This window comes from Ochotona princeps, chromosome 27, assembly GCF_030435755.1.
Source record: "Ochotona princeps isolate mOchPri1 chromosome 27, mOchPri1.hap1, whole genome shotgun sequence".
NCBI classification, from domain to species: Eukaryota; Metazoa; Chordata; class Mammalia; order Lagomorpha; family Ochotonidae; genus Ochotona; species Ochotona princeps.
In genome coordinates, this window is record NC_080858.1 from 1,996,593 (window position 1) to 3,102,389 (window position 1,105,797).

General features: G+C 48.1%; 9 protein-coding genes, 1 long non-coding RNA gene and 1 pseudogene across 30 annotated transcripts in view; 7 read left to right on the plus strand and 4 right to left on the minus strand.

The window, feature by feature from the left end:
* Positions 1–15,633, minus strand: part of MICAL3 (microtubule associated monooxygenase, calponin and LIM domain containing 3) — a 188,192-nt gene extending 172,559 nt beyond the window's left edge. For 2 of the 4 annotated variants that reach the window (XM_058656153.1, XM_058656152.1), the window contains exon 1: positions 15,408–15,629. The gene's annotated coding sequence lies outside the window, so the exon portion shown is untranslated. Of the gene's footprint in view, positions 1–15,407 lie in introns of all 4 variants that reach the window. The other 2 variants (XM_058656151.1, XM_058656150.1) reach the window with 1 other exon arrangement.
* Positions 15,634–70,569: 54,936 nt separating this feature from the next.
* PEX26 (peroxisomal biogenesis factor 26) lies at positions 70,570–78,304 on the plus strand. Its single transcript, XM_058655797.1, has 5 exons — positions 70,570–71,235; positions 72,353–72,493; positions 73,618–73,913; positions 75,291–75,437; positions 78,131–78,304. The coding sequence occupies exons 1-5, from the start codon at positions 71,000–71,002 to the stop codon at positions 78,232–78,234; spliced, it is 924 nt and encodes a 307-aa protein (XP_058511780.1). The 5' UTR covers positions 70,570–70,999; the 3' UTR covers positions 78,235–78,304.
* An 8,688-nt stretch (positions 78,305–86,992) lies between these two features.
* On the plus strand, positions 86,993–107,616 carry TUBA8 (tubulin alpha 8). Of its 2 annotated transcripts, XM_058656040.1 has the most exons (5): positions 86,993–87,146; positions 100,727–100,949; positions 102,377–102,525; positions 103,752–104,432; positions 107,305–107,616. In XM_058656040.1, exons 1-5 carry the CDS (start codon positions 87,144–87,146, stop codon positions 107,596–107,598), a joined length of 1,350 nt encoding a protein of 449 aa, XP_058512023.1. In that variant the 5' UTR covers positions 86,993–87,143; the 3' UTR covers positions 107,599–107,616. The 2 variants fall into 2 exon arrangements, with proteins under 2 accessions (XP_058512023.1, XP_058512024.1); XM_058656041.1 differs by lacking the exons at positions 86,993–87,146; positions 100,727–100,949 and adding an exon at positions 101,838–101,985.
* Positions 107,617–128,226: 20,610 nt separating this feature from the next.
* On the plus strand, positions 128,227–142,285 carry USP18 (ubiquitin specific peptidase 18). Of its 2 annotated transcripts, XM_058656013.1 has the most exons (11): positions 128,231–128,305; positions 128,412–128,672; positions 129,912–130,008; positions 131,582–131,727; positions 133,223–133,302; positions 133,576–133,722; positions 134,406–134,501; positions 134,911–135,081; positions 137,910–138,041; positions 139,441–139,490; positions 141,524–142,285. In XM_058656013.1, the coding sequence occupies exons 2-11, from the start codon at positions 128,516–128,518 to the stop codon at positions 141,567–141,569; spliced, it is 1,122 nt and encodes a 373-aa protein (XP_058511996.1). In that variant the 5' UTR covers positions 128,231–128,305; positions 128,412–128,515; the 3' UTR covers positions 141,570–142,285. The 2 variants fall into 2 exon arrangements, with proteins under 2 accessions (XP_058511997.1, XP_058511996.1); XM_058656014.1 differs by lacking the exon at positions 137,910–138,041 and having other exon boundaries at positions 128,227–128,305.
* A 2,454-nt stretch (positions 142,286–144,739) lies between these two features.
* Positions 144,740–155,540, minus strand: LOC105942539 (mitogen-activated protein kinase kinase kinase 15-like). Its single transcript, XM_012930857.2, has 7 exons — positions 155,448–155,540; positions 155,095–155,200; positions 151,448–151,601; positions 149,645–149,751; positions 148,910–149,010; positions 145,642–145,718; positions 144,740–145,064 (listed from the first exon to the last, which is right to left on the minus strand). Exons 1-7 carry the CDS (start codon positions 155,538–155,540, stop codon positions 144,995–144,997), a joined length of 708 nt encoding a protein of 235 aa, XP_012786311.2. The 3' UTR covers positions 144,740–144,994.
* A 10,511-nt stretch (positions 155,541–166,051) lies between these two features.
* On the plus strand, positions 166,052–182,093 carry LOC131478123 (uncharacterized). The gene is made up of 3 exons (XR_009244314.1): positions 166,052–166,158; positions 168,536–168,670; positions 181,432–182,093. It is a non-coding gene; the product is annotated as an uncharacterized LOC131478123 (long non-coding RNA).
* A 60,220-nt stretch (positions 182,094–242,313) lies between these two features.
* On the minus strand, positions 242,314–898,946 carry CACNA1C (calcium voltage-gated channel subunit alpha1 C). Of its 13 annotated transcripts, XM_004578449.2 has the most exons (49): positions 794,015–794,112; positions 737,782–738,103; positions 734,371–734,476; positions 441,968–442,107; positions 435,667–435,806; positions 410,486–410,644; positions 403,783–403,979; positions 392,372–392,475; positions 384,237–384,409; positions 358,271–358,361; positions 352,708–352,734; positions 346,980–347,140; positions 345,927–346,152; positions 337,036–337,243; positions 336,096–336,216; positions 333,998–334,112; positions 333,250–333,370; positions 332,851–332,920; positions 327,404–327,536; positions 324,094–324,223; positions 323,060–323,119; positions 322,871–322,930; positions 318,882–318,988; positions 316,092–316,179; positions 315,520–315,627; positions 314,700–314,752; positions 314,230–314,376; positions 312,513–312,714; positions 310,577–310,735; positions 309,850–309,960; positions 294,269–294,352; positions 293,576–293,659; positions 282,746–282,778; positions 279,872–280,000; positions 278,112–278,177; positions 276,925–277,016; positions 266,722–266,887; positions 266,082–266,209; positions 264,732–264,828; positions 262,394–262,496; positions 258,053–258,154; positions 255,587–255,714; positions 254,999–255,133; positions 253,251–253,603; positions 250,411–250,539; positions 247,685–247,791; positions 247,248–247,351; positions 245,397–245,738; positions 242,314–244,037 (listed from the first exon to the last, which is right to left on the minus strand). In XM_004578449.2, exons 1-49 carry the CDS (start codon positions 794,061–794,063, stop codon positions 243,747–243,749), a joined length of 6,561 nt encoding a protein of 2,186 aa, XP_004578506.2. In that variant the 5' UTR covers positions 794,064–794,112; the 3' UTR covers positions 242,314–243,746. The 13 variants fall into 13 exon arrangements, with proteins under 13 accessions (XP_004578506.2, XP_058512004.1, XP_058512009.1 ...); XM_058656021.1 differs by lacking the exons at positions 293,576–293,659; positions 322,871–322,930; positions 392,372–392,475; positions 794,015–794,112 and adding exons at positions 360,662–360,736; positions 392,780–392,883; positions 898,808–898,946; XM_058656026.1 differs by lacking the exons at positions 294,269–294,352; positions 322,871–322,930 and adding an exon at positions 360,662–360,736 and having other exon boundaries at positions 293,582–293,659.
* On the plus strand, positions 656,206–656,633 carry LOC105942293 (large ribosomal subunit protein eL32-like; annotated as a pseudogene).
* Positions 872,842–924,449, plus strand: DCP1B (decapping mRNA 1B). 4 transcript variants are annotated; one of them, XM_004578838.2, is made up of 9 exons: positions 872,872–873,169; positions 877,097–877,137; positions 881,034–881,161; positions 902,096–902,162; positions 904,613–904,748; positions 917,647–917,775; positions 919,099–919,935; positions 922,029–922,277; positions 924,247–924,447. In XM_004578838.2, the coding sequence occupies exons 1-9, from the start codon at positions 873,020–873,022 to the stop codon at positions 924,325–924,327; spliced, it is 1,818 nt and encodes a 605-aa protein (XP_004578895.2). In that variant the 5' UTR covers positions 872,872–873,019; the 3' UTR covers positions 924,328–924,447. The 4 variants fall into 4 exon arrangements, with proteins under 4 accessions (XP_058512015.1, XP_058512014.1, XP_004578895.2 ...); XM_058656033.1 differs by having other exon boundaries at positions 922,026–922,277; positions 924,247–924,446; XM_058656032.1 differs by lacking the exon at positions 881,034–881,161 and having other exon boundaries at positions 872,842–873,169; positions 924,247–924,449.
* Positions 924,450–943,168: 18,719 nt separating this feature from the next.
* On the plus strand, positions 943,169–1,011,567 carry CACNA2D4 (calcium voltage-gated channel auxiliary subunit alpha2delta 4). Its single transcript, XM_036497315.2, has 37 exons — positions 943,169–943,207; positions 944,613–944,729; positions 945,196–945,255; positions 946,327–946,489; positions 947,047–947,178; positions 952,587–952,647; positions 953,069–953,219; positions 954,138–954,212; positions 954,918–955,007; positions 955,101–955,214; positions 958,116–958,194; positions 959,053–959,186; positions 960,353–960,430; positions 961,077–961,157; positions 961,617–961,691; positions 962,266–962,352; positions 962,969–963,040; positions 966,330–966,391; positions 967,985–968,052; positions 969,312–969,357; positions 969,432–969,529; positions 970,784–970,877; positions 976,286–976,381; positions 978,258–978,385; positions 980,510–980,590; positions 1,001,242–1,001,303; positions 1,001,524–1,001,568; positions 1,001,674–1,001,736; positions 1,005,170–1,005,240; positions 1,005,662–1,005,737; positions 1,006,138–1,006,190; positions 1,006,360–1,006,412; positions 1,007,126–1,007,146; positions 1,008,055–1,008,172; positions 1,009,704–1,009,816; positions 1,010,003–1,010,085; positions 1,011,049–1,011,567. The coding sequence occupies exons 1-37, from the start codon at positions 943,169–943,171 to the stop codon at positions 1,011,151–1,011,153; spliced, it is 3,144 nt and encodes a 1,047-aa protein (XP_036353208.2). The 3' UTR covers positions 1,011,154–1,011,567.
* LRTM2 (leucine rich repeats and transmembrane domains 2) lies at positions 984,842–992,084 on the minus strand. Its single transcript, XM_058656034.1, has 4 exons — positions 991,525–992,084; positions 990,953–991,100; positions 987,831–988,421; positions 984,842–985,554 (listed from the first exon to the last, which is right to left on the minus strand). Exons 2-4 carry the CDS (start codon positions 991,017–991,019, stop codon positions 985,100–985,102), a joined length of 1,113 nt encoding a protein of 370 aa, XP_058512017.1. The 5' UTR covers positions 991,020–991,100; positions 991,525–992,084; the 3' UTR covers positions 984,842–985,099.
* Positions 1,011,568–1,105,797: the final 94,230 nt, after the last annotated feature.

Below are 1,105,797 nucleotides of genomic sequence, written 5' to 3' on the forward strand. Positions count from 1 at the left end.
TTTTCCATTAGCATAAATAGAGAAGCAAATTTCATTAGCAAGCCCAGAGAGTTAAGATTACAATGCTTGAACACTGCTCCATTTTCCTGCCTGCTTAAATACAACTTGGATACACTTGTGTCCAACTTTCAGCTACTCCCTGAAGACCGACTCCTGAGTCAATGTGTTCAGCAGTCATCTGCTTATAGCTTTATCAGCAGCACAGTGAATAAAACGTTACAAAGAGCCTTTGCAACTTAGTGTCTGCTTTCATAGGATTTAAGCTTCTAAAAGCTAAATCAGAGCCTATAAACATAGAAAGCTCTGGTATTAAAGATGGTAAGACTTTTACAGATGAGTCAACTCTGGAAACTTGTTAAATGCAACAGAAACATCTGAAAGTATAACAATCTGACTTGAAAATTTGGGTTTACTCAACAACTAAGGCAGGATTTTATTTCGTCCCAATTAAAAATACATCTGGTTCAAAGCAGGAAAAGACAACCCACAAAAAAAGATAAAATCTTATATTTGATATACACATGACACACCAAATTTTAGATCCCATAGTCTATTGTATCTGCATCATATAAAAGAGCTTAGAACTCAATAAAAAGATAGTCCAATCTTTAAATGATCAAAGGGTTTTAACAGATACTTTCCAAAGAAGATACACAAAAGATCATTAAACACACAAAAATGCAGGGAAATACAAGCTAAAGCCACAATGACCTGTCACTTCAAACTCACTAGCAAGGTTATACTAAAGATGGACAATAACAAGTGATGCTGAGGATACAGGAAACTGGGGCACTCTGGCACTGCCACTGGCAATGTGAAGCAACACAACTACTTTGGAAAAGTTTGTTAAACAGAGTTCCCAGATGACCCAATGAATTATATCCCTTAGGTATATCCCCAAGAGAAATGCAAGCTTATGTCCACATAAAAACTTGCAAGTTCAATTATTATTATTATGATTATTTCAAAGTAGTCAAAAAGTGATAACAACCAAATCCCTATCAACTGCTGAGCAGAGAACGAAAACATGACAAATCCATACAATGGAATGTCGTTCAGCCACAAAAGGAAATGAAGCACCGAGCCATGCTTCAACATGAATGGACCTTGCAGATACTAGGCGAAGAAGATAAAGAAATCAATCAGGAAAAGGACAAACACTGTGCCATTCCAGAATGGCACACGAAATGTCCAGAATAGCAAGTTGGAGACAGAAAGTGGATGAGCAGCTGCTTTAGGTTAGGGTAGAAAGACGCTTTGAGAGGTGATAAAAAAATGTCTAAAATTGATTCTGGTTGCACAATCATGACTTTGAAGATATAAAAATCACTGAGTTATCCCACTTAAATGAATAAACTATATGGTACGTAAATTGTGTAATAAACCTACTTTTAAAACCTGAAGGCAGTAGGCATGTCTTATGTGACATCATATTCTCCTTGTTAATACAGGGGTGGGTATACAGCAGGTACTCAATAGGTGCTGGTGAAACAAAGAGTAGAGGTATTGATCTTCTCAGTAAAGGCTGTGTTCGAAGAATTCTCCACTGCAGTCAGTGACTCTCACAGAATGCCCCCACCTAGAGGAAACAGGGGTCCCACTTCAGTGCCTTCTCCCAGCCCAGCATATTCCCACTTCCACCTTCTCTCTGCAGCCCCCCAACACTAAACTGATCTCTGTCCAAAGTTTTTTCTTAGCTCAGCTGCTAGGAAACTCAGTTGGTTGGTACAAAAAGCAACAGTAATACCTAAAAGCACTTAAGAAACCTGAACTCTCAAGGCATAGGAGAAGAGCATGACTTTGGTCCATCTAGGAGTCTGGATAGAGTAAAATTAGCCTTCATGAAGTAATCACACATTTCAGGACAGTCAGTGATGGGAATACACTGAGAAACGTTAGGGCCTTCTGTCACTGATGGCATCCTCTTCTGGGACTTCAGAGTAAATGCACACTACTCTGCTGCCTTGTTTATCCTCCTTCCCCATGCCGCCATCAGAATCCACGGTGTGCCCCCGGCGCAGGCGCAGCTTTGCCATCTCATCCCCCGTTAGGTAGCCCATGCCCAGAGAGCACAGATGGGGCTTGAGGATGATGGCTCACGGGGAGCTAAGTCCTGCAGACAGTAAGCAGACAATTCATACTTGTTGAACTGAAGCATCCTTCTCTCTCTCTTTCACACACGCACACCTCTTCTGGAAGTCTTTTAATGTCTGTCTATAGCTGCTGAGTGGCCCACATGCCAGAGGGCAGACTCCTTTCCCAGGACCCACAGGCCCCAGGCACTCTCGCCCACACCCGCCTTCTTTTCCAGAACTCTCACCTCTAACCCCTTATCTCCATGCCGCAGTCCCATGGGTTTGCCCATCTGTCTCGCCAGCCTGCACGCCTCACCCAGATGTGGGTTCGCTTGTCAGTCACCTTCCTTCTGGATCCAGCTATCACCTCTCTGATTTGGCCCTCCAGTCCACTGTGCAGATCCTATCAGATATCCTCCCTGGCCCCATACGAGTTCTCCATCCAGCGGCTGCATTTCTGTACTCTTCTCTTTACTTCCCTCCCCTGCTGCGACCACCTTGAAGGCCCCACTATGATGCCATATGACAGACTTAACATCTGGTCTCCAAAAACATTGTCAAGTTTACTGATGCAAAAACGGTGTAACGCACACCGGTCAAAAACTACAGTAACACACACACAAACAGTAACATATACAATGACAATATAGAATACTTTTTATTATCAACACCATAGCCAACTGATTCTCACTAGACATTTACATAGCAAAGGGTAAACAGGAGTTCCTTGTTTTATTCTTGCGCGTCTCTGAAATGTAATAACAACAATAATAACAATAATAATAATAAAGTCCAAACCCTCATCTTGACACTGAAATTTCTCAGTAACAGCTCCTTTACATGAAGCACTCCAGGCGGGCCGGTCTGCAGTGGCTACAGCTCCAAAGCAACATCTTGTTTTTGTCCCCTCTCTACACCTAGACTCAGGATTTCCCCCGCTCCTCCCTGCCAACCCACTTCCTTCACTGCCCCGAGAGCCAGTTCCTGACTCACTTGTCCCGAGGGTGCCAAGGAAGGAAAGTCACTCCTGCCCAGTGACCATCTGCCACCAGGCAGGCTGCGGGGATGGGTACTGTGTGCCTGTCACACCTCCCTTCATCCAGCTTACTGGATCACCTTCACTGAGAAGGCAGTATTAGCTCCAGACTCAGAGAGATCACAACAGTGGTCCCAAAGCACACGGTCCTGAAGCGCAGGGCCGGATGAGAACCCAGATCGACTCTGCTGTGCACAGGGCAGGCCTCGACCTCACTGTTTCCTGATGTCTCTCCCGAACTTGGCCCACAGCCCATCCACTCACTGCGCCCTCACTGCCTGCTTTGTTCCAGGCCCTGTTGGAAGTGCCAGGGATTTGTTACAAGACAGGACAGATAAAGAACTCTGACCTCATGAAGCTGCCATTTAGACCATAAAAGTTGTATCTGTCAAACGCTTGCTTGGGCCTTACTTTATGCCAGGTATTAATTCCTTTAATCCTCACAAAAATTCTGTGGGTTAGGTACTGTTCTTACAAATGAGGAAACAGGCCACGGGAGTTACATAGTGCCCGCACGCTCACACGGGTAGTAAGTGGTGAAGCCAGGACTGACTGAGGCCGAGAGCAGGACTCAAGGGCCAAGACTAGGACGCTTCAACAGTAAAGGACATAGCAAGCTCTGGAAAGATGGCAGAGTAAAAGCAGGGTTAAAGGCACCTGAGATACCGCGAGCAAGGAACATAACATTTCATGGGGAACGTGATTTTCGCTGAGTGTTTTGGGAGGGGAGCGAACTTGTGCAAAGGCCTCGAGACAGGGGCATGCCTGGAGCGTACCTTCGGTGTGTGCACTAGCTGTTCCTTTATTATTTTATCTTGACATCCAAAACAAACTGTGAACTCTGAGGACACAGCCTGTGACCTCTACTCCCTTGCCTGTCTCTGGCATTTCTCTGGATCTGTCTGCCTTGCTTCGTGAATTCCATGAACATCAAAATCCGAGAGGACAGCAGTTCCCATTGTATCGCTTTTTAAGCAGCGTTCATCTGATCTGAAAGGCAGGGAGAGACGGGAATCATTGGTTCACCTGCTGGTCTACTCCACACGTGCTCAGAGTAGCCAGGGCTGGGCCAGGACAGAACCAGGAGCCTTGGCTAGTCAGGTCTCCAACATGGCGGCAGGGCCACAGGTACCTCTTGGGGTGCACACGCGTCAGCAGGAACTTAGATCAGAGGCTGAGCCGGACTCCGCGCCGGGCTCTCTGATGCAAGTTGCAGGTTTTCCAAGGGGCATCTTAATCACTGTGCCAAACTCACCAAGTCTTCAACATCTCTCCCCATCAGACTTTTGACCTTCGTGGTGAGCCGTAACCTCAGTGACTGGTAAGGAAACAGCAAGGCGTAGCAGTGCCTGCGTTCTGCTTCAAGGTAGGCCTGCCTCATGTTACACGCAGTCTTTATCCTTCGTGTGCCCCTCGAGACTGGCTGACAGCCAACTCCTCTTTTCCTGACAAATGGCAAAACTGCGACCCTGAGCTGCTAAATGTCTCACCTGAGCCCAAGGTTTCCTCATCTGGACACGACAACTCACACCTCTTCCTCCTCCGTAAGCCACTCTGCGGCTCCCACGCCCAGCAGAGAACTTAACGGGCTGTGGACACGGAAGTCATCAAGCCCCAGCCTTCCGTCCAGCTCACAGAAAGCGGCTGTGAAAAGATCAGGAACCACGCAGCAACACAGTGAAGGGTCCCAGGGACAGCTGTGGCACCTACAGGCTTCAGGCAAAGCCCAAACGAAGTCACAAAGAATTCAGGTCACCCAATTCCCAGAGAGAAAGTCTTCCTTCCCCCCTTTCTTATCATGTACAATGTCTAGATCATTCCCTCCAGATCCCACAATTGCCTATAAGATACCCAGGAATAAGCACTAGACACCTCCCCATTTCTGCTTTCAATTGCTTTAAACTAGCCAAAGAGAAAAACCCCTCCGGGCTAAGTCAGAAATGCTGTGCTTTAATTTCCAAAATCATTTATTCTGATTTTATTTCATTTTGTTTTCCAGATCAAGCCTAGAAGAAGCCTTTTCCGTAGCTGAAACACAATGCACAAGGCTGGAAGGGAGAACACGTGTACAACTTCAAGATAGTAGGTGCCGTGGCTGTGCTCGGCGTGGGAGATTAACTTCTTCAGGAGGCTGGCGAAAGGGCACGAGTGTGTGCAGCAAACACCGCAGCTGCTCTTTGGCAGCCTGGCGCATGCAGGTGACCTGCCAGCCCCGGGGTTGCAGCCTTCCAGGTGACATGCAGGTCCTGTCCCACTGCGCAGCCTCAGCTTGGGTGTCAGAGATCCAGCGGCAGAACCTGTAGGTTACAGAGCCAGGCAAGCACTGCCTGCCTGTGACGTAACATGTTGCATCACCGCTGACGCGAAGCAGGTAATAAACAGCTGGGCTGACCTCAAAAACAATTAGGTGCTAGACCTGTACCAAGATCAAGTTGCCTACGTCCACTGCTGTACCATATCTGCGAGAAGATATATACTCAACTTGTTAAAGCCACACTAAGGAGTTCAGGATTAGAGCAACAATGGCTTCGACTATTCAAAATATCCAGAAAAAATAAAAGGCCTCTCTCTGTGCCCCCGTGCCCCGCCACACATACGTATGCGTAGAAGGAGAACCTGATAAAGCAAATGGGAAAAATGAGAACAATTCGTAAACTCCAATGCAGCTAGGTAACAGGCGTGGGGCGGACAGAGAGCTCCTAGTTCTGCTTTTACAATTTCTGAGTGAATCTGCAATTAAGTCAAACTAGCTATCCCCAAAACGAGCTTTACTGGCGTACGCTGACAATCAGAAGGGTCTCCTGTCGAGTTGCAGCAAGAGCCATCACATGCCCAACGTGCCCGGAGATCAAGGCCACAGAAGCGACCAGGGCAGAAACATTCGTGGGGAACAATTACTTCAGAACCGTGAACTGCTGATGGCAGTCAGGCAGCATCAGCTATTTCTAGGTTGTTGGTTTGTTTTTTTTTTCCTCTAGAATTAAGTCATATTCCTGGCATGTGGCAGGCAAGGCCAGCCTGACCCAAAGAGGCCGGAGAGGCCTCTAACATGACACTCAGCCATGTGTGCGTCTCTTTCCTCTCCTCTGTCTCTTCTTTCCAAAAACGTCGCTGACCACCGGTCCCTTCCTCAACATCCTGCCTCCAGCTCCCTGGCATGTCGCCATGTCGCCGTCCGAAGGCCAGATCTAGTCTGATAGCAAAGAACTGCATTTACATTTTTAAATGGCTGGCAAGGAGGGGGAAGACATCAAAAGACGACAATTTTATGACACATAAAAATGATGTGAAGTGCAAACTCTAGGGGCCATAAATAATCACTTTATGAGAACATAACCACACCCATCCGTTTCCGTATTATCTGTGGCTGCTTTCACACGGCAACAGCAGAGCTGAGTGGCTGCACGGGACAATGCCCAGCTGATGGGGCCGAAAGCGTGCACTTTCTGGCCCTTTGCAGAAAAGCGGCTGACTCTTCCCCAAGCTGACCTTGCTTCACTCTCTTCATCCCCCCTGCCTCCCCCAGATTAACTTGAGATCCCACCTCCACGCCATCGCTCTGTGTTCAAGCACCCCTGTTGCCCCAAAAACTCCACACTGTACCCTGACATCCATCCGACTGGGTGAATCAATCCGCTCTTCACAAGAAAAGCCTTCCCTGCTTCCAAACCAAAGATGGACTGCGGAAATGTGCAGACAACGGGATGCCGGATTGGCTGACATTGTCTGTACCAGCCATGTCGGGGCACACTTCACTAACAGACTGATGGAATTATGAATCCTTATGAAGGACTATACTATTGTAACAACATGGAGAAAATCTGTCGGGGGGTGGGATCTGGGATGAGGGGGAAGAAATCCGAGTCTACACGAAAATTCAAAATCAAAATGTAAGCAAAAACCAACCAACAAACAAGAAAAGCCTTCACAATGTGAGACTTTGCTCATGCTCTTCCCTGCCTCTCAGGACACCTTTCTGCCCTCCAACTGCTGAGCTTGCTGCTAACTCACCTTTCCAGGCTCTGGGAACATTTCCTGGTTCCTTCTGCCCCTACAGTACCCTATACTTACCCTCATCACAGCCCTTACCACACTGCTCTGAAATCATCTATTTGTGTGTCTGACTCCCCAGCTACAGCCAGATTCCAGAGGACAAGAAACACATCTTACTCATCGCCAGCGCCCAGACAGAACCTGGCACGGCTACGCATAAACACTGAGCTCAGCTCCAGCCAGGCAGTGCCCCACACGCACTGCGTTCACTTGCTCTCACTCTTAGCCCTCTGTGGAGACCAGCACCCCTCTTCTCGCCTGTGGCCTGGGACACGGGTCACACTACTGCTCCTCAACAGGCAGTCAGTGTGAGCAGAGTTCACAGTCTAGCCTCCTCTGACTCATGTGCCAAGGGCCTTCACGCAAGATGCTGCCCTCACTGGGCTCACACCTGTGAAGTGGGAACCCCTATAATGCCTAACTGGCAGGGCTAACAATTCACACGAAACACCGAACCGGGGCTGAGCATGTAACAGATGCTCAAAAAGCAACAGCTGGCACTGTCATTCATGCTTGCCCGAAACACCTAAGTCACACTGTGCCATTGTGGTATTTCATCTTCTCTTGCCCCTCGCTGCCATGTACACTGGTATTGCCTATTAGTCCAAAGCAGGGAGTAGGATTATTATGATGAGGGTCAAGGTCATATACTTCTAAAAATCTTTCCCCTGCCCTAATAAACAGTGTAATGCAACATATGGAGGAGGGGCCTAATGGATCAAAAAAAAAAAGAATGCATATCCCAATGTAGGATAAAACAATTCAATCAAAATAATTTGTAAGAGTCCCAGGGGCTGAGGCAGACAGTAGACTAGAGGATGAGGGGACTATCTGAGGGTACTTTTATGTTGATAAGAAAGGCAGTTGGATGGGCCCAGTGTGATGGCCTAGTGGCTAAATCCTTACCTTACAAGCACAGGGATCCCATATGGATGCCAGCTTGTGTCCCGGCTGCTCCACTTCCCATCCAGCTCCCTGCCTGTGGCCTGGGAAAGCAGTCGAGGACGGCCCAAAGTCTTGGGGCCCTGTACCACCATGGGAGACCTGGAAGAAGCTCCTGGCTCCTGACTTTGGATGGGCTCAGCTCTGGCTGTTACGGACACTTGGGGAGTGAGCCAGCAAACAGAAGATCTTTCTCGTATCTCCTTCTCTCTGTGTATCTGTCTTTCCAATTAATAATTTTTTAAAAATCTTTAAAAAAAAAAAAAAAAGAGCAGAAGAAAAGGCAATGGAGCAGAGTAGGTGTGACCAGCTGAGAGGGCCTGTGAGGTGGGAGCGAGCCCCCCAGCCCCAGGAGTGGGTACTGTCCCCTCTCACCTACACAAACACTGCGAAGAAGCCTGCTTCTGCCTCACAGCCTGGCTGTCCCCATGCTCCCTGGATGATGGCCCCACGGAGGAACAGGGACCCAGAGCCTCGGTGTGCCAAGTTCCAGGAGCGTGAGTCAGTGACGACAGTAGCTGACACCTGCGGTGCTCACCGTGTTCCCGTGTGCTGGCGGGGTTCTGTTCAGGGCACAGTGGAGCAGACGGAGGCCCTGAAGGTGAAGGAACACAGTCAAGGTCACACGTCCCAGCAGACTGCATGGCACACTACAGTCTGGGTAGACAGCCCCCGCTCTGCAATGGGACACGTTTTGATCTTCTTTGATGCAGCTCCAAAAGGCATCAGCAGACATCTCGGGCGAGACATTTTCCCCTCTGTGAGTTGGATATTTCCCAGTCTCGTAGGTGGGCATCAAACACTGAACCTTGTCACACTGTTGCTAGGATTCAAAGAAACCAGGTCAAAACTGTATTTCTGGTAAGTTAGCTTCCTTGCCACCTGTCCTACATCCCAACAGGAGGTTTTTGGCCAAATTCCTTGACCTTCTTGACTCTCACGGGACACACTCCAATGCCCTCCGATTTGCTTATGTTCAAGCACTGGGACTTCATACAAGCTAGACAAAACCGCCTGGAGACCCACAGGGAAGGAAGACAGGTGCACACAGAACTGAATGAGGCAGTACAATGAGTTGGTCCAGACCGCTCCTGGTGTGCAAATGAATACCGCACAAGCAAAGGCTGGACTGTGGCTCCTGCCAGGGCCCGCCCTGAGGGACAGCCCACCACAGTCCCAACAAGCCCAGGCCCCAGGCCCAGGAGGCAGCAAAGACAAGACCAGCAGCAACTGCGCCCGAAGTGGCACGTTGTGCAAGGGGTCGAGACTGGAAGGCAGGTAAAAGTGACAAAGGTCCTTTCCACTGAGTGTAAAAGATCAGACAGCCTGCAAAAAGTTGCTTTGTGTATATGGAAAAGTAACATCCAAAAGTCTGAGCAAAGACATTGTTGCAAAATTCCTTTACTGTGAACAATTCAACATAAAGTAAGTACAGAGGCATGCTATTTTACACGGGGGGGATAAATCTACATCAAGTTTCTTTAGGCAAGGGACATCTTGGAACCCTTCTCTGGAACCCACTTGTGATGGACAGAGAAGTTTGCATTGACCTACTAAGTAAACACCCTACCTGTCGTTACCAAACTCAGAGAACTCAATTAACCCAGCAGGGAGCAGAAGACAGAAGATGCTGAATTTCTTAGAGATGCAAGTAGTTTTTAATTGAGTGCATCTGACCAAAGTTATTCAAGCATCCGGGGAAAGACTAACAACACAAGTAAAAACTGTATCTCACTAAGCATGTGTAGCAGTAAAATGTCGTATTAGGTCTTTTTCCATCAGCTTCCAAATACAGCGTGACCAAAATAAAACTACTTAAGGAGGATGGAGACTGGGGCGAGGGTGGCAGTGAGGGACCGCCACCACCCTAAGGCTACAATCAAGCTCTGAAGACATGATAGGCACAGGACTGCCCCCAAATCAGAAAGAAGCCCTCGGGGCCGGCACGGTGGCACAGCTGGCTGGCATCAGCCCCATGGCACCGACACCCCATATCCTCGCTGTTCCACTTCCCATCCAGCTCCCTGCTTGTGAGGCTGGCCCAAGTCCTTCGGCCCCTACACCCGTGTGGGAAACCCAGAAGAAGTTCCTGGCTCCTGGTTTTGGATCGGCTCAGCTCTGACTGGCTGTGGTGGCCATCTGGGGTGTGAACCCACAGATGGAAGATCTCTATCTCCTTGTCTTTCTGCCAGATTTTCCTTTCAAAAGATAAATAAATAAATCTTTGAAAAGAAAAGCAGCAGCAGCCCTGCGCATAGCTGTGGCACAGGTTAAGCTGCCACCTGTGACACTGGCATCTCATATGACTGTCACTTCCAGTCCCAGGAGCTCTCTTTCTTTTTTTTTTTTTTTCTTCTTCTTCTCTTTTTAATTTTGACACAGTTTAGTTGGGGCTGGGGTCTCCCTTCGTCTTCCCCTCTGTTCTCTCCTCCAGTCTCACAATGGATGTCTTTCATGAATTTTTCCAAGTCCATCATGTTGCTGCTGAGTGAGTACAATGGCTCTACTTCTAATCCAGCTCCTTGCCAATGTGCCTTAGAAGGCAGCAGCTGATGGCCCAGGCACGCAGGCTTCTGTCATCCAGGCAGGTTCGTGGCTCTAGCCTGGTTCAGCCCTGCTGCTTGTAGCTCATTGGGGAGTAAATCGGCAAGATCAAAGTTCTTTGTCCCTCCCTTTCTGGAACTCAGCCTACTAAATGGATACACAGACCGTTAAAAAGAAAGAACAGGAAAAAGGGGGACCTGAAGGTAACATGATCAACTTAGTCCCCAAAGCGCTGCTGTGTCTGTAGCCAGTACTGCCTCGGTGCTGTTGGAACACTCAGCGTTCTGTCCAGATCCCACAGCCTCCAGGTCCCTAATGCCTGATCCTACGCCCCTTGGGTTATCACCCAGAGGCTTGATAATTACCTCCTTCGACTCTGCCCCAAGAAATATGCCCAGGATATTTCAGGGAATACACCAGTTAACCTAAACGCAGCTTCTCTGGAACGCTTCAGAGAAGCAACTCAAGAGTGCCGAGGGATGAAATGTGAAGGCGGGGTCTGAAGTACGAAAGGAGGAAGAGGCGGTGCGAGAATGGGCAAGACCCCACAGAGGCCTGGCCGAATTTAGCGGCCACTGCACGGCCAGTCCAGAACCAAGCACAAGTCTGGATTCTAACACCAGCTGCTTTAGCCGTCTGAGCCTTCACTTCCTCTCGTAGATCCAACAGACATCCTAACACAGCTCTCCTCTGAGGCTGCTGTGAGTGAAGACACGGTCGACAGCCTCTTGGTGTCTACCGTACTATCTCTACTAGTGCTCCCAGGCTGCCTCTCTCTCTCCCATGAGCAAGCCCAGCGACGCTTCATCACAACGCAGCTTTGGGCGGTGAGGCACGGAGGGGAGATGTGCCAAGACAGACAGAAGGAATGTCGGGCACCATCATGACCCACCCCACTGCAGGCTGGGGACACCCACGCTACGGGGCTCAAGGAGCTTCAGACGCCACGAGTGGGCACCTGCACAGGCTCCCTGGACCGTCCAATCCTCTCTTCCCAGCTTCCAACACCAACATGGAGAAGGCAGGCCCCCGGGGTTTAAGCCTGTGCTGAAATCAGCCATGGAAAGCGGGAGAGCAAGGCTGGGACCAACCAAAGCATCACTTTGCCTTTGCATACTTTGAAACAGTAAGGAAGAGTCAATACAAGCTACTAATTAACCTTTTTGACTGCACTGTCCTCCCCCCTCCCCACCAACCCCTTCCCTGCCCAGAGATGGTCACACCAGGTCCTTCACTGGGATACATGTGCGGACCTGTTGAAAGGACAAAGACACACAGGACCCACGCTCATCTCCACGGGGCTTTACAAGACACAAAAGCAAATACTCAGCTTTTTCAGGCCAAAGAACTCACCCATCAGCAGAAGCTCCTGCCCTCCCCTGCCTCCCCAATCTTTCACCGAGCTGAACATCAACAACCTGCTTCTCCCAGCTTTAATCTGATGATCGCCACTTTCTTAAGCATGGCGATCTCCTGTCAAACCCCAACTTGCCAGGGATAACAAGCCACTGAACCTCCAAGCTGCTTGATCACAGTGGCCTTCCAACGAGAGAGAAACCATGTCCACCCGGGGCAGCACAACACGTACCACCAGGCGACCAACCTCACCATCATCCTCACCCAACCCCATAGCATCAGTATGCAATTCTGGAAAGTTCAACCAAAGATTTAGAGGGGATGGCTGGAAGGAAGGGGAAATCCACAGAAGTTTAGGTAAAATTCCAAACACTGGCCCCACCATTCCCCAGGACACACTCTATTTGTGGAAGCTAACGACCAAAATGGAATGAGATTTTTCAACTCTGCCATCTGATGTAGAAACGAAGAGCCTTACTTACTGCCTGGATTTTAACAAAAGTGCTGTGACTCCAGTTTTCAACTTGCAACTTAAGTAAAAAACGAAACAAAACAAAACAAAAAAGCCCCTGGGGCTCTGGGCTAAATATCATTAATTTTCCTCTGTCTACACACCACCACTTCCATTCTGTCTCTAATCTTGCCATCTGGTTTGATTAAACACTTCATACCTTCCAAACATAGTTTCTTCCAGCTGCTTCTTTTTGTTTTGTTTTGTCTTGTTTTGTTTTTCTACTCTTCCTTCCACCTGGCTAGAGGAACGCTTCTGGCAAAGGAAAAGCCCACAGGGTGAGAAGAACCACCCCAAAGCATACACAGCCTGGAAGGCCAGGGAGGTGTCAGGGACCCAGCTCCTCAGACACCACGACAGCTGACTAGGCCAACAGAAACTATGCAATCCCAAGGCCCAGTTGGGTCCCAGGTTTGCCTGCTCGTAGGCACGGCTGGCACTTACTGTGTCTCTCTTGACCTGGGACCTCACCAACCCCCAGCTGGCCATCGCAGAAGGGCGGATAATCAGCCGTATCCTGCAAACTGTTGGGAGCAACATACGGAATCATGTAAGCAGCACTTGGCACAGGAAGTAACGATAACCATTCTCACTGTCCGGTAACCAGACCACACAGTGACTGGTCAATTTCAGTCCTCTGGCTTCCAAAAATAGGGATGTATTTTCCTTTCTTCCAAAGGTACCAATCATATGCGAACACTTGCACACACACAGCAAAATCTGTCACTTCCACTTCTTCATTTATAAAATGGGAATCATATATGTATCAAGTTTTGATAACCTTTGGCATTAGAATCGATAAGCTAATACGTGATTTTTAAAAAGGATTTATATTCTTCAAAGACAAAGCTGTGAGTCAACCCACAGTACAATCACTCTTGAAATGACACATCCCATTATACAAACCAATGGGAGTTGATGCATCAGGTCTTCTAGCCTCTTGGTCTGTCCACAGGAAGTCTGCTTCAAGCAGGAGGAGACACATAGCTGCTCCCTGCACAGCCCCGCTGAGAGGCTGGCCCCTCTGGGCCTGCTGGGCAGGACTTGGCCATTCAGGGCCACTTCTCCGATGCCAGTGCCAGGAGAAATTAGGTAATGCTTCTAGCTCCACTTGGACATGTCAACAGTAACAACAACCAAAAGGCTCACTTGTTCAGCTGCTCAAGACATGGAAGAGAGGGTCAATTCAGACCGCTGCCTCTCCTGTACTGAGTGATGTATGGCTTCCGAGCACGCACCGTCCGTCCCTTAACCATGCAACCGCAGAGCCAAGGGGCACAGCTCAGTTTTTCCTTGTTGGATTTGTACTTCTGGGTCCAGAAGTGCGAGTTTCATCTCTATGCTATCACTAAAATGTCAGGGGTCTGAGTTTCAACACTACACAGTCTCATCGTCACCGGGTCTCCCAAACCCAGGCAGGAAAAGAAAAACGGACTTTTATTGGCATCTACTGTGTGCCAAGCACTTATTACTCATTACCTCCAAAGTCTATTTTCTCTCCCACATCGAAAAACACCATTAAACAACTGCCCCATTGCAGGAGCGGGAACCATCACAAGCCGGTAATCAGGTTTAAGGCATTTCAAGGAAAGAGGCTTGGCCGAGGAAACAGGTCCACATTCTGTAAGCGTCTTTCGAAGAGGAGCACCATTAAGACATTAGCTCACACCACTCCATCCAAGAGCTTAAAACTTCTGCAACCTGGAGTCCAAGGAAAACCCACTTGATGGCTCAAACGACTTTTTTGGGTCAAGTTTTTGAAAACATCTGACCATCAAGTTCACAGTCTGTAACACTCTTACTGGCCCTTCCGCAACGGACGAGGAAGGACCAGCGGACACTTCAGGAACCCAGAGTTTCTCACCCCTGGGGTAGGTACAAGCCATCGAGCCAGACGGCTGTGCCTAAAGGAAAGTGTCAGGCACAACCAAAAGCACATCTGTGCCCTGATATTTCAATGCCATCCTCTCCATTCACATTTCGACCTAGGAGAAAGTTTGACAACACCGTCCACAGTTCCCCCTCCGTTCCTCCGCATTAATTCGCTTCGTGTAAACCATAATTAACATCTGTGTTCAACACTCACATTAAAATATATAAGTGCGGTTTGTATTCTTGGAAGCCCTTTCTCTGTATTCAGACTCTGCAGAAAAATCTGCCAAGATCTAGGGCGGGTGTAAATCCTAATGGGATGAGGCAGAGACGCGCGGTCGGTCGGTCCGAGGGGCCTCCCGCCCCCTGCTCCTGCACAAACACCCTTAAGCAAGGGGATGCTGGGCCGCCAAGGGAGTCCCCACCTCCGCCTTTCTGCTTACCCCGGGCAAGCCCTGGCTCCGTGTGGGGGGGGCCCTCAAGGTGACTTGAAAACAAGGGTGCTCCGCGGTGCCGCAGAGACCACCCGACAGCGGCACCCGGGCTGCCATCTGCCAAGGAGCACTCCGGGGCACTCCGGTGAACTCGGTACCCCACACCCCGGACGCAGGCCAGGTGCACACAGGAACGTGAGACACGGTCCACCCGGGGAGCGCCCCGACAGCCGGCAGCCAGCGCACCCAGCCCCGGTCAGGTCCCTGGCGGCGGGAGGTCAAGGACAGGGGCACAGCGACTTTGGGGGGGCTTCCCGGCGGCGGCGTCACCCACTCTCCGCCAAGGGCTGGACGCGCCCGCCAGAAGGAGGCGCCAAATGCCCGCGGCGGGTGCGCAGCCCTCGGGCTGCCCAGCGCCCACAGGTCTCCAGCCACAGGTCCGGCTGCGGCCAGGCCCGGCCCCACAGCGGCCCACGGGAACGGCCTCGGGGGGACCCCGGGGACCCCGAGCTCGGCGCGCCGGGGAGAAGTGACGCTCCTCGGGGCGGCCGGGGCCGCTCCGGGGCACCAAGCGGCGTCCTCACCTCCGCCTCATGCTGCCGCGTCCGGCCGCCCAGCGCCACGCGGCACGCGGGACCCGCCGCCCCGCAGTTCGCTCCGCAGCCTCGCAGCCCGCGTCCCCCGAGTCCCGCTCCGGCCACGGGAGCAGCGGCGCCGCCGGCCCAGGCTGGGCGGGCACATGGGAGGGCGGAGGCTGCGGCCCTCCAGGCCCGACCACGCGGCCGCAGCCTGGGGGGCGCGCGCGCGGCGGGGCCGCGGGGACACGCCGCCGCTTCCGTCCTCGGGCGGCTCGAGGCCGGACACGCGCGCAGCCCGGTGCAGACGCTCACAGGGCGCAGACAAAAGGTAAGACGAGGCGCCGTCGCCACGCCCTTCCTCGCTTCCAACCCCCGCAGGGTCCGAGTGGTACATTCCCGCAGGCCCTCGGGAGCGCCAGGAGGAAGACGCGATTGGTTGGGATTCCTAGAAGGGGGCGAGAAGCGACACGAAATGGCCAATGGGAAAGCGCGGTGGGCAGATCAAAGCCTGCCAGACGGAGGGGGAGAGAGGACGCATTTAAAGGGAACGTTGCTGCTCTCCGGGCCGTGGTAAAACAACCGTGGAATTTTCATCTTGAGCCTTTCCAGATAGCGCAAGAAGGAATTAGGGAATACTCAGATCACTGTAGGTGGGAACTAAAGACGTGAAAGAGAATTGAACCCGAAGTGTCTGTATGACCTTGAACGAGTAACTCAAACCTCAACCACAGTTTCCTCATCTGAGGATTTTGGATGACGGACCCTTCTAAGGCTACTGTGATCCTGTCGTCTTTCAGATGCGATACTTAATGTCTACAATTGGAGGCATAATACTCAATCTTTTTAAATTTTTCTTTAGGCTTTGCTTTTATTGGAAAGGCAGATAACGCAGAGAAGGAGATACAGAGATATCTACCTACTGGTTCATTCCCCCAAATGGCCACAATAGCCAGAACTGAACTGATCTGAAATCAGGAGAAAATTGTGGGTCTCCCACGCGGGTGCAGGGTCCCGAGGCTTTGGGCCGTCCACCACTGCTTTCCCAGGCCACAAGCAGGGAGCTGGATGGGAAGTGGAGCTGCTGGGACATGAATTGGCGCCCATTTGGGATCCTAGGACCTACAAGGCAAGGATTTAGCCACTGAGTCAAACGCAGTATTTTTTCTGAGTCCCTCATCTCTTGAAGAAGGGCCATTTTGTTGTTAGGAAAGAGACAACCTTTACATTGTAAGAGACTCTGCTATGCCACGCCCCATGCCCCTTCTGTTAGACAAACTGAGTCATGACCACACCCTTGCTCGCTGCCACCTGCTGGTTCCATATGCACACCGACAAGCGGCCAGCCATTTGAACTAATTTCTCATTTAGTTTACAATTGTCACTGGTCTCTGGTCGATTCTGTCCCCGCTCCCCCCCCCCTTTTTTTTAAGATTTATTTTTGCTTTTAATTGGAAAGTCAGATATACAGAGAGGAGGAGAGACAGAGAGGAAGATCTTTCCTGTGTTGAGCATCTGGAGCTGCGCCGATCCAAAGCCAGGAATCAGGAGCCTCTTCCAGGTCTCCCATATGGGTGCAGGGTCCCAAGGCTTTGGGCCATCCTCCACTGCTTTCCCAGGCCACAAGCAGGGAGCTGGATGGGAAGTGGAGCTGCCGGGATTAGAACCAGCGCCCATATGGGATCCCGGGGCTTTCAAGGCGAGGACTTTAGCCGCTAGGCCTCGCCGCCGGGCCCGCCTGTTCACCTTCTGCCACAGACCCCCACTGGTCAGCTGCGTTCAGGGTTGCAAAACTCCGTCCCTCCCTGAAGTCTGCAACGCTGCCTGAAGCCCAAGACCTGCATTGCCTGCCCTCAGTCACACGCTCCCTGCGGCACTGGCCAAGCATTCCCCGGGGCCCTGTTTACACTGCTTCAGATCTTCACCAGGACAGGTACAGCTGCATTCCGGCTAGCCGGCTTCAGTCAAGATCACCTTCTTTAGCTCAGAACTTTGCCTATCACCCAGCTACCTCATCCCCACCCAGCCAGCTTCCGCGTACTCCATTAGGTGTCTGGGATGCTCTTATTAATAGCTTCAATCCCAACATGACAGCTCACCTCCCAGCTGCACCCAAAGAGTTCCAGAAAGCCCAGTCCCTTGGTGAAACCTACCCCGTGGGTTCCAGATCCTACTGGTTCTCGCCACTGCCCTGTGCTCCTCCCACAGCCCGGATTTCCCACGCTCTGCTCACACGCGCATGCGTCTCCTCTTACCACCTTCCCCTCACCGACTAGCACACAGCAGCAACCGCCGCTGGCATTCACCAAGTGTTTACGACGTGCTGGGTACGGTTGGGAAATGGCCTGCATGCGTGATTTCATGTTGCCCTCGCATCAGCTCTGTGAAGTGCCATTATTGTACCGCCAGTACCATTACTCGTCCTGTGGCAAAACAGACACCCTCTTAGGCCCACACGGCATGCTGTCTAATACGATGTGGAATCTTCTACCTCTCACAGGCCACTCATAGGTAATACCATATACTTCCACCATGTTTTACACTTATTTGTACAGCTATACTGTGGTTCAGCCTTAGAAAAATTGCAAAGACGGGCCCAGTGCAGTGGCCTAGTAGCTAAAGTTCTCGCCTTGAACGCACCGGGATCCCATATGGGATCTAATCCCGGCAGCCCCGCTTCCCATCCAGCTCCCTGCCTGTGGCCTGGGAAAGCAGTGGAGGACAATCCAAAGCCTCGGAACCCTGCACCTGCATGGGAGACCCGGAAGAGCTCCTGGCTCCTGAACAGCACAGTTCCAGCCACTGTGGTCACTTGGGGGGTGAATCAGCAGATGGAAGATCTTCCTTTCTGTCTCTCCTCCTCTCTGTATTTACCTGACTTTGCAGTAAAAATAAATACATAAACCTTCAGAAAAAGAATTGCAAAGATGGCCAGCAGTACCCTTGTTTATAGAAAAGAAAGGGAAATATGATTAGAGGGTGATGGGCTTGGTGAAGATAAAAACATAACCACCGTGTGGCTTTCTAAGGTGTGGGTTCTTCCCGTTGAGATCCCTGCTGGCTGAGTGAAATACAACCTTTCACTTGTAACAAAAGAGCAGCTAAGAGCCTCAAGAAAACGAACACAAAATAACAATGTCTTGGAATGTCTCCATCTGTGTCTGCTTGTCCAACAAAATAAGTTCGTAAATAAATAAACGTGTACATGTATGCGGCTGGTGAGGTCCACATCTCAGACTAGAGTGTCTGCTCCCGACTCCAGCTTCCTGCCAGTTCACACAACGGAAACCAGCAGGCAATGGTCCAAGTGTTGGGTACATGCTACCCAGGTGAGACCTACATTGAGCTCCTAGCTCCTGGTTCCACCTGGGTAAGTCCCAGTTGTTGGGGGCACTTACGGACTGAACCAGTGGGTGGGAGATCTCTGTTTCTCTACCTTTTCAATTAAATAATTTTTTTTTTAAAGTGCTGAAGATGGAGCCTGGCACAATAGCCTAGTGGCTAAAGCTCTCGCCTTGCATCTGCCAGGATCCTGCATTGGCGCTGGTTTGTGTCCCAGCGGCCACTTCCCATCCAGCTCCTTGCCTGTGGCCTGGGAAAACAGTAGAGGACAGCCCAAAGCCTTGAGACCCTGCACCCACATGGGAGACACAGAAGAGGCTCCTGGCTCCTGGCTTCAGATCAGCTCAGCTCTAGCCATTGCGGCCACTTGGGGAATGAACCAGCAGATGGAAGATGTTTCTCTCTGTCTCTCCTCTCTGTAAATCTGGTTTTCCAATAAAAAAAATAATAAAATCTTTTTTAAAAGGGCTTAAGATGGACAGAAAAGCTGGTATGGATGATTTTTAATGAAGCGTGAGAAGCATCGTGTATTTCTTTTTATTGGTTTGCTTTCTGTTTTCTACCAGTGGGATTATTAGGTTTTTGACACATGTGGCAAATTCAACAGCAACGGAAACTAGGGAAGCCCTGTGCCTAGGGTGCTTGGACACAGCACCAGCTCTGTGACTGCAAGCAGGGACTTCTGGGTGTAGTGCTGCCAGCCACTCCAGGGACATTCCATGGACAGCTGTACCGCAGCCCTGAACATACCAACTGGGCTCATGAGTTCTTCCTCCCAACTGCTGAATCCTCACAAAAGTGGCCAGGCTGGGAACAGCAGGCTTGTAGTACTGACTCAGACATCCAAAAAGGAGAATCTTGAAGCCATTCCGGGTTGCTGTTTGCTTGGCCCAAACCTGGACAATCCAGCTCCGATTCACTCCTGAGCTCTGCTATCTTTGCTCATCCCCAGGGAGCACTAAATGGTCTCTGCTCATCTTGGTGCTTTATTTATGAAGTCAGACATCTGCTGAGCACCTACAGCTGGCCACGGACTCGCAGGTGGTTATCCTGATGGGTTGCACGCAAAGTGTGTACTTGCCGAGCCGATGAAGATGATGCGCGTCCGATCACTTTGGCAAGAACTGAATCAGCCTGGAGCACCTCTGCAGGTGTTCTGCGGGATTCCATCCCTGGCTGAAGGCACAGGCTCATGCTGCAATGCACCATCCCCCAGGGCAGAGGGTACACAGGACTAACTTCTAGGAAAGTGTTGGGGTAGGGGAGATGGGAGATATATAAATACACACACACATATACCATATATATGTTTGGGAGGTAGACGGAGAGGTGAAGAGTATCCAAAAATAACTAGAAGCATATCAAACAATAGAGAAAACAATCTAATGTTAATCTATAACTTGGCCATTAAAAGTTTTATAACTTGTGCTTACTTTTTTAAAATTCTGATTTTAAAAGTAACAGGTGTTCATTATGTGAAACTTTGTTTCGCGGAGGGTATTTGACCTCACAGTTCAGATCACCAGTGTCTCAGACTGCATGGATTTCATTCCCGGCTTCAGCTCCCACCTCCAGCTTCCTGCTGCTGCAGACCCTGGGAGGCAGCAGTGGGTTCCAATGACCGCCTCCCTATCACTCATGTGGGACACCGAGATTGAGTTCTTGGCTTGGCTCTACCTGGTCTTGGAGATTTTGGCCATTTGGAGAATGAAGAGCAGATAGGAGCCCTCTCTTTCCACTCTCCTCTGACTCTACAACAAATTTTAAAAATTGCTCCATAGGGCCCGGCGGCGTGGCCTAGCGGCTAAAGTCCTCGCCTTGGGCACCGGTTCTGGTCCCAACGGCTCCACTTCCCATCCAGCTCCCTGCTTGTGGCCTGGGAAGGCGGGTGAGGACCGCCCAGGGACTTGGGACCCTGCACCCGCGTGGGAGACCCGGAGGGGGTTCCTGGGCCCGGCTTCGGATCGGCGCGTACCGGCCCGTTGCGGCTCACTTGGGGAGTGAAGCATCTGATGGAGGATCTTCCTCTCTGTCTCTCCTCCTCTCTGTGTATCCGGCTTTCCAATAATAATAATAAAATCTTTAAAAAAAAAATTGCTCCATAGAGAAAAGTACAAAATCAATTACCCATTACCCTCTGCAGTATGACATTGTTACTATAGTGATGTGTGTTATAATTTTTCTGCGTCCATGTGTATAGTTTCTTTTTATAATCATCTTCTTTTAAAATAAATTTATATTGCAAATTAAATTGCAAATAAATTGTATTTATTTGAAAGGCAGAGAGAGAGAGAGAGAGATCTCCCATCTATTGGTTAACTACCCACAATGGCCAAGCTAGGTCTAGATGAAGCCAGAAGTTTAGAAGTTAATTCAGGTTTCCCTTGACTGGTAGGAGCCCAACCACGTCAGCCACCATCACTGTATCCCAGGCTCACTCTGGTAGGAAGCTGGAATTAGAGGCAGAACTGAGTCTCAAACCCAGGCCCTCCAACACGGAAACAGGCTTCCCCACTGATGCTGTAAAGCCACTGTGCCAAACACACGCCCCTCTGTGTGTCTTCTTAAAAGATCAGATCAAACCCCTTTGCAATCCACAATACTTTTCCATTCATTATCCTGGGGCTCTTCCCATGCTACTATATATTATTTCTAAAACAATTTGAAGTATATCCACCATGTGACTATACCTTGCTATTGAAGATTTGATTATTAGGGGCCCGGCGGCATGGCCTAGCGGCTAAAGTCCTCGCCTTGAAAGCCCCGGGATCCCATATGGGCGCCGGTTCTGATCCCAGCAGCTCCACTTCCCATCCAGCTCCCTGCTTGTGGCCTGGGAAAGCAGTTGAGGACGGCCCAATGCATTGGGACCCTGCACCCGCGTGGGAGACCCGGAAGAGGTTCCAGGTTCCCAGCTTCGGATCGGCGCGCACCGGCCCGTTGCGGCTCACTTGGGGAGTGAATCATCGGATGGAAGATCTTCCTCTCTGTCTCTCCTCCTCTCTGTATATCTGGCTGTAATAAAAAAATGAATAAATCTTTAAAAAAAAAAAAAAAGATTTCCAATCTCTCTGCTATTGCACATGGAACAGCAGTGGAAGATGACCTGCGCCCTTGTGGGAGACCTTGAAGAACTTCCTAGTTCCTGGAAGCATTGTGGCCATTTGGCGAATGAATGCGCAAATGGAAGATCTGTCTGTCTCTCCTCTTCTGGAACGCTACCTTTCAAATAACCAAATAAATATACATATTTTTTAAAGATTTATTTATTTTATTACAAAGTCAGATATCCAGAGAGGAGGAGAGACAGAGAGGAAGATCTTCCATCCGCTGGTTCACTCCCAAAGCGGCCACAACAGCCGGAACTGCACCGACCCAAAGCCAGGAACCAGGAGCCTCCTCCGGGTCTCCCACATGGGTGCAGGGTCCCAAGGTCTTGGGCAGTCCGCTACTGCTTTCCCAGGCCCCAAGCAGGAAGCTGGATGGGAAGGGGAGCAGCTGGGATTAGAAGCGGTGCCCATATGGGATCCCAGCGCGTTCAAGGTGAGGACTTTAGCCACTAGGTTGTCGCACTGGACCCAGGATATTTATTCCTTTCCACAAACTTGTCGCTTTATTGTTCTTTCAGTTCATAACATTGTCCCTGCTACCAGCTCGAGTCACTTGCTTCCTCTTTGTACAACTCCCACTTCCTGTGTCCCAGGAATGTCCTGTTAGTTGTCCCTCAATAGCCTTTCACATGCCTCCCGCTCACCTCCGTGAGGCTCTCAGCTCCACTCTGCCTCTTCCTGCTCCATACACACTGCCAGATTGGTCTTACGGATAAGCAGCTTTGGGATCGCCCGCTATCTTTTCTCTCTGCTACTATACCGTAAGTTCCTCATGGGCGGAGACCATGCCTGAGTCATTTGGTATCTCTCATAAATATATCTTATGGATAAATATGTCTTGATTGGAGAAAAAAAAAAAAAGAAAGTGAATCTAGAAGGATGAACACAGACACGAGAACATTCGGATAAACAACCGGAAAGGCGGGAATTGGGAGGTTCAGAAACTCTTTTTCGATGTTTGCTTGGGCTTTTTCATTCTGGGGTGATGGGGAAGAGACTACAGTAATGAAAAAAAAATCGGGTACAGTTTCAAAACATCAAACTATACTCACACCCCGCAATAAACGAAAATCAAAGCCTTGAGAAAAACATCCAAATCTTGTCCAGCCCTTAGTGGTGTTTTCATTGACCAGCCTCCTACATGATCAGGAGCTAATTAATTTCTCCTGTCTTCCAGTAAACTTTTTCCACCTGTCCCCAAAGTTAGCTCTACTCTATTTTTGTTGTCTGAAAACAAAAATACCCCCCCCCCCAGAGGTTTCAGTTGGACTCCTCTTACAGAGCCTCGTTCTGTGCTATGATTATTCCCTTTGTAATGTAAGGTCATTGAGCTTTCAATGGAGTGACAGTAATTTCTTAGTCACTAGATAATGAACATTACCTTCAGAACCAGTGAGCCTGTTATGGGATAAAAGGAGCATAGGTTTGCGGTGGGGGAAAAAAAGATGAGTTCAAATCCTTTGTTCCCCATTTTGTGTATAAAACTGTGGTTATATGAATGTCTCTGGAACGCAGTAACTCTCTCTACATCAGAAAGATGAGAGCTGCGGAGGGTTGGTGATGCATATGAAAGCACTTGACCTTCAGGATACACTGAATCAATATTAATGTCCCTCCCTAAAACTGGAAAAGTATTATAACTGCATAGCAAATCCAACAGAGAAACCGGCAGCTTTGTTTGTCAAAAGAATACTGCTTCTGAGTTGATCCAAGTATAATCTCTTTCTCTCTCTCTCTCTCTCTCTCTCTCTCTCTCTCTCTCTCTCTCTGTCTCACACACACAAAGTTCTGTTGATTGGAATTTCCTTCATACCTCTGTCTGACCCCCTAGCATGACTTTGTTCAAACTGGAACATTTCCTGTGTCCTGTTGGTAAGAAGGCCTGCTAGAAAATTCAGATACCCTTAGGAAACAGAGCGTAGGAGGTGCATAAATATGCATGCAGCCAAATCTTCCAGCCAACAGGACTTTGGAGAAGGAACAAAGCCAGAATTTTTCATTCCCCTCAGGAGAGTAAAGATGAGACAGGAAGACTCAAAATGTTTTTCTTCAGGTAAATAAAGAAAACCAAAGGTTAAGGAAAACCTAGGAAATATATACTAGGCGATTTGATCTGAAAATAACTACAGCTTGCAGGAAAGGGAACAGGTTTTCCAAGTTGTTCGCTTTATTCCTGCCCCATCTTTCCTCCGCTTTCCTCTTTGTCACTTTAAAAGCAAACACTTGGGTTTGGCAGCGTGGCCTGGTGGCTAAGGTCCTCGCCTTGATCCCATGTGGCTGCTGGTTCTAATCCCGGCAGCTCCACTTCCTCTCTATCTCTCCTCCTCTCCATATATCTGACTTTGTAATAAAAATAAAATAAATCTTTAAAAAAAAAAAAAAGGCAAACGCTACATCATTTTACTAGCCGGAATTCTGTTCATTACATGTCTGCTCTCCCTTAAGTACTGTGACCTACTTAAACATGTTCTCACCGTTGTTTTAATGAAGGAAAGGTAAGTCCCCAAAGATGTGTTCCCTGTGTTGGAAAGATGAGCATTTCTTTTAAAAAAATATAAAGTGTTACTTGTGCAAAAGTTTTCCAGTGCTTTTTCAAAGGTGGATTCAGGCTCTTCCAGAAAGCTGGCTTTGAACATGTATTCAGTCATTCAGTAGCCATGTACCAGTTACCTGACACAAGAATTTCACCCACGCTAACAATAGTTCATTGCAAGAGGGAAAGAAAATCCATAGTGCCAGTGCATGGCGTGGCACGTTAGGGTGTGATCTGTGAGGCTGGCATTCCATGTGGGTGCCAGTTCCATTTCTGGCTGCTCTTCTTTCCACCTAGGAAAAATGGTCCAAGTGACTGGGCCCTGGCACCCACATGGGAGGCCTAGAAGATGCTCCGGCCTCCAGCCTGGCCCCACCCCAGGTGGTTGCAAGCATCTGGTGAGTGAATGAGCAGGACAGAGTTCTCTCTTTCTCTCTCTAAAGTCCACACAGCTTAGATTTACTCACCGTAATTTGGACTCCTGAGAGTTTTCTGGTTTATAGGGCCAAGAACGTAACATGCTACATTTTGATACAATTTCTGAGGTCTCCGCTTGTCTCCCCTCACATTCATTTCTGGTAGTCTTTAAGCTTTTCTTTGAAGGTTCTTTGCTTTTGAAAAGTCACAATAACAATGGCAAAACGCTTTTGAGAATGTAAATTTCATGCCTCATCCATCATTTCGGCATGGGTGCAATTTGTTTTTACATGCACATGGATGAAATTTACAAATGCGACTTTTTTTTTTTAAAGATTTGTTTTGTTTTTATTACAAAGTCAGATATACTGAGAGGAGGAGAGATAGAGAGGAAGTGGAGCTGCCAGGATTAGAACCAGCAGCCATATGGGATCAAGGTGAGGACCTTAGCCACTAGGCCACACTGCCGAGCCCCACAAATGCAACTTTCTATTCTGCTCTTGCTCATTTTATCAAAAGTGTCTTCCATATTTCCTTATGTTTCTGCGCTTCAGCTTTTCTTGTGAATGCAACATATTCCATTTTTTAATGTACCAAAAATGTTAAATCTATTCCTATAGTGTAAGACATTTCAGCTACTTGATTTTTTTTCCCTTATTATAGCTAACAGTTGAGGACATATTTTTGCATTTACAAGTTTTAAATCTTTGTTAATTAACTTTATTGGGAAAAAATTCTGGGGACAATATTTTTATTGGTTTTTTTTTTCCTATGCCTTATACTGTATTCGACCCAAATTTTTACCAATTTGCAATGCAGCCCACCATAGACAATGCAATTTTTTACTGCAACTTCAATAACATTGCTATTTTCCGTATTTTTTTGTTTTGTCTTTATTATTATTCTTATTCTTAGAAAGCTAGAGAGAGAGAGAGAGCAATCGTGCTTCTGCTAGTTCATCCCCCAAATGCCCACAGCAGTTGGGGCAAAACCAAGTTGAAGTCAGGGCCAAGAGCATTGTCTGGATCTCCTACCTGGGGGCAGGGAGCCAAGCGCTTCAGCCTCCACGCGCAGCCTCTCAGGCCGTGCGTTACCAGGAAGCTGAAAATGAAAGGGGACCTGGGACTTGAACCCAAGCACTGGGATATGGGGTGTGTCTTAACTGCTCTGCCAGATGTCCACTTCCTAAACTTTGTTAATTATTAGCAAGAAGGAAAACAGGATCACAGGGGTGCTGTAATTTGCAGCCTGGGTGGCTATCAATAACGAACACCCATTCACGGATATGTTTGCTTGCTTGTATTTCCTCATGTGAATGACTTCTTCTTAGGAACTATGAATTGATTCATATGTTTTTTTTATTTTTAATTTGAATCACGTTTATTGAGATATTGTTATGGACAGCGATGGAGATCTTACCGGACGCAAGTGTAAGATGTACGCAGGAGTCTTCATTAGCCAGGCCTGGCGACTGCAGTGCCTGCTACACTCTACAAACCACCACCTTGTTTGGAATTGCACCTTCTTAATACTAGTTGCAGTTACTATGCAACCATCTGGTGATAACGGAAATTAGCAAATGATCAATTTGATACTGATGAAGCATCAGTATCAAATTCACTGGTTAAACTGCACACCTATGGTCCAGTGTCCCCAGCAACGCAAATTATCATCAGAGACATGAAACAAACTACCTGGACACACTTATAAAACTGCAAGCTCATTCATCATGTCCCAGCTTCTCTGTCCACGTTCCATTAACGCTAATAGTCTGCATAGGCCTTCCCTCTCCTGGAACTCTTGTAAGTTACACAAATCAGAAATACAAAACCATGTTGAGGGACTACCTCTGTCCTCGGAGTCTGTCCGTGGGAAACAGGGCATCAAGTGGGTAGGTCAGAGGTCAAGAACCTTAGCAACAAAGCATGCCAGAAGGCACCAGAGAGAGAGAGAGAGAGAGCCCCCTCCCCAGTGAGGGAGGGGCTTGGGAGCCAGCTGGTTACACAACAGCGCCCACCTCTCCAGGTTACAGATAAGGGTAGGGGACTATGGGCCCCCAGCGCAATAGCATAGCGGTTAAAGTCTTTGCCTTGAACATACCGGGATCCCATATGAGTGTCAGTTCTAATCCAGCTCCCTGCCTGTGGCCTGGGAAAGCAGTCAAGGATGGCCCAAAGCTTTGGGACCCTGCACCTGAGTGGGAGACTTGGAAAAAGCTCAAGACTCCTGGCTCCTGGCTTTGGATCGGTGCAGCTAAGTTTTATTGAAAAGGCAGAAGATATACAGACAGGAGGAGAGACAGAGAGGAAAATCTTCCGCCCAATGATTCACTCCCCAAGTGACCGCAACAGTTGGAGCTGACCTGATCCAAAGCCAGGAGCCAGGAACTTCCTCCAGGTCTCCTACATGGGTGCAGGGTCCCAAGACTTTGGGCCGCCCTCAACTGCTTTCCCAGGCCCCAAGCAAGGACTTGAATGGGAAGCAGGAAGCAGGGTGGCTTTGATTAGAACCAGCGCCCATATGGGATCCACTGTGCTAGGCCCAATAAAGCTTTAAAAAAAAAAAAAAAAAAGGACTTTTTTTTTTACTTACAGGTGGGCAGAAGAGTTGACAAAGGCGGGGGAGGTGTGGCTTCCAAACTTAGGACCCTGCACAGGCTGCCTAAGATCATATGCATATCATTTACATATGATAAAATTTACTGTCTTTGGTGTGAAGTTCCGTAACTGTTAACAAGTTTTCACTGTTACAAAAACAGTTCTACAATCCCCAAAAGTCTCGTTCCACCTCTCTACAGTCAATTTCTCTTTATGTTCATCACTAATTTGTGTTCTTTCCCTATAATTTTACCTTTTCTAGAACACTATGTAAATGGAATTAGGCAATGGTTAGTATTGCACGGGACTATAATGCTTTGCTTTTTTTTTTTATCTCTGTGAAGTCATAAAATCATCTATAAATATTTGCTTCAGTTTTCTGTTTAATATACATTAGTATTTATTTCTTTTAAAAAAGATTGATTTATCTAAAAGGCAGAGTGACAGAGTTACACCTGCTGTGTTCATTTTCATGTAACAAAAATTTGATTGACCACACCCATCGATTCTTCTGTTGCTTCAAAATGACCCATAGATCTAAAATACATCGTGTTGTTTACTATTTTATTTGATTCAACTCTAGTATCCAGCAGTCTTTGCTATAATAGCTTTTAAGATTTCTTGACTGGACTCTCAAAACCATTAGAGCAGTACCCTCAGTCATGGGGCCCCTCAGTCCCTGGGGACCATCCCAGGTCGTCCCCCCATCCTCAGGTACTGATGAAGGTTTGGATGCTGGGCGGTACGGCTTCTTCCCTTCCCTCTCCTCTCCTCCCAGATACAGGAATAAGAAAAAGAAAATTAGGAACAATGGTCTCATCCACTTTCCCCTCTTCCTCGTCCCTTCCCACCCTAATTGGTGGTCCACATGGGCATGCATCCTTCTCAACTATCTGAACATCATCAAAACTAAAATAAAACATTCCTGACTGTGAAAGACAGTAGGAGATGTATTTTGCATGATGTCATGATGCACACGCTCACATAACAACTGAAACACAGTTCCGGAAACAAAACTTCCCCCCGTTCTACGTGAAGCACTGTGATATTCTCCATTCAGTTGGCTCTTGTTGCATTTTCCTAGCAAATGCTGGTCATGACCCACCCAGTGGATCTCATGACCTACTGATGAGTCAGAAGCTTGTTTGGACAAGCACAAAATAGGATTTGAATGACCTGATGTGATGGCTCAACTGCCAAATCCTCCACTTGCGAGCACCGGGATCCCATATGGTCACCGGTTCATGTCCTGGTTGCTCCACTTTCCTCCCAGCTCCCTGCATATGGCTTGGGAAGACAACAGAGGATGGCCTAGGGCTTTGGGACCCTGTACCTACACGGAACACCCAGAAGAAGCTCCTGGCTCTTGGCTTTGAATTGGTTTAGCTCCTGCCATTGCAGTCATTTGGGGAGTGAACCAGTGGATGGAAGAGCTTTCTCTCTCTGTCTCTCTGTCTCTCTGTAAATCTGCCTTTCCAATAAAAATAATACAACTTTTAAAAATAGAACTTTATTAAAGTGACTCCACCCCAGTGTCCTGTCTCTGAGTTTAGGTAGTACCTAAAGATGGAGCCAGAGCAACTGGGTGATCCCCAGGAACTCTTTCCTGTGAGTAGGGATTGGTAGTCTGGGCCTGAGGGGGTACTAACAAATGAGACAAGGTGCTGCTGTACCAGGGGTGTTCTGGTCTGCCTTAAGAGGTGACCTGTTGGGCAGACTGCAGCCACAGGCTAACTGCTGCCTGGGGCAAGCATTGCTACATCCCAGATCTGCCCAAACAGAGACTGAAAAAACCCTGCAGGACACCCAGGTCAATGAAAGATCCCATCTGAGGAAGTCAGCTCAGCTCCAGGAGGAGACAAAATAATGTGCATGCTATGCTGAGCAGACTGGAAAAACAATGGCCAAGGGGAAGGACGCAGGTTGCTCCAGCTGGCGTCAATGGTGTGAAGAGAGTAGGTGGAAAAAAGGAGAGTTTCTTCCCATTGCTGCCTGGGATGCAGTGGTGAGTAACCCACACAGCAGGCAGGGTGTCGGGGTGCGTTCTAGGCACTCCCTCAGTGTGGCCCTGGCCCAGGTTTTCGCGCTCCAAATCACAAATGTTGAGTTTTAGCTCTTTAAGCAGTATCTTGATTCTCCCACTTCCTTATGTGTTAGATGCCTGAACCTTCGCGAGGGTTTCAGAAGGTCTAGTACTAACATTTTTCCCCATTCCCCAGGGAGACCAAAACCTTTTCTCTGCTTCACCAAAACTAAAGGAAGAGCCTTGAGACAGAGGTGACATTCGGGCTCCAGGTAGCCACATCCCACTTCCTAGTGTATTTGAATCCTGGCTTCTCTGGCCCACGTTTGAGGTTCTTACCTAGTTTCTTTGAGCACCTTAGACAGTACAAACTTGCAACACAGCCTTTGCCTCCCACCTGCTCCTCAGCAGGTACGGCTTATGAATATTCATGGCATAGCATTAAAATGCGAGAGTTGGAGGAATCCTTTTGTTTCCCAGTTGTAGAGGATCTTACACCAAGGGCTCGCTTGGACTCACCAAGAAAGGATGCTTGTAATGTTTCCTTAGGCTTAGGAGCCGGTCAATACATTTGGTGGGGAGGGGCTTTTAGGTCACAAAAGGGTGATATTTGGTCATTTTATTTTGTCTTACTATGGCTTCTTCCTTCATGAGAGTGACCAACATATTCCTTCTCCCTCCTCTGCTTCCCTAGTATCTATTCCGTGCAGTGGGTGGGACATTTTCACGTACAATTCTGATCAAGGTGATGACTTGAAGTCCATAGAGCTATGGTGTGTGTGTGTGTGTGTGTGGCATGGTTGTCATCCCCCAGCTGTGACTGACAGTCCCCCCTCACTCCGGAATACAGACTAGAAGGTTTTGTTTAGCCAGAAGAACTATTCCAAGAAAGATGCCTCGCCCTGCCCTAAAGTGTGACCCAAGTTTCTGACAGCTCTCTGCTCCTTAGCTGTTCAAGACAATTAACACACCTAAAAGCCCTAGAGCAGCTTTCTAGCTGGTGCCAAGTTCACCTGCAAAAATATCAGCTTAATTGAAAGGAATAGTGAATTTAAACCTTAGCACATGAGAAGCACCTAGAAGCTTAACACACACACACACACACACACACACACACACACACACACACACACACACACACACACACCAGTGTTTTGGCTGTATCCAACAGCAACTAAGGTAGACTCGGGGGAATGGACTGTGCACTGGCATTCTTGCAGAGCTCCCCAAGTACTGCAGCGCGCAGCCATGGTAAAAGCAGGGGCCCCGCAAGCCGGTCTGCAGTGTTCAGCTCTAAGATGATCTCACCCTCTCCCTGAATGCCTAGAACAATGAAAATTCTGAACAGTTGATCACAGCACTGGAGCCCTAACGAAAGCTCTTGGGGGCGAGTACAGGACTTGATACACAGCATTTTCCTCCACGGACTCATCTCATTCCAAAACAAACGCCGTGCTCCGGAAGTCATCCGGCCCTTCATTCTGCTTCCCGGAGGGAACGAACTTAACCCCTCCTTTGTTGAGGATGCTGGGGGGAGCAGCCCTTGGCGCGGCGCGCCTCCCCACCCTAAGCACCAGTGCTCGGGCCTGTTTACCGGAGCTGCGCAGCAAGCTCGGGCGCCCTCTCCTGGAGCGCCAAGGCCGTCCCTCCTAGTGGAGCGATTGTTCCTTTGGGATGAGCTCATGGATTCTCTTCCTCGCGCTCACCAGAAAGGACAAGGCTTCGCCAGGAATCTCCTGGCATTCCTCTGACATCCGACACGCCTCGGGTTTGCTATTTCCTTGGCTGTGGGATAGGAAGGTTTTGTTTTTTTAAGTACATGAAAAGTGGCTGGGTACCAGCTCTGTGGGGCCTCTGTGTTGGGCTTTAGAGAGCGTATTGGATGCAGGGTGTCCGTGCTGGTGGGAGGTGGACAAGGACACTGGGCGGTAGTTCCCACTGGGTAAAAGGGTAGTGTGTTTACAGCATGCAAAATAATTCTAAGACACCCACAGACGTCAGAGAGCAAGATGCTACCTGAAAGTCTTAACCAATTTGAAGATGTGATTTTTAAAAAGACATCCACCGTGACATTACCTTGTCATTCAGTATTTGCTCACCCAAAGGAAGATTTAATGGTACTTACCGAGCAGGACTGCACACTGGCATCGGGCCTCCGGTGGCGAATGCTTGCCGCCCTTCTGGGTCGCACGGCCTCCGCGCACAGGTGCAGCCTCCACGGCCGCACACGTCCCAGGTCCAGGTACTCCAGCAGGCAGGACAATCCCGCAGGCGGTTACACGCCTTTCTCCGCCTGTCCTCCCCGAGGCGCTCTCAGGGTCCTGGGGTAAAGGGTGGACCAAGCGAGAAGGAGATGGGGTGGCTGCCTCTCTGGCGCGGTGCTCGCCGCGGCACACCCCCGTGCGCCCGGGAAGGCAGCGCAGCGGCCGCGCGGGCTGCGGGCTCCCGCCGTTGCCGTGGTGACCGGGCAAGGCGGCGCACGGGGTTCGGGGCGGCGGCCTAGGCGCACGGTGAGGCACGAGCTGCCGGGATGCGCGGTGACGCGGGGTTCTCTCCTGGCTCTCTGTGGAACCACGCGGGACTGAGAGTGCAGTTCCTGGCCGGCATCCTCCGGGAAGCCCGCTCCTTGAGCGTCAAAGCAAAAGCAAAACCAAGGCACCCCTAGCCCTCCCCTATTCCCACTTGAACGAACACACGCGCTGGCATCCCAGGGGATGGAGAACACAGCTCTGTCCTGAGACCCGAGGTTGCCCTTGAACGCACAGCTTCTAGCAGCGGCGTGAAAGGGCAGATCCCTGGGGAGCTGCAGGAACGCCTTTGAAAGTGGTGACATTTCCGCAGTGTGAAAGGTTAAGTCTGCTCATGCCTCATAAAACGGAACTACCAGGCAAATGGGAAAGGTGTTTTGACTTGGTTTGATGAATTTTTGTTGTGTATGTGTGCTCAGATACTACACTGTGCCCCATAAATATACAGAAGCAATTTATGTAATTAGAAAATTTTAAAGATAAAATGATTTTTTAGGGTCTGGCATGATGGCTCAATGGCTAAATCCTTACCTTGCATGTACCAGGATGCCATACGGGCGCCGGTTCTAATCCCAGCTGCTCTGCTTCCCATCCAGCTCCCTGCTTGTGGCCTGGAAAAGCAGTCGAGGACGGCCCAAAGCTTTGGGACACTGCACCACCATGGGACACCTGGAAGAAGCTCCTGGCTCCTGGCTTCAGATCAGGTCAGCTCCAGCTGTTGCAGCCACTTGGGAAGTGAACCCGCGGAATGAAGATCTTTCTATCTCTCCTTCTCTTCGTAATTCTGATCTGGCTTTCAAATAAAAATTTTTTTTTAAATCTTAAAACAAAGGCTTAAAAATATTTCATCCACTTTAAAATGCTGTAAAATTGAATTACTGTTATTACTATTAGTAGGATGGTGATGGTGGGTTTGGGCCATATCCCAAAAACAATAGCCAAAGCCATGACTCTGCATGTTGAAGACCTGGAAGATCTAAAATCTCTTCGGTCTAAAATGTCAAAATTCCAGCAATATAATGATAGGACAATTTTAAAATTCTTTTTAAAAAATGCACTTGTGTTTTTTTCCCTTTAACCCCCCACACCCATTTACTTAATAAGCAGAGCCACAGAGGAAGGGAGACAGGGGCAGAGAACCACAGTAGCCAGCGCTGGACCGGGCTGAAGTCAGGGGTTCTGGAACTTCCTCCAGGTCTCTCCCATGAGTGGTGGGGGTCTGAGTTCTTCAGTCGACGTGCGCTGACTCCCAGAATGCACTAGGAGGAAGCTGAATCGCAAGAGGAGTAGCCAGGACTGCAACTAGCTCTGCAGTATGAACACAAGCTTCCCAAGCAGTGGTTTGGGAGTTGTGTTTACAACATGTGTCCCATTTGTTTGCACTTATTAAGGAGATTTATCTGAGAAACATAAACACAGAACGCTTCATAGGCCACAATAAAATAGGCAATGATAGCTTGCATCTTTTTGTATAAACATTTGGGAAGATTAATGATACTAGCATTGGTATAATTATTCCGAGCAGATGAACTGTACAGAAAAGAAACAGATCAACCTTGACTGGGGGTAGGCCTGGTAGAGGTTCTTCAGGGTTGCCCCAACTAAGCCGCAGTGCCTGCCAGTGTGTGCAAGCATCAGGCATGGGTAGGGGTGGGCTGGCTTGGGCTGGGCTAGGCTGCAGCACCCACTGGTTCTCATGAGAGGCAGGGCTGGGGTGTGGGCCCGGCCAGGCAGACAAACCTCCTGGTTACTTGCACGGGCTTGTGCAGGAGCCAGGTGGCATCTAGCCCTTCACCAGCCGGTGCACGTGAGAGCCAGCTCTGAGGCCCTCCCAGATGGGGCTACTCAACTTGACTGCTGCGTTCAATGCCCGACCTCAGGGAAAATCATGTAGGCACGTGGTGCACCCCTGGAGTGCAAGCTATAGGACTCGGTCACGTCAGTTGCTAACCCTCATGTAAGAACAGAAAGCATACCCAGACACTCAGGAAAGACAAGACATCCAGCTCAGCTAAGCCAGGAGAAGACTTCGAATACCTCTTCAAAAGATGGGGGAAAAGGCTCTACAATAAGCACTTAGGTCTATGGGCACACTGAGGCAGGCAAGGACAGCCGAAAGGCCTTAGAAGGAATTTCTCTCAGCTGTAGGCAACTGCCCATGTTGCCTTGAACCTAGGCAAGCGTTACACTGCTGGGAGAAAAACAGCCAATAGCTGGTGAGCATTGTGGGCTTGGTTAATGCCAAATTTGTGTTACCAATGTGCCAACATAGTTGCTTTTTCTGTTCTTTTCTTCTTCAGTGAAGGTGATGTATGCTGGGCTAGGGACATGCCACCCTGGTCCCCAGTACCTGCAGTTGGCAATGTCAGGTTAGGCCACAGCATCCACCAGGAGGTAAAAGAACTGGAACGGGGGGGGGGGCGCAGATTCTGTTGGGAATTTGTGGGCTCTGTGGGACTGTGGTTTGTGTGGAGAGCTGAGAGAGGTGATGGCCTGAGCCAAGTTAGACCACAGAACTCACCTGACAGGAACCCACCTGACACTTGCAAGGGCTAGAGCTGGAAGGAGCCTGGGCTGTGTCAGTGTGCAGCACCTGCTGGCACACACAAAGGCCAGGAATGAGGGCAAACCATGTCAAGCAGGGCAGCTGCACCCGCTGGTACATGGGATATTCAGTGCTGGTACCTGGCCTAGTAGGGAAACTTGGGGAACTCGCCTGCTAGGCTGTAGTTCCTTCTGGAGAACACAGGAGCTGGGGTGGGGGCCAGAGAAATCTGCAGCACTCCTCAGTAGCTGTGAGGGCCAGGTCTGGGGGCAGGCCATAGCACCTGTTAGCTCCTGTGACAGCCAGGACAGGGTGTGGGCCACGCCTGGCTGGGCTAAGCTGCAATACTCAGCAGTGAGAGCTGACTGTGGGTGGGCCATACCAGGCTAGGTTAAAGCACCTGCTGGCATGCACAACCTCTGGGGTTGGGAATGGGCCTAGTGGGGGTACTCTAGGGACTCCTCCACTGCTCCCTCTGGTGATTACACGAGCTAGGGCTATGGGTAGACTGGACTGCGCAAGGCTACAACACCCATCTGCATGTCTATAACTTGGGTTTCAGGGCATGTCTGACTGTGCTAGGTTCCAAGACCTATTGATTCTTGCCTTGATATTCCTGGTCTGCCACCAGCCCTGGCTCTCATGTTCACCATCAGAGCTACAGCCCAGCAGGGGAGTGCCTGCAGCTTCCCTACCAGGCATTCAAAGTGTGCAGCCAGGACTTGTTAGAGCTCTGTTATGGAATGCCAGCATTGTGGATGGAAGTTTCTAGCACTGCAACCCAATGCCAGTTCCAGAACTCAGCTTTCTGCCCATCTTATATAAGAAAGTCTTTTAAAAGGTGTGTCTCCTTTTTCCCTCATGGGGATTTGAGGCTTCAAGATCTTAATACCTTGATCATTTAGGATTTCTTTTTTTTAAAAGATTTATTTATTTATTATTGCAAAGTCATATATATATATATGTAGTGAGGAGGAGAGACAGAGAGGAAGATCTTCCATCCGATGATTCATTCCCCAAGTGACCGCAGTGGCTGGTGCTGTGCTGATCTGAAGCCAGGAGCCAGGAACCTGCTCCAGGTCTCCCATGCAGGTGCAGGGTCCCAAAGCCGTCCTCAACTGCTTTCCCAGGCCACAAGCAGGGAGCTGGATGGGAAGTGGAGCAGCTAGGACACAAACTGATGTCAATATGTGATGCTGGCTTTTGCAGATGGAGAATTAGCCAGCTGAGTTATCGTGCCTGCTCCAAAGTTATCCACCTTTGATATATATATTTAATCAAATCACCAAAGGAGCAAATTCCAGAATGAATCCTGTGTTCTTGGATCCCCTACGTCCCTTGTCGGAACATCACTCCTTCTGTTCCCTGGAGAACAGCTAAGACACTACCCTGCTTGTTTCTTCCACAGCCCAGTTTCCTGGACTGGCTACGCTCCAACTCTGCTACCAGGTCTGCTTGGCTCAGGTTTTTGGAATGAAAAACATGAGACTAGACGCCCCAGAGTGATTCACATCTGTTTGGAGTGGTTTTAAACCAGCCTGTTTCTGTGCCCACTTAGCAAGTCTTCCTCTCTAAACACATTTGTTTTCCTAATAAGGCAAGTTGATGCCTGGGTATTTTTAAAAAGAATACTTTATAAGAGTTATTTATTTAAAAGAAAGAATCACGCACACACACACACACACAGAGGGAGGGTCAGAGAGAGAGAGAGAGAAGGAGGGAGAGAGCGAGCACAAATGTGAGCAAGATATCTTCCATCTGTTTGTTGATCCTGCTGACAGCTGGGGCTGGGCCAGGCTGAATCTAGGAGGCCAAAACTCCCTCTGAGTGGGTGGCAGGGGCCTAGCGCTTGGGCCATCACCTGCCATTTCCCAGATACATCAGCAGGAAGCTGGATTAGACACAATATTGCTAGGACTTGAATTGGCCAGACTGATATGGGATGTGGTCACCGTAAGCAGAGGCTTAGGCTGCTGTACCACAACACCCACCCCTGGGTGAATTTAGCTTTGAGAATTTAACCAACACTTCTTTTGTCCCAGCCCCATGCTGTCTTCTCCTAGGCAATTAGCACTATCCCATGGTATTACAAAACCAGGAGCCTGGATTACTGCTAGAGGGCATGGTCTTGCAGGAATGACTGTTTGCCCATAACCTGCAAGTAGTCACTTCATAGGAATTTTCTGATGATGTCATCTCACTTCAGCAGGAGAAAGGTCTAGAACCAAGCCCTGCTTCTGGCTTTGTTTAGGCCAGGGCGGAGGGTGGCAGGTCTGTGCCTAGCATCTCTTGTTTCTCTTCTTTGTAGACAAAGCTAAGTGCAAGGGGAAGGAGGAGCCGAGGGTGTGCCCGTGGGAAACTCATCCTCTTTTGTGGCCGTTTCCCATACAGACAGGAGCCTGTTAGCTTCATCTTTACAGCCAGGTCACCAAGGCACCACTGATGCTGCCTGACGTTGTATAAGCCTCCTATTCTTTACTGAGAGCAGTGAGTATGTTCTGTTGTGGGAGTTCCCCAGTGGCTGACGGACTGGGAGAGATACGTTGGCTTGAAGTGACAGATGAGCAGTCCACTCACCTGTCCACCTGGATGGATATGGCGATCCTGCAGGTCGGGAAACAGCCAGGGCTCTTCTGTGAACTTAACTTCTTCCTGCTGAAATGACAGCCAACCTGAAGGCAGACTTCAGGGGTCACACAGAGAAATCCAGCTCTTTCATTCCTGTTGCGTCCCTCTTACAGGGTAGCAGGGTGAGCAAGGAGAGACGAACAGCGACGAAACCGCAACAGCATCTTTAGAACCTAGAATAAGAAGGGCTGCCTTTGAGCGTCATTTGCTAACCGTATGACCTTGAGCAAATCAATGGACAACTCTGCCTGTCAAATGGAAGCAGAAATTTTTATTTCCACCGTTTTCAGGAAATGTGTGAGAACTCTGATGGCAGCATATGTGAAAATGCTGGCAAGCTATGATAGTGTGTTGAGCATGGAAGGGATGGTGACAAATGTCTATTTATTTTACCTAAAATAAATCACAATTGTTTGATCCGTGTTTTCCTCCACTCAGTTTCTGTCCACCACACTTTGTCAATAATAGAAGAGAAAGCTCATTTTTTTTTCTCACTTTCCATTTTGGATTCCACTCTGTGATAGGGAAATACAGTAGAAACTTACAAGGAACCTATGAGACATGGATGAAGTTGGAAATATCCATGTCTTCGTTGTAGTAAGGAAAGAGAACCAGACAGGGTTCAGGTCAGTCTAAGTCACAGTAAAAATATGGCCCTGGGCAGAGCTGACTGTCCAGTCACTGGATCTATAAGAGGTCAAAGTTGGTCCCAAGCAAAGCTTGAGGTGAGGACCTCTGATGTGGTCCCCCCAGTGAGCAGAGGTTTCCTTCCTGGGTCATTCAGAAATCCCTGGTGGCCTCTGGGTGTCTGTGGCAAGGTGAGTTCCTGTGACAAAGATGTCCCGGCTGTTTCACCAGTCTTCATTGTCGCTGTGCAAATGCCAAACTCTGCGTTGCCAAAGAGGTGACCTTGACTCATTGAAGAAAAGCACATGAATCAGGAAGTACTATGATCTCAATCACTCCCCAACTGGTCATTCACCTGGAGTTAAACAGAATGGGTAGCCCAAGATGGAACCTGGGGTTTTCGGTCTCAAGTTAATATTCACCGATTGCTAGAGGTGACTCTATAGATGAAAAGTGCAAAAACCAAGCCAACCAAAGAAAGCTGGGCCCTCTAAATGATTTTCCAGAATGAATGTTTAAGAAGACTTGGTGTTTGAGGCAAAGGATGAGTATGTCTAATATTCCTAAGGTATCTGGAATAAGGGGGGAAAAAACCCAAAGGATTGATTTTTTTATTTAAGTCAGGAATTATAAATTGACCGTAGACTTTATGGTTAACAAGAATGTTTGGTTTGATCATTTTGCCATGCCTGTTTGAGAGGCTGATGTTGTGGATTAGTGTGTTAAGCTGCTGCCTATAGAACCAGCATTTCATATAGACTCTGGTTCAAGTCCCAGGTACTCCACTTCTGATCCAGCTCCCTTCGACTGCAGAAGACAGCTGAAGTGTTTGGAACCCTTCACCCACATAGGAGACTCAGAGGAAGCTCCTGGCTCCTGGCTTCAGCATGGCCCAGCCCAAGCCATTGTTGCCATTTGGGGAATGTGCCAGCAATAGATCTCTCTCTCTCTCTCTCTCTCTCTCTCTCTCTCTCTCTCTCTTTCTGTAACTCTGCTTTTCAAATACATAAAATGAGAAAATTTTAAAAATAAAGGCAGTGTGATAGAAATAGGAGATGATAGGTTCAAGTAGACCCCATGGATGCCTAAAAGACAGAGCAGACAACCAATGGCACACCGGGGTATTTGATGAGAAGGCCACGTTGACGATCTGATTTAGAGGGGAAGATGCACGCTTGGGGAGACAGGGCATCCCAAACGTAAGGAACAGAAAACCAGTGGGGGTTGAGGAGTGGGACAAGGCCTAGGAGCCTTCTCAGGAGGGGGCCCTTGCTCTCTGCTAAGTTGCAGGAAGGACTGCTGTAGTGCTTGGGAACGGGGGTGTGATGGGGAGGTGTGTGCTGGAGCAGCAGGCCAAGCTAGCAGACACACACTCACCCGGTCGGCCTGCTCAGCTCCTGGCTCCCTCCCTGGGGCCGAGACCTTACCAGTGTGATCAATTAGGCAATACTGATTGAGGATCCTCTCCTTCCTGAGCAAGATGAGGTGGCTGTCAAGCAGGCGGGCGAGCGGGAGAAGGAAGTCCCTCGATTGCATAGAAGCATACCAGTCTCTGCGTGGGCATCTGTAAGCAGGACCGCAACAGAACAGGCAGACCTGCACCATAGGTTACATATACATGTGGCATAAACACATGTGCATAGTATGTACACATACATGTTAAAAGGACAATATACCTCGGCTGTAGCAACTGTCTGGGTTGCCTTGTATCTAGGCAAGTGGTACTTAGCTGGGAGAAAAGTAGCAAATAGACAATGGGCGATCTGGGCCTGCTTGACGCCAAAATGGTGTTAACCATACCACCAAGTCAATAGTTGCTCAGTTTATTTATTTGTTTGTTTGTTTATCTATCTATTTATTTATTTATTTATAAGACCTGTGGGAAGGCAAGGAATGTCAGACTAGGATGGACTCCTTGAAAGGAATATGGGGCAGTTATTTAGCAAAGGGATTGAGAAGCCACTTGGGACACCTGCTTTTCTTTCTTTCTTCCTTTCTTTCTTTCTTTCTTTCTTTCTTTCTTTCTTTCTTTCTTTCTTTCTTTCTTTCTTTCTTTCTAATCTTACATAGTTGATTAGAGCACAAAGGGTCAAGGGTTACAGGAAAGTGGGTAAGATCATGGTTTCCACACTCATATCTTCTTTTTTTTTTTTCTGTATCTGGGGTCAGGGGAGAAACAAAGGGAGAAGCCCCACCCATCCTCCCACCCATCCCAGGTCTCCAATGTGGGGCACGCTCCGAGGGTCCTGCTCAAGCAGTTTTGATAGTTCAACATTTCTGAATTGATGCCAACCTCGCCGTTCCAATCACGATGAAATCTCTTCAAATCCACTGGCTGACATAGTCTTCATGGTTGGGGTTCTGAGATCAGCAGTTCAGTTGGAGGGATCCCCAAAGAAACTTCGTTTGAGGTGATCCCAGACCTGATTCTTGTGCTGTTGTTGTTGTTGTTGTTAATATATTTTTATTTTGAATTTTGAATTATGTGGTATAATTATGTATAGGCTGGGATTCCCCCCAAACTCCCACCCCCGACAGATTTTCCCCATTTTCCTACAGTGGTGTAGTCCTTCATAAGGAATCATAATTCTATCAGTCTTGTATTTAAGTGTACCCCGACACTGTTGGTACAGACAATGTCAGACAGTCCAGCATCTCATTGTCTACATATCAGACCTGATTCTTGTGTGTGCTTGCCAGTACAGGGTCCGGCACAGTCCGTCACCCCAATCAGCTTATGCACATGCTGGTGGTTGCAATTACTGGGTCAGTTCTATTTCCAGCCCTGTCTTCCACACAAACCAGTGGGTGTTGCAGTCCAGCCTGATTCTGCCCACTTCATACTCAGCCTTCATGCAAACCAGTGGGATCTGCAACCCCCACCAGGCCTGCCCCCTACCCTGGTTCCCATGTTTGCCACTATGTACTGTAGACTTGTTCAGTCTGTCCCACAGTCCATTCAACTCTCATACATGTCAATGGGCATTGAAGCCTAGTTCAACCCATCCAGCCCTACTATCCAGCCCACACACATACTGGCGGGTGCCTTTCTGTCTAGCCGCCCCTGTCCCTGTCCTGGTTTACATGCTGTCCAGTGGGAGTGGCAACCCAAGAGGGAGGTGCCCACTCTTTCCCTAACTAGCCCACTCCCACTCCCAGCTTATGCACTCTCCAGGTGGATCTGGAGTTTAACTTGACAGATTTAGCCCAGTGCCAGTCTCTGCCAGCTGATGCAAAGCCCAAGCAACCCTCACCCACTCTGATTTATGCTTGCACCAGTAGGAACAGTCAGCCCAGCCTGGCTTTTTCCCTGATCTAGCTCACATGAGGCCCTCAAGTATTGTAGCCCTGCCTGGTCTGGTCTGCCCCCATCCCAACTCATGCTCTCTAGTGGGAGTAGCTATCCAGCAGGGAAGCCCACATTCCCCCTGCCAGCTTTGCCCCCTCCCTCCCTGGTTCTCACGTATGCTGTTTGGGCCCTGCGGCCACATCTGGTACGGCTCGCTTCACCTTGGCATTCCGTAATGTACACTGGTATGTGTTGTGATCGAACCTGGCCTGACCCACACTCTGTTCTGGTGCTCAGATTTGCCAGTGGGGGATGTGAACTGGTTCAGCATGGTCTGCCCCCGACCTATGCCAAATGTATGCCAATGGGTATTTTTCTCTGGCCTGGTCTGGGTTGCTCGCTATCACGGTTCTTGCGCTCAGCTGCAGGGACTGTGTCCTGCCAGAGGAGTTTCCCAAGCTCCTCCATCAGAACCTCTCCCAATGGCAGATCTTGCACATACTGGTGGGTCCATGGGCCAGCACTACTTAGTCCACCTCCTGTCCTGGCAGTAACAGTGGTCTTTCCCGACTGGCCTTCAGTCCATTCCCATTCTTATTGTTGAATGTTTCAGCCTAGCCAAGGCTCATCCATACCCAGGCACTGCTCACACATGGCTCAGTGGGGGCAGAGACCTGGTTTCAGTTCCCACGCTTGCCAGGAAGTTCCGTGACCCCGTGACTGTTAATCACCCAGAATTCATCCCTCACCTACACTCACACTGGCCTAATCCATGGATGTCCCTAGGCAGCAATTACATACCCTAAAAATCCCAGAGCTCGCTGCTGGGTGGCCAGCAGGCAGAGATATGTACCACATAGAAGCACTGACCACCCAAAGCCTAGGACTTGGTCACTGGGTGGTGGCAGTGACCATGGCCTGAGTCTCCAGCATTGGGTCCAGCCTGGCCTGGTCACCTCCTGCAGCTGCCACACTGCAGAGGGCTCCTTTCGCCCCAACCCCACAGCGGAACACCAAGATAGTTGTTTCTTTCATCAGAGTTCCTGGGTTCAAGTTCTGGCTCTATTCCAGTTTTAGCTTTCTGTTTGTATATACCCCAGGAGGCAACAAGTTAGGGTTCAGGTGGATTCCTGCTGCCCTTGTGTGAGATCCTTGCTGATTTCCTTGCCACTGGTGTTGGCCGGCCCATCCCCAGCCATTGCGAGTGTCTAGGGAATGAATGAGCAGATGGGCGATCTGCGTGTGTGTGTGTGTGTGTGTGTGTATGTGTGTGTGTCTTTCTCTGTCTTTAAACAAAGTTTTAAAAACAGTATAAAAATGGGCCCGGCGGCGTGGCCTAGTGGCTAAAGTCCTCGCCTTGAACGTGCCAGGATCCCATATGGGCGCCAGTTCTAATCCCGGCAACCCCACCTCCCATCCAGCTCACTGCTTGTGGCCTGGGAAAGCAGTTGAGGATGGCCCAAAACCTTGGGACCCTGCACTTGTGTGGGAGACCTGGAAGAAGCTCCAGGCTCCTGGCTTAGGATCGGCTCAACACTGGCCTTTATGGTCACTTGGGGAGTGAATCATTGGATGGAAGATCTTCCTCTCTGTCTCTCCTCCTCTCGGTATATCTGACTTTGTAATAAAAATAAAATAAATCTTAAAAAAAGTATAAAAATGGTGGTAGTGGTGGTGGTGGTGTGTGTATGAGTGTGTGCTGTGCTTCTATGTGCAAGCTACTAGAACCATTGGTACTTTCTGGAACAAAAAACCTCTTTCATTCAACATAATGTACACAAGTTATTGAGTTGATTAAAATGCTCTTGTTGTGTGTGAGTCTGGCAATGTACACATTCTGTTTGTGTGAACGTGAAAGTGAGTGTGTGGGCTCGGTGGGGGGTGGCTGAGGATGCTCATGGAAGCATGTTGTGGGACATGCAGACAAGGCTCTGGGGTGAAGAAGTTCCAAAGTAGGGTGAGAGGTGGTTTGTTATATAACTAGGGTTACTACTCCGGGACAGAATGCTTCGATGGACTTCTTGTCTTGCCAGTAATCATTGTTTAGCCTCATATATGGTCAGGACGAAGCAGGAACTCGGTCCCAGTTTCTCCCTCACTCCTCTTCCCCAGGCAGCTGTGCAAAACCCTAAGCACATGACCGTGACAGCCCAACGGGGAGAGCCTCTGCCTGCCAAGAGAAGACTGCAGGGCAGCAAAGGCCCAAGGCAGCTGCCAGGCACACCCGTTCCCAGAAACGAGACTGCCCTTGCCAAGGGCCAAGCCTCTGACCAGGACATGGAACCCACTGCCCCTCCGGTCCCGGAAGCGGAACACTGAGGCCCAGGAAGCGAAGTGTTCTTCCTTCTCTCCCAGAGGGCTGAGGGAAATCTTACAGGCCCGGAGGAATTCCTGCCAAGATCAGGGTGTGAGAGGCCAGGAGAAGGGAGGGGGCCCTCTTGATGGTGAAATTCAATTGTTTGCATGGCTTGAACACTGAAAACTTCTCAGAGCAACACAGCCCCGGGCTGTGTGTCAGCTGGAACATTCTGCCTTATCCCATTCCCGTTTCTCTATGCAATGTTTCCGCTGATCTTGGCTCACAGCTTCTGCTCGGTGCTCAGAACAACCTCCTACCATCGGGTGGCTTTCTCTCCTTTGTGCCTGGCTAGCCTCACTCTAGCCGTATCATCCTTACTTCTTTCTGAAGTCAGCTCCACCACAGGCTTTGGACCTCAACTATGACCAGACTCACGACATTCCTCCTATGAGATGTTAAACCAGTCATTTTTACTCCCCTAGGGCTTGATTATTTATTTGTTTGCTTATCAGAGATCGATTGATTTTTTAAAATTAATTACATTGCATTATGTGACACTGTTTCAGAGGCTCTGGGATTCCCCCTACCCCTCCCGATTGATTTATTTTTAATGGAAAGGCAGATTTATAGAGAGAAGGAGAGACAGAGAGAAAGCTGAAAGCTCTTCCATCTGCTGATTCACTTCCCAAATGACTGTAACAACTGGAGCTGAGCTGATCTGAAGCCAGGAGGAAAGGAAACTTTTTTTAAGCTTTATTTTATTTTTATACAGAGAGGAGAAGAGACAGAGAGAAAGATCTTCCGTCCAATTGATTCACTCCCCAAGTGGCCATAACGGCCGGAGCTGAGCAGATCCAAAGCCAGGAGCCAGGAGTCTCTTCTGGATCTCCCATGTGGGTACAGGGTCCCAAGGCTTTGGGCCGTCCACTACTGCTTTCCCAGGCCACGAGCAGGGAGCTGGATGGGAAGCAGGGCCACTGAGATTAGAACCGGTGCCCATATTCGATCCTGGCATGTGCAAGGTGAGGACTTGAGCTGCTAGGCTAACATGCCAGACCCCCAAGGAAACTTTCTCTTGGTTCAAAGACAGTTCCCCCAATATCGGCCACCCGGCACACACAATAACAACCACCACCACCACCAAACGGGAAGCCTATTGAAGTCTCTGCTGCTGTTGACTGCTAACAGAAGGATCCTCATTAGGTAAGGCCGGTGAGTGAGGGCTGCTTGATCGGTTTTGTTAGAGCCATCTGTTCCTAACACAGGTGGATACAAAGGTCTAGGGAGCTTGAACTTTTTTAATTTTCAAAAATACTTTTTATTTACTTCTCATCTTCTGGAAAGAAAGTGACAGAGGCAAGGAGGAAAGGAGAGAGAAAGAGAGAGAGAGAGAGAGAGAGAGACATAGATAAAGACAGGTCTTCCATTTGCTGGTTCATACCCAAATGCCTGTAACAGTTAAGGCTGGGTCAAACCACACCAGGGAGCCCAGAATTTTAATCTGGTGTTGCCTTTACGGGTGGAAGGGGCCCAAGCTTGTGAGCTGTTATCTGCTGCCTCTAAGACTGCATTAACAGAAAGCCAAGTCAGAAGTGATCCCACGCTTTGGTTTGGGATGCGGCTGTGCTCTGCAGTGCCCTGATGTGCTACACCGTGCTCGGGTCTGAGAATTTCCAGTCATGCTGGTTTCTGGTTTGGGAACGGATCAGTTCCTATAGCTGATTTTGTGGAGGAGGAAAGACGAGAGAGAGAGAGAAAGAGAGAGAGATCTTCTATCTGCTGGTTTGCTTCCCAAATGGCTGTATTTGTGGGAGCTGATCTGATCTTAAGCCAGGAGCCAGGAGCTTCCTCTGGCTCTCCCACGTGGGTGCAGGGTCCCAAGGGCTTGGGCCTCCTTGACTGCTTTCCCAGGTCACAAGCAGAGACTTGAATCAGAAGTGGAACAGCTGGGACACAAACTGGCATCCACATGGGATGCTGGTACTTAAGGGAGGAGGAGGATTAGCCTGATATGCTACCACATTGGCCCTTAATATTATTAACACTCACTGCTTGGTGGTATTTAGTCTATGCAGGGATTTTTCTGTTTTAAACATATCAACTCATTTACTCTTCACAGCAATTGCATGAGCAGGAGATGATTATTGTATGTTAGGCAGAGTCTTAGAAACTCGCGTAAGGTCGCGTGGTTGTGAAGTAGTGGACTTGGATGGGGTGAGACGGTAGACCAAGCGTCCTGGCTGCCACCTGCCAGAGAGCTTGGAGAACCACACATTTTACTTCTTTTATCATTTTTTTTTTAATTTTATTTACTTATTTGAGACAGAAAGACAGAGAGATTCCATCTGCAATTGTGGGGGTGGGCTGAGGCCTTTGCTAAAGCCAGGATCTAAGAATTCAATTTAGGTTTTTGCCTTGATGGACAGGACCCCAAACGCCTAAGCCATGGACGACAAAGGATCCTCCTCATTTCCCTTGCTTAACAATAAGCTTCCTGAAGCTGCCTAACGTCCTAATAGTTCTGTTGCATAGTAGCCTGCAATCCCAGAATAGTCTTTGCCGAAACATTTGTTGGGCTGTCTTTCTAGGCCCCTGCCAGCCTTCTAAGTGGAACCTGCGCAGGTGGACTCACACCGACGAGAGGTTTACCTTCAGGTTCATGGCCACGTTCTGTGACATACCTCGCGTGATGTGTCTGTGGCCAGCTTTGCACACACCGTATATGTGGAGACAAGATTTGTTAAGACTTTCTGCAACTGTTGTGTTCGGTCATTTGTTCTGCTCAGTGCTGCCCAAATGACCTTAACTCCTTACATTTCCAAGCCTCCTTCTAAACAGGGGGGGATTGATTTGGGTTTCATCATGATCTGCCCCTTTCGCAAATGGATCTGTAATTAATTAGGAGTGTTTTCATTCTCAGAACGTGACTTGCGTTTTTATAACAACAGCAGTGTGTGTGTGTGTGAGAGAGAGAGAGAGAAAGAGAGATCTGCCATCTAATCACGCTGTCCCCACTACCTCCCATGGTCCACAGGAAGTTGAAGTCGAGAGCTGGGACTGGGTATGGGGCTAGGTGTGATTTGAGATGAAGGTGTCTTGACTGTGTTAAACACCTATTCCCATCATCTCCTCTTCTCAGCAAAGCTCCCCAGAACCCCCCTGCCTGACAGTCTCCACCCACCCTGGCTCTGTTGGCCAGATCTCCTCCAGTTCCCTCTGTCTTCCTGGTGAGGTCACACTACTGCCGCCTCACCCGGGGCCACGCTTGATTGCTCCTTGCCACCTCACATGGCCTTTTAGCGTGACACCTCTGGAATTTTCCATCTCATGCTTTTGGATAATCGTTGACTGCAGGTAAGAAAAGGTTCAGCAAGTCAAACTGTGGGTAAGGGACGTCAATGCTATTTTTGAAAAAATAATGGTGGTACCTACCTTGGTCACGGGACATCACAAAGTGCTGGGTCGTAAGCGTCCTACAGACGAATGACTGTTTGTAAATAGAATCATTATTTGCCCGGTTGCTCAAGACAAAAAAACCTTATCATTAACTCTGCTTTCTCCCATTGGCCTGATCCTTGAGTCCTTTCCATTTTACCTTTAAAACGCATTTCAGGGGCAGACGCTTGGTGCAGTGCCTAGGTGACACTGGGAATGATGGTTCCCGAATCAGAACCCCCCAGCCTCCTGTTCTAAACCTACTTCTGATCCAGTTTTCTGCTAACATTTACCATGGGTGGCGGCACGGGATGGTTGAAATACTTGGTTCCCTGCCACCCATGTGAGAGACCTGGATTGGGTTCCAGATTTCTGACGTCTACCTGGCTCAGTCCCAGCTGTTGCAGTAAAACAGCAAATGGAAAATCTCTCTCCCTCATTCTCTTGTTCTCCTGCCCCTCAAACAAATTTTTCAATGTTGAAATGTTGGCTCACTCCCCAAAACATTGCAACAACCAGGGTTGGGTGAGGCCCAAGGAAAAAGCCAGGAGAAGTGAGACAAGGAATATAGTCCTTCAATGGCAGGGACCTAGGGACCCAAGCCATCCAGGTATTGCCTTGGGTCTGCATTCATAGGAAGCTTGGCTGTGGAATGACACTTGAAGTTGAACTCAGGTACTCCGATGTGAATCTATTCCTCTTTAACAGCCAGGCCCAACATTTGCCCCTGGGGTTGCAACTTCAGTCACACCTGCTTGGACAGACCTGCCCTAACCTTGTGAGCTACAGTATCTCCATTTTACTTTCTGTGTGGCACTTACCAGTACATGAAATTATCTCACACATAGTCAATATGTATGTCATCTCTCTCCAGTTACTCCCCAAGCCTCCCTCTTCTAGTTCCAAATGAAAACTCCTTGAGATGGTGGGGGAGCTGTCTTGTTCACTGCCACGCTCCCAACACCCAGAGCTCTACAGGCACACAGCTGGCACCCGGGAGCGGTGGGTGTCTCCGCACCTCCCCTTGGCTCTGTCAGAGACAAAGGAATCTGCTGGCAAGTCCATCTTGCAAGTCTGCTCAGCCTTTCTACTGTGGGTTTGTGTCCAGCTCCTGGCGACTGGCCTCTCTTGCGCCCTGTTTCTCGGTGTGGGCAGCCATGAGCCGGCTAATGCTGAGGTGGGAGCTGGCACATCAGTGAAATCATAGACCACGGTCATGATGGATACTATCGAGTGGTAATGACTTCTGCGTTTCAGTAAACATCAGGTAACTTCTTGGAACCTTGGGGGTCAGGAGTCTTCCGCTCTCGTTTTTGCTCTCTTCCAAGCTTCAATTAAAGAGGCGAAATAAGATCCCTATCATGAGCCGTGTGTGGTGATCTCATCAGCTAAGATAAACATTGTTTTTTCCCCTAGTTATATTTATAGAATTCTTTCTTGTTTCCTCGGACAACCTTAGCTGGCATGACCTTATCTTACCTTCATCTAGATTTGCATTTATCGGGGGGGGGGGGCAGTCTGTTGTCTGTGGCTCTTAGCTGCGCTGGATTTTCAATATCATTGTTTATCTTCTCTTAGTTTTCATCTGCGGGACTCTTAAAATCCAGCAGTTTGTGACTACCAGAATTATTGAAAAAAAACCCAACATCAACTCCAGCCAAGTGCTTTGCGTCTCGTGGCCTTCCAGGACGGGATGGAACTACTTCACCTTGCCCCTTTCTGCCAGTCGCGTGTTTGCTGATGCCAGGCCTCCCTCCATCATGACAGGTGATAAGTGCAAGCCATCGCACAGCCCTCTAGACTAATCCCTGACTATCTTCTGGGACATTTGAACTGTTCCATAGTGCATCACACATGGGACCAAGTTATAGGCCTTGTTTAGGAATATTTCTTGGGGGCCCATTCACATAGGCACCGGTAATACCAGGAGAATGGGACAATGCCAAGTGAAAGGATAAACGTAGGCTTGGCTCTGCTCTAGCAGCCTGGAGTTGGCTGTCCAGGTTGCAGAAACACACAGCCTGGCTTGCACAAGCAAGGTAGCACCACACGGGAGTTTGTCTTCAACGTCTCTGGTTTTCTTGGATGATTTTTCCTTCTGCATCATGATTTCTCAACTGCTTTCTCAGTGAAGGGGAGGGGATATGTTGCTCCCAGAGCAGAAGGATTGATCTTGGAGGATTGAAAAAAAAAAAGCAAAACAAAACAAAAAACCACACCTCATTCTTTTTGTAACAAAAGCACTGATACACACACATAGTACACCAAAAAAGTTATACTGTATTTGAGAAATTACAATGTCCCCGGGCTGGCATTTAGCTCCATTTGCATCCCACATTGGAGTGCCCCAGAACAGTAATTGACTCTATTTTCAGTTCCAACTTGTGGTTAATAAAGACCCCGAGAGACCCCAATGCTGGCTCAAGTCTCTGACCTTCATTTGGGAGATTCAGACTGTGTTCCCAGGCCCAAGTTCAGCCAAGCATAGCCCAACTATGGAAGGAATTCTGGGAATAAACCAGCTGATAGGAGCCGTCTCTTTTTCTGAGTCCCTCTGCCTGCCAGAAAAACTAAAACCCTCTCTAAGGGTGAGCCAGTAACAAGGCAGTTGCGAAACACTGCCCTGGACCTGACTTTGGAAGCTGACTCACGCAACTGCCTTTCCTTCTCTTCATCAAAATTTAACTTTCAGCAGAGAAACTACAATAGATTCTTGAAGCATTAAAATAGGAGACAGCTGAATAGCAATCTATAGCCATTTTAAGGTGTACAGAACCTGGTTGTATATAAGCTAAAGTTGAAATGTCAGTGAAGGAGTTGCAGGATGTGTTAAAGAACTTGCATTTTTTTTTTTCAACATGTTGGTTACTCAATACTATGTCAATTAATGCCATAATGTTATAAATTGTTGCTGATGTTATGTTGGGGCTTTTAATTGATCGGGATGATATTCTGCCGGCTCTACTTTCAGACCAGAGATGGTCTCCCCAACAAGCCATTGAACTTATCTGGACAATAAGATGCTGGACTCTGTGCTTGGTATATGCTTGCAATGAAAGAATCTCATATGAACTTGAACTGTGGTAATGGAACAAGGTGGAGGGATCCACCATGGGGGGAGGGTTTGGGGAGGGGTAGGAGGAATCCCAGTAACCTATAAAACTGTGTCACATAATGCAATGTAATTAATAATAATAATAATAAAGAAGAAGAAATACCATTTATTATAGGGACATTTGGTCCCTCAAAGGTCTGGCCACATCTTAACATAAAAGGAATGAAGTTGTAGCTCTGGAATTGCATATTAGAACTAGCTAAAATGGTTTATCTTTTCCAAAAACTTGGATTCACTAATCACATCTTTTTAAACAAAAGATATGGACCTGTTATCTACCAAAAGATCTTTTAAAACTGATTTTATATGTGAGAGTCTTCCTTGTAGGCATGGTTTGGAAAAAGAAATTTTGACACTTCTAGGATAGTTTCATAATTTATAGAAAATCAGAATAGAGTTTTTAAAGTTAGGACAATTCTGAAAAATTCAAACTTTGTGATCCCATGTTCATGGGGTCTTCTCCTTTGCCTGTAACCACAGGTTTAGACTAATTGACTCCGTTTGGTCAACAGGCAGTTGTCGGTCCTTACCTGAGCTCCTGATTTTGGCCTGGTCCAGCCATGGCAATTTTGGCCATTTGGGAGTGAACTATAGGAGGGTAGATCTGTGTGCCCCTCTCTCTGTCTCTGTCACTCTAGCGTTCAAATAAATAAAGGAAGAAATACATCTTAAAACGATGGCGTGAGCCGTGAGGTCGACATGCTTGCGCTGTGGGAATGGGACGGCAGGGGGCAGCAGTTACAACAGTTCCTGCTGCTGGCACAAGCAGGGCCGGATCAGCTTCTCCTGTGGCTTTTAAAACTAATGGTCATGAAATACACATAGCTTTTATGACCTTAACTATGTGAAAGGATATTAAGTAGATTGTATTAAGTGCATGAAACAGCATTAAGCACATCCACACTGTTCTACTACTAACGCTCTCATCCAACCACTGATCTTTTTATCTTTTTACCAACTCTGAAACGGTGTGCCAGGAAACAATCTCCTGCCCTCCTGGCAGTTACCATCCAGTTCATTTCTTCTGCATGAAATTGACTGCTCCAGGCAGCTCTTGTTAAGTGGTGTCAGACAGCTTTGTCCTCGTGTGTTTGGCTTCCTTTGTTCAGTATAATACCACCAGGATTCACCAACACTGCCTCATGTATCAGAAACTCTTTTCCTTCCTGAGGAAAAAAAAAAAACCAAAATTTTTCAAAAAGTTTGTTTGAAAGACAAAGACACAGACAGATCTCCGCTGATTGATCAGGACAAAACAAAGAACCTTAGAATTCAGCCTGGGACCCAAGTATTTGACCTGTCACCTGTCACCCCCACCCCCCAGGGTGCAGGAAGCTTAAGTCAGAGCTGGGATTGGAGCCGCAGAGACGGGATGCGGGCATCCCAAGAGGTGTCTCCACTGCCGCACCAACCACCTGTTTCTCACTTCTAGGGCTGAAGATCATCTCATTGAGGGGCCAGTACTGTGCCAGCAAGCATCTCCAGACAGCCAGTTTGAGTCCTGTCTGCACGGCCTCTGCTCCTGCTCCCTGCCACGAACCTGGGAGGTAAAGGACAACGGGGCTGCCTACTTGGGCCCCTGCCACCCACGTGGCAGATGGAGTTACTGCCTCTGATCTTTGGCCTGGCTCAGCCACAGCTGTTACAGATTTGGGGAGTGAACTGGTACATAGAGTCTCTCTCTCTCACCCTCCGTTTCTCTACGCATGTCAGAGAAATTCTGAAAGAAACAAATGTAAAATAAAATGTGAAATTCTCTTTCAAATAAAATTTAAAAGTATTTTATTGTACACACTTCGATTTCTTCCAAACTTTTGGTCATATTCCACAATAAGAAATGTATCTTACATTTACATGCCCTACTTCATATGTACACATAACATTTTATTGAAAGAAAATTATAGTTATATAACATAAATGCAATTCACATACTGTTGAAATAAGTCTTACCCCCAACTCTTTTTTTTTCAAAAAGATTTATTTTTTTTTTTAATTGGAAAATCAGATATACGGAGAGGAGGAGAGACAGAGAGGAAGATCTTTCCTCTGATGATTCACTCCCCTAGCAGTAGCAACAGCTGGAGCTGAGCCAATCCGAAGCCAGGAGCCAGGAACTTCCTCCAGGCCTCCCACATGGGTGCAGGGTCCCAAAGCCTTGAGCCGTCCTTGACTGCTTTCCCAGGCCACAGGCAGGGAGCTGGATGGGAAACAGGGCTGCCAGGATTAGAACCGGCGCCCATATGGGATCCTGGCAGGTTCAAGGCGAAGACTTAAACTGCTACACTATTTCGCTGGGCCCTACTCCCAACTGTTATATGAGAAGTACACTAATAAATTATTTGTTTTGGTTTTTTAAAATGTATTTCTGAGGCAGAGTTTTACAGAGAGAGCATGAAACATGAGAGAGGGCTTCCATCCACTGATTCACTCCCCCGATGGCCACAACCGCCAGGACTGAGCCAGGCTGAAGCCAGGAGCCAGAAGTACCCTCCAAACCTCACAGGTGGGTTCAGTGGTCCCAGCACTTGGCCCATCTTTTGCTGCTTCCCCAGGTATATTAGCAAGGAGATGAATTGGAAATGAAGCAGCCAGGATTTGAACCAGAGCCCTTACAGTATGCCAGTACTGAAGTCAGTGGCTTGACCCCCTATGCTGCAATATTGGTCCTTGCTTTGTTTCTTAAAAGAAAAGAAATGATAATCACAGTCCCATAAGTCAGTTGTAGGATACACCAGTGGGTTATAATTCTTTGCTTGTAAGTATTAGTCTGCATGGGCACTGAAGTTACCCAGGGGACAGTAACGCTTGGCATGCTGCGGTGCCAAGGCCTTCAATGAAGTCAGAGGTAAAAACACAGCTTCATGCATTTGTCTTTCTGAGTGGCCTGAGATTCCAGCAATCTATCAGCGAAAGGCCCAGATTAATTTTTTTTTTAAACAGGATCATTAACATATATATTTTTTTAATGATCTGCTGGTACTGGTCTTTTTCTTTAATTTTTTTTTTCGCCACCAGTGACTGTTCCACTGTGTTTCTCCATCTTAGAGAAAAATCAAGTAAACACCTTTCTTCATATGCCAAGCTCCCACTACGTGATTTGGGAAAGGGGAAGCCAGAGGAAGATGCAGACATGGGTCTCAAACTCCAGGCTGGATGCTGGGTTGTGTGTCTGCCAAGAGAAGACAGCAGGGGTAGCAGACATGGAGACCAAGGGGTAGACATGGACTGAGTGGGTCAAGGGCAAAAACTGGGGCACCTGATCGTCCTAGGGACCCCGCTGGGGTCGAAGGGCTCTCTCTCTCTCTGTTGTCACTTTGGCTCTTTATACTGTCGGCTGTTTCTGTGACACATCCGCACAAGAATGTCACCATCATTAGTTAGCTAATCTCTGTGGCATCACCCAAGATGAGGTCAGAACGATCTCCATCTCAATAGCGACGAGAAAGCAAGCAGGGGCACAGCAAGGGGAACGGTGAATTCATCCAGCAAGTTCTGAGCACCTGCTCTGTGGAAGATCTGATACAAGTGAGATCATCTCTACATTCTGAGTGTTGACCTACGACATGGGGTGGGGATGGTCACACCAAGTATTCTAACTTGAGGACTTGGAGTTTGCAATAATCCAGTGATGAGAAAGAGCTTGGATTGTTTAGGATAATGCATTGGATAATGGCAGGAGCCTAGGGTTGAAGAGTAGAGAGCTAGGTAAAGACTGAAATTTGTTGAGTTGTTTTTTTAAATGTTGAACTATCCTTTTTTTAAAAAAAAGATGCATCTATTTGTTTCAAAAAGTAGCAGAGAGAGAAATAGAGTAAGAGAGAGAGAGGTAGGGAGGGAGGAGATGAGAGAGAGGGAGGGAGGGAGAGAGAAAGGATCTTCTATCTTCTGGTTAAATCCCTAAATGGCTGCAGCAGGGAGGTCTGGACCAAGCCACAGCCAGATATCAGAAACTCCATCCTGATCTCCTATGTGGCCCAAGCACTTGAACAATTTCCCATTGCATTCCCAGGTACCTTAGCAGGAAGCTGTATTAGAAGTGAACTAGCCAGGACCTGAACTGGCACTCCACAGTATGTGATGCCAGTGTAGTGAACTGGGGCTTATCTTGCTGCATCCCAGTGTAGGCTTCCTTGTCAAGTTTCTGATGAAGTTGGGTGATCTGACCAATGAGAACCACACAGAACCCCAAGATATCCCAATGGTTAGGCTTGGCCATCTGAATACCAAAAATATATCTCGGGAATTAAGTTGAGTGTCTTTACCCTGATACCTTTGATATTTAATTTATTGGGACCCCCATACTTCTTCCTGTAAAGATTAACTCATTAAACTCTGGGAACGACACGAGGGTAAGAGACCTTGAATCCCATGAACTCTAATCCATGGACCATATAGTTCACATAGCTAATACCTCAATTCTGAGAGTTTTTGCAGAACTCTCAGGTCCCAAAATTAAAGTCTAACATCCAGTCTCTGTCCCAGACAGACTGGTGTTCACCTTGGCCATTCCACGCTGGGGTGACGGCACCCCTCACTGGGCCAGTCAGCCAGTCCTCCCTCACAGACCTTGGCCATTCCAAAGCAACACTCTGGCCCCTGTCACGGATCCATCGAAGGTCATGTGGCCTGTGGACCAATCAGAGCAGACAGCCCATCGCTTCCTGGCTGCTGTTGCGATGCAGTCATGCAGCTGCTGCTTGCAACACCATCCATCATCCCTCAGGAGCGTGCCTGTGCGTGACCTGGCTGCTCTGCTTACAACGCAGCTTCCTGTTTAGAAGCCTGGGCAGGTAGCAGAAGATGATCCAAATACTGGAGCCCTGCTATCCCCATGGGGGAGACTAGGATGATGTTCTTGTCCCTTGGTTCTGGCCTGGCCCAGACCTAGCTCTTGCAACCCGTGAAGAAGTGAACCAGAAGATGGAAGATCTCCCTCCGTCTCTCCCGTTTCGTTTGTTGCTCTGTTTTTCAAATACACAATTTAAAAAGATTTTTGAAGACTCACTGCATTTACTTTCTTGCTGAGTCTTAGGACAGAGTGTTAGTGCCTTACTCCTCGCTCTGAACTTGGCAATAAACAGCTACTATCCTCATCATCCTGGTGTTGGGGCATGTCAGATAAGTGGACCCAGTTTTTGGGTTCCAAAGTAACTCCTTCCACCAGTTTCAGGGGGAGGCAATCTATCAAACATTTTGATCTGGAGGGTCAACCTCCCAAGAATGTAACAATTTCTAGAAAACATTGGTATCGCTGCTACTTTATGTGTGTTAATGTTCTATCATACCACGATCACATTTTGTCTTGGTAAAATCAGGGAGGTAGGAGAAGGCATTCACTTATCCGATTATCTCTAGTTTATTCCTCCTTCTCCGCCTTTCTTGTCATGCACTAACTAGAGAAGCCAGATTTTGTCCCAGCCTAGAGCCCTTGCCACCCTCCCAGGACTCCTCTCCTATTCAGGCTCTTTCTGCAGCCCTGCGGTCTCTGCACAGCCCTTCCTGTTGTCAGCCGCTGGGAGGAGTTGCCCAGGCTAGACGAGAGGACACCTTGGACTTCCTGTATGGTGATCCTCAGAGATAGTGCTGTATATATGCCACATGCGTGCTCCGTTTGATTCTGTTTCTGGAGAGGAACAAATGGAGCCTAGGCTATTTCACCCTTACTCCAGTCAACTTCATGGGTCCTTCTGGGAGGACCTGGGAGAGTAGAGTGACAGGTGTCATGGCACTGATGTTACATTTACTAGCCAAGAACCTCAGACAAGTTTCCAGTGAAATGGCAACACTAACCACGAGTAGGCATTAAATATTAATGCTAACCAAGACTAGGTTTGGTCCCCCAGGCCTCTTGCAATGAACAGGGTTAGAAACGGTGCAAGAAGCAGTCCCGGGGCTTTGGGAAGCCACTGCCGTTTTAGCCCTACCGCCTTTGCTGAGATTTCTACTTAACCCTGGCATTCTCAACACTGAGGACCATTGTCTGGCTCACAGTGTTGCCCCAGGGCATCCTGACCTAGTCAATTTCCTTCTTTAGGAGCTGTGCTTTCCCATCCTCCCGGAACTGGCTCCTTTAGGGCAGATGAAAATAGCTCCATTGCAACTTGGGTCCTAGAAAGGCCACAGCTGACCTTGAGCACAGAATTCCAGGAAGGGCTTCCAGGGACCCCCACCACCCTGCCTGACTTCAAACTGGCGACTGCTGTAGTGGTGATCTGTGGAAAACAGAGTCCCTTAGCAAAGTTCCTGTTGAAGTCTGATTTCATTTTGCTTCCAAACTCATTTCCCTCTAGGGTAACAGTCGCTCAAAGTCTCTTGTTAGCTTTCCCAATAAAATACTGGTATTCTCAGCCTCTCTTTGCACAAATCTTGGTTTTGCAAGAGTTTTCTTTCTCTTTTTTTTTTTTTAAGGTTTATTTATTTTTGTTGGAGGAACCAGGAGTCTCTTCCAGGTCTCCCACATGGATGCAGGGTCCCAAGGCCTTGGGCTGTACTCTACTGCTTTCCTGGGCCACAGGCATTGAGCTGGATGGGAAGTGAGCAGCCAGGACATGAACCGGCGCCCATATGGGATCCCAGTGCGTGTAAGGTGATGATTTTAAACACTAAACCATTGCATTGGGCCAAAAAGTTTAGTTCTGACCTTTTTACCCTCTCTGAAGTTTTGTATTCACTCCTCAGCCCAGGTGGGAGTTGAGTGGTTGAGGACAGAGGCTGACCCAGCATGGTTTGGAAAAGCATGCTGGCAACCATTATGCTCAGGATGTAGGAAGAGGGGAAAACGGAAACGGTGTCTACGCACACAGTGTACTCTCTTTTTGCTCATCCAGAGAGACACCAGTGTTCTCTTAGCCACCAAGTACTCGAGAGAGGTTTGGAGCACTTGGTGGCAAAAATAATGAGGACTGGGTGAGGTTGAGGGGAAGACAGAGGGAGGACTTCAGGGTGAGCGCGGCGAAGTGCAAGACAGGTGATTAACCTGGAGACAATGAGATTCTTGCCATTCTGGTGAGGATTTGGTTACTTGTTTAATTTGAGCGATTCTGGCGATGTATTCATTCATTCAGCAAATGTTCACCTATCGTCTCACTGGGTTAGGAGTCAGACATGCAGGACTACAATGAGCAGCTGAGCTCTGAAGGAATGAATGGTGGGGATTCTCCCGATGATGTAGGGGGCAGCCTCCAATAGACGGAAGTGTAGGCTCCTCTGAGAGCATGGATGGGGGAGCATTGAACTCACCTGCGATGAAGAGCGATTCAGGGCTATCTTTTCAGAACAGGAGAGCTCAACGCTGGAAGGCAAAAAGAGCAAACCAGTCCAGGAAGCAGGCTGTGTTTCGGGAAGGCGAGATGATATGTTGAAAGTCCCAGATTTGGGTAGAGCAGAATGGACCAGGAAAACAGCAGAGGGGGCTTCAGAACTGGAGATGTGGGTCTATGGAGGACACGGGCAGCAGGAAATGAGGCTGGGGCGCAGTGCAAGGGGAAAGGAGATGGGTTCGGTGGTTGAGAAACCAGTTGGGGTGCCTGAGTTCATTTCCCTACCCAGGGTTCCCCATTCCAATTTCCTGCTAAGATAGACCCCGGAAGGCAGTGATAATGGCTCAAGGAACTTGAGTTCCTGGCACCTATATCCAATAGCTGAGTGATTTCCAGATACCTCTCTTGCTCAGACTTTACAACTGTGGCCTTGGCACCCTGCCACAGTCCTGAGTGCCACATGCCAGCAGTACACACCGCAATGCATGGAATTAATCACAGGCAAGGAGAATTCCACTAAAACCACATGCAACTCAGCTATTTAAATAATTTTTTTTTTCACTTTTCCCTCTCTTGCCTCCAATCCTACACTTTCCTCTCATCTTGTGCTAGGCTTAAGAATGACCTAAACTGGTCCTGGCATGATAGCCTAGTGGATAAAGTCCTCATCTTGTATACGTCAGGATCCCAAATGGGTACTGGTTCATGTCCCTTTGGCCCCGCTTCCCATCCAGCTCCTTTGTGACCTGGGAAAGCAGTGGAGGATGGTCCAAAGTCTTGGGATCCTGAACCCACATGGAAGACCTGGAAGAGGTCCCCGGCTCCTGGCTTCGGATTGGCCCAGTTCCAGCTGTTGTGGCCATTTGAGGGGTGAATCAGTAGAAAGAAGAGCTTCTTTTCTGTCTCTCCTCCTCTCTATATATCTGCCTTTCCAATAAAAAATAATAAATAAATCTTAAAAAAAAGAATGACCTAAACTAAATGCCTCTTCTTTTACCTCATTTTTTTTTTAAAGATGTATTTATTTTTATTGGAAAGGCAGATCAGATTTACGGAGAGAAGAGACAGAAAGAAAAGTCTTCCATCCACTGGTTCACTCTTCAAATGGCTGCAATGGCTGCGGCTGCCGGGATTAGAACCGGTGCCCATATGGGATCCTAGTGCACGTAAGATGATTTAGCTACTGAGCCATTGCGCCAGGCCTGCCACATTTTCTATTCCACAAATTGTCTTAGAAGTCTACTCCGCTCAGATGGCACAACTTGCGTCAGATCACTGCCAGTAATCGGGAACTTCCCTTCCCGTCAAGGTGAAGGTCATTCTTCCTGTGATTGCCAGGCCTTGGGGGACTTGACCCAGCCCGGATCACTGACTTGCTTCCCACTGCCCTTACCTAGATCCACCCTCCTTACATCAGCATTGAACTCCTTCTGTCAGACTCCCCAAACTCATGTTCATCTCAAGTCTCTGCACCTGCTGGTTCTGACTTCTGTTCTACCGGAAAGTAACATTTGTCATAAGAACGAAAGATATGGGGCCCGGCGGCGTGGCCTAGCGGCTAAAGTCCTCGCCTTGAACGCGCCAGGATCCCATATGGGCGCCGGTTCTAATCTCGGCAGCTCTACTTCCCATCCAGCTCCCTGCTTGTGGCCTGGGAAAGCAGTTGAGGACGGCCCAATGCCTTGGGACCCTGCACCCGCGTGGGAGACCTGGAAGAGGTTCCTGGTTCCCGGCTTCGGATAGGGCGCGCACCAGCCCGTTGCGGCTCACTTGGGGAGTGAATCATGGGACGGAAGAGCTTCCTCTCTGTCTCTCCTCCTCTGTGTATATCTGGCTGTAATAAAAATGAATAAATCTTAAAAAAAAAAAAAAAAGAACGAAAGATATTACTTTTGGTGCATTCGTCCTTGTTTTTTTTTTTTTTTTAATTTTATTTTAAATTCATTAATTACATTGTATTATGTGACACAGTTTCATAGGTACTGCGTCCTTGTGTTTTAAGTGGCTTAGAGCAGTGTCTGGCACGTGGTGGGTAATTAGTAACGGATGTTGAATGAAAAGTATAACACACTGCTTTCCATTGTCTTTCCCTTTAACCTGCTCCATCTTGCCTTTGCTTACCTTGCCCCCAGGAGCCACTTCCTGAAGGTAAGACCAGATCTTGGGTTGCGCGTCTCCCTTAGCGTCTAGCCCAGTGCCTTCGGTGGGTATTTTAAGCAATGCGTGTGGACAGAATGAAGTCAGAGCTGGTGGATGGAGTCCTCTGCATGCCTTTCCCACCAGGCGAGCTCAGCAGCTCCAAGTCAGGACAAAGTAACCCTTGCGCTCCCGGAGTTCTTTGCCCGGATGGGCTGCAGCTCCAGACTCCACTGTGGCTGCTGCCCTCGGCACAGAACAGTTAGTTCTTCGTGAGGACTCCTTCCCCACCTTGCCACCAGCCTTTTCTTTTCTTTTCTTTTCTTTTCTTTTCTTTTCTTTTCTTTTCTTTTCTTTTCTTTTCTTTTCTTTTCTTTTCTTTTCTTTTCTTTTCTTTTCTTTTCTTTTCTTTTTTTAAGATTTTATTATTATTGGAAAGCCGGATATACAGAGAGGAGGAGAGACAGAGAGGAAGCTCTTCCATCCGATGTTTCACTCCCCAAGTGAGCCACAACGGGCCGGTGCGCGCCAATCCGATGCCGGGAACCAGGAGCTTCTTCCGGGTCTCCCACGCAGGTGCAGGGTCCCAAAGCTTTCGGCCGTCCTCGACTGCTTTCCCAGGCCACAAGCAGGGAGCTGGATGGGAAGTGGAGCTGCCGGGACTAGAACCGGCGCCCACATGGAATCCCGGGGCGTTCAAGGCGAGGACTTTAGCCGCTAGGCCACGCCGCCGGGCCCACCACCAGCCTTTTCTAGGTGGCTCAGATTCAGAGGAAGGGTTTCTGGCCTCCTGGAACTGCTACTGTCAGACTGTTCTTGCCTATGTTTGCTAATTAACGGCTGGCCTTGAAAGAGTGAGATAGTATAGAAAGATTCAACATCATGACTTTGGCTGCTACATTTCAAAGGCAGGGCAGATGTCCCACTAATAGAGTTAAACATCCTGAGCTTACCTCATCTCCCCCGCCCCTTCTCTCGCTCTCATCCTCCTCCCCACCTCCCCATGTAAGCACTGTGTTACTCTTCCAAACCCAGTCCTTCTCTATATTTGGGAATCTGAAATGGGCACTAGGGATGAAGCCTCATCTTCTCCCAGCATCTGCTGGGAGCTGTAGTCCCCAGCCGCTGCTCTCTTTGCCAGCAAGTGGGCTGTCCTTTCCCGGGAGGGCATCTGGAAACAGGACGCGTATACACAGTGAGCTGGAGGGATGCTATGACGTCTGCCTTCTATTTTCAGCTCTCTGAGAGCTGGTTTTGGCCAAGGCGCCCCTCCTCAGAGGCCCAGCCTCCCAGCCTGTAAAATGGGAATAATTATCTGTCTCTTTTCCTACCTGGTACATTGTTTGTTGGGTGGGGTAATTAGCCAGTACTCATTAAGTGCTTTGAGCTCATTCCAACAAGGAGTATTTTATAACTAAGAAGTGCTATCTCTAAAAGGTAAAATAGCAATTTTGATTCCCTAATTGCCTCCTTAAGCCAACTCTGCCTATATGTCAAAGAGATATTTAGTTCCTTGTGTGTACCTTCGACCCACACTGTTTAAATGGTTTTCCTGCACCACATTCTATCCTGTTTCATCATCTCTGGTTTTGTATTCTCAAGAATAAATGTTCTGGAGGAAGAAATGAGACCAAAGCACGGGACAATCTTGAAGAAGGGACAGTTTGATCTTGAACTTAGCTTTACCAAACTGTGCCTCCTCCTCCACTGGACAGAGCACGTGGTTCCTGGAAGGGCTCATCTTTGTGCCTGCTGAAGAAGGAACAGGTTTTGCCACAGCAGGAAGGATTTTTGAAAGATCCTGATGAGAACTCGGTGGACTTGAAAGAAGTGTCTCGGTAAATTGCAAATGCGTAGATTGTGAGCAACAGTAGGATTTTTTTTTTTCTTGTTTAGGTCGTGGGTAACATCAACATTAAGATTTTGATTTCTTGCTTAGGCAGGTGAGTAATCACAAGTATAAAAGATTCCCATAGCACACTGTGATTGGAGAAGTCAAGTAACGGGGCAGTATAGCCCTGTAATGTTCACACACACACACATACCATGAAGGAGGCTCATTTGAATGTCAAACATGTGGGGCTCGGGTTAACCCTCTGCCCACGGCACTGGCATCCCATATGGCATTCCATCCCAGTGCTCTACTTCTGATCCAGCCCCTTGTTTATGGCAAAGCAGCAAAGGATGACTCAAATTCTTGGGCCCCTGCACGCGTGTGGCAGACCTGGGGGAAGTTCCTGGCTTGGCTCTCGCTTTTGCAGTCATATGTGGAGTGAACCAGCAGAAGGAAGATCTCTCTCTCTCACTCTCTCTCTCTCTCTTTCTCTCTCTCTTTCTCTGTAAAATCTTTCAAATAAAAAGTAAAGCTTTTAAAAATGTTAAACATTGTCATTTGTGAATGGTGGGATTTCAGGTAATTCAAACATTCTTGGTACCTTTTGGTCTTTGGATTCTGTGCACTTTAGGTACGTACCGTTTTAACAAAAACCAAGGACAAAAGACAGCAGGTCTAGAACAATCAGATCTCAGGTTGTGAAACATTGGAACAGGTGCGGATAACGTGACATAGTGGGAAAAGCCCCACCTGGGATGATGACATCTAACATGGGTGCCAGTTTGAGTCCTGGCCGCTCCATTTCCGTTTCTGCTTCCTGGTAGTGTACCCGGCAGGGTTGTGTGGGCTGGTTTCAGCACCCACATGGGAGACCCAGAAGAGGCTCCTGGCTCCTGGCTTTCACAACGGCCTAGCTCTGGCCATCCATGGCCATTTGGGTAGTAAGTTCTCAGACAGAAGACCTCTCTGTGTCCCTTTCTTTATCTCTCCAACTCTTTCACACGAATGAAAGAGCCTTTTTCAAAAATTGGAACAAACATATTGGATGCTTCTTTGACCCTTACAAATGCTTATTAAAGTATGAGAAGCAGTTTGTGAAACTCGTAATCACAAATGCTTGTGAGTAGTGAGAGGGTAATATGGAGTCCAGGTAGGCTCCGGAGGGGAGGAGGGGAGGAGGGAGCGTGGAAGAGCAGAGGAAGGGAGGAAGGGAGGAGAGGAGGAGGAGGAGATACGGGAAAGGGGGATGGGGACAAGAAGAGGAGGGGTGTGAGCTCGCCCACTCACGCACGTGACCCAGGTAAATCACCTTTTGTCCCGAGGGGAAGGGTGCGGTATGCTTGCTGTAACTGACTTCTAACCATCCCACTCTGTTTCAGCATCAGACGCGGCAGGACGCAAAATGGCAGCCTGCCTTATCGTTCCTGATTATCTTCCCAAGGAACTCCCACAGGCAGGTCTCCACATGCTTGGTAGACAGCCGCCGACGACAGGAGACGAGCCTGGTGCAATGGGCAGGCTCTTGGCTGCCGCCAGCGCCGCCCGCTGAAAAGTGTCCTTAGAAAGACGTGATGGTGTTCGGACTTGAGCACCGCACGCAGCCTGTGTCACGGAGCAGCCTGGGCTGCTCCGACCCCTTTTCCCAGTGTTGCTCTGAGTCCCAGCTCGGCCACCTCCAACACAGCTTCCTGCTGATGGACCCTGGGAGGCCCGGGTGGGTGACTGGCAAGCAGGCCTTGGCTCCATTTGGGAAGCAAATCACTGGAAGATTGCTTCCTCTCATTCTCCTATTACTCATCTCTCAGGGAGGTTGAAAAACACACAAGTTTTAACAGAACAAAGGCTGTGTTACTGTGAAGCAAGAACAAATCGGGATGCCACGTCAAGCCACACCATTCTAGGGGTGCCATGCACGTGGGCTCGGTGTGGGTACCACTCCCTGGGGTGGCACTGTGTTGAATCTCAGGAAAGGTAATTGTTTCTGAGCATGTTGGTTTTCACAGAAGAAAGTCTTTATAAAACTAAGTATAGTGGCACCTATAGCATAATCTTAATTTTTTTAAATGAACTCTTGTCACAGGTTTAAAAAATATGCTCATTTATTTTCTTCATCCTATTTGATATTTTAGTGATCCTTTTGGTTATCATTGCTACTCTTTTTCCCCCCAAAAGATTTATTTATTCTTATTGGAAAGGCAGATATACAGAAAAGAGGAGAGACAGAGAGGAAAGATCTTCCATCCGATGGTTCACTCTCCAAGTGGCCACAACGGCCAGAGCTGAGCCGATCCTAAGCCAGGAGCCAGGAGCTTCTCCTGGGTCTCCCATGTGGGTGCAGGGTCCCAAGGCTTTGGGCCATCCTTGACTGCTTTCCCAGGCCACAGGCAGGGAGCTGCATGGGAAGTGGGACCAATGGGATATGAACTGTGTCCATACGGGATCCTGGCACGTTCAAGGCGAGGACTTTAACCACTAGGCTAATGCACCGGGCCCATCATTCTTACTCTTCTGCAAATATTGGAGCTCAATATTTGAGTCTCATTTTCCTTGAACATAGTATAGTAAGACTCTTTGCAACTCTAAAATTCTATGACACAGGGTGAGTGAATGAATTAGATTATTTCCTAGGAAATAAAAAAGAAAACTGGGCCCAGCACAGTGGCCTAGCAGCTCAAGTCCTTGCCTTGCATGCGCTGGAATCACATACAGATGCTGGTTCTAATCTTGGCAACCCTGCTTCCCATCCAGCTCCCTGCTTGTGGCCTGGGAAAGCAGTCGAGGACGGCCCAGAGCACCGGGACCCTGCACCCGCGTGGGAGACCTGGAGGAAGTTCCAGGCTCCTGGCTTCGGTCTGCCTCAGCTCTGGCTAGTGCGGTCACTTGGGGAGTGAATCATTGGATGGAAGATCTTCCTCTCTGTTTCTCCTTCTCTCTGTATATCTGCCTTTCCAGTAAAAACAAATAAATCTTAAAAGAAAGAAAGAAAACTCTGGAAAGGACACTGCCAATTCCACACGGGCCAAGGCAGGCCGGAGCTGGCAGTACCTGAGGCCGGCCACGTGTCTTCTCAGCTCCCTCTCCGCATCCAACCTCGTCACTCAATGTTCACTGGCAGGGGCGCCTTCATGATGCAGAACGGCTCAGGAGGAGAGCCCCTCTGGAACACTGCCTGCTTATTGTTTCACACGGTGCTAGCTAAAACACAGGGGTCCTAAAATGGGGAAGACCCCCATCTATGTCCTCAAGAAGGGTTCTGTTGAATAGCGGCGAACACAGATAACGCTAAGGAAACATGGATATCGGAAGGGCCCACAGAAGGGCCGTAAGAGAGCAGAGCACAGTTGCCAGTCGGAAGGAAGGAAGGACCAGCCTGGAGGAGGCGCGATTAGGGGGGACTCCATGAGGAGAGAGGTCATCTTTACCCGTCCGCGAGTGTCCACAGCCCACGGATGAATCCACTCCATTCAGCATCCATCATTGCTGCTTTGGCATCAGGAAGCTTTTTTTTTTTTTTTTTTTTTTGTTAAGATTTATTTATTTGTATTGGAAACGGAGATTGAGAGGAGAGACAGAGAAAATGACCTTCTGTCTGTTGGTTCACTCTCCAAGTAACTGCAACAACAGGAGCTGAGCCGGTCCAAAGCCAGGAGCTTCTTCTGGGTCCTCCCACGCAAGTGGAGGGTCCCAAGGCTTTGGACCGTTGGGCACTGCTTTCCCAGGCCACAAGCAGGGAGCCATTGAGGGCACTTCGCAGACTGTCTCCCGAACGTGGGATGTTGTGTGAAACTTCTGGATATTGCTTCAGCCGGGCCATTCTGAATCTAACACTAATAGCAGTGACACCTGGTTTACAGGTGTACTGTCAAGTTCAACTAATGCAAGTGAAATCGGCTTACAGTCCATATTATGTATCTGTTACGAAGGAAGACTTTAGAGACCACAGGTGTCGAACTCCCTCCCTGTTGTGGACATGTTGTGTGGCTTGGGCAAGCGACTCCGACTCTCTGCACTTCAGGTCCTTCCTCTCACATGGTAAGGATGAAGCCAGGCCTTTGTCAGAGTTGTTGAGGACTGACACAAGTTGAAGGAAGGCCTTCGGGGGAGTGCTTAGCTCGCACTTGGCACTGCGCGGGAGAAGCCGACCTGCCCTTGTTAGTTGCACTGTGACTATGACAATGACTTCGTAGCTTGCAGAAGCAGAGTGCTGTTGTGTGTCTACGCAGAGAAGCAAACAGGAAGCGCTAAGCTTCCCCCTGGAATTCCAAGTGCAGGCTGCTAATGAGAACCACAATGTTCCACGAATGTTGGGCACCAGGAAGACATCCCCGTGACCAGAGCAGGGCTGCTGCTCTCCACCTGGCAGGCCTGGCTGCTCCGAGATGGCACGGTGCTGTTTCACAAGGGGCTGTGCCACACATGCTCCTGGCCTGAGGAGCTCTGGGTGGCTGGGCTGTGTTTGAGGGGCCAGTCATGAAGGCTGTTTTTTTTTTTTCGTTTCAAAATGTGGAACCTGGGCCCGGCAGTGTGGCCTAGCGGCTAAAGTCCTCACCTTGAACGCGCCAGGATCCCATGTGGGGGCTGGTTCTAATCCCAGCAGCTCCACTTCCCATCCAGCTCCCTGCTTGTGGCCTGGGAAAGCAGTCGAGGACGGCCCAATGCATTGGGACCCTGCACCCGCGTGGGAGACCCGGAAGAGGTTCCTGGTTCCCGGCTTTGGATCGGCGCACACCGGCCCGTTGCGGCTCACTTGGGGAGTGAATCATTGGACGGAAGATCTTCCTCTCTGTCTCTCCTCCTCTCTGTACATCTAACTTTGTAATAAAAATAAATAAATCTTTTTTAAAAAAAAATGTGGAACCACCCAGGAGCGAGCAGGACGGGTCAGGCTGAATGTGGTCTTGGGCATCTCTGGCCTTGGTGTGGCAGAATCCTACCTTGGATTCCACGTCAGAAAGCAAGATTAAAACAATCCTGAGCGGAAATAAGAATTCTTCTCCTCCTTACTTGTCCTTCAATCCACGAGGAATCTTCAGAGAGTCCCTAGAAAACATGTATAATGAAATAATTTTGATTGGCTCTCATTTTTCTGCCCCAGAATAAACTTGTTTAATTCCATTTTCCAGAAACTTTTAAAGTTCCCATTAATTCTACCCTCTTGCTTTCTATCTGCCTGACCTGGTCCAGGGATTTAAGGTTGTCGGTGGGCTGTCCCATGATGCCTTGTGATCTGTGAGGTAGCTTGGTGTCAGCGTCTCAATGACATAAGTTACGGCACCGTTGGCATTGGGTGAGCGCTTGGCCTGATGGTTAACATGCCAGCTGGGGTGCCCGCATCCCATGTGGATGGCCCGGGTTTGATTCCAGCTTCCTGTGAATGCCAGCCCTGAGAGGCAGCAGGGCACACCTCAGGGAGTCGAGTCCGACACCTGCACAAGAAGCCAGTTTGCGTTTCATGCTGCTGACATCGGCTTGCTCAGATCTGGAATTTGTGGGCACCTGGGAAGTAAACTTGGCTCTTTCTCTCTGCCTCCCAAATAAATGTATGCATACTTAAAAAAAAAATAAAATAAAAACATTGGGCTTGGCACTGTAGCCCAGTGGCTAGATCCTCAGTTTGCAACTGTCAGGATCCCATCTGGGAACTAGTTCATGTCCCCACTGCTCTACTTCCCATCCAGCTCCCTGCTTGAGGCCTGGAAAAGCAGTGGAGGATGGTCCAAAGTTTTGGGACCCTGCACCCACGTTGGAGACCCAGAAGAGGCTCTGGGATCTTGGCTTTGGGTCAGCTCATTTCCAGCTGTGTTGCAAACACTTCGGGAGTGAACCAGCAGACAGAAGATCTTTGTATTCTTCCTTCTCTCTGTATATCTGCCTTGCCAATAAAACAAAAAAATCTTTTGGACAAAATTAAAAAACATGGACTCCTCAGTGTCCAGAGCAGGCTGAACAAATTTGTATTCTTGGATTAACAAAGTGTTCCACTCTGCCAAACAGAAGGAAGAGAATCAAGTCCCAGAGCCTGGGAGCAGTTACAATGGGGAACCTGACATCTGATGCGCTTGTTACCTCCCCCAAAGAGGATAGTTCCAAAAACACATTAGCCTGGGCCAGGAGAATGGCCCTTGTGTCCCCAGGATGTCAGGGGAGGAGGGCAGGTAGGTCCAGGTACCTGTGGGACCCCTGTACATGCATGCGTCCTCGGGGGAATGAAGCCCCTTAGTTTGAGAAATCCTGGGCAGTCAGAAGGAATGAATAATTGGTATTGTATCACCTATGGAGGAATTGGCGATAACATGTGTAAAGGTTAAGTGGGTAGTTAAGAGTTGGGTCAAATGTACAAATGAAACATTTTTTCATATCATGTTGACACCGCTTCCCCCTCTGTTGCCTTAAATACTTGATCTCAGTTCCGCCACCCCTTATCACCGGTTTTTTTGGTAATGGTTGCTTGTCGAGGCTATATTGCCATCTTCTGGAACAGCTTAAAATAGCAAGAAACCTGATGGACGTGGTGAAGCCACTTGTAATACTGGCGTTCCAAACTGGAGCCAATCGTTTGAGTCCTAGATACTATGTTTTCCATCCAACTGCCTGCTAATATGCCTGGAATGGCCAGGGAGGCCAGGGACAATGGCCCTGTCACTCATGTGGCCAACCCAGGTGCCTCCAGAAATGACATCTTTGGGTGGGTCATGCCTTGCCAAGCCCTGCTCAGCCTTATTCGGGGTATTCTTGCCTCTCTGATCTCTCAAGACAGACATCTAAACTCATTGCTGAGAAATGTCTATGCTTTTCTCTTTTTACAAGTCCAGTCATCTTTACCATCTGATGTCAAATATGATCTAATACGTTGGCCATCTCAACAGTAGACCTGCCACTTTCTCAGGAATCTGCTCTGGAGTGTGCGGTGGCTGAGTAGATACTGGGTGACGAGGAAGCAGGGCCCAGCGAGCAGAAGGTGCCACGCAGTAGTGCTCCTCTCTCTGGAGGCCAGGCCGGAGCAGGAGAGCGCAGCTTCTCTCTGCCGACTCAGCTCCGGGTTTGCTGTCAGAGAATAAGCAAGGCAGACACTGTTGCTGCAACCTGTTCCCAGGCTGCCCCAGTCTCCATCCTTCAGAATTCAAAGCAGAGAGCCCAGTGCGGTAGTCTAGTGGTTCAAGTCCTCGCATTGCATGTGCTGGGATTTCATAATAGTACCGGTTCTAATCTTGGCAGCCCTGACTTCCCATCCAGCTCCCTGCCTGTGGCCTGGGAAAGCAGTCGAGGATGGCTCATAGCCTTGGGACCCTGCACCCACGTAGAGACCAGGAAGAAGCTCCTGGCTCCTGGCTTCAGATCGGCTCAACTCTGGCCACTGCGGACACTTGGGGAGTAAATCATTAGATGGAAGATCTTCTTCTCTGTCTCTCCTCTCCGTATATCTGTCTTTCCAATAAAAATAAATAAATCTTTAGATTTTTTTTTTTTTTAGAATTCAAAGCAGAGACATAAAGTCCAAGATGACAGTTGAATTGATTTTAAAAGAGTACACACAATGGGCCCGGCACAACAGCATAGCAGTTAAAGTTCTCACCTTGAATGTGCCGGAATCACATATGGGTACCAGTTCTTATCCCGGGAGCCCCGCTTCCCTTCCAGCTCCCTGCCTGTGCCCTGGGAATACAGTTGAGGACGGCCCAAAGCTTTGGGACCCTGCACCCATATGGGAGGCCTGGAGGAAGTTCCTGGTTCCTGGCTCCTGGTTTCGGATCGGCACAGCATCAGCTGTTGCTGTCACATGGGGTATGAAGCATCAGATGGAAGATCTTCCTTTCTTGTTTCTCTTTCTCTCTGTATATCTGATTTTATAATAAAAATAAATCTTAAAAAAAAGAGTACACATTTAGATGCAGGCAAACCTGTGAGGACAGACATATAGCACAGGAGAATCCATGTTTGTACGTAAAGCGTGAGACAAGGAACCATGTGGCCATGAGGACAGAGACGGCCTCCGGGGACCATGAGGAGAGAGACAGCCGGCCTCCAAAGGTCATGAGGAGACAGCCCCGTGACCATGGTGACCATGAGGAGAGTGACGGCCCCACTGGCCATGAGGAGACAGCGCCTGGTTTGAACCCTTTTATTGGGCAGGGGGCATTGCCATAATTGAATAGGCCTGGGGTTAGGTGCATATGATGTTCGCTGGGAAGGTTTTCATGGCGTCTGCATGTCGTCACGTGAGTAGGTGTATCATGGGAAAGTGGCTCTTTTGGGGGTGCAAGGGGGTGGAGTCTGGGTGCAGGGCTAGAGACAGGAATGTGGGAAACCTCGCAGCTCTGGGACTCCCTGATTTCCTGTCTGGCCCCCATCGATACCAGTCCTACCTCCCCACCACAGGCACTCATACCCCTTGTTTTATCTGTCCTTAGCATGTATTGTTACATGACACAGCGCTGTACCTCGTTTCCCGAGTAAGCTCACGAAGGCACATTTTTGCCTCTTCGGTTGAGTGTTTAGGTATTCCAAAATTGCTTGTGTAGCAGCTGAAGTCCTCGGCTCATCACCTTACGTGGCCCACCCTCTCTTTCCTCGGAGGCTGAGGGACCTGCTGTTTTGGTCTCCACTTCCCAGAGAGGGCTGAAAGCTCAGCGCATGGCTCTGTCCAGGCCCGTGAGCAGGCACTCGCCTGTGCCTGGCCTGTCTGCTCCCATCATCAGGGCAGCTAAGCAATGCAGAGAACCAGTGGGGAGAGTTCAGAAGCAGAGAACCAGGGAGAAACAAAAGCCAACGTGTGGTTCCACAATTGACCAAACGCCTGATTGTACTCTCAGTACATTATCATAAATTCCATTACACATTGGGTGGCTTTTCGCTCACAATATCCTCTCCTGCATGAGACACAGGGGCGCAAGGAGCTGCTGTAACTGCATCTGATGGTGAGCTTTCTGAACCAAAAGCAGAGCTTGGTCTGTTCCTGCAGAAGTTAAACACACACCTGTCTTGTCACTTTCTACGCAAATGAGAATCCACCTCACCTTCTTACCGGGAAAATGGGGTAACACTGGTCGCATTTCACAAACCCGAGTTAGGAATAAAATAAGGTTGCATGCAAAGCGCTGAACACAGCATCTGAACCGTTAAGCACTAAGGGTGAACGGAGAGAAAGATGGTCTTCCCTCCCAGCAGCTGCCACCCCAGAGAAGTTCAAGATCAGAAGCGTGCGCGTAGCTCCACCTCCGTCGGTGGAATTCCTTCAGTCCAGCCCGTGTTATTCAAGACAGTTTGTGAGTTTTGTTGCCACCTGCCCCTCTTTCGCGGTCCCAAAACCTGCGGGCAGGTAGCTTTTCTTCCAGGTCCTCGGCGGTTTCTGCGACGCAGCATGCTGGGAGTTGTAGTCCAAATCATCTCTTCTGCTTCCATAGAGCGACTACACCGAGAACCTGGAACTACAAATCCCAGCGTTCTCCGCGCCGAGCGGAAGGCGCACCACTGCCCCGGGCTGAGAGAATCAAAGATGGCGCAGGCCGCTCCGCGCTCCCCGCTGCTCTCTAACCGTGGTGAGGCTCTCGCGTGGTACAGAGGAGACCAGAACGCCTCTCTTCGGAGCTAAGGTGCTCGGGAACATGTCGCGAGGCCGGAGAGGCTAGGGGGCAGATATTCTTAGGACGTAGCACTTCTGTAAACCTGAAAACTGGTTCCCCCAGGTGTCCGGTCCTTTTGAGCCCAGCCGTTGTCCCGCATAGGGGCCCTTCCTTTACGTTCTGCGGGAATCGATGTGGGGGAAGTGGTGGGGAAGGATGTGAGGACGCCTCCTCGCCTCCCAGGAATATCCCGGAGATTCCCGAGCTTCTGGACAGGCAATTACTCTGGCGACCGAGGAGACGGTCCGCGAGCCCAGGCTGGCCATGAAGGGCGACCCTTTGGCTCCTGCAGCCCCCCTCAAGGGCCTCGGGGGACCCCTGCGGAGCAGCGAGCCGGTACGCGCTGGCCCGGCCCGATCTCGGGCCGTGGATCTGCTGGAGGAGGCGGCCGACTTCCTGGTGGTGCACCTGGACTTCCGCGCGGCGCTGGACACCTGCGAGCGTGCTTGGGAGAGCCTGGCCAGCGATGGCCTGCAGGAGGAAGAGGAGGCTCCTGGCACGTAGGTGCTAGCCCTCTCAGCCCGTTTCTGGATGCTTCTGGGGAGGGAACAGGTTATATAGGGTCTTTCGTGAGTGGCTCCTTAGAGAGCAGAGATTCAGGTTGTATGCTGTCTTTAGAGGAGGAAGCCAAGGCATTGCGCGATGAAGAGGTCCAGTGGGCTGGGTAACAGCTTAGTGGGAACCCACCCTGTTCGTTGCTCCCCTTTGAAGTGCAGCATAGCCGGATAGGAAGGCTGATGGTTTGTTTGACATCTGTCAGTGAGCAGGTGGCTGGAATCTCCCAGCTGCCCCTGCGGGATTGTTCCCCGCTGACCCTGTGGGGTGTAAGGTTCAAGCATGAATCTGGAGAAAGCTTTGCTCTTTGGTTGACCCATCCTTCAGTGGCAGTTGAGGGCATTGTTTCCCGGGCATTGCAAAGCAGTCAGTTCTGTCCTCACAGACTGGCGTGCCAGGGAGGCCTGGGCGCGTTTTTAAGTGGCCGTGGGATGGTAAAAGTTTTGCTTCTGGGTGCCTTACAAGGCAATAGTAAAAAGCCAGTTTTACAAGACCCTGTAGCTACACTTAGCCAGAAATCTTGTTCCGAACTTCGCTATGCACGTAGCTCCACCTCTTTTCACAAACTTTTTGTTGTGAACATGTATACCAAGGAAAGCACAGATAAATGAGTCTTTTTGTTGTTCTCTAAGCACACTCCTATCCAACGCTCAGAGAACAAAACATTACTAAGTACTGCAAGAATCCTCCTCTCGCTCCCTCCGTTGCTTTCTTGTGAAAAATCGGAGTATATTGTTGTTCCTTGGAGTTCCACCGCTTTCTGACCACATCCTGTGCTACCATCCACCCGGTATTACGCCGTTTCACTTATTCTTGATTGTAGCCGGATGGGAAGACGCTCATTCAGCAAGAGCCGATTTGCACCCAAGGTCTACAAGAACTTTTAGCTCCTAGTGGGAGGGCAGACTGAGAGTGACCATGGGGCCCAGCTGATTCCTGGGGTGAGCATGGCAGGGGTGGCTGCCGGAAGGAGGAGGTAGAGAGGAGTGGACCCCAGGGTGGAGGTGGGAACGCACGTGGAAGGGCACCCCTTCTAAACCCAATCGCTCCTCCTGCTGACAGCTGCTTGGAGGTGCAATGCTCCCTGTGTGTGGTGGGGATCCAGGCCCTGGCGGAAATGGACCGGTGGCAGGAAGTCCTCTCCTGGGTCCTTCGGTATTATAAAGTCCCTGAAAAACTACCTCCCAAGGTCCTGGAGCTGTGGTAAGTTCTTATGACTTATATAGAGAACTTGTGTGTCCTGTTCTGAATTAGGGTCTGGTACCTGCTTATTGCCATTTCTTATCACTTCCCTACAAATCTAATCATTTGTTGTCCTTCCTTTTTTTTTTTTTAGACCCCAAAAGATAGCAGTAAAGGAAGAGGGAGGAGAGTTTAGTAGTGGGGCAGAGAGAGCAAACAGGGGACACAGAACGGGAAAACAGAGAGGACACAGCTGAGAGACCTGCCTGCTACTGTCTGGGAATATCTGCTTTTTAAAAAATTAGTTAACTTGGGCCTGACGCAATAGCATATTGGTTAAAGTCCTCACCTTGCATACCCAGGATCCCATAGGGGCGCTGGTTGTAATCCCGGCGGCCTCGCTTCCCATTCAGCTCCCTGCCTGTGGCCTGGGAAAGCAGTTGAGGACAACCCAATGCTTTGGGACCCTGCACCCATGTGGGAGACCCGGAAGAGGCTTCTGGCTCTTGGCTCCTGGCTCCTGGCTTCGGATTGGCTCAGCTCCAGCTGTTGTGGCCACTTGGGGAGTGAACCATCAGACAGAAGATTTTTCCTCTCTGCCTCGCCTCCTTTCTGAATATCTGACTTTGCAATAAAAATAAAACAATAAATCTTTTAAAAAATTAATTAACTTATTTGAAACGTAGACAAAGATAATAAAAGAGAGCTGCAGAGAGATCTCCCACCTTCACTTCCTAAATGCTCACAGTGGCTCCGCTGGGCCAGGGAGTGAATTCCACTGGGATTTCTCTTCAGGCCTCCCAGGAGGGTGACAAGGATCCAAGTGTCTGAGTGATTACCTGTTGCTTCCCAGGGTGGGCTTTAGTTGGACTCAGGCAGAGGTGAGATTCGAACTTGGGCACTCCGATAGGGGGTGCAAGTGTGCCACAGTGGTGGCCTAACCACCGTGTCAGATGTGCCTGCCCTGCAGTTGTCACAGTGGCAGTGTGCCCTAGGGAAGGGCTGGGGCATCCGAGAGAAGTTGGCATTTGAGGAGCATAACAGTGAAGAGAAACGAAAGAACTTTGGAGAACTGATCGTTTTTTTCTTTTCTTTCTTTTTTTTTTTTTTGTTGGGGGGATCGGGTTTTGGGGGGTGGGGTGCAGCATTCTTTTATACAGCAAAATGCAAGCACCTGGAATCATGCTGGATGCGGTCACTGCCTGGCTCCAAGACCCAGCTAATCAGGGCCTTCCAGAGTATGGAGCTTTGGCAGCCCTGCACCTGCAGCGAGTGCTACTGCCCCTGGGCCACCTGTCCCAGGCGGAGGAGATGCTGGCAGGCTCTGCAGCGTTGGACGAGGAGCAGCGGCTGGACGTACTGCACGCCATCCATTCAGCAAAGCAGCGGCAGACGCAGGAACGCTCAGGCCTTCCGCACACACAGACGCCGAAGCAGGACGGTAGGATGTGATCCCTGGGTGGCCTCTTGAAAGTGAAGTTGTGGGCTCTGCCTGCACCTGTGTCCGTCATGGCTCTCCTAGTAACTTGGGAGCAGTTCTGTTTTATGGGGGGCGGGGGTGGAGAATGAATAACTTCTGAGTCATAGAAAAACAAATCCCAGCCCCTCTCAAGTTGGCAAAGGCCGGAGAATCGTCCTGTGGGGAGAGCTCGCAGGTCCTACTTTCTTGGACGTCACATTGTTGTTGGGGTCTGAGGAGTTACCTGTTTAGGATCTCTGCCCTAGGTTTTGCCTTCATGATGTTGCCTGGGTAGGATGTTACTGTTCCTTTAGGTGCTGGCCTAAATGCACAGGGCGCTGAGAGGTACTGGGGGTGGCCAAAGAAAAATCAACTATTGCTATAACTTGGTATCTTGAGTTAGGAGATAAAAATTAATAAAAAAGTTTAGCATTGGGTCCTCCTGCTCAAGTTCTGTCTGCCTTCACACAGTGCAGCTCTGGAGAGTTTTCTCTGATGGTTGATGTCTACCCTCGCCCATTTGAGAGCAGTTTTACACAATGGTTCTACGGGGAGACCACTGTGTGGACCTGATACCACCTGCCTGGCTAGTGATGGACAAGGGGTTGTTCGGTTATCAGGAAGCTGTAAGGATCCTCCACTCTGGATCTTGACCCTGGTCCCCGAATCCTTTTAGCTTCGCCTCAAATGCTAATTAGCCTGTGTGGCTTCCAAGGATGGAAAATTCATACTGTCCTACAGCAACCTAGTCTCTCTATGGACACTTCTATGGGAAGTCCTTTTACCGAGCAGATTTTCTCAGAGGAGTTTTTGCTTACTAATCATGGCTCTTTGACCTCTTGCGAGTACACAGAGTAGACTTCGTGCGTTTAAGAGAAATGCGTATGCATGTTGTCAGAGGGGCCAGTGCAGTGGCTCATCACGCCAGTCTTCTGCAAATACCAGCATCCCTCATCGGCACTGGTCTGTGTCCCTGCAACAAACAAAGCCGGGAGCTTGGGACTCCTGCCTGCTGTGCCATGAGGATGGCACAGATCCAAGCGCTTGAGCTGTTTCCTGCTGCCCGCCAGGATGCCCAGCCAGCAGGACTGGGGGGAGGGCGGGGGCTGACATCCAGGCTGTGCGATGCAAAGAATGTGAAAAACACAGGCACCTGAGCCATCGAGGCAAAGAGGAGATGGTAGTGTGGAGGTGCAGCCTGCCCTTAGAACACGTTTTTGAATTTCCTGAAGCCACTGCTTTAGGAGTTGGATGAGAAAAACATTCTCACTACCTTCTGTTCTGCTCTTACAATGAAGTTGAGAGTCAGGGAAGCTGTTTCTTGTCATTTACTGTGAATTTCCTCTGTGCCCTCACCAGGCGCCCTCCCCCACAAGCTCCAGTCACTCCTGATGTTGCTGCGCCAGCTGTGGCACTCGGCAGTGAGCCACTTCTTTGCTCTGCCCTTCAAAAAGAGCCTCCTGGTCGCCTTGATCCTCTGTCTCTTGGTGGTGAGGTTTGATCCAGGTAAGTGATGGGACCTTGTCCCCCCGCCATCCTTCCTGGGCCTTTGGGAGCGGGTACTTCTCAACACGCCCTTCCAGGATCCCTGGTAGGATTGAAGACACTTGCTGCAACACCCTTCCTTGTGTCTCCTTTACAAGGAGGAGTTACTAGACCCAAGCAGGAGTTACTCCCCGACCCCCAAAGGAAAGAGCAGGCTGAACCGCCTCCACCCTGTCTTGGTGTCCCCAACACTGTGGGAAGATCAGCATTGAAAACAGAAATCTTTGTTATAACAGTTGGACTGAATTCAGTCAAACGTTACTGTCTAATTACGTGTTCACGCAAGGGGCCAGGCGTGGTGGTACAGTGGGTTAAGCTGCCGGACCAGTGCCCCTCGTCCACTCTCCGGGATCCGGTGTGGCCTTTGCAGGCGAGTCCTGCTTCCTCTTCCTGCTGATGCGCATCCTGCTAGCCCAGCTGGGAGGCCACAGGTGGATGGCTCCCGCTAACCCTCGGCCCCCACCTGTTGTCAGTGCTTTGGGAAACGAATCAGACCTCTGGAGGGTCTCTCACACTCTGTCCGTCTCTCTCTCTCTCTCTCTCTGCCTCCGCTGCTCAAATACATTTTTACAAAATAATCACTTCAAAAGCACAAGTATGAACTCAAAACCTGTTCTGTTGCCAATCAGTCACTAACACGTTTTAGAAAATGTAGAAGATAAAAATGGAAAGAAGAAAGCTAGAATAATAGCTGGACTGTCCAACTTTCTCTTGGTAGTTTTGCACAGCGAACACTTTTGAGCTTGGCTTTCAATAGCTAAATGTTATTCCCATTTGTAGAAACTTAGAATTGATCCAGTAGCCTCTGCTTTGATTGTATACCTCCCTGTGAGGTAGAAACGAGCTTCCTAGAGATATTTGGGAACCGCCACTGCTGTCCGCCGAGGAGTAAGCCTGCAGTAGTGTGGGCGCTGTGCAAGGGCAGCTCCTCCTGCAGCAGTGTGGGCGCTGTGCCAAGGGCACCTCCTCCTGCAGCAGTGTGGGCGCTGTGCCAAGGGCACCTCCTCCTGCAGCAGTGTGGGCGCTGTGCCAAGGGCACCTCCTCTTTTAGGTATTTTTCTGTGTGAACTCTGTGACTTACGACCTTATCTCTCTCCTCGTGGATTTATACATAGAATGAGATTATACAACTTCCACAATTGAAGGAAAAACTAGAACTTCTTATTCTTGTTGTTCTTTTTTGCTTTAATTTTTTTGATTGAGAAACCCTAAGAACCAGAAACCTAAAATGATTAGCCCAGGGTCACGCACTTCGTCTGGTCTGAATATCTCTGCTTCCTTACGAAGAGTTCGCTAGGTAAGGTGTCAAATGCTAAGGAGAGTTTGTGTTCGTTCTGGTTTACCCTGTGACTTGGAAAAGCTCGGTAAACATGTGGGTATTTGTGGTTTCCCATAAGCCCTGATTCCCAAAGTGGAGCAACAGGAAGCCATCTGAGCTGTCCTTTTTCAAGGCCAGGTACACATTGCTTCTTCACAGGCGGCCTGGCCCAGCATTCCCGAGCCCCAGTGGTGGGCTTGTCTCTGCAGTGTGAAGCTGTCAGAGAAGGAAGCCTGCCGATGGCTGTGAGTAAAACCCGGTTGAAAACATACAACAGGAGGCCGGCATGGTGGTGGTGTATGCTAATCCTCTACCCGTGGCGCTGGCGTCCCATGAAGATGCGGGTTCATGTCCCGGCTGCTCCACTTGTAAGCTGGCTCTCTGCTCATGGCCTGGGAAAGCAGCGGTGGATGGCTCAATTTTATTAAAAATAAAATGTACTGGATTGGTTTGTTTACCTTGTTTGAGCTACTGCTATTCTGTTTAAAGAGAATTTATATTTCTTTCACAAAGAAGAAAAAATGTTAGAAGGCTAATGACAGCTGCCCTTGTTTCATGCTTGCTTGCTTTTTTTTTTTTTGTTTTGAGATTTATTTATTTATTTACTTTATTGGAAAGGCAGATTTACAGAGAGAAGGAGAGACTGGCGCATGCAAGGTGAGGATTTAGCCACTGAGCCATCACACTGGGTCCCATTTTTCTATTTTTGTCACAAGTTAGACTGGAATGTAAAAAATCTGAACTTTTCTTCTCAGCACATTTTTTCTTTTTTCTCAGCACATTGAAGATCACTCTGAAGCAAATGAGGAAAATATATCCCAGCAAATGGATCCTAGAGAAAGTGAAATTACTTAATCTATTTGAAAGGCAGAGAGAGAGAGAGAGAGAGAGAGAGAGAGGCAGAGGCAGAAAATGTTGCTGTCATCTTCTGGCTTATCTGTAAAACGCTGGGCTGGGCCAGACTGAGGTTAGGAACCAGGAATTCAGGCTTGGTCTCCCAGATGGCCGGCTGGCAGGAGCTTAATGGCTGCCACGCCTGTTGCCTCCCAGGGTGTGCGTTAGCAGGAAGCTGGGATCCGGATCGGAGCCTGGAGTCTAACCATCCCAGGCCCTCTGATAGGGGATGCCCGTGTCTTAGCCGCTAGGCCCAATGCCTACCCAGGAAATTCGTGTTTTTTTTTTTTTTTTTTTTTAATTGAAGAAGCTAGAGATATCAACTGGCACCAAAATAGGCTTTCAAATAACCATGCATGAGCCCCAGGTGGCACGGGAGGCGGGCTTGGGTGCGGAGGAGGGGTGTAGGCAAGCCCTCAGCAGTCTTGCCTTTTCCTGGCAGCTTCTCCGTCTGCCCTGCCCTTCCTCTACAAGCTGGTGCAGTTCTTCAAGTGGATCCGGAAGGCCAGGTGTCCTCGCCTCTACCAGCCCCCCAACCGTGACTGAAGGGTCTTCGCTGCCCACCTCCACCCACAACCAGAGCGGTCTAACAGTCCTTGGAGGCTTGGTCCCTGCGGCAGATGGGCCCTCCCTGATTCTGGAAGAAGCTGGCACAGTCAGGTGGTTGCCGAGTCCCGTTCCGTGACGTGCGGTGCCTCTGCACACTGCGTCCTGCCTGCCAGCGCCCTCCGTCTGCCCTGCGGATTCTGTCCCATGACCATTTCATCAGGGTCGGCCTCTGTGTTTGCCCCCTTGGGTCCCACTGTTGGCAGCTTCTCTCCGTATCCTGTTGTACTAGTTCTGTTCTGTCGTTTGTATATTGCCCAACTTTTTTTTTTCTCTTCATGTGGCCTTAAAAAGTAGGCTAACCCCAGAGAATGATGAGCTGAAAACGGAACTGGGTAATCAGGTGATCTGGTAGGGGTGGGGGTTGGGCAGAAAGGACACATGGGTTTTGAAGGCAGCAAGCCACAGAAGCCTGCGGGAGGACATGTAGGAACTTTAGCGTGCTTTTAAAAAACAAAACAAAACAAAACAAAAAAACCCAACTTTTATTGGAAAGGCAGATTTGCAGGGAGAAGGAGAGACAGAGAGAAAGACCTTCTGTCTGCTGGTTTACTCCCCAAGTGGTTGCAACAGCCAGAGCTGAGCCAATCCAAAGCCAGGAGCCAGGAGCCTCTTCCGGGTCTCCCACACAGGTGCAGGGTCCCAAGGCTTTGGACCATCCTCCATTGCTTCCCAAGGCCGCAAGCAGGGAGCTGGAAGGGAAGTGGAGCAGCCGGGACATGAACCAGCGCCCACGTGGGATCCCAGCACACACAAGGTGAGGACTTCAGCCACTAGGCTCCCTGAGCCTTAGCGTTTGAGGAGTTGAAATGGTTCATGTTTTTCTCCCTGTCCACAGAAAACAGGTATAAGCAGAGCACCGCTGTGCTGTCCAGGTGGGAAAAGGCTGCCAGCAGGGGGCAGCCTTTCTGCAGCCGACGGCCAGGCAGGCTGCCCCGCGCTGGGATCCCAGTCAGTGTGGGTGCCAAGAATACAGGGATGCCTACTAGCTTTTCTGAAAAGTAGGTTGATTTTTCAGGATTTTCAAGCCAACAGCATTCTTTAGAAAAAGTGAAGTGCGTGCTGGGCCACAGCACTCGTCGGTCCGTGTGAGGTAGGGGGCTTGGGCTGAGTACATTGGCTGCTGCAGAGGCCAGACTCAACCTGACCCTGCACTGGCTGGCACACACACACAAGTCAAGTCTGAGTTCACCCCAGGTGAGATTCCTCGGGGTACTCAGCAACTAGACGGTTGGACTCAGACCCCAGCCACAGGGGAAGTTACAGGACGTGTGCTCCAGCCTTAGAGTGCATGTGTTGGGGCCTCGGCCCTGATGCGTATTGTGTGACGGGACAGCTCATCTAGGCCAGCAGAGGATGGAGAAACCAAACTGGACAATTCTGGCCAAGCTTTGCAGTCCATCCCTGGGTGTGTGGACGCACTAAGGTGGACTTGGTCAACCAGTAGATCTTGGGGAAATTTTTCAACCATGGTGCGACAAAGCTGCCGATGTAGCAGAACTGTTAAAATCACTCAAGTAGCCCCCTCAGAACACTCTTCCCCACATCAGGGTCTCCAAGGCGTCATCAAATGAACCATCCCCGGGTGCTGGTGTAGTTTGAAAGCAAGGAATGCCCCCCACCCCTGGCTCAGGAGCGGGGTGGGGGGGGAACCCCAAAACTGTACCACCCATCTTCCTGTATATCTGACCCCGCCCTCAGTAATTACAGACCCACTGGGGCTTGCATCCATCTTAACTATGCAAACAGTAGTATTAAAGAAAAGAAAAGAATTTTTAAAAGGTAAACTCCACAACCCTTGGGATTACATATAAATTTCCAGGGTGTGGTCCATTTTACAAAACAATGTGTGCTCTTTTATAAGGATTTCTAACTAGAACCTAGAAGGCTGGGAGAAAGGGATTGGGTAAGGTTTGAGATCCCTCCCTCCATTAGAATGTTCTACTACTCCAGTTAAAACTCTAATGACTTCTCATTGTTCACTATTCAGCCTCTTAATGGGATTTAAGGTTCCTGCCACCCGGTCTGGGTTAACAGGAGGCCCTCTTTCCTGTGTAACTACCCTCTGGCTGTGCAGCCAGTTTGCTGAACACAACACGCTCCCCCAGGGCTCGGTACCTTTAGCTCCTGCTGTTCCTTTCTGCCGGCCTTTCCAGAACTTGCTGTTTGTCTGGGTAACTCCTTAAGCTTCTGGATTTACTCAGGGGTTACCCCTGGGATTTCTTTCTGGACCCTCCTTGCTCCTAGTCCCCTGTTTCTTGGCCTCCTGTGTTGGTGACCTAATGCTGGAATCCTCTGTTGCTCGCAGTAGCTCAACTCTCTGACTTGGGGGAGTGTGGGTTTGTGGCAGTGTGTAGTAAGAATTGGGCTCAGGTCTCTGCTGCACCTGCTGTATGAGTGTGTGTGTGTGGGGGGGATAATGCAACCTCTCTCAGCCTCAGGCTTTTCTATTCATCCTTCTCGTAGGGATGAGAAATGAAGTGTACATGTGATATGCCTGGAACACAAGTGGGAGTTCCTGCAAGTGAGCTCTGTCTCCTGGTGCGCCCTGTGCCGGCTGAGTGCCGGGAGTTAGCAGGTGCTCGCCAGGATTGAAATGGGTTGATAGATGGAACTGATACAAGTCTGTGTGCCTTTGGTGACTTATTTGGGGTTTGTGTGACGAAGAAGACCTGACTCTCCCCCACCTCATTTTTCTGCCCTCCGAGCCTCCTCAGCCTTGGGCTGCAGGCTCCGGGGTGTCTGTTTGCTCACGTCCTGAGCTTTGCAGTCCCGTCTAGTGACCATCCCAACTTCGTACCTAGTCAGGGAAAGAACTGAGAACCAAAACTGCTCCTGTGACCTTGAACTTTTCTGAAACTGTACAGGCTGGTGCTCACATCGGTCCTCAACTCTGAGCTTGATTAAGTCAAAATTGGAGAGATGACTTTCTGGTTAGTCTCACGGAATAGCCATTAGCTACATGTGGCAAGTCCACATTGAGATGTCCTGTATTTATAAAACTACTGTAATTATACTGGTTTTCAAAGACCTAGTACTGGGAAAAAAAAAATGGAAATCAGTGATTTTTTTTTATACTGATTGCATGTCGAAATGGTAATATTTTGGATATATTGCATTAAATCGGTTAATAAAATAAAATTTCAACTTTTTAGAAAAAATTGAGGCTCCCAGAGTGTTTATAATCACATTACATTTCTGTTGGATAATGCAGTCCATAACGGAACGAGCACACGTTGTCAAGTTCAGAGATTGTGGCAATCAGCATGCATGGTGGGATTCTGATGTTAAATTGGAAAGGTTGTCTATTGAAGGTCTGGGTTACAGACTGTTTTTAAAGAAATTGAGCCCCAGAGAGGTAAGCTGATTTGCCCCAGTCAGGGAGCCTGAAAAAGATCAAATCTCCTTGTTATCAGGCCGAGTGTCCCTTTCGCTGCAGCGCGGTTCTGCCTTCCATGTCTAGAAGGTCTTACTTTCTGCCTGTGCCTGGCTGAAGTTCACTGCTACTGTGCAAATATTTCCTTAACTGGTTCTGTGGAGTTCTGAAAGGATGAAAGAGATCTTTATGTGTAAGTTAGAGCTGAGAGAAAGAGGGAGGGAGGGACAAAGAGACAGAGCATCGGAGAATTGAATCTTCTATCTGCTGGTTCGTTCTCAGATGGCTCCAACAGCTGCTACTGCGCCAAGCCGGAGCCAGGAGCCAGGAACTCCATCTGCTTTCTCACGTGGGTGAAGGGTCCCCAACACTTGGACTATACCCTGCTGCTTTTACTAGGTCATTAACAAGGGGACTGGGTCGTGAACTCAGATACCACAAGTGACGGCTTTACTGGCTATGCCACAATACTGGCCCCCAGACGGCTACTTTTAAATTTAGGGGTGCTAAGGAGAGCAGAAATGTATATTCCTCTTTCTATGGTCAGATGGTAGGCTGGGGGAAGTGGTGAGGTAGAGAGGAAAGATGACTGTAAGTGACCCCAGGGGTACAGGTGGACGGGCAGCAACACAGTCCCTGGAGGAGGGCTTGGGGTTTTGCTTCTAGGTGAGTTGGAAGGAATGAGATAGCTTTGCAGAGATGATCCTTATTCTTCGCATACGTGTATTCTTGTGTTTCTGTAGACTGTTTATATTAGAGTTTTACATGTATGATACAAAATTCAATAGTGGCAAAAGGGTGTTTGTGGAAAGGAAGGTCCTGCCCCGCCGACCCCCCCCCACCCCCCCGTGCCCCCTCTGCCCTTCCCCCAGCTTCCTGTCTGGATGCAGTTACTGTTGCAAGACTCCTTCCAGAAATATTCTCTGACATTCAGTTTTTCTCTCTTGCACCATGGATAGTGTTACACTACCATCCACGCACACTTAGCTACACTCTTCTGCAAGAATTCGAAATGCTTGTCCCTCCCAGTGTGTCCAGCGCCGTGTCCTTCATAGCCATGTGTTGTCCCAGTGTCTAGTCCCATCACAGACTACAGAGCTTTTCCTTTCGGAACAGGCTGACATCTATCTGTTCTTTCTCAGAAGTACCAGCCAGAGCACATTTCTGGGTCAGAGGTCACGGTCGCACCTTTTTTTACTGTCGCTTCGGGCCAACACAGAGTGAGCTGCTCAGCCTCCGTAACCACCCGAGCTCTGATGGGGAGAACAGAGCGGACTTCTTGTCCAGCACTCTGCATGTTGTTTGTTTGTTTTCTAAATCTGGACTAGGATGCAAGCAGCCCCTGCCATCCAATCAAAACATCCAGCGAAAATGGCAGACGAAAAGGCCCTAGCAGAACTACAAGTGGGTCCCCTACCCACGTGCCACCCAGCCTTCCCTCCTTGCCAGGAGCATCTCAGGATAATGAGACTCTTTGCTTTGCTCTCTGATTTAGTTAGGCAGGCTGAGAACTTGCTTGCCACCCTGGTTGTGACATCTGCTTGGAACTCAGGCATGCAGGATTTAACAGGAAAAATAGATGGCCCATCTGGCTTGCTCCTGGAAACCTTAACATTTTGAACTGGTAAGAAGCTACATTAAAGATAATGGACAGGATTCCTTTAGAGGCACAGTCACCCCTTCCTTGGGCCGTTTCCTCAGTCAGCAAGGAGAGATCCAGATACTACCAGACTTGATTCCTCTTGCAAAAACAGCACAATTTTTTTTTAAAGTTTTATTTTTGTTCAAAAAGCAGATCTACAGAGAAAAGGAGATACAGGGAGAAAGGTCTTCCATCTGCTGATTCATTCTCCAAGTGGTCGCAACAGCCGGAGCTGAGCCAATCCAAAGCCAGGAGCCAGAAACCAGAAGCCAGGAGCCTCTTCCAGGTCTCCCATGTGGTTACAGTGTTTCAAGGCTTTGCTACATCCTCCACTGCTTTCCCAGGCCATAAACAGGGAGCTGGATGGGAAGCAGAGCTGCCGGAATTAGAACCGGCGCCTGTATGGGATCCCAGCCCAAGACCACTTGGGGAGTGAATGTTCATTAACTTCATATTGATGAAAGTTCATTGTTTTTCTCCCCGTGGTGGACTGTGTACACTGGCTCTGTGTGTAAGGGGATGACAGTGGAAGTGTAGTGGGTACTGATATGTCCGGGGTGGAGACAGAGCAGTACGTCTCTATGCATGCGGGACGAGGATGGACTCCCAGTGAAATGGCTGTAAGTGTCCTGCTAGTTGGATACTGGACTCCCTGACATTTTCCATGCCTACGTTGTCGGGAAACACTTCAATGGCAGCGTAATGGACTTAGGAATGTTCATGAAAGACACCAATTGTAAAACTGGAGGGGAGATTAGTGGGGAGGGGGAATATATTGCTAGGATATAATGCAGAAAGAAACCATCACAATGGACGAAATAAGAAAAGAGATAACTCAGTCAGTTGTTTCCAGAAAGGTGAAATAATTCAGAATGCCAAGACCTCAGGGAGAAGGTGGTGGCCTGTCTGCCTTGTCTTTCTTGTACTGCCACTTTATCTCACACAGGCCTTGGGTGCTTTTCTAGGGGCTGGCAGCTGTCAAGCTGGTTACTTGATCTGTAATAGAGCCTCCTGGGCACGGAGGGGAAGGGCCTAGACGCTGGCCTGAACTCGGCTTGAGCCAAGCTATGTATGTTTTTCTTTGTCTCCCAACTTGGTTTTCTCTGCACTTTGCTGGGTTGTGTCTGGCTTCAGCTCTGAGTGATTCTTTTTTTTTTTTTTTTTAAACATTTATTTATTTTTATTACAAAGTCAGATATACAGAGAGGAAAGAGAGAGGAAGATCTTCCGTCTGATGATTCACTCCCCAAGTGAGCGCAACAGCCGGTGCGCGCCGATCCAAAGCCGGGAACCTGGAGCCTCTTCCGGGTCTCCCACGCAGGTGCAGGGTCCCAAAGTTTAGAGCCGTCCTCGACTGCTTTCCCAGGCCACAAGCAGGGAGCTGGATGGGAAGTGGAGCTGCCGGGATTAGAACCGGCGTCCATATGGGATCCCGGGGCGTTCAAGGCGAGGACTTTAGCCACTAGGCCACGCCGCCGGAGTGATTCTTTAGTGCCTCCTATTTCACAGTCTCCTGCTCCTGCTGAGTGGTATGTGACTGACTGATGTGAGTTTAAAGTCCTTCTCTCTCCTGGGGGAAGGGAACTGACCAGGAATCAAAAGCTAAAGCTACAGAAATGATACTTGAAACTTGCCATTGAGGACATCAGCTAGTTGGGCAGCATGCGAGCAGGGCCAGGTGGAACCATCCTTCCTAAGAACAAAATCACCCAGCTTTCCAAGATTTATTTATTTAGTTGAAAGATAGAAGTTACAGAGAGGGAGAAATCTTGCATTATTAAAAAAGAACCTGCTGCTAATGTACTGGGTGTTTCACGAAGAGATCTGGAAACATCAGTCATTTGTGAGTGTTCCTGAGCAGCTCCAATGCAGTGGACTTGCTTCTGTTTTTAGGCGCGCACGCGCACACACACACACACACACACACCACCCAAAGTACAAAGTGATCAATAAATGTCATGTAAAAAGTAACAGAATGTGCCGTGGGAGTTTGGAAGAAAAATAAATGCAGAACTCACAGTAATAATTTCTATTGGGAATTCACCATGCACTTGGCACAGTTAACTTCATCATGACTTTTAATTTTCAGGATCTTTGATGGTCAAGTCCCAATCCTGTATACACCAATGGACAAAGCATGATGTTGGCTGCAAAGTCAATGCAGACACATGTTCCAGCCTGTGATGCAATGGGTAGGCATAAGAACGTGTGGTCAGCAGAACAAGTTTTTACTAACAGAAGGTCATTCCTCTCTGGCGGGAAGCGGGCTCCTCTTAGGAGATAAGGGCAGGCTCAACTTTCATGTGTGCTTGGAAAATTGGAGAGTCAACATATTTGGTGAAAGCAGTACCGGGTGCCTCCTAGGGAAAAGCTATGAATTAACTTACAGTGGCTTGGTGGCAGGTAGTGAGTGGCCTGAGAAAAGTGGGAGAAAACATGAATTGACTGTGCCACGGGGAATTTTGCAGTGAGACCAAGGAATTGTTACTATTCAGCTCACAACCCAGTTTGAAGTTTGACAGTGGGGCCAACATCCTAAGTGTGGAGGGCTCTTTCTCTCTCTCTCTCTTTCTTTCTTTCATTTTGTTTTTGATGATGTTTATATAGTTGATTAGGATGGGAAGTATCAAGGGTTAGGGAAAAGGGGGTGAGATCATTGTTTCCACTGTTTCTTTTTCTTCCTCCAGTATCTGGGGGCAGCGGGGGAGATAAGTGGAGAAGCCACATCCAGCCTCCCAACACCCAAGCATAAGAAACGGCCACCTGATGTCATCCCAGGGTCTCTGGTGTGGATCATGCTCCAAGGGTTCTGCTCAGATGGCTTCGACAGTTCTGAAATGCCACTGATCCTGCAGATCCAAGGCTGAGGAAATCCTTCCAGGGTCCATTGGCTGACGTAGTCCACCTCCGAGTGTCCATTTACCTGGATACTTGCTATCAAGTTCCGCTGGGGTGGTGACCACTCTGTTCTGCCCACCCTCCTTCCCCTACTATGGCACCAGGTGTACCGATGACTCTAAAACCAAGCCCGGTTCGCCCTACTCCCTCCCACACCAGAGTGATGGAGGGCTTTCTCTTGCCCTTCAACATCACTGGTAGCAGCAGGAGCCCCAGTATCAGTCCTGGAATATATAGGAGGGGTGGCATGAGTGCATTTGGGCTTAACAGTAACAAAAGGGGTCAAGTAGAATTTCTAAATGGGAGAGACTGGAAAATGATGGAGTGGTGAGGTTAGTGTAGAAACAGTATTGAGCACCTGCTGCACACCAGGGACTTTATGGGTGTCCTCTCATTAAACTCTCCAGTGGCCACCTAGGCTTTGTTGGAAGTGGAAGCAGGCTTCTTGGGCAGAGCGCCACCACTGGCTCAGACACAGAGCTGAGACTGGAACCTGCAGGTCCCACCATTTGAGCCACACCTGTCCTCTTTGGGATTAGAGTTGACCAGTCCACAGGTGCCTCTCCTGCCTGGGCTAGTTTGGGGAGAAATGGCTTTTCATATTCTGGAGCAGTCAGAATTATACTGCCTGGATTCTCTGGGGCGGTGGGGTGGTGTGGAGAACCGGTCGGTAACCTGCCCGCTTTGGGAATAAACTGTCTAGCAGCCGGGCGGGGTGGCGGCTGGCAAGAGATTTGAGCCGCTGGTGGGCAGGGAGCAGGCATTGTGACCTGCCAGGTCCCTCCCCTCCGGGAGCACTGTGATGCTGCAGGGCAACTGCTGGCCCAGCGTGAGCGTCCCCAGCCCCCCTCCCGCCTAGTGCCAGAACAGCGGAGGCGGCGGGATCTGGAACAGTCGGGGCGGGCAAGCCCAGCGGGGAGGCGAGCGGCCGCTATGGTGAGCTTAACCCGGGCGGGCGCCGGTGCTTAGGGTCCGGGTCCGGAGTCCTGGGGCGGGGAGTGTGTGTGTGTGTGTGGGCAGGGGGTGCTCGGGGTACCAGCCTAGACAGGGAGAAGTGGGGCGGGGGCGGCAGGTGGATTCTACGTTTTGGATTTGCAGAGCTGGGAGCTTCCTGTGGGAAGCTTCTTTATGACCAGGGTCCGCGCCAGCCGGTGGAGGACACCTGTGCTTTTTATGGTTCAGGGAAAGTAGACCCTGCCGGGAGAATTGTACAGGTGAGAGCAGGAGACCAATGAGTTGCTGAGTGATCCTCACTTAGCAGCTTGCGGGCCCCAAGTCGGAAGAATGAGTTAAACGTTCTGGATAAGAGGTCTGGGCTGGAGAGTGGATACGGGAAGGGTCCCAAATAAGACCAAGGGCTCAGGGCATCACAGTCTTCCCCCACCCATCGCCCTGAGTTGTGTGGGGTCCCCTACAACTCTAGAGCTGCTACTAGCTTCCCTGGTACCTGGAACCTGTGCCAACTTCTCACCTTGACCTTCGGGAGGCTGGGGAACCTCTCCCTTCACCTTGTGTTTCCTTTTCTGGCTCATGGGGCTCCAGGAGGCGTATCCTCCCCCATCTCCATTCTTGGAGCAGATTTTATTTGCTGGAGAGGAACATCTCCCCCAAGTCCCTCCCGCTCCTCACTCTGCAATCCCAGTGTCTCCCCCTCCAGCCCCTAGCTGCCCCCGGGGGGAAGGGAACTAAAATTGCCTTCCAGACACCTCCCTTCCTCCACCCTCGCTTCTCCCCAAGACTTGGAAACTCTGGTATCTTTCAGAACCGTGATGTTTTAGCGGTAGAGAGGGGAGGTAGAAAGGTTGGTGGAGGGTGGGGGCAGAACGGCTCAGCAGTCTAGTTCGGGTTCTCCCCCACCCCTGGCTCCTGTTGTCCCTGAGGGACCAGGCAGGTAGAAGCCCTCTTCTCCCCCCACTCCTGCTGGTTTGTTTGTTTGTTTGTTTGTTTTAGTGGAGAGAGGGTGGGCTCAGCCTAGCTCTGCTTCTAGCTCTAGGGTGCCCAGCACCCTTCCAGAGCACACCCGGCAGAGTGGCCGGAGGACCCACTTCTGCCTGATGCTCCCGGCGGGACCCCAGAAGGAGGGCAGAGCTGTGGGTTCAGAGTTTCAGCTCTTGGTTCTGCAGCTCCTGCGTGACTGCAAGAAGTCATGGAACCTCTCTGGACCGCTTTGCATTATCTACTACACGTGCGTAACGGGGGGCGGGGCTGGGTTATTTTTCAACTTACCAAGGCTCCACATAGATTTTGTTTTTTTAATAAAACCTCTTCTTATAAAGAATTTCAGGCGTATTTGAGAGTGTCATAAATCCAATTCAACACTCCAGTTTCAACAGTTACCGAGTTCTGGCCAGTTGCATTTCATCTATTCTTGTCTACGTTCATTTGATGTGGAACCCAGGCTACATATTCTGGAACTGATGCATAATATTTAGTGTATCTAGTCTGTATCTAGTCTGTGAACATTTTTCAAAGCGCCTTCCCTTGTATGTATGATGTAGTGACACTTGAGATGGAACCTTCAGGAAGCTCACAGTAGGGGAGCCAAGAGTCATAACCCATCTCCTTGGACAAATTTCAACATATATTCAGCAGCTGAGATTTGGAAAACATTCAGTAAATCAAGCATTGAAAGAAATCTTATCTGAAATATACTTGAGAATTTAGAAGGGTGCCCAAGCATTTTGAAATTCATGCTTGAGTATTTTGGAAAGGAAATGTCTTATTTATTATGAAGCACCGAATTGTGTGTAGTAAGTTCTACTTAAAAATGTACTTAGGTACCCAGCACTGCTTTGAAGGGCACACTTTTTAAAATTTTATTTATTTTTAATTTTTAGGGTGGGTATTTACCACTAACAGAACCTCTTTTTTTCTTTTTATCTTTTTTTTTTTAAATACTGGATGCACTCCTCAAAGCCTAGAGTGATACATCTATAGACCTTGGGCTTAGGAATCCAATCCCGAGAAATGACCTGACCTTCTCCAGCTGCTGGTTGCATTTCAGACAGCTGGCCGTCACACACCCCTTCCCCACAGGGGCGGGGTGGGGGGAGGCTTTGCCGGTGTTAAGCAGAATTCTATCTGCCATTTCTGCAGGTCCTGGGTAAGAAATAGCCAACTAATCCTAATGCATGTTTTGAAATGCATTCCTCTGGTTACAAGGCAGATGCGTGAATTGCCCCTTCTTTGCGGTGATCCACAACACCATTCCGCCAATAGACGTGAGCATTTCAGTGCTGGAGTCCTGGAGCCTAAAGTCAGAGCTGGTGAAAAGTTGAGTCAGAACTTGAACTTAGGACCTCCGCCCTGCCAAAGCTTTTTCGTTTTAACATTTGTTTATTTACTGTAATGGAAGAATTATACAGAGAGAGAGAGAGAGAGAGAGAGAGAGAGAGAGAGAGAGAGAGAGAGACTGTCTACTGGTTCACTGTTTAAATAGCTGCAACAGTGGGAGCTGGGCCTGTCTGAATCCAGGAGGCAAGGGTTTCTTCAGATTAGAAGTGGAGCAGCTGGGGCCCGGTGGCATGGCCAGCGGCTAAAAAGCCTCGCCTTGAACGCCCCAGGATCCCATATGAGCGCTGGTTCTTATCCCAGCAGCTCCACTTCCCATCCCCAGCTCCCTGCTTGTGGCCTGGGAAAGCAGTGGAGGACGGCCCAATGCTTTGGGATCCTGCACCTGTGTGGGAGACCCAGAAGAGGCTCCTGGCTCCCGGCTTCAGATCGGCACAGCACCGGCCGTTGCAGCTCACTTGGGGAGTGAATCATCGGATGGAAGATCTTCCTCTCTGTCTCTTCTCCCCTCTGTATATCTGACTTTGTGATAAAATAAATAAATCTTTTTTAAAAAAAAAAGAAGTGGAGCAGCTGGGACATGAACTGGTGCCCATATGCCGGCGCAGTTGTTGGTTTAGACTGCTGTGCCATGGCACCCACCCAGAAAGCCTCCGTTCAGCAGGACTGTACTTGGTCAGCAGGCTGATGTGGTAACAGCATTCTCCTCTGCTCCCAGTGTCCTGGTGAACAACTCTGCTGGGTACAAATGCCGCGTTTCTTTGGGACAGTGACATGGAGAGCACTGGCCAAGTGCCCATGCACAGCCCATGCCAGGGATATCAGGGCACAGAGAACATATCTGGAGCTTTTGGGAGAGGTGGGACCATTGAAACACAGCCTCCTTAACTCCATTCCTTTTGGATTGGGTAGCTCTCGTTCAGATGGGCATGGAAATCGGTCACCCTTCCAACACACAGGCGTGTGCATGAAGGCAGTGTGTTCCAGAGGCGAGAGGAACGTTCGTAGTCTCTTGGCAATCTGCTTTGAGGGTCTGTTTTCAAGGGGCTGCAGGTCACTGCTCCATTCCCCCTCCACGTCACAATGGCCCTTGGCAGGGGAGCTTTGGTCAGCAAGAGTTCCCTGATGAGCAGAGCCATGGCAGAGGGCACACCTGCTGGGTGAGAGGGAGCTGGTGAGTTTGAATGGGAACCTCTGGCCCCTGCAGCGCTGTGGGCCTGCAGTTAGGGGTGTTCGTCCGTCGCTGTTACCCTTCGCGAGGGGACTCCTGAGTCACCTAGCAGAGAAGATGAAAGAGAAAACGAATTTTTTGAGAAGCGAAGAAGGACGACTAGGGGTGGGTGGGAGGATGTTCTTCCAGGGCAGAGAAAGCAGATCAAGGATCAATGACTGGTTTTCCACTGGGATGGCCTTGGCTGTGACCTGTGCGGTTAGTATTTCTCCTGTCTTCCCGCTGGAATTTCTCCCAGACCTTAAGCTGTAGGAGTGAATGGGAGAAGGGAGTGGGCACTGAATGTGTCACTTTTTCTCCATTTTTTTTTTTTTTTTTTTTGCATTTGCCAACAGTATTAGCTAAAATTCAAGCAAGGAACTTTTTAAAAAAATATATCTGTATTTTATTTTATTCCTTAAGATTTATTGTTATTGGAAAGTCAGATATACAGAGAGGAGCAAAGACAGAGAGGAAGATCTTCCATCCATTGATTCACTCCCCAAGTGGCCACAACGGTTGGAGCTGCCCCATCTGAGGCCAGGAGCCAGGAGCCTCTCCTGGGTCTCCCAAATGGGTGCAGGGTCCCAAGGCTTTGGGTCGTCTCCTTGACTGCTTTCCCAGGCCACAGGGAGGGAGCTGGATGGGAAGTCGGGGTAGCCAGGACGTGAACCGGTGCCCACACACGATTTCGGCATGTGCAAGGCAAGGACCCTAGCCACGGCTACCATGCTGGACCCTTGTTTTATTTACTGCAGGGAGAGTCAGAGAGAGAAAGAGATTTTCCAATGCCAGCCCACTCCCCAAATGGCAGCAAGCCCTGGCGCAGGTCAGGAACCTGGAAATCTGTCTGGATCTCCCATGTGGGTGGCAGAGGCCCAAATACTTGGCCATTCCCCATTACTTTCCCAGTTGCATTAACAGGGAAATGAATTGGGAGCAAAGCCACGGGGACTCAGAGTTGTGATCAAATAATAGCACCCTGATGTCTCAGGTAGCAGATTAAACTGCCGGGCTACCCCCAACCCCACCCCGGCCACCGCTGCCCACCAGGAACTTTTGACATCACAGGGTCTCTTAGGCTGAAGTTACCAAGCTCCTGTGGTTCCTGCTGCTGGTCTTGTGTCGGCTGGATTGCTGCCTTAACTGCAGCACCACTTGAGTCTCTCTCCCGAGCTGCCTGCACTCGCTCGTGTTAATTTAGGTCATCTCTTTGCCCTTGCTGCTGCTTCTGGCTTGCCGTCTGTTCTTTGTTCTGAGCTATTCCAAATACGCTTGTTCTCTTTGAGGACTTCGGAGCTGCGACAATTTAATCTTTGATGAATCACATTTGTTCTTGCTTTAATTATCGCTCTCAAATTCTGAATCTGTGTTCTGCTTGCTCTCCCTGACCCAGGTCCTAAAATACATGTGATTTATTATTCTAGCCTGACAACCAGAAATAATTCAGTGTAATAATACGCTTCCTGCCAATGACTGGGTGGTGTCTGAGCACACGGATGCCCAGGGGAGTGTATGCTGCTCATGCGGCTTATCCTACTGGCCTGGGCCCATTCCATTAATAGATAATATCCCAGGTTTACTGTTAAGGATGCTTAGAAAATGATTTTTAAAACTTTAAAACACTGTACTCAGGATAGTCATGAACTGATCTTAGCCCTCTGAGTAAAGCAAAAGGAAATGACTAATATTAATGTGAATAGAGCATGATTGAAACAAGGGGCCGTCCTGGACTGCTTTCCCAGTCAAGCAGGGAGCTGGATGGGAGGCGGGGCTGCCCGGATGGGATCCCAGCAGGAGCAAGGCAAGGACTTTAGCTGCTAGGCTACCATGGGGGGTCCTCATGTACACTTTTCCTTATGTTCGATTGAAGAGAGCTTGATTATCACGTGTAGTGGTGAAGATTGCTTTTGGTCAACCCTGTCGGGGGTTCTGTGCCCCTCCTGGATGTTGTTTCTCTAGATCAGGGCAATTTTTCCTTATGATTTCATTAAATACATTTGTAAACCCAGCTTCTCTTTAGCACCTTTTGGGACTCCCATAACTATTATATTTGATCTGTTAATAGTGTATTACAATTCTTGAATACTTCTGTTTAGCTTGACCCAGCTTTGCTTCCAGCTTTTTGTTTGCTTCCTTCTGGTGAGAGGAAATTTCTCCCAATTCTGAGATTCTTTCTACTGCTTCCCTAATTATATGTTGGAGACTCTCCACTGTACTTTTATTGTGATCAACTGTATTCTTAATTTCTGATAGATCAGCGTTCATTTGATTCATTTCCTGTGTGACGTATTCCTTGACTTCCCTGAACTCCTATATTATGTGCTTCTCCTTGTTGATAAGAAGCTTTATAACAAGTGTTTTGAATTCTGTATCTCCCGTTTTCTCGATGTCTTCCTCAGTTAACTCTGAGGTTAGCAAAGACTCTCCTTTGCAGGGGCGTCTTCAGAAATATCCATTGTGTCTTTATCTCTTCTTTTGCTCTTGGTCTTTGTACTTCTGGTTAAGATGGTGGAGTAGGGTAAAGACACATTTAAACAGATGGAGAAACCTTAGCCTGTGTGAAGTAGAGCAGGCACATCCCAGGAAATGGAGAGGACAGAATGATAGCAGAGGGCACTTGAAGACTGACAGACACAGGGAAGCAGCGGACATGACGGTGTGGCATTGCAGTGACCAATACCCCAGCAATATTCAGTGAGCAGCGATCTGAATTGTACTGGCAGCCAGAAGGGGACGTTCACCAGGAGCTCAGGAGGTGAACCTAGACAAAGAATTGCCCATCCTGCTGGTCTGTTTGATTTGAACAGGAGAAGAGACAGAGCAATAGATCCCATACAGGCAGTGTGGGAACAGGGTGTATTTAACAGCCCAGTCTCCATCCCCTAGAGCTGTATTGGGTGCCGTTTTGTGTAGGGAGGCAAAGTCTATGGGACAGGACTGTACATGCACTGAGCTGGAAGCGAACTCATTTCAGGCTCAGTAAACTGCAACCATGTGGCATCCTACAGGTTCCACCCAAGACAGGTTCTGGTAGCCCTCAGACCTGACAGCCAGCAGATCAAGAACTGTAGTATTGGCACATCAGGTACCATTTTGTATGGTGTGGCTTAGGCTTTAAGACTGCAGAGTCATCAGTCCTGGTTAGAGTTATAAGCCAGTGTAGACTATCCTAAAATCTGCCAAGTTCAGCAAAAGTATGCTTCAACTCTATAAACTGCTAAATACTAAAATGAAAATAGACACGAGACAGCTGAGTAGTATTCTATAGTCATTTTAAGGTGTGTAGCAGCCAGTTCTGTGTATAAACTAAAATTGAAATGTCAATGAAGTAGTCACAGGATGTGGTTAAGAACTTGCATTTTTTAAACATATTTGTTATTCAATACCATGTCCATGAATTCCATAATGTTGTAAATTGTTGTTGATGTTATGTTGTGGATTTTAGTCGATCGGGATGATATTCTGCCAGCTCTGCCTTCAGACCAGAGATGGTCTCCCCAAGAAACCATTGAATTTATCTGGACAATAAGATGCTAGACTCTATGCTTGCAAAGAAAGACTCTTGACTGAATTTGAACTGTAATACTGCACCAAGGTAGAGGAATCCACCATGGGGGGAGGGTACGGGGAGGGGTTGGGGGAATCCCAGAGCCTATGAAACAGTGTTCACATAATGCAATGTAATTAATAATAATAATAAAAGACTGCAGAGTCTATAGTGAGCTGCACATGCACTGAGCTGGGAGTGAACTCACTGAGCTCAGTGCATTGTACTGGTCCCACAGGGAAAAATAACACCTACTTTGGCATTGTACAGGTCAAAATAGATTCGCATGGCCCTCAGACCTAATGGCCAACAGATTCTGGGAAGATCAACACCACCAACAACCTGTACATAGGTGTCTCCTCAATCCTGGGAACTACTCTGACAGGAAGTGGGAGAAAGGTTGTAGAGACAACGGTGCAGCCTCAGCAAGGTGTATCGCAGGAGGTGGAGAGTGGTGAGCCAGGAGTTGGGACTACAGAGACTATGGCAAAAGTCCAACATAAGATCTCAGACCTGGAATTCACTGGAGGGAGTGGCACAGGTGACTCCAAAGAAAGAGCTGTGTACCAAGCACAATAATTCAAATTGAATTGTAAACCGGTGGGTGACAAGGATCCTTTATTTTACTCACTGGATCCGGTTCTGTGGACAGTGCTTGAATGTAGCATACTCAATAAATGTCGAATTGATCTGAACGAAAAACTTGCTGGAAGGGGCTTACAACCCATTTAACAGGAAGAGTGGTAGTGCATGAGATGTTTATAAGAAAGACACTCAGCTTGCTGGAGGAGGAATATTCACAGCGACCCTGAAGAGTGTAGACGTGCTGCGATGGTGTAGGGGCCCTTGAGGTGGCTGTAGGAGCTCTCTGCAATGGCACAAGATGGAAGGAACTGTGACAGCACGCTGCTGGGGCCCTGTGCCAGGTGGTTGCTTTCTGGATTTCCTGGAGGAAGTAACATTGCACTTGAAACCCAAAGGATGCTTAGGAGTTAGCCTAGGTTTCCGTGCCTTCTTGCACGTAATTCTACAAAAATAAATTTTTGTCCTAAGAAGGAAGGGAGTAGATAATTTTGGAAGTCATTTCAGCACTAGGTCTGTGTAAAGGTGGTGTCATCCTTTCCTGTGGAAAGCCACTTCTAGGCCTCTGCCTCTCCCTTATTTTGACTTTCCAGACTGTTGAGCAGAGGGGCTCCAATGCCACAGTGGGGAAACCCTGTCAGCTTCTAGGGACCCAGCAAAACAGAACCCTGAGCTGTAGAGGCCCTGATTCTAAGGAGAAGTTAAGAGAGAGTGAGTGAGAGATGAAACGAGCTCTGATCAGCTGAGCGAAGGAATCTGAAATACGAGTTTGGAGCAAACACCTGACCGATACTGGTATCCACTGTCAGGCCTCTGCTGATGTCGCTGTAGCTAGACTCCTGTGCCCGAGTGTTCAGAGCGCACGTGAGGCAGCAGGTGGTGGCTGACCTGAGTTGGAGTCAGAGAAGCCTTGTGTCGTGTGGTCTGCACAGCTGTGAACTCTTGAATCTGTCCCCTTTCTTCTCTGAACCTCAACTTTTCCATCTGCACAATAATGGACAAGGAATCTTATCAGGTTGTCCAGTGTAGCTCTCTAGTATCACGTCCCTCCTTACGACAGATGGCTGGGCTTTCTTGGGCATTGAACCTGACCCCCCAGTAGCATCAGCTTTGGGTCTGGTCTGTGCTGCTTGTAGGCAGAGAGATGGGGGCTGGTGATCAAGCAGAGGGGCTGGTGGAGGTTAGTTCAGTGCCTGAGCCGGAGCAGTGAAAGAGGCCTGGTGGAGTGCTGATGCTGCCCAAGCTTCAGGTGTCAGTCAGAAGCCTGACACTCATTCAGGACCTCCAGCAATACAGTCGAGCAGAAACCCAGCTCTTTGAACTTTATCTGCTCCCTCTTGGATGTACATTTGCAGGAAGCTGGAGTCAGGAGCTGAGCTGGGACCTGAACCCAAGCTTAACATTATAGGGATACAGGTGTTTTCAGCAGGGGGGATAACTGCTATACCAAATGCCCACTTCCTATTTTATCTTTTAGATAGTTATCTAAAATTATTTTGTGGGGTGGGATGAGAGAGAAACCTTAAGGAGAGACACCTCCTGTTTTCTCTTGCATGCCTCAGATGCCCCCGTTGGCTGAGCCAGGAACTCAGTCTAGGTCTGCCATGTGGGTGGCAGACACCTTGCCACTTAAATCATCTTGATTTCCTCTCAGAAGCAGAGCTGGAACTTGAACTCGGCCACTGGGGCATGTTGGTGTGCCAAATGCTGTCTTCTTTTTTTCTTTTTTTAAAGATTTTATTTTTATTGGAAAGCCGGATATACAGAGAGGAGGAGAGACAGAGAGGAAGATCTTCCATCCGATGTTTCACTCCCCAAGTGAGCCGCAACGGGCTGGTACGCGCCGATCTGATGCCGGGACCAGGAACCTCTTCCGGGTCTCCCATGTGGGTGCAGGGTCCCAAGGCCTTGGGCCGTCCTCGACTGCTTTCCCAGGTCACAAGCAGGGAGCTGGATGGGAAGTGGAGCTGCCGGGATTAGAACCGGCGCCCATATGGGATCCCGGGGCTTTCAAGGCGAGGACTTTAGCCGCTAGGCCAAGGTGCCGGGCCCCAAATGCTGTCTTAAGTTCTGTTCAACAAACCTTAAAGTCTTTGTTTGCCCTCACCAATGAGCAATGAAATGCAACAAAAATTCACACCCTCACTCCTACTCTTCCTGCTTCCTTTTTAAATTATATATGTGTTTGTGTGTGTGTGTGTATAAGTATGTGTATATACATATATATTTCTCTTTCCTGTAAGGTACTATTATACCACTAAGAGTATAATGCCATATATAACATACAGAATATATATTATATATCTAATGTATAATATAACAATAGCATTTTGTGTTCTAATATATAACATATGTTATATAATGCCATTATTATATAATATGTCATCATAATACATTATATGTATCATATAGTATTATATGTATTATATAATGTTTTTATTTATTTTGTAATATATTTTAGATATTTTAGATATATTCTATATTATGTGGAATGTGTATAATATAGAAAGTATATATTATGTATAATGCCATTGTAAAATATATAATGCCATATATATAATTTAGATACACTAAGAATTATTTTCCCATATTTACTTCACATGCTGTCCTTGTTAAAGTATTTTAAAATCTATATACCATGGCATTTCCCTGCTACAAGCTTCAGCTGCAACTGTAAAACATAAGGATATTTTCATTCTCACCCACATTTTCGTTACTGTGTTTGACGAAATTGATCATTTTCTCTATTTGTCCCACAAATATTTTGACCCGTTGAGGGCCGAATTCGAAGTTCACAGAATCCGCACGGTTGTTACATTTCTTGGGTTTCTTTTCATACGGAGCCGTCTCTAGTTTCCCGATAGAATGTTCTACCTTCTGAATTGGTTTTGTTTCCTCGGGTGACTTTACTTGTCCCTCTGAGCCTTGTGCGTTTTTGTGCAGAGAAAGCTCAATCTGAAGAGTTCCATAAATTAAGGTTGATTTTATTTTTAATTGAGAGATGGGCAGAGATCCCTTCTGCGGATTCAGTCTCCAAATGTCTGGGTCTGGGATTGGGCCGGTTCTCCAGCCTTGGTGGGAGAATCCACCCGCTTCCTGCTGGGTGGCGCTCTGTATCTCCCATTGCCCTTAATGTCTGCTTGGGTCTCTGTTAGTGCTGCTTAAGATCGACTAGACTTAGGCTGGTGACTCTTGTCACCAGTCATCTTGTCACTGTGTTACAAGTCAACTGTGAGTCTTTCAAGGCTCTATGTTTTGGTCCTCCATTAACGTTTCGCTTGTTGGGGTTGGCAGCTGTGTTTCAAATCACCGATGTGGTTAGAAACTGTATTTGATAACCTATCATCCCATCTATATTGGTGAACAGATATGTCTTAAAAGACATTCTTCTTTAAGAATAAGAAACATCTGGAGAAACAGAATAAGAATAAGAATCAGTGGCTTGTCAGGTTAAGTTGTTGCCTGCCATGTTGGCATCCCATATGGGCAACACTTCATGTTCTGGCTGCTCCATTTGCCATCCAGCTCCATACTGAAGTGCCTGGGAAAGCAGCAGAGAAGGAACCAAATGACTGAGCCTCTGTACTCATGTAGGAGACCTGGAAGAAGTCCCCGGAGGAAACCCTATGCTTCTAAACCTGTACTGTGAAAAATGGGAAATCCATTCATTTTATATGTTAAAAATAAAAATAATAAATTAAAAAAAAATCTCAGAGGAAATCTCATATGTTCTACCTAAAGAGCCCTGATAATTAGAGAAATTTCCTTTTTTTTAAAAAAAATATTTATTTATTTGAAAGCCTATCCAAAGCCAGGAAGCAGAAGTTTCTTCTGGGTCTCTCACAAGGATGCAGGGTCCCAAGGACTTGAGTCATCCTCTACTACTTTCCCAGGCCACAAGCAGGGAGCTGGATGGGAAGTGGAGCTGCCAACACTTATAGGTGGAGGATTAGCTAGTTCAACCATTGTGCCGGTTCTGATCAGACTGTTTTTCAAGTCTCTCTAATGTGCCCTGAGTTTAGACACTTCCCTGGGAAACCACATTTGCTTGTTAAATGGGAGGATGTGGTCTAGCTTGATGATGTGTGTGCTAGCTGTGAGGTGGTTTCAGGATGTAGAGCGCTGCTGTTATTGGGCGTGAATTGAATCCTCTGGTGAAGGGAGAGCTGGAGACCCCCCAACAAAGGAGCAAGATTTTAGACCTGACACCCCCAAGTTCTTACATGTCATTCTTTCAAATGGGGACAAAAGCCCAACAAGGTGATGTCATGATGAAAACATCAAGACAACAGCAGCAGTCTGGCTCAGATTCTTTTCAAATGAGAAGACTAAGTAACTTAGCCAAGGTCAAACATTATAGCAAGTAAATTGAGAAGGCAAGATCTGTGAGTGATGTTTTCCCTGGACACTTAGGATGCGTGGCTGTGTGACGTATGGGCATCTCTGGCCCCAAAGGTAAGGGCTGTGTATCATTCAGTTTCCGCACAGAGACAAGCGTAGAGTAATCCTCTTGGAGATGTTGCTCAGCACAGCTGTTCTGCTCCCCGTGCCTGGAGGATCCGCCAAGTTCCCACAAGCCCCATCCTTTGGCGTGCCCTTTGCCTGTCTCCACCCCCAGCCATGTTCTCTGGAGGCTCTGATGCTGGCTTGTGTTACCTGGAGCTGGAAAATGCTGCCAGGTCATGGATAAGAATAGAAACTCACAGACCAGCACATGTTTCCCTCCTGGGCTCTGGCAGGTGTCCTAGGTATAAGATGCCTTATATGGGTCAGTTCTTGCCACAGGCGGAATGTGAGTCCATCTTCCAGCAAAACATCGTGGGTTTCTATTCTCTCTCTCTCTCTCTCTCTCACACACACACACACACACGAACATCCTTCTCCACATCTTAAACTCTCAGTACCAGGATCAGTCAGGTCATTGTGGCTTCACAGGGATGAGGACACGCTGAAGTGTAGCTGTATTGAACACCTCGGCCGACGCAAGCCAGGGTGCAGGTTAGATCTTACGGTTATTTAGCATTGAAGGAGAGACTGATCCTAACACCCCTACCCCGCCAGCAATCGTTTCTTTTGTGTGTTAATGCTTTTTTATGTCTACTTTGTAACTGTAACACCAATGACACCCATGGAGCCTGCTTCCAAAGCACATTGTTCTCACAGGTGTTCGTTTTCTGTATGATACTCCGTGTGTGTGTGCATGCACACACGTGTGTTCGTGTACATATTCACCATGTCTTACAAAATCAGGGCTTAGGAATGAATGTCAATGCTGCTGCTGCTACACGTGGTAGCTTATCATCTGCCCTCTTTTTTTTTTGAGACCTGTTTATTTATCTGGAAGGCAGTATTATAGAGCAACAACATTATCTTCCATCCGTTGGTTCATGCCCAGATAGTGGCAGTAGCTAGTGCCAAGCCAGGCCAAAAGCAAGGGCCAGGAGCTTCATCCAGATCTCCTCCTCCATGGATGGCAGGGGCTCACACACTTGGACCATCATCTGTTGCTTTGCCCAGGCCGTTAGGGAGCTAGATGGCAAGTAGCGCTACTAGGGCATGCATTCGTGCCCATACGGGATGCCAGTGTCATAGGTGGTGGCTTTACCTGCCATCTCACAGTGCTGGAACTCTGTAAAAAGGATTAACATAGGAAAACAACCGTAAGAGCATAAAAACAACTGTATTTTCTGTGAAACCAAGTTTTGATCTGACAGCGGTGGTGCCCAGGCAGCCCACACTGCAGATGGCACCCCATTATGGAATGGTTTGGCTAGAAGAATGAACGTTCTGGCAAGCTGAATGTCGAGTTTTCAGATACGCTCCCTTGGTCCATTGGTCAGGGCCCTAGGCTTCTCTGACCTTGCTGCTGTTCTCTCTCCACAGAGGGAGTGCATATCAGTCCACGTGGGCCAGGCAGGAGTTCAGATTGGAAATGCCTGCTGGGAGCTCTTCTGCCTGGAACACGGCATCCAGGCAGACGGCACCTTTGGCGCTCAAGCCAGCAAGATCAACAATGATGACTCGTTCACCACCTTCTTCAGTGAGACCGGCAATGGGAAGCACGTGCCCCGGGCTGTCTTGGTAGATCTGGAGCCAACTGTGGTAGGTAAGTATGGGGTGAGATCTCCAGAGAAAACAACCTGAGACTGGGGACCTTGGCCCGCAAAGGCTTAGGAGGCAACATCTTCAACTGAGACAAGAGGTGGCTCAACAAGAACCCAACAGCAGCGTGATGGCTGCCAGCTCCTTGGGGTCTCCAGTGTTTTGGGAGATCTTATAATAGAGACCAAGGGAGGTGCTAACCTTTGCAGAACAAAACTGCTTCAACAAAACCACTGAAGACTGAGCTAGAGACTGTGAGTAAATACCTAAGAAAAACAGTTCAAACAATTTGAGAAATTTTGAGAAGTCCCTAGATAGTTTCTGAAGGTATAGGTGTCTGAGTCTATAATAATGGCAGGCTGTCCTCACAGGTCTGGTATTACCTTTGCTGTATCTTATGTATTTTATTTATGTACTGAATTGTATAACACCAGGTGCGTTCTTCCAGAGCCAGGGATTGCTACAGTTCTGAATGAGCCTCACGTAGATTTAGGAAAGACGGGGGAATTCTTACTTGTTTTGTCTTGCTGCTCAGTCCCTTTCTTCCTCAAGCCCTCTAGGGCAGTGTCTGAGACGTCAGCATTTTCTCAGCTTCAAGGCTGGGTCCACTAGCAACGGATGGACGAATTCCCCAGAAATGTTTGGGCAAAGGCCTGTGATGCCTCATCATTGATTTATAGGAGCAGCGGACTGAAGGTCTGAAGGTCTGAAGGTCTGAAGGTCCTGGTCCTGTGGATGGCTCACACAGGTGGCCACTGCACAAATGATTGAGCTTCCCTAGGTGTGGGGGGAGTTCAGTGATGCTGAATTGACGGGGAAATGGAAGTGGGGCCTCATTCCACCGTCTTCCCTGCATCTACCCTACAGAGAGCTTTGGAAGTGAGAACTCCCTTGGAAAATTCTCTAGGGTCCCAAGGACCTGAGCGTAGCTGTGTTTAGAAGTCACTGTGGAATTCGCCCAGTGTTTGACAAGTATTATTGCTACCTTGAGATGGAAGCTAAGGGTGGTACAACCCTGGTAAGGCATAGGATCTGGGCAGGTCAGTCTTTCTCTGTGTCCATAGAACATTTTAATGCAAGCAAAGGATGACTTTGCAGCATGAAAGCAAGAACGAAAGAGAGTTCAAGCAGAGGGGTCTGGGTAGGAGAGGGCAAAAATCATCACCTTTGGTTGTTGGTCTTTGTAAAATCAAGACTTTCTACAGTTCCAGCCAGCATAACAATTGGCTTTTGTTATCTGCTTGAATCCCAGCCTCTGGGGCTGGGATTTTCTCAGCTCTTTGGAGGTTTCTTACGGAGTTGTCTGGGTTCACCTCGTTGTAGTTTTGCAGGCAGGGGTAAGAGAAAAACATCATGTGGTAGTCAGGTGAGATGTCTTTTTCCCTGGAAACCAAGATGGTAAGACTTAAGGGTTGCTTCTCTTTTTGGTAGATGAGGTTCGGGCAGGAACCTACCGCCAGCTCTTCCATCCGGAGCAGCTCATTACAGGAAAGGAAGACGCAGCCAACAACTACGCCAGGGGACACTACACAGTGGGCAAAGAGAACATCGATCTTGTCCTGGACCGCATACGGAAGCTGGTAAGTGATGGCACAGGACTGGGGAACCAGGCTTGGTGAACAGGCTTGCTTCTTGAGAAAGTTTTGATCTGAAAGAGAGAGAGAGAAGGGCCTGGCACCTTGGCCTAGTGGCTAAAGTCCTCACCTTGAACGCACCGAGATCCTATATGGGCACCAGTTCTAATCCCCATATGGGCACCAGTTCTAATCCCGGCAGTTCCACTTCCCATCCAGCTCCCTGCTTGTGGCCTGGGAAAGCAGTCGAGGATGGCCCAAAGCCTTGGGACCCTGCACCCACGTGTGGGAGACCTGGAAGAAGTTCCTGGCTCCGGGCTTCAGATCTGCTCAGCACCGGCCATTGCGATCACTTGGGGAGTAAATCATCGGATGGAAGATCTTCCTCTCTGTCTCTCCTCCTCTCTGTATATATGACATTGCAATAAAAATAAAATAAATCTTAAAAAGAGAGAGAGAGAGAAAGAGAGAGAGAGATAGAAGTCTTCCATTCATTGGGTCACTCCTCAAGTGTTTACAGCGACTGGGGCTCTGTGAGCCTGAAGCCAGGAGCCTGGCACTTAATTTCAGTTTCACTCTGGGGACACAGGGACCTGGGGCATCTTTCGCTTTCTCCTAGGATGCACATGAACAGGAAGCTAGAATCAGGAGTGGAGTTGGGACTCGAACTCAAACACTCCCGTGAGGCATGCTGGCATCTCAAGGGACGTTTCTGTCTGTCTACCTTTCAGATAAAATGAACACAAAATATAAAAAGCAAAAATGGTACCTATAACTGTATTTTGAACTCCATAAATATGGCTGTAGAATTTGAATAGATAATAAGAAATTTTAAGCCTGTAAATTCAAATTAAACCCCGACTCCAAATTCATTTCTGAAACTGGTATAGCTGGGATCACCTTCCAAGGTGGGGGTCCAGCTGTCTGGGTCAACAGGACACGATAAAGGGAAAGTGGGCCAGGTTGGGGCTCTCAGAGGACAAAGTCACTAGCCACTGTGATTCTGGAAGCTTCACTTCCGGTGGAGCCGACCTTTGTGTCCTCGGGGGCATGTACATATGTGTTGTCACTCCATGTTTTAGCTGTCCTTTCCAAGATCAAATAGCCCCTTCTGTATTTCCTTCCTCCTTCAACCTGTTAGGACTTCATGCACATAAAAATGTTGAGGGAGGCCGCACTGGCGGAGTGGACTTGCCTGATTCATAGTTTCTTCTCCCGTCCTGTTTTTCCAGACAGATGCTTGCTCTGGCTTGCAAGGCTTCCTGATCTTCCACAGTTTTGGTGGAGGTACTGGCTCTGGTTTCACTTCTCTGCTGATGGAACGCCTCTCCCTTGATTATGGCAAGAAGTCCAAGCTAGAGTTTGCTGTCTATCCAGCTCCCCAGGTCTCGACTGCAGTGGTTGAGCCCTACAACTCCATCTTGACCACCCACACCACCCTGGAACATTCCGATTGTGCGTTCATGGTGGATAACGAGGCCATCTATGACATCTGCCGCAGGAACCTAGACATCGAACGCCCCACCTACACCAACCTCAACCGCCTCATCAGCCAGATCGTGTCCTCCATCACTGCCTCGCTCCGCTTCGATGGGGCCCTCAATGTGGACCTCACTGAATTCCAGACCAACCTGGTGCCCTACCCCCGCATCCACTTCCCACTGGTCACTTACGCACCCATCATCTCTGCGGAGAAGGCTTATCATGAACAACTGTCGGTGGCCGAAATCACCAGCTCCTGCTTTGAGCCCAACAGCCAGATGGTGAAGTGTGACCCAAGACACGGCAAGTACATGGCCTGCTGCATGCTGTACCGGGGGGACGTGGTCCCCAAGGATGTGAACGTTGCTATTGCTGCCATCAAGACGAAGAGGACCATCCAGTTTGTGGACTGGTGCCCCACAGGCTTCAAGGTGAGCACTGATGCCTCAAGGAGGTGAAGCAAAATTACCCAGAATGGGGGAGAAAGTGATTTTGGACTGAGACACACTTCTGTGGGGACATCACATTCATTGTGATGTTAAAAGGGAGAGGGGCTTAAAGGTCACATGAATTTAAACTACTTTTGGTTGAAGCACAAATATTGTCAAAGCCATTTTGGAAGTTGTAGGGGCTTTATACTATTTTAAATTGGTTAACCATCTTTGATTTTTTAAAATTGAAGAATAATCAATGTTTATGTATTGGCCGGAACTATAGTACTGTTGCGGTTCCTGTTTCAGCTCAGTTTGCCCAAGGTTGATTTTCATGGATATTTTAATACTTCTGAAATATCATTGTGTGGCCATCTTAGCCTTAGAGTTGACCAAATTAAGTTGCTGAGGAAGTACAATTTTCTCCTCTAACAAATGACACGTTCTCCCAATTTATTTTCAAAACTTAAACATTTGTCCTATAAGACTTCATTTACAGTAACGATCAAGTAAGGTTGTGAGAAAGTCCAGTGGCCTGTCCTATTGCAGATGTTTACAGTCTGAAAAGTGCCCAACTTTAGGGTTGGTGAGAAGATGCCGAAGCGCTGGGAAAGAGCCCTGAGACCCGTCAGCCAGAAATGTTGAGTTTTAGAAGCCACCGTTTGAGTTGGTTCCCATGCAGTCTGTCTCTCTGCAATGAACTACTAGACCGCCATGTCCCATGTTTCCATGCCTTTGTTCAGATAGCTACCATTATTTACTTGATACCCCCAAGTGTCATGCCTTCCAAAGGCTTTCTGAACACCTGCTGGGTACCAGGGGTGATGGTATCAGTTGCTAGGGGTGAAGAAATGAGCGTGTCTTAGTTGTCCTTTGGTGGGAGTTGACAAGGCCTGATGTGCTGGCCTTCTGGTTGATTTACTTGAGTATCAGGCTATGATGATTTTTTTTTTTCTCTTTCATGGAGTAAGACAGAGTAGCATTCCTTCTTCCTGCTCTACCCTTAGCTATAACCTTTTTATTTCCCTTTAGACTTAACCTGGTTTTATAACAAGGCCTTCCAAAAATGGAATTCTTTCTTTCTTCAATTTTTTAAATAATATTTACTTTAGTTTTTTTTTTTTGAAAGGCAGGGTCACACTGAGAGAAGGAGAGACAAGATCTTCCATCTGCTGGTTCAGTCCCCAAATGGCCGCAAAACAGGGCTGAGCTGATCTGAAGGCAGGAACCAGGAGCTTCCTCTGGGTCTCCCACGTGGGTGCAGGATCCCAAGGACTGGAGCCATCCTCAGCTGCTTTCCCAGACCACTAGCAGGGAGCTGGATGGGAAGTGGAGCAGCCTGGACATAAACCGGTGCCCATATGGGATGCCAGTGCCGTAGACAGAGGCCTAACCCACCTTGCCTTGGCAGTGGTCTCCTTTTTCAAGTTGAAACAAGCAGCACAAGCTAGTAGAATAAATCACATAAAGGAAAAAAAGAGCTGTGGGAAGGGTCAGGAAACTCACAAAGGGATACCTGCTGGTTCTCTCTCCTTCACTGCAAGCGGAAGCAGTAGCGTTATGTCCACACTTGATCTTAGCCAAAAGGCCAAGAAGCAATAGGGTTAGGTCTAGAAGTGAAGCTAAATAAGGTAGTATTAGCAGCGTTAGCTGCTTTTCGGAGAATCACACACCAGGGATATGAACGTTGCTGAACATATTTGTTGCCCCTTGATCTAAGCCAAGGGATATCACTGCTCAGAAGAGGGTAGAGTCAGTCTCAGCCACAGGTTTACGCTGGTTAGGGCTGTATCCAGTAAGACTGTGTCCATTGCCATTTCCCTTCTCATTTTTGGCCATTTGACCCTTTCTCAGTAATACTTACAGCAGCAAGATGTCCGTTGCATGTAGCAGGAGTGACAGCCCATTGTGAATTCATTTGCTGGGTTACCAGCCTTTGGCCCACAGCCTGCTGCCACTTCCGTTCTCCACCTAGCAAGAAGGCATGCGTTTTTAATGCTGTGAATCGGAGACTTCGGCCACTCAGGCATGGTGGCCGCTTAAGAGTGGTAGTTTCAGACGCAAGCAGGGTTTGCCCGTGTCTTATAAATAATATCACAGTTTGCCTGGTGTTAGCTTTGGTTCAGAATACACGTATGGGGAGGAGAGAGGTTTCTAGCAAAGTATAGCCCCACGTGAAAGCTGGGCTAGGGTTAGCTTGGAGGACCCTGGCATGCTACCAGAGCTCAAGAGTTGGTTTAGCTAACCCTTGTTGACTGGAAGGCTTGCTTTGCTCCTGAGAAGCCCTGTATACTGGAGACACAGGGGTGATTAACATTAATAGCATCCCCAAACCCTCAGATCTTTATTTCTCTGGACATCCCCGTGGCATTTCAGACAACGTTTCACGCTCGGCAGAGAAACCTCCTAAATGTGTTTCCTAAAAAGCTAAGAGGGGGGGACTTCAGATGCCAATTTGGGAAAGAATCATCTTTCAAATAGCTTCAAGTTTAGAAATGAATTTGCCTTTAAAAGGGAATATATTTCCCATGTAGAGATCAGTAGGTATTGGGCAGTACGCGCTTAGTAATAGTCTCATTCATTGCTCTCCCTCGTCCCGTTGCTGAGAGAGGCATTTTGTCTCTCTCATCAGCTATGTTCTCTTTTTATCTTCAGGTTTTGCAGAATGTCTTTCCTCTGCTAAACTCCACTTGCTTTCGCTTTCTCTTTAGCACTCAACTTTACTTCCACTTTTCCAACGTCTTGACTCTCTTTGTCCAGGTTCCGTCTTGAAGTCTCCGTCCCACACCCTGCCCATGTCATGCTCCCACGCCTTGTCTGGATGTGCTATTGTTCTTTGGATAACGTGTATCTTCCTCTCTCTGGTCCTCAGGTGGGCATCAACTACCAGCCTCCCACGGTGGTGCCAGGAGGGGACCTGGCCAAGGTCCAGAGGGCCGTCTGCATGTTGAGTAACACCACGGCCATCGCGGAGGCCTGGGCCCGCCTTGACCATAAGTTCGACCTAATGTACGCCAAGCGGGCCTTCGTGCATTGGTATGTTGGAGAGGGAATGGAAGAAGGAGAATTTTCCGAGGCCAGGGAAGACCTGGCTGCCCTGGAGAAGGATTATGAAGAAGTGGGGACTGATTCATTTGAAGAAGAAAATGAAGGGGAGGAATTTTAAATATACACCTTCCCCTTGGCTGTGTCTATTTATGCTGCTCCAGCAAAACCGCATTGAACTGTTCAAGTGTAACGTACCATTCTCCTATCCTGCCTGACTCTTGTCTGCGTAGGAGCAAGATGTTGAAAACAGTAACCACGTGTGATGGGATTGGGCTAAAAAATGGATGAGAGCTCTGTCGGATGCTCTGTTAAGTGAGAACAACTTCGTGTCAGGTGGGAAATGAAGGCTACTGTACATGGGTGAGGGTGAAGCCAGCTTCCATGTGTAAGTTCTAGTTTGGGCTGAATCCTCTGCACACCATGGCCTGCTGGCTGGGGAATGCTAAACTACACAAGGAAAGAAATGGTCTGTCCAGTGGGGAGATGAGAGATTCTAGGCAGAGGTGGGCAGAAGTTCATGTTAACTGGTCTGCGTGGCCTTGACATCATCTTGATGTATCACACATCGTTTCATTTAGATCACCCTCAGGATCCCCAATAGATAACTGAAACCACAGCACTACACAATACATGAGGGCACTTCAAAATGAAATGGAAAATGCGGGCCCGGCACCTTGGCCTAGCGGCTAAAGTCCTCGCCTTGAAAGCCCCAGGATCCCATATGGGCGCCGGTTCTAATCCCGGCAGCTCCACTTCCCATCCAGCTCCCTGCTTGTGGCCTGGGAAAGCAGTCGAGGACAGCCCAATGCATTGGGACCCTGCACCCGCGTGGGAGACCCGGAAGAGGTTCCTGGTTCCCAGCTTCGGATCGGCGGCGCACCGGCCTGTTGCGGCTCACTTGGGGAGTGAATCATCGGACGGAATATCTTCCTCTCTGTTTCTCCTCCTCTCTGTATATCCGGCTTTCCAATAATAATACTAAAATCTTTAAAAAAAAATGAAATGGAAAATGGAATTCAAAGATAAGTTATTTAGGTACAAAAAGTTTGAAATGTATGTGTGCATAGGTGTTTTAAAGAAAGATTTTTTTTTTACAGTAAAAGAGAAAGGAAAGGAGAAGGAAGGGAAAAAGATTTGCCTTCTGCTACCTCCCTCCATGTATGGCCACAGCGCTGGGGCTGGGCCAGTCTGAACCAGGAGCCAGGAACTCTAGGTGGCCGTCTCTAACAGACACCAGAATACTTAGACCATCTTCTGCGGCTTTCCCAGGCGCATCAGCAGAGAGCCGGATCAGAAGCTGAGAGGAGCAGCCACAACTTGAGCTGGTGCTCCAGTGTGGGACTCCAAGGTTGCAAGCAGTAACTTAAACTTCTGTGCTACCATTACCGGCCCCTAGGCTTTTATAATGCTAACTTTTCGTGAACTTTCTCAGCACTCTTTGTATAGATAACATCACAAGGTGTTATTTTTTTTTGTTTGTTTGTTTTGTTTTTTTTGTTTTTTTAATCTCAAAAAGAATATCTTTTAGCTCCATTCTCCAATGAGCTTTTTGGAGTACCTTCACATACAGTATATATTTTTTTCTTTCGTGTATATATGATTGTGATAAGCCTTGTACTTTTGGCACAGTAGGAAATTGACAGCACTAATAATAGAGCAGTTGCAACAAAATGTCAGGAAAGTTACAACTGTGGTTTCTCTTTCAACATCTCTTATTGTTCTCTGTCCTCCCTTCTTTCTGGGGTAATTGAAACCGCAGATAAGGAGGAACTACTGTTCCCTAGACACTGCTACAAGAGCTGGAGTTACAGCTCTCAAACACATTCCATGCCTTTCTAAATCCATAAGTAAATGAATGAGATCATGTCCCATAGTGATAAATGATATGAAAACAGTGATGAGAGAAAGGTCTGGGTTTATGCCCCGCTGGAGTGAGTGGTCGGAGAAGGCCTGGCATCAAAGGATGCTGGGTGTCCAAGGAGCAGAAAGGAGCCCAGTGTGCCTACGGAAGATGCTGGGATGAGAGCAGAAGGTGAGACCCAAGAACCGAGATGGTGCCAGAACACATCCAACTTTGTAGAGACTGTGACGATCTTATTTTTCCAAGTGGAACTGAGGAAGGACATGAATTTTTTTTTTTAAGATTTATTTTTATTACAAAGTCAGATATACAGAGAGGAGGAGAGACAGAGAGGAAGATCTTCCACCTGATGATTCACTCCCCAAGTGAGCCGCAACGGGCCGGTGCGCACCGATCCGACGCCAGGAACCCGGAACCTCTTCCAAGTCTCCCATGTGGGTGCAGGGTCCCAAGAATTTGGGTCATCCTCGACTGCTTTCCCAGGCCACAAGCAGGGAGCTGGATGGGAAGTGGAGCTGCTGGGATTAGAACCAGCGCCCATATGGGATCCCGGGGCGTTCCAGGCGAGGACTTTAGCCGCTAGGCCAAGGTGCTGGGCCCGAGGACATGAATTTTTAAATTTACATATACATGTATCTTATTATCACTCTATTTCCAAATGAATATTCTGCCCATTTTGTACATAAAGAAAAGGAGATTTAAGAGAGTTCATGTGCTGGGAACAGTAAGAGTTGGAACTGAGCTGACAGGGCTCACCAATTTCATTCACTTGGATGTTTCTGGCCTTGGTTTATTTATTTATGCATACATATATGTGCGCATGCACACACACACACACACACACACACACACACACACAACACACACAATCTTCCATTTGTCTACACTGTTTTTCGCTTGGTGTTTGTGCTGGGTTCCAAAAGCTGTCTCATTAGTTCTCCACATTCAGGGCAGAAACAGATCTACCATTTCCAAAGGAGAGCAGGAGTGAATGTGACTGAGGTTGGCAGTTCCGGTATGAGTTTGCAATCAGCCCAAATGCTGGTGCTCTTCTCCACTCATGAGATAATCCAGGGCTAGGCCTTAGGCATCGAAAGTACCTCTCTAAATGTACATTTCCGTAACTGTTGCCGTTCTGTGTTCCTGGAAACCTAGACAGAAGAGGAAGCTTTGACAAGCAGTGAGTCTCATCACCCATGGCAGAAGGCATATTCTCCACTGGCAGAAGTGAGACCTACTCATGGGTTTCAGACAAGCCTCAAGGACTTCCTGTGTGTCTTATGACCCAATCAGGAAGAATTCAATTCATCCTCTAGACTGGGGGGTAGGTCTGGGGAACATCACGTGTGAATGTAAATTCTCTATGTATTTTTAACGCTTCCCTGTATAAAGGCCTTGGCCACAGCCCCTTCCCCCTAATTTTTGACAAGCCCCACTGGCATGCTTTTGATTTTTCTTCATTTAGCAAGGCAGGCTTGTGTGTTTTTACCAGCACAGAATGGGCTACAAACAACTTAAGATTGTAAAATGGGTTTGACAAACACTGGATAAAGGACTCTGTGTTGGAAAGAAAATGACCTTTGGTAGGTTGTCTCTTTAGTTTACTGGGCTAAACGACGAGACATTTTAGGCTCTTGAGTCTCTACCAGCTCCTTAGACATTCCCTTACTGAGAGAAGAATTATTTTTACATTTTAATTTATGATTTAGAGGAATCCATGTTAACATTCTAGAAGTCTTCTTTTTGCACCTTAATCTGTCACATGCGTTTCTCGGCTCCCTAAGGTTGGGGAATGTGGCTATGTACTATGTATCTGTATCTCCTCTCCATTCTTCGCAGCCCTGGGTTCTCAATGAGAAGGATACACGCTCCGTCTTGTAAGAGAAATCCACCCAGGTTGCAAAAATGGACCTACTGGGCTGCATTGTGGTGTAGCAAGTGAAGCCACACCCGGTATACAGGCATATCCTACACGAATGCCAGTATGTGTCCTGGCTGCTTCGTATCTCATCCAGCTCCTGGCTAATGGCCTGGGAAAGCAGAGGAGGATGACCCAAGTATTTGAGCCCTTCGCCCTTGTGGGAGACCCGGATGAAGCTCTTGGCTCCTGGTGTTGGTTAGACTAACCCTGGTCGGTGGCTGCTTGAGAAGTGAAGTAGCATGAGATTCACTATTCATTCTCTCCTCTCCTCTCCTCTCCTCTCCTCTCCTCTCCTCTCCTCTCCTCTCCTCTCCTCTCCTCCCCTCCCCTCCCCTCCCCTCTCCTCCCCTCCCCTCCCCTCCCCTCTCCTCTCCTCTCCTCTCTGTAATTTGGACTTTCCAAACAGATAAATTGAAAAACAAAACCCTCATGAACCTGCTGAGGAAAAAGAGCTACCTTTCTTTTCTGTGCATTTGCTGGTTCTTGCAGGGGTTTAATGAGGTCCCATCATTCTGACTTGACACCCACTGCCTTTCCTACCACAATGCAAACCCACTGAAGGGATCAAAACTCCTGTCTTCTCTGTTATGGGCTGAAACTGCCTATTTTTTTTTTAAATGCAAACAAACCAGGATTCTAATTAGCTTTTCAAAAGATCTCATGGCAGGCCCAGCACAGTAGACTAGTGGCTGAGGTCCTCGTCTTGCTGGTGCCAGGATTCCATATGGGCGCCCGCTCTAATCCCAGCAGCCCCGCTTCCCATCCAGCTCCCTGCTTGTGGCCTGGGAAAGCAGTGGAGGATGGCCCAAAGCCTTGGGACCCTGTACCCGTGTGGGAGACCTGGAGGAAGCTCCTGGCTCCTGACTTTGAGTGGGTGCAGCACTGGCCATCATGGCTGGTTGGGAAGCGAACCAGCGGATAGAAGAACATTCTCTCTGTCTGTCTCTATGTAAATCTTTCCAATAAAGGTAAAGATTAATTAAAAACCCTCATATTTTATCATTGTATGTTGTAGTGCATAGGCTGTTCTTCCCCCCTTATGCGACAGACTGCTCAAGACTAGGATGAGTCCTGATTTAGTTACTTATTTTCAGAGTAGGCAGTAAGGAGCCTTATGTTACCTTAGATACAATGTATCTGGGACTTCAAGGCTAAAGTCTAGCATGTAAGACTGCTTGTCAGGTTTGGCAGTCAATGAAACGAACATTGCTCCCTAAACAGGTTCTGTCACCTTGTAATAATGGGAAATAAAAGTAGAGAAAATGGTCTTCCTTGTAAACGTCAATGCAAACATAATTAGAGAAATATGAGCAAGCAGAATTCATACTTTGAAAGAACATAGCACGACCAAGGGGCATATAGTCCAGGAATTCAGCCTTGGTTCGATATTAGAAATTCCACGCGACACACAAGAGTCATTCCCCTACAGTCAGGAAGAAGGCGGGCGGCAGGTGCCTGGTACCTTTAAGTCCTAATGAAAGGGGAAGGCGTTTGTCACAGCCATTCAGGTGCTGCTTGGGTGCCTGAATTCCAGTTCTGCTTCTGCTTTTTGTGCTCTGGGAGGCAGTGGGTGGTGGCCAAGTCCTTGAGTCCCAGGAGACACAGACAAGTCCTGAGGTCCTACCCGGCCCAACCTCGACTGTTGAGGCATTTGGGGAGTGAACCAACAGATGGAAGATCTCTTTCTGTTTTTCAAAGAAAATCAAATTTTAAAAATTTCTGTTCTTTAAAAAGTCTCAAAGACATATTCAAATATATTACTACAAATAAAAGAAATGCAAATCAAATCCACCCTAAGACACTATATCCTTCTAGCCAAATTAGAAAAAAAAAAAAAGAGGTGATAAGATACCGAGTTGTTAAGCCTGTGCAGAAACAGAACTCATACACATTAGCAGCAACAAGGAAAAATGATGCAACCCTTGGAGTGTGCTCCTTGTGCGTAACTGAAGGGGAAATAAGGAAACAAACATTAATGTAGTGCCTAATTTTTCTTAAAGGAAATAAAAAAAGTTATACAGCAGAGGATGACCCAAGTCCTTAGGACCCTGCATCCATGTGGGAGACCCATGAGAAGTTCCTGGCTCCAGGCTTCTGGCTTCGGATCAGTTCAGCTCCAGCTGTTGCAGTCATCTGGGGAGTGAAGCAGCAGATGAAAGATCTTTTTATCTCAGATAAAAAGAAATCTTTTTTATTTTTAAATTTTTCTTGGAAAGGCAGATTTACAGAGAGAAGCAGAGGCAGAGAGGAAGATCTTCCATCCATTGATTCACTCCCAGAGTGGCCACAATGGCTGGAGCTGAACTGATCCAAAGCCATGAGCCAGGAGCCAGGAGCTTCTTCTGGGTCTCCTCCGTGGGTGCAGAGTCCCAAGGCTTTGGGCCGTCCTCCACTGCTTTCCCAGGCCACAAGCAGGGAGCTGGATGGGAAGCGGGGCTGCCGGGATTAGAACAGACGCCCATATGGGATCCTGACGCTTGTAAGGCAAGGACTTTAGCCACTAGGCTATCGCACAGGGCCTTCTTTTTTTTTTTTTTTTAAGTAAAGTCAGTACCAATGTATTGCTTTGCCTTGATTTTTAACACATCCTTACAGATTTAAATTCTGTTCTTTTTTGATCAATTTTTTAAAGTGAAATCGAGCACATTTTTGATGATATGACTATAGACCCACTCCCCCTTATTTTTTTAATAAGGTTTATGTATTTATTTTTTCTTAAAGATTAATTTTATTTTTATTACAAAGTCAGATATCCAGAGAGGAGGAGAGATAGAGAGGAAGTGGAGCTGCCGGGATTAGAACCAGCGACCATATGGGATCCCAGTACATTCAAGGCGAGGACCTTAGCCACTAGGCCACGCCACCAGGCCCTCCCCCTTATTTTTTAAAGATCTATTTATTTGAATGAGTTACAGAGAGAGAGTGAGAGAGGCAGAAACAAAGATCATCCATCCATTGTTTAACTTCCAAAGGGCAGGGCTGGACCAGGCTGATGCCGGGAGCCAGGAACTCTATGTCCCCAATGGGGGTGATGGGGGACCAAGATCTTGGGTCATCTTGTGCTGCTTTCTCCTTGATTGCTTGTGAATGATGGGAACGGAACTCTACTGCCCCCTCCTGGACTGTGTCTCGCCCGCCTTCCCAGCTGTTCTCACCGTTAGCCCAAGGCCAGCTTCCCTTTCCTTCCCTACAGGTGGTTAGCTCTTGGCTCCTGTGTGCGGCAGCATTTAGATGTCTGGGAAATAGCCATTTACACCAGTTAGCATGAGATGTCCTGAGAGGCTGGGAGGGAGAGGAACCAGAGAACTCGAAGACTGTTTTCCAGCTAAATGTCTCATGTGGGATGGGACAGGTTGAAGCATCGTTCAAAGTATGGCTGTGGAAGCAACTGCTGTGTTCAGTTTGTGGTGTGGAGAGTGTATTTTATTGTAAGTAATGCTGGAATAGCAAAGGAGTTGAGGAAATGTGCACAAAGCTTGTTTTCACTGAAAGAGGCGTAGAAAGGGCGCATTGGCTGATGAAGTGCTTAATTGTAGGATCAAGGAGACAGCTCATTGTTCACGCATCTTGACTTGTGAAACAATGTTAATGGTTCAGGTATTCAAAATATATAAATGAGGAACTAGATGAATGAGAGAAAGTTTGAAGCTCTATCATATAAAAACAAACTGAATTAGCACATAGATACCACGATCCTAAAGAAAATATTATCAATGATATTGAACATGATACTTTGATTATAATTTTGTGTAAAGATAAAAAGTAATGGCAAATAACTTCCACGTTATTTGGTAGGTCTGCTGTTGACAGTAGTATGGGTATAGTCATTCTGAAACTATTGCAAATGTGTTGTCAGAATGGAAAAAAACAAATAAATTGATACGTTATTTTATATCAATATATATTCTTATATATGTAATTAAATGCATTTAGTATATTGAAATTAGAGGCCCCCATATGAAATCATGATTGTTTCCTGTTTCTTTTTTTTTTTTTAAAGATTTATTCATTTTATTACAGCCAGATATACAGAGAGGAGGAGAGACAGAGAGGAAGATCTTCCATCCGATGATTCACTCCCCAAGTGAGCCGCAACGGCCGGTGCGCGCCGATCCGAAGCCGGGAACCCGGAACCTCTTCCAGGTCTCCCACGCGGGTGCAGTGTCCCAATGAATTGGGCCGTCCTCGACTGCTTTCCCAGGCCACAAGCAGGGAGCTGGATGGGAAGTGGAGCTGCCGGGATTAGAACCAGAGCCCATATGGGATCCTGGTGCGTTCAAGGCGAGGACTTTAGCCGCTAGGCCACGCCACCGGGCCCTCCTGTTTCTTTTTGAAAACGATTTCCTAGATCCAGTATTGAAGAGACTTAAACGCCTTACACATCAGCATTCCTGGATGGTTTCTAAGCATCATTCCCTGGAGAGAGAACCACGCACCTTTGCAGGAGTGAGTGATTGGAGGCTGTGGCTGGGAAGCACAGGATGAACCTGTCACCTCCTCGTGCCAGGAGGTAGGGACGCAGTCAAACAGCGATGGAGAATCCGTCATCAGGACACAAGAGCCGGTCTGACAGAGCTCATCAGCACTGGAAATAGTAATGCGAGCACACGTGGAATCCAAAGGAATTCTTATATCCATATTCATGCAAAGAAATAAAAAATAAGCAATGGGGGAGGGGAGAAGGAAAAGTCCTTATTCTTTTTCTTAGAACACCTGCTAAGACGTGTATATGACTGTGAAAGGTCCGTCAGTGGGTGCTAAAGTCATCAGGTGGGAGTGGGCACCTGCCATGGCGGTGGAAACAGGTGCTACTCTGCAATGTTGAAATTAGGGAAAGGGGCTCAGCTCCATTGGCTTTGGAACTGGGCTGGACGTTTCACAGAGAGACTCAATCAGGCAGGTGTTGATCAATGCAAGTCAGCAAGCCTGATAGTACCTGGGGGATTTCAATAAAGTCTGTTCCCTTTGTACTGCCACAGCATCTTGTTTATGCTCGTCAACATTTCATAGAACTCACTGGCAGATCACAGAGAATCCAGCTATGTTCATGTTAATAGCAATATAGTCAACCAAGCCAGGAGTCCAGCTAGGGTAGCTCTGGCTGCCTTTAGATCCCAGAACATCTTTGCTCACCCCTCAACACCCACTGTTCTGTGTTCACCTGTATCCTGGCAGTGGGCCCCACCGGCTCCCTGAAAAGCTGCTCTGCTCCAAGGTATTGCACATAGCAACGAAGCCTAGAGGTAGAGAAAAGAACCACCATGGCCTCGTACCCTGTGTAAAAGCGACAAACATCTGTCCCAGCCATTCTTACAAATCTACTCTCACGTGCTACCGGTTAGATTTTGAAAATGTTTATTTAAAAATTTAACACGTACAAATTATATGCACTTGAGCAAATACATTCAAAATTTTATCATACAATTCCTCTGGGATTTCCCTTCCCTGTCCCCAAATTCTCTGTCCCTGTTGATTTCCTCTGTAGTATTACAATAGTGTAGTCCTTCACAATCAGTCCTAGGTCCGTCATTCTGCTGTTTCAGTGTATCCCGACACTGGGGTACGAGACAATGGCAGAGAGACCAGCATCCTATTGTCAGGATGAAGCTAACAGCTTCATTGGGAGTCCATCTTTAATCTGGAAGTAGAGATACATACTGCATTGTAGCCTCACATCTGGATATGGTAGTCTCCATACGGCAACACAGTTACCATACATTCCCTTAAATGAAAAGCCACAACACAAACTCAACAACAGGAAGAAAAACAGAAAGTGTACAACAACCTGAAGTTAAATCACATGTATGATTTATTTATTTTTAAAGACAAAAGCTTCCGGAATCAGGTCCCCTTTAGACTCTCGGCTTTACCACTTCCAATATTGTCATCTTGGGCAGCTCCTTTAATTTTTCTATGTTAAAAAGTTTGGGTTCAAAAATGGGGGTTGCATCAAGAGGCTGCAATATAAAGTTTCGACTTGAACAGAGAGCCAATGTCAGGAGGAGGTCTGACCTCACCACCAGGGACTTCTGAAGCGAAGTCACCTGTTCACTTTCTTTCCCTCTCCGGTTCCCTGAGACAATCCTGCCGCATTCGACGTAAGAAAGTATGTTATCCATGGTCTGCAGAAAGAAAAAGCATGCTCTGCCTCATCTAGGAGCTCTCAAGTGGCTGTGAGATGCATTCCTAAGCGTTAGCCACCACAACACGTCAAGCAGGAAGAAAGCCTTGTTCTCCGCCTTGTTGCAGCCCAGGCGTTGGGGAGCGGTGCGCTCCGCCCCTGCCCGCTGAGTTTCACTTTCCAACCGATGGGAAACGAAAGCCTGGCGGTGTCTGCGCGCCCGGCGCGAGCTGCGCGGCTCCTCCTTCCCCGCGGAGCTCCGGGCAGAGCAGAGCTGGCCGCGGCGCAGACGTCGAAGGAGCGCTGGGCGCTGGACCTCTGAGGCAAATTCGGGCTGATTTTAAGAGTTTTCTTCTGGAAAGACACTAGCAGTCCGTCTGCCTCCTGGGCAAGTGACGGACTTGGACTCGGCAAACGATAACAGTGAGTTGTTATCATTGCATTCATAGATTGGATCAATGATTTTGTTATGCCTTCCAGTTAAAAAAAAAGTGAAGAAGTATTGCAAGCTTGTAAAAAACTATTTAAACATTGTAAAGAAAACCATTGTAGAGTAGTAACAGATGTTTTTCTCAATCTGATATCATTTTTGTGTGTATGACTTATCAGGACGTTTCTACATGCAGAACTGTAAAATTGATTTATAATTCGCATTTTTTCCGCCTAATAGTATATTTGGAACATCTTTTAATGAAAGACAGGAATTTATCAATGGTATTTTTTTAAAGCTGATAGACAGTGTGTGTTTAAGCGAGGCCAGGACTTTCAGGCTGTTCACTGTGTTAGCTGGTGTACATGAGGCAACGATGAATATTTCTTTATATGCACTTTCTCACAAAGGTATGGATATATGTGGCAAGTTCCTCAAAGCAGCAATTCTGGGTCAATGGGTGTATGCATTGAGATGTTTTTATGATTTTGTCAAAGGAAGGAACAAGAGTGTTTTAGTTTTAATCCCTGTATTACATGGCCTTCCCCTTTTCCTAGGAAGAGAGCCAATGGAGCTTTAAATGGAAAATTCCATTCTCAGACCTATGGAATTCCATGTTCAGTGTATTTGAAAATTAATGCAGGGCCTTTGATTTCATACTTCACAACGTTGGGGTGGAATACTTTGAAACTGTTCCAGAAAATCAAGCAACTATTTTAAAACATTGCTTTTCACTTTTTAAAATTTTTTTTTTTTTTGATACAATTTAGTTGGCCCTGGACTCTCCCTTGCCCCTGTCGCAAATTCCTTCCCCTTATTTTAAAACATTTAAAAATGTTTCTGGCCTGGCGCAGTAGCCTAGTGGCTAGAGTCCTTGCCTTACATCTGCTGGGATCCCATATGGGCGCCGGTTCTAATCCTGACTGCCCCGCATCCCATCCAGCTCCCTGCTTGTGGCCTGGGAAAGCAGTCAAGGACGGCCCACAGCCTTAGCCCCTGCACCTGCGTGGGAGACCCGGAAGAAGCTCCTGGTTCCTGGCTTTAGATCAGCTCAGCTCCAGCTGTTGTGGCCACTTGGGGAGTGAATCATCGAATGGAAGATCTTCCTCTCTGTCCCTCCTCCTCTGTGTTTATCTGACTTTCCAATAAAAATATATCTTAAAAAAAAAAACCCCAAAAACATTTGTTAAGAAGCTTTCTTGTTGGTGTTACACTGTGCAGTGAGGTGGAGTGTTGAGTGTCTGGGTGTCCTGTGTTTGCATAATGGAACTAGAAAAGAGAGTAGCATCAGTGGGCAACTCCATCTTAAATATTTACTTATTTTTATTTAAAGCAGATTTACAGAGAGAAGGAGAGACAGAGAGAAAGATCTTCCATCTGCTGGTTCACTCCCCAAGTGGCTGCAATGGTCAGAGCTCAACTTATCCCAAGCCTCAGGAGCCAGGAGTCTCCTCTGGGCCTCCTATGTGGGTGCAGGGCTTCAAGGCTTTGGGCCGTCCTTGACTGTTTTCTCCCAAGTCACAAGCAGGGAGCTGGAAGGGATGTGGAGCAGCTGGGACACGAACTGGCGTCCATAAGGGCTCCTGGCGTTTGCAGGTAGAGGATTAGCCAGTTGAGTCATGGCACTGACTGCCCAGCTCCATCTTGATTTAGGAAACAATCAGAGAATGAAAACAGAAAGCTTTTTTCTGGCTTCTCTTATTTACGGCTAAAAGTGTTTAGCACAGTCTCTGCACTTGTGCACCCTGATGGGCTTATGGAGTTGTTTCCATGTAAGCATAACCTCCACGGAGGTGAATTCCACTGCTTCCAGGAGGCTGTTTTGTGGATGGACTCAAGGACTTTGCCCAAGGACTCCTACTATTTTGGATTTCAGCTGTTGTGTCCAGCATATTACTATAATCACTCAATGCCAACGTGTGAACAAGTCATGAAAAACGAGATCTAAATCTGTGACTGCCATGGGAAAGGGAATATGGAAGACAGTGAGGCTGTGTAAATTATTCGTATGATCCCCTACATGTAAATTTTTTGCTCTCAGGGCATTTGAAGTTGAAATCAGTTTTTCTTCCACCAGTCTAGCTGTGAGTTGAAGAGACAGAGACTACGACGGGTGTTCTGTTTCCCTGCATGATCTGTGGCTGTTGTGATGGTGGGCCTGTACTAACTATTGCTGTCACGCACATCTGCCTCTCATTAAAAAAAAAAGTTTAATTGCTTATTTGAATGGCAGAGTTACAGAGAGAGAGAGAGGGAGAGAGGAAGTTATTCTTACTCAGCTGCCCTGTGCCAGTTAATTGGATTCTCTTCATCTTGTTCCTCTGTCACCCTTCTTAGACTCTGGCAAGTCCCGGTCTCTCCTTTTCATCATAAAACTTTGAAGAAGGTAAGGAATTAACATGGGTTGCGTTTGGCCATTCACGCTGTGTGCTCCTTTCTCTGGTGGATGTCTGTTTCGTCTGTGCCATCCGTTACCATCCTCTCCACTGCCTCTGCGTTTCTCCTTTCTTCCTTAAACCTTTAAGTTTCACTTTCCTGCCCCCCTGGTTGCTCCACCTACTTGTCTCCCTGTGTGGTCAGCCCTCAAAGCTTGCTACATTTTTTTTTTCCTGTTGCCTCTTCAGGACCAGTCCCGCCGGCCCCGTGTCAAGGATATACCCCACTGGTTTTAGGGCGTCTTTGGTCTTGGCAGGATCATGTTTGGGAAATGTGGCTGGCTCGTCTCTGTTTGGTTCATCCTTTTGCCCTCAGGGATGGTCTCCAATACTGACTTTCGACTCGCAGAAATCTGTTATCACTCAACTTCCAGCTTCCTCTCTCCTGGCTTCGCATCATAAGAGAACCAGCTATTTGTAACTGTTTTCTTAAATAATAAAACATCGACGCATAAATTGTACATTTTTATAGGATACGGTGTGATATGCAGTGTGTGTGTCAAATCAAGGTAATTGGCGTATCCATCACCTTAAACAGTCGTTGTTTCCTGTTGCTGGGAACAATCCAATCCTCTCAACTTCGTTTGAAGCGTACAATTATTGGTTTCTGCAGAGAGCCCGTATGCTATAGAACATTCGACATTGTTCCTGCTGTTCAGCCGCCCCTGTACGTGTGAACCTGGTTCTGTTTTTTCCCCGCCTCTCTCGTCCTTCTTGGCTCTGGTAACCCCCATTACGACATCTCCTTCCTTGAGATTAGCTTTTTTCTCTCTGTCTTTTAACTTCCACTTATAAAGGCAAGCCTGCAGTAATTTTCGTTCTGTGACTGATTTCGCTTAATCAATGTCCGCTAAGCCCACGCATGTGGCTGCAGATGACGAATGACAGTATTCAAGGCTGAAGAGGATCCTCTTGTGACGACGTGGCGCATTTGATCGATCCATTCGGCTATTGATTCTGTGCGTTGGTTATTGGCCACTGTAAATACTGGAGTGTGGCTGTCTCCTCTGAGTACTGATTTCCTTTGGAAACCTTCCTAGACGTGTGATTTTGAAGACTGTCCGTACGGTCATTCTAATTTACATTTGCACCAAGAATTTCCTTTTCTCTGCATCCTCACCACCATTCTTAGTTTTTGTCTTTTTTTTAAATAATTCTTTTTTATTAAAGCACGGATTGTATAATCCAACTTGTGTTTACTTGTTGTTTACCAGTTCTGTCCCGTAAAACAGCTGGCATTCTCAGCAATCCCACAGCAAATAATTTACAGTGAATGATTAAAGGAATGTTCTAGATTTTTGTACTTTGCTGAAAATTGTTTCCAGTGTCTCTAAAACATTAATTTGTTTTTATGTTTTTACTTTTTTTGTGTGCTTTAAGTCAGTAAGTAAGCCAGGACCAACCTTGTGCTTGTTAGATCTAGCGTTTGCTTTGACACATAAGGTTAACAATTTCCCTTCCTTCTAAAAAACTCTATTTTGCAAATTTTCAATAACATTTAGATCTTGTGATGTTTAAATCTTTTTTTCTGTATTTTTGATAATACCCATTCTTTTTAAAAAAAATGCTGTTTTGTTGCAGTTTTGTGGTGTGCATGGGAGCCAAGGACATCTCCAGCTCTTTGTCAGGGTTGGTTTGGCTTTTCCGACTGTTTTGTGATTCTAGAAGTATTTTGTCTTTTTCTCTGAAGGAGACCATATGCATTTTGATAGGCATTGCATTAACATAAAAAAATCTCTTTGGACAACCATGACATTTTCATATTCATTCTTCTAATTCGTGAGCATGAGCTGTCTTTTCCATTCTTGATATGTTTTGATGTCTCCCAGTTTTCACTGTAGAGTTCTTTCACCTCCTTGGTTTTAATGAGTCATGAGTATTTGGTACAGGGGGTGTTCTTTCTTAATTAATTTGACCTAGTCCGTAATTGAGACACCTAATCTGTAGAAGTGTTCAATGGTGCAAAGAACATATGTCATTTAGAATTAGCCTGTTGGCCACAGCGTGGGTGATCGCAGCCAGCAGCCCATCAAACGTACTGCTGCTTTCCATCATCCTGTTTGAGCTGGTGCTTGTTAGCTTTGACATGCACGATGAATACAGACGTGTGGTCATCTGTCTCGGGGGTCCAGGGCACTTGGTGATGGTCTAGCGGTTAAGCATCTTCGAGGGGCCTCGGGAGCTGTAGGTCCTGGTGCTGCCAGAAGGTGGGGGGAGTGAGTATAGAGCATTGTTTTGTGATTGGATGAACCTTTCTGTCCGGTCTTGTTGGCTTTCAAACTTACGCTTTGGCTTCAGCTTTGGGCCGGGAAACAGCTTTGTTCTTTGTGTTCAATGCCATCCTGGTGGAAAAATGCCGCTTTTCTTTGCATTGAATGTTTTCTCCCACACGCATTGAGGTAATTATATGGCTTTCGTCTTTTATTCTGTTGATATTTATCATGTGTATTGGCTTGTCTGTGCTGAACTGCTTTTTTAGTCATGAAAATTTTGTATCTAGATTTATCCTAGATATCGGTCTGTATTTTTTTGCTTTTGTTGTTGTGTGTGTTTTGACCTCGTAGAATGAGATTGGTAAAATTGTCTCCCTTTCAATTTTCTGGAATAAATTTAGAAAAAGTTTTTTTTTTTTTTTTAAGATTTTCTTTTTAATATAGTTTACATAGTTGAGAGGAATTCACCCCTGAAGGCCTCTCATTGCTGTCAAACCACACCAGCACCCAGGGACTGGGGGTGGACCTTGATGTGGGGAACAATATTCAGAAGGTGTTACTTGTGGTTTTGACAGTCCTGAGAAGTTGTTGGTTTCATGTTTCAGGGCTGAGAAAAAAAAAATCTAAGATTTGCTGGTTAACAGAGTCCATCTCAGTACATCCACAGACTGAGGAACTTGCTGGAGCGTTTGTTCAGAATTGTTGCACCTGTTTAGCTTTCCATCCTGTGATGAAGCAACTTGGAATTAAATAACTTCACGTAACTTCGTAAATAACTTCATCACTTCCTAATTTTGTAGTGAGAGGGTCTGATTCCTCTTCCCTTCTCGTTTGCACATGTATCTTCACAGTGAATGTAATTCTTTCAGATGTTTTCATGATAGCTGTTATGATCTTGTCATTTTTTTGGTACAAGTCTCTCTTAAGCATTTCTTGTAAGGCTGATCTGGTGTTGGTGAACTTCCACAATTTTTGCTTGTCAGAGAAAGTTTTATTTGTCCTTTATTTCTGACATATCAGAAATGAAGAATACAGTGGAGCAAATTAAAACCACAAGTGGAGAGTCTCCAAAATAGAATGAAGGAGGCAAAAGAAAGAATCTCAGAATTGGAAGATATTTTCTGTCACCAGGGGAAAACAAACAAAAAGCTGGAAGCAGAGCTGGGTCAATCTAAAAAAAGTATTCAAGAATTAAAAGATGCTTTTGAAAGGCCAAATATAAGAGTTACGGGAGTCCCAGAAGGTACAGAAAGAGAAACTGGGATTAAAGCTCCTGTGACTTTCAAGGGCTTCTCACCAGAGTCAAGCGAAACTTAGTGTTGGGGCAGATCTTAAAGCGATTCAAGTTCAGATGTTTCATTCATGGTGTTAGTTCTGCAGTCACTGCTGAAACGGAGTGTTCTGTGCAGTGAGAGGACTGATGCGTTGTGGCCTATACCTGTGTTAGAACATCGCTAATATTAACAATAAAATAACCATAAACCCTTCTCTTCCAAAATGGAGCATTATTAGCAATGAGAGTTTCTCTCTTATCTCTCTGCCTTCCTGTCACAGTATTTATTGGCTGACACTTGAGATTTCCAGGATCTCTCAAAAGCTTTATCATATGCATACATATTGATGTGTAAGAAATATAACGTTCCATTTTTAAAGTTTGAATCTATGAAAAAACTATAGTGATACATATTCTAAGAAATGTATGGGGTCAAGATCATGTAGGTTTTGTGGAGGAGTTGGGTCCATGTTCCTGTCTCCATCGCAAGAAAATGATTCAATATGAGATAGAGGTAAAGGTTAGCAAAAAAGCATGATTTATTGACATGCAAAGTGTTGGCTTGCTCAGGAGAACTGCGCTCACGGAGATTTGGATTGTTGCTTTATATAACCCGAAAGCAAAAGGGGGATGATATCTGAGACAACTGTTAAGGAAATAATCAAAAGAAACGGAGTGGGGAGGAGCTTGGGTATTGGCCATTTCTTGGTCCTTTTGTAGAAATGTTGGAAGTGTCCTGGCATCCGGGGCAGGACGGGAGTGGGAGTGTTAGCCATTGTAATTGTGTTGTAATGACGTCATGAGCTGGAGATGGCCATGGGCACGTCGCTGGGGGCCATGTTGGTTATTTTAGCTGGCATCTATTCTAAGTGGCACTTCAGGGGAGGGCAGGGATTTGGTGGTGGTGGCAATGCTGCGGTGTGGGCGAGGCTGCAAGGAGCTGGCAAGACCTCACCTTCTCCTTGCCAGCTCCCTCCCTGCCTCCATTCGGTCTACAGTTCAGCGTGTTGTGACATATGCTCTCTGTGACATAGACGCTCGTGTTCATTGTCGAATGAAATGATGGCTGTTTATGACTTTGAGATTAGAGACATTGTTGTAGAGGTTGCCAGGGACACAGTTAAATGAATTTCTTTTGGAATTTTTGCATCGAAGTTGAGTGTTTAATTTTAGGATGCAAATTTATTCTCTTTTTTAGTGTTTTAATTTTTTAAATGTAATTTTTTATTTTATGGTGCAATTTTATAGGCTCTGGGAATTCCCTTACCCCTCCTTGGATTACCTCCTCCCCACTGATTTTCCCCATACTTTTATGATAGTATACTCCTTCATAAACTGTCATAGTTCATCATTCTGCTATCTAAGTGTATCCTGACATTGAAGATATGGACAATGGCAGACAGTCCAGCATCCTATTGTCAAGATATATTTGATAGTTTCATTGGGAGTCCATCCTTGGTTTGGAAGTAGAGACACACACTGCATTGTATCTTCATATGGGGATATGATAGGCTCTATTACCTCATTGCTATATATTCCATTAAATGAATAGCCATAAGACAAAATCAACAACAAGAATAAAGTTAAACATTTTAGAGCACCACGAAGTTAAATAACATGCTACTGAATGACCAATGTGTCAATTAAGAAATGAAAAAAGAAAACAAAAAGCCTGCTTAGAGAAAATGATGCTACTGTATGACCTGTGAGTCAGTGAAGCGTTTAGTAGGAGAAAAGAAACTGTTTTGAAGAAATGGAAATGAAAGCAAATGTATCAAAAACTGAGTTGTAGCAAAAACAGTATGGAAAGGGCTATTGATCCTCTGTTTCCCATGATGCTTGTCTTATATCCGACATTCTGCTGTTTTTCCCTGCCTTCCCTGCTAGCATGTTAAAGTTCTGCTGATCTGTATCTCTTCTAAAAGTTGGTTTAATCAGATCTCTTTGCAAATTTGAGCAGATTCTTAGTTGTCATAAAAATTGTACATATATATGGCACAGCATGACATTTTAATATCTGTATATCATGTATAATCAAATTATATCAGATAGCAGCTTTTTGACCAGAATTCTTGCTTGTTCCGAAATGAATAATGTAAAATTGTATTTCAGTATCATCTTGATCCAAGTTTCTATGACTATTGGTGACCAGTTAGTCTTTCTAACATTTGTAATTCTGAAGCATTTATGTTTCATTTTAATTTGGGTTCGAATCTTTTTATCTGGATCTTACATCCTTTGTACTCATTTCCCACAGCCTCCTCAGGAAATATCTGCCGTGTTTCAAGACACCCCATAACTTAAACAAGACCCTCTTTAACAAGCCGAATTCTAGATTCACCACTTCAGTACAATTGTCCCTTGTTCGACAGACACTGATGGTCTTCTCATGCCCTACTAGCCAAAACTTAAACTGGTACAAGGCATTTATCGACGTGTAGTTAGAACTTAAAACTTTGATCACTTTGGCTGGCAGTGTGTTTTCTAAAAATCTCTCCTAGGGTCATTAGAATCCTAGCTAAATCAAAAGTGATTTAGTGTCTAATAGCCAGGTAAGCTATAGGACCCCTGGGCTGTTAGCATGGGGACGGGGAATCCCATCAAGAAATCTTATATACATGCCTCTGGGCCAAGTGAGGGGAGGCAAAGAGAGCAGGGTGTGGTTTGTGTTCTCCAGTTAGAATTGTGGACAGGATTGAAGAAACCGTTAAGGGAGAAGCTTCAGGAAGAGGCTGAACTCCTTTCCAAGAGGGATACCAGTGGAATCAGGACAGAGGAGGTGGGAGGACATGATGTGACACCGACCCAGGTCTCTTTGGCTCACACATAGAAATTGACAAGAGGCCAGCGTTCGACTCAGACATGGTTTATTGGGCGCCTGTGCCTGAACACAAGGCAGACAGCATGGAAAGAGGAGGTTCCGCCGAGTGCCTCTCTGTGGGAGCAGACCAGGGGTTTTATTGGCTGGAGGAGGTGTGACCATGCCCTCTGTCTGGTTTCTCCTCAGTACTTGAGTTTGCACCTGGCCCAGAGCTGTTTGTACATTCAGTTGCTTCTTTTGCACACAACAAGCTCAGCATCGTTGTGTTGCTGGCTGTTGCCTCTGTAATAATATCATATCTTGGTTGATGCGTTACAGGTGGGGGCAGTCCCTGGTGGGATAGAAGGGGTCTTTTGTGGTTTGAGTCTGGGTGGTCTTTTCTCTTGATTGCTTTGGAATTGGAGAGAGCTACACGTCGGGTTGAAAGGGACTTGATTTTGTGAATCCCGTTGCTATCCTGTCTCAGACGCATCTCCTAGTGTCAAACTGAGTTCCCACTCAGAGAGGCGGCGACACCTTCGCACACTGAGTGCTGTGTCTGACTGCGTCCTTTAGCTACCCAGAGGGCATTTTACAGTGCTGGGCAGTAGCATTAACACATGCCATTTGACAGAGAAGAGATATCTCCTGGGATTCCACACCATGTTTGGCGGAGAATTAGCTGGATGTGTAGGTCGGAGGGGTCAGGAAGAAGTCAAGGAACAGGAGCACTTGAGTACTGCAACATGGCCTCCTTTGTAGCTGCCATGTCGTCATGCCCACAGTTCTTTGGTTTGCATACAGAGACTGCAGTGCTGTCGATCACCAACACCCCCTCTCAGCCTGGGGAGTGGGCTTCTTGCAGAGAGGGGCAGCTGCATGGCAAACCACACACCAGCAAATGGAGAAACATGCCCAGGTTGGAGTGAGTCAGTGATGTGAGCAGTGGTCTACAGTATGTGTGGGCTTTGCTGAGGACTCAGGGAGTATTTTCCAAATGAGGAGACTTCTTATTGGGACTTGAATGTCTATAGGAGTGTCAAGGGAATTCAAAGGTGTGGGCATCAGGGAGTTTGTCTTTGAGCTGCCATTCGGCAGTGGAATTGGTGGCCAGAGGCAACTGCCCTGGATGAGAGAAGGGAGCCAGGAAACACCCAGCTTTTGGGCTGGGTTCCTTGGTGAATGCTGTGCCTTTTATCAGTGTAGAGACTTGGAGGAAGAAGAATTCTGTGTCAAGAGTTGGCAGTTGTCTCTGAGGAACAGTGAAATGTGCGCAGCCGAGAGTAGGTGACGTCTGGGTTTGCTGCTGTCACCAGGCCCTCGAGCCTTAGAATCCATTTCCCCATCTGGATGTCCCGGGTGGCCACAAGTATTTGTCCATCCAGCTTCAAGAAGGAATTTCTCTAAAGAAGGCTTCATTCACTCAATACAAAAACAGAGGTAGAGAAACGTGGACCCCAAAGAATCTGACTCCCTGAGAAGCAGTTTGCCAGGGCAAGGCTTGGGGGCATCCAGGACGTAGCGGAGCAGGAGCAGTGGGGGGACTGCTGTATGCAGGGACCATCCAGGATCTACAGGGAGGGGTGGGAGGGGCCTCACTGCCCAAGTAGCAGGTGCCTTGCTACACTGCTGACTCAGAATTCAGATGCACGTTTCTTTCTGGAGCTTTGCTTGTGTTGACCGGTGTCCTTGCCTTTTGTGAGTACAGTGCTGTGGTAAGCTTTCCTGGACCATTCTCTGATGACTCAACTCTTTCAGAATTTCTTGCCAGGTCAATGCCTTGTTTACACTGTCTGCTTTAAGATGTAGCTCTTGGGAATCACATTTTCTTCCTCTCTCCTCTCATCTTTGCTCACCTGCTGTGTGTGTTCTCACAGAGATTCCCTTGTGCCCGGCTCACGGGAGCTCTCCCGAGTGTGGAGCCATCGGCCCTGAACATCAGGCAGACAGCCTCAGCCCGGGAGTGTTGGAGTGATCCCTGATGGGCACAGTGTTTATGCTCCTGAGGACGATTTGCCAGTCTGTCCTCACTGAGTCTCTACAGTTCCAAGCAGAGTGTGTGGAGAAGGAGGAGGACAACATGAAGAGGAAGAAAGACGGGCTGAGAGAACGTCTTGGCGCCTGGGACTACCATCATGGTGATTACACTCCTGCCGTTTTGCTATTTTGATTTTACAGAAATGCTTTGTTCACTCATGGTACTCTACAGCTGAAGAACTTACTGATCTGTGCCTCCGTTTATCCATCTGTAGAATGGGGAAGGTGACAGTGCTGGGCACACACGGTTGTTAGGTTGGGGCAGGTGTCTGGTGTGGCAGGTAAGATGCCCATGTCCCACACTGGAGTGCCTGGGTGTGAGTCCTGGCTCTGCTCCGGATTTCAGCTTCCTGCCCATGCAAATTTTGGGAGGGATCAGGTGATGGAAGGCTCAAGCTTTTCCCTAAGGAATTCTGAGATTCGTCATTCTCCCTTCCTTCTAAAGGGATCACCTGAGGGGTCAGCTGAGCCTAAGCTTGGGCTGGGAAAGCAGAAGTGCGTTGCTAGAGTGTCAGAGAAATATTTTCCTAGGTCCTTTTGCTTTTGGTGTGTCTTTAGATTGGGTGGATGTTCCCCGAAGCTGGGGTGGCACTGATGGGGGCTTCTCCCTTCCCTGTAGTCTAATATAAACTCGCTGGGGAGTCGCTCCTACCTCTGCCCCCATGGCCTTTTGGTTAATCTCCGTAGAGGACAGCTTGAATGGGAGGAAGCTCATAACTCCTTTTTAATGTTTATTTCTTTAAACATTTAAAAAAATTGATTTGAAAGCTTTAGAGAAGAGAGATGGAGGGGGAGAGAGAATTTTCTGTCCCCTTGTTCGTTTTCCAGTTGATTGCAGTTGGACCAGTTTAAGCCAGGAGCTAGGAATCCAATTCAGGTCTCCCAGTGTGTGGAAGTGAGTCGGCTACTAGAATTATCAGTGGTACCACCAAGGGTGCACACGCACAGCAAGCTGGATTTGGGAGTAGAATTGGGACTTGATAGCGGACTCTGGTATGGGTGTCCCTAGTGGCGTCTTACCTGCTGTGCCAAATGCCTGCTCTTGTATTTGTTCCTTGGCTTTCCTAACAACTTCTAACATGACTCACTTGGGCAATGAATCATATGCCTTCTTGTGGAGACATTGCTCATTTGCAATAGATCATGAAAACCTTTCCTGATGCTTTGCCAAGATTTATCCTTGGGACTTCCTCTCCAGTTTATTGGCAAGCCTCCTAGTGAGTTCCTTGCACCTCTGAGATCACTTCACAGAATGTCATGTCAATTCCAGAAAAAATATTTTTTGTTAAATTCTTAAGCTGTATCCTGCCTTCAGTATTTTTTTTCTCGTCCCTTTAAAGGCCTAGTTGGCTTGCACAACATTGGACAGACCTGTTGCCTTAACTCCCTGATTCAGGTATTCATAATGAATGTGGAATTCACCAAGATATTGAAGAGGTAAGTCTGTTATTCAGTCTGTTAAACATGTATATTATTTTAATTATGGAGCATTCAGTTATTCACAATGCATTGGACTTTTAGAAGTCTTCTTTAAAAGATACTAGCAAAAAGGTCCTTTTCTGCCTATAGCATCACATAAGAAAGTTTAAAAATATGTAAGTGCCTAGTCCTAACCTCAGATCTATGGTTTCAGTTGACCTGGGGTGGGACCCAGGTATTTGAACTTTTATATTTCTTAAATTTATTTGTGAGCGAGGTAAGGGGAGGGGATAAGAGGGAAGGGGGTAGGAATCGGAGAGGAGAGAGAGAGAGAGAGAGAGAGAGAGAGAGAGAGAGAGCATGAGCCAGTTCCCATCCACTGGTTCACTCCCTACACGCGCCATTCCCACAGTTTGGACCATAACCAGGAGCCAGAAACATAATCCAGGTCTCTCCTTTGGGTGACAGGAACCCTAATCGCTTGGGTCATCATCACCTTCCTTTAGGGTCTGCATTAACAGGAAACTAGAGTCCGGAGCCGGAGCTGAGAATTTCGTTGCCAGGCATTGCGTTGTGAGATGTAAGCACAGCAGTTCCCAGGTTAAAGGCCCACAGCTATGATACTTCTAAAAAGGCTCTTTTGGCGATTTTAGAAAAGTATCCAGAACTGACAGTTGCTGATTTGGTTAAAAGGGAACTCGGTCAGTCTTAGAGAAAATGTTAGTGGGCATACTCACACATAAACTCTCTCTCTCTCGCTCTGAGATTTCTTCTTTTTCTCACCATTGACGCAGGCCGTTGAGAGACGCTTGTAGTCCAATGAATCTATGTTGAAGGACATTGACAGCTGTTGTGTTGCCCGCGCTGGGCATGACTCAGTGTTTGGTTTTTATTTGGAGTGTATCAGGTTGGACGTGTCACTGCCTGCCTTGGATGTGGCCTTAGAGCTTAGTGTATCTATCCTTTCTATTGTGCTTTTGGGACAGGGTGCTTGGGCTGAGTCATCAGAGATGTTGATGCTACTCTCTCTCTCTCTCTCTCTTTTTTTAAAAATATTTATTTATTTGTATTGGAAAGGCAGATCTACAGAGAGACAGAGAGGAAGATCTTCTGTGTGCTGGTTCACTCCCCAAGGGGCTGCAGCAGTCAGAGCTGAGCCAATGTGAAGCCAGGAGCCAGGAGTTTTTTCCTGGTCTCTCACTTGAATGCAAGATCCAAAGGCTTTGGGCCGTCCTCCACTGCCTTCCCAGGCCCCAAGCAGGGAGCTGGATGGAAATGGAGCAGCCAGGACACAAACTGGTGCCCATATGGGATGCTGGCAATGCATGGCGAGGATTTAGCCACTGAGCCATTGTACTGTTGATGCCTCTTTGGGGAGGGACTCTGCAGAACCAAGTTCAACAACATGGTGATTCTCAATATTGGCTTCCCATGCAAAGTTGCTGGGAAATTTAAAAATTTTGTTAAATGGGACCTACCCCCAGAGTTTAGTGATCTGGATATTTTAAAAAAAGAACTGTTTTCCCAAGTGATTCCAATGTACACCCCCATTGAGAACTGTGTGCGTAAGAAGGTTCCTTTTATTTGGCAGGATAAACGTTCCAAGAGAGGTGGAAGAACAGAAGAGAAATGTCCCTTTTCAGCTACTTTTACTGCTAGAGAAAATGCAGGACAGCCGGCAGAAGGCAGTGAGACCCGTGGAGTTCGTCTCCTGCCTCCAGAAGCACAATGTACCAAGTAAGGCACTGCTTCCGGTCCTGGCACCTGGCTACAGATCTGAAGGGGACGGAAGCTTGAGATGGGTGGGGAGGGGGGGAAAAAGAGAGAGGACGGGGTGAGGGTGGGGAAAGAGAGACAGAGATAGAGAGAGCGCTCTTCCATATGTTGGTTCCCTCCTTAAATGGCCACAGTTGTCAGGGCTGGGCTAAGCTGAGCCAAGCGCTTCACCTAGGTCTCCCATGTGGGTGGTGGGACTAGACACTTAGGTACTTAGATATTTCACCACTTGTGTTCCCAGGCCATTAGCAGGGAGCAGGATTGTAGCAGCGCTGCCGGAATGTGAACTGGTATCTACAATGGGGTTCTGGTGTCACAGGCAGTGGACATACTCACTGTGCCACAGCCTTAGGCCTCCCTCCCAGCCCCCATAACTCATTGTTTCATTGATTTGTCCACTCCTGGATACACAGATGGCATCTGTGTCTTAGCCGTTGTGGATAGTACTGCCACAAACATGGTAGGGCAGGCATCCCCTAGACGTATTTGTTTGCTTTGACTCTATACCCAATAGAGGAACTTGCAGGTCCTAAAGTGATTCTGTTTTTAGGTTTCCTGAGGCGATCTATACTTTTTTAAAATTTTTTTTTATTACAAAGTCAGATATACAGAGAGGAGGAGAGACAGAGAGGAAGATCTTCCGTCCGATGATTCACTCCCCAAGTGGCCTCAATGGCCAGAGCTGAGACGACCTGAAGCCACGAGCTTCTTCCGGATCTCCCATGCTGGTGTAGAGTCCCAAGGCTTTGGACCGTCCTTGACTGCTTTCACAAGCAGGGAGCTGGATGGGAAGTGAGGCTGCTGGGATTAGAACCAGCACCCATATGGGATCCTGGAGTGTGCAAGGCGAAGACTTTAGCTGCTAGGCTACAGTGTGGGCCCAAGTGTTTCTCTTTAAAAAAGAAGATTATTTATTTATTTGAAAGGCAGAGTTATAAGGTGGGTGGTGGTGAGAGGGGAGAGATAGAGAAAGAGAGAGGTCGGTCTTCAATCTTACGATTTATTCCCCAAATGACCACAATATGGGTACCTGGGCTGCTTGGAAGCCGGGAGCCAGCAGCCAGGAGCTCCTTGCAGGTCTTCCACATGGGTGCATGACTCTAATTATTTGGGACATTTTCTGCCACTTTCCCAAGCACACTAGCAGGATCAGAAGCAGAGTGCCCAGGACTGGAACTGGTGCTCATATAGTCTGATTTGCCTTCTGCTTCCCAGCGCTGGCTCCTGGCTCTTCAGTTCAAGATGAGGTCTCAAAAAAAAAAAACAAAAAAAAAACATAGCTCTGAGTTTTCATTCATTGAACATCCCATAGGTTGTGCCAACTTGGGCTTTTGGGGGAGAGAAGGGGGGCCACAAAGGACAAGGCATCCATGGGCATCGAGGTGGCAGGGCCCAGTGGTGTGAGAGGCTCTCCAAGGACCTTACTAACTGGGCGATTGTTTTTCTCTCTGCTCAGTGTTTGTTCAACATGATGCTGCTCAACTCTACCTCATGATTTTGAATCTCATTAAGGCTCAGATCACTGATGTGGACTTGGTAAGGACCTGGAACGGGGGCACACCGGGGTTACTGACTGAACTCATCAGCTGCGGTTTGTATGTTGCACAGAGAGGAACGAAAGTTAATCCACAGAAAATGCCCATTGCCATTCCCTCATACAGTCGCCGTGACTAATTTCTGCTTTTGTGAGTAGGTGCTATGAATGGCTGTCACTCTGCAGCTCCTAACTGGTGGCTGCAGTTTCTGTGAGTTGGCCTGGGGCTGGTAGCTGCTTCTTGCCCATTGATGTCTCGCCTCTCTCTCACGCAGGTGCAGCGGCTCCAGGACCTGTATAGGATCCGGATAAAGGAGTGCTTGGTCTGCCTAGACTGCACCAGGGAGAGTAGCAGAGACAGTAGCTTGCTGACTCTCCCTCTCAGCCTTTTTGACCTGAACTTGAAGCCCCTGGGAACGCTGGTGAGAGATTTTTCTTGGTGGATTCATTGTTCCCACAGGACTCAGTGTTCTGGTCCCCTTGCTGCTTTTCACCTGCCCTTGGCTGTTAAGTGTCACTTTCTGTTTCATTTGCCAGGATGTGGCCAAGGGCTACCTTGATTTGGCAAAAAGTATTTTGAACTCTTACTTCTACTTTCCTTTGCTGCTCCCTTAATAGATGCTACTTCTGTTTGTTTCCCCCAAGCAGGGAGCCCTTTCTGAGACCTGCCAAGTGTCCCACAGTGGGTCAGACATTAAAGGCACTGCGTAGGCAATTCAGAACTGTTGAACTACCAAAGCACTTGAGCAGTACCCTAGGAGCATGTCGGGGACCCTGGTATGGGTGGGAGGCTGGGTGGGGCTTCTCCCTTTATTCTCCCCTCTTAGCCCAGATACAGAAAATAAAAAAAAAGAGAGAGAGAGAGAATGTGGAAACGCTGGTCTTACCTACTTTCCTATAACCCTTGACCCTTTGTCAACTATGACCCTAATCAACTACGTAAAGATTAGCAAAATAAAATAACAATAATTGAAAAAAAAAAAGGCGCTGCGTGGTGCAGGGGGCATTGGGAGAAGTTGCTTGTACCTCCCCCAGCTGAGTGGCAGACTGTACTATGAACAGGAAATAGCAACCTGCTCTGTGTTTGTTTTCCTGCATGTCACAGGAGGACGCCCTACACTACTTCTTGCAACCCAAGGAGCTGTCAAGCAATAGCAGGTGCTTCTGTCAGAACTGTGGGAAGAACACCCACAGGAAACAGGTACTCCTTTCCTAAAATCCAGTGCCTCCCAGGTCTCAGGGGGCCCTGGGCACGCTGCACCAGCAGAGGGCACCTCATGATGCTCGACGGGGAGTCAGGGTCAGGCGAGCACCAGGGGTCCTGTGGCTTCTGATTTCCAGAGCTGTAGACAGGGCTTCTCAGATCACATCCCTGACAGGGACTGAGCCATTTAAGAAGAAAAGGAGAGAGCAGTGCCATCAGAGCTGGACCCATTCCCTGGGAAAGACATCAAAGTGCTGCTGGGTCCAGGTGCCCGCGGGAGATGGATAGTGGCACAGTAGAAAAGTTGGAGGCCACGTGTTGTGCGACTCATGGAGGAGTACACGAGTCAGTGACCCCGAGTCGATGTCAGAGAGCTTCATTGCTGCCTTAACTTTGCTCTTCCCAGGCCTTGAAGCTGACCCATCTGCCCTCAGCTTTGACCATCCACCTCATGCGCTTCTCCGCCAGGAATTCACAGACTCGGAAGGTCGGCCACTCCCTCTCTTTCCCCGAGAGCTTGGATTTCAGTCAGGTGCTTTTCAGTGAACAAGACCTCAGCGATGATGTCAAGGAACAGGTGAGAAGCTTGCCTCGCTCTGGCCCTGCATCTCATTAGAGTCCATCCTTCCTGTTTGCCCAAGCATCCCTCCACGCATCAACGCTCAGCTCGGAAGTTCTTTCCCAAGGCCACAGGATCCCAGACTAAGCTATGAGTTAAGCGGCATCATGGTGGGTGAACTCCAGTTGAAAACACCAGCCCAGTTGCTGATTCTGCATTTTCTGCCACCTTGTCTGCTAGTAAATCCTACCTCCTGCTGGCCCCGGGCAGGACGACCACAGCCTGGTGGGATTCCTGTAAGAATGAGCCACACCCAGCTTCCCTGATTTTTCTTTTATTCATATTCCTTGTATCTTTCTTATTCCTCCCAACAAAAATTTAATGCACAAGTTTGCATATATTTATCATGTGTAATGTGCTATTTTAACATATGTGTATATTGCGGGGTGACTAGTTTAAGCTAATCAACCTCACACACTAATTCTTTTGAAAAATGATTTAAAAATCAGCATGCAATACTTATACATATTTATGGAGTACAGAGTAACAACACGTATATCTTTTGTGGTGAGCAAATGTAAAATACTTATTTTTTTAAGCAATTTTCAGGTTATGCAGTTCATTGGCATTAACTAAGTTACAGTGCCATAGAGTGGACTCTGGAAACTTACTTCAAAACTTTGTTTCTTTGACCAGCATCTTCCCATACCACCCCCTGCCCAACCCCAACCCCTGGCAGCCACCATTGGTTTCTTTGAGTTCAACCTTTTTTTTTTTTTTTTTTTTTTTTAATGAGAGGCTAGAGTTCTTGGTTCATCTGTGGTCCTACTTACAGTCATTTCTGTCATCATGTTGTAAGCAAAACATTATCTTTTATCTGGATCGTCTAAGATTTTGAGATAGTGTAATGGTTTATTGTTAAAGGAATCTATATGTTTTATCTTCTTGATCTGATTTCTATGATAATGACTGCTCTCCTTAAAATCCTGTCTGCTCAGGGCTTCTTTCCTAGTGCTTTTAAAAAATCTGTGAATAGCGCATCTTCCGTCCAGTATTTCCTTGGTGTTTAGTTTAAATTGCGTTCCTTCTCAGTGTTTTCTAAAAAAAAAAAAAATATGTGAGAGAAGTGTTCAGAGAACTCCCATCTGCTGATTCGCTTTGTGGACACAACCCAGTCCTCACAAGTCGTAGCTCAATTCTCAGCGTCTACACTGGCAGGAAGTGGCAGTGAGGACCGAGCCGCTCGGATGTGGATGGGACTGTGTAACTGCTGGGCCGGAAGTTGTTCCTCAGTATGAATTTAGAATTAGACATGATTGAAATCTTGCCTCTTTCATTCCCATCTATAATTTATCTGGTACCAATATTCAATTTTGATATATCGCAAAGGATGTACCAGCAGTCACTTTGATAATCAAATAATTCTGAGACTCTGCTTGGGTGGCTCTTCATGGCTAGTGTCGGGTCACAACAGAAATTGTCAGGATGACGATAATGGCTTCTCCACCCAAGCCATTTGTGAGGAAATTCCAAATGGGACCTGGCATGGCCCTCATGAATTCTGCCTTTACACTTTTGGGAAAGGTTACCGAGATACGGCCTCGGAGTCAACTAACTTTACACAGCACGTTTTTAAAAAGACACATTTGTTCAGGGTCATGATCAGATTAGCAATCAATAGCGTGGGTATGAAAAAAGAAAAGAAAGAAAAACTGCATCAAAACCTCTTCTTGGAATGCCTTCTACTTTCCTCAGAGCAGAAATGAGAATAACCTGTTATGCAACTAATCACAAATAAGGTCTTTGAGGTTTTTTTTTTTTTGCCCATACTCATGAGTTTTGACTAAAATGTCGTCTTTGTAGCAGCTGGGTCTCGCCTCCACTGTGCGTGGCTGAGTTCACAGGTGTGCTGTAACCTGGAGCTTCCCCATTCGAGCTCTTCCAGATGCTCTGACCTAACGGCAGTGTCAAGAGGAGAGAGGGCGATGCTTCCTTGGTAGTGTCCACAGGCAGAAAGCCAAGAGGTATTTATTTATTTGAAAGAGTTACACACACACACACACACACACACACACACACACAGAGACAGAGAATCTTCCAATTGCAGTTTCACTCCCCAAATGGCTGCAATGGATGGAAGCTCTCATCTACTCTTTTCCCAGGTGCATGAATGGGGACTGGATCAGAAACAGAACAGCAGGTGCTCAAATCAGTACCCGTGTGGAATGCTGACACCATTCCCAGCACCCAGTGTCCAAGCTGCATTTTTTTGTTTCTCTTACACAGATATCATGCTGATGTTACTCCTCGTCTTTAAGCACTGTCTCTCCCCCGCTCCCTCCCCATTCTCAAGGAATAAAGTTTGAATTTTTAAATTGGCCTCTGTATTTTGATTTCCTGCGACTTCTGAGCACCCTCACAGCCTTCTGTGTCGTCTTCAGTATGCTGTGTTCTTTTCCACCACTGAGTCTACATTAAAAACGATACCCCTTCCTATAACCTGTCTGCCAGTCTTCTTTATCTTTTCACATCAGCCCAACTTTTTCTTCTCTGGGGAGATCTCTCCAGCCCCTCAGCCCTTCCTTGCTTTCTTGTCTTTTTTCCTATTCTGGGCAAAAATGTACACTTCTCAGAGAACCTCTGCAGCATCTGATACAAAAGACACCATTATAATTGTGGGTTATCCGTTATCCGTTGTTCCTCAGTTAGCGAGGAAGATTTCTGAGGCCAAGGACTGTGTTTTATCGCCTTTGCAGTGGCAATGCCTGGCAGAGAGGAGGCTGTGAATAGCTGTGTGATGACAAGGAGGATGACAGGTTAATCATTCCACGCTTCTCCCCTCTCAGGTTGGAGGACAGTATGAACTCTTTGCCGTGATCGCACACATGGGCATGGCGAACTTCGGTCATTACTGTGCCTATATTCGGAACTCTGTGGATGGAAAATGGTTCTGCTTCAATGACTCCAATGTTTGCAGGGTGAGAAACGTTGTCTAAATTGCTTCTTTACTTGGATTAGCCATATCGAACCAATTCTGAGCCCAGGAAGGCAAGAATCCTGCAGGTCAAGACTCGCTGTTCTCTCTGTGTGGGGCTTTTCCCTATCCGGTAGGCAGCTCTGTGCATGGTCCGCTTACCTTATTTTCTAGGTTTTATGGTGCTACAGGCTTAGTGTTCTGAGGCTTCATGCTCGGTGGAAACCTCTGTAAAGCAAGAATGGTTAAAAGTATGTACATCAGAACTGTGGGATAGGGCTGGCATAGCACAGCAGGTCAAGCCACAGCTTGTGACACACCAACCCATGTTAGAGTGCCCTGGTTTGAGTCCGGGACTCCTCGCTTCTGGTCCAGCTCCATGCTGATGCTTCTGGGAAAACAGTGGATGACAGTTCATGGGCTTGAGTTCCTGCCATCCACATGGAAGAGCAGGATGTAGTTCCTGGCTCCAGCCTCGCCCAGTCCTAGCTATTGTGAACACTTGGAGAATGAGCCAGCAGATGGAAAATGAAGTCTCTCTCTCTCTCTCTCTCTCTCTCTCCCATTCTCTCTTTCCCACTCCTTCTCCTTCCTCTCCATCTTTCCTTTTGAATACAGAAATGAAACCTTTTTAAAAAGAACTCTTGGAAAGGGATAACCAAGTGTATTTGTGTTTTTTGCTTATTTGAAAGAGAGAGTCAGATTGAGAGCTCCCAATTGCTTGTTTACAACTCAATTGCCTGCCATGGCTGTTTCCAAGTCAATGCTGGGAGCTGGGAATTCAGTCCATGTCTTTGGGCTAGCATTTTGGCATACTGGATTAAGTCACCTCTTAGACCGATACACACATCCCATAGCAGAGAGCCTGGTTTGAACCTTGGCGACTCTGCTTCTGACCCAGGATCCTGGAATCCAACGTATGATGGCACAAGTACTTGGGTTCCTGCCACCATTGTGGGAGAACTTGATAGAGTACTGGGTTCCTGGCTTTGGTGTGGTCCAGCCACAGGTGTCATGGGTATTTGGAGACTGAAGTAGTGGATGGAATGTCTGTGTCTCTCCATGTCACTCTTAGAATTTTAAAAAAATCCTCTCACATAGGTGTTAGGGATTCAGTCCCTGGAGCCATCATCAGTGTGTTTATTAACAGGAAACTGGAGTCAGGAGCTGGAATTGGGACTCAAACCCAGGCACTGCAACACGGGACACAGGCATTTAAAGCAACATAGGCTGAACATCTGTCCCACATAACCAAGTTTCCACAAAGCAATGGAGATATTAAGGTGCTTTTGTGTATGCGACCTAGATGCTCCGAGGTTGTGAGTTGCTAAGGGTAGGGCCAATTACAGTACCACATATTCAGGGGGATGCTTGACTCCAATCTGTTTATTTACATACTTTAGGTATCCTGGGAAGACGTCCAGTGCACCTTTGGAAATCATAATGACCGTTGGTAAGAGGGGTGTGAGGTGATGGAAACCTTTTGAACTTTACAGGGACGGGCTTCTTGGAACTGGGTAAAATACGTAACTCACATGTTGATGATCTCCTAGTGACTGTTGAGCCTTGACTTTCAAAAATCTCCCTAGTGATCATCTTACAGTGTAGATGCTAGCACTGCTACCAAAGAAGGAAGTTACAGGGGTGGGGAAATCTCAGATCCTATGGAATTGTACCATAAAATTAGAGAGAGTGAGTTATAAACTCCACTTCCTCCATCCTTCCCCTAATTGGCCATGTAAGCAAAGTGTCACTCACGTAGGCGTGGCCCTTTCCCACTGGAGGGAGAATACAGACGCATCCCACCCAAGCAGCCCGCAGAGACATTTTGTGAACTTGCATTGCTTTTTTGTTAAAATTTATTTATTAATTACATTGTGTTATGTGACACAATTTTATAGGTACTGGGATTCCCCCCACCCCTCCCTAAACCCTTCCCCCATGGTGGATTCCTCCACCTTGTTGCATAACCACAGTTCAAATTCACTTGAGATTCCTTCATTGCAAGCATATACCAAGCATAGAGTTCAGCATCTTATTGTCCAGTTAGGTTCAATGGCTTCTTAGGGAGACATTCTCTGGTCTGAAGGTAGAGCCGGCACCATTGCTTTTTTTTTTTTTTTTTAAAGATTTTATTATTATTGGAAAGCCGGATATACAGAGAGGAGGAGACAGATAGGAAGATCTTCCATCCAATGATTCACTCCCCAAGTGAGCCGCAACGGCCGGTGCTGTGCCGATCCCGATGCCAGGAACCAGGAACCTCTTCCGGGTCTCTCACGTGGGCGCAGGGTCCCAAAGCATTGGGCCGTCCTCGACTGCTTTCCCAGGCCACAAGCAGGGAGCTGGATGGGAAGTGGAGCTGCCGGGATTAGAACCAGCGCCCATATGGGATCCCAGGGCGTTCAAGGCGAGGACTTTAGCTGCTAGGCCACGCCGCCGGGCCCACCATTGCTTTTTAAACATACTTTCCCAGCAAGGATCGTGCTGTGTTTAGTTATTTGTTCGCTAATATAACTTTCTTTCACATTTGATCATGAATTTGATACGGGGGAATATAACCAGTTTCACTGGCTTTTGGCACAGTGACTTCCATTGAGTTAAGTGTTGAAAATAATTTTACAAATCAATAACTGGTGTGGGAACTGGAGAGAAAAAAAGAACTGGATACAGTGTTGGGGCACACTTAAATAACTAATGGAATTATAACTTGTTATGAAGGACTATACCGTTACAACAATGTGGGGAAAATCAGTCCAGGGGGTGGGAATTTGGGAGAGGGAATCTCAGACCCTATATAATTGTTTCATACAATTTAAAATTAAAAAATTTAATTAAAAAAAGAGCTGGATAAAGTTAAAACGGAGGGACTCTTGTTAGCTTTTCTGTTGAGTTTCTGTAGTAGGAGTGATGTGTGTGTGTCACAGGCAATAATTGAGACCAGTGTCAGCTGCTGGGGCAGATATGATCATTCGGAAAACAGTGAATTAGATGGAATTTGTTTGAAACCCTCTCCCAACCATTTACTTTTCACCTTCCTCTTCTGTTTGTTTGTGTCAATTATTTGTGTCGTTCTTTCTCCAGTGATTTTGGTCAGAGGTTGGGAAACTTCCTCAAGGGGACAGAGAAGTATTTTAGACATTGTGTGCTCTGTGTCTCCCCGTTGAAATGACTCAGTTCTCTACCCTTATGCCCAAAGCATGTGTAACCAGCACACGAATAAATAAGAATGGTTGTGTTCTAATTAAATTGACATGCAGGGGCAGAGTTGGACTTGCCCCATGGGCCCACCATTCATCAAGCCTGCATTTAGATGTTAACCGGTTGCAACCTAGTATTGTTTTCCCAGGTAATCATTTTGTCCCATCTGAAGGATGGCTGAGCCAAAAAGTTTGCTGATATTCCTCCCATCATGAATTAGTCATGTGTCATCTCTCTGTGGATGTTTCATTTTTACAATGCTGATGCATTGTCTCTTCTTTCTAGGCGCGAAACTGCGTATCTTCTGGTTTACATGAAGGTTGAGAGCTAGTGACTTCATCCTCAACTTTCAGAAACCATCCAAGTATCATTTCTGTTTTCTGTCCCTGAAAACTGCTGCTTAAAAGACTGTACAACGAGATACATCATTTCACACTATATCATTAGACCTTGTGTTTAAGCAGGTTCTTATGCTAGAGGCTTGATCTTCAATGTGCCTGTGTTGAATCGGTGGTATCTTTAAGAGATGGGTCCCAGCGAAAGGCAATGAGCTCCGTGTGATTCCTCCTCCTAAGAATGGATGCTACCCTTCTGTTCTGCCATGTTCTTCTGCAGCTGGAGGGCCCTGGCCAGGATGGTTAGAGTGGTTGAATCCTCCAGCCATCAAAATTGTGAGCCAAATAATTAAGCATCTTTATGAAATACCCAGTCTTGGGTACTTTGGGTATAGCAACACAGAATGGGTTAATACAGTTACTAAGTATTTAACAGGACTGCACAGGCTCTGATTTGCCACAGAGGGTGTTCTCTCCAGGGGTCTCTGATCACATGGTTGAACTGAGGCACTAGGTGGGAGATGGTGGGATCCAGGTGCTGCTTGGAGGACAGTACTAGTACTAGGAGCTATTTGGGTGATAGGGAGCAGTCGTAAGGAGCATTTCAAAGTTTAAAAGGAGTGTGAGCATACTATTGTGACCTCAGTGACTGTCAGTCTCTATATAATTTATTAGTTTTGTGACTATAATTGATTCCATAATTTCAGCTGTTTGTGTGGCAAAAATACATGGATAATCTCTGTGATACATTGTGCTGGGAAGAATAATGAATAAAGTACTTTTCCTCAAAAGGAGTTTGCAGTTTGATGGTGATTATTTTTCAGAGCTTAGAAAGTGATTAAGTTTGTGAGTAGGGAAATAGTGGGCACCTCCCTCTTGGCTTGCCACTCAGACTGGTGAGAATGAAAACCAGGACTGGGACAGGCATGGCTAGACAGAGTGGCATCCAGCAGCACGTGTGGGCTGGATAGTGGGGCTGGTTGGATTGAACTGGGCTTCAATGCCCATTGACGCATATGAGAACTGACTGGGATGTGGGACCGACAGGATCAGTCGTTTGTACATACTGGTAAGCATGGGAACCCGGGAAAGAGGCAGGCCTGGTGGGGTTTTTGTGGGTTGCTCAGACTAGACTACAACTCCCATTGGTTTGCGTGGGGGCTGAGTGTGTGGTGGGCAGGATCTGGCTGGACTGCAACACCCATTAGTTTGCATAGAAGACCGGATTGGAGACAGACCTGACCCAGCAATTGCAACTTACAGTGTGCACAAAGTCCAATTTGGGCATAATGGGGTCACTCTTATTTCTGACTTCCTGAATCTCTTCTCAAGTGTGGTAAATGGGGAGAGGGAAACAGAGGCAGACAGCTTAGCAAAGTACAAATGTATCCGAGATGACAGGAGCCTTGGGATTTTACTGTGGTGCCTGAAAATTTGACAGAAACCTGCCTAGATTTCAAACATTTGGCTTTGCCACATATCTAACTGATGCTTTGAAGCATCTCCTTAGGTCCTCAAGGGAATAGCAGACTTTGTTCTGAGAGACCCAAGCAGCTGTAGAGCTATGGGCTTCAATGTCAACCTACGCTGGCAGTTTCCATGCCTCCTCCAGGGTGCCACACCAGGGGTCAAGTTCATGCCTGCATCCGCTCTGGACGTAAGACATGCATAGGGGCCTTGGAACTGCTTGGTGAACAAAGGCCCTCATAGACTGAGGCGTCAGCTGGGAGACACACCTGCTTTCCTTTTCTGCCTTCCCACTCCAAAGCAGCAGTGCCAGCATACCCGGGGATTCCAGGCTCTCCATTGTGACACTGTTAGAGCCTTTCCCCACGGTACCCAACAATGCCCACAGTGCATTTTCCCATAGAGTTCACTCTACAGGAGGCTTGTTCACTTCACTGTTATCACACTGGAGGTGGCAGATCAGATGTTTCCCACATTTTCCCAGTATAACCTGGGTTTTTAGAGTGACCTATTTGGATTTGGGAAGTCCTCATGTGCCAATTAACTTTGCTTTGTATCTCCTAGAACGTTCCCAAATCCTGATCACCTTCGGGAGGACTTTGTGCCATTTGCGCAATGCCCCCAAAGGCGCTACTCTATACTGTTATACCTGTCTCATTTCTCTATGGAACCAAGTGACTTGAAGCTTTCTGTTATGCTCTAGAGTGGAGGAATTTCCACAATGCTTTCCACGTTGGAAGCAATTTCTTAGGTGGCACTGCTTTCAGACCAACACTTAATGCCAACAAACCAATTTGGAAAGAGAAGCAAACTGGTGCCTGGCTTTAAAAGCCAGTGTTGAAATGTTCTACTGTGGTCGCATTCAAAGCCCACCTAAGCTGGAATACCCTCTCCCCTTCCCTGAGCAAACCTCACTCCAGGATCACTCATTCTGTGTCCGTGATAACGGTAACTCTGCAGCTCCATTAGGATGGGTCCCTAAAACAGAACCCGGGGCAGTCAGGTAAGATGACGTGGACAGCATGTCAACAGTGCCAGGCCCCGGCACAGACCTTTCCAGCATGATGTAATTGATGTAAAGGTGAGGAAGGAAATTGAGGACACCACGCAGTTTGACACAGCTGACCCTGCGCCTCCTCTGGATGAATTAGGCTACCACATCTACAGCAGCAACCCCCCTTTTGAAGTTGTGGATCAAGTTTAAATAAGTCAGTTAACAAGAGGCCAGAGACAGCAAAGGGAGGCTTGTGCCCTCAGCAGCGGTATGGAGACCCCCTGCATGTTGTCAACTTTGAGGAATGAAAATTCCTGTAAGCTTCCAGTGAGGCTACATGGTATGTAGATTAAAGGGAGAGTAGTTGCAGGAAGCTTTGTATTGTCGTATAGTGTGACTATGGGGCAATGCAGGCATTAACCTTCCCCCCCTATTTTACACTTCCAGCAAATCCTCTCTAGTTAGTAAAAGGAACAATGCCTTGTAGGCGTGCTGCTACCTTGCCATCGTGGGAAGGGGAGGCTCGTGCCCTTGCAGGTATACTCACAGTAGCCTAGCCTGCTTGTCACAGCTGTCCTGGTCCTGAGACAAGTAGTGTAAGCGGCAGAGGGGAAGGAAGACAACTCCACTTGCAAATGAAATGAATAGCCAGGTGACAGTTTAATCCGTCTGTCCATTCACATCGGCTACAAGGCACATTAAGTGTTAGACTGGCTCTTACGCATGAGCAAAAACAGTGACTCCCAGGCTAGTATTTTTACACACCCATCCTCCACCACCCAGTGCTACAGCATGCGTGGTGACTCCTTTTCCAGGGCACTGAATCTGTACGTATATAAAGGTTGTCCAAACCAAGGCATGATGGTTCTGTTGGTTTTTACAGTGTCAAGATCTTGCTAATGTATTGTGTGCACATAACAGACAAAGCCGATGTGCCGTCACCATGGGCTTACTGGTGGTTTAGCGAGGCCCACCAAGCCTGCTTCCATACCGGGAGAGGGCGTTCCAGAACTGGCAGAGGAGGCCATCCCTAGGAAAGAAAGAGACCAGCAGAAGCCTTATGGCAAAGTCCTGGGAAAAGTCTGTGGAAAACCACCAATATGTTAAGGGTGGATACTGTGTTGCACAATGAGGGAGGCTGCCACCCCAGGGGAGACTGAAATGGAATTCCTGACCCTGGCCTTTTTAGGTATTTGGGGAATGAGCCAATGGGTGCAAGATCTGTCCCTTCCTTTCAGAATTTTTTTTTAAAGCTCTTCAAAACTTAAAAAAAAAATACAGACACAAAGGATTGCTTCATTCCCCAAGTGTCCACAAGAGCAGGACCTGGCCAGACAACTCCCTGTGGCCTTCTCATGTGGGTAGCAGGGGCCTGGCACATTGAGACTGAATCACAAGGAGAGGAGAAGTCACAACTAATGGTGTAGCAGGCTGGTCCTAACCCTTGGTTTCTTTGAGTTGCTGCATAAAGATGACATGCAGGCAGTGGCTGTCTGCTTACAGGTTCTTCCTTGCCTCCCTGGCAACAAAGGGAGGGAATGTGGCCAGCACTTTGTAACCCTCAAAGGCACAGTCCCCGGGCAAGGGGGACATCCTGTGGCTCTTACAGCAGGTAGTGATGGCTCAGATCCTCCTTAGTGATGTCACTAGGAATTGCAGACAGCAAGTAGCCTTCCTCGACCATCTGAAACAAAGAGCAACCACGTAAGAGCACTCGTGAGCCGCAGCGCAGGAGCAAGCTTTAGGCAATGAAGGTTCCTCCTTTTAAAAATTATTATATTTTAATAATCTTTACATGGTTGATTAGGAGACAAAGGGTCAAGGCTACAGGAAATTGGGTAAGACCATTGTTTCCACATTTTTTTCTGCATCTGGAGTAAGGAGGAAAATAAAGGGAGAAGCCCCACCCAGCGTCCCACCCCATCCCAGGGTCCCCGACTCGGGGCATGCTCCAAGGGCACTGCTCAAGTGGTTTTGATAGTTCAACAGTTCTGAATTGCTGCAAATCTCGCCATTCCAGATATCATGAAATCACTCCAGAATCCACTGGCTGAAATAGTCCACCTTAGTGTCTCCCTCTGCCCAGATTTTCACTGCCAACACGTGGCTGGGGTACTTGATTGATTTGTTCTGACCTCCATGCTCTGTTTTAGTACCAGGTGTCCTCTGCAGTTCCGATGGACTGCCATATCCTCCGTGTGCACCTGCATGTGCTGTCCACTCTTCCGTCTGAGCCTCTGAGGAGGCTCAGCTTTGACGCTTACACTCCATGGTCAGACCATGGAGCCTGCACTTCTCCTCATGGTTGGTGTTCTGAGACCAGCAGTTCAGTTGGAGTGATCCCTAGAGATACTTTGTCTGAGGTGATATCTGACCTGATACTTGTGTGTTCATGCCAGTACAGGGTCTGGCACAGTCTGTTGCCCCAATCAGCTTATGCATATGCTGGTTGTTGCAATTACTGGGTCAGTTCTGTTTCCAGCCCTGTCTTCCATGCAAAGTAATGGGTATTGCAGTCCAGCCCGATTCTGTCCACCATGCACTTGACTCTCATGCAAACCAATGGGAGCTGCAGCCTAGTGGGAACAACCTACAATAACCCCCACCATGCCCGCCCCCCTGCTCTGGTTCCTGTGCTTGCCAGTATGTACAGCAGATTTGCCCAGGCTGTCCCACATCCCATTCAGCTCTCATACATGTCAATGGACATTTAAGCCAAGTTCAACCCAACCAGCCTCACTATCCAGCCCACACACATGTGCTGGCAGGTGCCACTCTCTGCTTAGCCATGCCTGTCCCAGCCCTGCTTTTCATGCTCTCTAGTGGGCGTGGCAGCCCGAGAGGAGGTGCCCACTATTTCCCAACTGGCCCACTCTCACTCCAGGATCATGCACTCTCAAGGTGGAGTTTGACTCTGCAGTTTGACTTCAGAGAATTAGTCCCTGTGCCAGCATCTGCCAGCTGATGCTGCAGCAAAGCACAACCAACCCTCACCCACTCTGATTTATGCTTGCCAGTCAGCCCAGCCTGGCTGTTCTCTGATCTAGCCCACATGAGAACCACAGGTGTTGTAGCCTTGCCTGGTATGGTCTGCCCCCATCCCAACTCACACTCTCCAGTGGGAGTGATGGTTCAGCAGGGGAGCCTTCCACATTTCCCCTGCCATTTTTGTCTCCTCCCCCACTGTTCTCACGTGTGCTAGTTGGGTGCTGCGACCTAGTCTAGCATGGCCCACCTCACTTCAGCATTTGCACTGGGTGCTGTAGCCTGGCCCAGCCTGACCCACCCCCCAATTCCAGCTCCTGTTGGTGGGGCTTGCAGCCTAGCCCAACCCAGCCAGCACCCAGTCCCAGTCGTAAAGTGTATTGGTATGTGTTGCAACTAAACCTGGCCTGACCCACACTGTTCTGGTGCTTGGATTCACCAGTGGGTGGTGTGACCTGGTTCAGCCTTGTCTGCCCCTGATCTATTCCAAATGTATGCCAGTGGGTACCTTTCCCCTGGCCTGGTCTGGGTTGCTCCTATCGTGGTTCTTGCACTCAGCTGCAGGGACTATGTCCTGACAGAGGAGTTTCCCAAGCTCCTCCATCAGAACCTCTCCCAGTGGCCTTTCTTGACTGGCTCTCAGCCCATTCCGGTTCTTACTGTTGAATGTTTCAGCCCAGCCAAAGCTCATCTATACCCAGACACAGCTCACACATGGCTCAGTAGGGACAGAGACCTAGCCTAGTCCATCCTATATCTATCCTGGTCCTCCAGAACACCAGATAGTTGGTGCTTGAGGTTAGCCTGGCTCAGTGTGTTCAGTCCCAGTCCTCACTTGTGCCAAGGGACACTGCAGCCATATCCAGACCAGAACGCAGCCCCCACTCTGGCCCCTGCCCTCACCAGTGGGAACCCCAACCCAGCCTCGGTGTCCTCTTAGCTCCCCAATCAGGCCTTTCCCAGCTATAGATCATTTGCATGCTAGCAGTTGCTCTGACCCAGCTTGGCATAACCCCTCACTTGTCTAGGCTTTTGCCTTCGATGCTGTGGCCTAGCATCCCTGGCTCTTGCAGAAACTAGCTCGACATGACCTGTGCTCCAACATGACTTCTGTTTTTGCTGGTGAGGAAAGGTTTGCTCAGCCCTGCCCAGTCCGCCCCTTCCATAACCAACCCACACATTAGCCAGTCATTGGAGCTAGTTTGCCAGCTTGCCCTACCCCCAGGCCTGGATCATGTAATCATGAGTGAGAGTTATGACCCACTAGAGGAGTTTCCCCAAGTTCCCCCACTTGACCCACTCCCAGTCCCAGATCTCACACATGCCATTGGGTGTTAGGCCAGTGCCCTGCATAGTCTGCCCTTCCACCTTGGCCTTGTATGAGCTTGTGAACGTTGCAGCCTGTCCCATCCCACACCCTGTTTTAGGATGCGCATTTGGATGCTGCTGCCTTGACCTGCCCAGACTGTTTTTGGTCCCTTAACCCATTACGGATGGCAGGTTCCATGCCCATACCTAGCTCAGCCCATTAACATTCCAACTCTTGAGCTAACCAGTGGGACTTGTATTTCCAAAGGGTTGGGCCCACACATCCCCCACAGAATCTACTCCCAGACTTGGTTATCTCATGTGCTGGTTAGTGTCATGGCCCTGCCTAATGTGACCCATCCCCTGATCCAACATTCTGACAGATACTAGGATACAGCCCTGCTATACAGGCCCCCAGCCTTAGCTTTTGCATGGACTGACTTATGGTGGTCAGCATTGTTTGGTGATAACAAGTTCCGCACAGGACTCACAAGTAGGCTGGTGTATCAATCTGACCCATACAGACATTTCAGTCTCTACCCTACAAACCGCCATGTCTCAGTACCCTCGCTTAGAAGGTACCTTTTCAATGATGCTTGCATCAGCTCCTTGCAGCTTCAGCCAGTCTAACAGACTCATTTGTGTCCTCTGACCTTGGGAGAGCCCAGGATCCTTTGCAGGAGCTGTGATAAATTGAAAATTTTTGTACATTAGTTTCTGAAAACCAACGTTTCCAAAGTAAGTAGGTAGATAAAATAAGACCAGAAGGCAAAGGTGATGGGAAATGATGAACTGACCCAGCCTTGCGCTACTTGGGACTACATAAGTGCTCTTACTACGTGCACCTTCACTATCCATTTAGAATACTTCTGCCTTGTTGAAAATGCTTTTTCTCTAATGCTTGAATAGCTCTGGAAGGCAACTCAAATAACGAGATAGCTTTCACACGAAGAAGACCGTATTAGAGCTACTTGATTCTGTATGGCAAAGAAGTAGCTCTAACTTCAGACCAGAATAAGGTAGAATTGAGTCAGTGAAGTACTGCCTGTAGGTACACAAGGCTATGAAGTTAGGACACACACACTTGCCTTCACCCGAAACTGTTGTCAAGTATCCTTTGGGTAAGCCAACCCTTCCAAGTGCAGAGTCATCCATGTGCCTAACAGCCACACTGGCTGCTTCCCATTACAATGATAAGCTCTGGATAGACATGACCAGTTGTTTCTTCAAGGCTGCCCAGAATCTCAATCTGAGTTTAAGATTCTGGCTGGATCCTAACTATGCTCACATGATGGTCTCCGGTGGGATGGGACTCACCATGCGTGCTGAGCTGCAGCTGATAGAGCTCTTGAGTTTTTTGCTCCAGAGTTTGCTGGAGGAAGCTCTGGTAGTCTCTTTCTCTCTGAATTAGGTGTTCCAAAAGTCTGGTTTGAAGGAAAAGAGGGAGAAAACAAGCCGTTTTCCAAGCAGCCTATGGCTTGAACTCACCAGTGGTGCAACCTAGAGTGGTATTAGCAGGCCTAAGTGTGGGCTCCAGGTTAGAGGACAGAGCGTGACCTGACTGCAGGACACCCTGCCCCGTCAGGTTTTCTTCTGAGGTGCAGAGCATGCTTTTACCATGGCCTTGAATTTGTGCCTCCCCAGAGCACTGCTAAGGTAATGGTGTTAAAAGGGGGGGAGGGGCAGGGAGTCATGCTCCCTTGGAGAAGACCCCAGTGTTTTCCAGGAAGGACCTGGTGAGATGCTGGCAAGATCCAAAGAGAAGATCCTCACCAGAGAACTGGGTTTCCCAGGCTCCGTAGCTGAGCCAGAGACAGTTCTGCCCTTGGCTGACTGCCCCAGCAAAGGCCCTTTGCTACTTACAGCAGCCTCGGTGGATTCCAACAGTTTGGAGCTGTTGAGTGCTCAGAGCTCACCCAGAAAGTTGAGATGAGTGTGCACAGTGGGCCCCCTGCACTGTCAAGTCTGTGGAGCTAGACCAAGGGGCCTCCCTCAGGACAATGCACGGCCCAAACGCCTTCCAGCACCTCTGGCTCAGAGTAGTGGTGCAATCCCTCAGAGCCACACAGTTGGGCTCCCTGAGCCAGGAAAAGCAGGGCTGTGGCACAGGTCAGCTCAGGCTGCCACGTGGCCTTTGTTTCCAGTGGCTGGTTCTTTAATGCATGATGGCGAACGGAGTGTGTAGAAGTAAGCGTTCAGTGGTTGAGGTTCTCCAAGTAGTCACTACCCTGGTAGGCACTCCGGGGTTCACTGGGTGGGGAGAGGCAGCAAAACCCCTTCCCCCACCAGGCCTGCAGCCTGTCCCAAGCTACCTCTTTCCACACTGGCAGGGGAGTTGATTCCAGCTTGCACCTGTACCTACCTGGAAGAAAAAGCCTTTGGCTCTGCCACAGGGCCAAATGGGTTACCTTCAGGCACGCCACTCTGCCTGGCAGCCACAGCTGCAGTGTTGGGCGCCATAAGGCTGTATGGGAACACGTCTGTCCGCCATGTGCATGAACACACTGGCTACTGCCCAACATCTTACCACCAGAGGCTACAGACCTTCCTCAACAGAAATGAACAGCTCTGCAGAAAACAAAACTTCAAGGTCCATAGTTCTATCTCCTGTGTAATCCTGACACCTCTCCCCTGTCACACAGCCACCAGCCACTGAGAGCAAGGCCCACCTGTTTGCCATGGCTGTGGGCTACACATGCTGTGTCTGCTGTGTTCATGAACAGCTACTGAACGCCTGCTATGTTCCGTGGAGGGGAGCAAGCAGTCAGGTGAGCATGTAGAATCACGGCAGTGCCAGGGTTTCCCCCTGGCTGGGAATATACCCCGCTAATCTCTGCCAGGGGGGGCAGGGTAGTGCGAGACCCATCTGTGAACCAACTTGTTAACTCAGGGGTGAACAGCTGCCAGCCACTTTTGGGTGAAGCGACAGAAAAGCAAGTCAAAGTGCTTGTGCCCTTGAACAGGGCTGTGCGCCAAGTAACCCTAACCCTGTGGCAGGCCCCTGGGCACTCTGGAACCCTCCTCTTCTGGGCTGGGGCAGCTGAAGCCATGGATACCCCCTTGCCCAGTTTGTTAGGTTCGCCACCCCGCTCACAGACCAAAGAGCCACAAAAGCCTCACTGGGTGGTCTCCTCTGGGAGGTGATTGAACTGGACACCAGGATGTAGCTGGTCCTCCAGGGCAGATGTGGCGCCACGGCCTCCAACAGCAGCATTGGTCAGGTCAGCCTGAGCACCACCACCTGGCAGCCTGTCCATCTTGTCCACGTTCTGGTCTGGTCCAGCAGAAGCAGACCGAGAGCAGCTTTGGAGTTCTATGAAGTCACAGAAGAAACCCCGGGTTACTAGGGTGACATCATAATGAGCCAGGGAGGGGACTGGGCCCGCCCAGCCCAGCCCAGCCCAGCCCAGCCCAGCCCACAACTTGCAGTGCCTGGCAGGTGAGCCACCACCGGGCCCTCCGCAGTACAAACGTCGCCACCCCAGCTGACAGGCAGCATGGCACATGGGTGTGAAGGAAGTTAGGTAGCTAGCGATACTAAGATGCAGCCAGACCTCAGATCAGGGCTGGGACAGATTCCTATAAAAGGTGCCTCCGGGGAACACAGGCCTCAGGCTCCTGGGGTCAGCCAAGCAAGGAGCAGCTGAGCCCTGGCTGGGTGGCAGTGTATACTCAGAACAGCCAGCTGTGCCAACCGGAGCACTCCGAGCAGATCGGCAGAGCCATCTCGGGTTCCTCTGACCTCTAGGCTATAGCAGCCAACAGCCTTTGTGCCTGGCACCCGGCAGAGGGCACGGAGCCATTCCAAGGAGGGCCCTTGGCCTAGACGCACAATCTCTCCTAGGTCACGATCCTAGTCTGTGGGCACTCAGCTGCCTCCAGTCTCGAGGACACGTGACACTGAGCTTTCTTAGTCGCCCTTGAATCATGCTAAGTGCAGAGCCACAGTCAGAAAGAGAAAGCAGCACCCTGGCCACTGGGCACTTTCTGCTCTCCCTGAGGCCAGAGCTGGAGCACCATGTCACTCCAGTCGTCCACCTGGCTGAAGAAGTCCTCTAGGAACAGCTGGGCAGTGGTGGCCTGTTTCTGGGGGCTGGGTTCAAAGCAGGACGGAATGAAAGCTCTGGCTTCCGTTGACAGGAATTTCGGGATCTTGGGGGTGGGTCTTAACACGCCCACGTGTAGGCAGAGCAAGGGAGGGACTGGCCGGCGAGGCCAGAGCCATGGCTCAGCAGCACCTGCTCCAGTTTCCTCTGGAGACCAGCAGGGACTCTGTCCCTCCTGTGGGTGAGCCATGGTGAGTCCTGAACAGCTGCATCTCACAGTGACACAGAGAATGCGGCCAATAAGTCCTGCTGCCCAGTGGTTCCCATAAAAGGTGTTTAAGTCTTTCTGGAAGGTATTTGCTTGGGGTTCACACCTTTCTCTGCCTTTCCAGTCTCCTCACCCCCACTCAGGGCTTCAGAGCCACATCTACAAAAGTCAATCTGTCTTCAGAGAAACCGTCCAAACAGCTCACCAAGAACCAGGAGGAGAAAAGGGAGGAGGAGGGGGAGCGGAGAAGGCAGAAGGCGAGGGGTAGAGGGAAGAGAAGGGGGAAGGGGAGGGGAGAGAATGGGGGAGGAGAAGGGAGAAAGGGGAGGAGGAGAGGGGAAAGAAGCTCCTGGCTCCTGGCTTCAGATTGGCTCAGCTCCAGCCGTTGTGGCCATTTGGGGAGTGAACCAGTGGATGGAAGATCTTTCTGTCTCTCTTTCTCGCTGTAAATTTGCCTTGAATGCAAAATAAATCTTCGAAAGAATGTGAGGGGCCAGTGAAGGGGATGTGGGGCAAAAAGTAAAGGACAGGTCACCTGCCCACGCCCGTGTCCCTCTGTGGGAACGAAAGCCAGAGGTTCCGTAAGAACCAAGGGTGATGGGCAGCAGCATGCTCAGAGTTTAAAGCAGGGCTAGCCAGGAGCGACTCTGTCTGCCCCCTGCTCTCCTCCTGCCGCTGGCGAGCAGGGACTGAGGCAACCTGCAACTGCAGACTCCCAAGCAGAGAGCATGGCACTACCTGCCACCGGAGCTGCCACAGGCAGGGCAGAGGCAGCAAGGAATGACAAGCATGGAGCAGTACCTCCCCCTGATGCCTTGCCTGGCCAAATCCAGGCTGCGTTTGTCCCTTACAGTGCCAGTGATGCTCTCTCTGTTCCCAAAGGATGGTTGGAAAAGCCACAGGCCAAGGGCAGCTGTCCCACACAGTGTGTACGGGGCCAGTGGGGGGGGGGCAAAGGACAAGGGCATGGCTGGGATCTGGGTGGGCCTCGTCACCCCCCATCCCTGAGCCCCACACCATCCAGCTGCGACTCTGCTACTGCAGCGCTCTGTTCACAGCAAAGATGTGTAAGGGCATTTCCTAACCCTAACGAGTCCCCTCCTTGATGACACCCTATATCATTTTGCAATGCAAAATCCATGCCTCCCCAAGCCAATTAGTTGAGAAGTGTGAGCTGCCAATAAGGATGTACACATGCGTGGCTGTGTGTGTTCTCCTCAGAGATGCTAAGTTGTGAGAGAATCTGTTGGAGTTTCGCATTTTGGAATAATTCTTGGCTGACCCTGAGCCCTCTTCTGCTACATATGTGTTAACCAAGCAAAGTGGTGGCTTCCAAAGAAAAGACTAGAAGCACTTTCAGTTAGGCTTGTACAGTGCTCAAAGAGGAAAAACCCAGCCAATTCCACATACATATTCATCCATGTCTGTCTCTCTCCACATACCCCAAGCAGTGAGCGAAACTCCAACACATTCTCTTCAAGACCCTCTGAGAGATACCCTGCTGCAACAAGTTCTCACTTGGAGAAGCAGGCCCCTCCCTTTGCATCACCAACTGAGAAATAATCCTGATGCTTCTTAGTCTCCCTGGATGGGGAAATGCGCATGTGTCTGACAGTGGCCGACTTGCAGCAATGTGTTCATCTCTCACAGTAGAAACATCAGCCACCAGAGGGCGGCCCCGGCTGCTGCTGCTGGGGTTTTGGGGACCGTAGAGATGGGGCACAGCCACCTGTCTTTGAGAAGCTAGAATCGCACCTGAGCATTATCCCCTCAAGCAAGGCCTTCGTGAACTTTACATGGGGCCCTCGGGGAGCACACATCTTTCTTGTTCAAGACGTGTGAGCCAGGATCAAAGGTTCTGCGATGGTTGCTTTTAAGTGGTCATTTCAAAAGGTGACAGGCAGCTTTCGCACATCCTTCTGCCAATTCTTGGTTTTATAACCACATTATGGCTAGCTGCTGATTCTGACCCCTCAGTGAAGTGAGTTCCTCTCAGTGCCTGGACCGTTCTCTGGTGGACACATGACCAAGAACCACATGCCAGTGCTAAGAGCCAGAGCCCGCTAAGGAAGAAGCTATTTTCATGGCAGACCAATAAGGTATTAAGAGCCACTGTCTGAGGACCAGCGCTGTTCAGAATGACCCCAGTTTGCTCCAGGCGCTAGTGTCAGAGTGATGTGTTGGCAATGCTCACGAAATTTCAACCTACCTCCACATTTGCAAGAGAAAAATAAAACAAGAAAAGAAAAGAAAAAAAAAAAAAAAAGAAAGAAAAAGAAAACAGGGCCACCTGGCTAGCACAGGCAGCCAGCTGAGCACCTCCACATGGCACAGCTGGGGGCTCCTGCATCAGTTGGCCACCAGGCCCGATAACCTAAGTCTGGAGTGGTCACAGCTTGTGCAGAAAGCCTAACTCCAAGCAGCTGCCCTGTGCCAAACTCTGTCCTGCTTACCTATGAAGCTGTGCATGCACTGGCTCACACCTGCAAGATGTTTCGAGGCTCCAAAGTCAGAGAGCATCCCCAGTCTGCTGGATGTGTTCACCAGAACATTGTCACCCTGCAGGGAAAGAAAAAAAACCCACCCAACTCAGAGACAGATTTCAACAAATGGATGTGAAACCAAGTTGGACCTTGGGAAAGTGTCCCAAGGCACTAAGAAGAGCAGACTTCACACTTCGGGGAGCCCTGTGCTCAGCTGTGTTCCTGTGTGAGTCCCCAAGAGGCTAGCACTGTGCTCTGGGCCCTCGTGGCCGGCCACAGACACAGCAAAGCAGCAGCAACAGCAGCAGCAAGGGAGCCGGTACCTTTATGTCTCGCTGCACTATCTGGTTGTCATGGAGATGCTTCAGGGCTTCCACAATCTGCTTGATGTAAAACTTGATTTTGGGCTCCTTCATGGGCCCCCATCTCATCCGCAGGAGAACAGAAAGGCTCCCTAGAAATCACCAACAGAGGCGCGTGAGGATGAGACAGGTTCAAGTGTAAGGATTTAGGGAAGAAAAGCAAGGTTAGGGAAGGAGAGTGAGGCGCCATCACTCGTGTCCCGGAGCTGTTTCTATGACGATGGAACTGTCTCTGGGCTGAATGTGAAGTGTGTCCTCTTTGTGGCCACAGGCGGTGAATGAAGTGCAGGGAGTCAACACATGGGCCTAAGGGGGCAGGGTGGGAGCAATAAGGAGCCCTGTGGTCCCTTAGGGCTTAGTCTGTGCAGCTACCTCACGGCCCCTACCTGTTGCTTCACACAACTGTCTTGGCCACTATGCTTGGGTTAAAGTCACATTTTTTAAAAAAAGATTTATTTATTTTAGTACAGTCAGATATGAAGAGAGGAGGAGAGACAGAGAGGAAGATCTTCCGTCCGATGATTCACTCCCCAAGTGAGCCGCAACGGGCAATGCGCGCCGATCCCGATGCCAGGAACCAGGAACCTCTTCCGGGTCTCCCATGTGGGTGCAGGGTCCCAATGCATTGGGCCATCCTCGACTGCTTTCCCAGGCCACAAGCAGGGAGCCGGATGGGAAGTGGAGCTGCCGGGATTAGAACCGGCGCCCATATGGGACCCCGGGGCATTCAAGGCGAGGACTTTAGCCGCTAGGCCACGCCGCCGGGCCCTAAAGTCACAGTTTTTCATCTCCTCCTGTCAGAGGCAGGGCACATCCAGACAGGTGAGACTCTGGCAGCAGATGGCTGGGCTCCTCTGCCATCACGCTTTTAATGGGATGATTTCATGGTTGTATTCAGATATTATTAAAAGCCATTTATGAAGTTTATTATGATGTCACCGGACACTTCTTGAGCTTTTTCTCCATCAGGCCTTGGCCATGCATTCTGTCATTTAACCCGGCCAATATTCCACCAAGACATGGCTATTATACCAATAACTGTAACTTCAACTACCCAAATAATTGTCATTACTCCAAATTTTATCACTTGTCCCGCTAGAAAACTGAGGGCACACAGCCAATTAAAATGGGCTGCCTAAGGCTGTCCAGCTTGTAGACAGAGAGGCATCTGGCTCCAGATATGACAAAGTCATATTCTCTCTAACCAATCATCTGCACTTGGGGTTTGTGTGTACACAACACTAGTGTTGTTTTATCAATGTGTGATTCTGCTAGGCCATTTTTAAGACCTGCACCCCCCTCTTCTCCATGTCTTTTTTAATTGTTCTTTTATTTTTATAATCTTTACATAGGCTATTAGGGCACAAAGGGTCAAGGGCTACAGGAAAATGGGTAAAATCATTCTCTAAGCTATCTTTGTACATCAAGATCACTGTGGCCTGAAGGCCCGACTCGCTACTCTGTTTCTCCTGTTGTCTCTGATGCTCAGCCTAACAGCTCACACAGAGGAAATACTCAATGACCACTCCTTAATACAACAGATAAGACAGAAAAACACCGTGTGTGTGTGTGTGTGTGTGTGAGAGAGAGAGAGAGAGACAGACAGACATTTGGAAAGTGAACATCTAACATCTAACTCCTCACACTAATGCTTTCTCAATCTACTGCTCAAACCAGTGCTGTTCTTAGAGACAGGACTACTCACCTGCAGGCACGTGTTGCATAAATATCTTCAGGTAGCCACCCTCGGAGACAGAGCCCAGGTACCAAGCAATGTGGTGCCTGAGGGTATCTCCTCTGCAAGAGGCTGAGAGCACCTGATGCGGAAAAAACAGAGCTGGCATCACCTGCCCAATGCCAGGGGCTTGGCACTTGTGTTATGCCTGCTACAGACTGCCCTGACACAGGCCCCAGCTCTTCCTGGAGGGTTTTTTTTTTTTCTCTAAGACCACTCAGCTTGCAATCCGTAAGATGAGGGAGAGAGGTAGGAGATTGGTGCAAGCAATTCCCCCAACCCATAAAACTGCTGCACCTGGCCCTCATGAGCATGAGACAGCATACAGAAAACTGGGTGCTGGCCTTGCTCGCACGTGTCCTTGGGGAAGCTGCTGAATGCTCCCTGGCCTTGGATTTTGTTCTCATTCGGGAAAAGAAGAAAGAGGACTAGATCCTATCAGGTCTAGTCTCCGTAATCCACGTTTCCTTAACACACTGTTCCATCAAAGGCAGAACGCTGCACCTCTCTGCCCCCTTCAACTTTCTCTTTCACATCAAATCTCTTTTTAAAAAGAATGAAAAACAATTCATTCACCGGTGAGGGGGAGCCCTCCTCTCCGGAAGCACAACCTCTGGCCCCTGGGGCCCTTCACGGTCCTCCATGCTGGAAAAGCGCCTGCATCTCTCCCCTCGCGCCCCCAGGGCCCAGCGCAGCGAGGAGCCCCAGACCCTGTCCGGCTCTGCAGAACTTCCCCGGGCGTGGAGAGGAAGCACAGCCGGACGCCATGGCGTCAGGGAGGAGGAAGAAAAGAGTCCCCGGAGGCGGCGGAGGAATCCTGCGTGGTGCTGCCGCGGAGGGATTGGCCGCAGGGCCACTTCCTGCGAGGAGCTGCGGCCACGCACCCTCAGTCCGCGAAGAAGAAGCAAAGGAAGAGGACGCGTCGCTGGACTCTCCGTGGGAGCAGTTCTCCTGCGGCAAGACGCGCTGTGGGCCCCGTGAGTGGACGTGAAGGGCTGGTGGACTCCAGCTAGTCCTCGTCCCACCTGCTGTCCACGGCACCCCGCCGGGGGAGGGCCTCGCGGTGGCCGCCATGGTGGACCTGGGGGCCCGTGCCGTCTCCAGAGTGCCTGGTCTTTAACCCTCGCTGGAGGAGTCTACAGACCCAAAAGGACATCTACAAGGTAAGAACCCCCCCAAGGTACAGGGGTCTGGGAAGGGTAGCCGAGGCTTGGCCCTAGTGCGAGTCCAGGAGTGCAGGTGGCAGCTTGTCCTCGGGTGCAGGTCCGGCTGGGGAGGCCGCGGCTTGACCAGCAGCAGCTGGGGTGCAGGAGGAGAGGTGGCCACTTGCCTTCGTGCGGGGTTTAGGAGGGGTTTAGGAGGGTGGGCCGCGGCTTAGCCCTGAGTGTGGGTTCCTGGAGGCCGGGCCACGGCTTGGTCCTCAGCACGGGGTTGGAAGGGTAGGCAGCGGCTTAGCCATCATTACGGGGTCCGGGTGGGGAGGCGGCGGCTTGCTTTCGGTGCGTGGTCCAGGAGGGCTGGCCTCGGCTTGGTCATTGGCGCGGGGTCCTTGAGGGCAGGCGGTGTCTTGGTCATTGGCGGTGTCTGTGAGCACAGGCCTTGCCTTGGGCCTCCGTTGGGGTCGTTAAGGGTAGCTGGAGGCTTGCTCATCATCTTGAGGTCCCCGAGGGCAAGTGGTAGCTTGGCCATCGCCCGGGTGCAGGAGCGGGGTGGCCGCTTGCCTTCGTGCGGGGGTTTACCAGGGCAGGCAGTGGCTTATCACTCAGTGCGGGCTGCAGGAGGCGAGGTTGCGGCTTGGCCGTCAGCTCAGGATCTAGGAGGGCAGGCGGTGGCTTGTCCCTAGGTGCAGGGTCCAGGAGGCAGGTGGTGGCTTGGTCCTTGGCAAGTGTTCCTGGTGGGCAGGCCGTGTCTTGGCCCTTTGTGTGTTGTCTGGGAGGGCTGGTGGCAGCTTGGTCATTGGCGCGGTCCGTGAAAGGCATGATGAGGTGGCTTGGCCCTAGGCGCGGGTTCCAGGAGCGCAGGCGGCGGCTTGGTCCTCCCTTCAGGGTGGGGAAGCGCAGGTGGTGGCAGGCCACTTCTTGGCCCTTTGTGTGTTGTTGTCTGGGAGGGCTGGAGTCCTTGGTGCAGGGATGAGAGGGAAGGCTGGGGCTTGGCACTCAGTGTGGTCTCTGGGTATAGTGGGCAGAGGTGCCTCGGGTTCACGCTGTCGTGCAAGGCCTGCTCCACTTCTGTCCTTGGGGCTGGTGGTCTCCCTCTCTTCCTCCCTCCTTCCCTCCCTGCCTGCCTTCCTTCCTCTGGAAGTGCTGGTACGTGTTGGTGGGGTACAGGGTGGTGTTTGTATGCAGTGTGAGCTGGTGGACACACTGGCCTCTCCCCCCAGGCCAGGCTTCGACAGAAAGCCGAGCTGCAGCTTTTCCCCTCAGGATGGTGTCTGTACTAACTGCTACCACCCTGAAGAATTCTTACCTGGGGAGGAGAAAAGGAGCCCCAGTTTTAAAATTTTATCTATCTATGTGTTTATTATAGTTTAGGACGTGTTATTCAATAATGAAGTGAAAAAACACACCATTGAATTCCTTCTATAAGAAACAGAGGATGGCAGGTTTCAGAATTGGAATGATTGCAGAGTAACTGGCTTTTTCAAAGTTAATTATAATTGTAATCTTTTTAACACACACACACATGTCCCTGAATCCTTCAGGTGAGGGAATTAGATTCTTTTACTCCTTGTCGGGGAGTAGGGTCGGGGTGGTGGTTAATGCTCAACAAGGTTGAGTGACTTGCTCAAGGTCATAAGTGTTTTTCTTGCCCCCGTACCTGTGCTTTCCAATGATGCTGCTGTGCCAGGGAAGGCTCATTCAGGTTCGGCCCCCCTAGGTCTCTGTGAAGGAGTGGAATCAGCTTTTGGCTGTGGGAGTTTGGGAATCTCTTTTCTAGCCAGGAGCCTGCATTAGCAGATTCCAGGACAGGCGGAGAGAGAGGACAAGGAGGAGCTAGTTCAGCATCTCTGTAGGATTTCCTTTCCTGTTTGCTGAGTTTGAGTTGCAAAGGCTGAGCAGGTCTGTGAGGACCTGGTTACCGTGCTCTTAGGAGCCATCCTTGACTCTTCCTCCCCAGATCAGCTCCTGTGGGCCAGGTGTGAAGCGTTGAGGTTTTTCCTAAACTGTAGTTTCATCTGCTGTGTTGTGTTTATCCAGTTAGAGTCACTTCAGTGTTCTTCGGTTATTATGTCTTTATTGTTTTGAAAAGACAAATGGTATGCTTTTTGTGACATTACTGGAAATAAGTGAACTTTAATACTGGGTGTTTCTTCAATATCCAAGGTGGGATGCAGTTTCTGGCTGCTACATCTGCCATTAAATGTAGGCCACATCAAACTGTTGTGGTGTGCAGCCAGTGACTGCTCCTTCACTCTCCTTGTGTACTCTTTCCCTGGTCCTAATTCGGCCAGGAGGTTGGACGCAGATGAGTCCAATTAGTCTTTTTAGCTACAGGCCCAGTTTCTGTCCCATCCCAATGAGTGTCAATTAACCCATCACACGTTCGCTCCTGCCCACCTGTGACTCATGTATCAACTGAGAGGGGACAGTATTGCATGGTTGTATAACCACTCCCCTCACAAGCCCCGTTAAAAGGCCGGTGAAGCAGGGGCTCACTCCCTTTCTGGTCAGGTGCTTCCGTTACTTTGGCACCTCGACTCGGCTGACCCGGGACAGGTAATCCCCCGAGCATGGTCCCTGTATAGTTGTTTGATTGGGCTTGTGGTCTGTTATTTGAGTATGTTCTGTTAGCATGGTTCCTGTATATTGCTTTGATTGGACTTGTGATCTGCTGTTTTAGTATGTTCTGTTACCACCAAGCTTGGTTAATAAAGACTCCTTAATAAAACCTTAGACATGTCTGGTGTGATCTCGCTCGCACCCCATAACAGAACTGTTCTGTAGAACTCTATATGAAATATACTTCATTTTTATGCCACAATCTGGAAGTTGTTGATTTTTTGTTTAAGGTTTGGATGCCTAGAAGCTGGAATTTGAACATTGGTTAACATAGACCATGAAGTACCCTATACAACACACAAATAAACATGTTGCTTATAATTCCCTAAATTTTTGATCTTTAGTTTTACCTTTTGTCTGTTCCCACTCCTCACCCGTTCTCCCTTTTACATTTGATGTACTTAGCATGTGACTGGAGATTGTTCTGTGGTACATGGACTCGTGGCATCCCACTTGAGGAACTTGGAAAAGCATCATTGCGGGGTGCGGATAGTGGGACTGGAGAGGTTTATGCAGAATTGTTTCTTTAATATTTTTAAGTAAAAGAATTCTGAAATACTACTCTCTGTCTTGCCAAAATAAACATTTCTAAGTTAATTTGTTGGCACCATGACTTGTGGGAACTCATTCTAGGGGAATGGCAATACCACCGTGTTTTAAAATACTTGTTTTTATTTAGGATTGGCAGCCTCCATTTGCATGTGAAGTTAAAAGCTTTCACTTCACCCCAAGAGTCCAGCACCTAAATGAACTTCCTCAGTCTTGCCTAAATTTATTCTGGGTGTTAGGCCTGTAGGCTGACAACCTGGAGCAGCTCATATTGCAGGTCCCAGAATTTGTGTGAATTGAGATTGTAGAACTAGTTGCTCAATGTTCAGAGGAAGTTATTTAAAGTGGTTACTATGGCTTTTCTACTTAGCATGTTATAACAGCTATATAGCTCTTTTTTTCATGGTTGAAAGATTAAATAACAAAGAGAATTCTTAAATTTCACCTTGTCAGTGTTTATTGGTTTTTTAAAGATTTGTTTATTTTCACCGAAAGGCAGATTTACAGAAAGAGGAAGATCTTTCATCTGCTGGGTCACTCTCCAGATGGCCATAACTGCTGGAGCTGAGCCAAACCCAAGTCAGGAACCAGGAGCTTCTTCCAGGTGTCCCACACAGGTGCAGGGTCCCAGGGTTGCTTTCCTAGGCCACAAGCAGGGAGCTGGATGAGAAGTGGAGCAGCAGGGACATTAACTGATGCCAGTATGTGTTCCCAGTGCTTGTGAGGCGAGGACTTAGCCACTGAGCCATCCTGCCAGGCCCAGCTGAAGTCTATTTAAGTGTTGCTGTTTTTCCCCCAATCTGCCACATTTTGAGGTGGTTCCCCAGTGTGGTATAAAAACTACTGGAGAGGTCACAGTAGCATACCATAGTGGCTAAAGTCCTCGCCTTGCATGCACCGGGATCCCATATGGGCACTAGTTCCAATCCTGGCAGACCCTCTTCTCATCCAGCTCCCTGCTTGTGGCCTGGGAAAGCAATCAAGGAAGGCCCAAAGCCTTGGGACCCTGCACCCATGTGGGAGACCTGGAGGAAGTTCCTGGCTCCTGGCTTTGGATCTGTGCAGCACTGGCCACTGGGGGTCACTTAGGGAGTTCTAGGACATTCAGAATCTTTGGTGTTGTGGGAGACAATAGCCAGGTCAGTCTCCCCTGAAGGCACCAGGAACAATTGATATGGAGATGAATGAGCAGGATACATCCTGGTTTACAGGTTTAGATATACAACCTGCTAGATTTGGGGAAGGGCACGTTGCTGTTAAGATGTAAATGGCTCAAGCCCCTCCTCCCTGGATGCCTGTGTGACAACCTTCCTTGAAAAGTCTGGTCCTGTTAGTAAGCTTTGGCTGTTGACCAGCAGTCAGCAGTCCACGCGTGTTATTATCGTCTCTGTGCACCAAGTCCATCGCTGCAGCACAGCGACAGGGAGTGAATCAATGGATGGAAGATCTTTTCTGTCACTTCTCTTTGTATGTCTGACTTTGTGATAAAAATATATAAACCTTAAACAAACAAACAACCCCCCCCCCCCCCCCCCCGTGAGAGGGACCAGTATGGTGGCTCAGTGACTAAACGCTCACCTGGAAGTGCCGGGATCCCCTGTGGTTGAGTGTGTGTCCTGGCGGCTCCACTTCCCACACAGCTCCCCGCTTGTGGTCTGAGAAAGAGGAAGAGGTGGCTCAAGAATTTGAGACCTTATCCCCCTGTGGGAGAGTCAGAAGAAACTTCTGGATCATCTCAGCTGTGGCCATTATGGCCATTTGGGTAATGAAGCAGTGGATGAACATCTTTTTTTTTTGCCTCTTTTTCTCTGTAAATCTGATCTGCCTTTCCAACAAAAAAAATAATTTTTTAATTAATTTATTCTTTTGGAAAGTCAGATATACAGAGGGAAGGAGAAACAGAGAGAAAGAAAAATCTTCTGTCTGCCGGTTCACTCCCCAAATGTCTAAAACTGCCAGAACTGAGCCATTCTGAAGTCAGGAGGGAGCTTCTTAAAGATCTCTCACATGGGTGCAGAGTCCCAAGGGTGTGGGCCATCTTTGACTGCTTTCCCAGGCCACAAGCAGGGAGCTGGATGGGATGTGGAGCAGCCAGGACGTGAACCCAGTGCTCATATAGAATCCTGGCGTATGCAAGTCTAGCACTTTAGCGACTAGGCTATTGCGTTGGGCCCAAAAATAAAGAAATCTTTTTTTAAAGATTTTTTTAAAGATTTCTTTATTTTTATTGTAAAGTCAGATATACACAGAGGAGAAAAGACAGAGAATATCTTCTGTCTGATGATTCACTCCCCAAGTGACTTGCAAAGCATGGTACTGCGCGATCTGAAGCCAGGAGCCAGGAGCCTTGCGCCTCTTCCAGGTCTCTCACATGGGTGCAAGATCCCAAGGCTTTGGGCCATCCCCAGTTGCTTTCTCAGGCCACAATCAGGGAGCTGGGGCTGCCGGGATATGAAAATGCACCCCTGTGGCATCACAGCTTTTTCAAGGTGAGGACTTTAGCCACTAGGCCACTGTGCTGAGCCCAATAAATAAATGTGGTTTTTTTTAAGTTTTTTTTTTTATTGTTTCCTTCATATATCTGATGTAAAAGGGGATTTTAAGGGAGAAACCCCATCCGGTCTCCCACCCACCTCAGGTCCCAGATGTGGGGCATGCTCCGAGGGTCTTGCTGAAGTGGTCTTGATAGTTCAACAGTAATGAATTGCTGCCAGTCTCACCGCTCCAAGCACGATGAGGTCGTTGAAGAATCCGCCGACTGACATAGTCCATCTTAGAGTCTCCATTTGCCCAGTTTTTCACTGCCAACATATAGCTGAGGTGGTTGATTGACTGTTCTGTCCTCTGTCTTTTCATGGTTAGGGTTCTGAGTCCAGCAGTTCCATTGGGGAGATCTCCAAAGAGACTGTGTCTGAGGTGTTCCCAGACCAGATTCGTGTATGCACTAGCAAGCACAGGGCCCGGCGCAGATCATCACCCAAATCAGCTGGTGGTTGTAATTGCTGGGTTGGTTCTGTTTCCAGCCCTGTCTTCCACTGGAATCAATGGGTGCTGCAGCCCAGCCTGGTTCTGCCCAGCGCATACTGGGCCCTCAAACAAATCAGCATGGGCTGCAGGCTAGTCGGAGCGACCCACAGTAACCCGCACCAGGCCTGCCCCATGCCCTTGTTTGCCAGTATGTGCAGCAGACTAGTCCAGTCTGTCCCACATCCCCTTCTGCTCATACATGTCAGTGGGTATTAAAGCCTTGTTCCATCTAACCAGCTCAACTATCCAGCCTTCACAGATGTTGCTGGATGTCTGTCTAGCCACCACAACCCCTGTCCTAGTTTTTGTGCCCTTGCCTGGGGGTGGTAACCCAAGAGGGAGGAGCCCACCATTGCCCTCTGTTCTGTGGTTGAACTTGACAGAATTAGCCCCCAGTGCCAGCTTCTGCCAGCTGATGCTGTGGCTAAACCCAAACGACCCTCACCCACTCTAATTGTAGATTACACCAGTAGGATCAAGCAGCCCAGCCCGGGTTTTCCCTGACCTAGTCCTCTTGAGGTTCACAGGTTTTGCAGCCCTGCCTAGTCTGATAAATAAATCTTAAGAACAACAAAGAAGCTTTTAATTTTGAATTTTTTTAATTTAATTTTTGATTTTTTGTTTGCCTGTAAATATTACAGATGTCACTGTTGCCATTTATTTGTTGAAATCCAAATACCAGCCCAGAGTAATTTATGTGTTTAGCAGAGAATACTTGCCTCTACTTAACTAATTTTTACTTTTTAAAAATTCAGATTGTTGCCAGCAAACGAGGTTTTGAAATGTTCATAAAAGAAAAGAAGTGGTCTAAAGTGGATAGCCACTGTGATATCTGCCAGGAAAAGAAACTGGGTCTCTTTTGAAGTCGCACTATGAAAGAATTTACCCATATGAGCTGTTCCAGTCTGGTGTCAGTATTATGGTGAGTTGCAACATTTTTCTTAGAAGTGGATAAATTGGGCCTGGTGTGGTAGCCTATTAGCCAAAATCCCCACTTTGCATGTGCCAGAATCCCATTTGGGGTCTGGTTTGTATCCCGGCTGCTCCACTTCCTTTGCAGCTCCCTGCTTGTGGCCTGGGAAAGCAGTCGAGGACGTCTCAAAGCCTTGGGATCCTGCAACCACATGGGAGACCAGGAGGGAACTCCTGCTTCCTGGCAGCTCAGCTGCAGCTGTTGTGGCCACTTGAGGGGTGAAGTAGTGGATGAAAAAATCTTTCTCTCTGTAAATCTGCCTTTCCAATAAAAATAAAACTTTTGGGGGAGAATATTTAAATTTTTTTTTTATTGGAAAGGCAAGTTTAGAAAGATCTTACGTCTACTGGTTCACTCCTCAAGTGGCTGCAATGTCCAGAGGCAGTCTGAAGCCAGAAGCCAGGAGCAGCTTCTGGGACTCGCACGTGAGTGTGGGGTCCCAAGGCTTTGGGCCATCCTTGACTGCTTTCCCAGGCTGCAAGAAGGGAACTGGGTGGGAAGTGGAGCAGCCAGGGCCTGAATGGTGCCCATATGGGATCCTGGAGCATGCCAGTTGAGGATTTAACCACCAGACTGCTGTGCTGGGCCCCACTTCATTTGTTTTTATTGGTGAAAGTACTCCATTGTATTTATATACCTTTTTATTTGTTTACTAGTTGAACAGTGGATTGTTGCAGTTTTTGGCTGTTAGGAATAATAATATGCCTGTTTTGGTATAACGCTTCGTGTGGACATATGTGTTCATTTCTCTTAATAGAGTGAAATTGCTAGGTGTTGTATTACATTTATATTTACTTAAAAAAAAAACTGTCAGAATGTTTTTCGAAGTGGTTGAACCATTTTACATTCCCCCCAGTAATGTAGGGGCTTCCGGTTTTTCCATGTCCTGGCAAACACGTGTTGTCTCTTGTTTTGGTTATGGCCATTTTATTAGGGATGTACTGGTATTTCCTTGTAGTTTTCATTTGCATTTTCCTAAAGGCTACTGATGATTTGCAGTGTTTTATGTTCATGTTAGTCGTTTGTGTATCTTCCTCAGGGGAGTGTTTGTTGGGTTGGCTTTGTATACTTGTAAGAGTTTGTTATACTAAATGCAAGTCCTTAATCAGACACATGATTTACAAAAACTTTATTCTTGTCTGTAATTTATGTTTTCATTTTTCTGATAGTATTTGCTTGAAGAATGGTTTGCAGATTCCTGTTTCCCTTTGATGGATTTTAGTTTTTGCATCATTTAGGAAGTATTTTCCTTATCCGTGGCTGTAGTCATTTTTTTTCTCCATGTAGAAGTTCTGTGGTTTTAGCTTTTGTTATAGAGCATTTCCTTTTGAGTTCACTTATTCCCTTATTTTCATTTTATTTGAAAGAGAAGAGAGAAAGCTTCCATCTGCAGGTTCACTCCCAGCCAGGGTAAAGCCAGGAACTCAATCCAGATTTCTCTTGTGGGTGGCAGGGATTCAAGTACTTACATAGTCATCTGTTGTGTACCAGGCAGGAAGCTGAGTTAGGAATGGCACTAGGACTTGAACTCAGGCACTCCTGTGTGGGATGCGGGTCTCACAAGTGGTGATGTAACTATTGGCTTTTGTATTTAGGTTCATGGTGCATCTTGAACTGTTTATTTTTGTGTGTGTATAACATATGAGGTACATACGCAGGTTATATTCAATTGTGATGAGCACTGTTTGTTTAAAACAGTATTGTTCAGTTGATTTAGCTAGGCTACCTGTATTGAGAATCAGTTGAGCATAAGTGTACAATGTTATTTCTGAACTGTTTTGTTGTATTGGATTGCAGTGGTCTTCCCCTAACGCCAATCCTAAGTCAGTCCATGGTTTCATAGACTTTTCTGTGGTTTTGATTACCTACAGCCAATTGCATTAAAATATTGCATGGAAAATTCCAGTATTAAGCGGTTCGTAAGTTTTTAGTTTTGTGATATTCTGATTAGTGATGAAATCTTACTTGTGTGGCCCTCCGTCCTGTCTGGAATGGGATTTATTCTTCTGCCCCTGTTTAATATCCATCTTAATTATCGGACTGGCTCTCACGACATTCCAATGCTGGTGACCAGATATGCTTTTTTTTTTTTTAAAGATTTTTATAGGAAAGGCAGAGTAGTAGAGACACAGAGAAATGTCTGTTGTTTGCGGGTTCACTTCCTAAGTGGCCACAATGGCTGCAGCTGAACTGATCCAAAGCCCAGAGGCAGGAGCCTCTTCCGGTCTCTCACATGGGTGCAGGTCCCAAGGCTTTGTTAGGTTGCAAACAGGGAGCCGGATGTTAAGTGAAGCAAATGGGACACAAACCGGTGCCCACATGGGCTCCCAACACATGCAAAGCGAGGATTTAGCCACTGAGCCATCGCATCAGACCCCAAAATGCAACATACTGGTGTTGGCAATTTGGATATGCTCAAGAGAAGTCATAAAGTGTTTGCTCTCATAGGAAAAGTGAAAATAAGATTTTTTTAGATCAATGGCTATATTCACCTAACTCTTATAGTATGTTATTGTGATTATTCTATTTCATTATTTGTAATCTCATACTCTGCCTAATGTATAAATCAAACTTTTGTAGAAAAAAGCTGTATCTTCTGTTTCAAACATCCATTGGCGGTCTTGGAATACCTACTCTGTCTGTGTTGTGGCTCTACTGTATGTGTCTGTGCAGATCTCAGGCGCACACTACTTTGAGTTCTGTAGCTTTAAAGTAACTACGGTATCTGGTAGTGGAAATTCTCTTTTTTTTCTTCCAAATTTCCCAGCCATTTATGTTTCCACGTGAAGTTTAGAATGATGCTTGAATGTCTACCAAATGAAAAATTCTGAAATTTTGATAGGGATTGCCTTTTGTCTGTAGATGAATTTGTAGTGGAATTGTCATCTGGGTTCGTGAAGTTTTAGGAGGTTTATTGGAAATACGTTGTTCTCCACTGTGTGTCAAACCTGATTTTTCTCAGGAAACTCTTTGCTCTGGTCTTTAGGGTGTGCAGATGCCTAATTTAGATCTTAAGGAAAAAGTGGAACCTGACGTTCTTCTCACTGATACTCAAACTTCCCCAGATGCTGGCACCAGGATGAATCATTGGCTGAAGAGAACAAGACGCCTAAAATCTCAGGTATCAATGCCCATAAGCCATTTTTCCTGTGAGTTTTGGTTTCATTAACTCTTGGAGAAGAGTTGACTAGTTAGGGGAGGCCATTCGTGTAGTGTTTGAAACTTTAAGCGATAATATCTTTTCTTTGAGATGAGTTGGAGAAGAAATTGTGAAAATCCTTCTAACTGATTTAGAAGGCTGTATGAATTCTGAAGTGGGCTGAGTAGGAGAACCTGGGAAACTCTCCTAGTGGGTCGTAACTCTGGCTGATGGTCACATTGTCCAGGGCTGTGGGCCGGGCAAACTGGACAAAGTAGCTCCAACTGTTGGCTAATGTGTGGATTGGTTATGGAAAGGGGTGGACTGGGCAGGGCCGAGCAAGCCTTTGCTCACCAGCAAGAACAGAAGTCAGGCTGGAGCACAGTCATGCCAAGCTGCCAAGCTAGGCTCTTACATCGACTGGTTTGCATGATCCAGGGATGCCAAGCTACAGCATCTAAGGCAAAAGCCAAGACAGGTGAGAGGCTATGCCAAGCTGGGTCAGAGCAACTGCTTGCATGAGCACAATCTATGACTGGGAACAGGCATGTTTGGGAAGCTAAGAGGACACCAAGGCTGGGTTGAGGCTCCCATTGGTGTGTGCTAGAGCCAGAGTGGGGGCTGTGTTCTGGTTTGGATATGGCCATAGCATCCCTTGGCACAAGTGTGGACTGGGGCTGACTGCACTGAGCCGGGCTAGACTCCAGCACCAATTGGTGCTTTGGAAGACCAGGGTAGGAGTAGGATGGGCTATGCTAGGTCTCTGCCCCTACTGAGCCATGTGTGAGCTGTGTCTGAGTGAGGATGAGCCTTGGCTGGGCTGAAACATCCAACAGTAAGAACTAGAACGGGTTAAAGACCGGTCAAGAAAGGCTGCTGTTCCTGCTAGGACAGGAGGTGGGCTAAGCAGGGCTGGCCCATGGTCTCACCGGTGTGTGTGAGATCTGGCACTGGGAGAGGTTCTGATGGAGGAGCCTAGGAAATTCCTATGTCAGAACAGAGTTCCTGCAGGTGAGGGCAAGAACCATGATAGGGAGCAGCCCAGAGCAGGCAGGGAAAGGTACCCAGCGGCATACATTTGGCATAGATTGGGGGCAGACAAGGCTCAACCAGTTCACATCACCCACTGGCGAATCGGCGCACTGGAATAGAGTGTGGGTGGGACCTGGTTTAGTTGCAACACATACCAGTACGCATAAGGGCTGGGACTGGGTACCGGCTGGGCTGGGCTAGGCTGTAAACCCTGCCAGTGGGAGCTGGAATTGGGGTGGGCCAGGCTGGGCCAGGCTACAACACCTACTGCCAAATGCCGAGGTGAGGCGGGCCATGCCACACTGAGCCATAGCATTCAATTAGCACACATGAGATATGTGGGGCAGGGACAAAGCTGGTAGGGGGAATGTGGAATGCTACTCTGCTGGACCACTGCTCCCACTGGAGAGCATGATCAGACCAGGCAGGGCTACAAAATCTGCCAGCTTCATGTGAGCTAGATCAGGGAAAAGCCAGGCTGGGCTGACTGTTCCTACTGGTGCAAGCATAAACCAGAGTTGGTGAGTGTTGGTTGGGCTTTGTTGCAGCATCAGCTGGCAGAGGCTGGCACTGGGGGCTAATTCTGTCAAGTCAGACTGCAAAACTCCTGGAGCGTGCATGATCTGGGAGTGGGAATGGGCCCAGTAGGGAAGTAGTGGGCACCTCCCTCTTGGGTTACCACTCCCACTGGAGAGCATGAGAGCCAGGACTGTGGCAGACGTGGCTGGACAGAATGGCACCCACAAGAATGTGTGTGGGCTGGATAGTGGGGCTGGTCGGGTTCAACTAGGCTTCAATGCCCATTGATATGTATGAGAGCTGAATGGGATATGTCATAGACTGGACCAGTCTACTGTACATACTGGCAAGCACGGGAACCAGGGCAGGGGACAGGCCTGGTGGGGGTCATTGCACATTGTTCAGACTAGGCTGCAGGTCCCACTGGTTTGTATGAGGGCCAAGTGTGTGTTGGGCAGGATCAGGCTGGACTGCAACACCCAGAACTGACCCAGCAGTTGCAACCACCACATGTGCATAAGCTGATTGGGGCGATGGACTGTGCTGGACACTGTACTGGCATGCAGACACAAAAGTCAGGTCTGGGATCACCTCCTGATGTGCTTAGTTAGTTTAGGGCATTGGTGCAGGATAGATGGATTTTCTGGTCTCTACCAAGATGTGAAACCCCCAAGCCCCAGAGTTTGTGCAAATAAGTTAATATAAAGTCAGTCACATTGGCAGCCAACAGCACTTTTCTCTTTGGTTAGAAGGAATGTGATTCCTCTGTTCTATCTTAAGGTGTCCACCTGCCAGAGTGAAGTGTAACATGGTTTCTGTAATGTATAGAAGAGAGCATTTTATTCCCTTATTGAAAGTCCCTGACCGTATATGGCCCTTGTCAAAGATGCTGGGCAGGGTTAAGTGGTGTCCTGTTGTTTAAGTCTCACGGAGCATGATCAGTTCTTAGTGGAGGCTCCAGTCCACACTGTTGAGGCTTGGAGTTGGGTCTCGCTTTGTCCAGGGTAGGTTTGCTGGAGTGCTGGCTGGCTTGGCAGGACGTCCCCAGCCAAGTGGCCACCTAAGTCAGTTGTCACGGCAGAGTAGATGTGCTTGCTCTGTGAGTGCTCCCTCCCCACCTCATAACCTTCAAAGTGAAGGGCAGTAGAGCAAGCCCTGGGGCCACCATGACCCAACCTTGTCCAGTTTGCAGAGTTGAACTTGTAAACAACCTTTCATTAACACCCCCTGAATGGTTGAGAAGCTGGGAAGCAGTCTTGTTTATGCCATGGTGCTTTCTTCTGGTCAGTTTCTTCTTGTAAGCAAAACCTCTTCTTTGAATGTCCAGTGTTTCCATATCAGTAGTTCTAAGGCCACTTGATTTGCTTGACAGAAAATGTGTTAAATTAATAGATCTTCTTCAGTAAACCCTTGTCTCCTTCATTTCCTGTGTGTTTCCTTTTCTGAAAGAAGTTTTATGGGGGATTATTTGCAGCAGTGTTCTGGACTTCTTTTTGGGTGATTTAAAGAAAACTCACTTTCCTCATTAAAAGATTTAATGGCATAGTCACGAACTCATGAACTCAGTTGTTTGTGTTAGTATCTGTTATTTCCTCAAAGACTTACCTTTTGTCTTTTCTAGGGAATGGGAGAAGTCAGATCAGATGTACAGGACTTAGAGTTTCACATTTGGTTCACTCCCCCAGATGGCCCCAACAGCCGGAGCTGCGCCGATCCGGAGCCAGGAGCCAGGAGCCTCTTCCAGGTCTCCTATGCAGGTGCAGTGTCCCAAGGCTTTAGGCCATCCTCCACCACTTTCCCAGGCCACAAGCAGGGAGCTGGATGGGAAGTGGGGCTGCCAGGCTTAGAACTGGCATCCATATGGGATCCTGGTGCTTTGAGAGGTGAGGACTTGAGCTGTTAGGCTACGACGCTGGGCCCAAAGCCAATATTTAAAATACTATTTATTTGAAAGGCAGAGAGGCAGCTAGCGAGATGATCTGCTGGTTCAGTCCCCTGTAGGTCTGCAGCAACCAGGGCTGGAGCAGCCAGAAGCTAGGAATGCTTGAGCTACCAGTTCTTTCCTCCCTGGAGGTAAGCCCCGGTGTGTGGCAGGGACCAGGTATTTGGGTGCTGTCTTCCCAGAAACAGTAGAAGGAAACTGGATGGGAAGCAAGAGTATCGAAGGAGGCAAAGTGGCACTCCCATATGGACTGCTGAGTGTCCTGAGTGGTAACTGGACTGGCTGTACCACAAAACTGGGCCCTCTGCAACCTTTCTGAAAAGGAACATAAAATCTCCCAATCAGCAGTTTCCCTGCTGCTCCTGTCATCACTGCTAAGATTGCAGAAAGATGTGATAGTCAGTATTTTCCACTGCTCTGAGCAATTAGTCTGTTTGGGGCTATGATGGTGCCAAACCCAGATGACACAGCACACCGGCGACAGAAGCCAGGCTCACTGGTGTTGATCTTTTTTTCTTTAGACAGTGGGGAAACAGTTTTGGAGGAAGAATTGGTAGTTTATTTTGTTGTTTTTAATGGACATTGGGAGAGTGGGATCATCCTTGGATCGGTGAAAAGGGCAGCGTTTCAGAACTATCCAAACCACTTGGACAGAACCCTCGGAATATGTATACATGGAGACTCTGGGTTGATGTGAGGTGGCAGTTCCTTGTCCCTGGGTACTGGGATGTGTGGAAAGGCATGAGTGGTTCCCCCATTTGCCTCTCCCTTTCCCTCAGGAACAACAAGAAGAAATAACAAATTTGGAATCAGTGAATTCACCCAATTTCCCCTAAACCTAGCTCCTTCACACTGTGATCAACCTGTAATCATTATTAAAAAATAAAATTAGAAAAAGATTTATTTATTTGGGCCCAGCGCAGTAGCCTAGTGTCTAAAGTCCTTGCTTGAAGGTGCCGGGATCCCATATGTGAACCAGTTTGTTTCCTGGCAGCCCCACTTCCCATCCAGCTTCCTGGCTGTGTTCTGAGAAAGCAGTTCTGTACAGCCCAAAGGCTTGGAACCCTGCACCCATGTGGGAGACACAAAGAAGGCTTCTGGGTTCAGATCAGCTTAGTTCCGGCCATTGCGGCCACTTGGGGAGTGAGCCAGCAAATAGAAGACATTTCTCTGTCCATCTCTCTGTATATCAGACTTTCCAATAAAAATAAATAAATCTTTTTTACATAAGATTTACTTACTGTTTGAAAGACAGATTTACCAGAGAGGAGGAGAGACAGAGAAAAAGATCTTCCATCCAGTAGTTCACTCTGTAGATGTCAACATCCAGAGTTGGGCTGGTCGGAAACTGGGACCAGGAGCTTCTTCTAGGTCTTGGGCCTCCCTCTGCTGCTTTTTCCAGGCTACATTGGAGCAGCCAGGACTCCAGGTGTTGCCACAGGTGGAGGCCTAGCCTGTCCACTATGGTGCTGGGCCTGGAATTGCTAGGACTGAATTAATATTTAAGTCTGGGGACTGGCATGGTAGCTTAGTGGCTGAAGTCCTCACTTTGCACATGCTGGGATCCCATATGGACACCAGTTCTAATCCTGGCAGCCCTGCTTCCCAACCAGCTTCCCTGTTTGTGTCCTGGGAAAGTGGTGGAGGATGGCCCAAAGTCCTGGAACTCTGCACCCACTTGGGAAACTCAGAAGAAGTTCCTGGCTCCTAGCTTTTGTATTGGCACAGCTCCAGTCCTTGTGGCCACTTGGGAGAGTGAATCAGCAGATGGAAGATCTTTCTGAATCTCCTCTTCTCTATAAAATAAAAATAAAATTAAAAAGATTTAAGTCTTGTATTGGTAGCTAGGCTAGAATTGAGTGAAGGAAAAAGACTCATTTACTAAGTGGAATGGATATAAAATTCCAAGCCTAGTGGTAATAGGGAAGAAAGTTTGTCAGCATGATTGAGGAAAGGACTGAGAAAGATCTTCCGCCCACTGGGTCACTCCAGAAGTGGCTGCAATGGCCAGTGCTGAGCTGCTTCCGTGTCTCCCGCACGTGGGTGCAGGGTTCTAAGGCTTTGGGCCATCCTACTGCTTTCCCAGGCCACAGGCAGGGAGCTGGATGGGAAGTGAAGCAGCTGGGACACAAACCAGTGCAATATGGGGATCCTAATGCTTGCAAGGGGTGGATTAGTCAGTTGAGTCATCACCACCTAGTTTGTTTGTCTTATTGGTTCTACAAAAACATTTTGGTGCATCATGTCAGGAATTATCTGGTTCTGATTGGACCACTTATTGCTGGTTGTTAGTAACTTTGATTTCTTGGTTAAGGCGCTATCTACCACAACTCGTCCATTGGGAGTTTACTGTTTTTTCACTTATAAGAAATTATTCTTGGAGTTATTGTGTAAAAATTCTATTTTTCATTTGAATTCACGTATTTGTAAGGATATACTTTGCCTCAGTACATAGGAAATGACAAGTGATGTTTTATTTTCTAAAGAGTTACAGAGAGAGAAAGAGAGAAAGAAAGAGAGAAGTTTTTGGTTTGATGGTTTACTCCCCAAATGGCCTTGACAGTTGGACCCCAGGCCAGGACTTCTAGCTGGGTGCTCCCCATGGGTGCTTTCCTGGGCAGTGAGCTGCCTTGGTAATGACAAGGGAGCTAGATTACAAGCGAGGCAAGTGGGATTTGAACCGGAGCCTGTAAGATGCCAGCCCTGCAGATGACAGCTTAACGCAGTGCACCACAACGCTGGCCTCTGGTAGTTGTTTTCAAATCCTATAGTTCCTTTTATTAGTTTGCATTCATTTTTCATTCAGAGATTTTCAGTGTTTGATTAAAAGCTGTTTTTCTATCCCCTGAGTATATTAATTTATAAAAGCTTTTTGGAAAACTCATTTGAAACATATGGATCTGGCATAACTATATTGAGAAAGTCTATTTTTAAAGTTTAGTTATTTATTTACTTGTTTATTTGAAAATGAGGCGGGTAGGGAGAGAAATCTTCCATCTCCTGGTTTGCTCCCCATGCGGCCCCAGCATCCAGAGGTGGGCTGGTCTCAGGTCAGGAGCCTCTTCCAGGTTGCCCACATGGTGGGGGGGACTGAAACACCTGAGGCATCCTCGGCCACTTTTTCTCAAGCCACGTATGGGGAATTGGATGGGAAGTAGAGCAGTTGGGACATCAGCTGGCACCCACATGGGATACAGGCCTAATAGGCAGACTTTACCTGCTAAGCCACAAAGCTGACCTAGTATCCTTTTAATTCACTAATTCCTAATTGCCGTTTGTCATATTAGCTTAGTTTTCTTTTTTTTGTTGACACATTTGAAAGTAAGTTGGTGACGTAACACTGTATCCCTTAGTACTTTGACATGCACCAAAAATAAATGCCCACTGCAATATGACCACAGTAGTATGCTCACATTTAGCAAAGTTAACACATTTGAAACCGCTTCTCCTTTTTTTAAATGGCAGATGAGATTTACAGAGAAGAGAGACAAAATCAGATCTGCCATCCACTGATTCACTTCCCAAATGGCCACAACTGCCAGAGCAGAGCCTATCAGGAGCCCCGTCTCCCAGGTGGGTGCAGGGTCCCAAGCCTTTGGACCACCCTCTGCTGCTTTCCCAGGTTGCAAGCAGGGAGCTGGATGGGAAGTGAAGCCGCCAGGGCACAGTCACAGCACATATGGTATCGTAGTGCTTGTCAGGGAAGGATTAACCAATTGAGCCACTGTGCCAGGACCAGTTGTTCTTTTACAACCCAAGCTCTCCTTTTTTTTTCTTTCTTTCTTTTTTTTTTTTTAATTTCCCTACCTGGACTTTTCTTGAGAATGGAGTCTTGTGGCTGGATTTTTTTTTTCATGTTCAGCAGCATATTATGAAGTTCATGTTGTTGTATAAATACGGGAAATTATTCCTTTTTATAGACAATAGTATTGTTGAAGATTATATTAATAAAATCATTAGGTGTTTTCACAGTTTGGCTGTTATAAATACTGCTTCCATTTGTATAGTTTTTAAAAATGTTTTGATTTGAAAAGCAGAGAGAGAAAAAGCGAGAATTTTCTACCTGCTGGGTCACCTGTTCACAAGAGGCTGTAATGGCAGAAGCTGACTGATCTGAAGCTAGTCACCAGAAGCTTCTTGCAGGTCTCTCATGTGGGTGCAGGGGCCCAGGCTTTGGACAGTCCTCTGCTGCTTTCCCAGATCACAAGCAGGGAGCTGGCTTAGTAAATGTGGAACAGCCAGGACTGGAACTGGCACCCCAACGAGATGCCAGCACTGCAGGTGGAAGCTTAGCCTAACATGCTGTGGCCCCAGCCCTGTGTTTTTGTGAACCTGTTATCAGAGTGGAATTATTGTAGATATAGTCATTGTATCTGATTATTTAAGGACATGCCCATTTCTAAAAGTGACCACAGCATTTTTACATTCGTTCCTTCGAGCAGTAAGTGAGGGTTCCAGTTTGTCTCCTTCCCTGCCGACACTTGCTGTCTTTCTGATTGCAGCTGTCCTAAGGCGTTAGTGGTATCTGAATGTGATCTTGGTTTACACTTCCCTGATGACTGTTAATACTGAGCATCTTTTTTTATGCTTATTGACCATTTGTTTATTTTTTCTAGAAAACTGTTCAGGTCGTATACCAGTTTTTAATTTAGACCTTTTATGAGAGTATTTCACTAGGGCTTGGTGTGGTAGGCTAGCGGATAAAGTGCTCACCTTGCATGTGACAGGATCCCGTGTAGTCGTCATTGGTTCTTATCCTGGCTGCTCCACTTCTCGTCCAGCTCTAGCAGTAGAGGACTGTCTAAAGCCTTTGGAACCTGCACCCTCGTGGAGATTGGGAAGAAGCCCCTGGCTTGGCTAGGTTCTGGGCATTGCAGCTCTTTGGGGAGTGAATCAGCAGGTGGAAGATCTTACTCTCTGTCTCTTCCCTCTGTAAATCTGACTTTCCAATAAAAATAAGTAAATCTTAAAAAAAAGAGTACTTTACTATTCCAGGGTTGAGAAGGTGTGCTGCTATGCTTGCTTCTAACAGTTTCATAATATCTAATTTTGTTCATTTTGCATTACTTTTTACTTTTTAGTTTGACATAAAGAGCCAACATTATTTTTACCACAGATGGTCATATAATTGTCACAGAAACAATGTTGGAGAATTCGTGTTTCCCTGAACAATCTAGTAACATCTTGTCATAAATCATTTTTTAAAAAGGATTTATTTTCAAGAATTTCAAGAAGGATGGGGAGAGACTGAGAGAGGTCTTCCATTCTCTGATTCACTCCTCAAATGGCCACAGCCGCCAGTTCTGGGCCTGGCTGAAGCCAGGAGCCAGGTTTGCCACATGGGTGCAGTGCTCCAAGAACATGGGCCACCTTCTGTTGTTATCCCAGGCACGTTAGCTGGGAGTTGGGTGGGAAGTTGAGCAGTGGAGACTCAAACTCGCACTGGCACTATATGAGAATGCTATTCTGGATGTTGTGGTCTAGGTTTTTGCCAAATATTTATTTCCTAAGTTCTTGCCCCATACTTTAAAAGCATTTTAAGCACAGGTACCAACATACCTTGGACAAGTGGTAATGTTGACTCAGATGGTGAGGAACACAGACAAGTGAGTGTCATGTTCAGGGTGAGTGACCAGAACGTGAAAGGGTCAGGGAGAGATTGCTTCTCGGGGTTCATCCATGTGAAGTGAGAGAGCAGTGGGTATGTGAGAGGCTGAGAGTGTTAGAGGTGAAGAGAGCCAAAGTGCCGATGAAGAAGCACACCACCAAGGGAGTGAGCCCTTCCCAGTATGGCTTGGATGGGGCTTGAGAGGGGAGTGGAGACAACACGAAACCACCCTCCAGGTCCTACTTAATGATGGTACAGATTGTTTGACGCTCAAGGGGGCAAATGGTATTATACAGGTGGGGGATGTGTGGCTTCAACTGACCCTAAATTGGCTGTCTGCCTAGACCATATCATGGGTACCTTTAAGATCAGACTGTTAATCTCTACAAACTGGGGACTTTTATAGAAATTGTTTTTTGAATTTGCACATTAGGGCATAGTGCCATCTTAAGTCTGCCTATCTGTGGGATAATTTATTTTTATTTATTTAGAGCTTTTTAATTTCTTTTTCCCGCTAATATTTATTTTATTTATTTGAAAGGCAGAGCTAGAGAGGTCTTCCATCTGCTGGTTCAAGCCCCAAGTGGCTGCAGTGACAAGGCTGAAGCCAGGAGCCAGGAATTTCCAGTCTTCCACTTGGATGCTGGGACCCAAGGACTTGGGCACATCTTTCTGTTTTTTCCAGGTGTATTGACAGTGAGCTGAATCAAAAAGCTGGAATTCAAATCAGTATCCATGGGCTGCAGTTTTACCTGCTACATCACAGAACCAGTCCCTGAAACATTTATTTCTGTGAATACTTTTTGTGTTTTTCCAAGTATAAGTATTCCACTTTGTGAAAATTTGGATGCCAAGTATCCTTTTTATTGTGAATGTTTATTTTATGGAACTACAATTGGGAGGAAGGGCCTGGCATTGTGACCTAGCAGGTACAGATGTGACTGTGATGGTGGCAATCCACATGGTGCCCATTCAACTCCCATAAGTCTACTCTGATCCAGCTCCTTGCCACTGGCTGAGATAGCCTAAGGACCTGGGCCCTTTCTACCCCGTGGGAGACCTAGATGAAGTAATGGCGAGTGAGCCAACTCTGCTTCTCCCTCTCTGTATAACTCTTTGAAATAAGCACATCTCCCGTTAATGTCTACAGTGGCAGAAACAGTTAATCCTATCAGAGGGGTTGGATTCTGAGAAGGTCTCTGGGTTCAGCAGAGCTAAGAGCGCTGGGTGCCAACTGACAGGTGGGTAGACTTGGGAAGGGGAGTTGTTGCTAAGGGGGTTTCTCAGGAGGAGCTAGCAGCTTGAGTGGCAACTTGCCAGAGGTAAGAGGCAATGTCAGCTAGTTCTGGAGTTTACTTGGAAGATGGATGGAAGAAGATGGATAAATACATTGGGCTATTTTTATTTTTTAAGATTTATTTTTATTGTAAAGTCAGATATATATAGAGGAGGAGAGACAGAAATCTCTTCCAACCACTGATTCACTCCCCCAGCAGCTGCAACAACTGGAGCTGCACTGATCCGAAGGCAAGAGGTGCAGGAGCTTCTTCTGGGTGTCCCATGTGGTACAGTAGTCCAAGGCTTAGGCCAGCCTCAACTGCTTTCCAAGTTCACAAGCAGGGAGCTGGATGGGAAGCAGGGCTGCTGGGATTAGAACCAGCCCCTTTATGGGATCCCAGCGTGTGCAAGATGAGGACTATAGCTGCAAGGCTATGGCGCCAGCCCAACATTAGGCTGTTAATGGCATGGTAATGGTTACATGTAGGTATAAAAATTACTTTATTTAGATTTCGTCCTGCAAATGGATTTGCAAACTTTGAAAAATGCTGTATATCATTTTGTTAAAAGAATATCTTGAGACCTACATGGTAGCCTAGTGACTAAAATCCTCACCTTGCACACACCAGGATCCCTCGTGGGCACCGATTCTAATCCAGGTAGACCTGTTTCTCATCTAGCTCCTTGTGGTCTGATAAAGCAGTTGAGGGCAGCCCAAAGGATTGGTAGCCTGCACCCACATGGGAGACCCGGAAGAAGTTCCTAGCTCCTGGCTTCGGATTGGCGCAGCTCTGGCCGTTGTGGCCACTTGGAGGGTTAATTAACAGAAGATTTTCCTTGCTGCCTTTCCTCCTCTCTGTATATCTGACTTTCCAATGAAAATAAATAAACATTAAAAAAGATTATCTTGTGCAGAAACAGTGTATAAAATGGAAAATGCAGCACTCAAAATTGCTGTGGGTGATTAAATTGTTCATGCTTAATTGAGGGGGAAGGCTGTGATCTAGTTTTAGAGCAGGCCGGGTGTACTATCAATGAAATAATTATCGATTGAACAGAGAAACAATCTCTGTGGAATAGAGTAGAATGAGCAGATGGAAATCAAAGACAGAAATGTAAGGCCAGTAAGAGATAACAAGACATAAAGAACATTGATCTGGCCACAGCAGCCTAGTGGCTCAAGTCCTTGCTTCGCACACATCTGGATCCCATATGGGCACCAGTTCGCATTCTGGCTGCTCCACTTCCCATGCAGCTCCCTGCTGTGGCCTGGGAAAGCAGACCAGGATGGCTCAAGGCCTTGCTTCGCACACATCTGGATCCCATATGGGCACCAGGTCACATTCTGGCTGTTCCACTTCCCATGCAGCTCCCTGCTTGTGGCCTGGGAAAGCAGACCAGGATGGCTCAAGGCCTTGAGATTCTGCACCTGAACAGGAGACCCAGAAGGGGCTCTTGGCTGCTGGGTTCAGATCAGCTCAGCTCCCGCCATTGAGGTCATTCTGGGAGTGAACCAGTGGATGGAAGATCTTTCTCTCTGTCTCTCCTCCTTTCTATAAATGTGGCTTTGAAATAAAAATAAATAAATCTTAAAGAAAGACTTGAAGTACAGAAAGTGTATGAGACCAAATGAGAGCCTGGCTATGGATCTAGGGGAGAGTTTACTGGATATACGTGACAGTGGCTTGTGAGAGTCGGTGGTTTAATGCAGTGGTATCCTGCACAGGTCAGTGTCATTCTCTTTGGGGTTTTGTGAGGGCATTTTTGTTCAGATTGAAAGATGTTGCCATTCATTGCGCGATGACCCGCATGCTAGATGGTTAGTACTCAGGACAGTCCCAACAGTGAAGAATTGTGTTCATCTAAGAACTTTTCAGGCTGGTCAAGGAGATTCCTATTTTAATTTAAGTTCAAATTCAGTTTTATGCATATTTACATATAAACATAAAATATTTTTTGCAGTGTTTTAACAAAGTGAAATTTTTAGAAATACAGCTGTCATTTTAATCTAGGAAGCACACATTTAATATTGTTAAAACCATTTGACATGTTAGTAAGAGTTGGACATTTTTTCAAATTTTAAGTTTCATAGTACAATTCCATAGGGTCTGGGATTTCGCTTCCCCCTCCTCAAATTCCTACCCACTGACTGATTTTCCTCATATTATTACAATAGTATAGCCCTTCATTAGCACTCATAAGCCTAATTGCTGGTACATACAGTGTCAGACAATTCAACATCCCATTGTCTAGATATGTCCAACAGTTTGATTGGGAGTCCATCTTTGATTTGAATGTAGAGATGCCACACTTTGCCCACCTATGTAATGTTATCAGCTCACTTGTCAAATGACTCCTTTCCAGGGATGCCTCTCTGCACTTGGGACCTGAAGTGGCACTGTGTCACGTACCACTCTCCTTCATGCCCCCTCAGAGCCCAGGCTGAAGAGAAACGCACAGTCTTGCAAGAGACGCAGCACAGACATGTAGAAAAACATAGGGTTTTCAAGCCAGAGTTGCCGGAGTCAGAGGATGGCATGTGAATGGACGAAGCTCTGACACAGTTATGCTTCCAAGTAACAGCATCTTTTGATGACTCTAGGAAGAACAATCATATTACCTCAAGTCCTAGTTTTGCTGTATGAAGACTGCAGCCCAAACCAGAAGAAGCAGGAACCAACTCTGGAACACTTAAGTGCCGCACTGCGGGGAGGGGAGCAAGACCTACCCTTGGAAGATGGAGCCATGGGCAGCCAGCGTCTGTGGGTGTGGGGGAACTGGCTGAGCCCTCCTGGCCCTGGAGCGGCAGGCAAGACTGTTTGGGTATGGGGAGGCTGGCAAGCTGGCTCTGGAGAGGATGGTGATAAGACTGTGGGCACAGGAGGTATAGGCAGAGCCAGCCTGGCTATGGAAGGCCTATGAACTGGAGGCACCAGCCCAGTCAATGTGGTCCTGGAGCAGTCAGCTGCCAGAGGGTGGCTGTGGGCACTGGCAGAGCCTGCCTGGCACCAGTGGTTGGCAGGCAAGCTGGGGACTCAGAAGGTACTGCCAGAGTCAGCCAGCCTAGCTCTGAACAGTGGGTGTGGTGGCAGGGCAAGCTGGTAGATGAGCTGGGGAGCCTGGGCTTAGGAGCCTGGTCCTGGGGACAAGGGTTATTGCGCTGTGGGCAAGGGGGTCACCAACTGAACTGGCCTGTCCATGGAGTGGGAAAGGTGCTGTGGAATGGTTATGCAAGGTGTACAGTGGACACAGGACAAGTGGACCCGGTGCTGGAGGAGCAGGCCAGTGAGTGGCCGGCTGGAGATGCTGGGTCACTGGACTAGCCCGCCTGATCCTGGAGCAGCTGGCAGGATGGCAGGGTGGGCAGGATAAGGAGTGTGGTGGGGAGGGGGCCCGGGAGAGTCGGGCTGGCCACTAAATGGACAGTGATAGTGCTGTGGGTGCAGGGATATCAGTGGAGCCAGCTTGGCAGTGAAGCAGGTAGTGGGTGGGCTTGGGACACAGGGTGAACTGACATATTGGGCTTGGCTCTGGAGCAGCCAGCAGATATCTTGGGGGCTAGGCTCTCTGGCCGAGCACCCTCGGCCCTGGATCTAGGTGAACTTTCTGCAAGTCACTAGAGCAGTGGGTGGGAGAGTTTCATGGGTGGGCTAGAGTCATGTGGGGCAACAGCTGAGCCTGCCTGGCCCTGTAGCAGGTTACAGGCAAGCTGGGAAAGAGGGGTGTTCTGTGGGCCAGCCTGGCCCTAGGGTGGATGGAGGGAGGCAGGTGGACCAGCCAATTTGGAATGGTCCTCAAGCAGCTGGGGGTGGCGGTGAGACAGGTGGACATTAGGAGCTTGGCAAGCATCGGCAGAGCCCACCTGGTCTTGGAGCAACTCATGGCACAACTGGGTGGGTAGGCTAAAGGCATAGAGGTTTCCAGTCCAGTTGTCCTGGGCCTGGCTGCCTAGAATATTTGAAGCATGGCAGACCCTGGGGGAGTGAGCCTGGTCTTGAAGTGCCAGGAGGAATGACAGAGCATGCCAGCCGGGGTCCAGAGTCTCTGACAAAATGGGCCAAATGCTAGAGCATCAAATGGCAGTGCTGCCCGCTGACGGAGCATGGTCACTGGGTGATGCCATCCTGCGCTGGAGCAGCAGATGGGTGGTGGCGCTGGCAGTTCAGGGTTCGCGCCTAGTGAAGGGCAGCAGAACATGGCCCTAAAGCAGCAAATGGGACAGTACACAAACCTGCTTTGTGTGGGCAGGCTTCAGCGGAGCTAGCCTTGAGGTGTTGCAATGAACAGGTGGGCTGGGGATGTGATGGATGCTGCCCTAGCTGGCGTGGCTCTGCAGCAACAAGTGGGGTGGGCAGGCTGGATGTGGCCGAGTGCTAGCCAGCTGGTGCGGCCCTGGAGTGGATGGCAGGTATCTGTTGGCAAGGGGTGGGTTGGAGGGTTGCTGATGGAAAAGCATGCCTTACCCAAGAGCAGCATGGGCCAGCAGCTTGAGGTGCATGAGGCATCAGCCGAGTTCGGCTGGCCCTAGAGGGGCTGGTAGGCAGGCTGGAAATGTGGGAGGGCACACATGAACCATTTTTTTGCTGAAACAGGTAAGTATGGCAGTGAGGTGGGCATGCTCTGAGCCAGGGGTTGGTGCTACAGATTGCTGTCACATGGGCCCAGCCCTAGATCAGTGGGCAGCCAAGCAGCCTGCTGAGGGAGCAGGTGGGTGGCTGAGTCTATGTGTACCTGGAACAGTTGGTGGGGCAGTGGTGTGGGTGGGCTAGAGTCCAGTGGCAGGCTGGGAACTGGAGAGGTGTCAGCCAGCTGGCCTGGCTCGAGTGGATAGTGGGCAGGCTTGGGGTACCGGGGGGTGGGTAGAACTGAGCCTGCCTTGGCCTGGAGCACCCTGCAGCGCCGTCAGGCAGGCAGGATCTAGGAACATTAGACATGCCAGCTGTGCTGGCCCGGGCTTGGAGCAGCCTGTGGGTTAGAAGTGCAGGGATCTGGTCCTCAAGTAGTTGGTGTGGAGCAGTGCGGTGTCCTAGAGGCCCAGGTGGTAGATGATGGGCAACTGTGGGCATGGACACTGTTGGAGCCTGGCTGGGCATGGAGTGGCTGATAGGCGGGCTGAGGGTGTGAAGGCCATACCTGAGTCATTTTGGCGCTGGGACAGCAGGCAAGGCATCTGGGTGGGCATGCTCTGGGCTGGGGAATTCAGTTCATGTGGGCTGGTGAATTCAGTTCATGTGGGCTGGTGTCACAGGTTGCCTTCAAATGGACCTGGCTTGTCAACAGGAAGGGTGTGCTGGATGTGATGGGTGCTGGCTGAGCTGGCATGGTCCTGGAGCAGGCAGAGTCATGGGCGCGAAGCAGCAGGGATGGGTCAGGTGGCCTGAGGCACATGCGACACCAAGCCCAACCCTGGTGGCACTGGAGAGAGGGGTAGGCTAGCTGAGACAGTGGGAGGCCCTTCCAGAACTGTTTTGGCCCCTTAACATCAGGCAGGGGAGTGAGGGTGAGGGTCAGGAATGCTGTGGAGCAGGGGATTCAGGTCCTGCAGGCTGGTACCTCAGGGTCGCCATAACAGCACTCCATGCCTTATAGCAGCTGGCTGCTGTGCAACCTACTAAGGGAGTGGGGCACAGGCTGAGTCTACCTGTTCCTGGAGTAACTGATAGGGCAGCATCGTGGGGCATGAGCTGAGCCTACCTGGTCCAGGAACAACAGTCAGAGTATTGTGTGCTGACTAGAAGTGTGTGGGGCCGGCTAAACCCTCCTGGTCCTGGAGCAGCTTGCAGTCAGGCTGGGAAAGCAAGGGGTGTCAGTGACTTGGCCTGACCCTGGAGTGGACTGCAGGAGGTGGGGGTGTAGGCTGAACCTGAATGGCCCTACAGAAGCAGGCTGGATGGCAGAATGGGGGTGTCGTGGGGCCCAGGAGTGTGGAAGGCACTGGCTGAGGCCACGTGGGCCTTGAGCTGCTGGTGAGGCAGCTGGGTGGGTGAGCTAGAGGCCGAGGGGTTACCTGCTGAGGGAGCTGTGCCTGTTACAGTGGCCACGCCAGGAGTGCTAGAGGCACTGAGGACCCAGGGCCCCATGATCCTGGCCCTGAGATGCTGGGGTGTCGTCCCCCAGCAACGACACTAAAAGACATGGCATACTCTGAGGGTCTGGGAAAAGCTGGAACCGCAATCAGACCCTTCACTGCCAAAAGCAGCCATGTTTAAATCCTTTTCTCTGCTGCCCCTTTTCCCATTGGCCTTAGCTTTCCTCTGCCACTTCTCCAGCCCTCTTTCCGCCACCCTTCTTCCCATATTTCTTCCCGTACTTTCTGCTGCATTTCTCTGTTCTTGTCCCCTTCTCTCCGTACTGCTTTTACTGCTTCTGTCTGTATCCCTCTTTTCCAGGCCTCTCTCCACCACCCTTCTTCCCGCCTGTCCTTCTCCCTCGTCCCCTCTTTCTCTGTCATGGTCTTAGTCGTCGTCCTAGTCGTCTCCGTCTGTCTGTCTGTAATCCGCCTGTCCGTTCTGTCTGGGCTGGTGCTGCAGGGTTGCCATAAGAAAGCACCAGCACTACAACGCCTAGTGGGCCAGCAGCTTGCTGAGGGAGCAGGGTTGAGAGCGCAGGAGGCCCCACAAGAACTCTTTTGGCCCTGGAACTGCAGGCATGGCAGTGTGTGTGCCTGCTCTGGGGCAGTTTGTGTGGGCTGGTGCTGCAGGTGGCCATCAGAACAGACCCAGCCCCACAGAGCCCACTGGGGAGCAGTCTGTTGAGGATGAACTATCACGGTGAGAAGATGGAGAAGAAAAGATCAGTCTGAGAATGATAATGTGCTGTCTGTCAATGAAGAAACAATAGATTGTACTATTCATTCCCAGTATATCTACGAATATTGGCTTCTTTTGGTCAATATCTATTATTAGTAGATATTAGTAGATCTACTATATACTAGTATTAGTAATATATATATGTTATATAATATACGAATATACATTAGTATATGTAAATATTGGTAGAACTAATAGATCTAATATAGTAGTAGATCTACTAATATTGACGGGCGGTTGGTGGGCACTGGAGGGATCGCCAGGACTTCCTTGGGGCTTGAAGGAAGCATGGTCTTCATCCAGCAGGGAAGTGCGTGGTCTGCCTAGAGCAGGGAGGGAAGCTGGGGTCTGAGGCAGCATCGCCTGGGACCCCAGGTAGGGAGGATGTTGTCTGAGTGGCTGAGGTGAAGTGAGACTGCCATTGGGTTGGCTTAGACCCGCGAGCAGGGGTGGTGCAGGTGGTCGGTGTCCCAGGTGGTGAATGAACTCAGTCATGCAGGAGGTGGCTGCAGGAAGCACAGATATGCTCCTTGGGCAGAGGTTCCCGAGGAGGCAGCAGTGAAGACGATGTGCAGGGAGCAGGTGGCGGTGCTGTGCAGGTCTGTTCTAGCTCAGTGGGACAGAAGAACAGCCCATCTGGGTGCTTGTGGAGACGTGCAGGGAGGCGACAGCAGTGTGAGGTGAGGACCTCCATCAGCAGGAGAAATGCGCAGGTGAGTGTTGGCAGCAAGGGGAAGCACAGGATGGAGCCCAGATCGGAGGTGTGGGTAGTGAGGAGAGCACTCGTGGGGATGGAGCCATGATCCTAGGTGTGGGTTGTGTGGAGAGCACTCGTGGGGATGGAGCCATGATTCGAGGTGTGGGTGTGTGGATAGCACATGTGGGGATGGAGCCATGATCCGAGGTGTGGGTTGTGTGGAGAGCACACGTGGGGATGGAGTCCAGATCTGAGGTGTGGGTTGTGTGGAGAGCACACGTGGGGATGGAGCCATGATCCGAGGTGTGGGTGTGTGGATAGCACATGTGGGGATGGAGCCTAGATCGGAGGTGTGGGTTGTGTGGAGAGCACACGTGGGGATGGAGTCCAGATCCGAGGTGTGGGTGGTGTGGAGAGCACACACAGAGGTCAAGTCCAGATCCGAGGTGGCAGTGGCAGTGGACAAGCTCCTGTTCTGAGAGGCTACAGCACGGCTGTCCAGGGTCAGCGGTCCTGGATCTCCGCTGTGTGTGGGTGTGCATTGGCAGCAGAGATGAAGCAGCGTCCAGTGCAGAGCATTGACGGCTTCTGTCTCAACTCCAGTAGCTGTGCCTCCTTCCGCCTGCTGAGTTAACCTCCTTGGAGGGCAAGTCGGGATTGGGAAGGCAGTGAAGGGATTCGCCCTCCTGTGAGTTATGGGCAAACAAACAGTGCAGCCCTCCAGGCCTGGGGTTGGTACCTAGAGCTGGCTGCGGGTAGTTAGGAGCCAGGGAGTGGATTGTGTGTCAAAACCTGGTGGGTAGACCTGGGAGGAAAGAGGTGTTGTTGGCTGAGGGAAAAACAGGAGGTCTGGATTTAGAGTTTGGGGGAGAAAGAGTGGGTTTGGTGTGCAGTGTTCAGTGTGAAGTGTTTGGAGGGAACCCTTGGGATTAGGTGCCATGGAAGAGCCAGGGGCACAGGAGATGCTTGGTATTGGAAGCTGAGAGCAGGTAATGTGTGTGTCTCCTGAGGGGAGAGAGGAAAGGTTATAACAGGTGAAGGGTATGGTTGTTAGAGCAGTGAAGGCCCAGGAGTGTTAGCCTTGCCATGGGATCAGGGGGAAAAACCATAGGCAAAGTGGCAGGAAAGGAGAATTTTGTGGGGACAGAGCATTTGAAGGACCTGTTTATATTTTCTGGGTCTTCTTGGTTTAATCTTGGTAAGTTTTATACATGTGCATATATATAAATATACATGTGTATATGTATGTGCATATATGTGTGAGTGTGTATATACATATGAGTGTATATATACAGATGCTTATATATGTATATATATTTAGGAATGTATCCATTTCTCCAGGATTTTCCATTTTCTTCCATTTTCCTATGACCCTTTGTAATTCAATGAAGTCTGTTTTAATCTACCCTTTTATATTTTATTTAGTGATTATTTATGTGTTTGAAAGGAAGAGTTGTGGAGAGAGGGAGCCAGAGGTAAGTCCTGGGCCCTCGCTGAGCCATCACCCGCTGATTTCCTTGGTGTTTTAAGCAGGGAGCTGGATCAGAGGTCGGGCAGCTGAGTGTTTAACTCTTGCCCAGATGGGATGCTGGCATGGCTTAACTTACTACACACGCTAACACCAAACAGGTAATGTCTCTTATTTTTCTTCCTCTTGACTTGGGCTTTGGTTTGTTCCTTTTCTACATCTTGGAGGTGCATAGTTGTAACTTTGATTTTGAGATATCACTCTTTTTGTGTTCCCACTTAATACTGTCAGTCTCCCTCTTAATTCTGATTTAGCTGTATCCCGCTGATTTTGCTATGTTGTGTTTTCATTTTCATTTATTTCAAGAAAGGTTTTCATGTCCTTTCAATTTGTTCAATGACCGGTTGCTCATTTAGTAGCATATCGTTTAACTCTGAGGTATTTGTGAGTGTCCAGTTCTTGTTGATGTCAAGCTTTATTTCTTACTGGTCTAAGAGGGTACATAGTATTTCTTCTGTGTTTTATTTGCTGAGATTTGATTTGTGCCCTATTACCTGATCTATCATAGAAAAGGTTCTGTGTGCTGGTGAGCAGAATGTGTATATGTCACTCCATTGTCTTCTGGCCTGTAGAGTTTCCTGTGAGAGGTCTTCTGTTAGTTTAATTGGCAGTCCTTTATATTTCAGGTGATTTTTTTCACGTGCATGTTTAAGAATCTTATGTTCAATTGAAGAGAGCTTGATTATCTGTGTCTTGGTGAAGATTGCTTTTGGGCAAGCCTGTTGGGAGTTCTGTGCCCCTCTTGGATGTTGTTTCCCAATTCTTTCTCTAGATTAGGGAAAATTTCCTGTATTATTTCATTAAATATATTTGTAAACCCAGTTTCTCTTTCTGCACCTTCTGGGACTCCAATAACTGTTATTTGGCCTTTTAATATAGTGTCTTTCAATTCTTGAATACTTTTTTTGGCCCTATCTAGCTCTGCTCCCAGCTTTTTGTTTGTTTTGCCTTGGTGACAGGAAATATCTTCTAATTTTGAGATTCTTTCTTCTGCTTCCTTCATTCTATTTTGGAGACTCTCCATTGTGCTTTTAATTTGCTCCACTATGTTCTTCATTTCTAATATATCAGCTTTCATTTGATTCATTTCCGGTGTGACATATTCCTTGAATTCCTTGAATGCCTGCTTTATGTGCTTCTTGTTGTTGATAAGAAGCTATATGACAAAGAGTTTTGAATTCTGTGTCCCCCGTTTTCTCACTGTCTTCCTAAGTTAACTCTGAGGACGGCAGAGGGTTTTGCTCTTTTGCAGGGGAGTCTTAAGTAATATTCACTGTGCCTCTGTCTCTTCTTTTTGCTCTTGGTCGTTGTTATCAGATTCTTCTTCTGTTTATCAGGTTCTTCTCCTTGGGGCAGGTTTCTAAGCTCTGTCACCCACAGGTCTACATGATAAGATTTTACTTTTTGCAGTTGGCACATGGCTTTTTGTTGGCAGTCATTTGTGTTGCTCCCTCCAGCGAGTTCCAGGTCTGGGTTCTTATGTTAGATTTCCACCGTTGTCTCCATAGCCTCAGCTCCTGGCTCACCAGTCTCCACCCCCTGTGATACCATGCTGAGGCTTCGTCATTGTCTGTACAACCTTTCTTCCACTTCCGGTTGGAGCAGGTCCCAGGATTAGGGGAGATACCTGGTGTCCCATACAGCTAGGTTGTTGGTGGCACTGATCTTGCCAGAACCTGTTGGCCGTTAGGTCTGGGTGCCACACGGACCTATTTTGACCCATACAGTGCCACAGTTGGTATTATTTTCCTGTGGGACCAGTGCATGAGTAGCTCACTGTTGTCCTCTGCAGTCTTAAATTCTTTGCCACACTGTAAGAAATGACCCCTGATGTGCCACTATTGATTTCTTGATCTGCTGGCCATCAGGTCTGAGAGCTACCCAGACCTGTCTTGGGTGGAACCTGTAGGATGGCATGTTGTTGCAGTACACTGAGTCAGAAATGAATTCACTCTCAGCTCAGTGCATGCGCAGTACTGTCCATAGCCCTTGTTTGCTTAAACAAAATAGCACCCGATATGGCTCTAGGGGGCATACTGGGTTGTGAAATCCCCCTGTTCCCACACTGCCTATCTGGTCTGCAGCTCTGTCTCTGCTTCTGGTCAAATTAAACAGACCAGCAGGACAGGCAGTTGTTTGTCCGGGTTCACCTCCTGAGTTCCCGGTGACAGTCCCTTCCTGCCTGGTTGCTGCTGGGTTTCGGCTGCCAGTGGAGTTCAGTCACCACAACTACACAGTGCTGTGTCCGCTGCTTTCCTGTGTCTGTCAGTCTCCAGGTACCCCTCTGCTATTGTTCTGTCCTCTCTTTCCTGGAATGTGCCATCTCTGGTTCAAACTGGACAGTATTTCTCTGTTTAAACATGTCCTTACCCTATTCTGCTATCTTGATTCTCACAGATGAAGTTTTATTGTGTCTCCTTGAGGGCCTCTCCTGTCCAGTTTTCTCTGAGTCCCTGGGGGAATGAGATGTGTGTCCAGTGTGGCCTGAGGTCTGAAACTGAGTCCAGACCTTGGTTTCTGTGGTGCCCATGTCCTACAGAAGGAGACGATTGGGCTAAGCCTACATTTGAGAACCCAGAACCTGGGAAGTAGACTGAATGCCTCCGAGTTTGGTTTCTGCAGGGCAAAGGAGGCGGCCTGGGGAGGAGATCCCAAGTACCAGCTTCCTGGAGCCCACCTTCCAAGGCGCTGTGCGAGAGCAGTGTTTCAGTGGCATGCTGGACTGGAGCCCTCCCTCTGTGCCCGAGGTCAGTTGCAGGGCCCATGAGGATGAAGCACAGTGAACACTGGCAGGTGAAAACTCTGGCTCAAGTCTCCACAGCCGTCCCTTGGAGCAGGATGGCTCCTGCAGGGCAAGGAGCAGGTGGATCCTTGTATGAAGTGCTGTTTGGGTGTGCAGTGCCTGAGCTCAGCAAAGCTTGTCCAAAGCCACGGATCAAGCTGTTCACTCTCAGAGGCGTGTGAATGTGTTTTGGGGAGAGAATACAGGGGCTGTGATCAGGTTGTCACCCCATGGCAAGAATCTCTGATTTATAAGCCTTTGCTTTTCTGCTATTTCTGGTTACCATGTGCCTATTGGGGAAGATCGATGGCACAGACCACGGTATGTTCTAACCATCATCTAATTGCTTGTTCTGACTCCTGGTTCTTAAAATTTGCCTGTATTGGGAGCTGCTTTAATTTTACAGGTAGGGAGCTCACCCTGAAGTGCTCCTGTTTCCTGGTCTGCTGCTTAGATGTGCAGGTGCTGCTGGGCTAGCTAAGATTTCCATGACTTAAAGTGTCTTCAGTGTCCTGATTGGTCAGTGATGTCTCCTTTTGCTTCCCAGATACCCCCTGGTCTCCCTGCACTGTCTGAGGATGAGACTGCTTTGATCTGGTGGCGCATCACCTGGGTTCCAGTGCTATCCACAGGTAGAAGCCTGTGCACAGAAGTCCTCACCTGCCTCGATTCCTGCTTGGTGCACCGCGGTATGTAGCACTAATGAATATCTCATAAGAAGCCAGCAAGGGCCTGGTGCCATGGCCTAGCGGTCCTCACCCTGAACACGCCGGGATCCCATATGGGCACCAGTTCTAATCCCGGCAGCTCCACTTCCCATCCAGCTCCCTGCTTGTGGCTTGGGAAAGTAGTCGAGGACGGCACCCATGTAGGAGACCTATGGGAAGTTCCTGGCTCCTGGCTTCAGATCGGTGCAGCATCGTCCATTGCGGGCACTTGGGGAGTGAATCATTGGACAGAAAAATCTTACTCTCTGTCTCTGCTCCTCTCTGTATATCTGACTTTCCAATAAAAATAAATAAATCTTAAAAATCCAGCAAAAGCTTGGTTTGCTTCAGTTGCATTCTGACTTGAAGGAAAATGACAAGTTTTTACTTTTAGAAGAGTTCTGGGTTAACGTGAGCAGATGGTGCAGAGAATTCTGGCATATCCCACCCTTGCCTCAGTGTTGTCTGTGCATCATGGTGGATGAACCAGAGTGGATGTATTGCTCTTCACTAGAGCTCAGTGCGTGTGGCTTAGCAGGGCTTTGTCAGATTTGTGATTTCCCCAACAGGTGTTCATAGTCAGTGACTTGTCACACTCCTCACAGTGTTGTTCACAGAATTTTTTTTAGTGACATTTATAATCCCTTCTTTGATGGTCTGTTGTTTTTTTTTTTCTAAGAAGTCCTCAGCAGTGGACAAGGTTGTATAGATCTTTTTTTTAGAAATCTTAAACCTAATTTGGGAAGTCTAAAGGCTCTGTCTTGATTTTAAGATTTATTTATTTTTGTTAGGCAGATTGGGTTTACACAGTGAAGGAGATACAGAAAGTTCTTCCGACTGCTGATTCACTCATCTTATGGCTGCAGTGGCCAGAGCTGGGCTGAGCTGAGCTGAAGCCAGGAGCCTAGGAGCCTCTTCCGGATCTTCCACATAAGCGCAGGGCCCCAAGTCCTTGGGCCATGCTCCACTGCTTTTTCAGGCCAAAAGCAGGGAGCTGGATGGGAAGTGGAGCAGTTGGGACATGGGCTGGCACCCAAAAGGGGTCTCAGCATTTGCAAGGTGAGGATTTAGGCATTGAGGCATCGCACTGGGCTTGATTTTTTATTCAAGTCGAAGACGTTCAGTTGTGGCAGCATTACTCACTGACGCGATTATGGCTTGCTTAATAATCACCTGTGCACCTTTGTGTGAAACCAGGTGACTTACCCACAGAGGTCTTCTTCCACATTCTGCATTGCTTCCATGGATTTATATATTACTTTACTTTTTGTTTACTAGCTCTGAAACATTTATTTTATTAATTAATTTATTTTTAGATTTTAATAATCTTTACATAGTTGACTAGCGCACAAAGGGTCAAGGCTACAGGAAATTGGATAAGACCATTGTTTCCACATTTTTTTTTCTGTATCTGGGGAAAGGAGGAAAATAAAGGGAGAAGCTCCACCCAGCGTCCCACCCCATCCCAGGGTCCCCGACTCGGGGCATGCTCCAAGGGCACTGCTCAAGTGTTTTTAATAGTTCAGCAGTTTTGAATTGCTGCAAATCCTGTCAGTCCAGGCATCATGAAATCACTCCAGAATCCACTGGCTGAAATAGTCCACCTTAGAGTCTCCGTCTGCCCAGATTTTCACTGCCAACACGTGGCTGGGGTACTTGATTGATTTGTTCTGTCCTCCATGCTCTGTTGTAGTGCCAGGTGTCCTCTGCAGTTCCGATGGACTGCCTTATCCTCCGTGTGCACCTGGGCATGCTGTCCACTCTTCCGTCTGAGCCTCTGAGGAGGCTCAGCTTTGACGCTTGCACTCCATGGTCAGACCATGGAACCTGCACTTCTCCTCATGGTTGGGGTTCTGAGACCAGCAGTTCAGTTGGAGTGATCCCTAGAGATACTTTGAGATGATATCTGACCCGATACTTGTGTGTTCATGCCAGTACAGGGTCTGGCACAGTCTGTTGCCCCAATCAGCTTATGCATATGCTGGTTGTTGCAATTACTGGGTTAGTTCTGTTTCCAGCCCTGTCTTCCATGCAGAGTAATGGGTATTGCAGTCCAGCCTGATTCTGCCTACCATACACTCAGCCTTCACACAAACCAATGGGAGCTGCAGCCTAGTCGGAGCAACCCACAATAACCCCAACCAGGCCCGCCCACTGCCCTGGTTCTCGTGCTTGCCAGTATGTACAGTAGACTGGTCCAGTCTATGACACATCCCATTGAACTCTCATACGTGTCAATGGGCATTGAAGCCCAGTTCAATCCAACCAGCCCCACTATCCAGCCCACAGATGTGCTGGGGGGGATGCCGTTCTGTCTAGCCATGCCTGCCCCAGTCCTGGTTCTCATGGTCTCTAGTAGGAGTGGAAACCCAAGAGGGAGCAATGAAATGTAACATTTCATTACTGTAACTTTTTAAGAAGTCCTAGTGTTACTATCAACTACTAAATGCTAAATGAAAATAGACACAAGACAGCTGAATAGACCCTATAGCCATTTTAGGATGTATAGAAGCTGGTCGTGTATAAACTAAAATTGAAATGTCAATGAAGTAGTCATAGGATGTGGTTAAGAATTTGCATTTTTTTAACATATTGGTTACCTAATACCATGTCAATTAATTCCATAATGTTGTAAATTGTTGTTGATGTTATGTTGTAGCTTTTAATAGATTGGGATGGTATTCTGCTAGCTCTGCCTTCAGACCAGAGATGGTCTTCCCAAGAAACCGTTGAATTTATCTGGACAGTAAGAAGCTGGACTCTATGCTTGGTATACACTTGCAATGAAAGAATTTCAACTGAATTTGAACTGCAATGCTGCAACAAGGTGGAGGAATCCACCCTGGGGGGAGGGCATGGGAAGGGGTTGGGGGAATCCCAGAGCCTATGAAACTGTGTTCACATAATGCAATGTAATAAAAAAATAATAATAATAAAAGAAGTCCTAGTGTTAGTAGTACCAATATTGCGGGACTTTTAAATCCAGATTTAATTAGTTCTTTATTTTTAAATTTGGTGGCTGGATACATTCAAGTTCAGGAAGAAAGAGACTGGAGGAGAGAGTGTTGTCATTTGCTGGTCCAGTCCCCAGACATGGCTGAGCTGGCCTGGGCTGGGGCTGAAGCCAAAGCCAGTAATGAGCAGCTCACTTCGGATTATCTCCTTGGGTAGCTGGAATCCAGTGACCTGAACTCTCAGCAGTGTCTGCATGAGCGAGGACCTGGCGTTGAGTGCAGAGATCTGCATCGAGCTCAGGGACTCCTGTGAGGCAAGGGTTTCCTAATGTCTTCACCGCTGAGCCAAATGCCCACCCTCGTTACGTTTTGTTCTTTTTGCATTTTTCAAGATTGCTCTGTTTTATTCATTAGCTATAGATGAACATGTAACCCTTGTGTATTTTAACCCTTGTACAGTACAATATTTCAAAACGTATATAGAAAATAAGCTGGTCGTATTAGAAGATTCGACTTTTCATTTTCTGACGTGCTCTGACTTTGTGTCTTTCTGTAGCGTCTCACCCTGTCATTTCTTCTCTCTGGAATATTTTTGCATTTCTAGATTATTTCCAAAGGAAAGGAAGAGGAAAGGGGAGCAAGCAAGAGAGAGAGAGATCTTCATTGGTTGACTCACTGCGTAAGTGGCTGCAATAGCTAAGGCTGGGTGAGCCTGAAGGCAGGAGACCTGAAGTTACTTTGAGACCAGTGCGTTGGCTATGTATCTGCTAACGTGACTCCCAGAATACACACGCACAGGAACCTGGAGGAGGCAGCCAGGCTGGGACTTGAGCCCAGGCACACAGCTGCAGGGGACGATGTTCCTGAACATCTTACCTGTTGTGAAGAGACCCAGGCCGCACCAGAGTCCCCAGAGTCTCAGGTCCACAAAAGCTAGATGGGAAGAAAGCCAAGGGAGCCAGGAGGTGAATGCTGCCAAGGAGGCAGTTTCAGTCACCAGGCACCAGACAGTCATGGTCATTATCCTCACGATGCTCATGAGTTAGTGGAATCCAGTGCCCATTCAGTAGGGTCCAGCCATAATGAAAAACCAGCAAAAAGACCAAAATCCATCAGCTTTCAAACCAATGACACTGTTAAATATATTTTGACACCGGAATGCTGGAATTCATACCATTCTTTATACCTACAATATCCGTGTACGCTTCAATAGCAGGATGATGGATTTGTGACCATTGTTGATGGACTAAACTATCATTACAAAATAGCAGAAAACAGTAAGGGGAAGGGAGGGGAATAGAAGGGGAAAACCCTGAGCCTAAGGAACTGTATCCTAAAAAATGAAGAGTTAAAAAATTATGGGTCTGGTGCGATAACGTAGTGGCTAAATCCTCATCTTGCATGTTCCCATTTGGATACAAGCTCATGTCCCGGTTGCTCCACTTCCCACCCAGCTCTCTGCCTGTGGCCTGGGAAAGCAGTGGAGGATGGCCTTGAGACCCTGCATGCATGTGGGAGACCCAGAAGGAGTTTTGCGTCCACATGGTGAGTGAACCAGCAGATGGAAAATCGTTCCGTCTTTCCTTCTCTCTGTATATCTGACTTAACAACCAATTTTTTTTCTAAAAAATGTAAGACTTTGTTATGGGGTGAAGCCTGTGATAGCCAGCACCCATTGACAGTGGGCAAATGAAATTTGGCTGTGTCCCCCAACCTCTGTCCTGAAGGTGGGTCCTACAGCAATGGAATAGTAATTGCATCCTCAACCACTTCCCCCACATCCTAAATGAGCCAGGATATTGCAAGTCCAGTTAGTCTAGGCATTTTTAGTACAAGCCCAGTTCCTGTTCCTGTCCATCCCAACGAGCACTAATCAACTCTTTAGCCCAAAACTCTTAGGTATTCGCTCCTGCCCACCTGTGACTCACCTATCAACTGAGAGGGGACGGTATTGTGTTGTGTGTAACCACACCCCTCACAAGCCCCTTTAAAAGGCCCGTGAAGCAGGGGCTCTCTCTTTCTGGCCAGGTGCTTCTGTTACTCTGGCACCTCGACTCTTGGCTGACCCAGGACAGGTAATCCCCTGAGCATGGTCCCTGTGTGCTACTTAGATGGGACAATGGTTATAATGATGTTGTTTCTGGTCTGTGTGCTGTCAGGAGTTCCAGGAGAGGTGAGGCCTAGCAGTAGTAGAATGTGGGCAGAGAAGCCAGGGAAAGGTAAATGTCTGCAGCTGTGTAACTGTGTCTTGGTTCTTTGTGAGTGTGTCCAGGTTATTTGTTGCATGTCTCTTAAGATAACATATATTGTTGGGGAAGCTGGGACATAGGTCTTTAGCTTAATGGATGGACTTAAGGATGATGACCATTTGTTTCTTTTGGGATTATGATTAGGTGGATTGCTGTATGGACATGTAATTTGCTATTGTGCTCTGTTGTCTTCAAGCTTGATTAACAAAGACTCCTTAATAAACCTTAGACACGTCTGGTGTGATCTCACTCGCACCCTGCAACAACTTCACTGTGAAGAAAAAATTGCCATTAAGCCCTGTTCTGTTGAATTATAGGTAATCTATTTGAATCATTTGATATGTTGGAAAAGTCTGTGTGGGGCTGAAATGAAAGTTCTGACGCATAGGAAGTGTTCTCTTTAGTTGACGTTGGGAGCAAAACAAAGCCCCAACTCAGAGGAAGGATTTAGGATACAGAGATGTGTAGACTGGTCCTTAGTGGAGTGATGCTTCCACATACTGCCGGGGTGAGGGAAGAGAAGGCAACCCAAGTCTGGAATGCCACCCTGTTGAGGTAGAACACAAACAAGGTTTGAAAATGAATGATGTATTCACTTCATACCATCCCCTGCTTCTACTCCTAGACTGTTTAATGGACACCGCAAAACCTGCCGGAGCACAGAGAAGACTGCGGGTGGTTTATAACGTGGCATGTCTCCCTGGAGGAAAAGCCTGGGGAAGGTGGAGTGACTTCCTGGCAGTCCTTGAGAAAGCAAAACGTGTTTGGAAGCTAATTCTGCCATCCTGCTCTACAACCACAGAGAAGAATGGACAGGGAGAGATGTGCTTCTCTGTTCTAGTGAAAAAGGCAGGACTCTGAAATCAGCCCTGGGGACCACAACTCCTGAGACTGATGGATGGGGCAGGTCCCTAAAGGGCAGGCAGCCTTGTTTACCAGTCGCCCAGGCAACTGGAAGGCAGGGGCTCTGGAGATTCCATGACTCAAACAGACCCTGCTATTCTGACTGCCTGGCAGTTGGCTGACAAGGAGGGCCTTTGTGCTTCGCTTGTGAAGAGTAGGAGTACTACTTACTAAAAAAGTGAATTATACTTATTTCTGCTGACACCAGTGATATATTAAAGAGTTCCAGGCTCTGTGGGGGGAAACCCCCCACAGAAGCATAAGTAAGTAGAAATTACAGTTAAAGTCACCGTCCACTGTTTGGTGACGGCCACAGAATTTGATGTTAACTGCTTCTCTGCTTGTGTTTCCCCATGCTAGTCCCAGAACTGCAGGGTACTGCAACCCCAGCAAGATGGCAGTGCCACTTGATCCCTCGTGTGCAACCTCGGATGTGAACATTAAGCTAAACCAGCTTTTTCTAGAAACTTCTAGTCTACGAGACGAATTAAATGAATTGCGACAACAGATGCTTCAACTAACAGTGTGCGTACAACGCCTCAGTAAGTTCCATAGCTCCACCCAACAAAATGATGAATGATTGTGTTTTGTCCTTCTGGGACATGAAATGTTTTCCACAACTAATTGTTCCTCGTCATAGTTACAGCCCTGTAAGAAAATAGTATATATATTTTCGTTAAGTTTACTGAGTATGGAATAAGCAAGTCATGGATAGGGCAGTATTTCCGCGTCTTGCCCTGCAGGGATGTAAGGTGTCCATTAAAGACCTGGATAACGGTTCCTGGTATAGAAAGTACCTGTCAGTGTCATAAAGAAGCCAGACCCTTACTTATGAGCTGTGTATCATACCAAATGTTGTGTTTCAGGTACTGAAATACAAGGTTACAATGCATTCAAAATGGCGGACATCTCTACTAGTCAAACAGGTGAATGTGAAGAGTGGACAGGAGGACGGGCATGTAGGATATGGGGAAATAGGTGGGTGTAGCTGACGTTGTCAGGAATAGTGACGGTACCACGGAAGAGAGCAACCTGCTCATGGTGTACTAACGACAAGCCCAAGTTACAGTGCCCATGTGTGTAGCCCAAGAGGGCTTGCCACCTTGCCAAGGCTGCGGGTTCCTGGAGTGTCCAGCACCAGGCCCACTGTGGACGGAGGGCGGGAGGGAGGGAGGAAAGGAGGGCAGTGCAGGCTTTGAGAGGCCATGTGGCCATCCATAGGTGCCAGGTCCTGCAGCGTGTGGGGGCAGGTGCCCACGAAGGCTGTGGCCTGAGCTGAGGGCATGGGTCTTCCCTGGCAGCTGGGGCTAGCTGGTTGTGGACCCTCACGTGCGTTGGTCTCACTGAGGCTACCTTGCCCCTGCTTTACAGTGGACAGCGCTGCTGCCTCTGATGGGCCACAGGCTGGCAAGGACCAAGTGCCAACAGTTGCCACAGGGTGCACCAGGGTGGACCTGGGGTAAGTAAGTGTGTGTGTGTGTGTGTGTGTGCATGTGTGGCTGTGGCTGTGGCTGTGGCCGTGGCCATGGAGCCTGGCTGTCCAGGACTGAGTGGAATGTGGGGTGTCCCAGGTGCCAGTGGAGGAGGCAGCAGGCTGGGCTGTGGAAGGCTGATCATGTGCCAGGAAGGCTGCATTCTGCCCCTCCACTCCAACTCTGCTATGTTCGGGCCCTGCAGGTCTCCAGAGGCTTTAGCACTGTGCCTTGCCAAGAGCCATCCCTGGTGCTGGCTGTCAGCCATTTGTGTGGAAGCCCCCCGGGGTGCTGCCTGTGTGCCTCTGGGTCCTGCTGGGTCCTGGGAGCGAAGGGCCAGAGATCAACCTCCTCGCGGGTTTTGCATGGCACCCCATCTCCATGAGGCCCTATGAAAGGAAGCAGAGTACCCCATCGCAGTCTCTGTATTGGTGCTCGGCAAAGTGTGGGTGTAGGTTGTGTGTTGTTGCTGTGGCAGCTGGTGCAACCAGTGTTGGGGACAGACACCGAGCAGAGAGAAAGGTGGCCAGGGCAGCCCGTGGCGTGTTTGGTGCTGGGGACCACCAGGGCCAGGCTCATGGAAGTGTCCCAGGCCTAGCATACCAGTACCTTGGTGTTGACCAGCATCCACGGGCTGGCTTCTAACCCGACCCTGACTGAACGCAAGCAGGAAAGAGCAGGGCCTTGGAGTGGGCAGTGAGATGGGGTCCTTTGCTGCAGGACCAGCCTCCTGTATGGCCCCACCTCCTGCATGTCCCCATACGGTCCAAACACCACCCTGCCTGGACCATGGCCCCCATAGGTCCTCTGGGCCGTTTCCTTAGCCTCCAGCCGCAGGTGCCCTGGTGCCAAGCATGCATTGCTGGGGCCCCCGGTTGCATGGCTTGCCACTGCCACGCTGTTTTCTCCCGTGGCCCTGTGCCCTTGGGCCCAGAAGGGAGGCTGAGTGGCAGCAGTTGTGGCTGCTGAGGACCCGGACCCCTCGGTCCTGCCCTGAGACCCAGCAGCGCTCAACTCACTTCTCCTCCATCCTGTCTCCTCAGGGCCAGATGTGTGGCCCATATTTTCCCACAGAATGCCGGTGCTGATAAGGCTCCGGAAGTGCTGTATTACTCTGCCCCACAAGCCAGCCCCATGAGCGTTGGCCCGAGCCCTAGCACAGCTGTAGAGGCACCACTGAACTCGGCTGAGCCAGTGGAAGGTGAGTCATGTCACGGGATGCTGTGGGGCTGCTCGGCCCCAGGGCTGTTCCCACATGGCTCCTGGCGTGTCCAGAGCCCCAGGACACGACCTGAGCCTGTTGTGGGACCAGGTGGGCATTGTTGGTGCTGGTGGCTGGAAGTTGTTCCCAAATCCCACACCCTCTCCCATGGCCCCTTTAGCCCTGACCTCCAGGGTGCATTGCCTGACTGGAGAGAGATCGTGAGGCAAGGGTAGTTCCCTGGGCAATATGGAGCTGGATTCCTGACCTTGGCCAGGAGCGGGCGTGACCAGAAACCGTGGGCTTATGATTGAATGGTCGACCCGTGCATGAGAATAACTGCAGATGTGCCATGCAACAGGCCCAAGTTAAAGTGCCCATGTGTGTAGCCCAAGAGGGCTTGCCACCTTGCCAAGGCTACGGGTTCCTGGAGTGTCCAGCACCAGGCCCACTGTGGACAGAGGGCGGGAGGGAGGGAGGAAAGGAGGGCAGTGCAGGCTTTGAGAGGCCATGTGGCCATCCATAGGTGCCAGGTCCTGCAGCGTGTGGGGGCAGGTGCCCACGCAGGCTGTGGCCTGAGCTGAGGGCCTGGGTCTTCCCTGGCAGCTGGGGCTAGCTGGTTGTGGACCCTCACGTGCGTTGGTCTCACTGAGGCTACCTTGCCCCTGCTTTACAGTGGACAGCGCTGCTGCCTCTGATGAGCCACAGTCTGGCAAGGACCAAGTGCCAACAGTTCGTACTGGCTGCACCAGGGTGGACCCGGGGTAAGAGTGTGTGTGTGTGTGTGTGTGGCTGTGGCTGTGGCTGTGGACATAGCCATGGAGCCTGGCTGTCCAGGCCTGAGTGGGATGTGGGGTGTGTATGTGCTTCCTGGGGCAGGTACCTGTGAGTAGGCTGTGGAAGCCTGGTCGTTTGCCAGGAAGGCCCCATTTTAGCGCTCTACGGCACCTGTGGTGTCGTGGAGCACTGCTGGTCTACAGAACCCTTAGTGGTGTGCCTCCCTCAGAGCCCCGTCCCTGGCTGTCAGCCATGGTTGTGAAGTGCCCCGGGGCCTTCCTGTCTTCCCTGTGTCCCACAGGGCCTGGGGATCAGGACCCCTGGTGGGGCATCCATGCTGTCACATCCCAATGGATGTGTTGTGTGCGAGTAGTCGGTCTCGTAGCAGTCTCTGCTCGTAGCAGTCTCTATGTTAGTGTCCGGGGAAGTGTGGGTGGAGGATGTCATTATGCCAGTAGCTGGTGTGGCCAGCATGTGTCCCGCACATGGAGCAGAGGGCAAGGTGGCCGCAGGAAGCCCTAGTGTGTCTGTTCTTGGGTCGTGCTGGTGTCGGGTGCCTGGGCATGTGACAAGGCTGCAGAGGTGGGACCGTTGGTGTTGCCCAGGCTCCTTGGGCTTGTTTCTGACTGGACCTGGTGTGTGCAGAAGCGTGAGGGAGCCAGGAACTTGGGGCTTGGGGGTGACGTGGGATGCTGTGCTTCAGAGCCCAGCTCTTGGTCATCACCACACAGAGCAAACACCACCCCCAGCTGGACCACGGGCAGCAGAGTTCCCAGGTCCCTTGTGTCAGCTTGCACCTGTAGGTGCAGTGGTGCCACCATGATGGCTGTCTCGGGCCCCCAGTGGCAAGGGTTGCCACTGCCATGCTGCTTTTCCTTGGGAGGCCGGGCCCGTGTGCCCCAGAGGGAGGCCGAGCGCTGGCGGTGGTGGTTCCTGGGCACCCTGAGGCCCCCCAGCCATCCCGCTGAGTTCAGCAGTGCTCAGCTGTCTTCCTTCTGGCCTCTCTCCTCAGGCTGGGCTCAGCCCCACACAACCTGCCCGGAATATGCTACATGTATGACCGTCCAAGTGACCTGTCCCCCTGGGATGTGTACCAGTGGGGAGTCTGCGTGTGCCTCATCTCTGGCCCGAATACTAGTGAGGATGCCCAGCCATTCTGCTTGGCAGAGGCCATTGAGGGTGAGTCATGTGATGCAACTCCCACAGGGTGAGCTGGCCCTCAGTGCTGTTGGCGCTCGTCTCCTGGTGCTGCTGCCCAAGCCCTGGGACACGACCTCAAGTTACTGTGAGCCCTGGCAGGCAGACCCTCCTGCTGCTGCTGCTTCTGCTGGCTGGGAGTTGTGCTCACACTCCCCTCCCTCTAGCACAGCCCCTGTACCCCTGAGGTCCAGGGTGCGTGTTGTGAAGAATGGCTGGATGCAGTGGTGCTTGCATGGGCGCACCGGGGCTGGGTTGCAAGCTTGAGTACTGGGGCCAGCACTTGCCTGAAGGCCTGGCTGCATGGAGGTGGAAGGGTCCTCCCCTAGGTTAGGAAACCTAAGCTCCCAGTGTGCCTCAGGCCCCAGGGGTAGTGCACGTGTGCTGCCCAAGGACAGAGGGCTGCTATCCTAGGCTGTGTATTCCTGGTATGGGCAGCACCTGGCCAGGTGGGGCAGCGTGCAGGGCTGCTGCTGACCCAGTTGGTGGCGTGAGCTGTTGCCACGGCCCTCCCCTGGCTGCAGGTGCTGGCACACTGGGGACCCTCGCGTGTTTTGGTCTCATAGGAGTTTCCCTGCCCCTCTATTACAGTGGACGCCACCGCCCCCTCGGATGGGCCACCAACCCCCAATGATGACAACGTCCCCTCAGCTGCCACAGGCTGGACCGAGGTGGACCTTGGGTAAGTGTGTGTGGGGGGGGCAGTGGGCGTGGGACATGGCTGGCCAGGGCTGAGTGGAATGTGGGGTGTGTCTGTGCTGCTGGGGGAGGGGCCGTGTGAGTGGGCTGTGAAAGGCCGTCCGTGTGCCAGGAAGGCCCCATTCTAGCCCTGCAAGGCACCTGTGGTGTCGTGGGGCACTGCTGGTCTCCAGAGCCCTTGATAGTGTGCCTCCCTCAGATCCCTGTCCTTGGCTGTCAGCCATGGTTGTGAAGACCCCCGGGTCCTTCCCTGTCTTCCCTATTCCCACAGGGCCCGGGGATCAGGACCCCTGGTGGGGCATCCATGCTGTCACATCCCAGTGGATGTGTTGTGTGCGAAGCCCATAGCAGTCTCTGTTAGTTAGTGTCCGGGGAAGTGTGGGTGTAGGATGTCATTACACGAGTAGCTGGTGTGGCCAGCATGTGTCCTGCACATGGAGCAGAGGGCAAGGTGGCTGCAGGAAGCCCTAGTGTGTCTGTTCCTGGGTCGTGCTGGTGTCGGGTGCCTGGGTATGTGACAAGGCTGCAGAGGTGGGACCGTTGGTGTTGCCCAGGCTCCTTGGGCTTGCTTCTGACTGGACCTGGTGTGTGCAGAAGCGTGAGGGAGCCAGAAACTTGGGGCTTGGGGATGACGTGGGATGCTGTGCTTCAGAGCCCAGCTCTTGGTCATCACCACACAGAGCAAACACCGCCCCCAGCTGGACCATGGGCAGCAGAGTTCCCAGGTCCCTTGTGTCAGCTTGCACCCGTAGGTGCAGTGGTGCCACCATGATGACTGTCTCGGGCCCCCAGTGGCAAGGGTTGCCACTGCCATGCTGCTTTTCCTTGGTGCCCCAGAGGGAGGCCGAGCGCTGGCGGTGGTGGTTCCTGGGCACCCTGAGGCCCCCCAGCCATCCCGCTGAGTTCAGCAGTGCTCAGCTGTCTTCCTTCTGGCCTCTCTCCTCAGGTGGGACTCAGCCCCACACGACCTGCCCGGAATATGCTACATGTATGACTGCTGGAGACCAGCTACGGCCGAGGTTTGGAAATCGCAAATGGTGTGTGGAGTCGACGCAAAGAGAGAATGAAGAAAGACGGACCACCAGGATTCCTTGATGATAGTGGACCATGCAATAAAGCCGTCCGCTTTATTTATACAGAATCAGTCAAACTCTGGCTCAGACTTTCTATGTCATGATCAAGTGTGTGTTTCTAAAGATAATTCTGCCGTTTGTTTCACCTAAGGCAAGCTCGATCAGTAACCATTCCTCTTGAATCAGCTAAGGGAGGAATGTGTCCGGAGGTAGGACCCAAAGATCGAAGAGGGAAAGAATGGATTTCCTCTACCTCTGGAGAGTTAGCACCTATGATTAGCATTTGGTCACAGGTTCCCACCACCTGGGGATGGAACACCCTTGATTAGCATATGGTCAATAGAGAAAGAAGATCATAACCATAGGTTTCTGCTATGCCTCTGATTAGCATAGGATCAAAAGGGGGAGTTAACACCCTGATCAGTATATCGCCAGTGAAGGCAGCTGTGACAGCAATTGGTAAAAACCTTTTTGCTAAAAGCGAGTATCAGCAACATCAACTGTCAAGCTCGCATAGATACTACACGCGAGGGGCAGGGGCAGACAGTGCCTAAATAGGTTACCAGAAACGCAGTGGGAACGTCCAATGTCTATGCAAAGGGAAGCGTGGCTGCATTCAGGTGGTCAAAGTGACATCCCTCCTGAGCCCTGCCACAGCGGGAAGTTCCTTGCTGCCCTGCTGCAATGAAACAATGCTCTTCACACCTTCCTGTCTTACACATCCACCACACGGACCCGGCATATGACCGCCCAAGTGACCTGTCCCCCTGGGATTTGTACCAGTGGGGAACCTGCGTGGGCCTCATCCCCAGCCTGAACACCAGTGAGGATGCCCAACCATTCTGCTTGGCAGAGGCCATTGAGGGTGAGTCATGTGATGCAACTCCCACAGGGTGAGCTGGCCCTCAGTGCTATTGGCGCTCGTCTCCTGGTGCTGCTGCCCAAGCCCTGGGACACGACCTCAAGTTACTGTGAGCCCTGGCAGGCAGACCCTCCTGCTGCTTCTGCTGGCTGGGAGTTGTGCTCACACTCCCCTCCCTCTAGCACAGCCCCTGTACCCCTGAGGTCCAGGGTGCGTGTTGTGAAGAATGGCTGGATGCAGTGGTGCTTGCATGGGCGCACCGGGGCTGGGTTGCAAGCTTGAGTACTGGGGCCAGCACTTGCCTGAAGGCCTGGCTGCATGGAGGTGGAAGGGTCCTCCCCTAGGTTAGGAAACCTAAGCTCCCAGTGTGCCTCAGGTCCCAGGGGTAGTGCACGTGTGCTGCCCAAGGGCAGAGGGCTGCTATCCTAGGCTGTGGATTCCTGGTATGGGCAGCACCTGGCTCCGCGTGCAGAGAGGGAGAGATGGAGGAAGGGAGAACACAGTGGGCTGGCAGAGACCATGTGTGCCCGGTGGGGCAGCGTGCAGGGCTGCTGCTGACCCAGTTGGTGGCGTGAGCTGTTGCCACGGCCCTCCCCTGGCTGCAGGTGCTGGCACACTGGGGACCCTCGCGTGTTTTGGTCTCATAGGAGTTTCCCTGCCCCTCCATTACAGTGGACGCCACCGCCCCCTCTGATGGGTCACAGGCCACCAATAATGATAAGGTACTGGCAGTTCCCACAGGCTGGACCGAGGTGGACCTGGGGTAAGTGTGTGTGTGTGTGTGGGGGGCAGTGGGCGTGGGACATGGCTGGCCAGGGCTGAGTGGAATGTGGGGTGTGTCTGTGCTGCCTGAATTGGGGCTGTGGTTGGGGCCACATCTAACTGTGGAAGTCTGACCATGTGCCAGGAAGGCCCCATTCTAGCCCTCTACGGCACCTGTTGTGTTGTGGGGGCACTGCTGGTCTCCAGAGCCATTGATAGTATGCCTCCCCGAGAGCCTCGTCCCTGGCTGTCAGCCATGGTTGTGAAGATTCCCTGGGCCTTCCCTGTCTTCCCTGTGTCCCACAGGGCCCGGGGATCAGGACCCCTGGTGGAGCATCCATGCTGTCACATCCCAATTGGTGTGTTGTGTGCGAGTAGGCGCTGAAGCCCATAGCAGTCTCTGTTAGTGTCCGGGGAAGTGTGGGTGTAGGATGTCATGACGCAAGTAGCTGGTGTGGCCAGCATGTGTCCCGCACATGGAGCAGAGGGCAAGGTGGCTGCAGGAAGTCCTAGTGTGTCTGTTCCTGGGTCGTTCTGGTGTCGGGTGCCTGGGTATGTGACAAGGCTGCAGAGGTGGGACCGTTGGTGTTGCCCAGGCTCCTTGGGCTTGTTTCTGACTGGACCTGGTGTGTGCAGAAGCGTGAGGGAGCCAGAAACTTGGGGCTTGGGGATGACGTGGAATGCTGTGCTTCAGAGCCCAGCTCTTGGCCATCACCACACAGAGCAAACACCACCCCCAGCTGGACCACGGGCAGCAGAGTTCCCAGGTCCCTTGTGTCAGCTTGCACCCGTAGGTGCAGTGGTGCCACCATGATGGCTGTCTCGGGCCCCCAGTGGCAAGGGTTGCCACTGCCATGCTGCTTTTCCTTGGGAGGCCGGGCTCTTGTGCCCAAGAGGGAGGCCGAACGCTGGCGGTGGTGGTTCCTGGGCACCCTGGACCTCCAGCCATCCCGCTGAGTTCAGCAGTGCTCAGCTGTCTTCCTTCTGGCCTCTCTCCTCAGGCTGGGCTCAGCCCCACACGACCTGCCCGGAATAAGCTACATATATAGTGGTCCAGGAGACGTGTTCCCCTGGGATGTGTACCAGTGGGGAGCCAGCATGGGTGTCATCCCCAACTCCCAACAGCAGTGAAGAGGCGCTGTTTTGCTGTGCACATCCATGCTATTGTGAGTTGTTTTAACTGAATTGCTTTGAGATGCTCATCCTGAAGTTTTGCCTTTTTTATTCTCTCTTTGTGTAATTTTTCTCCTTGTTCACTCCTCTTTCTACCTCTGTTTTCTTATTTCTTTTTGGGTTGGGTCTTTTTTCGATGAGTAGAAATATATTCAGCAGGTTTCTTTTTCATATCCCCTGTTTCTTGTTTTCTGTGTTATCCACGATGAGATTGACTCTGTTTTTCACATGTGCTAGAACCCTATGGAGGAGGTCTGCTGTGCTTTTCTCTCCGCCGTGTGATTTTACTCACTGGCGTGGCTCTCTACCCATGTTCGCCTCTCTGAATGTCTGCTCTGGTGCGTTGTTCAACTGAATGATTTTGTACTTCAGTTTTCTCTCACTGCCTTCTTTGTGTAGTTTCATAGTGCACCGCCACCATGTTTTGCTGTTATTGCTGTTGCCCGTGGTTAACCCAAAAGTCTCGGAGACAAGTTAGATGTCTTGTGCTTTCCTTGCTCACCCCTCCTGGCCGCTGTGTCTGCCTTGTGTCCTGTCCTCACCTCCCAAGTTGCAGTGCCTGGCTACAAACCTGACTGTGCCTTGTAGGTTTTTCTTTGCACTCTAAGGCCTGGCGCCTGAACCTCTAAGCCTCTTGAGAAGTTTTGTGGATCAGCTTTTGCCTCAGATACCAGGTGTAGTTTTTCCTTCATTTGTTGCCAACACCAGGCAACTGACCAGCCTTTGAGTGTTGGGAGTATATTTTGGTACACCTGCATGTTACCATAAATGCAGTATGGTGACTTTGGAATCTGAAGGCTAGCAGAGTTCATGAGACTAGTCATGGTGCAAGGCTTGCCCAGTTGTGGGTATGACTATCACCAGCCAGGATCACAAATATGTGAGAGGATGATGAGTGACAGATGGGACCTTTTTTTCCCTGTTGCATCTTGGCTGTGACCTTGCCCTGTGTGCACTCTTTTCTAGTCCTTGATACCTCGAGCAGCAAACGTAGGGAAGAAGGTGCATCTCTAGAGAATGGAGTTGTATCTGCATACCTGGTGAGCACCCAGCACAGGTAAGTGTACATGGGCTGCTGTGGCTGCTCCCCCGCTGTGCACATCTGTGAATGCAGGGTCCAGAGAGGATCCGATGTGTGTGAGTTAGTCTATGGTGTGAGGGCTGTGCTCCATCATGTGCCCTTTCCAGAGTGAACTCTAGCCCATCCAGGGTCCTGTTCCAGCCGCTTCCCACATGTCTGGGAACTGCTGACTCTCTAGTCTGCATAGAATGTGAGCCCTGATACCTCTAGGTCTTCCCCTTCTTGGACTCCTGTCCTTTATTGCCTGGACGTGTTCCCCCACCTGGAACATTTCTGTCATGGACTCTGTGTTGGCTGCACACAAATTGAGCCCTGTCTTCACCCCTGAGCTGATCCCCTCCAGTGACCCTTCTTGATGTAGACTAAGCATAGTCAACAACCAGGGAGTTGTAGTGGAGAGGCCAAGGGGGGATGAGTAGTCGAGTTGCTCACTGACGTGTTTGAGTTCTTTGGCCAGACCGTGGGCTGCTGCAGTGTAAAGCTGTTGCCTTGACTGGTATTCAGGACTTGGAACATGTTCAACCCCATGTGTGCCCAGGACCTTGGTACTTAGGACATTGCAGCAGACCCTGGCCTTTGAGTCGCCTCATAGCTAAACCCCTAGTCTTAGGTCTCCTCATCTCCATAGCTCTGTCCCTCTGTATGCTTGACAAACCTTCTGTGTGAAGCTGGTAGTGGGTCAGATGGTTTCCAGCCGGTGGGTTGGGTTTTACTGGGGGATGGACCCTTTGAGCATGCTCTGTAGCCCATGATCATGGTTGGATACACAGGGATTCCTGGGGACCTAACCACAAAATACTGTCATCCTCAGTAACTCTCTTTCAATCTCTCCACAGCCTACAGAGCTCACAGTTCCTCACTGAGGCTGCAGTCTGGCCATTTGATGCAGAACAAGCGATGTATTATTGTGCCGCGCTGGCAGGCCCTGTGGACTTCAGTTTGGGAGTTCCCTGGGTTCCTGGCCAGAACTCTTGCCTGCACCATGAGAGGCCCTACCGCTGGGCCTGTGCCATTGAGGGTGAGTCTTCCCCTGGGAAACTGAGCTTTCCATGAGTGATCCTGGCAGCAGAACCAACACTAGTTAGTGCCTTGCTGCTGCTGCCTGCACTGGGTGTGTCTCAGCATCCAAAGTGGTTACATTGGCCAACCCAGAGAGACTCCAGGATGCTGGCGGAAGCAAAAATGGAACCAGGGTCTCCAGTTGGGTCTGTCAAGTAGCACTGTGTCACAGTCACCTCTAACCCTGGGATACCCTACTCTTTGTGTAGCCATGCCTGTGGCCAATTTTTGCCCAGCATTTCACAAGCACATGAGGTCCAGTTGGTGAAAGCATGCACCTGAGGCATGGGCTTAGCCAGCTGGCTTGTGATGAGGTAAATAGAGTGTCAGGTGGCTGGTATGGGTTTCCCTCAGGTTGTACAGAGTGGCAGCTGTTACCCCATCTGTGGCCATCTCACACAGACCTGGCCCTATCCTGGATCCACATCCCACCCTGTCTGTTCACCCCTGTGGGGTCAGTGATGATGCTTCTTCATCCATAGCCCTGCAACTTGACCTGACCCTTGGGTATGCCTAGACATGCAGTCCCAATGCTGGTAGCTGGGAATGTGCCCATGCCTCTTCACTCATAGTCTTAGCAGCATGGTCATGGAGGTACACAGAGTAAATTTTGTTGAGTACTGGATGTTTGGCCCAGGTATTATTATGCCACATTTTCCTCTACAAGAGGGAACCCTGACAGATGGGAAGATGAAGGGAGTCCCATGGCAGAGGAAAAGTGACTTGCCACCCATCTGCGCCGTGGGCATTAGTTCTGTGGGGCTGAGCAGCAGATGCCCATATGCAGAGGCTTGTGGCACCTGGTGTACAAGGAGCTTGGATCTCCAGGCAGGGATGGAGAGTTCCTCAGGTTGGCAGGAGCCTCATGGCCAACCATTGCAGGCAACTCTTCCATGGTGCGTGGTTTTTGCCTCACTAAGGCCTCGTGCCCGAGTCTGGGAGCCCCCTTCGGCCAGCTGGTCAATCAAGGGCAACCCTTTTGGCTCAGACAGCTATCCTCCTGGGTCCTAGTTTGGCCCTGAGTGCCAGGCCTATTTGACATGGGATTCTGCTTGACAGGTATATTGTGCAAGGCCCAATATGGGGACCTCTGATGGTTCGCAGAGGCATGAGACTGGTCACAGAAGAAGGCTCTCCTCTTGGCAGGTGTGACTGGACAGTCACATACCAGGCCAGGTCTAGGCCAGAGGGTGCAAAACGAATGGTGAGACCTTTCCTTCCATTTTTCTTCTTGTCCTGACCTTGCCCCATGTGTGCTTTGTACAGCAGCTGAGCCCTGCAGTCCTAAGGCAGACAAGAAGGCAAAGCAGAAAGGTGCCTCGAGCAAAGTACTGCCTGATGAGGAGGTGGTTGTGGAAGAGGGGGAAGTGTCTGGAGACTGTAGTGGTATCCAACACGGGTAAGTGTGCAAGGGTGTCTGTGTTGTCCAACATGGGCAAGTGTGCAAGGGTGTGTGTGGCTGCCATCTAGATGTGCACTTGTGCAGTTAGGGCTCACCAAAAGCAGGGGTGTGCATGTTGAGATTGGTGTATTGGGTTAGGGTGCGATGTGGGGATTATTGTCATCCACCATGGGCCCAGGAGGTCCCTTTTCCCAGCTGAGGTCTAGGCTATTCCACATCTAGGACACCCACATCTCTGAGAATCCCCTATTCTAGAGCCTGGCATAGGGCACTCCACGTCTCAGCCCTCCTCCTCCTCCTTGGACCACTGCCCTTGGTGGCCCAGGATGCATGCCCCCTCCTGTAGCATTTCTGACCTCACAGATTCTGTGTTGTCTCCACAACGAGAGGCTGAGTCCTGTCTCAGCCACCGGCCTTGTTTCCTCTACTTCAACCTGACAGGGCCTGGTCTGGACTCCAGGGCACTGTGGTGGAGAGATCAAGGGGCTCTTCTCTGGTGTGCTGTTTTTGTTTTGTTTTGTTGTTCTCCAATGCGCTGTGAATGCTAGGGAGACCTTGCTTCCGTCCTTAGTAACGTTCCTTCCCTTTGTCCCTCCACAGAGCATTCCAGAAGACTGCACTGAGTAAATCTGCTATGCCCTCCTGTGACATCTTTGTGAGGGGGCCTCAGTGGCATATGTTTCTGCAAGCTTATTACCAGGATATTGATCCCTCGTGTGCATGGCCCAGGGGCTTTAACCAACATCAATATTTGTATTCAGATACGCTTGTTGGAAGTGAGTATTTCCTGGGTAGTTCACTTACCTGCTCTTGATCTTTCAGGCAGGTTCCAATAGCCATTGACCCACGGTATCCATGCCTCTCCTTTATGAATTCTCCCGTTTCTCCAGGTAGAGCCTGTAGAAGCATCTCTGTGTATTGAGGATACTGTGGGTTTGCCATGGTAGCTCCCTAGAGTGCCACTGCTTGCCTGGGTGCCCCTCAGACCCTGCTCATGGCACTGGCACTTGTGAGTCTTAGAAATGTTTTCCTCTTTTCAGGTTTTGTTGTGAAGAACCGTTGCCCTACTTTCATTGGAAGCACAACTTCCTACCAGCTTTTGAAGTGTTCACAACAAGCCATCATGTGGCAGCATCCACCCTCAGAGTGGTTCTGTTGAGAAGCCACCCAGTGAGACATTTTGTGTAAAGTGCTATCCATCATCTGTGAAGGTAGGAAAGGTCTGGTGTACTGGAATGAGTGATGCGTGTATTGATTGTTGTGGTGTTAATGAACAAGACTTCCTCCCTCATGTCCTGTCAGAGTCACATTGAAAGTCACATTGCTCTTACGTGGAGACGTGGGTGAGAACTTGGGATGAGGGACCAGATCTGCCCCTACGTCTTTGGTTTCCTTTCAAACATTTGTTGTTGAACATGTTATTTCCCTCTTGGTTTTCCATTTCTCATTTGAGATTCCTGGAAAAATATATCTGCATCCCATAAAATATGATACAACATCATACAAAGATCTATCCGTATCATGGATTCTTGCGTGAGATCATTTGCAGGATGCCCGACTTAGGATTCTTCAGTAGCGTCTGTTTCTTCTTAGTAACTAAGATGGCAGTCTGAAGGGGCTCCCATGGGCCCTAGCCTCTGCCACTACCAGCAGTCCCTTCAGACTCAGCTGTCAGCAGGACCTGACCAAGATTCTCATTTGATTTCTCTTTCCCTCTCAGGTCCCCAGAACAGTATGTGGTTCTAGTGGAAAAATTTGGGATAACTGTTAATAGATTGTTTCATCAACTGTATGGATGATCTATTTTGTTATCTATGTTTATTGTCAAAAATGCATAGATGATTAACACTAAGAATCTGGGATTCAGGTTTTCTTCTGAAACCTGTAGACAGGTTTGGTTTTATGCCCTGAGACATTCAAACAAGAAAGGCCATGACTCTGTTGTGCCCCAGGGTCAAAATCTGGAAACATTAGTGTACATCTCACTAGAATGAACAAGCGTATGTGGGGGAGGAGGCCATGACAGAGGAATACTGACCATTACTCCCTGGCATTTTGTGGGCCCTGAGGGAAGAGTGGATGCAGGCAGTGTTGCCTCTGTGTCCTGGATATGATAGTGAATTGTACAGGTTGTGGCTTCCAGAAGCTTCCATCTATCTTAGCACAGAAATCCAGAGATGGGGTAGAACCCACAGCCTGTGGCCTTTTCTGCATGTCCAAACGTTCAAAATGCCTGATAGACTTACGGGAAGGTACACAGCCATCTACAGAGACAAAAAGTCAAGGTGATAGGAATAGTAATTAACCAGGCAGGAAATGACGCTCTGACTTGGCACAGCTGCTGCTTCTTGGGATTCTGGGAAGACCTCAGGAGATGTTCAAGGGAGGACTAGGAGTGGGAGAATGAGTGTACAGGAAGATGGTGAGGTGCAGCAATGACAAGATCGCAATGCACAGGACTGGTGTCGCTTGCCTTTGTTCCCACACAAAAGGATGAGGGACAGACGGCCCTCCCACCCCCCAGTTGTGTGGTCCAGCTCTGAACAGCATCCTGACGGGAGAAAGACTTTGCAGAAAACATGAGAGTTGCCTCACCTTGGTTCACTCCCTTTTGCTTTGAACACACCTGTCCTGCCACCCACACAGGGATCATCACCTGCCTCCATGGGCAGCTGTGGCATTCCCTTGTGTGCTGCACAGCATCTCTAGAATCTCTTGGCCAGAGCCCGTGGGCCCCTTGACTAAGAACTGGCACTCACATTCAAATAGCCATTTTGAACTTGTCCCCGTGACAGGCATCCCTCTGGTATGTAGGTGATAGACAGTAGCCTTGGTAGCTGCCTCCTCTACATAGGACATGGTCCTTACACAGCGCTGTCTTCTCTGTCATTCCTGTCAACTCATGTTCCGTTCCTTAACACGCTGCTTCTGACTATGAATCAGCAGACTGATGGGGAGTGACATCACACCCTTCCCTTTGAGGTGGCTTGTGGTCCCCTAGTCTCACTTTATACCTATATTCAGATAACAGCTTCAGAAAAAGCTCTTGAAGTTGCAAATCATGAGTATAAATAAACAACAAAACTGTTTTTGCAGGATTATTTTAGTCAGACATTGTAAAATTAGAACATTTGCAGTGGAATAAAGACACATTTTTATTTTTGAATTTTATTTGAAAATAGGGAGATAATGCTCTGTCCACTGACTGGTCTGTCTGTCCACCTGATGTCTGAGCTCTGGATTTGACAGTTCTGTTCACATCTGTGGTGTTCAGTATAGAGGAATGCCAACTGTGCAGTAAATGCTTGTTGGTGAGATGGTCTCTGTACATTTACAGCTGTGTTAAGAATGCATGCACCGCAAAATCACACTGGTGGGATGGTATGATGCCCAGGGGGCTTCCCTGAGAATGTGCCAGATTAATGCTATGATGGTTTTGCATTACCCTTGGTCCAGACAGCCAGGGATACCCCAAGGGATAGAATGTCCCCATACGTGCTTAGGAGGTGATGAGGGGGATCAAAGTGGAACTGAAGGCCTTCCCTGGGTGTCGCCTATGTTAGGGGGCAGGCAGAGTTCATGTCCCAAGAAGAATGGCTGAACATGCCAGAGTGAGAGATTACCATTCTAGAAGACTGCAGTCAGTTTCTCTCCCACTGGAACTGCTGGCTTAAAGAGAAGACGTTTAGGAGATTTGAACCTAGACTAGATACTTGCAGAGAGAGTATAATGGCTACCTGTGCCTGGACAAGTGTAGGTAGGAAGGAAAGTCAGAAGGAAATGGGTGAAACAGTAGGATAGTCTGTGGGACAGGAATCAGGAATATTTGGGACAAAACAATCAACAGACTCTAATGTGTTACTCTTAAGACCCTATCCAGTGCCCTCTAGGTGAAAAGTGTTGGTGAGCTGTAGAATGCACACTGAAGGAAGTCCTTGTGCTCAGGTCAAGTGTGCCAGAGGCCCCCAATTCAGACATTCAATAATCACTAGGTTTATTCATTCAGGCAATCCCCACAAACCTCTGAGATAGGTTTTTGTATTACCGCCAATGACGCCAATGGTCAGACAACAGTAGCAGGCGTTGGTTATCTATAATTCCCTGTTGCCTAGCCTTGCTCTAAGGTTTGCTCTATTTTAGAATGGGGATGAGAACTAGAGTCCTACAAGTGACATCTCACGGACTTCCTTGCTGACGCATTTTGGTTTCTACCAGTGGAAGGCACCGTAAGAAAAGGCACAGCATGGTTTTTCTGCTTCAGGCAACCAAAGCTGTGGGGTCAGGAACTCAATACTGCAGAAGGGCCAGCCGTAACTGGGCCTAAACCATGTCCGTACAGGTTTCCGCAATAAAACAGGAGGAGAAACCGTGAGGGGACAAAGAGGACCAAGGAACACCTGTCACGGGATCCACATGAGAAAGGAACCTTGGCATAAGCAGTGTGATGTGGAATGAACAGATGAATGTTTTCAGTCTGGGAGAAAAAGGAAAAATGTAGACAACTGTCACCAAAAACGGCTGTGGAGCTGCCCTGAATGGCCGCAAGTTCCTTGATGCCCCAATGAAGCCTCATCTTGAGACCCCCAGGGACCCTCAGAGATAGCCCATCTCCTCTCTCCAGGGAATTGGGAAGTAGGAACTGTGCCTTTTCCTCCCGGGTCTTACTTTGCTTGCATTAGGCAGAAGGATCCACCTTTTGCCTAGGGCCTCGGGACAGTCAATGGAAGTCACTGGCAGATGCGCCTCTTGGGAGTCCATCCCTGCCAAGCATCCCCGGTACAGAGCACGCAGGTCCTGAAATGCATTCTGGCCCCTTAAGCTCTAACCAATGCCCAGGCCACTTCACCACTGCAACCCTCTGTGTGAGCTTTGTGATAAAAACCAGCAGATCCCAAAATGTGTTGGTGATATCTCTGGGTTAGGTTTCGTTTCAGGAGAACTGGGAATATCCACTACACGCTGTCTTTGCTGCTGGTGTCCAGAGACACCTGGCCAGCAAGCCCAGAGCCCTGAGCAGAACTGTACTGTCCACAGCCTCTTCTCGATACAGCAAGCAACACCTGGAAACTAGGGTCACCATGCCACCCTACTGAATTGGGACTAAGGGCAATATTGATCTTGCTGCTACATACAAGTGTAGGTGAGGTTGCCCCAGCAGACTGGAGCTGACCACTGAAAGTTGCTATGGCTGTTTCATGTAAGAATAGTGGGCCTACTAGGAGGAGTCTTTTGTCTCTTGTAATTGTGTCATGCTAAGCTCTGGATGGTTGATCTGGTTGCTCTCCCAGACACATGTTTTTGAGCACTCCCCAACAGCCTCATGAACCCTATTGCCGTCAGGTTCAGCTCACCATCAAACTCAGTTTGGATAGGTATGTACTCAGTGCTAACACAAACTGATCAGATTGATGGATTTTCATGACCTTTGCAATATTTTGGATCCACTATGGATTCCTGCATAGCCATCTTCTTGAGACCAGTCCCCATCTGGAGATTTCTCTTATCCAGGTCTACCAGTATTGGCCTCAATCATACTACCATGGCCTGCTGACACAGTGCCTTCTGCGTTGTGCCAGAGAACTCATTTATTCAGAGAGTCTATTCCCTGATAACAGGGTCTTGGACCCCTCCTTGCCTAAGTGCGCACACAAGTATAAACACACTCCATTTCCTATTCCCCTGGTTACTGGTCGTCTGGCTGGTTACCAGGGCCATTCTGACACCATGGGCATAGGACAGTCCCACACTCAGTACTGAGTTCTCAACACATCGCTAACATCTTCACACATCTGACAGGCCTCTAACCTAACAGCAGCTAGATACCTTGGCCACTCATCATCCCAAAACACAAGGCCTTGGTTGGAATGCTCCCCATGGAGGCCTTTGCTTATTCCTCCATGATGTATGCTGCTTCTGTGCTCACAAATCAGGTTTTTTTTTGAGAGACCTTACAACTTCAAGATAAAAACAATAAAGGATGTAAGTCTGTCACAGTCCATATGATGAGGCTCTCTGATAGATTGATTCCCCTGGGTATGATCTCTTATTGGACCCCTGGTTTTCTTTTTATTAATAAGGCAGATTTACTGACAGAAGAACAAAGATCCTCTGTCTATAGCTTATGCCCCAAATGGCCTCAATGGCCAGAGCTGATTGGGAGTCTCCCCCAGATCTGCCATGTGGGTGCCATCCATCCTTCACTGCCCTTCAAGCCACAGGCAGAGAGCAATATTGACAGTGGAACAGCTGGACTCGAACCCAGTGCCCATATGGGACCCTAGGGCATTGTAGCAAGGGTTTAGTCACTAAGCCATTCACCAGGTTGGTTCTCCTTTTAGTAGCTGTAGTTGGCACCTGCTCATTCAGTGCCATTGCCTGCTTTGTCAACTGGCAGGTGCCCCAAAATCAATTTCCAGTGACTTTTTAAATTTAGTACTGGCTTCAATAAGACAAACTTTAGGGCTGTCACAATGGCTCAATGGCTTGATCTCTGTAAGTGCCAGGATCCCATATGGGCATAAGTTCCTGTCCCAGCTACTCCACTTTCCATCCAGCTCCCTACTGTGCATTGGGAAAGGAGTCAGTGATGACCCAATGTTTTGAAACCCTGTATCCACATGGGAGACCTAGAATAATCTCGCTCCTGGTTTCCAATCAGCTCAGTTCTGGCCTATGTGACCACTGTGGAGTGAGCCAGCCAAGGGAAGCTCTTTGTCTCTCCTTCTTGTTGGTGTCTTCCGTCCCACGGAAGAAATCACCCGATACTGGAGAGTGTTTCAGGGGCACTTTTATTCCAACCTTCAGTTCCCTCTTTTTGGGCAGAAGCCCCTGGCTTATATATCCCTCCTATCCGTTAAACCCGTTACCCAGAAGCCTTCAGTTAAGTCTTAAGTCAGTTAAGTCCGTTATTTCCATTACACAGAGAACCTCCTCACCCCTCCCCCAAGGCCCCTGGCTATCTCTCAATCCTCCAATCAGCTTACATGCCTGAGGCAAGCAGGAAAGGGCCAATCACAGGGCACTTCCTGAAACCTGTCTCCAAGAGGAAGTAGGTTCCAGGCATCATCTTAGGGCTGGGCACACGTGCAGTGCTCCCAACACTTCTCTCTGTAATTCTGCTTTCCCCCTCCTAAAAAAAAAAAAAAAAGAATAAAAAAATAAAAATAAAATATAAATAAAAAGAAAAAATAAAAAAAATAAAAGATTTGAAAGATGCCCAGAGGAATGAGAGGAAATGTTACGTGTCCAAAATCTCAAAAAGATGTCCCCTTAGCTGGGGTGACCAGCTTAGTCTGGAAAGGCTATGTGGCTTCAGTGACCACAGCTCCTCTGCCACCAGCTACTTGTCATTACACATCTGTGCCTCCTGAAACAGCCAAGAGTTGGTGCTTGTCTCTTGGCATGTGCATCTTGTCAAGTCCACAGCACGAATAAACATGCCTTTCCACGGTCTCAAATGCTGCTTGGTTCCTTTGGTCTCCTGGCTGTAACAGAGTCACTGTTAATGAGAGACTGTATCATGGTGGGATGATATATGTTAGTGTTGGGTGTAGAATTTCACGTATTCCAACTTACTTAGTTGATATGTCTTTTATCATTTAATCATTCTGATCCTGGTTTTTTTTTTTTTCATTTAAAGAAAAATATATGGTTATTGTGGGTATTAAGTAGATGACAGAGTACATAATGCAAGTGGCACATTTTCACATTTTTTGAGTGATACCTGTGCTGGTTACAGTCTGTCATAACTTAGGGGTGGAATTGCTAAAATGTAGTAGAAAGTTGCATTGACCTCAGGTTCCAACGAGTGGCACTGGAGGCTGACAGAGCTGTTAGACAGTGAGAGACTCATTTCTGGAAAGGAAGAAGCCATCTAACAGAAAGGCCCCAGGGCTATGAAGAAATTCCCTCAAATCTGATGTGCAACCGTTACTAGAGATAAAGGTCACACAGAGAAAATGAGAAAAGACAAGTATCTGAATTGTCTATGGAAGAACAGTGCAGCCTCCAAGGGCATAAAACAAAGCCAGACTAAGTAGGGAAGAAGAAAAATCCACAATAATGGTTAGAGAGCTTTCTTGGGGAATGCTAAAACGACCCTCACACAGCAATAAGGAGAAACAAGTGTGGATGTGTGAGCTTCCTGTGGCTGCTCTAAGTGCCACCCACTTGATGACTGGAGTCGGCTCAGAATCGTACAGTTGCAGAGGCCAGACGGCCTCAGTTACACTCACTGAGGACTAAAGCAAAATGTGGGCTCGGCAGTGCTCCCTCCAGGGCGTAGTCCAGTCGCCGGCTGTCCCCACCTGTGCAGCTGCTTTCCATGGCTTTCCATGGCCTCCTTTGCCTCAATGCCCATACATGTAGCACCTTGATTTAGCTCTCATTTCACTGCCCTCTCTGTAGGCTAACTTCTTTGTCTCCCTCTTCCAAGAACACTAGGATTACATTCAGGGCCTGCACAGATGGTCCATGATAAACTCATTTCAAGATCTTTAGCCTAACCTTATGCCAAAAACTGTTATGCCATGTGAATATATAAATATTCACAACTTGTAACACTAAGCCCTGGCTACCTTGATGTCATTATTCAGCCTGTATAGTCCCCCTCACCCTTCCAACCTTCACATCCATTACCCTCACAAAATTTATCCCTTCTTCACATCTCCAAAACTGTCAAGCCTTCGTAGCGTCAACTTGGGTCCGAAGTTTCATCTAGATATCATTATCTCAAACTTAGCTGCAAAGTTCCAAATGTCATTCCTTTCAGCTGATTCAGGTCTGAAACGTTTGATATGATTCATCTGGGGAAAAATTATTTTCCACGTGTGTACCTCGACAATTGGAAAACACATCAGCTGGGCCCAGGGGTATGGCATGATAGGCTAATCCTCTGCCTGTAGCTCCAGCAACTCACATGGACATGACAGTTCAAGTCCTGGCTGCTTCACTTTGCATCCAGCTCCATACTTATGTCCTGGGAGAGCAATGGAGACTTGCCCGAGACCTTTGGCCCATGAGTCCATGTGAGAGACCCAGAAGAATCTCCTGGCTCCTCAGTTCAAATAGGCTCACCTCTACCCATCGCAGCTTCTTGAGGAGAATTGGCAGGAGGAAGATCTCTGTCTCTCTGTCTGTCTGTCTCTCTCTCTCTCTCATTCTGACTTTCAAGTAGAAATAAATCTTTTTAAAAGAGAAAAACAAATCCTAATGCTCCCAACTTTCAATGGTAGGGGGACAAGCACAGGACAGACATTCTGCTTCCAGAAAGGGAAAAGAAAGAAGTGAGCAGCCCTAAGAACATCTGAAGGCCAACTATGTATTCAGTCACACATCCTGGCAGTTGTCCTCCGTGGCTGAGGCTCCTTGCTGTTCATCTCAGGCCCTCACCCTCAGAGTCCTGCTCTTGAATCAGGAAGATTTGCAATTGAGTGGTTTTACCAGCTGGTGCAAATTGCAAGTCCATCTTCCTCCTTTTCATCCTTTCTTTTCCTTTTGGTCCAAACTGGCAGTGTTACCATTGATGCAGTATGCTCAAAACCTTTGGGGATCTCTTATGTGTTTCACAGATGTACAGTGCTATACAGAAGTCCTTACAACATGTCTCTCCTGATTGTCCCATCTCTGTTCCTGACCTGTGGTACAGTGGCTGGTGGGATCCATGCGTTACGTGTCTAAACACTTAATTACTGTTAAGTGGTTGTCTTACTGTATTATTTGCCTTGTCTCTAGGGCTCATTTCTTGACAGTCTCTTAGTTTTAATGTAGCTTAATGGAGTTCCTTTAGTGGATGTCTAGGGGTGTGTTCTGGGACTGGTCAGTGCTCAAGTGTGGGATCAGAGTGGTACCAGAGTGACACCCAGTTTGGGTATGGTGGATCACCTTTTTGTCTGCACAGGGGAAGCAGCGATCACAATGGTCGCTATAAACACAGTCTCTTCTCTTTCAGGGTGATTGACACCAAAGTTTATGCCATGAGCCTGTAACTCTAACCCATGCCAGTACACATACCACAGAACATATCTGTACAGTTCTCTTTGTGCTCTGAGACCCATCTACACACTATATCATGTAGTCGCAGAATTCCAAAGTTTTTGCGTGCGGGACTCTCACATCACAGGGTGCTGAGGCTCCCCTTGGGCCCAGGAGTCTGCCCCAGCCATGGAGAGCAGGCTGTTTCCTACACTAGCCACCTTTGAGTTTTCTGACTTGTCTGTTTACACCTCAGGCTTGTGTGCAGGCTTCCTAGTCCCTGGTGAATACATGACTCTCTGCCTATCCACTAATCTAGTCTCTAAGTCAGTGGGGGAACACAGGACCCATTCTCTTGATGGAATCAGCAAGACGCATTTTCCATATATGTTTAAGCAAATGCCTGTGGAAATCTTGTGTCACGTTAAACCAAGTGTGCACTGAAGTCACCCCATTTGTGTGTGTCTCCCAATCCCAGTGTGGAGGACTCCGCTGGCTAATCTAGGTCCCCTGCTCTGGCTGCCATCACCTGCCCTACCTCCCCACCAAAGACATCGAATCATCTTTAGCAAACCTGTCACCTGCCACACAGCCAAGTCCTGTCTGGTGCTCCATAGCCTCTCCATTGTCTTCAGTATGTTCACTGCTGAATTCTAACTCTCCACCAGCAGCATGTCCGATCTCCCTCTCCCTCGTCACCTTCCCAGCCAAAACCAACATGTCTTTACCTTACTAAGCCATTTTGGAACCCTGTTAATTTTTTAAAAATCTAATTATGGCGTCAGCATTGTGGAATGGAAAGTAAGCCACCACGTGGGACACTGGCATCATGGGCTCCATTTCTATCCCAGCTCACTGCTAATGGCCTGGAAAAGGAGCAGAGGATGGCCCACGCGGTTGGTCCCCTATCACCTTTGTGGGAGACCCAGATGAGAACTGGCCTAGCCCTGGCCGCTGTGATCATCCTGGAAGTGGACAAGAAGGTGGAAGATCTCACCTTCTCTCTCTGCCTCCCTCCTCCCTCTCTTCTCTCCCCTCTCTCTTTTTTTTGTGAATATTTGTATATGTGTATTTCTTCCTGTCTTCATAACACAGTTTTTCAGATAGCTAACTAAATCTTGTTTTTAAAGGTGCCCTGTATAAACTTCTCGTTCATCATTTATGTTTCTGGCTCGAATGGTCTGCGTCAACTCGATCTGTGATAGATGAGATCCTGCACTGAGCATGGGATTTCAAGCCTAGGAACTTCTGGAACATCCAGGGTGTTTCTGCACTTTCTTATTGGGAGAATTCTTCACATCTCCTGATTCAGACTCATCAACTTTCTCACGTTGCAGTTGATAAAATGGTGAGAATTTGGTGATTTTATTCTGCTTATCCCTTTTTTTCCCCACAGAATCTAGTAGGCAAATGCTAACAGTGGTATCCACTGGGAATTTAAGGAAAGGCCTTTTCTGCTCCCAGAGGTAATGACTTACCCTGTTAGGAATTGTTTGCTGATGAACCACTGACTTCAAGAACTGTTGACATCACATCTGAACCACTGTGACAGCTGGCCACTGACTCCAATTCTTTAAAGAGATCTTGCAACACATGCTACACGTTGTCCATGCTGTGAGAGTAGAGTATGAAGATGGTGAGAGGATGACAAAGAATATACAACAGGAACGCACGAAGAAGTAGAAGGCTTAGCCTGCTGAGATGGGTTTAAAATCCACGTGTCAGAGTTCAGGGCACAATGTTATAAATGTAACTCTGTTTTTTCTCTTGTGTCTACTTGTGGTTATGATGCTCCTGTAGGCTGCTGTGAGAGTCTGTTCATGCTGGGCCATGGAGCTCTGCTTGGGGTTGCAAAACAAGGACTGTGGCCCACAGTTTGGACAAAGGAGGCCTGTGGGCTCTGAGCACCCAGCTCCACGTCCTGTTTGCATGCAGACCAACATGAAACAGTGTTCCCAGCCCTTGTTTTTACTAATTTCCTGTCCTGAGCAGCAGTGCTGGTCTGCGCTCCTCTCTGCCCCAGCAAGGACAATCTTGTCTGAGACCTGGCACTGTCCATGTCCTGACCCCTCTGATGGCTTGGCCTGTGTTGAGACACTGGTGCTAGGAGTTCTGTCTGCACACTTCAAGCAGATGTGGGTCGTGATGGCCTGCTTGGCCATGGGGTGAGCTGACATGATGGTGCGATCAGCAGCTGCCATTCTTCCTAGAGGGACCCTCAAATGCAGGGCACGGGAACCCCCCTTCACCCACAGATACTGCCAGGCAGTAGCTTCTCCCTGTCCCATGCAGCATCCTGGCCTGTACCTGCTTATACCTGGTAAAGGTAGCTATGCAATTCTGGGCTGCACTGTAAGGCTCTGCTCTCTCCTGAGGCATTCCCATCCCAGTATTCTCAGGTGTCCTTTGAGTGGCGGGAGGTCAGAGAATCACCAACACTCAGTGACTTTCAGAGTCTCGTTGCACTGGAACCACCTCCAGCCCCTTGCACTGCCATGGACCTGGAAGAGTCACCAGGTGGTGGTCATTTTAAGCCATCATCATGAAAAGTGGACTTTGCCATCTTGGCTGTTTTCCAGTGATGGGAAGAGTGTGGAGATCATATATCCAAACTTTGTGATGGATATATTCTTCATGAGGTACCATTGGAGAAAGGAGCTTTTCCTTGGAGGTTCAGCTGTCCAGCCGGCCAGGCACAGGAGGTGATCATTCTTTTCTGCTGTGCTTTACATGTTGAAGGTATGAAGCCATGGTGAGGTCACTCAGTCCCATGCTGGGTGCATACCTAAAATGGGATCAGCTATTTGTCCTGATAAGAAATCACCCTTGGAGCAAGGAGGTCCGGGCATGGAGAGGAGAGAGGAGGAGCTTAGCTTGCCTCCCTGTTCTCCCTTACTCCAAGGCCTGATTGGATCCTTGCTGCCCTGGGATGGTGCATAGACAAGGCCATGCCCTGAAAGCCTGGTTTGCTACTCTAGGCATTTTGTATCCAAACCCAAGGGAAGGAAGTGGGAAGCTGCAATGTCAAGAGTCATCTGAGAAGCAGCCAATTCTGATGGGACATGACCTGAGGTGGAGGTGGAGGGCTGGGCCCTGTGTTTCAAGTTCTTGTTATTTTACAATCAATATCCCCCAACAGTCGCAATAGAAAATTTTAAGGATCCCAAATTCAACTGTTATTGTAGCTCAGATGCTTGCATAGCTGTTAATGTTTGGATTTCATCAGTTGTGACTCTGTTGTCTGAGGAATGTGACCGTGTTAGGATCACTTCTTTCTGGTAGGGATCATTCTTGAGCTGTTTGTGTCTCTTCCTTTCTGCCAGTGCTCAAAGCGCTCAGGGAAACGGACTCCACTCTGCGGTCCTTGTCCTCAGTGGTGCCTTCAGGACCACATTCAGTCCTCATCTGTGCACTTCAGCACTTCGAGTCACAAGTTGTAACCTGGTGGGGCAGGGCCCTGGAGCTGTAACGATTGGCAAGGTCAGATGAGGTTGGTCCTCTGCCACCCTCTCTTGCCCTTGAACTCCTCTTTTCTTCTCCTACAACTCTAGTCTCTGGGGCTCAGGGTCTGGGGGTGAGGCAGTGGGGAGGGAAGCTCTGCTGAAGAAACGGGGAAGTTGTTCCCTGGCCTGTCACTCTCAGATTTGATCACCAGTGGGAGACAGTGGGGGAGTTTCTGTTTCTAAAACTATATTTAAACAAGACACATGCATGTCTAGCTTTTTTTCCCCCAGTTTTTGAAATTGTGGTTAAATACTTAAAATATAAAATTGATCATCATGAACAGTTTTAAGTGTGTAGTTCAATGGTCTCTTCATCCTTTAAACCCATGCCCACAAAGCAGCAACTCTACTTCTGCCTCATCCAGCCCTTGGCAGGCACCTTTGTACTGTCTGCATCTGTTAATGTTGACCGCAGGAAGCACCTCATGTAAGAGGAATCTTACAACATTGGTGTTTCTGAGATTGCTTCAAAGTATCCTTTCAAATCTGAACATATTTGCACTATATTTTGTTTATTTATCAATGAATGGTTGTCCCACCTTCTCCCACATTGTGGAGAATGATTCTGTGAAGGTAGGTGTACTAATCTCTCAGCAAGAACCTGTGTAGGTACCTGGAGGTGGAATTAATGGACCAGGTGATAACCCTGTTTCTAATTTTGTGAAGAATCACCATTCTGTTTTCTATATTGGCTACAGTATGTTACATATATTGAAGATTTATTTGAAAGAATGACAGAAAAAGGAGATGGAGACAGTGTGAGAGAGAGGAGGAGGAGAGGAAAGAAATGGAGCGGAGAGGAATCTTTCATCCACTGGTTCATTCCTCAATTGCATATAACTCCAAAATTTGGGGTCAGGAACTTAATCTTGGCAGGGCCCCAAACATTTAGGCCATGCTCCATTGTCTTCCGGTATATGTTTGAAAGAAGTTGGACTGGAAGTGTAGCAGTTGAGACTTGAACCAGCACTCTGACATGGGTTGCCAATGTTGTATGTGACAGTTTAACCCACTGGGCCACAATGCTAACTCGAGCTACACTGTCTAAATGCCTACCAGCTGTGAATAAGGGCCCATTTTCTCTGTATCCTCACCAATGCTTGCTATTTTATTTCTATTTTATTTAAATAGTAACCAATTAAGTAGTGCCTCCTTGGCATTTCGATTGCATCCTCCAAATCAGTGTTTCTGAGCATCTCCTCATGTAGTTGTGGAGCATCTGAGTGTCTTTGCAGAAATGTCTATTCAAGGTTTTGATCGTTTTGAGAAATTTCTTGTTGTAATTGAGGGTTTTTTTTTTGAGAACTGTATAAATTCTGAATGCTGATTCCTTCTCAGAGATATAGTTTTTAAATATTCTCTCATTTTGTTAATGTAAGGCTTCTTATTCTGTTGATATAGTATCTTTTTTAAAGATTTGTTTATGTATTTGAAAGAGTTAGCTCCCATCCACTGGTTCACTCCCCAGATGGCCATAATTTTCACAGCTAAGCCAGGTTGAAGATAGAATGCAGAATTTTCTGTCAAGTCTGCTGTATAGGTAGCCAGGACCTACGCATGTGGTTTGTATTTATATTTCCTTGATAGCTAGGGGACCTGTTCTTTTAAAAAATATCTGTTTATTTCCTTTGTCCATTTCCTCGCAGAGTTGCTTGATTTGGTGTCATTTCTGAAACTCTTGTAAATCCTGGGCATTGGTACCCTATCTGTTGTGTAGTGTGCAAAGATTTTCTCTCACTTTGTTGGTTGCTTCTTTGATTTGTTGAGACTTCCCTTTGCTATTCGGAAGCTTTTTAGCTTGATGTGGTCTGATTTGTTTATTTTGGCTTTGACTTCCTGTGCTTTTGATGGCTTTTCTTAGAAGACTTGGTCAATGCCTGTATCTTGCAGAGGGCTTCCTATGTTTTCTGCTAATAGTTTGATGGTTTCTAGGTGCAGATTTAGGTCCTTGACCCATTTAGAGCTGATTTTTGTATAAAGTAAGAGGTGGGGTTTCTGTTTCTTTCTTCTGAGGCTGATATTCAGTTGTCCCAAGAGCATTCATTGAAGAGACCAACCTGTTTCCCTGGATTGTTTTTAATTTTCTAGTCAAAGATTAGTTGGCTGGACATGCGGCTCTGTTCTGATGCTCCCGTTCTGTTCCATTGAAGTTCTTCTCTGTGTCTGTACTAGTTTCAGACTGTCTTGATGACCCCTACCCTGTAGTGTGTCTTGAGGTCTAGAATTGTGACCCTTACAGCTTTATTTATATACTTCAAGATCACTTTGTCTGTTGGTGGTCTCTTGTGTTTCCAGATGAATTTTCCTATCATTTTTTCTATTTCTGAGCTGAATGTGGTTGGTATGTTTTATTGGGATTGCATTGAATCTCTGCATTGCATTTGGTAGTATGGACATGTTCATGATGTTGATGCTGATCCAGATGGTAAATTTTCTCCATCTTTTAATATCTTCTTCTATTTCTCTTTACAGTGCTTTGCCATTTTTCACATAGAGGTCTTCCACACCTTTGGTTAGGTTTACCCAAGGTATTTAAGATGCTTCTCAACTACTTAAAGGAGACTTTACTTACAAATTATTTTACAACCATGGAGTTATTTGTGAATATAACTTGAGGGCCATCAAGCTATATTCATTAATTTTGCAACCTGCTACGCTGGTAAATTCTGAGTTCCAATAACTTTTTGATTTAGTCTTTTGATTCTCTTCTGTGTAGAATCATGTTGTCTGTGAACAGGGATAATTTTAATTCCTCATTTATTATTTGAATTAGTTTAATTTCTTCTGGAATAACCTAACATTATGTTGAATAGCAGTGGTAAAAGTGGACATCCTTGTCTAGTTCCAGATCTTAGTGGAAAAGCTTCCAGTTTTTGTGTAGCATAATGTTGGTCTTTTTTTTTTTTTTTTTTTAACATTGCTCTGCTTATACTTTAGAATGTTATTCTTTGCCTAACTTGCTTAAGTATTTTAGCACAGTGGTGTTGGATGTTATCAAATGCCTTTTCTATATCTATTAAGATGATCATATGCTTTTTAGTTTTCAATTTCTTGATCTGATGTATCACATTTATTGATTCATGTATATTAAACTATTCCTGTATGCCAGGGATGATTCCCAAGTAATGATCTGTCTGATATATTGCTGGATTCTGTTGGCTAGTATTTTGTTGAGGATTTTTACATCTGTGTTCATCAAGGATGCCAGTTCTCTTACTCTGTTGTTTCTATCTGGCTTTGGCATTAAGATGATGTTGACTTCATAGAAAGAGGAATGTTTGCTTCTCTGTTGTTTTGAATAGCTTGTGGATGATTGGGTTAAGTTCTTCTTGAAATGTTTGGTAGAATTCAGCAGTGAAGCCATCCAATCCCTGGCTTTTTTTAGTTGGCAAGGATTTAGGTACTGATTCAATATCAGTCGTGGTTATAGGTCTGTTGTGTCATGATTCAATTTTGATTGATTGTATGTATCCAACATTTCTACATTTCCTCTAGGTTTTCGGATTTGCTGTCAAATAGTTGCTTGTAGTAGTTCCTGATCATTTTATGTATGTCTGAGATATCTGCAATTATCTTTCCTTTTTCATCTCTGATTCTATTGATTCATATCTTCTCCCTCCTTTTTTGATTTTTTGGGCTAGTGGGGAGTCTATTTTGTTTGCTTTTTCTCAAAGAACCAGTTCTTTGATTCATTGATCTTATGTATTGTCTCTGGTTTATTTGCTCCTTTATTTGGTTTGTTTCATTTTTCCTGTTAATCCTGGGATTATTTTGTTGTTATTTTTCTAACTCCTTCAGACATATGGTTAACCCATTTACCTGGTGCTTTTCTAGTTTCTGACACAAGCATTGGTTAAAACCAGCTTTCCTATTAATACTGTGTTGATTGCGTCCCATAAAGTTTGATATGTTGCGATGATGCCTTCATTTGTTTTAAGCAGTTTTTAAATTTCCTATTTGATTTCTCGTATAATCCATTGTCCATTTAGCAGGGTATTGTTCAGATTCCAAGTATTTGCATATATCCTGGGGTATTTTGACCTATTGGTCTCCAGTTTCACTCCATGATGATCTGAGAAGATTCGTGGTATGCTATGGATCTTTTAAAAATTTGCCAAGGCTTATTTTGTGGCCTATTACATTATCAGTCCTAGTGAAAGTTCCATGTACTGACGAAAATGTGTTATTCTGAATCTTCAGTATGAAAGATTCTGTAGATACCAATTAAGGTCATCTTTCCTCATTGTCTGGGGGGAGCTCTGTTATTTCTTTGGCTGAGTTTATATCTCATTGATCTGTCTATTGAGGTTGGTGAAGTGTTAAGGTTCCCCCCCACACTATTATTGTATCGGAGTCTGTTCTGTTCACATAGCTAAGTGCCATGGTATTGGTTGCATATTCATTTATTACGGTTATTTCTTCAGGTTGAATGGATCCCTTGGTCATTATGTGTTTTACTTCCTCATCTCTTTTAATACTTTGTGTGTCAGAGTCTGTATTATCTGACAGAATGGCTGCACCATCTCATTTCTGCTTCCATCAGCCTGGAATATCTTTCTCCATCCTTTCACTTTAAGTTTCCACATTTCCTTGTGTGCAAGATGTGACTTCTGTAGGCAATAGAAACGGTTTTTGTTTTCTGATCAAGTCTACTAATCTGTGATAGTTGAATGATGTGTTTAAGCCACTTATATTCAGAGTTAATGATTGGGTCATGATTGGGTCCAGTCATTTTAGCAATGAGCCATTCATTGTTTGATTTAGTCGTCTTTTTTCACTTTATTGAGATAGTCTCCATATTTTCCTTTGGTTTTGATAGTTGCTATTCCTTTTATCTGTCAATAGAGCATCTTTAAATAACATTTGTAGGGCAGGTCTAGTTGTGGCAGTCTGAGGTGGTTTTCGTTTTATTTTTGTTTTGCTGTGGAAATATTTTCTTTCATTTTCAAAGACTTTACTGTGTGAGTTATTCTGGGCTGACAATTTTTTTTTCCTTTTTGGATCTGGAATATGTTATTCCATTCTTTTCTGTGCTTTTGTAGTTGCCTTTGCAGGTCAGCTCTGAGTCTGATTGGGGTTCCTCTATATGTTAATTGATTTTTCTTACTTGCATATTTACGAATCATTTTCTTATGTTCAACTGAAGAGAGCCTGATTATGATGAATCGTAGTGATGATCACTGCTGGTTGACACAATTGGGAGCTCTGGGCCCCTCCTGTATTTGTTTCCCAATTCTTTCTCTATGTTAGGGAAGTTCTCAATTATTATCTCATTGAATAAATCTTTGAACCCAGTTTCTCTTTCTGTGCTTTCTGAAACTCCCATAATTCTGATTTTTGGCCCTTTATTGGTGTGCCTTAATTCCTGAGTGAGTTTTCTTAGCTTGACTCAGTTCCTCTTCCAGTTTTTTGAATGTTTCATCATTATTCAGGAAATGGCTTCAATTCTGACCATTTTTTCTTGTATCTCACCCATTTTATTATTGAGGCTTTTCACTGAATTTTTAATTCACTCCATTGTGTCCTTTGTAATAATTTGGCTTGATTTTTTCAGTGTTGCTATTTCCTGTGTAGCATATTACTTGAACTCCTGTGCATGCTTCTCATTGTTTTTAAGTACATTTATAACATTAAAAAAAATCTTTATCTTCCAGTTCCTCAAAGCCTTCCTCAGTTACCTGTGAGGTTGACAAAGGCTTTTGCTCCTTTGCAGGAAAGGCATTCATAATTTTAATTGTGCCTCTCTCTCTCTCTCTCTTCCTTTGCTCTTGGGCATTGCAACTGTGTTTAGTGGATTCTTCTCCTTGGGCCAATTTTTAATTTGTGTTGCCCACAGTCCTACAGGTTGACTTTTCTGATCCCACTCAGTACCCAATTTTTCATTTGTTGACACTTGTGCCACTCCTTCCAGCGAGATTCAGTTCCAGGTTCCGATGCTACACTCTTGGGTTACCACTCTCCATCCGCTGTAATCCTGTGCTGTGGCCACACTTTTGCCTCCTCAGCCTTGCTCTGCTCCTGGTTCCAGCCATACCTGGGATTATGGAGACACCAGCTGTCCTAGATCACAGAATTGTCAGTGGTGCCCACTGCACATATCTTTTTCTTTCCTCTTATTGCCAGAACTTTCTGGCACGTAGTTCTGGATGTAACCCATGCCTGTCTTGGATGGTATACATGGGATTCTGAGTTGGGGATTGTTTTCCAGTTGGGGATTGTTTTCCTGGAGGGAACAGCGTGTTTAAGCCAGAAGTGAGTTCTCCCTTGGCTTAATGCATGCTCAGCTCGCTGTTGTTGCTCTGCCCCTAGAGACTTTGCTCAAGTTCGCAAAATGGCACCCAATATGGTACTGGGGCGCGGGTCTGGGCATTGAAATCTGACCTCTTTTCACATCTGACTTCTTGGGATCTGCCATTCTGGATTAAATAAGTCAGCAGAACCTGCAGGTCTATGGCTGGGTTCGCCTCCTGAATTCCCTGTGAACTCCCCTTTCTGCCTGGCTGCCAGTGGAACTCTGATTGCTGGCAGAACTCTGATCACCACTGGGGTATCTGGTCGCCGCCCCAACACTCTACTATCTCTGCCTCTTCCCCATATCCATGTGTCCCTCTCCAGGTGTCCCTCTACTGTCTGCCTGTCCTCTCCTGTTTCCTTGGATCGTGCCATCTCTGAGTCACTTGAACTAATTCCTCTCCATCTGTTTAAACATGTCCTCCCCCTATTCCACCATCTTGAAACTCCCATTTCTTTTTCATGATATGGTTGCACAGGCACACAGATTTTCCCCTTCAACCTCTTCTTCCCCCTCCACTGTTTTTCCCCATGTTATTACATTAATATGGTTTTTCAGCATCAGTCACAATTCCATCATTCTTGTATTTAAATATATCATGACCTTGTAAGCATACACATCATTTTTTGAATTTTCATAAAATCCAGGTAGTCTGTTTTTTCCTTTTGTTGCCTGTGCCAGTACATCATTTTGCTAAATCCAAAGTTGTAAAGCATTTACCTTACATTTTCTAAAACGTGTTTCATTCTTTTAGGTCTTACATTCAGGCTTGCATTTGATTAAATTGGAGTTAGCCTTTGCATATGGTATTAGAGTCCAATTTCATTCTTTTACGTGCAGATGTCCAATTTTTACCATTAGTTCAAGAGGCTGTTATTTGTCAAATTTTATGAGGTTGGTGCCCTTGTGGAAATGGTCAGTGAAATCTACATGGAAGGGTTTTAGTTCAGGCTATCTATTCCATTGATCTGGATGTCATACTGATTGTATTAGCTTTGTAGTAAATTTTTCAACGAGGAAGTGTGAATTCCTTGGCTTCATTCTTTTTCACTATTCCTTCAGCCATTTAGGATCTCTTGTGATTCTATGTAAAACTTAGGATGTTTTTTCTCTTCCAGCAAAATATATCATGTGTTTTTGATAGGGGCTGCATGGCATCTTCGGTTTTCTTTGAGAAATATTGATATCTTAATAATACGAATGAACCTGAGGATGTGTCACTGTCTGTTTAAGACTTCTTCAGTTTCTTTTTAACAATGCTTTATGGTTTTCACCTCCATGGCTGAGGTAATTCCTATGTATTTTATGCTCCTTGATGCTATTGTAAATGAAGTTGTTTTAATTACTTGCCTCTCAGATTGTTGTTAATGTGTAGAAATCCACCTGGTCTTTGTATGTTAACTCTGTATCCTGCTACTTTTTAAAATTTACCAGCTCGAACTCTGAGTTTCTATGTGTGTGATAATCAGGATTTTCTACATATAATATCAACTATGGACAAACTAATCTTACTTCATACTTTTCCATACTTTTTCCTTGCCTCACTTCTCTGGCTAGAACTTCCATGGCCACATAACAGAAGTGGGAATCAGCCATTGCTTCCTGTTCCTAATTTTAAAGAAAAAGTTATTCGTCTTTTATCATTCTCTGTTAATATGTGTGGACTTCCTGTGTGTCTGTGTTTTAGCATGGTAGGTAGTTTTTATTCCTAATGTGTCAAATGTCTTAATCGTGACCAACTGTTGACTTTAGCCAAATACTTCGCTGTATTAATTAAAATAATTATGTTCTCACCTTTGTTCTGTTTATGCAGATGAGTTACATGAATGAGTTTTCATATTAAACCATCATTAAATGCCAGGATTAAATCATATTCAGTTGTGGTATAAAACTCTTTTAATATCCTGCTGAATTTAGCTTGAAGTAATTTTGAATATCAGTATTCACACAGGCTTTTGGCATAGAGTTTTCTTACAGTGTTTGATTGGCTAGCAGGTTAATGCTGGCCTCATAGAAAGGGAAAGTTTTTAATGTTTTATAAAACTTTGTGGAAAAATGATGGTAGTTCTTTCAGCGTCTCATGGAATTCACCAGTGATTTCATGAGGTTCAAGTTTTCAAAAATTAAATTTAGTTTTACCTGGAGAGGGGCTGGGCATGTTTTGCTTTCATATTCATTTGTCTTTTAAATATTTTCTATTTTTGTTTGTGATTCATTTTTATTCATTGGTTGTTTATAATACTGTTTTATTTAATTTCTATGATTTGTGAATTTCCTATTGATTTCTAACTTTGGTATTGAAGAAACTATGTTACCTGATACCTGTCTCATAAAATCACATGAGGACAAAGTTTTTGGCACAGCATGCCAGTGAGGATGTCCATTTCCCATACTGATTGTGCCTGGGTTGATTCCTAGTCCAAGTCCAGTTCCAGCTTCCTGCTGATAGGAAGCCTTGGAGGGAGCAGGTGACGGCTCAGGTAGTCCAATTTCTGATAGACCTTAACTGAGTTACCCACTCCTGGCTGTGGCCTGGCTAAGCCCTAGCTGTGGTGGGCTTTTGGCAAACTAAGCAATAGAGAATGGTTTACCATTCTCTATCTTACTTTTCAAATAAATATATTTAATAAGTTTTTCGATCCTTAATTTGTGGACTAGCATGTGATGTGATCTGTCCAACACAATGTTTCACATGTAGGTGAAATACCATTTATGCCATTGTTAGTGGGTACAATGTTCTGTGTTCAGTGTTAGAGATTGTGTTGTCCTCTCCTTATTCATTTATTTTTCTGGTTGTTCTAATCATTATTAAGAGTGTGTTGTACAAGCGTCCATTTATTATGATAGGACGGTTTCTTCCATTATTTCTATCAATTTTTACTTTAAATATTTTTATGGTTATTAGGTATGCAACTGTTTCTCTTTTCTTCTTGTGATATTATTCACATATATAATGCTTTTCTGTTTCTTGTAACTCTCATATAAGTCTATTGTGTGAATGTTAGTATAGCACTTACGCTTTCTTACTTACTGTTGCCAGTTCCATAAACATCTTTTTCTGTCCCTTATTTTTCCAGCCTTTTTACACCTTTGAATCAAGTGAACATTTTATACAAATTACGTAGTTTGCTTATACTGTTTAATCCAATATGTCTTTTGATTAGACAAACCACCCCACTGATTAATGGTAAAAAAAGAAAGAAGGGACTCAGCTTATTTTTTTTTCTGCTTCATAGCTTTTTCATCTTCAGTTCATGCACAACTGTCTTCCTTTATGTATATTCAGATTTTGTAATGAAACATTGACTTTTTTGTTTCTTGTTCCCTTATGTGTGTATTCTACAGCTCTGTTTGTGGTTAGCATGAGAATTGCACTTAATGCCTTAAATTTACAGCATTCTCATTTCAATTCACGTAAGTTTAACTTCAATGACATCGAAAAATTATACTCCCTTATAGTTCTATCCCTAATTCTTTGGGGTTGTTGAGGCCACAGAATTATAGCTTTGTACAATGTGTACCCCAAAACATAAAATAATGATTATTGTAAAAGACCTAGGATCAAATTTGATAGAAAACAAAACGTGTAGGGTTCCAGAGTTTCAGTAATACTATCTTTAAGTTAATACATTTTTAGAAGTGTTCTCTTAACACAAAAATTAAAAAGTTGGGTCATCAGCCATTGTTATGATAACACTCGTTTTTAGGCTTACTCATATACTGACTTGTATTGAGCTCTCGCTCTTCTCACAGCTTCCAGGTACTGTCTAGCGTCCTTGGATTTCACCTTCCTAAGGAGCAGCAGTCCTTTGAGGGAAGATCTGAGGGCAATGAGTGCCCTCTTGTGTTTGTCTGTAAAGGTCTGAATTCCTCCCTCACTTTTTTTTTTTAAGATTTATTTTATTTTCATTACAAAGTCAGATATACTGAGAGGAGGAGAGACAGAGAGGAAGTGGAGCCACCGGGATTAGAACCAGCGGCCACATGGGATCAAGGCGAGGACCTTAGCCACTAGGCCACGCTGCCGAGCCCCTCCCTCACTTTTAAGGTACAGTTTTTCTGGGTCTAAGATTCATGGTGGACAATTTTTCTTGCTCCTTTTTGTGTTTGGATTTTATTAGCCCACTGCCTTCTGGCCTTCAGGGTTCCTGGTGAGAAGTCTTGCTAATCTCACCGAGGATTTCTTAATGGGTGATGAGGCACTTCTCAGATTCTGTCTGGGTCTTTGGCTTTCAGAAATTTGATTATAACTTGTCTTTGTGCAGAGTATTTTGTGTTCACTTTTCTTGGAATTTATTATGTTCTTGGCTGTTTATATTCTTATCTCTAATCAACTTTAGGAAAATTTCAGTCATTGTTTCTTCAGATACTGTCCCTGCCTTCTCCCTTTTGTCCCCTTGTGGAGTCCCATATATGTATGTTGCCGTACTTGGCAGTGTTACGTAGGTCCTTTTAGGTCATGTTTACCTTTTATAATTTTTTAAAACTTCTGTTCCTCAGATTTGGGCATTTGCATTATCTTCAAAACCACTGACCCTTCTGTATACTTAATGTTGCCTCTGGATCTTATAAAATTTTCATTTTAATTAGTTTACTTTTCGGGTTCAGAATTTCTGAAAAATTTGTTTAGGGGTTGAATTCCTTTACTAATATTACCACTTGGTTCCTATTTTTCTTGACTTTACAATTATGTCTCTTTTTTTGCCTTTGTTTTTGGAGTTACAAAGTCTGGCAGATCTGCCTCCACAACTTTCTGAGGAACAGAAAGTTACTTTTTTTCCCCCTAATGTGTCGTATTTTTTTCTAATATTCATCAGTATGTGTTTCTTCGTATCCCTTGTGGTTTTTTAATTCGAAAACTGGACATTCAAATCTAAAGATGTGAGAACTCTGGATAGTAGGTTTCTCCCCTCATAGGATTTGTGTTTTGTCTGAAAAATATCTATGGTTGCCTCTGTGCCAATCTCCATGTCCTGTAAGCCCAAGCTCTCTTCAGTTCCTCTCTGACCTTGTATCTTTCCAAGGGCATGTGAAATCACTTAAATTTCCCACACATTAATTTTAAATGGCTCAATCTATAATATCTTCCTCCCAAACATGGAAAAAGAGAAAAAAAATGAAGGGCTAGTGTGTGAGTTCTTTCAATTCCCTGTAAATTATTGTAGCTGGTTGAGAAGGGATTTTCACAAATGGACATGCACAGTAACAATGGCTTCCCACCTGTCTCTTCAACCCGTGTGGTGACAGGTAGCAACTGGTGTTGTCAAAAGAGATCCTGGCTATGCGGGGGGAAGGCTGATATTTGTGTAACCACCCCACAAGCTGCCAGCTGCTGCTGGAAGAATTGTTCAGCTGCTTGCTGTGGTTATGAGGGTGTGAGGTGGGTTATTTATACTGTGAGAAGAACTAAGGTTGACCGAAATTAGCATTGATTTACTTCCCCCCCAGAAGTGAGAAGTCTTCAATAGACTCCACGGTAGCACACTGTTAACTTAAGACACACGCTGCTGATGCTACTGCTGATTGGGTGAAGAGACAGACTTCTGGTGCTGCCTGCTTTATGTTCTTACCAGAATCCTCTGGAGTAAATTTTATTCTGCATAGGAAGTTACCCCGAAATTTTATCTAACTCATTTTAAGTAAAATAGAAAGAAAAAAAAAATCCCCCCTGCATATCCAGTAGTCCTCAAGGCACATTATGCAATAGTTTCTCCTGTTACTTTCTCACCCTTCTCTTCCTTCCTCTGTTCCTTTGTACGTCCCTTCCTTCCTTGCAACCTTTTTTTTTTAAAGATTTATTTATTTTATTACAAAGTCAGATATACAGAGAGGAGGAGAGACAGAGAGGAAGATCTTCCATCCGATGATTCACTCCCCAAGTGAGCCGCAACGGCCGGTGCTGTGCTGATCTGAAGCCAGGAACCAGGAATCTCTTCCAGGTCTCCCACACGGGTGCAGGGTCCCAAAGCATTGGGCCGTCCTCGACTGCTTTCCCAGGCCACAAGCAGGGAGCTGGATGGGAAGTGGAGCTGCCGGGATCAGAACCGGCGCCCATATGGGATCCCAGCGCGTTCAAGGCGAGGACGTTAGCCACTAGGCCACGCCGCTGGGCCCTCCTTGCAACCTTTTAAAACCCCTCTAGTAATTCAATTCCTTGTTTTATAGCTTTTCCATTTCATTAGTTATCCATTTAATTCCCAATATCCATTCCCTTGACAACCTTTGAGCAACTTTCTGTTGACACTTTCATTGGAACCAAGAGCTAGACCATGAGGTTAACTGCCAAGTGAAGGTAGGTGTTATCGTCTAACTCAGAATTCCAATGTTTTCTCCCACCTTCTTCCCAGGCAGAGGATCTGAGGCAGTTGAAACAGTCGGGTGCATGTTTGTGACCTCTAGAAAACACGAGGACTATAGAAGAGGGAAAATACAATTAAACCAATGTAGACATTGTTAAGAAATTTATTTGCAATTCTTTTTGTGGTTTTTGTTTGTTTTTTAAATAACATCATTCCTTGGATAAAAATGCAATCTTACAGGAATATACAATAGTGTCTCACACAGAAATGACCCTGAAGCTCTCCTCGAAAGGTTGCCCCTTCTAGAATCCCTGGCCTTTCTCAAGGGTGAGAAGGCGCAGCAGGCAAGGCCCTTGACATTGGGGCTGTTCGATGGTTACAAACTGTACAGCATATTTACAACAATCAGACTGTGAAGTCGTGGAGCCTGGAGGGGTGTGCAGGTGCATGGGGGGTGATGAAGACAGTGGGGACACTCTCCACCTTCCTGTGCCTCTGTGCCAACAGATGTGATACACATTGGATGGGGCGTGAATGTGACCTGAACTGGAGGGCAACAGGAGAGGATGGAGGGGTATTCTCTGGAATATTCTGTACAGAAGACAGTTTAACTTCTAGTCCCAGTGAATTAAAATAAGCAGAAAAATCATGAGTGTTACAGAGATTCCAGTGCTTCCCCATGTAGGAGTCTCATTATTAATAAATTTGTGGATTTGTCCACATTTCTGTCAGCACAGAGGCATCCGAACTTGGTTATGTCTTTGTTATCCATGGCCTATTTCAGAACAGGGCCTTGTGCCCACGAGGTTCTGAGAGAGAGCCCACACAGCGGGCAGATGGGGCAGTAACCGAGTGGCATTCAACCGGACTAGGAAGTAAAGCTGGAATTCAGGATGGAGAGATGGGAAGCAGCAGCTGCACGGATGGGTGGCATGGATGCAGATAGCACAGTGATCAGCCCACTGGGCATGCCTTCTGCAGGATGCCCTGGCACAGGACTGTAGAGGAACCATCTGTCCTCGCGTTCACCCCCTCATCGTTTAAGCTGGGTGCGGTCTCTCCACATTGTGATGTCTTGCGGGGAGGTGCTTTGTGCAGGATCTAGTGGCCATCCATCCTCTCTTGCTGCTTTTGTGGCGCTACAGAAAGAAATTCCCCCTTCTCTTGTCCCACCAGGTTCCTGTGGCAGACAAGCATCGCTTTCTTCTTTATCTGCATGCCCATGAACTTGAGGGCCAGGAGACCAGAGAAGGGATTCTTCAGACTCAGATTGTAAGAGCACTCTGCCCATTTCTGCATCCCACCCCATGGAAACTGCCCTCTAGGAGCAGCCACAGCCCTCTTCCTCCCAGAGGCTTCTTCAGTGCGGACCTTGGCGGGAGGCGCAAGACTGAGTTTACACAGGATATCTGCAGTAAATGCCAGCTTCCTGTCAGGTGATTGGTGTTACCCCTTTCTTGGAGCCTTATAAACAATTTCTATTCTGAAAACCGGGGCGCAATCCCAAGAGGAAGGGTTCCTCTGGAAGCAACCAGCATCTGTTCTGAAGGGGAAGATTCTAGTTCTGGCAATGGAACATGTCCAACTTTTATTTCTTAATCTTTTGTTTCCTGGTCTGTCTCATTATTAGCAGAGGATTAAGAGTGTTTTCACAATCAAGCTTGACTCGGGCTCAACTCTGTGGAATGGACTTGCCATAGCTCACACGTTCACAACCCCAGTGCGCTCTCAGACTCTCACTAAAAGGCCATTTCTAAAATCCCAGAAGGAAAGGGTTCTTCACCCCTTCACTGCTGTTCTGACAATCATCTCAAGGACAGGGGAGGGTTGCTTTTAGGGGTAGAAGTTATCCTCAAGTGTAAACACATCACATTTATTGCCTAATTACAACAGGCTCAGATAGTACTATTCCCACTGTTGGATGTGGGGCTGGTCTGCCTGTATCTCCTTATACAAGGACTGCTCCCTTATGGGAAAAGCCACATATGGGAGCTCAGCCCCAACCTGTGGGCTGTGTGTGTGTGTGTGTGTGTGTGTGTGTGTGTGTGTGGTGGGCAAGTACCTCTCCCACAGTCAAGACCTCTAGAAATGCATTTGTCTGCTTACATTTGTATCTGGCTCCTAAAGCAAGATTCCACTGCTGTGAAATATCTAAGTGAAAACCCACAGTGGCTTTAGTCAGACCTGCTACCAGGCAGGCCTGCAGGATGAGGGGTTGGCTGAGGGCGGGCAAGAGGCAGGGAGCAAAACTGCTTGGGGAGGGGAACAGCACCCTCTCCCTCACCTCTGACACAAGCACAGGATGCTGCTTGTATTTCGTGGGGACCTCCCAAGCATCATGGAAAATGAGTATCATGAAAAAATTCTGCATAGATTTCTTCCTTCTTGCACAAAAATAAATCTCCTTTTACTTCTGTTTCCCACACACTCCCACAGCTCCTCAACATGCAACTGTGCAGACCCACGACTCGGGAGACTAAGAGCTTCCCTCCTGCTTCTGACAGGAGCCTGGGCTGGGCTGCTCACTGAACAACAGAAGAAACTGGGACTCACAGCAGACACCACCTGGCCAGCCAGCTTCAGGGGAGATTTCATTGTTCTCACCATCTGAAGGAGATCATCTTTGAGGAAGAGAACTGGAGATGGGCTCCAGGTAAGACACCTGCACACACATCCCATCTCAGGGTACCCTCTTTGATGCTCAGCTCCAGCTTCCCATTAGAGCCATGAAGACTCAAGTCATTGGGTTCCTGCCCCATCACACAGGAGACCTCGATTGAGTTCCCAGCTCCTGGCTTTGGCCTTGGCCCAGTCCTGGCCATTGTGGGAACCAGTAGATGAGAGCTCTTTCCATCCTTCGCACCCCGACTCTCCCAAATACATGCATAAAAACATAAACCAACCACAGTCATCCCAATTTGATATCAGCAAGGCGCGCATGTGTGTGTTCAAGTTCTCTGGGGTTTAAAGAGCAATTCTAGTCTCTTTGCTGAACTGTGTCTAACTCCTAGGCAGTGCTATTTGTTATTCCAGGTCTCTGAAGGCAGCGGGGAGATGGCATTTTCCTCCTTGGCTATGTTTCTGACTATGAGTTCATGAGGCTGCCAGTCCTGGATACCAGGGCTCTGCAGTGCAGCCAAGCTTGTTTTATTTCTTGGCCTTCAGAAGGAATAGGTATGCATCCGTTGACCTCTGTGTAACAGCTGTCAGCTCCTGGATGACTTGCAAACAAGTCATATCCATCCTATTCGTCACCATGACACCAACTTGGGCGTTCCGAGTTATGAAAGCACTCCCAAAAGTTGATGAATCATTTGTGGTACAAAAAAATTAAAATCCACACAGTGTTTTTTTCCATAATATCCATTTTTCCACATCTTTGTTCAAGATTCCTTATACTTGCGTAAGATTCCTCATATTTCAAATTTTCTACACAAAACAAACCTTTCTTTGAAAAAAAATTTTTTTTGGTGAACTTTTGGAAGTGCCTTCATGCACTTCTGTGTTTGTCCTGCCACCGTCGGCTGAACGGGCAGGAATGCACTGGATTGGGTGATCATGCAGAAGCAGCAAGCAGCTTCCCTCTAAACAGCATCTTAGCACGGGACTCAGAGACACGGGTGCACAAACGGCCCAGCCTTGTTCCTCTGCCTTTGGACCTTCCACTCAGGGGGAAGCCTATCATGCTAAGGAGATAATTGCTCCATTCCAGCAGGCATAAATCTATGAATCCAACCAAAACCTATGAAAAAATACTTCTTTATGCCTCAAGAACAAAAGAACCTTTGAGGAGCAGGCAAAAAAAAAAAAAAAAAAAAAAAAGAATGGAAGACCTTTCCGGGCGCCTTGGCCATGCACATGACTGACTATGGAGAGACTACCGGATGTAGCAGAAGACTCAGGGCTGGTGAGATGAGGAAGAAAAGCAAAGTCCACACCGTGCTTGGGTAGGTGCTATGGTCCTCAGTCACAGGCTACTTCCCTCCCACCACCAGAAGGTTCAAAGAGGAGGTGATGACTGTATTAACAAGGGCCTGGGGGCAGGGGGGTTAGCTGGATTTCAGGCAGAGGAAACAGCCCATGGTGCATGTGGCTCACTCATCCCTCCACTGCACCACTGTCACCATCATCATGAGGTCAGGCTAAGGAAGCCCACTGTCCCAGAAGGGGATCTCCTGTCTGCACGCCCCTTCCTTCCTGACAGACAAGGGCAAGGTGCCCTTGTGCCAACTGATGCCACTTGGGCGCTGTGCAAGGACAAAGGTTGCTTCTGGTTTTCTTGCCAGCCTTGGTGATCCAGGAGAAAGGAGATGGAGGGAGTCGGTACTGAAGGGAACGGTGGCGGGCCATCCTGAGGAGCAGCCAGCATCAGCCCAGCCCGTGGTCCAAGCCACTGAGGCTTGGAGGCACAGAGGAAAAGTTCAGAACAAAGAGAGAAGGCAGCATGACAAGCTGAGCGAGCACACAGGCAGGTGTGCATCGGGGCAGTCAGAATCGCACGTGTCCAGGTTTGGAGCAGACACAGAAGGAACCTGACGTGCGCTCCAGAGAACTTCCTGTGTCACAGAACTCCTTGCACAGTGGGTAGAACTTTCCTAGCCTTCATTTCTGGAATACCTGGACGGCACGCTGTTCCTGAGAAGGAATCATGAAAGTGCATGTGGACTGGGCATGAGGATCATGAAGAAGCTGGAATTTACACGAATCTGAGACTATCTGGAACACATCCATGCCTGATCAGGAATCAGCCCTCGAAGGTGCAGCTCACCTTCCCTGAGGAGCAGACTGCCCGCCATGTTCATTTCCGTTGTGCTTGTAGTTGTGCCAAGAAGGGCTGATGGGGGAATGGAAGGGACCCAGCGGGTCAGTTGGGCTGAATTGGTGGGTCCTAGTTCCCCCAGTCAGTTCCCTTAGAAACATCCTGGGTGAAACAGAGCTGAAGGACATAGCTCCGATAGGATTAATTGGAATGGGCCTACCTGCTCCTCCAAGAAACTCATTTGCCTTGGGAGCTCCTGGTGCTTCGTCCCTGGGTCCAGGTCCCCTGCTCTGCTCCCGCACACCACAGGTGGATCTCAAGGCAGACCCGTGGAAGGGAGGAGAGGGAAGAGGACACGGTCATGACCTTGACTCTTCAGGGCAGCCAGGTTTTGCTCAGGTGCCTTTTTCTAGGCCCCGCTGGAGCAGAGCAGCCATCCAAAGGGAAGGAAGAGGCCCCTCCCTGCTATGCGACCACTGGAAGGGAACCAAGTCTTGCACAGACATGGGTACGGACACAACCCTGTGACAAAGAGGCCGATGAGAATGCCACGCCGCTCCACATGGGGAAGGGCTGTGCTCAGAGAAGCAGAGGAAAGGAACAGAACGACACCTCGTCTCAGAGCGAGCTGAACTGTGAACTGAGGGCGATACAAGCAAGCACAAGATATGCAAACCAGTGCTGTCCCAGCCCACGGGGGCAGCGGCACGGAGGCCGCCCTGGGCAGGCGCTCTGCTCGTGGCACACGGCAGAGGCAGCAGCCCCTCCCCAGGCACAGAGAAAAGCGCGTCACACTCCAAATATGAAATGGTTTTACTTTACATGCAGCAAAACGTACAAGAAGTGAATTCAAAAACAAACTTAATTCAGTTCAGTATATTCGCTTGGCACAATTGCAATTCGGTTTTTAAAAAAATATTTGAAAAATACTGAAAACTGACCTGAATTCAAGTATAACGGTTTCTTCAACAGAAACATTGTCAATGCAATAAAACATTACACGGAATATATTGAAGCAAAAATGTCTTCTTGAGTTTTTCCCTTAAATTTCTCTGTGGTTTTTTTTTTTTTTTAAATACAGTTTTGATGCCAACACAACTCACAATTTTACTTTTAAAATGAATATTATTGCATTGTTTTTGCATATCTTGTGGGACAGAAAATGCAGTTACTGATTCCCGTTTCAGAAGTAAAGACAGTGGTTTGTTTTTGCTTTCCAATGGCCCCACATTCAGACCTTCCCACAGCTCAGCCAGAAGGGGAAGTGGGCACACTGTGTGGGTACACACACACGCACACACGCACACACACTCAGCCACTCTCCCTCCCCCCTGCACTCATCACACACCAGCATAACGGAACCCAGCTCCATCACCCAGATATGTGCAAGACCTTATCAAGTGCATTGCCAATTACCTTTAAATTATAAATCTAAACCAAACCAGAAAATTAAAAAAAAAAAAAACAACCAAATCTGGTAGCATACACAATGGCTGGTAAAACCCCTACAACGGCTTCTAGGAAACCCTCTCTCCTTGGGCCAAATGACCCACAACCTTTTAATGATACAAGAACCCAAACCGGATTTATATATGCAAAGTGAAGGCAGGAAAGTGGGCGGCCACAAAATATATCAAAGTTCTTCTTCCACCTCTCCCCCTGGGAAAGCAAAATTATAATGATTTTAAAAAATAAAACATGAAAACTGCAACATGCTGTCCAAAAAAAAAAAAAAAAAAGGCAAACTACCAAATGCAAGAACGCTAGACACGCGCAGCACCACCACCCTGTCTGGCTGCGCGCCGGAGGCCCCAGCTCCTGGCCCTGACCCTGGTGCCAGTGCGCCGCCCAGCTGGGCACTTCCCAGTAGGAAGTCCAGGGCAGCCACAGGTGGGCGCCATCAGGAGACGGGTCCAGTAGAGACACCTGGAGCGAGGGGCAGGACTTGACGGGCACCCCGCGCAGTGCCTCTTGCCCTGTCCTCACCCTTCCTGTGTCCACAGGGATCCTCGCCCCCCAAGTCCTGCCCTGTGCCCTTTGCCCAGTCCACAGGGTCTGGCTGTCACGGAGACAGAGAGGCTCATATGGAATATGTGCAAATGGGTTTTGTTTTGTTTACAAGCAAAGTTGAGAGACCCCCGTTTGCGTCAGGGTCCTTCTGGAGAGCTAGGGCCACCACAGGAAGCTGAGGTGCTCTCTCTGCAGCCCAGGGACAGGCCCCCGAAACAGAGCTTGCCGGCTGGTCTCTCCCCTCCCGAGGTACTACCCCCTCCTCGCCTCTAGATGTGCAGACACAGAGGGCTCCACACCTCCCAACCTGCGTCTTGTCCCAACAGAAATGAATGAAGACGCTGTTCCGGTTAACTCCAGGTCACGAGAACAGTGAGGCACTTCTGAAACGAACCCATTAGGAACATTGAGACAAAAATAATAATAATAATACCCGCACCCCCGGGACCCCTGCGCCTTACAGGCTGTGGTCTGCGAGACCCTCCTCGCTCTGCCCACACCGGGGGGCACGCACGTTGCTCGCGTCCTGTTCGCTCTGCCCCATTCTGTCCCGGCCCGGGTCCCTGCGGTTCATAAAAGGTAAGAGGGTGCCGTTGGGGCTCTGCCGGGCGCCCCCACTGAGGATGTCATCTGCCGCGTTCTCCATCTCCTCTATGGTCAGGTCGCAGGCGTCGGCCAGCTCCTGGGTTGTGACCTGGAGGAACTTGGGATCTTGAGCAAAGTGCCCCAGTCCTTCTGATATCAAGACCTGAAGGGTCGTGGGGGGAAAACACAGAGGGAAACTGTATCAGCAGAGCTGATCTGGGGTGAAGGGCTTCCAGGGCGATCTCGGGCAAAGCAGGTATGCTGGTCTAGGGGTGTTGGGGAGGGTGGCGCTCCCAGGGAAGTAGAGATGGGGCCTCACCACAGGAAGTAGTGCTGGCCGAGGGGGAAGGAGCTAAGGGAAGGCCATAGGAGATGCTCTGCTGTCCCACGGGCAACTCCAGCCCAGCTTTTTGCTCCTCTCTGGCCTCCATACAGGCCATTCATAACATTCTCCACAAGGAACCCTCCCTCTCCTGGGGGCAACTAGAAAACTGCTAACTGCCCCAACCCACTTGGCTGCCTCCCTGGGCCTGAGGATCCTGGCAAGGACAGGCACAGTACCATACCCGCCCCGCACATCTCTGGCTGCCCAGAAGGGCTGGGAATGACCCTCCATAACCCGGGAGCATCAGCTCCCAAGAGGATAGTGCCTGGCACACCCTGCTGGGGACTCACATGGGCCTGCCCTCCCTGGCTTCCACTCTGGCACCTTCCCCAACTCCTGCCTGAAGGCTTATCACTGTCTGCTCTTCCTAGGGAGAGCTCATAAATGCAGAATCCTGCACCCATACCTAGCCCAGCACCCACACCAACAGTGCGTAGGGATCCCCAGGCCTGGTGCAACTGCAGTCTGTTCTTGTCCCAGGGGTACGAGCGGTGATACTTTCTAGGGAAGACCTTCTTGTGAGGCAGGCTTCATCCGAAGGGTCCTCCTGTCTGTGAGCCAGCTGCTCTGGCCTAGCCTTGGGCATCATCCTTTCCCTAGGTCATCCTCCTCTGGGCTTGTTGTGATTTGTCAAAGGAAACCTCCTATGTGTGGTGCCAAGATGGTGTCTGAATGCCCAGACTGGGTGGAGGACAGTGGAGCCACGGGTGGCACTCAACCCTGGCTGCACATCAGAGGTTGTAAAAATATCAGGATTGTTTGCCATGGTTTTCCAGAGACAGACACACTCTGTGTGTGTGTGTGTGTGTGTGTGTGTGTGTGTGTGTGTGAGAGAGAGAGAGAGAGAGTGGGAGAGAAAGAGAGACAGAGTGGCCCAGGTTAACATGGGGTACTGAGGCACCTGTGTCTTGGGGTTCACTGGCCTGCTTCGGGGCTTTCTCCCTCTGCCCCAGGGCGTTGCCTCCACAGTCCCATGTGGTCAACACTGTCTGTATACCCTGGCTCCCCTCTGCAGGTCCTGGGAGGGATGGTGTCTGTGAACCCCGGGGAAGTGGGGACGACCTTCAGTCTGCGGGTACAAAAGCAGCCACCCCGTGCCCTCCCCCTGCACCTGCCACACAGTTCAGACTCACTCACCGCTTCCACCAGGCTGCTGGCACTGCCATGGAACTGCCTCCCCTGAGTCCCAACCTGGCTGGGCACTGTGAGCGAGACAGGCCGGGCCTTCCGGATGGCGCTGCTGCTGCTGCCCGCTCTGCAGGGGCTCGGCTCCCCCGCCCAGGAGCTGCAGTGGATGGATGGGAAGCTGCTGTTGAGCTTCTCGCTGGACTCCGCGCCCTCCAGCCGCAGGGTGGGGATGGGCTGTGGGGGCCAGCCGTGGCTGCCTGGGGTCGCAGGGGGTGTGGTGCAGGGCCGGGGCAAGGTGGTGGGAGAATGGCTTCTGTGCAGGAGCGGGCTTAGGCCCGCCACTGCTAATGCCTGTGGATGACACACAAGAAGTGCAAGTTACAGGGGGTGGGTCGACGGGGACAAAGCTCTTGTCATCTAGCTGGATGTACGTGCCCTTGAATACACCCCTCGTTCAGCGAGGCCTGGCCTGGGCTTCACAGATCTCAAATTACTTTTCATGGTCAGTTGAGTCTTCCTGAAGTGAGGGACCTCACTTGAGGAAGCCACAGTGAGGTGGTATCAAGGTCATTGGCTTTGTGTTGACTGCTAGTTGCGCATGCTCTGGTTCTTAGCTGACCCACTGCGACACTACAGCGAATGGTGACTCTGCACCATGGGTACATGCAGGACAGAGATGCCACGTCAGTCTGCCTTGTAGGGCTCATTGGGGTGCAGGTTGATAATGAAGTCCAGTGTCCAGAGTGCTTGTGATTCTCCCTTTTATAATAGCCAGGAGTCCTGAGTCCAACTCTGCCAACCTCTCGCTCAGACTGTCTGGCAGCCATTGCTGAAGCCTCCCACTGTCATATTAAGAAAACAATGTACATGTTTGCGTGCTGTCATCCTGTGGGACGTGGCCTGCAGCACAGCTGCCGTCAGGACTTGGTCCCTCAGCGTGTGCCAATCCACCAGGATCGGGGATGGCAGAGGCTGGTGCTGTGACTGGAGAGGCCGGGAAGCAGAGAGATAATACAGTGAGGAAGGATGTCTCACTTTGCCTCCCAGCACAATCAGAAAAGATGGGTGAAGCCAACTGCTAGAAAGCTCCTAAGGCAAACACGGTTCCCCACATCACCCACCCCAACCCGGATCCCAACACCTGATGGGGACCTATAGGAAGCATAGTCTATAAGCAGGAGTGTGGAAAGCCCAGCAGAAATTTTTCTCACGTGGGTAGTGCTACACAGGCTTGTATTTCTTTGAGCTGAAGCAATACCAACTTGGCCACATCCAGGTGGCCATCTTGGGTGGGTTCTAAGCTTTGCTTGGCAGTTGAATGCCGTTAAGTATCAAAGCATCCTGGAGTTTAGGTCCGTGGTGCGTGGGGGAGCAGATGATTGAAAAGAGAGGCTGGGAAGCAGATTTAATTCCTGATTTACCTGGTTGGGGGGTAGGCGTGGCAAGTCTGACCTGAGATACAGAGATGTTTGTGGCCCGCTCCCCTCCTCCTCCTTGCCCCATGTCCAAGATTTCCCTGCCCCAGCTGCAGACAGATCGGGAGCTATTTCATCCAGAGAATTTCTCAGGACCTCTTCTCTTTGAGTAGCACCCCCTACTCTGGGCCACATGGCTGGGAGGTGCCTGTATCATTTCTGTTTCACTGGGTGCATTTTTGAACAAGAAGGAAGTTCACCCTGACTTTCACAGAGCTGGTGAAGCACTCCTGCCCCACTCTGCCACATCACAGACCCTGTGCCAAGGCAAGGACACCATGGTAGGCTGTGCCAGGGATCTGAGACATCGTGGGAAGTGACAGGATGGAGCTCTCTGGGCCATGCTCGGTGGGGGCTGGGTGGCCTGTGTGGAATCAGGGGCTACCTGATGATGGACCAGGTGCAAGGGCAGGACTGTCTTCTGAGAGATGTCCCCCCCTTGGTTCTTCTGTCGCTTTAGACATTCCAGGTGAAAGGAAGCCCTTCGACCTGCGAGGCCACAGAGAGAAGGGGATCATGGCAGGAAACAAGCACATGGCTGTCACAGCGCACACCCACACGCAGCAGGACCAGCACCCTCAGACACACTGCCTCTTTTCCCCTGGCCTCTCCTGGAAGACATCTAGGACAGTCCAGGCCCAGGCACCCTCCCCACAAGCCCTGGCTTTGTGATCCTGAAATGCAACTTTGGAAATGCTCTTCATGGGTTTCTGTGTGGCAAGCCATCCACAGGTACCTGACCTGGCTCACAGTGCTGTGCTCAGCAGCTGCCTCCGCACGGTGGGGGTAGGGGGTAGGGGTTAGGGGGTAGGGAGTGCCTACCTAGCGACGCTGAGCGCAGGAAGCCCTTCTTTGGAGACTGCCGTGTGTCCCGCCTGTCTTCTTCCGGGGCTGTCAGTTGTCGGTTTTCATCGTCCTGGTAGGAAAGCCTAGAACACAGAATTCTCAGGGCTCATTCCCGAAGAGGAAGGATTCCATCCCCAGAGAGCACTTTGCTTGCTTGCTTGTTGAGAGCAGTGCCCCGCCCCTCCCCATGCCAGGGTGCTGCTCTGCAGGTCGGGGAGGGGCAGCAAGCTTCCGTGCTGCCAGGACCAGTTCTGCACCCACTGCCTATGCGGTGAGCCCCGCATTTCTGACTGCAGGGAGGCAGCGGGAGCACTCTTGGGACAAAGGTAGTGAGAAGGCCGGACAAGTTCTTAGGCCCCATGATCCTTTCAAAGCTGCCTAGGTTCCTGTGTTCACAGATGCCAGTGCTATCCACCCGCCGCCCTCAGCCCCGGCACCTCCCCTCCAGCCCCAAGCCCCCAGTTCCCCCTGTCACACCAGTCAGTCAGTGGCAAGGCTGGGAGGGATCTTGGGGGCATCTCAGCAATGGCTGCCAAGCCTTTCAAGGGTGACAGTAGGAAAGACACTTGACTCACTCACACAGACCCAATGGAAGGCATTCTCACACGCTAACCCTACCCTGATGGGTAGACTCTAAACATATCTAAACATCCACTCTAAACATGTCTAGTCCACTTCGTTGGCTCTATTTGACTGCAAGGCACACGTTTGCAACCCACTGTGGTGGTCTCCCAGTTCCTTATGGACTTGCTTGCACTGGAAAAGCAGGTGCCCATGGCTCCCTCCTAGCTTGGGAAGGTGTGTGCTACCCTCATGGCTGAGTGCACCTTGATTCTAGTACTAACTTGGTACATTCATATATAGATGCACAGGGGTGTTGGTCAAATTAAAGCTCACACGTGTGCATCCTTCTTGACCAGGCAAACCTTCCTGACCGGATTTTCTTCTTAGCCCAGCTGCATGATTCTTGTAGACCCAGCTGCTCTGAGCTCGGCTGTCCCACCCTTAACAGTCCCCCTGTCCTGCTCCTGGACCCTCTCTGAACACCTTTGCCCTTCGAGTCTGTTCCACTCCCCTGTGGGCAGTTAGACAGTTAGCCATGGATCATTCTTTTCAGATCCTCCCAACTTCCAAATCAGTTTGGAAACCCTCCTTGAGTCCAGACACTAGTTAATGACTTGGCAGAGTTAGTTCCTGGATGCACCAGGCACCCAGGAATGGCAGAAATGGATTAAAACCTGTGCTCTCCCTGGTTGCCAGGACATGTGAACATGCATGAATTTGTATTGCCAAGTTCATTTCGAGGTGGGCATTTGGTGCAGATTTTAAAATGCTGTTTGTGATGCCTGCATGTCTGCGTGCCTGGACGGAGTCCTGTCTCAGCTTCTGAGCTCGCTCTCACGCTGGTGTACATTCTGAAGCAGGTTGGGGGGGTGGGGACAGCAGGTGACGGCTCCTCGCCACCCATGTGGGAGACCCCAGGTTGAGTTTTAAGCTCCTAGCTTTAACCTGACCCATCTTGGCTATTGTAGGCATTTGCGGAGTAACTGTTGGATATAAGATCTTGTCTCTCTCTGCCTTTCAAACAAAATAAAAATAAATTCACAGTTCCAATTCAGAGGAACTTTGGGGGAGCTTTAGGCTTCATTCTCTCTAGGCTTCAAACAGCAGGTGCTTCACCCCCCCCATCTCCCCTGTCCCCGCCTCACCTCTGCTGATGGGGCACAAAGGCACAGGGGTTCACTGAGTTGTCAGGAGTTGCAGTGTTGGCCACTCCTTCCAGAGTTTTCCTCACTTGCCAGATTCTCATCAGGGACAAAGACAATCTTCTGCTACTCTTACTCTCCCGTCACTCCCTGGTGGCCTGTGTTGCTTTTCAACCCCCGCCTCTACAGCCACACAACCTCCCTCCTCCGCCTCCTCCCCGCACCGCCAAAATCCAGAAAGCTTTCTTGAGAGCTTCCATTTTGAATGTCACCTACAGTCAGAAAAGCACTGTGTTCAGCTATGCCTTTAAAAGTGAGGACTATTCCCGGCCTGCCCCAACCTCTCATCCATCCAGATCTGCAGGCCAAACGCTGGCCTCTAAAAACACCAACAAGATCCAAAAATCTCAACCCTACATTTGCTACCAGTGCCCTCTTCTGGAAAGCTGTATTACTGATTTTTAATCGGAAGAAAACAGAGAGGGAAATGAGGATTCACTTCCCAAATGCCTGGACAGTCCAGGAGACTCAATCTGGATCTCCCAGGCGAGCTGTCACCTGTGGCTGCCTCCCAGGGTGGCAGGAAGCCGGACTCAGGAACAGAGCACCCCGGCCTCCCTTGTGGGGGGAAGGCACTGCAGGTAGCGCCTTGGACCGCATCAGTGTCCCCACTGGCAGCCTTGTAAGAACAGGCTCCTCACAAAACCCTGAACTGCAGATGCAGTCTCTGGGTGCTGAGGCTCGCAGAAAATGTTCTCATGGCTCCTCAGGATCACTTTGGGGTGAGGAAGAGCCCCTGGAAGTGGGTCTGGGTGTGTGTTGGGGACAGTGTCTCAGCCTCTAACATGACAGCAGGTGCACGGTGTGTGCTCGGCTGCTCTTGGAGCTCTCCTCCCTCCTCCCCCTGCTGTCGCATCTGGGCCAGAGGAGGCCCTGCACCCTCCTTCCCCTTCTCTGGAGTCAGGGCCCCTGTGGAGCAGGAAACAGCAGGCTCACATCTCGGTGGACAGCAGGCTGGGCTCGCTGCAGTACTCGGCGTCCTCGTGGATGCTCACGTTGTACGTCTCGTCCTGGGATGTGGCATCCTGACACACTATGGCTAGCTGGCTCTCCTGGGAGTGGCACCTAAACCATGCGGGATGGAGCAGAGCTCAGGGGGGGCCAGCCGTCCACCCCTTCCCCCAGCCAGGAAGCTGCCACATAGGCACACACACACACACACACGAGGACACACACACCCCCTAACTGTGGTGTCTTCCTCCTGCAGTCACTGATAAATCCACAGAACCGAGGTTGAGGCTCTATGTAGGCTACCCCAATTCCCCTCCCCTCTGGCCCACAGCCTGCCTCAGTTTCTAGTCTCCCTTTCCATAAACCTAGAACAGCCTGTGTCCTGTCCCACTCACAGGCCTACTGCTTTTCAGGGTGGATGGGACCAACCCTTAGAAAAGGGTCCTGGCTGTCCTCTAGGGCAGGGTGTCCAGTGATTGGGCCGTGCCTTCCCTGTGTTGCTGATGGCTCAGCCTTGAGGTGTGTATTGGACCAGCCAAGAAGTTCCTGGCACTGTTGACTGCTGAAAGGAAAGCTCAGGTGGCAGGAAGGATGTGTCCTGCTGGCTAGAGGGATGAGCCCCAGTTGTCCCCTGGGCTCAGTGGTAATGTGGTAAGCCTGTAACATGCCCTCTCTAATATAGCACCTCCCTCAGCTCTGGGCTTGGGACTCTGCCCAGTCATTTGCCCTTAACTGTTGCCCTCTATGACCCATGTGCTGGGGCCGAGTGTGTCCTTGGGCCCCCAAAGGTGCCTGGGAAGATCCCAGTGCAGTCTCTGGGAGCTGAACACTGGGTCAGTGTCCCCTCTTCCTCTGACTCTGGGCCTGGGAACAACTCAGGCACTTGGGAGGTGGCTTTCAGGGTGGGGGAGCGGAGGCTGTGGCCCATCTGCCAGCACAGTGATAAGGAAGAGGAGATACTGGGGGTTCCAGCACCAGTGGGAGGAGAGGCATGCAGTGTGTGTGTGGCCAGGCACAACGGCATGAGTTGGACTCAGAACGGTGGCCACAGGCAGGTGGCACCACCACTTGGGTGTTGTCTCTACAGTCAAAAACCTCCACCTTGAGTTATGATGGGAAGGCTAGAGAGTGCTGGCTTTATTCTCCTCTTAGCACCCTGAGGGTTGTTTTTAACAAATGCAATAAAAAAGGGAGGGTGCAGATGTTGAGTGAGCCATCAGACGTGCTCAGTGCTTTGCACGTGTTTTCATTGGCAGCTGTATCCGTGGGGGGAAGAAGACCTCTGCTGTCTTCTGCCCTGAGTGCTCTCCAGCAGGCACTCTCTCGGCAGGCGATTTGTAGTGTCCTGGGATGCTAACGAGGGGCATAAAGAGCTTCCCTAAGAAGGGATTCTGGGACTAGTGAGGTGGCATAGTAGGATAATGTGGTATCCTCCATGGGTGCCAGCTGGAATCCTGGCAGCTCTACTTCCAATCTGGCTCTGTGCTCATGGTCTGGGAAAGCAGCAGAGGATCGCACAAGTCCTTGTGCACCTGCACCCAAGTAGGAAGTATGGAAGAACCTACCTGGTTCCTAGCTTTAGATTGGCCCAACTCAGGCCGTGTGGCCATTTGGGGAGTGACCTAGCTGAGGGAAGATCTCTCTCTGTCTTTCTCCTCTTCTCTGTGTAACTCTTTCAAGAAAAATAAATCTTTAAAACAGGAGGGTTTTCAAAAGGACAAATATCATACGTTCTCTGATATAAGGAAAACTTCATGCAAAACACAATACACACACACCTAGAGCTCTTATATTTATCTCAGCTCTGGGCCTAGAGTCTAATACACCAAGAAGTGAAGATTCATTACAGTTGCACCTATTCTGCCCAATCAAAGATGGACTTCCAATGAGACTGTTACATATATCTTGACAATAGGATGCTGGAAGCCAGCTTTTTGAAGTAGGGTACACTGCCCTGTGCCCAGGCTGGAGGGACATGCCCTGAGCCCAAGGACTCACTGGTCAGGTTTGCAGAGTGAGGTAGATGGGGTGGATGGCCTATCTGCCTGCCTGCCATTATGAGCCTCTATTAAATGCTGTGGCAGCTGGAGGGCACCAAATGCTAACTCTTAAAGGAAGCACCTTCATGACACTCGCCCCTAAGCATGGAAAGAAATCTGGGCATCTCAGTTATTTTATAAGTAGGGAGGCAGAGAAAATGAAGGTGACATCCAAGCCACGGAGGTATGTTCTCTGTCTTCTGGCCTGGGGAAGGTCAGTAGGGAGGAGGCTCTGCAGAGGCCCAGGCTACAGCTCCAGAAGCCCCAAGTCCCGAGAGAGGCACCTGCTACCCTATCATGGTAGGGAAGGGCGTGCTGCAGGCAAGGACACAGAGGGTCAGCAGGTGGCAGATGACACAGTCAAGACCACCAGGAGTTATTGTGCCCTGGAGGACAATGGGCTTCCTGTCATCCAAACATGCCGTCCATGGACAGGCTGGCACGGGCTTAGAAAGAAGTGAGGGTGATGGTGCTGCTGTCTCAGCTGACCAGGCTCAGACAGAGGTGTGGGAAGGACTGTGGGTACACTCTCTTGTGTAGCCCAACCCTGGTCCACCCTGCTGAGGAAGGGCAGGGGTGTTTAGGGAACACATCCTGTGTGACAGGACTGGTCAAGGGGCCAGGTGGGCTTGTCCTGAGTGTGGGCCACCAGGGGTGCCACCACTCACATAGGACTCTGGCATTTTCAAAGCCAACTTGGGAGCCCAAGTGCCCTTCCATCAGATGGGCCCAGGATGCAGTGTGGGAGGCCTGTACACAAGCCATGGGTGCCCTGCCCCCACTTACCTATTGGAGCTGAGTTTCCATGCCACCTCCTGCGCCCGGAGGGAAGGAGACAAGGGGGGGCCATGGCCTTCCACGGTACTGACACTGCTGGCATAGCCAGCAGGGCCAGGGAGACGGCCCAGGGCGGTGTTATTGGCATTGTTGATGTTGGCATTGGAGCCAGTGGACGAGTAGCTGCTGGGGGTGAAAGTGGAGTCCACCAGTTTCTCGTGGGAGGGCGACTCAGTGTCCACTTGGTTGGTGCCCGCTTTGCTGATGTGCAGTGGGCGCTGTGTGGTGAACGTCTGGGGGAAGGCGCTCCGGCTGTCGCTTTGGTAGTAGGTGACATGGTTGCCAAACAGGCCGCCGGCCCTCTGTGGATAAGACAGGAGGAGAAGCCCCTCAGCTACAGCTGCTTTCCTCAGGAGCAGGACAACAGAAGCCCCAGACGGCAGGGGTGCAGGTGTGGGCAGCTGGGGAGAGGGAGGTACTCAGATACGCAGGATTCATGGCATCCCGTATGTGGCTGGGGTGACACCCATGGGAACTGTCAGGGCGGTTGCTGAGGCTGACAGCTGTCCTGGGAGTTCTCAGTACAGGCTCTATTCCTGAGGACAGTGCAGGATGACCACCCACAAAGCAGAACACACTGTGGGGTGACAGCCACAGTTTGTACTTCATGCTTTCCATGGGAGAAAATATGTTAGCCCAGAGTTAACCAGTAGTAACCTGAATATGGCACCCTTTCCTCCCAAGCATTTATTGGATGTGGAAAACTGGAAGCCAGTGCTTTTTCTTCCCACCTCTTACATGCTTTCCTTATCCTGTGCAAGCATGTGCAAGGATGGCCCAGTCCTCTGATCTGAGAATGTCTCTGGGTTGGGGTCATGGAGTCATACTCTCTAGGGTCTTGTTGGGGGGTAGTAACATGTGGATGTGTCTCCAAGGGTCATTTGGTGATGGAAAACATTGGAGATGAGGATGGAGATGAGGGTCCCCTAAGCAGGATGGGCTGGCCCAGAACCAGGAGCTGGGGCTCCAGGGGCAGATTTGGGTGCCCTCCTGCCTGCAATTATGCCTGATATGTTCTCTCTTATAGGACTTGTAGCCAAATATGTTCATAGCATGGAAGGGGTCACTGGGCAAGAAAGAGAGCTGGTATTCCCACACAGCTATTGGCAGATTTCACTACTGCACCTACTAGCCAAGATCCATTTGTCAGAACAGAGAAGGAAGGAGGGCTGGAGGGGACTTTTGTGACCTACAGAACAGATGCTGTGTCTTACAGGGTAATGCCACTTTATGCCAGCCTCTGGGATCACAAGCCCAAAATGTTGAGATTTTTTTTTCCAAGAGAAGTCAAAATTTTTTCTCTTGAATGCACCAGCTTTTTAAATAGTGGCCAATAAAACAGGTCTATACGTTAGAATTGGCCCAGGAACTACCAAGTTGCAACTTGCAAAACAGTAGGCCCTCTCTCCTTGGAAATACTTTCCCCAGACAAACAGCTTCTTCTCCTATTCCATGAGCCAGTGACACCCAGGAGTAGCTGCCACATCCCAGGAACCCTGGCTGGACAGCGAGCCAGGCTTGGCCAAGGAGCAGAGCTGAGCATGGCTGGACAGAGCAAGCTGTAGACGGCCACAGAGCGAAGGGTTTTCTGCCGAAGGACACCTTTCCAGGTTTTCTTGGCACAGCATCAGCACTGCCCACTTTGACCTCAACCGAGCTTTGTAAAGGAAAAGAACAGCCCCGTGGCAGCCACTTACCCTGAAGATGTCATCTTCAGAGGCAGCAGACACAGCCTCCTTCATTGCCTTGTCCAGCTCTTCCTCAGCTGTCAGGTCTCCGGAGATAGCCCGCCGGATCTCGGGCCCAATATCATGCAGCGTGCGCAGGCCAGCCTGGAACCCAGAGGCACGTGTGGGGACCTCAAACCTTTGTCACACACTTCATGCCACGTCACTGCAGGTTTTAGTTGTCCCTCCCCCAGCCACTCAGCGCACCATTTTTTCAGCAGCAGGTCCACTTGCAGAAAGTGTGTCTATCTGTGTGTCCAGAGGGCGGGCCCTCTGGGCCTCCATGCGGAGCCAGAAAAAGGCTGCTCATCCACCCCGAAGGAAACAGGGCCACCAGCCTAGCAGCACTCATGAGAGCACGCAGGCCCACACAGGGCAGTGTCTGCATTCAGGGTCAGGTAGAGGCAAGAAGCCACATCCACTCCCCCCACCTCTCAGCCACCTCCAGAGAGCCTGGACACTAGGGACACTTTCCCCCAGAAAGGGCCTGGGGATCAGTTGGAGGTCAGGGTCTTCCCTGAGGTGCGGACCCTACCCTCGAGTACCCCGGTTCTTTACCTGAAGGGAGAGGGCGTTCCTCTGGGAGGGCTTGCCCACCAGCCCCTGCTCTTTGCGCTTCTTGAATTTCCGGAAGTATTCTTGGATCAGGAAGGTGGCGTAAAACTTGCCAACTGTGACCTCATCATCTGGGAAAGATGCAGAGAGAAGGGGAAGTGAGAGGCAGAGAAGGACCACCCAGGTGTCCTCTCGTGTTTTCACTTGTTGGAGAGGTGGTCAGGGCCCAGGGCTCACGGGAGGAAACACAGACAGGAGAGACTCCAACCGCAGCCCCTGGCTTAGCCAGCAACTCCCAACAGCTCATTAGTTGAGTATTTTTTCAGAAATTCCTTCTGCAAACAATTTATGCGCATACTAAATATACCTTACTCTCTCCTCCCTTCTTTATTTAAAAAAATTGTCTAGCATTGTTCTTGTTTGATCCCAAAGCTTGTGCTTCCAGATTGGAGAGGGAGCTTGGTGGAGGGAGGACTTTCCTCTTGTTGGAGTCTGGGTTTTGGGGTTAGGTTAGGTGTCTGATGGCTTGGCTGTCATCCTGCTGGGCTGGGCAATTGGGCTTCTGCATGATATAATGGGCCTGTGTCTTGAGTGTGAGTTTGAGGGTGGGGAGGCGGTAAATCTACAAGGGACCATTTCTGCTGCCCAGACTCTAGCCCCTGGTTCCATGTCCAAGTTCTCAGTGGAAGGGACAGCTGGCTGGCTGAGATCTTGGGTCTGGTGCTGGCTGTTCTGCTGCCTCAAAACCTCCACATCAGGGATGGGTCTCCCTCCCAGCTCACAGACCTGCTCCCTCAGACCTGGGTCTGAATTCTAAATCCACTCTGTCCTCACCATGTCACCTACTTAGCTTCTTCTGTGAACTCTCAGTCCTTGGGAAAATGCCGTAGAAATGTTACAAGGTGGACATAAAATCCAAGATGCGCAGCATCAAGGGACTCTTGTCTAGGCATGAGTTTTAGTCTGTCCAGCTTCCCTTTGGGAAGTGATTCTCAACAGGGGAGACATCACCTCTTAAGGAAGTCAGGGACTAGGTCACAGTGATTTGGGTGTACTACTGGCGCTCAGCAGGCCTGAGCACTGGCGTGTGTTTTGCACAGGTTACAGTTTAGTCTTCTGGATGGCTCTGTCGTGTCACACCACATGACCGTTTATAATGATCTGAGCTGAGAACCCATTCTGCCTGGTTTTGACACACTGGAGCTGTCCAGAAATGCAACCGCTATGCACATTGATGGAAAGACTATACTTGGTGCTGTTTGAACTTGACCAAGCAGGATTCGTGCCTTGGGAAGTCATCTCCCTGCTGACAGTTTATGGCATTTGAGTGTCCACTGCTGTCACAGTCATAGTCACATACACGCCTGTGTGGATGTCTGCAACCCCTCGTGTTCTGCAGGTGTAACTGTTTAGTCTGTCTTTGCAGATGATGAATTTAAAGTGATGACAATACCCAGCTTGGCATTATTTCCTTTTAAACACGAACATGTTCATGACAAATGGGTGCATGACAGCAAGGGTCACTGCTTAATTATAACTTCTAGCATGGTTGTGGATATGAAGGGCACTTCAAAACATCTGCAGAAAAGTGAAAATACAGCCTCATTTGGTGGAAACCCATTTTGAATCTCACACCCAGTATTGCCAACATGTATTTTCAATCAACGTTTTGGTAACCTCTCAGATAGGTGGCTTTCAAAATTATTTTGCACCAAAGTAAGCTGACCTTATAATTTCCTTCACCGTAAATATTCTGAAGTGCACTTGCATTGAAAAATATTTTGTTACAAAATATATTAGACTGAAAGCATTACGGTAGTATTTTGGAAATTAGGTATGTTGCGATGTTATCTTTGTTTTTCATTTGGAGTGTAAACAATACAAAGCATCTTCAAGAAATTCATGTAAAAAATATAAATGGTTTCACTTTTTTTTTTAAACAAAAACACACTTTTCTCTTAATCCCATTTTCCAAGATTTTTTTTTTCTGGAGTCTCTTCACTGTCTTTACCAAAAAAATAAGCTGGGGGCGGAGGGGGGGACTTTGAGCTTGATAAGGTTAAGATACTCTTGGAAAAAGAAAAAAGGATTCCAACTAAGAAGGGCAGGATCTCAAAGGATTCTGTTTTTAGTCCCCTAGAACAATCCTAGAGCAATTACCAAGTGGATTTCCTTTGAATTTTTGCCATACTTGCACACGTGTCCCTGTGCACGACGTGCAGGAGCAGCCAACCCCCCCACCCCACCCTACCTGGCAATCTGGCTGTGAGTTGCTGTGGAAGGCAGCATCCCTGTCTCTTCTAAGCAACAAGTTCTTTGAGCCCCATAGAAACAGGTATGGGGAACCGCAGGCCTCTTGCATGCCGAGGGAACTAGCAAAGGTTCATATCTACATTTCTCACGGTGCTGGTGGCCAACTGGGTGGGTGGGTGGTCAGCTGTGGGGCACACAAAGCCCAGCAACACTTACCGCCTGCGGGAGGCACCACTTGGTCCAGCAGCTTCATGCTGGTGCGCTTCCAGATCTTCTTGATGATGGCCCGCAGCTCCTCATTGGCTTGTTCCAGGTTTCCTGAGGAAGGGGTGGTGCAAATCAGAAGGGCCAGCAAGCACCCTACAGGGGCGCTCGATGGGGTCCATCCGTAAAACATGACGTCTTGAATGATGGCATTGGCCTCTCCCAGAACCTGATTTCCATACCCTTCCCTTGTTGCTCTCCCTGCCTTCCTCTTTCTCTTCATCTCTCAATTTTCTTGCCATCCTCCTTGCCTCCTATTCCCTGTACAATACTATCGCTTTGACCTGGTCAGCCAACACCATCCCCCACAGTGCCATATTGCTTCTCTTGTGGGTGGCCCAAGGGGGCATGAGTTCCTGAGGGTGTCCAGACAGAGCTGCAGTCCCTGCAGCAGCCTACCAGACACCTCTGATCAGCCCCAGTGTCCAACACCTGCCAGCAAGGCAGAGAGGGTGGCTCTGTGTCAGCAGCTTGTCTCATGGGCCTCCGTGGACTGCACAGAAGTCATAGGTGATGGTGTGTGGGGGGGAAGATGCCCTCATCTACAAGTGGGGACACACCTGTATCGTTGAAGACTGTGTCTTCCCAGTCTCATGTAGGGAAAGGGTGGCCACCCTCCCCATGGAAGCAGGAAGCAGAGGATGCTGGGTCCAGCAGCTCTCCATTATCTGTGGGTCTCCTGGATAGACTGGCTCCAGAAGGTGCCCATCCTAAGGTGGCCTCTGGGATACTGGCTTTAGGTGGTGGTAGCAGGGACTGCCAAGGTGTTCCCATTCTCAGTCTACATTAATCCCTGCAGCTGGTCACAGGACTTCACTGCCCTGAATGGGTGTGCACCACAGCAGCCAGGATCTTACGACAGAACTGAGCAAGGTAACCTGACTGAATCATGGGAGTCCTCTCCAGTCAGGAGCAGAGGGAGAGTGGGAAGTCAGGCTTTGGCCGGCAGGGTCAACTGAATCCAGAGAGATGGTCTCGAAGAGCCAGCAACCAATAGGGAGAGGACTTTGGGCCTGTCGTGGCAAGAAATGAAACCTGCCAACAGTGTGGAAGAGTCTGGAGGTGGAGACTTCTTCCTGGAGGCCCCAGAAGGGAGTGAGGCTTCAGCCACAGCCTGACTTTGGTCCTGCAAGATTCTGAACAGAGAAGCTAGTGACTCCTTAGCTGTACCCACAGAACTGAGGATGAGCGTGGCGATGTGTTAGGAGCCACAGGAAACCCTAGAGGCAGAGGAGAGGTGGTGCTGAACAAAGGGGCTGATTGGGCACCAGACTGCCCAGGTTGAAATTTACCTCTGGGCCACAGAGGTGAGGGAGAAAGAGTGGTGGGCTCCTGGACACCTCATCAACTATCACCTACGAATAGTCCTGAAGTACAACCCAGCTCCTCAGCAGCTCAGTTAGGGAAACCCTCCAGTCCCTTTGAGATCAGGTAGTTTCCAACACACGTGATAGAGGAGTCCCAATTACTACATAAAGCATGCACAAGCATTATGGTTGCCTAATATTTTCTCCCTGCACATTCAAGTCTACCTGGAGCCCAGAATGTAGCCCACTTGGAAATGGGATCTTCCCACATTCGTTACAATGAGGTCATGCTGGCCTTGAGTGGTTCCTATAAGACACTGGGCGAGGTGGCCCTGAGAAGGTGCAGGCAGAGGTTGGAGTGATGCTGAGACCTGAAACACAATGGAACCCTTTTCAAAGACCCATTAGACAGAGGTTGGAGTGATGCTGCAGTGAGCCCAGGATTGCCAAGCATGTCTGGTAACCTCTAGATGCAGAAGACAGGCAAGCAATGGCTTCTTTCCCTGGAAACTAAGCCCCCCAACACCTGATTTCAGACTGCGGGTCTCCCAGATGGTGAGAAACTAAGTTTTCCCTCATGTTCTTTTCTTCTAGCTCTCTTTTTAAAATTTATTTATTTATTTTCATTGGAAAGGCAGACATGCAGAGAGAAGGAGATATAGAAAGATTTTCCATCTGCTGATTCACTTCCCAGGTGGCCACAATGACCGGAGCTGAGCCGATCCTCATGGGTGCAGGATCCCAAGGCTTTCCCAGACCACAAGCAGGGAGCTAGATGGGAAGTGAACCAGTTGGGATTAGAACCAGCGCCCATATGGGATCCCGGATGTTGCAAGATGAGAACTTAGCCACTAGACCACCGTGCCAGGCCCACTAAGTTTTTCTTGTAAGAGTTCTACGCCTCTCAGTTGGGAGCACTTGTTATGGCAGATCTAGGAAACGAATGGGTCTTTGCAAAGGGTTTCAGGTCTCAGTATATTCTCAGAAGGATCTGTGGAGCTGTGCATCCTAAGGATCACCTTCCTTCTACGCTGCAAGGGAAAGCCTTGTGTGACTTGCTGCTGCACTGGGGTTGTGCTATCAGCACCCTGCAGAAGGCTCGGTTCCCAGCAGTCTCTGCTGCTCTCAAAAGCCTCATGGCTGAGAGCTGAGGCCTGAGGGCCCAGGGTTGGCAGCTACTTGCCTTGTGTTCCCTGTATCTTCCGAGAGCTTGCCTTTGTTCTTGGCCTGGAGTCTTAGCGAGTCTGGGGAGGCCCTGACTCAGCAGAAGGCTTGTCCCTGATGGCCATCTCAAGATGCTTTGTGTGCCCAAGGTTTCTTTAGCTTACAACTAGGCTATCGCTCGCTGATGACTGCACTTATCTTAGGACTCCCCACCTCAGGGTCAGTCATTTGGGTTGTACTGTCTTCGAGTGTTCCTTGGCACTGCTTCCAGCTGGCACTATCCAGGAGGGCTTCAGTTCGCCCAGTTGGGGTAGCTGCAACATGGCTGAATCTTGGCTTCTATGCATCAGAGTTTTATTGTTCCTCCATGCAGAAGAGACTTACCACATTAAGTGACACTAGGCCCGGCTTTGAGTGCCAATAACTAAGAGTTTTGACAGCCATCACACCTCCCCTTGGAGAGGAAAACCCATCCCTCGGATGACAGATGCAATAACATGCATAACAGAAAATTTGGTAAGTGACAAAACTGAAGGAGGGCAAAGCTTGTCACTCAGCAATAATCAGCATCACCACATTGATGACTTTTCTTCCAATTTGTCTCCTGTCTTGGATGGACCACATGTATATTATGTTTGTATTGAGTCCCTTATATAGCCAGAGCAGGTCTATTTATTTCAGATTGTGTTACTGGCTTGGCTTTCTGATTTAGTTTTTAGCTTTTGCTTCCTTCAAAGTTCAGCAGTAGCAATGGACTTAGCATTTCTTATAATTAGTTCATTATTCTACAAGGCATCTTGCTGGACTGGCTTTCTTTCCCTTTGTTTTTGATGCTTCTGTTGCTTTTGTGTAAGCGTTCGAGGAAAGGAGGCACCTCCCTGGTTTATTCAGTCAATGAAAATCCCACAAGTCCTGCTCTGGTGCTCTGAGGTGCTGAAGGAGGCACCTCATTGGCCTCATCTGTGCTTTCTATGGCAGCTGTCCTCGTGTGCTCCAAATTTCAGCTCCAGCTGACTAGCCCTGCCCCTGCTGCAGAGCGCACACACCCTACTCCCCATCCATAGAGTGCCAGAGTCACGGCAGGCCTCTCTGATCCTCTCAGAGGTACACTGCAGTAAGCCAGCAGCTCTCGGAGAGAAATGGCGGTGCAGATACACTTCCCAAGCCTCTCACACAGCAAGTCTCAGCGAAGCCAAGTCCCCGTCCTAGCCAAGGCAGCTACCAACCCACAGGACACCTTGGAGCACAGTAGCTGGTGGGGGGGAGACTTTAGCCAGATGCAGCCACATAGGATAATACTCTGACAAGGGGTAGGGGGCAGGCACCCATGGGTGGGCTATTCCCTCATGCCAGATACAGCCTGTATAATTACAGGACATGCCCACCACCACATCCACCACCTGCCGTGCTGTTCCCTTCTCAAGGCAGGTCCTTTTCATGGCAACAGGGAACTGAGGACTTGAGAGAGAGACAGACCTGCAGGCCAAGCCCATTAAGATGTGGCTGTGGGTGGCTGTGGGTGGCTCTAGGCAATGCTTGAGTTTTGGGAACTCTATAGGACACTTTTGAGATGTAACTCAGAATGATGGCCTGGGTTTGATGCAATGCCAGGGCTCTAGGTAAACAGGTTGGGGACACAGAGGCCATTCAGGATGCAAAAGAAGCCCTAGCATGCCAGGCTTCTTTGCATTCAGTGTGCAGGTCATCTTGCTCTAACGGTGTGTGAGGCGGGAGGGGCAGGAAGCACCCACAGGCCACTGAGTTTCTCTTTGGCCACTAGGTCTTCTGGGCAGTGGCCCCAGAGACTCAGGGGGACTCTTACCTTCTGTCTTGATCCTCAGAGCTGTCCTGACCAGGGCAAACAGGGTGGCATTGAACATGACCGTCCCATCGCTGTTCAGAGGCATGTTCATGGAAACCAGGCGCTGGAGGGAGATGGGGCAGAAACTGGTGACCACAGCAGATGGCTTTGAAAGGGCATACAACATGCAGGGAAATACTAGGAGGGGACATCACAACTCAGGCAGGGGGGAAGGTTGGGTCCAACTGAAGTTTCTTCATGAAACCAAACCTCTATAATGTAAATCAGGGCTCAGCCCATACCCTTTCCACTAGCCCCAGGTGTCCTGCTGTCTCACCCTTAATCCAACATAGCCTTGCCTGCCTTATATCAAAAGGAAATTCACTGATTTAAGAGAGTGATCCCCAGGGGCCATTTGCTTCTCCAATAGATAAGAACCTTAATGGCCAGTATTATCTGGAAGGAGATCTTGGAAGGAAATCTGGAAGAACCATCCCCTATGGGCCAGGGCCCACTGCACCATCGTAATTTTCTAAAGATCACAGGATTGCTGACCAATCAGGAACCTTGCGTGTACACACCTCTTAGTCCCAATCTTCAGTCTATAAGAGCCTTTACCCTAGGCACCCAGGAAGTCCAGGAATGAAGCAATAGCTGCCCAGATCCATGCTCTGCCCACTGTAGTAAAGATCTACTTTCTTCCACCACCCTGTCACTGATTGGCTCTCTGTGGCCCAGGTTGAGAGTTCAACAACACTGCCTCCAACCGGTTTGGGGTTCCATTCAGCAAAATCCAGAGCCTTTTCTAGGGAGTAGCTCGGCGAGGGCAGGGATGGGATGGGATGCACCCCCATTAGAAACTGTCTCCCACCAAGCAAAGGTAAGCCTACCCTGCCTTCCACCCTGCTTACCATAAAGCTGCATGGCAGGCTTTGCTGGGTGCCTCCTTCCAGGCAGTATTCATTGAAAGCCCAGGTAAGATAAGCTTGTAGAGGCTCATTCATGGGCAATGCACTGACTGTCTTCTGTTTATGAACAAATGCACCTCTATACCTGGCCGAACACAACTGTCTCCCCTTCCTTTCTCCCCTCCAGCTGCACTCCTTATGCACCCCTACATCCAGCTGGACAGGAGTCTTCCCTCGGTGCTACAACAGGTGCCACCGCACGCACTGTGGTTGTGGGGAGGGAGGCCCTGCAAGAAGCTCATTGTAGCATCCCTGCTAATGGTGTCGTTGAGGAAACTACAGGTTAGATCCATAGCAGCCTCTTGTTAATCCTAGTATTGGGAAGGCTTCTGTTTTCAAGTGGATTATCTACAGAACTGAATCTTTCTGTCTCGTTTTTATTTCTCCAGAATTCCCTGCCCCTACACCCAATCTTTGGGGGCTCATTCCTGTTCCAAGAGTAGGTGTAGAACGGTGATAAAGGGAAGGACAGGGTGGAATGTGGGAGTTAGAAGGGATGCTCTCCTTCAGGGCTGTGCTACGTACCTACAGACACGCCGTTAGAGGGGTCTCACTCCCAGGGCAAAGCAGATATGTCTAAATACAGGGGTGTTGGTTTTAACCCCTTTGGGTCTGGATTCACTTAGGAATCTGATAAAAGTCGAAGAGCCCCCCTCTAGTAAGGCAATTAGGTAAGATGCCCAAAGCAAATACGTGGTTCTCTGAGGGTGAAGAAATCCCAAAGCATGTACCAATAACTAGGAGACTGCTGCTGAAGTGTGGATATCCCCCAAAGGCCCACATACCCTTGGTCCCCCACGGGAACCTTGTTTCCCATATGTTACTGGCACCCAGATGGTGGAAAGTTGATCCAATCATAAGGCTTATAGGTGGTGTCCTGAGAGGTGATTGGATTGGCAGTTGCTGGGTGGGGTCCATGATCCAGTGATGGTGGCTTTAGGAAGAGACATAGGCAGTACACTGTGTGCTCCCTATTGCCATGTGATGCTCTGCCTTGCCCTGGGCCTCTGTCAGCAAGCACACCTTCTCCCGATGCTGAACCAACAGGGCCATCCAGGCTAGGACTGCAAGCCTCCAAAACCTGAGCCAAAATACACCCCTCTCCTTCACAAGCAGCCTGAGCTGCATCTACTGTTGGAGTTACAGAAAGCTGACCAATCCACCCAAGACACCCCAATGACAGCTTTGTTCATGACTGGGCTCACAGTTCTCTTAGACTTGGGACAACTGCTGTTTTTCCTCTATCGAGTCCAGGAGGACCCTTAAAACCTAACTTAGTCCAGACTAGCTTCTTTAGTTCCATATACTTTTATAGGGGTCACAGAACAAATAAATGCATTGCATCCCACAGTTTCTCTTTCTGCTGCCCATGAACTCAGGTTGTCTCTTACTTTGCAAGCCACACGGTGAGGGCACAGCTTCCCAAAGCCCAGTGGGGGTTGAATCCGCCGCAGGAGGGTCACCACATCCAAGTGTTTGATACGACCCCTACAAAGGGAAGGAGGGAAGAGGAGGAGACATCAGAAGACCATGGGACCTGCTAGCAGTACGACTCAAGCACCCCTGAGAGGTAGGGACCCACCTCTAAGGAGAATGCTGTATGATGTTGCCCTATTGGCCAGCTCCATGTAGAACTGAATGGCAAAACTCCCAAACCAATTCACATGCTTAGATGATCATAAACAACCTCGTGTTGGTGCTATTTTCAAGGTGGAGGGGATTTTAGAAGTGGAATTAGGACCCAACACGGTAGCCTAGCAGCTAAAGTCCTCGCCTTGCATGTGCTGGGATCCCATACGGGCACCAGTTCGTGTCTCATCAGCCGCACTTTCCATCCAGCTCCCTGCTTGTGGCCTGGGAAAGCAGTCGAGGACGGCCCAAAGCCTTGGGACCCTGCACCCACACTCGCATGGGAGACCTGGAAGAGGCTTGGGGCTCCTTGCTTTGGATCGGCTCAGTACCGGCCATTGTGGCTGCTGGGGGATTGAATTAATGGATGGGACATCTTCCTCTCTGTCTCTCTTCCTCTTTGTATATCTGAATTTCCAATAAAAGTAAAATAAATCTCTAAAAAAGGTGCAATTAAAAGCTCAATAGGTGCTTGCTGCTTCTATTATTTGATTGTATAGTTACATGGTGCTTCATGAGTGTGAAGCAAAAGTGGTTGGGTTTGAGGGTGTTTTCAGACCTTAGACAAGCATAGAACAGATACGTACATGACTCATGAAGGTGTCACATTCTGATAAACCCATCATTAGTAGAAAATACCGTGAATCAACAATGCACTCAACACCCCGAGCCTAAACACATCACTTAGCAAAGGCAGTGCACACTGGACTACTCCCACCAGTTAGACAGCATGATGCTGCTGGACGCTACACTCAATGTTGCTGCCCCTCACTGAAGAAGGGATTGCCTGTTGCTGACTTAGGGAAACACACTAACTTGAACTTCGAAGGCATATACTTTCACATCAGCATAAACTGAAAAAAAAAAATCTGAAATCAAGCCATGGGAAACTAGAGACCATCTGTACTTAGCACTCATCCCTGCCACCAGGAGCTCCTATCCACCTGCTCAAGTGAGAGTGACACAAGTTCTTCAGACCAAGTCCAAGGTACTTGGCCCCTGACTCTCCACACCACGATCTGGTGCAGTTCAGGTTTCTGATGGAACTGGCAGGCCTGGTCTTTCGGTGTACCCTCTCAGCTTGGGGGATCGGCTGCCCTCTGAGCACTCACTTGGCTTCAGGATCATACTCTGCCCAGATTCTTTTAAATTCATCCAGATGGTGAGGACCAAGGATTGACCAGTCCCTTGTCAGGTAGTCAAAGTTGTCCATGATGACAGCTACAAAGAGGTTGATGATCTGCAGAGAACAGTGAGTACAGTGAGGCCCTCCAAGAGGACTTTCCCACTCCCTTGTCGCTTGACTCCACTTCACCAGCCAGTGGAATAGCGAAAATATCTAAACCCCAGAACCATGTCACTATTTCATCACCAGCTCCTAGATCTTGGGCCTCTTTCAAAAATTAAAGTTGATATATAGCTCCCCTGAGAGTTAAATGGCATAAGCCCATATGTAGGCTGGACATGTCCTTTATATTACACTGCCTGGGGCAGGCTACCATCTTTCCCTAAGGACTCAACAGCCTTACAGAAGAGAATAAGCCCCCTTCTGGCCTCCACACATCACCTCTGTCCTCTGGGACAATGTCAAGAGCGGACAGAAAGAACCCGGGCGGACTCACTCTGGCCCAGGACTTCCTATCTGTATCTTGATGTGGGTGGGCATGCCTAGTAACTTCCTGTTCCCAAATCAGGTTCTATTACCAAGTGCCTGGGGTGTCCCTGTGGCTGCTGAGTCCCTCCTTGGCTTACCAGGAAGGCACAAAGCATGTAGAAGCTGATGAAGTAGAAGACGGCGAAGCTGCTGCCGCAGGGCGTCTCCCCTTCTGTACTGTTGTGGGGCTCAGACTCAGGGGCACACTTCTTGCCTGGCATGCAGGCCAGCATGATGTCCTGCCAGGCCTCCCCCGTGGCACACCTGGGGGAGGGGCGAGATGAAGCCAAGAGCCATGGAATCAACATCTTAGATGCAGCTGGAGCACCCTGCCCCTCCGTACAGGGAATTACTGAGTATGTGTGGTGTTTATCACTCTGATTGCTCACAAAAGATGAAAACAGGTAGCATTATTCTGAATGGTCAAAAGCTTTGTATCAACATCATTCCTTTCCTAAAACTCACTCTTTCTCTATCAATGTTTTAGCTCCAGTATATTCCTGTTGACTGCTGTGTGAAAATGCACTCAATGAATATACTACTAAGACAATTCAGGTTGAGCATTTGGCCTAGTGGTGAAGGTGGATGAATCCTACAACAGAAAACCAAGGCTTGATACTGACCTCCACCTCATGACTCCAGCTTCCTGCCAATGTAGAGCCTGGGAGGCAGTGGTTATGGGTCAAATGATTGGGTTCCTGACACCCACTACGGGCCTGAATTCAGTCCCTGGCTCTTTGGTTGCACCTTAGTCCAGTCTTATCTGAGTCCTAAGGGTGCTTGGGGGAAGTCATAGTAAGAGCGAATTTGAGTCCTGTCTCTCTTCCTCTCAAATTATTATTATCTTAAAATCCACCTTCCTGTCGAGAAATAGTTGACATTTTGCTTTTTCAGTTCTATTTATTCATTTGAAAGACAGAAAAATAGGGAAGACGAGGATATTGTCCATCTGTTGGCTCACCATTTAAAAGCCCACAATATTCTGCAATGGGCCATGCCAGAGTCAAGATCCTGGAACTCCATCCAGGTCTGACACAGGAGTAGCATGAACCCAAGTACTCTGGCATCATCTGAGGCCTCCCAGGCTTATTAGCAGGAAGCTATTTTGGACGTGGAGTTAGAAGATGATCCCAGGCATGCCAAGAGGGGATGCAGGTATCTCAAGTGATGGTTTAATCCACTCTGTTCCAATACCTGCCAACCCCTTTTCTGTTACAAATTACACTGAAATAAACACGCAAACGCACACTTGGGGTATCTGCTTAGAAGTGCCTTTGCCAGTTGAAAGTTCCTGTATCTTCATGAAGTAGGTCTTTCTTCTGTCCAAGTGTTTGTTCAGTTTAGATTCTTACCATCAACTCTCGGTATTTGTAGTGGATTCTAAAAAATGCCACTCAGTGTGTGCCATAATATATTGCATGGATGTTTTCAAATGAATTGAGAATTGGAGTTTTCTTTTCAGTTAAATTGCATGTTCACATTTTAGCTCATTTGACTCCAGGTTATTATTACTATTATTTTGTTCACTTGTAAGATCCTTTCTGTAGTCCTTGCAGATCCATCTCTCGATGTCAATATGCGTCACAAGTATCTTCCAGTCTGTGGCTTGCTTCTTGTCCATTTGTAGTGTATTTTGATGAATGCTCTTTTGCATCTCACTTAAAAGAACCCTTCAGGCATTGTGGTGCAGCCTGTTAAGCTGCAGCCTTCCTTAAGAGTGCCTGTCGGGCCCGGCGGCGTGGCGTAGCGGCTAAAGTCCTCGCCTTGAACACACCGGGATCCCATATGGGTGCCGGTTCTAATCCCGGCAGCTCCACTTCCCATCCAGCTCCCTGCTTGTGGCCTGGGAAAGCAGTCGAGGACGGCCCAAAGCTTTGGGACACTGCACCCGCGTGGGAGACCCGGAAGAGGTTCCAGGTTCCTGGCTTCGGATCGGCGCGCATCGGCCCGTTGCGGCTCACTTGGGGAGTGAAACATCGGACGGAAGATCTTCCTCTCTGTCTCTCCTCCTCTCTGTATATCCGGCTTTCCAATAATAATAAAATCTTCAAAAAAAAAAAAAGAGTGCCTGTCCTAGTTTTAAGTACTCTTGGTTGAGTTCCCTGCTAATGTACCTGGAAAGGCGGCGTAAGATGATGACTCAAGTGCTTGGGCTCCTCCACCCTTGGGGAGACCTGAATGGAGTTTTGGGTTCTTAGCTTCAGCCTGACCCAGCCCCGGCCATTGTAACTATCTGGGAAGATTCTCTCTCCCTGCCTCTATCTCTACCTTCCTTGCAGTCTGCAATTGTGCCTTTCAAATAAAATAAAGAATACATTAAAAAAATCTCTCCTTATTTATTCTAGGTCACAGATGCTATCCTCTATGCTTTTCAAAAGGTTCTGAAGTTTTATTTTTCACAATAACTCACAGAATTTATTCTGTGTTCCACAACAGTTATAATGATGCTTTCATTTTTCTGTGTAATCAATTTTCTTCATACTATTCATCAAACAGTACACCTTTACCTGCTGACCTGAGATACCTATCACATGGACTATCTGTATGTCCGGCACTGTCCCACTTACTATACCTTTTTTTAAAAAAAATATTTTTATTTTATATTTATAATAAATTTTATTTTGTACAGCTAAGGAACAACATAGTATTTTCCAATGTATTTGAATATATGATTACTAACATAGTAAAGCAAGTTAAGATATCCATCCTTGTACTCCTCCCTTTGGATGGCAAGAGCAGCTTACACAAACTCATGTGATGGAAATCTCAAATATTATACAATAACAGAGGAGAGTTTAAATACCACCCAGATTCGTACGTTTCTGTCTATACCCACATACCTCTCTTCTGAATTTCTAATCTAGAAATCGAAATATAAATTTCAAATTCAACATAGCCAAAATGGAATTTTTAATTTTCATTTTGAGGTGTATCGATAATTTGTTGTTTTTTAAATTAAAAAAAATTATTTTCCATGACACGGTTCTGTAGGTGAAGGGATTATCTCCGTTCTCTTCCTTTGACACCATGAATGAAAGAAGTCTTCAATAAAATTGTATAGTTCCCCCAAAACACATCTTTGAGAAAAAAAAAATCTCCTATCTAGGTATATTATTCTGCTACACAGTTAAAATGGCCTAATTTGGAGGTTGTGTCAATGTGTTACTAACGGGGAGGAGCCAGCATTGATGTCTTACAGGCCAACTGAATGCTCTTCTGGTTTTAATTTGTCTGCAGCTCCTCTTCTGCATTCTACAAATGCAATCAGATTTTTGCCATGTAATCATGTCCCTCCCTCTCCAATTCTTATCCTTGGATGATAAAACTAGCAGTAGGATGTTGTCTATATTATGTGTATAATATAGTTGTGTATAATATAGTTGTGTTTTTCGGTTGATTCGCATGAGTCATCACTGGTAGCCATTCATGTTCATATGTGTACTTTGCTGGTCTCTCTCTGTGGTGTTGCTCTGTGCTGCGGAACAGGGAGGTGTTCCCTGCAGAGCTCAGGCAGCACAGGGATGATCATGGGAGGCTCCGCAAGGAAGCATAGTGGATCTTGGGTCTTCTGGGAGATGGATACTTTGATCATCATTTCAATTCAAATTTATTCTTAAGATTTTGATGATTCCTATTTTCCTACACCAAAGTATTTAGGGTTTTAAATGTATTACATAAATGAATCCATAATGCTCTCTTTTCTGTACTTTTCTTAAATTTTCATTTAACTCTCTGGCAGAGAGAGAAAGAGAATATCTATTTTCTGGTTCACTCCCCAAATGCCTGCAATGAGCACAGCTGGAATAGATTGAAGGTAATAGCTGGGAATTCAATCTGTGTTCCAGGACTCAGAACACACTTGCTGGAACCCACACTACTGCCTGCCTACCAGGATTTGCATTAGCAGAAAGATGGAGGCAGGACCTGGAGCCAAAAATTGAATCCAGGGTCTCTGGTAGGCTAAATGCCTATCACAGGGTTACTGTTGCTGTTGTTATTACTAGTTTGTACTTATGGTCTGATCCTATTTATTTGCTACTCGTAGAAAAATCTTAGCTCTGGCTGGACTCAGACTAGAGGCCAAGGTTCTCATAACACAAGGCCTCCATCTCTTGCTAGTCTGTCCCTGGCATTTGCCTTCGGTTCCCATTCTCTGTGCCACATATTGAGCACATCCCCTGGCCTCTTCTCGATCTCAGGGTGCTGTCTCTCAGAGCCTGCGGGTGCTTGTGTTGCAGGATTCATGCAGTAACAAGACATGGAGACATGCATGCATTGGTCTTGGGATTCTCACCATTCTTGTCTAGGGGGCTTTGCACAACATTTTGGGGGAACCTGACAATTCTGAGCGTTAGCTTTGGACCCCAGGTGAGAAGGGGCCACTCAATCCAGGAATATCCTCAACCTGTTATTTTTACAGTAACAGAACCAAGAAAGCTAGGATTCATCACACAACTGTTCTTTGTTCAGTTTTCCCGAGTGTAATAATAAGTGTCCCTTGGGCTCGGCAGCATGGCCTAGTGGCTAAGGTCCTCGCCTTGATCCCATATGGCCGCTGGTTCTAATCCCGGCAGCTCCACTTCCTCTCTATCTCTCCTCCTCTCAGTATATCTGACTTTGTAATAAAAATAAAATAAATCTTAAAAAAAAACAAGTGTCCCTTACTCAGTGGCAGGTGCATACAGTCATGCTACATAGGGAAGCCTCATCTGTCACCCATTTTATGACATCCATTTTTTGCCCAGAGTGTCAGCAGCAACCTCATGATCACATACGTCTCAAATAAGTAAGTAAATAAGTACAGTTCAGAGTTGGTGCTCACAGTCCCCTGCACTGAGTTTCTGGCATCTGCTCATCTCTAGGGTGTCACAAAATAAAAGAAATACAATTCTCTCAGCTACATTCTAACTACAAGGATTTCTGCAATCCCACTGTTATCTTTTGTCCAAGTTGGAGTTGAAGAAAGTTTGCTTATTTATCAATCTTTCCCAGGAAATCAACTTTAAAGTTTATTGATGAAATCTTTGTTCTATATATGGATTAGGTTATTGTTTTAGAATTTTAAAAGTATTCCCTTATACTCTGGGGCTATTTTGTGATTCAATATTTACTAGTTAATTTCTTTTACAACATTTAGTTATTAGATGAATTTGGGGTTCTGTTTCTTTGGAATTTATTGGTTTATCTTGTAAGCTTAAGACAGAGTGCTGGGTCCCACTCTCTCATTTCTAAGTATTTTATTTGTAGAGGCTATTTTTTTATAGTTAATTTCTAAATTTATTATATTGAGTTGGAGAATTTTCGGAGTTTACCAAATTCTTGTCATGGCTTAAGTTCTGGCTATTTTTTTTTTGTGTGTGAATATTCCTGAGTGCTCAAACGTGTGAAATATTTTTTGCCATTTGTTGAGTACAAGTCTATTAGATTAAGATATTTCAGTGTGCTTTTTATGTATTCTTTATCCTCTCTTCTATTTTCCTAATTTGATCGTTTTAAAGGTTTATTTATTTGAAAGGCAGTGTTACAGATAAAGGAGAGACAGAGAGAGACAGAGACAGAGAGAGACAGAGATAAAGAAGGACAGACAGAGAGAGACAGAGAGAGAGGAGAGAGATGTTCTATGTGCTAGTTCACTCCTTAAAAAACGACAATGGACAGGATCTCCCTTCTTGACAATTACTTACACCGACCATAAACTAAAATTGATGCGTTTAAACTATTAACCATAACTTTACAATTTCTTTACTTATGTATCTGTACACTCTGTTTCACTCTGCATTTCTGAAAGTGTATTGTTGTATAACTGCTCCAAGGAAAGGTTATATGAGGAAATACCTTTCTTGTTCTGAAAGTTTTGCGAATGTCTATGTTTTGCTTTGCTACGTGAATGCTGATTTGATCGCAAGTAGGAGTCTAGGTTCAAAAATACATTTTCCTCGCCATTTTGAACATATTATCCCATTGTTTTCCAGCACGTATTTTTGTGGATGAAAAATCTGACATTAATTTATACTGTTGAAAGTAATTCATTTTTTTTTTCTTTTTTGGCAACTACTATAGAAATGACTGTCTTCTCTCCATTGCATATTCTTTTCTTAAAAAATATAAATGTAATTGTTGGGGGAGTGGGGGCTTCCATCTGCTGATTCATTCCCCAAATATCTGTGGTGCTCAGGACTGGGCTAGGCTAAAGCCAGGAGCCAGAGATTCAATCCAGGGTTCCCACAAGGATTTCAGGGAAACCAACATTTGAGCTATCACGTCACAGGAAGCTAGAGTCAAAAGTCAAACCTGGACAGTCTGGTATGGGAGTGTACACATCCCACAGGGTGTTTTAACCACGGTGACATTCTGCTGCTACCGTGTGCTCCTGGTTCGTCTGTTGAACATCAATGGGCTGGATGTACAGGTATGCCTCTGGAGTCTAGTTTGTTAACGTTAGCTGTGTCTGCTTTTCTGTAGCACACACCATTCTCACTGCTATAGCTTGGCAGTACATTTCAAAGCTGGGTTGTATTGCTTCCAATTTCTTCTCAAGATTGCTTTAGCTACTTGGGGGATCTTCTGCGGTTCCATAGGAATTCTAGCAATTTCTTTAGATTTCAGTGAAAGATGTCTTTTGAATTTTGGTAAGAATTCTACTGAATCCATAGAAGGCCTTGGGTAGAGCACTTTAACAATACTAATTCTTCAACCCACCGATATGATATACTTCTCTCTGTGTTATCAACAACTTCTTTCACCAATGTTTTACAGTTTTCTGAATATGAATCTTTCGCCTTCTTGTTTAAGTATTTTAATGGTATTGTGAATTATGCTAATTTCTTATTCAGATGACTCTTTGTTAATGTAGATAAATGCTAGTACTTTTTTAAATGTGTGTTTTGTATCCTTTATCAGTTCTACTTAATTTTTTCCAGTCAAGTCTTTGTGGTTTCCTATATAGAAAACCTTTACAGAGCAAGATAACTCAGTCCTTCTTTTCCTATTGGGATGCTTTTTATTAATTTCTCTATTTTTACTTATTTGTTCTGACTAGAACTTCCAGCCCTGTGTTACGCGGTGGCAGTGAGAATGGCCATGATTGTCCAGTTCCTGATCTTGGCGGACAAGCGGTCCACTCCTCCCTGAATCTGATACCTGCTGGAGTTTACCAGATGTGGCCTGTATTGTCTGAGACCCACTCATTCTCTGCCTCATTTGCCAAGTGTCTTTTTCACGAACAAATGCTGCATTTCATCAAATGAAATGTGTCTATGAGACACAGAGTTTTTGCCCCACATTTTCTTAATGTGCCACATCACCTTTGTTGATTGTGCGTGTGTGTGTGTGTGTGTGGTGAAGCATCTTTGTGTGCCTTGCTTTAATCTTGTATCTTTTTTGATAAACGATCCTTAAAAGTTTGTTGGGGATTTCTGCATCTGTATTCATCAGGGACTGGAATTTTTGTTTCCCACGGGATCCTCATCTGATCTGACATCAGATTCATGCTGGTCTTACAGGCACTCATTCTTCTTTGATTTCTTCCTCTTTGGAAACTTTTAGCAAACTGTCTCTTCCTGGCTCCAAAAAGTCACCACAATGTGTCCTTGTAAGAGTTTTTGAGTTAATGTGTGCTGCAGTTCGCAGGTCATTGCAATCTGCAACTTTATATATTTATTGGAAAGTTTATCATTCCTTTATTTCATATTCTTTTTTTCCTTTTGTTAACTGGGTTAGGATTTTCTATTACAAAGAGATTTTTCTGGCTCCATCCTGTCTTAACTTTGATTCCACATTTTCTTTCTCTGTTCTTTTTTTTTAACTTTTTATTATGATGATTTAATGATACATTTCCATCAACCCTGGGATTTCCCTTATCCCCTCCCCAATTCCCTCCCCCCTCCCTGAGTTCCCCTCTATCATTACTGCAGTATAGTTCTTCATACAGTCGTATGCCCATCACTGCGGCCATGCACAATGGCAGGGACTCTCTTTTCTTTCAGCTGGTCTATCTCTCAGCTCCTGACCTCTCATTCTTCACTAAGGATTGCCAAAATATGTGTTTTTCTTTCCCGGGTTTTCTCTCCATTATGTCCTTTTTAATAGCAGTTGCTACTGCCCCTGCTTCTAACTGGCCAGATGTGTTGCCTGCTGTGATCTCATTAAAGACACAAGCTTCACTTCTTTTCATATCAGTGGCCTCTACTTACTATGCTTCCCTGAGTTCTTGCCCATCTGTTTGTGGAGCATGGTACCTCTTTTTCATGCTGTCTGTTTTACCCAAGGACTTTGTGATGATGATTGTTTGTGACTGAGAACCTGGCTTAGATCTCTGTGGATACATTTCTCAGCACAGAAGCCTCTTTGGGGTTCAGAGCTGTGCTGCCAAGTAGCTTCTCTTTAAAAGACAGCCCTGCTCTGTCTCTAAACCCCAGCACCCCCCCCCCCCAAGGGAGTGATGTTATGTGCTGCCTTGTCCACCTTGTGAGAAGGAGCAAGCGCTCTTCAAATCCCAGTGTGTTGTGCCTGTTGGCCCTGAGCTCAGAGGGGTCCTGGGCTGCTCTTACTGCAGTCCCCTTGTCTGGAACAGTGCTTGACTCAGGCCTTGAGTCTTTGTCAACTGAATCGCGTCTCCTTTCTTCCAGCTGGGAAACCCACAGCACTTCCAGCTCACCAAGCATGCTCTTTCCATATTTAGCCCGCTTCTCCTAGCACTGTTATGCATTATTAATTTTAAATGTTATCTCCAGGGGTTGACATCATGGCATAGCCATCTAAGCCTCTGCCCATATAGGCACTGGTTTGCATCCCAGCTGTTCCATTTCCAGTCTAGCTCCCTGTTTGTGACCTGGGAAGCCAGCAGAGAATGGTTAGGTACTTGGGTCCCTGTAACCACGTGGGAGACCCAGAAGAAGCTCCTGGTTCTCCACTGTCCAAGCTCATTGCAGCCAACTGGAGAATGAACCAGCAGATGGAAGATCTCTTTCTGTCTCTGTCCCCCCTTCTCTCTGTAACTCTGCCTTTCCAATAAAAACAAAAATAAATATTTTTTTTAAAAAAAGTTATTTTTGATCATCAAGGACTTCAGGAAAGAAGTGGAAATAGGGGGCCCGGCGGCGTGACCTAGCGGCTAAAGCCCTCATCTTGAACGCGCCGGGATCCCATATGGGCACTGGTTCTAATCCCGGCAGCTCCACTTCCCATCCAGCTCCCTGCTTGTGGCCTGGGAAAGCAGTCGAGGACGGCCCAAGGATTTGGGACCCTGCACCCGCGTGGGAGACCCGGAAGAGGTTCCAGGTTCCCGGCTTCGGATCGCTGCAGCACCTGCCGATGCGGCTCACTTGGGGAGTGAATCATCGGACGGAAGATCTTCCTCTCTGTCTCTCCTCCTCTGTGTATATCTGAGTTTGTAATAAAATAAATAAATCTTGAAAAAAAAAAGAATGTAAACAAAGCATTCACTGAAAAATCACAACTAGCTAGTAAAAGTAATGTTGAAACAATAATTAAAAAACCCTAAAAATAGAAGTGGAAATAGGGTTCATGTTTATTCTGAGTATAGTGCCCAGGTACCATATTGAAATGTGACACAGGCTTAAGTGTTGCAATAGTGAGGTTTGGGCTTGGCATGAGGGAAGGGTTCTGTAGGACATACTGAGTGTGCGACAGATCCACAGAGGGATCTGTGGGCCCTGGAAAAGGACCCTGGGAACAGAAAATGGCTCACTGCTAATCCTAGTGCCAACCTGTGTAACCCACACATGAGCCAGCACAGATTCAAGAAATACTCCGGTCAAGGGAGAAAACATGGTTTTCATCTCTGTACCACAGACTAGGAAGGACCCCTGAGTTGTGGGTTGTGAGAAGCAGGGAAAGGCAGATGGGTATGTGTGTGGGGTGGAGGCAATGAGCGCAGACTCCCCCAGGAGCAGCAGTGAGCCCCAAGTTGGGTGGCAGAACTCAAGGATGGCTTAGCAGGAGATACAACTCAATGCACATGGATACACAACGGGCAGATGCTGGCAAACAAATCTACCTTTGTGTTTACTCTGCAGGATAACTCAGGGTAGAGAAATAAGACACCTTGCTGAAGATCACAGGGCAGTGTGAGGAAGGTCTGGAGCCTATTCCCATTTCAAACCTGAGTTTGAGATCACCAGTTCAGGCTTTGGCTGGTGATCCCCTGGTGACAGCAGGTATGTCAGGGACCAAAAGCAGCTTAAGGTAATACAGGATGCGGGGGGTGCACACAGCCACTGAGAGAAGGCCCCTGATTTTCGAGCCAGGCTACATGTTGCACCTGTGCCTCAGAGACCTACCTGAAGAGGAGCAGCACAGCTTGAGGGAAGGTCTGGAAGTTGTTGTTTCGGTTGATCTCTGTGGTATCATTCAGGGCAATTTTGCCAAACACCTGTCAGGGAGAATGAATAGGCAGTTGGTGACCTGTGGACAGAGGGTCCTCCTATTCGACCACTGTTCCATGGTCTCAGCTGGGGATTGGTTGTGGGGGGCGGTACAGGTGAAGTCCAAGGGGAATAGTCCTACAGAGCAACCCGGTAGGCACTTGCCACCCACTTGGCCTCTGACTCCAGCTCTTCACCCTGGATGAGGGGCAGGGGAAAGGTCGTCCGAGCCCTTAGAGAAGTTCCCTGCAGCCCAGGGGCGGCTGGGTGGCAGGGGGATCTAGGGCTGTGAGCTGTGGCTGCTGTGGCAGGGTTCCTGCTTCCAGGGCTCATTGCCTTCTCCCAACTGCCTAACCTGCTCGATGTGTCCAAGTGTTCCTCCAGCTGGGGCTCCTGGCTTTGGAGTACTATGTATTGTGCAGTCCAGGGTCCAGCCAAGCTTAACTCTTCCTCTCTGGTCTTGCTAAAGCTACACGCCTTTTAGAAATGACCACCCTTGATTCTCAACAGATGCTGGCACCTGAGTGCCTGGGAGGCCTTCTGCACTGAACACACAGAGGGAGTCACCAAGGGAAGTTCAGGGCTGCTGTGGAAGGCAGCAGGGGGGAAGTTCTGGTATGTTCACCTTGGAGACCCAGCCAGAGCCCTGGGGAGGGGCTGGGAGCTCCAGGCGTGAGGCAGGAGAAGGTACAGTGGGAGTTAGCAAGAACGGGCCCAGTGAACTGTGAATGCTCCGTGGGCTGGGCCTGGCTCTGGCCGCCTAGCCACTGGCTTGGCCACGGTAGCATGGCTAGACAGTCATCTTCAAGGCCACCAAACCTGGCTGGAGCAGGGTATTTGGGCAGGCTCACTATTCAGGCTATTTCCTGAGAAGGGCCTGGGTCTGTTAAATTGGGAGCATTTTCCTCCAGCAAGAGCAGCCTTAATCCTGGGGCCACGGAGGGAGGATCTGCATGCCCGCCCGACACTTGATCACTTGTCCCGCTACCTGGAGGAGGTGACCAACTGGTGGTGGATGGGGTGTTCCACCCTCACACGGGACAGAGAGGGAGGTGTTGTTGGATGCTGGAAGAGCAGGTGAGAGGCGTGGGCGCCCTGCCTACCTGCATCCCGATGACAGCGTAGATGAAGAATAGCATCACGATCAGCAGGGCCACGTAGGGCAGGGCCTGCAAGGAAGTGCACGGCGTTGCTGTGAGACCTCGGGGGACACAGGCCAGGTCCCCTCCCCGGAGAAGCACTGCACCCCCATCTCTGCAGCTAGTATGCGCATAGAAGTCCTGGGGACTGGGAGGAGACCTTGGCAATGGCCAGTGACCTCACATTTTGACTTGGGTTTTAACCCCCCTGAGCAGCAGCAGTGATCTGGGCCAGGAAAAGAAGGTGTAGAGTAACTTGTAGAAGTGAGAGCTCCTGTGTCTCTAAGGACAGGTGAGCAAGAACGCGGTGGGGCTGCTCGTGGTGATGACAGAGGGCAGCTTGCTTTGGCCCTGAGAAACTGTAGGGAGCAAGTGTTACTACTGTGGCAGGAACACAGAACAAAGATGTATCTCTGCCACTTGCCAGCTGCAGGAGCTCAGGCATCTCTTGGGCTCCAGCTCCTCCTCTGAGGAATGGGCAGAGTTATAATTACCTCTCGGGAGTCAGCACTTAAACGCTTCCAAGCTCATACAGTGCCTAGTTGCAATGTCTCGCACCGAGGTGGATTGTACTCAGCATATTATCAGCCCAGTGGCTCAGATAGGTTATCTCCCAGAGGCTTCACCGCTTTAGGGGAACGGTGCGGGGGCGCGGGGTACCCTTGGTGTGAGAACGTCCATTGTGCAGGTTCTCTGCTTAGCTAGTGCCCACAGCCGCTAGGGGGCACTGTGTGCCCAAACGATGCTTTCTTGGTCGCAGTGGCATTTCTTCTCCATAATCAAGTTTCCTCCTTTTGTCCATGACTCCATCTATGTCTTCTTTGCAGCCCAGAGAAATACTGGGGTAGGGGAGTGGGTGGAGGGGTGGGAAGGGCACGCTGAGGACAGAATCCTGGGGCTGAGCAGGCTGAATTTGGGAGGGGGAAGCTCAGCCTGGATACAGCCATGACTGGAAGTGGTGTGCTCTGGGGAGAGGCCCCAGTGCAGACAGGCACCTGCTGAACCCACAGCCGCCCAGGAGAGAGGACAGTGTTGGTGAGTGTCACGTCCTGGGTGGGCAGCAGCCCTCCTATGGCTCCAGGCCAGGGAGGTAAGGAGCCATATTGAGAGGTTGGCACACTCAGCTTCTAAGAATTAGAACAACCTAACAGCTTTGCTTGTCTTTAATTTCAGACTTGCAAGCTGACCCCGATGCTGGCCAGGAGCGATCACTATTCTGCCTTTACAGGTGGAAATTGAGGAGCAAGCAAAGAGATTCACTGCACAGCTAAGTGTTCTTGTGCCCTGTGCAGGGCCCTCCCTCCCTGGTGGGATGACACATGGGTCCTGAGGACCCAGGTAACCACAGACACAAGTGTGTGCAGAAGAAATGCTCACTGGAGGGGAAGGGGGCGCCCAGATTCTGAAAATGCTGGGTGTGAAGGGACCAGGAGGGCTATCCAGTGACCCCTGGGCTCATGCTTCTCCTATCAGCTCCATCCCACAAGCCACTTTGTCCAGCCAGTTACTGCAGAGACGGATAGTACTCTAGGAAGGCACAGGGAGGGAATCTAGGTGCTCCAGGAGCCTGGAGCTGGTCTGTGCTTCTCATCTCTTTAATAAGGAAAGCCAAGAAGTCGCCAAGCAGCACTGCCCCGCAGTTACAGGTCAGGCCTGCAGTGCGGAACAGAGTTGGCCGCCCTAGGTAGGCAGGCGAGCTGGGTGTGGGCAGATGATGCGGCTACCTGGAAGGATTTGATGAAGGTCCACAGCAGCGTCCGGATGCCCTCCCCGCGGCTCAGCAGCTTGACCAGGCGCATGACCCGGAAGAGGCGGAAGAAAGTGATGGAGATGCGGGAATTCTCCTCTGCGCTCTGGAATCCATTGGCAACAGGGTGCAGTTAACACGGCGAGGGGGAGGAGGGGGCCCTTGGGGTGGGGCAGGCAAAGCAGGGTGGGCTCAGCTGCACGAGACTCCCGTCTGTATCCCTGGAGGCTAGAGGGCCAGCGGGCAGGGTACACAGCCCAAGTGCACCGTCTCCACAGAGCCAGGCTGTGCCCAGGCCCCTGTGCTCACGGCCCTGCCTAGTCTTCTTCCCTTTCATCCCTAGTTCTGATGCCCTGCAAGGAGCTCTGGCAGGTTCCACAAGGACCTCCTAGATGCTTGAAGTCTCTGAGGCCTACAGCCAGCTGCCCTGCAGGAGGAAGCAGTGCGGCCTGGCCCATCCAGCTCTATGGTACAGGAGCAGACTCTGCTCACAGGCTGGCAGGTGGTGCCCTGTCTTCTAGCAATGATGGAGACCACCTGGGCAGGAATCAGCTGCCCACTCAAGTCGGCCCCGCCTAGCTAGGAGGTGAGGGGAGAGAGGCTAGAGCTGGACTGAGGCCTGGGCTGCAAGCCTTGCCTTTTGAATAGGCTTCTTTCCTTCCCCCCCTCCCTGAAGGCTGCACATGACCCTGCAGGGAGGCATCAGGGGAAAAGTAACATCAAGGAGGCAGCCCCCTGGTGTGGGTCCCACCTAGGGCATATCATCTCCTGCCGGGGAGTCCTGATAGACAGGCAAGGTGGCACTGAGGCTAAAGTTGGCGGAAGTAGAACCATGAGGCATGGGTTACCCAAGGGGTCCTGGCCAAAAACTCATCCTCAGTGATGGAACCTAGGGGCTTGGGCACTGGCCTGGTCAGGGCTCTGGGGGACAAGATAGACTATACTGCCAACCTCTGCCTCCAGACCTGAGTGCACCATGTCCTGATCCCACCCCAGCCCTACCTCTCACCCCCACCCAACCTTGTCCACCCTGGCAGGCTGAGCCACTGGTTCCCCTCCATTCCCTACCCCTGGAGCTAGTGCAGCTTGCCCAGCCCTACCGGTGCCTACCAGGAGAGAATGGACCCTTTGCGGTGGCCATGCCTGTTCCCATCCTGTGCCTCCCTCAAGGCAGGCAGTGTCTCCGGGTCATTGTTGCAACCAATTTGGCCCTTCTGCTTCTCCGTTCACCTTTCCTCACACTCTGGTTGTCATGAGTTCCAGAGCCATCCTTTCCTCTTGAGCCACACCTTGGTTGTTCACTTGCTGCGCTTTCGCCTCGTCAGGGAAGGGACCCAGGAGGGAGACAGGTTCCCCAGGGTGACATGGCCCTGTCCCCAATTCCCCACCCCCCCGCCTCCATGTTGAGGCTACCAGGGAGCCAGGGCACAGGCTTGGACTGGTGTTTCAGGAGAGGTCAAACCTTCCTTCTGCTGGGGTGATTGAAAACATTCAGGACAATGTGTTTTGGAAACATCACTGAAGACCCTCAGAATTAAAAAACAGAGCTGATTCCATTTCTCCCCGCGCTCCTGAATCCTGACAAGCAGGGGGAAGAGAGCCCTGTAGGTGTAGGGTTTCTGCCACCTGGACAGCCCCAGCCCTGGCTGTGTCCCCAAGAAAAGCAAGCAGCAGTGGCTGAAGGTACTATAACTCAGGTTTCAGTTCCACAATATTTGGGACAGGAGGGGAATAGGCTTCAGCAGTGAACTTGAGCCGTGGGGGGGTCATGGCTTGAGAACGGGCTATTGCGGAAACCTCTGGACCTGAGGAGGTAAAAATCACCACCGCCTAAAGCCAGGTTTGCAGGCTTGCAGGCTTGCAGGGTGAGCTCCGCTGCTGCTCAAGTTCCCCCCATGGCTGCAGTTCCGCACCATGCCCCCAGGGGGAGCACAGCGGTCCGTACATGCAGGTTTCTCCCATTGACCCAGGCCTCTGGCCTTGGGCACTGGGGTGGAGCAGCTGTAGGACAGCCATCCCTGGAAGTCTTTTGGCCAATTACCTGATGCACTGTCACATATCACCCACTCACCCAGTCCTGCCTGTGCTTATGGAATTGAATACCTGATCCTTCCAAGGACTGCCTCCTAGGTCACTGTGAAAAGTGTGATGCCAGGGGCTTCAGAGGAGGCTGCCCCTAAGGAGACTTCAAGGGCACCTGCAGGGCATCTCTGTCACTGGAGCCACTCTCAGCTCCTAAATTAGGAGTGAACCACTTGGCTCCCCTGCTTCCTGCCTGCTGCACAAAAGTGGGCACAGCCTAATGGAACAACCTCCCTCCCTGAGAAATCCCAGCCTGAACCTGCCCCAGCGACCTTAAACACAGACTGCTTGGGAAGATGACAGCTTCAGACACTGCTTAACAGGAGCCTAGCATCTACCTCTCCCAGCCATGCAAACTCCCTCCCCACCTCTGCCCTGGTGTGGCTCTCTGAGGCACCCTCTTGCAAATATCCCACATCAAATTAAGGCTGGAAACTTTCACCGGCAGAATCTACAGGATGTGGAACAGGAAATGGCTCTCGGGTCCAATTCTCTCCCAGTGGCTCACAGGATAGATAGTCAAGACCACAGTGAATCAGCACCCCCAAGGACACTTGGGAGGGCTCAGTGACCACCACCCCACAAACGGCATTGTCACAGCTCGCACAAGACAGGCAGGCAAGGCACACGACAGCCACAGCACGGCGGCAACATGCATTGGGAGCCCGGCTGGGCTGAGAGACTCTGAGGCTGGGGTCAGAGTGGGGGTGCTCAGGGCAGGGGTGGGGGGCATAGCAGCTGGGCACATGATCTGGAGGGTCGGTCTTACCATAGAGGGAGAGCATTGGGTATGTTCAGCTGGCTTTAAAGAAAGGCAGACAGAGATAAGCTGTCATGAGTCCCAGCGAAGACACCCGGTCTTGTAGGTCGCTAACACAGGAGTCACACGGTGGCAGGAAGGGTTAAAGGAACAAGTGACAGCACACAGAAGCATGGGCCTGGTAGGGACCCAACCCCACCTGGGGCTCCATGTCAGTAGGCCTTGCAGCTAGCAAGAGACCCTAAGGCTTGCTCCTACCCATGGGTGTCTCTGGTGATAAATCTAATCACTTGTCCCTGTTCTAACTAAGCAGAGTTTGTGAGTGGAGGTGTTTCTCTCTCCCATCAGCCTTGTGTTCTAAGGCAACCTGGGAGAGAGTATGCTTCCTGCACTTGACCTCACTCCCAGCAGTGTGCCAGCTGACTGGTGGAGGCCATGGTGACCCCAAACTCCATCTCTGCCCGCATGTATGTAGCCATACCGGGGACCTCAAGGGCAAAGGCCTACAGGTTCAGGGGCAGACTGCAGTCTACCTCTCACAGAGGACCCTAAAGCAGAGTCTCCAGTTCCAATCTGGCAGGATCTGCTTCTCAAAGTTTAAGGCTCAGGTGAGGGCTGCTCTTCCTTGGCTCCTAGTCGACATGTGTGTAGAGTCTTGTCCACCAGCACCCAACAGTAAATTTGTTTTTTAACTCAAAATCATTGCACCTGGTTTGCAGTACACCAACACTGCAAGAGGTTATTGTCATGGAGCTCATTTCGGACAGGAGCCAAGGATATGGGCCTCAGGTGGGGGGCCCTGAGTTGACCCTCTCAGTCAGTCCCTCGAGCCTGTAACAGAGACACCCACACATGGGGCACAGCCCCTCACAGCTCTCCACTCTCTGAGCTGGCATGATGTTTTTGCTTTTACCCTGAACCTTCGAACAGCTGCCTTCACATTTCTAGGGCATAGTCAAGGAGAGTTGTGGTGGCTTCTAGAAGCATGGAAAAGTATACAAGTAGACATGTGCTTGCCACCTCACAATGCTTCTCTGACCACAGGTTTCTCAACTTTTTTTTATTGTTGTTGTTGCTGTTTGTTCCTTTCCTGACATTGTCTGGGCTCCTGATTTGGGAATAGTGGATCTCCAGGGTAGGGCGAGGGGAGAGAAGGAAAGGGACACCCCTTTTGTCGGACACAGAACACACTGCAGACCACCATTTGCAATATTTGAGGAGCGACTACCAGCTGCACAGGCTCTGAGCCTGGAGGGCGCAGTGGGGGTGAGGGCACATGGACCTGGCTGGTGGCTAGACTGAACACAGAGATAGACACATGTAGACACACATACACACAGGAAATGTCTTGTCAGAACTCTGAAACCCTCTCCCACAGTTGAGTCACCCCTGAAGGCCAGGCCTGATGCCCTCCTGTCCCTGGAGTGTCAATGGGTAAAGTGGTTGTATGTAACCCAAGCTTCAGGGAGCAGGTTCTGGGGTACTATGTAGAATGCCAGGAAGTCAGGCACAGTCCCAGCAGGTTGGGCTATTGGCCTACCCTTTAAATTCACCTTGATTTTTAAGAATCCTAGGGGCATTAGGGGCCCATGCCAACCTAAATTGGACCCACTGGGGAAAATTCAGATAATCCCTCAGCTCAGCTCTCATCTAATGTCTGCAGCGTGCTTCACTTGAGACTTTTCTTAATAATTTCTCCTAACCCATCTTTTTTCTTGCAGCTTTTAAATATTGTATGACCCTCATTTCAGATCGCATATGTTTAAACCATATTTCATTTGATTTTAAGATTCTGTTTTCAGTCTGTATTTGATCACTCCACCCATACGGACTTATTTAATCATTCTAGCAGCAGCTCCTATAAGAGGCCAGAGGTTGGGAGCACCATGAGGGCAATGGGGAGGAAGGAGCAGGGCTCCCCAGCTTTCCTTGCCTGTGCATGGACCCCTTCCACGCGGAACCTCCCTTGGGGAGGATGCAGAGATCCCAGACACTTTCCCTTGAGCCTTAAGCCATGCTGCTTAGTCAGCACCTGCCACTGGCTGGGAGCCATAGTCACAAGATCCAGGGTCTCAGAGGCAAATTACCATTCACCCTCCAAGCAGAGAGCACTTCCTGGGAGGGTGGGGACAACAGGGAGTATCCCAAAGGCACAGTCCTCACCCTGCAGGAAGCCCAGGGTGTTCAAGCATTGAATACTGAAAGCAAAGAACCTCAGCTGGGTGGTGGGTTGCGGGTGGTGAGCTTCCCAGGGAGCAACTGTCATGCCCCAGGATAAGCAGACAGCCAGGGATGTGTGTGTGTGTCCTGGGCAGCTCTCTTGGAAGGCCCAGCACAGGGCCTGAAGAGGCTCCCTGGCAGAGGTTCTACACTGGGATCAGGATTCCAGATTAATGGGCAGTAGAGTGTAGGTGTGCCACCGAGCTCAGATCCTGGCGCAGATTTGCTCATCCAGGCTTTGAGTGGGTGGTTTCTTCATCTATGGGCCTTCCCTAGTGGAGAAAGGGGCTGTGGTAATATCTCTGCAGACCGAAGCCCTGCGAACCTGGAGGTCTCTCCTAGATGAAGAGACCCATACTGCAAGAAGGGGCAACAGAGTCACTTGCCTCATGGGAATATTCTAGCTGTTCTCTTTTATGTTCTCTTTCTCCTCTCAGCAGCACCAAGTAACATTTTGAGTGATCACTTCTTTCAGCTATAAAACTGGGACTTTTAGATGAAACCTGGCCGTGTGTCCCAAAGAGCTGGCAGGCTTTGAGCACTTCAAGCTATTGGGACAATTCACTGATTTTGTTCATGCAGTTGGCATCCACTGAAACAAAGCCCCTATTCCATAGAAAGGCAAGGGTCAGGCTTGAATGGAGTCCCAGCTACTGGCTCTAGAAAGCAGAGTAAGGACACACTAAAAAGGGGAAAGGACTCAGTTACTTCAGTGTATCTGTGTGGGATACCATGGTTTGGCATAACTGGTGATGGCATTAGGATCTTGGCAAACAGTCTTTGCCATTTAGTTTCAAGTCAAAGTCATGACTCCTGGTGTCTGTTCACTATGGCTTTTCACTTGGATGCTATCCCTAGACCTCCTGCAAGTGCAGAGGTGTGAAGTTCAAGGAGTTCCAGGAGCTGCCAGGGTATCGGGCAAGCATCTCGAGCAATGGCTTGGGGATCTGCGGAATGTGTGTGCTTCCCAGTGAGATTATGTGGCTGCTCTGGAGACTAGAAATGAGGCTGTCAGACGGCCCTTTACCATAAGTAAATGTTGTGGTTAAAAGTTATTGTTTTCAACAGGTTGGTAAGGATGATAATTCAGTTGCCAAAGGCTAGATATCTAGTAGGCTGGCATGCCCCACCAGCCTTCTTCCTGATTAACCTCTGGGCATGGGGTGACTCTAGAGGGTTTCTGAAGGGACTACAAGCCCCACAAGCCCTGACATTCCTTAGGATGAGACGCACAGCTGCCATTGCTTTCCTGGATCTGCCCTAGAGGGGGATTTGGCTGCAAGATGACTTGAGGAAAGGCACAGGGCCTGGGAGTTTGCCTCTTCACAGCCCTGCCTTGCTCTTTTGTGCTAAATAATGGGAGGCTGCCAATTGTGATCAGCATGTCTTACAAGCGACACAGTGGCCAGCTCCTGAGGCTGGAAGCAGCTTAAGCCACAGGAATCATTGTGTTATTTGCCTGCAACCCAATGGCTCCCAGGTGCCATCAAATGCCAGATGCACACTAAACAGGACTGATGACAGAAGTGACCGGGTGCTTTGATTTTCTCCTAGGAAGGACAGCTACTACCCAGCCATTCAAACACAGAAAAGAAAAACAATGCCACAAAGAATAAATGAGCTAGATCTGTTTGGTAGTAGTGTCAGTGATATCAAAGAATTCCAAATAAAAGAGATCGGAAGGATAAATAAGACACACAGAGCAAGAGCAGGTAGGGACAGGGACTTCAAATGGAAACAAAGAGCGAATAACCAAGCACAGGGGAGGGCTCAGCCAGGAGTGGGCCACGGCACAGTAAAAGACAGCAGCAGCCCTACTCCTGGAGGCACTGTGAGCTGGCCGGAGCTTGGCCAGGGCACAGCTATCCTGCTTACTCCTGACTCATGCTATCCACTGAGTCCCTTGACTGTCCTGAAGCCACACTGGCATCAGCAAGCTGCTGAGCTTCACAGCTAAGCCTTGGATACCGACTCAGCACTACCAGGCCACCAAGGGGCATGGTTAGGATGACCCCTCTCAGTGGTCTAGGAAAGGAGAGGGCTGAGTGTGAGTCTCAGAGGAGAGACCAAGCGAAGACAGTCGGGGCAAATAGGATAGGTAGCCTTGAGGTCAGAAGGGCCTGGGTGCCTTAAGCTTGCTACAGCTGCGTTCACGCTCTCAAGGCATCTGACACACCAAATGAAGAACCCAAATTCGAGACAGCCAGAGGAGTAGTTTCCCATGAACCTTTTGGGTCCAGGCTGCAGGACACTGCTCAAGGCAATGACTTTTTGGGAAAACATTTTGTCTCAGACCCAGTAGCAAGCCTGGCTCTCTCCCTTTCCCCATCCCCAACAACCCTGTCTGACCCTGGCACCATAGCTGCTGCCCACACAGCAGGTCTATCCCTGAAGGTGCCTCCCCAGGAATGAGTGTGGTTTTGCATTGTGTCCACACAGGCTGCAGAACAAGGAGATATCAAAGCAAATACCCCCTCCCCACACAGGTGACCTGTGGCTAAAGTCTTGCCCGTGCACCCTTGAACACTGTTACCTTGACAGCAAACACTATCTCCTCCTCCTTACAGGCCAAGTCATTACTTGGAAGAGTAGCTGAGAAAGTCACTACCACTGTAGTGTGAATTAGTGTGCCAGGATAACATCCTTTTGAAACCAGACAGCTTGGTGGTATTGTTGCTTTTGTTGGAGGGGGTTAGGGTGGTGCTGAAGGTGAGGAGAGACTAGAAGGTGTTCTGAGGGCAACAGAGCAGGGTGAGGCCAGAAGTCAAGGATTGACCTCATTCACTCCTCTTGCCTTGAGACCAGCAATCTTGACTGTATGCGCCAACCCTAGAAATAGCTCAGGCCACACCATCATCTATCTACATGAGGGCAGGTCAAGGCACTGACCAGGGCTCCTGCCTAAATACATGGGCATGACAGTCTGTGGCCAGTCTCTAGGCTAGCCCTGCAATGGAGAAGTTGGCAAGCAAGTAAGCCCACCCTGCCTCTGGCCCTCTGTGTTCACCTGTCCACTGGGCACCAGGCTCTACCACAAAGATGCAGGTTGGGCGTGGAAGCCTCCACAATCATGTCCATTCAAATGTTCTTGGACAAATTTACTTTCCAACCCCATTTTCCCTGATTCTCCCTCATTACACTTCAAGTACCTTCCAGCCCCTTCTCTGCTATGGCTGGGGCAGGGAGGGGCAATTGATTTGACAAGGACAGACTGAATGTGTGCCGGCCCTATTGCCTGCCCTTCCTCTGGGTGAGAGATGTGGGCTGAGGATGGAAGAGGGGTTGCCTAGTCTCCCTATCTCATTTCTCTCTCCTTCTGTTTTCACCTCCTCCCCTTCTCTTTGTTAAGCTGCAGATTGTCAACCAGGCAAGGTCAGTGTGCATTGCCCAGCACTTCCTTTGTGTGGATCCTGGATGTGCAGGTTGCTTTCCATCTGGGGGGTCTTGGAGGCACTGTGGCAGCTTCAATAGACACAAAGAAGTTAAGCTGGTCACTTGTGTGGGCAAGAGGGTGGGAATCTGTGAGCAGTGGGAGCCATTGGCCCCCGTCCCTTGGCAATTTCATGTAGATCCCAGATGGATCCAGCAAGTCAGGAGGGGTCAGCTCTTGTACATACATGCACTCAAACTCCAGATTTGTCACCTACTGGTTGGATGACTATGGATGAGTGGGAGCAGGTTCTACATCCTGCCTGAGCTTCAGTTTCCTCACTTGGAGATGAGGTCCTCTGAGGATTGAATGTCATCATGGGTATGGTGTCCTTGGCATGGTGCTTGCTACATACTCTGATCTGTCAATGTCAATCTCTGTCTCTCCCTCTCTCTTATCCACTGGTTCACTCCCTGAAAGCAATGACTGGAGTGGGGCTGGATCAGGCCAAAGCCCACACTGAACAGTCAATCTGACTTCCCATATGAGTGTCAGGAACTTAAGCACCTACTCATCACCTGCCAACTCCCTGAATATGCACTAGCAGAGACTGAGCCAGGACTTAAATCCAGGCACTCAGACACAGGACATACTGAAACACTGGGCCAATAGTCTTTACGATGCAATCCTTTTTCTCATTTTCTTTGTCCTCCTTTTCTCCACACCCTCTCCCCTCCTTCCTAACCAGTAAGGTCATGGCCAGCATCATCAGCATCATCATGCCCTAGCTTTATTTGCCAGCTCTGGTCACATCTGTTGACCAGGCACTTTGCACCTGAGGACATCTTTCAGTTTTCCTCCTCTGAACGTGGCCCAGTGTTTTCTCCCCATAAAATCTCTGTGTCCCATAATCCTTCTCCTTGCTCTTCCTCTTATGAGGATCTCTACCTGAGCCATGCCAAAGCCAAAGAAGCGAATGGTCACAGGGCCTGGAGCTTTCCAAAGCAGACCTCCAGACATCTACTAATGCTCAGCTCAGGTGCCTGGATTACCAGCTGCTTCAGCCTCTCCCAGCTCCATGCATGCCCAAACAGCAGGAGATTCGGATCAGAGAGTTAACTGCTCCTTGGTACCTGCCTCAGCACTCCCACGGGTAGGACCTTGAGGCACCGGAATTAAGTTTTGATGCCCCAGTGGCTTTTAGATTCCATTGCAGTGTTTCTTCTGCAACTGAGGGTTTCAGAACCAGAAAGGAGAAGGAGGTGGGTAGTTCTGGGCTATGGCAACTGAGGTAGAACACAGGCCTCAGGGGACCTCTAGAGACATGGGGGAGCAGCTATTCAGAGGCATCTGTCAAAGTTAGCAGAAATGGCCCAGGGCACCCTGGTGGCTGCTCTCTGAAGCTGAGGTCCCTGTGCTTCCCCCCTGGCACTCCTCTCTGGCAACAGAGCATTGAGTGCCAGCCAGGAGCAAGGGCAGGTGCAGGTTCACCATCTTGTGTATCTCAGATCTTTGTGTCTAGCTGTCTACCTGGTAAGTCTACCCTATCCACCCCCTGCCACCGCCCCCCCCCCCTCACTCCATCAAGCCTGTCCTTCCACTGCCTGGCCCTGGGATTGTCCTTCACACCCACCTCCAATCTGTCAGGAAGCATCATTAGGACTGCTGTCAAAAATGATCAGGACTCTAGCTGCTACTGACAATTTCCATTCTACCACTTCTCTCCTGGGTTGCCACCTTGGCCTTCTGCAGGCTTCCACCCTTGACTCCCAAGGCTAGCCAGCATGGGCATCTCATAACAGAACTTGTGTTGAGTTGACACTTGTCCAAACCACAAGCAAATCCCTTCCAGCTGGGAGCCAAAGGCCCAAGCCTGGCCCTGCTGCCTCTCTGGTGTCCTTCCCTTCCCAGTGCCCTTCTTGTTTTGTCTGCACAGTCACACTGCCTGCCCTCTTGCCTGGGTAACTACCTCGAGCCTGCATCTGATCGGAGGTACCACTTGCATCAAGGACCCGCATCCCCTCCCCAGCGTTATGATGCTTCCAAGGTACTTAGCAGCTCCAACAACTGCTTGCTGTCCTTTCCGAATCACTCTCCACTGGGGCGTTCTCCTGTAGAATTAATGCCCACAAGAGCAGGGCCCTCTGTTTGCCTACTGTGTCTCAGGAGCACAAAACCATGCCTGACATGTAGAAGGTGAGACTAAATACTATGGCAGGGTTAGGGGCAGGGGCTGGTGATCCTTGGGATTGCAGTTTCCCAAAATAAAAGAAATAGTAAAGGAAAGCGGGGAAGGAAACATACAGGTGAGCCATGGGGGGGGGGGGCATTTAGCCCAGCAAATAGGGTGCCCGGGTCTGGTGCTAGAGTACCTAATACCCAGCTCTGACTGTGAATCCCATTGCCAGCTTCCTGCCAACACAGAACCTAGGAGGGAGCAGTGACGGTCCCAGTACTTGGGCCCCTGCCACCCATGTGAGATACCTGGCTGCCTTGGCCCAGTCCAACCCTGGCCGTTGAAGGCAATTGGGCAACGAATCAGAGAGGAAATCTCTATTTCTGCTTCTTGGGTTAAATAAGTAACAATGTGGCAAGTGTGGTTCATACTGGTAGGGGAGTTGGGAATAAAATGGAGGACTGGGAGTTGATGCCTGTAAGTTCAAGAATTAGAGGTAACAGGTTACAGGGATGCTCTGCGGAAGCTCCACATGTGAATCCCTCTAAAGAACCCCAGGTGGGTGTCAAGAGGACACCTAGAAACGTTTGGGAAGGCTGGGAGCAGGACTCAAACTCCTGAGGGACTGGGACAAAAACTTCTCCAGCTGCCTGGAAGTTGCTAATGACCTAGAAGTGGACCCAGTGGAGGCTTGGGACACTAGCTACATGGGAGAGAAGTGCCTCCGGACAACCTGTCTTGCTGTCAGTCACATGCTTGCTCCTCACCAGGTCCTCAGACAACTATCCAGAGCCTCCATTTGGTGTGGGATGAAGGGAGGCTGGGAGGGCAGGGGCTCAGGATCTCCAAGGACATACAAGGCAGTGATTTCTTTCTTGGAGGTCAACATTTTCAGAAAGCCATCCCCAAGCCCTATAGTTATATAATGTGGAAATTACAGGTAGCACGGCTTGAATAATTCCTGGGAGATGGGAAGAGGCCAAGAAGGACATGAGTGACTCATGTTTACCAAAGGGTATTAGACAGAATTAAAGACAGAGGCCCTCTGGCCCTGGGGCAGGGTAAATGGCAGATGGAGAGTTACAGGCTGTCCCACCACTGACGAGTGCCCTGCAGGACACTCTGGAATTGCAATGGATCCTTTGTCACCTGTGGTGGTGATCACTGTCCCCCTCCTGTAATTTCCTGCCCTGGGGGCACTGAGTCCCTCTATGCGGGTGTTCATGTGGATCTGAACTGCTCTGTGTCAGAGAAAGCCTTCAGACCGCACAGTCGACCACTGCTAATCCTTCCCCATTTCTGTTCCCACTCCCCAGGAACCCCTGTGCAGACCCTGCCTGACCTCAGCTCTGAGCACAGAAACTCTGGCCTTGAAAGCCCTGAGGTTGAGGGCAGCTTGGATACCAGGTAAGCCCACCTCAGCCTGCACAGCTGGGAGCCCTCTTAGGGGGACAGGAGACTCAGAGACTCAGAACATCAGCAGGGAGACCGACTTTCCTGAATGATTTCAGGACCTGGCAGAGGAAGCCAAGGGAGAGGGTGCACACTACACACACACACACACGCACACACACACTCACACACACACACGACCAAGACAACCTTTGGAGACAGAGGACACTGAACCCTGAACTGCAGAGAGAGCAGGGTACACACACACACAGACACAATCATGACAACCCTTGGACACAGAGGCCACTGAACCCAGAGCTGCAGAAGGAGCAGGGCTGGGGAACAGATGCAAAGTGTGTCACCTCCCACAGTCCACCTGGTATCAGAAGAACAGACAGGACTCAGGCTGATAACTGATGAAGGGAGTAGCATCAAACAGCAAGTGGAGTGGGGAGGGACACTGTGACAGGGGGACATGGGGCAGATCACCAGGGCCCTTTCCAACATCTTAGATCAAGACTTTCAAGCATCTTCTTTGAGCTGTTACTCAACAGTTCAATGCATCAAAGATTTATGCAAACATCACCAGGTTTCTCTTTGCAAAAGAAAAATCAAGACAAACTAAACAACACATGGGAAAGACTCATTGCAAAAAGGCTTGTCTATAATAGAGAGAGAAGATTTAAACATGCCAGGTAACAAAAAGACATGTGCAGGACCTGCTGGGCACTGTATAGGAGGACACAGCTCTGAGCAGAGGGTGACAGGAGGCCTGGAATCCCAGTGGCAGGGCCAACCTTGGTTAGGCCAGGGAGCCAGGAGCTTGGCTGCGAGGGGAGTCCAAGGACACAAGTTAATGGGGAGGGACCAGGCAGAGGTGAGCTCACGGGGAGTGGACGCTCACATAGTGGTAGGGTGGAAGAAGCCCATCTGGGAAAGCTCTTGGTAGGTCCCCCAACCTCAGCTCCTTAGCTCTTTGAGAGAAGGGAGCCACAGGCATAAAGTGGGTACGATGGGCCCTACTGTCCTCTTCCCGATGCTGATGTTACTGGAGGGGGTGGGCTGCTGAGGTCAGATAGAAACTAAGCCCTGCACACAAGGTGAGGGCAACGGGGAGGGGTCCCTGGATGAGAGAGGCCCAAGGCTGACACGGCAGAGGAGTTCCCAGCCTTCGCCCAGGTGTTCTGTTTCGTGGGCACTCACTTCCTGGATGCAATGGGGGATAAAAAAGGTAGGAGCTGCAGGGCGGAGTGGGGAGGGGAGAGGCAGTGAGTGGGTCCGAGGTGCAGGTGTTTAGGAGGGGTTTGAGTCCCGTCCCAGCAGCCACCGAGTCACTGTAAACATCCCTCACTTTTCTCATCCAGCTGTATCCTCCCATACAGAATGACTCATGCCAGGCGGATTGTAACAGGGAGGCGGAGGGGGGGTAAGAAAAAGATGCAGCAATCAAAACACAAAGAGGAAAAGGGAAGCCTAACACGTTCCAAATGAGAAAACCAAATAAAGATAAAGCAACAATAAAAATCTTCCAAACAATTTTGTTTTTTAAAGAAATTAAAACAATGGAGTGAGAAGGAGAAAATATAAATATGAAGGTAAAAAAACAAAAAACAAAAAGCAGGAGAGACAAATGAGTGTTAGAGCGAGCACGGCCAGTTAGGAGCAGACGCCGTGTACTTACGTGTACCTCGGTGATGGCTATATCAACAATGCTACCCACAACAATCAGGGCGTCAAATGTATTCCATGCATCACAGAAATAGTGCTGCATGGGGCAGAGAAGCCGAAGGGGAGAGAGAGACAGAGAGAGAGAAAGAGGAGAGAGAGAGGAGAGGGGGAAACAAAACCAACAACAAAGGAGAAAAACAAAACAAAAGGGGGGGGGAAAGAAAAAAAAAGGCATGAAAGAAGGGAGAGAAGAGGAAAAAAAATGAGAAAAGAAAGAGGTTACGTGGGCATATTAAATCATCTCTTACCACTGTACAGTTCTGGCGGCTCAAACCTGGGTCACCTGGTTTGTGCGGGGTGGAGAGGACTAACAAAGGCTGGGTTAGTTCAGAGGTGGCGTGGGCCTGTGGCCGCCCTGGGTGGAGAGCGGGGTGGGCCTCCCGTGCTGGCACCGCTGGCTCCCTGGGCTCAGCTCCGAGGACAGGTGGGAAAAAAGAGGAGTGGTTCCCACTTTTTTCCCCCACAGGACGACGGCAGGTTCGATTAAAAAAAAAAAAAGCATGACTGGAGGCGGGCCAAAGCAGGAAATTAAAAAAATAAATAAATCATAACAGGAGGGAAAGAGAGAGAGAGCAAGAGAGAGAGAGAAATGGAAGTGGAGGAGGAGGAGGAGGAGATTTCCTGGGGAGGGCAGAGTGATACTCACATTAGTCTCACTGAGAATGACGTCAATTATGCTGCCAATTACGATGAGGAAGTCAAAAACATTCCAGGGATCACTAAAGTAACCCTACACAAGGGAGGGGCAGGCAGGATGGGATTAAAAAGGAGTATTAGACAGACAGGAACAGAGCAATATCATCGCAGAGTCACTGTCTGGACACCTCGGCGTGGTGCCTCCAGCTCCGCTTGCCCTTGTGGTAGCCAGGGAGCCTGGGAGGGAGGCCCGGCTGGCGTCCAACCTGGCTGGCCCCCAATCCTGCCTTCCCTTGCTCATTGACTCAGCCCACTCACCACTGCCTACAACAGAGGCGCCTTCCTCATCCCAGCCTGGCCAGCACAGGGCCAAATCTTTCAGTCTGCAATGGGCATCCCCTCGCCCCCTCCTGCAGCCAGCCTTCATCCATTAGAAAGGTCTGGCTGCAGGGAGGGGTTGCAGCATCACATGCCCCCCCCCCAAAAAAAAACAGAAGGTAACTGTGGTGGGGGGCCTGTGAGTTCTACTGTGACAAAATTCACAGTGGTGGCAGCTGGGTTATCTAGGTTCACATGGCTAGCTCAAGAGGTCAAAGGGGCCGGGTCATGGACAACATTGTCTGCCCTGAGCCCAACAGGCCATCTCTCTTCCTGCACTGGACATGCCCAGGGTCTCAGGAGGGCATACCTGCATGGCAAAGGCTTCAATAACTGAGAGCAGGACTGTCAGTTTTGACATCCGGGTATCTTAGGAGATGCATCTCAATGTCGGATCCCCCTGCGATGCCAACACCACTCCCAGGGAACACCGTTGTCATTGGGAGTCCTGAAGACAGGTTTGTTAACAACATTCTGAGGACAGGGGACCCTAGCTTCTCAGGGAGGCAAAGAGGATCATGGTACTGACAGGGGTGGGAGTAGGAGAATTCTGGCCCAGAAGGGAAACGCCCTGCGCCGGCCCCTTTCCCCTGCTGATTCGGATTTTCAGTGAGAGCCTTGGCTGAAGTAGCTAGACAACAGGTGTACAAGCATTAGGCTGCCCCAGGGGCCTAGTGAGAGAGGTTGTGAGACCTAGTGGGCATGTCACACAGCTCAGGGAGTCCCAGGGACAGGACCAAGCCTGTCTGCCCCCACCAGATATCCTCCGACCTCTTAAGCAAGGATATTTCCTACTAAGGAATGTTCCACAAAGGGGACAAGCCACCTCAGTGGAAGCCTGAAGGGTGCCATGAGAAGTCCCCAGATGTCCCCTGTCCCAGCTCTCTGGAATGCTAGCAATGCTCCCCACCCAGGGTTTACTCACAGCAGCCAGGCCTCTGCATTCTGCTGCTTCCTCCTGGCTCTCCCCAGTGCCCTCACTGACCCACCTGCCCTCTTTCTGGCAGGACCACAAGACAAAATGCTGCTCTGAGGCTATTATGCTTAGCACGGGAAGTCAAGTCCCAGAAAAGGGACCTCTCCGTTCCCAGGCACTGCTGCCCAGAAAAAGCAGACAGCGCCAAGGTGGTTGGCGGCGTGGGGGTGAGGTGGGGACAGAGCCTGGCTAGGATGTGCGCTAGGTGAGGGTCAGCCTAAAGCTCTCTTGTTGGCTTCCCATAGGGTTTTATCTGAATAACCCAGGGCCTGTGTGTCAGAGAGACAGAGAGAGAGACAGAGAGAGAGACAGAGAGAGAGAGAGACAGAGAGACAGAGAGAGATCCCTCTCTGTAAGTGGAGTCACACACTCTAGGCAAGAGAAGCCCAGACATCACTCCCAGGGCCAAAGGAGAACCCCAAACTCTGGGGAAGGGAGGTAGAAAGAACACCAAAACCCCCAAAGGAATTAGAGACACAGGTATGTGTAGAACACTGGATTTTGTAAAACACAGGGGACCTGTGTGCGGCTAGGAATCGGGAAGGAGGAAGAGGAGGAAGAGGACAGGGAAGAGGACAGATACAGGAACAAGAGCAGGTTCCAGGAGGCTCAGCATCCGCCTAGGAAACATGGCAACTGAATGTTACTGGGGGTGGGGGGGTGGGGGGTGGGAAGGGAGGGCCGCGCAATAGGAGGGTGGGAGGAGTCCCAGTGTTCAAGAAAGTGGGGGAGTCAGGGTATTTTAATCTGCCAGAGACCTGAAACAAAAGAAGTGAGTTGGCCTTGGGCTGCAACGCTTCTAGAGGAGAAAGGGCAGGAAAGGCAGAGCAGGTTAGCCCCACCCTCACCCCCGTGCAGGGGAGAGGCACCAGGCCGGAGAGACCCTGGCAGCCCCCCTGACTGTGAGTCCCAGCCACCCTCTCTCCAGGATGTCTTTGTGCCTGAGTACACAGCAGGTGTCTCCTTGACCATGAACTGGCATGGGCTGGGCTGGGCTCTATGGAGGAGGCATGCCTCAGGCCTGACAGCTGTGCTTCGAGAGCCTTCGGGCAGCCATTTCTGCTCCATGGCAAGCAGTGGGCTTTCCACCGGCTGCAAAATGTAAGCAGTTCCCTCATTGCCAAGGGTTCCTGGGAGCCCGCCTGGGTGGGACTGACTCAGGCACAGCTGGAACACATCGGTGAGGCAGCACATCTAGGGGGGGCAGGCAGGGTCCCCGACCCCTCCCCCCACCTTCCCACCTCTCTGTCCCACTGAGCCCACCAGTCCTCTGAGCGGGACCAGCCCTGTGGGCTCCCATTCCCTTTGCCCCACTCCCATCCTCCCTGCCATTTCAACAGCTTCTTCCTGCCTAGTCCACACCCCCACCCAGAGTGACGGACTGCCCAAGGAAGACAGCTGGATGAATCCTTCAGTGACCAGGACCTGGGGGTGGGGCGCGGGGAGTGTGTTTCCCCTACACTCTCTGGAGGGAGAGGCCTTGGCATCTCACACAGTCTTACCTGTTTTGCTCACCCCTTGATTTGCTGTCAGGCAGCTAGGAATTGGGGCTTAGAGGTGTCACAGAGAAAGGAGAAAGAACTCACACACTATTTGCCTTCTGGCATCAATGTGATCTAGAGCCTGACTGGTTCCCAAACAGCTGGAAAGGAAGGGATGTGGGAACGATTTCCCTGGCTCCCTCTTACATGGCAAACCAAACCTCTCAACATCCACCTGCTGGGAGCCCAAGGGTGGCTATCCTGTGGGATGGGGCTTGTGGAGATTTCCCCTATTCAAACCCCCAGCTTCTGGGCATGCGTGCCCATGACCAGGCTCTGCTCTGGCCCTCCCAGGGGAGGTCTCTTGGAATCTGGGTGCCAGATCTTTGGAATCTTTGGTGCAAAGAACACAGTCAATCATCTTCGGGTGCCTGGCACATGCACGGGAACTTTGGATCATTTTTGCTTTGGGATCACCTATGCCCTGAGTCAGCAGCCTCACCAGCGACACAGTGGGGCAGAACATGCTATAGAGGCTAATGGTACGCTGTCCGGGGCAGACCCAGTTCAAATCTCATCTCTGCCACTCTCTAGGTGGGTGACCTTGAGCAAATGACTTGATCTCTCTGTGCCTTGATTTTCTCCCTTGGAAATCAAGATGAGCCAAAGTTTTGGTGAGAATTAAATGAAATCCTCCATACAAAGCATCTAGCACACTATGCTGATGTCCACTCTACAAAAGCACTGACCACTGTGGTCCTGGACCAGAGGCTGCCTGCCCCCTGCCTCATCAAGTCAGATTCATAGGCTCAGTCCTGGGTGTGGGAGTAAGCAGAGGGGAAAGGCAGACCTAACTGTGTGGAAAGTTCTAGATCTCTGGCCCTCGGTCGGCCTCCCTGAGAAATCTCAGCTTGCTGGGAGGCACCCACCAGGGACCCCTTTTTCTGGGGACACAGGGAGCCCTGGAGTGTGCTATGGCAGCCCTGGAGGAGACCTGAAAGGATGGAGGTTCAAGGTGAGGGAAGGCTAGTCACAAGGGAGCTATAACCCCGGCCCCCAGCCCCCAGGGCAACTGGCAGGGCACAGATTGAAGCAACCATAGGAGCAGACAAGGCAGGAAAGTGCTGTGTGGAAGGGTCATAACCACATCTGGTATAAGAGGCATAGGAGGAAAGAGAAATGGCTGTATGAGATGGAGAGAAAGGCATGGAGGAAGAGGGCAGAAGTTGGGAGTAGCCCAGGGAGGTAATTTCCCAAGGTGGCTCCCTGGGCCTCTGCAATGATACTGCTGCTCATGGGCCTCTGCAATGATACTGCTGCTCAGCTAGGGAGAGATGCACCTGTTCACAGGAAACCTGAGGAGGGGCCCAGAGCCCCTAGGGGCATGGTCTAAGGGAGGGGTGAGGCAAAGATGTCATCCTGTCAACAGGTGCCCCTGGCTTGGTACAGCTGGCCCAGGGGCCAAGTGGAGGGGAATGGGGGTATGGGCTCAGAGATGGATGAGAGGCCCTGCCCATTTCTGGGAAACATTGGTCTTCCCTGGAGGGCTGGTATGGGGTGTCCCAGGTTGGGGAACTGCGACAGTGGGGGTCGGTGGCATCAAGGGGACCAGGGAGAGCAGCTCCATCTGGATCCAGCAGCTGGTAAGGCATGTAGGTGCCCGCGAAGGGCTGCTCCCTGGATTATGGCGGGACACCTGGAAAGCAACAGCAGACTTGGGAATGAGTGGCAGCTGACAGACACAGCAGCACAGAATTCAATGTCTTCCTCCGCCGGGACCCAGCCTGTGCCGTGCTAACACAGAAGCATCTTGGAGGCACACGAAGCACAGGTAACTAAGGGGTGGCCGGTAGAGCAGGGGCTGGTAGCTGTCCCAGTGAGAGCAGTCCCCAAGGGTGGTGGCACACTGCTGCAAATACTCATTTTCAACTGGATACCATCTACTATGGTTTCACTTTAGAGTTGGGCTTTTTCCTCTCCAGGAAATTTTCAATGTCATCACTTACATTTCATCCTGAACACTCAGAGGTACTTGAAACAATTGGAAAATTATGCAACTCCTGGAAGACGGCCCTGCAGCAGAGGGAGATGGGGTCTGTGCTAATCTTTTGGGGGGCTCTAGGAACTTTGGGGTAGCTTCCCACCCACCCACCCATGCTGGACAGATGTGCTGATGCTACAAGGACCTCCTCCACGGTGGGAGTATTGGATGGATGCAGGGTGAGGTGGGACGGAACGTCACCCCGAGGCAGGTTGCTTTCATTTTAAGTCCACATGGCCCCACAGCTCTTTGAAAAGGTAAAGGCAGCTCTGGGGGGGCGGGACTGGAGAGAGGGAGATGGGATGGAAAGAGACAAGGAGAAACTTGGACCCAAAGCAGCCTGTAATGAATTCCCTTGCAGGCCAACCCATGGAGGGAACACTGCAAACCCACAGCAGCCACGTCTCTTTCTGTTTAACACCTTCACAGCTCTCGCAGTTCATTCTGTCCTCCCCTCCCCCTTGTCTCCAGGGGCTACTACTTGGCCAAGGAACAGGCCTGGTCCAGCTGAGAGAGAAAAGATGAAGATGGAGCGACTCACTGCCGCCACTTGCAGAGATGGAATGTGCAAGGGCCCTCATCTTCCCATGCCTTGGTGTCCTGACCTACAAAATGGGAGTGATCCTATTCCTTAGGTCCACACGGGAGAAAATCCCACCGTGTGGGGCACAGAGGAAATATGTGTGCATGATGGTGGTGGGCTGCCGTCCTTGGGTCTGTAAGGGCTGCTGAGAAACTGTGTTCTTTTAGTCTGACACTGTTTACTGCCTCTCTTCTGACCCCCATGCCAGGCAGAGCTTGCACCACGGCCCCCGGGTTTGGGGATCCCCCTCTTCACTTCCCCACTCTACTTGCAGGTGTGTTCCATTCTTTCCTGGTGACAAGGACAGAGCCAGGGAGTGCAGGGCACTCTCCCACTGGGCTTTTCCACAAAGGATGAATAATTTTCCACATTAAATAATTACACATAATAGCTAATACTACCCTTCCCACATGAAGGCTTTGTGCAAATCGTATAATTATTTTTTTTATCATTCACAGTGACTTTACAGTTCTCAAACTCAAGCAAGAAAGAAAACTGTCATGATGTTGCATGGATATGTGAGTTCTGGAGTGCAAGCCACACCAGGGGGGCCCTCCCCAGCCTGCCCATTTGTGCCTGTCTGTTCTTAGTACCCTGAGGGCATGTCACAAATAAACAATAATCAGGGTGATGTCAACTTGCCAAGCAGGTGGGCAGAAGCAGGCAAGGGCTGGGAGGGCAGAAGGTGGCGCTGTGCTCCGTTCCCAGATGCCTGCCTGTGTTCTCCTTCCCTTCTGAATAGCTCACAATTTAATTGCAGAGATATTTGAGAGATAGAAATAGGGACGAGGCAGGGAGAAAGAAAGAGAAGGGAGAGAGAGAGAGAGACATGGAAGAAGAGTGGATCTAAAGGCATGTCATAACTGGGCGGGCCAGGTGAAAGCCAGGAACTACCAGGAACTACCAGGATCTACTGGAGCTGTCACTGTGTCTGCATTATCAGTGTGCTAGACTCAGGAGTGGAGCTGGGACCCGAACTCAGGTCCTTGGATCCGGAATGCAGGCATCTCAACCAGTGGCTTAACTCACTTCATCCCACTCAATCCAAGGGTTCCTGAACAGAGGGGCCTCTGCTCCAGCTTCTTCTGGGCCCGACCCCCTTGGGGGCCACCTGAGCCTCAGGGTCTGAGGTCTGTGCCTCTATCTGTTTCCCCTCCCCTGTGGCCAGTAGGGGTCACCACTGAGAACAGAAAAACTATGCTGAGATGCGGGTCCTTGATATTCGCCAGAGTACCCCCAGGCACACAGCATAGGCCAGTTTTGGTTTTGTTTTGTGTAAGCAACATGGGCAGAGCATCTATCAGGTACCAGGTGCAAGGTGCTACTTGGAAAGAGGTAAGAATGAATTGGGGATGGCCATGCTCCGACACCATCCATTCCTGCTGGAAGGATGAGCACCAGGACAGAGCAGAACCCCTGCAGCAACTCAGAGCGGTGGGGACAGCGTCAGGCTGGGATGGCCTGGGAGACAGCATCACCACTGGACCTGGAAGGAGGTGCAGGGCTTTTACTACTCACAGATGATGGTTCTGTCCCGGTGCAGCTCAGGGAATTGGAGGACTTAAGAGGGGAGAGGACTGGGAAGCAGGACCACAGCACACCCAGCACTTGCACCTTGGACAATGAGTGGAGAGCCTTGGGAGTGGCTCAAGGCTAATCAGAACCCCAGGGTCAAAGGGAACTTAACCTCCACCAGTGCTCCTAACCCCCATCCCCGAGGGCAGGATGGGAGGCTGTGGGCCCAGGGCACAGACAGGGAAGGAGGAGTGGTGGTGGGGTGATGTGGAGCGCATGTCCATAGACTGGTTCTGTGACCTGATTATGACCAGAATCCTTCCAGCCTACATCCTAAATCTGCAGGCCCACTAGACTGGTCTCCCTCGTCTTCAGTCTCCATAGGAACACGGTTGGGGAGCCTTTCTCCACAGAGCAGGACTGAACACAGTGGTGAGTGACGGGACCCCAGCCTCCCCAAGATGCTTTCAGGGAATTCCTCAGTACTTTGAATGTCCACCTGGCAGGATGTTACAACCCCTTACTCCAAAGAGAGTTCAAGAACTGTGCATTTAGGGGGGAGGGGCAACCTGTGGCATAGCGACTTAAAACGCCATTTGAAACTCTGGCATCCATATCAGGGCAAGAATTCGAATCCTGGTCATTTTTTCTTCTGAGGCGGCTCCCTGCCAATATGCCTGAGATGACACAAGTACCTGGGAATCGGTTACCCATGTAGGAGATCCGGATGGAGTGCCAAACTCATGGGCAATGGCTGGCCGAGGTGTGGCTACTTGGGGAGTGAGGCATGGGCTGGGAGCACTCTCTCTTCTCTCTCTGTCCTCTGCCTCTCAGATAAACAAGTAAATGGTCAAAACAAAACAAAACAACCATACATCTGTGCATTTCTTGTGAGTGGCTAGGATTGTCGTCATTGAGCCATAATGATTTGCTCTGAGTCCAGTTCCGATGCCCGGCTCTGGCTCCCAGCTCAGCTTCCTGCCACTGCAGGCGCTGAGAAGGGCTGGCGGCAGCCCACCTGCATCCTGCAGCTACACGGAAGACTCAGTGTGGGTTTCTGGCTCCGACTTTCACCCAGGCCAGTCTGGTAACTGTGGGCATTTGCGAAGCGAACCAGCAGATGGCAGCTCTAAGTCTCTTTCTGAAAATAGAATTTCTATGAACTCTAGCCTAGATCACCTGCTTGATTTCAAATCTTAACAGTTCCTGTGAAGTTCTTATGTAAGCAAAAAAAATTTTTTTAAAAAAAGCTTTGTTCAGTCACTTGAAAGTTAAAGAGAGAGAGAAAAAAAGGAAGGGAGGGAGGGAGGGAGATACAGAGAAAGACAAAAGATATCCTCCATCTACTGATTTACCCAATGATTGACCACAAGAGTTGAGGTTAGCTCAGGGTAAAGCAAGGAGGCCAGAACTCCATGTGGGTCTCCCATAAGAATGACAGAGGCCCAAACACTTGGGCCATCTTACTATGTTTTCCAAGGGCGTTAGCAGGAAGATCAGAAACAGAACAGCCGGGGCTCAAACTAGCACAGATGTCACAAGTCACAGCTTACCCTGCTATACCACAAAGCTGATTTATCTTCCACAAATTTTTAAAAACAGATTATTTTTCAAGGCACAGTAACAGAGAAAAGGAGAAAGAAAGAGAAGAGAGAGGCACAGATGTCCCATCTGCTGGTTCATTCTCCAAATGTCTGCCAATAATTGGGGCTAGGGCACATTAGCCGGCAGCTGGACCAGAGGCATGGAATAGCTGGGGTTCAACCAATACACTTTGCCGTGAGAGGCAGGGGTCCCAAGCAGCAGCTTAACCTGCGGCACCACAACGCCTATCCCCACATGCCATCTTTAACCTCATATATACCCAAAACATCCCCCATCAACCTGGCTCCTTTCAGTTTCTCTCTATTTCAGTAAATGATGCCACCTTTTGTCCACCCAGACACCAGTCAGGAACCCTTGAGCCATTCCTGAGCTCTTGTCCTCATGCTCACATCCACTTTATGGTTACAAGATATTCACAGTGTGTTTCCCCAATCTCCAGCTTTACTACTGTCACCTGTGAGCCTGGCCACACGCTCCGAAATCCTCTTTTCTCCCACTCCAGCATTCTCCACTACACATTGCTGGTTCATAGATGCAAAGCAGACGGTATGTCCCACCCACCCCTCCCCACCTGCTCTGTGCCCCAGCCCCTGTAGTCATCAAGGGCTGCTCGGGCCTCTTCACCCCTTCTCCTTGCTCTCGACACCCAGGACAAGCTAAGCTTTTGCTCATCCCTCGCTTCTTCCGCCCCTTTTTCAGCCTCTGTGGACTCAGCTTTCATGGAGGCTTTCCTGCCTTATGGAAGGTAGATGCCACTGCCCCCTCTGCTATGGTCCTCGCTGAACTGCACCTGTTGCGCTTCTGTGTGCCGTGTCTACTGTACTGAGCGTCCTGATGGTACCGTGTGTCCACACCATCATTGAGATGCTCAGTAATGTCCATGGAAGAAAAAGACAGATCCAGCAACCCTGGTGAGAAGCAGTCACTCAGGGAGACATTTCAGTCCAGGGTGGTTTGGTAGAAAGCTGCCTCTCAAAACAAACACAGTGTAGAGGTTTCCGCAAGGCCAACAATCTTAGTGTTTTCTGACATTTGCATTTTGACTCTTTCCTTTTCTTTGGGCTCCAGTTGTAGAATTCTCACGCACCCCTGCATTGAACTTTCACCGGAGGATTCTTGTGGGACCCGGCGGTGAATAGGGAACAGTCTCTGTCTAAGGGACTCATTCATTTGATTTTTGTCTTTGCAACTTGCACATCTTTCTACTGTAAGTGGATGTGTGTGTGTGTGTGTGTCATGGGGAATGTGCACATGTGTGGATACATGAGCATGTGTGTGTATTACATGCACATGTGTGGATATACATGAATATGTGAGTGTGTATCCAGCTACAACTTTCTGGTCCTGAACTCACCTATTTGGTGAGTTCTCTTTCTCAGACAGCTGTCAATTCAGATTTAGCAAACAAACAAAAAAATCTATAACGTCAGTGCCAACTCAGGAAAACAAAGAGACCAAAGACAAACGGTGTCATGAGAGGACGAGGGGTCAGCAGAGGCCTCAGAGGCAGGAGGACACAGACATAAGAAATGCAATCAGCTCCAAAGAGTTGTTACTGGGGAAACAGCTCTCTGATTTTCCAATAGGGAAGAAATATCAAGGACCTACCAAAGGCACAGCAACAAGCAGCCTGCTCATATACCTTGTCTCAGTGAGGTGCATTGGAGAGCTTGGCTTTTGAATCACTAAAACTTGCATTAAAATCCTACTATTGGTGCCAACATGGTGGATCAACAGGCTAGTCCTCCACCGTGCAGCACCAGCATTTCATTTGGACACTGGTTCTAGTTGTAGCTGCTCTACTTCCAATTCCAGCTGCCTCCTTACGGCCTGGGAAAACAATGGAGGATGGTTCAGGTCCTTGGGACCCTGCACCCAGGGAAGGCTCCTGGCTTCTGGCTTATGTGGTATTCGAGGAGTAAATCAGTCAGTGAGGAGCTCTCTTTCACATGTACACCTTTTCTTTGTGTCTCTCCTCTCTGTAAATTTGACTTTCGAACAAAAAAAAAAAAATAAATACCTTTAAAGGCCCCAAGTATTTTTTTAATTTAAATTAAATGACATTTGTTAAGGTTCTTGGAACAAAGTGCAGTACCTAAGAAACAGGATAGCCAATGTTTGGTTACAAACAACAAAACAGAAAAACCAGCTCTACAATCTCATGTTACTAACGTGTTACTAAGAATGTGTTACTAACCTTAGTCTTTCCTTAACCTCCACTTGTCTTAGGCATTGAATGAGATAAAGATATTAAAGTCTACATCCCATTTTCTGGCTCTTCATAGGCACTTAAAGTATGTTACTTCCCTTGCTAGGTTGTAGAAATTGATACAAAGTTGGTTAAGGTATTTATCCGATAACTTCATTAAATTAGAAAATGAATATGAACTGAACAACAGCTCTTCATAGTAAGATGGACGGTGAGTTGGAGAGGCAAAGAGGGGGAGAAGCGCGGGGCAGTGTGGTTTAGTGGCTGCAAGGGATGCCTCCACCCCACAACTGAGTCTTCTCTGCATTCCAGCTGGTATGCACACTGGGAAGTAGCAAGTGATGGCGCTAGTACTTAGGGTTCCTGCCATCTTTATGGGTGACCTGGATGGAGTTCCAGGTTTCTGGCTTTGGTTGATTGGGCCCAGCCATGGCTGTTGTGGACATGTGGGGAAATAAACCAGTGGAAATAAACAAGGTGATTGTCCGCTTATGTCTTTGCCTTTAAATAATAATAATAAATCTAAACCACTCAAATAAAAATACTAAAGATAAAGCAGAGTCAGGGAGGCTTATTTAAATCAAACCCAGCTGGAACATCAAGTGCTCAAGAAAATATGTGTTGAGTTACTGATAAACTTCAGTCTAAGCAAAACTTGAGGCAAACACAAAGACAAAAGGGTTTTCGAAATAAGTGAGATAAAATAGGACAAGGTCTAGGGGGCAGAGAAAAAGAGGAAACGGTGAAAACTCCGATGAAATCTTTAAAGTCCAGTGAAGACTGACTGTGTTAGCCACAAGAAGGAGCAAAGGATGGCTTTAGATGTTGGTAGCCTGGTTCTGCTGTGTCTTACACAAACCCACTACCAGGGTACATTAAGATGAGCCTTGGCATTCTACGGGTAAGGCGAAAGTGTGGCAAAAGGGAAAGACTGACGTAAGAGATGACAGAGAACTAGCATTAGAAAGCAATCCACTTAAAAGTGAGTGCAGACCAGAAGAGCCCAGGGAGGCTGCAGGTGACATTCCGTTGCGTTCTCACAGGGCCAACTTCCCAAGCCTAGGGATGCAGCTGAGCTTCATTGGGACACAACTTGTCCCCACTCCTTAGTTGCTTGTAAAGCTGACCTCACTCAAGGCTAGCCCCAGTCTGTCAAGGCCAGCTAGCTGTTTGGAAACAGAGGCGTAGGAGGGTCAAGTCATGCGGTAGCTCCCTGTTCCCTGCTCATCCATCTGCAGTTCCCTCAAGATGACGTTGTGATGGCATTTAGGCTACCTGCACCTTAAAAATTCCAGGGCTTGCTCTCCTGGTGGAGACTGGGGCCAGCAAAGAAATAAGGAGAAATCTGATTTATAAAACCTTGGTGCAATGGTTAAGACACCACTTGGGATGCCCATATCAGAGTGCCTGATATGGTCTGAGTCATGGCCCTACTTATAATTCCAGCTTCTTGCTGGTACACTCTGCAGGGCAGCAGGTATGGTTCCGGTAGCTGGGTCCCTTCCAGCCACATGGGAGTACATGATGGCATTTCCAGGCTCCCTCCTTTGGCCTGGCTCAGCACCGTGGAGGGAATGAATCAGATTTAATACCTCTACCTCCATCTCTTGGTTTTTAAGCTAAAAAATTAACAAGAAAATAAAAAAAATTAAGCTTCACAAAAATGATGTATCACCTCATGATAAAGCTAAAGCTCCTTGGAATGGGGAATGAGTGACGAGGGTTGCCGCTTCAGTCAGAGGTAACAGCAGCAGACAACAGTACCAAATACTATCTTACTGAGTCACCCAATTCATCAACATACTGTTCTTGATGTCTTAGCTTTTCTGAAATTCCTTTCTATATAATCTTACAATCTTCTCTGTACAGATTTTAAGTTACTTCCTGTTGGACTTATTCTTAAGCAGTAAATAATTTGTCTTAGGATTTATTTATGTTATTTGAAGGGCAGAGTTACATGGAGAGAGAAGGAGGGATGGAGAGTGACCTTCCATCCATATATCTGCTTGTTCATTTCCTGAGTGGCATAAAAAACAGAGCAATAGAAGGCAATTGGCCAACCCATTGGTCAAGCAACCAACCAAGTGCTGAGACTGCAAGGACATAGAAGGTCCGGGCAGTGACAACTTACGTGACTTCTCCCTGACCATAGTCAAGGTCAGTGTTCTCCATCCGTGTGTCTAATTGTGCTTTCATAGCTTTCATTACAAATCCACAGCTACCAACAATCATGCCAGGGGTGTGACCCAGGCAGGACACAATCCTACTTGCTAGGAGCTATGCCAGTTGTTAGGAAGTTCAGATCGCTGTGGGGGGCCCGCTTGCTCTGCAGACTGATCCAGTAAGATATTTTCATCAGAGCTCCAGTGGTTTCTGATTGGACTTTCTGTTTGAGGCTCTTCTTCCTCAGTGGAAGACAGCTTAGTGAGGATCCAGGGGACTGGCTCCCATTAATGCTCTTGCCAACCTCTCAGCCTTTTCTGGCCAACCAGACAGCAGCCCTCACTTCTCTATTGGCAGATGCCCTTTTAGCCAAATTGACAGAAAAGAAGGGTCCCTGTTTTCTTTCTCCTTGAGGCACAAATTGACCCTGGCATGTGGGAAATGCAAACAGCCCCAGGATGGCTCTCTTCTTATTTTGAGGAAAAGACTCTGTTATTTTGCTTTTTCTTCTCGTGATAGAAAACCAGAGAGTGAGGACTCCAGGAGGCACTGTCTAGTTTAGGCCACCTCAACTAGCCGCTTCCCAGGAAACGTGCTTAGACACAGGTAGTCTTGTAGACTGAGATTTCTGCAGCTGTCAAGTGTCTGTGTTTCCTAGGGCAGGCTTCCCAATCCATCTTGCATGCTCATGAACATGCGTGATTCAGAAAGCCTACTGTGGGGCTCTGCAAGTGACCACAGGCATCTATCATCAGACACATAACTGAGTCAAGCATGGGCTGACTCGAGGTTTTAAAATAGCTAAGTCATATGTCTGATGATGCTAGACAAAGTGCCAGTTTCCTACTGAGATGCTGTCATTTGGCACTGAAGCTCAACTTGGCAATGATTCTGCATGCCTAAGCTCACTGGGTCACTCTGTTGTGGGTGGTAAACCTGCCAGGATTTCCTAGACTCTGGGACATGGAATCTGGTGGTGTATAGAGAGATGCACTACAGGCAAGGTGCACCTTGCTAGGTTGGGACCTGAAGTGGGGCTAGTCTTGGGAGGAAAGTGAAAAAGGGCTATTTCTTTCTCTGGAGGAGGTATGGTAATATCACTATCATCACCCACTGATATTTATTAGGAGTCTCATTCTCTAAAAATTAGCCATGTTTCTAGGCCTGCTCTGAGCGAGGAAGACCCAGCATTGTAGCAACATCATTTGACTTATCTTCTAAATCGTTCAAAGGTTATTTCCCTTTCTCTCTCTCCCTTCCTGCCTCTCTACCTCCCTGCCTCCCTCTCTTTATGAGACAGCCCTACGTGACCACTTGACATTGAAAAGTGCTTAGTAACAGCTTTCTGTGCTGGAAATAACATCAAGTATTAAGTCAAAGGTTCCAACCTCAGTTCAGCCACTTAGTAGTTGCAGCATAATTAACACTGGGCATTTAATTGCTGGAGCCTCACTTTCCTTGTCCCTACAGATGCCAACACTCATCTGATTAAGGTAGTGATTACATGCAGTGATGTGTGTGCCATATAGGGTACACTGTCATAATGCTGACTTCACATTCAAAGGCAGCTATGGAAATCTTGTTACAGAATATGGATCCAACGACCAAAGAGGACCCTCTCCTTTTCCTAGTTAATTCTGGAATGTAAAACTCTAAATACAAAACACAGGCTTTTCCTTCTGACCTCCTGTTGACTTCTGCTGCAGCTGGGAGAAACAGGAAAGAATGCCAAGAGAAGGCTCAGGGAGCTCCAGTGGATAACTACACGAGTCTCCTTGGAAACAACTCTTCCCTCCATTGCTCCCAGAGGGTACAGCAGCAACTTGGGGTAGCTGAGTTGCTGCTGGCACCTCCCTCTGAATCCCAGGTCAGTGACGTTGGTGACTCTGACCTGTCACCAACAGGTGACAGAGATTGGAGGTGGAAGGCCCTGCTCACCCTTATTGGTTTCTCTTAGAGCCAGGAGGAGGAGAGTAGAGCTGGCTAGGAAGGGCATAGATCATCCCAAATGACGGATAATCCAACCTTGTTCTACTTTGTCCCATTTAACCAATGGTTCTAATCTTCCCTCCTTTCCCTGGAGCAAAGAGAAGAAAATTTAAAGTACCTACTCTTTCTATTCAAGAAAGTATAAGGGACTATGAGACAGGAAACTGGGAGTGCCTGGAGGCGGAAGTCCTAAATCTTGAGCATGTGCAGGCCTGGCTAAAGTTTTCCACGAGGTGTCACTTCAGAGCTAATAAAAAGGGAGGAAGGCAGAGCAGAGACCTATGGAGGGTAGGCCTGGAGAGGTTTGGTTTGCCATTCTGTGGGTATTGCTGCCTCTGTCTTATTGGCTGGGGAATGGGGCCAGAGACATGGTGGGAAATGGTAGGAGAAAGGTCATGAACTGCCTAAGGCTTAAGCAAGAATCCACTTGCCATGATGCCAGTCAAGGCTAGGACCACAAATGAAATATTCTTTCAAAGAGTTGACCTGGTACACGAGAACCCATTAGCATTCTTGAGGTTGGAGCCTCTGCTGTGGGAGGAGGGATGTCTACCCTCATGACATTTCTCCCTCACTCTGCCTTTCTCAGTGCCTGCATTGCCAGAGCCCTTTCTTATCAGCTTCCGTAGTGCCCGTGAACCAGAGGCCTACCTTGGGTTTGAAGGCAATAAGTTTCAGGATCATCTCCACAGTGAAGAGGCCAGTGAAGAGCATGTTGAGGATGTTCATGGCAATTTTGAACAGGCAGCTCTGGCCGTAGTGCTGAGTGGAGAGGAAGGGAAAGAGCCATGAGAACCAGGCAGGGAGAGCCTTACTCCTTCTAGGGAGCTGTGCAATATTCCTGGAGGCCCTCCTCTCAACACAGATGTTCCTTGGACAGACCCCACCCCACAAAGCCCAAACAGCTATCTGTGGGCAGCCATGTGGCAGGAGCCTCCGGCAAGAAAGCATGTACTTGCTTTTCCACCATCACTGGCAGCCAGTGCAGTAGAGTTCCGTGTGCCTTCTCTGACAGATTGTAAGGACTTTATGGAGGCTCCTGACACTCCCGAGAGCGCAGGCACCAGTTGACCAATCTGAGCAGTGGAAGAAGAGAGAACCTCTTTGTCACCCATGCCCTCCCCACAATGCTGACTGAGCACAGCCTCTGTTCTCCCTTCCCACCTCTTGGTCAACCCAGAGGCTCATGGATTCAGAAAGCAGAGAAGGACTCTTGGCCTTTGTTGGGAGAAGAGGGGAGCTGTCCACTCTCTCTGCCTCTTGTGGCTATCAGAGAGGTAGCAGAGTGTGACCGTCATACAGCACTTCCAACATTAGAGCCTCCCCCCGCATTCTCCCATCACAGGCACCATGACAACAGACTGTCCCCAGGACTGACCTGCATGGCTAAGCAGATGGTGTTGAGCAGGATGAGGACGAACATCAGGTACTCAAAGTAGGTGGAGTTGACCACGTACCACACTTTGTACTGGTGCTGGTTCTTGGGGATGTACCTCCGCAGGGGCCGGGCCTTGAGGGCGTATTCCACACATTGCCGCTGAACGTGGTGGGGTAGGGTGGCAATGGAAAGACAGAGAGGGAATTCTACAGACATCTGCATGAGCGGAGAGGCATAGCTGAGTCTGCCTGCCTCTGGCAGCTGGAGAAGTAAGCTCTGAGAAATGTCTTGCTTTTCCATTTCTCCCTTAATCCAGACACAGGCATTTCCAGTCAACGCTCTGTATTTATATCACAAGAGGTTACTGCTCTGCAGGGAGCCAGCATTTGTGAGAGACTGACCTAAGGAACATCTTCCCACTACTTCTTTATGTCAAAGACCTTCCTTGGGGGTACTTCCTGCTTTTTTCTTTTTCTCCCAATATTTATTTGTATTTGAAAGGCAGAGTTACAGAGAGATGGAGACGGAGAGAGGGGGGAAGATCTTTCTTCAGCTGATTCACTTCCCAGATGGCTTCAGTGCCAGAGCTAAGCCGATCTGAAGTCAGAAGTCAGAGGCTTTCTCTTAAAGTCCCGTATGGGTGCAGCTACCCAAGGACTTGAGCTATCCTGCATTTGCTTCCCAGGCAATAAGTGGGGAGTTGGGTCAGAAGTGAATCAGCTGAGACATGAACCAGTACCCATAAGGGATGGGATGCTGGCACCACAGGTGGAGGCTTAGCCTGATATGCCATGGCACCTGCCCACTGCCTTGATTTTTCTTTTCTGTCTTAAATCAACCTTCCATATGTGTTCATGTTCACAAGTTCAGAAGACAAAGTTCACTGACAGAGAGGAACTCCTGGGTTAATTGATATTCTGGGGACTCCAGCAAAAGCCTGGTTTGTTTTTCTGCACTGTACCTAGGTCCCTAAATCAGGATGTTGGGTATCACTGCTCCCTCCACAGCCAATCCCCAAGCCTTACTCATTTTTACCTCCTCTGACCTCCTCCCATCTGTACTGTCACCCACCTGACTTGGACCAGGCTCTTACCAACTCTTACCTACATACACTCTCTGGCCTCTCTTTTCTGCCTTTCCATCCAGTCTGCTGAGCCACTGGAAGGATGAGTCTTCACCTGAGCTGGTGTCAAAGATCCAGCAGGGGGAGCTGGGCTCAGGGCACCACACTCCATCCCCTACCTGGTGATGCCTGGTTACTGCACTGCAGGGAGCCAGCATTTGTGAGAGACTGACCTAAGGAACATCTTCTAGCTGGAGTTCTAGCTGCCTGGGTGACTCATGCTGGTGGCAATCACAGCAACTGCACTCGCAGCTCATCTGGAGAGCTCCACTACTCAGCCACGGGGGGTTGTCAGCCATGGGCAAAGGCTGGTGGGACAGAGTCCAGTCTGCTGGGGCAGGACCGGCTTCCCTACACCCTCTTAAACCTCCTCCTGCACCAGTCTTCTTGTTTGGTAAGTGACACAAAAGAGCAGTTTCCCAGAGCTCTTTGCTCCCTCACCTGCCAAGAGCCCTCACTCTCTCTTATTTCTCTCCTCTTGATTCTAACACCAGGTGCTTTCCAGCTTATTAATTTCCAGACAGGGCATAAGCCTATTTTACAGGTTCCTTTGATAAAAGCTTCATGAGAATGTGTTACCCAACACAGTCACTGTATCTGAGATGTGTGGCAGTTTGCATTTCTTTGGCTCAAGGGCCGGAAGCCCTGTTCTGTCTGAGAAGAGCACAGGAGATCTTGACACCCACATGGACCTCCATCCAGACCGCAGCCCTTCCTCTCCTGGTGGTTCATGAGCTGCAGGCCATGGCCACTGCTTACATGGGCCGCATTTCCATCTGTACCATTTCCCTTTACTGCACCATGGGGCGCTACCTGGTTCTTGTCCAGCTCACAGTTCTTGTACTCCTGCTCTCCCTGCTCCTGGAAGGTGACGATGACGAAACCCACGAAGATGTTCATCATGAAGAAGGCGATGATGATGATGTAGATGATGAAGAAGATGGAGATCTCCACACGGTAGTTGTAGACGGGGCCTTTGTCTTCCGTGTGGGAGTCGATGGAGCGGTACAGCAGCCTGCAGGACGGGACAGGCGCCAAAGAGGGAGGCATGGAAACAGGGTCACCTCTGTGCAACGACAGCTCCACTGAGCCCAGGGTCCCTGGGACGGCTCCAGGGTGGGAGCCCCAGGCCCAGCCCTGCCACTTTCTGGCCTAGTGACCTTGGGAGCATGACAGAACCTCTTTTAGCCTGAGATTCTTCATCTGTAAAATAGAGACAGTAATCCTTGCCTTGTAGAGTAGTTGGCACACAAAACTACAAGGAACTGTAGCATGAGCCATGGACATCCACTTTAAATATGGGAAAGCTGGTAAATATTGAGACAGCTTTGCAAGCTGGCATGGACTCGAAGGATGTCAGAGGAAACATAAAATAACTCTAGCTGACAGCAAGTATCCATGGAGATAGAATTACCAACTTTCCTCACAAGCTTTGGATCATGCACCCAGGTTTGGTTTGATCCTTAGGAAGTTTACATACATATGCCACTCAGCCAGGTCTGGGCGTGTACCCGGTGAGGATGGTCATTCTGCAAGGCCAGGGAGCATCTCCTCACATGCCTTTGTACCTTGCACAGGACTTAGTTACTCTGTAGGTATAATCTGTATTGACTGTACAACAATGGTAACTCACCTAAAAGATCCCAGTGCTGCCTCTAACAGAAACACTGAGATTTGGGGACTTTTTGATGTTCATTTCCTTAGAATCCATCTGGGGGAAAGCAGGTGCCCATACAGAGAAATATGGAACTCCTGGCAGAAAAGCTGCCTGATGGAGGTGACACAGCAGCATGTAAGGCTTCCAGGCTGGCCCAGGTGTGAAGGCACAGCCTTGCAGAGAGCTGGGACTCCCAACTTTGACCATGTTTACTTTCTACCATGAACACAGACAAGGCTTCCTCTAAGGGGACTGGGGCAGAGTCTAATGAAACCAAGACTCCCCTGATAGTTCTGGCTTCTCCAAGTACACACTAGGATCAAATAGGATGGCAATGGACGGGGCCAAAACATGGAGAAATTCTTCCCAGCCCCTGTTCTCAGATGCCATGATAGCAATGATGGAGACCTCAACACTGTGACTCGTGCTGAGGTTAAGATACAGAGCTAAGAGGGAAAAGACTTGATTTTTCCTAGAGTTCCTATGTGCTCATATCTTATTAAAGGAAGACCTATGGGAGCATGTCAAGGAGGTTTGGCGAAATGTGGGGCTAAAAGGTCAGTTTACCATGGTGTAAAAATACTTGAAATCCAAGTGTTTTATCAGAGTATGCATTTCCATGAACTTTCTGAAGGCTCCTGATGTTACTCTTGGATTTTAAAAGTTTTTACACCAATATAAACTTACCTTTTACCTCTTTTTCCACATAAACTTCAGCAGTGAGTGTGGTTCATAGGTTGTTCTATAAACACACTCCCAGGGCCTGGTGAGGTCACACGTGAGTATGATCTCAGCAAGTTAATGTGGAACAGGAACAAGACTTGGGGAATGATGGAAGACCCTCTCTTATCAGGCAGGTGGGCCTTGACTCACTCTGGCCACCCCTCAAAGGTGGAGACGGTGAAGAGGGCCATCATGGCTGCTAGGACATTGTCGAAGTCAAATTTGCTGTTCTCCCAGCTGCGGGGCTGGACGATGGGATGGTCAACCTCTCCATCTTTGTACGTGATGTAGTTACCCCTGAGAGAGGAGGACAAAGTCAATTCTGAGGTCACTCAGCTTCCTTTGCACCTGAGCCACCAATGACTCCTGGCTTGTGGGGCAGGATAGGATGGCACAGGCTTACACCTCACACTTGTAGCCACTGGAAACTTCAGTGGGCAGAACTTTACAGGGAAGATAATATACATTGCACATCATGTCAATGGGGCCAAATGACACAGGGGCAGAAGCTGTGCTGCTTCTGGGTTTGAGGGAGGAGGGCTGTCCCTCCTCTCAGGCCAAGGCCACAGCTCCCTAGAGCTCGCAGATTTGGCGACAGCTGCCCTCCAGCTTGTACTCACTTGCATTCAGCCTCAGTTTGCTTGGAACTGTCTGAACAGGTGTAGAGCTTGCCCTGGAAGGCAGAGAACAGAGTGATTAGATGTCCGTTCATCAACAAAGCAATCACAGAACAACTGGTGGGCACAGCTTCGCCTAGTGCTGAGCTAGGGAGTGTGGGATCAAAACTTGCAGGTGAGGCAGAACGTGGATGGGGAAGACAGAACCCAGAAAGGAAAGTAGCCAGAATGCTGCTAGAACTCAGCAAAGGGGAGCTCTGCCCCTGACATCTGGACTTGCGAGAAAGGAGCGAGAGGAATTGGACTTGGTGGTGTGAATTAGTGGGGAAGGGATTTATGCAAGTTTGCAGTGCACACAGGCAAGGGAGGGCAGGGTAAGACGTTTTGGGTGTGGGACCAGCAGGGCTAAATGGATGAAGGCAGAAATGAGCAGAAGTTAAATATAACCCTGGGTTGATAGGGCTTGCTGGAAGTACCAAGAGCTATCTAGACCAACCCGAAAAACCACATGGGAAAGCAAATGTGATGTGGCAGATAGTAAGATGTTAAGGAAGTGACTGAAATGAGGCTCTAGAGAAGGAAACGTCTCCCCTTTCTTGCCAGAAGGAAGGGCAGTGTGGAAGAAGGCAGGAGAGTGGAGAAGGTGATAGGCCTTTGGCCTGGTGGGCCTGTGCTTCATCCTCTACTAGTCTGAGGTGGGGCTGCAGCACCACTCTCAGTCTGATGGGGCCATATCCTCTTCCATGTGTCTGCCAGGTCCCTTTCCTGGAAACATGGACAGGAAGGGCAGGTGGCATACCATGAATCAGAGCTGAGACTTTACCTTGAAGAGCTGGACTCCAATGCAGGCAAACATGAACTGCAACAGCGTCGTGACAATCACGATGTTCCCAATGGTTCGGATGGCAACGAACACACACTGAACCACGTGCTGTGGGGGGGAATGAGGGGGCCGGAGAAAGGGGTGTCACTTCAGATAACACCTGCTGTCATGCCAGGAGCCTCTCTGGGATGGTAGTACAGGCAACCCCTCTGCCACAAGTGGAAGAAGTCAGCTCAGAGAGGTGAAGCAACCTTCCCTGAGCAGTGAGGGAATGATGGAAGCCAATGCAACAAATTCCCATATGGGATTCTAGGTGACCAAAGTTCCACTGCTAACTTCCTGTTGGCGGTGGGAATACAGAGGACTCCTCCCCATGAGGGGACACGGGGTTTGTGTGGAGGTCTGCCCTTTGCAGTATCACTTAGGATACTGGGTTCTGAATGGCTGAGGTCATCTGCTCATTACAGACAAGGCCTTGTGATAGGATCAAAGCCCCCTCACACGGCAGAGCCCTGGCCTGCCTGTCGTCTCCTCTGTCTGCCAGAGCCCCCTGCTAGGCCTGTGCCTCTCACCTTCAGCCCCTTGGCCCTGTTGATGGCCCTCAGTGGCCTGAGCACTCGCAGAACCCGCAGGATCTTCACTACGTTGATTGCGCTGGACCTTGGAGAGAGAAAAGCAGGGTGGCAGCTGAGCTTCTGGAAGAATGTGAGGAGGTGACATCTTGACAGGCTGGGCCCAGGCACACCTGAAAAGGTGTGGGGTCTCTCGGGACTTACTCACCAGGGACTCATTCTTGACTTCCCATTCTGGTCACAGAATGGGACAGTCCCCTTGGGAGCCCTGGGCTTGCCTGTGGATAGGCCACTCCTGTCGGTGAGTAAAAGCTATATTCCTTACTGGGATCAGGGAGAGGCCAGCCACGGTGTCAGAGGAAGAGAAGTTGGAGCAAGCAAGCCTGAATTCACACCCCAGGATTGCCATTAGCCAGCAGGTCAACAGTGACACACAGACTGACCTCGCTGAGCCACGCTGCTTCTTTATCTGTGAAATGGGGCAGTGACCAACTCTTAAAGCTGTTGTGAGAATGTAATGATAACTTTATGTGAGTCATTTGAGTGGGCTTGGCACACTTGCAGATATTTCAAAAAGTTTGTGGGAAAAGGGATAAGCTTCTTTGGTACAAAAATATTTTGAAAACCATGTAGTTTTTTTTTTTAATTACTACCAACAGATTTGAAAGACATAGTTACAGGCAGAAAGGGAGAGAAAGAGAGATCTTTTATTCACTGGTCTAATCCAGAGAGGCCCACAAGAGCAAGGGCTAGGCCAAGCCCGAGCCAGGAGCCAGGAGCTTCGTGCGGATTTCCCATATGGGTGGCAGGGGCCCAAAAACACTTGTGTCATCCTCCACTGCTTTTCGCAGACCATTAGCAGGGAGAGGGATGGATTGGAAGTGGAGCAGCCAGAATATAAACCATTTCCCATATGGAATGCCAAGGTCACAGGCAGCAATTTTATCTGCTATGCTACAACAACAGCTCCTGATCATAGTTTTTATAACAAAGATTTTCCATGAATTTTTAAAATATTCTTTGCAAGCACAGGCTTTAAAAAATTGCCAAAAAGTAACCTGATTCTCTAATTTCATGTTCCATGAGCTGTCTGAAGCGCCCTTCTCTTATGGACTGAATCAACAGTGCTTTTTATATCTATGCCTGTTGAAGATCTCACAATTGAGGACCATCACAGCAATGGTCTTCCCTCTGGCCTTGTGGCTGAAGATGGCAGGTGTGGGGAGAGTATTTTCCAACACTCATTTCCTGAGAGTCACCTAGGGCACTTCTGTGTGGAACGCCCTCTGTATTCTGGCAGTTTTAGGACTCCACAGTTGCTGCCCAACAGGTTCCACACAGCAGGGAGACCAAGGCCAAGACAGAGTGTCTGGGAGCTTTAGGCACCTGCTGTCCTCCCCAGTGGAAAGGAGACAGGAGAGGCACATCTCCCCAGGCCCAGCAGCCATGTGCCCAGATGGTTTCCAGAGCTGCTCGTTTAACCCATGAGGGTTTATTAGCCACAGCAGGATAAGCAGCTTGAAGTCCATGGCAAGCCTTCCCTGTCAAGCATCTGGCTGAACCATCTTCTGCAGTGTCCCTAGTGGCTGCCCTGCTTCCACACAGGAGCCCAGGGAAGGACTACTGGCTCAGTAAGTACAGGTGATGTTCCTTCTGCAGTTGGGATGATGAGCTTGAAAGTGGATGGTTCAGAGGTCCTTTGTTCATGAGGCTTATTCTGAGATTCAAGGACACTGGTATCTATCACTGCGTCCTTTCTCACAGAAGCTGTGGGAGGTGGACAGTTTGCACTGAATCACATGGAAGGACCATAAAGCCAAATGCAGGAAAACAGGTGAAAGAAGTCCCAGGTTAGGTGGTGGAGGCAGGTTAGGTGGTCTAGCTCTGTAGGATTCCAGGAAGAAAATTTAGGATTATAACACAGCTGAAGATCACAGAAAAGGGTTTCACTTCCAAGGTCACAATCTCCATCCCCTCCTCAGTGACCCTGAAATTCCTCTTGGTGACAGATGCCAAAGTCGCCCAGGGACTTCAGCCTTTTCCTGCCTATGGTAGGGATAAGTCTACCTTGAGGAAGTCTCTTGAAATCTTGAACATTCCCCCTCTCCAATATAATGATGACACCACCTGCCTTGTCCTATCTCATGGAATTCATGCTCTTATTTTGTTTTGATGGTGAAGTAAAAATGTAAAAATTAAAGTGCAGGAATAACACAGTAGCTCTTAGAATGAGGAACACATTAGTAGTGAGATCTGAAAAAGATCTGCAGGTTTAGCTGTGCAAGAGCGATCACCTGGAGAGCTTATAAAACCCTCTGGCCCAGATTGTACCCCAGCGCAGGTAAATAAAAGACTGGCCCTGGAGTCCAGGCAGATACCTGTCTTTAAAAAGTTACCAAGGAAGCCAAGGTGAGAATCAGTAACTCTCTCTACCTCTCTTCCCACATCTCTCTTTATCTCTCCCCCCCACTCTCTCTCTCTCCCCCCCCCCCCTCTCTCTCTCTCTCACACACACACACACACACACACACACACAGAGTCTTTGATTAGACAAGGTAAAGCAGAGGGAGGAAGGACTAGAAGGTCAGAGAAGGTCATGACAATGGCAGGTTCCTGGCAGCAAAAGGACTTTGGGCACACAACCGAGCAGGTTGGAAGACAATTTCTCTTTAGAGGCCCTGGCCTGTTCACATCATTATCATGCTATACTACCCTCAGAAAGGTCCCTGGAGTTGGGGACCCACTCTTAGCTGCACACCGCCATCTTGGGCTATGTTAAGCCCTACTCACTGGATTCCGAAGGAGATGAGGGACACGCTGACCACCAGCAGGTCCAGGATGTTGAAATAGTTCCTGCAGAAGGAGCCCTTGTGCAGGAAGGCCCCATAGGCAGTCATCTGCAGGGGCAGAAAAAACAGCAGTGAGGGTGATATGGTCCATGTTCCAGAGCCTCCTCACCCAACCTTCCTCCCACAACCTCCTCCAGAAGGGACCTGGACACTGCCTATGGGGATCAGGAAGGACCGAAAGAGACATGATGTCAAGAACATGGCTCTTCAGCCACCATACTGTCACCAGGCCCCCAGCCCCAGATCATGCTGTAGTTTGCAGTCCCGTAATCAAAGCCATTTCAAACGGCCCCTGTTGGCCTCTCTAGTTTCCCTCTGTCTTCTCCATCACACATCCACTGCTCCAGTCCTCTGGGGTCCTGTTCTCACAGTCCCTAGGCTCTTGTCCTTGCATGCCTGCTTTTCAACCTCCTTTCCAAATGCTCTTGCCCTCAGGGCCTGCTAGGGAGGGTGGAGGGGTACCCTGAAAGGTGAGCAGCTGTTCTGAGCTGCCCAGCCCCATGTACTAAGAAACCCTCAGTCTTTGGGAAATTGAGACCGTTGGTCATTCTAGTGCCCAGTGAGAAGTTTAACCAATTACTCTAGTTATTGGCCCCCTCTGCTTCCTGAGTGCTGGAAAGCTAAGCCAGTCTATCCCAATTTCTTGTTTGTGGACTGCAGGAATGGTGTGTTCTGAAGGGTTAAGTGGTCCAGTGGATAGGAACCCATACACCTGGGTCTGAACCCCTCCCATCAGTCTGGAGTAACAGATTTCTCGGCACCTTATTCCTCACCTTAGAAGTGAGGCTGATATTAAGTGCCTCAATATCCATGTTAAAGGGTCACCAACTGAGTCATTACATGTAAAATGTGGAACATTCTCCCACAGACAAATTTGTCGCTGGGCCTGGGGTTTGAATTCTGGATTCTTCCCCTATCAGGCAAGTCTGGTGCCCACAGTGGTCAGGGGGCCACCATTCCCTGGCACCTTTGAGGCTCTTGCAACAAATAACATGGAAGCTCCTTGAAGAATTTGAAAAGGTGTTCGCAGCAGGGATGAGGACTAAGACAAGACTTGGTCACTGTGACCTCCTGCAGAGCACTGAGGATGCTCAACAAATAGCCTTTCCCCTTGGACTGCCGGGAGCTACAGGTGGGGCACACATCCAGGCAAGGGAAGGAGGAGGCTTGGCCAAGGCAATGGGAGGAAGTACCACCAGAGATGAGAATCTGGAGCTGCTGATGGTAGGAAAGCTGAGAACAGTTCCTTCTTGGTCACCTGGGAGCATATTTATCTCTCTGGAATCAGAGCATGCCTAGTGCCGGGCATCTGCAGAGCAATTCAAAAGCTAAACACGGAGGGAAAGGGACCAAAATAGCTCTTGTAACCCAATTCTTTCTACTTATCTTTTGCACCAGGGGGCCATAGGGGACTTGGGCACCTGTGTTCTGCAACAGTGCTTAGAAGTGGGTAGATTACATAAAAAGATGCAGAGGAAGAGAGCTGCCTTGTCGGAGGGCTCACTGTCCTATGTCTGCGACCCCAGAGTTAGCCTTCAGGAAGCTCCTGCAAAGACCACTCCAAGCCTGCGGAAGGCCAGACACCTACCTTCCCTAGCACCTCATTCTCAGTCTTAGAGGAGAAGGTACTGGCCCCGAGCTCTCCTGACTCCTGACCTGGACTCTCTGAACAACCACAGAGCTCCAACAGAGTCTTGTCCATTCAGTATGGACAAGGACATGTGGGGCTCACCTGACCTACTTTTGTCCTTCTGCAGCTTGGGGGCTCTGTGGGGTCAGGGGGCCCTTGCATGAGACAGCACTTCAGAAAGCACATGCACATGTATGGGGGCAGGGTGAAGGATAGTACCCAGGCAGGCCCCAAGGTCGAGTGGCTATAGGAGGAAGAGCAAGCAGGTGCTGGGGAAACAGGGCATGCATTGAAACTCTTGGTGGCGTGCAGGACAACAGAAGAAGCCAAGGCTCAGAGTCCCCTTCCCTTGCTGTTTTTTTTTTCCTGATGTCATCCATGTAGTCCTTACTTCTAAAAATTTTGAGTTATTCCCCCAGGGAAAGCCCATTGATGGGGTGTTTCCAGCCAACAGAGGGAATGGGAATGGGATGTAGGCTCATGAGTGAGGAGGGCAGGGACATGCCCCCCTGTTCAGCCATGGGCAAGCACCACTTCCCTCCACAGCACTTCTGGGTATTAGTGGCAACTTGTCCTTTGCATGTCCTTATATTGGCCATGACTCTACTTCTCTCTCCTCTATGTCACAGTCCGAGCATGATGCTAGCCAGTGATGTGGTCTTATAGCCTCTGAGTTTTAAGATCCAGCTTGTCCCAGATCCTTTAGTGGAAAGCCACTGTGGTCCTGTGCAGTGCTACGAGGGCAGGGCCTTCCAGCCAGACAAAGGACCCTGGGAGGAAGAAGAGACAGGGAGATGGCTTGCCATGACAACACTCACAATGAGACTTTCACCTCCACTTGCAGGAGAAATAGCACCGCCAAGACCCACAGGGCCCTAAGAACTGGCCTCAGCTCCACTTACTTTGGAAAAGAACTTGGCTGCCCTAAGGCTAAGGTCCAGGAAGAAAAGCAGCTCAGTCTGGGAAAGGGGTTCCCAGAAATACAACTCAGGGTCCTGGAACCCAGTCCAGATCTACTCTCCCTGAGCTGGAAGGAGAAGTCCGCACTACGCTTTTAGTTTGCTGGAACAAAGGATAGAAGCTAGTGGAAGCTCCCTGTAATCACCTTCTACTCGGGTGTCATAGGGCCTGGGCTGGGCAGGGCTTGGGCGTTTTCCCAGAGCAGAAGGGTGTGTGGCTGGCAGTGACCCCGGGTGGGTGTGGACATCAGCTCATGCCAGCCTCCAGGATGGGGGCGGTGAAGAAGGAGATCATGCTGTCAGAGCTGAGCCACTGCAGGCAAGTCTCCTTGGGCAAGCGTGCAGTCTGAACCTTACTCTGAGAGAAGCATGCTTGACCAAGGTCTCACAAATGCAGCCTGGACCTCAGATGAACTGGCTTGGCCACTTGTCACTTTAGGAGCTCAGAGTTGGCCTGAGGACAAGACCAGCTGCCAGCAGGGCAGGGGCCTGGCTGTGTGAGCACCAGCTGGCACCTGCTTCCCACTTTACTCCCTGTATTGAGATGGCAATACGTTTTCCCCTCTGTCTGGTATAGGCCAAAAGGAATTATCACCAAACTTTTCAGTAGGTGATTGAGAAGTCAGAAGCTACCTATTTTCACCTGCCGACAGCCCTCTGTGGGCAGATGGGCTCTAGATTTTGCCTGACTCTAGCTTAGGCCTGAGGTCTGGCCTAAGTCTTGAGGAAAGTGCAATGGTAATCCAAGAACACTGGTAAAATGACTCCTGGTTGCCCCCCAAAGCAGTCCATTTTGGTGGACCATGCGGGCATTCCTTCTGGGCAAGAAGTCAGGAGACTTCTGAGGATAGCTGTGTCATGGAGAACTGGAGACAGTGAGAGCTCTTGTGTGTGTGTATGAGAGAGTGTGTGTGTGTGTGTGTGTGTGTGTGTGAGTTGTATGGTGTGTGAGTTCACATGTGTGAGCTCATGTGTGTATGCTCGTGTGTGTGAACTTGTGAGTGTATTGAGAGCTTGTGCGAGCATTAGCTATGTGTGTATGAGCATGTGTGAGAGCATTGTTGATGGCCACAGGGTCCAACCAGTTGACACAGCAGCATTAATGGCAACACCTTCAGCTGTGTACCTCCTCCAGGTCATGAACCGCCCCAGGGTGGCCAGAAAGGAAGCTCTCATGGACCCAGGTTTTGAGGACAACACAGATGGACAGGTACTAACTCTTCCCACTGCAGGCTTGAGAGCAGGTAAGGAGAGGTTGAGGCAAACAGAATAGAACAGCTGGACAGAGCACAGGGACACAAAGCAAGAGACGAGCAGGAGGCGTGGCTCAGGTGGCTTTACCTTAAGGATAATTTCTAATGTAAAGATACTAGTGAAGACATAGTCTGCATTGCCTAGGATCTGAAAAATAAGCAGAATCGGATTAGTGGCCGTGACCATGACCCCAACATCAGCACGAGCGTGTGTGTTAGCCACAGGCAGCAGCAAGAGCAGAGAGGCCAAAGGAGAGAGCAGGTCATCAGGCTTTACCTTCAGAGCAATTTCAATGGTGAAAATGGTAGTAAAAACAATGTCAAAATAAAACAGAATCTGCAAAACAAAAAGGAAACCAGGTGGGAGGGATGGGAGGGAGAGAAAGCAGAGCAGGAGAGGTCAATGGATGGGTCACCAGCAAAGGAACCCCACTTCAAAACAAGGCACCCCTCCTGTGCTGCGAGATGGACAGCTGGGGGCATGGGGTCCTAAGTGGGTCCGTTGAATGGCACAGTGTGGAGTCCCCAGACTCATGAGCTTCCAGAGCAGGACTCAGTTGGTAGCAGGTTTCAATAGCCTCTGGTTGGACACACGTTCATTCATCTGATTTATTAAGAGACCCAACTCAGCCCACCGGGACCCTGTCAACAGGGCGGGGTCGGGGAGGGGGGTGGGAAGGTGCATTATAAATCCAGGTGGAGAATGGTCTAGAAGACCTCAGGTGCTGGGTCAGCACAATGACCAACATCTCTAAGTTCAGTCAGACAGCTTTGGTCCCCCGCTGGCTGCAGGACTATTGTGCGGGTCAGTGGGGTCTGATTTAAGTCATGCCCACAGGCTGGGATCTGATAAAGCTCCCAGACTTTGTCTCACTCCAGCCTTTACTGCTGTCCAGCAGGGCACTGGCTGGATCTCCAGAGGCAGCTCTCCTCTGGGGCTCTCCCTCCTCTCAGCTGGGTCCTCACACTGGCTGATGTCCCCCCTTCTGGTCAGGAACAGGGCAGGAAGCCAGTGGCCACACTGTTGTAAGTGTACAAGGAACTGGAGCGTCTTGGGAGAATATCCACCAGGCAGGGGCAGGCCTGATCTTAAATGCTTCCCCAAGTGGCCCCAAGCATTCAGATGCCCACTCTCCTACTTGCTGGTGGCCCTAGGGTGTGTTTCCACCAAAACTTTAAGCCCTTAGAGTAATGCAGATGGTGGACCTGGATTGAGGATTTGAACCTGGGCAATTTGGTGGGACAATGAAGTTAGCAACAAGAAGTGCTGGGTAAGGGGACACTACTGGGAGGAGGGCGTGGGGAGCGTACGTGGTTCCTGAAGGAGCTGTGCTGCACCGGATCCTCGGCAGCCAGTGAGATGCTGCTGAGCAGGATGAAGAAGAGGATGAGGTTGGTGAAGATTGTGTCATTGACGATACGGTGGCACTGGAGGCGGAACCTGCCAGAAGAGAAGACAGAGCTGTCAGGACACACAGGCAGAGCTGCTCCAGGGGCCTCAAGACCTGATCCCCTCCATTCTTTGCCTTGGCTTGTAAAAGGAGCTTGTGTTTTGGGAGTAACCCCCTAACCCTAACCCGAGTAACCTAACTGTTTATCTGACATTTTATTGGAAAGTCAGATATACCGAGAAGAGGAGAGACAGAGAGGAAGATCTGTCCACTGATGAACTCCCCAAATGGATACAATGGCCAGAGCTTAGCCAATATGAAACTAGAGGCCAGGAAACTCCTCCAGGTCTCCCATGTGGATACAGGGTCCCAAGGCCTTGGGCCATTCTCTACTGCTTTCCCAGGCGAAAAGCAGAGAGCTGGATGGGAAGCAGGGCAGCCAAGACATGAAATGGCACCCATATGGGATCCTGGCACGTGCAAGGTGAGGACTTTAGCAATGAGGCTACTGTGCCAGGCCCCGTAGCTGAAATCTTCTGGCCAATCCTAGCCCATCCCTGTGATGCACACCTCCACAGAACCCAGCTGGTCCCCAGGCCCTGGCAGAACAGCAAACTCTCTTTGGCCTTGGGAGGCATACTGTCTGAGACGCCTGCCTGAGAATCCACAAGATTCTGTGACATTAGCAGCTGGAACATGTTTTCTTCCTTTTCTTAATTAATATAAAGAAAACCCACTTTAAGGTATTTAGTTCTTATTTTTTTATGCCCAGGGAACAACAGAGCTACCTGCAGATACCCATGCCAAGAGCCAAGAACTGCCCATTGGACTTCTGCACAGTGACTGCACACCAGTGCTCACTCCTTATATGCCCTTGGTGGCTTAGATACGTTCTCCCCATGACAACAGTGCAGGAGGGAGGGCTTGTCTAGACAAACAGTAAGCAGTGTGGGAAGCCCAGGACTTGAACCCAGGCCTTCAGACTTCTGCTTCTGGCATTTCAGTTAACCAGGGAAGGGCAGTGCTGCCTGAAGATAGAAGCTAACAGCAGCAATGCTGCCAGGAAAATAAGCATGGCTGTAGAGCCTGGGACTCAAGCTGAGCCAAGGGCTCTCTGGAAGAAAACCCCGCACCCAGTCCCAGTTTACATCATCAGAACTCCTGCTAAAGAAGATGAAGTTCTGAGATCACGAACTGGCCTGGCCCAGTGCTGCCGCAATCATTGGGGGAATAAACACTGATGGATAATCTTCCCTTAACCACTCCTCTCTGTGTGTCTCTTTCTCTTCTGTAACTCTGCTTTTCAGATAAACGAATCTTTGCTTTAAAAAAGAATTAAATGATTTAAGACCCCCCCCCCCCCAAATGATGGAAATATCAGATAGAATATAAAACAACCACATATGACATTTTTAATGACATAAACATGAGAAAATATAATCATCAATAAAAGCTGATTCAGACAGTGATTCAAAGTTAAAAAGAGAATTATGAAACTGGAAGGCATAGCTGAGGAAATCACCTAGGATAATGAAAGAGAAGGGAGATAAAGACATAGGAGATAGGGAAGACATGATGAGACGGTCCAACAGAATTAACTGGAGTGCCACAAGGAAAGATAAAAGAATTAAGGAGATCCACTATTTAAAGATCAGGGCTCAAAATGTTCTATTGGAAAGAAACATGAATCCATCTACCAAGGAGATATAAGATAAATGAAAAGAGATGCATGCCAGAAGATATGGTAGTAAACCTGTACCATTTCAGAGCCAGCAGAATGCAATAAAAGCAGGTAGGCTATTAACTGAGGAATTACTATTGGAGTCACAATTTCACAGTAGAATAATTTTATAGATAACAAAGTGACCCCTGAAGAGCAAGAAAGCAATCATTAACAGAAGCCATGGTGGATTTTCCATAAAGGAATTAAAAACAATTTTCAAAGAATGCACTTTAGGAAGAAAGAAAATGTTTGCTGAAGAATGGGTTGGATTGTGTATGCATGTGCACACACACACACACACACACACACACGTGGTAAGGGAGCTGGTTTTGTGGTGCCATTGCAAGGCCTGCATACCTTATAAGCAATGGCTTGAATTCTGGCTGCTCTATTTCCAATCCAACTCTATTCTTTAAAAAAAAAGATTTCTTTTTATTGCAAAGTCAGATATATATATATATATATATATATATATATATATATATGGGGAGAGACAGGAAGATCTTCTGTCTGATGGTTCACTCCCCAGGTGACTGCAATGCCTTGTGCTTTGCCGAGCCAAAGCCAGGAATCAAGAGTTCTTCCAGGTCTCAAGGTCCCAAGGCTTTGGGCCATCCTCTACTGCTTTCCCAGGCCACAAGCAGGGAGCTGGATGGGAAGAGGAGCTGCTGGGATTAGAACCAGCGCCCATATGGGATCCCGGTATGCTCAAGGCGAGGACTTTAGCCACTAGGCCACCATGCCAGGCCCAATCCAGCTCTATTCTAATGCTCTCGGGAAAGCGGCAAAAGATGGACCAAGTCTTTGGGGCCCTGCCACTTCCACGGGAGACCTAGATGGAGGTACATGTTCCTGACTTCAGTCTAGTCCAGTCCGGGCCATTGGGCTCACATGGAGAATGAATGAATCAAGAAAGATTTCTCTTCACACCGCCCCTTATGGCCTAAATAGTAATAATGACAACATCTCACTTGTCTATTGACAAATAAAGGTTAGGACTGAAACACTAATCAGCAGTAACAGAAATAGGAAGAAATTGAGTTAAAATAGTCTACGGTCCTTCTGTCCAAAAGGGGAGGTGTAAGATACTGTCTAATTTTACTAAGTTATAATATTAAGGTTACTAAGTAACTTTAATACGTTTATAACTATATATATAAATCAATACATATTAATACATTTATAAAGTATAACTTTATAAGTTACAGTACTACGGTACTTTACTAAGTTTACAGTCTAATTTTATTAAGTTCAAAAGACTATCAAGGGAGAATCAAGCAAAAAGAAAAAAGCAGAGTTTGTACATTTCTAAAAGTGGCGAGGAAAAATAAACACAGATTGTCTGATTCAGAATTCAGTACTCTCCCATAAACCAGCATCTGTTTACTCAAGTTGTGGATTGTGGATTTGGAAGAATCCCAATGCACAACACAGGAAGACACAGGTATCTGCTAGGCCTGTGCTATGGACAGAACACAGTCCCACTGTGGCCACCTTTCCCACGCACCTGTTGTTGGGGCTGAAGATGAAAAACGCACTGGCTTCCGGCATAGGTGCAGCCTTTTCCTTCAGGTGCAGCTCGGACAGTGGCCGAGGGCGAGGGCCAACAGGCATCTCAGGCTCCTCCTCATCTTCTTCGCCTGCAGGCAAAACAGCAGCACTTGAAGTGACTCCAACTCTCCTTGTACTTTTATCCCTGTGTCTCCTGCTTCGAGAGAGACTCTCCTACAGGCAGCAGGTAGAGGAAAGGTAAGGTCCAACTGACTTGTGAACTCCCTGGAACCAACTCTATCCTAGAGAATACCAAGAATTTAAAACCAATACTTTCTTCACTTCTGAAACAACAACAAAAATCATGTAGGGATAATAGAACATTAACACTGCCCATAACAGGTCCCTCATTCAAAGGCTGACCCCCCGTTAAAGGAGGCCCTTGGTTCTCCATTTCAGTGGCAATATTCAATGAGAACCAATGTCAAACACTTATTCTTTTGCCTTCAAGTCCATTGCTCAGGTGGAGAAACACCACCCATCCCATCATCTCAGGTATGCAGAGATGTTTAGAGGAGAGAAGGTGACAGCATGGGAGTTAAGAGTAGTGACTTTTGGGTCTGGCGCGGTGGCCTAACAGTTAAAAAGTTCTTGCCTTGAATGTGCCGGAATCCCATATGGATGCCAGTTCTAATTCCAACAGCTCCACATCCCATCAAGCTCCCTGCTTGTGACCTGGGAAAGCATTCGATGATAGCCCAAAGCCTTGGGATCCTGCACCTGCGTGGGAGACCCAGAAGAAGCTCCTGGCTCCTGGCTTCAGACTGGCGCAGCAAGAGGCATTGCGGTCACTTGGGGAGTGAATCATTGGACAGAAGATCTTCCTCTCTGTCTCTCCTCCTCTCTGTATATCTGCCTTTCTGATAAAAATAAATAAATCTTTTTTTTTTTAAAGTAGTGACTTTCTAGCCAAAGGTATTGATCCGAATCACAATTCTTCTCTTTCTGGCTGAGTGGCTCCTGCAAGGAAGGAAGGCCTATGAAGATGTAGGCAGATGCTGGGGGGATACCTCCACAGGCCAAGACTTGCCAGCAAGCCTAAGACATCAGGCAGAGGTCAATGTAGATTTTCCCTAGAACCTTCCAGAAAGAGCACCCCAATTTTGAACTTCAGTAAGAGAATGCATTTCTGTTTCTAAGTGGTCCAACGTGTGGCAAATTAAGTGTGAGAGAGCCCTTCCTTTGACTGATTCACTCCCCCAAATGCCTACCACAGACAGGACTGGGCCAGAGCAGTCAAGAGGCTAAAACTCAATCCAGGTCATCCACATGGGTGACAGGAACCCAAGCACTTGAAACATCCCTACTAACTCTCAGGATCTCCACTGGCAAGTAGTCAGCTGCTGCCAGGAGCCAAAGCTGGGAATCTGACAATCTGACATAGAAGGTGGGTATCCTGAGTGGATTCTTAACCACAAGGCCAAATGCCCAGTGTCTGGCAATCTATGCTGGCCACCCCAGGGAACAAACCCACTCACTATGTGCTTTCATCTTTCCAACTTCTCTCTTTATCATCAGAACCACTCTCATCTTCCTCTCTGAAACGGAGATTTGGAAGCCCTCCTCTAAACAGTCTCCTTTATCCAGCTTTCCCTGCGCACCTGTACACCAGAGAAGGACCATCCCAGCAGTACTCACTGCCTGGGCAATCTGTATACAAAGCTGCAGACACTTGATTTTCAGGGCACTGGACCCATCTATCTGTGTGCTAGGGGACCTAGGATGGAGACGTCATGCCCAGAACACAGGAACCGTTATTTCTTGTTGCTGATCGAACTTCCATCTCCACTCCCTGCCCTCCTCCCCAAGGAAGGGGGTTTCACCAAAGGAAAGTCAGGTGCAGATCAATCTGGCTTGAACAAGACAGTTCTACAGAGCCAGCCATGCCTTCACACACTCCCTCCTTCTGGCTAAAACAAAGGCAGGTGGTGCAGAGTCAAAAGTGTAAGGTTTCTTCGCTTTACTGGCTCTGACAGAAAATCCCAGAAACACCCTCATCCATCCTTCTCTCCAGCATCTAAGCTGTTAAAAACCCAGTAGGTCCAGCCTGCAAAGTGGAGCCCAGCACTGCCACCTGGTTGTGCCACTGTCTTGTCTGAACCATGCCTAGTCTTCTGCCTGTCCCAGTGCTGCTTCTCACCATTGACTGTGGACTATGGCTGGGGAACCCTGCTGACCCTAGACCACACCCCGCCCTATGACTGGGGAACCCTGCTGACCCTAGACCACACCCCGCCCTATGACTGGGGAACCCTGCTGACCCTAGACCACACCCCGCCCTATGACTGGGGAACCCTGCTGACCCTAGACCACACCCCGCCCTATGACTGGGGAACCCTGTTGAGCCTAGACCACACCCCGCCCTATGGCTGGGGAACCCTGCTGACCCTAGACCACACCCCGCCCTATGACTGGGGAACCCTGCTGACCCTAGACCACACCCCGCCCTATGACTGGGGAACCCTGCTGACCCTAGACCACACCCCGCCCTATGACTGGGGAACCCTGTTGAGCCTAGACCACACCCCGCCCTATGGCTGGGGAACCCTGCTGACCCTAGACCACACCCCGCCCTATGACTGGGGAACCCTGCTGACCCTAGACCACACCCCGCCCTATGACTGGGGAACCCTGCTGACCCTAGACCACACCCCGCCCTATGACTGGGGAACCCTGCTGACCCTAGACCACACCCCGCCCTATGACTGGGGAACCCTGCTGACCCTAGACCACACCCCGCCCTATGACTGGGGAACCCTGTTGAGCCTAGACCACACCCCGCCCTATGGCTGGGGAACCCTGTTGAGCCTAGACCACACCCCGCCCTATGGCTGGGGAACCCTGCTGACCCTAGACCCCACCCCGCCCTATGGCTGGGGAACCCTGTTGACCCTAGACCACACCCCGCCCTATGGCTGGGGAACCCTGCTGACCCTAGACCACACCCCGCCCTATGACTGGGGAACCCTGCTGACCCTAGACCACACCCGGCCCTATGACTGGGGAACCCTGCTGACCCTAGACCACACCCCGCCCTATGCCTGGGGAACCCTGCTGACCCTAGACCACACCCGGCCCTATGACTGGGGAACCCTGCTGACCCTAGACCACACCCTGCCCTATGGCTGGGGAACCCTGTTGAGCCTAGACCACACCCCGCCCTATGGCTGGGGAACCCTGTTGACCCTAGACCACACCCCGCCCGATTCTGCTCCTGGCTGCTCTTCCAGTTTCACCAGCTGGCTGGCTCTCTACTTTTGTTCTCTCTGTCCCAGACTCCCCGCCTCTCTTTGGAGTCCTCCGCAGCCACAGCTCTCATCCAACATTCCACACCTGCTAGATCCCAACCTCTTTCCTCTGATTTCCTGAAATGACTCGGGTTCCAGCATAGAAGTCATGGTTGCTCAAGAGTTCTTCACCAACCACACAGTCAGAGCTACCCGTCCTGCTCAGATATCTTAGCACAGCCCTGGATTTTCTTCATCTTCACATCACCTGATGCTACTACCTCTTTGACTGTCTTGCTTTCAGGATTCTTAACTGTCTCTCCACTGACCTTTCCTTGCCTGGCCCATTCAGATGCTTTATAAGCAGTACGTGAGCGAACTTCTCCATGGTTGATGGCAGTGCCCATAATTTGGTTCCTGGGTGCTGAAAGTAGGAGAGCCTCAATTATCTGTGGGTCACTGATCTCAAAATAAAGGCACAGAGATGCCTGGGACCAACAGAAATGAAGGCAAGGGAGTGCAAGACGGAAGAAGACAGTCCGAAAAATCCCAAGAACCCTGCAGATTTAGTAGAGTGTGGGAATAGCTTTTTGTGTGTGTGTTCAGAAACACAAGGATTCCAAGAATCTGCATAGCCTACTGGGTTATGGGAGGGACATTTCCATGATGGCCACCATGGTGACCATGTTGTCGTCATCATTTTTTGTTTTTGTCCTTGACATTCTCCTCTTTGATTTCATTAGAGCCACGAAGAAGAACAAAGCCAAGAGTGCATTCCAAATAACAGAATTTGAGATGACTGTCCTAGATGCAGGAGCTCTGCCGCACAGCCGTGTAGGAGGGAGGCAATGGCTTGGGCCTGACTGTGGCAGGGGTGGATGGCGGCTGTGAGGAGACGGTGGATCCATATCCTCTCTCTGCTGTGAGCCAGGAAGTGGCATGTTGGAGACCCTCTCCACACCCTCAGGGATTTGCTGCGTTACTGCCCTTTCCTGTCAACTTTAAACATACACCTAAGAGCTTAGCAGGAAGTCCCCACACTCTCGCCTTAGCCACCGCTGACATTTTGCAGATCTTGCTCCATTTCTCTCTTCTGCTTCCATTCTTGTGCTGTTCAAGTGTAGCTAGATGTTCAAAAAAGCATCTGGGCACTTGAAAAGCAGAAGTAGAATAAGCTTTCTATGTATCAACAAGATGAACAAAAACCATCCTCAGTCATGTATTTCCCAGTCCATATTCAATTTCCCCCATTTATTTAAAAAATGTCACTTTAAGGTTTGTTCATTCAGTCAACACAACTTTCTCCCTACCTCCTGCAAAGGGCTTTAAGACTTCAAACTACTCCCAACATGGACACATCCACCTGCTGACCTCTCTGTCTAAGCCCCAGGATGCCCAATCCTGTTACCTAATTAGCTCAGGGAACAGGGGTCAGGGAGCAAGACTGAGCATGGAAGATCACAGAAGGAGCCTACGTGTCCCTGCAGAGAACTGTCAGAGGTGGAAAACATCCCATCACTGCACCTGCTGACCAGTCTGGTCTACACACACACAGATACTTTGACCTTGTGAGTCTGACTCCAAGCTTTAGGTGACAACATCAGCATCATTCATTCTGGGTAAGGCAAGAGAAAGCCTGGGGCTCAGATGGGATGTGAGACTTCTGAAAGCATGGCAAGTAAATCTCAAGGAGAGCCAAAGACCTGGGACATTAAAATCCCATTCACATGTCCAACAGAGGCAGGAGAAGACAGGGTCAGAGTAAGCTCATTTTACAATAAGAGACCTGAAAGTGCTTTGCCAGGTGGGATGTGGGGTGAGGGTGGTGGCCACCCCTGTACCCAGCTCTGCTTTCTAACTAAGGGTACAGGCAGAAGTGAGAACACAGCAACACTTGCTATACTAGTAAAGTGTAATAATGAGTTTAACCAACAGAGAATGCCAGGCACCCTGTGGTATATAGAATCCAGCTTCCAAAGGACATAGAAGCCTTGCTCAGCTATCATCTAATCCAGCCTCATATGAGCACTATAAAGAAACTATAAACAAACACAGAGACAGGAGCCATTAGACAGTACCACATATCCGTACAAAGAAACTGGAGCCACTGCTCCATAATTCATGGCTAATGCCATGTGTACTTAACATTGAGATCAAGGTTCAGTGGGACTGGTACCTGTAGTTTCCGGGTTAGGGTAGGGACTCTTATCCTCACTCTCATTGGGTTGGAGGTCATCCATGTTGATCTAGGCAGCCAAGAAAGAGATGAAGAAGAAGTTAGGTGTGTTCCAGAGTGTTAGAGGCCCAGAGTGGCCTTGGAACTGCGATGATAATCAGGGGCTGAGCTCAAAAACGTGTCCTTGTCCCCTGACACATTTCCCTTCAGGATAACAGCAGACACTGGGACCAAAGCAGGTGTCTTCTCCTTGTTCCCCCAGCTCTCCTCCTCCACTGCATGGGCTTTATTCTCCACTGCTTCCCCTCGGCGGCCTCCCTCTTTCCTCTTGGAAAGACCAGGCCTCACCCCTTTCCTCAGCCATGGCCCCACAGCTTCTTGGGGGAGATGGCAACTCACCTTGGTGGTCGGTGGGGACTCCCCATCAGCTGTAATGGATTTCAGCTCAATTTTCTCCTCCTTGACCTCCTCCACAACTGGCTTCCCCACTACCTCTTGTTTCTTCTCGGGGCTGGCGGTCCTGACCGGTCAGCAGGAAGAAAAGATAAACAGATGTTTACTGGAGTGACAGCGAGCTTCCATGGGGTCCGCTAGGCTGCTGGGAGCACAGTCCTTGCAGGCACCACCAGGAAACATTCTAAGTGCCATTGAGCTGGGCTGCACTTGACTCTGCTTGCCCCCACCCTCCAGCCCTGCCAGCTCTCAGCTGGTGCCATGTGGACACACTGCCTATGACTAGCCCATCAAGATGGAGGATGCGCAGTGAAGGGGGTCAGTCTCATGTTCTTCTTACTAGATATGAAGTACACAGCACGGAGGAGGCCTCACTCTGAAAGCTGCATGTTTGCCACCCCTCTGAAAACTGGCTTCCTCCTTCCTCACCCTACATTCCCATCTCCAATGCCTTCTCTGGAGGGGGAAATGCAACACCTTGGCTGGGATTGCAAACTACAATGATCCCGCTTTAGAGCAACACTCAGGATCAGCAGAGGTCCAAGATTTTGTCAGAAATTCCAAACTCAGGACCCTTCTAGGAGTGGGGGTCCCCAGAGGCCAGTATCTAAGCCTCCCTCCCGACCAGTGGGAATCAATGGTTTTCCAAAACCAGAATTCTGGATCTTGGGCCTGGGTGAGTGTAGAGGGTTACCTGGCCAGCTTCTTTCTCTCCTTCTCTTCTTCTTCCTCCTTTTGGGCAGACGTAAGGCTCTCTGCATCAGCCAGGTTGTCCACAGCAATGGCCAAGAACACATTCAGTAGGATATCTGTTTGTGTCCATTCTTAAAGAAAATGATGCTTGGCCTTGGGGTGTTTGGAGAGCACAGGGGACAGGGAGGGGACAGGATGCATGGGAACAGAGATTCCTGGCGAAGGCAGCCTGACCAAGGTGAGACCAGCAGCAACCCTCCTGCTTCCTTTTCCACCACCCTATTAGCCATCTATGGCTTTCTGTGGGGCTTATAAGACCAGATGAATTTGCAGGCTAGCCTGGGGTGGGAATGAGGCAGCAAGTCCTGCCTTGCCCTTGAACTGTGGCATTTCATGTTTCCCTGTTGAGACCAGTGCTGTCACTGGCACTGTCAACAGCATTGTCTAGATGAACAAAGACTACTCCTAGAGTGGTTCATTGTGCCTGGCCCTGAGAAGGTGGGCGTATTGTCCCTGCCACATCTCCAAGTGAACCCGCACATACAAAGGCCCTTGGTGGGTCTGCCTGGAGCTGGTAAAACTTGAGAATCCCAAATCGAAGCAGCCTATTGGCCCACTTCTCCCCATTCTGCCTCCTCTACCAACAGAAATGCTGGCACAGAAAGAGATCTTCAAGGTAGTACCAGTTAGCCTCTACTCTCCCAGGTGCCCAGACAACTCCCATCATATTCCACACAGGAGAGGAGAAACCCAAACAGGCAATGGCTTCCTCCACAGAAGCATGGGCCCAGGGCTGTGTCACCGCATGAAATTCAGAGTGATTTCCCCCTACCAGTCAGTAGCATTCTCCTACAGACTGTTGAGGACCCCTGAGCCAAAAAGGCTTGGGACAAGAAGTGCTTCAGATGTTCTTTCTATTTTTTCTTTTGCAGTTTTGACTATTTGCCTAGATATGCTGTGGTACCTTGGTAGTGGGACCTAAGTGTAAACATAAAATTCTCTTGTATTTCATACATGCCTTATACAAGGGTACTCCTGAACAGTGCCTGGAAAAACAGAACTGAAAAGGAAGTTTGGATGTTCAAGACCAGTGGAACGAACTCAGTTTTTCACAATATGCATTTTTTTTTTTCATGAACTTTCAGAAGGTAGGGGTCTCAAAGGGTCTGTGCATCAAAACAGGCATCTTTTCATTCCCACGAACTCTGTGATGTACTCTCACATATGTGGTCTGACGATATCTTTCCACAAAGTTTTAAATCATTTTGTGCAAGGAACTGTTTCATGGTGTGGAATGTTTCAGAGGTCCAGAAGTTCTGGATTTTCCAAGCACTTCAGAATTCAGCCATTCCCATCAGGGAGGCTCATCTCATGAACGCCACTGGCAGGTGCCAAGAGAGAGCCTGTGAAATGCCAGGGGATGGCGTTTGGCTGGAGAGTGGGGAGCCCTGTTGGCAGTCTCCACTGTCCACACATGCCCTAGCTGTAGCTGGGGTCTGAGTCCTGCAGCCTTGGACAGCACCGTTTGCACTTTCCCTCCCTGCCTGTGGACATAGCCTTCCTGGGGCCTGGCTCAGGGCCAGGCTCGCTGTCTGCCTCGGCCTGAGACTAACCAACTTGGGAAGCAGCTTCAGAGGGAGAGACACTGAACGAAAAGCAGGGAGGAGATACCAAGGTCATTTCAAGGACAAAGGCTCGACATCTTTCACTGAGCACCCTAGATCCCAGCAGGTGCAACAGCTCCCCACCTTCCCTCCCATAGCTGCAGTGCCCAACTCCTCGGAGGAGTTCAGGGCAGTGGCTGATCAGGCCACAGCACTAGGGTCATTGTTCACCTCGAGTCTGATGAGAACCCTCCTCCTAGGAGTGGAGCAAGGCGGCCACTTGAACAGGCCCAGGTAGGGGCTTCCACCCACACCTGCCTCTGCGGCCAAAGCAGACCTAGGCTAGGACGTGTATCTTCCCCAAAGCAGTAACGCCTCCCTTCCCCAAGCTTGCCAGAGTGCCTGGGGCTCTGTGCCCTATGCCAGGCCTGGAAGGCACACCAATTTGGCATTGTGCCACAGGCTGAGGGGGTCGGGGTCAGCAGCAAAGGATACAATTTCCACAGATGAAGAGGATGATGAAGTAAATACAGACTAACATCCCTGGAAAAGAGGGGCCGCCATAAGCCATGATCCCATCATACATCACCGAATTCCAGTCCTCCCCGGTCAGGATCTGAATGACACATTCCCACCAATAAGGGACACAGCGTTAGACCAACAGCAAACCCCAAAATTCCCCTGCCCTGCCCCTCTATGCCAACAAAAGTCCAGAATGTCTTGTCCACTGTTCTCCCTCCTCCTGGCCCCCAGGCTCTACCCCAGGGACTCTGTGATATTAGCCTGGGTGAGTGTAAACTCATCCTCAGGCAGAGTGGACTGACCCCTGCGACCATCCACACACAATGCATGAGGTGACCCCCAGTTAGCTCTGGGGGCCGGGGAGGATTTACTATTGTAAATGTGTTTTTAAGCCATATCAAACCCATTTGCTAAACACCAGTCATTCCTGGTATTAAGACTTCTGCATATTTTAGCCTATAACAAACATCACTTGCATATTTTAACCTATCCATCAAATCAATTTTGAGCTCAAGTAAGTGACACCTTAGTATCTGATGGCCTAGTTACATCTTCACCCCAACCCTGGGCAAGAATGTGGGAAGCCAAGACACAGCTCCACCAGCCTCTCCTCCCGACCAGAGCAGTCAGGGCCTCTCACGCACCATTTATTACTTGACCACAGGGTCCCATGGATAAGAGAATTTTCTAAACTACTCCATGAAACTTATCCGCCCAGCATGGTGCACCCCCTCCCAGCCCCCGGCTGGAATTCTAAGGGCCCTGGAGGAAGGGAAACCTCAAGGAGAACCCAAGGCCTGCTGGGGCTCAGTGATGTGGCAAAGGCAGAGCTGCCGGCCACCCTCTGCAGGCCCAGCCCTCCTCCCTTCCCCACCTCCTCAGTAGTCAGCCACCCTCCCCTAGGAAACTGTACCTGAAACACTGTGAGTAGAGACTGGGGGAAGTTGTCAAAGGTGCTCCGCCGGGTCTGCATCTCATCGAAGTTGAACTTGCCTCCAAACAGCTGCATCCCCAGCAAGGAGAAGATGATGATGAAGAGGAAGAGCAACAGCAGCAGGGAGGCGATGGAGCGCACGGAGTTCAGCAGGGAGGCCACCAGGTTGCTCAAGGAGTTCCAGTACCTAGGGTCCAGCATGGGAGAGGTCAGAGGCCCTTTCCTTCTGCTCTGGCCAGCCTGTCCTCCATCACTCACCCATCTGCAAAAGCCCCAAAAAGGAATCCTAATCCTTGTTCTGCTTCCCTTTCCTGAGGAGTGGAGCCAGGCTGGGAGGGGGTTAAGGGCTGGCCAGGTTCACAGTGAAAGTGTGAAGCTTGGCAAGTCATATCTTGTTATAGAGAAGGGAAGGTCCCCGGCTTGGAAGCCCCTGGCTGTGAGCACCATTGCCAGGTCGCTCAGCTCTTTCTCCTTCTGTCTCCCTGTCTTAGAGCAGAGATGCCAGCAACACATATTCCAATGGGCTACTGGGAGGATGACACCCCCAGCATAGGGCTTGGCACACAGCTGCAAAGGTGCTAGTAGTTAATGTCCTCCACTGCTGGTCTTGAAGCAGAAAGAAACCTCTTTTCTTCCCCCTGAGTTCAGTCCAGACAACAGGTGTCTCACAGAAATACAAATTCGCTCCCGCATGGGGAAGCCAGGTTCCACAAATTTCCCATGCTGGCTTTGTCAAAGCCATTCCTCTGGATGCTCTGATTCTTTGCCTGAGGCGTGGGACCCAGACGTCTGGGTTTTTAGCAAGAATCCCACAGGACTCTAAGAAGGAGGCACACTCAGGAAGTCCTGGATTGTTAACATACCCACTGTAGCATGCAGGGATGGCTCAGCACACGCGTGCTCTGTGAGTAAGTAGGCAGCTCTGCCCTCAGCAGGTGGGGGCTTTGGGTGGGATACTTGGAGCAGAAGTCCCACTCACTACACACTATAGTAGCAAAGGGGATACACCCCTTAATACATTCAAGTGCAAAACACAGGAAAATTGCATTTCCTTGTAACTCTTGCTCATTCCCTTGAATGCCTGCTGTTGTCCACTAGAGATCCCAGTTTGGCATCCGGCATGATGGCTCACTGGCTAAATCCTAACCTTGCATGCACCAGGATCCCATATGGGCACCAGTTTGTATCCCGGCTGCTCCACTTCCTGTCCAGCCCCCTACTTGTGGCTTGGGAAAGCAGTAGAAGATGATCCAAAGCCTTGGGATCCTGCACCCATGTGAGAAACCTGGAAGAATCTCTAGGCTCCTGGCTTCAGATCCGCTCCATTCTGGCCTTTGTGGCCATTTGGGGGAATAAATCAGCAGATGGAAGACTTTCTCTCTGCCTCTCCGTCTTTCCTTAAATCTAATCTGCCTTTTTTAAAACAGAGATTCCAGTTCACCATCAGCTTAGGTGGGTGATATGTGAATCACCCCAAACCATTTGGCCACTTCTCCAGGAAAGGGCTCTGTGCTAAGTGCCAGAGCAGATGGGTCAGTGGTTTGGATATGAATGTAAACTTCCTCCCCATCTGCATCTTATACAATTATTTCAAATTTTACATTAATTTCTTGATAGAAAGAGAGGAGAGGAGAGAAGAGGAGAGGAGAGGAGAGGAGAGGAGAGAAAACACTCTCATCCACTAGCTTACACCTACGTCCCAAATAGCCACAATGATTGGGGCTGAACTGAAGCTGAAACTAGAGCCAGGGACTCCACCTAGGTCTCCCATGGCAGGGACTCAGCTACTTGAGCCATCCCTGTTGTTTTGTTGTGTCCTAGGGTCAGCGTTGCTAGAGCCTGAGCCAGGTAGTCCAATGCAGGAGGCAGCAGTCTCTCCACACCTGTCCATGAAGCGGGACTCTTCAAAACCCCCTTCTTTACACACATTTCAGCTCAATTTGACTTGCCAGTCATAGCCCCTCTGCAAGTAGAAACTCAATATGCGTTCATTTGTATGTGTTCTATGCGTGCTCTTAAATGTTATTTCTTTTGGAAAGTCTTATTGAAATAAAATAGGCTCTGAGCCCAGAGATTTCCCCTTCTGTCTTTCTTATCTTTGGCACAAGTGAGAACTGGAACAGGTATTTAGCTTAGTGGTCAAGATGTCCATATCCCACATTAGAGCACTGGGGTTTGATTCCCAGCTCTGATTCCTGAGTCTGGCTTCCTGCTAATGCAGACTGGAAGACAGCAGTGCTAGCTCAAGTAGTTGGGTAAGAGGCCTCCATTTATTGCTGATAGAAAAATAGATTTGCAGATGTCCAGGTGACAGCCTCAGGGGTAAGCAGGGTGACATGAAATACCACATGGCTGAACTGACCAGTAGGCTTAGAGATCTTCGCTCTCTTACCTCATTAGCATCCCATGGCTCCCATGGCATTGGCATTATGCCCCAAAGTTCACCCAATGGCCTCATCATGTACCAGAATCACTTTCCTCATTAGGATAACTGGCTAGTGGCAAACTAGAGGAGCCAACAGCTTGTAAACCACAAACTAATGGAGGCTTTTATCCTTAGGGGTCAAAACTGTGACACACACACACATCCATAAACCAACACGGAGTGCTGGAAGGAGTGAGCCATATCAGAGCCAAGTACCCAGCATCCAGGCCACAGACCATCCTGAGGTCTGAGGAAAGCTGAGCCCAGAGCACCATTATCCCTTCAGAACAGGTTCTGAGGTACCCACAGAGATCCACATGGGATGTTGGGGCTCACAGCTGCAAAGCCCCCGTCCCCATCTCACATACCACCCCGACCCTTGCCTTGGTGGAAACTGTTCTTTTCCATCCCCCAGCTGCTGTGAGTCATTTTCTCCAAAGTGCCCATCTTTGTCCACCATGACCCCATCCATCTCTTCACCATGGTACATCTGAGGGCTTCTGCCCTCACCCCCACCTCTGTTACCTAACATCTTCTCACCCCCAGCAGCCTGCTTATAAGCTCTTTCTCTTACTGACCAACCCACTCAGTTTTGCTACTCCTTTGCTCTGCCTCTCTTGCTTTAAGCTACCATCAATTGTTCATGTGTCCTTTCATCTTTATTTGTTTTTCTTTCTCCAACTCTCTCCCTGACGTTGGGGCTCTGGGAACGTCTACTTGCTTCTCTGTAACATGAAGAGATCCTCACCCTCCTGGAATTGGGAGCTTTCATCTCATGAACCTTTTGCTTCAAAGAACTCAGAGCCTCGTCCTCTTCCTTCATTCTAGGTATAGAATAGAGCCTTGACTTGCTATAAATAAAACAGGCTTCAAAACTCAGCATCAACTGCTTTGGGGTGCTTTGCACATGTTCCACTCTCCTCCCTCTCTGTCTCAGAGAGGGTCATAACTAAATTTATATCTACCCCAATCATTCATGTCCTGAAGGGGAAAGACAAAATCTTCTTAGTTTCAGTGGCAAGCAATCTATTATTAGAAGAATATAAAGCCATTTCATAGGATAAATCTGTGTGCTATGGACTTCACGGGAAGCAATGGAGCGAGGAGAAACCAGAGTCAGGTAAGTCAACTTTGAAAGCAGGTAAAATTTATACAAAGTTCAGCCTTGACATGGTTTCTCCCTGCCATCAGCCACAGGACCAAGGACCAGTGTCCTTGGAACACAGCTACAGTAAAGGGAAGCCCTGGTGCCTTAAGACTCAACAGAGCCTTGAGAGATTTGTGTAACAGGAGACTAGATGGAGCATATTCAAAGCCACAGTATATTCTGGTCTGCCTTGGTATGGGTCTGATACAGCCTACTCTACTGGTTCAATTCCCAGTGATATCTGCTCCCCCACCCATGCTCTTCATTCTACTGGGGCTACGAAGCCCAATTTATGGTTTTTCACTTTAGAGTCACACTTGACTTGGCTAACACGTTGACAGGTTTTGTTAAACCTGTTGGCATCTGATGTCTTAGACACACAGGATTTGCATGGGGATTATTACCTAGTTAAGCTACAAGGTAGCCTGTCCTAGGGGTGGCCATAGGAGCGTGTGCCCCTCAGTCCTGCTGGAGCAGCAACTGCTCAGGATCACTTAGTTGGTCCCTGCAGTCATGGAAGTGTCGGGAATGGAGGGAGCATATTTAAGGCATCCTCATGAGTGTCGTCTGCTTCCCAGGGAGGTGCTATTCTCAGTCCCCAGTACAAAGAATAACCACCTTGCAAGATCCTGGCAATTGTCCAAGCTGCCTTCCCCAGAATTATTTGGCTGAACACTGGGAAATTCCAAACACTGTTGACCTTCATGTCCATTCGCTCCCTGCCTGCACAGTCAATCAAATGTGAGTTACAAATATTTGGGAGAAAAACTTAGGCCTATATAGACTTGTTTTTCATTCTCATTGAGGCTGGGGCAGTGGGTAGATCTGGCCCATGGCAGTATGAGGCCTGAAACTCATTTGGTCTGGTCTCACTACAGCAACTATAGGCAGGACAAGACATTCAGTCAATCTCTAGCTGACCACATGTTAAGCTGATCATATTGTAGGACCTGCAGATGATGTTCTAAATATCCAAATGTTCTTTGGCAGACAAAGGACTCCCATCCCTTCAGGCCTAAGTAATACATAAGGCAACTAGTTACATAGCCCTGGCCTTGTATTAGGTACATTAAGGCTAGAGATGACTAGAATCATTTAAAAGGATTTGTATAGGGGATTTGCATATGCCATACCACTTTATACAAGGCACTTCTGCATCGTGAAGCTTGGTATTCTCAGGATACTGGGGGATGATGGTGTCCCTTCTTCCTAACATCCCTTAAAGGGCTCAGGGGTCCCATGTGTCCCAGGAAGAGTGGGGGCTGGAAGACAGTAGGCAGAGTTGGGGAGGTACAGGTATGGGCTGGGGTTTAGCAGGGGGCATTCAGACATTCAGAGCCTACCTAGTGTGCTGGAAGCTCCCACCTCAAGGCTCTGAGGGGCTCTGCTGCTGGTCATGAGCCCCACTCCCATTTCAGGGCCTGGCATGAGGAGGAGTGGGTCCTGAAGGTCTGATGGGAGGGGGAAGAGCATTTCTGGAGGGATCTTGTGATGTTAGCAAACTGCATGAAACAGTGAATGTGATCAGGAAACCAGGATCACAGCCAGTCTTAGCTTATCAGAAGCTCTGCTTCCTTCTCCCAGAATGATGGATCAGACAGGGCCAACAAAGATGTGATGTTTTAGCAACATTTAGGGACTCGGAAAATCTCAAGGTGGGAGAAATCACCCACCCCTCCACATAGCTGGAAGACCTGCCGTTCTAGACAATTCACTCAAATGGTAAAGATGTTACCCACATACACAGACTTCTGTTCTTACAGAGAGCTGGGGTTCTGTGTGCCTGATTCCTTCCCATCCCTGCCACAGGACTGTATCCATTGAGCAGTGAACACATGGTAGCCCTCAACTGGCAGGCCAGTGCTGGGCTCCAGGGCTTGCATTCTCAGGAGACACACAGGATGGAAGAGAGTCACACACAGAGGATATGCTGCAAGAACAACACGTACATAAAACACATGCATGCTGCCAGTTCATTTCTCTCATTTTTGCTCTCTCCAGCCAGTGTGCATGGGTCGGATGTCCATGCCTTCCTCATGGACTCATAAAAGTAGTTGAGAATGTAATGGACTAAGACTGAAGGTGTCACAGAGGCACCATCTTTATTTTTAATTGTGTTATAGATCCAGGATAGAATATTATTCAGCCAGAAAAACAATGAGATAATGATATCTGCAACAAAAGGGATGGAACTAGAGATTATTCCAAGTGAAATAAGCTAGACCCAGTGGCCAACACTGTGGTAAGTGGGTTAAGCATCTGCCTACAGTGCTGGTTCCCACACAGGCACCAGTTCAAGTCTCAGCTGATCCACATTTCAGATTCAGCTCCCCACTAACATGCCTGAGAAAGCAGTGGAGGATGACCCACGAGCTTGAGCCACTGCACCCATGTGGGAGCCCTGGATGAAGCTTCTGGCTCCTAGCTTCAGTTTGGCTCAGCCCTAGCTATTGCAGCCACAAGAAAAGTGAACCAGCAGATGGAAGACCTTTGAATCTCTCTCTCTCTCTGTGTCTCCCTCTCTCTCTAACTCTGCCTCTCAAATAAATAAATAGAGCAAGTTTTTAAAAAGTAAGACCCAGGGAGACAAATATCACAGGTTTTCACTTATTTGTGAAAGTTAATATATTAGCATAGGGAAATTGTCAGGATGTCATGTCATTTATTATAGTCATAAATATTGTTTTACTGAGTCATACCATGGATGTGATAATATATACTTTCTTACACATCATGAGCATGTCAGGAATATAACCTTGTGATATTGATATTCCTGTTCTTAATAAAATGGTATATATAAAAATATACGTGTGTGTACATGTATAGATAGTGTCTACATATAAAGTGAATGAGGCAAAATTGTTTAAAAATTGCTCAATTTTAAAAGAAAAAAAGTGGGCCTGGTGCAACGGCTCAGTAGCTAAAATTCTCATCTTGCATGTGCCATGATCCCATATGTGTGCTAGATCATGTCCTGGCTGCTCTGTTTCCCTTCCAGTTCTCTGCTTGTGGCCTGGGAAAGCATTAGAGGATGGCCCTAAGTCTTGGGACCCTGCACCCATGTGGGAGACCTGGAAGAATCTCCTGGTTCCTGGCTTCAGATCGGCTCAGCTTGGGCTGTTGTGGCCACTTGAGGAGTGAACCAGGGGATGGAAGAATTTTCTGTCTCTCCTTTTCTTTGTAAATCAGCCTTTCCAATAAAAATAAATATATATTTTAAAGTTGTGTTTATTGTTTTTTTTTTTTAACTTACTTAGTTTATTAGGGTACAAAGGGTCAAGGGCTACAGGGTGAAAATGGGTAATACCATTGTTTCCACACTAATATTATCATTTTTCCCTGTATCTGGGGTCAGGGGAGAAACAAAGGGAAAAGCCCCATCCAGCCTCCCACCCATCCCATATCCCCCAAAAATAAATATTTTAAAAATTGTATCTGTATGTGATAGTCTCTACTACACAACTACTATACCTTTCTGTAAGTGAAAAGCCATAAAACAAAATCAACAACAGAGAAAAATAGAAAATTCACAGCATGAAGTTAAATAACACGCTACTGAATGATCAACGTGTTGCTGAAGAAACGAAAAAGAAATATCAAAGACATTCGTGAAGCAAATGATGCTATTGCATAATCCATGAGTCAGTGAAGAAATCAGAAAAACAAATTTTTTAATGAATGAAAATAAAAACAAAAATATCAACCCCCTGAGATATTGCAAAAACAGTGTTGAAATGGCTGTTGATCTTGTATTTTGCAGAAAGCTTGCCTTGTATCAGAGAGAACATGACATTTTTCCTTTTGCAGTAGAGACCACCACATACAAATGTGGACATACAGTGCATTGTGTATCTCCACTACTAAATCAAAGATGGACTCCCAATGAAATTTTTGAATGTTTCTTGACAATAGGATGTGGTACTTTCTGGAATGTCATACCAACAATGTCAGGATACACTTACACAGCAGAATGATGGACTTATGACTGATGGTGAAGGACTATGCTATTTTAGAGACATGGGACAAATTAGTGGAGAGGCTGTGATTTTGGGAGGTTGGAAGTAAAATCCTCGAGTCTACAGAGCTGTATCATGGAATAATAAATTAATTTAAAAATTTTTAAACTCTAACACGAAATTATTTAGAACTCTATTTTAGGTTGCACTACTTAAAAATTGGTTTCCAAGGCCCAGCATAGTAGCCTAGTGGCTAAAGTTCTCATTTGTACATGCCAGGATTTGTGTCCTGTATGTATGGCCAGTTTGTGTCTTGGCTGATCCATTTCCCTTCCAGCTCCCTGCTTGTGACCTGGGAAAGCAGTGGAGAATGGCCCAAGTTCTTGGGACCTTGCTTCTGTGTGGGAGAACTGGAAGACGATCCTAGTTCTTGGCTTCGGATCAGCCATTGCAACCACTTGGGGAGTAAGCCAGCAGATAGAGGATCTTTGTTTCTCACTCTCTGTAAATCTGACTTTCCAATAAAAATAAATTAAAAAATAAATCTTTAACAAATTGATTCCTGTCAACCATCTGGGAGACATGGGTGGAGTTCCCAGTTCACGACTTCAACCCAGCCCAGATCTGCAGGAATCCAACTATTTGAGCCATCACCTGCTGCCTCTTGGGCTGTGCCTTAGAAGGAAGCTAGCAGGAGAACAGCTAGTACCCAAATCCAGGCACTCTGGTATTGGACATGAGCATCTCAAGCAGCATCATAACCATTGGTAACTCCCGTCATGATTTTTGTGGCGACAGCTCTACCATTTTCCATGGTTGCAGTGAGGTTGTAGCACATGTTGTATTTTCACCAGCAGCAACACAAGGGTTCCAATCTCTAAACACCCCATCATGATGTGTTACTTTCTGTGTTTTGGTTTGGTTTTGATGGAGGGCTAGTGGGTGTGACTAGGAGAGATTCTGGGAATAAAGAGGCTAATTCAGTTGGGATGGGTCACCCCCTGAGCTCTTTTTCTTTTCTGCTGCTTGGTGACCATCACATAGGATCACCACCAAGGCTCTTGAAGCAAAGGGCAGAAGTACACTCAGTCTCAGGTACATTCTTAAAACCACTTTGACTGCCTGTCTCTAGAGTTCTCTCGTGTGGCAGAAGAAATTCCTGCTTTGTTTACACCAAACTCTGATACTCGCAGCCAGTGGATTTTCCAAACTATCAATTTCCCTTTGTTCCAAATGAACAGAAGCCTGAACCTTCCAGAAACTGCTGCCTTTCCTCTTCCTCCCTTCCCTTGCAGGACTTCTCCCAGATCTTATCTCCACAGGGCAAGGAGGGGCCACATACCTTGTGATCTTGAATATCCTCAGGAGCCGCACACATCTCAACACAGAGATGCCCAACGGGGACATGACCTTGGTCTCCACCAGGATGGTCTCTAGGATGCCTCCACACACAATGAAGCAATCAAAGCGGTTGAAGAGGGACACGAAATAGGCCTGCAGGCCCAGGCTGTACATCTTCAGTAGCATCTCGGCAGTGAACATGGCCAGTAGGGCCTTATTGGCTGTGTCTGGGGAGTCCCCCAAAGCAGAAAGAACCAAGCGGGGATGGGGCAGGAGAAGCAACAAAGTGGTCATTCCCGTCACCATGAGAACAGAACCCCTATCTACAAGGCATCCACTCCTCCCCCAGCTTCCCATCAGAGCAGGGCAAGTGGAGCCAAGCTGGAGAGAGAGGGAGCCATCAGGAAAGCATGGTGTGTGCTGGGAAGCTGCTATGTCCTGAAGGCTCTGTATGCACTCTCTTTCCTTGGTGCCCAGCCCAAGAAACGAGAGGCAAAGAAGGCCACTGACATGCCAGGCTCAACCTGTCTGAGCCTGCCCTCTGCTCCCTGAGGCCATCTGCCTCCCAGGGCTCTGGAGGGCAGTCCCCAGCCTGCAGGGCTGCATGGCTTCCTAGAAGGGAAGGCCAAGGGCATCCTCCCCACTGCCTGAGAGGACAAGTCCTCGGGCTCAGATCTGTGTTTTACACCTTCTGCCCTTTTGCACATTTTACCCCTGCCTAATGCCTGAGGCTGGGAAGTTGGCAGCTGAGGATCTGAGCTAGCCAAACAAGCTGTTGCTCATGTCCTTGTCACCACCTGGCCCCCACAGTGAGTTTGAGGACAGGCAGATGGTGTGAGCCCACTCAGGTGAGCCACGTCTGTTCCCACTGAGACTGGGCATTCTCCTGCAGGGCTTGTGAGCCGCCAGGTCCTCAGAGACTCCAGCGTGACCCCTGCCCAGAGCCAAAGCCACGGGTTGCTTCTCTGTCACCCGGCTGTCTAGGATAGGGCCCCTCCCTGGGACTCGGAGCTGCTAGCAAGAGTAATGGGGCAGAGCTAGGAATGTCACTTACCTTGGACTTCTGTGAGCCAGTGGGGCTGGTTGTAGTGCTCAGATGCGATGGTGAGTGTGTTGAGGAAGACCAGGAAGATTACAAGCCAGTAGAAGACATTTGACTTGACAGCAGCACGGCACTTTCTCCTGCAGAACCGATTCCACCGGCGCCAGTAGCGGCTGCAAAGGAAAGGTGGGAATGGCTGTACAATCATATTCTTCCCACCTGGCCATGCCACAGTGGCACAGCCTGGTGCCAAGGGGACACACTTTTTTTCCAGTTAACAAGGTTGCCCTACTGAGCCATTAGTGAGCCTTTTCCAGTCCTCAGTTCTGCCATCTGTGCAATGGAAATGTGATCAACCTCACAGGATTGTGATCAGTACTGATAAAATGCCATCAAACACATCTGCCTGGAGCTGAAGGTGCTCATCCGTGGAAATATCTTCTGCAACGGCACTGCTGGAAGCACCCTGAGTACCATGAGTAGCAGTAGTAAGGATAGGACCAGTAGTGTTTGTCATAAATCGGACATTTGCCCAGCACCCGTATTAGGTTCTTCCCAAGATGTCTCCCTGGCTCTTTAATGATTCTGCAAAGGAGGTGTTTTCCTGGTGTGGCAGTGAAGATAACCAAAGGCCATGGAGGAGAGATTCCTTGACTAATATTGGAGTGGCAGAAGCAGATATGGTCTCCCTGCTCCTGTCTCTGGCCCGTACTGCATGCTGCCTCCAGAGCAAAGGACAATAGGGGACAAAGATACCTGGCTTGCATGGGTTACAGACTCTTTTGAGAACCTGGAAGTTTATAACCTTTGTTCAAACACACACACATGTGCACCTTTTCAAAGGACTGCAGCTCATCCAAGGTCCACCAAGTATTCCCAGTCATGGACTATCAGCACCTTGGTCAGCGTTCAAACCTTTCCTTTGGAAACCTTAAGCCATCTCCCCGCAAAAGAAATCCTCCCAGTATCTGCACCTCAACATTAAGCAATGGAACCCAATTCTTTGGGAACTGGGCCATTTAAAAAATCCTCAGGGTGTTGTAATGTAAGATTAGGGCTACAAACCATGAAACTTGCCCCATTTTATCATTTGATGGCAAAAGATCGTAGGACTCATCCTGAATTCCACACTCTTTATAAAGAGAAAACATAGTTAGATTTGGAAAAGCAGCAGACCACACATTTAACAAGCACATGCTATATGGAGAAGTAGAGGGACGTGCAGGAGGAAGCCAGCACAAGGCTGTGCTGAGGACAGTGGCAGCTGGAAGGACCTGACAGGGTTTGATTACAGAACATCGAAACACCCAACAGAAACACTGCTCTGGTAGGAACAGCAGCACAAGTAGAACAGTGATGGGGAGTACTTTAGGATAAGCAGAGCAATTTTTGGAGCCAGAATCTGTGGGACCCTGAGCCAACCAGACGTATAGGGTGAAATGGAGAAGTATGGAAGGAGTTGCTGAAATTTCCAACACAGGGGATCCAGAAGAGTGACATAGTCAACCGATACAGGGTTGAGCAAGAGAAGTGTGCTCTGGGCTGGGCGGCAGCTGTGAGAAGGGATTTGCTTGGCTCTGCATTGGGCAGGAGGCGTAATTGTAAGAAATGTAGACAGGACTAACTGCTGGGGCAGAAAGGAACAGAGCCAAATCTTGAACTCTTTGTATTTTCCTATAAAACGTTTTCCAGTCTATACACTTCTCCAGTTAGGAAAGATGTGGTCCAAGCATTCAAATTCTCCAACATCAAACTGCAGCCCACAAGCGGGTTGCGAAAAATTATCCAGGGGGTCATTTCTGGCATTGAAGAATAGAATGGGAAATTTCCCAGCACATATTATATCACAAAGATACTGGTATTTTTTAAAAGGAGAGAGATTCTTTGCTAAGATAACTGTTCCAGCTGTGTGTGTGTGTGTGCGTGGAGCAGTACATGTGCATGAGCCTTCTGCTGCAGCGCAGTGAAACAGAGTAAGACCTTGCATCCCAGCAGAAGCACCTGAGTCCAGATCTCCGTACAAATGCACTCGAAGCAGACACAGGATCAGTTGTGGGAGTTAAATACTCTGTCCTTCCAAGCCTTACGCTTCTACTTCCGGAATGGATATCCCTCCAAAATCCCACACTCTAGGATCCCTGTAGCCACCTGTCAAGTTGCCTTTGGGGATAGCTTGGCCTCACCTGCATTCCTGTTGGATCTGTAGAAAATTCAGGTACCCAATATTTGCTGAAGTTGAGAAGAGGAAGGAGTACATGGAGAAAGGGATTCTTTCCTCCATACTGCAAGGAGGGCTCACAGCAGGGAGGGAAAGGAAGTGGTCACCTGGGTGATGTTCTCACCTGACCTGAGGGTCACGGGCTGTTTGGATGCCATTGCCAGTGAATACCAGGCATCAACAGCCTGGGGGAAATTCCCTAGCCAGAGGAAGCACCAGGTGATCAGGAGGCTACAGGCATTGAGAACGTTCATCACCTCCAGATATCTCACCCTCAACGACATTAAAGATGGGGGTGGGTGGGGATGTGAGAGGGGCAAAGGAGTGGGACAGAGTGGCAGGTACTGCATAGCAAGAGGTGATCCTCTGAGCTGAACAGTTTTATCTTGACAGAGGACTGCTCGGCTGTTTTCCTGTGAATATCGCCACTCATGTTGTAGAGAAACTTGGCAGGGTCATTTTTTTCCTGAAAAATGATTTTTTTTTAGGACAAACTTGTAATCTGCCATGAAGCAGCCCACATTGTAGTTACAAACACTCTGATAATGGCTATCTGGAGTCCCAAGCCGTCACCATAGCTGGCTTTCACCATGTGTAGGCTCTGCCTTGGAGTTAGCTACACTCCAAGGACTTGATATTGCTCTTCCCCTAGAGGCTGAGACTGGCGCAGCAGGTGCACGGCTACAAGTTCAGTCCTGCCACATGGCTCTGGCCCTGCTCTGCTGGGGTATCCCAGGGGAGTGACCCCAGAAGGGACTGCTCCCCGAAGCACAGTTAAGGTAGGGGGAGGTTGTTCCTACATAGGGCACTTTAGGGAGTCACGAGGATTTCAGGCTGGGGTAGGGGTGGGGGTGAGGGTGGGGTAATTACTACCCAGAGAAAGTATTTAAAGATAATTACACACCTCCCACTCTTCAAAATACAGCTTTGCTTGACAACTGGTTTCCTGGCAACACTTCCTACTGTATAATAAATGTAATGGTTTATTGTAACGTGTAAATTTATGTGTATGTTTACACGTGCACAGAGGATATAAAAATTAAATGATAAAATAGGGAGGAGAAATTTGCCTTCTATTCATGTGCCCTTCTCACTAACCAGAAGCCATTTACTCTAGAAACAGAAGCATCCCTGTGCACACAGAGAAGGAGGGAGGCAAATGGGTTCAATCCACTTCTCTGAACTTGGACACTCCTTTCTCCCAGCCCTGGGCCTTGCTTAGCATGGAAGGTCCTCCTAGCACTGGGGCTTGCTGCTTTCTTTGCTCTGTCCAGCTTGAAGGCTCAGCTTGAGCCCCAGCTTCCCCAGGAGATGCTTTCTAGTCTCTCCAGCACGTGGCACCCCCAACTGAAGTTACTTTTTGCAGCACTCATTTTAGTGGCATATTCACAAAGCCTGAACCAACACCTGCGATGGGTCAGGTGCTGGAGAGACCACAGTTCATACAGCAGGCAGAGTCCCTATGTGCAGAAAACCTGGACAAGGATCCCAAGCAGCAAGCAAGCTGTCACAATAGAAGATGCCACTCACAGGTGCCATGGGAATACTTGGAGATATCAGGAAAACTTTCCCATGCCCTTGGATTGCCTGATGCAGTAGCCACACACGTCAGGATCAAAGTCATCTGTTCCTGCCATGGTTCTTGCCTGACTAGTCAGATGATCAGGTCCATGAGAGAGAAGGGCGTATGTCACACTTCACTCTGGCTCATGGTACTCAGCGCAGCCCCATCTCACACACAACAGTGCCAAGTGGACTGGTTGGTGTGGCAATGGTGACAACAGAGATTTATGAGGCTTTAGAGGTTTGGGGGTGAGGATATGGCTGGGGACAGTGTTTCTCCAGGGGTTTGCATGGCTAGTCCCCACCCATGAGCATCTTGGACAGGGAGCGATAACAAAGCAGTTGACACCAAGGTTCTGTCCGGGGGCTGGAGGAAGTTTCTGTCTTCTCTTTAATGCAGTCAAGAACAAGCAACTCAGAAAGTCCTGTGATATAACTCTTTCATAAACAGTCATTTTTAAATGGGGTAACTATAAATTGGGCCTTGTTGGCCCTGGGCTGAAAGAGAAAAGGAGGCAATGGGAAGCACACATAACTGAACACTGCCTGATCTTAGCTCCCACGTGGCTCTGCTCTGTGTGTGTGTGTGTGTGTGTGTGTGTGTGTGTGTGTGTGGCCCAGACCCTAACCGGCCATTGATGAATGCACTGGTTTTCACATGGCTGTATTTATCACTTGTGCCATGAAAGGGTATAGCCTATTCTGAGTAGTGAGTCTCAGTTACTACATACTCCTTACTTAAGAGGCCTGGGTTATTGAGAAAAATCCCTACCATGGCCTTAATATAATAAGCCAATTAATCTGCTGAATTTGGCCTAAAAGCTCCATTTGATCATTTTGGTGCCATTTTCAAACTGTTGGCAGCCTTTGGCGTTAATTGGAATCTCTGGGATCTGAATTAGATGACTTTTCTGGACTGTTACAATTGCATGGCCTGATGCAGCAGCCAGAAGCAACATGTGACTGCTATGCATCAAGAAGCAGCCAGTTCAAGCTGAGATGTACTCTCTGAGCCAAATACGCATTGGATTTCAAAGACCCAGTTCAAAGCGTAAAACATTCATTAAGTTTTGTACATTCATTTCGTGTGGAAATAATAGTGTTATAAATATATTAGCTTAAATGTAAGTTATCCAGTCCTTTAAGATATGTTTTAACAGTTACTAGAAATGTTACGGAAAGAGAGAGTCACAGAGAGCGAGAAAGTATGCCTGCTATCCACTGCTCCACTACTCAGGTGACTCCAACATCTGGGGCCATGCCAGGATGAAAGCCAGGAGCTCCATCCAGATCTCTCATGTGAGTAGCAGGGACCCAACCATCTGAACCATCATTGCTGCCTTCCCGGGTGTTAGCAGGAAGCTGGGATTGGAAACCAGGCTCTCTAACATAGGACCAAGATATCGTCAGCAGCATCTTAACTGCTTTGCCAAATGCTTGCCCTTAGAAAACCATGAGTATCTACACTGGCAGAAGTGTGTTTCTATGCACAGGCACTACTCTCATGTTCTCGTTCTCTGTGCTCAGACACAACAGCTGTGCAGAAACAGGCAGAGCCTTGCCACCAGCTGTTGTGGTGAACAGCAGCAGGGCTCCTGGGCATGAATTCTAACTTAGCTGGACATGAAACATGTGACTCCTGGCCTCTCTGATGCTCAGTCTCCTCACTTGAAAGGAGCTTAATGAGAGCAACTAGGAATAAGCGTTTCGGGCAAACAGGTCTTCACATTTTTGCTGATTTACAACTGGGGGTTGCAGAAGGAGGAACCCTTCCCAGTGTGAGAGAGCGTGGTTGAATGGCTGGTCTATGGCAGGCTCCAACAGGTTCTCAAAGCCCAGGAAGCGGTGACCCCTGTGGCAGAGCAGCCCTGCCTCTGCATTTGATCTAGCAGGTTTCATCCTGGGCTGAGGGTGACACTGGTGATGAGAAGGAAATAGGAGCCATGAGCTAGCACTCACCTGAATTTTGACTTGGAGATCCGGTGGCTGAAAAGAAAAAAGGATGCATTAGCAAAGGATGAACCCAGACTCTTTTCCATCTCAGACATCTCAGCTGAAAGTAATGTCCCCCGCAGGAATACACCATGGACATTCAAACAACTTCACAGAGAAAGCACACCATTTGTGCATCTGCACATGATGACTGTGGGCTGGGACAGCTCAGTGGGCATCATTTGGGCACAGGCAACCCTCTCACCATGCCCTCAGATGACCCAGGGACTCCCCAGCCAGTCCTGTGAGGTCAAGCTGGGAAGAGCTGCATCTGAGGAAAAGCCACAGAGCAAGGGAAGACCTCTTCAAAGATAAAAAGGACATGATGGCAGAATTGATAGGGACCACTCCAGCAGGTTCAGTGCAGTCTCCATTGCTGCCCGCCAAAGCATGACCAAGGCTGGCTTAGGAAGTGACAACGAGAAAAACGAGCATCTGGTGATGGGGGGAGGGGGTCATAGTTGTAGCCACCCTAGAGCTGCAAACGGGCCTGAAGGAGAAAGCCAGAATGCTGGGGGCCCTGAAGCCAACCTGATGTACATCCATGGGGCCTTCCAAGTAGAAGGCTGAACCTTCATAGAGGCTCTGAGCAAGAGCATTTGAATGCAAAAATGTGAAGGCATGTGTTGGCTTCACTTGGTGCTCAGATAAAGGCACTGGCACTGCGCAGTGACAACATTCATAAGGCCAAGCAAGATGGGGAGGAAGGGCTGGGGAAGAAAGTCACAGCGAAGGGGAGATGTGGGCAGGAAGAGGAAGGAAGACGGGCACGTTGGGGAGCTCAGCTGAACTGTGACAAACCTGTCTTGTCCCAAGGCAGCATACAGCAAGCTGGCTTGTGTAGCCAGCAAACACCAAGCCCTCATGTTTGTTTTTTTTTTTTTTTTTTTTTTAAATTAAAGCAGAAGATGTGACAGGTGAGGTAATTATATCTCTGGGGCATGGAGGATCAGAGCCAAGAATCCTTAGCTAATAACCTTTTCCCACCCCCAAACACTGCCTGCCAGGCCTGCAGGGTTTAATCACTTGCAAACAAAGCATGTGGGCGGTCCCAGAGCCAGGGGCAGCATTTTTATTTAGAGTCACAGCCTATGGGGGAGTGGTTCTCTGCTGCTTAATTGGGTGATAGGGAACGGGGTTCCCCTCTTTGCTGGGGCCCTGCTGAGCACGGGGCCTTCTGCATCCTGCCCAGGCTCCTCCTGGGTCACATGGCTCCCCTAGCTGCTCTGCAGAGGCCAGAATGACAGCTTTGTCTCTGCCTTGTAAGCCGGACCAGGCCCTCAGGACCTTGTCTCCCAGCTGTCTCCGCAAGGTGCCTTTCACAAGTGGCCAACAAGTAAAAGTGGATTTTTAAAAGCTTCCCTTGTGCCTAAAGATGAGCATGCGTATTCTCTCAGGAAACAAATGGGATCTGAGTCTACAGGAGGGTCACGGTGGAAGGGTAGCCTTAGTTCAAGCATGCTCAGGGGCCGCGGGTACCTGCTTGTCATCTGGCATGTCTGGGACAAGTCCTTAGTATGGGAAGACCAGCAACATTGACTCACTGGGCTCGAAACACACATGCCTTTTTATGACTGGCACGGACTACACTGCCACTTGAGACACCCAGATGTCAGGCTGGAGTGCTTGGCTTCAACTCCCAGCCCACTCTGAATGCATGTGCTTCCTCTCTCACCCACTTCTAACGTCTCTGCAAGAGCAGGAGAGACTACCGGTTCCTCCCAGCCCCTGTGGGACACACACAGCTTGCTCCAAGGAGTTCTTGGCTTTGTGCATCCCTCGGACTAGTGAAGCCCCCTCCTCATCCTGTGCCCATGAGGGTTCTGCAGAACACATAGAGGAGATAAAATTAATGATGAACATATGAAACCATCAGAAGAGCCCCACTGGGTTAGACCCAGAGTTCATTCTGCCCAAGATTCTTTCTCCATCCAGGCTTCCAAGACTAAACTGGAAGGCCAAGATATTCTCCCCTGTTGTTGAGATTTGAAATTAGAGACAAACCCACAACTTTCTTGTTGGGGGGAGCAGAGCATAGTTAGTCAATTTGCATCTGTCATTGTTTAACAAATACTTGAACTTCTTGGGATCTATTATGTTTTCAGGCTTTCCTCTAAGAGTAATGAGCACCATATGATTACTACCTGCTGTGTGAAATAGTATTTCTGTGAATTGGCCCAAATTTGCCTTTAACATAAATCAGATGGCACTGCAGTCAACATCCACGTAGGCAGCTGTCTGACTCAGCCCCTATACTCCACAGCTCCATTGCCAGCCACCCTGTGACTGCCAGGAAGGGCACATCCTGCACCTGTCACTGCCCAGCACTGGGTGCTGAGTGGTCCCTCATCTCCAGCCAGGGTCTGCTTTTCTGTTACCCACTTGCTCCTTTCCCAAACCTCCCCAGGTCCTTCTGATTACACCCTTCCTAGACTCCAACACTCACTCAACACTTACCTGCTGGTACCAGCAGGGGTCTATGGTCATGTCAAGGCAACCCTCAACACCACACAGACTCCCACATCCCCTGGTCCTCTGCAATGCCTGCACTCCTGGAACCTGTGCCCCTGGCTCATCCTTGCTGTTGGTCCTGAGCACCCCCAGGCTTCAGAATCTGCCCAGTCTGCTGAACTGTGTGGCTGATGTCAGTTGCCACCAGAGCCTCCATGCTGGGCAGCAATCAAACTCAGTGTAGTGGCTTTTGTGCTCCTGTAACCCCTAACTCTGCTCTTCTGGGATGAGATGACTGCTGTTGTTCAGTCTTGAGGCCCACATTCTCTTCAGAGCCAAAGGGGACCCTTGGGCACCTTGAGGACCCCTAGTAGGCAGTCTCAAGCTGCAAGATGCAGATAAAATCTTACATGGAAGCCCAATGACTCAGAGAGAGGAACAGAGCTGCCTTCAGTGGTAGCCTGGCCCGTACCCTCCCATTGAGAGCATGTGGAAACCAAAGCCAGACCAGCCCCACAGCTTCCCTGGGGGTAGGGGTTGGGCCTTAGAGCATGGCACCCACACAGGATGTGTTCCTCTTTTAGTTCTTCAAAGCAGCTCTTTCCCATCCTGCCCCACAGCCTCTTCTGTACTCAACCCTCCCCTGTTACATTTACTTGTCCTCCTTAACGCTAATCCCAATCCATAATCCCCTAATCACTAGTTGAGTGTCACTTCCCATTAAGTGGGAAACTCCAAAGATGTCATGGCTATTTTCCCTATGGCCAGGGATCCCCACTGCCTAGCACCCGGCTGGACATTCTACGGATGAATGGACAACCATAAAGGCACTTCAGAAAGGTGGCAGAAAATGGAATCAAAAGATAAATGCATAGTGGTGTTCCAAACTTTTAAAATCCATGAACATGAGACTTTTCAAAAAGTTCTAAAAAAAACCCACATATGATAGACCCAGGTTCAATTGGCTAACCTCTCCTTGCAAGCACTGGAATCTCATATGGGAGCCAATTTATATCCTGACCCTAGCACACTCCCTCCACACTAGGGACTACCACTCCCTGGGCCTTTTGAGTGTCTGGAAGTCTTCATTATGCCCTCATCATGTTACACAAGACTCTGAACTTGTACACGCTGGTCTCTGACCACCTCCTTGTCTCGCCCCTTCGACTATTCTCATGCTGTGTCTCTCACAACCCTACCCCATCGCGGTTTGGAGCAGGGAGATGAAGAAAGACCACGATTTATGAAGAACACATTAGAATTCTGGCACTGTACTGGGTATTTTGTGTGCACGGAGTAGATGTATTCGTGGAGTATGCATTGGGGTACTAGAAAGCATTTCTGCAGGGCTCTGAAGCCTGGGGAATCCATGCTCCAAGGAAATGACAGACAGGCTAGGCATTGCCAGCTTCCCTCTTCAGCAGATGAGCCTCACACTCTCAAGTGACTTCCTACTGCTAGCTCCCGCATGCCCCGTGGTGTGCCACCTGGGCCATGCCCCAAAGCCAGAGTCCTGGGGTCCTTGAAGGTCTACTCTGTAACCCTGCTCTCAGTGGCAAGACAAGAAAAAAGGTCTAGAACTTATTGACGTCGAAGGTTTTCTAATGTCCTCCCACAGTGTTGCTGTCTGGAGCCCACTTCCAGACACTCTAGTGCTTGTTTTATATGATTCCAAAAAGAAGAGAAGAGGGGGAAGGCTTGGACTGCTGCTTAAAAATGTAATTAGCATCGTATTTTAACAACATTGTGACAATAATTGCTTCCCAACAACGCTGAGAAATCTGCAGTGCAGACTCCCTGGTGCCACTGTCAGAGTAAGTGATCCTGCTGTTTCCTGTGCTGGAAACAGAGGCTGCAAGGGCTAGTCTGTTCCCTAGTCTTGCCTCCCCTTCCCCTGCAGTGGTAAGGCAGCCATGCTATGGCCACTCTTGCCCTGGGCAGACTGACTCACAGCACGCCTTCTTAAGGCTGAGGTTGGCCCAGGTTATTGAGTCATTTCAGAGGTGGAGTGGTGGAAAGAGGGTGGTAAGATAAGCAATGGTTCCCTTTGGGAAGCAACTGAAAAAATTCCATTTCCGGGTGGCAGTTCCTGCTTAGGGCCTCCTGTTGACAGTTCTTGCCTGTGACCAGCATGAGTTTACAGTCATACCTTAGGGCAACCAGAAAAGTAGGTAGCATGTGTCCAAGAGGACCCTGAAGGGTAGCAGGCTTCATGTTCAGGGTGATTTGCAGAGTCTGTTTTCTGAAACCCTGATAGCTACACCTGCAGTTTGCTTATTTTTAGCAGTTAAACCATCTCCCCTTCATTTTGTGGGGAGGAGATGTTTCATAGGGATGATATGTTTTAACACTTGCAGTTGTGAGAACTCATGTGGGAGTTGTTCCTACTGCCACTCGCCCTGAGCCTCCACACTCAGCCCACCTCTAGCCCAAAGCCAGCTCACAAAAACCAGAGATTTGGATTCAACAAGCAAAAGGAAGATGGGAACTTCTAAGTGTGGTCTTTGGTTAGAGGAGGGACTGGCCTCACTCTAAGCTAAGCACAGGTGAATTCTTCATGGATTCAAAGTGACATTTGAGGCACTTCTGTGCCCCCTTATTTAGGAGGATAACTAAATGTTTTACACAAGGACCAAAATGCTTTCATTGCTAAAGGTATTTTCTTACCTGTTTTTGCTGTATTTCTTAGTCATCGATTGATCATAATACAAGGAGTAGCATGGTGAAGAAGGGAGGGACTGGACAGAAACAGACCTTAGAGGCCCTCTTCACATTCTGTATGGCTCTGATATGATGGAAAAGAAGCTCCAAATTCAAGAGCCAGCCATCGGAACAAGTGCTGTGCTGAAGACTGACCTCATTTTAAGATTACACTATACTCAGCCTCAGGGCCACCTTTATCACCCGGGTTCTCTTCTCCCACACCGTTCAACTACCTGAACTGTAGCTGGCTTCTTGCTGCTAGCTCTAGTTTCTACTCCACTTCGTGATGAGCCAACCCATTCAGACTGAAGGACCCCGCTTCCCAGCCCACCTCCCAAGAAATGCCCCAGCCCCCCGACTCGCCGTGCCTACTCACGCCAGCCTGGCCCCACAGTTTTCTCCCTCGATGTCACCTCCAGCCACGTTTTCAGTGTTGACAGATTCCGTCTCACTTGTGGGCATGCTCACTGCAAGAGGCAAAGGGATGCGGAGCCAGATGTGGAGAGTGAGGAGAAAAGAAGGAAGAGAATAGTGTTAGTTCACAGCACACACAGTCCTGAGCCTGACTGTAACTTGGAAGGAAGGAACCTGGGCAAGCCACAGGCCCATCTGTGGCCTTGAGCCCTGGCCAGGTTCTCACTTTCTTTGACTGTCACACCTGCTGCTGGTCTGGGGAATGATGTGCTGCCAAGCACACTGCAAACTAGTGGCATGGTGGAAAGACATTTGGTGACCATTTTACTTTGTAGGGCCCATCCTGGAAAACATTGACCATTCAATGCTTCTGCTCCCCTTTAACCCAAAGGTTCCAGAGGAGCTGCAGAAGCATTTCCATTGGCATCCACTGTTCTGCTGAGAACAGAGCTCCCTTGAGAAGGCTTTTTCTCCCCTGCATCTTCTGACCTGTCAGCTCCAAGGAGTTCCATCCCCAATACTCAGGCTTGTGTGTGGAACGGACTTGTGTTGCTGCATGCACAGACCAGCAGGTGGATCTGGAGAAGTCCCCTCTCCTGTCGTGTACACAGGGTCCTGGGTCAAGCACCTCTAGGACTGTATCTTAACTAGACAGCTTGTTGGGAACAACCATTAGTAAAGTCACCTATTGAGGTTCTAACTAGCATTGTGGACATTAGGAATGCAGGACGATAAGTGCACAATGCATAAAATCAAACCAAATCTGTACATGGCTTGAAGACCACCTGCAGGGATGCTCTCTGCTCTTCCAGCAACCCTGATGGTCCCATCTCAACAGGTTGACATGGGACAGAAGCAAATGAAATGATTTAGTTCTTGCCTCTTCTCTGGCCAGCTCTGGACTAGATTTCGTCAGGGATTCTCTGGTTTAGAATCCAGTTTTGTGGCAACTAGTTTTCCTATTATGATGACTTTTCTCCTAAAGAAAAGTTCAACTCAAAGGAATCTTCATTTTCTACCACTCTTTCATGATATAAATTTCTTAGTTTTGCCAACTCTTGTTCTTTAAAGTGGACATGACATCATACACCTTGGTTCAGCTCTCCTTCCAAAACAGAATGCTTCATGTGACTGAGGGAATCACTAGATCACAACAGAATGTGAAGCTAGTGAGGTTGTGACTTCAGATGACAAGTCCCTATGCAGCTGCCACAGCCCAGGAAAAGACTTCTTCTGGTTGTATGGATAATGTGGGTGGATGTGGATTTCTCCCAGTTTTCTTTTAGGGGAAGACAAACCAGGTGGGTGAGAAGAGACCCATGTCAAGAACACAGAGCTTACAAATAGAAAGCACAGAACTTACTATCTACATGGCTGAACATGAAAAACCTCTCCAAACTAGGACTCTCATTCAATAGAGTCAGATAAGAAGACAGCTGGACATTCTAATAGAAGTTGAGAGCTGGATGGACTTTGAAAATTGCCCAGGTCTAGTCTGTCCCCCTCACTTAACAAAAGAGGACAGTGAGGCCTTGAGAAGGGATGTGATATCTGACATTATACAATGTGCTAGGGTAGGGCTGAGATGGGGCAAATGTCTGTTATCTGTACTATCCTTGTTACTCCCCACGCTACACCCTCGGTCAGAACAAGGGTCTTAACATCAAAGCAGTTTCCAGGAACATCATAGTGGGTAGTGAGTTAGTTGTTAAGCAATGGTGTTGGATTTAACAGTGTTTATATGAATTTTGTGTCCCAAGGTTTGAAGGAGCTGGTGAGACTTTGGGTTGGATTCAGCACTGGTAAGTAGAGAACAGACTTTTAGAGCTCAACAGGGCCCCAGGGCAATCCAAACTAAGGCAGAAGTCACAAAACTGAAGAATCTCTGGTCTTTCAATGTGTCTGTCTCCAACTACCCCTGACCTAAAGTTCTTGTAACTCCCCAGCATTATTTTAAAGGGCAGAGAGCCCATGGAGAGTCCCTTACGTAGGCAGTGGACAGTTAGATGGTGATGGAGTTAGGTTTAGAAAGACAACCAAACAGGTGTGGGCAAGCCTGGGTATTAGGAGAAGATACATTATCTTCCAAATCAAGGCACAGGCCACACTGGCATAGAGTTGCATTAATAGTACCCCCGATCTTGGACTGTACTACTCAAAGAAAGGGTTCCTCAAGGAAAGCTGTTGCTGAGTAACCCACCTGATTTATGCCTAGGAATAGGCCCTGAACGGGACATGTAAGACTCACAAAAACAGAATCACCACATGACAAGTCATCAAGAGAAATGCCCTCCCCTCCAGCCTCGTAGGAACGCACACACATTCACACACATAGAGCACAGGGAAGCATTACCATGGGTCTCTGTGGAGTGACTAAACCAAGCAAACTTCCCTTTCTTCTGGGCAAGCAAGCCCGCCGGAGTGCCTCCTTTCACAGACAAGATGGTCAGTGTCAAGAACCAGGAACAAGACATCAATAGAGAACATGCAGTCAGCCACGGGTAAAAGAAAGAAACAAGGAACTCAGCTTTCACATACGACATTCATTTTCATCTCCAAAATTAAATCAAAAAAAAATTTTTTTTTTTTAAAAAAGCAATAAACAAAACATGTAAGAAAACATAACAAAATGGAACCAAAACCCCAAATTACACAAACTAACAACACAGAACAAGTAATGGATCCTGGGGGGAGAAGGAGTTATTCCAGCAGACTTTGGTCTAGATCTAAAGACCGAGTTTGAAGGATCCTAAAAGGGACTGCCACATGTCCTGGGCAAAGACTAATGGTTAAAGTCAAATCATAACATTAGTATCCCTCTTCTTCCCTCCCCGATGGCCAGATGGGACATTGAAAATGCTCCACCATTAGTAAATCCAGGAGCTCCCTCACCACTCAGAAATGGATGACATCCCTTACAGGAGGGAAAGCAGACCACTGAGCTACCTGCCCCTCTCCGTCCAGCTCAGTCATCAAACTGGACTCATCAAAGCCCCATCCCATGCATCGGATTCAAAAACTGCATTTCCTGCTTCTGAGCAGCTTAAAGGAGCAAAGCAGATGTCAGCTTGTCTGTCACTGATTTTTTTTTTTTTGAGGAGGTATGCAAATAAGAGAGAACAGCTGGGTCTAGGCTTTAGTTGAAGAGGAGGGTGCTAAGGAGGTAGAAAATGATTATATCTGCATAGGAGAGAGGAAGGGCTTCATGTTCTGTGCTTGACTGAGTAATGGATGCTAGCTAACTCCTTGTAAGCAGTTTTCCCATTTTTTTTTTTTTTTGGATAAGGTGAGGATTAACAAGCACTAACTTTCTAAGGCCACCACAGAAGGTACTGCCAATTAGTGATGGGCATAGAATAATCATAGCAATAAATGGGAAGATGGTTTCCATGCACTGAAGCCCAGTGTCTGCCCTCCTGAGAAATGGATGAGTGGCCCATCAGTTCTAAGAAAGGGTAATAAGGTCAACACCTTGTTTTAGGTGTTTAATTTCATGCTCTGTTCAAATTATGTTCAACATCATTTATTACTGTGAATTCTGAAAACTGCCTTTTGACAGAAGAGCAAGGCTTATGAGGAAGAAACTTCAAATAGCTCACGGAAAATAAAATTGAGAGATTAATTTATTTGGATGCAATAGTACTGGAAATCCATACATATTACGGGGCTTCAAAAATTTCTTGAAAAATACGAATTCTGAAAAAACTTAATGGATTTCAAAATATCCTGGCACACAAATGAATTTATCCTTTAAGGCCCCTTTTATTTTTCAAGTAACTTTTGAAATAACTGTGTATTTTTAACCAATGTACAAGATCATATGTCAGACACACTCATCTTTAAAATCCAAAAAGTGGGATAAGCTGAAACTTTACAATCAGGATCCTATTTATAAACATCTTACAAATACTGTGTGCATAAACACTGAGCATCAGGAGCTGCAACGAACGACCTAGTTCATGTTTTTCTTCTAGAGAAAGGTGTGTCTCATTTAGAATGACAACAGTCCCTGAAACGAGCATCTCACAAGTGTTGTCTAGTTTTGGAGATGTGACAGGGTAAACACAGGGCTGCCAGTTGTTGAACTTTCTGTCTGTACCTGTTGTGGTCTGAGAGAACAGAGATCTGATCAATGACAGAGAGCTGAGAGCATTCAGGCTTTCTATCAAATACTGTGTTTCTAACAAATACTGTGTAGTTTCTGGCTTGAACACAGTGTCCCATCTTGTCCAATTTTGGAATGAACAGCTTAATAACTTTTAAGCCAACAGAAAGAGGCTACTAAGCACACAACTAGCTAATACGCAGTGGAATTGGATTGAAGTAGATTTTCATGTGGGCAAAGTTGATGGCCACCCACGGGGAAAGCGATTTGAAGAGCTTATACAGAGCTCTGGTATCCACAGTACTGTTCTTTTGGGCCAGAACATACATCTAAAGATTCTTGGCTGAAATAAAAATGACCCATCTGAAAGGGGCAGTACGTTACCACACTAGTGCCTGTTCATTTGTGGTAGCTTGTCCCATAGCACAGAATGGTAGAAATGGATTGGGTTCCTTTTATGAAGCCATTAGATGGCAGCCTTTGTGGTCAATCCTTTAAAGAAAACCTCTAAGAAATGGAATATCCAAATTTCTCAAACTTTAGACTCATGAATGTTAGATTTTTAATCCATGGATGAGACAGAAATAAAGCCCCCATTCAAATAAAATGCTGGAGTTTAAGGCAGAAAGACAGGCAAGAAACCAGATCCCTGAGGGCTCCTTTGCACTAAAGGCAACTTACTCCAATATCCTTGGCAGGGACCTGCTGTGTGTCCATCTGCAGACAGCAACACTATGGCATAGCCTCTGTAACACACACTGTGCCTTACTGTTGAATAGATTTGGAGAGGGGCATGCTGGGGTAGAAAGCTAAAGGGGGGCTTGTTTTCTTATTTCCTAACTTCACTATCACCAGCTATGAAATGTGGGTCTTCAGACACACCTGACTCTCAGTATCTGTTGAGAAGATTGCAGAGGAAATTGAGATTTTTTTCCAAAAGTAGCTGAACATGGATACTGTCAGGGGTGGACAGCATCGGTGTCAACAATGGCTGCAACAAGGTGTGGAGAGGCTATCTTGTCTACAATTGACAACATCCTCGAATGATTCCTTTCGTTTCTACCCAACACCTACTCTTCTGGCCACTGTTGCTTGGATGGTGCTTTTTCAGACTATTTCTACATCTCCAGTGAGGTTCGTTGTTCTTGTCTAAGAGCTGGCGGTGTCTCCACTGATTTCCATGGAGAATAGTTGTAGGGACTGTGGGGAAATGATAAAAAGTCATCTTCCCTGCAGGATCATGTGGAAACTGGTAATCACATCCATCATGTTGGGAAGAAGCCCTCAGCCAGAGACACGATGAAGGTTGGAAAATCCTCTGAGAACTCACTCATTGAAATTCAGAAGTTGGACATCAAGCACAGTGGTGCTTCCCAAGGCTGGTTGCTTGGATCAGCTGTGTGTGTCAGGCTTTCTGCAGCTGAGGTCAAGGGGAAGCAGAAGGCTGTGGTATATTGCTCCTCATTTTTCCCTACAGGAAGTGAACTTTATAAAACTAACAAATGTCTCTCGACAATTCCTTATACAGCTTCCAACAAGTCTTCCAGTGGTCAAAAATGCTCCCAGCTGTGCTGGTATGTTCACATTTGTATTCCAGAGAGATTAGATCTCATTTAGCCATCAGCAAGCCACTGTGATACGTATGTCCAAAGATGACCACAGCCATCTGCATGACTAGAAATGAAATCACGTAGGATTCTCACAAAGGTTTGAGAATCAGAACAAATTACTAGGGTGGCTTAGGAATAAATCTGCAATGGAACCAAAAAAATCTTGGTGTTTCTTCCTTTACTCCCATTTGTGGTTCAGATGAGAGGTGTGGAAAGCCATATGTGCATATGAGGGCTCTAGCCTTGCTCCGCCTCTGATCTGTCTATGCATGAACAGCTGATCCCTCAGAGCAGGGCTCCATGTGATAATGAAGCAATCTGGACAGCCTTCAGTCACAGCTCTGACTTTGTGCCACAGATGGGCTTTGTGATATCCTAACGATATTATCAGTTGCTCTGGCTGGCTTCTCATTAGATGGCCTCAGATAAATGCCCAGCCTTTATTCAGAGTGTAGACGGTAGCCCATTTCCCCAAGGTCAAAGAACTCATCAACTGCTGTCAATCTTTTACCTCCTTCCATTGGGAGAAGGCTGATATGTCAGGGCCAGATGTCTTGGGCAGTAGCTGAATGAGCTGAAGGCAGTTCTCATCCAATCTGAACTTCTCCAGTGTGGTAGGATGCCATTGGGGCCCAAAGGGCTGCATCCTGGGTCAGCCAGCCTGCTGGGATCCAATTGCTCAGGCTGCCATGCACTACAGGATGGAACTGAATAATTTATTCTGTCATTTACTTGGCTGGATGACTATTTTTATTCTATTTCTTTGCCTTGGAGTGATATAATTAATATTTATATGCTCAAAGTACTAATCGAGTTGTTGCTAACAAGCAAAAGTGTTCTTAATTCCATGGCTCACTGACTAACCTAGTACCCCAAACTCCTTGCCATCCTTACGCCCTGAGTAGAAATGCATCTGCTGAGGTCGTAACCCCTGCCCCTCCCCTGGATCTCAAAGTGTAGCCATATGTGGAAATAGGATCTTTCAAATGCAATTAAATTAAATCAAGGTCATGTGGGTGGGCTTGAATCCCATACTACCGTGTTCTTATTAAGAAGAAATGTGGACACAAAGATAGGCAGAGGAAGACTGAGTAAAACTACAGAAGGAAGTTGGCCACCTACAGGCTGAGAGGACTGGTCCAGACCTGATCCCTTCCTCACAGCCCTCATGAACCGCTCTGCTTTCCAGTCTCCAGACAGTGATAATTCAGTCACTGTGGCATGTGCTTACACAGCTCCTACTATGACATTCCTCTTTCCCTTATTCCCTGGTAATTCCTGCACAAATTTTCCAACTAGTAAGCTGGACCTCTGTAAGGTCCCTTGAGTGTGCCATCTTTCTTTGAACCTGTGGGGGTTCTGTGTGGCACCACAGATTTTTGCCTTCTCTGCAGAGTGCCTGTTCACTTCCAGGGTTAACATATGTGGCCAAACTCTGAGATAAGTAGGCAGAGCAGGCGGTCGAGACCCCAGCAGATGAATTATAAGGGAGCCATAATGCAACCCATAATGGATAGTAAGGAGCCAAATCCAGGTGGCCATCAGTTTTTGTAAATAAAGTTTTATTGGCACATAACTATGACCATTTGGTTATGTATCATCTATGATCACTTTCCTACTACAGCAATAAAGCAAAAAAAAAAAAAGCTGTTGGAGGGACTCAATGTGGCCTGTGGAGCCAAACATATATCCATTCGTGATACATTCAAATTTCATACATGCTTGGAGCCAATTCCAGTCAGTGGCAGCCCCCTGAGTGCCTAAACCCTGAGGTATGTAACCATGACTCATGATTCATCTTCTGTTTCACCTTCTCCCAGCTATGTGATCCTGAGTAAGTTATACAGCCTTTATTCACCTAGCTTTTCATCATCTGTTAAGAAGATTCATAGTTAGTTATTTCAAGAGCTCTTGGTAAAGATTGAGGGAATTAACACAGACCAAAGAACTTGGCAAAGTGGTAGCTGCTATTAATATTATAAATACCTGTATCTATTGCAAATCATTTTTGATGGTTTTTCTTCTAGCTTGTTGTTGTTTTACAACTATTAGGTTTGACTCTGAGTAAACTGGAACTTTCTAAAGCCAGAGACGTTGTCTTGGAATTTCTTGGACTCCTTTTGTGATGCCAGTACATGGGAAGCCCACTTCCTGTCTTCTACAGTATCTCCCGTCCACACTGGCCTCTATCTTGCTCCACCCTTCTTACCACGCTCTGCACCAAAGGCTGCCTTTGCTTGGACTTCCTGCTGTGGTGGGCGAATGGGAGAACTGGCAAAATTCCCATGTGTGGCAACTGCAGAGAAGGGTGAGGATGGGAAAATCCTCCCTGGGTTGGGGCAGAATGGCCAGAGCAGGCTACATGTCTGGTCACATGACTATCGGCATAGCTGTGTTCTCTGATTCTAGAACCAGCTCCCTCCCCTTGTCCCTTTGCTGACTTCCTTAAACCTGCCTCTAACTTTCAGTACACTTTCTTTAAACCATCTGGTTTAAGAGTACCCTGTCTTCTAGGAGGATCCTGATGAATGTATCTCTGTGGTGTAGGTAAGGAGGTTATTCTTATCCCTCTGTGCAGGTGAAAGCTGCTGAATGGTACAGAATGGTTGGTTGTGAGCCCAAGCCAGACACATCAGGCAAACTCTGGAATAACTGTGTTCAAGTCAGGGCTTGCAGGCTGACTTGCTGTCAAGAACTGTGCATGCAGGTGAGGTGGTATTGTGGTAGAATGGAACAGAATATTCTGGGTGTGGTGACTGTGGGAACAATGACACATTCCATCTGCATCTGATTCAAGTCTGCCTTGCAGAAAGACTTATTTACCACATAGAGTCTCCAATGCAGGAAGGGACTCTTCAGAGGTCTGCGGCTAACTCAGTCTGAGGCAGCTCTAAGTGCTGTAAGCACAGGAAACTCTAAATTAGCCCTTGCCTCAGCCCTAAGCCAGATAGCTTTGTAGGGTCATGGGGTCAATCTGGATCTCACTTTTTCCACTTCTTCCATGGGTCAACTGAAGCGGATGAGAGGAGTGGCAAACAGAGAAATAAGTTGACAGCAATGACAAGAGCGGACAAGAGCAGGCAAGGTGGTCGTAAGGCCCTGGCAGCCTGCCCAAGTTGAATAGGGCCATCAGCTTCCACAGCCTTCCCCAAACTTCCTGCCAGCCAAGGCACAGCTTGGCTTCTTCCACATGAGCAATTAAACTCTGGTTGATTTTAAGCCATCAGAAAATAAATATAAAACAGGATTAAATATTAAGGAGCCATGCAAAGTAGCCTTATTAAAAAAGGACGAGAGAAGCAAGATGTGCCATCATCATCATCGTTATTACTGCAATAAACCAGAAGGAAACAGAAATGCCTGTCCTTGATCTGCAGCCATAACCGAGAGACGAAAAGCAGGCTGTGGTGATCTCAGCAGGACACAAACATCCAGCGCTTCCAAGCAGAAAATTTCTCTCTACCTTCACAGCACCACGGAGTTGGGCCACCTTGGTCCCTGCTAGAAGCCTGAGGGTCCCAGGCAGGGTCAGAAGAAAGAACTCACTTGCAACTCCATGGCACATACACATCCCTGTCCCTATGTGAGGGTTGCTTGGGAGGTATGGGACTTTCGCAGACCCTTGGGAATTTTGGGATCACACGAGAAGGGTGGAACATGCCAGATGGAAGACCTGGCTCCCCTTCAGATTGGGGATGAGACCAGGGATCTTCTAGACCTACAGAATTGCAGCCTATGTGTACAGGCTCCTTTGGGAAAGTATTCCCCTTAGGTTCAAAAAATGCTTCAGCTTGAAATTGTTTCTACTGGTTCCTAAGTGGTCCCTTATGAGCTATGCTATGATATGAAGAGTGTCTTTGCCCCTAACCTCTCTCTACTCCCGGTCAATGGCATCTAATGCATTTTAAGCATTGTCCCTTCGGGGGCATAAGAGCAAAACCAATCATTTCCATCTTTCATAGAAATCATCCATTCTATCTCAGCTCCTCTTTCATGAACTTTACATACAGTAATTGGCTGAACTTTGGAGGGCAGTGTTGCATGTTTCCATTCAATGCACAAGGAAACTGAGGCTTAGAGAAAGACGCATGCAGTTCAGAGTCAGAGCTGGAATTTACACAGCTCTGATGCCCAATCCATGCTCTTAGGTACTATGTATTTTGGACAAATCTATAAAACCATCCCTAATCCAGACAGCTAGCCAGCCCTGAGGGATGTGCTAGGCCAAGAAGAAGAGGAGCAGGGCTGGAAAGACAGGTGGAAGATACCTGGTACAGGACCCTGCCCAAGTCTTCTGGGAAGGGAAGGGCAGGCAGTATGCAGAGATCCCACTGACTCTGGATCAAGGGGGCTAGAATTTAGATCCTAGCTCTGGAAGCCAGGTGACCCAGGACATGTTACTCTCCTGGGAGTGGAGAGCTCAGTAGGACTTGCACTGTTTAGCCAGAAAGAGTTCTTGAAGAAGATCAGACAGCCCTGCATTTTGCAGGTAGTGCTGTTCAGGTCGTGAGAACTCGACAGGGCCACACAATGAGCGCATGGTAGAGTTGTGTACCTCCTTCCACCTCTCCCACTTGCTATTGCCCGTCATTAGAGAGAAGAGCACCCTGGATGTGCAGGAGCCCCAGGCTGCCTCTTTGCTGCCCTATTCACGTGTGCTCCTCTGTGAAACAAGCACCCCTACCTCAGCAGAGTCTCAGATTCATCTTCCTTTCCAGCAGGCAATGAAGCCACTGCTTTAAATTTTAAGGCTGCCACTGGGAAAGCTGCTTTATGGGCAGTGAGTCATTTTAGCTCCAACCCCATGGTGCCTGTTCTGCCCCACCAGCTCATGAGCTCGAGGGTAGCTGTCAGAATATCAACCAGTTGCCCCCTTCTGTGGCCAGACCCTTAGTTCACCAATCACCCTGTTAGCTGCTTTCCCTTCTTCCTTTGCTTCTTTTGCTCCCCTTTGACCCGTGTGCATGGAGTCCTTGCTGAGAATAAATGACACCTTCCCTCGAAATGTCCTTCAGCAGGACAGTGTCCTGCATCTTGAGGACTGCTCTTCTCCTAGGTATCCCCTCGACCTGGCTCAGTAGCCTGACCCCCACTCCTGGGAGGGGAAGAGCCTCAAAGGCATGCTGTAGGGTATACAGAGTACAGTTGAACTATACAACCCAAACAAACTGAGATGGCTTAATTTATGACACTCCAGATAGGCAACCTTATCCCCATCTTCACATATTTGAAGGCTTTCCCAGAGTAGCTCAAGGAATAGGCACCAAAGAAGGAGAACTGGAGAGGGAACCACTTCCCAAACAGCCCAAGCATCTGAATAGATCAGGAGGAACTCGCAAGCATTCACTCCCAAGCCAAGGCTCATGGCAGATTTGAAGGACGTTTAAGATGTTCACTGCCTTGCAAAAAATCAGCTGTTTCGCAGCAAAGGGGTACTGCACTGTGCTGGAATGCCAAGTGGCCCATGCTGCTGAGGGAGGTGGGAGGGGACTCCAGGCAGAGTGGGGGTAGGGTACAGAGCTATAACTTCCGGCCCTACCAGCACTACTCAAGTGTCATGTGGGCTAGACTTGAAAGGAGTCTGGCTCAGCATCAGATCCTCAGTCACATCCCAGTCTTTGGCTGTAATGTCTTCCAAGGCCTTATGAAGTGTGGCCTCATTTTGGCAACTCTCCTTCCTGCTCATTTGCATTTCTGCCCAGCCCTTGCCCTCCAATCCAGGGGCTTGGCCTGACTCTGCGGCTCCAGAATATGCCATCCATAAGTTGGCTTCAACACCATCTTGACTGGGGCCCACTGCATAAGGAGGCCAGCAGATGGCACTGGGGGTCTCTGCTCTGCTGCCCCCTGCTTGGAATCCCTCAGGCTCTGCCACTCATATGGGTCTTTCCTACCGTCCCAGCTCTGCCTCCCTCATGTAGACCTATGCAGGGTTCCAGAATGCCTCTTCCAACCATTAGTTTCGTGTCTGTGCTGTGTTGTATAGGACTCACCCACAAGGCTATTCAAAAAAGTCGTGAGAATATGGAAGTAAAAACAATGTCACTTAAGTGAAAAAAAAAGTTTTTGGAATCCATGAATTGCTTTTCTCCTCATAATACATGGTTTCCACGAACTTTTGGAGACCCCTTTTGCACACAGTTTCTTAACATGTGTTGTTAAAGCACTTGCATGCCCTTGGCCCTTGCAGCCAGCTCTGCCCTACACAACTGCTCAGGACGGCCTCAGAAGACATAAGGCTTCCCCAGCCCCCACCTCTGACTTGGATGGCTTCAGTGCTGCTGTCTTGCTATTCCAGGCACCTGTTGCCAGTCCAAGCTGGCCTCTCTGGGAGGCACTGCACTGCAGCCCCCCAGAAGCACTCTGCAAACAGAGGCTGTCTGGCAGCTCACATCTAGTTCTGCTTTCTTTTGCTTCTTCCCCATTCCTCTCTTAGAGATGGACAGGCAAGAAGCAGCGCCTCCAGGACAGGCTTCAGAGTCACTACTGTCTCATTCCTTTGCTTTGAAGCTGGCTCTGCAACATGCACCTTCAGCCTCCAACCACGAGTTCCGCCCTCCCTCCCATGCTATTTCTGGAAACAGCCATGGTAAGCCTAATGGAGGGCAGCAGGTGCTCACACCCACAGCAGCCAGGAGACTCTGAGCCAAACATGGAGAGAAAGAACCCAGTCCATGCCAGCTCTGCCAGGGAACCAAATTTGGTTTCCTGCAGCCGGTGTCCTCATTATCCTGTAGAACCTTCCTCCCCTCACTGAATCTGAATCAAAGGATCCTCCAGCCTCCATGTCTACCCCCCACACTGATCTTAGAAATCCTTGGTGACTTCTCAGGAGTGCTGGGCTTACTGGAGAGGCTGACTGTTCCTCCTTTAGAAGAGAAAGATGGCTTTTGGAACCTAGAGGAATGAGGACCACCAATTTCAACAGCCAAAGGTCTTGCCTGACAGCAAGGAGGAATGCTAAAATTCATGAAGCTGGCTTTCCACAGGAGTCCGACCTTGGGCTCACCTGGGTCCTGCTGCCTGGGGTTCCCTGCTAACTCTCTGTCACCTGCCTCCATCAGAGCCTCCCATTCTGTGAGGATTTGCACTATCGCTCCAGTGGTCTGAGAAACACAGCAGGAAGGTGCTGCTTTTACAATTGAGTTTTGCTGTAGCCATGGGGATACAGACAGGTCCTTCCTGTGGGAAGGTGAGTGTGGAACGTATGTACTGTGTGGTGAGTGGGTGTTGGCGGGACCATTGCTGAGTTGAGGCGGCCTTGGACATGGTCAAGCAACTCTACTGTTATGCAGGAGTCATGTCTAGCTGGGTAGGCACCTGAACAGGTCTGAAGATGGAATTTGCCGGACTTGAGGAAAGCGGAACAAGATGGCAGCTGAGTCTGAAGCCTAGTATTGCAGTGAGAGTATAACGGAAGTGACCCAGAATGGGTATCAGCAGTGAGGAGAAGAGAAGGGGGGCTGCCTTCATTCAGGGGTCAGAGTATGCAGAGAGGGCAACTCCACATGGGAGAGGCAGGAATCCAATCTTCTCAACGTTGGCCTACTGACTGGGAAAGCATATTTAGTGTGGATAGTTCAGTGCCACTTGCCCGAAGATACAGGTAGGACCAAAGAAGTGGGGAACAATCAACAAATTCTGATTCCCTAATGGAAACATTAGGCAGGAGGGAGGACAAAGACATGAAAATAATTAGCATGGGTCATTAACCTAGCAAGGATAATTAACAGCACCACTGGCAGGACAGTGTTACACCATGACACTTCAGTATATGTGGAGTTAAACAGCTGCAGGTATCAACTCAACAGAAGCTAAGATGTTTAACAACTGGAAACACACAGAAATGGAAGGGATTTCTTATGATCCAGTAGGCTCATACCATTAAGTATTTGTGAAGGGACAGGGTGAGACTCCAAGCTGGAGTCCTTGCAGAGAAGATTCAGGCATGGATGGAGACGTGTGTGTTGGGGGGAGAGGGCCTCCATGACACCTCCATCCCACCCCACTGAGGCGGTGAGATTTGATTTCTCCGTGCTTTCAGGAGGGATACTGGCTCTGGGCAAGAGCAGAAGATGGACCACAAAGAAAAAAGAAAAGAGGTGGCTGTAGATGTCCAAAGTTCTTAACCAGACAACATTCTCTCTCTTACAGACTCCTATGCTTGCTGAGACAGGGAGAGCAACTGCCTGCAAAGTAAAGGCATTGTGCTGCTGGGCCAGGTACCGGTAAGTTCCGGAACATAGGACTCCAGGAGAAAGGCACCAAGATGGCCTCAAGGGGACTGGGTGCTCAAGGACTTACGAATAACTGGAAATCATTCATCTATTATGGCCACACATAGAAAATGGGGTCCCAGAGGTGGAAAAGTTGTCAAGGTCAAAGAGCTGGTAGGTATCAGAGCCAGCATCAGCAACCAGGTCCTTTGACTTCACTTCTAGGGCTTTTGCTCCCTCGATTCCTTTTCTATCACCAGGACTGCTAGCCTGGGAGGTCACCTCGTTTTTGTGCGTACCTCTTTTCTTCTCTGACATAATGGGGGGTGTGTCTGATAGAAAACACCTGGGTGTGTGAGCTTGTGTAAACTTCCTATTGGCCACCTGCCCCTGGGCAGATGAACTGAACCTTATCATTCTTGACCATAAATGGCAATGATGAAGCCAATCTTGGGAAGTCTGGTGAGGCCCAAGGAGAATGGAGGTAACGGGAGGTGCTGAATCCCTGGGAGCTGTTGCTCATGTTATTAATAACAACACTCCACATGGAATGCTCTTGTGTCTATTCCCTGGGGAATGCATAAACTGAGTGCAGGTCAGGGAGAAGATCCAGGAAGGATGACTTGCTTTGCATCTCAAAGGTCATCTGGAGTCTGAACACTAATAGGTGATGACATGTGTTCGCAGGGCCAGCCCCTACGCATGGCTGCAGTTGACCATGTTCCTTCGGGGGCCATCAGCCTCCCAGATGGGTTCATCACTGTTGTCATTCTCATGGAATATTCATGAAGTGCCTACTGTGTGCCAATAGCATCTCGCCTGCCACATGGCCTCTGTGCTGGAAATGCAATTTGACAGACTCTTTCATGATGATGCAGCAGGAAACAGGGTTTAAGCTCAGCCTGAATGAAAGCCATTTTGACCTCTCTTGTCTTGAATTCTTAAGCCAAAAGGAAAGTGTGGCCCAGCTGTATCGTGTTCTCTTGACTGACTGACTCCCTTCCATATCAGAAAGGGTTTCTTGTGACAATGACCTGGGCCCTATAGTGGCCCACCTGGCCGTGCCCAGGATTTTTTAGGACAGCCTGGATAAAGTCCTCAGTAAGGTCAAGGCTGAAGACTCCTGTAGCTTAGCTGAGAAAGAGTTTTGGTTCCATGAGCCAGTGGGACACCAGTAAGACAGCAGTATAGCCTCAGCTCCAGTTTGGGTTTAAATAGATGTTGGTCTAAACATTTTTTTTTTTTTGTAATAGGCAACAATTGGGTTAGTCTAATGACAAATCTCATCCTGTGCCATCACCAGAGCAGCATGCCATTTCCATTAGGAGTAATGTTTCCTGGCCACATTAAGGCATGGAAAATAATTTTTGGTCATCAACAATTCCCTTCAGTTTCAGTGATCTGATTAAAGTTAGCAACGGAAAGAGGAATTTACAAATTAGATGCTGTTCTCTATTTATTACCAAAATGGTTGCTTTCCACTACATCCAGGAGATACAGTGGAGATCTCATTAAGTCTCAGCTTGTGATAACGGTGACTACGTAAATCCCCACTACAGCCAGTGAATGAATCGAGCATTATGCTCAAGCCTACATCATGGATGAAATCAAGTCCTTGCTCCCTTTGAAGGGGGCTGGCCTTTCCAGGAGTTCAATGTCGGCTACCTTCTGATCCTCAAGAAGCAACTAGGTACGTACTGCTGCTCCTCTCAAACACTTGCTGTTACGCTCATCTGATTAGCTGCCCTTCTTGAGAGAATCAAATGAGGAATATGTCTCCACACTCTTCTAGACGGAAATAAAGAACAAATGGGAGAAGAGGTGAGTACATAAAGAAAATATCCTGGAATAGTCCTGTTCTCTCAAGAACTGAAATGTTAGCAGATAATAAATGACACATGAAAAATTGATGTGTGAGTCTGGTTCATCGAGCCAGATCTAGCCCAGTCTGGTTTTAAATGTACCACAGTGACAATGCAGACCCAAGTCATCTGACCTTAGAGACACAATCCCAGGGCCTTCCGAGCCAAGATTTCCCTACTTTGCCCTATTTCTCACTGCTTGGTCAACCAATACACATTGACATCTTCTATACCAGGCTCTGCTGGTGCTGGGAAAATAAAGTTGCTCAACTGCAAATGCAGAAGATGGTTTACAGGAAGTGCTATTATACAAGTCTGGACTAGGGATTTAGGGATCACCAAAGAGGAGACTTCCAGGGGAAGAGCGGGTGGTGCAGGCAAGCAAGGCAGAAAGGGAGTGGATATCTCAGCTGGGTTTGATATTCATACAGCAGATGGTTGGCCCAGGCTTCCCATGCAGAAAAACCATGATGTACACAAGTATGCAATGGTCTTTGGAAGGCCTGGGTTTCAGGGTATAGGCAATTCTTCAGGAGACCCAGTGCAATTCCAGGGCATCTAGATACTGCAGCATTGTAGGACCAACTAAATTCCTTTGGGCTATGACAGAATGGAGCAATCCAGTTTTGATGCAGACTCCTAGAGCTAAAGCTAAGGCACTCATGTCAGCTCAGGACTCCAGACAGAAAATACCAGAATCAGAAGGGTTTTTATAAGCTGTCTGATCTGATTTCATCATTTCACAGACGAGACAACTGGGAAAAGCAAGCAGCCAAGTGGTTACTGAAGTCAGGTCAGGTTGCCTGTGGGCTCCTGAAGTTCCACTGCAAAACTCACACATCTTGGGAGTAGAGAAAGATGAGAGCCATTCATCTCACGCACTAGTCTTAACTCATCTCAACAAGTGGCCTGAAAATGAATGAATTAAAGGATTCTGGACTTTAGAAGTAATGGAGATGATTTCCAAGAAGAACCTCTGCCATTTTGCTGGAAGCTTGGGCCCTTCTTGATGACCACCTTCCTGTTTGCCAGGTGACAATAACCATAAGCTTCCTATCTCACAGAATAAGGCTGAATGATCTGTGTGCTGCAGTGGCTGGGGGGCACCTCTTATACCAAGCACCCTGCATGACAATCCAAGGTTCTTCTCTCAAGGGGCAGCAAGCATCATTTCTCAGTCTTTGAAACATCATGCCCAAACCTGAGCCCATAACTGGAAGTTGCTGAGCTTTGCAAACATTCATAACTACAGTGAGACCCTAACAACAAAGTGTCCGCTATTTCTTCTTGACCCCAGGTTGGGTCTGTGTGTGTCTGTGTGAGTATGTATGTGGGTGCACATGTTCTTTCCAGGGAATTCTGTTAATACAACTGTCTTGATAACTGGAAATTATCATCATATCTCATGAGTCATGGCTATGAGAGAGAATGGTTTGATAGGCTGATTTGAGCTTGGAATGCAGAAGGTAAACACACACTTTTTTTTCTTTAAAGGCAGCTTGTCAAGCATATAATTAAGCCTTTTTACCTCTTCAGGGAACTGCTAAGAACATGTGTATTCTATCACTTCTAGGCAAGAGGCATGGAGTAGTTTCAGTCATTCTTTCCCATCCTTGGCCTCTGGTTTGGTTGTCTCTTGATCTTTAATCTCGGGGCACTGGGTCCCTGGCAATCCCTAGACCAAGGCACAAGATACGTTGGTCAAAGTTGTTTCAGGCCGGGCAAACACATTTCAGTGCCTGATTTAGGAAGCAACAAAGATGCTTAACATCTTCATATGCTTACATTTTTGGTAAAACCTAACACTGAAGAATATTATCAAAATTTAAATAACTATATTCGAGGAAAGGATATCACTTTAAACTTCACTGTGGGCTGCCTCCTGGAGCACCCCCACAGATCGTTGCTGGGATCATATGAATTAAGTCCAGATTGCAATGACCATATATTTTGTGATTGAATAAACAGCTAGGGTCTTCTTTTTTTACTCCTTAGGCTATGCAGAGCCAACATTACATATAGAAGACAACATTTGATCTACTTTGGTGCATTTAAGTAGAAATTACATAAGTTGAGGCTCAGGATTTTCCCTGTCAAGATCTTTTCCTAGCTCGCCTGTGTGGTTCCTTCTGATGATTTCAAATGAGAAGCAAGAAGAGTCTTCTCAGAGAGGCCATTGTGGGGACCCCTTGGGCTACTTTTGAGCATGTGATTTCTTTTGAAAGTGTTGACATTTTCCCTGTACCTTTAAGAGAAGCTGAATTCAAGAGCACTGTAACAGGCTGGGAGTGAATCAATCCAGTATGATGGGAACAAAAGCTCAGACCATTGTCTGGGCTCCAACACCAGGGACACTGGGAAAAGCACAGCTGGAGACTCCTGGTTTAGAGGGGCAGAGGGAGGGAGAGGAGAGAGAGGAAGAGAGGATGAGGGAGGGAGGAAGAGAAGGAGAAGAGAGGGGAAAGGAGTATGGGAGGGAGGAAGGTGGGAGGAAGAGGAGGGAAGGGGAGGGAGAAGAAGGGAAGATATGGGAGGAAAAGAAAGGGGAAGAGAAAGGGAGGGGAGAGAGAGGGAAGGAGGGAGAGGAAGGGGAAGGGATGGAAGAGGAATGGAGGGAGGGGGGAGAGAGGGAAGGAGGGAGGGAGCCATGGGGCAGAGAGAGGAAGGCAAGAAGAAAAGGAGGGAGGAAAGGGGGAGGGACGGAGGAAAGGGGGAGGGAGGGAGGGAGGCAGGAAGGCAGAGAGAGGAGATCCCAACCCTGGTTCATTATCCCACCCATAGCTGCAATGAACTGGGAGGTAATGTCTAAAGTTAGGACTCCCACTTGGGTGGTAGGAACATCATCAGCATCCCCCAGGGTCTGCAGTGGCAGGAAGAAGCAGCTTGGAATTGAACCCTGGTACTCCAGTATGCCATGCAGGTTTCAATGTCAACATCTTAATCAGTAGGCCAAACACCCAGCCACCTTGGGTTTTCAAGTATTCTATTCACTACTTCACATTATCCCCATTTATTAAGCAAATTTTAAACATATTCTGTGGTTTGCAATCAGGCCTCAGCCCTACCTCTCTCATTACATGTCTGCCATGCAAAATGATCATGGTAAGTAGGGGTCCAGTCCGTAGAACAGGTATTTACAAGTATCACATAAGAGGACAGAATCACTCCTGTGATACTGGGACATGACTCTCCTCTGGAGACATGGCCAGCAGGTGCCATAGGCATATGGATTGTACCATCTGAGTACTATTCCCTATGTTTGGGGTTGTTATACATCCTTTTTTTTTCGTTCCTGACCATCAGCCTCTGAATCACCAGACAGGGGATTAAATGAGGTGGCAGTTGCTTGGGATTCAGACATGTACAATTTGTAGGGTTAGGGGTTTACTTGTTGGGTGTCTGTTGTCATGGGTCTCTGAACGGCGAAGGACTCCAGGTCACATTGTCAGGTAGATACTGTCTGTGAGAGGAGGCCATGCCACTGCTGTAACCCCCTCCACCTGCTGGGAAGGCACAAGTTAGCTATCCTGGAGACCCCAGGGCAAGTGTTGAGACTTGGGACTCTCCTAGTGGGAGCAGATCTCTTTCCACACCATTCCAAGGCTTGCTGTAAGCCTGGCTGGCCTCTTGCTGTGGGTCCCTCTGCCTTCAGTCTCTCTCTCCTCCCAACCCACTTCTTCCACAGTGTAGTCATTCTTCTGCCTAAATCTTTTCCTAGGTCCCTCTCTATCTACAGAAAAGTGTTGGACAAGAACGAGGGCTGCCAGGCGCTCCCTGACGAGGACACATAGCCACATTTGGTCCTTAACAGCAAACATCCTACTGCTCTGTCTTCCACTGCATGGATGACTGGCCAGAAAGCCCAGGGACGCAACTTTCACTCACATCCTTCTCTAACTGTGGGACTGGCTGTGATGGTTCCAAATGGGCCACAGACATTAGGTATAAATGACCAAGATAAGGGCAAGGTATTGAAAAGGGAGGATAAGAATCCTGGCTCTAGCACCTGTTCAGCTTGTGCTAACGATCTTCTCCACCGTAGACAGATCATTTTCATTCTGGACTTTGCTTGGCTTCTTACTATCTTTGGGTTTGGGGCATTTCCCTAAAGCCATAGCCAGGATAGTGCCAACATCTATACCCAACATGGCAATTTCTGCTCCCTGCATCTTCACGGCATGGCCCTGGGCTCCAAAGGGATGCAGAATCTCTCTATATTTTACTGAAGGTCATGGGAGCGGGGGGCTTCATTGAATTGGGAAGACAGGTGACTCTTGAGGTGACGAGATAGTCACTTGGCAGTTCTCCTGCCTGGTGTCGTTCTGCTAACCTTATGATAGCCACAGACAGGCCATGAAAGTCTGTCGTTACTAACCTCACTATGTGGCTCCCACCTCCCAGTCTTCCAGAAGCATGTTAGCTATCATTCCATGGCTTCCTGAGACCACTGGTGGGTTTTGATTTAGGAAATACATAGCAGTTCATTGAGACTGGGTGGCATGCCTACTTTAGCGCACACTCAACATGGAGCATGTCTCCTGATGTGAGACAGGATAGTGGCCAGACTGTGTTTCCAAGAAAAATGTGCTACCTCTAAAATACCATTTCTATATCTATGATCACCCAAGGAGGGACTGTGAACAACACCTAGTTCACAGGATCCTGCCACTGAGAATCATGACTCCCCAAACCTCAAGAATCCATGAAATGGCCTCCTTGTACAATCTCAGGGTGAAGCAACCCTCACTAACCATCACCTTCCCAGCACAATGCAATCTTCGTTTTCAGGACCCTTCTCATTGCACTTTGATATTCCTGCCTTGCCCACCATCCCATGCCTGGCCTGTCCACTTGTTTTCCAGCACCACTCCCCTGAAGTGGAGAGGACTCAAAATTGAGAAGCAAATGTTTGCTAAGGAACACTGAAAGGAAGTTCTTTAATGAACATGGTGAATAATCAGAACAAGAAGCCTACTCAAGTCAAGGGTAGACTAGATAGGCCTATTCTATCAGCTCAGGGCAGGTGAGGAACACTTTGTCAGAACTCAGTCATGGCACGCACGTGCGTACACACACACACACACACACACACACACACACACACACTTATACACAGTTGGCTTTCCCTGGGCTTTGGCAGGTAGAATAAGTTTCAGGAAGCCCCTGTCACTCAGTGTAACCTAGGAATCCGATGAGCTGTTGCAATTGTATAAGATCAGTACAAGATATGTCCTGTGTAAGATGGGAATGGAGAGAGAGGGAGAGAGAGAGAGAAAAGAGTTAGGGAATATCTTAACCAGGCGTGTGCATGGCATGGTGGGTAGAATCCTGTTGGGAAATTGCTAGTGTTGGTATCTCTAGCAGTTAGTGCAGTCATTGTTTTCCTTTTTATAATTTTGGGTTCAGGTTGTCTCACCTAATCTCTAAGGCAACCTCCCAGTTGATTCTAGCATGAGGGCTCGGATGAGGATGAGCTGAGAATTCATGAGAGGCAAAGTATGTATTTCTGGGCTGGACAAGAGGGTGTTCACCCTCTCTGAGTGAGATGGAGTCAGGGCAGTCCTCTAAGCATGAAAACCTAAGAGCGCAAATAGAGAACCAAGGAAAACAACAAATGCAGAGCTTCTGTTCATGCAAACTGAGCCAGGTACCTCAGGATTCAGTCATTGTCACCCAGAAGTGTGCCAACTCTGGCCATGAAGTAGGCCTTGGATAAATAATAATTGTGCTGATTATAGCGCTTAAAAATATTAAATAATTAGGCATGTGCTCTTGACACATATGTCATATAGATCAATGTAATTCAGATTACTACTTGCAAGTCCTTTTTTGGGCACCTGCAGCTCTCACAGGCCTCAAATTTCTGTATTTCAGTAATAAATTATTCTTAGCTCTGCAGGGTGTTGAGCAGCCATGTGGCTCTGTTGGTTAATGATGATTGCAAAAGTGGTTCCTGTGAAACATAACCGAATATAAATATTTAATCTTACTTATCTAGGCGGAAATGCAGTGTTTTGGTTCTATTGTGTTTCTGTCTCTTACATGCATATCCGTATGAATGTCTGTATCAAACTACAAACTTGCTGTATTTAAATTTTCATAATGACATCTGAGATACTTCCAAATGGTTAGGTCATCAATGTGTTTTTTTTTTATCTTGAGGAGGAAAAATAAAGAAATTTTCACCTCTGTCTCTTTATGACTTCTTGCTTTAATGTGTGACCTGTGATCAAATTTGACATTGGAGTTGGAAAGCAGATGCAGTTCCCTGCAGCAGTGCGTGTTCACTGTACAGTAGTGATAGTTCTACAACTGGTCCCTTCAAAGAGGATGCTTCTTAGGCTAGAAAGCGGAGAAGTAATCATGAGATCGATGACACCTCACAAGATCATGGATTTTGCACCCAGAGAGGAGGGGTACAGAGGCCAAGATCATTGAGGCTGTCTCAGCCTAGAAGGTGCATGCAAGGCAGCTGTGCGCATGCATGTCTTCTTGCCTCTCTTCTGCCTTTGTGGCCCTGAGATGGCTCTTGAGTAATATGTCCTCCTTTATCAAAGGCTGTCCATACCCAGTTGCAGACACAACGCCAAGTACTTAAATGGCTGTAGATGGAGACACAATGAAGGGCTGGGCTCTAGAGGGTGACCATCTTAAGATCACAGGTGTACAGGTTGATTATGTGGTCTCCTCTCATCCCCTTCTGATCTCATTATGGCCAGATCCCTCAGGTGGTTGGTAGTTGAACCACACCGCCAGAATGGGAGGTCTACAGAGCAAGTTCTTCATGTCACTCTAGGAAGTATACAGACTCAAGAGACTCATAACGTATGACTAATTTGCCTTCAAGTGTTTGCTCTCCATCATGTCACCAGACAGCCTTCATCCAAGTTTCAGGATACAGCCCACATCCATGCCAGTGATCCCACTGTCTTCACCTTATCTACAACAGTGCCTGCAGCGACACCTGTTCCTCTGATTCTCCTCCTAGCTCTCTGGCCATGCCTTTCTAGATCTCTCTGGCAGCTGGGGTCTTTTCTCACCTCAATCCTCAAACATCAGTAGAGCACCTGTTTTTGATCTTGGAACTCATTTCATTTCTTTATACATCTGCTCCCTAGTGATTTCATCTGAACAATTGGGTTTAAATATCTTCAACATATTGTTGACTCCCCAGATTTTAATTCATTCCCAGACCTCTTCCCTAGGCTCAGACTCATTCGCAATTGCCTACTCAACATTTGAATGTGGATGTCTAATAGACATTCCAAATATTGTTTGAAATGACTTTCCTGATATTCTTTCTAATGTATTCATTTTTTTTTCCATTTTTACTTATTTTAAAGCCCAAAGAACACAGTGGGAGATAGAAATCTTCCATTGGCTCCTAGAAACCCCAAATACCTGCCACAGCTAGGAATGTGCAATGCTGAAATGAGCATACAAGAACTCGATGCAGGTTCCCTATGTGGATAGCATGGACCCACGTACTTGAGTCACCTTCTGTTACTTTACCTTCCCAAGCGTATTAGCAGGGAGTTTGGTCAGAAGCAGAAATGGGAGACGATTCCATGTACTCTGACAGGGCCTATGGGCATCACAGGTGGTGGCTTGACTTGTTGTCCTACAATACTCATCAAAACTTTTCTGCTACTCTTAAGACAAATCATGATCAGCTCCTGAAGCAGCAGCTCCTTGACTGGACCCCTGCTCGCGCCATCCCACTCCCTTCTGCACATGACAGCCAGAGGGATCCGACTAAATGCATGCCAGATCACATTGCATTTTTGCTTAAAACCTCCAGTGGCTACTTTACTCACTCTCAGCTAAAGTTCAAGTTTGGAGATCAAGTTAAATGACTTACAGCCAGGTCCACTACTACTCTCTGCCATATCCATTCCCATCAAGTTGCATTAGCCCTTTGTCTGTTTCTCAGGCATGTCTGCTTTGCTCCCACATTGAGGCATTGGTGTTGGCCTTCCCTCTGTTTAGAATGTTCCTTACCTAAATATCTCTATAATTCCTTTCTTTACTGCCTTCAGGTTTGTGTGCAGCTGCCATCTTCTCAGCAAGCTCCTCCCCTGGCCACCCTCTATCACATCAAAAGCTCTCAGCATCTTCTTGCTCCTAGCACTCTTCCACCTTTCCCCATGGTTCTCATCACTAACATATTATTTGATTGATTGTTTGCTGTCCCTCTTGGCTATGAACTCCATGAGGGCAAGGATTTATATAATTTGCTTGCCATTTCATTTACTCTGTTTAGAGAAATGCTTTCCAACCATGAGCTTTGGTTTGGTTGTTTTCCAAATTCATGCTCCTTCCACTTCGTTGGTGGCCTTTGTAGCTTTTCCCTGGAACGCTGAATCATTTGGTTCCAATCAGGTATGTTCATCCACCCTGTGACCATGGTTCATTGCGTCAACCTAATCTCCACTGCCATCTTGTCGGTGTACCAGGTCTGTGCTGAGATGCGGAGTCACCGGAGCCACAAAGAATATGATCATGCTTTTTTCCCCCCTTAAAACACTAATTAGTTTTAGAGCTGACAAGAACTGGAAAATATACTGTCCCATTATTTGGAAAGATGCCACCATTGAAAGACATCAATGGCCAGAGCCCTGCACTACTTGAAATACTCATCTTTGCAGCAGCCATTCTACTTGTATTTGTTTCAAAGGGAAAACTATGAAGTTCCACAGACAAGAAGATCATTGCCAAGCCACAGACTTGCCTTGCCTTTTCTGCAAGTCTTTCGCCTACGACTGAGTAAGTATATCACATCCACTCTACTCTCAGTTGGACTTTCCCAAAAGACACAATTCTTTGGAATCCTTTCCTGGCTCCACTCCTAGGTTTCTCACATTCTATTTCTTTGCATGGGTCTCTCTGACTCTTTATCCTTTGATTTTCAATGCCCCTGCAACTAGCATTTCCACTAACAAAGGAACCAGGTTTCCATGCTAGCCTTCTAGGACAAAGCTGGTCAAGACAAGCAGCAGAAACACAAAGGTTTTCCAGCCATGAAGAAGCTCTACAAGGAGAGAGGAGAGCAAGAGGCCCCAGAGCGAGAGTCCCTTGAGCGAGAAATTGTCCATATTTGAACTGACAATAATATTGGTAGAGATCTTCCATTGGGGTAGGCAGTTCATTCTACTCTTAACAAAGCTTGGCCACAAATCTGGGTTCATGGGCCCTGCCAGAGTGATGGCTCCAACAGCCAGGATACACTGTGTTGGTAAAATCTCCCTGGAATTTACTCAGTTCTTGGGTGAGATGGAGAAACAGCCATTCCCCTTAGAAGCTCTTGCCATAGGCAGAAAAGAGAATAATGATGTGTCCCCACAATCATGACTGACTGCTAAGTAAGTGTGGACAGTAGTTATCTTAAACAGTGCATGCAAAGAAAACTGCTCATTGCCAATCAGCACAAATCAGGGGCTCCACTCTGACTTGTGGCAGAGCAAGGAGCTGAGATACCAATTCCTGTGTTTTAGAGGTAAGCTTCTGTGCAGCTCTCAGGACAGTTTATCTATTTACATACCACTCAGTACCACTAACTCATCAACTGCTCTGTGGTTCCGTCAACAGCACAACAGAAGCTGTCAGGTATTTCTCCCAGGAAGACTCTCAATGGCATCTTTGCTCATTGTTCTAAGCCATCAAAGGCCTCATATTCCAACTTGTAAAACTACTTAGCAGAGCATGAAGGCCTCCTTGGGTTATTAAACTATGTTGTTACCAGTCCCTTGCCAGTCATGTGCTTTAATTCTGAATTTGCACCTTGAGCAGAGTTATGAGAAGGGGAGTTGCTGACAGACTTACTAAATAAGTTGTTGAAATGAGGAAGCAGAGATTCTGGAATCCTGCTTCCCTGTCCAAGGAGAAGGAGGAGGATGTCTGATTTTAAAACAAGAATTCAGCTCAGAACAATCTCAAGTGTCTTTTAAGGTTAAAGATTCTAAAAGGAGCAACAAGAGCAATTATTTCCCATCTGTAAAAAATTCCTGTAAGTAACAAATGATTTCAACCAATGAGATAAATGTTGCTCCAGGGACAGAAACTGCAGATTGTAAAGAAAGGCAGTGGTAATGGTCTCCCCCAGAACCCAGCCCAAAGACAGAGGATGGCTGCTCACTGTTTCGGGGTTTCTCCTCATCCATGCCTTCATCCTCATTCTCAGGGTCAATGTCTTCTGCCTGAGTGATCCAGTCCAGGTAGCCTTTGAGGTCCTCTTCCAGCTGCTGCTTCTCCCGCAACTTCTGGAAATCTCCCCGAGCTTTGGCCTTCTCCCTCTCTTTGGAAAACTCTCTGGACGGGGAGGGGGGTGCGGAGGGAGTAGATAGGAGTATAGAGAAGGAATTGGGTATAGGAGAGGTGGAGATAAGGGGGAAAGAGAAGTATTAGTTGCTTGGCAGGAAGATACCACAAGCCCTGACTTTGCACACAGCTTTCTCTGGCCAGTTTGTGTTTTATTTTGACCCTTTCATAGAGAAAGGAGTCAATGGAAGGGACATGGTGGATACAGGCATGAGGGTCTTACTGCATGACTCAAGTTCATTTCCCTTTTCACTAAGTCTCATTCCCAGGTTTTGCCTTTTGATAACAAATGCCCTCCCCCCATCCCCATCCCGCACCAAGACCTTGGAGCCTTTTCCAACCAGGAACTAAATACCCCACAATGGTTAAGGACCAATCATGTGCCAAAGCCTACTCCTCCACATCAGGTCCCAAGAGCCAAGTGTGCACATCCCTTGCTATCTCTGACTTCCGTGATGTCATCAGCCATGCTGGGAATACTTACACCACGGAAATGCAAATGCTATAAACCGGAGCTTTCTTCCTCTCAGAGATGAACTATTTAGCAGGACCTCATTGGTGCAGGAACCAGGAGATTTCTCAGGAGTAGAGCTCAACCTGCCCTTGTTAGCATGCCTGGAGGGCTCTCTGATCTAGAGTTGGCTCTTTTCCATGTGGAGACACATGAGGATTCCAAGCACAAGAAAATGTTCTGAGGTTGCCATTTTGGTTAAAAAAAATCCCAATTAGAATTTGAAAATACATAAAGTTCAAATGATATCCAAGTTAAAGGATACATTCAATTTAAAGCAGTAATGAATTGGATCTGGTTTAGTGTTTGCTAGAAGAGCCTACTGATGATATCTGACAGAATGGTGGTTTCCATTTTTTATGACTGTCCTTGTTTTCTATGATTTACAATTCACTTTCTGTATAGGAATGAATAGGAATGTCTTTGTCTTTGGAGTTGTGCTGTGTGTGTGTGTGTGTGTGTGTGTGTGTGTGGTGTGTATGTGTGTACGTGTGTACATGCCTACATGCACTGGGCATACTGGGCATCTTGGCTGATTCCTGGAGCCATGATTTTACATTCTCTCACAAAGGCCTGGAGCAGGGCAAGAGAACATAAACACATCTTGAAGGAATTTCTTACACAAGTCAAACACCCAACAGATAGGGGGACAATAAGCCTGGCTCCTAATCCTGCCACCATGCAGTGTGTCCCATCATCAAATAACTGCCTAGTGTCTGCATCCCGCCTGTGCCACTCCAGAGAGCACAACTTTCATGGTGAAATCAAGTTGGGGCTGGGGGTGGGTCTTGGGATGTTTTGTGATTGGGAGAATGTGGGGCTCTCAAGCTAATGAGTTCCCTTCAACAGCTGCCTTAATGGTGCTCCAGTTTGGATTGAATTTTCTTCTTAAATTTGATTGAATCCAATTCTAATTGGATTGAACTTGCTATTTCTCAGGCTTCCTGCCAACCAAAGGGTACCTTCATTTCCTTCCCAGGGATTTTTAGCTGTGGAAGAAACTGGATTGACAGCTCACAACAAAGATAGGAGCCTTGCCATGCTTTGCTCCTTCCCTGCTGGACAAATGCCAGCTCCCTTCCCCTAAACCTCTATGCCCTGTTCCTCCAAGCCGCCTGAGGGCTTGGTCTTCCTTTCCACAGACAGCCAACATCACAGAGCATTGCTCATCTTGTACATATCAACTCCCAAATCTGCATTCCAAGGCCTCTCTTGGGACTCTTTCTGTTATACCCACTCTCAGTCTAGGTTTCTTATATATGGAGTGTGTTTAAGGCTGTGAGGAGTAAATGGTTGAGGGCTCACCTGGGCTCTGTTGAATGGCTTTACAGAAGGTTCAAGCAGTGGTTACAAAACCACTCATCCTTCCTTTGGAGAGGGGCTGGGGCGGGGGGCAGTGGTGGCAGACAGGACTGGGATCCAACTGGGGTAAAGATGTTCCATCCAATCCTGTTTTATAGCATCTTCCCCCATGGGCTGAAAGCTCCAATCTATACCTCCAGACTTGTGTGGGAACTAAAGGAAACAGCCATGGAGAGCGGGGTGCTGATGACCTGGACTGGCGTCAGGGTATGGAATGACATGTCTTGTGGGGAGGGTTAGGAGGACCACAAGATCAAAGGCACTGCAGGCTCCCATGAAGAGAAGACTGAAAACAGGCTTGTACTCAAATGAAAGGGAAGCCCAAGTTCCCTTCCCCAGACGCCATGTGGTAAGGGATGTGCCAAACAGCAATGCCTGGCCCTCTTTATCTCCTTGCCTGGATGCCAGCCATCTGCTCCTCTAGGGACCAAGCTGATGAAGACGTGAAACCCTAGTCTGATGGGCTGTTCCAGGCCCTGGGACCAAAGCAGCAAGACAATCAGTCACAGCTGTGGGACTGGGATTTGTCACGCAGCATCTCCCGCCAGCAAGCGAAAATGAGGGCTGGAATGGAGGGTCTGGAGCTGGTACACAGTAACATAAAGGAAGGGGTTGTGGGACATCCAGTTCATATGAACCACAGAGGCCCCTGGCACATGGATAACCAACATAGCTAATGGTCATTTTTTGTGGCTTTCCCATTTATGGATTTATCTGCCTGCTAAAATTTATTTGGAATGCCAAAGTTAATCCTTGTGCCACTTACACACTCGTATGTGTCCATACTCTCAGTGGAGGTTATGCAAGGCAGCACTCTCCCTTTCTTGGTTCAGTTCTCCTGTGATAAACAGGTGTTCTTTTTGCAGTCAATCTAGTCTACTTTGGATTATTTGTGCATTTTTGGGGTAAATCTCCAGTTTAAAAATGACCCTCATGGGCCTGGTGTGATAGCCTAGCAGCTAAACTCCTTGCCTTGCACATGCCAGGATCCCATTTGGGTGCCAGTTTGTGTCCCAGCCACCCCACTTCCCATCCGGCTCCTTGCTGGTGGCCTGGGAAGGCAGTGGAGGACGGCCCAAAGCCTTGGGACCCTGCACCTGCGTGGGAGACCTGGAAGAAGCTCCTGGCTCCTGGCTTCAGATCTGCTTAGTTCCAGTTGTTGTGGCCATTTGGGGAGTAAAATCAGCGGACAGAAGATCTTCCTCTCTGTCTCTCTTCCTCTCTGTATCTCTGCCTTTCCAATAAAACTATATACAGCTTAAAAAAAAATGACCCTCATTCATGGTGCTGAGGAGGTCCAGATGTGCCTCACAGAGAGAATGCATATGCTAAATAAACTTCCTTCAGGCATGAGTTACAGTATATTGGCCACAAATTTAATGTCACTGAATCCCTGATAGATGCAAAGCAAAGCATCCTTCAATGGAAGCACATATGAAACACAGGTACGCACTGGCTGGTTGACAAAATGGTCTGACCACAGGCTGGCAGAAACTTAGCTCTGTACTTCTGCTTCCTCTCTGAGCCACATGTCACTATTTCCTCAACCAGAGTCTGTGGTGTCTTTACACAACAGAATTCCTGTCAGTCACAGGCATCAAGTAGAGTGGGTCTTCAAAAAGTTCATGGAAATGAAAAAAAATTTTTTTTTGCATGATCTCAAGCATTTTTTTTTTTTTACTTTCTGCTCCATTTTCGATGAGCATTTCGAAGCATCCTTGTATGTGCTGCTACCTCGTCTGCTCCTACTCATAAGGCAGTTGTGCCCTGGCCTTTTATTCCTCCCTTTTGTCTCTGGGCATTGTGACCATTTGTCTTAGCAGTGGAATCATAGTGCAATTATGCTTCCAGGGCCTGAACGTCTACCCCAAAGGTCCTCTGCTGTTCTGGGGAGATAGGTATGTCCACTTCCCAGTGGGAAAAGGATGAGACGAGTCCCAATGTAACACATCCTCCTGGCCTTTGGCCAGCGGATGCTGTATAAGTATAGCTCTCTACGCAACCCCTGTAAAAACAAAATGAACCAGAGTCCAGAGCCTTCCATCTCATTACAGTTTGAAGTATAATTGCAAGGCTATCATTGTCACTGTTGTCCCTTTAATTTTAGTAGGCCGGAGATTTGAGGTTTCTGGATGGGAAATTAATTATACTCTGATTATTATCTCTACTGATAGCAGTCCTCAAACTTGCACAGGGTAGATGTGAAGCCTGATAGATAAGGAATGTGGACGCCTTTAAAAAAAATTCCAAGATAAACATATGCTTTATGCTAACACCATCTGGCCTTATCAGAAAGGAGGTGTTTTGGAACCTTGAGTGGTCCAGTTTAAGAATGCCTAGCCTCTGATGACCAAAATGTTTGAATTTCTGCTTCTAGAATAGAAGCTTTAAAGAGTATCATCTTCTAAATCTTTATGAGTGCACCAAGCACAACTAATCATTTCCCAGGCTACTGAAGGACATGATTCATGAGATTGTGCTGGACTATAAAATCATATTAATGCAAGAATGTCAAGTGTCACATCTTCCGTCCCTAGTCCCAGAAGGCACCAAGACTGCAGAGCCATGGACTCAGTGGTTCTGCTCCCTCCATGGAGAACTGCACCCTAGAACCCCTGCCCCACCAGCCATGCTAGCAGTGGCTTAGCAGCTTTCTGCTGGGCCTCTTCTGGTTCCCACTCACTATTTCCAGTTGCCTGCGTGTGAGTTGCTTCTGCTGCCTGCCTGTCCCTTACCCTTCCTCCTCCAGCTTCCCCTCCTCACCTCCTCAGTTCCCATGACAACATGGGATTGTCCAATTAAATGAGTCTGGGAGGGTATGCCATGCTTACTAGGGAGACAGGCTGTGGATTCCACTGCTCCAGCACAACCATATTTCAGTAGTTAGAATTCTTCCACACTTCACTTTCATTTCCTGTCAGCTGCAGATCTGAATACCACCTTGTTTAGAATCATCCTGAGCAGGATTCCTACCTGCATCCGATGCAGAACTTAACAAAAGATGTTAATGAGGCAAGGACCAACACTACTTCCATGGAGATGGTAACCTTCATGAAGCTTCAGGACCAGCCTAAACACTTTTGTTAGGTTGGCTTAAGCAGAAACGATGACTTGTGAACCAATGGGTGCTTACCACATTATTGCGGAGGTCATGACAATAGCCTGCCTTACCAATAGGGACCAGATTCCAAGATTCCCGGTGGATGCCTGACACTGCATAGTAGCTGGACTGATCATGTACTGTGTGCCTATTCACATCTATGAAAAACTACAATTTATGCATCAGACACAGACATATTAATAACAATCATCAAAAACAGAAGCTAACCATGCTAGCAATTCAATGTACTAAGTCAGGTGTGTGTGATCTCTTGGCTGCGATGGGGTGGGGAGAGAGGATATGTTGGATGAAGGGATGAGTCATATCCCTGGCAGGACTCGGTGAGACAAAGTGAGATTTCATCATGCTACTGAGAATGGTTATTTAAAACTTTTGAATTATTTACTTCTGGAATTTTCCATTAATATTCTTGGACTAAGGTTGACCACAAGTAAGTGAAACAAGGGGTGGGGATCCTGGCTGACTTGAAATGGCTGCCACCATACAGTCAGCTGAGTCTGTGTCCAGCTGCTGTTTGAGCATGGGCTGGGGCCACCCATTTACAGTTGCAGCCGGCAGCAAAGGAGGCCTCCTTTACCCAGAGGGGGAGCTGCTTGCCCACAAATGCCTCTTGCCTGGCAGAGGCCCTGGAAGCTTTGGCAGATGTTCCCTCAGGGATTCTGGAGCTGCACAGTGCAGACTGTAGCTTGGGCACGGGTCAGGAAGCAGATGCTGGGCAGGTCTCCAGGAGAGGCCAGTGTCTAGACGCAAGCTCCATTGGGTTCTGAGGTCACACAGCCTTTGTGATCCTCTCTGAGTATTAGTAAGTGCCAGCTCTGGGACAAGCGGTTTGTAGCTACTCCGTCTCACTTGCACTGAGTCAACCTAGGACATGGCTTTCAAAACGTATTTTTCTCCAACAGTCAGCAGCTGCCATCATTGCCTTCTCTGCTTTCACCAGAAGGCTAACTTCTCTGGCTATGGGAAGCAGCTCTGCTTAAGGAAGCTCTGGGCCGTTCCTCATTCATCCCCAGCTTCCACTTCCAGGGGAAGGGGTTGTTACTTGCAGGGAAGTGGAATAACAGGTTTTTAATAGTGTCGGACTCTGGTTGGTGTTACATCAAAGCTCATTCACTCTACAGCCAAAGGGTGCTGATGGGAACACGAGAACCAGGCCATGCGCCGGCTCTGGGGCTGCCTCTGCTCTTTAATAGCAGGGTGACTGCATATATACTGATTAATGCCTCAAACCTCCTTTAGAAGGCAAGGAGGAGGACAGAGGAGCTCTAACATGTGATGATTCTAGTCAAGAATTCCAGTATGAAAGATACCAAATAGGAACGAATCATTGCAGTGCTAGCCTCACCATGAGTATTTACTGCCTCCTTGCACTGTGCCAGGCCTTTGCAATAAATTGACTTCACTGTTTCATCACAACCATTCGAGGTTTAATATTATCTTCGTTTTTCAGGTGAGAAAACTAAAGTTCAAAACCGGGAGGGTACCTAGCAGAAGCATCCGGCAGATGCAGCCCTAGGGTAAACGAATCCCTGTCTGCAGTGGGGGATCCAGGTTGACTCTGTCCAAAACCCTTCGTGCAGAAATGCAAAGCTTCTTCTTGCATTGGGATACAAAAATGAAACCCTCCAGGCAGCTAGTCAGGAGTTGATACTAGCCTGCTCATTGTTTGTCATCCCTGATGGAAGGTTCTAGGCTCCGGGAGGAGAGAAGGTGAAGGCTCACTTGGCAAAAGGAGGGATATTATCAAGGTCCCACCCACCGTGGGAAGCGGTGAAGAGGGAGCGGCTTTCTTTCTCTCCCCCAACCCCTCTCCATTGTGAAGGCGGGCCCCAACTGCGTTATGTTAGGCCACTGCACGAGCCTCCCTTGGCTGTTTGTGCACAGAGTGAAAACAAAACACACTCTTTGTCCTTGTACCGGAAATGCTCCCAGCATGACTATGCCTAGATACCCAGGGAAGACTACACACAGCAGCTGATATGTCTGTGTCCAGCAGAGCAGAAGTCCCTGAGGCCCACCCCAGCATAGCAAAGGCAGCAGAGGGGTCACCTATGAGCAGCGTGCCAGGAGTATTTAGGTGTCAGGCCTTGGCCTGGCTGCTACGGCATTTTGAGGAAGCTAGCGGGCTGGGGCAACACCCATGTGTCCCCCTGGCAAGATGGTAGCCATCTTCAAGACGGCATCCATAAGCTACTTCCGCCCCTTCTTCATGTCCTCTGGATAAGGCCCAACATTTTACACTTGGAGCCAACCACAGAAATTAAGAGAGACATGTATTCCAGTTCCTCTACTCTCGGAATTTAAACTGCAAAGGCTCACATTCTGTTGAGCAAAGGAAACATCCGGGATGATTGTTCAGCTAGAATTTAAACTGCACCAAAGGGATGTTTCAATCAACAACTGATTATTTCTGTTTTCAACCCAAATTCTTCTTCTCCTGGCCTGTTCACCTTTGAAGACGATTGATCTGAAATCTTGACTATGAGCCTCCCACACACTTTACAGGTTTAAGAGGACAAACACTTAGTTATAAGGCTGCTGTGTCCATGGGAGGCACAGAGTCTGTGTCTAGTCCTGCACATGCCTGCAGCCAAAGCCTTCCCTTTTAAGACTTACTGCAGGACTTCAAGGGCCATGGTCACAAAGGTACCAGAGAAGCTGCTGTCCTGAACAGCCATCTGGGGCTGGGAGTCAGCAGGAAACGTTGGCAGCAGGCTGGTAGGACAAAGTAGTTCTTGACAAAGCCATTGTGCTCCTCTCCACTGTCTGTCCCCAAACCTTCTTATACATTTGACCCTCCTCCTAGCCAGGCCAAGGACAGTTCACTTCAAGCTTCCCAAGGTGACCCCTTATCCCAAGTTCATCATCCCAGAACAAAGAATAGAGCCAAGAAGAGGAGCAGAGAGAATAAATAAAAATAAATGGAAAAATCAAGACCTTTTTCCTTGGTCCTGCTTACCCGCTAAGAACACCGAGAACCAAGTTAAGTACAAAAAATGACCCTATGATGATTAGTGTAACAAAATAGATCCAGGGCCAGTCCCTTCCTACGGCATCATTGACCTGGAAGAATGGAATGATAGTTAGTCAGGCACACATAGCAACCGAGCATGGCCAAGCGCCTGCCCCGGCTCCCCAGGCACTGCCCCAAGCAGTGCTGGGACCCAGGGATCCTCCAAGTGTAAATCAAAAGCCAAATAGCCTGTCCAGCCAATGGGTCAGAGCTTGTACTTGAATGGAGACTTTTTGTGCGGGTTGTCTTGGGCCTGTTAGAGTCCCATGTTTAAGGATCCTTGCCATGGACACAGTGGAACCTGGGACCTTGCTCGGCTGCATCATAAGGGGTACATAGAAATGGTCAGCTTACCCGCTCAACACACCGAGAACCAGATTTAGAACGAAAAAGGATCCAAAGATGACCAGACTGACAAAATACACCCAAGGTAGCTCATAGCCCATAGCGTCCTGCATCTGGAAAAGTGGAGGAAAAGGTAGGAAAGAGAGAAAGCAGAATTGAGTTGCAGCAAAGAGGCAGGTGGACAGGAACAGTAACAGATCTAGAGCAGACAGTGGGGCCGAGCTCGACTTTGGATCCCCCTGGATCTGATCCACCCTAACCTACTTCTCCACAACCTAGGTCTGGACTATAAGAGTGGTTTTGTAGGCTCTGCCTCCAGGGGACTCCTGTCTGGCTCTCTCTGTTACATTTCCTGGAAAAGAAAATGTCTCTAGTGTTCTCTGCTTGTGGAGGGCAGATCACCTCAGGAAAACAAAAAGGGAATGTGTTTCAGCATGAAATGGTTTTAGCTCAGCTGGCTCATGTGGCCATTACATCTACTGCACCCTGTGGCACTCTGACCTTGGTGTCTGAAGCACTTCAGCTCCTTGCAGACCAAGCTGGGGAATGGAAACCTTAGAGGATTCAAGGAGATAAAAGATTCCTTCCTTAGATCTTGCCACTTAGATCCTGACTGGGACCAGAATTTAGAGGTTGAAGTTCGGAAGTTTCACAAGTCCTGCAGGTGACAGGACAGAAAAAAGCACCGAGTTGGCTTATGTTCCTGGACTTATACTTACAGCCTGGATGATGATGATGATGACGGGAGCCTGTAACTGAGAGACGGATGGAGAAGCTTGAAGCACTAGTGCCTGTTATGGCTATGGAAAGCAGTGACACACAACTCTAACTTCACCTTCACCGACCATGTCGATTATCGGACACTGGCCAGGATGGAGGCATCTATGCATGTCTGCATGCATGTATTTGCTTTGCTGTTTGTTCTCTCCCTTTTTTATTTTTATGTTTCATGATACAGTTCCATAGGCTCAGCAATTTCCCCTTCTTCCCTCCTCATCCTCCATCTCCTGCCCCTACTACAAAATGGATAAAGAAACTGTGGAACATCTACTCAATGGTGAATGTGTTTACACTATACTAGTGGTCAAGTAATACAGAATCAGCCCTCTTGCAGCCTCTGCCCCTGGGAAGCCATTCTTAGACATTTACCAACCCACCCCTGGCTACAAGGTGGCGTGAACAAAGTCACAGAGCAGCAGTTCTTATCTAAAAGGAATTCATTCTGATTTAATTTCTCAAACCTGTTTATCCTGAGGTTTACTTGTTCAAAAGGGATTCATAAATATGAACCCCAGCTTTGTCCCTGTGAATTTACCTTATGGAAACCCAAATCTCTAAGGTGTATGAGTTTGCTGAATGACTTGTATCAGTGGTTCAGTGGTTCTCCAAGTGTGGCCCTGTGAGCCAGCACTTTCAGAAACCCTGGGGAAAGTGATGAGCATGACAAATCGCTGGGCCCTGTGCCCTACATCTCTCACTGTGGCTCACAAATCTGTCTCAGTCATTCCACATTGTAGGGGGCTTAAATGTGATGATCAGTGCTGTGACTTCTACCTCTCAGACCCCAAATGAATATAATTTCCGGTATACTAAAGCCCTTGTGGCATCTTAGGCCACACTGAGCTGGGAGGGATGAGGCATATCTATTAGGTGCTGTGTGTGCTCTGAGCATAAACATCCGAGAAGTTCTAACAGCCCATCTAACTTGCAATGTCTTTTATGAACCCAGTAATACTCATTTGGTGTGAGAAAGCCACCCAATGTAGTGCAAATACTGTGTCAAAATTGGTTTAAACTAGCAGGGGAAGAGTTCCTAATAGGTGAGAGGACTTCAAAACATGCAGAGAAAAATGGAATTAAAAGACAAGTCTATTTGGGGCAAAATAATTTGAAATTCATGGCAACTTTTTTGAAATGTACATTTTCTACATGTTTTCAAATGTCCTCTCTCATGTCTACTTTAACCGCATCACAGTTTAAATTCAAGTTAACATGAGCTGATTGAATAGTTCCATTCCAGACCTATTTTTGGTATGTTTTTTTTCCCCCATAGCTATTGGTTTGGATAGCTCACCTATCTACTGTATTTATTATTTCTTATTTGTCTTATATGCTGGGATGTAGCTACATTAGAATGAGCAATTTGGGTCTATTTTAAACCCTGGTGAGTCCCATGTGCCAAGAAAAGTGCCTGACACATGGCTGGCACTCAGGACATGGTTATTGAGTGAATGATTGTGCTTAAAACGTGCGAATAGGGAATACAGGTGCACAGAAGGTAACTACACTACAAAGCAGTACATGCAACTGTAGGATTACAGTATACAGGGTTACAGGCGCCCAAAGGAAAGAGGGGCTGGGTGACGTGGAAGTCAGAGGGCTAGAGGGAGTGGAACTGCTGAAGGCTCAGGCAGGAAGTCCAGGGTTCATGTGATCCTGGGAATAAGGGCTTCCTGGGAAACTGGCAGTTGTTAAAAATAGAGCCTACAGCTATAAACGCTTCCTGGCTGTGGGGTGGAGGATTTTCCCAGTGGTTGAACTACTAAAATATTTAGCCAAACAGCATCTGTCAGAATAAGCAGGGTAGGTCTTTGTGTGTCATAGCGTTCCCAGTCAGGAAGCTAGGAGTCTTCCTTCAGCCAGCAGGAACCAAGCATGCAAAGGAAACCAGACCAGTAGAGAAGTTCCATAAAAGTCTTTGTCACCAGGAGAAGAAAAACAAAGCAGTACTAATACAAGATGTGGAAGGAACAACAAAGCGAGACTAAAGGGAGGCATGTTGAGCCAGAGGCCAGTGGCCACGAGGCCACACAACAGCAGGATCTGTGAGTCTCACAGTAACACACATTGGGAGGCCATCCCTTGATTACCCTTGACAGCAGACATATCAGAGTCCACATTTGTCCATGGAGCATGTCCCGAGTGCCTACCACGTAAGGTGTGCATCCTGTTTGGACTTTGCTACAGCTAGCTGAATAGGACTACAAGCTACCCTACAACCTGGGTGCCAGGCATCTGCCAGGGAATTGCTGCTCTGGCAAAAGGCCATGTAAATCTTTGGAGTCTCCTTGTAGCTTTTCCTCTCTAAGAAGGAACCCTGCTTAAAGGACCAGAAGCAGTCCATTCCTTTTCCTCTACATCAGTGTTTCTTTATTCCTGGATGGCGATAGGGAGCTGTGGAAAGGCCTCAGGAGAACTAGGATCTGTTGCTAGAGAAAAAGGCGCATAATGCAGCATTTTGCACCCAACTCCATGGGGCAACAATTCCTGAAGTCCAAGCTTGAACCACGTGTCCTAGACCTGCTTTCATTATTACCTTGCTTGTTTTGTACTTATCCAAAAGATGTGTGTGTGTGTGTGTGTGTGTGTGTGTGTGTGTGAGAGAGAGCGAGAGCGAGAGCGAGAGAGAGAGAGAGAGAAATGAATGAATGAATCCATGGTGGAGTGTGGCTCCCCCTTGCTTATCCCTGGAGTGCAGACACTCTCCACAGGACAGGTAGGAGCAGAGAGTATGCTCTTAGAGCTGCCTCTGGAGCCTGGGCAGAAGGTGAGCAGGAGGGCCTCAGCCAGCCTCCATGAAATGAGCTCTTCCTCACCAGCTACAAGTTTTAGGAACAGGTTCACTCCAAATGTGCAATCCCGCAAGTCTCACACACACCCCAATGCATTTCAGAAATCCCCTTGGCCTCTGATAACTGTAGCTAATTTCTTGTGCCTCACACATCATTAGGGACCTCAAGTGGATGTCTTTCAGTGCTCAAGGTGATGCTTCCATAGACAGCCAGGGCCATGGCAGGGAAGTGCTCAGCCTCCACCCCTCCCTGTTGCTCTGCATTTTTACTTTGGCTTCCTCATTTCCCATGGGCTGGTCCTCTTCAATGTTCAAGATGGTGAATGAGATGCCAGGCTGGGATGTAGTGGTTAAGGCAATACTTGGGACACTGATGTCCCACACTGCAGTACTGGTTTGAGATGTGGCTGCTTTGTTTCTGATTTAGCTTCCTACTAATGGCAGTAGAAGGTGGTCTACTTACTTGGGTTGCTGACACCCATGTTGGAGACCCAGATAGAGTTCCTGGCTGTTGTCTTTGGCCTGGTGCCACCTGGCTGTTGTGACCATTGAGAAGTAAACCAGTGGATGAAAAAGCTCTCTCTCTCACTCTGTCTTCTAGATAAATAAATGCATATTTAAAAAAATATAGTAAATGATAGGAGAATGGAAGGAAGGTAGAAGAAGAAATGAAAGATGACTGAATTCCCACAGATCCTAAGAACTTCATTACTTCCTGGTGATCAGTGTAGAAGTTTCCAGAAGGCTCTGTGGTCTGCCTGGCTCTGGTGGAAAATGAAAGGCCCCCTTTCTGTCTCTATTGATTCCTTCTCTTTGTTTTGGGACCCTTCATTTGGGGGAAGTCTGGGCAGAGAACATGCAGTGCAGGGTGACTCTGAAGTAGGGCAATGCCTAGAGTGATAGATAAGACTGCTGTCTTAGGACCCAGTCCTATCAGCCCACTGGAAAAAGTCCTTGCCTTGCACGTGCAGAGATCCCATATGGGTGCCAGTTCTAATCCCGGCACCCCTGCTTCCTATCCAGCTTTCTGCTTGAAGCTTGGGAAGGCAGTCAAGGACGACCCAAAGCTTTGAGACCCAGCAGCCATGTCAGAGACCCGGAGGATGCTCCTGGCTCCTGACTTTGAATTGGTTCAACTCCAGCCATTGCAGCCACTTGGGAAGTGAATCAACAGATGGGAGCTCTTCCCCTCTGTCCCTCCTTCTCTATGTATTTGACTTTCCAATAAAAATAAAATAAAATACTTTTAAAAAAATGTTGATGTCTTAGATCAATTGGAATTATGAAGAGAAAGAATAAAGTTATATTTTTAAAAAATGACCCAGATTGATAACATCTTTATTCAGGGATAGAAAGGGGATATATCTTCTCAAACCATTCATCTAGACATTTCTTAGGTCTACAATAAAGGAAGCATTGTGACTGGTTTGGTTTGGATGTAATTTTGGCTACCAAATTCATTCAGGACTTAAACTGCCAAACCATAATTTAATGGTGCTAAGAGGATAGACAATTCAGTTATCATCTTAGCAGGCAGGACCTAACTGAAGTCCTGAGGCCATGGGATGGTGCTCTCAAAAGGGCATTCTTGTGCATAGTTGTTACAAAGTCCTGAGTCTGGGCCAAGTCTCTTCTCTGGCTCCCTCTGCACATACATGCTCTGCCCTTGAAAACCAACACTCTCATCAGAGGTCAAACTGCTGAGGCCACTCAGCCTTGGATTTGAACCCCCAAAACTGTGAGCTAAATAAATCTTTTCTCTCAGGCATTTCATTACAGTACTGAGAAGGTAGATCAACTCAGTGACTTTCCTAACAAAGGAACACAGATGAACACTTTGATATCCACCATCTGCAGCCAACAGGACCTCCCTAAGAACTAATAGGATGGTCACTTGATTGAGGTACATGGCCTTTCTATTGCAAATGCTGTGGACAGTGCTAGAGGAGTAGAATACAAAAAGTGAGAAAGATCTCCTTGAAGCTAGTATCTAATTTCTCAAAGAAAACCTGAGACTTGAATCTTCAACTTCGCCATTCATGTTTTTCCCAGAAGAAAAACAGAAGGAACAATATCCCTGTCCCTAGCTTCTCAAGGCCACCCCGGATCCTGGCTGATTCCAGGGTATTCCCAAGCTGTATGCACCTGACTCCTTTTTCCTAGCATCTGCTTATCATGTGCTTAAAATCCATGAGTGCTTCAGAACACTAGGAACAACCTGGCATAATGCAATGACACCATGTGGGAGGTTAACATCTGTAGACAGGGTGGTCCCCAATGTGTGTAGGGCTCAAGGCTGGTCAAATCTGGCTACCTCTCTATCCCTTGTACAGAGATCTCCATTCTCACGGAGCACACTGTCCTGCAGTGCTCAGCTCCACTCAGTCCTGGAAATACAGGAAGGCTGAATAAATGTTTCTAAAATGGAAGTATTGAGTAATAAGCACTCATCTAATATCAGTGAAGTGATATCAGATGAAATGATAAAATTCAACAAATGAACACATAATAGCTTTGAGAGATGCTAGCTTTCCTTCCTTAAAGTGTCTATAACCCTCTCCTGTGGAGATAGTGGATTCTGCATTTTAAAGCAGCATGTGCACTAGGCAGGGTAATACACTGGGGCTGACTAGACGTTAAGGTGGTACTCTGTAGGGCCTGACTTTGTTTCTGCTCTGAGATTAGCAAGATCTGGGCTGCTATTTTGGGGCCATGTGAGGCTTTTCCCCTCAGCTCCTTATTTTCAGTGACTATGAGGACCTTTTTCTTTTCCTTCAGAGATGCAGTTTCTCTATTTTGGTAGTGTAAGGAGGTTGTATTTTGAAAAAAGGCTGGAAAGAAGAAAAATAGGGTAAAACATCCAAGTCACTTTTGTTTTAAACAAGGAATTCACCAGCAGCATGAAGACCAGAGCTAAATTACTCTATGTGTGTGTGTATGTGTGTGTGTGTGTGCAAGAATGTGTTTAGTAAAATTTCTTTTTAGCATATCCAGTTATGCTTATGGGATCGCAAGATGAAGCCTAAAGCTAAGAACTGACTTGGTCAAAATTAAAGCTTCCAACTGGTTCGTAACATCTTTTGTTATTTGGTCAAAACTAAATCCATGAAGATAATTTTTGATTCTAAAAACCTCTTCCCATTACATTATTTCTCATTAAGCCTTCTTTCTAACCTTTTCTAAGTTCAAATTCTACTTCAAGAAAAATCAGTACAAAAAGCAATTGTGGAAAAACCCATTAAGGAGGCAATGGGTGGGGTCAGGAGGAGGGTGACTGTCTGTGCAGTGTGCAATATTTCCAGGGTACCTAGGCCAGAAGTGTACTGGTACGCAGAAATCTTTTTATGGAGACTTATTCAGGTATGTAGGTTCCTTAAAGTGGTATGAACAATTTCTTCTAGAATGATGCCTGCTCTTACCCATCCAACAATCCCTTCCCTGCCCCACAATCCTCACACATCACCTTCTCTGGTGTTCCAGACCCAAGTTAGTAGCCATGAGCATGAGGCTATTTCCAGTGCTGGGCACAAAGTCAGCACAGAACAGTTCATTTATTTGACTCCTATTTATGCTCCTTAAGTGTGGTCTGGTTGCAAAGTAGAAGGGAGAAAGCTCAGTGTTTCAAACTCACCCTAGTTAGCTCTCACAGAAAAGCTTGATTCAGTAATTTTTGTATTGTTAAGAAGTCATGTTAAACTACACGGGACAAGTAGGCTTGAACTCTGTGCAGAAGGATAGGGATGCTTGGTTAAAAAAAAAGCAAAGAAAGGAAAGAAACCTGGCAGGGGTAGGGGGGAGTCTGTGGATTGAATCACCACTGACACCCTGACGTTCACACTGGATTCCTGACTGCTCTGCTTCAGATTTAACTTCCTGCGGAGCACCTTGGAAGGCAGCCCCTGCAGATCACAATGGAGCTCCTGGCTTCAAGCTGGCTCAGCCCTAGATATTGTGGCCATTTGGGGAAGAACCAGTGAGTGAAAGCTCTTCTCTCCTCTCTATTTTTCCCCCCATCACTCTACTTTTCCAATTAGAAAGTTTATTTTAAAAATCCATCTGGAAGAGGAAACACAACTAAGAACTGTACAGATCGTTAGATTCTTCCTCTGGGGTTCTTCAGCACCCATGAGGGTGAGTGCTCTTCATCTGATCACATTCTCCCCACGATACTTTTAGAGGCTTGGGAATTCTGAGAGTAAATGGAGAGACTTCCACTGAACAAGTCATTTACAAAGAAAATCACTCCCACATTTGAATTTTGATGAAATTTCCAAGTCACCAGTATCACCCTTTTTTTCTCTATCATCTACAAACACCAGGAACAAGCCAAAAAGTGATCTAAGTAAATTGTTCGCCTTACTAGGGTCTCGATTCCATGCATGACCAATGGCTTTTGTAGCTAGGGCAGCGTTCTAGCACTGTTTGACCAACATTAGTTTTAGCCTATCAAGTCTTCCAAATCTTAACAGGAAAATGCAATGATAGATAGCACAGGGAAAGAGAAAGGAACCCAATATTGTGCACAATAGAAGGCAGGTGTCCACTCCTTGACTTCTTTGGTCCCTTCTAGCCTAGGGCATATTCAGTGATGGATTCGATTTTTCTTCATGTTTCAGTGACCTATTTTTTTCTCAGAAACTTCAACTCAACTGCATGGTGCTTGAGAATGAACCCAGCCTGGATGTTTCCATTCACTGTTATTTGAAACTCATCACTGCTCTTTCCTAAATCTTCTGGATTTGCTTTCTGGATTCAAAGGGAGATTCTCATTTTTCTAGCCTCAGTGGAAACTTTCACTTAGATAAGTACAAACCAGTGGCATCCTATCAGCAGCAGGTGGATTTAGTAGGTTACATTTCTAGGAGTTTCAAACTCCAGCCTGAGAACCAGAATGACTTGGAGAGCTTTTTCAAAATGCAAAGTCTAAGGTCCTAACTTAGGAACTTCTCATTTGATGATCTGGAGGGAGATCTGGGTATCTTTCTACTTAGAAAGTTCCATATTTGATGCAGAAAAACATGAAGATGTAAGAGACTTGGCTAGATATATGGGCCTAGAAATTAGAACAAAGAATGCTGAAAAGAAAGGAAAAAGAGGGGTGGGAGGGAGGGAGGAAGAAGAGCGAGCCAGAAGGTTAAGGCAATTAAAGAAAAGGTCTGAAGGCAGGCGCACTGGGCTGGGAGGTGCTTCTCTGGGAGAAGATTCTATCATGAATAACCAAGTAGGGGACTCACTTTCAGTCTTAGGTATGGTAAGTGGCACTTGCTGGCCTCTATGAAAAGGTGCTGGGAAAAATCAGAAAGAGGCACGATCCCTGAGCCTCGGATTGTTCCTTCATCTGAAACAATTTTTTCCATGTGCAGTCTGAGCTCTATTGCACACACGAGTGTGTGCGCGCACACACAGACATGCCAGAAGAGAAAGCACAACACAGCTGCTGAAAATTGGTAGTTGCTGTAGTGTGCTTCTTTCCATTCCCCACTCTGGCTGTCATTTTGACAGTGTTACTTTGGGCCACATCTGGCTGGCAGGGTATCAAGGACTTGTGGGGGAGTGGAAGGGTGCTATAAAGGAAGATCACAAAAATACATCAAGACCATCAGCAAAGTAAATTTTATCTATTCCTCCCCTACCCACCACCCACCTACCCACCCAGTGCCACCCTGCCCACAATCTGATGCTGTGGAAACATGGTCCCATCCAATCACACATTCTCTGGCTCAGCAGCAGGCATTGCCTATTTGCAGAATGATGGCTCTGTCCTTGGTGGCCATGATCATCCAAGGCAGAAACGCCAGTTAGAGCCACTTGGGACTCTGATCTGTTATGTTAAATAAAATAAAATGTACTCAAGTATAGTGAGTCAAGTCTCTCTCTATGTCTACAGATTATTCAAATCAAGTCCTTATGGAACACGCATGTGAAAAATGTTCTCCAATAATCTGTTACAGTTTGAGGAGCAGCTTATCTGATCCGTTTTCTGAAAGCATCAAAATGCATCAACATTGTCACAGCATGAACTCTAGTCACACCAGAATTATTCAGTTTAGAATTTCATCTGCTCTCCTAAGCTGAGCTTCATAGACTACATTGGATCTCATTTATGCCTGACTCCTGAGATCCCAGGAACACCTCTTGCACGCAAACATGAGCATTCAATCTAGGTTTCTTGGGTTTAAGTCATCATAGACAAAGGAACAAATAACATGCAACATTGAGTTTTGTCATGTCAACCCTAATGTGAAACTGTAAAAAAGGCTATTCTGAATCAATAGGACATGATGCTTATGAGAAAATGTAGAAGATACCATCACATCTTCTACGCTGCTACAAAACTCTTCCTTCCAACTCAGAAGGAAGACAACACCTCTCTTGGCGTTGACTCCCTTCTATCTGGCAGCTCTGCTCCATGGGAAGGCATTCTCTTCCATCTTACTCTTCTCTGTTTTCATTTGTAGAGACTTATCCCTAAGCAAGCTCTTGGATTGTTCACACGATGGCCAAATAAATTTGACTATTTGCAAAACTCTGAGAGAGATGGTATTTTCAAGATTGGCAACACGCTTCATTCATTCTCATTCTGGAGAACAACACTGGATTCTGGCCACTGATTTCTCAGGCTGAAGAAGGAGACACTACAAAGAATGTATTTTCTGGAGGTTTTACAAATAATAGACTTGCTTCTGCCAGACTGGAGACAGCTCAAATATGGAGTGTGTATTTGCCTGTGGGATAGACTGTCTATGGATCTGGCACTTCAGTAGCTCAAAGGCTGGCAAAGTACTGTTGGCTGATGGATAATACAAAGGCATCTTTACAGTACAGGGAGATAGACTATTGATTGGCTGGCAAGCAGGAAGTAATATTTCTAAAGACACATCACATAACCAGCAGAGTGTTTTGCTAACATTAAAAATGATGACAGTATATTTGGTTGATGGACTACTCAAGTTAAGAGAAAATTAAGAGCAATAAAAATGCAACAACCTGCCTAAATAATGCTACACAATTCAATAAAATTATTTTTTTTTAAATTTTTAGATGACCAGGCCTATCATTTCCTTTTATACCTAAGGATTTCTAATTGTCTTCTCTGGTTCTATCTTATTGGGAAAGAGGCATAATGGAAGAAGACTTGAATAGAACTCTGTGACACTTTTGGTCAACTCATTGAACACTGACTGTGTATTCATGTTTTTTGTACTATGGTTTGTCCAACTGAAACATGACATTTTTCTAAGGCTGGTGGGCAAGGAAAGAGGACTCATTAGAGTGAAAGGTTCATGCTTTGTTTCTCAGGCACAACCTGGAAGAAACGAAACACTCATCAACCATTATATCACAATGTATAAGTGACTCCAAAATCATGGGGACAGGGAAAGGGAGGTGTCAGGGCAGGTGTGCACTCCTTGCCCTGTATTGAGCATCTCAAGCTACATACCCAGTACAGCACATCGGTCCAGCCCTCCATGGTGATACACTGGAACACCGTCAGCATGGCGAAAGCAAAATTGTCAAAGTTGGTGATGCCGTGCTTGGGTCCGTCCCACCCTGGCTTGCACACGGTGCCGTTCTGGCACTGTCGCCCATGGCCCGTCTCCAAAGCACAAGGGGAAGGATCATCTTCTGCTGGGACATCTCCAATGGCCAGGGGAAACGAGAACGAGGGAATAGAAGGGATGGGGAGAGGGCAGAGAAAGAACACAAGGAGTTAGGGAGAAATGTGAAAGGAAAAGGCTGATGAGGTGATTAAGGTGAACCCAGCAACCATAATCCAGACAAGTTTTTATTAGTTCCTCCATCTAGGAACTGAAGAGCACCAGGAACTTGGGCATTCACTTCAGGTGTTGTTACCAATTTAGAAGGATGACTCCAAAGAGTTGCTATAAACTATATTTTTATTTCAGTCATTGATTTCAAAGATAGTAGGACTAATGCCCATCTTACTACAACACATCAGCATCATAGTCAAATACTCACTTAAAAAATTATAATGATGCAACCACCTCAAATAAAAGTTGTCCTGGAAAATGATAAAAATCCACATTTCCTCTCCTTTTTGGTGGTAACATATCCATATATGTTTCTGTTGGGTTATCAGAGTATTCAAAGATGAGGGCTAGACCAGTGCTGACTTGAAGATTCCATCACACAATTAGTCAACTGTTCCCATCCAATAATGCCTCCTGACTCCATAGAGACTCATTCTATCACAAACCATATTATGCAGTACCACAAGTTAGTGGAGCCTTGTACAGATGAAGAATTAGGGAAATAACTCTATAGAGGAGAAACCTGAATTCAGCAGTCTTTATTACAATCTGTGGCTATCCACACTCCTGGCTGTATTTCACATGCATCAGGCAGAGCTGTGCAGTGCTATCCTTCTCTCTCCAGTGTCAATGCCTTTTAACAACAACAACAACAACAATTGTTTCCCAACCTCTCCCCAAGACAGAGTGTTAGTAGAAGAGAGGGAGATGATCTCTGAGATACAGGTGGGGCTCTTTCAGGAAACGGTAGAATACATTGTCCTGAAGAGTCAGGGGACGCTTGGGTTGATTCCACCTGTGGGAAATGGTGACAAGCAACTGAACAAGGTTGTGGATTACAAGTGCCAAGGGAATGGTTGGAAACTTTAAATAAGACTTCACTGCTTTAGGAACTCAATCATGATAAAATACTGGGAAAGTTTTGGCTTCACCTGTAACAGGTATGGAGTTCACAGAAGTTTGTGAAATTAAGGTCACAGTCTTGTATTCATAGAAAATGATGACAATGCAAACAGCAGAGACCTCAGTTCTGACATGTTTGCTCTTCAATCTTCATTTAGAGATAGTTGTTCACCCAGGATCTTTTCTGGTTTCAGATGGAAGAAAGCAAGCACGAGTTTCAGACATTTGCCTGATGGACACAGGCTGTGCTCTGGACATCTATTGGTCAATCGACTATTCTCTGATTCTGGCTTTGAATCTGAGACTACTGACTTCCAAGGGGAAGACAGGAAGAGAAATATTAATCTTTAATGACGAGACAGTTGTTTAAGAACAAATGAGTTCTGTGGCCAAAATTATATGGGGCAGTGGTGGCTTCTCTTCCTCTTCTGCCACGCTCTCTTTTTCTTTCTCTGATTATTTCATTGAAATATAATTGGCATGCCTTAGAAATTCATCAATATGAGTTTTCTTCATAAATTTGAGTTGTGCAGTCATCACCATGTTCCATTTAAAAACACTTTCATCATCCCCTAAAATTGAGCATCTGTCCGTAGTCAGTCCTTGCTTCTGGTCCCAGCTCCTAGCAATCTGATCCGCATTCTCTATCCGTAACTTTTCTAGACATTTCATACAGCCATTTGTATGAAATCACACATCATGTGGCGTTCTGCTTCCGCCATCTCCCACTTCACCTAATCGTACCGAACTCTTCAGTGTTGTGCATCTGGCAGCAGAATCTGTTCCTTGTACGATCCAGCAGTGTAGCCATGGTGTGTTTAGCCATCTGCCAGTGGACAAGCATTGGGCTTATGTCTAGCGTCGAGCTCTTACGAATAATCCTCATCCCTGCCTTATGGCCTGTTCTATAAAGTTGTGTGTCAGTCTTTTCTTGCCCTGCTGCTTCAAGCTGTCTTTTGTTTCTTGAGTAAAATCAAAGTCCATTACTGGTCCTTGATGTATTTGATAGAATAACCATGTGTACATCATTTTCTCATTCCAGGACCTGGCTCCCAAACAGGGTTCTGTTACTATAGCTGTATTAATCTGCCCTCTATCCAAAAATTTGTGATGCTTTTTGAAATTGTGAAATCTCTAAAATTTGGAAGCAAGGATTAAAAAAACTGAAAGGTGAAGCTGAAGCTGAAAGGATACATTAAAAAGCAAAAAATAAGTACCTTAAAAATTTGCAAATGGAGAGTCTAAATGCCAAAAAAAAGATAATTTCTTACTCAATCTAGAAATAGCTTTCTAGACTGATATGCCCAGTTGCTGTGATAAAAGTGACTGAGTGACATGAGAGAAGGGATTAAAAAAAGGGTGAAGATAACAAAGGGGAAACTGGCTTTTTCCCCTCATATTTTGCTCCTGAGTGGAATAAAGAACAGCACATCTTCACATGGTGACTGCTAATCTGTCTGTATCACTTGCACTCTTAGTTCTTACAACAGTAAAAATAAGGAAAGGGGAAGGCTGCCCAGTGTCCTCAAGGAAAGAAAACAGTTGTGGATTCCACAAACATGTGTTAAAGAGAAAATGATATCAGGGGAAGTGATCTTATTAATAAAAGAGAATGGACCGTGATTCAGAGAGATTATCCACAGGCTCAAGTGTGGTTCTGCTATTTTAAATCTGTCTTGAATAACAATAAAAAAGATTGGAGAACAATTAAGAAGCAGTGATGAGCTGGTAAAAATAGGTATCTATAAAAAGCACGAATGGAACACTTGGAAAACATTCACACATACGAACGGGCAGATCCCAGCAACATACACTCCAGGGTGAGGGGAAATGAGCTTCAGGATAAAAATGTGATGGTTTTCTTTTGTGGAGTCACGAAGTGTCAGGAAGGAAGCTGGAACCCGAGTTTGGAGAAGGAATCAAAGCAACACCAATTCTGCATTTTGAAACAGAAATGAACATGGTGAGCACCATTCTGGAGAATCCAAAAACAAATTTTGGTGAAATAAGGCAAAGACAACATCAGTTCCTTTTTTGACTTCCAACTTTAAGGAGTGAATAGAAAGTGACTTCATTGCTAGGCTTCACCAACCAATTCTTTGTCTATCTAGGTGGTAAGGACTGTGCTTGGGAGAGCTATTCAGAATGACCTGGCACACAGCACCGTCAAACAGATGGGACAGGCAGGAACCAAAAGGACCAGCATATGGGGATATATTTGTTGAAGAATCAAGAATGTGTCTCACAGATGCCCCGGGCATTAGGGGGGAAAAAAACCTCCTCTTCTGAGGGAATCTGCCCTGGGGACTGCCCACTGCAAGGGCAGCCTGCAGCAGAATAACAGTGCCCCAGTTGGCTCCACAGTGATGGCATATTAACTGTACAGGAGACATGGCACCAAATCTACTGCATTCTAAAGGCTGTGGTGCATGACAGGCACAGTCTGTGAAATTATATCCAAATGTAAAAAGAAGAATCTGATGTAAATTCCATTAACGGATTATATAACAAGGACTCACAGAAAACTTCCACGTGATCTAAAATTTTGGAAAATATGCTCACTCTATCCAGATCAGGAGATCTAAATCAATCAACCAAATATTCCGAAGGTTACACAAAGCTCCCAACACAAAAGAACTGGTTTCCAAGACTGTAGCGTTTTAGTCTTCTATTCTGTGGCACATGTTACATGTGCAAAGCTCTTGTATGCTTTTATTTTCTCATCAGGGCAGGTCAGTGCATGAGTGGAAAAGGCCCTGATGTGAACAATGCTGTGCCTTGTGGGAAGTGATGGAGTACATCTCTGGGTCATCTTCAGATGGTAGGTCCTAGGACAAGGATGTGAGTGAGCTTTTGATTAGGCCGTGCTGGAGCATGCAATCTGCAGCTAAGTGTCCTGGGCCCCTTTCCCAGCAGGGATCCTGGCTCCATACACCAGAGTGACATCACTTTCCTGGCGGAGCTGGCATGCTACCTTCTTCGGAACACTCTTCTTGCTGTCTTCCGACACCCTGGCTCTCTTCTGGATGATGGTCATTCCATGATGGGAGGCTGTTTCTCTTCCAAACGTGCAAAGTGAAGACAAATTGGCAACTCTGATTAGTAAGCTCAAACTTTGTCTTTATCCTAAGAGGAGAGGAGGCCATTAATGGTTCCCATGCTGGGGGAGGTATGTCTGCTGGATCCACTGCTTGTAGCCATGACGTTGTTGCTCAAGGCCTGAGACCCAATTTACAAAGTCCAGTGACTTCCACCTAACATTCAGAGTTGCTACCAAAGAATGCTGTGCTAGTAGCAGACACTGAGGATACTTCACAAGGTGCACCAGGTGGTCTTTCAAAGAGGAATCAAAAACAAGTTAATTTTGTTAGGAAAAGGTTGATGTACACGACCTCAAACCATTCTTGGAAAATGCGTGTAGATTTCAAAATCCATTTTGTAACTGAAAGCTCTCTTTTCAATTCTATTTTTTCCACAAACTTTTCTAGGTGCCCTTGTACTTTTACGATTCCCTAAGTGGAAGAGAAATTAGCTGAGTTTCAGGGGCAGCTGTCATGGACTTCATAGCGCACACATCTGAGTGTGTGAGGGAGTTGCCATGTTTGGCTCCAGCACACACTGTCACCACTTCACCTGTTCCCATTTTTTTGTTGAAAGCTGCTCCTCCATCATGCCTTGGTGCATTAATGGGGAGTTCCCATCTCTGGTACATTTGAGTCCAATTATTTGTTCAACCTGCAAACACTTTAGACAATCTACATTTGACGAGGTCTTGGAATGAACTTTCAAAATTCTATACAATTCATATAGATATATTCATTCACAGCCTCCAACTGTTTGCATCACATACAAAGAAGGATTTGAATCAAAGAAGAAATAGGATTCATTACATTGTTTCAGGTTTAAGCAAGAGAGAAAATAACAATATTTTAATTACAGGCAAGACCTTTTTTTTTCTCATTTTAAAGGGATTCTATTAAAAAAAAAGATTTCAAACAAGTATGAGCCAATTCATTGGATCTTCTCCCTACAGTGAAAAAGTATTCTGCTCTTACATTCTCTCTCAAAACAGTAAAAATGAATGTGTGATCCAGGGACCACAGTTTGCAGGTTTGTGGGGTTTTTGTTTGTGTTTTTTTCTTTTTTCCTTTCCTTTCCTTTTCTTTTTTTTTTTAACTATGGCAAGAACCCAGACACCTGGCAGATGCCAAGGCCATCCACCCAGCCATGCAGGATTACCCATAGCAGGTATCGTTTTGGGCTTTCATGGCAAACAGTCTGTCTCACTCCTTGTTCAGCGGGGGTTCATGCTCTTATTCCCCAAAGCAAGAGGTGTCAAATCCAATTTAACGCCTGGGATGAATGGGAAAAGAGGTGATGTAGAGGGAGTATGAGATGAAGAACCCCTCGATGCTCTAGGCACATGCTGTCCCACTCCCAACGCCACAAACTAAGATAGAACCTGCTGCTGCAAAAACAATTCTGTGTTGAAGATTGCTAAACCCTGTGGGCCCAGGAATGCTAAACTGCTTTACGTGTCTGTTTAAAAGCTTTGTCACTTTCTGTTAAGGTCAAGCTGAGATGTTACTTACTTAAGACAGGAGTTTGTAGCATATCCCATGAGCCCACACTGCAGTGCTACTTAGGGATGCACTTAATGAGCTTGCATTACTGTTAAATGCATTGCTTTCCGAGAGGAACATGGAGAGAGAGGTTTCAAAACAGAAAGGACTGAGCAGTCATGACAGTGTGCAAAATTTTGGCCATGAGAAAAGGAAGTTGGGTTGTTAGCAGGTGAACAACTCCACACCTGCCCTCCTCCTAAACCTCAGGAGGAGGGCCTGGGTTTTTTTGCCTGTAGAGAAGAAATACCAATTGAAGAAGATCCAGGATGGGTCCTGGGAGGACAGAAAGGCCTCAGCGTCATGAGAGAGCATATTCCGAGTGGTTAGCTGACCAACTACTTGGAAGCACTTGGACGCTCATGGAACATCCCAGGTGTTGGGTCTCCAAGGCGGAAGGAGAGAGTGTTGACTAAGGGAAGCACCGTCTCCTGAAGGGGCTTTGGCAATAAGCCATCCTGAACTGTGGATGCAGAGGCATGCAGACATCACCTGGTTCTGATGCTTAGGATATCCAAGATGTGGCTTAGACAGTGAGAGGCTAACAACAGATAGGCTCTTCATTCTTCAAAAGTTTCTCCTGTTATGGAGCTCATTCTAATAGTGTTTAATGATTCTGAACTAGGTTAGCATTTGGCTATTTTAACAGAGACTTACAGTAAATATTGGAACCAAGAGAGAAAAGTACCTACAATTGCCTCCCACTTAATCACAGAAGGAAACATGGACCTCTGAAGAAGGGTCCTCGCTGGGCATGGTTAGTAGTGTGACAGCAGCACATTGGAACAAGCTATGAGAACACTGTAGACCTGAGCTCCTGCCATCCAGCCCAGCACCCTCCTCTTACCTGCTATGCCCTCCTGGTTGTAACACGTCTTGTGCATCTTCCCCATGAAGAGCTCTAGGCCGATGATGGCGTAGATGATGATGACAAACAACACTAGCAGGGCAATGTGCAGCAGGGGCACCATGGCCTTGATGATAGAGTTCAGGACCACCTGGAGACCTGCAGGAACAGAAGGGAGAACATCAGTTTGCACAGAGTCCAGGGCTTTTGCAGATGCCATATGGACTAATTAAATGGACATGACCTCATACATCCTCCTTAGGGGACAAGGAGGTTTTGGTACAACCCCAGTTTTGAGATAACAAACTGAGACCTCATGTCACACACCAATGAGTGACAGAGCTGGGTTTCTGAATCGAGGTTGTTGTCCCTCAAAACCTGTGCTGGAGGCACATCCAGATCCTGCACTTCTGAAGGAAAAAAAAAAAAAAACGTTGCTTTCAGAAATAACCATCAAATCTACTATCTAACCTTATAGATGACCTAACATCATTTTGTCCCAGAGCAGTGTCTCCAAAAAGTCAGAACTCAAGTTGATGAGTGAAAGCCATGCAGGGATGCTGTGGTTTGGACCCAGAGAAGCCCATGTATCAAAAGCTTGACCCCCTAAAGTCTTATGCTCAAAGAGAGAAGACACTTAATCCGATTAGATTAGATTAGATTAGATCTTTAGGGTGAGGCCTGAGAGCCAATCCTGGTAGCTTCAAAAGGAAAGACATAGACCCTGTCTCTTACTGCAGGTATTCTGCACTACCTGGAGACTCTACTAGCAAGAATACAGTTGCCAAATATCCAACCAATGTGATCACCAGTCTTAGACTGTGAGCCTCAAAAACCATGAACTAAAACAACCCCTTTCTCTTTATAAAGCTTCTTGGGCATTTTGTTGTAGCAATAAAGAGCTGACCAACACAAAGATTTGTTCAGTACTCAAGGTTGGATTACCAGAGCCTGTTGCAGCCCTCGCTGGCCCATCTGCTAAGACACATCATCAGCCTGAGTGCAAAGCACTTTCTATGCTAAAAGTGGCCCACAGATGAGACACAACAGGGTGGGGAGAGCTTGGTGACAAAGCTGAAGAATAGCTTTGGATTGTGTGACCGGACTACTCTCTCTGGTATGTTTCTACCAGCCCATATTCTCAGGACCCATGTTGAAGAACACTAAAGCCCCAGGAAAATGGACTTTTTGCCCAATGGATACAGAGTTTCAGTTTGGGAAAATGAAAAAAAAAATGTCCCAGAAATTAATGGGAGATGCTCAAGCAGTCATATGAATGTGAGGGGACTTGAAAAAAGGTTGTAGAAAAAGGAAACTAGAAATATTGCAAACACTTTTAAAAAAAAGTTATTCCAATAAAGGGTCTTCAAACAGCTCATGGAAGCATGAATTATATAAAAAAACTATGCATGGATTTCAAACATTTTTTGCACCAAAATAAACTTGTCTTTAATTCCACTGTCTACAAACTTTTTTGAAGCATGTTTAGAAATGATTAAAATGCTATTTTTTACACAATATTATTACATTTATTCTTCCTGTTGGTGATTTTGTTTTGTGGCTTTTCCTTTAAGGCGAGGTACAGTAATTGTGTAATGGAAACTATCATATCCAGTAGCATGTTATTTAACTTCATGGCATTGTAAATTTCTATTTTTCTTCCTGTTGTTGATTTTGTATTGTGTCTTTTCATTTAAGGGGGTGTACAGTAATTGTGTAATGGAGACTATCATATATAGATGTGAGGATACAATGCAATATGCATCTCTACTTCCAGATCAAAGACAGGCTCCCAATGAAATTGTTACTCTATCTTGACAACAGGATGCTGGACTCTGCCATTGTCCATGCCCACAATGATGGACATATGACTGTTTGTGAAGAACTATACTATAGTAATAAAATAGGGAAACTTAGTGGGTGGGGAAGGGAATTTGGGGCGGGGATAAGGGAAATCCCAGGGATTTTGCAACTGTATCATAAAATGATGATAATAATAATAATGTACCTATATTTTTAAAAGTTTAAAATGCACCTACACCTAGATCCTTCCATGGGGAGGGAGGAGGGAAAGGCAAGCTGAGAAGCCCAGGGAACACATGGTTCTTGGTGGTGGTGAGCTCCAGTGGCCATGTAGCTGGACAGCTGTCTAGTAGGGAGAAGGAGTCCCTGATTTGTAAGTTCAGCCCGACCATAAATAATGCATCAAGACAGACTCCCTGGAAGGAGATGTGGCAGGTCTCCACTTGAAAATAGCAGGGAGATTGTTCCTGGCAAAGCAGCCCCAGATTCCATCCAGCTGCCAGCAGTCCTGCCTACTGTAAGTGCACCAAGTCACCACATGCTAGGAGGCAGACAGCAGGTAGCCTTATCTTCCCTTCTTGCTGGCTGTGTGGAAAACCATCTCATGGGCCACCCTGTCACCAGCCACACCACACATATAACTGCTAGAGTCTCCCCAATGGAGCTAACCCCCAGTATCCCTCAGCACAGCCATACCATCCTTCCACCTTGTGAGTGAAGGAAGTTTCACCCTGGCATTCTCTGTACTCTTGTCACTGGGCAAACAGCTGCTGGGTCCCCTGTTCCCTGATGCTCTGTATTCTGGAGGGGTGGTTAGGAGAATTCTCCCCAGCAGTTAAGCCAAGTTGGGGAGAAAAAGAAACTAAGAAAAAAGTTGGAATAATTTTACCTGTGAATTAGCAGGAGTGCTTTGCAGCCTCCCATTAGAACAAGATGTTTTCAGCTCCAAATGAGTCCATTAATTAGAAAGTTGTACACACATTAGTGTTAAAGTATGCAAAACCATGGAGAAAATGGAACTGCAAAGTAACTTCTAGTGGTTTCTGGGAAACATCTCTTTCTTTCTCTCTCTCTCTCTCTCTTTCTTTCTTTCTCTCTCTCTCTCTCTCCCTCCCTCCCTCCCTCCCTCCGTCCCTCTATTCTCTGCAGCTCAGCAGGCCCCAGCCCTGTCCTGGCTCTGGATGACTGGCAAGGAGAGGGGGTGAGGACACACAGCTGTGGGAAGCAGCATGGGAACTCTCAGCTGGGGAGCTCCCATGGCACTGAGGACAATGGGGGAGACCCATCAAGGGAAGCAGGGTCTTCAGTGCTACTCAGGGGAGAGTGGAGGGAAATCCCACAAACCAGCAAGCCAGGTCAGCAGGGTCCCCAGAGGGTGAGAAAACAGCAAGTGGGGCAGAAAAGGACGGAACCAACAGGCCTACTGCTAACTGGTAGTGATGTCACTTGCTCTTGGGGGTCACGACCACAGTGCATCCTGTGCCATTCCTGGTTCCATACCCTATGTGCCTGTTTACAGCCCCTCTCTCTGCAATCCCACACAGCTTTTCTATTAGAGACTCGACTAAGGTACCATGCTGCATGTCCCGTGCTGCGTGGCATTTTAGTCAGCACCAGTCACTGGCCTTTATGGTGGCTCCATGAGATTATAACGCAGTAGAGAAAATAGCTTCTGCCTGGTGGGTTTACAGCCCTGACTTTACAAAGGCACTGCTACCATGGGCATGGTGAGGAGGGTCCAAACACTGCCAGCCACGTGTAAGCACAAACAGTTACGTACAGAACATAAGTCCTGATTGTGGCCACAAATGACTGTTTCTGGTTTATGCGTCAACCAAGTTGTATTTGGTTTTTAATTGCCTCACAAACAGTCACACATATTTCTGGGGTACTGTGTGATTTTTGCCTTAGTGCATACTCCTACTGACACAAGAAACCACTCATTGTAAAACAGCATGCTATATTGGCCAACCAGAGCCTCACACATCTTATGTTTCAGCATCTCCTGACTGCACCAAGAAGCCACCTCGGGTTACTGGCCCACACAGTCTAGGCCTGCCAAAGTACAAAGTATGCACTGTGATGTTTGCACAGTGACATGACCCCTAACGATGCAGTGCCTGCTCACTGATGAGTGATGTGTGTCTGTGTCTTATTTCTTCCCTCTAAGGTGCTGTCACAGGTGTGCCCCTCGACCTGGAAGACAGTTCCTACCTGCCTCCAGTTTACCCTTTAGCTCTCAGGCCAGATAATACTTCTTCAGGGACCCTTCCCTACATTACCAAACCAGAGAAATGCCCTTTGTTTTGTCTTCTCAGAACTGCTTCCTTTCTTTCGGAGCATTCCTTTCCGTTTGAAAGGCTTGTCTAAAACACATCCATCTGCCTGGCCCCTCAGGCTGAGACTTGTGAAGATGGGGATCTTGAGTGTTCTTCTCGCCCTCGTCTCCCTGGAACCTGGCTGAGGTCTGAGCATCCAGCAGGCGCTCCGTGAGTATTTGCTGAAGCAGTAGCAACACTCATCATCTTGCTCTATTGGAGTCGCATGGACTTGGCTGCAAGGGGGGTCTGCTCACAGAGAGGTAGAGAAGGAACAGCTGGGCTTCAGGGACTGTAGGGCAGGACAGAAGCTGCTGGGCAGGCTGTGATGTGGCCAGATGGCAGTCAGGGCAGCTGGTGGACTTCCTTTCAGTGACCAACAGTGCCATCCACCTGCTACCCAGTGCTCCATGCCTCATGCTCCCCCTCCCTCATATGTGGGTACCCAGGCCAGAATATGGATTTGATCAACTCCTCCCTCGAGTCAGCTACCCAGTACTGTTGGTTTGATTCTAAAATATCTTTACACATGAATAATTGATTTTTACTACATAAATAATACACACTAATTATAGAGAAAAACAGAAAGCACTAATTAAACAGAAATTAGAAAACACAGAGAACAAAATGCAATCACTCATCCTACCCATTTGAGACAACCACTGTTAGTCCTGTTGTACACATTTCAGACATTGAGGTTCATGACTCATTTTCCTTCTCCATCCTCTTGGCACCTGCTGCTCAGCAAACTGGTCTGCTCCAGACTGTGGCTGAGAAGCGGTCACTAAAGCCCACAGCACAATGTGTCACTTCTGAAAGTCCTCTACTGACTCCGTAGACAGGCAGAGCTGCCTCTCCACTCAGTTTGATTTCATACAATTGCCAGTTGACACCTAGCACCTGCACAGTACACTCAGCCTGAAATTTCAGCCTCACACCCCTATATCTCAGTGCAAACTCTTCTCCTTGGTTAGAATGCCAGTCCTTGCCTAACCACAAGCTCCTTGGTTTTCTTCTCATCTTTGGATCTCAGGCACACAGCAGGGACTCAATGAACAAGCTGCTAAGTCACATTTGTAAACACAGTGCAACATCATGGCCATCACAGCAGCCTGAACCTGCTTTGGCAGGAAGGAGGAAACTTGTGGGTTGGGAGAGAGATGACAGTGAGGAACATAGTCCACGATTTCACCTGATTTAAGCTGCTATTTTGAGGAAGAGTTAGGCGATTTCTATATGACCACAGGAATGGAACTGCAACCTCTCAGGAAGTATTTAGGGAAGACAGGCTCAGCACAGACAGCAGCTGCCCAGAACAACATACTTCTACCTTCAGGTAGAGTGCAGCGCTTTAATAGAGAGTGAGTTTCCATTGACACTTGGGAAAGTGCACTGGGAGGATTCAACCAATGGTTGAAGGATTGTTCGTAAATGCCAAAACCCTTGTCATTTTAGGAACACCTTCTAAAATCCTGTGTGTCACCTGCGGCTTTCAATACTTTTCCCAAAGCAGTCCATTTTCTCCTTATCACGGCCTTATAAAGCAGATCTCATTACTAAGCACAGTTTAAATATGGGAAAGTTAGTCCAGAGAAGGTAAAAAGGTCAGCTCATGGTCACACAGTGTCGAGTGGAGCAGGGGGTTCAGATCCAAGTGAGCTTCGTTTACTGTGCTAAATGTCACTCCTCGCTTCCCATGCCAGCCAAAACCTCTCCTCCTGGATTTCTGGCCCAAAGGTGTGTATCTATAAAGCACTAACACACACTTAGAGCATCTGGCAGCAAAATGGGAGCTTCCAGATGAGCTCAGATGTTTCTAAACCCAGTCTAGGAAAGGCTCCGAGGTTCTGCCTGTTTTTCTCACCACCCATGTGAGATGGCAGAAGCCATGCTGGCATCTGAAGGCATGGGGCTGGCATTCCTGAGTTTTGGCCTGACTGTTGAACATTGTCTTCTTGGGACTGGCCACAACTCTCCCAAAAGCCTCTATCTCATGCCTAATTTGGAAAACAGTGACATTTCTCCACTCAAGTCCCTACTGCTCCTGGAATTTGGACTTGGGACACAGATTCTATCAGATGCAGGTAAAACACTAGCCTCTCTCAGGAGGGGATCTGGAATACTAGAATGTGGCTTTTCCTTTCATCTGTCTCCTGTAAGAAAACACTCTTAGAGGGGTTCTTCCCCAGGAGTCAAGGTTACCTTCTTGGGGCACCACATCCAGCTCTGCAATTCCTCATCAGGGACCCTCAGGAGAACCTAAGAAGCACTCTACCAATTGCTGTGGAGGGAGGAAGAGGAAAGGCCTGACAGTGCTTAAAGAGTAGGGAACACATGAACCCCAACTCCAGCCATGCATCCCTGCTGTGGGATCTCATTGTAAAGGGAGGATAATCACAGCCCCAGCCTCATAAAGTTACTGTGAATACCAAACAAATACATTCATGCACAGTCTCAGGAATGTCTGGACTTCAGGAAATGCTGTACGGGTGATAGCACTGCCAGCACGGTCAGACTCTACAGAACTTTCAAGGTGATATGCACCTGGGTATCTTGGGGTCTTAAGAAGACGCAGATTCCCAGAAAGAGATTTCTTCTGTCTGTTGATTCATTCACCAAATGTCTATAACAGCCAGGGCTGGGCCAAGCTGAAGCCAGTATCCAGAAACTCAGAGTCTCCAAAATGGGTGCCAGGGATCTAAGTGTGTCAGCCATCGTCTGCTGTCTCCCGGATGACCATTAGCAGACTACTGCAGTCAGCTGCACATGCAGGTCTGGAACCCAAGCACTCCCATATGGACTGCAGGCAACTGAACCATGTATTCAATATGCATCTGGACTGGCATTTCTAAAGAGGGTCCAATGTTGTTATACCACCACCATGGTTTGAGAAGCCAGATCCTGGTCCTCCTGGGAGGAGGCAGCAGCCACACTGTCCAGCATGGCTGAGCTGCTCCCTTAGCAGACAGTGTGTTTTCATGGGGCTGGTCCTGGACATGTCACCGTCTCAGGCAACTGACATGATCTGTGAAGCACGTGCAGCATGCTTTGGCTGCAGAGCATGGTTCATATTGTTGGGAGTAAGGGTGCTACAGGGACTGTTTACCACTAGTTTCACGATTATCTCTTAAAAACACAAAATCACTACAGTCAGGGAGACATACACCTACATCACACCACCACGGAGTGTAGGTGATGTATACTGGCTGTGTCTTGGCAGCAGCAATACAAGCTCCTCTACCGTGTTACAGAGGAAGCTCTGATGACTGCAATTCAGGGCTGCAAGCTGATGGGAGTGAGCAGCCGCACACGCATCTTCCTCTGCCATTACCATTCTTACCATGTTTACATCCTCAAGGTCATTTAGAGTCTCTGACTGCGCGGCACATGACTGCTTCATGGGCACCATTTCCCTAGACCTAGCTGACATTGGTTATTGGTTATTCTTCTCTTTTCTTCTCTAGACTCTACTCTCCTTGTCTACATGACAGTGTGCAATTTTAGTTCACTTCCAACTCCATAATTAATTCCTCACCTTCTTGACTCCCTCCCTTCCTTTTAGCTCCCTTTGAATTTGATCTGCGGAATCCTACAAAGACAAAAAGGATGCAGACTGTTCATGAGGAACTGTAGGCCGAGTGGGGAAACAGGAATGGCAAGAATGGAAGTCAACTGCAGAGTCAGAGGACAATATTCCAACACATAAAGGAAAGCGAGAGAGTTAATTTGGGAGCATAGAAAAGTGTCTCCCAGAGAAACAGGCATATGAGCTGAAGCTTCTTCCTGTCCTTTCATTCAGGACATTTTCTACCTTTCAGCAACTCACTCTCTCAAATGAATTCACTCCCTTCCACTTCTATTTTTTTTTTAAATATTCATTTATTTTCATTGGAAAGTCAGATATACAGAGATGAGGAGAGACAGAGAGGAAGATCTTCCGGCTGCTGATTCACTCCCCAAGTGGTTACAATGGCCAGAGTTGTATTGATCCAAAGCTAGGAGCCAGGAACTTCCTTCAGTTCTCCCATGTTGGTGCAGGTTTCCAAGGCTTTGGGCTCTCCCAGGCCACAAACAGGGAACTGGATGGGAAATGGGCTGCCAGGATTAGAACCAGTGCCCTTATGGGATCCTGGAGCGTGCAAGATGAGGACTTTAGTCATTAGGCTCCAGCACTGGGCTATATTTTCTTTTAAAATTATTTATTTGTGCATTTGAAAGTCAGAACAACACAGAAAGAGGAATCTTCCATCCACTGGTTCACTTCCCAAGTGGCCATAACAGACAGGGTCAGGCTGAAGCCAGGAGCAAGGAACTCCAAACACTTGGGCTGGACCCAAACACTTGGGCTATATTCCACTGCCTTCCCAGAAACATTAGCAGGAAGCTGGATCAGAAACAGAGAATCCAGAACTTTAACCAGCAAATCGGGGTGTCATTGTCCCAAATGCCAGCTTGATATGGAGCACCATAGCATACCAGACATTTCTACCAGATTGTTCCGCCATCATCACACACAAATCCAAACCTTAGTTCCTCTTTTTTTTCTAAAACCAGTTTCCATAATGCTAAAAAAAAAAAACTTTACAGTTACCTCGGCTTTTTTCTTCATCAAAATTCTCCATCGCTTTTGCCCCTTGCCTGGATTGGTAATCGATGCTTCCTGTCTGCAATTTCCTTGCACTCCAACCACTATGCACCATGGCCCCTTAACTCCTCCCTAAATGTTACCTTGGTCACAACAATGTCCTTCTCAGAAACCAATAGGAATTCTCCATCATAGAAGGTAAAAGCCATGTGCTCTTCTACATGGTCTCCGGGTAGTAGGTACTCAGAGCATATTTGCTAGGAGAATGAACACAGGTTTCAACTATTCAAACAGTGGGTTCCAGGAAGAAGTGAGTCACACACGAAGATGAAAGCAATGTGAGGCGCTTGGCATGTTCTGTACAAGCACAGGGTAGAGAGAAGAAGAGGCATAAGAGACAATTTGGTGGCCTGGAGGTGGTCTATTACCATCCCTGGACCTGGGGAAGTGACTTCAGGACATGGCTACAGTAACTAGGAAGGGACACATTCTGTGGGCAAGACCACCCGGAGTGGCTCAGATAATGCCAGTCCAAGAGGATCTGTAGGGAAGACATAAGAGGACATAAGAACTCTGACACCCCTCCTCTTGACTGCTGAACTCTGGCTTGCTCTCCACTGACTGAGCCCGTCTCAACACTGCATGGCAAGGATGTCTTTGATACAGTCCATGTGATCAGCCACTCCAGCCAGAGAGCAGAGTGGAAGAGGATGGAGAGAAGACATGATGGTGGAAGTTTCCTGACACACAGGACAGTGGGCTGGAGCAGCTGGCAAGGGAGCTTCTGCTCTCCAGGTCTGCCCATCTATTAAGCCAGAAGGAGTCGTGCTATTTGGAGGCTTCTAACTTGGTGAGCCAACCAGTCTACTCTGAGTGTAATCAAATGGACACCCTCCGATTATAGTTCACTCACACTGAAATTCACACCTGAATCTGAAAACAAATACTCCTGTCTATATCTGTGATGTGATAATTCCATCACCATCATCATCATCATCACACTGCCAGCTTATGACTATTAGCTCACACTGTTTTAAAATATATTTTTATTTCTTTGAAAGGCAGAGCAACATAGAGTGATGGAGAGAGCAAGAGAAAGAGATATTTTCAGAAACATTCACCAAATAGTTGCAACAGCCAGGGCTCTGTGAGGCTGAAGTCAGGAACCCTAAACTCCATCTGAGTCTTCCATTAGGGCAGCAGTGGCTCAATGCTTGAACTAGCATCTGCTGCCTTCCAGGTGCATTATCTGGGCGCTGGTTCAGAAACAGGCCTCCCAGGACTTGAACCAGCACACTCATGTTACATGCCATCATTACAATCAGCAGCTTAATGCGCTTAAACACGCTCCCCTAAGACACCTTGCTTCTGATCAACATGAACCATCTTGCACTGGCTGGACTTGACAAGCATGATGAATCTCACAGGCTGTATTTCGTCCCTTCATTTGGCTAATGGGGGAACAGGTATCTTTAACTGTCTCTCAGGCTTAATGACTTTCAAAATAAAATGGGTCTAGAGCTCAGCAAAGAGGCAGTATTCCCTCTGTTTAAGGAATAAGTTTGTCACGATGCAGCACCGGTGCCTGGTGCATTTTCTTACTGGAGAAGAGTGTCCCTTAAAGGGAGGAGAGGAACAGTTTCCTGGAGAGCTTTCCCACAGCCTCAGGCTTCACAATTCTTCAGCCTTTACTTTAGATTACCCTTACTCATTAGAGATTTTCATTTATTTTTAATATCAGCTTTCCATATTCCTGTATTTCTTCATCCCACAAGTGGTTTGATGAATACTTAAGGAAGGTTGTTTTCCTAGGAAAGGATGATGGATAATTTACTGAATAATAAATCAAAAACCTTCAGAGTGATTAAAATACCAACTTTCTTGTTGAGTTAATTTATGGTATTAACAACCCAGATTGGAAAAGAGAAGCTCAGGAAAAAGAAATGCAGGACACATAAAGAAATCCTGATGTTAGAAGAAAATCAGGTATGGCAAAATGGAGATGGAGGATCCGCTGGAAGGAACAATGCCACACTTTCTTAAGGACTCCGTATGTGCTGGTAATGGTGTTCAATGATTTACAGATTCTTTTTTAAGGTTCCAATTATTTTTATTGGAAAGGCAGATTTAAAGAAAGAAGAAAATACAGAAAGATCTTCCATCTGTTGGTTCACTCTCCAAATAGCCACAATGGACACAGCCAATCTGAAGCTAGGAGCCAAAAGCCCCCTCTAGGTCTGTCATGCGGGTGTAGGGTCCCAAGGCTTTGGGCTGTCCTCTAATGATTTCCCAGGCCACAAGCAGGGAGCTGGATGGGAAGCAGAGCAGCTAGGACATGAACCAGTGCCCATATGGGATCCCAGCACATGCAAGGAAAGGATTTAGCTACTGAGCCATTGTGCTGGGCCCAGTGTTTTAAAGAATTCTGTCATGGAAGTTCTCAATCATTTTGACAAGGACAAATGAAATGAACTTGAGGTAAGACCTACAACGGAGCTACCTGAAGAAAACAGGGAATGTGACACAGTTAAGAGAAGAAGCAGATAATATACAACAGCAGGTGAGCCTGGCCAGACTGAGCCGACAGGGATTTTAAAATGGTTGTTTTATAACAAAGGTTAAAATGTAGAATATATTGATAATACTACACAATAACACATGCGTTTCCTGGTGGAGTGCCATCTTGGCACCTTTGCACTTTCTTGTGGTGTGCCACCTGGGTGCTATGGTGCTTGCCCAGCTTGTAGGGTATCAACTGGGGCAAGGCTGGCACCCAGGGGCTCAGGTCCAGGCAGGCAGAGTAAGCCTGGAGATTTCCCCATGTACTTGGTCCCTGGATGGGAGGGGTAGGGAAGGGGAGAGCTCTAGGTTAGCTAATGGCATGGTGTGCTGGTGTCCTGGGTTTGGGGAGCTTTAAATGGGCCTGGATGTTCGGTGTGTGGAGGGATAAGGTCCCAGGCCAGCACTCACGCCAGGAGCTTGAGACCATAGTAGGCAGAGAGAACTCCAACACAGCACACCACCCCATAAGAAGACTGGGCTTCAAAAGGATGGGCTGGGGAGCCCATGTGCAGTTGTGTGTGGGCACTGTAGATTGGTTAGGGAAAGGGGTAAGGAGATGTGTGAGAGGAGGATCACTGAGGGAGCATGTTGCAGTTGAGGAGTGACTACTGAGCATCTTGCATTGACAAGGCCACTGTAATTGCAGGTAAGCAGGGTGATTGAGAGCAAGTGATTTGGAGGGAAGAAGCTGGAGGACCTTTGTGGATCAGACCATGCACCAGTTCACATGGGAGACCTGAGCTGGGCTAGTTTGCTTGCACCACTGCTGACCACCACTCACTGGTGTATACTAAAGCTAGGGCTGGGGGACTATCTGCAGGGTTAGATCACAGTGCTTGCCAGTGAGAGTCAGAACAGGGGATGGATAATGTTAAGCTGGGCCATGACACTAATCAACACGCAAGAGAACCAGGCCTGGGGGGAAATACTGTGCAGGATTTGTGGGCCCATCCCTGTGGAACTTCAATTTCCACTGGTTTGCTCAAAAGCTGGGGGGGGGGGGTGACATGTTGAGAAAGGCATGACCATGGAACCCTCTGACACTCATGGGTACTGGGGCTGTGAACAGGCTGGGCTAGTGCAGGTTACAGCACCCACAGGTGCACCCAAGAATAGGGTGTTGGGCAGAGTTGGCTGCAACATCCATCAGTTCATACAAAAGGTGGGGCAGAGGGGGCAGGCTATGCCGGGTAAGGGACTAGCACTCACTGGCACATGTGAGATTTGGGTTTGAGAATAGGCCTGGTGGGGGAACTTAGGAAACACCCTTGGTGTGACACGACTCCCGCTGGTGAGCACGTGATTCAGGCCTAGGTGTTGGTTGGGCCGGGCAAGGTAGCTCTACCTGTCAGCAAGTGTGTGAATTGGCTCCGAATAGGTGGGGTCAAACCTTGGTCCACTGCCATGTGCAGGAGCCAGCCTGGAGTGCAGGGAAGGCTGGGCTAGGCTATCACAGGTTTGTATGAGCCAGGAATGGGAGCAGACTAGGCAAGGCTAGGCTGTAACACCCACCAACAAGAGTTGGGACTGAGGGTAGGACAGGCAGCAGCACCCAATGGCAAAGGCCAAGATGGGGGATGGGCTATGGGAGCTGGGTCAGAGCAACCACTGGCATGCTTAAGATCTGTGGCGTGGACAAGGCCTGGTTGGGGAAGTAAGGGGACACCCTGGCAGAGTTGTGGTTCCCACTGGTGAGCGCAAGAGCCAGACCGGGGGCAGCGATCTGGGCTAGAGATGACTGCAGTGTCCATATGGATGTGGACTAGGTCTGGGGAGTGCCAGACTGGGACACACTCCAGCACCAACAGTATAGGATGAACTGCGCTAGGTCTCAGCACCCACTGAACCATGTGAGAATTGCATCAGGGCGTGAATCAGATGTGGCTGGGCTGTAACACCCAACAAGAACCAGAATGGGTGTGAGCCAGATAGGCAAGGCCACTGTTCCTGTCAGGACAGGAGGTAGACTATGTCTGGGCAAAGGACCCACTGGTGGGTGTGAAATCTGCTACTCAGAGGAAACCTGATAGAGAAGCTTGGGGAACTCCTCTGTCAGGATGCAGTTCCTGCAGGTGAGCACAAGAACCAGGGATGGGAGCAGCCCAGCCAGGCTAGGTTACAGTTGCTGCTCACATTATGTGTGTGTGGGTCAGGTTTGGGGGCCGGCCAGGCTGGGCCAGTTCATAACACCCCCTGGCAGAGCTGAGAACCAGGACAGGGTACAGGACAGGCAAGGTCAAGCCGCGACACCAGCCAGTTTACATTAGGGCTGGGACTGGGGTTGGACTAGGCTGGACTAGGTTGCAGCACCCACCAACATGAGCTGAAACTGGAGGAAGACTGGGCTGGACCAGGTCATAGCATCCACTGGCAAATGCTAATGTAAGGCAGGCCATGCCAGATTGGGCCACAGCACTCAAGCACATATGAGACCCATGTCAGGGGATGATGGTGTAAGCCATGTAGAGGGGGTCTGCAGGGGACTCTCGTGCTGGGCCACACACACATATAATTTCAGCTCTCATGCTCAAAAATCTATATCTATATCTATCTATATCTATATCTATACAAACACATACAGTATCAATTAAGGGAAAATATGTTCAGTGAAACAAATGAGTGTATGGTACCTAAGGGATGGAGAGGAGTCCCAGAAAGAGAAATGTGGCATTATGGCAAGAAAAAGGTATTTAAAAGAAATTGTGGCCCTAAACTTCTCAAACATTATGGTTGGATCTGGAAAACTCACCCGACTACAGCCAGGAGGACTGGCCTTGTGGCATTCCAGGATAAGCCACAGCCTGTGATACTGCTACCCCATATGAGTGCCAGTTCTAGTCCTGGCTTCTCTACTTCTATTCCAAATCCTTGCTGCTGCACCTGGAAAATCAGAAGATGTCTCAAGTATCTGGGCCTGTGTCTTTTATGTGGAAGACTGAGCTGTAGTTCCAGGTTCCTGGCTTCAGCCTAGCACAGTGCCAGCCATTCTAGCCAGTTGGAAAGCGAACCAGAAGATGGACAATCCCTCCAACTCTGTCAGATCAATACATCTTTGTATGTATTGATATATATGTGTGTGTATTATATAGTTATATATTATATAATAACCAAGATATAATTATATAATGTGTATTATAATATATAACATGTTATTATATAATTATATAATAATACACACACACATAGAAGATCACACTGAGGCACAGTAGAGTCCAACTGCTAAAAGCTAAAGAAAAAAAGAGAAAATCTTGAAAGCAATAGTGAAACAAGAAATATTAACAAGGAACCATGATGAGAATATAAATGACTGCTCGTTAGAAATAATGGAAGCTAGGAGAAAACAGACTAAAATCTTTAAAGCTCTGACAGAAGCAGAAAAACAAAACTTTCAACTAGCAATCCTATATCCAGCAAAAAGCATTTATCAAGAAGAGGAGAGGACAAAGACTTTTCTTCCATAAATTAAAGGTGAAAGCATACTATACTATGGGATATGCTGCAGAGCAAGAAGTCACATCAGGAGGAAAGGCAGATTTACAAAAACGAGGCACCAGAATGGTAAATACGTAAGCAAGTGTGTAAGACAATGTGGTATTTTTATGATACATTACTTAAGACAATTGGTTGTTGGAAGGAAAATGATCATTCTGTGGTGTGCTTTCAGAAGCATGCATCAACATAAAATGTATCCCAAGCAGAGGGTTGGTTAAATGGAATTATACTGTTTAAATGTATATAGTTAACATTTCTGACTGTGGATTTAAAACATGTGGTTTGGGAAGCCAGCATTGTGGCAGAAGGGTTTAAGTGATGTGGCAGAGAGGCGTGCCTGTGACACCAGCATCCCAAACAGGTGCCAGTTAGAGTCTCAGCTGCTTCATTTCCAGTCCAGCTATCAGCTAATTCACCTGGAAAAGCAGCTAAGGATGGCCCAACTGCTTGGGCCCCTGGACCAATGCGGGAGACCCAGATGGAGCCCCAAGCTCCCAGTTTTGTCCAAGCCCAGCCCTGGCCATTGAGGCCATCTGTGGAGTGAGCTGGCAAGAATAAGATCAATCAATCAATCCCTCTTTCTTTCTCTGAAACTCTCTATTTCAACTATGTAAATACATTTTTAGAAAAATGTGTGGATTTTGCTAATATTTTTTTCATTAAGGATATTGCTGGGGGTGGGGTGATTACTGTTAGCATTAGAGTATTGCTGGCCTTGTAAAAAGAATTTAGCAGAGTTGCTTCCTTTACAACTTTGCTAAATATACATAATGTTTCAATGAAGTTATCTCAGAAGGCAAACATAGAAGGCCTCCTCCCTCTATTAATTTCCACAACTCCATGCAATAGGATCAATTGTGATCCCCAGGTCACAAATGAGAAGAATGAGGCGCAGCACCAACAAGTGTAGGTTGGGAATCTGCACTTAGGTGTGGGACTCCAGTGAACATATCCCTAAGCATTAAACTGCCAGGAATAAAGCCGAGAGAACGAGCAAGAACGACAGTTCACAGAGTTCATGTTCTGTGTATTGAGCACTTCACAGGACACTGACTTCGACGTATCTTCATTTCATTCTCCCTTCATTTTTCTTCCTAGCATTTTGAAAGCCTGGGTCACTTATCAGCCTAAGTGATTTTTATTATTACCATTATTTTTAATTATGTTATAGTCACCTTGCTTCGGGCTCTGATTTCATATTTGGGCATCTCCAGAGACGGGCCAGGCATGACGGAGAATCAGTTGAGCAGTGGCCTGAGTTTGCAGTGCTGGTCTAGCTTTTGTGATGGGGATTCCACCTACCATGGTCCTGGGCCCTTTGCCATGCTAACAAGTAGCTGTTGAAGGATGATGTGCCCATCTCTCTCACCTCAGGATAGCATGATTGCCACTGCACTGGGAACAGAGAGGAAGCCATTGGGCCACTCCTTTCTGAATGGAAATGCTTGGAGGGATTTTTGTGCAAACACATCTTCATTCTCCCATTTCAGAGATGAGCAAACTGAAGACCAGAGATCAAGTGACTAAGGTCAAGGGGTTGGTTAAAGTCTCTGCTCTCCTCACTGGCAGACTTACAGTGCCCCCCATCTTATCCCAAGTATCCAGGTGGCCACAGTACCACTTCTCATCAGCCTCAGCCACCCCTGGGGCTTCACAATCACCCAAAACATTCATAAAACAACCCCTGCACTAACAGCTGTCCTTGTTCCTAATGCCAGATGGGACACTCTACAGCAGGAGACCAAGGACATTCTACTGTGCCAGGGAGAGCTGCGTTGTCCTGCAGACCCAAGAGACCCATCCATCTCCTCTCATCACTCTGGGAGAGGCCTTTAGAATGTCCTTGTTCCTCTTCAAATTAGGGATAATGTCCCTTTTTTCCTGGACCACTGGGCTGATTCATCAGTTCATCAAGCACTGATGCCAAATGGCACTTCTCACTGCTGGCAACCTTCATCTCCCCTATTTATCACCACCTACATTTTGTTCTCAAATCAAAATGAGACTTTTTTTTTTATCCCTGGGGGATGCCTGTGCACTTTAGTAAATGGGAAACTTCTAGGTGATTGGATGCACTGCTATGATTATTCTTTATCCTGCTACAGCTAGAACACAAATAACAGAGATTTCCCCAAGTTGGGTCCAGGCCATTGTGAATTCTCAAGAACACTCTCAGTGAAATCGCACGGTAGCAGGTTCGGGCACTTGGGTAATTCATTCATCATGTGACGTAAGTGCCAATATGGCACATGGTGCTCTTTCTCTGCCTACAGATGCTGGGTTCTTCACAGGCACAAACCCTCCCTACAAGAGGTAGATTTGAAAAAGTTTGTGCTGCTTGAGACTCCAGAGCTTTGCAAGCAACATCAACGCCCTCTCCATAGATAGTCATTTGTCATACTTCACTTTGCAGGTGGAGAAGCTGAGCCAAAGCAGGGAGTAGGGACACGGACATTGTCAGCACAGGTTGGGCCCTGACTGTTTTGATGGGCTCCTGATCCAGGTAATCATCAAAGGACAGAGACACGAGTTGCCTAATCAAGACAGACAGGGAGGCACAGGGTCACGCACCTGTGGTGGAAGATCAGGAATCAGGCAGGGCTGCATGAGGGAGGGTGAAAAGCAATTTCTAGCTGTCACGAGGGTTGGGGGACGTTCTATTCGATTCCAATGGGCAAGGAAGGCCAGGGTGCTTCGGGAGGGCGACTTGAGGTCTTCACAGTAAAGCAGGCCAGCCTGACATACAACATGGGTCAGGGATCTTCCTTGGAAAAGCAACCTGCTCAGATTGTTAAGAGGTCATGCCACTTGGAGATACAGTGGTTTTGAACAGAGGCAGAACACAAGGGCCCAAGGACACAAATCAGTTGGGGGAAGGTTAGGACCAGGTGTGGGGCCTCTGTCCCTATCCGACTGTGTTCTGTGTAGCCACCTGTATCTTGATGACACTTTATTGACTTACATTGCACTGAGCAGGGTAGAGGGGAAGTGTGGAAAAAAGTTGTGGCACAGGCAGTGCACACTGTAAGGGTTAGGAGGGAAGCAGTGTGGACTGGAGCCTCTACTACAGCAGGATGCTTTGGGACCCGGTTTCCTCCAAATCCTTGCATTCCAAGGGCTGGTGACATGACTACAAGCATCTGACCTGATTTCCCTCATGAACTCTGGCTCAAGCTCGGACCTATGTGTGGACAGGTGCCGGCCTGCATCGGTGACTCAAACAAATGAAATTTCACCCTCCAAAGTCCATCCTTTTCCACCCTCACTCGTCTATGGACACATCCCATCCCATACACAATTCTGTCACAGAATCTTTTCAAACCGCAGCAGACCATGGACAACTCTCTCCTGGAAGGCTCGTAGTTACACACACTACACAAGTCAAATCACCATACACACACCTCTCTGGCATTTCCTAGCCCCAGGTTGCTAGTGAACTTAAAGATTCTTTGTGTCTACCTTATTTTCTCTTGCTAGCAGTCTTACACCTATTTCTTTTTCACATGTTATTATGCATGAGTATAATAGGGTATAGCATCTACCATTTAAGTGAGCAATTACTATAGGCAAAGCACCATTTAATTGCTTTGCATGTCTTCACTGATTTAGTCTTCTCAACAACCCCATTCTGTTGAAGAGGAACCTAAGATATAGAGAGGTAGCATCTTCATTATAAAGTGAGCATGTGGCAGAAGCCAGATAATCTGATTCAAGTGCTCATGTTCAAAACCACTCTATCTTGGGGCCGGCAAGATACAGTGATGCCTTGGGGTGATGTCACAGACTAATCCTCTGCTTGCAGCACTGATATCCTATACGATTGCTGCATTTCCAAACCAGCTCTCCACTTACAGCCTGGGAAATCAGCAGAGGGTGATTCAAGTCTTTAGGACCCTCTTCCCATGTGAGAGACCAAGAAGAAGCTCCTGGCTCCTGGCTCCTGGCTTCAAATCAACTCAGTTCTAGCCAATTACCTCTGGGTCCCAGTGCCTGGCTAGTGTTTGTGCAGCAATGCTGATGGAGAAAGGAGGGTGTTTCCAAGACTTGAGCTGATCTTGCCACCAAGGCAGCTGTTCCACCTCAGTCATCTTCAGGCTCAGGCTGTGCTGCTGTGGGTTTTTGGCAAAGTCCTCGCAAACCTAAAAGACAGAATTCTCACCTCCATCTGTGTACGCCCTGTGTTGGAGTCTCTTGAAAGTTCTGGAGGACACATGGGATGATATGGGAAGTAGGAAATGACCCCTTGCTATTGCTGTACAAACACACTCTCTGCATTTATATTGCAAATATTTAACCACAACTCTCCATATTTATTGCTCGTGTTCATTGTGCAAGGTCTACTGTCCCATATGGCTCATCCTCTGTACAATGTGTGCATTCACAGCACCTCTGCTGTGGTAGAGGCAAGGTTTCAATGTGTCAAATGGGAACTGATTGCCTTTCCTGTGGAATTGTCTCTAGCAGGCAGCCTAATGGAATCTTTTCGATTACATGGAATTTTGAGGCACAACACGATCTGATTCTTAGCCCGGTGTAAATGCTCATTCAACCTCATTGCCTTACTGCATGCATCTCCATGGCTACAATCATTCTCTTTCCTTTTCCTAATTTCCTGACATAATACCCCCCGTATCCCACCACCTCCTAGAAGTCTTTCCTGATTCTCTGTCCCTACTCCCCAAAGTATTCCATCTGCAAAGCATACTCATCACACAGCTCATTACATCACTACCCAGACTTCTGGGATGGTATTTCCAACGTTTGTTCTGAGAAACTGTTTTTAGGAGCATTTTTTTTTCTTCAATTACACTTGAAGTGCTCTAAGAACACACTTAGTATCTGACTCACTTCTGGTTAGCAAAATCTTACATAAAAGAGATACTCAGTAGATTCTGTTGAATAAATGGACAAATGACTACATGGATTTGTATCCTCACAGCATTTCTCCCCCTTAATAATCTGTTATCATAGATTACAACGCCATTTAATATGGCTACATACATTTGAAAATGACATCAACCTTTTTGAGCCTTCAACACTGTAGATTTAGAGTTTTGGGGTCTCAAAAATCACCAATAAACTATCTTACCAGAAACAGTGCCTGATAGTTCCACATATAACACTTCCAGGAGTGTCTATATATAGTACAGGTGTTATGAAGACTGAACAGAAAGGAATAAAGCTGATATTCTCTTACTTTCTCTCTCGTGCAGGTGGACTCTTTTTCTCCTTTTCTCTTTCCCTCTGTCTGTCTCTTCCTTTCTGTCACTCCACCTTTTAAATAAATAAATTCTTAAAAAATTAAAGAGAAATACTCCATTTTAAAAGACCCTTTGGAAAGACTGAATAAAGAAGGCGTATCTGTATGGAGAAAAGGTCTTTTAGCACTAATATCATGTTATTATGCCAGCTAGTTCTTAGGAACTGCCAGGGGCAGCCCTATTACTCAATCACAGGGGTTTGTATTAGTTAGGCTATTGTCATCATATTCAAATGCTTGAGGCAACCTAATAGTACAAACGGAAAAAGCATACTTTGGCTCATAATTCCACAGGTTCAAGTTCAGATCACGTGGTTGTTTCACTGATTCAGCTCTGGAGATGGCATTCTTGCTGGTCAGAGTCTCAAGCTGGCACAGGGTGTCACCTCAGAGAGACAGGGAGCGTGACTGTCTGCATCTGTGTGGCCTCTTCTGGAGCCTCCAAGATTCAATCACAGAGCTCCATCCTGATGGCCTAATCCATTCCAATCACCTCCCAAAGGCTCTACCTCCAAAGACCAGAGCTAGACTGGGTTCCCGCCTTCCTAGCGCCATCAGATTGGTGACAAAGCCTTTAACACATGGGCCTTTGGGGGACATTTGCCATCCAAACATAATGATGTCTGTTCATTCTACACACATGTATGTGCCATTGTTGAGGATGCTGTGGACATAGTCGATAACAAGGCTAATTCAAACTTCTCCCCTCATGGAGGTTGTATTTTCATGAGGCACAGCTAATAAAGAAACAAGTAAATACACTTGTGCCAGGTGGTGACAAGTGATGTGGGAAAACCAAAGCCAGGAAGGGCACAGGGAGTGTGAGGATGGCTGCAAAGGGGAGGAAGGGGGACAACTTAGCAGAGATGGAGGGGTGGATTAAACAGGCACAGCTGTAGGTACCTGTATGCAGGGCAGAGAGAAAGCACGGCATTTACAAAGGTGCAACAGTGGCAGTGAACTTGGAATGGCAGAGGAAGAGCATGGAGGGCACTAGAGCTAGTGAGGAGGGAGAGGAGGTAAGGTGGATGGAATCACGGTCAGAGAGGAGAGTGGGGTGACATCACAGCCCACGGACTTCAGCTCTCATTCTAAGCCACGAAATTCCAGGATGGTTCTGTGGGTGACAGGATATGGCTTGGATTGAAAAAGATCATTTTGGCTGCTGAGTTAAGCCTAAGCTGTGGCAAAGGGTAAGAGCAGAAGCAGAGAATCCCGTGCTAATTCAGGTAAGAGATGATGGCAGCTGGCACTGGAATCAGTGCAGCAGGGGTATATATTCTGAAAGTATAGCAGACAAGACTTCCAAATGGATCAAACATAAACAATGACAGAAAAGAATTAGCTGAAGATTTTTAGCCTGTGAGGCTAAAAGAGTATATTAACATTTATTGAGATGGAGAAGATTTGGGGAAGCGAGGAGTTGTGTTATGCACATGTTAACTTTAAGACATTTCTTAGACTTCAAGGAACAGAGTCAGCAGTTAGGGACACAGGAGTCTGTGCTGGTGACACAAGGTGTGTCTTTATTAGAAGATGCATTGGTGATCGTTAACGCCATGAGACTGGACATGCCAATTAGGGAAAGATGGCAGATTGAGCAGTGTCCACGGACCAATCCCTGGTTCTCAAAAGTTTTGAGACGAAGAAGATGAGAGGGAAATTAGTAAATGATTCCAAGAAGGAAAGTAAGTGAAGTAAGAGCAGAACTAAGAAAGAGCAGTTGCACCAAAAGCCAGAGACTATACGGTTCAAAGGGTGATTGTCACTGCTGCAGATAGATCATGTAAAGTCACACAGGGGAACTGACTGTTGGACTCAGCAAGGTTGATGTCACTGGAAGTCTTCTCAAGAGATGTGTGTTGCAGTAGTGGGAAAGAAACTCTAGATGCAAGGAAGAATGGGAAAACAAGAATTAGAGACATAGGACTTGGGGAAGTTTTGCTTGAAGACACAAAGCAACAAACCAAGTAAGATGAACAGTGGAAGAAGGAGTCATTTATTCAGTTGTAGAAGATATTGAAAATTGTTTTCAATGATATCAACCACACTGAAGTACACTCATTTACCTTGATTTTCTACACGCTTCCCTATTTCCAAAAGCTTCCCAAATGTGGATAATGAGGAAGTGATCAATGGTTGAGTAAGATAAGATTCAAGGAGAACTACCCAATTTTCACTGGTGGCCTACAATGTACTAGACACAGCTGTTGGTTGTGGAAGTTATATGCAGGCTGCCCACAAGTGTCAAATCATCTTAGTGTCACCATCTTAAATGACAAAACAGCTTCCTAAACCACAAGGCAGGGGTCACTGGAGTCCTGGATTTGAGTTGCTCTATCTAATCTTAATTTTCTCCATGGAAGAATTCCAAGGAACCTTACCTCTTCTTGACATCATAATACAAAGATATTTCAAAAAGTTCAAGGAAAATGGGATTAAAAGATGATTTTGAAGCAAAATCCATACATTCAAGGAAGCTTCAAAAACTTTATGGAAATACAGATAATGGAAAAATTTTTGTAAGTTTTTGCATCAAAACCAACTTCTCATTTAATTTTTTTCCCATGAACTTTTCAAAATACTCCTGTAATTTCACCATTATTTTAATTTGACAGAAACAAAACACCTTGTTGGTGAAGCTTCTCTAGTGGAATTCTTGTTATACTGTCCCATTGAACTGTCCATTCAGCACCCTGAAACTAAACCATAGGTACCATCAATGAAAAATCTCTATGCTAGAATAATTACTGCAACTATTTCTTTTAGTAATAGTCTCCCGGTATCTTTGCAGCAGATCACATCTGTTGCCCAAAACTATTTGACAATGTTTTGCTCTCTGGGTACTACTTGTCCCTTAGTATCCACAAGGGATTCACTCCTGGAACTCCCACAGATCCCCAGACTGGCAGATGCTCTCAAGTTCATTACAGGAAATGGTACATCATTCGCTTAAAACTGACACAGTTCTCTTGTATTTAGAATCATTCCTGGGTTCCTTATGATACTGCATACAACATAAATACCATGTAAATGGCTGTCATGCTGAGTTGTTTAGGGCTCATTATAAAATGTCTGTGAAAGTACAGATGCATTTTGACTACTGTTTTGATCTGGGGTTGGTTGAGTCTATGGATGCAAAACCTGTAGCTCCATGGAGCCTAAAGCATTTGTTTATTACCTGAGGGCAGTCATGTGACTTGCTTGGCCTATTGGACATAAGCAGCTATACTGGGAGCTGGATGCAACTTTACATTGCTGGTATGAATGAGCTCTATGCCTGCAATTGTGAGCATCTGTCCCCTGCCATGAGGATGGTAACAACCTAGTAGGAGCTGCTGAGTTCGTCTGAGCTCTGTCATTGGATGACATACAGAACTCAGCCAAGGCCAAAGCCAAGTAGACTCTAGAAAAGCTGTAGCTGACCAACACCCTTATGGAGTGCAAGCCAGATATACATGCCTGACTGTCGTTTGAGGTTGTCTGTTCCTACAGCAAAAGCTGACTGGCATACTTTTTTATCAAACTGCCCAGGTTCCTCGAGTGGAAGGGCTATGTTTACACTTTATGACATGCCCTCAAACTCAACACAATGCTGGAAAATTGTGGGCCCCTTGGGACTTAGTTAATGAGGAAGAATCCATCCTTTCCATGGCAACACTGAATCTTGGGATTAATTCACAATTCTTACCACTGACATGTGGGCTGTACAATCAGAAACTTCTTAAAGTCATGTTTAACATCGTTCTTACTTTCCCTTCTCTCAGCCTGATTTTTTTTTTAAATTTAGTTAAGGCTGACTGACCAAGTAAACTCAACAATTATAGGCTCCAACAAAAGAGGAATTGGGTCTTGGGTATCAAATATACTGCTGTTATTCCTAAGAACCCTCAGTGGTGAAGGCAAGACAGATCCAGTCTGCTTTAATTGTACTTGGGTGGTTTCCTTCTATACTCTTTGCTCTTAAGATAAGCCATAGGCTTTGCTCAGAGAGCTCCACTGCAAAGAAAATCATCTTATTCTGGCTATCATTGGATTAGCGAATGCCTCTCCCATCCTTATTTAGAGACTAAGCACAAGTCTGGGCTTCAAGAACCGTAAAATCAAAGAAGCGTAAGTATAGCTGTGTGAAAAGTGATGCCAAGGGTTCCATACCACCTTCCTGTTTAAATGAGGTAATACTACCCTGCAGGAAAGAGTGCTGGTGTGCAAGTGTGGGAGGCCTGACTGCAGAGCTGGCCCTGCTGCCTCTTGAAAGTCAGGGGAAGACCTTTTCTGCTCACCTGTGAGCATATAAAAAGGAATGAGTAGGTTACCATAAGGCCCCGAGACTGCTATGGCTTTATAACTAAGGGATATTACCAAACAGCATAAAGGTAACCAAGCACTCAATGCGGGGCACGGGTCATAAATGCAGTGTGGTCAGAGACCTCCCTGCTTTACTGCACCTACCTTATAAATGTAAAGTCACCCCAGAGTGCAAAATCTTAGCAGGTGTATCCACAATGATTCTCCCGCAGCCTTTTCTGCCCAAGGAAGAGAAGGGAGAATTCCCCAAATGCTCACTCTGTGACTCGGGCTAGGGTCTGCTGGACTGAGTGGAGAAAGGCATGAAGCTGTCAGCTGTCTCCATTGAGAAAGCTGAGCACACGTTACTCCTTAGGAAAAGTCAGTTCTCTCCCTGTCAGATGGCACTTCACCAAAGAGGGCTGGCTCCCAAGGCCTGAGATGAAAGGAGGGAATGGGCGGCACCTTCTGAAAATCCACTGATGCTGTCCTTACAGTCCTTGGCAAAACACACCCCATGGAGAGCATCCATTGGCTACCCTACCCTGTGAGTCATGAGGCCTAGCTCTGTGGCAGCAAGGCTTTCAGTTCTTTCAGCCTCTTGGGGTTGGCTCCAATGGCTATGACGTGGTTATAACACCTGTCTCCAGCTGGTTGGGTCATCTTTGTGAACCCCTCCAGGCGTGTGCAGGAGCTTTGACCATAGTGTATGCTTAAGATAAATACATCAGCGTTCCATTCTCAAAAAAAAAAATCATCAACCCCGCATTTACCTACCATGAGCATCTTTTTACAAAGAGTACTCATCCAGTCACCAAGAAAAGACGATGACATCGACCAGTCAGCCTGGTGGCTAGGCTTTGGCTTTACTTACTTGGGACCCCGGACACCAGCCGTAGGGGGCGCAGCACGCGGAAAGCCCTCAGTGCCTTCACGTCAAATCCAGCCCCTTTGCCTCCTAAAGCATTGGCCCCGTCTGCTTTGGTTGCTTGTTCTAAAATTGCACTAAAAAGCCTGGAAGAGAACAAAAGGAGAAGGAGCCATCAGGACAGCATTTCATGGCCCAGCTAGGCTCCCAGTCTCTGAGCACGGCCTGAATACAGGAGCAGCCCCACAGGTACATATACAGGAGGACTTATGAGTGGCCACACAGCCATGCCAGGAGGGGCAGTGAAGAAGGTACATTTGACTTTGAGCTGGGCAGGCCCTGGCCCAGGGACAAAGCAGATGAAGGGTACCCTGGCCCTCCCCATGCTGCCCCACTCATTCGGCTACCACGATCCACGTCCTCATTCCTTTTCTCTCTCCACTCATCCCTTCTTCCTAACAACCTTGTTTACTTTCATGTTTCCCAGAGCACAAATAAGCAACTCCATAGAAATCAACTTTATGCTGGGCCCAGGCACCTGTTTAGGAAACGCCTACTGAACTAGTGAATGAATGACACAAAGTTCAGTGAAGAAAAACTACGTAACATCACAGCGTATCAGGGAGACTAAGAGACGGCAGCCTGGCACTGTGTGTTTGAGCTTGTGTATTCATTCCTCCAACTAGCTCCTTCTAAACACCAGGGCCACAGCAAAGGAGACAGGGTCTGTGCTCTCACAGAGTTTGCATTCTGATAAAGAATACAGATATAATTAGAATCATCAGCAGACAGATGTCGCCAGACAAGAGAATGATAACTGCTGGGCAAAATGTGCGGGGGAGGGGAAGAACTTGTCCTTGCTCTTTTTATAGAAGGAGGCAATCGGAAGGGACCTCTCTCCTTGGAGCAAAAACCCTATAGAAAGCAAAGGAATAACCCACGTGGCATTCCGTCAGGGGAGACTTCCCAAGGGAGCAGGTAGCATGTCAGAGGGTCACCACAAAGGCAGTGTGACTAAAACAAAGCAATGTAGAGAGAAAGTGGGGGGCCTCATTAGAGGCTTGGCTCAAAGTGACAGGTTGAGATTGAAGTTTTCCAAGGACAGTCTGATGCTGGGAGAATGACTTGCAACAGGGTATGACCAGAGGAGCCTGCTCTAAGCAGCTGGAAGCTGGGTGGATGGATGCTGGCTAGGCAGCCGTGACAGACACATGAGAAGGCTAAATACCAAATCCAAATCTCTGGTTGAAATCAGAGGTAAGAGAGTGACAGAAATCAAACAGGATTTCAATAGTCCAGGTTTGAGTGATCTGGGCTGGCAGGGGGTGGGAGTTCAATGAACTCTTGGGAGCTAGAATGGGGGACCGGACCTCTGAATGGGTACATTGAGGTGACCGTGTTGTGTCTGGAGGTCAGGGCGGAAGGTCTAGGCCAGAAACAAAATTGTGGTAGTTGCACAGCTTGTGTTTAAGGTCAGATCACAGGAGGCTACCTAGGAGGCGAGTGGAGAAGGTGCCAACTTGACATGACCCAATGTTGTGAAACTGAGGTGTTACGAAGAAAACAAACCAGCCAGGGAGACTGACATGGTGGGACTATGAGGCAGGAGCCATCGACCTTCCACAGCAGACAAAATAAATGCATTGTAACAGCGTACTTCATTTGGCTCTACATAACCAAGTAAAGTACTATCATTTCAACACGTAGGAAATACAACAATTGTTGAAACGGTCTATCATTGTTCATTTTTGTTTTAAATACATACTTGCAGTGTATCTCAATATATTTAGCTACATATCAAGGGTCAAAATGGCCACTTGTGTTTTTCAAGGAAGATATTACAACCTTAAGAAATACATCTGCTCATTTCCAGTCTCCTGGAGAAGAAAATAGCAAGGAACCAGGAAGTTGTGGGTAGCACACTGCCTGCCAGGAAGCTGGAGTGAGCCAGGAGCTAGTGTCCCCAGGACATGAGTGCACTCACTAGTCTGTTGTGATTTATAGTAAGATAGTGGGGGTGAAGGGTCTGATGACACAAATGTCAGAACTGGGGGATTTCAGAGAGCAGCATGGCCTGAAATCAGAACTAAAGAAAGTGACGTGAACCCCAGATCCAGCAGAATGATGCATCTTGGGAAGTGGCTGAGTAGCACGGGCTTTGGAGGGAGCCCAAACAGGAAGGAAATGGCCAAAAGATGATTCAGATCAGACATTTTGTAAATAAAATTTATTGAGATTCACTTACACCTGTTCTTTTGCCTGTTACTGGTTTCCTGCTATGGCCAGATCTGGGTACCTCACACTTTGCTTAACTGTTGGAAATACCTTCTTAGGTGACTTCGCTGTGTGAATGACATCCAATATGCTTATGCAAATCAAAATACCTATAATTTTAGGCCACGCAGTCTGATGGGACCACTCATGGTTGATGACCCAGTGATGACCCAGACATCATTATGCAATGGGTTACTGTAGCTGGCACAGACAGTAGTGGATTCACAAAACTAGCATTGGCCCTCTACAGGAAATGCCTGTTGGTTCCTGAACAGGAGATGGCTTTCAGGGGATGGGGTACAGGGGAGGCACGTAACTGGAAATTTGTGGGAACACAAAATCTGAGTGATAAGGAATGACCCTGGGATTATGGGGCAACCAAGAAGGATGCGGAAGGGCACACGGGGCAGACTCGACCTTCTGTGTCTGGGGATGACTGCTGATGCACTGGCGGCAGAGTATGAGCTGGGTATTGTCTGTTCACCAGTGGGACCTGGGATCAAGAAGGAAGCTCCGGCAGCGGACCTGAGACCCCCACAGAGACAGGAAATAGAGACCAGGGCATCTCTGGCTCCAGAGTGATTGGCTTGAGCTCCCGGAATTACTTTAGCCTCCCAGGAGTGGTAGGAGCTTTGGGGTGTGGTCACACGGACTGCTTAAGCAGTGAGACCAGAGCACAGTGGCTGGGGATCTGGACTTTTCCACCTCAGAGATAATAGAGCTGTGGCCCTTTTACATTTTCTTACTGGGCCTGTAAGTAAGGCTGTGCTGCAGCTTGAAGAAAGCTGCCCATCACAGAGAGATGACATACCAAGCCACTCTCTGCTATGGCTCATCCTGCTGGCCTGGCACTGCCGGCAAGACCTGGAAGCCCAGGCAGATGTTGTCTGGACAGGAGCAGTGGGCTCCGCTGTCCACTGAAGTCCAGGTTCCCACAACCCGAAAATCCAGACCAGATTTTGTTCCCAGCATTTCCCAGAAGCATTTACTGTGTGTATCCACATGGCAGCCATCTGCAGGATGCTCTTCAGAAAAGGGAGCAGAGAAAAGACCACTTTTTCTTCTTTACCCTGGACCCCAACTTGATGCTCTGTGAAGTGTCTGCCTGTAATTCCGAATGGGTGGAAACTCTAGGGCAGGGACAGAAGGCATAATTGCAGTGGCTGCTGTACTTCTCAAGGCAAGGCCACCAAGGCCACATTCTGCTTCAAGCTGGTTTCTGAGGATGCCTGACAGGGGTGGGGAGGGGGTCATGGTATGTCTCTGGGAGGCAGGTGCATGGCATCCCCGAAGCCAGGTAGTAGAGCTATTCGGAGAAGAGGACAATGAGGCTCTAGAGAACCCCGGGACTGGGCAAGGCAGGGCCATCCTTCTGGGAGGGATGGAACAAAAACCTGTGCTGAGCTGGCCTGGGCAGCAACAACTTATAGAGGTCTCCAGTCCCTTCCACACACATGCAGCAATCAATACCATCTATCACTTTAGAAGGAAATGTCTCCTACCATACCACTGCCAGGGAGGCTGAACAGGGGCACGGTGGGTGCACCAGGCAAGCAGGCCTCCTTTGCCTTGTATCAGTAAGACAGGGCTGGTGAAAGGCCAGAAAATACCTTTGGGATACCAACAGTGGAGGGCTCAAGGAGAGCAGGTATTCCCAAGAGACTCAGCCGAAGCAATGAAGGACCTCCTTACACTGTATGGGCTGTGGTTTATACCCAGGACAGAGGCAAGGTCCCAGGCAGCACTATCAACCTTGGAGGAAGGAGGTGCTCGATACGGCCAAGAGTGGGGTCAGTAGGGAATCGGGCCCAGACGGTTATGGTCAGCCACCGTGAAGTCCAGGGACTGATTGGCATCCTCATGACTGAGGATGGGGTATTTTTCAGAGCAGCACCCTACTGGGATGCTTTGGCCCCTTCCTCAGCCTCATGGCATGGATGGCATGGAGTCTGAGCCCACAGCGTGTCCCTGTGATGGTGGGGAAGAGGTCCAGGGGAAGAGATGAAGGCAGGTCCAAATGAACTGCAGATAACCATATAATCATGGACAGCCATGCTGTGCCTGTCCTGTACCACTGAGCAGGAAGATCCTAGACCCTCACATCCCGACCTTCTTGCTTTCCCCTACCATACCTTAGTGAGGGCTATGAATGTAGCACAGCTCATACAATCAACTCCAACCCACCCCATAAATGGGAGAAGAAAAGGCAGGTGGTTGGCCTGAACAAGAGTATTTCTAAGTGTGTGTGCAGCAGGGTCTTGGCAGACAGAGGCCTTCAGAATGAGGCTGTTTAAAAAGGATTTAGGGGGCCCGGCAGCGTGGCCTAGCGGCTAAAGTCCTCGCCTTGAACACCCCGGGATCCCATATGGGCGCTGGTTCTAATCCCGGCAGCTCCACTTCCCGTCCAGCTCCCTGCTTGTGGCCTGGGAAAGCAGTCGAGGACGGCCCAAAGCTTTGGGACCCTGCACCCGTGTGGGAGACCCGGAAGAGGTTCCAGGTACCCGGCTTCGGATCTGCGCGCATCGGCCCGTTGCGGCTCACTTGGGGAGTGAATCATCGGACAGAAGATCTTCCTCTCTGTCTCTCCTCCTCTCTGTATATCTGACTTTGTAATAAAATAAATAAATCTTTAAAAAAAAAGGATTTAGGGGCATGGGGAACTGTCCACCTTAAAGACCCTCTTTATGGTTTACTGAGCTAACTCCAGGCATTTGTTCAGCTGTTTCTTGATTTTTCTGGCTTGACCCTCTCCTCATCCCGGGACTCTGGGGCCAGAGGGGCACCTGGCTCATGCATAATTGCCTTAACACCCTTGCATGGCAGCCAAATATCATTGATGTTTTGGCAACCAACATGTGGCATTCCTTGACCAGGTGAAGTAACACAGAAAAAAAAAAAATCTTAAGGCAGTTACACACAGCTATCACAAGCCTTCCAGATGGCCAGAGCCAATTATTTTGATGTACACCTGTGCTATTTCCTCCAGCAAAGGCCAGGCACACCCACAAGATAAGGAGCAGGCATGCACTGCATATGGCCATGGTGGCTCAGGATCAGCTCCTCTTGGGATCTCAGTCTCCTGACAGCGTGGCCTTGACACTGAGCCTTCAAGGGACTGTAAAGGCAATGTGGCTGCTGCCTGAGCAACCAGCAGGCTCCATGCTACACGAGATGGGCTTAGAGCAGCCAGCTTCTTCTAAACAGGTCTCCCTCCCCTACAAAGCAGATGAGTTGCAGAGAGTCAATCAGCTGCATTTTAGTGAACCATATTTCACACTACACACACAGGGCTGTTAGGTACAAATGTTTCATGGAGAATCTTTCAGTCAAATTAGATCCTGGTGAGGAGATCATCACTTTTAAATGTACTTATGATCCCTTATAGGATGTGTTAACAACCTCCAACTGAAGTGGGCGGGGTATTGGGAAAAGTGTGCTTGGGCCAGGTTTGGTCAACCCACCTAGTATTTCATAGATCCTTGCTCTCCTCTCATCCACATGCCCTGAGCAGCTTGGTATCTGGGGGTCCATGAATAAGGTCCAAATGTCCACTGTGGAGGTGACAGAGGGACCAGGCATGATGCATGAACACCCCAAGGGCCACAGGCCCAGTCTGTCAGCTCTGTAGGTACCCCCTCCATTACAGGAGAGCTGAATAAAATTGACTGTGCCAACGGGCTGTTGGCCCAGATGTGGCTAGAGATGGAACAAAGTCTCTAAGTAGGGGCTTCTCCTCAGATGAACAGGGAGCCTGGATTCCATTAAGAGCAATTAAATGTAGCTGACTACAGACGCTCACCCTCTACTCCATCCCTCACCTCAGCCCCATCACCTCCATCCACCACCCCCCATGTGGGAGCAGGTGGTTGAGGAGGTTGCATAGGTACTCTCTCCCTTTGGAGAAAGCCTAAATTCAAAGTGATTTTGAACATATCCTTTCATTTTCCTGAAGGACAGTACAGTTATAATAAAAAAAAAAAGACATACAAATGCAAACAGAGATGAGGAGAAACAGCAAGAGAGCTATACTTACCCTACAACCACAATGATAAAATCTAGTAAATTCCACCCATTGCGGAGGTAAGCGTTGGGATGAAAGAGAAGTCCATAGGCTATTACTTTTAAAAATGCTTCCACAGTAAAAATTATGAGAAAGAGATATTCCACTCGTTCCTAGGAAACAAAAAGAGAAAAACAAATCATTAGGTTGGGGATCTGGAAACTTCTGAACCAGCAAATCTCATAAACCTGGCTACATATCGCATAACAAAGCTTCGGTCAGTGATGGATGACAGGGATGTTGATGGTCCCACATGACTTCCTTGCCCAGTCTCAGCTTGCATACATGTACTTTCTGGTGTTTGCACAATGACAAAATCACCCAATGGCACATTTCTCCATATGTAACAATGTGTAGCCCTTAAGTAGAAGAGGTGGTCCTTTGTGAGACGCTGTGGGTGAGACTCCCAGGTCTTATCACCAACCACATAACTTGTTCTGCCAGGAGAACTCCAATCTGCTAGGGAGGACATCCGCTGAGATATAAATATTACAGTTATGGGGAAGTTACATGTTCTTCCAAAACATCTTATTTCATTAGAGGAACACTTTGCTGCACTTTGTCCTGTCTTGCTCTACCGGAAGCAGAACTAACAGTGGACAGAAGCACAGAAGGGCTGAAGCAGAACCTCTGGCCACTGCACTACAATCCTGCATGCACAAGGCTGAAGGTAGGAGCTGTCGTGCTGGGGAGAGTGCTGGTCAAATCCTCCAAGGCGACAGAGTGGGACATTGAGATGCCAAAGATTTCTCTGCAGCAGCGCAAACAGAGGCAACCTACCCCCAAACGCTCATCCAGAAATCGTCAGTACTGTTCTTTGAGAGATAAAACAATTTGTCCAAAGCCATAGACTAGTTCATGGGCAAACTCAACCTTTGGAGAGTGGAGGCAGGCCCTGGGCAAGGGTGCAGATGGAGAAGCCTCTCTAGTCTGACGGGTGGGGGCAGGGGAGGGCTCCTCCCTCCCTGCTGCCTTGAAGAAGAGCTTTGCATGAAAGGTGCAGCTCCTGGCCCTGGCAGACTGCAGTCAATTGGACAACTCACAGGCTCAGTTGCTGCGAGTCAGCTCTGGGTGTTGATACATGCGCTTCCCTCCCCACTAACTGCTTTCTTGCACTCCACTCCAACCACACCAGCACAGAGACTAATGGCCCACACCAGATAAAGACTTGCTAGATGCCTTCATGCTCCATTGCTTGCCTCTGCAGGAGCCTTGACAACGTACTCCCTGTGGAGCCACAAGCATAGCACTGGGTTACAGAACTCCTATTAGTAAGTCATGCAAGCCTATCCACAGCCCTCTACTCAGAACCTCCAAATTGTTGCCCACCTCTTCTGTCTCTTCAGAAGGATCCCCCTAATGACTTCTTGGTTCACTCACATTCTAAAAAAGGAGCATTGCTGGACACGGGTGGGGTGAAAAGCTGAGTGTGGGGGAGCTCAGCCATGCAGGGGTCCTTTGCTTCCTTCCACTGTTCTCCAACTCCCTGATATTCAGCCACTGAGTACCCAGTTGGGGGAGAGCATTTTGAAGAATCAAAAACAGAATTGCTAGTGCACAATAGGCAATTTCCATGTGTTTCTGAGGCAACCTGAAGTCATAGAACCACTGATCTGTATGATGAAGGTGCAGATCAGGCAGCACCCTCAGAAAGTGGGGATGGAGCTGGACAGCAAAGGTGGGGCCCAAAGTTGACTTGGCCTTAAATTGCACCCATCTTAGAACCCTAAAATGGGTCTAGGGCCATTGGCTGCTTTGGTGTCATGACCCAGGAACAAGTCTCAGTGTGTGGGAGCCTCTCCTCTTTTTCAATCAAGTGACATCGGGTTAGAAGGTGCATCAAGGCACCACTGAAAGGTAAAAAATGTGTTGCAGAAAGGAACAAGGTGAGCTGAGGAAGTCTGGGGAAGGTGGGAGGAGGAAGACTGCCAAAAGCTATTCCACATAGGTCTCTTCACCACCCACTCCCAACTTGGTTCAGAGTTTTCAGGTTTAGCACCAAGGGGCCACTTCCTTCTGTACCCCCAGAAATCTTGCGATGGATATTTGTCAAGTTGGATCTGGGATGAAAAGAGAAGTGAAACAAAGCTGAGTACTGACTAGGTGTCGGGCTTTCACATACGCACACATGTGCTGGTTGTTCTGCCTTCCTTCACCACACACACACTCCTACTTGTCTCTATCCATCCACCCTCCCACTCATTCATTCCTCTATCCATCATCCATCCATCCACCCACCAATCCATACATCTGTACATCTACTCACTTATCCATCCATCCATCCATCCATCCATCCATCCATCCATCCATCTATCACTCCACCCACCCATATACTCAAGTCATTCATGATGATATGGTACAATAGCCAAATTATCAACAAATGACCCTGGATCCCTATCTGTGTCATTAAGGCAATGAGCCCTCTGGGGCAGGTAGCACCTAAATCAGAATTCCTCCTCTCCCCAACAATATTCGAAAAACTTAAACGTGTTGTTTCCTGGGAAGCTGGCACTCTCAGATGTCTTCTGTAAATAGCTAGCATCAGAGATCTGCTTATTCCCTCATTGACAAAGCTACATACCCTTGCTTACTTGCTTATAAAAGTAGTCTAATAGACGACAGGGCCTTGCCCTCAGATTGCAGGTCTAGAAACATTCTCGACCTGACACATCCATGGTGAGACAGGAGGACTGGGAGATCTGTGACTTCTCTTGTTGATCTCTGGCCCTTGCAAGGTCTCACAATAAATCCTGTTTCTTAGCCACATTTTTCTGACACCATGGAAAGTAGCATGTAGCATCCTAGATGGACTATCACCATGTGGCAACAAAACATTTACTCCAGTATTCGCAGGCATGCTATAAACACATTATGTCGTATGCTGCGTGCTGGAAATTTGAGAGAAGGGGTATAGAAAGTGGCCTCGAGGATCTATTTGTTTATAGGGATCAAAGGGACAGATGATTCCAGGATAGTGGATGTATTGTGTTTTGGAGGGCAGCACAACTGGCTCTAGTTGGGCCTCCCTCAGTAAGGATCTCTGAGTTGGAGTAGAACAAGAGCTGAGCAGTCAAACAAGGTGAGGGGATAATCAGGGCTCAGACTCTTACTACTAAGTTTTTGAAGGATCTGACATGGAACTGAAAAAACCCAAGAGCCAGAACAAAGGGCCAAGACCAGAATCTAGCAAGAAAGCAGCTGCTTATTTTTCTCAAGTCAGTGTGTGGCATGGGCATGTGCTGATCTTATGCTGCAAAGAGCTAACATCAGGGCAGGCAGGCCCTGGCAGATCATATAGAAAACTTGAACAGGCGAAATGGCTTAGTAAATCTCTTTGAAAAGACTCATCATGTTGTCATGGAAACTTTAAAGGTGAGTGTGATCCAACTGGAGAGAAAGTTTGATGAGGAAATTCTCATGCATGCCCCAGAGGCCTCTGGTTCTGCTGATGCCTGAACTGACGACAGAGGTGTGTGTGTTCTCCTGGGTCCTGGGTGGTCACACAGCTCACTGAGCCTGCACCCAACACTCAGATGAAAGCCAGCCTTTCTGTGATCTTGGCAAGTGGGAATCTTTGGAAGCCAACCTGGGCTTACTATTGTAGGTTAAGGTAGCAACAGGCAGAGAAGGTTGAAAAGCTGTGAGACAGAGGATACATCATAGAATCCTAGCTTGTTAACAGACTGTCAAAGCAGCAAAGGATATCTCAGGCTCTCAGGGGACCCTGAACTCACCAGCCACCTTGGGGCAGATGCAATAACTGTGCCTTGCAAACACTGCCTGCATCTGTCCCTCCTGTCACTATCTCTACAGATCCACTACTTCCCAGGCTCCCTCTCTGATGTATTTCCATTTCAGTTTTCTTCTACATGTCTTGCCTCTCTCTCTGCTCATTTCTTAGACCAACTACCAGCAGCTGGGTAGCCGTCGTCCTAGCCATGCCTGAAATACTGCAGAGTTCAGTGCAGGTAGCTCCATGTTCCAGAGTCATGGTTCCTCCTGAGTACTCGAGGAGCTGGACAGTGATGAGCCCGGGCTCTTGCACTGTCCACTCACCCTCTCCTATACACGTCCCCTACTCTATCACTACCTAATAAGCTCCTGGAGGGCAGAGACTCAATCATGCTTTGAGACAGTAGTCTTGATTCTGGTACCAGCTGGCTGTGTGGCCTTGAGCAAGTCATTTGACTTCTTTGGTCTGTCTCTTCATCTGTAAGAAGACTGAGGGAAACAGTGCTGGAAACAGGTGAAGTTAGTAGGAGACTGTCTGAGTGGAGCCATTCTAATCCACTTGCTGCTTATGTAAGAGTCCTGACACAGAGAGATGGAGTCTAGGGAGTCAGCAGGATGGGAATGTGGATAGAAAATATTCAGGAAGAAGCACTAGCATACTTTCGTAACTTGGTGGGGAAAAAAATAAACGTAAGTTTGGGGTGCAAACACATTTTCAATTCATGCATATGAGAAGACTTTTATGGAAAACACTTTGAAAAAAAGCTCTACAAGGATTTCAACAAACTTTTTCACCAAACTAAATGTCTTTGGGTTCCATTTTAAAATAATTTTTAGAGTTATTTATTTATTTATTAGAAAGGCAGATTTAGAGAGAGAAGGAATATAGAGAGAAAGATCTTCCATCAGCTGTCACACTCCCCAAATGATCACAACCGTCAAAATGGAGCTGATGTGTAGCCAGGAGCCCCCTCAGGGTCTCCCACATGAGTGCATCGTCTCCAGACTTTGAGTCAGCTTTTGCTGCTTTCCCAGGTAGTAAGCAGGAAGCTGGATCAGAAGTGGAACAACCAACACACAAACCAGTGGCCAAAGGTGCTTCTGGCATTACAAGATGGTGGATTAGCCTATTGAACTATTGCCCTGACCCCTCCATGAACTTTCTCCAGTACCCTCATAGCTACCTCCTGTTGACCAGTCTGGAAGACAGGTACCCACTTTATACACTGGGTGCTACGTAAGACCTAATTTGAAACAAAGAATCACGACTTTTGTGTGGTTCTTGTAACTTTGAACATGAATTCGAAAGGGACTCACTCAGGGTCCCCACAAAACCTGCCAGCAGGTGAGTATGTTTCCTGATCTGGGGGTGGCTCCATCTCAGTCACAGCTGGATTCCAGGACTCCAAATGCCACAGTCAACCAAAGTACATTTTATAATGAAAGTTGCCCTTCACTAACAACAATATTAACCATTGTGCTTGAGCCTAACACTCCTTGTGAGCAGAAATCATACCAAAGTAGATCTCTCAGGATGAGTTCAATCCAGAGAGAATCACATGTGTGCGGTGTGCATGCAGACACACTCACACATCCACACACTCACACACATACACACACCATAGCAAGAGATGTTGAGCATCCTATGTTGAATACTATAAGGCCTAGAGGCCCTGGGTGTGAGAATTCACACCATGACAGCTTGTGCATACCTGAGCACTCACTCAAATTTAGGGAATGTATTCTATCGAAATTGTCCAGAATTCTACACCAAAGAGAACTGATGAGAAGCTTGGTTATACAATTTCAGCTCAGTACAAGGCACAAAGACAATCAACACAACAACACTTCAGGCAGCATGCTATTTCAGGACTTATGGAGCATTCAATGTGACCCTAAATACAGCCTCTTGCCTACGCGTGAATAAAAGACAAGGAAGCTACAACACCTGAGCTCCTCATCCTGCAATTCTCCTCCCAGGCAGTCACCAAATATGTCACAAACACTTCCTGAGTGTCTGCTCTGCCCCATGCCACTTGCCACGATGCCTCTTAGGACACTGATGGGCTTGCAGGGCATGAGAAGCTTGAAGAGTAACGAGGAGACACACCCCTAGCCAATGGGCCTTAGCACACACGGGATTCTCTGTGGCAGCCTGGGTTTCTTACGCTACAGCCAGAGGCTGGTTGAAATCTCAGGGTGCTGTGTCCAACAAGAGGCACTGGCAGTAAAGAGCCACCAATGAAGTAGGCTAGACAAGGCAGGCTTTGGGGATCCCATGTCTCTATTGGTGCTTGAAACCTAGCCGTTATGAAACCTGTGGTTACCAACAGAGAACTGGGTAAACACAATGTGGTTTACATGCATGAGAGAATACTAAATAACCTTAACAGGACTATGTTAAACTCTCACAATGCTAAAACAAGGGCAAACCATTACTACTTCAAGATAAATTGGAAGAAGCAAATCACGAAATGACATGTGATGTTGCTTATGGGTCTGATCAAACCTAAATATCTAGCAGGGTTAATACACAGAGATAGCAGGTAGATGAAAAGTCACTAAGGCCTGGAGAGAAACAGTGAGGAGTGGGCTACTGCTTCATGAGTAGAGTTCGTGTTTCAGAGGCTGAAAACATGGGACGTAATGGTGAGTGATGTCACAGCATTGTGAATAAAATCCATGCTACTGAGTCATACTTAAAATACTATATTGTGTATATTTTGGCACAATATTTATTTCTGATCTTTAAGGGTCCCCATTCAAAATCCTTAACAAGGACTAATTTACGGGAATGTTGCCAGCACAGTCTTTTATAGTGGGATCCTGGACAGCTGCCTGGGGCACCTGGAAGGGGTTAGATGGTTGGGCCAGGCAGGGCTTCTCCCAGGTCCTTCCAGAGATGCTTCTCTTAGAAGGGGCCTGATTATTGCCACAGGCTGCCCCCCCCCAAGGATATTCTCATAAGAGTAGAAAGGAACAAGAAAAACAATATTTAATAGCCCAAGAGCCAAGCAGCCTTAAAGAAAATAACTCATTTACTAATCTAGGGCAAATAGCAGGTGGGACAAGTTGGAAAGTACGCTAGTCTCATGGGTTTTACAGTAGCCCAGTGAGGAGGTGGGGAAAAGAACTCTTCAACCAGCCTGCTTCTCTGTACTGCCCATGGTACTGCCCTGAAGTAACTTTCTGACTAACTGCCTGCAGGGCCAGTCTCCTCTTCTTCAGAGCCAAGGCCAAAGGCACAGGCACTCACACCACGGTTCCAAGGGCAACCTTGGGAATTCGCAGGCCAGTTCTGTTTGCTCCCCTTGGGTCCCCCTCTGCCTGCTGCCATGACATGTGCTGATCTCTCGCAGGCAGCTCCTGCCTGCCGTAGGGTGTTTGGGCATCCCTGTGACCTCCGTGTAGGTTCTGATTCTCCACCTGTAACACCCCATAGTGCAGGAAGGGTCCCTTTGATTTTTCCAGCTGGTGAGGGAAAAATCAATCTTTGCCACATAGCTGCCACCATCACCGCTTGGTACGGTAGGGGGGCCCAAATGTGATGGGTCAGTCTCCTGCCCATGGTAGCTGCCCCTTCTCCAACCTAGGGCAGCCTTTTTGTACAAGGCTCATTGTCCTTGCACTGGCCAGCTCTGGCTCTCAGGGTATGACACGGCCCCTTCTTCTCCAAGAAGCTCACTGTGGCTCATGCATCTTACTTTCCCTTTGGAGGTAATGGAGTGGGGAGAGGGTGACAGATATGACCAATCGGGGCTGAATTACTCCAAGGGACAGTGGGACATTTGCTTAGTGACCTGTGAGCTAGTCTGTAATTTCCCATGTAGGGGAAGAAACAGCAGTGGCTTGAAATCTCTCTTCTCACTGTTCACTTTCTTTGGGGGCATGAGGTTAAGAGCTGGCCAGCCCAAGGGACCAGGACTCTGTCTTTCTGCTGCATCTGGCTAGCTGCCCCCCAGCCGGCTGCCATCATTGCTTGTATGGATACTTAATCGGCTTCCTCACAGAATCATTGACATCAGGCAATTTTGCTGCTAAAAAAAAGCCTCTGGAGGCATTTCTGGCTTTAAAATACAATCTGGACTGCACAGCATGGTCCCAGGACCTATCACAAGGGACTCCTACTAGGCTCACAGCTGTACCTTGAACTCTGGCCAAGCCTAAGGCTTGCCACACCCAAAACAGACAGGATGTGTCATGCAATCCATTTCATGTTCTTCCCATCCACGTCACAGCTCTACCTGTCGAACTGCTCCTGCTGTGTGATGCAGTGCCGTTGCCAGCACCTCGTCTGCACTTCCCAGCCCTCAGCTGTCTCCCCTGTCACCTGAAAGGATGGCAAGTATCACCTGTGTTTGCATTGTCTGCTCCGTTCCCTTCCAGGGAACACTGACCCTCATCTCCTTTTTGGATAAGCGAACAAGCAGCAAAGTGAGACAGGAAAGGGACTCTGGAAACACACACACCTGGGACTCCACCAACTCCCATCTCAACCATGCAACAGCTCCAGCACCTCTATCAGAAGGCACAGGGCCCATGCTGGGGCTACACAAGACGCCTCATTCCTGTGCAGAATCCCAAGACGTTCATTTGATATTCCTGAGGCCCAGGGGACTGTGTGTTTCTATGGATGGCATGCGGAGGTGCAGCTGCAAGGAGCCATGCGCTGGCTACCAGGTGGACTCCTGTGGCCTCTGCCTGCTGCTGGTCAGACCTAGTGAGTACCCAGTGAGGTGCACCGCCAGCTTTACTCATCAGCTAGACTGAGAGGACTCCATTTCTTTTCATCCTTCACTAGCCTTAGAAGACGCTTGTGCCCCAACCCTGCCCATGTCTCATCAAGGGGCATTTTCTCATTGGTCCAGAGAGGGAGGCATAACTGGCAGGAAACTACCATAACAGCCTATGTGGCTGGGCATGCATATTTATTGTCTTGTTTGAAGTCTGAAGATGTAACCTCAGGCTGAGGGTAAGAGTAACACGCTGAGGGTAGCAAAGAGAATAGGGAGAAATAAATGGGGTTTGGGCAATGTCGTTAGACTGAGAAATTAATCGACTATGGTGTCACCTCAATTTGTTTTTTTTTTTCCATGCTTGGTATAATTTCCTTCCGAGAAGCTCAATTTCCTAGCACCTGCTTCTGCAGGCTCTAATATCCATTGGTTCTCTTTGCTGTCTACCACTGCCATTTCTTCTGTCCCTTTATCCCATACTGCTCATTGCTACCATCTCAGAGCATTCATTCGGGCTCGTTAAAAACAAAGTCCTGCTCAGCTGAAAAAGGCAAGCATTTGTAAACACTGGAAGACAAATGCTCTCTGTCTCTAGTTAGCTTGCAACCTGTGCATGAGATGCTTCTTTTGGATTATGGTCTCAAACGAGATCTACAGAGATTAGACCAAATCCCCTTCAGAAGGTACCCCAAGTAAATTCTAAGCTTTTTCCCTATTGCAGCACAGGACTATGGGGCCAAAGAGACTGGATAAGGTGGCAGGGAAGCAGCCCAGGCCATCAACAGTCTAGCATTAGGAGCCTGGAGATGGAGGAGATAGGAATGCAGACCCAGTGTTTCCCTCCATGGTGTGGGATTTTATTACCTTCTAAGGCTAAAAAGGAGGGACAGCACATTGGCTAATCCTCTCCTTGCAAGTGCAAGGATTCCATACAGGCATTGGTTTGTGTCCTGGCTGCTCAATTTCCCATCCAGCTCTCTGTTTGTGGTCTGCGAAAGCAACAGAAGACGGCCCAAAGCCTTGGGAGCCTGCACCCGCATGGGAGACACGGAAGAGGTTCCAGTCTTCTGTCTTCGGATCAGCTCAGCTCCAGCCATTGATGCCATTTGTAGAATGAGCCAGCAGATAGAAGACCTTTCTCACTTTCTCTCCATAAATCTGATGTGCATTTCCAATAAAAATAAATAAATCTTTAACTTAAAAAAAGGCTAAAGGAGAGGCAAGCATTGGACTTAGCAGTTAAGGCAACAGCCGTAACACCTGCATCCCACATTGCAGTGGATGAGTTCAATATCCACTTCTGTCTCCTAACTGCGGCTTCCTGCTAATTCAGACACTAGGAGGAGGTAGCAATACTGGCTCAAGTAACTGGGGTCCTGACACATACAGAGGTGAGCTAGATTGAGCTGTCAACTCTTGGTTTCAATCCAGACTAGCACCAGCCTCAGTGGACATTTGGAAAGTGAATTAGCAGATGGAGTGTACTCTCTCACACACTCCCTCTTTGCTTCTCTTTCAAATAATTACGCTTTAAAAAAAAAAAAAGGATGAATTTCTGAGCAATGAACTGTCTGAAAATTCATTGTTACCGCATCGCTTTCCACCCAAGAATGTACTGGGTTCCCTGTTTCTTGCTCTATGTGCTCCGCCTCCTCTACCTGCATCATTGCCTCCCCTCCTGTCACACAACTCCTCTTCCACGACAGCAAGACTTGATGCAGAACTACTATGACGACTGCGTGCAACAACAGAGCCCACAGCAGGGTCTGGACAGTGGTCATCAGGTGGCTGAACCATGTCATACAAGCTGGCTAGGTTGCAGTTTCTTTATCCTCCAAATGCAATCTTCAGTTACATAACCTCTGCTTGACTTCTTGCCTCAAGCTAGGAGGTAACTTGTGTAGTAGGAAACACTATGTGTGGTGTGGAAGACAACAGATCTTTTACAGGTTGGACCTTCCACACTATCACACTTTGGAAAATGTGCTAATAGTTTAGACTGTATGTGCCTCCAATTCTTTAGTTACACAATTGATACAATAGCTTCCCGTAGGTGTCCTTCAGAATTAAGTGTTTCCTGAGGAAATGTCTCCCTTCCTTAATCCCAACATATCTAAAAGCCCAGGATATCTGAGACATTCAAGTAAACCATGAGGGACACTTGAGGATCAGGATTCACAATAAGAGGAAATGTATACAGGTAAGAAGATATGGTGTGTGGGTCATGGTGAAGGTGTGCGTTGGAGAAACAGTGAACCAATGAAGAGACAGAAAACTACCCTGCAAGGGGCCACTGGTGAGGAGTGGCCCAATGTAGCATTTCACAAAGCCATTATAATTTTTACCAGATTTATGCATGTGAAGTAGCCTCATTGGACCCTATCTTTCAAGCCACCAAGACCGTAACAGCAGGGGTTGAGGGAGTGGAGCAGCTGGACCTGGGAAACTTCGAGCCATATTCCCGAGTCAGCTAGCACAGGTATTTTTGGGGTTGGCAACAGAACAAGGGCCAAGCTGCTTCCCTCTTCTTGGCATTCAAGGCCTGCCTGCTTCTGTGAGTAGCACAGAGCATCAGTGACCTGAAGACACAGTCCCTGCTCTGAAGCAGCCAGCATTTCCTACCCTGACAAGTCAGTGCAGTTCATTTGCAACGATGACCCTGCCCCTCCGCCCTGCATGAATCACTCACAAGGGTCGGACTCACTCTTACAGCATGGGCTCGTCTCAGACTGGCTGACGTCTCTACTGAAGACATATTTAACTTCAAAAAGCATTTCCTGCAGGCTGTAAACAGTCATCATGTTGGCTTTTTGTGGGTTCTCCTTTCCATTGCCTTCAGAAGGGGAGTCCTATTGAAAGAACCTTGGGGTCTTTACCTCTGGAGACCTCACAGTGGTGCCCTGGGCCTTGAGTTGTTTCCTAAATGAAGGTGAACTTGGTGATCACCTCTCAAGTGGACTCAACTCTTGCCTGCTAGTCCTGGTCACACAACAAGTCTTGGGCTGCACACAGATGACCATGCAGCAGGTCTGGAAAGGTGAGTATGATATTTCTGCTCATCTTACAGGACTGAAATCAAATTCTACCTGGCTTCAAACAGGAGTCCAAGCCTGTGTTAGCAACTCCTCAGCATACCATACCATTCCTACAGATCACCAGCTCCCACACCCCCACACCACCTCTTGTTGATTTCTCTCCCTCAGGAAACACAGCAAAGGTAATGAGCAAGCTGTGGCAGGAAGAGAATCATCCTAGAACCCAGCACTCTTGGCTTCTAATTTTAGTTCTCATCCTTATCAAGCTGAGTGACCTTGGGTAGGGTACACTTCCTCTATGAGCCTCATTTTTCTCATGCACAAAAGAGGTTGGTTTCTGTCAGTGGGCATTCTGTGTTTTGTTTTTTTGACAAGTCCCTGGAAATGTCTGAGTCCGTTGAAAATACAGCCTCCAGGATGCCCATCCCGGATCTGCCAAATCTGAACCTTTTAGGGAAGGACTGAGAATCTAGATTCACAGCAAACTCCCAGGCTTCTGGAGAGCCATGCAAGAGCATTCCGCTTGAGGGAAGCAAATCCAAACCCACTGTTTCCAGCATCCTGTGCCAGGAACGTGTTGAAAGTCTATTCTGGATCATGAGTTCAAATGCCTGACTTGTTTTGCTCTTAACTAGTTGTAGATAAGCAGGTAAGACACTTACTGATCTGGGATTCCGGTTATAAAATAACAGAATAACAGTGGCAGGGGCCAACACTGTACAATGCTAGTCTCTCTTACTGAATCACTGGTTTCAGTCCTGGTTGCTGTTCTTCTGATCTGACCACCTGCCAATGTGCCTGAGAAAGTAGTGGAAGATGCCCCAATTACTTGGACCTTTGGCATCCATATAGGAAACCCAAATGAAGTTCCTGGCTCCTGGTTCCTGGCTCCTGACTCCAGTCTGGTCAGCCCTGACTGTTGTTGCCTGGGGGAGTGAACTAAAGGATCAAAGTTTTCTTTCTCTTCTCTCCTCTTTGTCACTCTCTGGCAGACTCAAAATACATAAAATAAAGTTTTTATTATAAAAAGACATAAGAGCATTTCCCCCTCCTAACTCAGGCATGACATTTAACCTACAGATTCACAAAAAGTTAGGATCACTGCTTGTGATGGTCCCAAGGTGATAGTGATAGTATTAGGAGGGAAGGTCTTAGAAGGGTGAGGGCCTTCATAATGGAATTAGCATCTTTACAAAAGGGACTCCAGAGAGTTAGCTCAATACTTCTGTCATGCAAAGTTACTACAGAAAGACAGCAATCTAAGAAGCAGGTCTCCACCAGGTACCAATCATGCCAGTGACTTGATCTTGGATTTTCCAGCCTTCAGAACCATAAGCAAATAAGCTTCTTTTGCATATGAGCCACCCAGTTTATGGTATTCTGGTGGAGCAACCCCAATGGGCTGGGACACTGCCCAGATACCTCTGTGAATGAACAGCCTCTTCCCTCACCACTGTAGAGTTCCTCCCTCACCACAACTGGTCTCAGTACCAGGTTTATGGAAACTATTCTTCTCCATCACCTAAGACAGGCTGAGCTGAGGGCTGCTGGTCTTCTGTGGCACAGAGTATGCTGAAGCAGTGGGGAACAAGCACAAGGACTGGTATCTGCCACAGAACTCCTAAGACCTGCTACAAGCTGCTGAACTTGATGCACAAAACCATCTCCTGGACAACAGGAGACAATGGTGCTATGCCTCGTGTACACACCGCTTGCACATTATGGAGAGCTCTTGGGTAACTAGCAGATCTTCTTAACTTTAACTCCCAGAGGAAGGAAAGTAAAAGAGGAGGAAACAAACCAAAGGGACTTCAGTTACTAAATGACGGTGAGAAGGTTCACACTTAGGGTTTCTGATGTCAAACTTACTGCATTCTTTCTAAATGAATTTCAGGCCCCCAAATCCACTCTGTTAGCTGATGAAAGCACAGGCGGCTTACCAGACAATATTTCACAATCAAGGCCTAGTCTCAGGCTTTATAATGTGTTCCTCCCACCAGATTCATGTCCATCTCAGAACCTTGGCATGTGACCATGTTTGGAAAAAGAACCAGCCACTGCAAATGTAATTGGTTCAGAATGGACCATGGTGGGATAGGGGGCCCTTGTTAAATACCCTGGTGTCCTTCCAAGATCAAGAAACAGAAAACACAGAGGGAATCCATGTATGGACAGAGCTGGACACTTGCATGAAGGATACTAAGAGCTGCTAGCAACATTTGAAGCTGGAAGGTCTAGACCAGGATAGTGGCAAGTGTCTCTGAATTCAGCAAACTGTGTGACTATTCAGGGAATTCCCCTTGGGTTGTGAGCACAATGGGACCACAGTGTAGGAGCAGAGAGAAGTAGGTAACATAGATAAGATGATGTCTCCCCACCAAGTCCCCTCTAGTCAGGGGGCTTGGTCATTCACACCCCATGCTTAGCTTACCAACTACTACGTGTGGCACGTGGAGACAATGAGGTGCATACATGATGCCCCACAGGGCAAGGCACACTGAAAGTGAAAATACAGAGAGGTGGCAGTGTGTGGAGGGGTAGAATTAATGCTCCTTCAAATTAGAAGTACACATTGAGTGAATGAAATGGATACCAGTGCCATAGCTGACTGCAGGCTTCCAGCAGAAGCCTGGTAGGGACTGGGTTCTGGGGAGGTGTAGAATAGAACACTGCAGGGCTAGGGAGAGTCAAGCATCAGAAAGAAGAGAGCTTGTTCAAGCACAATGTCTTACATGTGGATAGGGCAGAACATCACACAGAGGATGAAGATGCAGCCAGGGTAGACTTTGACTATCCAAAAAAGGGAATCCGGACAGCATTCTGTAGGCAGGAAGTGTTGAGCCGTGAATGCTCCAGTCAGTCTTAAGAGTGTACTTTCCAAGGAACAATAACCCTGGTTTTCTATTTGCAAGGAACACAAGAGAGCCTTTTCTTTGAAAGTGTTGCTTGGCTTCCAAGCTCTCAGTGATGGCGCTGAGGGCCAAGTTTAAGGAGAGGCTGAGACGGCATGGACATTTCAAAGAAGATACTAGTTTGCTCCCTCAAAAGTGACGGCCCCAACATGATCATATATTGGACAGCCTTCCTCAATGGTGCATGTCATCAGTAAGCATCCTTGCTTTCTGGGAATAACTATTTCTCCAGTGACTCCTAGGTCCTGGTTAAGACTTCCCTGGTTGGTAACACACCAAAGTAAAGATAGGGATGGACAAAGGGTTGTCAGCTTTGTATTCTGCCACATAGAAATATTAAAAACAATGATGACCATTCATTTTCTTTTCATTTTAGAAAAAGAGAAAATGGTCCCAAAGAATATCTCCTGACATCCTACAGATCACCATCACTCACTCACACTATTCTTACTTTTCTCATCAGGCCCTAAAGCTGACTGGTGTTGCTCAGCAAAATGGCATATAGGAAACATAGCTCCTCCCATCTCTGGCCTACACAGACTCTATTTTCCTCCTTCCAGAACATTCTTTTATCTGACATTCAAACCCATCTCTGAGCAGCATCCTAGGCCCTTACATTTTTCATGGGGGCTAAGCTCACTTCTCAGGCTCTCCATCAGTGAATGTATTTAAGGACATAAGGTTGGTTTACCAGTTCCACTAACCATGGAAAATCAGGAAGCCCATCTAAGCCAGGGAGACAATAATGCTCTTGCCAAATTATGATTTGATTTCCTAAGTCTCCTAGGGTTTTCTAGAATTCTCTGGAAACCTTCCCTTCTCATCCCTGTGATCTTTCTTATGTCCTAGGCACTGGCATTGGATAATCCAGGCTTCCTATGCCTTTCAGCCTTCACTGAGGTCTTTCAAGTGAAGTATAAAGCTTCCAGGGGGGAAAAAGATAAAAAGCTTAGCATTGCAAATGAGCAGCACATTGAGCACCATGGAGATGAGGGAAGAGCATTTAAAGCAAGAACTCTGAGAACTGGCTGCTGAAGGGCAAGACCAGGCTCCCTTGCTCTTAGGGTCCTAATCCTGTACACCCACTGCCTTTTGAACGGACAGTTATAAGTCATCAACATGCACTTTTCTGTCTCTGCTCCTTCCCAACAGATCCTGCCTGGGTTCACATCTCTGAGTCTGCAGTGCTTCCCTTAGCTAAGACCATCGTTTCCTTATAATCTTGGCTGTGTTATTCCCTAATAAAAACATAACAAATTTCCTGAACCCAGCAACCACACATCCTCCTGTGGGCTGCAGAGGAGCTGTTGCTGCCCCAGTGTCTTGTAGCAGTGTTGATAAGTCACCCAGCCTTTTCTTGTCCTGTAGACCCTGCCTCCTCCAGAACCTCTACCAACCTCAACGGCAGTTTGGTCTCCAGGGAGAGAAGCTGTGTCTTCCCCTTGCTCAGCATGGCACAGATCCTGACCCTGACCAGGAGAGACAATGTAAGGGTCCTGGAGTTAGGAACCTCTATGGGAAATGGGTTTCTGTGCTGCACATGCTCTGGGACTCCACTGTCAAAACACACCGAAGACTCCTTCCGTCTCCTGATGTGCACTCTAGCTCTTCATCTCCCTGTCCCTGAAACCCATCAGTTGACATACTTTAGTCAAGACACCAGATAGCTCAGTCCTTGGCCACTCTCTTCTGGAATCTCCTTTGGTTACATTCTCGCCTTCCATCTCTTCTCCACGCCGTACTCCCATCTCTCCGTGTTTCCTCTGCCCCCTCTAGTCTGTGTTTTCCTTTTGTTTTCTACTCTATGCATTGCTTTCTGGGACCCTCTTGGATTTTCTCTTCTCCTGAGACACAGGCAGGTGGTTTTGCACACTGAGCTTTCCATGAAGCTCAACTAACTGGGTACTTCTTGCAAATGGCACAAAAATGGCAAGGATCCACTGAAAATGGAAAAACACAACACTGTGGGCATTGATTTGTGGTACCAATGGTGCCATTAATAAGACACTAGTCTCTTCAGAAGAGGATGCAGGGAAATCTCTGACTAAAATGGAACCATATGCATGTGTGCTGCTAAGTACACTGACGTTAGACAGTCTCCCCTGAGGAGGACCCAGCAGAGTTTCAACTCCCTAGCTACAATTTTCTGTACAAGGTGGCTAACATATTGCAGTATGCATGGTCCTTACTTTCCTCATTAGTAGGACTCCTGATTCTGACTTGCGGATATAAATCCTAAAGTCGACAGGATGTAGTGAACTGTGGGCTCACACTGGGACACTGGAACCACAGTCTCTGAGAAGAGTCCTTGATTCATTGGCTAAAGCAGCTGCTGTACAAGTACAAACACCACCTCTACCACTCCAACCACCCACACCACTACATGCATTCCATATTCCAACCACTGCCCCAAGCTACATGTTGGCATTATTTCATTAAACTCCCATACCAACACCATGATCAGTTATCCCTACAGATAATAGAATTGGGATCTCTTGAAAGATCAAGTTAACCACCCAAACCATGCAAGTCATAAGTGCTATGGCAAGTGTTTGAAGTCATGCAGTCTGAGCCCAGAGTCTCATCACCTAACAGTTTCTAGCTTCAATTTATTCATCTATAAAATAGAGATGATGAAAAGAAAGCCTAACACATGTGGTTGTGATTGCACACATGAACATACTCTGTAAAATGTAAAGTACATGACGAAAATATGAGTTCGCAGCTGCCCCAAACTGTTAGCTTCAGGCTGGAAAGAGAGAACCTCTCCTTAAAATGTTAATAGACTCACATGTGAGGGCTGGAACAAAGATCAGATGTTATCCAGTACAAGTTCCCACTCCAGGCAAGCCTAGTTTCGAATCATGGAATTGAAGGAGACATTACCAAAAATCCACTCCAATGTCAGACAAGAGAAATGATCCACCAGAAGAAAGTAGTATACAAGTTGCACGTAAAATCTAGATCTCCTGATCTTCACCTATCACACCAGAAAGTGCTGCCTCCTAAGATAATGTTGTTGCATGACCTGCTGAGCCACAAATCAAGAATCCTTCTCAACGTAGCACTCCAGGCAGCTGTCAACTCACAAGTACTAATATATGAGTTAGCACTCTCATTCTCTCTACATGATGCAAAGCTGGCTGTATCATCTGAAATTTGAACAAAAGCAATTTTGAGAGTAAAAGAAGGCACTAGCAGCAATTACATGGCTCACAGGTGTAGACTGGGAGTATCTCAGCTGAACTGGACAACACATCAGGGAGTCTTCCAAGGCATCCAGGCCAGTCAGGGGGCTGGGACTGCGGCATAGCAAGCTAGGTCTCTGCTTGTGACACTGACATTCCATCTAGCTCTCTGCTAATGGTCTGGGAAAGCAGCAGAGGATGAGCCAAGTCCTTCAGACATGGGAGACCCAGAGGAAGCTCCTAGCTCTTAGCTCTGCACTGGCCCAGCCCTGGTCCTTGCAGTCATTTGGAGAGTAAATCAGAAGATTAGAGATCTCTTTCCCTGTCTTTGTCCTTCTGTATATGTGTACGTATATATATAACTCTGACTTTCTAATAAAAATAAATCTTTAAAAGACACACACACACACACACACACACAGTCCCTATCAGCAACTGAAGAATCACTTAATTCTTCATGTAGTATGTATACCCAAAGGGATTTGGTTAATGTAGGTGCCCATATTAGCATTCTCTTCCCTTACTGTGACCAACATGTACCTGCTCCAAGACAGAGACAATCAGTTATGGCCTGAAAGGGGAGAAGGCAACCAGCTGGAGGTCACAGCACAACAAACAGCTTCTCCTTTATCAGGATCCCAGCTCTACCTAGCAAAGATAGCCTCAACCAATCCTACACCACTACCCAACATCAAAGCAGGGGCACAGGGTGGTCATGACTCCCTGATCTCATCTCCCACAGGAATTAACAGTGGCAGTGAGGAGGAGAGGACCCTTCCAAGGAGGAGAGCAGTGAAGTAGGAGGAGGGGAAGCAACGATTCAGTTACTGGGAGCTCTACATCCTGCTGTCCATTGGAGTTCTTTATTCCAGGCTATTTCTCCCTCCTCAGTGAGTGTTCCCCTCTCTCACCCACCATTCAGGCAGACACACACTTTCACACTCACACATTTGCACACACACCTTCATGCTCACACAGATTCACATTTGCTCTCACATCCTCACACACATTCTCACACACACTCATATCCTTACATGCATACTTCATGCTCACACCCTCATAAATATATTCTCACACACACATTCATGTTCACACAATATGCTCATGTTCACATACTTCACTTACTCTCATGCTTACACACCCACTCAAATTTTTATACACACTCACATACACATCATTTTGCCAAACCACAGTTGTATGCCCAGTTGCGCTATCTCGGCATGCCAAGGAGTAAGGCCATAGCCAAAGTGGCCTCATAGGGAAAAAGTGTGGCAGTGTCCACAGCAAAACTGAGTGAGTTTAGAGCAGGAGTTGAATGGACCCTGGAGAGGGAATAACCCATTGTACAGTCATCGGTCAAGAACACCCCATCCGATGTAGCTGAAGGTGGATCTCAGAGTCAAGATCCAGCTCATCTTCAAAAATCCCAGCGTCAGCACTTCTAAAGGCACATTGTAGTCTCTACTGAGAGCTGGAATTGGTCCCACTTGTGCGATTCTAATGTCCCCTACCCCCTTCACAGCAGCCTGAGCACAGGAGAGGCCATGAGGAGGTTACACCTCCCAGAAATCACAGCAGAACAACAGCTCAGATTTGGGAGCATCAAACAGCCTGAGTGGGATCTGATGTCACGAGGGGACCACCACGAGCAACATCCTCCCCCAGGGGAAAAAAGAATACAACACCTGGCTTCTACAATGATAAACATGTTTGGGTGACATATGGTACAAGAGTTTCCATATCAGAGAAAGGGTATCCCTGCCTTCAAGGAGACAAGCAGGTAGTACCTGTGAAGCCTGAGCCCAGAGCGCGTGTGTACACACACACAGAGACACAGTGTATGTGAGCATGACACCAAGGGTACCCTGGCACTCACTATACCTAGGAGGAAAGACCCTCTCCCACAGGCCTGTCTCCGTTAGCTGAACAAGTAACCAGAGATGAGGAGCATTCTTTTAGTTTATCTGGGGGGAAGCGACGAACCTTTGATAACCTCAGTGCCTCTGCTCAACTGAGGCCAAGGTCAACCATAGACCCATGAGTACCTTCTGGCTGGATCATATCCAGCAAGAAGTTAAATGAACTTGAGAAACACTTAGATAAGCAAAGGCAAAAGGTTTCTGTGTCTCAGGGCTTCTCAGGCCACAAAGTGCTGGCATTGAGACCATAGAACACTTTTAGTGGTTTGTTATCTCAAGACAACTGAAAACCTCTCAAAGGACACTGACTTTCTTCAGACCAGCAGGTGGGAAACCCTGGCCCATGCAAAAGAACTCCAGCAAAACTTGCTTTCTCTGGTATCTCCTAAGGCTGGCCCTCCCCTCCAGTCATCTCTGAGCATGTATCCCAACAAGCACACGTCATAGAACTCTGTCATTCACAGAAAACTGTTGCTCTTCCTAGAATACATAAGGCGATACTCTGATCTTCTCAGGATAATTTCCATGCCCAGGTACTGAATCAGAAGCCCATGGGAGGCTATGTTACATTGGTACTAGTCCTTTCAAAAGAAATATCGGTCATTATGAGCCCAGTGAAGTGAGAAGAGACAGCAGCAGCTACGTGTTGAGTGTCTGACAAATGCAGACACAGTAAACGCAGTCATTTGCCTAGGATGAGTTACAAGCATTATCCCCATCTCACCCACAAGGAAACCAAGGCTCAGACAAGCTAAGTAAGTTATTAAAGTCCTCCCAAGGAGCAAATGATGGAGCCAGGATGTGAACCTGAACTTGGGGCACTGTCACTGGGAATCCCATTCCCTCTGCAGGACAACATCCTGCATCTGCTTTGAGTGTAGGGACATGCGGGAGGTGACTTGAAAATTCACCGAGAGTCATGATGAGCTTTTAAGGAGTTTGTGATTCAACAGGAGAAAAAAAAACTCTCTGTATTCAGATGACAGAACATGGAAATGCCTAGAAAGAAGAAAGGGCTTTTGTGTCTAGAAAGGCCAGGGGAAGGCTGCACAGAGGGTTGGCACTGGAGCTGGACCCTGAACCACCATAAGGTTCCAATGGCTTGAACACCAAGAAAGAGCCTTTAAAGGGGCCGACACTGGGGTGGGAAAGGACAAGCAGGTTTTGGGGCCCACATGGCCCATGTGAAGCTAGTGGAGGGGCATTGGAACATGACAGAGATGGCTAAAGGCAAGGTCCAGTTGAAGCAGTCTTAAGACCTGTAGTACAGCTGCTCTGCAGTTTAGCAGAACAGGGAGCGGCTCCAAGAGAGTGAGCTTTGGGAGGGCATGGGTGTACCTTCTATCAGGGCTGTTCTGACCTAGGTCTGGTCCAATAGGCTAACATTTCCATCTCAGTAAACTCCACTTGGCAGGAGCAATCAATTCACACGGCAGCTCAAGAGGTAGAGAAGGAACAGGGCAGGGGGGTGTGGGAATGTGAACAGACTTGGAGAAGCATTCATATGTGCCAGGATGCTTTCGTTCATTCATTCACATATTCAATCATTTGTCAGGAAAGCAATGGATGAGCTCAAGAGCTTACTGACTTCATAAATATGTGTCTTTCCACCTTTTATCTTCATTTTTTTTTAAAAAAAAGGTTTATCTATTTTTATTGGAAAGGCAGATTTACAGAGAGAAGGTGAAGCAGAGAGAAAGATCTATCTGGTGGTTCATTCCCTAAGTGGCTTCAGTGGTCGGAGGTGAGTTGATCTGAAGCCAGGAGTTTCTTCCGGGTCTCCCTTGCGGGTGCAGGGTACCAAGGCTTTGGGCTGTTCTCTGCTGTTTTCCCAGGCTTCCAACAGGGAGCTGGATGGGGAGTTGAGCAGCCAGGTCATGAACTGGCAGTCATATAGGGTCCCAGTGCATGCAAAGTGAGGATTTAGCAACTGAGTAATCATTTTGGGCCCCATTTTTTTTAAATTTTCTTAACATTATACACTCTACCTACAACCTAGCTTATTATATTTGAACAGAATTACATGTCTTTCAAGGTCTTTTCTGAATGATAGACCATCTTACGTTGTCCATTACACTATCCTATAGTATTGACATGTTGTTGCTCAACAAGTAATCAAACGCCAATATTCAACTGTTATTTCCCTGCAACATAGGCCCCTCCTTCTCATTTCAATTGTTTCAAAGTATACTAAATATATTTTACAGGCATCTTCCAAATATACCTTTACTTACATATTGATAAAGATATAATTACAAGGGGTCTTAAACATTCACACACACACACACACACACACACACAAACAGAATTGCAACATGTGGGAGTGAATGAGTGCCTTGGTTAAACTCACATATATATCATTGATGTATCTGGGTTTGAGTCATAGTTCTAGCTCCTGACTCCAGTTTTCTGCTGGTATAGACCCTGAGAGGCACTGGTAGTGGTTCAAGTCACTGGATTCCTGCCGTTCATTTATTTGTTTACTGATTTATTTATTTCCAATTACTATTTTGGTGTAAAAATATTTTGAATTCCATGCACAGTTTTTTTCACAGCAGTCATTTTGAAGACAAATTCCACATATGCATAGATTTCAAATCTTGGGACTATGAAAAACTTAGGTTTTAATTCTACCTCTCATGAACTTTTATAAGTCCCCTTGCATTTATTCTCTGGTTAAAATAATATCAAATAGCATCTGTGGCCTAGAGGGGACTGAATTAAATGGAATGAATGGCAGACATAAGACCAGAATTCAGATTTTTTTAAAATGCAGCTGTGTGCTCCCAGGAGCAAAATGCAGTCAGCTTCACAGCTCCGCATTGCTATGTGGCCATCACCGTGGCTCATGCTGAGGGGCCTGGGGCACAAGGACAAGAAGATGGCTCTGGGCCCCAGAAAGCCAGTCCCTGGCTCCAATTGAAAGCTCTGGGGGAAACATGTCAGGGAAAGGTTGTCTGACTATAGATATCTTCACCTTTTTCCGTGCCCTGTGCCACCCCTTAAGAAGGAAATACACCTGTAATTCCCTAGGGGTCTCTGGGCACAATGGAGGCGACCTCAGTACGCACTTGCATGGCTAACACACACACGTGCATGCACCTACAGTTACACAGCTGCACCCACCCCACAGTCAGATGCTCACTGGAATTCATCGCAGTATGCCTAGGGTATCTCTGAGGTTTCCGGGTTGAAAGCTGGTTGGCTTCTGAAGTAGCTGCAAGGCCCCAGCTAGGGATGCTGAATTGTCACTGGGGGATGCACCAGAGCATCAGCTTGGTGACCCAGCACTCTCAAAGGCCCTGAACATACAGGCAGCTGAGCCCTCAGTGCCCACAGAAGGAGCAGACACCACAGCTCTTATCCAGTGGGAAAAAGGTCCCAATCCCGGACCCATTTCCTGGGCCATTCAATGAGGCCCTAGAGGTCCCACTGCCCTGACTGTACCTGTGGGTTGAGCTCTTCTCATGACAACCCAGAGAAAGTTCTGCTCCCACTCCCAGTTCTCAGAAGATGGGGTCCTACTCTTTCTTTCCTCTCCATCCAGAGGCGGATGCCCCTGACATCTCAGAGAATTTGAGAGGTTGGGACAAAGAAGTTGCTGTAGGGAACAGTCAGTGACACCCGATAAATACATACACACTTCAGGAGGGATGAGGGTACATGTGACTCCTCTGAAAAAGTGACAGAGTGGGGAGTCACCTGGAGAGGCCTGGACCTCTTCTCCTGTAAAGTCTACAGGGAGAGGAAAATAAGAGAAAAATCCATGTGGCAGAAAGCATTTTCTGGGAACCAGACAACACACACACACACACACACACACACACACACACACACACACCCCATGCACTTTTCCTCCAGATTCATTCACTTTAAACATCTGGGTTTGGTTTCCTTTGTACAGTGTGATTTCTGAAAAGTGTGTTACTTTGAACATGAGAACTGTCACCCAACAAGTTCCTTGCAGGGACCCCACTTCTTGAAAAGTTCCTGCAGTGAGGAAGACAATGGCTGGGACAGGAGGCCTTTCATGGTGTGGGCAAGGAGAAGCCGGGGGCTTACTTCCAGCCAGGTTTTGCTGCAGCAGTTTCCTGCAAGGATTACAGGGATGCTGATTTGCCAGTCTCCATAGGCAGGATGCTTGGCTGAACCACACTGTTCCGGAGAGTGACCATGTCCCTCTGGAAGATTCTAATAGGAGCCGGATACATAATCCCCCTATCCAAGGCTGCCAGCTGGCTGAGGCCTGGCAGTTGACAGGTGAGGATGATTCATCCGCACACCAATAGAAAATTCCCCTGCTTGCACTCCTGTCTCCTCTAGCCATCCTGCTCATCCATATCTCTACTCTATTAGTTCTGCCTCATGCTCTTCCTTCCTCTCCTGCCTCATTTTCTTTGTAGCCTTGCTTCTTCCCCCCATCCCCAAGGACCCTGTACATATCCTGTTTCCACTTCTCCTGATGGACAGCGGGCCTTGCCTTGACTCCTTGCTTGCCCAAGGGCCTGGTGAGGAGAGGGGGATGCTATATGGGGAAGGAGTACAGGTGACTGACTGAGGTGACCGCTTCAGGCTCAGGATGAAAGGGGGTCCCTGCAGGGAGACTGACAGGAAGAGGCAAAAGACAGAAGACATGAGGGTGGGTGTTGTGGTGTAGTGGGTTGAGCCTCCACTTGGGAAATTCCATCCTGCCTCATAGCACCAGCTTCCTGCTCATGTACATTAGAGTCAGCAGACAATAACCCACCCACTCCAGGGAGGTCTTGGTGCAGGCTCCTGCCTGCCGGCTTTGGTGTGGCCCAGACCTGGCTGTTGTGAGCATTTAGGGAGCGAACGAGTGGGTTATATTACTAACTTTGAGAGCAAAATGCATAAAAATCACTGATAATTTGGGTAGCACCTCAAGCAGTGAAAAAATATGGTGAGAAACCTAAAATGGAAACCATGGTGGCACACACTGCCACTGCTGGTTGGTATCCATCAGAAGGCCGTCACTGGAGGGACCCGGCCCCAGAGACTTGGTGTTTACAGCCTCCTCGTCTGATTGTGTCTGACTTGAGTGAGTCGTTCAAACCTAACTGTGGTTCAGACAGGACAGTCCACACATGTGACCTTATTCTACTATACTCCTCCTAATGATGAGAAATCTGTGGCTCCCAAGCCTGAAGGAAAGAAAGGACCCTCTGGTGGGTGATCAACTTAGGACTGGAACCCAGACAGCTTCCTTCAAAGTGCCTTGTCCTCAGTGCTACACCACTGCATCTCCCAAAGGAGTAGTTCCAAGATCAGCAGCTATTTTGAGGCAAAAAGGATGGATACAACATAGGCATCTACAATCACATATGCTAAGAAAAGTGTGAAAGGGAAGGGAGTTGAAGAAACTGACAAGAAGGGAACAGTCTCAGAACTAACACAGTGAAACTAATTCAGAGATTGTGGATGGGCACTCACTGGATGTACTCACTGGATCTGAATTGCTGAACTGTGAGAAAAAGATGTTGAGGAATGAAATGGAATGGCATTTGACACAAAACTTGCTGCTTATGGATTTAACAGATGTTGTCCCAGAAATGAAACCATTAAATATATCTTGATGGGATGGCATGGCATGGTAGCCTAGTGGCTTAAGTCCTTGCCTTGGGCACGCTGGCATCCCATATGGGCACCGGTTCTAATCTGTTGGTCCTGCTTCCCATCCAGCTCTTTACCAGTGGCCTGGGAAAGCAGTAAAGGACAGTGCAAAGCCTTGGAACCCTGCACCTGTGTGGGAGACCCAGAAGAGGCCCCCAGCTCCTAGCTTTGGATTGGCACAGCTCTGGCCACTGCAACCACCTGGGGAGTGAATCAATGGATGAAGGTCTTCTCTGTCTCTGCTCCTCTCTGTGTATCTGACTTTCTAATAAAAATAAATAAATCATATATGTAGATGATTTGTACATTTATAATAGGATGCTGGACTTTCTGGCAATGTCTACACCTACAATGTCAGGATTCACTTAAATAGCACAACGATGGACTTCTGACTGTTTTAAAGAATGATGTTATTGCAATAAAATAGGGGAGTTCAAAGCGGGGAAGTGAATCATGGACAGGGAAGGGGAATCCTGAGCCTATGAAATTGTATCAGAAAATAAATAAATAGATAAATAATTTTTTAAAAATGAATAAATAAAAAAGAAAGAAATGTTTAGAAATACTAAAATAAGCCTTCAGACGTAAGAGCTCTTGTCTATGAAAATTAAAGATTTTTTTCAGTGACAGGCTGTAGCCCAATTGCAAGGGGTGAGATTTCACTAGCAATACAAATTGGCACCCAAACAGTGTATTCTTTGCCTAAAATGAAACAGCTTGGGGACAGCATTGTGATATAGCAGGTGATAACTCCTTTTCTGATCCAGCTCCCTGCTTGCGTTCCTGCAAAAGGCCCAAATGTTTGACTTCCGCTGCCCATGTGGGAGACCTGGATGAAGCTTCTGGTTCCTGGCTACAGTCTAGCCCAGTCCTGGCCACTGGAGCCACCTGGGAAATAAACCAGTGTGTGGAAGATGTGTGTGTGTGTGTGTTGCTTCCTCTCTCTCTCTTTGTAACTCTGAAATTCCAATAAACAAATATAGCTTTGAAAAATAATGCCACTTAAAACATCCGCTTTGGAACTAAAGAGGAGACATAGTCTCCTTTACTGTCTCCACTATGGGCAAGCAAAACCCCTACACATCATGTATTAACCGTATAATAGGACTGTGGAAGATGGAGAGAAGGGCAACTTAGCTGTGATACTCAGGGCTGCGAAATGATGCCAGCAGAACCCACAACATCAGAGACAACCACAGAACGAGAAAGATAAATTAAAAAAAATTCTTCACTGCAATCTTCTCTTTAACCAAGGAACCAGAAAGAGGAAGTCCCAGTGAGGCACTCACTTACAAACAAAAAAACAAAAAACAATGTGGTACAACATCCATATCATCAGATTTGCTATGCTAGCCATTTTTATGGGCCTAGTTGCACCACACTTGGGACCTTCACATGGGTGCACACTATCATCCATAAACATCTCTTGAGGCTTTCAGCATCCCAAATGGAAATTCCATGCCCATCAAACAACTATTCATAGCTTACACTACCCCATCACACTTCTCACAGTCACTATTCTACTCTGTCTCTATGAATCTGACTAGCTCAGGTATCTCTTAGCAATGGAATCATATAATTTCCTTTTGTGTCTAACTCATTTCACTTCGTAAAACACCTTTTGCGTTCAGCTATGTCACGACTCACATTAGAGCTTGCCATCTTTTTAGGGCTGAATATATTCCACTGACTTTGTAGACCATACTTTGCTTATTTATTCATCCACTTCCTTGGAAGCCTTTTAGATTGTTTACACTCTTTGGGTATCGTAAACAATGCCTGTGTGAACCTGGTTTTACAAACACCTGCTTGATTCTGTGCTTCCAATTCTTCCAAGACTATACTTACAAGCAGAATTGCTGGTTTCTATGCCAATATGATGCTTCCTTTCTTTGAAGACCTGCCATACTGTTCTCCGTAGTGGCCACCTTGTTTACACTCCCATCAACAACGCACCAGGCTTCCAATAGCCTCACACCCTGTCCAGCACATGCTGTTTTCCCTCCTTTTGATAACAGTCATCCTAATGGGTGTGAGCTGATATCTCATTGTGGTTTTATTTGCATTTAGCTAATGACTAGTGACACTGAGCATTTTTTTTTTCGTGTGCTTATTAGCCATTTAAGTGCTTTCTTTGGAGAGACACCTATTCAAGTTCTTTGCCTATTTTTAAATTATACCGAAAACTTTAGACAATAGCCATTCCACTGCAACCAAATACCACAGGAAAAATGGTGCTTCTACCTTCCTCCAACAGAGACCAAGAAGGGAGTCCAGATTAGCCTGTTTAGGCTGTAACAAGGCAGCTGGACCTCCCTGCAGGGTGCTGTCAGGAAGTTCTTCCCTGCCAGACAGTCCTGGGGTTCCCTATCACCCTCACCATGTCCATGGAGACCACACCAGTCCCCTGAGCTCCTCCCCAGCAGAAAGACATGACTTTCACCATTGCCAGGGGTGACGAGCTACCCCCACTGCAGGGGCAGGTCCCTCCTGCTCCCAGTCAAGGTGGTTTCAGTAGAGATCTAATGTGGAGCTCCTACCATGTGTCCTGAGGAAGACTCGCACTGCCCAGCACCAGTGGAGGTTGAGTGGGAGGCCCAGACCTGGACCCTCACCTCCCACCTCCTGGCTGAGTTGGTGTCAAAAGGGAAACAGAAAGTTTTACACCCAGAGCCTTTTTGAACACAACACTCCAAATATCCAGGTTTCACTGAAATCACTCATGCTCCCAAGAATCAGGAAAATGTCAACTCGGGGGAAAAAATCATCACCATAATCTGAGGTCAGAGGTTAGAAGGCTCTGGCAACAGTTCTCAAGCAGCTATAATACAAAGCAGTACTTCACTACGCAATTACAAGCATGGTTGAAATAATGAAGTAACAGAAAACAAAAAGTTCAGGGGGAAGGTCAGAAAGTCTTGGCAAAGGGACAGAGGATATAAAAAAGACTAAATGGGGCCAGTGCCATGGCATAGCACATTAAGTCTCTGCCTACAATGCCAACATCCAATATGGCCACTGGTTTGAGTCCCAGTTGTTCCACTTCTGATCCAGCTCCCTATAAATATGTCTGAGAAAGCAGTGAAGAGTGGCCCCAAGCGCTTGGGTCCCTGCTCCCATGCAGGAGATCTGAAAGATACCCTGCTTCAGACTTCTATTTGAGGAGTGAACTAACAGATGGAAGGTCTTTCTTTCTTTCTCTCTCTCTGCAAATCTGTCTTTTCTTTTCTCTCTCTCTGCAAATCTGTCTTTCAAATAAAAGTAAATAAATCTGAAGGAAAAAGAAGATTAAATGGAAATTAGAGAATGAAAAGTTACAACAGATGAAATTTTGAAAACTCAGTGGATAGGCTCCATAGCAAAATGGAGACCACAGAAGGAGGACTCGGTGGGCTGGAAGACAGAACAGCACAAGAGACAGAACTTTCCCAGTGTGAACAGCAGAGTAGACACAGTCTTTCGAAAGTGAATGGGCAGTCTCAGAAATCTGTGGGATTAAAACAGAAGATCCAACTTCATCAAAATCTCAAAAGGACAGGGGACCCAGCCTGGGGTACAGAAGTGCTCAATGGCTAACACTCTCCAGAATTTTGCAGAAGACACCTGCCTTCAGATTCAAGAAGCTGAGGGAGCCCCAAATAAGATCAGCCCCAATAAATCTACTCTGAAATACATCCTAGTCAGACTCCTGGGAACTAACAGCAAACAAAAGCCTTTGAAAGCAGTGCAGGAGAATAGAACTTTGGCCAGAGAAGGAAAGGAATTCACAGGACACTGAGCTCTTTATCAGCAACCTTGGTGACCAGAGAGTACAGCATTCTATTTTTCAAGGGATAAACAGAAATAGCTGCCAACCCAAATTCTACATCCAGGGAAATATTCCTCATGACTATGAAGAGATGAAGATATTTTCAAAGAGGAAGGAGTGTTAAGAGGATCTTTCAGTGGCACACCTGCCCTAAAGGATTGGCCAAGGAAGCTATCTAAGAAGAGAGAAAGTAATTAAAAAGAGATCTTGGATCACTGGGAAGAAAAGAAAAACATATATAGATCCAAAATATGGGTAGCCATAATAAGCTTTCCATCTCCTCCTGAATTTTCTACATCATGTTTGACAGTCGAAAGCGAAAGTCATAACACTGACATGTCATAAATGGGAAGGAAACATCTAAGACTGAGTGACAGTATAGCGAGAGAAAGCATTTGCATCTCATTTGAACTGAGAACATAAACCACCAGGAGACTATGCATTATGTATACATAACATAATACAGCAACCAAGAAAAAAGAATCATATAAAGAGATACACTCAAAAACACTAGAGTAAAAAAAAAAAATGTTCAGGAAGGAAGGCAAGAAAATTCATTTCTACATATAACATTTTTAAAATCTTTTATTTTAGAAGATGTTTATATAGTCAATCAGGGTGGGAAGAAATTAGGGTTAGGGAGAAATGGGTGAGATCATTGTTTCCAAGCTTTCTATTTCTTCTTCCCTTTTCTTGGGGGAGGGGAGAGATAAGGGGATAGGCCAACCCAGTACCTAAGGATGTGGAAAGGCCACCAGATATCAACCCAGAGTCATGTAACATCCTTAAAACGACAAAATTACAGAAATGAAGAATAAAGTGGTGTTTGCCTAGGAGCGTGGCATATGCGCCTAAGTGCACAAGGAAGCTTTACATGGTGTAATGGTCCCGGATCTTGACTGTTGTGGTGGTCACATGATTCTATAACCGTATAGAGTTACCCACAGCAGCATCCTGGTTCTGACACTGCATCGAAGCTACCTAAGATCTGCCCATGGTGGCACAGCGACATATATTCTCTGTACCATCTTTGAGGTTTCTTATGAGTCTAAAATTATTAAAGTAAAATTCTAAAAAAAAAAAAGTGCTGTGGGTCAATACAATGTATCTGTACCCCTCTCTTATATTTCCAGTTTTTCCACAGGAAGTAGCTCAGTTTTCTTTCCAGGAACTGCAAGCCCCGGTTGTGGAGTGGAGGAAAAGAGGTGGGGAATTCCCTCAACAAAATAAGCCCCTCTGCAATTTAGCAGCATGTTTATGATGTCAGCTACACACCCTGAAACTAGGTAAGGTAGGAACATGGCGCCTGGTTCCCTCCCTAACATCCCGAACATACTTTTCTTCTTCTCCCTTCCATCAGTCATCTCTGCTTGGTTGTTCGAGAGAAAAAGCCACAAACACAAAACCAGCCACCGTTTCTCCTAGAGCCCTCAGCTCTCAATTCCTTCCCATGTTTAGCAAACAAACTCCCAAATACTGACAAGATGCGTCATTTTCATCCATGTGTAACAGTCCACCCAATCTGGAACCCACAGAATATCATTCATCAGGCTGGGGAGCCTGGCTGTTCCTTCCCAGGCCCCCAAGAAGAGTGTACAGTGAGAGAGACATATCCAACGAGCTGGACATCAGGAACAAGAGACAATCTTGCCTTCCCATTAATCCTCTGCTCAGGTTTGTTCATGGTTGAGTGTCACTGATTTAATCTTTTCCCAGAAAATACAGGTTATAAAGGCACAGGGAAAGCCCTTTGCCCATGAAAGTGGATCACAGGGGTGCTCTCAAGGAGAAGAGGGCCTTCACCCCAAGAAACACAATACACGGGAGGGATGTGGGCAACGCAAGGGTGGAATGCACAGTACCTAGAAAGAGACCCCAGCAGAGCCTGGTGAACATCCTTCAGAAACATAAGGAAAAGGGAACGCTGGTACCTTCTGTTTCTCTTTTACAGTTTTATTAATTGATTTGACAGCCAGAGAGACAGGGAGAAGTATAGCTTTCTGGAAATGCCTGAAGAGCTGGGACTGGGCCAGGCCAGGGTCAGGAGCTGGGAACTCAACCCAGGGACCCCATGTATGGATGTGCAGCAGGACCCCAATCACTTCAGTTATCCCTGGTGCCTCCTAGCGTTGGCACTGGCAGGAAACTGGGGACAGGTGTTCAAGACAGAACGCAAACACAGGCCTTGAGACATGGGCATCTGAACTGTGAGCCGAAATGCCTGTTCCAGTATATTCTTGGGAGGCTGTAGTTCCCATCGACATGCATCTCCTCAAATACTACGCTTGCCAGAGCTGCACCAAGCCTGCGGGTGCCCCCAGGGAGACTAACTACGTAGTTTGCCTGTGGATGTCTCAGGACCCCCTGGGTGTCCACAGTGGCTCTGAGAGTGCCACCCGAGGCAGCAGGGTAGAGCCTGGTTCAGCCAAGGACAGTTCCTGTTGAACACCACCTTCACCTATAGTACAGGGAGATGGCAGAGGTGGACTGCGGAGACAGGGGAGGGCCCTCAGGTTGGGGGAGTCATCTTTTTGTCTGTTACTGACTATGCTTGTCCTTAATCATACAGTGTCAGCACATCTATAAATTATCTTGTCTTTCAGCTGCTGCCAGGAGTGATGAAAGCTGTCACTTAATCAAAAGAACTTAAATTAACTAAGGGGGAGGGAGCAGGAAAGACAGGAAAGAGAGGGTAGCTTTACCACGGCATGTCCAGGGCCTTGCAGGGTCTTTGGGTAGCAACATGGGCATAGGAATTGCATGCCAGCAACTCCATCACAAAGCTCCCCCAAATTTTCCTCCCCAGCCTGCTTCCCACCCTAGCATTCTGTAGCTACCCATCACCTAACAAAAGACAGTGGCATGTGGTTCAGCCACACACTCAGACCTGGAGGGCTTTGGCTCGCAGCTTATCTACTTTAATTTGATGGGGTTTTTATTGCAGTGCCCAGGGAGCAGAGAGGGAGGGACAAGACACTGATCAGAAAGGCATTAAGTGTATTAGAAGTAGGGGCACCGCTAGAGCATTTGGGTAGACTGTGGCTTGTCCCTTTATCACTTTGGTTCTACATCCTGGACCCAGAGGTCTGTGTGACCATCTCCATACCCGAGTCTTTTTTCTTTCCCTACAAGGCCATTCTAATTGTCCCAGCACCCAGCAACCACATGATCACAGCCCCTTTCCACTCCCACCGCTATGAAAACATATAACCCAAACACCAGAAAGTCAGTCAAATGGGTAGAAAAGGATTGAATGAACTCATTGTGCATAAGGCATATAACTGACTACACCAAGAAGCACCTGAAGGGCAGGAAAGGCCAGGGGCCAGTGGGGAAGGGAGTGCAGCGGACCCTCCCTGCTCTGGACTGAGGCACCCTGACCCCAAGGGCCCACAGGCTGCTTCTGAGAATGGGATCAGAAGGTGTCTTGCTAATGGGGATGCAAAGACCATGGCAGCATTCCACTGCTTCTCTTCTGATCACATCAGTGAATGCACCAAGATTCATAAATGGACCTTCCACAGTACAGACAGTGCCACTGAGAATTGGGGAGGTCAAGCCCCTTGCTGGGACCACACAGTATTCACTGGCATGACTGTGATGCCTGGGATAGCACATTCATGCCTCCTGGAGTGACAACTCCTATCTCAGCAACTCCTAACAACTGCTTGACTCACGTTGTCCACAGCAACACATGTTCTTAGCCCAGGCTTCTGGAAGCCCACAGAGGTGCCCCTTTGATTGTGACTGGGGACTTCCTCCTCCCATTCTGACAAGCTGGAAACACAGGCACCATCTTTCTGCTATAACTCAGACATGGGGGTTGCTAAGTGCTGTGTCTCCTTGCTTTTCTCAAGACAACAACTCTAAGGGATGAGAATTGATACTCCTGATTTTGTCCCCTTGCTCTCCCTCAAGGGAACTGAGGGACAAAGCTAGGGAGAATGTGCTCTTGGAAGGGTAAAAAATGGGGAGAAGCAAGATTTTATGCTTTAAACAGTAACTTCACCAGGGACCAGAGGCTCTAACTGCCTACTAGCCCATTTCACTCCTCACACTAAGAAACTGAAAACTGGAAAGGGGGAGGAAACTTGGATTCACACGGAGGCATCTGGGTCTCAAACTGTTCCTTATTACCATGGATCATCCACTCCATCAGGGCTGTCCATTCAACTGCCAGCTCTACAACCTTCTATTCTGTCTGGTTCTCCATCTGCTTAGAGAAGAGGTCTCTCCTATTTATATCAGTTAACGCTGACCAGAGTAGGCCATGGACACTTTGCCACAAGTGTGTGATACGATCATGAGTATCATGAAGTTTCTGGCATTCATCTCAAAAGGTGCAGTGAGTGCGAGTTCTCACTGGGGAGCTGGGTTTTTCAACTGCAAGGTGTGAAGCTGGAGGTCTGCTAGCCTTTTGGGGTGCAATGCTTACCGGGAGACCATGTGCACAAACTACCAAATCAACGGAGTATGGGGAGGGCGGAATAAGAAAAATAGAAGGGTGAACTGTAGCCCGTTATTCTAAAAACAGTGTTGACTCTCTCCTGTTCTTATTCTTCCATTCTTAACCACTAAGCAGTAGAAAAATAAAAAGGCATAAAAGTTGTTTTGGAGTGTGAGCCAATGGATGGCAGCTCTGTCTGGCTCCATGTATGTCTCTCTGACTACTTCTCTGCACCAAACATAGAGGTGGCCCCCGGGTAGCCCACTTCTCTTGAGAAGGTCATGGAAGTGCCTGGAAGAGACTTAGGGTAGGACATGAACCTGAGCAGTTACTTACACAGCAGCAGGGTGCAGAGAATAAGGGAGCCATATGGGAAGTGGGCCTCCTGGGGGTGGGGCTGGGGAAGGTGAGATTTAGGGGCAGAAGGAAACAGAAGTCAAGACTGTAGCTGACATGTCTCCTCTAGCACTGAGGTGGGGCTGGGGACCCAGCAGTGAGCAAGCTTGGCAGGGCCCTCTGTCTTGAGCATCCTGGGGGAGGCAGGTGAACCATGGGGAAGAGCGGTTCAAGCAAGAGCAGGGCACTGGTGGGTCCATCAGGGGAGACCTGAGGCTGCGTGAGGTGCTCTAAGAGAGAGCTGTGCTAAGCCATTTATTTGACACTCGCCAGCAGCCCCATGTGGGTTATCATGCTAAAGAAGGACCCAGATGCTCAGTGAAGCCAAGTTCATACAAACGACATGTGGGTGGAAGAGCAGGCCCTGGAGCCTAGGTATTTTTTTACTCCCAACTTCAGTGTTGGATCAGGAGGCAGATGGTCAGTTAGGGGCCACCTGCGGTCACAGGGAATGCTTTCTCGTGGCTGAGTTCCCCAGCCTTGTGCCTGGGAGAAAGGCAATCAATACAGGTTTTCTGGAGCCAAAAGAGGCTGGGTTTGTATCCCAGGCAATCAGTGATCTCTCGTGTGAGCAAGTTCTTTCCCCTCCAGAGACTCTGTTAAACAACCTTCATGGTGTTGTAACAAGAAATAAACCAGATAGTGCAAACCAGTGGGCACTTAACCCTGGCTGCATAATGCAGCTTCACTTCTAGGAAGTGAGATGTTTGGAAGTGGTCCAAGGCAGCTGCAGGCGCACTGTCTCAGCAGTCTCCTGAATCTTTAGCAAAGGGAAATGAGAGCCCCCCTCCTGCCCATCCCAGTGCTTAAAGGCAGACACTTAGGCACATCCCTAAATTGTCCACATACAGGAAAGTCAAGGTCCAGATTTTGAACAATGGGTTGATTCTGAGTTGTTTTAATAATTGCAAGATTTGGCAGGGAGTTCTTCCTAATGACAGGGAGAGGCATCGTGAGGTGCGGGCAAGGTGACAACCTGTACACAAAGCTTCCGTTTGCCATGGGCTCTATGGCATTGGTTGTGGCAATGGTTGTAACTGGGTGGGCTCACTGTAACTCCAAATTACACCAAATCCCCTTAGAATCCAGTTGGGTTTGATCCCTCTGTACTGGTCTCCGCTGATACGGGGTTTCAGATTGACTGAATGGAGAACTTCTGAGTCAAATACCCAACAAACTGGGCTCTGCGTGCCAGGAAGAGACAGTAACGTCCTAAGTGGATCCCAGATAGCTCCTAGTTGTGTGAACTGAGCTAAGGCCACCACCCCTTCTGAGATGCCCCTGCCCTCAGGGGCCACTGGCTCCTCCCATACTGCACATAGCTACTAAAAAAAAAAAAAAAATCTCTTCACCACTCCAGGGGCTTTCAAGAGTCACCCAACCTTGAGGATTTTGCTGTTGGCTCTGGCCTGGGGTCATGAAGTGACTACCCAAGGGTAGGGTGCTTACACCCCCTACTTCCGTCTGCACATACCACTCCTCTCAAAAACCTGGGAAAAATCCTTAGCTCCTCCAACCTTCCACTTTCTCCTCAATCATCAGGTCAGAAAGGCCAAATGACTAGTTCTAGATCAAACAGCTGGTGCCCAGGTCAGCCTAGAAGCTACTCAGAGCTCAGCCTGGGATGGAGCGGGGGAGGGCTGTCTGCTTCCCACAGCAGCCTTTGAGCCACAGCATAGGCCTGCCTTCAGGGTGAGCAGGCCTCCTCTGCCCACCCGTAAACTATCCCTCAAGGTCACTGCCAACTGCATAATGAATCGGCAGCATGATCAGGTTCAGCACTGGGGTCACGTGTTTCCCTGTGGGTGCTAAGGTAACATACTCAGTGTCACTCATTGCAATCCTGCCTAGGGTGGCAGGGTTGGACAAACACTCTCAGCTCTCCTGGTTCCCGAAACACTGTCAGGAGACCAGCCTGTGCCTTACATTTCCCTTATGTTCACGTTCTGTTCTCTGACAGATTCTCGGAGCCAAATCACTCTTTTCTTTGGCTCCCTGTGAAACAAAACACAGTCTTCCTTTTGCTAGGCCTGCCTGCTCAGATGTCTGGACAAGTCTTCCCGCTTTACCAGCTCATCTTTAATCCTTTAAGCTCCATTCCAAGCACAAACCCACCATGAGGCATAAATAGCCTGGCCCCCAGTGCCACTGCAAGGTTCTCCTGAGAGATTTGCTGGGGGCGTCTTGGGTCAGCCCAGGGAGCTCGTTCCAGCCAGCTACTCTCACTGTCTTCCCAAGGATATCAGCAGGAGCAAACGGCAGAGGAAGTTAGCAACCAGGAATTGATGCCAGTTAACTGTTTATCAGCACAAAGACAGCAATGGCTATGGACACAGGCGGACAGCAGGAGGCCAGGACACCTTGTCATAGCGAACTTGTTGCCATGTGAGTAGGAGGCCTCTCTTTTCCCACGCTATTGGTGAACTTTTGGCTCAAGGCAATGGCAACATGAGGCTTCCGCAGCGCCTTACGCACACTGCTGAACTTACCCCCAGCCAGTGTGGTGTCCAGGAGGTTGCACTGTGAGTCCTGATCTGGCCACTCACTTAGCCTGAAGGCTCCTAGGAGGTCACTGAAAAAAAATGGCTATTTGGCCTCAGAAGAGTAGAGGTTCAGGGACACAGCAAGAACTGGCAGCCAGCCCAGAACATAATCTCCTGGTGGGAAGTGACAGCTGTAGTAAGCTGCAGTCAGCTGGCCACTCACTTCCTGTGAACCAGGCACTATGCTTGCAAAAAAAAAAAAGGGTGTATTCCTTCTGGGGAAATCTCCGCCCATGGGAGCCAGGACTCAGGGAAGAGCATGGGACTGTAAGGTCACAAAAGGCAGACAGACCCATGCTGGGACATGTAGGAGAGGCAGGTTGCACCAAAGAGGTCACGTTCAAGTCACTCTTTAAGAACAAGGTGAGGAAGGGAGCTTTGGGAGGAGCCAACAGTATGGGCCAAAAGCTTAGAGGAAAGTTTGGTCAACGGGTACAAGGTGGCTGGTTATGGGGAACGGCCCAGGGAGCCTTCAAAGCAGGCTTAGGAGTGGACTCAAACCATTGGCTGTGAGTGTCATTGAAGGACACAGACTATCAAATCCATATTTAACCAAGAGGACCCTGTGTGGTGGGCAGAGAATGACCAGAGCAGGGTAAAAGGAACAGCCACATGGTCACTGAATCACAGGTGGCCAGAGCCAACCAGCCTTTTTCCATAAGTCTCTCCCTCTGCCTGCCCTTACAGCTGCTCTTCTGGCTTTTCCAGAAACAAAGTTCTGTGAATCCCATCAATTCTTAGGTCTGGTCTCCTTGCTTTTCTTTTGTTTGAGCCTGCTAAGCCCCTGCAGCGTGTTGGACATAGGATCTGTGTGGTACAATCCTAGATCTGACACCTACTCCCCTCAGAACCCCACACACTTTTACTTCCTCCTGCAGGTCCAAGCAGCATGAGCAACTTCTCTGTAGATCTGGCAATCTGGACTGGCATGTTTCTAAGTGCCTACCTGGATACCAATGCCACCGATGGCACCACATGTGTGAAAGGTAGGGAGGGCCCAGGTGCCAAGGACCTACCTTTCCCAACTTGCACTTCTGGACACACGGCTCACAGAATCACCTGGCTCTTGATGCGGTTCTCCTGGCTCACAGAAGGCCACCTCACCCCCTACACAGGCCAGACTGTTTAGGGGATAACAGCAACAGACAGTGCTAGAGCAGGACAGACCTCTCAAGAGGCTCGGGATTCAAGAAGCCAGCAGGATTTCCTCTGCAGACCCTCTAACCCTGCTGCCAAATCGCAGGGTGTGCACAGGCTCTTGACTCCCGTCAGCTTACAGAGCTCCTGCTTTGTGCTTGGTATCTGACCCCCCTGGATCACCTGGCAATCTCAAGCTTTGTTGCCATGGACTCTGAACTTGCCTAGGACCACAAGGTGTACCCAGCGGCAGCAATAAGCCTCGGATGCAGGTGTGCTGCCTCCAAAGTTTGTGTGGTTTCCTTGCACCTGGCTGCTACTAGGTGTACCTGCTGGGAAAGGCCCCTGGTCCCTTGTCACCACGTACCTGACTTGCTCCTAGGCTCTAGAATTCCAGGGGACTCTGCATAATCACTGGTATGCAACTCAGTGCCTGCAATGAGCCAATCTATTCAGGGCTGAGGACACAGACATGACTTTAACAATCTAGCCCTCAAACTACAACTCAAGGACTTGAAGAAGTTTCCAAAAGGGCTCAGGGAAACATTGAGAGAACACAAACCCTTGGTGAGCTAACTCTCCTTAGGCCCCCATACCTAAGCCCCAAAGCCTAGAATGTGACCAACCATGATGAGTTACAGAGTGTGTGGCTGACCAGGCTGGATGGCTCAAGGGAGACACATGTGTGACCCAGAAGTGTCTGGACAAGAAAAGAGCAGAGACCACTCAGTAGGCTTCCCAAGCCTCCAGCCTAGATTTTCAAATGACCAGCTTTATGGGCTTGGGAACCATCAACACTTTAGATTGATCAAGTGTTCACATATTTCTAAATGCAGCCACTCAGCCAAGTTTGGACCTGTGCCTTTGGAAAACCACGAATGAAACCTTCAATATTTGGGAAGGCCTAGCTCCATGCCAGAGCGCTGGGCCAGAAGGAGGCTACTGTGAAGCCATAGGCTGGGGGCTGCTGGGTCCTCAGAAAATTTAATAGGTGGTGACAGGGTTATTCCTGGTGACAACAACTTACCCTGTTCACAGGAGCCTCAAGTCTCAGGCTCCTCAGCTGATATATTGGAGGAGTAGAAGGCCTAGGTAGCAGGCTCAGCTGACCAAATTCAGCACATTCCCCATCCCACAGACACTGTTCAGCCTGCCCCAGCTTCCCAGGCAGCTGGCTTGCCTTTCTGTCCAACTCAGACAACCTTTTCATCAACTGTCTAAGAGAAGGAATGGAACCGATTTGCTAGTCATGCATCCAAAAAATCAAGCCGCAAGAATTTCCACATTTCCCAGTGTAGACCCTCTCATCACCTTTGTTACTCCCTGTCTCAGAAGGCTTTGAGATCTCAGGCAGCACATGTCACCGAGATAAATACAGCATGACACAGGCAGACCTCAATAAATAGCCCAGAACCCCAAACACCACCTTGTTTCCTGGAAGTTCTGTTTATTCAACTACATGCTAAGACTGTATCAAAGACACTAGCCTTCATACATTTCCTGTGCTGGCCATGCACTGCTGGAATTCAGTTTCTGGGAGGCGTACCAATGGGGGCCCAGGTGCCAGCCAAACCGGACCAATGGGCCCTGCAAGATCCTGATAGATAATCTCTGAAAACAGGAAACCCTGATACTAGCTCCTGGCTTGAGAGGCTTCACTCAGGTGATGTGTGACAGGGCCTAGCACATGGCAGATTCTTGAAAGAACGGATTTGCTAAGATCAGCAACTGCTTATGGTGGATCGGATCTATGCCAACAAAAAAGCGGAAGACAAACCCGAGCCAGCTGCCTGCTCACTTTCTACCTCTCCTCAAGTTGCAGGGTTCAAAGATGTGCATGCGTGCCCATTGTCACGAGGAATCTATGGGAAAACTCGGGAAGGAGACACGAAACAGCTCCAGCTGGAAAAGTGCGGCAGTTGTACAGAATGCTCAACTGTCCCTGTAACTACAGTGTATGACACTGACTCCCAGGTATTTCCTATAGAAAGTTCTTCCCCTTTATTCAGTTCAAATGAGACTAAGAATTTTCCTACAAAAATTTCACTGAAAAATAAGAAACAGATATAGCAAATGATTAGCTATCCCCGTCTGTGAATATATTCAAAGGAAGTAAATTCAGCGTGTGAGAGATCTGCACTCCCATACTGACTGCTCAGTACATGGAATCCACCTGTATGTCCATCGGTGCGTGAACAAAGAAAATGTGGTAAATACACACAATAGGGTGTTAATCTATCGTTAAAAAAGAAAAGCCTGACATCTGCAACAAAAATGGACAGAACTGGAGATTATTCAGTAAAGTGAAATAAACAAGATACAGAAGCATAAATACCACATGTTCTCTCCTGTGGGGAGGTTAGCGTGTGTGTGAAAGTGTGTGTATGTGTTCCATATAAACTGAATGGAGTGATTGCTAGAGTCTAGCAAGGGTAGGGGTGGAGATAGTTTGAATGATGGGTCCCAGATAGAGGGGTGAGTGTTCGGTTCTGATGCATTGCAGAACAGAACTGTAACTAGAATCAGCACGAAAGAAAATGGAAGGGCTAACTGGTATAGCTGGTTAATAACACTTAGAGCTTTTGACATATTGTGCTACACCCCATAGGTATTTGATGTTAATCCAAAGTTCTTAAAATTAAAAAAAAAAAAAGAATTGAAAAAACTCACTAGAAAACCAAGGAAAAGGAAAATAAATTCAGGTTATAAACATGCAGATTAGTTGAAAGAGCAGAATTTATTTCCTATCTGAACTACCATCTAAAGGTATAGCTTATGAAGGCCTAGTTACAGATTGGAAACCAAACCACTCAAATTTCTAACCTGAGGGCCTGGCGGCGTGGCCTAGCGGCTAAAGTTCTCACCTTGAACGCCCCGGGATCCCATATGGGCGCCAGTTCTAATCCCGGCAGCTCCACTTCCCATCCAGCTCCCTGCTTGTGGCCTGGGAAAGCAGTCGAGGATGGCCCAAAGCTTTGGGACCCTGCACCCGCGTGGGAGACCCGGAAGAGGTTCCTGGTTCCCTTGGCGCGTACCGGCCCGTTGCGGCTCACTTCAGGAGTGATACATCGGATGGAAGATCTTTTTCTCTGTCTCTCCTCCTCTCTGTATATCAGGCTTTTCAATAATAATAAATCTTTAAAAAAAAAAAATTTCTAACCTGAGACACCTAGTTCTAGCTCTGCGAAGGGACTCCAGCTTCTGACCCAGTTGGCCTCAGGTAAGGAAGGCCTTTCCTGTCTGGGGCCTCCTCTCCATCCTCATAGCCCCTCCTCCTGTTGCACTTCATGAACTCCCCAAAACATCCATGAAGACTTCCCTGGGTGAGCCCAGGGAGAGGTCTCAGGCACAGTACCTAGGGCTCCAGCTTATCAGAAAGGCTTCACACTCACAGAAACAGGAAGTGAACACCATTCTCTCCACTAAAGAGCAAAGCTGGCATTCCAGATTTTTTTTTTAAGACCAGTAAAAAGATTTACTATTTAAAGGTATTCTTGACAGGCCCCTCAACAATCAGACATCAAGGAATGGAGACATTTTTGTTGTATCAGCCACATGTACTGCTTCAGGTCCTTCATTCTAAAGCCAGTGTTAACCACAGCATCAGCTTATCCTGGGAGACAGGGAGCAGCTGCTGTGCTCACACCGGGGAGAAATCACATCGGGGTGGCCAGGGGCTCTTGTTGGTCATAGTCCTGCCCTCTAAGCTGGCCGGCCACTGGCATGCACCGGGAACTTTCTAGTCTCCCTTTAAAGTCTACTTCAGAGACACGGACCCAACCCTGAAATACTGTTGGGAACAGAATTCTAAACCTCATAATCTAGGTTTGAAGACCAGGACCAGCAAGAATTTAAACCAGGGAGAACAGGATATTGAACACTTACAGAGCATCAGTTTTAGGACTTAATATACATAATCTAGCCTCTAATACAATACTGCAAAATATGTAAAAGAGTACCATAAAAAGCTCACGGGAGGCCTGGAATAATAGCCTAGCAGTTAAAGTTCTTGCCTTGCACGCACCAGGATCCCAAATGGGTGCTGGTTTGTGTCCTGGCAGCCACAGTTGGGTGGAATGAATTAAAAAATAAGATCCATCTATTCTCTGTTTGCAAGAAACACATCTCATCACTAAAGATATGCACAGAATGAACGTAAAAGGATGCAGGCACAGCACAGTAGCCTAGTGCCTAAAGTCCTCGCTTTGCACACATCGGGATCCCACATGGGTGCTGGTTCTAATTCTGGTGGCCCTGCTTTTCATCCAGCTCCCTGCTTGTGGCCTGGGAAAGCAGTCAGGACGGCCCAAAGCCTTGGAACCATGCACCTGCGTGGGAGAACTGGAAGAGGCTCTGGGTTCTTGGCTTCAGATCAGCGCAGCTCTGGACTTTGCGGCCGCTTGGGGAGTGAACCCACAGATGGAAGACTGTTCTATATCTCCTTCTCTCTATTTGCCTTTCCAATTAAAGGGGGGAAAAAAGCTCACGGAAGGCCCAGAGCAACAGATCAATGGCTAAATCCTTACCTTGCAAGCACCAAGGTCCAATATGGGCTCTGGTTCATGTCCCACCTGCGCCATTTCCTATTTAGCTCCCTGCTTACCACCTCAAAAAGCAGCAGAAGATGGCCCAAAGCCTTGGGATCCTGCATCCATGGGGGAGACCTTTAAGAAGCTCCTGGTTCTTGGCTTCAGATTGGCTCAACTCTGATTATTGCTACCATTTGGGGAGTGAACCAATGGATTAAGGAGCTTTCTCTCTGTCCCTCCTTCTCTCTGTAAAGCTGATCTTCCTTTCCAATAAAAATAAATAAATATTAAAAACAAAGTTTATGGAAAGAGGCTGGCACCGTGGCTCAACAGGCGAATCCTCCACCTTCAAGTTCTGACATCCCATATGGATGACAGTTTGTGTCCTCGCTACTCCAGTTATGATCCAGCTCCCTGCTTACAGCCTGGGAAAGCAGCTGAGGAAAGCTCAAGTTCCTGGGAACCTGAACCTGTGTGGGAAACGCAAAAGAGGCTCCTGGATTCTGGCTTTATATTCATCCGCTGAGGCCATCTGGATAACCAGTGAATGGAAGATGTCTCTGTCTCTCGTTCTCCCTGTAGATCTGACATTCAAATAAAAATAAATACATCTTAAAAAAACGTTCATGAGAAAATGGCATTTTCCCATGATAAGTTGATTTGGGTGCAAAGATTCAAAACAAAATCTCTGCACAATTTTTCATCATAGGCATTTTTAAGAATTTAAGAGATCTTACAGCATGGATTTCAAAAATTCTCCTTGCACCAAAATGAACTTATTTTTTCATTTCGTTTTCCAATCACTTTCACAAGGACTCTGATGCACTTGGCTCTCTTAATCCTTGAGTTGACAGATTCAGTCAACATGGAGTGGAAATATTTTTTTTAAGTTGCATCTGCAATGAATAAGCACAGGACTTTTTTTCTTTGTCTTTATTCTCTAATTTAGTGTGACAATTATTTATGTAATGGCCACAATGGATTCTGTATTATATATCAGCCTTAGAGTATAAGGAAGATGTGCACAGAGCAGACAGGCACCAATTCCATGCCATTTTGTGTCAGATACAGCTGTGCCCATGGGCTAGGGTACCCGTGACATCCTGCAACCAATCTCCACATTGATACCAGGGGATGACTGCATTCTTATCCTCTTTCACACAACAAAAGCAGAAGTTTGAAAATGCTCAGTGGTTTGGCCCCAAACTGTTCAACTAGCAAAGGATCAGGGTGAGAAAGAATTCCAATTGTAATCCACATCCTGTCTTCTAGTCCCACTGCTACATAGTATGCCACTACCTGCAGGAGATATTGGAAGGTCCTGTCTGGAGCTGGAAGTCACTCACATGCTGCTCAACTAGTAGTTTTTATGGAGCACTCCACAGCCCAGATTGCATTTTCTGCTGTTACACAACTTTCACTGTGAGAAAATGGTCTGGGGGCCTTGCCTCTCTTGGCAGCCCAAATCGTTTGGTGGATGATGACACAGGGGCCTTTGTCTCAGCGCACCAGGGGAGGCAGGGCACTTCCATGGGCTGTTGACTCAGGAGCAGCTACCAAGCAGAGGTTGGTATACCAGAAGGGTAATACCAGAAGGGTAACAGGAGTCAACCGTCTATTAGCGGCACAGCATTCTTGTGCTATGCTATACATTAAAGGAAAGGCCAAATGGGCATGCCACATTTCTGTCAGAGATATCCGCAAAAATATTACATGGGTAGAACCAACCTAGTGAACGTCTAACCCCAGGTAAAGGCCACCAAAACAAGTATTCAGGTACAATCCTGTCCCTCCCACCTAGGCATCCGTTCAAGACCTGATATTCAAGGAACAACACAGAGGTCTTAAAGACCATTCTCCCGTTAAAGAAGAGCAGTTTAGGGAGAAAGGAGAAGTATGTTCTGGGCCTGGGTCCAGAGACTGTGGTTTCGATGCTTTTTCTTTCCACCAGCTGACACAGTCTTTGTGCAGAGCCTAGACAGGTGGGGAGCTAGCAGGGCCCCTAAGGCTTCCTAGAAGAAAGAGGCTATGTTGCCAAATTTTCTTAATGAGCACATAACTTTTAAAAAATTAGAAAAATTAAGTTCCTGTGGGTGCACAAAGGCTAATTATTAGCTGGAAATAATCATGACGATAGCTATGAAAATACTGCAAACAGACGGCTCACCAGAAAGAATCCAGGAATTCACATTTTTCTCTCGTTCCCTGTCTCTCTAGTTTAACATCATGGAGCAATGCATTAAAGACCAATCTCCAGAGAAAATGTTGACTTCAGAATTATCTGAATACTACAGTTTACTTGAGAAAAGTATCAGCTGATTTTTGATGGTAGAATTGGGCTGTGAAACAAGGTATCATTGACACCTCATTAAAACCTAAAGACTACATCGGGAGGATGATGAACAGCGAAGGCCAGTTCAAGGTAAACCAGTAACACTTCTGTAATGACAACATGCTATCTGTGCCTATCAATATGATAGTCAATAGCCATGTGCTAGGAGAGATGCCAAGACCTGGCTCCTGTTACTCCCTGATCCAATGAGTGGAGGCCCCATCCTCTGGGTCCTCCAAAGTAGGCCCATCAGATCTTGGCACCTGTGTTCCTTATTCTTCATGTTGGCCACCAAGTCCTACTGACAAATTCTTTTAGAGAACCATATCCTGTCCTGTGTCCGCTCTGACCCTGCCTTGGCTCAGGGTCACCACATTCCCACTGCTGGCAGGGAGCAGTGGGAACCTCTAGGTTGACCTCCCCATTTCCGGTTGTTTTCTGCTCTGCCTTTTTCTACACCCTCATTCTTGCTACAGTCCAGTCTAAGACTTACAAGCATGCAAAAAGAAATCAGAAACACAGAGATTAATATCCCTCCCAAAAAATAGAGCCCCATCACTGGGTTCTAACCCACTTCCCAGCTTTACTTCCTGCCTCTCCTTTATAACCACTGGGCTCTAATTCCTCAGTCTCTTCATGCTACCATTACAGCCCTGCTTCCACAGGAATCCTGGTAATTTCCCAAGGCTTAGTTCTGTGTCACCTCCTCTGATTCCTGACCCTCCTCCAAGATAATCACTCCTGCTTTGTTTCCAAAGTGTTTTGTTCATAAAGCTGATACTTTCCAAACATGAAGTCAAAACTTATCACACTAAAGGAAGGTGAACTTCATTTGTGTCTGTACTCCCCAATAGATTTTTAAGACAAACATTAGATACTATTCAACTGTGATTCCAGTAATACAGCGATGCCTATGCTTACAGTACATGCTCAGGGCAATCTCCTGAAGAGGAACACTAGCTAAAAACAAACAAAAAAGAAAGACTCTGAGGTTCCTTCTGTCCATCACACTCATCCTGTTACGGTAAGTGTATATTCTAGCCCATCCAAAATAGCCCCAACTGACATCAGTCAACTTGGTATATTATTTTATTCTTATAAGCATCCCTATTTAAAGGTTAAATTATGCAGCCATTCTATATCATAAGGCCTGGGGTCATTTACTCATAAAGAAGATCCATTTATCAAGAATTCAGCAAGCAAACTGCCTAAAAGTAGAAGTTCTGGGCTCCCATGATTTCCAGAGGTATTCTTGAAAGAAGATGTAACAAAGATCCAGCTAGTTTAATTTCCTCAGCCTGGGAATAGGAGGCAATGTTTTCAGTAAACTCTGATAAATGAGAAATAAGAGAGGAAGGAAGTACACAAGTGTATTTTAACCAGCTGGAGCTTGCCCAGAATGCACAAGGGAAGGAGTGGGGTGAGTCAGTACCAGAGGGGCTAGAGAGAAGGGGAATGGGTGGGCTGCAGAGCAGGAGCAAGAGCAGAGCACACAAACACCAAATTAATGACGCCTCAGAAAGGCTGGTGACAGCAGGCTTATTTAAACAATCTGTCACAGAGAAGAAAAACGAGGGCCCAAAGCATGGACAATTAGGCAGCAATGGTGAATGCGCAGAACAGTTCTCAACGAACGAAGCTAAGCACAGCAATGTCTTTGACAGTACCCAGTGTCTATCAGGTTAGATACAGGGTTTGTCAAGTGACCTGGCTTTGATTGCACTCAAAGGTCACTCCGCTTCATTCACAGAGGACAGGAGAATAGTCTTCCTGTTGACTCACGATTCAGCCAGCTTGCCTCTCCTAGTTGAAAAAAAAAAACACATGACAAAACCAGAAAACCTCCCTTGGTCCACCAGCTGTGCCCTCTGCCTCCTCTCCTTTGCAGCCCAATGTAGGAATGTAGCTATTTCTCTCCTTGAGCTTGCCTCTTGCCTCCTCAGCTCCGGGGGTCTGACCTCCGCCTCCTCACTCCTCCAGCATTCTAGCTAAGACCCCCAGCGACCCATGTATCTCTGGACCCAGTGCCTTACTGGATCTCCGAGCATGAACACAGGACTCATCCATCACCTCTCACCCCGCCCTACTCTGTACCCTTAGCCTCTGTGACTCCACATCCCCTTCATTTGCCCTCCAGCTCTCTGGCCAACCTATCTCAACCCTGTCATGCAGCTGGCATCGTGGCATCGTGGCTACAAGCTGCTGCTTGCGATGCTGGCATCCCATATATGTGTTAATTCATATCCCAGATGCTCAACTTCCAATCCAGCTCTCTACTAGTAGTTGGGGAAATGCAGCAGAAGATGGCCCAAGTGTTTGGGCCCCTTCCACCAATGTGGGAGACCTGGATGAAGCTCCAGGCTCCTGGCTACAGCCTGGCCTAGTCCTGGCTATTGTAATGGGAAGTAAACCAATAATGAAGGATCTCTATCTCTCCCTCTCTCTTTGTAATTCCAACTTTCAAAAGAAATTAATACATCTTTTAAAAAAATATGTTGGAAGTCCCAAACTCTTACTAATTTAGTTATGTTTCCTCAACAATGAATGGACTTGGCTCCTATGGGTTCAGTGACTGTCTACAATATAATGAATTTCTCAATCTATATTTCTCTACCATATCTCTCCTCTGAGCTCTAGATCCAAAATCTAACTGCCTTTGAGACAACCACACTTGCACACTCTTATAGACACTGCCAATTCCACAGGCCTAAAGAGAAGCCACAAAATGGGCCAACTGCCCTTAGATATGCCCTGTACACTGCCAACTCCATGAATGCAAAGAGACTCATGAATGGACCAATTTTCCCTCCCTCTCCCCAGTTCCTCATGCTTCCCTCACCAGCACTGCCAAATCCAGTCATCTACAATGCTTCCACCCATTCCCACCCCCAGTTCTGTCACTGACAAATAAAAGTTGTATATAATTGAAGCTTTGATGTTTCCACATTCATAAATACTGGGATTACCACAATCAAGCTAATTAACATATGCATAACCTCAAAGAGTCATGATTTATGCGTGTATAAGTTGGGTAAACATTTAAAGTCTCTCTTCGCAAGTACACAACTAACCATGACACATTGTATATTTATTCTCTAGAATATGTTCATTTTCTAACCTTTGATCCAATCCTCTTCTCCTCCGCCTCTCCCAGTGCCTGCAACTGGCTTTCTGCTCTCTGTTTTTAACATAATTTGGTTGCTTAAATCCATTCCCTATCCATGTCAACAGCCTCTTTCCTACCAATGGTGTAATCTCTTCTGCTTTGGTTTTATATCTTCTAGATGAGAGAAGGCCAACAGTGGTGTGGCATGAAGTATTTCCACGTAACAGATGCCATCAGTGGTAATATCAAACAAATAAAACTAGGAAGTAAAGGCATTTGAATATGACCCTTCTTTGTAATGTAACTCATTGAATTGTAAATGCGTATCATTTAAGAATGGCTGTTTAACAACCCATTTGCCACAATTCTGAAAATTTAACCATTTTGGCTCTCCATCAGGGTTAGCGCCCACTTCAGCACACCATTGGCCCGGCCCCAGACCCACTATCAGAAAACCCTAGGTCTGAGACCCAGGAACTGGTAATTCTGAAAAACTCCCCGTGTGATTGCACTGGATGTCTAAGGGCAAGAATTCCTAATCTGGAAACTATACTAACGAACTTGCTAGTTTTCCTAGGCCATTGAAGGCTTTAAGACAGAGGCTTTAGGATCAGGTTTGTAGTTTAAAAAGGGAGCTAGCTGCAGAGTGACAACTAAACTAAGCCTGGAGGGAGGCAGGAAGACTAGTCAAGGTATTGCTATAATTTCTCAGGCAACTAAACTAAAACCAAAGAACTCACTAAAGCTACAGAAGGAAGCTGGAGAGAAAGTGCAGTGCATGGATAGTGGTGGGAAATGGTAGCAGATCCTAGGGCCCAGAGCACAGGGGTACTGCACAGACAAGGGGAGGGTGAGTCTAGCAACCCAAACTTGTATTGGTGGCAACTGAGAAAGTTGAGGGAGTTATTTTCTGAGATAGCCTCATTCCCCACTCATCGTCTGAAGCAGGTGAAGAGGTTTGTCTGTTGCGAGGTGGAGGAAGGGACCAGGGCAGGGGACCAGGGCCAGCATCCCTACATCTCTGCCTTCCAGAGCCCTTGAGAACCTTATCCATCCCTGGAGACTATGATTCCATCACAATGGCATTTGCTCATGCTTTCACTTTCTTAACTTCCTTTAGGACTTAAATTATAACCTGTTATGGGCACAAAGACGTGTTGGCTCTGGGAACCCAGACTACATCTTTGCACGTCCTCAGCTGAGGGATGGAAATGATGTGCAGGCTAGGGGAGGATCCCAAGTGTTTCTCTTCACTTGCTCAAGGCCGGCTGCTCCCCATCCCAGGCTCCTTTCCAACCATCAAGCTGGCTTCACGAAAGCTGAATGGGTCATAGTCACACCTTTGGAGTAATGGCTCTTCCAGGAAATACTAGAGGATCAAACCATTGAAAGGATTTCGAAACCTAGGAGTACACTCTGTTCCAGGGCAGAGGGACGCGTATGACTGGCTTCCAAGGACTTGCTCTGTCCCTGGGGTACCATTCACAGGGGCTGGGAAGGGCTTCAGTGAAGGCCCACCTGCCAAGAGCCTGCATCTCCAGGCTCACACTGCTTGCTCTGCCTCAGCACATCTCACTGTTGCCACTCCGAGCAGCAGCAAGCCAGGACAGAAGTACAAAGGAATACAGAGAACAGGGACACACAGAGACGAGAGAGACAGAGACTGAGAAGGAGGTAGGCACTGGATCAGGCTGCTTGCATGGGAGGGAAGGGAAGAACGAGCCTTTCAAAGATTCTATGCACAGCTCTGGAACCCATGACCAGGGAAGGCTAAGGAGAAGGCAGCGAGTGTTCAATACAACGTAACGGTGATTACACTGAGAAAGGACAACTTGCACGGAAAGAATAAGAGACACACATCTGTGCAACTTGGAGAAAAGACAACAGAAGCTGGAAAGCAGTTGATTCTGTGGCACAGTAAGTTAAGCTGCTACTTGCCGTGCCAGCTTCCCACAGTAGAATACCAGTTCAAGTCCTTACTACTCTATTTTTGACCCAGTGTCTCGCTAGTGCATCTGAGAAGGCATCAGGAGATGGTTAGAATGCTCAGCCAGCTGAGTGGGAGACCCAGATGGAGTTCTATCTAGGCTTTGGTCTGGCCCAGACAGGGGCACTTCAGCCATTTGTAGAATGATGCAGCCGATGGAAGATCTCATGTATGTGTGTTCTTGTTCGCTCCCTCACTTCTTTTTCTTTCTCTCTCCCTCTGTCATTCTGATTTTCAAGTAAATAAATATCAGGAAAAAAAAAAAGAAACAAACTGATATTTAGAAATAGGACCTTATTCAAGAAGAGAAAGACTGGGGTTGGCATTTTGACACAGTGGGTAAAGCCACTACCTGTCAATCAGGCATCTCATATGGACTCTGGTTTGAGTCCCAAATTCTGTCAATGAGTTGAGAAAGCAGCAGAGGAGAGACTAACTGTTTGGGCTAGCAGTTTACCCATGCAGGAGAACCAGATGAAGTTCCTAGCTCGTGGCTCTTAGCTTCCGGTTTCAGCCTAGCCCAACTCTGGCCATCGTGGCCGTTTGGAGAAGTGAAACCATGGATAAGAAATCCCTCCCTCTCTAATTCTAAGTAACTCTACCTTTCAAATAGATCAATCATTAAAATAAGAAACACAGTGACCAGAAACCAGTGATCAAGAAATCATCAATGAACTTGGGATGGATGGAAGCGAATGTTTCCAGTACTGCTGGCTTCTGTGATGTGCCATGGGAGGAGGTAGGGCAAGGAGCGTGTCTAGAGGGCTTTAAATGCCAGAGACTCTTGCAGGCTTGCTGAGGCTCAGACTGGTCCTCCAGGCAGGGATGGTGTCTTTTGTACCTGGGAACCACAGACCTGGCAGACCTATGATCTCCCTGCTCATTAGCACCTGTAGCAGAAAGGGAAGCCAGGGGCTCGAATGCTAATCAATGCTAATCAGTTAGACTTTCTGCTCATTAACAGCTCTTCTGAAGTGATTAAAGGAAGAAGCTAAAAACCAATGGCTCATGCAGGACTCTGCCTCTTCCACCTTCCTTGCTTCTGCTTGCCCTGGGTCTTTCAGCAGGTTCTTCTGTGAAGGCTACCGGGGCAAAGGGCACTTGGCTGTATTTTTGGCTTCTTCTGTGTTGACGTGGTTTGAGCGGTTCACTCTCCCAGGGAAGGCATGGGAAAAGGTTCTCTGTTCCCTACCCTGGCTCTGACTGCTACTAACATTATCATCACAGATGAGACGGTAAAAATTCCCAACTTATTCTGCCATCTCGTTGCTTTCCCTCCCCTCTGTCTGGGAATCCAGGCCGTCTATTTATAACTGCATGGGTTTATGGGCTTATTCTAGAGTCACAGCTGGCCCCTCACTCAACCAAACAAGACATCACTAGAGAGAAATCAAAGAGAACCGGCACATTGCTGCGACCTGAGGAGCCACGGTCACATGGCTGGTCTCCCAGTACCCAGGAGCAGACAGGACAAGGAAGACAGGTGACAGGAAACCCCACGCCTCTGAATAAAATGCTGCTGCCAGACTCCCAGCCTCAGTCCCTAGAACTGCCTCTTCACCCCAGTAACCCTACACCCAACACCTTTCTTTTCCTTGGGTCTTCCACATACCTCTAGGAGCTGTTTGCATGTAACAATGACAATAGCTGGCTCATCAGGCATGGTAAACACCACAATACCCCATTGTATAGATGAGAAAATGATGGAATAACCTGCTTAGGTCATTCAGTTAATGACAGTGCTGGGACTTGAACCCAGGATTACAAGTCAGTTCCGGCTGATTCTAGCATGCACGGGTTCTTAACCATTAAAGCTGCCCCTCTCACCTGCTGAGAGGCCTCACTGGAGCCCTGCTTAGCCCAGAGCTAAACAGCTTCTTATTCCTGAGCCTGGTGATTAACACCCCACAGCCTCTTCTCCCTCCCCAGGGGATCTGAGGAGCAGCTGAAAGCAGACTGAACAAATAAACAGATTTGAGATTTTTTGATGAACTCTATTCTAAGTCAGCCACTTCCATATCGATGTCAGTTCCTTTTAAATACTCCTGGCTCAGTTTCGTATTTAATGAGGAGGTGAGAAAGCACCCAGGGCAGAATACCTTCTGGGACCTGCCAAGTGAGGAACCTGCCCTTGTAGGGTATTTGATTTCAGTTCTTGGCACATCCAAGGCTGGCGCCTGCACCTCCCGAAGCCCTGTACCCTTCCAGTCTCTTTGAGCCTCAAGCAAGAAGTGCAGAGTTCTGTCCCCAAGGGGAAGGGAACCACTGAGCTGGAGCAGGGTCAGGCTATAAGTCTGTGCCCTGGGTGTGCCTGTGAATCCCTTCACAGAATGAAGGAAATAAAGGATAGCAAATAAAACCCTTTACATTGAAATCCAGTTATTAACATGTCTAAATGACAAATCTGTAATATAACGTGTGCATGGTGGTTAATGTATTAAACAACAAAGTCTAAGTGCAGTAAAACAATCCAACACAGAGAATTTCTAAATATTGCTGAGGGAAAACCACACATATGACATACCTGCAACCCTCCACATGTGGAATGAAAACCCCCGTGACTGACACTGCAGAGTCACAGACCTGCTTGTGCTGTGGTGGCCTGCTGCCTACCTTCACAGAGGAATAATGGGATCAACTCCAGTTGGAAGTCTGAGAAGACACAGATCTTATTATTGCTCATCCAAGTTCTGGGATCCTCCCATTGTGGGGTGGTCTCTGGGCATGAATCCTCCAAAATCCTCCCAGAAGGCTCTAACGATAAATACAACTGTATCTACTTCCTCTCAGGATACTTCCCAAATATCGGGAAACTTGTCTCAAGCATTGTCAACAGTCAAACTCACTGTTCCTACCAAGATATCAGTCAAAGTGCCAGTGGGAAATGCAGCCACTTTCCCAGCAATCATTGGAAGTTACACAACATGAATGGCAGAGATTGTGGCCGTGGCCTGCAGCATTGCTGCCACACACCTGGGAAGCTGTCCTCACACCACACACAGTCAGAAGAAAACATACAGGCCTGGCTTGGAAGGAGGCTCAGAACCCAGTCACCTCTGTCCCTCTCCTCACCATGCAGGCCTCCCAAAGGAGCCAGCCTCCTTGTTGAAGGCTGTCTCTCCACACATCTGAAATGCACAGAACACATGCAGGGGCTGGCTAACTGGTTTGATTATGTCTTTAATTTAAACGTGACACATTGGAAGGGCCAGTTCTTGGTCGAAAGCAAATCTCTGAGGTGTCCACTTGGACAAAGCTTTCTGCAGCACAGGCTTGTCTTGTGCACAAAGAAGCAGCGTATTTCTCTGGGGCCAAAGATTTTGACAGGAGAGGCTGCTGAGTGTGGAGGGCCCCTCAGCGTTGGGTTCAGAGCTCAAAGGATCAGGACACAGCGTACACAGGTGGCCCTGGGTGAACCAAAAGGCTTGCATGTTTGTAGCTATAATTATATCACAAAACCGTGAGCCCTGGGCTGCCTTTTCACTCATTTAGATTGCAAGCCCTGTGCCTGCAAAGATTGCTTCCTGTGTAAACATTCTGCAAACCCAAGTGCAAAAAGTGACAGTCAAGCGACCATAGCTGCTTTATACAAGGCAGGCTGAGACTAAGCAAGTTGTGGACAACGTCATGTTCACAGAAATGGCGTCTGTCTCTGAGTACACACTCTGGCACTAGTAGTGACATCACAGAAAAGTGTGTAAGGAACGTAGACTTGCACCTGTTTCAACGGACTTGACAACCAGTAGAGTGGGTATGGAAGAATGGGGAACAATACCCCAGGATCACATTCTGGAGGGATGGAGGACTCTGTGTGACAGGCACAACAGAGGAGCTCCATATTCCTCCCAAATGACATGGCCACACTGTGTCATGTGACCTTGGATGAGTTGCCTCCCTCTCAGGCCCCACTGTGTCACCAATGCAACAGCTTATCTCTGAGATCTTACACTCAAACTCTTGGGAGGTAAGCTGAGAAAAATCCATTTCTGCTAGGAGTCTCAAGATTCTTCTCCTTCCTTTACACTTTTAATAACACGTTTTCTTCCTTGTGTAGATTTCTCAAGGTTAAAAGCTTTTTTTCCACTTAGACTAAGACATAGAAGAGAAAGATCAAACCAAGATGCAAACAATTCCTTAATTTTTCTGGAAAAAAGCTGGAGGAGCTAAATAAAGGGTTCCTGATGATTAGCCCAGCAAAGCTATTATCACTGTTACGTGGACAAATTGTATTGTCTGTCAGCGCTCATGGGAGATACACAATAATTTATTAGTCAGGACCCAGAAAATTGTACAGTAGGAGTGCCTTTGCTGCTCTGTGGCCCGGCCGTGCTGTCGCTCCCTTAGTTCTGTTAAAGGGACACTGCCAAGAGAGGCTTCTAATTTAGGTGTGGGTTCAAAAAAGCATTTGACTTAAACCCCAAAATGAATAGAAATATCTCTTTGACATTTATAAGTAAATAAGAAAAAGGGGAAAAACATTCTTTTTATCACTTCTTCTCTCTTCTGTGAGTTCTTTCCATTATCTAGGGAGTTTCTCAAATATAACCTCAATAAGGAAAATCAGTGTGTGTAGCAAACCTAGAATTGACCTGAAAGACAAATGCAGCTGATACTATGAATTGCTGCAGTACCAGCAAGTTCAAGTTCAGATACTCTGCTTCTTATCCAGTCCCCTGATAAGATGCCTGGGAAATCAACAGAAAATGGCTTAGGTGTTTTGGTCCCTGCCACGCAAGTGAGAGACCAGGATGGAGTTCCAGGTTTCCGGCTTCAACCTGGCCCAGTCCCAGCCCTTGTGGCAATTTGGAGAGTAAACAGTGGATGGGAGATTTAGTAATGTGTAAAGTGGTAGCGATGGGGGTGGGACAGTGCTCAGCCCCAGTCAGGCAAGTATTTTATCACTGACATCATTTAACATTGTGAGAGCATGATGACAACGAGAAGCCCAAAAGGTTTCTATCAGTTTTATTGTTGTTTCTGATTTCCTGTAGATGATGCACTCCTCTTGTGCCTAGGCAGAGCTGATGGCTCCCACTGCCCTGTCCTCAGTACGCCCCCCTCCCTGTATAAATCCCCACATACAGTGTGCTTGTCACAGACGCATTCAGATTTTGGGACTGGAAGGGTCAAGGTCAAGGGCAGGAGTTGGTGTTGTGGGAGGCACAGTCCAGTCCTGGGGCATTCTGGTGGAAAATGATTTCCAAAGGCTGTAGTGTGCAGAGGCCAGAGGAGGCTGCTCAATCTGTTCAGCCACTGCAGGCCATTCCATCTGACCCGTGGAGCGAGGCCTGTGAGTCTCCCTCGGCATACTTGGAAGCGTCTTGGAAGCCATTTCTGTTTTCCTGACTTGTGTTTCTAAGGCATGTTCTATCTTCAAATGCCATCCACTCACACGAACTAGCACAGCACCCGTTCCCAAGTGGTTTCTAACTCTGTTGTAGCGATGAATTGCATTCTTTCTCATCGCTATCATCATTTTACAGGAAGCAACTCAAGTCCAAAGAAGGGCACGTGGGTTCCTTGAGCTCCTGGCAGAAGAGAAGTCACAGCCCTGCACTTCTGTACCCCGACTGCACCCTAGCCTTCTCTGGGCTCTGGAATCTAGACCACCACACTTGAGACCAATCACCCTGAACCCTTAGCACACTTCACCAGTTCAACACACTGAGCTCTGACGCTCACACACTCATTGGGCAGCTTCAGGACTACCTCTTCTCATCCGCTTTTCCCATGCAGCAGACATGGTGAATTCTCCAGCAGGAAATGGAGTTGTGAGAAGAGTTCTACCACACAGAAACCTAAGGTTTTGCATGCTTTCTCCTCATTATTTGTGTAAACTTGGGCCAGCCACAAAGTGCTTGTGAATCTCCCAACATTTGGATATAAAGCAGGCAGAACACGCCTTACCTTTTAAGTGTGCAAGACGGATTGCAAGAAGTGAGGAAAAGAACCTGTGCTTGCTCTTTCAGTGTTTGCTAGCTATTTCCCCACAGTCAAAGTGGAAGCTTCAACAACATCAACAGTACATGAATGACAGATATCCCATCTGCACTGGGGACCCAACACATGCAGACACAGCAGTAATCTGTGGATCACACATGCATGCACTAACCACATGCATGGTGCTTCCTACAAACCATGCCAGACAAGACAGAAAGTTCCTTGAGGGCTGAGGGTGGAGGTGGGGGAGTCCCAGAGCCTTGCTGATGGAGTGGACTTCAATGGTTTGCTGCTCTGTTCATCCTTGCACTGCATGAAAGTCCCTGGCCTGGCTCCCTATGCCAGGGCATAACATCACATATCATTGGTTCTGCTGAGAGTCTTGTCAGAATAAACCCAACTCACAAACAGGGACCAAGGAGGGGGAGGCTGCTGAGCTCTCCTGGAAACCCTGCTTCTTGGGTGAAACCCACAGCTAATGCTGGAGTTTAAATGCGAACTGTGGGTTCCCAGGACAGCCCCTTTAATTTCTCCTTTTGTTGGCTGGATCCCATTCCTCCCTTCTCCAGGCCCCTCCTCAAATATCACACCAGCTGGGGAGCTGCCCCACCCCTAATTATTACCCCAAGGATGCCAAGACGCAGGCTCTAGAGCAGGGGAGGATGACAGTAGAGCACAGAATGTGACAGCAACAGCAGCAGCAGCAGCAGGTGGGCTGGCAGAAAAGGCCAGACGATGGCCTCTGTGATTACTGTCATCCAACTGCAGCCCAGCACGCAGGGGTGGAGCACGCTCAGGGCTGGCTCCAGGAGCACCTCAGCCTCGCGCACACCCTCTGCTGAAGCAGGTGGAAGCTCAGGATTTCAGTGTGGGAAGGTGTGCCAACCCTACATGGTACATGGTGCCCCTCTGTTGGTTTACCCTCGGCTACTCCTCTTCAAGCAAGAGGGCCCCTCAGGACCCACCCACACAACCAGACAGAATCCTACAGCCTGTTAGGAAAAGGCAGCACAATCATTGGCAGCAAATGAAGTTTATCTTCAGAACATTTCTTGTACATTTATCTCTCCATCTGTGCCATCTCCCCTAGTTATTCATCCATACAACTACCCCCTGATTTCCTCTTGAGAATCTCCTAAGTGCCAGCTCCATAGTATGTGTTGGACACACGAACGTCCATTAAGACTCCATCCTCATCCTACTCCCTACAACCTCCTCGACAGCAGGTGCGCACGTGGGCATCGTGCATTTGCATTTTATAAGGATTCTGCAAAGAGGCTCAGCGAAGAGGAAGGCTGATTCTACAGATGCAGTCTCAGAGGTCAGCACCTTGCCCTAGGTCTGTACCCTGGATTTGGGCCCAGTGTACACTCTCTGTGGCAGGAGGCTTTCTAAGGACACAAGGATACCACCACCAAGCAATGACTGACATTGAAGGGGCCACTCTGGACTTGAATTGAGCAATCGTGCCAGATGAAGCAATATTCATGTAACACCTGTCACCTCAGGGCCTGGACTTAGTGTTGGCGATGGTGAGCCATACTGTGCAGGCCCTACTTAGCACACTTTGGACCACCTCCCATCTCCTTGCTTGGTTGTTTAGTCTTTTCTCCATCCTCACAGTTAAGAAGGTGCTGGCTGGATTCATCCCTGGAGAAGACAGCTTTCCACCCAGTGAAAAGCCCCAGCTACAGCACTTTGCAGCGCAATTGGCCTGAGTCTCCAGGGAGCCCTGGGCAGCAGCAGGGCGTCTCGGGAGTGGTAAACACCCTTTGCTGACAAAGCATCACTGTTAGAAAGACTATCCAAGGGCTGGATGTGGCCTAGCAAGTAAAGACATTGGCTGCAAAGCTGGAATACCATATGGGTGCTAATTTAAGTGTCAGATGCTCCACTTTGAATCTACCTGCATGCTAATGCACCTGCAACTGCACTGGAGAATGGTCCAAGTGCTTGGACCCCCATAGCCCAGGTGGGAGACTCTGATGAATCCCCTGTACTCTGGGTTTGGCCTCACACAGCCCCGACCATTGTAGCCATTTGGGGAATAAACCAGCAGATGAAGATCTTTCTGTATCTCCCCCACCGCTGTCTCTCTGTAGCTCTTTTTAAAATAAATAAAAGTAATTTTTTTTTAAAGATGACTAGGGGTTAGTGCCATGGCTCAAGAGGTTAATCCTCCACCTTCAACTGCTGGCATCCCATATGGGTGCCAGTTCATGTCCCAGGTGCTCCACTTCTGATCCAGCTCCCTTCTTATGCCCTGGAAAAGCAGTGGTGGATGGCACAAGTCCTCAAGACCTGCAGCTCCATGAGACACCTGGAAGAAGCTCCTGGCACCTGACTTGGGATCAATGCAGCTCCAGCCATTGCAACCATTTGGGAAATGAACCAGTGGATGAAAGATCTTTCTCTGTCTCTTCTTTCTGTAAAGCTGTCTATCAAATAAAAAGAAATAAATCTTTACAAAAAGAAAGACTATCCTTAGGCTGCTATATTAACAAAATGTTTCTACAAAGACAAGCACTTAATTTAATGGCAATAACTGTAAAAGTCTTCCTGAGGGGAAGTTGACAAGACCTCAGAAAGGACAGAGCTGCCCATCTCAGAGTATCCCAGTGAGATCACTGCCCAGCGCATGTGTTCTTGTAGACTCGCCTCAGGCTTTTCATTGTGCCATAAGAAAGCTAAGGGTTCACTAGGAATGGGGCCAAACACAGAACATGTACCTTTGGATCCCAAACCAGGCTCATCCCATGAGGCTCCTCATCAAGCCTTGCTTACACTCAGTCTGTTTAAGTACAGCCCAGCACTGCTACAGCAACCCAAGGAGGCCAGCATCCTTCCTCTTTCTTTTAAATTTTATTTTTGATGATGTTTCCATAGTTGAGAAAGATGCCCATGTGGACCACTGATTAGGGTAGAAATGGTCAAGGAATGGTGAAAAGTGGATGAGACAATTTGTTTCAAATTTTCTTTTTCTTCTTCCTTTATCTGGGGAGTGAATGGGGAGAAGCCATGCTCAGCATCCTCACTGCATCAATACCCAGGGATGGGGGATGGCCACTTGATGTCATCCCAGGGTGCCCAATAGGGAGCAAGCATGCTCTGAGGGTTCTGCTCAAGTGGTTTCCATAGTTCTGAAATGCTGTTGATTTCATTTGCTCCAAGGATGAGGAATCCTTCCAAGGTCCATTGGCTGACATAATTAAGCTTAAAGTTTCCACTTGCCCAAATACTTGCTGTCAACATTTGGCTGGGAGAGTTGTAAATTTGTTCTGCCCTCCATCCTCTGCATGTCTTCTACAGGCCCCAGTGAACTGCCATATCTCCCATGCGCATCTGGGCATGCTGTCCACTGCATCTTCTCCAGAAACTGAGAAGGCCCAGTTCTGACACATGCACTCTACAGTTAGACCACAGATCCTGTGATTTCTCCCACGGTTGGAGTTCTGAGTCCAGTGATTCAACTGGGGGGAAGTGCCCCAAAGACATCTCATCTGAGGTGAGCCCAGACCTGACTCTTGCGTTTGTCAGTCAGTATAGGGTCAATTCTGTCCATCACCCATATCAGCCTACACATCACATTGCAGTTGCTGGGTCAGTTCTATCTCCAGCCCATCTCCTATGCAGACCAACGAATGCTGCAGCCCAGTCCAGCCCTGCCCACCACATACTTGGCCCTCACATACACCAGTAGGAACTGCAGCTCAGTCGCAGCGACTCCCAATAACCTCCACCAGGCCTGCCCCAGCTCTGGTTCCTGCTCATGATGGAATGTGCAGCAGACTAACTTAGCCCATCTGACCCCACTAGCAGTCCACACTTATGCTGACAGATACTATCACCTGTCCAGCCAGGTCTACCCCTAGCCCTGGTTCTCATGCTCATCAGTGGGAGCTACAGCACATCAGAGAGCTATCCACAGTTTGCAGGACAGGCCCACCCCCAGGCCCAGATCTTGCACTTCCCAGGTGGTTCTGCAGTCTAGCTTGAAAGGACTTGCCCCATTTCCCAGCTCCTGTAGCGCTGATGCTGCAGCAAAGCCCAACCAGCCTGTACTTACTCTGGCTTATGCATGCCCCGGTGGATATTGTGACAGCATCCCTTCTGCAGATTCTCAGTATAGCCAAAGCTATTGCTGGTGAGTAGGACAGCAGGTGAGGGGTGAACCCTGGACCCATGCTGACTTCTCCTAACCTGCAATGAATCATTTATCCTGGCTGATGCTCTCCTTTCCAAGAGTGTCTGTAAGGGTTAAGAACCTGCTCATCATAGAAGCAGTAGCATGTCCTAGCTGATCTGAGACAACACTGCCAAATTCGGGCTCCCTGGCCACAGGTCCCATTGCAAATGTGCAGTCACCAGCTTCTAGTGGATGGATGCATGGCTCTCAGATTGAGTAAATGAATCTCAGTCTGTTTGCTTTTTCAACCATGCCAGTTGGATGTGATTAAGCTCACATGGATGGGTCATGGTTTATTTGTCACCAATGCTAATATGTCATTTTTGTAGCTGTGGCTATCATTCAAGCTGAGATTCTCAGACTGCTAAATGAATGGCTCTGGGATCCATGTTCTACCATAAACAGAGAAGGAAGGTCAAATCATGAAGGTAGGAATCTGCCTGTCAGGGTGAGGGAAGCCTTGATCATTATGCCAAGATCTAGCAGCAGGAAATCCACCCTGGCTGAAGACCTGCCCACAACTGGGTACCACATTGGAAGCACAGAGTGATGTGTGCTGTGACACGCTTTGTGCAATGCAGAGGGCACATAAAGGCCACGTGCTGGTTGCTGTCAGACACAACAGCCTAGTATACACAGTTGTCAGTTTAAAAACATTGATGCCCGGTTCCCAACCATGGGAAAACAACTGAATTTAGAAAGGTCTGGGGATGCACGAAGACCCCGAATGGGAGGCACAAATAACACAGATCTGGGAGGCAGGAAAAAATAATTGCCACCACAATAAAAACAAAACAAAGCAAACAACAACAACAACAAAAAACCCACAAACCTCAGTAGAATCAGAACTGAGGCCAACTTGCCCAAAAACGGCAATCAACGTTCCAAGACAAGACAATTCTAACATCTTGCATCTAGCAGGGAAGGCGCTGGTTCTTGTACCAAAGGCCCAGCCCTTGACTAGCCTTGGAAGGCTGGCCAGCCAGCCAGGTCACATGTTGGCAACCTACAATCCAGCGCACACTAGCTCTGGTGACACCTAAGGTGCTGTCAGCTCCAAGAGTCTATGGGGAAAAAAAGAAGGAATTTAGAGTATACCTTTTATAAAGGCTCATCTAACAAAGTTCACACAAGAGAAGAGTGGGACTGAGTTGATTGAGCATGGGAGCAAGGATGAGATGTGACTTGCAAACTGTCTTCATAAACACGGTCAGGTTCCCTCCAGAGCTCAGGTTGAAACTCAGTCCCTCACTTCACATTTTGATGGTGCTTGGAGGTCCTCAGGATGAGTTAAGGCCACTGAGGTTTAGAAGAAGAGGTAGAGGAACACAAGCTGCCTCTATCACCACATGGAGCTAAACAACAAGAAGCCATAAAAGATGTTGGCATCATGCCCTTGGAACCAGCCACGAATGGAAAGGCCTAAGGAAGATGAGATCCAGTAAGGTTAGCAGGAAGATGGATAGATTTTAAGAACATGAAACTGATTCTGTTGCTTCCTTTGTAGCATAGTTTCTGGGGTTGCCACATCCATCACTCCAAGTTCAATTTTTCCCCATGGCGCACAAGCCCTACAGCCATGGCCTCAGATCCACTCCAGCTTGCTTCCCCATAGACCTCCCTGCTGTGGCCTGTGCAAACTTGTGGCTTTCGGCCTGGGAAATTGTTTTCCTGCCTGTGTTAGGAAAGTCTGCCTTTAAAATCCCTTCCATATCACCTTAGAAGGCCTCTGAAGACCATGCATGGTGCTTAGTTAGTAATGTAAATAGAAACACAGTTCAATGTTTCCCCCAGGAAGAACCGGCAGGCATGCTCAAAGGGGACTAGCATCCTTCTCACCAGCCATCAGCAAAGAGCAGTGAAAACCTTGTTCCTTACGAACTGTCTGTGTCAGTGTCACTTCTGCCATGAGTGAAGAGAGAGCTGCAGGTCAGCTCTGCCCTACAACACAGCTGGACGGCACTTTCTTTTTAGGACCACCTTCACATTGGCCCTAAGGCCTGTCCTTAGCTGCATCCACATCCATTTGTGGCCACTGCTAAGAAGCCTCCATGACAAAGCTACTTGCAGCGAACTAAGACCTTCTCATCCTGCTCACAGGTTTGCCACTCAAGGGCATTGCAGCTGACAGCACATACCCCCAGCATCTGTACAGGCTTGCTGGGTAGGCCCAGAGTGGCAGGCAGCATGCCAAGGGATGGCTTGGCTTTGGCAAGGGGGGAGATAAGAATGGCATCCTCATCTTAAGAAGATACTAAACTAATACTTTGCTTTATTTTTGTAGATTTCCAAAGAAAGCAAGTGTGGATTTATTATTATTCCTATGATTATTTTGGTGATGTGGGAGAGTGAAGGGCAGGTGGGCAGGACTGGGTAGGTTGTGGGAAAACACAGCATTTTTCAGTTCTGCATGTGCCCAGCCTGCCTGGATTAACCAGAGATCACGTGAGCCCTACTGTGGTATAAGGTGCAAGGAGTCCACCTGATGTTGCCATGGGAACCAGATTCCTCCCCAGTGCCATGGCAACAGACTCCAAAGTGTGTTAAGCACATGACACAGTCTGCTCACACTCTACATCTTCCTAAGCTGGGAAGAGAGCAGCAGGAGGTGGGGAGAAGGTGGAACACAGATATTTTCCTAAGCCAGTTAGCTGAAAACTCACACAAATGAGGCTCACTTTGAGCAGAGAAAACCAGAGACTAAACATCTTCATCAGAACTCTCCTGAGACACTGAGAGGCCACCATCAAACTTTCGGGACCCACTTGTGGTTTTCTGTATGATAAGCTGACTGTTGTTGCCATTGCAAAGTGTTACATGAAGGAACAACTCCTTTCAGGGTCATGTCAAATAGTAATTAACACAACACAAATCCAACACCCACATTCTGCTTCCTCCTTTACCTTTTAAAGGACAGTGAACTCCCCCAATATCCAAGAGTTAAAGGAGAAGAAAATACAGCATGTTCTACTTTCAGACACTTAGAAAAATGCGTGCCACTTGGCTGGGCCTGGTGATAGGGCTGTTACATCACCAGGGAAGAAGCATTAATGTGGGGGAAAAAATGGACCTCCGAACAGCCAGTTAATCTAATTCCACAATACTATCCGATACTATCATACAAGCACCTGAGAGAAGAGAGACAGCTATCCCTTACCACGTGCCCCCCACCACATTCAGAAGCCACTTATTATTGCTGGGTATTCTATAATCATGAAGCTACAGACTTAACAAAGTCTCTATTTGTCCCTATTGACCTAAGCAGTGATTCTCAAAGTGTGATTATTGGAACAGCAGCAGTCAGAGCACTACCTGGCAGCTTGTTTGAAATTCTTGACCATCCAATTTCATTCCAGCTGGCGCAGAAACTCTGGGGGTGGGCCAGCCAATTCTGCTTTAACAAGTCACCAGATAGGTTCTGTCGCAAAGTGAATGTTGAAAACCATTGGCCTAAGCAATCCTTGCAACTGTCAGTGCTGGGTTTTCTGCTCAACTTGGCCTCCACTCAGTCACTGAGAGAATTATAGACTTTTGCTAGAGGTCTCTTTTAATGTCTACTTTTTAAAAGCGGCAACTTAACTTTAATGGGCACAGTAACTGTACATGTTTCCATGGTACCATATGACATTCCAATACATGTATACATCATGTGATGATCATGTCAAGATAATGGGTCTATCTGGCATCTCAAATATGAATCATTTCATTGTATTGAGAATATCCAAAATTCTCTCTACTAGCTACTGCTATTCAATTACTTGCTCCCAGAGCTATCCTTGCACCGCGTAATATTAAAAGCTATTCTGCTATCCAACAGAACCCCTTTACTCATCAATTCCTTCAGCTTCCGCATACAGTGAGAATAGATATTATTTGCCTTATTTTATTTAGCATGGTGTACTCCCTTTTCACCCAATTGGCTGCAAATGATAGAATCTGATGCCTTTCACTCCAATTTCTGCCCCATACAGCTGCTCCATGCCACCTGTTAAGGATGTTCTTTGTCCCGTGGGTTCACTCTGCTGCACAAAAACACCTGGCCACCCCAGACATGGTTCTAAAAATCTCTTCCTTTTTTTTTTTTTTTTTTTTTGCTATTAGATCAAATTTATCTTTGATCTCCTTGAAAAGGTAAAAATCTCTTCCTTTAACTCCTACCAAGGAACTAGTTCTGTTTCCTAAAATCACTCAGAATTGATCTAATTTCTCTTCTTCGGGATAACTCTGCCAGTTCCCCCACATATCCTCCTCTCAGGTTAAACACCCCTAGATCCCTCTAGTGTTTCCAGGGAGTTTCCCCCTTGCCTGTGGCCAACTGCAACTGCAGAAGCTCATTGAGACACTGGCCACATGGAGCCTGAGGCCCTAGGTACGCTTGACCCGCACAGAACACTACCCCCCACCACCAATGCTACAAACACAAACGCTGTCAAGGCAACCTTGTTTTGCTTTGGTTACACTCAGATCTCTCCAGCACCCCTGGTCTTCTTCACAAATACAGGGGTTGTCAGTTCTCTAGTATTTATTTTTTGAGCCTGAGCACAAATCTTTCGATTTCTAATAATAAATATATTTGTCTCATGAGATTTAATCCAGAATTTTTATTCATATACTACTTATTTTTGTATTGCACAGAAATGCAATACTCTGCATATTCATTTCCCTTTTAAACTATTATGCTGTACATATTTTTATAGTCTGCTATTATAAAATCAGAATTAGTTTGGCTAGCTTCAAAAATATATTGTAATTATTAACTCATCACATGAGTGATAAAATGAATAGCTTAAACATTCTCCCTTTCACATTAGGCCTCTCAATTTTTGCTGTTGTGTATGCTGTTATAATGAACAGCATCGCACAGAAATTTGGATCTTTATAAATCACTGATAAAAGTTGTAGGAACATTTCAAACACCTTGCTAGATATTATTAAAACATTTGTAATTACTACATTTACTAATGTAGTAATATTTTTTCATCTTTGATAATTTAATAAGTGGAAAAACAGAATATTATTTTAGATTACATTTCTCTTTTACTTGCCAGTCTGCTTTTTAAAAGGCACGTATTTATCGACAAGCAGTTCACATTTTGCAAGAATAGACATTCATGCGCTTTGAGTGCCTCTGGTTGATTCCCAAGATCTCTTTATATGGAAGCCATACTGGCCCTATGTCCCTCACTTTTTAGAAAACCAATGTTTCCAATTTGCATTGCAAATTTTTTTGGAAATTTTCCTGTTTGAAGTTTTACATTTTCATTTGTGGAATCTCTGAATATTTCCTTTTGGGTTTTTCTCCCATTAAAAAGTTCTCTTGTGCCTAGTATGATGGTTCAGTGGCTAAACCCTTGTCTTGCATGCTCTGGGATCCCATTAAACCACTGGTTCATGTCCTGGCTACTCCATTTTCCATCCAGCTCCCTGCTTGTGGCGTAGGAGGGCAGTAGAGGATGGCTCAAGGCCTTGGGACCCTGCACCCACAGTGGGAGACCCAAAAGAGGTGCCTGCTCATGGCTTTGGATTGGCTCAACTGTGGCCACGGCAGCCACTTGGGGAGTTGATCAGCAGATAGAAGATCTTTCTCTCTAACTCCTTCTCTCTGTAAATCTGCCATTTCAATAAAAATAAGTAAATCTTAAAAAAAATAGTTTACTTCTGAGAGAACATCCTCTTGTGTTTTATTATTTGACATTTAATTTTTTTATACATCTGTAATTTATTTTGGCTGAGAGCGGCATCTTCCATTTGCTGGTGGACTCCCCAAATGGCTGCAATGGCCGAAGCTGAGCCAATCCAAAGCCAGAAGCATCCTCCAGGTCTCCCATGTCGGTGCAGGGTTCCAAGGCTTTGGGCCATCCTCTATTGCTTTTCTAGGTTATGAACAGGAAGCTGGATGGGAAGTGGTGAATCCGGGATAGGAAACAGTCTTCACATGGAATGCTGGCACTTGGAGGTAGAGGATTAGCCTGTTGAGTCTCTATGCTGGTCCCACAACTTGATAACTCAGCATTTTCACCTCATCCACCTGCCACTGGACTCTACTGCTTCCCTCGACTAGGTTCTCAGCAGCTCTGCTTACAGCCAGACAAGACACATCCTAACTTCGTGTTTATGAGAGACATGTTAAAGTTCTTCTACCATCCATGAATCAGAGGTAACGTGAAGCAGATTTGTTTTCTAGTACACAAATATGTTCCAGAGAGATGTAAACTTCTGACTTGATTCATGAGTGCGGGACTCTGGCCTTCCACTTTGAAACTGATGTTACTGTGCACATGTGTTTTTTAAAGACACATTTGTTTCCAAAAATATTATGCTATACACCAGCAAACTAGATTCTGTGTCCTGGTACTGCAGATTCCCTCACCTACATCAGACTGGTAAGCCACTGGTCACCACTGCCCCCCAACGAGAGGAAGAGGACTCTCTCTCCAGTGCTCTGCACTGGCTTTCCCTTGGCTAATTCCACCTGCTTCTTTTTCAAAAGAAACCCTAGGCTTATTTTTGGCAGGTACCTGCTTTCTTTCCACTCTCATAAAAATTTACACATATACAAATAAAGTCATAACCTGTGCTTCTGATTGGGATGTTTTTAAACTATGAATTAGGTTGGAGAGACTAGTATCTTCATAATATTCAATCTTTCCCATGAAAATAAAATTTTTCCATCTAATGAGAACGTTCTTTAATGTCTATGAGCTAAACATTCCATGTTTTGTAGTTATTACAAATAGGAATCATTTCCCAGTCTATTCTTAAATGCTCATTTTTCAAACATAAAAAGGTCCTGACTTTAAAAGCAAGGATCTCTGTCATACCCAGCCACCTTTCTGAATTTTTTTCAGCCCCGTTTTTTCACTAATTTCTAGAAGTGTAACCATATTATTTGCAAATACTGACAACTTTTTCCTTTTTATTTCCTGTTCTGTCACATCCGCTAGATCGTTTTCAGTGCCAATTAGGAGTAATTCCAGTGCCTACTCCTTTCTTGTTCTGGTTTAAAAACTTCTAAAGAGGAAATGTTTCCAGGGTTGCTTCACTAAGTACTTGCAGTTGGCTTGAGAAAGATAATTTTTATAATATTACGTATTATTCTGTTTCTTACCTTCTAGACATTTGATTTAAAAACGGATAGAGAGCAGATTGTATTGCAGGCTGCATTTTTCAGTTAGCTTACTTACATGTATATTATAGTAATATTTTTCCCAGTATCAATTATTTAGTTCATGGGCTACATTTCACCTCATGTGAATCCACCAGATTTCTTGTTCACTTTTATATACATGTAAGACTGTTCAAAAATAAGACAATTTTTGCTATTTTTGGTGACCTTTTCTTCAAGATAATGTTATTTTACTAAATACATATTTGCCTTTGATATTTTTCTGTGTTTTGGGACAAATGATCTGAAGTTTAAATTTATATTTTTCCAGAATGTTGTAACTGAGATTTTCAAGTTTCTTAGCAGGCAACTATGAATACCACCCATTCACTTAATCTGAATGTTTTGTGTCTGTCATTAATTTCCTACTAGCCTTTATCTCTAAACCTTTCAGAAGTCACCTTTTCTTTATAGCACTGTATCCTGGATATAGTTGTAAATTTTTTTCTTAAATTATTTTCTAAATAATGTATTTTTAGTCATTTTGCATGATTTGCTTCTAATGTTTCTTTTGTGCATAACATAGACATGTTTCATTTTTTAAACTGAACCTCTGAGTCCTAGGCTTTTAATAAGAGCAGTTAACCCACTTACATACATTATCATCGTTAACGTGTTTGATCTTTTGCCAGGTTTTATGCTTCTGCATATTTTTCTTTTTTGGTTTTGTTGCATTGGAGTTACTTTATTTTGACCTTTTAACATTTTTGAAAGTTGAAATACTTTACCCTTTCTATTTATTAAATGCTTCTGGGGTCAAACCTGCTATAATGTATAAAACTAACTCGTTCAGATGAGTAATCTTCATTTAGATAAGTAAAAAGGTTTTTTTAAAGGATTTTATTCTTTTATCTGAAAGTTAGAGTTACAGAGAAAGTGAGAGACAGAAAGAAATCTCCCATCCAGTGGTTTACTCTCTAAGTGGCCACAACACCCAGATGGGATGCTGCCATCACAGGCAGTAGGAGTAGCTGCTACACAACAATTAATTATTAACCCTGCCATTATTAACTTATCCTTGTGCCATATATATAACTTATCATTCTGTTCTCAAAAAATCTAACTCTTACAAGTATATCTTCTTTCTTTTAACCATAGTAAAGTTATTGGATGAATAATATTAACAGGTTTGATGAGAGTTCTAATTCACTGGGTACTTTACCTGTATTATCTATGTAATCCTGCAGAAATCACATCATTTCCATGAGATTCAGAGATGAAGTGATTCCTATTTGAACCCACCTGCAGTGAGTGGCAGGAGTAGCATTCCCGATAGCCTCTTCCTAGTTTTTAAGCCTCAGCAAAGTTTTCAAGTTTGTTTTCAAGTTCACTGTTGGTCTGTTTCATACTGTCTCAGTGTGTTTGATTTTGACTCCCATCAGTCACCTGAGCATCATCTCAGGAGGAAGACATCAGTGGTTTATTTTTTGAGATCCTGAACTTCTTCCTAGTCTGTACTGTATTTTTCTAATTGACCACTTACCTAGCAGTCTTGTTCTTTGGAACTGTGGCTTGGGTAGACATGCGGAATGTAGGGAATGCAGGTCAGGAATGGGCCTCTCGAACTACCTGCTTCCATGCTTGCTTTTTTTTCTAATTTTTTCCCATTTATTTGATTTCATTTTATGACACAGTTTCATAGGCTCTGGGATTGCCCCATCCTCTTCCCATGCCCTCCCCCCATGGTGAATTCCTCCACATTGTTGCAGTAGTACAGTTCAAATCCTGTCATGGTTCCTTCATTGCAACACGCATGCTTCTTGCTGCTCCTTAATTTACAAAGGCACTGCCAACTTGCTGTGTATTTTTGAAAGTTCCAAAGAAACATATGAAGCGTGTTTGGCTCCTGGTCAAGGAAGAAGTCAGTATGGATTCTGTCGCTACTTCTTCCCCTTTATGGCATCAGCCATCTCTCCCAAGTTTACATCTTTGACATACTTGGTGAGTTCCCTGCTGGGAGCTCCACAGACGTCATGGCAGATGTGTTGACTAGGCCCCAAGTTCCACTGAACTGGAAGCACCTCTCTAGAATAACATCTAACTACCGACCCACAATCTTTCAGCTGGACTGGCCAATGAATCACAAGCTGTTTCTCCATATCTTTTACTGAGAAATCATAGTGGATGTTCCTAACGCCTTACAGAAATCAGCACTCCTTACTTTTCTTTCATGTGAGCTCAGTAACCCTACAGCCAAAGAAAACTCAATCCATTTGGCATGTTCCCAACACTGTTAATTTCTTTGTAAGGCACACAAAAGTCATCTTTATGGAAATACAGCTTAACAGTCTCTCAGGAATTAACATCAAATTTGCTCCTCTAAGGCCTCTGAACTGCAGAAAATCCACTGTCTGACTTCTCTAACCTCTAGGTAGGTTCCGTAGTCTCACTGAGGCCACGTCCACTTGTGAGGATAACATCGGTTAAGACAGACTAGAACTCTTGCGTGGATGTGTTCAATTACTAAGTAAGGGCTGCAGTGCCTCTAGCACACAGGCCTCCCTTAGGGAGAAGAGGCTGATCCTTCCTTAGCCTTAGACAGCCTTCTCTACAAACCTGTGCTCACTCTGCTCTTCTTCACCTATTTCCCTTTTCCAAAGTAATCACGGACTCCCAAGGTCATTTTGCTGCAGTCCCCTTCCTCCAGGATTGTTGCCTCCAAAAGAATGGTCCAGAATGAGTGCTACCTGCTTGATCCCTTGCTCCCTGGGAGCTGAGGCTCTCAGCCAACCATTGCCAGGGGACAGTTAGAGGCTCTGTGTAAAGCTGAAAAAGACTTCCAGCAAAAGACCAGCGTTATTTTTGATGCTAACCTAAGAGCTCATTATACATATATATATTCACACAGGCAGTCTGGGGTGCATTTTCACCCCATACTAAAAGTTCCTCCATTAGGACCACCACTCACATGTAGGGGAGACCTCACTTACAGGTGGGCTCACTCTCAACCCCTACTACCAGTGCAGAACCTTTCTAACAAGGTGCACATCCTCACTGCCACTCCTCAGTCTTTTACCCACTCTCAAAGCTAAATACAAAACTGCCATTTCCCCCTTGCATTTGCATTTCAAATGTGTCTTTTATCCCATGCACACACCTAGAGCCCTTCATACCACTCTCACCTCTCACATGGGTCTGAGGAATCACACTGGAAGAAGGGAGCCCTAGAATAGGGCTAATGAGTACAGGCAATAAGAATTCTGGGAGCTGGTCATGGTGCTGGCCTCCCAGCTCCCAGCTGAAGCGGGACTGACTGGACATCTCAAACAAACTAGGGCACCACATTGAGATCAACACTTCCAGCACCCAGAAGTACAGGACACAGGCAGCAAGAAGTGAGAGCTTGCATAGCATCTTCCTCAACGCCCATGCCTATGTTGTAGCTGTTCTTACAAATAAATGACCCTCAGAGGGAAGAAAGAAAAGTGTTCTGGGATACAGGAAGGGGCTGAGGACAGGGAGAGGCTGGCAAGGCTAGACACAGAGTAAGGTCTCCTCCCCACTGAGCTCTCCGAAAGGCTAGACAAGGCTATTCCTGCTGCTAAGGCAGGAAGTTTATGCCCTGTCCTCACACAGCCAACACAGGCTCTGGCCAGGCAGACAGGTGAGGACCTCGGAATGGACAATGGGATCATCTGCTTCAGGTCAAAACAATGTGAAATTAAAAGAAGTAGAAACAGAAAAACAACATGGGGAAGGGAGAGCAATAATCACTCTTGTGATTTCCAAGGTTATCCCCAGCAAACACCAGAACAGACTGGTGGCAGGACTGGGGAGTATGAGGAATGTTCCAGGGAGAACATGATGGCCTGTTGGAACCCTGGTAAGGTGGCCAGTATCCTGGATCCCACAGACAACCTGGAGACAAATCAGATGTGGGTCAGCCAAGGGTATGGCAGGACCAAGGGGTGAAAGACTCTGGATTACTCTGGGAGTACGGACACTGGTTCTCAGAGCTGAGAATCCAAGAGGAGTTCAAGAGTTGCCCCATGAGAGGAAGAGACAGCTTGACCCCAGCACCTGATACCTCTTCACCCCCAGCCATCAGCGCACATGACTAATACCTATCACGGCTGCTGTGGAAACCTACAGGAGGAACTGCTCTATGCCCAGGTTTCCTTAGGGTGAGAACCCAGTTTTAATTGGCTTCATATAGAGAGGAGGAAGGTGCTCACGGGCTTGCACGGCAAAGTTCCATGTCTTCTGCTGGGAATGTGGGCAGGACTGGGTGCCCCTGAGCCCAAGCATCCCCTACCCTGCTCTCTCTCAATCCCCACAGGACCCAGAGGAGGACTGTAGGCCTGATCTGGGCACTCACAGAAGCTCAATTCCGAAATGTCAAATGCTGCTTTCTCCATAACAGTACAGAATACCCACCATGCACTGCTCCTTTGCTTTTTTTTAAGATTTTTTTTTTTATTAGAAAGGCAGATTTACAGAGAGGAGAAGATACAGAAAAATACTCCATCTGCTGGTTCATCCCCCAAGTGGCTGTAATAGCCAGAGATGAAGCTATCTAAAGCCAGGATCCAAGAGCTTCTTCCTGGGCCCCCTTGTGGATGCAGGATCCCAAGGTTTTGTGCTATTTCAGATTGCTTTCCCAGGCCACAAGCAGAGAGCTGGATGGGAAGTGCAGCAGCCAGGACACAAAGTGGGGCCCATATGGGTTCCCAGCAGATGTGAAGCAAGGGTTTAGCCACTAGGCTTATCATGCCAGGCCTTCCTCTACTTCTGATGGATCCCTTCCTAACAAATTCATCAGGAGCTGAAAATATCACATGGTGAAAATGCATTGTACACACTCACCTGATGGATATCACAGCTTTACGACTAGGTGGACTGTGAGCCATCCTCCTCGGCCTCACTGGACACAGTCTATGACAGCAAGTTCCTCCTACAACTTCAGGCTTGCCCACCACATCTAGAATGTTTCCTTTCCCATGCCCAAAGGAATGCAGCTAGCTAGTCACCAGCTTCCACCTCCTAACCCTCACCAACACGCAGCTCTTACTAGGTCGCCTGCCAGCCTTCTCTTCTCCCAGTTGAATAACCCCCACTCCTTTCGCCTCTCACCCTCCTCAGCCCTACTCTCTCACCCATCAATCATTTGCACACTTTCTTCTAAATGTTCTCCAAGTTCCTTCAGTTTTCTTCAGCCGTCTTTGTTCCCAATTCTTCCCTTGAACAGTCTGTGTCTTGGGAGAGCAAAAAAAAAATCTGCTCCGTAAAGGAGCTGAAGGCTATTTTGACAGGATTAAATTAAGAAACCTCCTTGTAGCATCAGAGCAATCCAGGAAAGAGGGAAGGTTGCATAAGTCTAAGGAAGGTACACACTAAATATGCCATCATCTCTGTTGCTACGTACCCCAGACATTTTCTGCATGCTTGTTATGCAGTGTGCAGGCTGGACATCCACCCACTGGCCCAAGAACCAAGAAGTGCTGCCTCCCTTTCAGGTGTCTTAAGTGGGTGAGCTCAGAGCAGGATGGGACCACCCAACACTAGGCACCAAGAAAGTGGCAGAAAACAGGATGGAATGTGGTTGGAGCAGATGGGCAGGTTATCTGGGAGCCCTGGTGACAATGGCCTCAGCCCATAAGCAGCAGATTTTCAGGAGATGCACAAATCTTTCCCAGAGGCATGAGATGAAAAATCAGCCAGGTGGGGAGGAAGCAGAAAGGAAAGGAACAAGACAGAACAGAATACAGAGAGAATTTGGTGGTTGCTATCGACCTATTTTCTCAGCAGAGCAGGAAGAAAGAGAGAAGGCAGCAAAGGGAAAAGAGCCCAGTGGAAAGGTTAGAGAGGTGAGAAATAATTTGCCTTCGTGGTCAGAAAGAACAATGCTTGCACTGCCCAGTGGCAGTAGGCATTTCTGGGAAGGTAGGAAAGTGGGAGAAACACTCACAAAACGTCAGGTGAGTGACAGCATCAGCCTCCCACCTACAAACTGCCTACCACGGTGCGCTTCACCTGGACTGTGATGCTTTCAGAACGCTAAGTGTACTCAGAGCATCCTTGAGCACTTCTTGGATTTCACACCCCTCCTCATGTGTTAGTTCTGTCTGCCCAACAAGACTAGCAGTTGTTTGTTACACATTCCTAAGACTCCAGGAATTGAATGTGGAAACTGTGTACTGTTTACAAGGTGCATTCCCAAGGAAATCTAAACCTAAGCTCCCATCTTTTTGGTGCAATAAACAGGAAGAGCTGTGACGAGATTTAAAAGAAAGATGTACTGATGTGCCCCCAAAATGTGAGCTGAATAGGAACAGCTCCAAGTTTTTCTGCACCGGAGATTCTGAAGGGGAGAGAGAACCCACACATACTTGCTCCAGGCCAGTCCAGCAGCATGCAAGGTAGGAAGACACGCAGCACACCTCGCTCTTGGTCCTGCCCCTTGGTAGGCGTGTTCCTTGCAAAATCTCTCTAGGGCTTTCATTGGTGCTGAGACAGTGAATCACCTGCGGTCTTTGCTCAAATAGAGTGAATACCCTGGGTAGGGAAGGGTCAGCTGGGACTCAGAAAGTGCAGTGGGGCAGAGTTGGGTGGTGATTCTTCTCTTCAAAGGAAAAAAATATTTAAAAAGCAAAACACAAAACCCCAAGCCAACTGAGACCTTTTTCCACCACCCGCCCCACACCTCAACACTCCTTTTTCTTATCAGCCCTTTTGTTCACTAATTAGTCACTGAGAGCAGCTGCAGAGGGGATTAGTCACCTTGGAGAGGGAGCCAGTGTGCTCCAGAGACAAGCCACTTAGGGAGAAGAGGGGAGCCTCTTCCGCTAGAAGATGAAAGACACAAAACACGCCCCAAAGTAGACAGCTTCGAGAGGGTCAAGGAGAGAAAGGGGGTTCACCTGGCCGCCCTGTGGCCAACACACAGCGCTGGTTTGGGGGACCTACTGCTCTCCAGCATCACCCGTTTCTCAGGAGACTTCCATGCAAAGTAACTTTAGATCTGTTAGAAAGGTATGGCTGGACAATAGCAGGAGATTCTGGATGCAATGGTCTCTAACAAGGTCCAATGTTGGCTCCTGTTGGAGATCAAAGCACAAATCTGTGTTTTCGTTGTTCTGAGAGCTTAAAAACACACCACCTTACGGTCTCAGGCTCCGAGGGAGAAGACGGGTAGACACGCTGCATCTCAGAGAGGAAGAAAGGAAGCTATGAGCCAGATGGCCAAGGCCGGCCATGTGCTCAAATCGAGGTTTCCACCACACATCGGCCGCATGACCTTGAGTGAGTAACATGCCCATCTGTGACTCAGTGGTTGCATCTGTGGGACTGGAATGCCAATGGAGGAAGAAAGGAAACTACAGCAGACCTTCAACCTACAAGAAATTTTAAAAGGTTCATGGAGTATGAACAACTGCCATGTGTGTATCCCGTATCTGGGGGCCTGAAGTTGAATCTTACTGTGCTTCTAATTCAAGTTTCTTGCTAATGCAGGTCTTTGGAGGCAACAGACAACGGATCAAGTATTTGGGTCCCTGCCATCCAAGTGGAAGTTCTGGGTTCAGGTTTCAGTTTCTGGCTTTAGCCTGACCCAGACCTGGCTGTCGCTGGCATTTGGGGGAGTGATCAAACAGATGAGAAATGTTTCTGTTTCTATATGTGTTTTTTCCCTCTCCCTTTGTCTTTCAAATAAACAAAAATTATTTTCCAAAGACGTCCATGGAGAATGAAGTTAAAAGATAAGCTAATTTGTCAGCAAAAAGCAATTTTAACCTATGCACTCACATATTTAGGGGGAGGCACAGTAGACGACTGAGTCCAGCCACTGTCTGAAAGCATTTAAGAATTTATGTCTCTGGAGCCAGTGAGGTGGCACAACAGGTCAAATCAATGCCCATGATGCCAGCATCCCATATGAGCTCCAGTTCAAGCCCCAGTTTCTCTCTACTTCTGATCCAGCTCCCTGCTAATGCATGCTAAAAAAAAAAAGCAACAGTAGATATCCCGTGTTTGGGCTTCTGTCAGGCATACAGAAGACCCGGATGGAATTCCATGCTCCTGGCTTTGACCTGGCTCAGCTTCAGGCACTGCACCCATCTAGGGAGTGAAGCAACAGCTGGAAAATGTCTCTCTCTTTATCCCACCACCTTCCGTGTGTGTGTGTGTGTGTGTGAGAGAGAGAGAGAGAGAGAGAGACACCCTATCTATAATTCTGCCTTTCAAGTAGACCTTAAAAGAAAAATCTGTAATTCCCATGTCCAAGGAAGAGGCATGGTCAATCAAAACCCAGGCTGTCTGTTCTTTGTTCCGCTTCTCCTTGCCTCATGGCAAGTGTGTCCCACGCAGTGTGCCCCAGTGTATTCAGGACAGGGCTGGGGAAGCAGAAGCACCCAGGTGGGTTCCTTGCCTCTCTATTTCCTGCCTACAGAGAAGATGCAAACATCCTATCTATGAGAATGTGTGCTTTTCCAGCACCTTTCCAAAGTGAGCCCAGCAGTGGTGTACTTGGTCCTTTTGTCTTGAGCGGTGAAATGCGTCCGTGTCACTGGTCTGCATAGTCACCTTGCCCCTGGCCACTGCTGACCAGCTTGACCATTCTCCAGACTTGTCCCCCAGCCTCTGTGTCTACCTTGTCAGGACCCTGGCCTAGGTCACCAAGGTGGGCTTGAACTGTGCTCAGTAAACTTCCTGAGTATCAGGTGAGGAAAGAGTGAGTGACTGGCCAGGGTAACCATCATACCTAACAATCTATGGGGCAGCTTAGGTTCAATTCAATTTGATTCCATTTAACTACATGAATTCAATTCAGCCCCAGTTATCCAACTAAATGCAACATCTCACCCTAGCTCCTTGGGTATAGAGGCTGGGGTGGGGGAGGGAGTGGAGTGGCCAAGGCACAAGTAGCAGGACTTGCCTGCCAGCAGCTCAGAGGAAGAAGGCTGGTGTGGATGGAGGTCTCCCTGCAGACCCATGGGCCAGGCCAGTTCCTGCTGTAGAAGGCTGCCCCTTAGGAGGTAGGAAGTTTGGCAGCATCCTTGCTTCTGCCCACTAGATAGCAACAGCACCCACATGGACTGTGGCAACCAAAAACTATCCCCACACACTGCCCAATGTCCCCTGCAAGCAAAGCACCCACATGGACTGTGGCAACCAAAAACTATCCCCACACACTGCCCAATGTCCCCAGCAGTGGCAAGCCATTGCTGTAACAGGAAGTGACATGTCATTGGCTTTGTGACAGCAGTATAAACCAAATGCTCTGGACTCACACAGATCAGGTGCAATGGAGATCACGCCCATGACTACAAGTGGCCTTTCCATGTTCTATGTTCTCTTGGGGGGGAAATAAAGCATCCAGGAGTCCTGAGACCCACATTAAGGGCTCAGCATAACCTGCAGCCTACCAATGGCTTCTCAACATGTGGCTGGCAGCCATCAAAACAGGTCTGGGTACCAGGAGGAAGAAGAGTGGGACCAGTTCATCATTTTAACCTTGGTTGCCAAAATGTGGGAAGAGAAGAGGGTCCTAGGAAGGTCTTGGGGCAACTGATGTCTTTCAATTGTTTATCCACTAATAAGGGCCTGGTGGCACATGCCAGCTGAACACCAGTCTGCCTTCCCCCAGCTGGAGGAGGGCAAGTCCCAATGCTTGACCCGTTTCAGAGGCAATCTGAAGCATCACTCACTGACTGTTCATACTGACACATGCACAGACAGTAAATACAACCAGCCCAGCATGGGAACAAGGCTAGTGTTGCTGCTGGCTATAGTTCTAACACCCACCGTGACCAAATGCCACCACTCTTCTGCCAATTCTGCACTCCAGTGCCAACCCCCCAGGTATGGCTGCATGTCATCAACCCACATGAGTTACCAAAACAGAATCTGAAGTGGGGAAAGCCACCAGCTCCAGAATGATGGGCCTGGGCCTGGGCCTGGTCGGTAGGCAGAAACCCAGGAGGATGAGACCAGCTTGCTGTTTTTGTGTGTCTGTGGAAGGCAAAGATGCCAACGACACACAGCAGTCTCTTGTGGTGCTCAAAAAAACAAAAGAAAAGGAAAGAAATTCTAATCTCCCCCCTGGCCAGGAGAGAGGGGACTCAGCTTGCCCTTCTGTGAAGGACAATGGACATGTACCCCTTCTGGTCTCTTCCGCTGAGACAACAGCAAACCATCTTGCAGCCTAGCCAGGGGCACTGGTTTCTCCCAAAGCCAGAGAGCAAGGCCTACATTCAACAAGGCATCAGTTCTTCCAGTGCCCTGCTTCTCACTAGATGCTCAGTGCCTGTTTACAACAAGCTCCCATTCCCACCAGCCTTTCCTCTATGGTCAGAGCTCTATCACCCATTTCCACCAGCCTTTCCACTATGGTCAGAGCTCTATCAGCCATGGGCCCCAAACAGTTGGCTTGTTGCTTTTCTGAAGAAAAGGCTTGGATGTTGTCATGCTTCACACGTGCACGCAGACACACACACACACGCAGGACAGAGCACACAGCCCCCATGCCTGGCTTTGTGTGCTGCACTGGCTTCTCTCATTGGCTTTTGGGATGGGCTGACACACAGGGAAAGTAGTCACTGGAGGGTGCTACAGTCCTAAGGAAAGATGCCGGCAGGCAGGCAGGGAGCGGCTCTGGCAGCTTCCCTGTGTCATGCCAACATGAAGGTCGGCTTCCACTGATTCAGGAGAACAGATTGTGCCCAGTCCTTCCCAGTAGCCCAGAACGTCCATCTGCATTTTGGAAGAAGCCTTCCCATTGCACCACCACCCCTGGCCCCTGGACCACAGCATTGAACATCCAAATGCATGTCTATCTCCAGATTTTCTTTGCTTCAGCCTCTGTGAACACAGTAGCCAGATCAGTCACACCAACCTATGATCTATCTGCTAGAGCACCTTCTTGCCTCACTCACAGAGGCAATCCCAGACCAGGAGGTATGGTTCCCCCCATGTGGGCTCCATGTCCCTGCTTCTTTGCACACAGTTCTGCTTTAACCACGTACATCTAATCATAATCCACAGGCCATGTCCATCACCAGCCCTAAGCCTGAGTTCCACTCCAGCCCCAAAAATCCTCCCCTTCAAAAATTGTTCCTGGCTGAGGCACAGTTCATACTCTACTTCCTCCAGGAAGCCCTCCAAGTCACAGTACTTCACTTGGCAAATCTAAAGGTGGAAACTTCAGACCCAACTCCTCTTGGAAACCCTTTAAGCTTTACCAAAAACAAAGTGCTTACATGTTTATTCATTCCTATTTATTTGAAAGCAGAGCTGGGGGTGGTAGGGTAGTTGAGAGGAGATCCCCCATCTACTGATTCATTCACCATTTGCCCATAACAGCTGTCAGTAGGCCAGGTCAAAGCCAGGAGACAGGAACTTGATCTAATCTTCAATGTGGATAGTGCAGGGCCTGCCTTAGCAGGAAACTGGAAGCGAGAACAAAGTTGGGACTTGAACAATGAGTACCCAAACAGTGTCTTAACTACTTGGCCAGTGTTCACCCCACCATATTGGGGGCTTGGACTTGAGTCAAGCAGATCATTGAAGTCTTTGTCTTCTCCCTTTGCTGCCTCAGAGAAGTTCCAGAGCTGCCCATAATTCTGGTAGAATGTTCTTTTTCCCAGCTGCACCCAAGTCTTGTCCTGGGCATGATAGAGCCACATACCAGTGAGTGATCAAAGGCAACAGGGCAGAAGTGTTTCTGGCATGGGACGGCAGGAACAACAGAGGCAGAACCAAGGAGAGGCAGTGCCCTACTCTGCCACAAAGCATCATGGCCTCAGACTTTCTGAAAATTAAGGGCATTGACTGCCCAGCCTTCATTGGGTCATAGAAGACCTAGGGAGAAGGAAAGCATTCCTTCATAGTCCACCTGTGCCAACCTGTCAGGACTCAGCTTGATGCTACTTTCACTGAGATAACAGCTCTGAGCATCCCGGTCAGCCATGCGACCTCCCTTCAGCATCCAATATATCAAGGCACTCAATCCTCCCTTTCTTCCATAATAACAACCTTCAATACCTCTTGTAATGCTTTATGAGTTGCAAATGCATTTGTCTTGTTGAGTGCTATTTGAGCCATATGACTGCTGCAAGAAAGTCAGTGTGCACACCATTACCCAATATTCCAGGAGAATCCAAGAGTTAAATGCCTTCTCAGAGGCTGCATCAGAACCCACACTCTCCACAGAGTCTGTTTCCTGGAACAAATAACCTGGTGCTTCCTCAGTGGTCCTCAGGGGGCAACCAGTATCTCCTTTCCAGGGAAGGAGTGGAGGTGCCAACTGGTCAAGGTGGGACAATAGCCATCGGTGGATCCTCCAGCACCTGCTGCTGGTTGTCAAGCCCTACCACCTGCCAACCAGCCTTCCTGCAGCCTGCACACATCAGAGGGAGACAGCTTGTTTTGTATGATTGATGAAGACTCTCTTTTTTTAACATAAGAATTTAATTACAGAGTCACTGCTTTTCCAGAGGGGCTGTCAATTGAGGTCTCACTATGTAAACTTTCTAACAACCTTAGGCAGCCTACGAGACCTCATTACCCAAGCAGAGGAGGGGCAGATGACAGAGCCACATGGGGTGACTTGTCCCAGAAGGGGTTTCTTGTTGAAGGCCCACAGCGTAGGTTCAGGGGCACTCAGTGAGTATCTGATCTGCCAATGCAGCACACTGCCTTCCCTCTCACAGTTGCTGAGCAGTAATCCAGAAGCACACAGAGGGAGTTTTATGACCCTGGGAAACACAGGTGATTGTGTTGCCATTGGGTTAAAGCCAAACATTTTACCCAATACACTTCCTAGCTAGCCCATAGAGATTGGGGCAGGTAACTTGAGCCAAAACACCTTATGAGACCAGCAGCATGGCTTCTGTCCCCAAAGCTTTGCAGAGCCTGTGGGTGGCTCTCCCTTGCTTCAGGCTCCCTGGTGGCTAATTTCTAGACCCAGTGTATGTGGGAAAGGCAGTGGGGTATGCTTTGGGGAGAGCACAGAAAGCCCTAGCCCAAGGGAACACAGAAATGCAAACCCTTCCTGGCAGGAAAACTGTTCTCCAGACACCAGGCCCTGACAGAACATGCATGCTGCTCTCTGTTCTATAGCACTTGAACACCAAACCAACTGAGATCTTTACAGACATGGCCTAAAGATCGGCTTTCTGGGTGGGGAGCACAACCAGCACCCCACTGCAGGTGTACAAGGAAGCCAATGGCTCATCTACAACACTTCTAAATCCTGACAGGAGACCAAGGGAAGTGGACGGGGTCTGGGGTAAGGAAAGGGTTGTTGATGACTCCTAGCTTGCTCCTTTGGACCACTGCAGGAAAGCCGAGGTATACAAAGTCAGCTTCTCTGTAGTCACGGAGGTTAGGATAGGGCCATGCTCTGAACGGTGGCCAACCCAGGTTTAGAGAGCAGTGACTCAATGAGGGAACACCCAACAATGTCAGTACTGGTGACTGCTGCTCGCATCTTGTGTGTAGAGATCTTGTGGAATGCTGCCAACATCCTATAATGTGAAGAACAACCAACTCCCCCTGACAACAGAGATGCATCCATCCCCAGGTGCCAACAGGGTCAAGGCAGAGAGACCTGGAACTAAGATCTCAGAGGCAGTTCATTCATCCTCTGAGGGGAGAGATCAGAGAGCCCGGCAGGAGCTCACAGGAAACCCTGTTTCCCAACAGCTAAACACCCAATGCAAAGGAGCTGCTATCACTCCTGTCAAAGAAACTCCAAAGGGACTCCTGACCTTGGTGGCCTCCAGGATCCCTTCCGACACAAAGGCCTCAGGTGCCTAGTGACTAGACAGCTACGGACTGGCCAAGGAACAACTGGTGTGTGGCCAGTGAAGAGGGCAGAATTTGGCAACCATTCAGTGGAGCAGAGGCAGGATAAAACGGGGAGTTGCCAACATGGGGCAATAACAGGTAAGTTTGAGGGGAACAGCTATTCCCTCTTTATAGGATGTTCTGCCACTCGATATCTAGGCAGTGGGGCCATTCAGTACACTCAAATAGCCAGCCACTCAGCCCACAATTCTCTCTGCTGCTTGTTCTTCTTGTCTTTCCCTCACCCCGACCCCACCATATCATCTTCTTTCTAGTACTGAAGGCAGTTCACACAGAGACCAAGGGCAGAGCCTATAGCCAGCTTACTTGGTGCAAATCTCAATGCTGCCACCGACTATCTGTGGCCATCTGGATATATATGTGACCTGCTTAGTTACCTAACCTTCTTCATCTATGAAATGCAGTCATGGGAGCAGGTGTTTGGTGTAGTGGTCAAGGTGTAGCTTGGGCTGCCTGCATCTCATATCCAAGTCTCTGTGTGTCAATCCTGCCTCTGCTTCAGTGACCAGCTTCCTGCTAATTCACACATTGGTGGGCAGCAGATGATGGTTAAAGTAACTAGGTTCCTACTACCCATCTGGGAGACCCAAACTGAGTTCCAGACTCCTGGCATTGGCCAGGCCCAGGACTGCCCCAGACAGCAGGGCATTTGGGGAGTAAACTAGTGGATGGACAGTATCTCTATGTCTCTGTGCATCTCAAATAAACAAAAGTAGAGAGAAAGTAAAACAAGACAATAATAGCATTCTACCCTTGTGCAGCTGCCCTTAATGAAGTGTTAGCATCAATCAGTGCTGCCCAGCACCATATTATCATGACACATTTCTGGAGAAGAATCCATCACACTTCCTCCAGCCCTGGATCCCCTGCTGATGGAGCTGAGGTGGGGGTCCCTGGTCTCACATCCATGAGGTGGCAGAAGGCATATAGTCTGCTCAGAAGAAGGTTGAGAGAAGGAAACAGCCACCTTCCCATCAGAGCTGTCCAGACGTGTCACCAAGTCCCCAAAGGACTGTCGCAGCCACGGCAGTACAAGGGAATTCTGGGAGTGTTTATAAACATTGGGCTGCCCCTTTGAGCTTTGCTCACTGCTTTCTCTGATTCTCTCTACAACTATCCCATTGGCACACATGGATCACATTGATTCATGAGAAATTGGTTCTTCCTAAGACTAATCAAATCACAGATTTCTAGTCCCAGTGTGGTCCAACAGGAAGTGCCACTGTCTGCTGTGCTAATATCCAATGTGGACACCAATTCATGTCCTGGTTGCTCTGCTTCTGATCCAGCTCTCTGCTAATCGCCTAGAAAAACAGTAGAAGATTGTTCACGTTCCTGGGTCCCTGCCACTCACATGGAAGATGAGGTGAAGCTTCCGGCTCCAGGTTTTAGCTTAGTTCAGCCTTGGCTGTTTCAACCACTTGGGCAGAGGGAGCGATCTGTGTGCATCTGTTTCCCTCTTTGCTTATAACTCTTCTTACAGACAAATGAATAGATTTCCAAATTCAGGGTAGGTGGACTCTGGGCCAGTGACTTCACGGCCTCGAGGAGGTCGTCGTCCTCTCTGTAGAGGCTCCAGTTTCTCCATTTGAGAGATGAAAGGCAGCGTAGTCCTGTCTGAGGTCACCCTCCTTGAGTTCAGCATAGGTCTGAAGACAGCCACTTCATGGCTGCTCAGAGCTAACTGAATGCAAACATGGTATCACAGCATTTAGGGACTGGACCAACTTCAGCGAAGCCTGTGCTGCTGGACTTCCACCATGACAGGACTAACTTACTTCATCCTCTCTCTTCTTATTATTTCTGTCTGGGAAGTCCAGGAAAGAAATGGCTCTTTCAGTATCACCAGTTCCAGAGAAAGGATGAACCTTTCCTCTGAGTCCTGCCCTTCTCCTTCTCCTAGGCATCCCACACAGGAACTCTGGAAGCAATGCTCAAGTGGGGCAGGTGGATGAAGGAGACAGGAGTTTCACACTTAGAGTGCTGAGTGCTGAGCTCTCAACACAGCCAGGCTTACTGCAGCACCTCTTCTAGGACCCACTACAGGAAGACAAGAAGTTCTCTCTGGGGGCCAGCATGCTGTGCCAAGGGATGAAGAAGCCCAATTCTGAGAGGGAGATGATTCATTTCATGGGCAGCCCCCAAAGAAGCAAGAATTTGATGTGTTCTTCACACACATGCTGCTTTGCACTTGTTGAGTATTCAAGTCACACTGGATTCCCACACTCTTAAAGGCCACCTTCTCATCTTTCCAATGGCTCTCTGCTTAGCATCAGCAAACCTTGCACTTTCTCTGCCTTACCTTTGCCAAGGCTTGGGGTCTGATATATTTTAATAGTTTCTAAGTGTGTCATTAAATACTAAATGTTTTATTACACATGTCAGCTAAGTAACCCTGACACCCCTAGAAGATTCTCCTAATAGCCTCCCAAAATTTCCCACTCCCTTTCTGGGTCCATAAGCTGTGATCCAGCTAGTAAGGAATTAATGCCTGCACCTGCAATGGCATCTTCCCCTTAGCATTCTGTGCGTTTAAATCACCTGGCCTTAGAGGCCTTTGTAACCCCCTCTTCACCACTGTGTGTCCTGAAGTACTTGTACATCCCCTTACCCTACACACCACAGTGAGCTTAGCCAATGACACACCTCAAAGGTCCTGTGGCCTGTTGAAGAGAAGTGGCCTCACATATTGGTTTTCCCCTGCTTCTGACTGAGCAGGCAGCTCCTCTCCAGACTTCTCAAAAGGTTCATGGTCAGAGGACTTGACCTTGCATGATTTCTAGCATCGTTTCTTTTTTTTTTTTCTTCCTTTAGTTTCATAGCAATCGGCAGACTTTAGCATCATTTCTAAGCCAAAGACATTTGGGAAAAGCTGCAAACAATGTCTACACTTCTGTGAAGTTAGGAAAACCCCAAAGCAAGTCTCTAGGGTCCCAGCACAAGCTCTCATTTCTTAAAGAAACATGAGCTAAACCCATCTACTTCCACAATTGCCACACATCTCTCACCCTCCTTTGGTTTGTAATCCCTGTTGATTTAGTAACTAACCACACAGGCCGAAAGCACAACGACATTGGGTTGGCATTGTGATCCAGCAGGTTAGCCTATGATGTTGGCACCCTGTAGCATCCCTTATTCCAAGCTTGGGTTCCAGTTCTGGCTTCCACTTCCCATCCAGCTCCATGCTAAGGGCCTGGCAAAAGCACCAGAGTATGCTCTAAATACTTGGGACCCTACCACCCACACAGGAGACCCAGATGAAGATCCCGGCTGCTGGCTTTGGCTTAACCCAGTCTTGGCTGTTGTGGCCATCTAGAGAGTGAATCAGCAGATGGAAGCTATCTCTCTCTTCTCTCTCTCTCCTCTCTCTCTCTTTCCTGCTATCTGTGTAACAGTGATTTTCAAACAATTGAATAAATCTTTAAAGAAGAGAGACTGAGAAGAGGCTTAGAAAGGAACACTGGGCATGTTCCTATCTCCCAGGAGAAAAGGAAAGCCCAAAGCTACCTTCAAAAAATACTGTGAAAATGCTGAGTGGGAAGCCTGTGCACTCCCCGGAGGAGGGGTGGCACTCAGAGTAAAGTTCCTTCTTGGCCATGCTGCCCAATGCCTTCAAGGCCAGCAGTTGTTAACTTATCCACCAACCCTCTTTCCCCAGGATCTCCTTGTAGGTAGCAATCAGCCTTCGAAGTGTGACTTGTGAGATCTCATGAAAGACACAATGGAGAAAAATGATATCCTAGATTTCAATTTGTCTGGCCAAGAAGCTGTCTGTAGTAACCTAATTCCCTTTTCAATGCAGGGCTGTTCTTTAAATTTATTGCTTGAGGAAACCAAAGATTTTCCCACATTCACTGTCAAATCAACTGATGTGTGTAGGGAAGGCGGCAGTATCTTCTTTATTTCTAGTATAGGAGCCAGAAGTAAAACAAAGTAATTATAGTTAAACTGGTTGGTGCAGACAAGGGCACTTCAACAAGTTCTTGGAAAATATAATTAAAAGATCAGTTTATTTATGCATAAGGACTTTTGAGATTTATGCATATAAGGGACCTTTTAAAACTTTATGAGAACGTGCTGTTATGAAAAAACTATGCATGGATTTCAAAATTTCCTGCACCAAAATAAATCTGCCATTTGATTCCATTTCCCAGGAACTTTCTGGAGTGCCCTCATCTGAAGGAGAACCTGAGTCTTCTCCAGGTTCCTCTTCTTTTTCTCTTTTCCTTTTCTTTTTAACTGTGAGTAGCTCTTTTTCCAGTCCTATTTACTTACTACAAACTTCAGTACAAAATTCATTTTTCCCACCAAGTGTTACCCAAGTCATACCATAGATTCCACTGTGCACCAATGCTAAGACACTCTGGATTATGCTACAGCACTGCCACAAAGGATGTAGGAAAACAAATACAGGCCATGAGTTAGCAATAAACTTCAGCTATAAGTATGCAACACATACCATGTTGATTGTACTTACACTTTAAACAATCCTTTAGCTGAAATTCATATTTACCTGGACAACTTCGTGTTTTCAGGTTAGGTCTACTGTTTGCTTTTTTGCTAAATCTGGCAACCCCACTTGTTATCTACCGTCCCTGCTTATGCTTCAGACACAGAGAAGAAAAAGGTCTGTAAACAGCTAAATAAAAAAAGGTCGCAACACCCATGTCCTCTACTTAAACCTCCACAGCAAGGACTCTCCGAGCCTTTGCCGACTCATTTTACACCAACTTCCACAATCTACAGGTGCCTAGTTGTCAATACCAAACTAGAAAACACACTAAAGGTTGCTACAGGGAAGAAAGATGCTGATTTAGAAGGAGCCCACAGCTAAGAACTAGAAAACCCAGCCCAGGGACCACAGACTCCTGCCCTGTGCTCACTACCACACTGCCTGGCTTGTGGAACTTGTACTTTGTTTTTGTTTTCTCTTGTACTCAACAGATTGGAGATGATCCCATCTAACTTACACAGCTGATACAAGGTTTAAACAAAACAATGTGGCGAAAAAGTGAGGTGTTTGCTATTACCAAAAGACAAAATGCTGGAATAAGAAATAAGAATCCAGGGGCTGGTGTTATAGCACAGTGGGTTGTCACTGGTTTGAACCTGGGCTGCTCCACTTACCATTCAGCTTCCTACTAAAGTGCCTGGGAAGGCAGCAGATGCCCCAAGTATTTTAGGTCTCTGTCAACTATGTGGATGGAGTTCCTGGTTCCTGGCTTTGGCCCGCCCAGACCCAGCTGTTGTGGTCATTTGGGGAGTGAACTAGAAGATTCTCCCAATCTCTCTCCTTTTCCTTTGCATTTCAAATAAATATATGACTGTTTAAAAGAATCCTCAATTTCACTAATGAGAAGGAGAAAAACTTTAAAAATCAAACACATGTGCCTACATGATCTAGATGAAAGAGAAGAAAGAAGCCTGTATACCTAGACAACACACAGCTGCCCCATCTTTCCAGCACCACACCACTGTTCAACACAATGGCTTTGAGATCAGCACATTGTTTCAGAAGGTCGGGCTGTGCTTCATCCAGGTGGGTCAATGTAGGCGTGGGGCTCCGCTGTTTAACACAGCCCAATCCAGAACTTGAGAGCTGTTTTTCCCCTGAGCACCTGCGATGGGCCCTGCGCTGTGCAAATGTGGTGTCACATTCATGCACTGCTCCAAGCAACTGGCAATTGTCCCACTAATAAATATTTACTGATTGAATCAGGTGTGGATGAATGAATCCCCATGGTGACTTTACAAAGTGTTGGAAACACACAAAAGGAATTCAGGATACATTTGGTGACTGCATTAACTCCCTTTACATTAAAGTGACAGTACAGGGCTGGGAAAAGAGAAGGCATTAGTGTGAGCACCAAGGGGAAATTCTCAAAGCACCATGCTCCATCCCTGAAGAGCGCAGACCGCATGCATGGCAGGGCGGGGGATGCCTGAGAGTCCACAGCTCACTAGTGCCACACACACCATCATCTGTCAGGTGACGTCGCTGGTTAGAACTGAGAGAACATTCCTAAAGATAATACAAAGTGGATACTCTTTCATACTCTGTTTAAATCTTTAATCTTTGAAAATAATCTGCTCAGATTTTTGTTCCCTGATAGAGGAGCTGAGCCCTTTCATTCTCAATGTTAGCCAGAGTAGGGAACCTTTCTAAAGCCAAGAGCCTTTTTGAATATTGGTAACATCATTTGCAAGCCATACACAATTATCAACTTAAAAATTAGCATATTGAATTCTGAGTCCCACCTGTTGGTGGCATGGCCAGTAGGATTTATATGGCTCTCCTGGCTGAAATCCCCAACCCCTCTACCCTTCAGGGCAGGTACAAACCTCCTGGAGCAGTACAGAATTAACATTCTATACTTTCAAGAGTGTCCATGAGCGTTACATGCAGCAAACAGTTGAGTGTGCACACCGTGACCATGCCAGATGAGTTTAAACCAACATCAAACTGTGGTGAATAGGGTGTCACAATCTGGGCCTATGCAGCTGACCCATTGGGATAAATTCCCTGCCAACCACACTGTACATCTACGAATTAGTTACCCCTCGACAGGGGGTCAAGGAGTTACAGGTTTAAAATTGCACTGAGGTCAGGGGGACACTAAAGGAGAGGGCAGACATGGTCTTTCCCTCAACACATTCATTTTCATGCTTCGAGACAAGGCCCATGGAGGCAAGAACAGCTGTGAACATCTGCTAAAGAGACATGCAGGCGACATCACAGGAAAAGAGGGCAGTGGTACAGGAGACGTCTCCACAGGAGTGCTGAGGTCGTTGCCACCTTGCAAAACCCTAAAAGCACCAGGATCACAGCCTCCCTAAGTCAGGACTCTACAGTTGTTCCAAAACATGTGCATAAAAAGGCAGTACTCATGTTGACTTGGAATCTTAAGGAAATGAGGCCCAGAGGGGTTCTCAGAGATCAGATTCTTTAGCCAAATGCAAAGCTCTTAGCAAGCTATCTGACCCCCAGTAAGATGTCCAAAAGTAGGAGAGGAATGCTCATGCATGTCACTGCCCAAAGCCACAACCAGAATGTGAGGAGGAGATCAGGATTTAGTCTCAACAAAGTTAAGTCCTTGTCTCACTGTTCCGATCACCCCAAAGAAGGACAGGAAGGTACTGCCCCAGGTCAGAGGTCATCATTGGCTTACCCAGGTCTAGCCCCAGGCTTTGAGGCCAGTACATGTTCCACTTGAAATCTAACACCCCTGAAGGTCTCCCAAGCTATATTTTATTCACCATGCAGAGGAAGCTGGGAAGGCAAGGTGCCAATGCATAAACAAAACAGTGACGTACAACTGTATTCTTGTCCTTCAAGGACGTTCTAATATGGATCTCATCAATTCCCTCTCACTACATGCAATGTAGTTCTCGAAATCACACGGGTGCAGCCAAATTTTATCTTCATGGTAGGTAGAAATAAAAATGATCCTGGGTTGGGTCACACCCCAACTTATTCGAGGTTTTACAGGTGGTTCTCCTTGTGTTTTATAAGAACAAGGGTGAGTGTAGAACATTGACTAAAGTTATAGCCCTTTGTGGCCTTTACCCTTATCAGATTAGCAAAGAGGGACCAGGAGCTTTTCTACTCTGACACTGGTGCCTAGGTGCCTTTTGGGAAAATACAACAAGAACCACACAATTTTACCCATAATTCCCACCATGAGAAATAATTAGAAATGCACAACCATCCCAAGAGGTGTTCAAAAAATAAAGCTCATTAGATAGCACTTATATTTTAAAGGTGTATCCAGAAGAGTAAAAATATGCTTCACAGCGGTGCCGATAAGGTTTGGACTGGCTCCTGTGCTGGACTGACAACCCAAGCAACTAGCAAAGCTTGAAGTCACAGCTCCATGTCCCCATGCTGTGGCTAAGTTGTGCACCTGACCTGAGAAACCAGGAGACAGAGAGAGTGCCAAATTCCCAACAACCCGTACTGAGCAGGCATGGAAAGGGCCTTTTCTCCACATTCATTGTCAGAAAATGCAAACAACCACTCTAGTTTTTCTTTCTGCTTTCCTCAACTTGTCCCTGTTGTAAAACCAACATTCTCTGCTCAGCTCACAGAAACACTCACTTTGTTTAAACAAACAACAAAAACCTAAGGTGCTAGACCTGGCATAATGGCTCAACTGGCTAATATTTTCCTTGCAAGCACCAGGATCCATGTGTGTGCTGGTTCATGTCTAGCTGCTGCATTTCCAATCCAAGCTCCCTGCTTGTGACCTGGGAAAGCAGTGGAGGATGGCTCCAATTCTTGGGATCCTGAGACACCCCCAGGAGACGCTCTTGGCTCCTGGTTTGATTGGCCAGCTCTGGCCATTGCAGCCACTTGGGGAGTGAACCAGGGGATGGAAGATCTTCCTCTCTGTCTCTCCTCTTCTCTGTAAATCTGCCTTTCCAGTAAAAATAAATAAATCTCTAAAGAAACAAAAACAAAAAACCAAGGGGCTGGCTAATTGTAAAACTGCCAAAAAAGAGTCAATTTAGATCTTATGTTTGCTATAATTTTGACTTCTTAACAGTGCCTTCATAGGATTCAATATTTGATAAATACCAAAATGATATACGGTACAAAATACAATGTAAATTTACCCTGGGACTTCCTCTTGCTCTTGGCTTCATGGGCCCAAACTGACACAAATTTTAGACATTTACAGCTAATCTGAACTACTAAAGCAGAAGGGGCTTGCAGCTAATTAACCAACCCCTCACCTGACATCAAAAAAGGCTACAAGATGAAAACACACACAAACAAGAAACCAAGCACCCCTCTGGCCTTGTGGAGAGACAATACCACGAGCTCCAGTTGACTGTAACCTGTTCCCACCGGGTCTAGACTGGCTATGTGCTGCTACACAGTTTCTCTGGGCAGCCCACATTTCAGGGTGAAGCACACGCAACAACTCTACCTTTGGATTTCCAAGCACTGCTGCAAAGAGTCGCAGACTGGGTGCATTCGAAGTGCTTTGTTAAACAGGCGAGTGCTATACAAATGTTAGCGATTATTATTAAACAGTTGAGACAGTATTTTGTTAGCAGCTTAGTTCTGCTCTGCTGAACAGGGCGCTCCAATCATTTCACCAAATAGCAAACAGGACTTTGTTATTTAGGGAAGAGATTCAGGAGCTTTCATGGAACAGCGGAACATCTAAACAGCTGCAGAAAACACAACCCCAGCTTCTATGATAAGCATCTTCTTCCTGGCAGGTTGGGGATGGGGAGCAGGGGGTAGGGGAGATGAGGGTGCAGCTTAGGATCCCTGCAATTCTCAGGTCCCAGACAGAGTGAGTTTAGAGAGGCTTGGATCCCAAAGGGTCTAGATTTAGGGAGAAATGCAGAGAGGGACTCAACACAATAACCCTGGCTTTATCCAATGAAGTTTACTCATTTACCTCTTGGCAGAGTGCTAGAAATGCACACGTGTCTGACGACATTTAGACACTGGGTATTGTTCCCCAGTACCTGACAGAGGGCACACAGTCACCTTATCCTACAAATTAGATGACTGAGCGGACAAAGAGGTGCACACCAGGTGGATGGAAGGACAGATGGAAATCGATAGATGAACAGATTAAAGGCTACATGGATGATGGATGAGTGGGTAGGTGGGTGGTAAATGGATGAATGAATCCTACACCATTTTTGATACAATTCCGGGTCATACAAATACCAACCTACTGCTTCCACTCTTTCAAACAACACCTCCTATTTCTTAAGAGTAAAATCTGCCTGTGTCCCATTTATACTCTCCTCACTCTTTTTACCAGCACTTCCTCCTCCTGAGGGAGTTGTTTAATTCATTCTGGAAATGAACATGACCCAGGAACCTCCTCCCAGGATGCCACGGAGCCAGCTTCCAGGAGTGAGGAAATGGCTAATGAGTTGCCCCGATCTCCAGGCACACCAGCTCTTCCATAGGTATGCAATGAGAACTTTGAGGGACAAGGGGACAGAACCTTCCCAGAAGCGCAATTGATTTTTACTGAAATGATTGTTTTCATTGACTTTGTTTCAACAGACACAAAAGCCTCCCGTTCAAACCCACTTCTCCCAGTGAATAGATGATCCCTGCCCATCTGAGTCACCTATCTCTGGGCAGCCAGACCTTCTGACTCACCCAGGGTTGAAATCTTCAATTCATAATACCACAAAGTTGCTAAAAATGGGAATCATGTACCTGGGCCCAAAATAGGATGAGACAAACATGGCCCTTTAAAAACTACTGTCCTATCTTTAATATAAGAAAAGATCCAATGTGGGAGGGTGCTGTAATTGTCTCCTTTCATTCATCAGCAAGGGCAACCCTCCTTCTCTGGAAATCAGCGAGGCTGATGGACAGATACAAGAGACAGAATGACACAGTTGGGATAATTATGCCTGGCTGTTTGTATTAGAAAATTCTATACCCTGGAATTGGTGCAGAGGTATTTTCACAGCAGTGGGCAGGAAAAATGAAGCAGCTCTATGTAGGCTAGGGTGCTGGGTTCTCCTTTGAGAACCAACATGGCTTAAAATAGTTTGGGAATTTGTCACTGGGAGACAAAGAGGATGCTTAGTTATTCTGACGGGGGGGTGTAGGGGATAAGAGCTGTTTTCTATTTCTTTTCAAGGTCTTTGAAGTCTTCCTGTGTTAATGTTTTATAGTTTTTTCCATCACTTACAAACTGTTTGCACTTTGAGCAACTTAGGATCAGCCTTGATTGTTTTTAGCCTTACTTTTTTTCAGGAGGGGGAAACATTTAACTCACACCATTGGCAACCACTCCTTCGGGCCAAAGTTATGACAACTTAATCATGCTGAATCTCTTCCTTGGAATGAACCATGGGTTTTACCAGCAATGCCTCACTTGACCTCACAACAACTTGAAATGAAGTAAGGTTGATACTAGCACTGTTCTTCAAATGCAACCCTGATGATCAAGGAATATATGCTAGTAGGAAGTCACAGGTGGGCTCTATCACAGGTTTTCTGACTGTCCCTGCCATGTTCATGGAATGATCAGGAGTAGACACATTTGTAGGAATGGAACAGACATGATTTCCAGAGGTGGCAAAGAACCAGCGTGGGGCCTGCTGCTTTATCTTACAGGCTGCTCTCATGCAGCAAGACCTTTTCTTTTACCCTTGTCCGTCTTTTCAGAATTCAAGCTGCTTTTGGGCTAATATACTTAGTACAGGGTAGATTACCTAAAGAAAAGCACCTCTGGAGACTGTCTTAGAGAGGAAGGAAATGGCTCTTGACACAGGAAATTGTAACTGTTTGTTTTTGCTGGTATTTTAGATTCTCAATGATTTCCGGCAGGTGTGAGGCTGCTGGCCTGTGGGCACAGAACACTGGGTTATGGGGCATAAATCATTGGGGTCACTTGCAGAACCCAGCTGGAAAATGCAGCAGTCAAAGAGAAACTACTGGACTCAGAAGGAGTGACCACCACTAGGCTGGAAACATGTGCAACAGTTCCTTGATTAGAACCTTTTTGGCATCTATTCTCAGATGCTTCAAACCTTAAGGGTATCTGTATAAGCCAGTGGGGCTACAGTTGTGATAAAAAGTTTGAGGTACCCTAGAAATGCAGCTAGCACATATCCAGAACACATTATTTGTCTTTCTTGAATAGAATGGAAATCCCAAACCATGACATTTGCATTTAGTTTAGGAGAGAAATGAAACTGTTTATAGTTAACTCTTGGGTATTTATCATGACCTCCAATCCTTGCCATCATATTGCGAGATAGTTCATTATTACCTTCATTTTACAGCCAAGGAAACTGAGGATCAATAAAGTTATAGAATTAGCTGGAAGTCAAAAATCCTAAGCAGCAAATTTAGCATCTGAGACATAACTTATCACACATCAAGGCCCATGCTGGTTTCACTGTAGTGCAGTTTCTCTGGAACATTTGCCCAGTCTCTTAGAGGCCATGGAACTAGCAGCACAGTCCTTTTTAGTCTAGAAGCAGCTTTTGGCTTTTGGCTTCGAGAAATGGAAAGAGAGAGAGCTCCTATCCACTGGTTCACTCCCCAAATGCCCAGAGCTAGGCTGGGCCAAAACTGGACAACCAGAAACTCCATCCAGGTCTCCAAGTGGGTGCTGAGAACCCAGCACCTTTGAGCCATCACCACTGCCTTCCAAGTCCACATTAGCAAGAAGCTGAAACTGGGAGCCGAACTTGTTGAACCCAGGTATTCCAAAATGGGATATAGCCACCTTAACTGCTATCTTGTTTGCTAGTCCAAATTAATGGCCACCCCCAAAATGAGTTCTTTTGACTCAGCACATGTTCAGCCCTTTCCCTTGCTTTTCACTTTTCTCAATCCAAGTAACAATATTGGTTAGTGTTGACAAAAGATGGTGGGATACAGTGGTGCTGTATCATTTCAGGTGGCCTCCTCCAACACAGGACAGATGGACCAGCTTCCATCCACTCCCTGCCTCTTAGTCTTTTCCCTGAGTCAGTGGTAACCTGAAACAGAGAGGTGTATAACCATGGAGAGCCCATCTATTCTTCCTGCTAAGGCTGGAAGACGTGACAGCAACAATCGAGCTCCTTGCTTTTCCCTAGGACAGACAATAAAGAGCAGTGTTGACTGCGTGTGGAAGTCAGAAGACTGACCTATGGGCTATGGCCAGAGGCACGTGGCTGAATCTGTACTTCTCCTGAGACTTCCCTTCCTAAGGGTACCCATTCCTACCCTGTCTTATGTGTGACAAGGTGCCACATGCCCAGAGCTTTGAACACCCCAAAGAGCTAATACAAAGTCTGGGCCTATGAGGGAGACGGTGGTATTTACCTAGTCAGGAAGGCTCCAGGTGCCACATGACATCTCACCCTGTGGCTACCCTACTGGTGTGATGGAGTACAAGAGGCCAGCCTACCCTGGAGACACAAGAAGCACTTCCACCCAGTCAGCCCAGTGCCTCCCCTTTGGGAAAACATCAGATGACAGGCTGATGTCCTCAACACTTGAGCAAATGCTTCACCTCCTCTTAGGCCACAGTGGGATGAGAATGGCAGGAGAGAAAGAAGAAAGAGAAGCGCTTCCAATGCTTAACACTAAGCTTCAGGAAATGAAAGCAGACTAAAGAAGCAAAAAACAAGCTGATGAAAGTCAGGAGAGGCGCTGGAGTCCCTTCACTCCTGATGGGGCCCGGAAGTCAATCAGGGCTGGGATGGATCTGAAAGAGACCCACCAGGTCTTCTTCATGGCTGCTAGCAGCAAGGACCATTCAGATACTTTCTTCATGTGGCCACAGGAAGACTCAAAATGTCCTTGAAAGTCCACTGAGTGTGGCTGCACTCTGATTATGGAATACATTTGCTCCTGACAAAAATTCCGATAGTGCTGAAACGTACTAAAAACTAGGGATGAATGCCACAAAGGGCATGGTCTTAACATTTTGACTTTTTTTTTTCCTCCCTGGTTTTTAATACATGTTTTCAATGTCATTGCTATTCGACGGCATGTGCCTCTTATTCTGTTATTTGTCAGGATAATGTCAGATAAGCACCTTGTCAAACTGTCACAGAGGCATCCTTAAAAGGCTCAACATACTCCATTGTGAGGCCATGCCAGCCCCCAGTGATAACTATTCAGGTTGTCTCCATTTAGTGCTTTTGAAAGGAACACTGTAAGGAAGTATTTGTGCATCTCAGACTATTTTCTGGTGGATAGACATGAGATTAAATGTTACAAACTGGGGGCCCGGCGGCGTGGCCTAGCGGCTAAAGTCCTCGCCTTGAACACACGGGGATCCCATATGGGCGCCAGTTCTAGTCCCGGCAGCTCCACTTCCCATCCAGCTCCCTGCTTGTGGCCTGGGAAAGCAGTTGAGGACGGCCCAATGCATTGGGACCCTGCACCCGCGTGAGAGACCCGGAAGAGGTTCCTGGTACCCGGCTTCGGATCGGCACAGCACCGGCCGTTGTGGCTCACTTGGGGAGTGAATCATCGGGTGGAAGATCTTCCTCTCTGTCTCTCCTCCTCTCTGTATATCTGACTTTGTAATAAAATAAATAAATCTTTTTTTAAAAAAAAAAAACATTACAAACTGGAACATTCCAGAAGCATTGGGTCAGGTCCTTGCTCTCCATAGTGCTCAGGTGGTTCTGTTCCACCTCCCTATCCTTCTCTTTACGTTGCTCATCCTTTCATTTGAGAAGCTTTTTATTCTGAAGTAATTTCAGATTTTTTAAAACTGAAACACTAGTGAATGCCACACTCATATATCCCTCACCTAGACTGTCTGGTTGTTAACATTTTGCCTTATTTGCTATATCATCCATTCAGAGAAACATGCACTTAATGTATGTTCACACATGAATATTTTCTCTATATCATATGAGACTAAATTGGAAATAGGATGTCCTGCTGTGTACGTATTTTTAAGATCAGAGACATTCTCACATTATGTGATCAGAAAGGCTGGATCACCAGGTTGATACAGTATTGTCTCTAGTCCACAGATCTTAAATTAAACCCTTACCTTTTTAGCTAAAAATAAAATTTTTTAAAATTTTGCGCAATGGCACACTAGTCTAAAGGCTAAAAAGTCCTCGCCTTGCATGTGCCGGAATCCCTGATGGATGCTGGTTCTAATCCCGGCAGCCCCACTTCCCATCCAGCTCCCTGCTTGTGGCCTGGTAAAGCAGTCAAGGACGGCCCAAAGCTTTGGGACCCTGCACCCGCATGGGAGACCTGAAAGAGAGTCCTGGCTCCTGGTTTCGATCAGCACAGTATTGGCCGTTGCGGCCACTTGGGGAGTGATTCAGTGGATGGAAGATCTTCCTCTCTGTCTCTCCTTCTCTCTGTTTACCTGACTTTCCAATAAAAACAAAACAAAAACTTGTGCAGAATCCAATCTAAACCTACATATTACATTTCATTGTCATGTCTTTTTTAATATGGAACAGCTCCCTTGGTCCTTGTCTTTCATGACCATGGCATTTTTGAAAAGGACAAGCCAGGATATTTGTAGCATGGCCCTCACTTTGAGTTCATCTGGTATTTCCTCTTGATTAGATTAAGGTCATGCATTTGGGGGCAAGAACATCACAGACACGGTGTTCGGCCCATCCCAGGGCATCACATCAGGAGGTGTCATCCATGAACAGAGAAGTTAACTTTGCTCACTTAGTTAAAGGGATATCCAGGCTTTTCTACTGTGAGGTGTCTGTTTAATGAATAAGCCATTTATGCAAATACCCTGCTCCTCATTAGAGTTGCACCTGCTAGTTTGAACAGGCATGGATGATTCTTTAGAAGCAACAGAATGGTTGCTGAGTGGTGACTAACTATATTTCTCCTTCCACATTTGTTGCCTGGCGTCATGTCCTAGGGAAAAGCATTCTTCATTCTCCTCAATGTATTTATTCACTAACTAACTTATATCAAAACAGACTCCATGGGTTCCTATGTAACCTGTTAATGTCACTACTTAGTCTGACACTTGAATTATCCCACATTTGGGCAGCAAGATTCCTCTGGAACTGACACCTGTCTCCTTTGACACTGTCCGTCCTTCCGTAAACATTACACTCTCACACCAAATGCTACAGCAAGTTCTCCTGGGCTAACGTTGCCTGTGACCCCTCTGGAGAAGACTAATATATAGAAACCTAGATCTGGAGGCTGGATTTACTTACTACTGCAGTATTAGCCTTACTTCCAAATCCTTTCTGCAGCCACAGAGCCAGGAAATGTATGTATGTATGTGTAAGACGGATACCTGCATATAATCATATCTATAGATACACTAATACACATGCAAAAATCACAGTAGTATGGATTTCTTCTTAAATCAGAATTTTTACAGTTCTTGCCAAAGCTGAAGTGTTTCTCAAGTGTCTTTCTTTTTTAAAGATGTATTTATTTGTATTGGAAAGGCAGATTTACAGAGAAAAGGAGGGAGAGAGAGAGAGAGAGACAGACAGACAGAAAGGTCTTCTGTCTGGTGGTTCATTCTCCAAATGGCTACAATAGCCAGATCAGTGTTGATCCAAACCCAGACGCCAGAAACTTCTTCCAGGTCTCCCACATAGTTGCAGGAGTCCAAGGATCATCCAACTGCCTTCCCAGGCCAGAAGCAGGGAGCTGGATGGGAAGTGGAGCAACCGGATATGAACCAGTGCCCATATGGGATCCCAGCATGTGCAAGGCAAGGATTCAGCTACTGAGCCATTGTGCCAGGTAGCCCAAGTGTCTGTCAAGCTATTGTATGGATCCTTCGCTCACTTACATATCAACATCTGATCTCTTATCACTTTATAAATGTTTTAAAATAGATACTAAGAAAAACACTACATTAACGATACTTTTTCAGACTTTATAATAACAGTTTTAATCCATAGATTTCTATTTTTTTGAAATTGGAAGTACCAAGTTCTCAAATTTCTTCTGCTCTTTTGAACTACTAACAACATCCACAGCCAGAAATTTAATATTCATTTCTATTTTCTTCTTCTCCCATTAATCTATTTAATCAATTTGGAATATATTGTGGCAAACTATATGAGATGAGAATCTAAATTGCTTTGATATTTTTTCAAGTAGCTAACCAATTGTCCTAGCACCCTTTATTATGTAATCCTTCCCTTCATCACTGATTTATCATTGTTGCTTTTAGAAATTGCTTTTTGTAGCTCCATCTGGCCAAGTGGTTTTTAGAAAGGTTGCAGGGTAAAACTGTTTTTCTCTCCTAATCTCACACAATTTAGAACCCTGGGAATAAACAGCATACTGGCTAAGGACTTTGGACTGAAGCCAGTCTGCCTGGATTGAAACTCCAGGTCCACAGCCTTCCTACGTTTAAATTGGGAATGGTAACAGTACCTGCCTCAGAGGTTATGACAAGGAGTCACAACTCTGAAGGGGTTTAGCATGAAGGAACCCAACTGATGCCAGTATTTCTCATATGGAACACTGAGGCTCAGAAATATGAGACAACATTCCACACATCATAGCCATTCTATGCCAGCATCTTTCCAGCATTTCCTGCTATTGTCAAGTTCCATCTCCTAGGCTTTCGATGAATATGAATTATTCTGTAGGAGACAGGGGGTAGAATGGAGGGCTTGCATGCGGGAGAGATTGCAAGAGGTAGCAGTTCAGATACAGCAGGTGGGGAAACACCAATCAGCTGCTTATCTGGCCTTTCTCAGTTCCTGTAAGTCTGTTTTTGGCATATAGGAAGTGGCAGTTTCTCACTATATCAGTGGCTTTACAATTATTAAGGACGCTAAACTTTCAAACAACCAGCCCTATAAACACAAACCAACTCATATTTCCACTCCACTGTGCCCAGCAATAGACTGTTAAGCCTCGTGGAGTAGAACCAGCCCTTGTGGCCCTCAGGAGAGGGAGTAGATCAGTCTGCTCTCTGGGACTTTCCACGGGAGCTTTAGCCATAAAACAAACATGCATTAATATTGTACCACCTAGCGAGTCATTGTTCTTTCCCCCTCTTTTGTCTTTCCCCTTTCCCATTTTGCTCTCCTCCAGCATAAACTCCATCCAGTGCATACTGGAATGTAGCATTCCCAGGGCTGAAGCTCTTCATCACTTGCTCACTAGTTCCTAACCATAACACATCCACACCTGGTGAACAAAAATATTTTACTTCTGCTAAAATGCTAAAGTCAAAAGCTGTTACTGGGACAAAGGGCAAAGACTTGAATCTAAAGTGATGAGTCAAAATGAACTATTGGGGGACCAGCGGCTTGGCCTAGTGGCTAACGTCCTCGCCTTGAACGCCCGGCTTGGCCTAGTGGCTAAAGTCCTCGCCTTGAACACCCCGGGATCCCATAGGGGCGCCGGTTCTAATCCCGGCAGCTCCACTTCCCATCCAGCTCCCTGCTTGTGGCCTGGGAAAGCAGTTGAGGATGGCCCAAGGACTTGGGACCCTGTACCCGTGTGGGAGACCTGGAGGAGGTTCCAGGTTCCTGGCTTCAGATCGGCACAGCACCGGCCGTTGTGGCTCACTTGGGGAGTGAATCATCGGACGGAAGATCTTCCTCTCTGTCTCTCCTCCTCTCTGCATATCTGACTGTAATAAAGTGAATAAATCTTTTTTAAAAAATGAACTATTGGGCATCTTGATGTAGAATGAGACAGGTTTGTGCGGCTATGAGTATGGATGAGGACAGGCATTGGGGACTCATTGCCCTGAAGGCAGCTGCATTACCCCACAGGTGTGCTCACCCTGCCAGTGGAGGCAGCCCTTCCTCATGGGCAAGTTTCTATACTTGACCCTGAGAATGGCAAACAGTCATCATGATATCAAGGCAAGGCACTTAATTCTGGCTAAGGTACTACAAAGTCTCATGTGTTTGAAAACGCAGAACAATTCAATGGTAGAAATTGTTGAGCTGTAATTCAACAAATCAAAGTCATGCCAAAATCATGCATGGGAAAAACGATGTGATTCCGATTGAGAAAACAGTGGAAACCGAAACACAGTAAGTAAAACAGCATCTCCTAGGAATTGCGGTAGGTGGCCAAAGGGACTAGGCAGCCCATGTACACTGACACTGCTGCCCAAGTTCTAAGTCACAGAAGCAGGTGGTACTCACAGCAGTCCGAGTGCTCATACTGTTGTTGAGCACATCACCCAGAGAGGTCGGAGTGCCCACAGATAGGATGTCCTTTGGCATGGCTCTGTGATAGACAAGGTGCACTTGGTCTCAGGCGGGACTCTACATTCCTCTAGTCATTCCATGGAGGCTGCGACAGTGGCCCTGTCTACCCACACTGTTGCAGTTGATCAATGGCACAATAAAGAAGATGAATTAACCATAACTAAAAATGACTTTCTAATTGGAGCTGACACAATGAAAACCCCACCTAGTCATCACCACCTGATTGTACCAAGACGGAAAACAAATGGCCCAAGAGCAAAACAAGCAGTGTTTACTGATCCAGTCCCCAACTTGCAGAAAACATATTTGTCAATGACAGGTCCATCAATGTTTTCTATCGGCAGGGCTCACATCTCCCTGAACAGTGATGATTCTCTCACATTCACTTCCGTGTTCATCTGGACCTTCCCTAAAGCAGAGGAGCAAAGAAGACAGCTGGCAGCTTGGAGGAGTATCCAGAGCTCGATTCTCTACCTTCTGCTCGCTGTGTTGTCAACTCTGGGATCTGAACTCAAGGATAATTTTAGACCAATTCAATAAAAGAAGTGGCCAACTGGCTTTGCTGGTATGACAACCTCCCAAGGACTTGGTTACACACAGGCAAAAGCCTCACTGGATACAAGCTGCAACAGCAGGAGCTGAGAGTCCCCAGAGAGGTTCTGTTGTCCAAGCACCAGGAAGGGAAAAAGGAGAGGCGCAAGGCTGCAAAGCTCGAGGATCACTTCAGGGGCAAGAGATGCTGTCGGCAGGGTCTGCCCCACTTTCACAACCTAGACAAATGCCTGCCAGCAGCCACGCCATTGGAAGATCTAAGAAGAGCCACTGTCACTCTTTGGCTAAAGTTCTATCAGAGTTTCCCTCTGTGAAGAGCTAAGCCTATCTAGGGCACATGGGAGATGCATTCTCCTGCAGAGAAACTGCATAGTTTCACCCTCAGAATTGGAGATTTGGAATAACAGTCTAGAGGAAATGGATGCAGGTGAGGCTGAGGAGCCATCTCAGGGTTTCCCATCACGGTGTCTGTTCTCAAGGATAACCCTTCCTCCCATGCCCAGTCACATGGTCTCCTTGTTTGGGTTCTGTCTTCCTTTGTCAGAACTCATAATGAAGCAGCGAGCTTTCTTCTTACTTTTGACCAGGAAACCTTCCATGTTCACCATCATTTTTATAATGAAACTGCTGTGTCAGTTGCTAACTCAATGTATTTCCTAGCTGTGTTCCAAACTCCCTGTTGAAACCATGCAAAGATCCCTTCCCACCATGGCCAGCCTCTTAGAGACAGCTGAAGTGTGTAGTTACCAGGTCAGAAACTGTCTTTCTCCACTGATCACAGTGAGCAATAAGGCACCTGAATCAACTGTTGACAAAATCAGAAGGAAATCCCAGGAATCCTGATTGATAACCCCATTTTCTTTGGGTAGAAACTAGGAAGTAGCCTGGTTGATCAACTGTTCAGCCAACTGAGTATTCATTAGTTAATGGCAAGGCCTAACAGTGCATTTCAGGTGGAAAAATATTTAGAGGAATAAACACAGTTGCTTCTGCAAAGAATTTCTAAAACTAAAAAAGTTAGAGGAGCAGTGATGTGACATCTAGAACACAACCCTCATGTGGTAAATATGGGCTATGTTTTCTTGTAAATCAAACAGAAAAGGAGTCTATTTCTTTCCCCTTAAGTAAGAAAGTCCACTCTACCCAGCTTATAGGAATAGAATATCTGCTTGCAACTCACTAGTCGATTGTCTCCTCCTCATAGTCCAGCTGCATGGGAACTCCTAGCTGAGGAAGAAGGCATGAATGAATGTGAGAGGGCAACTATTAGATCTATCAAAGTTCTCCATGAGCTCTGGGAGCTAGCTCTTGCCTAATTTTCTGCGTGCTTCCTGAAGCACTGTTGATGCCTATCCTGATTAAAGACCATTAGGCTAGATTCTCTCTCTGGACCTGCCTAAGCACCAGCCATGCTGAATGACAGGAAATGAGGAGAGATCAATGAGGAGTCGCACTCGGCTTTGTCCAGGCAGTCAATCACTAGGCTGTTCAATACTAGAAGGGCAATGAAAATACAGGGGAGTCCTCAAGGCCTGGCATGGAGCTGAGCACAGTGGCAGCACGAGTACCAGCCTGGGGAGCTGGGGCTTGTGTCTGACAGAAGGAAGACAGTTCTTGTAGCATCCTGTAGAACCTTCAAATGAGCCGGGCAATCAACAAACGATGAAAACCCTGCTCCTTCCCGCATTTCAGAAGCCTAGCTGAAGCTTCAGCACTTCCCAAAGTGAGCTTGTACAACAGCTACATCAAGATGGCTGGCTGAGCTTGTTTCAATGCACATTTCTCAGCCCTAGCTCAGACTGATGGAAGCGGAGTTCTAGAATTCATACTCCAGAGCTCAGTATCAGTGTGTCTCTCTGAAGCAAGGGCGGTTCATACCCTCTCCCACAGCTCTGTTCACCCTCTCTCCTCTCTTTTCACTGTTTTCTGTCTGTCTCTCTCTCCTTCCTTCAAATTCTCTTCCTAAACTATCCTGAAAATCTTGGTGATGAGGAATAAGAGGGCTCCCTCTAGGATGTGGAGAGGTCATTTTACCCTCTCCCGAGGCTGCGCATGTGCACATGCGCCGTTTCCCAGAGACATTCAGAGGCTGTGAGTAGGTGTAGTGTGGGCCACAGGCGTCTAGCAAAGCAACTAGCATACCCCAGTGGCAAGGCCAGTGGCAAGGGTAAGAGAAAGTCCAATTTCAGCCCCCTTCTTTCTCTCAAGAAAGCTGCATTCGACCCACGGAGTCAGTAGCTTGGATGCCCCCAAGTGGAAACAGATTACCATCCACAGGCCAGGACACTCGGACAAGGAAGTGCAGCTGGCAGCTGTTCCCCTGGCCTAATGTGAAGCAACCTCCACCCTCAAAGGTGGAAAGGAGACAGTCCTTACTGAGGGTCCCCCCTGCACACTGCACTGTGTGTGAGGAGCTAGATCTGCGTAACTGCACTTAGTCCCTGGGTGACAAACGAGATATCACAATTCACAAAACCGGTGATTTGATTTGAAACCCGCCTGATTCCAGTGAATTCACTCCCCGCAACCAACCATGTACACGCAACAGATAAGAAAAACTTTCAATCATTAGACATTTACTTCTTGGGTTTGCTCTGGTAGTCCTCTGCTAAAACTAATGGTGCTTAACAAGGTGCCTCATTAGTGAGCTAATCTAGTATTTTATGACCATGTCGTCTCAGTGTATCTGAAGGATTCTTAGACTACTTTCCAGTGTGAGAGTGGCTTGGAGAAAACAGGTCTGTGATTGAGGCAAAGGCTGCGTGGGGAGTGTCTGCAGTGACTGCTGGGTGGGCACCTCTGGGCTACAGCTGGCACAGAGAGGAGGCCTGGTTAGGGCAGGAGAACATGCACTCAGGTGCTTCTTAGAGTGACAAACAGTGTAGGGAAGAGAGCTCCTGTCTGCCCACTGCTTTGCAACCTAAGCTGGGTTGAAACCTGAGTGACCGAACTTCCTGGACCAGGCAGTAAACTTTTGTGAGTGGCAGTCCCCTCAACTCTCAGGGGCGCGTAATTATTAAATGATGAGTGGACCTGACACATAGTAGGCTCTCACCTTCCCAATTAGGTTCATCACTTGGTGAGCAGGAACACCACACAGAACTCAGCAGAGAGGCGCTGCACAGTATCTATGGCCCTGCATGGCCACATCCACAGCAAGTCCCTTTTCCTACAGGCCACCATGAAGGTATCTATGGAGACCTGTTTATTTCTGTTTCATATTTCTGATGACCTTTGCAGTCTAACAGCATGTCTGTCCTATTTCCTACATCAGACAGAATTGCAAAGTGAAAAAGCAGCTGGAAGCGTCAGGAGCCTGGTGGTGCTCCCAACAAGTGCTAGCTGAAGGGGACAGATACATCCTCTTGGGAAGGCAGGGCCTAGGCAGCTCTGAGTGGCAGGACAGGAGGTGGTGTTGCTGGAGGCAAAGTGTGGAGGGCCAGTGAGCCTCTCTACCTCACACTGCAGATGCCACCAGGCAGTGTGTCTGGAAAGGAAGGCTGCAGCTGGTCCCTTCTTGGCCCAGTGAGTTGAGAGCATGGAGAGTCCAGAACCCTCCCCCATGGAAAAAAAAATGGCACAGCATGGAAGGCTCACCAGGCCCCTGAGCGCCCATTGTCCTGGAAGGTTTCTGTACCTCAAGCAGGGCCTGTGGAAGTCCCATGCTGCCAGCCTCACCACCCATTTTCCCCCAAGAATCAGGAAGGCTAGTGAGTTTCTTTTAAACATCAGAGTGGGGGCTTGACTCATATTTTCATAGTTGAAGGGAAGGACCGACAAGTCCTTGGACATTTGGGTTATATTTAGTACCAACTGGCATGTTCTCAAGGGATATATCCCTGCTGCCTGGGCACCCGCACCCACTGGCTCATCAGGAGGCACTGCTGCTCTGGGAGACAGGGAAAGGCAGCTCCCAGTTCCCATGTGCTCTAGGCCTTTCCCTCCCCTCACTACCCCAGCCCTCAACCAGAGATGGTTTGAGGGTAACAGGGCACTTGCCTCAAACACTCCCTGCACTGCCTCTATGACCTCTGATAGAGTCATCCTTGAAATTAATGCATTGGGTCCCCAAATCTCATCAAAGAGGGACTAGCTTGGGAGAACAAAGAGGCAGCTCAGGTCTGGTCCCCTGGGGGTTGCTGGGGCAGATGTAAGGCAGCAAGCTCAGCCCATGAGGGCTGTCCATGAGGGAACAGGTAAGTCTGGCTGCAGCCAGGTGAGACCATTCTTCTGGTGTGAGTGTTCATCCTTCTTAGAAGGCTCCTCTTCATCCGTACCCACAGCATCCACTCAGAACCCCAGATTCTGAAACCGCTTTCCTATTCCGCAAGAGAAGCCCCAGTAATCTCCCCCAACAGTCCCCACCAAGATGGAACAGAAGGTGGTGAGCACAAATGGGTACCCCCACTTCAGCACTCCTTGCAACAACTCCCTTGCCAAGGAAGGCTGTTTGTGTGCAGGTCGGCTGAAGAACAACCACAGCTGGAACAGTCTGGGTGTCATGGGAGTGTAGGTGCGTGCACACGCTCAGACAGGAAACAAGGCAAGGAGGAGGGAGGAAGACTGCGAACAGCAAAGGAATGAGGCTGGGCACGGGCAGATGCAGGGAGGGTGTCAGAGAGGAAGGACCCAAAGGGTGGCCCCACCTCGCCCGCACAGTGCAGTACGGCCCATGAGGACACAGACAGAATCACTTTGGCTGAATCCTGGCTCCAGACCAAGCACTGCTCCAAGCACTCCAACCTATACTGCTCACCTCATCAGTACAGTAAGCTTGTGAAATGGGTGTTTGCACAGCTGGCTATGTGGCAGCACTGAGATTCAAGGCCCAGCTACCTGAATGGTAGCCCACTAGGCAATACTGCAAAGTACGAAGGTATTCAGGCATGGATCTGGGGTGAGCAGCATACAGGAAGGTAGAAAGAGAGGCAAGTATCAGGAAGATCTGAATACAGAACCCACCTCAACCCTAGACAGTTGCCTAAAGTGCCTGAACACCTCTTCTCTCATCTTCAGGACAGAGATGATTCCTCCTTTTCTCTATCCCAGGGCTGTGTGAACGCAAATGAGATGAAGCACCTGGATGTGGTCCACGGTTACACAGCTACACGCCATTAGCGCTCACTGGGGAAATTTCTTGTGGTGGCAGGAAGACATAATATACAACGCCTAATGTTACAGCGCTGGCCCATCCTAGCCTTTAGTTCTCTGGTCTCTGCATCATCATCAGAAAGCAGACATTGCAATCTGGAGGTGGATTCAGAACCCCCTGGGTCACCTTCAGGGCAGCTGCACTCTCCTTGAATTCTCAAGGACTCAGCCCTCCACTTCTCACCAGGACAGGTGCACCTGCATGGCCAACAGCGCACAGATTCAGGATATACACACAGTGTATGCCATTAACAGAAAGTACAGAGTACAGTGTACAGTGATGCCACTAACAGGAAGTACACAGTCCACGAATTTCTTAAGATGATCTTGAAAATACATTTTGATCACTGAACAAAATCAGGGACCTGAACAACTGTAGCTAATTCTGACAGAGCTGGCAAGTCCAGAAAGCCTCCCAGGAGCCCAGCTCTTCCCTCCCATGCAGAAATCTCTGAAAATACTGCAGGACGTCCTGCAACTTTGCCTTAGAAGCAGAGTCCAATTTCTATCTCAACATAAACAGACTCTTTTTGCCCATTCCTGCCGCTGGGCCTTGGCACTGCCTTGGCATCCACTGTGCTTCCTACCCAGAATGTTCTTTCTTCGGATCTCTCCAGGACTGGGACCTGCTATTCATTCGCGTGTCAACTCAGAGAGCTCTCATCTCCCACCCTATAGGAGGGAGACTTCAAAAAGTTGGTAGAAAATACATATAATAAAAAACTATGTGAGTTTCAAAAATTTTTTGCATCAAAATGAACTTTTTAAGAAACTCTGTTTCCAGGAACTTTTTAAGGTCCCTTCATTTTTTCTTGGCTTTCTTCCCTGGTACACAGCATTCTTTCACTGACTTGCTGACTTCTTGCCTACTTGTTTCCCACCCCACCCACAGGTTTTACACACATCACCGAAGGGAAGCCATGTCTTACAACTCTGTCCCCACAGCCTAAAGTGGGTCATGGCCGATGCTCAGCAAGTGCTCAATATTTACTGAGTCACTAGAGTTAGTTAAGAAACTGATGTATCAGTATCAACACATGACTAAACACCACTACAACTGGACCCTCCCATCAGCCTTACACAGAGGGAACTACCACAGCTTAATGCACCTTGCAAGAAACGTACTCCAAAGCTGTACATTCCTCACCGGAGCACAGAAAGCAGAAGCCACTCTGTCAAGTCCAGGGGACAAAAGGGAGGTGGCACAGCTAGTAGTAAGGGCTCCTGCTCTGTTCTCTCTTCTATGTACAAGGACATCAGAAAGAAAGCACCCACCCCTGGAAAGATGGTAGGATTTGAGGAGCAGGTGTGGATGGGGAAGGAGTCAGCTAGTGCTGGTGGAAGTGGATGCCAACAGCAGTCTGAGCTATGCCCAAATATGGCTTGTTCCACATACTGTTAACCTTCCACAGCACAAAGACTGCAAATATGTGATTGCTGGCTGCTGGACCAGCCATCCGAAGCCCTCTGATGCCTGCTGCTGCAACAGCATGCAAGCAAGACTGATACCTTGGCCCCTGGAACCCGTTTTCTGTGTCAGAGTTGCAGAGAACCCAGCAGGTCTTCTGCTCACTCAGGACCCATTCACGTGAGGAGTGGCAGGCAGAGTGCGGACAGAGCTGAGGTTTTCTAGCAAATTTTATCTCTCTTTTCTGCTGCTCCCACCCTCTGGTTGCCTCAGCCTAAAGACCCAAGCAGGGCTGCAAACCCTTGAGTTGCTCATTTCATAGCATCTCTAGAGGAAAGCTGTGTCCCTAGGTGGGCCATGGGGAAAAGGAAAGTTAGAAGAGGCAGCTTTGGAGAGGGACACAATGATAACATGCAGGGAGAGACCCTGGCTCCCCTTCCCCCTCTGTGGCAGCTTCAGCATCCCTAAGCACCCACAGGCAAGGAAACCGGAGCAGAGGGGCAGATGGGTAATTAATCACGTGTCCATCTCGCTCATTAGAATGATTGCTGCTTAACGATCTGTGTGTTTGTCTCAGACTGAGAGCATATTCGCAGCCAACCTGTGGTCGGACGTGCTGGAATTTCGGTTGCTGCTGCTTCTTTTTTGCCTTTATCTAAAAAGCACATGGCAAATCTACTTTGATGTAAAACAATGTTTGAATTTCTCATGCAGCTTTTGCACGCTACGCATGTTCCATGAACTTTTCAAAGCCCCCACATGTATCTAGAGTCTCCGTAAAAACACGGGAAATAAATGAGCGTAAGGCTGACAGATAATCATGCGGGGCAAGGCCGCAGGCGATGCCAGCTGCCCGGGGCAAGGTCAAGTCAGAGAATAAGGGGCAGCAGAGGCTCAGTCCCACAGGACCCCAAGTGTAAGCTTTAATAGGAGACCCACTGCAAAAAAGCACTTTTCTGTCCAGCCTGCAGCCAGGAGCACAGGGGTCAGGAACAACGTGGCCTGTCCTTCAACATGGGACACTGAGCACCCTGAGCACTGGGTCTGTTAGAAGCCGGGGAAAACATCTGGCAGAGTTAACAGCTCACCCTGCAGCAAGACCCTAAGGGGCCCCAGGAGACTTGTGCTGTGTATGGGCGGAGATGGTGTGCAGGACAGAACAGTTTCCGGGGCTTCCTCAGGCCTGGGAAGAAAGTGTACATTCCCTGCAGTGTTATAGTGACTCAAGCCACCATCCGGGTGTGCCTGCTCTAATGTTTCTCACTGCTACTGAGCCGGGTCATTTCAGGATCCTTTCCCACAGCTGCTTCTCCTCCCCAGCTCAGCTCACACCCTGTGAGACCCCTGCCTGGGCTGTGTGTACATGTCGGGTCAGAGTCAAATTCATAGTGAGACCCCGCAGGAGTAAGGGGTTCTCTCTCCCCCTTGCCTTGCAATCCTAGCGGCCAGCTGGACTCTGCCCTTGACCTTCCCCTCAAGCAGGAAGCATTCCATCACTAGAAATGATTCTACCTGAAGAGCTGGTGCTGGCTAGAGACCCAACAAGGCCCGCTGACACCTCAGGAGAATTCTCTGCTGTCACTGTAGTTAAAGTCGTTGTTTAAGTGTCTGCGGAGTGAGATGTCACCCCTGACTTGCTGCCACCTGTCAGGTCTGTAATTACGTTTCAAAGTTCTAACAAAACCTCAGCTCATTGTGTGGGTACCAGCTCCTGAAAGAGCAAGACAGACAGGGGAGCTTACTGCTAACTCTTCAAGCACTCTTTTTTTTTTTTTTTTTTTTAAAGTTTTTCTTTTTTTTTTTTTAAGATTTATTTTATTTTTATTACAAAGTCAGATATACTGAGAGGAGGAGAGATAGAGAGAAAGTGGAGCTGCCGGGATTAGAACCAGCGGCCATATGGGATCAAGGCGAGGACCTTAGCCACTAGGCCACACTGCCGAGCCCTCTTCAAGCACTCTTATGTTTGGCTCAGGGCAGAAGGTTAGCCATGAGGACTGCACTACACAACCCCAACACTGGCCAGTTACTGCCCACGGCTCCAGTCAACAACCCTCTCCCGCTTCAAGTACCCCAGGCCCTGGCCTGCAAGTTCTACCTTCCTCCCCATGCTGGCCACCTCTGCTAGCCCCACGCCCAGCCTGTGCAGGAACACATATTTCCCCAGACCTGGACTCCCTTGATCTTCTCAACAGTGATTTATTTCTTAGGAAGTCACTATGTCATCACCTCTTCCAGGGCTGGCTCCAGCCTGATTATGAAATGAAAGAGAATCAGGTTGTTTGTTTCTCTCTTCTGAGAGCTCTCTCCCTGGACTCTAAGAGCCAGAGGCCTGACAGGGAGCAGCTGTCTTCTCCCTTTCCTGTCTGCCTCCCTGGCTTCCCCAACCAGCTCACCAGGCAGGATCTGCCCCTCGCCTTGGGCCACATGACTTGTCCACTCCAAGGCAATTCTGTGATCCGCTGGCATCCGATGTAGCAATATTGATCTATCAACCTTATTTTCTTACAGACACCGGTGGTGTTTCCAATTGTTCTAGTTTGAAACAATCATGCTAAAACAAGCATGATACAAAATTGGCCAGTTTGACTGCTGGTCTGTGCGTAAAGACAGTAACATTGCTATACACTCATCTCTGGAAATCTCTTTCTTTTGCCAAACTGAAACTCCACCCCATTAAACACTACTTCCCCACTCCCTCCTCTCCCCAGGCTGCTGCAGCCATTTTTCACTTCCTGTCTCCAGGACATGGACTACTCTGGGTATGACATGGGCCATTCGTCTGTTTATAAAAGGCTGCCTGCACTAAGCGCAATATCCTCAAGGCTCATCCACACTGCAGCACATGTCAGGACGCCCTTCCTTTTTGGGGCTGAATACCATTCCATTGGACCTAGATGCTCCATTTCATCCTTCGACGGTTATTCGGGTTATTCCCACATTGGGGCTGTCAGAGAAGTCTGTTCTTGTGAACACACATCTCTCTGAAACATTGCTTCCAGTTTCTTGGAGTTTAAACCTAGAAATATAACTGTTCCATCCATGGGTAATTCTGTTTTTTGGTTTTTTTTTTTTCATTCCTTTTGTGAAGTTTATACAGTTGTTCTGGTAGCGAAGCACAGAGGCTTAGGGGATAGTGGTGAGACCATTGCTTCCACATTTCCTTTTGCTTCTCCTTGCATCTGAGGGAAAGTAAACACAAGGGGAGAGGCTGCACGGAGTCTTGCAACCAGCTCATCAGCACCAGGAAATGGGGAATGGCCACCCAACATCATCTTAGAATCTCCAATGTGGAACATGCTCCAACGCCTCTGCTCAAGTGTTTTAGATAGTTCTGAAATGCTGTCAATATCACCAATCCAAGGTTGAGGAGGTTCTTCCCAAATCCATTGGCTGACATAGTCCAACACAGAGTCCCCATTTGATCACATTTGCTCTCCACACTTGGCTGGGGGAGTTGTCCAATTTGTTCTGCCCTCCTTCCTCTGCTATGGTACCAGATGTCCACGCAGGCCCCAATGAACTGCTATATCCTCCATGTGCATCAGGACATGCCATCCACTGCTCCCTCTTAACCACTGAGAAGGCCCAGTTCTGACACATACACTCCACGGTCAGACCACAGATCCTGAAAGTCTCCACATGGTAGGATATTTGAGTCCAGAGATTCAGTTGGAGGTATCCCTAAGGAGACCTCGTCACAGGCGATCCCAGACCCAACTATTCTGTGTGCTTGCCATATGAGGTCCAGCTCAGGCTGTCACCCATCTCAACCTGTCACCCATCTCAGCCTACATACTCACACTGGTAATTAAAATTGCTGGGTCAGTTCTGTCTCCAGCCCCATCTCTTACACAAACCAGTGGATGCTACAGGCCAGACTACTCCATCCCACTATATACTCGACTCAGCCTCAAGTATACCAGTGAGAACTGCAGCCTAGTCACAGCAGCCCCCAAATACTCCCACCAAGCCTATCTTCAGCCCCATTTGATCAATGAATATTTGGTTCTGTGCTTGCTAGTACATACAGGAGACTGATCCAGTCTGTCCCACATCCCATTCAGCTCTCATACACATTGTTGGGTACTGAATCCTAGCTCAACCCACTTGATCCCACTATCCAGCCCATACTCATGCCAGTGGATGGAACCACCTGTATAGCCAAGCCTTCCCTCAGCCCTTATTCTCATGTTCATCAGTGGGAATTACAGCCCATCAGCCTGGCCCAGTCGGTGCCAATTCCAGCTGATGCTGGTAGGTGCTACAGCCTAGACCAGACCAGCCAGACCCCAATGCTGGCCCTAATGTGAACTGGTTGCTGTTGTGGCCTAATACCACCTGTCCTGCATCCTGTCCCAATTTTTATATCTGCCAGTGGGTGTGGTGAACTAACCCAGCCTGGCCTGACCCCAGACCTGACCCACACATAATGCCAGGGGGTACTCTAACCTGCCCTGGCTGGGCTGCTCCAAGCCATGGTTCTTACACTCACCTGCAGAGAGTGCATCCTGACAGAGGAGTTCCCCAAGCTCCTCTATCAGGTCTCCTCCCAGTGGCTAATCTCACGCATACCAGTAGGTGCTTTGCTGAGACTGACTTAGTCCCCTTCCTGTCCTGGCAGGAACAGTGGCCTTGCTCAAAAGGTCCTCATCCATTTTGGTTCTTACTGTTGGGTGCTAAAGCTCAGCCACACCTGGTCAATGCTCACACCCAGCTCTCACTTGCTTTAGCAGAAGCATTGGGCCTGAGTCTAACCCAATCTGGCACATCCTAGACCCAGTAATTCTAATTCAAATCTTTTGAGTAAGAGCCAGGCTTTTGTCCACAGTGGCTTCACACACTTTACATCCCCACTAAGCATGCACAAGTTCCAATTTTTCCATTTCCTCACCATTACTTGGTTTTTTGGTTTTTTTTTTTTTTTGGCTTTTGTTTTGTGTGTGTTGATAGTAGCCATCCCAGCAGGTGGAAGGTACCAATTTCCTTTATGTATAGGTATTTGGCTGGGCACTTGATACAAATGTTTGCTTTCAATGCACAACATCACACCAACAGTCAGTTGGTGGTGACTTCTCTACCCTGGGTCACTGGCTGTCTTTCTGCGCACATACACATTGCAGGAGCCCCAGCATATTAGGTGCTGAGTAACTTCTCAGTCGTGAACTAAGGAGTAACGATACTTCATGCATCCTGAAGTAGTCGGGAGCATCTTTCTTAGGCCGCAGGGGACTCTGATACCTGAATCTTGGTGACTGGGTACACATGACTCTATCCTGCCTGAGATGGAGCTCAATACTTTTCCAGGACAACCTAGGGCTTTTTTTAGCAACTAGAAAGCAAAGTCTCAGGTCAAGACCCTCTCACCTGATCAATGAGACACACTATCTCAGCTAAGTAGCAACCAGATGCCTCAAGGTATCCTGATGGAGCCCACCTCCATACACATAGGTGATTAGCAAAGATGACACCAACAGTGAAACCTGACATTTCTGAATGCTTACAGCATGCTCTGTGTATTATACATATTGGCCAATCTGCTCATCAAGACAAGCCAGTGGAACAGGCCAGAATATCTCTATTTTACAGGTAAGGAAACTCAAGTCCCAGAGAAATATTGGTGCATTTCCAAAGTCACACAGTTAAGAGGGAGCAAAGCTAGAATTTGGCTCCTAACTGCTGTTCACTCTTGCCTCTTTGGATGTGCTGTTTGGAAAGCAGGGAAAATGGACATGAGCAGAAATGAAACAGGTGCAGAGGCAGTTCTTTCAATGGTGTCAGTGGCCTCCTGGAGCCCAGAGTTGACAGTCACCTGCTCTGTCCACACAGGTACTTTCCCTCTGTAATGGATTGTGTTTCCTGCTGTCCCTCAAGGTGCTTCCTGATAGGCAGGGAGACTTCCCACACACAGAATCACAACCCTGACGTTCCTATTACCATCACCGCTCTGCATGATGCCAGGCCCTCACCCCCGACTCCCAACAAGGTCACAGTAAGGAACAGGCACCCAAAGCCCAACCTGCTTAGAGCACTCATACTCCAACTCCACATAGGATCTCAGAAGGTTTCTGTTCAGGAGAAACAAGCAACACTCTTTTAATTGCATTTGGATGCTAACCATTCATTCATTTATTTGCTCAGCCAACTATATCCACATAATAAGTAATTCCTGGAGCTTCGTATGTATCCAGCCAATTGACTTTTCCTTCTTCTCCAGGTCCCTGTCCCCAGCACTTGGGGATAGGATGGATGATTCGTGGACAACTGCAGCTCCCAGGGCTCCATGCTAGGCACGGGCATATGAAAGCCTGCCCAGGGTGCATTTCTTAACCAAAACTGCCTGTAGCATAAAAGAAAGGTGGGCTTGTCTTTCTCCCCTCATAAATCAAGTATGTGAATAACATGACTTCTTCATCAGCTGCAAGGGGAAAACTCAAAAGTGGGTGGCACGTTCGCCTGGTGCGCATCTGTCCCACGATGTCATAAACCCAATCCAAAGCAAACACTCTTTCCTCTTTTGTGTCCAGATCATTGGCACAAAGGAAAGCTGACGATCACAGGTGATATCCGTCAAGGGAGTGTTGGGGATTCACGCTTTCCGAATCCTCCCACCAGCATTCTAAACAGGCACTCTGTGAAAGGTGGTTGTCAAGAAGCGATGCTGAGGGAAGAAAGTTGCCTGCTTTCTCCTTCACCCCAGTGAAAGGAAATCTTCAGGTCATGGAAAGATTACTGGGTGAAGGATCAAACATCAGATGCTAGGTTCCTGATCTCTAACAAGCCACGACCTCTGTGTTTCCTCTCTCCCTGTGTGTGTGTGTGTGTGTGTGTGTGTGCGCGCGCGTGCGCCTTTCAAATTAACAACAAAAAAATTTCAGCAGAAAAAAAAAAGCTTGAGCCCTCCAGAAAGCAACACCCCAACCTCTGCATCCTGTCCCCAGATTCTCCAAGCAGGAGGCTGCTACTGCTCCTGGACCTCCCTGACTGTGGGAGGAGACACAGGCGGCCTAGGATGCAGCTGCTGCTGGGATCCCTCGTCACTCAACAATGCAGACCAACAAGCGAGTGAGCGTCTCCAGGGAGCCTCCTAACTAGAAAACTGTCCATAGTGACAGAGCGGTCAGAGCCTTTTCAGCTGAGAGCATCCTCACCTCAGCCCTGCCTGCTTCAGTCTCCCCAAAAAAGCTCCTTGCGGGTCCTCTTTTCTCCCTGGGCCCCTGCGCTGTGCTGGGCAGGGATGAGCCTGGGTTTAGTGCCACTGTGCTGTGCAGGGCAGGGATGGGCTTGGGTTTAGGGCCCCTGTGCTGTGCAGGGAAGGGATGAGCCTGGGTTTAGGGCAGAAGGCAGGAAAGTGCACTGCCTGAGTCTGTACCAAGGCTCTAAGTGAACACATGAAGTCAAGTGTCACTCCAACTTACCATTTTCTTTCTCTTCCTGGTGGGTTTTTTGGGGGCAAGGGTGGATTTTTCTCTAATGAGAGCTCATTGCTTGCTAACCAATGTCCTGCCAGAGGGTGTCCTGAGAATTTGCACTCTAAACCCTCACTTGCAAAGCAGTATGGAGAAAGCTGTTTTCAGGCGGACAGCAAGGGGATGTGGCTGAATGTTTGTAGAATGTTCCAGAATGTCCCAGCAACCCTCACATGCTACATGCCATGCTGCCCTTCAGTCTGTTCTAAGTCATCAAGTATCTCAATGAGCTAGCCCTTGGGCTGCCACTGTCAGGGCTCTCAAGAGCACAGCAGGGAAAGACAAGTTGAGTGATGGGCTAGGAACATACAGACGCACCTAACTCCACCCATGCAGTGGTGGTTGATGTCCACATCCGCATAAAAAGTAGTCCCTGGGCTCGCAGGCCAATATTTCTATACAACTGTGATGTGCAGAATCCCAGTGCATGAGAAGATGACACAGTGAAGAAGAGAAGCACAAGGAATTCAGGACTCAATCTCTCAAATACAGACACACTCACCCCAGAATAAGGAAGGGGAGCAAGACAATGGTGAATTGGTTTACGATAAGCGAACCTAGATGCATTCAGGATTGGGCAGTCAGGTAAACAGATTTCGGACACCTGAGGTAATCACAGCATTCTTTGAAAAGCAGAGTTACAGAGTGAGAGAGAAGGGGTAAAGAGAGAGACAGAGGGAGATTGTTTTAAAGATTTATTTTATGAATTGCTCGCAGTTTTTTAAGGCAAGAGTCAGATGATGGTAGGAATGTCACATGGGGCTCTGTTGGTGGATCTGAGAAAACCAAAACGGTCAGCAGTAAAATTCCCTTCTTTGCAGGTCACTGTTGGTCCCATACTGAGTTCTGAGCAAGGCTCTGGAAAACCACTGGAAATCCAAAGGAGATATCCAGGATGGTTAGAGGTCTGGAGGCCATGTGCTGGGAGGTTGGCAGGGGGAAATTTGAAGGAGAGCAAGTGGAGGTTCTGGCAGAAACACAGAGCTCATGACCAAGCACTTCATGGACTGGTGGAACAGAAATGGCCTCCTATTCCGTATTGCATCATAGGACAGCATAACAGTCAACAGACATAATGTGATGTGGTGGCCATTGTGGAGTTCCAACACAGGAAGTGAGTGAGTGAATGTAGCCTATACACCTTCCTCATCAGAGGTCCCAAGTCCCTCTTTGACTCTTGGAGGAGCAGGGCTAAACCGGATGACTTCCAGGATCCCTGATACAGTCAATGGGGAAGAGGAACACAGGCAGAGAGAAAGAGGGCGGTTGGCTTTCTGCTTGTTATTCCCTTAATTGCTCCCAGTAGCCAAGGCTAGACTGAGGCTAAAGCCAGGATCTGGAGACTCAACCTAGGTCTCTCAAGTGGGTTACAAAGATTCGATCACGTGAATCTCCTGTTGCCTCCCAAGCATGTGCATTAGCTGGAAGCTAGATTCAGAAAATGGAATTGGGCACTGAAACCAGGCATCCCGTTGTAGGGTATGGTCATCTTAAATCATTTCTGATCTAAAAGTTATCACCCTAAAGACATGGGGAATGTGAGGGGCTGGCTGGCCTACAGTTATGACTTTTGAGTAGTTTGCATATATGCCCTAAAATACACTGGCACCATCTGGAACATTTTCCCTGGACCCAGGTTGGGGTAGGGAATAGCACTCTTCCATAGTTTTCCATGGTTTATGTAAGCTAAAGAGCTTTCACAGACCGAACTGTATACTTAATGAGTAAAACACACATAACAAAATTCACCTCGCCAGCAGTTATAAGTGTAGAGCTTATTGGCATTAACTAAATTCATAGTGTTATGCAGCCATCACCCCCACTGTCCACTTAAAGAACTTTCATGCTATTTTAAATGCCCAGTGACGTGGCACTACCTATGATGCTGGCATCCCATATCTGGATGCTGATTAAGTCTTGCCTGCTCTGCTTCTGATCCAGCCCCTTGTTCATTGTGCCCGAGAAAAGAGAAAAAGCTGGCCCAAGTACTTGGGTCCGTGACACCAACATGGAACACCCAGATGGAATTCCAGGCTCCTGGCTTTGGCTTGGCTCGGACTTGGCTGTTGCAGCTATTTAGGGAGTAAACCAGCAGATGGAAGATTCTCTTCCTCTCTTCCTCCCTGTTTCTCTCTTTCTCTGCCTTTCCAATAAATAAATATCTTTTTAAAAATCCCCAAAATCTATTTCTAGTTTTGTCAGTCAAGTACAAGATGGTACTGTTCTTTATGGAGGTCTGGAATGACTGTGACCCTTCACCTCTATGTGCATATTCACATCCCTCCATCAGCTAAGCTGATGTCTCACTCAGCAAATAAAGAAGTTTGTGCCTGTAGTTGGTGCCATGGGACATGTAATCCCAGCCTCCATCTCCCAGGCGGAGATGACGTTGCGTCAGTCTCCTGATTGTTTGGGTAGGAAGGATGGTTAGGCAGTCTCTTTGTTGAGTTGAGACTGCCAGCCACCTGTGGGGAAGTGGGTCAGTTTGGATCCAATTTAACTTCTGTCTGAAGGTCAAGGGGGACAGTTAAAGATTCATACATACACCAGTTGATATGTCTCATTTGGTGTTAATGTAAACAGTTCATTGCAGACTCGTAGACTACAGGGTAGTTTTAATTAATTCCAGTCCATGCCTTGCAATGTTTACATTCCAAATTGCCTTCAAGTCACAAGTATGCAGCCCAGAACCACAGTTTAGGGGCAACGAAATTCCATCGGTCACTGCTGCCAGCATCTGGAAGTCATTTACAAAAACCAGCCAGAGTTTGCTATGTGAAAAAGTTAGATGTGCTTCACAAAGGAGATGGGGTGACACTGGCCTTCCCTACAAACGCTGACATAATGAAAGGACCAGGCCAGTTCCCAAGCAAGGGTGATGTCCTGCAGATTCCGAGTAAAGGAAAGCCTGGTCACATGCTGCCGCCAGCATGACAAGATGCTCAGGATGAGGGCCTGCAGGAAAGCATCTCACCTATCAACGGGATTTCATTTCTGGAATAGATTGCTTGGCATAAGGCATTCTGTGTGTTTTAAGATTTATTTATTTTAATTTACTCTCAAGGCAGAGATGGAAGGAGGAACACAATCATACAGTGAGAGAGAGGAAGAGAGAGAGAGAGAGAGAGAGAGAGAGAGAGAGAGAGAGGTCTTCCATCTGCTGGCTCATTCCCCAGATGCCTGTTATAGCCAGGGCTGGCTGGGTCAGCTGAAGCCAGGAACCAGGAACTCCAGCTCGGCCTCCCATTGGGGTAGCAGAGACCCATGTACTTGCACCATCGTCTACTGCCTCCTACAATGCCCATTATTAGGAAGCTGGATTGAAAGCAGAGCAGGACTTGAACAAGGAATCTGGATATGGGATGTGGGCTTATAAAGTCCACTAAATGCCAACCCTTATTATTATTATTACTATTTTAAGTTCTTAAAGTGTTAGGGAGAGACAGAGAAAGAGTGGGACAGAGGTACTGAACTAAGATACTCCGATGTAGGACATGGGTGCCTTAACTGCTCAGCCAAATGCCTGCACCCAGGGAGTTACTGTGTTGTTAGGTTAGAGTCTGAGCTGTGCTGAGGTTTGAGTTGTTTCCTTCATTGACTTCCACACCAAGATTGCACACAAAGAACTGCACCTGCATGAGGATGGGTGTTGAGTATAACACTGAGCCCCTCTGGTGTGCTACTTCCAGCTGGTTACATGGCACATCCAGCACCCATAGGATCCAGGGCACCTCTCACACACTGAAACTGTGTCCCACTGAATGAAAAAAAATCCATTTGTAGAAGGCCCTTGCCAATTTCATCTCATCCATCCCACTGCCTTTAGGCAGAGCTGAACAATAACCACACCAGATATTCAACTCCCTACTGTATTCTTTCTCTCTTCAGATCTAAGGAGGAGGAGCAAGGAATGAAAAATTCTTTGAATTTGCTCCTTTGGAAGTCAGATTTCCCAAAGAGTCAACAATGCCATCGAGTTTACAACATCTCTCTAAACAAATCGTAACTTGATGGAAATCCTAGTATTTGTCAATGTCACTTTGCCTCCCACGCATTCAAAAGCCAAGTTACATTTGTTGGCACTTGAAGAATTCAGCATTCTCACATCCTCTGAGACTGCAGGGCAGGACAGGATGCCACGGCAGCCTTTCCAGTAGGGATAGTAAGACATGGGCGCTGCAGTCAACACACCTGGTTTGCCACCCAGGACTTGGGTTAGGCTAATAATCTCCACTGAGTCTCCACATCCCTGGCAGATAACTGGGGATGAGATCACTGCTTATAACATGGACTTGCTAAGGGTCACTTGCTAAGGGACTTGCTAATCCTTTGCAGGTGGCAGCCAAGGAGAGCACTGAATAGCTTTAGAAAACAAAACACAGTTCAAATGTTTTCTCTCCCTCCCAGACCCCCAGGTCACCAGGTCTCCGATTATAGAGAGCATTGTATCTATTCAGATTGCTCTTAGCTATAATCACACAGGGCTTCCTGAAGTCACCTGGCTGCTTTCATGCAGCCAATGCCAGATTCTTTCCTTCCTAGACTCCTAGTTTCTAAGGCCAGGGACCACACCTGTGTGACTCAGTGTAGGCAGTATAGTGCAGTGCTTGCAATACCACCTGCAGAACGAGGCTTCAACATTTTAAATGTATTTATTTTGTTTATATTTTTCTCTGTGTTATGCAGCTATAATTGACAACTGCAAATTGTTCCTACAGAGGATATAGCCCAAGTCCACCAGTGGATGCTTGAAACTACACACAGCATATTTTATCTTCTGCATACATACCTATGATAAGGTTTTACTTCTCCATACACTATAATAAAAGTGAACAATAATATGCTGTAGATTTTAGCAACCTCAGCACACATAGGTTTGTTCCTTTAAATTTCCTTATGAAATCAAAAGTGTGCAGCTTTTCACTTAAAGGAAACATTGTACAACTTCTCCCTGGCATATTCAAATTTCTGTTTATCACTAATTTTGTGCCTTGGATCATTATTCTATAACTCTGGGCTGTCTGAACCCATTCGATGTGACACTGCCAAAGACAGATAACCAAAGGTTACTGGACCCAGCAAGGATGTGCCAGGTAAGAGATGGTTCCCAAGCCAGGCAGGATGGTGAGAGAATTCAGCACACTGCTCAGAATGGCACACAATTTAAAATGCATGGACTGCTTTTTTTTTCTAGAATTTTCCATATGCTCTTTGTGGACCAAAAATACATCAGATAGCAAAAATGTAGATGGGGGTTTAGGGGGAGCTCCTGTAATTAAGGTATGCACAGTAAGGATCTTGCTTACCACAATCAAGTAGTTTAACACATTTGGCACCTTGTATGTTTGACCCTTCATGTTTGTGTTGAGAACTCTGACAGTGTATTCTTAGCATATATCCCCAGGCCAGACGCTTTTGTGTTTTGTGGCAGTGCTCAGCCAGGCAGGCTTGCAGGGGTCCTGGGGGATGGCAGCAGCAGAGATGTGCAGGGACCTGGTTGCTCATATCCAAACAAGGAGAGCAAACATGGAGATTTCCCCACATGCTTAGTCCCAAGTGGAGTGTAGGAAGGGGAGGGCAGAGCCCTGGGTCAGCATGCTGGCTTGGGGGACTTTGAATGGGCCTGAACCTTGTACGTACAGAGTGGTAAGGTTCCAGGCCAGCACATGTGCCAAGAGCTTGGGACATTAGTGGGTGGGCAGAGTTCCAGGTCAGCACATCACATCACTGGAAGACTGGGCTTAGAAGGCTGGGCCGGGGAATCCTTGCACTCCTGTGCTCAAGGACAGTGGATTGATCAAGGAAGGGGGTAAGGATATGTGTGGGAGGGAGGGTCACTGTGGGAGTATGTTACAGGTGAGAAATGACTTCTCAGGGACATCAATCAACACGGCCACTCTAATTGCAGGTAAGCAAAGGAGCTGAGACTAAGCAATTTGGAGGGGGGAAGTTGGAGGACCTTACTGGGTCAGACCAATACACCCACACCTGTGGGAAACCTGAGCTGGGCTAGTTAGCATGGATCATTGCTGATCATCACTCATTGATGGTCACTAAAGTTAGGGCTGGGGCCTACCTAGCAGGGTTGGCAGGGTTAGATCACAGCACCCACCAGTGAGTCCAACAGGGGAATGATAATGTTAGGTTGGGCCATGACAGTAATTGACACACAAGAGAACCAGGTCTAGGAGCAGATATTCTGGGAGATATGTAGACCTTCCCCTATGGAACTGCAATTTCCACTGGTTTGCTCAAGAACTGGGGGTGTTGATGGGCTGAGCTACGCATGACCATGGAACCCTCCAACACTCATGGATATCAGACTGCAGTAGCCAGAGGCACACCCAAGAACAGGGAGTTCAGCAGGATGGGCCGCAACATCCACCAGCTCATACAAAAGGCAGGACAGAGGCAGCAGACTATGCCAGGTGAGGGCCTAGCACTCACTGGCACATGTGAGATGTGGGTCTGGGAGTGGGCCTGGTAAAGGAACTTGGGAAATTCCCCTGGTGGGATGTAGCTCTTGCTGGTGAGCATGTGATTCAGGTCTAGGCACTGGTTAGGCCAGGCAAGGTAGTTCTGCCCATCAGCAAGTGTGTGAGTTGGCTCTGGAGATGGTTGGACCAGGCAGGATCGGGCCAAACTTTAGCCCACTGGCATGTACCAGACTTGGCAGGACATGCTTGGCTAGGTTATCACACCTACCAGTTTGCATGAACCAGGGATGGGAGCTGAGTGGGCTGGGCTAGGCTGTAGCATCTGCCAGCGAGAGCTGGGACTGGAAGTGGGCCAGGACAAGTCAGGCTGGTGCACCCATTGGCAAAGGCCAAGATGGGGGGTGGGCTATGTGAGCGGGGAGGGCAGAACAAATTGGACAACTCCCCCAGCCAAGTGTGGAGAGCAAATGTTTGTTGATCAAATGGGGACTCTGTGTTGGACTATGTCAGCCAATGGATTTGGGAAGAACCTCCTCATCCTTGGATTAGTGATGTTGACAGCATTTCAGAACTATTGAAACTAGTTAAGGAGAACTGTAGAGCAAGCTAAACATCGTGGACCCTAGAATGACAACAGGTGGCTGTTCCCCATCCCCGGGTACTGATGTGGCTAGGATGGTGGATGCTGCTTCTCTCTTTATCTCTTCCATTCCCCCAGATACAAGAAGAAGCAAGAAAAAATGGAGAATAATTGTCTCGTCCACTTTGCCCTATTCCTTGACCATCCCTACCCTTATCAACTGTGTAAATATCACTTAAACAACAACAAAAATTGATAAAAGCAATTAAAAAAAGAAAAAAGAAAAAATTCAGATATACCACATGGCATTATTTATCATATTCACCACCTCGTACATCAGACCCCCAGAAGTTTATCAGCTGATAACTGCAAATTATCACACTTTTATTAACATCTTCCCAGTTCCTTGACCCTTGAGTCCTGGCAATCACAATTTTATTCTTTGTTTCCACTAGGCATTTTTACAGCCCATGTAACAATGAGGTCATTTGGTAGTTGTCTCTGTGGCTTATTTTACACTGTTTCAAATATAGTTTTCTTCTTTTTAAAGGCTGAATAATATTCCATCACGTCAATCCAAAAAAAATCATTTTTTCCAGTATCCATTTGACACTTAAGTTGTTTCTGCATCTTGGCTACCAAGAATAACATGAAGTGAATGTAGAAGAGCCAATTTCTCTTAGATTTTTATTTCCTTTGGATCAATACCCAGAAGGGAGATTATTGGACAATATTCATAGTTCTAAATCTGATTTGCTGAGGAATTTTCATAGTGTTTTCCCAAGTGTCCATACCTGCATTCCCAAGAGTCAAGGGTTTTCATTTCTCCACATTACTGTAAGTATTCTTATCATCTATCTTTGTGATAATGGTCATCCTAACAAGTGAAGAGAGACCACATTTTGGTTTGGATTTCCCTAATGATTAACATATTTTCTTGTACTTGCTGGCTTTTTCTTGGGGGTGGTGGTGTTTATTTGGAATTTTTCTATCAAATTATTTACCTGAATAGCCAATGCAACCTTGAAAAAGAACAAAGCTAAACACATCACATGCCCTGATTTCAAACTATCACAGAGCACTAATACCCAGAGCAGCACGGTTCTGCCATACAATCTGAGACAAAACCATGGAACAGAGCAGAGTCCAAAAATACACTCACACACATACGGTCAAGGGCATCAACAAGACCCTGGGGAGAAAACAGCCTCTTCCACATGTCCACATGTAAGAAACTAAAAGCGAATATCATCTCACCACACTAACAAAAACTAACCCAACATGGATAGAAGACTTAAACGTGACTTAAGACTCCTAGAAAGAAAGAAAGAAAGAAAGAAAGAAAGAAAGAAAGAAAGAAAGAAAGAAAGAAAGAAAGAAAAGAAAAGAAAAGAAAAGAAAAGAAAAGAAAGAAAGAAAATATAATGAAAAGCTCCTTGACAATGGTCTTGGCAATGATGCTTTGGGTTGAACATAAAAGCACAGACAACAAAAGCAAAAATAAACACCACAGCAAACTGAAAACCTGTGTACAGCAAATATTCAACAAACCGGAAAAGCAGCCTTGGAAGGGTAGAAAATATCTCCATATGTCTGAAGCAGTGTTAATTAACTATTTAAGAAACATATGCATCTCAATAGCAAAAAGAGGGCCAAATATTGCTAGTCGGTCACTGCAGTGTTAGCACTCTCTTAGGGGTTACACACACACACACACACACACACACACACACACACACAAAACTAAGATTTTTTCAGATCTTTCTCTACTGCGTGTGGGTAATCCTGGACCTGAGTTTTCTGGCTGCCCTCATCCTGGAGTGCAGGTGTTTGGATGATGCCTGCATTCTGGGTTCTTAAGTTGTCCATCAGAATTTCTTTAAGTGGCATCCAAGAATGAACTGTGTCAAAGCCATGTGCAAAGGACAGACACCAGTTTCAAATGAGATTTGTGGCTCCCACCAGAAACCTCCTGGGAACAGAGCTAGGGCTCCTCCCCTCAGGCAACAGCCTCCTCCCCACCCCGTCCAGAACATCATCTTCTGTTCCTACTTGTCAGTCTGTCCAAGTAGGCATGTGTGCGGGGAACATGGGGCTTGACCAAGAGGACCTGCTCCTTCTCTCTTTAAAAGGGACCTGGGAAGTTCAAATGCACTGGAGAGCAGGTAAAGTCCCTTGGCTCTCAGGCTCAGCATCACAGGAAGAGCTCTCCAAACAAAGCCTCAAAAGAGGCAGCCTCCCCAAGCCACCTCTACAAGACACCCTCCAGAGCTCCACATCATCTTGTCTTCTTAGGAGTCTCCAGGGTCCCTTGGTCTTGTGTGCTCCCTGGAAGCACCTCAGGCAGGGACGAAGGCCAGGAACAGACTGCTGGTGCAGCCCATCACTCTCTCCTTGAGAGCTGTGTGCTGGTCCTGTGTTCAAATCCTAATAGTTGTCAGATTGCACAGAACCCAAGCTGGCGGTGGGTTGTATCTCTCACTCAAGACTTCCTATCATAGATGGTGCCCACAAAACACAGTTCTGCACAAACTACAGCTTCTGAAAGCTTCCAAAGTCTCTTTCACATCCTAGCCACCAGTCACTCAACAGCATGAGTGAGGACAGTGGGTTTCCCTGTCTAGATTAGGAACATAAGACCCAAAGCAAAACCACCTGGGCTCATGTCCTGGCTCCACCCTCTACAAAACCATAATTTCCAGGAAGTTCCTTAACACTTTTTTCTTTTCACTTTTAAAGATGTATTTACTTTCATTGCAAAGCCAAATATACAGAGAGAAGGAGAGACAGAGAAGAAAATCTGACCAATGATTCACTCCCCAAGTGGCTGCAATGGCCAGAGTTGAGCCGATCCGAAGCCAGGACCTTCTTCCAGGTCTCCCACGTGGGTACAAGGTCCCAAGGCTTTGGGCCATCCTCCACTGCTTTCCCTGGCCACAAGCTGGATGGGAAGCTGGGCCACTAAGTCATGAACCAGCGGCCATATGGGATCCCAGTGTGTGCAAGGTGAGGATTTTAGCTGCTAGGCTACCATGCCGGGCCCCAAGTTCCTTAACTCTTAAAACCCAGTTTCTTCCACTCTAAAATAGGGAAGGTCAATATGAACATTAAATGAGAAAGCATGGATAATTTACCAAAATAATGGCTTGGCACATGCCAAGACCAGAAAGGTGTCTACACTATTAATGTGATGTCACAATTGTGCTTCACTAACAACCTATCCTTTTATTTATTCACTTAAGAAGCAGAGAAACAGAGAGCAAGGGAAACAAAGACAGGCACTCCCTCCCAAGGGCTCAATCTTCAAATGTCCACCACAGTCAGGCCTGGGCTAGGGTTAAAGCTGAGATCTGTGCGCTCCACCCAGATCTCGCATGTGAGACAAGGAGCCAACTACTTGAGCCATCGCTTGCTGCTTCCCAGAGTTTGCATTAGCCAGAATCAGAAGCTAAAACTGGGACTCTAACTCTAATATGAGACCTAGGCATTTTAAGCAGCGAGCCATAAATGCCCACCCTGAAGCCTGAGATAATCAAGCCTGGATTGTGTTTGAGCCCTTACAAACATACACAGTTGAAAGAAAGTGAAGACAACAAACCAACAGATGACCACATACGATACAGTGAAGGGCAAGTGCATGAGACCCAGGCTCCACTTGAGGTTGCCCCCAGCACTCTGCTTTGTGTTTAGGGACAAGTCTCTTAGCCTTTCTGAGCCTTGGCATCCTCACAAGCAAAGCAATAGAACTGAATGAACTGCTTTCAGACTCTATTCCAGCTCTTACATTTCAGGCTCTTCAGAATAGATACAGGGCAGAGGGAGAGCCAGAAGGTGATCAGGGAAAGAAGTGTCCTTACGGAGCGTACATCTGTGTGTGGGACAGGAGATCAGAAAGATGGATGCGCGTATGCCTCTCAGTGCCCCTGTCAAGGGAGCTCTGCCCAGCACTCCTTCAAGTGACTAAGAAGCAGTCATCAACTTAGAGACGCACTGCCCGCTGCCTGCAGGCACCGGGAGCCTGCTCAACCAGGAGGAATGGAATGGCATGTTCAATAATAAAGCCCCCTGGGCACAGCTGCTTTGTTCACCACAACGATTGACCCTTCCTGCCCCACTCATCTTGCCACCACTGGGCTCTTCTGAGTGTCCACAGGTAGATGCTGAGCAAACCTCATTTTAACTCTGTACTTGCACGCACAGAGCATCTTTTCCATGTAAATGCACCCAGGTACCCTGGCAGAAATAGACCTCTACGCACTGAATAGTTAGCTAGGAGATTTGGACTTACCCAGGCCCTCTGGAAATTCACACAGTGGCCTATGAAGCAATGGATATTTTGGAAAGAAGCAGGGGTCCACCTTTCCACCACCCAGTCACAGGAACTGGCCCTCACGCTCCCAGATGCACCAAGTTCATCTAACCAGACTCAAGGAGGCAGAACAGTGAAAACAGGCAGATTAAATACATTTAGGAAGACCCCCTATGGAGGGCTCTTCCCACTGCAGGGCTAGTAACCAAATACAGGTTTTGTTGCTACTTTAAAAACAGCTCTACACTTCAACTGTTGACATATGCCTTGCTAGAATTATAAGCCAGTTTAGACAATCCTAAAATCTGCCAGGGTCAGTAGAATTATGCTTCAATGCTATAGACTGCTAAATACTAAAATGAGGATCAACATGAGACAGCTGAATAGTACCCTATAGCCATTTTAAGGGGTATAGCAGCCAGTTCTGTGTATAAACTAAAATTGAAATGTCAATGAAGTAGTCACAGGATGTGGTTAAGAACTTGCATTTTTTAACATACTGGTTACTCAATACCATGACAATTAATTCCATAATGTTGTAAATTGTTGTTGATGTTATGTTGGGACTTTTAATTGATCGGGATAATATTCTGCCAGCTCAACCTTCAGACCAGAGATGGTCTCCCCAAGAAACCGCTGAATGTATCTGGACAATAAGATGCTGGACTTCATGCTTGGTATATGCTTGCAATGAAAGAATCTCAACTGAATTTGAACTGCAATACTGCAACAAGGTGGAGAAATCCACCATGGGGGGAGGTTATGGGGAGGGCTTGGGGGAACCCCAGAGCCTATGAAACTGTGTCACATGATACAATGCAATTAATAAAACAAAATAATAATAATAAAAAGAGATCTTCATCTGCTGGCTTGCGGAAGCCTGACTAGAAAGGTAAGAAACAACTGTAGTCCCAAGGGTCTTCCAGGCTGCCTCACTTGCCAGCCTTACTCCTCAGCCTTGGGCCTTCTCCGTGCCCCCCTCTTCATCCCTTCCAGACTCAACCTTCCATTCTCCACTTCCCACAGCTGCCTGCTGGAGCTCAGTGTCCCAAACCCGATACCCTCTTTCCCATCCTTGGCCAAACCATGGATGCTCTGACAAGATAAGACACCGCACATATAGCCTGGCACCTGCCACTGTGGCTCCTGCTTTGGAAAAGACCAGGTGTCCTGAGAAGTCCGGGCCTTCTGCAACAAGTACCTCCATGGGCTGCATCCTCATCCTCCCACCCAAGAGATTCACAAGGAGCACTCACCAAGTGCAGGGGAATTGGGACACAGACAAGAGGACCTGTCTCAACTCCAAAGCAGGTTCACTGCCCCTGATTCTCATGGGTGCTGTGGAAGCCTTCTACGACACACCCCACCCAACCCCACCAGCTCACCCACTACACAGACCCACATTCCAGCCTTCACTGTGCCTGGGTGCTGAGCGGGGCTGAATGTGTCCTTGGCCCACCCTAGCACCTCAGTTTGCAGACAAGCTTCTTCAAGAGAGAATTCTATTCAATCATTTTGATGAAGTTGGACCCCATTCACTGTGGCTGGCATACTCCTAGAATGGGGAAGTGTAGATGCCCAAACAGGCAGCAGGCCGAGTGGGAAGAAAATTCAAAGGCCCAAGGAAAAGCCAGCCAGAAGGAGGCCTCAAGAGAAACCATGCACACTGATACCTGACCTAAGATGCCTGGCCCTCAAGAGAGCGAGGGAATGTTTGTGAAGACCTGAGTCCATGATTCATCCCAGCCAATTTGCACCAACTCTTGCACTCACTTCCCAAACTATACGATATGCTGTGGCCAAAGCTGTTCTCATGAACTAATACAAACCTGGCTCCAAAGCCCCGCCACATCCTCACTAGTTGATGTCCAAGGCTCCCATTGCCTGATCTCTGTCTCCAACCGAGGCTTGCAGAAACAGCCGGTAAACACCAAGCAGATATGCAAGAGGGGCCCAGGGTATAACAACTCTCAATGCAGTGGAAGTGCTGTCCTCAGCCCTACAAGCAACCTCCTCTCCCTCTGTCCTGACATGGCTCTCAGTGAGAGCCTTCCAGACTGCATCAACTCCCAGCCCTGGCAGGCACCAGATCCACTTGTCTTAAAGCCACCAACAACAAAACAGAGTTGACACAATGGTTGGAACCAAAGTGGACTGTGAAGGGCAGAGAAATAAAACAGACCAAAATACCATCCTTCTCACGAGGGACTATTTACTGAATAGTTTATATATACTGAATGAATCTTATGTAAGTGTCAACATGTTCAAAGCGCTAAAAGTAGGTCTGGATACATGGCTGTGAAGAAGCTCCTGAAAGGTTTAACCCTGGTGAACAAAGAGCTGTGTGCCAGACACAGGCCATGGTACCTGTGTACCACAGTGCATCACAGCAAGGAGACAGGACGGGGACACATACCTACACACACACACCCCAAACAGCCCTGCCTGGCAAAACAGAAGAGGTTCCCTACTCCAGGAGGTCAGTGTAATGCAATGAGAATCTTCCAGCGACTACTGACTTTGGAAGAAGAAGGACAATATGAATGAAGCAAGAGACAGACACTATGGCTGTCCACCTGCATCCCCCGGAAGGGTGACCTTGGCATTTGTTTTAGGCACTTGGGCCAGTCTGGCACACAAAGATAATGAGACACAGTGACTACAATTCTCCCAAGACATGGTCCAGGATCCCTCTCCCCATTCTATGGTCCTGGCAGCAGGAGGGATCCACAGTCCAGGGTCAAGGATAATGAAGGGATTACAACAGAAACCTTGAGGTAGCTGCTATCTGAGTTACAGGGGAAGGCAGATGGCAAGTCACAACTAGCAGTCATGAAAACCGTGAAACCACAAAAGCCACTTCGTCAGAAACTCAAGCACTTCATCTCATCAGTACACTAACGTTTACAAAATGCTTCCTGGTGCCCCTGTTGGAATCACACTCCTTTTGCAAAATTACTGAGCCAGAAACAAACAAAAAATATCTTTATAACCACCTCTGATCACATGAGCAGTTCACATGATAGCTAAGTTGGCTCCCCTCCCTCTGCCCTGAATCTTCTCTTACTGTTACTTCCTGCTGCTTGACAAGAAAAAAACTAGAACTCAGTCGGCAACCTGGGGGCTGGGTGAGGCTGGGGAAATGTGTGAGCATGGCACGGGCATCCAGGACCTGTAACTGTCACCCTTGGAGAAGAAAGGACGAATGATTGTATGGCATGCTGGGCTGGACCTCAAGCTCTGGGCAACAGAGCATTCTTTGAAGTTACACAGAAAGAAGGGTCCCAGGGTCACGGCGGTAACACACCCATATCCCAGCAAGTTATCCTCAAATGCTAAACTGGTTCTGGGTGATTCTCCAGGAGGGGCTGAGCTGTAGCAGCTCTCACGCTCTCTGGACTGCTAGAACCCTGCTCATCTGGGCCCCTGGAGCCAATCACAGACCAGGGATCTTCTGTGGGAAGCTCTGTTCTCATCTGTCACCACTGACACACCCAAAACTGAGTGTGCCTGAGAGTAGGGCCTGAGGCCTAAGATCTAACTACGTCCTTCATAAATCTTTGAAGACCGACCGTACCGTCAGAAAAGCAGAATAATGGAGTTGGTTTTCTGAGCCAGAGAGGTCTACTGCTGTCCCCTAAATGGTGACACAGAGGAGAAAGGCCACCTTCTCTGCTGCCCCCGTCAGACCAGCCCTGGAGCACAGCACCTTTCCCAGGCACTGTTCCCATAGCTGTCAGGTAAGCCTATGGTTTCCAGATGCAGCCTTGAGCACCACCTCACAGTGGAGCTACATGCCCATGACCTGGGACCTCTGTTGGAGGTTACCAACCCTGGCGACCCTGCTCAGAAGTGGCCAAGCAGTCTTAGAATGACCAGGTCCCTCACCATCTGTCGCAGGCAGGCAAGTTTGTAAGTTGCTCACTGTTCCCTCCTCCTCGGCTGTCACTTCCCTCCCAGGTTGCTGTCCTGAGGCCTCTACTTGGACAGTTCCTATCCAGATGTTCCGACACAGTCTCCTGACCCAAGACTCTTGCCACCCCTCAAGGGGCATCCTGTAGCCCTCTTCAGGCCTCGCTGAGTTCCTGTACTTGAATCCTTTCACCATGCAGAGTCCTAACGACACAATCTAGCACTTCTCCTCTTGCTCCTACTCGGCACTGTGTGCTTGCTGTGCTGCCCAGAACACGCGGCCATGCTTCAAATAAAGGGAAGCTGTCCTTTTTCATTGACAAGTTGATTCATTATTGATAGAGGGAAACAGAGAGTGAGTTCCCATCCACTGACTCAACCTCCAAATGCTTGCAGCAGCTGGGACTGGACTAAGGCCAAAGCCACGAGATGAGACCTCAATCCAGGTCCCACACGAGTGGCAAGGACTGTTATCAGAGGCATCACTAGCTGTCTCCCAGGATCTGCACTGGCAGCAAGTAGGAGGCAGGAGCTGCAGCTAGGAATGGAGACAAAGCATGGCACCCACACACGGCAATAGGGGATGCAGCATCTCCTCTGTTCGGCCAAATGCCCTCCCCAAGTTGCCCTTTCTCTGAGTGATGTCAGCACACATAAAGCTGAAGAAACAGAAGGCACTCAATAAATGGACATTGGGTCACTTTGGATGATCACCCCCTCACTGTTTTTCCCAAGAACACCTTCTGCTTCAGACAAGCAAGCCTAGAACAAGACCCACATAGTCTTACTCCAGCTCTCCCTGGAAGTTTTTGGTTCAGATACAAGTTCATAAACAATTCCTCCCCCTAGGTTGACCTCAGATCACAGGGTCGGAATCATTTGCTCTTACAATACTATGAATTTCTATTGGAGCATGTTGCTTCCACGGGAGTTAAAACAATGACACTAATGGTACCAAGTTCATTGCCAAGTGTGTCACACTAAAGCACCTCACAGGTGGTAACTCATTCAGTCCTTAGGTCACAGCCATGAATGGGCAGCACCAGGGCTCCCCATTCTACAAGAGTGGAAACTGAGGCTTGGTGGGTCCCAGAGATTCATGATAATCAACAAGGAAGATGCAATATCTTTCCTGGAGCTGATATTGTAGCATAATGGGTTAAGTTACTGCTTAAGATGTGAGCATCCCATATAGTTCCTGGTTTAAGTCCAAGTGCTCCACACTTGTGCAAAGGAACACATGTAAATGAACACACCTGCATAAATGAATACCCTTTGACTTCTACAGACCCCCCTCGTGAGCACTCATCACATGGCAAGCAGGGCACGCAGATGCTACGCTCTCTACCAGAAGCTTCTCCTGAAGCATCCCAGCAACCCAGGGAGTAGCAGGACATACTTCCCCTCTTGCTCCAATGGGGAGACAGAGGATTGGAGAAGTGATTTGCCTGGACCAAGCAGCCCATCTGAGACTGGGGCCTGCCTGTGTGGCTCCCAAGGCCTTGCCTGAGAGCATTGTGTCATGCTGTCTCCTTCAGACATTAGTAACCAGGAACAAGGATGCAGCTACGTGGGGAAGATAACTTCTGGAACACAGAAGGCAGACTCCTTCAGTCAGCATTTTTTTTCATTCTTCTCTCGTGTGTGTGTGTGTGTGTGTGTGTGTGCTTTCTTAGCAAGAGCTGGAGTGCTGTAACATATCTATCCAACTGTTAAAAGCATGCAGGTCATGCTTTTTTTATACTGTATTTTGAGAGTATCTTCAAAAAGTTTGTAGAAAAATGTGTATTATGACGAAATACAAAAATTCGCACCCAAATAAATGTACCATTTAGTTATATTTTCCATGAGCCTTTTGAAGTCCTCTTGCACACACATATTTGCATATGGTACAGATAAATGTTCCTAGATGATATACATTTATGCATATTTATCAGCAGCTAGACTAAGCACGGGACAGGTAAGCGGCTCGTTACTGAATTATGATGAATTACTTTATTGTCCCAACATCACTCATCAAATTCACATTCATGCCATGAGCTCAGTGGTGGCAGGGGAAGTTACACCTGTGAGTCTGAATTCTACAGAAATGTCTGTTGACAATCTCTCTTTGCTCCATCCTTCCTCTTAGGAGGCAAAGGCCACAGCCCATTTTTCTCAAATAACCCACTGGCTCTCAGAAGAATTAAAATTCTATTCGCAATGCTATTAACAGCACTCATGGATCAGGCCAGTGGCCTCACCATGGATGGCAACTTTCTGATTTTTGCCAGTGACTTCCTTTGTCAATGCCCTCTTGGTACAGGGAGCACTCTCACAGCTCAGCTGGTGCTGGGCATGACACAGTCAGCTACAGTGGCAGTTCCCCTGTGTTATATACATATAACTGGTTCCCTAGAGGGGCAATGGCAACAGGAACTTGGAGCCAGGCAGAGAGCAGTGCTCAGGACGCTGGGGGGCATAATCGGAACTGGCCTCTGTATTGAGCCGTCCGCTTTGCTCTCTTCATCTTTCCTCTTATCACAGATAGTTTTCTCTCACAAACTAGCAGAGGGTCCCCAAGGCAGGACCCAGGCCAGATAAAGACAAGTTGAATTTCTAAGCCTTTCTCTGCCTTCAGCCACGCTGTGTGTGGACTTATCTGGCCTGTGATGAAATGATTCTGATAAAGGTGCTTGCAAGTTCAAGTTTTCTATTCCACTGGAAACCAAGCACAAAGATAATGGTGGAATTTCAGACAACGGGGCATCTACAAGGAAACATTTCCACCCCATGCAGATGGATGTTCATTTGTGGTGGACACACATCAATGGGGGCATTCTATATCCATGTCTGTCCATCTAACTCTGACTTTCCCCACCCCTCACCCTCAATTAACTCACTCACTCACTCACTCACTCTCTCTCTCTCATCCTCTCGTCCTCACCCCTGATCAATGGCACAGCATTTAAACCAATTTTCAGTGTGGAGAAGCCCTAGGGCAGGTCTGAGGATGGTGACAGAGAGCGGAGGAGGTGGCAGTGGCAGGCAGGGATGGCCCCTAGGTGAAGACATAATAAAAGCAGCCCCAAATATGCCTTTGGATTGTCCATGGAAGGCAAAGAAAAAACAGGGCCTACACCTCTTTGTTTTAAAAGATTTGTTTATTTGAAAGGCAGGGAGAGAGCAAGACAGCGCAAGAGTGAGATCATCCGTGTGCTACTGGTTCACTCTCCAAACAGCATTAATAGCCTGGGCTGGGCCAGGATGAAGCCAGCAGTCAGGAACTCCATCCGTGTTTCCCAGGTAAGTGGCGGGGACCAACCACCTGGGCCAACTGTTGCCTTCCCAGACACATTATCTGGAAGCTGGATTGAAAATGCAACGGGCAAGGCTCGAACCACAGCTTCATATAGGTTGCCAGTGCCACACAAAGTGGCTTAGCTCATACACCACAACGCTAATCTCTCTATACCTCTCTTGATCCCAGCAATCTTTCTCCAGCCTTCCACCTGTCTCAGAGTGGAGCTAGAAATGATCTTGGACTACTTGAGGCTCCACGGACAAAACAAACAAACAAAAAAAACCCTCCCAAAAATAAAGAAAGAAAAAGCCCAGTATCAAGGTAAATAGCAAATGCTTTGGGCACCTTTGACCCATCTTTTGGACCTGGGAGGCAGGACTAACAGAGAAGCTTTGGCCACTCCTTGCGGCCAGGGGCCTAGGTTTCTCTCCCTGTAGGGTGAAGATTCCCTGGCTTCTGCACTATTCATCAAGACATCAAGCCTCAGAACTATTAAGGCGGGAACACATCACATCCCCTCCCATTAGCATGGATCAACATGTGTGCTCACCTATCCCCTGCCAGCAGCTCTTTTCCCCACTCCCTTTTTATTTTTCTATTCTTCCTCCAAGGCACAGGGCACAAGTCATCCGTTTTGATGACACCTGCTGAGCAGCCTCATTTTTTTTCTGACCATTCTGGCATACGACATCCCTGCTGGTCTCTTTCTGATTACCAAGGCTGCTCCCATGTTGGAGAAGCAGGCAAAACCCAATCACAGGCACAAGGAGGAAAAACAGACACCAGCATGAAGCGAAGGAAAAACTGCCTATGACCTGCAGTATGAGATACAGGCAGGAACCTTGTGAAGAGCTTAGGGGTGGGCGTAGGCTCAGAGCACTGTCCCCCTCCACACATGCCCATTCACTCGTGTGCCCTTGGACAGGATATGTCACTTCTCAGTCTCACCTGTGAATGGAAACGCCACCAATCCATGGGGGTGGTCCCCATAATCCAAACATAGAGATCATGATGGGCCTGGCACTGTGCCCAACTGACAGCAGTGAATAAAGGGCAGGTCTTATTACCACCACTCTACCCACCATTCTGGAGCCAGGTTCATTAGCATCAACACATGCCACCCAATGGCTATCATAAGACTCCTGGGAACACAAAGAGATTCAAGAAAATTCTCTGCCTATCGAAGAGCAAGGGGGCTTGCACCCACATGCGCACTCGCCCCCAAGCCAAAGATGCAATAGGCACAGGAAGACTGCGGGGGATGGATGCTGCACTACGTGGCTGCCGAGGGCTTCAGGAAGATGGTTTGGTGTGAATGAAACCTTGAGAGACAAGGTGGGGGGAAGCATTTAGATGAGGGTGACAGGTGAGAAGGGCATAATACAAATAAGAAATGAGAGATTCGCCCATGTAGTTGCTATGGAGAGTTCCTGAAACAGAGTAGCAGGAATAGGTACGGGAAGGTACCTAAGGACCACCTGTCAAATTAAGGAGGTTTATCATCTAGGCTTTCAGTAACTTGGGCAATGTTGATTTAAGGCGTTAAGGAACAAACATCAGAATATGCATGACTGAGAGACTGGCTGCTACTGAGAGGGAGTCCAGGCCGGGAAGACGGGATGTAAAAGGAGGTGCGGATGGGAGACAAATGCTAGGTGAACTCACTCCCCGAGAAAGGTTCATCCACAATTGTCGCACAGCTATTGGCCCTAGACCACAGAGTCAGCACAGAGGTGACACATGGACTACCAAGGTACACCTGTGTGCACAGGCTGCCTGGCCTCCCTCGTTGCTGGGTTACCTTCCTGGTCACTGCTGGAAATTGTCGGGGTCAGCAGGACCAAATGTCAGCAGCTGCTGGAGGGGCCCTATCGTGCACAGTAACTAGCAAAGCCACTGTCAGCAGCGGCCATACTTGGGATCTCTCTGGCTTGGGAGGCAAGAGCTCCACCAGCCTGCCGCCCCCTCCTCCTGCGTCTCACCCCTGCTGGCCATCCTGAAGCTCTGTGCTGCGTTCAGGAGGCACTCAGAGGGCATCAGCTTGGTCCCACAGAGTGACCTCTGCGTTATACCTGCTCTCTCTCCACGCTTCCTCCTGCTGCTGCGTGGACCTCTCCAGATCCTGTCTGTCTCCCTGGGCTCCTACTGCAGTATTCAAGGACATCTCCACTCCCTGCTGGCAGCTCCTGAAGCACCCATGCCCCCCTACCTTGCCGCATAGTCTTCCTTCTTAACTGTCTAAATTCTCTCCTTCAAGACAGCTCAAATGCAGCCCTGGTGAGCTCACTCCTTCTATGTTGTACAATAAACACTCCCTCTGCCCTGATTTCCCAACAGATACTCCGCATTAGTATCCTCTTTACTTCTCTGTCCTTGTCAACTATAGAAGACGAAATTAGCTTGAGCGCCCATCCTTCAGATGGATGATGAGAAACACCCTTTATGTCCAAAGTTGACTTAAAAAGGTCACAAAAAGTAGAATTAAAGGGTGAGCCTGTTCAGGTACAAAAAAAGAATTTTAAAATCCACGCATCATGTTTCATGATTGTTTTTGGAGACCCCTTTAAACATAATTTTCAAAAGCATTTTGCACCAGAATAAACTTGACCTTTAATTCCATTTTCCTGTACCTTCAGATGGCCAGAGATGGTGCCCTGAATTGCACTGAACTATCAGCACCTGTTGATGGTCCATCCTAATATTAGTTCATAAAATTAATACATTAGTATTAAAGCACATTTGCTTCTGTATTGTTTCACTGTTGTCTAGAGAGGGGTAAATTCAAGAGTCCAGCTCAATCTAGAAGCTGCTATGATGTATGAGCCATTCATCGAATACCTATTGTTCACTTTACTCAGACACTATTCCAGACTCGAGGAAGGATTTAAACAAAAGCATGAGGATATAACAGGCCTGAAAATTAAAGTACATATTGAAAACAGCAACTAAACAAAGGCAAGTTATTCTTACGATCACGCTGTGGAAGCCCCAAAGTGTTGCAGGCACCAGTAGAAGTAAAAGCCTGGACATTAGTTATCCCAACACTAACCAGGCCTCTTAGACCCTCAGTTCATTCCAGCGCCTGGCCACAGGGCCATACGTATGCCATCATCAAAGTCACTCGTCTTTGTAAAAGCTTGATGCCAACAAGCAAAAACTGCCCTCCGTCAACAGTAGCTGGCTTGTATCCTCTCTGACACACTCATGCCACAAGTAGAGCATTTTTTTCACTTCCGTTCTTCACAGGAAGCAGAAGGCAGTCACTTCACACTGATGTTCTAGAATATTCTCAGGTGAATGCCCAACATAGAAGGGAAATGAGCTGAACGCCCCTAGGTTGACACTCCACACAGGCAGACTGGTGTCCAAACATGGCCCTGCCTTCTCCCCATCTGCTCTTCCCCAAGTTTGAAATGCACCCCAGGGGGCCTCGGATTTCAGAAGAGCCCCATGAACAAGCAAGAAACACATGCGAGTATTTGTGCCTGGTCATCGACCAGGAAAGTATAAACAAGCTGCAAAGCGAAGTGGAATTCCCTGGGTTGCCAGGGGCTTATAAAACTAATAAGTGTACCTGAAAACAAAGGAAATGAAACAATTATACCAACTTGCTGGCAGTTGCCCTTGAAAACAAGCACCGGGGGCCCCCAGCAGGGCCTTGTGCTGCAGGCCACAGATGAAATGGAATGAAAGTGGCTGGATCACACTCCGACTCTTCACGCAGGCTGCTCATCCGGGGCATAATCCGCAGGTCCCTGAAACAGGCATGCCTCCTCCTCAAGCCCATGCCAAGGAGGGGCCTGTCCTAGGGGGCTTGTCACATGCTTCTCCATCGCACACGTCCACCTAGGCTGACCTCCTCAACTCTCACTTCCTGAAGGACAAGGTCCTGTACTTTCTTTGGCCTCACTGCAGGTCTCCCACCAGGCATGAAGGTTGGAGCAGCCCCAGACCTGCCGCAGGTCCTTAAACCCAACAGAACAAAGAAGCAGCCAGGGCTTCTTCCTCCTGCCTGGTAAAAGGGGGCATTGCTCATGGCTAAGGGACCTGCTGCAGTGGGCTGTCCAGTCACCTCTCTGGCTCCTTGGGAGGGACAAGCCATCAACAACCAGTGGCCTAGACCAGGCGACAAGCACTTCCAAGAGCTGTCATTCAGGCACAGCTTCCAGCTCTAGTCTCCACTGTGGATGCTTCTGTGACACATTTAAATAAAACTATATTTGTGCTGAACAAGACCAAACAAAACCTCCAGACTCTCTCATCCTACTTACAAACATCTCAATCTAAAATAATCAAAACAGTTGCAAAGCTACCAGTTACCTTCCTTGCCTCCAGATTCCCGGTGGCCCACCCTAATCCACCGAAAATCTGTAGTTACAAGAAACAACCACTAGGTGGTGCGGACAAATTTCCTGCCATGACTCCAGCAGATAAAGCCTTTGGTATTTCTGCAGATTTCAGTCCCTGTTCCCTTCCGATGGCTTTGACTGCTATTTCTGGATTCCAATGACTCCTCATACAGACACTGCTCCATTTAAAAAAAAAAAACATTTCAGAGGCTTCACTAGAGGACCTTTTATTATTTTGTATGCGTGTGTGTTTTTTTTTAAAGGATTTATTTAGTTTTATTGCAAAGTCAGATATACAGAGAAGAGGAGAGACAGAGAGGAAGATCTTCCATCCTATGATTCACTGCCCAAGTGACCGTAATGGCCGGTGCTGTGCTAATCCGAAGCCAGGAGCCAGGAACTTCCTCCAGGTCTCCCACACGAGTGCAGGGTCCCAAGGCCTTGGGCCATCTTCGACTGCTTTCCCAGGCCACATGCAGGGAGCTGGATGGGAAGTGGGGCTGCTGGGATTAGAACCAGCACCCATATGGGATCCTGGCGCATTCAAGGTGAGGACTTTTAGCCACTAGGCCACCGCGCCGGGCCCATGTGTGTTTTTTGTTTTGTTTTGTTACAGAGAGAGGGAGAAAAAGCGAGAGAAAGATCTGCTGGTTCACTCCCCTGGTGGCTGCCACAGCAGGGGCTGTGCCAGACAGAAGCTAAGGGCTAGGAGCTTTTTCCAGGTCTCCTACGTGGGTAGCAGAGACCTAAACACTTGGGCCATCTTCTACTGCTTTTCCCAACAGACACTTTAGCAGAGAGTTGGATAGGAAGTGGAATACCCAGAACTCGAACTGGCAGCCATATGGATGCTGTTACTGCAGGTAGCAGCTTTAGCTGCTAATGATGCTGCCACAGCCCCTTAATTAATTTCTTCATTTGGGTTAACAGCTGCAGTCCCTCCAAATACACTAATAAACAGTTTACACACGTCTAGCCCCCAGAACCCCTATCATGTTTTAATTATAGCCACATATTACAGACAGAAAGCAGGTTCAAGTGGCCCGTCACATGTCTAGTAACTGGTGAAACCGGGAACTACCCCTCTTTCTCCTGGATGTGTTAGTGGGACGGTTCAGGAAGTAACAGTTTGGAGCCATCATGAACTCATGAGCACTTCCCCATGCCCCAGAGGTCCTGCTACCAGCCTGGATGACTCCAGAAGTTCCTTCTCTCCAGCACGCTTCAGGCCTCTGAGAGAGGCCAACCTTTACAGAAGGAAGCGCTCCTCCCAGCCATGTACACCTGCCTCCTCTGACTCCTCCTGACACACATCACCCTTCTCCACCAAGGAGCCAATTTCCTTGCTTCCAACCAGGACTTGCTCCTTAGTTCTTGCTGTCATTACAACTATTATTATTATCGCTTCTCTATTTATACGAAAGGCAGAAACACAAAGAGACAAATATCTCCCATCCACTGGTTCACTTCCCAATGGCTCACAAAGATTGGAGCTGGGCCATGCTGACGGAGGTGCCTGGAACTCAATGTGAATAACGAGGACTCCACTCCCTGAGCAAGCACCTGCGGACACCTGCCATGTGCATTAGCAGGGAGCTGGAAGGGAAGAGAATGAGGGAGCAGAGATGCTGACATGGGGTGCAAATATCCCAGGCACCATCTTCATGACTGCACCAAATGCCCGCTCCTTCTTCCTTCTTTCATCTTCCAAGTCCTGGCTCCGAGGACTCTCCTGGGGGACCTACCACCCTGCAGGCCTTCCCAGAGGCAGCCTCTGCAAGCATGCACACCTGGCCTGCTGAACCCAGGGGGGAGCACAGGACAGGGCCCCAGTGCTGTCCCTTTCCTGGTGCCCTTTGCTCGTCCCCACCCCAACCACCTGATCCCCTCGATAGCCGCTGAGTGGGGCAGGTGCCATCCAGAAGGCTCCGGTTGGATGCTGATTCTCCACCTGTCCATGCTTACCCACCTACAGACTTCAGCACTGCTGGGCCAATTAAAGTATTAACTCTTCAAGGTGAGGGCAGCTGGCCGAACATGCCCAAGAACTTGGCCTGAACTGGCTTCATGTCGCAAAAGGTGAAGTCAAAGAAATGTGCGGACATTTCCAAAAGTTCATGGAAAATGAAAAGATACGTTTGCCTGATAAAAACACTTTGAAATCCATGCTAAGTTTTTATTTTCATAAAACACATTTTGCCATGAATTATTTGTAGACCTCCACCACCACAACACACACACAGAGAGCTTGAAGTCAGGAAGGAATATTTTCATTGAAGCTTTTATACTAATTAGTTGCATGATTTGGGGAGCTTTTTAACCTCTCTGGCTTCATTAACCCCATGCTTAAAGTAGGAGGGTGGGACAATGCAGACCTCCAAACAAATCCCCTGAGAACATATGTGGCTTGACAACCATTTCTCACCAGCAGAAGACTACCTTAAGCTAAGCAAGCGTGAGTGTGTACATGGCAAAACAGGAAAGCTGTTGTTTCGCAAACATGGAAAATTAGAATGCCTGGGTTTGACTACACAGGTTTCTAAATGTCACTGCAGTGGGCTCTCAGAAGCCCTCCAGTGCATGGATACACTGGCATCCTACACTGAACACAGAGGCAGTGGTTGTCTGAGCCATCACTGTGGGCCTTGGGCCCACCTCCCAGCACATGGTGGTGACTCAGTATGCCTCTGTTACAGGAATGCACTTGCACTCTACAGATCTCATATCCCAAGTAGTCAGAGACCAGACAGCATTCACTTCCTACGTTCTGTAACCCCTCTCCACCCCTTCCTTCCCTGTAGATTTTCATAAGGGTCTGACATTCTAGTTGTCCCAACAGTGAGCTGCATCCAGTTGGGTCGCCTCTAGAGGTGGCCCATTCCCTTGCTCCATCTATCCCTCTCATGGGCAGGCCAGCAAGCTAGGGATGACCACTGGGCATCAAACTCCATGGCCATATCCTCTAGGGAGACACACAACTGACTTTCTGGCTGTGTGTCCTTCTTTCCTATCAACTCCTTTTTGAGGCACAAAAGCCCTGACACTCACACTCCCCTTCTGTGCCCTTTGCACCCCTGAGATGCTAGCATGAGAGCAGCCAGCATTTCTCAGGAAGTTTTGTCTCTCAAGGCTCCACTCACTGCCTGGGGGCGTGTTTGGCTCATTTAGTATGCCGATGGTGCATAATTAAGCAAGGGCATCCGACTCCAAGGAAGGCCCAGTTCCTCCAACTGGGTCCACTTGGTGCAAGAGAATCCTCCTAGCCGGGCCTAATCACATGGCATTTCTGAATGCTTAAGGCAGGCAATGCTAGCGAGGAGACTTGTCATTGAAAATTTGCCTTGCCCAGCATGTGTTTTCCTCTTAACACACAGTTTGGCTGCTAGCAGCAGCAGCAGAAGCAGCAGCAGCTCCACCAAAAAGAAGCTACGCTAAGGAATCTGTCATCTAGGGCTAGTGCTTGGGAAAGGCATGACTGCGCATGTGTGCGCGTTTCCTCACAGCCTTACAGAGGGCTGCGGGTTCCTGACACACAGGCCCTCCAGGGACAAACTAAAACATGAGGACCACGGGAGCGGGCCAGGGAAGCCATCGCAAGGGACCTGGGGACACAGCCACCACAAGCAACACAGAGGCAGCCACAGAAGCTGACTCAAGGAAGGGGATGGAATGGGAGACGTTGATGGGGAGACAAGGGGAGGTCCCTGTGGGGTACACTCAGCCTATTTCAGTGCCAGCTGGCTGACTGGATTCTGACCCGAACAAAGAAGCAGAATTTGCAGCTGAGTCTCAAAACTCCAGCGTGAGGGAAATAAGAGATCACCATGCTATTTACCAAGAAATCACCAGACTTCAAAGGGAAGCGGGATGGGTGGGATCTGGAGGCTGAGGTCAAAGGGCATCCCCTCCGGCAGCCTACAGCACTGCCACCAGCTCATGGCCAAGGGAGATGAGCAGACAACTCCTCATTGCTCCAGGCGATGAGGTTAAGGAAAACACTGGGCCCTCCCACTGCAAGGGTCCTGGCCTTCCATCGGTCACTCAAGGTGCACAGCAGCCACCCCCAAACTCTGGGCTTTATTTCCATGAAACAATAATAATAGACATCTGCTACCACTTCGAAGCATGGCACACCAATGAGAAATGGAGGACACTTCCCAGTTTGCCCAGCCAACATCAGCACCTGAGACTCGTTCCTCAGCAACAAGGATGAATTCCCTTACTCTGGTACAAGAATCATTCCGGAAGACAGCAGCGTAGTGTTAAAACTGATGAGTCCAAGCCCACACTGTCTTCTCTCCAAAGAAGAGCTGCTCCCGATCACTCTGGCACAGGGATGATAGCTTTTTGAGCTTGTCTCTCCCACAACTCCCAGACAGTGAGCCCTCCCCAGAGCTACGCCTGGCACACAATCCACAACTGAGCAACAGGAGCTGTAAGTGGACCCCAAGGACCTCAGCTTCCATCCCAGAGAGAAAACCCAAAGCCAGGGCTGTTACAAAGTGGCTTCTCTTGGGTCTTCTTGGCTTCCTGAAGACCCCATGAGCCAACCCCATGGGTGCAGCCCTTCCTCCAAGGCATCCTGCACAGGGCATATCTCTGCCTTGAGATAAGAAGCCTCTAAGATACCTCAGCAAGGCCCTTTACAAAACAACAGATCAGAATCCCCAGGAACTCATGGCTCCTGCTCCCTACTCCCTGCCATGCAAACTACCAACACCTTTCTCCAGCCTGGGAGATTTCTTTCGGTCCTAATTTTAAAATACATTCTACAAGTTTATTTTTATTTTCTTTGAAAGGCAGGCAGAGCATGATAGAGACAGAGTGAGGCCATCACAGTCCCACAACAGTAGGGCTGGGCCAGGCCAGAAACCAGAAACTCACTAGGGGTCTCCATAGAAGGTGGCAGGGACCCAAGTGCATAACCCTAAGCCTCCTCCCCAAGGACATTAGCAGGAAACAAGATCACAAATAAAGGACCCAGGACTTAAACCAGGCACTCCGATATGAAACACAAGTGTCCCAGGGAGGTCTTAATTATCGTCCCAAATGCCTGTCCCCACGGTGAGTCTTGGCTTTAACTCTCAAGGGAAGTCAAATGGGTCAGCCTAGTTTCTTAGCTTTTTGCCAAGAAAACGGACACATAAAATCAGAAATGGGTAGGTACAAATGAGTATTTAGTTCTGGATGGCTCTATTCACTCCAGTAAGTCCAACTGTTAACCCCAAATCCACATACAGGCAACAGATCTACAAAGGGTGGTCTGAGAAGGCGGCCCGTGGCGCCATGTGATCCTAATTTGGGTCGAGTATGGGCACTAGGAAATCTCTCCAAGGTCTCAGCCCCTGTCTTATAAAATGATGGCTCATGAGTGTGATGATTTCAAGTAAGACACGCTCTTGGGGAAGTATGTAATTTTATGGCTCCACTCTCTGTCACCTCTAGGGCAGAAAAACTAAACCTCACCACCAATGTGTTACACCTTGGATTACCAATGGCAATCCTGAATCAAACATGACCCCCGTGGGGAAGCACCAGCCACTCTCTGTATGAGCACCACAGGGGCAGGCTGAGACACAAGGATGGAAGGTGGGGTGAGGATGGGAAGATGGGGTTTGGAAAGCAGGGTCTGGTGGAGGCAGGTCAGAGGCAGAGGAAGAACACAGACAGGAAGGTCCGTCTGCCTCTCTGCTCCAAGAACCCTGGTTCTGAGCCAAGCAGAATCCTCTCATGGAAGAGCCAGACTGGCCCATGGGGCGTGGCAGTACTCAGAGAACACATCTCCTGAATGCCAGAAGAGTTGGCACCTGCTACAGGGAAGGAAGCCGGTGGCTTTTTCCCAGCCCAACGTCACCTACAGACAAGGGTTGATAACGAGGGCCAGCCGCTCTGTGAGGATAATCAACCAAGCTGCGAGGCCTGGTAGAGGGAGGAGCTTGTGACAGTCTCCTTGGTTGGTTTCCATGGTGTCCGTGTCCCTGATCTTCCTCCTCCCCTCGCCCATTCGCAGCTGTCAGTGGGGACAGTGGATAGTCACCAAATCAGTCAGTCCCTGGAGTGCACTGGGTGCAAGGAAGGGGCGATTCCTGTTAGTGTACACATGCAGATGGGATGGAGAGATGGAAAGGGCTTCTAGGGAGGAGAGAAGCTGCTGCCAGCTCCCAGTGGCCGTCCCCCCTTTTCCAGGAAAGGAAAGAAGCCTGGCACTAGAGGAGACCCAGCCAGGATCCTGCAGCACTACAGACCCCCAGCAGGTAGCATCCACACAAAAGAAGGGAGAGGATCTATTTTGTGGCTAGCAGCAGGAGACTTCAACACCTGAGGGACATAAATGTGGGGCTTTTAGGAAATGCAGGGAGCCTTGGAGCAGCAGCTCTAGTGACAGACTCCCACCGGAGCAAGGCAGACCTAGAGCTGTTTATAGCTTAGGGGCCAGAGAAGGGTCAGACCACCCAGTGGTTAGGACAGGGGACAGGGTACAGAGTGCAGAGCCCAGAGCTACAGCGAATCACAGCGAAGCCATCGCCATTGGCACGTGTGCATTTCTGACAGCATGTATCCCACTTCGGCACCCTCTTTTTGTTTTATCCTGATCCAGTGAATTCTTTCCTTAAATACTTGATAGCACGCTGTAGCCAGGTAGCAGGTCCCACCCTAGAGAAGGGTTCTGAGCTGCGCCCAGGGGTTCTGCCCCATCACCCCTCTCCCAACCCCTCAGGAGCTCTTCCTTTTCAGCTCTCCTCTCATTGATTCCATCGTGGCAGCAGCCTCTTGTGTAACCAAAACCACAAGAAACATTCCATTTGGCTTCTAATTCAGAAGAAATTCCAGTAACTCAGTTCCCACTACTTCAAGAAAAAAAAAAAAAAAATAACAATCCAGAGCTGTACTCTAGAGAATTCCACTTATCCCTGCGCACACATGTTCATCAGAAGAAAAAAAAAAGCCTTTCTGCTCCCACTCCCAACCTGCCCCTCCTACCAGGCGGACACCCAAACATCTGAAGTGCATGAGCCCCCAGCATCCCTTGTACACCCCAGTCATCCCCAACTCTCTCGACACACCAGGGCCCAGGCGGTGGGGGGCTGTTCCTGCTACCTTGCTGGAGTCCAGCGGGCAGACGTGTTTGGCTGGGCTCTCTTCTCGCCCCATACGCTGCTCCTTTTCCCATTCAGCAAGCCGGAATCAAGCAAGCAGGCACAAGATTTCTGGACACTCAGCCCTCCTACCTTGGAAATCAGCACAGCCCAGGTCTTCCTGCTTTCCAACACAGGGACGGTTGTGCCATTTTCTAACACCCATGCCAACAGCTCCTGCCCCCGTGAAGACATAACAGGTGGCCATGGCCAAACCAAGAAGAAGGATCTTCCTTTCTAGGTCCTAGATCCCTTTTGCTCAGAGTCCAGGGATGGCGATGGCAGCGCCCTGTAGGAGCCTGTTCCCAATGTAGCATCCTGCATTCCACCCTGGACGTCCTCAGGCAGACGATTTCCTAGACGCACTGGGTACACAGCAAAGCTTGAGCAGAGCTGTCTTAGATCTCGGGCCCATAACAACTCCACAGATTTTGGCTGGGCACCTGCTGAGACCAGGGACTCCTATACGTGGACTGCCTGCTCTGGGGAACCCACAGCATAGACTGGCACACAACAATGGCACGCTCATCCCCATAAGCTGCGAGGGCGAGTGGGGGACCTGTGGTCTTCCTTCGTGAAGGTCAAAGGTCTGACTTTGTCACCTTCGATCCATCCACAGCCTGCATTTTCAGCACAGCTCGGTAGCTGATGCTTTGTCTGTCACCTTTTCCACCATAAGGACTGGGAAAAGGCTGAGTGAGAAGTCATCAGCCTCCCTCGTATACTTGTGGCTATCCCATCGTACAAGACAAAGTTTCTACAAGCACAAACATACTCTGGGAACATGGTCAAAGTGTGGGATTTCAGGCTCCACCCCTGATTCACTGTATACAAACCTGCACTTTAACAGGACTCTCCTGAAGTGCAAGAAATACCATCGAAGGGTACTGCTGGGGAAGTCTACTTCTCCACTTCTCCCTTGTTCTGACTGTTTCAAATGTGGGTGCGATGTCTGGAGCCTCATTAGCTACCTTGCAACCAGGAGCAAACAAGGAAAAGGCAACAGGCTTGTTACAAGGAACTGGAAAGACATGAAGATTCTCAGCTCTCGACGGCATCTCGAACTGCCCCATCAGTCTTGATTTTTAAAAAGCCCAGTGCTAAAGAGAAAATGTTAAAAGTAGTCAGAACATAAAAAAATCATTTATGTGAGGGCCGAGTATGTGCTGGGCAGAACCAGGCTGGACTGCAACACCCATTGGTTCCAGTGGAAGTCAGGACTGAAAACAGAACCAACCCAGCAATTGCAACCACCAGCTGATCATGGAGGTGGACTGTGCAGGGCCCTGTGCTTGCTAGAACACACAAGAATCTGGTCTGGGAATACCTCAAAGTTTCTTTGGGGATCTCCCCAATCGAACTGTTGGACTCAGAACCCTAACCAAGAAAAGACAGAAGAAAGAACAAGTCAATCAACCACCTCAGCTATATGTTGGCAGTGAAATACTGGGCAAATGGAGACTCTGTGATGGACTATGTCAATCAGTGGATTCTTCAACGACCTCATCGTGCTTGGAGTGGCGAGACTGACAGCGATTCATAAATGGTGAACTATCAAAACCACTTGAGCAAGAATCTCAGAGCATGCCCCACATCTGGGACTTGGGGTGGGTGGGAAACTGGGTGGGGCTTCTCCCTTAATGTCCCCCTTTAAACATGAAAGAAACAATATGGAAACAATAGTCTTACCCACTTCCCTATAGCCCTTGAACCTTTTTACCGTAATTAACTATGTAAAGATTGTCAAAAACATAAATAAAGACAAATCTTAAAAAAAAGAATCATTTATGTATTTTTGTCAGGAGACCTTGGAATGGCAGCTTTAAATGACTAAAAGAACAAACTATCACCTAGAATCCTATACCATGTAAAAATATCTTTCACCAGGAAAGGTGAAAATGCAGTTTCCTTTCCAGATGTACAAAATTCTGCACTGGCAGACCTGTACCACGAGCAGCACTCAAGGAAATCCTTTCACAGAATGAAAACCACATGAGAGGGAAACGTGGAAGGCATACAGAGCATGGAAACGCTCCCTTTATATGATAACTGATGGCTTCCACAAAAATCCTAGCAATGTTTTGTGAGGCTGCTAACGTCACAGCATCAAGGGGACAGGCATCTGGCTGAACTGTGAAGTCGCTGCTTGGCATGCTCCCACGGCCCTGCTAGAACGCCTCACTCCAGATTTCAGCACCCGGATAATCTTCACTATGGCAGGCAGCAGGGAACGCTCAGGTACCTGGTTCCCCATCACGTGGCAGACCTGGGTTGAGTTCCTAGCTCCTGGCTTCAGCCTGGCCCAGCCTCCACTATGGAACCAGAGGGGGGAACTCCTTACTCTGCACCTGTCTATGTCGTTGCCTCGCTGCCTTTCAAACACATTGAAATAAATAAATGAAAAATCAAATAATAGCAGAAGGACCAGGAGAGAAGAAATGTAAATGTAGCATTGTAAAGATTCCACTGTGGTGTCTGTGAAGAGGTAGAATAGCTTCAGGCAAACGATGATGGTTAAGAGAGTTGGTGCAAACCCTGAAGCGACTGTTACAATAACAAAACAGCATGTTAGCTAATAAATCAACAAGAAATAAATCAAAACACTGCAAATGAGGAGTGTTGGTCATCCCATTACGTGAGCCCGGGCTGAGGACGGCGCCACATCAGAGAGCCTCAGACCGAATCAAAGAGCAAACCCAAGCGAATGCTGCTAAGAAGAAGTCTAGCCTATATATGATGATACAGATAGGTTAGAAATAAAAGGATGGGGAAAGATACAGACAATGCTAACACAAACCAAAGCACAACGGGAGTGGCTATACTAACATCCGACAAAGCAGACGCTAGAGCAAAGAATATCACCAAGAAGAAAGAAAGTCTTCCAGGGAACCTAACACTCGTAAATATTCCTGCCCCCATTCACAGTGTTTTCAAATACATAAAGCCAACAAGTTTCTTTGTATGAATAAGCAAACTGATTGTAAAATTCAGATGAAAACACAAAAAGACCTGGTTGGCAGGGAGGCTGGTGTGGTGGTAGAACACACAGAGTCACTGTCTGTGGTACCAGAAAGCCCTCTAGGTGCTGGTTCATGTCCTCACCATTGAATAGAAAAAGTCAGTCAAAATAGAGTACATTCTGTATGATTCCGTCCATGTAAGATTACAGAACAGATAACCTAATCTATGAGGATGAGAAAGAGATGGGCAGAGGAGAGCCAGGGCCCATGAGGCACGAGCACCAGAAAAAGGCAAAAGGAGTTGCTAAAGCCATGGCTTAGTATGCTAATCTTCCACCTGCGGACACCAGCATCCTATGTGGACATGAGTTCATGTCCTGGCTGCTCTACTTCAAATCCAGCTCTCTGTGGCCTGAGAAAGCAGCAGAGGAGAAGTATCAAGACCCTGGGACACTGCACCCACATGGGAGACAGGGAATAAGCTCTTGGCTCCCAGTTTTGGATTTGCTTAGCTCTGGCCGTTGACAATTTGGGCAGTACACGAGTGGACAGAAGACCTCTCCCTGTTTCTCTTTCTCTCCATGTAAAATCTGCCTTTAAAATAAAAATAAATAAATCTTAAAAAAAAAAAAAAAGGAGGAGCCCGGCACAATAGCCTAGTGGCTAAAGTCCTCATCTCGCACAACCCTGGTTCCCACATGGGCTCTGGTTTGTGTCCTGGCAGCCCTGCTTCCCATCCAGCTCCCTGCTTGTGGCCTGGGAAAGCAGTTGAGGATGGCCCATAGCCTTGGGACCCTGCACCTGCATGGGAGACCTGGAAGAAGCTCCTACCTCCTGGCTTTAGATTGACTCAGCTCTGGCCATTGCGGCCATTTGGGGAGTGAATCAGCGGACAAAGATCTTCCTTTCTGTCTCTCCTCTCTGTATATCTGCCTTTCCAATAAAAACAAAATTATTATTTTTTTAAAGACAAAAGGAAACTTTTAAGGGAGAAGGGGGCAGTTGGCCTATTGTTTAGGACTGATTAAGCCACCATCCCACACAGCAGTGCCTGGATATGCCTGGCTCTGCTCCAACTCCACTTTGCTGCTAGTGCAACTTGGAAAGCAGCAACAACTGACCAAGTCTGTGGGTTCTTGTCATCTCCAGCTCCCAACGTCAGCCCAACCAAGTCCTGCTGCAGGGAGCGCACCAGTGGCTGAAACTCTGTTCCTTTCTCTCTCCCTCTGCCGTCCAAGTAAAAAGAAAACAAACAAACAAAACACCTTTAGGGGATATGGACATGCTCTCTCTTGGTCGTGGAGATGGTTTTGCAGGTATACACCTGTTAAGACTTTTCAAAGCATGTACTTGAAATATGTGCAGCTCAGATACATCCAAATATACCTCCACAAAGCTGCCTCTACAAGATTCTTAGACCCACAGACTGAAAATGGGTAAACCTTACTGTATGTATGCAAATTACATCCAAGTCAATAAAAGCATTTGGAAAGCAGAAGCCAGGAGAGCTATCAGGATGTCTGGCAATTCCAACCCCTGTTTTGTTCCTGTAGAATTCAGAATCAGGAATTCTTATGGGTGTTACGCAGATGACCCCAAGCAGCCTGGGGATGAGGAGTCCCTGGCATAGACAGGCCAGCGGGGACTGAAGGTGACCCTGACTGCAGTCCTTGGTGCCCCAGTGGGCATAGAGTGATGGTGCCACCTAGGCGTCACTGTGATCAGATTAAAGGTGCTTTCTTCATGGAATGTAACATCTGCAAGCCCTTGCTCTGCACTCTCTGTGCCAGGGTAATAGGATCAAGCCCAGTAATGAAGCGTTCACACGCAATAAGGAAGCATCGGAGAAAACAAATCCATTGTGCGGGCTTGGGGGAAAGGTCACTAAAAGGACAGAAGCCACCACCTTGATAGGTAAAGAGCAGAAAGAAAGAAGAAGAGAAGGGGACGAAGAGGGAGGGAAGACAAGGGGAGGGGAGGGGAGGGGAAGGGGAGGGAAGACACGGGAGGGGAGGGGAAGGAGGAGAGGAAAAAGGAGGGGAGAGGAGGAGAGGGAAGAAAGGAGAGGAAAGAAGGGAGGGAAGGCAGGAGAGAAAAGGAGAGGGGCAAGGCGGAAAGGAGAGAGAGGACTTCCCTGACTTGCGAGAACACGCTGGGTCAACACCCAAGCACAGTGCACTGGGATTCCAGGGAGCAGTGACTGTGGGCCACCCTCTCACAGCTCTATAAGGATCCAGCAGCAGGAGGGACTCCACTGGTCCTCCTGAGGCTTCTCGGCCCAGCTGGGGGTTCTGAAGATGCCTTTGTTAGAGAAGCAAGGACAAGGAGCAGCTTCTGAGAAGCAAGGAGCAAAATCCTACCCCTACCAGCCCCCAGAGAGGGTCCTGTGTCTGCCTGATTATGTACAACACCATTTGTGGGTTATAGAAAACTCAGCTTAGGACTGAGCCTACTGCAGGTTTTCTGGATTTCAAGTGCTGCCCGTGACTGTCTTGGCAGGACCAGACCAAATGATTCCCAGGCCTTATATGGTCTGCAGGCTGGACATTCCCCATGCCTGGTCTATCAGGAGAGACAAACTGAACTAAATGCTTCCACAATGTCAGCTGAGAGAGCCGCCAGGAGTGATTGTGAAAGAGAGTGCACCCAAGCAATGGCCCTGGGTTCTGTTAAATGGCAATGATACCAAATAGCCAAGCCAAGAAGTGTCGGAAGGAGCATCTAACAGGAGAGTGGGACAGGAAGAAGGACTGACAGCCATCAGCATTGTGGAGGGCATAGTCCCTGGCAGAAAAACCTAATGGTGTTACGTTTGGTTCTGCAACTACAACCCTGTCATGTCCTGGACAGCATCGAGGCTGTGATGAAGATGTCAGGCTGCACACGGCCAGGCCATTTCACTGACCAGGTGAAGCTGTGTTTGAGACAGCTCTGGCCCCTCAAGGACACACCCACCTGAATCAGGCACCCAGCTTCTAAGTAGCGGCCCAGTAGAACCGCCGTTCCTTTGCTGGGAAACATTTCCTCCTCTCTCCAAACATCCTTTTAATCAAAACTGTCCCTTGGGGAATCTCATCCACTTAGAGTGGTGGTCTCTGCCTTCAATTTCTGTGCTAAGCACACCCAGGCTAAGGTGTAAACACTGTTGATGTTTTTACTTATCTGCCCGGCTAACAGAGGTCCTTAATGTTTGTTTGTTTTCACTAAATCCCACAGAGCTCTGTGGGTTGTGGCACGACCCCCTGGCCTCCTTGGGGAATCAGGAGAAGCTCAGCAGGTGCCCCCTGGATTGTCCATTCTCTCATGAACTTGAAACCAGGCATGACTTTTATAAGCACAGGGGTTCTGCACGGACACAAGATAGGGTCCTATGTTTATAAACCCAGTGTGCAGGCAGCTGCTTGCTCCAGTCATGGAACCACCCTTGTCTACACTGGGGAAGAAGGCAGGAGGTCCAAGTGCTACCTCAAACCTGGAAAGCTCCCAGCCCTGTTTGCTCTGCTGGGAAGTGAAGTCAAGGTGGATGACGCCCTCCACCAAAGGCCACATGATGATGAACCCCCAGGGTCACCACACCCCTTGCTGTGCTACGTGCGGCACTGGTTCTCTTCTCCCACATCTATGTTTCCATGGCAACACGACCGCTTCCTCCTCACCCTGGCCTGGCCAGGAGACTAAAGGCCATGACACAGTGTGACCAAGAATGCTCACTAAGAGAATATCATGGTCTGGTGGCACAGTAAGCTGAGAGTGGTCGAGTCCAGGCATGTGTCTCTCCAGCGGGTGCAACTGGGGATGGCAGGTCAGGAGGGGCACTTGGGAAGAGTGGTGGGCATGATATGCTCCTGAAGCCACATGTAGGACAGAAGGGCACACGAAGGAAGTCTGTGGAGGGGTCGTAGGAGCAGCAGCCAGGCTAGCACAGGAGGGCAGAGAGGGAACCAGGTCAAACGGCAGGGAGCAACACCCAGTCCGGGTGGCAAGTTCAGCAGACAGTCTGCGGAGGCAAGAACCTGCTGGGAAGCACAGGCCATGAGACCGGCCCCTTGGAGGTCACGGTGAGGAGACAGGGCCGGCAGACAGGCAGACGAACACAGCAGCCCCTCTCCCACGCCATTCACATATACATACGTAAAGCCTGACCTACACTGTGCAGAGTAGAGAAAGCTCCCAGCAGCTTCCATGGCTGCTGATGTCTGCTAGCAGGCAGGACAACAATTACGTACCGAACGCACCGCAGCAACTAATTTTCAAGCAGATCAAAATAAATCAGAAAACAAAACCATTCTGACAGCAGAGAAATGTGGAAACGTGTTAAGAGGTAATTACAGTCCTTTCCCCTGTTTCACCCGAGTCTCTCCTGCCACTGGTGCAAACGCTGAATCACAGCTGTCACTCCCTGTCAAGAGGCCCAAGCCTGCCGAAGGAATTGTGCAGGGGCATGCCAACCGGGAGTGCTGCCAGTGTGCCTGGAGACCAACCACGAGTAACAGGACGCTTGTCCCACCCCTAAGACTCCAAGGCATTGGGGGACACAAACCCCTGGCATTCAGGGGTCACTGTCCCAGCCAGCCCACCAGGTATTCCTCCAAGCAAACTCCACCACCTCCTGCTGCAGGCTGGATGCATACCTGGCCACTTAAGGAATCTAGGCTGAAACCAGAAACCAGGAACTCCATCCAGAGTGGGTGACAGGGATCAGAGACCCAATTACCTGAGCCATCACCACCACAGCCTCCTCGTCTTACTGGCACGAGCTGGAGTCAGAAGCTAAAGCTAGGAATTGAACCCAGGGACTCTGATGTGGGAGGAGGCATGCTAACTGTAGGTTTTACTGCTGGGCCAAACACCTGCCCCTAAGCATTTCTCTTTCAGGGCCACCATCAATTCACATTTGCCCATACACTAAACTTGGACTTACTTGAGTCCTGGGCCTTTGAACACATCAATGAAATCCCGTTTCCCCTTTGTCTCCCAGCAAAGAATCCTGGGAGAAAAAGAGCAAGTCCAACCATCTGCAGCAGCTCCAGCCTGTCTCTCACCTCATGGGCATCTGAGGTGCTAAGCGATGTCCACGTCCCAGTAACCAAGCAGTGAGAGAGACTGGAAGCCAGTCACCTGCCTTGGAGTGAACACTGCCTACCAAGCCAACTGTGCAACACCCCCGGCATGCTGCTCCGGTGCAAAAAAACAAAGAGGCAATCTACGAGGCTGCAGTTTAATAACATCTCTCTGGCTTCCTGCTCATGAGCCTAAAAAGCCGCAGACTTATTCCAAGGAGGTAACTGATGAGGGGAAGCGACAGCAACACTGCTGGGGAGGCAGGAGGGGGCACAGAAGCTCTGAGAATGGAGCCCTGAGGAGCGACAGGACAGACTGGAAGGTGAGCTCTCAGATCCAAAGGAGGAGTAGGCAGCTGGGGCAAAGGCAAGGGAGGGGAGGATTTTAGGCAAAGGCAAGAGAAGTTAGAGGCAGAAACATACTCCCGTGGTGGAGCGGGGGCTTGCCATCAAAAAGTCATACTGGAAGCGTTTGTGGAACAGACTCAGAAGACATACTTTGAAGGTTTGGGGGCCAGACAATAAGTTGATAAGGGAGCTGCCTGAGGCGTATCTGTTCCCAGGGCTGGCCCCCGCAGCTGCCCCATCTCTCACAGTGCAGGAGGACGCTGTGCCCGGGTGTAAGCCATGTCATCAACCCAAGCACGCCACGGGGTGTTCTCTAGACACGATGCTCTATCATGCAGTTCTTCCACCAGCCCCCCATTGAAGACACTGTTCTCATCGCTGCTGGATGGATTAGGGAGCAGAGGGTCTAAGACACCAGGTCACTCAGACCCCAGGATGGGACCTCAAGCAGCCCTCAAATGTCAATTTACACACCTATTTCCGAAGAGAAATATAAGAAAAGAGGAAACTTCACATTGGCACAAGAAACCATGAATTGGATTCTTCCATTTTCAACCATGGTGATCTCACAAAGGCTATTGAAGACAAATCCCATCCCTCCTCCCCCCATCTCCCAAGAGCCCTGAAGAGGAGACAGCGTGAGGAGGTCAGCAGTGGCTGCCACCATCCCCTCCAGTCCTCCACCTCCAGTCCCAGGTCCTGGGTTTTTCTCTCACCTTATCCATCTGCTTTCCACCAGCAGCACTATGGAGCCACCTGGAAGGGAGACAGCCATGGGCTGTCATGGGCATGTGCAGCATTTGACATGCCATCCCCTCAAGCAGAGGCAGGCCTCACCCAAAGAACAGTGTGAACCCTGGCGATGCTGACATCGGATAGCGTGGCCTATAACCTCAGGAAGGAAAGGACATGCAGGGACCTGGGCCCTGCTGGAGTACAGTCATGGCCAGCCTTCAGGCAGAAGGATAGTCACTTTCCATGGATGCCACCTTGTCCTGGCACTCAGGCCCCTCACGGCTGCACGGCTATGGGGCCTGTGGCCCTCACACAGTGTTTGTGATTTGTCAGCCTCAGAGTTGTGTTACTGGAAAGTGATTAGGATGCCCACGTCTCATAGAGGAGTACCTGGCCTTGAGTCCTGGCTCTGCCCCTTGACTCCCGTTTCCTGTCACTATATACCCTGTGAGGCAGTGGTGACAGCTGGCCCCTGCTAGCCACGAGAGACTCAGACTGATTTCCCACTTCCTAGCTCCAGCCATCACATGCATTTAGACAGCCAAACAGTGGATAGCCCTTTCCTCGTCTCTCTCTTCCTCTCAAATAAAAAATAGAGAAATATTTGCAAGTATTGTTACAAGGGCTCTGAGTTCCTGACGTCTGTAAAGTGCCAAGCACTGCACAGAGATACGTTGGCGGGGAGGGGCTGAAGTTACTACAACTGAAAATAAAAGACTTGGTCCTTGTCCCCAAAAGGCTGCTGTTTCTGGACGGGAGGCACATGCAGGATGATGCTGAGTTCCACTGTGGTTTCTTCAGGGTGTGCTGGAAGGCAGGCATGCTGGTCTCAAGGCCAGGCTAAGGTGAACGTGGATAGCCACTAAGGGCCACACTCAGCCAGCAGCACAAACAGGGGCTCACTCCCTGCTGCATCCCCAATCCTGTCTCTTCTGTTGCATGCCCTGGAAGCAAGATGCTGCGTTCCAACCTGGCTTGGCCAGTGAGAAGCACCGCCCCTGCCCCCCCAGGATACCCACAGGGCCAAAGCAGAAAGAGAAGCAGGTTTCCTGTCTACACTCTCTCGACTTGGTGCCAGCATCCTGGTAGAACCTGTCCAGACCTCAATGTCCATCTCATGGTCCCTCCTCTGCAGCTTCACTTCCCACCAGACTCAAGCAGCACCTCTCCCTCTCTTGGTACCTTTAAGCCTGGGGCGGTCACCACTAACCCCAGGGGCCTCATTCTTCTTTGTTGCTCCTCTAGAAATAGGCCCTGCAAAAATCTTTTTAGTTGAGCCCTGCGTGTGGAATTCTGTTCCTACTGGGACAGAGGCCAAACACTCATTGCCTGTTCCTGGTATGTAGCTGAGGAAGTTTCGATGAGACGCACAAAGCTTCCAGGCTTACACGTTGAGTCCTTGCTTCCAGCAGCAATTGGATCCAAACATGAGAGGTCTTCAGAAAGTTAATGGAAAATGTATATTATTGAAAAAGAAAAGTGCAAATGCTTGTAGATTTCAAGTCTTCTGCGCCACAATAAAACATTCCTTGCTGCCCCATTTCTCCAATAACTTTTTGATCGCTGTGGTTGCTGTTCAAAAGCTCCACACAACAGACCATCTGTCCTGGCTAGAGGGTTGTATATGATTCTGAATCCAGAGCCCAGTGGCTTGCAATTCCTCAGTCTGAGACTTCATCAGGCATTTCACTGTCGCTCCCATCAACAGAGAGGGAGCCATTTCAGACCTCACTGAGCCACAAGCAGATAACGGAATCTGGACAGGTGTAGCCTCGTTGATTTCTTCCAGCAGTCTATAAATCAAGCACTAATCCCAATTACTCCCTCCAGGCTCTGGGATTAGCATTCCCTCTGGCCTCCATCGGCTATCCTTGGCATATTGAAGTCATTTCGCTCACGGCTCAACCTTCCCCAAGTGGAGGCGGAGGCATTTCTTAATTGTCAGTGCTTTGACCAAGGCTGAGTATTTAATCACATGCCTGCTACTCTCCTACACTGCCCCACCAAGGCCATGCTGTTCTCTGAATCTAGGGACTATGGAGCTGCCCCAGTCGTAGGCAGGGGGCCAGGGGTGAATCCAAGGAGATAGGACACCCTTTCCACCTCTTATTTGAAAGAAAGTTCGCCTTTGCTTTCCCTCCAGGAGAGGGCTTCTGAGCACCCAGATGCACCAGGACTGGAAGGACCACATCATACTTCCCGTGCCTCTTCCACAAAGCAAGCCTCTTGGCAGATGGTGTTGCTAGTCTTGGTCTCCCTGGGAAACCTCCCCTCTTCCCATACCGCTGCTTAGCAACCCTCCGCACCAGAGATGCATACTGGGGTCTGCCCTAACTGCCCACCTTGCTCCCCTGAGGGTTTAAGACACACACAACCCTCCCCCAACATACACACACTTACAGATCAAGTCCCCTGGAGCAGCCCTCCCAGGACTGTGGACACAGCAGATCCAAGCACTCCCTTGCCTGGGAGAGAGACTGGACCTTCTACCAACGCTCCAGCCCCAGCACAATTCCTCTGCAGCCACCTCAAAACTTGCCTTCCTTCTGACAACTTCACAAAGCCTGGGGAGTTAATTCATGAAATCCTCCGCAATCAAAGCAGCTTCTCAATCCACAAACATGCCCAAGCCCTGCGTAGGTCACAGCATCCTTTGTTCCAGCCATGGAGCACGGCTCTCCCCAGGTCCTGCTGAGACCCTGGCCTCCCCAGCCCCACTGCTGCTGGACCCTAGAAAGCTAAGCCGCTGATGAGGGACCCAGCCATTCTCCAGTTTCTGGTCTCTGTTTCAGAAACCACCTTATTAAACATGTGGAGCCAGTCAAGGTTCAATGCCAAAGGAAAACAAACCAGTCCCTTGCAAAAGGCACAGGCTGTTCAGTGGTAGTAGAGGCTCCATATGGTTGTTATTCTGAGAGGAAATCAAAGAACCTAAAAACCTGTTTGTTAGACAACAACACGGAGAGGAGGCAAAAACCACACGAAAAGCCTGTTTTGAAATCCCCACTCCACACTTGACAATGTGATCAATTCTCAGCAGCGGCAGATGTTTGGCAAATGCTCCAAAATTGAAAGGATAGGCAGAGGAACAGGACTGGCGCAATCGAGCCGGACGTCAGGATTTCTCAAGAGACTGCGGGGGACATCCCTCCCAGATGTGCTGGGTGGAAGGTAGCTGGCAGTTGCTTCCTGCACCCCTCGGAAATCAGAGACATCCCAGCCTCAGAGAGAGCAAGCAAGGTGGGCATGGCCCACAAAGGCTGAGACCCTGCTCCAAGGGGAAGAGAAGGACTTGGAGGAAATAGGGTTTTGTTTTTTGTGGGGTTTTTTGCTTGTTTGTTTGTTTTGGTTTGTTTTTTTAAAGACATTTTTACTTGAAAGGCTGATTTGCAGAAAGGAAGAGAAACAGAGATCATCCATGTGCTGGTTCAGTCCTCCAATGGCCAGAGCAGAGCCAATCCAAAGCCAACAGCCAGGAGTTTCATCCAGGTCTCCCATATGGGTACATGGACCCAAGGGTATGAGCCTTCCTCTGCTGCTTTCCCAGGCCGTAAGCAGGGAAAGCATCACAGCTAGGACACAAACTGGAGTCCACATGGGACGTTGGCACTGCAGTTGGAGGATTTAGCTTGCTGTGCTACCATGCAGCCCTGCAGATTTTCCTTTTTCTGATTCAGTTCCTTGCCTGGGACTCTTCTGCACTAGTTCCTTCTCTCCCTGAGCCTCAGTTTTTCATCTGTAAAATGTGTATCACAATACTTGTCCTGCGGGTCGTTGGGAGGGAGGATGTGTAAGGATGTGTCCTTAACAGCAGATGCTCAGTCACTTCCTCCCAACCCTGTACTGCCCACTCGCTTCCTCCCAACCCTGTACTGCCCACTCGCTTCCTCCCAACCCTGTACTGCCCACTTGCTTCCTCCCAACCCTGTACTGCCCACTCGCTTCCTCCCAACCCAGTACTGCCCACTCGCTTCCTCCCATCCCTGTACTGCCCACTTGCTTCCTCCCATCCCTGTACTGCCCACTTGCTTCCTCCCAACCTGTACTGCCCACTCGCTTCCTCCCAACCCTGTACTGCCCACTCGCTTCCTCCCATCCCTGTACTGCCCACTTGCTTCCTCCCATCCCTGTACTGCCCACTTGCTATCCCTTAACTCCCACAGAAGCCCTCACAAACATCACACATCACAGATCACTGCATCAGCTACTAGCTGAGGGACTGGCAGCACATCCCTTAATCTCTCTTGGCCTCATTTATTCATCTTTAAAACGGGGATAATAATTGCATGTGCTGGGGGCAGCAGCAAGTATTTACTGACAATTAAGCCATCTGCCTTTACGTCCTGGCTCTACTCTGGACTCCAGCATCCTGATAATACACAGCTGGAAGGCAGTGGTGATGGCTCCAGCAATAGGGTCCTTCCCACACATGTGCAAGACCTACACTGAGTTTCAGGTTCCCAGCCTCAACTTCGCTTGAGCCTGACTAGTATAGACATTCGGAGAGTGAATCAGTGGATTGAAACTTGCTCTGTCTCTCTATGTTTCTCTCATTATTAAAAAAAGATAGATTCAAAGGGGTTTCAAGAAGTTTGTGGAAACGTATATTACAAAAAAATCTACACATGTACTTCCAAATTATTGCACCAAATATATTTCTTATTGCTGTTCTCCATAAAGATTTTGAAGTCCCTTTGTGCATAAAAATGGCTCACTGTAGGGAGTAATGGACAGATTGTTCTCCCCAGGTCAGAAAGAAATCCCAAGTACCACACAGGCCAATAGCTATGCCCAAGTCTTAGAACAAAATGATGGGTAAAACCAAAGACCAAACTTTCAGGGAGCTTATTGCCTCTCCAGGGAGACCCTACCCAAACTCCACACAGGAAAATGAGGAGTCTGCACATTCTGAGACATTCAAAAAGACATTTCAAAAGGAGGAAAGATCTGCCACCTACTACCCTGTGCTCTTGTTTTATTCTCAGTAGCTGTCCCTCAATTTACAAAGAGATACCCAGCACAGTTAAAGACACATCCCAGGGTGGCACATCCTAAAGGGAACTGCCCCAATGCCAGTCCAGGCCTGCTCAGCTGCAGCTCCCTGCACTGCCTTCCATGTCCCCTGGTCTCTGTGCCTGAAACATAAACTCCTTCTGTAAGTCCTCCTGTGAGTCCTGTATGATCATGTTAGTTCCTCACAACCTTCCTGAGGAAGTGGAAACATGCTGAGATTCTAGATCTGCTAACAGAGCAACTGAGGTCCAAGGCTGTTCACTCACCATGCCAGAGCCAGGCCTATTTTGCCACAAGACTGTGCCAGCCCCAGCTTGACTGAGAATTCAACACACCTTCCATGATCCCAGAAAGGGCCCATAAAGGGAGCAGGGGCACAGAAACACCATGCCAGCCCTGGCAGCAGCAACCCTGAGAGCCCCATGCTCCAGCTAACAGGTGGGCCCAAAGCACAGGAGGGACACTGCAGAAAGGAATATGAGAGCAGGTGTCATGGGCTGGAGCAGGCCCAAGGCCCCCAGCTCACCCTGGATCAATATGCTCAGCTTAATGACTTCAGGATCCAGCCAGCCACTGGCGCATCCGCTCAGAGCTCTGCACAGGCTAACAAGGCCATATGCTTCGAATGCCAGCCTGCCCAGCACATTTCTCAAACACCAGCAAGCCTGGAGGCATTATCCTGGAAGTAGAGGAAGGACGAGAGACAGCTTTGGGTCATAGCAAATGTGCTTTTGCCTAACGACACACTCACAGCAGTCAACACACCAGCCTGTCCCTCCTGGGCAACCTGTTTTCTGAGTGCTGTGACAACAGAAGAGAATTCCTACCTCGTGTCCACAGGGCCCAAGGAAGAAGCGTTTATTCCATCGGTCTGTGGAGGTACAGTGTGGGTGTTTTGATATCGTTACTGTACACAGAGCAGCGTGCAGTGGAGGGGAGCAGACACCGAGACAAATAACATGGGTTCCCTTAACAAAGATCCGGATGGTTAAAGAAAACCTTGTGGTATGTCTTAGTCAGAATGGACCCCAGATATAGCTGTCTCTTACCCAGCACTCACTCAAGGCAGGAGATTGAGGCCAGGGAGGACAGGGAGAAGGACATGAAATGCCTGGTGTCTTGCCACTTGCTTCCAGGGATTTCCCATCATACACAGGGTTGAGCTCTGGCACCTCCAACACAGAAAAAGGGTGGGAGAAGAGCAGCCACACAACCTCACTTTGGGGTTGCAGGCAAGACAGCCCCTGGAAGATGCTAGGCAGCACCATACAAGAAAAGGATTCAACTGTCTGGAAAGAAGGAACAGAGATGGAGAAGGAGGAGGCATTGTATAGGAATTCCTGATCCTTGCTGGCATCCCATCTCCCAGGTTATCCAGCAAGGTGGGATGGAAGGAAGACACATTGCCCAACAGAGGCACCTCCCTTGCAGGCATTAGAGTGAAGCACCGAGCTCTGCTGGGTTCAAAGAGCCCCAGGCCAGGATGTCTGCCTGCAACAGGAGTGGAACAAATGCCCCTGTGTTTTGCTTCTAGGCCTGTCTGGCAGAGCCATCAGTGTGGGGCAGAGGGTCCGGACGTCAGGCATGTGGTAATGACCAGTTCCCTCCAAAAGCCTGAGAATAAGGTCAACATCACCTGACCCTCTTCCAAAAGGGCCCAGGGACCCCCAGTGGGTCAGCAAAGATGCCTTTCCTCAAGCTCACTCTCCTGGAATCCTTGGTGTTGTTGCTTCATTCACCAGGTCACTTGAGGGTAGGAATGACCTCAGCTCATCAGGCAGGCATCTGGGGGCTGATATTTAAGAGCAATCCAGAGGCTTCCAAAGCAGTGAAGTGAAAGGGAGCTCAGACAACTAGGAGGAGAGAGGGATTTGCAGAGCCCAAAAGAAAAACTATTTGGGGCTGGACAGGGGAGAGACAGCTCTGGGATGGAGTGGGGGGAGACTCCAGCAGACCGAGAACAATCTGGGACAGAGCTAACTCACTGCCACAGCACGGACATGGGAAATAGCAAAGCCAATGAAGGATCATTGGTTTCAAACAAGCTGTTTCTTGAGAATGAGGGACTGTCCAGGGAATCTACACCTGATCCAATGGGTTGCCAAAAGGGCTGGGTGACCTCAGCCCTGTCAATCATCCCCTAAACCCTGACCTGGCAGCAACAGGCCCATACAGAGGAGGATCAGAGAGACACAACAAGCATGCACCACCTGTAAGGAAGGGCGTCTGGGAAAAAGCTCTCTGCCTTGGCTCAACAGTAAGGCTTCACTGATTTGCCCCAGGTCATGATGCTTCTAACTTGGACGAGTCAGTCCTCTCATCTGAAGGAAGCGAGAGCTGGACAGGAATGCTGGCCATAGTCCTTGTTGGCTCAGATACTCTGCAGGTCTAATCAGTGCCCCTGATCTACCAGCCCCAACTTCCCTGTTCACTGTAGTCAACTGAAGACAGGCATGGGAGATCAGAGCCAGAGGACTGACTGAGGAAAAGCAGAACACAGCTCTTCTTCAGGGCCACCCTGGAGCCCTTGCAACGGCAGCCCCAGGCTTAGGAGACTTGATAACACAAGGCATGTCTAACGGGGCACTCACCCACCCAGGGGCCATCCTGGTTTGAAATCAGGCTTTGTGCACTGTCTTTTCTCCCCTTGAACTTCTCAAACTCGATCCAAACTCCTGAACTTCCCCCATACCCAATAAGCCCCTGCCCATCTCAAATAATAGCCAGTCTTGAGACTGGTTACTCAAGCCACAAAATTTCAAGTCAGGGATAGCATTCTGGCACTAAGGGTTAAAACACCCCCTGTGATGCTGGTATCCCATATGGGAACCATTCAGATCCTGGCTGTTCTATTTCCAATCGAGTTCCCTGTACATGTGCCTGGGGAAGCAGCAGCAGATGACTCAGGAGCTTGGGCCCCTGTAGCCACATGGGAGACCCAAATGAAGATCCTGGTATGGTATGTGGGACAGGCATCCTAACCAGTGCCTTTAGCCTCTAGATCAAATGCCTGCTCCTACACTTGTCTTGGAATCCAAGTTTCCCACAAACATTTTGAAGTACCATCCTACATATTTTATTTTGTTCCTTTATTTTCTCTTTCCCTTCATTTATTTCATCATCTATTTTTAAAATCTGTATTCTTTTCCATGATATGGTTTTATAGGTATAGGGATTCTCTCCTATGCATACTAACTTTCTGGACTCTTAGCAATTTGCCTCACATTTTAGACAGCCTGTGCCTGCCCCAGTCCGGGGAAGCATCACTCTGGATCCCGGCCACCTCCAACTTACTCATATTCTGCCATCAACACATACTGGTCTACCATAACCACAGCCACTAGCACAGGCCAGAGTCCAAGTCTGGCTCCCAGCTCCCTGCCCTTCATTCTCAACCTAGGACTGTGCACACCCACTGTAGATGTCATCGAAACAGTCGTGGCCACTAGAAAGACCCGACTGCTGCAATACACAACCGAACCGACACTACTGTGATTTTGTCAACTTTCACTCATGTTTTCCGTCGATGGGAGATGAAGAAGGAAACAGACTGCAGGCTCGACATACACCAGCTATTGAAAGATAGCTCAGCCAAGGGCAGCCAAGTCACATGCCAACACAGCAGCATGCTGCAGCTTGCAGCCCATTGCTTGCATTATGGCTTCTAGACTCAAGCAAGGCCAAGGAGAGGTAGTCACATGGATTGAAAGTGCCCTCTTGAGGGACAAAGTCATGGACACATTTCTCAGGGACAAGATTGCTTAGACTGAGCTGACAAGGTGTGCTTTACAGCACCCAACAGCAGCAGCTGTGAGTCCCTGGAAGCAGGCCACAGTGCCCTTGGCAGATGAGATGATGTGGAGATGAATGCTTTGCTTCCTATGAGGGACAGTGACCATGCAATGACTGCTCAGTGCCATTGCCATGCTAGTACCTGTGCACACACCCCAGTATTGCAGCCTGAGACACAGCCAGGCAGGCACTCAGGGTTCCTGCTGGCTAGATACCACCATAGGCACCGCCCCGCAGCCACTGCAGAGGCAACTGTAGGATGAGTGGGTTGTACAGAGACACTTACAGAACTTGAGCCTACCTTGTATGAATAGAAGACAATCCCAGAAGCCATGTCTCTGATAGTGATGTCTCCAATAATTTTTAATCAGTGGTTATGGTATATAAAGTATTATACTAATACTTGTCATAAATAGTAACTCAATGGTTCTCATAGTGTGTTCATGGAAACCCAGTAGGGTCCTTGAAGCCCTTCTGGTGTGTCTATGAAGTCAAAACCATGTTGATAATAATTCTAACATGTTATTTCCCTTCTTCATTTCCATATTTTCATAGATATACAACAGAGATTCACAGAGGCTACATGACTTTGGATGCTGCAGCATATCAAATGATAGAGCAGACATGAGAACTCAACTGTTTTCTATTAAACCAGATGTGTGAGAAATTTATAAAAGTATAAACCAGTGGGGGCTAGAGCCATGGCATAGTAAGCTAATACTCCAAAGCATCGGCATCCCACATGGGTGCTGGTTCACGTTCTGGCTGCTGTATTTCCCATCTAGCTCCCTGTGCATGGACTGGGAGAGCAGCAGAGGATGGCTCAAGTCCTTAGTTCTTGCACCCACATGGGAGACCTAGAAGAAGTTCCTGGTTCCTAGCTTCAGACTGACTTAGCTCCAGACATAACAGACATTTAGGGAATGAAACAGAGGACAGAGGATCGGGGTGTCTCTCTCATATACATATATATATATATATATATATATATATATATATATATATATATCCCTTTCAAATAAAAATAAATCTTTAACAACATTATAGAAGGCAATGTTACTCTCCTTACCAATTTTCATTTTTCGTTTTAGAAGACAGTGATCTCTCACCAAACAAAAAGCACCTTCTTCATTTTAACGTGACATGTTCGTTAGCTTTCTGATGAACTTGGTTCTGACTCCCAACGTGTCAAACATTGACAACTTTAATGTGCATACATTAAAAACTCTTCTGGCGTGCTCAAGAGTCACTGAGAGCAAAAAAGGAGTCTTGAAACCACAAAGATCCTAACTCATGATACTCTCAAAGCAATCTTTCAGAGTAGATATAATCATCTCTGTTTTAACAATGAGAATGTTGAGGCTGAGGAGAGACAATGTCTTACAGGAGATCACACAGCTAACAAGCATTAGGCCAGGGCCCGAGTGGACCCAATTCTGTGCTCTTGAACACCATGCTCTTGATCATTCTTGATCCTGACTCCAGGATGGCATTGACCTAACAAGCAGAGAAAGGCATCTTTGTCTTTTGGGGTCAGGAATTTGCACCCATCTTCCCCACCCTCTCCCACTCCAGAGGGCAGTAGCCAAGTGACTACTTGAGGTTTCAATGTGCCCAGCATGTAGGGGAACAATGACTTCATGGAGGGGCAGTATGCCTCCTGCCTGTCAATGGACCCACATTTCTGGAGCAGCCACTGTCCCCTGGACGCCAGTGAGAAGTGTGGTGGGAGCCAGCAGGAAAAGAACTCTCTGTGATCACAGAACACCCAGGAGAGCAGGGACACACAGACAATGCTGTTACTGAGCGCTGTTTTTCTACTGAACAGAAAAGAACCTCAGCTAAAGCAAAATTGGCCTTAATTGATTGTTTTTAATAGAAAAAAAGTACAATACTTGCCGAAAATTATATAAAGAAAGCTACACACTTAGATCGGATACAACACTTAATTCCATGCCAAGAGGCAACCTCTGAGCCACAAAAATAAGCCTTCCCCACCCACTTCCTCCTGTCAGGACCCTGGGAAATTCTGTTCTGCTCCCAGATCTCCACTTGAATCCTCAGAACAGTGCTGCTTCTTAAGAAAAGACAGAGAGTTTACTTCTGGTCTTAAACCACTAACTTGTGAGAGTCTTTTTTTGCTGTGCTGTTTTGTTTTCGGACAAAAGCACTGATTTTTCTCATTAGTGTTTAAGAAAATGTATTCAAGAAAGAGGGAAGCAGAAAAACAGACATTTCCCATCCAATAGTTCACGCCCCAGATGCCCACATCAGTTGGGGCAGAATCAGGAACCAGGAACTCAGTTCAGGTCTTCCCCTTGAGTGGCAGAGACTGCCTCCCAGGGTATGGGGTTAGCAGGAAGCTAGAAACTGGAACTTGAAAGCCAAGCATTCCAGTAACGGAACATGGGCATCACCAGTGGTGTCCTAACTGCTCAGCCAAACACCTACCCCTCATTAGCATTTTTTAAATTAACTCAAATATGCTACTGTTATCTCATTACTATCTATATGAAGAAGTGGCTTCCAACTGATCTCAGAGATGATTTTTTTTCAATAGTTGTTCAACTTCAATGTATACTACAATCACCCAGAGGACTGCTTAAGTGACTGGGTCCCATGCAGAGAAGGGGCATCCCCATGTTCTGTAACATTTGCACATCTCATAGACTCATAGGTGATTTTGCTGTTGCTGGTTCAGGGCCATATTTTGGGGAACCACTGCTTTGAGCCACATTGCCTGACATATTTGAGCTCCCTAAATTTTTTCCCTCCAGGTACACAAGAAAAACAAACAGAAGAAATATTGAGTTCTCTGACTTCACCTACCAATATTTCCAATCAAGGGAGGGCCCACTGGCAATCGAACTGCAACTCACTTGTGTATGTCTATCTTCACTGCCAATTTTTGGAAATGGCAAGCTATATAAACTAATTTATTAGAAATTCACAACATAATTAACTCATCTCTCAAACTGATTACATTTTAAAAGGGCTTTCTCTCTCTCTGGAAAACTTAAAAATCCATTTTAATAGGACAAAACTAGGATTGATCAGAAATATTCAGTGACTGTAAGTAGCCTCTGTGATAATAAATACTATAGGAAATTATCATCTCTTAAGAGCTGAGTTCTACAAAATGGGGAAGAAGGAGATTAGAATTTTAATAGGTGGGTATATTTTATTAATACTCAAGGTAGATGCCCACACCCCATACCAGAATCTCAGGGTTCAAGTCCCAGCTCCACTCCTAACCCCAGCTTCCTGCAGACCATGGAGGGGAACAATGAGAAACCAAATAACTGGACCCGTACTACCACCTAGGAGGTCTGGATTGAGCTCCCAGATCCCAGCTTGAGCCTGATCCAAGTCCAACCAATTGTGGGCATTTGGGATGGGAGTTCACTCAGTCCCTGTGTCTATGCCTCTCAAATTAATTAGTCGAAAAGCAAAATGATAATGAATGTTGGGGAAGGGAAGCATTATTCAGCAGGAGCATTAGATTGGCTCAGGACCCAAAGTCCAGTCTCAGTTCCTATGCTAGGAAGCTTTAGGAGTTAAAAAAAAAAAAAAAGAAGAAGAAGAAAAAGAAGAAAAGAAAAACCTCTTGGTGTTTTAAAAAGAACTTACATTTTTACAACTTCAGGTCTTCAAAAAAACTTAGGATAAATTATCAAATATTAATAAATAAAACATATTTTCAGAAACACAAAGATGCCAACTCAGAGTATCATTTAATTACCCTGGCTAAGTGCACACACTGGCCTAAGTTTCCTGGCAGTTAATCTGGAAACGGAAATGATTACCTCTCTTTATTATCTCATTAATCAAGAGGCAAAAACAAACAATTCCTCAAGGCAGTAAAATGAGAAAAACTGTGCAAAAGCTTTTGGTGAATAAGTAGAAATAAGATGTCACTTATTAAGGCTCAAGAAGTGTGAGGTGGGTTCATTCCAGAGGAGGGAGAGGGCATCAAATATCTGGTAATAACATTGAAGGCAGAGAAACTCCACTCACACCCTATGTGTCTCTCTCTTCCATCTGCCTGGATTCCCAGAGAAATCTCTGCCAACGACACATTGTGAAGTGCATTTCCTGAAAGCAGAACCAAGGTGCTCTTAGAGGAAGTTGAGAGTGTGATGTTCACTTATATAAAAACACCATTGTCACAGGTCAAAAATAGTTCATTACCAGCAATTTTATGTAGGTTCCTCCACAAGAAAGGCCATGTGATCTGGAAGAAAAGGACAGACAATGGGAAGGACGGAAAAGGTATAAAGAAGATGCAACCTCAAGGCTGCCTCTGCAGTAGAATCATTAAAAAAGAAAATTACCAAGACTGGATTCAGACCAGTTCCAAACCTCAGTATTCGGAAACCTGAGACCACTGAAAATGAGTGCAGGAAAACTATGCCAGGAATATGGTAGAGATCAGTGTTTACCACCCCGGTTCCCTTCCTGGGCTCTCCGGTCCACCTGCAATTCAGTCTCCTTGCAGACTGGTGTGGCCACACACACATACTTCAGGACAATGTGATATCAATACAAGTGAGAGTCACTATGTCTAATCTTATCAGTTACAAGCTGCCATGTGCATCCTCGGTGCTCATTTCTCTCCCAGGCTGTCGGGCAAAGAGGGTCACACCCCGGGAGGCCTTGGAAGCCACTGTCAAAGAGGACAGGAGACAGAGCCAGCCACCTCAAGCCTGGATGTATTTGCATGAATGATAAATAAGCCATTGTGCTTTCAGAGTTCAATGTTATATAGCTAATGTGGAGGAATGCAGGCTCTTCTGAATTATGGAAAAGAACACTGTTGACTGATTAAAAAGATAGGGTGCCAATTCCCACTCTGGGTCACCTATCAGGATCACCCATGGTGTTTTCTAATCAGCGCAACACCCCTACAACTCCCCCTCCCCCACCATAGAGTGTCCTGAATTCCCCCAAGACGTTCTTTTAAAACTATGCTTAGGAGGCTAAGACTGGGCATCAACCTGGAAACAGGCTGACTGCATGGGACCATACCCTGATGCCCACTGGTATCTTCTTTTCTTATGCCTGGATACTCCTCATTCGTACTACATTCATTTCACCTCACCCTTTCCTCTTACACCATCTTCTCACCTTTACCCGGCTTACCACTCAGTATATCTTCTCCACTCAAAAGGCCCTCAAGTGTATCAGGGCAGGAGTACAGCTTGCATATTTCTTTTTCTGAACAGCATGAAGCTGGGTAGGTAATAAAAGCTCAATCAGCACGGCAATTCATTTGATTCAAGCAGTTATTTTCCATGTCATTGGATTAAGGGAGAAGAGAGATTTCTTGCAACCCAGACTGTTGTTTAGACTTAGCAAGATCCTCTCTCTATCTCTCTCCCCCTCTGGGTAACTCTTTTTTAAAACACCAAGGTACTCAAACAGGTCTTTCCTTTGAGGAGAGGTGAATAGTTCTCAATCTCTCATGTGCACAAGAGTAAACCAGAAAACTTGCTTAAAATGTGGATTTCTAGGCTCAAACTCCAGGTTGGACTCAAGATGCTGAACATACGACATCCTACCCCAACCACAATCGTTGGGCAAGTGGCAAAGGACAGTGACCATGACTACACCATCACCAGGGTGGCTGGACCAGGTCTACTTTACTGACTGCTACATTTGCAGGAATGAGCATCTCTCTTACTTGCCATTGAGCTTCTCACTCTTGTAGGACACTCCTCTGATTTACTCTGAATACTGTCCTTCCTTAAGAAAGAATATGACCTTGGTGACCCCTCTGGCTCTCTGAAGGCCCCCAGCTCACTGTCACATACGCCATCAGCTGGGAAGTGCCGCCTGACGGCCTCAGACCCATCTGCTCAGAGCTCTCGGTGAGGAGTCCAGCCTCCCGTGACTGGCACTTCCCTCTCTCTCTGGCAGACAGCATCTGGCCCTCCTGACAGCTTGGATACTCATTCCTCCTTACGGGCACAGACAGGCGAGGACATGGACAAGCGGACCTGGATGCAGAACACGTGAGCCTGGAATGACCCCAGGATGGTTAGCAAACGTGGCCGAGGTTCTCAGAGTGCCATGCACCAGAGACAAGGTGCCTCTACTACGACTAGCCTGATGTCTAGAGCAGAATACGGAGTGTTCTCCTTCCAAGGTCTTCTTGGCTTTCACAGTACTTGGTTATACAGGTGGGCAGCAAAGGTTCTTTATGCACATTTTTCAAGGGGCAGAGACAAAATCTTACTTGCCAAGGTTATGCAGTAGGTCAGCGAAGAGGGCAGGGGAAACTATGAAAGCTCTGAATATCCAAAGTCACAGCCTTCCTAGAGCCTAAGTGCCTTTTGGCTTATGGGGAATCATGGATGCTTGGAATTAGGACTGTGTTTTGGAGACAACATGATCTTCAGAAAAAAAAAAAAAAACTAAGCTAAGATTGATCTCCTCTTTTTTGAGAAGACCTTCAGGATGAATCACTCTCAGAGAGCTCATCCCTCAAATGCCATCCAAGGTGAAGACGGAGAAATAATGGAAGATCTTTCCTTCGACAGTGAAAACAAACCCATAGTTCTCAATCATCTGGAGAACTTTCCCAATCTATGACCATACTGGAAAGTGGAACTGAAAAATAAGTTTACAGACAGAAGTTTAACACAGTGGTTAAGGTGCTGGGTGGGAAACCCACATTCCACCTAAGAGTGCCTAGGTGTGTGAGTCCTGGCTCTGCTTCCAATTCTAGTGTCCTGCTAATGGACATCTTGAGAGGAAGGAACTGGGTCCTGCCACCTACATGGGAGACCTGTATTGAGTTTCTAGCTCTTGAATCTGACATGGCCCTGCCCCATGCTCTCATATCCAAACCTACATCACTACACCAGCTAGAAGTAGAAAACACAAGGTTCCAGACAGAGTGTAAACCAGGAATGAAATGAAAGGACTGCTTAGATGGCTAATGGTAACAATGTCCTGGGGTTCACTCACAGACAGACACTGCTGTGTTGACATCGTCCGCCAGCCTGTGAGCAGTGGCTGATGGGTGCTTGGCAGCTGTGTTGGACACATGCCATAACGTTCTAGATGAATTGAGTTTTGCACTGAGTTATAGGACAGCAAACTGTACAATCACATAGGGCACCTCAGTACCTTTTGGACCTCGTCTGCTTTAAATCAGGCTTAGGCAGACTCAGGAATACCAAGATGAGGTCAGCCTATGGCTACCTCAAGGCTCATCACCATGCACGTAATACTACAAACAACCAAGCTCCTCTTGGTCCATTCCTCCTCCAGATCCTTTCACTCTTCCTTCTCCCATTCAGCACACGTCTCTCTGCTAGGGTTTGTACAGGATATGCCTCCTGAACTCACACAGCTATTTAATCTCCAAAGTCATAGTTTAATGGTACTAAAGTGATAGAAACTTTATCCAATGGTGGTATTCAGGAGGTTAAGCCTGTTGGGAGGTCCTTAGGTCATGTGACACTTTCTCTACACACCATCAAACATATGAAACATTGGGGCCATCCAATGTTGGATTAAAAACTTCCCAAAAGATAAGCTGAAATCAGCTTCCTTCCTTCATAAGTAGTTGGTCTTAGGTATCATGTTATGGTGACAAAAACACACTCAACTCCACTGATTTTGAAGTTTATTCTCTTAACCATTGTGTGAATCAGGGACATGAGATGAGGCTTTCTCATTATGTATTAAGCTTATAAAACTATTCCCAATGAGATAAAACAAATGGCCTTTAACTCCAATGACAAGGATACTTTAGACATCAGAATGAATGTTCTGACAGCAAGTCATTTAACCATGAGATGAGTAAAACCAAGGGATTGCAGGGTCAGGTAGGTCCTATTGGTTATGCACTATCCACTGGGTGTGAGCGTGTGTGTTTGGCTTAACTCTCCATACTATCCTTTCAGGAAGGTATCATTATTTCAGAGAGGAAGACGATATTTTTATAGCAGACATTCTTACAGAACAGAAGCTGCAGAATTTGGTTTCAAGGAACCTTGGGGGAAAAAAGTGCCACAGAGATAGTCTCCATCCCACTCAGAGCTGCCTGGAGAGACAGCTTTCAGCATGTGCCAATAACCAAGAAGCTCTGAGCTTTGGGTGGTGGCCAATAAGGAATAATCGCTTTGGTCCCCTACAAATCTGTGAAGCAGCTAAGACAGGGGAAGCATATAGATCCTAATCAAACGGAGAGATTTATTGTGAACAAAGTATAAAATGGAAGAAGTGGCTTAGATGGACTTCAAGGGCTTCCTAATAATTCATCTAGAATTCAACGTGCCGACTCAACCAAAAGGTGGGATCTTTGTAGATTTTTCCCCACAGAGCCAGAGCCAGAAGCTCCAGTCACTTCATGAACTCTTCTTTGGAAATAAACAGATTCAAAAGAGAATCTCAAGATGGGCTCTGTAAAACTATCTCACCAGGTAAGGCATGCTGCCCTCCCCTGAAACACAGAGTATGATAAGGTAGGGAACAGTGGCGAGTGTCATCTGCCCACAACAACACAAACAGTAGGGAGTAGGAGCCCTCATTTTTCTACAGAGGAGTGGTGGTCCTCCAAGTTTTAGAACTAACTTGAGTATAGACAAAAAGCAAGAGTAATCTAATCCACATACCAGCATAGGGACACCCTCTGAAGGATGACATGGAAGACCTTGGAGGGACCCAAGAAGGCTTTGGAAGAAGAAAAAAAATGAAGGACTAGTAGGAGCTTAGGAAAAAGCAAGAAGGGGGCTATATTGAACAGGTCTGTCCCACAAAAGATATAGCTATCAATAGATAAACACCTTGATTTGATCTGGCATTTGCTCTGTGCTGAACTGAATAATCTTTCAGAACAAATCAGCCCTCCTCCACCTCCACCACCCACAGAGACAACATTGGAATTCAGAAAGCACAAGTCCTGTCCTGCTTCTTGATGAATAGAAGAGGTGCACATAGGACAAACCACAAAGCATGCCGAAGCTTCTGGCCTGGCTTCACTGCTTCCCAAGCTCTCAGCTCTCTATTGTTTGGATTCTCTTTGTCTTCCACTGCCCGCTCGGCACTTTGCCCTACAGCTTATGTTCCCGCTCCACACTGTCCTAGAAACTCAAAGTTGGTGTACCAAATCACAGCTGATCACTGGACAAGGTGCTTGTCTATGACCTCATGGCAGAGGACACTCTGCATAAACCAGCTTCCCCCCCTCCCAGGCCCGGTGACTGAACAGCCACATGAGGAGCAAGGCCTGGGAGATAACAAGTTCATGTACACAGCCAACAGGCGGAAAAGTCACTATTGACTGGAATTACAGCGTTGATTTGGACCATGTAGTGGCTGAGTTACCTCAATCCAATGGGTACTTCACAAATAACACAAATGCTAAGGGTAGGACAGACACAAAATAGGATCTACATTTTCACTCATTCAACAACTTCCTCCATGTGGAAAGATTCAAGCTGTTTTACGGAGCTGGCCACTTGGCCAAAGCCTGCAGCAGATGACAGAGATTTTCACAGTGCAGAGCTGCAGCAAGAAGCCAATTATCCCTGTTTAACAAAGGCCGACACCCAAGGCCAAAGAAAGAAAGTGACCTAGGGTCAGTCGCAGTGAGGCCAAGAATCCCTTCTAAGACCCACCTCTCACCCCAGCCCCTCTTTGGCTCTGATTCCCTGAATACTTTTGTTTCATGGAAGCTTGGAAGATTCCATTCAGAGGAGAATGGGAGGGCAGCTGTTTCTGATTATTTTTCCAAGAAAGACACATAACCAAAAAGAGCATTTTGGTTATGAAGCAATTTCTGTTTCTAAGTCTATTCATTCACATGGGACTGGGGCTAGCCTTGGTTATACTGTGCTGACACTGCCTTGATGGACTCCAGTGACTTAGGAAAGTTCCCAATGGGGAACCTCAAGGCTCTGGTAGCTCCACGTAGATAAACCCCAGGGTATCCAGCTGCCTCCGGAAACCTTGTTAAACCAGCTCAATCCCCCTGGTTTGGAATTTTGGCCAGAAATTCCACCAGAGTGACATCTACCCTTGCTGCATCCAATTTTCATTTTAAATGAGGTCTCGACAAAGGTCAATGGAGTCCTTTCATCTGGCTGTGCTAGGAAGCTGGACAGAGCCCTAAAAAGCTCTCAGGGGAGTTGCCAACTGTCCCTGCGGTCCCCGAAGAAACACATTGGTGATACCACATTTCCCAGCAACTCAGCCAGCTCCCCTCCCCCACCTTGCCCTTTGCCCCACAGCCTTGTGGTGACTAGATCCATGTCCCATTGCCTCCCATGCTTTTCTATAGCTTTCAGAAACAACTCCCTACTCCCCAGGGATGGTAAGACAGAAAGTAAGTGATAAAGGATTATACACACTGCCCAACTCAGGCCCTCCTCAAGCGACATGTCTGCCTTTGCTACAGAGGCAGTGAGCTGACTGAACACAAACTGGCCCTCTTCCTACTTTCAGCAGGACGTTGCCCCAAAGTGCACAACATAGTGGATAGGACTGTCTCTTTTTCACAGACACTGGTTAGGGAGAGGATGTCCAAGGCTGCAGAGGAGCAAATTAATTATGATTCTAGGTGGATGCTCTTCATCTACATTGAGAACAGAACAAAACCCTACAGCACAGGGATGTCCTTGATGATCAAAGAAGAAACCCGTGTCAGTGAGGGTCAACAGCCAATGGAACAGATGTCTGAGGAGCATGGTGTCGGTACCCCTACAGTGCTCCATCCAGGAGGACCAACAGGGAGATGATGAGGAAGCTGTTAGCATCCCCATAGTGCTCCACCCAGGACCAACAGGGAGATGGGGAGCAGTGTGGTAGTACCCTGAAGTGCTTCATCCAGGAGTACCAAGGGGAAGATGGGAGAGGTTGGTGCCATCTATAGGACTGAGGCTCACTGACTTAGTCATCTGTGTAACGCATGGCTATGGCTCAGCTTACAGGCATATCATGACCTTGCTTCTCTGGAGGCTTGCTATAAGCAGCAAGCAAGATCACAGGTGTGAAAACATTTGGGTGTCAGAACACCCTACCCAGAGAAGCATCATTGTTGGCCTACAAATATGACTATAACTGAGGGTGAAGAGGAGACCTTGGCCCTGTCCTCAAGGCCCACCATGATGACAAGCCACACCCTCTGCATCCCAGTAGCTGGGAGTGAACTGCACAAACGTGAATTGTCTCTGCAGGGGTACCTCAGTGTTGGAGGCCAGTTGGGTGGGTGTAAGGGATGCTAACTGAATTTGAGCAACTCAGGGAGGAACCTGAATGCAGAGATGGCCAATCAGAACCCATGTGTTGGAGGAATGCAAACAGAAGGCAGGGCACAGGTAGAGTGGAGCCTGACTCTAATGTGAATAGATTCTCTGAGCACCTAAAATCCCAGATGTTTTACTATAAAAAAAGAAGTTACAACCCATGGGTACCTGCTTCCCAAGACAGCATGAGGAACAGTTTTACCAAGAGCATGAAGGGACAGCAGTGGTCCTAAGAACAAGCACTTGCTTCACACTTACTGTGTTGAGGCCAACAAACCTTCTACAACCAGAAGTAGCCAAACTTCATCTGCAAGGGCCAGGCAGTAAGGATTTAAGAATTTGCAAGCCAGATGGTCTCTTTCAGGGCTATGCACCTCTATTGGTGCAGTCGAGCAGGCATGGGCAGCACATACGTGAAGAATGGAGCTGTGCCTGATAACACGTTGTCTACAAAACTGGTGGGAGGCAGCACTGAGCTTTACTCACTTTCACTCACTGCAGCCCAATAAAGTATGTAGAACTTCATAATCACTATATAGCTAAAAAAAAATATGGGGCTCCAAGATATTAATTAACTGGCTCAAGGCCATGGAGGGGAAAGCAACAGGGCTGGGATTCAAACACACTCTGGTTCCACAGCCTTTACTTCTCCGATGACAGTCTCTTCAGTACACAGGAAATGTGATGTGGCAACTGCTAAAACAGAGGCACCTGTGGTAATTACAGCCAACTATACCCAGTGCCTGTTCCATGCCAACCACTGTTCCAGGAGCCCCAAGGGAGCATTATACAGATGAAGAAACTGAGGAGAGCAGAAATCATTTGTGAAAGGTCCTCTCAGTAGCACAGTCCCACCTGACCCTGAATCTGTGTGTCTTCAGGGCCAGCCCCTTCCCCTTTTTGCCAGGAGACACCACAGCCAAGAGGCTATGCTGACCTCATCCCTCTCTACAAAGAGGATTTGGGCACTATTCTCTTCCAGAGTTTACACCCATCAAGGCTTTGAACACACGAGCCTCCCGAAATACCTTGGTGACAATTACATCTACTGACACCCTCCCAACGGCAGCCACTGCCTCGCCAACATCATCACTGCTTGTCCTCGAAGTCACTTAGCAACACACATCTTCCAGTTTCTATGGCACCCTGGGTTTAACATCTTACTTGGAGGCTGTTAACCAGAATATGGAAACATGGATCCCGCCCAGAGATGGGGCCCTGGCTCCTTCATCAAGGAAATGGTTCTCGGGTCCTTGGCCCAGTCACAGAGAAACGTTCCTTGGAAGGACATCACAGAGATGCCCAGCATTCCAGCAGCTCCCAGACTCATCTGTTCTTTTCCTTAGCTGGTCCAGAGTTAGGCATAGAAGAGACTCTGCTCAGTGGCTGTATTTGTCTATAGAGTCCAGTAGCCAGAGGATGGAGATGACAGAAAAGCGTAATGCAACTAGAGCCCAGAAGAAATGCTTCCTAATGACTCTACAGTGAATAGTGAGAGAACTCTTTCTCAGTGACCTGGGCTGAAGGGTTGCTATTGTTTTCTCGCTGATGCACACACATGCATAGAACTTCTGAGTTACAGAAAATTTGGGGTGAAAACAGATACTCATAATACAGATCACTTTATTTAATTTTTTTTTATGTGAAAGGCAGAGATACAGAGAGAAAGATAAAAGAGACCATCTATCTGCTGATTCACTGTACAAATAGTCACCACAGCCAGGGCCAGACCAGGTCAAAGCCAAGAGCCCAGAATTCCACCTGAGTTGCAGACATCAGTGACAGGGGTCCAAAAACTTGGGCTTTCTCCAGCTGCCTTCCTAAGTTCATTGCCAGGAAGTGAGACAGCAAGGACTCAAACTGGTACTCAAATGGGTGTCGGACAGGTGGTGCTTTAACGCATGAGCCACCACAACATCCCCAGCTCACTTTTAGAAATCACTCACATTTTTCGAGCACAGAGAAAGGAATCCTTTCTGGTCTACAAAGGTCCTGAAGTCTCTGCATCTTCTTCAGTTGCCACCAAACCTTTTCTCATGTGCCCATTTCCCCCTCTCTTCCTTCAGGTAACACAGATGAAGAGCAGGAGGACAAAAAGATTCAAAGAGCATTCAGGTTTTTAAAAGAAAAGAGAGTACGGGATTAAAGACCTAAAATGTTTCAGTATTAATTTCCCCTTGTCCCTGTGCAAAACCCAACCACCACAGTCCATAAGGAGCAGAGGAATAACCAAGGAATCTGGATTGTTCTTTGGCAGCTGACCAGGAAGGTCAGGAAGCTTGGATCGCAGCCACTGGGACAAAGCACCGCCAGGATGAAATCTGAAGTCACATTGCCATGTTGAACTGGGACACTCCATCACAATATGACACAAGTTGTGCTTCCTCCCAATCCAGAAATATGTGAGCAATTTTCCTACAAAGGTTATATCTCATTTTGGCACATGCAAATTTAAGCTAATTAAAGTGTACCCAGAAGATGAAGTTCAAGGGTAAAAGTGCTACACCTACAGAGAAAAGGGACCCTAAGGTGTTTATAGGGCAGAGAGAGAATAGGAAATAGAGTGACCTAATGGGAATAGGCAGGAACGCTCCCAATACCCAGGAAAGGCTCTGAGACCACCCCCACTTCTCATGAAAACTGGCCTTTGTATTACTTAAGACAAAAGAAAATTTGTTTCTGGGACAAACTTAGTGAAAATCAGGGTACAAAACAGACTGGACTAAAAGAACTCATGGCTTCACAGGAGTCATAGGACTGAATGAAGGGAACCAAGTTGCTCTTCTCATTGTCACTCTTAGAATTCGGATTTTGCCTAGCAGGGAGTGATTCCCAGCACATGTTATTCAGGGTGTGTGTGTGTGTGTGTGTGTGTGTGTGTGTGTGTATGGGGATGATGGCATGGGAATGCACAGGAGAAGTGTGGCAGTTAAGACAAGCCTCTGTCCTTCAAGTTGTCCATCAATGGACTTGTCTCTTTGAAGTTACCAAACCATACTTCTTGGTTGGATCACATACTTGAGGACATCAGTGCTCACTCCCAACCTTGTCTGCTGTGCTCCAGTCACTTCCCTCCCAGGGGAAGAACAAAGGACTTGCTGAAGCCAGTGGAGCTAACGAGTTCTTCCATACCCAGGTGTCAGAATAGAGGTTCCCTTCTAGAACGAACATGAGGAAGCAAGGCTGAAAGCAGAGGGCAGCAGTTAAAAACAGACAACAAGGCAGGCAAGACACCTGCATGCAGTATCAGTGTGCCTAGGTTCACTACTCAGCTCCAGCTCCTAACGCAGATCCCAAGGGGGCAGTGGCGATGGCTCAAGTAATGGGTTCATGTTACCCACATGGAATATTTGCATTGTGTTCTCAACTCCTGGCCTCAGTCATTTTGGATACTCTGTCATTTAGACAGAGAGACACAGACAACTGGAAATCTTTCTGGCTCACTGGCTCTCTTTCTCTGCTACCCAATTAAAAAATAATAATCAACAAATCATGCTTGCTGGTTCTCTTCACAACCTCTACACTCGCTACTCTTGGAACCACTTCTCTCTGTTTTCGATATTCTCATCTATAAAATACAGATAATGATAATCCCTACATCAAGGAGTTGTGCGTTAAAAGCTAATCCATTAAGAACAGTAACTACTATACAGGAAGTACTGTGTCAACATTTGCTAATATTACTCATTCACATTTCAGGAAAAGAGGCAACACTCAGTAGGATAAAGGAAGCCTCAAGTTTAGGATCTAATTCATTCTCAGAACCACCATCCAAAAGGCTTCAACAAAATCCTCCCAACCACTTTAGCAACTACCTTTTCTGCTCAGAATTCTATCTTGCTTGTCTGCCTACAGAATGGGGCTCCTTAGTCAAGGCCTTCAGAGTCTGTACTTTCTGCCCAGCTTTGCCCAATCACTACCCTCCCATCATCTGCAGCACTGATTGGGTTACCTTCCCCTCACAGCCATCCAGGTGCTGTGCTGTCACCCGCACTAAGAATCTTTTCTTGTTTTTCCTTGCTTGGCCCTTCCTCTCCCACCTGAACGGCAGGTGCTTACTTGTTGGGAGCACTGCACCTGTGCCCTGCCCTAAGATGATGCCTGGACCCTACTTCCTCTTGGAGACAGGTTTCAGGAAGTGCCCTGTGATTGGCCCTTTACTGCTTGCCTCAGGCGTGTAAGCTGATTGGAGGATTGAGAGATAGCCAGGGGCCTCGGGGGAGGGGTGAGGAGGTTCTCTGTGTAACGGAAATAACGGACTTAACTGACTTAACTGAAGGCTTCTGGGTAACGGATTTAACGGATAGGAGGGATATATAAGCCAGGGGCTTCTGCCCCAAAGAAGGAACTGAAGGTTGGAATAAAAGTGCCTCTGAAATGCTCTCCAGTATCGGGTGATTTCTTCCGCGGGACGGGAGACACAGATACTTACTGAAGACTCTTCCCAGGACATTATGACAACTGTAGCCTGGGTAAATGACACAGAAAAGTTAAAGGCACTGGGAAGCCAAATCAGTCAAGGAATGGCATACAGGTAGTACTCACTGCATGCACAGCTCTGCAGACAGCCACAGTCTCTTACAGCAACACTGTGGGGACAAATATACTTCAGAGCTCATCATTTTCTATGTTTTAGCTAAGGAATTTGTATATTAAAGTGTTTGTGAAAAGTGGGATATAAGATAAGCTTATTTTATTGCAAAAACAATTGTGATCCATGCATGCCTTTTTTCGTGTTAAACACTTTCCACAAACTTTTGGAAGACTCATATAATGGGTATAACACCACAGGGTGAAAGGCTCCATAAGCAAACCGGTTTCCCCAGTGAAACCTGTGACTATCCACTTCACACAGTTTAAATCAAACCATAACTACCTGGGTGTCAGTTGAGGGCTGCTTTACCCGTGGATGGCTTCAGGAGAGGGCTAGCTGAATGCACAATCAATGAACAGTGCATTTCAGAGATTTCTGGATTACAGAAGTACACAGAAAGAGCTTAGATCTATACTGGGTACTCTGGGGGTAGAAAAAATAATTTAATAATGGAATGAACATGATACCTTTGGCCTTTAGGAAATCCCACAATGGGCTTTAGCCCAGCAAACTGTAGAACTCTGGCTCTGGGACTAGTCTCTGAAATGTGATGACACCTGCTTGGCAAAGAACACTTTCCATGGTGCTCAAAAACTCCCATCCAGGATTCATACATGTGAGTTCTTTCCCCTTTTGAGTCAGTGAAGAGTCAACACTGCAAAGCTGAACCCACATGAGCTGAAGTATCCTCGAAGGAGAGGTGAGCTGAGGCTTCACATGACAAGGTTTGCAGAGGATGGACTCCAGTCTACCCGTTTCCTATTTGTTCAAAATAGGGAGACTGGAACACTACTGACCAAAGCATAGGCTGCAAAGTCCCAGGTAGGCATACCTATGCCACTCACATCAAAAATGGTATAGGCCTCTTCTCCTGGATGCACAGTCTCTGTATGGCCTACCTACTCTTTCTTTTATACATTTTTAAAACTGTTTTCATTTTGGTTGAAAGGCAGAAATACAGAGACAGAGATCTTTCATCTGTTAGCTCATTCCCCAAAAGCCCACAACAACCACAGCTGTCAGGCTGAAACAAGGAACCCAGAACTCAATCTGGGTTGCCTGGCTGAGTGGCAGGAACTTAATTACTTCAGCCATGACCTGTTGACTCCCCAGGATGTGTATATTAGCAAGAAACTGAATCAGAAGTGTAGACAAGACTCAAAACCAAGAACATTGATATGGGATGAGGGCATCCCTGTGATGTCTTAACTGCTGTGCCAAATATCCAACCCTGCCCCGCTCTTCTTTCAACACAGTAAGACACTTACTTTTGAAAGACATCAAAATGAACAAACTCAATTAGGCCATCATCTGAGCATTGGAACAGTGTTTACAGAGCATGAGGGAAAGCCAGTGGGAATGTCAGAACAAGAAAACAAGATCAAGGCCTCAGCCCCGATAGCCTGGGTTTATAGTGCACTTTGTTTATTTTTGTTGATAGAAGTTTTCCCTCCAGTGTCCATTTTGAAGAGTTCACTTTCACATAAATGAACGTAATCCCCCTGTTTATTAACATTAAACTTGACATTTATAGCCCAAGTGCTTTACCAGCATTAACCAATAATCCTCGGTGCATTCTGTGGGGAGAGTTCAATGTTAGGCTCTAAACCGCTCAACAAGGACTCACATATACACACATGCACACAAAAAGAAGCAAAAATTCCACTTTAAGGAGAAGGAGTTCAGAGAATGCTTATGGCCTTGCATGTCATGAGCCCAACACACCAGAATACTGCACAACTCCTAAACTAGGTAGGAACCTTGTACTGCAGAAATGACAGTGAGCCCACTAAGTGAGTAACAAGAAAACCCTGAACTATTTCAGGAAGCTGCAGGTGGCAGGGCCTGCACTGAATAAAGGAAGAATGAGGTGTGTTTTCACCAGGGGTCTCCCTTACAAAACTCCCTTCTGTCTTGTGAAGAGGACACTTGTGTTCAAGAGCAGAGTTGGAACCAAGGAACTCCATACTGCTAGGCTGCAGCAAAATGAGCAAGGCAGGCAGCTAGGATTCCACAGAGCACCCTCTGAAAGGAATCAGAGACCCCCTCACAACTGAGATTAGCTCGGAGCAAGCGTCCAACCACACCAAGGGGCCTAAAGAGCCTGCAACAGAGAGGAGAATCCTAGCCAAGAGCAGCCAGAGCCAGCTCTGCAGAGTGGATAGAACCGCTTCAAAGGCCTATCCAGAAACCATCCTCTCCTTGGCCAATGGTTTCAGCCAGTTCCTCAATAAAAAAAGGTCCTGGGATTCACATCAAAACTCAGCTGTATAGTCACTGTTGTACACAGTGAAAGTAAATTGAGAATAGCCCTCTCCACTTTGTGCACCCAATCATTCTCCACTTGACTTTATTATCTTCATAAAATCTCCACTCAAAAAGCTCCTCCAGATACTGCTCTAAGGGACTATTTGGACTAAATGACCTCATCTACCAAATGCAGGGAGGAATTCAGTGCCCAGCATTGGCAAACCAAGACAGATGACAGCCTTATGAGAGCAACACTAACAAGGCGATTTCTGACTAAGCTTTCCATTGGAGCTCCTGCTCTGCCGGAAACTATGTAAGACACACATGAGGAAGGTACAGTTGACCCCATTTTACAGGTGAAGGATTCAAAGCTCAAGACGTCAAGTGCTCCACAGTCAAGGATTTGGCAGACTCAGACCTGACTCTAAAGCACCACGTCCACTCTATCATTTCTTCCCTTCTCAACCCCCGATTCACTCTTCTCAAATGTTGCCCATACTGACAGCAGCTGTTGCTCATGCCATCATGCACATTTGACTAGTAGCTACTACATATCAGGAACTGAGTCTTGGAAATACAGAGAAATCAGGACCCTAAGTGTTTTTAGCCACTACCCAAGTCTGGGCTAAAATGTCTCTCTGTCAGGAGGCACCACAACTTTCCTTCAATTCAATTTATCAATACGTGTCTCTATAGGCACATCTGAAGTACAGTGCACCCCTACCTTCAGGTTCTTACATCAGGTTGCAGAGGACCGTCACACCTCAAATAATCAAACAATGACCATGATGTAAAACTGTGCAACGAACAATGGGCATAAGTGTGGCATTTCCCCTAACAGTATGAATCCATATGGTAATAAGCTCCTTACTCCTTTCAAAAACATATACACAGTACTCAGCATCTTCACAACACGGAAAATTTCATTATACACAAAAGTTTAAACAAAACACCAAACCACATAACATAGCAAAAGACCCCAATGCTAGAGCCCTATCTACCACTTCTAAGTTATATGGCGTTGGAGAAGCCACCTTACCCCCTGGGATTCAATTCTTTCCTCTTCCAGTTAAAATGATCCTACTCTACAAGCACATAGTACACATGGTTTTTCTGAGGATCAAACAAGATCATGATACCCCTGGCATTGTAGATCAAGCTAATACGGTATTGGACGGGTCAAGTACGACTACAGCTCCCATCCGCAAATGAGGAAAGTGAAGTCGGTGGCAGAATCAGGACTAGGAGGCAGGTCCTCAGAGTCTTTGGCCAGCGGTCTTGCTACTTTCCAGGAAGGTAGAACGTCAACTGGTGATTGATGATCTGGAAAGACTCCCAAAAGGAGAGGTCAGGCACCAGAGACTGGCAGGCTGTTGTGACCCACAGATGTGTTTGATCTGGCTGGCAGAGATATTAAAAGGCTTGGGGTTTTTTTTCCCTCCAACTCAACTCTAAAGAGGAGCTAGAAGAAACAGGGCATTTAGCCTAGCAATAATGCAACCATATCCTACATAGCAATCTCTGGGTTTGATTCCTGGCCCCATCTCTTGACTCCAGTTCCCCACCATTACAGATCCCAGGAGGTAATGGTCATGGCTGAAGTGTTTGGGTTCCTACCACCCACACAAGAGACCTGGATTGAGTGAGAGTTCCTGGTTGCAGCCCTGGCCCTGGCCCAGCCCTAATTACTGCAGGTATTTAGGAGAGTGAACCAAGTAATGATTTTCATCTACTATACCTCCCACTTGAGGGAATCAGCCTTATTCAGTATGCCAGTCTTCTTCGTCCCTCCTGTATCTCCAACATGGAATCAATGCCAGTACTAATCCGTATGACCTGTGCATTGTTTTTGTCAGTGAACAATGGAAATGAGTCAATTTCTATGGGGAACTGAAGACTGTTCCTCTACTTCTGGCCTGGCTTCACTAGTAGGGTACTTGAGTTTGCATCATATACCTGAAGGATAGAGTTCCCAGGAGGCAGCAAGAGCAAAGTAGGCCAGGAACTGCAGGAGGCCACAAGGAAGCAGTCACACTGGAAGGAGGGGATTTGCAAATGAGGAAGGGGACAGGCAGAGAGCCAGGAAGACATCTGGATTGAGAAATGAGGCAGCATTATAGAAGGGGAGGAGTTTGAGTGTTTATGAGGGTGAAGAGGGCAGCAGTGGAGGATAGAGTAAGTAGAAGAAATAAAGATGTTGATGGTTTAATACTAGCAAACTCTGTTCATTCATTCGTTCAGCAAAATATATTGAACAGCCATTGTACATCAAGAACTGTTCACTGCAAATACAACAGGAAACGAAACAGGACAACAGTGCCTGCTTTCATGGCACCTACAGCCAAACTGAGATGGGGGTCTTTCCAGAAAATTCTCGTTAATGATCAAGGACAGCTGGTAAATGAATAAGGTATTTTTGAGACACAGAAGACACATGGCAAAGGGGTGGGAGAGAAGAGGAAGGAGGTGGGGTTCAAAATGATCCACCTGCTAACACTCAGTCCCTGAAAGCACAAGGCAGCTCCAAGCCCCACTCATTCATCTTCTGAAGATGCTGGATGAATTTCAGAATTCAAGCAGATGCAGTAGGTCCTGTCATTCCTCTGACCTGCTTTTCCAGGCTGTTCACATTACGTGATTGATAACAGATACATTCACACACACACACACACACACAAGCGCTCCTCTGCTTGCCTGCTGTCTGCAGAATGTGTGAAGGTAATGAGCAGAAGAGCAGGCAGAACGAGGAGGAGGAGGATGGCATGCTGTGATGGAAAGATCTGGAACTGGGACAACTTGAACTCTAGCTTTTCTATGTGACCTTGAAAAAAATTACTTGATTTTAAGCTTCTGTCTCCTCACAATGAAAACAAAGGTAGGGGTGGGCATTTGGCCCAACAGTTAGATGTCCCTTTAGATGCCCACAGCCCTTATCAGAATGCCTGGGTTTGAGTCCCGGCTCCACTCCCGATTTCAATTTCCAGTCTGGGAAGCAACAGATGATGGCTCATGGTGTTGGATCTCTACCAATCACTTGGGAGATCTAGACAGAGTTCCCAGCTCCTGGCTTCGACCTGACCCAGTCCCAGCTGTTAGGGACATTTGGGGAGTGAACCAGTGGATGGAAGCCTGTCTCTGTTTCTGTCTCTGTCTCTCCAATAAATAAGTGATGGGTGATACTACTTACATCAGAAAAATTGCATGAGGACTAAAAGATATAATCCGTAAGAGAGCACAGAGCCAGCCCAGCACCTGGGCCTGCGTGGGTTTGCAATGTGCTGTCCTTCCTGCCTTGCTCCTGACATATGGGAAGAGTTGGCTGCTCAAACTGCTTACAAGCCAGAAACTAAGCAACCAGGAGCTTCCTCAAATGTCCCTCTTCCCACTGCCACCAGAGGGACAGAGCAGAGATTGGTGATGTGAACTAAGCCCCTTGTGAGCCTTTTAAGAGAAATATTTGAAATCCCCACCAATTGAAGGAAGATACTCCTACCCAGTATACTATAAAGATGCCAACAGACTCCCTGGCAGGGAGCCCACAGTGGCCAAAGATCCCACAAGAAGGTAGGCTGAGACGTCTCTCATCATGATAATCCAGGCCCTTGGGACAGTCTGAGTGAGTGCTGTACATGGGGCTCCATGTGGGACAGAGTTCAAAGACAATGGTCAGAAGAGCAGTGGGAGAGCAGGGATTCAGGGGGCCAGACAGGACCACTGCATTGTGCACTCAGGATCAGACATGGCCAAAGCAAGCACTCGGTTCCCATGGTCAAGGGAGAACAGCTTCTGTGGCTCAGCAAGGCCGAGAGCTTGGTGGGCAGAGAACACTGCTCTCATACTGGTCTTAGGGTTTCACCAAACTTCCTCCCCCTTCAGGAGTCAGACAAGCCAATGTAAGGGGCTTGGATTGGAGTATGCAGGGTGTACCCACCATCTACCACGGCATGCGGCATGCTCTGCCTCATATTCTGAGCCCAACTGGATGCATGGCCTGCCTCTGGGAAACTGCTGTATTTCTGCACGTATCATGGACTGTAGCGAAAGAGTTCTTAAATTTGTCCTTAACCTCCCTAGATTCCAGGATTGTTCAATGTCACTTATTTTTTTAAAGGTAGAAAATTTCTGCCTTCATCACCCATGATTAACTCCACTGAGAAAGGCAACCACAAAGGGGAGGAACAAGACTGGGTGCAGCAAGTGGGACAATTGCAGTTTCATGGTGCTTTAAACACTGCGAATGGAGCCGAGTGGAGGGTGAGCAAGCCAATCAGTCCGTGTTCCTTATAATAATGCCCTAAAGACTCAATTAGCATTGATTCTTCAGCACCAACAATATTCTCTCACTGATCCAACAATTTAGCACCCACTGTCGATTGATACAATCCCTTTGAGTTTGAAAGCAGTTGGAAAGAAATGTAATTCTCCACAAATCACTTTAAAAAAAATAATTTCTACTTTATTTCCATGATCTGTACTTTTCCTCACCAGTGGAGGTCACAAAGACCCCTCCTTCTAAGGAGCCTCCCAGGGGCACCCTGACTTGCCAGCCATCACGTGGGTCAGGGCCCCTCTGCTCCTTGTCTGGGCATCTTCAGCCTTCGCCACCCCCTGCAGATGCCTGGTGGCTCCAGCCAGAGGGACAGATGGGGCACAATTGCTGAGGCTCAGTGAATGGTACCCGGGCACACAGCCTGTGTGAAAATGGCCCAGGCGAAAGCCACTGAAGCAAGCTTTCTGAAAACCTGCCCTGGTAACATCGCTATAATTGGAAATGAGGCAGGGTGTGCGGCAGGGCAGAGTGGGAGGCTGGTGGGAGGGAAGAGGGACAGTCAAAAACATGGAAGGGAACTGAAACACACTGTTGAAATAACATCTCTGGGAAAGTAGCTAAAACCCCACGACTGGTCAGAGAGGCTTTGGGAACAAGTAGCCCTTAGGACACCAGAGACTGAGCAGACCACAAAGGCCAGGAGGCCTGTGGAGCTGATCCCTCTGCAGTCTCCATAATCCACCTACGTTTCATTGCCATACTCATATCCTCCAGCAGTGCCCCAGCTGTGGCTTCTACCAACAGCCTCCCAGGATAAAGTATGTGTGTAGGGAATACACACACACACGCGTGTGCGCACACACACACACATATATATATATATAAAAGGAAAGCCCTAGGAACTGGCAGGCTGGAGCCACTCCAACCCAGGCCATCCCCCAACCCAGGCCATCCCTTAGGCCACTAACACCAAAGTTATGTTGTAGGCAATTTCCTCCCAAACAATCCTAAGGCAATTTATAATGTCTACCTCTTGACTTTCTACTTAACTCTCTCCTCTTTTGCCCACTTCTATAGGGGACATCCAAAAGTTCATGAAAAATATATTAAAAGATAAGTTTATTTTGGTGCCAAAACTTTTTTTTTTTTTTTTTTTTTTTGGTGCCAAAACTTTTTAAATCCATGTATTCTTTTCATTATACACACTTTCTATGGACTTTCTGAAGATTATTCATATGCAAGGGTGGTACAATTTTTTGAATCAAAGCAAATTTAACTTTTCATTGCACTTTCCACTAACATTTTAAAATTCAATACAGAAAGTGAGAGAGAGAGATCCTACCCAAGAATTCACTCCCCATGGTCACAACATCTAGGATCAAGCTGGGAGCGGAAAACTCATTTCAGGTCTTCCACATGAGCAGCAGGGACTCCAGCACTTGAGTCAGCACCACTACCTGTCACAGTACAAGCTGGGAGTAAGCTGGAGTAGGTACTTGAACTCAGGTACAAAAGATGTGGGTAACTGAACTGGCACTTTCCCTGTGAGGTCAAGGACTCACCCTTTTCAACAATTTAGGGGTTCCAGAAGCAGTTTGCATCATTAGTCCTCACACTGCAGCCATAAGAAGAGATTTTCTCGTAATATCTTCCATTCTGCTTCCTGAAAATACAATTACCTTCATGCTGGGCTTCTCAAGGACAAAAATGGTAAATACTTTTACAAAAAGCCTGTCCTTGGTCACAAGTGTCTTTCCAACCAAAGGACCAAGTGATTCACATTTTCTCCACTCCCAGGGAATAGCCAAGTCCTTCCTCAAATACAGTATTTCGTGAGTCAATCACAAAAGCTCAAAACTGCATTAACTAGATCCTCCAGTGCCAATCAGAGTTATGTATTGGTTCTGATCCATAAAAAGCCGTCCAATTACCCTATAAAATTCAATGTAATTTCGGTGGAATTTCTACCATAGTTTTCACACCTTTCACCCATCACTGCCATGACAGTCACATAATGGAATATGGAAATTTCTGAGTCTGCAGCTCAGAAATCATATTTAAGGCAAGGGCGAGGAAACACATTTCTAGTACTTTCTAAATTCAGCAAGCTCTGTGTGTCTGCATATGGTCCACAGCATTATTTCTGCAGGAAGATCATGTCAAAGTCTACTGGTTTCCTAGTTACTCCTTCACAGGAAATACTTCTTGGTTTTACATACACATCTCTACTGGTTACTCTGGGGAAAAAACAAATAATAATCCTCCCCCTGCAGAATAGCTTCATAGTTTCTGGTTCATGAGCCTTGCTCCCAAACCTGATTCTGATCCTGTCTGCTCTGACGAGAACTAGAATAAAGTGCATTGTTTGACTTTTGAATGAGCCTATTTAAAAGGACACAGATATAGGAGTATAATGCAAAACTGCACTTATTAATTAAAGTTGATCACCTCTTATACCACTTGAAATGGTTGAAGACAAATATGTAAGAGACCAAGTGCAGAAGGAAGCAGTATAGTTCTCAATTTAGATAGACAGTAACTGCAAATTATGTTCTATCAAAAGACGTTCTTTTTATAGTTTCACTCAGTGGTAAACACTGCGCTGTTGGTTAACATTGGTTTCTTAAAGCTTAGACATAAAAATGAAGACAGGTTAAGATTAAAATCACAGTACCTCTTTCTTCCTCACGACACTTCTCAGGATAATATTAAAAATGAGGTTCCATGGGAGACTGCAAAGCCCATTTTTCCTTCCCAGTTGGTTATGGCTCAAAAGAGATCAATCATTAATCACCACAAGCCAAACGCTTGGTGTCTCCTAGGGACCAACATTCTGAAGTGCATCTAGATCTTAAAGGTGCTGTCAAGTTACACTAGCCACAACTTAATTCCATTTTCCTTCGGGCAAACAATTGAAATAAAAGCCAGCATTTAATTCCACTGGATCATTTTGGTTCCTTTACTCTCTGCTCACAGGACTTGGTGGAGAGATCCATGCTGCCTCTCTGATGATGCTATCCAACTGAGATGCCTGCCACAATGCTGGGTATCAGGGGAAAAGACAGACAGGAAGGAGTAGGGATGGTTGAAAATGAAAGAAATAGCTTTTTCTTTTACCAAACCTGAAAGCATCACTTTCACTGGTTCCACACATTGGAATTATAGCTCCGCATGAGGCCATCATGTAGCTGGGTCTGGCCTGGCCTGAACCATTCATTGCTAAACTTGTCAGCTACTCTCTATCACCAGTAAGCAGATAAACCAAAATACAGAGCTATCAATACAGAAAAATTCAGATGTGGTTATCTACCAAAACTCAATCCAAAAGAATAAGAGGATTCCAGGCACACGCATAATTCCCATGCAGTATCCAGAAAACCCTGGTGACTAACTTCAGGATTCCAGCAAGGGAAGATTCTAAGTGTTCACAAGCAAATAGAAACCCCCTGACCCTAGGAAGATATGACAGCATGGCAGGGCGAGGGCCCCACTCCCCTGAAGTTCTCCAGGGAACTTCTCAGGTTGCTGGACACACTCAGAAATCAATGGTTGCCATGGCAATTCTATTTCTGTGATGGAGTCACTAAACTGTGCCTGATCCCTTGTACCTTGCTGGGTGTGGTTGAGAGAAATGCATCTAGTAAGCAATTCAGGAAAAAAGTTAGCACTGGAAGTAGCCCCAAAGTTTCAAATTAAACCCAGGGACAAAAGCAAGAACCATAGCTAAGAAACAAGAAAGGAGAATATAACCTTCACATTTTTCTATGAAACCTCTAGGAAAATATGCATTTAAGCAAAAATACGTGAGGCTGCTCTCTACCACTTGGTATCCACATAGCAATAGCACTGGTTCCAAGACCCTTGTGTGTAAAATAAAATGGCATATATTTGCATACAGCCTCTGCACATCCTCCATACACTTTGCATCACCTCTAGATTACATGTAATGCCTACTTCATTGCGTAGGTTATGTAAATAGACACCTATGTAAGTAGACACTGCATTGTTCAGGGTATCCAGAATAAACATTTTAGACTTAGCTGGTTGAATCCAAGGATGCAAAACAAATTGTATACACAGGGTACAGACAAGAAAAGGATGGATGTGAACAAGAACTGAAGAAGGCAATCTAGAAGTGACCTGTACAACTCCTGGGCATCAGAGTTTTCCCCTCCCTGACCCGACATGGCTTTCCCCCCCTATTTCCAAGGAGCCCCACAGATAGAACTTTAACAGTACTCTACCCTACACCGTCACAGCCCTTCATGAGCCCACCTCATGCTGAGACGATTTCTGTGGAGCTGTACTGCAGAAGAATCATGGGAGAGAGACTGCCTCTCTGGGGAACACATGATCTCCCAATTTCCTACCAGAAGAAAAAAATGCTTCAAAATAAGCTAGCAATTTAAAAATATCTAACCTATGATTTTCGGGGTGAAACAATTAGCCCAGAGGCACTCTAGCCCTTGGCACCCTCCCCGGCAATGCTGGGGTTGGAGCAGCGCCCAGCAGCTGAGCTGGGTGAGAAGGGGCTAGAGCCAGCCGAATGGCTTTCCTGATTTGGTAGCTCCAGATGTTGGCCTGTCACTGTAAAGCAAGTGAGTGAATCAGAAATTTGTGTGCAATCAGAACTCTGAGTGGCAAAGGGAAGGTGTGGGACAAGAAAGCACAAATGGTTAGCACAGAATTTCTTGTCTGGGAGTGGGCCAGAGAGGTAGGCAGAACATCACACCTCAGAGACTCGGATATAAAGAGTAGGGGATGCATAAATAACAAGGATCTAGTCCTCGCTGTAGCTTCATTAGGGCCTTGGGACACATGATGACATTTATTCCTACGCGAAGATGCTGGACACTAATTTTCATCACCCTAGTGCCGCATTGATACCTTTGTTACATGTTCGTTAACCTCACGTGGATGAAGATTCAATATCCTTTTTTTTTTCTGCTTCTCCTCCCCGTGGTGGACTGTATTCAAGGGGATATATCATGAAAATGTAATGGAAATTAACATATTCATAGGTGGAAACAAAGAGAAATAAGTCCTTATGAATCCACCATAAGAATGGACTCACAACAAAATGACTGACAATCCTCTACATTACTAGGAGATATCCCAGTGGCAGCATGGTGGACTTAAGAAAATTCCCGAAAGACACCCATTGTAACACCGTAGAGGAGAACAGAGGGGAGGTGAGCAAACTTGGGGGGGGGGGTGAAGGGAGACTCCAGCACCAACTAAACTCTATCAAAACACAATAAAAAAATTGTCTTGGTAAAAAAAAAAACAAGAGGGGATGAAAGGATGGATAATTACAAAAGTAAGGAGTATCACTGCCCTAGCCATTGCCTTGGAGAAGCTGCCTGGTGCGATCTTCCAAAGCCTCTGGGTCCACTGCATGGTGATGGCAAGAAACCACCATCGCAAGAACTTCAGCCGAGAAGAGCATCATAGCTTCCATGACACCTGCGCATCTGGATTCCTTCCCACAGTCTGCTGCCACTGCTACTGTTTTGCCTGAACCAAAGCTCCCAGGAGGGACTTTGCTCTCCCTATCCTCTCTTGCCAAACTGCCCTGTTACTTTGAATTCAAATAGCTAAGCTATATAGGTCAGCTAATTCAAAATCAAGGGCAGACCGCTGCATGACAAGCTGAACAGGTCATACAGGGAAGACCTCTAAGCTAGGTTTTATGCAGTAAAACACACATACACTTTCTGTACAAAGTAGCAACATGACAATGGAGATAGGCACTAAAGATTCTATAACATATCCTGCAACCACCTACCAGGATCAAAGCTAGAGGACAGGCCCTCTACACTATGCCTGTATGTGGCTGTCCATCTCTGGAACATCTGGAAAACGAAGCACAGGTACCCGGATGCTGTGTTACTTTTTAAAGGCAAATGTACTGATCTTTTCTGCCCTCCCTTTTCCGACCACAGACACAATCAACTTGGCCACATTTGACTGGCCCTTCCTCTCAAGAGCAGCCAAAAGGGCAGTCAATGTGTATGTATTTTGCATGCAGAAAACACATATTCGGTCAGAGACACAAAAGATACCATTTAACAGATGCCACAAAGGAATGAATGGAAAATTCTTCCCTAGCATTCCCATCTTCTCCAGCAGCTGCTCCCAGACAACTGATTGTTGGAAAGGGTTGCATTGAACAGCCATGAAAACACCTCTTTCAGAGATAACTCTCTGGGCTGTAAAAGTGATTCTTATCCTCTGCATTCAAATATTTGAAGAAAATGGCTAATAATCAGTCAGAGGGAGAAGCACTGGCATAAAACCACATTGTATCGAATTGGCTCAGAAGCATACAAGGTGGGAGTGAGAATAAGGCATGTCCAAATAACCTTAATTGACCCTCCTTCGTATCTTGCCAGTTGACCCGGGTCCAGCTTGATGTGTAGGTGGACTAGATTGAAGTCAAGCAACTAATTCCTGCAAACACACTGGAAGGAACACTGAGGGGTCTGGGAGCAATTTGTAGAAGAGAACTCCTACCTCATCCCAGCCCTCTGGGAGAGGAGAAGTCTCATGATGGAGCTCTTCTTACACCCAGATTTTTCTCTTGCCTGCCAGCAGACTCCATATGCTGGATAAAGGGAGATATTAGGCTCTAAAGGTCTTATCAAGTCAAAGAATGCATCTTCAACCTCCTTGTATGATGCCTCAAGGTGTCAACCAACTATCTGTCATAGTCATGTCACAAGCAAAGTTTTGGGCAGAAAAGTGGCCTCTTCCAATGTGAGCCTAAAACCAAAATTTCAGGCTAGTGTTGAATAATCTGAAATCAATTCTCAGTTTTCTCTGACCTAGAAGAGGACAAATGCCTGCTAGACTTCATGAAAGACACAGAACTTGACTCATAAGAGCAAACTCAGCACCTATCCACAAGGGCTGGTGCACTATGCACTCAACACAAATTTGCTTAATGCCCCCAAGGAAATAACAACAATGAATCATGACTTTACTTCATTGGATTCAAAATGCCACCAGACTGGTTACAGGTACGCTGTGATTGTAGACTGTAAAGAGAGAGTCACAAACGATCACTGATCACCAACCCATGACAAGTGAAGGAGCCAAAATGGGAATCAACACACTGTTACCTGATCAGAAAAATATGGATATAAGAAAATGAATGGAAAGCAGCAAGCACACCTACTGCCCAGTAAAATGAACCAAGGTGCCTTGGAGAAGTGGCTTGATTTCAGCACCTGTGTTGGTCAAATCTGAGTTGAGCCTAGAGGATCTTGTGGTCCACAAGCAGGAGAATCCTGAGAAAGAATGTGGACATGTGAACAAACAGAGGTGCCAACTCAAAAAACTTCCCAGTGGCCACATCCAGAGGATCTTGTGCAACAAAACAAATAACAAACTGGTGTCCAAGGTATCACATCTTAAAGTAGCACTGTGTTAGACATTTCACCACTTATTAGAAAGAAAAAAAATCAAAATGTCCTATTATTAGGGCTGATGTAGTGGCACAAAGGTTAGGCATTCCATATCGGAGCCCCTACTTCTACTCTGATCTAGCTTCCTGCTAATGTGCCTGGGAAGGCAGCAGAAGACAACCCAAGTAATTGGACTCAAGCCACCCATGGGGAGCCCTGCATGACATTCCTGGCTTCGATCTGGCCCAACCCCACTGGGTCCGGCATTCAAGCAGCTGTGAGCATTGCAACTGCTCACAAAGTAGGCAATAATCCCTACTCTGATTTTGCAAACAAAATCCTATTCGTGACCTTGAATAGCTCTCTTATCTCTTCCCTTGGTTTTCTCAGTAGCACTGGATTATAATTCACACACAAAAATAAACAAATATGATGATATTGTAACTTGACAATTGAACAAGTAAACGAGGACAGCTGTTCCTAACAGAACAACTCCAATTAATAAATGTAGAAGGGAAGAGAACATGATTGGGCAAACAACAGAGTAATAACTCTAAGGTCCACTGTCACTGTGCATGGCAGGTCAGTGACCACGTGCAATCAGTATCCTGTATCACAACACCAGTTTGAGTCATGGCTACAGTGTTACTAAACCAGATTCCTACTGCTAAGCCTGGGAAAGCAGCATATGATGGTCCAACTGCTTAGGTCCCTCCCACCCACGTAAAAGAATCAGATGAAGTTCCTGGCTTCTAACGTCAGCCTGGCTCAGCCTGGATTGCTGTAGCCATTTGGGAAGTGAATTAATGAATGGAAAATCTCTCTCTCTCTCTCTCTCATAAATAAATTATGTTTTAAAATTTATTTTTTAAATCATTGATGAATTGAGAGGAAACAGGATATTTGCACTGTCTCAAAATATTTCCCCTTGGATATTCATTAGAAGTGAAGATAAGGCTACTTGATTGCGAAGAAACTCAACAGATACTATGGTCACGAAGGGAAGGATAATGGTACCTGTAAGAAGAATACACATCACTTTGCTGCAGACGGTCATGAGTGAAGAACCTGTTACTTCTGCCATATCCTCACAGTGGGGAATATTCTATATTCTATGAGACAACTCACCACGACTCTTTAGAAGACCCAAAGACACAAACAATAAGAAAGGGCTGAGAACTAGCCAATATTGGAGGTGTTAAAGAAGTCTCAGATGGCAAAATGTAATGGAGGACCCTGGATTGAATCCTGCACCACAAAAATGATTAAGTGAAAAAACTGGAGAGGTCAAGATGAAGCGTGAAGCGTCACTAAAGGTACCACAGCAGGGGAAGTATTTAGCCTGATCGTTACAATGCCCGCCTCCTGTATCGGAGGGCCTGGCTTCACAGGTTCACAGGTTCACATCCCACCTCCACCTCCAGATTCCAGCTACCTGACAACTCAGAAACTCCAAACAGTAGTGACAGTATATGCTTGGACCTCTGCCACCCACATCGGAGACTTGGAGACAATTCTCAGCTCCCAACTTCAGCTGGGTCCAGCCCTAGCTTTTCTGAGCATTAGTGGGATAAACCAAAGAATGGACAAATCTCTCCGTCCTTCTCTGTGTTTCTTTTTCATTCCATCCAATACATTCTTTTTAAAGGTTAAGCTCCAATGTCAGCGTCTCAATTTTGATCTCTGTATTGTTATGTTTATGCAAGATGTTAATCTTGAAGGGCACCCACTACTATCTTTCAACTTTTATGCAAGCCTAAAATTATTTCAAAATAATATACACTCCTCCCCCCCCCAAAAGGTCAGGAAAACTAAGTGTGTCTTTAGACATAATTGATTTGCATTCTGCCACAAGCTGCCAATCTTGTCAAGGAATAGTTAAGTGGTAACTAACTGGTCTATGAGTCATGGGCTCACATTTTGAGTAGCACTACGCTACACTGTATATAATTTACCAGGAGGAGAAGGAAAAATGTCCTATTATCGATGTCTAATAGTTATTATCAAGGGTTGTGTTCAAACCTTGCACCCAGAAGATACAGGCAGAGGCATCATTCACAAACTAGGAAATCAGCAGATGAACATTCCGACCTTTACTGTGATTTTAAAACCAAAACCTTACTACTAGTGATCCAGGGTTCTTTGTTTGCTCCTGGTGTCAGTTTCTGCATAACTAAGTACGGGAAATCATGTGCACTCTGACACCCTTGAACAGAAAGAGAAAATGAGGCTAAGCTACAGAGAGTTTACAAAAAAACATAAAAGCTCTGCTCAATTGTCACATTCCCACTTTGCTTACAGGAGTGTTCTCATTCTACTGCTTTCAGAACTCAATGGCTCCCGTGAGAAGTGGTTACAAAAAGCATCCATTTGGCTTCAGAAATCCTTTCATAGTTACTGAGTCCTACTATGTTCAAGGCACTGACTTAGCCTTTAAGGTAATGGTAGCACACATCCCACAGCACACTGGCCCCAGTGACTCTCCAGTCTTAGAAAGAGTGGCAGAAACATCAATAAACTACAACACAAATCAGGAAATAGAAATTTCATGAACATGGGGGAAGAGAAAAACTTAAGCCAGCTTTCTTTCCCCTCTCTGACCACACAGCTCCTTCACAGGTTCATACAAATCATTTTTTAAAAACTCCTTCACATTGCTACACTTACTGAAGAAGGAATAACTACAAGGCCGGTGCAAGGAAAAGAGGGCTTAGCCAGCAATGAAGCATAAGCCTGAATAATGACTTCATCACCTATCAATTTCGGGGTCCTTAACCTCATCTTTGCACTCTGTGAAATCTGGGTAATAAGACTACCTAGTCTGAGGATCATTCTGAAGACTAAACCACTTCATACAGACCAAGTAGTCAGCATAGTACCTTGCACAAAACAAGCATTACGTAAGAGCTAGCCGTTGTTGCTAACACTTGCATTTTGTCTCCGGGAAATTTATGTTTTGTGACGAACAGTGAAGAAAGCATCAAAATAGAAAACTTTCATGGCAAAGGTCTCTGGCTCTGGAAAAGGAAGAAGCTGTCAACAGTGTGCTCACACGCCAGCCCCAGGCCAGAGATGAATAATATGGGTGTCGTGTGACCCCAACATGCCCATCTGCTCCTTCCTTAGCCTTTGAGTCACTTGAGTTGTGCCTCAGCTTCTAAGTTCTCAGATTCTCCTGAGGTGTGGGGAGATACACACACACACATACACACACACACACATTTCTGACTTCTCACTCACCAACAGCAGTGCATTCAGCTGCTTGGGCAAAAGTTTCCCTTCTTGTTTTCAACATGGCTTTCAGTTTCAGTCCATGGCTCCTGCCATGGTTTCTTTCCATTTGTTGCTCTTGTTTGTTTAAGATTTGTTTACATTTATTGGAAAAGCAGATTTATAGGGAGAAGGAGATACAGAGAAAGATCTTTCATCCTACTGGTTCACCCTCTAAAGCTTAGCCATTCCCAAGCCAGAAGCCAGGAGCTTCTTCCAGGTCTCCCCTATGGGTGCAGGGTCTCAAGGCTTTGGGCCATTCCTACTGCTTTTATACAGTCTATAAACAGGGAGCTAGATCAGGAGTAGAGCAGCCAGGACACAAACAAGTACTCATATGGGATGCCAGTGTTTGGAGGTGGGAAATAGCCAGACTGAGCTATCGCACCAGCCTTGGCTCTCGTTTCTAACACACGCAGAAGCCATGTGTCTTTCCCAGCCAACCTACCACAATTTAGACGTGTTACTAGGGTGCAGTGGGATAAGTTGTCCCTTACTTCCTGCTGCAGTGTTTCAAGCACACAGTGACAGAAAACAAACTAGGGCCAATCCCATAATGTGAACCATATTTCCCCGGTCTCTTTATCCTTCTGCCATGTCCAGTTCCATCTGCACTTCTAGGCAGAGGAATCATTTGCTCAGCTTACGGCAGAGCTCTTGGGTTATCCAGGAACTCTGTATGGGTACACACACACAAACACATGATTCTCCACTCAGCAGTCACAACCCCTACCCCTGACCATTTGTTCTTGCAACTCTCTGTGCCTGGAATGCTTGACTCACAAATGCCTGCTCATGTGGTTTCCTCACCCCACAGGCCTCTATGCCTGTCCCTATGCTTGGGAGCCCTTCGCTAGTTGTTTCATGTGCAATATAAAACTTTCCCATTTCCTCCTCACTCTTCTCCATAGCAATAAGTATCAACAAATTGTGTTGTACTTATTTGTTGCCTCTTCCCACTAGAATATAATTTCACTAAGGGCATTGGGTTTAGGGATGTTTTAATCACTCCTAAACCCTTGGAACCTATAACCTAATAAATATTTGGTGAATCAAGGAAAGACTGAGCAATCTGTCAACTCATACACAAATGCAAATGTGTCTATTCTTGCAAATACACATGTAGCTGCCACAATAGCCAACAACATCCCAGGCACTGAATGAGGTCTGCGTGAAGTACCATACTTTACTTGGGTGTCTGATTAGTCCATCCAATGGGGCAATGAGAAAAATATGTATCTGTACAGCAGAGAGATGTGTGTGTGTAAACTGAAGTTCAGAGCTTAAGGAACTTGCCCAAGTGTGTGAGCAAGGCAAAGAACACTAGGCATGCCCTTCGGAACACCCAACTTGTATTACTTTAGCAGTTACCCTGGGCTCTCAGAGATCATGACCCTGGTTACTTGCCCTCTACAGAAAATAGCCCATGTTGCATATAGACACAAGGAGAATCGGAGGATGATTCCCAGCATGTAGTCTGTGTGTATCACTCACAGTTGGAAATGTGAACTTCGCATCCACCTCACCTACCAAGCAATCAAACTTACTCCTTCCTTTCTTCTGACAACTGAGGCATGTCAGAGAAAGGAGAGAAGATCCCAGATGGATGAAGCAAGGTGTTGCTCTGGCCAGATGGTCACAGCCACACCCAACCCAGGGGCATGAGGACATCACACTAGACTTGGAAAGACAAAAAAGCACAGCTGTAGGGGAAATTCTGAAAACCCACTGGGAAGGCTCAACATCTGTATACCTCAAGCACATGACTCATCAGCCAGGTTTTTCAGAGGACTGGATGTCAGATTCAAGTCTTGTGCGGCTTGATCATCAACACCAGCTGGGACAGAGTGGACAGAATGCTAAGAATCACCTTGCCAACTCAGGATGAGAGGGAACGGTGGTTCTGACATGGACTTTGGAGTGGAACAGACCAGAGTACAAGACTTGGGTAAGGATTCATATATGAGCCTTGACTTTCTCATCTGCAAGAGAGATATACAAAAGTATGTATTTTATGAAATTATTGTGTTAATTAAAAGAATTTACATATATCAAGTGCTTAACCCAGAAAGCACTTAATAAATGTCTGAAGCCTGATCTAGATATTACCCAGTGGCAGGGGGCGGGAAGCTCCCTGTGTTAAGAGGCACAAAGTCATCTTGGAGCCAATCAGAAAGTAAGTCACCGAAGGTCACTCAAAAATGTCATCCTCCCTGTCATTTCTATCCTTATAGTTGCATCCAAGAGGCCCAGAAACTTCCCCCTGTTGGTCTGTTCTCCAGATAGCTCACACACAGGAACATGAGACAATGACTCAAAGTAAGGGAGAAGGGAGACATTGCTTCTGGCAGGCAGTACCAGGTCAGCGCAGGTGTTTGCCACTTGGGTGCATGGAATTTAGTCACAGATTTTAAAAGAAAACGGCTTCTTTTCACCAACTGAAGGAAGTCATACATTATAAGGCTTGCCCATATTTTACATACCAATAAGAAAGACCAAAGAATGTCAACTACAAGCAACAAACCATATATAGGAAAATATAGTCCAATCATAGAAAAAGTAAAATGTAGGAGAGGAGCACTCATGTGTCAGAATCAATAGCATTAATAAAATCCACTAAAGGTTTAGTCCTCCTTATGCAAAATGCATAGTACCAAAGAGTTTCAGATTTCAGTGTTTGACTTTTTTTTAAAAAAAATGGAATATTTCATATGAATAATGAAATAGCTTAGGGATGGGATCCAACCCCAGAGATGGAATTTACGTGTAAGATACACCTTACTTATATAGAGTTGAAGTTAATTTTGTATAATATTTTTCTCATGCTTGTATTTTGACTGTGACTTAACATGGGAGGTCAGTTGTGGAATTTTCCACTGGTGCGTCACGTCAGCATGAAAATTTTGGATGTGAGGGCATATGAGATTCCAGAGATTTGGGTTACAGAGGCTCAACCTGTGAATTAAACATAAAAAATGTTGATGACTGAAGTGTACTGCCAGGAAGGAGGCATAATTGATGATGAAACAGCCTGTGGTTTCTCCTGCCCCATCAGCCCATCATCGAATGATTCCATTTGGAAAGCTGTATAAAGAAGTCATGTGAGTTCTCCAAGAGGAAAACAAAACTGAAAATGTAGAGACTCCCACAAGCCAAACAAATCCAACAGGTACTTTACAAGATCTGTTTTAATCTTCACAGGGAAGAATACCATGGCCTTCATTTACAGACTTGGAAAGCTTAATAAGTTGGAAAAAGTTACTAAAAGATAGAACTGGGATTCAAACTCAGACGTCTCTGATCACAAAGTCCATGACTGAAGCATTCCATTTCCACTGCCTGAGAAATCCCCACAGCTGGATACACTTCCCAATCCACTTGAAATGCTTGAAATGCTAATGTTCTTGGGAAAAATTGACACTGTGTAACAACCATTCTTCCAGAAAGCAGGTCTCTGTGGAAATTGTCCCTGGAGGAAGAAAGGCAGCCAGGGTTGACATCAGGAAGGGAGAATTACAGAGAGGAGAGTGACAGCTCAAGAGGCAGGGAAAGCGAGGAGCTGTGGTCCACACAGAGCTGTGCAGCAGACTCGGCCCCAATCACCTTCCCGGACAGAGAGGCCACGGTGTCTGCAACAAAGTGCAGACAAGCTGGGCGTTCGGAAGCCAGAGGTCTGTTGGGTTTCTTTTCCAGGACACAGATCCAGATGTAGTTCTTTGTACTCACTTCCCGCATATCAAGCCACAGAAGGGAGTCTGCAGTGTGATGGGCCACTTTTCAAGAGCCCTCTTTATGCCAACAGAGTACTTGGAGCCCTTGTTGAAAACCAACAGGGAGAGCTTGGGAACAAGAGGGAGATTGAGTCTGTCACACTCTGTGGACTGGGTAACTGCTTAAGACCAAGTACAAGTAAGGACAAGCCTCCAGTTGCTGGCTTCCATGTTGAGTCTCCTTGGAAGAAACAATGACACTACATAATTATTAAGATCAGCAAAGCAGGATTTAACCATGATGTATGAGAAGGTAACAAAACTAAAGAATTCAGAAACATGAGCTCTTAAGAAGAAATCCAGATATATATCTGGGCCTTGAAATATTATACGCAAAATCTGCCACTGACAGGTAACCTTCAAGAAACACAGGTGGTTTCAACATGCTGCTGCTCTCCCAGGGAGAAAGACAAGAGTGTGTGAATAGACACAGAACTAAAGACCTGGCCCTGTCTTAGATTTACACTGGCCACGCAACCTTAGTCAAGTTACTCAACTTCTAGTTCCTGATTACCTCATCTGTTCAATGGAGTAATTAATATCAATCTCATCTTCCTTGACACCTAATTTTATAAAGCACCAAATGCAATCAGATGGGTACAAAGATAATGCTATGTATTTTAAGAGAATCCCAAATATTAGCTAATTAATTCATTTCCAGATAGTTTTTAGCATCCCTTTGTGAAGGAAATTGTGTGTGCGTGTGCATGCGCGTGCATATGTGAGTGTGAGTGTGTGTATGAGAGAGAGGACAGAGGGAGGGAAAAGGAGAGACAGAAGCATATCTTTGGTGGTCAGCTAAGAGCAGGGGATCATTCTGTAAATTACACTTGCACCCTCACTTTCTTCTTCCTGCACTGCGTAATTCACAAATGGTATTGTTCCCTTTGAGGACAAGCCATCCAAGTGCTTCACTGGGGGCAAAGTCAGAGGCAGACAGACTTGTCAGAGGGTGCTCACCATAACTCAGAGAGCTCAGGGATCACTATCTTGCTTGCCAGGCCCTCCCCCGGATCTCACTCTCACAGAGACCCACATTGCAAAGACCACAACATTCTGACTAGAACATGTGGCTGCCTACTAGCCTAGAGCTCTTGTCTGCAGTGCAAACCTCTCTGCTGGCAGAGTCCCCAAGGCGCACAGGCACAGACAGATACAGACACCTGTAGACCAGAGTCCTAAGACCAATGCCCCAGAGGATTCCTCCCCACCCCACTGGGAACACTTTCTTACGCAGGTCCCAGTGAGCAGGGTGGAGTGATGCCATCTAAATAAAACAAAAGTCCCTGTGTGAATCCAGTCTACACAGGTAAGAACTCTGATCATTTTGTCTATCCATCCTGTCTTGACAACTGATTTCTTTCCATGCAAGTTCTCATTCATTATTGTAATTGTGTAACATGAAAGCTAACGTTTAAATTACTGATCTCCTTAGTTGTCCATTTTCTGTCTTTTTAAGAAGATGGTAGAATAGAATACAGCAGGCGGGAAAGGAGAGATCTGGTCTTTATAATTCTTTGTGCAACACTACGCAAGTGCTGAATAAATGCTTTATAATGATGCCACAGCTGAAAGGACTGCACACATTATCTTATTCATATTGAAGATATCCTGGCAAAGTGAACAATATCTCACAGACGGAGAAACAAAAAAGCAGAGAGGTGAAGTGACTTGCATGGGATCAGAAAGCAAATCAGAAATGGGGCCTTGACAGCCCCCACATTCTTCAATGTGGAATGCTAGCTTATTCATTCATTCAAAAAAGCCACAACCTTAAACACCCAAATTCTCTGATCCTGCAAAATGCGGGTGTGACACAGCGTGCTTAAGTGCTAGGAAGAAAACACATCTGTCTCCTAGTTGGCTCAAGTATCTCCTATCTCTTCCAACTAAACATCAGAAAACTACCTTGTAAGCACATGTCATATTATCATTCCCTTGTGACAGCGATGGCAAGAACATACTTGTATTTACACGAGACCTCCCAACTTTGGACCCCAAGGTGCTTTATAATTTAATTATCTCTAACACTGAGCTCTTTGCTTATTTGAAAGAAGCCAACTTGCAGTTTTTTCATCAAGAAATTGATGGCAACATTATGCCACTGTCCAGGATTTCAAAGTAAGCCAACAACAACAAACTCCATCTCCAAAGTCACCTTTTAACATGAGCCTCAGACCAAGCATACATTTCCTTCATATTAAAGTACAACAGATCATGTTTTGCTCACCTCATGAGATGCCAAGCAGGTGCTCAGGAATATGGAAGCTCATGCAGGAAGAATGGGAAAATAACGCATTCTGTTTCAGACTAATATTCAAGAGAATGTTGCTTAATTAGGTTTAGAGGCTTGGCCAACCAGATGAGACATTCAGGAGAGAATTCTAAACCAAAGATACAGACGTGTATCAATAGTGGCCATTGAGGCCACTTGGGGGAGTGAATCAGCAGATGAAAGATCTTTCTGTCTCTCCTTCTTTCTGCGGATCTGCCTTTCTACTAAGAACAAATAATAAATCTTTCAAATAAAAAGAAGCAACAATGCTGGGAAAACCACTTAGTAAGAAGCAATATAATACAGGAGCTCAGAACAAGTTGACGTGATACAGGTTAAAATTGCAGGTGAGAAACTTTTTAGCTTATTGACTTGGGTAAATTGCATGACTTAAAGTTCCCTAATCCGCAACAGCAGCACAGGGATACTTAGCTTCCAGGGTTTATGTAAGGATTAAATGAGATGATACATGTGCAGCATCCGTTACAACACTTAGCACAGATTACACACTCTAACAGCGACTTTACTACCGTTATCTTTCTTGTATATCTGAACAGCAAGTAGGTCCACAGGGTCACCTACTATGGGAAGAATGATGCATGTTCCATCAAAAGGGCCTGCACTTCTGGAACAAAGAAACAAGTCCTGAAAGTAGGACACAGCCTCTTATCTGTCTTCCCTAGTCCCTGATGCCCTTGCCTGTGCTTTATCAAAAGAACTTCACTGACTTGAGGCAGCAATGCATCTGGCCCAACAAGGTTATAATCACTGAGTTGAAGGAGGCATTTGCTTCCCCACTAGCTAAGAACATTTGATGGTCAGTATTGTACAGAGGGGTTTGTCTAGGGAAATTCCATATCCCAAACTCCGCCATCCAGACATTCCCAGAAGAGGAAGGAAGGAAGAAGAAATCGGAGATCCATACTTATGTCCCTAAAAATCCCTGTCTTAATGAAGACTGGGCTTTCAGCCCTTTAATGAAACACTTGCTTGGTCTATCAGATATAGCAATTTCTGTCTCATTTTTTCCCAATAAAATCCTTTGCTAGTCGAAAACAAAAGATCTGCACTATTAACACACTGAAGTAGCAGTTATGTTGCACAATTGGGGCTCTCTTCCTGGGGAGGTCAGAAAGCACAGACTGCCATGCTTTCTTCCCCAATGCAGCTCAACCCAGTAGGGGTTATCTTTATTGGTGGCTGGTGTGTGCTGTATTTTCTATTCTTTAATGGAGCTGAGAGTGATCTCTTCCATAAACAAACAAACAAATAAAACCCACTGGCTGGTCAGACCTGGCTGCTTCATCTCCCTGAACTTATAAGTCTTCAGGTGAAAACAGAAACTCCATCCTTTGTGATTTAGCTCTGAATCCATTCTCTTTGCAGCTTCATTTTGGAGGGATGTTTTCATACTACAGCACCCAAATACCTACAACTGTGCACTTTTAGTACACTATGAGTCTGACAGAGCCGAGCAAGATGTCCCTGGCCTTGAACAATTCAAACCAGGTGCCCGGTGGGCTGCTCATCAGCAATTCTGTGCATGACCATCCCAATAAGAAAGGGCAAAAACATTTCAGATCCCAGGGTCCAGAGAGCACTGAAAAGCAAAGGTCTTCTTGCAACAGGAGAGCAGAGCATTTCTCCTTCATTCTCATTCTGATCACTGCCTCCCTAGGGTTAGCTCTTTTGCAGGTTTGTTTCCACTAGGTTTATGTAACCAAGTAGCAGAGCAGCATAGCCCAGGGGCTCTGGGTGCAGCTGCCACTGCTGAGATGGCATCCGTTTACAGCTTTCCAGGAAATGAGAAGGCCGCCTACTTGACAGGTGCCTGCTGCTCAGGATAACCCAGTTACACTTGAAGTCCTGGTTGATAGCTTACTTCGCAACCTGTGATCAGAAACGAGCTGGTCTCACGATCAGAGTTTGTCACATTATTGCATGAGATGTATAACCTGGGGTCTGACAGTACACCAAGAATGAACCATCCCAAAATGCATTTGTGGCCACAAAGTCTATAGATAAAGACCTGGGCTCTGAAACACTAATATTTACATTATGGTTTTCCTCTTACAAAATGTCATTATCATCGAATGCTCACAACTCCACGAAAAATTATTACTGTTTTTATTACTGTCATCATGCATTCCCATTTGCAAAAAAAAAAAAAAAAAAAGAAGCCAAAGTTCTATACATTCATGTGTTCCAGACTTGCTGTTCGATGTTGTCCTCAGGATCTTTGTACATGCTGCTCCCTAGCCCCAGTAAGGGTTGGTCTGTCTGTCTGTCTGTCTCTCTCTCTCTCTCTCTCTCTCCCTCCCTCCCTCCCCCCAGCTTAGCTTCTTCTTCTTTTTAAGATTTATTTATTTTTATTGGAAAGTCATATTTACAGGGAAAAGAGTACAGCTCCACAATAACTCCACAATAACCAGAGCCAATCTGAAGCCAAGAGCTTCTTCCGGCTCTCCCATGCAGGTGCAGGGTCCCAAGGCTTTGGGTCATCCTCTACAGCCTTCCAAGGTCACAAGCGGGAGCTGGATGGTAAGTGGAGTAGCCAGGATACAAATCAGTGCCCATATGGGATACCAGTGCATACAAGGCAAGGACTTCAGCTACTAGGCTACCGTGCCAGGTCCAGATTTCCAATGTTTTTGCACCAAATAAATTTAAATTTTAAGAATATTTCTCCAGGCCAGGCATGATGGTTCAGTGACTAAATCTTTGCCTTGCGTGTGTCAGAATCCCATATGCGTACCAGTAGTTCATGTCATAGCTACTCCACTTTTGTTGTAGCTTCCTGCTTGTGGCCTGAAAAAGCAGTCAAGGACAGCCCAAAGCCTTGGGACCCTGTACCTGAGCGGGATAGCCAGAAGAAGCTCCTGGCTCTTGGCCTCAGATCAGCTCAGCTCTGGCCGTTATAGTCACTTGGGGAGTAAACAGGTAGAAGGAAGATCTTTCTGCCTCTCCTCACTCCATAAAATCTGCCTTTCCAGTAAAAATAAATCTTTTATTAAAAAATATTTTTCCATAAATTTTAAAATTTACACTTTTTATTTTAATGGTACAGAAACAGAGCCTGTATATATCCACAAAATCCAGGACTGGGAAGGTCCAAGCTAGGAACCCAGAACTCCATCCTGCTTTCTCACCATGGACAGCAGTACTCAAGCCATGGCCTGCTGCTTTCCAGGGTCTGTGTCGGCAGAAAGCAGGAATGAAGAGCACACTTAAGACCTGAATTCACATCCTGGGATGTGGCATGTGGGTTTCCCAAGCAGTGTCTTAACTACCGCACCAAAGATCTGCTTCTATTTTAAACAAACTTTCTGAAATCCTTTCATATGTGCTTTTTTTGCAGAAAAGTTCAAGGAGCCCACAATACTGCTAGTTTGAAAATAGGAGTGCCAGCTGCCAGCCCCTGGTCACCACCTCCATCTCACACTAACCCTGGATACGAGATGCCAAGAATCATCGTCCTCTGTTTATAGGATGCAGGAGCTCCTTGCCACCATGGATAACAGCCTTCTGCCTATGGATTCCCATGACACCACTATGTCAGAGAAGGCTCTTCAAGGGCAGTGTCCTCCTGTACCTGCCTGGAGACAGCAGGTCTCTCAACACCAGGTGACACAGCGTTACAGACTACCATCCTTTAGACAGAGGCCTGAAACCTTCAGGGTCAATTCAAAAGGTGAGGTTCTTTCTCTCATTTGCAGATCACCAAAGGGTAGAGCCAGACAGACTGTGCAGAAATAAACTAGAAAAACTAGATACAGAGAGATGTGCAGGACCGTTTTTATTTACACCCCTAGAAAATGGCACAGCCTTCACACATACTTGGTCCTGCCTTTTTTAAAATAAACAGACACAGAATAAAATTATTGGATTCTAGTTTGCCAAGAAGATGTAAGTTTCCAAGATTGAGTCAGCAACCTTATCTGCTTGACTCTGTGCTTCAGTGAGGCCCTCTGAACAGTCAATGCAACGAAGGCAGAAGAGGGCATGGGAGCTTTTGCTGACATCACACCAAAAATAACTTCAGTGGAGTCAGGAAGGAAACATAGGAAGAAATGCAGTGGGCTCATCCTCTGAGACCCTTTGTTGGCCCCGGAAGCCCAGAAATGGAGCAGGGCAGGCTTCCGCTGATGGGAGAAGTGGTCAACAACTCTTAATGTTCATGACAATCAAAAAGAGAACTCGTGGTTCAGGAGGTGAGACTCGACCAGGCTGTTTTTCAGAGTACAGTCAGACTATACCGCTGAATCTAACTCAGCCCTTTCTTTCCACTTGTCAGGCACTCGAGAGCATCTCACACATTTCAAAACTGACAGCTCCCCATTCCCTTGCCGAGTGCCTTGTTTTACACAAAGGGCATCTCATAGATAGAACTCTGGAGACACCTATGAAACATGCAGAAAAACAACCAGGCTACTAGGCAATGACCATGCAAGCCATGGGCAGCAGGTGCCAGACGATGGAAGAGCAGAGTGCAGTCACCACAGTCTTTTGAGCAACCTGCTGCAGAGTGGGACAACCCCTCCCTTTCTTTCATTCGTTGTTCTATCAAACCAGACCTTCTTAAACATATTTCATGCATTGCAGCAGTCCGGACATCAAATGTTTCCCAGAGTGAAATTAAATATAGCATTTCATTTGGAACAAGCCAGCCTAACTAGATTTCCCTTCCCAGCATTGCCACAAAGAGACCTTCCATTTGGCAGCTGAAAGATGTGCTCAGCTCAAGGCTCAGGACCTCTTTCCAGGCTCTCGATAATCCACCTGCACTGCTTGCAGTTCAAGCCCCACAGGAGTCTTAGCGAGGAGTTGAACCCTTTGCTTCCATGTACTGCTTTCAGTGGGGGGAATTCCCCTACTCCCAAGATCCTGCAAACATAGTATTTCACCATAAGATAGCAGTATCCTTAAAAAGAGGAACTGAGTTTTCCACCCTCTATGGAGAGAATGGGTCACATCCAGTATAGTGCTGTTGATGATCAAACAATGGCACAATGGGTTAAGCCAGCACCTGCAATGCCAGCATCCCATATTGGAACACTAGTTCTAGTTGTACCCACTCTGCTTCCCATCTGGCTCCCTGATAATACACCAAATACCTGAACCCCTGCCACCCACATGGGAGTACCAGACAGAGTTCTTGGCTCCTGGATTCGGCCTGGCCCATAACCAACCATCATAGCCATTGGGGGAGTGAATCAGAAGCCATAAGGTCTCCCCATCTCTTCCTCACTCTCTGTCACTCTGCCTTTCAAGTAAATAAAAATAATTGTTACAAATAAGTTTAAAGTGTATGCACAGTTTTTTCATCATATACAGCCTCATTGTATGTTCTTAAGAACAACAACAAAAAATCCAAGTCCCTGTATTATTTCTTCCCACTAAGCATTTTCCATAAATGTCTTGAAGGATCTCTGCATGCCTTACTTACCATTTCCCTGAGACAGAATCACCTCTGTTAAGAAATAAGTACGAAACCAAAGCAAGCCCAAATGAAAAATGAGGCTGCTATGCAATATCAAGGAAGTCCCTAAACTGTGTGATTGAACACACCCAGACAAAAGAGCTCATGTACATATCAAGTGCTGATTTTTTAATTTTCTTCTTTACAAGTATCTGTTTTCCAAAATATTTTAAAATATGATTCACATTCAGCAATGTAATTTTAAAAATTATAGTAAACTACATGGAACATGAACTTTACCATCATAACCATTTCTAAGTGTGCTGTTGAGTAGCAATACATTCATCTGCACGGCTGTTAACCACCGCCAGCAGCCATCTCCAGAACTCTCTTCATCTTGCAAAATAGGAATTCTGCACCCACTTAACAATAGCTCCCCTTCTCTCCCTCCTCCCGACCCTCAGCATCCACCACTCTACTTTCTGTCTCAGTGTATATTTTCCTTGTCACCAGCTTGTTGTGGCACCATGCCCTCGGCGCATCCACACTGCAGCCTGTGGGAGAGCCTCATTCTTTCATAAGGCAAAAAAAAAAAAAGTTCTCTTGCATGGATGCATACGCCACTTGGTTCACTCATGGAGCAATACTTGGCTGGCATCTACTTGACTATTAGGAATTCTAATGTGTAAACAGGTGTAAGAAACACAGTTCTAACCCTCTACCTGGAACCTTTCTCTCAAGTTAAAATAATGTCTTGCCTTGACGCCCACCAAAACCCAGAAGGGTCTGATAAGCAGTCAAGACCCAGAGTTGTATGACTGATTCTATTTCAGCAAAGCAACACTCATGGCACAGCACTCTCTCTCCCAGCTCTGGCTTTCAACTCCAATTGTGGAACAAGAGTAGGCTTCCTTCTTCGAGGGAATGCTGACATGAGCAAGCAAGTAGGGAAATATTCCCAGGCTTGCTCAATCCTTCAAGTAATTTTGAACCTGTCATGAGAAGGCAGCAGGGCCAGTGATGGGGACATAAGATACAGGCCCAGCTGCCTTCAGTGTGCCACAGAGGCAATGAGGTCACTAAGAGGCCTGTTGCCTGCACTGCACTGTCCTCATCTTCCTGCTCTACTTCCCTCAGGAACCACCTGAGCCATGCTCCATCCCATCCCAGCCTCCAGGCAACTCCATTTGCTCTTTCCCAGGACTTGTGGTGTGGCTTTGCCCAGTTTACCAGGTGCTAAATTTCCCACTGGGAATGAGCTCTCCTCATCAGACACTGACCTTAGGATGTGTCTCTTTGTTACACACTTAATCTCTGGTTACTGAGTTCGTGACGGCAAGGGTGTCAAAAAGAGGGGAGCACTTGACCTTAAAAACAGGCTGGGCCCTATACCGCATTGTCAGAAACTGTACAACCACAAGCAGACATGAGAAAGGTGGTAGCAGGGCTGCTCCTGTAGACAGGGGCCTTGGGGCTCTCTGGGCATCCAGCAGCTCCTGAAGACAGCTCTCCATACAGGCTGTCCAGCAGCCACAGCAGCAGCTTCGAACACCCAAGGAAGGCATGGCCCACCTGGGCCCAGAGATTCAACCCTACCCTCTGCCAGGCCTGCGCTGGAGCCTCTACCTGAGGGGCAGGGACGACTTACCCAGATCCCCAAAACCAGGTCAACTTTGTTCCCAGGCAACTCACTGCAGTGCAGGTCTGCTGGTATCCTAGAGTACCAGGCCATGAGGGGGACAGACTACCAGAGCAGGAAAAACAGAGTAAAACAGCAGTCAAGCTAGCCATGGGGAGCAAAGCAGAGGGACACAGATGTGAGACAGTCCAATAGAGGAGAAAGGCAGTGCACAGGGGAAGTTGGCTGGATCTGCATGGCTTAGCTCTGAACTCTTTCCAAGCTCTTCGAAGCAGACACAGCCTACAGACCCATCCAGGAAACAGAGCACCTGGTGCCACAGCCGCTGACCAATCTGTTCTAATGAGTCAGAAAACTCAACAGCAAAGAGAGGGGAGGAAAATAGAAGGACAAGGAAAGTGAAGACCAAAGGCCCCAACCAATGCAAGGAAGCCCAGACTGCTCTGTTTCTAACCTGTCTCTGCACAGGGAACCCCCACAAAGCAGCCACGCATGGAACCATGTCTCCAGCTCATTTACATAGCGCACACTGGTGAGCACCAGCCATGCACCTGCCTCCAGTTTCATGCCACCTTTCTCCCACTCACAAAGAGCTAAATCCTAACCCAGAGGAAGTCTCTGCTGCACGAGAGGAAAAGGAGCAGGGAGAGGCAGTGAGGAGACACTTAGCGCTGTTTTCACCTCCCCTTCAGCACCTCCTGGAGGTGAGGGTGAGCCATGCCTGTACATTTTCTGGGGAAAGACACAGAAGTGCAGAAGAGAAGTGATGGAGTTCAAAGAACGCTCACACACCAGTAAGACGTTTGCTAGCCAGCAGCATCTGCCAGGGATTAACACTGGGCCAGCAGGGGAGAAGCAAGGAGAGAAAGGTGTGAAAAGGACTATGCAGGCTCTTCACAAAATTCACGTAAAACAGGCATTAGCAAAGCCCTAGGCAAGGATTTCTTTTTTTTTTTATTAATTATTATGCATTATGTGACAGTTTCATAGGCTCTGGGAATCCCCCCACCCCTCCCCACGCCCCTCCCCCCTGGTGGATTCCTCCACCTTGGTGCAGTATTACAGTTCAAATTCAGTCAAGATTCTTTCCTTGCAAACACAAGCCAGTCTAGATTATCCTAAAATCTGCCAAGATCAGTAAAATTATACTTCAACACAACAAATGGCTAAATACTAAAATGAACTAGGCAAGGATTTCAAAAACAATTCTTATGTGACAAAGCAGGCATCTTTTCATTCCATTTTTCCCATGTACTTTTTGAAATCCCCTTGTATTTATACATGCCAAATTAAAACGCCAAGGCATAGAGAAGACATTTGCAAAGCAGTTAAAGTACTCCTTGGAATGTCCATATCCATATCAGAATGCCCCCTATTCCTCACTCAGCTTCCTTCAATGTGCACAATGAGAAGCTGCAAGTCAGGCTTCTGGGTCCCTTCCACTCATATGCGAGACCCCATTGCAGTGCCTAGCTCCTGGTGTTAGCCTGGCAGAGCCTTTGCCGGTGTGGCATTTGTGGAGTAAATTAATGAATAGGAAACTTTCTTTCTCTCTCTGCATTTCAAATAAATAAAATAGATAAATACAAAATCCTAGTAACTGCTGGGTAACTCCAGGCCTATGTTTAAGAACTATGTTTGAATACATTTATACAAGAGAAGAAGCTGCTAAGACCAAAAATGGCACAGGAGTTGAGATAAGGTGGGCCATGTCAGACTGGGGGTCAGCATCCAGCAGCACACAGGCATCTGGCGAAGGGGAGGTTTGAGACCAGTAAGGGGACTGCAGAGAAGGGGAGAGAGGGCTCTCATGCTGAGCCACTGCTCCCACTTGCAAGCATGAGAACTGGGATCAGGAAAGAACAGACTGGACAGGGCTACAACACCTGCCGGCCTGTATATGAGCTGGGTTGGGGGACAGCCAAGTTGGGCTAATCAACTGTACCCACTGGTGCATGCACAAGTCTGAGTTAAGTGCAGGCTGGTGGGCTTTGCCACAGCACTGCTCTCAGGTACTAGGACTGGGAGCAAGTCCGGTCAAGCTAGACTGCAGAACCACCTGGAAAGTGCAAAATCCAGGACTCGGAGTGGGCTCAGTAGGGAAACTGTGGGCATTTCTCTAATGTATTATAATTCCCACTCGTGGGCACGAGAACAAGTGCTGGGACCAGGCCTGGCTAGACAGATGGTGGCAGCCACTGGCGTGAGCATGGCCTGGATAGTGGGGTTGGTTGGGTTGAATATCCATTGATGCCTACAAGAGCTGAATGGGATTTGGGGCAGACTGGACAGTCTGCTGCACATACTGGCAAGCACAGGAACCAGGGCAGGGGATGGGCCTGGTGGGAATTATTGGGGGTCGCTCTGATAAAGCTGCAGGTTGGGCTGGGCTGCAGCATCCATTGGTTTATGTAAGAGATGGGGTTGGAGACAGAACTGAAACAGCCATTGCTACTGCTAGTGTGTGTGTAGGCTGATATGGGGGGCAGACAGAGCTGGAACAAATGGAGACTCGGGTGGGCTATGTTAGTCAATGGACTTTGGAAGGATTTCCTCATTCTTGGAGCAACAATATCAATAGCATTTCTGAACCATCGAAATCACTTGAGCAGAACCCTCAGAGCACGCTCCACACTGTGGACCCTGGGATGATGGCTGGCAGCTACCCATCCCCAGGTACTGAGGCAGTTGGGAGACTGTGTGGCGGCTCCCCTTATTTCCCCCCCTTTTGCCAGTCACAAGAAAAAGAAAAAATGAAGTGTAGAAGCAATGGTCTCACCCACTTTCCCCTAACCCTCAACCCTTCCTGCCCTAATCAACTATGCAGACATCGTCAAATATAAAATTTAAAAAGAAAGAAAAAGGGTAAAGGGTTATGGATACAGAGAGATCTAGGTTCAGGCTCAGCTCAGGTTTTGTGACATACGATTTCAGCATTAAAATAAGATAAAATACAGTTTTCTGAACTAAAATGAATCCTGGCATTATTGTGGTGACATTCAGCAATTTCTCATAATTACTATTAGCTTCTTGCCAGTAGTTAGGCTTCTGAAGTTTATTGCACAATGATTCACACACTTGCCCTCATTTACCAGGGAAAACAACGAAATGTTTGAACTATCTATTGAAAATGAATGAATGCTTGACTGCATGCTGACACAGAGCAGTTTCCCAAAGACACTGCTAAGTGAAAGTGACCATAATGCAGGACAGAAGATATGAGCGTTCCTCTCAGGAGTCATAAGAAATCCATCTGTGTATCTCCACTAATTCATAGGGTTTTTTTCTAGCTATCAGCCCTGGGATCTGCGAATAAGGGGAGAAGGCCAACACTCCTTCACATATTCTTTTGTTTTGTATCATGTAGGTAAATCAGTGCTTAGAAAATGCAATGAAAACATACAAGAAGAGAGCTAGAGATCTCATATCCACCGGTTCGCTTCCTCAAATGACCGCAACAGCCAGGGCTGAGTTAGGCCAAAGCTAAGAACTCAGTTCCAGTTTCTGACATGTGTAACAGCAACCCAGCTGGTTAAACCATCCACCTGTTCCCTCAAAGTAAGTGCATTAGCAGGAAGCTGGAATCAAGAGCAAAGCAAGGATTTGAACCAGGCACTCCAAAATAGGATATAGGTATCCCAAGCAGCATTTTAATGGCCACATCAATGCTTATCCCTAAAAGAATTATAATCCCAAGGTGGGCAGGGGGTGGAGGACATATGTACAGTTGTCACACAGTGCTTGAAAATTCTGGACAAGCTAGCAGGAGTAAATGAATGGAAATGTCCTTCCTCAGTCCAAGTACAGGTGGTTTTGCCAAGGATCCTATGTCCTCAGTAATAGCCAAGGGCCAGACAGAAGTGGCCGCATAGAATTGTGACTTCAGCGATCATGACACACACAGCCACGCAGGCAGCCTCAAGATGAACCCTGCTGCTGAAAGCCACCTCTTTGGAGGTACCACTTGACAATGACCGTCACACTCTGTGTGCCTTTATCGAAGGAGTGTGAAGTGCTCAAACATGCTCCTGAGGCCCCAAAGCCACTGAGGAGCCTGGAAGGTGAGTCCCTGCAGCTCCCTTTGTAGTATGGCATTGGAGAACATGCCTGGGCTTCACTTGGGAGTCCAAGGCTGTCACTTGGTGGTGATCTAGGGCAGTTGCTCTAACTTCCTGTGCTTCAGTGTCCAGCTTTGTAACTAGAAAACACCAACTCAGTTCATGAGACTCACGGAGAGACCAAATAATGACCAGACCTAACAAAAATTAATATTCATTGAGTCTTAAGTCTATGTTAATTCTTCTTTGACGATTGGGCACATACTTGTGTGGTTTAAGTCTTGCACTAACACTCACAGGTAGGTCCTCTTACCATGATGTCTGGCAAATTAGTTACAGCACAGAAGTGGTATGCAGGAGCCCAAGGTCCCTCCACTCTACCCTCTCTCAGCAGCTAGCTTAAAGAGCTTCCAGATTTTGGAAGATGCTGATATAGACATGGAAAAGAAGAGGAGCAGAGAGGCTGAAGCAGTTTCCCATGGTCATTTGCTGTGTCCTGGGTAGCAATCCCAGGACAGGTAGAGGAAAACTAGACTAGTGGCCATGTGATGTTACTAATTCTAGGCTGAAGGGCCAGGGTTCAGGTTGGTACACACAAACTTGAGTGCCCAACTGCACCAAGACCAGCCACAAGTCTGTCTCTCTCTCAGGAGCCAGGACCCAGGGACTCGCTGGTTCACTGCAAAAAAGCTACCAGGAAAATCTTCCCACATCCTCAAGGAGCCCAACCGTGAGAAAACTGGCCATTGCACAACAGCTGGATGGCTGGCATGTTAGAAATGTAAAGGGACCAAACTGCTAGAAGGAAGCGTGGTGTGAAGTCGTAGGTCCCTCTGTCAACAGAGATTAAGTTGGCCCTGGGAAAAAGCCACAAAGCCCTAGCCCACACTGCCTCCATTCCTTCCCCTTGTGTCCAGGGCCCAGTGACTAGCCTCTGACGGCCAGAAAGATGGCTGCACACAGTGTCTGTCACAGAGCACTGAGTAAAACAGGCACACAGAGTTTCCCTCATTAACATTGGTGTTGCCATGACAATGAGCTGTTGCCAGGTAGCAGGGAACTAGGAGAAGAGTGAGAATTAGCAAAGCCTAAAAATAAAGCTGTTATGTTTCTTCCCCCGTCTAGATGTCCATGTGTAAGAGGCAATAATATTGCCTCCCCCCACCACCCCAGTTCCCAGGCCTGGGGGCCTACCTGGGACAGAGCAGACACCCTACGCAGAAGGGAGTGAAGGAGAATGAGGCACCTGGAGACAGGTGCTGCCTAAAATCTGACAGCCACCCAATGAGCAGTACTAGAGAAAGCTCAGGGCAAGCCTGGGAGGAATTTTTTTTCCCTCCCTTCAGAAGCTGCTGCCCTTGAGTGCTGACCTTGACTCCAGACTGAAGCAGAGGCCCACAGCAGGTTGTCACAAGTGCACCAAATCTGTTGCTCTTCAAGAATGGGAAACAGAGTCTCTTTTGGAAAGGATTTAGCTAATCCCTGGGCCCAGAGGTATCTGGCGTATGTGGGAGCCCACAGGGTGGCAGGAATAACTCAACATCTTATCATGGGACCTCCCACTAGGAGAATCAGGACAAGAATTCCCCAAAGCAGGATGTTTTAACAATTTAACAAAAAAACTGAGCACTGCGACAGTCTCTTCAAGTGACAAGTACTAGGATTATTTTCAGGTTTGATTTCTGGTATCACAGGAGAAAATGTATGGTGTCCAAGAGTTAGAAATTTGTTTTGTCCATCTTGTCTACTAGATGCTGGGTTCCATGAAGGCAGAACTCCAATCAATCATCCTTGTAACCTCAGCATGTGCTGTTGTCTGAGACATCGAGAGCACAATAAAAATGTGGGTGGAACAGGGGAGAGAGCAAAGCGAGGAACTCAAACATCAGAGAATTAAAATGCTAGACAAACACGAAAGATATTAACAACGGAACACATTTGGAGAAGTGGTTAAGCTGCCACTTGAGGTGCTCACATCCCGTAACAAAGTGTCTGGTTGAAGTCCTCACCACATCTCTTCTAAGCCAACTCCCCATGAATGCACACTCTGGGAGGCAGCAGGCGATGGCTCCAGTACTTGGGTCTGTACAGTCACGTGGGAGACACGGATGGAGTTCCATTACTGACAACTGCTGGCCTTGGCCTAGCACAGGCCCAAATGTGGACTGTATTTGAAGAGTGAACCAGTAGATGAAAAACTCTGTCAGTGTCACTCTGGCTTTTAAATTTTTTAGAAAATTAAAATTTTAATAAACTAATAGTAATAACATCAAATCTAAATAAAACACCTCAAGCCTTTTCTCTGGCATCATGGTCACCCTCAGACCCCTGGTGAAATCCAAGATCGTCAAGAAGAGAACCAAGAAGTTCATCCGGCACCAGTCTGACCACTATGTCAAGATCAAGCAGAACTGGCGGAAGCCCCAAGGCATTTACAACTAGGTGCAGGCAAGGTTCAGCGCCAGACCCTGAAGCCCACCACTGGTTACAGGAAAAACAAGAAGACCAAGCACAGGCTGCCCAATGGCTTCTGGAAAGTTCCTGGTGTACAACACCAAGAAGCTGAAGGTGCTGCCCATCTGCAACAAATCCCACTGTGCAGATATTGCTCCTCCAAGAACTGCAAAGCAGTCAGGGAAATGGCTGCCCCGCTGGCCACCCGAGTCACCAACCCCAGTGCCAGGCTGTGCTGCGAAGAAAATGAATTGCCATCTGGGAGCAATTTTATTTGTGTTTAAGTAAAACCTTGAAAATTGCAATCAATCAATCAATTAAAAAAAATACCTCTCTTTTTAACATTCAAACCTCTGAATTCTAAGAATTAAATCCTCTTTTGCATCCAGGTTTCTATCTTTAAAAAATGAGTTATGTAAACCAGTGTAAACAGATCAGGTAAATTAAAATCCAGAATTCTGGGGGTAATGCTTTCATATATGCATAATTTAGTAAGACTTCCCCAAATATAAAGCCTAATTTCTCTTTTACAGAGCATGAAGCTATCTGGATCTCACCATCACTCCAAAAAGCATATACCACAGAACAAAAGATACAGAAATTTCGTCTCCCAATCTTCTGAAAATAACTTAAAAATAGTAAAAGGGGTAGGACCTTCATGCCAATACTCATCTATCCCTTGCATTTTCTTTGAGTCCTTCCCTGGACCACAGAACAAACAGAAAAGCTAGCCCTGACAATGACAGGAGTCTAGAACTCGTCTGAATGGCATCTGTCCCTTCCTGGAAGATGGACCCTGAGAGGCAGGTCTGCCATCACTGAACTACCATCCTGATTTATAAAAATGTTCAACTTACCTGCATCATCAAACTGTATTTGTTTATTCTTCCTTCTTCATGGAACAAAATATTAGTTACTAGACAGCAGGTGACACTACAGCTAGCTTCAATCTACCCCAAACAGGGCCTCCTGTAATGTGCTGAGTACCCAATGGTAAACAAGAAATGCTTGTTGAATACATGAAAACCTAACTAGCAGCTTTTATCTGTAATATACTTTCATCAATAAGAGGTTTCCAGATTTTGAAACCTGGGACCAATCTTCCAGGATTCTAATCAGCCCAAGTTGATGACGTTTTCCTTGTCACTAACGTACGCATCATATGGCACAAAATGTCAGGATTCAACAGGCACTAAATGAACAGGGTTGAAAACCCTCTAGATCTATGTCACCTCAACGACCACCAATTTTCCAAAATCAAGGACAGAAGTTTTCCATTGGAAAGCTAACAAGGCAAATGACTTGATTGTCTTCAACCAAGTTGTGTCACTAGTATCATCATCACACCCCACTGATGTTACACAATCCTTTACACATCGCCAATTCAGCCTACCGCGTCCTGAACCTGACTTCCCATTGTCCATCATGGCCCTGGTGAAGGTTCCATGACCCTAAGGAAACTTGCAACACAAGCAAATTCCAGCTCTGCGTCAGACTGCGCTTCTACCCTTCCTGTAAGATACACTTCTTTTTCTTCTTTTGCATCTACCGTTTTCAGAAACAGGCCGAAAGTAAAAATCAAGGCTCTCCTGAAGAAATGGATACGGCAATCTCAGTCTCTCTCTCTTCAAATCTCTCCCTCTCTCTCCATCCCTGTTCTCATCTCCCACTTACCACCCAAACCCTACCACCACCACCATCTCCTCCCCAGCACATGTCACCAAATTTATATAGCTTAACTCACTGCATCTTTGATATGAGCCACTTATACACACAACAGAACCAGACACATATTTTTAAGAGTATGCAACACTTAAAATAACTGGATTTTAAACCTTCTGATTTTAGTTGAGGATTTGATTTGAGGACTGGAGAAAACTAAGCAATTACTATTTTAAAGAAACATGTGTGAATAACCAACCTTTAAGGAGGCCACTGAGCCCAACACCAAAAATGCAACTGGCTTATCATCCCCTGGGCAAAGGCAGATACCCTTCCCTGAGTCATTAACAAAGATGAGTTTTCTGAGGCTCAAGATGGTTATTTTAGACTTCAGTTCCTTAAACTGAGTTTCTAAAATTTGATTAGGGATTCTTGTTTCTTGCCCAAACAACCGCTAAGAGGGCCCTGTGCATATAGCAGCATAAGTCAATGAACAACCTAATGAAACAGCAGCCAAATCTCAGAGCAGCACAGGCATGCTTCCCTTGCTCACACAACACACTTGCACATGCACACACACCCACAGAACACCCTCTGTCTTCTGGGAGCCACCGAATTCTAGGCCCATGATCGTTCTCCCAGTGAACACATTGTTGTCACCACAAACCCACCACTTCCAGTTCTTGTTCAGGATATGGGTGTCTGTATCATTTTGGTTTTCCTTCAAGTCACAGAGAATGGATGCTTACAACAATTCGTAAAGGCATTCGATTATAATTTTTCCATGAAAACAGATTCAAGTATTAATCCACCTCCTCCAGAACCAAGGCAGCAGTGCACTATTACATAGTCTGTGGCTTCTTACCAGCAGCAGCTGAGAGGTAAAAGCCAAGGTCAAGAGGACATTCAATACCTGGGGCTGCTTAGGTACTCATCCACCAGAACAGACACTGCTGGCCAGGAGAGCTGGCACATAACTGTAAGGCAGAGTGCCCTTGCCAGGCATAAATCCTCTACTTCTTGGATGGTGGCAAGGTCCATATTTCTGAGGTAAGGGGACAGGATGGTGGGGACAAGAGAATTAGAATAGGCAGAGTGATCAGATAATAGCTATCTCCATTATATCTACCTGAGGCATGCAGGCCTTAAGGAGATTCTCAGGACAAGCAATGTAGAATCCCCTCAGGGTCGGGTGAAGGGAGACAGATAACCTAGACCTGGATTGCACAACCCTGGTGTCTAGTTTGGGCTGATGTATGGTAAGGACATGTTGGCCATTAAATATTCAAGCTCTTCTGCACAGGTTGGACAACAGCCATTGCTCCCAAGTCTTCACAATGTCCCGCCCCACCACCAACCAAGCATCCTTCATTTAGATCCCCTGTGTTTCCTATAATCCAGTTAGTAAACGGTTTATGTCTGAATATAGCCTGCATAGCACTCCTGGCTGGCTGTAGCGCCAGCTGCTGCTTGTCTAATATGTGAATGCCCCGTCAAGATCTTGCATTAAGAGCATCTCAGGTGACATAACTATCCTAGCCAAAGCCTAGGAAACCTCTTAGATATGTAATCTCCCTCCTCTGAACAGAGCTTTATCTAGCTGTCCCTCTCTTGTAGCACAATATAACTTTTCCACTTTGAACCATATTGAATGTATGTTTTCAATGTTATCCCATTTGTCTTAGACTTAAAACAATTCACAGTCCAGTACCATGTTACACTTTACGTTTTCTTGCTTATATTTTATTCTTAGTGCAATACATGGGGCATTATAGGTATTTAGGAAGTTGTTCATTGGAAGAAACTTTCCACCCTATCTAGGCTCTCCTGTCCCTGAAAGTTTCCCCAACCCCCCAAGATCTAGTCATTTCCTTAAAGCCTCTCTAGACAGCCCCTATCCCCCAGCACTGTTTTTTAATTCCCAGACTCAACTGGGCACTCAGAACCTAACTGGGATGTGTACCACTTTGTGCCTTCACTTTTCTTTTGTGAAGGGTCAACTCTTGTTCTTCATTCTATCACCTCCTATCACAGATTGAATTTAGGAGCCCTACATAAACAGACACATGTCAATAATCCCTTTCTGTAGGTTGGGAAATACTTAGTTCTCTTTATTTTAGCTAGGATATAATAATAATGATGATGATGATGATAATAATAATATACTTGATGTGAACATAAAACCAATTTCCTAAGATATAAAAAAATACATTTCGCTTCCTAAGAAGAGTAAAAGACCACATGTCTATTGTATCATAGAGCTTTGACATTATATGTAGATGTTTAACATGATACCCTCTGATCTCTCAGTTCATGGTGCAGAATTTTGTCAGCTGTTTTACCCAGCCCTGCAAAGAGGTCCAGCGGACAAGCTCCTGCTGGGAAAGCTGAAAGCCGGAAAAGTAGAACAGAAAATAATGCAGGAGCACTGTGGGTTAGGAAAGCATTAGTCTACCACACAACACTCAGACTCGGCCAACCATGTAGCACAGGTAGCCAACACTCCACACTTTGGGGAAGGATGACTGTCCTTGGACCCAGTCACATGGCCCAGGAACACACCCAAAGCATATTTCCACTAATGACAAGAAGGCTTTACAGACACCTGCAAGAGTTCTCACAGGTAACTAAAGGAACTTGAAATGTACCTTGAGACCTTTCTTTAGAATGTTGCCATGGGTCACAGTGCTGTGGTGCACCACCTGCCAAGCCAGGATCCCATATCAGAGTTTCAGTTTGAATCTCAGCTGTTCCACTTCCAAACCAGTGTCCTATTAATGTTCCCCCCCAAAATAACAGAAGATGATCTGAGTACTGGGGCCACTGACACCTATGTTGGAGACCAAGGTGGAGTGCCCCAGCCATTGTAGTCATTTTGGGGTGTATGTGCATGCGTGTGTGTGTGTGTGTGTGTGTGTGTGTCCCTCGCTGTCCTTGCCTTTCAAATCAGTAAGTCTTAAAAAAATAAAAATAAAAAAATAAAATATCTTAGGTTGAGGGGAAAGGAAGGCATTAAAATAAACACATTTCTTATATGAACATCAACTTCTCAACTTATTTTACTCAGAACTGTGTATCAAACAGAAAGCAATGCCATTCAAACTCTGGATACATTCTCCAAGGAATGTGTTCATGTGAGCATCTACAGCATACATCTGTATTCCTTCCAAACTTTCACCACACATAACACAATAATGAGTATACCACATGAGCATATTGTCCAGTTACAGACTGGGTAGTTAGTGTATTTGATAGCTCACAGGATAAAAAAGACTGGGTTGGAAGACTTAACATTGAATAACTTGGAGAGCTGGAGAAATCTTACGTTGGTCATGTTGACTAGAATGCCAGGAAGCATCAACACGTATGGCCACTCACCAAGAAGCTGGTGTCATGGGAAGTCGGGGGAGGAAGTGCATATTCCATTTCATCAAACATTCAACATTCCCCAAAGAAGAAGGTGTTACCAACCACAATTTACAAATGAAAGTGCTGGGTGTCATACTGGATAAATTACTCAGCCCAGAATCACACTTGACGGGAATGGAGAAGTCCAGAAGCCAGTATCCCAATGTCCTCTGTTTAATCAATTGTTTTCCTACAGATCTGCTCGGTTGCCCTCCTACATCTACAGTCTGAGCTCTCGCTACCAGTGTGTACTGCCTCCTCCAGGGAACAAGCAGGCTCTGTTCACACTGTCCCAGTATCCTGGTCACCACAGTCTCATGCTCTTTTTTCTTTCTTTCTTTCTTTTTAATATACTGCTCAATGTTTCTGAAAACACAGCTACATTTCGGTAGAAGGGTTGGGTTTTATGGACACTGCCAAGCAGCTGCTCCTTCACCTACGCCCCTAAACATCTCCCACCCCAAGCCAAGACTAATTCTCAATGCAGCCCATGTCCAGCATTATAGACTGAACAAATGCTTTTTCCCTGTCAAATCCATCTGCTGAAATGTGTTGAAAGTAAAGATGCATCATGAGTGATATTTTGCCCTAATGCAAGGAACTCCTGTGGGCCTACATTTTCAGGAGCAGAAATACAATCAGATGACCATCTACCAATCAGGAGGATGGCCCTGGCCAGGTGCCTTGATCTCATACTTCCCGGGATCCAGAACAGAAATTCCTGGCTCCTGGTTTTGGATTGGCTTAGCTCCAGTTGTTGCACCAACTGGAGAGTGAACCAGTGGATTCTCTGTCTCTCCTTCTCTCTGTAAATCTGCCTTTCCAATAAAACAAACAAACAAACAAACAAATAAATAAATAGTAAAAAGCCAAGAGGCATTCAGGAGTTTCACTGTACAGTATATGTAAGAGGAGTATTGGGAATGCAGGAAGTACTTTCTGGCCGTTCCCCATTCTGTCCTCTTCTTGTATCTACTTGGACCTGTAGGGGTGAATTCATCAGATTTTGATGATGTCAGGTGCTATTCTAGAAAGGTGATTCTAACCAGGTGGTCACTTTAGCCTTTGGCACAGGACAGCCATCCATGTCTAGATAGAATCAGGGCTGAGAAAGAGGTGAAGCAGCTCTGGGAGTTCCTTGGAGCTTTCAGGGGAGGCTTTCTGAGGAAGTAACATCTGAGCTGGGACTTTGGTGTGGAGTCTGAGTCAGCCCTGGGTATCTAGCTGACCCACCAGGAGGAGAGGCTGGTATGTGCTCATGGGGAAGGGAACAGGGTGCTAGGCGTGCCTTTCTCAGGCTCTGAGTTTTACGTAGGCTTAAAGGAGAGACAGTCACCATTGGGCTTAAATGGTGCTTTCATCCGGTGCAGGTAGCCTAGAAATCTGGGAAAGTGGATTGAGGTGATGATGATGATGATGATGATAATGATGATGATGATTTTTGCTGTACTGAATTCTGTGGGAACAATTGAGTTTGCTAGAAAAAAAATTTTTTCCAACTTGGGTAGTTTTGAAAGTTGAAACCTCTTGATGAGTGATGGCTCATCCTTCTTCCTCTATTCCAGGATCAGGAGTCTTACAGCTTCTTTTCTCCATTCCCTGCACATAGGGCACAGAAAAGGGGCAAGACTTTCCCCAGAATGCATGGCTGCATTGGGATTTTTTAGTAATTGAGACCAAAAGCCCATTTTTGTTTCTCTAAAAGAAGTCTGGTGTTCTTATCGGTTACGTTTTATGGTTGCTACAGTATAGCCTAGTTCACTATGGTTCCATGGCAAGTGATGGAGATGTACTGGTGGCTATTCTTGGATGACCAGTTTTGCTGTCTTCCTTAGGAGTACCCTGTTGCTCCCAGTCTAAGTCCCAAGAACACAACACTTCCTGTTCATGTTCTCCAGGACCTAGCAGTAGACTGTAAACTGTCTTAACTGCCAATCTTAGAAAATCCAAAGAATTTAGGCTTTTTTAATTCCCTCCTAGGATGTGAGTATCCTTGATGTGAACTAGCAGTGTTTTTACCACTGTGTGCAATCTCAGCTGTTGGCTGCCAGTGTCCTAACAGCCCTGGCTACAAGGACTCAGGCAAAAGGAAGTGCTAGGGAGGACATTGCAAGGCTACAAGCATCAGCAGCTTTGTACCGTGAGAAGGACCCCAATATGTCTCGCTCTGTGCTCTGGTCTGGTCTGTGTGGTGTGTCTGTCCTCAGGGAGCTTCCCCCGACATCTCTTGCCAGCATCCCAGGCTGGGGCTGCAGTGTCAGGAGGCAATGGGGACCACTCTTCTGTGAGTGGCTCTGAAGGATGAGTAAGCCCTGCAGGAAACCTCTGCCACATTTCATTGGCCAGGGTTTCGGCACATGTCCTTTCAGGGAGGAGGATGGGAATAGCTTTCCTTCATTTCTGGGAGAGGGCTGGCTGTCCCCACAAGATCAGGCTCTATCAGCGAGAGAGAAGAAGTGAGTGATCTGTGTTGGAGATGATTCCAGGTTTTGTCATTTCTGTTTTAGTAGGAAAGCTGTTGCATTTTCTAGTCTTTTATTATATGCAAAATTATGTCATTTTACTTTTTAAGAAAAAAACCCCAATGTTTATTTAAGAGATGGAGAGAGAGCGAGCGAGCGAGTGCTATCCTATCACTGGCTTAACCACTTTCCAAATGCCCACAGTGGCAGGGATTGAAGGTAGGAGCTGAGAACTCAATTCAGGCTGTAGGAATACAGCTCCTTGAGCTATTCCTGCTGCCTCCTAAGTAGCTGAAATGAGAATTCAGAGCCAGGAATTGAACCCAGGCACTCTGCTGGGGAATGTGGGCATCTTAACTGCTGGTCTAAATGTCCGTCATCTTTTACCTTTCCGGCTATAAGGAGAGAAACAGTGATGATCACCTTTGGTTTGTGTTTTCCCTGGCCTAAGTGGCACATTTTCAGCACACAGGTGTTGCTATTGATAAACTGGGGGGCAGGAGTATGGAGGTGCAAGGCCTGAAAGGATGTCTCCTTCACAAATCAGACAACTGAGGTCCAGGCTGCTGAGAGGTGTGCCCAGTGGCGTGTAGCCTTTGGGGCTCAAGGCTTCCCTTTTGTGTCTTGTTTTCTGCTTTCCTGATGCTCAATCCCTGTTCCCTCCAGTGCTATTGTGCACTTGTAAGTTTTTATCGGACTTAAAACCTGCACAAGAAGCAAGAACTAAGCAGTAGTCACTTATAGCTCACCATGAATATTGGCTATTTCATGCTTTCAGTTTCCACTTGAATCATTTAAAGACCTATTAGGCATGTGTTAATAGGTTTGGAAGTTATTTTGGAAGTAGGGGATCTGTACTTCTCTGTCCCTTTAAATTGCTCTGTCTATGCCATCTTGCTCCTCTACGATGGTCTCTACTGCAACTGACTCAGTAGCCAAAGCAGAGGAGAGAAAGTGGCCTTACTTCACATGGGAGATCTGTCCTGGTTGATGCTACCTTGGAGCTTTCAAGTTACTAATTTTTGAAAATTCCATCTGAGAGGCAGAGAAAGGATGGGTAGGAATTGGGAGAAAAAGAGACGGAGTGTTCTTGCCTGCTGGTTCACTCCCTAAATGTCTGCATTGATTGGGACTGGGCTAGGTTGAAGTTAGGGCCAAAGCCAGGAGCCAAACACTCAACCCAGGCCTCCCATGTGGATGACAAGTATCCAGTTCCTTGAACACACTGCCTCCCAGGGTCAGCATATGCAGGAAGCTGAAGTCAGGATCTGGAGCCCAGATTCTAGCCCAGGCATCCCAAGGTTGACATGGTATCTTTTAGGCTGAATTTTTGCTTCCTTATGAATCTTTAAAAATTGTTCTGTGAGTAGATACTGAGTCCTGCGTTCTTTGGTCTCATGAATGGAGGCGGGATGGGGCTCAAGGATGAAGGCCCTGGGTTCCGAGGATGCTCCATACCTGCACGTAATTTATCTGCCTGACCAGGGACCCCATGCCATGCTCTCCGATCCAAATCAGGGCCCTGCTCTCCATGAGTAGAGGCCTTGATGCTGGAAATCTGAGTGCCTGATGACAGGCACCTAGGAAGTGGCTACTTATTCTCCAAAGGTTTTCTGTGACTTTTCCTTTGCAAACAGAGTCTTCATGACCATGGCAATCAAGTCTCTGGAGGATTTAGAAAGTGACTCAGTTTGGACCCTGAGGGTTGTAGCTGCATTTGTCTTATTAGAAGTAGAGCTGTTGAGGGCTTGCTTACAAGGTGGCTGCTTCCAAATCATGTACATATTTAGGTCATAGAAGCCACCCTCTGATACTGGGAAGGTGGTGCCTCTTGTATGTCTGCCTGCCCTCTGTCTTCATGGTGTGCATCCCTAGTGCCACCAATAGCAACAGCTACAGATATATGGCTTATTCTGACAGTGTCTCTCAGGTTGGGTACTGTCAGAGCATCTTACTGGCACCAATCTTTAGTTACAGCCTGGCCTGCCCATTTGGGTTATTCAGTTACTGGCTTTCTCCTTTACCTAATTCTACACTCAGGCATTATGAAGAGTAAAACTGCCCCTCCTTTGCCGCCGCCTTCTTGCTTCTTGCTGCGTACTAGGGGATGACGGACTCCCAGGTGAGAACCTCTGATGAGACAGCACTAATTAAGAGTTCTGGGGTTGGCACTGCAGCAGAACAAATAAAGCCACTGCCTAGCGCTGTCGTCTCACGTGGGTACCAGTTTAAGTCCTTGCAGCTCTACTTCCAGTCCAGCTTCCTGATGATGATTCTGGGAAAGCAATGGAGGAAAGCCCATGTATTGGGCCCTTCTAACACACATGGGAGACCCTTAAGAAGCTCCTGACTCCTGGCCTCAGAAAAGCCCAGCTCTAGCCATTGTGAACATTAGGGGAGTGAACCAGCTAATGGGAAATCTCTTTTTCTCTCTGCCTCTGTTTCTCCCTCTGTGAAATGGTGCCTTTCAAATATATATAATTTTTTTAAAAAGAGTCAGAATATTGACTTCATTGTATGTCCAGACTTCTCCTTGATTTTCTCTGGACCACTGTGTGGGGGCCAATCCCAAGTGGACAGGACACTGGGTTCATCTGGAGGACGCTGCTTCTTGACACACTGCTTTGGCTAGGGTTGCTGGCACATTCTGGCTTTATTTTGCCAAATATGAAATGGATGCTGTGGAGCCATCCCCTCACTTTGCTCTTGCCCTCACTCATTGGTTGTTTCACCCCCAAATTCAGGCTATGTTTTTACACCAGAGAGCTTGCTAAGCACAGCCCCAGGGACCAGCGTGGGGTGTTGTGACCTAAAGGGTCTGCTTCTTGCCAAGCTGTGGGATCAGAGCCCTAGGCTGCATCCTTCAACTGGCAGGCTGGGAATGAGTGACGAATGCATAGCCACCACTTCAAAGAGAAGCAGGGTTAGGGAGGCTGGGCAGTTGCTGTGACATCAAACAGTGCTTGCAAAACAGTAATTTGATGAGTTATGAATGTATTAGAAACAGACAAATTGTGTTTCTTTCCAAATGTGCATTTAAAACTTCTTATACACACATGTACACACACTCACGCTCTGCTCCAGAGAACACTCAGCCTTTCCCAGGGGGAAGGGGCCTGGCTACAAGAATTGGGGCTGGTTAGTAAGTCAGCTTTCTCGGCAACCTGTCCCTTTCCCTTAATGGCTCCAGCTTTCCTATAAGGAGGCCATCCATGTGGACTACTGAAAAGGCTGAATGAAACTGGCAACAGGATTCTGCCCAGCAAACTGGGAAAACTTCCGGTGGAAATGCAGGGCACCAGGAGGCTATGTCCTAACATTGCCGATCTGGGAGCTGGCTGGTTGGGGATGAGGCTGCAGGAGCTGGCAGGTAGGCTGGGGGTTCAGGCAGCCATGGGAAGCAGGGCACTCCTCATTTGACTTGGTCTTCAGGTCACATTCGGTATCGTTCCTTCTGAAAAGTTCTCTCTGGCTCCTGTTTGAAATCATCTTCCCCTGTCTTAACTCTAATTTTGTCGTACTGTGCTCTTGACCTCTATTATTTATTTGTGTGATTACTTTTGCTTCCAGCCAAGGGGGTCATTGACTTGCTCTCCTTGTGGTCTGCCCAACATGGAGCCTGATGCTGCAGAAGGAACAAAAGGCCATGACAGTCCCCCGTATTTCTTGCAGCATGAGCAGGCAGAGTAGTTGATATTGTTTTGGTCTGTCCAAGCTCCTATGACACAGCATAGGGTGGCTTAGGAGCAACGGAAGTTTAGGCAGAATTTCTTCCAGGTCTCCCACATGAGCACAGGGTTCCAAGGCTTTGGGCCATCCTCCACTGCATTCCCAGGCCACAAGCAGGGAGCTTGGATGGGAAGTAGAGCAACCAGGACAGGAAACCATGCCCATATGGGATTCCGATGGTTATATAGGCAAGGATTTAGTCATTAGACCACCATGCTGGGTCCCTTCTGGTTTTCAAAATAAACTTGAAAGACTCTGGGCCCCATGCATCTACCCATTTACTCACTCATTCATTCTTGTGGTGAGTTTGTATGGCTCATTCATATACCTGCAGGCACTGCTTTCAGTACCCGGAACATAGCAGAGACCAGAAATGGGAGGCAGACAACCACATAAATCAATAAGTAAATGAGATCATTTCAGATAGCAATAAGCCCTAGTGGGGGAAGGAAACTGCTGGAATACCCTCAGAGTTGGGAAGATGGTATCATATTCCATTGGCTGCCAGAAAGGCCTCTTTGTGGTGGGAACATTTCAGAAACCTGATAAAGAAGATACAGAGAAGTGGGTGCCATCTGTGGGAGGGAAAATCCAAGCAAAGAGAACAGCATGTGCAGAGTCCTTGGGGCCTGAACAAGTTTGCCCTTAACCTGAAACTAAAAGAAACATAACAGAAAGTATAACTGGAGGAGGGAAGAACAGAAAAAAAAAAAAAGAAAGAAAGAAAGAAAGAAAGCCAGGGATTGGGAGTGAGGAGCAGATTTCAAGCCTGAGCATCTAAGACCTTAGGAATAAGGTACCTACTCGGAGTCACTCAGCACAGCTCAATGGGACAGACTTAAAACAAGTATCAGGAGAGATGGCCTCACATAGTCACTAATGCTCTGGGAGCAGTTTCCTCATCCTTCTCCCTTTATAGCCTGTGCCTATGTGAACCCACACACCTGCCCCCACCCTGTCCCACTATCTTCTTACACTGGAAGAACCTGCAAGCTACAGGGTAGTAGCTGAGAAAACTGAATACCAATGTCATGATTTGAATTGGCCTTTTCTTCCAGACCTGGTTCGATTTCTGTTTCTGAGAGTTGAAGTCCTCACAATTTGGTAATGTGGAGAAGCTCATTAGCCTTGTGCAACATTGAGACGACACCCACAGACGTGTGGTGCCCACGGGACACCAAAGCTGTAACTAATTGTTCAATGGTGAGTCAGCCTGATGCCCAAAGAACACACTTAAATATCCTCATAGGGGACGCCTCTGGGCCCACAAAGACAAGGAATTTTCTGGACCGCCTAGATCAGCAGCCTCCACAGCAGCCACCTCTCTAGAGAGAAGCAGAGGTGGGGAGAAGGGCTGGGCAGGCAGGGAGCTAGACAGACAGCTCTTCAGACTGGTCAGGCCCCGCTGCCTGTAGGAGACACTGCCAGACCCAGATATTCATTCACAAAGGACGAGGCACCCAAAGGAGGACCTTCCTTCCGGATGGTATCCTTTCTGCCCTAATCAACAGCACTTCGTCATCTTCTCCAGGGCTGGCCTTCGAATTAAGGCCATCTCACCCACTCAGCTGGGCCAACCACATAATAATAGATGGTCATTTCCATACAAGGAATACAAGAACTTTCCGGTGGTAAAACTTCATTAAGAAGGAAATAAATTTGAATTGCATTTGCTAGATCCAGAAAATGTAAATCAGGAGCACATGCACCACACAATGACAGGTAGTTTTGGAAAAGGTCCTGGCATTGTGGTTCTGGATGCAAATTCATAAACAGATTCATCAGGTGTTTATATGCAGCAGCTCCACTTCTCTGAAAGGGTCTTCCAAACCAGGAGATTTTAAAATTGATAAAATTCATTCTGGCTTTGATGTTCTTGGCTCACAAATGTATTAACTCTCCAGTGCCATTCTATTTCATCAGTGCCTTAAATGCGTATTAAAAAATCTTGATTATCTCAATGTTTTGAGGTGAAGGGGAAGGAGGGGAGTGTTGATGAAACTGATTTTTGCAGCAAAGTGGTTCTAACAGTGGTATTGAACTAAGATTTAACTGAGATTTAACTGAGCACTAATAGGGAAAATTAAGTTAGTCACTGAAAAATTGCTATCCATAATAGGCTTTCAATACATAATAACAACTTACATTGTATTCTGGAGTCTTTAATGTTTTAAATTAAGGAGAAACACAGACTGTGTGAAACTTCCTGGGCTACCATGTGGCTTTCAGATATAGCCACACATGGGACTTAACCGGGCTTTTTCAGTGGTCAGTGAGAGGCTTCCATGATTGCAAGACGAAGGAGGCAGCAGTGCAGGTGGGGTGGGAGGTTTCCCCAGCAAGAGTAAAGGAATGCTCACACACGGAACCTCAGTCACAGCCTTGACAGAGTAGTGACACTGAAACTTCTTCAGTGTGCAACCCAACCCATGCTCATGGGTCCGATAGCGCTGGCCCCTAAGCTCAGGAGAGCAGGGCAGAGTGGTCAGCATTGTGGCACCAAAAAGGTCAAGCCATTGTCTATGATGCTATATACCATATGGATGCCATCTGTGGCCCAGTTACTCCACTTCTAATCCAGCTTCCTGCTAATGCATCTAGGAAAGTGTAGGAGGACATTGTGACCCTAGAAGGTCAGGGAGCACAGGATTACAGTTGGTTGGATAATATTTGGAGGAGAACAACCAAATGGCTACCTTTTGTATATCTGATTGGATATCATTTGCATAAGAACAGTTGAGTGGACAGTATGTATATGAGAACACCTGGTGGAATATACAAGACAAAAGGAGTTCCAAACAAAAGCATTGATGGTTTTGTTGATAAGCTCAATACTTCCTCCCTTATCCCGTATGACCCTCAGTGTATAAAGTCTGATGCCACTAATAAACTACGGCTTTTGAGCATCAGTCAGGGTCCACATGTGTTATTATTGGCTCGCGCACCAAGTCCATCGCTGCGGGACAGGGACAGGAAAGCAATGGAAGATGGCCCAAGTATTTGGACCACTGCCACCCACATGGTAGACCAACATATTGCTACTTGCTTCAGCTTGGCCTAGTTCTGCAATTGTGGCCATTTGGAGAGTGAGCCAGAGGATAAAGATATCTGTTCGTTCTCTCTCTCTCTTGTTCTCCTGTCTCTCTAGCTATGTTTTTCAAATAAATACGGAGGAGGAGAAAAAGAAGGTGCCCCTGAACCAGGGTGGGAAGCAGGTGTCAGAGCCATCCTATAGCTTCCAGGAAGCAGGGCTCTGGAGATAGCCATGGACAAGGGATTGTTAACCTGGACAGGGTAACAACAGACTTGCTGAGCAAACCCAGCCCATCCACTCAAAGTAAAAGATGATTCCATCCTGATAACGACTGGAAAAACCCTAAGGGCCTGGGCTTCCTTCCTATCACCTACCTCCCAGTATCTCTGAACCCACTTATCGGTGGGATTTTGGAACTAGCCAGGGACCTGTGTTTACAGGACACAAAAGAAACACACACTGGAGCCTCAAGCTTCAATCTACACTCTGGAGGCTGCCTCCCCTGGATGGGCCCAGCACACACCCAGGGCTTCTTGCAGCTTCCACAAACCCTCCTTGTCAGAGTAGAGATTAAGCAGATGTCCTTCTCTTTCACTTTGATGTCGATGTGCTCAGACTCCAGAGGAACATTCAAGACTGCATCTGTGACTGTATTCTATACCATTCATTCATCCCCTAAGTTTCATGTCAACCATACAGTGTCCTCACAGTGTCATGCCAGCCTGGAAAACTATATGCCATTGACCACGTCCCAAGATGGAAACACCAAGTTAGTAAAGAAAAAGAATACAGTTTGATAATTGAGTATCACTGGCAAATTACTTTTGTGTGAAAAAATCCAAAGCACCTTATCCAAGAGATTTCATTCAGGTTTTCACTACATTGATGCCAACAAATCTGGACTGAACTTTACTGCAGTGCCTCATCCCTTGAGAAGCAGCAAAGAATTTTGGATACATCATCCCTTCACCCCTGCCGTGGGAAGGTGGTTAACTGTTGGAGTGACCTCGGCAGTCCCAAGACCTAAGTTTAGCTGAGGAAGAGGAGCTCCCTGACCCAACGAAAAGGCTGCAGGCAGCTGACATACAAGCAGCCCTGTCCCACACATTCCAAGTCAAACAGCAAATCCCAAAATGGCCTCTAAGCATTTCATGTCATTCCTAGAGCATGAGTCATTGGCAGAGAGATTAAACATCCTTCTAAACTCCCAAAGCAAGCCCCACTTGGTGGGGAGAGTACACTTGGTGGGCACAGCCTGAGGACAACACTAACCCTCTTCAGCAGCAGTGCCAGCAGAAGCTTATCCCACAGGATGTCAGAGATCTCACACTTCCAAGGCCTAAGACCTCCACTGAGGCTGACATAACATAAAGGGGTGAACCAAGTGCTCACTGGGTCCTTTCAGATCTGGCATATGAATTCTGAATTCGGGGCTTTCAGTGGAAGACCCTCACCAGTGGAGACATCTCTTGTATCCAGCGGGCTTGAATCCCATGGTACAAGGTCAGTAGGTAACCTTGTTCAAAGATCATTCGCTCTTCTGCTGCAGTTGCTTGCCCATATCTCCCTCTCACCTTCTTCCTCAGCCCTGCTTCACACATAAATGGTTTTCTAAACATCACCAACCTAAGCCATTCAGTCTGCCAAAGATGAGAAGACATTCTGATGGTAGAAACTTTATTTTGACAACTATCTTTTCCAAAAGAAACAAAAGGCACTAGACGACAAATCTGCAGAGTACTTATGCACAACTAATCTTCCCATCCAGAGAATGTGGGGTCAGAGACTTGGCCAAGTAGCTACCAGTGTGGCCCCAAACCCAGGTGCTTGCTGCCCCTTGCCTGTCCTTTGTGCCTGAGGAACAACATGATTTCCTAAGAAGGCTATGGGGAGGTCCTCATGGTTGACGCTGGCTGTGCCCTTGGTCTTGGGCCTTGAAACATAAACACCTGCTGCTTTCCACATGGATATGCAGAGCTATGCACCCAGCAAGGCAAGGCAAGTGAGGAGCCAGGGTCAGTGACCTCCCATCACCCCTTCTGGCCATGTGTGTACACATGGCTGCCTACATTCAGCAAAGGGTGTTGGTTCTAATTCAAGACAATGGCCCAATGGTCTTTGAGTGACCTTTGAGTGACCTATTCCACTGTGGCCAAAAGGACATCCTAGTGAGCCTTTGCTCCTGAGAATCAAATGTCTTCAGTGTCCTCAAAAGGCCTTTGCTGGAACACATTCCAATTTCCTACAGGGATGGGATTTTCAGATATTCCAGAAGAGAAACATGAAGCTCCCATGAGGAGGAAGCCCAGAACTCTTGCAGGTGAAGGAAGCAGGGAAACCCTGCTCGCGTGACATGCATTTCCAACACAGACAGCCACGGTGGAGGCACTGGGCACAGGTTGGGTGGTTCCAAAGACCAGCCTAGGTAGCTGCAGCAGAAGGGCCTCCTCCATCTGGCTGGCCGTGGAGGCCATGTAGCTGCATGGAACTATGGGACAGCAGGGACAGAAGTGCTTCCATCCACATGCTTGCCCAAGAGAGACCAGCGGCATGGGGTGTGCCTCAAGTTCTCCAGTTCTAACAAGAAGGTCAAGGTGGTGGGCTCTTAAAACCAGCTTCCTGCAGAGGAGGCAGCAGCCAAGGAGCCTTCCAACTCTGTCAGCCTTTTCCCTGCACCATTATTCCTTTAGACTAGCTCCTCTGAGGGGACTGGCTCCCTGTAGTTCTCTCAGGTGGGCTAGTGAGCCACAACAGGCTTGCAAGAAAATACCTCACATGCCCCTGCTGCCAGGTGTGGGACCTGAGAGCAGCTCATAGACACCTCTTTGGGGCGACATCTTGGAACAAAGAGTGCAGGTAGCTGTTTATTCAGACTTCTGAATGTAGGACACAAAGGCCGTTCTCCTTGGAAGGATACACAGCCTGGAGCTCTGGGGCTACACTCACACTCACTTCTGCCATCATGCACCTCTACTTGAGTGCCAGTATGGCCCTCTGACCCAGTGAATGAGACAGGGGAGGGAGGGTGTGTGCCCTCTGACCCAGTGACTGAGACAAGGGAGGGAGGGTGCTGCCTCTGGAATGCAGATCACACCATTACTTTTCTTAACCCCGACAGCACTCCTCCAATTCCAATGGCAACATGCCCATTATACAAAACCAAAAACTGAACTCTGATGGGAGTAAATAGTAAAAGGAGAGGAGTCACTCAAAAGAGAAACTGACACCTCTACATCCCCCTTCCCAGACAGACACACAGCTCCAAGTATACCCCCATCCTTGGCAAGGAGACAGGATTGGGCCCACAACAGACAGGCTCTTGAATAGGAAGAGGGTATTCATGGCTGTGCAGAAAGGTGTTGAGCTGAGCTTGGGGCTGGGGCCACAGAGAGCGGAGATGCAGGGGGACATTGTGAGCAACAAAGACGAGAGGTTGAAGGAAAAGAAATGTATAAAAACACTGACCCAAATCAGCCCCCCCCCCAAAATGCAAATACTAAACACTCCATATTAACATGACAATGATAGGAACTTCCTCTATCTTCCCAAAGTTTGAACAGACTGAAGCAAAGTTTTGTGCAGCAGGGTGATGTTTTGCAAACTAAAGATCAGGTAGGCCCCTGTCTGGGTTATACCATGGCAGACAGAAGGGCACATCCAGAGACAGGGTGTAGGCCAGATTGGAGCCAACAGTGACCAGGGAAGGGACTCCAGGCAATGTCCACATCTTACAGAGGGCATGGGCTGAAGGGCATAGGTCAATGCCTCAGGACCAGGGCCAGGGTCACTGTGGGCCAGCCCTCAAACCCAGTTCTGTCCACAGATACATCCAATCTATTCCCCCTCCTTCGCCTGGATTACTCTTCTCCCCACACCAAGCACTGAGCACCCACACCTTCACCTGGAAGACTGCTCAGAATCAACACTCACAGCTCATGGTGCCTCTCCTGGCTTCCCCAACCTGGCACACAGCCGAGCGCCAATTCCTAGACTTCCCTGCTTCTCTGCAGGAAACAGACCAGTGGCAAACACAAAAAATAGGTAGTATCTGTGTACCTAGATGTTAAACATGGATGCCACCCACCAAGCCTCTTTCTTGTCCTGTAGCATTGGCTGACTTCCGGGCATCCAGAGGAAGATCTCAAGGCCCAAAAGTAAAAGGAGCCTGGAACTCTGCAGAACCCTTGTTGACATCCCATCAATCCTTCATCCTGAAATGTCACCGAGACAAAATGGGGCTATTTGAAGGGCAAGTTCGTTACTCCCACTAACACACACGTTTTGATCCTCTTTATGTACCAGACTCTATCTCAATGTTTTGGTCAAAATGCCTAGTGGAGCGCACAGCATGAAGGCCGAAATAGCTAATCCTCCCCTTGCAAGTACCAGGAACCCATACGGGTGCCAGTTTGTGTCCTGACAGCTCCACTTGCCTTCCAACTCCCTGTTTATGGCCTGGGAAAGCAGTGGAAAACGGTCCAATGCTTTGGGATGCTGCACCTGTGTGTGAGACCTGGAAGAAGCTCCTGGCTCCTGGATTCAGAGTGGCTCAACCCTGGCCTATTATAGTCATCTGGGGAATAAACCAGCAGATGATCTTTCTCTGTCTCTCTCTGTAACTCTTTCATGTAAATAAATAAATCTTTAAAAACAATAACAAAAGCAGATGGAAGCTAGCTAAGGCACAGATAGAGGGAGGTTGGAACACGGGCTGTGACATGAGATCCCACCTTCCCCTCTCCCGCTAGGTTTCCACTGCGCAGGCCCACCTTGAACAAAAACCTTACCTAGAAGAAAGCTGGCTGGCAGGAACCTTTTTCTGCACTCATCCTACAGTATTTTGAATTCTTTTGTTTAAATCGATTGGCAATGTTTAAACACATCATTTCACACTGAAGTACAAAATTACTAATTAGGCAATAAGGAAAAAGTGTCATTTCATGGTAATGCATTTCACACAGAAAATTTTCAAGGATTTCACTGAATCTAATTTTTAGTGCAGAAAAGGGATTCTGTTCAACTCAGAGAAAGTGATTCCAAGCATGAAGGAACACCAAGCATGGCCCCATGCTCTGTGACGCTCTCCCAAGTGTAAGCAGTGTTGGGGCCAACCTTGACAGTTATCACCTAGATCAATGGCAGCCACTTGCAGGAACACATCAGAGGCCTCAAGGGATCTAGCCTTGTTTCCTCTAGAGTAAATCCCCTTGGGCATCTCTATGAGGCCCTTCTTTCTTCTTGAAATGTCACCACTTAGAAGAGTCCTCAATGTGCACATCTCTTGAATGGGGCCTGTCACAACATCACATTGATTTGTTTCAGCTTTTTGCTTCAAATACTCTACCCTTTCCTAACCTTGCCTCAGGTTCTCATTCAACTTGCTGGAAGTTTTTCAGGTTAACAACCCTGTCCCTTCAAAATGGACCAACTGGTCCTGAGTCCCTGGTCTCCAGCAGCAGAGCCAGGCCCTATCTTCAGTCCTTACACCAAAAGGTATGGTGCTGTCTCCTCTGCAGCAGTTTTTTCCTGTCTCTGTGGACCAGAACCTTCCTGCAACTGGGTGAATCAAGTCTCTTAGCCTGGGAAGAGTTGGCTCACTTACTGTTTTACTGGGAGACACTCAGTGCTCAACATTGGCATCCATACCCCCTACAAAGCATTTCTATCCTGCCTGCATGCAGGTATACTGTAAATACTGGGCAGGGAGGAAGTTCTGCCTCCATATCTCATTGGTCCCACACAACAGTGCTTGAGTCCAAGGCTCCAAGAGACCCAGTGCCCCCTTCCACACCCACACACATTTTCAACTTCCACTTGGAAAGGCCTGAGCTAATGGACCCAGGTCTCTTAAGAATTGCTGCCCTCTCTTCTTTCAAAGGATCCAAGGCAACTGACCTAGCATCATCTGTGTGGGATACTCAGCAATTTTTTTTCATTTTTCCAAGAACACTTGTTGTGTTTTATAGCTATAAAACCACCACTGAGGAGGAGACTCAAGGACCTGAGAGCCCAGTGTAATTTAGGCCCAGTCAGTGCAGAGCAATTAATGGAAATAGTCTAATAGTCTCTTGTTATTTCTCTCCTCTTCCTCTCTCTCTTTCTCTCTCTCTCTCCCTCTCCATCCCTCCCTCCCTCCTCTTTCCCTCTCTCTCTGGAGATGGGATATTAGGGAAGACAGAAGAGATTTAATTCATCCATTGGGGTTGTATGATCAACCCCTACAAACAGCTTTTTCTGTCATGCAAAAACATCAAAATTCTATTGGGTCCAAAATACAAAGCTGTAAAATTAACCTTTAATTCAATGTTGACAAAACATCTCATGGTGTCAACTATTCAAAAGCAGCTTGACTCATAGAATTAGCTATCCGTTTAATAGCACTTATACTGCAATGAATAATTTATTCTTAATAAAACTCAACATTATAGAAAAAAACCACCCATTCTTTCCAATTTCATTGGGGTAGACATATTCCATTTGATGCAGGCTTTATTACATTTTAAGATATTTGATGTGCTGAACACCAGAAGGCCCAGGGCCTCAGCAGGTCCCCAACTACTGTGGCCAAGAAGGAGATTATCAACATGTGTGGTCCCCAGGATATCATGTCAGAAACGACTCTTCTTTTGTGTTCTGGCTTTTGTGATGCTCAGAGGAAAGACTCACATTCCACCCATGACCCTTCTGTTTGTGTAGGTTTCTCTCTGAAAGTGGCTGTTTCCCAAGGACCTAGATGGCTAGATATTCAGGGATCAGTCAAGGATTCAAAACACAGGCAGCTTCCAGGTGGCTGACAATGGCTCTCCAAGCCCCACTGTCCCTCCTCTATACAGGTGCAGTGCTTCAGATCCTGTCTAAAGGTCAACAGACTGAATCCTAACCTCAAGGTAAGATGCTAAGGACCCAGGAGTCTCCAGCTGTCTGTCTCGGGTCTGAGAACTACGGCACCAGGAGGGGTCACCAAAGCATTTCTGCTTTTACTCTTCAGCTATTTTCCCAAAAGGATAGGGACCCAACAACACAAGCCAAGTAACCGCCCATGCTGGATACCACCCTTGCTTTCTTTGGCTGCTCTCACTTCTACAGTCTCTGCCACGCCCTGGCCCAGGTCCTGTCAGTTAGTCATTCACACATGCCCTAAGAAAGGTGGGTCTCTTCACTATTGCCTAGAAGAGCCATTTTTTTTTTTTTTTTTTTTTTTTACTTTGTGAGAGGGGAGATTTAGCAGCTGCCCGTCCCCTCCGCGAAGTAAACAAAACCAACCACTGCTCTTTGGCGGTGGTTCCTCTGCACCAGCAAGAAGCTGCATGGACCTGTACCCCTCAACCCTGCGATCTCTCTCTGCTCACCACAAGGCCAATCCCAATGCCAAGTTTTCAGTGCTTCTCAGAGACGCTCTTACTGAGCCAAAGACTAAATGACGATATCATATGATACAATTCAAAAAGTCAGTGGGAAAAATGAATGTTTATGGAGTGCAGAATAATTTCATGCTATCTATTTGCCATGAACTTTTTGAAGACTCCACCCACCTATGCATGAATTTCAGCAACTTTTGTACGAAAGATAAGCATCTTTTTGTCCCATTTTCCACAAATTTATTGAAGTGCCCTTGCAGTATCTGTGCAATGAAAAACCTTAGGCACTCATTTAATCTCCCCAGGCCTCACTCTCCCCACCCACAGGATGAGGAAAATAACACTTAGTTACAGAATGCTCGCAAAAATCACACTTAAAGGGTACCTGGCACAAGTGTAACATTCCTTTTTCTCAGAGGTCTGTGTGCTTGGCTTTCACACCAACACAAATGGCACAGAGTAAAGGGACACACGGGGGTCCTCACTGCCAGGGTGTAGGTGGAGGAAAGTCTTACAGGGCCAAATAGATGGTGCAGTATCAAGAAGACATGTCATCTGTGTCTAAAGTGTCTAAAGCTGGGGTCAGAACCCCAGTTCCTCGCTTTGCCAGTCATGTAACTACCTTGAGCCTTTTAAAATGGGATAATGAGAATCTCCTCATTGGATTGCCACATGTTGAAGAGTGACTTAGAACACAATCCCTGACAAACAGCACTCACTTAGGAAGTCACATTGCTCAGCATGCTGCAACCATGACATTCTGATGCATCCTGGATAGGACTCTCATGAAGGTGAGAGACCCAAAGAGTGGTTCATGCAAAGCTACAGTCCAAGGTGGCAGCAGCTGCTGACATGAACTAGTATGAGGAGTCGCAGGTAAACAACTAGAAGAAAGGAGATGGACTGTGGCCACCAGTGTCTCCCAGGCACTCAACACGTGCTGGCCAAAGTCAAATTTGACCCCAGGCCATCAACAGAGTTGACTGGAAGAGCTAGGATTCAAGGCCAGAGATGGCACAGGGAGGGAACATGAGTGTTTCAGGGTGCCAACACAACAGACATGAGGTTCCTCAACAAGGCCAAGACCTGGAAGCTCCTGAGGTCTTTCTCCTTGGCTTGTAGCAGGAGTCACCTCCTAATGTTTCTATGGGGTCTCCCTCTGCGTGTGCATCCACACTGGTTGCTCCTGCAAGAACGCCAGTCGTATCGGATTAGGGGCAACCCTTAACTCTTCATTATCACTTAATTACCTCTTTTTTTTAAAATACATGATCTATTATTTATTTGAAAGGCAGAGTTATTTAATTATATCCTTTAAAACATTCTCCAAATACAGTCATTTTCTCCATGAACAGGCATTAGGACTTTGATCCTAATGATCCTGAATTGGGGTGGTAGGGTGGCAGAGTGATAACAGCACCCGTATGAGTTGGCTCACGGCAGTTCTGTAGACAGGCACTGTGTGCCAGGCAAAGCCCTGAAGGCAGGTACAAGACTGTGCTTTTCCTGAAAGCAGATTCTTCCTTCCCTCTGTCTCTCAACCACACCTGCCTGCCATCTACCAGAAGAGAACGGGACCGCGAAAAACTGGAAGTGATAAAAACCAGACAGCAGCCCAAGAGACAGACAACTTCAAAGGCAGCCATGGCGACATCTGAACTTCCCACTGCTGGACAGTGGGCGTGGGGACAGGGCTATAGCTACATCACACTATACACACAGCTAACTGGGGAGAAATAAGCAACACTTAGATTCCATGACATCTAGGCAGACCCACCTCCCCCAGTAAAAACATTAGCTCCACAGCCCTTTCCTCAACGTCTTAATTCCAGTTAAAATAAAATATCCAAGAGACAGGTAGCATTTGATTTATTCTGAGTCACTCAGATGCTAGTGCTAATGAACACAGATGGGGGTAGAGAGTGTGGGGATCTAAAGACACAGAAGGGCCTAGCGGCATGGCCTAGTAGCTAAAGTCCTTGCCTTGAACGCCCCGGGATCCCATATGGGCGCCGGTTCTAATCCCAGCAGCTCCACTTCCCATCCAGCTCCCTGCTTGTGGCCTGGGAAAGCAGTCGAGGACGGCCCAATGCTTTGGGACCCTGCACCCGCGTGGGAGACCTGGAAGAGGTTCCTGGTTCCTGGCTTTGGATCGGCACAGAACCGGCCACTGCGCTCACTTGGGAAGTGAATCATCGGAGGGAAGATCTTCCTCTCTGTCTCTCCTCTTCTCTGTATATCTGACTTTGTAATAAAAAAAATAAATAAATCTTAAAAAAAATAAAGACACAGAAGAAGAAAGCAGGCTGCCCTATGTATCATTCTTTCTGAAAGAAATGAAGTCCTATGTAACCCAAAGTCTTCACCAATGACTGTAAACTTACACAAACATGGCCCAGACCCTCGGGGAAACAGGTCATCCACAGTGACCGGAAGCAGCTGTGTCCCTCTGTCCCTTAGGCAGTCAACTCCAGGACAACTCAAAGCTCTTCCCACAGCCCATGGAACATCTCAGGATTCATATCAGTAATAGAGAAAACAAGCCACAAAGTCCAACACATTGAAAAGTAAGTTCCCTAGGGGCTGCTCCACAGGGAACCCACATTCTCCTCCCACATATGTTTAGGTTGCGCATGTGAAAACCCTGCAAACACCAGCCCTAGCTCTGGGAATCAGCAGATACAGGCAGTGGGGGATGGGATGGAGAGAAAAGGGAGGAGATGCCTTAGAGAAAGGATTGGACCAACAAGGACAAATCAGAGCCACGTGCAAGCCACATGGTCAACTGTGCACCTTCTATTTTTCACCCTGATGGACATCAGTCACAGCATATTTTACATTAACAGGCTGCAACATTTTTTTTGTTTGTTTTTCCATGTCAACTTTTCAGACTGGTTACAGCTAAGCATTTAAGAACCTCTGGAAACAGAGACATGGCCCTATTCCCCTCGCCTCTCACCCACCTGCCCACAGTCCCATTACTACCACCTGTTCTTTTCCCTGGATAGGACAGAGCAGTGCTATTCCTTGTGATAAGCCCATGGCTCTCCAGACCCACATGGCATGCCCACTTACACACAGCACATAGCAAATCTCCTGCAAGTGGGCAGGGTGGGGGAAGGGGACTGATCACAAAGCACTTTGAAACACTGGGGCCTCTATCCAGAAAAACACCTGCGTGTGCGTGCACGTGCATACACACACACACACACACACACAAACACTTCTTGTGCTGATTTTTAGCAAGTCTCCTACCCCACCATTGCATTAGACACACTTAGGGAACCTTTTAGCATCCCAGGTAGTCCCTTCCCATTCTCACTAAAATAGAAGCTGAGGAACCACTTCTGCTACCTGTGAGATCTGGCTGGGCAGCACTACAGCCATAGGGGTTCATGGGTCTCCTCCAGGGTCAGAGAAGAAAGAAGCATTCCTTTTCCTGCTACAGATAATGCTATATGTTAATTCATTTTAATTTAATCTTTGCAGAGACTGCACAATGAAAGTCATATCATTCCCCATCCAACAGTGCCTAGTAGAGGCTCAAAAAAATTCAGGAGATTGCCCAAGATTATCCTGTTGTGGTGGCTTGAGGACTGAAACACAGAAGGGATGGGTCACAAATCCTCTCCTGAAGATGGAACCATGAAAACCCTGCCTATAGAGGCTGGCGCTATGGCACAGTGAGTTAGGCTGTAGCTATGCTTAGCCCACCAGCATCCCACAGCAGAGTGCCAGTTTAAGTCCCAGCTAGCTACTCTACTTCCCATCCAGTTCCCTGTGACCGCTTCTGGGAAGACAGCAGAATGTGGCCCAAGTGCTTGGTCCTCTGCCACCCATGCTTCTGGGCCCCTAGACAAGCCTCGGATACCATGGTTACTTTGGGAGAGAGCCAGTTTAGAGAAGATCTCTTTTCTTCCTTTCCCTCCCTCCCTTTCCCCAATATATGTCACTGCCTTTTAAATAAATAAATAAAGCTTCTTAAACTTCCCTGCCCAGGTGACTTCCAGGAGAGAGATCACACAACCTGTGCACCTGAGGCCCTGTGCCCCTTCACCCCAAGGCTTATCACATACCTCTACCCAGCCCTTTCCTTGCCCACCCAGAAACTAGGCAGGCAGTGGAAACTCCAGTCCCTAGCTCTGTGTTCGTTCATAGGCACTGGGCAATTTCAAAATAAATCAAAGAAAGGGAGGGAATGTAAAGTTAAGCTGATCATTTCTCTGCACAGGAACTTCAGGAGAAGCCATTTCCCCAGAATCACTATAGATTTTGTAATCTCGGTGCTTTAAGAAACCAATGACCTTGTAATTAATGAATAAATTTAATAAAAAAAAGAAAAAAAATTTAAAAAAAAAGAAACCAATGACCTTTAAGCAAAGAGGCTGTCAAACTTCTACCAACGTGAGCAGATTTCAACTTTGGGGAGTGGAGGAGGGGAAACATCTGGACGAGGACAAGCACTTGGGGAAAGCACTGGAAACTGGGTCCAGGAGAAGTAAAGGCAAACGAAATCCATCGGCACAACCATGCGGGTGCATGGCTCACCCACGGTGCTCAGCACCAGGACTTCGTTCTCCACATTTACTCCCTCCAGCTTGACCCTATTTGTGCACACAATTTTGTGGGAGTGGCTCTTTGTGTAGATGTCACTCAAAAAGACCACTTAGGAGCAAGGCAAGCACCATGACTGTGTGCACACAGAAACATGAATGTCACCTGGCCAATTCAGTCTCACCATTAAAATCGTCACTTTCTGGCATCCACAGCCATTAGCCACCCAATCTCTGCATGAATGCCTGTGGGGATGGAGAACTGGAGGCCTCCCAAGGTGCTCCAAGGTCTGAGCAGCTTCTGTTTGAGCCGCTTCCATCCACACATTACTCTGAGTGCCACACTAACAAGTAACCTGGCATTAGTTCACTCCCTCTCTACAGGACCCTCTCCAAGAGTCCCTTGCCTGGGCCCTCTGACTGTTCTTTACAGGCAAGGATCCCGTGAAGTCCATTACTGGGCCTCTCTAAGCTTCAGTGTTCTCATGTGCAAAATGGTACCAGCAATATTATCTAAGCTGTGGAGCTACCATGGGATTAAATAATGAGCTGTAACTAAGTATCATGGATGCAAGGTCTCTAGAACTACAGAATCTCCAAAATCTTTATTGCTCCCATTCTGATTTTTCCTCCTGATTACTCTTCATCTAAGGATGCAGTTTGCAATTGTGTCACACTTTCAGCAGCCCCTCTCATAATGAGAATCAGAGATAATACCTGGACTTTCTTCGGGGGCTCAGCACTCACACCTGCTCCTTCCTATCCTGTTTCACAATCTAAGTATCAGTCTCAGACATCTACCCAAGCATCTCTGCTCCCCATCCCAAGCATGTCAATGCCCCATCCATCTTAATCCTGGCCCCAGCTGAAAGCCTGGGTGCTGCCCCTTCCAGTGGTCTGCTGGTCTTTTAGGGGATCTCAAAGTAACTCCAAGCATAAGATCCAAGACCACAGATATGGGTACTTCCTCTGTGAGATGATTTCACTTCAGCAGAGGCAGACATAAGCACTGTAACTGCTATTCTGTGTGCTCAGCCACCTGCGTCACAAAGGGCTCTCCTCTAGACGGCACTCCTCCATGAGGGCAGGGTGCCCAACGGTGGCACTCACAACTCAGTACTATGCCAAGCACCCATTAAGCACTTAGGACAGTCTTGCTCAGTAAACAAATGTATGATGCATTCAACACTTTCAATTACCTTTGTTTTAAAATGGTACCAATAAGCCTTCAAGAGATGAAGCCAGGTCTCCAGCTGGTTCCAGGAAGCACTGTGATTCGAATCTGGTGTGCCTGGCTCTAACAGCCAGTCCTTTTAGCCCTTCACTTGCTGCCTCCCTATAAGGGAAAACATTCTAGAATGCCACAGTATGACAGTCAGGTGCAACCTTTTCCCATCAAATTTGAGAACTTCAATGCTATAGTCACATGGCCCCAACTTATATCTAAAACAGAGAAGTGGGAAAAACCCAAGACCTAAAATATCCTTGAGCAAGAGAAGATCCTTTAGCCTCTCCTCCCAGAGTGACTCATGCTGGTTCCACTCTCTCACTGACTCATCCTGCCGGGATATTTGCTGCCTCGGAACGCAGAGGGCTCCACGCCAGGCTTGCTGGTGCTCAGGCCTCACTGGGCTCCTGTGCACATGTTGGCTGCAGGCAGCACAAGGGCTTCTGAGTCCTATCACTGTCCATGAGCCCCTCACCCTTAGGCTAACAGTGGGAAAAGAAAAGGCTTTCTTGCTCGCTTGCTCGCTCACTCGCTCGCTCTCTCTCTCTCCCCATCCCAGGAGAAGAGTCAGATGGAGGTGTGTCCCTGGATGTCATACATTTAGAGTAGAACGGACTCCACTTCCTGGGGATGTTGGACATTCAGATGTTCTGTTTGGAGTCTGGGAGAAGAAGGGTTTTGCTCTGGGATTTTACGTCATGAAGCACTTGACAGCGCCCAGGAAAACATGCCTAGGAATGTTTAAGGCTCAGACCCAGAGGTAATCATTTCCTCTAACAGCCAGCGAGGGAGATGCACAGAGTTCCCCTACAGACTGATAAAGCACCTTCAATCCCCTACAACCAGCCACAGGCTGACACAGAGGAAGCTCAGCCAGAGCTGAAGGCTTTCAGACTTTAACCCTATACTCAGATCTGCCCTTACCTGATGCCTCTATCCTCCTCCCCAAGCATCCAGAGAGATCCTCTAAAATAACAAGTTGGGGCCCAGCGCAGTAGCCTGGTGGCTAAAGTCCTCACCTTGCATGTGCCAGGATCACATGTAGGTTCCGGTTTGTGTCATGCCTACCCTACTTCCCATCCAGCTTCCTGCTGGTGGCCTGGGAAAGCAGTTGAAGATGGCCCAAAGCCTTGGGACCCTGCACCCGTGTGGGAGAATTGGAAGAACATCTGGCTCCTGGCTTCAGATCGGCGCAGTAACAGCTGTAGTGGCTGCTTGAGGAGTGAATCATTGGATGGAAGATCTTCCTCTGTCTCTCCTGCTCTCTGTATATCTGCTTTTCCAAAAAATAAATAAATAAATAAATCTTTTAAAAAATAAGTCAAACTATGTCTTAGTTCTGCTTAAAATCTTTTACTTTGTTAAAACTTTACCTCTCACATACAAGGGAGAACATGTTGTATTTTACCTTTCGGCATCTGGCTTATTTCAATCAACATAATGTCTCCAGTTTCAACCATTTTGCTGCAAACGACGGTTTCATTCTTTTTTATGGCTGAATAATATTCCATTATATATATATATATATATATATATATGCACAATATTTTCTTCTATACATTCATCTGATGATAGATACCTTGGTTGATTCCATGGTTTGTCTATTGTGAACAGCACTGGTTTCAACATGTTAGAGTAAGGTATCTCCTTGAATAAATGAGTCCAAGGATTCTGGGTATATACCCAGTAGTGAGATTGCTAGGTCACATGGCAAGTCTAGTTTCAGTGTTTTAGAGAAATCTGTTTTAGACAGGGGCTATGCTAATTTATACTCCTACCAACAATGTGTAAGACTTCCCGTTTCTCCACACCCCTGCCAGCATTTGTTCTCTGCATTCTGGATAACAGACATTCTTACAAGGGTGGAATGATATCTCATTGTGGTTTTGATTTGCTGTCCATTTCATTAAAAAAAAAAAAAGTCCTTACATATTCTACAGTGCCCTACAGGGGGTGGGTACCTGGCCTAACAATTAAAAACACCACTTGTGATGTCCACATCCCATATCAGAGTGTCTTGGCTCAAGTCCAAGCTCTGGTCCTGAAGCCAACATCCTGCTAACACAGACCCCGGGAAGCAGCACGGGATACTGCAAGTAACTGGTTCCTGCCAACCATGTGAACAAACCATGCTAACTTCTGGATCTCAACTGCAGCCAAGGCCTCCATTGGCATTTGGGTAGTGAACCACTGAATAGGGTGTGCTTGCTCTTTCTCTTTCCTTCTCACATAAATAATGTTTAAACAAGACCCTACATTATCTGCCCCCTCACTACCTCTCTGGGCCCACCTCTCCCTAACTTTCTCTCCACTCACCTTAAGCAGTTGCAAGGGCTAAGCTGGCTTCAAACATTTCAGACATGCTCTCGCTTTCTTGTGAGTCTACCTGACCCTGTTTAAAAACTACAATTCAGGCCCAGTGTGATAGTCTAGTGGTTGAACATCCTCACCTTGCATGCGCCAAGATCCCATATGGGCACTGCTTCATGTCCTAGCGGCTCCACTTCCCATCCAGCTCCCTGCTTGCGGACTGGGAAAGCAGTCGAGGACGGCCCAAGGCCTTGGGACTCTGCACCCACGTGGGAGACCTGGAAGAAGTTCCTGGATCCTGGGTTTGAATGAGCTCAGCTCCAGCCATTGCGGCCATTTGGGAGTGAACCAGTGAACATAAGATCTTTCTCTCTGTCTCACCTTCTCTCTGCAAATCTGCCTTTCTACTACTTCTCTACTACTACTACTACTACTAATAATAATAATAATAAGTGGATCTTTTTTAGAAAAAATTTTAAGTCAAAATCCCAGCTCCTCCATCAGTGTCTATACTCTAGTCCTGCTTTATTTGTCTCCACAGTCCTTCCCCCATGTCCCATCTCAACTCAACTTTCAAATTTACTGATTGGTTTACTGCCTTTCTCCACTAAAATTTAGGTTCAATGAAAGCAAGGACTTTGATCTGCTGTAATTTTGAGCTACTAGAATTCAGGATAGTGTCCAGTATATAATAGGAACTCAATAGACATCTGCTTAATGAGTCCATGCAAAATAATTATCTCCTTTGTTAGGACATCAACTCACTACTCTGGAAACCAATAAATGATGGAAAGCATTTTCCCTGCTCTTCCTATCCAACTGTATTTCAGGATAACTGAATTGCTGATGTAAAAGTGTTTTTCTTTGTAGAGGAATCACAGTTACTAAATGCAAAAGGAATGACAGAATCATAAAAGGAGCATTTCACAAGCCCTAATGGATCAAAAGATCTGAGCAAGCCATCACCCAGGGAGGCTCACTCTGGGCGGGGTAGGGGCCCTGGGGAGCTCTATAATGGAAGGGAGAGGCGGCTGGTGGTCCTGAACACACTCAGCAAAACTGGCATCACTTCCTGTGCTTCCTTGTGTGATGCACCAAGTATGGTACAGCCCCAGATAGAATCTCCTTGACCTTCCCTTCAAAACAAATGGAACCTAAATCTAACTTCCAATTTAGAAAATATGAAAAATAGAAAAGGACAAAATGAGGAAGTAATTAACCAGATCAAAGTCCTTCAGCCCCCAGAGGACAAGCAACATGACAGGGGAGACATTAACGATAGAGATTCACAAGACATATGAGCCAGTGCAATATGTAGGCCTTGTTAGGTTCCCAGTCAAACCAACTGTCAAGGACAATTTGCAATGAGGGGGATTTAAATAGGACTGATTCTAGACGAAAATAAGGGTCTCCGGGATTTTGCTCCTATATCACTATTGCTCTCTGGAATGACACAGATACTTGGTTACATTTTAAAAAAAAAGTTGGCACTTTCCTGATAGAGATATACACTAAAGTACTTGCAGGTAAAGGTATATAATCTTTGGAATTTACTTTCAAACATTTCAGGGGAAAAAAACAAGTCTCATGGAATCTGACAAAACCAAACTAGCAGGAGTCAGTCATTCTTGCAGCTGGGAGACAGACACACGGGAACTCGGTATATAAATTTTCTGGACTTGGATTATATTTGAAATTTCCCATTATAAAAACAGTTTTTTAAAATACGACTTCCTATTCCGCAAATAAACTTAATGAAGTGACAATAAATTAAACTCAAAGTAGCTTCAAAGAGTTCTGTGCACGCCATGAAAGCTAGTTGGAGATTAGATACCAACAGAAACAGAGCTGATCATTTTTATGACTACAGATGAGCCAGAGGGCCTGCTTCCCTTCCTGGCTTAGAGAAAGCCCCCCTGGTTTTTATGCTGAGACAAATGCCAGACACCCTGGTGACTTCTGAGGACTGTTAAAGACCGGCCAGCATTAATCTGGGTCCCAGCTTCCTTTTCCATGTAAGGCCATACATCCCTCTCGTGTGTTTCCTTCCCCTCGGGCAAGTCCAGTCACTTCAGTGAGATGTTCTTTAACCACATCTAAATATATTAGGCAATAAATCTGTGCACTTGTGTGGAAAGTATTAAAACTCACACTTGGATATCTGCTACTGCCTCTCCGAGGGAAGGAGGGCTAACTTTTATTGAATTCCAGGCCCTTAAAAGGCAGGTAGTGCTGTCCCTGCTTCCTAGATGAAGAAACAAAGTGAGGAAGATTGGGTAAGTTACCAAAGCCAGAGCCGAATCCAACAATAGCCACTCTGGTAGACCTTGTTCTCAGTAAAGCTCATTTGCACTGCTGTGAGATAGCTACTTCTGTTGTCTCATTTTACTGATTAGCAAACCAAAGCACAGAAAGATTAAGTCGCACACTCAGCCAGCAGCTGAAGTGGTGGTAGGGTATGTGATAGGGCTTAATCTAGGTTTTTTACAACGTGGACAATGGGCTCAGGTAGGGAGGAAAGTACAGATGGGGGATGGGCGGGATGTGCACACACAGTACTCACATCCTCACACTTTGTATTGTATGGAGTACTACTACATCTCCTAGACAGAAGTATAGTGGCCACTGGTCCCAATCAGTCACTACACAGCCCTGCTGTCCCCTTCATAATTAGCAGCACCCCTTTTCTCGCTCAATTGTGGCCCACTGTGGATGATAAATTATACAATCATCTTAATTTTAAGCTCCTCCAGGGGAAAAAAAAACATAATAGCCGATTGCTTAAGAGCTGTGGAATAAAAGGTGAATGAAATTTATGGCAATGGACTTTCCTGGAAATGGGAGTCTGATGAAGTAATGGTCTCATGGTTTCCCTAGCAGCCCTTGTAAATCCTGTAACTCATCCCCTTACATTTGGAGACCCACTCTCTGCACGTTCCCCTGGCCACCCACAGTATCTCTTGGGCCGGAAGTGGATCTGGGGAACAGCCAAACTTTGGGATTCTTGTACTATTCTACAACTCCCAAGTAAGATATCCTTGGGCATGCTGGTCTTCTGTTCTTCCCTGGTTGATGGCAGCCTGCTCTGTCTTGAACAGGTGCTGCCTCCTGTCTTGATTAATGCCATTTGGAACCCATCTCTTCCTGATGAATCCCTCCGATGCCTCTCCATCAACTCCGCTGCCACCTGCCATGTCTGGTCCAGCAAGACACCAGCCAACACTGGCCAATTCCTCCCCTCTACACATACACCTCCTGTTTCAGCTGGGATGGGCTTTGCAGAGTCCCTAGGTGACATAATGATAAACCCATTTCCCTAATCCTATTGTTAAATCACTAGGCCAGATTAGCTATCTCTATGTAGCCAAATATAAAGACAAGAGAAAGATTTGATCTTCATCTTAAGATCTCAAGCCATTTTCCCAATTTCTTTTAGGTCTTCATTCCTGCCAAAAGGTACACTTGATGGGATATTTGGATGTATATCTTAATGCTTTGGATTTTGAGCTCTTCCAAACAAAAACAGATCTAAAATGGTGAAATCTTATTATCACCATTACTAATATTAACTTTTAGAGCTGAGATAATTTGGTCTTGATTCACTGCAACCATATGGTGCTTACTGGACAAGTGCATTATTGCTTTATTAGAGGCCCAAGTACTCCTGATGATGCTGTCTTTTGAGTTTGATATTACAAAGTCTCTGGCTCAGACTAGCTCGAGCAGGGAGCAGCACGGCCAGATGAGCATCCCTTTGGTTCCTACAAGGCCTCCTGTTGCCAAGGTGATAATTGGCTCCACTTTCCTGCTGTTGGAGTTTCCACATTTGCTCCAGGTTTTCTCGCTGCTCCACACCATGATTCATACTACACTAGTTAGTGTGGCACTCACAGCCCTAACAAATAAACACCAGCATTTGGGTGCCTTAGCACAACATGAGCTTACTTCTTGCTCATGGTCCAAAGCATCACCAACTCTAGCTGAGGTTTCTCACACACAGAGACTGAAGACACCTGCTCCAGCCCTGCCTCCCCAGGAGCCACTTGTATGCTGGTCTTACCCACCTCAGGGACAGTGCACTTGTTGCTCCCTCTGCTTAGAATGACTTTCGCCCAGACCCATAACGGGGAGCTCTTTCTCACAGTGTCGCTACCTGAGTCCTCCCAGCACATGTCAGTGTTGGAAATGCTCTCCCCAGTTTCCTTGTTAGCCTATCTCTTCCCTTCGCACAAGAACATCAACTGTGTCTCTATTATTCTCCACCGCATTTCCAGGACTTACAACCCCTGATGGTTTGTCAGTAAAGATAAAAGGAACGGATGGACAAAGGGAAACAAAGAGGAGGGCTCAGAGAAGAAGAAAAAAAAAAAGAGTTTAGGCAATGTCCCTAAAACACCCTACCCAACAAACAGAGGGTATGAAAGGAGTGCTTACTGCCTGTGAGTGCCCCCTCTGGGGTTCATCTTACAAACCTCCCAACAGGCTGCTTGTCCTTCCCCAGGCCAGGAGGAGAGTCTGGCTGAGGAGACCATGGATCCCCCTTCTTCAGCAATGGCATTGCTGTGTGGTTGCTGCACCACTGCCCTCTCCAGCCTCCTGCTTTTGAATTGTGACAACCCTAATATCAAGGGATCCATCTCTACAGCGGCCAACTCATTCGTTCCAAGACAAGTTCCATTCACCAGTCCCACCTTTAACTCTGGCCAAGCAGCTACACATCTCATTACCCATTCAGGAGAGATTTCAGTGAACCTTCCAGGCACCTATCCTTCTGCCCTATTCAGGGAGCAGACCCCAAGGAAGAAAAAAAAAAAAAAACATCCACAGAAATCCAGCCCGGTGCTCTCAGAGCTGTATACTGTAAATGAGCCCCAGGATCAGGATTTACTTTTCCCTGTATAGTCACCCAGCCACGTGGACAACACGGTTCCAAGATGCAGAACCTCCCTGCCTCCAAGAGCCACCAGAGATTGCACCAAAGTGGCAGGAGGCCTGGGGATCAGCACACGTTGCATTCCTTTCTGCTTAGTCACACAACTGTCTCTAAGTCGCCTCAGCCTCTAGTGCACTATGTCCCTCACCTGCCCTGCCACTGAATGTGTGGGGCAGGATTGGAACAGGGAAGGAAAGTAAAAGCCTGTGAAGAAGACAGGAACTCAGGTTACCCTACCCTCTGCTCTTGCACTGGGACTGCTCCCCAGGGAGCAGAAGCCAGAATCCTGCTCCAGCTCCCCAATTCTGAAACTGGAACATTATGTCTTCAAGGTGGTGATTCACTTTGCAGTAAAACTGACTAATTATGTTGATCTTCCTGAAGTCACTTGCCTCATTAGTGGATTTTTTCCATCCTGGGCCAGGACTCAGTCCTGTAGCAAAATTGGCTTAGTAAATCAGAGACAGTCCAGGCCCTCTTCTCTCTTTAGGTCATGCTCCTTTTTCTCTAACACACTTTTCCCTCTACACACAGGTTCTGAATTACAGCAGATAAACCAGAGCAGAGGGCTTCATCCCCATATTGAGAAGGACACCTGTTTTCCCATAGTCCATGGAAGTCGCGTTCAAAACGAGACTTAGCAAACATTCCATTATGCAAAAAGGCAAAGAATGTTTGAATGTCTCAGCCCTGGCCACACTGGGGTCAGAGCTGAGATTCACAGAGCCAAATGCCAGGCATGGTCCAACATGGGGCTTTCATTTGTTCCATATCTACCACCTGCTAGACCCTGGGCTAAGCTCTGGGGATGTGGAACCCAACCAGTACCCAACAAGGGAAAACTTCTGGTCTCCTCCTGTCTCCTGTTCCTCAGCATATCTCTTTCGCACTTTCTCTTTCTTGCTCTCTCTCAACTCTCCCTCTCTCATTCTCTGAAATTCATCCCATCTCTCACTTCTGCCATCAACAGTTCTCACATGGGACAGCATAAGGAAGTTAGCGTGCTGCCTTGGTTAACTCTTTATAACATATTGGGCTTTCATAAGTAGGAGATTTCTGGAGGCAATGCCTGAACCTATATGAGCTACATTAACTGGGAGAAATTTCAGGCACTGAGGCAAGAAAATAAGAGATAAACTTGAAGCAGGCTTCACAGCACCTTCAAATAATAGCAGAGGAGTCCAGGCAGAGGCCTGATTCCACCATAACTGATAAAACAGATGCCGGCAAATGTCGAATATGATCTTACTTGAACATCACATGCCACAAGCACAGTCTCCCACTTCCTGGTATTTTTTGCCAAATGCAATTCAGTGACCACAACGTGAAAGAAGGGAAGCCAGCATGGAAAGGCAAGCTGTGTACACAAGCTCAGCTGGCAAAGTAGAAATCCACCCGATCAAGAAGGAGCATAATCAGGTACCCAGAGCAGAGCTGGTCTGAGGTCAAGGACCACACACCTTGTGGCCAAGTCCAGATGCCAGGTGAACACAGGAGCCAATATATTCACACTTCAGACCAAAAAAAAAAAAAAAGTCATAGGAAATCATGAGAGCTATGCAAGATAACAGTGTTCAGCCAAGTTGAAGTAAAGTGCCATTCACCAAAAAACAGGAAAGTAATTCACCACTCACCACACCAGGCCTTGGAATCCTGGGAGGAGAGCTTGGTTTACAATTACACACACAGACATTCAAAAATTATGCTGCACCCATTCCAACTTGTAAGGCCTAACACCTCACGACCTGAATATAGGATCAACTTGGCAAAGCAGTACACTCAGCCACCTTTAAGGACTAAAAGACCTGATCTCCCACTGAGGTAAAACCTGTAAGAATGTACCATGCTGCAGGTGAGTTACCCATCCCTAGACTCTCCTCCTGAGCAAGAGTGAAGATTGCTTTTCTTTGTGTTCACCTGCTCTTCAGGAAGTCTTCCAAAGAGCAGGAAGCCACATCTTCCTATTGGCTTAGAACCAGGAAAGGATGAAATGAACATGTCCATGACATTGCCATCAGCATATCCTGAGGATCTCAGGGCACTGCAGGAGGATTAGTCCCAGCATTCCTCATTCCGTGCCCATAGTGCACAACGTTCATACCATTGGCTTCGTAGTAATCCCATCTCCTCCTTTCTAAGCACTGGAAAAATAAAATATAGACTTATTGCAGCTTTTTAAGATCACATGAAGTGGTCAAATGTCCAGTGTGATTCAGGAGGCGAACATACAAAGTGATCAAATACCTGTTGTGATTCAGGAGGCCTGCAGAAAGAGCTGGAGTAACTCAAAGGCTATTAGCTACCCATTGTGCACTTCACATGTGCGGCTTTGTGCCCACATTATCTTAATCTATTCATAAGCTGCATAACACCACCAAGTACATTTTCTCCTAATGGCATCGTTTAAAGCTGGGGCTCAGAGGTCTGTGCATAGCGCTCTGAAAAACAGCCTCACTAGACCTCCTAGCTCCAGGAAGGCCAAGCAAGGGCACTGATGGAAGACCAGACAATCAGAGCCATGGAGGACACTAATGAGCAGTTGGTTCCACCCCTTTCCTTACAGAGGGGAAGACTAAAGTCTCTTTCGTCAACCAATCTCCCAGCTATCTTTCTACCCATCTAAGTGGGCCTTCATACAGATGCCAAGCAGTATTTCTGAGACACAATTTTCATCATCTCACTCTTTCAATTACACCTCACCAACACAGCATTTGGGATACAGTTCAAATCCTTGGCCTATCATCCAAGACTCTTGAAGGTTTGGTCTCTGCCTTCCTCTAAGCTATGTGTCCAGGCGCCACCCTTCCTCTCAACCCCTCATCACATATGTACAAACACATGTTCCTGCAATCATACTGAACAATTTTAAATTCTTGAAATATCCATTGTGGGTGCTTTGCTTCCAATATAACAAACTGGCTTATCTTCTGCACATAAATATTATTTAATCAAAAGTTAAAAGTAACTATCTGTGGGGCCAATGCAGCAGCTCAACAGGCCTAACCTGTAAGTGCCAACATTCCGTATGGGCATCAGTTTGTGTTATGGTTCCTCCTCTTCAATCCATCTCCCTGCTTATTTGGGAAAGCAGCAAACATTGGCCCAAGTCCTTGGGACCCTGTACCCTCGTGGGACAACTAGAAGCTCCCAGCCCATGACTTCAGATTGGATCAGCTTGAACAGTTGTAGCATGTGGAAAATCTTTCCTCTGTAGCTTCTTTTCTCTATAAATCTGCCTCTCCAATAAAAAGTAATTTTTTTTAACAAAAATAACTATTTGCATGTACTGGCAAGCAACAAAATGCAGGAAGAAACTGGAAGAGAAGATCACTGGATGGAACCTTTTATTTTGATTTGAGGGTTACCCTAACTAAGACACTGTAGATTAGCTAGAAACTAGATAGAAACCTGAAAAATAAAAATTAAAAGTTTGAAGGCCACCGGAAAATGACAGGAGAAACTGCAAAGTGGGTCTAATAATGAGAGTTATACCTCCAACTGCCTAGATTCCTTGTACATATGCAAGCGTTACACTGCTGGGAGAAAAGCAGCCAATAGCTGGTGGGCATTCTGGACCTGGTAAATGCCAAGCTTGAGTGAATTATACCAGTATGCCAGAAGAATGGTTTCTTCTTTTATTTCTTTAATTTTCATTTATTTATTTTGTTAAGATAGCAGGGAAGGTGGAAAACTCCAGGTTGGGACTCACCACCCTGGCCTACAAGTGGTGGCAGGAGTGGGGAGCAGTGTCTGGGGACATTTGACAGGAAAGGAATGACTTCTGGAGGCTTCCGCAGACCGGACCACTGCATTCACAGTAGGCAAAGGAGCTGAGACACAGTGGTTTAGAGGAAGGAAGCCAGAGAGCATGTCTGGATGGGTCAGGCCAAGGCATCCATCCATGTGAGAGACCTCGGCTGCACTAAATAGCATCATCCACCATTACCTGCACCCACCAGTACATGCAAGTACCAGAATTGAGGGCAGACCATGCCAAGCAGGGCCACTGTCCCGCCACCATACCTGGAACTCCCTTTCAGGCCTCAGCTCCCACCAGGAAGCTCAAGAGTAGGGGCTGAGGGTGGGCCAGGTCAGGCAAATCTTCAGCACTTGTCAGCATTTTTGTGGGCCAGGTCTGGGGACGGGCCAGGCTGGAGCAGGCCACAGGACCCACTGACTCACATGCGATCCAGGACAGGGTAGGGCCATGTCGAGGTGGGCTAGGCTACAACACTCACCAATGACAGCTGAGACTATGGGTGGGCCATGCCAGGCTGGGTTATAGTAGCCACCAGTAAGCACAAGACTCAGAATTGGGGGCTGGTCTGGTAGGGAAACTCTGGGGACTCCCTGGCTGGGCTTGAGCTCCCACTGGTGTATGCGAGAGCAAGGGCTGTAGCAAACCAGGTTGACCAAGGTTGTAGCACCCATCGGCACATGTGTGAGTCTGGGAGCAGGCCAGACTGACCTAGGCTATAGCATCAGCTGCCAAATGCCAAGACTTGGATGAGCCATCTCAGACTGAGCCACAGCTCCTGCTTGCACACACAAGACCCAGGGCGGGGAGTGGGCCAGGAAGTAGATATGGTAGGGGAACTTTGAGGAATCCCTTGCTAGGTTGTTGCTTCAACTGGTAAGCATGAGAGCTGGGGACTAGGGGTAGCCCAGTCTGGAGATGGGCCAGGCTGGGCTATGATGCTGCATCTGCTGGTATGCGTGAGATTCAGAAAGGGTATGGGCCAGCCAGGCTAGGCCGCAGCATAGCTGAGAAGTGCCAGTACTAAGTGTGAGTCATGTCAGGCTGGACTGCAGTATTTCCTGGCAGGCACAAGACCCAGAGCTGGGAACATGTCTGACAGGGGAACTGTGGGCACCCCCATCCCTCCCGTTAGGCTGTACCTGTCACTGGTAAGCATAAGAACCAGGGCTAGGGATGAGCCAGGCTGAACAAGGTGGTGGCATCTGTCAGCATGTGAGGGCCAGGTCTGGAGGCAGGTTAGACTGAGCTAAGCTACAGCACCCACAGATGTGCATGAGAGCCAGAGAGGACACAGACTGGGCCAGGCTAAGTTGCAACAGAGGCTGGCACATGCAAAAGCTGAGGCTGGGGACAGGCCTCTGATGACTGCTCTGGGTCACCCTGTCTAGGCATGGCATCCACTGGTATATGTAAGAACTGGGTCTATTGCAGGCTGACTGGGCTGTGCTGGGCACCAGCCAGGACTGGTATGAGACTGGCCAGGCAGCTGAATCCAATGATATATGCATTGGCTTGTGCAGGTGACAGACCACACCTGACCCTACAATGGCTGGCGCACACAAGAGTCAGTTCTAAGGTCACATCAGGTGAAGTTTCCAACTAGACCACTGGAATCAGACCCTAGTCACAGGGAAAAGTCATAGGATTGCAATCCAACCTTGGGGTGTATGTATCAAGACTGGGCCTTCTCAGTTGCTGATGCCTGTACGGTAGACAGCATGCCCAGATGTGCTCATGGGACATGATGGCCAGCTTATTTAGGCAGCAGGGCATGTCAACTGCCTCATCAGAGAATGGAAAACAGAACAGGTCGGACAATTCTCCTGCCCAAACTTTCCAGCATGTTCTCGGGTCTGTGGATACAGTAAGGTAGACTTTGTCTGCCACCAGACCTTGCAAAGATTTTCTCAGCCTGGATCAACGAGACCAACAACTTCTCAGAATTGTCAAACCACTCAAATAACACCTGGGCACACTTTTCCCCACATCAGGATCTCTAAGGCATCATCAAATAACCATCCCCTATCCTTGGGTCCTGATGTAATTTGACAGCTAGGTGCTGGCCTCCTCCCTCACCTCTCTAAGGACACAGGAGAAAAAAAAATAAAATATGTATCCCACTCACCTACCTCCACACCTGAACCTTCCCAGAAACTCTTGCAGAGGCCCACATAGGCATGCATTCCTCTCAACTGTGTAAACAATATTTAAGAATTAAATAATAAAAGAATGAAAGCTACAAATTCTGCATACAAACCTATGGCTGGTCTAGAGCTATAGGTGTCTGGGGCACATTTTGAACAGTACTGCTAAAATTAACAGAACTGATCAGAGTTCTCAGCTGCTGCTCACGACAAGGAAGACAGACTTTGGTGCTTCTGTCCAGGTCAAATCAAATAACCGTTAAAATTAAAAATTAGCACTCTTCAGAGGAATATAATGGAATTCATAACTCTACAATGGATCACTGACAAATTCCAGAACACAATCCACAATTACTAGTTATATGGAGATACAGCCTATCCCTAAGAGAACAGGCAATCAATAGAGATTGATTCCAATCTGATTCAGACTTTGGAGTTGGCAGCCACGGAAATGTCACAGACAGAGCTCTGCCATCCACAGCTTTGCACATACAGCACCCTCTACTCACAACAGCCTTCTTCCCTCACCTGAATACCATGTGCTCATCACTTCATTTCAGATACCAATTCCTCCAAAAAGCCCTCCCCCCTCCCACTTCATCCTGATCACTCGGGAATTTTTTGTCTAATTCTTTGTTAACTTCCTCCCTTCCTTCTTCACCCTTCTTAAGACTAAGAAGTAGTTCATTTTGGCCTAGGGCCCTGGCTTCTGCAGCAGCAGTATAAAGAGAGGGAGGGAACTGGGGCTAGTGCTGGGGGCCAGCAAAGAAGAGCAGGCCTGGGAACTTCCACATGTTTTTGGGTCCCAGGTGGTGGTCGGGGTGCTAGAACCCCAGGCTGACATGCTGGTGTGGTGTGCTAGTGGTCTGGGCTTGTGGACTCATTAACATGCTTGAGTCCCAGCTGGGTAGAAGGGTAGAATCCCAGGCCACCATGTGTGCCAAAGGACTGGCTCTGGGATCCCAGGTGGGTGGACAGAGCTCCAGGCCAGCACACCACCCTGCCAGAAGACCAGGATGGGGAACCAATGCACTCCTGAGCACGGGGCTGTGGATTGATCAGGGAAGGGGGTGTGGTGTGTGTAGGAAGGGAGACTCCTGAAGGAGTATGTTACAGGTGAGGAATAACTTTTGGAGACTTCCACCAGTAAGGCCACTGTACTTGCAAGTAAGTGATGAGGATGAAATCAATAGTTTGGAGGACCTTTCTCAGTCAGACCAATGTACCTGCCCACATGGAAAACCTGGGCTGGGCTAGTTAGCATTGACCATCACTGACCACCACCCACCAGCACACACTGAAGTTAGCACTGGAGGCCAACTTGGTAGAACTAGATCAAAGTGCCCACTAGTGAATGTTGAAACAGAGGACAGGTGATGTTAGGCTAGGCTATGACACTAATCAGCACACAAGAGAACCAGGTCTAGGGGCAGATTCTGTGAGGATATGTGGGCTCACCCCTGTTGAACTGCAATATCTGTTGGTTTGCTCAAGAGCTGGGGTGGGTGATGGGCTAAGTTAGGCATGAGCATAGAACCCCTGACATTATTGGGTACTAGGGTTGGGAATAGGCCAGGCTGGTCCAGGCTGCAGCACCTGTAGGAACATCCAGGAATAGGGTGTGGGGTGGGCCAGGTCACAACATCCACCAGCTCACACAAAGCCCAAAAGAAGGCATACTATGCTGGCTAAGGACCTAGCACCCACTGGCACATGTGAGACCTGGGTCTGGGAGTGGGCCTGGTTGAGGACCTTGTAGAACTCCCCTAGTGGGCTGTAGCTCCTGCTGGTGAGCACATGAGTCAGTTCTGGCTATTCACCAAGCCATGTAAGACTGCTCCGCTTGTCAGCAAGTGTGTGGGCTGATTCGGGGGAGTCAAGAGGAGGTTGGATCAGACAGAGCTGGGTCAAACCTTAGCACACTGGCATGTGCAGAAGCCAGGATGAAGTGTGGGCCGTGCTGGGCAATGATATCACACCTACCAGTTCATATGAAAGTCAGGGATGGGGGCATACTGGGCAGGGCTAGACTCCAGCACCCACTGGTGCTCATGAGAGCCATGATGAGTATAGGATGGGTTGGGCTAGGTCTCAGCATCCACTGAACCATGCGAGAGCTGGGTCTGGAGTACACCAGGCAGGCAGATCTGGATTGTAACACCCAGAAGTAAGAACCAGAATTGCGGGGGGTGGGACAGTTGGGCAAGGCAACTGTTCTGCCAGGACAGGAGGTAGACTAAGTCAGGCTGGGCCAAGGACCTACCAGCATGCGTGAGATCTGCCACTGGGAGGATATCTGATAGAGGAGCTTGGGTAACTCTCTTGTCCAGACACAGTCCCTACAGCTGAGCACAAGAATCCAAACTGCAAGCAGCCCAGACCAGGCCAGGTTACAGTACCTATCAGCATACATGTGGGTCAGATCTAGGAGCAAACCAGGCTGGGCCAGTTCATAACACCCACTGGTAGATGTGACAACCAGGAAAGAGTGATGGACAGGCCACAACACCAGGCCAGTTCACATTAGTGCTGGGATTAGAGACTGGTGGGGTTGGGTTAGGCTATAGCACCCACTAGCATTAGTTGGAACTGAGGCAGGCAGGGCTAGGTCAAGCTACAGCACCCACTAGCAAATGCTGAGGTGAGGCAGGCCATGCCAGACTGGGCCACAGTACCCACCAGCACATGCCACTGCTCTTGCTGATGAGTGTGAGAATTGGTACTTGGGACAGACCAGGCTAGGCAGGGCTATATACCCATTGGCCTGCATGTAAGCTATGCTGAGGGAGAGTCAGGCTGGGCTAACCAACTATATCTGCTGGTGAATGCATGAGCCAGAGTTAAGTGCAAGCTAGTCAGGCTTTGTCATAGCATCTGCTGGCAAGTGCTGGGAATAACGGCAAGTTCTATCAAGCAAGACTACAGAACCACCTGGAAAGTACAAGATCCAGGGCTTGGAGTGTGCTACTGGGGAAACTGTGGCCACCCTTATGATGGGCTGCAGCTCCTACCAGTGAACATGAGAACCAGGGCTGTGGGTAGACCTAGCTGCACAGGCAGTAATACTCACCAGTGTAGGTGTGGGCTGGATAGTGGGGTCAGTTGGGCTATTTGAGGCTGCAGCACCCATTGGTGTATACAAAAGCAAAATGGGATGTGGGACAGACTGGACCAGTATGCTGCACATACTGACAAGCACAGGAATGAGGGCTTGGGAGGGGTTATTTGGGGTTGCCCAGGCTGGGCTGCAATTCCCACTGTTGTACATGAGGGCCAAGTGTTGGGGAAGGGGCAGGGTTGGGCTGGGCCACAGCGTCCTTTGGTTTAAGAGATGGGGCTGGAGACTGAACTGACCCAGCAACTGCAATCACCAATGTATGTGTAGGCTGATGACTGAGCCAGATCTTGTAATGGCTAGCACACACAGGAGTAAGGTCTGGAGTCACCTCTGGTAAAGTTTCTTTGGGTGATCCCTCTCCCTCGGCCCCTCCCCCCACCAACAACTAAACCACTGGACTCAGAACTCCAACCACGGGGAAAATCGCAGGATCTGTGATGTTACTGTGGACTGCATGTGTCAGAACTGAAAGCCAGTGCAGTAGGCAGCATGCCCAGATGCACATGGGGCATATGGCAGTCCACTGTGGACTGTAGAGGACATCTAGTACCATAGCAGAGGATAGAGGGCAGAGCAAATTGGACAACTCACCCAGATAAGTGTTGACAGCAAGTAACTGGGTGAATTGAGACTCTGAGGTGGACTATGTCAGCCAACGGACCTTGAAAGGATTTTCTCATCCTTGGATCAATGAAATCAACAGCATTTCAGAAATACTGAAACTGCCTGAGCAGAACCTTCAGAGCATGCTCCACACCAGGACCCTGGGATGACATCAAGCGGCTGTCTCCCATTCTTGGATACTGATGCAGTTAGGATGCTGAATGCAGCCTCTCCCCTTATTTCCCTCCTTCCCCCAGACACAAGTAGCAGAAAAAGAAAATTGGAAACAGTTTCATCGACTTTCCCCTATTCCTCAACCATTCCCACCATAATCAGTGGTCCACATGAATATATACCTTTCTCAACTATGTAAACATCATAAAAAAATAAAATTGAATTAAAAAGAAATTCATTTTCAGCTGTCATGTCAATGCACAGGACAAGTGGAATGATAGATATGAGATAAACGAATGGGGCAACAACTCAAGACAGAGACCAATATTGACAGCTTTAGCACCACTGATACACATATTCACATTGTCCTGAAAATATCATCGGTCCTTTTCTTCCTTAATGTGCCACAGACACAGAAACTTAAGCACGGAGATTTGCTCATGACCTGTACCTTCCCACACTCAGAAGTCTGCTAACTTTGTCTTGGCCATGATTCTCATTACACCAGAAATGGGCCTTATTCTTTCTTAATATTGGCTCTAAGATGCCCAGGAATCAACCTTCCCCAACAGTAGTTGACATCACTTCAGCTACCTTCTATGGTACTAGGCAGGCCTGGAGCCAAACACTGAACAAACAGTAGGTCATTTAATTCTCCTATCAATTCTACAAGGAAGTTATTACTGATGTTGTCATTGGGTACGTTATAAAACAGACTTTGACAGAGGGTATTTGCAATGTTAATAATTGGCAAAATCTTTTGCCTACTATACTAGATAAAGAAACTTGGAGAAAAGCCATTTTCCTCCCATTTTGTAATTCACTGGATAACTTGGTGTTAATTTGAAGAATATACTTGATTGAAGACAATGTGTCCAATCACCATGAAAATCCTAAACAAACATCAAAAGTCAAATGAGGAGCTGGTTTCATTGTGTACCTGCAGTGTTGGCATCCCCTATGGGTGCCAGTTCATGCCCAGCTCTCTGCTTATGGCCTGGAAAAGCACTGGAGGATGGTCCAAGTTCTTAGGCCCTTGCATCCACATGGGAGACTCGGGAGACTTGGGAGACTTTGGAGCAGCCCAGTTAGAGCTGTTGCAGCCACTTGGACAGCAAACCAATGGTAGACAGAAGATATTCTCTCTCTCTCTCTCTCTCTCTCTCTCTCTCTCTCTCTCTCTCTCTCCTTCTCTTCATAATTTCTGCCTGTCAAAATATGTTTGAAAAGTGAAATAAAGCCACATACAAATAACACTTCAGCACTTGCTACCTGTCCTTTCCATGTAAGTTTATCTTGTCTTTCAAAGACTCTCCCACTAAGGGTAGAATCAGTCGTGTGCCCCTGCCTGGGGCTGAGGACAACAGACAAGAGGAAGGTGGAGAGACAGGCACATCATCCAATAGTACAGAATACTTGATGGGTCTAACGGGACTGGCAAATAGTTCCATGCCTGATGGAACACATTTCCCCAGAGATGATCAATCTCCGAGAAACCACTGGAGCACTAATGGGCTTAATGAGTAGAAGACATTTCTTTGAAGTTTCACCCTGTCCTACTTTATCAAAGCTATTTCTTCACGAGCTCCGTGCCCTCTGCACGTACACCATCTCCGTTATTTCTATTTGCTCCCCAAGGATTTATTAAAATTTGGCTTTCCTGTTCTCCTTTGTCTCCCAGCATTCATTCTGACTGAGAGGCAGTGTTCAAACTCAGTTACATATAAATGAGGATAAGGCATGGGAGCTCTAAAAAGCCCAGGGGGAGCTCACCTGTCACTCATAAAATGACATTTTTGATCACACTATTTTCTCTCTTCTTAAAAACATCATGTGCTGCCAACGTTTTCACAACACACATACAGATACTTGAACTTGAGGCTAATGTGCACACACACGGCTCTGTCTAGAAGTTTATGAGAGGCAAATCTTAATCTTTTCTGCTTAAATACAAAGATATCAGCTAAAGTTCTATTTCCTCTCTAAAGGCGGGTCATGTCCATCTGTTTCATTTTCTAAAGCCAGGCAGCATTCATACTGCTGCCATGGCACTTGTTTCATCGGCAAGATAGGCCTTCCCAGCATCTCAGAGCAAGGTGGAAAGTTCTGACTCAAATACTTTCTTTAGCATTACCTGTTTGGATCACTGAACTACCTCCATCTGTAATACTTGAGGTTTCAGTGACCTAAACCTAGAATGGCTAGTAAGAGAAGAGTTAGTTTGATAGTCAATATGTTGGTTTTGGTAGTTCAAGGACAAATCTGCAAAGCCCTCCTTAGTAAATTACCTCAAAATGGAAGTGTCACATTAAACAGTGTCTTGTCATTGAACGGTTGCATTTTTCACAATTTGGTTAAAAGGGAAATGTTTACATTTGGCTTGTTTGCACTGGCAAAAAAAAAAAAAAAGTAAGACTAGCTATTTGAGTTGCTCACCAGAAACTTGAGTCTCCAGAGAGTTAATCCATGGTTTTGTCTCTCCCAATTCCATACATTATGGAACTCTATTAAAATGCTATCATGTACATAATTAGTACTGCTAGTGTTTTTATTAGAATCCAAATGGTTTTCCTCAAATCGTTACACCACTTATTAAAATGATAAAGGCCTTTTTCCTAAAATGTTACTGTTCGTGTACAGTTCGGGAAATCTAGTGGAAGGATTGGACACAGTTCTTTGTTTCCCATCCCCTCCCCATTTCATCATTACTGCTGCCGCCACTGCTTGCTGAGCACTCACACAATGCACATGTCACCCTCCTAGGAAATCACATATCCCTGGACAACCTGGTATCAGTCACTCTGGAGAGAAAGGCAGTGCTTACCGGGATAACTCAATCAGAGCTAGGATTTAAAGCTTTATTCCCCCTTGGTGACCTTCTTCTGCAGACTACTTTTTCAAAGTTTTGTACACACGGACAACAGGTGCAAGTGCCAACTCAAAACAATCTAGGTCACAACATGGGGAAGGCAAAGAGGTTAGAAACAATGGACATCTCTCCAGTTAACATGGAACTGGTATGAGCACCTGAGATAACAGATAGGGACTGAGAAACATGGGGGAGTGAAGGCTTCCTCCCCAGGTAAACAACCCAGGTTCCAGGCTTTCAGCTCATCATTTTTTTTGTTTTCAATGACCTGCATTAAGTTTCATCAAACTAACCTGTCAGCATTTATTTGTATGTAACACACTCCAGCACTCCAGGAGAGAGAAAAGAAACCAGAGCCGGTGCCAGGGCCCACAGAATGCAGAGTCAGGATTACCGCCCCTGCAACAATCGCAAAACGGCACAAGGGGATATTTAATATGTACCAAGTCAGGTGCATTCGGAGAACCAGAGAGTCCCTGGAGAAACAAGGGCCTTTGAGGCAAACAGGATTTAGACAAAGAGAGGGAAGAGTGGCATTTCTGGCTCTGGAGATGAAACACTAAGTTGAGTAGCCTGTCCAAACATGGCAAGGTAATAGGTTCCCTGGTATCTAATGACTTGGAGTACAACCCTCTTTAAAAAAAAAGTTACTTTTGCTACCTGTTACACATACTGACATGAACTTTCAGCTCAGGCTGAGCTACAGGCCCCGGGGCCTGAGAAGTCAGCCTCAGACGCAGGTGGCTCCAGTTGTGTTTTAGCTCAGCCACAAATAGCCCCGGCTTTGTACTGGGGCCATGACCCTGACAAGCCATCACCATCACTGGAATGCCTTGGAGGCCAAGGGAAACACACACCACGGCCAGCGTCATTGCAAAATCCATCCAAACTCAAGAGAGTGGGGGAGGAGAGGCTGGCTCTGCCGTGGTGAACTCTGCACCTGGGCCAAGCCTGAAGACAGTTCTGGATCCCATTTCTCTTTGAACCTTCACCACAAGCTGAGAGCCATTTCCTTATCCTCTTGGAAAAACAGAAAAGTCTATGCACACTGGTTCCCATCAAGAATTGAACAGAAAAGCAACCAGTCCTGCAGCCAAGCTCTCCACCGCAATGCTGAAGAAACACTACGAATTACAAAAAGAGCACTGGACGTGGAGCCCAAACTTGCATTTTGTCTTGGTCATTTACTCACCATTTCAGTACCAGCACTCTTACTGTTAGCTGAGAATATGACCAAACGGCAAGTGAACACAGTCGTGGTCAGCCTGGAAGCACTCTACATATTCCAGTGGCCCTAGTTTTACATAGGGAAGGCATAACTACAGTTTCTCAGACACATGGCAACTCAGGGGCAGACATTACTTCCGTTTTAATGTAGTTGTTCAAGGGGGGCCTTGCATAGTGTGGGAACTTAGCAAAGAGATCCCTAGAGACCAATGGCAGGAATACTTTCTCTCAGCCGCGCTTCAGCATGTCAGCATGGACACCAAGGTAGAGAGTGCCAATGCTACTCCTGGTAGTGGCAGTTCCTCTCTGTGCAGCTTCTCTCAGAGCCAGGCAGAAGCAGAAGATGATCCAACTGTGTGAGACTCTGCCATATGCGAGAGACGTGGGAGAAGCTCCTGGCTCCTGATTTTGGCCTGCCCCAGCCCTGGCCATGTGGTCATTCTCTCTCTCTCTCTAATTATGACTTGCAAATAAATACATTAAAAGTCCTTTTTTAAAAAAGAAAAGAAAGCCAGAATAGGAAGTTGGGCTAGATCTCCACCCTAGGCATTCCATCACGGAATACAGGCATCCCAAATGCTATCTTAGTGCGCCAAGTGTCCACTGTTCTTTTATATCTTTGCTTTGTGGATGATGATGATGATATATGAATGGGCCATTTGCCTCAGTTCCTTGCTCATTTCCCTAACTTTGTCTTGTGCTCCTAGCCACCCTAGAGAAAGCAAAGTAGGGAAGCCTCGTCTCCCTACGGCAGTAAAATCACCCAGTCTGGATAAATGGGGGGAATTCTGTTCCGCAAGCACCTAGTTTCAACTCAGCAGAAGGGAAAAGGATGGAAAGAGAAAGATTACTCGGAGCTTGCCAAGCTTTTAAAGAGAAAAATCACTTCTTTTCCTTATGGCTATTGTTCTGTGGATACTGAGAAGCCCCTGGAAGGGAAAAAGGGTAAGCAGTAGGAATTAGAAAATCAAACATTGAGCCCTAAATCCACACAGGGCAAACTTACGGAACAGTCACTCTGACCTTCACTTTACAGACCAAAAAAAAAAAAAAAAAACTGAGGTTTGCTCATCAGTAAACTGATGTCAGTGACTGTACAATCTGGCTAGAAACACAGAGTTGGGACATACCCAAACAAACAAGTATCAAGCTCTACAGCCTTATGGTAGTGGTGTAAGTGCCACAGAAGGTCAGGATGTATTTATTGAGTGTTTCGGCTTCCAAATATCACTCCTCCTAAACAAAACAGAATTCCCTAACCACCGTGACCTACCCTCTGAGTCACCAAAGAGGTAACCAGCCAGGCACATGGACAGTCCCCAGCTTGCCTCTCTTGAAGCCAGAAGCAGTGGAGGCTGGGCTGCACCCTTCTTTTGCTGGATATCCCAGAAAAGAAAGAAAGAAAGTCATAAGCAAAGCAAGAAAGCAAGCCACAGCCATCACCATTTTCCACAACTTTCCCATGGCCTTCGGATTCAGTGACCTTGTGGGGGCATCACTCTCTGCATGGGTGCATGGTGGGCCTGCCCTGCAGAAGGTGAACCCATGGGTGCCTGGTAGAGCCACTCTGCAATTGTAGGGCAGTTCCCTGCAAAAGGACACAGGAGGTCCCAAAGCTGACCTCCGAAGCCCTAGCAGCACTCTTTGCATGCCGTGGTCTGTCCTCTGCCTGGGGCCCCAAGCTGAGTGCTGGCTGCCAACGACAGTGAGTTGGGGCACATCATATTCCCACCTCTTCATTCCCAAGACCCTTCTCATGTTTTTTTAATCCTGATTTAATTATTTGAAAGACAAAGTTACAGAGAGGACAGAGAAAGATATTCTATTCCCTGGTTGATTCCTTAAATATCCACAAGAGCCAGGGCTGAGCCAGTCTTAAGACAAGAGCTTCTTCCAGGTTTCCCACATGAACGCAGAGGCCCAAGCACTTGAGTCATACTCAGGCTGCCTTCTGGGGCACATTAGCAGGGAGCTGGACCAGAAATGGAACAGCCAAGACTCAAAGTAATACCCACATGAAATGCCAGTGCTGCAGGTAGCAGCTTTGCCAACTATAACAGTGTAACTAAAAACAAGGAAAGTTGATATTTCAGCAACTGTACACAACCTTATACTAAACCATGGGCCAGTTTCATCAGGTGTTTTGAAATACTAAACAAAGCTCTATGGCCCTTCATGAGGCACTATTGTGGCCTTTCGCACCACACTAGGGTGTTGGAAATCACTGTGATATTGCTTCTCGGCCTTTTGGCTAAGATCAAGTGTGGAAATCACTGTGATAATGGCTCATAGTAGTTTCCCTCTTAGGGGTATCTGTACTTTCCTTAAATTCCAAATGCCCTTTAGGACTCAAGGTGCTGAGTAATGGGATTCCAAGCAGCAAAAGTTAAAAGCAGAGGAATTGGGAGAATTAAGCACAGACTCTCCCTAACGGCCCTATTCACCTTCAGGATGCAGTGGGTAGAAGGCTGGCTCACTGTGAGGACAAGAAGCAGGAGAGAGGAAGAAAGCCAACATCACAGCTATTGAGCCCACATCCCCACCAAGGGTGGACATGTGCCAGGACATGTGCCAAGCAAACAAACCAGACTGTGTCCTTCAGTAACTTGAGATCTGGATGTACTTCTGACCCCTTAGGAGAGAAAGCAAAATGCACCACCATCCTCACAATGATTGATCTGCGATCAGCTACCACACAGTAGCCACATACCCCGCCCCCTGACCATAGCAGGCACTGGGAGACAAGGGCATGGGCTAGGCAAGGCCACTATGGACAGTCCAGTCCAGGGGTAACAAGAGGGGAAACAGTGGAAAGAGAGAATGCTTCTGTGACCAGCCCAGCGCAAACACTCAACAAAAGATGTGCAGAATCAATGAATGGCCAACATGGGATACTCAATGTGCTTCTGCAAAATCATTTCAAAAATAGCCACTAGGCAATCAGATTCGTTTTCTCCATCTCTTATTTGCACATAATTTAGTTCAAAAAATCAAATAGTTCTAAGAGACTCAATAGAAAAAAACCCCACAGCTGTCTTCCTCAACCCCTCCCTACACACCCCACCCTTCAGACAACAACAAACTCTTTCAACTCCTTAGCTATTACTTTTGGCATTGGGATCCATGTTTTCAGATAACATGCTCCCTATTGTGGGAGGTAAGGATCCAATTCTCTTACCTCTCCCAGGTCCTCTTCAAAAGTCACATTGTGGGCCCAGCATGATAGCCGAGTGGCTATGGTCCTTGCCTTGCATGTGCCAGGAACCCACATGTGCATCAGTTCTAATCCCAACGGCCCTGCTACCTGTCCAGCTCCCTGCCTGTGGCCTGGAAAGGTGGTTGAGGATGGCACAAGGCCTTAGGACCCTGCGCCTCTGTGGGAGACCCAGAGGAGGCTCCAGGCGCCTGGCTTCAAATTGGCTTAGCTCCGGCTGTTGCTTAGGAAGTGAATCAATGGACGAAGGATCTTCCTCTCTGTCTCTGTCCTCCTCTCTGCATATCGGACTTTCCAATGAAAAAAATAAACATATATTTTTTAAAAATCACATGCTGATTGATCTGCGATCAGCATCCCACGTTTACAAGTTCATGACCACAAAGGGTCTCCTTTCACATGTAGTGTCTGCCTCTCTCTTGGGGTTTCCCCTAATTCCTGAGACCCCTGTCTCCCTTACTTTGCTCCTTTCCTAATGGAAAATCTCCTCCCCAGCAGCTCCCTGGGTAAAGTGCATGGTTACAGATTGGTACCAATCCGGCCATGTCCTCATTCTGTCCTCTTGCTTAGGAGATTGCTGGGTTGGATATAAAATTCCCCACTAAAGCCGTTTTCCTCTAGGGGTACGAAACATTATCCCAGGGTCTCCCAAAACCCCGTCCATGCTGCTGCTGTTAAGTCCGGCTATCTTTCTTAGCGCTCTTTTTTCTTTGTGGCATTAAGTCCAGCTGATTACTTATCTTTCTCAGCACTTTTTCCGTGTGGAAACTTCCGAGATGGTCCACATTCCCCGCTGTTCTGAAATGTCGGTGACGGGCACCAGCACAGGCCAACTTCAGCCATGTGTGTGGGCCTTCAATGAGCCCTTTCAATCTGGAAACCGACAGCCCTTCTGTTTCAGGAAATGTACCGAGATGATCTTCCCGATGATTTCCTCCCCTCTGTGTCTTCCGTTATCTGTTTCTAGAACTCCAAGTATTCACAGGCTGGATTTCATGCACTGGGTGTTTGTCATCGTTTTCCTCCCAATTTTCATCTCTGACTTTTTTTTTTAGCTCTGTTTTCCTGGAGATTCTTCAATTTTGTTTTCCCACAATTCATAGTCCTCAGCTACCACAGATTTGAATGCCGGGGTTTTGTTTGTTACATAACAATCAGCTTCTGCTTTAGGCATATGGTATCTTTATAAAGAGAGAAAAGATTTTTCTTCAAGCTTCTCCTTGCATGTTCTGTTTTCAATGACCATTCTGACTTGTTTGCTTTGGTTGCTATCTTTGACTTACAAGGCTTTAGTCAGATGCTTAAGAATTAACTGATCACACTTAGGTGTGAAATGCCACAAAATGGACTAGACACTGTCCATGGTAGGCAGGGCTTGTCAGCAAGGTTTTCCTGGCCAGCCCTCTGAGACAGGCCCTAGCACAGCTGTAGGGCTCTGCTCTTCATTCACCCACTCTGTGTAAAGGATACTACAACTTCCCACCTAGAGAGGACAGACCTACGTACCTGCACTCTTAGACCCAGTGGGGCACCTCAGCACTGTCTGTATTCCAAGTGTCCTGCTGCCAATGGTGCCCCAGTCTGACTAGAGGATGACACTCCAGCCATCACTAAAATGAGGCAACAGCAGGAGTCGGCCTTGTGGAGTAATGTGTTAAGGTGCCACTTGTAATGCCAGCATCCCATATGGATGCAGGTAAGAATCCCAGCTGCTCCATTTATGATCCAGCTTCCTATTATTGCTCCCCGGAAGGCATGGCCCAATTCCTTGGACCCCTGCACCCACAAGGGAGATTGGAATGGAGTTTCAAGTTCCCAAATTCAACCTTCCAGCCTCAGCTCTTGCAGCAATTTGGAAAGTGAATCAGTGGATGCAAGAACGAGCTATATCTTTCTCGCTCTGCCTTTCATATAAACCAATCAATTTTAAATGTGTGTGATGTTTGTGTGTGGCAGGTGGGGTGCAGTGGTGGCTGCCTATTCAGGAAAACAGTTGACATCCTGAGTTTGAACTGACAGAACCTTCCAGTACATGGTCACTTTCTTCTCCCCTGTTCCACTAAAACGGGAGCAGCAACTTTCATTGGCTCTTCAGAATCACAGTAGGTATCTGGGAACTGATTTCTTCTTTAGCAAACTTAAGTTCCATTCCTCAGTTTCTATCACCAAATTCACCACCACTTCTACTGATGCCTGATACCACTCATTAATTCTGAAAACATCTGGGAGTGATGAGGGTCTTTATTTTCTCCACTGGAGCTTAGGACTCAGCTCTCTTATATACATATGAAAAGCCAGGCACTACTGGCTTCCACTTGGAGCTTTCCAACTACTGTCATTGCCTCTTCCGGCACTATTGGGCTACAAGGAGACAGAAGCTCTCTGGCAGATTCCAGACTCAGCTCCAACCTTAAAGCCTTCTCCTAACCCGCTACCACTCTAACCCTCTACCCCCATCCCCACAGCAGATACCTGCTGCTAGGGATGCCAACGGGCATCATTTCTGCTTAAAGAGAGGTGCTGGAGTCCACACTCACCAGTGACAGCCAAGCTGTGGGATTCATGTGTACTTATATCCAACTGCCCAGAGTCAGTGTAGAAAAAAACCGGTAGAGGAACCTGGTCAGCCTCGCGAAGGTCAATCATCAGCAGAAACCAGAGAAGTGGGTACTTCTCACAAAATCAGCAGGGAAGCATGCCCTGTAGAGCGATGAGTTGTAACTGTCTCGTGCCAGGGAATATTTCTCTGGCAAAATGAACAAGTAAACATCAAGTCCTCAAAAAGTGTGTGTTAGGGGAGGGGTTGTCTGCTATTGTCTTCTTTCCTGTTCGTTCTGTCATTGTGGTTTACATATTTTTAAAGATTTCTTACCTTCATTCTGGTGTGACTTTAGAAGAGAGCATTCAGCCTGCCGTATTTCTTTCTAATTTCATGTGACTTATCCCTCTGACTTCCTCATGATTTTTTATTTTAGTTGTATAAAACAGCATACATTGGGGAAAGTGCACAAATTGTCTTTTTGGAGGCTAAGCAATCATGGGCCAGTAAGCCCTCATGGAACTCCCATCCAGATCAGGAAACAGCACTGCCAGCTCACAGAGCCCTCTGCCACATCTCCCTCCCCATCAGACCCCAGGCCTCCTCCCTGTCAATGCCACTCTCTGTCACTGCAATCATTTCCAGAGTTTCTTTCTGGTTGTAACAACTGCATTACAGGAACCTCAGAAAAACATTGCTTAGTTTTGCCCATTTTAGTTGAACAGATTCCTCTGCTTTGTTTCACTCCACCTTATGTTAGATTCATTCATGATATTGTGCCTAAGCTATTGTGATTTGGGGGGGGGAGCATTTTTTCCTTTTAAGGAAAAACACTTTATAATATTAATAACAAAAACGAGAATTACTGGGGCACCTTGGAGGTGGCATGAAAAGAGAAAGGAGAAACTGAATTTTTTAAAGTTTAAGTGAAAAAAAAATCCTTAGCATCAAATGTGCTACTCTCATATGGAGAACATCCAAACATTTCCAAGCAGATTATCAGGCTCTTTGGAACTCCTACAATGGCTCACCCTCCCATCTCTAGGTGGGTCCTAGTCTCTTTTCTCTGGGAAAAGAGGCAATGTCTAAATTTTGAACTGGTGACAACCTCCTAGGACATGGTTGGTTTCTTCACCCAGCAATCTAGCCAACATATTATAGCATTTTTTGAAAACAATGGGTTGAGGTCAGAAAACCTTTTAACAAACAATTCAGCTATTCTTGTCACTTCTACAAAGACCAAAGAACAGTGGGAAATGGCAATAAAAATCTACTCAGAACAGAATTCCGAAAAAGTCCCCTAAGATCATTGAGGATAAGTCTGGTTTTCATATCCAGAAATGAGAGCCCAAGTAAATTCTCTGGGAGTCACAGGGCCTTGGAAGTCCTCCTGGAGGACAGGCACTCACTGAGCAAACCCTACAGCTCAGAAGACCATTGACACCTGAACTCCTGTCATGCACAGGTGATGATCCCATAATGAATGAAAGCTGTCACCAAAAATGCAACTTTGCGTTCCATGTTGTCCATGTCACACACCAGAGCTATGATTGTGTCTGCATATTCACGTATTCTTGCATGACTGCATGCACAGAGAGAACTACAACATTAGATGAGTATTACCATAATGGCAACATGTCAAAAAAAAATGCCTCTATCTCCTTCCAACTCAATTAGCAGACAGGAAGGCACCTCCGTCCCAGGAAGGCAGGATGGATCTCCCCACACTAAGAACACAGCCACTTCATTCCTCTAATGCCTCCTGGTCCCTGCTTGTTATGTGAACACTGGATACTGGACACAGCTTAGCTTGACCCCTTGGACTGGAGCACAGAGCAGAAACAAAGCCCTTGCACACACCACAGGTGGCGTTCTTCTTACAACCTGGCAGATTTTGTTTTCGATCGCCCACCCTTTGATTCAGCAGCGGATCATCTCAAGCTTCAGGACTGCCTCTCCAGGCACACCAGCCTCTGCTCACTCCCTGGCCAGACTCGGCACGTGGCAGGAGTGGGCTGCAGGATTTCTTCCTTGTTTGTTTTTTAAGTGCAGCCTGTCACCAGAGAGAGAGATGACTCAGCCTCCTTTGTCAGGAAGAGCCCAAGATTGTTAAATGGAGAAACGAAGGGAAAAACAATCCTCTGGGAAGGCCTAAATTGTTGAGTTTCACACAGAAACCTCTCCACTCAGAAAGGAGGCTTCGAGAATGTCCTTGGAGAGAAAGGAGTTACTTCACTTTTGTATTTAAAAAGAACTTTTTCCCAGCATTCTAGGAGACAGGGAGCAGGGTGGGGGCCATGACAGGATGGATGAAAATTTTCACAGCTCAGAGAGAACGCGTGATGATTTCTAAGAGAATTAATATTTAATATTTCTCCAAGTACTTTCCAACTCTCTTATTCACGATCTAGGCTGGGGCACCTCCAAATTAAGAAGGCAGGCCATTTTTCTTAATCTCCCAGGTCATAAAATTAAAAGATGAAATCACAGAAGGTACTGAGTGTAGGCCTGCCATGCCCTACACTGCAGAAAAAGGGCCGTGCAGTTGGGCATGTATCTGCTCCACATCAACACCGCTCCAGTCCCACCACACTAACAAGGGCAGTTGTGAAAGATAAACAAGTAGGGTTGCACTGACATGGTGTGCCTGAGACGCTCAGAATCATAGAGCCATAAAGGAAAACAATGGCTACTAGGGCTTGGCATGAGAACAGGGAAAGGAGAATCAATGACTGCTTAAGGGGCACAGAGATGGAGGGTGCTGAGGGCCGCACCACACTATGTGTGTGCATAATGCCACTCAACTAGACTTCCAAATGGGCACAAATGACGAGCACATTAAAAAAGACAACCCTACCCCAAAGGGAGAGTCCTGTGAGAAGGATGCACTGACACAATGAGTGCTGTCTGTTCTGGGTCTCAAAAACGCATAGCTCCACACAGCTCCTCTACAACCACGAGGGCACAGCTCCACACAGCTCCTCTAGAACAATGGGGACACAGCTCCGCACAGCTGCTCTAGAACAATGGGGGCACAGCTCCTCTAGAATCACAGGGGCACAACTCCTCTACAACCACGAGGACACAGCACCACACAGCTCTAGAACCACGAGGACACAGCACCACACAGCTCTAGAACCACGAGGACACAGCACCACACAGCTCTAGAACCATGAGGACACAGCTCCTCTAAAACCACAAAGGCACAGCTCCTCTAGAACCATAGGGGCACAGCTCCTCTATAACCACAGGGGCACAGCTCCTCTAGAACCACGAGGGCACAGCTCCTCTACAACCATGAGGGCACAGTTCCTCTAGAACCACGAGGGCACAGCTCCTCTAGAACCACAGGGGCACAGCTCCTCTACAACCACAAGGACACAGCACCACACAGCTCTAGAACCATAAAGACACAGCACCACACAGCTCTAGAACCACAAGGGCACAGCTCCTCTAGAACCACAAGGGCACAGCTCTGTACAGGTCCCCTACAGCTATGAGGGCACAGCTCCAGACAAATCCACACAGCTCCTCTACAACCACAAGGGACAGCACCACACAGCTCTAGAACCACGAGGGCACAGCTCCTCTACAACCAGGATGAACTGGCTGCTTCCCTGATTCACTGAACCCCAAAACTGATAACCAGCATTAGCTCTTAGTTCTGCCAGTCTACACCATAACAACCATAAGTTAAGGCACGCCTTGGTGTCCATAACTGTTTTTGTTTTGCCTGGAAATAACTCTTCAAGCTTTTATGTCCTGATTTTAATGTATCTCTAGGAGAAGCCAGCCCCAGGATGATCTAAGACAAAGGTTTGTGGGACAGTGGGTACCAGCGGAGTCCACCATGGATCCTACAGAGAAAGCACAGCAGGCCCATGAGTGAGATGGAAGTCAGCAAGAAACAGAATAGCAACAATCTGGTGCTGGTGTCTAGATTCTTTTCCTATTGCTTGAACTTGGCCACCTTATCCAACTGCTAGGTTTTGTCTTATTTTTGTTATTGCTGTAATTTTCTAAAATCAAAGTTCCCAGTAAAAAGAGTATCACTTAGTTATAAATTGAGTTGTGGTTAACAGAAACCAAAATAACAGGGGCTTGCATTTGAGACTTATTTATGTACTCTGTCACATGAAAGTCCCCCACCAGTCACCAGGGGCCCAGGCAGCCTTTGTATTGTTGCTTCACAGTCCCTAGGGTGTGCTTCTGTCTGCATAAGCCAAGACAGCTAATTGCCATGACTGCACTCACCAATAGGAAGTAGGAAAGGGAGAGGAATGAGGAACGGGGGCAGGGGCACAGCTTGGACATCCCCACGTGACTTCAGCTGACCTCTCACTTGCTAGAATTTAGTTGCATGATCTCTCTTATCCACCTGGGATGCTGATAACCATTATTCTTTACTCTAGGTACTTGTGCACCCAGGTGAAAATTGTATTACTATTAAAGACACAGAGAGCAGACACTAGGTGGCAATAATTGCTGCCACAGGCAGTGTCCATTTCCCCTTTCCCAGGAGCAACCCCAACTATCACTTGTGCACTTAACATGGCTGTCCAGGAAATCGCACAGCTGATGCTGTCCTGAGACTAATTCAGCCATAAGAGATGGAATTCAAAATGTCACATGCTGATCAAGGCACTAGAAAGACAAGGGTTTAAATCTGCCTGAAAATTCAGTCATTCTGATAGCTATGATAGCATGCCTGGGTTCAGGGCACACCCCATCCCTGGAACAGCACAGGCACAAGAGATGCCTAGCAGGTCATCATTTACTCCAATGGGGCCCTGTTTGTGGTTTGGCTCACTTATCCATGTTTCAGCATGCAATCCCATGAGTCTACTGGTACATGTGTTGGGGAGAGAGGAAGATGGCTGGCATCATTTCTACTTTTCTATAGCACTCTCATCGGGATGGAGGTCAAGACAATGTATAAATTTCCCCTTTTTGTCAATACAAAGCCACATCTGCAAACCTGGCTCTCTGCCTGACATCACGACTCAATCTGTGACAAGCTTTTGTTCTCTGGCTGGGACATACCCAGCCTTCTGGCCAGATCCCATGGCCTGGCTGCTGAAATGGATGTAATGGGAACAAAATCCAAAGCCAGTGAGTCTTTTATGCAGAGTTGCTCCTGAAAAGGGAATGACTATTTTTGGTTCTGCTACTCCAAACCTATGTAAACGTCTAAGCCCATAAAAAATGGCTCTACTCCATCCCAAATCCATCTTCCTACCCATCACTGCTTAGTCTGCAGTGCACGCATAGAGCACTGGCTACAGCAAACTGGCTTCAGCAAAGTCTAACACGGCCTACTTCCTTATCCGCCAACATTCTAGAATCAGATCATTGGTTTTTCTTCGGCTCCAACAATCCATAAACCCTAATTTCTACCACACTGCATTTAGCCTTAGCCGCAGGATTCTCAGACTCCTTGCAGCATCTGTTGCGAACAGACAACATGAGTTCAGTGAAACTCATGTAACCTGGGACTGTCATTTACACGTCTCCATAACTGTCAAGACAAACCAACAGTGAAGCCAACGAGAAGGACCAATCAACGTAAAGAACAGCAAGCAGCACACAGAGATACAGGCTGCCCCAGACCCTGGACACCTGGCCAGAGGCAATATTTACCACTGTGTTTTACATGCTGTCTTCCCATGAGGCACAGCCTGCAAGCCCTGTGTCCACTCTATGGATGTGAGAGCCTGCTACTACACTAAGAAAACAACGGATGGAGAGACAGCTCCCCATCTTAACTTCTCAAAGGAAAAAAAAGAAGGAAACCAAAAATAAAAACAAAATGTGATTTAAATGTTGACTCTATGTTAATGTCTTTAAAACATCCATGTTAAGTAGTCCCTGAATGCCAACCTACACACATTTGCCATCAAATACTTGGCATCAAAACTCAAGGAGGGAATGGCCTTTACCTCTTTTAAGGCCACCTAGCTCTCTAGAGTACAGAGCACATACTGATGTTTTCTGAGCTGCTCTGGGAGTGGCAGCTTGGTTTGGAAAATAAGAGGGAAGAAGATCACAATGTGAACAGTGCTGTTCTTCTTTCATGGGCATTTCACGTTATGGAATGTAATGCCTCATGCAATGCCCAGTGCTGAGTGTCCACTCTGCTCTGTTCCCAGCAATGGTGGCAGACTGAGGGGACAGAAAGATCCTTTTTCCTCTTGAGTTCCAGAGTTTAATCAATTGAGAGACACCTGTTTTCTGTGTCTTTCTTCTACGTGGTAGTTCCTCTGCAGACCCAAGTCAATTCCTGTTTTTGTGCCACTTCACTGTTGCATTGTCAATCTCTAAGTTCTAATCAAGCTGCAACTGGGTCTGTATCCAGGCTCCCCACCAACATGGGAAGATTCTGAGCTGGCAAAAAGCGCAAAAATTCCCCTTCTAGGGTGTGTTGCACTCCCTACACTCAATCTACAAGCACATCATGGCTCTCTGTTTCATACTGTTCTTGCTGGCTGCTTGGTCACTGTACCTAAACACCCATCACCAGTCATTGTACCTAGGATCCTCAGCCTTGCTTCCAAGCTGCTGCTCAAGCAGCCAGTACAGTTCTTCAAGCTCTGCCTGGCACCCAGCCCTTGTACTACTGGCAGTGTGTATATTCTATTATCGCTGATACCAAAGGCTCAGGCTATAGCCTCAAGGTTGCCCCAGTCTGCAACCCACACACAACCCTGAAAGTCAGTCCTCCTAAACTTAAGTTTAGATTCCACTTTCTGCCTTCAGCTCAGAGAAAGCTCACCTACCGTCTTACTCAAGGGCACAATTTGTCTAAGAAATGCTCTAAATCAGCAGATGATTAATAAATAAATGGTCAGAAAGCTTGAGGTCTATTGAAATCCAGAAAAGAGAGCACCATGCTCATTATCACTATAAAAATTCCAATAGCCAGCATCTTCCTTGGCTCCAGCTACCCAAACACCATCCCCAACACTCAGTCTTGCAGGCAACATATTAAAAAGTGTCTGGTATTTTTTAAGTGAGTTCAGCAAAGGGCACCATAACATTTCCCATGATATTTTGCCAGCCCCCTCTCTCTTTCTTTTGGCTTTGAGCCTAGATTGGACATGTGCTCAGCTGGATTCTTCATGCTCGCCTGGCATGAGTCTGAATATGGACATTCATCTGAGTATTCCACAGGGTCACGAGAACAAAGCACAAAATGCCAAGAAGGGTCAGAGCTGCCCTGGCTTTCTCAACCTCAGCACTCCAAATGGCCTTGGTGAGTTCTCAGACCAAACAAACTCATTTCTTTTCTAGCTAATTCCACATTCACCCCAAATATCATCTTGCAAGGACTTCTGAACTGCTCATAGGATCCCCAAGACTATACCAAATGAAAAACATCACTTCTAGAATCTTTACAGGTAGACCCAGAAAACTTCAAATCTTCTATACAATATCTACAGGGGAAGTCAAAAAATAAACTTTAGGGGCCCGGCGGCGTGGCCTAGCGGCTAAAGTCCTCGCCTTGAAAGCCCCGGGATCCCATATGGGCGCCAATTCTAATCCCAGCAGCTCCACTTCCCATCCAGCTCCCTGCTTGTGGCCTGGGAAAGCAGTCGAGGACGGCCCAATGCCTTGGGACACTGCACCCGCGTGGGAGACCTGGAAGAGGTTCCAGGTTCCCGGCTTCGGATCGGCGTGCACCGGCCCGTTGCGGCTCACTTGGGGAGTGAAACATCGGACGGAAGATCTTCCTCTCTGTCTCTCCTCCTCTGTGTATATCTGGCTGTAATAAAATGAATAAATCTTTAAAAATAAATAAATAAATAAATAAATAAATAAAATAAACTTTAGGAGCAGGCATTTAATGAAGCAGCTAAGACATGGCTTGGTACAACCACCTTCCACATCAATTCCTACCTATGTTCAAGTCCTGGTTCCACTCCTGATTCCAGCTTCCTGCTAATGCATACGCTGGGAGACAGAAGGTGGTAAACCAAGTCCTTGGGCCCCTGCCACCCGCATAGGAAACTGGTGTTAATTTTCTGACTCCTGGCTTGGGCCCAACCCAGTTCCAATTGTCACAGGCATTTAGCAAGTGAAGCAGAGGATGGGAGATCTCTCTTTCTTTCTTGATTGTTCTGCCTTTCAAATAAGTTGAATACATTCATAGGAAAATGCTAGGACTAGTCCAGAAAGGACATGAAGCAATGCTCCCCAGGGACACCCAGTGCTCCTAGTACTGTGCAGTATGAAGCAAGCCCCCTCCCTGTCCCAGGTAGTCTCACACCAGAGCAGAGCATCCTCCCATCTCCAGGCTCCCTTTATGCTGAATCGAAAGTGGCCATGGATACAAACGCTGTGCACATTGGAAAGAACATGTGTGAGCACATGTGATGTGAACAACACAGAACTTTGTTCAAATCCTGGCTTCCTGATTTCCTACCTGTGTGACTCTGGCCTCTAAAGATGCTTCCTTGCTTGCACATGTATAGCTGAGAAAGTTGTTATACAGTTGCAAGACTGCAAACTCAACGTTCCTGGCACATAATGCATGCTCTAGAATGAGAGCAGTAGTCATGAACGCTGTGATTAAAGGTCAATGACCACTAAAGGGAAGATGTAACACAGAAGCCCTGGACTCTAATGCACGCCTGAGAAGCAGCAGTCTAGCCTGGCCATGGGAAGAGCTGAGCTAAAGATACAAATGTGTGTAGCATGGGCTGACATGTGTAATCTTTAAACAGCTGGAAGACAAGTTTGGATGCCCGGAGCAGAATCAATATCTCTGGGGCAGGTCTTTTCAGTGCAATATTTTAATATGAAAGGCAGAGTTGAGGTTTCCAAGAACTGTCAGGCAGGTGGGAGTTCAGTCTGCAGATTTATTGGCGATTTCTGTGGCTGTGTGGATGATTGGTTTGCTGCAGAGTGATACATCTGGGCTCTCTTGCCTCTTTCTCTTCCCTGGAGTCCCTATGGAGATTTCTTTATGACTTTATTATGCTAATTCTTGCAAAAGAAAGTTTTGAAAAATTTGGCAGTTTCTATATAACATGTATCAATGTGCATGTGAACATGCAAACAAGAATTCTAAAAGCTTCTGCGGCTTAAGTATGTTCTCACTCCAGCATCTTTTTAAAATGTTACCAGATGTGCAAATGGCAAACCACCTTCCAATGGGATTCTGCACAACCGACAGTTGGAAGCCCAGGCTTAGGACTCAAGAACACTGGAAACCCAAAATGCAAGCAGTTAAAACATTAAAAAAGATTTCCCTGGGTTAAACTCTGCCGCGTGTTTACTTAGCTGAAGACCCCAATAGTGTCTAAGATGGTGAAAAGAAGCCTTCACTTTTTCATATTTCTTCTCTTTCCAGCCTGGTCACAGCATTTTCCGTGACTTTTCTTAGCACTGTATCACGGCCAACACACTTGCTTCCTCTCCACTTCTCTCTTTCTCTTCCTCATTCGTGCACTTCACATTCAGCCTCATTTGATCTCTCTATCCACTAGCTCACCTTTCTTTCCTCTCTATCAGTAACTAAGTTTGTGGAGATTATCTAACCCTCATCACAAGGAGGCCACAGGCCCCAAGGCAGTATTTAATAGCAGATAAACCCAATGCCAACACAGCTCAAAATCTTGCACTGCCTGTACTTGGCATTTCTCTCTCCAGCATTGCCTGAGGAAGTTGTCAATACGGTTCTTACTGCATTAACGCCATCCAGTAACCGGCTGTCTGGAAGGCAGCCTGGCCCGGTGACAGGAGAAGAATTTATTTCCACCTTCAACCTCTGGACTGCATTGATTCAACTTTCCTGCTCTCCAGGTGGCCCCACTTTTTGAAATTTAATCTCAATTGCTCAATTCCTTTGATGCTTCTGAAACACAAGCGAATCAATGTTGTGGATAGTCATCCTCTCTTGAAGGTATGTTTCCTGACTTCCCTGGATGCCATTCTCATCCTTAAAGCTCTGGGGATTGGGGGGACAGTTAGGAGGATAGCTGCAGAAAATACATGACTTACAGTGAAACCCATTGCTTCGATAATTAGAGGTGCTGAAGAATTCCCAGAAAGAACTTGACTTTCTCTCTTTCTCTCTGTCTTTCTCTCTTTCTCTCTCTCTCTCTCTGTCTCTCTCTTTCTGTCTTTCTCTCTCTCTCTCTCTCTCTCTCTCTCTCTCTCTCTCTCTCTCCTTACCTATATCTACACTGACTCAGATTCTTCCCTCCACACTCACTCCTTGCTTGGGTCATATTAAACCTTAGACATTCTCTCTGAATGAGTCAGGGACTGACAAATCAATCCCATCCCTAAAAAAGAAAAAAAAAAGAACGTGGTAAAGAGGACTACATGAGTTAAAGGTAACGGTACTCTACTCATTAGGATATGAACAAAACAGAGGCTGCTGAGTAGGAAGCCATTTGCTCAAGCTTAACAGAAAAGCAGATCATTAAAGGCTGTCCACAAGCAGAAACACAAACACATTTCCTCATTCTGTCCATGTCCAAAGAACTCAGATCTGGGTTGCCCTGGGCTTTCCTCCAGCACCACACACTTCCAGCCTCCAGGGAGGAAATTCTGTATCATCCATTATGCACTACTGTGGTCACTCCCCAGCAAAAAATGCCTTTATCTGTCCCTACCGCACACTGCTGCTCGGTCAATACATATCAATAATGAGAGCAAGAAGACTAAGGCTCACGCTGATGATTGCCAAATTCAAGCACTCCTTCCCAAATGAAACCTATCCTGATACTGTGGAATTTTAGAGCAAGGAACACCCAGATTCTCCAGCCCTCTCTGCTCTGTCTCCACTACAAGTACATGGGTCTTCAGAAGGCTCCTGTCTCCCAACCCGACCATCCATTGCCCAAGGACCAGAACCATGTTTTGATCTTTTCTGGCCCCACCAGCTGCACCCTCACACACACACACTCACATGCATACACAAGCACCATGCCTAGCAGTGGTGGGAGAGGTGGGAAAACACCATCTTCATTGCCTTTGTCACCTCCCTGGATGTTGAATGAACTGGCACCTGATTAAAAAAAAAAAAACAAAACTTTGATCTAAATGAGGATGTGCAATGTGCATGGAACTTTTATAAACATAATCTCTAGAGAGATGACGTCCCTCTCCAACAGCCCCTGAGTTAAGTGAATCTAATTGTCCCTTAATAAGCAGTGGAAACTGAGGCTTAGAAAGGAGGAGTCCCTTTGTAAGGGCAGGGACAGTTAGCACTTTTCATCCCAGCCCAGAATTCTCCCTCACACAATAGGCCCTCTCCAGACTCCTTAAAGCATTTCTGGCATGAACCAGACAAAGAGCAAGAGAATCCATGCCTTCCCAAATCCAACCCTTGGCAATACCTGATGTTTGCCCTTTTAGAGTTTAATCCAGTAGTCTCCCCATCTGATTGTGAACTGTTCAGGCCACCAGTTATAAAGTCTTCTATAATGGAATGCCCCTCACCCAATGCTGTCCCAAAACAGACACTCAATAAATGGTGGCTGAATGAGTAGATTTTGAAAAAAAAATAAGTCAACAAACTAACATACGAAGAGGTGTGTAGCTGCCACAAACACAACCAAGAGTAGACTTCAAATCTAAAAGAATCCTCAAATTTAAAAAGAGCTAATTCTAATTTAAAATATGAGAAAGCAAAGGCCTAACAGAGTAAACAAAGAGTTTCATTATTTTGCTCTGAAAGGTAGAAATCAAGAATTCTACACAGGGGAAAAGGAAAAAGAATTATTCAGGTAGAAAATTCTCTTGATCGCAAAAGAATGACTGTAACCAATTAATAACAATAATAATTGATATTTTTAACAATCCAATATAAATTTTATCAGAAATGGCTGGCTATACAGAGAAAGCAGCGGCACTGGCAACCCAGAGATAAGACTTTCAGAGGTGACGAACCACAGCAGGAAACACTTAGGGTCTCAGTACCCACCAGTCACCTGCAGAACTCTTGAGGCCTCTGCCCCACAGTCTCCCCAGCACTATGCAACTCCACTCTGACCTTAGTGCACAGAACTTGCAAATGCGCTCAGGTTCTTCTTCCTCAGGCATATTTTCTGTCCCCCAAGCTGCCTTTTCGGGCCCTTATAAGAGATCTGATTGCACTCCCAGGTGCCATAATTAGTTTCCCAGGAATATTTAAATTTCCTCCACAATGTTCATCCCTTTAAGGATATGATCTAAGGGTCTAGAAACATTTTCCACTCATAATTTTAGAACAATATCCTCCTCATGAAATAGACTTCTGCCTTTCCGTGCATAAATATCATTAGCATGGTGGGATTTTTCCAGTGGTGTAAGTAAAACAGGAAAACGAACACCCAAACCATGAGCTTACATATTTCAAAGCCCAGTTACAATCAATGAGCTCTATCTTAAGCATATTGTGTCTTACACCTAGTAGCCAATCAATAAATATTTATTGAAATAATACGTGTAGGCCACCCAAGAACATTCATAGGTTGAACATTCAAAATTTCACATTTCTGTGACAGAATCATACATTCTTCATGGAAGCGTATTTCCTCTTTTCCTTATCCCTTCACTCCAGCAAATTCCTCCCATTTTTCAGAACCACTTATGCCTAACAGCACCTTTTCCCTCTAATTCATGTTACCAACTTCCTTTGTGGCCTTCTCTTAACCACATTACAGTCAAATCCTACAGATAAGCCCTTGGCTTCCCCCAAGTCTTTGCTCTGTTTTCTCCATGTTCATTTCTCCATTATTCCTCTTGTGGGCCTGTATGCTACAAACTACAACAGATCAAGGAGGGTCCCACTCATCCTGGTTCAGAGCGTCCTACTAATTAGCCTACGATGATTGCTTTTTCTCAAACACTACTAATACTGAGAACTATAAATGCACGATCAAATGTCCTTAGCAACCTACAAAAAAGACACTACAGAAAACACAGAAGGATGGGTGTCCAGGTGGGGCCAGGAAAGAACTTAGCAGGGCTCAGGACCTGGACGGTGCCACAACTACTCAAAGGCCAGAACACCCCATGTTAATGTTTGCCTTTCCAACAAAGCCATTTAAAAGGCTCCCTGTAAATATACAACTCAGGAAGAAATGGGAGGAAGAACACTCATTACTTTTTCAAAAATCTGTCCTGTTTGGCCAGCTCCGGAGAACAATACTGTGTGCTAATCATGCCCTGCTCTCTTTTAGGGAGAAATATGTACCATGTTGGTGCAAAAAGGACTTTGGGTCATAACAGCTTGCGGCTGGGCTGTGACCTACGGAAGAGGTTGAACTTGAGAATTCAGGCTGCCCTCAATCTCCTTCCAGAAGGAGGGGGACCAAGTGCTTTCAGACTCACAGGAATCTAGTGCATTCAGAGCTCTGTGTCCACATTCCTTTTCCTCCAGCACTCAGAGGCTGCAGAACAACAGAGGTGCTAAAGCAGTGGCCTGTGAGTCTGCACAACAGGTTGGCCTCCAGGGCGTCTGCAGTCACCAGGAGTGTGGAGGAATCAGAACACCACACACTCCTATGGCCAGAAAGGCTCTCTTGTGAATCTGCATGAAAAGAAGCTGTTGGGTGGAGGAAGGCGGACAGTCAAGACCACCACACACAGGAAAAGGACAGCAATGAGAAACGCCTTTCCACAGGAACCCTACCTCCAATGGCTCTGGAAGCTTCAGATGGGTGCCGTGGATATGTTTCTGCCACAGATTTCCCTGCCAAAAGCAACAGCGCATACTTTCAGGTCTTGCTTCCCTGGCGAGATACACTCAGGTTCACTGACAGCCCCACGAAGGATCCTGCCATGTCAAGGTCAAGGCAGTAGTTTCCTAACCCTCTTCTGGAAACTTCCTGGCTACTCAAACCACACTGAGAGCAAAACCCGGACTGCTCATCACAATTGTGTGACGCTGCCCTGCTCACATCTCCAGCTCCTCTGGTCTCCTTCCTCATCTGCCTCATGGGCTTTCAGACATGCCAAGTCCATCACTCAAAGCCATGCCCTGCTGAGGCCCCCCGGCTCCTCCCCAGACATGCCAGCAGCTGTCCATTCTCATCGCATTGCAATTCATGCTGCTCCAAGTGAAAACTCCACTGCCTCGGTAGGCTAGGCAGCCCCTTCTCTGCAACCCTGGCTCTCACCAACTGCTCTTACTGCCCCTCCACAGCAGGCAGAGCATCTGGAACCACTCATTCTTAGTTCCGTGCTGATCAGCGCACCAGAACACAAGTTCCATGAGGGCACGGCCCTTGCACATCCTACTTTGTGCAGGCTTTTTGTTTTCAGCACCTAGCTTAGAGTAATGTCAGCACTCCATGAAGATGTGCTGAATGGCCACATGTAGGAATATGCACAACCTCAAAAACCTCATAGAAAACGGACTAACTAAAATGATAAGCTTGGGCCCAGAGCGGCAGCCCAGCAGCTCAGATCATCATCTTGCATGCGCCAAGATCCCGTTTGAGCACTGATTCTCATCCCGGCAGCCCCACTTCCCATCCAGCTCCCTGCTGGTGGCCTGGGAAAGCAGTTGAGGATGGCCCAAAGCCTTGGGACCCTGCACCTGCGTGGGAGACCTGGAAGAAGCTCCTGGCTCCTGGCTTCGGATCACCTCAGCTCTGGCCATTGGTGCCTCTTGGGGAGTGAACCAGCAGATGGAAGATCTTTTTCTCTGTCTCTCTTTTTCTCTGTAAATCTGCCTTTCCAATAAAAATAAAAATAAATCCTTTTAAAAAATTTAAAGGTAAGCTTATTTGGGGGGGGGGAAATCTTTGTAGTTTTTCCATAACATATATTTTCTATGACCTTTTGAAGACTTTCTCATATATATATGAATTTCAAAAACTTTTACACTCAAGTAAACTAATGTTTCCACTCCATTTTCCACGTAAGACCTGTCATATACTGATATCAAGTCAAATGATCTGTTTATCAGGCAAAGAGCCACAGATGTGCAAAATACAAATAATTTTCCTAAATAAAAGACTCTTCTGGATTATGAAAAATGACCAAAGAGGCCCAGGGTTACCCAGCATGTGAGGAGCAGGAAGGGATCTGGAACGGGTGTTCCCAACCTCTACCTAACCTGGACACCGAACCAGAACCTCAAGACCATCCCTCGTTAGAGGAGTTCACAAAACTGTCACTCTTCAGGAGTCAGAGAAGGGACATCCAGACTGAGAGTCCCTAGGATTGTGTCGTACTGTGTCTGGCTTGCAAAAGCAGGGGAGGAACGGCCCAAGTCTATGGGCCCCTGAAGCCAGATGGGAGATCTGCATGAAGTCCCTCATTCCTTGCCTCAGCCTGGCCCAGCCTCAGCCATTGCAGCCATTTGGGAGCAAACCAGATGTTAAGATATCTCTCCATTGATCTCCTTTTCACTCTCTCTACAACTCTTTCAGTTTTAAAATATAAATAAATAAATCTTAAAAAAAAACCAAAACACTCTCCCAAGGCCTGCAGTGTAGGAACTACAGTTAGACTAACCAGCATAGATCAACCTCCATGAAGGACTCACCAGAGAATCTACCCATTACACTGTATGTGAAAGAGAGCAGTGGTGGCTGAGGGCAGAAATGCCATGCTGAAGTCTGTCCTCCAAGGGGCAAGCCCCTGGACCGTTCCTTCAAAAGCCAGGGTGAGAGACAGAGATCACAACCTGCCGTGGTCACTTTCATCTTTGTCAGGCCCACGGCCATCAACCTGCAGTACTGTGGTTCATACATAGCAGTGTTCTGCACTATGCATAAACCCAGCCCTCAAGCACACACCTGCCCTTGCCCCTGCCCCCAGTCTTCTACCATACAACCATAATCCATCCAGAGTACAGGCTCCCAGGCCTTACAGGGTCTCCTCGGTTGCTCAAATCACACCCAGCTTTTCCTGTTCTTGACCTCTGGCCCTGTTCCCAAGGACTCCGTTCCCAGGCTGTATTTCTGACAGTATGCCTGAGCACCCAGGGGGAGAAGCCTCAGTGTTTCCTTTCTACTTCTGCCATTGCCTTAACTGAGGCTTTGCAAGCTAAAGGACACTTAAGGAACTCCATTCTACAGCTCAGTCACACCAAAGACAAACCAGACTCAGCGAAAAAACAAGTGTGCCAGACAAGTTCTCCAGCCCAGGCCGCCTATGTGAGGGACAGGGTCAGCTCCAGCACCCCATTCAAAGCCAAGGGTCCACCCAGCCTGGCTTTCCCAGGCTCCAACAGCCCAGCCTGGCCCTCAGCAGCAAGCAGGTTATGGGCCACACAGCTCACCATCCATCTTGGAAAGGTCAGGGACTAAATTTGGAACTTGGCTTCTAGTTCTTTTGCTCTTTGCATCTCCAAGCTATCTTAAGAGGAGGCTGAGCAGAAAAGTTCACAGAGGAATGTACCAGAAAAAAAGAGGAGGAAATGTTTTAAGAAAGGGAATCTATCTGTCTAGTTTAAATAGCAACAATAACTACTATTACAAGAATGGCCCCATGCTTACTACAGCATTTCTATAGCAGCCTCTCCTTGACTTTGCCATATCCCCATAAGGTATAAATTATTATCTTTATTCCACAAGTGAGAAATCGGAAATCCAGCCAAGTCCCAAGGCTGTGGTGGAATCAGAACCAGAATCCAGGGCTATGATACCCAGATCAGCAATCTCCCCACCACATGCCCTATCGTTGAGGCCATTATTCTGTGCTCTCATGCCTCCAACAGAGCCAACTCTGCTCACACACTTCCTACAAAACCCCCACTCCCACTCCCATAAACAGGATCTACTCTCACAACTGGGGCTACTTGCCACTGAGGTTCCCCACATCCAGGGCTCCCAGCTCACACACCAGACCAAGCACTGACTGAGGCCAGAGAAGGCCCCAAGTTGAGACATGATCCAGGTCACTCCAGGGGATGGGCATTCACTGCAGATGTTAGACAGCACCTGGGAATGCACACACCATATGAGACCACCCAGGTTTGAGTCCTGGCTCTGCTCCTGGCTCCGCTTCCTGAACTGTGCACCGTGAGAGGCAGCAGGTAACTACCCAAGTAGTTAGGTCCCTGCTACCGCCATAAGACACCTGGATGGAGTTTCAAGCCCCAGATGTTGCCTGCATTTGGGTACCTGAACTAACAAATAGAAGATCTCTGTGTGTCTATCACTCTGATTTCAAACAAGTAAAAATAAATTTTAAAAAATTTTAAGAAAACCGATGAGTGGGATATCATTCCAGTTTTAAGGATCTGGGTTTTAAGACTGTCTCAGGAAGCAGGCTTGGCTCTGGGTCCCACATCCCACTACCAGTTTCTCATCTCTTTTGGACAAGCCTCTGGGCCTACTTGGTTGAGGATTATAGCAACTGTGACTCATTGGTCCATGGGAAGATGGGACCTCCAAGCCAAATCTATCTCTTAGGCACCAATGGCTGGAAACAAAACTCCCCCCAACCCTGCTCCAGGGTTTCCAAGTGGCAGAGGCTACAGCCTCTGGCCATGACCTTATCATTTCACAATCGCAACACAGCCAGGGAGTTTCATTCCCTACTTCAACTGTGGAGAAAGCCATGTATACAAGGTCTTTCGAAGGTTCATGGAAGATGCATATTACGAACAATCCACTCATGAATTTCAAAAAAGTCTTTGCACCAAAATAAACTGACCTTTAATCCCATTTTCCACCAATGTTTCTGAAGTCTCCTTGTTACATACCCTCTAGATGGGAGCCTGACCACAGCACTCTCCTTTGCCCTACGGGGAGGCCACACAGCCTGGCAGCCAAAGCACACAAACTTGAGAGCCATAAGCCCAGGCTGGCACCCCGGCACCTCTGTGTCACCGCTACGTGGCCTTGAGCAAATTGGCTCATTTCTCTGTGCCTCTTCCTCATCTTGAGAATGAAATTATTTGATGACACTTCGCATGGAGTTCTCTGGAGGGTTGTTGAGAGGATTCAGTCTGCTAACTATGAGGACAGTGCCAACCATGCAAGTGTTGACATTACTGCTGCTGTTGTTACGAGTTAAAAGCACTAACCCAACAAGTTTAGTCTTCAAGAACAAAGAGAATCAAGGGAGGTCAAAACCAAGGTGACAAAATCCAAAACTGAAAGCCAGTGAATTTGATTCATCAGGAAGTCCTTGAGCATGTAAGTCGTTAGATGTTTGCTGTGCATATAACCAGAGTGGGTTCAGTTACCCAATTTCCAAAGACTCAAGGGAAAGTTAAAAATCAATGACAAGGGCTGAACCAGCACCAGATAGCTCAGCAGGCTGGAGCACCAACAATATGTCCCAGCTCCACCCTAATCCCCCGTCCAACCATCACTTCTCAATAGCCCTGGTGTTCCAATTCCTATGCTCTCTCAGTGGCTTCAGGACCGCAGTGGGTCTCAACACCAACATGACCAGGTACCTGCAGTTCCCAAAAAAAGGAAGAAATGTGCTCCAATTTCTTCTTTCAGTGATCCAGGGATTTTTCTTTTATATTCTACAGAGACTTTCTTCAAATACACTTAAATTACAAGGAGCTTGGTACATGAAAAGGGTTCCATTACATAAGAAGTGGATTTATATGGAACATTTTCCCCCCTAGAATGAATAAAGATGGATAAAAATGGAGCAAGAGGTGTCACCATATTTAGACTTCAAAGAATCTTCCTCTCTCATCCCATCCACAGGCAAAGGCAGGGCAGACAACGCCTTCTCCCCTCTCTGAAATATTTAGTGAGTAAACACTGAGTCAAACACTTGCCTCAGGCACCCTGAAGGTTTATGACCCCTACGTTAAGCCCAAATCTGTCAGCCAGCTGGCCCTCTCATCTGAAGCACCATATTCTTCATGCACCAGTCTTGCGGCCATGGCTGCTCTCTTCCCCTGCAACAGTTTTGTACTAATGTCCTATAGTGCACCCAGCTTGGTCCTTTCTCCTAACTTATCAGTTCCTAGAGTGAGAGTTTCCCCTGTCCCAATTCCTGTCTAGGGTTTTAAACCACTGCCTTTTCACAGAGCACCATTTACTTAGGTGTATTCCAAAGAGCACTACTTGGCAAGATGTGTGCGATAATATGTACTCAAGTGTCTCGCACTCTCTGCCTGATCCAGAGGTCTTGGATACCCTGACACACAGGGATATACTCTCTGACTGATCCAGGGGTCCTAGACACTCTGCCACACACAGGGGAGAGGACTGCTGTCGCCAAGTGGGTGCAAACCAGATCTGAAGATGTGCTATTGGTTTCCAGACAATGGATTCTGTACTTCATCACATTTCCCAGAGCAAATTATTTCCATGCTCTGAGCTTCAATGTCCTCCTGTACAAAATGGGATAATCACAGTATCCACCTCATAGCCTCATTACGGTGTTGAAGTGCATTAATAGACACAAAACATTTAGTGTGACAACTGCACATGGCACACTCATAAACAGGTGCTGATACTGCATTAAAGATCTGGAGAGTCTCGCAATCATTTATTTTGGTTAAGTGACCATTTGTTGAATTTCTTTTGTGACAGAACTAAACAGATTTCCTGAAAATGCCTGATCATTCTGCCGCATAGTGTCTAATCTCGCAACCATTTCACATCTTCCTCACTGGATCTTCACAGCCATTCTCCATACACCAAGGAACAAAGCAAAGGACCCAGGCTACAGTTTCATTCAGGCCTGAGTTCCAATTACAACGCTGCCACTCACTCATCAAGTCACTTGTATTTTCTGAGATTTCCTTTCCTCATCTGAAAAACAGAGAGCAATGCTGGGCAGGATTCATTCATTCAACTCAACAAGAATCAAGAGCTTGGTGTTGGCCAGTTTCTGACCAAAGCCCAGGGGATCCTGCAATGAAGAACAGGGATCAAGTCTCTGTCCTGGAGGACACAAATAAATAGAGAGCATCACTTACTGTGATGGAGATTGGAAACAGCAAATGCCAAGTCTGGGCAACTGGTGGTCACTCAATAAAGGCAATCGTTATGACTAAGTACATGCCAAAAGAGAGCTAACAGAAGGTTAAGTGACTGGCCTAAAGCCACACAATTCAGGTATCTTCTTTAGACAGTGCTTGCAACTGTGCTCCAGCCTCCATCCAATCCCACTAGGCCCAGCTCACTGTAAGTCTCCGAGAGGAGTTCTTACTCAGTAGATGCATCACCCCAGGACATCGCCAAACTAATCCCGGCGCCTAGCCACAGACTCTCTGTTTCCACAGCAGAACAGGCTGCACGCCCACAATGCAAGAACTAGGTGGCTTGTAGCCTGTGATTAACCATCAGCATATTTTATAACCTGAGTATTTCATCAAAGCTTGTGTTTCTGGAACATTAGGACAACATGTACATGATTAATAAAACCCATTTTGTTATGATCATTACCATGGATGCACGAAATCCCCACAAAGAGACTTCTTCCTTACTCCTAGGTAAATCTGATGATAAAAGAAATCGTAGCTCATGGTAGGAATGCAAAGGAAACTCAAACTGGGATGTTTGTCCCTTTCTCATAGTAAGCTCTCTCAGCACCAGGGCTGCAGGATTCAAACTCTTCTCAGAATAATGGTCCCAAGGCAGGACATCAGAGAATGTGCTCAGCCCAGCCCTGCCGTGAATGGGGAGTCTCAGTTCTGCAGCCTTGGTTGGCCACAGCCTGGCTCTTGAGCTGATGAGCAGCAGGTGCAAAGAGCTGCGAGAGTGGGAAACAGTCCCCAGGCCAATCAGAGCAGACCAGACATGCTCTGGGGTTCTTTCACCATTAATGGAGGAGCACACAGCCACTCACCAACCTCACTAGATTACAGCGACCAGGAAGTGGAGCCTTTTGGTCTCCTTTCTAAGGCAACAGCTACCCAGAGACACCGCTGATGCTCACCCACCCCCAGGAGCAAAGTCACAGGAGTGGATCTCACTCAGCCTCTGGCTTTGCCTTCAAAAGGGCAGTTCCACTGTGCCTGGGCAACGCACTGTTGCACACCTGACACACTGGCCCTCACAACCAGGTCAAGGTGCAACTCTCATGGCCCCTGTTTTACAGCAACAAATGGGAAAATCCCACATCCCAACCTTCTTCTAGTCGACCTCAAGCCCCTGAAGGCCCCTTCCTTCCTCTCATGGCCAATAAAGGAGAGGAAAAACTCAGGCCAAGACAATTCTTCTGGATTCTTCTGCCCATCTCCCCTCCACTTGCACTCCAAGCCTGCTCTTTCTCCGGAACAGTACTCAGCCCTGTTCTCTGCACCAGGTCAAAGGTGAAATACACATCCTGTTTCTGCTTGAGCCTAGTTTTGTGGACAGGGAGGTTTGCAAAGAACTGAGAGCCTCCCGCACATGATGAGGTCACTTTGCTGGTAGAAGTCACTCAACATCCACCCTGCCATCCACCTACTGAGTAACGCCCAAGGCAAGCGCACGTTTACAGTGGCTCTGTTATAAATGACATATTGCAGAGTAGGTGGCAGTGCCAATCACAGGACTGAAACATCTTGCCATGGACCAGGTAAGGTTTCATTACGCTTCACTTGCATGATGAAAAGACAACAAAGATGATGGATCTAGGTGCAAAAGTATATGTTAGCTGAAGCATAAAATAAACAGACTTCTATTTAAACAATGAAAGACCTATTTTTAAAAACTCTGCTCTGGAATACTTCTCATCTCTTGGAAAGAAAAGAAAGCAGCAAGTTAGAGAAACAAACAGGGATTACATGAAGCAGGTGGGAGAACAGAAAGGAAGTAGACAAACTGGTGAGGGGAACTGAGAGCAAAAGCAAGAGCATGTGGGGCTTCACCAACGTGAAAGGAGATTCCTATTCTAATTCTGGGGCAGTGGGACTGTGCTTTCCTGCAAGGATGATTCTAGAACCCAACAGAATGGGAGGACTCTCACGGTGCAAACACACGTCAGCTTTCTGTTTGCATCCTAAAGAGAGCTAGAGGGCAGATGGAAGAACCTGTGGAAACAGCAGAAGGCGGACCCCTTCCCTGGTAGTCATCTCCAAGGTCACTGTTCTCCAAGGGCAACCGAGGGCCAACCGAACAAGAACCACCAAAGGGAACTTCTTACAAATGCAGACCCCTGCCATCCTGCCAGACCCTCAGGACCGAAATCTCTGGTCTGGCCTTGGAAATCCACCTGTAAGTCACAGGGGTCATACACCACTGAGACTTGTGAACCACTACTACAGATACACATGGTCTCTCTGGGAGCTCCTAACGGGGGGCCAAATCTTTCTGCCCACTTTCAGGAGCAGCCCAGAACTCAAGCATGAAACACGGATTCTACCTGGAACTGGCTCCTTGTTTAGAAGTTGTAGATTGAAGTGTTAAGCTGGCAAGGGGATTTGGGAAGGAAGGTGGAGATGTGAACAAAAAGCAGAACCTGTGGGAAGAACCCCTTCTTTGGGGAGCCACTTTGGTTTGTATTTACTTGACACAGTGAAGATTTATTGCCAGGTTAAAAGACAAGGTAATGCCCCTAGATGGCCCCAGCTAATGTTCTGGGGCTGCAGCTAATGTTCTGCCCATCAACTCCACCCACGTAACTGTTCAAGGGCTCACCCCCATGCTCTGGAACCTTTGGAACGTGTTCCCAGCACGTGGACCCAAGCCTAGCCACAAGCTACATCAGTCCTAGATACACCAAACACCTTACCCAATAGGGGTCTGTACCTATTTGCTAAAAGGGGAGAGACAATAGCACTGGTTTTGTTTGCCTCAAAGAAAATGTCAAAGGTTATAAGATGGAAGAATCACAAACATGATAGCAACAGCGGCCTGTAGTCATGAGAAAGAAACTCCTCCGACAGTCCTGCTTCCGTCAGAAACAAACTCTTCAGCCAGTCCAGGCTCACTAAGGAAGAGGAAGCTGCTGACGACAGGGGAAAGATGATGGCTTTGGTGACCAAACACACTGGGTGGAAATCACATAAAGAGGAATGGTGTCTCTTCAGGGATAGCAGAAGAGAGAGGCAGGATTTTCCTATGTGCCTGTGGCTCAGGCATCCCAGAGTGCCCCAGTTTGCCAAGTGCATTCCAGAGTTCTTTTCCTCACATGCCCAGACGTAGCAAAGGCTTTTGTAATGACTTCACGCTCAGCCAAAAGTAAACATACTCTCCACTTTTTCCATGGACAAATCCTAACCCCCAAATTGCCAGAGCTGGCCTCTCAACAGGCCAAATGGAAAGCTGCCTTTCCATCCCCCTCCAACTGTAAAAATAAATAAATAAATAAATAAATAAATAAAATAATAATAATAATAATAATAATAAAGTAAGAATGCCTTTTTTAGCTCAATAATGCATCCTGACAGCAAAAATCTAACTTTTTTAAAAGCCTCTTAGAAGTTATTCATTGCATAGCCAGGCTGGAGCTCACCTGAGCAAACTCCACCATTGGAAAAAAGGTGCTGCAAACACAAGCAATAACAGCTCCCAGATTCAAAGTTGGCTCCCACAAACACCTGTGCCTGCAACGTAGGCAGCACAGTTCCAATACATGCAGGATTTGTGACTCAATATACAAACACACACGCGCGCACACACCCAGAGCTCACCGTTACCAAACTGGAAGATTCTTCCTGAGAAAAAGCTATGACAAGACAGCTGCTGATTGGAATAAATGAAAAACAACATATAGGTTGGGGCTATGCAGTGCCTCTGAACACCCGGAGCTTCTCACTTCTCTTCCACACTCCAGCTTGCACCCGCATCATCCATGCTCTGTTCTCCACCAAGTTAAGACAAGCAGGGCGCACTTACCAGGTTGGAATTGGTGGCATTGGAGTCATCTTCTGGGAAGGGGATATAGATTGCTAAGGCCACACAATTGGCAAAAATAGTCAGTAAAATAATTATTTCAAATGGTCTGAGGAAGGGAGTTAAGGAATGCTGCTGAAAATACAAGTGAGACAAACATGCATCTATACGTTCTTTAGAAATGGATAGAAAGTTCAGAAGATTTTTGTTTAAACAACACATTCCAAGCCCCTTGTATTCTGAAAAGAAACATATGCCTTTTTAAGTGCTTCGAGTGGGTCCCCGCCAAAATTTTTCCTAATATGTCAAAAGCAGTGGAGGCCAGTCGCGTGCCAGAGTAAACACAGAGTTCTAAAAACTTTTTTTCTCCCTTCTTTTATTTATTTAGATTGCATTGGACTTCATTTTTCCCTCGTGTGTATTTGGGGTGGCTATTCCAGAGCAGCACAGCCCCAGGCAGGACTGCCTGGCGCCCCACTCGGCCCCTTGCCTCAAGGCTTAAGAGCTGTCACCAGGGGACCCAAACATGCCTGCAGTGGAAGAGCTGGCCTTTCAGACAGAGAAATATTTCAAGTTTTTCATTGACATTTTGGAAACATTATTTTTAATCAAATTAAGAGGCTTTGGTTCACGTATGTTTTTATTTCCCAAAATTCTGCCTCATTCCCTCTGGACAGCTTCCAAAGACACTGAAGCCCAGCCTGGGGGGGGTGTGGGACACCTCCTCTCCCAGAGCAATGCAAGACGTTTTACTGAGTGTCCATGCAAGGATTTGACAGAGCACAAAAACATGCAAAACCCTTACTGTGGCCAAGGCTTATATATGGCAGGTCCTCTTGCCTCTTCCATGGGTTTGTGCTAGGCTCTGGAGGGACAATCTACACTTCACACATGGTAGCACCACCTTCTGAGGATCCTGTGGACAGACTTCTTCATTTCAACACCAAGGCAGGACACACTCAGAGAAAGAAGCTATTGCGACTCCCCTTCCACTGAAGCCCCATTCACACCCACAACAGAAGGCCAGAAAGAAAACTTTTAGTGGGAAGAAGGGACCAACTGATGCCCTCTAAGTTCCACCCCATTGTCTTGTCTCCAGCCTACTTCCTCCAGGAAAAGGAACAGAAGAAGGGATGGGACCAACTTAATTCTCCCAGAAAAACCTGGACTCACAGAGGTAACGAGTTCTGAAGCAAGAAGGAATTTTAGAGCCCATCAGATTCAAACATCAGTGGCCCAGAAAGCGTTAGGAAACTTCCTAAGGCTCCACAGCAGTGAATCGGCAGCTAGGACTAGGCCCCAGACTTCCTGACTGCTGGGTCCAGGGCTTGCTCAACTGCCCCTGTGGCTGGCCACTAGGGCTGGACCCACAGGCAACCCCAGGTCAGAGCCACCACATTCTGTAACTGGAAAGAATCTAAGTGATGGTAGTTGTCCTCTGCTCCTCTGCATGGCTGAGGCCCCAAATTGGCACACAGGGACCTATCCAACTTCCCTGTACTCACTCATTTTCTCTCTCCCCTCCCCATATATATAGAAACAACCTGATGCAACTGACCAAGCCAAGGCACCCACCTATGTCATCCAGAGACCAAAGCCATGTCTGGCCACTGGAGAAAGACTAGACAGCTCTATAGGAGCTGCCTTTTTCAAATTCGTTAGAGTTAAGCTCAAATGTTCTGATACATCTTGCTCAGCATAAAACGTCTTTTGGTTACACATCATCTTCTTTTACCTTTCAGCTACCAGTCAAAATTTCCACATCTTTCTGTGGAAGCTCTTTAATGAAATAGAACACATCCTCCCTGAACCAATGAAGACTTGGGGGCTCTGCCCAGTAAATTCTTAGGATAAAGTGTCCAGCACAGCGCTGTGTGCCAGAGGTGTGGTCCTGTCTGTCTCTGAGCACACGACTCTGAGGGTCCTTCTGTGAGGCTCCATACCATCACTGAGGAAGCTCAACCTCTCCAATCTCTGCAGCCCAGGATGCTTAAGGGGTGAAGGACTCAGAATTACACCTTGAAAGCTCAAGCCTTCATGGTCACTTCCTCTGCAGGATCCACACAGTGGCGTCTGTATATACAAAGTGGGAGGTTTCTTCATTTACTTGAAAGGCAGAGTGACCTAAGAGAAGGTAAGAGAGAGAGAAAATATTCCACCTGCTGGTATACTCCCCAAATGTCCATGACAGGCAGCAGGGCTGGGCCAGGCTGAAGTCAGGAGCTCCGAACTCCCATCTAGGTCTTCCACATGGAGAACAAGGGTCCAAGCACTTGAACCCACCCTTCAGTGTCTCTCAGGATAGATGAACAGGAAGCCAAACTGGAAGTGCAGCAGCATCAGTATCCAGGACTCAAACCAGGCACTCCAAAACAGGACACAAGCATTCCAAAGTGACAGCTTAATCCGCTGCATCACAATACTCACCCCACAATCTGTATCTTAAACTCAGACAAATTTGTACATTACAATCACCTGGAGTTTTTTTTTTTTTTTTTAAATGCCTGAATGAGGACAGGTGTTTAGCCCAATGCTTCAGATGTCTGTATCCCACAAAGGAGAACCTAGGTTCAATTCCCGGCTCCAGTTTCTGGTTCCTGATTCCAGATTCCTGCTAATTTGCATCCTGGGAGGCAGTGATGATGTCTCAAGTAACTGAGATCCTGCCTCCAATGTGGGCAGACCCAGACTGAGTTCCCCATTCCTGGTTCTGGCCATGGCCAAGGCCCTACTGCTGGGGGCATCTGGAGTGAAAATCAGAATATGGGAGCTCACATTCTCATCTATCTTTATCTCTCTGCCTCTCAAAAAAAGTTTTAAATGCCTGGGTAGAGCTCAGATGTTGGTAATTTGTTGAAACTTTGCAAGTGATTCTAAGCAGCAGCCAAGTCCAGGGATCAAGGCCCTAAGCCAAGAGCCAGAGCCACAGACCACTGCTCTCTTCCATCTCCTGCGTTCCTTCACCCGAGAAACAGGCCATGAAACCATCCCAGTGCCATGAGAGAAATAAAATTATGAAGCAGTCTGTAACAAGCATGAACCCAATCCTGTGAGTGAAGCTTGGAAAATCTTGGCCATGTGAGATGCTATTTCATGTGAGATGCTATTTCATAGCTTCACAGGTTCATTTCTCAAATGCTGTTTCTTATACTTAAAAAAAAAAAAAAAAGATTCTATGGGGGCACGCTTATTCTACAAGCAAATTGCTAGGCCCTGTACCTGAAGACTGTGACTCATCAAGTCTGAGGCAGGGGCCCAGAGTTCTGCATTTTAACAGTATCCTGAGGATACAGACACAGCAGGTATGAGAACTAGAGAACTAGTTTGTACTCTCCACACAGCCAACACAGCGACTGCCGAGTAATCCCAGCAGCTAATGAGAGCATCCCACCAAGCCCAGAGCACAAAGGATACTTCCACTCCACGATGCTAATGCACGCCCTCCGGATAGGGTTCTTCAGGGTGAGGCAGAGCAGAGCACGGGGTGGGCGCGTGGCAGTCGTGCTACCCTGCTTCTTGGGTTTCCCATACTGTTGCCGCTTCCGCTGCGTGGAGCTGACTGTGGAGATGGTTGCATTTCCAGCGCTGCCCATCAGCTTGGCCTGCCGGGCTGCATCAATGGCTGCCTGCCAGGACAGGGCTGCCCCTGGGGTGGGGATGTGCTCAGGGGCGAGCCCAGCAGCTGCGTTGGCATTCATGTTGGCATGAGCTGGGCGCGGGCTCCCATAGTTGGAACCTGCAACGAGAGAAAAAAGAGAACAAGTTACTGGAGAGCAAAACAGCACATGAGACATGCATTTGCATCCCAGACTCACCATTTAAAACAAACTTGTTTCAAGCTCTAGCAGGAAGCTGAAAGGTAGTACCTGGAAACACCAAGGTGAGATGCCAAGGACAGACAGGAAACCTTTCCCCATCCTACATCTGCCTAGTTCTACTGCCTACTTCTGCCTACTTCTCACTCATCTCTGGCAGATAAGAAACAGAATATATGTGCATTATGGCACGCAGCAAGCTTAGCAGCTCAGTGCTCGTGAGCAAAGGGTGCAGAACATGAGAAACCACGAGATGGCAACTGTACATTGTTGTACTGTATCGCTGCAAGGAAACACAAACATGAGGGTATTCACTAAGCAGAATAGAATGATTGTATGGGGATAGTGAGGAAGAAGAGTAAGACCTGAGGATAAGAAGCAGGAAAGAAGGAATGAATGACGATGAAAGGTCACTGTATGAATTGCAGAGTGTGATTTTTCTCTACTCTGCACCTAAGGTCCAAAAAGCAGAATCTTAGTGAAATCAGTGGTTTGGACTAAAGCAAAGTCCCATTCAGGTAGGTTGCATCCACACAATGCAACGCGTTTCAGTTGGGTAGGAAGGATCTGGGAAAGTTTTCATCCCTTTCAACAAATCCTCCAGCATCTGACACCCCTCTCACTTGGAGTGGTGGCCCTGGTGGAAGCTGGCTGCCACATGAGGCAGCCTGACAGTCCCAAGGCCCATGTGAGGACTCCCGAGCCAGTCTCCATGCAGAAACCACGGGTAGGCAAAAAGAATCCTGGAAGTGCCTGACTGCTCCATCCTCCACCTGACTTCCACCGCATGGGCATCCCCAAAGCCAGAACTTCCCCCAATCAGGAGCCTCCACAAGCCTGGCCCACAGACATTGGAAGGGAAAACAAGATGCTTGCTACTGGGAGCTGCTCTGTTTTTTAGCTGGTCATCACAGAGTAGGGAAAGAGAGCTGAGTTTCCAGGGTCGGCTAGAGGGACCCTGTCTAGAAGGAAATCTGAGTAGGAAACGATGAAATTCAGAAGGCCTGACCTCAGTAGGGGTAGCTCTGCTGATCTGGACCAATGGCAGCCAAGCCTTCAATGCTGGCCCTCAGATACAATTCATGCTCTCCACACATTTCTCAGTCTGTCAGGCCAGTGTCTCACTGTATACTCCAGAAGGATTGCCAAGTGGTAAGCTCAGCCTGGGCCCATACCTCAGTTTCCAAAAACAGACAGGTGACCTTGAGATTTGATGCCACGAGCCAAATGGTTGAGTGCAATAGGATCAAAAAGAGCCACAGAGCATGAGTCACTACTATGGCATCTGGATGTCAATCTGGCTGCTCACAAAACTGTGGCAAACAACCATCCCCATGGCACATACATCACTTCCACCCACAAGGATCTTCTCTATTCAAAGTACCCATACCCCTTCCAGGAGAGCTGTTGATCCCAGAACATACCATGCTTCTTTTGTTTCCTAGTATTTGGTTGAACCCTTGGTGGCTTCCCCAGCCACCTAGGTGATACCCATCTTGAGCTGATCATTCTACATTTGAGCTCCAAGATGACACTGGTCCAAGCATGACCTGCCTTCCAGAATCCATCACTGCCACTGCTACCACCACACAGGAAAAGGACATGGCCCAACTTAGGAAGGCAGAACATTCTCCCCCAGAGAGGCTGTGTTCCAGGGACAGTTCCCCAACAACCTCAACTGGATTCTGCCTCCACCGCACTTGAAGTCAGCCCTCACTGTGAGCATACACAGGTGAGATGGGTATGGCTCTTGGTCTAGCCTCTGTGTGTACACGTGCATTTGCATGTGAGTAGTATGTGTGTGTGCATGTATGTGGGTGTGTGTAGTGTGTGTGGTGAAGTTGCTTGAGTAACTTACCTTAAGCTCCTTTGAATTTGGGTCTCTGTCGTTGAAACAAAAAAAAAAGACCTGGCCCATGCTGCCCTGCAGCCAAAGCCTGCACCTGGCTGGACTGTCATTTCTGCCAGACTTCTAAGCCTGTGTCCTCCCTGTCTCACCAACAGCAAGTGAGAAGTTTCAACTCTTAGGCTGACTGACTGACACTGTCACCCAAATAGCTATATTTCATGGAGATAAGCCTATCATGATGGCCGCACAGGGACTGCACACATCAGGTCTGCTTCAGGACCAGCTCACCAGCTGCCTTATGTACTGCTCTCATCTGGTCCATGTAGCATCAGAGCCCCTCCTGTCCTACCCAAAATATGGAAAACTGTATCTTTGTTCTCTCCAACCCGAATTCTATATCCAATGACCTCTAGTTCACTGTATATTCCCATCACCTTCCTCCTTTTCTCAGCCCCAGCTACTGCAGACAGCTGCTGAACCCCCGCTGGTAAAGTGTGTTAACTAGAACAACAGGCCCCCGGAAAAGTCTGGGCTCTTACACAGCCTGTCCCTGGCCTCCCCGCACCCACTGTGTGCATCCCAAGCATACAGTCAGGAAGAATACATCAAGGTGGTCCAAAGCAAAAAAAAAAAAAAAAAAAAAAAAACTAGGACAGTGAACATGAATAGGCACCTGCAGCAGAAGCACTTGCTCGTGCAGCCAGCCAGTATAAAGAGCCTCACTTGGTACAAGAAAACAAAGCAGTGCATGACTCATTAAAGGTCACCAAGTGAGACAATGGAAGATTTCTGCAGCAAGCTCAGGCCTCACAGTTAACTACCAGACTCTACTCCTGCCTCCTCACATGTCGCACACGCTCCACACCACACACGTGTGTGACGGTAAACATGGCAACCCAGCAAGCCAACGCCTGCCCCTGAAAGGGGCTGCGTTTCTGACCCCGAGAATGTCCTTCCTATTTACTCTGGTCTTCAGGTTAACAGCCACCCACTGTGCTGACAGCCCCTGGGCTAATGCCCAAGACATGCCTGTGGTGAAGGAAAGCAAGCATCCCCACTGCACTGCAGTGGCCCAGTCCAAAGAGGGGCCCAATCTGCAGTCTTATTCAGTATACTGGAGAAGGCAGGCGCTCTGCCTCTGCTCCCTTCATCTGTGTGATATATAAATTTTCCTTCCTAGACGCTGGTATTAACAAAATTTCCTATGATCTCTTTACTTCTGGGTTGAATGTTTCCCCTTGGCTCTCAGCAGTCAAAACAGTCCTTGTGCCCTGCAATTAACCCTCCAGCCCCCAGGACCTGCTCAGGACAAATGCAGAACATCTCACACCCCTCCTGGGCTGACTCACTCTCTGTTCTCATCGCCACACACTGTGCTCAAACCCCCCTCTCTCAGCTGCCGGTGAGATTCCCAAAGCCCACTTTGGCAGAGAACAGGAAGCGGGGGGTCCCAAGAACAAACACATGCCCCATGCACATAAAGCATGAGGCAAAGGTGTCCAGAAAGCAAGGCAGCATCTGTGTCCACGGAGCCCAGGAGTTGTTGTAAAAAGCAGGTCTGAGTAGGCAGACTTCTCAAAGTGGTAGCCAGCCCCCACTCCACAGTGGGTGGAAGAAGGTCCACAGCCCTCCTCCTCATGTTGTGAGCTCTGCCCAGAACACAGTGGCTTCTCTGAAGCACACCATCTGGGAAAACCACATGTGAACAGGTCCATGGGGAATGTGGACACCAACCTCACCCTAGCCAGAGGACAAGAACACAAGCTGAAGCCCTGGGGGGTGCTGGCAGCTCTGGGTGCTACACTCCAGCCCTGTGACATGACTAAGGAGCTAGCCACAGTATAGCTGGGCCTCTCAGGCTAGCCTCCACCAGGGCTGCACTTAAGTCTTAGCACAGCCTCCTCTTCTCCAAGTCATCTCCCCCCTCCCACAGTGACATTCCCCACTCAAACCTGAGGCCTATGAATATCTTCCTGTTACCCCCAACTAGGTGGAACATTCTAAGAATCACAGACATGGAAAATCTGTGGCTCTGGCTCAATGGATCAGAAGCCAGGGGAATGTCATGAAGGTAGGGAAGGTAGCATTGTGTCCCCGATAGCTTTTGTAAGCACAAAATCACCACCCAATGCAAAGAGACCAATTTTCAAATTATAAAGCTGATTCAAAGCTCTGTCTTTTGGCTGCCAGCTGAAAAAATGTCACCCATTTAAGTCAGTCTGGCTCCTGCCTTACTTGACTATTTCCACTGATGCTCTTAACCCTGAATGAGCCCCAGAGCGGCAGCTGACCACATCAGGCTACAGGCAGGTGTCCCACAGTGGTGAGCTCTGCCCTGGACATTAAAAAAAATCCCATTTATCATATGGCCCAGCTCCTCCTGAGGACAGGAACAGCTTCCACCTCCCTCCTGCACACAGCTGCTACTCCTCTCAGAGGATGAGGATTAGAGCAAGACCATAGCACAGCCTGCAGCCCCATGTCACTCCGCTCTACAAGGGCCGGAGTGAGAAGCCCAAGTCAGTATATGGCTGTTCATGCTTCCTTGAGATGCTGCACAACAAAGGCTTAACACTGGGAAACTGGAAGATTTTTCTTGAAGCAACAACAACTGACTATTTTATCTATCTCTCTCTGTGTGACCAAGGGCCACATCCCAGAAATTGCTCAACATCTATCTGCTAACAACTGGAATGATAACGATGCCATGATTAAAGATAATGGGCAAGTGCAGGTAAATTTCAAGGTTGCTGAAGTCAGGCCATGTGTCCCCCTGGAGAATGGACTTATTCTCAAGTCGTCAGACTCTTCCATCTACTTCCAGGCTGTGGCAGTGGAGACTGGGAGTGGTGTTTTCCAGCTCCCATGCCACACGCCAAGAAGGCCACTATCCTTTTTTTACCTGGAAGTGCTGCCATAGACCCCCTGAAACTACTCTCCCTTCCACTCTTACCCAGCCCCAGCCACATCTGCCTGCAGCAATCAAAGTGACCTTTTAGAAATATGAATCTAACACCAGGCTGTCAGTTCCTTAGATACATCAATGCCCTCAAATCCAAACTCTGTCATTGCTTAGGAAGCCTAAACAGGCTGGCCTGGATCCCCTCCTCCAAGCACATGTTTATCCTCTTAGCCAGACACACTGGGCTCTTTTTATGCCTGAATGTGTTTAGTTCTTGTCCTCCACAATGCCCTTGCATGTATTTAGAATGTTATTCCTGAGAAAGGTGCTGTGATATCCAGCTTGTACCTCCAATCAGGCTACGATTCAAACCCCTATTTCTCCATTTCCCATCCAGCTTCCTGCTCATGCTGGAAAGGAAAGAGCAGATGATCACTCAAGCACCAGGGTCTCTGCTGCTGCTAACAATGGAGACCTTGTTGGGGTTTCTGGCTCCTGGTGCTCTCTGGTCAGGGTCTCACCCAAGACCTTGGCAGAAGTCCACAGGGGTCTCACTGTCTATCAGCTCGCTATGGTGATAAGGGGTCAGCCTTCCCTTTACAAGTGCAGCAGGCAACCTCAAACATGAACCATTCTTTGCCAACTGAAGGGCCAAAGGCTAGAAAGCAGGAGGCCATTCATCTTCTCTATTTGCTTTACCCAGATAATTGGAAAACACAAACATGGAGAAACCTGTCTCTTGGTTCTAGAAGATAAGCTGAGGCCTTGTCCATCTCAAGCCCAGTGGTGCTCATTTACAGAAGGACTGAGTATACCAGGGCCACATGTAGCTGTTGGGAGACAAGCTGACTGGCTGGCTCCACTGTTTTCCCAGCCCCCTTCCACTGCATCCTCCTAAGGCTATAGAGGTGAGAGAGCTGAAAACCACTCCCAAACTACCTCCTGGCTAGAAGTCTTTGATGCAGTTTTAGGGCTGGACAAGGGAGAACTGAATTGGAACTAGTCCAGGTGATCAGGGTGCTAACTGATGGGTACACTGCAATCAAAGGGCTGCCTATCATTTCCAGATCCCTGAATGATGGGTAAGAGGGTGTGATTCTGGAGACAGTTCTTGGCACAGTGACTTCCTGATTCCACTGCTTCCCGACGGTATCAGAGCCACCATTCTCATTGCAAGTCTGCTCTGGAAGTCATTCCTAAAAGCCCAACCTACAGCCTCCTCTCCCATCCCCTTCAACTAAAAATTTTACAAGCTTTTGCATTACTGTATAGGTCTTACGTCTTCAAATGACTACAGCAGCTTTTGTTATAGGTCTGATCTTTGACCAAGACATCCCAGTTTATAGCAGTGCCATCCAGCACAACTTTCACATTATAAAGGACAGGTGCCATCCAATTCAGTAACCACGAATCCTATGTGGCGGTAGAGCACTGGAAATGTTAGCTGATACATTCTATTTAAATTTATTTATATTTTAATAGCTACAGGTAGCTAGAGGCTGCCCCACTGAACAAAGCAAGTATCGGAGGAGAAACCACCATGGGAAAAGCACAGTGAGATATCAGTGGAGAAATAGAAAAGGGTGCTAACAGTGCATTTGATCACAATTGTGGACAAACAAAACCATTTTTAAAAGCAACCAAGAACTTATTCAAACACTGATGAGTGAATGTGCTGATCAGGAAGCAATCAAGCTAGGCAAAAAGACTTGTTTTCAAGGAATAAGAATTCTAAGATCCAATACACAACAGAAAAGCTAAAAAAGTCCTTTCTCAGTGTCTACCACTCTTGACAAATGAAATTTCTTCTCAGTAGGCAGATGGAATCACTGGTGATGGCTCCAGCTGAAGTGATGGGGAGCCTCAGTACACACACACCCTGACATGACATGAAGGACTCCTTAGCAGAATGAGCAGATGGAAGAAGGGAGAGTCTTCTCAATGTGTCCACCACAGTGCGGGACACTCCCTCACCTGGTACAGACACTGCTCATGAGATGTGGAGGCTCAGAAAGGGCCCACGATCAAAACAGTCAAATACACTTCAGAGCAAAGAGATGGTACAGCACGACATCTGGGCTATCTATGCAACTTGGTTGATTTTCTTCTTCTTTGAGAGGCAGAGAGATGGAGAGAGCTCCCTTTGGCTAAGGCTACTTAAACACCTGCAGGGGCCAGCACTGGGTTGAGCCAAAGCTGGGACCAGGACCTCAAACCAGGTCTCCTAAATGGTAACAGCAACCAATCACTTGAACCATCACCTCTGCAGGAGGAAGCTGAAGTCAGGAGTCCTAAGTATTGAACTCAGATACGCCAAGGTAGGACCCTGATGTCTCGAAAAGCATCTTAAATACTAGGCTAACCACCCACCCCTAACATTTTTTTTCCCACTCCACAATCCCCTAATGACTGGGGCAAAGGCAGGATGGAAGGAAGAGAACCTATAGCATCTCAGAGGCCTAAGCCAACTGAAAAAGCAGCAAAGCAATTGACATTCACACCTTCCAACAATCCAGCAAAAGCTGGAGGGAGGGAAAGAGGGGAAAAGCAATCTTAGTAGGGAATCCTTCTGGCAGCAATCCACCTGCACATGCCCACAAGGCCCAAAATCACCTTGGCTAGGAAAACTGCATCATGACACTGTGCCCCCTTGGTCCTCAAGAGCTCTCCAGTTAACACCACTGCACACAAGAAAGAAAGAAAGAAAGAAAGAAAGAAAGAAAGAAAGAAAGAAACAAAGAAAGAAAAAAAGAAAGAAAAAAAAAACAGAACAAACAGCCATGCCTTCATCCTCACCAAAGATAATAAACTTTGACACCCACAAAATACTTTTCCCACTTAATTCCAGACATGAAGAGAGGGGTGTCACACCCTCTTATATCTGCCTCACTTGATAACAGCAAACTAGAACTGCAGGCCCTCACTGAAGGTGTATTTGAGCTTATGATAAGCCAGGGTTTTGGCTTTTTGACTGCTACAGCATGGCAGCCTTTGCAGTCAGAGAAGCAGGAATATGCATAGGCTGCCAAAATCTGGGGAACAGGAAACAGGGTGCAGAGATCCTGGCCCCAGGGGAGCCACTGTACCCTGACATGACACCAACAGATTCATCAGCTTGAGTTCTTCTCTTAATCTCCCCAAAACGCATGAGCTTTGTGGCCTCAGAAATCCTTACCCAGCATTTGCAGGAGGTGCTCCAAACACATTTGCTGCACAGAAGTTCGCTTACAGAACTCTTACTCAGCTCTAGGTGACTCCTGTGCAGCATTTCAATGGATGGTGCTATTTGGGTATTTTGATGACTATGCCTACCATATGCTAAATATGTCTCCAATTATAGGTTAAGCGAATATTTGCCTCAACAGAAGGGAAGTCCCAAGAAGCAGGACTCTGGGTTTATTTTGTTCACTGCTCAATTCCCCCAAAGCACAGAACAGCCTGGAGTGTGAGATGTGTGCAATAAAAACGGGCTGAATGAGCGATGAATGAGTATCTCACAATATGATTGTCCCAAGACTCCACTTGCAGCATTAATTACTTAGACCTCTGTGTCCATATGGGAGACATAGTGGCTTTGGTCCAGAGACGTGAAGCACACCTTTCCCAGATACCAGAATTAGTGTTAGTATATGCAGTGGCCCCAGCTTCCTTTCTTATTACCATCTGAGAGCATAGGAGGACAGGAGGTGCCCATGCTGAAACTCACCCTGTACCTTCACTGTGCACCCACTGAGGTGAACAGAGCACCTTTGGGGATCAGCAGTAACTACCATAGCTCCATCTCTTGCCTCTGCATATCCAGCCACACAGGACACAGGAGTGACTCAGGGAACAGAACCATGGTCCCACAGCAGGGATATGACCTTGTACCAAGAGACCCAGACACTCAGGGTGCTTGAAGGTGCTTCCCCTGTGGGAATAGCATGCTGGGCACCTGTACCCTGCCCAGCACCTCCTCCACTTGGCTGGAGGAAAGTGTGAGCTGCCAGCCCCAATCAATTGAGTACCAGGAGACTAGCAGCTGCAACCCACGACAGCCCTTCTCAGGAGCTTAAGGGACTAGTTCAGGACTCCAGCAAGCAACAGATCTGGGCCCTCACCACAGTACAACTGTACGAATGCCAAGCTGGAAATAACCTAGGAGCCCCTCCCTGGAGGACTGGCAAGATAACTCAATGCACACCCACAGGATAGAATTTTAGGAAACCACGAAAATGACATCGTGGGAAATCTTAAGTAATACAGATCAACTGCTCTCTGCGTAACATGAAGCAAGAGAAACAAGGTCTGAGAAAACAACTATGTCAGGACCCCAACTTCATAAAAGATGTACTTTCTTCTAAGAAAGACTAGAGGGAAATGCATTCAAAGATAACTAGAGGTGGGCCCAGCACAGTGGCCTAAAGTCCTTGCCATGCATGCATCAGGATCCCATGTGGGCACCAGTTTATACTCTACTTCCCATCCATCTCCCTTCTCATGGCCTGGGAAAGTAGTGGGGATGGCCCAAGGCTTTGAGACCCTGCACCCACGCAGAAGACCCGAAAGAAGCTTCTGGCTCCTGGCTTTGGATCAGCTGAGCTCTTGCCATTGTGGCCACTTGAGGAGTGAATCAGTGGACAGAAGATCCTTCTCTCTGTCTCTCCTTCTTTCTGTAGTTCTAACTTCACAGTTAAAAACAAAAAGGTTATCTCCAGGTGACAAGTGATATTTATTGGCAGATGTCTAGCACTTTGGACCTGGAAGCCACACAGACAGGCTCCAAATTCTGGCCTTGCCAGTAGCAGCTGTATAATGCTTCCTGGGTCGTCCCCATAGTGCTGCAAGTGGGCACTGCCACTTCACTGCACAGATAGCTATGGGACGACCCAGGAAGCCAGCAGATTTAACCCTGGAAGAGTGCTGGGCAGCAACAGTACTCACTGTTTTTATTATTTCATTCTCCAGATTCTACATAACACATAATTTCTTGGTGGTCAGAAAGAAAAAAAGAGGTGATGGAGCTTTTTCATGCCAGATTCTCGTCCAGACAGAGTCAAATTCTTGGAGGAGGGGGACACACCAGACCAACCAATTGCCCAGCCTCCTCACTACCTGCCCGGGCCTCTCCCTTCTGACCCACAGCAGAGTGGGCAAATATGAACATCTGCCTGCAGCTGCAGAGAAGGACAGGGAGAGGCATGAACACCCAGCTCGCCCTTTCAACAGCCCTCTGCTGACCCCAAGCTCGGCTCTGGGTCATGGGCAAGTTGACCCCCAGGTGCCCAGTTGGGATACTCTGATAACAGAAGAATCTAGATTTGAGGTAAAATGTTTGATTTGAACGTTAGCTGAGAATCACAGGCAAGATCTTCCCTTGTTTGTTTCCTTCCCTTTCATAGCCACATATGCCCACAAAGTACGAGCAAGGACATTTACCTGCATAGAAAGTCAGGCTCCAGGTCTGAGATACACCATTCACACAGCCTAGCCCTAGAAGGACTTAGAGTAGAATGAGACACTACAGACAGGGAGTGATTTTCTCCAAACCCCACGACCAGCTGGGTCCAGAAACCCAACCTCTGACCCTACAACCAACCTGCACACTACCAGTAACACAGCCAAGGGCCAGGTGATAGCCACCTCACCGGGCTTCAGTGTTCTCCTCTATAGACAGAGATCATAACACATTAACATACTCCTCACAGGGCAACTGCAAAGACTCAATGACATTATGCCTAGGAAAGTACTACCCAAATATAAAGTATTGTTTAATATGAATCATTCTGCAGAAGCATCACAAAAACCCTCAAAGCCCCAAAGAAGAATACCTCATTTTCATGAAGTGAAATAAAACATGAAAGCTGGCTCATTAAGAAAACAAACAACTTTCTCCCATGAGCACACCATACTATTAAGCAACTCCCTCTTAAAAATTGCTATTTTCCTGGGCCCGGCGGCGTGGTCTAGCGGCTAAAGTCCTCGCCTTGAAAGCCCCGGGATCCCATATGGGCGCCGGTTCTAATCCCGACAGCTCCACTTCCCATCCAGCTCCCTGCTTGTGGCCTGGGAAAGCAGTTGAGGACGGCCCAATGCTTTGGGACACTGCACCCGCGTGGGAGACCCGGAAGAGGTTCCAGGTTCCCGGCTTCGGATCGGAGCGCATCGGCCCGTTGCGGCTCACTTGGGGAGTGAATCATCGGACGGAAGATCTTCCTCTCTGTCTCTCCTCCTCTGTGTATATCTGGCTGTAATAAAATGAATAAATCTTTAAAAAAAAATTGCTATTTTCCTTACAGAAATATTCATGGTGTCGGTTGATGACAAGAAAGTAAATCTATCCAGAGAATTCCAGAGGTCCTGGGAACATGGCGCATCCTGTCTCATGGGAAGACTTGGAGAGTCAGCGCTGCTGGACCAAGGGATCACCGTTCACATCTACACACTAGAAATAACACACTCACACACACACACACACACACATGGCCTGCCTGTACTACTCCTGGACGTTTTTAATTTTCGCTAAAGCAGGACAAAAGAAACAGCATGAGTTTATTCTCACAGACTCGCAGGCCACTTAATAACCAAGCTCTATATAAAATATAATGCTTCTTTCATTTAGAAAAGTCAAAGTCATTTATCTCATTAATCCCCCACAAAACCTCTGCCAGACAAAAAGCAGGCAAGAAGGTAAAACGCAATGAAAAACCACGCACATCACCCGAGAGGCTGTCGCTCTCTGATAAACACTGGCCTTCATATAGACAGGAGGCTACCCCAACCCCCATTCCGAGCGGGGAGAGAACAGAGAAGTCAGGAGCTCAGAATTCCTGTCCCAGCTCTGTGCCCCTGCGCTCTGTGTCCTCAGGCAGGTCAATCTCCTCCCTGCTTTTCAAGGCCCTCACCTCTGGAATGGGGAAGCTGAACAGGCACCATGCCATGCCCCTCATGCTCACACTCAGGTTATAGAATTCTGTGGTCCGAGCATATTTAGAAAAAAACCACTATGCATGGCTTTCCAACATTTTTTTCACACCAAAATAGACTTATCTTTCAATCCTATCTCCCATGAGCCTTTTGAAGAACTCTTGTCTATACAATGGGTTATTATTTGGCCTTATTAAGGAGGAATGAAATTAGTCACTGTTGCACAGACAAGCCTAGAAACCATCCTGCCAAGTGAAATACACTAGTCACAAAAGGACAACCATAGCATGATGCCATCTGTGAAATAAATACCAAAAATAGAATAAGTTACCAGAGCCTGGGACAGGGGAAAAAGTCAGAAGGACAAAGACTCTCAGATCTGGACGCACCGAATGCCACTAAACTGTAATTGTTTAAATGGTCAAAACGGCACATTTGATGCTGTATGTGTTTTGCCATCATAAAAAGTCACTTATTTTAAAAAGCCAAGGGCAGAGGGTTCAACTCTTAGCTCTTGGAAGAACATTCCAAAGAGAGGGGATACGTGAAACAAGCTGCTGTGTTCATGAGCAGAAAGTCGCAGGTAGGCACCTGGAATGAAAGATACACACGCTCCCCTTCAGGAAGGGGATGGGAAGACCAGTGTGGCATGATAAGTCTACCTCCCATGAATGCTCTGCTCAAGCCCCTAGCACAGGACATAGGCCCAGAGAAGGATGCAAAGAATTCTGACCATAAATTGTTTTCAAATATCAAATAAATCACACACGCACATGCACAAACACACCTTCACAAATGAGTAAAACCAGACTTGCATACAGAGACATCCACAGTCTCCTCGAACACCAGGAAAGCATCCAGCACTGGACGTCAGGCACAATGACGTGCAAGCTTGGAAGTGAGGTCAATCCCACACTGTTGCACGGTTTCTGTCTTGTTCACCTTATTCATCCTTGTTTTTCTGGTGCCCAGCCTGGAGTGGGCCCACAGTAGGTATACAAAAAGAAGGACTTGTTGACAATGCAGCATACTGCCTGCTCATTTTAAGTGAGAAGACAAAAGGGCATGGTGTTCACAACGAACAATGAAAACAATGCAGCCCATTCGGGCTGACCTGAGCTAAGGCTGCTGGTTACTACACACACACACACACACACACACACACACACACTCTCTCTCTCTCTCTCTCTCTCTCTCTCTCTCTCTCCCTGGCAACTGAAACCCAGGCTCTTTAGATCCTTTGGTGGCTGGCAAACTTCTCAACTCTCTTCCTCTTTGTACATTTGTTTTCCATTCCTCTGGGCCCCATGCTGTCCTTTCTCTTCTTTCTGCTCACATGTTTTCAGTGCTGTCTGGGTCCAGTGCTATCTGATACAACATCTTTTCCTGCATGGACCAAGTGGGAAGGGGTATAGGGGGAGGCAGCATCTGATGAGGTTGCCCTTTTATACAGCAGAGGTTCAGGGGAGTGGATCCATTTAAGTATGGGAGGTTCCAGCCACTGTCATCTCTTCGGGACTAAGACTAGATGCTTGGGTCACTTTCACCCTCCCAAACTATGTAACTCTCTGTGACTCTAGAGAAGCTCCCCTCCCATTCCGAGCTCAAGGTATCTCTCAGTAGAAGGGCCAAGGTGGGGGGACTCACTAAAGGATCTCAAAGGTCCTCTGATTCTATAATTCTCTCGTGGCCAGTGGAGGAGTAGGTTGGCATGGAACACACTGGTTAAGGAAGGAGGCTTCCCAGATGAATCTGCTCACCTCCCTCACCCCCGCCTTCCTTCCTCTAATGCTGATAATCACAACCAGCTGCACAAGAACTTCCTAAACACCAGGTTCCTTTGGCAGCCTTGCTGGGCTTTGCTTTCTCAATCTGTGAAATGGCGCTCCTACAAGATGGTTAGTCACCAGAGTCTTTGGGGGTGATGTGGAGCACCTTTCTGAAGGTGAGAGCTGCCTTGTTTTCACACACAGAAATGATCTTGGGGGAAGTGAGGAGCCTAGTTTGCCCTGCTCTATGTACTCAATATTCCGCTGAACAACAACTTTGTCACTGCATAAACACAGACTCGTCTCAGTTACGTTGCGGATGGTCCCTGGCAGCATGCAGCTGCACATACTGGTTACTGAGTGCCATGAAAGAGGCATCTGCTTTTGTAAATCTATGGTCCTGAGGTGACACTCAGGCAAATGCTTGTCCAACTTCCATGTTGAGCCCAGGGAGTCTGGAAGCTGCTGCCCACTGTCCCACATCATTCATAGTCACAGTTGTATTCAGAGATCAGAGACAAGGAGGGGAGAGCAGTTCCCACCTGCCCCACATAAGGCAAACACACACACACACACATGTGTGCCACCAGAATGAGATACATAGGGCCAGCACAGTACCAGTTTCATCTGTCCAACAGTTCGTGGCTTTGCCACTACTACCCCTGCACCCAAACTAAGCAGGGCCTTAAAATTTTCAAAGAGAATCAATATTATGAAAGAAATGATCCAGGGATTTCAAAAATATTTTGTATCAAAACAAACATACCTTTCATTTGCCTTTTCTACAGTTCCAAGCCGAGTTCAGGGAGCACAGCCCTGCCTCATTCCACTTTATAAAACCCCTACGGTATCAAGCACAAGCTAAGTGGCCATCAAATCTCCAGGTGTGTGGAGATACAGGAGGTACAGTTGGGTAAATCCTGCCCCCCCACAAAGGCCATGACCTCCTTAGAACAACAGGTCTCAGCAGCATCTTGTCCCTGACCTCTGGCCAGACAGCCAGCCATGCACACACTCCAACAACCTTGTCTAACCAGGGGCCTTGCTCACCCAGAGTCAGTAAACCTGGGTCTGAAGCCAAAGCAACCAAGGTGAGATGATCCAAAGCATAGTTTCAAACAGAGTTACCAGCCTCTCCTGATTTGGCTCAATGCCACAGTAACTCTTCCATAAGCAATGATTCTCACACTCCACTCCCAAAAAAGATATGCTTCAGGTATCAGACTTCTGTCTAGATAGTACTCTCATCTCAGTTTCAGCCCAAACTTTCTTCTTTTATTTTATTTATTTAAGGGTGGAGAAAAAAAAACAGAGATCACTGAGACCAGTGCAATGGCTTACGAGGCTAATCCTCTGCCTACAGTACTGACATCCCACATGGCATGGGTTCAAGTCCTAGCTGCTCCACTTCCAATCCAACTCCCTGCCTTTGGACTGGGAAAGCAACAGAGGTTGGCTCAAGTCCTGTGGCCCCTGCATCCACATGGGAGACCTGGAAGAAGCCCCGGGCTCCTGGCTTTGGATCAGCTCAGCTCTGGCCTCTGGCCATTTGCACCAGTAGATACAAGATCCCTCTGTGTGTACCTATTCTCTCTCTGTAAATATTGCCTCTCAGATAAAAAGTCAATAAACCTTATATTTAAGAGGAGAGAGATCAATCACCCACCTGCTGACTGACTCCCAAAATGTCAAAATGGTCAGGATCAAAGTCAGGAGCTCAATCTAGGTCCCCCACCAGGGTGACAGGGACCCTACTACTTGAAACATCACCACTGCCTTACAGAATGCAAATAAGCAGGAGATCTGGAATTGGGAACAGAGCCAGGACTCAAATTCGGGCATCTGCTGTGGATACGGGTACCCCAACCAACACTCTCTTTTAAACTATGTGATCTTTACCACATTGACTTAACCTTTTTGATCTTCGGCTTTCTGACAAAATGGGAGCAAAATAATGTAAAAGAACTAAAATAGGGTGTGTGCTTACTGAAGGCTAATTTTTCCAAGACAACACACTCTCCAGAGCGGGCAACGGGAAACGGATACACCAGGAGACACACCCTCCTTCCCAGTCACAGAAAATGCCCGCTGTTCCCTGGCAACTCCTCCCAAGCCAGCCCAGAGCAGGGTTGGACCCTTTATCCTAAAGAGAACAAGTACATCTCACAATGCCTTAACTCAGCACCACATCCAGACTTGCAAGTCCCTCAGCCACTTGAAATACAGTGGCCAGTTCCAGTCACAGACTGGATTACAGGACCTAGGTGCCATGGCAAGACATCTTCCATCTGGCCAAGAGTCTACAAATATTGATCTTATCAGACTTTAATTGCAAAAGAATGATTAATTGGGGCTTCATATGAAATCATGGTGCAACTTATGAATAACCCAATTAGGCTTACAGGGCATGTGATGTTTTCACTTGTTTGCAGCAAAGACATTAACGTAGGGGCTGGCAGTAAAGCTGTGTGCCACTGCCCTTCATGAATTGGTGCCCAGGAGTCATTTCCCCAAAGCCTCACAAACATGCCCCGCTCTATGCCTTCAAGACACCCCCAAATGCTGCATGAGCTGAGGGAGACAGCGAATGCAGGGAAACAGGTAAGAACAGAGTTCAAGGTGAAGAAGGGAACAGACATGCCCATGGCAGAGCTAGAAGGGCCTAATGGAGCATCTGTCCAGGCCTCCCTTCAGAGGCAAGGCATAGGCTCAGAGGAAGCAAGCCTCTAACCCAAGGGTCCAAAGCCAAGCCAAACCGGAGCCCAAGATTCCTGGATGTGGTTGCTATGGACCTCAGACAAAGCATAAGCTGATAGGGACACAACAAGAGTGCTCCCTACAGAAACTGCTCTGACCATGGCCCTCCATATGGCAAGAACCCAGGATGCTGGGCCAAATGGCAGCTCCCCACAGCTCAAAGACGCCTCTGCCCTAATCCCAGCACCTGTGAACATATTACTTCCATCGGTGGGGGAGGAGAGAGAAGAAATAAAGAAAAAACACATGCAGGGATGCATTAGCCCAGTAGTTAAGAAAACCACATTCCACATCTGAGTGCCCAAGCTGAACCCCTGGCTGCGGTGCCTGATTCCAGCCTCCTGTTGATGCAGATACTGTGAGGAAGTGGTGATGGCTCACATAATTGGTTTCAGGTCACCCAGCTGAGACATTCAGCTAGAGGTCCTGGCTCCCAGCTTAAACCCCCTGGCTGGGGCTGTTGTGGGCAGTCTAGGGAATGAATCCACAATGAGTATGGAGACACTGGAAACGTTACGCCTTCTTTATAGGAACCTAAAATGGTAAGGCGATGTAAAAAAAAAAAAAAAAAACAGTGCAGCATTAACTCAATTAAAATGAGAGACATTATTTAATCTAGAAAATCTCACTCATGGATCTGTAGCCAGAAGAACTGAAAGCAAGATCTCCAAGAGCTATTTGCACACCCATACTCATCGCAGAGGGATTCACAATAGCCATGTGATGACACAAGCCAAATACCCATTGATGGGCTAACAGACACATCAAATATGGTCTGTATATACACAGGCATACAATGAAGCCTTGAAAAGTCCTGAGGGGCAGGCACTGTGGCACAGTATGTGAAGCCACTGCCTGCCATGCTTGCATCCCATGTTGAAGCACCAGCTCAAATTCAATCTGCTCCATTTCTGAACCAGCTCTCTGCTAATGTACCTGGGAAGGCAGCCAACGGGTGGCCCAGACGCATGAGTCCCTACCACTCATGAGTAAGACCTGCATAGAGTACCAGGCTCCTGGTTTCTGCCTCACTCAGCATGGGTTGTTGTGATCGCTGAGGCAGTCAATCAGTGGATGGAAGATCTCTGACTCTCCCCTTCTCCCTCCATCAGTCTGCTTTTCAAGGAAATACAACACATCTCAAGAAATCAAGGAAGTATTAAAATCCTTGTGTCTGTTACAACATACTGAGCTACAAGGACATTATGTTAAGTGAAATAAACCTGACACTTAGATGAGGAACCCAAGGTAGGCAAACTCATACCCATGGGAGTGGAATGGTGATTGCCAGGGACTGGAGGCAGAGAGAAAGGGAAGTTGCTCCATAAGCAAAGAATTGCAGTTTTCAAGATGCAAATGTTGGAGGTCTTCTTCACAACAATACGAATATACTTAACACGACAGAACGGTAACACTAAAAATCGTGCAGATGGTAAATTTTACATTATGTGCTTTTCATCACAATAAAAAAAGTCTATACTTTTTAAGCGTCTGCCATCACATAACACATGCACCAGATGATCCCAGCAAGCTCCACAGAAACTGCACAGCACAGCGCAGGGGACAGTCCCTAGCACTGGGCCTCACTGCTGCACTCACCGCGACATGAGCTACTCACATGTTCATCTCTCCCAGGGAAATCAGAAGCTTGTAGGGGACATGCCTCCAGTCCTCTTTTTAAAAGGATTATATCTTATTTATTTGATAGAGACAAAGAGATTATCCATCCATGGCCCCATAGCCAGCACTGGGCCAAAGCCAGAGCCTGGAACCCCAGCTGGGTTTCTCACATGGGTGGCAAAAGCCCAATCACTTGGGCCATGTTCCTCTGCTTTCCCAGGTGCATTATTAGCAGGGAGCTGGATCGGAAGCAGAGCAACCCAAGGACTCAAAGCAGTATTCTGATTTTTAAAAAGACCCTGGCATGCCAGGCAGCAGCTTAATCTAATGCTCCACAATGCCAGCCCAGGTTGCAAACGCTAACACTCCAGTAACTCACACAGTATTCATCACACTGCTCCATACATAGAAGGTGTTCATGCAGATTAATCCCATTCCTCTTGAGTGGTGCTCAGTCCACGACTTATTTACCCCAGGGTTAGGGGACAGAGAAAGGATCCATGGCTCACAGAAGAGGCTCATGGAAACCCAAGGGCAGAGTCTAAGAATACGTACAAGTAGAGAAGGACCCTTTTCTGCCTAGAGTCATAGCCAGCCTCTCTGGCAGCTGGACACATCCACTTGTCTGAGTCCTATCCAAAGAGACCCAAGCAGAAGTACTGATGTGCTACATGGCCCTGGCTTGGCCCGTTAGAGTTCCCCACATACACTCTCCTTGCTTTCTCAACACCAATGCTTTCTCTTAACCCACCATTAGCAGGAAAAGTGGACTCCAAGCACTGCCATCTCGTATGGGCTCCAGTTTGTATCTTAGCTTCTCTACTTCCCTTCTAGCTCCCTGCTTGTGGCCGGGGAAAGCAGTAGAGGACAGCCCAAAGCCTTGGAATCCTGCACCCATGTGAGAGACCCGGAAGAGCTCCTGGCTCCTGGCTTTGGTTTGGCTTACCTCCAGCCACTGTGGCCATTTGAGGAGTGAACCAGCAAATGGAAGATTTTTGTCTCTCCTTCTCTCTGTAAATCTAACTCTCTGATAAAAAAAAAAAAAAAATGATTCTTTTAAGAAAAAAGAAAAGAAATAGAATTCATGGGTACATATTATGGCCCAGTGGATTAAGTCTCTGTTTGGAACATGTGCATGCCATACCAGAATGGCTGGTTCAAGTTCTGGTTGTTCTGCTTCTAATCCAGCACCTACTAGTTTGTTCTTGGATTCTTAGGTCCATGCTGCCCATGTGGGAGACCCAGATGGAATTCCTGACTTCTTCCTCGTCCAGTCCTAGCTGATCCAGGCATTTGGAGAGTGAATCTGCACATGAAAGCACTTCCTCTCTCTCTCTCTGCCCTTCCTTCTTTCTGCTTTTTAAACTATACGTATTTTTTTAACAAGTAGAATCATATCGTTGTTGAGGGTAACACACTTAGCTGGACTCGTAGTCTGAAAACATAGGATGTCCTGGAGATTGACTTTCACAGATGCATTGAGTTTGTGCACAGAGGCCTAGAACACTGATTCACAGATGCATTTAAACTTGGAAGAGCTCTACTGATGTGACCCAGGTCTCTGTCTTTGGCTCTAGCTTTTTGGACACTAAATTAAAAATTGGGATGAAGACAAATTTGCCAAATGTGCTGCTGACACAAATCTGGGAGGAATAGCTAGTAAGTTGAAAGGTTGAATCAAGATTCAAATGACCTCAATACGCTGAAGCCACAGTCCAAACTGACAGGATGAAATATAATAGGCATCGACTATAAAGGGAAGATGAAAAAAAAACAAAAGCCACTGCCTAAACATAGGGTAGGAGGAAATCTGGCTTATCAACATTTTATAGGACAAGGACCCTGGGGGTTTTAGTAGTCAGTCTGAAACTCAATACTGTCAACAGTGTAACATAGCTGCCAAAAAGGCAAATGCAATCTTTACTCCCTTGTTCTGCACTCAAACCCTCAGTAAGGGAAAGAGGAGGCTGAGTAAAATACAAGGCAGCCCACGGCTGAAGCCCTGTGTCCCTTCCAGGCAACAGACTGTAAGATGAACACTGGCAACATGGAGCATGAGTGCAAGAGGTGGTCGCCAAGGTCCCTCTGGGTACAGGGGGGGTGAAGATTGAGGAATGAGGTCATGACAGAACACGGGAGAAGGAAGCAAGGACAAAAGCCCAGGGAATAAGCTCAGATAGAACATACAGCCTGCCTCAAAAACCTGGGCAAGCCTTTGGGCCAAGGCCTCTTCACCTGTATTCCACAGAAGTGCCTGGGATCCCTGCTGTGGATCCCAATTCCAACTCCTCCCAATGCAGACTCATGTTGGGAGGCAGGGGGACACAGCAGGTGATGACTCAAGTCCTGGAGTCCCTGTTACCTGCATGGGAGACCTGGACTGAGTTCCAGACTCCCTGCTGTGCTGTGGTCCAGCTCCAACCATCTTGGGCATTTGGGGAATGAACTGGAAAATGGAAGTTCGCGCTCTCTCTCTCTTCTTTTCCTGACTCTATACCTCTCAAGTAAATAAAAAATGAGTATGATAAAGGTGATTTAAAACTGGAATGGCTGCTTTTTGAAGGTAGTGAGTTTCCCTTCTCTAGAAATATCCAAGCAGAAATTAGATGGCCCCCAATTAAGAATGTGAGAAGACACCTGCATTGAGCAGCAGGCTCACAGGCTTTTGGGTTTCAAAGACAAGTAACACTTCCTCTGAAGGGAGGCCTGGACAAATGCTCCATTAGGCCCTTCTTGATTATCTTACTACATAAAGGTTTTGAAACATCGGCGACCAACTTCAATCACTGTTCCCACACAAAACGACAGGGTAGATACACATGGAGTCTCGAAAAGCTCACGGAAATGCATATTATGAAAAAGAAAAAGATGCATGGATTTCAAGTTGTATCAAAGCAAATTGACCTTTCTTGTTTTAAAATTTTGTTTAGTTAGTATTTAGTTGCAAGGTAGAGCATGGTGGAGTGATGGGGCAGACAGGGCAGCAGGAACAGGTCTTCCTTCCATGGCTCACTCATCAAATGGCACCAACAGCCAGGTCGAAGCCAAGAGCCAAGAACTCCTTTCTGGTCTCCCACATGGAAACAGGCGCCCAACCACTTGGGTCATTATCTGTTACTTTCCTGGGACATTAGCAAGGAGCTGGGTTGGAAGCAGAGCAGCTGGGTTTCAAACCAGTGCTCTGATAATAGAATGTGAGCAACTCAAGCAGTGGCTTCATTGGCTGCTCCACAATGCCCACCCTTAAACTTCCAATTTCCTTTCTCCACCAACCTTTTGAAGTACCCTCTTACTAGCACCATAAAGAGCAATCATTCAATTAAGTTTCACTTTATGAAAAATCACACACCTAATGCTTCCAACTTCGTAACAGCCAGAGGAGACAGTCGTTGTAACCCCACTTGTTTTACTCACTGTTGTAGTCCCAATGCCTGGTATTTAGTAGCCACTCAATATTTTCTCAGTGAATGACAAAATGAATGAATGCATTTAATTTATAAAGCACTGGCTTCCACACTGAGTCAAATAGCTTCCCCACCTCACTGTTAATCGATATTTATTGACAGCTGTCATTGTACTGGGCACTGACTCACAGGACAGCAAGGCCCATTAACAACCCACAATCCATCCTCCAAGGATCAAGAGTAGTGACGCCCTGTATCCATATTGTGCTTTAAGGTTTACAACGCATTTGTCCTACATGATCTCATGCAACTCGCTTCACAGCATGTAGACAAATAGCATCAGTTCACATCCAGAGAAACTGATGATCAAAGCCTTTACCAAGACTGCATCTGGGGCAGATGGGGAGGGATTGCAATCAGAACGAAGGCCCGTGGCCTCCACCTGCAAGGCAGATGTTGTAGCTCTTCCCTAAGGAGGAACCGGCCTGGTCCTCTAGTACCCACACTGGGAAAGTCACAATACTCTCCCTCAGCCTAGGAATCCCAGCACAAGCTGGCCTGCCATGCTGGGATCTACAGCCCGGCCCTCTAGGGAAAAGCAAGATTGAAGGGGCCCATGGCTTCCATCGGCAGCAAGCCAAGAGCCTGTGTTTGCCTGTAAGATGCCTTCTACCACCAAGGTCTGCTAACAGTAGTACTTCAAGTCAGTAATCTCTTGATATCTGAAATCTACCCATGTGATCATGTGACAGTGTGAGAGAAGCTAGTCACACAAACCTAACTACATTCACAGCTCCCCTTTCAATCTATGTGCAAGCCAGGTCATATGGGACTATCTAACACTAACAGGCAACTCAGGAAGCCAAACAGCACAGTCCATGATTAAACAAACCTAAGAGACAAAAAGAAGCATACAAAACTATTTCCACAGACCCAATATGTTACTTCATATTTATATGTTAACACGTGTATGTAGACACACACCCACATATACACATAACAAGGGACATCAAAAAGTCCACGGAAAGTAGATTTAAAGGATAAGTGGGGACAGGCATTTGCTATAGTGGTTAAGATGCCTACAGCCCACATTAGAGTTCCTGATGGCTCAAGTCCCAGCTTTCCTCCCCATCCCAGTTACTTGCTAATACGCAACCCCGGGAGGCAGAAGTGACGGCCCATCTTGGTTCCCGCCACCCTCACAGAAGACCACAAACTGAGTTTGTGGCCCCTGGTTTTAGCCAGGCCCAACCTCAGTCAGGCCTCTGGGGAGTGAGCCAGTGAATGGGAGCGCTCTCACTCGCTTCTTTTGCCTGTCTCTTAAATACATAAATAACATAAACAAATAACAAAACACAACTTCCTTGAGCTTTCTGAAGACTCCTCTTGAGCCATAACAGTCTTTTTATTCAAAATACAGAAAATGCATGAAAATCACTAGAATGTGGGACTTCTCAATTCCAGCACCTCTCCTCTCAAGTATGACTAAAACGGGGCCTAGTACAGCTTAGCAACTCCAAGATCTCGTTTTCTCACCGATCCTTCTTGGGTTAAAGACCCACCGTCTACGATGCAGTAGAGCAGCTCCACGGTGTAGAGCCAAGGTGCCAGAAGCACCTGCAGCAGATGGTGAAGGCAGGTGTGCATGGGCGGGAGGAGAGAAGGCACCCGCCCTAAATGCTGCGATCATCTCTGAATTTCCTAGCAACACCTGGTGGTGATGTTGTCTAAGCACTAAAGGGAAGCTGGAGGTTAGCAAGCCCAGGCATGCTGAAATCAAAACAAAGTTCAAGGACACACAGAAATCACACAGCCAGGTACCAGGTCTGAGGGAACAAGCCATGCAGGTGTGCGAGGGGAAAAGTGGGGCATAAGTCGCAGGAAGTACGGAGCCAACACCTGACTGTTCCAGAAAGGTCACAGAAGGAAGCAGGGAGGAGCAAGCCATAGAGAGGAAAGAGCAAGACTTTGTGGTCAGACAGACCCAAGTGGGAACAACAGCGTTGTGACTTTGTTTATTGGATTTGAACTTCAGCTGGGTGTTCACCCTCACAGACCAAACACACACTGCTCCTGGACACTGTTCTGAGTGATAAGAGACCACCTGGTTGCTTTGAGACGAAATGAACCACCTTGGCTCACAGCTGGAGCTCGACAGATGTAAGATGCTATCCCACTGACGCTGCAGAGCCAAAGGCCTGTGTCTGGATACTCTCTCGTTTTCCTTTTGAATTGTGCAATGTTTTAAATAACAGCTCTGTATTCCTCTGACAACCACTGAGACTTACAATACACCAATTCCAATCTGTGCACCCACCCCAGCCCTCACTGAATTTCCACCTTATTGTTGTTCAGGGTTCACAAGCACCTTCATTATGAATCATGTTGAATCTCAGCCTCCCTTGAAAAAAGTAAATACTTCTTCATTAAATGTTTCCCTTGATAATTCTTTCAGCAAGGATCATTTTAGAAGTAAACACTTGTTAATACAAAACAAAAAGTCTCCTCAGCCTAATTCTTGAATGACAATCTAGCTCTGTATAGAATTCTGGTTTGCTAACCACAGAGAACCTTGAAGATCTTGTCCACTGTGCTCTGTTAACACTGACGGAGTCTGCTGTTTGTAGAAGGGTGATCTGTCTTTTATGCCTGCTGGCTTGAGGTTCTCTCATTGTCTTTGACATTTGTCTATATTGAAGCTCTAGTTACAGATGCATTTGTTCTTAAAGATTGACTTACGTATTGGAAACGAAGATTGAGAGAGAGAGGAGTTAAAGGTCTGATCAAAGCTGAAGCCAGGAACCTGGAATTCTATCAGGTTCTCCTGTGTGGCCGCGGGGGCCCAAGTACTTGAGCCATCCTCCACTGCTTTCCCAGGCACATTTTTCAGAGCGCTTGATGCAAAGTGGAGCAGTCAGGACTCAACCGGCATTCATGTGGGATGCAGAGGTCATCACTGGTAGCTAAACCAAAACACAGACCCTTAGCTGCAGATGTATTCTTAATTATCTTACTTAATACTCAGATGCCGTTACAATTTAAAATTCATTTTCCTTGTTAAATTTTGAAATATCCTTGACATTACTTTCTAAACTAATAGCCGTCCACCCAATTCCAACGGTCTCCTCGAACTCCACTTGGACAATCCCTGAACCCCTGCCTTCTGTGTCACATCTTTCACTTTTACACACATAGCATTTGGTATCTCTATGCTGCCTCTGGGCAACTTCCTCAGATCTAACTTCCAAACCACTAATTTCACCTTCTGTTTTACTGAATTTTTAGCCCATCCATCATGTTATTTATTTTCATGTGTTATTTCATTCTAGAAGTAGAATTTAGCCTTGTTAAAAGACTTCTCTTTTTCATTTGGCCCTGCTAATTTCTATTTCTTTCTTTTTAAAATAATTGATTAAAATCCTCAAATTGTCTTGTCATTTTGGCTCTTGGGGTAGTAATTCTGCCTTTTGTGCCTGCTAACTCTTCCTCATAGAAATTTATTATTAAATCTGCACTTTTATTATTAGCTCATCACCCAGGATGGCTTGTTTTATGAAAGTGAATCCACAGAGGTGTGCTCCAGAGCTGTTTACAGGTTTTTGCTTCTTTGTAAGCACCAGCTAACCTAGATAATCTTTTTGTAGCTTTATTGTGTCCAAAATGCATCACACAGAGTGGGCATTTGCAAACAGTGGGTTAAACCACGTCTTGTAACACCAGCATTCTATACTACAGTGCCAGGACAAGTCCCAGCTGTTCTGCTTCTCATTCAGTTCTGTTACTGCACTTAGGAAAGCAGCAGCAGATAGTTCTCAAGTCCCTGAGTCACTGCCATCCTTATGGGAGACCGGGGGTGGGGAGTTCCTGGTTTGGGCCTGCTAGACTTATCTGTTGTAGCTATTTGGGGAGTAAATACATGTATGGGAGACCTCTTCCTCTCTTTCAAATAAAGCTTTTTCCTTAGAGAAATGTATAACATGAAACTGACCACTGTTATAAATTGAATGCCTGTGTACTCCCCAAATTCATACATTGAAACCCTAACCCGCAGTAGGCATGGCATACAGGAGGTGAACAGATCATAAGGTTGGGCACACACAGATGGGATTAGCACTCCTCTAAGAGGCCTGGGTATTTCTCAGAGGAATATGTGCTACAATATACGACACTGTAAGAAAAACAGGGAGAAACATACAGACATGGTGTTTTCAATGCTATCATTGTGAGGACACAGTGGAAACACGGCTGCCTCCAACCCAGGACACAGTCGGCCCATGCCAGCTCATGGTATACAGATATGCCACCTTGTCCTTTTTCTTCTATCCATCCATTTCCTGGGTTGATAATATTTATCTTTTGTCCTCAAGGTCCTGTACAGTGAGAGGAGGACAGATTCAGATGCGTTTCAGTGATGGGTTCACGCCTAGAATTTCTCTTTCCCCTAAGCTGGACAGCAGGCACTAGGCCCAGCCAGCCAGCCAGAGCAGCAAAAGGCCTTTCTCTTCTTTTCTTAACCAAGAAGTCCTGTAGGCACTGGGCTTTATACAAGGGCTTCATTCCAGCTCTGCCACCTCTCCCAGGCCTGAGGTTCTCACTCTGGCCACTCAGTCTCAAACCTTCCGCTCTGTACCCAGAGCTTCTACCAAACATAATAGCCTGAAGTTGATTTGCACCTATTCGCCATCTTCGTTCAACGAAAACACTCATTTACACAATATAGGACTGTCACAAGAATTAAATTACACAATTCACATGGAGTGCCTAAGGCCTGGCTTACAGTAGATATTGAATGAATACGTGGCTATTTTTACTTTGAAATCCTTGCTTAGCCCAGTCTAACCAAAACCACTTTCCTTCCTCTTAAAAGAGTAATAAAAATGTAAACCTGTGATCTCTAACATTACGCACCTTAGACTACTGACACATTTAAAGTTCCCCTTTCTCTTGAAAGAGGCTGGTGATGAAAATGTTTTTTAAAAGAGCTCTTTACAACCAACTGCCAATCTGAACTCCAACATCATTTGTATATGTGAGCTACCCCAACACGTAACACTTGCCTACAAGGTCAGTTAGTATTCAAATGTAAACAAAATGCCCAAACTCTTACCAAGTATCCTACTTACAGAGCTGTTAGCTGTACCTCAATTAAACATAACAGATGTGCACTTTAAATCAAATAACTACTCATCCCTCTAGTGGGCAATGAGGTAGACTGAATGTTGGTCTCCCTATCTGCTCAACAGCGTGCTACAACTATCAGCTCTAATGTACTGTGATAGTTTGTCTTGCCCAGCCAGGGCTCCTGTTCTGCCGGTGTCCATGGGAATCTCTTCCTTGCTCTTTCAATGGAGAGTATTATGGAGCAGAACCCCTAGTCCTTTAAACGCAGCAACTGCTGGGTGCAAAGAACAGGCGGTTTCTGGCCCACTTAAGATGTCCCATTACATAAAGCAGGAGCTCATTTTAATTGGGTTTGCCTTATAGCGAACAGCCTGGGTCTTGAATACAAGTGTAGTTGACTTTAGAATAATCAGGACTTGAACCTGGAAGACAAGTCAGAGACGAGTAACTTTGTGAGTACCAAATCTATGGTGCCATAGATGCAACCTCTGGGCCCCTCTCTGGCCTTCTAGAAAACTGTTTTGTCTAATGAGCAAAAAAAAAAATGTGTTTTGCTTGACAACAGAAGGAAAGAAGAAAGGGGGAGGGTGAGGGAGGGGGGCAAAAAGGGAAGCAGAGTGGAGAAGAAAAGAGGAGGGGAGAAGGGGAAGAGAAGAGACATTCTATTAAGAATGTGGTTTATTCTCCAAAGCAACAGACTCCACAGGAAGCACGCAGCCCGCTGCCATTGATGTATGCATACTCCTTTATTTATTGTATCCTCTTGGAATGAGCTCAAAGAAAGAACATGAAGCATGTGTAACATCCAGAAGTGAAAACAGACCCGCTTGACATCACTCTGCAACTTTCTGCCCTCAATTAGACAGTGAATCAGAAGGTTGCATCTGCAGCCGGGTTAGGGATAGAAAAATCTAGTGCCTACAGTACAGGAGTGTGTTGACGAAAGACTGTGGCTCCCAGGCCCGCCAGAGTGATGATCTTTTCTTCAAGTCAGGAAAGGCAGACCCAGCATAGTCTTGTTTTACTGCAGTGCGGACAGTGACAATTCCAAACTGATAAAGAAAGGCCCTAAAATAGGCTGTGTGTATCAGGCTGCCCTGTTTCCTTGGGAAAGAGCCATATGTCAACTGGAAGTCAACCCAAGCATTTTCTTACTGACCCACCTCCCTGACTTTTATCTCCAAGCCTACAGATAAACACAGATGACAGTCTCTGGAGATTATTTCTAAATATACCCACCCCTGTTTATCCCAAAGTGGACTCTGACTGTTTGCGCCCTATGGGTGCAGGCAGACTCCCAACAACAAGTTTTGGCACATCTACTCCCAGGAGAACCTGGGACCCTGGTTCTCCCTGTCCTAAATCTGAGACTGGGACAAGGACAAGCCCACCATGTTGACCCCCATTTCCCAGGCAACACACATTCCTCACCCCTGACCAGGGGAGGTCTGAGCAGTATCTGCAGCCTTGGTCTGCCAGCACATGGGCAGCTATTTAAACAATCAAGGAAAATCTCAAAATCCCAACAACAAACTGTCCAAATCAGAAGAGAAACTATATAATCACGGCTGTGGTTTTTATGAGCAAAGGTTTCAAAGACAAATTCCAGTCTCGACCATCTATCAGTTGTGTGACCTCAGGCAAATTATTTCAAACTCTTTGAACCTCGGTTTTCTTTTCTGTAACACAGAGAGAACAGTTCATTCCCACCTCAAAACCGCTGGTGAGGACTACAAGGGAGCATGTATGTGATGCACTTGGCACAGTGCACAGTGGGAGCAATGAGTAGGGCTTCCCTCACCACAGTTTGCAGGATTCCATAAGCTACAGCTTCTCATGCATCATAGAACGGCCCCCTTGCCATGCCCCACAATCGCCCAAGTCCCCAGTTGTAGAAACTAATGCAAATGGAGGTCTGGGCTAAGGAAAGCAGGGGTGAGGAGATGTTGGCTGTCATGACTCTAAACTGTTTATAAGCAAAGGAATGCATTAAGACACTTACACTCAGAAAGCTGATTTATGTTAAGTAAATGGCCCCACAGCTCTTGGCTGTCTCCACTTGAGCTCTCGCGGCAGCCTGGCCATTTAAATTCATGTTCTGCTCTGGGTCCTCAACTTGGGTGTTGGCAGGTTGAAAGGCACTTCCAAAGCCAACCAGCTCTAGAAAGCCAAATATGGCCAAGTTCAGACCCCTCTAGGTGAACCATAGCAGGGAGACCCCCCACGGGTGCCAGAAGATGGTGAGAGGTGACTCAGACAAGCATTAGCTGACAACTTGAGGGTATGAATGGCCACAGGCTATTTTCATTTCCAAACAAAATTTTCCATCTTACAAATCCCAAAGTGTTTCATCAAAGCAGTGGGGTCTCATTCATCAGCTTGTTGCTGCAAGGGAAACCTCTCATGTAGGGAATATACAGCCATGTTGACTCACTGCAGCACCATACAGCCTCCCAGCCTGGGATGGAAATTTCCGCCTCCTGAAGGGGGCTCCCAGAGGAGTCAGGGAAAGCTCTTGGTCCAAAGCAAGGAGACAAGGGTCCGCTTTTCACCGGCTCGCAACTTTTCTGCAGCCCCTGGAGAGTCAGACCCTCTCTAAGCTTCCCCACCTACGCAATAAAAACAACTCAAAACATAGGGGCCAAGGAAGAATAAAAGGATGCATTCTGTGTGAGATGTTTTTGGAAACTACTTGGAAAGTACAACTTTAAAGCACTATCTAGGAGACGCCTTCATGAAAGTTAGGAGCTCTCAGGTTTCATTCACCTTTAAAAACACAACTAACAGCTAAGTGAACAAAAGGGAAGAAATACTAAGTGAGCAGACTTTTTCTTTTTTTTCCCCTACCTTATACTAAACACATACATCAACGGATTTTTTTCATTGAATTGCCTGTTGGTTTATACATGCATAAAACACGATACAAGGCTTTCTCCAGAGTCCAGCAGGAATGGCTTCGTGAATTACCTCCATCTGAAGTCTATGGCAGACATCACTAATCAATCACTAGCTCCTCTCCCCTCAGATCAGGCAACAGCTTAGCAAGCTTGTCAACACAGCACTCCAGAAGCCATATTTGATAAGCCCCTTGTCCAATTTAATTTGAAACCACAGACTCAGTTAAAATTATCCATAGCAGGCTTTTAGTCTTGCTAATTCTTCCTGAACTTAGTTGCTGATGCCTGAAATCTCTGGAAAGGAGACAAAATCTTTCCTTTCACAATTAGAAAAAAGTCTGAACGTGCAAAATACTTGAGAGAGAAGATACTTAAATTTACACATACACACACACACACACACACACACACACACACACACAGTCGATTCCAGTCTCCCTCTGAGCAGCGTCCAAGTGGCCAAGCTCCTGCTGGAGGAGCTCTTAAACTGTTTCCTTAAAAGGATCACTCTCCCACCCTAGGCTCGCTCTTGATGAGCCGAGCTCATCCAAGACACACAGTGACAGCCAGGGCAGGCAAGAGAAGTGCTACAAGGGCCTTTTGTCTGCAGACAGGATTTGACAGAAGTGAACAGAGGTGAGAGGGAAGAGCTCCGATCTCAGAGTGAAATGAGAAAGACCTACCACAACAGAAAGGGCACAGAGAGGCAAGTCGACAACCAATAGACTCGATGACACAGAGAGCGCATCTCAATCCCACAACAAAATCATCTGTCATATTGGGTTGACCTGCTAATCCAAAAAGCTGATGAACTGCTAGATTCGTTTGAAAATAATCTGGTTCTTAATAGGATTATGATGTCAAGTTTATGCACTACAGTTCCACAAATATGTGTTTATACAATATTATTACTTAGTTAGATAATAATATTATTATATTATATATTATTATTTAAGAGCAAGTAAGACTTCTACAAGTCTGGAAGATTCATGTACTTCTCAAAAAATATAGAAATGTTTGTGGGTAAATAGAATTAAAACGCAAGTCTAGAAGCACATAGGCACTTGGCCTAGAAGTCAAGCTATCCGCATCCCACATCAGACAACAGGGTTTGTGCTCAACTCTGGCTGGCTCCTGAATCCAGCTTCTGCTAAGGCAGACCCGAAGAGGCAACACGGATGGTTTCAGAGAGTTGAATTCCTGCCACCCACCTGAGAGACCTGGACCAAGTTCCCAGCCCCTGGCTTCTGACTTTGCCATTGTTGGCTTTTAGGCAATAAACTAACAGATAAGAATACTCTGTCTCTCTCTTTTCCTCTCCCACTCTCCCTCCTTCCTTCTGTTTCTGTGTGTATGTGTATGCCTATGCCTCTTCAATATTTTTTTAAAGATAAATTTATTTTGGTGAGAAAAAAATCTATGCATACCTTGTTCATAACATGCATTTTCCATGAAATTCTGGAAGATTTTTCTTTGCACCCTTTAACATTATTTGCACCAAAATAGTTCTCTTAATTTCATTTTTTTCCATGAACATTTTGACATATTCTCACATGGATTTTAACAACGGACTACACTGCCACCACTGAGACACTGGACTGTCGTTCTAGCCAGGAGCTGCACTGTGAGCACAAGATGGAAGATGCCCAGCTGTTTCATCCATCAGTGTATCTATCCCTGCCTGTCTTGTATCTAGAAGACACCTAATACATTGCTGTCAAAATCGGTTATGCTTGCTTATACCCTCTGCCAAGTGGCTATTACAATGCCAAAATCACAGTAAGCACTCTTTCACATGGACTGGTTGATTGATTGATTGGTTAGTGATTGATAGCCTCTGATTCCCTAAGTGAAGATAGCACATGAGTATATACCAAACATGTTTTAATGTAGACTTCTCATATATCTCTCATACCAAATGGCATTAAGAATAGGAAACATCCCAAAAGTTTGAAAGATTCTGTAAATCAGTAAATTTCATCAGACAGATTAGAAATCACTAGATTCCACGATAGGCAATCGGTGGGCGAGGCAAGTTCTTAAATGGTTTCTGAGAGTTTCTCCTGATATGCCTCCTTTTACTAAATGTCTAGTTCAAAGAAGAATCATTTGGCAGATCACCAGAGAAACATCCACCTTCATCCCTTCCTCATACACAGACCAATACTTTCAAAACAGATGGCTACTCTTACCCCGACAGCCCTTACAGCAACCCATGATGGAAGCAGAAGCGGTCTGTAAAGCATACAGTCCTGGAAAGACAGAAGGCCATGCCAGACCAGCAAGAAATTGGAAGAATGCTGAATCTTGAGAGTGGAGTACAGAGGGAAGGGAATATCTCATGCCAGGAAGGAAGGAAGGACCACAATAGATAGGCAGAGGTGACAGAGCTGTGACAGCCTGTAGTACATGTGCAAGTTACAGGTCCAAGGGCAAGGGCTGAAGTGGAAAGCTCTACATGGCAGGGAGACATAACTACAGGACTGCATTAAATGCATAGCTAAAACTGGGGTCCCACACAGGACCAAGAGCCAGGAACAAGTGCACCCAAGTAGAGGGGCTCCTAAATCCATATACCTGATCAAAGAAAAAATTAGAGAATGCAGATGTCACTGAGACTTTCCCAATTTTGTCTCAGAATAACGGCTGAAGCCACAAACCTGAAGACAATCACTGAGAGGCAGCCCGCAGGCAACAGAGGCCCTGGACACACAGTGAGTCCTAGGAGTGGGAGGTCCTTTGGTCCTGCCTCCACCACTCCATCCAGCCTATATATGAAGGCAGCAGAAAGCAGCAGACCTGGAGGCCATCCGCTGTGGGCTGAGAGGAGTTTCCTCCTCTCTCCTCCCCAGCCACAGAAGTTGAGTTCCAAGGAAACTCAACCTTTTGAGACCAGTTTGCCTGCAGACAAGGCAAATCAGCCTCTCACCCCCGGCCTGAAGCCCACTAAGTGAGAGACACCAAACACCCACTCTAAGATGCCACAGCAAAGACCCTAAATCAGGTCTTCCCTGGTTGAGAGAGTGCACACACACCAACAGAAGGCAACTGGAAACTAGGCAGGAAGCTAACTGGAGTAGCTGTGCTGCCAAGGCAAAGAGCAAGGGAGATGAGCAAGCAGCTCTCACCGCAGTACAATAGCAGCTCTAAGGTTAAAAGATGAGGGGCAGAGTCAGATGCACGCCACTTGGAGAGCGTGCCTGTTGCCTCCACAGAAAAAGCTCAGCAGAGATCTGCAGGAGATCACATCCCCACCCCCAGCCATGAAAGCCCCCCATGGAGACCTTGTCAAGCACCACAGAGGTGCCTGAGAGACAGCCATATGGGAAAGTACCCTAGTAGCCAACAAGACTCCAAGCCACCATCAGCCCCCCAAAAAAAATGCTCCAGGGAGAAAGATAATGGCCGGGTTTCCTCCAAGTCCCTCTCCTCTGGCCTCTTCCTAGAAGTCCCAAAAGTAAGAGAGGCGAAGAAATGCCCAAAGATAGGAAGCAAGCAAAATCAAGCTCTGACCCTCTTCCTCCACACAAAGGTGAAATCAATGAGTAAGAACAAAAATAATTTTTAAAGATGAAATTGGAGGAGGGTTGCTTGCTACAGTAGTTAACTCATCACTTGGGACACCCATATCCCATACTAGAATGCCTAGTTCAAGTCCCAGCTGTTCCACTTCCGATCCAGCTTCCCAACACACTGAAGGCAACAGATGATGACTCAAGTGCTTGGGCCTTGCCATCTGCTTCACAGACCTGACTGAGCTTTAGATTCCTGCATTCAGCCTGGCCAGTCCTGTTGCGAGTATCTAGGGGAATGAACCAAGAGAAGGATCTTTCTCTCTCTCTCTCACTCACTCTCTCTCTCTCACACACACACACACACGTGCTATATATAGTTCTATCTCTATCTCTTCTTCCAAAGTGAAAATCAACAATAACAACAACAATCCAAACATGAAATTAGAGCCTCCAGCACCCAAACTGACCTAAATTTTTAATATGTGTACAATGGGACCCCCATCGGTCCCTTTATCGAAATCACTGCTCTGATAAGCAATGTGAATGGAAAGTCAAACTAGGTCTGAGATCACACTGAAGAACAGGACAGGGCAATCCTACTCAGCGAGTCTGAACACAGAACGGGAAATAAGTTGAAGTTTTTCCCATACTTTGCTGAAACTCAGGCCAGTCTACACCCATGGCTCACTCTGACCTTGATTTTAGGTGTGGAAAATGGCTCTCATGACAAAATACAGAGCCAGGATACTGTGGCCACTGCATCTTAAGCAAATATCAAAACTGCTTCCAGATCACTGAAACCACCAAAAATGCCCACCAATGGGAAACAGCTTAGAACTTTATGGGGGGAGAAGCACAGTGAAGATGAGCTCAAAATATGCACACCACACAAGGAAACGATCCAATATTGGTGACAGCCCATGGACACGGCAGATAGTATAAGTATTCTGCAGGAATAGATAAAATAATCTGAAATAGGCCATAAATAAATTATATACAAATTCTTCATATAAATGTATTGAAAATATAAATATTTATATATAAACTATATGGAATAGCAGCCAGCATGGAGGCATAGTGGTTAAGCTGCCACCTGCTGCTCTAGCATCCGATATGGTGCCAGTTTCAGTCCCAGTGGCTTCACTTCTGAGCCAGCTCCCTGCTAATGCACCTGGGAAAGCAGCAGATGACAGCCCAGGCATGTGGGTCCCTGCAGCTACGTGGGAGAGCCAGTATATGCTCCAGGGCCCTGGCTTTAGCCCCGACTATTATGGGCTATTATAGATGGGAGATATATTCTAACTCTCTCTCTCCTCTTAATTTTAAGTATAACAAAAGAATTTTTAAATAAAATAAGAAATAGAAATCACAGCAAAACATACTCTATGAAAGAGCCAAAGCATTTGAACAAGATCAAAAGATAATTTTAAGGAAGTCAAAACCATCTGAATATTAAAAAACATTTACGTAGCAGATTAGATATAAACGAAGTGAGTTGGAGGACATAATGGAAGAAATTGTGTAGAATGTAGGAAAGAGAAGCAATGAAATATAGAATGTGAAAGAATTTAAAAGATATAAAATGGGTAGGAAAAATAGAAAGGAGGAACCTCAAAGTTCATGGGAAGTGTAATCAAAAGCTATTCATATTGGGATAAAAATGTTGAAATCCATAAATGTTTTTCCATATTGTATACTTTCCTTGGACTTTTAAAAAGTCTCCTCTTAATTCATAAATTTCAAAAAATTTTGCACTTTCAAGTCCATTTTCCATAAACATTCTGATGTACTTTTACATTGTTTTTCATCATAAGAGCTCTAGAAAAAATAGAGATGGGAAGAGGGGATATTTGAAAAGATAATGACAAAGACTCTTCCAGACCCAGTGACCAACAAAAATCCTCAGACTGAACCATATCACCAAGTGCAAGCAAGATTTTTTCAATCTACATATAAACTCAAAACGTACACTGTTAACACCTTTCTACAGATATTCTTCAGAATTAGGGCTGGCACAGTGGCACAGCATGGTAATCTTCCACCTGCATGCGCTGGCATCCCATCTGGATGCCAGTTTGTGTCCCAGCTGCTCTACTTCCCATCCAGCTCCCTGCTTTTGGCCTGGGAGAGCAGTAGAGGACGGCCCAAAGCCTTGGAACCCTGCACCCGCATGGGAGACCAGGAAAAAGCTTCTGGTTCCCAGCTTCAGATCACCCCAGCTCTGGCTGTTACAGCCATTTGGGGAATAAACCAACAGATGGAAGACATCTCTGTGTGTCTCCCTCTCTCTAGTAAAATCTGCCTTTCATAAAAAAATAAAATAAAAATTACTTTAAAAAATCAGAATCGTGATTATTCATTTAGAAAGAAGCAACATTTTTCAACACCAACAATAAGAGTCATAGGATACTGACAGAACCACAGTCTGCTAAGAAAAGATGACTGCTAAACTGAATCCTGTGCCCGATTAAACTATCATTCCAGAGTGAAAAACACGGAGTGGCAGAATGGGGCAGCAAGTCAAGCTGCTGCCTGCAACACCAACATCCCACTAATTTGTGTCCCGGCTGCTCCATATCCCATTCTGCTCCCTGCTAACTATGGGAAAACAATGAAAGATGGTCCAAGCATCCATGTGGGAGTCATGGAAGACGTTTTAGACTCCTGGCTTCAGCCAGGCCCAAGCATGTCCACTGCAGCCATATGCAGAGTGTAACAGGAATGGAAGAGCGCTCACTAGCGCACTCACTCGCTCGCTCGCTCTCTCTCTCTCTCTCTCTCTCTCTCTCCCCATCACCTCTGTAGCTTTACTTTCAAATAAACAAATATTTTCTTAAAAGAAGGATGAAGACAATTTAAAACAGAGATAGCTTACTTTTCCGAGACCATGAAGGAATGGAAAATCCAATCCAGCTTCACCCATCTATCTTTTTAATCACTCCTACTTCAGGTAAGATAAAGAACCTACATCCCAAGAGCTGCTCTCCACACTTTTACATGCAAGGCCCTGGAACTACAGCGCATGCCCGTGCCTTTGCAACCAAAGGCCCTTTTCCCTGGCACTATTTTCTAAGTCGTAGATCAGGGTTTGGCACTGGTCTTACTCCACCCCCGAGACAGTCTTGCTTAGTGTAAACTTAGAATAGTCCTCACACTTTTGAGCTTACACTATAATGTCTTTACATGACACCAAGTTTCCTCCTCCTAGGATGATGGTCCCCCACCTGCAATATGTCAACTTACATTTTTTTCTTTACTTTATTACACTGCAAAAGGCATTCAGAAGTCACACTTTGAATTTTGAATAGTGGCAGTGAGCCACAGCTCCAGTCGCAAACAAATGGCCCTGCCACCACAGCCTCCCTATCACCCAGCAATTAACTTCAGCCCAACGCTTACACCATTCTTCAGGCCCAGTGCGCATTCAACTGTGTATTTTAACAGTGAGTACCCATCCAACCATTCCCTGCTCTCTTTCAGTAGAGTATTCAATAAATCGCATGAGACACTCACTATTTCCTTATAAAACAGGTTTTGTGCTAGATAATTTTGCCCAAATGTAGGATAATGCAAGTGTTCTTAGCCTATTTCAGGTAGGCTAAGCTATGCTGTTTAGAAGGTTAGGTGTACTAAACGCACTTTCAATCCCAACATTTTCTGTTTATGACAAGTTCACTGAACGTAACCCGGTTCTAAACAAAGACATTTGTATTTGAATCTGTTCCTTCACAAGACTCAGGTTATAGTCATTTACTAACAGAGTTAAAAGAATGAACAGATTCTTAGTGAGGGTGAGAAGGAGACAGAATGTCAGAGCTGTAGACCTGAGCAAGTTAAATGCTTCAAGCAAAATGCCAAAGCTTAAGGCAGCCACAATCCATTTGCCACAATGCCCGGTTCCCAGGTACAGCTGCACACTGGGCCGACGCGCAGTCTCTCAGGGGCACCGGGCCGACGCGCAGTCTCTCAGGGGCACCGGGCCGACGCGCAGTCTCTCAGGGGCACCGGGCCGACGCGCAGTCTCTCAGGGGCACCGGGCCACGCTGCTCTCCTTGCTGCTTCTTCCCTCACACACACTGTCGTACTAAATCCTCTCTTACACAAATGCACAGGTACACAGGTGCACAAGCACACAAAGCCCGCAGACACAAATTAGAAATTTATAGCATTAGAGGAACCTGTCCCTAAGAGTCTCTGGCTTTGAATTTCTTCTGTTCATCTACTTCCGGGTCAAAAGAACACAAGTTACATTATGCTTATTGCTATCTGATCCTCTCCCTATCAGATTAACAATGACCTACGGAGAACCACTTAGAATAATCCAATAGGCAAGGATGTAGGACCTTGCATCCTTGCAACTCCAGAATCCCCAGACAAGTGGGACCACTGCTCAGGGATACCAGCCCATCCCACTGCTCCACCAAACTTGAGAACACCTGCTTCTTTACTATTTGCTTTTCTCCATCATCGCATTGAAGCCAAGCCAAACTCCAAAGAAACGCCAAGGGCCTGTTGTCTGAAGCAGAACAGCAGCAGAAAGCGAGGAAACCTGCGCATCTGGACACTGAGTTCATTCCACAACTGAAATGCTCAGAGGAAACCGTTCCATCCTGCCCAAGTTTCACTGGAGAGGAAAAAAGTCCCAACGCTTTCTCTAGCCCAGACCCGGCAAGAGATCACACTGTGGTCAGTGCTGCCCTTGAGGTTCATCACAACAAGGCCAAAGTCGGCCAGTAGGCCAAGGACAAGGTGAGATGGTGGCCATGAGGCCAGCCATGCCACTCCCAGACGGGCTGACAGCACACTGTTCCCAGGCAAGACAGAAAGAACAGTGATGCTGCTGCTTAGGCCAAGGAGCCCCCAGACTGTGCATCTCAGCACGCAGCCTAATACTCCATTCCTAACAACACGCAAACTGGCATCTATGACTGAGAAGTCCACAAGGGTACCTCTCTTTGAAACAGGACCAGTGTGGCAAAATGAAACTGGCCTTCATTTGCTCCAGAGGCCCTGCCCAGTGCAAAGAACTGGAGTAGAAATGCAAGAGTTTGATCTCCCTGACGCAGTGACTTTGGCACCTGCTGCCCCTCCTGCCATGCCTGGAAAAGACCTCCAGTCCACCAACACTGCCAGACCCCGACACTCAGAGACCCAAGCACAGGTGACATGGACGAGGACAGCCCCCCTGCACCAAGAGTAAACTCAGAGTCACCCAGTAGATGGCCATGACATTCAAAGGGTTTCCTCACTCTTGGCACCAAAAACTCATATTCATGATATCTTTTTTTCTTGATTACAGGGAAATTCAAACATTGTAAAGCTCCAACTGGATCCAACCTGAGATTTCTCCAGTGGTTTCTAACATTTTTTGTCACGGGTTAGGAGGGGGAAAGAATGCTCTCAAGAACTTGATAACCTGATATAACAATAAAGGCATAAAAATCAAAGGACTTAATGCACGGGGGCTAGCCAGATCTCTGGAGAGCTAACATCATGGGCTGGGAAGCTTGGCTTGGTGTGAATTAGGAATGAGGAGACCTGGGAACAAAGAGGTGTGCCCCAAGGTTGGTACTTCCCATCTGAATTCCCTAGAACACTGCTTTCTCTACCGCTGCACCGTGACTGGCACAGCAGTGTAAGATCCTCTCCCTGATGCCCACGACAGTCTGTGAAAAGCCTGGTCTTCATTGTCCACCTCCACACAAGTCCTCATACCACCTGCTTCTTTCCTTCGATGTGTTGAACATGACCCCAGGTCTCTAGGCCATGGATTTCTACTTGGGCCTCAGCACCAGAAGACACCTGGCAGGCCAAGGTAGGAAGCCAGTAAACTTGGTCTTCATATGCTTACTCTTCTCTCTCTCTCTCTCTCTCTCTCTCTCTCTCTCTCTCTCTCTCTCTCTCTCTCTCTCACACACACACACACACACACACACACACACACACACACACAAAGGCTTCCTACTCCACTGCCCTAATTCTCCCCAACACCCCAGCTTGCCATCTTCTATTCTCACACTCCCCAAAGTCTCCGCGTCCCTAGTCAGATCTTTAAAGGGACCAACCAGCTATCCAGATAATTCAAATACGTAGGGACAAGCGAGAAGATCTGAACTCCAAGTCCCCTACGAAAACTGTGTCCTGAGGCTTGCCCTGCCCCTGACTCCCACCACCATCTCAACCTTCTCCATCTCTCCCACCCCATCTAGCCTTGCTTGGTTCCCAACAAAACCAGAGACCTTTATCTCCCTGATCTGATTAGTGCCTGTCCCTCTTTGCCAAGCTTATTTTCGGGGGAAATGTTCTCTGAGAATGCTGCTGGCCCCTAAGGCAGGCTTCTGAGATTTCAGAGCCCTTAGTCGATGTCTCCCAGGTGCCCTGCAGTGTTTCCCTGGAACTATTGTTTCTTCTTTCTACAGAAAGCTCAGCTTCCTCAGCTCAGTCTCAACTTTTCAGGATCCAGGACTTCCCTAAAATCCCTAACAGCTCCTCTACAACATCCCCTCTCCAACACCACACTGTATATTCCAATCTTCAGATGCAATGTCTGTTGCAAAGACAGAATCCTATTTCCTTTGCTGGGTTAAACCTCCCACTCCCATCCCCGGCCCAGTGCCTACTGCCTTCTTCCAGATATGCTTCATCAATAGCCTTCTCCCCCACTTCACCCTACACATAATCTGTCCTGAGCTCCCGACAGTTAGAAGCCAACACATACAGCTGTCAGTATATCACTGACTAGTCCATTCTTCCTGTTGGGGCCGTCCATCCCCTCTCTATCCCATTTCTGCCCACCCTTCAAGATTCAGCTACATCACCACCTTCACAAATATCTCCTCCACGTGTTCCACCTGACTTGCTTTGGCTTGAACAAAATGTGGCTCCTTGTTAAACCCAACCTCGAATTAATGGTCAGTGGATTAAAGGTGCAGGCTTTGTGCAATTACAGCATCTGAAGAGGTAGACCTAGTGGAGGGTCTTTAGATCACTGAGAACTTACTTTTGGAAGCCTGTTCTCAAGAGAGGGTTAGTCATATATGCCACGTCTGGCCCAGTTTCTCGGCTCACCACATAATCCTCCCTCCACATGCATTTTGCCATCCACCACCTTCATCAAACACTAGACTAATGGGACTGTCTGACACTAAACTGTAAAACAGCAAAACCACTAGGCAAAATAAATCTTCCTTTATTCCCTAGTAGCTTCTTTCAGGTATGTTACTTAAGTGATGAAAAGCTAACGTGTCACTGCATCACCATCCTTCTTTCGATGTCCTTTATCTCCACATACGCACATTCTGTCTTTGACCACGGTTCTGATTATCTGTGTGTCTGATGTGGCTGTAACTCCTCAAAGACAGGGAGAACCACTGCAACCAGGAATCCTTACAGGAAAGCAGATGTTCAGTAACTGTTAAGGATTAGCATCCAGTGGAGGGGGAGGGGAGAGAAGATGGGCTCAGGGTTGTTTTCAATGCAAATGGCACGAGACACCTCATTTTCAGAGGCATTTCACAGTTAATTTGGCCTGGGAAAAGGCTTCTTATCTCCTGGTCTTTGTGACAGCTGGGCATAGGTCAAAAATGTTGGCCTTTTAAATAATTGAAAACCTGAAGCACAAGATCCTATCCATTGCAGATCAAATATGAGATCTGAGTCACCGTGTTCCACTCAGATGTGGAGTTCAGGTCCCCGGAATGTCTTGGGCAGCCACACACAGATCGGGAGCACCATCCTTGGAGGGAAAAACTGTGCAGCCCCGGCTCTGGTCAGAGGTCAAGCCACCTCTGTAAGCAGGGTCAGGGAGGGGACTTGAAGGCAGAGGCCACATGAAACACACTCCCTGACAATCAGATAAACATACATCGGCTTTCTTCCATAACTGCCACAAGCCTGGGCATCCGTGTCCCTGAGCCCAGGTCTGACAGGTGGGTTCAGCCAAGCCACCACGGGGTGTTGATTTCTGCTTCACATCAGCTGGGAATATGACCTGTAGATAAAACACAGCCATCTCACAGGCGGAACAGGGCTGCCAGAGCCATTTACTTGAGTCATCAATCCACGGCAAAGCACATGTTGCTCTCTCCCCTCACTCCTCAGTCCCATCTTCTCTTTCCCCATTCTCTCCCCATACTGTTTCCTAGTCTGTTCCAGTTGTGTGAGCAGCAGGTGAGAGCCATGTGACGCTTCTTTTCCCACAAAGGTAATTTTAAGACAAGAGATGGAGGCCCCTGGTCAACTCAGCAAGCTTGGCACAAGGCGGGCAGTGTGAGCAGCCTTGTTCACGTACCACTGAGATCTGGGAAGCCAACCTTACCACGGTCCTGAGGCTCTCCAAGCTGAGCATGTCTGTCCATAGGCAGCTGGACAAGACATACAGGGGCCAGGGAGGGACAGAGAGAACCAAGCACCCACTTCCTGTCAAGTGACAGAGAGTTCAACTGGATGGGGGATCCTCCTGATTCTCGGAATATGGATATTACCAGTCACTCCTCATCAAAAGGCAGCTGCAAGATTGTTAAACACATAGTCAGGGTCAAATTTCTGACTGAAGCCTTGGAAGGCAGAGAAAATATTAGACTCTCATGACTGACACCACGGAACTTCCTGAGATCCCATAGCTTCACCTACACAATGATTCAAACTGGGGGAGCTGAGCAAGGAGATGGACCCTAACAACCAAAATGATGGATTAAACCAGCAATGCCACTCCTATGATACACCTGGGACAAACTGAAAATGAGGATTCCCTCAGACAGTTGTACACCCAGAGCTCCTTGTCATGTCGTTCACAATAGCTAAAAGGTGGAAAAGACCCAAGTGTCTGTCAACAAGCAGATTAACAAAATTTGGCTTACACTTATTTTACCATAAAAGGGGACAAAGTTCTGACACATGCTACATAGATGAACCCTGAAAGCTTTCTGCTGAAGAATCCAGGCACGAAGGACTCTGACAGGAAGTATTAAGAACAGGCAAATTCATACAGACAGGAAGTACATGCTAGCAGGAATTGAGTGACAAGTGTGGAAAGTTATTATTAATGGGTGCAGAGTTTCTATTTGGACAATTAAACATTTTGGAAATAGACTGTGGCAGTGGCTATGCAATACTGTGAAAATACTTACGGCCACTAAACTGCAAACTTAAGAAATTGCTCATAAAAGGGGCTGGCATTGTCACAGCAAGTTAACCACCACCTGATATGCCAGCATCCCATATGGGCAAGAGTTCATGTCCAGGCTGCTTCACTTCCTAGCCAGCTCCCTGTCAATGGTCTAGAAAAAGCAGCAGAAGATAACCCAAAGCCCCTTCAAGTTCTCCCCAAAATATACACGAGCATATTGTGAACAGTCACTCCCCAAGCAGTGGAATACTGAGATTTTATTCCTCTGTGTTCTGATAAGTGTCCCAAGGAACTGTGTGGAATGATTCCCTCAACTACACATATCTAGCACTTCTACTACTCACAGGGGGGAAAAAACTATTTTTTTCAAAGCCAATGTTTACCTTTTTGAAGCAAAGTTTTCTTTCCCAGGCAGTCTGTCCTTCCATCCTGGGAAGCTACATTTAGAGCCGGTGAATTCAGGCTGCAAAGTGTCTATGTGCGGTGCTTCCTGCACAACCAATGGCCCCATCTGCAGCTTACTAAGACCCTAAAAGGTCTGTTCTAGTAGGAGGCACAAGTGCCCAGGCTGTGAGCATGTGGGCGGCACAGCAGGTGCACAGCTGTATGGCTCCTGATGCCTACACACACACACACACACACACACACACACACACACACTGGCTGATCTTGTTGCTCTGGCTGTCCTGGGATCTTCCTAGCCACAGGCTGACTGACAACCATCAAGGACCACTAGACCTCACGTCAAAATGTTCCCTGCTTGGAGGCGTTCCCAGAGAGCATCCGGTACCTCCACGCCCTGCAGTCTCAGGCACTGGGGACACACCAAGAAAGCACCTAGAATCCTCCGTGCCCTGTGATCCCGCACACAGGGGGCGCACACAGAGAGTGCCTTCATTCCCCAATGCCCTGTGGTCACATACATGTAGGGAACCAGCTGAGAGTGCGCTTTGAATCCGCTGGGCCTTGGAAGTGGCGCCCTGAGGTCCAGTGTACTGGAGACACACCAAAAGTGCCTTGAAAATTCCCGCACCCTGCTACGCCACGCCTGCAGACTCCAATCTCTACGGGATAGCGCTTGGAGACCCCTCAGCACGCTGGTGCCTAGATCTCTCAAAAGAGAAACACTAACACAATGGGAAGAAATACCAGAAAAGGTAATGATCCAGATGAGAGAGCCAACACCCCACCAATAAAGGATCAAAAGCCAATGTCTATTTCGGAGATGAAGACATGGAAGATCTACCAGACAAGGAATTCAAAAAAATAATGTTAAAATCTGTTAGAGACAATGAGAAGAATTGGGAGGACTTCAACGAATTCAAGAACCACATAGTCACAGAAATACAACAAATGAAAAGTGAAATCCTTGACTTAGAGCACAAAATTGAGAGCCTAACCAACAGAATAAATACAGCAGAAGAGAGGATCTCTGAAACGGAAGACACACAAAATGAACATACCCAGCTCATTAAACAGCTGGAGACAAGTCTGAACAAAGCCAATAAGACCATACAAGAAATGAAAGACAACCTCAGAAAATTGAATATTAGGATTATTGGCCTTCCTGAAGGAGCGGAAAGAGAGTCAGGAATGCAAATGGTGCTCGACGAAATTATACAGGAAAACTTCCAAAACACTTGGAACATGAACCCAGCCCAAATCCAGGACAGTGAGAGGACTCCCAGCAGATATGACCCAAAGCGATCTTCACCCAGACATATGGTGCTCAAGTTCCACTCCAACAAAGACAAAGAATCCTGAGACAAGTACAAAGCAGAGAAAAGATCACATATTGGGGAAAACCAATCAGAATCACTGCTGACTTCTCTGAAGAGACCTTACAAGCAAGAAGAGAATGGACAAAGATCTTCCAAATCCTGAATCAGAACAACTGTCAACCAAGAATATTGTACCCAGCAAAGATCTCATTCGTATTTGAGAACGAAATCAGATACTTTCATAGCAAAGAGAAATTAGAAGAATATGCCAGCACAAAACCAGCTCTACAAAATCTCCTTAGAAATGCACTAAATCCAGAAAAAAAGGAGGCGAATCATAAGCAAAGATGGCAAACAGGAAGGTCTCCCCACTAAAGTCCACACAAGGAAGGGCAATTACACAGATACCAGCACCCACAAAAACAAGTATGGCAGGGCAAAATCACAACCTTTCAATTTTAACTCTTAACACAAATGGCCTGAACTCACCAATCAAAAGGCACAGATTAACAGAATGGATTATCAAACAGCACCCAACTATCTGTTGCCTACAAGAGACACATCTAACCTGAAAAGACTCTAAGAAACTGAAAGTGAAAGGTTGGAAAAAGATATTTCATGCCAATGGATGAGAAAAAAAGGCTGGGGTAGCTGTCCTAATTTCAGATGAAGTGGAGTTCAATCTGACACACATCAAAAAGGACAGGGAAGGACGTTATATATTGGTGAAGGGACTGATCCATCAGGAAGTAATTACCATTGTGAACATATATGCACCAAATTCAAACGCACCTAGCTACGTGAAGCAATTACTTACGGACTTAAGGGGAGACATATATATGCACACAATAATAGTGGGTGATCTTAACACCCCTCTAACAACAATAGACAGATCAACAAAACAAAAACTCAACAAAGAAACAACAGAGCTCATACAAACAATAGAACAACTGGACTTGGTAGACATTTATAGAACTTTTTATCCTAAGGCCACAGATTATACATTTTTTTCAGCAGTGCATGGCACCTTCTCCAGGATCGACCACATGATAGGACACAAAGCAAACCTAAATAACTTCAAAAAGATAGGAATCATACCATGTACCCTCTCAGACCACCACGGAATGAAATTGGAAATCAGCAATTCAAAATGCCCCAGGAAATACAGAAACTCTTGGAGGCTGAACAATATGCTATTAAACGAACAATGGATCAGAGAAGAAAGTAAAGATGAGATCAAAAAATTTATGGAAACCAATGAAAACTCTGACACAACATTCCAAAATTTGTGGGACACGGCCAAAGCAGTGCTACGGGGTAAACTCATCGCAATTGGAGCTCATGTCAAGGCCCAAGAGAGGCGCCAAATACAGGAACTAAACACACACCTCCAGGAATTGGAAAAACAACAGCAGAAGAGCCCCACACACAATAGGAAACAAGAAATCATCAAAACAAGGGAGGAAATCAACCAGATAGAAATAAAAAAAACTATACACAAAATCAATGAATCAAAAAGCTGGTTTTTTGAGAAGATAAACAAGATAGACACCCCACTGGCCCGACTGACAAAGAAAAAACAACAGAAAGCAAGAATGAACAGCATCAAAGATGAAAAAGGCAACATAACAACAGACACCGCAACCATTAAGGACATAATTAGAAATTACTACAAAGCACTGTACTCCAACAAATCAGAAGACCACCAAGAAATGGAAAAGTTCTTAGACTTATAAAACCTGCCAAAACTTAGCCCAGAGGCAACAAACAACCTGAACAAACCCATAACTGAAGCAGAGATTGAATCAGTGATTAAAGACCTCCCAACAAAGAAAAGCCCAGGCCCAGACAGCTTCACTACAGAATTCTACAAAACATTCCGAACAGAACTAACCCCAATCCTCTACAAACTCTTCAAAACAATAGAAAAGGAAGCAACCCTTCCAAACTCATTCTATGAAGCCAACATTACGTTAATCCCAAAACCAGACAGAGAACCAACAGAGAAGGAAAACTGCAGACCTATCTCTTTGATGAACATTGATGCTAAGATTCTCAACGAAATCCTAGCCAATAGAATTCAAAAACACATCAGACAGATCATTTATCCAGATCAAGCAGGATTCATCCCTGGAATGCAGGGATGGTTCAACATTCAGAAATCCATAAATGTGATACACCACATCCAAAAACTGAAAAACAAGAATCGCATGATAGTATCAATAGATGCAGAAAAAGTTTTCGACAAAATCCAACACCACTTCCTACTAAAAACCCTAACCAAGGTAGGCATAGATGGAAAAATCCACAACATAATTAAAGCAATATATGAAAAAACCCAACACCAGCATCATACTGAATGGAGAAAAATTGGAACCCTTCCCACTAAGATCTGGAACAAGACAGGGATGTCCACTTTCTCCACTACTATTCAACATAGTCCTAGAGGTACTCACTGAGGCCATAAGACAAGAAAAAGAAATCAGAGGAATCCAAATGGGAAACGAAGAAGTTAAACTCTCACTATACGCAGATGATATGATTCTTTATGTAGAAGAGCCAAGAGACTCAATACAGAGACTGCTAGAACTTATACGAGAGTTTGGTAGAGTGGCAGGGTACAAAATTAATGAACAAAAATCAACAGCCATAGTGTATGCAACAGCCCCAAGATGGAAAAAGATTTAACCAGCAAGATACCATTCAAAATAAAAGAGAAAAGTATGAAATATCTGGGAATAAATCTAACCAAAAATGTAGGAGACCTATTTGAAGAAAACTACAAACTACTTAAAAAAGAAATTGAACAAGACCTCACAAGATGGAGTAACATCCCATGCTCCTGGACAGGTAAAATTAATATCATTAAAATGTCTATACTGCCAAAAGCAATATATACATTCAACGCAATCCCAATCAAATTGCCAAAAAAATTCTTCATGGAACTGGAAACAATGATCCAAAGGTTCATCTGGAAACACAAAAAACCACGGATAGCTAGAACCATCCTGAAGAACAGGAAGTTAGCAGGGGGAATCACAGTTCCGGACCTCTGGACATACTATAGGGCAGTGGCTATCAAAACAGCCTGGCACTGGCACAAAGATAGAGAGGAAGATCAATGCAGCAGAATAGAAACACCAGAAGGGAAACCACACAGATACAGCCAAATAATCTTTGACAAAAAGACAAACGACAATCCAGGCAAATGGGAAGGTCTGTTCAATAAATACTGTTGGGACAACTGGTTGATAGCCTGCAGAAACAAAAAGATAGACCCACATCTCTCACCATACACTAAGATTAAATCTAAATGGATAACAGATCTAAACCTACATCCAGAAACCTTCAAACTTTTGGAAGAAAATGTTGGAAATACTCTGCAAGATCTAGGGGTAGGTCCCTACTTCCTAAGAAGGACACCAAAAGCAATAGAAATCAAGACCAGAATAAACAAATGGGACCTCATCAAACTAAGAAGCTTCTGTACAGCAAGGAACATAATCAACAAAGTAAAAAAGCAACCCACAGAATGGGAGAAGATCTTTGCAAACTACGTAGGTGATAGAGGGCTAATCTCCAGAATATACAAAGAGCTACAAAGCAACCAAAATGTCAAAACAAACAAGCCACTCAAGAAATGGGCACGGGAAATGGGCAGACACTTCACAAAGGAACAAACCCAAATGGCAAATAAACATATGAAAAAATGCTCAAGTTCCCTGGCAATAAGGGAAATCCAAATTAAAACATCAATGAGGTACCACCTAACGCCAGTAAGACTGGCCCACATAAATAAAAGCACCAACAACACTTGTTGGCGAGGTTGTGGGGAAAAGGGAACCCTACTCCACTGCTAGTGGGGCTGCAGGCTGGTACAGCCTCTATGGAAATCATTATGGAGAACATTCAAACAACTCAAAATCGACATACCGTATGATCCAGCAATAGCACTCCTAGGAATATATCCAGAACACTTATTTTATGAGAAACCAACATGCACTCCTATGTTCATAGCAGCACAATCAGTAATTGCAAAAACATGGAAGCAGCCAAAATGCCCATCAGCAGAGGAATGGATAAGAAAGCTATGGTTCATCTACTCCATGGAATACTACTCAGCTATTAAGAGAAACAAAATGCAGTTTTTTGTGGCCAAATGGGCCAAACTGGAAACCATAATGCTAAGGGAAATGAGACAATCCCAAAAGGTTAAATACAACATGTTTGCCTTAATTTAAGATGATATGATGTTATGTATAACATGTTATTCATGTTTTATGTTGTGTATAAACTAAAATTGAAATGTCAATGAGGTGGTCACAGAAGGTGGTTAAGAACTCGCATTTACTTTTAACATATTGGTTACTCATTACTATGTCAATTAATTCCATAATGATGTAAATTTTTGCTGATGGTATGTTGGAGCTTTTAATTGATCAGGATGATACTCTGCTGGCTCTGTCTTCAGACCAGAGAGGGTATACCTAAGAAGCCGTTGAACTTGACTGGACAATAAGATGCTGGACTCTATGTTTGGTATATGCTTGCAATGGGGGAATCTCAACTGAACTTGAACTATGGTTATGCAACAAGGTGGAGGAATCCACCATGGTGGGAGGGTTTGGGGAGGGGTGGGAGAACCCAAGTACCTATGCAACTGTGTCACATAATACAATGTAATTAATGAATTAAAAAAAAAGAATTAAAAAAAAAGAAAAAACTCATAAAGGACAACAGCAATAAAATAAAGAGTTTGCTGCGCTTAAAAAAAAAAAAAAATGTTCCCTGCTTGTAGCCTGGGAAAGCAGTGGAGGATGGCCCAAAGCCTTGAGACCCTGCTCCCACATGGGAGACCCAGAAGACACCCCTGGTTCCTGGCTTCAGATCGGCTCAGTTCCGGCCGTTGTGGCCACGTGGAGAATGAATCAGCGGATGGAAGATCTTCCTCTCTGTCTCTCCTCCTCTCTGTATGTCTGATTTTCCAATAAATTAAAAAAAAAAAGTTCACATCTTTCTTGACTCCTTTGTCATCCAGCACATTAACTTAGTGTCTTGCTTTCCAAAGTTTTTAAAACTTCATCGTTGGGGTTGTGGACCATGTTGGCCCCCCAGCAATACCCCCAGAGGTGTATGCAGTGCTGTGGGAGCACTGTCCCCCACTGTTTCTGCTGCTGCACACCTAGCTCTCAGCCCTCCAAGGAAGGGAACTCTCACAGTAACCGTATGTGCACCCTGCTCCCCAGGCACTTCTCCCTCTGCAGGCCTCAGAGTGACCCTGGGGTGCTGACCAGCTAGGTCATCTTATCGTCATTTTATCAGCGAAACGGTGACACCTGATCACTTCCAAACTCCCAAGAGATCAAGTACAAGAACACACACCCAAGTCACTTCTCTGGTGACAGCCTGATTTGTTTTTATTCAGTTACATACTTCATTGTTTTTGCTAGTCCATGTCTTTGAAAGGTTTTAGTCCAACATGGATCGTTATGGAAGAAAAACAACAACATAAATGACTAAACACAATACACTGGTTCTGAAGTAAACAGAGCTTAACTGAGTCATCAAGTCAGCATTTCTGCCCACAGGCAATACAGGGGAGAACATTCGTTTACTGTCTGGATTCTGGCTTGGTTCTCTAAAGGATGGGAGACAAGATTGTTTTGTTTGCTCTTCCTTTCACTGGGTTCAAAGGAGCAATGCCAAGTGCAGCTGAGTGTATTCAGAGAAACCTCTGTTGGCAAATTGCCAGCTCAAACATCTCATGAAATTCCAGCAACCCTGTGTTCTGAGATGGTGTCTTCCTACAGGGAACTCACAGGCCACATGTCTAAGATGGGCTCATGGCTCAGCTTAAAACTGAACGTAGCCTCAAATACCAAGTTTCTGGAAGATGACTTTGAAGAGTATCTAACATGTTAACCCTGGTACACTTCAGGAGGGTGGCAAGGCCCGTGACAGGTCGCAAGTGAACTCTCTTCCTTGTGTAAAATCTAAACCACTAGGACTGAATATGTTCTTCCAGGACTGTGACCCTGACCCTAACACTGACAAAGAGAATAGAACAAGCTTCTGTTCAGTTCTGAAGGTGGGGTCCAGGGCAAGGTGTCCCCTGGCCAACCGGAGCTTCCCTGTGGTTTCTGCTGAGGAGCTAGCACCTGTCTTCCAGCCTTGGCCAACAGCAGAGCTGGCCAGTCCACAAAGAATTCCTAACAGCTCGCCAAGGGGAGTCCTACTACACAGCCCAGCTTCCCATCCTCACTGCACCCTCCCAAAGAGCATGGAAGAAGCCAAGAATGGGGCAGAGAGGAAGAGAATAAAGGAAAAAGATTCAGCGGGCAGATCTGCTTACAGACAAAATTGCGATCTGAATTTTGTGGGAGCTTTATGGGCACACAACGTTTCCTTTAAGAAATTAGTCTGAAGAAGGGCTTCCAAGCCTGTTCCGTGTCAGACTCCCCACCCCGGCTCCTAAATCTAACCTCTTAGAAATTATTTCAAGACAACACAAAGGTGGGGACAGACACAGCAAGAATAGAGAGAAGCTGAAAAACTTCATTTAAATAAATAATGTAACCAGAAACAGTAGCCACTGCTTTCCTTACCATGCAAAAGCCCCCACCGTGAAGATGCCGGAGTACAACATCAGAGCACCTGCCTTGAATCCTGGCCCTGGTCCCTGCTAACACACGCTCCGGGAGGCAGCAGCGATGGCCCAGAAAGCTGGGCTCCCGTCACCCAGATTCAGTTCTCATCTCACAGTACCGACCCTGTCCCGGCCCTAGCTACTGCACGCATCTGAGGACAGAAGCTGGGTTGGAGGTTTACTCTGCCTTAGTCTCTCTCCAACACACACACACACACACAAAATGTAATTTTGGTCAAAATACACAGTAGCATTATCAAGAAGAGGCAGGAGGATAGGAGCTTGAAGGCCACATTTTGTGTCACATCCTTGTCCATGAGCTCTTCAGGGGCCTCCATTTGCTCACACGGAAATGGAAGCTGGCCCTAATTCTCATACAAGGTTCTGATCACTGAAAGCCCGGAAGTACAGTCTTCCCTCTCACTCTGCCGCCTGCACACACACAGAATGCAACCCAAGAAGACCACGTTAGAGTCAACATGCAGTGGTGGGCACTACCTGGGGGGCGGTGGGAAGGCCTGAGGACTGGGTTTCTTCCTCACCCTTCATTCAAGTCAGACCAATAAGGGCTTCATCTGCAACCTTTGATTTCCAAACTCCAGACCCAAACTTCTCTCCTTGTCATCCCTTAAATCCCTTCCTTCCTGGTCGGTTCCACAGTCTATGGTGCTGCTCCCATTTCCCTAACCCTCTTGCAGCCTCTGCTCCCCAAATCTCCAACCATGTGACAGCTCTGCTGTGAGGCCACTCCCAGTCCCTCAATGGAATCCCACCCGCACAGCATCATGGCAGCACCTGACACGAGGCACCCAAGGTCCAGCTTCCTGCACATGCTAGGCAGGTACCAGTGGGCTCCACTGCCCTTCCCGCCATAAGCAAGGGTCCTTGCCTGGGGCAGCACCCAAGGCCTGCTGAAACGCTCCAGGTCAGAAAAGCCTGCTGTGGCACAAACAAGCACCCCTCTGGGACTTAGGACACCTGAGAGTCCTTCCCTGTGGCGCCTGGGTCTTAGGTTCCCCACTGGGGCTTCTGCCCTGGGTCTAGCTGATGGCAGCCCACCTGACTTTGAGATAGCCTGGAAAATGTGCCTTTTCCCCAGATGGGCCTCTGTCACTTTCACTTGCTTTCTATGCCTGTAACCCTGAAGTGCATGTAAACAGGTATTTCCTAAATTACTTTCATACCAACACCCATGTGTCTGAGTATTGCTTCATTATCAGGATGTTGAACACTTATGTCACTAAATATTTAGCATCTGATATTTCACAAAACAATTCCCCAAGCCTTTTCTTGTTTAAATCAATCCTCTGTCCTCCTCCCCGCAGTATCCACCATTGTTTTCCAAATGGCCAACCAGCTTTTATAAATCCACATGGAAAAAATCAAGTCGTCTCCTGAGTTCAAATGCTGGCCTCTGCTCTTTGGGGGGTCAGGCAAGGGAAGAGTTGGGGTGAAGCTGGCTAGGGTACTTGCAGCCCTGCTTAACCAACCAGTGTCCCGTTCAAGCAGCAAGAACCGCTGACCAGGGAAGCAGGCACTGCCAGCCACTCAACACAGTGGCGAGGGTTCCTCAGGCCTCAAACAAACTGCCTCATGGCTACGGAAACCCGGAGATGACAGGGCAAGAAGAGAGAACGCAAGAGACATCACTGTAAAACCAGAGCCAGCTCAGTGCCCACCAAACCAGGTCTCCGAAGCTTTTCCACCGCAACCCAGTGGGAGACCTAGCAGACAAGCTACAAAGGGGACCCAGCTGTTTGTATGACTTTATACCCAGCAAGGTTGGGAAGATGTCTTCCTGCCTTTCAGCTTGAACTGAATCCCACAGGTTCTCTTCCAACGCAGATTTCCACTGGGCTGGAGAGACCCTGGCTCCTAAACTGGGCTGGAAAACAGGGGAGAACATCCACAAACCGCCCTCACAAGTTCAGCTCCTCCCCGCTGAGCTGGGGGGCCGGAGGGGGGATGCAGCCAGAGGGCCACTGAGAACAAGAAACGCAACAGATGCAAGAGACCCTCCCTGCCACTGTGAGAGCCGCCTGAGGGTGGGGGGAGGTAGGGAAGGGGACACGGAGCCAAGCACTGTGTGAGCAGGAGTGGCCCTGGAGACACGCACACAGCTCTCCCAGTGGTTGCTCCAACTTTCCCCCACCATACAAACTGACCCTGGAGCCCCTTTCCTGACTCCTAAGCCCTTTAGCGCCACCTACCGGGAGAGGCAGAAGTCACACGCACCACTAGCCTCGCAGCATTAGCCACTTCTGCCGGCTTAGGAACCCCAAGAGCAGCAGGGCCTTGGCATCTGCATTCGGTCTTTGACAGGTTGTCCTCACAGCAGCTGACATCCCCAGCAGCTTGAAGGAGAAAACTGGAGGCGTCTTAAGTTGTCACTAAGACTCCAGGGGGATCATGGCTCACTTATTTTGCAAAATACCACAACCGGTTAGCCTCCACCTGCCCAGAACAAGTCTCCACTGAGTATAAGGTAGCAACATCCGAAGTCGAAGGTCACTACACTATCTCTGCTCCTCTGTACCAAGCACCAGGTTCCTCAAGCTCTCCCTGTGTTCCTTAAGACAGTGTCTCCTTATTCAGCATGTGTGTGTGTCTACGACCAGACACTTAAATACAGTTTCTATATATTTCATGAAAATAATGGAGAAGGGGTTCTTTCCCGGGGAGTTGGCCACGTTAGAGAACCTGCATGGGACTAACAATGGTGATCTGAGCCCTAACAGTCTTTCACCCAGCTTGCCTCCACGCCCTCTCCCAAGAGAAAGAAGCCAAAGCTGAGCTTTCGGTATCCTACAACAAGCTGAGGTGCGGGCAATAATGTTCTTTGACCCATGATCCTTATTCTTCATACTTTATTAGGATGATGACTACTCTGCTGCACTGCTAAGCAGTTCAAAGAAAAGCACAGCATCTTCCACTCCCAGAACACATGTTCCCCCCTCTGCCGTGTCTCCCGCAGATAAGGGGCATTCTGACATTTTGCTTGTTAAACCGTTGACTATTAAGAGATTCATTTGCTAGCCGGAGCCTGCCATGGAAAATCGGCCCAGAGAAGTGGGAGGCTGGTATACCAGCAGAGCAGACAGGGCACCTGAGGTGAGGCGTGGCTCGAGTGTGCCACCCCAGGGCCTGTAACCTAGGCTCAGAAGCCAGGCCTTCCATGAACTTCCACTGACCTCCAGCCTCCAAGGCCTGATGCTCACACCGCACTTCCCACTCTCTCTCTCTCACTCACACACGCACACAAACACCCCGGGAAGCAGGAGGGGGTGTCCTCAAGTGTGCAGGAAAGATGAGAAACAGCCCTTCCAGTGGTAGCTCTCCTGGCCCTGTGTTCACCACCACAGGGCTCCCCTCTTCTCTGTCACCCGAAACTCTTACCCCCCATTGCATTTTGCCTCCCCTTGAGTTATGCAAACCACAGCAGCTCCATCATCGTACATGTGTGTGCTCCTCCTGGTCTGTCATCCCCATCACCTGGCTCACTTCCTACAGCACAATCTGGGCAATGCCAAGCAACCCGAGCAGAGTGGACAAGGGTCCCACCGGCCCTTCACACAGAGCTGCACCTAAGAATGGAAGCAAACTTGGCTCGCGTGGATTATATAACCACTGCAGCTTCCGGGCGGAGCGGCAGAATTCAGTTTGCCATAGCGTGTGGCTGCTCAAAGGTAGAGTTCCTGGCCGCCCGCTGGCTCGCTCCCTTCCCCTCCACCCTCCTCCCAGGTGGCAAGGAAGGACTTTTTAAATGGCTGCTTCTCTGTATGCAGTAGGGATGGTGGCGTGCGGGGAAACACCGGGGCAGAAGCAAAGAGTTCGAGTAAGGAAAATGGGCAAAAAGGGGTTTTAAGCCAGCACTGAGGGGAAACCCAGCAAAGTCTTAAAGATGCTCATCATGTGAGTAATCGTTACCAAGCTGCACACCGCCACTGGTAGTGCTGGTTGACACAGCACTCCTGAGCTCCCCTCAGGGCTGTCGAGCCATGCAGTAGTCTGGGAGAGCCTAGAGGGAAGTAGCCCATCCCCGCTCTTAGGAATGTTCCCTCCTGCCTATCCACAACTCCATCAGCCAGGCAAGGAAGAGGCAAACAGGTGAGCCATGGTGCTGAGAGACAGAGAAAGCTGCCTCTGTGACCCCAAAGCCCCAGCTCACCCTATTACACATGACCCCCGTCCCTTACTGACAAAATCGTCTCCTGCAAGGACAACTAGAATCCCTCATGCTGCCACCCAAGCTGGAAGGCAAAAGGACCCAGAAACCGACCCAGAGTCAGTCTCAAGGATGGACGGAGCGCAGGTGGACAGGAGGGCCAACAGCTCCTGACTGTAGGCGGGGGGAGGGGGGTCCTGTCCCCACCTAGTGGAGACAGGAGCCCAAGGAAGGAGCAGGATGGACAAAGGAGACCTGGAGACCTTCCCTCGAGCCTGGTCCTCACAGGGTCCCTTGAAAGGAACAGACAGCAACGGGGCAAAGACGGAGAGGGAGAGTATAGGCAGGGAGGCTGGGGGACCTGGGAGAGGCCAGGGAGAGACGACACCCAGAGGAAACCGGAGCTTCATGGAGTTGCCAGACCCTCGGTGGGACCAGAGTCCACACTCCATCCTAACATTGGAGGCTTAACAACGTTGAAAACAATCACTTGTTAATTACGGGAAGGGGGAGGAGAAAGTTTCCAGAAAGTGGGGAGTTATCTGGGGGCCTTTCCCCCATCACAGAGAGGGGCCTGTGGCACTGTTGCCAAGACTGAAGATGCCCAGAAAAACGCTGGGGCAATAGCGTGCGGCTGCATGAGCTGGTCCCACCCTTTCATTATTTCCTTAAAACATGGACAAGCAAAGCCCACCAAGCGCCCGATTTCTAGTGGCTGCCATCCTCAGGTGCCAACCCCATGTGCGTGCGAATAGAAGGCTCGAAGCGTGGGCACGCCTGGGGTCCACAGCAGTGGAGAGATGGGTGGGTGTAGGTGAGCTGGGGGAAGAGGGGTCGGTAGCGAAACGGCGAGGCGCGCAAGCCGCCCATCTGCACACCTCCCTTCCCCAGCCCCCACCCGCTACCTGGAGCGGCCGAGGCTTTGGGGATCCAGTGGCCGCCCGGCAACCGAGGATGCCTGGAGGGGCCGGGGGCGCGGCGCCGGCCTGGCGTGAGGGGCGCGCACAGGCGAAGGCGAGCGCGCGCGCCCCCCAGCCGCGCCCCGGAGCGGCCAGGGACCCCCGAGGCCCGGCGGTGCCCGCGTCCCGTGTCCCCCGCGCCGCCAGCCCAGCAGAGGGGCTCCCGCGCCCGACGCGAGGCGCCCAGGCAGCGGCGGCCACTTGGGGAACTTTTCCCCCCTCGTCCGCAATTTCATAGGAAACACATGCGCCGGGGCCGGGGGAGGGGCGGGGATTTTCCGCTCCGGCTCGAGTGTCGGTTCGGGCCCCGGGTCCTGCCCCCGGGGCTCCCCGCCCGCCCCGTGCCCCCTCGCGGGCGCAGCCTCGGGGGGCCCTCCGGCAGGGGGACCGGCCGCGGGAGTAGGTGGGTGGGTGGGTGGGGACGGCGGCGAGGGCGGGCTGGAGCCCCGGCGGAGCGGCGTTGTTCAGCCTTACCTTGGTGGTTTTCCTCAGGAATGTACATCCTCGTATTCTCATTGACCATGGACCGAAAATTGTGTCCGAAGAAGCAGCCACAAAGAGGAAGCAGCGGGGGGGGGGGGGGAAACGCCCCCGAGCGGGTCTGGATTAATCCCTCCTCCGAGGTCGGCGGCTTATCGTGCGAAACGCGAGGCAGCTGTGGCTCTGCAGCAGCTCTTCCTGTGCCTTCGGATGATTACCTGATGCCCATTATTGCATCAAACACCAAAAACTGCTCCTTTCCACTACTGCCGCCTCTAGTGAGCTTGCAATGCATCCTCGGTACATCCGGGCCCCTTCCAAGAATTGAGCACCGCACCTCTGGCGGCCACACCGTTTGGAAAAAAAAAAAAAAAAAAACAGAGCGAGGCGGCGCAAAGGAGGGGCGAGGGCGCGCGAGGGACCCCGGGGCGGGCGGCGCCCCGGCAGGGGGCTCCGACGTCTCGGCCGGTTCGCGGCGAGGCTCCCTCACACACACACCGCACACACACCGCACACACACACCACACACACACACCGGCCGAGGCCGCCGCTCGGCTGCCTCCTGTCAAAAAAAAAAAAAAAAGAAAAGAAAAAAAACCAGCCTCCAACTCCTGAGGCGAGGAGGCAGGAGGGAGCCGCCGCCGCTCCGGGCCGCGCCGCGCCGCGCGCCGTTCTGGCAGGGAGCAGCTTCTGCAGAGGCTGGGAGAGGGAGACACCGGCGGCAGGCGGGCAGGCGGGCGGGCAGGCAGGCGGGCGGGCGCGAGAGAGAGCGAGCGAGAGCGCCGCGCTCCCTCCCTCCCGCCCAGCCCGGCCCCGCCGCCGCCGCCGCCACCGCCGCCGCCCGCCCCTGCCCGCGCCCGCCCGCCCGCGGGAGGCAGACGCGCTGAACGCTTCCAGATGTGGCCTCGGCGGCGGCGGCAGCGCGCAGACGGCCCGGCGCACGGCGCGGGGCGCACGGCTGCGGCGGCGGCGGCGGCGGCGGACTTGAGCCCGAAGTTGAGCACGGGCTCGGCGCCCGCGACCGAGCTGCCGGAGAGAGCCCTGCGCCCAGCGCGCGGCGAGGGGGCGCGGCGTGGGCCCGGGGTGGGGGCGTGGGGGAGGCACGCCGCGCGTGGCGGCGGGGTGGCCCGGGCACGGCCCCCTGACGCCCTCTCGCCGAGTCGGGCCGCCAACCCCCCACACCCACCCCCCGGAGCCCAGGCGCGTCCCTGTGGGGGCCGGCCACGCAAAGAACGCCTCTGTGCGCGGAATTTCGAGAAGGGGGTTGGGAGTTGGTGGGGTGGGGGGGGAGACTACTCTGTGCGGATCGGGCTACGGAACAAAACGGCAAAATGAGCCGTGATTCCGCGATTCTGTTTGATCAATTATAATCAGAGCGGTTGTAGAAGTGACAGCGGCGAGGATGGGAAGAGGGGAGGCGGAGCCGCGCAGGCGAGGCCGCGGTCCCCAGATGTCGGAGCACACTGACAGAGCCAGGTTTGCGCCTTCCTCGGAGGCAGCCGAGCACGTGTGCGCTAGCACAGCCGTGCCTACTTCCCGGAATCGTTTCTGCCACGCCGGCAGGAATTCATCAAGCACTTCTCCTTCCCTCCATGGTTCATTGTAGCCAACGGCAAGTTCCACAGCACCTCCTGTAGGCCGGGGCTCCCCTGTGGTAGGGCTTCCTAAGCCCCTTCAGAGGGACCTCTCCAAGGTGTCCAAATCTTGCATTTTTGACCTTCTGTAGAAAACCTGTTCCTCACACAGCCTTACCCCAAGAGTCGACAGCAACCTCATCTTTTCCAGTTGCTTAAGTCAAACACCTGGAGTCCTCTGGACCCCTCTCTCCATTCCACAAGAAGGTGTTCAGGAACAGTGGATCCAACATGAAGCCCACCTCTCAGCTCAGCCTCAATCTGTCTTGGCTCTGCACTTGGTCAGCTGGTCTACCTCCTCCCCTACCTCCCTTCCTTGGGCATGTTTTCTATACAACAATGGAAACAATCCACTTAAACGGGCAAATCACAGTACTCTTCTCCACACCCCTCCAATGACTCCTCGTTCCAGTTCTTGAGATTCAGGGTCCTTTACTGAGGAATGGGGAATGTCTGACCCTGCTAAGGCAACGGTGGACGGGACTCAAAAATCCAGTAAATCTATAGGCAGGCTAATCTTTTAAAGTTGGTACTTTGGCCTACAGACGATATCAATCTCCAAATGGCCAATGGTAGAAGGAAGATGCTCCACACCTGACCCAATGGCCGGGTGTGGCTGCTGCAGCTACACTAGCTTTTGCTGTTCCCTGACATTTCAGAAATTAAATATTCTCAATATTCTCTGTGTATCTCTGTCTCTTACACACACGCGCGCGCGCACACACACACACACACACACCCTGGAGTGCTCTGCTCTAGCTCTCCCCACTACCCCCAAACATTACATCTTCAGACATCCACTCTGCAAACTCCACTTCTCAATAGGCTGTCCATGACTTCACCCCAACAGCACTTCCTACATCCCCTTACTCCACTTTTTTTCAAGATGTATTGATTTAGCGCCTGCTTCAGCAGCACATATACTAAAATTAGAAAGATGTATTAATTTATTTGAAACAGTTACAGAGATCTTCTATTCACTGGTTTATTCCTCAGATGGCCACAAGAGCCAGGGGTGGGCCAGGCTGAAGCCAGGAGCCAGGAGCTTCATCTGGGACCCCACGTGGGTGACAGGGACCAAGTACTTAGGTCATCTTCTGCTATTTCTCCCAGATCACTAGCAGGGAATTGGATCAGAGGCAGAACAACTGGCACCCACATATGATGTCAGGACCTCCTTACTCTACTGTTTACTTAATATTTAATCCCTGGCTAGCACACTGTGTAATTTACTCATGCATTAGTTACACTGCTTATTATCTGTAACCCCTATTAAATTGCAAAGTCCATGAGGGCAGGCGTCTTGTCCACTTTGCTCACCAGTGCATAGAGCAGTATCTGGAAGGTGGCAAGTAGGTGATAAAAATCTGTTGAATGAATGAATGAAGAAATGGATGATACCTGGAGCTTCCCCACTGTTGCTTCATTCACAAGGGCTTGGGCAGACAATGCTTGGAATGCCAGTAGATAACATCAGAGTGCTTTGATTTGAGTCCTGCCTCAGCTGCCAATTCCACTTTCCTGTTAACATGTACCCTGGGAGGCAACAGGTATTGGATCAAGGACCTGGGTCCGTGTCACCAACCTGGAAGACCTGGGTGGAGTTCCTGGCTGTCAACTTCGGCCTGGCCAGGTCCCAACTGTTACAGGCATCTGAGGGGTGAACCAGTGGGTGAAATATCTGTGTGTGTGTGTGTGTGTGTGTGTGTGTGTGTGTGTGTGTATTTCAAATAAATAAAATTAAAAGTAATGCTAGTGCTGGGTTCGTGGAGCAGCAGGTTAAGTCACCACTATGTTATCCCATAGTGAAGGGTCAGTTAGGGTCCCTGATTGCTGGACTTGTAATCCAACTTCCTGCTAATGTGCCTGGGAAGGCATCAGAGGATTAGCCTGCAAGCTACCATGCAGATCTCCTGTCTGCCTTTCGAAGAACGAAAATTCTGAAGTAATAATAATGATAAAATGCAAGTGCTCCTTGGAGAGGCAGTAAGGTTTATCAGTCATCTTCATTGTAATGTGAATAATAATCTTTATTCCGTCCATTACCCAAAAAAACCCAGCCTCTTTGCAGTTCTGGTGTGTGTACTCAAACTTCAAACTGTTTGAGAAAATAAGAAATGACACCAGTTCAAATATTTCCCAACTGATTTAGGATGCATTAACAGCTGATACTCAAATGCTCTGTGCTGGTTAAAACCAGGAGTGTTTTACAGACATTGTTTTCATTCAGCTCTCCCTGCAAACCTGAAAGATTATCCCCATTTTGCAGATGTGGGAACTGAGATTTCGTTTGCCGAGGTCACACCACCAGTAAACTGGAGTTTGGATTTGGCTCAGGAGCAACTGCCATCAAGCTGATACTTGCACAGTGATCCTTCTGTTGTCTTAGCTGGTGGGAACAGAGCTGAGGAGAGGAACAGTATGTGATTGCAACATATGATGCAAATAATTCGCCAAGAGACAGGTATTTGAGAACAGTGTGTGTGAGTGTGTGAGTGTGTGTGTGTGTGTGTGTGTGTGTAAGGGGGTCACATGTTAGATTTGTAGCCCAGCTTTCTGAAGTTAGGCACTGTATAAATCTATCAAGTACACACATGATGTCCAAGTATCTTTAATTTCATTTTGCACAGATTTCAGCTGTGAAGTGTGTTTTTTTTTTTTTTCTTCCAGATAAGAGTATTTCCTAAATATTCGGTCTTGCACTGCCCACTCACATCCCACCCTCCCCATGTGGAACACAGCCCTGGCTATTTTCTATAGTGACACATTCTCACAATGACTTACAAAGACCGTTCTGAATTCTGATTTGGGGATTCAGGGCGGTGGTGATGGCAGAGTGAGTCTGACTTTCTCTTTCACCAAATGGCTGGATTCCCTGGCTAAAGGAGTAGCCTCTTCTCTCCCCCAGTCCTTCATTTGTGCCACTCTTGGTCAACATGCATGTGTGTGAGAGTCCCTCCCCTTCCTCACTATGTGGTAGAGGTCCGGAGAAGAAGTGTGCATTGTTCTTTGTGGGTAACACGATGCGGGGGACACTTGGACACTCAATGTATATTTAGTGTGGGATTCCCTAGGGAAAAGATTCCTTAATACTACCACAAATATTATTTTTGGAAGCAATTAGGAGTGCACTGAATCTGTTCATTATGATGTATAAGAGTGGAAATAATCTAAATATTCAGCAAAAAATGCTAGTTAAGGAGTAACATTGAGAGAAAGTCACCTGCTCCTCAGAACAGCCCTACGAAAGGAGTTTGCAAGACTACTTCCAAAAGTTCCGGAAGGGGCAGGAATGTGGCCTGCTGAGAGCAACACATCCACAGTCCACGCTGGAGGGACAAGGTTGGAAACCTACCTCCTGATTCCATTCATTCTCAGTCTCTCTCTCTCTCCCTTTCTCTCTCTCCCCCCACGCTTACTTCTTCCTCCCCCTCCCCTTCTCCCTTTCCCTCTCCCAGTCTCTTTCTATGTCTCCAAATAATAAATGCAGGTTCTGGAAATTGGAATTAATACATGAGCATATTTTGGTACAAAAAAAATATTTACAGCCACACATATGAGGTGATCTTCCAAAAGCTTGTGGGAGATTCATGTTATGAAAGAATTATGCAAGGACTTTTTGTGATTTTCGTATCAAAATGCACTTACCTGTTAATTCCATTTTTCACAAACTTATGAAAGTGCGCTCAACTATTACAGAGAAGACTAAAGCACAGAGAAGTGTCTTCATTTGTTTTTTCAGCTCTAAATATTGGGCAAATTGAGATGCAAAACCCCACACTCTATCTTGATGGTCTTTTTTACTATTTGTTATTTTATTTTATCGTTTATTTTATGACAAAATTCCATAGACTCTGGGATTTCTGAGTCTGTACTCTTAACCACTGTACAGGCAAATCAGTGTGCATGCATAGAAGGGGACTCCATGCAGAAGAAGACAGTGACCGGGTAAAGACAAATGCCACCTACACAAAGACAGGACACCAAACATTGTGCACGATATCATTCCATTTTTTTTTTAAAGACAGGCATATGATTGAACTAGGAAAGAGACTTAAAGGGATTCATTCTGCAGTGTTAACAACAGCTTTCTTTGGGAAGAGGACTACAAATCAATTTTTCTCTCTTTTTTCCTATTGCCAAAGGCTAGGAAAGCTAAGCTGCCAAATGGGTTCTTCCTCTAGCAAATCTCTGGAATAACTCTCCCATTATAGACTTAAGGTGTCCCTCCCCTTCCTCTCCCTGCTCACACTGTCACTCAGCAATAAATGCTGACACACACCTGCAAAAGTTACCTGGCCTGCATCTCAAGCCCAGATACACTGCATCCTCACTGTATTTCAAGATGGTTGAAGTGTCAGCCATTCTGTGCTGTTGATAGAAAGCTAGGAGCACCATGGTGATGAGTGCATTCCAACAGTGACCTTCCATGATTCCACAGGACTGCCCTTGAAGAGAAAAGTGGGCATTTCAAGCCGGGTGAGAAGTAACTGGCAGAAAGCTGGAAGAGTTAAGTCAGAAGACCCAGCTGAAATGTGCCTTCTGAGTGGTTACCTTCTTTTTCTTTATTTTCTTCTGCTTCATTCTGACAAGAACCTTTGGCATTACTTTCAGAACTCACCTAATAATCCTGAATGATGTCTTTGCCTCAAGAGCCTTAAGTTAATTACATGTCCAAATGCCTTTCCTTTCAAATACGTGAACAGTCACATATTGTGGGCGTTAGGACATGGACAAGTATCCTGGGGACCACTATTCAACCCTCCACCCCACCCTAACCTACACACAAGCCCCTTCACCCAATTTCATTGGACTCACAAGCCTAGCATTTACTAGTTCCTAAATAGCTGTCAACATCTTTATCTCTCCCTGAGGCTCCGTTCCTTCATTTAGAAAGTAGAAAGTATGGACATGTTGGGTCCAGAGTGGTGGCTCAATTGGTTAATCCTCCCCTTGCAAATACCAGGATCCCAGACGGGTGCCAGTTTGCATCCTGGCTGCTCTACTTCATGTCCAGCTTCCTGCTTGTGGCTTGGGAAAGCAGTTGAGGGTGGCCCAAAGCCTTGGGACCCTGCACCTGTGTAGGAGACCAGGAAGAAGCTCCTGACTCTTGACTTCAGGTCAGCTCATCTCTGGCCATTTGGGGAGTGAAGCACCAGATGGAAGATCTTTCTGTCTCTCCTTCTCTTTGTAAATCTCCTTTCCAAAAAAAAAAAAAAAAAAAAACAGAGCGTATGTTAGGATTTAAATGGTTAGTAATCCAGCATAATTGTTGAACTATTTGAACAGGATGGATTCCTGTCTCTTGATGTTCAGGATTACACACCCACAAGTCTTTGGTGTAAACAAACTCAGCTTTTTTTTTTTTTCTTTCACTTAACTGATTTGAAAGACACAGTTACAGAGACAGAGGGAGAACAGAGACAGACAGACATGGACGCAGAGACACAGATCTTTCAGCCACTGCTTCACTCCACAGATGATTCAAATGGCCAGAGCTGAGCCAGGCAGAAGCCATGAACTTCATCTGGTCTCCCACATGAATTGCAAGGGTCCAAACATGTGCGGCATTTTCCACTGATTCCCCAGGTGCACTAACAGGGAGCTAGATATCAACTGGCGTAACTGGCGCATGCACCAGCACCCATTTGTTATGCCAGCATCACAGGCAGAGGCTCAACCCACTGTACACCAATGACAGCCCCTACCCTTAGTATTTTAATAAGAGAAATTGAGGGGCCAGTGCTGTGATACAGCAGGTTATGCCACCTGCAGTGGTAGCATCCCATATAGGTGCCATGTGGTATCCCAGCTGTTCCACTTCCCATACAGCATCCTGATAATGAGCTGGGATAGCAGCAGAGGGTGGGCTATGTGCTTGGACTCTGCATCTACATGGGAAACCACAAAGAAGCTCCTGGCTTCTGCTTGGCTCAGCCCCAATCATTGTGGCCATCTGAGGGTGTAAACCAGCATGCAGAAGATCTCTATTTTTCTTTAAGTCTGCACTTCAAAAAGTTTTTAAAAACTAAACTTAGTGGCCAATGCCATGGCTTTCAGCAGCCAGTGCACCAAGTGGTGCGAGGCTCTGCCTGCTGGCTGCCTGGTGGTGAGCTCTGGGGTTTTTAGGATACGTAATTGTTGCCTAGGGACAGCCATGGATAAGGCCAGTGTGTGTGTGGATGAAGGATGAATTATGGGTGGCTCCCAGCAATGGGGTCATGGAACTTTCTGGCAAGCATGGGGACTGAAATCTGGTGGTTTGGAGGGGAGAGTCCATAAGATCTATTTGGGCCAGACTGATTCATCAGCCCAAATGGGAATCCTGAGATGGGTTGTTAGCATAGAGTATCACTGATTGCCATACAACAGTCCACATGAAAGCTATGGACGGGAACCTGTCTGGCAGGACTAGGTACCAGTACCTGACTGAGTGGTAGAACAGTGGACAGATCATAGTTGGCAGGGTCAAGACACTAACCAGCATGCAAGAGAACTAGGTCTGGGGGTAGATTCTATGGGGGAAATGTGGGCCCAACCCTGTGAAAATACAAGACCCGCTGGTTAGCTTGCAAGCTGGGGTGCTGATGGGCTGAGCTAGGTGTAACCATAGAACCTGCCATCACTTACAGGTGAAGAACCAACAACTGTCTGGGCAGGTCAAGGCAGCAGCACCCAAACGCGCATTCTAACATAGGATGTGAGGTGGGCCGAACTGCAACTGGAAGGGGGCAGACCAGGCAGGGCCAAGCAAACCTCAACTCACCAGGAAGAACAGAAATCAGGATGGAGCACAGGTCATGCCGAACTAGGCTCTTACACGGACTAGTTGGCATGCTACTAGGCCACAGCATCAAAGGCAAAGGCTGAGACAGGTGAGGGGCTAAGCCAACTGGCTCAGAGCAACCACTGGCATGTGCATAATCTAGGGCTGGGAATAGACTTGGTTGGGGAGCTGTGAGAGTACACCCTTGCTGGGTTGGGGTTCCCACAGAAGAGTGTGGGGGCCAGAGTGGGGGCTGTGTTCTGGTCTGGATATAGTTGCAATCTCCCTTGGCACAAGTGTGAACTGGGACTAGTTATTTCTAGCCGGGCTAGACACCAGCACCATCTGGTGCTTTGGAGAACCTGGGTAGATGTAGGACAGACTAGGCTAGGTCTCTGCCCCTACTGAGCCATGTGTGAGCAGTGCCTGGGTATGGACGAGCATTGGCTGGGCTGAAACATCCAACAGTAACAACTGGAATGGATTGAAGGCCAGCAACGAGGGCTGGCCCAGGACCCACCAGTATGCGCAAGATCTGGCATACGGAGAGGTTCTGATGGAGGGGCTTAGGAAACTCCTCTGGCAGGACACAGTCCCTGCAGGTGAGTGCCAAGAACCACGATAAGGGAGCAACCCAGACCAGGCCAGAGGAAGATACCCACCAGCATACATTTGGCATAGATTGGGGGCAGACCAGGTTGAACCAGTTCATATCCCCCGCTGGCGAATCTGAGCACCAGAATAGAGTGTGGGTTGGGATGGGGGCAGACCAGGCCAGGCAGGGCTGCAGCACCTGTGGGCCTCATGTGAGCTAGATCAGGGAAAAGCCAGATTGGGCTGACTGTTCTGACTGGTGCAAGCAAAAATTAGAGTGGGTGAGGGTTGGTTGGGCTTTGCCACATCATCAGATGGCAGAGGTTGGCACTGGGGGCTAAATCTGTCAAGTTAAACCACAGAACCACCTGGAGAGTGCATAATCAGGGAGTGGGAGTGGCCTAGTAGGGAAATAGTGGGCACCTCCCTCTTGAGCACACTTCCACTGGAGAACATGAAAACCAGGACAGGGGCAGGGGTAGCTAGACAGAAAGGCACCCGCCAGTATGTGTGTGGGCTGGATAGTAGGGTTGGTTGGATTGAACTAGGCTTCAATACCCATTGACATGTACGAGAGCCAAATGGGATGTGGAACAGATTGAACAAGTCTGCAGTACATAGTGGCAAGTATGGGAATCATGGTAGGGGGCAGGCCTGGTGGGGTTTATGGGGAGTCTCCCCGACTAGGCTGCAGCTCCCACTGGTTTGTGTGAGGACCGAGTATGAAGTGGGCAGGATCGGGCTGGACTGCAACACCCATTGGTTTGTGTAGAAGACAGAGCTAGAAACAGAACTGACCCAGCAATTGCAACCACCAGCATATGCATAAACTGATGGGGGCGACGGACTGTGCCAGACCCTGTACTGGCAAGCACACACAAGAATCAGGTCTGGGATCACCTCAGACAAAGTTTCTTTGGAGATCCCTCCAACTGAACTGCTGATCTCAGAACCCCAACCATGAAGAGACTATGTCAGCCAGTGGATTCTGAATAGATTTCATCGTGCTTGGAACGGCGAGATTGGCAGCAATTCAGAAATGTTGAACTATTAAAACTGCTTGAGCAGGATCCTTGGAGCGTGCCCCATATTGGGGACCTGGGATGGGTGGGAGGCTAGGTGGAGCTTCTCCCTTTGTTTCTCCCCTGGGGAAAACTGATATTAATATGGAAAATAAAATTAAATTAAAAAATAAAATAAAAATCTCCATCATGATAGTAAATTATCTCACTACATTTCTTATGCACCACTTTAAATAATTAAATTATTACTAACAACAACAACAACAAAAAACTAAACTTAGTGGCCAATGTCATGGCATAGTAGGTTAAGCCTTTGACTGAGGTGCTGGCATCCCATATAGACACTGTTTAACTCTTCCATGCTCCATTTCCAATCCAACTTTGTACCGTTGTGCCTGTGAAAGCCAAAGACATGGCGCAAGTCCTTGGGCCCCTGCACCAACATGGAAGACCCAGAAGAAGCTCCTGGCTCTTGGTCTTGGACTAGCCCAGCTAGAGCCACTACAGCCACTTGGGAGATGAACCAGTGGGTTGCTGATTTTTCTGTCTCTCTCTCTTGCTCGCTCTCTCACTCTCACTCTCGCTCTCTCGTGTTCTCGCTCCCCTCTATAAATCTGCATTCCAAATAAAAATAAATATTTTAGTCGAAATGCTTTTAAATTGGAGAAGTTGAATGCTTGAAAATGTTAAGTAACTTTGTCAAATCAACCCACCTATATAGGAGTGGTATACTTTAAACCCCAAAGCTCATTTCCTAAATGCCCTTATACCTTCAACTTTCTGAACTGTGTAAGTTCAAAGGCATTCGCTGGAGCTGTCACAGAGAGCGTGTTCTCAAAAGAGGTTAGAAAACATTCTCTTCTCTAGAACTTTCAGCACTTTGTCCTTCTAAACAGCTTCATAAATGTCTCTCCTCTCCTTCCACCCTTCTTTGAACACGTTGCCAAGTTTTCCACCATCTTCAAAGCACAGTTTTGAGATCAAACACCTTTTTCTAGCCATCAGAAATCAGTTGTGAACTCTTTTGTTATTGTAACTATTGGTAATTTCAGTTTCATGGTTTCAGCTCTCTTTCAATCTGGTTCTTCTCCCTTTTGCTCATGGGTGAATAATAAATGGGGCTGCGTCTCTATCTGTGCTCCGGATCATTTTTTTCCTGAATGTTCATTTGCATGCATCCCTCTCGGAATTTCCAGGGTGCTTCCCTACAATATCAGAAATTATGTTATATGGAGCGCTGTGGTTTCTGGTCTGACAGAGGTCAAGTGATACTTGGCCTGATAAAAAATTTGGACCTAGGCCACCTCCTCATTAGACAAAAGGGGATATTTGTTCCCTAAGACATGTTTTCTGAAGATGAACCTCTGGATTACAGAATATAGGTATGTTTCCTGTGGATACTGACAGATCAGCGTACAGCAGTCCAACCCCTGCATCAAATCTAAAAGACCATAGCCTGCACTAATGGTAATAAATTCTGAAGATTTACACTCTTAGAACATTAAACAAATGCCCTACAACCATTAACATTTGATACTAGTTCACCCTGTCTTGTAGATTGTTGGTTAGGTCCATCCCTTCCTCCATAGCAAATTGTAATATTCTATCCTATGCATGTTCATTTCCATTTATATAGTTATTTTTTTAATAAACATAGGCTTATTCATTTATTATTAATCATCAAGACTTGATAATAATATCCCCCAAATAGGAAAAGGTTTTTTGATGAAGTATCACCCATTAGAACCCCTACTACAGTTTAACAAAAACATCATTTCCCTCTCTTCTGGGGCACATGTGAGAATGCATTTCTTAATCACTCTGCATTTAGATCTAGCTCCAATTAATGAAATGTAAGTAACAGTGACATGTGACACTTTGAAATGGAGGTGATGAAGGACCCATTGCAATTTCTCGGCCTCTCTCTTCTGTTCTTCATCCAGACAGTAAATCCATAAGAAGGACTTCAGTCTGTCAGCCTGAATCCCAAAAGCTCTCAGCAAAGTAGGACCTCCGCCAACCCCCTCTGTACATAGAATAAAGTCAAGAAACAAGATTTTACTATACTGAAGCCCAAGAGTCTGAGTCATTGCCAAGGTATAAGGTTGTCTATGCTAACGGATAGGATATAAATCAGCAACTCTCTGTGTGTATAATTAGGAACTTGCCAAGTTCTGATTAGTTGGATCAACTGTCATTCCAATCTTCATAATGTAACTCAATAATTCTAATATTAGTCTAAGACAGCAAGTTGCAACCACAGGATGTTGTGATAGGATACTATTAAGTTACATTTGTAACTTAAGTGGCACATGATCTTTTCTATTTGTTCTAGATTAATCAGTAACAATGTTCATTGCAAATGATTCCAGAAGTGAAATACCTCAAAACACAGTTTAAGAGCCCAGCGCCATAGCCCAGTGGCTAAATCCTCACCTTGCCAGGATTCTGTATGGGCACCAGTTTGTGTTCTGGCTGCTCTACTTCCCATCCATCCCTGTTTTTGACCTGGAAAAACAGTAGATATGACCCAAAGCCTTGGGACACTGCACCCACATGCGAGACCTGGAAGAGGCTCCTGGCTTCAAATTGACTCAGCTCCAGCCATTGCAGCCACTTGGAGAATGAACCAGCAGACCTTCTCTCTGTATATCTGCCTTTCCAATAAAAAATAAATCTTAAAACACACACACACACACACACACAGTTTAGAATCTGCTGAAAGTGAAGCACACTTATTTCTCTATTTATACTGAACAGCTTATAAAAATGGCTCTTATCTGGATGGATGCATCAAGACAATGTCACCAGTCTTCCCACATGGGCTAGAAAGTATCTGGAATAGTTTAGTGCATCTTCAAACTAGTGTAGGAGAACCCCAACTGGTAAACAGATGGGGTTGATAGAATCTGGGTTCAATTCTCAATGTTCGTATGTACCCAGTCTTGAAACTGGTTGGAGGATAAGCTGGGGCCTATATGCCACTTCTCCTTTCCCTTATAATCATCCTTCTCTCTTATTCTACACTACAAAAGAGAGGCATACGTGTCACCCACTCTGCGCCCTCCCAGTGATGTGAGTACCTCTAGGGTACCCTACACAGAAACCTGTAAAATATTACTGTCCAGAAAGCCTCTTCAATCAGCCATCATGTCCCTCCAAATAGCTATCATTTTAAAAGATGTACTCCTAAAACTATACTATATTATATATTCATATATTATATATTGCATATTAGATTATTACTTTTAAAAGTTGATGTTAAAATTAAACTGTTTTACTCAATTATGCATTCACTTATACATTATACTCTGCCTCTCAAATAAACAAATAGAAAAATTCTTTGAAGAAAAAATAACATAATTATACATGACTTAAAATATACATTTTCAGATTTATTTATCTGAGTGGCTAAATCCTCACCTTGCATCCACCAGGATCCCATATGGGCACCAGTTTGTACCTTGGCTGCTCCACTTCCCATCTGGCTCGCTGTTTGTGGCCTGGGAAAAGCAGTCGAGGACGGCCCAAAGCCTTGGGACCCTGCACCCATATGGGAGACTTGAAAAAAGCTCTTGGTTCCTGGCTTTGGATCTCCAGGCTTTGCAGCCACTTTAGGAGTGAACCAGCAGATGGAAGATCTTTCTCCTTCTCTCTGTGAATCCATCTTTCCAGTTAAAAAATCTTAGAAAAAGAGAGATCTATTTATTTGAAAGGTAGAGTTACAGAAAGAGAGGGAGAGAGAGAGAGAAAAAGAGCTTCCATGCACTGGTGCAGGTCCCAGTGGCCTCAGTAGCTAGACTGGGCCAGGCCAAAGGCACGAGCCAACAGCATCTGAGTCACCTACGTGGATGACGGGACATCCAAGCTCTTGAGCCATCTTCTGCTTGGTAAACCAAGCACATTTGCAGGGACCTAGAACAGAAGCTTCTGATCTGCTTCCAATGTGTGATTCCAGCACCACGGGCACTGGCTTGACTTGCTGTACCATATTTGTATTTTAAGGATGATTCACTCCAAAAGAAATATGTAACAAAAATCCTGATGGATCCAGGAAATGTGTTTACATTTAAATTTGAAATTATATACTGTCTTTCACTGCCGAGTAGTATAATAATGTGATCAATGGAAGACTTTTTCTTCAAAGAATTTTTCTGTTTATTTATTTGAGAGGCAGGGTGACATTAAATGGAGAGCCCAAATGGCTGCAACAGCCAGGACTGAGAAAAGTAGAAGCCAAGAGCCTAGAATTCCATCAGGGTCTCCATGTAAGTGGCAGAGCCCCAAGTGATAGAAGACTTTAGGCCATAAAAATGGATTATATTAGCGTAAAGCTTTAAGAAGGAAATGGAATGTAAATATGTTTCTTAGGAGAAGAAATGATGCAAAATCTTGACTGTTAACAACAGGGCTTTTATAGATTTTTGAAAAGATAATAGAAGGTATCACATAGCTTTGGTGTTTGTATTTCATTGGAAACTTTTAAAATAATGATGCAACAATTTCATTTTAAACTGTCAAAATTTACAAAGCACCAGAAATTGCATCATTTACAACCGTTTAAACTTATCATGAAAATGTGTGGATGTCAGCTTGAAAATGGATGATGAAGCATGCATCTATTCAAAACTCTGCAAAGCAGCAGGGAGGCCTGGTTGAGCACAGGCCAAAGCCCCCTCCCGCCCCTGCCAGGCTCAGCCTGCTGCTGAGCTCTGCCCAGGCAGCCTGAGGCTGCAGATCTTGGTTAGATGAACAGACATTCATGAAGCGTAGGAATGTCTCGGGTTTTGCACCCTTGCTGTGTTCTACCATCACTATGCTCCTCAACAAATCCCCCACCTCCACCTCCACCTCCACCACCCTTTAGGCATTAAACTTCCTGAGATCCTTGGGACATAAAAGACCGAATGTCTTAGAGTCCCATTATCTCCAAGGATATTGGGCCTATCCTTAGGAATACCACCATCAAAACATTCTCTGACAGTGCTTTTAACCTCAGATGATTTTACTTTGTTCAATGGCAGAATCATCCCATGTTTAAAGGATGTTTTTGATCCAGAAAGGTCAAACAGAGCAGAGTCTGGTATTTCACTCCCTGTATCTACCCTTTCAATGATCTAAGCTTGAATTTTCTCAGATTCAGAAGAAATTCTTTCAGTTCTGGCCTTCAGTCTGGATTTATTGGACAGATCTGAATCTGCCATGGCTTTATTTACAATCTAGAAGCCAAAAGGGTTAGGCATTAGAATGAACTCTGGTTCAACGCTTGTGTCTACTTACTGCCTGCCTTGTGGTTTTTGAATAACAGTTCTCTCAACCATAAATTGAAGAGCTCCAAGGCAGAGAGTTCTGGGTTCAAAATGAAATATCACTGTGAAAATAAATCATGAGCAAAGTATAGCAATAGCTGGGTATTTATTGCCAGGAAGATGGACTTCTCCATCGTCTTCAACGATCTGTTGTTACATGGAATAATATCTCCTTGGTCCACACTAAATATCAACAACTATAGTTCCAATCCAGTGTGTGTGCGTGTGTTTTCTCATTGGAAAAAGAAAACAGTTGGTCACCAACTCTTATGTAAGAATCCACTTATATAAGAGATTCTCAAGAGAAGATATTTGGAACCAGTTCTTCAAAGTGGAAGTCAAGTGTATCCAGTATGGCCACATGGCCCAGACTATCACATATTGCATGATGACCAAATTCTGCAAAATTTCCTATGAAGGTCAAATTAAATGTCAACAGTCTTTATCCAAGTACCTGGTTTATGTTTGAAAATTTTCCTTAAATGGTTTGGTGTTATAGAGCAATGGGTTAAATCACTGTCTATAATGCCAGCATCCCATGGGAGCACAGGTTCCAGACTCAACTGTTCTGCTTCAGATTCAGCTCCCTGCTAATGTGCCTGAGAAAGCAGTGGAAGATGGCCCAAGTGCTTGAGCACCTGCCACCCAAATGGGAGACACAACCTGACCCAGCCCTAGACATTGAGGCCCTTTGGAGAGTGAACCATCAGATGGAAGATTCTTTGTTTCTCTCTCCCCACCTTCATCCATCCTTATCTGTGTCTCATCTTCTTCCCTCTCTCCATAACTGCTTTTCAACTAAGAAAACCTTTTTTTAAAAAAAAAAAAATTCCCTTAAAACTCCCAAAGCAAATGTTACAGGGGTGTTGACAGGTAGGTTAAAGTCATTACTATCACCTCTATTTGTTTAGCGAAGGCCCCACAGAGATGGCTGTTCCACAGAAGGCAGAGCCTGCTTCATCTCCTGGGACTGTTCCGGAAATTGGGGAAGCATGGGGCTAAAAACATTTCCCACCATACAAAAGCCTTCTCTGAAGCAGCAAGCTTTGATCGTGTTTTTTTTTTTAATGCCCAAATCGTGAATGTTAAAAACAAAAACAAACAAACAAAAAACAGATGGAGCTTGTTGTCCAACTTCAAAAAAAAAAATCTGCTGGTTAACTCTCTCAGTGCTGAAATCATAGGGCAAGCTGCCACTGCACAGGGAAACACCCAGAAGATAAATCAACAGGGTCCAAGTACACAAGCTGATTTCTGCCATCCTCCATCTCTCCTTGGCATAAATCTTGCTCCGACTCCAAAAGGACTTCCTCTGCGCACATGGGTATCCACTGCCAAGGGAATCCAACAGCCAGAATCCCCAAGGCCAGGCACAGGGAGAAGTCTCCAGTCCCTAAGACCCCTGAACCCAATTCCCCCAATACGTCTTCTCCCACCCCCACACAAGTTTCTAGCCCCTCCTTTGCATGTGTCTGGCAGGCTCCTGTTTAATTTTTAACAGGCCACTCAAGAGTCATGGATTGGGAGCCCACATTGTGGGGCAGCAAGTTAAGCCTGTGTATGCATTCCATGTGAACACCAGCATACGTCCGGCCAATGAACTTCCAATTCTTCTCCCTGCCAACATATCTGACAATGTGGCTCAAGTACTTAGATCCCTGTCACCTGGATGGCATTCCAGGCTGTGGCTTGGCCCAGCCCTGGCCATCCAGACCATTTGGGAGTAAACTAGCTGATGAAAGATGTCTTTATCTCTTGATCCTGTATCTCTGACACTGTCTTTCAAACAAATTAAATTTTTGCATAAAAAGCCAGGAATTGAGTTCCACTTCCTCTGTGCTCCCAAAAGGTCTTGTTATCTATATCAAAATACTGGTTATATTGCTGCATTATCAGTTTACCTCCTGTGTCCCCACCTTTGACTATAAGCATCTCAAGAGCAAGAACCACGTCCTACTTACCTTGGACTTTCCCTTATTGAGAATACTGTTTGGCTTATAGTAAGTGCTTAATTAAAAGTCAATGAACAAATGAATGATTGTTCCAGCAATCCCTGGAGGTGCTACAGAATTAATTGGAAAGAATCTAGTGTTCCTAGTGGGTGCAGTGCCAGGCACATTGCAGACTGATGGAGGAGGAACTGGGGGACCAAGAGATCTGTCCTACTTCCCTCGATCAGTTCTCAGAAGTATCCACATCAAAGGCTGCCCTTGAGCTAGGGTTCCTGAACAAGTTCCCTGACAGCTCCCCTAGGAAGCACTGGCTAGTTTCTTAGCTGAGCAGACTCTGTATGGGGGCTGGCACCCTGCAAGAGCATTTTGGCTGGAATTTTGCTGTGAAGAGGCCTCTGATACATGCAAGGGGCTGCCCGCCTTGAAGACCATCCTTCCCAGCATCTGTCTATTGCAATGTCCTACCTATGAAAGGTGTGTTTACTTACACAGCATTTACAATCCTTGCATTTGCCAGTGTCCCATCTGTAACACCTGGATTTACACCTTTCCTTTCCTCAGCATCTGTCTTCTACAGTGTGATTGACAAAATGCACGTTGAGGGATTTCCCCTCTGAAAACACCTGGCCCGGGACAGGCAGGGAGTTGTGGTGACAGTGGATTGGGTTTCTAGAAAGGACTCGACAGAGAGAAAAATCAGATCAAATAATACAAGGGAAAACCATCACACAAACCAGACCTGTTCCTACAAAAACTGGAAATGAAGCAGACATTTGAGGATGTACTGGCAGCCACTATGTGTCAGGCTGCCGAAAGAGCCCTAACACAGTGTTATGTATGGGTCCAGCCAACTCCAGGGACAGTCCCTGAATCCTATCTCAACTATTCTCTTCTTTTATATTTTTCTGGCTTATCAAAAACGTTCCTAAAGTCCGTTGCTTATTTTGAAAACTGGACTTTGTGTCTTAAGTGATCAGGCATATCAAAATAATAAAGAAACAAGTGTTTGAGATGCAGTGTTTGGGAATAATGGAGACTTATTGAGAAGGAAAAGTTTCGGAGTTTACCTTTTCAGGTCAGGTCAGTCCATTAGGTGGCTGGATTAAGTGGTCATCCACACCCATCATGGGGACGCTTAAGAAACCCCCCTCCGTATCCCTCGGATAGCTACAGTTTCCATCAGAGTACCACAGTGATTTAAATTCTGTTATGGAAAATGCAATATTATGATTACACAGTGAGCCATTAGCATCCTGATTCAAACTGTGCTACCTCTATGACAAAGAACTTTTCAAGTCTAATAACTCCATGATCAGGACCCGGCACAAAGCCTAGTGGCTAAAGTCCTCACCTTGCACACACTGGGATCCCAGTGGTCCTGCTTCCCATCCAGCTCCCTGCTTGTGCCTGGGAAAGCAGTCAAGGACAGCCCAAAGCCTTGGAACCCTGTTCCCATGTGGGAGATGCAAAAGAAGCTCCTGGCTTTGGATCAGCTCAGCTCCAGCCGTTGTGGCCAGTTGAGGAGTGAATCAGCAGACAAAACGTCTACCTCTCTGTCGCTCCTCCTCTCTGTATATCTGACTTTCCAATAAAATAAATAAATCTTTAACAAATAAAATAACTCCATGATCAGGATTTAATCATCTCTCATCTATGGGCCAGTGGAGTGTGTAGCTTTTGTTAGTATTTGTCCAGGGCCTTGTTTTAGGGGATGATAAAAAAGTGGAGAGGAATGGAGGAGAAAGGTGCTTGAATGAGAAAAAAGAATGTTAAAAAGTAGAGTCGGTGGTCCCCAAGGAAAACCTTACCTGTTTCACACGTTTGCTAGGTACCACTTGCACAAAACCCATTCAGAAGGGCTGTATTTCCCCATGAGCTAGCCCAGCATGCCTCAAACTTTAATGTGCACACAAATCACAAGGGGATCTTCTTAAACTACAGAGTCCAACTCAGTTTTTTTAGGTCACAAAGGTCCCAGCCAGGCTTATTCCAGGCTCTTGGTTCCATGTGTAAAAATTCAAGGAAGAGACAAAGATGTACAGCAAAGCAGCGCTTACTTAAAGGGAGAACACACACTCAGATGTGAGTGCTGGCAACCACTCTTCATGAGGAAGGAAGAAAGGCTGTCCCTGACTAAGTTGGAGTCTGCCCTTAATAAGATGGGGGCAATACCTCGTTGAATATCCAAGTGGAGTCAAGTTTGGGAAGGAATGGAGTATCACTTGCCACAGTCTTGCAGTACCTGGGACTGCAGCATAACCGTGGTCATTAAAGCAGCTCACACATGATGGGAAGTGAGGCTGAGGTGCATGATGGGAAGTGGGCATGCCAAGTTTGCAGCCAAGTTAAGTGGACACAGAAGGGGATAGGGTTTGTGCAACCCAGGACTGCGGCATGAATGCTGGGGATAGACTCTAAGCACCTCCTCACACACACCTTGCCTGCCCACATCAAGTGGTGTGAGTAAGACCCAGGAATCTGCATTTCCTATCAGCTCTCAAGTAAAGCAGAGGCTGCCAGTCCTCAAACCATGTTTGAAAAGTGGTGAGCTTCATGCAAAGCCTAAGTAACTTCCACACTCTGTGTCATTCACCCGTAAACCACAGTTACAACTCTGAGCTCAAGAAAATCCTTCCCTGAAGGTACAATGGTAAGAACCAGTTCTGCGGTAACCCAACTTAATCTGCACAAAGGAACTCTGTCTCTTCCCCGTGTGTGTGGGGGGGGGGGGCTCAGAGGGGGAGTTGGGGTCGGGAGGTGTCACATCTGAGTTGTGTTTGTCCCATCCCTTCTTTCCCTTCCAAGCTCAAGGTCGTTTTGGGGGGAATTGAGTGCATAGGCAAACCATTTCAAGACCAAGTTGGGCCCTAGGCACTCTTGAACTTCGGGCTAACTCTAAAACAATAGCCTAAAAAGTGCCATCAGCAGCCAACCAACCCAGCGTAGGGCTGGACGACACCAGTGCTAAAGGCAAGAGAAACTACAGTCTCACATGTGCCTGTACGGAAGATTAAAATTCCTTGCATGCTTACCCAACAATGAGGTCTTTTTTTTTTCTCTCTGTGTCCTTTTAAAGAATTCGAGGAGGTAAGAGTATACAAATCAATGGCAGATTAATCTGTCTCATGATGAGATCCAGTCACGGCCGAAGCTGGATTTACTCCGCTGCGTAGATGAGTCCGGATGCTCAGCGAACTTCAGCTGGTGGAACTGTGCCTGGCAATTCTCCCCTGGAGCGCGGTAACTAATGCTGCTTGGAGCAAGAACTGGCCAGTCCTCCTGTGGGGCCCCTGAATCCCCTTATGCTTAGATCTTAACCCTTCAAGGGACATTTGCTTTGAAAAGCCAGGACAGCAGAGTAGTGGTGAACATGGAACCCATCACACAAGTGCACCCCACTCACTGGCTGTTCGTTCCCTTGGCTTCTCAGAGTACAAGCTTGGAGCAATACACACAGTGTGACTATCCATCTTGTGTTCAACAGATGCCAAAGCACTGGTGGTCGCTTATGAAAGGTCCCCCCTTGAGTGGCTATCGCCCTCCTAATGTCCACTCCTTCCTACAGCCCAGGCATGTCACTTCAGGGAGAAGGGCCTTCTGCCAGCGGGCTCCAAGGCAGCATCCCAAATTTCAGCTTCAAGCCTTTCACTGGGTACCTATGCAGTGCTTTTGAATGGCAAAGTTGTCGCTTTCAGAGCTGTGAGAGTTATCCCTAACCCAACCGCTTGTTGACCACTAAACTCCAAAACTAGACTAGATGATTCCCAAAACAGCAAAATTAGGACCAGACCACCCTTGCCCCAAAGCAGAACAGTCACAGCACCCTACCCTCGAGGAAGAAGACTCCAATCGCAGCCAAGGAGATTCAGAATCCACATAAAGAAGAATGCTCTGGTAATGACGATGATTAAATACTAGAACAGACAGCCACAGGGAATTGTGAAATCACCCTCCCTAGAGATCTTTTAAAATAGGACAGTTAACCATCTGTCTGAGACAGTTTAAGTACAGTACTGCCTTGGAGGTAGGAAAAAAAATGAGCTGCCCCCCTCACCTGCCTCATCTAGGGGCTCTAGCCTCACACTTGGCCAAGGTGCCCAGGTTATGGGACTCCCAGATTGGAGTCTGGGTGTTGGCCCCCACTAGTATTTCCTTGAATCTGAATTTCTAAGAGAGAAGAAAGTTCACAAAGCTCTAAATGAGGAGGGAAGGCATCTACGTAGAGATGTGTGCTGGGATTTACTGCAGAGCGGGAAAAAAAATGGAATTGGAAGAAACAGAAATGTCTGTTTCCCTGGGTCCCTTGTAACAGCGCCATGCCCACTGCCTGCCATGTGAGCCTAACACACTGCAATGGATTCTGGAGGAGAATCAAGGAATTCCAAGGAACACAAGGCCACAAGCAACCCTGCTTTGTTCCAAACAACAACCTAACACCCAGTGAGAGGAGGCAGCTGATTTCTTTAAAGAAACCAGACTGGCTCCATCCAAGTGACAACAGCTTTCTCTTAGGCATTGGACAGTGGGAATGGTAGGATAGCAGGTGACCTTACCCTTGAAGGTGACATCAGCTCCCCTGATGGGTGGGAGGAGATGCCATGTTCTCAGGTTTTGTAAAGACTCAACACACCAGCCAGCAGTGCTGCCCTGCTCCCTTCAGTTCTCGATCCCAGCCATTATTTCCCATGCATCTCGCCACTTCTGGCTCTTTCTCCCCTTCACCCCTTCACCTGGCTAGCTCTTCAGTCTTCTGCCTCACGGGTTGGATTAAGTATCTCACAGCTCACCGTACCTTGCTAATCACATTTGCACATGGAATCAAAATCACCTGTTAACATGCTTCTCCATCCCTGTGCCCTGCAGACCCCTGGAGGGCAGGAACTCCATGGGATTCACCACCCTGTCTGTCCAGCCTGGCTCCTTGTAGAATGGACACGTGGGAGTCTGGGAGTTTCAATTACAACAAATGACACAGCCTGTGGCTGCTTTCAGTATTATCAGCTAGGTGCTCAGGCACTTTACATGGGCTTCTCTTTGATCCTGTGTATCTGGAAGGCAGAGGTATCCTTGAGAGTAACAGAATAGGAAGGACAATTGTAAGTAATTCATATCCCCTCTTAGAGATTAAATCATTCCCACCCTGCACCTGCCACATTAGTCCTGGGGCCTGAAGCCCTCTGAGGGACAGGAAGTCCAGCCCCATCTGTGGTTATCACTCGACAATGCTGGCTATTCGAGGAAGACCTTCATTCCATTGAATCCCTGTTCTTTCGATAACTTCCCTAAAGTCCTAACTCTGTCCTCCAGCGTCATGCCAAGTGCACCATCTTTCCCACACACCAGGGAGACCCAACGGTGCCACTGGGTCTCAAAACATTCGAATTTCAATCCTCACATCACCACCAATAAAGTTTATGAATTCAAGCTCATCACTAGACTCCTCTGAGCCTCAGTGTCAAGAGAATAATAATATCCAGGGACATGTTTACGAGAACTAAAATCAGTTTGTACATTTCCCCCAGCTGCAGGCATCTGTCTAGGTTGCCTTGTACCTAGGCAAGTGTTACACTGCTGGGAGAAAAGCAGCCAATCAGTGGTTGGCATTCTGGGCCTAGTTAATGCCAACTCTGTGTTAACTATACCAGTGTGCCAACACAGTTGCTTTTCTTATTTCTTTTCTTTTCTTTTCTTTCTTTCCTTTTCATTCTTTCTTCTTTTCTTTCTTTCTTTCTTTCTTTCTTTCTTTCTTTCTTTCTTTGATCTGGAGGGATGGAGGATGAACCACCCACTACACCATCATGGGTACATGTCAGCTGGGTTATCCCACCACTATCGCCTCTAATATGCACATAGGGGACAGGGCTGTGTATTGCCAACGGCCAGAGAACCAGGAATGGTTTGGAATGGGAGCTACGGAGGGCTTGTTCAATATGTATAAAATGATTTCTAGGGGCTTCCCCAGACTGAGTCACTGCACTGTAGGTCATGGGGGGAACTGAAATGGGGCAGATCGAAAGCGGGAATCTAAAGGGGCTCCCTGAGTCGGGCCAAAGTAACCACCTACACATACAAGAGCTGGACTGGGCGCAGACTGGGCCAGGCTAGGCTGCAGCACCTACTGGCACTTCGGAGACATGTGTTCACAGGAGGGTCTGGTAAGAGTTCTTTGGGGTAATCGCAACTAGGAAGTACTAAGAAGTACCCATCAGCAAATGTTGGGGCTGAGGGCAGGCCACACAGGATGACTGCAGCTCCCACCTGTACATGTAAGAGCCAAGCTGCAGTACCCACCTAGTGCACATGAAAGCTGGATCTGGGGGCATGCCATGTAGGGGGTTCTTCAAGGTTGCCCCAGGTGGGCTATAGCACCTTCTGATTCACATGAACACCAGGGCTAGGAATGACACTGATCAGGCAATTGTGCCCACTCGTACGTGCGTTGGCTGGTACAGGGGAGAATGAGGCTGACCCTGTACCAACTGGTGCACTTGAGGGTCAGGTCTGAGTACCACTCAAGTGGGATTTCTTAGGGGACTCCCAACTAGACCTCTGTCTCAATCCCAACCTCAGGGAGAATCACCATGGCATGTGATCCAACCCCGGAGCACAGGTTACAGTATTGTGACACCTGAGTCGTCAACGCTCACACAAGAATGGAGAGCATACACAGAGGAACATGAAAGACATGACAGCCAGCTCATCTAAGCTGGCAGAAAACTTTGAGTACCTCACCCAAAAATGGAAAGCAGGATAAGTTGAGCAACACTCCGGGCCAGGTTCTACAACAAGCACCAAATCTATGGGCACACAAGGTAGACAAGGTCAGACAACAGGCCTTAGAATATCTCACCCCAGGTGTAATGAAGCCAACAACTCACAACAATCGAGACCACTCATGTAATACCCTCAGAACATTCTGCCCATATCCAGTCCTCAAAGGTGACATGAAACCAGCCATCTCATCTGACAGGGAGAGGTGCACTTGCTGCCTCCTCCCCCGACCCTGTCCTACCCCTACCCCAAGACACAGTAGGGAAAACTCAACCCCCTTCCTGCGCTACCCCATCCTAACCAGAGGCACAAATGGGGCCACAACTCCTCACCTTTGTAATACATATTAAAATATCATTTAAAACATTTTAAAAAGACAAAAAATCAGTTCATGCATTCCAAAGTATAGGACATAACAGATACTCAAAATGTGGTTGTGTTTGAGTACAGTTGAAACATGATCTCCACCGCTCCCCAGGCATCTCTTCTCCAGGCCGAGACACGTGCGAAACACGTGCTTCTTTCACAGCCTCTGCCATCCTCATCCTTCCTCATCTATCAGTGTTCCCTTTGAAACCTGCTACCTGAATGAAGCTCTCCTCCAGGGAGGCAAGGCCAGGGTGATGTACCACCACCACCTTCCTTTGGGTGTAAGACTTCTATTCACAGTGCCTGAGGGGATTCTAGCTTTATAATGGGCAGCTGGCCACAGAGCAATTTTAACCATGTTACTCTCATCTCTCAAGTGGGGTGATTGCCAGAGGTTTGACTCAGGGAAATTAAAAATGGAAGGAAACTGAGATTTTTGTTGTTTTCTTTTTTCTCATCTGTTTTAGCATGAGATGACCAGGAAACTTCAAGCCATGTTCAAACCCCTGAAGATAATATCCCCAACACCACCACAGCAGAGTGTGACCTCAGGAGATGTTGGTGTGAAGAATGGAGGTCAAGCTCAACGTTCCAGAAAAAGGGGATAGAGGCAGACTTTAGTGTCTTGAAAATATCAAAGTGACCTGGATTTGGGAGGTTACTGTTCTGGGCTCTGGAGGTGCCCAAGCCCCTCACTCGGCATTGCAGGGCAGGCAAACTCATAGCCCAAGGTGACTGTGCTCATGAATATGCCATGGGTAGTTGAGAATTCTGCAAGCACCAAGGTGAAGTTGTCCACCTGGCCTTTGAGATTGAGTTCTGCGTGTCATGGGAATCCTCGGGATTCCTTGAAAGTTAAGGAACAGAGAACTGCAGTGCCTTCCTGTCTAACAGTGGCCCAGGCCCAGCAGAACGCTCCAAGACAAGCCAGCCAGCTACCTACCATGTCGGTGCCAAAGGCTTCACATGGCCTTGTCCTCCCCCAACCCCTATCTTTAGCTTAAAACGCTTTTCATCACATCGGTGCCCCGCCCGCCAAGCAAAAACTGTAGGAGGGTAAGAGGTTAATGGGGAGAGAGCTTTTCCCTGTCCTGAATTGTATTATTATATCCCATACAAGGATCCCAGAGATTATTTAATCAGCACCTAGTTCTGCTTTCAAAAACCACATCCTCTCTAACTCAAGCCCCAAGAGGACAATGGTATCCCTGGGCTGCAGAACCTGGAGAAAGCAGCTTGCCAGTGAGCAGTGGCTCCTGGAGCTCTGAGCTGCCCGCCCATAATTCAGAGGACAAAGTCACCAGGAACCACCACTGAGCTGTGTCTCCTTTCGCTTGCTCGCTCGCTCTCTCTCGCACGTGCGCGCACGTCCTCTCTCTTCCCCTTCTCTCTGTGTCTCTGCCTTTCGAATAAAAATAAATTTTAGAAAAAAAAAAAAGAAATAGAATGCTTAAACACTCCAATGATGAGTAATAATATTAAATCAGTAATAAAAAGTCTCCCCTCAAAGAAAAGCTCAAAATCAGATTGCTTATTCCTGGCCTCTGCAAACACTGATGGAAGAAATAATACCAATCCTTACATGATTTCAACAAAACAGAAGAGGAATGAGTTCTTACAAATTCATCTTATGGGTCAGTATTGCTGTAATAGCAAAATCAGACAAAGGCATAACAGAAAAAGAAAACTACAGGTCAATACACTTGATGAACACAAAAGTAAAAAATGTTAACAATATGCAGGCAAATGGAATCCACCATCACATGAAGAATGTCATTCACCAGAAACAAGTAAGATTCATCTTAGGATTACAAAATTAAATCAACATATGCGAGTCAATAAATGTAAAATATCAACTCAAAAGATTGAAGGCAAAAGATGTATGATCATCTCAATACATGCAGAAAAAACATTTAATAAAAACCAGTACCTCCCTTCATGATAGAAAGTCACCATCTGGAACAAGAATGCCACTTCCACTGCTTCTATTCAATACAGTACCAGAAACCCTAGCCAAAGTAATCAGTCAAGAGAGAAAAATAAAAGGCATCCCAACTGAAAATGAGAATGTCAAATTGGCACTGTTGGCAGATTACGTGAGCTTATATATAAAAATCCCAAAGATGCCACTGAAGAAGCTATCAGATGTTACCGGTGGATTCAACAAAGTTGCAGTATGAAAGGTCAACCTACAAAAATCAATAGCATTATTATGCATAATAGCAACTTATCTGGAAAATAAATCAAGAAAATAGTATCATTTCCAAAATGCATTTTTACCAAGGAATAATTAACTACAAAGATGAAGGATGTTTATCATGAAAACTACAAAACACTAAAGAAAGTGAAGACACAAAAAAGTGGAAAAATTTTATATGTTCAAGGATTGCAAAAATAAATATTGTTGAAATGTCAATCCTATCCAAAGTGACATCTAGAATCAATGCATTCTCTATCAAAATACTGATGACATATTTATAGAGTTAGAAACGTAGTTAAAAATTCTTATAAAGCTAAAAAGAGAGACAGAGCAATATTAACTAAAAAGAACAAAGCAGAAAGCATTACACCACCTGGCTTAAAGATTTACTACAAAACTCTACTAATTAAAACAGCATGGTATTGGCATAAAAGCATATGCATTGATAGATAAAACAGAGAGCCTGAAAACAAAACCGTGCATTTGTGTTCAACTTATCTTTCACAAAGGTGCTAAGAACACACATTGGAGAAAGGACAATTCTTTCAATAAATGATGTTGGGAAAATTGGATAGCCATATGCAAAAGAATGCAAATAGGCCCATGTTTATTACCCCATCTATACAAATCAACTCAAAATTGATTAAAGCTCCAAATATAAGACCCAAAACTATGACATTTCTGTAAGAAAATATGGAAAAAGTGCTTCAGGACTGTGGAAGGGATGGCAAGGACGTTTTGAATCAGAACCCAAAAGCATAGGAAATGAAAGCAAAAACAGACAGATGGGGTTTCATCAAACTGAACAGCTTCTGCACAGCAAGGACAACTACAGAGTAAAGAGACAACCAGCAAAGTTGAAGAAAATATTTGTAAATCATATCTCCGACAAAAGGTTAATAACCTGAATACATAAACAAATCAATAGCAAAATAAAATTCAATTTCAAAACAAACAATAGCCCTAAATAGACATAATCAAAGAAAAACATACAAATGACCAAAATGTGCAATCCGTCATCAATCATCAGTGAAACGCAAATAAAATCCACAATGAGATATCACTTTCTGTCTGAAAGATTGGCTGTTATCAAAAATCATCAAAAGGACAGAAGATAGCACGTGCCAGTGAAGATATGGAGCAGAGGGAGGACGTGCACGCTGTCGGTGGATGTGAATAAACACAACTATCAAGAAACACAGTGTGAAAGTTCCTCACAACACTAAAAACAGAACTACCAAATGACCCAGCGATCCCGCTCTTGGTGTTATGGCCAAAGGAAATGAAACCACGCCGTCAGACATCTGCACTCCTGTGGTGCTGCGATACTCTTCACAGTGAACAAGGAAGGGGAACAGCCTAAGTGTCCATCAGCTAATGGACGGTTAAGAAAATGTGGTAAATAAACACAATGGAAAACCATGCAACAACAACAACAACAAAAAGGATAAAATCATGCCATTTGTGGCCATATGGATGGAACTGGAGGCTACTTCACAGTGTGCTAGACTGGTCACAGGAAGACAATACTGCACAATCTCATTCACACGTGCAATTGAAAGCGGCTGATCTCATAGTATCTGAGAGCAGAATGGAGGTTCCCAAAATCTGGGAAGAGTAAGAGGAAGGGAGAGATGAGCAAAGGTTGCTGAAGAGGTGCTGACTTAGGAGAACGGGGCTTGGGTGCCTCTGGCTAATGATGCAGTGCTGTAGATATCTTTAAAGACAAAGGTTGGACAGAAGGATTTGGGACCTTTCACCATAAAGAAATAACAAATATTTAAGTATGTTTGCCCTGATTTGAACATTATACAATGCATAAATGAAGTTTTTACATATCTCTTCTTGGAATGACAATATAGCTCCCTTATAAATGACTGAAGTTTGGTGTGGAAGAGGAGAGAAAACTGTATTTAGTACCCTGGCTTCAAGAGATAGCAGGAAGCAGAGGAGGAGAAGGCAATTCTTTAAGCATAATACAGACTACCATAAAAAGCAATGAAATGAGATACTCTACAACATGGTGAGTTTGAAAATGTTATGCCAACTGAAAGAAGCCAGACATACAAGTTCATACACTTAATGTCTCTCTTTCTGTGGAAAACTCAGAATACACAGAGCCCCAAAGAAACAGAAGGAAGGGTGATGGCACACCGGGCCTCCAGGAGAGCAGAATGAGTGATGTCCCAAATGGAAACAGAGCTTGCTCCGGTGTGAATGAACATGTTCAGCAACAGTGGCGATGGCTGTGCAGCATGGTGAAAATACTAAACACCACAAAACAGTATAAATAAGTTGGATGGTTTTATATCAAACTAAATTTCATTATAATTTTTTCTAAAATTTAGAGATAAGCATTTGGCCTAGCAATTGAGCTGGTTTGGGTATCCCAGTCAGAGTGCTTGGGTGTGTCCTGCTTTACTTCCGATTCCAACTTCCTGCTTCCTGCTAATGCAGACCCTGGGAGGTAGAGGCGATGGCTCACGTGTCTGTCTCTGCCACTATTGTGGGAATCTTGAATTATGGGCTTTTGACCTGCTCTCAGCCAAACTCCCCCACTGTGAGCATATGGAGATTGAATCAGTAAATGGTAACTCTCTCATTCTTTGCCAAATAAAAAAAAAATTAATTTTTAAGAAAACTTTTTTTTTAAGATTTATTTATTTTTATTGGAAAACCAGACATACAGAAAGGAAGAGAGACAGCGAGGAAGATCCTCCATCCGATGATTCACTCCCCAAGGGACCACAACAGCTGGAGCTGAGCCAATCCGAAGCCAGGAGTCAGTAACTAACTCCAGGTCTCCCACGCGGGTGCAGGATCCCAAGGCTTTGGGTTGTCCTTGTCTGGTTTCCCAGGCCACAAGCAGGGAGCTGGATGGGAAGTGGGTTCACCAAGATCAGAACCGGTGCCCACACGGGATGCCGGCATGGTCAAGGCAAGGACTTTAGCCGCTAGGACCCCATGCCAGACCCAAGAAAATTTTAATGCAACACAAATGTATCGATTCAACGGATAAGAAATGTTTTGACGATAGGATGTATGCTCTCTGGTATTACGTTAAGTGTCTCTTGTGCCCTGCCTTCCTTTTCGAAAACCCCCTAAGACTTCATTTCCAAGCTTGAGGCTTCAATTCTCATGCAGTGATTTCTGATACAAGACAAGCTTCCCTTTCATACAATCAATGGTCACATCACTCCTCCTACTGCCAAAACAGAGGTGTTGACAGACATGAGGTACACATCCATAATTAAGCCATCTTCAGAGTTAAGTACAGAAGGAGAGCTGATAGGCCATGGTATATCTAAGGGAAAATTACAAAACCTCGCAATTCAAAAAGCGTCATTATCCAAACTCTGAAATGAAAGCTAATCTTTATTGAGAATTTACTGCATGTCACATATGTTCTCAATACTGTATGTGCATTGACTTTTGTCATCATTCTAACCGCCATTTTACAAATGACCAAACAGAACTACAGAAAGGTTCAGTAATTTATGCAAAGCTGTGTGACTAATAAGTAACAGAGCAAGGTTTGAGCTCACAAGTTCAACAGCCTACATCCTCAGTCTCTCCATGGGCAAACTCTGCTTTATTCTAGGTTCAATTTTAGGTCTAAAGTGGATTCTAATTAAGTCAGGTTGATCCTGGAGAAATCAAGGAATCCAACATCTAATCGGATGAAGAGCAGTATAGGGAGAGATACAAGGTCAGTGTTTTACATTTACCCTGTTCACAGGCTGCCCTGGTTCATCTGTGGGAAGCTTGGTCTTCTCTTTGGCACCACTGAGGTACTAGAACCTCTAAGAGATGAGGTTTGGTGGGAGGTAATTCATTAATCAGAGGATGGAGTACTGTAGACTTGTAAGGAAAGGGTCAGGTCTTAGGAGGCCGGATTGACCCCTTAGTAATGGGTTGACATCTCACAGACGTGGGCATACCCATCCTTGTGATGCCCTCATGAGAGCCCAGCAAATGCTGAAGAGGAACCTCAGAATCAGAATCCCAACCATTTGCCCTTTGCTCGTTTCTAACTGCAATATATTCTGCTTTTGTAACTTCCGCATTGCCTGTTTAGCTAAGGAGTTGTGTGAGCCAGCTCGTAGGCCTAGCATCCTGCATAGGACAAGCCACAATGACAGTATGTTTCAGAGATAAGGTTTTTTTGTAAATGAGGTCGTGAAAAACTGTAATTCTGATTAGCTGGTTAATTGTATAAAAACCCTGCAATTCTCTGCCTGGGGTCTCATTCTAGGGACCCAAGCTAGCTCGAATAAACCGCCTTGGTGATTCACTTGGGGAGCTCTGGACAGCGGCAGTAACAGCGGTAGCGGTGCCAGGCTCCAACTCACCACAGCCAGAGCTGCAATGCCATCATGGCTCGTCAGCTTGCTGGAGCAGAAGCCACGTGGGCTCACAACGACCGAGGCCACCCATCACACTGCCCTGTCCACCACAGCCTTAACTGCGACGCAGCTGTGGTCATTGCTGATGACCTAGCGCTGGTCCAGACACAACACTGACAGCACTATGGAATGTGAGCGAAGAAAAGCCTTCAGCCTCCAGTGTCTTCGTATAGCAACACACACACACAAAAATGCTCATGCTAAATTTTAACAGATTGTAAAACTTCTTTGGCAGGGCCGGTGAAAATCACAGAGTTAAACCACTGCTTACTGTGCCGCTATCCCATCTGGGCACCTGTTCAAGTTCCAGCTGCTGTGCCTCACGTCTGGGCACATCCTGAGACACCATTCTGAGATCTCCAAGATCATATGCAAGACATGCAGAAAAGTCTCAGGACCTGCTGTTACGGTACAGTACATTAAGCTGCTACCTGAAGTGCCAGCATCCCAGTTGAGTGCCAGTTCGAGTCCTGGCTGTTCCATTTCTGATCCAGGTCCCCAGGTTATTTAAATTATTTTATAAGGTGAACAAACCTTCATGTATTTCAGAATACAGATACAGGAGCATAGCAACACCCCCACCCCACCCCACCCATACCCCACCCATGCTCCCACCCACTCTGCTTCCCACTCACCTTTAAAAAAATTTTTTTTTACAATTATGTGATTTCAATTGGTCTCACAGTCTCAGCCTTAAATACTCCATTAGGTAAGGAATTCAACAAATAGCAAGAAAAAAATCACTGTTGCTCAAGATTACAGTCAAGTATTATGAATAATAATCAAATATTAATACACCAATTTCACTCACATAGATTACATTTTTGTATGCTAGCTATTAAGCTAGTGTGGGTATCCCAATCAGAATACTTGGGTATGAGTCCTGCTTCATTTTCAATTCCAACTGCCTGGTAATGCAGACCCAGAAGGTGGAAGGCGATGACTCAAGTGTGTTTTAGATATCACAAAGCAGAGAAAACATGACATTTGTGTTTAGGGACACGGCTTATTTCACTAAGCATCATGGTTTCCAGTTGCATTCATTTTTGTGGCTGTGTAATATCCCATAGTGAACATATACCACATTTTCTTTGTTCAGTCACCCTTTGGTGGGCAACTGTGGACCATCCGAATTTCATTCTTTGAAAATTGCCTTTTGGTGTTCTTGACTCATTTCTTAGTTGAATTGCTTTCTTGTTGTTTCTGGAGATCTTTATAGATTCTAAACACTAATCCTTTGTCAGTTGTGTGGTTTGCCAATGTTTTCTCCCATCCTCTCAGTTTCTTCTTCACTTTTGTGAATATTTCCTTTGCAGTGAAGATGTTTCTTAACTTGATATATTCCCATTTGTCTGTCTTTGTTTTAATTACCTGTGATTCTTGGGTATTTTTGAAGAAGTCTATGCTTAATGCCAGTTTCTTGCAGAACATCCCCATGTATTCCTCTAGTAATTTGACAGTATCAGGTTTTAGATGTAGAACCTTGATCCACTTTAACTTTTGTGCAAACTGTAAGATAATGGATTGTTTTTATACTTTTGCATATAGAGATCCAGTTCACCCAGTACTATTTATTGAGGAAATTATGCTCTTTCCCGGGACCTATTGTAGCTCATTTGCCAATGATTGTAGATGTGTGATTTCATTTCTGGAGTTTTTATTCTGTTACATTGGTCTACATGTCTATTTTTGTACCATACCAAGCTGTTTTGATTATTACTGCACTATAGTACATCCTGAAATCTAATATCATGATGCTCCTGGATTTGTTTTTGTTTTTTAAAATTGTTCTAGCTATTTGGGATCTCTTATGTTTCCATGAGTTTTACTATCATATTTTATAGATATGAAAAGAATGCTGTTAGTATTTTTACTTTATTTTTTGTAAGTATTTTATTTTACTGGGATCCCACTGAATTTGTAAATTGCTTTGTAGTATGAATATTTTGATGATTATTCCAATTTATAAACATAGTAAACTCTTCCATTTTTATGTCTTCTTTGGTTTCTTTCTTCAATGTTTTATAATTTTCATTGTAAAGATCTTGCAACACCCAATATTAGATCTATTCCAATGTATTTAAACTATTATAGAGAGTATGAATGGTATCAATCATACCCATTCTTTCTCAGCTTGACATCGTGTATACAAAGGCTATTGATTTTGGGGTGTTGATTTTTTTTTAAGGTTTATTTTATTTTTATTGGAAAGTCAGATATACAGAGAGGAAAGACCAAGAGAAACTTCTTTCTGTCCAATGATTCACTCCCCAAGTGGCTGCAACGGCTGGAACTGAGCCAATCCGAAGCCAGGAGTCTGGAACTTCCTCCAGATCTCCTATGCAGGTGCACTGTCCCAGGGCTTTGGCCCGTCCTTGACTGTTTTCCCAGGCCACAAGCAGGGAGTTAAATGGGAAGCAGGGCCACAGGGAACAGAACTGGCATCCATATGGGATCCCAATGCGTGCAAGACAAGGACTTTAGCCAACAGTGCCAGGCCCTGAGTGATGATTTTATATCCTGCAACTTGACCAGACTCTGAATTCCAATAGTCTTAGTGGAGTCTTTCAGTTTCGCCATATAGAGGATCATCTCACCTGCAAACAGGCATAGCTTGACTTCCTGCTTTCCAATTTAGATTCTTTTGTTTTTCTTGCCTAATGGCTCTGGCTGAAACTTCCAGAACTATATTGAACAGCAGTGGTGAAAATGAACTGTCTGCAAGATTTCAGTGGAAATGCTTCCAGTTTTTCCCCATTCAATGTGATGCTGGCTTTGGGTTTATAATATATTGCCTGGTTGTGCTAAAGAATGTTCGCTCTATATCCAGTTTGCATAAGATTTTATTTTGACATGATTTTGTGTCTTATCAAATGCTTTCTCTGCATCTATTGAGATAGTCATACGATTCTTATTCTTCAGTTTGTTAATGTGATATATCACTATTTGTTTTGCATATGTTGAACCACCTCTTCAGACCAGGGATAAATCCCTCTTGGTCCAGGTCAATATTCGTTCTAATATGTTGTTGGATTTGATTAGCTAGTAATTTGTTGAGGGTTTCTGCATGTATGTTCCTAAGAGATAATCTTTTATCGTTGTCTCTGTTATACCTTTTTCTGATTTTGCAATTAAGGTAATGTTGATCTCATAGAAGAAGTTTGGAAGAATTCCCTCCTTTCAATTGTTTTTATTATTATTATTATTATTATTATTATTATTATTTTAAAATTTGAATTTTATGGTACAATTCCATATGATCTGGGATTTCCCTACCCCCTCCCCAAACTTCCACCCCCAGCTGATCTTCCCCATATTATTACAGTGGTATAGTCCTCCATAAACAGGCATCCCTCAACCTGCTGTCTAAGTGTGTCCTGCCATTGCTGGTGCAATGTCAGACAGTGCAGTATCCTATTATCAAGATATATCCAACAGTTTCATTGGGAGCTCATCTTTGATTTGAAAGTAGAGATGCATTGTATATTCACTTCTGGATATGATAGTCTTTATTATGCCATCCCTATACATTTCCTTAAATGCCACGAAACAAAGTCAACAACAGGAATGAAGTTAAAACAAAAATTTACAGCACCATGGAGTTGAAAATGTGCTACTGAATAACCAACAGATCAATGAAGAAATGAAAAAGAAAACAAAAAAAATCCTCTTGGGTGAAATGATGCCACTGTACAATCCATGGGCCAGTGAAGAATTTGACAAAAGAAACTATTTGGAAGAAATGAAAACAAAAACAAAAACATCAAAACACATGGGTTGCAGCAAAAATAGTATGGATAGGGTTACTGATCTTACAATTTGCAGGAAAGCTGCCCTATGTCATAGAGAACATACAGTATTTATCCTTTGGGGATTGACTTATTTCACTGAACATAATGGTCTCTAGTTGGGATTTCATTCTTCGTAATGGCTGAGCAGTTTCCATGCAGTAAAGTACCACCATTTCTTTAACCACTCATCTTTGGATGGGTATCTGGGTTGTTTCCAAAAGTCTAATAAGACTTGGAATTAGTTTCCTGGAAAGTTTGTTAGAATTCAGTAGTGAAGTCATCGGGGTTTTCTTTGGGGGAGGTTCTTTATTACTGATTCAATATGAGTGTTGGCGATTTGTCTAGTTAGGTGTTCTATGTGTTCGCAACTCAATTTTGGTCAACTCTACGTGTCTAGGAATTTATCCACTTCATCTACATCTTCCAGTTTGTTGACATAAGGCTGCATTAGTAATTCCTGATGATTATTTATATTTCTGTGGTGCCTATTGTAACACTTCCTTTTTCAACTCTGATTTGATTAATTTGTGCTTTCTCCTTTTTTTTATTTTGGTTTCTTGGGCCAACAGTGTATCAATTTTGCTTTTTTTTTTTTTTTAGAAAATCATTGAGTTTTTGGATTGTTTTTTGTTTCACTTGTGTTTATTCTCTAATTTTAATGATTTCCTTCCTCCTACTAATTTGGGGTTTGAATTTTTGTTGCTTTTCCAGATCCTTGATATGTATTATCATCATTTTACAGCATCTATTGATGTCTTTCCATTTTCTCAGTGTAGGCACTAATTGTTTTTGCTGTATCCCATCAGTTTTTGTGTGTTTTGCTGTCATTTTCATTCATTTCCAGAATATATTGACTTCTATTTTAATATCTTCTATTACCCACCATTCAGGCACATATTATTCAATCTCCATGTGTTTGCATATATACTAGAATTTCTTAAGTTGTTGCTTTTCAGCTTCATTCCATTGTGGTCAGAAAAGATATATGATGCAATTTCAATTTTTCTGAATTTATTGAAACTCACCTATGGCCTATCAGATGGTCTAATCCAGAGAAAGATCCATGCCCTGATGAACATCATGTTTGGGATGAAATGCTCTGTAGATATCAATTAGGCCTAATTGATCTGTAGAATAGATTAGCTCTGTTTGTTGATTTTCTGTCTAGTTGATCTATTCATTCATAAAAGCAGGGTTTTGAAGTCCCCATCATTATTACAGTGGAGTCCATGTCTACTTTTAGATTCATTGACAAGTGTTTTCAATATTCAAATGCACTAACATTGAGTGCATACATATTACAATAGACACATCTTCTTATTGAAGTGATTCCTTAATCATTATATAATACCATTCTTGATATCTTTTATTGTGTTCAAGCCTATTTTTTCTGATATTAGAATGGCTACTCCTGTTCTTTTCTGATTTTCATTAGCATGGAATATATTTTCCTATCCTTCTACTTTCTTTTTTTATTATTTTTTTTAAACACCTTTATTTACTTTAAAAACATAAGACTTCTTGTACAATAAAGCATAAGCATGTTTCATCTACAAAGTCAGAATATCTTCCTCATGGAACACGCAAGAAGAAAGGAAAAACACACACATGGCAAAGTAGTCACAGATTACCTATAAAATAATTAAGACTTTCGGCCAGAAAAATTAATCTTTTGAAAACAAAAGTATAACAATAACAAAAAGCCATATTTCACACCTGGTACTAACAGTAAACATTCATAGTACAAAATTATCTGTTAAAATCAAATTCCTATATATTGAAAGTATTCTTTTTTTAAAGATTTTTTTTTATTGGAAAGTCAGAGATACAGAGAGGAGGAGAGACAGAGAGAATGATCCTCCGTCCGATGATTCACTCTCCAAGCGGACGCCATGGTCAGAGCTGAGCTGATCCAAAGCCAGGGGACAGGAGCTTCTTCCAGGTCTCCCACAGGGGCAAGGTCCCAAGGCTTTGGGCCATCCTCAACTGCTTTCCCAGGCCACATGCAGGGAACTGGATGGTAAGTGGGACCACTGGAATTAGAACCAGCCCCATGTGGGATCCCGATGTGTGCAAGGCGAGGACTTAGGCACCAGGCTCCCATCCTGGGCCCGCATCCTTTTACTTTCAGTCTGTGCATATCTTTAGTGGTGAGGTATGTTTTTTGCAAACAGAGATGAGATGGGTCTTATTTTTAATTCATTCCACCAAACTGTGTCTTTTAGTTGAAGAGTTTAGACTATTTACATTCACATAATTTTTGATGAACAATTGAGTTCCATTTTTCTACGTACATTTTCATGTATATTCTTACTATTTGCTTTAGAGTTCCTTCGTACTTTTAGTAGAAGACTCTGCTTTCTCGTTCTTTGATAATGATAACTGTCATTCTGTATTTCTGTGTGATCCTTAAACGTCATTTGTAGGGCTGGACAAGTGATGATAAATTATTCTATTTGCTCTGCAGTTCTTTTTCCATCTTCCTTCATAAATGAGAATTTTGCAGGGTACAGCATTCGGGATTGACAGTTTTTCCCCCTTTAAGACTTGCACTATGCCTCTCCCTTCTCTTCTAGCATGTAAAGTTTCTAATTAGAATTCAGCTGTAAGTCAGCCTGCAGATCCTCTGAAGATAACCGGTGGTTTCTCTCATATACATGTTAAAATCTTTTCATTATCTTTTATTGTGGAATGTGATGGTGTAGATGTTTTCTGGTCATGCCTATTAGCAGTTCTGCAAGTTTCCTGTACTTAGATATCCCTTTGTTTCTTCATATTAGAAAATTCCTGTTATCATTTCAATTGAATAGGTCTTTTAATGCAGTCTGTCTTTCCATACCTTCAAAAACCCCTATGACACATATGTTGGGTTGTTTGATGGCATCCACACAACCTGGACACTATTTTTGGTTTTTCTCATTTCTTCTTTTTGATTTTCATATGATATTTTTCTAAAAGAACTATCTTCTAGCTCTGAGATTCTTCTGCTCCATCAAGTCTATTATTAAGACTTTTCACCGTATATTTTTATCTGGTGTACTGAACACTTCATTTCTAATATATAGGTTTGACTTCTCTTCAAAATCTCAGTTGTGTATGGATTTTCTTAATTCATGTGTTTGCTTCCTGTTGCTTTTGAGTACCCTCGTGATCATTTTTTAAAAATTGTTTTCAAGAATCTTAACCATCCCTTGAGGAACCACTTCTTGTTTTTCTCCTTTGGTGGCTTTTATCTTTAAACTATGGCTCTGTGGCATAGGGAAATGTCTGTTACTCCAGTGGAAAGAGTTGTGTGGTAGGTCAGTACTTGGGCGGGAGTTCAGAGTGACACCTTGTTGGACGTCGTAGCTCTCCTCTGTTGTCAGCCACTGGGAGGATATGATCTCATCCCTTGTTGCAATCGCTGTCTCACCTGCTCTCTCCAAGGTGATCAATGCTCAGGGAAAACCCACAGTGGGAACACACCTCACCCATGTGTTTGCCATAATTGTACAAAGGAGCTGTGCAGTTCTCTGTGGGAGCACGTAATCCCCTGCAATAACCCACACAGAACTCAACAAAGACAGAGTGACTTCCAGAATACCCAGATACATGCCATGCCTCATCATACAGTCACAAACGTCTCACGGCCAGTGTGCCAGACTCCCACAGTCACAGAGGACAGGAGATCCACTCTTAGCCCCAAGAGGTTGCTCCAAACCCAGACATACCCAGAGCTGGCTTTCTGTTTGTGTTCCACCATAAGACGGCACTTGTTCCCTCTATTCTGCCTGGGGTCCTGGTGGGGGTGGGGGCCAGTGATTCACGAGTTTAGGTCTGCCCCCTGCCATCTGTTAGCATTCTGGGCCATTCTCAAAGTCTGTGTGGACCACAAGGTTCTCATTCAATAACATCATCAGTGACAGGGACCATTGCGGTTTCCTCCTGTTGTTGACTCTGATACTGATAGGAATGGATCAAAGGAGCACTGCCTGAGTTTTCACTGTCGGGTGTGGTGCTCTGCATGAGTAGAGGATGGGAACGAATCAAGGCAGCTTGGCTGCTCTGGGCCTGGCAGTTACTCTGATCCAAACTAGTTCCTAGGCTGAGGTGAAAAATCAGACGGTGGCTGTAGAATTCCTCGTTCATTAGAAGTGCAAGTGGCAAGACATGAAGTTCTTCCTACCCTGTTGAACAGTCACATGGACAGAAGATAGTTGCACTATGCTCCAGCTTCCTGTTAACGCTCTGAAGAGCAGCCCAAGATGGCCCAAGTGCTTGGGCTTCTAAATCCACTTGGGAGATCCAGACGAAGCTCCCGGCCCAACCCTACCAATTACAACCACTGGGGAGTGAACCAGAGGATGGAAGGTCTCTGTCTCTCTCACTCTCTCCCCCTATGTAACTCTGTATTTCAAATAAATAAACAAATCTTTATAATTTTTTTAAAATAATGATTACATGGTTGATCAGGGTGGGAAGGATCAAGGTTTAGGAAAAATTCATTGCTTCCATATTTACTATTTCTTCTTGCTGTTCCTGGGGGGAAGGGGAGAGACAAAGGGGGAAACCACCCATGACTTTCCATTCCTCCTAGTACACAGGAATGAGGAACCGCCACCTCAAATCAACCCAGTGTCTCGAAGTGCACATATTCCTAGGGTTTTGTCCAAATGGCTTGGTTAGTTCTGAAATGCTGCCGATTTCACCGATCCAAGAATGATATCACCCTCCCAGTGTCCATTGGTTCAATTCACCAAGATTTTTTGCTGTCATCGTTTGTTTGGGGTAGTTGTCCAGTGAGTTCTGTTCTTCTGCTACAGCACCAAATGAGTTGCCATATTCTCTTTTTACAACAAGGCCTGTGCCCACTGTTCTACCTTTTTCATTAAATAAGGCATGTTCTTACAGGTGAATCCATGTCCCTGGGCCAGGTGTCCCAAACATCACCGGATCTGCCAGACCCCCCATCCTTGGGGCTCAAGAACCCAATATCCAGCTAGTAGGCAGGCCCCAAGACAGGAGACCCAAGCCCTGCTGAATTCCCCAAACTTGGGGGATTGTTTTTTAACGGGAACAAAGAAACAAGATGGCAGAATAGGGTAAGGACATGTTTAAACAAACGGAGAATCAAATTAGCCAGAGTAAAACAGAGAGGACACAATCCTGGGAAATAGGAGAGGACAGATTGATGGTCGATGGACACCTGGGGATGCAAGAACACGGAGAAACAGCAGAGACAGTGGAGCAGTGTTGTGATGACCAGACTTGGCATCCTACAGGTTCCACTCAAAATGCCTTCAGATCTAACATCCAGCAGGTTCCAGCAAGACCATCACCACTGATGATCCAGTGATTTAGAACTGCTGTCTCCCTAATCCTAGGCACTGCTCAAACCAGGAGTGGGAGAAAGGCTGTGCAGGCAATGGTGGTGCCACAGCATAGGATAACGGGGGTAGAAAATGGTGAGCCAGAAGCTGGGACTATGAAGACCATCGTGGAAACCTAGCACTTCAGTTTGGGCCTGAAACACAAGGCGTGGGGGTGGCACAAGTGACTGCAAATGAAGAACCAAGTTCCAAACACAATCAGTAAAATCAACCTGTAGACCAGCCCCAAAGAGGGGAATCTTCTAACCATAATAGCAATGACCAAGAGCAAAACTTGGATATTATTGATGCTTCCACAACTTCAGAGCTAAACAAAGAAGACATTGAGGAAATGGGGGATTCAGAATTCTAAAAACTTGATATAAAGCTTCTTAAGAACAATAACAAGCACATACAGTAGTTCAAGCAATTTAAGGAATATATCACACACGAAATAGCAACACTGAAACAAAATCAAGCTGAAATATTAGAAATGAAGGACACAATGGAGTGAATTAAAAATTCAGTGGAAACCCTCAGTAATAGAATAAGTGAGGAAGAAAAAAGAATCTTGGAATTGAAAGACATTTCCTTCAACAATGGGGGGAAAAAGCAAAAAGCTGAAAGAGAAATGGAGTCAAGCAAAGAAAAACTACCAAAGAGCGAAGAGGACACTTTTAAAAGGCTGAATGTAAGAGCTATGGGAGTTCTAAAAGGCACAAAAAGAGAAGCAGGGTTTAAAACCTTATTCAATAAAATAAGAAAAAAAATGTTCCTAATTTGGAGAAAGAATTAGGAAACAGAATACAGGAAGGTCACAGAATTCCCAACAAATAGGGTTGACCAAAAGCAATCTTTGCCGTGACACATAATAATCAAGGTCTTTGCAGTTGAACACCGGGAGCAGATCCTTAAATATACACGCGAAAAAAAATCAATTAACATATAGAGGAACACCAATCAGACTCAATCTGACCTCTCAGAAGAAGCTCTACAGGCCAGGAGAGAATAAAGTGACATGTTCCAGATTCTAAAACAAAAAAATTGTCAGTCCAGAATTTTTTGTTTTTTATGAACCTTGGGTTGTTAGCGGGGGGTTTTGTTTAATGTGTACCTATTTCTTTGAGAGAGGAAGAGATCTGCTATCCTGGTTCACTCCACAGATAGCCACATTGAGGTCGCCCGCATTTCAAAACTTCATCTGCTGCCTTCCCAGTTACATTAGCAGAAAGCTAGGGTGGGAAAAGAACAGCCATGTCTCAGCAACACTCTGATAGACGTGCTGGGATGCTGGATGGCAGCTTAATCAGTTATGTTGACGCCACGATCCTTATTTTTTAGAGTTTCATAACAATGAAGGTGGTACCACTTAATTCTTCATCAAATGCCATACTTTTGTTTCCCTCAGTTCCCATGATTAAACTTGGTCAGTGAAAACCTGGACAAGAGTAATGGGGAGAATATGAATTTCTCATGCTCATTCTAGACAACTCAACAGGCAGAGACCTCCAGAGAAGGGGCCTGTGCTTTAAATGTTCACATTCAAGCTGACCCATTCTCTCCTCTACTCATCCGTATTGATCGACGTTCAGTTTGCCGCAGCGCCTGGCGAGGTTACCCAATTGTTACAATGCAATATCCAAAGCAGATGGCTACCCATAACTCAAAGGCCAAAGCAAACAGAAATATATTAATAGCAGCCACAACATAAAGGTAATTTATTTCCAGCATCTGAACTGAGCAATCAGCACATAGACTGTTAAGCAGTTAGGCATTAAAGCAAAGATGCCTCATGAGTGGGAGGAAGGCAGAAGGAACTGGATTGATCTCCGTTAGAAACAATAGAACATCTGAACCAATTAACTTGAAAACAATTATGTGGTTATGGGCAGTACTGAGCAGAAAGGAAGAGACATTCTCCCAGCCGCCTCACTCTGCTGTTGGGCTGGCATGTATTGCCCAAGGGACAACACACGCGTTCAGCTCTAGAAGAAAAATTGGACCAGGAAATGTTTTCCTCTCTTCCATCCCTCCTTCACTTCGCTGAGTGAATTTAGTGAAGCGTCACCCTGCCTTCCCTTGGGGGAATGGCAATAAAGAGTCAGGAAACTGTTCTCCATGCTCATGCTTTCAACCCTTTAAGACCAGAAGGAAATGCACCAATTGGCAAATTTTCTTTTCAAACACACTACAGCACACAGGTGGATTGAGTATTCCCGCCCAACCAACTGTACTTAGAAGAAAACAACCTGGCCAGCAACAATGCTGATCACCAACATTGCCAGGTCTTGCCCTGGTGCAGTGAACTCGTATATGAAACCCGCGTGGTTTTACCTTGCGGCTTGAACTGCAAATGCTCACAAGACTAGATACCACTCACACACAATGGTGAAGAATTCGTTGAGAGTGACTCTGAAGTGGGGCCCAGCCTCTGCTGAGGAGTGGAGGTGGCTGGGTGTAGAGGCGGCCATGCTCCTTTCATTCGTTCCTACCTGCTGCCCGGCTGATGCTCTCTCTATTCTCCCCTACCATCCTTGCTCAGGTCATCCCAGCAGAAACTCCTGTCCCGCCTGTTGGTCTCTCACCAACCTCAGCACATCTTTGTTTCACTATGCATCCGTTGTCTTTATTCTAAAGCACAGATGTGGATACAGATAACTCTCATATGCCGATTTCATTTCATGCGGAGAAATTCCCAGGAGTGGAAAGGCAGGCATCTATTTGCAAATGTTTCAGGAATCTTCCATAACGGTTGTACTAGGTCATGGTCCCACCAACAATGCGGTAGAGTACCTTTCCCCCCACATTCTCACTAGAGTTTATTCTTATCTGATTTTTCTGACGATAGTCATTCTAACTGGAGTGACGTGAAGCCTCATTATGGTTTTAATTTGCATTTTCCTGATGGCTAGGGATCCTGAGCGTTTTTTCATAAATCTGTCAAGCAGCTGAATTTCATCCTTTGAAAAATGTCTATTCATGTCCTTAGCCAGTTTCTTAACTGGATTGCTTCTTGTTGTTGGGTTTCTTGAGTTCTTTCTACATATCAGATATTAATTTTTTATCAGCCTTATCGTTTGCAAATATTTAAATATTTTCTTCCATTCTGTTGGCTGAGTACAAAATTGGCACTCTGGGGTTTGATGATTAATGTGTACAGCCTTTTTTATACACCTAATAAATAGCACGATTTTTTCTCAGTTTTCTTTTTTTCCCTGTATTTTGTCTTATTACCATTTTCTATCTGCCTTTGTGGATACTGTCACATAATGAAATTTTAAACATATGAAATAATAAATAATATAAAAAAATTAATTAAAAAATCAAATGCAGACATGACCATGCCTTCCTTAGAAAATCTTGTGGCTCTCTCTTCCCCCACCAAGTGATACGAAAGCATCAGCCAAGCCTCCACAGGCCTCGCAATCTTGCCCAACTCACCTTTCAGGCCTCTTCTGCTCATCCTCCTCTTTGCCTCCTAGCCAACTCTCACCTTCCCAAATTTGAACACGGAGGCTTACACCTCCCCTGCTCAGCCTGCAACTGTTCCCACTCTTCTCTGCCATCTGAAAGGCCAAGAAAAATGACAACTCCTTCGGGAAACTTTGTAGCATTCTTAGGCACTTGACTTTCTCCTAGTCTTCACGCATCATCAAAGGCCTTCGCTGGAAACTAAGCATGTATTCTGTTGCCGATCGCGGTAAACCCCAATGTGTGACAGCATGTCACAGTGACACAGTGTTGAGCCTCCCTCCTCTTGTATCAGGCCCATTAACAAATGGGCCTGATCTAGTCACAAATTGCTGGATGAGGACATATCAGATACTTGCCTGAGGGGTGACTCCTAAAGCATTCAAGAAAGTATGTTGTGAAACCAGCACCTAGCCACCTCCTATTCAACTGGTACATGTAGAAAATCTTTCTACCTCTGTCATCCTATACAGAAAAATCTTGTGGCTGCTTCTGATAGACTACCCATCTGTCCTGGTCTGGAATCCCATATGTAAGTTGTCCCTGATTCTTATATGGAATTTCCCTCTCCAGTCTTTGGTCTCAGGATTCCTTTTTGGTTCAGGAGGCGTTCTTGTTCTGCCACCATTTAGATACTGGTTAGCTCCTTAGTTATCCTAGAGGGATGCTGGGCAGGAAATTGTCTCTGGACCTAGCCCAGAGCAGACCCAAGCAGATGACGATTAAATGCATGCATTAAAGAAAAGTCAGGAATTGGGGCAGTCATTGGGCATAGCAATTATATGATCCCACTCGGGGACCCTCCAAATCATGTAAGACTGACTGGGTTAATGCCCTGGTTTCATTTTCAATTCAAGTTCCCTGTTCATTCAAACTCAAGGAGGCAGCAAGTGATGGCTCAAGTAGTTACCTCTCTGCGACCACATGGGAGACCCAGATTGGTCTGCTACTCACTTTTACCTGGGCATTTGGGAGAATTGAAGAGCGGGGAGAGCAAGAATATCTTCCATCTACTGGTTCACACTCTAAATACACACAATAATCAAGGTTGGCTCAAGTCAAAGCTAGAAGTCATGAATTACATTCAGGTCTCACAATACTAACCCAACAATTTTCTTTAAAAACTGGAGTTTATAACTTAACTAAGACAAAGATACCTGAAGCTGAACATTTGACAACAGACATAAGTATTAATTCTGGATCAATAAGAGAACTGTAAGGGGTAATGAGTGAGTGCCTAAAAAATCAGAGGCTGATATTTTGCAGAAAAGTTTCTCCAAGAGGAATTATTTGAGTCTTTGGAGGATAAAGATATCTTTAACAGGAAGACGGAGCTGGAATGGCACTCTAGAAGGCTCGAAGCAAGAATCTCAAGGACAGCAGGAAGGCTCAAGCTGGGTGTCAGATTGAAAGTGCAGCCATCCTACAGCCTCTGTTCGAGGCCCAGAGTCAACTGGCCCTCGACAAGCAGTGGCCATGCCCCTCCATGCTGTAGAGTCCAGTGGCAGCGGGAATGTTTCCCCACACATTCGCGTCCAGAGACTCTGACACATAGCACAGCGCCCAGTGTCAGCCATGGGGACACTGGCTATGCAAGAACACCTCGGCTTTCTGTTCCTCTGATCTGCAGGGAACTTTAAGCCATAGAACTTGCTTCCATACTTCCAAAGTTCATTTCCCTCTCTAAATTTAAGGTGTATGCAAGCCCCCCACAGCAATGTGGCCTAACTTCTCTTCGCTGCATCCACAAACAATTCACAGGAGCTGAGCTCTCTAACATTTCACAAAGGATATCAGCAGAAAGCAAGGCAGGGCTTCCATAAAAATAAGGACTTGAGATGACACTTTGACAATGGCATGCATGACACACAAGACTGAGTGGCTAAATCCTCACCTCGCTAAGTGCCAGGATCCCATATGGACACCAGTTCATGTCCCAGCTGCTCTACTTCCCATCCATTTCCCTGCTTGTGGCCTGGGACAGTGATAGAGGATGGCCCAAGTCCTGGGGACCTTATTTCCAGAGGAGGCTCCTGACTCTTGGCTTCAAATTAGCTCAGCTCCGGCCATTACAGCCACTTCGGAAATGAACCAGCAGAGGATCTTTCTCTCTCTTTCCTTTCCAGTAAAATAAATAAACATATCTTTTTAAAAAAGGAATGAATAACATAGATCATAACATGTTATACATAACATCATATCATCTTAAATTAAGGCAAACATGTGGTATTTAACCTTTTGGGATTGGCTCATTTCCCTTAGCATTATGGTTTCCAGTTTGGCCCATTTGTATGTTATATGTTGTGTATATGTATATACACAACATATGTGTATATGTGTATATGTGTATACACAACATATGTTGTATATAAACTAAAATTGAAATGTCAATGAGGTGGTCACAGAAGGTGGTTAAGAACTCGCATTTACTTTTAACATATTGGTTACTCATTACTGTGTCAATTCCATAATGATGTAAATTTTTGCTGATGGTATGTTGGAGCTTTTAATTGATCAGGATGATACTCTGCTGGCTCTGTCTTCAGACCAGAGAGGGTATACCTAAGAAGCCGTTGAACTTGACTGGACAATAAGATGCTGGACTCTATGTTTGATATATGCTTGCAATGGGGGAAATCTCAACTGAACTTGAACTGTGGTTATGCAACAAGGTGGAGGAATCCACCATGGTGGGAGGGTTTGGGGAGGGGTGGGGAGAATCCAAGTACCTATGAAACTGTGTCACATAATATAATGTAATTAATGAATTAAAAATAATAAATAAATAAATTTTTTAAAAAAGGAATGAATAGTTGAGAAGAAATAGATCCCAAATAAGAACTACAGCTACAGCGAACCATCTGATATCTTATACCAACTCCTACAAGGACTGGATGATTGGGGCGATCACCTCTCATGATCTTAATAGTTCACTGCATAAAATTCATAAAGTGCATAGAGCTCTCCTGACAAGTCAGGAATGTACATGCTTTCCACAACCCCTCCCTTATTTTGAAAAAGTTATTTATTCTTATTGGAAAATCAGATATACAGAGAAGAGGAGAGACAGAAAGGAAGATCTTCCACCCATTGATTCACTCCTCAATTGGCTGCAATCACCAGAGCTGAGCCAACCTGAAACCAAGAGCCAGGAGCTTCTTCTGGGTCTCCCATGCAGGTGCAGGCTTGGGCCCTCCACAACCCCTTTTACAGACCATGTGTCAAATTTTTCTCCTTGTCAGCCAGTATCCATTGTCCCACTTGGCTGGCCAGGACAACAATTAAACATCCTACCTTCCAGTGGACTCTGTTGTGGTGGTTGAGCTAGCAGAGACCTGAGAGTTCAACTTGCGCTTGGTCTCCCTCTCTCTCCTGTCGCCTAGCCCGTAAGCTTGAAAGGAGGAGGAGCAATAAGACAGATGGGGCTTGGGTGTCTGATGCTGAGAAACTCCGGGTTGCTTGTGAGAAAAATGTGATGCCCGTTTCGTTTTAGGTTCCACTCCAGCAACTGAATCAGGCTCCTCACCCACCCCTCCCCAGTCTAGGGACATCATATACGAACACCCAGTCAGAAGGGATCTCGCCTGACACTCAGAGCCAGGACTCCGCAGCCCTGCGCAGCGATCAGGAAGGCAGCCTCTTCTGCAGTTTTCTCCTAAGGAGCCTCCAGTTTGCCTGGCAGGCTGCAGATCACTAACACGGGTGCTCGCAGCGCAGCAATGAAAAGGCATGGCTAAGTATCTCTTGATTGACTGAAAGCCTGTTTGCTTTGAGCCAAGAGAAGGAAACCCAAGCTAACATCTGTGCATTCCCAAAATGTGACGCTTTATGAAATTCCCAGACTGGCTGCACACACAGCTCAGAACCCGGCCATTCCCTCATCCCACCCCTTAGTTGATGTGAGAGGATGGAAATTCGGGTTTTAAGCACTGCATCCAGCACTCTCTCCAAAATATAAAGGTCCAGCAGAAGCAGGATCTCCGTCTCTGTGCCTTTTAAGGCACACAAAAGTGACTAATTAATTAGCTAATTAATTAATTAATGTAAAAGGCAGAGAATGGACATCTGGTGCAATAGTTAAGATGCTGTTTTGGAAGCCTCCATCCCCTACCCAAGCACCTGGGTTCTGGCCCTGGATCCACCTGTGACTCCAGCCCCGTACATGGATACCCTGGGAGTCAGCAGGTGATGCTTCAGGTACCCACATGAGACAGCCAAATCAAGTTACTGCATCCTGGCTATGAGCCGGTTCAGCCTTGGTTGTTGTTGGCAACTGGGGAGTAACTTGGCAGATACAAGATCTTCATCAGACCTGGCTAAAGCCAGAGGCCCAGAACTCCATCCTAGCTTCCCATGTGGGTGGCTGGAAACTAGTATCAGCTGTTTCCCAGGACACATTAGCAAAAAGCCAGATGGGAGCGGAGCAGCCAACACTCAAACAAAAGGACCTCAAATATGAAATGTGAACATCCCAAGCATTAGCTTCAGCTGTGCACCACGAGGCTGTTCTCACAGACCTTTATAAGCACCCACATACTTTACGGCCCCTTGGAAGGCATCCGTAGTCTAAATGACATAGGAAGACTGATCTGAAGCCCTGGCATTTGGAGAAAAGGTGTTAGAAGAATAAGTGTTCTTCCATGCTAAACTTGCCCTCTGTCGTTGGCAGCCATGGACTGAGCCTTTCTGTGAGGCCGGCTGCAGGCAGGCCTCCCAAGGGTCCTGAAGAGACCTCTCCCAGCTAGCTTTACCTAGAGTGGTTCCACTGCAGTTCTCCATTGCACATCTGCCTGCTCCTGTAAAGTCTGCTTTCTGGCACTTACACCAGCCTGCGGAAGCAAGGAGGAGAGACCCAAGCTTCCACATTAGCCAAGAGGAGCAGGTGTTCCTTCGACAGGTGGAAATTCCTCCCGGGGAAATCCTGGAGGCTCCTTATTTCTGAAAATGGTTGTAACAGCCACCGTGTAACTGGCCACCAGGGCTCTCTGGTCTGGCAGGTCAGGAGCCACAGCACAGGGAGCGGGCTCCAAAGCTCACATCCAAAACACCCACCTGCAGGACTAATGAACACTGGAGGCACTGTGCCCCCCAAAAGAGCTCTCTTTTGTTTTTGACACTAGAACTAAAGAAAGTGAATAATTTTTGAGGAGCAGGACAAAATAAAAATTCAGGCTCAACATGTATTAAGAATTTCAAAAAACGGGGCCCGGCGGCGTGGCCTAGCAGATAAAGTCCTCGCCTTGAAAGCCCCGGGATCCCATATGGGCGCCGGTTCTAATCCCGGCAGCTGCACTTCCCATCCCTGCTTGTGGCCTGGGAAAGCAGTCGAGGACGGCCCAAGGCTTTGGGACCCTGCACCCGCGTGGGAGACCCGGAAGAGGTTCCAGGTTCCTGGCTTCGGATCGGCACAGAACCGGCTGTTGTGGCTCACTTGGGGAGTGAATCATCGGACGGAAGATCTTCCTCTCTGTCTCTCCTCCTCTCTGTATATCTGAATTTGTAATAAAATAAATAATAAATCTTTTTTTAAAAAAAAAAAAAAGAATTTCAAAAAACTGCAACAGCAGAACATTGAATCAAACTCAGAGTTCTTCTTAGCCAGCCATGGTAGCAGCCACCTTGTGTCTGAGGCCAGCCCTAGGTAGACCTTGTCTTTCTTAACCTCCTTCATTGAGACCGGGTAGGATGAATGCTTTGCTGGTTAGCTACTTGTTGTGGTCTGAATGTGTCCCCCAAAGTTCTCAACTTGAAAACATCATCCCCAACGCAACAACCTTGGGAGATGGCGCTCTTCCCTCAAAAATGGATGAAAGAGGTCTCTCTTGTGCAGCAACAGCAAATGCCAGCATGTCACATGAATGTGCAATTTGAGCCCTGGCTGCTGCACTTCTGATCTGGCTCCCTGCTAGTGCGCCCAGGAAAACATTGGAAGATGAACCAAGCACTTGTACTCCTGCCACCCACATGGGAAACCAGGATGGAGTTCCAGGCTCCTGACTTTGACCTGACCCAGACGGTCACACCTACTTGGGAATGAAGCAGTGGATAGAAGATCCCTTCCACTTTATCTCTCCTTTTTCTGTATAATTCTGCTTTTCAAATAAATAACTAAAATTTAAATTTCAATCTTTTACTAATTTAACCAAAGTCAGATATACAGAGAGGAGGAGAGAAAGAGAGGAATATCTTCCATCCGATGATTCACTCCTCAAGTGACTGCAATGGTGGGAGCTGAGCTGATCCGAAGCCAGGAGCCAGGAGCTTCTTCCAGGTCTCCCATGTGGGTGCAGGGTCCCAAGGCTTTGGGCTGTGCTCAACTGCTTTTCTAGGCCACAAGCAGGGAGCTGGATGGGAAGCGGGGCTGTTGGGGCACAAATCAGCCCTATATGGGATGCATTCAAGATGAGGACTTCATCTGCTAGGCAACCATGCTGGGCTCAATTTAATTCATTTTCAAAAGAAAATGAATTAAAGCTGCTTTTAAAAAAAGACTTGTAGGAGATGATTGGCTTTCTGTGGCCTCTCTGCCTTCCATGATGTCAGGATGTGGTAAGAAGGCCCACACTGGATCCTGGCTTCTTGATCTTGGATGTGCCAGCCTCCAGAACCATAGAAGAACAAATTTCAGTTTGTTGCAAGTTACCCAGTGTCAAAAGCACAAAGTGTCATAAGCACAAAGTTTAGGCTGTCTGTCCTCAAATCCCAGCTCCTGCACCTATGACCCAGGTTGTCCTGAAATGATGAACCCTCCTTACCTCGGCTTTCTGAACTGCCAGACAGAAGTGGAGAAGCAGCGACCTAGAAAACCACGAGTACAAGGCTGCTGGCATGCACTGAGTGCAACTGGCTATATGATTACCTCGTAGCAAAGCAACTGATACACACACACACACCACTGAATGTTAATCAGTGATTACGGAACATTTATGAGCTCAGGATTTAGAAAGAATTTTACTATTCAGGAAATACAGTCAATGGCGTTTGCATATTTACAGTGGCAATAATTCTGTGAGAGACATGGGTATGACCCCAAAAACTCGGCTCCTAGCTGCTGAGTGGAAATTGCTGGTATGCAAACATGGGTTCCATATAAGGAAGAATTTTCTAATATGCCATCTGTGGAGGGGCTCTAATGGGTTCTCCGTGTCCAAGGGCATTCAAGGAGGCTGAACCACCACCTTGTCAAGCTGCAGAGCAAACTAACGTATCAGGCAGATGGCATTCGAGTTCTGCTTCATCCCCAAGAGTCTGGAGCTTCCGTGTAGTTCCATGTTTCTATTCTGTTGCTATAATGTCTAATTTTATTCCTTCCATGGCCCTCTACCAAAGCAGCCCTTCTGTTTTCTCTTCTTTCCTGCTCAACCCTTTCATGATAGCCAAGCCTACTTATGGGCTCAGGAGACTCTCAGGCTTCTAGAGTTTTCCTTCTCCTTTTCTACTGTGCTCTCTGCCGCGTTAGGCAGCCCCCTTCTCCTGTGCACAGGACCTTCCACTGTCTTGCCTTTTGCTTGCATATCTTCATGTGGACTTACTCCAGGAAACCTGTCCTGGGCCAGTGACTCAAGGAGGGAGATGTAAAACACAGACTCGGAAGCAAGCAGCCCTAGGCATTCACGCCAGTTTGCCTGCCTAATAAAAGTGTGACTCTTAGCAGCTCATATTCAATCCACTGATTCTCACTGCGTTATCTGGGTAATGGTAGTCTCTTTGTGACGTTATCCTGAGATTTAAATGGTGTGATGTATGTAAACTCCTAAGCACGGTACCTGGCACGTAGGCCATCCGCTGTGATAGTCAGCTGTGATGCCTGTAGATGTCCAATACAGGACGTTTTGCTGAGTGGATCCAGTTCCTGTGTTTCCTCCAGTTTCTAAGAGAAGCATGTGTGAATGATGGGGTATGGGTAAGGAAATGAGAGAGATAAAGAGGGAGAGTTCTCTGAAAGTTCTCTGGCAAAATTGCCTGCCTTGTAATGTTTGTCCCTAATATAATTGTAAAGATTACCTTCTGGGGGTGCCAAAGTTGTGACATAATGTTAAACTTCCACCTGCAACGTTGGCACTTCCAATTCTGCTCCCTGCTAACATGCTTGGAAAAGGAGCAGAGGATGGTTCAAGGTTTGGGTCCCTGCACCCATGTAGGAGATCCTGACGAAGCTCCAGGCTCATGGCTTCAGACTGGCCCAGCCCTGATTGCTGAGGGCATTTTATGAGTGAACCAAGAGACAGAGGGTTGTTTTCACAATTGCTCCTTCTCTCTCTCTAATACTGCCTTTAAAATAAATCTTTAAAGAATTTTTAAAAATAAAGATTGTTCTGTATGCTCATGACTCAAAACTGCACAATAAGATTTTTTTAATGTATTTATTTTTATTGGAAACTCAGATATGCAGGGAGGAGAAGACAGAAAGATCTTCTTTCCACTGCTTCACTCTCCAAGTGGCCTCAGTAGCCGGAGAGGAGCCAAAGCCAACAGCCAGGAGCTTCCTCCGAGCCTCCAACATGGGTGCAGGATCCCAAGGGTTTGGGCCGTCCTCTACCACTTTCCCAGGCCACAAGCAGGGAGCTGGATGGGAAGTGGAGCTGCCGGGATTAGAATCAGCACCCATATGGGATCCCGGCGCATTCAAGGTGAGGACTTTAGCCGCTAGGCCATGGCATCGGGCCCTAGAAACAAATTTAACAGATGGTTCCTCCATACCAAAAATTTTAAATGGGGGGGATTCATAAGCATCATATGAAATTGGCATCATTTCCCATAACCTAAAAATCCATCACCAGGTTCAGACCCCAACTTCTGTTTTGCTAGTAGAAGGGCCTTACGCGTTAAATACCACTCTTTCCCCTCCCCAGCTTCAGTCTTTGAAAACAAAGAAAAAAGAGAAACACTAGGCTCAAATTCAATCTAAAAGGGGGCATAAAATTCCATATAAGTGTAATTTTGACCTTGATTCAGATACTGATATGATACAATATCTCAGTATTGCAAGTCATTTAGATGCAATTACTAAGCATAAATGGGGCTAAAGATCCATGAGATAATACTTCCAACTATGAACAAGAGCTCTTAAATGCTATATTTAAGGACTACCTGGATTTAATAGCAAGTGAGTTTTCACAAACTGCCCATATGTAAAACATAATTCTGAACTATTACAAGTAACTAAGGCTGGAATGTGATAGGCTCTTTTATTTTGAAAATGTTGCCTTAATTTAGAGATTTTGAAAGGATTTTTTCCAAAATGTAAATCAAGGAAATCAGCATATGAAAAAAAAGGAGTGACAGGCATGAGAATGTATTCTTGGTGAGAAAGGTTATGAAGAAAAGAGAATTTTTAGATGAAGAAAGGGCATTGCTTATAAAAAAAAAAATAAAAGTTTGTCCTGCAGGGGAATGACTGTATTAAAGGGAAAGATAGGATAAAAATAACTTAAAGGTTTAAGTAAGTTTCAAAAAGTATGAACAAGTCACAGAAGGTTGGAGAAGACTAAATCTTGTAAGATTTGAGTGTGAGACATTTAATTATAATTCTTATTGTTTACAGCATTATGTAAAAAATTTAGCTGTACTAAAAGTACACTGCATAGAATTAAAATCGAATCCTCTATTAATTTAATCGTTTGTTAAAACAAGGCTAGTAAATGCCTGAAAATGGTAGATCTCTAATTTTGAAATTTTTAAAAAGATTGATTTCTTTTTAATTGGCAGCCAGATTTACAAAGACAAGGAGAGATGGAGAGAAAGATCTTCCATATGGAATCCCAGCACTTTGCAAGGTGAGGATTAGCCAACTGAACCGTTGCGTGGAGCCCTAATTTTGAAATCTAAAAAACAAAACAAAACTACACCATCTCTAAAATTAAACTCTATAACATTAAAACAAGACCCAGACTCTTATCTGTCTCCCTTAACCCAAAGTGCCCTTGCCTGTCCCTGACTAAAAGAAATTCACTAATTTAAGGAAGTAATCCCCCAGCCTTACAGGTTCTAATGACAGCACTCAAGTCATCAATTGCTTCTCCAGTAGATAAGAACCTTGGTGGTCAATGTTGTTCTGGGGTGGGTTGCGTAGAGGAATTCCAAGTCCAGGCACAATGTAACTCGTCCACCTTTACATCTCCCTCTAATTGGCTCAAGAGTTCGGCATCACTGACCAGTGGGGAACTTGGACACTAGTTCAGCTTGTCAGAACCTTCATCCCTAACTCCCAAAGAGCCCAGGAATTGCGCCATAGCTGTCCAGCTCCTTGCTCTGTGCTTGGAAATAAGTACTGTTTTCTTCCACCACGCTTTGTCAATGATTAGCTCTCTGCACGTCGGGTGTTGTAGCTCCAATTTGGGGTTTTACATCTTCACCTCCGAACAGACTTAGGGTGTTATTTGACAGCAATCTCCTTTTATTTTTTTTTTGTCTAATTAATAATTTTCTGTCATTTTTCTGGCCAGCTCCAGTCAGCTCTAGTCCTGTTTCTGTTAAATCTTTCCAAGCTATCTCTTATTAAGTTCTGATTGTTTTAAAACAACTCAGTTTTAAAAGAGTCACTATTTAAAAATATATTTATTTTAAAGTGTTTGATCAATAAATAAAGGCTTAAAAGGGACAATGTTTATAAATGCCTTCAGGTGCTTTCTGAAATAACTCCGTGGAGTAGGCAGGTGCCTCTTGTTGTCTGTTAACGATGGCTACCAAAGTCTTTTACCACCAAGTTTTGTCTTATTATCTTAAAAAACATCAGATTTATGAAAAAAAGAAAACCTCTTAGCAATGCAGCTTTTCTGACAATTTTTAAAACCCTGAAAAAAATACAAAAAAAAACTGCTCATAGAAATTCGCTGGGTTTTTTTTTTTTTCTATGTTTAAATGTTTCCTCTTTTGGGTTCCAAAGGACTTTTTTCTATGACTTCTATTCTACTCAGTACTTTGGGGTAGCTCTATAAACAGGTGAAACTGGAGTTTATCCATTGCGCCACTGGCCCATCACATAAAACTGGAGTTTATCAATAGACTATAAGTTCCAACTGAGAAAAAGTATGGCTAATTCAGGTTACAATGAGTGATTATAATCCATTGATGGTAATTTTTTTAAGATGTTTTTATTATTATTATTATTGGAAAGCCGGATATACAGAGAGGAGGAGAGACGGAGAAAAAGATCTTCCATCCGATGTTTCACTCCCCAAGTGAGCCGCAACGGGCCGGTGCGCGCCGATTCGAAGCCGATCCAACCAGGAACCTCTTCCGGGTCTCCCACGCGGGTGCAGGGTCCCAAGTCTTTGGGCGGTCCTCGACTGCTTTCCCAGAACACAGGCAGGAGCTGGATGGGAAGTGGAGCTGCCGGGATTAGAACCAGCGCCCATATGGGATCCCGGGGCTTTCAAGGCGAGGACTTTAGCCGCTAGGCCACGCTGCCGGGCCCCAGGTTATTATTATGATTGTAAATATTTAACGCAGTGCAACTTGCTTGAACAGCAAACCCAGATACAAGCATGTCAATGACTTAAAATTTTTTTTAAATTTTATTTCATTTTTTAATCAACAAATTTAAAACAATCTATCAGAGATTTAGTCAACTCCAGTTGTTGAGGCCGCCTGGGGAGTGAATCAGTGGACAGAAGATCTTCCTCTCTGTACATTTGAGTAAATAAATCTTTTTTAAAAAAATCACCATCGGGCCCGGCGGCGTGGCCTAGCAGCTAAAGTCCTCGCCTTGAAAGCCCCGGGATCCCATATGGGCGCTGGTTCTAATCCCGGCAGCTCCACTTCCCATACAGCTCCTGCCTGTGGTCTGGGAAAGCAGTCGAGGACGGCCCAAAGACTTGGGACCCTGCACCCGCGTGGGAGACCTGGAAGAGGTTCCAGGTTCCTGGCTTCGGATCGGCGCGCCCCGGCCCGTTGCGGCTCACTTGGGGAGTGAATCATCAGACGGAAGATCTTCCTCTCTGTCTCTCCTCCTCTCTGTATATCTGACTGTAATAAAATAAATAAATCTTTAAAAAAATAATAATATTAACCTGAAAATAATATTGGTAAGGGTGTACTGAAATGCTGCTTGCTTCCTATACAATCCAGTATGACTTTGGGGGCTATATTCTATGACAGGATCATGGCTTGGCATAATGGTCATGTTTATCTAATACTTTTATTTTTTTTTAGATAAATTAAATATAATTGGTAAAAAAATAGATTAGCAAATATAAAAAGATTAGAAGTTTTATTAATGATATTGATATTGATAGGCAGCTTAGGTAAGCTGAATGTCATGTTTGCGTCTTCCCTAAGAAAACACAGCTCTCTTAATATGTGTTTTTTTTAACACAGGGAAACATGCCCATAACTGTAGCCGTCCAGATCAGGCCACCAATCAGTGATGAGACTGAACACGTCCCTGGCTGACATCTGCAAGGGTGCCTGGTAGTCTACTTTAAGAGGAACCAGGGAAGCAGCAGTGAGCAGGCAGCAGGAGCAATGTAGACTGAGCCAGGCTCTGCGCAGGTCTCAGTATCTACCTAAATGATTACCAAGCACCTCCTGTCAGTCTCTATTTGCTTCTCAATGAGAAAACTTCCTCCTGGTTGAGACCACGTCTTTTCTCAGCACTCTAATGATGATTCCAGATTTTGTTTTGGAGCCGGTGTAGCATTTCATTTGTTTGTTGGGTCTGTTTCTTCCAGGCTCACAAAGCCACAAAGGGAAGGAAAATCCTCTATTACAAAGAGGCCTTCCAGCAGATCAAACAAGCCCTTACAAATGAACTTGCAGGAGACAATCCTGGCTATGGTCTGTGGCTAGCAACACTGTAACACCCCAGGATTCTGGTGCATCCTGCTCCAACAATAGGCAAGTAACTCTGAAGAGACCACCAAGAACTACAGTCCCAGGAAAGCTCCTAAGGACCATGGCCTTGATTTACCAGTTCTCATTAATATCTCTGTTGGTCCCTTGTCTAGGATGTATCATTAACTCTTATTTCACCCAAATCTTCCCCGAATGTTTGGTAAAAACTGTTTCTTGTCAGTTGGCAACCAAAAAGATCACCAAGGACCCCCTAGTGGATTATGCCCTGCCACCTGGGCACAAAAAAGGTAGCCCATGTTCCAGTCCAGACCTGAAAAGTCTAAAACCCTGAAGACTTTTAGAGGATGTTTTCAATGCTTGATGACATTTAAATCTCTCCTGGGTACTGTAATTGTAATGTAATATAATTGAAAATGCTGGGGGCTCTTCTGATTTTATTTTGCCTGGTACTTTTGTTTATAAAAACTATCCCAGTCGAAAAGAAAACAGCTCACATGTCATAATGCTATAAAAATACAGGCCCCAGCATGATGGTTCAATTAGCTAATCCTCCCTTTGTAAGTTCCAGGATCCCTATGGGTACCAGTTCATGTCCCAGCTGCTCCACTTCTCATTCAACTCCCTGTTTATCACTTGGGAAAGCAGTCAAGGAATGACCTCGGTACCCACATGGAAGACCCGGAAGAAGCACCTGGAACCTGGATTTGGATCAGCTCAGCTCAGGCCATTCGGGCACTTGGGAGAATGAACCAGCACAAAGGTCTTTCTGTCTTTCCTTCTCTCTGTGTATCTGCCTCCCCAACAAGAAGTAAATAAATTGTAAAAGAAAAAAAAAACTAAACTAAAAATATTGTATTTATTTTTAAGTCATTGACATGTTTGTGTTTGGTTTTGCTGGTCAAGCAAGTGGCACTTGTGTCAATCCGCTCCCATGCACACAGAAATGGTGCATATGCCAACAGGGCATACAGCTTGGTATGTATGTTGAAGGAACATCAGATGTTTTCAGGGAAGCTGTCAAAACCTTATCAGTAATTATGCACAAATACAAAATTTTGTATCAGCTTATATAGCTGCCATGTAGCATTAGACACTCCATCAAAAATGTGTATATCCATTCTGGGGAGCAAAAAAGCCCAAAAGATAAATGAGGAAATGTCCCTCTTTGTTTCGAGTTCAGTCTTTCTGAATACAAATCCAACTGAACCTGTTGTCAGCATAGTAATAATGATAATAATAATAATAATAACAATAACAACAGCTTCCCATTAAAGGCCTGGGTTCTCATCTCTCAATTCGTGAATCCTGTAACAATGAGTAATAGGATTCTTTCCCAAGAATTCTGTGTTGGGGTTGGTGTTGTAGTAGAGTGTGTTGAGTCACTGCTTATGATGCTGGCCTCCCATCTGGGCACCAGTATGTGTCCTAGCTATTCACTTACAATCCAGTTCTCTACTAACACACCTGAGAAAGATGACCCAAGTGCTCGGGTCCCTGCAGCCCATGTGGGAGACCTGGGTGAAATTCTAGACTCCTGGGTTTGTCCTAGCTCAGGCCTGGACATTGCAACCATTTGGAGAGTAAAGCAGTGAAAGGAAGACCTCACTCTCCACCAGTCTCCATCCCAGGCATCTCTCCTTTCTCTGCAAGTCTGTCTTCAGAATAAAGAAATAATCTTTCAAAAAAAAAAAAAAGAAATGAAAAAGGCTTGGCTGAAGTCTCTAGCTGTTGGGAAAAAAATTCCTTGTTACATTACTGGCCATCCAGATCCTACTTGTTATTCTCAACCATTCATTACTTGCTCTTCCCTTCCCCTTGCCTACCTATCAAACCATACCATGTTGTGCATTTCCAGGGCACTTGAAAGCTTACAGTGTTTAGGCCCCCACACAGAGTCATACACACTGGGTATTGTGAGACCAGGTGACAATAACAGCACTTCAATGAATCAGGTCTGGGGCCAGAATCTGTCAGGGGAGTATTTGGGCTCACCCCTGTGAAACTGCAATCTTTGCTGACACATACAGGATCTGGGGCTAGGAACAAGCCTGATTGGGGAGCTAAGGCAGTGCCCCGGCAAAGCTGGGGTTCCCACTGGGGAGCTCAAGTGTTGGAATTGGGGCAATGAGTGGCACTGGACATGGCTGCAGTCCCCTTCGCCGTGGATGTGGACTGGGTCTGGGGAATGACAGACTGGGCTAGACTCCAGCACCCACTGGTACTTGTGAGAGCCAGGGTGAGTATAGAACAGGCTGCGCTGGGTCATGGCTTCTGCTGAACCACATGACAGCTGTGTCTGGGTGTGGATCAGTATGGTTGAGCTATAACACCCAACAATAAGAGCCAGAAAGGGTATGGACCTGTTGAGCAAGGATGCCAGGACAACAGGTGGACAAAGTCAATCTGAGTCAACAACCTACTTCTGTGTGCAACATCTGCCATTGGGAGGAGAACTGATAGAGGAGCCTGTGGAATTACTTTTTCAGGACACAGTCCTTACAGATAAGTGCAAGAACCAAGGCAAGGAGCAGCACAGGCCAGGCCAGGTTACAGTACCAGCAGGTATACATGTGGGTCAGGTCTGGGGGTGGGCCAAGCAGGGTCAATTCATAATATTCATAGGCAGATCTGAGAATCAGGATGGGGTACAGGAGAGTATGGATCAGGACACAACGCTAGTCAGTTCACATTAGTGCTGGGACAGGAGGCTGGCAAGGTCCAGCTAAACTGCAGCACCCAATGACATGAGCTGGAACTGGGGGCAGGCTGGACTGAGCCTGGCATTAGCACCTCCTGGTGGATGCCAAAGTGAGGTGAGCTAGGCCAGACTGGGGAGATGGGTCTCGGTCCATGAGCCCCCAGGGACGGGAGGTCCAGCAGGGCCAAAGTTGCCTGGCCTGGGACCTTGGGCCACATGCACAGTGGGTTCTGATCCATGAGCCCTGGGGTGGGGGGTCTGGCGGGGACTGGTTCACCTGGCCTGGGTCCTTGGGCCCGCCTGTGACAACTGGTCCTCCTCAGTGGAAAAGACAGAGTAGCGGGCAGCTGGCCCAGATGCACATGGAGGCTATGGCAGTCCATTGAGGCCTACAGAGGACATCTGGTACCCTGCCGGAAGATAGAGGGCAGAACAAATTGGACAACTACCACAACCAAATGATGACAGCAAATATCTGGGCAAAGGGAGACTCTAAGGTAGACTATGTCAGCCAATGGACATCGAAAGGGTTCCTCATCCTTGGATTAGTGAAATTGACAACATTTCGGAATTATCAAAGCCACCTGGACAAAACCCTCAGAGTGTGCCCCACATCAAGACCCTGGCTTGATATTGGGTGGCCATTCCCTATCCACGGGTTTGGGGCAGTTGCAAGGCTGGGTATGGCTTCTCCCCTTGTTTCACTCTCCCCCCCAGGAACAGGAAGAAGAAATAGAAAATTTGGAAACAATGATCACACCCACTTTTCCCTAACTCTTGATTCTTCCCACCCTAATCAACTATGTAAACACCATCTAAAATAAACACTTTTTAAAAAATCCATAGGAATCGCAGACTTTAGCTGCTAGGCCACCGCGCCGGACCCATTGATGGAAAATGTAAGTAAAGCTCCATACATAGGTTTTTCATAGCATGTATTTTTCATTGACGTTCTGAGGCACCTATCTATTTTACTTGTCTATTTACATTGTGTATGCTCTCTAAGTTAGTTGCATTTATTGCATTTGAAATACCACACAAGAGTGTACACTCCTCTTCCTAACTGTGCCTTCTGGGATGGTCTTGCTGGTACTTGGAAATCAAGCCACTGTGAGTGTGTTTGCAACACAGAGTTGAGCAAATGCTATTCCTCTGGGCTTGACTTACTGTGTGCCAACTGTTTAGACAAAGGATCTGTAAACTCTAGCCTTCGGCCTGTTTTTCTGTGTCCCTGGAGCTAAGAACAGTTATTATTATTTTTTTTTTTTTAACATTTCAAAGGGTTGTAAAAAATCTTCAGAAACTCTCTCTGGTACAGACAACAATATTGCAGTTGAGTCAGTTCAGAAGGCAAACAATGATTTTTCTAATCTGGCATGCTATGCCTTCCAGCCAAAATGGGCGCCTCCAGCTGCATTCTTGCCTTCTCCCACCTCCTTCCTAATAATTACGAGTCTCGCATTAGGATTCCACTGACAACAGAACTTGATAGAGTACAAGGCAAAATGGAATCCAATCATTTCACCACCAGAGTCATATTAACCCCACAGAAACAATAACAGTGAAAATATGTTTTGATTCGTAGAAGCATTGGATAAGAAAAAAAAAAAAACAACAGAAAAAGGATACATTACTGAAACCATCTTCACATCACAAAGTTAAGTGGATATTTGGCAATTATCCAAGTAATTGGATCGATGGGAGCAGCCAGACCACCCCTTCTCTGCTCTTGAAGAAATGTCTATCTGGGAGCCTAATGATTCGCTTTGCCAGAATTAGCTGTGTAATTAGAAAAGCTGTGGCCTTTTGTTTTGTTTTTAAGGATGATACATCGTCTCCAATTCATTCTCTTTTCCTAAATGATGCCCCTTCTTTTTAAAAATTATTTCTTATTATCTGAAAGGCAAGGTGACAGAGGTATAGACAACAGAGAAAAAGTCAAAGCTTCTACTTGCTGGATTACCATTGAAATATCTATAATAGCTGGAGCTAGCCAAGCCAAGGCCAGGAATCTAGAACTCCAGCCAGGTCTCCAACATGGGTTGCAGGGAACCAAGCGCTTCAGCCATCACCTGCTGCCTCCCAGGGTCTGCATTATCAGGAAGCCGGACTGAAAGCAGAGCTGGGATTACAGCTCCTGCAGGCCAGTGAAGGCTGCAGGCCTCCCAAGTGGTGTCTTGATCCTTCTGGGTGTGAGCAGTGACTCAAACATAGGCCCTGAAGGCCCCTGCCACTTTGGACATGGTCCTGTTTTCAATATATGCTTCCCCTAGGTTGACTTCCTTAAAATTCCTGTACCCTTTAGGTTCAAATTTTGTTATCTGCCAATCTGCTAGAACTTTGTAACCCTGTTCCCACCAATCCATTGTAACCTCATGGTGCCGTCGTACCAGACAGCTCTCTCCACCAAACCCTGTGGCTCTGGTGGTCCTAGCCACTAATCCCTCACCGCCCCCGTGATGCCCGCCCCCAGCCACCAAACGGGCACACCCCTGCGAGCACTTTCCGTTTTTGTGTGCTGCCCCTTTCCCTACCCAGCCCTTTCCCATCTTCCTTTGCCTTGCTCCTCTTTCCCTTGCCACCAACGCAGGAAACACCTCTTCCCTCTCGCTCCCTGTGCCTCATCCCATGGCTCCTACCCTGCTGGAAGAAAGGACCTCCCAGGTGTCCTCGCTGAGTCTGGTGTTTCAGCTTATACTGGCAAACTTTATGCCGGAGAGCTAAGTTGTGCGAAAGGACTAACACTGAGACCTACAAATGTTGAGGGTTCTTGAAGGAGCTATCCTCACTGAGGGTATGTCACCTGACTTCTTTACGCATTTTTTAAAATTTTATTTTATTTTTATTGGAAAGTCAGATTTACAGAGTGAAGAAGAGACAGGGAGGAAGATCTTCCTTCCACTGGCTTACTCCCCAAGTGACTGCAATGACCAGAGCTGAGTCTATCCAAAGTCAGGAGCCAGGAGCATCTTATGCGTCTCCCTTGCAGGTACAGGGTCCCAAGGCTTTGGGCCCTCCTCGACTGCTTTCCCAGGCCACAAACCAAGAGCTGGATGGGAAGTGGAACCGCCAGGATATGAACTGGTGGATGGGGCCCGTCATCTGAGTTCTTGAGAAACTTGCCAAGGGCACAACAATCAAATTTTTTGGTATGGAAGCCCCTAGGACCCACACACCTCAGTTGTTCCTATTCCCTTCTTTCTCGCCCTGTGCCAGCATTTCTGCTGCTACCTTGCATTTAGTCTCCCCAGTGCAGACTAATGAAAGTTTCCACCATTCCTCCAAGGGGGATGCCCCTGTCCATATAGCAAGGCTATACTTCTGCAATTTAGTTTTACTTTCTTTCATTTATTTGGTTATTGAGAGAGGAAAAAAAAAAAAAGAGAAGAGACAGCTCGCATTTGCTATTTACTCCCCAGATGTCCACACGGGCCAGTGCTGTGCTGGACCAAAACCAAGAGCTGGGAAGTTGATCCAGGGTGTGGCAGGGATCCAATCACTTGGACACTTGCCCTTGGCACCCAGTGTCTGTACCACGTAGAAGCTGGAGTTACGAGCTGCAGCTGGATGCTGAAGCTAGACACTCGAATCTGGGACATAAGCACCTTGACCATGAGGTTAAACGCCTGCTCCGACTTCCTTCTGTAAGAAAACTTCCCATTGTAACCCCCTGAACAAACTCAAAACTCTCAGCCGGACTCCTGAAGCCTTCTTACCACCCAACTCCACTCTGTCTTCTCCAGATCAGATTTTGCTTTTTTAAAATTATTACTATTTATTTATAGAGAGGCATCAGGACAGAGGAAAAGAGGGAGACCTTCCATCCTCTGATTCATTCTCTTAAATGGCTGTGACGGCCAGGGCTGGGTTCCCCGGTGGGTGGAAGCAGCCCAGTTACTTGGGTCATCTTCCGCTGCCTTCCCTCTTACATTAGCAAGCTATATAGGAATTGCAGCAGTCAGGACTCAAGCATAGACTGATATGAGATGCCAGTGTCACAAAAGGCAGCTTAACGTGCTGTGCCAACCCTGATACACCTGAACAAGTAGAAATCATGCAAACTTTCCAAACTTTCCTTTCCAAACTTTGGTGTACAGTATAATTACCTGAGATATTAAAAAATAATAATCTTAATGTCCAGGTCATATTTCACACAAATTAGATCAGAACATCTGGGGGTGAAGTCAACACTAAGCACCTTAGGTAACACCAGCTGTGGACACTGTTCTTAAGAAGAGGGTCTCCCCACCCTCCACAACCCTCCTGCCCCCCGCCCTGCCACTGTCCAGGGATTGGCATAGAGGCATAGTGGGTTAAGCTGCTACCTGCAGCTCCAGCACATCCCATGTGAGTATCAGTTCAAGTCCCAGCTGTTCCATGTCCGACCCATCACCCTGCTTATGTGCCTGGGAAGACAACAGAAGATGACCGAGTGTTTGGGCCCCTGCCACCCATGTGGAGGACTGGGATGGAATTCTTGCCTCCTGGCTTCAGTCTGGCCTAGCCCTGGCCATTGCAGCTATCTGGGGAGTGAATCGGCAGATGGAAAATGTCTGTCTCCCCCCACCATCACTGCTCTGCCTGTCACACTTTTTCTCTGTGTAATTTTGTCTTTTAAATGAACAAACCTTAAAAAAAAAAAAAAATCATTTTTTTCACAGAGTGTCATCCCGACCATGAGTTTTACTATTTTTTCACCATGAAACTTCAAGCTCCTGGAAGGCAGTCAGTATTTTTGTTGTATTGATGACATTCAGTTAGTACTTGACACCCATTTCATCAAATGAAAGAACACGTGATGTTATAAATTGTTGCGGATATAATGTTGGGGCTTTTAATTGATCGGGATGATACTCTGCTGGCTCTACTTTCAGACCAGAGATGGTCTCCCCAAGAAACCGTTGAACTTATCTGGACAATAAGATGCTGGACTCTATGCTTGGTATATGCTTGCAATGAAAGAATCCCATGTGAACTTGAACTGTGGTAATGCAACAAGGTGGAGGAATCCACCATGGGGGGGAGGGTTTTGGGACAGGTGGGGAGGAATCCCAGTACCTAAAAACTGTGTCACTTGATGCAATGTAATAATAAAAAGAAGAACACGTGAATGAACACACAGATGAATGAGCGCTGGCAAGCGGGAGACACTGAACTAAAGAGGCTTCCAAAGAAAAAATTCACTTCCTTGTCTATGAAGCAAGGCCATTTGTAGAGGTTTTTGTTTTTCTGTAAAGGGAATAATTTTAAAAACAATTTCCCACTGAATCAGTGACGACAGAGTCGAGCAGACAGTCATGGTGGAAAGGCCCTTATCAGGAAGTCAGGAGACCTGTGTCATCACTAAATGACAAACTTAATCATTTCTATTTATCAAGTGCTCTACACATCCCACATGCGGTACTGGAATTTTCTTCTCCAATCCAAAACGGCAACCAGCAAAGTGGATGTCGTCAGTATCGTCTTCCTGTACAGAGGAAAACTGAGCCTTCCATGCGACAAGTGAACTGCCCAAGCGCCCACACTAGCTCCATCCAATCTGAGCCCAGAAAGCTTGTTGGTGACCCAGAGGTTGCCAAGCAGGCTGCTCAGGGAATTTCCAGCCAACCTGCCCTTGGATTCACAATGGGGAGATTCAATGTGGCCCAATCTCAGTTCGATGATATCTCATGTGGGTAGGTCTAGTGATGGACACTGCTTTTATTTCTTTATTTTAAGATCTATTTGTTTTTATTTGAAAAGCAGAATTACACAGAGTGAAGAGACACACAGAGATATTCCATCTGCTGATTCACTCCCCGAATGGCCACAGAGGACAGGGCTGGGTCGCACTGAAGCCAGGAACCACAAATTTTTTCTGGGTTTTCCACATGGGCACAAGGATCCACATACATGAGCCATCTCTACTGCTTTCCCAGGCGCTTTAGGGAGGAGCTAGATTGAAAATGGAACAGCTGGGACTTGAACTGGCTTCCACATGGAATGCCAGCGCCACAGCTAGAGGCTTGACCTTCTATACCATGGTGCTTGACTCCTGGGTGCTAATTTTAAAATGCCTCCCCAGCAGCCCTCCCATGTGGCAGGGCTGAGAGCTTCTCCTTTAGGCTCTCTTGAACCTAAGATTGATTCTGCTTCCCCACAGCCTCTTCTCTAGGGCTCTATGCCAAGGAGCTGCCAACATAACTTCTCTTGCAGTCATTCTAGCTTGGACCCCCAGCAATTACCCTTGCTTCTCTTCTGCCCACAACCTCAGGCCCAGGCAAGAAGGGGTCTTCTGGGATCTCCATCTATGGCTCCAACCAGCATGTACTTCTTGACCTCCACCCACCAGAACTAGGGCTGTGATAAACTAACACTAGCCATAAAGGGGGGAAGTAAGTGCTACTCCCCCTGCCTTTTTTTAAAGTCAGATATACAGAGAGGAAGAGAAACAAATGAGCCAATCCGAAGCCAGGAACCAGGAGCCTCTTCCGGCTCTCCCATGTAGGTACAAGGTGCCAAGGCTTTGGGCTGTTCTCTACTGCTTTTCCCAAGCCACAAGCAGGGAGCTGGATGGGCAGCAGGCCTCCAGGACACAAACCAGCTCCCATATGGGATCTTGGTACATGCAAGGTAAGGATTTTAGCTGCTAGGCTACCATGCTGGGCCCTGACTCTTTATGAAGGACTATACTATTGCAGCAACATGGGGAAAATCTGTCAGGGGCTGGGAATTTGAGTAGGGGGTGGCAATTCCAGTCTATATGCAATTGTACCATAAAATTCAAAATTTCAACATAAAAATTTAACAACAACAACAAAATGCTGTCTCTTTAGAAGAACTTATAGCCCCAGGTACATCCATCAGCTTGTGGTCACCAGGACAAAACACCTAAAGCAACCTACTTGGAAGAAGAAACGGATTAATTGGCTCAGGTTCCCAGAGGTTCATAGTCTAAGACTCAGAGGCCCTGTGGGTTCAGCCCTCAGGGATAGTGAGCTTACTGGCAGAATCCAGAGGTGGCACAAGGCATCACACATGGCAAGACACACGTGACTCTCGCCCTATTCTGTAACTAGAACCTAACCATGGTGTGCCACTCTAATGATCCCTTCCAGTCCAACGAGCTCCTGAAGGCCCCACCTCCAAACACCATGATCAAATTAGGCTTTCAGCCTCTTAACATGATGAATATACGGTTTGGGGGCTTGAATATCTGCATGAATTTGGAGGCCAAACCATATTCAAACTGCAGCACTAAAGGCCAGACTACTCAAGAGTTCACAGACTGATAAATCAACCCTCTCAAAGGAGCAACTCTGCGAGTGACAAGTGGGAAGGAGACTCCAGCCTGTTTTCTCAAAAAGGAAACTCAACAGAAGAGACTAAGGGAAGGTTGAAGGCCAAGTGCTTAGTGCAACAGTTGAGATGCTGCTTGGGACTTGTGCCTCTTGTATTGCAATGGCTAAGTATGTGTAAGTCCTAACTGTGTGAATTCCAGCTTCCTGCTAATGTGCCCCTTTGGAGGCAGCAGGTGATGGTTCAAGTCCCTGCTATCCACATGGAGTGCATGATTGCACTCCATGCTCACGGTTTCAGCCTGGCCCAGCCCTTGATGTTGCAGGCATTAGGCAAGTGAACCAGCGAATGGAAGATCTGTCTCTTGGCCTTCTAAACAAAATAAAAAGTTTCGTTTTAAATTTAATTTATGTGAAAGGCAGAGATATGGAGATATAAGACAAGAGGAAAAGGGAACAGGAAGATCTTTCATCTGTTGGTCCACTCTCTTAACTAACTGGAATGCGCAAGCCTAAACCAGATGAAGCCAGGAGCCTAAAACTCAAACCAGGTTTCTTCTATGGATGGCAGGAACCCAAGCACTTGGGCTGCCTTCTCATTGCTTTCCTAGGTGCATCAGCAGAGAGCTGGGAATTGAACCAGCATCTGTATGAGATATGGGCATGGCAGGCAGCAACTTATCCAGCTGCTGTACAACACTGGCCTAAAAGATATATTTTTAAAATTACTTTTAAAAAGAGAGAGAAATGGTTGGGCCTGGCACAGCAGCCTAGTGGCTAAAGTCCTCGCCTTACAAGCACCAGAATCCTATATGGAGGCCAGTTTGAGTCCCAGTTGCTCTATTTCCCATCCAGCTCCCTGCCTGTGGCCTGGGAAACCAGTGGAGGATGGCCAAAAACCTTGGGACCCTGCACCCAAGTGGGAGACCTGGGAAAAGCTTCTGGCTCCTGGCTTCGGATTGGTTCAACCCTGGCCACTGTGGCCACTTGGGGGGTGAACCAACAGACAAAAGATCCTTCTCTGTCTCTCCTCTCTGTATTTGTAAGTCTGACTTTCCAATTAAAATAATAACACTACTAATAAATTTAAAAAGAGAGAGATAAAGTTGAGCAGGTAAAAATTATTGATGGTTCACACAGTTGAACACCCGTGCCAAGTCTCAGTGCCAAGTCTCCAGGGCTCTGAAGAGGGTCCCATTTAATGTGATCTGCTCCAGGGCCCATGAGGAGTCAGGCACCTTCAGGATGCCATTCTGGTACCATTCAGGTAAGTCTCTGAGCTCCTCCTCTGTAAAGCCTGAAGTTCAAACCACCCAAGGAAAACCCAACTTCCAGGAGTAACTAGACCCAGTGTCTGTCTGTCTGTCTCTCTCTCTCTCTCTCTCTCTCTCTCTCTCTCTCTCTCTCAGGACCATCCGCCCTGGTCTGAGCACAAAGCCAGGAGTGAAAGGTTTCGCTTCAGTAGACCTTGGCAACTCATTTGAAGCAGTGGCGGCACTGTTTGAGCCTCTGTGGTCGCTTTATGGCATCACATACTTCCCGCCCAGCACTCACCCGCTCCATTTTAATCACCCACTTGTGGGTTGTTTCCCCAGAGGGACTCTAAGGTCCAGGCAAGCAGGGGGTACAGGCATCTTGTTCACAGTCATATTCCCAGCTCCCAGCCCAGGGCCCCATCTCATCATAGGAGCTTCCCGGAGCACGCAGATGACTTAGTGTGAAGGTTAGCTGAGTACAGAAATACTTGTTACCTACGCCACGGGAAAGTGCTGAGACGCGAGCTGCTGTATTTACCGTAAGAGCTCTCCCAAGTTTAGACTAACTGTGGGTTGTTTGGATTTAAAAAGGATGTCTGCTTTTCTGATAGTTTCTTGTTTTCTTACGGAGTCCTCGTTATCCTTAATGAAAGTGAACAAAACCAAACAGTGGCTTTAATGTTTTTGGATTCTTACTAAACATATTAACACTAAAAGCCTTTCGAGGCAGCCACCTTGTGAGGCACATGAGCCCGGCTGGCTGGCTGGCTGGCTGGCGACAGTCACTGGTCCTGGGGGAGTCTCTCCGGCAGCAGTGAAGGTCAAAGGACAGGGCCACTGATTACCAACAGGAAATGTGGAAAACACCATGCCCTTTTATCTTCAAATTACTCCCAGGAAAACAAAAACAATGCCATCGGCAGACATTATCTGGGGAGAGAGCAGAGCCTTTGGATGCTCAGAGCCAGCTTTTAAGGCCTCATATTTTATGATTACATCAAAACACTTAAAGCGTTTCAAAGAGTCCTTTCAGCAATACTCACAGCACTCACAAAAATAAATGTTATTATCTCCTTATTACAGATAAGGAGGACGGGTCTGGTTTCTCGAAGCTTTCCTCCACAACCACAGAAACAGATGAGAACTAGGGCCAGTGCCTCCTGCCCCGCAAGACCCAAAGACAGTGACTGCTACGGGTCCTGAGTGCACCCCGACGCCTGCTGTGGCTTCAGGATGCAGGGCTGCAGTGAGTACTTCAAAATGAAAAATGCAATAGAAGACATTCAGTTGGGGACTGGCACTGACTGTGGCACAGTGCGTTAAGCTGCTGCTTGTGACAGCCAGCATGCCTGCTATTGGAGGGTCAGCTCCAGCCCCAGCTACTCTGCCTCGGATCCAGCTCCCTGCGCGCTCCCCTGCAAAGGCAGTGGAAGAGATCCCACCCACATCCTTGAGCCCCTCTCACCCGGGTAGGAAACCCAGATGGTTTTCCAGGCTCCTGGCTCTGGCCTGACCCAGTCCCAGCCATCTGGACAATTTGGGGAATGAAACAGTGAATGAAAGGTCTCTTGTTCTCTTTCTCTGCCTTGCTGTTTTTCAATAAATATTTCTAAAAATCTGTTCATTTTGTTCCAAAACATTTTGTCATTCATTCATATGTTGACAGTTCGTGGAAAATATGTATGTTGAAAAAACTTTTGTGTGAATTTCAATTTTTTAGATCAAAATAAATTTATGTTTAAACCCATTTTCCTTCCTAACTCTTTTTCAGTTTTTCTATCAATTTTTTTTTTTTTTTTTTGAAAAACAAAGACAAAAACAGGGAGAAACATCTTCCATTAGCTGGTTCACTTCTCAAATGATCGGGGAACTTAACATGAGTCTCCCATTTCAATGGCAGGAACCCAAGTACCCAAGCTGTTCTCTCCTGGCTCCCAGCATACACATTAGCAGGAAGCTGCTTCAGAAGTCGAGCAGCCAAGACATGTACAAGGCATTCCAACATGGGGTGCAGACTCCCCAAGCAGTACTTTAACAACTGTGACAAACACCTTTTCCATCAATAACTGCCTTTTTTTAAGAACACAGAGACAGGGAGAAAGAAAGAGTGTGTTTGTCTTTTGCTGTACTTTCCAAATGTCTTCAACAGCCAGCTCTGGGCTGGAGCCAAAGCCAGAAGCTGGGAACTCCATCCAAGTCTCCCATATAGTGTGACGGGAACCCACTGGTTTGAGTTATCACCCCTATTCCCAAGGTTTGCACTAACAGGAAGCTGCAATCAAAAGACAGCAGAATGAAGACCAAGCACTCGGGCATCTTAACCACCAGGCTGCCTGTCTGCCTCTTCACACTAATTTGATGTACCCCTTGCATTTATGTAGTTCCGAAACATTACAAATTCAAACTAAAAAGTGCCACCATCAGTAGAGTAAAAATTGGGGAGCAGTGATTCTGTCCTTTGCATCAGTATGTCGTGTTACTGAACATAAACTGCCTTTAGAAAAAGTAAAGTACCAATTTTTGTTCTGGAAATAAACGGAACCCTCTTGTCCTCCATACACATCTTGCTGTTTTGGGAGCAATGGTGGATGGACTAAATATTTGTGGAGGCCTGTGTTTGTACCAGACACTTGATGTTCTAAACATTTCTTTTCACTACAACACTAAGAAGTTGGCATTATTTTGTCTCTGTTTCATAGATGAAGGAACCAAGGCCCCTGGTGCTATGCTCCGCTCAAGGTTTACATAGCTGGGTGGTGACGACACAAGATTTAGACATGAGGACCTTGGAGTCCAAAGCTTATGATCCTGATCATTATCTAAATTGTCTCCAAAAAAGAAAGACATTGTTCCACTAGAATTGTATTCGATGCTCTGTAGTTTAGGAATTTTGAAGGACTCCCAAATTTGAAGAAAATTAGTCAACTAAAATCACTCGGAAATATTTCTGATCATTAAGATGTCCCCTGACCAGAACGCCAAAAAATATCAGTTATTTAAATATTGCTGAGGTGGAAATATAGGTCACATCCCAAACACAGTGGAGATTCAAGAAACATTCAAGTTCTCCTGAGTCCTAGAACTTTGTTGCATTTAATGACACCTCCTCAACATCTCAAGAATTCACTTCCTCTCTTTCCCATTCTCTGAACTATGGTATTTTCCAGAACATAACAATTTAATCTTTTGCTGTATGTTGTGTTTTATTTTTTCATGTATGTTTGTCTTTGTCTAGACAAACTAGATTTTACACATATTGATAATTGGGCTAATGGCAAGTGCCAAGACTGGGAATAGGCAATGCCGGGCTGGGTTGGAGCACCACCAGTATGTACAAGATCCAGACTAGGAGCAGGGCTGGTAGGGAAATTAAAGGCAACCCCCACCACCCCGCTAGTCTGTTTTTCCACCAGTGAGTGCAAGAGCAAGGGGCTGGGGCAAACAGGGCTAAACATGGCTGCAGCACCCTTGGAAGGCATGTGGGCTGGATCTGGGGACAGGGTCAGTCTGGGGTTGACCCCAGAACCTGCAGGTGCTTGAAGAGCTAATGCAGGTGCAGTATATGAGCTGGGCCAGGTTGTGGCATCTGCCAGTCCCACGAGAGCTGGATCTGGGGATAGGCCAGGTGGGGCTAGGCTGTAGTACCTGTTACTGACAGCTGGAATAAGAGTTGGCCAACTAGGCCAGGCCACAGTACCTTATGGTGAGTGCTGGGACTGCAGGTTGGAGCAGGTCTGATAGGGATACTTTGAGAACACTCCTGCTAAGTTATAGTTCCCACAGGTGAGTGCAAGAGCCAAGGCTGGAGGCAGCCCAAACCAAGCCAGGCAACATTATTAATCAGCATACATCTAGCCTGTGTCTGGAGCAGACCTAGCTGAGCCAGCCTCCAGCACCTGCTGGCAAGTATAAGAGTCAGGACAGAGTGCAAGGCGGGCCAGATTGGGCCTTAACACCCATCAGTTCACATGAGGTCCAGGAGTGGGGGTTAACTAGACTGCGATAGGCTGCAGCACCTAGTAATATAAGCTAGGACTCAAGGCAGGCTGGGCAGAGCCAGGCTGCAGCCCCCACCAATGAATGCCAAGGCAAAGCAGGCCATGACAGATTGGACGACAGCACTCACTGGCACTCTAAAGGTCTGGGGTTGGGGGCAAGCCTGGCAGGGAAACTTCAGAGCCTTCCCTTCTAGGCCACTGCTCCCATTAGTGAGTGTGTGAGAGCTGGGACTGGGGGTGAACCAAGATGGGCAGGACTACAACACCCATATGCCCACATGTGAGTTGGATTTGGGAGAAGGCCAGGCTAGGCTAGGCCACCACATCTGCTGGCACATGAAAGAAGCAGAATACATGTAAGCCAGCCAGGCTTTGCTGCAGCATCTGCTGGCAAGTGTTGGGACTGGGTGCAAGTCATGTGAAGCTGGGCCATTGTACCCCCTGGCAAGCACAAGATCCTGGGCTGGAAGTGGGCCTAGTAGAATTGTGGGCACTTCTCCGTTGGGCTGCAGTTCCTACTGGTAAGCATGAAAGCCAGGGTTGGGGACAAGCTGGGCTGGACAAGCAGCACTAGTCACCACACACACATGCTGGGTCTGGGGGTGGGTCAGGCTGAGCTATGCTGCAGCACTCAAGGGTGTGTACGAGAGCTGAAGAGGATGCAGCACAGGTTGGACTAGACTATTGCACATGCTGCCCTTCACAGGAACTGGGGCTGGGGCAGACCTGGTAGGGATTATCAGGGGTTGTCCCTTAGGCTGCAGTTCCCACTGGTATGCATAAGGCCTGGGTTTGTGATGGGCTGAATTGAGCTAGGCCACAGCACTGGTCAGTTTGTGTGGGTTGGGAGATGGGGCCGGGAGCAGACTAACCAGGCAATTGCATTCACTGGTATGTACATAGGCTGATGTGGGTGATAGACTGAACTGGACTCCACACTAGCTGGTGCACACAACTCATGTCTGGGGTCACCCCAGGTGAGGTTTCTTGGGGTACTCTCTAACTAGACCACTGGACTCAAATTCTGGCCACAGGGAAAAATTGCAGGATGGGTGGTCTAGCCCTAGCATGCCTGTATCAGAGCTGGGATTTTTCAGTTGCTAATGCCTGTGTGGTGGACAGCATGCCCAGATTTACATGGGGGACATGACAAGCAGCTCATCTAAACCAGCAGAGTATGTTGAGCGCCTTGTCAGAGGATGGAAAGCAGATCAAGTTGGACAACTCTCCTGGCCAAGCTTTGCAACAAGTGTCTGTGTCTGGATGTTCTAAGGTGGACTTTGGAAATATTTTTTCAGCCCTGGAGCAATGAAATCAACAACATGTTATAACTATCAAAACCACTCCAGTAACAACCTTGGAACATTCTTCCTCACACTGGGATCTCTAAGATGACTTGGTGTGTGAGAGGCAATTTGCTGACATCCCCAGGCTTCCTCTCTGCCCCAGGACAAGACTTCGTTAAATGGAATCAACCACATCAACATAACCTCCTTCAGTTGTGGGAGCCAGAATGGCCTGTGTTTGCAGATGCATGATGGGTGGCTTCTATGCAATTTCCCACCTCCCTTCTGTGGGACACTGCACTGTCGCACAGGGAGCTCTGTCTGCCACAATCTCAACTCAACCTTTCCACATTCTGTCCTCCCTCTCTTTAGTCATCCAATGATGGATTACATGGACTGAAGCTCATGGACATTAGCTACCAAAATTAGGTCTTTGCATTTCAAATCAAGTATCCCTTCGCGTGGAATGAAAGGCACTTCTCATTGTATTTTAGAGTGCTGTGGGCAATGGGAAGCAACTGAAAAGATGTTGTTATTGTAGAAGACTCCCAGGTCCACCCAGTCTTCACCTGGCCCCTGAAATTGACAATAAAATGAATGCACAGAGAGAGAGAGAACACAAGAGAGCAAGAGAGAACACCTAGTCTGGCTCTCCAAAGTGTTCCACTTGTCCCTTCACTCTGAGGTTCGTTACCAGAAACATAGGCGAGGACACCCCTGGGCCCAGATTGGAGGCTGCTTCCTCCTTCTTTGCACCCCACAGCTGGCTCTTCTCATTCTGCTCCATCTTCCAATGAGTGTTTGCATCAACTCACTCACACCATCCACCACTGCCTTCCCAGGCACTCAGCAGGAGCTGGCTTGGAAGCAGAGCAGCCAGGAGCAGCTTTGCCCACTGTGCTACAGCCCCAGCCCCTCTCTACCTTACACTTTCTGTCTTTCAAATAAAATCAACAATTATTTTTAAAATTGTTTTATGATACAGTTTAATAGGCACTGGGGTCTCCTCTCCCCCTCCTCAAGTATCCTTCCCTCCCCTCAAAGTAACGGGACAAATGGAATTAAAAGCTGTCAATTTTGATGCAAAAAATTGGAAATCCTTGCAGCTTTTTCATAATATGAATTTTCCATGTACTTTAAACATTTATTTATTTGAGGAAGAAAAACAAAGAGTTGGAGAGTGAGTTCTCATTTGCTGGTTCCCTGCCCAAGTGCTCCTGACAGATGGGGGCGAGGGTGGTGGCTGTGCCTGGAGACCAATAACTCAGGCCAAGTCTCCCATAGGAATGTTCAGCACTTGACCTGTCACAGCTGCCTCCCAGAGTGCACATAACTAAAATCAGGAGCCAGAGGCAAATGCGAACTGCTAGGCTAAACACCCAATTTTCCCTGAATTTTTGAAGACTCCACTTAAAGATATTGTGAACAAGTTGCCTTGGGCATTTATGTGGGGTTTTTTTTTAAGATTTATTTATTTTTGCTGGAAATTCAGATTTACAGAGAGGAGAGAAAGAAAGATCTTCCATCCACTGGTTCACTCCCCATGTGACCACACATTTGGAATTGAGCCTATCCAAAGACAGGAGCTTCTTTCAGGTCTCCCACACGGGTGCAGGGTCCCAAGGCTTTGAGCCATCCTCGACTGCTTTCCCAGGCCACAAGCAGGGAGCTGGATGGGAAGTGGAGCAGCAGCGACATGAACTGGTACCTATATGGGATCCTGGCACATGCAAGGCAAGGATTTAGCCACTAGGCTTTCATGCTGAGCCCTAGAATTTATCAGTAATAGCAGCCCTTTTCATTGGAGAATGTATTAGAAATTGCAAAGCTTTTCAGGAGCATTCTGTCTCCTGACCTCATACTGTGATCCCTAAGGTACAGATGAGGTTGAAGGTCACACAGACAACAAGAGGTTAGATGAGCTTCCATTTCCAGGGTTGCCCCTTCTACTGTGAGCATTCATCAGAAACAATTCATTACACCTGCTTCCGACAGTGCCCTTCCTCTGGGAAAAGAAGTTAATTTTTGATTTCCGCCTTTCTTAGGAATAAAATATCTAGTATACAGATGGCGCAAGAAGAATTAAGAATCACAACCTCTGATGGTCAGCCCATGAGCACCTTCGCTCCAAGACTCCTAACACATTTATTGCAAGACAAATGCAAAACGTGGAGGTTATTTACACAGCAATGAAAAAAAGAGTCCTAATAACCCAGACTGTGTGCACTTTTATTTTAACATCAGGAATTTGTGTATAACTGCATACATTTTTAAATGGTTTATTTGAGAGATGAGGTGGTGGCAGGGGAGGAGGGGGTGTCATATAACACAGCTTCCACTTGCTGGTTTGCTTTCCAAATGCCTCCAACTGCCAGATTGTGGGGAAGCCAGGAGCTGAGAACTCAAACCAGGGCTCCTGCATGGGTGACCTGAATCAGTCACCTGATTCATCACCGCTGCTTCCTAGCGCCTTAGCAGGAAACTGGGAACGGGAGTCGGGGGAGGACATGGAGCCCAGGTGTTTTCACAGGGGACATGGACATCTTTAAAAAATTTTTTTTTTTTTTCATTTGAAAGACTGAGTTACAGAGGAAAAAAAAAAAAGAGAGAGAGAGTTTCTCCCACCCTCCAGTTCACTCCCCAAAAGGCTGCAACAGCTGGAACTGGGTCTGTTTGAAGCTGCGATCCAGGGGTTTCTTCTAGAAAGCCAATGTTGACCTACAGTAACAGTTTTCAAACTAGGTTTTTTTTTGTGCAAACCCTGTTTAATGACAGTGCATTTTAAAAAAAACCTTTTCAGAATTCAGGGGAAAATATATATAACATAAGCAGTTGAATAAATCGCCCTAATTTGATATGCCACAAGTTACATACCACAAGAACAGCGGCAGAGTGAACCGAGCATTCACTGAAATAAAGAATAGTGTGGGAGATGACGGAGTGTTTGGGAAGAGATCCTCCAGACTAAGGGGAATAGGGATGGGAACATGTGAGCTGCTTGGGAGAAAACAGTTCCAACATAAAAAGGCAGAATGAGAAAACGAGTCGCTTCCTCCATTAATTCTAAACAGGACACACACACACACACACACACACACACACACAAACAAAACCCCTCTTCTTTACCAAGAATCATATTGATTTTGTTGTTCATCTATGTGAAATCTACCAGTAAGCAGAATAATGGTTTTAGAACTTTCAGAAGTTCATGGAATTAAAAGATATGTTTAATTGGGGCCTGGCATGACAGCCTAGTGGCTAAATGCTCGCCTTGAATCTGCCATGAGCCCAAATGGGTAATGGTATCCTGGCTGCTCTACTTCCCATCCTGTTCCCTGCTTGTGGCCTGGGAAACCAGCCAAGGGCAGCCCAAAGCCTTGGGGCACTGCACCCACGTGGGAGACCCAGAAGAGGCTCCTGGCTTCAGATCATCTCAGCCTCAGACATTGTGACCACTGGGGAGTGAAAAAACATACGGAAGATATTTCTCTCTTTCTCTCTGTATACCTGCCTTTCCAACAACAAAAAATCTTTTAAAAGGTAAGTTTATTTCGGTGCAAAGATATTGAAAGGTGTGATAGTTCTTTCATAATGTGTCTATTCCATGGCCTTTTCGAAAACCCTTCATATGGTCGTCTCACATATTTGTGAGATCAGAGACCCAGAAAGACATGACGCTGTAGTTTCATCACAGGCACAACGAGCGATAATAAATCCTGAGGAACAGATCAATGCATTTCATGCAGTGTGCTCTCAGGGACGGCTTCATGGCTGTGGCACTGCAGGTCACATTGGCTGCAGAACATTCTGGTCCGACACCTATGCTGACCATCACCATGATGCCCTGTACACACTGTCCTCCATGGAGCCCAAGGTTGCTTGTTCTCCTTTAGCGGCCAGGATCTATTCTTTACACTGTAAAGATGATGAGGTAATGTGATCTGGGTAAGGACCATGGAATGTAATGGCCAAAAGCTGGCGACAAGAAAGTGGTGCTGCCTCGGGTGTGAAGGAAATCTGGGTTCTTAGTGAGTCATCGGGATGAGGACAGCTGGTCCTGGGAGAGTATGAGACAAGTACAGCAGTTAGCCAAAGTGTTCCACTGGCCACATGGCACCTTGAGCATCTCAGGAGCCATCAGAACCCAGTGACACCAAAACTAGAGTCATCACCGCAGCTTTCCATAGTTGCCCAGGTACTGTGATCCTCTGTTGGCCAACTGACAGTCCCAATCCATGAACTAGGCATAAGGTCAATTCAGAAAGTCACAGCCAGCATTTCGAACAATGTGGAAGATCCATGTGTAAATATCTGTGTCACTGAATATCACTTCCCGAAACTTTCATTTTAGTTCACTTCAGGTGCCAACACATCAATGCATGGTCTGGCACAGACGGCCAAAGGGCACCCTAACCCTGCATGATTATGAAACATGACACACTGGCCATTTGGAAAACACGGAAGTCTCTGGAACAGGTCTTTCCCAGGTTGATATTCTCATGAAATGATCATCTCCAAGGTGGTACTCATTAATTTCACTACTGAGCTCATGAGAACATAAGCATTGAGAAGTTGTGCCGTTCATGGCACCAGACGCTCATTTTCCAAACTACTGTGTCTCACTTGGAAGTCTTATAAATTGCCTTGGCAACAGCCACTGTCCCTGGCTTATCTGGTAGCAACAGGTATGCTTTCTTTTAAAAAAAAAAAGTCTGTAAAATACACATCTACATAACTGTGGTCTACTCATCGGTATTTCAATCAAAACTCGTGTTCTCGGGCTCGGCAGTGTGGCCTAGTGGCTGAGGTCCTTGCCTTGATCCCATATGGCTGCTGGTTCTAATCCCGGCAGCTCCACTTCCTCTCTATCTCTTCTCCTCTCAGTATGTCTGACTTTGTAATAAAAATAAAATAAATCTTAAAAAAAAAAAAAACTCGTGTTCTCAGAAAGTAAAAATTAAAACATGAGTGCAGCTCACAACTCTGCCAGAGTATTTTGCTGGAGACCAAGAAGACACAGGTAGGCAGCAGGCATGTTCTCCACGTATACTCTCCTGTCATTCAGAATGTTCAAAGGATGTGTACCTAAGGACTGAATACAGGAAAAATAACACCTTTCCGTGCTTTCTGGAGAACTCTCTCAAGCGTCAGTGGCTAGTGTTTGAAAGGCAGAATTACAGAGATGGAGCAGAGACAGACAGCAGATCTTCCTTTCTTCTGGTTTACCCCTCAAACAGCTGAACACAGATGGAAGCCAAGAGCCAGGGACTCCAGCTGCGTCTCCCACAGGGTCCCTGGGCCCCAAGCTCTAGGGCCATCATCCCCTGCTTTCCCAGGCACATTTAAAGAGAGCTGAATAGGAAGAGGAGCAGCCAGGACTAGAACCCAAGCACCACCAATATCTAACAGCACCCCTTTCCCCGCCCCACTTTTCAGCGTCTTAATTGAGCATTCGTAACGTGAAGAATCTTAGCCACAGTCTGATGGCCTTGATTCCTGCCAGGCCACCACTGCTTTCGTATCATTGGTGTTAACATCACCATACTGTCATCAAAACTGTGGTGAGATGGCAGAGCCCCTGAGTGTCTCAAGATCCCCCCCCCCCCAGCAGATTTTGATGAGCCCATTTTAAGAATCGTTGGGTGTTTCTGCGCTCAAAATTCTCAGGGTGTATATATATTTTTCTCGTCAAAATTACTAACTGCTTGCGACTTATCGTTGTAGCTTTCATCGCTGAAGCGCCAGAGGAAAGACACGCCCAGGTACCGAACACATTCAAAAGGGAAATCCTACCACGCGTGCAGAGGCTCAACAAGGGAGGGAGAGGAAGAGCAGCCTGAGGTTTGCTGTTGCCCTGGGCAACGATCGCGGCGGAAGGCGCGCGGCCATCGACTCGCGATGCCTGGCATCCGTGGGCCTGAGTCCAGGGGCCGGAAGGCCTCCCCAGACCGGTGGTCGCCGCGGGGTTTCCGCTGGGAGGCGGCGGCTCGCTCGTTCTGCGCTCCATTGAGGGTGGCTTCTGGGCACCCCGTGTTGATATTGGGGCGGGAGGGAAGATGGCGGCCGTGGCGGCTGGCGGCCTGCTGGAGAAGGGGCGCGACATCAGCCTGGCGGCCCTGCAGCGCCATGACCCCTATATCAACCGCATCGTGGACGTGGCCAGCCAGGTGGCCCTGTACACCTTCGGCCATCGGGCCAACGAGTGGGTGCGTGGGGGGCGCGGCGGGAGCGTGGGGTGGGAGGCGGTGGGCGGAGAGACGCTGACGGTGGTGACGGCGGGGCGGGGTGCGGACGCTGAGGCGCGGGCTGTGGAGGCCGGACCTCGGGGCGGGAGGCAGGGAGGCTGCCCCCGGGAGCTACCCGCAGCATCGGGGGGCCTCAGGCGGGTGGGATGGACCCCCGGCGCGCGGGTGGGGGACCCCGAGAACTGAAGGCAGGGAAGGACTGACACTTGGGGCGCTCCGGAAAAGGAAGCCCGGCCTCGTGCCTGTCTGCCCGGCTGGGAAAGGGGAAGGATGGGGTGGGAGGACATGCTGACCGAATGATGGGGAGAGGGTGGTGTCGTCAGGGAGTTCAGAAAGCGAAAAAGAGCAAGCGCTGCAGAATTCCAGGCAAAATGAGACTGAGTCTACTTCCCTGGGAAGATGAGTCGGCCCCAAGCGCACCGACTCCCATTGCGGCGTCCCTTTGGGAGCGGCATTGTTTCCAGTGCTCTTTTTTCACAACTCCGCCCCAGGAAATTGAGGGGTACCATTTAATTTTGCTCACAGTCGTGGAAAGGGGGAATAGGAACCAGTCCTGCTGCAGCGGTTGCGTGTAATTTTTGTAACCCATCCACTTTTGCCTTGTAGTGATTTTTATCCCAACTAAAATTCGCCTGCCTCTTTATAACCACCTGGCCATTATGTTTAAATTTTAAGTTACAAGGCACTATAAGGGTGGTTGGATTTCACATGATTTCTGTGTGTGTGTGTTCTCTGAGTTGGTGGCAAATATCAGAATTTGTAAACATCGGGTGTTGGAGAAATCCATCCGTGTGGAAACACGTTTGTAAGGCGTTGGAGCGCAGCAGCAGCAGTGGTAAAAGCTCTCCTGGAGACATTACCACTCACAAAAAGTCAAAGTGACAGAGAATGGTTGTGCCTCAAGTTCTTTACTGAGGACATTTGCCGAAAGGAGGTAAGACCTTTAGGTTTGCTCTCCAGCTGCCAAACCGTGAGGAACCGGAGCTCTTTCATCTCATTTTGCCTGTAGTAGGAAGTATATACTACTTGATTAGGAGAGAGTTATTTCCTCCTAATTTCTGAGGCAGTTTATCGCCTGAGTCTGTATCAAAAAGTTATGGAAGGACACAATAGACCTCCTCCATGATAATTAAAAATATGGATGAAGACATTCTACACGTGGCTATTTGTTCTGTAGAAAAAGGCCAAAATTGTAATGCAACCCTTTAAGGATACATCCTCCAGACTGGAGTCTGGAGGTTGCTGGGAAATCATTAACAAAGTGTTTCTCCAGTAGCAATTGTTTCCTGTCAGCATTTGACAGTTACCTGTGTCATGGATGCCCTTGCAAACCATTAGGGAGGTTTACTAACACAGTGAAGCCCCCCCTCTGCCCATGACAGCCCCCATCAAAAGGCAGAAGTGTCATACTGCATTATTTACAGGATTATTTACAGGATATTATTTATTAACCTTCCTGGGACCCAGGACTTGGCGCAGTTCACTCAGTAACAGGTCATTCCTTCAGAGTATTGCTCTTCAAAGCTGTGGTCACCAGGAAAGAGGACAAGGCCTAGCCCTACTGCGGCGCTGTTGCTGAGGGGCGAACACTGACACCTGTATCTCCACACGCCATTTCTCAGGTCCCTGAATGGGGAGCCTTTGGAATGTCAACGTGATAAACATAAAAAGAACGTTCTTGAGAATGGAGAAGAAAGTACTGCATGAAGGGAAGTGGGGTATAGAGGGTGGATATCCTCCCTGCCTTGAAATAAAAGCAGAATGACTTCAGGCATTCAGAGGAGGAGAAGTGAAAAACAAAGGGTGCGCAGATGAACTGCTCTGCAGAGAGGAACTAGAAGCAGCAGCCCACTCCCCTTTGCCAGGGGGGAAGACTGCTGCCCTAGAGCGCCTGTGTGTCACTTGGAGAAGACAGCCCTGCTGGTCGTCTGGCCTCCACCTCTGAGTCCTCGAAGGGTGCCTCTCAGCTGGAGTTCCTTTTGCCTCGGGGACATGTTCACTGGCATCTGCAAGGTGAACAGACCAGGGCTGCTGCTAAGTATTCTACCCTGCGCAGGCCAGAGCCAGCCACCCTGACGGCAAAAACATGGAGCCTGGGAAGCTGCCGCAGAGTGGTCTTCCGACCTATAGGATGTGAGAGTGGCTTGGGTTAGAAAGTGTCGGTGAGGCTCAGGCATCTGATGCTGTTGACTTTGATACTACAGAAATGATTAGGAGACAAATCCAGAGGGATGAATGGAGACTCACTTCCTCATTTAAAATCTAGAATAACCAATAGAATAGAGATTGTCTTGAGTTGTCTTAAGCGTGTCAGACGCTGCAGAGTTCCAATAATTTGGAAAATATATTTTTTTTTTTGCATTGTGAACTACTTTTTAAAGAACTGACTGTTGTAATGACGTGTGTGATACTATATCATGAAGTTTGTTCTTTTAAATATTAAGCTAAAATATCTAAGAAGTATAAGCTAAATTAATACCAGAGCAGGAAAGACTTTTTTAGTTGAAATATCTGGGGAAGATCTTAGACAGTCCTTAACTCGTTCTTCATAACACCAACCCAGACCTGGCTGAGAGAGAAAATACCTATTGTTCTTAGGTAATTGTGGAGGGAATTCAAACTGGTTCAGCCATCATAGACCCAAAATTTACATTTTTAAAACCCCTTTTATCCAGGTATTAAGTGAGTGTTTTATATATGCATATGTATATATTATATATAATATACAATATTATAGGCATTTACACTTCACAGTGTCTGGTAGTAGATGATACGGGCAAAAGTGGGTTTTGTTTTCATGATTCCTGATACACTTCCATGGACAAAGGGTATGTTACTAGACTAAGGCAAACCCTAGGTACCGTGCCTGGGACTTGCAGTCTGGCTTGTTGGTCAGGGGCCCGAGAATTTGCAGTCCTTGCAGTTGGAGCTGATGTGGCTGAGCTCGGGACCATGCTTTGAGACGCACGAAGTTAGCATGACAGAAAAAAGGCTGGAGTGACTGTAGCATGTGAACCATGCTTTCTTAAAGAACGCCATTTCCACCGAAGGTGCAGTGTACACCATTTCAAATGATTATGGAAATAAATACTATTGAAATATTTTTAGGAAATTAAGTGGAATATTATAATTCATGTAAACAGGAAAAGTATATTTTAGATTCTGAATTTTAACTATCTGATTTGTGGTTAAACATGTGCAAACTCATGTATATATACACATCTGTGTAGTCCTCGCTGTGATAAGCTTTTTCGTCACGGACCGGGTTCCTCCTATGGAGAAATGCACGAGAAATGCCACATGAACAAACCAAACTGTCCTTTTAACTTTACCCCCGCCCCTAGATGTTAGGCAGGTTTCCTGAGGAGTGCTTTTTGTCTAACTTCATTTCAGAGGTCTTGGGTGGGAGTTTGGTTCTCAGTGTTCCACACTCAGTAGATGATTAATTCTCCAGAAAACAGGTGTCGAATGATTCGCCCTGTGATATCCAGCATTCAGAGTAGACTGACCGCCAGATCATCTGCTTTTGAAGGTCGGATGAACTGAGAAGAGGTGAAGGGGAGTGTAATGCAGACACTTGCTACGGTGTCGCTTGCTGCGGGTACAATTCAGTGGATGCAAGAAGTCTCTTCTTTCCAGTGAAATCAATGGGGCACGCTTCTCCTCTCCTTGTTTCCAACAGAGGAGTGTTGCTGTGTGTGTTTGCTAAGGAAAGCTAGGGACGGAGGAACAGCTGCACCCTGCTGTTTGTGAGCAGAGCTACAGCTGGGGCAGATAACCTAATTTCTCTTTTCCATGAGAACAGCTCTTGCAGTGGGATGTGATTCCTGGTCTACTCTGCGTGAATGAGGACATGCTCAAGCCGTTCTGTTTTGTGTTTGTTTTTAGGAGAAGACTGACGTGGAAGGAACCTTGTTTGTTTATACAAGGTAAGAGTGTTTTAAAAAGAAACTGACAGTCTTTGGTATAATATTTTCATTCAGGTGTGTCACTCTTCAAGTATAGTTTTACTTCAGGGGAGTAAAAGAACTGAATGTTAGTTTGAAATTGCTCCTTGACAAGATGGAGGGATTCTGATGAGTACTGCTTTTAGAATATAATCTAAACTTGAGTGTAGATGAACTTAAATCTTTAAGTACATTTGAATAACATGAAATATTGAAGTAGTCATTAGATTCAAGTATGTAGTACAAAGGTCTTAAATACAATACATTGCCAAGTAGCTAGAGATTCAGTATTAGGACTATTCGATTATTTAATCAGTATTTGGAATACGATTTTCTTAATCAACCTTCCCCTACTCGTGGCTGTTTTTAAAAGCATAATCCAAAATCTATGTCCTCCAGTTAAGTCCATTTTACTGCAAATGGCAGGATTTCATTCTTTTTCACACTTGATCTTAGCCAAAAGGCCGAGAAGCGATGATTTCATTCTTTTTTATAAGCTGTCTCCCAGCCCTCTTAGAATCTAGTTTCTTGTATGTTTGAGGATGCATTCAATAAACTCAAGCTTATGGTCATTTCTTTTTGTTGGACATTGTTAATGTCGTAAATACACACAGTGTGTCCATTGTCTTAGTGGCAGGCCTTTTTTATTCACAAAAGAAGTAATGTGAAATATGTCATTTGCACCCAGCACCTTTAGTGAGGGCGTGAAGATGAAACTCAGAAGCCTGTTGCAATCCCTTTTGGGGAAGGAAGAAATACAGGCACACTTGAGTGTATTTTCTTCACTCATATATTCACATTCAAGGTAAATCACAATTCAGGGTAGACTCCAGAAGGCCAGTTGATGGGCTATAAGCAGTAGATTGGCTGCTGCGGGTGCAGAAGTTTCGATGGAGTTGGTGGGCCTCAGGAATAAACTAGAGCTTGCACGGAGAGGGAAGGAGGTCTTTATGTGAAGAATGGTAAAAGCAGGGCCTAGAACCTCATGCCTTCAATTAACTGGAAGGAAAAGGACTTTTTAGCGGGTTATGCTTGTTTCTATGCATCAGCGCAGGAAAAGGGATTTACTGGCTTGGACTGTCAGAGGATTTCAAAAGATATTTTCTTACCATGAGGGAATCATTGAAATAGTTTCTATGTAGGAGAACAATAGGGTTATGAGAAAATGGGGGAAAGTCAGTCTACTTTATAAGATGCATTGATTCTGCAAGAGCTGGAGTTGGGGCATTCAGATGCTTGCCACAGTAGATATGTGGTGAGACTCTGGGTTAGAATGACTGGTCTTGAAAGGTCAGTGAAGCTCCCAGTGTGAGAGGGCGTGGCGCAATCTTTAAAAATCACACTCATACTTTGCAGAAGATTGAGCGCACAAGAAAGATGGGAAATCAAGAAACTCACTTGAGCACAGGAGTAATGATTTGGGGATAACAGGACATTTAAATGGAGTTATCCAGCCACTCAGGATAGAGTCTGGGCCCAAGGAACTTGTGGTCTTCTGGAGTAATTCCCTAGTTGAACTCTTACAAGAACAGTTATTCTCTGGGAGGAGTGTCAGTAAAGAGGAGGCTAATAAGACCAGTGGGTGGGTTTTCAGGCCAGCAAAGATAGAAGTTTCAGCCATCAAAACCAAGCAGAGCAGTGCCGAGTCAGTACTGTATGTGACACAAGGCAGATCAGGCTCAGGATGGCCCAAGAGGGCAGTTGTCAATGAAGAAGGAAGGTTGGGGCAGGTGGAAGCAGCTGCGGGCGTGGGAGGAAGGCAGTGGACGGTGACTTTCAGACAAGTGATTCGCAATCTCAAAAAGGTGGAGGAGCGCCCAGGAATCATTGCTGTATTCGCCTCCATTAAGTTCCAGAAGGACTAGAACATACCCAGTTAAGTTTATTAGGTTGAGTATAACCATTCTTGAGAACTTTGGACTGAGAAAAGAAAGCCAAATGGTTAACCGTACTGTGCGGCAACCCCACCACGTTCTCATTCATTGCTCGCAAAGGAGTGCTATTCTCTGGAGACGTGAAAGAACAGATGCATTCACATACATTCATGGTTGATTTTAGGGAGTTTTAGAGTTCTTACAGTAAGGAAGAGTGTTTATAGAAATATTTTCTCCTTGGTACCTAAATGAAGCATCATATTTTTAAGTACTTCTTGATATGCTGTAAGCCTCCACTGGATCTGTCGATTAAGCCAATAAATTAGAAAAATGCCATCATTTTAAAACCTCTTATGCAAATCTACTTTCTCAGCAATAAGACACCTGTTGTCCCACGCAAAAGGAAAAAAAAAAAAAAGGAAATCTGAAAGACCCAACCAAATTCTAGTATGTTGAGACCATTTCTTGGTAGAAAATGACAGAAAACACATGAAGATCGAAAGCAAGTGTGTGGTTTAGTCTGCAGAACTGCAAGTAGTTGGCGCATTAAACTCCTGGCTGTATTTTAGAAACTATGAGATGAGTCTAGTACGCATATGTACCACTAAAGAGGTGAGATCATAGTGTGGTAAAGAGGTAATGAAGACTCAGATTCTGATTCCTGCATCAAAAACAGCTGATCCTATTAAAAATATATATACACGTATATATGTCCTTGTTGCCTGCTATGTCTTCCCTGCTGTAAGAGAGTTCATAGGGTCTTCCACTGGGGGTTTCTGAACTGGATGCTTGGAGAGGGTCCTCAGCCAGATCTCTTCAGGAGTACAATTTCTTTCCTTTGGAATTGAAGTAGTGATTGCCATATTGTATCTCATATTGATTATAGGCCTACCACCACTTTACCTCTTTGTAAAATAAGACAGACAAGGATTGCCTCCCATTAATTTTAAAATTGAAAGTCTCAAAAGAAAGTCCCATAAGTGATAGTGTGGCTATTGTCGCTTCTTTGTCAGCGCCAAATGCCTAGAGGTAACAAAGTGAAGATATGAACACCTATTCTTCCCAGGGTTCATAACATCTCCGTGGGTTAACGACAACCCTGGCACCCTGGGTTAAAGTAAATAAATGAATTTCGCTTGCTTCGGTTTCAGTTCCAGCATACAAGTCTGTGGTACTTCGTCTGTCAGCAGAATTGGCACAGTTGAATTACTGTATAGCTGCCAACTAAGTATAGGCTAAATGCACCTGTGAATTGCGAGTTTACACACTGTGCCATTTAGATTGTTTCTGTGTGACCAAGTAGGCTTCATGATTTATTGAATAGAGTGAACACTGAAAAGTCACAAATGCCAAATTTTTAATTCAGAAGGACATTTATGCTAGTTTATTCACGTAGGAAGCTTTACATTGAAGCAAAGAGAGGAACTGCCCTTTGCTCTGTGCTGCATCTCAGGTTCATGGGTGAGAGTTCCTTCATTTCTCTAACAGGTATTGAAGCTCTCAAATTCAGACCAACACTAACGTTTTCTGGGTTCAATTGTGATGTACATCAAGATTCTTTAAAAGGATCTATTTTAGAAGTAGTTATTTTATGTTTACAACTCACTTAGGGAAACAGGAGCTATACATAAACTAAAATACTGGGTAAAGTAAGTACCACCCACTTGCTAAAGGAATGGTCATGTCAGTGATGTTGTTCTACATGTGAATTTATGCGGTGATTCCAGTAGTAAAGCTACACTGCAATATGTATGCAAGCTGTTGTGCAAAGCTTTTGTGTGTGTACGACTGATAAGCACTTCACGTGGAGGATGTGTTCTGAGCGTAGTATGCCGAGCAGCTCGTGTGTAGTGAGCACTCCACATGTGGTGCAGTGAGGTGTAGTGTGTGTCACCTGCGGTAGTGCGGTGAGCACCTCTCTGGTGTCAGGTGGGCTGCAAGTCCAGCGTACTGAGCTACTTGTCTTTTATTGTGTCCCTCTCCCCCCCAACCCTCGTTCTTTAGGTCTGCTTCTCCAAAGCATGGATTCACCATTATGAACAGACTGAGCATGGAAAATAGGACAGAGCCCATTACTAAAGACCTTGATTTCCAACTCCAGGACCCTTTCCTTCTCTACAGAAATGCCAGATGTGAGTCTTTCTTACACACTGAGTGCTTTACTTCTCAAATGTGGTCAAGTGTTTGAAACACATCAGGTTGCCTTTATGTTTGTGTTGAACACCAGAAACCCTGAAGGAGCAGCAGTTGTTAACCTGGGAAATGGGTACCCAGAGGAACGAACAGTTCTTGAATAGCTGGTGACTGTGACTCTAATGGGTCTTGTAATCCTGTGCTTTGCAGCTCTGCCACTTTGCAGTGTAAACCATTGTGGGCCTTAAGCTTGAGTAGGGGTCAGGGGCAGCGGAGGGACGCATAGCTGGTGCCACTTTTTCCTCATGGACCACTTCTGACCAAACATACTCTTTAAATGTTTGAAGGAGAGGGGTGTATATTTTAGAAGGTCTCTTTTTTAATACATAATAAACCAAAACATCAAAGTGCAAAGGGTTTTATGCATTAAGAACTTTATAACCATCTGTAATGTGGAAATTATTATAGGGGGAATTTCTTTTATCCATTCTCATATACTACATAGACTATCACAGGCTATACCAAAAATATAAAAATACAAACTCTAGAGAGAGAATTTTACGTGTAACTTTTTGTTTTTACATAGAAGTTTCCTAGACCTTACAGGATTTATCTAATAGAAATTACTCTTTGAATCTAATAAGCAAATATTAAACGTCAGTGGGATTCTAGGACTCCGCTCTCCAGTGTGGTATCATTAGCTCTGTGTGGCTGCTGAGCATGTGAAGTGTGGCTTGTCAGAAGTGAACATGCGATAAGGGTGAAGTGACACAGTACAAAAAGAGAGAGAGAGCAAAAAAAAAGTTCTCAGTGATTTTATACTAATGTGTTGAATTATAATATTTTGGATAGATGGGGTTAAATAAAATGCATTATTAAAATTAATTTTACCTGCTTCTTTGCATTTGTTAACTTAAAAATTCATAGATAGCTCACATTTATGACTCACTTTATGCTTTTACTGAGCAGGACTGTTCTATTTTTGTTTATTTTACCGTATTTAGTAATCACAGTTTTTTCACAATAAATGTTTTCACTATCTTTTTGCAAACGAGAAAACTGAAGCTAGGGAGGTGACTTATGTACAGGCCCACGCATTCTGTGTGATAGGAATTCAAATCGAAGACAACCTGGGGGAAGTACATTAAAATGTTTCTAATAAATCTCCTTGAAAAAGTAATGAAATCCGTTAAACCACAAAGAGTGGAGGAGAGTGAGTCCTTTACTCTGCTGGGTGCATTTTGCTTCTGTTTTCCTGCTCAGTGTCTGACACTAATTACCATTCAGTTTGGTCCTGCTTTGTTAGTCAACACCTGATCAACTCTTGATGTCAGAGGTACACAGAAAGCATGGGTGTAGTTTCTGCAGGGTCTCAGGTAACTTTGCAATGTTCTTAGACAACCCAGCTATCTTATATGGTAATTGAATATGGCTTATGTTTTCTCAGATGAAATAATGGGTTAGTTGTTCTTCATGCTTTAGACAAGGAACCCAGCTGTAGTTGGGGCTGGTTTTGTAAGAAGTCTTTTTTTCAAGATCTGTGTACACTTGACACTTCACCCTGTCCTGTGAATGTCATAGACCTAAAGTGACCTGAAGTGGTCTTGATGTAAGTTTGTAGATTCATTAAATTAAAAAAAAAAAAAAAAAAAACGAAAAACAAACAGTGCCTTGATTGATCCTTGAGTTGAATGAATTTAGAAGAGACACATAAAAAAGTGAAAATCCCGAAATCTGATTTAGAGGACCAAAAATTAGCTACTTGATAAGAAAAGTACCTTGAATTTTAATTAAACAATAAAGATTATTCTACTATGGAAAAGAGTTTATGAAGTCTGAGTTTAATAATGGAATTTGAGCTGCATAGACTTCAAAAGTGAGACAGCTATTAAAGTTAGTTAAGCATCCTCTCATTCATTCCTTCGTTTAACAGATGCTTGCTGTCTGTGAGGCATAATGTGAAGGTTTTGTAATTGTCCTAGCTCCTTGGAGATAGCACTCTGACTGTTCAGGGAGTGATGCTAAAGTGAAGGGAATTGAGTAATATACCATGGTCCATGTCTGCTTGAAGGCAGAGACACTGAGCATAGGAACCCAGACACACACACACACAGATTCCATCTGCTGGTTCACTCCCCAAGTGGCCGCAACAGCTGAAGCTAAGCTAATCCAAAACCAGGAGCCAGGAGCTTCTTCTGGGTCTCCCACGTGGGTGCAGTGTCCCAAGGACTTGGCCATACTCTACTGATCTCACAAGCAGGGAACTGGATGGGAAATGGAGCAACCGGGACATGGACTGGTGCCCATATGGGATCCTGGGGGATGCAAATCAAGGATTTAGACACTAGGCTATGGCACTTGGCCCTTAAACATTTTTTTAAAAGAGTGAAATGGAAGAATTGACATAGTATTGTAGTATTCACTGGGTGGCCTTAATAACAGAATCTAGATGACAGAGCAAAGAAATCAGCGATCGTAGGTAGATCACTACAAACTAGCATATCTGAAAATTAGAAAAAAAAAGTTGCAAGGGACCTCAGGAACCTATGTAACATCAAAATACCTAAATTTGTATCATTGAAGCCTAGTGAGAGGAGGAAAAGTCTTCAGGAAAAAAAAATCTTAAGAAATAATGGCTGAGAATATTGCAAATCTGGTGAACAAAACACATGAAAGTAAATGGATTCCAGAAACTCTGAACCTCAGACAGCATAAACTCAGAAGGAAAACCATGCCCATAAATATGATCATCAAACTACTGAAAAGTAAAGTGGTTTTTCTTTGTTTTTAATCATGAAGTCAACCAGAGAAAAATGATACATTCCACAGGGGAACTCTGGTTTGAATGACTACATATTTCTCATCAGCAACAATGGAGACTGCAAAAACATTGGGGCAACATTTTAAAGTGCTGAAATGAACGAACTATAAATAATTTAGGCTCCAACAAAAATAACTCTTAGAAATGAAACTGAAATATAAGGCCTGGCGCAGTAGCCTAATGGCTACGGTCCTCTCCTTCCAGTACTGGGATCCCATATTGGTGCCAGTTCGTGTCTCGGCAGCTCCATTTCCCATCCAGCTCCCTGCCTGTGTCCCGGGAAAGCAGTCAATGGCCCAAAGCCTTGGGACTCTGCACCTGCGTGGGGACCTGAAAGAAACTCCTGGTTTTGGGTCAGCTCAGTTCCAGCCATTGTGGCCACTTGGGGTATGAACCAGCAGACAAAAGATCTTTCTCTCTGTCTCTCTGTGGATCTGAATTTCCAAGAAAAATGGTAAATAAATCAAGAAAGAGAGGCGAAGGTTGGGCAGAAGGGAGGAAGGGAAATACTGATATTTCAGATGAAAGAGAATTATTTGTCAGAAGATCTACTTCAGGAATAAAAAGATGTTCTTCAGATTGAAAGAAAATGAAAATGACACCAAAAGGACAATTGGAGTGTAAGATGAAGACAGAGCAAGAGAAATAGTAAATATTTGAATTATTACACTAGACTCCAAAAGTTAACATTTTCAGGGTGGGTTTTAATGTAGGTTGATGTACACATGAAACAGCCCCAACCTAAGTAGGGAAGGAAGAGCTACCTGTGTGGTTGTGAAACCTTTTCGTCTTCACTGAAGTGATAAAATCGAATCTAAGGAGATTGGAAAAAGGTGGATATGTATATTGTGATTCATAGAGCAACAACTAAAAAGAAACAAATGCAACCAAAAACTAAATCAGAGTACTACAAAAATCAGATAATCCAAAAGAAGGAAAGGAAGGAGATAATCAACATTGCAACAGAGGAAACAAATATAAAACAAAAATAAGTACAGTGAGTTAGACCATGACCTATAACGCTGGCATCCCAAGGGATGTTGGTTTGAGTCCCAGCTCTCCCGCTTTCAATCCAACTCCTTGTTAATGGCATGAGAAAACCAGAAAAGGAAGGCACAATTGATTGGGCCTCTGCAATGCCCAAAAGGGAGACCTGGAAGAAGCTCCTGGCTCCTGGCTCTAGCCTGGCCCAACCCTGACCATTGTAGCTGTCTGGGGAGTGAACCAACTGATGGAAAATTGGCTTCTCCTTTACCCCCTCTGTCCCTGCCTCCCTCTGCTATCTAACTTGTTAAAAAATAGATAAAAACCTAGTCATATCAGGAACTAAATGTAAATGGTATATACACACAAGTTGAAAAATACAGATCATCAGATTTAACAGCATGATCCACCTATATGTTTTCTGTAAGATGTCCATTTTAAATATGTTAAAGATAGGTTAAAGATATGCAAATAATGATGGAAAGGAAGTAGAGAGATTAATACACAAAATCGACATCAGAACAAAAAATTATCAGGGATCAAGAGGAATCTTTTGTGATGACACAGTCATTCATGTGTATGCACCTAAACAATAAATGAAAGAACTAAAGGAAGCTTTTAAAATCTAATTACGGAGGGCCCGGCGGCGTGGCCTAGCGGCTAAAGTCCTCGCCTTGAAAGCCCCAGGATCCCATATGGGCGCCGGTTCTAATCCCGGCAGCTCCACTTCCCATCCAGCTCCCTGCCTGTGGCCTGGGAAAGCAGTTGAGGACGGCCCAATGCATTGGGACACTGCACCCACGTGGGAGACCCGGAAGAGGTTCCAGGTTCCCAGCTTTGGATCGGCGCAGCATCGGCTCGTTGCGTCTCACTTGGGGAGTGAATCATCGGATGCAAGATCTTCCTCTCTGTCTCTCCTCCTCTGTGTATATCTGGCTGTAATAAAATGAATAAATCTGTAAAAAAAATCTAATTATGGAGACTTCAGTATTTCACAGTATGAATATAGAAGACCTAAACAGCATGTCCAAGTCACGTGACACAATAGGTATTTATATAATATTCTATGCAACAACAGTAGCATGCTTATTCTTATGTGCATCATTTGTTAAGATAAACAACGTCATGAACCATTAAGAAAGCCTTGAAAAAAAATCAAAATAAAGGTATTCCCTTGTATCTCAGAGAAATTTGATTAGAATTCAAAAACAGGAAAATGTCTAGAATACTCCACAGGTATTTGGAAATTATAAAATATACTCCTAAATAACCAGTGGGTCAAAGAAGGAAGATTTAAAAATATCTGCGGTGGATAAATACATGTCAGAGGCAACTAAAGTTTTAGAGAGAAATTTATAGCATTAAATACAGAAAAGAAGGAAGGTCTCAAATCAACAAGTCAAGCTTCCACTTTTAAGAAAAGAAAGGGAAATTGCAGATTAAGTTGAAAGCAAACAAAAACAAGGAAACACAAGAGCAGAAATCAATGAAATACAAAGCAGAAGCTAGGAAAAATCAGTGAAGCCAAAAGCAGATTCTTTAAACAGAATCAATAACCTGGGTGGTATTCTAAGCCCCTGCATTTGGCCCGGCCCACCTCTGGCTGTTGCATTCATATGGAGAGTGAGCCAGGGGGCAAAAGATACCTATCTGTCTCTTTGTAACTGTCTTCCAAACAAATACAATAAATCTTGAGCAAAAAGATAAGAAAAGAGGTTATTGCTAGACATTGAAAGGAAAAGAATGGGGAAAAAAACAGTTCATGTTCTGTGTCCATAAATTTGAAAACATATATGAAAGGGACTGAATTGTATGAAAAACACACATCTTCAAAATTTACTCAAGAAGAAATAGAAAACATGAATAGTTCCACATCTATTAAAGAAACTGAATTTTCTGTAAAAACCTTCTAGCAAAGAAACCTCCAAACTCATGCTGTTCACCTGGTACATTCCAAGAGGGGAGAATCCTTGTTCTATACAATGCTTCCAGAAGGTCAAAGGGGAAGGAATATTTCCCAGCTCATTTTATAAAGCAACATTACCTTGATGTCAAGCAAGACAAAAGCATTATGAAAAAATTATAGACCAGTATCCTTTATGAATATAAATACCAGAGTTCTCCACAAGACCCTGGCAAAATAATATTTGTAGGAGCATTAGTCACAGTAGTAAGACAGTGGAAGAGACCCAGTTGCCCAGTGGAAGAGACCCAGTTGTGGGTAAATGGATAAGCAAAATTGATATATACTTACAGTGGAATATTATTCAGCCTTACACATCAATAAAATTAAGATATGTGCTGCAATATGGATGAAAGCTATTATGCTAAGCAAAAGCAGAGAGCTAAAAGAAACAATGATTCCATTTGTGTGAGTTATCTAGAGACAGATGACTGGGTAGGGCATCAGGACAGCGAGATTGGATTTGTCGTTTAGTGGTTATAGTTTGGGATGATGAAAAGCTTGTAGTGACAGACAGTGATAATGGGCTGTATAATATTGGGAATATGCTTCATACCATGAAACTGAACTTAAAAATGCTAAAAATGGTAAATTGTGTGTTTTTATGTGATGCCACAATAAAAAGGAGGAGCTATACTAGCAAATTGAATCCAAAAGTTCATAAAAAGAATATATCATCAGTCTTACGGTTTTCATCTGTCTAGAACCATTTTTAGACTTATTTCCTGATACACAGGTCTGATTGAGTTGTTTTCTTTTTTTAAAATTATTTTTTTAAATTTTATTTTATTTAGGATTCCTCCCCAAACTCCCACCCCCCAAAAGGTTTTCCCCACGTTGCTACAATCGTATAGTCCTTCATAAGGAGTCATAATTCCATCAGTCTCTTATTTAAGTATGCCCTGACATTGCTGGTACAGACAGTGTCAGACAGTCGGCATCCCATTGTTTACACATTTCCAACAGTTTCATTGGGAGTCCATCTTTTGTTTGGAAGCGGGAATGCATGATGCATTATACCCCCACATCTGGATATGGCAGACACCAGTACTGTATCACTATACATTTCCATAAATGAGAAGCTATGAAACAAGGTCAACAACTGGTATGAATTAGAACAACAGCCACAACAACAACTTGTAGCACCATGAAAAAAAACATGCCACTGAGTAACCAACACATGGGTGACAAAAAGGAAACACAAAAATCTCTTGCATAAAAAATTATGCCACTGTGTAATCCATGAGCCAGTGATGAACACTGAGTCATTCTCAAAATCTAAATACCTACCAAGTAAACTTTCCACCTAACATGAAAAGCTTACTAAAATCAAGTCACTGTTCACCTTTCTAAGTCTACTATTACTCTTGCACATTTGCCTAAAGCTGTAATCAATCACAACTAAGTATTTCCTCCAGAATTCTGTTGTGTCTCTGTTTCTAAATCTATCTTCTCTTCTCCTTTGGTGACTAATCACCAGATAAATTCTCCTCTTTCAGAAACACACTGGCACGGTGCTTGCGTGCTCCTCCCTGCTAGCTGTGAGTCCTTGCTGTCATGTAGTCTGTTCCCTGTGTCAACTGTCATGTTTGTCTGTTGAGCACCTGTTCCAAGGATGCCGATTCTGCGCTGGGTTTTAGAAATTTAATAATGAGTAGTAAGACACACCCTTTCTGTGTGGGAGTTTATCAGTCTAGCACAGCAGACAGACACACAGGTACACACATGTTCAAGACAGCATGCCGAATGCGAAGCTGGAAGCAAGCAGCAGGCACTTACTGCTTGAGGTTTTGTTCGACTCTGCATATAGTGTGTCCCCTACTTTTTCTTCTAGAGTGTAAGCACCTTCTGGGCAGCAGATCCTCCTACTCTCCTGCAGGACTGACTTCTGTGCATTGAGTGCGCACAATTACATATTTGCAACGAGTACTAAGTTTTATTAGATGTCTTTATTCAAGACAATAAAAAGTGAAATTTTCACTACTAATTTAGTCTTTGTTCTTTTGGAGCCAGGCTTAAAGCAAACCTTAAGCATATGGTCCCTCAAAGCACTAAATAGTTTTGGGAGCTTACACAGGAACACTTTGTTCCTTGAGGTTAACTGCATGTTGATAATACTAGCATTTATCCAAGAGTTCACAAGAAATGATTTTGAGTTGTGAGAATAATGTGGGAATGTTAATGTCATCTCTGTGAATGAGGTGATGTATAAAAGGTGTTCTAACTGTGTGTATCTATAACATCTGTGAGAGCTTCAAGGAGATCAGAGAAATTTTTCATGAAAAAAAACTGAATGGATTTTGAATTTTGCTAATACCAAGATAAACTCATCCTTTAATTCCACTTCCCGTGAACTTTAAAACCCACTTTCATATGTTAAGTAACATTACAAATGTTCTTTATACAATACTAAATCCTGACGAAACTTACTTCAACCTGTTTACTCTCATTGACATAGTTTGATTTGGTATTTAAGAAATGTATTCACTACTTCTAAATAGCATTTTCATTATACTGTGTGAAAACAGATCATGTCTCTGCCTGTGACCCAATTAAATCCTGACCATGTGTTTAAAACAGCAAGGCTTACAATATAGATATTTTATCTGCAAATGAATTATGAATTCCTGTCTTCCATTTTTATAGAAGCAACCAAAATTGAAATTCTATTAAAAACAGTTAAAAACTGGTTGTATTGCCAAAGACTAGAATTAACTTGAATCTTGTGAGCATTTACTATAAAAGAAAAAATGGTAAATTATGCATCATCAAAAGGAAGAATTTCATCAAATTAAGAGCTTCTGTACTTCTAAAGATATTTAGGACAATAAAAGGGCAAACGACATCTTAGGAAGAAATGCTGAGAATACATGTATCTGACATGGAACTCAGTAAAAACATACAAAAAGCACATGGAAGACATGCAAATTTAAAAATTGGCAAAATACTTGAATACTTTTTACAAAAAAGCCATAGGTATGTGAAAAGACGTTCAACATTATTCATTAGAGATTTCTAAGTTATTCTGTAAAGCAGCAGTTTCTGGCTTTTTATGTTGCTCTGTTCTCCTCTACATGGAAATTTAAGTTATAGAAGTTCAGTTATTACCAGGCTTGAGCTATGCTGAATAAAGTTAGTATTAACATTCTGGTATGTGTTTTGTAGGTGGATATGTGTACTGAAGTTTTTACCTAGGCCTGGAATTGAGGGGTCATAGTAAGGATTTACTTAACTGGAGTAGGGACTGCTGATTAGCTTCCAAAAGTTGTTTGCCTGTTTATGAAACTCATATGCTTATTTATATTCTCTTCAACAATATCTTAACGTTCCAGTGGTAACATATGTCAACACTTGATCTGTTGGTCCTGGTAATTTTACCTGTTCTGGAATTTCAAAGGGATAGTTCACTATAGTTTTAGCTTGCATTGGGCCATAACTGATTATGTTGAGTATTCCTGTATATGTCCTTCATAGCTTATTGGACACTGAGTGGATATGCAAAGTAAAACTAGAATGAGTACCATGTACTCCCTAGAATGGCTAGAATTGGAAAGACTGACATTATCCACTGCCAATTAGGATATGGAGCAACCAGCACTCACACACTTCTGCTGAGTTAGTTACAATGGTACCAGTGACTATTTGTCAATTTCCTATAAATTTGAACACATAATTATCAGATAACCTAGCAAGTTCCATTCACAGATGTTGACTTCAAAGAAATGAAAAAAAAAATATCCACACAAAAGTTTTTATACAAATGCTCGGGTTTTTTAAAATACTAGTAAAAACCAAAAAATGAGGAATAACACAAATACTCAACAGCAACTAAATGCTTAAACAAATGTCGGTGTCCAACTACTGAGCAATATAAAGAAATAAACTACTAATGTATTCAGTAACATGCGTGAATCTCAGAAACATGCCAAAGGGGAAAAAATGCCATCCAAGGAAAATGAGTACCGGGCTATCCCGTTTACATGGTGTGTAAGCTGGGCCTGATGTGGCTGTTGACTGGAAAAGAGAGAAAATTGACTTATACCTTGTTTTCAGTGGTGGATACACAAGTGTGTATTACTAGTCTCAAAAGTTGCTGATTAGGGCCACGTGGGATATCAGCGTGTCTGGTTTGAGTCGCAACTATTCAATTCCTGATCCAGCTTCCTGCTAATATTCCTGGGAAGCAGCAGGCAGTGACTGAAGGACTCAGATCCCTGCCACCCCTAGGGGCTGGCTGGATGGACCTCTGGGCTCTTGGCATTGATTTGGCTATTGCAGGGCTTTAGGGAGTGAACCAGCAGATGGAAGATCTTTCTGCCCGTCACTCTTTCAAATAAATACAACTGTTTAAAAAAAAAAAAGTCACCGAACAGAATGCTTTCAGATCTTTATATTATTTGTCAATTTTGAAAGGTAAAAATAATTAAGCCTTGTAAAAGATTAAAAAAAAAGAATACCTAAGTAATTTGTTACATGTGTTTTTTAGCATATTTTTTATTTGCAAATCAGAGTAACAGAGAAAAAGGAGAGAGAGATCTTCCATCTCTTGAATTTGCCATAATGCTAACCTCTGTTTTTCTTTTTTAAGTAATTATTTGAGAGACAGAGTGGCAGAGAGAGAGAAAGCTGGGAATTCAGTTCACATCTCCCTTGTGGGTAGTGGGGGCCCAACTACCCAAGACATCACAGGCTGCCTTCTTGGCATATCAGGAGGAAGTTGTAATCTAAAGTGGAGCCAGAACTCTTCATGGCCCAGGTACCCAATACTGGGTACACACATCCAAAGTCGGATCTGAACTGATAGGCCAAATGCTTGTCCCCATGTGTACAATATTTTAAATCAGCATGATATCAAAGACCTTTCATGTAGCTTGACCTCAACAGAAATAGTTCAGCCTGTGTTTTTAGTCTCCAGATCACTAGAGAAGCTTTGTCCTCTTCCTCCTGCCTGGCACATCTGCTCCGTCTGCCATCTCAGAGAAAGATTTCTTTGTGTGGAGAATATGAGAACCTGCACAACTTACTATTGTTCCAGAGTAGAGGGAATTAACTTTCACTTCGCTTTAAGAGTGAAGTTTTTAAAAGAACAGCTTTCTGGCAGAGGGAAGCCTTAGCACCCATTGTGCAAATCCTTTGCCTAAAACAGACTGCGGTGAACAGCTAAGCTAGGATTGTAAATATTTTCCCTGGTGGCTAGTGGAGAAATATTTATGAAATGCAAACTTGAGTTTCTTCCAAAACTCCCAACTGAAATGTGCCTGTATATATCCCCATAGTACATACTAACAATGAGAAAGTCAAACATGTCAACAGCAGTGGATCACAGTTTGGAAGCAGCATTGCTCGCAGTAGCTGTTAAGGAGCTCCTTAGTCTGTGGGCTGTGGAGGACAGTGGTCTGACAGTGCGCCTGCGTTTTGTGGTACTACATAAGCATTGCAAAGAAACAGATCTGTGTAAGACAGGCACGGATGACGATTCTCATTAATCCCCAAGGCATGGAATCTGTCCTAGAGCTCTTGGGTTTGTCAGAGTCCTTGCCCACCTGGGGCATGCTGGGAAGACCCATCCTGTTTGCCCAGTTGGAGTCTCATGGTGGGCAGAGTGCGGAGCGCTTTGAAGACGCCACCCGGCTCCCCATGCTGATGTGGAGCTGTGCTATTCACCTTTCCTCAGCAGCTGACTCCAACCAAGCCACAGGCTTGACACGCTCTTGGTTTGAAGTCTAAGACCTCAAGAGTTTATTACGTCTTGTCTTAACCTTGAGTCCACTGAGGGAGCTATTAAAAACGAGATTTGAAAGGTTAAAAGTAAACCTGCTGAAGTTTACTACTAAGAAAATGCAAGGCACATTATCTGCCCATAGACAGTTGGGGGGTTATTTTTGCTGGATGTTGACAGCCTCCAATAGTAGCTCTTAATTTTCTTTTGGTCACCAACCCTGTTGAGAATCTGATGTATTTTCTCATCGTCTCTCCTTCTCTCCCAAGCTCTCTTCTTTCATCTTTCCTCCTTTTGCTTCCTTCTTTAAATGTTCTTCCATTGCCTTCTTTGAGGCCCTGTGCCTTGTACTCCCCCACTTCCAGAATGCCCGGAGCATTTTGCATGCACTTTGCATGCAACTTTAGGGATTTTGCTGAACCCCGAAAGCCCTCCGGAGTCAGGAAACATCTTCAAAGTAATTAATTACATAACTAAAAATATTTCACTTTCTCCCCAGGCAGAAACTTAGTATCTGCAGGAATAACAATAGAATACCTTTCTCTTCTGGGTCTGCCCATAGAAGATCCTCCAAATAAACCCATTCAGCTCCCAGGCAATGTGAACTGGGAGATAAGGACTTTGACGTTTCATTTCCAATCAAAAGAGGCTGTTCTGCTGCGTGTGAGAGGAGTGCTTGGTTGCACGTGGTAACCTTCAAGGACTCTCTTTAAACCCAAGACAGAAAGAAGGCCACAGGAGTTTAAGAATCAGGATGTGGGCACTGGTATGACTTTGTGTCTATAAACCTCCCTTGGCATTCTCACTGAAAAAAAAAAACATTTATTGATTCACTGTTGCCTAGGCAGCTAATGTGTTTTAATATATGATTATAGCTACTGTGACTTGAGGGGTGAAACTTGGCGCTCTGACCTCAAACCTAGAATTCCTTTTGTGTTCTCTGTCAGTCCAGCTCCTGTAGAAAGGAAGGGCTCTGAATGCTAAAGGAGACTGTTTATCCAAAGAACTGGCGTCCTGTCCACTGGGAGTCTCGGGAAAACCCCACAGAGAGCAGAGGTGCACTTTTGAGCTTTGAGTAATCTGTGCCTGAGTTTTGTTTTTCCATGTGTTGAGTTGTGACACCTGATAACATTGAAATACACACACACACACACACACATCAACAAATAGAAAATATGGGTAAACCAAATTTCCCTTTTCCTGACCACCTCATTTATACAACATCCATACTTCCATCGTCAATGATTAGGAGAATCGCATCTGAGGAGTCTTCAGGGAATTTATGGAAAATGAGCATGATGAACAAATGAGTCATATTTTTGGAATTTTTTTTTAGCAAAGTAAACTTTTGAATTCTCTTTTCCATGAACTTTTTGAAGCCCTGCCACTTAGGACATTTACAGGAGTCTGGTGAGAAAATACATTTTTTTCCATATCTGAAGTGCTTTAACTGCTCACTAGCTGCTCAGATGAGGAAGAAAAGACCTTTACATGGTGCATAGCTACAGGGAGAGAGCACGGGGGGGAGTGAATCTGCCCTAAAGGTCTTGGTACTACCAAGGAAACATCACTATATCAAAACGCTGGTTGGGGCTCAAACACTGCAGCTGTGGCTTGGAGATGCACTATATTTTGTTTGAGAAGACCCAGTCTGACAAAGTAGCAGTATAAAATTTGGCAGAGAAAAACTAGATTCTAGAACATTTCCTTAACTGCTCCATGTGTGAAACTCCTTTTGGTCTCCCTACTTTGCATAATGTAAGTGATTATAATGGCTACGTCAAGTGTCGTGTATATTCTGTTTTCTGATATCACTCATTTTTAAACCAAAAACAAAAAACATCACAGGAAATCAGTTTCACATAATCAAGTTCTGAAACCAGGGCTTATTTAGTTCTTAATTTAGAGAAGGAAAAATGGTGATTGCCCCATGTCTTTAGAGGTTTTGGAGAAATGAAACAATTTTTTGCCAAGAGCTAGTGGTAGAATTAGCCCGTGCATAGCCTGACAGCTCTTGTTTCATATTAGAGCAAAAACAGGGTTTAGCTTTTGACAGCACGTAGGGCTTTTGGAAGAGTGGTCTCCTATGTCCATATCCACAGCTTAAAGGCAATATTTTAAAAGTGCAGAAGCTCCAACTCACTTTTCTTTGATCAGAAAAGAGCAGTGGACTCCTCTAACTAGACAATTGCTCTGTAAAATCCCTTGTTTTATACTTAAGCTGTTTTTGGCAAAGCCATTTCTGTCACTGTTAAACATTTGCTTGAATCATATGATTCAAATGTGAGTGAGTCTGCTCTTCACTGGAACAAATTTTTAACCTGAAGAAATACTATTTTCTGTGTAGCTTATACGTATCTTCCTCACTGACTACAGTTATACAACACTGGACTGACTCCTCTTCATTGAGTCACTTAAGAGAACAGATTTTCAGTGTGTTACTGAAACTGATATTTTGTATAAACCTTATACTTTCAAGATAATGAAGAGAAATACATGTGATTTTTGTGGATTTGTTGGTATTCTTTAAGCTCTTAGTTGCCAGGGCCTGACAAGTAGTCAGTTATGGAGAATGGTATATGCTATAGCGGTTGTAATAAGAAATGTACATAAATGGATACATGAATGACTACATATTGTTGAATGCATAGAAACATCATCTCTGGGAGCTCATAGCCTCACGGCAGTTGTAAGTAATAAACATCGCTTACATCCAAGCATATAAATTGTTTGAAGCAAAATAAATACTCTAGTGGAAATCAGCAGAATACCAGGGGCAGCATGGGAATAAACACGCCATAGATTCCTGTAGCAAGTGTGACCAGTTGATAAAGGATCCTAGCCTCTGGGGTTCACCATGCTTAATTGAGTCAAAATAGTCATAACTACTGCCATTAGCAATTACACAAGAGCATGAGGTCTTAGATTTCAGTTCAAGCCAGCAAGTATTTTTGTGTCGATGCTGGTTGTTATTCTACATATATTAACAAAGTCCTTCATTCCAGCATTTAGCATCTAGTGGAGGCATCAAATGGGTAAAAACTTAATTATTTTTTACTTTTAGTACAAAGATAAACTAACAAAAATAGCTGGAAGCAAAGACAAAATTGGGACTCTTTGTCCCGGAAAGAGTGAAAAAGATAGGGTGCTCAGGAGATGAGGAGGAGCCCGGAGAAGGGGTTGGTGTCCTGGGGAAATGTCGAGATGAGGAGGTACCCGGAGAAAGGGTTGGTGTCCTGGGGAATGCTGAGATGAGGAGGTGCCCGGAGAAGGGGTTGGTGTCCTGGGGAATGTCAAGATGAGGAGGTGCCCAGAGAAGGGGTTGGTGTCCTGGGGAATGTCGAGATGAGGAGGTACCCGGAGAAGGGGTTGGTCCTGCAGAATGCTGAGATGAGGAGGTGCCCAGAGAAGGGGTTGGTGTCCTGGGGAATGCTGAGATGAGGAGGTGCCCAGAGAAGGGGTTGATGTCCTGGGGAATGTCGAGATGAGGAGGTGCCCGGAGAAGGGGCTGGTGTCCTGGGGAATGCTGAGATGAAGCTCAGGGCCTGTGGCTTGGGCTGAATCACTGAGCTCACGACAAGCAGGAAGGTACAAATCTAAGTGGCCAACAAAGGAGCCTGAATTGTTCCTGTTTATTATTATCTATGGGTTTTTATCTATTTGTATTTATGATGTATTATGTATTTTTATATAATATTTTATATATATTATTATGTTTTTACATGTTATCATTATAGCTTTTCATCTTTTTTATTTATTATTACCTATGGGTTTAAAAAAATGTCCACTCTGTTCTGTGTCCTGATCTAGAGCAAAGGCACTTTTCCCTGAGTAAGTAAAATGGGGAACTTAATATACGGTGCAGAAGATTCTACCTGACCTTGGGTGAGCCCAAGAGAGCTGGTTGCTTGGCTGTTAGGGAGGTCTTTCGACATAACATGCAGGCGTCAAGAATGAGTACTTTCTAGAAAACCTTTAAGTCCATCTTTTGCTTGGAAGGTAATAAATCTCATTAACAGCTGGACAGTATGTGTTAAAGTAGTACAAACTAGCATAGTTCAGTAGGCAAGAGGTTTGTCTTTGTGTTAACTCTTTAATAAAGTGAGTTTATCTAGAAAAGGAGGGGTTTTAGGTTTTCTACTCCTTCACACCCAAACGTTGGTGAATGCTAGTCGCTCATCAGAGAGCAGCTGTGCCCCACGCACTGACAGCCTTGCCTTGTCCCCAGGTCATGGGATCAGTGATTTGTGGGGGGCAGTAAAACAATGTCATATGAAAAGAACCAGACCAGGGCCCAAGATAACAGCACTATGTCGACACTCTGCGGCCACTGCTGACCTTGTTGTACGAGATGTGTCCGTGTTTGGTCAGCGAGGCTAAGGCCGAAGGTGAATGAAAGAACACTGCTGTAAATGCCTTAAAGGACTCACCAAAGGAAAGCCTTTTGAGTGCAAACATTCCAGAAGCCGCCTGTTTGCCTTCTATGGGTAGCAGTCGCAGGCGCTGGCCTTAGCTGCTGTAAAGCCCTGTCAGTCCTCAGCAGCTCCCTCACCCCCTTCTCTCCTGTCCCCTCTCCCTTCCTTCTGTACTTCTTATTTCCTTTCTCGGAGCTACTGGGGTCTTGGTGGGAGGAAAAACTCATTTCCATCCTTTTTACTAACTCTAGAAGTTAATCAGATATGTAGAAATGTGAAAACATCGTTGATTTGATTGAGAGAGGGCCTGTTGTAGAGAAAGGATTGAACCAGGAGCAGTGATACCAGCTCCCTCGGCTTGGTCAGACCAGACTCGTCATTAGCAAGGGACGTTGTGGGGCTGCACTCCCAGAGCCCCCTTTTGCTGATTTTGAAGTGTTGGGTGGCCATTTCTGAGGATGGTAGCTGTGTGTGCCCTCCTGCTGCAGGGGCTCCCCACCAGTCACCAGCAGTGTGCTCACCCTTGTAAAAGCTTGAACCAGACACTATAGTACAGTCAGTCAAACATTATATTTGAGCATGGTCTCAAAAGCAAACATTTGCACTAAATACCTGATTAGATGGTCTCCAAGCTTCCATTGAGACTGGCACTGTGCTCGGGAGAGATAAATGTTAGGGAAGGAATGAAGTTGGGAAGAATTGTTCATATTTGGATTATCCTGAAATGCCCAGAGGGATTTGTGGTTACACCGCCGTGTTTCCATGGTTCCCCTAGTAGAGGAACCTATCACTTCCCTAGCTGGGTACTGACTGTGAAAAGCACAGTTCTGTCCTGCAGGAATCAGTGGCATTATTGCTAAAAATATAAAAAGCATCACCAAATCAAATGCCTGACTATTTCAATTTTACCCATATAATTATGACTTTATCATACATTTACAAACAGTACACACACACACATATATATATTTTTTCAAAATTTCCATAAATACCAGCACAGACAGATTCTTGTTAAATGGCCGTCAACTATTTGTTCATGATTTAGAGTTGAGAAATGACGGGGTAAATTTTTAAAAACCAATGACAAATTGAGATAAATTGAGACTATTTATCAGGAACATAAGACAGGGTTAATCCGCAAACATCCAAACCCAATGAATGTACCATGCTAAAAAGAAACAGTTTCAAATCCAAATATAAGTGACATATGATACCATCTCTATCGACCTCGTCCCCACCTCTTAAAATTGGGCCAGCTTTTAATGTTTTCCGCTGACAAAAATGAAAGCATTAGAAACACCGTTATTGGATATAATTGTCCGTCTGTCTTATCCTGTGTACACCAACAAAATTCAGACATGAAATCTAATATAGAAATGTGAGTCTCCTTCTCATTTCTTATTGAATGAGGAGAGATTAGAAGGTGATATTTTACCATACTGGAGCCTGTGGTTTGAAGATGGTTTGGATTTTTTTTTTTTCATTTATATTTTATTTTGGAGTCAGCAAAGATTCTTTTTTTTTCCAATGGAGAATTTCTGCAGAATAATCTGAGCAGGGACATTATGATTTTAGGCAAAGCTTCACAAATATGTTGCTGATAGGGCTGATTCAATACAAAGATGACTGCCCAAGAGATGAGCCCTTAGGGTAGGGGAGCCACCTTCCTGTGGCCTTCAGAGTACTGTGTGTGCATCTCAACCTGGCCTGCCTGTGCCTCACTCCACGTTTGGGGGTTCTTACCTGCAGGAGAGATCTGGAAGTGGTGGAACTGAGCTTCACGCACCCCAGGATCTTTGCAAATCACCTCTGTTTCGGCAGACAGAGGACTGGGGAGCAGCTGGTATGCGGGCGTAGCGGGCTGGACAAGGGCACGCAGCATCGTCAGTTTCCAGTGGTACACAAACAGGGTGATTTCTGAAGCTAAATGAGTCCCCTGCCCATGGCGTTTTTCTCTTGTGACTTTTTTCAAACTAATCCTGTAGTGCCATCTTGGTGCCACAGAAGTCTACGTGGCCCGTATGATGGTGCTAAAAATTGAGGTCTCGGGAACTTAGAATCCTAAAACCACAGTTTTCATCTTGTTTCTTTTCTGTCTGTCTCTCATCTCTTGTGTTCCCTGCTTGTGTGGGGCCAGGCCCCTCCTCCGGTGACTTTCCCTGGACTGAAAGGAGAAGGTAGCGGCGCCTGTCAGCCTGTCAGCTCGTCACCTCCCCAAGGCATGCCGACCTCTGGCTTTTATATGTCACCACGAGCCGCTCTGATATGCCCTCTTGTGTGTCAGAGCGATAGGCCTGCCCAGGGGGCTGGGAGCGGTCCCTGGGCCTGAGAGGCGGAAGCCACGGCTGCAACCTGCACTTTGATGGCATTCTCAGCCCCTCTCCCAGCGCATTACAGCTCAAGCTGCAAAACTATTTTAGGGAGGAAAAACAGTGGAGGCTCCGTTTCATGTTTTTATCTTGCTGCCAGGACAGTTGGTGAACCTGTTTTATTTCTGGGCCGTTTAAACTCTATTTTCAAATCAGTCAGTCACCGGGATGAGAGCAGTTCTTTCCAGATGATCCCATCTTAGTGCTAAAACCATGTTGTTTGCAAGATAAATGGATGGATCCCAGGAAGGTCTTAAATCATGGCGGCAAAACCTGCCTTTCTTCGGCTCATCTGAGAGAGGTTTTCATGGCCGCTTCCGTGGGGAGCGGTGCGCCGGGAGCTGACGTGTGAGGGGCCGCAAGATGGCGGCTGGCCGAGGGCCAGGAGGCGGGATTTGTCCCGCCAGCAGGCAAACAGGAAGTCACAAGGATAGGCTAATGCTCCCGCGCTGCGATTGCTGGCCTATCAGATAGCGCCCAGGGATCCACGGGGAGAAGTGATTGGTGGAGAACTGTATTTAAGCAGCCCGCGTTCGCAATAAACCTTTTCCTTCGGCTTTTTCCTTTGCCTCCCTCTCTTCTTTCGGCTTCTTTTTGTTTCGGCTTTCCGTTCGTTCGGTGTGTGTGTGTTCCTTCGGGGTGTGTGTGTGTGCCGGTTGCGGTGGCGGTTCCTGTTTTTCCCAGGCCCTTGAGATTCCTCGCCATTTTAGTGTCGCTGTAGGGCGGCGACAGCTTTCTGCCTCACTCTGCACAACCGTTGCCCAAAAGCGGGGACAATAACAGACTTGCTCGTGCCAGTATCTTCCTTGGCATCTTCTTAGGAAAACCTTAGGGTAGGTGCCACCAATGTGTCATCTCCGAAAAACAACACCCAAACTCTTTCTACTTAATACAGTCTGCCGACCCCCGTGGCTGGACTTGTCCGCTCTTGGCCTGTGGGCCTCTGGTTTCCTAGCTGTGCTGAGGGGAGGAAGGGAATTGTTTTGTTTTGTTTTGTTTCCCTTGCTGCCCCCTTTCTCCTTTGATGTTTTTGAAAAACTCCGGTCTCCGAGGAAAGAGTTTTTTGCAGTACTCCTGCCCCCTCGCAACTAAAAAGGAGAAAGAAAATGCAAATATTACAGCGGCCTCCTGTTTTGTAGCTTAAAGCTACCAGCACAGACAGTCCAGATTTTGGAAAGGGTTCCATGTGCGTGTTTCTTTTAAGAGCAAAAGGTGAGCATGCGGGATTCTGTCTAGGGAATCGGGTTCGTGGTGGCAGTCAGGAAATAGCCTTCAGTGTGGAGGCTTGAGATGGGAGAATTTCACTTGTACGGAAAAGCACTCACAGCACAGCTTCAGAACTCAGATGTCCTTAGTGTCTAAGATGTGCATCCCTCTGCCAGGGAGGAGCAAGCGAGAAGACTTCTGGCTCAGAGCCTTGTGCCAAATCTGGGTGTGCCCTGCCCTTCCCCAGGGCTCACCCAGCCCCATGTCCCTGAGACACCAATCCTTAGAAAAACAAAACTGAAAACGCACTTGTCATGTTAGTAATTCAGCCTCAATTCAGGACCTCTTGAAATCATCTGCTTCAAACAACCCTGAAGAGACACTGCTTACACCTTTTGGGAGTTGAATCATCACTGACCAGAAGCAGAAATTCCATGCCTAGACCTTGGTCAGGTAGGCAAGAGAAAAAGTGATGCAGTTAGAAGATAAGGACGATTTTCATGACAAAAAATAATAGAGCTGAACATTTCAACAGATGACATTTTCCTAAGTATTTCTTTTAAAATGTCTTTGTTGATTTGCATGGCCCTGTCATACCATTGCGGCCGTTTTCAATATAGACTTTTCCAATAGGCATAGGCTAATGCATTATTTTCATGTTTAATGCCACGAAATAATTTGAGATTCTCAGACAGACATCGACCAACGTATTTTGGCACAATTGCAGCCTTTGCTGTGAGAATGTTCTAGATAGGCACACGTTACATTTAGTATACAACTTATATAAAGATTTCTAAATCAATCAATAGTAGCTGTGTTATGCCACACTGCTTTTTATCACCAGAGGAGTATATCGTTATCATATCTTTTAACAGTTGTCAGAGCTTTATTATGCTATTTTTTTCCTGTGCCCTATTCCAACTTATAGCTTACTAAGCCAATTTTTCAGTTAACAGATTCCTCAGAGAAGAAGGGAGGGAGCCTTCTAGGCATAATTTGAGCATCAGATTTCTGAATATTTAAAAATAAAGATGGAATGTGTTTATCAAATGTGCAAATGGAGTACAGAAACAATGATGTTTTGAAGCCAGGAAGTTTAGAAATTCTGAGTTCATTTTCAATCTCTGTTCGTCTGCTTGAGAAGTATTTATCAAATGCTTGTAGTGTTCAGGTCCTATATATTTTTTTAAGGAAACCATATGATATTGCATGTGTGTGTATCTTCATGTGTGTGTATGTGAGCATGTAAGCATGCGTGCATATAGATTTCCCTGTGGCCCCAAATTCCAGTGCTGTATTTTTAAGCTTTAGCTTCAATGATTGGTTTCATTTATTCTTTGTTTATTGAATAATTTGGTACTGAATGTGTTATTTTCCTGAAAGATGGAAAAAGAAGTTTCTTTTCGCTTTGTAGTCTAGTGAATGCTTATAATTTATTGGCCATGTTTTTTTGCAGTGTCCATTTATGGAATTTGGTTTTACGATAAGGAAGAATGCCAAAGAATCGCAGAGCTTATGAAGAAGTAAGTGCCCAAAGCTTATTATTTTTCAGGACCTGGTACTTTTGTTTGTATTTCTAAGTGAATGCAACTACACTGTAATTTTAGCAGAATAGATCTCAGTGGTCAGGCAAATGTTTAACATTACTTAAATGGAAAAAAAAATTGACATTAGAAATTACTTGCTGTATTTTTACTACGTGTGATTAATTCATCTCAAATGACTCAACATTTTCCTCTGCCTATGGAAAATATATGCAAGGATAATATGAATTGTTCCAGATGGCATGTCTTCTTAATGTTTTCCTCATCTGTAAATTAGCATATTATGCTTTGAAAAGATCTCAGTGTGTCTTATCAGGCAAAAGAACATTCAGCGGGGCCAGTGCTAGGATGCCGTGGTTTAGCGGACACCTGCAACACCAGTGTCCCGTATCCAAGATGCTGGTCAAGTTCTGGCTGTCATGCTGCAGCTCCAGCTCCCTGCTGATGTGCCTGGGAAGGCCGCGGAGGATGACCAACGTGGTCAGAACCCTGCCACTCACCTGGGAGACCTGGGTGAAACTCCTGGCTCCTGGCTTCAGTGGACCAGTGAATGGAAGATTCTTTCTGTCTCCCTCTGTCTTTCATATATATAATCTTTTTTTTTAATGGATACTGGACTCACAGCCTATGGGACTGGTTTTCATATATATAATCTTAAAAGGAAGAGGAAGAAGAACATTTAGAATCCTCCGAAAAGGTCACTCCAGATTCTCTACAATTGCACATATTCTTCTGTCCTGTTTTGCTTTAACTCTCCAGCTGTGTTTATAGGAGCTGATATTTTTCTCCCAGCCTCAGAAATTGAGTACCCTAGACTTTATTTTCAGCCGTTTTGGTCGTTTCTGGATGAATGCTAATTTAGTTCACACTGCTAGACACTCTCCATGCCCCACCTCTCCCACTCTTAACCCTCCTGAGATGCTTCATGTTTTGTCCCATTCTGCATTTGGGGAAACTGAAAAAAAATTCACTGTCCCAGTTTCCTCACCCTGGGATTTCCTGATGACTTTGAAAGGAGGACCCAGGTGTGCTTGTCATCTGCTCCTGTGAGCCATGGTCCAGGACTGATGTTATTTCCATGCTGTCTGTGGGCAGGGGTGAGGGCCTTGGAATGAAATGTGTTTCCTATACATGTGGTGCTCAGCCTGGGCCTGGACTCATCCAGGCCTGTGGGATGGCTGCCACCCACGTGGATGTGACCAAGCAGCTGTCTACCAGAGAAGTGATTTCCATCTTAAATCCTAGGGTGGTGAAAGGACTCCAGCATGACCCTGAGGAAATGAAAACCAGGGAGCACTTTTTAGTAAATATAATTGATTCCTGAAAATGCAGCCTGCGTGAGCTCAAGTTGCAGATGGCACTCAAGTGTATCCACACTATTGTTTACCAACATCGTAACAGCCAGTTACTAGGATATCTGTGTTATCGTAAACTGTGCAGTAGCCTATAGCAGAATTTCTTGTGGATTAAAAAGCACCCTGTAACCCAGCCAAAAAGCTGCGCTTAAACGATCTGTGTTCCGCAGTGAGGACTTAATAACTTGGGCAGGAAATTGATTATTTACTAGCAATAAGCAGCTGGTTTGTGTGGACTCTAGAAGTAAATCCCTCAGCAAAGTCAGAGCTTATTCACTCTCTTTCTTTGTGCCATCCCCCGATAAACTCAGGGGCAATCATAAAGGAAATGGAGCTGACAGTCAGAACACAGAAAAGGAAACTCCATCTTTGTACATCACCCAGAAGCATGCAGGCAAGGTCTTCCAAAGAGCCACAGACGTGTAGCATGAAATGTCTGCACCCAGATAAGCCTTGTTGTGTTCTGCCTTCCGTTTACTTCCTGAAGTCTCCTGAAAGGCAGTCCACCCCCTCTTGGAGGCACTCACTGTCCGAGCAGTCTTCTCAACGTCCCTCTTCTGCCAATGGTGCCGTACTGTGTTTGCAAACGTCCAGAGAGGGACAGGGTCCCTATTGCTGGAACCCACCTTGCCTCGGATTCCAGGTCCTCTGGGGTGCAGGGAGGAGGAAAGCGCATGCCTGTCCTGCAGGTCCGTTAGGGTTTGGGGACTCTGTATTGGGCTGCCTCAGCAGGTGAGGGTGGTGTGCTTTTATATGTCCTGAGAGTTGGCCAGTTCTCTTCATGGGAAGGCGGCTCTTGGAGGTTTTCAACCAGGCCTCCATGTCTGTCGGACGACTCACCTCTGCCAGTGCCACGTACAAACGGCCACGAGCGATGCAGAAGCATCAAGGGGCATGGCCATGTGATGGGCGGGGTGGTAGGCGCTGCTGACCACCGGGCTTCACTTCTGGTCAGTGAACTCAGGACTTCATTTCTCAGTTGTCTTTGCATTGCCACTGCAGGAGAACTAGGATGGTTTGATAACTGCCTGTGCTGAGCTGATCTTGTGGGGCTTTTGCCGTCTGTTTTTCTAGCCTAGCTCAGCATGAACAGTTGAAAGCCTGCCAGGGGACTGGAGCAGGAGCCTCCCCAGTGCTCTTGAGCGCAGGAGATGGCAAGGAAGTCGATATCCTGCGCATGCTCACCAAGGCCAAGGATGAATACACCAAGGTGAGTGCCTGCCCTTCCTTGTTGTCCACACTGCGGTCCCACCGTTGAGAACACTGTCATTCTGACCGCCTGAGAGCTGTGCCACATGAGGCTGTGTGAGAAATAACATCATGTTTGCTTTTTATAGCGAGCGCAGATGACTTGCTTTCAAACAGTTCCAAGGTAGCCTAGGAAGTCCATGGCCTTCCTGTAGCTCCCAGCATCCATGGTGTCTGCTTTTGCTTGTGGTCTTTGAACTCCTCTGCAGTCTTATTTAAAGTATGTAATTTAATGTATGTATTTAAAGTAGCAACAAAGAAATATAGGAGCCTTTGTAATAAAACTCAACAAAAAATGAACAAAACCCACATGAGGAAGACTCCTAAATAACCCTGAGGCATAAAAAATAGACTTGATCTCATGAAAATGCATGCCCTGTTCTTGGACCAGGAGGTTCAACATAAGGCCCTTAGTTCTCTAAAGATCTGGGAGTTGAAGGTGCTCCCCGAGCAAATGCCACAGATTGCTCTTGTCTCGTTTTCCTGAAGCCAGGTAAGTTGATGGTAAGACTTGCGCAGGAAAGTCCTGGCAAAGAAAAGGAGAGGAAGAGAAGGGGAGGGGAGACACATGAGAGGAAAGGTGAGATGGTGGGAGTGGGAAGCAGCAATAAGCCCTACCTGATGTCACAACATTGACATCCAAACCTTCAAAATCAGGTGAGGGCTGGCATTTGACGTTAAGATTTAGCCACCTTAGGACACCCCATTCCCACAGCAGAGTCCCTGGCTCCACTTCCCAGCTCTAATTGGATCCCATCCTCCTGTAAGTACAAGACCAGGAGGCAGCAGTGACATCCCAGAGTTGCATTCCTGCCACCAACGTGGGAGACATGGCTTTGACCAGACCCAGCTCTGGTACAGGAATGTGGCTCTCACACACACTCTCTATCTCAACAAAAAACAAAAACAAAAAGTTTTCAAAGAGTGTGATCTCTCTCTCTCTCTCTCTCTCTCTCTCTCTCTCTCTCTCTCTTTTTTTGGTTGATGATGATGTTTACATTGTTGAACAGGGTGGGAAGGATTCAGGGTTAGGGAAAAGTGGGTGTGGTCATTGTTTCCAAGTTTTCTATTTCTTCTTCCCATATCTGGGGGAGGGGGAGAGATAAGGGGAGAAGCCATATCCAGCCTCCCAACTGCCCCAGTACCAGAGATGTTGAATGACTACCTGATACCGACCAAGGGTCCCAGGGTAGTGCACACTCCGAAGGTTCTGCTCAGGTGGTTACAATAGTTCTGCAATGCTGTCCATCTTGCCGATCTGTGGATGAGGGAACACTTTCAATGCCCATTGGCTGACACAGTCAACCTTAGAGTCTGCATTTGCCCCAACTTATGCTGTCATCATTTGGCTGGGGTAGTTGTCCAATTTGCTCTGTTCTCCTGCCTCTGCTGTGGTACCAGATGTCTTCTGCAGGTGCCAGTGGACTTCCGTATCCTCCATGTGTATATGGACCTTCCATCCACTGCTCCATCTTTTCCAATGAGTAGGATGAGTTTTGCAGGCAGGCCCAAGGACCCAGGCCAGGTGACGCAGGTCCCGCCAGACCCCCCGTCCCTGGGGCTCATGGAACCAGCACCCACTGCTCAGGCAGGCCCAAGGACCCGGGCCAGGCGATCAAGGTCCTGCTTCATACTCCATCCCCAGGGCTCACAGACCCAGCGCCTACTACATTCAGACTGGCATGGCTTGCCTCACCTCAGCATCCACCAGCAGGTGCTTCAACCTGGCTCTGTCCAGCCTGCCCCCAGTTCCAGTTCCTATTTGGTGGCTACTGCAGCCTAGTCCAGTCCAGCCAGCCCCCAGTCCTAGCCCTAATGTAGACTGGCTGGTATTGTCGCCCTACCTGGCCTGTCCTGCACCCTGTCCTGGTTCTCAGATCTGCCAGTGGATGTTATTAACTGACCCACATGTTTGCCTGTAGGTACTGTAACCTGGCATGGTCTGGGCTGCTCCTTTTCTTGGTTCTCGAGCTCACCTGCAGTGACTCTGTCCTGACAAAGGAGTTCCTAAGCTCCTCCATCAGATCTCCTCCCAGTGACGATCTCACGCCCACTGTTGGGTCCTTGGTCCAGGTTGACTTTGTCCACTTGTTGTCCTGGCAGGAACAGCATCCTTGACAATTGGCCCACACACCCTTGCCAGTTTTTACTATTGGGTGTTATAGCCCAGCCACACCTGGTCCACACCCAGACATGGTTCTCACATGGTTAAGCAGGAACTGAGACCCAGCCGAGCCCATTCTACACCCACCCTGGCTCTCACACAAACCAGTGGGTATTGGAGTGTAGCCCAGTCTGTCACTCCCCAGACCCAGTCTACATCCATGCCGAGGGGCTGCAGCCCTGTTAGCCCAGCCCACTGCCCCCATGCTGGCTCTCACGCTCACTGGTTGGAACCCCACCCAACTGGGGCGTCCCCTTGGCTCCCCAACCAGGCCTGTTCCCACCCACAGATCTTGTGGGTGCCAATGGAGATTGCAGTTTCACAGGGGTGAGCGCACATAGCCCGCTGACAGATTCTGGCCCAGACCTGGTTCTCTCACATGCTGATTAGTGTCGTGGCACAGCCTCACATTCCCCATTCCCTGTTCTGACTCTCACTGGTGGGTACTGTAATCTAGCCCTACCATGTAGGCCCCCAGCCCTAGCTTTAATGTGTGTCAGTGAGTGAGATTTGGTGATGGTCACTGCTAACTACCCCAACTTAGGTCTCCCATGTGTGCTGGTGCTTCAGTCTGACCCTTAAAGGTCATCTCATTCTTCCCTCCCAGCCGCAGCCTCAGCACCCTGTCTTACCTGCAAGTACAGTGGCCTTGCTTATGGAAGTCCCTCAGTAGCCATTCTTCACCTGAACATGAACCCTCAGGTTCCCACTTGCCCTCCCTTGTGCCACACCCCAGATCCCTTGTAAGCCCCACCCCTAAGTCCCCGGAGCACACCCAGAAGCTTTGCCCAGTGCCAGTGGTGCCTGGGGCTGCCTGATCTGGGGTTGCCCCTGCCACCACCAGGCACGTGGTGTCACCAGGCATGTGGCAGGCCCCATCCAGGGTTGTCCGCCCTCCACCACCCTGAGAATGATATCTTTTAAAACAAAACAGTAAGAATTAATTACGTGGGAATAAAAGCAGCTAATAGACTGGATGAGCAAGTACAGAATTAGGTCCAGTTTATCTGAAATTTACAATATAATAAATGTGGCAGCCTCATATCAGGTGTTTGAATGGCATATTAAATAAATGGGGCAACTGGCAACCATTTGGGAAAATACATAATTGAATCCCTGCTTCATCCTAAATACAAAGATAAATTCCAAATGTGTTAGAACTGCAAATGTAGAAATATAACCATTTAGATGCCAGAAGAAAACGTATGTGAATTTCTTTGTAAACTAGGAAAAGAAAGACCTTCCTACCTATGCTCTAAAAACCCAAAAGCAACTAATTGAACTACATATTTTTTTTAAATGATGTTGTAAGGTTTCAGAAAGCAAAAGCATGCCAGCATAGTGCATTAAGCCGCTGCCAGCATCCCATGTGAGTGCTGGTTCCATTGCTGGCTGTTCCACATCCAGTCTAGCTCCCTGCTAATGTGTCTTGAAACTCAATGGATGGGGCCCGGCGGCATGGCCTAGCGGCTAAAGTCCTCGCCTTGAACGCCCCAGGATCCCATATGGGCGCCGGTTCTAATCCCGGCAGCTCCACTTCCCATCCAGCTCCCTGCTTGTGGCCTGGGAAAGCAGTCAAGGACGGCCCAATGCATTGGGACCCTGCACCCGTGTGGGAGACCTGGAAGAGGTTCCAGGTTCCCGGCATCGGATCGGCGCGCACCGGCCCGTTGCGGCTCACTTGGGGAGTGAAACATCAGATGGAAGATCTTCCTCTGTCTCTCCTCCTCTGTATATCTGACTTTGTAATAAAAATAAATCTTTAAAAAAAAAAAAAAGAAACTCAATGGATGGTAACCCAAGTTCCTGGGCCCTTGGCACCATGTGGGAGGTCAAGGTGGGGTTCTAGACATCTGGCTTTGGGCTGGCCTAGCTCCAACGGTAGTTGCAGCTATTTGAGGGGTCAGCCAGTGGATCAAATATCTCTCTCCCCCTCTCTCTCTGGAACTCTACCTTTCAAATAAATAAAACATAAAACACACATACATGCAAAATTAAAAGATTTAAAATTAAAATTTGCCCCAGGGCTTGCACTGTGGCAGAGTAGAAAGCAATTAAAGTTTCTGCCCACAGCACCAACATCCCATTTGGGTGCCAGTTTGAGTCCTGGCTGCTACATTTCCAATCTAGCTCATTGCATGTATACTTGGGAAATCAGGAGATGGCCCAGCTCTGGCCATTGTGGCCTCTTGGGGAAGTTAGCCAGTGGATGGAGAACCAAATCCCCTACCGCCTTTCAAATCAACCAATTTTAAAATATACACCTAAATAACAGGAAGCACTAATTTTCCTATTGTGTAAAGAACCCCTAAAAATTAAGAAATAAAGGAGTCACACTCTATGAAGTTGGGCAAAAAAATAAGGGAAGAAGTAAATAAAAATTATAGTATTTGGAAACTGAAATAAATGTGTGTAACTGACTAAATATGACATATTAGAAAAACATTGTAGTAACTTCAAAATGTAGTATTTGAACTGAGCAATTTTTTTTTAAGATTTACTTATTTTTATTGTAAAAGCAGATTTCCTAAGAGGAGAGACAGAAAGATTTTCCATCTACTGGTTCATTCCCCAAAAGGCTGCAACAGTTGGAGCTGAGCCAATCCAAAGCCAGGAGACAGGAGTTTCTTCCAGGTCTCCCATGTGGATACAGAATCCCAAGGCTTTGGACCATCCTTCATGCTTTCCCAGGTCACAAGCAGGTTGCTGGGTGGGAAGTTGAGCAGCCGGGGCACAAAATGGTGCCCAGATGGGATCCTGGCACTTGGAGAAGGAGGTTTAACCAATTGAGCCATGGCATTGGGCTCTGAACTGAACAATATTAGTGAATTATAATTTAAGGACCAAAACTGCAAAGAAATTATAAATTGAATTCACTGGTTTTATTGTTACGTAGTAATCTTGGCATTATAATTTTTTCAACTGTCATGGATGTAAGAAATTATGATTGTAATAAAATTTGCAGTGTGGGCTCGGCAGCGTGGCCTAGTGGCTAAGGTCCTCGCCTTGATCCCATATGGCCGCTGGTTCTAATCCCGGCAGCTCCACTTCCTCTCTGTCTCTCCTCCTCTCAGTATATCTGACTTTGTAATAAAAAAATAAAATAAATCTTTAAAAAAAATTTGCAGTGTAAGAAAAAAATCAACTAAAACTGTATGTTAGATACTAAGTGGAAACTATTTTGTGTTTTGTTTTTAAACTGTAGTAACATAACAGCAGAAGAGTTACCTAATTCTTCCCTCTGAAAAGACTTAGAAATAAGTGGCAACCCGAGGCCCAGTGCAAGGGCCTAGCAGCTAAAGTCCTCACGCAGCTCCGTCCTCTGCGGCCACTTGGGGAGTGAATCATCGGACAGAAGAACTTTCTGTCTCTCCTCCTCTCTGTAGATCTGACTTTGCATTAAAAAAATAAAATAAATCTTTAATTAAAAAAAATAAGTGGCAACCCAATAGCAATAAGCTCTTGTATCATATTACTTCTAAATATTATTTGCTCCTCAAAGACATCAGGATCCTTTAAAGACATTTCTGAATGCAAGTTTACAATAATAAAATCAGGCTAGTAACATGTCAGAAAGGGGGTTGGTAGCCAGCTTGCAAGGCCACTGACCAAAACATCAAACTGTAACGTCATCAAGAAGAGCAGAGTTGCTGGACTCCAGGTGGGATGTGCTGCGCCCCCATGCAGCGTGCCCCGCCCCATGCAGTGTGCTGCGCCCCCATGCAGCGTGCCCCGCCCCATGCAGTGCCACCTGGGAAGATTGTTGATCCTGAATCTATTCAGCTGTGAGCTCCAACTTTCCAGTTTATAGAAAGTGAGACCAGATGGAGGAAAGGAGAAAACAGGCAGAAAAGCAAATTAAAGCATACCACAAGGAAGTAATCAGAGAAGTGCTGAATGCAATGGGACGTGGGGACGGTTGTCTGCGTGGCCACGTGCCTTCTGCCTTGGCTGCTGACTCACTGTTGACTAGGAGACTGTGAACATCTTGAGGACAAAGAACATCCTCCTTATCTGACGTCTCTGGTCCCTTCAAAGAACTCAGCACGTGAAGAGCGCTAGAAAAGGGATACAAATATGAGTGCTTGCTGCACCTCCATCACAGGGCCTGGACAGACTCCTTAACCTCAGCCTCCGACAAAAGAACTATTTCTCTGTTACTTCATTTTTTTTGCAGTTCTTCTGAAGTCGTTACCAGATACCCTAGCCACCTGGCCAACTAGTCGAATACCTAATTACACCGTATTAATTGTACTGTATCAGGCATGCTAAAGGTGCATCCTTACAAAGTGACATTTCTGGGGCTGGAATTGTGGCACAGCGGGTTAAGCTGCCACTTGTGATGCCAGCATCTCATATTGGCAGCACTGGTCCAAGACTTCTGGTCCAGCTCCCTGCAAATGTGCCGGGAATGAGCCAGCACATGAAAACATGCTCTCTTTCTCTCCTCTCCCTCTCTCTCTCTCTCTCTCTCTCTCTTCTCTCTCTCTGTCCTCCCTCTCTGCCTTTCTATGAAATAAGTCATTTAAAAAAAAAATGAAGTTCTTGGAACTTACATCCTGTGAAGACAGCCTCACAGTGATAAATAATACATACAGATACTATGCAGGAGCTATTTCCTTCATCGTCCGCACACACATTGTGTTCTTTATATGTCTTCTGTATGCGGGAACGTTTTGGCCTCTCTGATAGTTCCTACCCATTGTGGGCAGAGCCAGCTCTGAGACGAGCCAAGAGCTCAGCAATGACCACACCTCTGACCAGCAGCCTCGCCAGTCCAGACCCCTCTGTCTGAGCCATACGGTGTCCTTCCAGGGCCCCCACAGCCACCCTTACAGCTTAGAAGCTGTAGCCCATTGTAAGCACTCACCTTCATCCCCAGGCACACCATGCCCTCCTGCCTTACCTCTGCTGAGGGAATGCCCGTGCAGGCTGTCACCTTAGCATTATCCTGGCTCCTGTCCACAAGTCTTCCCTGCGTGGTCCCACACTTGTAGAATGTGTGCCTTGCCTGTTCCTCTTCCAGGAACTCACCTAGCGGGTCATTACATTGCAGAACACACACACACTCTGAAACAATCAGTGGCTCCAAAAACTTTACTTAGACCTTTGTTTCATACTATCCCTACAACGGAGTATTTCCCTCTCCTTTTGCTTGCCCTTCAAAATCTGCATCTCCTTCAAGGCTTTTCACATGGAGTTTTCCCAGTTCTTTGGCAGCCAATTGTTCTTTTCATGGAATTCCCCAGTTCATTTCTATTCCAAACTTTATTCTTCCTCACTTACTACCTTTAAATCTTGCCTCTCCCACAGCAGTGTAAACTCAGAGACCAAAACAAAGTTTCATTCATCCTTATGCTGCCATAGATTTGTTATCAAGCTGACATGAATGCAGATGCTTAATTGCTGTATACACTTATACTTGTCTATAAAATCCAAGTACATGTTGTTGTAAGCACAATGTCATTTGTTCTGATTGAGGGATAGATAAGAGAAGACATGGTTCCTTGTACTGTAAACAGCCAGTTGGTGTAACGTAGCCTGCTGAAGTACCTGCACAATCACATGCCTTTTCATGTCTCAGTCCTTGCTTGGTTGTCATTGCCTGCTCTCTGAGGCCCTGGGCACTTCAAGACTTCCATCAAACGGTCTGAGGAAACACTTTTGCTCCCTGAAAGTGCCTGCATGCTTTGCTTGGTTCTCACATCCCTCGCCATCTTCACTTCTCAAAATGGGGTCAGTCTTCCAAGTCTTCTGATGTCCTTTCCACCACATCACGACTGGTCTCCCGCACAGACATTTCAGAAAATTTGGAAGTCATGGATAAAGTGGATCTGAGATGTGCCAAAGGGGGGAATGGAAAGAGAGTAAAAGAGAAAGTAAGATTTTTTTCCTCACAAATTTTGCTCTAGGATAGGGAGACCCCATCGTTGGAAGTGTCTAAGAAACAACCAAGTGAATAGTTACCAGGAATTGTAATAAAGGAATTTCCTTGGAAAACTTCTGGTTTTTGATAATTTTTTAAAGGTTAACTTATTTATTTGGACATTGGAGTTACAGAGACAACTCTCCAGGTGGCTCCAATAACCTGTACTGGGCCATGCTGAAGCCAGGAGCTTCTTCCAGGTCTCGCACGTGGGTGTCAGGGCCAAATACTTCGCCCATCTTCTGCTACTTTTCCCAGGCCACAAGCTGGGAGCTGGATGGGAAGTGGAGCAGCCAGGACAGAAACTAGTGCCCATATGGGATGCTGGCATTGTAAGCAGTGGCCTTACCCGCCATGTCTCAATGCCTATGCCTTTTTAAAAGAATTTTTAAAATGCATTGGTTTTTTAAAATATAACATTTAGAGGACAGCCAACAAAAGACAAGTGACCATACACCAAATTAAAAAACATCTATCACCCTTGCAGAATGACAGAGAGAAGGAGAGACAGAAAGTGGTCTTCCGTGCACTGATTCACTCCCCCATTTTGGTCACAACAGCCAGGATTGCGCCAGGCTAAAGCTAGGAGCTCAGAACTTCATCCGGGTCTCTCACATAAATGACAAGGATCCAAAGCGCTTGGGCCATCTACTGATGCTTGCTCAGGTGCCGGAGCTGGGAGCTGCTGGAAGTGAAACAGTTAGAACTCAAGCAGATGTTCTCATGGGGGATGCCAGTGTTGCAAGTGGCAGCTTCATCCCCTGTGCCACACACCAGCCTCTGGAGTGGATTTCTCAGATTCTTTCCAACTCTAGGATTGCTGTTATTTGTTTCCTTAAATTGTTTCTCATTTTTAATTGAAAAATAAAGTTTATGAGGTACAATGATGCATTGTATTGTAGAATGACCGAATCAAGCAAATCCATTTGTTATTTCAAATATTTTTTTAGAAGAACACTTAAAATGTATCCTTCCAACTTCCAAATGCACAACACACCGCTATTCCCTGCGGTCGCCACGATGTGCAATAGATCTCCTGACACTTTGTACCCTTTGACCAACATCCCCAGGCCCCGCTCCCCCAGCCCCTGATCACTACCTTCCTGCTCTGTGCTCCTAGGAGCTCTACCTTTTCAGATTCCACACCTCAGTTAAGACCATGTGGTATTTGTCTGTCAGCGCTTGGCTTGTTTCACATAATGTCTGCCAGGTTTATCCATGTTGTCAAAAACGACAGTGTTTTCTTGTTTGTAAAGGCTGGATAGCGCTGGATTGTGTGTATGTGTGCGTGTTCTGTATCCTTTCATCAGTTAATGCACACTGAAATTGATTCCAACTTTTAGTTACTGTGAGTAATGCTGCAAAGACCACGGGAACGCAGATCCATCTGTGACAGACTGACCGAGGTCCTTTGGGACCTACACACTGTAGTGGAATTGAGGACCTTTCGGTGACTGTTGCCCACTGTGTCCATAGGACTTGCCTGCCCACCGCCAGTGCACAAGGATGCCCCTTCTCTGCATCCTGCTCAGCATTAACCTTTTGGTGTGGACATCCTCATGTGCACGAGATGGTATTTCAAGGTTTTTTCTTTTTTTTTAAAGATTTGTTTTTTATTGGAAAGTCAGATTGACAGAGAAAAGGAGATACAGAGAGAAAGATCTTCCATCTGCTGATCCACTCCTCAAATAATCACAACAGCAGGAGCTGAGCCAATCCAAAGCCAGGAGCCAGGAGCCTTCCCTGGGTCTCCTACATAGGTACAGGGTCCCAAGGCTTCAAACCATCTGCATTGCTGTCCCAGGCCACAAGCACAGAGCTGGATGGGAAGTGGAGCAGTCGGGACACAAACTGACACCCATATGGGATCCCAGCATGTGCTAAGCGAAGACCGTATCCACTAGGCTACTGTGCTGGTCCCTATTTCAAAGCTTCGATTCACACTTCCCTGTTGATTGCTGATTTGGGGAATTTTTATGGATCATTTGGCCACTTGAGCACCTTGTTTTGGTCAATGCCTGTTCAACTCCACTACTCATTTTTATAATCAGGTTGTTTTCCTACTGCTTTTTGTGGTATATTTGGGATATAAATCCCCTGTCAGATGTATGCATGTCTTTCCCCACTTCGTAGGCTGTCTCATGCTGTTAGTTGTTTCTTTGCTGTGCAGATGTTTTTTAGGTTGATGTAATCCTATTTGTCTGCTGTGACTTTACCCACCTGTCCTTTGAGATTCATACTCAAAAACTAAGTGCCAAGATCAGCGGCATGAGCCTTTCCTCTTTGTTTTTCCCTAGTGGTTTTATAGTTTCAAGACTTAAAAAAAAAACCTGATTGATTGATTGATTGATTGATTGATTTAAAAATGTAAATGACAAAGTAACAAGGTGGGGGAGGAAGAGAGAGGAGAATCTTCCTCCGCTGGGTCACATCCTGTGTGACAGGTGTAGCCAAGGGTGGGCCAGGTAGAAGCCGGGAACTGCATTCCCAGCCTCCCACAGGGGCAGCAGGTGCTCAAGAGCTCGGACTGTCATCCACTGCCTTGCCAGGCGCATTGTCAGAGAGCTGGATCCGAAGCCAGGAGCCAGGAACTTCCTCTAGGTCTCCCACGCAGGTGCAGGGTCCCAAGGCTTTGGACCATCCTCGACTGCTTTCCCAGGCCACAAGCAGAGAGCTAAATGGAAAGTGGAGCTGCCGGGATTAGAACCGGCACCCATATGGCATCCCAGGACATTCAAGGCGAGGACTTTTAGCTGCTAGGCCACGCCACCGGGCCCAGGATTGCATCTTAAGGCTGAATTCTTGCATCATCTTGGTCATACCATCTTGGAGCCCATGCAGCCATTGCTGATAATCACTGAAGAACCGGCACTGATATTTTATGATTTATAGTCATTTCACAACCTACTTAATACTAGTGCTAAAAAATTAGACTATTAACATAATTCATGGAAGAAAATCTTTTGTATGGCTAGCCATACAAACCTACACGGTCGTAGTAGTGCCCTAACTCCTGTGTCCTTGAATTAAAAAGCACAGCTCAGAGCTGGCATGGCAGTATTGTGAGCTAATCCTCTGCCTGCAGTGCTAACATCCCACATGTGCACCAGTTCTAGTCCCCATTGCTCCGCTTCTGATCCAGTGCCCTTGTGGTGGCCTGAGAAAGCAGCAGAGGTAGGCCCAAGGTCTTGGGACCATGAACCCACATGGAAGAATCACAGAGGACTCTTAGCTCCTGGCTTCAGATCAGCCCAGCTCTGGCCATTGCAGCCATTTGGAGAGTGAACCAGTGAATGAAGGAGCTCTCTCTCGCTCACTCACTCTTTCTCTCCCCCTTTCTCTATAACTCTGACTTCCAAGTAAAAATATTAAAAAAAAAAAAAAAGTACATCCTAGTAACTGTAAAACACACTAGGAACCTTGGGTTCAATGTCAGATATGTGCAAAATATTTTCTGGCTCAAGGTCTTGACTATATTGTTGAAACTCCCAGTACTTTAAAGAACCCCCATTGTAAAGTTCATGGAAGTGGAATAAAGTTTATTTTGGTGCAAAAAAAATGTTTGCAATCCAGGTATAGGAGGTGTCTTCAAAAAGGTCATGGGAAATCACATTGATTGCAAACAATTTTTTACACTTAAGTAAGCATTTCCTGTTTTGAAATGTAGAGTTACCGAGGGAAATAGAGAAGAACAGAGAGAGATTGATCCTCCATTTGCTGCCTCACTGTCCAGACGGCCACAATGTCCAGTAGCCAGGAACCAGGAGTTTCCTCTAGGTCTCCCGTGTGCATACAGGGGTTCAAGGACTTGAGCCATCCTTCGCTGCATGCACAGGCACTTTAGCAGGGAGCTGGATCAGAAATGGAGCAGCCAGGACTCGAACTGGTGGCTTACTACTAGTGCTAAAATATTAGTGCTTCCACCTGCTGTGATGCAGGGCCAGCCTCTAAGGTTAACCTTTGTCAGTATGTGTTCCCGTAAGTTTTCAAACCCCCCATGATGGAGAAGGCAGCATCACTGTTTCGTTGGATGCAGCAAAGCAGACACCCAGTGTTTATGCTTTTTCTGTGCTCAAGCCCACTGTGTTAGCAATTGCATGGTTGGTTAGATTAATGTGTGATAATGAGTCGGCATTTGAAATGATGAGGCTTGTCTCTTGTCTCTTTCTCTATGAAATTCTAATTTGTATCGAGTGTCTCAGAACACTCAGCTTTGAATGGTGCTGTTTATGCACAGAGTCATTTATTAAATAAAGATGATGTTAGTAATTTTTAAATCAGTGGTTTGAGTCAGCCTTACTTTCTGATTTGTAGACCAAAAAGGTTCCGCGGCTTTGATGAAATACACTCAGCGGCTCTTCAGTGTTAAGTCAGCTGCTAATGGAGGGAAAAACCCAACTGTAGGCCAGACGTGTTATTTAAGAAATTGTTTCTTTAATTATGTTATCATTGAAAAACATTAGATTAAATATTTTTAAACTGTTGCCTAAGAATATAAATAGCCTTTCAATTACCCACATTTCTAGGTCAGGCTGATGTTGTTGGTAATATTTTGCAGCACTGAATTGTACAGCTGAGGGAGAATTGAATTTGATTTATACTCAAATACAGCTCTTGTCAGAGACATAGAAGGGATTTTTCCCTTTCCATAAAAATCTGTTAAAAAAACCAGTCATCTACTAATTAGATAACAAGCAAGAAAATGTGTTATTTTTAAGACTAAAAGCTTTTTTAATACAAAACTGAGCTGTGCTTTTTTCTCCATTTCAGTGTAAAACCTGTTCTGAACCGAAACAGATAACCAGTTCATCTGCCATCTATGACAACCCCAACCTCATCAAACCAATTCCAGTGAAACCCAGTGAACACCAACAACAGCGCATCCCTCAGCCCAGTCAGGTACTGGGTCCTGTGCTCACATCACACCTACCCTGGGACTCTCAGAGCCTTAGCCCGAGTACCTGGGGGGGCCAAACCTGGCACTGCCCAATGGAAGAGGAGTCCCATGTTACCTGCCCTCCCAGGACAGGACCAGAAGGATCACAGCTGGCAGTCGCTACATTTGGTTCCCGTCCTTCGTGGAGCTGAACATGACAGGGGCTAGCAGCAGCAACAGATGACTGCTAGCGCCATCAGGGCCAACAGACACATTGCCCTTGGGCTCACTTTGTCCTGGCCACTGGTCTCCCAGTTGGGAACCCACAGCCAAGGCAGCACGGGTTCTGGCACCTCCTTCCTGCCGGCCATGGCGTGGCCCTGAGGGGACAGCTGCTGTCAGAGTCTGAGGCAGTGACTTAAAATCCCCCATTTGGACTTGGTGACTTTGCACTGCATTTGCAACCCAGAATGTTCTTTAGGGTATAGTACAGCAGGAGCAAGGGTTGGCCACTGCAGTGCCGTTAGTGACTACTCATTTAATCCTCGTGGGCCATGCTCCCATGTTGTTCCTCATCAGAGGGCTCGTGAAGGAATTGATCTAAATCAATTGTGAAAACGAACACAAAGCCAACAGACGCAAAGAGATTAGCTCTTGCAAGTCTGGTATTGAATTTGAAAAAAGAAAGGTTTTTCCGGTTTCTTTTAGCATTCTCTGTATTGTTGGCTTTTTACGAAAATGTTCTTTATGCTTTAGTAGAAAAACCAGGCAATGCTGAGTTCTGCATGATGCACGTGTGGCAGTGCAGGAGGCAGCTGGAAGAGGGAGAAGGGCCTGGCACAGTGCAGGAAAGGAGTAGCTCTGTAATCGGCCAGGCTGCTATGTGTGGGATGTAGCTGGTGATGTTTGAAAAGCTACGGGGATGTCCTTGGAACAAACAAGTTAGACATTACGCTCCAAGCTGCCAGGAGTTCAGAGGCTGTGCCCATGAGCTCTCAGAACCTTCTTACCCCTTTGAAGGTTAGACTGGCATCCTGTTGGAGAGATTAAGAGCTTCCTAGGACTGCGGTCTCCCGCACCAGGAGCAGACGCTGGGCCACCGGCAGTAGATGCTGCCCGCTTCCCCCCCCGCAGTGGCGTGGGGTATCTGTGGGAGGAGAGAGCTGTGCAGACTGTCTTTTTGCAAACGAGGAGGCTGCGGACTCTGAGGCCAAGTATACCCTCTTCTCTTCTCCATCAATTCTTTGTAAATAGCAAAGTCACAGGCGAGCTGTGTTCCCTCTCACCCCCTCCCCTCCCCTCGACTGTACAAGGACCCATGTTTAGATCTTTTTTTTTTCTTCCAGAACTTAGATCCTGAACCCCAACACCTATCCTTGACAGCTCTGTTTGGGAAGCAGGACAGAGCCCCGAGTTCAGAAACCGCGGAACAGACCCAGACCCCCCAGGCCCAGCACAAGAAGCTTCCAGGGAAGCCAGGGGTCGCACGCTCCCTGTCCTACGAGGGGCCCAAAAGGCACTCACCCACCATGGAGAAGCAGCTGTGTCCAGCCATTCAGAAACTCATGGTCAGGGGCGCAGACCTCCACCCATGGGCAGAGCTGCCCGAGAGCCGGCCCTGTCAAGAGGGCAGCCCCCACCTGGCTGTCCCACCAGGCTCTCTGCGGGACCCTGGGGCTCCTCCTAATCCACAAAGTGCTTCCAGAACTCAGAGCCTGCTGGAGAAGTTGCACAGTGCCCCGGGGGCCGCTGACAAGTGTGACCTCGGTCCCACAGCCCCCGCTCCCACCCCCACCCCGGCGGGCTCTGTGGCTCCGGGTTGCAGCCGAACTCTCACTGCGGCAGCCGAGAGCATGGCTCAGCCGCAGCTGGACCATGTCAATGGCACTCTCGCACCTCCCACACCAGGCCCTCCAGCTCACGGGAAAGAACGGGCCATGCTCCCTGGACCAACACAGCCCCCACGCAGCATCCCTGCCAGCAGCCCCCAGGTGGTGGCACCGCAGGAGTTGCTGAGGAAGCTGCGGGCCATGCAGCAGGAGCAGCAGCTGCCTGTATCCACGCGGCCGGCCCTGGCAGCCAAGTTTCCTGCAGCAGCTCAGGGCCCTCAGACAGGGAAGCCCCTGGAGTCCTGGATCAACAAGACATCAGCCAGCGGAGAAAAGCAGGCTCCTTTTTTTCAGGTAAATATTAACCAAGGACAAAAAAGAAGCAAGGGGGCACGATGATGCAGGGAAATGTCCTTGTTTATTACACAGGCAGGTCTGTCCTTCTTAAGGCTTCCTCCCAGCTGCACATGATAGCTGGGACTGGGCTGGCCAGAGCAGAGAGCTGAGTGGCACGGGCCCAACTCCTTGAGCCATCACCTACTGCCTCCTGGGGCGTCAACAGACAGGAGCAGGGGCCTCTACTCGAACCCAGGCGCTCCCAAGTGGGGCACCCATGCCAGCCTCTAGGCCAAACTCTTGCTCCTGCAGTAAAATTTGGACTGCCCTAAGGCACCTTAGGAACCACAGGTCGCACACATTTCTGTTGAGCTCAGGAGAGCCCCCATCGGCCTTGACTTTCTGCCTTGGGGGAGAATGGTCATGTTGCTTAGCAATCTGGGAGCTGCCCGAAGCCGCTGCCTGCCAGCCGTGGGAGACAGTGTATTTGTGGCCTTGTCGCTTCGTGGTGTTCCCAAGTCTGAAGAGCAGTGTGGATGTGGCAAACAGCCTGAGCTATGACACTGGGAACTTGGTGGCTCTGCTTTGAAGTCGTTCTGGGAGAGAGCAGACATCTGCCACCTTGTTTTCTCCATCCACAGAGATGGCCTTTTATTCATTGAGTAGAGATTTTGAGCACTTCCTGCAGGACAGGCAATGTGCTGTATCATGATGCAGAAAAGCCCCTCCCCGCGCATGGCCAGCCAGCGGGGAGGTTCTTGGAGGAAGCCGGGAAGCCCAAAAACGCCTTCCTGGCCCAGCCGCGTGAGTGTTTGTCCCGGTCTATCAGTACAGCTGCATTGAGATCAGGAGAGGGGGCTCGTGCCGCCCACCTCCCCACCCTGTGCACAGGCAGCCAGAGAGGGGCGACACTGTCTGTTTTAGATTCTGCCCTCTGGGGCAAATGATGCTCCATGTCCAGCAAGACCCTGGGCCAGCAGGGCAACGGCGAGTGATACCAACCTAGCCCATAGGCAGCCCCTGCCTTCTGGCTTGGAATGGCTTCCCCTGTGGACTGGCGTCTCCATCAGCCATACCTTGAGTTTCACAATTAGGAAGTGCTCCGCAGTTAACTTCCATAGGAAACATTCTTGTCACGTCCCTCGCAACCCTTGGAAATCTTGCCTCCCGGCAGGCTATGCAAATCCATGTGAAATGAGGCCTTGAGTCAAGAGCATCCTCCGTTATTGTCCGTGAGTTTTGAATCTGGAACTCAGCCTCACCCTCCTCTCCAGGGAACTGTGTCCCCACTTGAAGAGTCGTTTTTTCTTCTTTTTTTCCCCTCTCCTGTTAGAAAGTTGGGGTTAATAGTTTAACTTAAATTTCTGCATGCATAATTCTCTTCCCAGCACTCAGAAATGTCAAGAGCCAAGTAAGGCAAGTGTACATTTTTTTCAGCCCACACTCTGCTCCTGTCGCCGATGCCACTTCTCCCCAGAGCATTCACTCTCTTCGTACCTCCTCCTCACCACGGCAGCCAGGACCACGGCAGGTGCAGCTCCTCCTGGGAGCCTGGGTGCTGCCGGCCCTTGGGCCCCTTGTCGCAGGCCCTCTGGGGATCTGAGGGGGCAGATTGACAACGGTGGTCCCTGAGTTAGAACCAGCCCCATTGGAGTCCGCATCCCGGAGGCAGTCACGGGAGAGCTTATGTTTAAGACTGTCAGCCAGACAGATGTGTCCCCAGCACTGGCATGTCATGTCGGTCCTGTCCCCAGACCTAAGCCTGGAGACGTGGGGGTGCCTGCCAGCCCCATCGAAAAAGGACAGAACAGGGGAGGGGCAGAGGAAGGGCAGGGCTTGTCTCAGCCATGCCTACCTGGGTATAGTTGGCAGGTGCCCTTCCCCACCCCGGCAGGCCTAAGTGCCTGCTCACCCAGCACTGATGGGAGCTACAGCAGAAAATGCCACATGAAGTCCTTGGGCTCCCAGGGGGTTTGGGGGCATGTCCGTCCCATGCTGGGTAGAACAGGGGACAGTGCACCCGGAAGTGAGCTGCCCCTTTGGTCCCCTTGTGCAGAGATGCTCTTTACCACAAGCCTCTGTGTGTGTGTGTGTGTGTGTCTCGTAAGCAGGTCGCCTCACCTCCGCACAGTCCTGCCACCGCGCCTCCTGCCTTGCTCCTGGCCCCCACGGTGTTCACACACTGCACCTCCACCCCGCCCAAGGAGAGGGACAGTAGGTTCTTGGCCCTGGGAGGCCCCGACCCGCCTGCCACCTCCAGCAGCCTCCTGGTTCCCCTGCAGAACCCGGAGCCCCCGGTGAGCTCCAGCAACCCGCTCACCAAGCTACAACTGCAGGAGGCTCTGCTGTACCTCATTCAGGTAAGGGGCGTGTCCCTCCCTGCTACAGGATGTAACTGACTGTGAACTTGAGGCCACTGGCCACCAAGCTGGTCCTCACCACACAGGGGGAGGAGTTGGGTGGAGCTGCACAGCAGCTCGACCTCAGCCTCCCAGGCCTCACAGCCTGGTCTGCAAAATGCTACCCAGGGTGCAGCTGGGCTGTGCATGGCTCAGAGTTCTACAAGGAGCAGGTGGCTTGGAGGGCTGTCAGCTGTCAGGAGAGAAGGAGGCCTCCCCTAACAGTTGCAGTCACCATGAGGAACAGGAGCCACAGGTGCCCCCCGGCGAACCAAAGTCACAGCCAGGTGGCAGGCTGCTCAGCAGCGTCCCCCCAGACTGATGGTAGGAAACAAGAAGGGAAGCAGGGCACGCTGTGACTGCCCAAAGCAGGTTTTCCAGATGTTTCCTGCTCCTCAGGATGGGTTGGGGTGAGGATGGTGCCTGCGTCGGCTGCCCTGCTTTCTGACAGCTGTGGCAACAACAGCTGCACTTAGGTCAACTCTGTGCCAGACACGGTCTGCTGTGCCTCGCCGCACCCCATTTCCCAATGGCACACGGCCATCAGCCACCAGCAAATGAGGATGGCAGAATGGCATCCCTGGGGGCTCCTGGTAGCACACTGCCCTGGGTGCGTCCTCATAGAGCATGCCCCTAGATAAGCGATGGGCCTCACCTGTGTTTCATGGACTTAGGAGCCCTTGGCTAGCATAGTCCGGGGACTTCCTGAAAGCCAGGTTTTAGGACAGTGTTGGGGATCCTTGCCAAAGCCCTGCAGCACCATGGGGAGCTGGCCAGGCCTCACCCTTTACCGCGTTGGTGGGCTCAGGGTGCGAAATGAAGTGATCCAGCAAGGGAAAATGGATACTGCATGATCATACTTGAGTCATGTCTGTGTATCTGTTGAAAACCACCCAAGTTAGCCAAGTTGTTGTATAAAGGAACCTGTTTCAGAGTGTATGCACTGGGACTAGATGCCAGCATGGAGCCATCTGGCACAAATGGCCCTCCCCAACCCCTGCCAGGCAAGCAGTGTGCAAGCATCTGTATTCTTTTAAGCTCTGGAGAAAAGTTAACAAGAACCTCGGAAGTGTAGCCATAAACTTTTAACAGGAGTGACAAAGGAGAAAAAAAAAAAAAAACCAAAAGAGCCATTTTTTTTTTTCTGGTTCCTGGCATTCTGATCACGTTGCAAGCCCCTGCAGCCCAGAGCAGCCTCTGCAGGTTGCTAGTTAGAAATTTTCTTCTGCTCACTGTGCTCCACACATGCGCTGTTCTGGGCCTCCTTCCCATGATGCGCCCCCAGAGATGCTCTGTGTCTGAGTCTCCAGCCCATTGCCTGGTCACAGTGTCATGGTAGGGGCTTGGTGGTCACTCAGTAGGAAAAAAACAGGGACAGTGTCGCTGTCTTGGTTGCGTGAGAATCGTGCTCACTTCATATGGCATGCTGAGAGGGGCACGAGGGGCCAGTGTGACATGTAGATGACTCACCTTCACCTGTTGGTATAGAAGGGAACAAACTGCCAAGAAAGGACAAAGGAAACCCGGGCTCCAGCCAGGCACGAGAGCCCGGGAACCTCCCGGCCTCCCAGGAGGAGCAGCACTGAGGCACTGGCGTCCTGCACGTGATATCCCAGCCAAGGCCTAAACTTAACACACGCCTCCCAGCCGCTGACCCAGGTCGCTTCCTCCCGCTCCACCCACCTACCAACAGCATGGCCTGCGGGGCCCTGGGCCTGGATACCCCGCCTGGCTGTGTGTGGAGCAAGCGCTTGCTGCCCCCTGCACACACACGCACTGACCCAGGAACACAGCCGGCTCCGCCCAGCCTGGCCTTCAGCACATGGCAGCCCCACACGCAGACGCGAGGGCAGGATGGTACTCCCATCTCTTGGCACCTGCCCGCCAACCATCAGTCGCATCCCCTCACGTCTCTTATTTTGTTTTCCAGAACGATGACAACTTCTTAAATATAATCTACGAAGCCTATCTCTTCAGCATGACGCAGGCGGCCATGAAAAAAGCTGCGTGAAACCCAGCGCCCTAAAGACTTGGGACTCCCCAAGACCTTGTAGAACGCCAGCGCGGTGTGCTTGCCGTGAAGTAGTGTCGCCTTTTGTAGACAAGTATGTGTAAAATAAAGTAAACTGATTTTTTTTTTCTACAGTCAAGTGTTTTGTTTTTGTATCTTAAAACTGCAGCCTTCAGTACACCTGGTACCCAGAATTGAGTGGGCAGAGAAGGAATCCTTTGCCAGGTCACACCGTAAATGCTGAGCTGCGATTGTTGTTTTGTTTTGTTTTCTTGCGTGTGCGGGGCCATTTTTAGAAGCACCGGCCTCTCCGTGGGAAGGGCTGTTCTGAGCCTGTCGGCTTGCTGCTTGCCGCCGGCCCGACTGGCAAGGAGACGCTTTCCCGTGGCTGAGCTCCTGGTGCCGCGGCGCGTGCTGACCGCCAGGTGGCAGCCTCGCCCCACCTGAGAACCTTCCCAGCCTTAATGCGCCTCTGGGAGATGATAATGATGGTTTTCTGTTACCAGGCGAAGTAAACCTTTGATTTGTTAAGGAAAAAAAAAAAGAGAGTTGGCGTATGTTTCCCCTCCCCACCCCCGTCCTCTGTAAGGAGGCGATTCCCGAAGGTATTTATAGCCAGTTTTTGGCCCTTAGGAACGTGGTTCCAGAAGGTGACAGGCCCCACAAGCTTCCTTCCTCCACTGCCCGCAGTGTCACCATCAACTCCACGTGTGCAGGGAGAGACCCGTGCCTGGTCCCTGAGAAGAGGCGGGCGTTCCCGGAGCCCTGCAGCAGGCTGAGGGTTACACGCACAGCCACAGGGAGCTTGGCCTGGAAAGCAGCCTGTGGAGCCCCGGTAAGTGAGCCAGAGCTCAGAGCACACACCCGGGCATCCCTCCAGCTGAGGCTAATGACCAGGAGGGCCTTGCACTTGTCCAGTCTTCTTTTGATCCTTGCATCATGAAAAGAACTTTAGAGGGGCAAGCACGGTAGCATAGCGTACTAGTTATTTCATCTGTGGCGTCAGTGTCCCATATGGGCGCCAGTTCAAGTCCCAGCTGCTCCACTTCCCATCCAGCTCTGCTTATGGCCTGGGAGGGCAGTGGAAGGTGAACCAAAGCCTTGGGACCCTGCACCCACGTGGGAGACACAGAAGAAGCTCCTGGCTCCTGGCTTTGGATCAGCTCAGCTCTGGCTGTTGCAACCATTTGGAGAGTGAACCACTGAATGGAAAACCTCTCTTTCTGGCTTTCCTTTTCTTTCTGTAAAAAGCTGCCTTTCAAAAAAAAACAATGTGTTTTTTAAAAAACAAAAAAGATTCTTAGCTCACTGCTCAGCAGAAAGAGTTGATGCTATCTGGTAGGCCCTAGAGGAGGGCGTGGGAACACAGCAAGTTGCCTGGCAGGTTCTGATCCCTACGCTCGGGCTCTAAGCCTGAGGTCCTCTGCAGCTGCCCCGGACGCAGACGGGTTTACCAGCAGGCTGCCTCCCTGCGCTGCTACAGGCCATTCCTCTTCGGGTGGGAAGAGGAGGGAGGGAAAGGAACGGACTCCACTGAACCCTCACTCGGTTGACCTGTGACATTCAGGAAGAGAGAGGTCATTTACGCCTTTGCTGTCCTTACAGCATCCAGCCTAGCCAGACACTCGGCTGGAGTGCCGTGAATGGTTGCACCAACGCAAGGTTCAATCCGTGGAGTTCAGGATTGTCTGTACTTTTAATGCTGCTTTTCCTTGTGCTTTTTGAGGTGCCCTTGTGCGCCTGTGTTCCTCAAAACCACAACAGACCACGAAGGAAAACATACGTGCATCTTTTGTCCCCAAATCCACGAGAGTTAACTGCTCGCTCTGACGGCACGTGCGCCAGAACTGAAGCACTCAGTGGTGACACCTCAGGGCTGGCCCTCCGTGGGCCGCTCTGGAGCCAGCATGGTGGCCCGGTGCGGGAAGCCAGTGCTTGCCAGCACTCCACATGGGAGGCTGTCCCCCTTTCTGCCCCACAGTCCTGCGACAGCGCCTGGGGAGACAGCAGACAATAGCCCACGTGCAGGAGCCCTGTAGGATGAAATTCCAGGCTCCTGCTTTGGGTTTGGCCCAGTCCCAGAGCTGACCTGCTACCATTTGAGGCGTGAACCATTCCTGGATGGAAGATCTCACTCCCCTTCTCTGTTTCTGACATTCTATCAGATAAATAGACCTTGAAAACGTCCCCTTGGTCTCAGTTACGAGCTTAAGGTCGCTTCTGTTACCAGGGAGGGAGGAGTTCCGTTTTCAGCATCCCCGTGCAGTAGTGAGTGGCAGATTCCACGGACGGCCTCCCTTCCCGGGGGCACCGTAGAAAGAAGTGGCTCCTCCTGTGAAAGGCAGCCCGTGTGTCCTGATGAGGGCCCAGCGTGGTGGATGGGGCCTTTGGAGGTCAATGCCATAGTCTCCACTTCGAAAAATAATAAATTCTCCAACCCTTCCAAGTGGTGGGCTCATCTGGCTTACACCAAATACAGGGTCATGCTTTGAGGGGGCAGTGATGGGACTGGAGAGTTGCCACCATGCGTGTGGTTGCTTTGAGCAGACAGCTGAAAACCCATGAAATAGACCCATTCTCTCCTCCCCCCGTTTATCTGCAGCCCTGTGGCTAAGCGACCTTCCGAGGCTGCCCTGGGGCTGCTCCAGGGTATCCCTGGCCCACAGGACATAGTTCTAGCCTGATGGGAAACCTGGATGGCAGACTCCTCCCAGCTGGCAGCGAGGGGGCGGGATGTGAGGTGGAGGGGCCCCTGGGAGACACCCACTTCCTGCGCTCCCAGAAATGCACCCCTATGTTTCTCGCCAAACCAGATTCAGGGGCCTGGCAGACAGGAAGTAGGAAGGAGATGCCCACAGCAGGTCTTCTGGCACTGGGTGTTCCTCCCTTCCCTACCACGGAGCCCCAGGCTGCAGCCACGAAGGGGGACTTCACCAGCCGGTCCCCTCCTCACAGCCGGGGGCGTTAAGGCTTAGCCCTTCCTTGGAATGGAAGTGCTGGAGACCCCGGGTGGTGTGGGCACCGTGCAAAGCCCTGCAGGTGCACTCCCAGCCCTCACAGAGCCACGCATAGCAGGCTGCTCCCAGTCCTTCCTGCAGGTGGGAGCTGCAAACTGTGGCCCCGCCTTGAAGGATCTGCCCCGCGAATCCGTGCTGTGTTGCCTGGGCTCAGTTACCAACCAACTTCCTCCTCCTCCTCCTCCCTCAGTGGACCGGACTCTGCTCACCTCTTGAAGGAGAAAGGACAAGGCTGGGGGTAAAGAAAAGGCCGCTCCTCCTCCGGAAATCGCACCCTGGGAGAACTCAGTAGATCCTGGAGGAACTCCCCCACCCCACCCCATTCATGCGGCCCGCGGGTTCCCTAGGATGAGAGTCCCCTTGGACTCCACGCGGAACCCGCTACATGGGGCAGGGCTGCAGCGCCTGGAGGCGGCTGGGGCAGGGTAGCTCTGGGACCAAGGTTGCCAGGGGTAAATGTACCCACAGCTCACTAGCTGGCAGCCTGCAGGTGGAAGCCACACTGCAGCCCCAAGCTGCACAGGTAGCTGAGCTCTGGCCGACCCACCTCCCTAGGCCAGTTCCGGGGAACGAGAGAGAAGGTTGCAGATTCTTGACATATTCAGCCAGAGCGTGTTTCTCCCATTTGGGCTGTGATGCCTCCAGACGGCTCCGAGCCTTGAATCAAAAGACACAGATGGTGATCAGCGCGTGTGCACGCACCTCGCAAGCACCTCGCAATCTTAAAGCACGCTGGGCTGGGGGGTGGGGAAGGCGGCGCTTGCCGCGGGGCTGCGCAATCAGAAACGCCGCACACCCCCTCTCTTCGGAGTCGGCCTCGGGTGCCTCGGTGCCTCCTAGGCGGCCCAGCCCGCTGCGCGTCCTCGGTTTGTCCTTGGCGGCCCCCGCCTGCTGCGGAGAGGACCCTGCAGCCGCTGCAGCCGAGCCAGAGAGCGCAATGGGGAGAGGAGAGAGGCGAGAAGGAAAAGCAGTGAAGAGGTTGACAAGCCGCCCAGAGGAAGGGCGGGAAACTTGGCCAAACTGAAGGGGTGCGTTTGTTTCTGAGTCAGAAGAAGGCAGAGGAACTTAGAAATCTGCCCAAATGAATCTACAATCGACGGGGCTCTGTGTTCTCCTTAGAGAAGAATGTGGGTCATTTAGGTAGCCTGAAAACGGAAGTGCTTACTGTAAATGGAAGAAATATTGAAACCGTGAGAAATGCCGCATTCAGGAGCTTCCAGGTGGCGAGATCAGGTGTAAATGGTGGGCGGGGGAAGGGGACCTAGCTCAGCCCATCACCACCCCCAGCTATTGAGTAAACCAGAGTATTGTAGTCCCATGGGGTGAACCCACAAATCTCCCACAGATTCTGCCCACAGACCCTTTGCCAGTTAGAGTCATGGCCCAGCCTAACTTGGTCCACCCCCTGCCCTGACACTCACTGGTGGGTACCAGGCAGGCCTCCTAGCCCTAGCTTTCTTGTGCACGAGTGGGCAGTGCCAACTAGCCCAGCTCAAGACTCCCGCGTGGGCGGGTGTATTGGTCTGAGCTAGAAAAGTCCTCCAGTTTCCCCCCCATTTAACTGAAAGTGCAATGACCTGGTCAGCCAAAAAAAAGAGAGAGAGAGAGAGAGAGACTAAGCAACTGTGCTGGCACACCGGTATGGTTAACAAAAATTTGGCTTTAACCAGACCCAGAATGCCTGCCAGCTACTCGCTGCTTTTCTCCTAGCAGTGTAGCACTTGCCTAGATACAAGGCAACCTAGGCAGTGGCCTACAGCTAGGTCAGATATACAGAGAGGAGAGACAGAGAGGAAGATCTTCCGTCCGATGATTCACTCCCCAAGTGAGCGCAACGGCCGGTGCTGCGCCGGTCTGAAGCCGGGAACCTGGAACCTCTTCCGGGTCTCCCACATGGGTGCAGGGTTTCATGGCTTTGGGCCGTCCTCCACTGCCTTCCCAGGCCACAAGCAGGGAGCTGGATGGTAAGTGGAGCTGCTGGGATTAGAACCGGCGCCCATATGGGATCCCGGCGCGTTCAAGGCGAGGATTTCTAGCCGCTAGGCCACACCGCCGGGCCCCTCTATGCAGTTTTTAGTTAAAACTCCAGACTGACAGTTTCTTGTTCATTGCTTGATAGTTGCATCTTGTGAATTTTTTAATTTTTAAAAAAGATTTCTTTAAGTTTTATTTGAAAGGTAAATTTACAGAGAGAAAGAGAGAAAAGTTATTCCATCCTCTGGTTCACTCCCCAAATGGTCACAATGACCAGAACTGAGTTGATGTGAAGGCAAGAGCTGGGAGTCAGGAGCCAGGAACCTCTCCCAGGTCTCCCACGCAGGTGCAGGGTCCCAAAGCTTTGGGCCGTCCTCGGCTGCTTTCCCAGGCCACAAGCAGGGAGCTGGATGGGAAGTGGGGCAGCCAGGACATGATCCAGTATCCACATGGGGTGCTGACACTACAGGGTGGAAGATTAGCCTATTGGACTTTGACATCAACCCCCATTTTTATTTCTTTATATAAGGTCTTAGATTCATTAATGGCAGTTTTCAGTGCACTTAATAGTAGCTTGCTTAAGACATTCTCTCAATCAAATAGAACAAAAACTATTATAACCAGCACTATGCACACAAAAACTACTGCAGTGGTTATTATGGGAAATATTTTGAATACTCATCTCCTCTATTCAAAGTAAAAGCTCTATAGTGGTGCAAATTGGAGCTTCTGTGTGTGTGACTGCATGTCAAATTGTCAGCGTGATGGAAATGACATGTTATTTTTGCATACTTAAAAATCAGCTTGTTGTATTTAAGGTTTGTGTTTGTATTTCTTTTGTGCAAACACTTTTAAAAAAAAAAAGATTTCGTTATTTCTATTTGAAAGGCAGATTTACAGAGAGGAGACCTAGAAGTCTTTCATCCACTGGCTTACTCCTGAAATGGCCACACTGGCCAGAGCTGAGCTGATACAAAGCTGGGAACCAGGAGCCTCTCCTGGGTCACCCACACAGGCACAGGGACCCAAGGACCCGGGCCATCCTCCTCTGCCTTGCCAGGCCACAAGCAGGAAGCTAGATGGGAAGTGCAGCAGTCAGGACTAGAACTGGCACTTGCTGGTGGCAGATTAGCCTGCTGAGCCATGGTGCATGCCCCATGCAGATGAACTAAGCTCACAAAAGTGGGTATGTTTCTACTCACGGACCATGAGATGCAGGGCTGAGGCAGCCTGTGACAGAGCAGGATCTGTCAGTACCAGGACACCAAATATGTCCTGCAGGAGCACGCTGCTTTGCCTTTAGAGAGGTACCAATCTGGAAAAAAATGTTGACTGATGCATTTTATGTGAAGAACAGACCAAATCAATGCATCAAAGCTTCAAAACCCTTGTGCACTCATTTTTATTAACTGTTTTGGCCATAGGAAACACTAGTATTTACAGGAAACCGGCCCGCCCTCATAAGCAGTACCAGAAGTGATAGGCAGCAGCAGTTATCTCAGACAAAATCTATTTTTTAAAGATTTATTTATTTTTATTGGAAAGGCAGATTTACGGAGAAGAGAGACAGAAAGATCGTCTGTCTGCTGGTTCACTCCCCAAAGGGCCACAACGGCCAGAGCTGAGCCAATCTGAAGCCAGGAGCTTCTTCCAGGTCTCCCATAAGCATGCAGGATCCTCAAGGCTTTGGGCCATTCTCTACTGCTTTCCCAGGCCACAAGCAGGGAGCTGGATGGGAACTACAGCAGCTGGACACGAACCTGTGCCCATAGGGATGCTGGCACCACAGGGTGGAGGGTTACCCTGTTGAGCCACATTGTTGACCCCAAAATATTTCTCATGAAAGAAACTTCATGTGTTTGTGTAATTGAGGCTTTCTGGTTTGAGATGTTGGTCGCTCAGGACCTGGTGATCAGTATATGGGCCTATTTTGAATGAGACTAATGGTAGATGTGAGCATCTTAAACAGCTCTGAATCTTAAAGTAAAACATATCGCAGAATTGCAGTCTTTGATGTCCTGTTACTGACGTACTGAATCAAACTATGTTTACATCATGGACCAGACACTTCAACAAATTTTACTTGTTTCTTAACTAAGTTGCTAAGATTTTGTAGATAGGTTTAATAAAAAAAAAAAGAGTGGAGTATAAGCAACGAAGGGAGACCTAAGAGTCAGTCTTTGATTGTAAATATTCTCACAAATTTTGTCGATAAAAATTACAAATCTTAAAAAAAAAAAATAAGACATGCAAGGGACCAGCGCCGTGGCCTAGTGGCAGAAGTCCTCACCTTGAACGCGCCGGGATCCCATATGGGCGCCAGTTCTAATCCCGGCAGCTCCACTTCCCATCCAGCTCCCTGCTTGTGGCCTGGGAAAGCAGTCGAGGACGGCCCAAAGCCATGAAACCCTGCACCCATGTGGGAGACCTGGAAGAAGTTCCTGGCTCCTGGCTTTGGATGGGCGCAGCACCGGCTGTTGTGGCCACTTGGGGAGGGGACAGATTTAAGAAACAGCTCAGAGCAAACACATGAAGACTCTGCTCTCCTTAGAAGTCAAGGATGACCCCAAGCTTCTGGCTTAATCGGTGAGGCTCAAGTCCTCAGGTCCCTGTGTCCATGTGGGAGACCCAGAAAAATATCTTGATTTCTGGCTTCGGATCGACAGCTCTGGCCACTGTGGCTATTTAGGGAGAGAACCAGCAGATGGGAGATCTCTCTGTCTCTGTCTCTTGTTTATTTAAAACACTTAAGGCTCTTACGTCATTCCACGCAGCTATGCCACCATGCTATCCCCCTTAAGCCAACCTTGAACAATCAAATAAAGTTAAGCACCACAAGCCTTGCCCTAACCATCCAGTGAGCTCAGCCTCCCTGGTCCTGGCTGTGGTGTCTCTGTAGCAAACAAGGAAATCCCTATCTGCTCTCAGTTGTTTCTGGAAAAATCAGGCTTGGAACCCCTTGAAGCACTGTTGTTCCCTGGCTCCTGCTGCTTTTGGACCCTGTGCCAGTCCACCTGCTGTGAGTGCTTTCCCCCAGCCTCCCAGCCCCCTGCAACATTAGCCATCCCCCTGGTTGAGGCCAGCGACATGAGAGGGCAGGAGTCAGCAATGTGGGCACTGGTCGCAGAACGTAGGCAGCCCCTACTCAGTCTGAGTCAAAAAACCTTCCCAACATCTGAGCACTGCCCTGCCCTCACAGGAAGCAGATGCGCTCCATGGGCATCATTTGTGATCTCAGGTCTATCTGTCTGTGCACTTGTGTGGCTTCAAAGAGAACCCAGACAATAAGTACCCAGGGTCCCAGGCTGGCATCCTTAAGGGGTGCTGCTGATCCCGGGCTGTATGCACAGTTGAGGGGTCCTTCCAGGCAAGGACAACAAGTTCTGAGCAAGCCACCAGCCCAGACCAAGGATCCCGTACAGAGCCTGACCTGGTTCCCCTAACAGGCAGGCACACTCACACCCTGCCGCAGCCAGCCCCCTCCACCTGGCACCCCTGCAGCCACTGCGGCCCTGCTGCTATTCCCCGTACATCACAAGCTCTCAGCATTGTGTTCTGACACCTCTGTGGGCATGGGCCCTGTTGTTGTTAAACAGGACCAGGGTTCTGGAAATGGAACTGCCAGGATGTGGCTGAAAAATCTGGATTGAATTGTAGGTGATTTCACCAGCCCAGGCAGTTGTGTGGCCCATCTGGCTGGGGGCCCAGCTGCCATTCCTAGCATGGACTTCCCTGTGCAAGCTGCCCCCAGCTCTTGAGCCATCGAACCTGGTACGGCTGCAGCAGTGCAGGGCCAGGGAGGAGCCCAGGCATCCGGGACTTCTGCTTTCCAAGAGGTTTTCCTGGGATTCCCTTTCCACTCACGTCCCTCCTAACCAGCTGGGATGCCCGAGGCCCTTCTGTTCCCATTCTCAGGGCTTGATCAGCGACACTGGTGTAGACACTGGTGGAACACTGCAGGGGTGACGTCACATTACCACACTGCACGAGTCAGCTCAGCTCTGGCCACTGTGGCCATCCGGGGAGTGAAGCAGCAGTTGGAAGATCCTTTTTCTCTCTCCTCTTTCTGTAAAAGCTACCCTTCCGGTTAAAATCAATAGATTTTAAAATATATACATACATATGCTGTGGGTGTCTGACTCCCAGACCTGGCACTCGCTTCTGATCCAGCTTCCTGCTAAGGAGCAGCCAGTGAGGTAGCAGTAATGGATCAAGTCCTTGGGTTCCAAACACTCCCTTGGAAGATACTGTAAGATCCTGGCTCCAGATTTGGCCCCAGTGCAGCCCAGGCTGTTGCAGGCATTTGGGGCGAAGAGTCAGCAGGCAGGAGTGTACTCTGTTTCCCTTCCAGCTCCTCACATTTTAAAAAGAAATGTTAGAGGCCTGCAACTCCACTATCCCATGTGGGCATCAGTTTGTGTCGCAGCTGCTTCACATCTGATCCAGCTCCCTGCTAACGGCCTGGGGAAAGCAAAGAAAGAGGGAGGTAGGAAAAAGAAGGAAGGAAAGAGAGAGAAAGAAAGAATGAATGAAAGAGAGAGAGAAAGAGTTAGAGATGAGAAAACTTTGGATCTGTGCCCAAGGAAGATTTTGTTTTGGGTGCACATTGGGTCCTGCAGCTGAATTTATTTCGGGTTCTTGTCTCCACATTAGAGAATTCCAAGCAGAGACCTAGATAAAGTACAAGAACGGAAGCAGGATTTATTTAAAGAGGTTAAAGAGAAAGCACACACTTGGGAATGAATATGGGCAACCTCATAGGGTCAGTCAGCCGGAATCAGCCACCCCTCCACCCAGTGGCCCCCTCATGGACTGTGTGAGTGGAGTGACGTTCAGGGTCCTTGCCTGTGGTGGTCTCTGGTAAGGTTTCATGACATCCCCACAGGGCCCTCGGCATACGCGTGTCCACCATGGCATCTTTTGCATGGTGGAAGAGGCTCAGGTATATTGTGGGAAAATGGGTGCGTCTGACTGACACAGATGAGGTGGAATATTTAGCAGGACAGGGCTATGTTACAAAGTCTCTGAGCTCCTGGTCGCTAAGCTAACTCCTTGCCCAGTCCATGTTAGTTTCACTCAGTAAGTAGTTGACTTAGAAAAACTCACTGCCTACAATTCGTCTTGTTGTAGTGTGCATACTTGTGTTTTTGGCTGTATTGGCAAAGCAGTGCCCCCACCGTTACCTAATTCGAGAGTGTATTTAATCTTTGCTCTGTGTGGGGAGCTTCATCCAAAGGCACCTTGGGTTTAATACAAAGGGCACCAGCAGGAGAGCAGCGGGAGAAGGGAGTGGGGGCGTCCCTACTCCCACAGCCCTGTGATCTCTGCAGCACCCCCAGCTTTCCCTCCCTGCCCTTGCCCCCTGTTCTCCTGGCCCTTGGGGCTTCCCTGCAACCCATCCCCTCCGCTGTGGACAGCCCCTCTGCTCAGCTCTCTCCAGCCACTGAACCCACATGTACACTTCCTTACTGATGACCTCCCACCACCGCACACCCCAGTGAGGTTTGAGCAGCATTGGTCCCCATCCTAACTCCTGTTGAGACTCAGGAGGTGGGGCTGGCAGGTGTTGCTTGAATTGCTGGGGGAGGCCCTTGCAAGTCTTCCTGGGGGAGGGTAGGAATCCTCATTCTGCAGCCTGGGTGGGTTTGACCAGAACAGGACCCTTCCTCTTTCCACACCAAGTGCCAAGCAGGTGCAAATTCATGTCGCAGATGCTTCGGTCCTCATCCAGCTCCCTGATGGTAGCTTAGGACAGCAGTAGAGGATGACCCAAAGCCTTGGGACCCTGCACCTGCACTGGAGACCTGGAAGAAGCTCCTGGCTCCTGGCTTCAGATCAGCTCAGTTCCACTTGGGGAATGAAACTAGCAGACAGATGATTTTTTTTTTTCCTCTGCAAATGTGCCTTTCAAATAAAAAAGAGCTGGAGACACCTGCCGGATTGAGACTGGCTGTTAATGCAATGAGACCTGGCAGCCCAGGAATTTCCTGATAGTGGCAGTCTTCTCAAGTAGGGTGAGCTTTCCCATGATCCAACACTTTTCCCAGGCGAATGATTTGCATTTCTGGGCAGAGCAGGGAACTTTGCACTACCCATAGCCTACAGACCTCAGACCACTAGATGCCCTGGCAGGACACTCCTCAGCCCACAGCTTGGGAATAGATGGCTGAGCTTTGCAGGGGTTCAGGACACGCAGAGGCTGGTCTATAATCCAAGGGAATAGTAAACAGTGTTAAAGAGAAGATTTCAGCCACGCCCCACCACATAAGGAAGCTGCAGGACCTCATACTGCGTGGTGAGCCTGTGTATGTGCTGCCCCTGGAACAGTCAGAGCCGCAGAAGCAGGAGTCGAAGGGAAGGTGAATGGGGAGCTCTCGTGTCATGGGTGCGGAGCCTCCGACCTGCCAGGTGGGACGAGCTGCAGAGGCAGCCCATGGTGGTGGCCACACCTGGTACCACTGACCTCCACGCTGAAAAATGTGTCAGATGTAGATCTTTGCCACAAGCACAGGAAAGATGTAAATATCCGTTTAGCTTTTTTAAAAATTCCAGATGACACATTTTGCTCTGTTGTAGAAGCAAGTTGTTTCCTGTGTTTTTCTTCAATTGGGTTGACCATTAAGGCAAGGAAGGTAGAAGTGAAGCTTGATCCTAGATAAAGACTCGAAAACCAGGGGCATCCCAGGACCCTCACCTGGCAGAGAAGGGGAAAGGAGACCCCCCTAGACTGGGGATCTGCTAGCTGAGGACAGGCCACACGGGCTGGGGAGATCCCCAGGCCTGCCCCACCTCCACCCAGCAGGCCGTAAAGCGGCCTCATGCACCCCAGATTGTAGGAAGTCAGCAAGCACCCCCCAAAGCACAGACCTTAGAAAATTGATATGCTCTTTTTGTTAACTGTAGTATCATCTTCCAAATGTGTCTGATTTGCAATCCTGAAAAAAGACAGAATTAATCTGAAACCAAGGCGTTCGTAAGAACAGTTCAAATGCATCTTGAAAGTGCTGCCACGTGGTCCTGAGCTAGAGCTATGGAACCACATGACTGCTCCCACAACACTGGCTTCCTGATGAACGTGTGTAGGAGTTCTGTCACCAGAACGTCTCACTGCGTCGGTGGCAACTGCGCATACCATTTGGCTGGAGCTACCAGACTTTGTCAAGACAACACTGCCGCTGTTACGAGGCGATCTGATTCGTGGGATGCGCAGGACGGACGAGGCCACACACAGCGTGCCTCTACTACTCCTACACTGGAATTTTGATGGATTTTTTTTCTTGGGTAATTCCCTTCAGATAAGAAAACAAGGACCAGAGCTGTAGCACGGTGAGTTAAGCTATTGATCATAATGCCAGCATCCCATATAGGCACCAGATCCAGTTCTGGCTGTTTCACTTCCTATCTGGCTCCCTGCTAAAGTGCCTGGGAATACAGCCAAAGATGGCCCAAGGGCTTGGGTCCACACACCCATTTGAGAGACCCAGAAGGACTTCCAGGCTCCTGGCTTCCAACTGGTCCTGGCTCAGCCGTATGCCTATCTGGGGAGTGAATCTGTAGAAAGGAGACTCTCTCTCTCTCTCTCTCTCTCTCTCTCTCTTTCTCTCTCCAGATTATGTATGTATGTGTGTGTATCAGTTTTGATTTTTTTATCCGTTTATATATATGTATATATCTGTAATTTTGCCTTTCAAATAAGAATCTTTAAAAAAAAAACATGTATTGTTCTTGTGATTATTCTCATTCAACAGCCACTGTTTTCCTAATTTCTGTCAAGGCCAGTCTTTGATGAGAACCAAATTCTCTGTTGACAGTTTCACAAAGGTTCATGGGAAATGAAAGTAAGTCTGTGAGCAGGTGTTCAGTGCAATGTTAAGATGCTCCTGGGGACCCAGCGCTGTAGCCTAGTAGCTAAATCCTCACCTTGCATGCACTGGGATCCCATATGGGTGCCAGTTCATGTCCTGACTGCTCCACTTCTCTTCCAGCTCCCTACCTGTGGCCTGGGAAAGCAGTTGAGGACAGCCCAAAGCTTTAGGACCCTGCACCCATGTAGGAGACCCAGAGAAGGCTCTTGGCTCCTGGCTTCAGATCAACACAGCTCCAGCCGTTGTTACCACTTGGGGTGCAAACCAGTGGATGGAAGCTCTTTCTCTCTGTGTCTCTTTCTTTCTGTAAATTTGACTTTCCAATTAAAATAAATACATCTTTAAAAAAAATCACATAACAGCCCTGGGATGCCCATGTCCCCAAAGCACCTGAGTTCACCTGACCCTGGTTCTAATGCCAGCTTTCCTGCTCACGCATTCCCTGAATAGCAACAAGGGAGGGTCCAGTACTTGGTACCCTCTGCACATGTGGGAGACTCGGAGAGAATGCTTGCTCTCTGCTTCCAGCCGGCCCAGCCATTACTATTGCAGGCAGTGGGCAGTGACTTGGCAGATGGACAATCTCCGTCTCTCTCTCTCTGTTTTTCAAATGAACGCAAATAAAAAGAACTACAACAAATAATTACATGAAAGTTTATTGGGGTGCAAAGATTTTTGAAACCCATGCATAACTTAAATTTTTTTTTTTTTTTGGAAACGCAGATAGACAGAGAGAAAGATCTTCCATCCACTGGTTCACTCTCCAAGTGGCCGCAATGGCTGGAGCTGAGCCAATCCAAAGCCAGGAGCCAGGAGCTTCTTCCAGGTCTCCCAAGCAGGTTCAAGGTCGTAAGGACTTGAGTCATCACCCACTGCTTTCTCAGTTAATAAACAGGGAGCTGGATAGCAAGTGGAGCAGCTGGGATATAAACCAGCGTCCATATGGGATCCTGGTGGATGCAAGATGAGGATTTAGCCAGGCTGTCAGACTAGGCCCCATGTGTAGCTTTCTGTAATACACGTTTTCCATGAACTTTTTGGAGATATTTAATTTGCACAGATTGTTTTGCATAAGAAACAAACTCTTTTTGAAAATTGTTTATTTTTACTTGAAAATTTTTGTGCAGAGAGAAAGCTCTTATATTCTGTAGTTCACTCCCCAAATGGCTGTAACAGCTTAAACTGGGTTGATCTAAAGCTGGGAGCCAGGAACTTCTTCCAGGTGTCCCATGTGGGTAAAGGAGCCCAAGGGATTGGGCCGTCCTCCACTGCTTTCCCAGGCCAGAAGCAGAGAGCTTGATCAGAAGTAGAGCAGCTGGGACTAAAATTGGCACTCCTATGGAGTGCTGGCACCACAGGGCAGAGGATTATTAGCCTATTAAGCCACCGCACTGGCCCTAAACAAACTCCTCTTTTAAGTCTGTTTTCCACCAATGTTTTGAAACCCCACTGTATTTGCTTACCTTTTGGAAGTGTTTTTTGTAGACTGGAGGCTGGCCAAGGTCTTTGTAAGCCTTGCTTTCTCTTCCCCCATCACATCCAGCCAGTGGTAGGCACTGCAGGACAGAGTGGCGAGTGGCCATGGCCTTGGGAGATGTCATGTAAGGTACACGAGGATGTGCCCGGAGGCCTTTCCTACACGCAGGTGGCAGAAGATACTTGACCCTGCAAGGGCATGAGTTTGAGTGATGTAACACATCCAAGCCCAAAGCAAGAGATTCCCCGACGCGACTTCCTCCCAGCTGGATCCCCACATGTCTATGGCCACTCAAGCATCACCCAAGGAGGGGCCGGCAGGGTGGAGAGGGCCTTGACCACTTGGGGCTAAGCTGTCTGACTTTCCCATTCTTTACACGTGTCTGGCCACGGAAATATGCTACTATGTGCTTCTTCCAATCTTGATGGGAAAGGAGTACAGGGGCTTGAACTTCACCAGTTTTACAACAAATGTCAAGGGCTTCAAGAGGTCCCAGGATCGAGACCTGCATCGTGGAACAGTGGGTTAAGTCACTGCCTACATCCTGTATGAGTGTCGGTTCCACTTCCAGCTTCTGCTGTGGCCATTTGAGGAGTGAGCCAGCAAATGGAAGATGTCTCTCTCCGTCTGTCTCACTAACTAAATGAATATTGGCTGGTAGGGTCAGGGGAGGGAAGACAAGTTCAAGGAAGAATGGGCCTGTGGGTATATTTTGGTGCAGAACAGAATGAAGTGCAGTTTTCTCATAATACGCACCTCCCCGTGCAGTTTTGAAGGCTCCCCCATCCCACCCCATGTTCCCTAGACTCCGACCAGGATCAGGTGGGTAGGTAGAGCGGGTGACCTGGTCACAGAGTACCCGGCCTGGAGGTATGAGCCAGGTTCCACACCCAGCCCCGGGATCCCTGTCCCTGCTGAGCCTTGGGGACCCCCTGCAAAACACAGGTGACCATATGGCTCTCCAAGATCGCGCCACAGGGATGGGCAGAGGACTGGTGATTGCAGCAGGTCACTGCCAGCAGTGCATGAAATTCGCAGGTTGCTGGGCAAGCCCAGATCTGCCTCTTTAAGGCAGAGGGTGTGCTCTGGTCCCTGGCAGCAGGGGCTGAAGCCAGCCAGGGTAATCCTGCCCAGGCCACCCCCTCATCCCTCTGCTGTCAGGCGGAGATTAGAGGAGAGGCCACTGGATTAAAGAGTCCATTTGGTCACTTCCTCTCCTGCTGCAGGACAGCTGGAACCCTTCCCCTACCAGGCCCAGGCTGGAAGGCACGGGACCCCCAGCCAGCACTCAGGAGGTGGGAAGGTTTGCGATCCCCAACGACCTGGATACTGGACAACAGAGTGTGTGATCTCCGGGGTGCCCGGGCCTCGCCCGACCAGATCCCTGCAGCAGCAGCAGCATGCCTGGACTCCCTTCCCCCATGCTCTGCGGTGGTTGCTGCCGGGGGCAGCCAGGGCCTAGAACCTTCCTGCAGAAGACAGCCATCGCTCTGTGGCTGCTGTTGTCTGGCGCAGCCCTGCGCCCCACGCGGGGGCAGACCAGCATTCCTCTGGAGACGTAAGTATCAGGTTCACGCTTCCCTCTTCTCCCTTCCCTTCTCTTCCCTTCCCTTCCCTTCCCTTCCCTTCCCTTCCCTTCCCTTCCCTTCCCTTCCCTTCCCTTCCCTTCCCTTCCCTTCCCCAAGGCTCTGTGTTTTGGGAGCCCCACGTGCCCAACACCCAGGAGCCCCTAGGCAGAGCTGTGCAGTGGCCCTAGGCAGGTGAGCACCCTCAAAGGTCACCTTTTCCAGGATCACTGTCGCCATCACCCTGGCTGGCTCCTCAAGTGCCTTGCCACACACAGGGAGAAGAATTCTTCCTGCTAGCACAGAGACTGGAATAAAACTTCCAGTGAGACAACAAACACACACACACACACAGGTGAGCACACTGTGTGAGGGCCAAGAGCAGGGGCAGGAGGGCAGTGGCTGTTTACAGGGCCAGATCGCAGGGAAAGGAGATACCTCCCTGGGCAGGGCCGTCCACCTCCCAAACAGATGGGTAGTATTACAGCATGGGCAGGGAGCTCCCAGATTCCTACAACCCTCATCTCCCCAGCTACCTATTTTATCCCATTTCAATTTGGCCTCCCTGAGGATCAAGCAGTTGTGTTATTTATTGTATTTGAAAGGCAAAGTGACACAGAGGAAAAGAAAGGGCCATTCAGAAGCCAGGAGCCAGGATCTTTATCTGGGTCTCCCGTGTGGGTGCAGGGGCCCAAGCACTTAAACCATGCTCTGCTGCTTTCCCAGGCACATTGGCAGGGAGTTGAATAGAAAGTGGAGCAGCCGGAACTTGTAGTAGTGTTCACATGGAATGCTGACACTACAGGCAACAGTTTAGAACTGCTTGACCAGCAAAGCCACGGCTTGCCCATGCCCTGCGACCCGCCCCCCTCCCACTGCCTAGAAACGCCAAGGTGGTCTCTAACCATGGCAAGGCAGCTCCAGGGCTGGGCAGAGCCAGTAAGGGCAGCTAGGGTCCTGCTCTTGGGACAGGGACCCTGCACAGATCTCCGTTGGCTGTAGACACCTGCACAGCAGTAGAAAATCAACACTCAACTCCAGCCATGCTCTGCAGTCTGGGGCATCCACCGTAGTCCGGCCGTTGGCTCAGCTCTCCTGGCTCTGTACACAGCCTTCTCTCTTTCCTGCCTCCCCCTTCTCTAGGCTGAGCCACTCACTCACTCCCTCTCACTCGGCCCTCCACCACCTGCCCGGGCTGTGTCCCAAACTGGCTCTCCGTGAGCTCTCCAAAGCCCACTTTGAGATTCCCGACCTCCTCTCCCAGGAGCCTGTGGCTTGGCATCCCAGGGTCGCCCCGCCCCTCCCAACTTCCTTTGAGTATTTGGGTTCTCCATCTGTCTTCAAGTGTTGCTTTTCGTGCGTCTCTGAAATGGCTGGTATGCCCAAGTGTGGCTTGAACTTGAAGCTCACTCGTAGATCTTCTCCCACGATGGTCTCCTGGACAGCATCTGCCCCTAGATCTTCAATTCCTAACCCTTGTGGGAGCGACTGCTAGCCCCTGCATGCACCTGCTAGACTCGCACGCCTCATGCCTGTGAACATGCTTTCCTGAGCATCAAGAGAAATTTCAAGGATGTGTCTTTCAAGATTCGGTGCCATTGGTGCCTTCTAGATTTGTGCGGTGCACAACCTGTCTGAGGACACGCTGTAGCCTTACAAGAGGAAACTCATGTTCGGAACAGCCTAAACTGCACTCATGATCGTCCACCTGCCCAACCTACCCCTCTGACCTTCTTGTGATTTCTCAGCTTTATTGAACGCCACCACCGGCTCAACAACCCGAGCTGGAGAGCGGAATGTCCTCTTCCACTCCAAGCTTTTCTGTGCAAGCTATCTAGAAATCTGTTTCCAATTACCTTAACAAACAGAACTGAAATTCTCCCTCCCTCCTTCCACAAGCCTTCCCTCACCACCCTTACCCTGCTCAAACCCCGCTGCCACCCCTTCTAGCAGCCCTGTGTGTGCCATCAGCGCAGCGAGGATGTCCCTCCAATCCATGGGTTTTTGGGGTGAGGCTGGGGTGTAGCTCCAGGCTAACACAGAACAGAACAGGGTCCCAGTACACACTGGGTGTGCAACCGAGCAGATCCTGAACTTGACCTGATCATGCAAACATTGCTTTTGCTCCAAACAGAAAGCTTCAGACGTGGTCCCATGGGCCTGCCCCACTCCCCAACACTGGAACCTCCTCCCCAGGACAGGGTCTCTTTGCATGGCTGGAGGGTGAACCAGAGGCTGCCAAGTCCTGCTTTCCCTAGCCCCAGCTGAAGCAGCCCAGGGCCACCATGCCACTTCTTGCCTCCTGCTGTCTCTGTGGCTACCTGGACCTGAGTGAGGGACCCTGGAGTGAAGGGGTCATTGAAAAGCCACTGCCCCGCCTGGGCAATTCCTGGGTCACCCTAGGGGGCTTGGGATCAGGCCTGGGCCTGAGCTCCTGAGCTGCTGCCCACACCACTTTGCGGGGAGATACTGGAGTTCACGGTGAGCCTCCCTGGCCCCTGGGTCTCCTGCTCTCGCCAAAGCTGCAGGTCTAGGGACATGCGCTCCTTGAGTGGGTACATGTTGGTGTGTCTGTTCATGTGTGTGCAAACGTGTGTTCCACAAGCCCAAGGAAATGCAGATTATGAAGAACTGTGCCCAACTTCAGAATGCTCTGCCCCATGATAAGTCGAATGGTTTACCCCATTTTCCTGCACACTTTCTGGCATATGCCTGCGTATATGTGAATTTCTGTATGCGTTGTGTGTATGCCTCTGTGTATCTGTGTACATGTGAATCAGTATGTGTATATGTGTGTAGAAATCTGGTGTGTATGCGTGTCTGTGTATGTGTGTCTGTCCCCTTGTCTACGTGTGTGTTTGTACACGTGTGGTCACATGTGTGCTTTCCTCATCCGGCAGAGTGAAGCTGTGGGCAGATACCTTTGGCCAGGACCTATATAACATGGTGACCAAATACTCAGGCTCCCTTTTGCTGCAGAAGGTCAGTAAGCACCTCCCAAATGGCTCTGTGTGATCCTGGGACAGCCGGCCAGCCAACCAGCTGGCCAGGGAAGCCGAGTTCTCACGGGCAGTACTGGGAGGGGTTTTGGAGAGCATCTAATCCAATGCCCTCATTTTCCACATGGGGAAATAGGCTGAGGGAGGTGGGCTATTTACTCCACTCACAGAGCAAGCCCTGGGGTGGGGTTGAGGGAGCATGATAGGGGTGTGTATTCCAGAGCACTGAATCAGCTTGTCCCACCCCTCACAGCCCCTCCCCGGAAAATAATGCTAAGGTGAATATCCATTCCAAGACGGAGGAGGGTCTTTGTGAACAATACAGGGGTTGGGAGGAAGCAGACCTCATACCTGCTGGGGAAGGGGCAGCAGGCACAGGGCCCAGGGGCTGCTCAGGCGGCAGCAGCAGGTGGGCAAGCCTGCTGCACAGCAGGACGCCAGGCTCCTCCCCTTTGTGTATTCACTGCAGGCAGCGGCTGGCCTGTCCCCTTTCCTCCAGACTTGGTAACTCCCAGAGCCATTTCACCTGCAGACTTCCACAGCTTAGAGGTTCTGCCTGCCTGCCAGGGGCCACACTGCAGCCCCTCCCCTTCTCCCAGGCGCCTCCCATCCTCAGAGCCCAAGGCTTGCCCCAGCAGTGTCAGCTAAGGCCCCACTTCGCACGCACAGGGCGCACCTGCATTGCTAAGCACTGGCCCCTCTGGCTTGCTCATGGGCGCCCTCCAAGCCCTGGGCAGGAAGACAGAGGCACAACCACATGGCTGTTTGCAGTGAGCATACTCTCCTCTAAAGTCTATGCCTTCTAGAGAGTTCTCTAACACCATGTAGCAGTTACAACTTACAAATAAGCATGTGCCTCAGGTGGCAGAGCTGGGTCAGTAACACATTCATGATACACACACTCAGAGAGTTGGCGCCTCCTGGGCACACAGAGAATAATCTTGAATCCAGTTCTCCAGGCTCTCCCAGGCCACTGACAGCTGAGCAGGCAGTTACCTGGCATATCTGGAACTAGGGTCCAGAGGGGAAGAGTTGAGGTCAATGTGGATGTGTACAGAGCTCAGGGAGGTAGCATCGCTTTGCACAAAGCACATGGCTATGGAAGCCTGGGACATCTGGCCCTGCCAAGTACCCCCTTTACTGGCACTGACTTAGGTCAAGTTCCTTGACTTCCCTAAGCCTCAGTTTGCTTCCTTGTTGCGATGTTAACATCTCAACCCTGGGAAAGACCTGCTGTTTTTCCTGTGACGGTGATGTGAGGAGAGGGCTAGTTCTGACAAAGTTTCGCATGTGGGAACACATAGTCACAGAGACTATGGGAACAGGAACAACTTGGTCCAATTTGACGAATGCCTCCCGCCCGGTCTCCCCCATTTTGCACTGGGCAGAAGTACAAGGACGTGGAGCCCAGCCTGAAGATTGAGGAAGTGGATGGCTTGGAGCTGGTGAGGAAGTTCTCAGAGGACATGGAGAACATGCTGAGACGCAAGGTCGAGGCTGTCAAGGTGCTCTGGCCAGCCGTCCTCTCCTGCCCTCCCTGCTCCCCAGGGCGTGCCCTGGCCTTACAGATCCTGCAGGGATCATGCTGGTCTTGGGTGGCCCAATTCCTGGCTGGGTGGAGACGGGGCTGTGTATACACCACCCTGGTTAGGCTTATCTTAACCAGGTTCCCATCTGGGAGGGGTGGCAACTGTGGGCCTGGTGGGCAACCAGGGACTCACCTGAGCGCAAAGTGCCCTAGCACTTGATTCCAGGTGGCCCTTGGAGCACTTAGGAGCCACGAAGGTTGGATCCTTTAAGGCGGAAGTGGCAAGGAGGAGGGAGAATGGGGGAACCGGGAGGAGGGGTGGAGGGGACATGCGTTCCCGATGCATCCCTGGAGTGGCATTGCTGGCTCACGGGGTGACATCATGTTGGACTTTCTGAGGATCCCTGACCCGTTCTATCTCCCGCCACGTCCCCATCTCTCAGAATCTGGTGGAGGCTGCCGAGGAGGCTGACCTGAACCACGAGTTCAATGCATCTCTGGTGGTGAGTCCCGCTCTTGCCATGGGTGCTACAAGGCTTCTGCGACCGCTCACTCAACTCTCGCTGAGGACGAGATGCCCAAGGAACACTCGCTCTCTAAGGAGAAGAGCAGGGTTATGGGGGCCCAAGGGTCTGGAGGGGCTCAGGCCAAGGCGGAGTGGCATCCTGTTGGCTGGGATCTGGTGCGAGGCAGCATAGGGCATATCACGGCAAGAGATGCCCTCCAGAAAGCACAGGCTTCCATTGCACGGGTCACTCCAACAGCCTCACCCAATCCGATCCGTCCCCAGAAGCCCCAGGAGCTCAGTGCCACTAGCAGAAACCTTTAACGCATGGGACTTGGGGGACGCCCACCATGACATCCGAACTCTAGCATTACGGGGCGATGGCAGGGGAGGAGGGGGTGCAGGTATATCACAGTCACTGCCCACCCTGAGCCACTGCAGTACCTGGCATATCACAGGTCCATGCTATCTCAGGGCATTGTGGGGTAACAGAACAGAGGAGGGGAGGGACCCAGAAACCCAGCAGAAGGGGCCTCCAGTGGAGAGGGGCTGGGTGGACCACACATGCAGGAGAAGAGAAGACACAGAGATGGGAGACTGGCACCGAGTTGGGCAAAACACTTGCACTCTCCAGTACCGTGTGTGAGGTAGAGAGAACCACCTGCTGCTCCTCCAAGCAGTGCCTATAGTACCCCATGTCCCACTGTGGCTGAGGCCCCAGGACTGAGGCCCCTCAGACAGCCCTCTGGGGACCCAGGGGCCTGCCAGCCTGCAGGAAGAGGTTAATGAGAAGAGACCATCTTATCTTGGCACCCCGTACCCTCCAAGTCCCACTCGGAACCCAGCAGAGAAGAAACAGGATCATTGACAAGAGAGGCCCATCTGATAAACCAGCTGCCCCAGTCACCAGACTGTGTCCTGTCCCCAAGTCACCCCGTTGTCTGAATCCCCCAGTCCACAGCTGATGTGGACACTGCCCTGTGGGCCCTGGACCCTGACCTCGCTCTCTCTCTCTCTCTCTCTCTCTCTCTCTGGCTGTCCCTGTGGGCACCTTGCTGGGCTCCTACAGTTTGACTACTATAACTCAGTCCTGGTTAACGAGAAAGATGAGAAGGGTAACTACGTGGAACTGGGTGCCGAGCTGGTCCTCGAGCCCAATGCACACTTCAGCAACCTGAGGGTGAACACCTCCATCAGCAGTGTGCAGCTGCCCACCAATGTGTACAACAAAGGTGGGTACCCCAGCCGGGCAGAGTGGGGCTGAACGCTGGTCAGTGATGGCCAGGTGGTGGAAGGTGGTGAGGTTTTCATCTTTGTAATGCTTGACCGAGGATGGAGAACTGATTCTATCCTGGCCCCAGCCAGCTGGGTGAGAGGCTGTGCGTGTGGCTGTCTGAGTGAAATGTGACAGATCACACTGCAAGGTATGCATGTGTGTGTGAGAGTGTAAGTACGCATGAGTGTGTGAGTGTATGTTTGTGAGTGTGTGTCTGAGAGCATGCATGAGTGTGAGTGTGTGTGTGTGTCTGAGAGTGTGCATGTGTGAATATGGAAGCATGCAAGTTGTAGCTCAATGATGTGGATGTATGCGTGAAGATGTGTGTGTGTGTGTGTGAATGTGTCGATGTGTGTCTGTGTGAGGGTGTACTGTGAGGGTAAGTGTGTGTGTGTAAGCATGTATGTGTGAGAGCGTGTGTGTGTGTGCAGGCTGAGCATGTGAAGGTTTGATCACAGTTGCTGCTGACTCAGTTTCCCCTACTGCAGTTCCTTCTAGCACCTTATCTTTCAGACCCAGATATTCTAAATGGAGTCTACATGTCTGAAGCCTTGAACCCCGTTTTTGTGGAGAATTTCCAGAGAGACCCTACCTTAACCTGGCAATATTTTGGCAGCTCTACTGGGTTCTTCAGGATCTATCCAGGTAGGCACATTCGCAGCATGTCCGTGACCCCATGCGTCCCCTCGGGGGAATGTGGCAAGCGGGCATGGAAGATGGCTTCCATCACTCAGTCCTTCGGTGACACCAGCCTCCCAGCCAAAGGAAGCTCCAGCCTGACCGTCCTCACCACTGGCTTGAGTGAAGGATGGATGAATGCCTTGAGTAGCACACTGCTTAGCCAACAGATGCCCATACTGAGCTCCTAGGACGGCAGGGTGGAAGAAGCCACGGTGAACAAGGCAATGCTTTGAATTCAGAAACTTACATCCAGGTTGAAAAAGTGGGGCAGCCTCACAGAACATGGTCCACTGCTAGGCAGGAGAGGTCTCTAGCCGCTGTGGGTCCAGGGGCTAGCCTGACAGGTAGAATAGAGAAAACTCTCATCCACCAATGAGAACAGAGAACGCAAACATTCACCCCAAAGTTTACCATTCTGCCACACTTTACTCCACCTGCGCCTGTCACATCTGGCCAGCTTTATATCTTAGCGCATTGTCCAGAAGGACTTCAAGTGGCACCCCCTCCTTGCTAAGACAAGGTGCAGGGGGATCTCAGAGTTCACATTGTCCCCGTGGCTGACACACGCTGCTCCAGAAAGACACAGTCACCCTTAGGTTCCACTTCCGCTCTCTGCAGCCCGGATGGGTAAGGCAGAGCCTCCCCCAAGCCACAGCCTGAAGGTAGCCCCCTGGAAAAGCCCCCTCATGTCTTCTCCAGGGCGGGAATCCTAAAAATATAAGGAGACTTTCAAATGGGCAAGAATATGTGCATTATACAAAAACTCGGTGTGGTTCTCCAATTTTTTGATACCAACATAAATTAATATACTGCATTTCCAGGCCACAGGCAGGGAGCTGGATGGGAAGTAGGGCCGCCAGGATTAGAACTGGTGCCCATATGTGGTCCTGGCGCATTCAAGGCAAGGACTTTAACTGCTACGCTATCGCACTGGGCCCCCTCTCCTCTTTTAAAAGATTTATTTTGGTAGCCTAGCAGTTAAAGTCCTCATCTTGCACCCTCTTCTGGTCTGTAGAGTTTCCTGTGAGAGATCTCCTATGAGTGTGATCGCCATTTCTTTATATGTCAATTGCTTTTTTTTTTCATTGATGCTTCGCTGACTCACAGATCATGCAGTAACATCATTTTCTTCAAGAAGGTTCTTGATTTTCATTTTCATTTCTTCAGTGACATTCGGTAGCATGTTCGTTAACTTCATGGAGTTTTTAATTTCTTTTTTTCTTCCTGTTGCTGATTTTGTTTTGTGACTTTTCATTTAAGGGGATGTACAGTAACTGTGTAATGGAGACTATCATATCCAGTGGCATGTTATTTAACTCCAGGGAGTTGTAAATTTCTATTTTTCTTTCTGTTGTTGATTTGTATTGCGGCTTTTCATTTAAGGGATCTATAGGAACGGTGTAAAGGAGACTGTCATATCCAGATGTGAGGATACAATGCAGTGTGCGTCTCTACTTCCAGATCAAAGATGGACTCCCAATGAAACTGTTAAATAGATCTTGACAGTAGGATGCTGGACTCTCTGCCATTGTCCATGCCTACCATGTTAGACATCTGACTGTTTATTAAAAAATGATACTATAGTAATAATATAAGGGAACTCAGTAGGGGGAGAGAATTTAGGCTGGGGATAAGGGAAAGTCCCAGGGCCTATGGAACTGTATCATAAAATGATAATAATAATTTTGAAAAGTAAAAAAATGATTTATTTTATGTATTTGAAAGGCAGAATGACAGACGGAGAGAAGAGAGAATCATGCATTGGTTCACTGCCCAGATGGCCACAAGGGCCAGGATGGAGCGAGGCCCAAGGACTTGAAGCATTTTTCATTCCTTCCTCAGAGGCATTGTTAGAAAGCTGGACTAGAAGTATACCCAGAAGGACTCAAACTCTCACTCACATGGGATGCCAGCATCGCAGATGGTGCCTTCAACTCACTGTACCATGCCAGCCCCTTTGCCATACCTCTTGAAAATAGTAACTATATAAGAGCTATAACACACACTATTTTTAATACATATGTAATATATATTACAAGCGCTTGCATTTTATCCAAGTTAGCAGTCTGTTACACCACTTGGCAAGTTAAGTGCACTTGTGAGTGCTCCAAGTATTGTTGTATCATCTTTTTAGTTTGTGCTCATCCAAATATTACTGTTTTTTTCTCTTTTAAAAATGTTTATTTATTTTTGTTGGAAAGTCTGATATACAGAGAGGAGGAGAGACAGAACAATCTTCCATCTGCTGATTCACTCCCCAAGTGGCCATAATGGCCAGAGCTGAGCCGATCTGAAACCAGGAGCCACAAGCCTCTTCCAGGTCTTCCACAAGGGTCCCAAGGCTTTGGGCCATCCTCGACTGCTTTCCCAGGCCACAGTAGGGAGCTGGATGGGAAGTGGGGCCTCCAGGATTATAGCCAGAGCCCATATAGGATCCTGGCACAAGCAAGGCAAGGACTTTAACCACTAGGCTACAATGCCAGCCCCTTTTTTGTCTTCTTAAATGAAAGATCTTTTGCAATCAAATGTATCTTTCCCCATTATTTCTCATTTCTATTCTATCAGTTGGAGCCTTAAGCCTCTATTTTTATTCTTTCAGTAATTATTCATTTCATCTTACCAGACATAAATAACACATCAAAATGTTAAAATGAAAGAATTTCTATTCTCCTCACATTCACAAAAGAGTTTCCAGACCTTTCTCCTTCCCCCGGCCTGACGTCCATCCTGTGGCCATCTCGTAGTTCAGATTCTTTGCCCTGTGAACCCGGCGCCCTCACTGGTCTTTCTACACAAACATGGCATGATGGCTGCGGCCTTCTTTGCTCCCCGTTCCTTCATGAAACCCACACTGCCTTTCCCAGGCCATTTTTAATCCTCCAGACATTTCTTTACAAGGGCTTTGGGTGATAAACTGCCTCTGTGAGCATGTATCTACACATGTTTTGTCTAATCCTCCCTCTGGAGCGATAGCTTTCGCTGTTCCCTTCTCTCCACACCTGACAATTGCTTTCCCACTGTCTCCCGGCTTCCTCTGCTGTTGAGAAATTCTAGCTGCTGCTTCTCTCTGGGGGGGGTCTCATTCTTTCATTAGATGCTGTGTCTACGTGCAGGTGTCGGTTTCTGCATCCGACTTGGGCTGCACTGCACTTGCTGCCTCTGTGTCGGGTTTACCAGTCACAGAAACGTTTGCCTACGTGGTCTCTTTGATCATTGCCTCTCCTTTCCCTCTCTTCTCTTTCTGTGTTTGCAGTAAGAGATATATTAAGCCTTAACAGGAGTCTAGATAAATCACATCTGAATTTCTTACCTCCTTTACTACCAATTTAATTGATTTTTTTTTCAGACTGGAGATATTTTTAAAATTCACTTTTACTTATTTGAAAGGTAGAGAGAGAATGAGAGATCTTCTACCTGCTGGCTTACCCCCTAAATGGCCACAATAGCTAGGACTGGTCAAGGCTGAAGCCAAGGACCTTAGGACTCCATCTGGGTCCCCCATGCAGGTGGCAGGGACCCAAGCCAGTGTCACAGGCAAGCAGCTTAACTTACTTTCACCACAATACTGGCTCCATCACTTTAAAAACATGTAGGCTGTGTTTTCGTTCCCAGTCGCTTCTTGCCATACGTTCTTCTTCATGTGGTGGGTGCCTTGAAGCGCTCCTGTCTCTGGCGACTTCAGGTCTGGGATTCCTGGGTGGAGCTGACTGCTGGCTCTTGCACCTCACCCGTGGGCACCTGCTGCGTTTCTGCAGTCTTCGCTTGTGAAGCTGCTTTGTAATCTGAGGGCATGCATAGTCCTGATTTGAGAATCCGCAGATTCACCTGTTTCTCCTTGGATTTGAGGGTACCCTACAGCCACAACCACCAAAGCCTTTGGCTAAGGTTTTGAATAAGAGTCAAGGAACTCAAACTCGGCCTCTTTTCTCCATGGTTGTTCTAAGGATCAAATTCTCACAGCACTGTTAAGAAGGCGGCTTGGGGACCAGTGCTGTGGGGTAGCATGCTAAGCTCCTACCTGCCTTGCCAACATTCCTTATGGACACCTGTTCATGTCCTGTCTGCTCCACTTTTGATCTGCTCACTGCTTATGGTCTGGGAGAGCAGTGGAGGATGGCTCAAGTCCTTCGGTCCCTGCACCCGAGTGGGAGACCTGAAAGAAACTTCTGGTCCCAATTTTGAATTGGCTCAGCTCCATTGGGGTCATTTGGGGAGTGAGCCAGCATATGAGATTTCTCTCTATGTCTTTTCTTTTCTCTGTAACTTTGTCTTTCAAATAAAAATAAAATAAACCCTTTTTAAAATGTGGCTTGGGGATTGGTACAATAACATGCAAATCCTCCACTTAAAAGAGCTGGCATCCCATAGGGGTAACAGTTCATATCCCGGTGCTGCACTTCCCATCCAGCTCCCTGCTGTGGCTGGGAAAGCAGTAGAGTATGGCCCAAAGCCTTGGGACCCTGCCCCGTGTGGAAGACCCAGACGAAGCTCCTGGTTCCTGGTTTGGATTGGCTCAGCTCCGGCCATTGCAGCCACTTGGGGACAGAAGATTTTTCAATCTCCTTCTCTGTATTAATCTGCCTTTCCAACAAAAATAAATAAATCTTTGTTTACAAAGTGTGGCTTTAGAGAGAGCCTCTCTTCCCAGGGCTACCGCAGCGGGAGCGGGTTCTAATCAGACTTGTGTAATGCGAACACTTCCACATTCTGGGCTCATTTCCCTTTTTGGCTGTTCCAGCCTCCACCTTTACCTTGAGATTCTGTTCTGTGTTTGGCTTTGAGAGCATGGCCCTAAGTCTGTACCTGAGAGGGCCCGGTGGCATGGCCTAGCAGCTAAAGTCCTCCCTTTCAATGCCCCGGGATCCCATATGGGCGCCGGTTCTAACCCCGGCAGCTCCACTTCCCATCCAGCTCCCTGCTTGTGGCCTGGGAAAGCAGTCGAGGACGACCCAAGGCTTTGGGACACTGCACCCACACAGGAGACCTGGAAGAGGTTCCTGGTTCCTGGCATCGGATTGGCGCGCACCGGCCCGTTGCGGTTCACTTGGGGAGTGAAACATCGGATGGAAGATCTTTCTCTCTGTCTCTCCTCCTCTCTGTATATCCGGCTTTCCAATAATAATAAATCTTTAAAAAAAAAAAAAAAGTCTGTACCTGAGAGACCAGCTGTACCTGCGAGGGTGCCTCCATGTGCAATCCACCTGCTACGGACTGGGAAGCTCCCTGGAGCTTCTGCCCTGACTGATACCATTACCAACTGTTTCTTCCTAGCCAAGACACAACTCATTAGGATTTCACGTTCACCATCATGGAAGTCGGGGCAGCCTTACTGATCTCATACCACAACCAGTTTCTGTTCCCCCCACCCCCAGGTATAAAATGGACACCAGATGAGAATGGAGTCATTGCCTTCGACTGCCGAAACCGTGGCTGGTAAGAGCCCATGGGAGCAAGAGCTCTGGTTCTGGCCTTTCTGTCAGCACCTTCAGGTTTTGCCTGGGTCTCCCCTCCCACCTCCATCCACCCTCACTTGAAGGCTTTGGATGTGTAAACCGAGCCTGCTTCCCCAAGCACTGAGCTGTCTCCAGGTCAGCCCTCTGCTGGGCTAGCCTCTCCCACTATAACCCTTGTCTCGCAGGTTCTGAGAATGGAATCCAGAGGGCCCCCTTCCTGGTCCAAACCAAAACAACTCCAGGACTTAACCTGGCCCCATCAGGTGCCACCCAGATGGCGTTGGCACTATGTTGAGTGGCTGTGACATAGGCGGGATAGTGACCTGGGCTCTGGGTGTTCTTGGATGGAAATGTAAACATGAAATAACTAGATTCTGCACCTCCCACCTGTGGCCTGACAGGTACATCCAGGCTGCCACCTCTCCCAAGGACATAGTGATCTTGGTGGACGTGAGTGGCAGCATGAAGGGGCTCAGGATGACCATTGCCAAGCACACCATTGTCACCATCTTGGACACCTTGGGAGAGAACGACTTTGTCAACATCATCGCGGTGAGCGTGCCTTTCTGTTCCCCACCTCCTCGCTCCAAAAAAGTCTCTCTTCCCCAGCATTCCCTGCTGATCTAGAGTGACTCTTCCTTCTAAAGCTAGGGTGCCCAACTCCCCGAATCCCTGGGACAAGCAGCAAGCAGTCCCTGAAGTTTCTGAATTTCTTTAAAAAAGAAAAAAGCATACATCTGTCCAGTTGAGTTCATGTCTTTGGTCCGTTTCTCAGGGAACTCCAGGAGAGAACACAGGTTGAGGGTCCCTGCCCCGTCCCTTGCGTGTGCTCTTGGCCAACATTTCCTTAGCATGAGCCCTGCTGCTGTGGGCAGGATGATGCCCAGGGTTCTTGCCTTGCAATTGCTCCAGGTTCTTCAACTCCCTGAACTCATCCAACTCCAGACTCTTGCTGGATGGGGAGAGAGGAAAGAAAGGAGGAAACACAAGTGAGAATTCTTTAACATGCACACACAGAGGGCAGGCTGCTTCAGCCCTGCCCAGCACATCAGATTTATTTATTTGTCACTCCCGGAGTGACGGGGAGAGAAAAGTTTTTCATTTCATCTGCTGCTCCTTTTCCCAGCCGCAGTATCAGGGAGTGGGATAGAAAGTGGAGCAGCTGGGACTTGAACCAGTGTTCTGTCCTGGACTGCGGGCATAACCAGCAGTGGCTTACTCCGCTGCATTCTAATGCAGCCCCTACTCCCTCTACCCACTCACCCCTGGGAGGGGGCAGTTTTAGAATTGAAGCCTAGCTGTTCTCTTTGCTTCCTTCTCTCTAGTCAGAAAAATTGCAGTCTAGTGCACCCCAAGATAGCATGACACTCATCCCCCAATCCCTGACCACACAACAGAGAGCCTCTCTGCTGGCCCCTCACTTTCCTAACTGCTCCTAGTCTATCCTCATCTCTCACTCCCTCCCTGCAGTACAACGAGTACGTCCACTACATTGAGCCTTGTTTTAAAGGCATCCTGGTCCAAGCAGATCGAGATAACCGAGAGGTGAGTGCTGGCTGCGGCCCCGAGCTCTCATCAGGGTTGGAGAGCAGTGGGCTTCTGGGCCCTGTTTGCTTACTCCCATGATCCCTGGAGAACCGATAGTTCGCATTGCAAAACACACACAGCACATCATCCCTGTGGACCACAGCCACCTGGCAGGGTGATAAATGACCAGAAAGTCCGCACAGGCACTTCAGCAGGGCTGGTGTTCTGGGGGTGAAGCGGGACTCTGTCCCCAAGAGCGGCCTCCCCCAAAGCAGGGCAAGTACAAACCCAGTGGACCCGATGCTTTGCAGGAAGGCAGGAAGGTGAGGGCAAGGCCACACGTTTCAGAAGGATGGGGCTGCCCCTTGCTCTCTCTGTGGTCAGCAGTTGAGGCCTCCCCCAGGGCCTTGCCTGGCACTACCCTCCTGTTCAGAAGACCCCCTTGAGGTTCAGGTCGTCCCTGGACCCTGAATGGCTATCATCTGGCTCTGACTGGCTTGGCTCTGGACGGGTGTGGCTTTGGCATCAGGCCTCGCACACTTCATGTCTCTGAGGACTACAGGCATCCAGACAGCATGAACAGAAGGGGCCCAGCTGATGGAGTGAGAATTTCCGCACAATACAGAAACACTGCCTAGATTAGGAGAGCGAGAAGGGGTCCCCTGGCCCGCCTCCTCTGACCCTCCCTGCACTGAGCCTCCCTTTACATCCCATCCGTGACAGCATTTCAAACAGCTGGTGGACGAGCTGGTGGTCAAAGGCGTGGGGATTGTGAACCCAGCCCTGAGTGAAGCTTTTCAGATCCTCCAGCAGGTGGGTACCTGCGGGGAGCCACCCAGGAAGCCTGGGAGGAGGGCCAGGGATGGGGAGAGAGGCAGTCGTAGCTCCTTCCCGTGTCCCCCGCAGTTCCAGGAAGCCCGGCAAGGCAGTCTGTGCAATCAGGCCATCATGCTCATCACCGATGGAGCTGTGGAGGACTATGAGCCCGTGCTGGAGAAGTTCAACTGGCCAGACCGCAAGGTGATGCCTGGGCGGGGGGTGACAGAGGGCAGGACAGCAGAGAAACCCACCCCATTCCAGATGGGTTCTCCTATTAGACACATTTTTTTAAATATTCAAGTCTTTCTTTTTTTCCCATTTATTATTATTATTATCATTTTAGGATACAGTTCCATAGACCCTGGGATTTCCCTTAAACTCTCTCCCCAATCCCCTCCCCAGCCCCACACTAGTTTTCCCTATATTATTACAATAGTATAGTTCTTCATACACAGTCATAAGTCCATCATTGCAGACATGGACAATGGCAGAGAGTCCAGCATCCTCTTGTCAAGACATATTTAACAGTTTTATACTGCATTGTATCCTCTCATCTGGATAGGAGACCCTCCATTACACAGTTACTATACACATTCTACACACATTCTAATGAGACCTCGGGAGTTCATGGAAATGGAATTTAAAAGGTGAGCTTATTTTAGTGCAAAAGCAATTTTTTGAAATCCCTGGATAGTTCTTTCTTAATAAACATCATTTTAATTTTTTTTCCATAAAGTTTATTTAAAAGGGGAGGATGCCATCGCTGCACTTGGGCCATGTTCAGTGATAGAGTGAGCTGGGTGGGGAAAGACAGGGCACCCAGAAATGTGTCTAGCTCGGATCCTGTGTCCACAGGAAGAGAGAGCGCAGCTCCCCCAGCGCCAGGCTTCTTGTTAGCCCAGAAAGGGAAGTAGCCATTGGATCCCTTTCCCAGGTCCCAGGGGAGAGGAATTACATCTTGGGGGAGGGATCCTTTGATGGCAGATACGTGTGGCTTCCAATTTGTGACCCTATGTTAGCTACCTACCTATGTCACTTCATTCCCCGCTCAGAGATTTCTGACTCTTAATCTAAGGGTTGCTGAAGGATGCAGATACATCACTATTTCTCTAACTACTTTCATTGCTGATTTTGGGGACTTGTCTATCCCAGGCTGATAGTGAGTCCATCTCAAGAAAATTTCCAGCCAGTCCCAATGGCTGGGTCCCCCCGCCACACCCACATCATCATCATTAGTCTGAGAAGTTGTTGGCATCTACAACAGACTAGCTAATTGATTGGAAAGAAACAGATTGCAGATGGAGTGTTCTTGAAGCAGAGAAAAGTTTGTTATTATTTCCCAAATTCTGGGTGGCGAGAGAGTGCTTAGGGCAGTTGTAAAACCATCTAGTTTGAGCATAAAGATATTTAATGTCCCTGTCAGTGAGCGGACAATCATTAGAGGCCAAGTCACAGAGTCCTTTCATCACACACAGGCTCTTCCTTGTTCTGCATATTCTTCCCCACCACCACTCCTTTTTTAAAGATTTATTTATTTTTATTGCAAAGTCAGATATATAGAGAAAGGAGGAGAGACAGAGAGGAAGATTTTTGTCTGATGATTCACTCCCCAAGCGACTACAATGGCCGGAGCTGAGCCGAATCTAAGCCAGGAACCCAGAGTTTCTTCTGGGTCTCCCATGCAGATGCACAGTTCCAAGGCTTTGGCCCATGCTCGACTGCTTTCCCAGGCCACAAGCTGGACGGGAAGCAGGGTTGCCAGGATTAAAACTGACACCCATACGGGATTCCGGTGCATGCAAGGTGAGGACTTTAGCCTCTCGGTTACTGCACAGGACCCTGTTCTGAATATTCTAAGGCCTGCCAGTTGGTTGTTCACGACTACTGGGGTACTTGCTGTAGAAGCTGGCTTAAGGAGTAGGCCATATTATCTGAATCAATAGTCAGGCTCTTAAACAGCTTCCTGTGCCATACCGATATCTTCTAATATTTTACTAGAAGAACTCACTAAGGAGTTCTCCTGGCAATAGCAGCTTCCAGAGAGGATGAAAAGCCTTGATATGGTGAGAGCAAAGGCTTTGCATATCTTTGCCTTTTCAAGAGATAGTTGAGGCCTTTGTTTGGTCCACAGCAAAGGCAGAGTGCTCTTATTGTGCTCCGTGTATACTCCTCTGCTTTGCACAGGAGTCAGCCACAGGAGCTGTTTCAAGATGTCACATGTGTGCCAAGGCCAGGCCACACAACCATGGGCTCTGCAGAGTCCCTGAGATCAGAGATCCTGACATGGCTGAGGTCAACAAACCATGAAATCACGGGCTGCTTTGCCAACGCCCAAGGTCATCATTTGGGGTAGGGGGACTACCCCCCACGAGTGCACCACGGGAGCAGGCCTAGGAACCACAGCCAAGCTTTTACAAAATATGTATTTGAAAGGCAGAGAGATGAAAAGATACTGAAACAGAAAAAGAGACATCCATCCATTGGTTTACTCCTTAAATGTCCACAGAAACCAGGAGCCAGGCACTCCGTCTGGGTCTCCCATTGGAGTGGCAGGGATCCAAGGACTTCTGTCATTAGTGGCTGCTTCACAGAGTGCACACTAGCAGGAAGCTGAAATGAGAAGTTGAACCAAAACATTTGATATGTAATCCAGGAATACCAAGCGGGGTCTTACACCAGAGTTGAATACCTCCTCCCACAAACTTTTCCAAGAACCCCTTCTATGCGTGGATTTCAATTTTTTTTTATACCAAAATCAATTTACCATGTAATTCAATCTCCATGAAATTGTTTATAGACCTTTGTAAATTCAGTTCCATCCTTAATTATAGGTTTCAAAATTTGGGCAGCTTGAGGTAGGGAGGATAGGCAGGCGGGGGTGGGGAACGCAGTGATAGGAACTGCAAAGCTATGAGCCTGAAGCTGCTCTGTGTTCTCCATGGCGCTGGGCAAGTCACTCGGCTGCCTGGGACTCAGATCTCCTCTGATCAAGAGGGTGAGCTTGGAGAGCCGAGATAGCACCGAGACTCACAGAAATCTCAGGACTGTGCCTCCCGGCCGAAAGGCACAACAGCTAAACCCATGGCGTGTCTTGTGTGGTAGGTCCGACTCTTCACCTACCTCATCGGGCGAGAAGTGACGTTTGCTGACCGCCTGAAGTGGATTGCATGCAATAACAAAGGTAAGCTGTGTGTGTGCTCAGGAGAGAGATGGCTCTGCAAATACAAAAACCCGTGACATGCTCAGGGCAGGCAGTGAGGCAGGAGTGAGGCTGTCCGGCTCCATCCTCCCTGTGCAGCAAACAGAGCCTTGGCAGACAGAAGGCAGGGTCCTTCTACTCTCTGAAATACCCTGCCACTTCCATCCAGAACCCAAGCCCAGGCCTCACACTGCCTCACGGGCTATTGATTCAACAAAGGTTTGTTGAGCATCTACCATGCACCTGGCATTGTCCCCTGGGGAGTCCAAAGCCAAAAGGAAAAACTCCAGCCAGACTTCAGGCTTGAGTCGCGACATACCCTCAAAGGAGCTGTGATGGTGGCGAGGCACAACGTGGTCCCAATGTCCAGAGCTCTCGGAGAGGCCCTCTCCTGGCTGGGGGAGAGGGTGGCAGAGACAGCTGCCGCAGACAGAGGGACTAGCATGCTCAGAGGACCCCAGCCAGAGGCTCGTGGTGTGGAAACTTGTTCTGTTTCCACAAGGGTATGCAGGATTTTCGTGGGATGTGATGAGCCACAAGACCGGAGAGGCCTTGCAAGCCAGTTGTTCAGTTAACTGTCCCATGGCAAGAACACCCGCCCCCACCCTCAGGAAGAGAGGCGGGGCTGGGACACTGATGGATCAAGGCCTGCCCATCCCCACCCCCTTGCTGGCACCGCTGACCTCCGGCAGGGAGAGGTGGAACCTTGAGGATGCAGGACCGTGTGGCACAGGGTCATTCCCAGACGAGGGTCCAGAGCCCTGGGCAGCTGGGGCAGATGCATGAGCCCCGCCAAGGGCAGCCTGCGTCCTGCCACCATGCTGTTCTCCCCTTCGCCAGGCTACTACACACAGATCTCTACGCTGGCAGACGCCCAGGAGAACGTGATGGAATACCTGCACGTGTTGAGCCGGCCCATGGTCATCAACCATGACCACGACATCATCTGGACGGAGGCCTACATGGATAGCAAGGTGGAACCCTGGCAGCAGCTCCAGGCTTCAGGGTGGGGGTGTCCTTCCAAAGCAAGGAACCTCAGGGAGCAAGAGGGGACATCACAAAGGAGAGATGGGTGTTCATCATGCCTCCTTGGGAAAGCCCTGAAGGCGATGACTAACCCCTCCCCAGTTCATTTTCTTCTCCCCAGCCTGCCAGCAGGACCACCGGCCCATCTGCTGCCCACGCAGGCACAGGCCCCACACCGCCTGCATCGCACCGGGGCCTCTCTACATGAGCAGGGGGCCCCTGCCACACAGCTGCTCCCCTCCTCCCCCATCGTCCCTCTCTTCCACCTGTCTCTTGGCTGTAGCTATGACAAAGGAGCTGGCAATATGAGTTTCCAGAGCTCTGGAATCTGGGAATGAGGGCACAGGCTCCAGTGCCACAGCTGGCACTGGAGGCTTGGCACACTCAGATGTGTACTGGGAAGAAAGGAGGCAGAACGGCCGCTCGCCACCCTGTGGCTTAGGCTCATGGCCACAATCAGAAGCCTCACTCCAGGCTCTCAAATGAAAGCTTAGGTGGGGGAAGGCACTCGCTGGTCACCGACTTCCGCCTTTCCGGTCTGGGCATGACTAGGGTTCTCGCGTTCCCTAGGGACGCCGGGTGGCCCAGAAGCTGACAACAGCTGCCCCCCGCTGGTCTGCCCTCGAGACATGGCACTGAATGCATGCATGTTGGCTGGCAGGTGGCTCTGTGACAATGGTCCTTCTCCCTCTCCACGGGCTTGGGCCAGACTTGGCCTAAGCTTTGGGATATTAGCTTCTCACCCCTATAGGTAAAAATCCAAGATAAACTAATGAGGAAAGAAAGAGGTTTATATTTTGGCTCACTGTTTTGGAGTCCAAGACCAGGCAGGCCCCACCGGTATGCTGTCAGGAGCAAGAGGAAGATAGCAATGGAGCAAGGGCACAGGTAGAACTGGGAAGAACCAGGTCTGACTTCTTCCGGAGGGCACGCCCACCCTGACCTGAGCGCCTGCCCCAGGACACCTGCTGGGTCCCGCAGGCAGATCAGGTGTTTTCAGGAGCCACGCCTTCGCCCTCTTCACTGACAGCACTGGGGGGCCACCTCAAGGTTTCTGGGTTCTCGAGTAGGACCAGGTGTGGCCCTCCATCCTCTGCTGTTTCCTCCCTGACAGCTGTTCACGTCACAGACCCAAAGCCTGATGCTGCTCACCACGGTGGCCATGCCCGTCTTCAGCAAAAAGAATGAGACGGTGAGTGAGTGGGCCCTCCTGCGGAGGGGAGGGGACCTGAGGGACACGCACAGGCACCTTCAAGCCAACGCTTCTTAACTTGGCCGAGCAACAGAGTCACCCAGGGAGGGCTTCATTACTGACCCCCAGGCCCAGGGCCAAGCAGGCTATGTTGGGGGTCTCTACGTGGAACATGGCCTTGGGGACATTACCTGCCAGCCTTCCAACAAAGCTGCACTTCACCTGCCAGGTTGGGCAGATTCTAACTTGTGTGTAAAATCTTCTTGTGAGGGAATTTCTAGAACCTTCCATCTTCCATCTGGTCAGGAAAATGCCTCCTAAAAGGCCCATGTGTTCACCACAGCTGTAAGTTACGTCCCCTCAGATCCCAATACCTCAACCTGTGCTTTGAAGACTGGATCTTCTTTCCACTTTCTATTCACTGAAATGTTACAACAGCAGTAGCCATCCCGGGCATTGGTTTTGGGGTAACAGAGATGGCTCCAAGGCCTCCTCCCAAAAGGGTCTGGAATTCTGTTCTGGGAGCTCAGCCTAAACTCTGGCTTCAGGGCGTAAAGGATGGGCGCCGCCCCCCTTCCAAACTCAGAAGGTTCGGGGGTCCAGTCCAGTCTTATGTCTCCCCTAACCCTCTTATTCTTCCTTCCAGAGATCCCATGGCATCCTTCTGGGCGTGGTGGGCTCTGATGTGACCCTGAGGGAACTGATGAAGCTAGCGCCCCGTTACAGAGTAAGCCAGGGTGGGGTCCTAGCGGGCAGGTCATGGGCTCCCCAGGAGCTGCCGACCCTGGCCAATAGCTCTCCAGGCAGAAGCAGCCAAGCCCAGCGAGAGGAGGACACCCCCCCGCCGAGGGCTGCACCCCCAAAGGGGTGCAGATGCTCAGGGTGAGAACAGTGACTTACAGTCCAAGGGCATGTTTCTTAACTTGCCCTGTGGCCTGCAGCAAGGTCTGGCCCTGCTGAGTGCCTCAGTTTCTCAGGCTGCTCCTCCATGCCACGCAGTCCTGTTTTAAGATGGGATGAGGCGATGACAGGCGGTAACACAAAGATTAGAATCAGAGGGGAGAAGCATGGCACTGGATCCGTTATCTTCCTGGCTGAAAAATTCCAAGCAGGATCCGCCATCAGCACCCCCCCCCCCCAATGCCAACACCAAGTCTAACACCCTCGCCCCACCCGGCTTTGGCAGCTCGGTGTGCACGGATACGCCTTCCTAAACACGAACAATGGCTACATCCTCTCACATCCTGACCTCCGACCGTTGGTAAGTACAGAGCTCAGTGACCTTGGGGGTTGAAGGGAGCTCACTGCAAATGAACAGCACACATGGAAGACCACCTGGAAGACCAGTGGGTAACATGGGGTAAAAGGAACGCCAGGATCCGTCACTCCTTGTAACTATCATGAAATACCCGGGAAGTCCTCATTAAGCACCACACACCTGCCCTAGGCTCTGTCCTATTGAAAAACTGCAGCCACAAAACAAACACGCAGAAGGCCACTGCTCTAAGGTCTGAAAGGTACGGCAGTGGAAATCACAGGATAGATCTCAGCGGAGCCCCAGAAAGATCTTTCTTGCATAACTGCAGCTGTGTGGAGGTCAACATCTGGCACTCCTCGCAGTGGGAGGGAAGGAGGCACCCCGAGCCTGGGAGACCCCTGCAACCCACTGTGTCAGCAAGGGACACAGTGCAGGGCATAAGCAGTTTCCCAGATGTCTCAGGGGCACATGGGACATCTTTGACTTTTGTGAGTATTACCCAAAGGCTTTCTGGAAGCTGGGGAACTCAGGGCTGTCAGCTAACCGTGTGCTTCTCCTCCTGTTCTACTGCAACCAGTACAGAGAGGGCAAGAAACTGAAGCCCAAACCCAACTACAACAGCGTGGATCTGTCTGAAGTGGAGTGGGAAGACCAAGCCGAAACTGTGAGTGGGCATGCAGGGCAAAGAGAAGCCAGATCAGCTCTGTGAGGGCTCTGCCAGGAGATGGGGAGAAATGGAATCAGAGCATAAATTTATTCTAGCTTGAAAAAAAATTTTTTTTGAAACCCATGCATATAATGTATTATTTCAAGATATCCTCTCCCATGGCCTTTTAAAAACACCTCCTGTATGTTCAATGGGACGGGTCAGGGGTGTGGCTGTAAGGTTTGAACCATACTCTGCTCCTTGGATCAGTTCTGACTTGCAGCTTTTCCAAGCCCAAACCAGCAGCAGTGTTTCAAGAGCTGTAAGAGGTCCGTGAGGCTGGCGAAGCCGCAGGATTTGCGTTTTAGCCACGTGCAGTGAGCTGCGGTGATGTCTTCCACGGAAGTCCGCCTCACACCCCAGAGGTGACATGCACAGCTGAGCGTGTGGCTCCCACCCCATCACGCGCTCCGCAGTGTTACCTTGCTGAATGCCAGAATGGGAAGCCATGCGGATGTCTCCCCTTCTGGTATTCTACTCAGAAGAATAAAGGAAGAATGAGGATTCTCAGGCATCCGTACCAGCCCCTCTCGGGTCAGCTAAGGAACTGACAGCCTTATCTTTCCTCTTGTAGCTGAGAACAGCCATGATCAACGGAGAGACGGGCTCTCTCACTATGGACGTGAAGGTTCCCCTGGACAAAGGGGTAAGGAGCTGGGGGAAGAGCTGGGACGTGACCCCAGGCAGGCAGGCAGCAGCAGCTCAGGTCACTGAGGTCTAGCAGGGTGGATGAGGGATGTGGACTCAGCCGAATCAGGGTTCAAGACTGGAGAACCTGTGTAGTCTAGAGGGAGGGCAGCTCCAACCCCAGAGAAACATCTGGCCGAGGAGCCCCTGCAGCTGCCGCTGCCCATACTTGGTCCTTTGGAGACTACCAAGCCAAGCAGTCGCAACTCCCTTTTCTTCCTTCGCACTGCCTGCTGGTTGGCCCCCGTGTGTGATGCAAAGGGGAAAAGTGACAGCTTCTTTTGCGAAAGGTCAGCAGTTGTTATAGCACATGTCGTGGAGAAGAGGTTAAGTATTCAGCTGATATTCAGGCCCCAGAACCGCAGGTAATGTAGCATCGACAGCACCCTTAACCTTAACCCACGTGTCACAGAAAGATCACTGCATCCTCCAACATAACAAGTTCCAGCGTAGCCACCGAATTGCAGTGACACATTGACAAATGCCACCCTGTCCCCCATCCCACCTGGAGTTCCTCCTCCTGCTGACCACCTGTCCCCACTGATGAAAGAACATAAGCACCCCCTTGCAGGTGGGAGACCCAGAAAAAGCTCCTGGCTTCGGATCAGCTCAGCTCCAGCCGTTGTGGCCAGTTGAGGAATGAACCAGTGGATGAATGACATCTCTCTCTTTCTCTCTCTCTCTGTTTCTCCTTCTCTCTGTAAATCTGCCTTTCAAATAAAATAGCAATAGTAATAATAAGTTCATAGACAAACAACCAGAACCGGTCATTCAAAGGGTGAGCCAGTGGACGGAAGACTTTCTCTTTGTCTCCTCTTTCTGCAAAATTTGCCTCTCAAATAAAAAATAATAACTCTTTTTTTAAAAAAGTGGACAAGGCACACTAGAAAACTTACTCTAAAGTAACCAATCAAGGCTGGCAAAAGACTAGACAAATTTGGGTCGTGGAACTGAGCCGAGAATTCAGGAGGAATCCACACGTGAGTTGCCAATTGCTTTTCGACAAACGCATCTGCAATTTAGCAGAAAGAGGAAGGTTTTTCAATAAAACCAGAAGACTGAATAAATGTGTAGGAAAAAATACTGAGCGACATCTCATATCATACACAAAAATCAGCATGTCAGACTACAACCAACGTAAAAGCCAAAAGGAGAAAAATGCCCAGGGCCAGAATAGTGGCACAAATGGGTTGAACCACCTCTGGTGGTGCCGGCGTCACCATCATAGTGCCAGTCCAGGTGTTACTCGTCCAGCTTCCTCTCTGGCTCCCTGCAGCTAATGCTCCTGGGGGAGCAGCAGAGGCTGCATGGGGCCCTGCTACCCACCTGGGAAACCTGCCGGGAGCGCCTGGCTCCTGGCTTCAGCCTCGCCAGGCCCTAACAGTTGCAGTCATTTGAGATATGACTGAGAAGAGGCGTGTGCATGTGCGTGTGTGTGTGTGCGCGCACGCACACTATTCTGTCTTTCAAATCAGTCTTTAGAACTAAATAAATAAAAGGAGAAAACTTTGACAAAAGAAAAAACAAAGGGAAAAACACCAACTCTAGGTATGCCGGGATGTCTTAGATAAAAACATGAAACACACAAGACATGACCGGAATCAGTGGCTCTGCTCAGCCAAAGGCATCAGCCAAGACAGACTGTAACTGAAGACATCAAGAACACCTACAAAACAATAACAACTCCCAACCCGACGGAACGGTCGGAACACTGGAGCAGAGGTCTCCTGAAGGAAGGTCGATGCCTGGTCAGGGAACACAGGAAGGGACACATTATTAATCATCCAAAAATGTGAATTAAACCCACAGCGAGGCCTGGCTTCCCTCCCTCTGCATGGCTGAAATGTCAAAGATTAAGGCCAGCCAATGCTGGCAAGGAGATGAAGAAATCAAGAGCCTGGCGCCTTGCCAGTGCGACTTTCCAGTGGCCCTATCAGCTTTGGGGAATCGTTTTGGCAGTTTTCAACAAGCAGTTCCATTTCCAGGTATTTAGCAAAACATGTGTAAACTTTTGTTCACAGGAATATTCTAGAATGTTGACGGCATTGTGGCAAAGAGGGTTAGTTTCCTGCAGGAGCCGTGACTGTTAATCCTAGATCACAGATGGAACCTGCTGCCTAGAGAAGTCAAGAACTCATCCCCGGGGCGCTCAGTGAGGGAGACGGAGAGCCCCTGCTCTCGGCTTCCACACCGTGGATAGCTTATGCTCAGGCTTCTAGAAAACGCTGCCCCATCCATGCCCCTATGGAGTGTGACATGTTAAGAAGAAAAGACTAAGCAGTGTGTCTCTAACCTAGTAGTAGAGATGTGAGTTAGCGTGCTCGTGTCCCATCTCACACGCAGACCCTGCTACTGCCTCGGGAGCAGCAGGCAACAGCTCAAGCCACTGGGTTCCTGACACTCACTTGAGAGATCTGGATGGAGTTTCTGTCTCCCAGCTGGCCAGGGATGGTACTTTGTGTGTGTGTGTGTGTGTGTGTGTGTGTGTGTGTGCTTGTCTCAAAGAAAACAGAAGGAAGCATCAAGCAATTTATTATTTTTTTTAAGACTTATTTATTTATATTGCAAAGTCAGATATACAGAGAGGAGAGACAGAGAAAGATCCGTCCACTGATCTGACTCACTCCCCAAGTAGCCGCAATAGCTGGAGCTGAGCCAAACTGTAGCCAGAAGCCAGGAGCTTCCTCCAGGTCTCCCATGCTGGTGCAGGGTCCCAAAGCTTTGGGCTGTCCTCCACTGCTTTCCCAGGCCACAGGCCACAGGCAGGGGACTAAAAGGGCAGTGGAACAGCTGGTGTACAAACCAGCACCCATGTGGGATCTGGACGCATGCAAGGTGAGGGCTTTAGCCACTAGGCTACTCCGCTGGGCCCATAAAAGAGGGGGGAAAAAACAGGAAAAGGGGAAATATGAAGACTTCATCCTGAAAACAAATGAATAGCAAAATCTTAAAAGCCAGTTTTTCCACACACAGTTCCAGTGCCAGGAGTCACATGGGACCCAGAACTTCTGTGAGGGCCAGCGCAGGCCCAGCCGCAGTCCTTGAACTAGGCAACCACCTCCCACGAACATGTGGGCTTTGGGATGGTTCTGCCTACAGATGTGGCACTTCATGGGGGTGGCCAGGGAAGACATCTGAAGTGGGACACCTGCGGGCTGGGGGGAGAGGGGGACGCAGGCGAGGGGGAGGGGTGCAGCCGGCACTCCTTACTTCCCCAGCAAGTTCCCTCTTCCCCTCTGCTCCCCCAGAAGCGAGTTCTGTTCCTGACCAATGACTACTTCTTCACGGGCATCAGCGACACACCTTTCAGGTGAGGCCCACAGGGAGGAGCCCAGGAGAACTTTTGTTCAGGTCTGGGGGATGGACGCGATCCTACTGAGCTGAGAAGCACGTGGTCCTAACAAAAACCCCAGATCCGCATTTGGATACCCTGTGGTTGGAGGGCTCTCCTTGCCCTGTGGTGAAGCCCAGCTGTGCAAAACTCTGGAGCGGAACTGCCTGGGTCTGAGTCCCCAGGACACCAGGTACGCACGAGTGGTGTGACCCAGTCAAGTTCTGTAAGCTCATTGTGTCCTGGGTGACCATAGGGGTCAGGTGGAATGAGCATCAGATGGTCCGCCCACACTGTCCCCTTGTGAGAGGAAAGGGTGGCAGGGAAGGTCCCTTAGGTCCCCTCCAACCACAGAAGTATTGACTCAGCACCACGCAAATCAGGGAACAAAGGACCCTTAGCCTTGAACAACCGTGCTTCTCAATGAAACCCTGGCTGCCAGCCCTGACCGCTCTTCGGAATACCCGGGAAACAGTGTAACATTGCCAGTTCCCTGTCCAGACCAATCTCATCAGAGTTCCTGGAGGAGAGCCCATCTCTGTATCTATTTAATTTCACATATTTAGTTTGTAAGGCCGAGAGAGTAAGACAGACGTGAAGAGAGAGAAATCTGTCATCTGCCTGTTCCTTCCGCACAGGGTCACAATGGCCAAGCTGGTCAGGAGCCTGGACCTTCACCCGGGTCTCCCATGTGGAGAGCAGGGACCCAAGCCCTTGAGCCTGCTCCCCCAGGTGCACAAGCTGGGAGCTGGATCAGGAGTCGAGCAGCCAGAACTCGACCCAATGCCCCCAATGCCCATATGGAATTCTGGTGTTGCAGACAGCAGTTTAACCCGCTATGGCAGCCTCACTCACTGTATTGTTTAAAGCTGCCTTGACACGACTGGCACTGAACGCAGAGTTGAGGCCTTCCTTGGAATGCTTGCATCTCGTATTGGTGTGCCCAAGACCAGGTGCTCTCTCCATTTGTGATTCTCCCAGGATAATGTCCACCCTGGGAGGCAGAGGTGATGGCTCAAATACTTGGGTCCCTGTACCCACCTAGGAGGCCTAGGTTGAGTTCAACTGGCCCGACCATGGTTGTTGTGGGCGTTTGGGGGGTGAACTAGCAGATGGGCCATCTCTCTGTCTCTGCTTTTCAAATTAAAAAAAAAAAGTATAGTAAAATAAATAAAAATGAGTAAGCAGGTAATAGTGCATCTCCCTGGATGGTTCAGATATTCAGCGTAGGGTTACCTCCGCTGTCCTGTCGGCAGTGGAGAACATCTCTTGTCTAAGAAAGGGGTGTCCCCTGAGACACTGACACCTCTCTGTGTTTCAGGGGCTCCCTGGGAGGTTTGGGATGGTCCTTAGCTAAAATAGGAGCTGGGAGGACTCTTCTTGCCTGGAATTTCCAGGGGGGTAAAAGGGACTGATGGTGGGGGGTGGGGCGGTGCGGAGAGCCCTGACCTGGGGCAACCTGGGGGTTAGATGTGCTCCACGTGGAGCCTCCCCTGGCAAATTGAGGGCAAGCAGGTGGTTGGGAGAATGGCGATATCAGCTGCTGAGTGTACATGCTCTGCCCCTCCCCAGCTTGGCGGTGGTGCTGTCTCGTGGCCACGGAGAGTACATTGTGCTGGGGAACACATCCGTGGAAGAAGGTGAGTCGGTGCCAGGTGCTGAAGGAAGCTCAGGGTGGCAACAGGAGGAAGGTTTATCCTAGGAGAGCAACCCCCAAGTGGCCCAAGCTCAGGGTGGCATCTGGGAGTGGCACCATGTGATGCCCGGAGCAAGCCAGATCTGCCAGGTGGCCAGCAAGCCAGCATGACCTAGACCTGCCAAGCTCACAAGATCCACTTGTGGGAGGTTTTGCCTTCTGAAGGTAAGGTCCCTACAGAGCGAAGGAAGCAGGGTTCTCCCGTGAGGTGACGGAGGCCAGTCTTCTACGCAGGTGACTGCTAAGCAAGCCACAGATGTGCACTCCTGGTGCCTGTGGGAAAGCTCAGCTCCCCGCAGAACCGCAGCACCAGCAGAGAGTGGAGCAGGGGGTGGCTTCCTGATGCTTCCACCTCAGATGGCCCAAGCGACCCGTGCCCTGCAGCCGCTGTGCTCCAGGCCCTGACTGCTTCACTGGGTGGCTTTCTCCTCTCCAGCATCTCTGACTGAGCCCTTTTGCCTCCTTAGAAGGGTACCAGCCACACCAGTGCAGAGCCTACCTAAGGATCTCCTGTTAGTTGAGTGGCACACCTGCTGAGATCCTATCTCCAAGGAAGGTCATGGTCATGGGAACCAGGGCCTCAACCTGTCTTTGGGGAGACTTAGTCCATGCAGTGCACACACAACCTGGAGTGCGCAGGGTGGAAGTGTAGAACGGATGGGCAGAGAACAGTAGGGGAAGGGAGGGATGCTAGGTAACTGTCCCTCGCTATACAACACGCCAGAGACAGAGTCTGCTGGTGAAGAAGGTCAGGTTCATCACAGTCGGAGAGTCCAGCATGGTAGTGGCTAAATCCTCACCTTGCATGGCCGGGACCCTATATGGATGCACCAAAACAAATGAGGCTCTGGGCTCAGCTCCGCCGGGCCCATGTGGAGGAAGCTAAAGTCATCACCTTCCTGGAACAGAATCGGGCCCTTTGAGGGACACTGCGGGAGCGCTGTGCCAGGGCGCACTGGGACATGTCCTGCAGAAGGAAGAAAAGGCAGGCTCCGGTGCCTAGCCTGAGCCCTGCCCAGGGCCTGGCGTGTGGACATAAGCAGGGGTGGGTATGGGCTGAGGCATGGTCCCAGGACACCCAGCAAGGTGCCCTGTGCTGGGGGAGAGCCCAGCTTTGCCTGCCGGGGTTCCCTGTCGAGGTTTAGGGGTGGGCTGCAGAGTCCACACGCCGCCCCAATCCCGAGTCAGCCCTCTGCTTTTCAGGTTTACATGACTTGCTCCACCCAGACCTGACTGTGGCCAGCGACTGGTAAGGCGGGCGTGGAAGGTGGGGAGGGGGGGATGCTGCCTTTCTGGTGGTAACCCCGACTCTCCTGGTTCCAGGATCTACTGCGTCACAGACATTGACCCCGACCACCGCAGGCTCAGCCAGCTGGAGGCCATGGTCCTCTTCCTGACGGGGAAGGACCCCGAGCTGGAGTGTGAGTGCAGCCTGCTCGCATGCGTGCATCCCCACACATGGAACTTGGGACTCTGGGTCAGATGAGCATGGTCAAGGACATCACCTGCCTGCCACACGTGTCCCATCCCCTGCCTAGCAATGGACCCCCGGGTGAGGAGCAGACATACTCCACCCTGACGTCTCATTCCACAGAGGAGCCAGGGTGACCTCTCAAAGCCTGGGGGCTGGGAGCGAGCTCCACACCGGCCTTAGGCCAGCCTAAAGTGCCCCCGCACTGGGGCCTCTGGGAGCTCACTGGGCCCCCTGCTCCTCCTTGCTCTACGTGACATTGCATGTCACATGTCCATGCCCGCCTCCTCCCCCCCCACCCCCGCAAGCAAACTCTGCCCCCTAAGCCAGCCCAGCACCCAGCAGGGCACACCTCAGTTCACTCCATCACTGCCTCTACACTGAGCACTCACTCCATGCCAGGCCTTGAGCTCGGCCCGGAAGCTGCAGAGATCACCTAGGCAAGGCCCCGGCTTGGTGCTCCAGGAGCTTAAGATCTGATGGAGGGGCCAGGCAATAACTACGAAGCACACACCTATTGATGTAGGTTGTTATGAACCTTGACAAGGGGCCTGCATTAAGCACACAAGCCATTCACATGGGGATTGTGGGTGGGTTAGACCAGAGCCTCCATATGCAAGAAGCAGCTACCTGGGCCCTGAGGCCAGCAGGCCCACAGTGCTGACCAGAGCCCGCAGGTGCTGTTGGCCTGGACACCATGTGACGGGAGTTGGGATGGGAAAGGCAGACTCAGGGCAGATGTCACCAAGGGTCCCAGGGCTCAGGAGATGAGGGAATGAAGGATGAAGACGTGAAATGATCATCTTCAAGCTCACAGAGACATTTTTGTCCTTACCTTTATTTGAGACAGAGAGCTGGCACACCCACCTGTTGATTCACTACTCAAATATCCCTGGCTAACGTTAGGAGCTGGGAGCCCTACCCAGATCTCCCACACAGGAGGCGGGAACAGCAACTGTGAGCCCTGGCCACCGCCCCTCAGGGTCTGGAATAGCAGGAGGCAGAGCTGGGAGGCAGAGACAGGTGTGCCAATGTGGGGCGTGGCTGTCCTGAGTGACGGCATAGCCACTAGGCCAGATGCCCAGCCCAGATGCCACCTGTTCATGGAGCACATGGTGCTCCCTGAACTTCCCAAGGGTAAGGGAGCTGTGTGCATGGGCACAGGTGCAACAAGTGCTTGGCCTCCTGTAATTTTTGCCTGTAGGTGATGAGGAGCTGGTGCGAGAGGTACTGCTGGACGCAGTGGTCACAGCCCCCATGGAAGCCTACTGGACGGCGCTGGCCCTCAACATTTCTGAGTACGTGCTGCGAGGGGCAAGGGCTCTGAGTGGGCCAGGGGGGCACTCCTAGTACCTGGCCAGCAGCTCAGAAGACCACCCGTGTCTGCTAGCTTAAGACAGATAATAATAAGGGTGGAGGACATAGGGCTGGGGGGTAGGAAAGACCCTCACACAGCCCCCAGCGATGCAGGGGGTCAGCAAAGCTTCCACACACCACACATGGCTGCTGCCTTCTCCTTGCTTAAAAAAAAAAAAACACACCAAGACAGGTCCCCTTGGCACAGGCCCCCTAGGTACTCACCCCAGGGCACCCCGAATCTGAGGACCCTTCTCTGAGTTGGGCTCCAGCCAGGAAAGGCCATTGACCAAAGCACCTTAGTGAGAGTTTCAGAGGGTTGTTCCCAGCAGGCAAGGCGGAAGTTGACTCTGGTGTTTGCCAGCCCTTTCGAGCTCCTGATCCCTTTGCTGGTCTTGCCTGGATGCTATCATGTTTACAGACCAGATGAAAAGATTGGCAGAATATGATTGCGTACATACCTTGGGTGTTGACATTCCTAGGTTAAGACCACAGTGGGCTAGACTTAGCTTTGGACTAAGGAAGACTCAACCTAATGCAGGTGGCAAGCCTCTCCTAGACGTTCAATAGAAAAGTTAATGTACGCTAGCCTAATAAAACACCAAGATAAATATGTAGGAGCAATCTCCTATTATATAAAAGTAAATATTTGGGGTGCTGTGCAAGATAGACTAGTATTTCTCTAGAAAGGACAGAGGCATATCTGAGTATTTGCATCTGTGTAATGTCTGGGGTAAGTGGTGACACTGCACATGGATGGATACTTAGGACCTTTCTGCTTGGTTGTTTCTGATTAAAAAAACGGAGCACTGTGATGGGGTGGGAGGGACACTTTTTATGCTGTATACTTCTTTGGTGCCATTTTGAACCATGCCAACAAAGGCTTGTTCAGAACTAAGCAGAAAGGAAAACAGGTACAGTGGGACCAGACGCTCAGTGGAGTGTTCCCACTAAGGGACAACCCAGTTCTAGGACCCAGAGCCTCAGCCTGGCCTGCCCTGCCTTCCGCAGGGCACTCAGGTCAGCCATAGATGTTGTCAGTGTTAACCCTGGAGCGGCATGCCACTCTGAGCCAGGGCTGTCTATACAGAACAGCCTGGAAACCCACGCTCAGAAGGCCAGAGAGCCCACCCCACTGCATAAAAGGCACTTGTTCCTACTCGTGTCTTTAAAGCCATTCCAAAAGGTGAAAACAGGCCTAAGCCTGGAAGTCAAGGCTGGAGGCCTGCCCACTGAAGACAGCCACCAGAGGGCACTGCTCACTTCCCTAGGACTGTTGAACCAGGTGGGGGGTACCAGTCAGACAAGAAGACAAGAAAAGCAGTGAAGACAGGGAAGTCAAGTAGACAAGAAAAGGAGTGGAGAGACGGAAGTCCATGGAGCTCCACTAAAGCTGCTATGGCCTGCAGCAGAGTACCCGGGTACAGTTCTCAGCCTCAGCCCCTGATGCTGGCTTCGTGCCAACACAGCCCCTCGGAGGCAGAAGTGGTGAGGGTCCGAGGGGCTGGATTCCTCCCACCTTGATGCGAGACCTGAGTGTTACGGTCCTGCCTCCAAATTTCCATCTGTGGCCCAGGCCCAGTTGTTACAAACATTTAGGGAGTAAACTAGAAGGTGGATGTGTGTGCTTCTGTCTCTCAAATAATAATAATAATAATAATAATAATAATAATAAATGACATGATAAGATACCTGAAAACTCCCAGAGAATTCACAGAAAAGCCATGAGAATCAGTAAGAGAATTTACTTAAGGAACAGATTATAGTGTCAATACTCAAAAGTGAACAGCCTTTATCAGCACAAAAACTGAGTAGAAGATATAAGAGGAAGAGTATTTATTTTAGAAGGGCAAGCAAAAATGCAATAAACACTTTTAGAACTGACAACAGAGGAATACCATGAGAGTTTTCCAGAAAGCAGTAGAAGGAGGACTGTGCAACACACCTGAGATAACGAAGGCGACTTGCCCAAAGGGAAGGGTACGCAGCATTTTGGGATTGCAGGAATCAACTTCATGAAGCTGCTAATCCTCCTGAGTTATTTTAGAAATTGAACACAGCCCCAATTAAAATGCCCATCCATATTTTCTGCACTCAGAACTGACACGCAAATCCACTGGGAAGAACAGGCAAGAAGGGGCAGGCATTTCTCAACAAGGAAAAAGAACCTACTGGGATATGAGCACTTGTCACAAAACTGCAGCCAGCCACGAACACACAAAGTTGTGGTGTTGGCAGGGGGAAATGTAGGCAGACGAGGGCCCCCGGCAGAGCCAAACAGACCCGCATCACAATGCACGTGAGACCTCAGCGTACGACAAAGGCAGTGTGTGTAGTCAATGTGTGAGATAGACTTTCTTCCTGGCTTGAGAACCATATGGAGAAGAAAACTGCGTTGTTTTCACACCGTGTGCCTGGATACCATCCAAATGACTCAGAGATTTAAATTTAAGAAAAGAAACCACGGGAGTATTGAAAAACAGCAGCCAATTGCTCTGGAATCCGGGCCTGGGGAAGCCTTCCCCAACAGTGACTCAAAACGGGGAAGTCATGAAGCAATGACAGACACACCGGAACAGCAGAAAAACATTGATACAACAGAAACAGAACACGACCCAGGATGCAGAGAAAACTGGCAAGCCGGCAAAAGTATGCAACTTACAAAACAGAGAAAAGGTTACCATGCCTGTCATATAGTTTTGATACAGAAAAGACCTCAAACATTAAGATGTGGGGTGTAGACCAATCCTCCACCTGCAGCACTGCCATACCGTATGGGTGCCAGTTCATGTCCTGCGGCTCCGCTTCCATCATAGCTCCCTGCTGATGCCTGAGGAAGCAGTGGAGGAAGGCTCAGGTTCCTGGGACCCTTCACCCCAAAGGAGGCTCCTGGCCCCTGACTTTGAATGGCTCAGCTATGACCAGATTCATCTATCTGAGTTTGCCAACGGCTGCTATCGACCAACCTGGCCATGGGGCAGCAGGCGGTCTGGCCGTTGCCAATGTTGTAGACACGGAGCGGGGGCAATACAGAGAGAGAAAAGAGAGAAAATCTTCCATCTGCTGGTTCACTCCCCGAATGGCCAGAGCTGAGGAACCAGGAGCTCCTTCCAGGTCTCCCAAGCACACGGGCCATCTTGTGTTGTTTTTTCAGGTGCATGAGCAGGGAGCTGGATCAGGCATGGAGCAGCTGGGACTCAGACCAGCTCCCATCTGGATGTCAGCATCCAGGCAGCGAACTAACCTGCTGTGCTTCTGAAAGAGAAATCTGTTTAAGTCTTTAATGATATGCACGTTCCATGAACTCTCTGAATCCTCTCAAATGCTGTTATGAAACAATCTTCAGGAATGACACCCGTAATGTTTATCAAAAAGAAGAAATACAAATGTATATTCATACTTACTTTCACAAACAGAAGCATTTGTTCATGTGAATGAATACAAACCTGCACACTTAAAAAAAAAAAAAAAAAGGTTTACTTGAAAGGCAGAGCTACAGGGGTGGAAAGAGAGATTGAGCCACAATGGCTGAGCCAGGTCCAAGCCAGGATCCTGGAACTCCATCCTGGTCTCCCATGTCTCCCACTTCCTGAGCCATCGCCTGCTGCCTTCCCCGGCATGTTGGCAGAGAATTGGATGGGAAGTGGAGCCGTTGGGACTAGAACCCCTACCCATATGGGCTACCGGCATCCCAGGCAGCAACCTAGAGCAGGGCAGCACAATGCTGTCCACACACAGGTCTTTAACTTGCAGGAAGAGGGAAGGAACAGGGCTGTGAATTTGCAGACACTTCGACCCAAATATGCTTCATTTTTCATACTGACTTCAAGACCATGCGAACGTTTCACATATGGCAGAATTCAATTTTAGAAAGTAATCTCTAAAGAGAATGTGAAAGCAAATGAAACAGAAACCTAGCCATGTCGAGTTTATGAAATAATGACAGATACAGGGGAAACCTTTTAAGCGGCTTTGTAAGTATGAGCATTAAATCGGTAAAATCGTAAACAGTGCTTTGTACTCACCTTGCTGGGAACAACACTGGCATTGGTATTCTCAAAGTTACAAAATCCTGGTTCTTAGGAGCACAAGAGAAAGATGTAAATTTCAAAAATTTGGGCCCGGCAGCGTGGCCTAGCGGCTAAAGTCCTCACCTTGAACATGCCAGGATCCCACATGGGCGCCAATTCTAATCCCAGCAGCTCCACTTCCCATCCAGCTGCCTGCTTGTGGCCTGGGAATGCAGTCAAGGATGGCCCAATGCTTTGGGATCCCGCACCTGCGTGGGAGACCTGGAGGAGGTTCCTGGCTCCTGGCTTCAGATCGGCGCAGCACCGGCTGTTGCGGCTCACTTGGGGAGTGAATCATTGGACAGAAGATCTTCCTCTCTGCCTCTCCTCCTCTGTATATATCTGACTTTTTAATAAAAATAAATAAATCTTTAAAAAAATTTCAAAAATTAAAAAAAAGACATGTAGGTGCCAAGCACCCCACCCCCATCCCATGCATGCATACACACACACACACACACACACACACACACACACTCACGTATCTGTTTATTGCACACAGTTTCCCCAGGCACAGCCTGTAGGAGGTGCCCTGCTCTACAGTCCTGGGGCTGGGGGAGACGCCAACATGGGGTTCCACACCCTGTTCTCAGTGTCTTTCCAGGCTGCAGGCCAAGTGTTTTAATGCCATGCCAGATACTGTTGCCAGTCACAGCCCAGGCGGCAGCCTCAGGCGAGGACAGCCCAGCAGCCTAGCCCAGGAGCCTGGGGGAGAGCGCACCGAGACCTCAGACCTGGCACTGTGAAAAACTGGCGCATAGCCCCCCCCTAGAGCTGGGAAAAGGCTCCAGCCTGCTGCCTACTGTCCCCTTTGGCACCCGGGGTCATCAGCCACTGAAGGGTAGGAGGAAGGCAAAACCAGCCCCAGTTCAGCTGGGCCTGCTTCTCAGCTGCAATGGCCAGGCTATGGGGACCACAGGACTCCTCTGGAGTGGCTGTGCTCAGTGCTGGCTCCTCCTGCCTTCACACCCCCCATCAGAGAGTTCCAAAACCGTCCTTTCTTCCACCCAGGCACCAGATCTCTGCCCCTAAGTCCTCTCTCTGTCTTCCACACCCTCCTCCCCGAAATCCAGGAGCAGAAGCTTGGAGTTCTGTCTGACACCACCGAGGGGAAGGGGAGCAGCTGCTGGGAGCCAGGATGCTGGTGTGTCCGTTCCAGGAACTCAGCCGTCCTGGGTCGTTGTCTCTGAGCCTGGCTGGGTACAGCCAGGAGAGGCCCAGGCAGCTCTGCACGTCCTGTCGCAGGGGCCATCTCATCACTGCCATACTCTGTCCCGCAGCGAGTCGGAGCAGGAGGTGGACATGGCCTTCCTGGGCACCCGTGCCGGTCTCCTGAGGGGCACCTTGTTCGTGGGCGTGGAGCAGGTCTCCAACAGGTAAGTCCTTCCAGAGTCCCCCTCCTGCCCTTGGCCTGAGTCCCTGTGTCACTGAATGGACAGAAGCTGATGGGAGAGATGGGGAAGGCTTGAATTACAACTTGGAGAAGAAAAAAAACAACGCTTCTGTTTAAAAAAAATTATCCATTTATTTGAAATGAATGGCTGCACACACACACAGAGAATTAAGTCTTCCATCCACTGGTTCACTCCCCAAATGTCTGCAATGGCCTTAGCTGGACCGGTCCAAAGCCAGGACCCAGGAGCCTCCTCTGGGCCTCTCCCAAAGGTGCAGGTCCCTCAGGCTTGAGACAGGAGGCTCAGCACCTGTCAGACCCCTGTCACTTGAGGAAGGTTGGTGATTCCCACTCCAGAGAGGATGCCAGGTGCAGCTCCTGGTGGGATGCCACACAACATCCTGCTGTGCCCTAGGCAGCCCTTGCATCACCGGCCAGGGCGCTGAGACCAGGCTGAGGAAGCAGGGCTGGGGAAGAGCGCCACCTGCCGCTCCACAGGCCTGCTGGCTGGCGCAGGTGCAGCCCTCAGGCTCCTGAGCGGCAGGCCTCCTGCTTCCCACCCGCTGCGTGATGCTCTGCACGCCTGGGGCCAGAGCACCACCTCAGAGCTTCTTCTGGGCTTCGTCCAAACAATCCACACCTGCTTAACCAAGCTGAGGCCTTCTAGGAAAGCGAGTGCAATTGCTCTTCCTCTCCCTCCTCCCACCTTCCCCTCTCCTCCTCCCTCTTCCTGTATTCCATGTGTCTCCTGCAACCTTGCCAAAGGGAGCAGAGGGTGGAGACCTGAATTAACACTGATCGACTTCCTGAGGGGGTGGACAGTTGCTGGGTCGCACACTCCAACCCCAGAATGCTCCCCTCACCTGGGAATGGCAGCCCACCAAGGCACGGGTCGGCTTCGGGAATGAGCCCACCCTTTTCAAGCTCCCCTCCACATCGATTCCTACCTGCGGCATCATCCACAACCCTCCCTGCCCCCACTCCGACCCGAAAGTCCCTACCTAATTAGCAAGGTTCAGCGGCCCCTCCACAGGAAGCCCAGTGGAACCTTCTGCCAGTCTTGAACTCCCCATAAGAGCAGCCACAGAGCTGACAGCAGAGCCTAGGGCTTTCTCACTCAGAGGCAAAATCAATCAGACAGAAGGACGTTAAGCCAGGGGCTGGAGTCGTGAACTAAACTGCCACCTGTGATGCCAGCATCAAGCACACATTCAAGTCCCCCACTGTTCCCCTTCCAACCCAGCACCCTGCTAACACACCTGGGAGAGTGGCAGATGACTTCAGTTTCCGGGACCCTGCCACCTGCGTGAGAGACCAGGATGGTCTAACCCAATCCTGGCACTTTGGGTCATTTGGAAAATTAACCAGCAGAAGAAAATCTCTCTCTCTCTTTCTCTCTCTCTCTCTCTCTCTCTCTCTCCTCCCTGTAAATCTGCCTTTCATAGACCAGGCTGAAGCCAGAAGCCTGGAACTCCATCCAGGTCCCCCAAGGAGTAACAGGGTCTCGAGCACCTAGATCATCTTCTGCTGCTTTCCCAGAGAGAACTGGATGGAAAGCAGAACAGCTGAGACTTGAACTGTTCATATGTAATGCCAGGGCCACGGGCAGTGGATTTACCTGCTGTGTCATAATGCCAGTCCCTGGGGAAAAAAAATCTAAATCCATGCATACAAGGGATCTTCAAAAAAAAAAAAAATAAAGTCCCCGCAAAATGCACATTATGAAAACACTAGACATGAATTTCAAAATTTTTGCCCCAGGACCAACTTACTTACTGACCCTATCTCCATGAGCATCCCAGTGTCCCCTCTAGGGTCTCCCCCCATCCCGAGGCTGACCCAAGTCTTCCTTCCTGCAGGAAGTTCCTGACGCCCGAGGATGAGGCCAACGTGTTCACCATGGACCACTTCCCACTGTGGTATCGCCAGGCCTCCGAGCGGCCTCCTGGCAGCTTTGTCTTCAACCTGCAGTGGGCAGAAGGCCCAGGTAACACTCACCTCTGTGCCTCCACCCCACCCCCCCCTGCTCTCAGACAGAACCTGGGGTGCGGGGGGGGGCGGACAACACTCAGCTGGATACACCTGCCCCAGTTTCCAACAGAAGCTCCCCAAAATACTCACCCAATGAGTTTAATTTTACATGCAAAGAGCCTGTGGCCTCCTGTCCAGCTGAGAACCAGGCTCCCCCACGAGGGGTCTGGGGACATGAAAAGCAGGTGGGAAGAAGTCTTCTCTGTGCTGGCTGCCCAGCATCCTTCCCTCGGCCCAGCATTCATTCAGTTTACACAGCCTGCGGAAATGACGTGGTGGTTGTCCCCCGCCTCGCCCAAGGGCTCTCAGCCAGGCTCTGTGACATGCAGACGGGCACACAGGAACATAGCCAGGGACCCCAAAGGCAAGTGAGAGCCTGGGTGTGCAAGTGGGAAGAGAATGGGAGGATTTTATATGCAAGGCAAGCCCACCAGGCAGGTTCTCAAAGCACCTCCCGCTCTACCCACTCCCAAACCCACGCCTGTCCCCAGCCCTGCCTTCCTCCTTGGCTTACAGCAAACACAGCAGCCAGGCCTGTCTGGAGTCTGACTGCTGACTGCTGGCAGGGTTAGGGAAGGGTGGAGGGATGTCTCAATGAGGGAGGAGAGTGGGTGGGAGGGGAGCTGGCAACTCCCGGGGGCGCTGCTGGAGAGAGAGGCAGGCACTTGCTTGCTCAGCTTGTACAAGAGCTGGGAGGCTCGGGGATGCCTCTCTGTTCCCCTCTCCAGCCCAGAAGAGAAAACAACAACTGCATTGCAGTGGGAAGAAGCCCTGAGCAGGCCAGGTTGGGAGGAGGGGCTCGGCCTGAAGGGTAGGCCCAAGCCCCATGGCTCCCAGAGGACACTGTGCCGTTGGCCACAGCCACCAACTTCATCCCACAGAGAGCTGTCTTTGGAACCAGCCGAGGTATAGAGTCTGGCCCATGCTGGCAGGCAGGGAGAAAGGGTACTGTCTGGTGCCTGCCCAGGGCACCGGCCAGCAATTTGCTGTGACTCAGGCCCTCGAATTCCAGCTGTCCCAGGATACTGTGTCATTAGTCTACTCTGAGCCTGTGCTGGCTGCAGCATGGATACAATGAGGGATCCCGCCCAGGAAGCAGAAGGGAGCAGAGACCAGGGAGGGATACCGGCCCATGGCCACTTTGGTTTCTTCTAGATGTTGCTAGAACCAAGGTGAAGGAGTTGACTTCCGTGCCTTCAACTTCACCATGGCCAAAGTCTAGAATCAAGGACACTCTTACCTATTGTCCGTTCCTAGAAGCACAACTCTGTGAGGTACTCGCGACAGCCAAGTGTGAGGCTGAGCCCAGCAACAGGGCAGAATCGAGAAGGCAGAGCTTCCGCCCAGTTGCAACCAGCACTGTGGCCGTGACAGCCTCATTCCTGCAGGCTGGCTGTCGTCCTCTGGACCGGCTAGTACAGAGGAAGAACTCGATGACTTCCAGTCAGCCCAAAGTGCTTTGTTGGACCAACAGCTCCAGAGGCTGGCGAGTGAAACGCCCAAAAGTACCCAGAAGCACTGGTTAATATGGCGCCCCCCACCTTGGGCACCCATGGGGGTTTCCATGCCACTCATTCCACGGCCCTGTATGGAACTGTGGGTGTCGCCACCCACTCAACACTGACTCACAAAGGGCAGCTAGATCACCCACCACTCAGTCCTGGCACAAACCTGTCCCACCTCTCCATGGGATCCCATGATGGGGCACAAGTCTGGTACAGGGACAAGACAGCCCCACAGGGTCCCTGGGGCTCAGTCAGCGGACAGGTGTGCTGCTCTGCAGCGAGATGAAAATGTCACGATCAGGGTGACGCTGGTAGCACAGCACTGTCTGGGCCTTCAGGGCCACATGTGGACAGGGCATGTTCAGACCAGACTAGAAGGTACCACACCAAAGACATGGCTGGCAGTGACCCCTCCTCCCAGCAGCAAGGGACCCAAGCATGGCTCTCCTTACCTGCTCCTTTGCTGCAAGCCGTGCCTGAGCCTGGAGTCAGTACAGCCTTTTCTTATGAGAGGGTCGAGCTCACTACCACTCTGCCCCAGGCACCTGCTGACTGGGTGATTTCTGTCTCCCCAGAGAACCAGGAGGAGCCGCTGGCTGTGACAGCCAGCACGGCCATTGTGGTGACAGTGGACAAGAAGACGGCCGTGGCTGCAGGTAGGACTTGGCACTGCTGTGGCCTTGTGTGCTGTGAGGCTGCCCATCTCCTGCCATGCGCAACATGGGCATGAGGGGATGCGAGCTCTTCTGCGCATTTCATTCATAAAACCTCAGCCCTGTGCCAGCTCACCAAGCCAGACCCGGGACAACCAAAGAGGCTTGGCGGGGATGGGCCACACAAGCCGGAGCCGGCAGCCCAGACCTCCTCCCCATGCCTCCTTGGTTGCCTTGGGCTCCAGGACCCGCTCACACGAGCGAGAAGGGGGCCTGTGACTCAGTCCCTAAAGTAAGCACTCCATATGTGAGCTTGGTACGCGCCAGGCACCGTGGGGACTGCCTCCCACACGCTTTCCCGTTTAGTCCTCAGAGGACTCTAAAGAAGGCAATTCGGGGCAGCAGGCAGAGAGGCGGGGTGGGAGCTCTGCTTTACAGGTGAGCAAACCGAGGCTCAGAGCAGTTATGGCCCCAAGTCCCCCAGTGAGTAATGAACAACACCCCACCTGCCTCTCTTCGAAGGCCCAGCTGCATCAGCCTGGACTGCGCTGGGTCACCACTTCTGTGATGTCAGCATCCCAGGGATCCCCTTGGGCTGGTGTCCCCCCTCCCCCTGCCTTGGCAGTTTCTTGGAGCCTCAGAAGTCCGTGGCGGCCCCTCCCTTGGCTCTGCTTTCTGCTTCTGCTTCTTGGCCCAGGCTGGGTTCTGGAAGTTGTAACCATCCAGGGAGGGGAAGGAAGGGTTACACGCCAACACTTGACCATGGCCCTGTGACCCACCCACACTGTTAGGCACCTGTTCGGCTATCTAGGGCCTGTCCAGGTACCAGCAGTCTTGAAGCAGGACTGGGGCAAGGGGCAGGGCCCGAGGGCCCTGGGATCCCAGCCTAGGAGAAGAGCCAGCCCCTTGGGCTGCTCTGTCAAGAGAAGAATGCCACCTGACATTGCATTTCTGGGGGCATGGGGGCTACAGGTCACCCCACCTATTGTGCTTCCCGAGGCCCTTTTCTAGGTCAAACCTTGACCTAGAACTTGCCTCCTGAAAAACCATCTTGGACCCATCCCTGCTCCGTCTCCTCTCCCCTCCTCAAGGAGGGAGAGCTGAGGGGTCAGGTTGATGGTTGTACCTTCCTGTACTCCCCAGTTATTTGATAACATTTTCAACTTGAAGCAGAATTCGAACCAGGAGGCATTTCCATAGAAACCGTGTCCCGATGTCTGAGGTTGAACTTGATGCAGACGGTCACTCTCACGCTCTGGGGCACACAGAAATGACAGGGAAAGATGAGGCACTGTGTGTGTGTGTGTGTGTGTGTGTGCGTGCGCACTCATGCAATGTCTTCTGCAATGTTGTCTCATTGGCCTCTGGTTCTGCCTCTCTGCTCCTGGGGCCTGGCCAGTGGCCCCATGTGTGATGTGAGTATAAGGAACCTGAGGGGGCTGCCTTAGTGCCTTGATATTCGTGCCTAGAACAGTGGAAGCTGAGAAAAAGGCCTCCAGGGCTGCTGCTGGTTGGGTATGAGCTCATGGACCTGGTTCACACAGTGGGACCCACTACTGCAGAGGGAATCCTCTACTTTGGGGAGGAGGTGATTTTCTGGGAGCTTGTGCAAAACTTCCAGAACCCTAACTTTCTGATCAACATCTGTAGTCAGGGACGCATAGGAGGTTGAGGGGGTAGGAACAGGGTGAGCATGGGCAGTAGTGCCACAATTTGCAAAATGCCTCTCTGAGGCTGGTTCTCCAGCAGTCCACATCACACATGCCTGTTGGCTGCCCAGCCTGACCTTCTGCCAGGCTAGATCTCCCTCTGGGAGCAGTGCAGGACCTGCTGCTGGGGAGAGAGGGGAGTAGCAGGGGAGGGGGACTTGTCTTCCCATCAGTTTTTCAGGGCTGCCATGGTCAGAGGGTACAAAGCCACATTCCTCATCATCTGTTCTGTGCCAAGGGTGGCTGAGCTCAGTGCCCACTGGGGCCGGCTCCTGGCTGGCTGGGCTGACCCCCACCCCCAGGAGCATTCATGGCATGAGCCTATGAGGATTAACGGCCATGCAGCGAGGCCCAACCAGCCCAGAAGGCTCCATTCACAAGGAGCCTTGAAGGGCACAAAAAGTCGAGGCCCTGCCCTCCCCAGAAACCCTTACCCCCGCCCCCCCCTGCCACTGTTGGCGGCCCTGCCCCCATTCCGATCCACCTGCACCTGCTGGGCAGCACAGAGCAACCCAACTTTAAGCCTAGAGTGTGTCTAGCCTGTGTCTGGTGTCAGTCTTGAAAGGACAAGATGGTAAGGAGTCAAACAGGGGCAAACCCATCAACCTCGCTGGAGCTAATAGGAGCCAGCAGGGCGCCCCTGGGGCCGCCATTCCCATGCTGCTGCGCTGCAGGGACCTCTGAGCAAACGCCTCCCCCTCTTCCTACCATCTGTCGCTAATGCCAACACAGATTCACATCAGGCAAGGCCAGATGAACCCAACGGGCATAGGGAGCGGGAGCTCCAGTGCACCTCCTCTCTGCATAAGCCCCTTGCTGCCCCAGGGAGCACCCTGGGCACACATTCCCAACTGTCAAGCCCAAGCATGAGCCTGGCCACAGAGCCTCCTCCCGCGTGGGCCTCAGCCTCCCTGTCCTCCCCAGCAGTGCCCAAGGACCAGGGCCCAGGGCACGCAGCTCTGCATGGCAGGGTGGCGTCCCGCAGTGCAAGCTCAGCTGCCCCAGGGAAGGTGAGGGCAGGAAGCAGCTCCCCCACGCCCTCTTCCCACTCAATAAAGTCAGGAAGTACATAGGAAAATACAGTCTTTATTGGTCTTCGGAAACAACAAACCAGAAATATAATTTTGCCTTTAAAAATCTTCTCTCTCAGGCTAGATACCATCAGTCTCTTCCCCATTCTCTTTAGAAAATTCCCCAACTCTGGGTTCAGATGAAGGAGAAAGGAAACAGTGCCCCAGGAGCCCGCTGTGCACCTGCTATGTAACCTCCTCCAAGGTGCCCTTGCCAACACACTCCTCCCAATTAATGGGGCCGCTCCGTCCTGCCCTGACACCCTTCTCAGACTCTGCCCCAGCATAGGCCTGGTCCTTCCCAGTGCTACCTCCAAGACCCCCTGGGGCCAAGACAGGAGCCAGCCTGACAGACGCCTTCCTGGCCCCCTTAGAATACAAGGAAACTAGCCACCAGCAGAGGGAGACCTAGGGACTCCCCAGGATATCACACCAGACATCCCTCCAAGGGGCCACCCCTAGGAAGAGACCTGAAAAAGCTACCCAGCCCTAGAGGCAGTGTCTCTGTCCTCAATAGGAGCCCTTGCCCACCCTCCAGGGTAGTTCCCAGGGCTGGGTACAGCTCACAGACCTGGGGAGCTGGGTAGGGCAGACAACACCAACCCCACACACCCAAGGAAAGGAAGCACGAGAGAGTCTAGCCCCCAGACTGAAGGCCACTGCCCCCACCACCGGCCTCCCTGAAGGAGGGCCATTGCCAGAGAGCAGGGCAGGCCCCAGCCCTGAAGCACCCCGAGGCTGGAGGGGGTGAGAGCTACAGGCCAAAGGTATTGAGAGTGAAGCCTCAGGAGTGTAACTAGGAGGAGGGAACTGGGGGGCCAGGGGGCCAGGGAGTGGGATCAGGGACCACTGAGGAAACACCCAGAGACTGTGTGGCTGGGCTCCAGGGGCCACCCTCCCAGTAGGATGCAGCTCCCAGGCCTCTGAGCCGGGGCAGTCCCTGGAAAGCCCAGCCAGAGGTGTGAACAGGTTGCCATGGTGACGGCCATCTCCTCCGCAGCACCACTTTGGCCCACTTTAGAGGATCTCCAAGGAACCCGGTGTGATTGTCGGGTTCCTTCCCCCTGCTGGCAGCGAAGGGGGTGGTGAGGCTGCAGGAAGCAGGCAGGAAGCTCCGGGGCGTCCAGGCAGAGACCCCACGGGAAGACCAAGTCCTGCAGCCACCTGACCTCCATGCTCCATGCTCATGTGTGCGCGCTCTGACGTCACTGCTCGGTCAGAGGGCACTGCAGACTTCAGGGGCCGGCAGGAGGTCACTGGTGCAGAGGTGGGGCCGGGGTTGATGCGTGGGAGGGGCTCCCAGCTTTCTCCCTGCAAGGCGCTAAGAATAGCTTTCCACTTTAGAAGAGGTCAGAAAACCTGCCCCTTGCCCCGCCACATCACTCTCCCCACCTGCCCCCTAGGTGCGGTCACTAGCTGTGACAACCCCCATGCTGCCCACAGGAAGGGGTGCGCCATTGTGAGACCTTCTCCTCCTCCTCCTGAGGCCCGCGTTCTGTCTGCCCTGGGCCAGGAGCTTAGGAACAGGCCCGGGAGTTCCAGGGGGAGCATCAGCAGGAGCCTGCACTTCCGCACCTGGTGGCCTCCAGGAGACATGAACTTCCTAGACCTGTTTACTGGCAGGGCCAGGGATGAGAGTGGAGTTGGGGGCGGTGGCACGGCCGACCCCCAGGAGCAAGGCTTGGTTGTCTCCCTGCCCTTCCTACCTGGGCCAGATGGGGCCCCCCGCTCACTCAGGCCACCGAGCAGATCTGCTTCTGGTCTTCGGGCTCACCCTCGGGGTCTCCCATTAGCGGCTGGCGCTTCTTAAGCTCCCGGTGGTACTTGGCCATGAGGGAGGCGTAGACACAGCCATAGGCAGCAGCCACGACCATCATGATGCAGACAATGCCGCAGACGACCCCGGCGATGATCACAGTGCCGATGGCCCGCCGCACACTCACTGGCCGGTACCTGTGCTTCTGCGGGCAGGCTGTGCTGGGCTCGGGCTCAGGCTCTGCCCCGGGCTTGGGCTTAGGGGGTTCTGGGCTGGCTTTGGTGCAGGGTGGCCCCGGCACGTCCACGCCAACAGAGTTGTTCTCGTCATCCAGTTGGGAGCAGTAGTTGAACATCTCCATGGGGACCATGCGCATGTCTTTTCCCCTCAGCTCCTTGGGCAGCGTACAGGCCAGCTGGTCCAGGCGTCCCCCTGCAGCCAGGGGATGGATAGAGGAAGGATGAGAACTGAGCAGGCATCTGGAGACCCAGATTCCCTCTCCCACCCCTACTCCCATCCCCAGCTCCTTGGAAATGGAAGGACCAAGAGGTTTCTAGCAGCAATTCAACCCCAGCTTGAGTCCCCATGTCTGGGTGAGGGGTTCCATGTCATAGCCATCCCATCCTTGTGGAAGCCACAAAAAATGGAAATCATCACTACCTCTATCTATGGAGAAGCACACGGCCACGGTTGTCGGCCTCCAGGGTAAGACCGCCCCTCCCACTGAGGACACGGCTCACAGCGGGGAGGACACGGCTCACAAGCCATCCCACCCAGACCACAGAGCCACTCTGCTCTCTGGCGCCCTTGTACTATGAACCTGGATGCAGCACCCCAGCCCTCAGAGGACACTGGTCAAAGCCACTGCCTGCCTCCACCCATGTGCCCGGATGGAGGAGGATCTTGTCCTGTGGGAAAGCAACCCGAAGGTCCAACAGGGCCAACCCAGAGGTGAACAGCCAGGATATCTTGCCGGGGAATCTGGAGACATGAGAGATGGGGCTGTGCTGCTGCAGGAGCGCAGGCAGCGACGGCAGAGCCAGGTAGGACTGGGCTGGAAGTGAGGCAGTAGCTAAGGACAGCCACCTGCCACTGTGGTTCCCAGAAAGTGGAGCTTGGGTCTAGACCCTCTTGCAACCTTGCCGGGAAATCTGGACCCAGGAGGGAAAGCCTGCGGGAGGGCCTGGGCTCCAGCCCCACTGTCATTGTCATGGCCCAGGCCCCTGACGTGCTCATGCCCGGCACACTGACAGAAGCCTCCCAGTATCTGTTCCAGGAGGACTGCAAGGTGGAAAGCAGTTCTGCTGTTGCAAAGAGATGCAGTGGAAATGTTCCCTTTTCCTGCCCTTCTGAGCTGGAAATGCGGGAAGTGTAGGGACCTGCACTAAGGATGTTACACAGGCCTGACCGAAGACACCTGGCCTCGGGCTCCTAGGGCCGCTGTGGATCCCACACCAGATGAATCTGCCCCCTAGAGCCATCTTATACCCTACAAAGAGACCCAAACTTGAACCCTGGCTATGTCATCATCCCTTAACTTATCTAATTACTTGTGAGTCTCAGTTCTCCCTAGCTGTAAAATAAGAACAGCAGCCAGACGGATCAAAATAGCGATGTGCCTGAAAAGATACTTGTAAACTGGAAACCATGCCACCAGTATTGATCATTGCTTCACGCATCCAAGAGCGGGACCTGATCCCAGTGACTAAGATGGCACTTTACAGTATCTGAGGGGCTCTTCATTCACGCAGTCACACACGTGACATGGAAATCATGGAAAGTGTGGCTGAGTATGCAAGTGAAAGTTGGGAGACTCTGATGAAAAGTGTTAGCATTATCTCTAGAGTTTCAATATTCATTCATTCAGCACCTGCTGAGGGCTCTGATGAGCGCTGCTAGCAAAAGCACCAATGGATGACTGTGGAGTCAAGGACTTACATGATGCCAGGCACCCTCAGAGATGCTGCCCACGTGACTGATGTAACACTCCCCGGGATGCTGTCTTTCCACCCAGCTTACAGGGGAGGCACAGCGACAGAGAGATGTTCCGTTTTCTCAAGATCACACAGCTAGCAGGTGGTAGAGCCACACAATCCTGCCTCTGGCACACTGACCGCTGGACTTCCTTCTGTGTCCCTTCGGTCACTGCCTGGATCATCAGCAGTATTGTCCAGGTTTCAGAAAGCAGGAAGGGAAAGGAAGTAAAACCAAAGCCATCTGGCTTCCAACTGAAAGTTTAGATAATAGAAAAATGGGTTTTTCAAAGGGCTTCTGCCATCTTCCCTGACTCCCCTCACCAATGGAGGTGTTGAAGAGATGGCTGTGCCATTCAGAGAAAGGGTTTTTTTTTCTCCTCCTGCAACCTGGCCAGAAAGCCCAGAGACGCAGCTGGTGGGACAGACACGTCCTTCGGTTCCCTCTTTAAATGTGGGCCGGTGACAGCAAGTTACAGAGTACACCTTACAAAGAATGAGGGGGAGAGAGGCCAGCAGCAGCAGGGAGATCCCCAGCATTCACAAGAGCAGGTGAGGGGAGCCACAGCCAGCCCTGTTTCCCACCAAGAGGGGAGTTGGCTCAGCACTGGGTCTGGGGGCGGAGTAGAGCTTGGGACTGTTGCAGCCGAGTTGGCAGGGAGGCTGTGTCACCCCCTCCTATCCCCCACCCCAGCCTCATCCCAACCAGGAACCACCGTCCCTGTGCTCACACACCTCGGTAGGAAAACCACTCCATCCAGTGCTTGAAGTCACGGAGGTTGCAGTCACACTCCCACGGGTTGTCCCCGACCTGCAGCAGCTGTAGGCTCGCCAGGGGCTCAAACGTCTTCCTGTCCAGGCTCTGCAGGCGGTTAGAGCGAAGCGAGAGGGAGCGCAGGGCCGGGAGCCCGTCAAACAGACCAGGGGGCAGCTGGGCCAGGCCGTTGATGGACAAGTCCAGGTGGCGTAGCAGCTGTGCGTGCTGCAGCAGGTCCCTGTCCAGGGTCCTGATGCTGTTGTTGCGCAGCTGCAACTCTGTCAAATTCGTCAGGTCCTGGAACACCGAGCTGGGCAGCTGGTCCAGGAAGTTGTTGGATAGGTCTAGCCGCTGTAGACTGGACAGGTTGGCAAAAGACCAGTTCGGCAGGGCGCTCAGCTTATTGTTCAAGAGCAAAAGGGTTCGGGTGGCCGCAGGCACATCCGGGGGCACCGTGGTGAGGCCGAGGCCGCTGCAGTCTACCTCCAGGCTACGGCTGTCACACTTACAGGAGAATGGGCAGCTAGGAAGGGCCTCAGCAGCACAGAGGGCAACCCAGCAGGTGATCCCTGCGAGGGGAAAGAAAACCACAGGCTAGGGTCACAACCTCTGGCTTCCATCCCCTCCTTTCCGGTTCACATCACAACAGCTTCATGGCTGCATCTGCTTTGGCACAAGTCATGAGCAGTGTGTAAGCCTTCACTAACCACCAATAAAAAAGATCACTAGGGAGCCAGTACAACACTGTAGTAGGTTAGGCCTCCACCAGTGGTGTCGGCGTCCCATATGGGAGCCAATTTGTGTCCTGGCTGCTTTACTTCCAATCCAGCTGCCTGCTCATGACCTGGAAAGGCAGTAGAGGATGGCTCAAGTAATTGGGCCCCTGCACGCACATGGGAGACCTGGAAGATGCTCCTAGCTCCTGGCTTTGGACCAACTTAGCTATGGCCATTACAGCCATTTGGGAATTAAACCAGTAGATGGAAAAAGCCCTCTGTCTCCCTGGCTATCTGCAACTCTTTCAAGTGAATTTTTTTTTTTTAAAAAAAAAAGCCATTTCTACAGTAACAGACATCACACCATGCCATCCACACATGGGACCAAGAAATTGCTGCAATCAAATGTGACACCCAGGTCCATCCACAGCGACGACCCAGCTCAGGGCGACAGGGTCTCCTCAGCTAAGGACACCACAGATATTGACCAGCTGAAGGACACAAGTGTCTCGGGATAACAGAGAAACTCATCCCACACCAGAAGCAACAGCGTCTCTTTCCAACACGGCTGCACTGTGGAGGCCCCCAGCCTGCAGCTGCACAGACCCAAAACACGCTCTGCATGGAGAGTGGAAAATGCCCAGGGGCTCTTCTAGACCTGCCCCTACAGCCTCCAGGATGCTGCTACAGTCACCACATCCAAGACAGTGCCAGTGCTGGGGATTTGGTGCTGACAGCATACAGCACCCAGGTCTACCTAGGGTCCTGCAGCAGAACGCATGGTGGGAATAGCAAGAGCAAAGGCCCCCTCGTAACCAGCAGGCTGGCCACAGGGCCTTGCAGCAGCGCCTCCTGGAACCGTACGTGGAAGCTTCCCTGCACGGCGAAAGGTAGCCCAGCTCCTTAAGGGCCTGCATGAGGTCACCCTGTGCAGTGGCTGGTAAGGTGACCCTGAGCAGACAGTAGAGGCAGAGCAGCTGGCATTCCAGTGACCTCGATGCTCCCCCGAGAAGTCTGCTCCCTCACAGGGGACATGCGGAGATCAGCACCGTTCTGCCCTGCCAAGTTGTCAGCAGAGGCCCTGACTGTGGGACACTGGCAGGCAGACGTGGCCCTGTCCATAGCCCAGGTGGTCCCAGCCAGGCAGTAGTTGCTCCAGCGAGGGGAGACAGAACTAAATGCTGGGGGTCTGGTTATCCCATGTCCCCGAAAACACAGCCTGACACAACAGGAATGAGACTATTGCCCCCCCTCCCCATCTGGATCTTCAGTGACAGGGTGAGAGACACATTGCCAGGCTGACACCTGAACCTCTCTGTCCTTGACGGGGAAATGAGCCTAGCCATCTGGGGTCACCTGCTGCTACTACTCATCCTCCTGCCCCTTTGCTGCCAGCCCAACCTGCTCCACACTAACCCTGCCCCAGGTCATTGGAAACATCTACCTCCCAGAGCAGGAAAAAAAAAAGAATTGAGCCCACCTGGCTTATCTCAAAAGGATCAACACAGCTAGAAGCTGCTGTATCCTTCCAGGAAGGACCAGCAGACAGCCCTGCCTGCCCCCAGTCCCCACCCCTCCCTGGAAATCCAGCAGGAACCAGAGGGTAAGGGCCAGACACTGGTCACAGGAAGCCACGCTCCTGCATTACAGGCGTTGAGTGATTCTGGAATGGGGTTGAAAGGGAGCTGACTGGCTCAGGCACCAGTCGCTCCCACGTGGCGAATTATTCAGGCCGCCTGGCGGGCGGGCGGGTAGGGGCAGGGAGTGGCACTCAGCTGGATCCTGGCCAAGAGACAGGGAGAAGTCAGGCAGGATAACATCCCTTAGGAGCACTTCGTACTTCTGGTCACACAGCCCCAGGCAAACCTTGTCTCTCCGTGTCAGACAGAGAATGTTCTAGGGGTGTCTGTCAGCCTGACGACTTTTGCTTTGTTGCTTTCAGCAACACTGACTCCTCTTCCTGGCACAGGAAACCACATGAGTGCCAAGAGCCCACTCAGGAGGGGAGTCAGGTGATGGCTCTGGGCTCGAGCTGGGAGGGCAATCTCCACGCTCATAGCTAATTGTAGGCGGGTGGATGTGTTCTTAAGGTTTGCAGACCCCAGCCATTCTCCAGCAGGACTCTCTCACTTTTGCCAGCCCAAGAACCCAAACCATGGGGGAGGGCTGGGACAGACCCCTGGGTCATGGCCTATGCTTCAAAGTCCTCAGCAGCAAGTCTCTGTGTTGTCCAAGATGCCATATTCTGGGGTATGATCCTGGCATCCCAGAGCAAGCTCCTGAGACCTCCCCCGCACTCCCCCCCAAAGGCACACCTGCTGCCCAGTTGGTTCCCCCAACCCCACCCACCTACGGCCTCCACCGCAGCCGAAGGATGTACTCACAGGACACCCGTCTCCACTGCCCACCCAGGCTGTTCCTCTGCTCAGAGTCACTGCCCAGCGCCAGCATGGTGGACCCCACAGTTCACTGGGTCCTGCAGCTCCAGGGAGAAAGAAGCCCCTTGGCGACAGCATGTACTGCCAGTCAGTCCTGGGAGAGGAGAGAGAGAGAGAGAGAATCACTGAGCCGAGGCCCTGTTCCAGCCCAGGGGTTAGGGAGAGGGCCCGGGTGTCTCTTTACACCCTTGGTCCTCTCCTGTTCGTCTCAGCTACAATTCCCTGGGCAAGAAGCACAAGCGAGAGAAGTCTGGAAGCCTTCAGCTCCCCAGGTGGCCTTAGGCAGGACCCCAACGAGCCAAGTTGCAGTCACCCCAGGCCCTCCCACCTCTTCCCATGGCCATCTCTATGGCATGTCAGGTCCTCAATGTTTTCATGGCGATACGTCACCACACAGGTGGAGAGACTTGAGCCCCATCTCTCGTGGGTAACAGTGGGAGGTGTCAGCTCACAGCTACACCTACTCCCAAAGACCTCCCTCTTGCCCATACCAGGATCCCTAGGCCCACGTTGCTTACCATGGCGCCAGGCAAGCAGGGGCCAGGCCCTGGGCAGTGTCCACCTGTGTTGGGTCCAGTGGAAGGTGCTGGGCAGCCTCCGGCACCTGCTTCCACTACCACTTTAGGAGTGAACCTCTGGGCTACGCGGTCCTCAGAGTAGTCGCCTTCTGCTCTGGAGACTCATCAGCTCGAGGGGTCTGGAGATGACTGTAAGGGGTTGGGGGGGGGTGGTTAGTGGGTCAGGTTACTGCAGCTGCTGCCAAGCAGACTAGCAGGGCCACAAGAGGGAGTGCTCACCCACTTTCAGGGGCTGCCTAGCCCAAGTCCCTTAGGTGGCACACAGACCCTCACTTCATTCCAGGTGAGCCCAGGGCGTCAGAGGCCAGGCGCAGGGCAGTGGCAGGTGCTCCGGGATAGGAGTGCCAGCAGCCTAAGGCCACATGGCCCTTCCTTTCTCAGCCCGTGGCTTTTGACCTGCTGGCCTTCTCTGGGTCACCCAAGTCGGCCCTGGGCCATGGCTGTCCGGGAGCTGCCTCCCACGGGTCCAGCTGGAACTACAGGGCTGGGTGGCCACCTCTGCTTTCCCCCACTCGAGCGCGTGGGTCCTGCGGCGGCTGCCACCCCTTTTCAGGTCCTCTCCAGCGCTGGTCAGCGCTAGGACGGCTGCTCCAGGGACAAGCGCCCTCTGCCGACCGTCGCCTCCACCGCGTCCCCCACGCCTCCTCCCACGCCCGTGGGAAGGGCTCCGCGGGTGCGGGGCGCAGCCTGGTCCACCGCGCAGCCAGGGCCGAGATCCTGAGCTCCTGGGACAGGGAACAGAGAGCCGCGGGGGAGGCCCGGATAATGTTCTCTAGGCTCCAGACCCCAGCGGACTGTGTGCGCGTCAGTTCTGCAGCGGGCTTAAATGCTGCAGGCCTAGAAGTGAGAGCCGTGATAGCTCACGGGTGGAACTAGTGTATGAGCATTCGCCTCGTCCAGGTGAATGCGCCCTAGCTCCTCCCTGCCGCCTCGGGCAGCCCCTCCCGGCTCTAGCCTGACATGAGGCACTGGCGCATGCTGGGCCCTGCTGTGGCGCCCCAAACAGCCACAAGGCTGCCTTCCCAGACATCAGAGCCTGTGGAGTGCTCTGGAGCTTGACCTCAGAACGTCTCAGAGCTCGCAAGCATCTGCCAAGGCAGCGCAGTAACCATGCCCAGCTTGCCCAAGGTGTCACCTGCTGAGGCAGGGAATGAGCTGCAGATCTCTTTCTTTGTTGCCAACCATGTCACCCAGCAGTGGTCTTACAGGGAGATGCTTGCCACGTGTGCGCAGGGCAGGACATGCGCACACAGGCCTCTCGGGCACGTGCTTAAAGCTCGGCATGCGACACGTGACGCACAGAGAGAGCCGTGCCATCATGCATGTGCTACCACGAATGCACACAACATACACACGCTTGCAGGTAAACCCTCTCATGCATGCGTGGCTTTCTGGCACGTCCCAGCACTTGTCCCACGCCAGCACAGAGGAGGCAGCGTTCCTGGCTGCCCTAAACATACAGATGTACCAAGATAGCGCCCACCTGCCCGCCTGTGGACACTGCCTCTTCCAGGCAGCCCGTGACCACACTCAGGCTCACGGAGGCTGGAGACCACACTGCTCGTCCCAGTCTTCCCTGAAGGAACACACCCACCCAGCCACAGTTCCCGCCCCGCTTCCACCCAGCATCCTCTTCCTTTGAAACTCCCCAGGCAGCGCCACCCCCCACGAAGCGCCAGTGGGCTCCAGTGGGCAAGGGGACCTTGAGCTCAGGTGCTGAGGTCCCCCACGTGACTTGGGGGATGCCACCCGCACAGGTCACAACATTCAGGTCCCACAGCCACTGTTTTTGCGAGGTGGTGGGCCAGTGGAGTCCCCTGGAGAGGCTACACCTGAAGCCCCTTGGCCTTCCTCGGAGTGGACAGACAAGCCTTGCCCAGCACAGGGATAAATCCCAAATATGTGTGTGGACTCCCGCGGAATGACCCTCTGGGAGATGTGGGGCTGGAAGCTTCCCTTCCTAGCCCCTTAGCCCTCTATTCCCCAACACACCTCCACCTAAGGGATCCCCTCACACCCCAGAAGAGCAAGTCTCTGCAGGAAAGAGGCGGGGACTGGCCAGCAGCTGGGCAGGGAAAATAGAAGACATAGCAGAGCTCGGGAGAACCCTGCCAGGAAGTCCTGTCTCCCACGCTTGGTCTGTTTCTATCCCGGGGAACAGAGAGAAGGGGCCGCCTGGACTGCTTCTGCTGGGCTCTGCTGAGGCCTGGAGAGCAAGTTACAGAGCCAGAAGCACTGGGGAACCCACAGGAACCAGAAACTCCCCAACTCCAGCCCACAGCTACTCTAAACGTGCCCCAGGGACCAGCAGAGTTGGTGTGGCTTGGAAGTCTTGTGGAAATTCAGAATTGGTCTTGACCCTGGACAATTAAGTTTGCATGCTCAAGTCTGAGAAGTCCTAGGCCACATATGCCCCTAGACAGGGTGCAGACACCCAGGAGTGCCTCAGTGGCTTGTAGAAGCATCCTGCTTGGTTCCCAACCTGCTTCTGAGTGGCAGAGGGGGAGGGGGCTGCCTCCATGTTGGCAGGGGCCACACCAGCCCCCTTCTCGCCCAGTACCTCCAGCTGCTCTTACCCCCGGTTCACCCAGGAAGACACAAGCTCCAGGACTTGCTGGGCTGAGTGGCAAGCCAGGTCCCCGCTCCCAGCCTCCCCTCTCTCCAGCAGACACAGAGGCGGTGGTGACAGGCGTGTATCGGGGGGCGGAGGGCGGAGGAGGGGGGCTCTCTTGAAGCTGCTGGGGCGGGTGGAGAACTGGGGAGAGGGAAACCGGGGCTGGGAAAACAGTGCCAGAGCAGGGGGCAGCAGGGGGGCACGTGCCCTGCTGAGTGGGCTGAAGCAGTCCCTGGAGATTGGGGGGCGGGTGCTGCTTCCTGGGGGAGCTGCTGCAGGGTGCTCTGGTTCCCCCCCCCCCCCGCAAAGGTTAGTGTGTGGCACCTGTGCCTAACCTGCAGGCAGAGGCTAATCCTTCTGGTGATCTGGGCTCAGACTCTGGGGAAAGACAATGACAAATGACTCCTTGTCCCCGGCATCCATGCCCTTTCTCCCACGCCTTTGCCGTTATCCCCACAAGCCAAATGTGGAAGCCACTGAGTGTGCCTCTGTGGCCCTCCACCATGGGGGCTCCCCACCCTAGTGCCCCTGGCTCCGCGTGCTCCCTGCTCTAGTCTAGGGTCCATGGGTCTAAGGTGCCTGCCTCAGGACAAGGTCTTGGCAAGCCCCCAGCTTGCAAAACCCAGCTCTCTGCTCTACTGCCTTCCTCCTGCTGCAGCCAGGACAAGCAGTGCTGAGCCAGGGAAAGGGTTGCATCTGGGCCAGTAGGAGCAATGTCCTCCAGACCCCACTCCAGGGAGCCTGGGCATCAGCCAAAGTCCCTAGGGGGAGGTCACACCTGCTGTCAGCTGCCTGGCTACCAGGCCCTTCTAGGAACCCTTCTAGATCTCCTCCCTGGTGCGCGCACACACACACACACACACACACACACACACACACACACACACACACACACACACTGCCCAGGCAGCAAGGAAGGAGGTTTAAGAAAAACCTCTATATTTGTACTTGGAACAGACGCATACCCTCCTGCTCGGTTTTAAAACGCACGCCCCTTTCTCACACCCAGCTTCCTGCACCCTCATTTCCTTGTCAAATATTCCCAATCCCAAATAGACTTCCTGGGAAAGCAGAACCCTAAATCCCTCCTCCCACCAGCAGCTTCCCTGTCCACTGAGACCCTGAGTCCCCCATCCTGCCAACACTGCCTGAGGCTGGGGTGGTGCCCCCAACGAGGGCAGGAAAAGCCCTTGTTGACCTGGGGACAGAGACAGATGGTGGGGGACTGGCAGAGGACACAGCTCTGTGCCAGCTCCTCCCTCCCCCACCACCTCCAGACTCTCCACCCCCACCAACCACCCCTACCTACACACCCCTCCCCTGCTGTCTATTCAAATGCAGACAGCCCCCGTGTGACCTCCCACCACCTCACCTCAGCTTGCACAAGCCCAGAAGAAACCCAAGGACTGGCCTGAGGAGCCTCTCCCTCTGCGGCCTCCTTGACCTGGCCCTTCTGGGTTCCCTGTTGGGGCAGTGCCAGAGATGTGCTGCCAGTGTGTGTGTGTGTGTGTGTGTGGCCAAGAGTAGGACCCTTGCTGCTGGGTTTCCCTCCCAGCTAGACCTCCCCTCCCCTCCCCTCCCCTCCCAGCCCGCCAGGCTCCACGTGTTCAGCCTCCTCCCCACCCCCACCTGATGTAGTTATCTAAGCTCTCTGGGGCATCAGGAAGCCAATGCCCAATAAGCCCTGACGCGCAAGTGCCCACCTCACTGCCCCCCTGCAATTCCGACAGTGAAGCAGACGCAGGGAAGGGGGAGGTGGGGAGGGTGTCAGGCAGCACCTGCAGGATACCCACCCCACCACCATTGCTGCCCCATACCTGCTGGGCAGTGCAGATTGGAATGACCAATTCGGGTCAGACTGGCCCCTGTGTACATGGGCCTGGCCAAGGGGCTGAGTGCCACTGTTCCACTGCAACTCCAGGTGCCCATGCCCCTGAGACCAGGAAGTCTGGTGGGCGTGCTCTGGCATCCTTCTAAGCTAAGACACAGCCCCAGCTAGCAGAGTCTGACCCATTATGGGGCTGAGTGGTGGGACAGCCACAGAGGGTATTCCAAGCCTGGCTCCCTGTCCTCAGGAGAGCTAGGGAGGGTGCAGGCTTGCAAGGAAAGAGGCCAGCTTCCTCTCCCTGGTCCACTCTGAGCCACGCCCACAGCAGAATACCCGCACCTGTGGCCAATTCTTCTGCACCCTTGCCCAAGGACAGTCAGCAGCCCCAGCTGCACAGCCCTGGGGACCTAGCTTACCCAAGGCTTGCTTATAGCAGATAGCAGCAGCACTATCCCACCCCCTTCCCACAGGACCCAGGAACTGAACATGACACGTAGACACACCACCGGCTCTTGGCTGCCTCCCCATGCTGCAGGGACCAGTTTCCATGCCACCAAGGGGGCTGGCATCTGGCACCCACACTGCCCTCCTCCCCTTCCCTTCCCTGCCTGGCTATCTCCCAGTGGAACCCACAGCTCACGTCCCAGCTCTTTGGGGTCCAGATGCCCAATATCTCGTGTCCTCAGGACACCTGGCCCTAGCCACTGCCCTCAGGCAGGAGGCAGCCAACAGCTCTGTTCTATGTAGAGCAAAGATGGTCCCTAGTTCCCCTGCCCCAGGCACCCTCCGCTGTCCTCCCACCAGCCGCTCCAGCACTCACCTTGCTTCCCTCTGACTCATCCAGTTAGACCTTCCAGGGGCTTCCTGGAAAAATCCTTGACACCACAGTCCACCACCTAGTCAGCGCAGTGGGCAAGGCTGCTCCCCAGCAGAAGAGACCCGGGCACTGCGCGCAACACGGGGAGAAGGCTGCCCTGGGCAGCTTCGGAGGGGGGAACAAGGCTGCTGGGTCAATAACAAACGGAGGAGAGGGCAGAGCAGGAATGGAGGGAGACCGCGCGGAGAAGGGGAAGGAAGGGCAGACGGAGGAGAGTGCGCGCGTGAGCTCGAGCAAAGAGCCCGAGCAATGGAGTGACAGCTGGGACTACATCTGTGATGACAGCAGCAGTCGCGCGCTAGCGGGCGCGCGCGTGTACACACACACACACACACACACACAGGCGCGCGTCTGAACCTGAAAGAGCTCCCAGCCACCCTGGCAGGGCTCACATTTCAGTGGAAAAAAAAAAGTGCCTGTGGGTGCGTCGTTCCTGACTCCAGGGAGGAGCCAGGCAGCTCCATTTTCCTTCCAAGGCTCTGGCTGCTACCCTTCCGTCCTGGTTGCAGCCCTGGTCCTTCTGTCTCATGGCGGCTCCTCGGGTGCCTTCCCTTTGGGGAGGGAGCACAGGACCAGGAGCACAGAGCTGACTTTTACCCTCTGAGAGGTGCTTCTTCAGCTGGGTCTTAGCTGCACAGGGAGAAGGAAAAATCCCAGAGTGATGTCCCGAAAGAGGTTCCCTGAGGGGTAACAGGGATGTCATTGTGCCAGATCCTGCCCAGGAATGGAGCCCTGAGCCACACAGGGCCAGGAGGCACTTAGTCCTGCAGAGGCCTGACTACCCTCTGGCCAGGGCTGTTTAGGGAGCCAAATACAGGAGCAGTCAGGGGCCTGGGCTATGCAGTGAGCTCACCCAGGGCCCAGAAGGAGCCAAGGGCAAGTTCAGTCCCAGCCTCCCCAGCTGGCACCCGAGACCCCTGTCATTTAACTCTGCTGCGCAAAGCATGGTACTCAAGGAGTTAGGGAGCTCAGCTGACCAATGAGGACAAAGCAGGTAGGAGCAGAAACTGATATTCCAGGGACAGAAAGTAGCCACCCAACGGGGAGGAGGCAACATGCTTTATCTCTGAAGAGTTCCTTGCCTCTCACTCTTCTCATGCTTTCACACACCCCTCTTCAAACACACTCCCCATCCCCGAGGAAGTGGACCCCTCTTGGTGCCTGGAAGTCTCTTCTCACCCATGGGTGGCTTCCTCCCTCCTTCCTTCAAACTCAGCCAGAAGGTCGGCCCAGGTGCCGCTTGACCTTCCCCAAGCACTCTGGCGTTCTGTATTTCAGAAGCAGGTGCACGATTGCCTGTAATGTGCTTTATCACCTCGCCTGCCTGGCTTTAGCCTCAGCTGCTTCTAGTCCACTGGGCCTAGACCCTGCTCATCAGCTACCTGTGAGCCCCAGGCCACGCACAGTCCTCCCTGCAGAATAAGGCAGGCTGGGTCCTCTGGTTTCCCTCCCGGTCCCTCCAACCATGCAGTCTGCAAATCCAGGACTAGGAGGGACCATAAGGGACCTTGTAGGAACCCTTTCTGGGTGTACAACCTCACGTGTGTGTGCATGCGTGTGCATGTGTGCTACTGTCTGACCATGCCATCCTCAATGGCAAAGCAGCATGGAGGTGACAGTTGGGACTTGAGCAGGGTCACACAGCTTGACAAGCTGCCTGCCGCCTTGATAAGGCTCTTTCATTGGGTGTCTGTGAGCATGTTTGGAAGAAAACCACCAGGTTAGAGTGGAGAGGTGGGGCCCAGGGACCTGCAGGGTAAATCATCAGAAACCTGCATTCCTCCACCAGGTCCTGACAGGTGCCCTGAGGGACCAGGGTTGAGGTCTAAAACAGGGACTCTCCACACACAGGCACCTGCGGCAGGGACAGTAAAGGCACAGTGTCAGGCTCACTGCAGGCTGGCAGGCCACAGCAACAGGAAGGGCCAGGTCTCTGACAGTTGGCTAGCCAAGCACAGCCAGCTATCCGAAAGAGGCTGGGTTCTCTCTGGGTTTGGCATGATGCGAGGATTTGACTGAACCTATGTCAAGGGGCGTGAGGTGTTGGGCCAGGCAGAACACAGAACACAGACATAGCTGGTCCTGCTGTTGGCCACTGCCTTCGCTCGCCTTGCTCTACCCCAGGACCTGGTCCTGCTGTCAACACTACTCAACCCTTATCTTCAGAAAGTTCTTCCTGTGTCTCATTTAAATTTCCCAGTGGGGATTTTAGACAACTCGTTGAGTTGTCTCTGAGGTCTCCAAGAGCTAAATCTACAAAGTTTCAAGTGCCAAGTGCCGGGCTGGCAAGGGACAGGTTCCATAGGGGAGAGAAGAGGGTAAGCAAGGCTTTGAAGCCCAGAGGTGAGGTGGCCGGGGGAGCTGTCACCGGATTCTGCAAATGACCAGCTCACATGGGATGTCTATGTGAAGCTCAAGAAAGGTGCACTGAGTTCCACTGTAGGATGGGTAACAACCCAGGTACTAGCAACGAGAACCCAGGCCTTCAGCCTCATTCTAGCAACGAGAGAAAGATGGTACATGAGCAGCCTGAGAATTAAACCAAATGAAAAATAAGAGTGATGAACTAGGGATCAGGGCAGCTGGCCAGACTTTACTTCAGGTGGCATTCAGCTGAGTTCTGAAGGTGAGGAAGAGTTGGTGGGTGGCCAAGAGAAGTGCTGCCATGTCAAAGGTACTCTGGAGGTACAAGGGAGAGGAGCAAAGTGTGGTAACTAAAGTCTACAGAAGTGGTGTGAAGGCTAGGGGTAGGACTACCGTGGTACCAGGCAGCCCGGGGGAAGCAGTGGAAGGCCTGGGAGGAAAGGCCTGGTTTTGCCTGTGAAAGGGCTGAGTTCGACACCCCGCCTGACAGGTCCAGGAGGCAGTAGGAATGGCCCCGTCACAGCCCAGGTCACCTGCTCCCCTCACCCATTGCTACCTGCAAAGCTGAGCTTCCTTCATGGAACCTTCAGCCGGCTGCCCTCCCAGTGTGGGAATCTGGGAATTCCCTCTGTGGAGAGTCCTCTGAGCCCAGCAGAGGCACCATCTCAGTCCAGGAGAAGTCTGAGGCCCCATGGACTTGAAGGAGCTTTCTGAAGTCTCTAAGGAGTTGCAGTTCCCAGCAGGTGGTGGGGAAAAATCTGTGTAGAGAACCGGGTGGGCATGGGGGCGCAGGACATGGAAGCCTCCCCCCTCCTCTAGCCACATCTAACCAACCTCTTCGCTGCCTGTCCCCTTCCTGCCCAACCCTTTCGGCCACCAGACCTTAAATACCTTAAATACCTTAAATGCCCCCTATCCCAGGACCTGCTCAAAAGGACCACAGGACCGCATGGGTGCCTCTCCTTCTTCTCCCTCTCCCCTCACCTTGGGGGGCTAGGAGGGTCTTGCTTTCATGAGGTGCAAACTCAGCAAATTCAGATCAGTTCTAGTATGTCACTGCCTGACACAGTGGGGGTCACCGCCACGTGGGAGCACTTCATCAATGCAGATCCCCGGGACCCAGCCACCCAAGACCTGGGAGTGAGAACTTGGCCTGTTTGTCAGGATCTTGCCGGAGCCACCATAATCCCACCCTCTTCTTAAGTCCATTTCACAAATGGACTTAAAATATATAAATTTATTTTATAAAAAAAAAGTGCTGAAATCCACACACAGGCTTTTATCACATGTTCTGGAATCTGCCAGGAATACAGCATAATGGTTAGAACCCAGATCTGTGCTGATACGGAAACCCCAGGGTGGACGTGTGGATTGCCCAGGCCCTACAGCTTCCTTCCCTGTTGCCCGTCAGGACTGCAGCCCACGTCCAAAGAGCAGAGAGGGTAACAGCTGGGTCCAGTGCAGGATAGGGGCCTGCTTCTGTGACTCCCCAGGTGGCTACTGTGGAATGCTTGCAAAACCCAAAAGATGCTGAGTGGGTGGGCACGTGGAGGAGTCCAGTGTGCCCACAAGCCCGGTGCCTGTGGATATTATTAACCAGGCACTAGCAAGCTGGCCTAGTTATTTCATTTTTATTTTTTCAGTGTAACCTGCCTTTTCTTCCTATTCTTCAGCCCCAAGTTTTCCTGGAGCTCTTTGTCCCAGATTTTTCTTGGTGCACAAGCCCCTACTGGGCTCTCCCAGCCAGCTTAGGGATCAGAGAGGCCAGCTTCCTTGCAGGCCGGCCGTTCAGGGTCCACAGCTGGCTGCAGTCCACCTGTGAACCCAGGCAAGCCTGCCCCCTTCTCTCTCTCCCCCTCTCCTTTCCCCTTCCCACGCGGGGAGGGCTTCCAGAGGCCCCATCCCTCCATCACCCGCTTAACCTGAGTCTGTTTTTCTACCACTGTCTCTCCCACTCCGCAAACACACCCGCAGCGGTGGGCGTGCAGATGAAGTTGGAAGTCCTCGGGCGCCGACTGCAGGCAGCCACGCGCCAGGTAGGTGCTGCAGCAGCGCCAGCTGCCAGGCCCGAGAGTGCACTCAGCCTGGCAGCTGGCCTGGCCCTGACTCCCCACCCACCGCCCCGCCAGCAGCCCGCCAGCAGCCCGCTGCAGCCCTGCACCTCCCTCCACCCCGACCCCCTGCGCCACGCTGCAGTGCCGAGCTGTGTTGCTGTGCACTCGTGGCTGCAGGCTCTGACGGTGTTTCTCTCCCCAGTGTGATGTGGCAGCTGGGTCGTGTGAACGGAGCTGCGAGGACAGTGTAAGCTTCCTGAAGACCTAAGGGGGACTGGAAGCCCGCACATGGTGTAAGGGCGCGGGGTAGCAGGGTACATCTGGCCTGACCACCTCTGGGTCTCTTCCCCAGGACCTAGACTGCTTGGTCATAGACAACAACGGCTTCATTCTGATCTCGCAGAGGGTCCATGAGGTAGGACCGTGGGGAGGGTGGGGCAGAACCAGAGGGGATGGGCAGGAGGAAGAGGCCAGTCAGGGAAGACAGGGGGAGGGAGGCCTGCAAGTGCTCCTCAGCTGCTGCCAGGGCCAACATGCCCCTTGCTGTTCCTCCAGCAGGTGCTCAGCAAGGCAAGGCAGACACTTAGGACAATTTAGTGTGAGAGCAGGCCAGCCTCCCCAGGTTAACAATTTAACCAGGAATCAAGCCAGCGCTGCAGCCTTCGGGAACCTGGGTATATTCACCTGAATTCTCCCACTAAGTCCCCTGCCTTAGACCTGCATCCTAACAGGAGGGATGCCGGCCTCGGGGTGAACTTTGCCAGTAACTGGGCATATGATTGGCACATGCCAGCCACAATCCCTACCTGAGTTTTCTCCTCTGGGAAATAAGGGTGGCCAGGGGAGACCAAGCCTGGTACCCTGGGGCAGGGATGGAGCAGTGGGAACACAGGTTGATGCTGGCTGGGTCCATGGCCTGGCCTACATGGGGTTTAGGTCCCCCCCAGGAACTGCAGTCAGGGCACTGGCAGGGGGAGGGACCAGAGCGTGTCATTCCTGAGGACGGTCTGAAAAGGACTGTTGCCCCTAGCTGCCCAGGTTGGCAGCGAGAGTAAAGACAGGGATGGTTTCTTGCATTTATCCTGGTGAGGGGTAGGGAGAGTGGAGTCCCCAGCTGGCCTGCAGCACCTAGCAGCCGAGCTCAGACGGGAGTGGCATCCACCCCATCCCCCCAGATTCTGCCACCTAGAACAGGGGTACCAGGCCCACCCAAAGACGCCTGCCCTCCCACCCCAGCGTGCCGACACTCCCCAAACACAAGTGCAATCAAGGGTCTCTAATAGGGGCAGGTAAGGGATGAAAGGAAACATCCTAGAAGGGACATCACGCCTGCTGCTTCCTGCCCCTCTTTTTAGAGAAGGAAGTGTGGCTGTCCCCAGGCAGGAGGCTGTGTGACATTTGCTCCATCCTGGGGACGGGACACGTGGGCAGCAGCCGCCTCCCACCCTGCCCAGCCCAGCAGGCAGGAATGTCATCTCCCTCCCAGCTCCAGGCCAGCAGGGGCAGGGCAGGAGGTGGGGGTCTCGGGGGCCCTCTGACAAGAGTCCACAGGCAGTGTCCGCCCCTTGGCTGCGCAGGCTCAGAAACGGCACTCGACGCCCTGCCCCAAACTCTCCCCTGGAATACAGTGCCCAGCACGGTGGCCTACACACACACACACACACACACACACACACTCACACTCACACTCAAACAAATGAAGACAGCCGACATCAGCCACGACGGACCCTTTCCTTAGACACACTCCGGAAGTCCCGCCCGATGGCCTTGTTCTAAACAGTTCATTGGCCGGCCGCGTCGCAAGAGCTTCTGGGAAATGTAGTCTTGTAGAGGAACCCATTACTATTGTGGACGTTTGGAAGTCTCTCCCCTACCCTCGAGTTAGGAAGGAGTGAAACAGTGCTGTGAGCACCTGGCCCGACCTGCTGAGGAGCCTCGCCTCCATCCATTCCTTCCTCCCCTCACGCATTTCCCCCAGCAAACAGGCATGGAGGGGTGGGGTGCTGAGATGCCGCTGGGAGGGAGCCGTCTCAGCATCCCACCCCTCCGAGCCTCCTGTTTGCTCACACACGCCTTCCTGCTGGCACCTGCTCTGGCCTCTGCCCTCTGTCGTGAATCCTGTCAAGCCTCCAGGACAGAACAGTGGGTCCCCTTTTCTTCATGGAGACACGTCAGGGCCGTGTCCACCTGGCCAGGCTGCCCTACTGTGCGCTGTCTGAGAGGTGTCAGAAGAGTGTCTAGCTGGCCAGTCCAGGCAAGCAGCGAGCCTGAGGAGCCCTCCGTCTACCAGCCCTGCTTGGCTTGCGTTAAAATGTTATTACCTGTTCATTTCTGAGGCAACCTTTTTTTTTTAATAGCCTGTGTGTCCTAAGATTTTTTTTTTTCTCACTTTTATTCTTTATTTTTGACAATCTTTACATAGTAAATTAGGGCACAAAGGTTCAAGGACTACAGGAAAGTGGTTAAGACTATTATTTCCGCATTGTTTTTTTCCTGTGTCTGGGGTAAAGGACCCTAAGATTTTTAAATTACTTGAAAGGCTGAGTGACAGGAGAGAGGGAGGGAAAGATTTTCCTTCCACTGCTTCACTCCCCAAATGGCCGCAGCAGCCGGGGCTGGGCCAGGCCAAAGCCAGGAGCCTGGAGCTCCGTCAGGGTCTCCCTCTGGGGGGCAGGGGCCCTGTAATTGGGCCACCTTCCTCTGCTTTCCCAGGCCCATTAGCAGAGAGCTGGGTTGCAGGTGGAGCTGCCCTGACACAAACCGGTGCCCATATGGGATTCCCGCTCTGACAGGCTGTGGCTGAGCCACCCCGCCACAGTGCTGACCCTGAGGGGACGGTGTGGCCAGACGTTTTTTGTGAATCGTATCCTGACATTCTAATTTCAGGAGTGGCTTCCCAACAGGAAATACTGTCAGCTGCAGGGACTATGGAAAGGGACGTCACCCCGGAGTAGCAGGTGGACCTCCTTTACCATGTTAGGACACCATAGAAGCCATGCCTCGCCAGGAGGCAGCAGCATCTCTCACGGAAAGGAGCCCTGCTCCAGCTGCTGCCAGCACATCTGGGGTCCTCCCGGCCTCACCCACCTACCCCACTTCACATCACCCCACATGCCCCTATGCCTCCCTCCGGGCCCCTGGTGGGCACAGAGCTCCGCCCATGCCGCAGGGCCCTCCTGCAGGTCAGCTGGCCTTCCAGCCTTAGCTCCCGTGCCAGGCAACCTTCGCCTTCGCTGGTCTGCCCCAGCTCGGCTCTGCTCTTTGCTGCCCCTCTTCCAGCCCAGGTGCAGCTCGACTGAGCTCTGAACCTCCACCTCTCTGCTGTCCCCACAGTCCTGGTCCCCAGGCAGTGTTCCCTGCAGTGGAGAACCTATCAGCAGTACTGTGGTCTCGCAGGCGGGAACACGGTGTGGGGTGGGGGTGCCAGCCAGTTCCCTGGCCACTGGATGGTGCTCGAGGGTGAGACAGGCAACGCCCAGGACAGCTTTCGGCCGCAACCGGCAGAAGCAAAGGCATTTGACAGCTGGTCCTGTGCTTGCATGGGCACGCGCTTGCACACACACACACGCACACACATATACACAGGTACGCATACACAGATGCATTCACACATATACACATGCACACACACGCACCAAGTCAACTTTCCAGAAACTTCTTGTCCATGCTGACTTATTCTAAAACCGGAACCGCCCTCCACATGGAGCTGACAGCCAACTAAGGGGCTACAGCAGGGCGGGGCAGCAGGTGGGCCGGGAGGAGGGGGACGGGCGGGTGGGGGGACATGGGGAAGGGCCCGCCCCAGGTCTTCCCTGCTCTCAGCCGCCTCTCTCCTCCCACCCCCGCAGACGGGGAGGTTCCTGGGAGAGGTGGACGGCGCCCTTCTGAGCCAGCTAGTCAGCATGGGGGTGTTCATCCGGTAAGTAGGACACGCAGCAAAGGCGGATGCTAAATGCTCCAGACAGCTCTTAGATCCTGGCCGCAGGAACCCACACCGAAAGCAAACCTTTCCAGAGCTGGGGGACAAGCTGGTGGCGGGGAGGGGTCACCAAGTCACGTGGACATCCCTGGGAGGGGACCCAGCCCCGGCCATCCACCCCCGCCCCAGCTCAGGAAAAACCAGACAGTCCTTCTTGTCTCCTGTCCTACCAACTGCACGAAGTACTGAAATGATAGTTTTTAGCCTGAGATGCCTTCTTGGCAGCCTTAAGGTCTAGGGGTCCAAACCCCGGCCCCCAGTCACACACACACACACACACACAGCCAGGCAAGCTCCCGGAGGCAGCAGCAGCAGGTACAGGGCTGGCCTCAAGGTTTTCACGCGTGTCTCTGGCTTTCAGAGTAACCATGTACGACTACCAGGCCATGTGCAAGCCTGCAAGCCATCACCACAGTGGGACCCAGCCCCTGGCCAGCGTGAGTGTCTCCCCCGCCTCTGCCCTGCATGCCTAGCCTCACTGGATCTTGGCACCTTGTTTTTCCCCCTTACCCTTCCACCCCTGCACCCGACTCCCCCGGCCCGTGCAGCTCACACTCAGCCCAGACCATCCTGGAGCCCCGCAGGCCCTGTCCTCGGGCAGGGACCAAAGGAGGTCACTGAGCCAGAGACGGGCCATGTCCAGGCTCACTTCACATGGTCCCTCAAGTCCCCAGAGGGGGTCACCCGTTCCCTGCGGTCTCACCCCACCCAAGAAGCAAAGTGGCTCTCCCTAGCTGGTTGGGTTGGGGGGTATGGCCTCAGTAGGGGTGGGGAGCTCCTCACAGCAGCCCTACCCACCCCGGCCAGGGGTCAACAACTGCTCTGTTTGCTCTACAGCCACTCACAGCCTTCCTGACGGCGTCCCGGTGGCTGCTGCAGCAACTCTGTGTGTGAGTGGGTGGGCTGTGGGCAAGGGGCCATGCCTGTGTGGCCCAGGGCTGGGGTGAGCACGTCAGGGGGTGCTCCTACCCACTCAGCCCAGAGCTTCAAGCAGGGCTGAGGGTTACTGGGGTGGGGGAGGACACGGGGCTCCCCAAGATCCAGTTCTGTGTCCCACAGGTTCCTGCTTGAGTGGAGTACCTGGGGCTCCTGGCACGAGCAAGGGACCGAGGGTGAGTCGGCTACAGCTGCTTTTCTGTCAGCTCATTCAAAACTGTCCCCTCAGGCTGGCCTTGACTGTCCCCTAAGGGTGGGCATGACTGTTCCCTAAGGGTGGGCATGACTGGCCCCTCGGGTGCCCATGACTGTCCCCTCAGGCCGGCCTTGACTGTCCCCTCGGGTGGGCATGACTGTCCCCTCGGGTGGCCATGACTGGCCCTCAGGGTGGCCTTGACTGTCCCCTCGGGTGGCCATGACTGTCTCCTGGAGTGGCCATGACTGGACCCCTAAGGTCGCCATGACTGTCCCTCAGGGTGGCCTTGACTGGCCCCTCAGGTGGGCATGACTGTCCCTCAGGGTGGCCTTGACTGGCCCCTCAGGTGGGCATGACTGTCCCTCAGGGTGGCCTTGACTGGCCCCTCAGGTGGGCATGACTGTCCCATGGGGGGTGGCCTTGACTGGCCCCTCGGGTGCCCGTGACTGGCCCTCAGGGTGGCTGTGGGATTTGGGACTCTGGTGTGGTTTACTGCTCACCTCTCATCTTGCTGGACCGTTTCCCATGCTTTCTGTCCACTCCTGGCTCCCTCATCTCTCTGTGTGTGACATCACATCACCTTGGCATGCCTCTACTGTGTGACATCATCACCACCCTGTGACATCCTGCCCTCGTGTGACATCATGCCCTTTCTGTGCCATTCCCGCTCTGTGCTGGGCTTGCCCTGAGCAGCCAAAGCTGTCTTCCATTACTGTGAGTAGCATCAGCTGAGGCCATCCTGGCTGGACAGGGTGGCTTGGAGGTGCAGAGCATTGGGGGCTGCACAATGCCAGCCCTCAACGCTGCATCCCAGGAATGAGCCCCAGAAGGGCTGGGAGCTCAGAATCTCATCCTACACACGTCCAGTCCTGCAGCTTCCGTGCAAGAGCATGCGGAGGACAAGTAGGCTGGGCTCAGCACACACACTGGGTCACCCTCTGGGGATCCAAGACAGTGGCAGCTCCAGCCCTGGGGTGCCCAGCAGCCCCCTCAGCTGGGCTTGAACTTGCAGGCAGGGGTGGTCTCCGGCAAGGTCTGGGGATGACGCCCTTACCAGAGACCCCCAGTGGCAAAGCCCCCACAGGAAGCAAACAGACCACACCCCTAGAGGTCCAGGACACCTGCTCTCCAAAATGGAGAAACTCGCTGTTGCCCCCTTGTGACCGGGGGACCCCTTCAGGCTGCTTTGTGTTCACTAAGTGTCCCACCCCCCAAGTGTCACTTTTCCACAGGGTTCTGGAACCTTCCTCTCTTCTCAGATTGTAGCTTCCCAGGGGCCTGCCTCTTGTCCGTCCTAACTCAGGGTTCCACCTCAGGGTGCCCCACGTGTCCCCAGGTGTTTCAGGGGTGGGGGTTGGGGAGTGTGTGTGGGCACTGGCTTTGCCCGGCAGCCATCAGTCATCCCTTGGCTCTCCTCTCAGACTCTTAGCAGGGAGGGAAGAAGGGTGCACCTGCTGGCCACGGCTGCCCCTGAGGACCCGCTCCCAAAGGGGCGAGTGTCCCCCCACACCCCAAGAACTGGAGACCCAGGAAGCCACGTGCCTGTACCAGGGCCCACTTCTACACTCCCTGCAGCTAGGCGGCACCCTTTCTCACGCCTGCACCCACCTGCCTGCCCGCAGCTCACAAGCACAAGAAACACGATGTGCTACAGCCCTGTGACACCGAGTACCCAGTGTTTGTGCACCAAGATGCCATCCAGGAAGCCAACGGGATCATCGAGTGTGGCGCCTGCCAGAAGTAAGACCCTGGGGCAGCCAGACCCAGCCCGGCTGAGGGACTGCCCCTGCTCCCCACTGGCTGGACTTCGTAACCCTTGGGGGTGCAGAGAGGGGGAAGCTGGCTTGCTTCTAGGTGAGAGGCCGCTTCCTTGGTGGGAGGAAACAGGTGAGGACCAAGGCTGGGGCCTGAGTGTGGGCAGAGGCGGTGGCCACTGCAACCTGGGAGCCCCCTTCAGCCCTGGCACTAGCCAGCTCGCTATCCCCAACTCCTGCCCTGTGCTGGCCAGCAGCGGGCTCCTGGGGAGGTGGGGCTGCAGGAGGAACTTGAACCTGCCGCCTCGTGAGAGACTGGTGGTTGGACTGAAGACAAGCACAGGCAGACTCGAGTTTGAGAGCAGTCCTGGGCCGAAACAGAAGCAGGACCCGCCACATGTGATGCTGTAAACGTGGGCATCGGGCGCTTTATTTATTTATTTACTTATTTTTATTGGAAAGTCATATTTACAGAGAGGAGAGACAGAAAGAGCGTCATCCATTGGTTCACTGCCCAAATGGCCACAATGGCAGAGCTGAGCTAATCCGAAGCCAGGGGCCGCTTCTCTCACATGGGTGCAGGGTTCTAAGACTTTGGGCTGTCTCTCACTGCTTTCCTGGCTATACACAGGGAGCTGAATGGGCAGTGGAGCAGGGACACAAAGTGGTGCTCAAGGGGTTCTTGGAGGTTGAAGATTAGCCAACTGAGCCATCGTGATGTCCCTTGTCAGGCGCTTTAAAAAGCTGGAAAACGTGGTAAAAGGCTCGGAGATCATTACAACGTCTGCACCCCGGGGGGCAGAGTGCCTGGTCTCCGCTCCAACCCTGGCTTCCTGCTCCACATAGACCCCGGGAAATGGCAGGGATGTCAGCCACGTGGGAGGCCTGCCTTGCAATCCTTGGTCAGCCATTGCAGGCTTTGGGTGGACGCTCTTTAATTTGCTCTCAAATTTAAAAACAAATGTGCTGATTTGGGTTTTGACACTCTGAAACCCCTAAACAGTTTTTACTTACCACACGTTTTCTAGGGGCTTTGTGAAGACAACCTTATGTGCAAGGTGTGTGACTGTGTGTGTGTGTGTGTGTGTGTGTGTGTGTGTGTGTGTGTGTGAAGTCACGGGACCCCAGGCTGCTGCGTCATCGCTGCCTCTGGCACTGACTTGGTCCCAGGTTCCTGAGCCGTGTGCAGGGGCACAGTTCCACCTTGTGGCCAACGCTGGCACTGCGTCCTCCCTCACAGAGGATGGCCGCCTATCCCTCAGGGGATGGAAGGGGGTGGGCAGTCCCACTGCCTGCCTGCCCTCTCCCTGCGAATGCTGCTCCGAAGGTGAGCGGTGCTCACCTCCAAATCTGCCAGCAAAGGAGCGTGCTAGCTGCAAGAGCTGGGGCCCTAGGAGGCCAGTAGGAGGAGAGCGTCATTTGCCCCCATGGCTCCCGGGCTAGGCAGGCCCGCCAGCGCTTTCCCTCGGCCTCAGGAGCCTCTCCCCCATGAGCACCCTCCCTCGTCCTTGCCGCAGGGTCTTCGTGATACAGCAGATCCCCAACAGTAACCTTCTCCTGCTGGTGACAGACCCCACCTGTGACTGCAGCAGCTTCCCACCTGTCCTGCAGGAGGCCACAGAAGTGAAATATATCCTTCCTTCCGGCCCCTCAGGACGAGCTGGGGTGGCACAGTGTCACAGGGCTGGGGCAGGGGAGAGGTGCTAGGACATCTGTGTGTGTTCTCCAGCCCCTCTCTCCACTCTGGATGCCGCCTCTGGTCCTCCAGGGTCTCCCAAATGGTACACGATGTTAACCTTAACAGCGGGCTTGCCACATAACGCATCGGTCAAGTGCCACAGGATGCGCTCCCAGAAGCCCCGGCGCAGACCGGACTCCTGCCATGCGTTCCACGCGGAGGTGACGCGCTGGGGCGAGGGGCGCCGTGCCTGGCAGTGGGAGCCACCCCATACCTGTGCGTGGGGGCGGGGGTGTGCAGGAAGCGAAGATGCGCTGATCAGTACAGGTGTCTGAGCTCCTGAGACCTTGGCAGCTCCCTGGTGACCAGAGCAGCTTCCGTCCCTAGTTCCGGACAGAAGCGTGTGTCTGAGCCCCCTCTGAGGTGCGGTCTATGTCCCTGAGATGACCGGTGCCTGGGCCTCCAGGTGGCCTCAGGATGGCGCTGACCACCAGGAAGTCCAAGGCAGGACTGGAGGCCTGGGACTTTTGGGGATAAGGAAGTGGGGGGTGGACATGGAGGCGGTCCCCACAGCCCGTGATACTGTCGATCATGCACACCCACACAACCGAACCTCCTTGGTGAAGGTCCCCCAAAACAAACACCGTGGCTGGACTGCCAGAGTGCCAGGCCCTGCCCTTACACTGTCTCAAGTGTAGGGGTGTTTCCTATGGGCCTAGGACTTGATGGGCAGATTCCAGGCAGGGACAAGGGTGGATGGAATTACAGGAGGCTGGGCTGCTGTGAACAAGGCAGCAAACCCACATCCAGGCTCCGTGTCACAGCAAGCCATCCGGGAGCTGAGGCTGGCTCCAGCACACACCCCACTTCCTCGAGCAGAGGGTTCCCAGCTGGGGGAAAGGGGTCTTCATTGGCACCACACTTAGCTTCACTCTGAGCAAAAATGGGAGGAAACCCAAGTGTGGACAGTTAGCAGGGTGACATCGCAGGATGACTGCGTGCCTCGCCCACGGTGGCAACCCCCACCCCGCCCCAGGCTGCTGCTCCTTCTGCACCCCCCGCCCTCGGTCCCCAAGACAAGCTAGGAGCAGCCACAGCTCCTGCTCCTGCACATCCTCCCTGCCCCAGCTCGGGCTAGTCCCTTCCTGCTCACAGCGTTCCTCCCCACTCTGTTCCAATTGCAGGAGAACGCCCAGGACTGTGGCGGCACGGCGGACACCTCGGCCTCACTCGCCCTGCTGCTGCTGGCCCTGTGTGCCTGCTTCCATGGGACCCCCACCCTTGTCTAACCTTCCTGTTTCGCCCGCCATGCCGGCCTCAGCCTGGCGATCCTCTCCGAGATGTTCTGTGAGGTCAGCTCCCCGCATGGCCTCCAGCCCTCAGTTTGGAACAAGAAAGGAGCACCCCACAAAGTGGCCTCCCAGAACCCCTCGGGCGGAGGAACGCCATCTGTCCCCAAGGTGTCCACTGAGTCCTGGGTGTCCCAGCTGCCGGCTGAGGAACAGAGTGGAGCACCACGTACCACTGAGCGTCCCTCACGTGAGCTGCTGGAGAAGGGCACCCCATCACCCCAGCTGCTGCCCAGAAAAGTTTCAACTCCACTTCCGCTGTGTTGGAGGAGGAAGGGGTTCTATCGTCAAGAGAGCCATAAGCGTGGCTGTGTGTGATGTCCACCAAAAGCCCCAACTTACACACTCGTAAGGCAAAGCCACCTGCTGCCTGGGATTGCGGCAGCTGGCAGAAGAGCAGCGGCAGGGCACGGGAGCCCTGGGGACCACTTGGCCCCACTGCAGTACACGTAACTGTCTGGCGTGGTATCCTTGGGGACCATTCCGATTTGTAGGATGGAGCCCTGGGAGGGCCCCGTGGTGAGAACTCACCCCCTCTCCCCACAACGCACACCTCCTCAGGGACTCCTTGCCCTAGCTGCCTCTGCAGTCTCCACACCTGATGCCAAGAGGCAGCAGCCTTGCTGGGAGAACAGCGTTAAGGGCAGAACCTACAGAAACTCTGGGGAGGTCTGTCTCCCCTGCTCCGGGTCTTCACACTCTCAAGGCCAAGTTGTCCACCAGCAAGCAGCTAGCAGGCCAGCCACAAAGCCCCTCATGGGACACAAGGCCCAAAACCACAGGCACCCATCTTGCTACCATGCTTTGAGGTCGGTATGAGTACTCCACTTACAAGTCCCACCTCCTGGATTTCGGCCAGGCGCCATCTTGAAGCCCCTCATCCATGTGGGGTCGGCCGCTCCCCACATCTCCCCCCCCTTTTTATTTAAGTGAGGCCGTGCCTGTCTGAGGTAGCCAGCAGCAGGACTACCTCCTTACCCGTCATTGGGTAGCAGAGCTTCCAGCTCTACACCCTGTCTTAGGTTGGTAGGTGTCCCCCGCAGGTCTTACCCGTCTTTAACTACCGGTCTAGCATGCTTAACTATACCTGGGGGGAGGCCCCTGCTCCCAGGGCCATCAGGGCCTGTCACATAATGGCGTGATCTTGCCCATGTCTCAGGCAAATAAACCAGACAAGCAGGAAGATCACAAGGCACAATAACCCTCCAAGGGATAAAAACCCAAGCCAATGTCTAACCCTGCGGACCACAGATTGTACCCGTAACAAAACCACTGTTTCACAGTAGCCACCTCAACCCGGGTGGCATAGATGGTTACAATTTTTCCACGCAGCCAGCATGTGAATTATCAAACTGAACATCCAAATCCCATACAAATAAACCGAAAAGCTTCTCCAGCATATAAATTATCAAACAAAACATCTCAAGTCCCATTCAAATAAACTGAAAGGCTTCTAAATAGATTAGCTGCAAATTGGAAACTGAGAGGACCTCAGAAAACATGTCCACCTGTTCTGAAATCAAGTCCACTCATCAGTTCATGGTTAGCAAGCCAGTCCAAACATGTTGGTTAAACTGGTCCTGTGTCCTGGCCCACAGGAGTGGGCCTAAGAGAAAAGCAATGCAATTAACCACTGCTACCGAGCTCTCAAAAGTATCAATACCTGAATACAAATAGAATCAATTCTGCAACTGGCCTTCAAGAGTCATGGACATTGCTGCTCCCACAGCACAAACGGAGGCCTCACCTCAAAAGAATTTGTGGTTATACTCTGCATAGGATGTTTGTAAGAATACTTATGTCTCTACATGTACTGTTTTTATCTGTGGCAAAATATTAGTCAATACAATGCAGGGTGATGGCACAGCAGAATTACTAATATTAATACTCACCTGAAAAACATAATAACTAGCTTGTCCTTTGGGGACCTATATTGATCCCCTATTCCCCCTTTTCTGTGGGTATACCATAGTTTTAATTTTTTTTCTACGCTTCCACAGCTTTATTGCCTCTTGGCACCATTTATTAGCCTGTTCATACGCTAACTGCTTTACCAAAGGCATTGCTGACTCCACCTCCCCAAAAATTCTCGAGGCAGTTTGAATGAGTCTAGCTACAAGATCAGCATAAGGCTCATTGGCTCCTTGAATAACCTTGGAGAGGCTTCCCTGTAGATCCCAGTGCCTGTAAGCATTTTCCATGCTTTAGTGGCAGTGGCACTTATTTGAAGATACTTATTTGCAGCAGCATTACGCCACGCAGTGTCTGAACAAAACTCTTGGTATGCCACCTTCCAATTTAAATACTGACCACCAGAAAGGGTGGCATGAGCCAAATTCATCCCATCATCAGGGGTTAAAGTTTGGGCGGCAAGGGTCTCCAATAATGCTTTCGTAAAAGCTGCTTGGGGTCCATAGGGCATGACCGCCTCCTTTAACTCCTTCATCATCTTAAAATCTATAGGCTGATAATATCTCTGCTGATTTTGGTCCTCTAGGACTGGAAACAGAGGAGGAAGACATAGTTTGCTTCCATCCCTGTGGGGCATTGGCACCGCAGGCACATGCCCCGTGGCAGCATGACCCAATGGGGTTAGAAGCGGGTGGGGGGGCGGACGGCACTATTCCTGGCTTCGAAGAGTGCCGTACCAGCTCCTCCCCTGTAAATTCCCTTTTTCACTATCATTTCCCTCCTCGGAGTCAGAATCTACTTGGGAGGCTCGACTTCCTCTTTCCGATAGATATTCCTCCCTAACACTAGAAGTTTCAACCACATTCCGTGGAGCAGATACAACTTGCTCATCTTCTACAGCCAAAGCATCAGATAATTTAAAATCTCGCTTTTCTTCTTGCTTCTGTTTTGCAAGAACTTCCTCATATAGTGTCTGTTTCATAAAAAGCCAGAAAAAGAGGAAAGTTACTGTAATAACAACTGAAGGAATAAAGCAATGAGACACATTGACTCATAAAACTCCATGGTGCTTTCGTCCTATAAAACAAACCATCGTACAAACTAAAAACACCTAAAATAGACAGACAACAAAAAGGAGAGCCTGGAATCTGACAGGAAAGAGCTGGCGTGGATTGGCTCATGCCTCGCTGGGTGGGACACACAGATTAGTCACTCCTCACCATGGTGTTGGGGATTTCGCTGCACACCCCCCCAAAAAACAAACAAACAAAAAAATGTTCTGCACCTTAATTGTCGACAAATGTCTTGTTAGAGTTACAAGTCAGTCTAGATTGCCCTAAAATCTGCCAAGATCAGCAAAATTATACTTCAACACAACAAATGGCTAAATACTAAAATGAAATAGACACGAGACAGCTGAATGGTACCTTATAGCCATTGGGCTAATCATAGGTTGTGGTTAAGATCTTGCTTTCTTTTTTTTTTTTTTTTTTTTTTTGTAACACACTGGTTACTCACAACCATGTCAATTCCATAATGTTGCAAATTGCTGTTGATGTTATGTCGGGACTCTTGGTTGAATGGGATGATATTCTGCCAGCTCTAACAACGGACCAGAAATGGTCTCCCAAAGAGACTGTTCAACCCATCTGGACAATAAGTAGCTGGACTCTATACTTGGTATATGTTTGCAAGGAAAGAATCTTGATTGAATTTGAACTGTAATACTGCATCAAGGTGGAGGAAGCCACGGGGGGGGAAGGGCGTGGGGGGGGATTCCCAGAGCCTGTGAAACTGTAACATAATGCAAAATAATTAATAAAAAAAAAGAGTTAACTGAGCTAACAGCTATAAAAATCAAAATAAAAGCTTCATACTGAATAATATATATATATATAAAAAAACCCTCCATGGTGCTTTCATCCTATAAAACCCTGAGCGGCCGAGGAAGGAGATTCAGAAGAAGCAGTGGTGCCGGCTCTGCAGGCCGAGATGCCTGCTCCAGGCGGGGTCACCACTGCAGTCGCTCAGGTGCCCTTGAGCCGCCCTGCCACTGTGGGCAATCCCGCCCCTTTGGGCAAATTCAGCCTCTCTGGGCTGTATTCCCGCCTCTCTGAGCTGTATTCCCGCCTCTCAGGGCTGTATTCCTGCCTCTCTGGGCTGTATTTCCGCCTCTCTGGGCAATATTCCGCCTCTCTGGGCTGTATTCCTGCCTCTCTGAGCTGTATTCCCGCCTCTCTGGGCTGTATTCCTGCCTCTCTGGGCTGTATTTCCGCCTCTCTGGGCTGTATTTCTGCCTCTCTGAGCTGTATTCCCGCCTCTCTGGGCTGTATTCCTGCCTCTCTGGGCTGTATTCCCGCCTCTCTGGGCAGTATTCCTGCCTCTCTGAGCTGTATTCCTGCCTCTCTGGGCTGTATTTCCGCCTCTCTGGGCAATATTCCCGCCTCTCTGGGCTGTATTCCTGCCTCTCTGGGCTGTATTTCCGCCTCTCTGGGCTGTATTTCCGCCTCTCTGGGCTGTATTTCCACCTCTCCGGGCAATATTCCACCTCTCTGGGCTGTATTTCTGCCTCTCTGGGCTATATTTAACTGCCTAGGCAAAAATAAAATACAGTTATGCTGGCACAGGCTGGGGATACCTCATAAGTAGGTACCCTCTGCCGCTTTTCCTATGTCAGCGCAGGCCGAAAAATTTCTGTCTCTCTTTGCCACTTTTCTTATGCTGGCGTAGGCCGAAAAATTTCTGTCTCAGCCGCTTGTCCTATGCTAGCGCAGGCTGAAAATTTTTTTCTATAGGCTTTTCTATGCTAGTGCAGGCTGAAAATTTTTTTCCGTACACTTTTTTACGCTAGCTGAAAGTTTTTCTTTCCCTGTACGGGCCACCAGAATGCCGCCGCCCTGCAGCGACATTAAAATGATGAGGAATATTCTTGGAGGGCCGGGAAAAACTGGCAAAAGCGGCTGCATTTTAAAACCTTTGCTCCGCTGCTCCTGTCCCCGTCTGTCTAAGCTTTCCTACCCGCTTCTTCGCCACCCTTCTTCCCAATTCTTCCCGTTTCTGTATTCCCCCATCCCCCCAAGAGAATGTCACGAGCCAAAAGAGAGCGCGAGCCAAAAGGAAGGCTTTATTGCCAAAAACGGACTGCTAGTTCTTCCACCAATCACTTCTGTCCGTGGTCCACGGGGCGCTATCTGATAGGCCAGCAATCGCAGCGAGGGAGAATTAGCCTATCCTTGTGACTTCCTGCCTGCCCACTGGCGGGGGGGGGGGGGGGACTAGTCCCGCCTCCTGACACTCAGCCAGGCGCCATTTTGAAGCCGCTCGTCCATGCGAGGCCGGCCGCTCCCCACACAGAACCACCTCAGAGTGCAAGAGGTGGGAATGAAAGTGGGCCCAGAAGGGAAACACTGGGCTTATCCTTCCTGGATTGATACTCCAAATGATGAGTATGAGAAGCAGAACTGGGACAGGCATGGCTAGAAAGTGGCACCAGCCAGCACCTGTGTGGGCTGGATAGACGGGTTAGTTGGGTTGAACGAGGCTTCAGTGCCCGCTGACAGCACTTAATGGGACATGGCACAGGCTGGTCTAGCCTGCTGTACATACTGGCAAGCTCTACAACCAGGGTCGGGGAATGGCCTGCTGGGGGTTGTTGGGGGTCGTTCAGACTAGGCTTGAGCTCCCACTGGTTTGTGTGAGGGTCCAATGTGTGGTGGGCAGGATCGGGCTGGGCTGCACCACCCATTGGTTTGTGTAGAAGACAGGACTGGAGACAGAACTGACCCAACAATTGTAACCACCAGCATGTGCATGAGCCGATCGAGGTGACAGACTGTGCTGGACCCTGTATTGGCAAGCACATCCAAAAATCAGGTCTGGGATCACCTCAGATGAAGTTTCTTTGGGGATCCTCTGAACTGAATTGCTGGACTTAGAACCCCAACCATGGAGAATTTAAGTTCCATGGTCTGACCGTGGAATGCATGTGTCAAAGTTGGGCCTCCTCAGTGGCCTAGACGGAGCGGTGGACAGTATATCCAGGTGCACATGGGGGATATGGCAGTCTATTGGAGTCTGCAGAGGACACCTGGTACCATGACAGAGGACAGAGGACAGAGGACAGAAGAAATTGATCAACTAGCCCAGCCAAGTGTTGGCAGTGAATATCTGGGTAAATAGACTCTAACGTGAACTATGTGAACCAGTGGGTTCTGGAGAGATCTCATCGTGTTTGGAGTGGCGAGATCAGTAATTCAGAACTGTTTAACTCCTGAGACCTCTGGAGCAGTGGCCTCAGAGACTGTCCCACACCTGGGACCCTGGAGTGGTGTCAGGTGGCTGTCCTCCATCCCAGGGTGCACAGGTATTTGGGAGGCTGGGTGTGGCTTCTCTCCTTACCTCTCCCCTTCCCCAGATAGGGAAGGGGAAAAAAAATGAAAATAATGATCAGAAAGACAAAATTCCCTGCTCACCACCTCAAACGTGGGTAGTAGGAGATATGAAAATGTTCTAAGCTAACGTGTGTTCAATGGACCTTAAGTAGCAGCAGCTCTCCGCTCTAATTCCTTTAAGATAGGAGGCACCCGACCACCAGCCTCTTGTTCGGCCCTCAACACACTCCAGGTGGAGTGAGGTACCTACTGTAGGAATGTGAAATAAGGAACAGGCGGCTTTATTAGCTTCTCCATTCCCTCCCTTTTAAAAGCGGTCACACAGGAAAAACGCGAAGAACACTTCCGCTCCGAGTGTGGAGAGCATCCTCCGAGTGTGGAGAGCATCCTCTGCGCGCCGAGGTCAGCTGAGCATTTCTGCGACTGGCGATTCCTCCCGCGTGTCGTGGAAATTCAACTGGAAAAAGGTAAGGAACAAGAGAGACCCTAATTCCTGTTGGTGTGTTTTCCCAGCGTCTAATCCCCTTTCAACCGCAGTGAAGTTGCCATCTTCCTAAAGGCTTTGTTTGTCGATTTTTTAACGTAGGCAAAACCAAAGATGGCCCTTTATCCTTCTTTAACAAGAGTTAAGATTGTTTTCTTACTGTTTTTTGCCTACTACAGTTACGGTGCCCATAATAATGTTTAATTCTAGAAGTGTTTTCCCCTGGTCGCTTGAAGCCCATGATCCACTCTGACTTTTCAGATTCCAGGATTTCTTTGTATAGTATGTAAATTCGATTTGACAAATACTTCCATGTGGTTTCTGTGTGCCAAATGCTGTGTTTGTCCTTTAAGTGGTGTTTATATTCTGACGGGTTGCACTTTGTTAAAACTTGTGGAAACTGATTTCAGGGTCTAACGTCAGCAATGTTGGTGGAAAAACAGTATCAAAAGCTTAGCGGTCAGGATTGTTGAAGTATTGGAACTAGACACAACTCTCTCACTTTCTATTCCAATCTATACGCAAAGGTTGAGATTTCTCATTTCCATTGGCCTGTAACCTTATGTTTCTCCTATGTCTTGGCTGTGGATTGAGATGTGTTAAAGCCATCACAATGTTATTAGGCAAGGGGGAATTAAAAGCAAAATAAAGCAAAAAGCAAACAAATAATACAGGGCACCAGCATTTTTATGCTTTTAATTAGTAAGTAAATGTATCAAAGGCATGGCGTAGCTCTGCGTGAGCTCTGCGTGAGCTCTGTGCTTTTGGTAATCTCAGAAGACAGCTCTCAGAAATAACTCAGTATGCAGGTACAACATGCACTGTTCAGTGATGCTGTCCCAGGAATCTTGGGTTAGGCAGGTGCTGCTGGAGACCTACCCTAGACGTGACCTTTGACAGCTGTGGTGGGTTCCATAGGCTTCTGTCTCTGCCAAGGCGTGGGCCTGGGAGTAATGAGGAGTCTCCGACCCAGAGAGCAGGGGAAGGCACCAGAAAGCTCTCAGCTGTGCTGATTTCAACTACCTTGGCCTGGTTAAACCATATGACAGGGAATGGAGCTTGCATGGCTGTAATTACTGAGCCACTGTGGGTAATCTTAGGGAAACCTCGGAAAAATAGCATTTCCAGGAGCGTTTCCAAGAGGCTGAAGAATGGAAAATGTTGTTCCAATTTCCAGAAGGAGAAATGTTTTGAAAGCCTTTGCACACTTAGAAAAGGAGGCAGTAATGACCAGAATTAGAAGATAGATTCAATGCAGCATCTTTTCGTGTTTCTAAAGCAAAATGTCTATACAGGAATGATACAAGCCATGTTTAGCACATTGCAAGTACACTAAGTTCAGATGTCCAGTAATCAAGTTACTCTTTAAGGAGAAGCAAACTGTAAAAAGGGGCAGGTGTGGTAAGCATAACCAGCTGATCGTCAGTCTGCTGCACTGGCCGCCCCTATGGGTGCTGCTGGTTCAAGGGGGTGGCCGCTCCACTTTGGATTCAACTTCCCACGGATAGCCAGAGAAAGCAGCACGAAAGTTAATCCAAGTCCCTGGGTCCCTGAGTCCCTGAGTTCAGATGGGCTCAACCCTGGCTATCACAGCCGTTTGGGGAATAAACCAGTTGATGGAAAATCTGTCCTTCTCTGGGAGTCTGCCTTTCAAATAAAGAATTTTTTTTAAAGGAAGGAAGTAGTGTGCTTGCATTAGGCACCAAACTGCTTATTTCGGAACCTCAACTGGTATATCCTCCAAAATATTCTCATTTTACATCTTTCTAATAGAACACCTGTTTAATATCCAAACTTTGTAAAATCTCAATAAACGGACTCATGCTTGTAAGAGAAAGTACTTAATGTTGATGCTCAAAAGCTGAGCACATCATTTGAAACAAGAAAACCTGCAGGAAGAGCCCCCTTTGTGATTTGTAGGAAGTGGATTCCTGTATGTTTTTCAAAATACCTTCTATGTGCTCAAAGCCAATGTTTCAAAGCACCTCTTGGTGGCTACTGCACTGCTTGCCTAGGGATGAGGAAGTAATGCTTTCAATATATTCCTAATCCAACAGTCATTACTTACAAATAAGTGCTTTTATATACTGCTTTGGCAACATGAAGATTCAGGATTGGCATTTTAAAATGCTGTCATTTTTAGTTAAAGTAACTGAAAATAGTTTTCCAGTGAATGTTTTCAAAAAGAACATCTGATTTTCATGAGGAAATTACTGGCATTAAACAAACGTGCAGAGATGTACTCCAGAGAAACCTCAGACTACCTCTGCTCATTTTCTTTCTGGAAGTCCTAGAGCTCTGATTAAACAGGTTGGGATTCATTTCCAACTGTCATGTCAGGAGTTCTGTTTGTTTCTTGACAAGTCTTGCACCTCCATGCTCTATAACATCTTTGATCTCTAAGTTTACTAATTGTGGGAAATGCAGCCTCCTGGTGATACTGTAGGGCTCCAGAGCCCTGGAGGTAGTTGGAGAGCCTACCCTCTCCCATCCACCTCCTCCCCCCCACCCCCCCAGCTAGAGTTAACTCCAGGCTTTTGTCATTCTACATGTAAGAACACAACGGAAAGACAGAGATGAACGGAAGGACAAAGGGACAGTCCTCACTCAGACATGGGTGCAGGCAGTCTCAAAAGGGACAATTTCCCCACCTGGCTGGGGTTACATTTTCCTTCTAGGATAAGGAGTGTAGCTGTAGTATGTGTGGTGAGCTCCGTATGGTGGTAAAGGACACCTGGTACCTGATGCAAAGTGAGGCTTAGCTGCAGGATGCAGAGCAGGTGTGCTGGGGCTTTGGCCATGTGGAAACAGCCTGGAGGAGATGGCAGTGCCGATGGCTAGGGTGTTGGCAGCATTCAGCTCCCTGTCCCTCCCTGCCTGCTTTGCCCGTGTCAAGTATGTCTAAATCACTCAATCTATTGACTTGGTAATACTTGGTGTGTATAAGATTTCATTTCCAGAAGTTCTAGTAGATCATTTTCAAATCCATGTTTGCTTCTGCTTCTAAATCTGCTTGTATTTTATTGCTTTAAAGACCATGTTGATCACATTTCCCATGGTGACTGTTTTTCAAAATGTGCAGTTTGTGGATCTACTTGTACTGATTCTGCTTTTGCTCACTCTTGATATCCTCTTTCCTGGCGTACCTAATCTTTTACACAGATTATTTTGCGAGTTTATATACAGCAATAAATGTGGAGGTCTCAGAAAACCTCTCTGGAGAGGATTAGCTCTTCCCTACTCACCTGCGCCCCCCTCACCCCCTCATTCATGCTCAGGACTTGAATTTAATTCCCTTAAACTATGATCCCAAGGACCCAGCACAGTGACCTAGTAGCTAAATCCTTGCCTTGAAATCACCAGGATCCCACATGAGTGCCACTGCGTGTCTGCTGTTCCACTGCCCATCCAGCTCCCTGCTTGTGGCCTGGGAAAGCACTATAGGATGGCGCAAAGCCTGGGGACACAGAAAAAGCTCCTAACTGCTGGCTTTGGATCAACTCCGCTCCGGCCATTGTCACTTTATCAGCAGATGGAGGATCTTTCTATTTTTCCTCTCTGTATAGATCTGCCTTTACAAAGAAAAAAATCTTTTTTAAAGATTTATTTTTTATTACAAAGTCAGATACGCAGAGAGGAGGAGGAGAGACAGAGAGGAAGATCTTCCGTCCGATGATTCACTCCCCAAGTGAGCCACAATGGCCGGTGCGTGACAATCCGAAGCCGGGAACCTGGAACCTCTTCTGGGTCTTCCACACGGGTGCAGGGTCCCAAGGCTTTGGGCCGTCCTCGACTGCTTTCCCAGGCCACAAGCAGGGAGCTGGATGGGAAGTGGAGCTGCCGGGATTAGAACCGGCACCCATACAGGATCCCAGCGTGGTCAAGGCGAGGACTTCAGCTACTAGACCACAAGCGCCGGGTCCTACAAAGAAAAAATCTTTAAAAATACATATGTAATCTTGGGCTGGAAGGGTATATGAGGGCTCTACTGTTTCTCATTTACTCTAACTGATGTCCAGTGGAAACTTTTGGGAGTGTGTCTGCTAGTAGCTTCTCAACTTCCAAGAGACGCAGGGCTCTGATGTCTGACCCTCTCCTAAACGTCACTTCCAAATGTGTTCAGGTCACAGAGCCCACAAAAGCAGCTCTCAGGTTTTATCGCATGAGGTTCTTTTTTGTCCTGTCAGTTTTTGCCAGATACTGTTTTGCCAGCTTTTCAGTTGCTAAGAAAGATGCTTTAAATTTAGCTTTACTGCTTATCAGTGAGAGTGGATCCAAATAATTAAGCCTGACTTGACTAGAAATGAGATGTCACATCTCAATATCCTAAAGTAATAGAAAAAGTAATGGTGATTTTGAGTATCATAGTAATAATGTTGCTATTAAGTTAGAAAGTTAGGTGGAAGTAAGTACTGTGTATCTTCTTCCACTGAGATTCAGTGGAAGAAAAATCCATGGAGATAGTTTGCTTTGATGGATTTGAGATAATTTGCAAGAGTAGGTAAAAAGTTCTGGCAAAGTGCAATTGAAATAGAAGTTTGGTGTAAAAGAAAAAGCCCTAAAACCCATGAACCCAGTAGTCTTCAAGTTTATGAAAAAAATTACAAAAAACTGCAGGGATTTCAAGTGTTTTTGCACTTGTACTTAATTTCCATTTTTTCCCATTGGTGTCTTGAAGTGCACTCACACAAACATTGTTGTAGACTCTTCCCCTGCCAGCCTATCAAAACTGTTGGAAAAAAATTAAGGTTTTTGGTTTAAAAGTACATTTACTTAGAGTGTTCCTTTTTATCCTTAATTTGTCTTTGTAATTGCCATGAGAAAAGTTTTGGCCGAGTCATAAAAGGTACCTACTCGTGCAGTAAAGGAACTGATCAAACTTGCAGCGATAGTTTGTACATAAGGAGACTGCTGATCTTTGGCTTCGTGGTAATAGAGCTATGGTGAGTCACTGGCTTACAGAAGCATTCGGACAAGGCCAGCAGTCATGCGTTACCGCATGTGGCCGGATATGGGGGAGAGAGTTGGAGAAGGATTTATTAAGTAATTTTCCACTATTTGAGCAGTTTAGGTCCATAAAGAGTGACTCGTGCAGTCTGGGATGCCTAGATTTAAATTAGAGAAAAATAAAGAGGAGCATGCTGAGAAATGCCGGCTCTGTTATCTGATTGTGTCACTTTGCTGGCAAGGACAAAAGGAACTATTCAGCTATTTTCCCATAACAATGTTAACATTGTATAAAGAATATATGTGGAAAAGAAGTATTTGTGAACCTGTACTTTTCATACTGTCTATATGAGCACTTGATGCTGTTTGAGGATTTGATTAGTCATTTCTGAGCCTGGGTTATGAGTATGTTTATTTGTGCAATATTGCTACATATTGATACGTACGTTCTATGTGCCTAGGTCAAACCAGCAGCATAGCGGTCCCTAAACTAAGGGACCTACAGAAAGCCATCCTATTCTTAGATTTCAAATTTGAGAAATATTCACTTAATATGTAGGGAATCCATTTTCTGATTAATACTTTGCAAGTGGATCCACAGATGGCAACAACAGTGCTACGTTCTGCATGCCAAGTGTTACACCAAGCACACTATCACTGACTTTCAGGAGGTAGGAATCGGTGATCCTATTCAACAGATGAGAAACAAAGGCACAGAGAAGTTTCTTGACAAATCCATGATGTGCTCATAACTCATTTTGGCTCATGGGAAAGCTGTAACTCGAATCCTACTTCACATAGCAGAAACACCAAAACTAGGGAACTTAAGGTGAAGCGCCAGGGCAGGGGAGGTCGTGGGGAGGGATGTTGGGTGGCAAAGTCCAGGCTTCACATTTTGTTTTGCTACTTGCTAAAGGCATGTGATTAAGTTAGTTCCTGCTACTATTATGGTTAAATTGTTTAAAATATCATCCCTAGGCAAATGTTGGCAGAGATTAAGATGATGCTGGAGGACTCCTGTAGCCCATATCATGGGGTCTTGATTTCAATGCCGCTTCAACTGCGGGCTCTAACTTCATCTTAGTGAACCCTGGAAGTAACCAAGTGATAATCTGCACAGCTAGGTTCCTGCCATCCGCATACACCTGGGGATGCATATCTGACAGCTGCCTTGGGTCTGACCTAGCCCATGCTGTGGCAGGCACTTGGAGATTAAATCGGTTAATAGAAAATCTTTCTCTGTTCTCTTACTCTCCTCTTTTTTCTAAAGTTTTATTTAACTGGAATACATTCCTTGTATTTTACTTAAAGTTAAGAGCATAATGATATTTCCCAACCTGTCTAGCCTTCTGCCACACTCTCGCCCTTTCTCCTCCTTCCTTTATAATTTTTGTTTAACTTTTCACTGCAGCATACTTTGAGTTTATAACCACAAGTTTAATCCTCCATTAAAGAATTCCACAAGTAGTAAGTAGAAAAACCACTATTTCTCAAGAGTACAGACGAGGGTCATAAATACTAATCAAATCTCAAGGTGTCAGTTTCAGTCATATTACACTTCTGTACTCTGTATTAACTAACAAACAGGAAGGAAACCATTTGTCTTTGGGGGACTGGTTTATTTCAGTAAGTATAAGAGGCAAGTGTCTACTTGCCCCCATTCTTTCAAATAAATAATGAAATTTAAAACAGCCATACTTTTTTTTTATTAATTATTTTGCATTATGTGACAGTTTCATAGGCTCTGGGAATCCCCCCACCTCTCCCCCTCCCCTCCCCCCGGTGGATTCCTCCACCTTGATGCAGCATTACAGTTCAAATTCAATCAAGATTCTTTCCTTGCAAACATATACCAAGCATGGAGTCCAGCTACTTATTGTCCAGATGGGTTGAACAGTTTCTTGGGGAGACCATTTCTGGTCCGAAGTTAGAGCTGGCATAATATCATCACAGTCAAGTAAGAGTCCCAATATAACATCAACAGCAATTTGCAATATTATGGGATTGACATGGTTTTGAGTAACCAGTATGTTAAAAAAAAAAAAACGCAAGTCTTAACCACAACCCATGATTAGCTCATTGACATCTCAACCCTAGTTTATATACAGGACCGGACCGGCTGCTATATACCTTAAAATGGCTACAGGGCACCATTCAGCTGTCTCATGTCTACCTCATTTCAGTATTTAGCCATTTGTTGTGTTGAAGTACAATTTTGCTGATCTTGGCAGATTTCGGGATAATCTAGACTGGCTTGTAACTCTAACAAGATATTTGTCGACATTTAAGGTGCAGAACATTTTTTTTTGGGGGGGGTGCAGGAAAATCATCAACACTATGGTGAGGAGTGACTAATCTTTGTGTCCCACCCATCAAGGCATGAGCCAATCCACGCCAGTTCTTTCCTGTCAGATTTCAAGCTCTACTTTCTGTTGTTTGTCTATTTATTTTAGGTGTTTTTTAGTTTGTATGATTGTTTGTTTGCCGTGAGGGGTTTTCGAAGCGATCCCGATGGTCATCGCGAGGGGGGGGGGGGGGGGTCCAGAGGTGGAGCCAGGCTCGGACCAGAGAAAGCTCTCCTCCCTGGTCCCGAAGGACGTTTATTGTTCTTCTGTGTCTGCGGACCGCTCAGGGCTTCTGGTTGTCTTTCCGATGACGTTGGTTTCTGCGCGATAGTGTTTGGACTTCTTCCATCCCCTGCGGAAGCTCCGGTTGGGGGTGGGTGACCTCAGAGTACTCAGCCTCCGAGGGCATCCAATTCCCTGTGGCCTCCTTGGCAGTTGGGATATAGTCCTTGTTGCTTGTGTTAATAGTTTGTGGTGAAGGTCTGGGAGTCTTCGTGGTTGGGATCCAAGCTTCCTCCTTACCACCTGTTCCACTCTGGAGTGCCCCCCTGCTCCACGCACATGACCTCCTGTTAAGAGGTTGTCAGGATCGCATCCGATTCCCCCCTCATGCATTGGTATAGCAGTTTTATTGTTTAGTGCCGCTTTGAGTCTGTTGTCTATGAATTACCAGATTTGATCTTGATAGGCTATATTGTACTTTTTTCTCACTCTTTTTATGGTCCTGAAAGATTTCCCTGCACTCCCTCCCCATTACCGGTTAACATAGTGTATTGAGGGTATAGTAGGTTTTATAGTTTTTCGATGTAGACCTTAAATATTCTGACATTAATTGTTGGTTTATAGATTATATCGCGTTTTCTTATTGCATTGGATACAGGTTGTTAGAGGTTGCACTAATATTACAATATACAGGTACTATCTTTCAAGTTGTCATCTTTTCATCTCAGATTAAGGCAAACATGTGGTATTTAACCTTTTGGAATTGGTTCATTTCTTTTAGCATGATGGATTCCAGTTGGGCCCATTTGTCCACAAAGAACTGCATTTCGTTTTTTTTAATAGCCGAGTAGTGTTCCATAGAGTAGATGAACCATAGCTTTCTTATCCAGTCTTCTATTGATGGGCAATTTGGCTGCTTCCAGGTTTTTGCGATTGTAGATTGTGCTGCTATGAACATAGGCGTGCATGTTGGTTTCTTGTGTAGGAGATGTTTTGGATATATCCCTAGGAGTGCTATTGCTGGATCATATGGTATGCTGATTTTCAGTTGTTAGAGTATTCGCCAAACTGATTCCCATAGAGGCTGTACAAGTCTTCAGTCCCACTGGCAGTGGAGAAGGGTTCCCTTTTCCCCACAACCTCGCCAGCAAGTGTTGGTGGTATTATGTATGTGTGCCATCCTTACTGGAGTTAGGTGGTACCTCATTGTTGTCTTCATTTGGATTTCCCTTATTGCCAGGGAACTTGAGCATTTTTTCATATGCTTGTTTGCCATTTGGGTTTGTTCTTTTGTGAAATGTCTGCCCATTTCCCGTGCCCATTTCTTGAGCAGTTTGTTTGTTCTGGTGTTTTGGTTTCTCTGGAGATCTTTGTATATTCTGGAGATCAGCCCTCTATCACCTATGTAGCGTGCAAAGATCTTCTCCCATTCTGTAGGTTGTTTTTTTTTTACTTTGTTGATTGTTTCTCTAGCTGTACAGAAGCTTCTTAGTTTGAGGTCCCAGTTGTTTTAGGAGGGGTGTGCAGAGAAATCTTCAATGCCTTAGTGAGGAGTAACTAATCTTTGTGTACTCCCAAGTAAGGTATATGTGAATCCACGCTGACCATTTCCTCCTGGTTCTAAGCTTTCCTTGTTGTTCTCTATCCTAATTTTTTTTTTGGGGGGGGGGCCCTCTGGAGCGACCCTGCTGGTCCTTGCAGGAGAGGGTGGGGATCCAAAGTTGGAACTAAGTAAGGATCAGAGAAAGCTCCTCTCCCTAGTCCCAAAGGAAGTTTACTGTTCTATTTCTGCAGACCGCTCAGGGCTCCTGGCTGTTGTTCCGATGACCTTGGATCCTGCCAGGAAGGATTTGGGCTTCTTCCAGCCCATGTGGGAGATCCAGACGGGGGTGGATGACCTCAGAATTCTCAGCCTCCGAAGGCACTCCAATTCCCTGTGTTCTTCTTGGCGGTTGGGATGTAGTCCTTGGTGCCCGTAGTGATAGTCCTTGGTGAGGATCTGGGAGTCTACAGGGTTGGGATACAAGCCTCCCCCTGTCCACCTGCTCCACTCTGGGGTGCCCCCCTGCTCTGTGTGTATGACCTGTTAAGAGATTGTCAGGATCGCTCTTGATTCCCCCTATATGTCTTTGTAGTTTATGAGTTCCCTGTTCCATTCCTGATAGGTTATACTTCACGTCTTCCTCACATTCTAAGTAGATGGAAGATTTCCCTGCTCTCCCACCCCATTTCCAAGTAGCATAGGGTCTTAAAAGTATATTAGGTTTTACAATTCTTTGATGTAGATCATAAGCAGTTTGACTCACATTGATTGTTGGTTCATTGGTTACATTGCAATATCTTATTGCATGAGCTACAGACTGTTTGGGCTTGGAATAATACTACAATTTACAGGTACTGTTTTTCGAACTGGCATCATTTCATCTTAAATTAAGGCAAATATGTGGTATCTAACCTTCTGGGATTGGCTCATTTCCCTTAGCATTATGGTTTCCAGTTGGGCCCATTTGGCCACAAAACTGCATTTCATTTTGTTTAATAGCTGAGTAGTATTCCATGGAGTAAATTAACCGTAGCTTTCTTATCCAGTCTTCTGCTGATAAGCATTTCGGTTTCTTCCATGGTTGTACAATTGATGTGCTGCTCTGAACATAGGAGTGCGTGTTGGTTTCTCATGTAACAGTTGTTTTGGATATATTCCTAGGAGTGCTATTGCTGGATCATATGGTATGCAGATTTTCAGTTGTTCGAGTGTTCTCCATACTGATTTCCATAGAGGCTGTACAAGTCTTCAGTCCCACTGGCAGTGGAGAAGGGTTCCCTTTTCCCCACATCCTCGCCAGCAAGTGTTGTTGGTGGTTTTTTGTATGTGAGCCATCCTCACTGGCGTTAGGTGGTATCTCATTGTTGTCTTAATTTGTATTTCCCTTATTGCCAGGGAAAGTTGAGCATTTTTTCATGTTTGTTTGCCATTTGGGTTTGTTCCTTTGTGAAATGTCTGCCCATTTCTCGTGCCCATTTCTTGAGCAGTTTGTTTTGGTTGTTCTGGAGATCTTTGTATATTCTGGAGATCAGCCCTCTATCACCTATGTAGTGTGCAAAGATCTTCTCCCAATTCTGTGGGTTGCTTTTTTACTTTGTTGCTTGTTTCCCTTGCTGTGCAGAAGCTTCTTAGTTTGACGTAGATACATTCGTTTGTTCTGGTCTTGATTGCTGTTTTTGGTGTCCTTTTCAGGAATTCGGGACCTACCCCTAGATCTTGCAGGGTATTTCCAACATTTTCTTCCAAAAGTTTGAAGGTTTCTGGATGTAGGTTTAGGTCTCTTATCCATGTAGATTTGATGTTAGTGTATGGTGAGGGATGTGGGTCTATCTTTTGGTTTCTGCAGGCTATCAACCAGTTGTCCCAACAGCATTTATTGAACAGACCTTTCCATTTGCCTGGATTGTCGTTTGTCTTTTTGTCAGATTATTTGGCTGTATCTGTGTGGGTTCCCTTCTGGTGTTTCTATTCTGTTCCATTGATCTTCCTCTCTATCTTTGTGCCAGTACCAGGCTGTTTTGATAACCACTGCCCTATAGTATGTCCAGGGGTCCGGAACTGTAATTCCCCCTGCTAACTTCCTGTGCTTCAGGATGGTTCTAGCTATTCTTGCTTTTTTTTGTTTGTTTGTTTCCAAATGAACCTTTGAATCATTGTTTCCGGTTCCATGAAGAATGTTTTGGGTAATGTGATTGGAATTGCATTGAATGTATATATTGCTTTTGGTAGTATAGACATTTTAATGATACTGATTTTGCCTCTCCAGGAGCATGGGATGTTACTCCATCTTCTGAGGTCTTGTTCAATTTCTTTTTTAAGTAGTTTGTAGTTTTCTTCAAAAGGGTCTCCTACATTTTTGGTTAGATTTATTCCCAAATACTTAATGCTTTTCTGTTATTTTGAATGGTATTTTGCTGGTTAGATCCCTTTCCATCTTGGGGCTGTTTGCATACACTATAGCTGTTTTTTGTTCCGTCATTTTGTACCCTGCCACTCTACCAAACTCTCGTATAAGTTCTAGCTGTCTCTGTATTGAGTCTCTTGGCTCTTCTAAAGAAACATAACAAATTGCCATGGAGGAAAAAGACACGAGGTGTAGTTAAGAGAGGGAGTGAAAGTGAGGGTTTGTTCTTTGTGGCAGACTGTAAGAACAAAAGGTGAATTTTTGAATATTTTTCACCATTGCAAAGAATCTTGCTGGTAAAATAAGGCACCAGTCAAAACCTGATAGTTCCAATTGTTTGCATGTAATAGTTAGCAGATGCATGTCTCCATAATTTTCTCATTAAATCAGTCTGAATGTTCCACAACAATTAAAATCCTCATGTTTTAAGTTTCTGGTTACTTGAATATATATATAAGGTGGTCATAATTTTAAGTGCAACTTTTTACATTTTTAAGATCAATTGACACAAATATGCATCCACGGGGACTCTGTAAGGTTTTGCTGCATGTAAAGCAAACATTGGGTACTGATGAAATGGGGGTGAATAGATCTAGTTATGTAGTTCCTTGGATAATTTCTATGTGGTGAAACACTCAAATTCCTTCCATCTAGCTTTATATGTATTAACTGTATGTTCTGTATGACGTGTAGACGCATCCACATATGTATGTACACACAGCATGTTATTGGTAACTGTCATCACCTTGTCATACTATAGGACACCAGAACTTAGTTCTTCTACCCAGCCACTACTTTCAACTTGTCCGTCACACCTCTCCCATGTTTCTATCCCTCTCCCTTCTTCCCCCCAATCTGTGATATTATTCTAAATTCACATGAGATCAACTTTAAATTCCAAACAATGTTTCAAGAAGTTTGTAGAAGACAGAAGTAAAGATCTGTTTATCTTGATGAAAAAGGTCTTAAAATTTGCGTTTTTCGTAAAATGAACACCATGAATGCGTATACAGTTCTTCACAATAGTCCCTAGTGCCCTTTCACCTTTCTCTAGTGTTGGTTAGATTTCCTTTCTCAGCTCTCCTCTAATTTCTTTTCGCTGTTTTTAACATTTTCATTACGAAGTCAGATATACAGGGAGGAGGAGAGACAGAGGAAGATGTTCCATCCGATGATTCATTCCCCAAGTGAGTGCAATGGCCAGTGCTGCGCCGATCCGAAGCCAGGAGCCTGGAGCTGCTTCCAGGTGTCCCATGCGGGTCCAGGGTCCCAAGGCTTTGGGCTGTCTTTGACTGCTTTCCCAAGCTACAAGCGGGGAGCTGGATGGAAAGTGGAGCTGCTGGGATTAGAACCAGCACCCATATAGGATCCTGGAGCGTTCAAGGCAAAGACCTTAGCTGCTAGGCCACGCCGCCGGGCCCAGCTCTCTAATTTCATTTCAGTGTTTTGTTTCTAGGTTAGTCTATAAGTTTGCTGGTTTTATTTCTTTTTGAAATAACCTTTTTTTTCACTGATCTTTCATGTTTTTCTCTTCATTTCCTGGTTTGATCTTTATTTCTTTACTAACTTTGGGATTTAGTTTAGTCTGCCTTCTCTAGATACCCAAAATGCACCTAACCTGTTTGAAACCTTTCCATTTTTTTATGTAGGCATTTAATGCTTCAACCTTTACTTAGTATTTCTTTAGATGTCTTATGTAAGTTTTGAAATGCTGTATTTTCATTTCGTTCAATTTTTAAGTTTTCTTTTGGATTTCTTCCGCATTTCTTCTTTGGATTTCAGGATCATAATATTTAATCTGCAGATGGTTTTGTTTCCAAGATTTATTTGAAAGGCAGATGTTACAAAGAGAAGGAGATTTTCTGTCCACTGGTTCACTCTCCAAATGGCTGCAGTGGCCGGAGCTGAACCAATCCCAAGCCAAGAGCCAGGAGCTTCTTTGAGGTCTTCCACACAGGTGCAGGGTCCAAGCACGAGAACTGTCCTCCACTGCCTTTCCAGGCCATAAGCCGAGGGCCAGATGGGAAGTGAGGCCCCCGGAACATGAACCAGTGCTCACATGGATGCCGGTGTGCAAAGTGGAAGATTAGCCTCTTGAGCCACAGGGCCGGCCCCTCGATCTATGGCTTTATAATTACCAAATTTGTCTGGATTTATATTTTTGTGATTAGAAAAGATATGATGTACTTTTTGTTGTGGTTTAATATGTGGTCTTAGAGGAAGTTAAGTGTATTCAAGTACATATTCTAAAGCTATTGCAATGAATGCTGTGTCAGTGTCTGTATACCCTAGAACTGGTTTTTCTTTCTTTCTTTTTTTTTTTTTTTTTCTTTGCTTGACTGACATGTTAGTTGATTCCTTAACTCCACTTTTCTTGATCTGGAGCTTGACTCTCCCTTTAGATATATATGTATTTTTTTAAAAGATTTATTTTGTTACAAAATCAGACATACAGAGAGGAGGAGAGACGGAGGAAGATCTTCCGTCCGATGTTTACTCCCCAAGTGAGCACAACGGCCGGTGCTGCGCCGATCCGACCAGGAACCTCCTCCAGGTCCCCCACGCAGGTGCAGGGTCCCAAGGCATTGGGCCGTCCTCGACTGTTTTCCCAGAGCACAAGCAGGGAGCTGGATGGAAAGTGGAGCTGCTGGGATTAGAGCTAGCATCCATATGGGATCCTGGGGCATTCAGGGTGAGGACTTTAGCCACTAGGCCACACTGCCGGGCCCTCCCTTTAGATATAATAAGGCTTTTTAATAAAATGACATGCTGTGACATTGGATATATAGTACCCAATCTGTCCTATCTTATTGTTGAATTAGTTCCTTGATCACTATCTGATGATCTTTGTATCTTTTTATAGCTTTTAGCTGAAGTGTATTTTGTCTAATGCACTACTCCTGCTTGCTTTAGGTTTCCACTTAGGTAGAACATTTTTTTCCATCTTTTCACCAGTGTGTGTCTTTATGAATGAGTTTCTTAAGGTACATATCCTTGGTTATTTTTTAATCCATTTAGCCAAACTATATCTTAACTGGGAGTGTGGTCCATTGACTTTCCAAGCTGTTACTAATAAATAGTAACAGTAAGTAGCTGTTATTAATAAGTAATCTATCCAGTTAAGAATTGGTTGGTTTCTTCTGAGTATTCTTCATCCAGTTATGGGTGAGCTTCAAAGTTTACCATTTTGGGCCCAGCACAATAGCGTAGTGGTTAAAGTGCTCGCCTTTCACATGCCAGGATCCCATATGGGCGCCGGTTCTAATCCCGGCGGCTCTGCTTCCCATCCAGCTCCCTGCTTGTGGCCTGGGAAAACAGTCAAGGATGACCCACAGCCTTGGGACCCTGCACCCACATGGGGGGCCCGCGCTCCTGGCTTCGGACTGACTGAGCTCCAGCCGTTGCGGCCACTTGGAGTGAGCTATCGGACGGAAGATCTTCCTCTCTGTGTCTCCTCTCTGTATATCTGACTTTGTAATGAGAACAAATAGAAGTTTTGCATGTTCTCATGATGCTAGCCTGCCACCTTTTATTTGCTTCTGTCTGTACATTTCCCTCAAACATGTTTTAGGAGGCCAGTTGATTCTGATGACTTTCCTGACTTTCACTCATTTTGGAGAATATTTAAGTTATAAAGGATAGTTCTACTCAGCCAAGTATTTTTGGCTGATAGGCTTACTTTTTCTTCAGAACTTGAGATAAACCATTCAATTCCCTCTTGGCCTATAACATTTCTGTTTGACAATGTTGTTCGTTTAGTGGAGGTCCCCTTGAAAACGACAGTGCTTTCTTTCTGAGAAGTAACAGTTGTTTGTACGTAAAAGAGCTGGACCACAATAGGTCAAGGGAACGTGGATCTTTTCTGATCCTGTCGAGTGACATCCTATGGGCCTTCTGTACTTGGAGGTGTACTTATTAAGATCAGGAAGTTATGAGCTGTTTCATTGAATATGCTGCATACTCTCTTCCTCTCAGGAATTCCAAGAAAGTGTTCATTTCGGGAAGGTCTCAAAGCTCTCGGGCTGCGTTCATTCCCTTTCTCACATTTTTTTAAAAGCTGGCTAGAAAATATTGAACCTATCTTCAAGTTCAAATATTTTTAACTCTGTTTATCCTCATTTATCTTGACTTTCAACTATTTTCATTTTTAATTTTTTTCTACAAAAAATATTTGATTTGCAAGGTAGGTCAAGAGGGGGAGACAGATCCTCCATCTCAATGGCTGACATCAAGGCCTGGGCCACTGGATAGCCAGGAACCTGGAGCTCTGTCCCTCTTGTAGATGACAGGGACCCAAGTACCTGAGCCCTCCTCTGCTGCCTCTGCAGACATATTAGCAGACACCTGGACCCAAGGTAGAATGGCCAAGACTTGAATCGGAGCTCATAGGAGATCAGTACACAGGCAGTAGCTCAGCCTGCTGCTCACAAGAGCCAGTCCACAGTTGATTTTGTAATATCTGTTCAATTCCTCAAGGTCAGTCCTTGCCAAATTTCTCATATCATGCATTGATTTTCTAATTTCACTTTCTGTTGGAGTGTCTTATGTCTTTTTGAGTGTTCCACATCATTCTTTCTGGATTCTTTATTTTATTGGAAATGCAGGTTTACAGAGAGAAGCAGGGACACAGAAATCTCTTCCATCCACTGGTTTACTCACCCAGTGGCCAGAATGGCCAGAGCTGAGCCAATGCAAAGCCAGGGGCTTCTTCCAGATCTCCCTCATGGGTGCACAGTCCCAAGGCTTTAGGCTGTCCTCTACTGATTTCCCAGGCCACAAGCAGGGAGCTGGATGGGAAGCAAAGCATCCGGTATTAGAACCAGTGTCCAAATGGGATCCCGGCATGGTCGAAGTGAGGACTTTAGCTACCAGGCTACTGCACCAGACCCCTTAACTGCCAAGCTATTGCGCCAGACCTCTCCCCTGTAAATTCTGATTTACTAGCTTTCCTATGTAGGCACCCTTAATTCTAATGTCGGCGTACACTGGGTGTTAATGTTAAACACTTCAACAATGTTGTAGTAGTATCTTATCGTATAGACAATTACATATGTAAAACTTGCAAGGTTCATTTCTCAACATGCTTAAGCCTTTAGTATTTTGTCCCAGCTTTTCCATTCTACGATAGCCATAATTCTGTAGGACAAAATATTCTACAAGCAATTCTCTTCCTTAATAATCTGCTTATTTGCTCGATTTACATTTTGAAACAATCATGTAAGACTCCAAATTAAGACATTCTATAAATAAAAACATACCACATTTTAAATACTATTGCTTTAAGCAAGTCTTACCCATTTCTCCCAATTTGTGGAAACACGTTTTAACACAAACCTGCCTCAAAACGGGGAATGAGAAGTTTTTCCAATAACCTTCTAGCTGATGAGGGAATTTCCCCTTCTCAAATGGCAGGTGAGAATCACAATGAGGACCTGAAGGAGGCCAAGGTCCTGAATTCCTTCCAAAGGGCAGACTGCAAGCATGCGCCTCCCTTTTCCATGGCCGGTAAGTCTGGAGCTGCTTCTTGGCTTCTGTTTTATTTTATTATTTTTTTTTAAAGATTTATTTATTTGTATTGCAAAGTCAGATATACAGAGAAGAGGAGAGACAGAGAGGAAGATCTTCCGTCCCATGATTCACTCCCCAAGTGAGCCGCTACGGGCCGGTGCGCGCCGATCCGAAGCCGGGAACCAGGAACCTTCTCTGGGTCTCCCACGCGGGTGCAGGGTCCCAAAGCATTGGGCCGTCCTCGACTGCTTTCCCAGGCCACAAGCAGGGAGCTGGATGGGAAGTGGAGCTGCCGGTTTAGAACCGGCGCCCATATGGGATCCCGGGGCTTTCAAGGCGAGGACTTTAGCCGCTAGGCCACGCCGCCGGGCCCGCTTCTGTTTTATTGAACTCAAGAGAACCAAAAAATTTCAATTTGGCTGTTGTCTTAACTAATACCACCCTAGATAGTCTCTTATCAATAAGATGAAAATCACTTAAAAGGAGATGTTAAAACACTGTTCTTCACAAGGAATCAGACTTCAATTCCACTGTCTTACAGGAAAATTCAGAAATTATACACATCATAACCAATTTCACTATCCAATTTCAAACTGTTTTTTCCTGTAAGGCAAAATCTCACTTCTTTCTAAATAGGAACAAATAATTTAAAATCTGGACCAATTTCATGATTAGGAAACATTTTGACCAATGGACATAAATACTCATTTACTTTATGCTAAATTTGACACGTCCTATGCTATTTTATAATATTGTGAGGTTACAATCAAATTATTTTAAATGATAATTATATTATCCAAGTTCTGTCTCAATCTTTGAAGGTTCTAGGGATCCTACTAGAACTTTCAAAGTCAGGAGACTTGGTTTCAAATTCTGAAGAATTGAGGTGTAAATTAAAGTACACTTAACATGTAACTGAATATGTGAATGGATACTGAGTTTTAGACCTGATCAGTGCCAGGACAACACTGTAAGCTGAAGACTGAGCAGCAAGAAAACGGTATAGGAGCCTTAGCCCAGCAGAGGTGGGGAGTCGGGTCTGACCAAGTCCTGTTAGATGAGTTAGACCTCTCTCAAATCACATACCAGGAGAGAGAAAGGGGGCCAGTCGTGGTCTGTCCCATCTTGTCTGTCAGTCATACACAGACCCAATTCTGAACAAGAACAACTAAATTCACGACACAGATAGAAGTCTTGTCTGGACAGAAGTAACAGGACTCTAACTGACTAAACAATCATGCGCAATCACTGCACACGTCAGAACAGACATAAAATTCAACCTTTTGTGACTTCCAACCTCTTCTTTGACATACTTCAACCTGGAAATGTTTCGTAAAGCAAGCACATAGGTTCATCTCGTGCTTAGCATTAATTTCACAGTGGATTTGGCCCACTGGTTACTTTTATGTGTAACTGCTAGACGAAGTTACAGAACAAGTTTCCACTTTTTTCTTATGAATGTTACATCGCTTATGTCTTACCCTGTCCCTCCCAGCTAGGGGTTAGGGCTATGAGGTAGAGCTAGAGAAATTCAGACCCTAAGGGTGGCCTGGGTGAGGTCAAGTCAAGAGAAAGTGGAAAAGCAGATAAGGGCAAAAGTGAAAGTGGCTACAATGGAGAGGAAATCTGTGTGCTACCCAGTGAGGAGAGCAAATGGAGACCTTCAGAACAGGGGGATGGGCCCGCCCTCGCAGTAAGACCAGGATCATGGGGTGATGGGGTTATCATCCAGCCTTACATATGCCTGAGCCAATTCTAGGAGCAAATGTACACCATAAAGGCTGTCGGAGATCTCGCAAAAGAACCCTTTCATCTGAAGTTTCACTAAAACTACAGCAAATAGTTCTTCTACTGTGCTGATCGTTGACATGGCTCAAAATAGGTTACACAGACAAGATTGGACAGAAAAACGTCTGCTGCAGCCCCTCTTCCTCATGGTTTGTTGGTAAAAGGGCAGGATTTTCCCAATCCAAGCGATTGAAAGAGGTGACCCACTTCTGTGGCCCATAATGGCAGTCAATGGTGCTGAGGTAACCTTGCAGGGAGGCTGCCAGCCTGTCGCTGTTTCTTCGAACCCATTCAAAATCACTCCTTCAAGAAGGGACAACAAGATTTGCTGGTTCAGTCTTCACACCTAAAGGCTAGCTCTCTGACTCCGATCAACTGGCAGATCTAATTCAGAAGGTAAGTATAAGCTCTGGGCGCCCCTCCAATGGACAAATGGACCCACTGGAGGGGACTGCCCTCCTGGACAAGGGCAGCCATAGGCATGAAAGAATTTGAAAATGTTCACACTTGAAACAATTTCTTAGGGCAATGATGAGCAAGTAGCCTTGGCCCAGGGAGAGTTAGACTCGCTCCTGGCATGGCTCTAAGTCCTGCATTCCAGGAATCACACTCCGCTGGGCAGTTCCCTTCAGGGATAACACTAATGGGAAAGGCCTGGAGTACCTCACGCTGCCCGAACAGAATGCTTGCAACTGGCGCTGTGCTCTGACTCCCCTTGAACTGGGGGTGGTTTCCTGCCCTCTGAGCTTCCCAGAAGCTCTTGTTGGGGCGGCTGAGGTGGGCCAGGGCCAATGTCCTGAGCATCAGTTTTGCTCTTCCCTTGCCAAGCATTGTGGGAAAATAAATTAACCAATGTTACCGACGGGTGCCAATCTGACCAGGGCCCCTCAGACCTTGACTGCCTGAGCACCTAGGATTTCTAACCCTTGAAACTTCAGTGCGGGATGTAATTCAGCGCCTTAAGCGCAGGATGATCAGGTTCCTCACCGTTATTGCCCATGTTTAAGCACAGTAGAGGAGAGTGGCCCTCAGATACCCAGTCGGGTTGTCCGGCCAAGGAGATCCTGTGCAGAATTTTGGGTAACGCCCAAGTGTCACATGGGACAGAAACCGCCAGTCCTCACACAAGTTCACCCCAGAGCCATGCATCCAAGGCCATCTCTCAAAGCAGGAGATGAGAGGTTAGGCGCAGCATTGCCTTTTTCGCTATCACCTATCTTAACTTCAAGCTGTCAGGGGATTCGACTGGAGATAAGCTGGGAATGGGGTGACCACCTTCGTGCAGAGCTGTGGGGCGCCAAGGGTCACTTACGCAGAGTACACTACAGCTCCACAGGAGGATTACAGCACTAAAGGTGAGTCCCAAGAGAAGGGGGTGACCTGAAGAACCACAAGTTGTATGAGGATGTGCTTCACGCAGGAGGAGGGAGGAGGGGGCAGGGGTGGAGGGCCCGGGAGCAGAGTGGGGCCCATAGGCTGGAGGGGAGGGGAGGGGAGCCCGGGAGCAGAGCAGAGTGGGGCCCATAGGCTGGAGGGGAGGGGAGGGGAGCCCTGGAGCAGAGCAGAGTGGGGCCCATAGGCGGGAGGGGAGGGGAGAGGAGGGGAGCCCGGGAGCAGAGCAAGGTGGGGCCCCTCGGCAGGAGGGGAGGGGAGGAGATCAGAGTGGGGCCCCCCGCTGGAGGGTAGGGGAGGAGAGCCTGAGCAGAGCAGAGTGGGGCCCCTAGGCGGGAGGGGAGGGGAGGGGAGCACTGGAGCAGAGCAGAGTGGGGCCCATAGGCTGGAGGGCAGAGGAGGGGAGGGGAGCAGAGCAGAGTGGGGCCCATAGGCTGGAGGGGAGGGGAGAGGAGGGGAGCCCTGGACCAGAGCAGAGTGGGTCCCCTTGGCTGGAGGGGAGGGGAGGGGAGCCCTGGAGCAGATTAGGGCCCCTAGGCTGGAGGGGAGGGGAGGAGAGGAGAGCCCAAGCAGAGCAGAGTGGGGCCCCTAGGCGGGAGGGGAGGGAGGGTAGGGAGGGGAAGGGAGGGAGGGGAGGGAAGGGAGGGAAGGGGAGGGAGGGGAGCCCCAGCAGAGCAGAACAGAGTGGGGCCCCTCTGCTGGAGGGGAGGGGAGGGGAGTCCGGGACCAGAGCAGAGTGGGTCCCCTTGGCTGGAGGGGAGGGGAGGGGAGCCCGGGAGCAGAGTGGGGTCCCTTGGCTGGAGGGGAGGGGAGGAGAGCCCGGGAGCAGAGTAGAGTGGGGACCCTTGGCGGAAGGGGAGAGGAGGGGAGCCCTGGAGGAGAGCAGAGTGGGGCCCCTTGGCAAGAGGGGAGAGGAGGGGAGCCCTGGAAGAGAGCAGAGTGGGGCCCCTTGGCAGGAGGGGAGGGGAGGGGAGTCCGGGACCAGAGCAGAGTGGGGCCCCTTGGCTGGAGGGGAGGGGAGGGGAGCCCGGGAGCATAGTGGGGACCATAGGCTGGAAGGGAGGGGAGGGGAGGAGAGCCCGGGAGCAGAGTAGAGTGGGGCCCCTTGGCGGAAGGGGAGAGGAGGGGAGCCCTGGAGGAGAGCAGAGTGGGGCCCCTTGGCAGGAGGGGAGAGGAGGGGAGCCCTGGAGGAGAGCAGAGTGGGGCCCCTTGACAGGAGGGGAGGGGAGGAGAGCCCTGGAGGAGAGCAGAGTGGGGCCCCTTGGCAGGAGGGGAGGGGAGGGGAGTCCGGGACCAGAGCAGAGTGGGGCCCCTAGGCAGGAAGGGAGGGGAGGGGAGGGGAGGAGAGCCCCAGCAGAGCAGAGTGGGGACCATAGGCTGGAAGGGAGGGGAAGGGAGGGGAGCCGGGGAGCAGAGTGGGGCCCCTCTGCTGGAGGGGAGGGGAGGGGAGCCGGGGAGCAGAGTGGGGCCCCTCGGCTGGAGGGGAGGGGAGGGGAGCCCTGGAGCAGAACAGAGTGGGGCCCCTCGGCTGGAGGGGAGGAAAGGGGAGCCCTGGAGCAGAACAGAGTGGGGCCCCTCAGCTGGAGGGGAGGGGAGGGGAGTCCGGGACCAGAGCAGAGTGGGGCCCCTCAGCTGGAGGGGAGGGGAGGGGAGTCCGGGACCAGAGCAGAGTGGGGCCCCTTGGCAAGAGGGGAGAGGAGGGGAGCCCTGGAGGAGAGCAGAGTGGGGCCCCTTGGCAGGAGGGGAGGGGAGGGGAGTCCGGGACCAGAGCAGAGTGGGGCCCCTTGGCTGGAGGGGAGGGGAGGGGAGCCCTGGAGCAGAGTAGGGCCCCTCTGCAGGAGGGGAGGGGAGGGGAGCCCGGGAGCAGAACAGAGTGGGGCCCCTCAGCCGGAGGGGAGGGGAGGGGAGTCCGGGACCAGAGCAGAGTGGGGCCCCTCAGCTGGATGGGAGGGGGAGGGGAGCCCTGGAGCAGAGTAGGGCCCCTCTGCCTGAGGGGGAGGCGAGGGGAGTTCGGGACCAGAGCAGAGTGGGGCCCCTCAGCTGGAGGGAAGGGAAGGGTGCCCTGGAGCAGAACAGAGTGGGGCCCCTCTGCTGGAGGGGAGGGGAGGGGAGCCCTGGAGCAGAGCAGAGTGGGGCCCCTCAGCTGGAGGGGTGTTGAGGGGTGCCAGGTAGCAGACTGGAGCCCCTAGGCTGGAGGGGAGGGGAGGGGAGCCCTGAAGCAGAGCAGAGTGTGTCCCCTTGGCTGGAGGGGAGGGGAGGGGAGGGGAGCCCTGGAGCAGATTAGGGCCCCTCTGCGGGAGGGGAGGCAAGGGGAGCCCGGGAGCTGAGTGGAGTGTGGCCCCTTGGCGGGAGGGGAGGGGAGCCGGGGAGCAGAGTGGGGCCCCTAGGCGGGAGGGGAGGGGAGGGGAGCCCGGGAGCTGAGCGGAGTGGTACCCCGTGCGGGGAGGGGAGTGGAGGGGAGCCACGGAGCGGAGTGGGGCATCGCGGCTGGAGGGGAGGGGAACGGGGAGCGGAGCGGCGAGGGGGTGTCGCGGAGCCGAGCGGAGAAGACTGGGACCCCGCGCGGGGATGGGAGGGGAGGGGAGGCGCGTCGCGGAGTGGGGCATCGCGGCTGGAGGGGAGGGGAACGGGGAGCGGAGCGGCGAGGGGGGTGTTGCGGAGCCGAGCGGAGCGGAGTGGGACCCCGCGCGGGGATGGGAGGGGAGGGGAGCCGCGTCGCGGAGTGGGGCATCGCGGCTGGAGGGGAGGGGAACGGCAAGGGGGTTCGCCGAGAGGAGCGGAGTTGGGGGGGGCAATCCCGCGAGGAGGGGGGCCAGAGTCGCGGAGCGGCAGAGCCACATCGGAGCAGGGCGGCCTGGCGAGGAGGTGGCCAGGGTCGCAGAACACAGTGGAACGGAGCAGCAGCGCAGAAGAGCAGAAGAGCAGAAGAGCAGCAGAGCCCCTTCGGAGCGGGGCGGAACCGCGAGGAGTGCGCGCCGGCATCGCGGAGCGGGACAGCACCACAGGGAGGGGGTGGGGGCCCCGCCGAACAAGAGCAGCAGAGCCCCTGGGGAGCCCAGCGGCTGGAGGGGAGGGGATGGGAGCCGCAGAGCGGCTAGGAGCCCACGGCTGGAGGGGAGGGGAGCCGCGGAGCGGAGTGGGGGGCACCGCAGGAGGGGAGCCGAGGAGCTGAGGGGGGGATCCAGCGGGTGGAGTGCGGGGGAGCGCCGGAAAGGAGTGGGGGGGGGGTCGCGGGCGGAGCAGAGGGGGCGTCCGACAAGGAGGGGGCCGAGGACCAGCAGCGAAGCGACATCAGAGGAAGACGGCCAGCTTCCCAGAGTACAGTGGAGCAGAGCAGAAGAGAAGAGCAGCAGAGCCCCTTCGGAGCCGGGCTTAACCACAAGGAGAGGGTCCTGTTAGCTGAGCAGGACAACTCCACGAGGAGGAGGCGGGGTGGCTGAGCAGAGGAGCAGACGCCCTTCCTAGCAGGAAAGCCCTGGGAAGATGGGCCGCTGGTGCCGGAGCGGGGCAGAAACGCGAGGAGGTGGCCAGCGTGCAGGGCCCAGGAGCAGAGCAGCAGATGAGCACAGGAGCGCAGGGCAGAGGCCCTTCCAGCGGGGAAGCCCGGTGAAGATGGGCCGCTGGTGCCGGAGCGGGGCAGAACCGCGAGGAGGTGGCCAGCGTGCAGGGCCCAGGAGCAGAGCAGCAGATGAGCACAGGAGCAGATGAGCACAGGAGCGCAGGGCAGAGGCCCTTCTAGCGGGGAAGCCCGGTGAAGATGGGCCGCTGGTGCCGGAGCGGGGCAGAACCGCGAGGAGGTGGCCAGCGTGCAGGGCCCAGGAGCAGAGCAGCAGATGAGCACAGAGGTAGATGAGCACAGGAGCTCAGGGCAGAGGCCCTTCCAGCGGGGAAGCCCGGTGAAGATGGGCCGCTGGTGCCGGAGCGGGGCAGAACCGCGAGGAGGTGGCCAGCGTGCAGGGCCCAGGAGCAGAGCAGCAGATGAGCACAGGAGCGCAGGGCAGAGGCCCTTCTAGCGGGGAAGCCCGGTGAAGATGGACCGCTGGTGCCGGAGCGGGGCAGAACCGCGAGGAGGTGGCCAGCGTGCAGGGCCCAGGAGCAGAGCAGCAGATGAGCACAGAGGCAGATGAGCACAGGAGCGCAGGGCAGAGGCCCTTCCAGCGGGGAAGCCCGGTGAAGATGGGCCGCTGGTGCCGGAGCGGGGCGGAACCGTGAGGAGGTGGCCAGCGTGCAGGGCCCAGGAGCAGAGCAGCAGATGACCACAGAGGCAGATGAGCACAGGAGCGCAGGGCAGAGGCCCTTCTAGCGGGGAAGCCCGGTGAAGATGGGCCGCTGGTGCCGGAGCAGGGCAGAACCGCGAGGAGGTGGCCAGCGTGCAGGGCCCAGGAGCAGAGCAGCAGATGAGCACAGGAGCTCAGGGCAGAGGCCCTTCCAGCGGGGAAGCCCGGTGAAGATGGGCCGCTGGTGCCGGAGCGGGGCAGAACCGCGAGGAGGTGGCCAGCGTGCAGGGCCCAGGAGCAGAGCAGCAGATGAGCACAGAGGTAGATGAGCACAGGAGCTCAGGGCAGAGGCCCTTCCAGCGGGGAAGCCCGGTGAAGATGGGCCGCTGGTGCCGGAGCGGGGCAGAACCGCGAGGAGGTGGCCAGCGTGCAGGGCCCAGGAGCAGAGCAGCAGATGAGCACAGAGGTAGATGAGCACAGGAGCTCAGGGCAGAGGCCCTTCCAGCGGGGAAGCCCGGTGAAGATGGGCCGCTGGTGCCGGAGCGGGGCGGAACCGCGAGGAGGTGGCCAGCGTGCAGGGCCCAGGAGCAGAGCAGCAGATGAGCACAGAGGCAGATGAGCACAGGAGCGCAGGGCAGAGGCCCTTCCAGCGGGGAAGCCCGGTGAAGATGGGCCGCTGGTGCCGGAGCGGGGCAGAACCGCGAGGAGGTGGCCAGCGTGCAGGGCCCAGGAGCAGAGCAGCAGATGAGCAGAGGAGCGCAGGGCAGAGGCTCTTCAGGGCAGAGGCTCTTCTAGCGGGGGAAGCCCGGTGAAGATGGGCCGCTGGTGCCGGAGCGGGGCAGAACCGCGAGGAGGTGGCCAGCGTGCAGGGCCCAGGAGCAGAGCAGCAGATGAGCACAGAGGTAGATGAGCACAGGAGCTCAGGGCAGAGGCCCTTCCAGCGGGGAAGCCCGGTGAAGATGGGCCGCTGGTGCCGGAGCGGGGCAGAACCGCGAGGAGGTGGCCAGCGTGCAGGGCCAGGAGCAGAGCAGCAGATGAGCAGAGAGGCAGATGAGCACAGGAGCTCAGGGCAGAGGCCCTTCTAGCGGGGAAGCCCGGTGAAGATGGGCCGCTGGTGCCGGAGAGCGGGGCAGAACCGCGAGGAGGTGGCCAGCGTGCAGGGCCCAGGAGCAGAGCAGCAGATGAGCACAGAGGTAGATGAGCACAGGAGCTCAGGGCAGAGGCCCTTCCAGCAGGGAAGCCCGGTGAAGATGGGCCGCTGGTGCCGGAGCGGGGCGGAACCGCGAGGAGGTGGCCAGCGTGCAGGGCCCAGGAGCAGAGCAGCAGATGAGCACAGGAGCTCAGGGCAGAGGCCCTTCCAGCGGGGAAGCCCAGTGAAGATGGGGCCGCTGGTGCCGGAGCGGGGCAGAACCGCGAGGAGGTGGCCAGCGTGCAGGGCCCAGGAGCAGAGCAGCAGATGAGCACAGAGGCAGATGAGCACAGGAGCGCAGGGCAGAGGCCCTTCCAGCGGGGAAGCCCGGTGAAGATGGGCCGCTGGTGCCGGAGCGGGGCAGAACCGCGAGGAGGTGGCCAGCGTGCAGGGCCCAGGAGCAGAGCAGCAGATGAGCACAGAGGTAGATGAGCACAGGAGCTCAGGGCAGAGGCCCTTCCAGCGGGGAAGCCCGGTGAAGATGGGCCGCTGGTGCCGGAGCGGGGCGGAACCGCGAGGTGGCCAGCGTGCAGGGCCCAGGAGCAGAGCAGCAGATGAGCACAGGAGCGCAGGGCAGAGGCCCTTCCAGCGGGGAAGCCCGGTGAAGATGGGCCGCTGGTGCCGGAGCGGGGCAGAACCGCGAGGAGGTGGCCAGCGTGCAGGGCCCAGGAGCAGAGCAGCAGATGAGCACAGGAGCTCAGGGCAGAGGCCCTTCCAGCGGGGAAGCCCGGTGAAGATGGGCCGCTGGTGCCGGAGCGGGGCAGAACCGCGAGGAGGTGGCCAGCGTGCAGGGCCCAGGAGCAGAGCAGCAGATGAGCACAGAGGTAGATGAGCACAGGAGCTCAGGGCAGAGGCCCTTCCAGCGGGGAAGCCCGGTGAAGATGGGCCGCTGGTGCCGGAGCGGGGCAGAACCGCGAGGAGGTGGCCAGCGTGCAGGGCCCAGGAGCAGAGCAGCAGATGAGCACAGGAGCTCAGGGCAGAGGCCCTTCCAGCGGGGAAGCCCGGTGAAGATGGGCCGCTGGTGCCGGAGCGGGGCAGAACCGCGAGGAGGTGGCCAGCGTGCAGGGCCCAGGAGCAGAGCAGCAGATGAGCACAGAGGTAGATGAGCACAGGAGCTCAGGGCAGAGGCCCTTCCAGCGGGGAAGCCCGGTGAAGATGGGCCGCTGGTGCCGGAGCGGGGCAGAACCGCGAGGAGGTGGCCAGCGTGCAGGGCCCAGGAGCAGAGCAGCAGATGAGCACAGAGGTAGATGAGCACAGGAGCTCAGGGCAGAGGCCCTTCCAGCGGGGAAGCCCGGTGAAGATGGGCCGCTGGTGCCGGAGCGGGGCGGAACCGCGAGGAGGTGGCCAGCGTGCAGGGCCCAGGAGCAGAGCAGCAGATGAGCACAGAGGCAGATGAGCACAGGAGCTCAGGGCAGAGGCCCTTCCAGCGGGGAAGCCCGGTGAAGATGGGCCGCTGGTGCCGGAGCGGGGCAGAACCGCGAGGAGGTGGCCAGCGTGCAGGGCCCAGGAGCAGAGCAGCAGATGAGCAGAGGAGCGCAGGGCAGAGGCTCTTCTATCGGGGAAGCCCGGTGAAGATGGGCCGCTGGTGCCGGAGCGGGGCAGAACCGCGAGGAGGTGGCCAGCGTGCAGGGCCCAGGAGCAGAGCAGCAGATGAGCACAGAGGTAGATGAGCACAGGAGCTCAGGGCAGAGGCCCTTCCAGCGGGGAAGCCCGGTGAAGATGGGCCGCTGGTGCCGGAGCGGGGCAGAACCGCGAGGAGGTGGCCAGCGTGCAGGGCCCAGGAGCAGAGCAGCAGATGAGCAGAGAGGCAGATGAGCACAGGAGCGCAGGGCAGAGGCCCTTCTAGCGGGGAAGCCCGGTGAAGATGGGCCGCTGGTGCCGGAGCGGGGCAGAACCGCGAGGAGGTGGCCAGCGTGCAGGGCCCAGGAGCAGAGCAGCAGATGAGCACAGAGGTAGATGAGCACAGGAGCTCAGGGCAGAGGCCCTTCCAGCGGGGAAGCCCGGTGAAGATGGGCCGCTGGTGCCGGAGCGGGGCGGAACCGCGAGGAGGTGGCCAGCGTGCAGGGCCCAGGAGCAGAGCAGCAGATGAGCACAGGAGCTCAGGGCAGAGGCCCTTCCAGCGGGGAAGCCCAGTGAAGATGGGCCGCTGGTGCCGGAGCGGGGCAGAACCGCGAGGAGGTGGCCAGCGTGCAGGGCCCAGGAGCAGAGCAGCAGATGAGCACAGAGGCAGATGAGCACAGGAGCGCAGGGCAGAGGCCCTTCCAGCGGGGAAGCCCGGTGAAGATGGGCCGCTGGTGCCGGAGCGGGGCAGAACCGCGAGGAGGTGGCCAGCGTGCAGGGCCCAGGAGCAGAGCAGCAGATGAGCACAGAGGTAGATGAGCACAGGAGCGCAGGGCAGAGGCCCTTCCAGCGGGGAAGCCCGGTGAAGATGGGCCGCTGGTGCCGGAGCGGGGCAGAACCGCGAGGAGGTGGCCAGCGTGCAGGGCCCAGGAGCAGAGCAGCAGATGAGCACAGAGGTAGATGAGCACAGGAGCTCAGGGCAGAGGCCCTTCCAGCGGGGAAGCCCGGTGAAGATGGGCCGCTGGTGCCGGAGCGGGGCGGAACCGCGAGGTGGCCAGCGTGCAGGGCCCAGGAGCAGAGCAGCAGATGAGCACAGGAGCGCAGGGCAGAGGCCCTTCCAGCGGGGAAGCCCGGTGAAGATGGGCCGCTGGTGCCGGAGCGGGGCAGAACCGCGAGGAGGTGGCCAGCGTGCAGGGCCCAGGAGCAGAGCAGCAGATGAGCACAGAGGTAGATGAGCACAGGAGCTCAGGGCAGAGGCCCTTCCAGCGGGGAAGCCCGGTGAAGATGGGCCGCTGGTGCCGGAGCGGGGCGGAACCGCGAGGAGGTGGCCAGCGTGCAGGGCCCAGGAGCAGAGCAGCAGATGAGCACAGGAGCGCAGGACAGAGGCCCTTCTAGCGGGGAAGCCCGGTGAAGATGGGCCGCTGGTGCCGGAGCGGGGCAGAACCGCGAGGAGGTGGCCAGCGTGCAGGGCCCAGGAGCAGAGCAGCAGATGAGCACAGGAGCGCAGGGCAGAGGCCCTTCCAGCGGGGAAGCCCGGTGAAGATGGGCCGCTGGTGCCGGAGCGGGGCAGAACCGCGAGGAGGTGGCCAGCGTGCAGGGCCCAGGAGCAGAGCAGCAGATGAGCACAGGAGCAGATGAGCACAGGAGCGCAGGGCAGAGGCCCTTCTAGCGGGGAAGCCCGGTGAAGATGGGCCGCTGGTGCCGGAGCGGGGCAGAACCGCGAGGAGGTGGCCAGCGTGCAGGGCCCAGGAGCAGAGCAGCAGATGAGCACAGGAGCTCAGGGCAGAGGCCCTTCCAGCGGGGAAGCCCGGTGAAGATGGGCCGCTGGTGCCGGAGCGGGGCAGAACCGCGAGGAGGTGGCCAGCGTGCAGGGCCCAGGAGCAGAGCAGCAGATGAGCACAGGAGCGCAGGGCAGAGGCCCTTCTAGCGGGGAAGCCCGGTGAAGATGGGCCGCTGGTGCCGGAGCGGGGCAGAACCGCGAGGAGGTGGCCAGCGTGCAGGGCCCAGGAGCAGAGCAGCAGATGAGCACAGGAGCGCAGGGCAGAGGCCCTTCCAGCGGGGAAGCCCGGTGAAGATGGGCCGCTGGTGCCGGAGCGGGGCAGAACCGCGAGGAGGTGGCCAGCGTGCAGGGCCCAGGAGCAGAGCAGCAGATGAGCACAGGAGCAGATGAGCACAGGAGCGCAGGGCAGAGGCCCTTCTAGCGGGGAAGCCCGGTGAAGATGGGCCGCTGGTGCCGGAGCGGGGCAGAACCGCGAGGAGGTGGCCAGCGTGCAGGGCCCAGGAGCAGAGCAGCAGATGAGCACAGAGGTAGATGAGCACAGGAGCTCAGGGCAGAGGCCCTTCCAGCGGGGAAGCCCGGTGAAGATGGGCCGCTGGTGCCGGAGCGGGGCAGAACCGCGAGGAGGTGGCCAGCGTGCAGGGCCCAGGAGCAGAGCAGCAGATGAGCACAGGAGCGCAGGGCAGAGGCCCTTCTAGCGGGGAAGCCCGGTGAAGATGGACCGCTGGTGCCGGAGCGGGGCAGAACCGCGAGGAGGTGGCCAGCGTGCAGGGCCCAGGAGCAGAGCAGCAGATGAGCACAGAGGCAGATGAGCACAGGAGCGCAGGGCAGAGGCCCTTCCAGCGGGGAAGCCCGGTGAAGATGGGCCGCTGGTGCCGGAGCGGGGCGGAACCGTGAGGAGGTGGCCAGCGTGCAGGGCCCAGGAGAAGAGCAGCAGATGACCACAGAGGCAGATGAGCACAGGAGCGCAGGGCAGAGGCCCTTCCAGCGGGGAAGCCCGGTGAAGATGGGCCGCTGGTGCCGGAGCGGGGCAGAACCGCGAGGAGGTGGCCAGCGTGCAGGGCCCAGGAGCAGAGCAGCAGATGAGCACAGAGGCAGATGAGCACAGGAGCGCAGGGCAGAGGCCCTTCCAGCGGGGAAGCCCGGTGAAGATGGGCCGCTGGTGCCGGAGCGGGGCAGAACCGCGAGGAGGTGGCCAGCGTGCAGGGCCCAGGAGCAGAGCAGCAGATGAGCACAGAGGTAGATGAGCACAGGAGCTCAGGGCAGAGGCCCTTCCAGCGGGGAAGCCCGGTGAAGATGGGCCGCTGGTGCCGGAGCGGGGCGGAACCGCGAGGTGGCCAGCGTGCAGGGCCCAGGAGCAGAGCAGCAGATGAGCACAGGAGCGCAGGGCAGAGGCCCTTCCAGCGGGGAAGCCCGGTGAAGATGGGCCGCTGGTGCCGGAGCGGGGCAGAACCGCGAGGAGGTGGCCAGCGTGCAGGGCCCAGGAGCAGAGCAGCAGATGAGCACAGAGGTAGATGAGCACAGGAGCTCAGGGCAGAGGCCCTTCCAGCGGGGAAGCCCGGTGAAGATGGGCCGCTGGTGCCGGAGCGGGGCGGAACCGCGAGGAGGTGGCCAGCGTGCAGGGCCCAGGAGCAGAGCAGCAGATGAGCACAGGAGCGCAGGGCAGAGGCCCTTCTAGCGGGGAAGCCCGGTGAAGATGGGCCGCTGGTGCCGGAGCGGGGCAGAACCGCGAGGAGGTGGCCAGCGTGCAGGGCCCAGGAGCAGAGCAGCAGATGAGCACAGAGGTAGATGAGCACAGGAGCTCAGGGCAGAGGCCCTTCCAGCGGGGAAGCCCGGTGAAGATGGGCCGCTGGTGCCGGAGCGGGGCAGAACCGCGAGGAGGTGGCCAGCGTGCAGGGCCCAGGAGCAGAGCAGCAGATGAGCACAGAGGTAGATGAGTACAGGAGCTCAGGGCAGAGGCCCTTCCAGCGGGGAAGCCCGGTGAAGATGGGCCGCTGGTGCCGGAGCGGGGCGGAACCGCGAGGAGGTGGCCAGCGTGCAGGGCCCAGGAGCAGAGCAGCAGATGAGCACAGGAGCGCAGGGCAGAGGCCCTTCTAGCGGGGAAGCCCGGTGAAGATGGGCCGCTTGTGCCGGAGCGGGGCAGAACCGCGAGGAGGTGGCCAGCGTGCAGGGCCCAGGAGCAGAGCAGCAGATGAGCACAGAGGTAGATGAGCACAGGAGCTCAGGGCAGAGGCCCTTCTAGCGGGGAAGCCCGGTGAAGATGGGCCGCTGGTGCCGGAGCGGGGCGGAACCGCGAGGAGGTGGCCAGCGTGCAGGGCCCAGGAGCAGAGCAGCAGATGAGCACAGGAGCAGATGAGCAGAGGAGCGCAGGGCAGAGGTTCTTCTAGCGGGGAAGCCCGGTGAAGATGGGCCGCTGGTGCCGGAGCGGGGCAGAACCGCGAGGAGGTGGCCAGCGTGCAGGGCCCAGGAGCAGAGCAGCAGATGAGCACAGGAGCGCAGGGCAGAGGCCCTTCTAGCGGGGAAGCCCGGTGAAGATGGGCCGCTGGTGCCGGAGCGGGGCAGAACCGCGAGGAGGTGGCCAGCGTGCAGGGCCCAGGAGCAGAGCAGCAGATGAGCACAGAGGTAGATGAGCACAGGAGCTCAGGGCAGAGGCCCTTCCAGCGGGGAAGCCCGGTGAAGATGGGCCGCTGGTGCCGGAGCGGGGCAGAACCGCGAGGAGGTGGCCAGCGTGCAGGGCCCAGGAGCAGAGCAGCAGATGAGCACAGAGGTAGATGAGCACAGGAGCTCAGGGCAGAGGCCCTTCCAGCGGGGAAGCCCGGTGAAGATGGGCCGCTGGTGCCGGAGCGGTGCGGAACCGCGAGGAGGTGGCCAGCGTGCAGGGCCCAGGAGCAGAGCAGCAGATGAGCACAGGAGCGCAGGGCAGAGGCCCTTCTAGCGGGGAAGCCCGGTGAAGATGGGCCGCTGGTGCCGGAGCAGGGCAGAACCGCGAGGAGGTGGCCAGCGTGCAGGGCCCAGGAGCAGAGCAGCAGATGAGCACAGGAGCTCAGGGCAGAGGCCCTTCTAGTAGGGAAGCCCGCGGTTCTGCCCGCTCCGGCACCAGCGGCCCATCTTCACCGGGCTTCCCCGCTGGAAGGGCCTCTGCCCTGAGCTCCTGTGCTCATCTACCTCTGTGCTCATCTGCTGCTCTGCTCCTGGGCCCTGCACGCTGGCCACCTCCTCGCGGTTCTGCCCCGCTCCGGCACCAGCGGCCCATCTTCACCGGGCTTCCCCGCTGGAAGGGCCTCTGCCCTGAGCTCCTGTGCTCATCTACCTCTGTGCTCATCTGCTGCTCTGCTCCTGGGCCCTGCACGCTGGCCACCTCCTCGCGGTTCTGCCCCGCTCCGGCACCAGCGGCCCATCTTCACCGGGCTTCCCCGCTGGAAGGGCCTCTGCCCTGAGCTCCTGTGCTCATCTACCTCTGTGCTCATCTGCTGCTCTGCTCCTGGGCCCTGCACGCTGGCCACCTCCTCGCGGTTCTGCCCCGCTCCGGCACCAGCGGCCCATCTTCACCGGGCTTCCCCGCTGGAAGGGCCTCTGCCCTGAGCTCCTGTGCTCATCTACCTCTGTGCTCATCTGCTGCTCTGCTCCTGGGCCCTGCACACTGGCCACCTCCTCGCGGTTCTGCCCCGCTCCGGCACCAGCGGCCCATCTTCACCGGGCTTCCCCGCTGGAAGGGCCTCTGCCCTGAGCTCCTGTGCTCATCTACCTCTGTGCTCATCTGCTGCTCTGCTCCTGGGCCCTGCACGCTGGCCACCTCCTCGCGGTTCTGCCCCGCTCCGGCACCAGCGGCCCATCTTCACCGGGCTTCCCCGCTGGAAGGGCCTCTGCCCTGAGCTCCTGTGCTCATCTGCTCCTGTGCTCATCTGCTGCTCTGCTCCTGGGCCCTGCACGCTGGCCACCTCCTCGCGGTTCTGCCCCGCTCCGGCACCAGCGGCCCATCTTCACCGGGCTTCCCCGCTGGAAGGGCCTCTGCCCTGAGCTCCTGTGCTCATCTACCTCTGTGCTCATCTGCTGCTCTGCTCCTGGGCCCTGCACGCTGGCCACCTCCTCGCGGTTCTGCCCCGCTCCGGCACCAGCGGCCCATCTTCACCGGGCTTCCCCGCTGGAAGGGCCTCTGCCCTGAGCTCCTGTGCTCATCTACCTCTGTGCTCATCTGCTGCTCTGCTCCTGGGCCCTGCACGCTGGCCACCTCCTCGCGGTTCTGCCCCGCTCCGGCACCAGCGGCCCATCTTCACCGGGCTTCCCCGCTGGAAGGGCCTCTGCCCTGAGCTCCTGTGCTCATCTGCTCCTGTGCTCATCTGCTGCTCTGCTCCTGGGCCCTGCACGCTGGCCACCTCCTCGCGGTTCTGCCCCGCTCCGGCACCAGCGGCCCATCTTCACCGGGCTTCCCCGCTGGAAGGGCCTCTGCCCTGAGCTCCTGTGCTCATCTACCTCTGTGCTCATCTGCTGCTCTGCTCCTGGGCCCTGCACGCTGGCCACCTCCTCGCGGTTCTGCCCCGCTCCGGCACCAGCGGCCCATCTTCACCGGGCTTCCCCGCTGGAAGGGCCTCTGCCCTGAGCTCCTGTGCTCATCTACCTCTGTGCTCATCTGCTGCTCTGCTCCTGGGCCCTGCACGCTGGCCACCTCCTCGCGGTTCTGCCCCGCTCCGGCACCAGCGGCCCATCTTCACCGGGCTTCCCCGCTGGAAGGGCCTCTGCCCTGAGCTCCTGTGCTCATCTACCTCTGTGCTCATCTGCTGCTCTGCTCCTGGGCCCTGCACGCTGGCCACCTCCTCGCGGTTCTGCCCCGCTCCGGCACCAGCGGCCCATCTTCACCGGGCTTCCCCGCTGGAAGGGCCTCTGCCCTGAGCTCCTGTGCTCATCTACCTCTGTGCTCATCTGCTGCTCTGCTCCTGGGCCCTGCACGCTGGCCACCTCCTCGCGGTTCTGCCCCGCTCCGGCACCAGCGGCCCATCTTCACCGGGCTTCCCCGCTGGAAGGGCCTCTGCCCTGAGCTCCTGTGCTCATCTACCTCTGTGCTCATCTGCTGCTCTGCTCCTGGGCCCTGCACGCTGGCCACCTCCTCGCGGTTCTGCCCCGCTCCGGCACCAGCGGCCCATCTTCACCGGGCTTCCCCGCTGGAAGGGCCTCTGCCCTGAGCTCCTGTGCTCATCTACCTCTGTGCTCATCTGCTGCTCTGCTCCTGGGCCCTGCACGCTGGCCACCTCCTCGCGGTTCTGCCCCGCTCCGGCACCAGCGGCCCATCTTCACCGGGCTTCCCCGCTAGAAGGGCCTCTGCCCTGAGCTCCTGTGCTCATCTGCTGCTCTGCTCCTGGGCCCTGCACGCTGTCTTACCTCCTCGCGGTTCCGCCCCGCTCCGGCACCAGCGGCCCATCTTCACCGGGCTTCCCCGCTGGAAGGGCCTCTGCCCTGCGCTCCTGTGCTCATCTGCCTGTGTGCTCATCTGCTGCTCTGCTCCTGGGCCCTGCACGCTGGCCACCTCCTCGCGGTTCCGCCCCGCTCCGGCACCAGCGGCCCATCTTCACCGGGCTTCCCCGCTAGAAGGGCCTCTGCCCTGCGCTCCTGTGCTCATCTGCTCCTGTGCTCATCTGCTGCTCTGCTCCTGGGCCCTGCACGCTGGCCACCTCCTCGCGGTTCTGCCCCGCTCCGGCACCAGCGGCCCATCTTCACCGGGCTTCCCCGCTGGAAGGGCCTCTGCCCTGAGCTCCTGTGCTCATCTACCTCTGTGCTCATCTGCTGCTCTGCTCCTGGGCCCTGCACGCTGGCCACCTCCTCGCGGTTCTGCCCCGCTCCGGCACCAGCGGCCCATCTTCACCGGGCTTCCCCGCTGGAAGGGCCTCTGCCCTGAGCTCCTGTGCTCATCTACCTCTGTGCTCATCTGCTGCTCTGCTCCTGGGCCCTGCACGCTGGCCACCTCCTCGCGGTTCTGCCCCGCTCCGGCACCAGCGGCCCATCTTCACCGGGCTTCCCCGCTGGAAGGGCCTCTGCCCTGAGCTCCTGTGCTCATCTACCTCTGTGCTCATCTGCTGCTCTGCTCCTGGGCCCTGCACACTGGCCACCTCCTCGCGGTTCTGCCCCGCTCCGGCACCAGCGGCCCATCTTCACCGGGCTTCCCCGCTGGAAGGGCCTCTGCCCTGAGCTCCTGTGCTCATCTACCTCTGTGCTCATCTGCTGCTCTGCTCCTGGGCCCTGCACGCTGGCCACCTCCTCGCGGTTCTGCCCCGCTCCGGCACCAGCGGCCCATCTTCACCGGGCTTCCCCGCTGGAAGGGCCTCTGCCCTGAGCTCCTGTGCTCATCTACCTCTGTGCTCATCTGCTGCTCTGCTCCTGGGCCCTGCACGCTGGCCACCTCCTCGCGGTTCTGCCCCGCTCCGGCACCAGCGGCCCATCTTCACCGGGCTTCCCCGCTGGAAGGGCCTCTGCCCTGAGCTCCTGTGCTCATCTGCTCCTGTGCTCATCTGCTGCTCTGCTCCTGGGCCCTGCACGCTGGCCACCTCCTCGCGGTTCTGCCCCGCTCCGGCACCAGCGGCCCATCTTCACCGGGCTTCCCCGCTAGAAGGGCCTCTGCCCTGCGCTCCTGTGCTGATCTGCTCCTGTGCTCATCTGCTGCTCTGCTCCTGGGCCCTGCACGCTGGCCACCTCCTCGCGGTTCTGCCCCGCTCCGGCACCAGCGGCCCATCTTCACCGGGCTTCCCCGCTGGAAGGGCCTCTGCCCTGAGCTCCTGTGCTCATCTACCTCTGTGCTCATCTGCTGCTCTGCTCCTGGGCCCTGCACGCTGGCCACCTCCTCGCGGTTCTGCCCCGCTCCGGCACCAGCGGCCCATCTTCACCGGGCTTCCCCGCTGGAAGGGCCTCTGCCCTGAGCTCCTGTGCTCATCTACCTCTGTGCTCATCTGCTGCTCTGCTCCTGGGCCCTGCACGCTGGCCACCTCCTCGCGGTTCTGCCCCGCTCCGGCACCAGCGGCCCATCTTCACCGGGCTTCCCCGCTGGAAGGGCCTCTGCCCTGAGCTCCTGTGCTCATCTACCTCTGTGCTCATCTGCTGCTCTGCTCCTGGGCCCTGCACGCTGGCCACCTCCTCGCGGTTCTGCCCCGCTCCGGCACCAGCGGCCCATCCTCACCGGGCTTCCCCGCTAGAAGGGCCTCTGCCCTGAGCTCCTGTGCTCATCTGCTGCTCTGCTCCTGGGCCCTGCACGCTGTCCACCTCCTCGCGGTTCCGCCCCGCTCCGGCACCAGCGGCCCATCTTCACCGGGCTTCCCCGCTAGAAGGGCCTCTGCCCTGAGCTCCTGTGCTCATCTGCCTGTGTGCTCATCTGCTGCTCTGCTCCTGGGCCCTGCACGCTGGCCACCTCCTCGCGGTTCTGCCCCGCTCCGGCACCAGCGGCCCATCTTCACCGGGCTTCCCCGCTGGAAGGGCCTCTGCCCTGCGCTCCTGTGCTCATCTGCTCCTGTGCTCATCTGCTGCTCTGCTCCTGGGCCCTGCACGCTGGCCACCTCCTCGCGGTTCTGCCCCGCTCCGGCACCAGCGGCCCATCTTCACCGGGCTTCCCCGCTGGAAGGGCCTCTGCCCTGAGCTCCTGTGCTCATCTACCTCTGTGCTCATCTGCTGCTCTGCTCCTGGGCCCTGCACGCTGGCCACCTCCTCGCGGTTCTGCCCCGCTCCGGCACCAGCGGCCCATCTTCACCGGGCTTCCCCGCTGGAAGGGCCTCTGCCCTGAGCTCCTGTGCTCATCTACCTCTGTGCTCATCTGCTGCTCTGCTCCTGGGCCCTGCACGCTGGCCACCTCCTCGCGGTTCTGCCCCGCTCCGGCACCAGCGGCCCATCTTCACCGGGCTTCCCCGCTGGAAGGGCCTCTGCCCTGAGCTCCTGTGCTCATCTGCTCCTGTGCTCATCTGCTGCTCTGCTCCTGGGCCCTGCACGCTGGCCACCTCCTCGCGGTTCTGCCCCGCTCCGGCACCAGCGGCCCATCTTCACCGGGCTTCCCCGCTGGAAGGGCCTCTGCCCTGAGCTCCTGTGCTCATCTACCTCTGTGCTCATCTGCTGCTCTGCTCCTGGGCCCTGCACGCTGGCCACCTCCTCGCGGTTCTGCCCCGCTCCGGCACCAGCGGCCCATCTTCACCGGGCTTCCCCGCTGGAAGGGCCTCTGCCCTGAGCTCCTGTGCTCATCTACCTCTGTGCTCATCTGCTGCTCTGCTCCTGGGCCCTGCACGCTGGCCACCTCCTCGCGGTTCTGCCCCGCTCCGGCACCAGCGGCCCATCTTCACCGGGCTTCCCCGCTGGAAGGGCCTCTGCCCTGAGCTCCTGTGCTCATCTACCTCTGTGCTCATCTGCTGCTCTGCTCCTGGGCCCTGCACGCTGGCCACCTCCTCGCGGTTCTGCCCCGCTCCGGCACCAGCGGCCCATCTTCACCGGGCTTCCCCGCTGGAAGGGCCTCTGCCCTGAGCTCCTGTGCTCATCTACCTCTGTGCTCATCTGCTGCTCTGCTCCTGGGCCCTGCACGCTGGCCACCTCCTCGCGGTTCTGCCCCGCTCCGGCACCAGCGGCCCATCTTCACCGGGCTTCCCCGCTGGAAGGGCCTCTGCCCTGAGCTCCTGTGCTCATCTGCTCCTGTGCTCATCTGCTGCTCTGCTCCTGGGCCCTGCACGCTGGCCACCTCCTCGCGGTTCTGCCCCGCTCCGGCACCAGCGGCCCATCTTCACCGGGCTTCCCCGCTGGAAGGGCCTCTGCCCTGCGCTCCTGTGCTCATCTGCCTCTGTGCTCATCTGCTGCTCTGCTCCTGGGCCCTCCACGCTGGCCACCTCCTCGCGGTTCCGCCTCGCTCCGGCACCAGCGGCCCATCTTCACCGGGCTTCCCCGCTGGAAGGGCCTCTGCCCTGAGCTCCTGTGCTCATCTACCTCTGTGCTCATCTGCTGCTCTGCTCCTGGGCCCTGCACGCTGGCCACCTCCTCGCGGTTCCGCCCCGCTCCGGCACCAGCGGCCCATCTTCACCGGGCTTCCCCGCTGGAAGGGCCTCTGCCCTGAGCTCCTGTGCTCATCTACCTCTGTGCTCATCTGCTGCTCTGCTCCTGGGCCCTGCACGCTGGCCACCTCCTCGCGGTTCTGCCCCGCTCCGGCACCAGCGGCCCATCTTCACCGGGCTTCCCCGCTGGAAGGGCCTCTGCCCTGAGCTCCTGTGCTCATCTACCTCTGTGCTCATCTGCTGCTCTGCTCCTGGGCCCTGCACGCTGGCCACCTCCTCGCGGTTCTGCCCCGCTCCGGCACCAGCGGCCCATCTTCACCGGGCTTCCCCGCTGGAAGGGCCTCTGCCCTGAGCTCCTGTGCTCATCTACCTCTGTGCTCATCTGCTGCTCTGCTCCTGGGCCCTGCACGCTGGCCACCTCCTCGCGGTTCTGCCCCGCTCCGGCACCAGCGGCCCATCTTCACCGGGCTTCCCCGCTAGAAGGGCCTCTGCCCTGAGCTCCTGTGCTCATCTGCTGCTCTGCTCCTGGGCCCTGCACGCTGGCCACCTCCTCGCGGTTCTGCCCCGCTCCGGCACCAGCGGCCCATCTTCACCGGGCTTCCCCGCTAGAAGGGCCTCTGCCCTGAGCTCCTGTGCTCATCTGCTGCTCTGCTCCTGGGCCCTGCACGCTGGCCACCTCCTCGCGGTTCTGCCCCGCTCCGGCACCAGCGGCCCATCTTCACCGGGCTTCCCCGCTGGAAGGGCCTCTGCCCTGCGCTCCTGTGCTCATCTGCCTGTGTGCTCATCTGCTGCTCTGCTCCTGGGCCCTGCACGCTGGCCACCTCCTCGCGGTTCTGCCCCGCTCCGGCACCAGCGGCCCATCTTCACCGGGCTTCCCCGCTAGAAGGGCCTCTGCCCTGCGCTCCTGTGCTCATCTGCTCCTGTGCTCATCTGCTGCTCTGCTCCTGGGCCCTGCACGCTGGCCACCTCCTCGCGGTTCTGCCCCGCTCCGGCACCAGCGGCCCATCTTCACCGGGCTTCCCCGCTGGAAGGGCCTCTGCCCTGAGCTCCTGTGCTCATCTACCTCTGTGCTCATCTGCTGCTCTGCTCCTGGGCCCTGCACGCTGGCCACCTCCTCGCGGTTCTGCCCCGCTCCGGCACCAGCGGCCCATCTTCACCGGGCTTCCCCGCTGGAAGGGCCTCTGCCCTGAGCTCCTGTGCTCATCTACCTCTGTGCTCATCTGCTGCTCTGCTCCTGGGCCCTGCACGCTGGCCACCTCCTCGCGGTTCTGCCCCGCTCCGGCACCAGCGGCCCATCTTCACCGGGCTTCCCCGCTGGAAGGGCCTCTGCCCTGAGCTCCTGTGCTCATCTACCTCTGTGCTCATCTGCTGCTCTGCTCCTGGGCCCTGCACGCTGGCCACCTCCTCGCGGTTCTGCCCCGCTCCGGCACCAGCGGCCCATCTTCACCGGGCTTCCCCGCTGGAAGGGCCTCTGCCCTGAGCTCCTGTGCTCATCTACCTCTGTGCTCATCTGCTGCTCTGCTCCTGGGCCCTGCACGCTGGCCACCTCCTCGCGGTTCTGCCCCGCTCCGGCACCAGCGGCCCATCTTCACCGGGCTTCCCCGCTGGAAGGGCCTCTGCCCTGAGCTCCTGTGCTCATCTACCTCTGTGCTCATCTGCTGCTCTGCTCCTGGGCCCTGCACGCTGGCCACCTCCTCGCGGTTCTGCCCCGCTCCGGCACCAGCGGCCCATCTTCACCGGGCTTCCCCGCTGGAAGGGCCTCTGCCCTGAGCTCCTGTGCTCATCTACCTCTGTGCTCATCTGCTGCTCTGCTCCTGGGCCCTGCACGCTGGCCACCTCCTCGCGGTTCTGCCCCGCTCCGGCACCAGCGGCCCATCTTCACCGGGCTTCCCCGCTGGAAGGGCCTCTGCCCTGAGCTCCTGTGCTCATCTACCTCTGTGCTCATCTGCTGCTCTGCTCCTGGGCCCTGCACGCTGGCCACCTCCTCGCGGTTCTGCCCCGCTCCGGCACCAGCGGCCCATCTTCACCAGGCTTCCCCGCTGGAAGGGCCTCTGCCCTGCGCTCCTGTGCTCATCTGCCTCTGTGCTCATCTGCTGCTCTGCTCCTGGGCCCTCCACGCTGGCCACCTCCTCGCGGTTCCGCCTCGCTCCGGCACCAGCGGCCCATCTTCACCGGGCTTCCCCGCTGGAAGGGCCTCTGCCCTGAGCTCCTGTGCTCATCTACCTCTGTGCTCATCTGCTGCTCTGCTCCTGGGCCCTGCACGCTGGCCACCTCCTCGCGTTTCTGCCCCGCTCCGGCACCAGCGGCCCATCTTCCCAGGGCTTTCCTGCTAGGAAGGGCGTCTGCTCCTCTGCTCAGCCACCCCGCCTCCTCCTCGTGGAGTTGTCCTGCTCAGCTAACAGGACCCTCTCCTTGTGGTTAAGCCCGGCTCCGAAGGGGCTCTGCTGCTCTTCTCTTCTGCTCTGCTCCACTGTACTCTGGGAAGCTGGCCGTCTTCCTCTGATGTCGCTTCGCTGCTGGTCCTCGGCCCCCTCCTTGTCGGACGCCCCCTCTGCTCCGCCCGCGACCCCCACTCCTTTCCGGCGCTCCCCCGCACTCCACCCGCTGGATCCCCCCCTCAGCTCCCTCGGCTCCCCTCCTGCGGTGCCCCCCACTCCGCTCCGCGGCTCCCCTCCCCTCCAGCCGTGGGCTCCTAGCCGCTCTGCGGCTCCCATCCCCTCCCCTCCAGCCGCTGGGCTCCCCAGGGGCTCTGCTGCTCTTGTTCGGCGGGGCCCCCACCCCCTCCTGTGGTGCTGTCCCGCTCCGCGATGCCGGCGCGCACATCCTCGCGGTTCCGCCCCGCTCCGAAGGGGCTCTGCTGCTCTTCTGCTCTCTGCGCTGCTGCTCCGTTCCACTGTGTTCTGCGACCCTGGCCACCTCCTCGCCAGGCCGCCCTGCTCCGATGTGGCTCTGCCGCTCCGCGACTCTGGCCCCCTCCTCGCGGATTGCCCCCCCAACTCCGCTCCTCTCGGCGAACCCCCTTGCCGTTCCCCTCCCCTCCAGCCGCGATGCCCCACTCCGCGACGCGGCTCCCCTCCCCTCCCATCCCATCCCCGCGCGGGGTCCCACTCCGCTCCGCTCGGCTCCGCAACACCCCCTCGCCGCTCCGCTCCCCGTTCCCCTCCCTCCAGCCGCGATGCCCCACTCCGCGACGCGGCTCCCCTCCCCTCCCATCCCCGCGCGGGGTCCCACTCTTCTCCGCTCGGCTCCGCGACACCCCCTCGCCGCTCCGCTCCCCGTTCCCCTCCCCTCCAGCGCGATGCCCCACTCCGCTCCGTGGCTCCCCTCCACTCCCCTCCCCGCACGGGGTACCACTCCGCTCAGCTCCCGGGCTCCCCTGCCCCTCCCCTCCCGCCTAGGGCCCCACTCTGCTCCCGGCCCTCCCCTCCCCTCCCGCCAAGGGCCACACTCCACTCAGCTCCCGGGCTCCCCCTTGCCTCCCCTCCCGCAGAGGGGCCCTAATCTGCTCCAGGGCTCCCCTCCCCTCCCCTCCCCTCCAGCCAAGGGGACACCTCTGCTCTGCTTCAGGGCTCCCCTCCCCTCCCCTCCAGCCTAGGGGCTCCAGTCTGCTACCTGGCACCCCTCAACACCCCTCCAGCTGAGGGGCCCCACTCTGCCTCTGCTCCAGGGCTCCCCTCCCCTCCCCTCCAGCCGAGGGGCCCCCACTCTGTTTCTGCTCCAGGGCACCCTTCCCTCCCCTCCAGCTGAGGGGCCCCACTCTGCTCTGGTCCCGAACTCCCCTCGCCTCCCCTCAGGCAGAGGGGCCCTACTCTGCTCCAGGGCTCCCCTCCCCCTCCCATCCAGCTGAGGGGACCCACTCTGCTCTGGTCCCGGACTCCCCTCCCCTCCCCTCCGCTGAGGGGCCCCACTCTGCTCTGGTCCCGAACTCCCCTCGCCTCCCCTCCCGCAGAGGGGCCCTACTCTGTTCCAGGGCTCCCCTCCCCCTCCCCTCCAGCTGAGGGGCCCCACTCTGCTCTGGTCCCGGACTCCCCTCCCCTCCCCTCCAGCTGAGGGGCCCCACTCTGTTCTGCTCCCGGGCTCCCCTCCCCTCCCCTCCTGCAGAGGGGCCCTACTCTGCTCCAGGGCTCCCCTCCCCTCCCCTCCAGCCAAGGGGCCCCACTCTGCTCTGGTCCCGGACTCCCTCCCCTCCCCTCCTGCCAAGGGGCCCCACTCTGCTCTCCTCCAGGGCTCCCCTCCTCTCCCCTCTTGCCAAGGGGCCCCACTATGCTCTGGTCCGGACTCCCCTCCCCCTCCCCTCCAGCTGAGGGGCCCCACTCTGTTCTGCTCCAGGGCTCCCCTTTCCTCCCCTCCAGCCGAGGGGCCCCACTCTGTTCTGCTCCAGGGCTCCCCTCCCCTCCCCTCCAGTCGAGGGGCCCCACTCTGCTCCCCGGCTCCCCTCCCCTCCCCTCCAGCAGAGGGGCCCCACTCTGCTCCCCGGCTCCCCTCCCTTCCCTCCCTTCCAGCCTATGGTCCCCACTCTGCTCTGCTGGGGCTCTCCTCCCCTCCCCTCCCCTCCCTTCCTGCCTAGGGGCCCCACTCTGCTCTCCTCCAGGGCTCCCCTCCTCTCCCCTCTTGCCAAGGGGCCCCACTCTGCTCTCCTCCAGGGCTCTCCTCCTCTCCCCTTCCGCCAAGGGTCCCCACTCTACTCTGCTCCCGGGCTCTCCTCCCCTCCCCTCCAGCCAAGGGACCCCACTCTGCTCCCGGGCTCCCCTCCCCTCCCCTCCAGCCAAGGGGACCCACTCTGCTCTGGTCCCGGACTCCCCTCCCCTCCCCTCCAGCAGAGGGGCCCCACTCTGTTCTGCTCTGCTGGGGCTCCCCTCCCTCCCCTCCCCTCCTCCCTTCCCTCCCTTCCCTCCCCTCCCTCCCTTCCCCTCCCTCCCCTCCCTCCCCTCCCGCCTAGGGGCCCACTCTGCTCTGCTTGGGCTCTCCTCTCCTCCCTCCCCTCCAGCCTAGGGGCCCTAATCTGCTCCAGGGCTCCCCTCCCCTCACCCTCCAGCCAAGGGGGACCCACTCTGCTCTGGTCCAGGGCTCCCCTCCTCTCCCCTCCCCTCCAGCCTATGGGCCCCACTCTGCTCTGCTCCCCTCCCCTCTTCTGCCCTCCAGCCTATGGGCCCCACTCTGCTCTGCTCCAGTGCTCCCCTCCCCTCCCCTCCCGCCTAGGGGCCCCACTCTGCTCTGCTCAGGCTCTCCTCCCCTACCCTCCAGCTGGGGGGCCCCACTCTGATCTCCTCCCTCCCCTCCTGCCGAGGGGCCCCACCTTGCTCTGCTCCCGGGCTCCCCTCCTCTCCCCTCCCCTCCCGCCTATGGGCCCCACTCCTGCTCTGCTCCAGGGCTCCCCTCCCCTCCCCTCCAGCCTATGGGCCCCACTCTGCTCTGCTCCCGGGCTCCCCTCCCCTCCCCTCCCAGCCTATGGGCCCACTCTGCTCCCGGGCCCTCCACCCCTGCCCCTCCTCCCTCCTCCTGCGTGAAGCACATCCTCATACAACTTGTGGTTCTTCAGGTCACCCCCTTCTCTTGGGACTCACCTTTAGTGCTGTAATCCTCCTGTGGAGCTGTAAGTGTACTCTGCGTAAGTGACCCTTGGCGCCCACAGCTCTGCACGAAGGTGGTCACCCCATTCCAGCTTATCTCCAGTCGAATCCCCTGACAGCTTGAAGTTAAGATAGGTGATAGCGAAAAAGGCAATGCTGCGCCTAACCTCTCATCTCCTGCTTTGAGAGATGGCCTTGGATGCATGGCTCTGGGGTGAACTTGTGTGAGGACTGGCGGTTTCTGTCCCATGTGGACACTTGGGCGTTACCCAAAATTCTGCACAGGATCTCCTTGGCCGGACAAACCCGACTGGGTATCTGAGGGCCACTCTCCTCTACTGTGCTTAAACATGGGCAATATTGGTGAGGAACCTGATCATCCTGCGCTTAAGGCGCTGAATTACATCCCGCACTGAAGTTTCGAGGGTTAGAAATCCTAGGTGCTCAGGCAGTCAAGGTCTGAGGGGCCCTGGTCAGATTGGCACCCGTCGGTAACATTGGTTAATTTATTTTCCCACAATGCTTGGCAAGGGAAGAGCAAACTGATGCTCAGGACATTGGCCCTGGCCCACCTCAGCCGCCCCAACAAGAGCTTCTGGGAAGCTCAGAGGGCAGGAAACCACCCCCAGTTCAAGGGGAGTCAGAGCACAGCGCCAGTTGCAAGCATTCTGTTCGGGCAGCGTGAGGTACTCCAGGCCTTTCCCATTAGTGTTATCCCTGAAGGGAACTGCCCAGCGGAGTGTGATTCCTGGAATGCAGGACTTAGAGCCATGCCAGGAGCGAGTCTAACTCTCCCTGGGCCAAGGCTACTTGCTCATCATTGCCCTAAGAAATTGTTTCAAGTGTGAACATTTTCAAATTCTTTCATGCCTATGGCTGCCCTTGTCCAGGAGGGCAGTCCCCTCCAGTGGGTCCATTTGTCCATTGGAGGGGCGCCCAGAGCTTATACTTACCTTCTGAATTAGATCTGCCAGTTGATCGGAGTCAGAGAGCTAGCCTTTAGGTGTGAAGACTGAACCAGCAAATCTTGTTGTCCCTTCTTGAAGGAGTGATTTTGAATGGGTTCGAAGAAACAGCGACAGGCTGGCAGCCTCCCTGCAAGGTTACCTCAGCACCATTGACTGCCATTATGGGCCACAGAAGTGGGTCACCTCTTTCAATCGCTTGGATTGGGAAAATCCTGCCCTTTTACCAACAAACCATGAGGAAGAGGGGCTGCAGCAGACGTTTTTCTGTCCAATCTTGTCTGTGTAACCTATTTTGAGCCATGTCAACGATCAGCACAGTAGAAGAACTATTTGCTGTAGTTTTAGTGAAACTTCAGATGAAAGGGTTCTTTTGCGAGATCTCCGACAGCCTTTATGGTGTACATTTGCTCCTAGAATTGGCTCAGGCATATGTAAGGCTGGATGATAACCCCATCACCCCATGATCCTGGTCTTACTGCGAGGGCGGGCCCATCCCCCTGTTCTGAAGGTCTCCATTTGCTCTCCTCACTGGGTAGCACACAGATTTCCTCTCCATTGTAGCCACTTTCACTTTTGCCCTTATCTGCTTTTCCACTTTCTCTTGACTTGACCTCACCCAGGCCACCCTTAGGGTCTGAATTTCTCTAGCTCTACCTCATAGCCCTAACCCCTAGCTGGGAGGGACAGGGTAAGACATAAGCGATGTAACATTCATAAGAAAAAAGTGGAAACTTGTTCTGTAACTTCGTCTAGCAGTTACACATAAAAGTAACCAGTGGGCCAAATCCACTGTGAAATTAATGCTAAGCACGAGATGAACCTATGTGCTTGCTTTACGAAACATTTCCAGGTTGAAGTATGTCAAAGAAGAGGTTGGAAGTCACAAAAGGTTGAATTTTATGTCTGTTCTGACGTGTGCAGTGATTGCGCATGATTGTTTAGTCAGTTAGAGTCCTGTTACTTCTGTCCAGACAAGACTTCTATCTGTGTCGTGAATTTAGTTGTTCTTGTTCAGAATTGGGTCTGTGTATGACTGACAGACAAGATGGGACAGACCACGACTGGCCCCCTTTCTCTCTCCTGGTATGTGATTTGAGAGAGGTCTAACTCATCTAACAGGACTTGGTCAGACCCGACTCCCCACCTCTGCTGGGCTAAGGCTCCTATACCGTTTTCTTGCTGCTCAGTCTTCAGCTTACAGTGTTGTCCTGGCACTGATCAGGTCTAAAACTCAGTATCCATTCACATATTCAGTTACATGTTAAGTGTACTTTAATTTACACCTCAATTCTTCAGAATTTGAAACCAAGTCTCCTGACTTTGAAAGTTCTAGTAGGATCCCTAGAACCTTCAAAGATTGAGACAGAACTTGGATAATATAATTATCATTTAAAATAATTTGATTGTAACCTCACAATATTATAAAATAGCATAGGACGTGTCAAATTTAGCATAAAGTAAATGAGTATTTATGTCCATTGGTCAAAATGTTTCCTAATCATGAAATTGGTCCAGATTTTAAATTATTTGTTCCTATTTAGAAAGAAGTGAGATTTTGCCTTACAGGAAAAAACAGTTTGAAATTGGATAGTGAAATTGGTTATGATGTGTATAATTTCTGAATTTTCCTGTAAGACAGTGGAATTGAAGTCTGATTCCTTGTGAAGAACAGTGTTTTAACATCTCCTTTTAAGTGATTTTCATCTTATTGATAAGAGACTATCTAGGGTGGTATTAGTTAAGACAACAGCCAAATTGAAATTTTTTGGTTCTCTTGAGTTCAATAAAACAGAAGCGGGCCCGGCGGCGTGGCCTAGCGGCTAAAGTCCTCGCCTTGAAAGCCCCGGGATCCCATATGGGCGCCGGTTCTAAACCGGCAGCTCCACTTCCCATCCAGCTCCCTGCTTGTGGCCTGGGAAAGCAGTCGAGGACGGCCCAATGCTTTGGGACCCTGCACCCGCGTGGGAGACCCAGAGAAGGTTCCTGGTTCCCGGCTTCGGATCGGCGCGCACCGGCCCGTAGCGGCTCACTTGGGGAGTGAATCATGGGACGGAAGATCTTCCTCTCTGTCTCTCCTCTTCTCTGTATATCTGACTTTGCAATACAAATAAATAAATCTTTAAAAAAAAATAATAAAATAAAACAGAAGCCAAGAAGCAGCTCCAGACTTACCGGCCATGGAAAAGGGAGGCGCATGCTTGCAGTCTGCCCTTTGGAAGGAATTCAGGACCTTGGCCTCCTTCAGGTCCTCATTGTGATTCTCACCTGCCATTTGAGAAGGGGAAATTCCCTCATCAGCTAGAAGGTTATTGGAAAAACTTCTCATTCCCCGTTTTGAGGCAGGTTTGTGTTAAAACGTGTTTCCACAAATTGGGAGAAATGGGTAAGACTTGCTTAAAGCAATAGTATTTAAAATGTGGTATGTTTTTATTTATAGAATGTCTTAATTTGGAGTCTTACATGATTGTTTCAAAATGTAAATCGAGCAAATAAGCAGATTATTAAGGAAGAGAATTGCTTGTAGAATATTTTGTCCTACAGAATTATGGCTATCGTAGAATGGAAAAGCTGGGACAAAATACTAAAGGCTTAAGCATGTTGAGAAATGAACCTTGCAAGTTTTACATATGTAATTGTCTATACGATAAGATACTACTACAACATTGTTGAAGTGTTTAACATTAACACCCAGTGTACGCCGACATTAGAATTAAGGGTGCCTACATAGGAAAGCTAGTAAATCAGAATTTACAGGGGAGAGGTCTGGCGCAATAGCTTGGCAGTTAAGGGGTCTGGTGCAGTAGCCTGGTAGCTAAAGTCCTCACTTCGACCATGCCGGGATCCCATTTGGACACTGGTTCTAATACCGGATGCTTTGCTTCCCATCCAGCTCCCTGCTTGTGGCCTGGGAAATCAGTAGAGGACAGCCTAAAGCCTTGGGACTGTGCACCCATGAGGGAGATCTGGAAGAAGCCCCTGGCTTTGCATTGGCTCAGCTCTGGCCATTCTGGCCACTGGGTGAGTAAACCAGTGGATGGAAGAGATTTCTGTGTCCCTGCTTCTCTCTGTAAACCTGCATTTCCAATAAAATAAAGAATCCAGAAAGAATGATGTGGAACACTCAAAAAGACATAAGACACTCCAACAGAAAGTGAAATTAGAAAATCAATGCATGATATGAGAAATTTGGCAAGGACTGACCTTGAGGAATTGAACAGATATTACAAAATCAACTGTGGACTGGCTCTTGTGAGCAGCAGGCTGAGCTACTGCCTGTGTACTGATCTCCTATGAGCTCCGATTCAAGTCTTGGCCATTCTACCTTGGGTCCAGGTGTCTGCTAATATGTCTGCAGAGGCAGCAGAGGAGGGCTCAGGTACTTGGGTCCCTGTCATCTACAAGAGGGACAGAGCTCCAGGTTCCTGGCTATCCAGTGGCCCAGGCCTTGATGTCAGCCATTGAGATGGAGGATCTGTCTCCCCCTCTTGACCTACCTTGCAAATCAAATATTTTTTGTAGAAAAAAATTAAAAATGAAAATAGTTGAAAGTCAAGATAAATGAGGATAAACAGAGTTAAAAATATTTGAACTTGAAGATAGGTTCAATATTTTCTAGCCAGCTTTTAAAAAAATGTGAGAAAGGGAATGAACGCAGCCCGAGAGCTTTGAGACCTTCCCGAAATGAACACTTTCTTGGAATTCCTGAGAGGAAGAGAGTATGCAGCATATTCAATGAAACAGCTCATAACTTCCTGATCTTAATAAGTACACCTCCAAGTACAGAAGGCCCATAGGATGTCACTCGACAGGATCAGAAAAGATCCACGTTCCCTTGACCTATTGTGGTCCAGCTCTTTTACGTACAAACAACTGTTACTTCTCAGAAAGAAAGCACTGTCGTTTTCAAGGGGACCTCCACTAAACGAACAACATTGTCAAACAGAAATGTTATAGGCCAAGAGGGAATTGAATGGTTTATCTCAAGTTCTGAAGAAAAAGTAAGCCTATCAGCCAAAAATACTTGGCTGAGTAGAACTATCCTTTATAACTTAAATATTCTCCAAAATGAGTGAAAGTCAGGAAAGTCATCAGAATCAACTGGCCTCCTAAAACATGTTTGAGGGAAATGTACAGACAGAAGCAAATAAAAGGTGGCAGGCTAGCATCATGAGAACATGCAAAACTTCTATTTGTTCTCATTACAAAGTCAGATATACAGAGAGGAGACACAGAGAGGAAGATCTTCCGTCCGATAGCTCACTCCAAGTGGCCGCAACGGCTGGAGCTCAGTCAGTCCAAAGCCAGGAGCGCGGGCCCCCCATGTGGGTGCAGGGTTCCAAGGCTGTGGGTCATCCTTGACTGTTTTCCCAGGCCACAAGCAGGGAGCTGGATGGGAAGCAGAGCCGCCGGGATTAGAACCGGCGCCCATATGGGATCCTGGCATGTGAAAGGCGAGCACTTTAACCACTACGCTATTGTGCTGGGCCCAAAATGGTAAACTTTGAAGCTCACCCATAACTGGATGAAGAATACTCAGAAGAAACCAACCAATTCTTAACTGGATAGATTACTTATTAATAACAGCTACTTACTGTTACTATTTATTAGTAACAGCTTGGAAAGTCAATGGACCACACTCCCAGTTAAGATATAGTTTGGCTAAATGGATTAAAAAATAACCAAGGATATGTACCTTAAGAAACTCATTCATAAAGACACACACTGGTGAAAAGATGGAAAAAAATGTTCTACCTAAGTGGAAACCTAAAGCAAGCAGGAGTAGTGCATTAGACAAACTACACTTCAGCTAAAAGCTATAAAAAGATACAAAGATCATCAGATAGTGATCAAGGAACTAATTCAACAATAAGATAGGACAGATTGGGTACTATATATCCAATGTCACAGCATGTCATTTTATTAAAAAGCCTTATTATATCTAAAGGGAGGGCCCGGCAGTGTGGCCTAGTGGCTAAAGTCCTCACCCTGAATGCCCCAGGATCCCATATGGATGCCAGCTCTAATCCCAGCAGCTCCACTTTCCATCCAGCTCCCTGCTTGTGCTCTGGGAAAACAGTCGAGGACGGCCCAATGCCTTGGGACCCTGCACCTGCGTGGGGGACCTGGAGGAGGTTCCTGGTCGGATCGGCGCAGCACCGGCCGTTGTGCTCACTTGGGGAGTAAACATCGGACGGAAGATCTTCCTCCGTCTCTCCTCCTCTCTGTATGTCTGATTTTGTAACAAAATAAATCTTTTAAAAAAATACATATATATCTAAAGGGAGAGTCAAGCTCCAGATCAAGAAAAGTGGAGTTAAGGAATCAACTAACATGTCAGTCAAGCAAAGAAAAAAAAAAAAAAAAGAAAGAAAGAAAAACCAGTTCTAGGGTATACAGACACTGACACAGCATTCATTGCAATAGCTTTAGAATATGTACTTGAATACACTTAACTTCCTCTAAGACCACATATTAAACCACAACAAAAAGTACATCATATCTTTTCTAATCACAAAAATATAAATCCAGACAAATTTGGTAATTATAAAGCCATAGATCGAGGGGCCGGCCCTGTGGCTCAAGAGGCTAATCTTCCACTTTGCACACCGGCATCCATGTGAGCACTGGTTCATGTTCCGGGGGCCTCACTTCCCATCTGGCCCTCGGCTTATGGCCTGGAAAGGCAGTGGAGGACAGTTCTCGTGCTTGGACCCTGCACCTGTGTGGAAGACCTCAAAGAAGCTCCTGGCTCTTGGCTTGGGATTGGTTCAGCTCCGGCCACTGCAGCCATTTGGAGAGTGAACCAGTGGACAGAAAATCTCCTTCTCTTTGTAACATCTGCCTTTCAAATAAATCTTGGAAACAAAACCATCTGCAGATTAAATATTATGATCCTGAAATCCAAAGAAGAAATGCGGAAGAAATCCAAAAGAAAACTTAAAAATTGAACGAAATGAAAATACAGCATTTCAAAACTTACATAAGACATCTAAAGAAATACTAAGTAAAGGTTGAAGCATTAAATGCCTACATAAAAAAATGGAAAGGTTTCAAACAGGTTAGGTGCATTTTGGGTATCTAGAGAAGGCAGACTAAACTAAATCCCAAAGTTAGTAAAGAAATAAAGATCAAACCAGGAAATGAAGAGAAAAACATGAAAGATCAGTGAAAAAAAAGGTTATTTCAAAAAGAAATAAAACCAGCAAACTTATAGACTAACCTAGAAACAAAACACTGAAATGAAATTAGAGAGCTGGGCCCGGCGGCGTGGCCTAGCAGCTAAGGTCTTTGCCTTGAACGCTCCAGGATCCTATATGGGTGCTGGTTCTAATCCCAGCAGCTCCACTTTCCATCCAGCTCCCCGCTTGTAGCTTGGGAAAGCAGTCAAAGACAGCCCAAAGCCTTGGGACCCTGGACCCGCATGGGACACCTGGAAGCAGCTCCAGGCTCCTGGCTTCGGATCGGCGCAGCACTGGCCATTGCACTCACTTGGGGAATGAATCATCGGATGGAACATCTTCCTCTGTCTCTCCTCCTCCCTGTATATCTGACTTCGTAATGAAAATGTTAAAAACAGCGAAAAGAAATTAGAGGAGAGCTGAGAAAGGAAATCTAACCAACACTAGAGAAAGGTGAAAGGGCACTAGGGACTATTGTGAAGAACTGTATACGCATTCATGGTGTTCATTTTACGAAAAACGCAAATTTTAAGACCTTTTTCATCAAGATAAACAGATCTTTACTTCTGTCTTCTACAAACTTCTTGAAACATTGTTTGGAATTTAAAGTTGATCTCATGTGAATTTAGAATAATATCACAGATTGGGGGGAAGAAGGGAGAGGGATAGAAACATGGGAGAGGTGTGACGGACAAGTTGAAAGTAGTGGCTGGGTAGAAGAACTAAGTTCTGGTGTCCTATAGTATGACAAGGTGATGACAGTTACCAATAACATGCTGTGTGTACATACATATGTGGATGCGTCTACACGTCATACAGAACATACAGTTAATACATATAAAGCTAGATGGAAGGAATTTGAGTGTTTCACCACATAGAAATTATCCAAGGAACTACATAACTAGATCTATTCACCCCCATTTCATCAGTACCCAATGTTTGCTTTACATGCAGCAAAACCTTACAGAGTCCCCGTGGATGCATATTTGTGTCAATTGATCTTAAAAATGTAAAAAGTTGCACTTAAAATTATGACCACCTTATATATATATATTCAAGTAACCAGAAACTTAAAACATGAGGATTTTAATTGTTGTGGAACATTCAGACTGATTTAATGAGAAAATTATGGAGACATGCATCTGCTAACTATTACATGCAAACAATTGGAACTATCAGGTTTTGACTGGTGCCTTATTTTACCAGCAAGATTCTTTGCAATGGTGAAAAATATTCAAAAATTTACCTTTTGTTCTTACAGTCTGCCACAAAGAACAAACCCTCACTTTCACTCCCTCTCTTAACTACACCTCGTGTCTTTTTCCTCCATGGCGATTTGTTATGTTTCTTTAGAAGAGCCAAGAGACTCAATACAGAGACAGCTAGAACTTATACGAGAGTTTGGTAGAGTGGCAGGGTACAAAATGACGGAACAAAAAACAGCTATAGTGTATGCAAACAGCCCCAAGATGGAAAGGGATCTAACCAGCAAAATACCATTCAAAATAACAGAAAAGCATTAAGTATTTGGGAATAAATCTAACCAAAAATGTAGGAGACCCTTTTGAAGAAAACTACAAACTACTTAAAAAAGAAATTGAACAAGACCTCAGAAGATGGAGTAACATCCCATGCTCCTGGAGAGGCAAAATCAGTATCATTAAAATGTCTATACTACCAAAAGCAATATATACATTCAATGCAATTCCAATCACATTACCCAAAACATTCTTCATGGAACCGGAAACAATGATTCAAAGGTTCATTTGGAAACAAACAAACAAACAAAAAAAAGCAAGAATAGCTAGAACCATCCTGAAGCACAGGAAGTTAGCAGGGGGAATTACAGTTCCGGACCCCTGGACATACTATAGGGCAGTGGTTATCAAAACAGCCTGGTACTGGCACAAAGATAGAGAGGAAGATCAATGGAACAGAATAGAAACACCAGAAGGGAACCCACACAGATACAGCCAAATAATCTGACAAAAAGACAAACGACAATCCAGGCAAATGGAAAGGTCTGTTCAATAAATGCTGTTGGGACAACTGGTTGATAGCCTGCAGAAACCAAAAGATAGACCCACATCCCTCACCATACACTAACATCAAATCTACATGGATAAGAGACCTAAACCTACATCCAGAAACCTTCAAACTTTTGGAAGAAAATGTTGGAAATACCCTGCAAGATCTAGGGGTAGGTCCCGAATTCCTGAAAAGGACACCAAAAACAGCAATCAAGACCAGAACAAACGAATGTATCTACGTCAAACTAAGAAGCTTCTGCACAGCAAGGGAAACAAGCAACAAAGTAAAAAAGCAACCCACAGAATTGGGAGAAGATCTTTGCACACTACATAGGTGATAGAGGGCTGATCTCCAGAATATACAAAGATCTCCAGAACAACCAAAACAAACTGCTCAAGAAATGGGCACGAGAAATGGGCAGACATTTCACAAAGGAACAAACCCAAATGGCAAACAAACATGAAAAAATGCTCAACTTTCCCTGGCAATAAGGGAAATACAAATTAAGACAACAATGAGATACCACCTAACGCCAGTGAGGATGGCTCACATACAAAAAACCACCAACAACACTTGCTGGCGAGGATGTGGGGAAAAGGGAACCCTTCTCCACTGCCAGTGGGACTGAAGACTTGTACAGCCTCTATGGAAATCAGTATGGAGAACACTCGAACAACTGAAAATCTGCATACCATATGATCCAGCAATAGCACTCCTAGGAATATATCCAAAACAACTGTTACATGAGAAACCAACACGCACTCCTATGTTCAGAGCAGCACATCAATTGTACAACCATGGAAGAAACCGAAATGCTTATCAGCAGAAGACTGGATAAGAAAGCTACGGTTAATTTACTCCATGGAATACTACTCAGCTATTAAACAAAATGAAATGCAGTTTTGTGGCCAAATGGGCCCAACTGGAAACCATAATGCTAAGGGAAATGAGCCAATCCCAGAAGGTTAGATACCACATATTTGCCTTAATTTAAGATGAAATGATGCCAGTTCGAAAAACAGTACCTGTAAATTGTAGTATTATTCCAAGCCCAAACAGTCTGTAGCTCATGCAATAAGATATTGCAATGTAACCAATGAACCAACAATCAATGTGAGTCAAACTGCTTATGATCTACATCAAAGAATTGTAAAACCTAATATACTTTTAAGACCCTATGCTACTTGGAAATGGGGTGGGAGAGCAGGGAAATCTTCCATCTACTTAGAATGTGAGGAAGACGTGAAGTATAACCTATCAGGAATGGAACAGGGAACTCATAAACTACAAAGACATATAGGGGGAATCAAGAGCGATCCTGACAATCTCTTAACAGGTCATACACACAGAGCAGGGGGGCACCCCAGAGTGGAGCAGGTGGACAGGGGGAGGCTTGTATCCCAACCCTGTAGACTCCCAGATCCTCACCAAGGACTATCACTACAGGCACCAAGGACTACATCCCAACCGCCAAGAAGAACACAGGGAATTGGAGTGCCTTCGGAGGCTGAGAATTCTGAGGTCATCCACCCCCGTCTGGATCTCCCACATGGGCTGGAAGAAGCCCAAATCCTTCCTGGCAGGATCCAAGGTCATCGGAACAACAGCCAGGAGCCCTGAGCGGTCTGCAGAAATAGAACAGTAAACTTCCTTTGGGACTAGGGAGAGGAGCTTTCTCTGATCCTTACTTAGTTCCAACTTTGGATCCCCACCCTCTCCTGCAAGGACCAGCAGGGTCGCTCCAGAGGGCCCCCCCCCCCCAAAAAAAAAATTAGGATAGAGAACAACAAGGAAAGCTTAGAACCAGGAGGAAATGGTCAGCGTGGATTCACATATACCTTACTTGGGAGTACACAAAGATTAGTTACTCCTCACTAAGGCATTGAAGATTTCTCTGCACACCCCTCCTGAAACAACTGGGACCTCAAACTAAGAAGCTTCTGTACAGCTAGAGAAACAATCAACAAAGTAAAAAAAAAACAACCTACAGAATGGGAGAAGATCTTTGCACGCTACATAGGTGATAGAGGGCTGATCTCCAGAATATACAAAGATCTCCAGAGAAACCAAAACACCAGAACAAACAAACTGCTCAAGAAATGGGCACGGGAAATGGGCAGACATTTCACAAAAGAACAAACCCAAACGGCAAACAAGCATATGAAAAAATGCTCAAGTTCCCTGGCAATAAGGGAAATCCAAATGAAGACAACAATGAGGTACCACCTAACTCCAGTAAGGATGGCACACATACATAATACCACCAACACTTGCTGGCGAGGTTGTGGGGAAAAGGGAACCCTTCTCCACTGCCAGTGGGACTGAAGACTTGTACAGCCTCTATGGGAATCAGTTTGGCGAATACTCTAACAACTGAAAATCAGCATACCATATGATCCAGCAATAGCACTCCTAGGGATATATCCAAAACATCTCCTACACAAGAAACCAACATGCACGCCTATGTTCATAGCAGCACAATCTACAATCGCAAAAACCTGGAAGCAGCCAAATTGCCCATCAATAGAAGACTGGATAAGAAAGCTATGGTTCATCTACTCTATGGAACACTACTCGGCTATTAAAAAAAACGAAATGCAGTTCTTTGTGGACAAATGGGCCCAACTGGAATCCATCATGCTAAAAGAAATGAACCAATTCCAAAAGGTTAAATACCACATGTTTGCCTTAATCTGAGATGAAAAGATGACAACTTGAAAGATAGTACCTGTATATTGTAATATTAGTGCAACCTCTAACAACCTGTATCCAATGCAATAAGAAAACGCGATATAATCTATAAACCAACAATTAATGTCAGAATATTTAAGGTCTACATCGAAAAACTATAAAACCTACTATACCCTCAATACACTATGTTAACCGGTAATGGGGAGGGAGTGCAGGGAAATCTTTCAGGACCATAAAAAGAGTGAGAAAAAAGTACAATATAGCCTATCAAGATCAAATCTGGTAATTCATAGACAACAGACTCAAAGCGGCACTAAACAATAAAACTGCTATACCAATGCATGAGGGGGGAATCGGATGCGATCCTGACAACCTCTTAACAGGAGGTCATGTGCGTGGAGCAGGGGGGCACTCCAGAGTGGAACAGGTGGTAAGGAGGAAGCTTGGATCCCAACCACGAAGACTCCCAGACCTTCACCACAAACTATTAACACAAGCAACAAGGACTATATCCCAACTGCCAAGGAGGCCACAGGGAATTGGATGCCCTCGGAGGCTGAGTACTCTGAGGTCACCCACCCCCAACCGGAGCTTCCGCAGGGGATGGAAGAAGTCCAAACACTATCGCGCAGAAACCAACGTCATCGGAAAGACAACCAGAAGCCCTGAGCGGTCCGCAGACACAGAAGAACAATAAACGTCCTTCGGGACCAGGGAGGAGAGCTTTCTCTGGTCCGAGCCTGGCTCCACCTCTGGACCCCCCCCCCTCCCTCGCGATGACCATCGGGATCGCTTCGAAAACCCCTCACGGCAAACAAACAATCATACAAACTAAAAAACACCTAAAATAAATAGACAAACAACAGAAAGTAGAGCTTGAAATCTGACAGGAAAGAACTGGCGTGGATTGGCTCATGCCTTGATGGGTGGGACACAAAGATTAGTCACTCCTCACCATAGTGTTGATGATTTTCCTGCACCCCCCCCCCAAAAAAAATGTTCTGCACCTTAAATGTCGACAAATATCTTGTTAGAGTTACAAGCCAGTCTAGATTATCCCGAAATCTGCCAAGATCAGCAAAATTGTACTTCAACACAACAAATGGCTAAATACTGAAATGAGGTAGACATGAGACAGCTGAATGGTGCCCTGTAGCCATTTTAAGGTATATAGCAGCCGGTCCGGTCCTGTATATAAACTAGGGTTGAGATGTCAATGAGCTAATCATGGGTTGTGGTTAAGACTTGCGTTTTTTTTTTTTAACATACTGGTTACTCAAAACCATGTCAATCCCATAATATTGCAAATTGCTGTTGATGTTATATTGGGACTCTTACTTGACTGTGATGATATTATGCCAGCTCTAACTTCGGACCAGAAATGGTCTCCCCAAGAAACTGTTCAACCCATCTGGACAATAAGTAGCTGGACTCCATGCTTGGTATATGTTTGCAAGGAAAGAATCTTGATTGAATTTGAACTGTAATGCTGCATCAAGGTGGAGGAATCCACCGGGGGGAGGGGAGGGGGAGAGGTGGGGGGATTCCCAGAGCCTATGAAACTGTCACATAATGCAAAATAATTAATAAAAAAAAAGTATGGCTGTTTTAAATTTCATTATTTATTTGAAAGAATGGGGGCAAGTAGACACTTGCCTCTTATACTTACTGAAATAAACCAGTCCCCCAAAGACAAATGGTTTCCTTCCTGTTTGTTAGTTAATACAGAGTACAGAAGTGTAATATGACTGAAACTGACACCTTGAGATTTGATTAGTATTTATGACCCTCGTCTGTACTCTTGAGAAATAGTGGTTTTTCTACTTACTACTTGTGGAATTCTTTAATGGAGGATTAAACTTGTGGTTATAAACTCAAAGTATGCTGCAGTGAAAAGTTAAACAAAAATTATAAAGGAAGGAGGAGAAAGGGCGAGAGTGTGGCAGAAGGCTAGACAGGTTGGGAAATATCATTATGCTCTTAACTTTAAGTAAAATACAAGGAATGTATTCCAGTTAAATAAAACTTTAGAAAAAAGAGGAGAGTAAGAGAACAGAGAAAGATTTTCTATTAACCGATTTAATCTCCAAGTGCCTGCCACAGCATGGGCTAGGTCAGACCCAAGGCAGCTGTCAGATATGCATCCCCAGGTGTATGCGGATGGCAGGAACCTAGCTGTGCAGATTATCACTTGGTTACTTCCAGGGTTCACTAAGATGAAGTTAGAGCCCGCAGTTGAAGCGGCATTGAAATCAAGACCCCATGATATGGGCTACAGGAGTCCTCCAGCATCATCTTAATCTCTGCCAACATTTGCCTAGGGATGATATTTTAAACAATTTAACCATAATAGTAGCAGGAACTAACTTAATCACATGCCTTTAGCAAGTAGCAAAACAAAATGTGAAGCCTGGACTTTGCCACCCAACATCCCTCCCCACGACCTCCCCTGCCCTGGCGCTTCACCTTAAGTTCCCTAGTTTTGGTGTTTCTGCTATGTGAAGTAGGATTCGAGTTACAGCTTTCCCATGAGCCAAAATGAGTTATGAGCACATCATGGATTTGTCAAGAAACTTCTCTGTGCCTTTGTTTCTCATCTGTTGAATAGGATCACCGATTCCTACCTCCTGAAAGTCAGTGATAGTGTGCTTGGTGTAACACTTGGCATGCAGAACGTAGCACTGTTGTTGCCATCTGTGGATCCACTTGCAAAGTATTAATCAGAAAATGGATTCCCTACATATTAAGTGAATATTTCTCAAATTTGAAATCTAAGAATAGGATGGCTTTCTGTAGGTCCCTTAGTTTAGGGACCGCTATGCTGCTGGTTTGACCTAGGCACATAGAACGTACGTATCAATATGTAGCAATATTGCACAAATAAACATACTCATAACCCAGGCTCAGAAATGACTAATCAAATCCTCAAACAGCATCAAGTGCTCATATAGACAGTATGAAAAGTACAGGTTCACAAATACTTCTTTTCCACATATATTCTTTATACAATGTTAACATTGTTATGGGAAAATAGCTGAATAGTTCCTTTTGTCCTTGCCAGCAAAGTGACACAATCAGATAACAGAGCCGGCATTTCTCAGCATGCTCCTCTTTATTTTTCTCTAATTTAAATCTAGGCATCCCAGACTGCACGAGTCACTCTTTATGGACCTAAACTGCTCAAATAGTGGAAAATTACTTAATAAATCCTTCTCCAACTCTCTCCCCCATATCCGGCCACATGCGGTAACGCATGACTGCTGGCCTTGTCCGAATGCTTCTGTAAGCCAGTGACTCACCATAGCTCTATTACCACGAAGCCAAAGATCAGCAGTCTCCTTATGTACAAACTATCGCTGCAAGTTTGATCAGTTCCTTTACTGCACGAGTAGGTACCTTTTATGACTCGGCCAAAACTTTTCTCATGGCAATTACAAAGACAAATTAAGGATAAAAAGGAACACTCTAAGTAAATGTACTTTTAAACCAAAAACCTTAATTTTTTTCCAACAGTTTTGATAGGCTGGCAGGGGAAGAGTCTACAACAATGTTTGTGTGAGTGCACTTCAAGACACCAATGGGAAAAAATGGAAATTAAGTACAAGTGCAAAAACACTTGAAATCCCTGCAGTTTTTTGTAATTTTTTTCATAAACTTGAAGACTACTGGGTTCCTGGGTTTTAGGGCTTTTTCTTTTACACCAAACTTCTATTTCAATTGCACTTTGCCAGAACTTTTTACCTACTCTTGCAAATTATCTCAAATCCATCAAAGCAAACTATCTCCATGGATTTTTCTTCCACTGAATCTCAGTGGAAGAAGATTCAAGGGTACACAGTACTTACTTCCACCTAACTTTCTAACTTAATAGCAACATTACTATGATACTCAAAATCACCATTACTTTTTCTATTACTTTAGGATATTGAGATGTGACATCTCATTTCTAGTCAAGTCAGGCTTAATTATTTGGATCCACTCTCACTGATAAGCAGTAAAGCTAAATTTAAAGCATCTTTCTTAGCAACTGAAAAGCTGGCAAAACAGTATCTGGCAAAAACTGACAGGACAAAAAAGAACCTCATGCGATAAAACCTGAGAGCTGCTTTTGTGGGCTCTGTGACCTGAACACATTTGGAAGTGACGTTTAGGAGAGGGTCAGACATCAGAGCCCTGCGTCTCTTGGAAGTTGAGAAGCTACTAGCAGACACACTCCCAAAAGTTTCCACTGGACATCAGTTAGAGTAAATGAGAAACAGTAGAGCCCTCATATACCCTTCCAGCCCAAGATTACATATGTATTTTTAAAGATTTTTTCTTTGTAGGACCCGGCGCTTGTGGTCTAGTAGCTGAAGTCCTCGCCTTGACCACGCTGGGATTCTGTATGGGTGCCGGTTCTAATCCCGGCAGCTCCACTTCCCATCCAGCTCCCTGCTTGTGGCCTGGGAAAGCAGTCGAGGACGGCCCAAAGCCTTGGGACCCTGCACCCGTGTGGAAGACCCGGAAGAGGTTCCAGGTTCCCGGCTTCGGATTGTCACGCACCGGCCATTGTGGCTCACTTGGGGAGTGAATCATCGGACGGAAGATCTTCCTCTCTGTCTCTCCTCCTCCTCTCTGCGTATCTGACTTTGTAATAAAAAATAAATCTTTAAAAAAGATTTTTTCTTTGTAAAGGCAGATCTATACAGAGAGGAAAAATAGAAAGATCCTCCATCTGCTGATAAAGTGACAATGGCCGGAGCGGAGTTGATCCAAAGCCAGCAGTTAGGAGCTTTTTCTGTGTCCCCAGGCTTTGCGCCATCCTATAGTGCTTTCCCAGGCCACAAGCAGGGAGCTGGATGGGCAGTGGAACAGCAGACACGCAGTGGCACTCATGTGGGATCCTGGTGATTTCAAGGCAAGGATTTAGCTACTAGGTCACTGTGCTGGGTCCTTGGGATCATAGTTTAAGGGAATTAAATTCAAGTCCTGAGCATGAATGAGGGGGTGAGGGGGTCGCAGGTGAGTAGGGAAGAGCTAATCCTCTCCAGAGAGGTTTTCTGAGACCTCCACATTTATTGCTGTATATAAACTCGCAAAATAATCTGTGTAAAAGATTAGGTACGCCAGGAAAGAGGATATCAAGAGTGAGCAAAAGCAGAATCAGTACAAGTAGATCCACAAACTGCACATTTTGAAAAACAGTCACCATGGGAAATGTGATCAACATGGTCTTTAAAGCAATAAAATACAAGCAGATTTAGAAGCAGAAGCAAACATGGATTTGAAAATGATCTACTAGAACTTCTGGAAATGAAATCTTATACACACCAAGTATTACCAAGTCAATAGATTGAGTGATTTAGACATACTTGACACGGGCAAAGCAGGCAGGGAGGGACAGGGAGCTGAATGCTGCCAACACCCTAGCCATCGGCACTGCCATCTCCTCCAGGCTGTTTCCACATGGCCAAAGCCCCAGCACACCTGCTCTGCATCCTGCAGCTAAGCCTCACTTTGCATCAGGTACCAGGTGTCCTTTACCACCATACGGAGCTCACCACACATACTACAGCTACACTCCTTATCCTAGAAGGAAAATGTAACCCCAGCCAGGTGGGGAAATTGTCCCTTTTGAGACTGCCTGCACCCATGTCTGAGTGAGGACTGTCCCTTTGTCCTTCCGTTCATCTCTGTCTTTCCGTTGTGTTCTTACATGTAGAATGACAAAAGCCTGGAGTTAACTCTAGCTGGGGGGGTGGGGGGGAGGAGGTGGATGGGAGAGGGTAGGCTCTCCAACTACCTCCAGGGCTCTGGAGCCCTACAGTATCACCAGGAGGCTGCATTTCCCACAATTAGTAAACTTAGAGATCAAAGATGTTATAGAGCATGGAGGTGCAAGACTTGTCAAGAAACAAACAGAACTCCTGACATGACAGTTGGAAATGAATCCCAACCTGTTTAATCAGAGCTCTAGGACTTCCAGAAAGAAAATGAGCAGAGGTAGTCTGAGGTTTCTCTGGAGTACATCTCTGCACGTTTGTTTAATGCCAGTAATTTCCTCATGAAAATCAGATGTTCTTTTTGAAAACATTCACTGGAAAACTATTTTCAGTTACTTTAACTAAAAATGACAGCATTTTAAAATGCCAATCCTGAATCTTCATGTTGCCAAAGCAGTATATAAAAGCAATTATTTGTAAGTAATGACTGTTGGATTAGGAATATATTGAAAGCATTACTTCCTCATCCCTAGGCAAGCAGTGCAGTAGCCACCAAGAGGTGCTTTGAAACATTGGCTTTGAGCACATAGAAGGTATTTTGAAAAACATACAGGAATCCATTTCCTACAAATCACAAAGGGGGCTCTTCCTGCAGGTTTTCTTGTTTCAAATGATGTGCTCAGCTTTTGAGCATCAACATTAAGTACTTTCTCTTACAAGCATGAGTCCGTTTATTGAGATTTTACAAAGTTTGGATATTAAACAGGTGTTCTATTAGAAAGATGTAAAATGAGAATATTTTGGAGGATATACCAGTTGAGGTTCCGAAATAAGCAGTTTGGTGCCTAATGCAAGCACACTACTTCCTTCCTTTAAAAAAAATTCTTTATTTGAAAGGCAGACTCCCAGAGAAGGACAGATTTTCCATCAACTGGTTTATTCCCCAAACGGCTGTGATAGCCAGGGTTGAGCCCATCTGAACTCAGGGACTCAGGGACCCAGGGACTTGGATTAACTTTCGTGCTGCTTTCTCTGGCTATCCGTGGGAAGTTGAATCCTAAGTGGAGCGGCCACCCCCTTGAACCAGCAGCACCCATAGGGGCGGCCAGTGCAGCAGACTGAGGATCAGCTGGTTATGCTTACCACACCTGCCCCTTTTTACAGTTTGCTTCTCCTTAAAGAGTAACTTGATTACTGGACATCTGAACTTAGTGTACTTGCAATGTGCTAAACATGGCTTGTATCATTCCTGTATAGACATTTTGCTTTAGAAACACGAAAAGATGCTGCATTGAATCTATCTTCTAATTCTGGTCATTACTGCCTCCTTTTCTAAGTGTGCAAAGGCTTTCAAAACATTTCTCCTTCTGGAAATTGGAACAACATTTTCCATTCTTCAGCCTCTTGGAAACGCTCCTGGAAATGCTATTTTTCCGAGGTTTCCCTAAGATTACCCACAGTGGCTCAGTAATTACAGCCATGCAAGCTCCATTCCCTGTCATATGGTTTAACCAGGCCAAGGTAGTTGAAATCAGCACAGCTGAGAGCTTTCTGGTGCCTTCCCCTGCTCTCTGGGTCGGAGACTCCTCATTACTCCCAGGCCCACGCCTTGGCAGAGACAGAAGCCTATGGAACCCACCACAGCTGTCAAAGGTCACGTCTAGGGTAGGTCTCCAGCAGCACCTGCCTAACCCAAGATTCCTGGGACAGCATCACTGAACAGTGCATGTTGTACCTGCATACTGAGTTATTTCTGAGAGCTGTCTTCTGAGATTACCAAAAGCACAGAGCTCACGCAGAGCTACGCCATGCCTTTGATACATTTACTTACTAATTAAAAGCATAAAAATGCTGGTGCCCTGTATTATTTGTTTGCTTTTTGCTTTATTTTGCTTTTAATTCCCCCTTGCCTAATAACATTGTGATGGCTTTAACACATCTCAATCCACAGCCAAGACATAGGAGAAACATAAGGTTACAGGCCAATGGAAATGAGAAATCTCAACCTTTGCGTATAGATTGGAATAGAAAGTGAGAGAGTTGTGTCTAGTTCCAATACTTCAACAATCCTGACCGCTAAGCTTTTGATACTGTTATTCCACGAACATTGCTGACGTTAGACCCTGAAATCAGTTTCCACAAGTTTTAATAAAGTGCAACCCGTCAGAATAGAAACACCACTTAAAGGACAAACACAGCATTTGGCACACAGAAACCACATGGAAGTATTTGTCAAATCGAATTTACATACTATACAAAGAAATCCTGGAATCTGAAAAGTCAGAGTGGATCATGGGCTTCAAGCGACCAGGGGAAAACACTTCTAGAATTAAACATTATTATGGGCACCGTAACTGTAGTAGGCAAAAAACAGTAAGAAAACAATCTTAACTCTTGTTAAAGAAGGATAAAGGGCCATCTTTGGTTTTGCCTACGTTAAAAAATCGACAAACAAAGCCTTTAGGAAGATGGCAACTTCACTGCGGTTGAAAGGGGATTAGACGCTGGGAAAACACACCAACAGGAATTAGGGTCTCTCTTGTTCCTTACCTTTTTCCAGTTGAATTTCCACGACACGCGGGAGGAATCGCCAGTCGCAGAAATGCTCAGCTGACCTCGGCGCGCAGAGGATGCTCTCCACACTCGGAGGATGCTCTCCACACTCGGAGCGGAAGTGTTCTTCGCGTTTTTCCTGTGTGACCGCTTTTAAAAGGGAGGGAATGGAGAAGCTAATTAAGCCGCCTGTTCCTTATTTCACATTCCTACAGTAGGTACCTCACTCCACCTGGAGTGTGTTGAGGGCCGAACAAGAGGCTGGTGGTCGGCTGCCTCCTATCTTAAAGGAATTAGAGCGGAGAGCTGCTGCTACTTAAGGTCCATTGAACACACGTTAGCTTAGAACATTTTCATATCTCCTACTACCCACGTTTGAGGTGGTGAGCAGGGAATTTTGTCTTTCTGATCATTATTTTCATTTTTTTTCCCCTTCCCTATCTGGGGAAGGGGAGAGGTAAGGAGAGAAGCCACACCCAGCCTCCCAAATACCTGTGCACCCTGGGATGGAGGACAGCCACCTGACACCACTCCAGGGTCCCAGGTGAGGGACAGTCTCTGAGGCCACTGCTCCAGAGGTCTCAGGAGTTAAACAGTTCTGAATTACTGATCTCGCCACTCCAAACACGATGAGATCTCTCCAGAACCCACTGGTTCACATAGTTCACGTTAGAGTCTATTTACCCAGATATTCACTGCCAACACTTGGCTGGGCTAGTTGATCAATTTCTTCTGTCCTCTGTCCTCTGTCCTCTGTCATGGTACCAGGTGTCCTCTGCAGACTCCAATAGACTGCCATATCCCCCATGTGCACCTGGATATACTGTCCACCGCTCCATCTAGGCCACTGAGGAGGCCCAACTTTGACACATGCATTCCACGGTCAGACCATGGAACTTAAATTCTCCATGGTTGGGGTTCTAAGTCCAGCAATTCAGTTCAGAGGATCCCCAAAGAAACTTCATCTGAGGTGATCCCAGACCGGATTTTTGGATGTGCTTGCCAATACAGGGTCCAGCACAGTCTGTCACCTCGATCGGCTCATGCACATGCTGGTGGTTACAATTGTTGGGTCAGTTCTGTCTCCAGTCCTGTCTTCTACACAAACCAATGGGTGGTGCAGCCCAGCCCGATCCTGCCCACCACACATTGGACCCTCACACAAACCAGTGGGAGCTCAAGCCTAGTCTGAACGACCCCCAACAACCCCCAGCAGGCCATTCCCCGACCCTGGTTGTAGAGCTTGCCAGTATGCACAGCAGGCTAGACCAGCCTGTGCCATGTCCCATTAAGTGCTGTCAGCGGGCACTGAAGCCTCGTTCAACCCAACTAACCCGTCTATCCAGCCCACACAGGTGCTGGCTGGTGCCACTCTTTCTAGCCATGCCTGTCCCAGTTCTGCTTCTCATACTCATCATTTGGAGTATCAATCCAGGAAGGATAAGCCCAGTGTTTCCCTTCTGGGCCCACTCTCATTCCCACCTCTTGCACTCTGAGGTGGTTCTGTGTGGGGAGCGGCCGGCCTCGCATGGACGAGCGGCTTCAAAATGGCGCCTGGCTGAGTGTCAGGAGGCGGGACTTGTCCCCCCCCCCCCCCCCCGCCAGTGGGCAGGCAGGAAGTCACAAGGATAGGCTAATTCTCCCTCGCTGCGATTGCTGGCCTATCAGATAGCGCCCCGTGGACCACGGGCAGAAGTGATTGGTGGAAGAACTAGCAGTCCGTTTTCGGCAATAAAGCCTTCCTTTTGGCTCGCGCTCTCTTTTGGCTCGTGACATTCTCTTGGGGGGGGATGGGGGAATACAGAAACGGGAAGAATTGGGAAGAAGGGTGGCGAAGAAGCGGGTAGGAAAGCTTAGACAGACGGGGACAGGAGCAGCGGAGCAAAGGTTTTAAAATGCAGCCGCTTTTGCCAGTTTTTCCCGGCCCTCCAAGAATATTCCTCATCATTTTAATGTCGCTGCAGGGCGGCGGCATTCTGGTGGCCCGTACGGGGAAAGAAAAACTTTCAGCTAGCGTAAAAAAGTGTACGGAAAAAAATTTTCAGCCTGCACTAGCATAGAAAAGCCTATAGAAAAAAATTTTCAGCCTGCGCTAGCATAGGACAAGCAGCTGAGGCAGAAATTTTTCGGCCTACGCCAGCATAAGAAAAGTGGCAAAGAGAGACAGAAATTTTTCGGCCTGCGCTGACATAGGAAAAGCGGCAGAGGGTACCTACTTATGAGGTATCCCCAGCCTGTGCCAGCGTAACTGTATTTTATTTTTGCCTAGGCAGTTAAATATAGCCCAGAGAGGCAGAAATACAGCCCAGAGAGGTGGAATATTGCCCGGAGAGGTGGAAATACAGCCCAGAGAGGCGGGAATACAGCCCAGAGAGGCGGGAATACAGCCCAGAGAGGCAGGAATACAGCCCAGAGAGGTGGAATATTGCCCAGAGAGGCGGAAATACAGCCCAGAGAGGCAGGAATACAGCTCAGAGAGGCAGGAATACGGCCCAGAGAGGCAGGAATACAGCCCAGAGAGGCGGGAATACAGCCCAGAGAGGCGGAATATTGCCCAGAGAGGCAGAAATACAGCCCAGAGAGGCAGGAATACAGCCCAGAGAGGCGGGAATACAGCTCAGAGAGGCGGGAATACAGCCCAGAGAGGCAGGAATACAGCCCAGAGAGGCGGGAATACAGCCCAGAGAGGCAGGAATACAGCCCAGAGAGGCGGGAATACAGCTCAGAGAGGCGGGAATACAGCCCAGAGAGGCAGGAATACAGCCCAGAGAGGCGGAAATACAGCCCAGAGAGGCAGGAATACAGCCCAGAGAGGCGGGAATACAGCCCGGAGAGGTGGAAATACAGCCCAGAGAGGCAGGAATACAGCCCAGAGAGGCGGGAATACAGCTCAGAGAGGCGGGAATACAGCCCAGAGAGGCTGAATTTGCCCAAAGGGGCGGGATTGCCCACAGTGGCAGGGCGGCTCAACGGCACCTGAGCGACTGCAGTGGTGACCCCGCCTGGAGCAGGCATCTCGGCCTGCAGAGCCGGCACCACTGCTTCTTCTGAATCTCCTTCCTCGGCCGCTCAGGGTTTTATAGGATGAAAGCACCATGGAGGGTTTTTATATATATATATATATATTATTCAGTATGAAGCTTTTATTTTGATTTTTATAGCTGTTAGCTTAGTTAACTCTTTTTTTTATTAATTATTTTGCATTATGTTACAGTTTCACAGGCTCTGGGAATCCCCCCCCCCACGCCCTCCCCCCCGTGGATTCCTCCACCTTGATGCAGTATTACAGTTCAAATTCAATCAAGATTCTTTCCTTGCAAACATATACCAAGTATAGAGTCCAGCTATTTATTGTCCAGATGGGTTGAACAGTCTCTTTGGGAGACCATTTCTGGTCCGTTGTTAGAGCTGGCAGAATATCATCCCATTCAACCAAGAGTCCCGACATAACATCAACAGCAATTTGCAACATTATGGAATTGACATGGTTGTGAGTAACCAGTGTGTTACAAAAAAAAAAAAAAAGAAAGCAAGATCTTAACCACAACCTATGATTAGCCCAATGGCTATAAGGTACCATTCAGCTGTCTCGTGTCTATTTCATTTTAGTATTTAGCCATTTGTTGTGTTGAAGTATAATTTTGCTGATCTTGGCAGATTTTAGGGCAATCTAGACTGACTTGTAACTCTAACAAGACATTTGTCGACAATTAAGGTGCTGAACATTTTTTTGTTTGTTTGTTTTTTGGGGGGGTGTGCAGGGAAATCCCCAACACCATGGTGAGGAGTGACTAATCTGTGTGTCCCACCCAGCGAGGCATGAGCCAATCCACGCCAGCTCTTTCCTGTCAGATTCCAGGCTCTCCTTTTTGTTGTTTGTCTGTCTATTTTAGGTGTTTTTAGTTTGTACGATGGTTTGTTTTATAGGACGAAAGCACCACGGAGTTTTATGAGTCAATGTGTCTCATTGCTTTTATTCCTTCAGTTGTTATTACAGTAACTTTCCTCTTTTTCTGGCTTTTTATGAAACAGACACTATATGAGGAAGTTCTTGCAAAACAGAAGCAAGAAGAAAAGCGAGATTTTAAATTATCTGATGCTTTGGCTGTAGAAGATGAGCAAGTTGTATCTGCTCCACGGAATGTGGTTGAAACTTCTAGTGTTAGGGAGGATTATCTATCGGAAAGAGGAAGTCGAGCCTCCCAAGTAGATTCTAACTCCGAGGAGGGAAATGATAGTGAAAAAGGGAATTTACAGGGGAGGAGCTGGTACGGCACTCTTCAAAGCCAGGAATAGTGCCGTCCGCCCCCCCAGCCGCTTCTAACCCCATTGGGTCATGCTGCCACGGGGCATGTGCCTGCGGTGCCAATGCCCCCCAGGGATGGAAGCAAACTATGTCTTCCTCCTCTGTGTTTCCAGTCCTAGAAGACCAAAATCAGCAGAGATATTATCAGCCTATAGATTTTAAGATGATGAAGGAGTTAAAGGAGGCGGTCATGCCCTATGGACCCCAAGCAGCTTTTACGAAAGCATTATTGGAGACCCTTGCCGCCCAAACTTTAACCCCTGATGATGGGATGAATTTGGCTCATGCCACCCTTTCTGGTGGTCAGTATTTAAATTGGAAGGTGGCATACCAAGAGTTTTGTTCAGACACTGCGTGGCGTAATGCTGCTGCAAATAAGTATCTTCAAATAAGTGCCACTGCCACTAAAGCATGGAAAATGCTTACAGGCACTGGGATCTACAGGGAAGCCTCTCCAAGGTTATTCAAGGAGCCAATGAGCCTTATGCTGATCTTGTAGCTAGACTCATTCAAACTGCCTCGAGAATTTTTGGGGAGGTGGAGTCAGCAATACCTTTGGTAAAGCAGTTAGCGTATGAACAGGCTAATAAATGGTGCCAAGAGGCAATAAAGCTGTGGAAGCATAGAAAAAAAATTAAAACTATGCTATACACACAGAAAAGGGGGAATAGGGGATCAATATAGGTCCCCAAAGGACAAGCTAGTTATTATGTTTTTCAGGTGAGTATTAATATTAGTAATTCTGCTGTGCCATCACCCTGCATTGTATTGACTAATATTTTCCCACAGATAAAAACAGTACATGTAGAGGCATAAGTATTCTTACAAAAATCCTATGCAGAGTATAACCACAAATTCTTTTGCGGTGAGGCCTCCGTTTGTGCTGTGGGAGCAGCAATGTCCATGATTCTTGAAGGCCAGTTGCAGAATTGCTTCTATTTGTATTCAGGTATTGATACTTTTGAGAGCTCGGTAGCAGTGGTTAATTGCATTGCTTTTCTCTTAGGCCCACTCCTGTGGGCCAGGACACAGGACCAGTTTAACCAACATGTTTGGACTGGCTTGCTAACCATGAACTGATGAGTGGACTTGATTTCAGAACAGGTGGACATGTTTTCTGAGGTCCTCTCAGTTTCCAATTTGCAGCTAATCTATTTAGAAGCCTTTCAGTTTATTTGAATGGGACTTGAGATGTTTTGTTTGATAATTTATATGCTGGAGAAGCTTTTCGGTTTATTTGTATGGGATTTGGATGTTCAGTTTGATAATTTACATGCTGGCTGCGTGGAAAAATTGTAACCATCTATGCCACCCGGGTTGAGGTGGCTACTGTGAAACAGTGGTTTTGTTACGGGTACAATCTGTGGTCCGCAGGGTTAGACATTGGCTTGGGTTTTTATCCCTTGGAGGGTTATTGTGCCTTGTGATCTTCCTGCTTGTCTGGTTTATTTGCCTGAGACATGGGCAAGATCACGCCATTATGTGACAGGCCCTGATGGCCCTGGGAGCAGGGGCCTCCCCCCAGGTATAGTTAAGCATGCTAGACCGGTAGTCAAAGATGGGTAAGACCTGCGGGGGACACCTACCAACCTAAGACAGGGTGTAGAGCTGGAAGCTCTGCCACCCAGTGACGGCTAAGAAGGTAGTCCTGCTGCTGGCTACCTCAGACAGGCACGGCCTCACTTAAATAAAAAATAAAAAGGGGGGGGGAGATGTGGGGAGCGGCCGACCCCACATGGATGAGGGGCTTCAAGATGGCGCCTGGCTGAAATCCAGGAGGTGGGACTTGTCCCCTCCCCCCCGCCAGTGGGCAGGCAGGAAGTCACAAGGATAGGCTAATTTTCCCTCGCTGCGATTGGTGGCCTATCAGATAGTGCCCCGTGGACCACGGGCAGAAGTGATTGGTGGAAGAACTAGCAGTCCGTTTTCGGCAATAAAGCCTTCCTTTTGGTTCGCGCTCTCTCTTTTGGCTCATGACATTCTTTTGGGGAGAATGGGGGAATACAGAAACGGGAAGAATTGGGAAGAAGGGTGGCAAAGAAGCGGGTAGGAAAGCTTAGACAGACGGGGACAGGAGCAGCGGAGCAAAGGTTTTAAAATGCAGCCGCTTTTGGGCCCGTTGGCGTGGCCTAGCGGCTAAAGTCCTCGCCTTGAAAGTCCCGGGATCCCATATGGGTGCTGGTTCTAATCCCGGCAGCTCCACTTCCCATCCAGCTCCCTGCTTGTGGCCTGGGAAAGCAGTCGAGGATGGCCCAATGCATTGGGACACTACACCCATGTGGGAGACCTGGAAGAGGTTCCAGGTTCCCGGCTTTGGATCGGCACGCATCAACCATTGCGGCTCACTTGGGGAGTGAATCATCGGACGGAAGATCTTCCTATCTGTCTATCCTCCTCTGTGTATATCTGGCTGTAATAAAATGAATAAATCTTAAAAAAAAAAAAAAAACGCAGCCACTTTTGCCAGTTTTTCCCGGCCCTCCAAGAATATTCCTCGTCATTTTAATGTTGCTGCAGGGCAGCGAAAGTTCTGCAGTTTGGCTTGACAGAATTTGTCCCTTGTGCCAGCGTCTACCAGCTGGTGCTGTGGCAGAGCCCAACCACATCCGCTCTGGCTAATGCTTGCACCAGAAGGAATAGTCAACCCAGCCTGGTTTTCCCCTGATGCAGCTCACATGAGGCCAACAGGTGGTGTAACCTGAGCAGGGAATATTTTGTTCCTGCTTTTTCACAAATAAGAAAATAAGATACAGTAACACTCATACTCACATACACTTAATTATGTCAAAACCAATGTGTAATCTGCTTTTTCACAAATAAGAAAATAAGATACAGTAACACTCATACTCACATACACTTAATTATGTCAAAACCAATGTGTAATCTGACCTTTTCCCAATAGCAAATCGATTATTTTCCCAATGATCAGGTGCAGTCTTTGACAACTCTCAACCTATAACCCTTTTTAGTCAAAGCTATCTCAACATCTATCTTCTGTCCAGCTACTATCTATCCATCTATCAATCCATGAATGTTGTCTGTTCATCTCTATATCCATCCACTCATCCATGGAAGAAGGCCACTAGTAAAGGAACTTGGAATTAGAAGGCTCTGGCAGAACAGGCCTTGGCCCTGGCACCAATGACCTAGGTAATAATTTTGCGGGGTAAAGATGAATAAAGATTTTAAAGAATATGTGCACAAATCATAAGACCAGCCCCCAACAGATTTTTATTTAAATATCCTACCTGAAAATAAAATTGCATAATTTGATTTTGAAAACCTAAGTATAACATAAACACAGAAAAATATATTTACATCTGAGAGCCTGGCACAATGGCTCAGTTGGTGCATTCCGCCTCTTCAAGTTGCAAGCTCCCCTGTGGGCACTGGTTCATGTCCTGGCTGCTTCACTTCCTGTTGTGCTCTTCGCTTGTGGTCTGGGAAAGCATTAGAGGATGGCCGTGGGGGAAAAAGGCCTTGAGACCCTGCACCCATGTGGGAGACCCGGAGGAGGCTCCTGGCTCCTGGCTTCGGATCAGCTCAGCTCCACTTGCAGCTACTTAGGCAGTGAACCAGCAGATGGAAGATTTTTCTGTCTCTTCTTCTCTCTTTAAATCTACCTTTGCAATAAAAATAAAATCTTTTAAAAAGATACACATGTACATCTTAATTTAAAGTTAATGAAATTTCACAATTTAAATCACACATGCATAACTGATATCAAGTCAGAAAATAGAATATTACTAAATTCTTGTTGTATATTCTCTTCTGAGCAGGACCACAGGGAAAAGTTGATCCTAATTAATGTCCTTTCTTAGGAACTTCTCAGCACTTCCCTTTAGAATACTGAATGACTGTGTGTTCTAACTGTTGACTAACAGAAGAAAAGCCTTAAACTGTAGCAGAGTGGAGGCAGCAAATGGATTTCAGTTCCTTAGCAGGGATCGTGCTGGGAACTTTATAATGGACACGGGACTGATGATTCAGTTTGAGTAAAACAACCCTCAAAACAGCAGAAACGTATTCATTACATGTGACATGATGAACAGTAGGTAGAATTTGTAAACTTGACTTTTGCTACACTCATCATACTTTTGACTTTCTCCAAGTGTCTAACACACGTTTTATGAATCTCAATGCAGGAAGTCCTACATGCATGTTGATGAACAACTTTAACACAAACTGTCATAACTTTGAGCTGGAAGTGAACAAAATAGTGAAAGCTATCATGCTAGCCAACTGAGTTCACAGTGTCAAACGCACCTATACTTTTGAGCCTCGTGTCAATATTTGTTTGCTCAGAATACTGCCATATTTACTTTGCCAGGTCGTAAGTTTTCTAATAATAATATAGAAAGTATTTAATCTAAGCATATTAGCTGCTTACACAAAACACTTTAAAAATTTCCTCATAACTGTGCTTTAATTAATGTTAACACTCTAGGAGAGCGGGTATTTCTAATTCTATTTTTCCTTTTTTTTCTCTGCATATGTTCTGATTTTTTTTAAAGATTTATTGATTTTTATTGGAAAGCCAGACACACAGAGAGGAGAGATAGGAAGATCTTCCATCCAATGATTTACTTCCCAAGTGACTGCAATGGCCAGAACTGAGCAGATCCGAAGCCAAGAGACGGGAGCCTCTTCTGGGTCTCCCACACAGGTGCAGGGTCCAAGGCTTTGGGCCGTCCTCCACTGCTTTCCCAGGCCACAGTCAGGGAGTTGGATGGGAAGCGGGGCTGCTGGGATTAGAACCAGCACCCATATGGGATCCTGGCGTGTACAAGGCAAGGCCTTCAGCCGCTAGGCTACAGCACTGGACCCATGTTCTGTTTTGTTCTTCATAATGTCTCTATTGCCTTATGGCTTTATCTTGCTAATAATATCTCCTGTGCCTTCTGAAATCTACAACTGTTTTTTTTCTTTATCTCAGGAGATACAGAAGGCCAAATACATAGAGGAGGCACTTGAAAAACTTACTGCTAGAATTTTGTTGGTGCAAATGTTTCAAAATCTATACATAGTTGTTTAATAATACACATTTTCATGAACATTTTGAAGATTCTTGCATGCCAGGGTTTTAAAAATACTTCTGCACCCAAATAAGCTTAGATTTGAGTTTCATTTGCACAGCTTTTTGTAGTATTGCTGAATACAGTGAATGCATGGATGTGGATGGATGGGAAAGCAGAGCAGGTGGTTGCTTGTGCTCTGTCAGTACCAATCGGCTGGAGAGGAAGCGGGAACCCAGTAGAATTGCTTTCTCTTTTCTTCTTACAATGTATGTATTTGAAAGGCAAGGTTGCACACACAGGAGAGATGGAGAGAGAGAGCGAGCGAGCGAGCGCGAGCAAAACTCAGGAAATAAGAATTCATATACTTCCCTGGTCCCCTAGCCTCAGGAGCAACACTGCCAGAGCTCAGAACCACAGTGAGAGGCAAAATTCCCGCTGGTGTCAAGGGCTATGTCAAGTGGCGTAGGCTGGGCACTGCACAATGTTAGAAGGTATGATTCACACAGACTGTGATATGAAGCTCTTGGGGTTGTACAATGAAACAGCCCTGAGTGTTGCAACATCTCAGCCATCTGTCTCTAGCCTGACAGAAAGCATCTCAGACAGGAGGAAGAATAAATCTAGTAAACTGTGTATTTTGAATCGGAAACCGTGACTCACTGTCTCAGCTTTAAAATGGGATACCACATCCAGATGGCATCACATCTTTAAATATTAAAATAGATCTTCAGCTTTGACAAGTTGTACAGAAAAACACAAAACTTATTTTTGCTATTTTTGTTTCATTATAAGGACTCTCCTGGATTTCATGAAAACTGGTGGTGCAGTGGAGGAACTTTGGGCTCTTCCACAAGATCTAGATTTGAGCCACATTTGAAATGATCACCAAGGAGAAGAAAAAGCAGGATTGTGAGCTTCAGAGCAGTTCCTCGTGGAGAGATGAAAAAGTTGGACGCTTTCCATTGACTTCCAAGAGACACACAAAAAGTCATTGGCAACCAGAGCATAGCTGCCAGATACTCACTGTGGCTGGGGCAAAGGAGGCCTGGAGCAGAGCCTAAGCCTGGACAGCACCCACCAGCACCCACCAGCAGGGACACTGACCGAAGTCAAGAAACAGAGCACTTCAACCATGGCAGAGTCCCGGTGGCTGAGTGGACTCAGTAGTTAACTCAGCCAGGTTTACCTGGCCAGCAACATTCTGTAAATCTTGATGGATGACTGTGGCTTATGGTGGTTTTGCCACAGATCAAATGGTGCTTCTTTAGAAGTAATTCATCTCCGATTCTGCACTGGCATTTACATTTTTTTGTGTGGTATTTCTTAGCAAAGATGAATTATAGCCTCAATCATGGACTAAAACATAATCTGATATCCAAATTGCTTAGACCCATTTAAAGTGAACCAAAACTGATTATGTGTAATTTCCTATGCTAACCCAAACACCAGTCTCCCACTTGAGTCGTCACTTAATTCTGCCTAGAGATATACAGAAATTATTTGGTGGACACATAGCAAATATCAGCCCCTCACCAAAGAATGAGAAATAGAGAGATGATCAAGACAGCACTTCAAGCTCAAGGTGCCTTCTTCCAAAGTTCATGATGAACCAAGAGGATGAACATTGTGTCAGAGCAGCTGGTCAGAAACTTCCACAGGGAAGTAATAAGCCAGTGCCTGGTTTTCAAGGGTTGGAGGGAGGTCCCTGAGAACAGACGGCAGAGCAGGGAGGAAGATGCCAGCAAGAAGAGGAGCTGCCTTCACACAGGCAATGAGTTCAGGGGACTGTAAAGAAGCTAGCTGGAGAGACGGGAAGCCAAAAAGCATCGCAAAGGAGTGTCAGGCAATACAGATAGGCACCAAGAACAGGGTTGTCAGGGGTCCTTAAGCCCCAGAATTTAGCAAGGAAGTAGCAGCGTTCAATAAGAAGGGTCTCCAAAAGTCATGGTTAGGTATAGTATAGAAAAATAATGCATGGATTTTAAACTTTTTTGAATCAAAATAAGCTTATCTTTCCTTCCTACTTCTTCATGCACTCTTAAAGTATCCTCAAACACATCTTTGAGAGATAACCCTATTCAGTGTAAGCACAAAAGGCAGAAAACCAGACAGGTAGGCTGTACACGGGAGAAGCTATGTAATACAAACCTGTGTGACACCAGCCTAGCAGCCTGGGCATTAATTCCCTCACCATTTGATTCATTCTATACCATTCATGAATCCCACAACTGTTATTTGAGTGCGTATAATATTTATCCCTCACCATTGTAGGTATCAATACAGTTGGGAAACAGTAAACACAAATGTCACACAAGGATACTTCAGAATGTCCATGGCAAAGTGACATTGAAATATTAATTTGCATTTTGTTTGTTCTTGTGTAAAAATGCTGAAGTCGATGCATAGTTCTTCCATAACACATGTTGTCCATGAACGTTTTGAAGACAATCATGTGTCTGGTAAAGTCAAGTATCACAGAGAAAAAGCAGAAAAAGGGAGACACCAAGTGTTAGAGCCCAGGGTTGCTGGTGGATGGGAAAATTAAAGAGAAAAGGACCAGACTGAAAGCAGTGTTAAAGTTGGACCTTCCGGGAATTCGTGAATAACTGGCTGGCTGTTGTGGGTGTGTTCCTAAGTCAGGCTTAAATTGTAACTTTTGTAAGGGCAGTTTTCTCTTGAATGTAAATCTCAGTTATTCAACTGTCAAATGTGTGAAGCACAACAGCAAACATGCAAAATGTAAGCAAAAGAATTCTGCGCCGTGTTATGAGCCTTGAAGGTTGGATGCATGCTCCTGGCCCCGTGAGCCCTCTTCCTCTTTGCCAGGAATCTTGCATGGTTTGCCTTGAAGATGGAAGCATTATAAAATAAAAGGAACATGGAACCTCGGATGAGTCAAAGTGCCAGCAAGAAATGACTAGCACATGGAAAGAAGGAAGGCCAATGACAAAACTATTGACATGGACGGCAAGATTCCTGCCCTCCGAGAATTTGTTCAAATGTCACTTCCTCAGAAGACTTTCTTTTTTTTTTTTTTTTAAAGATTTATTTTATTTTTATTACAAAGTCAGATACACTGAGAGGAGGAGAGACAGAGAGGAAGTGGAGCTGCCGGGATTAGAACCAGCGGCCATATGGGATCAAGGCGAGGACCTTAGCCACTAGGCCACGCCACCAAGCCCAGAAGACTTTCTTAACTCCAATTTACTCTGCTTCTCTTCTACACTGCCACAATCATGCCTTTATCACATCACAGGATAAATTTTGCCTTATTATCTGTTGTCCTCAAAGATGACAAAGGCATAAAAGTGGAGGATAGTGCCTTGTCTTTATACATCTTTTTTGCCCAACTCTAATTTTGATGCATTCCAAGTCCTCAGGGATAGATGGATGGGCGGGTGGGTGGATGGGTGGATGCAAGAATGGTGGGGAAAGAGTGCTATTAGAGCACTGGATGGAAAATAAGGCAGTGTCTGGGCCCGGCGGCGTGGCCTAGCGGCTAAAGTCCTCGCCTTGAAAGTCCTGGGATCCCATATGGGCACTGGTTCTAATCCCGGCAGCTCTACTTCCCATCCAGCTCCCTGCTTGTGGCCTGGGAAAGCAGTTGAGGACGGCCCAAAGCCTTGGGACCCTGCACCCGCGTGGGAGACCCGGAAGAGGTTCCAGGTTCCCGGCTTCGGATCAGTGCACACAGGCCCGTTGCGGCTCACTTGGGGAGTGAATCATGGGACGGAAGATCTTCCTCTCTGTCTCTCCTCTTCTGTGTATATCTGGCTGTAATAAAATGAATAAATCTTTAAAAAAAAAAAAAAGAAAAGAAAGAAAAGAAGGCAGTGTGGGCAACATGGAATCAGGAACACAGGAGGTATGTTCCAGAAACTGTAGAAATGCATTTGGTTTCATCAAAAAGATGTGAAAAGAAGGTAGCAAGCAGCATTTGTTGAAAATAAAAGATTGAACAATTTGGAGAAACTTGAATGCCAAAATAAGTCAGTTAGACCTTTGATGTGTAGAGTGGCGAGCCACTTGGAGTTGATGAGCTGGAAAGAGATTAAATCAGAGTTGTGTTTTAAGATTAATCTATTGGGGTTGTTATTGTGGGACACTGGGCTAATCTACCACCGAGGTAGATTCTGTTGCTTCATAATCCCATATGTTGGTTCATGGCCCCACTGCTGTGCTTCTGAGTCAGCTCCATGCCAGTGTGCCAAGGAAGGCACATTGTTTGGTCCTCTATAATTCATGTGAGACACCCAGATGGAATTCCAGCCTGGATAGTGCAGCCATTGTGGGGGTGAACCATGGATGGAAGATCACTTACTCTCTCATCTCTCCTCTTTACAGAACTCTGGCTTTCAAATAAATAAAGTCTGTTTTGAAAATATTAACATGGAAGTTGGGACAGCTTACACTCTCTGATAATATATTCACTTTACATTGGGAATTTTATTTGCCTTTAAATAAGGAAATATAATGTAGGTTTGAGCAGTTGGGATAAACATTCTATTTACCAAAAGATCTCAATCCTTCATGTGTAAAAATAAACACTGAGTAAAGTGTTGTTTTGCAATTTTTTTACATTAAGCAATTATTCTTTATGCTACTCCCCAAGCCAACAACCACACAATTTTGATGCAACACCCTGAAGTTAATTCTGAGCTTCTCCCCAGGGTCCAGCAGTATAGTTGGCAACAATAGTCTTCACCACACCGTTCACATTCCCTTTGGCCTATTAAACAAAAAACAGAGAAGTGATGTAAGTAAATCAATTGTTCCTCTCCATTGTGAATAGCCCAGAGCAGTCAAGGAAGGACCTACAGATCAAGGACTCATTGAAAATCCTTTCATATAGAATACATACAAGGTCTCAAGAGAGTAAAAACGGCCTGAAAGTACAGGGATTGCTCCAGTGGGGGAATCAGGTTCCCCTGCAGAAACTTAGTCTTTCTTGTCAATTTCACTGCTTCCACCAGCACCTTTTCCAGCAACACATCTTTCTGCTCCGATTTTTTTTTAAACACTTATTTATTTGTATTGGAAAGGCAGATATGCCGAGAAGAGAAGAGACAGAGGAAGATCTTCCATGCATTGATTCACTCCCTAAGTGGCTACAACTGCTGGAGCTGAGCAGATCCATAGCAAGGAGCCAGGAGCTTCATCAGGGTCTCCCACACGGGTACAGGGTCCCAAAGCTTTGGGCTGTCCTCAACTGCACTCCCAGGCCACAAGCAGGGAGCTGGATGGGAAGCAGGGCTGCCAGGATTAGAACCGGTGCCCATATGGGATCTTGTGATGTTCAAGGAGAGGACTTTAGCAAATAGGCTACTGTGCCTGGCCCCCAACTACCTTTTTGAAAAGGGAAACATGTGCCACCATAAACACACAAAAAACAAATCCATATGTGAGGGGGAAAAATACAATAAAATGAAAGCTATTGCCATGAAGCAATCAAGAGGATTAAGACAGGGACCAGGCTTGTTAAAATGGCAGTGTTTTCCTTGGCCTACCCTGTGCAATGCTGGCCATGAAGAGCAGTTGTTCAGCCACAGCTGTGGACAATGTGTAAGCACTGTTTGCAGAACTCATCTGTCCTATTTACAGCCTCAACCCAGCCTGTCCCATCGTCCTAAGGTGTAGGACACCAATGAAACCTTCAACTGAGCGGTTAGTATGCCAATATGGCATACATATTAGGCTGTTGAACTACTCATGAATTTTCAAATCTGGCACTTTCCAGGTTAAGACAGTTGGCCTAGCAATGAAATTCCAGATCTTACAATTTGAAATTGGAAAAAATTCAGGAAAATCTTGAATTTTAAGTCACCTTTTTTTCAATTATGAAGATGCTTGATGCTTAATTTCAGAAACAAATAATTTCACAGTATATTCATAATTGTTCTCAACTGTGGCAGCTTTAAAGTTGAAATTCAATACTCTATTGTTCTATATATACAAAACAAAATCTAATGGTTTGATGGAGTATAGAAATTTTTGTTAGAAGTTGTTGAGATCTATTTATAAAGAAGGCTGCTCTTTGCCAACACATGCTTAATCAAATGGTATTTTCATATCCAGGGAAGATGAACCGTCTCTACCTGCCGTCCGTGACACATGCCCTTCAGCACAAGGAATGCAGTCAAAGCAGCAGATGGGTTCTCCTCGATGAATCCCCTTCCGGGTCCCAGGAGGACAGAGTCCAGTACACACGGAGTGGGGAATCTAGCAAAGACAAATTCAATGGGTACAAGAAAGCACTGTGTGTCTGCTACTCCCAGGACTGAAAAAGTTCCCCTACAGATCTCCATGGAAACTTGGTGGGTGGCTGAGAGCATAGGATATCTGGGTAAAAATAAAACTCAAAGAAAAGACAACACAAAGAGAACTTTTTCCAAAGGACAATGTTGTGGTTGGTTCCAGAAAAGTAAAACTAGCTCTTCTGTTGCTTTTAAATATTCATTCATTTATTCATTCATTTGGAATGCAGTTAAAGAGACCTTCTATGTGCTGGTCCACTCCCGAGATGGCTGCAACTGCTGGTGCTAGACCAGGCTGAAGCCAACTAACAGAAATACAGGTCTTCAACCTAGGTGACAAGAACACAAATACTTGATTATTTCGCAGGTGTTAGTAGGGTGTTGAATCAGAAGGAGAGCAGTCAAGACTTGAACCAACAGTCAAATATGGGATGTTGGTGTTGCAGGTAGAAGCTTAACCTACTGTCCCACAACACAAGCCCCAAAACTATCTCTTTCAAACGTTGGAGATCCAGCCCAGGCCCCATAGCATGGACAACTGACAAGTCTGTTCCCGCTTGTGGATAACCTATGACCCTAAGAATCATCTTGATACCCTTAAACATTTTTTTTCCTTAGGAAAATGGAATGGAAAGGAAAGGGGAGGAGAGGGCAGGGTAGAGGAGATGAGGGGATGGTAGGGGAGGAGAAGGCAGGGAAGGAGAGGGGAGGAGAAGAGAGAACACCCTTGATCAACTCCTCTCTGCAATGCAAACTTCTTGGGTTCCACAGACCCCCTTTTGTTTACTTTGTTAATGCTACTTCTTCTCTCTGCCTCCTCATGGTGGGCATTTTCTTGCACTTGGTCCTTGACCCCCTGCTTCCACCTCCTGAGGTAAAGGCAGGCTTTCATTCTGTAAACCTTCACCTTGCATCTCTAAAAAATAATTGCCAAATCTTAATCTCCAATGCTAACCTTTCCCACTGGACCTTTATTCTCATTCTATACTCAAAATTCCTTTTTTTTTTTTTTGTCCCCTAACATGTTCTTTCTTTGAGATTCCTTCAACCTCTCAAATTCAACTATCCCCTGAACACTATTCCTCCTTCCATAGCTTCCATTTTTATCACCAATCGATCTGTTGTAGACTGCCTAGAGATACTCTCTCCTTCACCCGGGATCTTCTCCTAACCTACCATCAGACTTGTGACTTAAACCACACCTTACACAGTCTTCTAAGGGATCAAGACACAATCAGGTCCAAGCCATCAGCAAATCCATTGCCATGTACCTGTAAGACATCCAGAGTCAAAATTCTTCTCACCAACTCCATCCCATCTCTCCTGATCCCAGCAACCTTGGTTATTCTGAATGACTTTTATGGTCTTCTAAGAGTTTCTCTGATTCTACTCTTGCCCTCTGCCCCCACATCCTCAGTCTATTTATCTGTCAAACACCATGATACTCCAAACCTCAGGTCGCATCATGACGGCCTCCTGTCAAGTCTGCTTCGTGCCTTACTTTGACACTCAGGGTGAAGGGCGAGGTCACTCAGTGGACAGCAGTGGCCTGCGTGACCTTCTCTCACCTCCCTTCCTACATTCCTTCTTGCCCTTTTCCCAACTACATTGATCTCTTTATTCCCCCTCCCAAAAATGCCAAGCACATGCCTCTCCCCCATGAGCACCCTCCCTCGTCCTTGCCGCAGGGTCTTCGTGATGCAGCAGGTCCCCAACAGTAACCTTCTCCTGCTGGTGACAGACCCCACCTGTGACTGCAGCAGCTTCCCACCTGTCCTGCAGGAGGCCACAGAAGTGAAATATATCCTTCCTTCCGGCCCCTCAGGACGAGCTGGGGTGGCACAGTGTCACAGGGCTGGGGCAGGGGAGAGGTGCAAGGACATCTGTGTGTGTTCTCCAGCCCCTCTCTCCACTCTGGTCTCCCAAATGGTACACGATGTTAACCTTAACAGCGGGCTTGCCACATAACGCATCGGTCAAGTGCCACAGGATGCGCTCCCAGAAGCCCCGGCGCAGACCGGACTCCTGCCATGCGTTCCACGCGGAGGTGACGCGCTGGGGCGAGGGGCGCCGGGCCTGGCAGTGGGAGCCACCCCATACCTGTGCGTGGGGGCGGGGGTGTGCAGGAAGTGAAGATGCGCTATCAGTACAGGTGTCTGAGCTCCTGAGACCGTGGCAGCTCCCTGGTGACCAGAGCAGCTTCCGTCCCTAGTTCCGGACAGAAGCGTGTGTCTGAGCCCCTCTGGGGTGCGGTCCGAAGTGTCTATGTCCCTGAGATGACCGGTGCCTGGGCCTCCAGGTGGCCTCAGGATGGCGCTGACCACCAGGAAGTCCAAGGCAGGACTGGAGGCCTGGGACTTTTGGGGATAAGGAAGTGGGGGGTGGACATGGAGGCGGTCCCCACAGTCCGTGATACTGTCGATCATGCACACCCACACAACCGAACCTCCTTGGTGAAGGTCCCCCAAAACCGACACCGTGGCTGGACTGCCAGAGTGCCAGGCCCTGCCCTTACACTGTCTCAAGTGTAGGGGTGTTTCCTATGGGCCTAGGACTTGATGGGCAGATTCCAGGCAGGGACAAGGGTGGATGGAATTACAGGAGGCCGGGCTGCTGTGAACAAGGCAGCAAACCCACATCCAGGCTCCGTGTCACAGCAAGCCATCCGGCAGCCGAGGCTGGCTCCAGCACACACCCCACTTCCTCGAGCAGAGGGGCCCCAGCTGGGGGAAAGGGGTCTTCATTGGCACCACACTTAGCTTCACTCTGAGGAAAAATGGGAGGAAACCCAAGTGTGGACAGTTAGCAGGGTGACATCGCAGGATGACTGCATGCCTCGCCCACGGTGGCAACCCCCACCCCGCCCCAGGCTGCTGCTCCTTCTGCACCCCCCGCCCTCGGTCCCCAAGACAAGCTAGGAGCAGCCACAGCTCCTGCTCCTGCACATCCTCCCTGCCCCAGCTCGGGCTAGTCCCTTCCTGCTCACAGCGTTCCTCCCCACTCTGTTCCAATTGCAGGAGAACGCCCAGGACTGTGGCGGCACGGCAGACACCTCGGCCTCACTCGCCCTGCTGCTGCTGGCCCTGTGTGCCTGCTTCCCTGGGACCCCCACCCTTGTCTAACCTTCCTGTTTCGCCCGCCATGCCGGCCTCAGCCTGGCGATCCTCTCCGAGATGTTCTGTGAGGTCAGCTCCCCGCATGGCCTCCAGCCCTCAGTTTGGAACAAGAAAGGAGCACCCCACAAAGTGGCCTCCCAGAACCCCTCGGGCGGAGGAACGCCATCTGTCCCCAAGGTGTCCACTGAGTCCTGGGTGTCCCAGCTGCCGGCTGAGGAACAGAGTGGAGCACCACGTACCACTGAGCGTCCCTCACGTGAGCTGCTGGAGAAGGGCACCCCATCACCCCAGCTGCTGCCCAGCAAAGTTTCAACTCCACTTCCGCTGTGTTGGAGGAGGAAGGGGTTCTATTGTCAAGAGAGCAATAAGCGTGGCTGTGTGTGATGTCCACCAAAAGCCCCAACTTATACACTCGTAAGGCAAAGCCACCTGCTGCCTGGGATTGCGGCAGCTGGCAGAAGAGCAGCGGCAGGGCACGGGAGCCCTGGGGACCACTTGGCGCCACTGCAGTACACGTAACTGTCTGGCGTGGTATCCTTGGGGACCATTCCGATTTGCAGGATGGAGCCCTGGGAGGGCCCCGTGGTGAGAACTCACCCCCTCTCCCCACAACGCACACCTCCTCAGGGACTCCTTGCCCTAGCTGCCTCTGCAGTCTCCACACCTGATGCCAAGAGGCAGCAGCCTTGCTGGGAGAACAGCGTTAATGGCAGAACCTACAGAAACTCTGGGGAGGTCTGTCTCCCCTGCTCCGGGTCTTCACACTCTCAAGGCCAAGGTGTCCACCAGCAAGCAGCGAGCAGGCCAGCCACAAAGCCCCTCACGGGACACAAGGCCCAAAACCACAGTCACGGCCACCCGTCTTGCTACCACGCTTTGAGGTCGGCACGGGTGCTCCACTTACAGGAGCCGAGGAGAAAGCAGAAGAGCGTAGGTGATGGGAGACCCGGAGGAGGTTCCTGGTTCCCGGCTTCAGACCGACGCAGCACTGGCCATTGCGGCTCACTTGGGGAGTGAATCTTCGAACGGAAGATCTTCCTCTCTGTCTCTCCTCCTCTCTGTAGTAATAAAATAAATGAATCTTACAAAACTGTTCAGGGCACTGACACTGACCCGCCCCACGTGATGGCCTGTATCCGCCTCGCACACAGTAATATATGCTGACCACTGGAATCCAGAAAGCTCCAGTGCAGGTCATCGGTGCCCACCTGGAGCAGGGGTTGAAGGCAGCAGCTCCCCTCCCCAGCACCCCAGCACCCCTTGCTGCGCTGCTCCTGGTCTTGCCCTAGGGCTTACACTTCAGGCCCCGGGAATTCCCTTCTGAACCAGGGGAAGGAAAGACCATTTCTGATCAAGACCCTATGTTCCACCCTTAAAGGTCAGACGTCACCACGTGCGTGTTTTTTCTCTCAGAGCGAGAGAGTGATCTTTTTTTTTTTTTTTAATTGGAAAGCTGGATCTTTCCATCCGATGATTCGCTCCCCAAGTGAGCCGCAACAGCCAGTGCACGCCAATCCAATGCCGGGAACCTGGGACCTCTTCCGGGTCTCCCACGCGGGTGCAGGGTCCCAAAGCTTTGGGCCGTCCTCCACTGCTTTCCCAGGCCACAAGCAGGGAGCTGGATGGGAAGTGGAGCTTCCAGGATTAGAACCGGCGCCCATATGGGATCCCGGCTCATTCAAGGAGAGGACTTTAGCCGCTAGGCCACGCTGCCGGGCCTGCGAGAGAGTGATCTTCCATCCACTGGTTCACTCCCCAGATGGCTCCAGTGGCCAGGCTGAGCCAGGACAAAGCCGGGAGCTTCTTCCAAGCCTCCCACGTGGGTTGCAGGCACCTAAATTCTTGGGCTGCCTTCCGCACTTTTCCTCAGGCCACTAAGCAAGGACGCTGAGGGGACTGGACATGGAGCAGCCAGGACAGGAACTGGCACCCAGGAGGGATGGTTCTCACTACATGTGGCTGTCTTACCAGTCATGCCCCAATGCCAGCCTCCTTCCTCTCCTGATGGAACCACTAGAGGGCAGCCTGGCCTGCTTCCTGACACTATTCTCTATGCTCTCAGGCATCAGGCCTCAGCCACAAGCTGAAGACTGCGTTCAGGACAGCAAATACAGGGGTCGGGGAGCTCCAGGAGCAAGGAAGGAGGTGGGGCAGAGGTTTGGCACAAACACCACTCGGTCACCAGTTGGCAACAGGCTGCACAACCAGTGCCACTTGGGTAAAGGGAGCCAATGACTTGTGGCCCATGCTGCATGGAGGTGGGATGCCCTCTTCATCACCAAGGGAGGGACGGCGCAGTGATGAAAAGAGGCTTCATGAAAGTGCAGGCAACGGCAAACAGACTCCCAGACAGGGCCTGGGGGCTGTGAGCAAACAGTTCATGCCCACTGAGGAAAAAAAATAGAACGCAGAATATTCCAGAAAAGGAAGCTGCTCCTGGGGTAGCTGTTAACACTGCACCAGCCAGGGCTTCTCTGGAGTACCCGGAACCCCCAGGCTTTATAAAGCCAAAGCTCAAACTCGGCTGTTTCCTCTGCAGTATCCTGAATGAACATCACCTGTCCAACAGCAAGCACAAAGCTCCCATCAAGGCTAGGAAACCCCAAACTGGATTTGGAAGCCTGAGTGTATCTTTACACCAAGAGCAGACTGACCCACCAGACAATACTGGAAATACCTTAGGAGCTTCAGTGTTGTGGCATCCCCCCACATGGCCGCAGGTTCAAGTCCCAGAGCCTGCACTTCCAACCCAGCTTCCTGCTAACGCACCTGGGAAGGTAACGGAGGATGACCTTGGGCTTGCCTCTACTGCTCTGCGGGAGCCCAAGGCACTTCCTAACTCTTGGCTTCCTGCTGTCGTTCAGGCAAGTCAGCAAAGGACAGATCTCTCTCGGTGTGTGTGTCTCTGAATTTCAAAAAAACAAACTCCAAGTCATTAAGTCAACACTCACGAGAATAATCAGAATAATCAAGGAAGGAAGTTTTGCTCCTTAAATTCTCTTCGTTCTTCTCTCCAGCAGAGTGCCACAACAGACATAAGCCCTTATGCTTCAGTTTCCTCTGTAAGAATGAAAATAACAGACTACATCGGGTTATTGTTACATAAGAGCCATAGTTCTGTAGTTATCTCCCTTGGCATAAACATTCACTAATATTACGCATTCCTTGCATAAACTTTCATAACAGAACAGGTTAAGGTGCTACCCACAATGCCCGCATCCCGTGTGGGTGCCATGGTGACTCTGGGCTGCTCCACTCTGATCCAGCTACCTACTCACGCTCCTGGAAAAAGCAGCAGAAGATGGGCTGGAGTGCCAAGGCCCTACCACCCACGCGGGAGGCCTGATGTTTCAGGCTCTTTGCTTCAGCCTGGCCCTCTCCCAACCACTGAGGCTGTCTGGGGAGAGAAACAGCAGATGTGACACTGCCTCTCAAGTAAATCTTTACAGTGGATACAGTACTGCCCCCTTGAGTTGTTCTCTATCCAAAAGTTGGGAGAGTGAGCTGATCTAAGAGCCTGATCTGTGCTTTCACAAAAGTTTCAGAGCGTTTCAGAGAAATTCAGTGTTCAAGGCTTTAGGCAGTGCCGAAGGTGAAGTGGAAAAACACAGTCAGGCCAGGCACTGGGTACGGTACGGAAAGTTAAGCAGCTGTCTGTGACTGCGGTCCACATCCGAGTACTGGCTCCAATCCCGGCTGCTCTGCTTCCGATCCAGCTCCTGCCACTGTGCCGGGGTGGGCAGCGGGGGGTGGCCCAGGTGCTTGGGCCCTTGCCACCATGTGGGGAGCTGGACTGAGCTCCTGGCTTTGGCTTACACGAGATATGGCCATTGCCACCTTTTGCTGAGTGAACCAGCAGAGGAAAGGCACACCCTTCATCCCCACCCTGCCCCCTTTTTCAGATAAATAAGAAAACACAGTTTAACAAACACAACAGAAACTCACATTCCATTTGGTTCTTTTTATTAGAAGAAACTGAGAATACAGCAATTAGGGAAACCCCTTGAATGGAGCCATCACACAGATGCCTTCTGGAACCCCAGCCTTCTAAGATTTACCCCCCAAAATGTGCTTTGTGGCTTCAGCAATTTGTAAAGGGGAAGGGTGAAAATACTGAAAAAGGCCACTATTTAACGGTGAAAGAATGAAGCCATAGAAGTCCTATGCAGCCCGTGACCAAAAAAGAAAATTCAAACTGCACAGAGCAAGCAGGCCTCCGGCCGCTGAGAGTAAGGCATTCAGGCGCCGACCTGGTGAGAGTTCTCAGCGGGTACTGGACGGTCAAGTGCACAGGGAGGCTGCCGGGGTGAAGTTCACATGGAGACACAGAGAAACGGGCCCAGGCAGGCCTGCACGCACACACACACACACACACACACACACACTCACACGTCGGTGGCGTTCACTTCATTCTTCCTAAGGGTTTGTGCTATGTTGAACCAGATTCCTCCTGCCCTGGGGCACGGGGAACTGGGCCCAGAGATGGCTGCTTCCTCCCTGCATCCCAGCGTGCGTGACAGGAAAGCAAGTCTGGCTTCTGATATGTGCTAATGCTCCCAAGAAACCAAGTGAGCTTCCTTCCAGATGGCCACAGTCCTGCTGGACTGGATGAACACTGCTTCAGCCTCACGAGGCAGGGCGCCGGGTCAGCGCTGCACCTCTGGCTCGGCCCACCTAGCACCAGGACATGGCATTCAGCACCCACACACGCTCACGGACTCCTCCTTCCTGGACTCGCAGCAAATGGGAGGCCGTCCCCATACCCCTAAACAGTCCAAGAGAGGAAGTCAGTCCCCAGGCCCGGGGTCTTGCGTTCAGTTCTGATATCTGCAAGCCCCTGGAGGCAACATTACCCCTTGAAGTCTCAGGTGACAGTAACCTAAGACACCATGCTATTTGGGGAAGCTGTCTTGGCTTTAGAAGCCAAGATCAGAGTTCTATGAAGCAGAATATCTCCTGTCTCTACCTTCTGACAACCTTACACTGCAAGACAAGAGCCATCGGTTTTATTTCCAGTGGTAACTCAGAAAGATGGGCTCAGGAGCCCACGCTGGACTTGCTGGCAATAAGCACTCCTGCGTGGTGAACAAGGAAGGACTGAAGCAGCCTTACAGAGTTCTGTGGTGGGCTTCGCTGCACAAGGGAGCTGCGACGCCCGTCATGCTGAGGCTTTACCACACTCGTGTGCCAAGGCCATATTCTTCCTTCCTAATCCAAAGGAAGGGGCCGCCAGCCTTTGGAATGAGCACAGGGGAAGGGGGACTCTCACAGTGGCCAGCTCCAAGCCACAGAGTATGATGCCAGAAAGGTCAGGTTTTATCCCCAGGGATTAAGTTAGGGCAGTGATTCTTTTTTAATAGAGGGAAATCTACAGGGTATTCCAGAACTCCACAGCAAGATTTGGAAAACTCACATCTTTCTAATCAGGCAAGAACTAGAAGCAGAGTACACAGGATGCCAGGACACCACAGCAGCCCTCGTGCCAGTGTGTCCAGAGGCCGGCCCTCGTCCCCTCTGCC

Bases quoted from the DNA above. Each gene is read 5' to 3' on its own strand.
- PEX26 (XM_058655797.1), top strand. From the start codon at position 71,000: ATGAAGGGCGACCCTTTGGCTCCTGCAGCCCCCCTCAAGGGCCTCGGG. The intron at 71,236-72,352 runs GTAGGTGCTAGC...TCCTGCTGACAG, and splicing joins GAAGAGGAGGCTCCTGGCAC to CTGCTTGGAGGTGCAATGCT. The intron at 73,914-75,290 runs GTAGGATGTGAT...TGCCCTCACCAG, and splicing joins ACAGACGCCGAAGCAGGACG to GCGCCCTCCCCCACAAGCTC.
- TUBA8 (XM_058656040.1), top strand. The intron at 100,950-102,376 runs GTAAGTATGGGG...TCTTTTTGGTAG, and splicing joins TCTGGAGCCAACTGTGGTAG to ATGAGGTTCGGGCAGGAACC. The intron at 102,526-103,751 runs GTAAGTGATGGC...CTGTTTTTCCAG, and splicing joins TGGACCGCATACGGAAGCTG to ACAGATGCTTGCTCTGGCTT.
- USP18 (XM_058656013.1), top strand. From the start codon at position 128,516: ATGGGCACAGTGTTTATGCTCCTGAGGACGATTTGCCAGTCTGTCCTC. The intron at 131,728-133,222 runs GTAAGGCACTGC...CTCTCTGCTCAG, and splicing joins CCAGAAGCACAATGTACCAA to TGTTTGTTCAACATGATGCT. The intron at 133,723-134,405 runs GTGAGAGATTTT...TGCATGTCACAG, and splicing joins TGAAGCCCCTGGGAACGCTG to GAGGACGCCCTACACTACTT.
- LOC105942539 (XM_012930857.2), bottom strand. From the start codon at position 155,540: ATGAAGGAGCCCAAAATCAAGTTTTACATCAAGCAGATTGTGGAAGCC. The intron at 149,752-151,447 runs GTGAGGCTTTTG...CCTTCAAACCAG, and splicing joins CTCCCAGAGGAGACCACCCA to ACTTTTGGAACACCTAATTC. The intron at 145,719-148,909 runs GTACCTTCTAAG...TCTTTGTTTCAG, and splicing joins ATGCAAGCATCATTGAAAAG to ATGGTCGAGGAAGGCTACTT.
- DCP1B (XM_058656031.1), top strand. From the start codon at position 872,862: ATGCCTGGCATCCGTGGGCCTGAGTCCAGGGGCCGGAAGGCCTCCCCA. The intron at 917,776-919,098 runs GTACTGGGTCCT...TTTTTCTTCCAG, and splicing joins GCATCCCTCAGCCCAGTCAG to AACTTAGATCCTGAACCCCA. The intron at 922,278-924,246 runs GTAAGGGGCGTG...TTTGTTTTCCAG, and splicing joins CTCTGCTGTACCTCATTCAG to AACGATGACAACTTCTTAAA.
- CACNA1C (XM_058656021.1), bottom strand. From the start codon at position 898,946: ATGCTGCGTGCCCTTGTCCAGCCCGCTACGCCCGCATACCAGCTGCTC. The intron at 360,737-384,236 runs GTGAGCAGCCAT...TGTCTGTGAAAG, and splicing joins TGAGGAGAAACCCCGAAACA to GAGGCACTCCGGCGGGCTTG. The intron at 337,244-345,926 runs GTATGTGGCCCC...GCTGGACCCTAG, and splicing joins AGGATATTCAAGATCACAAG to GTACTGGAACTCCTTGAGCA.
- CACNA2D4 (XM_036497315.2), top strand. From the start codon at position 943,169: ATGGTGACCAAATACTCAGGCTCCCTTTTGCTGCAGAAG. The intron at 955,215-958,115 runs GTGATGCCTGGG...CTTGTGTGGTAG, and splicing joins TCAACTGGCCAGACCGCAAG to GTCCGACTCTTCACCTACCT. The intron at 966,392-967,984 runs GTGAGGCCCACA...GCCCCTCCCCAG, and splicing joins ATCAGCGACACACCTTTCAG to CTTGGCGGTGGTGCTGTCTC.
- LRTM2 (XM_058656034.1), bottom strand. From the start codon at position 991,019: ATGCTGGCGCTGGGCAGTGACTCTGAGCAGAGGAACAGCCTGGGTGGG. The intron at 988,422-990,952 runs GTGAGTACATCC...TTCCCCTCGCAG, and splicing joins GCAGTGGAGACGGGTGTCCT to GGATCACCTGCTGGGTTGCC. The intron at 985,555-987,830 runs GTGTGTGAGCAC...CCCTGGCTGCAG, and splicing joins GGAGTGGTTTTCCTACCGAG to GGGGACGCCTGGACCAGCTG.